The 1,026,011-nt window shown below is 33.5% G+C and overlaps 18 protein-coding genes and 1 long non-coding RNA gene across 30 annotated transcripts; 8 read left to right on the top strand and 11 right to left on the bottom strand.

The window, feature by feature from the left end:
* Positions 1–18,008: 18,008 nt before the first annotated feature.
* Positions 18,009–22,006, top strand: LOC128987117 (DNA-directed RNA polymerase II subunit RPB1-like). Its single transcript, XM_054407827.1, has 2 exons — positions 18,009–18,052; positions 20,534–22,006. Exons 1-2 carry the CDS (start codon positions 18,041–18,043, stop codon positions 21,650–21,652), a joined length of 1,131 nt encoding a protein of 376 aa, XP_054263802.1. The 5' UTR covers positions 18,009–18,040; the 3' UTR covers positions 21,653–22,006.
* A 29,111-nt stretch (positions 22,007–51,117) lies between these two features.
* Positions 51,118–64,314, top strand: LOC128986972 (uncharacterized). The gene is made up of 2 exons (XM_054407610.1): positions 51,118–51,197; positions 62,514–64,314. Exons 1-2 carry the CDS (start codon positions 51,174–51,176, stop codon positions 63,228–63,230), a joined length of 741 nt encoding a protein of 246 aa, XP_054263585.1. The 5' UTR covers positions 51,118–51,173; the 3' UTR covers positions 63,231–64,314.
* Positions 64,315–77,786: 13,472 nt separating this feature from the next.
* LOC128987062 (uncharacterized) lies at positions 77,787–81,265 on the bottom strand. The gene is made up of 2 exons (XM_054407738.1): positions 81,218–81,265; positions 77,787–79,014 (listed from the first exon to the last, which is right to left on the bottom strand). The coding sequence occupies exons 1-2, from the start codon at positions 81,218–81,220 to the stop codon at positions 78,217–78,219; spliced, it is 801 nt and encodes a 266-aa protein (XP_054263713.1). The 5' UTR covers positions 81,221–81,265; the 3' UTR covers positions 77,787–78,216.
* A 33,756-nt stretch (positions 81,266–115,021) lies between these two features.
* LOC128987581 (pseudouridylate synthase 7 homolog) lies at positions 115,022–143,458 on the bottom strand. 2 transcript variants are annotated; one of them, XM_054408506.1, is made up of 15 exons: positions 143,350–143,458; positions 139,414–139,652; positions 138,321–138,471; positions 137,299–137,384; positions 136,136–136,239; positions 135,220–135,358; positions 134,468–134,573; positions 132,549–132,667; positions 126,082–126,166; positions 125,632–125,788; positions 124,168–124,368; positions 122,782–122,986; positions 120,241–120,433; positions 118,043–118,191; positions 115,022–116,702 (listed from the first exon to the last, which is right to left on the bottom strand). In XM_054408506.1, the coding sequence occupies exons 2-15, from the start codon at positions 139,643–139,645 to the stop codon at positions 116,374–116,376; spliced, it is 2,256 nt and encodes a 751-aa protein (XP_054264481.1). In that variant the 5' UTR covers positions 139,646–139,652; positions 143,350–143,458; the 3' UTR covers positions 115,022–116,373. The 2 variants fall into 2 exon arrangements, with proteins under 2 accessions (XP_054264481.1, XP_054264480.1); XM_054408505.1 differs by having other exon boundaries at positions 139,414–139,646; positions 143,350–143,446.
* A 13,643-nt stretch (positions 143,459–157,101) lies between these two features.
* Positions 157,102–185,102, bottom strand: LOC128986964 (uncharacterized). Its single transcript, XM_054407597.1, has 8 exons — positions 185,096–185,102; positions 175,201–175,463; positions 173,980–174,205; positions 172,141–172,330; positions 171,234–171,447; positions 169,518–169,704; positions 165,139–165,417; positions 157,102–157,860 (listed from the first exon to the last, which is right to left on the bottom strand). Exons 2-8 carry the CDS (start codon positions 175,461–175,463, stop codon positions 157,318–157,320), a joined length of 1,902 nt encoding a protein of 633 aa, XP_054263572.1. The 5' UTR covers positions 185,096–185,102; the 3' UTR covers positions 157,102–157,317.
* On the top strand, positions 180,672–182,816 carry LOC128986965 (gem-associated protein 6-like). Its single transcript, XM_054407598.1, has 2 exons — positions 180,672–181,110; positions 182,341–182,816. Exons 1-2 carry the CDS (start codon positions 180,965–180,967, stop codon positions 182,687–182,689), a joined length of 495 nt encoding a protein of 164 aa, XP_054263573.1. The 5' UTR covers positions 180,672–180,964; the 3' UTR covers positions 182,690–182,816.
* A 4,680-nt stretch (positions 185,103–189,782) lies between the features above and the next one.
* LOC128988028 (uncharacterized) lies at positions 189,783–239,603 on the bottom strand. Of its 2 annotated transcripts, XM_054409202.1 has the most exons (16): positions 239,089–239,603; positions 216,710–216,866; positions 215,733–215,858; positions 214,865–215,005; positions 209,445–209,562; positions 208,397–208,559; positions 207,518–207,674; positions 205,995–206,211; positions 204,804–204,960; positions 204,203–204,400; positions 203,482–203,668; positions 196,193–196,330; positions 195,743–195,775; positions 193,717–193,821; positions 192,871–193,059; positions 189,783–192,288 (listed from the first exon to the last, which is right to left on the bottom strand). In XM_054409202.1, the coding sequence occupies exons 1-16, from the start codon at positions 239,196–239,198 to the stop codon at positions 192,022–192,024; spliced, it is 2,463 nt and encodes an 820-aa protein (XP_054265177.1). In that variant the 5' UTR covers positions 239,199–239,603; the 3' UTR covers positions 189,783–192,021. The 2 variants fall into 2 exon arrangements, with proteins under 2 accessions (XP_054265177.1, XP_054265178.1); XM_054409203.1 differs by lacking the exon at positions 195,743–195,775 and having other exon boundaries at positions 239,089–239,602.
* A 7,670-nt stretch (positions 239,604–247,273) lies between these two features.
* Positions 247,274–650,950, bottom strand: LOC128986173 (uncharacterized). Its single transcript, XM_054406359.1, has 22 exons — positions 650,902–650,950; positions 644,892–644,947; positions 566,002–566,053; positions 519,403–519,477; positions 513,510–514,656; positions 508,938–509,673; positions 424,657–424,932; positions 343,164–343,380; positions 338,775–338,963; positions 304,843–305,023; positions 293,541–293,685; positions 291,764–291,903; positions 283,523–283,684; positions 281,971–282,215; positions 269,386–269,622; positions 268,412–268,567; positions 260,446–260,597; positions 259,538–259,656; positions 258,887–259,069; positions 255,935–256,039; positions 255,150–255,386; positions 247,274–254,495 (listed from the first exon to the last, which is right to left on the bottom strand). The coding sequence occupies exons 4-22, from the start codon at positions 519,435–519,437 to the stop codon at positions 254,322–254,324; spliced, it is 4,836 nt and encodes a 1,611-aa protein (XP_054262334.1). The 5' UTR covers positions 519,438–519,477; positions 566,002–566,053; positions 644,892–644,947; positions 650,902–650,950; the 3' UTR covers positions 247,274–254,321.
* On the bottom strand, positions 285,928–288,896 carry LOC128986177 (uncharacterized). The gene is made up of 3 exons (XR_008490104.1): positions 288,677–288,896; positions 286,914–287,025; positions 285,928–286,507 (listed from the first exon to the last, which is right to left on the bottom strand). It is a non-coding gene; the product is annotated as an uncharacterized LOC128986177 (long non-coding RNA).
* On the top strand, positions 574,963–636,207 carry LOC128986176 (protein 5NUC-like). Of its 6 annotated transcripts, none has more exons than XM_054406362.1 (10): positions 574,963–575,091; positions 589,987–590,461; positions 622,387–622,587; positions 623,363–623,564; positions 625,108–625,305; positions 627,942–628,105; positions 629,539–629,638; positions 630,344–630,499; positions 631,168–631,368; positions 635,669–636,207. In XM_054406362.1, the coding sequence occupies exons 2-10, from the start codon at positions 590,126–590,128 to the stop codon at positions 635,857–635,859; spliced, it is 1,749 nt and encodes a 582-aa protein (XP_054262337.1). In that variant the 5' UTR covers positions 574,963–575,091; positions 589,987–590,125; the 3' UTR covers positions 635,860–636,207. The 6 variants fall into 6 exon arrangements, with proteins under 6 accessions (XP_054262337.1, XP_054262343.1, XP_054262340.1 ...); XM_054406368.1 differs by having other exon boundaries at positions 574,964–575,091; positions 590,113–590,461; XM_054406365.1 differs by having other exon boundaries at positions 574,964–575,098; positions 590,071–590,461.
* On the bottom strand, positions 587,720–588,169 carry LOC128985089 (uncharacterized). The gene has a single exon (XM_054404468.1). It carries the CDS (start codon positions 588,167–588,169, stop codon positions 587,720–587,722), a length of 450 nt encoding a protein of 149 aa, XP_054260443.1.
* A 16,151-nt stretch (positions 650,951–667,101) lies between the features above and the next one.
* On the top strand, positions 667,102–699,582 carry LOC128986174 (protein 5NUC-like). The gene is made up of 9 exons (XM_054406360.1): positions 667,102–667,473; positions 670,696–670,896; positions 672,766–672,967; positions 675,573–675,773; positions 677,503–677,666; positions 693,010–693,121; positions 695,494–695,655; positions 697,580–697,780; positions 698,684–699,582. Exons 1-9 carry the CDS (start codon positions 667,147–667,149, stop codon positions 698,869–698,871), a joined length of 1,758 nt encoding a protein of 585 aa, XP_054262335.1. The 5' UTR covers positions 667,102–667,146; the 3' UTR covers positions 698,872–699,582.
* A 4,582-nt stretch (positions 699,583–704,164) lies between these two features.
* On the top strand, positions 704,165–726,114 carry LOC128986922 (protein 5NUC-like). 2 transcript variants are annotated; one of them, XM_054407535.1, is made up of 9 exons: positions 704,165–704,517; positions 706,325–706,525; positions 708,096–708,297; positions 709,890–710,090; positions 711,654–711,817; positions 719,860–719,953; positions 722,470–722,631; positions 724,644–724,844; positions 725,718–726,114. In XM_054407535.1, the coding sequence occupies exons 1-9, from the start codon at positions 704,182–704,184 to the stop codon at positions 725,897–725,899; spliced, it is 1,743 nt and encodes a 580-aa protein (XP_054263510.1). In that variant the 5' UTR covers positions 704,165–704,181; the 3' UTR covers positions 725,900–726,114. The 2 variants fall into 2 exon arrangements, with proteins under 2 accessions (XP_054263510.1, XP_054263509.1); XM_054407534.1 differs by having other exon boundaries at positions 725,715–726,114.
* Positions 726,115–738,502: 12,388 nt separating this feature from the next.
* Positions 738,503–765,066, bottom strand: LOC128985088 (protein 5NUC-like). Its single transcript, XM_054404467.1, has 11 exons — positions 764,818–765,066; positions 759,254–759,454; positions 758,522–758,723; positions 752,384–752,584; positions 744,652–744,720; positions 744,095–744,190; positions 741,537–741,677; positions 740,817–740,889; positions 740,688–740,782; positions 739,497–739,629; positions 738,503–738,566 (listed from the first exon to the last, which is right to left on the bottom strand). Exons 1-11 carry the CDS (start codon positions 765,064–765,066, stop codon positions 738,503–738,505), a joined length of 1,524 nt encoding a protein of 507 aa, XP_054260442.1.
* Positions 765,067–854,235: 89,169 nt separating this feature from the next.
* On the top strand, positions 854,236–860,482 carry LOC128987549 (uncharacterized). Of its 2 annotated transcripts, none has more exons than XM_054408450.1 (4): positions 854,236–854,413; positions 858,135–858,488; positions 858,969–859,061; positions 860,118–860,482. In XM_054408450.1, the coding sequence occupies exons 1-4, from the start codon at positions 854,363–854,365 to the stop codon at positions 860,421–860,423; spliced, it is 804 nt and encodes a 267-aa protein (XP_054264425.1). In that variant the 5' UTR covers positions 854,236–854,362; the 3' UTR covers positions 860,424–860,482. The 2 variants fall into 2 exon arrangements, with proteins under 2 accessions (XP_054264425.1, XP_054264424.1); XM_054408449.1 differs by having other exon boundaries at positions 860,115–860,482.
* Positions 860,483–913,518: 53,036 nt separating this feature from the next.
* On the bottom strand, positions 913,519–914,013 carry LOC128985085 (putative uncharacterized protein FLJ46204). The gene has a single exon (XM_054404463.1). It carries the CDS (start codon positions 914,011–914,013, stop codon positions 913,519–913,521), a length of 495 nt encoding a protein of 164 aa, XP_054260438.1.
* A 13,394-nt stretch (positions 914,014–927,407) lies between these two features.
* On the top strand, positions 927,408–942,499 carry LOC128986876 (luciferin sulfotransferase-like). 3 transcript variants are annotated; one of them, XM_054407463.1, is made up of 7 exons: positions 927,408–927,642; positions 929,614–929,800; positions 930,877–930,976; positions 932,219–932,357; positions 933,843–933,963; positions 935,912–936,006; positions 936,410–942,499. In XM_054407463.1, exons 1-7 carry the CDS (start codon positions 927,559–927,561, stop codon positions 936,683–936,685), a joined length of 1,002 nt encoding a protein of 333 aa, XP_054263438.1. In that variant the 5' UTR covers positions 927,408–927,558; the 3' UTR covers positions 936,686–942,499. The 3 variants fall into 3 exon arrangements, with proteins under 3 accessions (XP_054263438.1, XP_054263437.1, XP_054263439.1); XM_054407462.1 differs by having other exon boundaries at positions 927,410–927,642; positions 929,578–929,800; XM_054407464.1 differs by lacking the exon at positions 927,408–927,642 and adding an exon at positions 928,529–928,652 and having other exon boundaries at positions 929,578–929,800.
* Positions 942,500–995,088: 52,589 nt separating this feature from the next.
* On the bottom strand, positions 995,089–996,101 carry LOC128986731 (neurogenic differentiation factor 1-like). The gene has a single exon (XM_054407236.1). The coding sequence runs from the start codon at positions 995,929–995,931 to the stop codon at positions 995,101–995,103; it is 831 nt and encodes a 276-aa protein (XP_054263211.1). The 5' UTR covers positions 995,932–996,101; the 3' UTR covers positions 995,089–995,100.
* Positions 996,102–1,008,992: 12,891 nt separating this feature from the next.
* Positions 1,008,993–1,012,443, bottom strand: LOC128985084 (uncharacterized). The gene is made up of 2 exons (XM_054404462.1): positions 1,010,875–1,012,443; positions 1,008,993–1,009,088 (listed from the first exon to the last, which is right to left on the bottom strand). Exons 1-2 carry the CDS (start codon positions 1,012,441–1,012,443, stop codon positions 1,008,993–1,008,995), a joined length of 1,665 nt encoding a protein of 554 aa, XP_054260437.1.
* Between the last annotated feature and the right edge of the window lie 13,568 nt (positions 1,012,444–1,026,011).

Below are 1,026,011 nucleotides of genomic sequence, written 5' to 3'. Positions count from 1 at the left end.
GGATAGGCCTATACTGGTCTGTAACGGACAGAGTGGAGGCCTTTATATTTATATCACTCCTAATAAGACGGGCTGCTGTTTCGATGATAGCCCTGGGATTCCTCGTCCTTTTCAAGTATGCTGAAATAGGATCTAAAAATATTTTATATAAATTGCTGTAGGATGAGACCTATGAGTTAACTCCAATATGATTTATGGTAATGAATGGAATCAATGACCTTTTACTTAATTAATTTACTCAATGGATGTTACTCTTATTAATTCATCCAACTGACCTATGACCTGACTCTGAGCAGGTTTCACTGGAGGAGGTCTCAATTCATTAATCTTGTGAGTGCTCTGCTCTATTACAAGATTTACTTGGTGGTCACTCACAAGGAATAATAAAATATAACTGATCATGTCTTGTGGAAAACATCATTCAAAATTACTTATAATGTAGATGGCGTTTAGTACCGGTAATTAATTTAAAAAAAACTAGCAATAACTTTATTAACATGGAGATAGAATGTCTAGCTCCATCATCAACAGTCAAAGCTATCTAATATCTTAATTTGTGGAAGAATGTGGATGATTCACCTCCCCCAAATTGATGGATCAACCCTAAGGATCAGCTGAAATTGTTAAAGGTAATTTGTCTTTGAGAATCGGTTTTGATGTTAAAATTGTTGATTTCATTAACTTTTAATCAACTCTAACCAAAGAAAACAATCTACTGTATTAGCTATTGTTTTCCCTTTTGTATTATTATAAGAGCAAAGCAATTCTGTAAAAATAAGAGAAATCCTTTAAAGTACTTGAACGTATCTGGACATAATACACGATTTAAAAGAGTCTCCAGATTTTACACTTAAATTTAAAAATTAATTGTAGTATCAATGTCAATGATGTAAATATAAATTGTAAATATACAATACCCTCGTCAAAATGAACCTGCAGGCTAAGCAAATTTCGACTTTCCCGATTTGATTTTCACCAAAATATTTGCTTTGACATCACAGATATCTTCCCTATTTAAATAGCATTAAGTTAAACTAGTACTTAGGATTGCTGCTACAAGGAAGGTAGGTACCTACCTAATTAAATGAGTTATTTTTTGAGAAATTTTAAAACTTAGTATGAAATAAATGAATTTGCTAAACTGAATCAAAATAAATCCACAAATAAACTACCTACAATAGTAAAATGATTCTCCATAAAAATAACATTGGAATTTTAAAGAAAGGTTTTTTGGGAATTTTCTCTGCAACCATAACCCATATTAAAACACAAAACTATTTGTTTTCCAATCCCTGCAAAATGGTTTGGAAAGAAATTTCTAACTGTTAGGTTTTTAGTTTAAAAAATGGGAAAACCCATTTTACCCCATACAACCACATTCCCATAGTCTGAATGTGACTGGCTTGTGAACTTGTTCGAGTTTGTAGGTTTACACATTTGAACCAAATTTCATTGAATTCGGGTAATTTTTATTTGTTGACTATTAAGCAGTGGACATAAATCTAAAAAAATTGTCCGCGGAATTATTTTACAAGATAAAAAAAGACTTAAAAATGAAACCCAAGGTTGGTTTTCAAGATAACATCAATGAGATGAATGGCAGTGAACAAGTGAACACTTGCAACTATGCCTGATATTTATTTGACAGATGTTACACGAGGTTCCATGACAGTGACAATGAAGTCACCGAGTGTGACTCACTTAAGTGATCATTAGGTAACGGTAACGCTTACTTTCTATCTTCGCACCAAGATATTTTTACAACACCAAAGAGCAAAGTGGATTTTAATAAAATAAATAACCTTAGGATGGAGATTATATATTTTATCATTAGAATAGGTTATATGTTCTGGTTTTCTACAGTGTTGATAGTTCTCATTTCATTACAATTTACAACTAGTAGTAATACACAGTATGGTTGACTATCTGACTAATTTATTTAAGCATTAAAATACACAATTCATTAGGAAATGGGATTGGATGTAGAAGGACTACTTGCTGCTATGTCGGCCATAATCCTTAATCAGGAACAATATAGTAGTAAGCTATTTCTTTATATTTCTATTGTATAACTTTTGATAGCAAATTCATTATTTCACCGAACCAAATGTAAACACCTGATGGATAAAACATGTTTGGTAAAATTAGTAACTTTTACGCTTTTACTTTACCATACAAACCCAGTAACCTTGTTATAAAAATCAGGGTCTGTCCGATGGACACTAGGAATGATATACTTTATCTGTAGAATATAAGTGATGAGGTTGAGGAGTAGGATGAGACCCTCACGAGTCACTCGAGTTGAAGCGAATACAGAGAAGCTGTGTGACTGGTTACTTCGTCACCATCCATTCCCTTCCCTAATACTGATGTTATAATGTTCTTAAGCAGTGGAATTGTTGGAAGGAAACTGTCAACTGTCATATGGCTAGAGATATTGGCAATGAAGCGATGTTGAGAGTTTTATGAGAAAAATATAAATAAGTCAGCTACAAAAGGAAGAATAATTAAGTAGTACCTCTTTCTTCTGTTGTTAATACAGTGACTTTTGGCAATATAAAGGTGACTATTGACCCTCTCACACTGTGTCACAGGCTATGCGTTCTGAAGCAGTCAGATGAAGAATTAAAGCACTTCTTCACACGTGGATTTTCACCATTACCCTTGTATCAATTGAATGAAAAACTAAATTATAGTTCACACATCCAAACGTCTCAAGTTAGTCATACAAGTCAATTTTCAACTGATACCCCTACAGGACGAGTCCATGTCAAAAGGTACAAGGATCATCTAATCACAGACACAGTCGCCCTCAGTGTTCTCCAACCAGCTCCCGCGGCGATACAATTAAATAAATACCGTTCGTCACAGGCCTGTTCTATTCCCGAGAAACATTTATTGTTACAATGTACGTGTGTGTTTATGTAGATAGATACAATAGATTTATTTCCATAAAAAAAATGTATAACACAATCTGTTCTTGAGTTGAAATAAATTAGTTTATTTCTTATTATGGTTCTTTTATAAAAATTGACAAAATTTAATAGCTTGAAACTTAAAATACAAGCATTTAGGGAAGATTTTATGAACCATGAAGAGGCATATCTCTAAATGTGTTAGGCCTATAATCACCATTTTGGTCTTAAATTGTGAGTAATTTAATGTAGTTTTAACATATTTGTAGTTGTTTTAATGAAAAATAATGATACAGTTATTCTTTAGGGTTAACGTTAGCCAAACTTAAAAAAATGCAAAATTTGGTAATTTTAGCCGTTGTTTGCGGAGTCATATCTTGAAAACTATTAGGCCTGTAATAACCATTTTGGTCTTAAATAATAGGTAATTTAATGTACTTTAAAAATGGTTATGGTTGTTCTTTATGAAAAAGTGATGCTTCAGGGTCAAAATAGGACAAACGTAAAAATAGTGCGAAATTCCGCCGATTTTTAAGCTTTTTGGAGGTGATCCGGAAGGTCGCCGAGGTCGAAAATTTGGATTTAGCAACTCGGTACTATTACAAACAACATAAAAAAAGAAACCTACTACCCCATTTCATGCAAGGTAAAATGCGTTAGGTTACTGGGTTAATTAAATTATTGATTTATTGTTTCTTTGCCAAAGATAAATATACTCTGCATCATATATAAATATAAAAAGATAAATATACCTGTAGACTAAACAGATTTCCATTTGCGTAATTGGATTTTCAATTTAATCTGTTTAAATTATGTTAATCAAGTGCCTAGGGTTGCTGCTACAGAGAGGGTAATAGAGTATGCCTATGTTTTTTAGTAAAATATTAATAGCTTAGTATAAAATAAATACATTTTCCAAGTCAAAATTTTTTTGGGGGTCAAAAATGCAAAAGACCAATTTTTACAGATTTTCATGTTACTAAATTCAACATATAAAAGGCCGAATTCCATTTGCTGCCCACCAATCTCATATTTTTTACTGTGGAAATATAATACTGTATTGCAAAAATGTTTTATAGCAATTTAAATAATAAAACTAATCGCGACAGAATTTAGAAAACAAAATTATGTCACTTGTTATTCACAAAATATAGTCTATACATTAACTAACATAACAAGTACAGTATTTTTTTTTTTTATGAATTTTAAACGATTTCCTCATTTTGGAACATTTCGATTATCTGTATGGAGCAGCCAGGTCATTAAAATAGAATAAGTATATGACAACCGCAAGCCGCTATCAACGCCTACCGCGATACAAACATTGTAAATCTCGCTCGCTAGCTGCCCGGTGCGGATGTAGATCGTTCCGGATTGTAAATTACATTACATCACCCGGACGAGCTGGGACGTCCCCGTATAAAGGACCGGTCTTCTGACCTTTCAACCGCGGATTATATATGCAACTGAGCTCTGTTTTCACTGTGGTAGCTCCAAATGCTGAAGGTTAGGAGAAATTGGTCGCAAAGGGCAAGACTGACCGCGACCGAGGTCCAGAGATGCTCGTTGATGGATGGACGAGAAAGTTACTAATGGATGATAAACGGCAAACGTTACACTGGCTTAGAATGAGGATAGATTTTATAGTGCAGGTTGTTCGAAAAGCATTTTAGGTCCTTATATGCATGGCACCTCCAAGATAAAATTAATAATGACGTAATGGAATTTTATGTTACACCTGATAGATTAATGATACCGATACTGCGCGATCAGGCGTAGGTTATTATAACATGGACTTAAAACGCATCTTGTGTTAGCTATCGCTAATGTAAAAATCGTAACCGAGGGTGTATAAAACACATTATCATAGTAAGCATATAGTTGTTTATAGCTTTTATTTTATTTTTTAATTGGTTTTTTACACTGCCACAATGCTATGATTAAACAAAAATGAATTAGCACATTTTGTTAAATGACAAAACTGTTGCCTACTATAATAAATTGTTGATTGATTAACCTTCAGTCTATTGAGGTGTATATTTCTCAAAAGTAATACATAATTGAGCCTGTCATTTTTTAACAATAAAAGGCCGTTCCTTAGTTCCAATTTCGTTTGATCGAGAAGGCGCAATTGGAAAGACTACATAGAAAGTACAATAGAAGGCTGGTAAGTGTGCGAAGGCAGTATTCTGCATTAGTCAAATGTAACAACAAGAACAATACTATTGGGGAAAGTGTTACCACTGCCACCTGTATCGGTAGTTCAAGGTCGTTATGTATTTCCCTGCCTTCTAGATCCCCTTCACTACCGGTACTCGACAGTCGGCACTGTGTGATTTTTCACTGACTGTGCGAAAGTGTGTGGTTACAAGTGATGTATAAACAACTAGATGGAAAATGGAAATTTAAGTGTTAAAGTATTTAAGTACTAAGTACTATCCTTCTCTTGAAACACATATGGCTTGTCCTTGTGTTGGTATTTTCGTAGATCAGAACTATAGATTAAGAATACAATAATGAGTACTGTGTATTTAATCTATGTTATAGCCTTAAAATAAAACTGATTTACTTTGTGGCGAGTACATAATTCCTATACCAGTTCCTTAGTTTTAGCGAAGGGAATGTAGAATGTAATAGTTGTAACAAGACACTTAATCGTGATAATTGTAATAATCGTGTAACTGCAATGGTCATAATTAGACCAGCCATGTTTTAACAAATTATTCCAAAAATAGCTATTTGCTGCAACTTGAGACTATACTCACGGATCTGCGCCACGAGCGCTCTTGCGCCTGACGCCGTCTCCCGTTTTCAGACTGATTCTGTCAACTGAGTGCAATTAACTTGTATCAATATAGACAATGATCAAACCCATACCATTTTAACTATTGATAAATAAAAAACGCTACAAAACCACCCGCGTTACTTGTGGTTCAGTAACTTTTATATTGAACACTATTTCTCTAACTTGTCTCACATATCAATACAAGTTCACAAAACACACTATTGTTGAAATTTAGAAGTGAAAAAGTCAAATTCAAACTTAAATCACAAGAAAACTACTAAATTTATCGAATCCACATAAATAACGGTTTTTGTATGTAATATTTTGCAGAATTAAATGATCGAATGAAAATTGCCCTATTCCTGTTTTTTCTTAGATATTGATCAAATAAAAAAAAAGCTTACACGTGTTAACTTAAAAGGGGAGTAGGGGGATGCAAGAGGGGAGGGCGGGTATTTTTCATAAAACGTTTCTTATATGATCAACTAACATCCATCAAACAATCAGTTTTTCACTACAGTAATTAGTTCCGAAACAACCCCTTTATTGACAGGGCTATATTCTTCTTAATAGGGGGGGGGGTTCTTGATAAGAATACGACCGCATTGTATCAAATTTCCAACAGACCTTTTCACTCGATCTACTCTAGTAGACCACGCATATATAGGGTGTCATCTACTTCTTTATTGATTTATGACTGCGCCAAACTTGTCAGAAGGCAAGGGAAAGCATCGCTGTCAGTTTTTCTGATGCAACTGTAAACTTCCAGAGTTACGAGTCCAGTTTTTGCAATGGCGACTTTGCGATGTTGCATTCCACCTTTCCCCGCGACGGTTTGGTCATTGGGTAACTTTAATGGTGTAATTATACTGTCAGCTCCATACTGGAAACTGTATCTATAAAACAGTTATTGTCTTGCAGAATAGAAACGTTGATTAAGTTTATGGTGGTTTTAAAACGAGAAAGTAAGCAAGGTATTTGTGGTTAACTCAAAATTACATACACATGAACAGCAAATATTTCCGTCAAAAGTTGGTCTTTCTATAAAACCTATATTGTCCAATGTGTTCAACGATAATTTGTACAAAATGTATTGACTAAATACCAACATAACATATCAGCCATTATATAACATAAACATTTTAAAATTAAATGACTCTCATTGACCATTCTTGTTCCTAAAAGAAAATATAGTTAACGAATGATTAGTCGAGTTTAAGATATTTTGACCCTTCTATACTAAACATCCGGTCGCATTTTGCCTAATAATAATATTACAACTAAGCCCTTAGCCCTAGTTATGCATCACTGCTAATTGATTTACTTGGTGGATGGATGAAGGAAAGAAACATCGAAGATCACCAACTTCACCGGTTGTTTGTTGCAACAAGAAATCTTAAGGAAGCAATGATAAATTTTGTGCAAAACTAAGTGCAAATTAAGTGCAATTAATGTATGTTGAATTGTATACGAATGCATTGGTGAATAGCAACGTTGATGGACTGTTCATATTTTGTTCTTACTTTTAACCCGTATTCTTTCATTGTATGGATATTTTTCATTTGGAGAAAGGCAGTCAACGATTTAAAAACTGATCAACTCAATCGTAAAAAAATATCAAGATTATATTTCTTGTCAAGAGATAATAGTGGCAAATTTTCTTAATGCATTTAACTGGATTATAGTCTTGTCACATTCCTCACGTATAATCCGCTGCTTACAGGCCTGAATTACCGAGGATGGCAATTTACATGGAGATATCCTATTAAATCCGCCATCAAATGGGACTTGCAAGGTTGCTATCGTTAAACGTTTCCATTCGAATTAAACGTCTCATCAGGAGAAAATAGTGGCTATCTGGAAATCGCGACAGGTGCAGAGTTAGAGGCGACAGAAGTGAGAAGGAGAAAAACTCTGGTGACGTTGGAACCAATTAAACAGGACTGTCGGTAAAAATCCGGCCCGAAGGACCATCGTTCCCGAAACTGGAACTGGTTACGCGCGTGTCATCAATACCAGTTGCTTCGTCGCAACGCCTCGGGCGGAACTGGTCCTCCGAGAGGAACCGGTTATTGGGTGCTTCGCAAATTTATAACCTGTCTACATAGTGGTCAGAAGAAAGGTTATGATTTATGGAGGAATAAAATCCAAGTCCATCGCGCTATCTAAATATTTTTGGAAGCGGGGAAAGCATCACGTGCTCACAGAATATGTCCAAGCGGAGTTGTTCTAAGAAGTAACTTTGGACGCTATGACAAGGACGCGATGAATGGAATTTGAAAAATGTAAAATTAGAGCCTGGTTGGACGAAAAACTGATAGTGATATCTTCTTCAGTCGTCGGATTTTGTAAAAATAATATTAAGAGAGAGCGCGCTGATGTGAGGTTGATAAGCTAAACCCTTCTTACACCAAACTCCAAGCCAATTAAAAAATCAAACAAAACCTTTGTGTAGTTCATTAAAAGACCAAAATTCCCAATCCAATCCTCAGTGTATTCAGAGACCAAAGTAAAAGTCTCCAATGGCTTGACGGTCGCTTTTCTGGTGTTTTGACCTTCTGATATCCGTTAGTGTCGCGAAGGCGCTTGCTGCTCCGGTAAACCAGTTCTGACTACTTTGTTTTCACCGACATTCACTCTCTCTTTCTGTTCAGTGTCCTACCCACATCCCACCCTTCCCTTTTCCGGTCACTCTTCGCTTTTGCCTGCCTTCCGGTCCGGTCCGGTAGAATGTATCTCATATAACGAACTTTGGTCCTCAAACTTTAAACACCTTTGAACAACCTTATGTTGTTAAGCTTCACTTGTCGGTTTAATAGCACTGAACCTACCGAAGTTTGTAGCAGTGGGCAAGTTTTAACTTTGAAGAGTAGAATAGGACAGAATATAAAGTGCAATTGTAAGTTCTTCTTGAGACTTAAGTTGTGAGTTGGTTATGATGCTCCCAAGCAAAAATGGTGTTAGATTGAATTGTTCTGATTCAATAGAGTTCTAAGCAAGCACGAGTAACCGATATGACATCATAGTATTATCATAGATGAAGTTTCATTTATTCTATGGTATTATCACAGTTTGTAGTAGATTACCAATACTTGAAAAACTCAATTGTCGGTCACCATAGATCTATTAATGACACAGTGTGCAGTGTCGTCACTACTAATGCAATGAAAGGATAAAATAATAATGCAGGCGAACGGCCAGTCTCGAACCAGTAATGTCGGACTTGTTAGTCCAAGACGCTAACATGTTCGGCACTACGGATAGCATAACAATTGAACAATCAAATAAGTAGGGACCTATTCTGGTGCCCTCCAAGAGTGCAGATTTGGTTTTGAGGTAATCAGTGCTTCAAAACTTATAAAAGGAGGATAAAGATCTTTCTTGGTGGGCACAAAAATTTTCACTCTGATAAATCTAACAAAAAATTTTCTTTTCTGCCATTTCATATCACTCTTTCCCAATGGTCACTTCTCAGAGTTCGACATTAGTGATTAATCTTGCCGGAAGAGCCGGTATGAAGACCATCGCAATCATACCAATGTCCAGGCCACTATTCACTGCACGGCGAAGATAATTCATCACCTGTGAAAGTGAAAACCGACCCTGCGATAACACGGCGACCGGCGCACATCGCTGTTGTAACCACCTCAGACTATTACTGCCTACTTGGTCGCGACCTTCAAAAATAACGTGCGATTAATCCGAGAAATTTCCTTTCACTGAACCCTTTTAAAGTAATAAGCGGAGGTAATGACTCAAGGTACCTTAACGGGAATGCGGTAATTTCTATTCGGAGGATGGATAGTCTTTTAGGGGTAATGCGAATAGTGAATGTTTGATCAATCAGAAAATTACTTATTGCCAAAAAAGTTCACTAAGAATTTGACATTTTTGTTGTTGTTTTTCTAAATTAGTTGATAAAGTATTTTTTAAAGGAGTTGAAGCAAATTTTTTTATGATAATTACACGATTTGTGAATAAAATGTAATGTGAAGTGTTTTATCATACTTTATGATCGACGGGTAGGGTCCACTATGTTTTAGACTCCCTATACAGTATAACAACTTTGATACTAAGGAGTATTTGGAATACCTTTACAATGTAATGTCGATGATGAAGTGACAAGTCACGTTGTGTATAGACAAATAAATTCATTAAAATATTCGTAATTTATGAATAATACAGTTTCAAAAATTAACTTGTAAATTGTTAAAATGAGTTGATAGAAATGCTTCTAAAACAGTAAAAAAAGTATTTACATTCTCTAAAGACACTAAAACTTAAGACCTGGATTTAAAAACCTAACGACTTTCAAAATCTTAAAAACACATCCCCTGGCATGCGGAAACAGACCATCTTTTGCAAAAATTCTCACAAGCTAAAATGGATATTCAGAGGGTATGATTCACAATTTGTGGTCAGCTGATGGAATTTCCCTCCACTTTTACGCCATAATTTCCACAGATGGACGTGGAAATGCGCGGGAACGTGCGATGCATCTGAACATAGTGCGAATGCATCACTTCATAACAGACATTGAGGAGAAATCGCACGTATAATCTCGATCTTGGATAATAGTGTACGGCACAATTTTTTTAACTTTCATTTCTTCTCAAAGTTGTTCACATTTTTTTATATATAAAGATGGTTTGACACTTTGAGAGTAATTACACACCTGTCTGCAGACTGTATAGGATGTATGTAGGTATATTTAGTTAATCAAAGGTGTTTACAAATGAATTTACCCATTCTAAGACTCTCCTCAAAATCTCAATCCATCATTAAAATAGTCATAAATAAGTGATTTAAAATCCAACCAAGGCATAGGAAAATGATGGGAATTTCTGCAAAATAAAATTATTAAGTTCTTAGCAGTAATACAAATGGGTGGAGTTACCCATTTAAAGTTGTCACTTTAAATATTAATTCTTCTAACTTCTAAGATACCAATGGTGGTGCAGTTATGCTGTTCACCTTGTATACTGGCTCACTATCCTACTGGTGATGGTTAAATTCTTACTGAAACTCAGAATGTCATGGAAATCTTCAGAAAAAAATTTAGCAACAGTTTAGCTAACTCAATGCATACCAGAAGTTAAATTCAGGATTCCAAGATATACTGTACATAAATAAATAAATGTAATTTAAAACACAAGTATTCACAGGTAATCCAAAGCTGCTTACATATAACAATCTTCATTTCCGGATACGGATGTTACTCATTAAAATATCACTCAATCTATTTCCCATATACCGATAACGTCACGCTCATGATCGATGACGTTGCGCATCTCTGCCTCGTGATTGGCTGGACGTTGCATTGTTGTCAACAATGGCACGATATCGTCAGCCAATCCTGAGCTTATTAAAGTTCTAATTATACCGTAGTGAAACTGGACAGCGGCTAGGAGACCGCTTCGCTTTCATCGAACAAAAACAAGACACGTCGAAAACTGCTTTCCCACATCTCGGAAAACAACAAGAAGAAATATTAAGTCAAACTTCTTTGGGTGATTGGTTTTCATGGTCGTGCAAGCATTAGAGGTGTAAAACCTGTGGGCGAATTAGCTTGTATATTGGCAGAGAAGAAGCTCAGCCTAGGTGCAGAAAAGGCATTCGTATTATTATTGATTTCGATAAAGTTTAACATTATTTTAGAGCTTTGTTCACAATATTCATTGCGTAATTAAATTAGCAACAAAGTAATATTAAATATTTTTTACAAACTCAGATGTTATTGATTTAGAAGTTTTTCATAAATAGAACAGTAAATCGTGCTTTTAATTTCCTAGTTTCAGGGTCCTATCTCAAACAATATGCTAAGTCTTAATAAAAATCTGTCGTGCTTAGAAATAACGTAATTCAATCACAATATCAATTAAAGATTTGAACAGGTTTTGTAGCTCTACCTTGAGATGTTCACTAACAAGTTATCCGAGGACAAACTGGGCCACTGCCACTGTCACTGTCAGCTGCTGGTATCTTACACAAGTCTTGACCACAGACCACGGAGTGACTGACCACAGACAACCGAATACCACCAACAAAACAGAAGCGACTACCGAAATACCGATAGAGTAAATAAGGTTATTTGGGTATTGACACACACGACTTAAGAAACAGCTAACTTTTCGTGGAGGAGTATTTATTTCATTTTTGTATTTATAACTAAAGAAACTCAAACTGCCACAATATAGTGGTCAGGTATAAAAGAGGCAATCGTCTAATCATTGTTATTCGTATTCATTGTCTAAAGTCCTATCAAATAATTTAAAACTTGGTTCAGCTGTTATTGATCGTGATTTGGTCTTTTTAACCGACTTCCCCACTACCAACAAAAGGAGGAGGTTCTCAATTTGTTTGTGGCGATGTTTTTTTTTTTCTATGTATGTTCACCAATTTCTCTGTGATTCTTTTACCGATCAGTGTGGTTCCACCACCAAAATAACCAGGAGAGTTTCTATTTGGTACCTTATATATTATGTTTAAGTATAATATTTGTTTCGGTGAAAAATTCTGAAAACCTTAAATATTCAACATTTATTTTGTTTACATTTGTGCAGATTGTTTACATTTGTGCAGAGAAGGCAGTAAATAATAATAACATTCCTACAGCTGTTAGTTGAAACCATTTAAATGAAGCTACAGACAACTCTTCATGAAACAGTTGCTTCATATTGATCAATAAACTATTTCTTGCCATGGAGCCTAAATGAATTTCATTGAGAAAAATGCATTTTGTTTTGGTTACTATAAAAAATGTATTTTAACGTTTGACCAGATTTGTGTATACAGTAATTCTGTTTTTAGTATTGAATATTCTGACTTAAGTACATAATCGTCAATTGTCTTAAAAGTGTTAAATATTTTAATTACTAAACATGCATTTGCAGATGTGGAATGTTTATTGATATTCTCTACCCAGTTACTATATCATATCAATACTATTATGCCTGCTTCGGAAAGTCCTAGAGGAAGATGATTTGCAATTTCGACTAGGCTATATCTTGAGCAAACAAAATCCCCTACATGACTTACACCACATTTAGCTGAACCAATCTTTCATATAATATTTTCCAAAGGTACTATGGTGTTAACAACCAATTTTTCACTTTTGAGAGATTTTTTAGTGCTGGTAGCTGAGGAATAACTTTCATATTGTTCCAAAAGGCTTGAGACGTTACTGTATTTCTTTTTATAATGTAGATTATAGTATTTAGAAGTACACCGATTGCAGGAAACGATGATGTCTGACATTTCAATGTATCTAGAAAAGACAATTAGTTTTTCACTAGGCCTAATGTAATGGACAACTCTTTCTTTCTTAAGGAATATCTAAAGTTGTTTATTTTCATACCCATTGATTATGTAACCTGAACAGGTGACTAATGATTGTTCTGTGGAACTTTTGATTGTTTCAAACAGTTTTGCTTATCAAAAATCCTCAAGTAATTAATATATAAAAAATTATACAGTCACTAAAAATCATGAAATAATTTATTTTTGTAAAAAAATACAACCGACTTCAAATGCTCTAAAAAGAATGAAATAATTTCAATAAAGTAAACTTTTGTATTAAGCAAGCTCACGTATTTCAAGTCGGCGCGGCTCAAACTGCAAATATGATTGAAATTAAATATTGTGTGTGTGTTTTGAAAATCAATAAATTGTAGCTGGATAACATAAATATATAAAAAAAACATACTGAACAGTTTTGTTTATATATTAAAGGAAATATTTTCTTGTATTTTATGTTTACTTCAGAATAAATGCATTATAAAAATAACACACACAAATGTTCTATATGAATAGGAAAATAATTTAGTTTGATATTATGATAGGGAAAAGAAGCCGTTAATACCACTATAATGCCGATCTCTGATTACGGTAATAAAATAACACTTAACGCATAACTATGAGAAAGACATGCAGATTAACGCCTTTAGTTATAGATAGTCACCTGCAATATGGACACCCTCTTTCAATTTTGTATCAAAAATCATCATAGAGCCGCGCCAACTTAAAATACGTGAGCTTGCCTAATACAAAAGTTTACTTTATTGAAATTATTTCATTCTTTTTAGAGCATTTGAAGTCGGTTGTATTTTTTTACAAAAATAAATTATAGACAAAAACAGCTTATAGAAAAAAGTCATAACTCTGTTATACCATTGACTTTTAGGATACCTACTCAAGTTCTATCCGTATTCAATTGATGCAAATAAAAATATCACCTACTGAATTAAAGTGATTAATCATCTGACGGTTGGAAGTTATAAACACATATGAGCAGATGGATAACTGAACCATGAAACAAGACGCAGCTAAGAAATAGTTTATACAGACTAAAAGCTTTACACATACTTAACACAGACTATTGAGTTCAAATATTCATTGACCGTGCAACTTAATGACCCGATACACAGACGGAACATTTAACAAAACAATTAGCCAACCTAATATTTGTGTGGTCCAGGGTGTAATTACATTTCCATAATTTTGGTACCCTGTCTGTACAGAATTTTATAGGTGTTCTAGTTACCTTTTACAGTTAGTGTAGAAGCATGTTTGGCAATCGTAAAATTATGTTCAATGTGTACAACAACAAATACTTTAAAATCCGTCTTATGGTTAGCAAGAATTTTATTTGATTTTCTATATCACATACCATAGAAACGGTATTGTATATTGTAAGAAAAATCGGATTAACTATTAGAGTGGCTAGGGAACCTTTCTTATTGATTAACTTTAGACCAAGTAATCATTTTCAATTGAGTACATGATGATAATTAATAACATGATTTGGCAAAACGCCAACATTACATATTTCCAAAGCTATGGTTTTGATAATTCTCTTTAAAATTGTGTTACTACAAATCTTCTTTCACATAACCACTCAATTACAAACATACTTAAAATGTTTTCTTTTCTTAACGTGAATGGATTTTGAGAATGTGCCGACATAGATCTTCAATTTTGTAAGTAGACTTCTTTTCTCGTTGTAAAATAAAAATTTTGTTATGAATTCCGGTGTTATAAATATAAATTCTGGTGCGTGTTTCATGTCTTTGTTGTCGTGTTTCTGTCTTATTTTGGAATAGAATTTAAATGTTATGCTTTACTCTTTGGTTATACAGTGTATAATACCAGAGGGCCAAAACACTTCACAAAAAGGATAGGGATATATTATTGTACAAACAGGATTCTGCCATATTCAATTACAGAAATACGTTGGTTATAAAAGACAAACAAAGATTGGACAAAGTACCCTCTCAAACCCACAGAAACATATCTTCAGTTTACTCATAGGCATGACGAATTCGAGTATATGAAGGAGAATGAATCTATGGTACTGAGATAAAACCTAAGTCATAAGATAGTTTCTTATCGTACATTTGTATTAAAAAGTAATGCACCAAGTTATGATCTTACAGACAAGATACACTCTAAAGAAAGTAGTTCCGATTTAGATTCAATCAGTAGTGATCTGCGCGATGGTTACGGTTGGGACGTTACTTTTCACTTCCTAGTGGACGAGATGGGCTGCTTTATGGTGACCCCTTCACCATTGTTGTCAGCCTCTATGATAATACGTGACAAGTGCTTCCCTACCCAGCCCTTCATAAACTGTCTGGAAATTGCTCTGGACCTTGCATACAAATGAGAGTGAAAGGTCAATGGGGAAGCTGCTAAAAATAGTTCAAACAAAATGGAACCCCGTTTTCATTTGTATTAGATTATATGTAAATGACGCCCACATAGAGTGCGTATTTAAAGAGAAGACGAGTGAAGAACTAGTGGTAAATGAATTAGATAAAAGCTTTGCTTCAACTGGTTCTATAGCAAGGACAATTTATTAAAAGCACAATCAACAAACGTTGGACCCAGTTTCGAACCATAACAAAATATAGAATTAGGGTCGAACTGGTAACATTTTGCTTTTGTTAATTATATCCAAGCGATAATTTTCACAGATAATTATTGCATATGGTCTTGCCAGTGCAAACAGATTCAGGTAAGCTTTGAGTATTAATTTGTGTACATAGTAAGTAGATAGGCATACGTGGTTTTAATTTTATGACGCTTAAAAACTAGAAAAAATACTACTTAATTCAGATACCTAATTTATTGTTTACTAACAAAAATATCATTCTAGTAACTAATGCAGAAAATATTGTAAAATTAGAAACAGCTAACCAATTATTTATGATCTGAGCATAGAGCTCATAATTTTGTTTTTATCACGTTTGAAGTTAGTTTATACAACGAATACCAATTTACGAATTTATTCCAACGAAAATACCATAGGTTAGAATTCATATAGTAGGATTACTAGAGTTTAGTTCATTAATTAGAGCTTTAAACCAGTTACAATAGGTGATGTATTTATATTGTGCTCATTAAATAAGTTGGTAGAATGATGATTCAGCACTATATTTTGCTATAGTTTACTAATTCTTAAATTCTTTTAAAGTGCATGATGGAAAAGAATTTCATATTTTACCCATTAAAAAACCCCCAAATAATTTAAAATAACATTTGGTTGAACACACTTCTTAAGAACCCATTTACTTCGAAATAACTAGTTGCATGATAGTGTTTTTCAACGAATCAACCTCCAAAATAGTGTCAATATATTACTTCACCTCATCAAGGCGATTGTCTAAACTAAGACAAGTTGAAAGAAACACTTTCGCTGTGTCAGTGACACAGCTGATCATCTACATGTGACTTTCTCTATGGAGAACAATCATCTGATCGCTGGGTTATGATCGCGCGTGCGCGGGAATTGTGCGGGTGCGACTAAAATTGGCGCCAAATCGTGCAACTAACGCGTGAAATAGAGGAAACGGGATACAGTACCGGCGAGTGCTATTGAGGAGCGAAAGATTGAAGTGGTTTAGGTAATGTTGATGGAATTTAATTTCTCTTTGCGTTGAATCTTCTCGTTTCTGATTTTATATTACGCATTGCTAATTAAATTATGGTATAGGTAAAATTCTACGTAAATAATACAAAGTGATGACATGAATCACACTTTGATATTAGAACATATAAAAAACCATAATTTTTACACAATAATAGAAATACGGAAAGTAAATAAAAGAAATGTTTTAAAACACTTAAAAGATATATTTACGTTTCTACCCTTTACTCACAAGACGGTAAATATACATAAAAGATGGTAATTGCTTGTGAGTAACAGTATAAGCGTAAACATATCTTTTAAGTGTTATAAGACGTTTTTTATTTACTTTCCGTAAATTTAATAACACGTACATGCTTATCAAGAAGTTATTTAATATTAGAGATTTGAAGCACATAAAAAACAATATTTTGTAGCACCCACCATACTTAGATGATATTAGCAGATGGATTAGAAGATGACATTAACAAAGAGAGACTGCTTAAGTAAATGTCTCGATTTGAGTGGCAACATTTGTGGGACGGAAAAAATAAGTTGGGTTATTTAGACTAAATCCGAACCATAATATGTGTTTTACTATACCAAATAAATGCTAGTACACACGAACCATATGAGTACAAATCACACAAGCGATGATAAAGACTATGTTTCAAACTTACAATGAAATTGAAAAGCGATTTACCTTTATAACCTGTTCATAAAAAAAAATATTTTGAGCCACCTTGAAAGGCAATTCCCTCCTTTCACCTTTGAGAAGTTACGTATTTTGAAACAATATTAATGTTACTATAATGGATTAAATTTCCTAGCTTCGTCCAGTGATCCTGTGTCAGTGGGACTCTAAAGTACATGATAAATGTCGGATAAAAAAATCATTAGCCATAAGAAATTAAAGCAGTACACTTACTAGCACAAATTCTATTGTCAGTACTGTAATTTTAAATATAAAAAAATCAACTCTATTTAAAGGGCTCCTCCTACAAGAAAATATTATCGTGCTTTAAAATTTAACCTAAGACAAACATCGCTAAAATATCATCTTTCGATTAAAGTTTCATAAAAAGGTGACATTTAAATACATTTGGACTTAATTAATTGCCATAATTTGTAAGCCATTTTATAAAAAAAAAGAATAATAAAACATAAATTTTTGAATCACACAAACAAATTGTATGGCTATTAAAAAATCTTAACAAAAAAGGTAAAATTTGCAAGAAACATGTTTATACAAAAAAAATTCTCACGTGACAGGGCCCCGACCTTGCTCAAGATCAAGTGTAAGGCGCTGCCTTCTAGATCGCCGCGCCGCTCCACTCTCGATTTCACCGGGGGCGTCGCCCTGCCGAGGAAGGGAGGAGGTATATAGGTGGCAGTGGTCGTCCTCAGCCACATTGACGACCTGATACTGTCATCATGAAGGCCTTGGTGAGTACCTACCTCTAGTGAAGGGGTGTAGAATGGTTCTAGCAGGGTTAACACCAGGGGGTAGTAGTCTGGAAAGGTTCAAGTGGTTAGAAAGATAAGTTAAATAATTTATGCTGAAATAAACGATTTTAAGGTTTTTGATCAAAGGGACTAAGTTGTTTTTCTAAAGGATGTTTTTCTAAGTTCAAAAGTTGTTGTTGGAATTTTTAAGTATAACACTTTGTTTAAAAATATAAATACATTGATTTAATTTGTTATTCTAATAAGATTCAGATAAGATTTATAATGAATCAATAAATTATACATACCATTAATATAATGCGTTTAACTCACTAAACAAGTAAAATACTTAATCAACCTTAGAAACTAAGTACTAAAAAAGCTATATAATAGAGCTAAGTTTTAACAATCATAAAGTTTTAAAGTAAAGATCAATTACAGTAAATTTGCTTTTTAATCTGTCCAATCTTATATGCCTGAGTTAAATATAAATTATGATAATTACTTCAGTAAATAATATGTTCATGATATCGCATTGAAACATAAATAATTAGACCATTTTAAAGTATGTTTCTGAAAACACGTTAAGAATAATTAACGATTATCATTATAAAAAACAATTTGTAATAAACTTCTCAATATATCTATAAATTAAATATCGAATTACTTTAAAGACGGATCGAAATATTATACAAACGGTTTAATTTGATCTTATAAGGAATAAAGGAACGCATGATGATATATGCCAACATGCTGTTTATCAAAACTTGCCAAATTACAAAGTACTGTGTAAAGCTAAATAAATTTGTAAAATAAAAAAGTCCATCTTTAAAGAATATACAACTCTGAATTTATGCATTATTTATTAACCATGCTAGTTCCAAACTACGTTTTAATGCACTAATTAATTAAATGATTTTTTTCATCCATCTACTTATCTTACTTTCTAACATGTAATACATTATTATTTTATCTCTTTCATTCTGCTAGATGTGAGGGCATATGGGCATTGTACAGTGTCTTTGTTTTGTTAACTGATAAGTGACTGGCTTTCAAATTTTGCATTGACACTAAATATAAGGTTAACATAAATAAGAATAAGTTTAGGAAAACATAAAGAGAACTAAAGTACGATAAATGTAATTTTATTTGGCGTTCTGCTCAAATCGTTAAACACTTAAATTTTGTTCTGTTAGCAGAACTGTCATGCCTTTTATAAACAAAGTTATAACTAATCAAAGCAAAAATTAATAATAATACTCCAGTTAAATAGTTACTTTGTTGTTAAACTATTTCCAAAAATTATATGGAGTGCACTACCACTCACTTTCCAACCCACATATCTAATTGATTATACAAAGTACCGGTGAAATAGAAAAAATACGTTTCCGATCTAGTTCTATTTGAACGTTAAGTTAAGGTTTGTAAATAAAATGATGATCAGAAACGTTATTCATAAAGGGGTCCTAACACAAGAGACTGTTAATTCATTGAACGATAACATTCAGTTTAAGATTGACGTCGATAAAAGTTCGTTACTGTATTGAAATGGCACCGCTATAAAAATAGTTTTATAATGCTATAATGTTAACTCTGAAATGGTCATGTTTATTATGAACGCTTTGCTTTACAAAAATTGCTATTTTGAAAGTAAATAAATATTTAAACAAGTCAGTTTTATTTCCAAACATAATGGTCAAATTTACAGTAAAACATTCTTTTGGCATAATCGTAATTGGTTTTAAGGAAACCAGTTAAATCAGAATTCAGTACAAGCTACATTTACTTGCATTTATTGAAGTAATTCTAAAGTAAATTTATAGAAACAAGTTAAGGAAAAAAATAAATTACAAAATATCAGAAACCATAGAGAACACGGAACTAAACAAAGTTACGATTTTGTTAATGAATTTAGTAAGTATCTCAATCAGTGTAATAGTATAAGAATTAACTATTTTAAACCATTTGAATCTCTTCGCTCCAAAGATATTTAGATTAGTCTCCTCGATTTCGAGCAACATGTACACTAGTTATCGATTAATCTACTAACAATGAAAACTTTCACCGTTATTAACTGAGTCAACTTCCTAATTTAAAAAGCCAGTGATGCGTGTAATTAAGTTAATCAACAATGCGTGAAAGATTACACAAGCTTATACTACTAATACAAGAATGTAAACAACGAGAGGTTCATTGACCTCTCAAGGTCGCGGTCTTGTCACGTGACCTAGAGCTTGTGCGGGATGAGTCACTACAAGCTGTAAGTGAAGAGTGGTTCCCAATAGTCACGACTTGTAGGCTACCCATAACCAGTTATACAATGGTGACCTATGGAAGCGCACGCACAGAGTCAACCTTGGGCATCGTGAGTGTGACCTACTGTTTGACACGGTTGGCCTAGTCACATCGGTTTTTTAAAACGTTGGTAGGATATTAAAATTGATTAATTTCGAGATGTTCTAACTTTTTCTCTTGTTGTAGATGTTATTGTGTTTGCTGGGCTGTGTCTGGGCAGAGACCCCAGCCAACTCGCAGTCTGAGGAGGCTCCAGCAACATCTTCGAAGCCTAAGAGGACGGCGGTATCCACAACCTATGGGACTCCGGCTACACAAGGTTACTCAGGAGCGTCATCGTACTCCGGAGGATCACCAGGATACACCGGAGGATCTGTAGGATACAGTGGAGCGAGTCTAGGAGGATACTCCAGCCTAGGAGGCTACCCTTCTCTCGGTGGGCTAGGAGGGTACTCTTTGGGAGGTTTGAGCCACTACCCAGTTCTCGGAGGGTACGGCGGTCTAGGAGGTCTGAGCTTCGGTCAAGGCTTGATCATCCCCGCCCACGGAGGATACGACCTAGGTAGTCTCTACAGCGGACTGGGAGGTCTAGGTCACGGGTACTCTCTAGGAAGCTACTCTCTGCCAGCCAACACAGGGGTCAAGGGAGGTAGTCTGTCGACGGCTTACGTCGCACCTCTGTTCCAGCCAACCCCATCGGCTCACTCTGCCTCCTACACTCCATCATACTCTGCAGGATCCTCCTACCCTGCCCAGACATCCTACAGCACTCCTACCTCGTACTCATCCCCTTCTTACTCATCAGGGTCAGCTTACTCTGGATCCTATTCCTCACCTTCTTACTCTGGATCTCCTGGCCTCGGAAGCTACTCTAGCCCAAGCTACGCATCTTCTGAGCACTCCGCCCCCTCGTCTTCTTACGGTGCGCCGTCTTTCTCCCCCTCCTCCTACACTGGTGGATCCGGATACTCCGGTAGCTCTGGATACTCCGGATCTTCTGGATACTCTGGATCTTCTGGATACTCAAGTGGTGCGTCTGGATACAACTCGTACAGCCCGTCATCTTCCTACAGCTCTCCTTCCTACAGTTCTCATTCACCTTCCTACAGTTCTCATTCACCTTCATACAGCGCTCCCTCATCATCCTACAGCTCGCCTTCCTCATCATACAGCGCTCCTTCTTCATCCTACAGCTCCCCATCTTCATCCTACGGCCCACCTACTCAGTCATACTCTGGATCGACGAATCATTACAACACCATAAGCTACAGCAGTGGAGCCGGAGCTGGCTATGTTAAGCACTAAACCAAACTGTTATTTAATTATTCTTTCCCAAAACTTCAACAAGGCTATTCATAAATAACTGTTAAACCAATCATCTTCATTGCATCCTCATCATAATCCTCATCATTCCCCATTCCTACCTCATTTGCATCACATTGTATTCATTATCTTTTTACTTTTAATTTCATTATTCATTCATTATCATCTAAGTCACGCCACCCATTTCATCTTTAGGTTAAGCCAGTTGTTTATAGTTGTATATTAGCGTACGTTGTTCTATTTATAATCTGTTGACTCATTTTGTAGGCTAGAATTTATATTGTGATCGTAACTAAGAGTCCTGTTAATAAATTATGTTTTGTAAAAAGTGTGAAATTGTGTGTGTTTATTTTTACCTATAACCAAACAGAATTGAATTATTCACAGTTTGGCGAGTAATCAGTAGAATTTCTTGAAATTAACCTATATCTCTCTGTTTTTACATTGTGTTACCAAAATAATATTCTAAGCACATTATTATACTAGCTGAAAACATATAACATATTAGCAAGCTCCCCCCACAATCGGACTATGGGAAAAATAAAGTGATACAATTAGTTTTTTCCAGCTGACGGAGCTGGGCAATGATCGATAGAATTAAAAGCAGTAATGGGCTACTGACCCTTAAAGCCATACACCATGGGCACCATGGGTAGTGAAAAGGTATTTTGAAATTACGGTAAGGTATTAGAATGAAGATAAGTAATCTTCGGATCAGCACATAATAAAAACACCTCCCTTAACTTGTTACTACTACTATTTTACTTACTATACTATTATACTATTTTACTTACTACTATTTACTACTTAAACTTCTATCGCAATTGTAAAATTATGATTATGTAACGTTAGTTAATAATGGTGTTTACAAATTAATAATATGGCATCATTTTTCTCTTTGATAATTTAATCCCCTCTCACCAATTGCCGTGCCAAGCAATTACTGTATTGTTACTTACAGTGATGAATATGGCTAGCCATGTAATCATGAGTCTGATGGTGTTCAATCATCCAACGTTTAATGATTTGAATTAATTTAACCTGAAAAAATTAAGTCTGAATTTCTTCACAAATATGATTATCTCGAAAATATTACAAATTGTATCAATTGAAAATATCGTTGTGTCCATCCCACAGTTTTAAGGGGGGTCACGTTGACATTTAAGGTCAAATTATTATGTACTGATTTTCCTGTTTAGTGAGGTGTGTTGAACAGATTTTTTAGTGTGGACACATAAAAAAAAAAACATTATTTAATCAATTCAAATAAACTATATCTTTTCTGAAAGACCTAGCCATCAGTAAATTCATTGAATACAAAAAATGATTAAAAATAGTTATAAGTAATAACATCCGGTTTGACTGTTTTCACACGAAACAACAAAATAACGGGTTTAGAAAATAAATTAAATAAAATTTTCTTTGTATAACATTTAGAGAATAAAGTCATACATTATTTTTAACCAGTGAGAATAACAAGGGATGCAAATTATTCCATCTTTTAGACAACTACTTAAACTTTTTCTGGGCTTTGTTAACTTTTGCTTGATCATTAGCTTAAATATATATTAGCTGGCAAGGAGCAGTTTGTACACTGTTCAACAAACTATTATTTAAAGAAATTAACTGTCAAACACTAAAAATGTCTAAAATATTTGTATACTTGTCCCAATATTAATGTTTTCTACGTTTTGTTAAATTCCCTGTTTTGCTTTACATTCTGTACTCATAGTAATGCCAAGGCTACAAGTTTAAACAATCACTAAGAAGTGCGCGGCAAAATTTAATTGTTTACGCAATTTCTCGTGTCACTTTCATTGTTTTATGTCATTAAAACTTGCTGGAGAGAAAGTTGGGGGACAGGACGGGACGTAAAAGGCAGATTAGAAGGTCTGATTCATGCTTGTTGGAGAAATTGTGGCGCAGTTCACTGAAAATGGACGAAAGCGTTAGAATAGGCTCAGGAGGAAATGCCACGAGAATGGAACTACAGTAGTTAGTTTAGCTTTTGTGACGTGCTCGTAACTCAGCTGGTAATTTATTTGTGTGAATACTTAGACTTAGCTGATTAAACTGGCGTTTGGTATAAAACAAAACTACAATATCTTTAATATTTACTACACACATGCATTTACTTAGGAAAAGAGTACAATAGCACAACACAATAGCTTGCTTTTGAAAATTCCTTAATTACTCCCACTTCTCAAGCTGCTTCTCTGATAAGCCTCGTTCACACGGTGCGAGTTTACAAGCTACTCGCCAGCGTGTAAGAAGCCGGCGAGTTGGCGAGTGTGCTTGTATTCGTTCACACGGAGCTTGTCCACTCGCCAACTCGCAGACGTGTGGAAAGACGCCGGCGAGTCGGCGAGTGCGCTTGTAGTCGTTCACACGATGCTTTTTCCACTCGCTCAGTAGCTGGCTTGAACCGAATCCCCCAACATCTTTGAGTAACAAGCGCACAAGCACAAGCAACTGTGTTCACACTGGGCTACTTTACACGCCTACTCGCTCAAAAGCTGGCGAGTTGGCGTGTAAAGTAGCGGCAGCGTCAACTTTTTCCAGAGCTTTTTTACAAGCAGCTTTTGAGCGAGTACGTCGTTCACACTGAGCTATTTTACTAGCTGCGTGTAAAAAAGCCGGCGTGTAGCTTGTAAACTCGCCCCGTGTGAACGGGGCTTTAAGGGAAGAAATAATTCTGTTAAGGGTATACCTAATCTACAATATTGATAGGGGTTTGTAAATATTATCTATATCTATACTATTATATAAAAATCTAATGGTGTCTGTCTGTATGTGTATTACTAATAGGCTCAAAAACTACTGAACCGACTGGGCTTAAATTTTACAACAATATAGCTACCATACCAAGGACCATTATATGACTAATCACACTTTGATACTGACGTGGGCTTTGCCCCTTTGGCTTTAACATTTCTGAGGTGAGGATTTTAAAAGTAAATATTGATTTGTCTCCATGGCTGCGATGAGAACACTAATAATGTTTGTTTACATTTGCTTTGACATTTCAATGTAAACAAGAAGAACTGCTAAATTGCATATTTTACAATTTCAGACAGCTGATACAAAGAAATTAAATATAATATTTTCCATAACCATGAGGTAGGTTTATGTCAATGATTATAAAAAAAGATTCTATAACCGTTGCTGTATCAACTCCGGCTCTGCTTTGGATTTTTTAAAGCGTCTAAGTTATGAAAATAATATTATTGATATGTTTTCATGGAAACAGTATGAAAATTACAATGTATAGATGGTTTGTATGAATTTGGAGGATTTTTTTTATAAATTCGAACTGCTTAACATGTGTTGGATAAACAACTTGCACTTCACATAGATTCTTTTATATTTATGTAAATTTAGCAATTGTGTTTTACTACACCACTGATTGAATCAAACTAAGGAAAATATCATAAAACTTAGCTGTACACGGTGTTCTTTTGTTTCTAAAATCAATGAAAGGACTATGGAACTAAATAAAAGAACGGTTTCTATACTATGTTGTTCGTTGAAGTTTTTTGTAGAGTAAAATCATAGATGCGATGAAACATATACCGAATTACTATTATTTTTTTTGTTCTTCTATGTTTTGATAATTATTAGTTTTGTCTATCATCTTAAATGCTCAATTTCATTTGTAAATTGAATAATATGAATCAAATCAAATCAAATCAATGTATTGACACAAATGATGTACTAAAGATATAAAACAAATGTGTTAAGGGTGTGGATAGGTTTGTTAACTTTGGGGCAGAGCTGTAAGCAAAAACACTGTTGCGCAAGAAATCACAAACTGAATCATGGCTGGTAACAGAGCATATTATGCTAACCTCAAATCCAATCTGATGACCCCAAAGACAAAGATGAAGCTATACAAAACTCTCATTAGGCCTGTTGTTACGTACAGTGCAGAAACCTGGTCCCTTTCCGCATTGAGCACAAAGTCCTAGGGTTGAATTTTGTTTGTAAATTGTAAAAGCGTTGGCGGATGTGTATATTTTATACGACAGATGTAAAGATCAAAATGTTTCTATTTCAGGTCCTCTTCCCGTTGCAAAGCACGGGTACAAAAGCTAGTTACTAATATAATCCGAAAAGAATACACTTAAAGGATATAGATAAAATTACGTATACGTGAATGCACACACTAACCGAATAACCAAAAGTAATTAAGGTTATACCTCTGAGTAAAATTTTTACCAAGTTGTTTAATGATATAGAAATTATACATTTTGATATCTAAAAATATTTCTCCAAATGTTGTTTTGTCATGTCTTAGCTACATTCAATAACTAGATTAGTGATAATTTGAATGATAAACTAAACCCGTACTATCTAGTTCGACTTAGGATAAGTAATATACGAGTAATATGAGAAAATACTAAATTGGGAGACCAAAATACATTGAGATGTCCAGTGTTAGTTCAAACACTCGCCACAAGATAGCATGACAGTCTCCAGGGAATGCTACCTACCCTTCTATATTAAGATAAAATTCAAGGAACTTAATTTGAAGGATCTTTGAGATAATTTTTAATAAGGGTTTCTTAGTTAAAACCCAATACATGATTGCACTATAGAACTGATGAGTAAATTTAAAAGTAACGTTGGACCTATTTGTATTTTAAAGTTTCATTACAAGTTGAGATAATTCAAAGTATACTACTTTGACATGAGTTGGAGTTGACCCCACGTCTTATTTTATATTGAATCGTAGTCAATAATAGTTTAAGCAACGAGTTGTAGTTGGCAATATAAATTAAATAATACCTTCGAATCTAAACGTTGTTGGTTTGATTCTAAACCACCATGGCATTTTCTGATCCACATAACAATGATCTTATCAACAAATGGTTTACGTGAGATAGTCACAAAACCAAGATGTGGATTCCTATGGAAAATGTAAACATTCCAATAGCTTTGAAAATCAACTATCACGAGGTGTTAGCCCGTCCTACGTACGGGAATTCAGTAGTCAGTTAAAACCGTGTACAATTCAGATCAGCTAGTTTACACATATAAAGACAAAGTTTCTTGCAGTTTTAATGTGAAAAATCATCTTGTAAACAAATTTGGGTACACTTCCATGTCTGTTGGCACAAACAACCGAATGAGTAATATTGATTATTCGATTGTTGAGTTCGATATATCGTTTGGTCAGTTAGGTTAGGTTAACCTTACCTAACTAACCAAACGATATATCGAATAATATATTCATCGATCGATATTTTCACTCGGTTGTTTAAGTGCCAACAGATATAGAAGTGTACCCCAATAAAACAGCAATAATTCTGCAATTTTTACGATGTGAAAAGCGTTGAAGTGAGATTTGCATCCGATTCGCACAGACGCACACTGATTATAAGTAGCCTACAGTAGAGAGAGTAATAGTCAATTGAGAAGTGTATAGACCTAGTCAACAATACCATCTTCCATAGCATACCTGCCTCTTCCATAATTACCACAATACAACTACTATACACAATTTCCAGTAGGTCTGAATAGAAACGACCTAAAATAAAACGACAATATCCAATAAAATTCACAGTACACATAGTTTAACTTTGGTGTCCTAACATCAGATCTAATCGTCACACCTATCCTTTATAGGTATCAATTTCACTGCATTAATTGCTAAATAAATAAGTGTAAACAAAGAAAGTAAAAACAATAACAGTTTGTTTTGAAACAGCTGGTTGGTTCAAATAACATTCATTTGAAAAAAAGAACTGGTCACATGTAGCAGGAATATAAAAAGTAAACACGCTAGTAAAGCTAATGACGTAATTGTCAATGTTTATTATCCGTTATCAGTTCTATCCTTGATAATTACCCACCCTCATTGAATAAATGTACATCGTAATTTCCCATATTAGTTCATTTAAACTACAATATATTAATAGTTGAAATAAAAGTGATATTTTCACGTTTGGGGGCGCTGATATAGGCACCCCAAAACGTAACCACAACTGAACATGATTTCATAAAAGGATGGTTTGTCTAATTGCAGTATCCTAGGTCAATGTTGACCTTGTGTTCAATCTATGTCATCTATCTGTTTATCTTAGTATAACACCCGGCTGAGGTTGTGGTGGTAATTTAAAATCATGATTCCTGATTATTCTTGATCTTCTTTTTATGACATAAATATTAAATTAATTAAATGAATTAAACCATGTAAACATTATTATTTTTCTAATCTTTCCTTGAAAAGTGGAGCAGTAAAATAATTTTGATTTATCCTCTTTTATTAAGACTCGTGTAAGCCTCGATTTGTACCGTGGTTAAATTAATTTTGGTCTAAACTATTTTAAACTGCGGTCCAATTATCTCTACTAATCTTTTACTTATTTCCTATAATCAATGACAAAATAAGAGTAAATAAAATAACCTCATAGTTCATAGTTTATATTTAACCAGCTGTTAGTTAAAACAAATTATATTGCTCTAAAACAAATCGAAGATTACAAAGATTGCTTTAAAAATAATTTGAACATCGTAGTATTTCACTATGTATATTTAATTAATCCGTCATCCTCTTACAGAAGAATTGAACGTATCAATGTTTAGCATTACACATAGTATAAGTAAGTCAACCCTAAGTATGTCTTTACATTTTTATCCAAATGCTGAATTTGAGACACAAAAGCTGAATGTTTACAGCTGTTATGTTAAACAAATTATTTTATGCCAAAAGCTAGTTTAGAATCTTAGCGTCGGCTGCTAGACTTTTTAAAAATTAAAACTCAATTTCTAAAAAACTGGGACCCTAAACTAAAATTATGGCTTCGACATTCCCTAGTTCTCAAAATCATCTTTCTTTCAACACAAAAATCATGAAAATACGTCGAGTGGTTGATTCAGAATCGTGAAATAAAAAAACACTGTTTCGTTTTAATATTATAGATTATCAATAATCACTACGTAAGTCGTGGATAGTTGTACGACAAACAGCCAGCTTATTTACCAAAAAACATATGGGATTATGGCAGTGAATCTATAAATGAATCTATCCACTAGTGTGACGTCATGGATCCTGCAGCATGGACTTAACCCATATAGGATTGTAGGATAGTTGTAGAATGGTGTGAGAGGTTTTAAGACTAAATACTCAGAATAGGTATAACGGTATTTAATTTAATAAAAGCCCGGTCATTCTCCCCATTTGTGTATCGACGATGAAAACACGTTCAAATTGTAGATAGCACTTAAAAGGAGGGACTCTTACTACACAGAGAAAAAAAGAACCGGTTACTTTTTCCCATCGATCTATCGATGAAGATCGATTGTTCACATGTTGACATTTCCGCGATGGACAGGTTGTGTAACATGTGAAAGTGCAAGTCCAGACGCTGGACCAGTTGTGCGAAAGTGGAGCTTTCTCTCAAGGTCAAACTGACCACTTTCGCTCGAGTTACGCGCACGCGTTCTGCGTACAGGTGAGTGTGTGCGCGTGCGTAAGTCAACTAGATAATCTCGCTAGATATTATGTCAGTTAGATATTATATTATCAGTTATGACTGGTACCGACCACAAACTAATGTTCTCCGCTTTGTCACAGAGTAGGGTATAATAAAGAAACAATCCGAAATATTCAAAATCAAATCCGATTGATCGGCTCTCTCTGTGTGATGAATGATCACCCTTTTCGTGCTCCACCAAGTAGTTTAGCTTGATTCATGACCCAGATGAAGCAGTGCTAATTTATATTTCAGAGCTATGTGGATTCTGATTTCGTTTATTACGTTTTATTATTAAGATCAATTTGAGTTAAATATTGTCTTGGCCTGTTACGTGTTACCCTAATAATAATAATAACTTTTCACGGCCCCAATAACGATAACGATTAAATTTATTTTTTATTTCCATTTGGAAACTGCCACCCCTCTTTTAATGTATAGGTGGCCAACCTACCTTTATATTTTTCCTTTCGTATTCATCTATAACAAATATAATATGGTAAAAAAAAAACATCAATTATGTAGTACATCAGTAAAAAAGGTATGCATACATAATACCAGAATTATTCATCCCGGCTTTTTAGGATTGGTAGTCCAACCCAAATTACGACTACCTACTTCATGTATTTTAACCATTCATCTGATGAGTGATCTGCATGCTATATTATATTCAGAGAAATTAGGTGAACCGACAAAGCTTATCAGTGCATTACTGTTTACACATTCACCTTGCCAAAATAAATGAACTCCTGACTCCTGCATTCAACAGTTAAAATATTGTAGTAGGTCTATTCCTAACGTTAGTTAGATGGGATAGCACGGCGCTGTAGGCAATCCATGTACTGCGATCATGTTGCATTTCTGTCCGCGCAGGCGTCAACATTTATCCCGCCTACTCCTGCATATACTTACAAATACTTCTGCAACACTTGAATAAATATTTATTTTAAGTTTACCGAGGATTCTGATTGAAGAGCTGACCTTTTTGGAATTCCATCAAGACAAAATGTTGAAATAACCTTTAAGTCGAGATTAATGCAATTAAAAATTCATAGTTTCAATTGCGATGTAATTTAGATATTCAGTAAACTTTATTATTTTATTGACTCTGAATAACCTATTTAGATAGTTTATTTATGTAAATATATCTAGTTTCATATGTTTCAGATTAATTGTATTAACTTTTGATGGGCTGTAAGAATACAGTCCATCACATGTATAAAACTACTGAAACGTATTTAAAGGAAGCAGCACTGAGCTTATAGATAATGAATGAATAAGTACGACAATATTCAGATTAGTACTTTTTTGCTGAATGTAAAATTCCTGTAAGGATTTCGTTTACCTATTTGGTTCTTTTGACAATGCCATACATTGGTAGCTAAAAAGTATTATTTTTAAAACTTAAAATAAACTACTGCTTGAAGACAGTATTTTACTCGCAAATCCGTATTGGCAGCAAAGTTAAATGATTAACTTAGTCAAATGTCTATTTGTTATGTATACTGTTTTTGAACGACATGCTTTTTAGGCGAGGTGTTATTATTGATGTAGATTTTTGTGGGCTTCACTCACCTTTTTTTTTGTTCGTGATGTCCGGGACTCGTCAAAACACATAAACACACATATATACAACACAAAATCGTCCACGGCATCAAGGTCCGACGTTTCGCGGAACTCAAAACAACGTTCCGCTTCTTCAGGGTATTAAAAAACTATTTTTAGCCCGCACGCGGGTCGAACGCCTAACGTTAGGCGTTCGACCCGCGTGCGGGCTAAAAATAGTTTTTTAATACCCTGAAGAAGCGGAACGTTGTTTTGAGTTCCGCGAAACGTCGGACCTTGATGCCGTGGACGATTTTGTGTTGTATATATGTGTGTTTATGTGTTTTGACGAGTCCCGGACATCACGAACAAAAATAAAGGTGAGTGAAGCCCACAAAAATCTACATCAATTGTTATGTATAGTCCAGGAGCTGAGGGGGGTTGAGCATGCATGAAAGTAGTACGCAATGTTATTGCTGATTATTGTAATATGGACTGTGGTGATCAAAATTACGTATGTCGCCTATTTCAAAAGTGGTCGATAAGGTGGGGGGGAGGGGGCAAACCTGGCGGTTTGCGCTATGCGTTAAAACGCTGATAGTTCGAAAACGGTAAAAGATAGAACATCGGTTAAAACGTCGTTGTAATCCTAAAAATGTGGACAACAATAATGGTCATTGGGTCCGAGGTCGTATATCTATAAATAAACAAGTTATTGTATAAAATATGTAAAAATGGACTTTTCGTGTAGATTTTTTACCGAAAGTAGAATTAATTTGTGAGTGTCGCAAAGAAGTAATATCAAATATCTTTGCTGAAAGTTATTTGAGTAGTATATGAGTACAAATTGGGTTTCCAGTGCAGAATATCTAAGGATCACATGGACTTAAAATGCAGTCTTCCAGACCCCTAAAACAGACTAGAGGAGGTTTAGGTAAACCAGGGATTTGGGAAAACCCAAAGCCCTTCTTAAAGAACGGCTTGTTATAGTTAATTTTAATCTTATAAATAAAACACGTTAAGATCAATTCTATCCAGATCAAAAAGGTCAGCTACGCCATAAGGATATTACTCGATGAATCATGTAGTTGTGATGCTGACATAAAGTCTATGAATATCAAAGTTGATTTCAGCTCTTGTCATGAAACTTTCTTGAGAATTTGCCAGTGCGTTTATACACCTTTGGTATTCAACCTGAATTTTTTCACCCTTTTTACATTAAATATCTTCGATTTCAAATAAAGTTTGTAAGTTTACAGTGTCCAATAGCAAAGAATAAAAATAGCATTAAACTAGTGGTCTAGTGAAACAGTGATATTATGAGTTACAGATATTATCAGATCAGTAATTTATAGTTTTTACGATTGTGTAACTTGTCCCCGACGTCCCGGGTTCAAATCCCACCAATCACCAATGGATTTTATCCATGTGATAATGCCGCAACACTCAAGGATTAGCCTGACGTAATGTGTAAGACAGTTCTGGGCTAGAATCTAGCGACCTAGGATGTGGAGGTGGGACATAAAAAACAACTTATAAAACAAAATTGTAAACCTTGTAGATAAGTTCTAATTTTCAGATTATTTCCACGCAGTACAGTAGGGTGAAAGATCGTTTCCTCCGTTGTATTGTGTGGATTTCCTAGTGAAGGGTCTGAGTTATCAGAGATCACTAAGACTGCGCGTCCAACCATGAAGTTCGTGACCACAGAGCACTGGACGAGTGGACGTGTCTATTGATTAGTTCTCACACACTGTTAATTAAAACTACTATAGAAAACTTATCAATTTATATCTACCTATTCTAGATACTTTTAAGAACTTTAAGTAATATAATTTTAAACATCTAAAAACACAAGATCTGTGATAATATTTTTGTATTTCTAGAATTGAGGTAAAATAGTAAACGTGGGTTGGTAATACGACAGCTAAAATTCGAAGATATAACATTTAAAAATATATTTAAAAATATACTTAAATTTGAAAATATACAAATATATTTTCAACTAGGGCAACCGTGCACAAATTACACATTTTAAAAGAATTATTAGGTGAATACAACTAACTTACAATAAATATATACATTTTTTTAATTTTACACATATGTGTTAAAGACTGCCTCAATCATGTAAAACTTTTCAAAAGTGACCTTTTTAAAATCCATTTTTATAAACTAGGTTTTCTCTGTATTTCAATCTGACTGAGGTTGAACATTCAACTGAAGGATCATCTGTCGGATTACAATTTATACTAGTGTACATGTTGCTCGGATTCGAGCTATTGCAAAGTATTACAGGAGTTATTTCAAAACGAATAACAGTCATATTTACAATGATTTTAAAAGAGCCAACTCAAAGATTACCGGTGTGTAACTCAGACCATGTTTATCTACGTTATTGATAAACCTAAAGCATTCCGGCCGGTTCTCTCCTTCTCAAAATGCCTCGCTGTACAGGCAACACAGGTCATTTATTTATAGAGGGCCAATTGGGAACGAAATGTCGTTTTGGTAACCTAATAAGTAATTTGTAATAAGTAATTTATAACCTAATAGTTGACATTGTCCAGGGTCAGGTCAAGGTGCTAACTGTGATGAGTTAAGCCTATTACGCGCCACTGTTCTGTAGCTGCGGTTGTTATCACGATTACGCCTCCTGTCTATGTTTCGTTGTCGTCGCGTCGGAGGAATTTAAAAGAAAAAAAACAACAAATAAACAAATTTGCTTATATACAAATTAAGCAAAAAATGTGCTACACAAAACAACTATAAATGCACAAATTTAAGTTACAATCATGCTAACATGATCCGTCATAGCGACACAAAACAACGATAAATACACAAATTTAAGATACAACCATACTAACACGATCCGTCTTGAGGGTTATGTTTACACAAACTCAAATAGTAAATAAACGTACTCAATGCGGTTCATTGAATTGAAAAATAAATAACAGCAATTAAATTATACAGCTGATCAAAATGTAAACAATTATGTTCTTTATAAGGATGACATGGGGACTTTAACAGCGGCTGGGGCAGAGCCCAAGGAGCTTTTTAAAAAATGTAAGGTCAGTTTGCAAATCTACGCGACACGCTCTTTCCAATGAGACGTCAATGGATAAAATCGGTTAAGAAATGGCGGAGGAGTTCAACCGACAAAATTTCATGTAGCGTATTAATTATATAGATATAAAACATTGTAACAAGATTTGAACATATAAACTAGAGTACCTGGGGACCGAGCTTTGCTCGGGGAAAATCATTAGTCCACTCTGAAAGGAGTCTTAGTACTGTATTGGAGACACATAGATCCATTCCCAAACTCCACACGGCTCGCCTTTACTACGTCCTACACCATTTTCTACGTCATGGACCTGTTTCCCTCCATTTCCATAGCACTTTAGGATTGTAGATACCTTAATCTAATCGTCATAAACAGTTCCCACACTACGGACAGCTCGCCTTGACTACTTCCTTCGCCACTTCCTTCGTCGCGGACCTGTTTTCCTCCCTTCCCATAGCATTTTAGGATTGTAGATACCTTAATCTAATCGTCATAAACAGTTCCCACACTCCGGACAGCTCGCCTTTGACTACATCCTTCACCACTTCCTACGTCGCGGACCTGTTTTCCTCCCTTCCCATAGCATTTTTAGATTGAAGAAACCTTAATCTAATCGTCATAAACAGTTCCCACAGTCCGGACTACTCGCCTTGACTACTTCCTTTACCACTTCCTACGTCGCGGACCTGTTTTCCTCCCTTTCCATAGCATTTTTGGATTGCAAATACTTTAATCTAATCATCATAAACAGTTCCAACACTCCGGCTACTCGCCTTGACTATTTCCTTCACCACTTCCTACGTCGCGGACCTGTTTTCCTCCCTTTCCATAGCATTTTTGGATTGCAAATACCTTAATCCAATCATCATAAACAGTTCCCACGCTCCAGACAGCTCACCTTGACTACTTCCTTCACCACTTCCTTCGTCACGGTCCTGTTTCCTTCCCTTCCCATAGCATTTTAGGATTGCTCATACCCTTATCTAATCGTCATAAACAGTTCCCACGCTCCGGACTACTCGCCTTGACTACTTCCTTTACCACTTCCTACGTCGCGGACCTGTTTTCCTTCCTTCCCATAGCACTTTAGGATTGTAGATACCTTAATCTAATCGTTATTAACAGTTCCCACACTCCGGACAGCTCGTCTTTACTACGTCCTACACCATTTCCTACGTCATTGACCTGTTTCCCTCCATTCCTATAGCATTTCAGAATTGCAGATACCTTAATCTAAATCGTCATAAACAGTTCCCTCACTACGGACAGCTCGCCTTGACTACTTCCTTCGCCACTTCCTACGTCGCGGACCTGTTTTCCTCCCTTCCCATAGCATTTTAGGATTGTAGATACCTTAATCTAATCGTCATAAACAGTTCCCACACTCCGGACAGCTCGCCTTTGACTACATCCTTCACCACTTCCTACGTCGCGGACCTGTTTTCCTCCCTTCCCATAGCATTTTAGGATTGTAGAAACCTTAATCTAATCGTCATAAACAGTTCCCACAGTCCGGACTACTCGCCTTGACTACTTCCTTTACCACTTCCTACGTCGCGGACCTGTTTTCCTCCCTTTCCATAGCATTTTTGGATTGCAAATACCTTAATCCAATCATCATAAACAGTTCCCACGCTCCAGACAGCTCACCTTGACTACTTCCTTCACCACTTCCTTCGTCACGGTCCTGTTTCCCTCCCTTCCCATAGCATTTTAGGATTGCTCATACCCTTATCTAATCGTCATAAACAGTTCCCACGCTCCGGACTACTCGCCTTGACTACTTCCTTTACCACTTCCTACGTCGCGGACCTGTTTTCCTTCCTTCCCATAGCATTTTAGGATTGCAGATACCTTAATCTAATCGTCATAAACAGTTCCCACACTCCGGACTACTCGCCTTGACTACTTCCTTGTCCTTCGCCACTTCCTACGTCGCGGACCTGTTTCCCTCCCTTCCCATAGCATTTTAGGATTGCAGATACCCTGATCTTATCGTAATAAACAGTCCCCAAACTCCGGACTGCTCGCCTTTACTACTTCCTTCATCACTTCCTACGTCACGGACCTGTTTCCCTCCCTTCCCATAGCATTTTAGGATTGCCCATACCCTTATCCAATCATCATAAACAGTTCCCACACTCCGGACAGCTCGCCTTGACTACTTCCTTAACACCTTCCTTCGTCACGGACCTGTTTCCCTCCCTTCCCATAGCATTTTAGGATTGCCCATACCCTTATCTAATCGTCATGAACAGTTCCCACGCTCCGGACTACTCGCCTTGACTACTTCCTTCACCACTTCCTACGTCACGGACCTGTTTCCCTCCCTTCCCATAGCATTTTAGGATTGCTCATACCCTTATCCAATCATCATAAACAGTTCCCACACTCCGGACAGCTCGCCTTGACTACTTCCTTAACACCTTCCTTCGTCACGGACCTGTTTCCCTCCCTTCCCATAGCATTTTAGGATTGCCCATACCCTTATCTAATCGTCATGAACAGTTCCCACGCTCCGGACTACTCGCCTTGACTACTTTCTTCACCACTTCCTACGTCACGGACCTGTTTCCCTCCCTTCCCATAGCATTTTAGGATTGCCCATACCCTTATCTAATCGTCATAAACAGATCCCAGACTTCTCACTGCTACCCTTGACTACAATGTATCGAGTAATCTTCAATACAGTATAATCTTTGCTAAATGATGTTTTTCCTTTAGTACTGTATTTGAATTTGCTAGTATACTGTGAGTAGTTGGCTTATTATGAACACATGCTACAACTTCAAGTCTTTTGTTTACTTTTTCCTTGTTATTTAATTCAGCCAACAAGGTTACCTAGCAACCCATAAGACTAATGTTAAAAAATGTGATTTTCAGTTTCATTTTTCTACGTAATTAGATTTTTGTTGGCAGTTCTAACTGCAGTAAACTCGTTTTTAGGCCAGAATTAAACTATTTACAACATTTGAAGAAAATCGTCGGAACCGTTTTCGAGATCTTTGTGCAAGCAAGCATACATACATACATACAAGCAAACATTGCTCGTATTAGAGTATAGGATTTTTGGAAATGAACTTGGAAATAATTGAACGCAATAGGGGAAAAGTACCATTCACAGGTGTGCTGTGAAATGACACATAAGCTTTAAAATGACACATTGATTGTATAAAATCGGCATGGTAGAACGGCTGTAAAGGGATGTTACAGAGGAAACCTTTATTGCATTTATTACATAGAAGATAGATGGATGGATGGACGATTTTTTAGTTTTTTTTTTCATGCCATCTGTTGATATCATTTTTGGCCTTTTAACTATTTATAACACTTGAGTATCCGAAAGTCAATGATTATACTTATTTAACAATAGCTTGGGGTCTTATATCCGTGAGCATTTAAAGATCTGCACATGTTGTCCCTATGCTATAGTTGTGTTCAATATTACAACAAAAATGAAAGTAGTAAATTATCAATTCTGTGAATTAAAACTACTGGCATTTATTGAATACGCCAACTTTTTAACCAAGCCAAACTTAAAAGTTGAATCATGTCATCTTTTAGTACCTGGGGACCGAGCTTTGCTCGGGGAAAATCATTAGTCCACTCTGAAAGGAGTCTTAGTACTGTATTGGAGACACATAGATCCATTCCCAAACTCCACACGGCTCGCCTTTACTACGTCCTACACCATTTTCTACGTCATGGACCTGTTTCCCTCCATTTCCATAGCACTTTAGGATTGTAGATACCTTAATCTAATCGTCATAAACAGTTCCCACACTACGGACAGCTCGCCTTGACTACTTCCTTCGCCACTTCCTTCGTCGCGGACCTGTTTTCCTCCCTTCCCATAGCATTTTAGGATTGTAGATACCTTAATCTAATCGTCATAAACAGTTCCCACACTCCGGACAGCTCGCCTTTGACTACATCCTTCACCACTTCCTACGTCGCGGACCTGTTTTCCTCCCTTCCCATAGCATTTTAGGATTGAAGAAACCTTAATCTAATCGTCATAAACAGTTCCCACAGTCCGGACTACTCGCCTTGACTACTTCCTTTACCACTTCCTACGTCGCGGACCTGTTTTCCTGCCTTTCCATAGCATTTTGGATTGCAAATACTTTAATCTAATCATCATAAACAGTTCCAACACTCCGGCTACTCGCCTTGACTATTTCCTTCACCACTTCCTACGTCGCGGACCTGTTTTCCTCCCTTTCCATAGCATTTTTGGATTGCAAATACCTTAATCCAATCATCATAAACAGTTCCCACGCTCCAGACAGCTCACCTTGACTACTTCCTTCACCACTTCCTTCGTCACGGTCCTGTTTCCTTCCCTTCCCATAGCATTTTAGGATTGCTCATACCCTTATCTAATCGTCATAAACAGTTCCCACGCTCCGGACTACTCGCCTTGACTACTTCCTTTACCACTTCCTACGTCGCGGACCTGTTTTCCTTCCTTCCCATAGCACTTTAGGATTGTAGATACCTTAATCTAATCGTTATTAACAGTTCCCACACTCCGGACAGCTCGTCTTTACTACGTCCTACACCATTTCCTACGTCATTGACCTGTTTCCCTCCCTTCCTATAGCATTTCAGAATTGCAGATACCTTAATCTAAATCGTCATAAACAGTTCCCTCACTACGGACAGCTCGCCTTGACTACTTCCTTCGCCACTTCCTACGTCGCGGACCTGTTTTCCTCCCTTCCCATAGCATTTTAGGATTGTAGATACCTTAATCTAATCGTCATAAACAGTTCCCACACTCCGGACAGCTCGCCTTTGACTATATCCTTCACCACTTCCTACGTCGCGGACCTGTTTTCCTCCCTTCCCATAGCATTTTAGGATTGTAGAAACCTTAATCTAATCGTCATAAACAGTTCCCACAGTCCGGACTACTCGCCTTGACTACTTCCTTTACCACTTCCTACGTCGCGGACCTGTTTTCCTCCCTTTCCATAGCATTTTTGGATTGCAAATACCTTAATCCAATCATCATAAACAGTTCCCACGCTCCAGACAGCTCACCTTGACTACTTCCTTCACCACTTCCTTCGTCACGGTCCTGTTTCCCTCCCTTCCCATAGCATTTTAGGATTGCTCATACCCTTATCTAATCGTCATAAACAGTTCCCACGCTCCGGACTACTCGCCTTGACTACTTCCTTTACCACTTCCTACGTCGCGGACCTGTTTTCCTTCCTTCCCATAGCATTTTAGGATTGCAGATACCTTAATCTAATCGTCATAAACAGTTCCCACACTCCGGACTACTCGCCTTGACTACTTCCTTGTCCTTCGCCACTTCCTACGTCGCGGACCTGTTTCCCTCCCTTCCCATAGCATTTTAGGATTGCAGATACCCTGATCTTATCGTAATAAACAGTCCCCAAACTCCGGACTGCTCGCCTTTACTACTTCCTTCATCACTTCCTACGTCACGGACCTGTTTCCCTCCCTTCCCATAGCATTTTAGGATTGCCCATACCCTTATCCAATCATCATAAACAGTTCCCACACTCCGGACAGCTCGCCTTAACTACTTCCTTAACACCTTCCTTCGTCACGGACCTTTTTCCCTCCCTTCCCATAGCATTTTAGGATTGCCCATACCCTTATCTAATCGTCATGAACAGTTCCCACGCTCCGGACTACTCGCCTTGACTACTTCCTTCACCACTTCCTACGTCACGGACCTGTTTCCCTCCCTTCCCATAGCATTTTAGGATTGCCCATACCCTTATCCAATCATCATAAACAGTTCCCACACTCCGGACAGCTCGCCTTGACTACTTCCTTAACACCTTCCTTCGTCACGGACCTGTTTCCCTCCCTTCCCATAGCATTTTAGGATTGCCCATACCCTTATCTAATCGTCATGAACAGTTCCCACGCTCCGGACTACTCGCCTTGACTACTTCCTTCACCACTTCCTACGTCACGGACCTGTTTCCCTCCCTTCCCATAGCATTTTAGGATTGCCCATACCCTTATCTAATCGTCATAAACAGATCCCAGACTTCTCACTGCTACCCTTGACTACAATGTATCGAGTAATCTTCAATACAGTATAATCTTTGCTAAATGATGTTTTTCCTTTAGTACTGTATTTGAATTTGCTAGTATACTGTGAGTAGTTGGCTTATTATGAACACATGCTACAACTTCAAGTCTTTTGTTTACTTTTTCCTTGTTATTTAATTCAGCCAACAAGGTTACCTAGCAACCCATAAGACTAATGTTAAAAAATGTGATTTTCAGTTTCATTTTTCTACGTAATTAGATTTTTGTTGGCAGTTCTAACTGCAGTAAACTCGTTTTTAGGCCAGAATTAAACTATTTACAACATTTGAAGAAAATCGTCGGAACCGTTTTCGAGATCTTTGTGCAAGCAAGCATACATACATACATACAAGCAAACATTGCTCGTATTAGAGTATAGGATATCACTTAAGCTATCAAAGTAACAAAAGCTAACAGAGAAATCTAATTTCGGGATGTAACACTAAAACATTTCCTTGTGAGATTAACAACTGGTAACAGCTGGTCCATATAGATAAACTTCAGTGTTGAGAATTCAATGTTTAATTATGCAGTTTCTAATCCAATTTGAGAAATCTACAACGCCGCTAAGTCACTGCTCCAAAAAACGTACAAGTACAGCTCTGAATGGTGCCGCTTGCGGTAATGTGTTTTGGAGCAGACTTTTTCGGAGTTATGCCATTCAAAAAATACGTGAGGATGTGAACGAAGTGTAGTTGAGGATATTGATGTGGATTCGTTTGATTTGTTTGTAACATTCATATGAATATTTATTCCAGTTCCGACCCCGACCCAGGAAATTCCTGTTCCTATAATCCCGATTCAGATTATTTTTTTACGATTCGTGTTTAGGTCTGGCAACTGGGATGGATATGAAATTTACTATGCAAGATGTGGTGGTTGGGTGTTTACAATTTGGCAAAATATTATATTTTTAATTTATAGGATTTGGGAATCGGGGTCCGGAAGAAGGTTTATCTAATTTGTGATATTTTATTTATGATTTTTAGTTTTCAGTATTTGATATTTTTTATTTCCGAGTCCTGACCTCTTAAGGTGAGGTAGGGTAGCCAGTGGGAAAATGCCACTTATAGAAAAACGAAACACTACACTACCAACAAGCTGTATAAAGATGCTCTAATGATAATGGATGACTTATAAATAAGATTTGTGAGTCTCCCCTCCTCAACCCACATGAAAGTCATGCGTTTCCGCTGGAACCGCAAATCTTTGCCAAGCACTTTCACGTATATGACCAGAAAACGGCGCAAATAAACTCGAGATTGCCAACTCCATGACCACAATGGAAGATGGCTTAAGATTGGAGACAGCTATCCGAATTTAATGTCTTACCGTATAGAGTATGGTAATTTTACCATTTATACCTCTCCTGGACATCTAGTATAATGTAACGGTAGCCGCTGTGAACTATACTATTGAATTTAAGAAATAACTGCTGATATGTATTTTGAAATTCATTAATATATAATCATGACAGATACTTTAAACTTCTTAGACTCGTATTCGAAGATTTTAAATCACAAATAAGTGAATAATTTGATTAGGCTTATAGTATTTAATTTGACTGATAAGCTTATAGTAAGAGTTAAATAATTTGGAATAAAAAGTGTCAAAAGGAAACTACAAAAAACTAATCTTCAAATTATAATAAGTTCAACAAAAACGTTAGAATTATTTATGCATTACACTTCTATTTGGTAATAAAGAATATATAGTTTCTGCCTGTTTGTTTGCTTTTTAGTAAACATAAATAAATTTAACTTCTGATATAAATTTGATTGTTTAAATCCAGGCCTGGTTTTAGTCAAACGAAATATTTCCCTGTGAACAACAACCGTGGACGATCAACTTTTAAAAGAAAGTTTTAAAAATAAGTATCTATTAATTGGTATCTAAGACAACTGGGTTGCGAGCTGGTCTAGTGGTAGAGATCGGGGCTTCGGGGCCTATAAGGTCCCGGATTCAAGTCTCGCCAATCGCCAATGGATTTTATGTACGTGATCCGCGACCCTTTAGGACTAGCCTGAAGTAATGTGTAAAAAATTCCGGACAGGAATATGTCCTAGGATGAAACAGTAAAAACAGTAAGGTGGGACAGTAAAAAAAGTATCCTAGACAACTATAAGTAAAAACCACTGTGTGTACATTTACACAATTTACATAAACATAATCTGTGTTTGGAGGAAATACTTGTATCTTACGATACAGCTTATTAGTTGGAATGAAGCAAATCGCGAGAGTAAGTAGTACGTTACAATTTTGTTTCTATAATCAATGGTGGGTGTGCGATTGTTTCCTTCAGTCGATATTTAAAGAAATATTTTATCCACTTTTGCGTCTTTACACCATTTCAAAGCTTGGGTAGTTACTAAGATTGCTTTACTAATAATCAACCACTACTATTAGTAATAATCTACACCCTGTAGCCCATTCATTACTGTGTTAGGTCACTGCTACGCTACATAATTCTATTGACTCACCTTCAACCTCTCCGCCGTGTTTGTAGTTTCCGCTAAGCCCCGCTACATTTCGAGAAAGCCTCTCTAACTCATATCAGCTGCCAGAGGCGATGGTGAAACTGGATCTTGTAACATGCGTCGATGTGATGTTGCCCTCCTCCGGATCCGCTGGATTTACGTGTTAATCAAGAGTTTGGACAAGATCGAAAAATATTTGTGAAAACCTTTTACAAATTCTGTATTAGTAGAATTGTTATGATATGTTTTTCTTTTTCGAACTAAAGCGCTAATTTGCATTGTCATAGTTATAAGCTGGGCAATTGAAAGGTTAGTACTCGCCTCGTGGTCAAAGGTCGCTGGTTCGATCCTGAGAAAGGATAGCATCTATTTGAAGGTTTATAAGTTAACCCAGCTGTCCGCGATCATTGGGATTTTATTAAATTATCTTGACTAAAGACAGAGCTGGTCTTGGTCAGCAACAAAGCTACACTGTCAGGTAATCTCACTCCATTGTACCACAGAAAACATACTACTATAACCCAGAATGACAACCGCATGGTAAAAAGCATTAAGTACTTTGAGAGAGCTTTGCCTGTCAATTCGTAGGCATCAGCGTTGCTATGCTGAGTGATAAAGTACTTAACGCTTTTTACCATGCGGTTGGCAATCTGGGTTATAGTAGTATGTTTTCTGTGATTATACACTCGCCTTGCTTTTATATCCAACTCTAAATATACAACTAAAGGTACGCGTCCTGGGTCTTAAAGGCTTGATAATGATAATACAAAAATGCGGTGGTAAATGGCCTGGTCCTGGTTTTTATTTAATTCATAATCATTGTTAATTTCCAGGCTAATAAATAATTTTTGTACAAGTAGTTTTCACATATTTTACAAAAAGGTTTACATGGAATTAGATCCATTTGCTACATATTTTACGTAAAATATTAGTGAGGAATGAGGATTGTGGAATTACTGTTATTAATCCCATTGATTAGAGGAAGTTATACATTCCTTTAATCAACAGAATTCAATATATGTTAGAAAGCACTAGGCCGATATCGAAACAGGAATATGTCTCTGGTAGTCCTGTCTACGTAGACTTTATCTTTCTGGAAACCGTCAGCTAATTTGGTTCATTAGCCCTTTGTAATCGGATGTCACTACGGTGTGTCCTGATTGCACTCGTGTTACCTCGTGCCAGTGCAGTCAGTACTCACAACTTGGGACATTATGTGATAACAGAGCACCTCCGCCGCCTTAGATCGGCGAATAGCTTACCTTTTTCCTGTTGAGAATAAATTGACTCACTTTGTCTTTAGAGTTTACGTGGACTAACTTTTTTTTATAGTTTTGTTATAAAACTTTTACTTGTAAAAAAGTTAGTTAACATTTTGTTTTCATTCAGTCCTTTATTTTTTTAAGCAATTTTATCAAAGGACATGATTTTAGAACTGTGAAGAAACTATCTAATTAATCAAAATGAACATTTTTGGAACAGTATTTAATCTAGTAATTTAAACAACTCATCTCAAAACAAAAGGTAAATAATAACAATAAATAATCAGTTCATCTGGTATTTTAAATATAAAACATATGGTTAATTAATAACACCACATCTCTCTTTGTCACACATCTTCTTTTAATCATATCGTTTTGGTCTTCTTAGGAGTCTCTGACTTCTTCGATAAGAGTCATGGTTTAGTTGATCAGGTACACTAGGGATCGTATTAGGCTGATCAATATGTATTCTTTCTTCTAATGGCAATAGTGTTAGATGCCATCGATTTCTTCTAAGCCATCTTCCATTATTTAGTGTTACCCAATATGATCGGGGATAAATATCTGATTTTGATAAGATTTCTCCTTTACATTTCAGGTCTCTAATCCAGACCTTATCCCCTTCTTCCAGAGGTTTTAGTTCACTACACAAAAATGTTCTTTAACTTTCCTACAACCAAATTGGAGGACAGAACACTGAGTTCAACTAATTCAATAAATCTTGAATAATAGTCTTGAACCACCAAAAACCACTTTCTATTACACATAAATAGATCTGCGGAAAGATCATACACCCAAGGACCCCAAAAGATAACCCACCAACGATAAACACCAAAGATAAACCCAAGGACCTTTTGGTAGTTCTGTGGGCATCAAAGGCTCTTTGTTCACTTGACGGTGTTCAAGACACACAAGACAGTTTTCTACTTCAGAATTGACATCTCTCGAACAGCCCGGCCACCAGACGGATTCTTTTGCTCTTGAACGACATTTCACTATACCTAAATGGCCTTCGTGAATTTTGCTTAAAATTTCTTTCCGTAAGCTTCTAGGTATGAACATTCGTCTTCCTTTTACTATCAAACCATCTTCCAAAACAAGTTCATCTTTATATTTCCAAAATATTGAGTTCTTACGCCAATTATTCTCCAAAATCGACGACAAGATTTCTCGACTCTCGGGATCATTACCTTGAGCTTGTTTAATTTCTTCTAGCCGTTTATCTGAACACGGGAAAGTTTCTACAATGCTCCTGATGAATAGCGCATCGTCTACAGTCAGTTCATAGATTCTGTCTTTGACGAAGTCTTCTTTGATGTTTCCAGGACTTCGAGATAAACAATCTGCCGTGAAGTTTTCTTTCCCAGGTAGATAAGTTGTCTTATAATCGAAGACTAAAAGCCTCATTCTAAATCTTTGAAGTCTAGACGAAAGTTCTGAAATAGGCTTGGACTCATCTTCACTAGATTCAAGATCAAATTCCTTTTGTAGGTAATCTCCCTTCTTCAAATTTCTTTTAGATGTTCTTTTATTTCGGCTTCCCATATTTCTTTCAACCTGACACCATGTGAGGAAACTATCTAATTAATCAAAATGAACATTTTTGGAACAGTATTTAATCTAGTAATTTCAGGCCTTGGAATCAGGGTTGTTCGAAGAGCGGTTACAGAGATAAAACCTCAACTGGAGCTTCGAGAGTTACTTCAGTGTCAGGTATGCAAACTCAAATTTCTCCACCTGAAGCTTTTGATTTTCAAAATCCCGCCTTGTGGCCTCGTTGGATGAAAAGGTTTGAGAGGTACAGGATTGCTTCAGAGCTCTGCTTTAAGCCTGACAGTCAACAGATAAGTATGCTCTTGTACACTCTAGGCGACAAGGGTGAGGATCTTTTCCGTACCTTTGTTATTTCAGAAGAAAATAATCTTCAGTATGAAGAAGTAGTTAAAAGCTTTAATGATTTCTTAAAAGTCAAATGTAACATTGTGTATGAACGTGCTAAGTTTCTTAAGAGAAGACAAGGGGCCGATGAAACAGTGGATTCTTTTATAAATGACCTTCATAAATTAGCTGAAACGTGTGAATTCGGAAATTTGAAGGAAGAGTTGATACGTGATTTGATTGTAATTGGAGTAAATGATTCCAAACTTTCAGAGACTCTACAAATGGACGATTCACTAACTTTAAGCAAGGCTATTACCAAAGTTCGGCAATCCGAGTCTGTTTTGAAACAGCAAAATGTAGTAAGAGATAGAGCTAGCGACATATCAAATACAATTAGCCAACAGGAAGTAGGAGTCGTTAGCAATAAAGTAAACACTTTCAGAAACAAGTTAAGATGTAGTAAATGTAGCCTATTTCATAAGTATAGGGAGTGCCCGGCATATAAAGTTGAGTGTCTTAGATGTGGTGTCAAGGGACATTTTGCTAGGTGTTGTTTAAATGGACAGAAAACAATACGGGAAGTTGAGTTCAAAAAGGAAAATGATACTTCAAATTCTTGTCTATGTGAAATTCAAGTTAAGAAATATGGCAAAGAATGTCCTGTAGTTGAAATAGAAATCAATGAACATTTTTGGAACAGTATTTAATCTAGTAATTTCAACAACTCATCTCAAAACAAAAGGTAAATAATAACAATAAATAATCAGTTCATCTGGTATTTTAAATATAAAACATATGGTTAATTAATAACACCACAAGAACCCTAAAATGTTGACTTTTATTAGTAGGTTCTGAGGTATAAAAATACAATATGTTTTAATTAGGATGTTAACTATCCTAATTAACCAGAACATTGCCATGTAACGTTATACGGTAGTCGATCTTCTTGGTGCTTTGCTTGAAGCTCTGATTGATATCCCGGAAGCATGATTTCCCCAACACTTATCGAGCAAGGTGTAAGTGATTACACAGACCATTAGACAAACAATATCTTCCTGTCTGGGGAAGCTATACATGTGGGAATCACCATGGGAAGATCGCATCAATGGCTAAACAAAGGGAAAGCTGAAATTGTAACGAGGCGGGACCATGGATATGTTAATGTTGAAGTGAACTTGTAAATCTACTGTAAGTCTACTGCCGCCACGGCGCCAGCATTGGCTTTCTATCTGCTACCAACTCTGATCTTGCTTCCTGTATGTCTTTATTGAGAACCGGTTTCTATCAGATTTCTTTGGGGTAAATAGTTAAGTTTACTTTTTTAAAATCCAAACCGATCATGTATTACAGTTCAGAACATGTATCCGATCTGAACAAGTTTTTTTACATGTATCGAAAAACATATTAGAATAAGCCTTTAGTACGTCTTATTACGTAGAGCCAGTCCTGAGGTTTGGGATGAGTAAAAATAGAGTAAGGATGTTGTTACGTAAATAGGTTTGTGTTTATATTATTCAATAGCTAACTCAGACCTGCTTCGCTGTACAAAAAAGTATGCAATGGTCAATGGTTTGGTTATGTCCTAATAAAATATATAAAGTGTAGAATATACTGTATAAAGGTTGAATCGTTGATTTGTGTCTTGAAGTGTCCAAATCAAATCCTGCGGAAGACCAATGACTTTTATCCATTTTATAATGAAGTGGACCAAATAAAGGTCATTTTATGCTAGATTTAGCTTTTAAAACCTCACTACTGTAAACCCCATACGATATTTGGCTTAATCAATTTATAAACTCGAGCTGTTCATCTTATTTTGTCCAAATTATAAGTATATTTTTCAGAAGTTGCATATGAAGTCATCTTGTAATCTCCAAAAATAACGTGCTTGATCATTTTCCAGTATTAAGTTTCTTTATTCGGTTTTTTAGTAACATGCAACTTCAGTTGTATGCCTTTTTAAGTGGGTTATACACTAAAGCTCTTTAAATCCCCTAATAATTGAACGCCAAGAAATATTTGTATTAGGTCAGCCATTTTGCATGAGTATACACGTCTTGGCTAGCAGATTGATTTGGATTGGATTAGTCTATATCCCTATTCGTATTGTCTACAATAGGAAACACTTCGTCAAGGGGTTTGGAAACAGCCTCGACACGGAGCTACCAAATGTCTTTTGTATGAACGTAATGAAGTTTGCGCCAATTTCTCTATTTCATATAACGTATACAAAAGAAATGAAAGTAGCTGCAGATTAATAATTTATTTGAATCGAGGAAGTTTAGACTATAAGGTGGTTCATAATATATTTCCCCCTACATTTAACACTATACACATAGCTAAGTGGTATGGTATGGACAAACTAGCGAACTTCTATATTTTATAGCTGTAGAATACGCCGTTAAGAAAAAGGTGTTTCCATTGGAAATGGAAATTATTTAGCATTTCTTGATCTTAATCGCGAGCAAGAATATTTATAATATAATTTAGTTGTTTAATCTTATATACTAAAAAAACTTTTGCAACACTTATGACAGCTAGCCTGACCATACCACTGGACTGAATTAAACGTGGTTGGTACTAAATGAAAGATATTTACCTGTAGATGTGCAGAATCCCTTTATAAATTGAATTAGGCTCACAAATAAGCACGAAAAATGAATTTGAAATCTTTAAAAAATAACATGGGTCTTATAGGTTGCCTTGGTGATGACGAAATAACAACAAAATATAAACAGAAAATCAAAACAAATGGAAGATATTCCATTCACATGTTTTATTTACAGTGTGTGGGGAAAATAGAGAAGTCTGTACATTACGTATTTTTGGTTGGGTTTTCAACCTCGTGGCGACCTCTAGGTACATATTATATAAAAATACTTATGGAGACTTTTCTTATGGAGATTTAACATAGGACAAAATTGTAAAGCTTACGACAGTTAGCCTGACCATACTACTGGACCGAATTACACACGGATGGTACCAAATGTAATTGTCTCTATATTTGTCCATTTTGCTTTGATTTCAGATATTACTTGACTAAGTGTTATAAAAACAGAAATTAAAAAATCTATTGACAATTTAACATGGGGATAACATTTTAAGTCTAATATGAGTGAGATCTGGAGATCTATTGGACAGATTTACATGCAGGTTGTGTTAATGTGCCTGAAAAGCTTACTATTCCTTTAGTGAATCTTATATATTAAAAAGCTTTTGGAAAACTTATGACAATTAGCCTGACCATATTACTGGGCCGATTTACCCACGCGTTGTACCAAAAGAAGGTTATGGAAGAAATTCTAATCGCATGTTTTATTTGCAGCGTGTGGTTAAAATAGAGAAGTTTGCACAATACATACGTTTGGTCAAGTTTTTGACCACGGGGCGAGCTCTAGTGTTCTTCTAAAACCATTACTTGGATCGCTTCAAAGTCAAATATACTGTTTGTTATTCGCAGTAAAACCACAGATTGGGGGGTAATCTGTAGTATAACTGCGGCTTGGCCATGACAAGTTTATAAAGGTTGTCAGCGAGGTCCAATAAACAAAAAATATGGATTCAATTATTTAGTTTGATTTATTTTTGATATTTTTTCGAACGAAATTGCTTCAAATTACTTTAGTATGTTAGAAAGGTTACCGCAAAACCTCGTATATTTTTTTATAACTAATGTTGTTTTTCATACATATATCATTCATATAACTTAAAACTTGAGTTGATTATAACATTTCAACTTTACAAACATAAGCAATCCCTTCTACTAGCTTATTGACTAATTTGTTGATTTTGTTGCGATTTACAATGCTAAAAAACAGCATAACATGTAAGATAAATCAAACCACTGACTAAATCTCGTACGTAAGTCATCAGTGATGTTGGCTTAGCTACAATATTAATTATTATATTCAAAACTCACAAAAATAACGTAGTTTAAACACATTTTCTCTACCTGCTATAACAACAGTAGTTATTTAGTTTGTTTTGAGAAAAACTGACAAACAAATTGCGTAATAAATAGGTGAAGAAGTCTTCAGTTTCTGGTAGTTCTAGGAACAATGTTTAAAGGAGGAAATCCCTCAGTAGCCCAGTTATGTCAGAGACCATGATCATCCCGTGTATTGCTAACAAGAAGCTACTGCGACGACCACGCTTTGACACGCGGAGAATTCATCTGTCATGACCAGAAGACAACAGCTGTTGTCTGATGAGCGTCGTCTGCTTCCGCCAAACTTATGCAATATTCTGGGCCATATTTCGTCCAGATCTTCGTGTTGATAAAGTTATTTATAGGAGTAAACAAGAAATGTGTTGATGTACTGATTATGGTCCGAGTGTAGTTCAATGGATTGGATTAAACAATGGGAAGTGGTCATATCTAGGTGTAGAGCGCGGAGCTTCTGTCCCCAGGTCCAAGGATCGAATTCCACCTATGACCATTGGCTTTAACTTGGTGATAATTCCTTGGCCTTCTAGCTTGAAGTAATGTATAAAACGGCTCAAGGGTTAAAGCGTAGCGTTCTAGGTTGTGAAATTATAAGATACAAGTGACTTCAATAATGGTTATTGATGTATAAATGATTAAAATGGGATTGAGCAACTATTTTTTTTAAATGCCACATAAATATAAACGTGACCAATCTGAAGGTGTAAACAGTTTCAAATTGAACATATTTCGTTTTCCAGTTTTATATAAAACAATTGAAAAAGTATTTGCAAATGTAAAATATAATCTGACATTTTGACACACGACCTTAAGCCTAGTAATGCTAGTTTAGGAATATTGCGAATAGTTTGAAAATTAAATGTACTTTTTGATCAGCAAAACACAACTCAACTTTGAAAAGGTTGGGTTTTACTATAAAATAGTATGAATATTTACAATATACAATGTTTACAATAATGAATGTTTGGGTTAGTAAAAAAAAAAAAAAAACACACACACAAACTCAGAAAAATAAACTATCTAGTAACACATAGACCATATTAACACTATTCGTGCTGTCGACAGGTTTGAACATAAAAGTTGCATTTATTTCAATGTTAAGCAATTGCGGGAATTCCCGTCATCAGCACCCAACGTGTTAATTCAAGAATACCTGTACATAAACATTACTATTTTTTGTTTATCAGAATTTTCCGTTTAACATTAATTTTTTACTTTAATTCAATTCAACTGGGATGATAAACCATTCCAACACCACAAAATACACATTAGTTGGATGTGCACATTTATTCTAAACATATTTTGATCCCTCAACAACATATTTTGGAATAGACAAGACAAAAAGAAACCACCCCAATAAATTAAGAATAATTATATAACGATTTCAACAGATATGGACTGTTGTTGTTTGAATTTTCGCATAAACATAAGGATCTCCAGGTTATTTTGAAAATCACACCTGAATGATGAAATTTCATCACCAACCGATCTTAATAAACTCACGCACAAGATGGGTGCCGAGAGGAAATCTAATTCAAGAAATTCCATCAGAGACGTAATATTACATCATGGTAGAGAGTGGTGCCATACAGACAGGTACTTGTAGCTGGAGGCAGGCACCAGTTGTACAGCACACCAGCAGTAGGCAGGCGCAGGCAACTGCTTCACCAGAGAAACTGAGGGGGGGACTGGAGGGGGGCGCGTAAGTGATCTAGTTATAAGATTCCGTAGTTCCACAGCCTGTGGAGTTACCATCCAACAACGCCATGATCAAGGTCGCAGCGCTTTTGGTAAGTGTTATCAATTTTTTTTATTTTGCTTATCAGTTGATTGGATTTTGCACAATTTGATTATATTTTACTGGATTACAATATTGGGGTTTTATTTCTTCGTTGTTTGATGATTTATTTAATTATTGGTTTATTTCAACTTGTGTTTTAATTTTACTTCTGCTGCTCTTTTCATTTCTCCGGCATACTTCATTTTAATTTTGCATGGTTTTGATATGGTTTTATGGTATTAAAATTTGTTATTCAGTTTTCAAAATGTATTACTTTTTTGTACCTGTATATATGAACAAATTGTTACCTACATTCAATCTTTGAATATTAATAGTATCCTACAGTCAAGGATGAAATAAATTATTAAGTTAAGTTGGGAACAAAGTTACTTATAAAATTTGTCAAAATGTATTTTAAAAATTCAAAAATATATGAATAATTTTTAAAATTTATTTAATTAAAATAATACCACTGACTCATTCTACGTAATTCAATAAATCTGAGGCTTTATTTAGCTTTGATAATTAATGTTTCGCATCTTATGATTTAGCTTTTAAATTACAAAAACAAATTGCAAATATTTTGCTTTCTATAGAAATTATTGTGATTATGGACATAATCAGCGTATTTATTGTATACGATTATTATTTAATGTGGAAAACTAGATAAAAAAGCTTAACTGTTTCCTAAAAAAATATTCATACAGTATGTGAAATAGATTAATAGGCATAATACACACTCACTAATAATGTAATAGTGAACAATAACTCTGTAACTGATTACAAATTCCATACGACTACCTGTAACAGTGCAAGACAGTGCACAGTAAATCGGTAAAGTTTAAAAAACTCAAATGGAAATAGTCGCCGTGATTGACTGAATATACAAGATGTTAAAACTTCGCCTGCAATCCGTAGAATGGGGTGAATAGAAACAACAGGGTGAATAGAAACAAAACTTCAATGAATGATTCACATTTTTATAACTTTGTTATACATTGACTTTATATAAGGGAATTATTTTCCCCCATTATAACCATATCCTATCTACCTAGGAAAAATTATTTCAGCATATTGGTATCACTGCTTCGGATGTTGGATGATGCGAAACATCATTTGAAAATTTTGGCGAAAAACATTCTTTTCAAAACTTTCTCTCTAAGTATGAACCTATTACATGTATTTGTGTTAATAGCCATTTTTTATATTGTCTTAGGGATCTTAAAACCAAGTGTGTTAATAGATTAGCCTTAGAATAAACTATATTTTTTTACTTTATTTTTAATTTAGGTTATGTCATGATTTTGCAAAACCAGGGTGAATAGAAACACTTTTTTTTGGAACCAGTGGTGCAAATAATTAATAAAGGTTGACCTAAAAACCCCCCAAAAAAGAAAAAAAATACCAGAGATGAAGATGATTCCACATCAGTCACACTTCTCACTGGAAGAAAGTGACAAAGACGAACAATTTGATGAAGAAGAACCAGCATATACCTAGCTCAAGACATCAGTGAGTCTTCAAAGTTGTCCCTTCATGATCAATTGTCAAAGTAATGGGGAAAAACAAAACTTGCTATCGTTTATATGTTGCAAAAGTTATTGAATTTAACGAGGAAGGATAAATAGGAAGATTCATCAAGAAAATTGCGCAAACCAACAAGTTCTGAGAGACAGATTAAGAGGCCCTCTTCAAAGTCGATGACGTAGTACGTCGGCTTCCAACTCCCAAGCCGTGTACAACTTGTAGATTTAAGGGAGTGTTGTATTTTGAGGAAGATTTGTCTGATTTTATTCTTCATTTAGTTGGTTTCTATGTAAGACTTTGTTACTCTGATTTCACCCATTGTCATTTATGTTCTCCGATTTGTTTGGATAAGGGTTTATGAAAACGATGTTTTTATACTTCGTACTTATAAATAAATGTGTTAATTAACTTTAAATATTTTTATTTACAACAATCTAAGCTAACAAGCATAAATTTCATGTTTCTATTGCCTCTGGTAAGTGGAGAAAAGCAACAATCATCAATTTAATACAGTGTTTCTATTCACCCCAATGTGCGGGGTGAATAGAAACAGCCATATTTTATTTTTTTTCTGCTTAATGATTAAAAAGAAAAAAATTTTGATAACTGGTTTGAGTAGAGGAGTCCAAGACCGAAAATATGAGCTAGTGTTGAAAATTTAAAAATTAAAATATCGTTTTTACAGAAGCTTAAAAGTCAAAAAGTGTTTCTATTCACCCCATTCTACGGTAATAATGTAATAGTGAACAATAACTCTGTAACTGATTACAAATTCCATACGACTACCTGTAACAGTGCAAGACAGTGCACAGTAAATCGGTAAAGTTTAAAAAACTCAAATGGAAATAGTCGCCGTGATTGACTGAATATACAAGATGTTAAAACTTCGCCTGCAATTCCAAAGGGTATCCTAATTAAAGGAGTAATCGGGTCTAGAAGGATACTCAGTCGCCATTTGTCATCGGACATTTATAACGCTTTCTAGCTACAGGTGTATGACAGATAGTTATTACTGTAAAGCCTTTTTAGGAGGAAGGTGTAACGTTACAGCAGTTTGTTAGTTCTTCTCACTGAAAGTACCTTTTTTTTAAGAGGTTAGCGATCTCTTTATACCTTACATTTTCCCTCCACATATGCCTCATGCCTGTACGTGAAACGTAGCCAGCTAAGCAAGGGGTGAACCGGTACAGTACAAGGGTGAACTGGTGTGATAAAAGTAGTGGCAGTGACCAGATCCGAACCATTGATGTCTATAGAGATCTACGATACGAACCCACGACATCGCTGCCTTTGACTACACCTTTTCCAATTGTATTTCAGAAAGTGTCAAGTTAATTTCATAAATCGTCAATTGTATTTCAGAATTGTCAATTGTATTTCAGAAAGTGTCACTTGTATTTTAGAATAGTCATTTGTAGTTCAGAAGTGGTCATTTGTATTTCAGAATATATCAATTGTATTTCAGAAAATGTCAATTGAATTTCAGAAATAATCAAATGTATTTCAGAAATAGTCAATTGTATTTCAGAATGGGAAACTCAAATGATCTTGTCTCAGCTGTTCTCATTTACCATTCAATCTTAAGATTTTACACTTTTTTATCTTCTACCTTACGGTACTTAACGTGACCATTTTTACTATTACAGTGAATAAGAAGACTTGTACAAAGTTAAGAATATTTATTTACAATATGTACTACAGCTACACTGGGAACATAATAAAAAAAAAAACATTTTGTAACATGTTTATAAATACTTTAAGAATGAGCTAAAAATTACATGGCTTAAAACTACTTTTAAAAAGTTTTATGTTAAAAGTACATACACTAACAATGTTTTATTGTCAACGCCCAACTTGCATGTTATCCATCCCGAGCGCTGCAGGGTGATGCACAGATGTGTGCTGGACAGCACGAGCACAGTCTCCACCAACTATAGTGTTCATGGCTTGGTCGACGATGCCCTCCAGATACACGAGTCTTTGTTCCACAACACCAGGGGGATTGACATTTGGGACTCTTAGGTTGGTTTTCACAAATGATTTTATCTTCGACCAGATTGTTTCTACTGGGTTCAGCATAGGCGATATGGCGCCAACCGCAGCAGCACTGCGTCTGTCCCAGTTATGACGTCCTCCAACCTGCTGTGGCAAGGAGCATTATCGACGACGACTACCAGGTCCTTAAGCTCGCTACCATTCTCTTGCCATCTTCGGAGCATAGTCTGGAGCCATTCATTTGCTGTCTGATTCCGAAAAGATCCTCTTCTTCGCTCCATGCACAAGACACCAGCACCCGATATTGCGCAAATCAAATGAACATTTGGCCCTTTACTTGCTGGTAAGGTTTGAATTGCTCGGTCACCCACTTTGGCCCTCCCTCGTTTACGTCTGCAAAATAAATTAAAATTAGTTTCGTCGAACCAGACGATCTGTTTACCTTCTTGAATATATCGATTGAGGTTTCTCACATATTCCGCACGCAAACGTTTGTTTTGTTCTGAGTTCATTGTAATGGGCTCAGTGTGAACTGTTTTCATTCTACAGAGTCTCCCCTCGAGATAATTGCCAATTGTGGAAATGGCTATATCAGTGTGAAATGTAGTCAAAACTTTCCTCTTGATTTGTTTCAAACTGATTTGACAGTCATCTTCAACCCATTCTATGATTTGATCAATTTGTTCCTCAGAAAGTATTTTTGGCTTCTTTCCTCCTTTCAACTTTGGCGTTTCTTCTCCAGACCTGACCCATTCATAAGCGGTTTTATAGTTTACATTCAGTTGATTACAAAGTGCCACCCAATCCTCTCCCCTGTTAGCACAGCTAACAATCCTCTTCCTATCCTCTTCACAGTTTTTTTTGTAAACCTTTCTTATCACATTTTCTGTCTCTTCGATTTCCTGTCGGCAAACGTGACATTGTTCCATCTCTGCGATTGCTAGTTGATTTCTATAGCACTTTTCATGTAATAAGTGCCTACATGGAATAAGTCTTATCACTTGCTTTCTTAACATTGAATGAATGCAAATGCCACAATTATCTTTAAGCTCCATTTTTTGTAGTAGAATTCTTTAACAATTTTTAAAAAACCCTACGAAGAAATTACAAAGTAAACAAAATTAAATTATTACAGTGTTAAAAAGATATTGCTCAAAGCATAGCCTAGCACTGGTACACAGATCAACAATGTATTATTTGTTTATGTTTATTTCATACAATCAGGTGTTCTGTAGTAACAAAACACAGTACATCAGATGTACATAGTTGGTTGAAAACAGTATTGCCAACCGTTGAAAATTATTTTATTTTATTTCTGAAATTCAATTGCTATATTCTGAAATTCAATTGACATTTTCTGAAATACAATTGATATATTCTGAAATACAAATGACCACTTCTGAAATACAAATGACCATTCTGAAATACAATTGACCACTTCTGAAATACAATTGACTATTCTGAAATACAATTGATCGATTCTGAAATACAAATGACTATTCTGAAATAAAAGTGATACTTTCTGAAATACAATTGGAAAAGGTGTAGAAGTAACGCGACTGCACCACCGACTCGCCAACACAAACTCCACGCTTCACAAACTCCACAAACTTTCACTTGATAAGTAGAACTATATGAAGATGGCATTCAACCCTCCTTTCATAGCAAATGATCATTGGTAACTGACGGGATTTGAACACCGGCTTTTACGACAGAAGCACACAGCTCTTACGGATAAACCAACCTCCGATATTACTATTCTACGATACAACGGTTAAGAAGCGTTGAACGATAAGACTACTACTCGAATACACGAACAAATACTGGTTGAAACACAGGGTTCTCTGAATATGATTGTGAATTTTAAGCGAATGTAAATCAATGATGATACATTACCAAATTATAGGAGGATTGCGTTGTTACAGAATACTACAACTGCCAAATAACTAAGCTGCATTCAAATTCCGTAGCATAGCATTCAAGTCTTCATCGATTTAAAATTAAAAGTTTTACCAACACATATGTGATTAAATACTTGGGGTATAAGCAGTTAACTTCTGCTTAGAAAGATTAACTCTTACGTTCTACTACTCGTCGACCATTACATCACCACACTGTGTATAGTGTTTTTTTAATTTGTATTTTTGGGGGTATTTCGTTCTGTTTGTCATTTGCTGTTTGAAAGCTGCGGTGGAAACAAGAAAGCATTAGATAATGGATCGCCATTTTAAACCTGTGGTCAACATTCTCTATCTGCTTATAAGGGATAATAGTGTAATTTGTGAGTTGATTGCAACGAAAGTACATTCTTGTTAGTTCCTTCTTGAACGTTACAATTTACGACATCCTTTCTAAACATTGTTTTCTCGGGATTAATATAAAAAATAATTTTGAACTTGAACATACCTATGGGTGTCCCGTAACTCTCTGGACACTTGTATATAGCGTTATTCCTTAGGTAAAGACAAACACATTTCACCATAGGAACATGGGTCTGTGGTGTCTAGTTTACCGACTGTCAGTATTTATGTGTTTTTTACAAAACAACTAATAACTCCTAAACGGTTTGAGATACAGCTTTGATATTTTGCAAAAATGTTAACCTTATTAAGACCTATTATCGTTAGAAATTATACTAAAATATCATTAACCGTTTCAAAATGGCGGCCATTTAAAATATTTGATGCCAAATTTCACGAAAGTTTGTAAATTTTATGTAGTTTTCAATGATACCTGATTTGTTAAGATTGGATAAATAATAACAGAGAAATGTCTTCTTTTCTAAACGCATGACCACTTTTCTCCATTTAAACAATGCTAAACAACGTAAAAGGAGTATTAGCATTGTTTAAATGGAGAAAAGTGGTCATACATTTAGAAAACAACACGTTTCTCTGTAATTATTTATCCAATCTTAACAAATCAGGTATCATTGAAAACTACATAAAATTTACAAACTTTTTTGTCTCTTGCAATTTTTTTGTAAAGTTAACGGTTTTCGTGAAATTTGGCATCAAATATTTTAAATGGCCGCCATTTTGAAACAGTTAATGATTTTTTAGTATAATTTCTAACGATAATAGGTCTTAATAAGATTAACATTTTTGCAAAATATCAAAGCTGTATCTCAAACCGTTTAGAAGTTATTAGTTTTTTTGTAAAAAACACATAAATACCGACAGTCGGTAAACTAGACACCACAGACCCATGTTCCTATGGTGAAATGTGTTTGTCTTGACCTAAGGAATAACGCTATATACAAGTGTCTAGAGAGTTACGGGACACCCTGTATAGTAAAGTATGGACAATTTATATATACAATATCCTAATGTTGTATTTTATTGCTCTTCTGGTAATATGCAGACTATTACCAGAAGAGCAATAAAATACAACATTAGGATATTTATTTTGAATCATTCACAGTTATAGGTTTTGAAAATAAATCCATCGTAAAGCTTAGTGAATATAAAAAAAAACACTGTTACAGATTAATATGTCATAAAATATTAAATATTTCTAAATAAAATCTTATGTTGTTTTGCAAATATCTCAGATACACTGTCGTATTGGAACTATTAAAAGTTGCAATGTTTATACTAACAATATTTTGAGCATGCAAGCCGTCTATTCTCCTTCTTAATACAATTAACTTATTAATAAATCTGAATATGATTAATTTATAAAACTTTTTGGAATCATTGCCCGCTCTAAGGCCCTGCACGAATAGTTACTGCTTTGTAAATATTTTTCAGCCCAAAGAGGAAAAACTGACCTTTCATTTGTGTATAATAATTATTTTAAAATGGCAATAAATAATTATCTATTGAATATTTCTTAAAGAATTTCAACGTAGATATAACAAAAATCGCCATTGTAATGAAAAAATTGAAATTTTAATGGTTACATCTAAGTACTTCGGGATTCATATATTATAATGGCAGAGTGACTTGTTTATCGTATAAAATTTAAAGTAAACCATACAGTAACCCAATGAAATGAATGAAATGAAATCCTTCTTTATTAAACTATTAATTTTTTAAATCGCTTTGATTTAAATTTGCGATAACATTTACCAAGCAAATAAATTGGTAGTGAGTTTACTAAAGCGTCAAGGACTTCAAATATCATTTATAGTTATTTAGTTGCGCAGTCTGATAAGAGGAAATTGGTGAATGATTTTGTAGTTGGTTTTTGCTAAAGTTTTAGTTTTTACGTGGCATCGTCGGTAGCATATTTACGACATCTTTGGTTCGCAGATTCATTGTTTTGGTAGTATCTCAATTTCAGTTTTTTTAAATTTGGATTCAAGTTAATTACATTTTCTGATTGTTCTCATTTTTAATACCCTATATTTTGAAAATATATACGAGGAATTTGGGAGCTTTGAAACAAAACAAAATAATGGTGTTTAACTACAAACTTTACAAATTATTAAGAGTGTGAATTATAAAGTGCCTGAACTAGCATTCGAAACAACAATATAGATTTTTTTGTTTTTACACCAGTGGCATTTTTTTACGTTTTGAAAGGGAACGTCCAAACCCTAGTCATGTTACTAACGTCGACCTATTTATTAGGTAGCATCATTAATTCATAGCCCAACGACAAATGGCATCTGGGTCTGGGAATTATCTCGCTGGATTCGAACCAGTGACCTTCAGATTTGAAGGCGAGCACTATAACCAATCGGCTACCCAGACAATAGATTGAACTAAGTTCTTTCACGTCGCCAACTTATCAGGAGTTTTAGCAAAGACGAGTCTTTGTAGCGTTTGATTGGCATTCCAAGAACTGATCCGACAGCTCTCGAAAACCGGAAAATCGTAAATGATCATTTAATTGTCCAGGATCGGTAATTGTAGGGAAAAGCTACAGAGGAAAGACTCCGACTCTTGTGTCATGATTATTAGCTGAGCGACTTTCTAGCTTCAGCTGCTACGTAGATCAGCTGATTTTATGAGTTCACTCTCACTCTCAACATCTGATTCACAGCTTCTAATTTATCTTTCGATCGCTCAGCCGGTTTTTGGAGTTATGCAGCCGTAGCTACCGATTCCGAACTGGTTTTTTGAATGAGTTCAGGAAGTGAAGATTACCATTTATACCTCTAGGAAAGGAATAGGAATCGAATCATTCCCATCCAACATCGAACTTTCTAGAGAGCCTCACAGCTTAATTAGAACAATAAATTCGTATGGGATGAGCTATGTACGTGGATAATTCACTTTATCTTCATTCTTCAGATGCTTTCGGTTGATGTGTATAAACTTGAACTATATTTCTTGTTTATTGTGTCCATTGATTTACGTTGGGAAGGGGTCTGAAGATGTAAACGAAATTCGACCGGATACAGGACAAATTGTGTATTTTATAGACACAATAATTGGTTACAATAAAGTTCATTTTAATGTTAAGTTTTTGCGGAATAGTTGTATTAAAAACTTTTAGTACGTTTATTATGTACTAGCTGTACCCGCGGGCTTTGCCCCGTTTAACTTCACAAGTGAGCTCGTTCGCATGGCTCAATCACGTCCTGGTTGAAGTTCGTTCGTTACGCTCACTCACCTTTAGGTTAAAGCTCGTTCGCTCCACTCACTTGTCTTCAGGTTAGCTCGTTCGCTACGCTAACTCGCCTCCAGGTTGAAGTTCGTTCGCTACGCTCACTCACCTTTTGGTTGCAAATTGGCTGTAGTCATAAATTTAAAAAAATAATAGTGCTGCACCCTGTTGGTAATCCTTGTAGCTTTAATGCTATTGATCATCATAGAACAGAACCAACTTGTTTAATTGAAACAGCTGTTGAGAAATTCCTTTTAAATATGAAAAATCATAAGGTTAACATGGGAAACTCCAGAGCCACTGGGGCGGAGCCCGAAAGCCCGATCAGAATAAAAACTACTTAGTTTTCCTATTTAATGCCTAAAGAAAGGCTTTGCCTTTTATATATTTAGATTTGAATCCATCTTGTTGAGGACACAATGTTTCAGTATACCACAGTAGAACCTCGATAAAAAGACGTTCTTGCAAACAAGTGTAATTTTCAGATATTCGTAATTCTGTATGATCCCTAATCACATTTTCTTTCAAACCCCAATAATGAGCCCCTTAAAGATGTTTTTGGATAATCCCCATGAGAAACTTGTTATCATGGCTTTACTGTATTACGAATTTCAAATGTAATTTAAGTATATAGTTACATAATCTTCTTCTATATAAATAAAATTAAAGTTTTGTCTGTACATTGCTTAGAATCATGCAGTTTTTGGTTATTTTTACGTTTCATAGCCTAAGAAAGCCGAAACGAGTCTTATCTCAATTTCTGTCTGTATGTCTGTTTGTCCATTGACTCTGTCTGTAACGACATAATGTCATTTTACGCGGCCTACTCCTTGAAAACTAGAGTACAGATCAATATTCCAATTATTTTTCTGTATTCACTGGATTGGCGAGAGTGTCTTTGGCTATTAAAATATGGCCTAACTACTTGTAAAAAAATATAATGAACCATCAAAACCCAATTTTGTTCGATTTTTGTCAAGTTTTCTCCTAATGTTTACTATTACATTTTATGAAATAACGAACAGCTGTTTGGATCAATTCTCACTTCTAGCTGTCACTGATCCTGATATGTTTAATTGTTTACATTACATTTTGTTTACAAATACTGCAACATTTCCAATCACATTTTGTACGCAAATCGAAAACCGTTCATTGAGGAACCAAGTACGCGTTAATTGACCTTTTGACTTGCATAACGGATTTAATCGATCGCAAGTACTATAATGTTAACTGTAAATTAAAATAATCATCATCCACATCCAGGTCAAGAACCTGCAGATTCTATGTCTATAAAATTCAACTTAAGTTTTGATAACCAGGGAAAATACAGCAAATCAGTGTTGTATAAGACTGGGAAACTTAAATTTTTAAATTATTACCACTAATAGCCTACAATCGAGATTTAACAACGTTTCGATCGCTGTTCTATCAAGTAAATAATTACTACAGTACTGCAGTGGATGATCGCGGGTGTTGCTGTGACCCCGGAAGACCTTTACGATTTCGTTGTCAACGTTACAAGTGAGATTAAAAACCTTTTTCTTACATAACGGATTTAATTAAGTGCAATATCATAGTGTAACCGTAAATTAAATTAAATAACTAGGCATCATCCAGATCAGGAACCAGAAATTCTTTGTGTATAAAATTGTCCTTGAGTTTTGATAACCAGAAAAAAGACCTTGAATCAGTGTTGTATATGGCTGGGACACTTAATGATCGTCGCCAATAGCTTACAAATAATGTTTCCACTCATTGACGGCGCTTCAATGGTGATTGTGTAAAGTGTAAAGTAAAAAAATCACAACTGCAGTGGGTGATTGTAACAGAGGTTTACGGATGATGCTAAACTCGCTTTTCCAATGTGTCACTTTCTGTACTCACCGTGTAATGCAATCGCTGGACTATACAGCAAATTACTAGGCCCTTAGCCCATCTCTTGGGTACGTACGCCTTCCTATTTATTCATATAACAACCTTTTCGACGACGATCCTTGATACCAGTACTTTTCCATAGAATACATAGCTTACCTACTTAAGATATAAAATTACAAATGTCCAAAAACCCAACATTGTGTGATTTTTGTCACATTCAACTGACTACTATAAGATCCCCGTCCGTAGAACGGGCACACAGCTAGTCTTAGTTAAGTTTTAAATATTTTTTTTCAATTTAACTAGCTGAGAAACCACAAACAAACTATATTTGTACATCAACCAGAACTTAAAAATGCTCTTTTTTCAGATCGTACTGGCCGTCGGCCTAGTCCGAGGAGAGGATGTGGAGGTCACGACCGTCACAGCAGAAGAGATGAAACTGGATGACGTCGACACTCCAGTCAAGTCAGACGACGAGAAGAACCCGGAGAAACGAGGATTGTTTAGAGTGACAGGTGTACACGGAGAAAACCCTCAGTACCAAGTAGTGTACGCTCTACCTCAGCAAATACCTCAGCAGCAATATCAGCACCCTGTGGAAACCCGTGCGGTTCCGTCAGCATCTTACAAGCCCTACATGGGGTACTCAGCCCAGCCTACTTACCAGCAACCCTTTGTTATTCCCTCTCCCTCCATGCCTGTGCCCTACAGCACCCCTACACCTATGATCCTCCTCATGATGCCTCCTCACCCTGGTAACCCCTACGGATCTTTGATTTTGGTTCCCGCCAGTAATTTCTTTACTCCTAACCATATCATGCCGTACAACGCTCCAGGAAGGGTTCCGATTCAATTCGTACCCCAGTATGTGCCCGTGCCTGTGAAAGGGTACCAGGGTTCAGCGTACCCCACAGCGCACTTCAAGGACCAGTACTCCCAGAAGCCCCTGGTGCAGTCGCTGGGACCTCAGTACCAGGAGCAGCAGAGTTCTGGGGAGGATGTCTCTCAGGAACACCCAAGCTCAGCGGCGAGTCAGGACTACGGAGCCAGAGTGAGACCGATCGATCAGTATGTTAAGGGGTGAAGAAGAGGCATAATAGAGGGAAGGAGGAGATTGTAAATACAATGAGCCATATATACGTTACACTACTACATGGTAGTTTCAAATGCATTTCAAAGTAAGAAATATTTTCTGTTTAGGAATTGTTTCACGTTGTTGTTGTTAACTTTTAAAATATTTGAACCAGTTTGTCATTTAAAGTAGGACTTTATCAATTTATTTGAATGTAAAGATTTAGGTTATGTTAATTGAAGGTTAGTTCTTTCGACCATTCACCCATTCATTTATTCATAATCACAATTCATCTATCCTCCATTTATTCAACTTATATAATCTTCAACTCATCCACTAACAACTACTATATTTCATAACATTTTCAAACCAAACACATACATCTATCAAACAAATTTAGCTCCAGTTACACCCTTAGTAGTCACGTTTCATAGTTTAACCCAAGGTACCTAGGAGAAAGAAAATGCGGAACTCACAATCAGAGAATTATTTCATAATGCCCAGTTTTATTTGGACAGAATCGATTCTCCCACAACAATACGTTAGATCAGTGACCGCGACTTTTCTCCTCTTCCTAAATTTGCAGAACGACTTCGGTTCCGGCCGAGGGGTCCTGGCAGCGACCGTGAAATATAACAGGTAATCTCCAAACACTCCGCGGGCCAACGTCAAGCGTCATTCCTTAGATGCAGAAAGCGTAAAGTCCTAGAAGGTTATGGTTAGATTATGCTTGTGATTGTTACATATGCTGATGCTAATAGCAGTAAAAGCATAGGCTTGAGACGTTTGGCCATTTACACGCTCTCTCCGACGTCAGTAATGCTTTTGGAGTCTCACCTTTCTCAGATAGCATTTGTCATCTCTTCTCATAGCTCTTTGTCTGCTCTTATTTACATTGAACATATTTTTTCAGTCCATTCTTACCTATCCATCACAACACATAAAAAGGCAACAGTAAAATGGCTATTAGTGCAATAGCATCACGTTTATCAATTATTTTTATTATACTGTTGTGTACATAATGTGATATTGTTGTTTTGTTGATATTGTTGTTGTAAATATTGTTTTTTTTGTTAGATACATGCATTTTTATTGATGTGTCTCCTTATTTTCCATGTCATGATTAAGCTACAATAATTTTATGTGTACTTTAGTGTTATAGAAGTATTTATAATTGGCCATCCACGGATAAATCACCATTCATTAGATCTGTACATGATACCCTAGTAAAATGTATTAGATTTGTATTGAATTTGGATCATATACAGGGTGAGTCTTCTAAGCTGTCCTAAACAGATTACAGACAAAAGGCTTGACATACAGAGATAAAACGAAACTTTTCCCCACTAATTCATACCCAAGGAACAACGTAAACAATTTTTAAAATACAGAGTGTTCGAGAAACTGGGTGTCATAGGTTCGAATCTCAAGAGTTTTCAAATGTAAACATATGTCGTGTTATGCATCATTTTAAAGCTCTAGACTAGACAATTAATTTAGTGAAAACAAAACTTCTTTTATCTTTATCTGTTTCAAAATGGCGGCCATTTGTATGAAAAATATTGATATTTACAGAATATCCTGTATCTTGGAAACCACTAAACTTATTTTATATCTGTTTGAAAATTCTAAATCCTCGTGAGTTCAGCTTTAATTTTATATGTGACATGTCAACATTTAAAAAACGAAATATTTTATTTTTCTTTAATGTTGGTAGCCTTGTAAATAAAAAAAAATAATTGGACACATATGTCAAATGGCTTATCATTTTGAAGGTCTTGCAAAACAAACAACTTTTACACTCAAACCCACCGTCTATCTTTCGTAGTCTTCAAGTAATTAACCAAAAACTGCAATTGCCCATATAAAACCCATGTTAAACGTGCAGTACTTTATTGAATAGTGTATTTGCATCCACTAATCCCAGTACTGCACGTTTTTTAAGCACCATTATTGAAGCTAAATAAGTTTCAAAACGAAAATACTTACCATGTAAAGTTTACCCCTCAAAACTACTTCCAACTGGTTTTTCATTTTGCTAAAACAAGCAAACAGCTGTTTGGTGATTCACAACAACTTAGGGAGTAAAAGGCCTAATTTAGACTACCTTTATACCCTCATGCATGTATGTAAATCCTGAAAGAAAATAATTAGTTTCGAGGGTTCAGTGTAGTAATCAACAGGCTTACCTCATATCCATTATTCAGTATGTAATTATTGATTTTAATGTTATCCATCCAACATGCAAATTCCGTTGAAGATAAGCTTAATCAGAGATCTATTTGTCAATATTCTTTAAGTCACTTTCTATATATTTATGTGAATGTACGTATTATATGCATGGGATAACAGTAGTATGGTTAAGAATGCTCACATAAAATTATTAAATTATTAAGTAACTGATTTTACTATCACAATTGGCTTATAAATTTGAAAGTTTGCCTATCGAGTACTTAACGATTCGGTTTGACAGCGACTGCTCGACCCCCGACTAACCACACAGAGTGACATTCTCAACCCGCTCAGTTTGATGTGTTTGTAGTGGGATGTGTTACAGTGAGATCCTTGTTATAGTGGAGCCGTAGCCCCTTCAGAATGATGACATGCTCGACAACCTCGTGCGTATCCCACCCTTCGACACACGTTAAGCTGCTTTCTCGTATTATCCGGCTATTAGTGTATTAGGGAAAACATATCATGCAGGAAATCTTGAGTGAATATAATTAAATCATTAAAAGAGCCAGATACATCTTTAAATTTAGAAGAAAGATTAATCTTCCGTTAGAACATATTTTGCTAACATTTAATTGTCAGTTTGGTAAGAGTAATTCGGAATTTCTTAAGCTAATTATTTGTAACTTGTACCCGTGGCTACACCCGCGGGAAATAATCATAAATATCATATATGATATGTGTATTACAGTGTACAATGTGTATTACAGTGTACAATTTGTATTACAGTGTATTACAATGTAGGGCGAGAGCACCAGTATGACCACCCCCAGTGAATGATCGTTTCGTATTAAAAACATCATATTAGGCTTTCTGTTTTTCCTAATCCACCACAAACTGTCTTAAAGTACCCTTGGGGCATAATTGAAATGCACCTACAGTTAAGAGTGAACTATTAACTGTATCTGTCAACATTACTGGTGCTGTTAACAGTATGGAAAATATGTGATATTTTGTTATGTACAATTCTTTTCTCATTTTAATAGCAAAATCCTGACCAAAGATTGTTTAAACGGCCGGTCAATTACTGGATCATGAAATTGATGCCCGTTTCGGTGGATTTGGATAAATTCTCTTAATGGGTATTGATGACGATGTTTTCCGATGGGTTGAGATCTAGGAAACACAAAATCTCATAAAAAAACCATGTGGATACACCATAACCAAAATTTTACCGCGAGTTAAATCTTACGGTATTCACTACAGTTATAAAAAGTAGTCATTCACTAGGACCTATATTTAAAGACCATGATATCGTTATTTTTCTATATGTCCAGCTTCGATGTGATAGCCTTAAACGGGTTATTTGGGGGAAAGGGGGTAGTTCTATGCAATAACTCTTTGGACATAATACATTACGTTGTATCATTAGTAAGCGCGTGATATTTTTATACGTCAAAACAGCTTCCATAACTGGATGCTTGGTATTTTCCTTTTATCACTTTAACTTTTTATCACAGTCTATGCCTTTGGTTCTGTTAATGTTTTGCTAACAGTTATCATTAGTATGGAAGTTTACCAAAAACTGCTTTTGTACTTACGTTCATCGATTGACTTCTAAATCATTTTTCACTGGTTAGGGTTCCATTCTTTTCCATGAGCATTGACATGCATATTTTTTAACATTAGAAACCCAAAGATACGGAAACTACCTCCCTATATATGGAAAATACTGTTATGTATTTATGTATATTTATCAATATAATTATGTATTGGTGCTCCTTTTACTATGTATACTAAATACTTACTATGCATGCTAGGTTATACTGTTTGAACATTTTCTACTCGGAACGACAGGCAATCTCCTCCCCCCTAAACAATATTATTTTTTCACCCTCGGAACCTGTCATAGTAATTACTTAGTGAAAAAATATATTGCCAGGAAACTTACAGACTCACTAGGAAAATTAAGTGCATTGCAATGCTGGCAGCGTTGGTCTAGGCTACCAACACTATAGATTACATTGTTCTCGTTTATAAGAGGTTGTCTAAAATTTTGGTAACGATCGTTATTACCATCTTCACCTCCGTTGAAATTTGTTTTTAACAATTCCCTTTGCTGTGCACCATTTCTAAATCCTCTCCTTCGTAGTCACGGTCTTCTTTTATTAACCGACTTCCCCACTACCAACAAAAGGAGGAGGTTCTCAATTTGTTTGTGGCGATGTTTTTTTTTTCTATGTATGTTCACCAATTTCTCTGTGATTCTTTTACCGATCAGTGTGGTTCCACCACCAAAATAACCAGGAGAGTTTCTATTTGGTACCTTATATATTATGTTTAAGTATAATATTTGTTTCGGTGAAAAATTCTGAAAACCTTAAATATTCAACATTTATTTTGTTTACATTTGTGCAGATTGTTTACATTTGTGAAGAGAAGGCAATAAATAATAATAACATTCCTACAGCTGTTAGTTGAAACCATTTGAATGAAGCTACAGACAATTCTTCATGAAACAGTTGCTTCATATTGATCAATAAACTATTTCTTGCCATGGAGCCTAAATGAATTTCATTGAGAAAAATGCATTTTGTTTTGGTTACTATAAAAAATGTATTTTAACGTTTGACCAGATTTGTGTATATAGTATTGAATATTCTGACTTAAGTACATAATCGTCAATTGTCTTAAAAGTGTTAAATATTTTAATTACTAAACATGCATTTGCAGATGTGGAATGTTTATTGATATTCTCTACCCAGTTACTATATCATATCAATACTATTATGCCTGCTTCGGAAAGTCCTAGAGAAAGATGATTTGCAATGTCGACTAGGCTATATCTTGAGCAAACAAAATCCCCTACATGACTTACACCACATTTAGCTGAACCAATCTTTCATATAATATTTTCCAAAGGTACTATGGTGTTAACAACCAATTTTCCACTTTTGAGAGATTTTTTAGTGCTGGTAGCTGAGGAATAACTTTCATATTGTTCCAAAAGGCTTGAGACGTTACTGTATTTCTTTTTATAATGTAGATTATAGTATTTAGAAGTACACCGATTGCAGGAAACGATGATGTCTGACATTTCAATGTATCTAGAAAAGACAATTAGTTTTTCACTAGGCCTAATGTAATGGACAACTCTTTCTTTCTTAAGGAATATCTAAAGTTGTTTATTTTCATACCCATTGATTATGTAACCTGAACAGGTGACTAATGATTGTTCTGTGGAACTTTTGATTGTTTCAAACAGTTTTGCTTATCAAAAATCCTCAAGTAATTAATATATAAAAAATTATACAGTCACTAAAAATCATGAAATAATTTATCTTTGTAAAAAAATACAACCGACTTCAAATGCTCTAAAAAGAATGAAATAATTTCAATAAAGTAAACTTTTGTATTAGGCAAGCTCACGTATTTCAAGTCGGCGCGGCTCAAACTGCAAATATGATTGAAATTAAATATTGTGTGTGTGTTTTGAAAATCAATAAATTGTAGCTGGATAACATAAATATATAAAAAAACATACTGAACAGTTTTGTTTATATATTAAAGGAAATATTTTCTTGTATTTTATGTTTACTTCAGAATAAATGCATTATAAAAATAACACACACAAATGTTCTATATGAATAGGAAAATAATTTAGTTTGATATTATGATAGGGAAAAGAAGCCGTTAATACCACTATAATGCCGATCTCTGATTACGGTAATAAAATAACACTTAACGCATAACTATGAGAAAGACATGCAGATTAACGCCTTTAGTTATAGATAGTCACCTGCAATATGGACACCCTCTTTCAATTTTGTATCAAAAATCATCATAGAGCCGCGCCAACTTAAAATACGTGAGCTTGCCTAATACAAAAGTTTACTTTATTGAAATTATTTCATTCTTTTTAGGGCATTTGAAGTCGGTTGTATTTTTTTACAAAGATAAATTATAATCAACACTGCATTTCCATTCCAACCTAAAAACAGAACACTAAAATCAATAAATAAACAAAATACACAATGTTAACATCAGCTGGTATATTGAAACCAGACTATAGAAACACTGTAGCAGTACTTACATTAGAAAATGACTAGATTTTTCTTTGAAGGCCGCCTGTGGGGCAGAACATGGGTCCCACCATCCTTGCACCTTAAGCTTTTAAATGAATCCTCAATAGCCATGCTACTTTTTTGCTAGCTCTATATACTTTGTGGGGACCGATTCGCTTACGGAATTAAATATATAAATAATGCTGCAATAATACTGATCTTAAACATTGTAACGTTTTAATGCTATTGAAATTGAACCCAAAGTATTTCTTTAGTTGAAAGTAAAACTGCTGTCAAGATTATTTAATTCTTTTAAAATATAAGTACCCACAAAGTAAACATGGGTAGCTCCAGAGCCACTGGGGCGTAGCCCAAAAGTATTTTTTCAAGAATAAGCCCATATTTTCATGGGAAATATTAGCTACCATCATGCAAAATTTCAGGCCAATCCGACCAGTAGTTAATGCGTGATTGAACCCCAAACAAATAAACAAACAAACACACAAACTTTCAGATGGGTTGTGTCACAGAAAACGTACTACTATAACCGTGCGTACAGTACGTACTATACCGTTGTGTACAGGCCATGCTGCAGCAAGGGCAGCGCAACACTACGTCACAGTGGTGGATAGTTAAAGTACTAAACTCTTACCATTAAAGTCTTACAAACAGCCAGCTTGTTTATTTACCTAAAACCAGTTTCCCTTGTCTGTGCTAAAACATATGGGAATGGCAATGGCAAGAATTTATCAATCAAATCTATCCACTTGTGTGACGTCATGGATCCTCTAGCATGGTTGTGTTGAATTTATTAGGCCATTTTTAGAAAGTGCACACATTTAAAAGATATATTTTTAATATTTGCAATTACACATTCACTAGAGGAAAACACATATAAACGAGATAATGTACAGTACAACTAAACAAGTCGTACTTATCATAATATGACCTTTAAAATCTAGCTTTGCCTCTTTTACAGGTTACAAAAAGTTAAGTATGTGTGGTGGTCCTCTGATGAATAACCGATGTTTTTGTATTGTCGATATTATATTATTTACGATAGTTGATTGAGCGGAGCGAGCGAAGCGAGCGAAGCTCTTATACGTCGACTCTTATGCATTTCGTAATACGCAAACTCCTCCTAGACGGCTGAATCAATCGTTTTCAAATTTTGCATAGTGATAAAGACCATATCGGTGAGTGCCAACATCTATATGGCGTTAAAAAAGTCTCTCAGGAATCCGCCCCACTGGGTCTCAAAGTTTCAATGTAATCCTTATGGAAGCAGTATTTGACACATAAACAAAAACATATGATCAGCTGTTGACTTTTGAATGCAGTAGATAAAGAAATAGCTGATACCATTAACCCACAGATATTAGAACAGAAACGGTATGGATCATAAATATAATCAAATGACGACACTAGCTTGAGGTCTATGGCGTAGGAAGTGGTAAAGGAAGTAGTAAAGGTGAGCAGCCTGGAGTGTGGAAACGGAAACTGTTTATGACGATTAGATTTAGGTATCTGCATTCCTAAAATTCTATGGGAAGGGAGGAAAACGGGTCCGCGACGTAGGAAGTGGTGAAGGAAGTAGTAAAGGCGAGCTGTCCGGAATGTGGGAACTGTTTATGACGATTAGATTAAAATATCTGCATTCCTAAAATTCAATAGGAAGGGAGGAAAACGGGTCCGCGACGTAGGAAGTGGTAAAGGAAGTAGTCAAGGCAAGCTGTCCGGAGTGTGGGAACTGTTTATGACGATTAGATTAAGGTATCTACAAACCTAAAATGCTATGGGAAGGGAGGAAAACAGGTCCGTGACGTTGGAAGTGGTGAAGGTAGTAGTAAAGGCGAGTTGTCCGAAGTGTGGGATCTGTTTATGACCAATAGATTAAAGTATTTTTAATCCAATAATGCCAAGGGAAGGGAGGTATACAGGTCTATGACGTAGGAAGTGGTAAGGGAAATAGTCAAGGCGAGCTGTCCGGAGTGTGGGAACTGTTTATGACGATTAGATTAAGGTATCTGCATTCCTAAAATTCTATGGGTAGGGAGGAAAACGGGTTCGCGACGAAGGAATTGGTGAAAGAAGTAGTCAAGGCGAGCAGTCCGGATTGTGGAAACTGTTTACGACGATTAGATTTAGGTATCTGCATTACTAAAATTCTATGGAAAGGGAGGAAAACGGGTCCCCGACGTAGGAAATGGTGAAGGAAATAGTCAAGGCGAGCTGTCCGGAGTGCGGGAACTGTTTATGACGATTATATTAAGGTATCTACAAACCTAAAATGCTATGGGAAGGGAGGAAAACAGGTCCGTGACGTAGGAAGTGGTGATGGAAGTAGTCAAGGCGAGCTTTCCGGAGTGTGGAAACCGTTTTTGACGATTAGATTAAGGTAAACCTAAAATGCTATGGGAAGGGAGGAAAACTGGTCCGTGACGTAGGAAGTGGTGAATGTAGTAGTAAAGGCGAGTTTTTTTCGGAGTGTGGGAACTGTTTATTACGATTAGATTAAGATATCTGTAATCCAAAAATGCTACGGAAAGGGAGGGAAACAGGTCCGTGACGTAGGAAGTGGTGAAGGAAGTAGTCAAGGCGGAGTGTGGGAACTGTTTATGACGATTAGATTAAGGTATCTACAATCTTAAAATTCTATGGGAAGAGAGGGAAACAGGCCCGCGACGTAAGAAGAGGTGAAGGAAGTAGTAAGGTGAGAAGTGTGGAGTGTGGGAACTGGAAACCGTTTGTAGCAGTTAGATTAATGTATCTGCAATGCTGAAATGCTATGAGAAGGGATGGAAGGATGCCCACGACATAGAAAATGGTGAAAGAAGTAGTAAAGGCTAGCAGTGCGGAGTGTGGGCAATGTTTGTGGCAATTAGATTAACGTATCTAAAATACTAAAATGCTATGGAAAGTGATGAAAACAGGTCCATGACGTAGGAAATGGTGAAGGAAGTAGTAAGGCTTGCAGTGCAGAGTGTGGGAACTGTCTTTGGCAATTACATTAATGTATCTGCAATCCTAAAATGCTATGGGAAGAGAGGGAAACAGGTCCACGACATAGGGGGGGGGGGTGAAGGAAGTAGTAAAGGTGAGCAGTGTTGAGTGTGGGAATGGATTAATGTATCTGCGATGCTAAAATGCTATGGGTAGAGACTGTAGACTGTAGGTTAAAATGATTACGAAGCACGAATCGATACATATTTCGATACATGCAATCGTTTACAATAGAAATTTACAACTGAGTTGACAACAGCTGATTTTTACTCCCTAAAAAGTAAAACAACAGAATAACAAAAACAACATAATGACAAAAACAACATAATATGAACCCTTGATGACTCCGCTCAATTTTGTGGATGCCCCTGCAAACGCCACCTAGTTTTATATACACTCAATTATATTCACTTGGTACCTACTCCACCTAGTTATTAAATGTTACTATCCAAGCCTAAGTGCACGTTTGTTCATGGTTTGCCTTGATTGGTGCGTGCGCTCTTCAACCTACCAAGAAATAAGGCTTCTTGAGCCACCTGGAAATCAGACGAAATTATTCCAGAACTCTTGCACAATAGATTTGTCAACTATCAATCTTGATTCTCTGTCTATTATAGTTTGAATAGATGACTCAAATCGTAGTCTAAAGTCTGATTGGTGGATAATGTTATAAATTATTCAACGTGCTCGTTGCAAGACAAGACTGCTTTCGGTTACCGTACCGAACAACGATAAATAAGCATGTCTAATGCCAGTAAGTAGCTGGTCTTCGTCAGTAGCAGAGTTGCCATTTCGACCATTCAGAAGTTATATTGGACCTGAATTACGTAACTTCATCTATCAATGTTGTACTTATTAAAAACAAAAAAAAAATACTCTAACCACCACATACAGAGTGATTGATATAAGTGTGCCAGCCGTTTTATTCGAAAACCATAAGAGATATAAAAAAAGTTAAATGGTAAGTGCTTTGGATTTTTTATTTAAAAAATTGTAGTCAAGTTGAAAAAATATTTTAGCCGCAATTTTTCCAATATGGCCACCAACATGGATTTTTCTTATGGAACACCCTGTATTTTATGATGTTTCCGGTAGAAAATGTAATTTTAAGACGATTTTATTCTTGTGATTTTTTTTTATAAACCTAACCGTTTCAAAGATAATTTTGGTTAAAGTTTTGAAATTTCGGCATGAGAAAGAGTTTCGATAAAGGCCTAAGCAAGCATGCTAGCTGTTTTATTCGAAAACTATTTGAAATTTACAACTTAAACCATTATTATCTTTAAAACGGTTAGGTTTATGAAAAAAATCACAGGAATAAAACCGTCTTAAAATTACATTTTCCACCGGAATACATCATAAAATACAGGATGTTTCATAAGAAAAATCTAAATTGGCGGCCATATTGGAAAAATGGCGGCTAAAATAATTTTTTCGACTTGACTAAAAATTTTAAAATAAAAAATCCGAGGCACTTACCATTTAACTTTTTTTTATATCTCTTATGGTTTTCGAATAAAACGGCTGGCACACTTATATCAATCACACTGTATAATAAGGTTATACACCTTATCACTATGTAAAAGAGAATGTATGGACAACTGCTTTGTTACCAGCCTTCCGCAAGTATCCGATATTAGATTGAAAGAGTCCACTAGTAAGAGAGTCAAGAGTCAATTAGTACATCTTTTTAACCGACTTCCCCACTACCAACAAAAGGAGGAGGTTCTCAATTTGTTTGTGGCGATGTTTTTTTTTCTATGTATGTTCACCAATTTCTCTGTGATTCTTTTACCGATCAGTGTGGTTCCACCACCAAAATAACCAGGAGAGTTTCTATTTGGTACCTTATATATTATGTTTAAGTATAATATTTGTTTCGGTGAAAAATTCTGAAAACCTTAAATATTCAACATTTATTTTGTTTACATTTGTGCAGATTGTTTACATTTGTGCAGAGAAGGCAGTAAATAATAATAACATTCCTACAGCTGTTAGTTGAAACCATTTAAATGAAGCTACAGACAACTCTTCATGAAACAGTTGCTTCATATTGATCAATAAACTATTTCTTGCCATGGAGCCTAAATGAATTTCATTGAGAAAAATGCATTTTGTTTTGGTTACTATAAAAAATGTATTTTAACGTTTGACCAGATTTGTGTATACAGTAATTCTGTTTTTAGTATTGAATATTCTGACTTAAGTACATAATCGTCAATTGTCTTAAAAGTGTTAAATATTTTAATTACTAAACATGCATTTGCAGATGTGGAATGTTTATTGATATTCTCTACCCAGTTACTATATCATATCAATACTATTATGCCTGCTTCGGAAAGTCCTAGAGGAAGATGATTTGCAATTTCGACTAGGCTATATCTTGAGCAAACAAAATCCCCTACATGACTTACACCACATTTAGCTGAACCAATCTTTCATATAATATTTTCCAAAGGTACTATGGTGTTAACAACCAATTTTCCACTTTTGAGAGATTTTTTAGTGCTGGTAGCTGAGGAATAACTTTCATATTGTTCCAAAAGGCTTGAGACGTTACTGTATTTCTTTTTATAATGTAGATTATAGTATTTAGAAGTACACCGATTGCAGGAAACGATGATGTCTGACATTTCAATGTATCTAGAAAAGACAATTAGTTTTTCACTAGGCCTAATGTAATGGACAACTCTTTCTTTCTTAAGGAATATCTAAAGTTGTTTATTTTCATACCCATTGATTATGTAACCTGAACAGGTGACTAATGATTGTTCTGTGGAACTTTTGATTGTTTCAAACAGTTTTGCTTATCAAAAATCCTCAAGTAATTAATATATAAAAAATTATACAGTCACTAAAAATCATGAAATAATTTATTTTTGTAAAAAAATACAACCGACTTCAAATGCTCTAAAAAGAATGAAATAATTTCAATAAAGTAAACTTTTGTATTAAGCAAGCTCACGTATTTCAAGTCGGCGCGGCTCAAACTGCAAATATGATTGAAATTAAATATTGTGTGTGTGTTTTGAAAATCAATAAATTGTAGCTGGATAACATAAATATATAAAAAAACATACTGAACAGTTTTGTTTATATATTAAAGGAAATATTTTCTTGTATTTTATGTTTACTTCAGAATAAATGCATTATAAAAATAACACACACAAATGTTCTATATGAATAGGAAAATAATTTAGTTTGATATTATGATAGGGAAAAGAAGCCGTTAATACCACTATAATGCCGATCTCTGATTACGGTAATAAAATAACACTTAACGCATAACTATGAGAAAGACATGCAGATTAACGCCTTTAGTTATAGATAGTCACCTGCAATATGGACACCCTCTTTCAATTTTGTATCAAAAATCATCATAGAGCCGCGCCAACTTAAAATACGTGAGCTTGCCTAATACAAAAGTTTACTTTATTGAAATTATTTCATTCTTTTTAGAGCATATGAAGTCGGTTGTATTTTTTTACAAAAATAAATTATACCTGTGTGATTTTATTTGTCGTCATATTTCACCACAATTTAAGCAAACTAAGCAACAAAAAGAAAACACTTTTAATATAATGATAGCCTCTCAAAACAACTACCAACTTGTTTTAAATTTTGCTATTGAAAACAAGCAGCTGTTAGTAAGTGATTCAATAATTTCGTCTTTGATTTAATTGTGTTGGTGTATATTATGATATCATCACACACTCAACTCCATTCATACTTGGCTTAAAATACCTACTTTGTATGGTCGCCATTTCATCGAAAAGTATAAAAGTAAAGTAAAGTAAAAGTATCGATATGTTAAACTATTGCCAAGAAACCGATGAAAATAATCGACAAATAATTACGATACATGCAATTGATGCTACAACATCTGATTGTTACTCTCTAGGGATTAAATACCCCTGCCGCAGCAAACCTACAGACTTAGCGAATTTCCATTTGCCTCATTGGATTTACACTGTCTCCTTAAATATATCACATTTATTCCCTATTTAAATAGAGTTAGTTTAACGAGTTCTTAGGTTTGCTGCAACAGGGAGGGTAAAAAGTGTTTTTTAATGTAAAATGTTCATAGGTACTGTAGTTTGGTAAGAAATTAATGTATTTTCCAAATTTGATAAAAATATGTTCATAAATAAGCAACCGCAGTTGACTTATTCTCCATAATAACATGGGAATTTTAAAATTACAATTTTTTTGAATTTTCTCCGTAACCCTTAGGCGCATAATAACGCTTCAATATACTAAATTATTTGTTTCTTTAAGCTCTACATAATGGTTTGGAAAGTAATTGTGAAATTTTGTGTTTTTAGGGTCAAAAATGGGAAAAACCTATTTTTACCCCATAAAACCCCCCATAAACCCCCGTTCCCATAGTCCGATCATGCTGGTTCGCGAACTCATTCAAGTTTATCCTTCTTTACACCTTCAAACCATATTTCATAAAAATCCGACAAAAATTACTCAAGTTATCGCGTTCACGGACATATATATATATAAATCTATATATATATATAAACATTTTAACGAATGGTGTTTTTGGCCTCTGGGGATATCAAAATGAAAAAGTAAATCGGTCTTGGGTCTAGGTCTTACCATGCCACCTACGGTAATAGCTTTCTTCCCTATAGGGAAATTCGCTAAAAGGGTTTATACTCCCTAGGGAGTAAAAGAGTTACATTAGACCTTTAACGCATGTATAAAAACGGCTGTTTTCTTCAGTACGACTGGCTGGGTAGCTGAGTGGTTATAGTGCTCGCATAGTAATCAAAAGGTTGCCGGTTCGATCCTGAGAAAATTCAGTAGCCTTTTGATGGTTCGAAACTGGACCCAGCTGTTCCTGATCATTGGGCTTTAAATAAATGATCCTGACTAACGAAACCGCTGATCTTAGTCAGTAACAAAGTTACACAGGTCATAACACACCATTCTACACTCATCCTTCACTCATATTTGGGTTAAAATACGCACCTAAGTGGCTTCCCCGTCTCAATGATTGATAATGATAATTGATAATTGAAATATAGGCTGGGCGCTACTATTTATTTAACAACCACTGCTAAAGCTGGATGTCTGGACAAACATTATGGATGAAACCCGTCACTCTTGGTGTTTTTAAATTCTTTTACTTACTGAGGATTTATTCTGTCAAAAAGGTACTAACTTATGAATTTTATAATTATAAATTTATTTTACATCTATTAAATAATCCAAATAAAAACACGCCTATGTCATGAACTAATTCATGAATGCATAATTAATTGTTAGATATTGAAACACAGTTGCATAAAAGGAAAGAGGTAATAGAGAAAAACGATTACAAAAGTCAGTCGTTTATTTACTAACTAAATAAAGAATAACAATAAAATATTTACAACAGACTAGCGTAGAGTATACTGTGTCTGAATGCCACTAATCTAAAATACGGCAATGACTTTCAGCTATTTATTTAGTTCTTCACCTATTCAAGAGAAAATAAAATATCAAACCGTTAAGATTAACATCTCTTCAGTTGAATGGTTGTTAATTAAGTGTTCCACATTTGAAACTATTTTGATGCAATCGTGTAACCAATTGGAATAATATATGATTTTTATACATTTCCTATATCCATGTCAAATTTAGTTAAACATAAATATTTCTCACAGTAGTTTAATCTTTTCTGTGCAAACGTCTTTGAAAATATTAGAGAATAGATTTACTTTGATTAATATGGCATCAAGACTTTAGGACTGCACGGATGAATCTTACTGATTGTAGTTGAATCCCTTGTAGTTGTTTGAGTACACCGGGCTGCTAGTCTGAGTAGGTTGAGCTGAGTAAACTTGGCCTTGCGTCTTCAGAGGAGGAGCGGGCGTGGACTTGACACCAGCGGCGAAGGAGTTCTTCTCCTGCCTCTGCTGGTAGAGAGCGTTGTATGCGTTGTACAACTGTTGTTGGCTGGGCTGCTGGTAGGTAGGCTGGTAGGCAGGGGCTGAGGGAGTACCAGCGTAGACAATACTAGCAGAAGGGAAGTTCTGGGGACGATAAGTCTGCACACTAGGCTGAACTTGCACGTTGTAGTTCAGATCCTGAGAGACTGACTGTAGCCTCGGAACAGTGAATTCTCTTTGAGGTTGGTACCTCTGTGAGGGAACCGGGTAAGGTTGGTATACCTGTGGTACGTATGAAGGATCCGCTGGAACGAAATACGCTTGTATAGGTACAGGAGGAGCTCCAACACCTAGGTGGTTGCTGGGGATGATCATTAGAGGAACTCCTCCGAAGTTACCGTAGGCAAGAGTTGTCGGAGCGAAGTACTGCTGCTGGAGTTGCTGAAGTAGTAGTTGCTGCTGATACGCGGCGAGCTGCTGCTGACTCAGGGACTGCTGAGGGGTTTGCTGAGGCCGCTGGGAGGAGGTAGGGGTGGATGACTGTTGAGAGGTTTTCTGAGCGGCGAGGTTGTCTCTCTCGATGTCCTCCAGACGGATTTGACGGTCGCCTGTGGACGGCCGCTGAGCCAGACATGCCGTCAGCAATAGTAACGAGCAACAACTCCTCAGCATCTGTGGAGACAGAGAATCAGCTGATTAGTAACGTTGGTATAGTCTTGATATAGCGGTGTAAAAATAGACTAGATATACGAAACACGATTGTTTAAGACCACGTATTATTTGCCCCTCTTTTCTTGTTAATCAGCACCACGCCCGTTATGCTCGTCAATCATGACGTCACGATAGAAGACGGCAATGACGTAATTAAGGTTATATTTTTGTTTTCCGTGAAAAGATTAAAACAAGCAGCTGATCACAAACGGCAAAAATACGTCATTGCCGTCTTCTATCGTGACGTCATGCTAGACGAGCATTACGGCCTTTAATGCACACATCACCTGCTACACATTCTGTTGGTAATATTCGTGGTAGTGTTGCATTCTTTAATAAAAAAATAATGTTTTAAGGTAATTCGGGGTTATTAGAATCGCGTGAGTTTCAAACTACTATTTTGCACCGAAGTATTGATATTTTCTTTTAGTTTTACAAGGCAATGGGCTAATTTATTCAGAGCGTCATATATGACATTTTCTGTAAATTTATTCTTATTAGAGTTTTCTTCGGCATTTTAGTTCATTATAAAAACCGTTGTATAATCTTATCCATCGTATAATCTAATCCAGTCTTTAAATATTGTTTGACGCTGATTACAAATGTTGTTCATTTTTTTTAACCTTTTCCTTGTTAGAAACAGTGTAGTTTTACAGAAAAATGCATATAAAACCGCTAGTACAATACAGTACAACTGATAAACTGATATCGAATAAGTTCAACGAAGTGATTCAAACATAAAAATAAAGTAATGCAATCAGAAGGTAGGCCTAAGCCTAAGTTAACACTAGATCAGAGAAAAAAAACTGTGAAACGTGTGTAATACTGAGTAGCTAGGGCAGATTTCAGTTAAAGTCAAAACTATTGAATCATTGTACAGTGTTTACCGAACTTAAAATAGGTGTTTGCATTATTTATTTATGGACCAAATCCTAAATCCCTACATAAAGCCGTTACCACTTAAACAATAGTTTAGTGAAAGAAAACTAAATGTCGGCTGTATCGGCCCGTTTTCAGTTTTGAAAATTATTGATTATATATTTCTTAAGTGTGGTTTCAAAATGGTGGCGGCGGCCATTGAAAGTCTTTAAACTAAAATAATACTGTTTTTAAAACTGTTTCTTAAACTGAAAAGATCTGTTTCAAAATAAGAGAGATAACTCATTCTTAAGATACTACGTACATGAATCAGTTTATTGGGAGACCAACAAATGGAACGGCTGATTGCTTTAGCTTACTAGCAGTGATCTTATTCAATGGCCTGAGATTCGCATGAGCGTCACCTATACATTCTATAAAATGTACTAATGTAAAATTTAAAAGGTACTGCAATTAGCCTAACCAGTTTTTAAGACTCACCTAAATAAAAAGGAAGATCCTTAAAAAACTTAGCCATTATGTTGTTTCTTAAATCAATGGTATATGTGTACAACAATGAGTCAAAGGATATTTTCTACTTTAATTTCAAGAACTAAACGTTTCACTCCCTTGCCCTCTCCAAGCTGCAAACAATGGTTGAATATACACTTATTGTATAGCGGGCAATAAGCACAAGTATTAAAGTTACAAATATACGCCAACGATTCCATACGAAGAAAATGTACTCTGCTAGTGTTGTACAGTATATAACTAGGATTTAAATAATACTTTTTTTTAATTTAACTTTAAAATAACTCAGTTTTGGAAATATTCTGAGGACCATACAAAGATAGCGACAACTAGATAGGATTCGATACAACAAATATTGAGAGGAAAATAAGAATTGAATAATCTTTTGAGGGTGATAATAATAAATAACTAAACCAGAGCACACGTACGTATAGCTTTTATATTTTATTTGAAAAAATGTTCATTGTTGTGATTTCTTTTATACTAATTGTTTTAAAACACCTAGTTAAATATTGTTGATAAAAATGTAACTTAAAGTATTCAAACAGGTTTCAGGATTTGATTGACTAAAATTAATTATGATTCAATGATAAGTGATAATTCAGAAAACCCCCTCATTTTACCACTCTGACCTTAAATTTTTAACTTGTAAACAAAACAATCACTATTTCAGTGCAATTTCAAATAACATCCAAGCCAATTAGTTTATTAAACACTACAAAACACGGGAGAATACAGAGAGAGTAAGTAAACAGAGTGGAAGAGAGCGACTCACCATGTTGGCCGGCAGATGGACTGAAAGTGTAACATATGACGAGAGAGGAAGATTATATAGAGGGGGGCTGTCTCGTCCCCCTGCCCCCTGTCACTGACATGCCCCCCTGTAACTGTGACATTTCTGCTGTCATCGCCCCGGTATTATCTCATGTTACACTATAAGGATACTTATGTATACACTTGTGTATTTTTAAGCTCTACATAAGATGTTATGAAATAATTGTGAGGTGAGCGTATTTATATTATATTTTGTACAATTCAAAAGACTCAAAAGATTAATAATCATATTGGAATTTATATTGATTAAATCAATAATCGTTTGTGTTTATTACTGATTTATTTAATACTAGGAGTGCTGTGGGGTGATTGATATACTTTTGAAACTAAAAAATGTTGATCTGAATATTATTGAAAACATCTGCGTAAATAAATCTGATTGAAGTATTGTTTAGCTTTGTTACTTACCAAGACCACTCATATCTTTCGTTATTACCCTTTCAAAGAATTAATGAAAAAGTCCTTTTTTGTCCAACATTTATATTAAATAAAATATTGCAATGTTTAACATGTCAAGAGTCTAAACCCGTGTAAAACGAACCTAATACAATCACAATTTTAATTATAATGCAGTAGGCCTACCGGTGTTTTAGTAAATGAAACAAACTAAGAAGTTTTACTAACTTTTTAGAATTGGTGCTGTCAACTTGTTATATAAATACAATATGTTAATTTCATGACGCCATACTTATGTGGCTATTGTAGGGTATTTATTATATAGGCAAGAAGCTACAGTTTTGGTGGGGATAAACTAATCGAGTAAACAATACCATTTACCTTTACAGGAAAGCTAAAAGAAACTACAAATTGAGTCAAAAATGACCAAAAGGGTGTTTAAATATTTGGAATGGAAAGTGTAAACTGACTTTCGCGAATCTTCAACATTCCGCGAATTAACGCCATGTTGTACAAACACGCACAGGATAACGTAATTACTCAAACCTCTAATCACCTTAATGTACTGCGTGAGTCGACGACTTGCAGATAAGTTGAAAGCCAACAAAGACAAGTTAAATACAATTTAATGCAAATTGATCATATCAAATGGTCGCATTTTACACTTTTTGTGCTTTATTTGGAATTATATTTTTATATTTTGCAGTTTTGCGAAATCGGAAAAAATACTTACTCCAGTCGATAGGATCAATGTATTATTATTTGTATTCAATTAAGACTATATTAGACTGACTAGATAATTCGAAAATCCTTCTCGCTCTTGTTGCTCCACCTTTCTCTATTATTAACAGTAAAGTAGCTAGCTCAGATCAACTTTAGATGTTAGTATGTTTTGATATTAGTCACTCTAATCCAAATTTAACATTACCTTCTCTCCTGTACTAGTTTCAATAGTTGAGGTAATTGCTTGGTCCAACTCATTATAATATTAAGTTGTTTACATTAGACAAGATAAACTATAAATGTAAATGCCCTCTCTCTAGAATTACTATTAGAGACTTGGGTAGTTTAGAGTAACTGAATATACTCGTTTGTTTTGATACTTTTTAAATAATTTTCAATGAAATGGTTACCATACAAAGTAGGTATTTTAAGCCAAGTATGAATGGAGATGAGTGTAGGATGATTGGCGCGATCTTAGTCTTGTTAGTGACTAAGGCCGACATATTCCTTAGACACAAATAACTTATATACTTTCTTTTGAATTTGTTATTGCTATATTCAGCACGAATGTTAAAAGACGGCCATCATATGTTATTGTGTCCTCTCTTAATTCATTTCATTGCAATCTGGCTATATTAAGCCTAATATAGAACTTAATTAAAATTAAAGTCCATAAAAACATTGTTGAATTGAATCCACAGAACATTTTTTTTATTGTCGTAATTATGTGCTTAATAAAGAGGTTCGGTTTTGTAGTGGCTTAGCGTGCAAGACTTCCCTTCGAGGCCTGATCAATTCTTAGATTTGGTGGTTTGGACCTTCTTAATATGTGGTACGCTAGAAGAAATTTAGAGCCCTTAAGCTATGCATGTAAAACTTATTTCCACAGAAAGCCATAACATAATTGATTTAACAGTAAAATTAAATTATTACAGTTTGTTTTAAAATAAGTTCTATTAAATGCCATCGCGCACTAGTGTAGCGTATTCAACTTTTGATTCCTGATGTCAATGTATATAAGTAATTTATTACTGTTCTTGTAAAACAATTTACTTTACCCATCATGTTACATAACAAACACACTGATCGGTCCATGTATTGGGTGCGCCTCGCGCTGCCCACAATAATGTAACATAGGTCACAGGCTGCTACAGGTTCTGTCTGGCTTCTCCACAGCAAAGGTCACCTGGGCTTCCGGTGGTAGTGGTCCAATAAACAAGTCTGGTCATCTTTACAATCTTTCTCCTCCTTTCTTTCTTTCTGCTGTTCCGCGCGAACAGTTGCTGGTGATCGTGTGTACAATCAGGCAAAACTGTGATTGTGTATTTTTTCGGGAATTTAACATCTTTTAAAATATTACCAGTGAATACATAACATAAAATATTGCAAAAACAGTATTTGGTAAAACCAAGGTATATTACTTTTTTCCATTTTATGATCTTGATGTAGTGTTTATTCGAGTCGCCAAAATACTAGAGCGTATTGAATATGTATAGAGGATGGTGAGATGCAATTTCCTATCCTTAAATACTGTATTGCATAAAATTAATTTAGCACAATTTAATTTAAATTAATTTAGTTCAATGTGAACACTTTTAATAGTACATTTTACTAATGTATTACCATTATTTATTTTACCATTTTTAGAATTTGCAGTTTTTTGTGTGCTCTTTCGAATAATTTAAAGGCTTCCTAAAAATTCTTCGTGTTTAAAAATGTTTTCGCCAATCGTGATAGAAGAATTATTAACCTACGTTTTCATTGTCTGTATGGAGAAAAGAGTTTTTCCAATGAATGAAAGAAAGCCACTAATCAATGATCACTGAGAGATGGAAAGCTCATCGTCCGATCTTCAGGTTCTCACAGTGTCTTCAGGACAAAGGACGAAGGACACGTTCTTGCGTCGCAGGATCACAAGAACCACGTCGCCTGTGTCATTCCTCTGGTGAAATCAGCTGACGGATGTAACGCCCGAAACGTTGTAACTAATCGTGGTTAATACAAATAAAATCAATACATTGTTATTGTCTTGAGACAGTGATAACTGGACAATAAAGTACTCAACAACAAAAAAACTCATGATTTTAGGTAGAGGCATATTTTACAGTGACAAGAGACCAAAGACCCCAAAATTATAGTATAAGAGTAATAGGTATGGGTTTCTTGTATGTTATATTTATATTGATTTTCCAAATACAAAATTCAATTCCTCGTTAATAAATGAAACCATTACTTGGAATCGGTATGTAAAAATACGTGTTTAGCAGTGGTAACTGTGGCAGTAAGTTCTCGGCTAATGTCAAAGAACCGTGAAGAAACTCATGCAATGTTCCATCTGCGTCGTGCTGGCTGGAGCGAGAGTGGCTGTTGAGTGAATTTCATAATGTAATTTCGTATTTTTTATGGATTAGTTAATTTAAATTAAATTAAAATAATTAACGATTAAAACTTAGATTAATACGATACTAATTATACATTTTAACATATTCTTGGGAATCGTTTTGGTGTTAAATAAGTGTTGCACAATATCCCTGATTCTATACAATGTAAAATATTCCACAACTGAAAAGTGCACAAAACACCTAGAGATTTAAACATGCCAATATTTAATTTCTTCTGAAGAAGACTGAAATAGTATAGGAGAGGAAAGTCTAGTGCTTGAAGTGCAAATAAACTCTTGTCGTAGAGGCTCAAAACACGCCATTGCTAGTGGCTTTCAGTTAGGATAATAATGTGACATCTTGGTTCGGAGCCTATCATAACGCATAGTTCTAATTATAGCTAACTAAAATAAAGGTCTGTTAGACCTGTCTCTGCTTCGACGATATTCCTTGACTGAAATCCTCACAAACACTTACAATGATTAATCAATTAATGCAACATATTTTACAACTCCATCGCCTGATATCCTTTTCATGGACGGGTTTCTTTGCAAACAGCTATCTTACTCATCCGTAGGTACTAAGAACAACTCAGTGGTGATCACGTTTAACAGACTTGCCCCCCTCCACACCCCATGTGGGAAGGTGAAACCCTGAGTGCTCTATATGGTGAGAGTATTAATATTGCAAACATCCAAGGAGACAAAACATTATGATGTATGTATATTTGGAGCATTGCTAGACCGACAGTATACATAAGATCATAGTACAATCTTTATTTTTTATCAACCAAGTCTTCAGATAAAAGTCACTGCCTACTCACTGCAGTAATAAAAGTTATAAAAGTCACTGCTTGCTGTGAAGTGCTTCCCCAATCTTCACTGATTAGGCTGGGACGAAAAAAAAATGTTTTCTGATACAGGTTATAAAATAGTGCCTATGAATATAAAGCATACGTATAATAGTACGTCCATTCAAAACGAATTAGTCATACACGTTAAGAAATATATGATAGTTGCACATAACCCACATTATGTAAATAACTCAAGTTTATACATTACAAATAATGTGAACAGTACATTATTAATACGAGTTACAGATAAGCTTCTCAAAGGCCTCTCATTTTAAATTAACAATTTAAAGGAACGTCATAATGTATAGGAATAGGATGAAAGTTCCGTGAGTCGTGATTAATGTATAACATGGTTTGCAGATGAGCGCTTGTTAAAAACTACGCCAGAAAAAGTTAATCTCCTCTTCCTCGTGGCTACATTGTCCGCCACAGGACTTAGTTGTGCTGCAATTATCTACATAGCCTGAATTATTTTGACATTTGGTTACGTGGTCGTTTGGTGAGAGTTTATCTACGTTTTCCTAGAACAGTGTAATTCAAAAATGTTTACAAGACTGACAACGAATATGTAACTCGATAAACAAATATTTTCGTAGAAAATGAAACACGAACATCAACTGCTAATCATCTGTATAATGGTTTACTAATTAAATAAATTGATTATTACTCTTTACTGATACATTCTTGGAAATTGGTTAAAATTAGTTTGACAAAAATGTTTTCACAATGGTTAAGGTATGTCCTTAAGCTGGATTGTCAGGTGTTTCTTCATGTTCTTCGTTGGCGTTGTTTTATGTTTTCCAAGAGTTTGATGAAGAACATTGTTCCCTTGTAAATGCTCTTTTCATACAAGGTCGTCCAAATCACTAGAGTGGTCAAAATAAAGGTATTCCTTGGAGAGGTTTTGGTGCAGTTACTTGTTTCTTAACACTCTCATATGATACAATACATAAACATTGGAAGAACTATTTGAAGACATTTTTATTCAGTCTTCATGTTAACACGGTTCCGTACTAACGTTCCTGTTACATTTGCGTTGGTATGTGACTAACGGAACTACGGAACGGACCATAACATGGACCATTAGTGAGACGTGGTCGACCTTATAAGACCAGACCGACCATAAACTGGACAAGGGAACAACGGAAGTGAAACTGAAGCTGTCACCTGATACATCTCCTGGAGAGAAGATAAGCGAGTGCCGTTTACGGCTTAACATAAGAGGTACATGAGGTCAAATTATGTGGCTCCTACAGCTTTACGTCATAGGGTTGTAAATTATAAATCTAAACTATTTGGGTTATGGGATAAAGGTTATACATGCGCCAAAAAATACGGGTGCATAACAAATAAGTAGTACACATTCCTTAGAAAATGTTAATTGATTTTTAAGTCTTTCTTATTCAAATGATACACGAAATAAAATTTTGGAAAATACTTATATTATTGTTGATGCAAATGCAAACTTGTTGCAATTAGGGCCGTGTTACGTCAACGATATTATTTTCACCATTGTCAAATCTCATCATAGCGAATTGCAGATTTTAACAAATCTATCTTTTATGATTCATTGTTTTTTCTAAATTAACATCTTTTACTAATACTTTACTTAACTTAATAACTTTACTTTAATAACTTTTACTTTGAGATGGGGTTCAGGTTTGTTTGTTTTTAGGAAGTTTTCATCGTCTCAGTAAGGCTAAGGATGAATGTCACTCACTAATAACTGAGCAAGGCAAGGCCTAGTTTTTCCCTAACACCATTACAAATAATACCAAGAATTACTTACAATAACCTTAAACCCGTTATTATTAATTGAATGTAAAACTGTAGAAAGTGAGGTGTCAACCGCGCTACATTTGCATTCATATTTAATTCAAGTATATGTGTTACTATACAGCATGTTATTGGCTGAAGAGAACATGGCCCTAGAACAGCCTCAGTACAGTTGGACACATCACGAAACAACGATATTTGTGCTGGTGGATTGTTGAATTTTGTGTTTTAATTCACTACCGGTACTGCTTTATTAACTACCGTTGATGAGTCGGTGGCTCAGTCGGTAGCGTCGCGGACTTCGGGCCCAAGGCAGTAGTGTCGTGGGTTCGGATCCTGGTCACTGCCACTAACTTTTATCAGTACAGTTCACCTTTGTACTGTACCGGCTCACCCCTTGCTTTGCTGGATACGTTCCACGCACAGATCTGTAGTCTTTGTGGACGGACAAATGCAAGGTTAAAAGAGGCCACCAACCTCTTAAAAAAAAAAAAATAAATAAATAAAATAAACTATGCCCAATAATATCTCGTTGATATATTTACACATAACACCACTAAAAAAGCATACTTACTAATTAAGGTGGGCTTATAAAATATACCGAACATTAAATAAATTCTCAGATTGTGCACAAACATAACTCGTCAGCTTGAATGTGCCCGTCTGACACTTCTAACAACAACTTTGCCACCGTATTGTAGGAAATGGAGAAATTTACGTCATAAAACAAAACAGAAAACAGCCGGAGGACCTCAGCGGCATAATGGGGGAAAGGATAAACACAGAACATTGTCTTTGAAGTGCAGTAATCAGTGGTTAGATCTGGTACACGCACTGTAAACGTCGATGATATAAGTGCAGCAAAATAGATGAGAAATGCGAGTGAAAGGATGGTTTAAGTGTTTAAAGCCTTATAAGACATCACGGCTCCACATTCCTGGTAATGATTTGCCTCTAGTACCTCAACCTCGGGGTGGGCTTGAGAGAGTGTCACAGACGTGGAGGATAACATGTCGCGTGTCTCGTGTCATAGGTTGTGCTTGTATCTCCTACTATGTTCGTTCTAATGGAAGGTAAAGAAACATAGGAAGCAAGCAGAGGTGATAAGAAAACTCAAAAGAACGCACGCATAGGGAATTATTGGAGACACCGTGAAAGAGTACCACTATTAAACTATCTAGTTCAGTAATTTTTAAACTCTACTCTTGATGTCTTAATATCTTATATTGAATACTTCTGTATGAATTTTAGATAGTTTAAATATGTCTAAATAGAATCAAGCAAATAAGTTGTGTTATTTTTCGTCTTGTCTGGAACTCATCCAAGGGGGAAAGAAGGAACGCATTGAAATTATTATTAATGAAGTACATGCATGGAAATAGCAAAGGGAAGTAATTTTGAATAATACTCAAAAATTGATGAGCCAAAGGAAAAATATGGGATATATATATAAACACTGTAAAATATATCACTATAGAACTACCCAGTTGTAAGGGTTTAACAGAGGTGGCTGTGGTTTGTATTAGAGGTGTCTGTGGTTTAACTCTTAGATTAGGCTAACTGTATACTGTAATAGTACATAATCAGTTACTACGACGTGGCCCTGTTAGGTAATGTACTTTTTTCTAATGTGGGACTATTAAAATTGGTTTGGCATAAAAAATGAAAATTAGGTTTGTTATATTCTTTGTATCGCCGTAGTTATGGTTATTCCAACATTCTCCACGAATTTGAGAAATGCCTGGTATTTAACTGACTACAGGGATAAGCATTCAAATTAAGAGTGTTACAAAAAAGAAGCTATCCGACAAATAGTCTTTTCCTACAGTTACCTAACAAAACGTGCTTTCTGGCACTGATTATAGCAAGCAAAGTAACTTATTCCTGCACTTACTTGCTTTGTCGCAATCATTTTAACTTTCCGCACCTCAATATTTCAACCAAACAACATAAAATAGTGTGCTGTTATTAGGCTAAAATACAGGTATGCTTGAAAACAAGTAGGCAACACTGCTAAATCGATCAGCTGGTGGAGTGTTTATTTGTCATTCCATGATTTGACCATTGATACAAAGACAAAACTCTATTGTTGCGTGTTAATATAAACATTACAAACAACAATTATATTCAGATTTTGATTTATTAAGTTTGTGAATTTTCATTCAGATTTTTATTTGCTAATTTGTGAAATAATTTCATTTAGGTTGGAATTTGATAATTTGTGAAACTGCATACCATCGACTATACAATGTGTATAGGAAATTCCTGTACCTATATGCAATTGCCCATTATTTATGCTTTATACTGTAGGAATAATATAATGTGTAAAACGAGCGCAAAGTGCCACTTTGCGTAATAGTTACACAAATAACTATTTCAGGGTAGTCTGATTTTCTTTGTTAATGAGTGACATTTTATTTTAATTTTACTCTCTATTTAAACATGTTTACAAAACATTCAGAGGTCTCGTACAATTGATCTAGTTTATATGCAGTTTTCACTAGCCCTGGACTCTTCATAACTGTTTTGTAGTCCAATCATAGATTATGAGCCAGTATTATTGTTTACCTCCTACTTTTTACTTTTTACATCCTACGTATCATTATATAAAGACGTCCCCGTGAAACTCGAGTCATGAAATTTTGCACCGTGGGATTCGCCAGTTTAAGCGACAGAGCGACACTCCCCAGTGTAGGAGGCCCGGGTTACACAACTTCCGATACTTTCTTTTGTGACATTTAATCCAGTTTGTTAAATAGAATAATAAAACAATCGCGTCCAGTGGGTCAATCCGATTCGGTGGCCGTGTGAGTACTTCTGGAAGTAATCTGGGTACTTTTTATGGACGACACAGCTCATACTGGGGATCACTAAAAGGGGATTACTAATCACTTTGTAAGAGAAGATCAGAAGAACGTACTTTGAGTACGTATTTTGAGATGAATATGAATTCAGGGTGAGAGTATGATAATAACTTAGTATAACTTTGTTGATCCATGCTTTACTCAGCTGAGATGTTTCCACAGTTTTAATCAATCCAACTATGAAACTACAATGTCCACTCTATAATTAAGAAAAATTTGTTTGATTTTATGACGGCTCTTAGTACAGGTACCCATTTTACGATAGATTCAACTACTACTAATTTCATTCTAAACGAGGTCCCTTACAAAGTCTTTGCGGCTGAATGAAAATATCCAATGAAATACGAATGGAATATGTTTTTTTCTTATAACGTACCTTACATACAACATGATGGCGACATGGACCTGGTGAACGATGTAAATAAATGGAAGTAAAATTACGAATGTACAAATTTTCTATGGAGCATACCGAGAAACGTTGATTTGCAGTTGTTTTAAACTATTTACCAGCCATCTAATAACAACTATTTTCTGGGACTGATAAAAAACAACAATCACACAAATTCATGTAATGGGCAATATTATGTAGCCTCCAGCTATAGAAAGGTGTGTGGTTATTAAAGGCTTCCCGCCGTTTTGGCACGTGCGCGTCATGGCGGGAGGCTGTTTAACAATCAGCTGATCGGTTGATCAGATGCTGGATAAGATGTATCAGCCATGTGACGATGTGAAACTGGTGCGACGTGCGGCTTGGCGGGAGAAAGTGCCTGACATCTGACCTGTCTCCCGTGGACTGATTGTCACCCATTGTGGCGGGAACTTCAGATTTCTTAAACCATTGATGATTGTATTATTGAGATTCATATTCATTCGGTTATTAACTTTATGTTACTTTGGTATCATACCAACCACACCAATGAATCGACTTCCAAATAATATTTAGTTTAAATAACAAAATCTTCCTAACATAACCTAACCCGACCACACTTATGTTAGGTTAGGTTAGGTTATTTCGTAATTATTAGGTGTAGGAGTGGTCGGTACAATACCTAAATACCCATTTTATATTCAGAGGGTTGTTTTGATACTTAAAACCTGCAATGTTTTTTACCATGTACTTTAACATAATTAGTTGTTAGAAAGTAGCCTACTATCTTGGATTTCGGAAATAAAATATATCAGGAGCGATTCATAATGGTCAGGTGTCATAATATCCCACACCGTTAACTAGTACCACAACGTCCAAAAAGCAAAATTTTAGATAATTTTGATTATGTTAAAAATTTAACTAGCCAAATGCGTCATATGAGAAGAGTCAAGAACATCAAACAAAGTCATTATACTGTTCAAAAGCTTTCGCACTTGGATGGTTAGACGACTGTAAACAATTTAAGAGTGAAATGGCGGCCGTCTGTCTGCCATGTAGCTATGGTGCGGACTGTCATTTCATCAATAACCTAGTCAATAATTACTAGGTATTATTGTGACACCTTAAAGAGTGACACCTTTTAATCACTCTTCCATACTGAAGTGTCCTGTCTTCAAGGCAAGCGATGCTGGACTTCTTTGTTTTAACACCCTGTATTTGGTTATGTAAAGAGGTAATTGTGTTTAATTTTAACTTCATTTTACGACAGAATTACACAAGTACATTACACCCATGTTTTACTTGAACTATCTCTAGTGTAAGCGTGAAGAATCCAAACAATATAAGAGTTCAATGAACGAATAAAACGAATCTCCAAAAAAAGTGAATCCTCTCGTACAAAGATCGTGATATTTTAAACATTTTGCTCACTTTGTGTCAAATTTCAAAAGGGAGCGTACTAGATTCAGGAATAAAAAAAGAAGTATTAGTCGTCGGCATGAATTTTATTGAAGTGCAGTATCCTTTATTTTTGTTTAACTGACCATTGGTTACCACTTCTATCATTTATGCGTATAGCTTTTTCAATACTCTTAGAATACATCTTAGCAATTCATCCAATAATATAAGCAGATTTATTTATTCTACAGTTGATAATATTTTCGTAACTTATAATCCTACTCACTCTCGTACCCTTGGAACATTACGCAATCTACCCAGTAAGGCGGGAAAGGCGCTCATATTGTATTATAATCCCGAGTAGGTGAGATAAAGAAAGCATTGTTTGTATTTGTAACTTGTGCAAGATGAGAAAGCGCGGGCCATCGTCAAACGCTTTGTTTATGTGGGCCGCATGAGCGGGCGGGGCTACGCCATGTGGGCTAAACGATGCTTTGTCGTTCTGCTTCCGTGTACTCTAGTTAGGAATAATTTGGAAACTGATGTACGTCTACGTCATAGGTTGCCAGCTTTCAGGTGTTGAAATACTTTCGTTCTGTGCAACTCGGTTGCAGCGTTTTTTGTGTTTTTGATGGTTAAACTAATGTCAAACTAACACCCTAACCCCCATCACTGCGAACCTACAGACTAAGAGAATTGTCATTTGCCTCATAGATTTTTACTTAAAATAAAGTCATTTCCCGAAACATGTCAAATGTATTCCCTGTTAAATAACTTTAGGTTTAACGAGTGCTTAGGTTTGCAGCTACAGGGACGGTAATTAAGTTTGTTTTAGTGATCAAAATATATTCATAAACAAGCAACCTACAACAGTCTACTTATTCTGCACAAGAATTTGATGAACGTATAAAATGTAGGCCTACAGTGTTTTTATCCCCCCCCTAACTTTTAAGCGTACAACTAGCCTTAATATAACAAATTATGTGCTTTACAAGTCCTACAAAAAGTTGTCTAAAGATATTGATGCATTTTATTATTTGAGGGTCAAAATGGGGAAATCTAACCTTCACCATGTTTCCATGGTTTGATCAGTTCGCGATCTCATTCATGTTTATCCAGTCCTACACGTCCAGGCCGAATTTCATCAAAATCTTAATAAGTAAATTGCTTGCGGATCTAAGTCTCACCATGCCACGGTAATAGCTTATTCTTCCATGTATAGGAAACTTACGGTATTTTGTTTCAAAAGTTAATTCAACTATCGGGGTTTTAGAATGTTAAGCAGGATTTTATACAATTGACTTTGTCCATTTTTACAATAAACATTTTTAAAGAAATTGATTTACATTACTTCAAAATAGAATTAATACAACTACATTCCATATTATGTCCACTTATATCCTTATTTCAATGAGATAAATATGTGATGGGCTAAATATATGGGGATAAGTGGATCAAACTCACGAAATATCATTTAAAATATCAGTGAATTTTAGTGGACACGTAAGGTGTTTTAAGGGGTGTAACAAGTTAAGTTCCTTCTTAAGGAGGGACAAGATTCTATATTGTTTCTTGGTATAACTTTGTTTACTGAAAACTAATTGCAATACATTTTAGAAAACTAAATGCTTCCTCGACAAACCCGGACATAGTTTTAAATTTAATCCTACCTAAACTAACACTTTCTATCCAGACCAATTTTTACAGCTCAAAATCGGTCAGGTAGTATAGTCACGATTCCTTTCGCCAGCTGATGGTCTACAATCACCTGTTTACAATCAGCTGTTCCTGTTCCCGCCAAGGTGGGGTGGGAACTGCCTTCATGGAGGACCGAAGATGATGGACCAATGGATTTACAGTAATTGGTAGCTTCTCCGCGACGAATCGCTTCTTTTCCGTGGCGTATTTGTAATCTCGACGACATTCTCTTCAAAGGTTTTGTGTTTCACTAACTGTGTAAGATTTTATTATTGCGTTAGAAATGTTGACATTTTTTATTTGATATTTGCATTACGTTAATCAATGCTTAAACAAACTTCTTCGACTAAGCGTATATTTGAAATATAACTAAAGGGAAATTCGGCAACAATAAAGAAAAAAAATATAAGTATATTGTAACCGTCACTTTTGAGGGTAGACCATACAAAAAACCCCAAAAAATAAAACCTTACAAAATTACTCCCAAACCCAACCCTGCCAGAAAACCAGCAAGCTAATTCTCAAATGTTTCGCTGACACTGAAGGACGCGTTGCAGAAAGTCAACAGTCCCGGAAGGTCAAATAATTTATACCTGTGCCGCTAGGTCAAAAACTACAATGTTTGCAGTGTCTGTAGATCAAAAATCCCAGTTCTGCAACGCGTCCCGCGTCCCGGCACAGGTATAAATTATTTGATCTTCCGGGACTGTTGACTTTCAGCAACATTCCCGACACTGAACTTTGAGAGGAGATTTGTAGTATAAATAAATGGTCCTACTATTGCATTTTTATTTGTAAAAGGAACATCACCCATTGTTACGGGATTTGGATCTATGATGTAAGATTATTAAAAATAGTCAATTAAAACTTTAGAAACAGCTAGTACTGCCGATTATGACATAATTTTGGATATTTTCTAAAGTTAAAGGCCATTACCATGAATAAATAGCTTAGCTTACCTACATAGTTTTGAATAAAATCATTTTATAAAATGCAAATATATTTTTTAAATAAGTTTCAATCACCTGTAAAGCAGTTTGAAGTAAACCTAAAACACCTCAGGAAGTGCAAACAGATGTAGGTGCCTTGCCCAGTGAATGACCGGTGCCTATGAATGACCGTTTCACTCAAAATCATCTATAATCTATATATTAATTTGAAACTGTTTTTCTTTGTGACAGCTAATTTGAGAGAACTGCTGGGCGTAGAAACTCGGTAGAGGTGTCTAAAGAAAGGGTTTGGTCTGTAGATGGGCCATCAAAAGAGAAACATGGTAAATTCCCCTGGGGCTCTGCCCCAGTGGCCTTTAAATTCCCATCCCATGTTATTCTTATGGAGGAAAAACGCTAACACACCCGGCACGCACGGCGGCGGTTGTGGGTTTTTGTCACAGCTAATTTCAGAGAACGGCTGGGCGTAGAAACTTCGTAGGGGTCTCTAAAGAAAGGTATTATGGTCTGTAGATGAGCCATCAAAAGAGAAACGAGGTAAATTCCCTTGGGACTCTGCCCCAGAGGCCTTTAAAGTCCCCTCAACAGATCTGTTTACACTATGACCATATGTACAATTTTACACTACTTTTAATGAACCAGCTGTTAATTTTAAAATTGTATTTCAAAGGTTAAGTGTTATGAGCATTTCCTGAAACTGTCAAAATTAAATGTTTTCATTACCTATAATATTAAAAAGAAACAGTGTTTTTTATTTCACGATTCTGAATCAACCACTCGACGGATTTTCATGATTTTTGTGTTGAAAGAAAGATAATTTTGAGAACTAGGGAATGTCGAAGCCATAAATTTAGTTTAGGGTCCCAGTTTTTTAGAAATTAAGTTTTAATTTCTAAAAAGTCTAGCAGCCGACGCTAAGATTCGAAACTAGCTTTTGGCATAAAATAATTTGCTTAACATAACAGCTGTAGACATTAAGCTTTTGTGTCACAAATTCAGCATTTGGATAAAAATGTAAAGACATACTTAGGGTTGACTTATTTATACTATGTGTAATGCTAATCATTGATACGTTCAATTCTTCTGTAAGAGGATGACAGATTAATTAAATATACATAGTAAAATACTAGGATGTTCAATTTATTTTTTAAAGCAATCTTTGTAATCTTCGATTTGTTTTAGAGCAATATAATTTGTTTTAACTAACAGCTGGTTAAATATAAACTATGGAACTATGAGGTTATTTTATTTACTCTTATTTTGTCATTGATCATAGGAAATAAGTAAGATTGGTAGTGATAATTGGACCACAGATATAAGTAAGACCATTGCTGTATACAATTCGAGGTTCTGTACACGATTAGATCAAGAATCATCAGGAATCACGACTGTAAATTGCCACCACAACAAAAAACGGGTTTTATCCAAAGATATACATATAGATGACATAGATTGAACACAACGTCATCATTGACCTAGGATACTGCAATTAGACTAACCATTTTATGACATCTAAAAAGTTGTTTAGCGTGTGTTCAGTTGTTGTTGCGTTTGGGGACGCTGATGTAGGCGAAATACCACTTTTATTTTAACTAAATATCTTATAGTTTAAACAAACGAATACGGGGGATTACTATGTACATTGATTCAATAAGGGTGGTTAATTATTATTAAGGATATTAGAACTGATAACGGTGGATAATAAACATGGACAATTACGTCACTAGCTTTACTAGCTGTGTTTACTTTTTAAATTCATTCAACATTTGACCAGTTTTTTTTCAAATGGATGCTATTTTAACCAAACAGCTGAGTCAAAAGAAACTAAATGTTATTGTTTTTACTTTTCTTTGTTTACACTTATTTATTTAAAAATTGATGCAGTGAAATTGATATAAAGAATAGGTGTTAACGTGGACGATACGTTAAAAAATTGGACACCAAAGTTAAATTAAGTATACTGTGCATTTTATTGGATATTTTCGTTTTATTTTAGGGAGTTTATGCGGTGGAAGGTATAATTAATTGACTAGGCCTATACACTTCTCTGGTTAATTATTATTAAGGATATTAGAACTGATAACGGTGGATAATAAACATGGACAATTACGTCACTAGCTTTACTAGCTGTGTTTACTTTTTAAATTCATTCAACATTTGACCAGTTTTTTTTCAAATGGATGCTATTTTAACCAAACAGCTGAGTCAAAAGAAACTAAATATTGTTGTTTTTACTTTTCTATGTTTACACTTATTTATTTAAAAATTGATGCAGTGAAATTGATATAAAGAATAGGTGTGGACGATACGTTAAAAAATTGGACACCAAAGTTAAATTAAGTATACTGTGCATTTTATTGGATATTTTCGTTTTATTTTAGAGAGTTTATGCGATGGAAGGTATAATTAATTGACTAGGCCTATACACTTCTCAATTGACAATTGTTTTACTCTCTCTACTGAAGGCTACTTATAATCAGTGTGCGAATCGGCTGTAAATCTCATTTCAACGGTTTCCACAACGCAACAATCGCTGTTTCATTGTAAAATTATCGGATTTAAAATGCATATCGTATAGCCTATGATGGGATAAAAACATATTTGGCAACATTTGTTTACAAGATGAACTTTTACATTAAAACTGAAAGAAAATTTGTCTTTATACGTGTAAACTAGCTGTTCTTAATTATACAGTACACAGTTTTAACTGACTACTCGATTCCCGTACGTAGGACGGGCTAACGCCTCTTTCACACGACGCGGCGCGCGCCGTGCGGCGCCCGCCGGATCCGGCGTAGGGCTATGGGAGTATATGAGTCCCTTCACACTATGTCCGGCGCGCGCCGCGCGGCGAATTCGCCGCACGGCGCGCGAGTTACCGCCGGATGCACCTTGAGCCGGACGACAGCGCCGCGCGGCGTCCACGCCGGACCACTTGGTGAAGGTGCATTGGTTCTTATGGGAGCTTTCACACGGTGCGGCGCGCGCCGCACGGCCCAACCCCTACGCTGTCTCAATTTAGGCAAACAACCTGACCAAGAAGGTGCAACAGTTAATTAAGAAATTATATATCGTTGTATCGGAAAATAATATATTTAAAGCTATTACAAAACATATATTTTTATGTTCATCCCATGCAAATCGGTCAACTTAAAGTATTAAAACAAATTTTTTTCTTTAATAACTAGAGGAGAATATTTAGTATTAAGTTAATAATTTAGTAATTTATACGTAATGTAACATTTTTTTAACTTCTAGAATACAATATTTTCAGATATGACGAATACTTATATATAATACGTGAAGGCGATTTCTATAAAATACTACTCCTCTGTTAATAATGGACGGATTTTTACAAACGATGTGTCAAAATTAAGTATTTGTTGTGTACCCTTTCACCAATTCCTGTAGTAAAAGTCCTCGGGCTTTGCCCTCCGGCCATGAAAATCCCAATGTATATCTTATGAAGACAAGATTTTGTTTAGTTAAACCATAGACTAACCAACACAAGTAGACTTCTCATCCCATTGTTAATTTTGAAGCTCGTTTTTCATGTCTAGTTCATGTACGCCATACTGGGCGCTAGTGTCGACGAAATTTTGTTTCTATTATTTTAGGGGGAGTATTTTTTTATCTATGGTTAAACAGACGAATAATTAGTATTAATTACAACTGTTCATAGTACACACATGATACACAGAGAGTTTTCGTTTTCAGTTTCGATAGATGGAGTGGAGTGAGCGTTCGTTTTCAGAGTGAGTTCGTTTCCAGTTTCGATAACTGGAGTGGAGTGATTGGTTACATTATCTATAAGTTGACTCTTTTAAGTCGACGGAAATTGTGACAATTATTCGTAAAAAAACTACTTTAATATTTGCAATTGCTCGAATTCGAGCAACAGGTGCACTAGTTTTTATATTTTAAATTAGCCTACAGTATTAATTTTATTTGAACTTTTAAGTGGAGTATTCATTTAAAAGCCACAACTGAACGGAAATTAAATTAGCCTACAGTATTCATTTTATTTGAACTTTTAAGTGGAGTATTAATTTAAAAGCCACAACTGAACAGAAAATAATAAATATTTAGGAGGGCCGTACGGCGCGCGCCGCACGAAACCATACTAGTGTGAAGACACACGCTTGTCCGGCGTAGCGCCGCACGGCGGACGCCGCACGGCGCGCGCCGCTTCGTGTGAAAGAGGCGTAACACCTCGTCTATATATTAATTTGAAACTGTTTTTCCTTGTGACAGCTAATTTGAGAGAACGGCTGGGCGTAGATACTTGGTAATGGTAGAGGTGTCTAAAGAAAGGGCTTGGTCTGTAGATGAGCCATCAAAAGAGAAAAAATGGTAAATTCCCTTGGGGCTCTGCCCCAGTAGCGTTTAAATTCCCATCCCATGTTATTCTTATGGGGGAAAAACAGGTTTTTGTCACAGCTAATTTCAGGGAACGGCTGGGCGTAGAAACTTGGTAGGGGTGTCTAAAGAAAGGTCTTGGTCTGTAGATGAGCCATCAAAAGAGAAACGAGGCAAATTCCCTTGGGGCTCTGCCCCAGGGCATTTAAAGTCCCCTCAGCAGATTTGTTTATTATGACCATATGTATAATTTTACACTACTTTTTAATGAAACAGCTGTTAATATTTTAAATTGTGATTTACTAAATTTGTCAATGAAGTATTTGCAATGTTTTTTTTTTATATTTAAAATCGATTTTCTTCTGCATCGTCTCATGTTTTGCAATATAATGTTCTATTGCCAAATCAGTGGAAAATACTAATATCACAGTAACTCTTAAAATTATTTCTTATGAAGTTAACTTATATCTATTGTATGGGTTGGTTTCTGCCTTTTTTTACCACTTCTTGGAGATTGTACGTAGGCGTGTTGCACGTAGGTGATATTCTTTGGCATATTGCATCTGTAGACGATACAATGTTGGTGTAATTATTACAATGGAAAAAAGCGAGAAAGCCTGGACAGTTTTATATAGGCCTACTAAAAATAAAACTGAAATAGCACTGTGCTAAGTTTCTTTAGCAATCATTGAAAGAGCCGATTGCTAACTATGGAAACATAAGAAAGACATACAACACAACCAAGTAGAACAAATCGAAATAATGTTTTTTTCTTCATTTATAATCGTTATTATAGTGAAATGCGGCTACGAGTGGGAAACTTTTGTAGAGAACTCTAAAAAACAAGATCAGCTTTTAACAAGATCAGAAAAAAGATAAGATACTATGTATTTACAAACAATTTTGATTATATCTAACTGTTGTGTACATCGTGAGTATTTCCATAATCTTTGAGTCGACTGTTATAAAGTCATCGGAAACTAGTGGAACCCCGTCGAAATCAACGGTTAATCTTGAGGTTTTATGTAAATTCAGCTAACTGCGATGGATAGAGTGAAGTCGTTAAAATCTTAGTTAAATGAAGGGAAGATAAGCAATAATAAGTATGACGATTGTGTTCCCTAAAAACGTGATTGGTGAATTCGTTTAACACAATATTTCCTACCTTTTTATCGGCTTTAGGTTGCCCAAAAGGTTTTTAGGAGTCTTATAATTGTTTGTTCATGAGTTTGTTTCATACCAAAGCCACTTTCACTATATGGGAGAATGAGTTCATATAATTAGTCTATCATGTTACGGAAAGAGACAATATTTATTACTAACCACCAATTCCATCTGCTTTAGCAAAATCATTCAGATTGTATCCGGATTTATAAGTAATATTCATCTTTGGTCATAAAAATACAAAATTCTATCAGCATATTAAATAAGTTTTTTTTTGTTCGATAAAAATATTTGATTCTCCAGAAAGCAGTAACATTCTTACTTCGATGTCAGCAATTTTAATTCCTTCTCTTGCCACATCGACCCATGTATTTAATCATCCTGTTCTTACTTGATAATTCATTAACTTATGGGGTAGTTTTGCCTTGGCCATATAGATCACATAAAGCTGTGCATGTATTTCGTGGATTGGAATGAACCATAATTGTAGGAAATTTTATCACAAATCTTGAACATTTGCGGAACCAAATCCATAACCTAGTCCAGCCTTGGTAACAAATTATGAAAATGCGATGAGATGTGATGACACTGTTGTGTTTCCACACACAATTTTCAACCCGATTATCAAAAACTTTTATACCAATAAATGAATCTCAGGTGTTCTTTCTTGAATTTAAAAATAAATGGTGATTGAAAGTAGGAAAAAAAGCAAGTGCCAACCTTACAATATATAAGCTAACCCGATAAGAAATAGTTATATGTTCCTTTGAAATTGATATGTCACACTTATTTCATAATTTAAAATTTTCTAAGAGCAATAAAGCATAGATTTTTGAACAAAACATTTAAAACGTATCATATATTCATCATTTTGAAACTATGAAAAACTTGCCATGCGGTGGAGAATCTATTTAAAATCATAAATAATAATGTACACATTTAATTTTGACAGTTTCAGTAGACCTTTGAATACAATTTTAATATTAACAGCTGGTTCATTAAAATTAGTGTAAAATTATCCATATGGTCGAAATGTAAACAAAATTGCAGAGTGAACTTTAAAGGCCTCTGGGGCAAAGCCCCAAGGAAATTCACCTCGTTTCTATTTTGAGGGCTCACCTACAGACCAATACCTTTCTTTAGACACCCCTACCAAGTTTCTACGCCCAGCCGTTCTCTTAAATTAGCTGTGACAAAAACCTCGTTTTCCTCCATAAGAATAACATGGGATGGGAATTTAAAGGCCACTGGGGCAGAGCCCCGAGGGAATTCTCCATGTTTCTCTTTTGATGGCTCATCTACAGACCAGGACCTTTCTTTAGACACCTCTATCGAGTTTCTACGCCCAGCCGTTCTCTCAAAATAGCTGTCACAAAGAAAAAACAGTTTCAAATTAATATATAGATTATGACCGTTATTCGTTTTAAAATAACGCCTGTAATGGTTCGCAATTGCTCGAATTCGAGCAACAGGTACACTAGTAAGAGTTAAATTAAGACGGAATAAAAAAAAAACTAGTTTAGACAATAGATATTACTCTATTCTTCATATTTAATCGTCATTTTTTATTATTGTTAATTATTTATGTTTATTTTGATGATTTAGCTTGGACATGTTTTGAATTTTCGTTTTTAGCTTCTGTCACTATAAGAACTCTGCAAGTAAGGCATATTTCATTACCTTTTTTTTGTGAAAAAAAGTTGTTGAAATGGCGATTTAATTGGCTAATACTTAATATTAAGAGTGTATATTAATCTTAAACTATCTGTTTTCATACGTAAGCCAAAAAATAAGTTTTTATTCAAGCTAAACCAATGAATGACCGCCCGGTCATTTTTACTTAGTTTGGTCTCAAATTTAAAATTTACTATCAAAATGCTCAGAAATTATTAAGGAATATAATTATCGATATCAGACTAAAATTATAATTCATTTTCTTTTACCTAACCAGTGAATGACCGGACTCTATATCGAAGTCATCTACTTTTTTTCCTAGTAAACATTTGTCATTGAAATGGTATGATTGGTGTTTTATTTAGGCCACTGTTACTATTTATCCCAATCGAATATCCTCTTTGGCACTTTAAGACGTTTTTCCATCAGCTAAGCAGGCCTGCCTATGTTTTCATTTTAAATTTCATGTAAAATGTTATATACTTCTGATAATGTTTTTATATAGCATTAGGCTTTTTCTTTTAAGCTTTTTTAACATTTTTAAACAATATAAATCCCCCTTTTTTAATATTACTGATTTTATAAGTGATTTACTAAACCTTCCGAAGTCGGTCATTCACTGGCACAGGACTGGTCATTCACTGGCATAACATCGGTCATTTACTGGACTCATGACTTTGGTGTATAAAAAAACAATTTTTACATGCATAATTGATATTTTATGGACAATTAATGATATAGGGCAAACACTTAAATAACAACGAAGAAGTAGGTGTAATAATATATACAATTAATACTCTCATTTAAGAGCATTGTTAAGTTAACAAAGAATTTTACCCTTAATCGGTCATTTACTGGGCAAGTCACCCTAAATGAAATTCTTAACATTGTTACTATAAAAACCAATGAATAAAACGGATTTGTGGTGTTGTAATGGTAATGCATAAAGAACAAACATGTGAATATTTCATTTTATTATTATTTCTTTAACACATGAGGTAACTGGAGACATAGTATGATTGAAGCATAGTGGAAATATGATATGAGATGACGTCTGTAGTTTTGATACTAACTAGTCGGCCGCTTAGAAAACGACCTCCTCCAGCATTGGTTTAGCATTAGCGCGCAGGTCGTTTTCTAAGCGGCCGAACTATAGCTGTTTTTTTTTCAAGAATAGTTTGGTACCCCTACAATCAAAGACATATGAGTTCAATTTTGAACTAATTAAAGCTACAGACTAATTACTAGGCGATCAGTGTAACCCCTCAGATGTCCAGCTATACAGAACAGTATTTTTATTCCAATACAACTAACGTGGAATCACAGTCAACTTTTTAGGTCAAATACTAATATTTAAATTCACCATACAGTTACGTTCTAACTGTTCGAAGTATTTCACTTCCTGAGCTACAGCAATATCCTCCAGTTGTTTCGTTGCATATGATTCTATAAAAAAACCTAATGGAGCTAGTTAACCTGTTCGCAGTAGGTGACCAATAAGCGGAGCTGCTTCCCGTGTAACCTCTGATCCTCACGTCTACGTCTATAACCGGGTGTGTCTGCTACCAGAACTCCTTCCTCATCTATAATTACTGTTCTCGTGTTCTGAACTCAACACGAACTGTATGAAGTGTTAATCAAAGCTGTTACTCGAAGAAATACTTTGATCGCTTCTAGAGAATATACTACTTCAGTTTGTGATCTGAAGGATTGCAAATAGTTACAACGATTTGTTAGTTTTAACTTAATTTTGGAGATCCAGGATGTCCAATTCCATGAACATATATATTTGTATTGTATTGTATATTATATATATAGTACTGTATATCTTTAAGATACTAATCCCAGGATTTGAAAGGGATTTGTGGGACTCAAATAATAAGACGTCCTGGGGACGTCGTGTGCTTTAGATGTTACTTAAGGGAAAAATGAATTTAAAGTCGTTTTAAGTCTTGATGTCACCGAGTAGTTTTTAATGACTTAAAGAGCCTATAATTTCGGGTCACTTGACCTCTTCACCTGCTGTCTCTATAATGACTCTATCTTCGAAACCATCGTATTACGACACTCGTTACGAACGCGTTCAGGCGTTAATCAGGAAGAGACCATTTAAACTGTCCCGTGCTGCCTCTCTAATGACGACTTTATGAATAAAGGGTATTTAGACAAATAGTACGAAACAAATGCCTATCGATTGACATTCTAATTGGTAGTAGGCCTATAGTGCTGAAGATGGGAAACAAAAAAAAACTGGACATTGTTGACATTTCTGCCAACGAGGGAAAGCCAAGGACAGGTCGGAAGATGACTCAATTGTTGCACAATCAGACGAAGATGAGCGGTCGCGGAAGTGGACTAGACCGGACCGGATGGGACACGACATGTCCGGTTGTTCGTTTCACCCGGCAAAAGTCACTGGTTCAGGGAATCCGCATTCCAGGGGACATGGAGGAGTAGGCCTACAGTTGATGATTCACAGTGAGGTGATGGATGCATAACATAATATTATAACTTTGAACATTTCGATTAGTTAGTTAGGTGCTAAACTATAGGTATACCTGATGGTCTGATTTGGATAAAACAACAAAAGATGCATAGTTCCAATTGCTGCCATCAGATGTTCGATTAGAAAATTTGAAATTCATTTATTTAGTTTCATGGCGTCAAGATGAAAACACAAAGAAACACGCCCTTTTGCGTTTTAAGATGTTTTCCAACGTCAGTAGCTCAGTCAACAACAAATTATGAATAGGAGATGAACAGACGACTAGGCACTCTGGTAATTAGAATCTTGGCTGACCTTTTGGTCAGGATTATCAGAGATTTGAGTAACCATTGGCTGTGCTGTGTGGATTAAAAGTTTGAGCTACTATTAGGTCGAGTAACCAAAAGGCTAGGTGGCTATGATCTCTTAGATTGACCTCTGTTGTTGTTGCCTGAGCTCTTGTAGGTAAGATGTATGTGCCACCCTATTCATTTCTCTACCTTGTGTTAAATATTCAGGGATCATCTTAATTCATTTCTTGAATCTTATTCCTAACACTATAGTTTATATTTACAAACAAATTTACACCCACTTGATCACTAGTATCGCGGTCGGGTCAATAGGACAAAGCGACGTTACAAAGTACGAACTCAGGCAACAACAAAGGTAATCTAATATAATTCAACATCTTGAATCTTGGATAGCAAAAATATATGATCTCTTACTTACAATCAGGGTATAATGTGGCCAAAATAAAAACACCTTCTCTTCAGCACGTAAAGATGTTACACAGGCATAATTGATTTTCAGGGTTATGAACAAAGACAACCCCTTGTCTTCAGGAGGTGTCCGAAGGCCAAGATGGGAGTGGTCGAGGGACTTTCACTGGCCTGTCATAGTCGGTGTGTGTACGTGTGTGTATGTGTGAGTATGCGTTCTGCTCGCATTCTGAGTGGTGTGCAGTGAAAGTGGTACAGAAGTACAATCTTCCCTTCACTGCAACTCGCGACCGGTCTCAACAATTACAATTGTGGCGCTCAATACAGCGGTAAATACTTGGGCAATAGAGATTGAAACGTGGAGGTTCAAAATATATATTTTAAAGGCTGTAAGGAAGGGTTTTTATTCATTTCTTTTGCAACAGTAGGTTTTAAATGCGAATGTTATTTTTTTTCTATTAGCATTGACTGTTTTACCAAATGTAAATGGTTGGTGTAAGTATAGGAGTAGTCGAAAGTCATCAGTTGATACATACTTGTAATATTAACACGGTTTATGTTGAGACGCACTCGTGAGAAACAGTCGTGGACTAGTGTGGGGTCTTTTTCAGAGGAGGGCCAACATACTATTTAACCTGTGGAAAACCACAGTCTAGTTAGGTGATTTTTGAGTTTTTTATTATTTCTGTTCAGTAAATAAAAGAAAAACATGTGAGTAAAGTTATAAGCTAATCCAACCTAACCTAACTTAAACTGTGGGTTTGCCACAGTTTAAAATAGTGTTGGCCCTCTTCTGAAAAGGACCCCTAGTTTGATACTGTGACACGACCTAGAATGACCCGATCTAGAGTAACTCAACGGTTACTATCACTTATAATCAAAAGCACTTCACCCTCATCATATACCGAAACAGCTAACGGAGACTGTGATTTTTAGATTTGCTTTGCAAACTTGGTGTTTGCCAGTTTAATGTATTGAATCTAGTATATCATTGCATCTAAAATTTCTTTCTCAAGTGCTTTGCATTTTGTTTTTAATTGTTAACAACCCAACAGGAATGTAGGCATATTGAATATTTTTAATAGACTAGTGAGTAATAATGGAAGACAATTGAAAGGAATAATTAAGTCATCGAAAGTGAAAGTAGAGATGAATGCAAGATACGCACACAGGAATAGCGGGAAGTGAATGATAACATTTACACACTATTCTTTGGACCATGGCATGCTATCCCTTGCGATTGTGAGTTATCTGAAGGAATAATTGAATTAGCAAAAGGTAATTGTTAGAGAAAGGGTATCTAGGAGCTGCTAGCACGGAACCCAAATTATATTTTACATATCCATGACGATAACATGAAGCTAGTATTTTCATAGTACATTATATTCAGATCACTACGAAACCAGGATTAAAATAACAGATGTACAAATAACACGGGTCATTGTGATAGGTTAAATTTTTAATAATGCTAATATTACCTCCAGCCATTGACTATTGGATACTAAAGTCAATTTACTATTGGATTACATTTATATTAATATTCAAAGCTCCAGCGCAACCATTAGCTGTTGGTCAGGAGAAAAGCTTCATTGCATGGTCGGTATACGACATACGATACATAAGTTTCGCCATGCACTAATCAACACAAGGGAGTATGTTCAATCCATGGGTTTGCTGACAAAATATTTGGAGTTTGTGACTAGTTTGTATCAATAGTCAAAGGTGTCCCATTGGGGACATAATGGTACTGTATTAACATTGAGTTTTGGGATAGTCGGAGTTTTAACTTAAGGGTTGGCTTGATCACTAGGCCTACTTAACAATCCCAATATTCTTATATGAGCAAATGACTGTATATCTATTTCCGTGTAACCTGAAACGGACTGTTATCTTATAAAATTAGATAACAATAATGACAATTTATAATAGGTACGTTTCAACAATCGTGAAATTATTCCGAATCCCCTTGATTTCGTTAATGTTGTTACTAAAAAAATGTAATAACTACTACTGAACAAAACAATAAATTTATCCGCAGCATTTAACTCGAAATACCAATCATGGAATCCAGCCCTTAAGGCAGCCTATTACTTTTTATACTGTATACCGATTTCCTGTGCTTGACTTACCACCGACTCTGTAAATAGTGTCTTCCGGCGGACACAAACCTGAACCAGTTTTTCGCTTTCACAATGAATGGCAGGATGTCGCCAACCTTGAAAATAAAACATTTAATTTTGTACCGTGGTGAATACACAAAGATTTCATTATAATGTGGTGTATAAGTAAATCTTCAATTTTGTCTGTACAATTTTGTACACTGTATCAGTCCATATACCATATTTACATAAAAATTAATTGTTCTACCGATTTCAGAAAATAGCATGATGGGTTTGCTGTAAAAATGTCGTTAACTACTACAGACTTATTCTGGAACTCAATAACATGTGCCAGTGCCGTAACAGTTGCTGTTTTATCTGCAAATGTCGGCAACTCTGAATGTCGGTAACTTAAAATCAGTAACCAATTAATGCACAGAATATTAACTTACACCAATGAAACGAATGTTAAATTTCCTACAAAGTCATTGCAACATCTTTAACATACAACCCAACAACCCTATTTCCACCGTTGTAAGTCTTTATTTAATTAAACACTCTTGCGATTAATTAAATCTGTTATGTAAGAAAAACGTTTTTAATCTCACTTGATGGGGATTTGATTTCAAAACGTGATCAGAAATGGATGCGGTATTTGTAAACATATCAGTGACAGCTAAAAAAAAATTATCTTGATCCGAACAGCTCATAGATGATTATGTGATACAAATTGGACGAAAACTTGACAAAAATCGCACAAAACTGCATTTTAAACGTCCGTAGTTTTATTTACAAAGTAGTGAGGCCATATTTTAATGGCTAAAGACACTCTCACCAATCCAGTAAAATTTACTGGATTGGTGTATTTCATTTTTATTTATTTCATTCAGTCATTTTAATGTATTTAATACATTAAAATGACTTGGATCTTGATTGGTGGCCTCGTTTTCCTGCAGAAAAGGGGGTAAAATGCCATCTTGAGTGTTACATGCAGACAGAAAGACAGACAGACAGTCAGACAGAAATAGAGATAAGACTTGTTCTGCTTCTTTGATGTTTAAAACGTAGTCTAAAAATAACCTAAAAATATATAATTCTGAGCAATGTACAGACAAAACTCTAATTATATTTATATAGATAGATTAAAAATTTTCTATCAAACGACACAAAGCTCAAAAATTTTAATTATTAATAACTTAAATAACACGATTTTTACTTTCTCCCTCTATATATAGATGAAGAAAGTATTGTTTTCGTCAAAATTTTCGAGTTTAGTTTTGTTAGAAGTTCTCTCTGATTACTATGTTCTGCCTGCCTTTTGTGCACAAATCATATGTATTATTATATTGTTAATACTCTATTTACATTTTTGTTTACTTTTTGTCAGTTCTTTGAAAATTATGTTCATTAAACCATCTCTTGAATTTTATCTTTTTTATTACATCAATATTACTATTTATCCTTAACATTATTGGTCCTCGGAACAACAGAAAAAAAATACAGAACTGCTTGAATAAAATTACTGAGTTAAAAAAATTCTTTTTATGTCTACCTAAATTTGAACATTCCTAATCATCATGGCATCACGAGAATCAAAACTCAAACTGCAAAAATCAAGACTACCACACCTGAAAAATGCTTCAGCCTTTTTCAAAATCAAAGATATATCTACAATAACCAAGGCAACTCCAAACAAGACTAGAAGTTTTGGAAGCAAATTGGACAAAATTTGACAAGGATCAAGAGAGGGTCTGCGAATCAAAGGCTGAAATTCTGGAAAATCTGGAATACATTCATGAAGACCACTTCAGCCTAGGACAAGAAGCTTACCTCGTCAACAAATCGGAAATGCTGGACCTCCTTGACATAATCTCAACGTCATCTCTCCAAAATGCAAGTTATTACAGAAAGTAGTAAATCCAACTCTTTTCTCAGACCCAAATTGCCTCAAATATCATTGCCCCAGTTTGCAGGAGATTATCAATCCTGGAAACCGTTTAACGATCTTTTTGATTCTTTGGTCATTTCTAATCCTGACCTAACTGATGTAGGTACCGTAACAAGATTACATTACCTAAAAAATAGTTTAGTAGGCGAGGCTGCTCAGTTGATATCTAGTTATCAAATCACTGGGGAAAACTTTATTCCAGCTTGGGAAAAACTAGTAGGCCTAGCTAGGTTTGAAAACAAACGGGTCTTGATTAACAAACATCTAGATGACATTTTTAATATCCAACCTTTAAAACAAAAATCTGCCAAAGGTCTCAATCATCTGATCTCAACTGTAAATGAGAGTTTGGGCTCACTTAAATCTCTTGGCTCGCCAATCGATCAATGGGATCACATCTTAGTATATCTGACTGTTCATCGTCTAGATCCTGATACACACGAGGCATGGGAGCTTCACTAAGGCGTCTCGACGGAACCATCATCACTGCAAGATGAACCTTCATCGAAGGACGTGTACAAGCTTTGGAAAACATTGAAGCCAGGGAAGTGTCTCACTCGAGTGAAATGGTGAATCAACCAAAACATCAAGGTAAACCTAAGCACAATCCTAAGATAAATGCAGCTTTGGTAGCAGAATCTAAAGAAAAAAGTATGTGTAAACTGTGTAGTCATGCTCATTACATAGGTAGTATATTGCAAAGAGTTTATCGCTAAAACCCCGTTCAACGTAAGGACTTCTTATCAAGTAAAAGGTTATGTTTCAACTGTCTTGGCCCTCACTTAATCAAAGAATGCCAATCCCAAAAATCATGTGTGAAATGTGCTTATCGCCACCATACATTGATTCATGACGCCGTCAGTAAATCTTTTGAGACATCTAGTCAAATCAAATCCACTTATCAAACCCCAAATCCACTAAATTCGGAAAGAAAATTATCAAACTAACCACAAGTGTTCTCAAATCACTCTCTTCCCACTGGAAATCGACACACAGTTCTTTTAGCTACTGCTCAAGTTAAAGTAATCGGCCCAAAAGGTAACAACATTGTGTGTAGAGCTCTAATCGACCAAGGCTCCGAAATTTCCTTCATCAGCGAGCATCTAGTGCAGACTCTTCATATTGAACGCTCCTCATCCTCACTCTCTCTTATCGGTATCGGATGAAATCAATCATCAACTACTCGTGGAGTAGTGCCCCTTAACATTGGGAGTCCATCTAATGACAAATTCATCTGTCCGTTAACAGCTCATATTCTATCAAAACTCACTAGGTAAATCTAATTGGCATCACATCAAGAAGCTCCAACAAGCTGATAAAGATTTCATGACCCCTGGGTCTGTAGATTTGATACTTGGAGCAGATTTTTATGGAAGTATCATTCTTCCTGGACTTATCAAGGGTCCCGCCTCTAACTCCTATTGCTCAATCAACCATCTTTGGTTGGGTGTTATCTGGGCCATGTGGATTTTTCATCAATGACAATAAATCATCAATGTATCATTGCCTACTGGAGAACAAAGTAGCCTAGATGATTTACTTCAGAAGTTTTGGGAACAGGAGGATTTTGCCAAAGATCCAGTTCAGGTTTTATCTCCTGAAAATCAAACGTGTGAAGAACACTTTCAATCAACCCACTCTAGGACTGAAAGAGGAAGATATGTTTTTAAAACTCCCAACAAAAGAGTCTGCAAAAATCCCGGACCTGACAACCTCATTCGTTTGATAAAACACTGAAGACAGCTACTGGAACACCCAAGCCCTCTTCCTATCACAGAATAAAATTGCCCAATTCCCTGTTGCAATTTGGGGGAGAGTATGTTAGAAGTTCTCTCTGATTACTATGTTCTGCCTGCCTTTTGTGCACAAATCATATGTTTTATTATATTGTTAATACTCTATTTACATTTTTGTTTACTTTTTGTCAGTTCTCTGAAAATCATGTTCATTAAACCATCTCTTGAATTTTATCTTTTTTATTGCATCAATATTAATATTTATCCTTAACAAGTTTTGAGTGGATACATCCGATTTGGGTCACTTTCCCATCCTATACATAGTATATATAGAGAAAGTATTGGTTTTGTCAAAATATTCGAGTTTGAGTTTTGAGTGGATATATCCGTTTTGGGTCCGTATTGGATTTTGAAAAAAGGCCGGTTTTGATTAAAGTTAGTATGTTATTGTCCTTAAAATGTTGAACAAAATGGTCCAGATCCCATTTCCGTAAAAAGTACAGTTGAAAAGTTATGTGTTATATGTAACTTGTGTGTTATTTCCCATAAAATAACAAAATATCGGATTTTAGGATAAAAGCCGGTTTTGATTAAAATCCGGAAGGCGATATAGTCGCCAAAACGATTGTCATTCACCCTCAGAAGAAGTATATGAGCCACAAGACGAAATTAAGGTAAATTAACGTCTTATCTACAAGTATCTTATTTGAAACTCAAGGATCTTTCCTGGTGGTGTACAAGATTTTCTGGATTTTGACTGTCTTGAGCTGCAAACTGCCGGACTGGAACCAAGCTTTGGTTTCTGGAATCATCAGCAGCTATCTAGCAATCAAATATTTTCTAAAATGTCACCAAACCATTTTTTTTTGTCAGGCACAAAATCAAAACTTTTATTATCACCATGAATGTTATTCATGAATTGTAAAGGGAGCTACAAAAATAATGTTAATTTCTTAGAGAGGCAATGGTGATCGACTAATGTATTTTTTTAGATCATAGCGCAACTCTATTGGTTTTAGATTATTGATATCACATGCAGCATTATCAATTAATTGCGCAACATTGAATTTTTACTAAAATCTATGTGAACAACGTGGAAAAGAGTCCCGGGAGGGATGGATATATAAAAATACAAAAAATGCAGGGATGGATAGAGCTACAAAACTTGGAACCAAGTTACAAGACATAAAATAATTTTAACACATTTATCGATACCGTACCTTTTCAGAGGATTTTGCTCGCTATGAGTCAGATGAACATTTCCTGGCATTATATTCTAGTAATAAAGACGTTTTTAATTCGATAAACATATCAACCTATGCAACAATTTAAGATTTTCATCTGACTCTCGGACTGTCAAGTACCGTATTACAGAATAATGTAAAAAAATTATTTAATGCCCAGTGACTTTGCTCCAACCTCACATTTATTCTCTTTTTCAATATTTATTTGTCTCAGGAAATTTTTTCCAACCCAGAATAGGTACAATAAGTTTTTTTCTATAACATTCCTTCTTTACCTCCAAGGAAACAATGAGGAAACTCACATCTTTTTTTATAACATTTCCATAAAAAAAGTCAAATGCACTTTATTTAACGATAATTTTATTCAGCTAATACAAGCAAATTAAATATAATATTTTGTAAACCCATGTGGCAGGTTTTTTTATTTCCCAGATTGTGGACATTTATTATGTACTTGTAGGGTCCTGTAACCTGCCTAAAACAGCCTAGGCTTTGCCCCCAAGTTTTTCACATAATGTGAATTAATTATTAACTAGTGTCCCTGTTGCTCGAATTCGAGCAACTGCTAAGTATTACAGGTGTTATTTTAAAACAAACTAGTGAACCTGTGCGGTTCAATGCCCCGCAAAATGACATATGAATCTAGAAAACAAATTCATCGTATTATATATTGACTCGACGTCGAAAATTAAATGCAGTAATAATGAAGCCTTGGAAGGGAAACAGTTCAGCCATTTTCTAGCTGTATGTGTATTATATTTAGTAAATTAATAAGTGTTCAGGTTAAAGTATGTTATAGGCAGTGAGCAAGGTTATAGGGTAGTTATTTTTTAAAGATTTTTAAAACACATTGGTTTAACAAAACATTTTATTATATCAAACCAATAGGCCTATGTAGCATATTTTGAGGGTCATAAAAATGCTGCTTGAAGAAAACACACTTTTAAAAATAAACACTAAAAAAACAATATTTTTATCACAAAATCAATTCTATGAATTCTACGATTTTAGCCTTCAGAAAGATTACCCTGGTCAGAGTTTTCCGTAACGAATATGCGTATCCTATTAAAAGATGTAGCCTTACTTAAAACAACATATAATATAGTTGCTCGTGACTCAATTGGTCTGGGTAAGAACAGCGCTGCAAATGCCAAAGGTTACAGAAATTAGTATCTTTCCATTTTGAAAGGTAAGTTTGTTTCAGACGGGTAAATTTTTATCCTCGAAATCAAAATATGTCTCCACTCACTTGTTCCAGTTAAGACTTTACATTCTATTAAGTTGTTAACCATTGATTCTGATCACATGAAGCCTTGTGCCATTAATAAGGCCCTTTTTGATATATCAATATTCCTCATCAATAAAACCACTGCCCCCTTTTATTAGTCTAATCTGTTTCTTGGCAATCCACTGACCTCTATATTTAAAAACTCAGTTGGATTTTCTAGATGGGTGTCTCCGCCTTGGTCTGTTTTTAAGGACCCACTCTTCTTCCCCTTGGTATACTGACAATTAATTACCTGACTTGTCAAGTTCATGTAGTAATTCAATAATACTGTTAGTTTATAAAGAAAATTAGATAAAAGTTACTTGGCTTGGTGCTTTCATAACTGCAAACTCAAAATACACCCACAAGTAAAAAAGAATGGTTAAAAAAAACTATGTGTAATAACATTATTCACATGAAGTAGATGATTTGTTTGATTTGTCGATCAGCTGTTTAGTTTCAAATGAATTAATAATGTCAAAGATTTGTGATTTAAATACATAAATTTGTTATAGTAAAGTTTTCTAAATCATGGCAACTTGTTCTCCACTAAATTTTACTATTCCCAGCATTAAAATAAAGTATTAAGATCCATTATGGGTAAACTTTAAGGTACACAATCCTTGGTTGAAATGTAGTAGGTATACATTAAGAGTCATAATACACAGCAATTATTATGTAGTAGACTTTGACTATGTTCAAGTAACAAACATATGTTTCTGTAAATAAAAATTATCTCCTATGTTATCCTTATGGAGAAATACGAAACTTTAAAGGGCGCCAGGGCCTCACTCTCTAATTATTCCCCTAAAAAGAAAGTTTCCTGCACAACTTCACGTTACGCTCTTTCCAATGACACCAAAAACATGTCAATCGGTTCAGTAGTTTCGGAGGAGTAATTGTCACAAAAAACCTGCTTGCGTATTAAATAAGTATAGATAACAGTAATAATTTCTGATGACCAAAATATTCGACTCAAAGATAATGGAGATACTCAAGATGTACATAACAGACCGATATAATCAACATTTCTTGTAAATATCTTATAATTTTTCAAAAGCTGGTCTTGTTTTTTCGTGTTTTCTACAAATAGCCTTAGTCATAGCCTCATTAGGTTGTCCAAAATAATGATTATAAATAAAAAAAATACCCCCGCCGCAGCAAACCTGCAGACTAAGCGAATTTCCATTGACCTGATTGGATTTACACTAAAATGCCTCCATAAAAATAGCACATTTATTTCCTATTTAAATAGAATTAGTTTAACAAGTACCTTAGGTTTGCTGCAACAGGGAGGGTAAAAAAGATTTTTTTATGAAATGATAATAGTTTAGTAAGAAATAAAAGTATTTTCCAAAATCGATCAAAATATGTTCATAAACAAGCAAACTGCAACAGTCGACTTATTCTCCATAAGAATAACATGGGAATTTTAAAATTACAATTTTTTTGAATTTTCTCCGTAACAATTAGGCGCATAATAACGCTTCAATATACTAAATTATTTGTTTTTTTAAGCTCTACAAAATGGTTTAAAAAGAAATTGTGAAATTTTGTGTTTTTAGGGGCAAAAATGGGAAAAACCTATTTTTACCCCATAAAACCCCCCATAAACCCCCGTTCCCATAGTCCGATCATGCTGGTTCGCGAACTCATTCAAGTTTATCCCGCCTTACACCTTCAAACCAAATTTTATCAAAATCGGACAAAAATTACTCAAGTTGAAAATGTTTTGCTCATCACTTAAAGTCTAGACATTTTTTATGTTTCAACAAACAAAAAGTTATTAACTAAATTATTATTGCTATAAGATTTTGAGTAGTCCTGCTCTTTTTAGTCAAAAATACTGCATCATAATTTACCTTTCAATTCCAACTTTAGATTAGTAACAGAGTTTCTTTATCATTGTCTTAAAAATAAACATTAAAAATAATTATGGGTAGCCTTTGGACCATACAGCAACAATAATAATGGTTTAATTTACCTTTGTCAATATGGTACTTGCGTAGTTTGTCACTACTGCAGTTTCGTGCTCGTGGAGCGCGGTTTAGATTTAAGGAGTGGAGCTAGATTTAAGGAACATTTACCAAGAAAGAATTCAAAATCAGCTTTTGCCAACCATATCATTGATTCAAACCACAGTTATACCAATATACAGAAAAATTTAGAAGTAATGCATATTTGTCAAAAAAGTAAATTTATGGACACCATTAAGGAATTTGGGATTTACCGAGCAGTTAAAGTACATCCAAGCCATATTTTAAACGAACAACTCTCATTCCAGTCTAACATTATTTAAAATACCGCCATTCACATCCTGGAACAAGACCAAAGAAAAGGTTCTGATAAGAGAAGTGACGATGTAGGGGCTACAGACTACAGCACACGTCAGTCATGACTTGTCTTCTACCGGCGCCGGACCCCGTGTGTAACGTTTTAATGTATTGACCAAGTTCGTAAATGGTTTTTTGTACCGTTCGTATGTTATTTGTTTTTGGTGTTTTTCAAAAATTTACGACCACGTGAGGAAAATGTTTTAACTTTTGTGATCTTCACCTAAAGATGTGCTCCACGAGCACAAAACTGAAGTAGTGACAAACTACGCAAGGACCATGTTGACAGAGGTAAATTAAACCATTATTATTAAAAATAATATTGCCACAGGAATACTAAAAGATTTTGGATCAATGTAAAACGAATTGCATCTTAAAATTCATTTAATATAATATCAAAGCGTTTTAAGTTTGCTCCAATACCCAAGTCTGCACCGCTGGATTTTATATACAAACAATCTCAATTTTGAGAATAGTCAAAGCATATTTAAAAACTAAATACATACAGCTAAAACAAATCTTTTTCTGTTAGAATATGTTTTAAAATGTTAAAAATGTTTGTTGAAAAATGTTTTTTGAAAATTTAAAAAAGCTGTTGGAAAATTAAAACTAAATCGACCATTTGGTACCTTCATTAAATACTATAACTTACTTTACACAATGTTATCGTTCAAGTTTGACATTTTTTTCAACAAAGTTATCACTATTTGACTGTTGTTCATTGTGATTGTTGGATTCATTAGTCCTTGGGTCTTCACTATCCTGTTCCATATCACAGATGTCTTTCTTTTCTTCCACTTCTGAATCAGTAGCCATCTTCTCAACTTCTTCCTCCTGTTTCCTGGAAGCTAAGTCTTCTTCTCTCGCCTGACGAGTCAACTTTGCTTGGCTGACAGTAGAAGTATCGCACTTTGCAAGTTCTCTTATTGCCATTGTTGCGTAGCAGGAGGATTTTAAATTGAATTCAACTACCATCGCTTTGTAGGGTCCATCTAAAAAATGCAGTAAATTGATATAAAAATTAACAAGGAATCCAAAATATTTTTTACAAACAACTTTTTACTAGTTTGTAAAATCTTTAATGGTTTGAACTTCATTAAACTAATCAGCTGTTGAACAAAATAATAATTGCTAAAGAGTGATGTAATTAGTGGTTGGCACAATGAGTAGTTGCATCACTGTCAGTAGCAATGAGAGGTTATAAACAAAAACATAACCTCTCTTAGAAGACAGGGGGTTCTTTAGTATTTTCAAATAATGTAATCTAAATGAATATGCTTTTATCAAACACACAATATTCTGAAACTTCCAAAATCACAAGGAAAACAGAGTAGTCACTATTCGTACTAGCATTTTAACCCTCCAAGTGTCCATAGTTTAGGCCTTAATGTCCACCTATTTTTGGCGCATTTGCAAGGTTTTATTAAAACGGATCTGAGAAGCTTAAAACAATGTTAATTCTAATGTTCTATATACCATTTTGTTTGGAAAATCATGGGCTTCAATATTATATATAAAACATAAGGAACATTTAAAAAAAAAAAAAATTTTAGGTAAAAAAAATATAATTTTGAAAATTTTCAAAAAAAAAATAAGTTCGCGCTCAATGAAATTGTATAAATTATAGGCCTATAAATATTTGAAAATAGCCACTTTGTTCTAAATTTTATGAGGATTACAAATATATAATAATATAAGGAAGTAGATTTGCAAATAAATAAGTTATGGGCAAAAAACTGATTTCAGTACATAGCGTTTAGCTAAGAATGCATAGCCTAACCATAGCTAGGAATCTGGCTGATAATTTACATCAATATCACTACCTACTTCTTCAGGATCATCAACCAGCACTTCAAAACCACTTAAATCTTCTTATAATGCACCACGTATATCACTACTTTTGATTTTTAACACTAAAACAATGATAAACGTAATAAAACACATCAGTCATCGGTCCGGGGGAACCTAGCTGTTTACAAATACACGCACGTCAGCTGTCTGCTACAATATTTTCGGAACTAAAATGAATAGCGCTTAGAGACAGACCTCTGGAGAAAGCTTAGAATATTACGGAAAGAACGATACCTAACTCGATCCAGTTCAATCCGATTCAGTCAGTCATAGAGCCTTCGCCGTAAACGATGTCTGCGTGTCGAAAAATCGACAAGTAACACTACACAAAGTGTGCTGCTTGTCGAATTTTCGTCAAGTAACACTGGGAGGGTTAATCTTAACATTATTTAGAATAATTAAAAAACTTTACTAAAAAGTTAAAAACGAAAAAAAGATCCACTTAGAGCTCACAACTAGTTACCTAAAACAAACTACCAACCTGGGTTAATTTTCAGCGGAGGTTTTTTATTGTAAACATCAAGGTCTGTCTGAAGCAGATCTTCATCAGGATCAGAATATCTCTTGGTGTACCACTTGAGGTCTTCTACAGTTTCCAGCATTTTGCGGTAAGTTCCATACATTCCATATCTGTGAACAATTTTGTAATCTTGGAAAAACGGATATCAAAGTATAACTAGTTGCTCTGCCCGTGCTTCGCTACGGGGTAAGAATGCAGAAAAGAATACTTTGGTTACCTTGGTTACTTTGGTTACTTTGGTTGTTGTTTATAAGATACTATTATATAGGTACTATAAGAAACAGTTACAACACACTTACCAGGAACCATATAGGCAAAGGCTCAATCATGCTTATTTGATTATTTAAATTAAGATCTCTTAATGTATTACAATCACTTTATATAGTGTATTGCATTAAAAATATATGCAAAATAATAATTCATTGAACACATGGCACCAAGAAACAATTCTACTTGTAAACAAATTAAATTAAACAGCAGAACAGCATTTCTGACAACAGCTGGAGTTTCATAACAATATTTGTTTCCCATGTTAATCTTATGGAGAAATGCAAAACTTTAAAGGGCCCCAGGGCCTCACTCTCTAATTATTTCCCTATAAAGAAAGTTTCCTGCACAACTTCACGTTACGCTCTTTCCAATGACACCAAAAACATGTCAATCGGTTCAGAAGTTTCGGAGGAGTAATTGTCACAAAATACCTGCTTGCGTATTAAATAAGTATAGATTTTAAAATTAACAGCTGTTTCATTAAAAAGTATTATCCAGGGGATCTTTAAAGGCTTCTGGGGCAGAGACCTAAGCGAATTTACTTCGTTTTTCTTTTGTTAACTCATCTACAGACCGAGACATTTCTTTGGACACCTCTACCAAGTTTCTACGCCCAGCCGTTCTCTCAAATTAGTGGAGATAAAGTTTCCAATTACATATTTAGATCCCCCAATGTTAATATTATGAGAGAAAACCCAACTTGATGGAAGATCCTGTCCAAACTAATAAAGATATCAAAAAACGAAAAACACTTTGCAAAACTACAGATCAGGGCAATTTTTTTGACACTTTAATCATCAAAATCGTTACAAAAATGAGGGAGGAGTTCTGTTTACAAAAATCGGCTTAGCGTATTATATATATAGATGGCAAACACTTGAACTGAAAAAGTAGGATTTTAATTTTTTACCTTTATAAATATTGACAAACAGAATTTGGAATAAACATAAATAATCAAAATACGAACAAGAAATTGTTTAGCTAAACCTTTCACTTATTGACTTGTGAAAAAATTATATTTTTCATTATTTATGTATAGGCCTATATTTAATGTGCTGTATTCTAATAAGGATTTTAATTACATGAGATTAGTTTAAGTTAGGGATGGTCAAGTCTCGAAATTTCGGGAAATTTTAAATCTCGTTACACGAGACGAGATTTCGTTTTGGCCAAGATTTTCATCGAGACGAGAATAAAAAAAAAAAATTAAAAACGCCTGCAGAAAGTCAATGCAATACCCGCAATACAGGAGCGTGTTGTAGTTGCGTTTCCTTTGCGAAGGCGTTCTTATTGAATTAATTCTTTAAATGTAAATATTAACTATAATATTTAACTATTTTAATATATAATAGTCAGTAGCCCATTTTATTATATAATATATAATATATATTACTTTAATAACCTTTGAGAAGTTTTGTTAAGTGTAAGCAGTGTGAGGAATGTTTTATTACTATAAAAAGTCAAAACAAGTACCTAACTATTTTATAAAAATTAATATTGCTTTTATTTTATGATTTATTTTATTTTAGGATAAGTTGAACTCTATCCTAACTGATATCACTATGTTTCCTAATCGTAGGCATTTTTAATAAGTTAGGCGTGATTAATAAAAAAATGTTATGCTGATGTTTTTTTAATAAAAGATTGTATATATTCTTGCCTATTATCATTATTTTTGTATTTCAACAGTCATCTAACAATGTTACGTCTCGAAATTTTATGAGAAATAAAAAAATCTCGTCTCATCTCGTCTCGAACTAAAAATCCAATCTCGTCCATCCCTAGTTTAAGTGTTCATGAATTATGAGAAAAGGTGTGACTTTCCCATATAAAAGTCGTAAAAAATACCAATTGCGTATGTAAACTAAAAAATAAAATAAAATACTTACTTTTGGTTGACTTGTCCAAAGGAATCCATTGAGTGACCGTTGGCTTCTAGGAACTCATGGTACCAGCTGCTGATCTCGTTGTCAGGCAGTCTGATGTCGTCACCAGGTAGAGGATAGACCACGTCATAGATACTGGCTGTTTCTGCCTCCTCTGCTGACAAAACTTTCACCTGGATCTTGCAACCAGTCTTGACTGAACAGTGAACAACAAACGGTTAACTCAGTCAAAAGGTGTCCAAACATACATGTAAAAGAAAAACTCTGTAGTGGTTCTAGTAATCAGTATTAGGGACTAAACAATCATGAAACAAATTAGCCATTCCACACCAATTCAATTGACACAAAATATTGAGATTTGAAGGTTTGAGAAAATGCAGATTTTATTGTTACTTGTTGCACACAAAAAATGTATACTTGTGGTTATTATTCCTGGGAAGACATAGTCATTTGCATCAAGGTCCCTCCTCAACACAAAATATAAAGCATGGCGTCCCGCAAGGGTCTATTCTTGGACCTTTGCTTTTTATTTGTTATGTTAAGAATATGCCAAACTGTCTATATAACAATGAAATATATAATTCTAAACTCGTACAGTATGCTGACGATTCTAATCTTATTGTATCTGCTAAATGTCAGATTGATCAGGAAGTAGCAGCTCATATAGAATTATCACAAATCCAAGAAAGTTTGGTAAACAATCGATTAATATTAAATTTGCAAAAAAACAAATTTTATTTCTTCCAGCACAAATCGGAACAAAAATAAGTGTAGCCCTTATATTTTTATTGGCAACAACACAATAAATCAAATTAATTGTACAAAATGTTTAGGTGGGATCATCATGTAGGAAGTATTGAACGTAAGGTAAATTCCAGAATCTATGCCTTGAAAATAATTTTTTATTTAATTGATCTATAAACATTAAAAATAGTTTTTCATTCCCATATCCAATCACATTTATCTTATGCAATAGCAGTGTATAGAAGCACTTCCCAGTAAAATTTTGATAAGATACGTGTTTTACAGAAAAAAATCAATAAGAATAATGTTAAACCTAGATTATAATGAGTCTGTAAAACAACATTTTATCAATTTGAAACTATTACCTGTGTTTAGTTTGTATGTACTAGAAACTGGAATGTATTGTACATGTAAAAAATAACCAGGAAAAATTTAAAACACATTGTGAAACCCATCAATACAACACTAGAAATAAAAATAATATAGTTCTACCGAAACACTACTTAGAAATGTTTAAAAATAAGCCCTCATATGCCGGTGTAAAGTTTTAAAAAATAATACCAAATTAAATTTTTAAAAAAATATTAAGGATAAAAAAAAGTTTAGACAAAAACTTAAAGAATTTTTGATAGAAAAACTTAAAAACCAATCTACTCAACAGATGAACTGTTAATGAATGTATACAACAGCTATAGATAGTTTTTTTTCTGTATTTTTTGTTTAGGTTGTATTTGTACATAGTATTTATAAGCTTGACACTATTTATTGTGCGTTTTGCACATACTATAAATAAAGATAATTTGAATTTGATGGTCTAAAATCTTCCTTAGATGCAACAGTTTATGGTAAAATTTTCCTCAGTTTGGCTAGTATAAAAGGCTCGATTTGACAGAATTCACAATTTAAGTTGTAATTTCTTTTTTACTGACTACAACTTACGGGAAAATAAATGTCTAGTTATATTCATAGTCAAAGATTGTTGCGTAAACTTAAACTACTATTTTAACACAATAGTAGTATATTACTTGTCCAGAAAATATGTATTTACTGGACAGTATGGTTGTTCCCACGCAAAATGAAAAATGCAGGATTACCATACGAGTCCGGTAAACACATTTTGGACGAGTGTCGTACAATATTTTTTGCCATACTACTCTAAACTAACCTAACAATAAAAACAACAGAACAAATTAAAATAGAAAGAATAAACAACGGGCATGTACTGCAATGGTGGTAAAGTGCAGCTACTATCTTTGCAGCACCTACCTAAACCTTTATGCAGTCTGGTCATGGGCAACCACCCTGAGCATACACACTTTATGGACCGGGTGAGACATTATAATAGCTGCTTTAATATGACATCGATTGGAGCAAAACAGGTTGTAACTGAATCATTGACTGAACTGTTGGAACTTAAGCACTAATTTATTAAAAATGTCAACCAATCTGAAAGTTTCCGTAGCGAAGCACGGGTATTCCCCTAGTAACTTATAACAAAGGTTATGTTTTTGTTTATAACTAATAACACCACTCATTACCAATTAATATCAACTGGTGTCCGGTAAAATTCATTACAGTACAGTAGTACGTAATGAAATCCCATTTGATTGAGCAGGCAACAAACAGCTATTTTCCAGACTAAATTCATCCATGGAAAGTCCAGTAAAACAATGTTGTAAAAAAATTGTTTAATACTGACCATTCTATGTGGACGGTCAGCTGCTAGAAGAATTGTACATTAACGTGTACATCAGACAACACCTAATACTGTGGAATGTTCTATGGGCTGATTGTACATACCTGGTGCGTCATCATCCTCATCACTATGATCATCGCCATGCTCTGCGCCGTCTTGTGCTACAAAAGTGTCTGGCGCCTCAGTGATGCTCACCAGATCACCAGGCAGCACCTTGACACCAAACTGCCTCAGTCTGCGAGACACCACTTGGTTCCACACCAGGCTCTGGTAGGCGTGCAGGTACAACGTCACTGTGTGGTGTGGCAGCTAATACAGGGAGAATACATTGTGACCTACACTTCAAAAGTTACATTTGACATGGTGAATAGAAAGTTGGATCCGTGAGGTACAGCAACAGACACGGTCTGTCAATACGATGAAAAATCTGTTTGAGTAAAAATAAAAATATTAACCCTCGAGGAGGCGCTTCACCAGTAAAACAGGAGAGGCCGCATGCGGAGTTTTATCCGGCAACACTAAATAGCAAAAATTTTACCCATTTTACTTGTTGTTATAACGAAATATTATATGTAAATCTTGAATAACCTAATCAGAAACCTAATTTCTTTGTTAATAACATTATTTGTTTAAATTTATATGAGTAATATTTCAAATAATAATATTGAGCAATTTTTTAGTATAAAGGTATGTTACGAGAGAGGGCGCATGCGGAGTTTTGTTCTGCAATAATGCAATTATACATACATACAAACAAAATATATTTGATAATAATTATAAATGAAATAATACATTTAAACATGTTTATAATTTTGTATGTATAAAATATACACGCAGTTTGACAACAGCGCATGAGGAAATAAACTCTGCGCTAAGGACTTACGCGATAGGGCGCACGCGGAGTAAACCTCCGCAAACTGACACCGCGTCACTGAATTGCAACTGACATCAAAATGAGGAGGAATTTGGGGGTAAAAATAGCTTAGGGGCATTCCCAGGATGAGGTGCGTGAAGTGTAGAGCCGGACACGACTGCCGATAACCATTATGCATATTTATATTAACAAAAACTACAAGTGCAGAGAAAAACTCTGCAAGCGCCCACTCGGGGGTTAAGGGTTTCTATCTGTCTGTCTTGACGTAAACAAAGCAGAATGTAAATTTGGTGATTTGATGGAATAAACTGTTCAAACTCAAAAATCTATTGGGTTTATTACATACAAAGAAAAACTTGAGTTCCCTTACTTTTTTTGCACTATTGGGTGTGAAGTAAAAAAAAATACTTAAGTTCACATTAAACTGTCCTTTTAGTTTGGCCCTTCTATAATGTTGGTTTATCCTGCTCAAATCAGTAATATACATCAGTGCACTCAGTCAGTAGGCCTAAACCAAATCAACTGGTTCACTTTTACTCGAAACTGACTTTTTACTTAACATGACTTAACATGGAATTATAGTTCTATTCATAATCAGTGATGATACACAACTTACTGCATCAAAAGCATTTTGATAGGCATTTGGTCCATGAGTTCTCAAGGCAAATATTATTTTCCCTTCGATACTTTTCTCTTTCCTGCCAAGACATCTGAGAGCCTTTTCAGCATCTCGGGTCTCCCACCACACCTCACGAGCTTCCTTCACATCGCTGAATGTGGCTTCTCCCGGCCTAGGCTTCAGAATCAGCTCTGTTGCCTGCAGTAAAAGTCAAAGGTTCACCAGACAGATAACATTATCTTAGAATGTTTATTGTCTTAACAAGCTAAGTTAAAACAATGAAAGGAAACCCCAGATGAAGATACACAGAACTGGAAGAAAAAGATTTAGGCTTATGTTTATTTGTTAAAATTTTTTGGGCTTCAATCATATTTATTTTGTATCCAGGACTTGTAATATAAACTTAGATATACACACACATCACACACAATCGTCTTGGAGATCAAGTCCACTTCTTCAGGGTAGAAAAAACTTGACCAAACCATGACTGCCAGATCAGTAGACCTTGAAGGCAGGGGTAGGGTAGGTGCACTGTTTATTGTAGATAAGCCATTCACGTCTCTGACCTTATCTCTTAGTCACTCTAGCTCTCCTTTAATGACTTTTAAATAAATACTGACATCCACCGCTCATCTTCAAAAAATGAAAGTGGCTCATCTTCAATTGCCATAAATAGCGACTCTTTCGTATTGTGTTTCCTCCAATCCAAATCCTTGTAAAGGATTTAAGATGAACCCCATTCAACAGTATGGTTTCTTACCAAAACATTAATATATATTTTTGAGCCCATACTTATCTTTGTTTTATTATTTATTTGCTCAGTAATTTGTACTTTAACCGTCGTAGAGGTTTGTCCCACATAATTCCTGCCACATGAACTAAAGTAAATTTTATTTTTTTGTTTTCGATATGTGTGTGCCTTACAAAGAGTCCTGGATATCACCTGACAATAATAAAGGTGAGTGAACGCCACAACATTTCTACAAATGAATAATACCTCGCCTAAAATCATGTAATTTAAAAATAGGCAAATGTTTGTATAACTGAGCATTTACTATGATGAGTGTTCGTTATGGTATTGTTTTTATAGGCTCAGCTATTTTTGGTGGAGTCTATTGGCTTCACTAATACTTTTTTTCATCCAACAAATAACCTAAAATGAGATTTAGCCAAATTTGTAACATAATTAATAAATGTTATGATATTTATGGGGTTCAATTTATTTATTTATTTCATTTTATGATGCTATAAATGTAATTGCTTCACTCGACTAATTTGATTGAATCCGTACTAGGTTTCACTCTAGGGTTATCAAATACGGGAGGTTTTGCTGTTTCAAAAAATTAGAAAAAGGTATAATATTAGCATGTATCGTAAATTTTTAAAATAAATGTACAATCGTTTGAACATGCAGTTAAATTGTTTTCAAGCAAATGATTTCAGAATAAAAATGTTCCTCACCAGTTTCCAATCGCCTTGCAGTATGGCCTGTCCCACCAGATGAGTCGGCACCAAAGCAGACTGTCCGAAGCGCTGCATGCCGAAGTAGTTGATGAAACCTTCCTTTTTCAAACACTCAACAGCCTCTCCTATCACTTCATCACTGGCTTTTACATTCCTATAGGAACAACAGAAAGTCATCAACTAGTGATGCAGTTTGAAAACACAGCATTGAGTTAAAATCTCTTGTCTAAACTAGTTTAACTAGGAGTTGATTAAAACTAGTTTTAACTGGCAAGTGGCAACCATAAAAAAAAGCTTCCATCAGTTTGTTTCAATTAATTAAAAAAGTAAGATTATTTATAATATAATCTTAAATGTAAATAGCAAACTATAATAATATGCCACCCAAATTATAAACACCTTTTATTGTTAAATTTGTCTTTGAGTAGTAGATATAGGGTAAAATACCTCAGAACCATCCTAAACCGGTTTCCTTTGAGATCTCCAAGCCTCAAGTTATGCCACTTGTAACAAAAATTTCCAATAGCAACAGCTGCAACAAAATCAAAGAGTAAACACTTCAATAGATAGTAAATACCTCCGCCACAGATAAGCAGACTAATTTTAATTTGTCTCATTGGATTTTAACTCAAATATTTCTATAAACGATTAATATTTATTTCTCATTTAAAAAACATTAGATTTAAAGAGTACTTAGGTTTGCTGCAACAGAGAAGGGAAAAGGGTTTTAGTTAAAATCTTGATGGTAAATGATAAAATAAATGAATTTGACAAAATTTGATAAAAATGTATCCTCAAACAAACAAACTACCATACAACAGTTTTCTTTTCTCCTTAAGATTAACAAAAGAGTTTTAAATAAATATACAGTTTTTTTGGAATTTTCTCCTTAACACGTTCGCTACTGCAATAGTACGAAATTTTTCATTCACATGGACCAGCGACGCACATATGCGACGGCTGGTTTCCACCCATAGACGGCTAGTCACATTAAATTAGACTGCCGTCGCATATTTGCGTCAGGGTTCTAATGTTATTAAAATGCTTATATCTTTGTAACAGTCTAACTGAAGGCACCGAATTCCCTGCAGTGGTCTACAAAGATGTCTGACGCACAACTGCATCGCTTGGTCTGTGGATATGATGATTGGTGACGTCATATGATAGTTGGATAAACTAGTCTTAACTTTTCTGCATCACTGTATGTATGCTGCATTATACTACGTAGCTTTTATTTGATCAGTTATAAACTGTTCTAGAATAATCTGTTGTTTTTAGCGAATTTCCCATATAGGGAATAATAAGCTATTACCGTAGTACTCATGGTAAGACCTGGACGCGGGACCGATTTTTTTTTTCGTTTTGAGGTCCCTAGAGGCCAAAAACACCATCCGTTCCAATTCATATATATATTTACCGGTATATATTTATATGTTTATACAGTGTGTAAATTAAGTATGGAAACAAATCTGTATTTTTAAAACCGAAATAGATAGAAATATTCTATTTGTGGCAATAATAGTTAACAAAGATTCCGCAATTTTTCACATGAAAAATATTTTTTTACCCCCCTAACAGGGTAGGTGGTAGGGGGTGACTTATTTTTTTCAAATGGCAACCCCTATTGAGTGACCCCTCATTTTGAAGGGTTTGTCAAAAGAAACACAATGACGCAAATCCGAGGTGAATATCTCACTCCTAGCTAACATGGCGGATATTCCAAAATGGGCTTTTTTTTACAAAAATTAAATTTTTCATTACCCACCATTTAGGCTAGGGGTGAAATATCTACCTCGGGTTTGCGTCATTCTTTTTCTTTTAACAAACCCTTCAAAATGAGGGGTCACTCAATAGGGGTTGTTGTTGAAAAAAATAAGTCACTCCCACCCCCTACCCTGTTAAAGGGGTTGAAAAAATATTGTTGATTAAAAAAATTGCGGAACCTATGTCAACAATCAATTCCACAAACAGAATATTTCTATCTATTTCGGTTTTAAAAATACAGATTTCTTTCCATTATTTGTGAAATTGGTGCTTTTCACGTACAATAAATCAAATTTTGGAATATCCGCCATTTGGGCTAGGAGTGAGATATTCACCTCGGATTTGCGTCATTGTGTTTCTTTTGACAAACTCTTCAAAATGAGGGGTCACTCAATAGGGGTTGCTATTTGAAAAAAATAAGTCACCCCCTACCACCTACCCTGTTAGGGGGGTAAAAAAATATTTTTCATGTGAAAAATTGCGGAATCTTTGTTAACTATTATTGCCACAAATAGAATATTTCTATCTATTTCGGTTTTAAAAATACAGATTTGTTTCCATACTTAATTTACACACTGTATATTTATATATTTATATATATATATGTGTCCGTTAGCACGATAACTCGAGCAAAAATGATCCGATTTTGATGAAATTTGGTACAAATGTGTTTATTTGAACGAGTTCGCGATCCAGCATGATCGGACCATGGGAACGGGGGGTTTTATGGGGTAAAAATAGGTTTTTCCCATTTTTGACCCCAAAAACATAAAATTTAGCAATTTCTTTCCAAACCATTTTGTAGAGCTTAAAAAAACAAATAATTTAGTATATTGAAGCGTTATTATGTGCCTAATGGTTACGGAGAAAATTTTCAAAAAATTGTAAATTTAAAATTCCCATGTTATTCTTATGGAGAATAAGTAAACTGTTATAGTTTGCTTGTTTATGAACATATTTTGATCAAATTTGGAAAATGTTTTTATTTCTTACTAACTACTAACATTTTACAAAAAAAAAAAAAAAAACAGTTTTACCCTCCCTCATGCAGCAAACCTAAGTACTTGTTAAACTAATTCTATTTAAATCGGGAATAAATGTTATATTTTTAAGTAGACATTTCAGTGTAAATCCAATCAGTCAAATGGAAATTCGCTTAGTCTGCAGGTTTGCTGCGGCGGGGGTATTTTTACTTTCTTTCACCTCAAAAATAGTTTGGTCTATTTCAAGAAAACTATGATAATTTTTACTATTGTCTTTGCTGTAGACCGGTCGTCGCAAATATGCAACATTACAAAAGGTTATAAAAAAAAAATAAAAACAAGAATAAATTATTTACCAACACGATTGTAGCGTATTAAAATGTAAATGATCACTGTTTTACAGGTTTTTGCCTGACTCAATATTTTAATATTTGCTCATGTTAAATTAATTATTTTCAAAGCAACCATCACTTAATTAATTTGAAGACAATAATTAAACAACAAATAATTCATTAGTTGATTTGGAATTAGGAATGACAACTCTATTTCACAGAAAATATTCTCTAATGAATGACCAACTGATTTTATTAAAGTAAGTAAGTATATTTAACTATTGTCAATTAAAAGAATATATTATGCCAGTTTGTTTGTTTTGATGTAACCTCAAAGTTTGACACGTATGAACACATGATCGCCCTAAAAAGGTTCATCTTCAAAGATATTCCACCACACCATGGTGGAAGACACCTTACCGCTTCTAGCTAAAAAAAAATCCAATTATGTATAGACTTCTCTATTTTCTCTATTTTTTTAGTAAATAAAACATGTGATTGGAATTTCCTACATTTGTTTTGATTTTCTGTTTATATTTCATTGTTATTTCGTCACCAGCATGGCAACCCATAAAAGCCAATGTTAATTTTTTTTTAAATTTCAAATTCATTTTTTGTGCTTATTTTTGAGCTTACGGTAGACTCCCTCTTATCCGGACTCCTCGGGACCGAGGCCAGTCCGGTTAAATGGTTTTCCCAAAAACTTGTTAAAACGGACTGTTTACCAATAATAATAATAATAATAAATCTTTATTGTCATTTGGTAATATAAAAATTACAATAGACAAGGTCAACATGTTTTGTTACATCTATTACTTATTTAATACGCAAGTAGGATTTTTGTGACAAGTACTCCTCCGAAACTACTGAACCGATTGACATGTTTTTGGTGTCATTGGAAAAAGCGTAACGTGAAGTTGTGCAGGAAACTTTCTTTTTACGGAAATAATTAGGGAGTGAGGCCCTGGGGCTCTTTAAAGTTTCGTATTTCTCCATAAGATTAACATGGGAAAGAAACATTGTTATGAAACTCCAGCTGTTGTCAGAAATTAAAAGTGAGAAGAAGAACATATGTTTATTGTAAAAAGTCAATAAGTTTGCTAATTTAACAGTTTGCTACAAACATTTACTGACTTGGTTAAAATGAAATATTTACTATTTGAATTTGGGCTGGGAAAAATATTACAATGGAAAAAAGCGAGAGAGCCTGGATAAAGTGATGTACTAAAAAGAAAACTGAATTAAGACTGTGCTGCATTTCTTATAGTAATCATTAAAGAGCCGATTTGCAAACTTTGGAAACATAGGAAAGTCATAGAACACCACCAAGGAGAAGAAATAGAAATAATGTTGTTTTTATATATTTATAATTGTTATTATGGACAACCTAATGCGGCTATGAGTAAGCTATTTGTAGAAAACACTAAAAACCAGATCAGCTTTTGAAAAATGATAAGATATTTACAAGAAATGTTGATTATATCGATCTGTTATGTGCACCTCCAGTATTTCCATAATCTTTGAGTCAAATGTTTTAAGGTAATCAGAAATTATGACTGTTATTCGTTTTAAAATAACGCCTGTAATACTTAGCAATTGCTCGAATTCGAGCAACAGGGACACTAGTATGTTACATAAAATATTAAATAGGCTACAGAAAATTTTAAAATAAAGTTAAATGAATCTTAAAAAGATAAAGCATCAGTAATAATAAAAAACTTTGAAATTAACATGAAAAAACCATAACAAGAACATAGAATCATCAAGACTGCTTGGCCTCACATTTAAGAGTTGAAAAATCTACATTCTGCAAAAACTCCTCGACTGAATAAAAAGCACGACTTGTAAGCCAATCTGATAATTTTTACTTTTTACCTGTACAAATGAATACTTTCCTGATTTCTAAAATATTTATTAAATAGTTTTATTTGCAAATATTTATAACTTTTGATAATTTTTTTTAGCCTGGCTTGAGGAATATATAAATCTTTTGATTGTCTGGTGATATACCCATGGATTGAGTTGCAAGGAACAAATTTATTTAGATTCTCTTTAACGGAAACTAAATTGTTAAAAATGAAAATATTAGAGAGTGTCATGATTCTATTTTCAGCAAAATATGCTTTGCAACTAACCCTATCTGGAATTTCAAACATAATTTAAAGAAAAAAACTCTCATAAGTACAATTCTAGGAGAACCTTTTATGTTATGCCTAGCGTGAACAATAAATATACTAAGAGAACTAGACATTATTTAGTGCCATATTTGTTTAATGAGTTACCAATGAGTTTAAGTAATTTTAAGTCATACTCTTCCTTGAAAGCTGAATTAAAAAGACTTTTAATTAATTGTTAAAGTTTTCAGAATTTATCTTTGTTAATAGTTATAATTCTATGTATTGTTATTGTTAAATATTGTTTAAATAGTTTAGGTAAAACATGGGATTGTTAATTACCTGTAGTAATTTGTTGTTTTTTTCAAATATTTATTTAATTGTATTAAAATTTTTGTTATATTAGTTTTTTCTATTATTGTTAAAACAATGAAAGAAATGGTAATGAAATGTGAAAACTTATCTATTTAATACAACAGATTGGGAAAATAGCTTGTACCAGATAAGAAACTGACTGGAATTTTTGTGAATGGACTTTTGAACTGAACTCTATCTATAGCTGCGGACAAGCCTGCTGAGGCTTTTGTAGCTTTGTATAAAATGTATTTTGTTTATTAAATGTTTTTGTTGCATGAAATAAATAAATAAATAATAATTCTGAGAGCCTTCTTTTGCCATGTAAAGACCCGGTGAGCTCCTGAGCTATTACCCCACAGTATATTGCCATACAGCAAGTGTGAATTAAATAAACTGATGTAAACAATTAGAAGTGTTGGTTTAGAAACACAATTTTTAAGTTTTCTTATCAAACAACATACTCTTGACAATTTTTAAATGATATTATTGGTATGTATTTCCCAAGTGAGTTTAGAGTCTATGGATATTCCAAGTAGTTTAACAGAATCCGCATTGTCTACTTCAAGATTACGCAAAGTAAAACAATTTTTTTCTGTTTTATCATGATTTATTTCAAGAAAATAATTACTTTCAAACCACAGCTTACCCAATTCAATGGCGTTTTCTATACTTTGGTTTGCAGAGTTGAATACTGTAATATTCAACTTAAATTTAGGAGAGCGTTGTATCAAGACACGTGATCACTGGTCTCAAATCTTTCCCACGAGAACAGACGTTTCAGTACTTGCCTACTTCCTGCCGATTTATTCCAGTTAAACCAATGTGCTGATGAAAATTGTCCGGTTAAAGAGATGTCATTTCTGCCCAGTGTAGTCCGGTTAAACCGATGTCCGGTTAAACCGATGTCTAGTTAAAAGGTGTCCGGATAAGAGGGAGGCTACTAAAATTTTTAAAGGGATTCTGCACATCTACGGGAAAATATCTTTCTAACGCGTAGATTTCCCCTGTGATGCACACGAGCTAAGAAAAAGGTTTTAAAGAAACATGCTTGCTTGCCTATTAATATATAGATATTTTTTGATTGTGGCAAAATATGTGATGATTTCCCATGATGTCGGAACATCTGTGATAATTTCACAGCAAAGACCAAGATCATTACTTGCGATTGCAGAAACGCCAGAATTGCGGAAACGATACGAGCCTCTCACTCAATTGTGGCAAAATCGGTTATAATTTCTTACGAACACGGCAACACACAAGATGGTTTCTAACAATCGTGGTAAAATCATGCTTAGAATCTCAATATAATTACCAATATATAGATTTTATCAATATTAAGGTAAAAAAATGCACGGTCACCATACCTCGCAATTCAGTGCAGCGTTGGAATCTAATTGCCTCTGTTCTTCTTACGCATATCTGTTGGGTGGTCACTGCTCTCTTATCTTTGGTACCAGCAAAACCAAACTTGTTGACCTTTAATCTAAAAAATGTGAATTTATCAATCATTTTGTCTGCCACAGCTGACAAAACTATACATTATCCTTATATATAATACGTGAAGGTGATTTCTACGAAACACTACTCCTCCGTTGATAATGGACGGAATTTTACAACCGATGTGTCAAACTCAAAATTAAGTATTTTTTGTGTAGACGCCCCCTTTCACCAATTCCTGTAATGGCTTTGCCCCACAGGCCATCAAAATCCCAATGTATTTCTTATGAAGAGAAGATTTTGTTTACTTAAACAAACGAATAATTTGTATTTATTACATCTGTTCATAGTAAACACATGACACACACGGGCGTTTGTTTTCAGAGTGAGCTAGTCTGCTTAAATATTCAAATATATTTCTTGTAGTCAAATTGTGAGTTAAATATTAATGTAAGGTAATTTTGTAATACCGTAAAAGCCCTTTTAACCCCACCCCATTACACATAAATACAGGTTAACTGAAACAATAAACAAATTACAAATAATTAGAAAAATAGATAGGCAACGCGAATGTCTGCCATGGGACATGCAGTTGACTTGGCTTGGAGCAGATGACAAGACAAATTTCAAACTGTGATAGAGATAAAGTACAGAAAACAACAGGTAATTAGTTTAAGAAATACATTTTGTGTTCAAAATTCTACAGTTTTGCAGATTTCATTATGACAGGAACAAATGTACTAAATAATGACCATTGTAGATCTCTGTAACTGACATACCTTTACGATTCCAACCATTGATAAACCGAAAAAATTGTTTTTCTTAAACAACCTTGCCCCCTTTACTTTGTCAAATTAGTGGTTTACTATCACCTATTTTATGTGTTGACTACCAGTTGTAAGCCTTCATCTAAAACTTAAGAATCTTTTATTTATCTTGTCGCAGTTTACAGATTCCTTGCAACATGATATAGTGGTTTATGCAACTATCTCGTAAAGATAGTGTTTAAGACATGAGTGTCGTTAACACTATTTACGCGAATTGCGTACACTACTTTACCTACGACAGGTTTTTAATTACTAATAAGATTGACTGTATACACAGAATAGACTTCCCATGTGATATCAAAATTTGAAACCAAGAAAATAGATGAAGTTCAGGACCATCTCACCAGAGTTTAGTAGTGTATTGGGTTAAATAGTAATCAAAACCAATGCAGTATCATAGCAAACAGCTGAATGATTTATCACTTAACACAGAATATTGTAATTAGTTGGTAGACCATCTCTTTTTGGCTTTAAATTTTTACATGTGAAGTCTATTCTGTGTATAGTTAATGCTAATAATCACTACTCAAAACTTCTAAGATATGTTATGTTTTTGTTTATAGCCTCACATTGCCACTGACATTGATGCAATGACTCATTGTACCAATCACTAATTGCACCAATCGTTAACAATTAAATTGGTAAACAGCTGATTAGCTGAAGTTCGAAGCATTACAATTTTACTTCTTCTCTCTCAATCCTTGAACCTCATTGGTCCGTTACCCGTGTTGTTAAATAAAATATGCTGTTATGTAAGTAAAAAATGCTGTTATGTGAAAATTTTCAATTCTAAGAACTGAAGTGAAACGGCTTCTTGTCGTAGGTAAAACAGTTTTTGGTTGTATAGATTGTTTAACAATACACTTGGGTATATTTCTCCTTTTTGATGGGTGTAAGCCTTGATAGTGAAATGCAACAAGTGATCTGTATTGCAATATCCTAATTTTGTTCAGTCTAACAAAACAACTCATCAATTTACAAACCTGTATTCATCTTGATTAATTACAAGTTTAATTCACCTTGATAAGCGACTTATGACGGTTAAGGCATCGGAAGTTTCACAGTTCTCCTTGTACAGGACAAAGTGTAGATATTCTGGTCTGTCGTCGGGCCATTGGACTCTAGCTGTAAAGGACAAACTATGGTTACTCTCAAACACATTATATATTCAAATTACACAACAATGTGTTAAAATGTTGTAAACATAGCAATCTTAAATGTTTATGAAATAATAATTTAATTGTTTTATTATCAGCATTATTATTGTAGTTATAATGTGTAAATATACATTATCTCCACCTCAGGACCAGCTCTTTGTCTGAACTATTCTGAACTAAGGAGTTGATAGGATATGTAAAGAAAATGTTTTAAAATTACATATTTTTAAATTTAGGAAACTAGGTAGGCCTACAGTTTTATTTCAAACGAGAAAGAAATGTACCAATAACCCGTTTAGGCACTGAAAAGGTGTTGGTTGAACAAGTTAGCAGTTATTTGTTTGTGGGTGTAAAGCTTATGTGGCCTTTGGCAAGGTCTCACCCATCTTCATGCTTTATCAATGGCAAAGTCTCTCATATTACGTAACAGTAATATTTGCTCCCAACGGTTTTTGTATACCCAATATCAAATGTAAAATAAGCAAGGGAATTATTTAAACAAACTATTGTTGCTGACGGTTTTTTAGTTTCTACAAGTCCTAATGCAATCAACAGTAAGGAAAATGTATGCTGAGATGAATAAAAAATAAAATTAACTGTAATTCACAACTTACTAATCTGACTCAGTCCATAGCCTATCGTCATAACTTTCTGATTGTCCTTGTCGAGAGTGTTGCTGTAAACATGGACACCAAACCTCATCTTGAGAGCCTTGTGTATTCTCTGGCGTTGTACCTTACTGAGCTCAGACACCTAATAACATCACGACATTCACCTGTTGATTAGACTATCAACCCATGGTTCTCATGATACAGTACACAAGATCAATTTTCATATTTTTCTTCAATGATTATTCAAACTTTTAAGAGCTAGCTAGGATTTTCAATCACATGGTCAAAATAATTTACATCGATAGTTTATTATTAAGTACCAAAAGCTGCATTCTCATGGGTATCCCCCATTGATCATGTTTTAGAAAATAAATAAGGCTACCCATGGAAGAACGTTAAAACAAAAACCTTAACCTTATTATGAAGAAACAACTTGTGTCACATTAGAGCATTACAATCCAACAAAAGTACCAAATATAGACAAAAAAATATTGACATAGAAAAAGATAACCACTTATCAGACCAAAGGAAAAATATAAGTAACCGGAAATTACATAGATTTATAATGACTGATGTTATAATATTAACACACATGTGCCCAAACATAGGAACGCCCAATAGTAAGTGTAAGGCCAAGTATAAGCAAAAGCATTCAAGCTTTTAGAGAGAAAGAAAGCTAGAGCCAAAAATTAACTTAAGTTTTGAGCAGTACTGTACTGCCTATCATGGTGCAAAAAACTCAGTTTATTTACATTTTAATTGCTAACCTAAACATAATATAAATTAAATATACTGAAATGAAATACTAGCACAAAGCACACAAGCATAGTAGGTAGTCCAGTAGCCTGCTGAAAGATGGACATCCATCACGAAGTTAGATTATTGAATCTATCAATTACCTACTGCCTACTGCACTCACATCTTTCTCAATGGTAGAAGAAAGTTTCTTTTCCACTATCTCTCCCAGTGTCTTCCACTGTTCTGGGCTCAGAATGTTCGGATCCTCTTCAGTAGATAGTTCCACTAGAGAATATAAAAGATCGTGAAACGTAAATTATTACTCAATTTACTAAAACGTTTCAATCACAGGGAGTGTTACCTGTTTTAAGAATAAGTTTTCTAATCTTTAATTTTAGTTTAAAATTTACAATATATAACTGAAATTTGATTTTGATTTTGAAAACATAATTATGGTTCAAGGTGTAACATTTATTGAATGTCTGTTTGTTCACAACAACTTTCTAATTGACTGGTCAATCATTACCAATTGAGATGGAGATATAATTCGGTGTATTTGAACCCAAATATGGATGAGTAGGCCCTACCACTTGTGCAGAATGGAGTGAGATCTACCTTGTGTAGCTTTGTTAATAACTAAGACCTGCTGCTTCATTAACCAGGACCATTTATCAAAAGCCAAGGAGATCTGGATCCAGTTTCAAACCATCAAAACATTTCTGACTTTTTTCAGGATCAGGATCTTTAGATTGTTAGGCGAACACTATAACATTTTTAAAGTATGTAGGCACCCAGCTATAAATTGTTCTAAATATTCTTGTCTAAATATTCTTAAGTCGAGAGTAACAAACACAGCATCTCATCACCCCTACCCAGGTATGTTCACAAGCAACATGCATCAAACACTTAATAAATTTCTCAGTAATCGCACACTACTAACTTATTATCTATATTATAGATACAAAGTGGACAAAAACAGAAATTTTTCTACTCTGACTATTACAAGTGGTGTATGGAGCATACTTAACTTTTTACTCCATAGTACTTGGGTTAAATCCAAAGTAGGCCTAGGCCTATATGTTATCTAACTAAGACATGTAGAATGAAATAGCTAGAAATAGATAGAAATGCCTTGTAAAGTGCAGGGATCTATTATTATTATAGCATATTAAAGCATATTAATATTAACATATTAAAAAAGTTAAAATTTCACACTTATTGATGGCTAAGCTGTCCAGTCCACCCAAAATGTGAGAAAATAAGAAATTTTTTCTTTAGACATTTTCTCAAATCATCTAAAAGTAACAATGTCCGGTAAATAAAAGATAGGTCTAATTGAATTACCTTTAGCTTCTTTTGGTATGTCAATCGATGTTAGTTTGACTACATTCCCTTCTAGATCAATCTCATTCACGTGGAAATCACTATACCTGAAAAATAAAAAATACATTTTATTAAGCATCTTTACAACTTAAGTTACAGAAAACGTTGTAAATAAACATTTCTTTAATAATACAGAATTAGTTATGTATTTTATAATACTCAAGCCTCGACACAATCTTATAAACATAAAAACCAAGTGTTTATCAAACAAGCTTTTGGTATGCATACATCGTACTTAGTTGTTCAGTACAGTAAAAAGTAGAAAAATGCTTTCCTATGGGTGCAACTAAACAAATATTTAACCACCTCAACTTTCAGCTAAACTGGCCATAATTAATATTAGGTGAGCCTCTTCCTCCGAGCTCTGTCACAGACCAGGGCCGCGTTAAGGGTCAGTGGAGCCCTGGGCAAACCCAAGAGCAGCGCCGCCCTTTTTTTGTAGTGTTGGCAGGCGGTGGTTTGGGGGTACCAAGCGGGCACCCCTAAACCACCGGCGCCCCAGGGCATATGCCCAGTCTGCCCGTTTATAAAAGCGGGCCTGTCACAGACAGTTAACTGGAAGAGATTCAAACATTTAATTTACGAAGCATTCTCCCAAGACATTGATCAGATGGGGTCTACCACACTACCGGTAACAACCATCAAATAAACATTCTAGATCACATAAGTTCTAAGCTTGCCTCTCAGGTTGCTGGGCATGTCAGGCACAATTTTCAATAGTGTTTTTTTTTAGTTTCGCTTGTATAAATGGCTGTAAGGTTTTGTCAAATTACTCTTTATGTCCAGTATACTGCCTTAGATGCTTGAAAGGTTAAAAAAACAGGTAACCAAAGATGTATTTCTAGATAAATTTACTCCTAAGCTGTTCATGATGTCACTGATTATACATTAAGAAAGGAAAATAAAATTAAACAGTGCTGGATACACTATATGTATATCTAGTGTGGACGGAAGCAACATGGATGTATTATTTTTTAACTTACCTGTGCTTCAATATCACGTTGAATCCATCACCACTTCTGAGAAACTCTGTGATTCCCACGTCCGATTCCTTCTGACCTCGCCAGTGATCTGCGGCTAACCTTTTTGAAGGTTTTTCATTGGTGTTTTCAAAACGCCGCTTACGCTGTCCTCCTATGACATTTCATGTTTACTCACTAATGGCTTCTCCTAAGAAAGAAATCCCCTGAAAAATGCTTCATAACGGGTTCAAATGTGAATTGTAATTTAACAGCTGATTGCATTTATACTCATAAATGAGAGAAGAAACAATTTTTAAAAGAGGATTTTTAATGGACTCCTGAAAGTTTACCTGATTGAGTAGGTAAATAACTCTTTATGGTATTGTTCTACAATCGACATATTTTTAACATTGTCAATTAGTGGTTTTAATAAGGGTCAGACTTAGAGGAGGTACGATTGAGGCATTAGTTCAAAATTCCTTCGTTAACAGCGCTGTAGTAGAGAGCATTTTGGCAATGAAGGTTTACTAATCGCAAAAATAGTTCTGTTTATAAAATAAAATTATAAATGCCTTAAATTCAATAGAAGTTTATTAATAGAAAAAATAATTCTGTTTATTAAATAAAACTAGAAATTGCTCAATTAAAATTTTATAATGACTTGATAATAAAATTAAACTGTCATAACCGAACCAAACCAACCAAACTTGCTGATAATGAAAAAATCTTAGTCAAAAAGTTAGTGCCACCAGCGGGATTCGAACCCGGGACTCGCGGCATATCAGCCTGGCACGCTAACCACTAGACCACCGAGGCCGATGGCTGCATCGTATTGTTACAGTAATGTTGTTCCCTCAGCTAATGAGAAGCCCACAGCTGTCATCGTAAGCTCATCTATACCTCCCCTGAGTAAATACCGTTTTATTAATCTAATCCGTCTTAAACAAACACATTGTTTTAATGTTTTTCTTCAATGCAATTTTTTCAACTATAAAGTAATCTTTGAAAGGTTAAGGGTAATGCATTTTTACGTTTTGCCTCAAAACAAGTTTTGAACAACGTTAAAATGCGTAAACTGCTCACAAGTGCCCTATTAAGTATTTTATTTACTTACCAAATTTATTGAAACCACGACCACGAAAACCTCCTCTGCCAATGTCTCCGTTAGAAGACGAGGGAGAAGAACTTGACGTTTGAAACACTGTAGATGGAATTCCCTCAGTTGTTTGTGTGATTTTAGACTCTAGAGCAACTGGTAGTTGTTCCTTTTCTTTTTTTAGCTGACGAAATTTTTCAAGTACAGAAAAAGGTTTCTCTTCTTGTGGCGCAGCTTTAGTCTCCTCCATTCTAAAACTGTAAAATAACTTGATTAACTCCCATCAAATCCATGGAGTAAACAAATTAATTTCTTGTAGACTAAAGTATTTCCACACATTTTGAACAAAAAAGCTGGAATTTATTTTTATTTTTAACGGATTCACAATTTTACATGGAAATTAAAGAATTTCTGTGTGACAAATAAATTGGCTGAGAGCTACATTAGTAGTAAAAAACAGCTATATAAAACAACAAGACAAAATATGAAATATAGCCTAACAACAAAATGACAAATTTCTCTCAAATAAATAGTATAGAATAAATATAAACACAATAAACTCTATGCAATAAGAACTAATAGAAAGACAATAAGTTCTGTACAACAAGAATGAAACAGACCAAAAAATGTTGAGAAAAATATAGGTGCAATTTTGGAGAACAAATTGAAGTTGCAAAGGTAAGTCCTGACTCTATTATTGCTATTGAGACAGCAAGCGAAGACAATAATATGGTACACAGCAGCATAGCCTAATACAAACCAAGTTTTGCACAGAGGCAATAAATTAGAATGTGCATGATGTAAATCAGCAGGGGAAAAAGGGGTTTGTCTTTTTTGGTAGGCCTACAGTATAAACCTGGTTGATTGTATGAGAAGATTGAAACTAGATGAGAGATTGTTGCACCTGCTGGCTAGGAAAAACCTCTTCTGAAGGTTCTGAAACTCTCCAAATCGAGATACAGATCATTGAGTTAATAATCTCAGTGAGTAATTTTTTTCTCGATGTTAAGATGTACAAATTCCTTTGAAAACTAAGATGGAAAACGGTGGGGGTCCTAAGCGCTTTAATGGTGTGTTCTGAAATACAACATGTTGGACTTTTAATTAAAGATTGAAGCAAGAGATTTATAGCCTATTGGTCACTTAGGCCTATTCGTTCATGGAGAGTTCAGTAGCAGAAAGAGTGACACTTAGTCAAGAATAAAAAATATTGCTCACACTGGGAAATCACAAAATAAAAAAAGGAAATACCACATTTTCCAAATTTGTTTTTTACTCTCCCTGCTATGGTAATAGGTCTCATGACCTAGACCCATGACCTAGGTGTAAGACCTAGACCCGGGACCGATGTACTTTTTCCTTTTGAGGTCCCCAGAGGCCAAAAAAACCATCCGTTCAAATTCATATAGGCCTATACAGGCTATTTATATTTGTTCCATGGGAAATTCGCTAAAAGTTCTTTTTTTTTGTAAAATGTTACTAGTTTAGTATGAAATAAATACATTTTCAAAATTTGTTCAAAATATGTCCATAGACAAGCAAACTACAACAGTTACTTATTTTATTATATGAATAACATGGGAATTTTGAATTTACAATATTTCGGAATTTTCTCCGTTTTAACCATTAGGCGCATAGTAACGCTTCAATAAACTAAATTATTTGTTTTTTGAGCCTCTACAATATGGTTTGGAAAGAAATTGCTAAATTTTATGTTTTTAGGGCCAAAAAGGGAAAACCCAATTTTTACCCCATAAAACGGCCTATAAACACCTGTTCCCATTGTCCGACATCCTGGTTCGCGAACTCACTCGGAAAAATGTAGGTTTACATATTTATATAAAATTTCATCAAAATCGGATAATTTTTGCTCAAGTTATCGTTCTAACGGACACATATATAAATATATATATATATAGGTATACATGAATTTGAACGGATGGTGTTTTTTGCCTCTAGGGACCTCAAAACAAAAGGGAAATCGGTTCCAGAGGTCCCAGGTTCAAATCCCATCAAATCGCCAATGGATTTTATCCATGTGATAATGCCGGAACCCCTAGGTCCCCTAAGTAATGTGAAAAACAATTCCATGCTCGTGCCTAGCGTCCTGGGACAAAAAAAAAAGCTGAACATAAGAGTAAGTCTGTGAACTAAGGCGGATTTTGTACCTTGGTGTGGAAGCCGGTCCTTTATCAGCTAGGTAGTAAATTAAGATTAAAAAGTATAAAAATATATAAGTAAGATTAAAAAAATAGGTAGGTACCACTCGACTGAGTTCACCCTAATGGGGACTATCAAGCTTAATAGACAAAAAATTTTCATTAATGGTACAAAATACTCTACTAAAACAATTCAATTCCCAAATATCATGCAAATTGGTCAATATTTGCATAGGTATTTTATTGTTTTGAATGAAATATGTAAACAACTTTAAAATTACATACACAAAATTTAATCTTACAGTATTTTAGCCTCAATAAGAAGACCCTCAATAACAAGTATTCTTTACTAACAAGTGTCATGTTCATATACCCTTGACTTTATACATCCCTTAATTACATGTTATTTGCAAACCTCGAAAAGAAGTCAATAATTGCCTATGTAATGTCGGTACAATGCAAATTGTCTAGCCAATAAAGTATTATTATTATTGATAACAAGTCTTTTGCAATGGTATGAGAGACCTGTTATCAAAAAAGGGATTTATCCATTAGCATATATTATTAAACATCAAGCCTAGTCCACTAGTCCACACTTGGAGACTGAGTTATCAGACAGTAGGAGGCCAGTCGGCCCATAGTCTGCCGACAGTCAGTCAACACAGGTTTGGATACAAGTTTCCGATTTGTCTCCGATCAGTGCAATCAAACTAGCCAGCCAGTGTTTGTTGGTGACTGAAGAGGGCGTGATTTCATCCTGTGCGGGCTTCATAACTCTTAACAATGGGGCTGATGTACCGAGGAAGATAACTGTATGTTGAGAAACATGCGGGTCCACTATTGTCTATAGTAGTGGACCCGCATGTTTCTCAAGGAAGGTTTGTAGTTCAGTTGTACTATAGTCTAAACCAACTAAGTTATCAGACCTTCAATTAGAAAGATAGCGTAGGATTTAGAAACTTTACAAAAATGACTGTTGAAGGCTTTATTATGCTGTGAATTCAGCCCTGAACTCAAAGCTGAGCACCTGCGAGTTCCGGTCTCATGCCTCCAGAGACATCCACACATGCAATCTTGAGACAAAAGACTTGTATCGTGCCTCCATGTCTCCCATTTGGATGGGATACAGAAAACACTGTTATTTGTCTCCAGAAACACGGAAATTCGTCGGCTGACTATCTAAAGACATCAATAGAACAAAGGCAAAAGGGTTAAGCCTTGTGGTTAATGTAGCGCCTCAGACTTTGGTGAGGAAGAGACGGGGTTCAATCCCCGGCACATCCACAAAACTGTAAAGGGTTTGGACCACTTTTCCTTCACATAATTTGAACTAACTTCTTGAAAAAACGTTACCGGTACGGAGACGGTCAGCCGAAAATATTTCCGGGGACAAATCACTAGGTGTGGACTAGGCTTAAGGGTAAGTTATCGATTCAATTGATGATTAAGCTTAGCCTAGCCAACAGCCAAACGATCTATGCCTCTAACTTGTAACAATCGATAATATGATGGAGTCGGATAGGCTAACAAAGTATTGTCAATTAAATTAAGTAGGCCTCGTTATCATAACTAAAAAAATGGCATTTAGGTACCTTTTTATAATCTTCTTAAAACGTAGTGCATTGGTAGCCTAAATAGGAAAATTAAAATATAACCCTCTATACTCTTCCAAGCCTACCACCCAATATTGGCATAGGCTAGACGAATTAAGAACGAGGTTATTTCAATTTAGCCTAACGGGCAGCATTTGTTTATTAGACAGTAAATTAACTTAATATGTGTTGAGAGAGCTTACATGATCTTTCCTAGTCTGTATAGTCTAAGTTTATATGACAACCTGTTTTTCACACACACTTGGTACTTGAAAAGTTGAAAACTTTAACCTCAAATCCACACCAACCAAGACACCACAGTAGCAGACAGCACTCAGCACAGCAGAGAGAGAGCCGGCCGAGCCAGCCGGAGAGCGGAATGGGCACACGGGAGGGACTAAGGCTAAAGGTTAGTGACGTCATATCTCTAGTGGCTAATGTCTTCTCTTGAGGCAACACGATTACCGTAACCATAGTATGTTTTATCTATGCCGTAACGAAACGATGTGATTATAGTTATAGATTATAGAGTGTGATTATAGTGCCGGCGTTCGTGGCATAGTTCGTAACGCTTCGGATTATTGTTCAGGAAGTCCCAGGTTCGAATCCCTCTGGCAGCACTAACTTTTTGTCAACAAATTTTTCATATCGGCAAGTTTGGTTGATTAATACTAAATTTTAAAATTAATTTTATAATCAAAATTATAAGTAATCATTAGTTAGATTTTTATCTTATATAGTTTTTATAGGCCTATTATCAGCAAGTCTGGTTGGTTAGGTTGTGTTTAACAGTTTATAATTTTATAATTTTAAAACAATATTTTATAATTAAAAAGTTAATTTTATAACTAAAAATAAAAAAAATAATTTAATTTTTTTCAACTTAGCAGTTGATTTTTGATTTTTTGGATTGGACTGGAGCGACTCACTGCAGCAATCATCAAGACTCTTAAGTCTCCTGAAATTTTAATATTATTTTATTTTACTTGTGCAGTGTTGTTTTTAAACTCATTGACATTCAACTTTTATTGATCACTACCATATCGACGCAATTTACAACCAATTTACAGTAAGTAATACTACTTATGGGACAATAACAAGTGAACTAACCTACAAACTATCGGCTGCACATTTATTTCAAACCTGCAGAAAGGAGGGATTCATGTTGACCCCAATACTGCCGGAACCAGTGTTACCACTACAGCATAAACTGTCTACCCTGCTGAACGAGAGTTTTCACCCTACTCGTTTTACTCATTGGCCGACAGTGCATTTCGCCTCCATACTCAAGGACACCATCACCAGTCCCCCCTCACTGAACCACCGTGCATCACGCCAGAAGTTCACCATCAACAAAATAATAGCCTTGGACTAACATTCTGAAATAACTGTGTTATGGGTTTCTGCTTATTGTGTTGCACCTAATGTTATTATTTTTCTTGCGGGTGTATGTATGTATATATATATATTTATATATATGTATGATTATTTGCAATCAATATGGTAACTCTAAATGAAGATGTTTTTTTTAACACCGTAAACCTAGATGATGATTCTGAAAAACAATCTTCTGTTCTGGTTTTAGAAATTAAAAAACTTGAGTCAAATTACCCCGATTGTGACTTTGGTAGTATAAGTAGGAGTATTGTATCCTTGATTCAGACACTTGATAACACTCTCGTTATTAATAAAGACTTGACAAATCGTAATATTAACCTCAAGTCTGAGTTGTCATATTTGGAAAATCGCCTTAGTAATGAAATTTCTGAAAAGAAATGTGTCTTAAATGACTCCTTAGGTTTCCAAGATTCAGCTTTACTAGAACAATCCCAGCTGAAAAATGATATCGCTACCCTGAAAAATCTCTTCTCTGTCTTACAAAGTAATTATAAAGTATTGTTAGCAGAAAAAACTCAACTAGAGCAAGAGTTGACATTAAAAGAAGGAGTCATTATTAAGCTAAGCAATGACCTAAAGCTGTCTGAGACATCACTCTCTCATCTTAGACAGCAGTTGGCTAAAACCAAATCAGACCACGATAAATGCCCAAATATCAGCAGGGACAAAGATAAATGGCTGGATGACAACACTATCCAGTCATTTTTTGACGGCCTTAATCTCAATTCTGATGATATGCTATCTAAATGTTTGTTTGTCGGGCCCTCAATAATCCAAATCTTACGCCATGGTAGCCTTGTAGACATTGAACAAATACAACTTGACCTATCTTTTAACAAATATGATTATATTTTCTGTTGTATTAGTAACTGTGTTAGTCCTGGAAAGGACGACAGTGCTTCTCACTGGAGGCTCTTGGTTTTTGATAGTAAAATAAAACAATCTTATCACTTTGATTCTCTAAGTAAAACTAATGGGGAGGCAGCAATGAAAGTAGCCAACACTTTTCATGTTCATAACAATTCTTTTGTAGAGGTACCTTGTCCACAACAGCGCAACACATTCGAGTGTGGGTTAAATGTTTTAACAAACGCAAAGATTGTGTACAATGGTTACTGCCTAAGCGAGTCAAGGGTTCACTTCTCGCTTGGACAATGGTACACCTCGTTGATGGAGGGGTCTCCTTTTGCTGTACCAACAACAATTGAACCACTCATATCTGCCTGTCATGTTAATTCTAGTAATCCCATCAGCGACAACATACCTGTTAAGTGTTCTCCTCTAAATCTAAAAAGAGGCAAACAAGGTGCATGGAAGCTTGTTAAGCAAAAGAGTAAGACTAAAGCAAAAGGTTCTTGTTTTCAAAATAGTGTAACAAATCAATCTCACTCTATTGTTAATACCAATAGGTTTGCGATATTGTCACCTGTTAAGGTACATGATCCTACACCTCCGAATGATAATTTAAAACATCTATCACCTGGAAAGGTTGCTCAGAGTAACAATGATGCCCTTTGCCCAAAGGTTGTCAACAACGTTTCAGTTACTCCTAAACGCAAGGCAGCTAACAATAAGTCAATATCCCGTATACCATCAACATGTGTCAACAAATCTGGTAATCCTCCTGTGTTACCTGTAAATCTGAGTGAACGGGAAGTCGAGATTTTCTCTGACAGTCATGGCAGGTTTCTTAGGAACTTTGTGCAAAGTACTAAAGCTTTGAACAGTAATTTTAAGGTCCGTTCTTGTGTCAAACCGGGTGCTATAGATTGAGTCAAGTACTTTCTTCAGTGATACCACAACTATCCAATATGTCAGATAAAGATGTCTTGATAGTAATTGGTGGTACTAACGATATTGTAAACGAGTACTGTAGTGACATTGTCCAGGAGCTTGAGAAGTTACTGAGAGCGGCGTCTCGCACTTCGGTAATTATAGTGGGGCTGCCTAAGCGTCATGACCAGCCAACGCTGAATCCGATAATTGACGAAACCAACACTCAAATACAGAAGCTGGTCAATGGTTTCAAAAATGCCAAATTCGTATCTCTTGAAAGTTTTGAGCGTGTTTGCTACACTAAGCACGGGCTGCACTTGAGTGAGAGGGGTAAACTTTGTCTTGCCAACTTGTTGTGTCAATCAATTCATAGCGATGGCACTCGTAAAACTAACCATCAAACTGTAAACCCCCCTCATTCAGTGTCACGTGTATTTTCCAACTCCAAGTTTTTGAAAAAAAAATACTTTACCTGTAGAAACTCATTCTAGTTTTAAAAAGATAGGGGATAGGAAAAGTCAGGTCTTTTACAACAAATCTTTTTTAGAGAAGGGACAGGAACAGCTCCTAATACCGTGGGCGGCTCTGGGGACTGCCGGGGTCGGACTCTCTCGTGTCGTCTAAAACTGATACACCAAAACATACGTGGGCTAGCTTCAAAAATCGAGGCATTTGAAATTTTCTTAGCACACGAAAGTCCTGATATTGTATTTGTGACCGAACATAATCTAAGGGATTATGAGTTCGAAAGCTGTAAACTGAAAGGTTATATGAATGTAAGTGCGTTTTGCCGCCAACATATGAATAATGGTGGTGTATGCATATTTGCAAAGGACGACATTGAAATAAAAAGCATCGATACAATGGAATTTTGCGAAGAAGGGAAGTGTGAGATTACAGCTGCAAAAGTAGCAGCAGATAATGAAAAGATTCTCTTAATAGCTGTATATCGACCCCCTGGTAATAGCTATGACCTCTGCCTTGACCTCATGTCCAGATGTCTTGAAAAACATCTTAAGACTCAAGATAAAGTAATTGTAGTGGGTGATTTTAATGTCGACTTATCAGTAGAATCAACAACCTCTAACGAACTCAAAGTTACAATGAGCTCATTTGGTCTAAGCAATTTAGTGAAATCATATACACGTGAATTTAAAAACTCCAAAACTCTAATTGATCATCTCTATACCAATTTTACTAACGAATCAATTGATTGCGCGGTTGTAGTGTCAGCCCTCTCCGACCACCATGCCCAGATTGCGTCAATCCATGGCCCCAGGGTTCAAAAATCCTCTGTTAAATATAAATTTGGTAGAAAATTCGATCAATCAAGTAGAGAGATATTTAGACACTTGCTTGCCTCTGCAGACTGGGAGCAACTGTACAATACCAAGGACTTTAACACCAAATTTACAATATTTAATGACCAACTTTGCCATTTTCTTGACGTTGCTTTCCCAAACAAATTACAAAAAATTAATAAAACGCACTGTAAGGGCAAAGCTAAACTGGACAAGAAGACTATAAATATAAAAAACCAAATGCTTGATCTTTATATAGAAACTAAAGACTTAAACTCAGATAACCACTCACGTCAAAAATACATGCAGCTCAAACGCACTTACAAAAATATAATCAGGCAAAAAAAATCAGATATGATACGTGAGAGAATAAACCAATCTGACAATAGAAATAAAGCCATCTGGGATACTATTAAAGAAAATCTTCCAACTAAAACTAACAATGCAAAAGAAATCAATATTCTTAATGAAAATGGGGAAATAGTCAAAGACCCACAACAAGTTGCTAACGTATTTAATAATTTTTTTTCATCTGTTAGTAATCCATCAGATAGGAAAGGCAAGCCCAATTATATAAAGCATATTCCAGATTCACTTTTTCTTAAGCCAACAAATAAGACCGAAGTTGAACAAATCATAAAAGAGATGAAAAATAAACGGTCGGCAGGAACAGACGAACTGTCTTCCAAACTGTTAAGAGAAATTGCAGACCTCGTATCCAACCCTATTGCTCATTTAATCAATGCTTCCTTTGAATGTGGCCAGTTCCCAGATGCCCTGAAAACGTCCATTATTAAGCCACTTCATAAAAAAGGAGATAACCACCTTTGCGACAATTACAGACCTATAGCCATAACATCATCTATATCGAAAGTGTTCGAAAAGGTAATACTTCTAAGACTATTGGATTTTTTTACAAAAAATAATATTATCTCACCGAAACAATATGGATTTACAAAAAACAAAACCACTACAGATGCAATGACCGATCTTATCTCAAATTTGGTAAATTCATTGGATGCAGGTGAACATACAATGGGCATCTTCTTTGATTTGAGCAAAGCATTCGATATGGTGGATCACATGTTACTTCTTGATAAGCTTTCTTGTCTTGGAGTGCGGGGGCTGGCACTGCAATGGTTCAGTTCATTCATTACAGGTCGGAAACAGTTTGTGACGATCGGCGCGATTCAGGCCGTGGATGACTCAGGATACCTGAAAACCTACTGCTCGCCTCATTGCGAGTCTGCCCGTGGCGTGCCTCAGGGGTCAGTCCTCGGTCCGGTGCTGTTCCTTGTCTTTGTAAATGATCTTCCATCAGTTGTTAGTTCCGGAAACATTTGCTTGTTCGCTGATGACACGTCGCTCTCAGTTTCTGATCAAAATTTCGACGAGCTCGAAATAAAAACCTTTTTGCAAGCGAGCTCCATGATGCAGTGGTTCGAGAACAACTCACTGAGTCTAAATGCAAAGAAAACTGAATTTGTAAATTTTTCAATAAGTTCAGCTGGAAAAAACAAGAACAATTTCCTTTTGAATGATGTTGAGCTCGAGGCAACTGATCATGTTAAGTTCTTGGGATTGGTGCTCGACCGAAACCTGCGCTTTCATGCCCACATTGACACTGTGTGTAGAAGGATTTCTTCAGGAATCTTTCTCCTCCGCCAACTTTCTAAGTTTGCAAAGTGTGATGTATTAATTACAGCATATTACGGAGTAATTTTTCCACACCTGATATACGCAGTGCCGGTGTGGGGGTGTGAGTGTGGGAAAACGTCTTTCCTCTTCCGGCTCCAGAAGAAGGCAGTTAGGATTATCTTTGGTTTGAATAGAAGAACATCTTGCAGACAGTACTTTGCTTCATCACAAATTTTAACATTTCCCTCAATATACATTTTAGAAACTTTGACTCTTATTAAAAAGAACCTACACCAATATCAATCTTCACCTACTCATTCATATACACTACGTAACAATTCACATCTTAAATTGCCATCTCATTCAACGTCATTCTTTAAGAGACACTTCCATTACAACGGCATTACACTTTTCAATCTACTTCCTCCCTCCCTTCAGCTGGAGCCGGACTTGGTCCGCTTCAAAAGGCAAGTAAAAAGGTTACTCTTGGCCAAAAGTTGCTACAGTGTCCGTGAATGTGTCGCTGATGGGTTTAATTTTAATTTTAATTAAGTTTGAAGAAGATTGTCACTCGTAAATCTAGTTAATTAAAGCACAATTGTTTTTATTTTAATTTTAGACGTAAAGATATATTTTGTTTGACATGACTAATGCAAATTTGTATTTGTTACTTTGGTTTAATAAACGAGTTATCGAGTTATTGAGTTCTAGCGGTGAACGCTGACACTACAAGAAATGTTAGCCTTAGTCCCTCCCGTGTGCCCCACCGGCCAGAGAGCCGGTCTATTAGTACAGCCTAAAGTTCTAGGATAGCGCTGGGTTCACAACGATATGGTAGGCATACGGTTAAGTATCGATCGTCGTAGTATGAAAACAGCTACTATCGAATATCGTAAATCGATTGGCTTCCATAGCGCCAACCAACCAACCAAAACGTAAACAAACCAGTTTAGCTGCTAACTCATGTTTTCCAATTTTTATTTTATTAATAAAAAATGTAAAACAGATTGTAAATAAACTTTGTTAAAAAAAAACCAAACCAACCAACAACGACACTCGACAGACAGAAGAGAGAAGACAAGAGATTACAAAAACTACTAGCACTAGCCTAAAAGGAGAGGAAAATATTTGATTAAATTTATTCCAACATTGTTCCTTTTGATCAGTTTCATGGTGCATAGTGCATTATTATGGAGGAAATATGCAAAGGTCATCTAAACGCTTTTAAAAGTAAGGGGGTGGTAATTTATCTGGCGTTAATTGCGCAAGTTACTGGAATATTAATTTTAAAATTCCTCCGTAATTTAAGTTCTTATATATTTATCATGCTGGTTATCAGCCTTACTGTAATTGGATAATAAACATTTTCATTGGCAAATTTTATGCCAGGTTCAGATATTATGTTGTACTTATTTATTTGCATTCACTCTCACTGTAATATTGTGAATAAAATTATGGCCTTCCGTCGTCAAGGCCACATTATGACGTTTGACGACAGACATAGGAGCTATAGGAGCAGCTGCAGCAGAAGGCACCAAGGCAATAGTTTACTATTACCACAGACAATATAATACTTTTTTTGTCTGTGCTATTACTATTCCACCATGAGTATGAGACAGCCGGTGCGGTGAGCCAGAGAGCCGATGCCGATACTAAAAGTCGATGTCTGTCATCCGGTAGAAAACAAGCTCGATATTTAACCGAATGCCTACCATATCGTTGTGAACCCAGCGCTATCCAAAGTTCTACAGTACAGTACAGAAGAAGAGCAGCTAAAAATTCATATTCCATTATTGGTTTAGGTTTTGGTTGTCATGTCAAATACTAAATTGTCAGTGACAGACTTGGTCAATTATCCACCGGTTTTGACGCAAAAAAGGAGCTTCAAAATTTACAATGGGATGAGAAGGAACATTTCAATCAATCAATTTCAACACTTTCACAAATATTTATTGCAATGTTAAAATTTTTTCACTCAGTTTACGTCACCGTTATTATATTATTGTCATGGTTTTTTTGTCTTGTCTGTCAAATATATTTATATTTTTGCTCGTTACTGTAATTATATTAAAATATTTATCAATTGTTATCTAGATTTGGTTACTGGTATCGTTATTTTTCTAAAAATGTTTATGCATGTTTACTATTGTCTAGTAAGAGGAATCTGTATCTGGCTTAGATATATAAAATATTTATCTTGTAACTTGAATCTCATTGACTGTAAAAATGGTGTTTACCGTATAAATAAATAAATAAAGGAGAAGTCTCTAATTTTTATGTTGGTTGTTGGTTAGTATATGCACGGCCAAATTTAACCCAACCAGATTTAAAGGCCACGGCCTTCGAAGTGGCAACATCGCAAATCTCTCATATTCAGTTTTTTGCCCTTAAAATTTTGCAGGCTGATAACAACCAGGCCTACGCACAGGCACCTGCCCATGTAGGCCTGTCCCATAAGTATGGCAGATTCATCTGACAATAGTTAGTTGTACTACTGTAGTTAATCTTGCTCTCTGTTCTTATTTATCTTTCTGTATTGGGATAAATAAACGTATTTCATTTAATTCATTGCTGTTTTGTTTGGAGTCAGCTAATGGTATTTGTGTACGGTATTTTTTTAAGAATACGAAAGCTTGGTTACTAAACTGGGCTATGAAAATATTGACCCCACTTTAAAATGTAAAAAAATAAGTTTCAATTTAAATATTGTTTTGGTTTTCATTTCCAAATATGTTTTATTTTCAATCTTTTAATAAATTTATAATTATATATTTAAATAAATAATACGCGCATGAATTAGCTGTGTGGTGTCAACTGTCTGCCATGTTATCTTATGGGACGTCTGGCGCTAGACAACAATACCACGGCCGCCTTTAACACCAGGCCGCGACCTTCGAAGTGGCAATGTCGCAAGTGGCAAGTGGTGTTGTAACACAGCTGTTTTGTTTGCAAACAGCTAAATGGTATTTGTGTATTTACGAAAGACTAGTGCACCTGTTGCTCGAATTCGGGCATTTGAAAAGTGTTAAAGAGTGAAAATTTAAAAACGTACGTTTTCAGGAAAAGCGCTTTGCAAATGTTTTTCCCCTTTTTTCAAAACTTTTATTATTTTTTTAAATTTCATTAACATTTTAACTTTCATAAAATGTCCATGGTAACGCAATATCTTTGGTAGTTTTTTTTTAAAGAGCATCTTTAGTGGAAAAACACAAAATCCTGTCACGACCATAACGGACGTTTAAATGAATATTAAAAATTGTTAATATTATTTTTATAACTATGTTTTGCTATAAACTAATTTACTTTTATGACCATTATACAATAAAAAGGTCACTAAGCTTTTGGTATATTTGGTCTTTCCAGAAAAAATAAATAACCTCAAAAAATTGAAAAAAAGCCAATAAAATCTTTTTAAATTTGTATAACTACGAAAAAACTTACCTGAGACCCGAAAAATCGTTATGTTTGTATAGAGGTGTGCTTCTTTTGTGTATAAAACATTGAAATATGACGATATTTTAATTTTTGAAATTGTTATGATAGAAATCATAAACGTGATGGTCAGGGACAAGCGGTACGATCGTGAATTGTCTGGAATAATCTAAATCTTTCTAAACAATCCTTCAATTATACTGTTAGTTATATAATAAAAATATGTGTTTCAATTGAACTAAACTGTTCAATTTACAATTATATTAAAGTTATTGTCACGACCAAACACACTATAATCCATAAGGCTGGATTGGTCGTGAAAAAACCTGCAATGGTCGTGAAATTACGTGTTATTTGGCTCTGTTCTGGCAGTAGCCCTGCACCTCATGTTCGAGGATACAATACAAAGTGGACTTCTAGGTTAATCTAGCAATTGAAATGTCTTATAAACAAAAATTAACACCATGTCTACTTCATTGAATGACTACGTACGGTCATGGACACACCAAAATTACAAAAAACACAATCTTTCCTTTATTAATCTTGTAATTCCTCCTTTTAACTCGAAACGACCGGAACTACAATCCTGACGTACACTCCGAACTAGTCTCTCAAACCAACTGACTCCAGGCTTGCCACTGTCGTGCTCCAAAGTTGAAAATTTTTCCCAAATGGTCGTGACGCCATATCAAGGGACAGACTTGTTTTATCATGGTAGTCAGTTTGCAATGACAATAAAATTATAATATGCTCCTTTTTTGTAAGTTTAATAACCATTAGGCCTAATGACATAAAAAATATGGCTTTATATATTTCGGCATGAATAATTAGTCTAAAAACAGCGTGAAAGTTGGAAAATGTACCCTAGGGACACGTCATGGTGGTGAATTTCGAGACTTTAAAAATACGAAAAAAATACCTAGAACCTATTTAAAACCAAATAAATGTGTGTAACATGTTGCCCCCGTCCCAAAAAATATTAAAACATATAATAATAAACTACAAATCCAGTATCTACGAAGTAAAAGGCCAGGGACATGAAAACGTACGTTTTTAAATTTTCACTCTTTAGTAAATCCTCATATCCCAGAAAACTCTTCAAGTATATGCTGGCAAAATATTGTCAGGAGAATGAATTAATTTTTGAATTCCAAGTAAATTTTGGAATGTACCAACCTCATTAATTGCGTTTAAGCTTTATCCTACCAATGTTAACAATAGAAAAGCTAAAAAATGAGTCAGGGTAGGTTTTGCCTCCCATCGAATTTAGTTCCATTGCCAAGCGGCGGATCTAGTAAGCTTTAGTTCACGAGTAATAGTACTCGAGTATCGCCGATTCGGTATCGAGTCGACTCGATACTTCATTGGACTCGATACTCAACGAGTCAAGTACTCGACTCGTCACATCACTAAATGGGACATTTCCAAAAAGCGAAAATACTGTAAATTGGCTGTCACGTATATATTGACGTTTACATATTGTTAATTAACGTATCTTATAAAGGATTATGTGATCTAGTTTAAAAGGAACATGACCTTTCTGTCATGACAGTAGCTGCTTAAATAGTATTTCCTCTTTAACCATCTTTTACAGCCAAAATGTCGTGTTATTTTCAAAAATGTTACCAAACCAGTGCACTAAAGTCCGTAATATAGGCGGGTACAAATAATTTGTCAAGATGAGTACCATTTTAGACTAAGTTTCTATGTTTGGATTTTATTAGACACAATAAGAGCAAATATAACCCGTACAATAGATATAAGATAGTTCAATAAGAAATAATTTAAGAATTGCTGTGATAAAAGGATTTTCCACTGATTTCGTAATTGAATGTTGTATTGCAAAACATGAAATGATAAAAAAGAAAATCAATTTTAAAATCAGAAAATAACATTGCAAATATTTATTTGGTAGAATTCAGTGAAATACAATTTAAAAATGAACAGCTGTTTCATTAAAAAGTATTATTCACATGGCCAAAATGTAAACAACTCTGTGGAGGGATCTTTAAAGGATCTGGGGCAGAGTCCTAAGGAATTTTGGTTAGGTTTTTTTTAATACCTCATCTACAGACCAAGACCTTTCTTTGGACACCTCTACCAAGTTTTTACGCCCAGCCCAGCCGTTCTCTCAAATTAGTGGGGACAAAGTTCCCAATTAATATTTAGATTCCCCTATGTTAATCTTATGGGAGAAACTCCATGTACAACGGCTTTGATGCTAGAATCCACAGTACCTCTGGTCGTAAAGATAAATGTTGTAGTAAAACTATCTCTATTTCTAAATTTGTCCCTCATTTATTTAAATCATACTCATTCAAAGAGAATTAATGGGACGCAATAAGCTGAACAATTCAAATATTTATGTCACTGTACGGTAAAATATTACTGTTTTAGAACATTTTGTTGATTACCTAAATTTCCGTTTACGTTACAAGATTTATAACTGACACAAAGTAACTTTGATGGCCTGTGGGGCAAAGCCCGAAGATTTTTATTACAGGAATTGGTGAAAGGGGGCGTCTACACAAAAAATACTTTATTTTGACACGTCGTTTGTAAAAATCCGTCCATTATTAACGGAGGAGTAGTGTTTCGTAGAAATCGCCTTCACGTATTATTATATAAGGATTCTTCCAAAATGTAAACATTAAAAATTTGGAAGCCGATGGGGCGTAGCCCAAGGGAAATATTAAAATAAAATGATATAATATTGCATTGTCCTCCATTTGTGAACTATGTTTTAAGTCCTCTAGCACATCGGGAAGTTGGTTTAAAATTGATTGCAAAATTTTTACCCGACAAGAAAGGGAGCTAATAAAAACGTTTTAAAATTATTGATGATTATGACAGGAATTATTTATGAAGCAATTTGTTGGGTAGGCGTAAATATATTTTTTTTATTCCAGTTTAAATTTTTTATTGTTTATTTTTGGTCTAGAACTGATATTCTAGGGCCAAAACTCTTTACTAACTCCTCTCAAGCTCTGGTCTTTTAATCAAATTGTTGACCTGAAAGAATGGATCAGTCACCCAACTATATCAAGATTATTAACTGTGTTCTACAGTTTGAATGCAATAATCCGATATTTGTCAGATATAGGTACTTGTAATATTACAAAATAATAATTTCATTGTTAGTTGTAAGTGGGTACTTAATTACAATTGCCTGGACGACGGGTAGTCAAAAATGGTGCTCTAGGTTGCCAGTTTGAACCTGATAAAAGTCAGTAGATTGTTTATGATTCGAATTAAACTGGACCCAGCTGTTCCTGATCATTTTGGGCTTGAAAAATAAATTATCAAAATGATCAAAATAAATGATAAAATGAAAGAGCTGAACTTATATAGTCACTAGTCAGTAACAAAGCTATACTAACCGCTCACACCATTCTACAGTCTACACTCTTTCACACATATTTGGGTTGGATATGCACCTAGTTAGCATTAAGACTAGGTGAAACCCATTAAATCGACGGTTACTTCATGGCTTAAGCTAATTCATCTAACTGCGATGAATCAAAATTGTCAAAATTTTAAACATTAAGCTTTGTTTAATGAGTAATAAATAAGTTTTGAAAATAATAATGACTATTGAGCAAGTTATAAAATATGTTTTGATTATTCAATGAATACCTCATTGGAGTAATTATTACTATATTAACAGGTTTCATCTCCTTTTTGAAGAACATTTAGATAGTATTAAAATCGTGTGGATGGATCTTTTGCTTTTGTGGTAAACACTTCCGCGATTTCGTCAGTGCAAGGCAGATTAAATCTCATATTTTTATTTAAGAAAAAATATCTGTTGAGAAGGCACGTTCTTACTTTAAAGCTCCGTCTACCTTAAGCTGTTCATTTTCTCTTTATTTTGTGCCAAGGAATCACACTGCGCAAATTATGTCTCCACTCCCTTTCTTGAACACCCTATATTCAAAACTTTTGTTACTACTATCACTATACACTACAAACTAAGTAGGCATATTTATTTATTAATTTAGTTATCTACCTGCAACTATCTAAATTTATACTACACATAGTTTTGTTAGGGACAGATTATGAAGGCAACAACAGTGAAATGCTACACAATTATATATTGTCCAAATATACGAATTACAAAGTATTTTATTGATTAATATATTCAAATTACAAATCTTTACTCTTAAGTGTTAACAATACATTTTACACTTTAACTAGCTATAATATAAGGTGGAAAAATGTTATATACCACCATTACCACCTAATCTTAAATTAGTATCATTATAAACAAATAGTCAAACAATTAAAAATACAAATTTAGATATTAGCAGAAGCAAAGGAATTTCTTTAATCCAAATGCAACATATCTACAAACCATTAATATATCTCAATCTTATGCTACATTTTTTAAATTAAATATCAATCCAGATATCAAATGAAAAAGTTAGTGTATTTTAGTAAGGTGGGAACAATTTATACTACCCATTTCATTGTTAATATAATTAATTTCTTATAGCAAAAACTGGTTTATATGGTGGACAGACCTTAAAATTAAATGTCCAGCCAAGTATCAAATCAAAAATTTTACTATAGTTATATAATCATTCTTTTGGTTCTAAAGCCATTTTCAAACAGCTTCCAAAAGCTTCAAAACTTGGGACATTCCGAGCGCCAGTTTTCTTGTTGCTGGGAAGCTCTGTTTGTACCAGACGTTTGTCTTCTTTCTCTACCAGTTACTGACGAATTACTAGTTGATTTATTCCTCCCACTTGTTTCTTCGTTATAGTTCACCCTGTTTTCCTGCCTTGAAGCTCTGAATTGTCTTCCGTTGTTACGATATCCAGAAGTGAAATCATCAGACTTTTGTTCTTTCCTGCTACTTGTTGATGCTGTGTGATATCTGGTTTTATCTTGTTTCACACGACCTTGATCTTGATTGTCTAGACTTTGCTTGATTTTATTTTGTTTGGTCCTTTCCCAGCTTAGGGTGGTGGATGCTTCTTTCAAGGCTTTACTCAAACTTACACAATCATGTTCGGTTTCTAAAAGGTGGGGATTGTTATTTATTTTATCTAAGAATTTAATCATTGTCTCGTCTCTTTGACTTTCTTTAGTGTTCAGGATTAGTTCTTGTAACACCTTGTACATGTTGAGGGGTCCTCTGACAACAAACGAATAGCTGTAGAACTTCTGAAAAACATAAAATTTTCATAATAAATTACGGTACTAAATAAATGAGTTCAAATTTGAAGGGTGCAAACAGAAACTTATTATTTAATGTATGGTGGTAATGCACTATCTTACAAGACCATAAAGAACAACCGTGTAATGAGTTAAAACATGGTCGATGCTCACTCCAAGACAAAATCCAGGAGGATGTAAACAATTTCTTCTCCCTAAAAACATTGATGCTTATAATAAAATGACTAAACAATATTATCGTATTTAGGGCCGCGTTAAGGGTCAGTGGAGCCCTGGGCAAACTCAAAATCAGTGCCCCCCTTTTTTCCTAGTGCAAGTGGGCAGTAGTTGTACGCCCACCAGGCGCCCCTCAACCACCGGCGCCCCTGTGCATACTGTCCGCGCGACTAAAGAAGTCCCCTGAGCTCCAGCCTATTCGTAGTTTGAAGGCGTTACGCTTGAACGTTTCGCGCGACAATTACTGTAGAGCCATCTTGACGCTGCGCTGCTAGTTTTAAGGCTTAGTTTTTGTATTTTATATCTGTATGATTTTTTTTTAAATCTATGTCATTATATTTTTTTGCATGGTCATACAATCGAAGGAAACCCATTTTCTAGTGTTACTAAGGCAAATTTATGATTTTTGTTTAGTTAAATGTAACAATACCAATAAAATACAATACAATAAAATCCTTTTTAAATCCGAGTTTGAAAGCATTAATCCCAAATAATTAGTTGATTCATGAATATACTTATGGTGAATGCATATTACCAGTACATAATATAAGTACACGAGTAGAGTCTACAGCAGTTCCAATAGCATTCATCGCAATATACAGTGTTGGGGAAGCTACTTTTAAAATGTAGCTAGCTACAACTACTACTACATTTCCAAAAAAGTAGCTTAGCTACAGCTACAGCTACAGTTCCGAAAAAGTAGCTAGCTACAACTACAGCTACAATGAAATGTAGCTATAGCTACAATTTTAGCTACTTTTCCAAAGACGTTACTTTTTATTCCATGCACATTAGGTAAATGTAAAATTAATTGCAACTATATAAACCTAACATTACAACAACAGAACCAAAATAAGTTAGTTGGGTGTTCCATCATATTTAGTACTTATTTTTAAATCTATATATTAATTTGAAACTGTTTTTCTTTGTCACAGCTATTTTGAGAGAACGGCTGGGCGTAGAAACTCGGTAGAGGTGTCTAAAGAAAGGTCTTGGTCTGTAGATGAGCCATCAAAAGAGAAACATGGTGAATTCCCTTGGGGCTCTGCCCCCGTGGCCTTTAAGTTCCCATCCCATGTTATTCTTATGGAGGAAAACGGGGTTTTTGTCACAGCTAATTTGAGAGAACGGTTGTGCGTAGAAACTTGGTAAGGGTGTCTAAAGAAAGGTCTTGGTCTGTAGATGAGCCATCAAAAGAGGAACGAGGTAAATTCCCTTGGGGCTCTGCCCCAGAAGCCTTTAAAGTTGCCTCTTCAGATTTGTTTACATTACGACCATATGCATAATTCTACACTACTTTTTAATGCAACAGCTGTTTATTTAAATTGTGATTTATTGAATTTGTCAAAATGAAGTACAGCATTTGCAATGGGTTTTTCTGATTTTAAAATTGATTTTCTTCTGAATCGTGTCATGTTTTGCAATATAATGTTCTATTACCAAATCAGTGGAAAATCCTAATATCACAGTAACTTTTAAAATTATTTCTTATGGAGTAAACTTATATCTATTGTATGGGTTGGTGTCTGCCTTTTTTACCACTTCATGGAGATTGTACGTAGGTGATATTCTTTGGCATATTGCATCTGTAGACGAAACTTGGGTTGGTGTAATTATTACAATGGAAAAGAGCGGGAAATCCTGGACAATTTGATATAAGCTAAAAACAAAACTGAATTAACACTGTGCTGTAGCACAGTCTACATATTAAAATGTATTTCTTGAGCAATCATTGAAATAACCGATTTGCAAACAATGGAAACATAGAAAAAGTCATACAACACAACCAAGTAGAAGAAATAGAAATAATGTTTTTTTTTTTACACTAAAAACACTAAAAAAAGATCAGCTTTTTGAAAAAAGATAGGATATGTACAAAAGATTTTGATTATATCTAACTGTTGTGTAGATCGTGAGTATTTCCATAATCTTTGAGTCGCCTGTAATGCTTCGCAATTGCTCGAATTCGAGCAACAGGTACACTAGTATTGCATTATTTGTAAGCATCTTATATATGTAAATTTCATTAAGTTCAAAGGACATACAACCAAACTATATTTTAAAAGCTCATTTTATTTCTTTAATATAGATTCATTTATAGATGTCTTATATCAACAATTAAGACCAATAAAACTGTAAAACGATTATTTAAAAATACTTTTTTGTGTAACAGAGCCTAGCCTACTGAAATTGGAGTTTATTGCCTTTTTTTACTTTTAATGTTAAACACGACATTGCTATAACTTTTAACCATAGTGATAAGTTACTTTTGTTCTATGAATAACACTTTTCAATGTCAAGAAATCGTCCTTTATTGTCATTATGCATAGGGCAAATTGCGCTTCAACCTAGTTGGTACAGAAAACAGTATTCAGCAACCTATTCTGAAATCGGCTTTTGATTTAAACATGTTGAAATTTGTAAATTAAAAATAACAAATAACCTACTTGGCCTACTTGGCTATGTAACAAGTTGGCTATAGTAGGCTTGTTCTTTCAAGGACTAAACAGATATATTTCTAATAATTGAACTTGGAACTTGGTATTCGTCTTAAATCATAGCATAGCCTAGGAATAGTCCTATACAAGAGCTGTTAGCAGGAGTAAACTATGCTATTTTTTCAATCTAAGTTTCATGTTATATGGAGATTTTTTCGTTACAATTATCATGTAGCCTAGGCATATCTTAAATCTCATCAGGTAATTTCCTCTTTGTTAATTTAGTAAGCCTTTGAAAAATCTTCGTAATCTAACCAAGGAAGGGCTTGTGATGATGAACCACAAATCAACAGCTGAAGCTAGACCAGCTTTCTCATTATTTTAAGGTTTAGTGTTGGTTTCCATTAAAACCCAAGTTGAAACACTATCAATATAACAAAGAAACTAAATTGATTACTAATTTCCCTGTTAAACACTTGCAAGCATTCAATAGCGCTTCTCTTGTCACCGGTAACGTTTGAACGTCGTCTGCAACTAGCGATTTTATTTTATCTGACAGTAATCATAGAGTAGTAAATTAACGAAATGAGAGCCAAAAATGTGGATAACACTCATTTAATAGCCTCCATGTCCACACAACGTTGTAATAGGGAATGAAATGACTGCAACCAGCTGTATGAAGCCAAGAAAGTAGGCCTATTTTTTTTTTAATCTCAGTTTGAAAGAGGTTGTTTCACGTAAGGTTGAGGTTATGATAAAAATCACTATCTCAAACAATGTTAATGTAGCGAGAAAAGTAGCTAAAATTCCGCTACAGCTACTTTAAAAATGTAGCTAGCTACAGCTAAAGCTACAAAATCTTAAAAGTAGCGTAGCTACAGCTAACGCTACAAAAAAAGTAGCGCGCTACTGTAGTCGCTACTTGTAGCGCTACTTCCCAACACTGGCAATATACAACTTATTATTAAAGTTATTAATCCTATTACCGTAAACAAAAGCAAAATCAAGAATCAAGAAAACACGAAAACAAGCAAAAACCCTTTGTTTGACCCAATGTCTACGACAATCACGCAGTTTGACGCGTTCATATCAGGTAACAAGACATTGACGTCTATACTTTTCCAACATTTCTGGAACGTTAAATTACTGTCCATCCAAGTTTTGTCTAGATAGAAAATTTTCCTTTTTTATTCCCTTAGCTTTCTTATCCGTCGCAAATACTTTAACCTCCAATTAACAATGTCAAGCCTTTCAATCTAACATTTTCTTTTAGGGCCAAATTTTTTCCACTTGAACCCCATATCTTTTAAGAGACGCCGAAGTGCCCATTCACTCCATTTTAAATTAATTCTTTCTCTCAAAACAGGTAATAGTTTTTTACATGTAGGGACAATTTTTTTGTTCTTGTAAAAATTGTGTATTACATCTACAATTACACGTTTATCAAGGCTATCTATTTGTACTTTATGGTGGCCTTCTTGCGTTTTTCCCGGGTGTACAGAGTTTTCATCCGGAGTTTGTTTGCCGGCTTTTCTAATTCGTTTAATAGTTTTTTTCTGGAACTTTACAATAGTTTGCGGCACGTTCTGTTGCCTTTTCTATTGGCACTAATAAATTTTTGTCTTTACATTCGTTGTCACAACACTCGATCACCCGTCTAATTAAATCCCTCTCCCCACTATGTATAGTAGCACCACGTTTTCTTAAATCCATAGCTACAAGGACCGTCCAAAACAAAACGAACTCACTACGCGAACACACGAGACTGCAATGAATCGAATGATGTGACCACATGATGATAATCACCTTACCAAAACAAAGATATGAGTAATTATGTTTACAACAGTTGTTTACAGGCAGACATCGAGGCGAGGCGCCCAGATGTTTAGCGCCTGCAAATAGTGCGCGATACCCTCCAAACATAGCTGCGTATCGCTCTGGCTCAAGGGACTTCTTTACTCTCGCGGACAGTATGCCCAGTCTGCCTGTTTATAAAAGCGGGCCTGATCGTATGTCATAATCTATAACATTCATAGTAAATCAAATTCACTGAAACTAAATGTAATTTCGACATCATACGATGATTCTATGATATGATTCTATGTATTAACAAGGGATAAGGTAACCAGTGTCTTCATGGATTTGTCAAAAGTATTTCACGGCGTATCTCAAGACATACAGTACTCCTTAAGAAGCTTAAAGTTTTGGGTCTAACAGATATTTCATTGAAATGGTTTAAGTTAAGAAGTCATACCTCTCCAATAAATCTCCCCATTGTATGTTAAAATAGTAAAAAAAATCGCAAACATTGAAAATGAAACATGGAGTTTCTTTATATTAGGCATAAGCGCCCACAGGGGGGTGCACTTGCACCCCCTGGCTATAAAAAAATAAATTTAATACCTGAAATGTTCTGTAATCTATCTTCTATATATTAATAGGCAAGCATGTTTCTTTAAAACCTTTTTTCTCAGCTTGTGTGCATCGTGGGGTAAATATGCGCATACCGTTGGAAAGCAATTTTCCTGTAGGTGTGCAGAATCCCTTTATAAATTTAAATAGGCTCAAAGATAAGCACAAAAAATGAGTTTAAAAATTTGAAAAAATTAACATGGATCTTATGCGTTGCCATGCTGGTGACGAAATAACAACGAAATATAAACAGAAAATCAAAACAAATGGAAGAAACTCCAATCACATGTTTTATTTACAGTGTGGGGTGAAAATAGAGAAGTGAGTACATTACATATTTTTGGTCGAGTTTCGACCACTGGACGACCTCTCGTATTTATTATTAATCAAAAGAGGGTTTTAAGAAATTATAAAAGTATGTTTCCCCCTCCTCCCTACCACTAGCCCACCTCTCTGCGACCACTTTCAAAATTTCAAAGTATGAATACTAATTCTGAATTCAAAAATTAAAAATGACCAAAGGCATTATACTACTATTTAGTTTATTTAAAAACAAAAGAAAGCTGATCATAAATTAATGATTAGGAACTTTTTAAACTGCAAATCTTGACTTTGAGATAATATTTTTAATTCAAGAGCTAAACAATATGACATAGTCATAGGCACTATTAATTCTGGTTGAGTATAGATACAGAAGCAAAGACATTGTTTAAACTAAATTCACAGTACGACCTTATAAAGCTTATTCGTTCGCACTAGGGCGGCACGGCACGGACGAGCAGCCGTCACACAATTTTTTAACATTCAACATATGGTAATATTCAACAGACAACCTGCAATTTTTTGCCTTAAGTTCAATGTTAAACAAATGCCATGATGGTCGCCCATCCGTGTCGTGCTGCACTAGTGCAAACGAGGCTTAAAACAGTAACAAATCGGCCGTTCAAGGAATGTAAAACTTTTTAATAAAAAAAAAATGTATTTATTTTACAGTTTATTAAACATATGATTGTATTAAATCAAAAGTAGACCTAACCTAAAATATCAAAATGTTCACCAAACAATAATATATGTACTTTCTAAATTAACTGTTAATCACCTAGGCCTAAAACAATTTTATTAGGGTCTTTAGATGGGGCCTTTACGCCCCCAGTCCCAACTTTAAGTCTTAGCTGTCTGGCGCCCCCCCCCCCCCTAAAACACTTGGCTGACTGGCGCCCTAGGCTCCAGCCTAATTAGCCTAACAGGTAATCAGGCCCTGTTTCATAATGGTCACTTCCCATGGTTCATAAAGATTTGACTTCCCTTGATGCACGATACACTATTTTGTTTTGGTTGGTTCTTTGTGTTACCTAAGAGCGTAAAAATATGTTTTAAAACACTATATTTTCAACAATTTTCCTGGGGGAGGCCCCCACGGACCCTCCAGATATGTTATCTATTGCACGATACACCTAATCCAAATCCTGCAGGCGCCCATGAAGTTATGTTATAAAAGATATATGCTAAAGTGTCATCAGTGCTACCCTTAAGATGGAACCGCTCTCTCCAAGCCTAATAATAAGTAGTTTTTTTTTGTTGAATGAAAATAATACATTAATACGGCAAATGTGTTGCTATGTAGCCTAAAATGTCTATGTGATTACCCGAGCAATATATTTAATTAGGCATATTGACTGAAAACCGACAAACAAAATTCTCATTGGTATGGGATAGTAGCGACTGTAGGAATGCAAATGTACATCATCATTTAATAGCAGAGTCAGCTGTCACCTGAGACTCGCACACTCTAGTATAATAAATATTTACAATGGAGTGTTTGTTTATTATTTGAACAGTAGTTTTGTAATAAACTTTTGTGGAATACATTATTTAAGATGTCTACTTTGGATTTGGATAGCAACAAAATATTATGTGAAAAAATATTATTATTTTGTAATACATGTGCTTATTAATAAATTCAATAATGTTCCGTCCAACTAAAATTATTATATTTTAATTTTACATTATATTATGTTTCAGGCCTCGCCATTGCTCGTACATCGCTAAGGACGGCTCTGAGTGCCATGTAGAAAAGGTGTTTGACATGGTCACCTCCAGCCCATGAAGTATATCTTTCCTGGAGTCAAACTGTTTGTAATCCTAGATTTAAAATAGACTTACCTATTGTGTTAATAAGAGAAAGCATAACTTTTGTTACCTTCATGCATGGTGAACTTTCATTTCTTTCAACTATCTTCCAAAAGTATTCAAGTCCTTTTTGTAAATTCTCTTTCAATATCAAGTAATACCAACCAATATCAGCCACAATTAATTCAAGCTTACTAGACAATTGTAATGCTTTCTCGGCCTTCTTGAGATCCTCTAAAGGGTCATAGGTCATGTCATTTACATATTTAATCCTGATAACTTCATTATAACCATAAACCATGTGGTTACAAATTGCTTTCTGAAAGTATTCTAATGCCTTATCTGGATTCTGTAACAGAAACGGTACATTTAGTAATTTTATAGTAATCGGTCTATCGGATACCTTTTACAGATATAAAGGTACCTTCATTAAACAATTAGAAATAAATTAGGAATTTACATTTTCACATCATTATTATGTATATTGTTTAACTTACTTTTAGTGAACTACATAATACCGGTATAGCAAGAATTATTTTGATATTTCACAGGGAAGAAGCTAGCAAGTGGTGTGGTTCCAGATAGATCCAAAATCGATTTGCTTTTTGTTTTGATGGCCCCAGAGAGGACAAAAATTGTATTAGTTCAAATGTTTTGAAACGTGACTGCGATAAATTAAGCGATTGCTATCTGATTTTGATTAAAATTTGCCATGAATGCATAAGCAGGGCAGCAGCTAAAGGTGTTGCAGGGAGGGTTATTTTCCCCGGGCGGCAAAATTGAAGTTTGCTATGTAATTTGTCACCTACCTTTATGTACAAAAAAGTTTGCTTTTGCATAAAAAAGTATAGTCTTGCCAATAAAATGAAAATATTACTATGGTGGTGAGGTTCAAGGATGGGAGCATTGGACATGACTGATCAAGGTCAAAGTCGTTTCTTGTACTTAGGTGTTGGGAGAGGAGTAGCAGAAAAACGACTTTTTTAAACAAGCTTTTTTCTAAAATTAATGATTTGTCACGCTCCCAATAACAGATAAGGATGTCCCTGTGATAAGATTTTTCGGCATTTGCAGATGACTTTTAGATGACCTCATGATGGCGGGAGACGTTGGCGATTTATCCGCGATCGAGGACAATAATGACAATAATTGTGTCATTAGTGACCCGTGACAATAATTTTCATAACAGTCGCAGTATAGAGCTAAAAATATACCAAATTAAAATATTACACATTGATTGTTCTACGGCATTTTGAGATGTTGAAGTGTTCATTTACAGTTTGATTGTATAACATGTTATATATGGAGGATAAATTATTGATGTGGTTTGCTTGAATATCAAAATGTATGGATAACTCGGTAAATTTATTTATTTCTTACTAAGCTACTCAAATTTTACAAAAACCATACAGATATCTAAATATGGGCCCTGTACACATGAGGGGGGTGGCGGGAACCACGGCTGTTGTGGATTTCCCTTTGACCGCGGTTGGAGTTACTTGAGTTGGCATGAGAGCGGACACACATGAGGGCAGTAGCTGCTGCGGTTGACTTGCGGTTGGTACTAGGATAACACAGTCACACACATCTGCGCGCGGGCTTAATCGACAAGTTTTTCTTCTGGCAAAATCCTATCCCTCACTGTGTTTTCATTTTCACTAGGTGATAAGTGATCTTTTACTAGAGTCAAGAGTTCATTGAAAGAGGTTACACTCATCCGAAAGTAGTTAAATAACTTAGGAGGGTAATCTCTTAGTTTTGGGTACAGAGTAACAAATGAATCCAAGGTTAATCTGTGCTATTTTGAGAAAACCTAAAGCCGCATATTTATCAACCGCATACTTGAATAACATGTATTTATGAATCTTCCCCAAAAAATATCAGTTTTTCGATAAACCCTCTCCTAAGGGCACAAATTAAAGGGCTGTTGTTAATCACATTTTAGATATTGAAGATACATCTCGGTTAGATTTGGTTTTATTTGTAGTTTGTTTTATCCAGAGCATGGATAAAACATAGTCCCTTAGTAGATTTCCTATTCTTATGGAACAGCTGAAGCCAATTTTATTGTTAGTTCTGTCCGGTTTTCTGTAGATGTTGTGTTTTGTTTACAATTAGTTTCATGTTATTTCAGTAATTTAAAACCTCGTTTAACCAAATAAAACTATCTAATCATAAACGATAACTCATTCACTAGCTACATAACCAAACAGTGAGACACAAATAAATAGAAACTAACCCTAAAATACTGTAATAGAAACAAATTGTAAACTAAACACGTCATCTACAGAAAACCGCACAGAACTAACAATAAAATTGGCTTCAGCTGTTCCATAAGGATGGGAAATCTACTATATTGGTTAGTGTATGATTCTGAGTTAGTCTTTTGATTCTCATTATAGATGCTTACATTACAATTAAGTTATTATGATGGTTCCAATTCTGCCACACAGTTTAATGCATTTGATTTTTATTTAAATAAGCTAAATGTACAATTGAAATTTGACTGTATAATTTGCATGGTAAGTGCGTGTTAATCACGGGTCACACTAGACTGCTCGCCAGCCGCTGGTGATCAGCGGCTGACACCAGCACCACCTAGCAACGGCTTTTGTACGGGTCATACTAGGCTGCTTGACAGATCTCGTTAAACGAATACTAAGTGATTATTGAGGATGTGTGAGAAAGAACAGCTGGGAGGATTTGCAACAACTCACTGTAAGCTGCTTCTTTGACGTCCCTACTTCTTTGAAGATGAGGTCCAACAAGCACGCATAGTTTTGGAATAAATTTAAGAAATCAATAACCTGCTTACCCAACCACTTAAGCTCAGTAATTTCTATGTCAACGCTACAAATTACTACTTTTAGTTTTAATTGCCTACTTTAAAGCTCGGTTCTTGTCGCCATTTCGTCCTTGGGTCCTCATAAACCAGTACTTAATCTAATATCCTGCCTCACTACCAAAAGTTGAACATGTCCGACATCGCCAGCCGCTGTGAAATGCTCGCTGGCTGGCGGTGCCAGCTGCCAATTTTGTGGTCACATTAAGCTGACAGTAGCAGCTTCTTGAATTTGCCGCTGATGCCAGCCTAGTGTGACCCTAGTAAGTAACTGTTTTTTTACAGTATATTTAGAGACCCACCATATTCTCTTAAATGAATTCTTGCCCTGTTGCAAAGCACGGACAGAACAACTAGGTTCCTTGAATACGGCCAATTTATTCCCTATTTAAATAATTAGGTCTAACGAGTACCGGTACCTAGGTTTGCTGGTATAGGAAAGGAAAAAAGTTTTTTTGTAAAATTTCGATAGTAAAGTATTAAATAAATACTTTTTTTTCAGAATTTGATCATATTACATCCATAAACGTGTAAACATGAACTACAACAGTTTACTTTTATCCCTATAAGAATAAAACAGAAATTTTAAATGTACAGTTTTTTTTTTTTCAACAATGATTCAATATACAAAATTATTTGTTTTTTAAGCTCCACATGACGGCTGTAATAAAAATTGGTCATTTTCATGTTTTCAGGGGAAAATTGTTTGAACAATTCCAAGACTCCATAACACCCTATTCCTATCACCCGATCAGATCTTGCTGGCTCGGCAACCCTTTAAGTCCATCCCGTCCTACACACTCAAACCAAATTTTATTAAAATCTTACCAAAATTGCTAGAATTATCTTATTATGAAAGAATTTTATATTAAATTGGTTAAAATTGTAATATCTTTTTCTAGTAATGTTAATAGTTTAAAAAATGTTTAATGATATCCGAGTTCTTGCAGCAACAACAATAAATTTTGATTTTTCAATAGATGACCCGTGTGCTAGGTTCACACGAGCGACACATCATGCTGCTAGGCTGTGACTAGCATTTTCCCGACCCAATGATACACTAGTTTACCCGAGCGACAAGTCCCCCGACTAGATCACAGGCGTAAACGAATGAACATTGATAAAGGCGATTTAGGTATGCGAGCTGTAGCAAGACGGCAGACTGCACGTGTGAACGCTCTCATATGGCTACGTATATGTATTGCTACGCCGCATGGCCGAGGCAATTAGCGACACTTCGCTAGGAAGCGGACCCTGGCGATAGTTTGAGACACCAAGCTATATCGCGGCTTGATCGTCACGACTGTACGCTTATGTGAACGGCTCCATTTGGTCCTGTGGTCTGCTATGCCACACCTGTGCCCTAGTAACAGCCTAGCAGCTAGATGTTTCGCTTGTGTGAACCAGGTCTTAGACTAAGAGATGAATATGTATATGTATATATGTATGTGAGAAGTCTCATTATTGAATGATGATTAAGGATATAAGAAAATGCAAAGTATAAACATTTGGAAAAAAACATATTAACAATACAATGCAAAGATCTGATTTAGCTATAAACATATCTTTCACCATATTTCTTGACTATGCATATATTTTGATCTTACCGGCTCATTTCGAGAATAGAAGGTTCCCAGCATTTGGAAGGTAATGGGATTCAGGGAATATTGTTCGGCTTTATGTAGTAATTGTTTGGCCAGACGGTAGTTTGCAAACTGCTTGGGTAAACTCATCAACCCATTCCCTGCTCTTCTCAAAATAGCGGCTGAAGTTGGATTTAACTCAATGCTTTCTCTGAAATCATTATATGTACTATGGGTATAATTTATAGATATAATACAAGTGACAACCAGATTTAATAAATTTATGTGCAGGTTTTCTTCTTAGAAAAATTAGACACCATGCTACTTCAGATTTATCCTAATATTGTGCATATTATTGTGATTGTGATTTATGCAATATTCCCATGTAAGATGTGATTATAACCTTATGGGACAACTCTTGCAGTTCATAAACTTATCTTCAATGGTATTAAAAGTAATCAAGAATACACAAAAAAGACAGTCCTGCAAACCAATATTTAAATTACAAATAATGACTTAGCTTAATCTATTTATTTAAACACACATCATATATCCTAATAACATTTTCAATATTAGGCCTAGATTTAATTTATGCAAGTTAAAGAAAAACAAAGCAGCTTAATTTTATGTACATTAGATAGAGCTATTCAATAAACTGCCAAAAAAGGCTTGGTGTGTTCTTTAAAAGATTTGATTTGTTTTTAAAACAAATAGTTGAAGGAAAGTGTATTCTATTCCATGATTATCTGGCCTCTGATGTTAGTTCTCATTGTGTTTAGATCATTAATATCAATATTCTTAGGGGCATGTTGGGACATAAGTCCCTAAAAAGCTCGTAATGTAAAACAACTTACGTATTTTAATATTTAAACAAACTAAGAATAAAATTATTTATTTGTCAAGATCGATATACCTTTACACCATATTTTTGTCTAAAAAAGTCACTCAGCTGTTTGCTTTTGTTGTTGTTATCTATATAATATGAAATCCAATGTTTGCCCTGTATGTGTTACCAAATGACCATCCGATCGTGATGAAACTTAAAGGGAAGTAAATAAATACTATACAAAATGATGAATGCTTGTTTATGGATATCTTTTGATCAAACTTGGCAGATATATTCATTTGATACTAAGCAATAATTATTTTACTTAAAACACACACTTTATTAGTTTCCTTGTAGCAGCAAACCTAGGTACTCGTTAAACCTAATGTTATTTAAATAGATCAATTGAAAATCAATTCAGCCAAATGGAAATTTGCTTAGATGGCAGGTTTGCTGCGGCGGGGGTATTTATTTTCACTCTCATCTTTTCCTCAAAATAGTCACCCCTGGAATATGCTGATGATGTGGTATTTGTATATTATGTCTTCGTCTTCCTTCCTAGTTAGCCCGTTCACAAAATTTAAGCGGTTTAAGGGGAAGGTTCCTAGGTTCCCTCACCACTTTTTTTTCTTAATATGTCAGCTGTTGTTTCTAAGCTAGGGTGAGATGGTAGGGTATGGAATCGCTTCCCCTCAAACCGCCTAAATCTTGGGGACGGAGTAGTACTACATCCAACAAGCATTATAAATACATCAAGCACTGAATATTACTGTGGTTGTGACTGTCTGACATTTTATTTTAGGATACCTTGATCCTGTAAGAAACTTGACTTTGGGGCTACTTCAGATGCCTTTGCTTTACAATACACCATACAATGATAAACACTGAAGCTTGTTGAGTTGAACTAAACTTACATGTACAGGTCACTTGCGTTTTGGTCGAGGGAATCAATCACATTTTGAGTGGCTGGGGGAGAATGTTTATTTTTTTGCAGATACCTAGCTTTTTCACGGTACGCTTGAGCCAAAAATACAAGGTGCTTGGCATCCCGGTCCAGGCTTACAGCTTCCTCAAAGTAAGGTATTTCTTCTGAAGGGTCCTGCAATCTTTTGTCCCTCCGAATTTTTCCTGGCAACACAAATTAAGTGTAAATGAGTGTCTAATTTATATACATTTACAAAGATTTTAAAAATCAGGTCTGCTTTAGTAAAAGCGCCCAGTGTAGCCCAACACAAGGGCACAAGTATAGAGGTTTTATTATTTATTGGGAGCACAAGGAAGAGAAAATTCACAATCGAGGTAGGGTGGGAGGGGGCAAAATAGTCTCTTGGACCCATATAGGGCTTCTTTGCATGGCAAACTGTTTAAATAAGAATAGTTTAAGCTATGTGGGATTGGGTGATTAATTAACAAATCACCCATTTATTTTGGTTTGTATACCCTGACAAGAAATTAAAAATTAATTATATTCCCAAATCATATATCCCATTTCCTATTTTAATCCATGTTGTATTCAGTGAGGCGTGGCTTTGGAATTTGATGACAGGGTTGGCCTAGCCATTTTCTTCCTTCTGGTCTGGTAGATATTGCTCAACTTAACAGTGTATATAGTTTGAATTTGACTTCAATGTCAAAGGACTTTGACCGCCACCATGGGGAACAGGGCCAGTTCTAGGAATCTTTCACAGTTAAACGAGAACCCGAATCAGCGCCACCTAGAATTGCCCCCCATGAACTAAATTAAATTATAATTACTTGAATTTAGTAAATGAAAAAATTGACCGCTATACTGGTGTTTTACTATGCTATTGAGATACTTACGCAATATCTTTCCAGTCCAATATTTCCAAGTTGCACATTGTGGATCAAGCTTATTAGCTTCTTTCATGTGAATCAAAGCAAGGTTTGTTTCTTCTGTACAGCTCAAATAGAACTTTGATTTTACGGCATGGATTGCCGATTGCTGAATTGGATCCATCTCTGAAAGTGGCTTAAGGTTGGAGCATTTCACCTGCAGGAACCAATAATTACAGTAACAAATCAGGGAGAATGTTTTGTAGAGTAGAATCCAAACGGGCTAAAGAGATAACAGGTACATTTCGGCCTTATCTCCTCTCCCCTGAGTGGCTGAACTTAACTCAAGAGTTATGTGAATTGTTAATTCATTTTAGAGTTAAAAGTTATGTTAACAGTTTTATTTTAAGGAGTGATTGCTACTCACTTGGTACATTCTTGCTGTTACTTTAACAGCAAATTAATTGTTTGTTAGACTTAAAAAAACATTGACGATGTCTATTGTAATACTTTTAGGCTATTACTTAGTGACAAAAAAGATCTTGAATCTTGAACCCACTCATTACACCAAACTCGTGGTTATCTGAGCCAACTAACCGAGTTAAAGTCATCAGAAGAAACAAAATTCAAAGGAAGTTGGCAGTTGTATTAGATTATTGTACACCCCTTATTGACACTTATAAAAACCACTTGCCCCTCAAATAATAAAGTTATTGGCAACCCCTGTTAGTAACACCCCTGCCCAAGCAATATTGCAGAATAAGTGAATTGCCATTTACCTGCTTGGATTTTCACTAAATCTTTCCTTAACATTTTCAGATTTATTTTCTCTTTTAATACAATTAATTTTAATGACTACTTTGGTTTGCTGCTACAGGGAAGGTAATAAAGTGCATTTTATATAGCTTAGTATTAAATAAACAAATTCGCTGAATTTGAACAAAGTATATCTCTAAACATGCAAACTATACAACAGTGTGTGTTAGGGTCCTCCATACCCTAAGAATAATATGGGTATTTAAATGTACAGTTTTTTTGGAATGTCCTCTGTAACTAGTGGACAAACACGCTTCAAGATACTAAATAACTTTTTTTAACCTTTTCAAAATTGTTTGAGAAGAAATTGTAAAGTTTTATGTTTTAGAGGTCAAAAATGGGAAGAGCCAATTTTTACCCTATAAAATCTTATTCCCATAGTGTGACATGCTGGTTTGCAACCCATTCAAATATGCTGGTTTGCAACCCATCCTTATTTAAAATACGTGAAAGCGATTTCTACAAAACACTACTCCTCCGTTAATAATTGACGGATTTTTACAAACAAGGTGTCAAAATTAAGTATTTTTTGTGTAGACGGCCCCTTTCACAAATTCCTGTAATAAAAGTCTTCGGGCTTTGCCCCACAGACCATCAAAATCACAATGTATTTCTTATGAAGAAAAGATTTTGTTTACTTAAACAGACGAATAATTTGTATTAATTGCAGCTGTTCATAGTAAACACATGATACAAACAAGAGTGTTCGTTTTCAGTTTCGATAGATGGAGTGGAGTGAGCCTTCGTTTTCAGAGCAAGTTCGTTTCCAGTTTCGATAACTGGAGTGGAGTGATTGATTACATTATCTTTGAGATGACTCTTATAAGTCAACGGAAATTGTGACTCTTATTCGTAAAAAAAACTCCTTTAATATTTAGCAATTGCTCGAATTCGAGCAACAGGTGCACTAGTTCAAATAAATGTAGGTTACACATATGTACCTACCAAATTTATTTAAAATCAGTAAATTGGTCCCGAGTCTAGATCTTATTACCACTTAGGTTATTTCCTAAATGGAAAATTGGCTTAAAGTTAATAAAAAACTATCACCTTTAAATCCTCAGCTTCAGTTGAATTGTCCTCAGATAATATGCACACATTTGCAGCTGTAGCTACAAATACATGTTCTAACGCATCTTTAATTCTCAAATAAAAATCCCCCTTGTCTTTTTCCATTTCAAGCAGCATATCCTTCATTTGCCTGACGAAGTATTTTGATTTCTTGAAATCCTTCATCAATGAGTACTCAAATGCTAGGGCTAAGTAGGGCAGATATCTAAAATAGGAGAAATTATTATCATGGAATGTTAGATTTTAGTTACCATTTTGTTATTAGTGGTTTGATTTTAATTTTCTTGATTGCAATCGCTTTTTTCCATCAAGACCTGTAAGTGATATAAAAGTTGAATAGGCCTATACTTCCCATTTGAAGATTTTGAACTACCCCATACCCCCACTAAGGGTAAATATTGAAACCATCATTATTCATTATTGTAGATCATCAAAGCAACATGGCCGACCAATCGGAAACACGGAGACAGCAGAAATGGCTTCCGGTCCCTGGAAAAGTAAAACCAACAAAATGGCGGAGCGATGTACGAAACACAACATGTCTATATTGTCAACTCGTAGTAAAACTCATGATAGGAATAAACAGAATTAACACCCATCTTGCCGCATCGTACATCGCTCCGCCATTTTGTTTATTTTACTTTTCCAGGGACCGGAAGCCATTAATTTCTGTTGTCTCCGTGTTTCCGATTGGTCAGCCATGTTGCTTCAGTCTCATTGGTGGAGTCATTGCGAACGGTGCTAGGCTATTAGTGTTCCATTGTGTGAGCTTTTTACGTTACACCTTTTATAGATTATAGTGTTTTGTGATTGGTTTCTATTTGCATGTTGTATCATGACTTGACTGCTATACAGTGCTTATTTTTTGACTGCTACCCTCTGTAGTGAATTCCAACTTAGGTTGAGCGTTTGTGTATTGTTAGTTGTAATGTGTTAGTTAAGTTTTTTCACCTGAGGACGGGATCAGATTCCAGATCCCGAAACGTTGTGTATTGTTTTTTACAATCGTGATGGAAAATGTCCACAATATACCTTTGAACAACATTAACTCACCATCACGAACAATGAACTTCAAGCACTTATACAGTGTATTAGATGAGAAACATTAGTTTAATAAATATCTAAATTAAATGAAAGTAGGCTACATGTAGGAAAAAATTAACTATGGTATTTTATAAGATTTATGATAGGCCTACTTACTTTTCAAAAGTGTAACTGTCTCCTTGGTTACTGTAATCCATCATCTTTACCAAGTAATCGCCTGATGATAAGTTTTCACTTTTGACAATTTGAGCCCAACCGTATGGAGATTCAGTGTGTTCTATCTCTTTAGGAGGAGCATAATCGATTAAATCAATATCTTTTACTTTTCTCAAGTAAGTGTTATATCGATCATTACTGTTGTTAGCGTCATCTATTTTTGCTAAATCTTTCGTCAAAGAAAATCCAGTGCTTGAATCCATCTAAAAAAAAAAATTTTATTCATACAATGTTGTTGTATGGTTATGTTTTTCTGTAGGAAAGGAAAATTTTCAAATAATGTTTTAATATGATTAAAAAACTGTAAGGTCTGTTTGTTTTTTATGAGCTAAAAGATTCCAAACCTATCTAAATCTACACCTTTACCCACTTTATCTCTATGTAATACCAAACCCAAGCCAACATAGGCCACGTAAAAAAATGAAAGATGAAACTGTACATCCCCGTTGAGTGTTGAAGGACAGACAAGAGGGTGTGTGTACTTTTTTATACTTTCCCTGCATAAACGTTTCAATATCAATATTTTTGTAAACAACTTGCAACGTAAACATTTTAGTGACAGTTTGAAACCCAGCTATTAGTTAAAACAAATGACATTGAAAGACACTTAAAACAATAGAGTCGGCTGCTAGACTAAAAAAAAATTAAATCAGCCCAATTCTAAAAAGCTGAAATCCCAAACTAAAATTATGGCTTTCACATTTCCTTCCCTCAAAAATTATCTTTATTTCAATACAAAAATCATGAAAATCCGTCAAGTGGTTGATTTAGAATATTGAGATAAAAAAACCTCTTTCACAATTTAATATACAAGATATAACATTTAGAACAGGTGAGCAATAAATTGTATACTAACAATAATCTATTAACCTTAACCTCACTGAAGAAGTATCACCAGCTATTTGTTCAACGAACACTACATACTGTCTGATTCTGTGCTTAGAGGACTCTTCTACACAGTTTAACACTGATAACACAAGTGACAATCTATTGTTAACGTTTGATAAGATTTGTTTATCTCATCCTTATGTTGGTGTGGTGACTAACACTCTCCAATAGATAGATTTGTTTGATCACTAAACATCATAGGCCTACACTCAAGCAATAAAACATGTCAATAACTTGATAACAGAAGAAGATCAACAACTCTAAGCAAAAATAAGTGATTTTTCTAATAAATATGTACATCATAACTTACTAACAGGCTAAGTACTCTCACTCTCATCAAACTAAAATAATTTTAACAATCTACCGGTCGGTACTAAATATTGTGTCCCTAAGGGCAATTCAAATTTCCATTAAAAGAATGAGGGGCTGAGGGGGCGCCGCGCTGCGGCTATTTGTATTGACATTATAGTATTTAAATATACGAATGCGACTTTTACAGGGGGGGAGCGGGCGCCACAACCACATTTGCTCCAGGCGCCACTAGGGACGGCCCTGTATCCAGACCTTTAAATAAAATGTTAGTTATAAATCAGGTTTTAAGAGTTGATGTAATAAGGTGAAGCATCTTAAATGTTCAACAAAATCACATCTGCACTGACATTTTTTAAACAGTCTATAGAGATTAATCCTATGACATGGTGGATATGAGCATGAGCTATTGATATCTTTTTTAAGTTATTGATTACTGACTCATTCCAAAATGTGACGTCTGGATTACCACATTCATTATGCATGAAAATAAAGTGCTTACGTACCTACCAAAATTGCACACAAACGTCAAATTTCACAACAGACTTCAAATTTCTTAAGATAACTTACTTATATTAATTAAAATTTTACTGAAAACTTAAAAGTACAACAAAGGTTAATCAAATCTATTAAAAAAACCACTTATGGCATATGCAAAAAAAAATACTTATCAGAATTCCATTCAGGGTACCGTACAGTTCCACAGAGGACACGTAGTATATTATCGGGTAAAAACGATAAATATTAATATCCGATTCGATATATTGATTACTAAATTTATTTTTTCCCGATGTAAACATCAAATTGAGTTATAATTCTTGTTTACTTTTTGATTGATATTTAATAAATATAACAAAAAATATGAAAAGTAACAAAAAAAAGTAATAGCAAAAACACGAATTAAGTTAAGTTAATGATGAAGAAACAAAGAAATGTAAACTAAAAAACCAGTAACCACATAAAATCGAAAATTCATTGTTTCTTACATTTTTATTCTTACCTATCTAAGAAAATACTAAGGATAAATAGTAGCCTAGGCCTATATTTCGTACCTAGGGCCGAAAATGAGGTTTTGCCTGCTCGAACTTGAAACGATCGAGAGCTGCAAAACCATTTTGGTCCATGGTACTTACTTACTTTCCGTGTCCGGAAATCAGACTTTGTATACATGGTTGTACATGAATCGTGTCAAATAAATTAAAACTAATTCTTAAAACTATGATAAAGCCATTTTCTATTCATCTAAAGAGTATAAGGACAGGCCCATTAAATATTTCTTGAGAAGTCTTTTAAAATTTTTCGCACCAGAGGCAGAGGGCCCAGGCCCATTTACTAAAGCAGACCTGCTAGCCTAAGGGTTAAACTTAAGATTGGTCCTAAATCTTACCAGGGTTGGCCTTAAACTACAAGTTAAGTCATTAACTTAGTTAACTTATCTGATAGAAACTTTTAAGTTGGTGTTAACGTTTAGATCTACTTACCATAACCGGGGTCTGTTTTTAAACTCTCTTTAAAATATATTTGCCTAATAATTTGTGGAAAAAATCCAACACTCCAATGACTGATTTGATTTCGTTATAAGTGAACCAGTAAATGAAGAAACTACTGATGAATAAAATTAGGCCTAGTTACTGGAATCAGCTACAACTGGCCCGGGGAAGTACAGAGATGACAAACCAACACTCATGGTGGTTAGGTGGTTTAGAGAATCAGAGGAACTCTTCCTTCAGCCACTCACTAACTTAGTAACTTACTATAATTCACTGAGGTTTTTGTATCTGAATCTTGTATCATATATTTTCAACTGGCTGACTAATCTAATCAAATAATTTATGAATTTAGAGAAAACAGTGTCAACTTGAATACTTATTTATGTTCATACAAAACTAACAAAGACGAAAGATCTAGTAATTAGGAAAAATCATAAAGGCTTTTTCCGCTTCCGGCCAATTGGGTTTTGGAATAAAATGTAATCACGCTCTAAAAGAACCTGCTTTACAGTGAGGAATGAAATAAAATCAAGCATTTGGCTCTACCACTACGCCAAGAGTTTAATCAGTCAATGGTTTAATCCACACAAATTTTCAAATTGCATTCTATATAAATTTTCAAAAGTAGTATTTACTAACAATACCTAATGTTATAGTATGACACAGCATTGATTATATTACTTCATAGTATTCTCAGAGGTACCCATCCCCCAAATTCAGGGGCACAAGTCGCCCCATTTTATACTGCCCCTTTCCCCAATCCGCTCAAAAAAAGGAAAAAACTTTACTAGTTAAGGAGTTTCCAAAGTAAATATATGTACTCACCATTGGCTCGCTGGATGCTCCGCCCCCAGGCCCCCATTGTGGGTTGGTGGCTTATTAGATTACTTACACATCCTCGGAAATCTTCAAGTCTAGCACGTTTCTAAACGGTTCAGTCAGAATACCAAAGTAAGCTAGGTACTTTGTAGAAGTGGGTAAACGTGATTTAGACCGATGCACCTGTAATAATAACATTAGGGGGATTCAATATGTCGGGGGGGGGGAGGGGGTTATTATTGTAAAATGCCACTTTTCAAAAAGGGCGCATGCAAGACCTACAATCGTGCCAAATTTCAGATCTCCAGCTAATCTAGAAGTGGATAAACATGATTTAGACCGATGCACCTGTATGCATAACATTGGGGGGTAGTCGATATTTCTGGGGGAATGATTTTGTTTGTATCGTATTTTACTCTGCTGACGTTATTTAACATTCTGTGCGAGTAGCACTTAAACTGATAAGCATGATCATAAAAGTGTATCTTATTTTTGTTTAATTGCATACTTTACATTTACAGAGTTCTTATTATTTCAGCGATCAAATGTCAATGGTTGGTAAAAAAATGTGTTTTCGTAAATTATCAAATGCGTCTAACATTCACGTCATTACTTGACGTTCACGAGAATGTCTTTTTAACCAATGGGTCTAAAACCAATTAACCACAACCGAGCAAGTCTATATTGGTTTCCCGGTACCGTATTGTAATCAACGAGCACAATCACGGCCGCCTTTAACTCCAGGCTGCGGCCTCCGAACTGGCAACGTCGCAAGTGGTGTTGTAACAGCTGTTTATTTTGACAGCAGCTAATGGTATTTGTGTATTTACGAAAGCTTGGTTAATGGTTACTGGACTCTTGCATTATATTTAAGGGTTATGACAATATTGACTCCACTTTAAAAGTACAAAAATTGATTTTCTATTTAAATATTGTTTTTGTTTTCAATCCTATATGTTTTATTTTCAATCTTTCAATAAATTTATGTTCATACATTTTAATTTTAATGAATAAAACGCGAAATAATAAGCTGGTGTCACCTGTCTGTCATGTTATCTTATGGGACGTCTGGCGCTAGACAACACCACTTGCGACGTTGCCAATTCTACCAGGCCACGGCCTGTAGTTAAAGGTACGGCCGTGGCACAATATTAAGTTGTTATATGTGTTTGCTGATTATAATAATTTAAATTGTTGAAAACGACTGTTTTCGCAGGAGTAGTCTATACGGGATAGTATGTAAAGCTTTTTTTTAATATGCTTAAAACTTAAAGTCATTTACATTTTACACGTGACCTCTAGTCGCCGCTGCCTCGCTACCAAAAGTTTAACATGTCCGACTTCGCCAGCCGCTGACAAATACTCGCCGGCTGGCGGCACCAGTTTTGTGGTCACAATAAGCTGACAGTAGCGTAGCGGCTTCTTTTAATTCGCCGCTGATGCCAGCCTAGTGTGACCACTGAGCTATAATTCTAACTGGAGGTAGCACTGAATGTCAAAGATGCGTGTCGCCAGCCGCCATGTTTGCGTGAGGCGGATGTCATAAGAAGCCATGTTATTGCTATGACAAAAAAACTCACTGCTATACCAACCTAGTTATAAGAAGCCATGTTATTGCTATGATAAGAAAATCCACTGCTATACCAACCTAACAAAATCAGCGACACGCTTTTGACAGACTTCTGACATGGCAGTGCTACCTCCAGTTATAATTTTAGCTCAGTGAGTAGAGGTGCTCTGACCCGTGCTTAACCTGAAGGAAAAAAACCCAAATGAAAAGGTTATATGTAAAATATTGAACCACGCGGCTGCATTGTTCATACCGAGCAAGGCCGGCCAATTTTGTTTTGTCAAACAAGAAAAGAAAAAAAACACTTGCTCACTATTAGTAACACTAACATAACAAAAAACATAACCTTACAAAACTGAACTGAGGCCGAAGCTATTTTTATCAGTGAGTGAGCCGGTGTTTTTAAATATTGTAAATAAATAAAACTTAAGTTATTCTAACTTTCTCTGATTTATCGAATAAGTTAGTTAGATTTTATCATACGCATTAATCTGTAACACAATTTGAATTGTTTAGCCCTCTCCTAGGCAAAAAAGCAAGCGATAACTTAGTGTGATCTTTGTGAAGTTGTGGCAAAGTATTTGCCAATAATTATTCAAACGTAACTTATTTTGTGATTTGTTTCAACATGACATCCTCAGAAGATATTCACAAAATGTTTACTAGCGATCCAATACATTTCAAATCACTAGTTAATAATCTAGTTGAAGTTGAGACAAAAGGCGGTCCATTATCTACGGGCATCTTGTTCACCATTGATCCTGTATCAGAAACGTAAGTAACTTTGGACCCTACTAGGAAGGAGTATGTTAGGCCAGGCGCACACAGGCGATTTTGAGTCTAGTAACAGTTGCCTGACTAAAATTTTCACCATTGTTTTAAACTGGAGTGTGCACACCAAGGAAACAGTCTAGGGACAGTCGCGCAACTGTTGCATTGCAATCGATGTTCCCGGACCCAATTTGCCAGAGACAGCTCTGCGACTCAATTGTCGCGGGACTGTCGCTGTCGCTCAAGGTTTGGTATCCATTGTAACAAGTGTAGACGCACACACATGCGACTAAATTGTCGCTGTGTCGCTCAGTCTCACCATAGATAAAACAATGTTTTATCTATGGTCTCACCGCAGGAATTCAGCTACCGGTACTCGTGGCCAGAACTGTCACTAGTGTTTGCTCTACTCTTTTTGTTGTGTCAAGTTTTTAGATAATTATACTTAAATATGAGTGTCTGTGATGAGGATGTCGAACAATTAATTGATGAAGTTGAGAAGAGGCCGCCATTATATTTAAAGTCATTGAAAGACTATTCGGATATTAATTTGAAGAAGAATTTGAGGGATGAAGTGCCCGGCAGTTACTAAAGATTGGAACAACCTAACACAATAGGATTTAAAATCAAACAGCAGATTGTGAAGTACACAGCAAACTTTTTACTTTTGAGTCACTGAATTCAACTCCTTCATCGATAGGTCGAAAGAAAATGCGCCATTTAGTAGGGCATAGCTAAAATTCAGAAAGCACATTCCACCATTCTTTGTGCTTGACAGTGCCTGTAGTTGAAAACTTGTTTCACGACTAAAAAGTTGCCTGTGTGCGCACTCCAGCTCAACTGTCGCTACACTCAAAAGTCGCCTGTGTGCGCCTGGCCTTAGGTTATAGGGGTAACATACAGTTTCTTAACTGGGCTACGCTAACTTAATATTGATTGCCAATATCAACTAATAATCAACTAGGCCTATATTAACCTAGCATAATTAATTAACCAAACTTGCTGATAATGAAAAGATCGAATGAAGGTTTATTTCAATCGAATCTTTATTTTCAATGGATACCGGTACCTAACTTATTAGCGTAAACCAGTTGTTTACCCTTAGAACCGTTTAGTTTTCAAGCAAACATAAGTTAAAATAAAGCAATTGTTTTTTAACTTTTATCTCAAATTTACTGCCAGGAAATTTATATATATATATAGGTAGCCTAACTATACCATTTAATTTTTCAGGGTTGTTCTTCTTACCCAGACAGGAGAAAGTTTGAAGGTAAATTTAATACCCTCACACAATGTTAAGAACATCAAGGTCGTCGAGGCTACAAATGTTGCAAAGATCCCAGACAATCTTTTCAAGGAGGACTGGGCCAAACACATGAGTGAAGAAGAGATTGAAAAGAAAAGACATGCTTTGAAAGATTGGCTGACAAAGAACACAATTCCAATTGTTGAGAGTGATAAACTTTTGAAGCTAGAAGATGTCTTGACTATTGAACCACCTTATGGACCTGACCAATGCTCGTCTAACAATGAAATCGTATTAAGCAAAATTCAAGAGTTGATAAAGTCAATGCCTGTGTAAAAAAGTATTATCACACGAAACCTGAGCAATAAGAAAAGACTCATATTTGAGAAGCTAATGTTTAAAAGGAAGGTTTAAAAAGTTTTCTGTGAAATTGTGTTGTGCAAATATATTACATCTTGGTTTATACGTAAACAATTGTTTTCCTTGATTTACGTTCGTTATAAAATTAAGTAGGTCTACAGTTATAGGTCTAGTATTTTAAAACAGCAAATTTTAAAGAAGTGAAGAATAGTACATTCTAATTCTGCTCCTTTTTAATGGGAACAATTTGTTTTTCCTTTGAAAATCTATATATCTAATTCCGTAAGCCGAAAATTTTACAATGAAATTGTGAGCGAATGGGAGGCCGTAGAAAGCTGGGAGGGGTCTCATTTTAAAGGTCTGAGCATGAAATTTTGGGGAAAATTATTCATTTTTCTTAATTATGCACCAAGAGGTTGCTACGGAATAAAATATTTCACATTTAAATAGCATGGGAATCTAATTTTATGTATTTTTATTTAGTGTAAACACAGCTGTGATTGAAAAAATTATAACCACACCTGAATGTGCATGATTTTGTTATTGTAAAATTGATAGTGAAGTAGTAAATATAATTGGAAAATGTTCCTTAGTTGTATTATGATTAGAAAGTTTATATTATAAAGACACCGTATGCTCTTTGAAATTTTTATTTTAAACAGAGCAGACATCAAATTGCATTATGCAGGTACCGTATGTAATAAGTATTATACATATTATAATATATATATAAAAATGTTAAACGATAATTTAAGGTAGGGTAACCAATGACGCTGTACAAAATAATTACTAGAAAATTAATAAACATATATATATAGGGGCTATTGACCCTACAAGCCACTAGTATATCTTAATGCAGCTAATTAGAAAAAAAAAAAATAATCAGCATAACTTAGAATAAAATAATTAGGCTACCAGAGAAGAGTAGGGATACAGAGGTTCCTGTGCAACTTTTGTACGCCTGATGCCCCTGTCCTTGAGCCCTTAACATACTCAGGTAGTATGGGCCGGTAGGCCTATACATGTAGACCAATATTTAACGCATAGGTACTTCATTAACTGGAACCCTACAACAACACAATCATTAGGCCTAAATAAGTTATTCAATTTCTGCAGCAAGGACTGATTGGGTTCCTACTGTAGGTAGTTTTAATCGGCGTATCTTAATCCTATATACTGTATTAATAGGCAAGGGTGTTTCTTGAAAAACCTTTTTTCTCAGCTCCTGTGCATTGCAGGGAAAATCTATACATACTGGTACTGTTATATGGGAAGGTATAAAGATATTTTCCTGTAGTTATGCAGAATCCCATATAAATTAAAATAGCCTAAAAGATAAGCATACAAATGAATTTAAATTTTTTTTTAAATCAACACGGGTCTTATGTATTGCCATGCTGGTGACGAAATAACAACAAAATAGGAAACAAAACAAAACAAATGGAAATAAATCCAATCATATGTTTTATTTACAGCGTGGGGTGATAATTAATAGAGAAAAGTCTGTACATTACATATTTTGGTATTTCCCTGTTAAAGGGAACGTTCATTATTATCGATGATTTTTTTTTATACAACCATAGATAAAACATACTCCCTTAGTAGATTTCTCATCCTTATGGAACAGCTGAAGACAATTTTATTGTTAGTTCTGTACCGTTTATTGTAGAGATCGTGTTTTGTTTACAATTTTTTTCCCGTTATTACAGCCATTTAAAACCTCGTTTAACCAAATTATACGATCTAATCATAAACAATAAATTGTCCCCTAGTTATTTAACCAAACAGTAAAGCACAAATCAAAAAATTAACCCTAAAATAATAGAAACAAAATTTCGTCGACACTAGCGCCCAGTGTGGCGCACATAAACTAGACATGAAAAACGAGCTTCAAAATTTACAATGGGATGAGAAGTCTACTTGTGTTGGTTAGTCTATGATACAACCTTTACGATACATTACAAATTGACAGCTGATCTTAAGGCTAAAATATAGTCTATTATATGGATTAAGAAATGAAATTCTTCTAAGCTAACCTAACATAACCAACCAAACTTGCTGTATCACTTAAAAATTCCGTTTGATAACAGAACAGGTGAGTGGAGAAAATTAAACAGAGTTTTTAAATGTTACAGCAAGTTTTGATAGGTTAGTTTAGAATAGTTTCATTTCAATATTTTTTTAAAATTATTGTTTGTTGAATCTGAACAATATTTATATAGGCTATCGTAGTTGTCAGCTGATATGTTTCAATTTGTTAATATCGATATATTGAGGAAAAAATCATCGATGATAATGAATGTTCCCTTTAACAGGAAAGTACCCATATTTTTTGTTGTGTTTTTTACTACTGGACGACCTCTTGTATTTTTAAATACCTACTTTTACAGTTTAAGTACTGCCTTTGACTAATATACAACTAGACATTCCATCCCCATGTTAAATTTATAGCCAGTTTTTTTTTAACCAAAATCGTCGTAGTTGATGTGATCCACCGACAGATTGTGCTGATCTAAATTACCGGTACTGATTTCTGTTGAATACACAATCTTTTTTACCAATTCAAACTAATGGAATGAAATATGGTGTGCTAGGAATGAAATATGGTGTGCTATAGCAACTGTTATGACCCATCAGCTTGGCCAGCAACAAAAAATAAGGTAGAAAAAACTGAAAAAAGAGTTTTAGTCGCTAGCGCATTCTGTGACTTGCTCACACAACGTTCTTTTTTTTTAGCAAAAATTGACTACAGCTGGTCCATATAGATGGGATGGGGGATGTCTATAATAAATACAAATTTAAGACTTAATAAAACAATTGTCTATAATTTGTATAGTTTGGCCGCGTAGAAAGCGACCTCCTCCAGCATTGGTTTAGCATTAGCGCGCAGGTCGCTTTCTAAGCGGCTGAACTATAGTGTCATTGGTGTCTCTTTGGGCATGTAACACATTATGTTCAACATTTAAAATCTAGGTTTTATATGGTACAAACATGTTTTTAGTTGATTACTCAAAAATTAAAAGAGATAGGCATAAGCAATGAATACATACCCTTTATATTCGTTGGCAATGAATACATACCCTTTATATTCGTTGGCAATGAATACATACCCTTTATATTCGTTGGCATAGGCCTAAGGTTTCTTATTTTCAAAATTAATTTTTTTTTGCTTAAATTTTGTTGTGATATTAAAGCAAATTTCCCAATAGGGAAGTAGTTACATACAGTAGGTGACAGGTAGACCTAATCCCAGGACCAATAATATTTTTTATTTTTTAATGTAGGCCCTACCTAAAGGAAAAAACACTATTCATTCACATTTTTATATAGTGTACATAGGCCTACCTAATTATATATCTATATAGGTATGCTAGTATATGGTAGGGACGTAGAAATGTAAAAAACAATCTGTATAGATGTACATACAGTGCTCGATTTGTAAAATAATGAGGTGACAGAACTGTAACCTGTTTAATATGATTAGTATCTATTTACGTACTTATTTATACCAATATTTTTAACTTTCCGAAAGAGAGGTGCCGGAACGCTGTTCCACCGCAAACCAAGAACTCAACCGGCTATACAGTGTTATGTGATATATATCTATACATTTATATTTAGCAATAAAAAAAAAGTAATTTGGTTTGGTTTTTTGCCTTTTCTTTCTTGTTCTCTGGTGAAGAAGTAACAATGAATCTATATCAGCACTCCTGAAATGGCGCGTTTTATCCAGTTTTGTACGTTACCAGTCATATTAAATTTATAAAGAGTAATTACAAGAATGAAATCTGGGGGAAAATACAAAAATAATGCAGATTTTCCCTGGTGAAGCAGTAACAATAAATCTAGATCAGCACCTGAATCTGACTCAGAACTCAAATCCTAATATTAACAACATGCTCACACAAGAAACTGTATCACTCAGATACGGGAACTGTTCAACACTGCTTCCCAATATGCGATGTTAACTGTGTAATGCAAACTTTTTACCCAATGCTGCTCTGTGCTGTGCTGCACTGCTCGGACCGTGCCGCACAGCTCAATATGAGCCTGGGCTAACAAGTGTGGGACTTTGGGTTCCAATAGTGGTGTGTGACCAAGGAAATAACAATGTTAAAGCAATGCATTCTCTCAATTCTTAACAAGGACTCACCATCTTTCATCAATGATGGAAACAAGATCTTTATTCGTGACACTCCTAACCATATGAAATGTGTAAGAAATAACTTGTTCTGCTATGACATACCCTTGAAAGAAGATAAGAGTATCATGGAAACACATTAAATCAGTAGCCTATACACAATTGAGGTGTGATCAAATAAAGCCCAAGCTCTGGTAAAATTATTAGGATAACATATCTTACCTAACCCCTTCGAACGAAATGAAGGTGAAATTTACCACTGACAATTTTCAGTCGCAGTGTGAAAGCTGCAATGAACACTGCCATCATAATAAAAGAGCTTCCAGCATAAATAACTTAAATAAGTATTAAAAATGTAGACAAAATTAAGTATTTTAATCCGTGATTAAATTTGGTTTTAAGTTATCTTATTAACCTTGCAGTCAAAGATCAAGTGGAGCTACCAAAAACATTGACTTTTTCCCATTAGCCAGCAAAAATGCCACAATTTGCAACTTTTTATAAATTGTAAATAAACATCTCTTCTTTACATCAACGAGTTTTCAGTTTCCAATTAATGCAAATGCCTAAAAAATAGGCACTCTGTAAGTCCCGAGAATTTTTTGTGTTCTATATCAGTTCTGTATTTCAATTCATATTCAGCATGTCCTGTATAGATGGGCGCACTTGGCATAGAAAAATGACCCGCTGCATGGAAGATCTGTAGAGTGATTGTAATTGGAAGATCTCATTTGCCTGATCTTTCAGCCTCAATAAACTGTGAACTATGTTAAACTGTTTTGAGTGTTTTATTTTGTTTTCATGTGAAAGTATTGTACCCGAAGCTTAGCTTAAATGTTTATGTATAAACTTTTGACAGCTTTGGGAAGATTAGTTTTGCTGTTGAAGGTCTGTTTTTTGGCATGTAAGCCTACATTTATTAAAACGAGTTCGCGAAGCATGATCAGGCCATGGGAACGGTTGCTTTATGGGGATTTTTGTTAAGAACAGTTTTTTTTGTATTTTTGTCCCTCAATTCAAAAGATACAATTTTACAATGTATCTTTAAAACATTTGGAGAGCTTAAAAACAAATAATTTAGTACAGTAGACTACATAAAAATGTTTTTTAGAGTTATTGGTTACGGAGAAAAAAAAATGCAAATTAAAAATTCCCATGTTATTCTAATAGCAAAGATTTTTAATTATTGTTTTTTCCTTATTTATAGATACATTTTTATAAAATTGGGTAAATTAATTTGTTTCTTATCATACTATTATTATTTTATTAAAAAATATACTATATTACCCTCCCTGTAGCAGCAAACCTAGGTACTAGTTAATTATTATTCTTAATATTATTTAATAGGTTTGTGAAAATCAAATCAAGCAAATGGAAATTTGCTTAGTATGCAGGTTTGCTGAGGTGGGGGTATTTTTATTCATACTTTCATTTATCTAATTAATACGCTACGAGTACATGAAACTTTGTCGGTTGAACTCCTCCGCCATTTCTTAACCGATTTTATCCATTGACTTCTCATTGGAAAGAGCAATGAGACAAGTAGATGTGACAAGTAGATTTGCAAACTGGCCTTACATTTTTGAAAAAATCCCTTGGGCTCTGCGCCAGTGGCTTTGAAAGTTCCCATGTTATCCTTATGAAGAACATAATTGTTTACATTTTGATTAGCTGTATAATTTATTTGCTGTTATTTATTTTTCAATTCAATGAAATGCATTGAGTACATTTATTTACTATTTGAGTTTGTGTAAACATAACCCCCAAGACTATGATCGTGTTAGCATGGTTGTATCATAAATTTGTGTTTTTATCGTTGTTTTGTGTCGCTATGACGGATCGTTTTAGCATGATTATAATTTAAATTTGTGCATTCATCGTTGTTTTGTGTAGCTATAATTTGTTTATTTGTGGTTTTATAATGCCTCCGAAGCGACGACAACGAAACATAGACAGGAGGCGTAATCGTGATAACGACCGCAGCTACAGAACAGTGTGCTGCGTAATAACATAGATAAAAGGAGTACTTCTTTTAATCTATGGTAATAGGTTTAACTCATCACAGTCAGCACCTGACCCTGGACAAACTCAACTATTAGTTTACAAATTCGCCCTTTAACACTGCCCCCAAAACGACTTTTGGTTCTCAATTAGTCCTCTATCATGACCTGTGTTGCCTGTACAGCGAGGCATTTTAAGAAGGAGAAAACCGGCCAGAATGCTTTAGGTTTATCAACGAAGATAAATATGGTCTGAGTTACACACCAGTAATCTTTGAGTTGACTCTTTTAAACACATTGTAAATATGACTGTTATTCGTTTTGAAATAATTCCTGTAATACTTGGCAATTGCTCGAAGTCGAGCAACATGTACACTAGTTTTCTATTAATAGCAAATAAACTGGCATACTCTCTAAATCAATACGATGTTTGCTTCAAACAACTATATTGTGGAAATATCGAAAAAAATCACAATTTTTATACATCTTTGGAAAATTTATTTAATTTGAAGGTCTGTATTTTGACCGTTATTTACGCTACATACTTGCTGTTGGGCTTAAACTGTCACAAATTTATCCTCGTTTAATTATATAAAGTAATACTTTCAGTAAAATCAACTGTTCGCGAGATAGAGTGAAAACCCACAGGAATGGTCAGATTTTTGCTATTTCGTTAACAAGTGGCGCGCCCCGCGGCGCACGGTGGTATCTCGAGGTGGATAGCTTTGATTTCATGTTATGAACCCACACTAACAACATATCCAAAAATTAGAACTACCGGACCTTTTGCACAGCAACCCCCATTTTTTTGACACATTTACTGGACTATCTCTGCTTGAAACAAAACAGATTTCTATGTTAAAATAACTATCGGTCTCTACAATCTTACAATGGACTGTTTACAACAAGGTAATGATAAACTACGAAGTAATTTTGGATTTATTTATTGACAAAAATGTTTTAATAACAAAAAAAATTTCCAAAACAATGCAATATCAGGCTTGTATAGATCCTGCTGACACCTATGTAAAGTATGGAAAAATAAGATTTCCTAACATAAAATGTATTGAATCCAATTTTAATAAAAGTTTGACGGACAAAATTCGGTGTACTAAATTCACCCAGAAGAATTCATTCTCTAGAAAATACAGACAACTACTTTTTAAATTAAATTCCTCTGGCGATTTTATTTTATGGAAGTTTGATCAAAAACCTATTTTTGTACTCAAATTCATCCAGATAATTTCTCTAGGCAAAAACTTTTAACAAGTCAAATTTAACGTTTTTAGTTACCCTTTTTATAGAGAAGCCAAATAGGTTTTGCAATAAATAATGCTGCTTTTACATATTACAAATTGTGTTTACTAAGAAAATAGGGGCAATGTATTTGTTATATAAAAATATATTATTCTTTTCACCATGGAAGGCATTAATAAATACTAAATAGGTGTAAGTAAGGTTGATTTGCAAGTCCTGAAATGATATTCTGAAAGTGAACTAGCATTTCAGAACCAACCGGAACACAGATGCTACAATCTAAATCATGCATCGTTCCACAACAAGGAGAAAAATTAGAGGCAATACTATAATGAGATTCCAAAATTTAACTGGAAGTTGATCTTAAAATATTTCCAAGGAAAATTTAATATATTATAGTTTTTTTTTTTAGGATATAACTAACATGTTTTAGTTCACAGTATACTACATACAAAACATTCAAAAACTGTGGTAAGTAGCCTACTAATTTATGAAAAAAAAAACAAAAAAAAAACATTTAAGTAGGGACATATGACAGCTTTTTTAACAAAGATTCTGTAAAGCGAAAAAAAGCTCAAAGAAATAAGGTTTAGCAAACCATAGATAAGGCAAACAAGTCAATGGTGTTCTTTTGATTAATTTCTAAAATTTAAAACAATTTAACATTATTTAAAAATTAGGAGAACATGTTTAAGGGGTTTCCTTAGAAAAATTGGAAACTATTTGATTTTGAAATATTGCACTAATAGTATATTTCATCACTAGGGCGTAAAGTGACTCTTTTCCACCCGAGCTCAAGTTTTATGATCAAGGCAAAGCCGAGGTTAGGAAATGAGCTATAGCCAAGTAATGTCCTAAATTTTTCATCATATTACATCATGATTATTTAACAAACTAAGTTAAAACAATTTGGAAAACAAAAATATTTTTCATGTAAAGATAACCTCTCAAAATTAACGTAAAACTGGTTTTCAATTTTGCTGATACAAATAAGCAGCTGTAGTTAGCTATTCAATCATTTCGTCTATTACAATTCTGTTGGTGTGTAGTGTGTTCTGTTCGCCTCGATCGTAAAACTTTACGTTTTTCCAAATAAGTAATTAGTCACTTGTATTGAATTTTGAAATGGAATTAATTGTATTTTAACTTCACTAGCTGACTTGTTAAATAACTTAAACTGAATTTATGCTTAGAAAACTAAATTTTTAAAAGAGGAAATAATTAAACAACTTATAAATGTCTATAAAAAATACATGAATGCTTTAAAACCAAAATACTCACTTCAATGCATACTATTACAGATAAATAATAAGAAAATAATCAACTATGCTAGGGAGCTAAGGGTCTATGCTAAATATAATTACAATAAAATTTATGATAATCTAAAACAACTAACAAAGACACGATTAAATCAAGTCAATTAAACGATCACAGAAAGAAATATGATTTTATAACTCAACGGTATACTATAAAAATGTAAAACGTTAACATGGCATCATATCTTTTGACACATTAAACCTATGTACAAATTAATGAGACATTTCATAATGTTTGAATCGCAAATCAAACTAAATTAGCTGTATTTGTGCTGGACTTTTATAGGACGATAATTCACTAAAAAGTTTAAGCAATCAATTTTAAAGTTAACCAAATGGCAGTAATTCAGGGTAGGAACTACAAATAAATGACATTCAAAGTAAAGGCAACAGCTAACATATTTGAGACTTGATGCCAATTTTTTGCCAGCACTTTACAATAACCTCCCCTCTATTGTGCTGTCTAACTCTCTCTATGCCTAGTGTTTGCACACTAAAATAAGTAATAAGTATATCGCTAGAAAAATATGAAGACAACCATTGCTTCTGCTAGACTAGTTGGCTGAATCCACCCTGTCTTGGTTCATTGTGGGATTATTTCAGGGGATTTTTGTCCGGGGACTCGGGAGTTCTCAGAGAAACTTCAGAAGGGAGTGAAAGGGGAATCTTCATTTCTTCAGAGATGGAATTCTTGTGAAAGTTTCCGTTGTGGATGTCACGTGGAGCTCGTTTGCCAAAATGTCGCTCGATCCACTTCAACATGGTCAGAACAGAGTCGGTGCTCGGCAAACGGCGATCAGCGGCTGTCTTGACCACTTGCGAGGATGTCACTCGGAACGTAGCGGCCATACCTTTGAGTGCCTGTAAAGAAATTAAAAGTATCAATCTATTAGAAAAATAACGGTAAAGTACTTGGCTTCTGTGAATTCGGGCAAAAGAAACTCTTTGAATAGAAAATAATCAGAAGTCTGTGGTAAAGTTGGTGTGGTATGGTATACCTCTTTGTGATTGGTTTAGTGTGGATTTCTTCTCTGTAAAAATGTGGATAATTAGCCAACAATATTGGAATAAAAAAACAATGCTTGAGATAATTGGTAACGTTACTTACAAAAGGCAGATATTTACCTTCATAACATTTTTGTTTACTTAGGTATGAATGATCGCCTTTAGTAAAAAAGGGCAAAAAAAAAACAAAAAAAAAATAGCAAAAATGTTTGTGCTTTTTTAGCAAGCAAGGAATACTTTGATGCTTATTTATACACAAGATTCAAACCATCCTCCTGTAATATCTATACTGACTAACATAATGCTAAAACAAGTAGTCCCAATTATCAAAAAACAGATTCCACCAAAAATGTTGATTCTTGGACATAGGCATTTTATCTATATCTTAATGAGTACCTCTCTCTACATCACAAATTAAGAGTTTCACATTGAATTTACCTCCATGGCATCCTCATCGGTGGTGTCATCGCCAGCGTAGATGATGCGTATGCGCTCGCACCAGTCAAGGCCGAACGCCGTGCGGAGGATGTAGATAGAGGCTCGGCCCTTGTTCCACTGTACAGGTGGTTTAGCTTCTATGGCACAATGTGCCTGTCCTGCAGTGAAACCTGCAGCCTCGATAAGAGCCTGAACAGTAAAATATTTCATCTAAACATTAAGGAGTTAATAAAACTAGATGTAAAAGTAACTGGAAACTCAGACTGCGTAATAAAACATTTATCTGCGACTGTGTAAATATTACAAGATTTAAAATACCGGATGCGACAATTGTCTCTAACAATTGTGAAGGCACTATTATTGTGCCTTGCAATATTTGCAGGTGCTTTCTACCATCACGATAACGAGTCAAAACATTTTATTCAGCCAAAGCTAACAACAGATTGTCTTAGCTATGTCAAAAATAAAAGAAATAAAAATACACTTGTTACAATAATATCACAAAAAATAAAAACGGTCATAGCCCAGGTAAAAGGTTGGCTTATCCCGATTTTCTGACTTGGCGCTTATTCACTCTAGCTTATAGGCTAGGCTCCACTTGGCTCTGATTTGTTTATATCAGGACTGGAAACTTCAGAAACAAGTTAATTTTTTTTTAGAAAAAGCAATTAGATACAGGTATATAGAATATTCTTTCAGGGCCATATAATGACTGAATGAACTGAGACCCTTTCTCCCATTGTACACACGTCCAATATGTATCACGTAAGTTTATTTAGGGAGACTGGAATCACACACATCATGTTTGAACTTCAACCCTTAACTAATTGTTAACATTTTACTAACCTTGGCTTGTTTAACCATCTCGGGCCGCAGGTCCAGCGGTGTCTCCCGGTAGTGGAAAGTCAGCAGCGCTCCCTTGTTTTCTACCCAGGCACCTTCCTTGCAAACCTGACGTAAAATACTTGTTAACTCAAGAAATCATATAAACATAGAATAAGTTTAGCAATTATCTCATGGGACAGGGGTTTAAAATTTTTGCGTGATTGTAAATACAAGTAGCCCATTTGTTTTACTTTTAAAATTCATTCAAACTAGCATTTAATTCACTAAAAAACATCATCTTACCACACTCATACATCAAGCTAAATAAATAATTGAAGCAATGATCATGAATAACAAAGTTATTGTTGGTCCAAAATAAATCCTGCAATAACAAAAAATATATTATGATCTAGTTTACCTTCAACTGAGACCAGAAACAATTACATAATAATTTAACATTGTAGTTATGGACTTATCACTAAGTATTTCAACAAGAAAGAAAAAAACGAACAGCAACGATGAATTTACAATACACAGTATTCAAGTTTTTCACAAAACCTTTTGCAGATAATTTCTTTCTACAAGAAAGTTTAAAAATACTTTATTAAATGCGAATACTTTAAGTTGTTCAATATGTAAATAAATATATGGTTACGTCTCATGCTGCAAGTATACAGGTGACGAGTTAGTGTCTTAATGCCCAAAGCGTGCACCAAATGAAGTAGGAAAATTGTACTTGAATATTACTAGCAGTGTCACATTGTTAAAAGTGGTTCTTTGCACATGGTCCAATAGTTCTGACAATTTTACAATGTCCAATAACATTTGGTTTGGTTAGGTGAGACTAGTAATTTCATTTCACATTGATACATAAACACCGCAATCGATCAACCAGCATTTACCGAGAGTTCCTAACTACTTATGAGTACCTATGGGCACTTTGAAAATACAGTGGCATTTTACCTTGGACAGTTGCTAATGTCCAGTTTTGGACACAATGCCACAGCTCATATTTTAAAAGTATAATATACCCCGTTTCACAAGGTTATAAGGTTGAAAGAAATAGATTTTGTGAATCATGCACTAATCGATCCTTCTTCTGTACATCATGAAACTGCTTAATATTTCATTTTGGACCTTGTGAAACTTTGGCTTTTTAGTTTTTATCCAAACAATTTGATACTTAGACCCTTTGAATGTACCCTGTATAAAATACAATCATAAAATACACGTTATGAATAGCCAGCAGAAACATAAGTCAAAACTCAAAACAAACCATGCAACATTTGAAAAGCCAAGTCAAAAGGCAGGCATACACTAAATAAATGTTTAATGGTTTAACTTAATATTCTAATAGAAGATAAGACAATGAATCCAAAAATAACATCTTTTGATACATGTTGGTAAAAAAGTTGAAATAATTTAACCAAAACTATACATTTTAAAAGTAAAAATTACAGCCAAAATATAAATAAAAAAACAGAAGCAGAAAAGTTGTGAATGTTTATCACGAATCTGTAAAAGGTTATATAATAAAATGGTTCTGTTATACTTAAGTAATAACCATAGCCACAATATTTTACATTCTTTTACGATTGTTGTTCACCAGAGTTTATGCAGCATTTGCTAGCTAGCTGATGTTGTTTGCTCAGTCCATATCCATGCTAAGACAGCGTAAGTCAACGAAACGGGGCATTGTAAGGGTTAACTAGGCGATTTTACTGTGCAACAAAGTAGGGTCCAACCAATAAACTTTCCTGTAGCACAGGGTGGATTGAAAATGCTCATTTAATTTCCTGATCGCACCAGAAAACCAGTCAAAACAAACTGACCAAGCCATCATCAGAACCTAATTTGCCTTGGCTACAACTTTTACTTTCATAACCAGTCAATATTTCAATTTTTTATTTTATCTGCACTGTAAAAATCGCCTAGTACGTCATAAGGAAGAATGTGGAAGGTGCAAGTAGCGGTTATAGCTGCAGATGCGACTTCACAGTCTGCAATCTGACAATCGCATTGCAAGGTTCAACACGCTATCTCTGACCTGGTGAGGATCTGCAAGCTGACGTCGCCACTGCTACTGCCACAGAAACATGGAATTAGAGTAGTAAACAACCGAGTGAGAAGGAAAACCCAGACTGTGGTCAATCACTTGCCTCAAGCAGTCGTATACGTTTTGTTAATATAGTTCAGGTTGTGAATTAGAGGAGAGGATTAAACAAATTGGTATTTGTTTAAATTGAAAAATAAAACTCTACAGATTAACACTTGTAGTCAAAATATTGGAATTAAAATTTGGACAATTGGAAAGCACATTAAGTGAGAGTTAGGACTGGTTTATGCTGTACAACTAAAAAACCGTGAGCATTACACAAAACCTAAAGGATAGAAATGTTCCCAAGACACCAATAAGCACCCAAAATAAAACCAAGCCACAACATAAAGTAAAACAATAAAATGTTGAACGAGTAAAAAATATAAGGGAGTAAGTTACCTGGTCTTGCAAGTTTTTGAGCAAATTGCTGCACTTGTCTTGGTATTCAGCGGGCATCGGATGTACGAACCTGCTGCCATCTGGGTGAAGAATCTCTAGTCCGTGGTTACCAGCGTAAGTCAGACCTTCAATACCAACCTGTGCAACAACGGAGATAGATTATATTTGAGGATCACAGTTGGTAAATATGTACTACCAAATATACACTGGGCAGCTATTTTATACATTCCATGGTTATAGTGGTTACAGTGACTTCTAATGACACCTCTAGAAGTAGGGTACGGAATGGAGTGTCACCTGCAAAATTTGTTGAAAGGATGAAACAGCTGATTGGATTGGACAACAAAGCAACCTCACAGCCCTCCTCCCCGCATCCAGAAAGCAGCACGATTGATCTCTGCTCTACAATGTTTGACCCGGAAACACAATCAGCAGCGGACACTCCTCATGAGCTCCCACTTCACCTGACACCAGACATAAACTTGTCTGTTATCTCTGACACATCACCATGGCGAGGATGGTCGACACCAGAGCAACGTCCTGTCACTTACACATTGCACGGACAACCACAGAAAGATGAGATATGCCTGACTTCTACTAGTCCAGTATCTTCGCAATCACATCAGCAGCCCGTCCTAGCCCCTGGCGATCTCCAATACAGCGAGGCGGTGAAGTGTGTGTCAAGTGAAGTGGAAAAGCAGAGTAACCGTGCCAGTGAAAAGTGTAGTCTAAATGTAAATAGTTCTCATGTAAATAGTAGCTTTGATGTAAATAGTATAATTTCCAATAGTATTCTAATGAACGATCAAATCTGTAATCCTGACGTTGCACAGCTTCTCTCAAATGGCTTAAATAGTTTAAACTGCAATCGTTACAAAAAACTTCCAAACATATAAAACAACAAAATCCTACTAACGCATCAATGTTCCGTCAAAACAATAAAAGTAAAACAAACTGCAATCAAAATAGTAATAACGAAATTAGTATCCTACACCAAAATATCCAGCACCTACCCTCCAGACTAGACATGTTGTCTATCTTACTAGATGAAATTTCAGTGGATTTATTAGTACTGACAGAACATAAAATGAAAGAAAATTAAATAAATCGTTTGAATATAAAAAATATGACAGTTAAATCTTTTTATACTCGAAAATTAACATGTGGAGGTGGTGTATTAATTTTGGCCAGATCAGCACTCAAAGTAGAAACTCTTGAATTAACAGAAATAACGAGTTTGATTCAAGACAAAGAATTTGAGTGTTGTGTGGTTAAAGTACGAGCAGGAAAATATTCTTTTATTTTAGCTGGTATTTACAGAACTCCTAAATTGTGTTATGACAAAATATTTTTAGAAAAATTTGATTTACTATTGGAAATTTTAAATAGAAATTATAAAAACATAGTGGTTGTCGGAGATGTGAATATTGATGTGTTGGAGGAATCAAAAAATAACTAGGATGGTCTGCCGTTACACTTTAGACGCATAAATGAGCGAAGCATTATTTAAAGATTGTCAATGGCTAAAGCAGCTAACACCCTTCAATATGTTCCCTTTCAACAGATTCACTGTTTGTTTGCCCGATATTATTTCAATTCTAAAGAATGACAAATTTATCTGATAGTTTATGCTGCACCTTTGTAGTGAAACTGGCCATCCTGACCATTTGCTTGTACTTTGTAAATGGGCATAGCAGGATGTACTCGTGCAATCAACATTTGTTCTACAATCGTCAGGTCAGTTAATTCGTTCGGGACACTTGACACATCCATATTATTTAACACCGTGAATTTAGTTGCATTTGAACGACAACGCGAACAAATCGGTGATTGGTTTGAAGCTGTTGAAGTTGTTGGCGATGACAGTTAGTGCAAGTGTAACATTTTTGTGCATCTAATTCATGTTGGAATTGATTAGCTAACTGCCTATCATTATCAGCTTCTTCCGCCACTGCTTCATCTGGTTCTTCTTGTTCACGACGCCACTCTCTTAACAATATTTGCATTATCGGTGCGACGACCAATATTATGACGTGGCCTTTGAGGCATGCTCAAAACAAATATAGCAAAACTGTTACTTCCATTGATAAACTGTTACATTCCAACTTTAACCTATGATGAAAGTAAACATTGAAATGTAAACAAAACAGTTACAAACAATTATCATATGTTTATCTTATTTAATTGAAACGAGATAAACCCATATGTCATAAACCCAATACAATTTTTCTTTCAACTTACATTAAAATAACAAGCGAAATTGCGTGACCCGTAAAATAAAATCCAGAAGGAAATTTGCAAATATTTTTTACCAAAACATTGTGCTCAGTATTCTTTAACTGTTGGCCAAATATCATATCAATTGGTCAAGCCATTACATTCTGATGCCCTTACAAAGAAGTTACAAAGTGAGGGAAAGTGAGCTTCGCTCAAAAAATTGTTGTTTAATGTTTTAAACTCTAACCATATAAAAGCATTGGTGAATTTCCCAACTAGAATTTGCAAAACAAAGAAGAGTGCAATTGATAATGTTTTTACTAATATAGCCAAGAGCAAAATAAAAGTTTCAGGAATAATTACTGAATTGTCTTACCATGATGCTCAGCTGTGTGTAATTACTGATAACAGTATGGACATTTCAAAAATCCAAAAAACAATAATTGTAACATACCGTAGGAAATTTACTGATGATAGCATTGCTCAGTTTTGTAAACTATTAGAAAGTGAAAACTGGATTAATGTGTTTAATGCACCTGTTAATAATAAGTTTGACGTTTTCTTTGATATAATTAAGTATGATTTTGATGTTTGTTTTCCTAAGGTTAAAAGTAGATTAACCAGAGTAAATAGTAATTGGATTACAGATGATATTATAAATAAAAGAATAGATATTTTAGATTTGAGTAATACTGCTAGGAATTTTAAAGATAAATCATTTCAAAATATTCTGATAAAAAAAAGAAAGAACTAAAAAAAGAAGTCATTGAAACTAAATGTAATTAATTATCATAGCTTATTGGAAAAATCACGAAATGTTAGTAAAACTACATGGGATATTGTAAATAGGGAAGTTGGAGCAAATCATAAATCAAGGCTTGGTGAAAGTTTAAGTTTACCATATATTAAAGCCAATAACTGCACGGACGTTGAAGAAGTCTGTCATCTCTTTAATGATTACTATACAATGATGGTTGAAAATGATATATTGCCCAAACTAATATCTTCTACGGGTTCAAAAAATATTATTACACCCTCCCAAAAATTGATATCAAAATTCAGTCTTTCACCAATTACTTATGAAGAGCTGGATAACATTATAACTTCTTTTGATAATAAATTTTCCACTGGCTGGGATGAAATACCAATGCCAATAATTAAACAGGCTCGTCTATATATATAATTACCATTACTACATGTTATAAACTCTTCTTTTATCTCTGGAATTTTCCCCGAAAAATTAAAAAAATCAAAAATTAAACCTTGTTATAAAAATGGTAACCCAGAAGAAGTGTGTAATTACAGACCTATCTCATTGTTATGCTCATTTTCAAAAATTTTTGAGCGAGTTGTGCATATACAACTTTCAAAATACTTAGAGGAAAATAATTTATTAGATAAGGAACAATATGGTTTTAGAGAAGGAAGGTCCGTGATTGACGCAGGTGTCGATTTCTGTGAATCTATAATTAATTCAATTGATTCAAAGGAAAAAGTAGTAGGAATATTCTTAGACTTAACAAAAGCCTTTGATAGTGTCTCACATGATTTACTTCTTGAAAAACTTAAATATAACGGTGTAAAAGGGAGAGCTTGGCGTTGGTTTGAATCTTATCTTACAGGCAGGCAGCAGTATGTCACAATTGATCACATAAATAGCCATAATCAATTAATTACTTACACTTCCTCAACAAAAATGGTTAAGTATGGTGTCCCTCAAGGATCAATATTGGGGCCTTTATTATTCTTAATTTACTTAACTGACTTCCCCTCATTGATAGAATCTCCCAATCGTGTTTGTTTATTTGCTGATGACATCAATATAAAAATATCTGGAAATTCAAATACTGATGTGGAAGTCTCTTCTTTTGTTGAGCTTACCAAATGTAACCAATATTTAAATGAAATCAATTTATTACCGAATACAATAAAAACTAATTATATAAATTTTTCTTCAACGAGCAAAAATTCACCTGAGTTTAATATTTTTATGGATACAATTTTACTAAATGAAGTTAAAACAATAAAATTTCTTGGATTGCATATAGATGATAAATTCAACTGGGACAGTCATGTTGAAAACGTTTGTAATAAAGTCAACTCAGGCATACATGCATTAAGACAGATGTCAAAATTTAGTAGTTTAAAAACCTAAAAAATAGTATATCATTCCTTAATTGAATCACATATTTCTTTTGAGTTGTGTCTTTATGGGGGCACATCAAATTTTAACCTAAATAGCATTCTGGAACTTAAAAAAAAAGCAATTCGCATTATGTTAAAACTAAAGTCAAAAACATCTGCAAAAGAGCAGTTTAAAGAAATATGAATTATGACTGTTTTAGCTTATACATTTATCAAATAGCCCTTTATATTAAATCAAACCATGAAAGATTTCCAAAATTGAACTCTTTTCATACATATTCAACCAGAAAAGGTAATGAATTGGGGTTCAACAGATATAATTTATCGGTTTATGAAAAAGTTCCATCTTATAGTGGTGTTAAATATTTCAATAGCTTACCTGACAATATAAAAAATATAAGTAATTTTAATTCATTTAAAAAACGTTTGAAATTATTTCTCACCAACAGACCCTTGTATAAATTAGAAGATTTTTTTCCAACTTCCTGAAATTTGATTTTTTTTATAATAACAATGTTCTTTGTAAGTAGTCTTAAGTTTAATATTGTGTTTTTATAACTGACTTCATTCTGTACAAAATGTGCAATATGAATAAAGTTATTTTGATTGATTGATTGATTGATTGATATGGCAACCACAGTGAAATTTCCAGTAACTGATTAGATTTACATCTCGGTATTATTTCAAGATTTGATTACATTTGGAAACTTTTCCACTTACCCCAGTTTTAAAATATTATCAATCAAGATGGGAACGCTGCCAGGGTGCGTATTTTAACCAAAATACAGTATGAGCGAAGGATGAGGGTAGAACTGTGTGAGATGATCTGTGTGGCTTTTTACTGACTGAGAACAGCTTTTTTATCAGTCAGGATCATTTATTTAAAGCCCAATGATCAGGGACAGCTTAATACTATTTAATACTTAATTTCCTCTTTAATACTATACCTAATTTTTAAAAACCCTGCAATGACTAGAGATTATTCAAAGAAAAAGGAGGATAGCAGCTAGCTTACCTTGAAAGTGTGGGTAGGCCATAGAACAAGTAGAAAAATATTTTTCACACAATATTTCGTCCCCTAAGGGACTAAGTCAAGTGTAGAGAAAGAGTTTATAATTAGGTAATTTATAAACTCTTTCTCTACACTTGACAAAGTCCCTTAGGGGACGAAATATTGTGTTGAAAAATGTTTTTCTACTTGTTCTATGGCCTACCCACACTTTCAAGGTAAGCTAGCTGCTATCCTCCTTTTTCTACAATTTAAAATCCTGGCCTAGAGCCTTTCCTTAAACAAAACTAGAGATTATTCAAATTATTTTAAGAGTGAGGAAAAGCTAGCTAAACAATTGTGTCAGTTAAAGTGGTCCTTAATTTTTTCATTCTGTTGGATAGGTGTATGAAAATTATTGAATTTCGAGAAAAAAACCTTAAATCTATAATCAAATCTTTTTTACAATTATGGACCTGTTTTGTTTTGGTGTCTAAATACAAGGTATTTTATCACACATGCCATAATGAAATTAAGTGTTTGAGATATTTGAAAATGAAAATAAATATTTGCTATTTCATTTATCAGTTTTCACTCGGGCTCTTGTGTTTTTCTACACTATGTTGGCGTTTCATAGTGTGTCAGCTGTCAGCTGTCTGTCACTTAATATATATGCAACAAAAATACAACTTTACTGATACTGATTCCTTCAGCTTACTGAGTGTAGTTAATTCAAGTTTTGGGGCATTGTTTCATTAACCTATATACACACACAAAAACTAAACATATAGAAGACTTAATATATACTAGTGTACCTGTTGCTCGAATTCGAGCAATTGCATTACAGGCGACTCAAAGATTATGGAAATACTCACAATCTACAAAACAGTTACACATAATCAAAATATTTTGTAAATAAATATCTTATCTTTTTTCGAAAAGCCGATCTTGTTTTTTAGTGTTTTCTACAAATTTTTCCCTCTCATAGTCGCATTAGGTTGTCTATGATAACGATTATAAATGAAAAAAAAAAAAAAAACATTATTTCTATTTCTTCTACTTGGTTGTGTTTCTATGACTTTTTCAATTTTTCTATTGTATGCAAATCGGTTATTTCAATGATTGCTCAAGAAATGTAGAACAGTGTTAATTCAGTTTTATTTTTAGCCTATATCAAATTGTCCAGGATTTCTCACTCTTTCCCATTCTAATAATTACACCAACCCAAGATTCGTCTACAGATGCAATATGCCAACGAATATCACCTACGTACAATCTCCAAGAAGTGATAAAAAAGGCAGAAACCAACCCATACAATAGATATAAGACTCCAAAAGAAATAATTTTAAGAGTTACTGTGATAATAGGATTTTCCACTGATTTGGTAATAAAACATTATATTGCAAAACATGACGCGATGCAGAAGAAAATCCATTTTAAAATCAGAAAACCCCATCGCAAATACTGTACTTCATTTTGACAAATTCAATAAATCACAATGTAAATATTAACAGCTGTTTCATTTAAAAGTAGTGTAGAATTATGCATATGGTCGTAATGTAAACAAATCTGAAGAGGCAACTTTAAAGGCTTCTGGGGCAGAGCCCCAAGGGAATTGACCTCGTTTCTCTTTTGATGGCTCATCTACAGACCAAGACCTTTCTTTAGAGACCCCTACCAAGTTTCTACGCCCAGCCGTTCTCTCAAATTAGCTGTGACAAAAACCCCGTTTTCCTCCATAAGAATAACATGGGATGGGAATTCAAAGGCCACTGGGGCAGAGCCCCAAGGGATTTCACCATGTTTCTCTTTTGATGGCTCATCTACAGACCAAGACCATTCTTTAGACACCTCTACCGAGTTTCTACGCCCAGCCGTTCTCTCAAAATAGCTGTGAGAAAGAAAAACTGTTTCAAATTAATATATAGATTTTACCAACCATTGATTTGACATTGTGTACGTTCCGTCCAGAGATGATGGATATGTATACATCAGGCATGTTTGAAAGTCGCTCCAGCACTGCCTTGGTTTCATTTGGCAACACTGCTAGATCAGGGTGAGGAGCCAGTGGTGCCAATGTTCCATCGTAGTCTAGCAGTAGCGCCAACTTGTGATCACCAACGTACCTAGGGGTGGCATTTACATCCCAATAACATTGTGTTCTGTGTATAAATATCTCAATACTTGGGTGTCATTTGGTAACAACACTAGATCAGGGCGAGGAGCCAGTGGTGCCAAAATTCCATCATAGTCTAGCAATAGTGCCAACTTGTGATCACCAATGTACTTGTAGTCTCTATAATGGAACCTGCTTCTGACCCTCCACCATACAGCCTATAGCGGCAATATTAATATCTAAATAACATGTGTCTAGTGGGTAAATATCCCATAAATCTATAAAGAAATATAAAGTGTGACCACAAGTGATACACAAACAAAAATACAGTAACAATGTAGTTATGTTTCTATAGATTGGACTGTTTTCATCAGCAAAATCAAGGGAAAAATGAACTCCGGCTGATTCTGTTTTGCCCAAGGAATACTTAGGTCTTGAAACACATGTCTTAAAAACAACCGCTTTGGCAGGGTAACAAAATCATATAACTTAAAAACTTTTTTGAGGTGAAAAGTTTGCAAATACCCAATGCTCTTCAACTCACTTGGCCAGATACTCTTCAAAGTCGTCTAAGGTCACAGGCTGCATGGTTGTAGGCATCATCTCCTCCCCATCCTCAACTATCAACGAGCCCATAGCCTTGAGGAAGGACTTCATCCAGTAGTCCACATCATAGATCTTCTCTCTCCGTCGCAAGTAGTTCATACGGAGAGTGCGTTCATCCTCTGGCATCGTCAGAGCCCTGCAAACACCAAACACATAAAACAGGAATGATACATGTTAATACAGAACGACTCCTAAAATTGACACATTGACATGATGAAATTGTAGTGTCTTGGATATCAGCCAGAGCAAGGTTGGATAAGCAAACAAGTCGGGTAAGACAGAAATTAAATTTTTTAAGCCAATCTAAATAAGTTTGAAAGTCGATTCTAGGCTTTTGAGTTTGTCAAATATTAAAACCACAAACTTTTTCTTTTTTAGTTATAACATTAAACTCAGTTTCAAATATAATTTTCAGAATAACGTCACACATAAAGATAATGAAAGCTAGTGCTAGTCTCAATGTTGATAATTGAGAAAGACCCTTGAAGTCTAACCAGTTAAAATTATTTTACTGAACAGAATTACAATCTCAATGTTACCTATGAATGATATCAGCTGCATGTTCTATCTCATAGGGGTTGCAGATGAGTGCCTCGTGCATCATCTCCCCAGCTCCAGCGAAGGGCGAGACAACCAACACTCCTGGAGGTTCTCGTATCTGACAAGCTACAAACTCCTTGGCCACCAAGTTCATACCTGCAAAACACACAAACACGGTATGATAATGATAGCCTTCCACCTGTTTGAAAGTGTTGTCCTAGATAAAAAAATTGACATATAATGGTTAAAACATACCTCGTCAGACAATCCTTAACATGTAGTGTCGATGTTGCTACATATGTTTCGGCGGTTATTTACTGATCTCCGCCATCGTCAGGCAAACAAAAGGATCCACTTGATGTGTCGTCAGAATAAATAAATAATACACACATTTTACAAAACACAAAAACGAAAATGATAGGCCTATCAATTACACGCACTGCAGTGCGTGTAATTGATAGGCCTATCATTTTCGTTTTTGTGTTTTGTAAAATGTGTGTATTATTTATTTATTCTGACGACACATCAAGTGGATCCTTTTGTTTGCCTGACGATGGCGGAGATCAGTAAATAACCGCCGAAACATATGTAGCAACATCGACACTACATGTTAAGGATTGTCTGACGAGGTATGTTTTAACCATTATATGTCATATTACGCAATCCTGGGGCTATAAAAATGAATTTAAAAAAAATTGATTTTTCCAAACAACGATTTGAATTGTTTGAGCAGCTAGTGGTTCTTGTACTCATAGTGGGATCGATTCCGGATCCAGGTGCCGTTTGTACTAGGCAAATGAAAAGTACGTTATCTAAAAAAAATGTTGATTTTGGATTGTAACAAGAGCAGGGCTGTACCCATGTTTAAATAACCCCGCTACAGCAAACGCACAGACTAAGCAAATTTATATTTTCTGACTGGATTTTTACTAAAATTTATCTTAACTGTAACCATATCAGATTTATCCCCCCCCAGATTTATTCCAATTGTGATCGTCTTCCTCAATCACAGCATCATCATGGTTCTTCCTTGCAATCACGATTTTCTTACTACATACCACAATGTTAAAAAGAGAGCTAACAGAACGCCCAAACCATAATCTCCTCCCATTCCTGTTCAGATTTCACAATTTTGGTTACCTGGTCGGCTTTACACCGAGTATTGAATATGAGGGAGTATGATTACTCACCGTCTCTGAGTGGAGTGACCAGTGCGACGCTAGCTTCTCTGTAGAACGCCGCCAGCTCTGCCTGGCTGACACAGCCGTAGATGTAGCGGATCGGACTCCAGTTGGGAGTTGTGAAGCGACCATTGATTCTTCCCACCAGCTGATCCATTTCCTCCTTCAGCTCCTGATACTCCTTTACATCTGTGCGTGAAGGCACGGCTATCTGGAGGAAGGAGACCTGCGCAACAGTGTGACAATCATCCATGGTGATTTATTGACTATTTGGAATTTTAGTGTGAAAGGTCAAAAAGATGATTAGTATTTAAAGGTACTTTTTCCTTGTTTTTAGTTAATGCTTAAAAATGGTGAGTGTACATTATTCAAGAGATTATTGCAAACTTTCACTTCTTCCATCATGATAGAAAATAACTTAGTTTTCATAATGTTTGGAGAACTGGAACCTGATCCCGTTTATCAGATTGAAAAATGCAAAAATGTCTGCAATTGCTAAATAACAATTTTGGCGTAGTTGGCCAAATACTTCAGTACATTCTGGTAGTAAAACTAGCTCTTTTGTCTTAAAGCCCACAGTTGGAAGGTACAAATTAATAAATCCTATTTTTCATACCTAGACCTGAAAATATCCAACTTTTTTATATTTTGCAGTCAAAGGAGCTGTAACAAACAATTTCTGACCGGGTTCTTCAAATCCAGATCAACCTTCCAACACAATGGCACAACAAAGTTTGGGAAAACATCAAGGTCACACAAGATGAAACAAAAAATTAATTACGCAAAAAGAAAACTGACAAATCTACATTTTTCTCAGATGAGCTATCTTAACTCTATTGCCTTTTAAAAATACCTTCAAAGAAATAAAATAGACCATTATTGTTCTCAATTTTTGGTGGATAATCGTTATTTTAGCAACTGGTGAAAAAATTGACACTTTTTTAAACAAGAGAAAAATATGTAAATTCTATCGAGTTTAAAAAAACAATTTTAACACAAGTTGCACATTATATTTTGTCTAAATTTGTTGGTATGGAAGAACATAAATATAATTATGTACTCAAATGTACTTACAACATTGATGTTAGAATTTTTGTGGCTGAGCTGTATTATTGTGGCAACGAGAAACACCTCAAAGTTTGATAAAGGAAAAGTACTCTCTATTTACATACTGTTGATCGTCTCCATAAATTAATAGTTGCTTTGTTTTTAAACAAAAATATTGTGTTCTATGTTGAAATACTACCTAACGTTTTAAAGGAAAGAATTAATTTAATACATCTATAGGTATTGTTCAGTTTATCAGTTGTCCTGGAGCAAGAAAAGTAGTGAGCAAAGTAAAATTTTAACTTTGCTCACGACTTCCCTCACCACTTTGGATGACAATAGAATAAAACAAATTTGCCAGAAAAGTGAGTAAAGTAAAATTTTGTGATATCAGCGGCTTTGCAAAACTAATTCTCGTGTAGCAAAATGCCACCTTCTATGCCAATGCCAACTGTAGACAAAATACATTGACAACAGCAGCATACCTTTTGGATATGTTCGGGGTGTTTCTCCAGCAGCCTCTCAAAAGCTCTCAACCTGTGTACAAGGCCCTTGGTGTAGTCCAGTCGGTCCACTCCCAGGATGATCTTCTGGGTGGTGTTGGTCACCATCTGAGGCGCTTGCTCTGCCAGCTCTACAAACCTGAGGGCAAGTGATATTAGTAAATTTCTCAGTCTATTCTTCAAAACTCATGTCTGTGGAAAAAACTGAAGTTTAAAAAAATGCAATAAAAACAAACTGTTTACAAAATATCTATGTCTATTTTGAATGACACCACACCATCAAGAAGATCAGTAGAGAGTAAAAAAAGTCATACAAAAAAAAAAACAAATGATAGCCTGATTCCAAAATTGCTCAATGCGATGGTGATTGTGTACCAAAATCTTGACTGATGAATATAAACAAAGCACTTTAAAATTAATACAGAAGGTTCATTACAAGGGCTGTTTGTAAATTAAGGTATCCATCAAGATCCCATCGCAGCAAAGCAAGTTAGATCAAATCTGACACCAATGCTATGTAAGTACTTGACTTTATCTACAACTATTCAAGCTGGTTCTTACCCCTATATGACAATTTATTCCGATTTATTTGAACCAAAAACAGTGTGAGGTAAAATTTATACTTCTGCCAAGTATGACTTTAATTTCGCTGTGATTGGGGGAAATTCTGGATCCATAATCGAAACTGAAGGTTGAAAACATTAAGAATCAATGAGTCCTCGTAAACACCGTTATTGAAGAATTTATGTAATTCAGGATAAAAATCAGCCCATTGGTTATAAAAACAACAAGAGTTCTATACAAACAAAGTTTTACAAGTGACATGATTACAGTGTTGGAAGCAGGTTCTGGACATCTCACCTCTGGTAAGGAATGCCGATGGGCAGTGGACGGACTCTCACAGTGCGACCTCCGTGTTCGACCAACAGAGACTTGCGGTCCACTCTGCAGCCTAGTCTACGCTGGCAACAGTCTACAAAGTTGAGGCAGTAATCTTCTATGTGGAACCCAACCATGTCACAGCCTAAAAGGGAATGCACAATTAATAAACTGTATTTGTAGAAAATATTTGGTGTTTATTATGTAACATTATTTATAATACAATATAGATGAAGTATTTCCTGGTTTACGGTGTAAGATTTTATCAGGGTCTTAGGGTTTTAACAAGTAATGACATATAACAAGTACCATCTCGACATGTCGTATTAAGTTCATTTTTAACTTATAGTATAGTAGGTAATTAAAAAGAATATAGTTTTTTACCAAATATTTTATTAAATTTTTATTATCTTGAAAGTAATGTGTAGGTCAACTAAGTTAAAATCAAAATGACTTTTGTTTGCAATACAATAACCAATTAATATTTTAAAATATTATTTTACTAAAATCAGCGAGCGTCCAATAAAGGAATCCGCTTGGAAAAAACAGAAAAACATTAACGAAGCTTAAGCAAAAAGATTTACAGTTGCAACAAGCCGGTAAGTAAGAACATTGATTTTAAATTCAATGAAGCGTCCTTGAAGTGACAGGTGGACGAGGGAATCAATGCCTTGATGTAACTCAAGTGTGTGAATCTTGAACAACATTTGTATTGGAAACTATATCCTCACAACCCTCTATGCTTTGTCCATACAAGTAAAATTAGTAAAAATACAATTATGATTTTACTACAAGTGTTAAAGTGTATAAGTCTATGTAAGACTAAAAAAAAAAAGTTGCTATCCAAAGCATTTTATTAAAAGTTATTTTGTTTGTTATATCAATTTAGGTTACTTTACTTTGTATCTTTATAAAGTTCAAATTTGAATATGGAAAATATTTAAACTTAATTCTGTCTTTTTAACTATATATAATTATTATGATAATGAGTCCTTAAGGTAAAATAACTGAGAAGAAAATACAGACTCACCCAACATTCCCTGGAGGATTTCATCGGCCCAGGGGAAGAGCCGGAAGATGTCCCAAGGAGGGAACGGAATGTGAAGGAAAAATCCAAGTTTCATCCTCAAGCCTAAGTCATCGCCTTCCTAGAACATTACATCATAAAACATCAGGGAAAGTGTTGTGAAGGTTTTTCATGACTTAGAACTACTTCATAGTGAAAAGAATGGATGTTCAAATAAAAAAATACTCTCTCATTTTCTTATAACCTAACAATATAAAATACCGTTTGTATTTTAAAATAAGAACAATATTATTGTGACTTGTACTAGATTTTAGAAATTGTGATCACTATTACTCCAAAACTATAGTAAAAAAATGCAAACTAAAACCTAAACAAAAAAGAACACCAATAATGCAAGTAAGATTGATTGAGTCAATCCTGGAATCAGTCTAAAATACTCTAAAGGGACAAAAGGTAAATTTGTTAAACTCTCCTAAACATACCCTTAGCATCAGTGGGTCTCTCTGGGGGTAATCTTGTCAAATTTTAGTTAAAAAGTCTATTAAATAAACTCAGGGATGGGAACACAATTATTTTAATGTAGGTATACCAGAACTCGCCTCGTTGTTAAAAACTCAACCAAAAGTATTTATTGTGCAAACTTCTATATTTTCATCCCACACTGTAAATAAAACATGTTAAATCTCCATAAGAAAAGTTGAATTTCCATTTATGACCCAATTAACAAAATATTCTCAAAATACAGATAAAACCTGCACTTATAGGACCGATAACGTTTCTTTTGGTATAACCAGTGTGTAAATCGGTCCAGTAGTATGGTCAGGGTGGATGTCGTAAGCTTAAAAATTTTGCCCATGTCCAAATACTATAAGAAAAGGTTCTCCATAAGAAAAGTTTAATTTCCATTTTTGACCCAACTAACATAAATATTTTTAAAATCTATTACTTATTTAATACGCAAGCAGGTTTTTTGTGACAATTACTCCTCCGAAACTACTGAACCGATTGAGATGTTTTTGGTGTCATTGGAAAGAGCGTAACGTGAAGTTATGCAGGAAACTTTCTTTTTAGGGAAATAATTAGAGAGTGAGGCCCTGGCGCCCTTTAAAGTTCTGTATTTCTCCATAAGGATAACATAGGAGATAATTTTTATTTACAGAAACATATGTTTGTTACTTGAACATAGTCAAAGTCTACTACATAATAATTGCTGTGTATTATGACTGTTAATGTATACTACATTTCAATCAAGGATTGTATACCTTATAGTTTACTCATAAGGGATCTTACTATTTTATTTTAATTCTGGGAATAGTAAAATTTAGTTGAGATTAAGTTACTACGATTTAGAAAGCTTTACTATAATAATTTATGTATTTAAAATCACAAATCTTTGACATTATTAATTCATTTGAAACAAAACAGCTGATCGACAAATCAAACAAATCATATACTTCATGTGAAATGTTGTTACACAATAGTTATTTGTGTAACTAGTGGTGAAAGTGGCACTTTGCTGCACACGAGAGCAATGTTTACGCACGAGCCGCAGGCGAGTGCGGAATGATCTCGAGTGCAGCAAAGGCCTTTTTCACTCGTGTTACACATTATATTTTTCCTACAGTCACTAATATAAAGCATATAAATAATTAGTCTTTCAAACACTATACAACACGTTTTTAGGTTCAGTTGGCAACACAAATGGTGCCCTAGAGAAAGTAGTACCCGCGGTCTGTATCACTCCGCTATTTTTCCTCGGCAAGAAATGTGCTACGCGTTTTGAGAATATAGTTCCGTATGTTTTTGTAATTTGAAGTGGTTTCCGTGCCAAAAAAAAATGCTTTAAAGGTATTTTCTTGTTTATTAAGATCGTAGGAATGTTTTAAAAACGTTTAAAAGAAAAGCCCAGAAAGTTCAGGAATACCGACACTATAAACACGAAATGACAGGTTAAATCGTAGTTATAATAGTCAATCAGCTGCTCATAGTATTATTATCGTTAAGTGTTGCCAACCTATTTCCAAGCGTACACGGATTACTTGCATAATAGAACCACGCTGTTTTGTGTTGTTTCGTTGGAATCCTGATGTGCGGCAAAGTATAAACCGTACGGCAAAGTATAAATATGCAGCAATTAGCAGCTTTCTGTACTATAAACAGTACAAGGAAGCCAACTTTGTCGGGTGACTGTAGGAAAAAATAGGTTACACAACCAATAACTTGATTCTTTTTTACTTGTGGGTGTATTTACTGTATTTTGAGTTTGCTGTTATGAAAGCACCAAGCCAAGTAACTTAAGCACTTTAATTAAAGAGCAGCACTGTTCTTACCCAGACCAATTTCAGTCATGAGTAACTATATTATATGTTGTTTTAAGTTGGGCTACATCTTTTAATAGGTTACACATATTCATCATGGGAAATTTTGACGAGGGTAATCTTCCTGAAGGTAACTTCAAGACTAAAATCGTAGTATTCATGGAAGTGCTTTTGTGGTTAAAATATTCTTTTTTAGTGTTTATTTTTCAAAGTGTTTTCTTCAAGCTGCATTTTATGACCCTCAAAATATGCTACATAGGCCTATTGGTTTGATATGACAAACAGTTTTGTTAAATGTGTTTAAAATTTTTTTTAAATAACTACCCTATAACATCCTTGAACACTTATTAATTCACTAAATAAAATACACATACAGCTAGAAAATGGCTGGACTGCTTCTCTTCTAAGGATTTATTATTACTGTATTTAGTTTTTTACTTCGAGCCAATATATAACACGATGAATTTGTTTTCTAAATTCATATGTAATTTTGCGGGGCATTGAGCCGCACAGGTTCACTAGTACAAATAAAACCTTTACATTATATAGGACAGATAACCTTTTTTTTGGTATAACCCGCGTGTAATTCAGTCCGGTAGATTGGTCAGGCTAGCTGTCATAAGTTTTGCTAAAGTTTTTTAATATATAAGATTAATTTGTTTATTAAAAATTATATTAGGCTAATTCATGTTGTGTGTATACTACTAAAAGTTCAAAACAAATTGTTTAAATATTTACTAAACTTCACAGTAACTTAATAATAAACAGTATACTATCTAAAACTTTTAGGTTTTCATCTACATCTATTTTACTTATCCAAAGAATGTTTGAATCAATGATTTATTCTTGATTACACATTGTAATAGGCTAGTTAGTTGTTCTCTGTAAACAAGTGATTTATTAATATTTGGTGCCTCCACTATATGGGTAAAACCAATACAAAAGAAGTCACTGAAGGTCAGTCGCTTTGTTAAAGGACAATTACAATGGGAAGACAGCATCTAACTGACAGGAAGTGTCCTTGATCAATGTCAATGTCATTCAGTCACTACCTCAGCTGATTGGAGCATAGTAGAATATCTAATCACTATCTTTCAATAGTCAATGTCGCTATCTAATATTATTTTTTAATTTTTTTTTACCAATTGGACCTCATACAGTTCCTTCCAAACCAAGCGGTTCTTGTTTCACAAAATTCTGAAACACTATTTTGTATTTGAAAACAAAAATTACTGTGTTTTTTAATCTATAAAAAAAAACTGAACTAATATTTTAACAATAGTTGTTGGAAGAACAAAATGTACAGAAATACTATCCCACAACATAAAAATAATGTACTGTCACTTTTCATTGAGCAATATACAAAATTTATTGTAAGAAACAAAAATTTACTCAGGAAAAAAGTATACGAACAATTATAGAAAACAAAAACAAATACAAACACACATTCTTAATAATTTAAAATATCTGTTTTACGATACTTTAATTAAAGACCATGTCCTTAAAAGAGGGTTTATGAAAAAAAAAATTATCAGAGAAGTTCTCATCAAGACATTCAAGTATGCCGTTGATAGGTGTGCGGTTTCCAGTTTTGTTTTGTTTAAAAAAATCCAAACATGGAATTTAATTTAACAAATAAAATTACTTGGCTCGTTTGTTTATATTTAAACAACTTAAATTTCACAAATGAAGTCGTCTCAGTTAGACGGAACAAGAGTTGACACAGAGTTTAAAATAAACTTAGTGTATGAGACACTGACTGACAGTTGTAAAAATAGACCGACCTGGAAGCTAGAATACAATCTGAGCCTTGGCTTTAATTTATGTCCAACTCTCTGACTGCTCAAACAGCCTTCTGAAACTGCTACTAGGAAATAGACAGAAACTACTTCCTCTGGCAAAACCACCTTCAACTTTGTTCTTGTGGTAAATGTAAAGGAAAGGTTACTTGGTTTTGTCGACTTGGAATAGTAAGAAGCTCCAAGTTAGCAATAAAGTAATGTGAATTATAAAAAAAAATTAGAATAGCCTTAATTAAATTGAAAAGTTAATTTTTTTATTTGAGAAGGAGGGGGGTTGTGTTTGTAGATTTAAAGATAAACTTTGCTATGTTTGTTAAGTTGTTCCTGTTCACTACTGTTGACCATCTAGTTTCTTAACTTTTTCAAATATCACAATTAGGGTTATTAAGAGGAATAAATTAGCTTGTAAAATTAGGTCTGTGTTAACTGAACATAACAGGAACCAGTAAATACTCTTAATCGTTTTGGAAACAACACTTTTTTAAGCTTAATGATCTTGAAACAGTTTAGTGGATTTTTAAATGGTGTACCTACTTATTTTCCATTCAATGGCTCAAAAAATACTAAGCTAACTTACCTATATTTTGCCTGTGGGTATACAACCAAAGGTTGGTTGATTATATTTATATTTTGACATATATTTATTTAGATAGGAGAATTCAAAACCCTGAATATATACATAATATATTAATATCAAACGCAGTTATAATTATTGTTTTTGTCTACACTATTAGAAATTTTTAGGTTTTTTATGAGAGAATGGTCCAAATCCTGGTCTGGCAGACCTTTTTTAGATAGCATATTTAATTAACCCCTATGACATCTGGTTCCAGAATCATGATAGATTAGAATCAAACCAGTGACAATCATGAGGCCAGTTAAAGCCAACCATGCTGTACCTGCTCGGCTACCCAGAAAATTAAAAATTATATGGTGTACTAAAAAATCATTAAGGGTCTTTTCAAAAAGAGGACCACCATATCAATAGTTGCTATATGCAAATGAAGATGATGTAAATGAGTTAGGAGTACTAACAGGGGTGTATACTGACAGAAACAACCTTATAACATTATACAGAGTATTATATTTTTGTATGCCATAAAATGTGGACTACCGATGCACAGACCAGTTCAGTTTTGGCATCTACATAATCATATCTGTATTATTACTAGCCCAGTAAATCTGTTAAAAAGGTTATGTAAAAATTAACATAAGGTTTAAGTAATAGGTTCTTCTTGAAAAGACCCGTCATTACTTCAGCTATCACATTCACTGGCATCTTTACAATAGTGTAAACACTTACATTTCTGATGGTGTTAGCTGCCAACATGAGATGGTAGTCATGAAGCCACACCAGTGGAGGCCCAGAGTCGGGACTGTCCGCTAGCTTCTTGAGAGCCACAATCGTCTGCGTAGCAAACTCCTGATTGACTTCACAGTACGCCTAAAACAAACACACCATCAAAGTGATCATTACTGAATCCAAACTCAAGGGTAAAAGTTATACTTGTTTATTACAGTGTAGTTTCAACAATTTTCTTGTTGATTTATTAGGAGATTACAGTTAGTAGCCTAGTTTTTAGACTATTGTCAAAGAAAGAACCTTGTTGTGTAGTACAATCACTGCCACCTATTTGTACCGTCGCCTGTCAGTCAGTAGGGCATAGAAGTAGTTAGAATTTTTTGTACATTGTCAACATTTAGATTCGTCATAAATAAAATTTATTTTATGTTGTTTGGTAGGGAGATTGTAAGTAATTTCTTCCTCTGATGAAAATCTGAATTTTTAAAGGTTTTTCTAGCTGGTGAACATTACAAAAGGTTGTAAGTATCAGTTTCACTAAAATAATTTATGATTAAAGTAATCTCAACAGGTGTATGTATGATTAAAATGTGAGTGATTTTCTAAGCCTTCTTTTAGAGGACCAGCGTTTCTCCAAGACCCATAGAAATTCTTCCGGACAATTCAGTCAGTTTTATCACAGACTCACAATTCAATCTTACCTAAATGACAAATCTATTTAAAACTTTAAATCTTCTTTAAACTTTTATGTGCATATGTTAAAACTACTAAAGCTTTTGTTTTAAAATAGATATTTTGCTACAATTAAGTTATCTCTCCGAAAAATATGTATTGGTGCAAATTTCAAAATAAAATATAACAAATATACCTTCCAGTGGTCAGCAGAGAATGCAGCTCGGTCAGGCATGGAGTGGAAGAGTGGCCAGAATGTGCCATTACAGCAGCCGTTGTAGTAGCTGTCAAACACCTGTGGGTCAACTCTTACTGCTATCACCTGGAAAACACAGTTAAGTGTTAAGGACATTGTCAATGAATCATTGGTATACACAAATGCATCACCCAATCAATGCAACTATTACTGTGTATTTCTTAATAAATATGCTATACAGCCACAAACAGATACAATGCAAAAAAGATGACTGATTTCTTGACATACCTAACACACAGATTAACGTTTTAGTTGTTAATAAAAAGTCAATTAAGTTATGTTTAGGTTATTTCATTTTCTTAGAAATAAGCAAAATAGACAGTGAAATAAGCTGATTTAGCGAGCAAGAATGAGTAAAGCAGAAATGAGATATTTTACACACTGTGTTTACAGGTGTGGCAATGTGATAATTTCCATGCAGTGGTAGGGAAAGACTATTCCATTATCTTTTAGATTCAAAATACTATGAAACTACACACTCTTTGAGACACTTTTGAAGACTTGATTCAAACAGGAATAAATGCCCTTGAAATGCAAAGTGTTATTGCTTAGCTATGAGATCTAAATTAACATACTCATGCAAATAGGTTTCTACATACAGATCAGTTAAAACGTGCTGTCTGGTTCTGAGCAAGTTAAAACTTTGCCAAAGTAATTCAAAGTATTAGGCACACATAGAAACAAATATAGATGGATTTTTTTATCATAAAAGGGTCTAATATAAATTTACATTTACTAACGTCTTCTTAGAAGAAGAATATCCCAGTGATTCGGAAAGATTTCCTGCAAGAAACAAGATCCCTAACTGAAATTTTTATATCTACAGTATTTTAGTATTTGCAATTAAAAATATTTCAAAACTGAATCACAGTCAAAACTAGGTGGTTGTGAAAACTCCTGCGACATGACAAACTGACCTTCTCAGACTTAAGTCCGGATGTAGGGGTCTGATCCTTGGGGTCTGACTCGGGTATTTTCTCATTGGGGTCTGTGAGGTGTATGCCAGGCCATCCCACCCAGATACCTTGGCATCTGACCACCACAGGGGCCACAGCTGTTACTAGACCTCCAGCACTGTGTAAACAAAACACTTGTTAACATTGTAGGCTGTTATAGATTACCACTTGTTATATCCACAGCTCATGTTGTGGAGCTTAGTCCCCACAACACTACAAATATTCAAATATCCCGTCTAAACTACCAATCTCAAACCCAGGGCTGCTCGCGCATGCGCGGGAGCAGGTCAGTAAGACAAGTGAAGGAACTCTTTGTCTGGTGTCCAAGTTCGTGAAGTCAGGATGCAGGGCTGAATTGCTTGGGAAATGGGGGGGACGCCCCCTTGAGGTTTTTGTGTCGTAGAGTAGTAGTAGTAGTAATATTAATTAATATGTAATTTCAGACCATGTAGTCAAATTCCCTGTCTCATTTATTCCGTCATTTATTATTCATCATTCATTCAAAATGTTAATTCACGTTGTTTCCAGTTGACTTATATATTAATATTCCATATGTTGAACAATCGAGTTATTTCTGTGTTATAAATGCCTTAATTAATCAAACAGTCATCAAAGCTGGCTCTTAGGGCCTGTGAATTGCGGTAAATTGTCTCCTCCGTTTAAATAATGTGTCCAGTTATCGTTTCCAACAAGAACGATTTGGTCAGGAACATAAATCACATGACCAGATCACCAAAGTGTGCATAAAAACATGCCACAATGTCGTTAGACGTGCCAGCCTAGTGGTTAGCTTCTTAGACTTTGTTGCAAGAGGGATTGCTAGGTTCAATTTCCGGCAAAAGCAAACAAATTTGAGGGATTTGGCCTGCATTCCCTTATAAACACTTAGGTTTCTCTAAAGGTTTATATTGTCAAAAATCCTAAATTAGGATTGATGATGTAAGGTATATGTAATCCTTTTTATATTTTACAAATAAAAATGTCACCTGTTTGATCCTGATAAAAGTCAGAAGCTTTTTTAAAGTTTTAAAATGAATCTAGCTTTCTCTGAACATTGGGCTCTTATGGTTCTGGCTAATGAACCAGCTGATCACCAACAAAGTTGTCATAAAATTTATTTCAACACATCCTTTACTCATTTTTGACTTAAAATCACACCTTGGCGTGTCAAGATCATATTTCACTTTAATCTACAGCCTATGCGTTAATTTAGTAATGTTATGACGTTTTTTTGTGGTTAAAGTTGACACATGTATTCTAAACAAAGGTGTCCACACATACAATAACTTGTAACTAGGATTTAAATTAAGTTACCAGCACAGCACTTTCGTTTGGGTAACTAAGTATTTGAAGTCATTGTAAAGAGTAAGAACTGGTGTAAGTAAAATTTTGTAATGTAAATACATTCTGATAAAATATTTACTATTAGTCTACATTTAGTAACTGCCTCAAAAAGGTAGTGGGTTCTTTAAAAAACCCTTACATAGTAAGGGTGTCTTTGTTTATTAACACCACTAGTATTGATAGTATTGAAGAGACTCACCTGGCCCCGTTTTTGGTTGGGAGATTGTGGGGAATTATTTTACTGAGTAAAATACCAAAAAATGATTTGTTAACACCTCTTGAGGCTATGTATTCTATTTAACTTGAAAACAACAATTTAGTACTTTGTATTAAGATGATAGTATGAAGAAGTCTTTGTTATGCGGCATACAAATGTATCCTAATTAATTTTACTTAATTAAAAATAGGACAATGATCTCTGTTCTGCTTTTTACACTGATAATGCACATCAAATGTCCACAGCAATAAATAATTGGATTTGATATAGTTATTCATAGTAAATTTTACACTCAAGTGACACATCTGCCAACAGCCTTGACAAAAAAACCATGAAAGCAATCAATTTGTATGCAGTGCTGAAGGTTGGAATTCAAAACAAGTTCTACAACCTGGGCCATTCAGCTTCTAAATGTGGTGTCAAGCAGTTTTCTTTCAAAAGAGAAAGGCCAGGAGAACATATATCTCTTGTGAGTGTGAATCAACTAAAAAACTATATGTAAAGGTGTTGAATACACATACACATTTGTAAAAAATGTTTGGTAAAAATATTTAATTCCTTTCTTTATACAAAATTACCTCCAACTTCAAGTAATTCTATGATAAGGCTAGGCTTATCTATTATGGCTCATGACATTATCCAAGGTACATAGGAAAACAATCTAGTTTATCTGCTGTTAATTGCTGGCTCCATATAACTGATTAGGAATGTTTAGTTTATAGAACCATAAGTTTTATGACTGACACATTATAAAATTAAGTACTGTAGAAAGATAAATCATTTTATACAGCCTATCACACATTGTATGCAAGATGTGAGCAAGCTAAGGGCCTTGCAACTTCCACAACATGAGCAACTTCCTTATCAAGAAATGGATTAAATATCTATATTTGCATCTTATGGGTTAAGCCACTATTTGGTAAACGCAACATTTTTTCAAGAGATTTTCAGTATTAACAACAGAACTTTACAAGTTCACATTGACGTTCTCAACCAGTTGAAGAGTTTTAAACTTTTGTCGACAACATTTCTTATATTTTATTGCCATTTTTGGTCTTTGTACTACCGATTAAAATTCAAATCAAACAGAAAACGCGCGAAAGCAAGGACCCAACAACGGCCAATCACGTGAGCGCGGAGTGATATGAACTTGTTAACGTCGTGGATGTCTTCCCAACGGTGACTTGGGGACCAGGCTTCGAGCCGTGATGTTCGGAAATCTTTAAATTCTCCTTTCAAAGTCAAAGTCAAAATAAACTTTATTCGTATGAATACATTGCAGCATCAGAATAGAGTCACATATAACTAAAAATCCCATACTTTCATGCTATATAGCTAAAATACAATATATTTAAAACTATATATAAAACCCAGGCAACCAGTAGTGGAGCCCTCACTTAAGGAAACTCCGAAAAAGAATAGAGAGCTTTATTAACAAGATATTCTTTCAGCAATTTTTTAAATTTATTGTAATTTTGCTCATTTCTAATTAAATTTGGCAACTGAGTAAAAAATTTGGTACCCATATATTTAGTTTTGTTTTTATAAAAATGCAGATTATGTTTATCAAAAATAATTTTATTTCGGGTATCATAATGATGCTTGGATTCAAAAAATATATCACTTTCATGTTCTTTGACATACTTTATTGTTTCTAAGACATAAAGACTGTAAACTGTCAAAATTTGAAGATCTTTAAATAAGTTTTCGACACTCTCTGTGCTTTTTAAACCTAACATGATTCGTATTGCTTTTTTTGTTTTATCAGAATTTTGTCCAAATTATATATTGAGGTAGCTCCATATATACAAATTCCGTATGCCAGATGAGAGTGTATTAAAGAATAATATATTGTTTTCAGCACTGTAAGGTCAGATATTTTTGACATTTGCCACAGTGCATATATTCCTGATGACATCTTTTTCACTACATTATCAACATGATCATTCCAAGATAGATGTCGATCAATGAAAAGTCCTAAAAATTTTGTCTGATTTGCTTTATTTATTATGTTATTGCCAACTTTGATTTTTGGATCCAGAGCTATTTTATTTTGTTTTGTGGAGAAACTTACTATCATTGTTTTGCTTGTATTTAATAGAAGGTTATTTTGATTTAAAAATTTTTGAATACTCATTAAGTCCAAATTGGCTGAGAGCTCAATATCAGAACTGGAATTTCCTTTAACAATTAAATTAGCATCATCTGCATATAGTGACATCGAACTGAAGCTGGTACTCTTAGGCAGACCATCCAGGTAACACAAAAAAAGTAATGGACCCAGGATGGATCCCTGAGGTACTCCATACTTAATCACCTGAGCTTCACAGACATAGCTTCTTAAATAATTACAATAATTACCATAATCTAGATATTTCATTTCAACAAACTGATGCCTATTAAATAAATAAGAGGAAAACCAAGCACACTCTTTTCCTTGAATACCCAGTGATTTTAATCTTTCAATTAAAACAGGGTGTGCCACACTGTCAAAAGCACGGAAGAGGTCAAGGAAAATACCCACCACCCTTTCACCCTTATCAACTGCATCAATTATGTTTTCAATAAATTCAACTGCAGCAGTTATTGTGGACTTCCCTTGCCGAAAACCATGCTGCTCTTTATCTAACAAATTATTCGATTCTAAAAAGTTTACTAACTGATTGTATACTATCTTTTCAAAAATTTTTGAAAAGGATGATAGCAATGAAACAGGTCTATAACAAGTTATATCTTTACGGTCACCTTTTTTAAAAATAGGGATAACTTTTGAAATTTTTAATTTATCTGGGAAATGACCTGAGATGAAAGATGAATTAATTAGATGAACTAGGGGTTTAAGTAAAAATTGTGAAGATTTTTTTATAAGGGTCATAGGAATACAATCGATACCAGTAGAATATTTATTGTCAAATAAAGAAATTACTTTCAGTAATTCCTCTTCTGTAATTGGTGTGAATCTGAATTTAGTATTAGTTTTTAGAGGAGGAACTTCCAGTTGCAGTGGGGGAATATTGGGAACCACAAATCTCTCCACTGCATTAACAAAGAAATCATTAAAGACTCTGCTAACTTCCATTGGTTTATTAATTAACCTATCATTGTAATTCAAACATATATTATTATTTCGGCTTTCTTTTTTTCCTAATTTAGTATTTATTATATTCCATGTAGTTTTAACCTTGTTAGAAGAATTTTTAATTTTGTTACTTATTTGACTTTTAGTTGTATTCAATAAAGTCTGATTTAGTAATACTTTTTTCTGCTTAATGTGTTCTTTTATTGCCTGATTTTTTGTTTGCCTAAACAAACTTTCCAAATCAATTATATCCTGTTTTATGGCTTTAAGTTCTGTGGTTATCCATTTTCTCTCCGGTTGAGTCCTCTCAGAAATGAACACCTTAGGAAAAGATAAATCAAAATAATATCTAAATAGTGAATCAAACACATGATACTTTCTTTCAACTGGTGCTTGGAATACCTCAATCCAAGTTTCTTTTGAAATGTACATCATGAAGTTTTCATAATTAGCTACATTGAAAACCCTACCTTCATTTTTGATATTATTTTTATGTTTTTTATCTACATTAAATATATCAAGGCATTGTGCATCATGATCAGACACAGTAGTTATCACACCTCTAACTTCTAATCTATAAGTATTTACATTTGTAATAAAGTTGTCTATTGCAGATTTTGAATTTTTTGTGATACTGGTTGGAAAATCTATTTTATAATCTAAATTACACATTTTTAGGATGTTTTTAAACTTTTTATAAGTATTATCTTTGTTAAGAACATTTATATTGATGTCTCCAGTTATAATTACATGCTTATATCTTTTACATAGTTCATAAGTAAGAATCTCTAATTTATCCAAAAATGTATGGATATAACAATACAGAGGACTACGATAAATACAAGCCAGAACAAAAATGAAATTCCCCACCCTGAATTCAGTCAGGCAACATTCAAATTCTTTTTCAGCTAGAATCTCTGACACAGCCTTAATTTTAACTGATTTACTTGTAAGATTATTAAGTCCTAGAATCATTACTCCTCCCCCTGAAGTTTCTTTCCGTAAAAAATGTGATCTAATAGTATATCCTTCAATATTAAAATAATTAAATTTACTTTCATCTAAATTAACTTCAGTTAATGCAATAATATCCGGTTTTATCTGATCCAAAGTTAGTTGTAATTTTCCTAAATTAGCTGAGACACTTCGAACGTTTTGATGAAATATGGTAAGTTTGCTGTCACAATAATTTGTTACATCTCCAGAGTCAGGAAACTCACCACATTTCACCCTACTTCCATCTTGAAATTGAGTCAGGCTGCCTAAAAAACTGAAACTAACATCAGGGCTTACAGTATCAGATTTACCATCAACTGCTGTCGCTGAAGATTGCGAATCATCTGCTGTGACCACATCTTGACTCTGCAGGGACTGACGGCAGCCATCAATAGCTTCTCGGAGAGTGTTGACAAACTTAGATGGAGTTAGTCCCTTCCACAAGGATCTTCTACTCGAGCTCTGATCACTATTCACGATGATCACAGACACACCGGTACTTCTTTGGAAGTCAACAATCCTGGCTGCAAAGTGCTGTGGATCAATATTGTCCCTCACACAGCCCATGGGGGAGCATATAAGTCTGGTGTAATTTCCTTTCTTGAAATGCGTTTTTAGTTGTTTAAACGCTTCATCATACTCCGAAAGTTGAGGTTTGCTGTAGTATGTTGGTTTTGTTATCAAGCTCCACACTGTTGCACCATTCCCATGTACCTGGCGTGCCAAGTAATGGCTTAGGCAGTCAGAGAGTTGAGGCCTGCCAAAGGACTTGCGAAAAGCCACAGCAATACCCGCCGTCATGTTCCTGTAGTGGTGAATATCCCTCGATATCGTATGGGCAAAGGCAGTTTTTGGATCATTTTCATACCTTTTGAAGTACTCTTTCATTTCTGCCTGATCAATGACAATATCTTGTGTATTATCATTTGTAACCATATTAGTAATATGAATTGTTCCAGTTTCCTGTATGCTGTTTTTTTCTTTTCTGTTTACTTTTTTAGCTAGTGACCAAGAAGTTAGAGATCGCACTATAAGATAAGCAAGCTTTGATTTGCCACTCTTGTTTAAGTGTAGTCCATGTCTTGTAAAATGAATTCTTCTCATCGAATTCAAGTTTATCAGAAAAACATTCTCCATGCGGTGTGTCAATTCTGCAATATAGTTATTCGCATTGACGAGATCTTGATTATGACGGTGATTCAATGGAAGGTCATGTCTCCTCAGTATGGTGGCCATGAAAACTGGTCTTGCTGCACTAAGTTGAGTCAATCTAGGCTCCAAATTCTCATAGACATCTTGAAGAGTACCATCCAAGCTATTGTTTGTTCCACCAAGCAAAACTAGTGGAGAGCTTTCTGAGCTGGAAACAGAATCCAAGACTTGTAACATAGAGGAATTAGCCTTTACATGACAGAAAGCATCAATCCTACCCTCACTATGTTCATGAATAAATCTAAACAGATCTTTCCCTTGACTGTCTGAGCAAAATGAGATCTTCATATTTGGACATCTGAGAATATTTTTCTTTGAAGTAAGTAAGTCCTCAGAGATATTAAAGCTTTTTCTAATTTCATATTTTCTTGAAAATTTAGACTTCTTTGAATTGTTCATTCGCAGTTCGGTAGAAGGAATCTTTGTTATTACTTCTTTCTTACTGGTCTCAGGATCATATCTCTCATCATTGCATGCTAAAACATTAAATCGATTAGAGGTTGAGACAAGTTGACTCTGATGAGTTTGTTTGGTAGGCTTATTGGCGTTATCCTTATTTTTTCCACATTTCTTCTTTCCATTTTCAGCAAGAATCCAAGGCAGATTATGAGATTTCCTTGATGAATCTTCAGAAATCTTTGTATTAGTTGCATTGCATAGATCTATTAACTCAGTAGTTTCACTTTCCAATTTAGAAAAACCCTTATCTTTATGTTGCTTAAGAAAATTATTCAATTCCTCCTCTAATTCTAAAATACGTTTATTTTGTAAATCAAAGGTATTATTTTCATGCTTGAACTCCTTCATCATCGTTAGTAGGATGTCACTATCGGTAAAAACATTATTATTTAACACATATATGCCACATATGATCGTTTCCTTACAAGATCAACTTCCTCAACTTTAAGTCTGCCAATGTCGTTGACCTGCGGTCCAGAGCCATTAATAATACCAAGAACCAACTGCTCAATTGCTAATATTGTGTAAATAGCACAGTCGTAGTTGTTTATTTGAGTTGGGAAAGGGGCTTGAGAAAACACTACATCTAAGCTGCTAAGACCCAGGTATTCAGTCAATTTCTCAGCCACAGTATGCGCATGCTGAAGTACAGGGTGCTTGGATGAATCAAAATAGACAAAAGTTCTCTTAATCTTGTCTAAAAACAACAAACTCCAGTGAGAGCCTCCAGCTTTGTCGAACGATGTGGCATCATTTATAGGAACCACAAGGTAATCAAATTTCTTAAGGCTTAGACCATCCAAGAAGTGTTGAAAATCAATAACATTTTTAATTATATGACTGAAAATTGGGTTTAAAATGTGACAAGATGCATTATCCAGATGAAATTTAGAGTCCAAAATTTCGCAGTAGTGTCGTATGGTGTCATCTGATATCCATTTTTTAGATAGTAGTTCCCCACATGTAGCCATCATGGGAGAAGAAGTGTCAGTTTGAACTGAGGATGTAGCAGTATTGTTTGAAGAAATTGAAGAGGTGATAGACTGAGTATCAGACTTATTCTCATCAAAAGATAAAACACTGTTATCTAATGTGACTAGATTGGTCATATTATTATTAGACAAGTCTATAGACGAGTTAGTGCCAGGAAAACTTATTGAACCCCCTATTTTCTTGCTGGTAAAATCAATTGCTGGTAATGGTATTCAATTCGCAAAAACTCACTTTTGGAAATCGTAACGTGAATATCGGCAACGAAATCAATTGTTTGATATACGGAGTGCATTGGTATTTGATTCGCGAAACAGCGTTTGCTAAATTACGAATTGAATAAACAACTCGAGTCTTTAAGTTCGACATCGACCGGCAAAATTCGTCAAATTTGACCATTTTCGCGGAGTCATCCCCATAATCCACTTGCTAGGGGGGTTCCCGTGTGCATTTTATGTATAGAAAAACACCCTATGGGATCATGTAGGTACTATGTGGGTTATCATTTTTCACGTGGGTGCCAGCTTGGCAGAGTGGGCATAACCTCAGAATCCACCATTTTAAAAATGGTGGCGGCATTTATTACATGAAACTCATCGGGAGCTTATATCTCGAAAACGGTAATATATAGCGAGTTACTTTTATTACAATAAATGTTGCTTACACAATAAGGAACAACTTTTGTATTTACAAAAATGCCCTAAATATAACTATTTATGAGTGGTTGAGCAATTTATGCTAATTTAACCTATAAATTTTTACTCTGTTTGACAAAAAATTCTAATATCTTTAAAAAAAAACTGTTCTTTTTAATTTGGCACATAGCACTTATTGCTCTTTACATCTAAGGTCTAAATACCCCCACCGAAGCAAACCTGCAGACTAAGCAAACATTTACGTGGCTGCATTTCTACTAAAATATTAAAATTGACAGATTGATTTCCTATTAAATGATATTGATTTGTAATGAGTACTTAAGTTTGCTGCTTCAGGGGTAAGGTATTGAGGTGTGTTTTTTTATTATTTTTATTGAAATGTTGATAGCTTAGTATGAATGAAACAACATTTTCAAATTTGATTATAATATATCCATAAACAAGCAAACTAAAACAGTTTATTTATTCTTCATAAGAATAACATGGGAATTTTAAATCTCCGTACTTTTTGGCATACAACAACGCTTCAATATACAAAATTATTTCTTTTTTGAGCTCTACAAAATAATTTGGTTCATTATGAAATTTCGTGTTTTTAGGGTCGAAAATCGGAAAAATATATTTTAACCCCATAAAACTCCCCATAAACCCCCGTTCCCATAGTCCGATCGTGCTTGTTTAATAGTCCGAACTCGTCTGAAAACGTAGGTTTACACGTTTGTGATAAATTTCATTAAAATTGGATAATTTTTGCTCGAGTTATCAAAATAAGTCGTAGTTCTATCTTCGGATACAGATGTCGTAGTGTTGGCTTTACACTTTGTGAGTGGATTCTCTTCGGAAGGTTTGCAGGAATTGGCGATGCAACTTGGTTCAGCCAGAACTTTATGATATGTACTAGTTCACATTGTAGCAAACAGGCTTGGAAGTAACCTTTGCTCAGTTCTCCCAGCACTCCATATTTTAACGGGCTGTGACTTTGCCAGCAAATTTGGAACAAAACGTGCTGCCCTAAAATGCAATCCAAGTACTTTGCTAATGGACTTTGGAAAATATGGGGAGGAAGAGATAGAATAAAGTTTGAAAAACACAGAGAAGTATCTAGCTCACATTTAAAAAAAAGGATACTCAGTGTGAAACTATGAATGATCTAAGACACTGGATGTAGGCTACACTGTCACTGTAAAACGAATACTTTTAAAGAACTGCATCCGTTGCTCGTGAAGACATTCTGTCTAGTAGAGCTACTAGACAGCATATCTTACGTGATTTTTATTGTACATACTTCCAAATTCATTTCTTAGAAAGAACACTTTTTCAACTCGATCCTTTGAGTTTTGGATACAGTGATGGTGGTTACTCTTTGTTGGTTTTTGGGTCAAAATTTGATTTCCAGCTTTGCCCAAGTGATCTATTAGAATGCTGCAACTGCAAAACCTGTCCCAATCAAAGCTGCACATGTGTACGAAACTAGCTGGCATACCGTGTTGCCCTTTTTTTAATGTAGAAGTGTTCCTGTAGTTGACTGCCGCAATGCACACAAGTATATTGTGAACAGTTTCATTTTTCTGATGACTAAAAAAGGGAACAGATCTAATTCCTCTTACCCCAAAAGGCTTATAATTTAGATCCAATAACTGCGCTCAAATTTTATGATCCACGAAACTAGTTCAATATCAATACTGTACAATCAGTCCGAAGCAGCCTTCCACCAAGGACAATGTCAAGGTACTGCTTGTGTTAACAAGACGTCAATGCTTGGCCAAAGCACCAACTTTGCCGCCGGTCCCGTTCCCGCTCCATCCGCCGTTTAATAAATGTTATGAATTATAATAATAATTACTGTTCCGTAGATTTATTATTATTTGTAATAATAAAAAACCATTATATAGAAAGGTCTATATTTTTTCATATTTATTTGTATGCGTCATGTAATAACAAAACATTAATAGAAAAATATTTTATATTATTTTAATAACTTATATATCTGTCAGAAGCTTCTCAAATGCTTTTTGCAGGTTTTTTACCTTAAATGCGAAGAAAAATTAGTGCTATGTACCAAATTACAAAATAACAGCTTTTTTATAATATTAGTTTTTTTGGCAACAGAGATAAAATTTATAGGTTAAATATGACAATTTTAATATTTTAGTAGAAATGCAGCCACGTAAATGTTTGCTTAGTCTGCAGGTTTGCTTTGGTGGGGGTATTTAGACCTTAGATGTAAAGAGCAATAAGTGCTAAGTGCCAAATTAAAATGAACAGTTTTTTTAAAGATATTAGAATTTTTTGTATGCCAAAAAGTACGGAGATTTAAAATTCCCATGTTATTCTTATGAAGAATAAATAAACTGTTTTAGTTTGCTTGTTTATGGATATATTATAATCAAATTTGAAAATGTTGTTTCATTCATACTAAGCTATCAACATTTCAATAAAAATAATAAAAAAACACACCTCAATACCTTACCTGAAGCAGCAAACTTAAGTACTCATTACAAATCAATATCATTTAATAGGAAATCAATCTGTCAATTTTAATATTTTAGTAGAAATGCAGCCACGTAAATGTTTGCTTAGTCTGCAGGTTTGCTTCGGTGGGGGTATTTAGACCTTAGATGTAAAGAGCAATAAGTGCTATGTGCCAAATTAAAAAGAACAGTTTTTTTTAAAGATATTAGAATTTTTTGTCAAACAGAGTAAAAATTTATAGGTTAAATTAGCATAAATTGCTCAACCACTTATAAATAGTTATATTTAGGGCTACAAAAGTTGTTCCTTATTGTGTAAGCAACATTTATTGTAATAAAAGTAACTCGCTATATATTACCGTTTTCGAGATATAAGCTCCGATGAGTTTCATGTAATAAATGCCGCCGCCATTTTTAAAATGGCGGATTCTGAGGTTATGCCCCACTCTGCCAAGCTGGCACCCACGTGAAAAAATGATAAACCCACATAGTACCTACATGATCCCTTAGGGTGTTTTCTATACATAAAATGCACACGGGAACCCCCCTAGCAAGTGGGATTACCAAGTACAGTGCCGTAATTATATGTTTAAGTGTCGTCAAAATTGTCTTCTGTGTATGTAAGTAAATGTCCTGTGTAAATTGTATTTATATTGTTTAGAACGAGCCAATCTGTCCATATTCATATTTGTTTGATCATGTTTCTTGCAGGTTTCATGTCCTAGTACGTAATTCAGTCACATTGTCTCAAGTTAGTGCCATTTAGTAATTTTAAATATACTGTGATGCATTTGTAGTTATTACTAGATTAATAATTTGGTAAACTTTCACATCAATCAAATTATATTGTAATTTTTATATTTAACTTCATTTTATAACATTATCATCTGTCTGTCACGTAAACCTTTTACAACTTTGTTCTTACTTAAGTATTTGGATTTAAATCACTTCTAAAAGTATATATAGAGATCTGAGAGTGTTTGATTGTATATCAATTCAGTTTTTGAACCAGAGCATTGTCCCGGTTGAAGGGTAGGATTCAATACAGGCTATAAGGATGGGCTTCCATTAACGCCATAAAAATCATTTTATTAACCTAAATTAAACAATCGACTCAGTAGTCGATTTGGTCCAGTTTGCCACTGAGGAATAAAGTGTGTTATACACAGAACTACGAATAGTCCCTTTGCATATTAAAGTCAGCTGGCCAGTTGTTAATAAATACTCTTGTTTGGGAAGCCTGATAGCCTAAAAATAGATTAAATAAATCAAACCTAGGTTCCCGAGGCTCTGCTATCAATACCTTAGAAAACAAAAGAAGGTCCCAAAAACACAATCAATACTCTCCCTGGTTCAATAGAAGTGTCAGTAGAGCAAAAACCTTGAATAAAAATTGATACTTGTAACAGATGTAAATAAATTTGAGTGACAATATACAAAGCTTATTCTTTCAACAATTTTATTAATTCTCCTGTGTTGGTCTTGTCAAGGTAATCGGCTTAACCGAACAATTGCAATAAAATACAATATCAGTCAATTGTCTATTATTATATAAATTCTTACATATTGGTTTAATCAGTGTTTGGTACTACAGACCATTTCAGTACTACAGAATCATTGCCATATTTTAATAGAATTTCAACAAAGAGTACATTTTGCATTCAGAGTATTGATTCACATTCTATTACATTTTAAGAGGTGTTACATTATAAGATCATTGAAGGTATTTTCAGGAGGACATATCAGACCTCTCACGGTCCATAAATCGGATTTCTGGGGTATATAATTACCAGGGCTCAATACAACATCTTACTTCCACTGCCAGCTCTGTGATTGGTCCTCAGTTGTCCGATTAAATTAATTAAATTTCATTTTCAAACCCCACCAGGGGGCAACTTTTTATAATATTCACACCTGTATGGAATACCTAAATTGTATTACATAAAGGTGTGAGGTGATTTTGTACTTGATGGAATGATCAATTAAGTAAGGAAATAAAGTAGTTATATTTCCTTACAAAAGAAATAAGTAAAGAACTTTTTATTTTTCTTTACATCTTAATTGGGTTTTGGTATTCAAAGTTGCCAGATGACATTTAACAAAAACAAAGTTCAAAACCTTTCTTAAAGTTCAAAATAGGCTTCTTTATAAGCAAAAGAATAAAGTGCTCACAGTCAGCAATAAGGCTTCTACTCATAAAAAGATTAATAAGTTGTGTTTAATTTTGTTATATTTTAATAAAAAGACTCAGTTACTGAGAATTGTTACGAAAATGCCAAATGATTGACACAAGATAATTATAATACCTAACAAAAAATAAACAAATATAAAGCAATATATGAATTTAATATTGTATTAAAAACACACATTTTTTAGGTAACAACTAAGAGGACACAATAGTGCTAATAACATAAAAAATGATATAAAGCAAGTCAAGCCTTGAGAATGATATACAGATGGTCCAGAGCCTTTTCTAGAGCAGACACAAACTCAGCACCATGTTGGCCTGAGTAGCTGGTTATTACACATCTGAGAAGTTCACCACTAACTGAGTAGGCAATACCGTAACCATCAGGCACTACAGGCCCCGAATCCTCCCAACTGGAGACAATCAGAAACTATGGGTGAAGTAGCCACAACGTTGTGACTCATAGTAGCAAACGCAGGATCTGCAAACAGATCAGGCTTCAGTCCGAGTGATTCTGCCTTCAGTCTCAACAGCAACAGGTGTCTGTCATACCCTCGTCCCATCATTGCGTTTTTGGTGAGATTAGAATGTACTGAGGAGTATTTGTACACTAATTTGTGCAGTTCCTTACTAGATGAGCTTTGTCTCAAAGCTTTACAGAATTGTTGAGATTCTATGGTACAAGGCCTCACTATCTCTGTACGGCCGTGTTTGAACATACCTGTGCTACAAGACTGACTTATACTCGCAGTAGTAGTCGAAATCTCATGCCAGGCCATCTGAAAACTAAGCTGCATCAGAGCATCTGGGTTGATTTTTGCTCGGTTGCACATGTTTTCTCCGTACTTCCAATAGTCCAGAATGTTTACTTTTAATGACTTACAAGTCTTCTTGTATGTTTTCTGAGCTTCCGTTATCATGTTTATAGCTTTACCGTCAAGGTTGAATTCTAGTTTGCGCACAGTCAGATAATTTCTACGAGGCGTATCAGCATAGACCTGAGGGTTTGAAAAGCTGTCTTTGTGAATATCGCCAAAGTACCTCATTACTGCAACCCCATCTCCCCATGAACGCTCAAAGTTGATCCCAGCAGTCCCGTCTTTCGCCACAATCAAAGAGAGAGACTTATCATGCCATCTGCTGGTTCCGTCTCCGTGAAGGAAAAACTTTGTCAACTGTACAGGATCTGAGCCAGGACTCCCATTTTCTAGAACGAGGATGAAGAGAGCAGTGTCGATGAGGTCCAACACCTCAGAGTTGCCGATAGCTTTTAGATGATTTCGAGCAGTTGCCCAAACGTCACGATCTTCTGTTGTCAACAATGCGACAACAGCATCACAGGAGTCCATCTTATCATACTCTATGATCTGTTCTAGAGTACACAGAATCACATCAGGAGCTACAATGTCACCATTCTCATCAAGCACATCAAAAATGTAGAAGTGACCTCCTCTCATAACCAGAAGGTGACGTTTCCCCACTCCTTGTTTGATTAGGTCTTTATCTCGGTAAACAGGAATTCTGGAGGTGTTGAACAGATATATAAACTCAGACATGTCCAAAGGAAAAGCGTTGAGTAGAGAAGCTCCGTACCAACAGATTGATTTTGGTAGCGTTTTCACAAATTGATGAAATATGTTTTTATTTATCGTAGGCTTAAAAAGGAATATTTCCGGCTCTAAAATTTCATTTTTAAGTGATTTATAAAATCTGAGAGAGGATATGACGAGGTTTGCTGCTTTGACTATTTGAGAATTAAGCTCAGATCTGTGTTCCACAAACACTAAGAATGGATTATAGTTTATAGGTAAAGGAGTCCTGTCAGCAAGGTACCTTTGCAATAAAAACTTAGAGAAACAACTTGTGTGTTGGTTGGCACTGTCCTCCTTGATCAATGCCTTCTGGCATTCAATACCATCATTCAACAGAAATCTATCAACATATGTCTTGGCTTTATCATAGTCTTCATCAAATAGCAACGGACGTAAACATCTTAAATAACTTTCACAAGTGTTACGTAACTCTGGTATTGGAAGATGTGGCAGTGAATCTTGAAAATAGTATGTCGGGATAAAGCTTCTCTTAAAATGCTGGTAGTCGTCACTTGATTTTGGAACATTAAAAGCAAAACTCTTATATCTTGAAATAAGTAACGGTAATATAAAATATTTCTTCCAGCATTCACAAATTAGCTTGTTTGCAAGAAAAGGTGGACCAATAGCAAAGAATCTTCTACATGCAATCCCTGATATCCAACTGCAAAAGAAACATTAAACTGATCCACGGGTAACGAATTGAGGGATTTGTTATAGGAAGAAAACTGTTAGGCTAATATAGTTTTAACAAACTATTTATTACCTACAACAAAGTAATGCCAGTGTAAAAATGCATGTTTCTTCGCTATAGGCCTATAGCCTACAATATTGCAAAAATGAGAACTTTGTATTGTTGCTTAACACATTGTCATGAATCACTGAAGATAACAAGGAATGCAAACAAGCAGATCCTAAGTGAGTTTACCAATGATGACTCATGAGTAATAACTTAGTCTTTATCTTTATGTCAACATATGGCATAAAATGTTACGAATCTGCAGAATAATTAGATTGACAAACAATCAGTGAATTGGCCTATTTGTCAAATTTAAAACATATGTCTAGCCAATAGATTATCTTGATCAGCCATAATTAGTTTGGATGACAGCTGTTAAAATAATAAATACCCCTGCCACAGAAAACCTGCAAACTTTTAACGATAATAGCTTATTCTCTATAATATGGGAAATTCAGACTCATCACTAAAACCAAAACTACAACATTGTTCAATCCTGGCACACCCATGAACCATTGAAGCAATGATTAATATAAGGTGGATAGTTAATTTTATTTTAAACCTATTTTAACAAAACAAAATAAAGCTACGGATACTCTAAAATTTTGCATATTTGTTGGAACAAGGACACTTTTATTCTGGGGTGTAAGAAAAGAATTCTAGTTAATAAACTAATATAGTTGAACAAACATGTTAATCCTATATTTGTAAAATTCCATTGTGATCTTATGATAATAGGTATTTTCTGTGATAGATATTTACTGAGAAAACCAAGTACACATAATAGTAGGTGAAGCCTAACCTTTTTGAAAGTTTTAACAACAAAAACAGCAGCTGCATTCAGTAAAGGACTTGTTTGTGCCTTTAACGAATTCTGGTATGGTTGGTTAATGTTATGTTTGTTCTGGCAGGTCAAGGGGGTTTGGGAGAAACTCCCTTCATGCAATTGAATACTGATGGATAAGCACACTTAAGGTAATTAATTTTTCTTTACTCAAGTTTTCAAAGAGCTGCTCTAATTCTTTCCTATCCTCAACAGGAACAGACAGGATTGGGTAAGGGTAAAGGACAGTTTAACTAAAACATCTTGTAACAGATATCTTCATACTGTAAGAATTAACTACTTCTACTATTAATACTACTATTAATACTGTTGAATGCTCATTAATTTAGGCTTTTGGTTTATTTTCTGCTACAGTAGAGTCCCTCAAACTCAGCACTCGATAACCCGGCAGTCTGGATAACTCGGCCATCACCTGGCTCAGAAAATTAGGGATTTTTTGAGTCCGAGTTAAACATGGACCCAAGCCAAATCATTTGCAGCTTGTACCAAGGATTTGTTGTTCTATGTCTGATAACTTAATACTAACATGTAATATAAATATAAATTAAAGAGACAGTTAATAAGCTTAAAAATTGTACTGTTCTTATTTTTAACCCTAGTTTCCAATAACCCGGAATTTCACAAACTCGGCACCCTTCCAGTCCACATTACATCGAGTTTGTGGGACTCTACTGTATTAGCGTTAAATTTATGAAACTCAGATTTAAGTCAGCTCCTTCCAACAGAAAAATACTACTGTCACACCAAACATGCAGACTAAGCAAATTTCAATTTGTTTGATTGGATTTTTACTATAATATTTCCATAAACAAGATATAGGTATAGGCTAATTTAAAAGCCCATTTAAATAACACATCAGTGTAGCTCTTGCTCGAATTCAATCAATTATGAAGTATGACAGGCGTTATTTTAAAACAATTACCGGTAACAGTCATTATTCCCAATGACTTTAAAACAAGAGTCAACTCAAAGATAATGAAAGTACTCACGATGCACATAGTTCGATAAAATCAACATTTATTGTAAATATTAACATTTTTGAAATGATTATCTTGTTTTTAGCGAATTTCCCATATTTATAGGGAATAAGCTATTACCGTAGTAGGGCCTACTCATGGTTGGACCTGGACCCGGGACTGATTTTCTTTTTCGTTTTGAGGTCCCTAGAGGCCAAAAACACCATCCATTTAAATTCATATATACAGGGTGGCTGAAAAGTAACTTACACCCCCCTTTAACTTTTCAACCATTTGAGATTTTTGAAATCGGTTTGTGGCAACCTTCTTAGATATGAGGGGCTACAATAATTATGGTCAATTTTGAAAATTTTGCCCTTAGGGGTAGCGAGGGTAGGGGGTAGCTCAAAATTTTCAAATAACAAGTATAGTCGAGTTTGGTATCATTTTACAGGGGGTCTTGACGAAACATAAACATTGATATAAAGAAAACCAAAATCGGCTCACTTATAACAAAATGCCACCCTAAAACGTTTCAAATCCAAATAACCATGAGGGTGGCAAAAAAATTAACTTGCACCCTCTTTAACTTTTTAACTATTTTAGATATTTGAAATCGGTTTGCGGCAACTTGTTTGGATATGAATGGTTACAATAATTATGGTCAATTTTGAACATTTTGCCCTTGGGGGTAGCGGGGGTAGGGGGGTAGCTCAAAATTTTCAAATAGCAAGTATAGTCGAGTTTGGTATTATTTTGTAGGTCTTGACGAAACATAACAATTAACATAAAGGAAATAGAAATCGGAGCATTAAACAAAATGGCAGCTAAAAATGATTTTCAAAATTACTCTAAATAACCATTGTCTCAATCATTTTTAGCTGCCATTTTGTTATTAATGCTCTGATTTCTATTTTCTTTATGTTAATTGTTATGTTTCGTCAAGACCTACAAAATGATACCATACTCGACTATACTTGCTATTTGAATATTTTGAGCTACCCCCCTACCCCCGCTACCCTGAAGGGCAAAATTTTCAAAACTTACCATAATTATTGTAGCCCTTTATATCCAAACAAGTTGCCGCAAACCAATTTCAAATATCTCAAATAGTCAAAAGGTTAAAGAGGGTGCAAGTTAATTTTTTTGCCACCGTCATGGTTATTTGGATTTGAAACGTTTTAGGGCGCCATTTTGTTATTAGTGAGCTGATTTTGGTTTTCTTTATGTCAATGTTTATGTTTCGTCAAGACCTGTAAAATGATACCAAACTCGACTATACTTGTCATTTGAAAATTTTGAGCTACCCCTAAGGGCAAAATTTTCAAAATTGACCATAATTATTGTAGCCCCTCATATCTAAGAAGGTTGCCGCAAACAGATTTCAAATATCTCAAATGGTTGAAAAGCTAAGGGGGGGGGGGGGTGCAAGTTACTTTTCAGCCACCCTGTATAATAAAGGATATTTATATACATATACATGTGTCCATTAGCACGATAATTCGCGCACCGATTTTGATGAAATTTGGTAGGCTACAAACGTGCAAACCTACATTTATTCTAACGAGTTCGCGAACCAGCATGATCGGACTATGGGAACGGGGGCTGAGAATAAGTCACAACATTTTTTGATCAAATTTGGAAAATACATTCCGTTCAATTCTTACTAAACTACAGTAGGCCTAAACATTTTACAACAAAAAACACTTTTTTACTCTCTGTTGCAGCAAACCTAAGCACTTGTTAAATCAAATGCTATTTAAATTGGGAATAAATGTGATATTTTTAAGGATTGGCATTTCAGCCCTGGACCGCAATATGTAGCTTTCCACCTCCAATTGATGTGATTGTAAAACGGCTAAAAACAACGTAGGTCTAGTGTGGTGAAAACACTTAAGTAAGAAAATAACATACCATGTCTGAAACTGGGTCGAAGATACAAAAGTTGTTTGTTTCTTAACACACTGACCCGTGTTGATAAGCTCCTTTAGGGGTCACAGATAAGTATTGTAACAAATAAAAATGTAAATCCAAACCGTTGACTCAGGACACTACAAAATATAACCAGAGGAAGCAACTTAAGGGTGAATATGAGTGTTGAATCAATAAAATGATCGATAATAACTTAATTCCTTGTATTTAGGCACAATTAGAGATGAAATCTGGTGGTTCTTTAGACAGGACCATAAAAACCCAATGATTAAAGATGGCTTGAGAACCAATAATTTAACAACTCTTCAAGATTGGATTTTTTGAAGCCAGCTTTACAATACAGATATACCGTACACCTATTTTCATTTAAAGATAACCTCCCAAAAACTACTCCTAACTTGTTTTGAATTTAGTTTGCTAATGGAAACAAGCAGTTGTTTAACAAGTGATTCAATCATTTTGCCAATTACAATTGTGTTAACTCGTGTACATTTTATTATGTCCAACTATTTACAATAAGGCGACTATTAACTACAATTGATTAAACAATCAAAAAATACTTCCAATATATGCAATTTTGTTTACAATCGAAATTTACAACTGAGTGACAGCAGCTGGTTTATTTACTCCCAAGGGACTAAGAACGATTTTTACTCCCTAGAGAGAGAAAAAATGCTACTTTAGACCCCCAACGCAAGCATTAAAATGGCTGTTTTTGCTGGAGTATGACAAAAAATATCATTCTGCTTGCTTTTTTTCAAAGAACACAATTATGTGAATGAAGTCTTTAACACGTTCGCTACTGCAATAATACAAATTTTTTCATTCGCGTGGACCAGCGACGCACATATGCGTCGGCCGGGTTCCATCCATAGATTGCCGTCGCATATATGCGTCGGCTAGTCACATTAAAATAGACTGCCCTCGCATATTTGCGTCGGGGTTCTAATGTTATTAAAATGCTTATATCTTTGTAACGGTCTATTTGAAGGCACTGAATTCCCTGCAGTGGTCTACAGAGATGTCTGACGCACAACTGCGTCGCTTGGTCTGTGGATATGATGATTGGTGACGTCATATGATAGTTGGAAAAACTGGTCTTTACTTTTCTGCATCACTGTATGTATGTATGCAGTATGTATGCTGCATTATCCTATGTACCGGTAGCTTTTATATTTGTTCAGTTATAAACTGTTCTTGATCAATCTGTTTTTTATTTTACTTAAACTTTCACCTCAAAACACAAAAAATGAACCGTCGCATATATGCGACGTTTGGTCTATTTCAAGAAAACTATGATAATATTCACTATTGTCTTCGCTGTAGACCGGGCGTCGCAAATATGCGACATTATATAAGTTTATTAATAATACAAAAAAACAAGAATACATTATTTACAAACACGATTGTAACGTATTACAATGTAAATGATCACTGTTTTACAGGTTTTCGCCCGTGGTCTGTGTATACTGTTATCCAAGTGACAACACCGCACAAAGTAAGTTAGTGCTTATTTTGTGTAAGATTCAAATGTAGGTACCTCGGTCTGTGGCAATGACCGCGGTGTCGCATATATGCGACGCTCAGTAGCGAACGTGTTAAACACTTTGTCGTCTTTCAACAGTAGGCTAACAGAAATTTACTTAAGTTAATTCACCACTGCAGAACACTGTCCTAACCTTGGGTCATCAAGCAAGCACTTATTTAACATTAAATGGATGCCTAATTAATTTAGACACTGCATTTTAATAATAGCACACAAGAGATCCACCTCATTAGATTTACTGCCAACCTATATCTTTCAAATCCGTTGATATTGATATTGGGTGTGTTGGTTACTAACATGATTGCGAGATGTGTAAACAATCAAAATGTTCCTCCTCAAGATGTTCCGCTTATCGATTGCTTTGATTATTTAGCAAGAGGTTTATATCGTCAAAATGATTCTCTCGATTGTTGTATTCGTTAAGCCAAAATGTTTGACTGCATTTCATGAGCTGTTATGAGGAATTAATTCTTTCAAGATTTCTTACAGAACAGTAGGCTATTATGTACAACACCGTTGACATTTGAATAAACACTTAAGTTAAGTTAGGGTAGGCTTAAATCACTAAAGTTAACTTAAGTTAGTGCTTCTAGAAGTAAGTTAAGTTAGGCCTGATTAAACCTTAATGTGATGTTTGTAATGGACTGCACCATACGCGGCTAACTTAGGCCTAACTTATCTACCCTACGTTTAGTAGTGAAATTTTTTTAAATTAAACATTTTTTAACAGAAAAATAAATTACATTCTAGTAATTACAGAACATGTAAATGATGTGGTGGACCTCGTCTAAAGTTTGATAGAGAAACAATGACCAGTAAATCTGTTCGGCACTCCCTATTAAAGCTAACTTAGGCCTAGCTCACACAGTCTTAGCGTAATATTTTGGCCAATGTTTGCCCTAGGTTTGGGAGGATATTAAGTATTTTCCAAAGATACAAGGGGGTACATCATAGGGCCTAGTGCAAAAACATTATACCTACATACAGCCAAAATACTTAGTTAAGTTTTGACATTCTGGACTCAAAGTGATATATCTATAGAATAACCTATCGATTAGAGACAAGTACCTAACTAATCTTACAGTCTATTTTGTAGAGTAAAAATGTATAATTAATTACCTTGCATGTCTTTCCAGTTGTCCTTTGTCATTCCGTTTGAGAACAAACGGCAACCGATTTGACACAACTATAATGCTACCACAGCCCTCCGAACTAATACTCATCTTCATTGATGGAGTAACAATTCAAAATTAAAGTACACTCTTTGAACTCATAAGTTAATATTGCTAATGTTTATTGCTAGGAACCGGTCTCCCATCAAAGGGGGAGTATTATCTAGCCTTAAACACCGGTCACAAATGAAATGAAACGCACGTCGCACGTCGGACGATAGAACTTCACTGATAAGACGTTACAGGTCAATGTCCATTTACCACGTTCTATCTAGCAGTAGATAACCCAAATAATAAATGAGTACAACTTCTCAGAATCTGTGCTAAAATTATTCTTTTAAGTCACCAATCTGATCACTGATGTTGTGTTGTCTGAACTACTGAGACTGAAGTCTGAACTCGAACTGACACTGATAGCGACCGCAGATCAGCTGGAACAATGAACACAAGCAGACAAGCACAGCACAAGCCGGTTCCACAAAAACACTTCCTCTCCCTGACCAATGCCAAGGTGATCGTACGTATGCGCAAGCGCAGACGACCTCAGTACAGTCGTACCAACATAATACAGACCTTTCTAGAAGTAGAAGGATAATAATAAGAATTCACGTTAGCTGCTGACGTAAAACGATAGTTTTCATTCTAGTTTTTGCTAGGCTACATTTTAATTTGATTGTTATAAATCTTGACAGTTGTAGGATTCATAATTTGTTTTTTCTCCTTGGCCACTTCATCATTTTGAATATTATAGTTTTATTAAGAATTGATTTCCCCTGGGTCTACTTTTGATTCCCCCAACGGTACTCGTACACCTTGCAATCACGTGCCGGGTGAGTGCCCAAAGCATGATTCTTTGAGTGGGTGGGAAATGAAATGGGATGGCGACCAAGTCAGGTTGAACAGCTGTTAGGTGTAATCATCTTTCAAGTGGTGTAATTATGTCATTACCCCACCAAACTGAACTTACTTGCACAGCCTTCCTTGCAGACGTTATTTTATTCTTCCTTCCTTAGTGGAAAAAAACTGTTGCCAGTCAGTGATGAAGTTTTACATAAAATGCCTAATCAATTCTCAGTCAAGTAACATATTTTATGGAGGTACCACGAATACTAAAACAGAGCCGGTAAGTTATATGGATCATAAACACAACAAAATTATGTTACTGGCCCAAAAAGGTTTTAACATATGGTTTAGACAGTTCCATTTAAGCAATGTTTATTTTCGGACCAGTAACATTATTTGTTTATGTTTATATGGTCCATACCGTGTCTGTTCACGTATTCGTGGTAGGTACAACAAATTAAAACACGATGATCATTTATCTTGACATTTCCCGCGGATGAATTTTTGAAACTGTTACAATCGCATTTTTCCTTCGTTTAGAATACTTTTTAAGTATGTCAAGGGAGTAAATTTACTTTTCGTCATAGCCTACTGCAGCAAAAACAGCCGTTTTTTTAAGCATTCGTTGCGGGGCTTAAGTCGTATTTTTACTCTCTAGGGAGCAAAATTCATTTTTAGTCTCTAGAAAATCAGCTGTTGTAAACAGTGTAGTAAATTTCGATTGTGGCAATCTTATCGATCGAAATTATTTATCGATTGATTTATTAGGCAAGGTTTTAGCCTATTGTTGTCGATTGCTCGACATATCGATTGTATAATAAATTACATTATACTGTAACACAATCGTAATAGACGAAACGATTGAATCACTTACCAAACAGCTGCTTGTTTCCATTACCAAGTATGGTAATTATGGTAGCAAATTAAAATGAAAACAAGTTAGAAGTATTTTTGAGAGGTTACTCTAAATGAATATTTGGACGAAAAATATAGTTCACCACACGGGCAAAAAGTGACTTTTGGTACTTATTTTATACAGTACCTACCATACAAGATAAGCAATAACTTACTACTTACAGTTCTCTCCTCTGCTGAATTGTTGAATTGAATGCTGAGTGACCGAGACTGAAGATTCATAGATATAGGCTTGCTATTTCATAGAAGCAAACGTTGTTGCTTGTCAACTTTCACTATTATTTATTCTGTTATTAAGAATACATTTCATTTATACAATATGTATATGTGACCTTCAATTGAAATAAAACTGCAAGTAAATAAAGGATCATTACATTAAAAATAATTCTAAGTAATCAGAGGAATGAAATTTCTTAGTGTTTTACAAATCATAAATTCAACTATCGTAACAAATTCTACATATTTTTATCAATATAGCTGAATATTCAATATATCATATCACTAATGAAGCAGGGCTTAACAATTGACCTCTCCGCAATGAGTGTTGCATAATAAAATCAAGTTGTGTAATATTGAAATAATGGATGCAAACTAACTTATTAACAATATAATAAGTTTTTTAACAGTAGATTAATTTCATCCGTTGTTTATGGTGTCGGTTGTAGTGTAGCCTACAACAGCGTGTCAGCGTGTTCTAGAATCGGTACCAAAAATAAAATAACATATTCTTGCAGACACTCACGAGGCAGAGCCTTCCACGTTTACGTGTACACAACGCCGTTTTAAGCTATATTCATGCTTAACAAATCACAGATGTAGGTATATGCCCTTGAAAATCTTTTTTGTATAAATACGCGTACATCTTCTAACAAATTAGTTTTGACATTCATGCGACAAGATTGGCATGGCTGACCTTTATTAATAAATAATGCCATCAACTTGTTCGTTCTGTTGCTATCGTAATCGATTTACTATGTACTGTCATTAACGATATATACGCCAGCAAAATAAAGGTTGCACTGTTTGATTTAATCATAATATTTTTTAAAGTATGTTTTGCAATGAATGTGAGTGGCATATTATTATTAGATACGAAGGGATGTGATTTATTTATTTGGCGGTTCTTGCCATTCACAAATCAATTTCAGAACACTGAAAGCTGACTATAATGTGGCTGCTTATTGTATCATAAGTCTTTAGTCAAACTTTCTGTGGTTATGGTAAAAATAGTTTTTTTAACAAAGGGCATCATTTTTCCATTCTAGGTAACAATTTTGACCACACCGTCGTCTATTGGAACGTAAATAACCTGACAAATGCAAAAAATAGTAGTACAAAAGTTAATAGTAGTGTTTTACCTGGTTGAAACTTAATTACTTCAATACACAGACATCCGTCACTATTCTAGAATGCATAACACATCAATCAAAATCAATTTTAATGGTATTCTCGCCGTACTACATATTTAAAGTACACGCCTCTGTGATTTAGATACAGAGCAACACAGCAATCTAAAAAGTTAAATTAATCCTTTCTACTGAGCATATTTTGACGCTGTCACACTGGTTGTTCCAAACATTGTTCTAATAACAAATGTAACGAATTGATTGGGGACCTACCCACAAAACTTTTAAGAAACAGTTGATTCAAGATTCAATTCCCTATGCGCAAGTTTAGTAGAACCGTAGAACAGTGATAGAAGATAAGACCGTGACAAGGTCGCGGATTGTTGGAAGTTTTTATGACGGTTGGATTGCGATAAGCTTGAAGGGTTTCATTAATTACTTCTTAGATACGACTCAATCAACTGTCTTTGATGACGTGCGGTAGTTCAATACGTAGCAAACAGTCAATAGCTGGGGACAGTCAGTAGCGCCATTGCTTGCGAAACGTTTAAAAACCCCCAGTAGTATGGGAATATTTATTTTCTCACAATTTGATACAAACTGTACACTAAATTAATTTGTAAAAACCTTCGTAAATATTAATACAAAGTATTTACAGGTTTTAAAAACATGTTTGAGCCAAAAGACATCATGTAATTGAATGGAATATTATGGTAGGATCATTAATTTACGTAACAATATGAGAAAATTAATATAGATATTACGCCTAAAGTTTAAAGAGCTAAATATCAAAAACCTTTTTTATTCAAAGTCAGTAAAACATAAATGATAATATCTCTTACAATAGATGGACTATGCTAGTATTCCTAGTCTTAAAAAGGCATTTGATTATGTTGATCGAGCAAAGCTTTTGGTTAAACTAGAAAACATTGGCATTCGTGGCACCGCTCATCAGTGGTTTCAAAGCTATTTATCCGACAGAAAGCAAAGTGTGGTGAATATTTTCTGAATATTTTTGAATATTATTGTTTTCCAACAAATACGTCAGTCACTGATAGCGGCTGAGCCTACGCACAGGCTTCCAGTCCATGTAGGCTTATTTCCTAAATGTCTAAATTTAACATAGCTTCTCTGAAACCTTCCATCCTTTCTTATTATTATTAAGTTTACATGTATTTTTATATTTAATTATTTTATCTATGCAATAGCAAGTAAGGTGTCTGTTTCACTGGAAGTTTATGTTTATATTTTATTCTGTTCAATATTTTTGGAAATAAAGTATATTTTGATTTGATTTGATTTGATACCCATTTTTATTGGGGGGGTCTACAAGACCCCCGCCCGCTATCCAGCGTAAAAAAAAACGAGTGTGCATTTGATTATACATATGAAATATAAAACAATTTGTATATAATGCCAGAAATAGAAAAAAATAGATTTAGTTAATATTAATTTAAACTAGAGATAGGAAAACAAGTTTTGGGAAATAAAAGATGTATTTTTGTGTGTCCTTTAACTTTTGGTTCAACAATATTTCTGTATTTCCAAGGGTTAGTGAAATGGTAAAAAATGTGTTAATCAGGTATCATTTTCCAGATGGCGACCGTAGCACAGCATGCATGCATGAATGTAGATTTTTCATATGTTATTACTGATGGGTGCTAGGCCTAGTACTAATATGCAAAGCTTTCTCATTTAGGGAATTATTTCCACCTAATACAATAATATGAATGGGTTATTAGTTTTAGTACTGTATAATATAGTAAAGATGCAAGTTTTTTAACCACTAGTTGCACCAAAGGTACAATTTGCAGTTGTCAGTTGAATACCCAAGGAATAACAACAATACATACAATATAATAGAAATAATAACAATACATATGTGTACAGTAAAAAAACACATAACAGTATGAGAACCTTGACATTAAACAGTGAAAATAAAGTTGCGTTCGCCCATAAAACATCCTTCTTAGTATTAGACTGGAGGGAAATAAAGTATTTAACATATTCAATTTAAGAATTAAGCGTAAATTTATGGATCTGTGGAGAAAACCCCTTTTAATATTGAATCACAGTTATTAAAAATATTGTGGTACAGTACTGTGAATGTGTATCAATCAAAACAACTCCAGGAATAGACACCAGATAGCTCTGCATCTGCTTGGAGTATTTTGCCTTTACAATTAATTTGTGTGTGAATTTATTAAAATAATTTTACTTTTGACAAAATTTAGATGTTTTTATTGGTCCTGTCAAATTAATTTGTCTACTATAAAAACTATAATCACTGAATAATTTAAACACAACCTTCAGACTATAAATAAGGTGATTTTTCAACTGACACTGCTCGAATTATTGGAACAGGCTAAGTTTAGGTCAATGAGAGGCTTAGTGACCACGGTTTTAATAGTTTAGATGATAGATTATTGATAGTTTATTGTTCATCTTGCTATTAAATTTAGTATGACACTATTATTTTTAATTTGCATTGACGTTTTATGCATAATATTAAATCATTTCAGATTTTTTGTTTGTTTTGGGTTCATCTCTGGTGAGAAAAAACAGAGCTGGAAAGACCAAAATTGAGGAAGGAAGAAAGACGCTTTAGAATGAGAAAGCCAACAAATTGAATAGAGGGATGAGATGAATAAGAATTATTGTGCGGATTGTGCCCTACCTACACTTGATGGACTTCAATAACCGATGGAAACATAAGTATGAAAAGTTATAGATAAACAATATAATTAAACTAACATTCTCAGGGCCGGATTTAGCATTTTTGCGCCCCTAGGCCCAAATAATTTTCCGCCCCCTAGTCTGGTCACAGTTACTTTCCTTCAAACCTTTATTAAAAACTATATCATGCCCATTGACCTAAGTTTATTGCTTAAATACCACTACTCGTTGGAATCATTGCAAGTTTTTTTTAAGAATTGACTTGTTTATAGCCTTAACAAAATGCCGTCTTAAACACTTTTAGCAATTTTATGCTTTTAATAAATGCTCACGTTTGTGGCCGTGGGACTGAAACAAAACAACTCAACCCACCGAGCATTCCTGAAAAAAAAACATGGCCATTGATTCCAATTCCAGGCCAAAAAAACATGATCTCCAAACAGTACGTGATACCATAGATTAAACATACTCCTTTAGTAGATTTGTCATCATTTTGGATTAGCTGAACAATTCTTGTTATTTAATAGTACCTAGTATGTTTGATCTGTATTTTTCTAGTAATCGTGGTTTAAACCTAGTTTATCTAAAATAAAACGATCTACATCAACAATATGTCGTCTCCTGGTTATATTACAAGAAATTGAAACACACATCATAGAACTAACCCTAAAATAATGGAAACAAAATTACGTCAAAACTAATGTCCAGTGTCACCAACATGAACTAGACATGAAAAAATTTTGAATTAACAATGTCATAAGAAGTCGACTTGAGTTATATTTAATCTATGGTCGTACTGCATCTAGGTTATATATTTCCAAAGCAAAACAGAGAAATATTCCGGCCAACCGTCGATCCTTACTTAGGTCTGAGGAGAAAATGACAGCATTATTGGTGCTTTGGAGGGTATTGAATTTTTCTAATGCAAACTGAGATTAATATTTTTTGGTTAATTTTAATGGTAAATTCATCGTTGTATTAATATTCAACACAACTTATTAACTTGATCCTGCAGATTGTTGTAAACTAATCAAAAGATTAGTTAATAAATTTTGTTTTGTGAGGTGAGGGTAGTAACAATGTCTAGCACGCATGCGCCCCTAATCACTCTGATCAGTAGTGCCGAGCCCAAACCAGCATAGTGGCAGTGCAGTGGCAATACGATGCGTACTCCTTGGGCGCTCGTAAACGTCAACATCCCTACAGCCTACTCCCGTATAACCAATGTTCGTTACCAATTTTGAAACGAAATTGATGCGTAATTCTGAAAAATAGTTTAGATTTCGTAACAATTATTTCTTCTTATGAACTTCAGAATCACAATGCTTTGGAGTTTTTTTATCAACTGTGACTATTTATTTTTTTTATTTTTAGATAGCCTAGGTATAAAAAAAATACTCTCGGCCGTGCGCCCTCTGGGACCTTGCGCCCATAGGCCCGGGCCTACCGGGCCTATTGGGAAATCCGGCCCTGAACATTCTCATGTGTTTATAATTATAACCGTCTAGAAAAGGTTGAAAAAAATTTTCAAAACTATAATCAAAATATAATTCTTCAGTACTTGTTTAAAAAATTAATGTATTCAACAGAAATAAGTAATGCAAATCAGCATAATCTGACAGTGGCTCACTTCAACTAGATCCATTTTGAAAAAAAAAAGCTGGCAAAAACTTTAGCATGGTTAGGAATGCCTAGTTTGTTTCCTACGATGATGACAAAAAATTCCCACTAAACCAAGTATATTGCAGCGTTGTGTACGCTTAATGGTTAGAGAGAAATAAATAACAGAAAACTGTAAATGTAAATGTTCCATGTAATTCTAATGTATAGTGAGTAAACTGTTGTCATAAGCTCGTCTATTGTAATATTTTGATAAAATTCATTTATTTCATACCAAGCTAAAAACATACATTATTACCCTGCTGCTTGCCAATTTAGGCAACCCTTGATACTCGTTTAACATAACGTTAGTTAAAAAGTGAATACATCCTACATAATTAAGGAAATATTTTAGTGAAAAGCCAATCAGGCCAAACAAAAATTTGCTCAGTCTGCAGGTGTATTCAGCTGTGGGAATATTTTGAGTTTTCAGAGTTGTCTCCTTCTTTCATATTTTTAGTTGTGAACCTAGAGAATAAATTAAACCTTTTTATGTCTAATCGAACCCAGGCATAATTAATGCAAATTTTTTGTTCAATGGCAATTTAACTTGAATCAATAATTAATATTTTCTTTATAAAACTTTGTCAACATACTTTATAACTCCCTGCTCCTGGAGTGTGGAAGCTGGGAAGATCCTTGATCGCCTCTAGAGCTTCAATAAAAAAGGGAAGTGAAAATATGGATCACAAATTATCTAAATAAACTTTGACTTTATTCCATGTTTGCACACTGTAGAACAGATACCACTGCACAGACATGAAGCACATATATCCACGTATGTACAAAATACAATCTCTAAACTAATTCATTCTTATGTCTAAGATTCGTAGAAAAGTCATTCGAAGAGTCTGGTGCCTTATACATACAAAACACCTTAACATCCACACTTACAGACACGTTTGGTTTGAATTAAATTTATCCATTATTTACACATAAGACACTTAGTATTTTTTCTCATTTTTTAAATCTGGAAAAATAGATTTAAGTAAAGTTTTACAACGATCACTATATTAAAGCTTTTATAAAACTTAAACGATTATTGCTGTAATTTGCCCAGTGATTCTATGATATGAATAATTACTGAATACTTATCATTTTCTGAAAAATTATAAGTTGTAGTGTTACGATTAGTTTATTTACACCTTTTTGGTGTAAGACAAAATAACTTTTTACAGTGTAATTTTGTTATAATCAAATATCAAAAATGAAATATTTTGACCCATAAGGTATTTTTGTAATTTAATCTCCAGGTATTACTTTATGGACTGTAATTACATTTTAAACACAGCCCCCTTGCCAATCTGAGATAGATAGAATTAGGTACATATTTCCTCAGCTAGCTAAACACATTTTAGTAAATCCTCATATCCCAGAAAACTCTTCAAGTATATGCTGGCAAAATATTGTCAGGAGAATGAATTAATTTTTGAATTCCAAGTAAATTTTGGAATGTACCAACCTCATTAATTGCGTTTAAGCTTTATCCTACCAATGTTAACAATAGAAAAGCTAAAAAATGAGTCAGGGTAGGTTTTGCCTCCCATCAAATTTTTGCAATATCAGAGCTAATCAGATTAATCAGTAAACTGTAGTTTTAATCAGTGTTTACAAACAATATTTTGATTTATAAACTTTGATAGCACTGGATGGTTAAAACTAGATTCTGCAATAAGATAAGGCCCACAGGACCTCTGAAAATTGTTGTGGAATTCATTGCAACAAAACATAAATATGGAGTCATTGTACACAGTAAAAGTTTTACTTACTGTTGTAGGAACCTGATGGACAAATTTGAAATTGGTTTTATAATATTTTTAAATTCTATCATGCACTATTTAAATATTGTTTTCCTACCATGATAATCATGTTTATAAAAATCAAATGTCTGCCCAAATGTTGACATTAAACTACATTGCTTTACCCTTCTTCACCCTGGGAGTGAAGGGGTAAAAGGGAATCTTGCATTCATTTAAGTATAATACAAAAATACAGAAAACAGCTCCCCCTGAGTGGAGGGTCAGCTCAGGTTTCAGCTCCCCCAATTGATTATAGAAACAAATTTTAAATATTAGTTTTCCAAACTCTCTAAAATTTGACCAAACAGAGTGAAATCAATGTCTAATGAAATTTATATAAAGTAGGGCCTAAATGAAATAATGGCAGATGTATACAATATGGTGTTGAATTCTTTTACTACTGAGACCAATTAATATTTTGCTTTCAAATGAACCCTCTAAAAATTTCAAACATTGGGAAAGCTTGAGCAAATTTTAAGGACATAATATATACTAGTGTACCTTTTGCTTGAATTCGAGCAGTTGCGAAGTATTACAGGCGTTATTTTAAAACGAATAACTGTCATAATTTTCGATGACTTTATAAAAGCCGACTCAAAGATTATGGAAATACTCACGATGTACACAACAGTTAGATATAATCAAAACTGTTTGTAAATATCTTATCTTTTTTCAAAAGCTGATCTTGTTTTTTAGAGTTTTCTACAAATGTTTCCTACTAATAGCCGCATTAGGTTCTCTATAATAACGATTGTATTTCTATTTCTTCTATTTGGTTGTGTTCTATGACTTTCTTATGTTTCCATTGTTTGCGAATAAGTTAACTCCATAACAAATAATTTTAAGAGTTACTGTGATATTAGGATTTTCCACTGATTTGGCAATAGAATATTATATTGCAAAACATGACACGATGCAGAAGAAAATCGATTTTAAACTCACAGAAAAAACCATTGCAAATACTTCATTTTGACAAATTCAGTAAATTACAATTTAAATATTAACAGCTGTTTCATTAAAATTAGTGTAAAATTATACATATTGTCATAATGTAAACAAATCTGCTGAGGGGACTTTAAAGGTCTCTGGGCAGAGCCCCAAGGGGATTTACCTCGTTTCTCTTTTGATGGCTCATCTACAGACCAAGACCTTTCTTTGGAGACCCCTACCAAGTTTCTACGCCCAGCCGTTCTCTCAAATTAGCTGTCACAAAGAAAAACAGTTTCAAATTAATATATAGATAAGTACAAGTTTTTTTTATTTATTTAAGAGGTTGGCGGCTTCTTTAAGGGGTGAGCTGGTACAGTACAAAGGTGAACTGTACTGATAAAAGTTTGTGGCAGTGACCAGGGTCCGAACCCACGACACTACTGCCTTGGGCCCGAAGTCCGCGACGCTACCAACTGAGCCACCGACTCGACTCACCAGTTGATTCAATAGTTTGCGTTGACCGGAAACAATTAGATACACATTAACCTATTCTGTCTTAAAATATTATAAATTGTACATATTTGTTCAAACTCAAGTTCGCCATCAATTTTCACCCGATAATTCGAATCACTGGACAAATAATTTGCAAATACAGTAAACAAATACGAATACATCTATTAAGTCCAACAAACACAAACGATATTATAAAATCTCATAGAAAAATATCAACGATATAAATTAAAAGGTACAATGTATCACTTACACAACAAATAATACACACTGCCACAATTTGTACTGGGAGGGTAGGGTAGTTGGATAGGGGTGCAGAGAACCGATTGTGGCACAGTTAACATAGACTTTGGCTTACATAGCTTACTCTAGGAGAACACGGTTACCCATTGATTTCAGTGTATAAGCGTATTAGTAAATATTGTTTAGACCATTCAACAGTACAGTGTGGAACGATTTCGCTGGAAACAGTTTACATTTTTTATGGTAAACAACTTGCAGCTTTTAATTTCAACACAATTTGTTGACAAAATATGAATTTCACAATTTAGATGAACAATTGTATGATTCTTTTGAAATAATTGACATATAATAAAATTGAAAATTATGGTAATGTTTACATTATAAGTTTAACATCATTTGATTATATTTATTAAACTTTAGTACCTCAATGGTTTTCTGTCAACTATTGTTTTTGAAACAGCAAAAAATAATAAATACATTATACTACCAATCTTAATTTTTATTTGCAGTAATAATGTATTTTATTGATAGTAAAGGTTTAAAATATAAGACTTTTCCCTGATAATAAAAGGTTCAATTTGATAACATTAGTTCTAATTTTACTAATTTATTTTATTAAATGGTAAAAATTAAAGTAATTTGAATAAAATTGGCCTATAATTTTTAAAACTATTAATTGAAAATATTGCCTTTTATCACATTGTGTCTGGGTGGTTCCATATTAACTTTTTACTCTTTATCTCTTTAACATCTATTGAACCAGGACCGTACCCAGCTTTGGCAGGTCCGGTAAAGATATTTTGGCCGGGCCCCCTTCCCCTTGAAGTATATGTTTGGTGGGTCCCAGTAAAATTGTAAAATTGTTTGGGAAAACCGGTTGGGAGTACGGCCCTATATTGAGCAAAGTTGATATTGTAAATATGCGGTTTATATTTTCAAAATAAAATTCAAATATACATTTTTACTAATAGTAGTGAATAAATACATTTTTGCAAAACGTTGAAATATTTTTAGGGGGAATGTAAACTGTTTCAGCTAAAAAAGGTTAACAACACATGAAATAAACTTTTTATATAAACATACAACAGTTAGGTTCATTAGAACATACACATTTCTCCAGTTGGCCTAATGGAGAATATTATGTCATGTATGTATAAACACTTCAAGATAATAATCTATACCAAACCTATTATTTTTTTACATTTAAGCATGTCAAATATGTGTAAAAGCAGTTCGCTAAAATTAAAAATATTTTTGTAATAAAACGCTATCTGGTAAAAGAGGATTAAAATTTTTAAAATTTTGAATTTTATCACTCAAATTGAAGTTAAATAATTATAATTTATATAAACAAATTTGTTTTTATTAAAAATATTTAAGAAAAGAACAAATACATTTTGATTCTGTTTAGTATGTAGGGATTGTTAGGAAATTAATAAATAGTTTTGGTTAAAACAATTTTTGGTTTTAAGGTAGGGCCGTAACAGGAAGGGAGGGGTTAGTGATATTTAAAAGTACTTCAAACTGTATTAAAATTCCTTTTTTAAACAATTACCACAAAACAAAGGCTTATGCAACCTGCCTAAAAAACTGCAGGATTACTAATTAATCAATTTAGAAATTTTCTAGACACAACCCCTAAACATTGTGAACATTTTGTGAACTTTAATCGTGAGGGAAAATGTGTGCAATAAGCTCTTCCCTTTAAATAACTCACCATCAAACTTCAAACATAGAATAAAAATATCTAAATTATGAATTCAAGGATTATTGAGGAAAAACTGTATTTAGTAACTATGCATATCTTTGCCCGAATTCAAACTAAAGTACTTGCTGCCAATTACAATAAAAATTTCAGTTTTCCAAACCTGAATTTTGAAGATTATTTTGGACCTGTCACAACTTTTAGCACCCTCTCTAGAATGAAAAGAAATAAACCATGCCACAAGCTATTAGGTATCATCATCAAACACGTCTCTGTAAAATGAAAATCATTGAACACCTGTTAATTTTTTTTACTCTTTTATGCAATTTTATAATATTTTTTTATAATAAAAAAATTCCACTATGACCATCCCACTCATTCAAATAAATAACATTTGTTGACTGACAAACATTAATCAAGAAGTTACCTTTCAGAATTTTGATTATTCTCCAAATTGAATGTTTGCAACCATACTTATATTATAATAATAAAAAGTTTGGTACAGACCATATCACAAACATTTTCAGCAATGCAAAGAAACTGTTTTTGACAGCTGAAGTGGTGTCCACATCAAACATGGCAAAAATAACTACCTCTCTTGGCTGGAAGTTATAAAAATATTTTTACAGAGATACTCTTGAAAAAAGGCGTACCAAAAACATCAATACTTTGAACAACTTTACAATAGCCTAAGAATATGTTTTTTATTTTGATCCCATAAAGCTTTAAAAATATCTAGATATTACATGTAACAAATTATTTAAACGTAGATAAATTATTCCTCAACAGTTCAACAGATAACAAGTGAGACAGTAGGTAAAGTATCTCATAGTGCTTAGTTAAATCAAAGTAAAATATGAGCCCAATAAGAGAGAAAAGTAAACCAGCTATTGGTTAGTATAAACATAGACAAAAAGAATGAAATATAGACTGTCAGCCGTGCTTCGGTTGCCATGGTTACCATAGGTTCCGGCGCACACCGCTGTAGTTTACGTAGTGCGTACGCCGTAACTACCGTGGTGCTCCAAGCGGTGTGCGCCAGAACCTATGGTAACCGCAGCACAGCTGACGGTCAATATTTAATTCTTTTTGTCTATGGTATAAATGACGATCTTTAATTTATAATACTAACTGCATTGAGTTATAAAATAATTAATTTTTTGTTCATCCTGTTATTTTCTGGAAAAAGCAATTTGAAATTAAAAGTAGATCAGTGTCCAAAAGACCTCTATAACTTGATCATTAATCTTAGCGTTTTAGCTTTAATATAATGTTTTAATTATATTTTTGAGGTCTAATCAGGGCTGCGTTAAGGGCCAGTGGAGCTCTGGTCAAACACAAAAGCAGCGCCCCCTTTTTTCCTAGTGCGGGCGGGCGGTGGTTAAGGGGCACCCGGTGGGCGCCCCCAAACCTCCGGCGCCCCTGGGCATATGCCCAGTCTGCCCGTTTATAAAAGTGGGCCTGGGTCTAATAACAGTAGGGCATTTTCAATTTCAAAACGTAAAAGTTTTTAGCAAATACTGTAGCTCAGTTTATTTGTTATATTTTAGAATCAATTGGAATAAAATAATTGTAACAGGGTTGACTTACAATAGATATAATGTATTAAAAAAATCTTATTTTACTTATTTCGATTTCAAGGAGTAACATTATAGAATAATGACATATTATAAGTCAATCCCATTAATATTAAGTGCTATTGTCCATAACTTACCACAAAATTTTACTAACAATACAAAAAGTCAAAAGTGTTTTTTAGAGACAATAGTACCGTACTGAATATAATATTCAAATATTCCAATTACAATTTAGTATTATAATTTTGGATGTTTAATGTTGTTTGTTTCTGGAGTTATACATTTCAAACTTATGCCAATCAAATTATATTAATTAAATAACATTTACAACTAACCAAGGATAGCTGATTTCACTTTTCTAGATATAAATTACTTTGACATGCTTGGGTGTCGTAAAAACGTCAAATTTTTGAGCAGTCAAATTGTAAGAACCACAAATGATTTTTTTTGCATTAATGTTTGTAAATGTTATGTTATACCTACTCATAAAAAAATAGTTGTATATTGACAGTGTGATAAATGTACTTGAGATTTCTTTAGTAAACTATAAAGAAGTTGTTAAGTAGTAGATTCTTGTGTTTAGAATAATAGTTCAAAATTATTTGTTGCATTTTAATTGAAATCCCAGTGAAATCAAGATAAAGCCATCTACACATGACTAAATCACAGATATTAAATCTGACTAAGACAGTAAAAAAACATACTGTTTTTTTGTTTTATACCGTAGTACATTTTCTTACAAAAATTTAAAAAAATTAATTTTCAAAACCCTTACGAGCACATAATATTACGATTTTAAACAGTTAATCATCGTAATCATGAACATCACACGTTTTAGCTCAACAGGGTCTTAACACTGACTGCTCAATGTTGACGGAAAATAATCATACATTACAGTAGAAAGTCTTTGACCAGAAGAACACTTAGTAAGCAGAGAAGAGACAGACAGTTTATGTCAACGTCTCTTTAGCTTGGTGTTAAATACCATAGTCGAACGATTCCCATTCACTAAACCTAGAATCCTGTTTTTGCAGTCTTTGCTGGCACGCCTCAAGGTAACCTTCCTGTATCCGGTACATCCCGGAGTTGGCTTGGAACATCAGCGTCTCCAGGATCCTCTCGTTTTTGATTGCTTTTGTTGGAAGAACAATCTGAAAAAATGTTTGATATACAAGTTGGACGGTCCAATTATTTCCTGATACAATAACAAAAGACTGGCTACATTAGTTGGAACTCATTTGAAATTTTTAGACTGTGTCCATACCATTGTAAATTTGAGTACTAAACGTTTTTTAAGTTAAAGAGTACCTATCCTTTCCTCTAGTATTCTGTCTTATTTAAAAAGGAGTTTTAGTAGTTTGAGAGCTTTAAATTTGGTTTGGTAATTTGGAGGACTATGATCAAATGGGCTGGAATAACTGAGTTGTCAATCCACTTACTACTACAAATGACTAGTTTTGTAGCATCATTACTCCAGTTCCAAATCTGGTTGTCAATGAAATGTCATCATAATAAATACAATTTTAAGAACACTGACCACTCCAAGAAAAAATAATTTTAGACTGTATCACACTCTGTGGCTCATAAGATGATGTTCTTTGTTTTAATAAAAAGGATACAGATGGTTAATATGGATTGTATGGAAGTAGTGTGGATGGGTTGTATCATAGACTAACCACTGTTCCATAATTATGAGAAATCTACTAGGGGAGTACGTTTTATCTAAGGTTGTATGGAAGTATTCTCCAGTATCAAAAAGTCAATGATGATACTCACATTTCCAATAATAATGGAAATGTTCATACCTTTATCAATTCCTGTGGTGATATCCTATACAGTTTGAGATCTCTTGATAGCCTATCCATGGTGACTTTAAACTCCAGTTTGGCATCCATCTTTGTTGAAGACTTTGTCCGGATCTTGTGTTTGGCCCACGCCAACATCGCCTCAAACTTCCTAACCTCAGGGATCTCCAAGTTACGACACATAATCATCTGAACCATGGACTCGGACAAGTTCACAAAGTCCGTCATCTGGAACAGCTGTGGAAATAACTTTTAAAATATTGTACAGGATTACTAAGTAAAAGGTTTTTAGCTTTTCTAAGTAGATTAAAAAACATACTGTGTCATGAATGAGACATAAACTATTGAACTATGATTATCAATTTTCCTTTTTATATTTTACAAAATTGTGGTTGTACTGTATGAGTTTAATAAATACATTTTTTTTTTGAGTTAATAATCAGTGTAAAGGAATTCAAATTAAATGCGGCAGTAACAGCTTCTAAATGAACAATGACACCAAGAGTGCTTACATGGTTTTTAGGTGGGGGGGGGAGGAGGGAGCATACACGACTTCTTACCTAGGTTTGGGGGGTGTGAAGTAATTTTATAGAAATAAGGTCCAGCCAGAAGAAGATAAGGTATTTTTGGGCTGTGCAAAAGACTGAATTTTCTTATCACTAACCTGCTTCTATGAGGGCTTGAGAACAATATATTTTGACCTTTGTTTATTTATGAATGCAAGTAATGAACCAATAATGTATTGTCTTTGAAGTTTAATTGGGGTCGTTGGGGTGGATATTTACCTGGTGGGCTCGGGTCTCTACAAAGGCTAGGATCATGTTGACCAGCTCCGAGGCCGACGTGTATCTCCAGTAATAGTTCTCCAGCGAACACAGCATTGAGCAAACCTGTTGCAGAAACAATAGTTATCAGAAAATAAGCACATATTGTACTCTTAAAAATAATGTACATACACACAGAGATGTCTGATGTCAATATACTTTGCTCACATTCAGAGTCACCTATCGTATGGAATTGTAGTGTGGGGATGTGACAGCAGCGTTGAAAAATTACTGATTTTGCAGAAGAAAACTTTAAGAATCATTTGTAAAGTAAAAAGAACTGTAACCCTTTGTCACTGTAAACCTTTGATTAGAAAACTTGGTGTGCTAACTGTACCTTCATTATATTTACTGGATTCTTTGTTGTACATTAAAGAAAATCTTAATAATATTCCTACAATTCAGTACATTCATATTTTACCAGACAGAGCCATTTTATCAGAATTCACCAATGTAATTATCAGACTACCATTAAATCTACTTTTGAATTAGGTAAGAAAATCTTTAATTTGCTGCCACATAATGTAAAATGCTTAGATGATAAAAAATTCAAAGTGCATTTGAAATCTCTTTTGATATAATTAAGTGTGTATGATGTTGACGAATTTATCACTTATTTAAGGTGTCCAGTTTTGTAGGCCTAAATAGAAATTTATTGTAAAATATGACGATGCCATACAATGTTTTGTATGTTTTACGGCAATAAATGATTTGATTTGAAGGTTCTGCGGGATCAAGGTTATGGCACAACTGTGCGCTTTCAAAAATACAGCACATTAGCTATTCTAGATTATTCCCAAGCATTTGACTCTATTGATCATGAATTGTTATTGGCCAAAATGATGTGCTATGGCTGCAGTGAAAAAGTTGTTTGTTGGTTTTGGTCCTATTTGGAGTCCCTACTGCAGGTTACCAAAATTGGGAGTGAGACATCAGATCCGCTTTGCAAAGTGCGTGGTGTTCCTCAAGGTAGTTGTTTAGGACCTGTGCTGTTCAATTTGTACACGTCTGACTTGTCCAGAAGTGTAGAATATTGTACAGCACACTTGTATGCTGATGACTGCCAACTACACTTGTCATACAAGCCAGACAAGACATCAGAAGCAATCCGGCTCATCAATGCTGATTTGCACAGCATTTTTCAATGGTCTGTCATGAATGGCCTTGGATTGAATGTTGACAAGTGTGTAGTCATGCATACTGGACCAAACATTATGATGCAGGAATTGAGTAAATCTGCTATAGAAGTCACCCTTGATGGTATGAGATTGTCTATTTGCGACACTGTCAATACGCTTGGTGTTGTACTTGACAAAGACCTCTCTTTTTCTGACCATGTCACATCTGCAATTCAACGCGCAGTGGGTAGACTGAGAGGTCTTAGCAGATTTAAAACTCTACTGCCGGAATATGCCAAAATGCAACTCATGCGGTCCTTGGTCCTCCCAGCCTTTACATATTGCTCTCCTGCATATGGAAACAGCATCTCTAAGGAGGATATGGCAAGAGTTCAAAGAATTCAAAATTCGGCTTTAAGGTTCATTTTTGGCCTTAACCGCTTTGACCACGTATCCTCCCTCCGAGATGCTGCAAAGCTCATCCCAATGGATGACATGTGCCGAAGGCTGACCTGCTGCCTGGTCCACTAAAGTGCTCACGCTGGGAGAGCCTCGGTACCTCAGCGAGAGGCTTAAGTACAGGGGGGAGATCTGCCTGCGGGGTACTCGTTCCGACCGCAGGCTTCACTTTCCTAAAGTGAGGCTTGAGGTTGGAAGAAAGTCATTTTCTTATTTTGGCCTGCAGTTGTATAATAGCCTCCCTCAGGACATAAAGAGCTCGAAATCATATGGTTCATTCAGGGCCGCAATGCAGAAAAACACTTGTAAATTGTAAATGTTTTTTTCTTTGTAGTTATTTTGTATATTATATTTCTGTATATATTAGGTTAGTTTAGTTTTAGTTTGACTTGCGTAAGTTTGAAAAACATGTACATGAAACTCGCTTGCAAATAAAGGCCTTTTTATTTATTTATTTATTTACGAGTATTTCAGCTCTGGTATTTTGTGGCGGAAATGTACATAATAATGAGCAATAAATAGTCTGAACAGTGAGCACTGTGCAGAAATTCTTTCGCACTGGGCTCAGGGCCTTCCTCCACCATGAACGTCGTATTACATGATGGTGAGGAGGATTCTGCCCTAGACACCAACAATAGTAATAGACACCATTTAAGTATGTATACCATTGAATGTTTCCTCTGTTTCTTACTTCTCTGTGGTACCTAATATATTTGAATATTTAATACAACTAGACATTCCATCCCCATGTTAAATTTGTAGCCAGGTTTTTTTTATCAAAATTGTCGTAGTTGATGTAAGCCACCTACAAATTGCGCTGATCTAAATTACTAAATTCTGTCGAGTACACAAAACTTTTTTACCAAGTCAATTTTTTGTTCTTTTTATTTAAAGTTTTTTTAAAAGGGCAATATAATTTGTTTATCTTGACCAAGATGAACATTTTCATCATAACGGCTTCAACGTAGTAAGCATGAGTATTGTTTCACATATTTATTTCATCCTTCACGCATCTTCACCTCAAAATTGAAATCCTGATGTGTTATTGACATTGTTTTTAAATTTAATCAAATCTAACATTATTATTTTCTGTAACTGTAGGCCTACCCCCAATGGGCAGTGTTTGATTTATCCAAATTGAGGTACTACAACCAGGCCTTTCAAGAACTTTGATGAAAAAACATTCAAACTCAAACTCTTGAATACTCTAAAACTTGATTTATAACAATTTCAAAATAGAGTCTAAATTTCTAGAAATATATTCTTTAGATGGAGAGGCTACAGAACTTCACCTAGACAAAGTTCATTACTTAGACCGACTTGCGGACCAACGTACCACTTCTATCCGCAAGAACTGCTTGGCGTGATGGAAGCAAGCCTGTAGCAGTTCTGGCAGATCGTAATGCTCTGCCGCACATATCAGCCCAGGAATGTTGGTACATGTCAGTGGACAAGAGCTGGTGTGTAGGTAGTCCAGCAATATCCGGAAGGTATCTGGGTCAAACTCTATGATAGTAAACTGAAAAACAACACAACTAGATGAAAACAATTCTCTTTTGTAGTACCTATGGATGTTCTAGTGATATTTTTGTGAAAACAATCATATTTTTGGCTCATCATTAAGAAATTTACTGACAGAGGAACTGACGGTGAAGATAAACTAGAAAGATTAAACTTGGAAAGGGAAAGATTTACTACTCAGTAGGTGGAATCGAGGTCTTATATGTGGAAGGTTAGGGTAAATGGGTTTAAGTAAAGTAAGGTGATTCTTTGGGCAAAACAAATTTTATATTTTAATATAAAAAGAAATTTCTTCTTAAAGTATAGCCGACTAAATGTGCTGATATTTTATTGATCCAGATTAACCATTATCATATCCCTAACCAATGAGATGGTTTTAAAAATTCTTTGTTTTACAATTTCAAAACTTGTTCTGTACTAGCTCGTAACATAACCAGCCCCTCCTCCTTCCAATCCCCACACTTACCTCTACTTGAGCTAGTTTGGCCCTGTCCACCTTCTGCACATCCGCACACACACTGAGCCTAGGCACTGCTAACTGAGACGCCCCTGGCTTGTCTTTGTCCTTGTCTTTGCCATCTTTATCTAAAAAAAAATCAGCTTGATTTAAAAGTTCTTTGATAAAGCATACTCCATGACAATAATATTTTTTACCCTTTATTTTTCCTTTGATTTTGAAGATATTGTACCTTACACCACAGCGACTTGTGTGGTCTGTAACTATACCTCTTCTTAAAACTAATTTTAATAAACAAATCTTTACAAGACGAGTAAATATAATTATGCTAATGCATAAAGGTATAACATAATTATTACTGTGATTGTACTAGAAAGATGACTGAATATCCTCAGAAACCACAGCAAACTAAAGGGGACTAATAAAATACTACTATAAGTTCTCAAAACTTGGAAAATCCTGACCTTCAACTGAGGACTGTATGTTCGAAAAGGAAATGTTGCAGATTAAACTTTGCACCTATCATATGGTACAGACATGGAGATTTTTAAAATTGAGAAAATACTCATCATATATTGGCCAGCTGTAAAGAGTTAATAGTTCGATTAACCTTAGCACCTACGTAAGGAGTCTTTTAATACCAACTATTAATACATTTTCTTTTGTGTCTATTTTAACTTTTAAAATATTAAAACCGGAATAAACTTGAATATTTTTGGAAAATTAGGTACCAACAAAGATTTCAGCCTTTAAATTTATATCTAGGCCTATACTAAGAAATAAATGAGAGAAAGTATTAAATATTTTCAACATCTCAAAGGAATATACAACTACGATATTCTAAATTATTTTTGGAGAGACCATCTACATTTTGTAAATTGGATTTACACAGCTATCTGAACAAATCTGCAACTAACTTGAACAGTCTTGAGAAGAGGCCCATTTCTTCTTGTCCTCGGCTGACAGTTGCGTGTGTTGCTTCCTTATGGATCTGCCCCATCCAGCTGTCAGCGTTCCTAACCTCGAGAAGGCTCTCTTCACCATAGGAGAACTTGGCACACTTTTAGGCCTGTAAGTAAAACAATCAAAATCTGTTTGTAAATCAAATGTGTAACATTAAAACTTTATTGTTACTGCAACGAGCGTCCAACAGTTTTTGGTAAATCTTTGATCTTGGTCCAAAATACTGTACTTGTATCCAAATTCACAAACATCTTCTGTCATGTCAATTATCAATCATCAGTTAATTAAATTATCAATCATTGACATGGGGACACCCCGTAGGTACATATTTTAATCCAAAGCTAAAAGAATGAACCAAAACATGAAATTAAACCAGTTGTTGCAGGAAAGAGTCCTTCAATATATTGTTCTTAGTATAGTTCTTAGTAGTTAGTTCTTACATAGTAATATTTTGTGTATGCAATACAGAGGAAGAGATAAATCCACGTTCACACCGAGGGTTTAAAAAATATTTTGTGAACACAGCTTATAACAAGTGTGGTCAGTGAAGTCATGATGTTATTTTTATCCTGAATGGTATTAGTTATGTTCTTTTAAGCTAAAAAAAACATATTTTTGAAAACAAAATTTATATTGCTATCACTGAAAATCTTTTAGAAACTTTAGATGTTTTGCTAAACACCATAAAGCTTTCTATAGACTTTCATAAACTTAGGCCTACAAAATTCCTTTGGCTATTAAGTTAGCCCACATTGAACTTTGAAGTCATTTCTTTCTTAATAAAGATAATTCCTAATTTGTGTTTTATTTTTGTCTAATGAGGTAAGTCTTTGTCTTAATCTTATAATTACAATGAATTATTTTAAGAATAAATAGATTTGATAAGTTACAATATAAATTTATTAATGAAATACAAATATTAGATAAGTTGTTGGTTGAATTAGCTACAGGGTAAGTTAACAATGGTAAATTTTCAAAATGGTGGGGTTTCCAAAGTGGATGATATTATTCTAGGCTTATTGGGTTGGTTTCTTCTAAAGTACAGTACTAATTACTATTTGAATATGAGCTCTTAATCTCAGGGAGGGGTGGTCGTGCCGGTTCGAATGATATATTAGGCTTCTTGAAAATGCAAATAATTTAATTTAGTTATTGTTCTGAAATAAGTTAAGCTAGGTTCATGATGCTATTAATATAATAATGTTAATGTCCAAAGAAAGATTCCAAATGGTTTCACTGAATTTAATGAAATAAAATAGAATTTGAAGATTAAATTTTGAATAAAAGTTCAATTTGAAATATGTATATATCTTGATGAGTTGAGTTAATTGGGCCTAGTAGGCTATGCTGATTAAATGTCCAATGAAGATTAAATTTGTCCTTAGTTAAGTAAGATGGATGATGGTTACCAAATTTGGAGTGTCTGTCTTCTTATAAATTGGTACTCTTCAATGCACTTGTCCAATACTTTTGGATGATAAGAAATTTAAAATTTAGGTTATACTTTGGGATTATGAATTTAAGTTTAAATTAAACACAATTTCCAATAGAATGATGTTCACACTGTGAATAGTTGGCAGGATCTGGGGAGAGGCAATGGTAGAAGCTCAGGAAGTCCATGTCCATTGTTGAAGTGATGTACAGCTGGTTAATTTACATGAATGACACTTGCCACAGTAATTTTGATTTTCTTTGGATAATTTTGAAAAATGATACTATATTTAAGATGTTATTATTATATTGCAATTTTCTTACAATTCTATATTATTCTAAATAAATGATTATTGTTGGTTTTTGATGAGTACAGGATAGGTATGGAGAGAATTTGCATAAATATTATATTGTAACATAAAATAGGATGATGTTTCTGTGGGGTGATGGGATATTATATAACATTGAACAAAATTGGATAAAATACTTAACACATTAACAAGAGGAACAAATTAAATAACTGATAACACATTATCAGGGGCATTAACAGACATGAGAGAAAATATACAAAATAAAAGAGAAATTAATGTTAATGATGAATGAATGACATGTTATATTACAAATTATCCCCACAGAAATCTGTATGCTATGAAATGAAATAAAGATTTCGACAAAATATGAAATGGAATCATGAATCATTAATATGAATGATACTTACAGATAGGTATGAATAACATTAAATGATTGATTTTCTGGATGATAGAACATTGGGTGATAATACAACAAAATTATAAACTAAGTTAACAAATGTGTAGGACAATAACATTAAAATGGGAAAATAGAATAGAGTGTTCATGGCCTGGCTTGGGGAGAAAGGGATATTATGGCTGTTGTTCCATGTTGTTCAATATCAAATAACTTTATTGTTTCTTTGTTATTAAGGAGATCACAGTTTATTTGTAAGTGAGTATTGTCTATAAACTTTATCACCTGGGTATTAGTTTATGGAAAACACAATTTATGGGGTCACGCACTCGCGATTAAGGTCCATGGCACAATTTGATGAGATGATGATGCACAAAAGTCTATTGATGGATGAAATACATTATGAAATTTATTGATATACAATATCTTCGAAGGTAGGGTCATCATTATCTATCTCGTCGATCACAGCTTCTATTGCTCGGGTTGGTTACAAATATTTCTTGAGGGCTTATATATGGTAGGGGCCGTATAAAACATCTTCATCTTCTTTAGCTGGTATTTATTTAATAAACTGCTTAATGTTTCACGTTCTTCTGCGGTTATGTGCCTATTTGTTGCTAGGGAATTATCTATTTCTTCTTGGGTTAATGTTTCATCTTCGATTGGATCTGTTTTTCTATTTTTGAAGTTATTTATTGTGCTATTTAATTTATTATATATTGGATCATCGTGATATACATCAAACGTTTCATCATTAAAATATTCATTATTTGGCCTATGGCTATCATTAATTATTAAGTGACATATTTGTCCCTCTTGGTTGCACATACAAAACTTCAAAGTAACATTGTGATTATTTATCTGCATATCTATTTCATTTGTGTTGAAATTCAGATCCATTTTAAGATTAGACAAAACATCTACTCCTAATATTATAGGTTTTATTAGATTTGGTACAATAAGATATTCCAATAGCAAGGTGTGTTCTGCAATTGTGGTGGGAACGTAAATAATTCGAGAGACTCGTTTAGATCGCTCATTTGTAGCAGTTTTGATTACTGTGTTATTAACTGGAAATTCTTCAAATGGTGAAATTTTGGATTTGTTTTCACTGAACCAGGATTCTGATATACAAGTTATTGATGAACCAGTGTCGACTAATGCGTTTACTCTAATATTATTAAGTTTGATGCTAATTTCTGGGCAACTTATTTGAGTGAAATTTGGAGATTGATTATTTTCTGAATAATTTTCTAATAAGAAGTTCTTATCGCACATTATACTTTGGGATTGAAGATGATTTATTTCATTACCGAGACTTTCATAAATAGGCGCTGTAATTTTAGAGTTAACTAATGATAATTGACCCTCTCGGTTGTCGCTTACAGCGCCGAACCGTTTTCCTGTATATTTGGTGCAGGATGAGTCTGGGGCTCGTAACTGTGTGATTATTGGTTGTTTGGAGGAGCACTTGGCACGTAGTTATTTTGTCTCATTACTGCGCAAAGCTGAGCTTGTTCTTGGGTTGGGTGGTTTCTGTAGGTCCGTTGGTTGTTGTCACCGTTACGAGGAGGATATTTGTCTCGTTGATATGGTTTGTTTTCATGGTTTCGGTCGTAAGTAGGATGATTGTGGTTAGGACGGTAATTTTGATGGTTTGGATAACTTCTGTGTTGGTGATTGTTGTTGTATGAATTGTTGTGATATGAAGGTATCTTGGGTTGGTACGCTCTCTGATTTTCGTAGCGGCCATTTTGATGATAAATGTGTGGTTGTTGATTTGGAGTTGTCGGTCGGTTGTTGGATGAGCTGTTGTGATTCTGGTTGTTGGTGAGTGTCTTCTTTGGTCCGTCTTTGAGGTCTTCACGCTGTAGAAGTCTTTCTAATGCACGTACGGTGGTGATGTTCTGTACATTGATGCAGTCTTGTACGATGGAGTCAAATCTCTCTGCCATCAGTGTCACGATTTCTTCTTCGGTTAGGCAAGGGCTCATAGATTGGAGTGAAATTACACGTTCTGTAAGGTATTCGCTGCGGCTGAGGGTACCATTTGACCGGTATTTTTCTGATTCGATTTTGGCTCTTAAGCTGCGTTGTACTTCTCTTGACCAGTATTTAGCTTCGAATTCGTTGGAAAATTGTTCCCAGGAACTTAAGTCAGTCTTTACAAGTTGTAGCCATCTTGAGGCGGGACCTTCGAATGAAGTTTCTAGCAGGTCTTTGAGATATTCAATCGGGTCATTATTACTGTTTCGCTCAAGTCCTCTGTCGTAATATCTTTTCAATTTATTAAGATATTCTTTTGGGTTGCCACTTCGGCCGTTGAATTTTGGTATTTGTCGGTCTTTCTCTTCATTTCCATTGCATATAATTTTGATTGGGCCTTGGAAGTTTTCAAATGTTTTGCTTTGTTTGAGGGTTTCCACTTCTTGTTCACATTTAGTCAGATTTTGATTTAAACTTTGGATTTTAGCTTGCTGAGATTCTAAAGTTTTGTTTTGGATGGTGAGTTTTGGAAGAATTTCGTTTTGTATGATGGCCAAATTAGCTTTAGAATTCTGTTCGGATTCTTGCCTGGTTCGTTGAGAAAGTTCTTCAACTTTTTGGTCAAAATTCTGTTCATGCATTACCAATTGTGTTTTGACAGCAGATAGGATGTCATTTTGTCTCTGTTGATTTTTATTATCAGATATTGATTGTTGTTGTGTAAGATTATCAATGACGAATTGTCTCATTTGATCTTGTGATTCATCAATTTTTTGTGTGAGTTTTTCATTAAGTTTAATGATTTCCTCAGCTTGTGTTGTCTGAGTGATCTTAATTGAGTTTATTTCGATCTGGAATTTATTTTGACTTTCACGATTTTCTGAAATTTGAGTTTCTAGCGCGTTTCTGCAAGCTTGAATTTCTAGGCTATTAGCATCAATTTTATCATTGAAGCTTTGAGTGAGTTCAACTTTTAATTCATTGAGTTTGCTGTTGATTTTACTGTTAATTTCGGCATGGGATTCGTTAATTTTGCTGTCAATTTTAGCATGGGATTCGTTAATTTTGCTGTCAATTTTAGCATGAGATTCGTCAATTTTGTTGCTCAATTTAGTGTCTAGTTTAGTCATGAGGGCAATTAAAGTATTAATATCTGATGGTGCAATTAGTGTTGATGTGACAGTTGCTGTTGCACCGACAGTTGCACTAGGGTTGTTCCGTTGCCGTGTTGTTAGGTCTAGGTTACGTTCGTCGTCGGCTATATTCGGTAACGATCGGCTGTGTTCGGGTGCGGGTGTCTGAGTTATTGATCCGCTAATGTGACCTTGGCTATCACCTGGCATTTTGGAAACATTCAGACTTTGTTTACTGGACAGTTCAGTGGCAACATTTGCAAACAGACTTGTAGGAATGGGAATACTATTGTCTGATTGGTCCATGGACTCGTTGCTTTCTTCCTCTGTGAGTTCTGATGTCTGCTGTGGATGTGTTTTTTGTTCTGTGTCCGTGCGTGTGATGTCATCAAGATGGCGACCTTCTTCTTCAATTTCGCTCTCGCTGTCAGTGTTGTTGTAGTCGTAATTTGGGTTTAGGTTAGAATTTTTACGGTTGGGTCTTAAATTATAACCTTTCTCGGCCATGATTAATTATTGTACTAATTATGCGAATTGTGCGTGATTAGTTAGTGTTTTGTATAACGGCTTTGTGTTGTTATTGGGGTTGGGAATATTAATTACGGGACGTACAATAGGCTATGGGTTCTTACAATCTAGTACAACTTAAGGTTAACTGAGCCTAAATCGAAAATTGCAATATTTTATGACTACCGTAATATATCATTCGAAAGCCGACACGTTGGGCGCCAAATTTGCTACACACCATAAAGCTTTCTATAGACTTTCATAAACTTAGGCCTACAAAATTCCTTTGGCTATTAAGTTAGCCCACATTGAACTTGAAGTCATTTCTTTCTTAATAAAGATAATTCCTAATTTGTGTTTTATTTTTGTCTAATGAGGTAAGTCTTTGTCTTAATCTTATAATTACAATGAATTATTTTAAGAATAAATAGATTTGATAAGTTACAATATAAATTTATTAATGAAATACAAATATTAGATAAGTTGTTGGTTGAATTAGCTACAGGGTAAGTTAAAAATGGTAAATTTTCAAAATGGTGGGGTTTCCAAAGTGGATGATATTATTCTAGGCTTATTGGGTTGGTTTCTTCTAAAGTACAGTACTAATTACTATTTGAATATGAGCTCTTAATCTCAGGGAGGGGTGGTCGTGCCGGTTCGAATGATATATTAGGCTTCTTGAAAATGCAAATAATTTAATTTAGTTATTGTTCTGAAATAAGTTAAGCTAGGTTCATGATGCTATTAATATAATAATGTTAATGTCCAAAGAAAGATTCCAAATGGTTTCACTGAATTTAATGAAATAAAATAGAATTTGAAGATTAAATTTTGAATAAAAGTTCAATTTGAAATATGTATATATCTTGATGAGTTGAGTTAATTGGGCCTAGTAGGCTATGCTGATTAAATGTCCAATGAAGATTAAATTTGTCCTTAGTTAAGTAAGATGGATGATGGTTACCAAATTTGGAGTGTCTGTCTTCTTATAAATTGGTACTCTTCAATGCACTTGTCCAATACTTTTGGATGATAAGAAATTTAAAATTTAGGTTATACTTTGGGATTATGAATTTAAGTTTAAATTAAACACAATTTCCAATAGAATGATGTTCACACTGTGAATAGTTGGCAGGATCTGGGGAGAGGCAATGGTAGAAGCTCAGGAAGTCCATGTCCATTGTTGAAGTGATGTACAGCTGGTTAATTTACATGAATGACACTTGCCACAGTAATTTTGATTTTCTTTGGATAATTTTGAAAAATGATACTATATTTAAGATGTTATTATTATATTGCAATTTTCTTACAATTCTATATTATTCTAAATAAATGATTATTGTTGGTTTTTGATGAGTACAGGATAGGTATGGAGAGAATTTGCATAAATATTATATTGTAACATAAAATAGGATGCTGTTTCTGTGGGGTGATGGGATATTATATAACATTGAACAAAATTGGATAAAATACTTAACACATTAACAAGAGGAACAAATTAAATAACTGATAACACATTATCAGGGGCATTAACAGACATGAGAGAAAATATACAAAATAAAAGAGAAATTAATGTTAATGATGAATGAATGACATGTTATATTACAGTTTTCAAATCCAGTATAAACGAGACTTAAAATAAGCAATTCCTCTTAAAAATTATATAATAGAGGATATAATTCTTATAATTATTCAAGCGTTCAAATAGTTTAAATTTTTGCTTAAAGGTCTGTTTAGGTTCTTATAGACTGTAGATTGTACCTATAAACACTTTTAATTTGTGACTTCTTCTAGAACAGTGCATTATTAAGGTGCAATCTGCATAGTCCTGATAGGTGATTGTAAGATCGACTGACAGCTGCAGAATGATTGATCACTACAGCTTGAATAAACATCCATCACCCAATCTCAATGTTAACACATTCCAGTTTGGAATTAAATTTATACTCACCTTAATATCACACATTTTCTACATAGCTTCTTTCAGATACAATTTCCATTTTAGTATAACTATAGCGGTTCAGTTTTAGAACATTTAATCTATTTTATAAACTTTAAATCATAGATTTTATTTGAAGTAATCAAGTTACTTACAATTAAGAGAACACTGTGATGATACACAAAGTTAAAGTATGTTTACACCTAGTTCCTTTTTTACCTTGGACTTTCGATATCAGGAACTTGCAGGAAATTGCTGCTCTTTGGCTTCTGAGGGCTCGGCAGACTAGGCACAGCTCTAGCTAGGAGCTCTGCGACAGGCACTTGTGGGGAGCCGAACCCCGTCGAAATACCATACAGCATCTCTTGAAAAACCCTGTATAACATTGTAACATAAGAAACTTAGACCCAAACCCCATAGAAATACTATACAGCATCTCTTGAAAAACCCTGTATAACATTGCAGAACATAAGAAACTTAGAGCCGACCGAACCCCGTAGTAATACCATAGGTCATCTTCTCTTGAAAAACCCTTTAGAATATTGCAATAAAGTACAACAAAAGAAACTTAGAGCCAAACCCCATTGAAATACCATACATCATCTCTTGAAAACCCCCTTTAGAATATTGAAATATATAACATAAGAAACTTAGAGCCAAACCCCAAAGAAATACCATACATCACCTCTTAAAACCCCCTTTAGAATATTGCAATAAAGTACAACATAAGAAACTTAGAGCCAAACCCCATAGAAATACCATACATCAACTCTTGAAAACCCCTGTAGAATATTGCAATATATAACATGAGAAACTTAGAGCCTGACCTCGTAAGAATACCATACAGCATCTCTTGAAATTCTAGAAAAACCCTATAGAATATTACAATTGTACACTTGTATATTACATAAGAAACTTGTGGGAAGTGGAACCCCATATAAATACTAGGTATACAGCATCTCTTTTTTAATCATATAATTCTTAATATTACACATTAAACAGGACCAATGGCAATCAAAAATATAATTCTCTTGAATGAATTCATAAAGTCTTAGTATCAGTCCCACCATAATGACTATAAAAGTCTTTGCTCTTTTCTATAGTAAGCTAATATTCAATATAAAATACCTAATTCTAACAATCAATAAAAATTTCTGCTTAAAGGTTTTTAAATTAGAAGTACTATACATTACCTGCTTCGAACTCCAAGAATTGCTCGTACTCCAATCAGTTTACTTTTCTGTTTGGATTGACCAACCAGGAAGATTACATCAAAGAGGTGAGCATTGATGGCAATGTTTGCATCATCTTGTGAGAACACTTTGGCAAAGTCTTTTGCTAGTTGGTCGTACTCCTCGAATCTATCTCTCACGGAATCCAAGAGAGGACTGGACGGTCTCATGTGTCCTATAGGTCTCCACGAGCCACGCCTGTAATGAGACATTTATCTTAAATTAAAAAAATTCCTAAGATTACAAATTTTCAAAAATTTAAGAATTTACAAAGTTCCAATATGTATAATGTTCAAGCCTTATCAGATTCATGAATAATGGTACAAATGGTTATAGTGCTCGCCATTGAATCTATGGTGGCTGCTTAAATTTAATGTGAAATCAATTCCAGAAATAGATGCAATTTTCATTACAGTATTGGGCTGTTCCACAATAATGATATCTAGCTTAAGGTCTATGCTAGATAGTAGAGTAACTAGTCCAGGTCCTGGACCATTTATCTACAAAAAAATATGAAAGATTTCAATGGCGTAAAAGTACACAAAATATATTTTCTAATTTCCAAAATTAAGGCTTTCCAAAATTTGAACATTTTGGAGATTTCAAGTTTAAATTGTGTTTGCTGGACACATATAGAGCAGTTAAAAAAGACAAATATTTTAAATGTTAATAATGTACGTAGGTTTTGTTTCGAGTGTCTAAAGAAATGCCCTGAATCATACCCAATTTTGACTAATTTCAAACAAATGAACAAAAAAATATTTTGTTTTATCGTCTTATGTACTCAAAAACCTGTTAAAACACAAATTACTCTTTTTATACAAAAATTAGGTGTTATTTTGATATTTCTCTAGCAGCATGAAAAATAAGCAAGTCATCTAAAATAAACAAAGATTCAGTAGTGGGAGGGGGGAGGTAGGTGAACAAGACAAACACCAGATCTATTGTGGAGCATTATGCAGAGGAGGGAGTGGAATTGACATGATCTTATTATTCAACACCGCTAAGAATAAGAATAAGAATAAGAATAAGAAATATTTATTTCCATTGATCTTTATAAAAGAAATAGGACACGTCATTGTTATACATAGTTACAAGGTGATTCAGTGTTTACAGTACAAAATATCTAAATTTAAATAGCCACTTACATGAAAATAAAATCTTTATTTCAACTTAATCTTCAAAATCTAATATTTATTTCACAACTTAAAAAATCATCAATTTTGTAAAAGGGATTTTTAACAATCCAGTCATACAGTTTATTTTTAAAAATACTGTAAGAAACTAATTTTGCTTCTTCAGGCAGCTTATTAAAAAACATTATACAATTTAATTTATGTGAATGTTTGGTTTTTGCCAATCTGTGCTGCAATATATCTATTTTATCCCTACCTCTTGTATAGTGATTGTGTACGTCTTTTCGGAAAGAGAATTGATCTAAGTTTGACTTTGTATATATTAGAATTTGGAATATATAAAGATTTACTATGGTTGGTATCCTGAAATTAATGAAAAGAGGTTTACAATGTGTATCTGAGCATTCTCCAGCAATGCTTCGAACCGCCTTTTTCTGGAGTAAAAGGATGTCGTTAATATGTGGAGAGTGGCCCCACAAAATAAGACCATATAGTATGTGCGATTGAAAGAGTCCAAAATACGCCAATCTTAAATATTCTTGACTAACAAAATCCTTAAGTTTCCACAGCAAGCACCTCACTCTTGAAATTTTGTTACAAACAGATTTTATGTGTGATGACCAATTTAATTTTGAATCCAAATTAAATCCTAAAAGTTTAACTGATTCAAATTTTACCTCTGTTTTAAGACTGATTGTTATATATTGTGATTTGTCAGAATTACAAGATAGTCTGTTTGCAGAAAACCAATCATATGCTCTATGTTCAGCCTCTTGACTAATTAAGCGCAGGGTTGTTAAATTAGAATGGTTAGCGAGTAAAGTTGTATCATCCGCATATATAACAGATTGTGTATTTATATTTATAGGAAGATCATTAATGTAGACGTTAAAGAAAAATGGCCCTAGTACAGAGCCCTGAGGAACACCGGTTTCAACTTTTTCAGTTTTAGAACATTTATTTTTAATTGATACCAATTGAAGTCTATTACATAAATACGAAGAAATAAGAAGCATGGCATCATTAGTGATGCCATAAAAACGTAGTTTGTTAATTAGGATATCAAAAGGAACCGTGTCAAAAGCTTTACTTAAATCACATAAAACTAATGACACAGATTCCTTCTTTTCTAAAGTTTCGAGAGAATGGTCAACTAAAGTGAGAATTGCTGAGGTTGTGGATTTACCTCGACGAAAGCCGAATTGGGAGTTTGACAATAGGTTATTTGTTTCAAAGTAATTATTTAATTGATTATACATTACTGCTTCAAATATTTTGGAAAAAATAGGAACAAGTGAAATAGGCCGATAATTTTGAACCATTTTTTTATCACCTTTTTTGAATATTGGGATTACTTTCGATATTTTGAGGGATGGAGAAAAATATCCCTCCCTCATACAGGTATTCAATATAAAAGCAAGAGGGTAGCTAATAAAATCTATAGTCTTTTTCAAAATATTATTAGAAATCCAATAATAATCCATTGATTTAGAATTTGTTAATTTAGCAACAACTTTAATTATATCCGATGATGAGACCTCTGACCAAGAAAATGTTGTATTTGTTGAGTTGTTTCCTAAAAAATCTTCTGCTTTGTAAGGGCTTTGTGGTATTACTTTACTTAATTCTTTTATTGAATCTAAAAAATATGAATTCATTTCATCTGGGTCAAGTATGGCATCTTGACTATGAGTTGGTGAATGCTCATCTTTAATTACCGCCCAGGCAGCACGACATGGGTTGGAGGCATTACTGATGAAGTGCTCAACCGCGTTCTTTTTGGCAAGAGTCATTTTATTTCTATAGAATCTTTTATGGTTCATATAAACATTATAAGCTGCCTGAGTTAGCTCAGAACCTGTAGATCTTAAGTTTTTATAGACAGTAAAGTACTTGAGCATATCATTCTTAATTATACTAAGCTCAGGAGTATACCATTTTATAAGCTTATTATTTTTATTATTTTTAGGTTGCCTGTCCGTTACTTTGACCAATGGGGAACAATTGTGCCATAAATTCACATATCTTTTAAAAAAACTATCAAACAAATGTTCAACACTAATTTTGTTATGTTCATAATCATCAATCATTTCCCACCTTTCCTCTCTTAAGTAAGAAATAAATAAGTTTAAATTTTGGTCATTTTGCTTCCTGATAAATACACTAGAGGCTTTGTAATCAAGGCTATTTTTACTTGTATTTGATGTAGTAACCATTTCAAATAAGAGTGGAGTGTGATCTGCAAAACAGTTTTCATCACACTTCACACTATATAGGTTTTCATTAAAGTTAACAATAACATTATCTATACAGGCATTACCTCTAGTAGGCTGAAAATTTGTGATAAAAAGATTAAGAGATCTGAGTATATTGCTGAATTTTACAAACTTTAAATCATTATCAGATGGCCTGGCCATTTCAATATTAAAATCCCCTGCCACTATTATTTTGGATCTATTTTTTAATATCTTTCTGATTGCCTCTTCAAACTGTTCAAAAAATATATTGATGTCCCCATTTGGAGATCTGTAAATACTTAAGATTAATATATTTTCATCTATTAACTTAATACAACAAAGCTCAAAGTCAACTTCAGAGTAAAACCGTGATACATCTATAATAGAGAATTTTATATCATCCCTGACATAAATTCCAACCCCCCCATTATTTTTTGAAGCTCTACAAATTACATTAGCTGGTATAAAATTTTTCGGTACATATAAATCAATTTGTTCTTGTTTAAGCCAGTGCTCAGAAACACAAATTAAATTAATATTATTTTTTTCACTAACAGATTCAAGGTACAACTCTTTGTTTCTTAAACATTGAACATTGACTTGCATTAATCTAAAAAACCCCTGCTCATATTAGGATCACCACTCAAATTAACACTTTTCATTTTTTCATGCACTTCACTAGGGGAAGAGGCTTGGTTGGGTATTTTGGATGAGTGGGGTGTTTGGATGATTGGAGAGGACTGTGGGAATAATGTACATTCAGGTTGCTGAGGTGCTTGGTGGAAATCAGTACTATTCGGAGTGGACGTTACGGTGGGATGGTGTGCCAGGCTTTTGGAGGATAATGACTGTTGAAAGAGTTCTGAGGGAGGGATCTGTGTAAGGTATGATGGATATATTGAAGTAGATGGATGTTGTGGTAGTTGTGTAACAGTAGGATATGATGAGGATTGCAGTTGTTGGAGTCTTGGAAGACAATTAGAGGAGTCCGACGAAGAAGACAGCCGCAGTTGGTGCTCAGTGGGAAGCTCTTGCTGCATCTGTTGCACGGTAGTGACAGGTATTTTTGGTGATGTCATCTGAGGAAGACTTGCTGTAGGTTGAGTCTCTTGAAGCTTCGTTGAGATTTGTAGTTTCAAGGTCTTGACAAATTCCTCGTGTGTAAGACCTCTCCAAAGGACTCTCTGTGCCTTTTGACCGTAGGAGATAATGTAAACTGATGCTCCTGTTGAACGATGAAAGTTTACGATGTTTTGTGCGAAGTGTTGTGGTTCAATCAGATCTCGCACACACCCCATTGCTGAACAAATTAGTGTTTTCAGACCTTTGGACTTAAAATCTTGCTCAAGCTGACTGAAAGCTTCATCATATTGATTTTTGGAAGGCTTACCATGATATTTACCTTTTGTAATGAGGCTATATACTGTAGGGCCGTTTTCTATTTTTTGGTATGCCAAATACTTGTTTATAAGGTTGCAAGCTTGAGGTCTACCAAAACTATTCCTGAACACCACTGCTACCCCTGCCGACATGTGCTTTTCATCTTCAAAGTCAGCGGATATGGTGTGAGCCAGTGCTACTGACGAGTCATTTCTAAACTTGTTTATAACCTCTCTCATATTTTCCTCCAGAACAGATACACCTTTATGACTCATAGGCGCTTTACTGGAGTTCACAGGTTTGTTTGGTTTATCTGAGATACTCTTCTTTTTGTAGATAAGGCTGAACACAATCTCCGCCACTTTAGCTTTACCCTTTTTATTCATGTGAAGCCCATGAGTTGTAAAAAAGTGTCGAGGAAGCATGTGCAGTGGCAAGAGTTTAAGTTCTGGATATCTCTTGGCAATCAACTCAATTTCTGAATTTACTTGGGCGATTTTCAAATCAAGTTCAGGCTGATCATGTCGCATAGGTATTGTAGCAAGTATCAGGTTAGTATGTTTTGTATCTTCTATTAACTTTAAAATCTCTTCAATCAGTTGATTTACACTTATATTTTCCATATTATTTGTGCCCGCTATGACTAATAGATTGTCACTTTTTTTTAATTCCTTTGTGTGATTTTTAACTTCTTCAACAACTTTATCAAATTTTGCGCCTGGTCTGACAAAAGAACACACATTGTCTGGGATTCTTTGTTGAACTAAGTTACCGAGGAGCTTGCCGTGACTGTCTGATAACATTATAAACTTGTTTCTACCATCATTGCTCTTCTGTTTTGTTAGTTTTCTGATGTTATAGGCACTATTACTCGGTTGGGTTGCTGGTTTTTTGTTTATAACAAGATCATAGTTTAAATGTTCAGATGATTTATCATCAATTGTACTAGAGGAGGGAGAAAGCACGTTAAATCTGTTTTCACTCTCAATACTAGGAGTACCGGTATGAGGCATGATACTTTTACTAGCTCTTGTTACTGTTTTCCATGTATTTCCTGAAGTTGTAGAACTGCTGAGGGTAGGGTAACAACGAATGCAGACTGTTTTAGATTTTAATTTAGTTATTTCCTCCTCCAAAATCTTAACGTCATTTTGAAGGCTATCAACAACAGCTTGAAGACTTAAATTTTCAGATTTATATTTATTAAGTTCTTGTAACAAAATTCTACTATGGAAGTTGCTGGTTGTACAGTGTTCTTCTTGATTTAATTCCTTTTCAACTGTACAGCTTTTTTCTGTCAGAGAAATTAGTTGAGATTTTTGATCGTTTAGGCCTGTATTTGTAGACTCATCAGAGTTTGCTGGTATTTTGTTTTGATTTTCCTTCTGAGTACTATGAAATGGTGTTTTATTCATATTTTTAGAGGATGAAAGAGTTGTTTTTGGTGATTGATTTCTAGATTCATAGAGTTTACGGATTTCTGTTAATGCCTGTTTATAATTTTCTCTGTGCTTCATTGCTACAGATTCAACTGGGTATTTAAACTTATTGTCTTGGTAAAGACACAAGTCATTCTTATTGAGAGTTGCACATTGATTAGAAGCAAAAAACTCTACTTTGTACTTAGTGGTGTTTTTATAGGAAGTCTTGTCAACATTCTTCACTATAGCCGGCCAATATGGATGTCCTTTAACTTTGGCAAACACCAAGTTGCCTTCAGTTAATTCACAACTCTTAGCAGGTGAAGTCATGTTTAATTCATCAAACCAACAAGACACTATGTATACATAAAATAATCATTCCTACAACATTATAATAGAAATAATAATATTTATTAATACCTTATTATTTCAATTAGTCTTATTGAAAAAAAAGTCCAAGTCCAAAAATGATAATAATAATAGTCAAGAAAATGTGGTTTTATTATTATTTGCCAGTATATTATCTAACACTATATTTACAAGTCTTCGGTATATAGATGTATTTTATTTTCCAATCACTTGTTATACTTATTAACCCAAAAGTCCTGGATCAGTTATCGGTAGATATATTATCCAGGCCTATACGTAATATTTTCCATCACTTAATTTTACTTAATCCTTTATTTTAAAAATCACAGCTCTTTATAAGTAGTCTACAAGCTTTTAGAGTACTAAAGAGCTAAATTATCATGATAAACTCCTCAAGGATTAGGATTCAAAGGAAACCTCTTATCACTGATAACAGTTCTATGCCTTTGACCTAGGCTGAGTTTGAGGCTAATCAGCAATCCGTTTGTGGGATACCACCTTTGCAGTAGTGTGTTATCTCTAGGATGCAATGTAGTTTATTTTGCTGTTTGGTGATTATATTACGTACATTGTTATTTATAAAACTCTTCTTTGATTAAATTATTATTTTGTAAAGTGCAATGGTAAGTCCTATCTATGATCTGCTTGTAGGTATATATTCTTGTGTTACTTGCCTGTATTAATGCTGTTTCTTAGGTTTACTAGTACTTTAACAGGTTTGTAGTTTTCCAGGTTTGTAGCTACGTTAGTAACTCAACACCAGATCCACATCCTTCGCATTTCCATGTCATTCGTTACTAAGAGTGACACGGTTAAAGGTTATTAGCCTTGTAAGAGGTTGTCGAGATTGTCTCCCAACCATCTTTGTTTATGGGTATAGTACTATGATTACAATGTTGAATTAAATACTTTATTGACTCAATTAAAATAGTAATATTTCGATGCAAACAAGTTTAACTGTAAAGTGAAAGTGGTTGATCAATACTTTTTCATTCAGCTTATAGCTTCATGATCAGATTTGTATGTTTTGTTAAATTCACAGAAAGAAATCATAATACATCTAATAGGATGCCAGTTAATTATTTAGTTACTTAACTTTTTAACATTAAACGTAAACTTAGTTTAGCTATATATAACTTATCTGGAACATAAATTTCAGGGGAGGCAGTTAAGATAATTCTTTCGAAAATACATACTGGTTTACATGTAAATATACAGTTTTATAGTTCAATTAAAACTGGAGACTAAGGTCATTTCTAAATTTAAAAAATATCACTATTCACATGTTCAAATTTTAAGTACCGAAGGGAAATTCCTTTTCTAGTTTTAATTATTTTTCAATATGTTTCTTGAGACTCATTTCAAAAAGATATCTCTAAAATACAGGTTTATTTGCACCACACACTAAAATTTTCTATAAACAACACTTCTCATTGCATCACTATTAAAAATCTTTGTTCTGTTTTGTCAATCTATTCTTATGAAATTCAAATGTAAAATGGTGTATGCCATGTATTCAAATAAATAAATAAATTACTGTATCAATTTATTAAAAGTGCTCTACAAATTGTAAAGCACTTTATATTGTAGAGCCCAAAGTATAACAATGTACTATGAACACCAAACACCATCGGTCTAGTGAGCATGTTTTATCTATGGTTCTGAGTACGGTACTACCAAAGACAAATTATTATTGTCTGTGGTACTACTGTACATTGCAATATGTAATACAGTGCATTTTGTATTACAGCACACAGTCACAGTATATTACACTACTAGGTGTGGGTACATATTTCTTACTGCTTTGAGTAATAAAGTTTGTATGTATTTATCATGAAGACTGGTATGCTATATCGATCAGTGGATTTAAAACCCTTACTCTACACCAAAAACAGTTCCAAACTCTATCTATTTGTATTTCAATCGATATCATTTGAATTCAAATATAAATGATTATGAATGTAAAATGGTGTAAGATGATAGTGTAGCTATATCAGTGTAGCTATATCAGTGGTTTTGGAACCCTTACTCTATAAGAAATAACAGTTCCAAACTCTTATCTATTTATATTTTAATTGATCATAATTGAACTCAAATATAAATTATGATGAGTGTAAAATTGTGTGAAATGATGTAGCTTAATGACAAAAACCAATGGTTTTTTTTTGCTGGGGCCAAAAAAGCCCAACAAAGGACAGCTCGGTTCAGTTTTAAGGGATGCACACACCGGAGCGGTACGGCGGTGCGATATTCGAGTGGTGATTTAGTACAATGGAAGTAAATGCAAGAGGACCCACGGGAGAGGTGCGAGCGGTAGCGGTATAACCCCTCGTACCACCGCACCGCCGAGATGCAGCATGTTCCATTTCACCGCCCAGCAGTGACAGCGGTGCCGGTGCGAGAGTCATTTTGTGTCTAGGACTCCAAGCAACCAACATGGCAACTGAGCTCCTGATAGAAAATGCCTATTTGTAACCAATGCATTACCAACTAGATCACTGCGAGTACAAGAAGAACAACAAAACAAATGATAGGATGTGGGAAATCTTTGTGAAAGAGCTTAATGAACAAAGTGTCATTAGATTAATTATTAAATAATTGTACTGAACTTAAGAAAGGTTTTTTATTTCTAATTTAACAAAAACTCAATCAAAATATAAAAACAATAACACAAAAACATATGTAGAACAATTACCATATGTTATAAACATATTAACTACTACTGTCATCCCTCCTTCACAAGTCAAATTTATTTGGTGTTCTTCTAATCCTTTCCCCTCGTCTTACAACAGGAGCTGAGTCATTGCTATGTTGTTCTGACCTGGACGATTGACCTTTATTCACATCATGGGAGATTCTGAATGACTTGTCTCTTCTAGGAACCATGAGTTTCTTCGGTATTCTCGTCCATCACCAGTCTGGATTTTGTACGATCGTGGTTCAGGACCAACTTGAACAATCTTTGCTCTCAGCCAACACTTTGGTTTGAATCTGAAAAGCACTGGTTCATCGAGTTTAAACTGATCAGGCTCTGTCTTCCTCATATCACCGTATAGCTTCTCTCGCCTTTTAATTTTTTCTAGCTGTTTTGAAACATTCTTTATGACCATCGGAATAAGGTGGTTGGTCGTAGATGGAAGAGGAGTCTTTGTCCTCCTACTCATTATCTCAGAGTAAAGGCTGCTCTCAGAGTATACCTATGATTTTCTCCCAGCAAAGCTCGGTACCCAGCTATTATACCTAGATAGCAGACTTGACTGGAAATATCAAATAAATCAGCTGTGTAGAAAACTATCTAGAGTTACTTGTTTACTTAGAAAATTAAAAAATTGTGTTAGTTCCTCAATGTTAGTTACAGCTTACTATGCTTTTTTTAATTCCCATTTAATGTATGGAATAACACTTTGGGGTAATAGCTCAGATTCTGAAAAAGCATTTATATGGCAAAAAAAAGCAATTAGGATAATGGCAAACATTCCTGACGGAGAGTCATGTGTTCCACATTTTAAAGAGTTTCCAATAATGACTCTTCCGTGTTTGTATGTATATTTTAGCTTAGTTAGTGTTAAGGAAAACTTAAATAGCTATAGTTTTAGAAGTGAATTTCACAAATATAATACTAGACGGAACTATTTACTTGATTGCATATCTATAAAACTAGAAAAATCTAAAAAAAGCCATTTGTTTATGAAAGTCAAGCTTTTTAACAAGCTGCCAAAAGAAGCCTGGACTGTGAACCTAAGCAGATTCAAAATAACTCTGTCAAAGTGGTTAAAAGAAAATGTTTTTTATTCTGTTAACGAATTTTTGGCCTGTGATATTAGTACATTAAGATTTTAACTTAATTAGATAGTGATTTTGTACTTGTAGCTGTTTTTTCAGTGTCTATATCTATATGTCTGTTTTGATTTATTATTTTATATTTGTCCATATTGCACATTTTTGATGTCTTATAATACTGTATTTGACTTTGTCTATTGCCATGTGCTTAACGACAATAAAATTCTTGATTCTTGATTCTTGATACTCATCAGCCGCTGAACTGGGGAAACTAGGTTACCTCTTGGTGTGTTACGGTGATGAAGAAGTTAAGATCAGTTGGGTCAATGCATAGACGTATTTTGTCTCTTTGTTGGACTATGACCATAGGAGACACACAAGGAGTAGGCTCACTTACCGGAGTAATAATCTTGTCTTTTACCATTTGGTCTAGTTCTGCTTTCACTGCGTCACGTATTGGATGGGGTATTCGCCTGGGTGGGTGTATTTTGAAACTAGGATTTTCCACAAGATCAATATCATACTCAAATGACTTTAAACACCCTATTCCATCATATAATCCACTTATAGACTGATCAATTATACCAGCAATCCGTTTTACTAACCCTAGGGTTTCACATGATACTCTTCCTAATATTGATTGATGCCCATTTGGAACTATTACAAACAAGTGTCTTTATGAGACTTTTTGGTTACAACTGGACAAATGGCTTCACCCAAAACTGGCGTTTTTTGGTTGTTAAAAGAAACAAGGCATTTAGTTGCAGAAGGTACAATGTTCAGATTACAAGCTAGTGCCAAATCATGGGAAATAACATTGCACTGAGCCCCAGTATCTAATTTAAACTGCACAGTTTTGTTATTTGGCAATTCTAATAATTCTGTCCAATCTTGATTCTTGACTGGGTTAGAGATGCAATCAACATGCAACGGATAATCAGAATCTTCATTCTCTACAACCTCTAAAACATCAGTATTTTTACTCTTACTAGGGAGATTCTTTTGAGTTTTACACATCTTAGCAAAATGACCTTTAGTCAAGCATTGATTGCAAGTTCGATTAAAAGCTGGACATTGGCCTCTAGAGTGTTGTAAACCACAACGTTTACAGTCAAAGACTGAATTTTGTAACAAAGGCCTAGAAAAGGAATCGTCCCTTTTAACGACATTAACTGGGGACTAGTAGGGCTGTCAGAGGATATTTCTGCTAGTTGTTTCTTAGCTTGTTCATGTGCCCTACACTTACTAATTGCATAATCTAGGGTAAGCTTATCAGTAGAAAGTAGCTTTTCCCTTAAGCTAGAATCTGATATGCCAATAACTATTCTATCTCTTATCAAACTGTTTTTTAGTTGCTCAAAATTACAAGAATTAGCTTGGTTAACCAATTTTGTAAAAAAATCTTCAAAACACTTATGGGTTTCTTGTGTAATTTTGTTGAACAAAAATCTCTCAAATACTTCATTAGATTCACCAACAAAAAATTTATCAAATCGTTGAACAACTTCATCTAATTCAATATCTTCATCATCCATGAAACCAAAACTGTTATATATATCTATAACATCTGGGCCTAAACTAGACATAAATGATGCTACCTGTACTGCATTTGATTTCCTATCAAGGCCAGAAGCTGTGTAGTACCAGTTCCACTGTTGCTTCCATTTCTTCCAAGAAGGAGCCATCTGAGTACTTGAAACCACAAGACATTTTGGTGGTTTTACATTATTATCTTTGTCTTCTGTATGGTTTGTATGGATATCATCATCTTCCTTAAAGTCATACCTCTTATTTCTATTCCGTGTGGGTTTCGGCACCATGTCATTAGATTAATTATTAAATAATTGTACTGAACTTAAGAAAGGTTGTTTATTTCTAATTTAACAAAAACTCAATCAAAATATAAAAACAATAACACAAAAACATATGTAGAACAATTACCATATGTTATAAACATATTAACTACTACTGTCACAAAGTAAGTAGTATATTTATGATTAAATATTTATAACTAACAACACACTGCACTTGTTGACTGCACACTCAAAATGACGACGAAAAATTACTGTAGACTGCTGTCACCGCTCCGGTGTCTGCAGGCCTTTAAACCACTAAAAGTATCTGACTTCTCAGGTTTGATCCGGCAACCTTTAGTTAGGCGAGGACTATAATCACTCAGCTACGATACATGATCTGTACTGATCTAATAGACAACAAAGTTACCTGTAAGGTTTTGGTATCTGCCCAGTCTCTGCGTGGTTGGCAAGGTTGGCTACAATGTCCTCCAGCATTTGTGACCTGGTTCGCTCCTGCATCCTGGCAAACTTGGGTGCTGAGTAGCTCGCTCGCTCTCCGTTCACTATCTTGGTGAGCAGCCATTCCCGGAACATTGGACCCTTGTCAAACACCGACTGTTCCCACAGGTAGGGCTTGTAGGCCCCGACCTCGTCCCGAGTCACCACCGACACCTGGGATCAGTTAGCGTGGCTTTAAAATAAAAATAAAAATCCTCCCAAAAATGTAAGTTATATAGACCTGTATCAGTTTGCTTGGATCTATACAACTCTATTTTAATTAAGGTGGTTTTACGCCACACTACACTGTTTTAACGAACCTCCCACGCAAGGATTTAGTCCAGAAAACAGCTGTTTGTTGCTAGCTTTATCAAATGGGATTTCATTATATACTAAAAGTACTGTAATGAGGTTTTACCGGACATCAACCAGCTGATTATATTTGGCAATGAGTGGTTATAAAAAAACATAACCTCTCTTATGAGTAGTGATTGTTAGTTCTTTAATCCATGGTCTGTACAGATTTTTAATTGTTAAGTTATCTTAAAGTAGAATGGCTTAATAGCTATTTTTACCTCACAAGTGTAGTAAGAGCGTTTTTACATCAGGCAGGTGAATGTTGCAGCTCGTTGCATAATTTACCTAAATTATGTAAACACGCTCTTGCGTAACGTGTAACGTACAAGATTTTACCTAACCCGACAATATACAGGAGGTTACGAACAATATTTTTCATTATTCATTTCACTTATCTTCTAACAGTAACGTTCATTTACAAACAAAAGCTGGGTTAGGAAAATTCTTCAAAACATAAAAATAAAATTCAAGCGCACAGCTGATTTCTAGCGTTGAACGTCGTTGGCTCCATAGAGGTATATTTTTAAGTTAAGCACTCAATGTTATTTAAATGGGTTTCATTACCTCACCGAGTGAGTTTTTTCAACTTTACATCACTCGAGAAGTAAAGAAGTTGTATACATCACGCTTGGAGTAGGGAGGTTTAACATGGCGGGTTGGGTAAAATATCGTATTTCACTCTTCCAAAATGTGTTTACCGGACTCGTAAGGTAATCCCTTAGTCACCTTCGTATCACACGGGAACAACCACACTCGTTTGGTAATCACCTATTTTTAGGACTAGTAACAAAATATACTACTACAGCGAATATGAGTGAAGGATGACTTAGATTGCAGTTTTATTACTGCCTAAGATCAGCTGGTTTTTTAGCCATGTTGATTCATTAATAGTCCAATAATCAAGAACAGCTGAGTCAAGTTTAAAATAATCAAAACTATTTAAGTTTTCTCAGGATTGAATTTATTATCTTTTGATCAGTCCTTTATTTTTATTCAGCTATCTAGCTGTTTACTATGCAATACATCGGGGTATTTTTTGTTTCTACAGATAAAGAGACTATTGGAGGATGCACTTTTACATTGGATGGTAAGGTTTCAAGAGTAGTAGATGGTATGTTGTTCACCTCATATCTGGTGGGTTTCCGTTTGATCCTTGGGCTGGTCCTTACGAGTATGAATGTGTGAAGGAAGTGAGACTTGATACAGGCGGGTGAGAACGACGTATTGTCCGCTTCTAGGAACACGACACATACAATGTCGTTGCCGATGTGTCGCTTCCTTTGAAGCTGCAAACAGAGCCATGTTACAAGAAACTATCCATAAAAATTGAAGGTGAATTACATAGTAAAAGTGTCTTTTGTAAACTTGGAGCTATTGAGACAGTAGTTTTAATAAAAATCACAAGTTTGATAATTTTATCTATGACAGTGTGGGGGCATTTTCTCAATAAAGGCTGTATGTATAGGCTTAGCGTAATATTTGGCACTTAATTTGATAGCTAACTTATTCTTCTTATTTTGACTTATATGATAGTGGTTTTGGAGGGCATCTTAGTTTGAAGTAAAATATCACACATAATGTGAACCTTTATAAAAAACCTAATCCCTACAAAGCTTTTGAAAATATTATTAAACAAATTAAACATAGGTTTGCAGTTCTAACCAATATATGTAAGGTAATAGAAACTTTGTTTAACGGATTCCCTTTATATTTGGTAAATGAAATAATGAATAAAACACACACTTTACGAGCCATGTCTCCTCAACTGGTATCAAAAATACTTTCAACACTTCTTACCAGATAACTCACAATTTTGAATATTCAATCTTTCGAGCTAGAAAAACATTGATGTTCGTAGTACTCTTTTTAATCATTACCTTAACTGTATATTTGAAAGAAAGATAGCATTTTCAGTTTTAATCCAAAAAAGGTGAACTCCTCCTTAATGAAAAGTATCAAATTGTTTATGAGGATAAAATTCAAGCAAACAAACAACACATTAGTGAATAAATAAATGTATAATAATAATAATAAAACACACACCCGAATAAACCCTTAAAATAAATTGCTCTAATCCACTTACTGAGAGAATATTGAATAATAACAAAATAAATTGGTACCTGGAAGTGGAAATGTCAAGTAAAAATACATTATCGAAATGACGAAGAGGCCATTAAAAGGCGCTCCAAGGAATAAGACCATTATTTCCTTTCTCAACAAATTGAAGCTGACAAAGGAGCAATTAAAGGTAAAACAAAGAGCATTCCGATATACAAAAGCCCCTAGTGAAAAAAATCCAGTTACTGGCCAGGTTCTGGCCCAGGTTCCAGAATTGGCAGGAACCTGGGCCAGAACCAGAACCTGGCCAGTACTGTTCCAGAACCTGGCCAGTACTGTTCCAGAACCTGGCCAGTACTGTTCCAGAACCTGGCCAGTACTGTTCCAGAACCTGGCCAGTACTGTTCCAGAACCTGGCCAGTACTGTTCCAGAACCTGGCCAGTACTGTTCCAGAACCTGGCCAGTACTGTTCCAGAACCTGGCCAGTACTGGTTCAGAACCTGGTCAGTACTGTTCCAGAACCTGGCCAGTACTGGCCAGTAACTGTTCCAGAACCTGGCCAGTACTGTTCCAGAACCTGGCCAGTACTGGCCCAGAACCTGGTCAGTAACTGTTCCAGAACCTGGCCAGTACTGGTCCAGAACCTGGCCAGTACTGGTTCAGAACCTGGCCAGTACTGTTCCAGAACCTGGCCAGTACTGGTTCAGAACCTGGCCAGTACTGGTTCAGAACCTGGCCAGTAGGCCTACTGTTCCAGAATGTATTGGTTGTTTGTGCTTGCGAAGACGACCCACTTTTACATGAGAACGATGTGAAAAAACATAATTGTGTTAGTATTTTATCACGTCTTTCACATTATCTCAAATTAAAATACAGTAACGTTTTTGTATCCATAGTTTTTTGTATTTTACGTGAATAACTCGCTAAAAATATTTACCTTTTTACATGAGGGAAAGGAATTTATCGACGGGTTTTCCAAAAAATTAAATTTGTATGCTGATATTTTTACATTATTGGTACATGACGATTGTTTGTTATTTCCATTTAGTGTGACACAGGCTTTATATAACTCTTTTGTAGAAAATGATTGTAAAGGGTCACACTCTTGACTTACACTTTCCAATCAGACAAATACTGCCATTATCTTATCACAATTTCCACTCTTTTCTACTTACTGAAATGAATGGCAAGACTCATTAATTTTATATAGGCCTAAACCATGGTTATTGATGAGCATGATTACTTCTTACTGAAATGGTTGAGGACCCTATAATTCTGCAGTTTATGTAAGATTAGGTACTCAATTACAATAGACACTGTTATACCTAATAAAAAAAAACTTTTTTGTTATTTCCGTGCTATTCAAACCGTCAAACAAAATGAAAATAACCAAATACATATCTAATATTACCATGAATGTATCTAATATTACATGTCTAATATTAACATGAATCTCAATCATACCTAATATCAGACAATTTTACGGATTGATACACAATTTTTAATTGAGGTTAATTAACTTTTTAAAATATAACAATATTGATTGTTAAATTAACTAATTTCTATTGAAACTGTTTGTAAAGATGGCTTTATGCCAGCATTTTATCGTTTTTTTTATGCAGGCCTATAAATCTTAGGCCTACCTTAGTGACAAAATCAAAAGACAATGCACAATTTAACACAGGATTATTAGGTCTACTAGCTCCTTTGTTGGTAAAAGAATTATTATTTGTGAATTTTCTTCTATTTTAGTCAGCAAGGTAATACTGCTGTTAAATTGATCATCCATTACAAAATATTTAATTTTGTTAATGTTTATCCATAGGTATTTGAAAAATTACCTCATTAGCAAATGTGTAGGCCTTAATCAATATTCAGCATTATACTCCAACATGTATGTATTTAAAAATATTACATTAGATCTTTGCACTTATAAATAATAATGAATTTTAAAGACATAAAGATTATCTAAAGATTGAGTCCATGAGCCATTTATGGGATGCAGTCTTCGTCCTCCTCAGTCGTTTCTCCCTCCTCAGTCGTTTCTCTCCTGAAAAAAAGTAACATTATATTATTAACATTGAATATATTTAACTGGTGTTGGATGTAAATTTTTAAGAGATGACTCATGAACAGATTTCTTATTCTAAAGCAGAATCAGAACACCTGGCTTCTTTCAATTTACTGAGCCCTTTTTTGCCATTAACTCCTTAAACATATCATTTTGCTTTGGTTGAGAAAATGTTGCAGTTTCCAATAAAAAAAGTTTTGGTTTTAATTTGTTTGTCTATAGGCCTACCTATTAGGCTAGTTTTGATATCTTAGAGAGATAGGCTATGTGCAAATAAATCAAGCATCAACTCTGTAAGGCAAATGAAACATTAGGCTAAGTTTTTACATTTTGCTTTGATGGTGACTGACATCATCTATTAATCAATCATTAGGTATCAAATTACCTTCCTTCCTACTTGCTAACAATTCAATTTCATGACGGTCTTAGCCAATCTTTTATCACCGTCTCGATGTTTCTTTTTCTTTGGCCTCTGGAAACTGGTTGAAAAACAGCTTCTGTAAGAAATAACAAGAAGTTTGCTATTATTAATAGTAAGTAGGCTATGTAGCACTAGTAACGTGTCAAAATCTAATCTCAAAACCACCAAAACTTTGAAAAAGGTTTCAGCTTGAAAAGGTTCCATCAGCGAGTTTCTAGATTCAAAACTTTAAATGGGGAAGACAGACAAAAAGAAATTAAACCTTTGACAAGAACTTCATGCACACTTTTTTAACTTTATTTTTTTGCAATCTCATGTAACGGTGATTTGCCGTTGGGAATAAATAAATTTGATTGAATCAAAATCAGCTTAATATATTTCTCAATGCTGTAAAAGGGCCTAAAAATCAACCATAATAAAGTTTTCCCAGATCTACTCATGCTTAAATAGGGTACAGTTCACAAAACTCGGCATGGTGCAATAAGGTGCTTCGACAAGCATAACCCACGCACATAAAATGTGCCGCAGCCGATTCCCATTCAATTATCACAAATTTCAAAAGTATGGATACAATAACCAAGCTATGTAGGCTACATACATTTATTAACAACATAAAATTTGTTCTAGCCTAACTTACTTTCAGTTAAGAAGTAAACAGGCCTAGAAAAATCCATACCGCTTAAGAAACATAACAGATTTTGACACAAATTGGTTAGCTAGAACTTAACTTATATTTACTTATAGCCTACTTAACTTAACCTAGGATATGTAAAATGTCGCAAAGTTCAGGTAAATTAGAACAAACTGGCTGTCACTATCAATACCGTATGAATAAATTATTGGTAAGTTATCAGTCGAGAAATGTTACCAATAACTTAATTATAACATAAAATAGGCCTCATCCATAGTGTGACAGTAAATAACAAATTAAGTTAGGCCTATTCTAGAAATTGGTCAAACAAATACGTTAGATAGGAGTACATTTTCGGTTTGTTGGAAGTTATTTTTGGTTAGCTAATGCTCCCTAGCCTAAGTTTAATTTACTGCGCTTGGCTCGATTTTATTTTCATCCTACCCTACCTAGCAGTTGTACCGGTAGCATATTTTTAACTTATGCCTAAGGAATTTATTTTATGAAATCAACTATCCTTTAAGGGTGTAAGAATTATTTAGGTGTAGGGCCTAACAATTGAATTTAAGATATTTAACTTGTAACCTAACTTTTAATCTAGGCTTTGACTAAGGCTGACTGCATAGGTTTAAGAAAATGATTGTAGTAGGCTAAGTTAGGTATATTCCTATATAGGTTATTAAAAGTTGCAGATTTGAAACTGTGGCCAATGATTCACCTAAGTAAGGTTAAAAAGTGATATCGCATTAGGATATGCAGTAAAACGTTAGGACTCCGTTCAAGTAAAAACCAAACTTTCAAAGAAAGCCCCATCAAGGCTATAGTCCTACTAACAAATGTACTAAGATTAAATCCAATGCAAATTTGTTAGGTAGTCTAAAAACTTATAACTGTAAGCCAAAGCCTGGCTAACTCATTTAGGTTAGTTTTCTATAAGTAACTTAACTTAACTAGCGGTTTATAACTTAACCTAACTTTAATCAGTTTAAAGAAAGACTAGATGTTGCAGAATTTTTATCGAACCTAATTTTTGATGTGTAACTCACATTAAAACTTATTAACTAAAGTAGGCCTAATGTTATTTTGAATTCCTTACCTTGGTTTGGGAGACAGCCTCTTCAATAACGATATTCTTTGGTGAAAGAAAACTAAAAAACTGAAGGTAAACTACCTAACAACAAAAATCTTAGGCTACTAATATAATATGGATACGATTATACACTATTACATTTTAATTTTAAATTGAAAGGACTAAGTTATACTTTTGCAAAGTCAAGAGGTTAGGCAAACAACTACAAAAGCCAAGCAAAGATGGCGACGCCGATCTTTTGACAGTTGGAGTTGGAACAGAAAAATCAGTCCCCTCCCCTCCTCTGCCACGGACTGCACTGGACCCTGTCATTAGCTCTCAGTCTGGCGCGAAAATTCTTTTAAATTTTAATCTTGCTCAATTTTTCAAAACAATACAGTAGTTATTTTAATCAATCTTTTATTTTGGTTGTAGAGATAATTATTCTAGGACACATACTTGTCCTATGTATGGGTATGTGGTAGTACTGTAGTAACTTTAATATTTTACAGGAAAAAATCACAAAAGTTGCAAAAAATATAAACCCTAATTTTCACAACACTGAGAGATTGCACCATTTAAATTTAAATTATAAAGACCAAAATATACTAATTTTGATCAATATAGGTTAAAAAAACACAGTTTCCTCTATTATATATAAAATAACATATAGGCTAAGTTACAGTAGCTTTTAAACCGTAATTTTACAGTAATAGGCGTTGTAAAATTTTTTTCAGAATTTAAAGGGCTCTAACATACTTGTTATTTATAAAAAATTTTTGGCAAATTTTTTTAAACAAGATTTTGCTATTATTTCATGGGTTTTTATGGAAAAATCACCATTAAAAAACAAAATTTCAAAAAAGTTAAAACTTTGAAAACCCATGGTTTGGTACTTATTACTTGCTGAATTTCATCACAATCGGACAACACTTGTGGTCTGTAGCTCTGTACAGATTTGCTCATTATTATGTATAAATTAATCGTTATCAGTAATCTCCAATTTACCAAAGTGAATAACTTGTAAAAAAACAACAAACACATATAATTGAGTATGAATTCTGGACCAGAGGCCATTATCAGCCAAGAACACTGCCAGTATCATCCAGTACCAGCAAAAACCTGGCCAGTATCAGAATCAGAATATAGTTTTATTGCCATATAATACAAAAATGTACTGGGCATAAGTCACTAAAACTATCAAGTAAAACCAGACCCATTAAAATAAAGATACAAACTTCAATATCAGCCCAGTACTCGCCAGAACCTGGCCAGTATCAGCCCAGTACTCGCCAGAACCTGGCCAGTATCAGCCCAGTACCCTCCAGAACCTGGCCAGTATCAGCCCAGTACCCTCCAGAACCTGGCCAGTATCAGCCCAGTACCCTCCAGAACCTGTCCAGTATCATTCCAGAACCTGGCCAGTATCGCCCAGAACCTGGCCAGTATCGTCCAGAACCTGGCCAGTATCGCCCAGAACCTGGCCAGTCTCGCCCAGAACCTGGCCAGTACTTGTCAGTACTGTGGCAGAACTGGTCAGTTCTGTGACAGTACTGGCCAGAACCTGGACCAGAAAATCTTTTTCACTAGGGGCTGCTCTCACTCAGCCAACAATAGTTCCGACTGCACAATGATGTATACAGTATTGATCATTCCCATGAAGCCAACGTTCTTTTGTTACTCGAAAGAAAGCTGCCCTCCTAATGTTTATTAAAACTTTCCTCCCTCTTTTCATCTTCAGGTTGTTTGTAAAATTGTAATTCAGATTTGAAGGACTCCCTATGGATGGTTGGAAATATGTTTGATTACTGATGAGTAGGTATAGTAAATAATGAAAGTGGATTTGAATTGGATGTACACATTAAGTGGGGTACCTTAGACAAAAAGATTTGGCTGTTGTGGTAGTTGTTTGTTTTTTATCTGTAATCCCTAAGAGACTCAAAACCTACTTTTTTAAGGGAAAATGCTCATAAAAGAAGAGTTTAATAAAAGAATTTCTTTTAATTTTATTTATGTCGAAAGGTTAATTAACTATCCATAAAAACAAATGGAAAAGCCTTCTACAAGAGACGGTATGGAAATCAAACAAACAATTAACTATTACCTAACTTCAAAAAATTTGGTGAAAAAATATTTTACTAGGTAAATAAACAATATAATAGCGAATAAACATACAATTACTGGAAGTTTCAAACATTTTGAGTACCAAATTTAAATTCAACAAATGTAGAATTAAAATCGAGAGGTGATATAAGTATTTTAGTTATTTAATAGTTTGTTTTAATTTTGCTATCAGGATGTACTACACTAATATTGGTAGATTAATATTATTGCATGCATACAGTCTGAATCAGGTTGAATCGAATGAGGAGCTTAGCAAATATCAGCTAATAAGGATCATGTGGCTTTGCTAGTGCCTGGAATCATCCGATAGACATTATACAAGATTAATGAGGGATTTAGATCTTATTGATAGGCGTTCTAGTTTCTTGTACCAGGATCAGTTATGAGGATAAGTCGACTGTTATTTGTCTTGGGTTAAGTTTCAAAGTCTACAGTGTATTTAGTCTTAAGTCTACATAAAGTAATTTAATTGAATGCTTCCCTACAAACCAAGTTTTGCTTGATACTATCTGATGTTTTGTTAGCACAGTTAGAAATACTCATAAAAATTGGGGGTTTGTCAGAGTTAAATAATCAGTTGAAAAACTATTTTAAGGTTTTAATCATAAAAAAACCCCATATTTTGTTTGATTAACACCCATTGAATCCCCTCTTATCTTACAGGGGGCCTAAGCCATAAAGCACTTCATACGAATAGTTGAATTATTGGGCAACCAAGAAGTTGTTTTATTGATAAACCCTACAAATTCAAGCATCTGATCAATGCCTGTAGTCTGCCAATCAATTCCTCCACGATAATGGATCCCCAGCAAACAATTGAATCTTATCAGTCTTGGGGTGTCCCATATCTCAAATCATAATGATAATAGTGATAACTAAATCCGAGATGTATCAGAGATTAAATGTAGCCAAGATCTAAGATACAAGATGTAAGATACTTTCAACCAAGGTCCATAAATTTGCTCATGGGTGGTGGCACATTTTTCTTACCTTTTGAGGATCGTGGCTCTCGTAAGGCAACTGTGTGGAGACGTGGAACATGATTTCTATTCCTCGCCAGTTGGTGTAGACTGAGTAGAGACCCGTCAGGTCATGCACGGTGTCCAAACCTCCCTTGTACTTGTCGAAACCTGGAATGAAGAAGACATTGAAGACATGTGAAGTTTTTCAGAGAAACTCTTGAAAGCATATGCCAAATTCTAAGAAGTTCAACCAAAATATCCAAAAAATGGTTTTAAAGCACTCTAAAAACCCAAAGTGTTGTGGAATTTAGCTAACCTTTACTCGATTAATTTTTGAACACAGAAACATCCAATGGCTTTGAAGAGCCCTTAAAAGTGTGCCTATAGAGTTGTAACATTTAGGTGTCCTCTATTTGTCTAATCCTTGATTTTAAAAAGTCTAGTGGTTTTTAGAAAATACCAAAACACGAAACTTAAGGAGTTTTACTGTTAGGTAGCCTCTAAGTATTTAAACCTTCAACACTAAAATGTCTTGGACAGCTTTAAAAACATAAGCCTAGGAAATTCTAGAATTCAATAAGAGGTATTTAATAATGCTTTAAAACTTGCATTTGCTGTACAAAATTGAACATAAAAAATCCCAGGCTATGAGATGCTCTAAAACAACCTCCGATTGATAAAGTAAATTAATAGACTGTCAAAGGAGGATGAAAATCGTAATAAACATAATTAGTTAAAATGTTAATTTTTTTTAATCTTTCACCATGCTTTCGTTCTGCGAAATATGGCTGTTAGAGGATTTTACAGTTTTTTGTGCAAGTAAAATACTTTTAAGTCATAGCATGGTCTGTACACAATCACATCATGTTTTATAATTTTCAACATCAACTAGCTTCATACTAGAAATCATATGACTATTTTCAGATCTGAGCAACATATAATCAATTTTATACTTTCCTTAAAATACAAAATTGATCTCACTAAATAAACCAGAATTACTTTAACTATAACACACTAGCAAAATAAATGTTAAACAAGGGTATGTAGTGTTGTTCAAAGGTTTATTGCAGACATTTTCCATCACGAATGTAAAAAACAATACACAACGTTTCGGGATCTGGAATCTGATCCCGTCTTCAGGTGAAAAAACTTAACTAACACATTACAACTAACAATACACAAACGCCCAACCTAAGTTGGAATACACTACAGAGGGTAGTAGTCAAAAAATATTCACTGTAAAGCAGTCAAGTCATGATACAACATGCAATTAATAACAAATAACAAATCACAAAACACTATAATCTATAAAAGGTTTAACGTAAAAAACTCACACAATGGAACACTAAAAGCACCGTACGCTATGACTCCACCAATGAGACTGACATTAAATATGTGTTAAATATATGTGAGTCTCATTGGTGGAGTCATAGCGTACGGTGCTTTAAGTGTTCCATTGTGTGAGTTTTTTTACGTTAAACCTTTTATAGATTATAGTGTTTTGTGATTTTTTATTAATTGCATGTTGTATCATGACTTGACTGCTATACAGTGCATATTTTTTGACTACTACCCTCTGTAGTGTATTCCAACTTAGGTTGGGCGTTTGTGTATTGTTAGTTGTAATGTGTTAGTTAAGTTTTTTCACCTGAAGACGGGATCAGATTCCAGATCCCGAAACGTTGTGTATTGTTTTTTACATTCGTGATGGAAAATGTCCGGAATAAACCTTTGAACAACATTAACTCACCATCACCAACAATGAACTTCAAACAAAGGAGGGTATGTAGGTTCTGTAGACTTACCTTTTAATCTCACTCTCTCGCCTAGGATTTGCAAAAACTCGTTGAAAAGTGAACTATTCTCATTGTTGTCCAGTATTTCTTCCTCGGTGTATTGCCCTTCCTTTACATACAACACGCCTACCTTGAGCTCGGACTTGATGAACACCTGCAAACATATATTTAATGATGCAAATGTAAACTGTACTTAACCTTACTATAGCTAAATGCATTTTATTACGAAAGTTACACTAATTACTCTGGGTTAACGATAATAAGTTCATTTAATAAGTAATTCTAGAAAATTTAACATTGGATGGACACACATATCATTGAACCTAGAAATTTTTTAAGTACCAACTCAACGTCTCTTAATGATCTAGGAATTCACTCAGTATTAACTTGTTGAACACAAATTAAAAAACAAACAAAATGACTACACCTAGCTGCTTTTGAACTCAGGATAATTACGGATACTATACATCTGGAAACTTGAGTAGCAGTATACATTCCAATTTTTCGTCTATTACGAACTAACCGTCTGAAACTCATATAGCCAAAGCAAATAATCCGTATTTTCAAATAAATAGCAGTTAGGGCATCATCGAAATTTCCTCCAAAAGCTGTTAAAGGTTGTATGTTCATATATTTGGATCAAACAAATTGGTATTAATAGTTAAAAGTAATTTCCTAGCATTTCATCTAGGACTACCAAAGATGTATTTGTGGTCATTGTATGCTTTATAGGGAATGTAGAGTGTAAGTTTGGGAATGTGAACGCGTGTTTTTATATAATCTAATATATAAAATTCTCGTGTCACAGTGTTTGTCTGCAAACTCCTCCGGAACGACTTCACCGATCGTTATGAAATTTGGTGTGTAAATTCTGTAGGTATGCGAATCGGACGTAAACTATTTCCCGTTTCGAAATTCTTAAAAGGGCTCCGCCCCAGTCAGTGGCTCTGGAGTTTCCCATGTTAACCTTATGAGAAATGGAATTAATGAATCTTAACAGCTGTTTCAATTAAACAAGTTGGTTCTGTTCTATGATGTTCAATAGCATTAAAGTTACAAGGATTACCAACAGGGTGCAGCACTATTATTTCTTTAACATTTATGACAACAGCTAATTTGCAACCAAAAGGTGAGTGAGCGCAGCGAACGAGCTCCAACCTAAAGGTGAGTGAGCGTAGCGAACGAGCTCCAACCTAAAGGTGAGTGAGCGTAGCGAACGAACTTCAACCAGGACGTGATTGAGCGATGCGAACGAGATCATCTTGAAAATTAAACGTAACGGTACTTTCTTTCCATCGGTCTGTCTTAGGGGAAACCTATAACTTAGGCGATACGAAGTTCGCCGGGTCAGCTAGTAGTGTAATAAAATTAAACATTCAATATTAAAAAAATTGAAAAAAATATATTCTAAATTTTTAACAACGTTTTCAGCAGTAAGGGCAAACAAATACAATAATAGATAAACTTTTATCCAGATGATGCTTTTGATTAAAGAGTTCTAGAGCATCTCAGTAGAAGAGCTGTAAAATACATTTTATGACGAATGCACATTGTACAGAGCTATACAGAGCTCCGGGCTCTATAAATGTAAATGGCGTCTGAGACATGTAATGGATATTTTGTGGCACTCCAGTAGCGAAATGACAAAATAATGAAACATAATTGGTTGTACAATATAGGATAAAACTAAAGCGTTTTTCGAGTTTTTTTTTGCTAAATCACGTAACATGTTTGCTGTTTCTCTAGTAGGCCTACAGTATATAAGTGTATCCGGTCAGGTTTTTATTCCAAATAGATCAAGGCAGTAGAAAATATTAATAAACACATGACTCAAGTTACAGAAGAAAGAAGGAGTAACTATACCCAAAGTTGTCTATAAATTGCATATTGAATATTTACAATATACCACCCTTAAAGCTCAATGTGGTTTTTTGAGATATCGTAGTAAAATTTGTGGCAAGACAATACTATGGGATACTGAATTTATGAAAAAAGCTTTACAGTGTGGTACCGATTATCTGGCGAACATGAAAGCTTAATGTGAACATTTATTGGAATTATCAGTGAACCCTAATATTGTTCTAATTACTACAAACAATTAATAGCTTATTTATATTTTCGTCTGCCTCACGATAACATTCAAACAATATAATAATTATTGTTATAATCATTTCAACCCATATTAAAAATATTTCCAAATTTTTTCATGAACGAATTTAATGTATCAAGAGATACTTAAACCCGTTTTATAAAACCAACTACAATACTTATTTTTACACACAGCGATATATAATTTTTTTAAATTATGTATTGTAGTATTTACTACTGCGAGTCTTATAGAGTATTTCTATAATTTGATGTAGCCGATTAACCTTCATAATTGATCGTTGTATTACCACGTAACGTAGGCCTACGTGTACGTGTGACGTACGTACGTTGTATTGTAACGTAGGCTTACGTGTAAGGGTGATGTACATACGCTGTATTGTAACGTATTAAACAGAGCATTGTAAGTAATTAATACTCACGCATTTGTTGGAAAATTTGAATATAATGCAGCTAATTAAACTACTAATTTCTATCCTTTATCCGGTTATAAGATTACAGTTTCCGACAATTTCAGCAATCTAGTAATTTAACATTAACCGCGGTATTTAAACCCGGCCGAGCATTGTGCTGGGCAATTTAAGCGAGACAAAGCTAAGAACAAAGACTCTAATCCCATTTAACAAAGACTCGTAGAATTGTTTACAAGGGCACGTTTTAGATTTATGCGCCCAACGAAATGCAATTCTCCTTTACGTACAATCAAAGTGATGAGTTTGAGTTTTAGATCTGGCCTGGTTGTTGTGTATAGTTTTATTGATCAGTAAGTGGTATTTTGAATGAGTAAAATAACATGTGCTCCAAGTTAACCCCTTTTAGTTCGTCTTGCAAGTGTTAATATGTTTTAAAAATAGGTAATAGTTTTATATTAAATACTATCGTACAAGAGGTAAACTAATAAAGTTGACTTAAACCCTCCTACAGTTGTATTGTCAATGAATAAACTCTGCATAAACTTGTTAAACAAAATCAAGAAAATTTTGGTTGGTGGGAAAAGGTTCTTGCTACTTATAAAGATTTGTATACTTAATTTTATTTTTATCATTGATCTAAAGTAAGGAAGTCACTGGCCTATGCCTTAATACTGTGCCTACGTACAGGCTTTCAGCCAGTGTAGGTTTGTAACCTGTGAGACATTTCTTACGCTACATACTAAACTACCACTGACTCTTTTGATTTGACTAATATTTTCCTTCGACGTATACTTTTTTTGTGCATTTATCATATTTTAAACGTTTTTGATGCACTGGATAGGTTTATTTTTGTAATAATTTTAAAATGTTTAAAATTAAAGCAAATTAAAATTTTATTTTGTGTTGGCAAGATTTACCTTATTCTAAATTTTCATAACATAGACAAATTTATAAAAGTTTAGAGAGAATAATGCATTTCTTTCAACAATTTAAAAAGAAACACACTCATCGTTGATTATTCTCTCTAAACTTTTATAAATTTTTCACACCCATGATTCACATTGGTATGGTTACAAAGTAACCATACCAATGTGTTTTACGCGGTATTTTTGGTTTGTCTCATTCAAAAGGTTTACAAAATAAACTCCATAACGTTTTCGAAATGTTAACGAAAAAACATTTAGGACTACACCATAGTGAATCAAACAAAAATATACAACATTTTAGAATTATTTAAAAATTGAATTGTATTTAAAACCCATTGAAAGGGAGCGTGATAGCGCGAGAGAAGAGAATAGAAAGGCGTCCATTAGCGTATTTGTATGTATTTAAGCGGTTTAATAGCCACAGTAACAGTAAGGTTTGTGTGACGCAACTTTCCCAGACAGAAGCGAGAGTTTGTAATCCAAATTTGAGAATAATATACTTAAATGAAAACTATTCATCGTTATGTAATTCTTGGGTAATATGGTCGTGTCATACAAATTCAAATCGTACAGTAAAGAAATATTTAGTCTTATTTCTTATGCATTCCTTTGATTATAATTATTATAAACTATTTCTCTTTAGCTGCGTTGATGGTTCAGAGTACCATGTTTTATAGGCAGGGCTAAAGTGACTCTATTGTAAACTTAAAAGACATTTTGACCCGTGCAATAATAGTTATTTGTGCAACTAGTGAGAAAAGTGAGCAATTGACTCACTCGAGAGAAATCCTTACTCACGAGCCGTAGGCGAGTGAGGAATGGTTTCTCGAGTGAGGCAATTGTACTTTGAACTCGAGTTGCACATTATACTTTTCCTACAGTTAGGGCCTACCATAAAACAAATAAATTGGTAAAGAAACATAACCTATTTTTACACAGAAGTGAACTTTTAATATAACATTAAATTTTAATGTAAAGTGACAAATACAACAGTACAACAGCTGACCAGCTGATTTACAGCCAGTGCTGCCAACGTATTTCGCGCGCATACGACGTTGCCTGCATGTTACGCGCTCACTATTTCGTGCCTTCACGTTGCAAATATGGAGTGAGACAAAGTAATTAGAGTGAGACAATGTTAACATTGTCTCACTGATGAGCGAATTGGCCACTTTGCTTTCTCAAATCAGTGAGAGAACAAGTACATTGTTAGGTGACTGTAGGAAAACTATATTTTTTATTATTTTGCATTATTATTTACGCTAACTAATTCATAGAAAGTAAATGTTGTAAGTTGTTTAATTGGGCAAGTGAGATCCCAAAATGGATCTTGCATTTTCTTGCATTTTCTTGCATTTTCTTTTTCTATAGTAAACTAACATCCGTTACCGATATACTCAACTAGTTGGTATGTCACGATTGTAGTAGTGGAAAGTAAATTACAATACCTCAAACAGCATCAGTGCAAAAATTACACTATCGATAGCTACCATCGACACAGTTTTAGCGAATTTCCCATATAGGGAATAAGCTATTACCGTAGTACTCATGGTAAGACCTGGACGCGGGACCGATTTTTTTTTTCGTTTTGAGGTCCCTAGAGGCCAAAAACACCATCCGTTCAAATTCATATATATATATATATATTTATATATTTATATATTTATATATTTATATATTTATATATATATGTGTCCGTCAGCACGATAACTCGAGCAAAAATGATCCGATTTTGATGAAATTTGGTACAAACGTGTAAACCTACGTTTATTCGAACAAGTTCGCGATCCAGCATGATCGGACCATGGGAACGGGTGTTTACGGGGGTTTTATGGGATAAAAATAGGGTTTTCCCATTTTTGACCCAAAAAACATAAAATTTAGCAATTTATTTCCAAACCATTTTGTAGAGCTTCAAAAAACAAATAATTTAGTATATTGAAGCGTTATTATGCGCCTAATGGTTACGGAGAAAATTCCAAAAAATTGTAAATTTAAAATTCCCGTGTTATTCTTATGGAGAATGAGTAAACTGTTGTAGTTTGCTTGTTTATGAACATATTTTGATCAAATTTGGAAAATGTTTTTATTTCTTACTAACTATTAACATTTTACAAAAAAAAAACCAGTTTTACCCTCCCTGATGCAGCAAACCTAAGTACTTGTTAAACTAATTCTATTTAAATCGGGAATAAATGTTATATTTTTAAGTAGACATTTCAGTGTAAATCCAATCAGTCAAATGGAAATTCGCTTAGTCTGCAGGTTTGCTGCGGCGGGGTATTATTATTTGCAATTGAAGTTTACACATAAAACAATACTTTCTCCATATACTATGGTATAGGGGGAGAAAGTAAAAAGTAGGATATTTTATGTCCTGGGCTCCACCTGATAAAAAACTAATTGATTGATTGATTCAACAAGTTATATTTTAGAACCCCAAACTATGTGAACACATCCGGTTTAACTATAGTCTGATGAAACAAATTTCAAAATAAAAACAAAATAAAAATGTAGGTTAACCTCAGAAAGCTTATCCACCAGTCAAACTATTAACTATTGCGATACTGAAGTGATTAATGTAATTTATTTTTACAATTTGTTAACGAAACGTGACGTTTGAACGTTAAGTTGCATGTAGATTACTTCGAGGCTCCGCTCTATAAATGCAAATGCAGAACGTGATTACGGGACTAACATGGGAAGGAGTCAATCCGTCGCTTACATGCTTACAAATGCGACCCCAGTTGCAACTGAAGTAGGGTTATAATGATACCTGGAGAACGAGTGGTATCGTCAACCATTATTAGACATATCGTCATACATTTTAATCATATCTTGACGACATTTCCGTCTTACAATGTAACCGTTACCAGTAAAACCTGTTGCAGTAGTAGAAATGAAGTTGTTAGCTTACATGTAAATATCTGTACGATTTAAGCATAATCGTTGGCTTAAAACGCTGTAAGTGGACTTCAAGTCCTATTCTAAAATCTCAAACCTGTTTTTATGTGAGGCATGTTGGTGACATTTGTGTGTGCTGAAGTCGACTAGATCAGCAGTCGTTATATTTGCGATATTTTTTTTATCATTTTAGAGTTTACTAGCTGTGTGCCCGTTCTACGCACGGGGATCTTATAGTAGTCAGTTGAAACCTTCTTATATTAAGATTAAGAACAGCAATTAGTTTGCATATTTGCAGATATGCTGGCAAAACTATTATATTATAAACCTTCGCAAATACAGTATCTGACAGTTCAAGCCAAAATAAATGCTTCGCAATTAAATGTCACCCGGATCGTGTTGGTCCATATGTCCAATGATTAAACTAAAAATCTTTTATAGATCCATGAAGCGTAGCCCTAAAGTAAGCCTATAATTGAAAGTTACTTTCCACATCGGTTAACTTAAACGCATTTAAAGTACTACCTCAACCTCACCATTTAACACTTTATTCCGGTTGACATTTTCAGTATCAAAGGTGCTCTTGTCCATTCCGTGAAACACTGAGAAATAAGGACATTAATGCGTTACCAACATACAACAAAACAACACAATACAACAATCCAACAAAGGCCACGAACTATTGATACATAAACAATATAAAAGCGTAAACAATTCATGATGGTTTGCCCAACAAATGTTTTACTCAAATAGGTTATCATTTTATTAACATACCGGGTAAGCTAAGATTTGGAATCCAGACAGAAAAAGCAAAACTTATACAGAGTTAAGACATCACTTAATTGAATACGGACGGCTCTAATAAATAAGGTGCAACACCAACGATATCAAATTTACTACCGGTTCTAAGGAAAAGAACCAGTACCTACGTAAGAACCTACCTAAGAACTATAGTAAATCGGACCAATTAAATACATTAATATCTAGTCCCGAGGTTATTGATCTCTTGCTTTTGGATTTTCTCGTAAAAAGTTATAGCGTAAACTTATCGGTGTCAGTTTGAAAAAAAAGCAACCTTACCCAACAACTTTTTACATGTAACAATACAACAAACAAATGTAACAAATAACTTTTTGTTATTTAATAGATTACGCATTCTCTAAACAATGATTAGTATATCTATTAACATTAGAAGGAAATGTGACGAAAATCACACAATGTTGGGGTTTTGGTCATTTGTAATTTTATTTTTTAAGTAGGTAGGCCATGTATTCTATGGAAAAGTACCGGTATCAAGGATCGTCGTCAAAAAGGTTGTTATGAATAAATATGTAGGCTTACGTACCCAAGACATGAGCTATGGGCCTATTGGCTGTATGGTCCAGCGATTGCATCACACGGTGAGTAGAAACAGAAAGTGACACATTGGAAAAGCGAGTTTAGCACTTCCTCTGTTAAACCTCTGTTACAATCACCCACTGCAGTTGTGATTTTTTACTTTACACTTTACACAACCGCCATTGAAGCGCCGTCAATGAGTGGAAACCTTTTTTGTAAGCTATTGGCGACGATCATTTCAGTGTCACAGCCCTATACAACACTGATTCAAGGTCTTCTTCTTTCTGGTTGTCAAAACTCAAGAAACATTTTATACTCAAAGAATTTCTGGTTCCGATTTGGACGATGTCTAGTTATTTAATTTCATTTACGGTTACACTATTAGACTATATTATTGCACTTGCGATTAATTAAATCCGTTATGTAAGAAAAACGTTTTTAATCTCATTTGGTTGGGATTTGCTTTCAAAACGTGATTCGAAATAGTTGCGGTATTTGTAAACAACATTTGTAAACATGTCATTGACAGCTAGAAAAAATAATCTTGATCCGAACAGCTGTTCGTTATTTCATAGACGATTATGTGATAAAAATTGAACGAAAATTTGACAAAAATCGCACAAAACTGCATTTTTGAACGTCCGTAATTTTATTTACAAAGTAGTGAGGCTATATTTAAATCACTAAAGACACTCTCGCCAATCCAGTGAATACATTAAAATGACTTGGATCTTGATATGTACTCTGGTTTTCACGGAGAAGATTGCGTAAAATGCCATCTTGAGTGTTACAGACAAAGGGACAGACAGACAGACAGACAGACAGACAGACAGACAGAAATTGAGATAAGACTCGTTTCTGCTTCTTTAATGTATAAAACGTAAAAATAACCTAAAAGTATATAATTCTGAGCAATGTACAGACAAAACTCTAATTTTATTTATATAGATTTTACACTTTCGACTTAACTAATATGTTATAAAACTAGCGGAGATTATACTAATTGATTTCTGTATTCTATCAAAATAGTTTTAGAAGTTTATTAAATGTTAGAATTATAGTTAACGCAAAAGCTCCCTCTTCATTAACTGTTTGAAATAACCTTGACATTCTTCTTAGCTAATCCGTAAGGCAATAAATATTAAGAGTGTATGTTTCATCTTTAGCATATTCTGGGTAATAATCTATTACATCTACTGATACGATATTAATTAAGTTAAGTTCACTCTAAACAAAAGATTATACAACATTACAAAACATTTGAAAATCCTCTGATAGACTAGGCTTCAAAGCTATGGTAGCAAGGTACATAGCTTAATAAGGTACATAGCAGGTCCAGTACTTCTCATAGTAAGCTTTATAAAATTATTTCGAGATGTTCTACAAACCATGTGTTCCTTGTCCTTTCAGATAAAGGGGTGTTTTGTTTCAAAAGTAACTGTGTTACCACTAAGCCAGAACAAGAACAAACAATGTTACTCTTTCTCTTGATCATACATTATATTATATCATGCAGCTCTTGCAGTTATTCTCATATGCAAGGGGTAGCAAAAAATAAAGAGGTCTTTTAGCGAATTACCCATATAGAGAATAAGCTATTAACGTAGTACTCATGGTAAGACCTGACCCGGGACCATTTACTTTTTCGTTTTGAGGTCCTTAAAGGGAAACAAAAACACCGTCCGTTCATATTCATATATACATATATATACAAATGCATTATTAAAAACTAAGTACCCTTATTTTAAAATTCATTTCATTAAAAAAACGACAACTCAAGCAAAAATGATCCGATTTGATGAAATTTGGTATAGACGTGTAAACCTACATTTATTCGAACGAGTTCACGAACCAGCATGATCGGACCATGGAGGTTTATGGAGGGTTTTATGGGGTAAAAATAGGGTTTCCCATTTTTGACCCTAAACACATAAATATTTGCAATTTCTTTCCAAAACCATTTTGTAGAGCTCAAAAAACAAATTATTTAGTATATTGAAGTATTATTATGCGCCTAATGGTTACGGAGAAAAAACAAAATGTTGTAAACTTAAAATCCCTATGTTATTCATATGGAGAATAAGTAAACTGTTGTAGATTGTATGTTTATTACCATATTTTTATCAAATTTGGAAAATTCATTTATTTCATACTAAACTACATACTGTATTAAAAAACCCTTTTAAACCCAACCTGTTGCAGCAAACCTAAGTACTTGTTCAACTTATGCTTTTTTAAATAGGGGATGATTTTGTGATATTTTTAAGGAGATATTTTAGTGCAAAACCAATCAAGCAAATGGAAATTCGCTTAGTCTGCAGGTTTGCTGCGGTGGGGATATTTTCAAATACTACATGTGAAAAAAATATTGGATAATATTTAGCAATATTTAAGACTTTTTCTTCTAGTTTTAGTCATCTATGGTCTGGTACTTTTTATTCCTAATGTTTTAAATAGATTTAATTGAAAATCTAATCATGTAAATTGAAATTTGCTTAGTCTGAAGGTTTGCTGCGGTGGGGGTATTTCTCATACTGATAATTTAAAATGGGACCTATGTGTTCACGTTATGAAAATGTATATCGTTAGCTAAATTAAATGAAAAGCAAACCTAGATATCTTCACCAAGGGTATACCTTTGCATCCTTAACCTGAGAAATAACATAAAGTTAAAAAAGTCTGTCGCTCAAATTCACCCGCGGAACAAATTCAATATGAGATAATTAATGTACACAGAGTCTAAGAAGGTCGGTGTTTTTGAAGGCAGAAGAAAGGAAGGATCAAAAGGACATAAATTTCTCCGATTGGTTGTCTCATGTTATATTCATTCTAACTTGCATCTTTATGGTAATCTGGGAATCTCTACATTCTGTTCTTGTTGGCTCCAAGATTATACAGATCATGACATTCGCTGGTACTTTGAATATTTACACCAAATATCAGGGTAGAATATTGCTTTGGTCGTTGATTGTTGTGAGTATATTGATAATATAAATATGTAACAATATTGTGTATGCAGTATTTTGAGTACAGAAATTAACTGACTGCCTTTTACGCTAGGAGGTTATTAATTATGATGAATTAAAAACCTGTACAGTAGTGGGTGAAAAAAATACTTTTACGCTTTATAAGTCTTTTAATGTCAGAAAGTTATATTAAACTATTATCAGAAAATGTAGGTAATGAAAGTCTGTTAAAAATCGTAACTGTATTATTTATATCAGGATGAATCACTAAATATGAAAAATATACCAATAGTGAATAACCTTGCAAATATAAATTATGTTTTGTGGTACATAACATCACCACATATATCTGAAAGTAATAAACTAAGAAAAAAGTTACTAAATGAACAAAATATAATTATAATTATATTATATAATTATGAGAACGTGAAATCATTGTTGGACATGACCCGATGATGGAGATGTGTTATAAATCGTGCAAAAAAAGTACGTATCCTAATTTTAAAATTCATCCCGGCCTTCTGCAATCTATGACAAGAGATAAGAAATAACTCCACCTTTGAAATAAAAAAACTTTTTTCTACCATGCTATGTCAGCTAAAGGAATGGAAGGAGATGGTCAATGATTTTAGCATTTCACAACATGATAAGAATTTACCTGATCCAGCTTGAGGAGCTCCTCCGGAGTGTCGGGCAGCTGTCCTAGCACTAGAGGAGGGTTGATGTTGACTTCCTTGCCGAGAGAGCGCACCACCTCCTCGCGGTTGTAGCGGTCAGCGAACACACAGGAGGCAGGAATCAGACCATGCACCGTGTAGCTGATGGCCCGCACCAGTATCCTGCAACGAACATTGTTGGTCATTAGTGTATTTCAGAGTAGCTAGGTCTACTAACAGTAATGTCCACAGAGATCAGATAGATAATCTTAGCAGCAAAAACTACAATCTTTTAAGAATAAAAAAAAAAAAAAAACATATTGGAAATACTATACAGGGTTGGGAAAATGTGTGGATACCCCTAGTTATCTTGTTAATGGGTTACACCAGGAAAACTGAAAATTCATCGTACAATTTAACCTCATTAAAAGTTTCTCTCAGGCTGATGAAAATTTAAATGACCTCCATGTCGCACTGGGTTGAGATAGAGACCTCTAGTTTTCGCTAATATTCTTCTTTAATAAAGGCCTTTAAAATGAGGTGTCACTTGATGGGGCATTACTTTTAAAATTGTTGAGCTGCCCCCAAAATACCCCATTTCGGGGTCCCGGTCAAAATTGTGATACCGACCAAAAGTGCATTTTTGTTTCTTATGAAGGTATGCGGAGTTTAGTTTTCCTGGTATAACCCGCTAAAAAGTTAATATGGGATATTGATGCCTACATTTAAGTGGGTTCTCTCAGGCTGATGAAAATTTAAAATGACCCCCATGTCGTACTGGGTTGAGATAGAGACCTCTAGTTTTCGCTGATATTCTTCTTAAATAAAGGCTTTTAAAACGAGGTGTCCCTCGATGGGGTTTTACATTTAAAATTGTTGAGCTGCCCCCGAAATACCCCATTTTGGGGTCCCGGGAAAAATTGGGATACCGTCCAAAAAGTGCAGTTTTATTTTTTATGAAGGCATGTAGAGTTTAGTTTTCCTGGTGTCACCCATTAAAAAGTTTACTAGGGGTAATGATCCACACATTTTCCCAACCCTGTATAACATACTAGCTGAACCCGGCAGACGTTGTCTTGCCTTTGACTATTTATAATTTAAGTACCGTAACGTTTAATTGTCTTATTGTATATGAAGTGCTTATAACTAAATTAAAATACGAACGACAACTAATGAAACACATATAGTACAAAGGATAACCGATTCTTTATTATTGCTCTTATAATAATGCTAGTGGGTAGACAATATTTTTGGTCTTTCTATTCGGCTCAATCACGTCCTGGTTGAAGTGTCGTTCGCTACGCTCACTCACCTTTAGGTTGGAGCTCGTTCGCTGCGCTCACTTGCCTTCAGGTTAGCTCGTTCGCTACGCTCACTTACCTTCAGGTTAGCTCGTTCACTATGCTAACTCGCCTCCAGGTTGAAGTTCGTTCGCTATGCTCACTCATCTTTTGGTTGCAAATTAGCTGTTGTCATAAATGTAAAAGAAATAATAGTGCTGCACCCTGTTGGTAATCCGTGTAACTCTAATGCTATTGAACATCATAGAACAGAACCAACTTGTTTAATTGAAACAGCTGTTAAGATTCGTTAATTCCAGTTCTCATAAGGTTAACATGGGAAACTCCAGAGCCACTGGGGCGGAGCCGATTGGACGGATCACGAAATTGATGGTGTATAAACCTATTCCATGAAATTCTACACGTATGTACCAAGTTTCGTGGCAATCGGTTCAGCGGTGTCTGAGTTTATCACTGCCAAACATATATATATTATATATATGTTATGTATATATTATATATATATATATGTTATTAACTTGAATGAGCTGAAATGTGTTCCGTAAAATAGAGCGAATGTCTACTCGGTGTTGTTAACAGATACGTCACTGTCTGCTGTAACTGTGAGACTTTGACATAATGCCAATTGAATGTCTACTTGGTGTTGTGCAACAAATAAGTCACTGTCTGTAGCAAATGTGATACAGTTGACATAATGTCACTTGAATGTCTACTTGGTGTTGTAGGATCAATACGTCACTGTCTGTAGCAAATGTGATACAGTTGACATAATGTCACTTGAATGTCTACTTGGTGTTGTGCAACAAATACGTCATTGTCTGTAGCAAATGTGATACAGTTGACATATTAGTCACTTGAATGTCTACTTGGTGTTGTGCAACAAATACGTCACTGTCTGTAGCAAATGTGATACAGTTGACATAATGTCACTTGAATGTCTACTTGGTGTTGTAGGATCAATACGTCACTGTCTGTAGCAATTGTGATACAGTTGACATAATGTCACTTGAATGTATACTTGGTGTTGTTAACAGATACGTCACTGTCTGCTGTAACTGTGATACTTTGACATAATGCCAATTGAATGTCTACTTGGTTTTGTACGGTAAATATGTCACTGTCTGTAGCAACTGTGATACAGTTGACATAATGTCACATGAATATCTACTTGGTTGTTCAAAGGTTTATTGCGGACATTTTCCATCACGAATAAAAAAACAACAATCAATCAATTAAATATTCTGTCTTCAAAAAGTTTAGGTATCATGTCTTGTGGCGTTATTAAACTAAATAAAATAAAATTGTTTTACAAAGGTTTTATATTGTAAAACTAAAAATAAGTTCTTAAATTTAAAAAATCAGAAAATCTTTAGGTTACGTCAGAGTAAAACTATGTACCTGGAAATCAAATTAACAATATTAGAGATTACATTCTAAAAATTCTTTAATAGAATAAAATGGGTTTCTTGCCAATAAGTATTTTAGTAAGCTTTTGAATCTATCTGTGTTATTTTCCTTTTTAGCCAAATAGGTAATTTTCTATGAAATTTTATTACTGCATATGAACATTTTTTGGTGTAGAATTCTAAATTATGTCTAGGAAGGTTAATTTGAAAGTTTGTGTATTTACTTGAAATTGAAATTTTCAAGTAAAGAAAGTAAGATTTTATTTTTTTTTAATGAAATTGTTTTCAAAAATAGTTGTCTTATAAATATACAAACAGTAAACCATTTAAAAACACACCCAATTCAGGAATGATATTTATAACTGAATCTGTCCTTTTTAATTTCATGAAAACTCTACTAGCTTTTCCTCTTTTTATAAGTATTTTATGCAAATGTTTCGAGCTTATACATAACCAATTATAAATTTGCTTTAATCTCATACTTCATTTTTAACACTTGAAACAGTAGATGCTAAAAGTACTATTTATATAAAGGAAAAGCCAGTCAATGTCCAGCCCCAAACAAACAGCTTTATTGACAAACGCTGAAAGCTGGGCTCAAGCCTCGGGCTTATCCCGTACTTCACCAAGTAAGAGGTATTTTTCTGCATAAAGTTTACTAAAATACGATAAAACACCTCGTTAAAAAGATTTATTTGCAAATATTTAAATTTAAATATGAAAAGCATACAAAAAACTTAATTCATGAATTTTCTAAATTGTAGAACCATACCAAAGTAATTTCTATGGAAAAAGTTCCGTGGAATGAGAAAAACATTTAAATTATAATCCACTGTTTAACAAGAAAGTGTAATATACAGTATACCAAAATTTGTTAGGTGGTGTGTAAATGGAAATTCGCTCAGTCTCTAGCTTTTCTGTGATAAGCGAATATTTTCTTTTAGTTACAATCGCTAAATTAATGAAGCAGTACAGTAAACAATAATTATATCAGTACTTATGCAAACATCATTTAATGTAACACAGCATTTTGCAATAAGATAAGATAAGCTCAGTTAGATTTGTAAGCGATAACTTTTGTTAATGTGAATATTTCTGACGTAACGGGAGAATTGAAAGGAATCTTCCATTTTATAGCACCATATCTTTGATGTGTTTTAGAGCACTATCAAATGTATATGCCTTAGCAATATTGGTTTCCTTATTCGCCAGACATAATATGTTTAATGTCTTAATCTATACCATTACTCAAATAAATTCAAATATTTCAACATCATAAAGTGGATTCTCCATAAAATAATCAAACAATTGTAGTGCAATCTATATGGATTCTTTACGAAATGATAAATTTTAACTCTCGTTATTTCATCTCATTCATATAAGGCATTAAAATAAATTTTAAGTACTTGTATGACCCTACTATAATGAAGTAAAAAAATCTGTATCAATACATTAAATGGCAATGAGCAATAACACAATGACAATGAAAATAAGAGAATAAATTGTCAACAAAATACCACATAATTTTTAAGTAGGCCTAAGCAAAACAAATTTCTCAAAATGGCAGATTTTGTATGATGACGCGAGGGAAAATATCTCGTTTTGTGTTGTAGTATCCTATAGGAGTAGCCTTATTGATAGTTTTGCATTCTGTTAATTCTTATAACTCAATTAATTTGTTTGCCTACTGTTTTGGTTTATTATTTATATTAATATCACTGTCAGACAGAGCTATTCGACTTGAAGTTACGTGACTTATACGTCATTGCCTGGGCCGTGGTTTTACGTAATAAACTGGATGACGCATTTATACAGGGTGGCCACAAAGTAACTTTTACCCCTTAAGTTTTCAACCATTTGTAATATTTGAATTTTGTTTGCGGCGACCTTCTTAGATATGAAGGGCTACAATAATTATGGTTAATTTTGAAAATTTTGCCCTTAGGGGTAGTGGGGGTTGGGAGTAGTTAAAGATGTTCAAAAATGAAGTATCGAGTTTGGTATCGTTTTACAGGTCTTGACAAAACTAAACAATTGACATAAAGAAAATAGAAATTGGATTACTAATAATGAAATGGTGGTTAAAAACTACTTCTAATAACCAGTGTCTGAATAATTTTTAGCTGTCATTTTGTAGGGAATGGATTTCGATTTTCCTTATGTCAATTATTTATTTTTGTCAAGACCTGTAAAATGATACCAAACTCGACCATACTTCCTATTTAAAAATTTTAAGCTATCCCCCACCCTCACTGGGTAGTGGGTTTGGTTTCAAAATTTTAAGGTCAAAATTTTCAAAATTAACTATTATTGTTGTAACACATCATATATAAAAAGGTTGCCGTAAACCGATTTCAAATATCTCAAATAGTTAAAAAGTTAAGGGGGGAGCAAGTTACTTTTCAGCCACCCTCATGGTTATTTGGATTTGGAACGTTTTAGAGTGCCATTGTGCTATTAGTGGACCGATTTGGGTTTTTTTTATGTAAATGGGTGTGTTTTGTTAAGACCTGTAAAATGATATTAAACCCGACTATACTTGTTATTTAGTTTTACCCTACCCCCACTACCCATAAGGGCTAAATATTCAAAATTAACCACGATTATTATATCCTCTAATATCTAAGAAGGTTGCCGCAATCAGATTTCAAATATCTGAAAAGGTTCAAAAGTGGGTGCATCTCGTACTTTTCAGCCACCCTGAACAATTATTATTTGCACTAATTTGATTTTAATTTGTTAATTGGGGGTTTTATATTGGATTATAATAATTACGAGGTGTTAGCCCGTCCTACGTACGGGAATTCAGTAGTCAGTTAAAACCGTGTACAATTCAGATCAGCTAGTTTACACGTATAAAGACAAAGTTTCTTGCAGTTTTAATGTGAAAAATCATCTTGTAAACAAATGTTGTGTGACCAAATATGTTTTTATTCCATCATAGGCCTATACGATATGCATTTTAAATCCGATAATTTTACAATAAAACAGCAATTCTGCAATTTTTACGATGTGAAAAGAGTTGAAGTGAGATTTGCAGCAGATTCGCACAGACGCACCCTGATTATAAGTAGCCTACAGTAGAGAGAGTAATAGTCAATTGAGAAGTGCATAGACCTAGTCAACGATACCACCTTCCATAGCATACCTGCCTCTTCCATAATTATTATCACCACAATACAACTACTATACACAATTTCCAGTAGGTCTGAATAGAAACGACCTAAAATAAAACGATAATATCGAATAAAATTCACAGTACACATAAAACATTGGTGTCCTAACATCAAAACTAATCGTCACACCTATCCTTTATATCAATTTCACTGCATTAATTGCTAAATAAATAAGCGTAAACAAAGAAAAGTAAAAACAATAACAGTTTGTTTTGAAACAGCTGTTTGGTTCAAATAACATTCATTACTGGTCACTTGTAGCAGGAATATAAAAAGTAAACACAATAGTAAAGCTAATGACGTAATTGTCAATGTTTATTATCCATACCGTTATCAGTTCTATCCTTGATAATTACCCACCCTCATTGAATAAATGTACATCGTAATTTCCCATATTAGTTAATTTAAACTACAATATATTCATAGTTTAAATAAAAGTGATATTTTCACGTTTGGGGGCGCTGATATAGGCACCCCCAAACGTAACCACAACTGATCACGATTTTATAAAAGGATGGTTTGTCTAATTGCAGTATCCTAGGTCAATGTTGACGTTGTGTTCAATCAGCAGCAAAATAATTTGCATTTATCCTTTTTTATTAAGACTCGTGTACAGATCCTCGATTTGTACTGTGGTTTAATTAATTTTGGTCTAAACTATTTTAAACTGTGGTCTAATTATCTCTACAAATCTTACTTACTTCCTATAATCAATGACAAAATAAGAGTAAATAAAATAACCTCATAGTTCCATAGTTTATATTTAACCAGCTGTTAGTTAAAACAAATTATATTGTTCTAAAACAAATCGAAGATTACAAAGATTGCTTTAAAAAGTAATTTGAACATCCTAGTTTTTACTATGTATATTTAATTAATCAGTCATCCTCTTACAGAAGAATTGAACGTATCAATGATTAGCATTACACATAGTATAAATAAGTCAACCCTAAGTATGTCTTTACATTTCTATCCAAATGCTGAATTTGTGACAAAAAAGCTGAATGTTTACAGCTGTTATGTTAAGCAAATTATTTAATGCCAAAAGCTAGTTTAGAATCTTAGCGTCGGCTGCTAAACTTTTTAAAAATTAAAACTTAATTTCTAAAAAACTGGGACCCTAAACTAAAATTATGGTTTCGACATTCCCTAGTTTTCAAAATTATCTTTCTTTCAACAGAAAAATCATGAAAATCCGTCGAGTGGTTGATTCAGAATCGTGAAATAAAAAAACACTCTTTTCGTTTTAATATTATAGATTATGGTATATTATACTAGTTTTTATACTAAGACTAATGATTCTAGATAATTTTATTGACATTTACTTCATAGGACGAGCCAATGAAAAAGAATAACGTTATAATATAAAGAATGTTAGACTGTTCCAACTTTTATTCCATACATAAAAAGTGCTAAATGAGATTTACTTAAAACACACTTCAATGTCCGTGATACATTTAAGAAAAATAATTATACTGGATTTACACAGAGGAATGGACTTTCACCGAGCGAACAAGTCGTACACAGGGAACAGAATGGGAACAAGGACGGAGACGAGTTTGGGCCAAAACCGCGATGTCGCTGACGTGAATATTTTCCCTCAGGGGATGGAACACGCGCGAGATTGAAATGTACTTTTGATACATGACCAAAGTTACGTCGATGCAATATTGTCACGTTTGTTGTGATTGTCTTCTATACTTTCTCTACTCACTACACTGTCTTGTATACTTTCTCTACTCTACACACTCTCATATACTTTCTGTTGTTTCACATTCATAGTGATTACAATGTTCAAATGCATATCATCACACACAACAAAGTGGATTTGTTCACCATAATCATATTGCATTGAGCTTACAGTTGATTATATTTTTCTTCAATGAATAAAGTACATGTCCAGTTCAATCGACAAAGACTGTATACAGAGTAGTCATACGCAGTAAAAAACCCCGTTTACCTATTTATCTTATTCATTGTAGGGGCCTACATCAAGTATGGAATATATAGGTAGAATATAATATATGTGCTATAGATCAAGCAAACATGAGTTTCTGAACACTACAGAAATCTTCCACTAGGTATTTTTTTAGCTCTTGTGTTAATGAAAGTAATAACACTGCGCAAAAATAATAACTAAAACTCGAAATATAATGTAGGTAAGTAAAAGATAAAAAAAAAACGGTGAATAAAGTGTTTGAGTAATTACATGTGATGGTATGAATTTGAATAGCTTATCGTATCTTATACTTGCAGTGGATATTTTATATTAATCGTTTTAAGTTATTTTTTATGATTTACTGTAACTTGAATAACTTGCAAGGATTAAAATCAACACCAAACCATTTTAAGCTCAAATTCTTTTGATAATTTTAAATAATCATAACCTCTAACAGACGTAAATAGTTTTCGATTATTGCTGATTGGAAACTAGAACATTTACGTGTTAAATATTAAAATAATATTTGCATATACTTTTCTACCAATCATTATACAACCACGCGAAATGCTTAATTGAAGAGAATGAACATCTGCAGCATGCAGACTGGTATAAAATGACACACTCTGATATGGCGGATTTGCTACTTATGTTCGCCACGTACATGGTTCAAGCATTAGATATCACAGTTCAACCAGATACAAATCGTATTGTGGGAAATAGCGATCACTACATCGCATGTCGCATGCAGCAGATCATTGATGGTTCTACTTTCTACTGAAGTCTTATGAATAGTTTGTATGAGTACATATTTACAAATATACACAGATGAGCCGAACTTTGAATGTTCGAGTGATTGCTCAACGAGTTGTTTTAGCTGGTAGCCAAAAAGTAAGGAACGTGTAAACGGTGGATGAGTATTTTTACAGATATTTTACGAGGTTAAATTCCTTTATTTTTCCTATTGAATCTACAGAAAAAGTTAGCTGATGTGTATTTGTTATTTTGTATTTGAGGGCAATGCCAATTCACATTTTATTTATTCTGATTATTTGTTATAGGTTTGAATAGCAATGAGATTTACACCAACCAATGTTAACGCAATAACGAATATAAATTGTTTATATAGTTTAACAAGCAAACTTTACCAGTGAAAATTTACTTACCAAGCATAATTATGGCAATAAAGGCCCTTGTTTAAAACTTATAATAACAACTTTATAACCAAGTGACGTGAAACAACAATTATATTTTGTCTTTGTTTTTGCACTTACCAAACCAGAAGAGTAAATAACTGAACAAGTATTTAGATTAAATTATACTATCCATGTTGATAAAATTATTCATATACAGACAGGAAGCTGTGTTTAAGTGTTAAAGCATAATTGATACAATCTTTTATTTGAAAGAAACCTTTGACCTGATATAATGTAAATATACATAAATTGTTAGATGGTACATTATCTAGGGACCAAAATACATTAACTAGTAATTAATTGCAACTGTTGCGTTTTAACGTAAAATCAAGCGTTCAATCGTGGTTTGGAAAACATTTAAAATATACTAACACCTTGCAACATGATAAAAAGACGATACTGAACTATAAATAGTATTCACATGAAACTGAACCGTTCTAGCTTCTTTATGAGAATGCCTTGGTTCAACATTTCAGTACATGACCATAAATCCTTATATAAAGGGCTGAGTTCTAATACTGTGTATTTTTAGAGTTTTAAAAGCTTATATTTTATATTTGTTCAGATAAAGTACTCTTATTTCCACAAATCATACACGACCTGAAAATAGTGGTTTGCATTTGCTTGAATATTTATGTGTAATTTTATTATACAAATATTAGATTAAATAATTCACGTTTTGTCCTTAAATTTAAGACCACTTGTGTTTACTACACTGATGATAGTCAATCCTTTTTTAATTGCAGATTCTTAAAACAGCTGAACGTTTAGGAAATTTCAAGTGAAAATTTGTTTCTTTTAGCTGTGAGAATTCAAATAACAAAAAGTTTGAACGATTGAGGTAGTAACATAATTTCCCATTATTATGTTAGAACTAAGTAGTTATTATAGTTCATAAATACACCTAACTAAACTAGGTGAATATATCTCTTCATACAAGTCTGGTAAACATTCAACAATAAGTATCATTGCATCTTCCATGTTGACACAACCCTACTTACTCACTGAACCCAACGATATTTCGCGTACCTCGAAGCAAATAATAATCTTATGACTGTAATTTAGTCAAAGTAGGTTTGAGGTGATGAATTGAATCATGACTGGGACGGTGGCATCGTCCTGTAATCCAGCTACTAGGAGGTCACGAGTTGTGGATATTTATAGGCATGCACTGAGGATGCGACACTCCCTGTTGTGGATTAACATCCGCACTAGTGAGTACTAAAACTATCCGCAGTACTGGGAATGTACTGAGGAAAAATGTGGTTTGGATTCCACTATAAACTGTAGGTCCCTTAGTTGTCATTAAATGTAACTTATGGGCTATTAATTAACTGCTGTGTCTAAGGAATACGTCGGCCTTAGTCACTAACAAGACTGCAAGATCGCGCTACTCATCCTACACTCATCTTTCACTCATATTTGGGTTACAATAAGCACATAGTGGCGTCCCCATCTTAAATAATTGATTTATGAATGTGTTTTGTATTTAAGATCGCATTATATTTGCATTGTATAAAATCACTAATACTAAATCACATACCCCGGGATTAAAATGTATTTTTCTCTCGTACTTTTCGAAAAGACTTACACGTGTAAAAACGCAAATAAATCCCGTGAAAAAATTTCAACCTGTGTTCGACTGAGAATGATGTGAATGTAAAATACCTAAGCGGATTAAAGAGCGCAGCAACGGTTACAACTGTTCCATAAATTCAAGCAAGAAATAAAGGCAGGAAATATGAATATTACCGAATCGATTGCAGAATTGAAAGGACCATTATGTTTTATAGAGGGGAAGATCTTTTGATGCGTTTACAACCCTATCAATTGTCCAGGAACGGTAGCCTACAAAGTAATATTGCCGTCTTTTTGCTATATATGGTAGTATAACTTTGTTGGGACTAACGTTTCAGGTATCTAGTCTAATTTTGTAAGTATAAAAAGCATCGTAAATGTTTCGCAAATGGTACCTCCCTTCAGCTAATTCTTTTTTTAAATCGTGTTTTTAAATCGGCACTAAAACAAATAAAATTGTAACTATTTTGGATGTATTAGTACGTATAATTTTGGCGACAGCTGCCCTTGTTAAAACTAAAAAAACCCTCGTTAATCAAGAAATGTAGAACAATAATAGTATTTAGTAATCGGTTTTACGCACTTGCCAGAGGAGGCAAAAGCTGTTATAAAAATGGGGAAATATTTTGCACACAGTAGAACAGATATAATTTGGAGATGTCGTATAATCAATGGGATTGCTTGTTTTTTTTGTATAAAATAAGCAACATTGAGAGTGACCTACATTCCAATACTAGGAAAATAAATTGGCTCTGTGAGAACCAGCATTGATTATATATAGTTTACGGAAAACATTATAGACAACCCTAAAGTAAAGTTCATCACACGTGCTTTTGGCCCTTCCAAAAATTAGCTGAAAAAAGTAGTAATACATACGAATAAAAACAAGAAAAATATGGCGTTAAACAACAAATTGTATTATGTATTGTATTATGTAATCTTGTATTATGTATCCCACTGCAACACATTCGCAATCTCTACTTCAGTAAATTTCGAGTATAACAGCCCAGTTATACTGCCATGTTCATAAAAACTATTAAATTAAAAACAAAAAAAAAATTAACACTTTAAGATTTAGTAGTGATAACATCAACTGATCCCTCTAGTACATTACTACGGGTTGTGACATGCAGACACAGGCTAATTTAGATCACACATTAGTATTAAGCAGACACTGGGGATAGGTGATGATGTTGAACTGCATGAAACATAGATTGTTCCCAGCACAGGTAATCCCTTTCAATCCTGTCAGCTTGAAAATTACTTGTCGAAACAAGCGGATTTCAATAAACCCTGCCCTACAGTAAACGTTGAATGAAAAATGAAGCGTTAGGTAAATAACCTAAATCGTAAAAAAACTTATGTATTTCTAAAGTTTAACTTTTATTGTGATTCTATGAACGATTGCCTCAATCCTAAAATTCGGTTAAGTCGAACGGGTGAAAACGAATGTTACAGAGATAACTTATATATATTATTCCATGTTCTAGAAATTCCGTTGTTTTCATAGGTTTGCAATCTATTTAAAAGTCAGTTACAATATTCTTTTCGTAATTAAATAAAAAATAGATGGTTTTTGGATAGCTCAGTACTACGGAAATGAGTGTTTTTCTTATACAGAGTGATTAATATTAACTAGTAATTATAAATTACTTTAGCAATTTTTTTGGTGTCATGAAAAAGTCAAAATGCAAAATTGGACCAAATATTCCCCCGAAGATACGATGTTCTATTTAATGCCACAATAATTTTGCTTTAATGTTATTTTTAAATAAAAAAATAGTGTACATTTGATGGGGGTTTCCACATAAAAGAACACCATTATTAAAGTTTGCATATCCTAGAATTTCTATGGAAATCTATGGAAATTTAGTCATATTTATTGTTATACGTTTAGCTGAAATTGACATAGGAAGGATTTTCTAGCATTCTTCAAAGTGGCCAATATCTTGTTTTATGTATGTAGTGAAAATCATACGTGCCTTAAAGTGACATATTAAAACAGTTTTTTTGGAGAAATAGTCTACCAACAATGACCATGTTTTTAGTTACGTCTTTTTTAGTACTTTACTACTCAGCTTGATATAACTTAATTAAAGTAATACTTAGTTTACTATTTTTCTGGAGATCTTAATTATCAATTGCATTTGATACTACAAACAACATCAAAAGAAAATAATAAATTGCTCGATTCATACCTAGCGTATATCATCTAGAAATATATTTTTGTTGTTTTCTTAGGTTTGATGGCAAGTACATGGGCAATACAATACCTACAACAATATAAAACAAAACAAAACATAAAAAATTAAGTTTAATTTTAAAATGCTTTTTTAAAGCTACTTATTTTCCAGTAATGCCTGCAAATAATATATTTTCAAATAACATTATTTTAAAGAAAACTAATTGTACTACGTATTTATCAATACGTAATTTAATGTAATGTAATGACTGATTACTCTACGGATAAAAGCCTGGTCTGGTAGCTATAATTTGTTTCCGCCGTTGTACCGTTTATCCTCTCCATCTCCCCTCACACAGTTAGTAGTTTGTAAGGGATAACTCAATCTAAACTCCTTCACTATACCACATGCGTAGTCAGTGTCCATGTATTGTAAACAAATGAAAGCAATTTTCGGTAAATATAAAAATATATTTATAATTTCAAGGATGGTCAGTTACATTCAGTATGTTCCCTTGAAAGGTAAAAAGGGAGCCTTTTTTTTCTTCGAGACGTTTGATTTTATAATCGTCTAGATTAACAATATCAGATAAAACAAATCGGTAAAGTCATTGTTTATGAAACGAAACGAACTATATTTTGACTTGTGAGTTTGTATGAAAAGATCAGTTTTTGAAATGAATATATATTTAACTACTGAAATACAATTTTATTTTAATCCGTACCGAGTACAAAATTAATGTTGTACATCAGAGTGCGGTGTTTATTTGTTGATTATTTATACTAGTTATTGCTCGCGTGTATATTTGTATCAAATTATTTATGTGCTTAAATGCGTGTCACTGTTTCCAGCTATCAGATTTAAAGAACCGTCTGCTTCCATCTAGGGAATTCAACCTAACTTTAAAAACGCTTAATTGTAATAAAAACAAAAACTACATAACTATTTATACTCCAAATATCTTTAATGCGTACTTTATAGAAGTTTTTTAGTAATTATTGGTAATTAATACGAGTCTGTGATATGGAAACATAGCTTACCTCTTACTCTTTTATTTGTTTATTTAAAAAGAATTTTGATTTCTTCGACATATTATTGGAGAAAGCTCTCTCTAAATTGTAACAATACTGGCTCCATATGGTACTAGTATGAAATATTTGAATTTGAAAAACATGTTAACATTTTCATTCGAAATTGAAATTTGCGTTTAAACTTTTATGCTGTGGGTTTAATGTTACGTGTTCCATTAATTTAATAACCTTTATAAAACTGATGGAAACCCAACCCGCTGTTGTAAAACCTGTATTGGCAGATGTTTAGCTCTACCCACGCCTGCCGCCTTCCCTCAGAATCAGTAGCAGTTAGTTACCTTCGATAACAGACTCTAATCTTTTGTTACTCAACTTAACATATTTATATTTACACTGCACACATAACTGGTATGTCTTTTAATAAAGCATGATAGGCAAACAATCAGCTTGTAGATTAACATTCACCTATTGGGTCTGATGATGATTGGAGTGTCCAATCGAAATCGATCACCACTTACCATCTTTTAGCGAATTTCCCATATAGGGAATAAGCTATTACCGTAGTACTCATGGTAAGACCTGGACCCGAGACCGATTTAATTTTTCATTTTGAGGTCCCTAGAGGCCAAAAACACCATCCGTTCAAATTCATATATATATATATATATATCCGTTAGCGCGATAACTCGAGCAAAAATGATCCGATTTGGATGAAATTTGGTACAAACGTGTAAACCTACGTTTATTCGAACGAGTTCGCGATCCAGCATAATCGGACCATGGGAACGGGGGTTTATGGGGGGTTTTATGGGGTAAAAATGGGTTTTTCCCATTTTTGAACCTAAAAACAAAAAAATGTTGCGATTTCTTTATAAACCGTTTTGTAGAGCTTAAAAAAAGAAATAATTTAGTATATTGAAGCGCTGTTGTATGCCTAACGGTCACGGAGAAAATTCAAAAATAGTGTAATTAAAAATTCCCATGTTATTCTTATGGAGAAAATGAAAATTGTTGTAGTTTACTTGTTTATGGGTATATAGGCCTATTGATAAAATTTGGCAAATTTATTTATTTCATCCTATACTATTGACGTATGGTCAAAGAACACTTTTTACCTTCCCCGTAGCAGCAAACCTAAGCACTCGTTAAATCTAATGTTATTTAAATAGGGAATAATATGTCTTATTTATGGAAATATTTTAGTAAAAATGTAATCAGACGAGTTGAAATTCGCTTAGTCTGCAGGTTTGCTGCGGCGGGGGTATTTTGTATATTTACTGTCTTGTGAGTAACAGTATAAGCGTAAATATATGTTTTAAGTGTTATAAGACGTTTCTTTTATTTAATTCCCGTAAATTTAATAACACGTACAATGCTGATCAAGAAGTTATTCATTAACATTAAGCATGGGTAATAAAAACCCATCGAAGGATCTATTATTAATTTTTATAACAAAAATGGACTAACACGTTAACAATATATTTCTTGTAATAAAGGTCATATTATATCATTTAAAAGCGTAACTTAGTGTACAGATATTTCCACGTTTTAAGGTAAATGCTGGTATATATTATGCATTAGATCCAGTTTCCAAAGTAATTTAGTTTTGTTGAAAGAAAATTACGATTTTAATATTTTGTAAGTATATGAGTGCAATACGTAAATTGAGCGGGAACAATTACATTATACTAATTACACCCCATCCAAACGTAAAATTAAATGTGTACCCAAATTAAATAATTCCACCAGTTTAATTACTTGTGCATCACGATATGCCTCGCAGTAAATTCCGACCAACACATGTTTATTGCTTACACGGGGAACTGTGGATTGTAACTAGGCAACCCTCACAACCCCCCCCCCCCACCGTTCCCTCCAAATCTACCCCCATACCATTAACAACATTACTACGAGTGTTTGTAACAACTGTAGTTCTACGCTGGTTGTTATTACTATGTAGTTAATTAAAACTAAGCAATTGTTAATAGACTTGGTGAATAGATATTGAAGTTCTTTGTGTTAATTTTTAAATAAGAAAGGCTACTTTGTAAAACGCTGAAAATAATCATAATTTGAGCTGGTTTGACGAGTAAACAAAAGTTTCTTAATCAGAAATATCAGTGCAAATGGTAAAAGCCATGATTAATTAAACATACTGAAATTACCAAGTCTTTTTAAGTACTGTCGTCTTAAGCATTTGCGAGATTGAGTAGCTCACATACAAAAACTACTGGATTTCAGGTTAAATAATCATTATTCGTGTAATTTAAAATGAAATCTTTGTCAAAATAATTTATATATGTATATGTTAACTAAAATGTGTCAATGGGAAAAAGTTAAGGCCCACCGCACAAAGACACCTTGAAAGCTTTGCTGTATCTACATAAGAGATGATGAATATAAACATGAATTCAGATGATCGTTTACGATTCGAGACGAAATAATTTTCAGACAAAAGGAATGAATGACTTCTCATAATTGGGGCTGAAGATTGTTGGAGTGTCCTAAAGATTCCAATTAGGATTAAAATATTCGCTACACATAACCCGTTTATATCAATCCCTAATGTAAGCTGGAACACAGTATACTCTTCTTTTGACATGCTGCTAGAAGTTTTTAGTTTAGTGAAACTATTAAAATATTGAGTTACATGACGAAAGGAATCCATGACTTCCGGTGTCATGGCGGTGGATAATGGTCTAGCTTCGTGCAAGGTGTGTGAAAAAACAGTGAAAAGTTCTGGTATGGGACCTTTGTAAATATGTATATATCAATTATTTTGGACGCAGCTTATCCAGTGTTTTACTGGTCTCATACTAAGAAGAAGGTAATCAAGGCAGGTAGGTAATCATAACAAATTAGGAGCTTAATACCAATCCAATTTGGTTTTGGAATCTCTTCTTTTAATCAGATATGTATTGGGTAGTTATATATTTTTAATCATTGACTTTGAAATGAATATACAATTATTTTAAACTTTAACGTAAAATGCATAACTATGAAGCAACCTTAATACTATATAATATCAAAATATTATTATGGAGGGGGATAAAAATAAGTAGGATAAGAAGAGTTGGGAAAAGATAAAAGAGTGTTAATGGTAGGAGGGAGGGGTGGAAGAATGTTAACGAGATCTGGGAATAATGTAATTAGCAGACATCGTCAGGCCATACCACAAACCTTGCAGACGACCCGACAACTATGTCAATGGCCACGGGCTACACGCGAACACGAAATCGCTGTTTTCACTTTCTGTTTCACTGCAGCTTGTTAAGCTACCGTAAAATTGAGTTATTGTATTGTTTTTGCTTTTCGACAGATGTGTATTTTTAAATATTATAATGAGGCAGCAACACTTTCGGAATAATCTTGTGGTTTTTAACGAATTGCCCTATAGGGAAGTAGTTATTACCGTAGGTCTAATGGTTCGAGCTAGGCCGGGGACCGATTTACTTTTAGCGAATTTCCCATATAGGGAATAAGCTATTACCGTAGTACTCATGGTATGACCTGGACCCGGGACCGATTTAATTTTTCGTTTTGAGGTCCCTAGAGGCCAAAAACACCATCCGTTCAAATTCATATATACATATATTATTTTCTTACATTTTTAGGGCTACTAATATAATAAAAATCTGCATATATATATATATATATATAAGTTATATATATATATATAAGTAATAAAAATCTGCATATATATATATATATATATATATATATATAAGTCCATATATATATATATATATATATATAAGTCCGTTAGCACGATAACTCGAGCCAAAAATGATCCGATTTTGATGAAATTTGGTACAAACGTGTAAACCTACATTTATTTGAACGAGTTCGCGAATCAGCATGATCGGACTATGGGAACGGGGGTTTATGGGGGTTTTATGGGGGTAAAAATAGGTTTTTCCCATTTTTGACCCTAAAAACACAAAATTTTAGAATTTCTTTTCACACCATTTTGTAGAGCATAAAAAAACAAATAATTTAGTATATTTAAGCGTTATTGTGCGCCTAATGGTTACGGAGAAAATTCCAAAAAACTGTAAATTTAAAATCCCCATGTTATTCTTATGGAGAATAAGTCAACTGTTGTAGTTTGCTTGTTTATGAACATATTTTGATCGAATTTGGAAAATACATTAATTTCTTACTAAACTATTAACATAAAACCCTCCCTGTTGCAACAAACCTAAGTACTCGTTAAACTAATTCCATTTAAATAGGGAATAAATATGATATTTTTAAGGAGGCATTTTAGTGTAAATCCTATCAGGCTAATGGAAATTCACTTAGTCTGCAGGTTTGCTGCGGCGGGGGTATTTAATTTTTATGTCCCCAGAGGCCAAAAACACCAATCGTTCAAATTTTTATATATGTTTGGCTTGAAGGTGTAAGGCGGGATAAACTTGAACGAGTTCGTGAACCAGCATGATTGGACCATGGGAACGGGGTTTAACGGGGGGTTTTATGGGGTAAAAATGGGGGTTTCTAATTTGTTACCCTTAAACACGAAATTTATCAATTTTTCCCCAGGTTTCTTTAAAGAGCTTAAAAATAAATAATGTAGTACAGTATATCAAAGTGTTTTTGTACGGTTATTGGTTACGGAGAAAAAAAATGATCATTTAAAATTAGCATGTTATTCTTATGGAGAATATTGTAAATGTTGTAGTTTACTTGTTTGTGGATATATTTTGATCAAACTTGGCAGATTTATTTATTTTATACCAAGCTATTAATATTTTAATAAGAAACACACTTTATTAGTTTCTCTATAGTAGCAGACCTAGGTACGCGTTAAACATAAATGTTAATGTAATAGATTAATTTAAAATCAATCCAGGCAAATGGAAATTTGGTTAGCCGGCAATGTTTGCTGCAGCAAGGGTATTAACTTATTGCTATATTTCTTACGATTTGATTGTTAAAAATCAGAATTTCATAGGAAATTTGTATGTGTAGTGTGAAGATGACCCATGGTTTGGTTTGTTCCAAACCAATTAATGATACACTTTTGTAATAGTTTATTTACAAATTTAGGAAACGCAGAGGATACGCGTCCGGTAACCGGACGTGGATTAGGCGTCCGGCAGTTACTGTCATAACCTAACCTAACCAACCAAACTTGCTGATAATTAAAAAATCAAATGAAGGTTCAATTATCTTCATAACATAAGATTATAAATGCCAAAAATTCTAACTAAAGATGTACAGTTAAGAAGAAATTACATTCAAAGCAAAATCTGTGACAAAAAGTTAAAGAAACCGATGGATTTCGAACCAGGGACCTCTAGGATATCAGCCGAGCACTCTATCCACTACAACACGAACAACGCTGACCGAGAATCGTATCGTTGTGGTAATGGCGTTCCGGGACCCCACAACCCGGTGACGTCAATACCGGACGCCTAATCCACGTCTGGTTACCGGACGCGTATCCTCTGTGTTTAGGAAAATCTTATTTGTTTATTTTCAGTTTCAACATTATTCAAAGGCTATTATGTAAAATAGGATCATTTAGCTCCGTCTAATAAATTTATTTATAGCTACAGTGAGGACACAGGTATAAAGTCGCTGTATTAAGTATCGGTCACATGTGCCAGCATTAAGATAACATTGGCACTTACTCTTAACTACAAAAAAAAAAAAAATAAAATAAAAAAAAATAAAACTCTTAACTACCAAACTTGTAATAATGCTCTGTAACGCATGCAGAGTGAAACATACGGAAAATGAGGACAACATGGTCTGTCACAGCAGTGATGACATATGAAATCAATCAGCTGATTTGCACTACGGCTACATTTAGTGTTCCTGCTCAATGCAAACGACAATGGTTAGCAAAGTTACGGCCTGCGCCGTTACATTCTTCTGACGCAATACCCGCAATACACGCGTGCCTCTGTATTGCTAGGCGGCGCCGTTGTATTTTCCGTTGCTACATTAACAGTATTGTGTAGGATTACAACCCACCTAGTGGTACACAAATTCATTTCATTCGGTGTAATATTATGGTGATGCAGATGTTCTTATAGTAAATATTAGTTTATGAAATCATCATTTGGTACAATCCACAGATAGTTTATAACAATATAATACTCATTTAAATTACTTCGTTATAATAGAGGTTACGGGTAGTCTTTTTAATAAGTGTCTAGAAAATCTATTATTCCGTGTTAATTGATTATACAAATCAGATTAATGTTTATCACGAATACAAGTGAAGTTAAGCGTGGTTACAAAACTAGTGGATTTTCATAATACTTGGCAAATTTATTACGAATGAGTCTGAGAATAAAGTTTAACAACGCTACTTCTGAAGATTAATTTTCTAGGATAAAAGCGAGACGTTAAGGTTTAATGTCTGCCAGTATAATTTTACGCCACCCACCGATTCATTTGGTTTAGAAAATATGGAGTTGCTTAAGTATTAATCTTATCTCGGTTTACTGAGTAAGGAATTGTGGTTTATTGTTTTAACATTTTGTACTACGTATAAACAACTAGACAAACTGCAAAATAGTCATGTTCTTGAAAAACACTTGTACAGAAAAATAACGTATCTAAAAGTAGAGTAATTCATTTACCTTATCGTTTATACCTTTTAGCTTTTAAAATAGATTTAATATACTCTTTAAATTTTCTTATTTAGGGTGTTGCTTCATATATTTGGGGAATCCACATTTGAACCAACTCATTACATTTCGTAATAAAACAAATAATGAGAACGAAAATCACTGTTATTATACTGTATAACAAAAATACATTAATCACAGTGTATAAAAAAAATCATGGAAGCAACACAATCCAGAACATTCCATGGGCTTAGCCTGTGAGTGGTATTGTTTCATTACACCTGGAGCATCCAAGATTCCAAAATTCACTTGTGTATATAGCTTATGTAGTACTTGACTTAACTATACTTTCAAAACTCGTTAAGTAGGGATCAATTCAATACATGTAAACTGTTAAGTTCTATTGTTACTTTTAGTAACCTTTTCATGTTTATTGTGAAGTGTTGATTTATGTTGCTATCCAGATATTATTATTTCCTAATGTATGTCAACTACCCAGTCAAACACCTTTAATCCTATTATTTGTTGCAACTATTACTTGATTCTATACCAATGAATTAATAACGCTAGAGAAAGTTATTTATTTAAAGAGAAAACGGCTGAGAGCATCAACACATGTTTTCAATTATATTCTGGGAACTGAGGTTGGAAGAATGTTGTTGACGCTCTGTAGCCTCCGTGGGAAGTGCGTGTCGCGTCTGTCAAAACTTGTCAACCGTGTTTGTATTGGGGAATATATGACAGGTAAAAAACACACACAAAACAGTTGATAACTTCTAAATGATCACTTTGATGAGAAATTATTAAAAATCACATCTCATACCAAACGAAACTTATATATGAAATCAAACAAATTAAATAGGTAAATTAATTATGCATTCTAAACGCCATATACAGGGTGTCCCGTAAGTAAACAGCCAAACTCCGGGAAATGGTTGTATGGGTAAATTAAAGAGAAAATCTAGAATACATTTTTTTCCGAAATCGCTTCGTTAACCAGATATCCGACATTTAGTACTTTTTACATAATGATTTGTATTTTTTGATTTTTTAAACCGATATTTATGAAACTTTGTATGCATGTTAAGATAGAAGAGACCAGTTAAAAAAAATCATTTTAATTCAACTTAAAATTTCTAAACGACAGCCATTTAAATTTTGTAAACTTAAATTACTGAAAAATGGCTAATTTTATGAAAAAATGCCAAGCATACTTTTATTTAGAATTTTTAATTCCCTATCAAAGAATACAAAGTTAAAAAAGATTGAATAAGAAATAGCTTAAATATTACGATTTTTAGTGGTAAAATGGGGCAAAAAGGACTATTTTAGCCTTATTCTAACACTTTACAACTAAACTTCGTAATGTTTTAGCTATTCTATTATTTTATTTACCTACGGGACACCTTGTATATATCAACGGTTAGCTCCATTGACACATTCCGGAAATAAGTTACTATGTATGCCTAATTTGTAATTGATTGCTGTTGCTGGTTGTGTTATACATATACGACTTTATTAGATGTAATGTGTGGAATTTAAACTTTTTTAAACAATCAAGAAATTACGCAGTTTTAATAAATTAAATAATATACAAGGCTGAGATAAAATATTTAAAAAATAAAATTCAAAACATTCTTATTTGATTGCACAGGTGAATTTATTAATGGTTTTTCTAGAATTATTATATTACAATGAAAATCGTTTAAGGATATAAGTTAGAATACGGAATACAACTAATAATATTAGCTTAAAAATTTATATAATAAAATGTATCTACATTAGACATTTTATTTACAATTTCAAACTCCAAGCTTAAACAGTTTTAAGTATGTTAATACCATCGAGAACCTTTTGTTATCTAGATAAGCCACTTCAATGTTTACTAAGTAATCATTTTTCGAACCAGTGGTCTTCTTTTAGAGTTTTATATGGTGCAAGTTTGTTCAATTGAACATACAAAGCACCAGTTTAAAACTTTAACCAAACATGACCCAGAAGTCAAGTTGTATGAGGAAACGCCAGAGGGTCCCGTGTACAACTTGTGTTGGTTAAACTTGTTTGTGTAGCAATTAGTTTAAACACAGAAAAGTAATTTAGAATTCTTATTGTGGTTTGTGCATCAGATTTTACTAACGTTTTGGATAGTAATTGATCTGTAGACATGTATAGCCGCACCGCAGAAAGATGATATTACTATACCGTGATAATGCCTAGAGTTACAAATGAAAAAAACCGATTTGCACGCGCTGTGAGTGTACTATATGAAATCAATTGTAGTCCGACACATCAGGGTAATTTGAAGGTGAAGATAAGTAAAAGGTGAATGTTGCACGGATGACATGATAGCACTGTCACCGGTGGGGCACACGGGAGGGACTAAGGCTAACATATCTTGTAGTGTCAGCGTTCGCCGCTAGGACTGCTAAGTTGAAAAAATTTAAATTAATTTTTAATTTTTTTATTTTTTGTTATAAAATTAACTTTTTAATTATAAAATATTGTTTTAAAGTTATAAAATAAATTTTTAATTTTTAAAATTAAACTGTCATAACATAACCTAACCAACCAGACTTGCTGATAATATAAAAACTATATAAGATAAAAATCTAATTAATGATTACTTATAATTTTTAATTAATTATAAAATTAATTTTAAAATTTAGTATTATAAAATTAAACTGTCATAACCTAACCTTACCAACCAAACTTGTTGACAAAAAGTTAATGCTGCCAGCGGGTTTCGAACCCCGGACCTCCTGAACAGCAATCCGAAACGCTACCAACTATGCCACGAACGCCGCTGAAATCACATCGTTTCGTTACGGTAATCGTGTCGCCTCAAGAGAAGACAATAACCACTAGAGATATGACGTCATTACACATTTAGCCTTAGTCCCTTCCGTGTGCCCATTCCGCACTGCCACTAAGATCAACTGTTTCTCCGGCCAGGGCTATTTATTACAAGCCCCAGTGATCAAACCATGCCCAATGTAGTAAAAAAAATAATATTGCGTCTATTTTGTTTTTACGCTTTAAAAACTTCCTTCTTTTACCATCAATTTAGAAAAGCGGTGGTTGGCGGGTATACAACCATTACTTTAAAATTATGTTTCCAATAAAAGAGTTGATACACAATTCTCTACAATGGTAAATACATTTTATAAACAAAAACTAATTCTAGATAACCAAAATAATCTGCAAATCGAGTACAAAACCAAGATTTCCCAACGTAGGTAATGTCAATGATACAAAAATGTTTGCTTAAACCTTCCCTATTTTTGTATATCCATAATAAAATCATTGTCTAAGTCAAAGTTAAAACCTAAATTGCAAAAAGGCAACATTTGCCGGCACAAATACACGAAACCAAACTCTGAAATAATGTTCATGGCTACAGTTACAGGTATTATGACGCAGTTATTTTATTAGGTATCGTCTTCGCGTTTATATGTGCTTATATTTTGAGTAAGGTTATAACCATGCATTTGCTTGCTTTTACTCAATGTGCGATCGCTTTACTCAATTCCACACATACAACATGACAAATTATAAAAACCCTCATACAACAAAACCAGCGTTTGTTAAAAATGGTAATTATTTATGAACAAAATATCCGCAGCGCAATGTATGATTTGTAATTTTATGGTCACTAGGTAACAACAATAATGCGGATACGATAATGAAGTTAGTGCTAATCTGTGGTTAAAACCTATTGAATACGACTATGTGCTATGTTGTGGCTATATGTGTTTGATCTAGCCTTTAAACATATTTCTGTCCATTAAATTTCGTTTCGAAAATACCACATATATCCAAGTGAGGTGTTACCAAGTAATGTTGTCAATGTTTTATAAAATAAAAAAAATATAAAAAAGATAAAACTTAATAGATAGTTTATGCTACATATCTAATAAAAACTACAACTGGAAGGTGCTTCCTTACCTTAATATAGCATTATAGCATCTTTATTCATGGAATCATAATTTATTACGGTTGTAAAAATAATCAATACCTCACATTTTACAAATTTCCCTATAGGAAAGAAGCTATTACTGAAGGCGACCTAGACCAGGGACAGATCTTTTCACTATCCATTTAAATATAACTAGTGTACATGTTGCTCGAATTCGAGTAATTGCAAAGTAATACAGAAGTTATTTCAAAACGAATAACAGTCATATTTACAATAAGCTTAAAAGAGTCAACTCAAATATTACCAGTGTGTAACTCAGATCATATTTATCTTCGTTATTGATAAACCTAAAGCATTCCGGCCGATTTTCTCCTTCAAAGTGCCTTGCTGTACAGGCAATGCAGGTCATTGATATAGGGCCTATTGAGAAGGAAAAGTCGTTTTGGGGTAGTGTTAGGGCGCATTTGTAACCTAATAGTTGAGATTGTCCAGGGTCAGGTGCTGACTGTGATGAGTAGGGCCTATTACCATTGATGTATAATAACTCCCTTTACGCGCCACTGTTCTGTAGCTGCGGTCGTTATCACGATTACGACTCTTGTCTATGTTTCGTTGTCGTCGCGTCGGAGGCATTTAAAAGGAAAAACAACAAAGAAACAAATTATAGCTACACAAAACAACGATAAATGCACAAATTTAAGTGACAATCATGCTAACTCGATCCGTCATAGCGACACAAAACAACGACAAATACACAAATTTAAGATACAACAACCATACTAATACGATCCGTCTTGGGGGTTATGTTTACACAAACTCAAATAGTAAATAAATGTACTTAATGCGTTTTATTGAATTGAAAAATAAATAACACCAATTTAATTTTACAGCTGATCAAAATGTAAACAATTATGTTCTTCATAAGGATAACATGGGATCTTTCAAAGCCACTGGGGCAGAGCCCAAGGGACTATTTCAAAAATGTAAGGCCAGTTTGCAAATCTACGCGACACGCTCTTTCCAATGAGACGTCAATGGATAAAATCGGTTAAGAAATGGCGGAGGAGTTCAACCGACAAAGTTTCATGTAGCGTATTAATTATATAGATTTGAGAATGGGTAGTAGTAATACTATGGGGGTTTGAAGTAAAAATATGTTTTCCCTCGAAACATGGGGATATGTAACGGATTGCGGATCTTCATCACATTCATATTGTAGATCATAACAAAACAGATAACAATATATTATTGAAGCTATGTTGTACAACTACAGGTTACGGAGACAAAAAAAATGTTTATTTAAAATTTTTATTTTATTTTTATAGAGAAAAGGACAACTATTGCAGTTTGCTTTTTTATCAATGATGACACTTGGCCAATCTATTTATTTCACACTGTACTATTAACATTTGACAAAAAACATGTTTTCCCTCCTCTGTAGCAGCAAACCTAAGCATTCGTTAAACTAAATGCTATTCAAATGGAGAATAATTTTAGCCTAATCAAATGAAGTTCGCTTAGTCTACAGGTATGCTGTAGGAGGGGTGCGGGGAATTCAGTTTTTAAATTGTAGACACCTTATTGTGGAGTTGATTATTGTAATGATTAAAATGATAATGTTATGTTTTATAATATTTTTTTATAACATACTAAAAATTAGTAAAAATAATATAAAAAATTTTAAAAATAATAAAGCGAAAGAATTGTATGTACCAAAATAGTTTGTAAGGAAATATTTTTTAGTATCCATATTAGTTTAATTTGGTTTTAAGGAAAAGCACTTAAGACCACTACACATATGGTTATATGCCGTCATCGAACCCGTCCTTATCGTATCGAAGCCAGAGACGCTAACGGAAGGCTAGCGACACAGCATAGTGGAAACTGAGTTATACTGTATTAATAATACTTATTCAAGAATTAATGTATTAGGAATGTGATAATAATCATGAAACGTTCCGATTCAGAACTAATCTCATTAAAATGTTTAAATTGAGTTACTTTAAACTAATGTACACTTGAGCGTAAAGTACTCTTGTGCTCGAGAGAGAACGTTGACGGTTGCTAAGCAACACGTTGCCCAATGGCCGAGACGTATCAACTACCTGGCTTTGTATCAGGTATGTAAAAGGTCATTGACTTTATACTGATATGGATCAGGTTAGAAACTGGATTCAGATACACGGACACGTAAACACTTCAGATATATTGATACAAACGTTAAAAGTTATGATAAACCATACACAAATTCAGCTAATTTACTACTATGATTCACATATTTGATACCCTGTCCCAATGTGCAATTGCTACTATTATACTTTAAATTTCTCATTCAATGATTTTTAATGGGAAGGTGTGCCAAAATACATGTTTCTTCGACCACTTGTAAATTTATGCCAAAATTAATTATTAATGGAACATATATAATTTGTATTTTCTGTGACAATAGAACAGTGGCTGTTGAACACTGTGTTCACGATTTCGAATCCTAAAAAAATTACACCGCAGTTACAGAAAACTTGCATACCATGCTAATTTATTTTTCATTTTTCCAAACATGCCACAAAATAAGAGACTTTAATTTTACACTCACGCCTAATTTTAATAAATCTATGATCTGACTCTACAAGGAAAAGAAAAATAACAACTTTTATAAAACAAAGACATTTTCTAAAATATATGAAGATACATATATACATAAATAAAAGTTCCTCTCTGAGCGTTTTCCGAGTAAACATATTTTCAATCATAACTCAAATCAACACCCAACGGCCAATACTCGAAATTCAAAGATTTAAGTAAGTGAAATCAGCGAAAGATTTGATTATACGTTTATAAAATGTCTATCAATTCCATTCATATATTTTACCTTCAAGACCCACTGTCTACGGTAATATTGGAAACCTTAGGAATACAAAGAAAAGCCATAATTCGCACCAGCAACCTTTGCGATAAACCTGGCATGCCCCGCTATATCGTGATCAACTCAGGGTAACATATGTTTCCACTTAACCAACCCTACAGTTTTATTGTTACTCGTACCTTTAGCTAGAATTTTCATACTTCACACTCAATATAAAACCTTTCTTGCCTTAACGTTTCCAGCTTTACGAAATTGATTGTTTCTGTAAGTAAAGTTATAAACTGTAATAAACTGTTGATAAACTGTATATTACATTTTACGATACCTTTAAGTGATCGATAATGATGGCAAACTATAGAAATTAAACTAACGTATTTATCCCTAAATTGACTGTCAGACAGGAATGATCCTAAAAAAAAACCTGTTGTACACAACGATAACACAACCGAACTTTCTGTAAAAATATGGCCTCAAGAAGTGCTCGTTAAACTTGTTTACCTCTTTGTTGGTAAAAATAACAATATTTCCTAACACCTTTGCGAGACGTGTGCAATTTTAGAATTTACTTACTCAATACATTAATTATTTAAATAGAGATAGTTATTAATTAACTTAATGATAAAAATTTTCGATTAGATTCCTCATTATTAATTCACACAAACACGTGACTGTCATTATTAAATAGTATCAATAAAGAACGATCGAAAAATTGATTAAGTTTATGATCGTGCAAGATAGGCTGTATCATACTCCTTTTCAGGATAGAACGATTTAAAAATGATTTTCTACTTTTGCCAACATTCAAAAAAGAGAAACTTTGTTTGTTGTAAATAAAAAAAAATGCTTCATTTACGCAAAATATATAAAATAAATTAAAGTTTTTATTTAGCACCACAAATTAGTCAATTGGGTTTACGGATTTCATAATAATGTGTTAAATACTTAACATGGAAACCAAAATCTGTATAACGACAGTTCATAATTACGATATAAATTGGGGTTTGATTTTTTTAGCATGAAACAATTCAGTCTAAATATAAAATGGGGTTGAACATAAAACCAACTACACAATTAGGCTATTTGGATGCAGAGGTACGAAGTATGAACCACGTGTGACAAAAAGTAAAAACTAACTAACAAAAATACCAACAAACCATGTTATTAAAGTTTCATTTCATATTATTTCCTAGATTCAAACGAGTGGGTGGTTTTGAGATAAATATAATTCATTCAGCGGACATGAAACTTTTACGTCCCTGCATAATCTTGCAAAATTAATATTAGGAAGAAATAGTGTCTTTAAACCTTTATTACAAGACGCATTTGTCATAAAATTTCCTTAGAATGAAAAACGTCCTTTGCAATATTCTACGTATATGGGAATATATACGTATATTTACAAACATCTGACTTAATTGATAATTTGCATAAAATATTTTATTCATGAATGTGATTTTATTCCCATGAATTGAATAGCTTATCTTCTTCAAATATGCACTAGAACTTAGTGTAAATGTTTTGGTAAACACATCAAAATACTTGCGAGAGATAGTTAATAAGTTGGTTGCGACGCTTCAATATCATGTTTAGTCTGCAGGCTTTTGTAAATCAAAATATCTAAGTATTTAAATGTATCTTTTACCATCCCTGAAAAATGCTACTCAGCAAAAAGAATAACGGAGCTGGTTAATAATAAAACTGTAATTTATCAAGTCTGTAAGACGGTGAAGTATACAAATATAAGTCTTGAGTAATTAAACGTTTTAAGTATAACACCACGACTCGTTTGAAAATGTTACAAACATATTTGTAAACAATTAATTTAGCTGTGTTTTGAATTTTACACAAAAGTAAGGCGATTAAAATCATACTAAAAGTATTTATTTTCTTTAGGAGGGTAAATTTTCATACAAGCGTTGCCCAAGCTTTATATAGCTTTAATACATTGCTGTTGTTGTTTTACGGCAAGTTTAAATATTCTCTGTGGTTGTTTCTAGGAATTTCCAATTTCATTGTATATAAAGTGCTTGCATGGAGATGCAATGGACTTTTAGTTGAACATTTAATGTTTGTACTGAAGAGGTAAGGCCGTGTAGTTACCAAACCAAACGGCTCATCTCAATATCAGTCTTAACCACAAGATAGCTCACTACTTATTATGCAAAGCTTTAAGCAATTGAGGTAAGCTTCGTGTTGAAGTTGTATTTATATCGTTTAAAACTTTAATGATATAACATAGTTCAAGGTATTTTTTTTTTACCATAGGCAAAAAACAGAAAATTAAAATCTAATGGTCTTAGTTTATTATGGACTTATATACCCGTGATAGTCACTTAAAAATAAGCAAAATTGGTAAGATAACAGGTTTAGCATGAACATTTTAAAGTTTTAATTGTTTAATGTCATACGCCTTTTAACTGATAAGGTCTTATAAAAATAGCCATTACAAAAAAGTACCAAGATAAAAAAACCATTTTTAACAAGATAGTTAAACACGTTTAAAATAAAGTAAAAATCCAACAGAACAAAGAAAAAAAATATTAAGAAAATAAATCAGTTTCTTTAAAAATCAAACAAACCTCATGTGTGTAACACAAAAAGTTATGACAAATGAGATTTAGCCTACTCATACAAATTTATAAAATCTGTATAAAAATATAAATCATGTTGTGCTGTATTGCAAATTTTTGTCAGAGAAATTGAGCAGGAAAAAATTCAATGTAAGACTGTATACACTCGACATGAGGTGCTGAGATGTACAATGCAATCCTAAACATCAACAGGACCTCCTGACGAGAAGTCCTGGGGTGATCCTTGTCAGGAAATCTTAATTATCCTCTACAACTGAGATTACAGTGGCACATCTTCCTCATTCATACAGACTGTCCAATTCTTATTTTGTGCATTATAAACTCAACAGTAAGACGATAAATCTCTTATCTACACTGCAGCAGTGTGGAGTTGGAACTCAAGTTTGAGGACCGAAGCCAATTTCCATTATCTTAATTATAACAATTCGGATTCTTCCTAAGGACTAATGCAGAATACATGATTTGAAAGGGATACATGCACTCGTTTTGAGTAGTGCCATTGACTTTCAGATAATAATAGTCAAAGGAAGTGCCTAGGAAAAAGTGAAATCATGTAAATGTACCACTTAATAGGACAACAAATGTATACTTTATGTTTATTGAAGCAGATATTAATATGTGCTTATCGACGTCTGTGAATAGTTAGAATCTTTTGGTTAAACTCACAACTCCAAATATCCCTCACTTATCTAGGAAAGTACGCCCCATTTCTGGCGACGCTGATTAGACACAATCTCTAATATTTCAATAACATGACATTCATTTTTATTTCTCCCCGCTTCTCGCTGATTTGAGAGGTTGATGTTAGTAATACCTAATACCTATAATAAGCAGGTAGAGTACTAAATATCAGTTCCTTGTATATAAGACGTTAAGGCGATTGTAACGAGAGAACCCCTCCGACATTGTTGAGCTGATTACAACATAACAACTCTCGCATGGTAAATACATTTACACTAATCCTCCAAATATTAACAATACTTATCATTCCAGGAATTGCTTTCGTATCTTTTTAGTTTTTATTGTAATTGGAATAACTATTAAATATAAAACCTTCAAAGTAAATTTCTTTATTATAGCAGTGTTTGTTGTTTCTGTGACAGTTTTTGTCAGAAATATATAAAATATCAATATATACTTATACTTGAGGGATGGAACTAAATATTCATGTTTAATTATTAGTATGTTGAACATCATTTGATAGTATTGGAACATGATCTTAGCAAAGCAACGGAGTTATGTGTATCATTACTACGCATAATGGTATGCTAATAAGTTATTGAATGGTTACATAACGATATTTATGTTAATAAGTGTAGTTTGGTGTTTGTTGCACAGGCATAAACATAGATTTTAATCATCTGTATAAATTACTGTATAAGTGTACTTTTAATGATTTTAATTATATGGAAAACATTTATTACGTAAACAATAAAGTGAATTATCAATGGGAAATTGTACATAACAAATTGAATATTCCGTCTTATAGTCATCAATAAATTTGTAACAAAATATCACATTCTTTGGTACATCCATGAAAGATATGAGCACAAATCTGGCAAATATTAATTTATTTTAGACAAGTTATTTAGTAAACCTATTATGCAGAACACCACGTAAGAGAAGTAGGGGTTGGTGGTGCCATGAAAATACAAAGTCTGTAGTATTTATTTATTATTATATATAGTATTGTCTAACATTTTTAATGTAAACTAGTTCAGGTAGTTTGGCTTAAAAACCCCTATTCATTGCAATAATGTAAATATAAGATAGTGATTAGCAAGACAAGGTCACTTGGCGTCGGTTGCTAAGCAACAGGCAGGCTGCCAGCGATGGGTGGTTGGCAACACTGAATTCACACCGAGGTTTTGTCCTGTTTTGTTGGCAGGACTGCTCCGGCAAAGCATCGGGTTACGTTTATCTAGCCCAGTTAATGCTTGCTATGTACATAGAGTAACGTTACTTTTTAGCGAATTTCCCTATAGGGAAGTAGCTATTACCGTAGGTCTCATGGTAAGACTTAGGCCCGGGACCGATTTACTTTTTCATTTTGATGTCCCCAGAGGCCAAAAACACAATTCGTTCAAATTTTTATATATGTATATATATATATATATATATATATATATATATGTGTGTGTGTGTCCGTGAACACGATAACTTGAGTAATTTTTATCCGATTTTGATGAAATTTGGTTTGAAGGTGTAAAGCGGGATAAACTTGAATGAGTTCGCGATCCAGCATGATCGGACCATGGGAACAGGGTTTTATGGGGTAAAATTGGGTTTTTTGACCCTCAAAACACAAAATTTCCCAATTTTTCTCTAAACCTTCTTAAAGAGCTTAAAAAAAACAAACAATTCAGTATATCAAAGTGATTTTGTACGGTTATTGGTTACGGAGAAAACAAAAAAAAAGGTAAATTTAAAATTCCCATGTTATTCTTATGGAGAATATTGTAAAATGTTGTAGTTTGCTTGTTTATGGATATATTTTGATCAAACTTGGCAAATATATTCATTTTATACTAAGTAATATAATTATTTTACTTAAAACACACACTTTATTAGTTTCCTTGTAGCAGCAAACCTAGGTACTCGTTAAACCTAATGTTATTTAAATAGATCAATTGAAAATCAATTCAGCCAAATGGAAATTCGCTTAGACGGCAGGTTTGCTGCGGCGGGGGTATTACTTTAGTTTAAAAACAAATAATTTTCTAGGTAACACAAAATATGGTTTATAGGTAGCTGTGTTTACTCGTTAATAATTAAATACACTAATTCAAATAACGATCAAACAATGATTTTATGTTTTTGTGTTGAGTCTGGCTTTTTATCAGAAATTATACGCATTTAGATTGAAAAATATCCAATGTCCATTAACTAAGTATAACAGGATTTATGTGTCACGAAAAAATCATACGTGGAGTTCTTCTTGTGAATTACCGTGGGTACGATAGATTTTACTGGGCTCGTGGAATAAATGCACGCTTTTCTAAATGACCATTTCCACCTAACGTTCATAAAAGTATCTAATATAGTTGAACTTTACCATAGAGTATAAGCTTGCCAAATGACCTACAAATGCGCTACACAAACAGAGAAGACCAGTTAAACTACAACAGAGTGTTTGATATTTTGTCAAATTATACTAAAAATATACCTACAAAAACTGACTATTCTTCGTGAGAGGAATATAAAGTCTACATCCATACATTCTGTAGGTATAAACAACAAAAAACAAAGCACTTTAAAATGCAACTCAACTTTAATAAAAAGTTACGGTTTCAACTGCAAATACTTGATACAAATTGACAGGTCGATGTATCAAGTTATTCAACGAAACGAGAACAGTTGGCCTCTAAGGAACACAACTTATAAGAAGTTGTGGGAGAAAAAAAGCAATATTCCAGGAATAAAGTTAGCAGAGTATAAGAAGTAAGTGTGCGCCCAGCTGTAGCCTGATGTGTTTTTCTATACATCTTAAACTAAAACCGATATCGGCACGTCGAGCCTTGGTAACCTTTTAGAATTATGAGACGAGTTCTTTGAGCTTTTTGTGTATTGAATATTATACTTTTATCATATTCTGTTTGGGAACGATATGTTTAGGTAATATCATATTTATTAGGTTTTTTTTTATTATTTAAACATTACACGATCATTGTAAATGATTCTATAACTTGCTGATACTTAGAAGTTAATAATACAGTACAACCAAAGTTCGTTGTTTTGCCGAAGATGTTTTATTATAAATTCTTACATCTTTAAAATTCTGTTTAGGACAGGCACAATCACACGTACATTAAATTATAGACTGATTATTTAACTAGTTTAATTGGTTATTTAACTTATTATTTAATTAGTTTAACTAATTATTTCCGTTTACAGAGTGATACTATAGTGACAATATTTTTAATTTTAAGCTATACAATAACTCGGGTGGAAACTTAGTGGCCTCCTTCTTGTTCTGTTTGCTAATTATTCTTTTATGACATTTTGTCCACGTTTAAGTCATTTTGTAGACCTCACAGATATATCAATCAATAACTTATCAATAAATTTAACATCATAATATTGTGTTTGGTGGTTGTGTATTTCATACTTCGTTCTGAATAATAATATCCATTCAAGTTTTGCCAACAACAAAAGTAGTGTACCTACCTGAACTGATCCCTGCCGTTGAGCATTTCCTGTTTGATGCTGAGGATGACCGGCCCCAAATCCTCATCGTTGGTGAAGTAGTTCCAATGTTCGGTCCCATAGAAGTACTTTTCATAAGTCTCCTGCTCCACCGACGTCAGCTCAAAACCTCCGTTCTTCTCCCACTGTTCCTCGATTGTCGTCTTTTTCCTGAAATTACGTCGATATATCATACCAATAAAAATCTCTAAGACGGTTCTAGACATTGAAAGTTTTACCAGAAAAGTTTTAGAAAAACGTGGATTAGATTTAATAAGTTCTTGATGAAACTTTGTGTAAATATATTTACAAATGTATTTTTATTCTTCAACTCTCTGTCACAAAAGACAAGTACTGATCTATACGGTAAGGTACAGCGAAGTACCGCTAGGTAAAAGTCACGGGAGCAGGCCAGTGGTCCCTCAGCGATAATATAATGTAGACGTAGACTCTCATTCTCGAACTAACAAAGTCAAGCTTATCAGCCCAAGACGCTACCGCTACCACTGAGCTACCATGTACGGATCGAGGGTCTTAGCTTAAAATGTAAAAAAATCAATCATTGAAATAGTTATTTGTGTAACTAGTGAGCAAAGTGGCACTTTGCTGCACACGAGAGCAACGTTTACGGAATGATCTCGAGTGCAGCAAAGGCCTTTTGCACTCGTGATTTTATACATTATATTTTTCCTACAGTCACTATAACGCATATAAATAATTAGTCTTTTAAACACAACACGTTTTTAGGTTCAGCTGGCAACACAAATAGGTGCCCTAGAGAAAGTAGTCCCCGGTCCGTATCACTCCGCTATTTATTCCTCGGCAAGTAATGTGCTCCGCGACTTCAAAAAATAGTTCCGTATATTTTTGTAATTTACAGAGGTTTCCGCGCCTAAACAAATGCTTTAAAGGTATTTTCTTGTTCATTAAGATCGTAGGAATGTTTTAAAAACGTTTAAAAGAAAAGTCCAGAAAGTTCAGAAACCCCGAAAAGAGAACATAAACTATAAACACGAAATGTCAGGTTTAATCGTAGTTATAATAGTCAATCAGCTGCTCATAGTATTATTATCTTTAAGTGTTGCCAACCTTTTTCCAAGCGTACACGGATTACGTGCATAATAGAATCACGCTGTTTTGTGTTGTTTCGTTGGAATCCTGATGTGTGCCAAAGTATAAACCGTACGACAAAGTATAAATATGCAGCAATTAGCAGCTGTCTGTACTATAAACAGTACAAGGAAGCCAACTTTGACGGGGGACTGTAGGAAAAATGTATTTATGTTCTTTAGTTGTTTTCGGTTTTTATTCTTTAAACTGATATTTTCATTAAACACTTCTAATAGCGCTTTCACAATGAGGATATAAACTTGAATAATTTTGAAAAATAAAAAAAATCTAAGCTTTAATTTTAATAACGTTGGATTGGTTTTTAGTATATCTGTTATAACCTTGTTACCTCCTATGTGCGGTTTGTGGAGATCTCAAATACGGGTCACTTTTAACTGAAAAAAATCTTAAACTTTTCTTGCTAGATGAAACTTGAGTCCCATCAACTGAGTAGGCGACTATTACCATGACCTTCTTTATTACGTTGTTGCTTTGATCACCATAACAATGGACTGAGGGCAGTGAGCTGGTCTAGTGGTAGAGCGTAAGATTTCGGTCCACGTAGTTCAGGGTTCAAATCCCACTTACCCCCAACGGATTTTGTCTAAGTGATAATGCCGCAACACGCCGTAGTCCTAGCCTGAAGTAATATGGGAAATGATTCCGGGCTAGAACCTTGAAGAAAAATGACAATATACCGGCCATTGCTACGTTGCCACTAACCAACTCCACGGCCTTTTATTGGAGGAGTCTATGTCTATCTATTTCACATATCTAACATATATTGGTGGTTGGTAGTGTTTCAACTAGTATAACAGCAATACCCCATTTAGCTCAGTATGTTTCCAAAATAAATATTTACAAAGGATAGAATCATGAATAAATGGAGTGTTTATTAATTAGTTTTTTATTCATATTATAAGATATCATCAAATTTAGCTATATTTAGGTAATCCACCTAACACAATAACATAATTTAGAACCCTTTCCTCTTTAAGCATATTGAGGACATAAAGAGCTTTCCATTTGCATGTAGCAGGGGCTGGTAAAGTTATTAAATATAAAATTAAAACAAAACCAATTAAATGAAGGTGGCGCAGACAGAGGGGTGGGGTAACAGTCCCATATCTCTTCAGCAAAGTAACCAAGAGTGTTTTTGAAACGGTTGTTTGTTTTACCGCAGCATCGCTTGAAGCATCTGCTCTCAACTAGTTAGTGGTATTCAAGAGATTGTTTTCTTTTTTAGCAACGGAATAGTTTAAAGTTTATTGTAGCGTTTTGTGTATATTCGTTGTTGTTGAGCTTTTAATAAAGTGGATGATTTAGATAAAACAACAAGATAGTATTTATAGGTTATTCAGCTATAGTCAATCTTGATTATCTATTATAAATTCCTTCAGGATATTTGATCTCAACTTAGGTTGATTATTTTAAGGTCACACACATTTCATTTTCTTTCATCGGTTTTAATGAATAACTACTTTAATAAAAACTTAAGCCGGACATCTAAACTCCAGCGTTTTAAATGAGGTTAAGCTAGAAACACTCGACTCATTTTTGTAATGTAATAAGAGGATTAATACAAGCAACAAATCACAACTTTGCAGCCAGGTGTTTAAGAGATCTGAAAATCTCCAGGGAATGTTTCCAAACTCGAGCCTGGATTTTACCTAATTTATTTATAATTTTATGGCTGTATTTCAAAACTAAACTCTCTTACCTAAAAATCTACTACTTAAGCATACAAAGCTGGAAGTGGACAAATTCACAACGTATAAACAACGAAGTAGGTTATAACAACTTTAAATTCAGGCATATGCACATTTTAACTGTATCTTCAGAAGCCGGGTTAGGTTAGGTTAGGTTAATTCATAGGATCAATCCCCTAGATGAAATATTATATGTTAACAGCACATCCGTTTCAACCAGTTCAAAGTATCGTAAACTAAAATAGTTGTTTTATTAGTCATGGGATTATTAGAACACAATACAATTGTCATTGTTATCAAAGGCAATTGAATTCTACCGTTTTGGGACATGGAAAAAACGTGCCTAAGACATAAACATATGACTGGTATATTCTGTGACATTTATTTTGCAAATTATTAGACCCCTACTACATGCCCCTAAGAGTTAAAAAATTATAAAGAAAATAACCAATCAGAGATTAAATTATTTATTACGTGTAGTAAAAGTAGTTTTAAATTGTAACAACGTAATGGAAACTCATGTTTTTGATTTTTACTAAAATATGTTGTAATAACAGTTTGTAAATTGAAACTTTAAATAAACGTTTTCTCTTGAGGTTAAAAAAGAGACTTGTTTGAATGTCCTATGAAATTACTAAGGTTTTTCGCGATTAAACCTGTTTTGATAATTGTCAATTATAACGCAGTAAATAAAAGAGAATAATATGAGAACTATCAATAGTTTTAAACTTAAACTAAAATACACTGTATTATTTTATGCTAACGTCCTGGCAAAGTTTATTTTCAATCATATTCCTACGTTTCAATCCCTCTTATTTTCGTTTTAATGATAAAGACCATTTAGAAAGCCAACAAATAATAATTAAAACAAAATAACCCAAGGTAAGGCTGGAGGCTGGCGGGGGTCCATGTAATAGCATCGTATATCAACTGCAGGCACTACTACCAAGCTGTCTGTGCTCTTAAAACAATAATTTACCACCATAATAGCTTTTTAAATAATAGAATTAGCTCTCGTTTGGATTTATGAACAATTTAAATTACAATACCGATAATATTTTGTGTAAAAGTAAAACTCCGCTTTATATTAGTAGGTTGTAGAGGTGAAAGTCTATTAGTGTGATAAAAGGTGAGAGTTTAAATTATACGATTTTTACGAATTTTGCCTGTCAAAGGTTAATGAACCATATCCTTTTAGGATATAAAGACCTCGGTCGTTCCTCTATAGCAGCTATAGACATCCTAGAAACACAAGAACCCTGGGCCATTTCGAGCCGCGCAGGTTTGAATGGTACGCCACACCTACCGGCGCAAACCACGTGATCTTTTCGTTCCCGCGCAGGTTGTTTTGTCCTTGGGATGTCTGTTTACTCTATGTTCACAGTAATATGAAGTTTTATTCTACAAGTAGGCCTATGAATCACATTCTATCAGGAACACTGATCTTGCTCGTTCCTGTACATCTATAGGAGCTATGTTTCCTCTATGTTCACAATGATGTGAAACTTTTTACTCTAAACGTAGTATAAACACATCCTATCTGGTCACTCACCTCGGTGGTTCCTCTTCCTCATCATCCTCGTCATCCTCCAGCAGCATGTCTCTGGAAGGCCTTGCATCCTCGGTGTCGTCGTCGTCTACCCTGTCGTCGTCCCTGTCGCTCTCGCTCTCGTCCCAGATGGTGTCGGAGGCGATCTTCTGCCGGGAACATTCTATCCAGTAGCCGGGCGTGGGGATCAGGTTGTGAGGGAACTCCTCGCAAAACTCATCTGTAAAAAAACTACGTAGTCAGAAGATTTGAAATGAAATTACAGTTTGGGAAGTTTGTTATTGTTGTCCGTTCCTAGGAGTTTTATGTGGCTACATAATATTTTATTATTAACATATGCTCTATGGGTTGGTTAACTATAAAAAAAATAATCGATGGCAATCTTTGGGAGGCATAATTTTTATTTCTGCTGTGGTTTTTCGATACGGACGAAATGAGAGCATTCTACTGGCTGCCATGGCGTGACGTCACTCTCTTCTCTTGAGGGAACATCAATAGCGCAACGATACTACATGCAGCCATCGGTGTTTGTGGTGTAGTGGATAGAGTATTCAGCTGATGTACAAGAGGTAACCAGATCAAATCCCACCAGTGACTGTAAATTGTTATCAAAGATTTTGCTTAGAAAGTGATTACTTCTTAACTGTACATATTTTTTCGAATTTAAGGCATTTATAATTTAATTTTATGAACAGAACAATTGTTTCGATTTAAATCTACATTAGATCTTTTCATTATCCGCAAGTTTGGTTAGTTAGGTTAGGTTATGACAGTTTATTTGCATTATTGATATAGTTAAAATATCGATTTTTTAAATCCAACTGAGTCAACAAACAACAGAGTGACGTCCTAATCCTCAAGAGAAGAGAGTTACGTCACGCCATGGTAGCCAATAGTATGCTCTCATTTCGTCCATATCGAAAAACAGCAGCTTAAATAAAAAAATGTGCTTTCGGGAGTGATGTTTTTACGTCTTCAGCAACAAAGAGCAATACTTCACAGTGAATTAGAACGCTTTTAGAGATAATTTGAAGACATAGGACCTCATTATAATTTTGTTCACCTTAAACTCTGAGGATTTAATATGAACTAATATGAATTTAAAATGTAATCTTGTCACCTGACGTCAGGACACTTTATGTTTTTCAGGCAATAAAAACCTGACGAACCTGACTTCAATATTCATGGCATGGAAGCTTAGATGCAAAGTATCAAGTAAATGTTTTAATGTATCGGTTCACGAACGTTGCCACAAGAGATGTATAACAGCCAACATTATACACTAAATAAAATACAGTCGTACTAATAAATGTATAGAAAAAGTCGTGTGGATAATGTTTAGAATGTTTGTTTACAAGGGTTGTGCATATGGATTCAAACAGAATACAGCCGAGTCTTATTCAATAATATCCTTCTTTATATTTTTTTCCTTCAGTGATTCGTTATTCCATATGAATTAATATTTGAGAAAACAGCCGTTAAGCGAGAAATATTAAAGGAGAAACGCTGTTTTTGTTACCCTTCAAATGTCCTTCTATTAAAAATAAACACTAAAATCATTTAGTGACACATGTTGTATTATTCAAATGACATATAATAAGTAAAATATAAATTAGTTTATGAACATTCTTACTCTTAAATAAGATTTATACACGAATCACAGCTTCATATTAATAAACTGGGCATTAAATTTAAAATTCCTCAAAACTACTTAGGAGATAAAAATTACATTTAATCCAAGCAGTAACATTTTAATAACGGAAAAACCCTCAGTCTATGCGAATTTCCATTTGCCTGATTGAATTTCCATTAAAACATCTCCTTAAAAGTAATATTTTTCTATATTAATTTGAACGGAAGGTGTTTTTGGTCTCTGATGACCTCAAAACAGAAAAAAAAATAATTAGGCCCCGGGTCCAGATCACCATTAGACCTAGGGTAATAACTTCCCATTTGGAAACTTTTCTAAGAACAAAATAAACTTAAGCACAGTAAACACTTTTAACCAACGTACAGCAAATTATTTCTCATTATTATACTAGAAATAAACACGGATTAGCATTACACATCAGATGCATTTAATTATAATTTGCTCTTAGATTTTGATTTAATTACTAACAAAGAACTTTAAAAAGTATAATCTGAGTTTCTTTTACTTTATGTCACCTAAGGCTACAACATAAACCCAGGAAGGGTGGTTCCAGATTTTTCATCAAGTCTGTGTTGAGTGACAGGTGTTGAATAAAGCTGTTCACCAGACCGAACTGAATTGCGGAGAGAGAATCGCCTCTTAGAATGTTATACACGAAAATTTGTTTACGTGGTTTTTAAATTTTTAAAGACCTAAAATGCTTTAGTGTAGCTCTTTAGTCATAAAGGAAAAGTGTTTAATCGTAATATACATAGTCAGTGGTACAGTTATTTCAAAAACGAATTAAATATACCCTTTTCTTTTATATCAGTTAATGCTAACAGTATTGCTATTTATAGAAATAGTTTAATAATATTTTTACCTACGGCCGTTTTTTAAAGTAGCCGTTTTAGTTCAGTTCTTAGAATTGAAAAGTTTCCCATAACAGCATTGTTTACTTTCTTAACAGCATAGTTTTAATAATAACAACACGGGTAACGGACCAATGATGGAATTGTAGTGTATACCACAGAAAACATACTACTATAACCCAGAATGCCAACCGCATGGTAAAAACCATTAGGGCAACGCTGGTGGCGCTGCCTACGGATTGACGGGGAAAGCTCTCTCAAAACACTTAATGCTTTTTACTATGCGGTTGGCATTCTGGGTTATAGTAGTATGTTTTCTGTGTGTATACTTAGGTTGGGCGTTTGTGTATTGTTAGTTGTAATGTGTTAGTTAAGTTTTTTTTCACCTGAGGTCGGGATCAGATTCTAGATCCCCAAAACGTTGTGTATTTTTTTACAATCGTGATGGAAAATATCTGCAATAAACCTTTGAACAACTTCAACTAATCAGTTCAGGCTAATTTAATTCTTGAGTTGTGCAATTAGTGTTTGGTACAATGTTTCGTTGCATCACTGCATCAGTGACAATGAGAGGTTATAAACGAAAACATAACTTCTCCTAGAAGTTATGAGCAGTGATTAATAGTAATAAAACACTGTCGTAGGTAAAGAAGTGTATGCAATTCTCGTAAATAGTGTTAATGACCCTCGTAGAAGTTTTTAAGGCACTCGCCAAGGCTCGTGTCGTTAACACCGTCTTTAGGCAATCGTTGCGTAAACTACTATAACTGCTGTACGAACGGATAAGAGTGAGAAATGATTGGTTTTACTCAAGATAACACGATAAATCTTACGGCAATCCCAAAAATTAAGTGAAGTAGCTTATACTATAACATGTAAAACAATACACTTTACAAACGATCAATAAGTTGTCGTATATTTCTCTTTTAAAAAATCGTATCACATCACATAAGGAAATGTTGTGTTATTGACGTATCCTATAAAATACATTTGAGCTTGTTTCTTAATATAAAAAATGTGGCCTTTTTTAAGTAGTTTTTGAGATTTATAATAAAATAAAAAAGCGTATTCATCGGATATTGAAAACCATAAGGGATCTGGTGAAATTGTAACCTTAAAAATTAATATGGAACACTAGGTGGGTAAATATGACATGAAGAACTACACTAACTGTATAATGTAGCTGTGGCACTAAAGTTCTGATCATGAATCCAGCAGTCAATGCTTGTACTTTTATGGCTCTCCCTGGTGGATTGAGCAGTTTTCAAAGTATGAAGTAAGTTCGATTACAATGGCTGAGGCCCTGGATTTTAAAGGGAAGTTTTAAATTTGTTTATTTTAGATTATATTTTAATACAAACTGGTGCAAGTACGTTATACAGAATGCTTTTGCAGATCGAATAACATTTCAGTGTTAGAAACCACGAGATGTATACACTTTGTAGGACACAGGGTGGAAATAAAAGCTAAACAAAGTTCTGGTGTTATGATAATGACAGATTGACAATCGAGTCCGTTAATAATGATTTGATTCAGATTTCCTAGTATTATTTCAGTTGAGTTAACAGCAATCTCAGAGGCTTAGTCCTTTGTTACTAAAGGCCTGTAGTCATGCTACAGGGTGCTTTGTCACTAAGCAAGCTGTCGACACATGTTACAAGGTTAATTACAAGTACTATTGACTGGATGAGACACGACTTGTATATTGTCCAGTTTGGCTACTAGATCTTGTTCCTATCCGTTGTAATATAAGTAAAATATTAATTTATTTCGATTTACAAGTTTATAAAATACTTGGTGTAGTAAAGACCTTAAAAACTCCTGCAAAAATAGCTAGCATATCATATGCTACAGACGCTTACATGTATTTTATAATCAATAGTGTCACCACAAAATTTGTTGTAAAATAAAATTTCATTCATGTTAATCAGCAGGGTGCAGTGTAAAATAATAGACGCATAAACATTGCAACTTTTTAAGTCGTTCCCACGATACCAATTTATGAAATATATTTATTAAAGCAATTCAATGTTAATATTAGAAAACAACTATGGTTTTGTAATACAAACGACCAATAACAGCAGTATATTTTAACAGAAGTTGTGAAAAACACATCAGTGTTTGGTACCAGTGATAAGTTAATGTGATACGATTCTATTTGGATTTAACTATTCGTTGTCTATTTACCTCTTTTAACAAATTTCGCATATGCATACTAAAACATTTTCTTAAAATTTAGGCACGGAGCTCAATGTTTGACATCCATTACACTAACAAAAACATCGTCTAACACAAGGTTAAAGTCGAAGACTTATTTGAACCTGCCACGGGTTCGGTCATCTCCCCCCCCCCCTCGTTCATCGGTTGGTCTTGTTGTCTCAAGTTTTATACACCGATGCTCAGAAACGTTCCCTATAATTTTCTTGCAGTTCTACGCCTTTCCGCAAGCAACACTTCGTAATTTCTTTACTATCTCTATTGCAATTAAAGGACGCGCACGACCGGCCTCTTTGGAGAAATGTGTGCAAAATTATTTTCTCCAATATTCAAGCATATTTTACATCAATGCATTTACCATGAATTTATCTTCTAAAGATTGGTTTTAGTCATTATTCCTTCAACAACAAAAATCTATTTACATAACGCAATTCATACTTATTTAGCGAATCTTTCATTCGAGCATGACTATCACGACAATACTGAGGTAAAATAGGTGGTGACCGGATAGAATAATATAGTAGTGGAGATAATTAAAAGAGCTTTACTCTACGGTAAGATTTGATCTAACTTACTTCGACGGTAGATCGTTGGAGTATGGTATGCAAAGCAACTGTATGATAGGCATATTTGTACAATCTATAAATAGGACGTTACAATACAATTTCGTTCCACAGAATGGAGTGTGATAATTAATTATCGTGTCCGAAATAATTTACAACAGTAAAATGTGCAGTATGAGATACACACATTCATTCCTACACACACAAAACGGCCGGTAGTTCCAGCGCAAAACCTTGTTCCACAGTGTGTTACGAAGAACGATAGTTATCGTGTCTAATTTCAGTCAAATACTGAGGCGTGTTTAATGCACATATTTGTACATCCGATAAGTTATTGTTCCAGTACAAAATTGTGTTACAAAGATCAACGGAATACGATAGTTACCGTGTGAAATGTTCAGCAAGCAGCAGAGTGGAGTATTGGTTATGTCCAGCTCCAGAGAGACATCAAAGGAAGGCCCGGAGCGGGTGACACAAGTATTGTAGGGGTTAACAACATACTCGAACAACCAACATTAATATCGACCCTGTTACAAAACTATTACACAAAGTCCATTTCAAGTTTTATACATTTATTGGTTAGAAATTCGCTTACAATAAAGCGTAAATCTATTTAGTAATTTTGTTTCAGTACATTTCTTATAATCTTTGTCGGTACTAATCCAATTTTCAATCAAATAACACGAGGAAACCGAATTTGGAAACTATTGTAGGTTTGAAATAAATATTTAACATGAATTTAGGGTGACAATAATAAATGTATTTTACACATGTTTTAAAATACAGGGTTGAACTTAATTAATACTAACACAGGTATGTGACTTTTTTGTACGATCGATTAATTATTTTATTATAGTAAATAAATTATACGAAAATCTTCCTCAAATGTAATCAATCACTAAAGATAATAAACGACAACAATTTTAATCAAAATATATTTTTCAAGCTTTCCCAACCCATTAGAGATAGAACTCGTACTTAAAAAGGTACTAAAGCAATGGTCTACTAAAGATATCATGAAACCTCGTATTTATTTTCACTTTCATCAAACAAAGATAAACACGTTTATATCATGCCCAAGGGTAACGTTTACGTTTTGTTGGTAAATTAAGTTAAATGCAAAGTATACAATTCTGAGAAGCAAGAAACGTTTATTCGATAAGTGAAATGCTTTGCGTAAAACCTCTCTTGAACCTTTTATGTTTTCGTTTATTCTCGTCGCCTTGAAGGCAAGACAGCGAAGACAACGTTTTAAGAAAAGCAATGATGACTATTCATTTGATTGCATAACAGGTAGACTATATTCTTTACTACAACCAAATAGGTTTGTTTGAATTCGTGAAGTATAGAATTAAACACAAAAAAGAATTTTCTTTCTTTTAAACTTTTACAGGCTGGGAATATTTTTTTAACAAACTATTCATACATGTTTGTTAGATGCACAATAAGCGCTTTAAACAGAATATCTGGCTAATTATTCAGTATTAATAATTTATATCTCGTTAGTATTAATTGCACTTGGTATTACTCGTTGGTATTTCGTTCTTCAGATGTAATGCGAAGAGGGTCAATAAAATATAGTTTACATGTATACGGATTTGTGAGTTTTATTTAGGCATTATCTAAAATATAACCTGTTATCATAACATTTCGATTCATAGATTTTTTATTGATTATAGTGAACAACACGAAGTGTGAGGAAGCACCCGACAGTCTATTATTAGTTTCCTTAAAGAAATATATTAAGCCTCAGGACTTATCAGATCAGTAATAATTATTCCAATTCAATCTGCTTAAGCACACTTACCAAACAAATCGGAATAAACCGAAATAGCTTACACATTTATGTGAAGTAAATTACTGAATTACTAGGAACTACACACTTTTGAAGTCTGACTAGTATCTTACGACTAGAATCTTTTGAAGTCGGGGGTTCTTTTATGTTCTTTTGTTTCATAAAATAAAAGGCGCTCACAAAATAGTCCGGGGCTAATGGCTTTATTGGATTGGCGAATGCCAGAGGAAGGTAGTTGGATTACATTATGACTTTAAAAGTATTTTCTATTCACAAGCCTCCGGGTTTAATAGGGGATTCATCAATAGTTCCTTGCTATAAACCTAAAAAATAATCATTGGTTAATGTAAAACTTTTAAACGGTTGCAAGATAAATATTTTATAGGGATTATATGTATGTTGATGTAAGAAATGTATGTCGATACAAGTTTACAAGTTGTCTATTAATACTACTTTAGAAATTTTCCTATCTATGTCATTCTCGTTTTACCAACGTGTTCGGTCATACCAACGTGGTATGTACTATTGATTTGATGCCATTTTAGTTTGTAAATACATTTTAATTTTTTTATCTTCTCTGATAGAGTTATATAAATTTATTGAAGCTTACACACAATTTACAACTTTAACCTAATTAGACCCAAGTTAGTTGAAATACACTAGTTCAAAATAGAATCTGAGTTCCACGGTTCTAACAAAAGTATGAATTAAAAACTAATAACAAAAGTAACTATTAATTTTGAAAGAGTTTCTATACATACGATTTAATCCGGACATTCAATACGTTTAAGAAGCATTAAAAATGTTTTTACCAAAGTACTAAAACGCCCGAAATACCTTTTGTGAACATTATTTCAATCTAAATTATACTGTATAAGTTGATAAATCAATTTACTTTAAGGCCAGCATATGCGATAGCAATGGACATAGGTAGATTATCATCAGTGATTCAAACACATTTCATAAATCTTCTGAAACTATCTTATTCACTTCCAAACTATCCTTCAAGCCAGGACTACTAGTAGTCCTGCCTTCAAGCAGCCGAGTTTAATTTTCTAATCAACATTTTCAATTTTTATACCTGCAATTGTAAGCTTTTAATCCGTAAAGAAACTTTGGATTTTAAAAAGTTGTGTGACAGGTGTAAACGCTTATTATTGTTTTAAGCAGTTTATAAACATACTTTGTATTTAAGTAAAATTACATTCTAATCCCAATGAGTCAAACTACCTAATAATAATCCTTAATTGTATTTTTTTTTTCAAACGAATGTTGATAATCCATAAAAAAATGCATATTATGATCTGAGCCTGTTAAATAATTACGAATATACTGTATGGGCTAGGAGTTAGATTGGAAACACAGTTGCGAATACAGGTTATCAATGCCTATTCATTAACATGTTGATTTGATTAATCAATGCGAATTACTGATAAATCGACACTAGCCTAATTATCTACCATTTCTTTTTATTTAACTTCAAACTGAACAAACATGAATTAACATTAAGTTTATGTGCAACATTTTCAACATTCAGTTACCAGTCGTTCCATTACCAAATCCACCCTTAAAAAGAAAAGAAACCGGGATGTATGGGGGGAGAGGATGAGGTAAGTGATTCAGAAGAAGCGTTAGGGTGAGTAAATTTTTCGATTGATTAAACTAATGACTTGGAAAGACATTCAATCAATCAAAATATTTTTGCATCAATCTGAACATGAATGATGAGCTAATGCATGTTTTGTTCAGTTTTTGTTGAGAGGTGGCCTCGTCTTGCACCCACCAATAGCATAAATATAAAAAAAAATACTTTATAGTTTGTGAAACCTATTTTCAACAAGACAGGGTTAACTTTTCGTACCGAAATAAGTTTTAAAAAAATCCTAGAACTCGTTGCATTGGTTGACACAATAGTTTGTTGGGTTTATTCATTCTCATTAGAAAACATATTTTATAAGTTTACAAAACAAAAAAAAATATCATCTCAATCATGATTTATTAACAGAAACATTTAGAATTTATGGTAGAAAGTCATGGATATTCGTATATCATAGAGCTGGTGAAATGTATGTGATATGTTTATGGCGTGATTCAAAAACACCTAAAACATGAGAAGATTTCCTGTGGGACATATATAAAACTGGATGTGGTGGATTCAACACACACTGCACTGTACTGAACTAGTTATAATTGGTCATATAATTTTATTTACAGACTAGTATTACTCAAATATCTAGTATTATTTTCCGTATGTATTCTAAACTGCTATTTGAAACCTATCGGCGGTTATTAGATGGTAGTGTAATACTACTCGTTTCTTTACTGTATGATCAGATCCATCAAAGATTTATTTTACACAATAGTTTTGTTATGTGTTTGATAAAGGATAACGTGACGGATTTGATAATTTGTGAGAAGTATTAGTGGAAATGTTAACCAGTGAAAATTATATATCAGCTGTGAAACAATTAGTTCATAAAGGGAGTTAATTTTCGAAAGTTACTTATGAACCTGTATTTGGAAAAATGATTGAGTCATAAATACAATTTGCAAATGATGAACTGCAATGGAAATTCCATCACATGGCTTGATTCTTACCAGAATTAAGAAACGACGCTCCAGATTACAGTATCTAAGTCTTGTTAATTTTTGCCACCTTTTGCTAGCTTTAAACTTTTTTAAACAAATATGTAATGGATACGTCTGTGAGCCCTGTTTGTAATTGATAACAATTTTTATTTTCTGTTGTATAAATAATTGACCCATATATTTTATTCATAGAAATATAGACATAATAAAACACAGCGTACAACAAGCAAATATTGCTTAAGCAATTAAAAACATTGATAAAAATAGCATTCAAACCCTTGGCAACAGTTTTATTTTATCAGTTATAAGCCACTGAACACAAATTGGGATTTCCTTAGGGATAAATGAAGCCGCTCTTGTGGCGTTTGAGCGTTTGCGTTTATTTTGTAACGTCCAACCACAAACCCAACGAACATACAGTCCCTGTAAACGAGGATTTAATCGTGATTATATTCAATTATAAAATAATTGTTGTCAAAGTAACGCCTCTTGCAAAAATTTGGGTACGATGTTACTAGTTAGGTATTTTAATCATACAACGAGATGTAAAAAAATGTAAAATCTAACTGGAAGTCTTTCAAGGTGGTTAAATCATAGGCTTTCAACATTGACGATTGATTTAAAAGGAGTCTGCCTTCAAACAAACGCTGCTAGTCCATTGCATTAGATCATAGCCACCTCTAATACAAGGCCGTGACGTTCGAACTGGCAACGCCGCACTCACCCGCCGCCTGGGTCCGGCACTCGTGCTAGGCTATAAACATCAATGAGAGTATTGCTGCTCTGTATCAATGAATCAAAGTATTTAAATTACATATTTTAATGAATTTTAGGGTATGGTAAAATAGACAAATTAGAATCTAGGGTTTTTTATTTAGTGAAAAATTGCAACATACCACAATAAGTCTAAAACCAAAAATACTAACATAATGTTTTTGGTTGCATTTATCGTATTGTAAGTACGATAAATGTGGAAATAGATGGACTTTACATATTTCCTTTTGTTGATTTGATAGTCTAAACTATTATGTATAACAATTATGTATAACAATGTATTAGAGGTGGCTATGATTAGATGCATAATGCTACCATGCTAGCAGCAAAGATATAATATTCCATAGAAGACTAGGCATTGAAAATGGAGTATTATAACGATAGGATTCTATACACTTTGCATATGAAATGAGTATAATGCCTAGATATTCTATAGAATGACCACAGGTGTGTCAGGCAGAGTATTAAATAAAGTATTTGTCAAATAAAGATATTTACTCATCAGTATTGATTTATTTAGTATGTAATTAAGTTAGATTGGACAAATTTTCTTTGATTTCAGATTGGATTGGCTAATGCAAAAAAACTAATCAAAAGACTTGAAAAATCCATTAGAATAATGAAATACTGTATTTTGTATGTGGTTAAGTTACTTTATTTTTAATTAGATAACTTAATGCCAAACAAGGACACCAAAGTCTAAAAGTAGTCCTAAACAGAGTATTTGATGCAAACAGAAAAAAATAGTTTCAAGCCAATATTAAAATGGCTTTTGAATATTAATTTCACTATATTTCTCAATATAAAAACAATTCAAGCTTACTTTGCAGAAATTATATTGTTTAGTCAAAACATCCTTTTAATTATTTATATAATGTGTTGATTTTTAGGCACAAATATTAAGCACATACACTTTCAACGTAAGTAGGCCTATACAGTTTATTTACAGATTCAACAAACATAAATGTTTATTTTTATGAGAGCGAGATAGATAGACAGAGATGTAGGTAAGTCATATTGGACAGTCTATATACTTAGGGCTATGTAGGCACAGAGCCTAATTATTGTACACTGTCAATGTGGACAGTCATGTGAGTATAGGGCTTGATCAACAAAGACGATGAGGATTTTAATTAGCATTGAAAGGTGTTGTTAGCCTAGTGGTTAGCGTCTCGGACTTCGTTGCGGGAGGGACGGGTTCAATCCCCGCTACTTAACATTTACTATGTGTTTGGACAGCTTTTTCCTTAGAAGAATTTGTACTTACGTCGAGTTCTAGTAAATGGCGTAGGAAAAAATAAATCAGATAAATTAACTACAAACAAGCAAGCCGATGATCAATGAAACCAAGAAACTTCTACTGGTAAATTCACTTTGTATTTTATTGTAGTACTTTTGCATTTAAAAACATTAAATAAGAATGGATGTTAATAAGCGAGAAAACATTTAAAAGGTTTTCCAAACCCACCTCTACATCTTTAGAAGTATTTTACAGCCACTTGTTAAACGAAAGGATTCCCCATAAAATAGCCAACGGTGAACGGTATAAAATTCAAGTATGTAGATCTAATAGTTGATTCAATAACGGTACAGTAATTTTAATTTTAATACCCTACTATACACAGATTGCATGTATTGGCCAGAAATTTAATTTTCGAACAACATGTATGACTTTTTACACAGACTCAAATGGTTTGATGTTGGATATATATACGTTTAAACATTTAGGTTACTGTCACTGATACTGTTGCTTCATTGTCATTCTAATAAAAAAAGTTTAATTCTTTGTTCGACTATCTAAGTAATTATACATAGAAAAATAAAACAATTAACTGTCTTATCAGTCTAAGTCTTATCTGTCTTACAGATGATTTATACTTATACTTAAATAATATAAAATACATAACAATAGACAATGAATAATGTATAGTAATCATGTTTAAATTAAATAATATGTATAAGAAACTTTTTGGATGCTGTTGGTGAATACACCAATACTTATTTTCCAATCTTCATCATTGTTAGTAAATAGTCTAGCGTCAATGTTATTTGTATCATATATGAAATAGAATTCAGCGTGTCTGGATTATAAATTTTGTTTAAGCAAATATTCAATAAATTGTACATAAAAATTAATTATAAATATAACAATAAAATTCAAACAAATATATCGATGGCTAAGTTAATTTTCTTTTTGACTGAGCTTAACACGTGCAAAAATTTTAAAAAATGGTCCCTTTTCGGAAGCCTTTTCCCACTGTACACAGTTAAGAAGTTTAATCGTAAATTTCAATCCAACGGTACACTGGTGTTATGAGTTTTCGTTACAAAATTATACACCGCAGGAATAATAGAGTGGTGAATATTTCATTTTAGTTGCACCTCGACATTTAATTAAAACGTTACTGTGGGCGAAATTAAAATACAACGATCCTCTAAAAGTAAACATGTTTTGAAGCTTTTTCAAACAGAACATGCCCACAACATGACCTTGTTTTTACTCTTTCAGGAGATTAACAAGTTTTTCGTTATGGACAGTCATTTTTTTAAAATTTACAATTGACATTAATCGTTAAATTCCCTTTAGGACCTTGCCGTCCAGTGACTTGTTTTAGTAAAAAAGTATGTATATTTATTAGAGCATGGAAAACATTTGAAGTTATGCTGCTGATTAAATTGAGGTTTCAATAATTATTTGTAATTTAATTATTATTCTTTATTTTGATTACATTGACAGTTGAGGTGAATTTAAAAACGTGACGTGAAACATCTATACCCTTAAAAGAGGAAGTATGTACGAATGTATATAGCCAATGGACTCTGAAACCATTCGACAGATTATAATGCAACTTTCAGGCATTATTAAGCATTATTCAAGAATAGGTTGTGTGGAGTTTGGTTTAGATCCGTCAAAAGGGCTCCGCTCCGCTCCAGAGGGGTCCAATGAGGGGTTGTTTAAGGGGTCCAATGTCAGACTTTTGGAACTACAATTTTAAACATAAATAAAATTTAAAAGCAAAAGTTTATTTTCCACCAACTGTTTTGTAGGTTTAAATCATCACAACATTCTCTGTTGAGGTGAATTTACAAACGTAACGTGAAACATAACATAGGTTTTTATTTTCAAATATTAGTTTTGAATACTTACTAAACACATAAGCACATTATACCAATCAGATAACTACACAATGAGCCCATTATAGCGGAAGAAAATATTTTTTGTAAGTTAGCTAGGTTCTATGATATCAAAAAGCTATATTTTTATGCTTTTTAATAAATCAATATTATGAAGATTGAGCTACTATCTTTTATTTATCTGTTTAAGAACCAACGATAACTTAAGGATTTTATGGTTTCTTGCAGTGATTAGTTTTACGTTAGCTTCGCCCTTTGTTTAATTCAGTAATGTGTATAAAAAGAATTTGAGCTGTTATAATAATGGATATTTACTTTATGCAGTGTATAGGAGTACAAATAAATTGTAGACACAAAAAAACATGTTTTCATGGGTGGTAAATACAAATATGTACAATTTCAAAGTTACTAAATTGGTTTACCTTATGGTTGCCAGATTCTTGAAAATTATGGATTTCTTGCTCTATGATAATTTCGCCACTGGTGTGGCATCTTCAGGAGCACAGTTTATACAACATAATACAAGCACTATTTACAAAACATTTACATTTTCGTTTGGATGACTGTTCACGGTGAGGTCGTAGATACCCGAGCGCCACAGGTACACCTCCTGAAGATGTACACCACCTGTGGCGAAATTATCATACAGCAAGAAATCCATAATTTTCAAGAATCTGGCAACCATAAGGTAAACCAATTTATTAATTATTCGTTCTTGAAGCTGGAATAATACACAAATTATACAAAGTTGCACTCAGCACACTTGACTTGTACTAAAACCAATACTAGCCTTGTAAAGGCTAATAAGCAAGCCTAGTATTTGTAATGATATTTGTTGTAAGGCTAGTATTTAAAATATCCTTGTAAAGGAATAAATTCCGTTGTTGTGGTTATTCTAAATCATACCAATTACAATTATTATAGTAAGCTTTCCTAACTGTTAAATACTGTTAATACAGTATCTTTTTAGTAAATAAGTTACAGGTGAAAGAAATAAATCTAATCATAAAATTATTATTGTTTAGTAACGTATTGTTAAAAGTGAACAACAACATTTGAGGTAAAACGTGTTTACTTTTTCTACAAAAAATACGACAAATATATTTTATTTTACGAAATTGTATTCCTTTTAAAGACGTAATCTGATTTTATTACAAAACTGATTTTCTCAGGTAAAAACGTTTAAGCCAACGAGCCTTTCATAGGAACACTTCTATTGATGTGATATTGCTTTTCACGGGAAATGAATTTCAAAGAGTCTTTGACAATGAAAAATATTACGTTCCCGCTATGAATCTTTAATGTTGACTGTCCTTCCCTTTTATGCAGCTACCATTTTTCTCAGTAAACCTTCAGTAAAATATGAATTACATGGTTGGATATTTTGAAGGCTTATCAATGTTATTATAATATTAGATTAAATTAAACTGGTTCTGAAAAAAAATTCTCCCAAGACGTAGTATTCAGAAAGTGAATTGTTCATGGTTAAAAAACATCGAAGTGAAAATAGTTTCGTAGTTTTATAGAAAATTAGCGTAATGCATTAAAACTTTTCAACGATAAGGCAAGAAACGGATACAGAATTTAAATGGTCATAAATCCATTACAATTCAATCCCACTAAATTAAATTAAATCTTCTATTTCAGTTCTGAAATAACCATTTAGAAACTTATCCAAACCGTAATACCACAAACTTAAGTTTATTTCACTTACAGTTTTTTATATTAATAATTAATAATGTCCGAGTATTCGAATCTATCAATTATGTAAAGGATTACAGTGTTTCTTTTTACAGTAAACAAGCATAATAAATCATTTAAAAGTATTAATTAAAAAAAGACAGCGAGACTTGATTTTCGGTGGAATTAGTATACAGTGAATAAAAAAAAAATTATTTCAATTTTTTATTTATTTTATTCTTTTAAAATCTTTATTTCATGTTATAATATAAGCCTATTACAAAATATATAAACTCCTGACCCGATCGAATTCGTTATGCATGTACAAGCTGAGCTCCATAATGTGTGGAAGGAGTGCAACAATATCAGCTGTATTGAATTGTTGTTGAGGTTGTTTGAAGAAATATCAAACTAGCATTGTTGAAAACTCTATTAACACGTTGCCTACCAGCCGTCACCCCCCTCTCTATGAGGGGTCTTGTGTGACCTGGTAGTGAATGTGTTAAGTAGGATTAGGTACTGGGTGACTGACATGATTATTGAAGCAAAATAAAACTTTCTTTACTAGTATAAAATGTAATTCTATGATAGGTTGAGCACAGACTACAGTAATAAATGTATTTAAGTCAAATACTTTTCATTACAGACTTTGATTACTATTCATTAAAGAGTGTTGTGTCAATGAAAGATTTTTAAAGTAACATAACTCACGTATTGAAAACAAAACAATCTAAAACCAGTAAACTTAAACAAAGTAAGTATATGATATTTAACGTTAAAATAAATCCTTATAAATTTTCTACGAGGATGAACACTACGGTACATCCTCAGGACAGTCGATGAGGCTGCTACCGCAGTGAAATAAAGAAATTTATGGATTGCATTGGTAGTAAAAAAAAATTCAAATTCCAGAATTTCAAAAGCCATGACAATAAAACATATATGAAACAGTCGTTCGTTGTATAGCAGAAGTGAATTAGCTCATTACAATTTCAACATGTAATGTGAAGTAATTAAATAACAATGAAAATATCCTAAGTGGCCTCATGACCAATCAAACACGCAACAGAAGCCGGTTCGTTGTTGTGACATTTTATTTGCTATACAAACAAAGCGAAATCGAATTGTGGGATGTGTGTTGTTTGCTACACCTGAATAAATGAATCAATTCGCGAGGGACCTCTGTCAAAACTGTTCAGTAAAACTAATATCCGCAGGAGAACAACCGCCCTTTCCGATATTGGGGCTGGTATAATCTCTCAAAACCTAACCTCAACTTCCCTCGTTCTAGTTTGGAACAACTCTATAGCAATTTCAAATTTAATACCTTCAAACACTTTTTTGTTTAATTTTAGATTTATAGTGTAATTTCTGTATTTTATTAAATAACTATTTTGTAATATAAATGCGTTTAACGTCCATACGCTCCTTATTCTTACTACTTATTCTTCTTTGTAATTAGCTTAAAACGTGTGAAGGTATTTGAGTAGAACATGGGGATCCACAAAAACAAAACTAGTAATGTTAAAGCTAGTAATTAAATATGTTTCCTTTAAGTATAAATCGTGCAATACCAATTCCTTTTTTACTGTGGAATGCCATTAAGAATACAACCATACTGTATTGCCAACTACTAACACGTAAAATTAGTCTACATATACTTAGATGAAATAACACATGAATGTTAAGTATATTTTGGACATTGCAGTTCTATTACCTCTCTAACTGCTTAATTTTACATTAGGTAGACTCATGACTCACTAACATAGCATATGAATAGTAATACATTTGTATAATAATGTCTTAGACTATTATATTTTAAACCTGTCAGCAAATCAAAGCTGGGAAATATTTTAACGGTTACTTGACTGGGTTAATTGTAATGTGCAAACCCTTTTGGTTCATGAAGTATTAGATTTACTAACATTTATGATTTATTGGTAGCATAAATGGGTTAATCTAAAGGGAAATATGCAGTTTTAAAAGTTATTGCTGTTTAATATAGATTGCTCATAATATATTTCCATTGACTATTGCTATTAGATACTGAGTTGTATCATAGTCAAAAATATATTACCATGGCGAATCTAACATTTAGGTACCGTTTATTGCAATCTTATCTTACTAATATTATAAATGTGAAAGTTTGTGTGTTTGTTTGTGTGTTTGTTTGTTTGAAGTTCAATCCCGCATCAACTACTGGAGGGATTGGGCTGAAATTTGGCATGATGATACCTCACATTCCCGATTAACGTATAGGCATATTCTTATCTCAAAAATTCTTTCGGGCTCCGCCCCAGTGGCTCTGTAGTTCCCCATGTTAACCTTATGAGTATTCATATTTAAAGGGAATTAAAGAATTTAGTCAGCTGTTTCAACTTAAAAAGTTGGTTATAAAAGAGGAACTATGTATGTATGTATGTGTGTGTGTATATACGTTATGGACTCCGAAACCGCTTGACAGATGTAATGAAACTTTCAGGCATTGTTAAGCATCTTTCAAGTATGGTTCGAGTGAAGTTTGGTGCAGATCCGTCAAAAGGGCTCTGCCCTAGAGGGTTTTAAGTGGGCCAATGTCAGACTTTTTGATCTAAAATATTTACAAATAAATATAATTTTAAAGCAGATGTTTACTTTCACCAACTGTTTTGTAGGTTTGAATAATCACAACATTCTGTATTAGCATTAGTCATGATTTGAAATAGTGCCACAGTGTTTCTACAGAGTGCAGCACAGAAAACTATTTTACTTTTTAATAAGTCAAAATGTATTAAACCCCAATCGCAGCACACCTGTGCACTCAACAACGTTTAAATTCTCCAATGTTAAATATTAAAACGTAAAAACCTTTATCAAAGTATTAAACGATAAAAGGGATGACTTTTTTTAAATTTATGACAACAGCTAATTTGCAACCAAAAGGTGAGTGAGCGTAGCGAACGAACATCAACCTGGAGGCGAGTAAGCGTAGCGAACGAGCTAGCCTGAAAACAAGTGAGCGCAGCAAACGATTTCCAACCTGAAGGTGAGTGAGCGTAGCGAACGAACTTCAACCAGGACGTGATTGAGCCATGCGAATACTTATGAAGTTAAGCGGGGCAAAGCCCGCGGGTACAGCTAGTGATATATAAAGCATTAAAAAGTTATGATTTACCAACAGGGCAGCACTATATTTTTTTTGAATTTATGACAACAGCTAATTTGAATTAAGAAGCAACAAAAAACTGTGATACGCAATGAGACTGTCAAAGTAGGATTGTTTACAGTTATGTTTATGTTTTTAATTTAATGAATAATTTGTTATATTTTGTGATTTTTTGATAATTTATAGAATACTGTAAATTTAAAGAAGCAAATTTTATCAAACTGTGTCCTCCCTTATTGCAAACGCAAAGATTGAGTGTAACTGCAATAAGCATTTGATACTTATATGCCAACCCCGTACGAAGGACGGGTACTCTGCTAGTATAAATATATACGTAGTAAAAGATACTGCAAGAGACACACTAATTTTTACCAATAAAAACATAATATTTTAAGTTTTTCAGGACAGTTAGAATTAATTTCAATTTATTTTACGACAAAATGAAGCTCATAATATTACGAGTATAATACAAATGTACACGGTTTGCAATACTCTAGTTAATTCCAAACCTAATTAGTTAATGTAAGCGTCAGTGGCTTTGCTTACACATAGTTGACGTGTTTGTTAGATAGCAGCACTCATTAATTTTGGTGTTGAGCATTAAATAACGATGACAGTATAATCGACAGTGACTAGCTTGTATAGAATTACTGAATGCGGCTGAATTCAACAATAGGTTTCCTAAACATAGTTTAAAGTCTACAATTACTTAGAACTTTGTACAATAAAAAAGTGTACCAAACTTTAGTAGGAAACTAACTTTTGTTGAGGTGATGAGAAATCAGTCCAACTATGCTATTAATTCATAATACAATACGAATAATTAATTGTTTATTACGAATTAATTATATTAATTTATATTTTCATTGTTTTTGTTAGTTGGCTACAAACTAACGAAGAAGTACTAAGAGGTTTGAGTACTAAAGCATAACCTATTGGTCCTATCATTAAGCAGCAATACAGAAGTAGAAAGGAGTATACAAAACTATCGGTTTATTGTGTAAACCCCTAGTCTCTCATTAACTTAAGATGTAAATACATAAGTTTCGATTAATGTTAAAAGCAATAATGAAATGTAACCAGGCAATTGAACCCATACACCTACATACGTAATTAACACGATCTTTCCTTTATGAAAATGATATGTGAACGAACCAGACTAAGAGGAATACTAAGTACTAAATATACTCAGAGATGTGTGTTGCAGTCGGCAAAGTCTAGACGGAAAACGCCCCAGGCTACCTTTGACTTGGTTGAACTGCGTTGATAATACATCATTAACATCAGTAGGTCTTGCTAAGATATAATATTAATTACTATTGTTATGAATTCAATAGCTATATTTTATCTCACAAATACAGACAATTCCAAGAATATTTCCCAAAATTGTATATCGAGTAAATATAAAAACATAATTTTATTTCATAATGAAATAGCCGCGATAATGTCAAATACCCCCGCCGCAGCAAACCTGCCATCCAAGCGAATTTCCATTTGGCTGAATTGATTTTCAATTGATCTATTTAAATAACATTAGGTTTAACGAGTACCTAGGTTTGCTGCTACAAGGAATCTAATAAAGTGTGTGTTTTAAGTAAAATAATTATTGCTTAGTATAAAATGAATATATTTGCCAAGTTTGATTAAAAGATATCCATAAACAAGCAAACTACAACATTTTACAATATTCTCCATAAGAATAACATGGGAATTTTTAATTTACCATTTTTTAGTTTTCTCCGTAAACAATAACCGTACAAAAACACTTTGATATACTGAATTGTTTGTTTTTTTAAGCTCTTTAAGAAGGTTTAGAGAAAAATTGGGAAATTTTGTGTTTTGAGGGTCAAAAGTGAGAAAATAGTTATTTGTGCAACTAGTGAGAAAAGTGAGCAATTGACTCACTCGAGAGAAATCCTTACTCACGAGCCGTAGGCGAGTGAGGAATGGTTTCTCGAGTGAGGCAATTGTACTTTGAACTCGAGTTGCACATTATAATTTTCCTACAGTTACCATAAAACAAATAAATTGGTGAAGAAACATAACCTATTTTTACACAGAAGTGAACTTTTAATATAACATTAAACGTGAAGTGACAAATACAACAGTACAACAGCTGACCAGCTGATTTACAGCCAGTGCTGCCAACGTATTTCGCGCTCATACGACGTTGCCTGCATGTTACGCGCTCACTATTTCGTGCATTCACGTTGCAAATCTGGAGTGAGACAAAGTAATTAGAGTGAGACAATGTTAACATTGTCTCACTGATGAGCGAATTGGCCACTTTGCTTTCTCAAATCAGTGAGAGAACATAAACATTGTTAGGTAACTGTAGGAAAACCAATTTTTACCCCATAAAACCCCCCATTAAACCCTGTTCCCATGGTCCGATCATGCTGGATCGGATGCTGGATCGAACTCATTCAAGTTTATCCCGCCTTACACCTTCAAACCAAATTTCATCATAATCGGATAAAAATAACTCAAGTTGTCGTGTTCACGGACATATATATATATATAAATATATATATATATATATAAATATATATATATATATATACATATATAAAAATTTGAACGAATGGTGTTTTTGGCCTCTGGGGACATCAAAATGAAAAAGTTAATCGGTCCCGGGTCTAGGTCTTACCGTGCCACCTACGGTAATAGCTACTTCCCAAAGGGAAATTCGCTAAAATTCTAGAAAATAATGGAATAATTTCCTCTACCAATATCTGAAGTTTCATAACATGTCTCTAAGCCGTAAAGAAACCCTTAGTACGTATTTTTATCATCGCGAGTTGAAATGACAATTTCGGCAAGTGTGATGTGCAATATGCATCAAAAACCAGGGAACTAATCGGAAAAATCTCCTCAACGATCGCGTAAGGACAGTGATAACGACACGAGTAGAAGTTTAAGGTACGAGCCTCGGCGAGTGCCTTAAACTTCTGCGACAATTTACGCGACAATTCACATTGGACCTTAACAATCACTTCTCATAACTTCTAAAATAGGTTATAAGGACTCATTGTACTAACCACCATTTTCACCGATCATTTACAATTAAATTTGTAAACAAGTGGAATTTCGAAGCTTTCAATTTTACTTCTTTTCTATCAATAAGTAAAACAACAATGCTGTTAGGTAGTACACAAGTCTGTTAAGTGAATCTTTTCAATTCTAAGAACTGAACTGAAACGGCTCGTTTAAAAAACAGTCGTAGGAAATAGTTATTTGTGTAACTAGTGGGCAAAGTGGCACTTTGCTGCACACGAGAGCAATGTTTACGCACGAGCCGCAGTCGAGTGTGGAATGATCTCGAGTGCAGCAAAGGCCTTTTGCACTCGTGTTACACATTATATTGTTCTTACAGTCACTATAAAGCATATAAATAATTAGTCTTTCAAACATTATACAACACGTTTTTAGGTTCAGCTAGCAACACAAATGGTGCCCTAGAGAAAGTAGTACCCACGGTCCGTATCACTCCGCTATTTTTCCTCGGCGAGAAATGTGCTCCGCGTTTTGAGAATATAGTTCCGTATGTTTTTGTAATTTGAAGTGGTTTCCGCGCAAAAAAAATGCTTTAAAGGTATGTTCTTGTTTATTAAGATCGTATGAATGTTTTAAAAACTTTTAAAAGAAAAGTCCAGAAAGTTCAGAAATACCAAAACTATAAACACGAAATGACAGGTTAAATCGTAGTTATAATAGTCAATCAGTTGCTCATAGTATTATTATCTTTAAGTGTTGCCAACCTATTTCCAAGCGTACGCGGATTACGTGCATAACAGAACCACGCTGTTTTGTGTTGTTTCGTTGGAATCCTGATGCGGCAAAGTATAAACCGTACGACAAAGTATAAACCGTACGGCAAAGTAAAAATATGCAGCAATTAGCAGCTTTCTGTACTATAAACAGTACAAGGAAGCCAACATTGTCGGGTGACTGTAGGAAAAAATAATTTCACCATCAAGAATTACAAATAGCATTAAAAAAAAAAAAACTAAACTAGAAAAAAATTGCTTTCATTTTGTTTCTTTTTTTTATTATAAAAGATCAGCTCTTACCGAGGTACGCAATTTATTTTAAAATTGAATAATATGTACAACATAACTGCTTAACCTTCCAGTTTATTAACAATTGTAAACAACATTTGTAGTATACAAGCAAAATATATAAAATACTGATCTATCACTGCCAACCTAAGGTTTTAAATAATACAAAAATATTAACTTTCTTAATTACTAAACAATATAATATTGACGTTTAAGGTTACCTTCTAACGAGTTCTAGGGATTCATACAGTATTCTAGATTTATGAAGACAAGAATATAACAGTTGAATTACAAAATAAAATCCACTTGAACCTTGTTTCGAGTGATCTGATTATTGTAGATTTTCATAGCGATATCTGTTATGCTTTACATTTTTGTTTGGAACTAATATATTACTTAATAAAATTGTGTATATCTATTGATCAAGGGGAAAACTTGTTTGAAAGTAATCTAGTTTCATGTACGACATTAAAAAGGAAAGTCTTTAGATTTTATGTACACAAATACTAAATTACATATTGATTTTGCTTCAGGCAAAACGATGAAAAAATGCACACAGTAAATTTCACAGATTGAACTAACTTAACACTGTAAACATATTCACTTAAGTTTATCAGTAAATTTAACACAAAAAACACAATATTTTAACAAACTATTACAGCAATATAAGCAATTTAGACTAATAACACCATTGGCACTACCTTTGAGCGTGGTTTATGCTTGCGACATTTGAATCAAACTTCGTTGACAAAACCTATATGTGACCACATAAACTTTATGTTTAATAAGCAAATACGATTATTAGGGTGTTCATTAAAAAGAATTAGGACAATAAAGTAAAACCAAGCAGTGAAACCCCATGGTTTGTTAATACAAGAGTGCTACGATTAAACTGGCAAATAAGCTAAGAAAATTCGTTAAACATTTATCAACAAATAATTAACTACGGACTACTGCTTTGTGAAAAGCTGGCTTGTTGTTGTGTGTTGTTTTGAGATGGTTGATTGTAATTACGGTAATTAGTATACTGCTATTTTGGCTTTACAAATCTCTAGATCGATCAATCAATCAGTCAAGAAATTTATTTACACAATAATTACCAATACATGGGTTACAAAACTGCAAAACCACAAACGTATTGTTTGCACTAAAAATTAACATTTTTTACATGTACTGATATCAGAATAAGATGTTAAACACCCCGTCCCTGCTAAGATAGTCTAAAGGAAAATGTAATATGCTCGAGATCTTGAATTTAACACAGTTAATTTTTAAAACTGGGGGTAAAGAATCACCTTGGTGACGACAGAATGTGAGACAGAAGAAACAAATTGACACCATTGCTTGAGATTAAGCCTCGTGGCCTTGAAAAAGTAAACTTAATTTGATTCTCGATTGAATTCAGGCGAGTTGTTCTGTTCCAAACTTGGAGACGTAATGTACCAACCATCTCATCTATCACTCCCTTCCCATCGTCTCTCTTTCTCTTTCTCTATTCCTCCATGAAACTATAGCTATAGAGATTACAGGATTCTGAGCAGTTTAGTACCAATCGCAGTCACTCATGTTAGTTTTTTTACATAAAATGTTCAACGTTATTTATCAATAACATTTAACATTAACATTAGTGTGACTGTAGTCCATATGATAGAACCTGCCTCTGGCCCGGGCCTTAAATCATTGACCAGTCCCCAGGTTGACGAAAGGTCAGGAGCCAGGCTCTATCATACAGACTATTGGCATCATCATGGCTAAAAATTATAAACACTTTAGTTTTCAGCTAAAAAAAAAAAAAAAAAAAAAAAAAAAAAAAAAATTGAGTATGCACACTTTAAAATTAAATCAATATGTTACACACTCAAAATTATATTTTGCCGCTTCCATGAAAAAATGTTTCATAGTAGTTTTGTTCAAGAAATAGCTTGAATAAAAAAGAAAATTAGGAAAGTATAAAAATAATAGCAAACTTCAGTGCCTAATGTGGTTCTAAATATAAATTAAATGTACGAGGTATTATTACACAAGAGGCATTAAGGTTAACTTATTGTTTTGTGCAGTTGGACTCCTAAATTATACATTTGCGCACAAAAACCTTAAAACACTGTTTGTGCAATTTAGCTAAATACTGTCTGTACTGCTTATCAATAATCGACACTATTACGGTTTAAATACTGTTTAAAATACATTCATTAAACTTAAATAATGGGAAAAATATGTTTTCAAACCACCTTGTTATTTGTTTTACTATCTTATGCATTTAAATAATTTTTCAATTAAATCCATGTAGAAACTGCAGTTGAAGCCACGAATGTAGATATAGTAAAAGCTGCAGTTTCAGATGCTGTTGATGTTGTGGTTCCAGCAGTGGTGTCCGATGAGGTTGTTGGACTGTGGTCCACTCACTGTAAGGTAGAACACCAAACGGATCTAAGCTTAGGGCTTGGTGTTCAAGCTTAGAGTGGGCTGACCATAGTGACTGAAGTCCTCGAGCTTGGATTGGTCTGAGCAGGGTGACTGAAGTCCTCATTAGACTCGATATCCTTCTTGAGGGAGAACTATTGATTTAGACATTCTAGACGCCCACGTGTCTTACAGCACTGTTGATATATCAAGATGAAAATGTCTTGGAAAGAAAAGGTTTCATATAAACAATGAAACTTAGTACATAACAGTATACATTAGTCCAACTTCTCAAACTGAGAATACAACCACCAATTAACATGATAATCATATAATAATGAAGATTCGCAAAATTATTTTTGTAGGAAATAGTTAATGGTAAGTATGAATTAATACTATTTTAACTTTTAAAAACATGTTTTACCAAATTCCTAAAGAGGAGGTTTTTATCGATTTCAAACAATCTGAAATAAGAGTTACTACTACGATTAAACTTATAAATGTTACGCTTTCATAGAATCTCTATCATAAAACAGACTAAAAACTACTACTACTTACTATTTTTGGAAGATTATTATCAAGAGTATTACTCCTATTTTCTTTTAAAATCCCAATAGGATTATGAAATAAATATCGATGCCAGTAAGTACAGGGAATTCTTAATTTTATTTCTGTTTAAGTCTGGGCCAAGGGGTTCTTGGGAGTTTTAGTTTTAGCCTTAACAAAATGTTAGTAACACACATGACTTATCCGAACCATGAAGAAATGTTTTGAGAACATTCTGGCCACTATTTGTCAAGACATTTTAATAGAGTTCAGGACATTAAAACATAAAATGTTTGACATGCTAATGTTTTATGGCTTTACTGTAGAGCATAAATTGTATGTTTTATTAGAGTCCCTCTCATGTGAGTAGAGGAAATTGTCAAAACGAAATAAAATGAATATAAAAAAATTAACTATGAACAAATTAAAATATCAACAAAACAAAATTCACAGTTATAATTTTAATATTACTACCGAATAGTTAAACGGTAAAATAATCATTGAAATCGAAAATTCTCGCATGTTAAAGGACATGATAAAACAGAAAACCATCATTGGTAAAATGGAAAGCTGTAATATGTTATCAACATATTGACAGTTTCATTTATTGGCAATAGGAGGGTAGGGTTGTGTCAGGGGGCAAAGAGGAGGACATAATCTGATGTGATATCACAAATACTCAGTTATTTGATTGTTTAGCTACCGTTATAGATTAAATAATATACATGTCTACTAATTGATCTATGTGGCCATTAAAAGATAAGCTTATATTTGTACAAAGATCACTTATCACATGCTGTGATGAAAGAAAATCTTCAAGTAAATTTAAGCAATTCAATTTTAATTTAGGGTAGGTTATGTTTGGTTGCGCACATCCTACAACAGATAACATTGACAACTGTCTTCTCCTAAAATATTGTAGTTATTTAAATAAAAACCAAAACATTTCCAGAAAGCCAAAAAGGTTACAATTAATTGTGAAATAATAAGGCGGTAATATTTCGAAACCCAACCCCTTGATTTTAAATTGAAAGGAAGTATGAAGTAATACTACAAGCAATAGATACTTTAGTTACACTAGTGGTTTACAACAGCCTTTAGCACAAAAAACATAAAATCTACTACCTCATCATTACGAAAAAACAACATTAACTTAACATCACACATGAATGGACAAAACTAACACTATAATATTTCAAGATAATAGTCTTAAGTTTCTTAAACAAAACAGTTTTTACATAACGACTGTCATACTAGTTATATTACTCACTTTTTGGTTTGTGTATTAAAATATAAAAGCACATAAAAAAAACATTGGCCCTCTCTAAAATGTTTAAATTAATAATAATCAGACTGAAAACATTATCTATTAACATAGTTATTACTGATAGAGGATCAGCACTAATCAATGTCCGTGTTTGCTAATGATAATAACTAGATTAACTAGTAGATTTGGACAAATCTATCTGTTACAACATGTTGTTTCTGGGCTGTAGCTGAATCACGCATTTCAATAAGCAAACGTAATTTACGAGACAAATTGTTAAAGACAAATAAAATAGCACTGCAAGTTTTATAAAAACACTTCCATGCAAGAAACATGTAGAAGTGTTGAACTCAATCGTTCTATTACTCAGTCACATAATCAAACGAAGGTTAACATTTAGTGTAGTATTTAATGATCAATTACACAATTGCATATATTTACATACGTATTATTTGTATGCGTAACTCCTCTTACGTACTACGATAATTTCTTAATCACTTGGATTGGAGCACAACAATCATAATGCATATTTTGATATATACGAGTACATTACACAAACAAGTATGCAGCTTTGAAAACTCGTAGAAAGTATTTCAGTATAAAATATTTGATGGTCCAAATATAAATAGTCACGGTAAAATTAGGTTAGTCCTTTAGGCTGATGTAATTACATAAGCACTGTCTTACTACAATGTCATTTTTGTCTTGCTATGAGATATTTTTACTGTTTAACAAAAATAAACAGAAAATAGCCATGATAGAAATGTGGCGGATTTTATGCATACTGCGTGATTAATGCACAATAAACATAACCACAATCTCCTAATTTGTACGTCGTTACGGAGATGTCAAATGAGTAATATTATAGTTTTAAATTACTGATGTCTGTTATTTTTTCTTGTGTGTATAGTTGCACCGTGATGAAAAGTATCGTTCATATATAGTGCCGAAAAAGATTTGTCGACTCCTTCTCTAATTATTCCCGCCCTCGACTTCGTATCGTGTGTGAAATTTACTGTCATGCTCGGCTTCACTTCAAACAGGAAACATGAGCGCGCAACGGAAAATTTAACTTTCGTTACTAGTAATGAAGTGTATGCTTAAATATTTTTTATGGCGTTTACCAACTACATAAAACGTGACAGCAGCTCTATATGAAAAGTGACGTTATGCCTATACCATTGCGGGATATAATCTAGGAACATGAGATCCATTTTTAACAGGGGAATTGAAATGTATTACGGCTACGGTAATAATTACTTTCATGGAAATGGGCTTTGGACGATTAAATGGCAGCTTAGTGTTATTTACACGAAAACTTAATCAATCAAAAAAAGAATACTTAAATAAAACATATGATAGCGTATTTCCAAAAGTTATGTGAAATGACTACTAAGAATGTTGCATATAATTGTTTTTTGAAGGTAGAGTTCAACACATTACGCTTTTGAAACAATACAGTGTATGTAAAGGTATAACAGTACTTCATTAAGTAAAACAACAATTAATTTTAATTTTGCAGTGTTTCCTTTCTAATTGTTAAAATATTTGCAACCTTTGGTAAACTTATAGAAGTGATTACTATTTTTCAAGGCACAAAAATTCGGTTGAATACTGATATTATACTGTCTTGAGCTTTTTGTTCCCGATATATTGATGAAATATACACTGACTATTCGTAGTACGTATATGAATGTAGACCAAAGAGACTTACAGCTGTGACCACGAATACCGATAGGCCGCACCTGAAAGAAGAAAAATAATTAAAGTGCTGTTAACATATCATAAATATGTTGGATGGGTATTATTCATATGAAGGGCTAATGTAATTAATATTATTAGTAAAATAAACCATAGTAGGCCTACCATTTTTCATTTTTTTATTGACTAATGATTTTGACTCTTAGATCATGGTCACAGTCACAATAATATTGCAAAAGTCATTAAAAGTAATTTTAAAAAGTGTAATATGGTTTACTTTATCTAATAATATTATAAATAGACTTAATAAACCATATCTAATTACATTATTATAAGCTAGTTGGTCTCACTTTTTCCTATTGTATGTAACGAGGCATCGATCATTAAACCAGAAATATTATTTAAGGGGATATGCACTGAAATAATGAATTTTTTTCAAAAAAGAGATTTTTTTAAATTGTCTATTATTTTTTATTTATAATGCTAAAAATAAGAAAAATTGGTCAAAAATAAAAATAAAATGTTTTTTGTGCTTAGGCTATATTAAGAAAAATACGGAAGAAATTCTTAAAAAATCCGGTCATTGACTTATTTTAGTAATAATAATAATAATTATCATTATTCTTAATATTATTTATATAATAATTAAGTAATAATTACATAATAATATAATAAATAATAATAAAATGCTTGCATAAACAAAAAATTGATACATAACTCAACAATAAGTATCACCATGGTTACACTGCCAAGTGTAACTTTAGCGGGCGATTCCCGCTAATCAGTTTTTTAGTGTCTTTAACTACTAAATGTGATATATCTTCAAAACGGTTTATGCCACATGATTCAAATTTTTACCAAGTGTTTAGAATGTCATTATCTAAATAATTAGGTAGAATTGTAAATGTATGTCTATTCTAAAGTTAAAAAAGATTTTTTTATTTTCACAGAAAACCAATTAATTTTTTTTTAAATTACAAAACGACCCATAAAAAACTAATAATTAAAGATACTGTTATAATTCTACCTAAATATTTAGAGGGCATTATTCCCTGCAAACTGATGGTTGAATGATTAAAATCCAATAATTAGAACTAAAGTTATATCAAATTTAGTTAATTACCTAAAAAAAAAACAAAAAAAATATTAAGGGTGTAACTTAAAGAAAAAAGTTACTTTTAACTATGTTTATACCTATTCTTACGCCTATAAAACACATGGTATAAGTTTGAAAGACCTAGTGATAATTTTAAGGAAATTAGGATTTTCAGTGCCATATCCCCTTAAGTACAAGATTTAAATAAGTTAAGTATTGCAAGATAAATTGAGTTTTGAAGATGATGAGAACCGAATTAAGTAAACGGTATTTCTATAACATTCCTCTATCTATAAACCTAACCTCTAACTACCAAAAGAAAGAAACATAATTTGAAGAGTATACATTTCTAAGGATTTGATCATATTATCATAATCCAACTTAAAGTATGTAAACTTATTTCAGCGGTACAAAACAACAGTGTACTTTACGGAAACAGTGAATTGTAACAGTTAACTTTTCAGTTCAGTTTTCCTGTGGAAAAGAGACTAAAAAACAAAATGATTAATAGTTTCAACAGCAACAGTTTGTTTTCGACGAATAATGGAGCGTATGAACAATGTCCCATAGCGTATCATAAAGCACATGAATTTATCCATTGGCTTTTGTCTAGGTAAATAAACTAGGACGCGAGTAGCCCATTTCAGCTTCAGTTATATTTATAAATATTATGATGCAGGTACTTATTTACATTATGTGACATAATTAGTTTTTAATGTTGAAATCCAAGCATGTAATAAATATACAACCGTAAGACGGATCAATACACCTTTTTATGGCCCACATTCACATCCCAGGAAACTAGTTTTTATCCTGGAAGTGTTTTACTCATTACTTCAGGCTAGTCCTACCGGGACATCGGTCTCAGAAGCTTTGATCTCCACCACTATAACAGCTCGCTCTCAAAGATCAGTACAGAAATAAATTAAAAGATACAACTATAGCGATTAAAACAATACATAACAAATTAAACAGTTAGCCAAAAACTTCATGAAGCACTAAGCATTTACCACCTCATGATGATTACCGTCTTGATTGTGTTTAATCATATCATAGATTTATGAAGGAAACAGACAAAACTGTGACATCGGACTGAATTATCACTTTGTTATTCCTCGACGAAGAAGATAAGTATCCAAGCTATATTCGTAAATAATGATCCAAAACTTAAAATTATTGTTTTCAATCCCATATTACCTCGTAATTCTGCTATTCTTTTACGAAATAAGCACAACTCCGAAAGTACGTTAACGACAGCGAATACTTTTACTTGACCTATAAATCAAAGGGAAAAAGCCATCGGCAATTCAAGTCACGAAGGAGATAAAATAACCGTTTCGCAGCAGTGATTCAGTGAGTCACGTGTTGCATGATTTATATCAGCGACAAAGTCACTGAGACAATAAAGGCCTGCAACAGTTACTCTTGAGCTCCTGGTTTATGAATGACAGTATTGCGATCTTGTGTTAGAGGAGACAGCGAATACGTTGTTTAAACCAAATGCAATGCTCAAAATTTATTATATATTCTACTATAACTAACTACCTTGCGGCTGATATTTACAACTTATTTGTGCCAACCCAATCAATTATCATGACACGATCAATAACTGTCTTGAGCTTTTTGTTCACGATATACTGATGAAATATACACTGACTATTCGTAGTACACTGCTGATAACGGAGGCAATACGTATATAAATATTATACGATGACTACTCGTCGGACGTTCAATACAAATTTAGTTTGAAAGCGAAAGCAATGTATTTTTAAAGAACTGTTCAAATATCAGTATCCCTTGAGGGATGTAAAGACGGACCAGAATTAATTTCCCCAGTTGCTTAAATTTACCAAAACAGAGAGTTTATTGGCTGTTAGAGTAGTCACGAACTAAATTAAATACTAAAAATACATCCTTAGATCAATGACAGATCTAATCAGGAATTAATTTGGCTGCCTTTTGCCAACACTTCGTTAAGGTAAAACAGCTCAAATGTCCATTAGAAATAATTTATCAGCATGAAACAAATTACTTTGGAGTATTCCGTACTCATAACTTAACCTACACAATGTAATGAATTTATTTAATGAACTCAGGACTTGTTCAGAACACTTACTTGTTCTTCAATATAAAATTAAAGTTATTTTTATAAATTCAACTAAGAGAGTTAATTGTGTAGCCATAAGCAAGACAATATATCTAACAGTTGAGTGCAGTCAAACGTAAAGAGGTATTGTCAAAATGAAAGATATTTAAGTGTTGCAACTGACTGGTGGTACTTAATCTCGTTAGGTTCAGTGCTTCCTTGGTTTTTCTTCCATAAATATAATACTTTTACTAAACTGTGTTATGAATAAATTTTTCAGTATTTTTAAAGAACAATTGAAGTATGTATATTATCCCGATTACAAAATATCACAGCAATAAAACACTCTTACACAAAATACATGATCGTGCATGTAAATCTAACTGGAAAGTATTTAAGAGTTCCTTCCACACTTAGTGAGTAATTCAATAATGTTAAATGATTAGCTGATCTTTAAAACGGGATCGATTCGCGTTTTTACATGAACCATTGACATATTTACTACAATAAAGTCTAGTTATAGTTGAATAACCACTGTTATTGCTTAAACCCAATAACCTAATTTCAGGGTTAGTTTAAATTAGCTTCTCGTACAATATTTCTATTTTGAATGCCATATTTAAACTTTACAGGCTGAACCATTTTGTACTAATGGCAATTTTGGGTTCCCTACACCGGACGGGACGAAGGATCCACGTTATCTCAAATAGAGTAATTTTACACCGATATCAGTTTAATGCTACATCATAACTGACTCTACCTAACGACGAAGCCCTCTATGTAATTCCTCCAGTGTCAACATATTCCAATGAAATATTTACCATTACTTACTTAAAATAAGATTCTACATTTATTAAACTTCCTGAGTCGGTATGGTGCTTGCATGGTAGTAAGAAGGTATCTGGATTGATATTGAAACAGTTAATAGTTTTTTTGATTTATTAGAGCTTGACCCAAGTGTCCTTGGTCATTGGAAATTTAATAACCAGTCCTGGCAATACAACAGCTGATATATTTCGTGAAGAAACCCAAGGCATCTCATTTAACTTGTCAGCTATTAACGACAAATAGTTATTTGTGTAACTAAAGTGGCACTTTGCTGCACATGAGAGCAATGTTTACGCACGAGCCGCAGGCGAGTGCGGAATGATCTCGAGTGCAGCAAAGGCCTTTTGCACTCGTGTTACACATTAAATTTTTCCTACAGTCACTATAAAGCATATAAATAATTTTCCTACAGTCACCCGACAAAGTTGGCTTCCTTGTACTGTTTATAGAACAGAAAGCTTCTAATTGCTGCATATTTATACTTTGCCGTACGGTTTATACTTTGCCGCACATCAGGATTCCAACGAAACAAATCAAAACAGCGTGGTTCTATTATGCACGTAACCCGTGTACGCTTGGAAATAGGTTGGCAACACTTAAAGATAATAATACTATGAGCAACTGATTGACTATTATAACTACGATTTAACCTGTCATTTCGTGTTTATAGTTTTGGTATTTCTGAACTTTCTGGACTTTTCTTTTAAAAGTTTTTAAAACATTCCTACGATCTTAATAAACAAGAAAATACCTTTAAAGAATTTTTTTAGGCGCGGAAACCACTTCAAATTACAAAAACATACCGAACTATATTCTCAAAACGCGGAGCACATTTCTTGCCGAGGAAAAATAGCGGAGTGATACGGACCGCTGGTACTACTTTCTCTAGGGCACCATTTGTGTTGCCAGCTGAACCTAAAAACGTGTATGCTTTATAGTGACTGTAGGAAAATATAATGTGTAACACGAATGAAAAAGGCCTTTGCTGCACACTATACAACACGTTTTTAGGTTCAGCTGGCAACACAAATAGGTGCCCTAGAGAAAGGAGTACCCGGTCCGTATCACTCCGCTATTTTTCCTCGGCAAGAAATGTGCTCCGCGATTTGAGAATACAGTTCCGTATGTTTTTGTAATTTGAAGTGGTTTCCGCGCCTAAAAAAAATGCTTTAAAGATATTTTCTTGTTTATTAAGATCGTAGGAATGTTTTAAAAACGTTTAAAAGAAAAGTCCTGAAAGTTCAGAAATACCGAAACGATAAACACGAAATGACAGGTTAAATCGTAGTTATAATAGTCAATCAGCTGCCATAGTATTATTATCTTTAAGTGTTGCCAACCTATTTCCAAGCGTACACGGATTACGTGCATAATAGAACCACGCTGTTTTGTGTTGTTCCGTTGGAATCCTGATGTGCGGCAAAGTATAAACCGTACGACAAAGTATAAACCGTACTGCAAAGTATAAATATGCAGCAATTAGCCGCTTTCTGTACTATAAACAGTACAAGGAAGCCAAATTTGTCGGGTGACTGTAGGAAAAAGATATTACCCATTTTGTAGGCATACTTTTACTATGCAAATACATAAAACTGCATATTGAATAAAAATACAATAAAATAAAACTATTTAAAGAGCTACCATGAACAGAAAAATAGTAAAAAATAACCATAATCGTGCTTGATGAGGTTTGACAAGATTTTTTTATAACCTGGATATAATGTATACTAAGGAACAGTAATTACAAACTACATACAATTTGCAATGGATTATTCATCTCTATAACAGACATAATTATACATTATAAACTATAGGTAACAATATACATCTAACATTTATAAGAGGTTTCACACCAATGTGTGTGAATGGACATTGATGTTTCTCTCTGAACTAACTTGATCTTCATCATGAATATTTAGCAAGCTCCCTGGAAATTTGAACGTCGACTGACTTCAATTTCTAAACCAACAACTTTGAACCAAAGTTTGACATTAATACTCACAGATATTAATAACATATTTAAATGTTAAAAACCTCTATGGAATTTTATTTAGAGAGAATGCTACTAAAAGATAGTTTTCCTTAAGACACTTTAACATTTTTCACGGAAATTATAATTCACACGGAACACTTTGTTAGTTCATTCCTTAACGATAACGTGCGTATAATTGAAAACAGATTTTAAAGATTGTAGTTGTAAACTAAAGTAGTAGACTTAGGGCAACTGGGCTCACAGGCCAAATCATGTGGTTCCAGATGGCACCCCTACATTGGTCATTACCACAATACCAATGGTTAATGGCCTCATGGCCACATTACGGTTTCTAATGTATCTCCTGATAATGCATCGTCTGTCATCCCAAGCAATGAAATGCACTTGTGATGAACATACATGCCATATAAATTAAAATAGATTCACATTTTTAATTACTGGTTTCATCACTGGTTTGTAGATGATTCGCAATTTAATGTATGCGGATTTTATTATATAATCTTGGTTTCAACACCACTAACTGTAACATTGGAGGACTTACTAGACTTTTTTAGTATACATAAAGCTATTTTTTGCAATTATCTTTTAGTAAATCTTGTTTCATGGTAATGACCTTTGTTACCTAATTTAAATCCATTTTAGACGTAATGCATTTTGACTATTTATTCCATGTTACCATCATTCATAACAGATACAAAATGCTGAACATGTAGATGCATTTACTCACATTTTATATTACAAGGTCTCTAAAGTCGAAATATCCCGTGGCTTCAAAGTGAGTTAGATAACCTTTATGGCCGATTCTTGGTTATGGCTCACATTTAAGTGTCAAACCCCTTAAAACTGCTTAATTTCCGGACCTCGAGGTATTTCACTGCCCCTTCCGGAACACAGATAGCCGCTGGTTGGAACCATTTTGCTTTATAATTTCATACATATGTGATTATAGTTAAATGAAAAGCACGTTATTTGGTTATCAGAGTTCAAATTTTTTTATCACAAAAATATGCCAAAAGAAGTTGTTTGTTACCTCCAAATATACTACGGTGGTAACTGGAGGAATACAAACTGTACATGTAAAGCGTGGTAGATCTATGTGCAAGTAAGTAAACAATCCTGCAACAATATTTAAAATATTTTAATACAGAAGATTGAAATGTGTTAGCCTATGTATGCTGATGTAATATATATAAAGAGACATCTCTTTATGCAAGTTGACTAAAACTTACGAGACCAATAGTGAGTTAGTGTAAAAGTTCAACTGTAACTTAGTAATGAAAATGCGCATAGGAATTGATTTATTATTCAGTTCCAAGTAGGCAGGAGAAAATGAGAAGACTTTGTAAAAATGACGTCCTTTGCCTGACCCAGATTACTTGGAGACGAAGAATTTACATTTACATTCTTTTCATTCTGAGCGTTATACGGCTTGGATAAGTTGTTACTATGTTTGCGAGATCAATATTTACATTATACTCTTTTTTATATTTTTAACGTTAAGAGCATGATTTTTTTATATTTGAATTTTATAAATGAATAGGCCTACATAAAGAATTTGAAACAACATCATTTTTTGTACTAAAAATTAGGTTCCTCATGCCTGTATATATAGAAACTTTAATGCTTTTATTAAGGTAATAAAATGCTTTTATTAAGGTAACTTTAATTAGGTAAATAGACCAGTTGATTCGCAAGTAAACAAAGAGTGTACCGAAAAGATTGGATAGATTTGTAAAAACTGTGAAAACGTACCTTAAATGCATGCACAATAGATGTACATGGATTATTCAACGTTATAGCATTGTCTAAGCTAGAAATAAACAACTAAAAAATATGTCAGTGGCATTTTTATAGACTTTTAATGATTATTGCTCTGGTGTTGGTATTCACTACAACTTTTTCAATTTAGTTTGGTACATTTTCTTGTCCTGTTGGTCTTGTTCTGTTTTCTCCAACAAAGAATTTTTCAAATATATGAATTGATCAAGTTTTACCTTTATATGCATTATTAAGTCCCAATAATATTTCAGCGGTGTTGTAATTCATAATGTATTCGAAAAAGTAAATAGTAAATAAGTAAAAAGTAAAAGTTGAGTAAATTGAGTAATAAACAACATTTAAAAAAATCTTTCTATTTCATCGGTCAGGTTTGAAGTTCCAGTTTAATGATACCATGCTTGATAGTTTGAAGTATGTTTAATGTGTTTAATGTTTATGTAAGTTCATATACATTGAATGATAATATTGTATTTTGTATGTATGAGAAACATAATGCCTTGTAGTGATTTATCCCAGTCGTATGGCAGAGTCCAAGCATTTGAGCAGGGAATGGTCCATTCCAACATGGCAACATTTTTCATTTCGGCAATAATCCATGATGCTTGGCTGGGTTTCACATTGTTGTTTATGTGCATTCTTTATATTTCACCGTAATAGAAATAAGCGTATCATTTACAAAACTGCTTGGTAACTGGTATAACCTAGTACATTTATACGTTTTCAAATAGGTGCTAAACTGTCTGTGAAAAAACAGTCCCTTTATAGTTTTTAAATGTAAATTTAATACGAAAATTACATGATATGCAGGAAATGTAATAAGTTTAATGAATTACAAAGTTACAATAAAAGATATTTATACTGGTAGTGTTCAGCGTAAGAAAGAATAAAATTAACATTAAGGTATTTTTAAAACGATAAAAATATATGTATATGTAACTCAACCGTAGATTATAGTTACTTGTTTGGTAGCAAAGTTCCTACATAAAATGTAGCAGTACACTTTCATACTGTTTTAACTCATAGACAATTATTTTCATAGATTGAAACTTCATTCATTAAAAATCTTTTGAAAAAACAGTATATCTGCTGCATGTATTGATATAATGGAAAAAATGCAATTAAAAACACTGATAATTGCAATGTTAACTGAAAATAATTTGAATAGATTATAATACCAAATTTATTTTAAGTATTTATATATTCAACCACCATAAATTATTACAATAGTTTTTTGTAATTTTTTACCAGAACTTTGCACTGATCAATGTAAAAAAGATAAAATAAAACAGTCCCACACAAATAAAACAACATAAAAAACAGACATACAATAGTAGTTTTCGTTACTAGTCCCTAATGTAGGCTTTTTTATTTGATTAAGTCACAAAGAAAGCATTTTAGGACGAGTTACGAACAATATTTTTCATTACATTGTCATATATTATAGCACAAAATACAAAATATAGCCCGAACAGTTTGTTTAAAGGATCAGAACAGCTCATTTGTTTTTTAGATAAGCTTTGACATAACCATATGATTTGAGTCCGTAAAATTTTAAGGACTAGTGCGGAAAAAGCTATCTTTGGGGACTCAAAATGATCCGTAAGACAGCTGATTTTGAGACAGTGTAGTAAAAAATCTTTATGTCTAATCACACAATGAATCTTTCGACCAGGTTTGTCATTGTTCTTAAACATACAGTAAAGACTCGGTTACTTCAAAAGAAATTAAATTTACGAAAAACACTAAAAATAATTGGAAATGAACTTAAAGAAGTCTATAAAGGCCAAAACAAATGTAACGGGGCTAACTCTGAGGTTTTACGTACGACCGTAAATTTGAGTTACTTGTAGGTTATTGTCTGAGCCAATCGCGAAACCATTGGATACTATCGCAGAATGTTTTGGAGAGGTAAAATCGTTACAACCATTCAAGATCGTACCTCAAATCTTTGATTACCTTAATCACATGGTTTTTAATTTGGAACAATGCAAAAGAATATCAATTTCAGTACGATTTCTTGCGAGATAAAGACTACGTTTTTATAACTATTACATAGAAAATATTACCATCAGGTCTCTTTTTTAAATTGTCACTATTAATCCGTTTTCATTGGATATTTTATTATAAATTGCTATAATTTTTAGCCATCACATCATTGAATTTAAACAACGTAAAACTACTTTAAGAAGGATTAACACATATAAGTCTGCAATATTGCAATATTGCAACAGCTAATCTCAATCCGTTTTATTACTCAAGCAAATATTACAGCTTGGATTATTAGATTTCAGCGTATTGAGATAACATTGAACAAAAATGATATTATATTTTTAAGCGTATCTGGTAAGGAAATGTAAACTAGGTACAAAACTTAAATTGAAAACTGGTTTTCTATCCTTTTTGACCAGAATTTTTAGTTTAGAAAACATTGCACTACAGTTGTAAAGTACAAATGAGAATTGAATGGATAGCTCAAAATCTAGATACTTTTTGCCGATGGCACTAGGGCCCAGTTATAGCAAACACCAAAGTGATACGATCCTCGAATTCTTTAATATCCGGTGGTCCAAGATAACTTTATCAATCGGTCCCTTACGGGCTTAGCTTGTCGTGTAGGGCTACAAATATTGGACAGTGAAAAAGGATTGCATAACATACCAAAATAAGTAGCTTGGGTGACGAAAAACAATCATTGAGAAAAAACCCAAACCAATTAGTAACTGTGAACAATTAACTTCGGATTAATTTCAGAACAGTGACCGCCAGTTGAACGTTAAATGATTTTTCATAAAATAAGAAACACGAAATTCAAATAAGTCAACAGATAAAATTATATCAATAAAACATCTAGTCGACATCAGTGCACTCAGACATTTCTTCAAAATAAAATATGAATCATTTTTCAAAACCAGTAACTATTTTCAGTCAAAGGTAAAACAACATGTTTCTAAAAGCCTATTCATAGTATTAAATAACATCGACTAGAAAGTTTTTTAGTAGCCTAAGTTAAGCAGCTAAACAGTTTATTTATTTAATTTGTTTTAATTCTAATTTACATAAAGATAATTAGTAAAATACTGATTCATTTGATCAGTGGTAAATTAGTATTAAAAATGCTATGTAATACTTTTTGTGTATTCTTTTACCAATTGTCTTCACCTGAATGTTTTAAGAGAATTCCACACATAGGGAATAATCTACATATTACCATGTATTACCATAGATCTCACCCAGGACCGATTTACATTTTTGTTTTGAGGTCCCCAGAGGCCAAAATCCCAATCAAATAAAATCCATATACATCCTTTATATGTTTGCGCTTACAAATAAGTCACGCAAAGATAATCCGATTTTGATATAATTCAATACAAAAGTATAATCATAAGTTTTTTCGAACCAGTTCAGTAACCAGCAAATCATGGTACCTGGGGTTTATGGGGTAAAAATGGGGTTTTCCCAATAACATTATATAATATATACTTTAAATATTTTATTGCGGTATAATGCAAAATAAAAATGAAATATTAAAATCCACAAGGCTTAAATCATGCAGTACCTAATGAATTTACTTGCAAACTCATTATCTATAATGAGAAGGAACTGTCTAATTTTCTTAATAGACATAAAAGAAAACTTAAACAAGTTGTTTTCCAAGGGACTCTCTTGCAGGATAAAGTCAACTGATACCCAATACCCCGGAGAGCTGTTTTAAATATTCATGTAGAAGATCAAGTTAGCGCCGTCGTGCGTTCCTCTTCACGTTGGTGTACATAAAACCGAACATGCCTCTCGCTAATGCACATTGGACACTAACACATTGTAACAGATGAATAATATTGATAAAATGTTACACAAAAAGAATACTTTACGGTGATTACTTAATTGTTAACTTACATAATATTAGAGGATGAAAGGCTTACAATTTGTGCTCATTTGGTAGTCATTATCACTTAATATGTTCATGCAGGATACACTTCAGGCTTTGGAAATCTTATATTCGTTTGACTCACAAATAAAATCATAAATTGAACACGAAAAAGGCTGTGCTACCTTTCATTCTTCTTAACTACAATCCTAAAAAACGAGAGAAACTAAGAGAAACAGAAAAAGATTATTCCTTATATGGAAAACTCTCTAAATTGAAGGCAGAGGTAAAACTTTATTCATAACTAACGTTGAGAATGTTAAACTTTGGTTAGTTCACATAACGTTTAGATGAACTTAATCAAAACAAAAGTTGGTTTTAAGTCAATCGTCTTCACCTTTTTATTTTTGACGTATTCCGTATAACGTATATTTTTTCCAAATTCATAGCAAATAGAAGGGTGTGGAATTAATAATGAAATCCAATGTAAATGTATCTGTTAACAAAAAATAAGGTGGGAACTTAGTAGTAAATAGCACAAAAACGTACTAGACAGTTAAGGGGTTTCTTAACAATTATTGTGACCCGTTAAATTAGTCAATAAGTTTCTCTCTGTAGGTTTAATGTAGAAAGTTTATTTTTGTAATTTAACCTGAAGTTAGAGCTCGACCCCTGTCCGTGCCAGGCATAACTGGAATTTATGGCCAAGAGTAAAACTCGGGCGCATATATCCGGACGTTAAATATAATACTTTGACTGATTTAACTCTGCCTATATTGATCTTCAATTTCATTAAAGTTTACTCTAATTTGGTAACGAATGTTTGTGAGCGTCTTGTGTCTCGTGCCATCTAGTTAATTGTTACCTAACTTAAAAATAATAAAATATACCAGAAAGCCGTAACAGTGAAAGTACTTAACGAATTTTTTAGTAATATAACAAGTAATAAAAGATAACTAGGTGTTCGTTTGCAAAACCTTCTTAAAGGGAAGTGAAAAATAGCGAAAAACTTATGACGCAAAAACCGTTAACGTAATTAACTATCTTAGCTCTTTATTTTTGGTCTGTTTCAAGAAAATAATTTTTGATAAAACTCTACGGATACAAAAATTAACGCATGTTGAAAGACTAATACTTCATGTTTAAATCTAGAGAAGTCTCAAGTACCAATAGTTTTTGCTTACAATAATTAAAACATATTATGAGTTTCAAAATAGAAATATCAATTGGCTTTTTATAATAGTTAAACGTAATGTAGATTCCTACGAAAGCCGCAATTTATACTATTTTTCATCAATTCAGTAATATTTCCAGGCAAATGAGTATGTATTGACAGCATCTAAGGATATCAACTACATAATATGCCTGTCTTTGAGTTAAGTATATACAAAATTTAACTATCACGTGCTAAGGGTCGAGTCGTCACATTTAGCCATTTAGGTCCATTATATCAACTATAATTTCTAGTCATTGGCTTTCTCAAAACGGGACCGGAAGTAATACATCAGTTTTGTGAGTTCGTTTTCATTTCCGATCGGATATTGTGAGTTTGCAAAGGTGATAAGAGGTGTTCAAGTTTTATCTAGTTATTAAACGTGTATAATATATAAAAGAAAAATTAAATTAATATTGGCTAATTGAAAATTATTTCTCATAAAAACATTCGAGCCAAGTACATAATATTTAAGGCTAGATTCATAATCTTGTAGATTAAACAAACCTATTGTTTTGTGTAAAATGTATTCCTCTATTGTAAGGTACAAACTGGAGACTTATTTAGGCCTAGAAAAAACCGCCAATACGCGCACACAATTCGACATATTAAATACAGCATTACGACATGTCTAGGCAGCATTACATCACATACAGAACACCAGTTGGGAGCCTCAATAATACATTAAATTGAAAGTTAAAAATTGAGATATTATTATCTTCCATTACTAAAAAATTGTAAAAAAAAGTATCACATTATCATGGATGGTTTTACACGTAGACATGCAACAGCATGTTGACAAACAATAACGTTATTTAGTGTGCAAGATATATAATCTATACTTATTTCATTTTAATAAAAGGGAATACGCAGTTTACTCAGATAAAACTTAAGTGTATTTTAAGCTCAACAAAATGTATCTTCCTGAAGTTAAATCGCATTAAATAAATTATGTTCCCCGCTTCCTAAGATTAAGATAAACCTTTATTTCTTGGACATTTTATATTAATGGATGTAATGTTCTTCGCTAACATTTAGATTATGTTTCAAACTAAATGTTATGTTGATATACATTTTTATAAACTATGAATCCTATGACAATGTTATAGACGAGAAAAAAAATATTCAATATATATGATAAATATAAGAAATACATGACTAATATACAGCTAAAATTAAGAGGGTAAGATTGTATGATTAATCATCACTCACACGAAAATCATCAAAATATCTTAATTTGCTTAATTTTGACATACATTTTACATTAGGAGCAAGGTATTTGACATAAAATTATATTATAGAGTTTAGTTTTGGCGAATTTTCCATATACGAAATAAGCTACTACACGAGTAGGTCTCGTGGTAAGACCTGGACCCGGGACCGATTTACTTTTTTGTTTTGAGGACCTCAGAGGCTTAGCACGACAACTCAAGCAGAAATAAACAGATCTTGATTAAATCCTGTATAAACGTGTAAATCTAAATTTTTTAAAGGGGTCGGGAACCAGCATGATCGGACTATGGGTTCATTGGGAGTATTACTGTGGTAAAAATTCAGTTTTCCGAGTTTTCACCGTAAAATTTTGCAATTTCTTTCTTAATAATTTTTTAGAGACCAAAAAACTAATATTCAAGCATAGCAAAGCGTCGTTGTATACCTAACGGTTAGGGAAGAAATTGTAAAAAAGTGTAAATTTAAAATCACTATGCTATTCTTATGGAGAATAAATAACCTATTTTAGCTTGCTTCTATTATTATATTGACATATTATAATGCTATTTGGAACATTGGATTAATTCATACCAAACGATCAATATTTCAATAAATATAAACCTTATTATCTTCTTTATATCAGCATACCTAAGAAATCATCAAATTTAATGCTATTTTAATAGAATAATGATCCTAACAATTATAAGGGAATAATTTAGTAGAACTCCAGTTAGGTAAGTGGAAATTCACATAGTCTGCAGGGTTGCTGTGGTGGAGGTATTTTGTATGAATTCCAGAGTATCTAAAACGCACACACATTATGCAAAGCACTACTAATAATGAAAGGCAAAGCCTTTGTTTTTTACGTTTCATTGTCATGTGTGTGTGTGACTTATGGTTATTATTTTTATAATACATTGAACTTCTATTAAAATGATAATTTTACAGATTGATCCACATTATGTATGTTTTATTTTCTCAACAACAATAGATGGGGATAAATAATGGTTTATTTTAAGTGGGTTACACTGAAAGTGATAATTATAATAATGACAAGTAAGGTTTGGGCAGAAATAATTCCATAAAAACACTGCCTTACAAGTCTAAAATATTACTAGCCTATTCTACTACTGTATTTTAAATTGAAATATTAAAAGAGTAACCATTTGGTTTAGTCATATTATCAATTATGTTTAACAATTTTAACATTGTATTATAACAGAACCATATTACCATTTTTTAAATTACGAATTCGTAGATTATGGATTTCTAGTTTAGGAATTTCTAGTAAATTAATTATCTTAGAAATTATTATCTTAGTATTATCTTAGTTATTATATCTTAGTATTATTATCTTAGTAATTAAATATCTTAGTTAATTCTATGGATTTCTAGTTAATTGTAATAAGAAGTAAAATCTATAGTTTAACTGTGATTAAACAAGTGTACAAAAGTAATAATTTCACTTAACTAGGCAATACAAATATTTCTCACTGAATTCTCATCCAACCTTCATGACAGACGTTGCTGGAATGGATTAATTAAATTCTTTTCCCAACTGAAATTAAGTTTCTCTAAAAATAATATCTCGACATCACCTTACAAGGGTAAAGCTGTCTTAATTGGTTTCCCTCAACCATCTGATGGAGTAATGGCATTAGTCTTAACAAAACACGTCAATTTCTCGTTTGCACTGGTACCTTAGTCTTACTAAACAAGTATGTAATAAAAATTTTATTTTATAATATTACGATTATAGTACATTTCATCTTAAGGTCTAAAGTAACTCTTTTTGACACGAGCTGTAACTTATTTTGTGCAAGGGTCGAAAAGACACTTGGCCATGTTGAACAATATTATCAGTCATATTGCACCATTATTAAACCTGATCAAATCACAAAACAATATTGTATAGCAAAAATTTAATCTTGTAAATTACCTCTCAAATTTATAAATTAATGTTTTGCTATGTATGTGCATTGTGCATTGCACGCAGCGGTTACCGATATTTAGAAGCAACACTTAACACTCCTCCAACACAGTAAATAATTTAGATTCATCACATTTGTCTAAAGTCGAAAACAGGTAAACTGATTTAGTTTCGAGTATTGTGTCAAGATTGTTGTGTCCGCAAATAAGTTGTGGCGTTTTCCAAACTAGCTTTGGGGCTTTTAACTGATAAGTGCAGTTGTTTATTGCTTTAGTTTATTAATTTTCTGTCAACATTTTTGAATAATGATGAATATTGTTTTGTGTTATCAAATGTAAAAATCGTTTAGGTTAGGTTAGGTGAGCTAATTAGCAAGATAAATGTAGGGCTATAATATAGGATTACTTTAAAACCGGAGGAGTTACTTACCTCCCGAAACGTAATAAAGTCAAAAATCACTTATCGATTAACTCCATATATTTAGTTTTAAATAATAATTTAAAAAAAAATTAGTTATAGAAATTTTTTTGTACTAGGACGCTAGGCACGAGCTCTGAATTGTTTTTCACATTACTTGAGGCTAGACCTAGGGGTTACGGCATTATCACTTAGATAAAATACATTGGTGATTTGGCAGGATTTGAACCCGGGAGCCCAGGAACCGAAGTCCCACGCTCTAACCACTAGACCAGCTCGCTCCCCCAGTTATAGACATTAAAAGCACAGTGAATTGAGTTGCGATAGTATTTAAAATAGGCGAGTAAACAATCATCTGCAAGAAACGCTCAACTTCCAAGTGAGATGTAATTGAAAACACAGCATCTCTGTCACGACATGAAGGTGCTGTCAATTACTACTTGATGTTTCACTGATATCTTGTGAATTATTCATACCCCATTACGTCTAATCGACTTACTTTTTATTTGCATGCATTATAGCAGAATTGAAAACTTTTTTTGTCACGGTAAGGTGAAATAGTACATAAATTTATAAGCCGTTTTTTAAAACAAAATGTAATTTGGCAAATGAAGAAATTAGTATTGAACGCAGTATGAATGAAAAATAATACAAATAGTTTTTTTTGGATATGTTTATTGCATTTACCTTTGATAATGTGAAATGAACAAGTCATATCACCAAACATCCTGTTTTTCTCTGTGAAAGCATGCATTAGCAGACTACAAAAACCAATGTTTCTGGTTTGTTTAGTGTGACAGCGGTTTGCGTGTTAATATATAGATATATTTTTTACTTACTGCCTTCACAATACAGATGTATTATTGCAGTACGTCTGTTTCCGTCGATGGAGTTATCTCCAAAACGGTCGTAATTCTGGATTGCTAGACAACTCACTAACATATCTACAAGTTTTTAGCTTAAAAGTAAAATTGTTTCTTGAGTGGCATCCTTTTCTGTTTGTGTCGGGTTTTAGTGTTTTGGCCGATTTTTAGTAAATAATAATTTATCGGTGTTGTTGTATCATGCGTGGTGTTGCACAATTATACCTATGTTTTTTTCTTTACCGATACTAAAAAAATGAAGATGTCCGTTGGAAATAAATAAATAAATAAATACTTATCACACTTACAGATACATTATAAAGACGTATCAATTGCTAATTAAGCCTCGCTATTTTTACGGTAAGTAAAATTGAGTTACGCAAGGTCTTTATTCGTACGGAATATGTCGTTCTGAAGGATTGAATTATTAGCAAGAGATATTTCGATTGTGGTATAGTAATAGGATTAGACTGGTTCTGATTGAATTTATTTTCTAGCGCTCTGGTATTTTAACCAAAGCTATATTCACCGCCGTTAGATGGTGCTCCGGAAGTCATAAAGTTGATTAACGCAGCTCGGTGGGAAACTTATCGATAAACACCGGAAGTTATGGCAAGGATTGCATGATCTCGTGTCCTTTAGCATTACACTGAAATAGAGTACTCTTTGACTTTAGCACTAGTTTAAAATACTCCTGTATGATTTACATTTCCACATTTGCGTTGCTTTTACTTCCATTTCCACGTTTGAACATGCTTTCAATGTTAAAAAAGCGAATACCTTGAGATAGTAGCTTAACAAGATACAAAATATGTAAAAACTAGCTGTACCCGCGGGCCTTGCCCCGTTTTACTTCATAAGTGAGCTCGTTCGCATGGCTCAATCACGTCCTGGTTGAAGTTCGTTCGCTACGCTCACTCACTTTTAGGTTGGAGCTCGTTCGCTGCGCTCGTTTGCCTTCAGGTTAGCTCGTTCGCTACGCTAACTCGCCTCCAGGTTGAAGTTTGTTCGCTACGCTCACTCACCTTTTGGTTGCAAATTAGCTGTTGTCATAAACTAGGTGGCGTTCGCAGAGGCATCCACAAAATTGAGCGGAGTCATCAAGGGTTCATATTATATTGTTTTTGTCTTACTGTAGTAAAAACAGTATTTTTTCATGCATGCGCTGCGGGTCTAAAGTAGAATTTTTAATATTTAGGGAGTAAAAATCGTTTTTAGCCTCTATGGAGTAAAAATCAGCTGTTGTCAACTCAGTTGTAAATTTCGATTGTAACCGATTGCATGTATCGAAAATATGTATCGATTTGTGCTTCGTAATCATTTTTAACATATTACAGTCTACAGTCTCTTCCCGTAGCATTTTAGCATTGCAGATACATTAATCCATTCCCAAACTCAACACTGCTCACATTTACTACTTCCTTCACCACACCCTACGTCGTGGACCTGTTTCCCTCTCTTCCCATAGCATTTTAGGATTGCAGATACATTAATGTAATTGCCAAAGACAGTTCCCACACTCTGCGCTGTTAGCCTTTACTACTTCCTTCACCACTTACGTTGTGGACCTGTATTCATCGCTTTCCATAGCATTTTAGTATTTTAGATACGTTAATCTAATTGCAACAAACATCCCCACTGTCCGTACTGCTAGACTTTACTACTTCTTTCACAATTTCCTATGTCTTGGGCATGCTTCCATCCCTTCTCATAGCATTTCAGCATTGCAGATACATTAAAACTGCTACAAACGGTTTCCAGTTCCCACACTCCACACTGCTCACCTTACTACTTCTTTCACCTGTTCCTACGTCGCCGATCTGTTTCCCTCTCTTCCCATAGCATTTTAAGATTGCAGATACCTGAATCTAATCGTCATAAACAGATCCCACACTCCGAACAGCTCGCCTTTACTACTTCCTTCGCCACTTCCCACATCGCGGACCTGTTTTCCTCCCTTCCCATAGCATTTTAGGATTGCAGATACCCTTATCTTATCGTCATAAACAGTTCCCACACTCCGGACAGCTCGCTTTGACTACTTCCTTCACCACTTCCTACGTCACGGGCCTGTTTCCCTCCCTTTCCCATAGCATTTTTGATTGCCCATACCCTTATCTAATCGTCATAATAGTTCCAACACTCCGGACAGCTCGCCTTGACTACTTCCTTCATTACTTCCTACGTCGCGGACCTGTTTCCCTCCCTTCCCATTGCACTTAAAGATTGCAGATACCTTAATCTAATCGTCATAAACAGTTCCCGCACTCCGGACTACTCGCCTTGACTACTTCCTTCACCACTTCCTACGTCGCGGACCTGTTTTCCTCCCTTCCCATAGCATTTTAGGATTGCAGATACCCTAATCTAATCGTCATAAACAGTTTCCACACTCCAGACTGTTCACCTTTACTACTTCCTTGACCTCTTCATACGTCACGAACCTCAAGCTAGTGTCGTCATTTGATTATAGTACCTGGGGACCGAGCTTTGCTCGGGGAAAATCATTAGTTCACTCTGAAAGCACCGTAGTATTGGAGATACATAAATCCACACATCTACATCCTACACAATTTCCTACGTCATGGACCTGTTTCCCTCCATTCCATTGCATTTAAAGATTGCAGATACCTTAATCTAATCGTCATAAACAGTTCCCACACTCCGGACTACTCGCCTTGACTACTTCCTTCACCACTTCCTACGTCGCGGACCTGTTTCCCTCCCTTCCCATAGCATTTTAGGATTGCAAATACCTTTATCTAATCGTCATAAACAGTTCCCACACTCCGGACAGCTCGCATTGACTACTTCCTTCACCACTTCTTACGTCGCGGACCTCTTTCCCTCCCTTCCCATAGCATTTTAGGATTGCCCATACCCTTATCTTATCGTCATAAACAGTTCCCACACTCCGGACAGCTCGCTTTGACTACTTCCTTCACCACTTCCTACGTCACGGGCCTGTTTCCCTCCCTTTCCCATAGCATTTTTGATTGCCCATACCCTTATCTAATCGTCATAATAGTTCCAACACTCCGGACAGCTCGCCTTGACTACTTCCTTCACCACTTCCTACGTCGCGGACCCGTTTCCCTCCCTTCCCATTGCACTTAAAGATTGCAGATACAATCTAATCGTCATAAACAGTTCCCGCACTCCGGACTACTCGCCTTGACTACTTCCTTCACCACTTCCTACGTCGCGGACCTGTTTTCCTCCCTTCCCATAGCATTTTAGGATTGCAGATACCCTAATCTTATCGTCATAAACAGTCCCCACACTCCGGACTGCTCGCATTTACTACTTCCTTCATATCACTTCCTACGTCACGGACCTGTTTCCCTCTATTCCCATAGCATTTTATGATTGCCTTTACTACTTCCTTCACTACTTCCTACGTCACGGACCTGTTTCCTTCCCTTCCCATAGCATTTTAGGATTGCAGATACCTTAATGTATTCGTCATAAACAGATCCTAGACTTCGCACTGCTACCCTTGACTACAATGTATCGAGTAATCTTAAGTATAATCTTTGCTCAATATTAACAAGTGATGTTTTTCCTTTTGTACTGTATTTGTAATTTCCTAGTATACTGTGGGTAGTTGGCTTATTATGAACACATGCTAAAACTTCAAATCTTTTGTTTACTTTTTACTTGTTATTTAATTCAGCCAACATGGTTACCTAGCAACCCATAAGACTAATGTTAAGAAAATGTGATTTTCAGTTTCATTTTTCTACGGATTCCTGAGAGACTTTTTTAACGCCATATAGATGTTGGCACTCACCGATATGGTCTTTATCACCATGCAAAATTTGAAAACGATTGATTCAGCCGTCTAGGAGGAGTTTGCGTATTACGAAATGCATAAAAGTCGACGTATAAGAGCTTCGCTCGCTTCGCTCGCTCCGCTCAATAATGAAAAAATATTAGTGCTGCACCCTATTGGTAATCCTTGTAACTTTAATGCTATTGAAAATCATAGAACAGAAACAACTTGCTTAATTGAAACAGCTGTTAAGATTCATTTATTCCATTTAAATATGAGTACTCATAAGGTTAACATGGGAAACTCCAGAGCCACTGGGGCGGAGCCTGAGAGTCCGATCAGAATAAAAACAGCTTAGTTTTCCTATTTAATGCCTAAAGAATCAGTGTACCAAATTTCACCCTCCTAGGTAATGGGAAGTAAGAGAATCAGTGATGAGTGAGTGAGTGAGTCAGTCAGTGAGGGCTTTGCCTTTTATATATATATATAGATATGGCGTGCAGTATGAATATCTTACAAATTGCTAAACATAAAGTTTTAAATTTCAAATGTAAATCTAAAATACCCACTTCCCCGTCGGATCGCATGTATGTAAATGCTCCAACGGGTAAAAACAGGAGACTGCTATTTTGCATTTTACTATTGACAGCCAGATTTAATTTACGTATTTTTACATTCATATGTGGCCAAAATACGTATCAAATCTTTTGTATTGTTTATTAGATATCTCTTCAACTCAAACGACCTGGAAAATGCATATGTGCCTTCATAATATTATTTTCATTTGAGATCAGTTAATTATTTTCTCAGTAATGCAGGATTAATAAATTTGTTTAAATAATTGTCTTATTTTATTACCATGGATCAGTAGTGGTAAAGGGTTATTTATTCTGCTTTGGAAATTATTTTCAAGTAATCTCCTATTCTTTTTAGGAGATATTAAATGTTTTAACGAACGTTAAAATGGGTTTTAAATTTCAAAAATTCAACCCACTAAGAATGGTGTTCTTATTTTTATGTGAGTAGTGCGTTTAACACAATCCATTGAAAACTGTTGCCACTGAATTTACCAAATTTTGGAAAGTAGTTTTCTTAACGCACTTTAAAACATGTTATTATCCAATAACATCTGAAAAATGGAGGAAGCAAATTGTGTACACTATCTTGCTAAATAAACAAACGTTACATTGCAAAAAATGGTAAGATATGATAGCAAAATTCTTGCAAAGTAAAAATATTAATTTTAAGATGTATATTGCAGATTGTATTTAAAATTTGTTGGGAACAGAAAAACGTAATGCAATTTTCTATTACTTAAAACATTAGGTTGCTTAACGGTAAGATAAGTTAAAAATTATAGTGTCGTTTTTGTAAGAAAACATTTAACAATACACTTCCTAACAATCATAATAATAATAATCACTAACCCCTTTTGATTAGTTGATTACAAAACTTAAAAAAATATCTTTTCTTTGCGAATTTTATAGATAAATACAGCAACACTAAGTTGATTCAATAATTAATTCCAGTTGTAAATAGGTATTCAATAGAACTAAATTAAATATTTTCAATATTTCTGTTACTGTTAAACTGAAGAGCCAGTATCCCCGCGGTACAGCATACATAATTGGATGGTTCGTTGAGCCCAATTATAGATTCAACGAATCACGCTCAAATTGGAAATCGATCTTTTCCAATCTGGCTATTTCGCAAAACATGGTTTAAAGCATATCGAAAAAGATCCACTGTACCGTTGACAACTAAAATATCTCAACAGAGAAACTTAACAAATGTTTTAAAGTGCTTGACTACAATTTAAATTCCGTTATATATAAAAAATCCCATTACATCATGAGTTACTAAAAAGTTCGTATTTGTCGAGGTCATCCGTTAAAAGGACCAATATTTTATTCAATCACACTACGTAACAATATGGGATTTCTGCAACATACAATATATTTTCAACATATATAAACTGTTTGTAATGAATGATGAGCCTTACCAAATTTTTACCCGAACAAAGTCACAACCGACATTTTAGTTTGCTATGAAACATAATAAGTGTGTTTGGCAACGTTGAAGTCGTTGTTATGCAGGGACACGGTTCTATAGCGGAGGTGGCGTTAAACGTAAAGTAATCAGCATTAAACCTCAGTTACTTTTCACTTTACCTGGTTGTTGTTTGAAATAAGGGTTGAAAAATAATAATCAATAAGTTAACTTGTAAAGTTTTACATCGACAATTTTGATGTTTTTGACGTGTTCACACATCAACAGCTAGTGTGATCTTTACATGGAAGTTAGGCGTATGTTAATATTAATATTCAATATTGATATAATTTTCTAATGCATTTATAATATAGTATATACATAACTTTCCCTACTAGTAGATTACAAAGTTTATGTAAAAAACTGAGCAAACTTAAACCTTAAACAAACAGTTCTCTTTCAAAACGTAAAAATTTGATGTAGAAAACACACACAAAAAACACAAAAAGTAAAATGTTAACAAGATGATAAATAAAAAGTTGTTATATATTATATCTAAATAAGTCATGAATAGATTTAGTTTGTAAACAGTATATGAACTGTGCAATACCAATTTTCATGAGCACAGTGTATTCGCAACACAGTACGACATTACCCTTCTAGAATTATACAATTCAATTACTTCGTTAAAACAACAACAAAGCATTACACAACACTAATATACAAACTAACAAACAAACATAACAAAAAATCTAACTGAAAAACGACAAGGCTTTAAGGTGTATATAAATGCATTTAAGTAAAACAAAACTGCTTAGTCTTCAATGCGATTATGCGTCATTACGAGCTTTACAGCCCAGTGTCTGGTATTAACAATGCAAACGTGCAAAGAGCATTCCTGTGTAGCTGATATGAGAAGGACCTGTAGACGGTTTGTGAAATGTTAAATATCAGCGAAGAACAACAATGTGCACTCAGAAAAATGTAACAGTCCCAATTTCAACATTTATCTATATTCATAGCTTTTAACTTAACGAAGCTTCAAAATTGTTTAGCTGAAATCTTTTAAATAATGGGGTGGAGTTGTCGATTTTTGATAAAAATAGGGTGTTAGGTGAAATCACATAGGCATGACATATACAGCTTTTTAATCGCTGTATCTACGTATTGCTTCTACCGTCCATCTAAACACTGTAAATACTGTATTGATGCTATGTCTCATATTTATATGGAAAACAAATAATGACGCTATTTAAAATCACTTCCCGATAACATATTCCAAATAAGAAAATAATTAAATTTATTCGGAGAAATATATTATTAACAACCTAATCTATTACATTATTAAAGTGATACAATACAATTTTATGTAAACGGTTAAGGCCATTTAACAAATAAAAATATAGGCATATGGCACATAAAAATGAAGCTTAGAGTGTGTAGATTTGCAGAACAGTATTGATATGGACGAATTTCCTAAGGGCTCTGCCCGACAGGCTGATTTCCAAAGGGCTACGCCTGCCCTGCTTCATAAGTTTACATGATTTAATTTAATTTAGTTAATGAAACAGCTGGTCAGTACAATGAACTGGTGTTTGTTTATTTACTCGAAAAATGTGTTTGTGACGCTTTATGTAGATTTAGGAGGGTTATGTTTGTTTGGTTTTGAAGAAAGTTTGTAGACGTTTTGTAAAGAATTGCTCAAAGTTTCATTTTGTAATTTATATAGTAAGCTAAATGTAAAGAGGCTTGACTAAAGTTGAAGAATTATGGTAAAAAATGTCATTCGTGAAGCATCAATATGAAGCAATTTATGTTATTGCTACACTAAGGTATGTTGTCATATTCTTTTGGATCTATTAACATAAAAAGTAGGGGTTTGAAAATAAGCAGGTTTACACTTTAAAATCAGTTTATATTTTCAAACTAAATCATAAAGTTGCCGTATGTATTTTAAAACACACATCAGGATTACTTTAATAGCACTCTAGGTCACATTTTCTTCCCGTTGCAAAGCACGGGTATAGCAGCTTGTAATATTTTAATGCTGAACTGGTGTGGAACGTTGTATATTTATCATTCACCGTATGCTTCACAAAACAAAATAGAAGCATTAAAGTTAACTAAGAAAACACAGTGCGCTTAAATTTAACAAATTATTAAACTCTTAAAATGTAAGTATCATTTGTGACATAATTACGTTAGACAGGTTTAATGATAATGAAAATTAAAAAAAAAAAACACTGATTGTTTAAAGGCTAGTTAGAATTCTTATAAGATATACATTTTCCACAATGTTTATATTTGAAAAATAACTGACTAACATCATCGACTCTATTATGATTTATAAAGTATTTAAGATATTACGTAATTTTGGAAAAAGGTGCTGCACTGAAAATTACATTTCGAAAGTAAAAAAAATGAAACGTATCTTTCTGGAACATTAAAGTAGAAGAGCCAAGAGCCCAAAGGCAAGGTTCCCGACTCTTGGAGGCTAACAGAGATATTGTGTTATAAACTCGTACACAAGTTTTGCTGAAGAAATTTTTATTCTTTTATAAATTTATAGGCTGGAACAGTTTTTTTAGTTACTCAAAAACTTATTTTTATAGAAGCAGCTTGAAATTTAAAGGCATCATAGATAAAGACACTTCCATTTGTATAAAAAAAAATAACAAGCTGTTAAAACAAAAACCTATAGGTAAAACAGTTAATTTTTTAAAATTAAAATACTCATTTAAATGCATTTATTAAGATTTTTTAATTTGATATGTTTCTGTTTTTATTATATGTTTAGTTACACATTTGGTTTATAAAAACTGTAAGTTCTATTGACACACCGTATATAGACTTTGCTTAAACTAATTTATGTAGGCCTATTTAAGTTTTAGGATAAAATTTATCTACGTATAAAAACGTACAATAATGTTCAATACGAGCTGGAAATTATTTAAACTTGTGTGGAAATTTAAATCTTTTTGATAATAGAATATATTTTTATAAAAGATTCTACCATATATGGGGTATAAGTAACAATTTATTTCTCTGAAAAGCTGAAAACCACTAGACCGATCCAGAGAATCAGTTTCAAGAAATCTTGGTAAGTTCTTACATTTCCATGTTTAAAGTTGCTTAACTGTTTTTACACTATATTTTAATACAAAAACTTGGTTGTACGTATTATTTTTAGGGGTTTTATGCCATTACCAAGCAAATAACCACTATTCATATCATATTATTATGGTCGTTATCGCTCAGGCAAACGATAATGAAAGTAGAACACTCGAATTGATGTGAAGATGCAACAAACAACGACACACAGTTAAAACAGGCTTCCGGGTGGTTCACTTAAATATTCATCAGCCGGTCTCACCGCACATGAATGTTGAAGCTCGCAAACAACTAGACTACTCGGGTTGGATTATTTGAGCTGTAACGAGATCATGTAAAAAGTATTATGATCAGTAATTTATTTGGATGTACAATTGAATTCTGCACAAGTGATGACAAAACAGTCATCGTAACGGATTACAACTGTATTATCATAACAATTTAGATCCATCATTAAATTGCATTGGGTCAAGAAAGACACATCTTTAATATGCTTAAATCTTATAAGTTAAAATCGAAAAATGTTTGTTATGGGGTTTCTGCAATAAACGAGTCTATTGTTTGGGTAGTTTAAGTTGGATCATTGACTATTGGATACAAATAGTCAAAGCACGAATAGTCAAAGCTATTAGATACAGAAGTTGTAATAATAGTTAAATGTTGTATTAAATCTATAAAAAGGCAAGCCCATTTTTGTCCGAAGAACTCCTCCGTGGTTTCTCAGCAGATTTTGTTGGTTTACGGCACATTTTAAAGTTATCTTTGAGTAGATATCATAAGGTCTGACATGTTTAAAGTCCCTTGGGCTCTGCCCTAGTGGTTTTAAAAAGCTCTCATGTTATCATTTTTGGTTTACAAACAAAGAAGCCGGATCAGCTTCAGCTGCATAATTTCATTGCTGTTACAGTAAGATTTAAGTTGCAATCCAAGGAAAACAGGCTACAACCATTTACGGATTTAAATTAAATTTACATTATTTTGAGCTTTAAGAACGAATTTTTCTGCTTAATTAGATTTGTAAGGGTTTAATGGAATTAAGTAGTCCAGAGGTTTATGTATTACAGATTTATTAAAGACTTATTTAAACCTGTATTGAATGATTCATCTATTCACAGTTAAAAGGAAAAAAAAGAAAACTTGAACAAAATCAGGCCTTTCAACTCCAGATTCTTTTTAGGTAAATATAATTGACTTACAGTGAACAATTAAATATTATTACAGTACGGTTACTGTACCGAAAGAATTTCAATTTAAGCAAATCAAATTGTGACAGACTAATAATACAGGATACCAAATAGTACTTGAGTAAAGTGATCAATTTTGTATCACTGTTTAACAAGAAAAAGGGCTGGAATTTGTAATTATACTGGCGACAATTGTGATACCATGTAGAGTACCTGGATTACTATATCCGGCTATGAGAAAGTCAGGATCATGAGTCATTTGTTGAAGGGCAGCTTATGAGAAATTATAAAATATTTACAAGAACTGTTATTAACAGCGTGAGTATTCCCATTGGTTACAGCTTTTAGTTTGGTCTTTTAAACTCATCGAAGATTATGACTGTTATTAGTTTGAAAGTAACTTCTGTAATACCGGTACTTCATGATTCCTCGATTTCGAGCAACTGGTTCACAAGTTATGTATTATATTGTGGATTACTATAGAATTATCTTGGGATTATGGATTGAATTGGTTGATTTTCTATTTATTTTATATAAATAAGGATCAGAAAAAAAGGTTATATATATCCGGATCATAAACAATTTACTGGTACCAAGATTTATTTTAGTTTCTTAATGTTAATTATTTACAAAACAAATAGTATAGGTTGAAATTATTTTAAAACACATAAAGACATTACAGTAGTAGGTATGCAAGCACGTATCCTTTGCAGTAAATTGTTTAATATAAAGCAATAAGCACGACAAATACAGTGCTAGAACTGTCATCTAGTGATTCAATTATCTGATCTTTCAAATTAACTGGGACACCTGCCTCAGTTTGATATTCAATCCGACATTTCATCTTTTATTTGTAGGTTTGAAATAACTACATTTTTATTACAAATTAAAATACTATTTGGTTGATTGGATTTTTACTAAAACACTCCCTTTAAAAATACAGATTTATTACCAAGTCTTACTAATTTGCAAACCAACGAAGGTTTCTCACATATTTTTTAAATACATTCATAACAAATTTTATCATCATTAGACCACGATTGCTCAAGAAATCATGTTAACGGACATGTTTTATTATAACAACTTTGACTTAAAGGTGTTTTTGGACTCTGAGGTCGTATTATCAGCAATCGAAAAACAGTTTTACCACACCCATTATTTAAAATCATAAATATCATATGGGAAATAATCTGTTAATATCATACTTATAATATACTCTGTGACGGACTAATCTGCAGGAAAAAGTCTTGAATTATTATGGATTCCCATAATTACTCTTCCATATTGAAAAAGAAAACTAATAAAATCACATTTTCACTAAACATTAAACAGATTTTTATGGATCGATAAATAATTAATAATGAAAATGCAACTTTTTAACCTTGGAGAAAACTCTATTAACGTGTGGTATTTAAAGTAGTTCATATGAATCTATTTTGTCAAATTGTGTTTCGTAATGTTAATATAATAAATAGATATTGCTTCAGAGATTTTATTTTTAACCAAACAGATCAATCTTTTACATAATATTGCACCGATTCCGTATAGTTTCTTATTTGATTAACTCTCAATAAGAAATTTTACAAAAATGTGGTTCTTATTTGATCAATACCCCTATAAGGTATTTTGGTTATCTAGAAAACACTATTTGCAGCCACTAGATGGCGCGCCGGAAGTCATAAAATTGATTAACGCAGCTTGGCGGGAAACTTACCGATAAACACAGGAAGTTATGGCAAGGATTGCATGATTGCAAGACCTTTTGCACTACACCGCCATAGAGTGTATCGTGTCACCACTTGCACTACACCGCCATAGAGTGTGCCGTGTCACCACTTAAAATTGCGAACTAGCAAGTCAAAGTAGGTACATATACAGTTACAGAATCTTTTTCGATGGAATATGAATTAACATAGTACCACTTCAATTACTTGCTTACTACTACACTCAATTACCTATGGTTTTGTTAATTTGCTACTACAGTTAATGGTACTGTATGTTTAAAGACGGTATTTGGAGAATCAAATTCTAACTACGAAACATATTTAATACTGGGTCCTTTTATCTTAGTATTGCCATTTTATTACTTAATGATGAAGTGCAATGTTTAGGAAGAAATATGCAGTTGCAAAGAAATTATTATTTTTTCTAAAAAACAAAGTGCGAAAGGCACGCTTTTGATTCCCGGCATATTCACAAAACGTATAATGGATTTGAATTGCTTGCCCTAAAGCGATTGTGTTTCTATTCAGTACCTTCTTTCAAAATTCCACAGACGCTGCCAAAAATAATGCTGAAATAATCTGCCTGAATTTTACTCTGAAAAGAGGTATGTGGTTTTCAATTTCTGATAGTGTAAATGATAAATTATCAATATAAATTTATGTATTGAAAATATGCCTACAGAAAATTAACCATAAACTATGTTCAATAGCAATAGCTTACATAATATCTATTTTAAATCCTAAATTAAAAGAAAAACAAAGTATAAAGGTTGTATAGAACATTTCGCTGCTAATGAAATTACTTGTTGCAGTTCAAAACAATAATAAAGAAACCCCTCAGGAGTCTGATAGGAAAACTTTGCTCCAGCTCTTAATCAGTTTCCTTCCCTAATCCAGGAGATTGGGCCACGATATCTGTAAGTTATTGAAAAAATATTTCTCGCTTTATTGGTTTATTGTATGTTATTACAACCAACTACCATTTCATTTTCGTGTAGTTAAGTTTATGTGTGATTCGGTATAACATAGAGTAATCCGCTTTCTTCAGTTGTTTGAGCCATATTATACGAATCATCCTAACAGTCTTTGAAGTCTGTTTATATGATAATGTTTGGTTATCTTAATGCCACTTGATAAGTTAACATCCATTTAGAGGTTTTAACTTTTCAGCTTACCGAGATTAGTTGTACTCGCTATGTACTTTTAGACTCAAAATGAATGATAATATTTTAGTATGAGTATTTTTGTGTACGGTATTGAACAAGCTGAGGTTGAAAGGGGCTTTGTCAGGATGTGTCGGTATGTATAACATGCCGTTGTTAATGTTGATTAATGTCTAAATAGTGAATTTTCAGGGTGAAATTGGACAATTATACATATTCGTCTTAAAGTAAGCACCATTATAGAATCCAAAGTTCATGCTGACCAATGCTGACATATACTTTAGCTAAAATACTCATATTATTTTTGTATTAAATCATTACTCTTATATACGTAAACAGGATTTAAATAATCAAGTTCCACTGCAATCAATGATAACTGTAATAATCTTCGATGTGGAGCAGTTATCAAGTCAAGGATTTGCAATAAAGTTGCCTAAAAATTAATATCCTGCAACTGACACATTACATAACGAAAAGTAAACAAACAAACATCCAGAGCTAAACGTTATAATTAGCTATTGGTAAACGAGGACCTCTTATTATGCAAGGACACGACCCTGTATCCGTAGTGGCGCTACCTGGCAGTTTTTCCATAATTACCAAGCTGTTACTTTTCACTCCTCATTTTATAATGAAAAGTATTTAGCGGGAAACAATTTTCTCTGGTTAATGTTGATTGAAGAAATTTCCTAGTTTAAGCTTTAAAATCTTTACCATGAGTAGGTAGATTATGGTTTTAAATGTGGTTAGTTAAAGTATTATAGTATTGTGTATATCGAGACTTTTTGCTGAATAGCATCATAACTAGGAGTACGCTTCGAAGTTACGTATGGGAATGAACGAAGACTGTTCCATGCATACAAATAATTTTTATAATTGTTAGCCCATTCACACATGACCTCTAGCTCGGAATTCATCTCGCTTGGACAACCAGCAATTTTCAGAATTGAAGGATATCATTGTAGGTCCTGCCTCTCGGCTAAGCATACAATTAAGTAGTTAATTAATTCATCGTTTAGCTTTAAAGTAAATTGAATTTTAATATATTCTTAACTCGTAGCCTACATGTTATTTTTTGTAAAAAGAATTATAAATAAAATAGGAAAAAATCCAATGTTGTCAAATTAATTTGGTTGGATTTTATCTTTGGACAAAAAAAAAACATTATTATGATCAACAATCTACTGTACGTTTACTTAATTTAACAGTGGGTTTTCTATATTAGCAACATTTAAACGTCCTAAAAAATTCTCCTTGTTCAAACTATTGCATAATCAGCAAGAAGGGTGATAGTTTGAAACATCAATTGTTAATTACTAACCTTAAAGAAAATGTCAAACATGATTTATACTTTTAATTCTTCTAACACTTTTATGATAGTCATATTTTGCAATGAGGAAATTTCTCTAATAATAAGTTATAATAAATAATAATAAAGTATAATAAATAATATAAAGTAATAATAAAACAGTCTTATTGTAGCAACCATCATTACAGCAACAGTAGCTGGTATTAACTATGCAAATCTGCAAAGAGCGTTCCTGTGTAGCGGATGTGAAATTGACCTGAGATACTGTGAAATAATTAACTCCAGCAACGAACAACAATGTGCACTCTGTTGAAAAATATAACAGTCCGAATTTTAAGCTAGTGTTTATACCACTTCATGTGATAAAAACAGTAAAATGTAAACTTGACGATGGACGTGAGAGTTCAAGCGTAAAAAAGCGGCTTTTAATCGTGCAATGCATTGTTTTTCCTTACCATTCAAAAACGCTGTGGGTTTTCTCTTTAAGGACCAAATAAGCTGTCCAGAGAGAAGAGTGCGATTGCAGTTTCTTTGTTAAAATTAATTTAAATACTTAATAATTCTATCAAACCTATTTCACCTTCAAAGTTATTATGGGAAACTGCTCTTATTACAACACGTTTAGGTTAAAAGTGCTAATAGTGGCAAACTGTAGACTTAATGAAGACTTAGCTCGTGAAATCGTCTCCCAAATGAATTAAATATTTCAAAATAAACCACTAAGTCTTTTAAACATACCTATACACTCATTTACCAAATACAAATATATTATTGTAGTAGTTTCAATGAAATTGCGTATATAATTTAAATAAATCGCAATACAAAAGGAACTAACTCATACAATTGATTATATAAAGTACAGTATGATGGAGGTTAATGCATAATCTCTGAATAAACAAACTGACTAGAAAAGTAAGATAACATTTTTAAAAATAAAATTAGTTGAAAACTAATATAGGTTGAAAAATTTGGTATAGAATCTTACAATAGGCCTCACCTTTCTTTTACACCTACTATGGGAAAGCAATCTCACAAACCAACCACATTTGTATTACACTAAGCGAAAAGTGAGCTGCCACACGAGATACAGTCTTTAGGGTCAACAGTGCATTTATCTCTTACGATAACGAAAAGACACCTACAATTTTCATTTTCTAACCATTAGAGGTGTTAAATTTAAAAATCTATTTTGTTTTTAGAATTACGAGATTGTCTAAATAATTAACTAAAAGGTTCAATATAGTAACAAATATCGATAAACGACTCGATTTTTCCAGCCATGGACACTGATTAGTAGTTCAAAAGTTAGGAAAGTAAAACAATACTTGTTTTAGCACCCCATATTCTTCTCTAAAACAAAAGTTTTGAATGTTTCGTGACATATTACAACGCTGGCGGCAGTTTTTATTTAGCTTAAAGTAGTTTTTAAGTTTATGGCAATGTATCCCTGCCCTCACAAGAACTTAAACCTAAAACATTACACATAAATCAAGTCTAAATTTTTGCAGTAAATCAATGATTTCGGTATTATTTATATATTTTTGTTTAGTGACAGTGCTATCCATTCTGTTGAAGTTTTAAAAACATGATAAATTAATTGAAATAAGTATATTTATTCCTGAGTTTGGGATTATAAGAAAATCTAAGTTTTAAGTTTGAGAGAACCGGGTTAAGAATTTTAGGCATTCAGCACTGACAAAACGAACACTGGTAGTCTGTTATAGTCTGTGGTAGTCTGTGTGGTAGTTAGCTGTTACAGAAACGAAGTTTAACAAATATTTTTCTGGCTTTAGTATTCATATAATTTTGGCATTGCCAATGTGTGTTTGCATGTAAACATAGTTTACATATGTATAACTATTTTGTATTTCCTTCTCAGTGACTTATTTAAATAAATCACATTTTATTGTGTATTGCTTTTTGTACAATATTTAGTAACTTGGTACTCAACGTTCATAAAATTATTAAAATTGTATTACAAGAATGTTTTATTATTTTCTAAATTCAGACTTTTACAATATGAAAAAGTTAACAATTTGTCATTTTTGACCTATTAGCTGCATGTTAAATTGATTTTTCTACAGATTAGCCATTTTCTTAAGGAACTAATAACGTTTTATGGTGTCCCTACGTATCTAAGTTATCTTACTTTAAAATACACACATCATAGAATACAATACCTATATCAGAATAATGTATAAAATGCTAAATAGTTTCCTTCCCGATATGGCTTTTTAAAGAAGATACGTACAAGGAAAAACGTATTTTCATACTGAAAGTAAGACTCAATGGCTGTAAAGTTATGTAAAACTTTCCTCCCAAGAAAAATCGCCAAGTCTCACACAGGAATGTAGAAGTGGAAAGACTAAAAGGCTGGAGGCAATGTTCATTCTTCCCTCTGAGGACAACAGAGATATTGCGTTATAAACTTACACACAACTTCTGCTTGGGGGAGTTTCCATTTTTGACACGAAAAATGTTCTCCACATTTTAGTTTTTATATGAAAAACAGGTCTTAGACATGAAACAGACAATTTAATGGAAGATATTCGTATTCATGTTTTTTAAACGTAGTCTGCATTGTCGATATTACTTGATAATGCTACTTTTGAATAAAATAGTGTAGGTTTATTTAGCAATTTTCAGGTTAGTTTGGAAACTGGCAATAGGCCATATAGTAAACAGTAACTTTATACGACAGGCTAATTTCTAGTTAGATTTGTTAGCTTTTAAATAACAAAAATAATCAATAGTAAAATCTAAATACTTAGTTGGGTTGTTATGTTGGTCGCTTACTGTTTAAAGGGTTGATGGTTTTGATCTTGAGAAAAGTCAGTACTGTTGTGATAGTTAGAAACTGTATTCAACTGATCTTGTTCATTGCTTTTCAATAGGTTCTCCTAGTATTACTTCATTTTAGTGACAAGACTATCGTATGATACATTTCACACACATCCAAGTCATCATCGCCTTAATATACTCTGAGAGAAAGGAGCTGGTCTAGTGATAAAGCACGGGGCTTCGGTGCCCGAGGTCCCGTGTTCAAACCCCACCGATCACAAATGAATTTTAAATATGTGATAATGCTCCCTCTAGGACTAACCTGAAGTATTGTGTATAACAGTTCCGGGTAGAACTAGCGTCCTAGAATGTGGAGGTGGACCAAAAAAATATATGCTTTTTGGTGTGTTGACGACATTGGCTACTATAAAATTAAATATAAAGTAAATCATCATCATCAACAAACATTTTGCATAACACAATATTAGATGTTTTTAAACCGTATTACTCCAGAGGCAAGCGTTAAAGCTTTCCCTTCGTTGACGCCAAACTGCTCAATATGGCGTAAACATAGCTGTCACACGCAGGCAAGGCCCAGGCTTGTGTCGCGTACGATTCATCCCCAACAGACAGCTGTACTTGGATTTATCATACGCTCTTGAAAACAATCTTTAAAAGATCTATGTGTTGTTACAAAAACGACATGAGCATTAACAAATTGCGTGTTTGTTGTTTCCGAATCAAATAAATGTAAGCCACACAATAATAATATCACTTAGGTCTACATATTGTACCAATGGAAAATTCAACATGTTATACTAAGGAAAAGATGTATCATTGTATAAAATCTATGATGTTTTGTGGTTATTTCTTTAAAAGATGTTGCATAAAGATGGTCAGTTCCTGAAAAATAAATAAATCACAAGGCCACTGTTGTGTTTTGAAATTAAAAAGTTATAAAAAGCTAATACAAATAATTACATCCTGGTGATATACAAGTAGGCCTATATAGAGTAGGCTATAAACACTATACTAAAGCTCTTCCAGAAACGTTTTACCATAACCTAATATCCGTAATTAAAATAAAAACCCCATCGATAACAAATGGCTAAAACTAATAAATATTATTCAAATGAACTCGTGCAAAGGAGATGTACAATAACTAATATATAACAATAACAACAACTAATATATAAAGACAAAGCAGTATATTCTTTGAAATTGTAAAACGGAAGGATAACCAATAAAACCTTTTGAAATATATATTTGTCTCTTAATAAATATGGGTTACAAATCAATTGTAACATAGTGCGATATAATATATGTAAGAAATTATCTGAAGTGGCCTAAAGATGAAAAATGACAGATATTTTCATTTTTGATAATTCATCGTAACAAATATTTAATAAAACAGTTGGTTACATTTTGAAGGTAAAACAGATATTATGAAAGAACAATTATGTATAAAACATGTTTTGACAGAGATAAACATTTCAATTGTGACACGAGGCAGTACTATCACTAAAAGCTTTGTGACAAGTTTCTTCTTTCATAAGAGTGACGAGAAATAGTCTCCTAGTGCACCTCATATATGAAAACGGCAGTAAAAATATTATTTTATATAACATTTCAATAATTGGTGGTTTTTACATGCAGACTTTTAAAACCACGTTAATTATTGAAGAGTGTTAAATAATCTCATTTAATCATTTGGCGATTGGTTTCTTTTAATCGTGAGCTATATTTCTATTCTACTAAAAAAATATGACCTATCAGTCTAAAAAAGCCAGGGTTTTTACCATTTACATTACTCAAACCCATAGAATGAAGAGTTAGGTTCATCTAAAACATAACCACGAAATGTCACGTTATACACATATGTATCAAAGTTATATTAGTATTGTTTATGATTCAATACACAGACTTAATCTAATGAAATCTGAAGGAATTTTATATATCATAGAGTTAATTTTCATCACAGACCATGTAAGCAAGTCCGATGTATACATTAGTAAATTCAACAGATAAACTAGTTTGGCTACAGTTTGCCCCAACTAGTTTCACGGTCTATATAGTTCCAAACTATCAAACAACTTACGTCCCAAGATATGGCAGACAGCGCTTTCAAAGTTGGCCATGAAAGTAAACTATCAGTATACCTGTTTTAAACTAGTTTTCAATACCATTTCGCATGTATAAATAAAGAAATCTTACATATTCTCATACCTGTATTGAAAATTAAGTCTTTGCAGTGTAAAACTGTATAATAACTGCATTTTCTGAGAATACTAGCTAAGAAGTTTGAACACGTTTAAAAGTTTTATAGTTTAAAAAAGTTACTGGGGCATTGTTAACACCTTATTGAGTTGGTTTGATTTTTCAAACCGGAAATGGATATAAAGGTTTCCAGATACATTTTATGGAGATACAAATAAATACGGTATGCGTCAGTTATGATTATTAGGCGAAACACCTTTTGACTAAGTATTATCAATTTATCAATAAATATGTTTTTTCAGGGATGTACGTGCGAAAATAAAAAAAAACTAAAAAACTGTAAACTGGGTCAAAACTACGTAAACCATGTATCCTTGTCATCAAGATTCAAGGTTCATAAGGTTCCTACTTATGGTTAAACACAGGCTCCTGATTATCATCCTATCCTTCCAATCAAACAACCTACATTGTTGTATACAGAGGAACTAGTTTACGCATTGCCTTATCATTGAAAATTGATTGAATATACATTTATAAACAATTTGAAGCTATAAACACGTTAGGAAAAAATAAACAAACTGAGGATTTTGTATTTACTTCATTTTAATAGTCTATAGAAACATAACTACTTGAAAGCCATTTAAGAAGGCCCAAGTGATAGTAAAGGAAGATTATAAATGAAATATGTTTTAATCAATGAGAAATAACTGATTAGTTTAAAGGTTATGTTACTGATTTGTATATCCTTAAGGAATATTTCATGTCTAAGTTGGCACACCAAACATGGTAATTTTGTTTAGTATATTATGTTATTGAGAGAATGATCTTTTGGAAATAAAACTATACATTTACAAAGTGGAAGGTAAGTCGTACACTTTTGTTTTAGATACACACAATATTGTTTGCCAATGAAATCAAGGGATCTAATGAGATTAGTAATAACAGAGTATATCATTATATAATTGGTTAAAACACACATTTGGTTTTAGGTCAATAATGGTACGAACAACTGTTCATTGAAATTGATCACCCGTCTAACAAAATAGGACTAAACACCTAGAACAAGCAGTTATACAAATGATATATTGATAATGTTTAGTTCTTTTTACTGTATACAGTTACGGTATTTAGGTTAATTCAAAATCACGTTGGACTGCAATATTGAGTTAGGATAGTTGAACGAAAATTGAGTTACTAAATATTTATATAATGGTTACGTTCAAATTCCATAACATCACTACGAGTATTTTAATTGAAGTAAATGAAACTAAAATAAGTAAATTTAATAGCTTTAACTCGTTTTGATAATACCCATTTTACCTAAACAAAACCATGGTTTAATAATAAATATTTTATGAATATACTGTATCTTAGGTGCTTTTAAAACATTTTAGCTGACAGTTCATATGGGTGATGTGTGTTCACTGCTCAAACAAACCGTCAATCATAGCCTCAACCTTATACAGTACTTCACTAATGCTTTTTACACAACCAAAGGGGCAAGAAAAGATCTCACCGAAACAAAATATTCTATCATGATTTTACATTCCTTCAATTTAAAATTAATTATTTTACAATAAATAACCTGAGAAAGCTTGAGCGTTTTCTAATTAAATTGGCGTTACAGTTATTATATGGAGTTTCAATGCAATTTTTATACAAATTTGATTCAAAACTCTAATCATCCAAGAAAAAGCCATTAGAACTAAGGTAAATCTTGATAAAAAATAAATTTCCCTTCAAATACCTTAACATTTTAACAGTTTTTGCAGCTTATATTTTTGAAATATCGTGTATAGCTACAGAGACTGCATAAAATATGAGTCAATTGTACCATATAGTTATAAACAAGACATAAGAATTATATTGTATGCTGGATCAATAATTCTAAGGGCATTGCCTGCCTCTATAAAGGAGGAATCAAATTATAAACAATTTACAGCTAAATTAAAAAAATGTAGTAGTAAGTATACAGCCAAAATCGTTGGCTATATACATTACGTTCTTTTTGCTGTTCAGTAGGAGTATTTTGCAGGACGGAGCTTATCATGTTGAAAACTTGCGCGAATGGATTAATATCAACCAAATGTTTAGTCAAAATGTGCATGAGTTCAGTGCTGCAAAAGCCATTAGCTTTGTTCAGCATTCTTTCTTGAACAGCGGTTTCGACGTCGTAGATATACATTTGGGCATATGTGGGATGCTCCCCTTCTGACAGTTGAAAGGTGCCAATAGAGTGATGAATTGTGTCGTGCACCTTATACATGAAAGGCCCTCCACCGTTATGTTCTTTAATTTTAGCTCGAGTGCTGACCATTGCGAGCGCAGAGTTGTACGATCTAATGTTCTCTTTGTAGTTTCTGCTCAAATGATTTGCTCCATTAAGTAGGCTCTGGATATAATAGCTTTCTCGGTATGGTGGTAGATTCACTTTTCCTTTATTGCAGCAGGATGAAAATCCTTCGCCTCGTCCTCTTTGTTCTTCTTTAAAATGTAGCACACCACATTTCTGACATTTTAATGCCATCTCGCCGAGTGAATGCTGCTGAGTTCTTGTATTTGTCAGTGTAATTTTGTAAGTACACGTTGCCACTAACTGTTCCAGCTCCTCGTCTGGGCGCATTACGTTTTGCATTGCTTGCCATATTTTGCCTCGCCGTTTCCGACCTGCAATATTTCTTTGTCGTCGGGTCCTTGGTTTGTTTAAACTAAAAAAAATTTGTAAAAATTTTCTCCCGTCGTGTCCTATAGGTAATATTACTATGCTGGGTTTCTAATTATTTTTTAAAAACATGCAAACTGTTTACATTTCAAAACCAACAAAACAGCTGGGATTTATTTTACTTATGTATTGACATCTGTTTCAGAATATTATAACATTCAAATCAATCACAATGTTATCCTTATGGAAGGAACTTTGAGGGCAGCCCACGCCCTTTAAAAGATATATTTCGAAAATCTAAAGCCAGTTTGCACATCTACACACCTAGACGAACATTTTGGTATATAATGTGTGGGGTTAAATCTTAAAACAAAAAAGCCTTATTGTTCACAAAGTTTCATGTCGCGTATTAAATATATAGATACCTAGGATAGTAGTAGTAGGATAGTAGTGTGCTTTATGCTGTACTCTAAGCCTCCTAACTTGTTAAAATGGTCTATTTATAATCATCGATGTATCTGAATAAGGATAAAATAAGGGTAAATAAATAGTTCATGCAGTTTTTTAAGTAAACCAAACCCTGTTTAAAATAGTTTCAAACGTGATGAAAGTGAAACTTATCATATCTCATGAAAGATTTTTACATTTACCATTGCAATCCTTATTAGAATAACTGATCACGTATTACACGATACTACAGTATTATATTTGGGCTGGTATGGGCTGCTAAATGCATTGGCCACAGGTAATGGAAACAGCCTACCACAATGCAGTGGTGGAACACTAACCAGGGACACCCATGGAACATATCGACAGCAGATTACTGTAGAAATGTGTACCACAGAATTTTGAACTGATTCATGAAAGCTTGACACGATACATCTACATAATCTTGAGGCATTGACGCGTATTTCTGTGAGTATTTTGAGCTCAATATGTAAGAAAAGTGTGAATGATACAAGATAATCTGTATAACATTGTATTTTGACTTGTGCTTGTATCAGCTGTTCTTTAGCTACGGCCACTTACTAAAAGTTATAATAGGGACAGCTAGTTTTAACGCTAATAAAATGCTATTGGCTTTACTCAGGATCGAACCGGTGAACCTTTGATTGGTAGACAGGTGAGCATTTGAACTATAATGCTACATAGAGAACAATAGACCAGCACTATAACATATATAAAGAATGGCATTATCAAGAAGTATAAATCCATCACTAGGGCCAGGTATCTATAGAACGCTATTGCTTTTCTTAGTACAGTAAATAAGTAACTCATATCACCAACCAATTACGGTTTTACGAACTAGTAAAAAAAACTGGGTGGAAATATTAGCGCGTTATTACGTAGCTATATTTTTTTTCTTTTTTTAACTTTATATCCAACATTGAAATATAAAAAACTGGTCATATCGATAGTAATAGTCCTTATTTTTTCTGTTTTTTTTTCAGTTTTCATAATTATTTATGTCGGACGAACTGTAAATTTCTTTTTCATCCGAAATCACTTGTACTGTTCCTTTGTTTGTTGTGTCCTTTGTTTATTACTTTGATTTAAGGTGTGTTGTGTTGGGATTTCAGGGCTATAACATTTCACTCGTTTTTTTAAACTCCGATTGAGATTTTTTTCTGTCATACATTTTTATGTAATCAACTTGTTATTAGTTTTCTAGTTCCACTTTTAATGCTGTTTCTGCTTATCATAAGTATTAGAGACCTATATAGGTTTTGTTTATGGTATGGTTAAAACATAATTAGCCTAATTCAAAATAACAACTAGTTATATGAAAAAAATTCAAGTTTCTTGTCAAACAAAATAAAATTAATTAAAAAAACATTTTACCAATAAAAGTATTTAGGAACAAGTCAAAAGTATTCCCTATAAATGTAGGAAAATACATAACAGGTACTGGTAATTACCTTGAACTGCACGTGGTCAGTTCTAGATTTGATTGGATTCAACACAAGCCTCTGATTACCAGCCTAGACTCCCAATCAAACATTCAACATTGTTGTATACTATACAGGGATCTTGGTTACGCAATACCATTGTGGTTTACACTATTGTATGTGTTAGATTAATCCTAAGTCATCATACATTTTGTTTGTAATTTGATTTGCAATTTACATACATGTTGTATTATTGTATAACCGATCATTACGCATGTAGTTTATTCCAACACTAAATTTGTTCTTTGGTCTTAGATTTTAAGTATCCCACGAATCAGGCAGAAGGATTACGGTGATCTTTGTTAGATTTCTAGTTACTAAAGAAAGGCCTCAGTTGGCCAGTATTCTCCCAACAGGTGGAAATGTTGGTATCCCCTGGGATACCCCGGGGTCACGGAGAGGGTTTGTAGCATAGCCGATTATAACATGACACTTGGTTAGATAGCAGTAAGACAGGTAATGGTAATAAAGAGTGAGTGAGAGAGTGAGTGAGTGAATGAGTGTGAGTAAACGAATGTGTGTGTGCGCCTACAAATGTAGTAGATAGTGTTATCGGTTGGCCTCATCCTTGTTGTACACTTCATTATTTAGATTGGGAATGCGAGGGTAGGAATAAAAACACAATTTTGGAAATAGTATGATGCATGATGTTGTCCATGAAAATACCTCATCTAAAAGTAATTTTAATTCGAATTTAAATTAAGTATTGTTTTCTTTGATTTTTTAGTTTAAGTATTTAGCTTTATTAAGAAATGGATTGTCAAACATCACAGAGAGCAGGTGTCATTTTTTATGTTGAGCTAGGCTGATTTAATGTTTATTTTTAGATTATTATAATTTATTCTACTGACCACACAACTTGTTAAAGTGGTCAGTTATATTTCCAATATTATAAATGTTCATACCTTGTTAATTTTTTATGGAAATAAAATCATTTATTCATTTTTTCATTTATTCATTTATTCATTCATTCATTCATTCATTCATTCATTCATTCATTCATTCATTCATTCATTCGTTCGTTCATTCATTCATTCATTCATTCATTCATTCATTCATTCATTCATTTATTCATTCATTCATTCAGTCATTCATTTATTTATTTATTTATTTATTTATTCATTTATTCATCCCTCACGAAAAATGAATAATCTCAATCTTTAAAGAACAGAAAAACAATCTTACTTTTGCGTTTCAAACGTAGGTAGTGTTATTCCGTAACTACATATACCGTACTGATATAACGTGTATAAACTGATATAATTCCTTACTGTTATCCGTTACTTCACTAATACTTAATATAAATTATAACTGAAATATTATAGTAATACACTGTTTTTAATAAATTATTTTCAATTTTATAAGTTTTTCAAAAATGATTTTGCATCCACGAGACATACCAAATCAGTTTAAGATATTTAAGTAGATAAAGTAGTAAAGAGAACATAATACTGAAACAAAGAAACCCTAAAGCCGATTTACATTAAATATCTTTTCAGACTGTTTAAACGTCCTCTGAACTTCCTAATCAAACAACTTGAGCGAATTTGAGGTCAATTTAGTTTCAAACAAACCATACAAAGAGCTTAATTTTTGTATATTCCATAGGCACATCAGAAGAAATTTTAAGAATAGGGTTTGTTACATAATCGTGGTTTTTATCTGTGTTTTAAACAATAAGCTACAAACATGTTATGTTTAAAATAGTAAATTACTGTTTTTCATTCAATATATTTTTTATTTTCCTGAAGAAAAAAAAACTAATTGGTAAATAAAATGTTTATTTCAACTGCGAAATTCACTAATATTAAATCAAAGACTTGCTTTACTAATTCTCTAGATATATATTATTTTAAAGATTTTACCATCTTTCACACCCAAATACAAAATTCACATAAACTTCAGAAGGCTTGATTCAACAGTAATTAATTGATTGTATAAATTAACTGGATAGAGTTAAAAATGCCTAAATCATGTATATACTGAAACAAATTAAGTTAATTAATTACACACGTGGGATTTAGTTGAATGATATATAGTTGTTCAAGGACAACTGATAAAATCTCTACCTAGAAGAAGTCAAATTACTTAAGTCAGGAACCTGTACATTTACTGTCTTGAGTTGCTCAGTACACCAGTTAAATATTTTAATTAGAACTGTTTATGTAACTGGTAGGTAAAGAAATAAACAGAGGTATGTATAATATCTAGTACTGTCATATATTGCTTCACAAAATGTCTATTTCAATGTTTGTAAGGGCACTGTTTTGGGAAAGAGATTATAAAGTACATTAATTAATTTAACACTATTGTACAAGTATATACTTTTGTAACTGATTTTACCAAACGACCAGCGTTTACCCTGCCGTTAGTTGCAGATTACAGCCAATGATCGCTACAATCAGAGAACATTACATAATATCGTCGCGTGAGTCACGGTTTTACCTTTCGGTCTTGTGGAGATGGCCATTTTATTACCGGAGTGGAAACATTTTCTTACAAAAAATGTAACAATAAATAAATATAACTGTAGACAAAACTCAGGCTTCCTACTGACAAAAATAAATTGAATAAATTTCAAAATTTTGTAATTATTATTTTATTCTGCTAGGTATTTCTCGTTCTGTTTTTCAATGCGATTTATGCTTATCCCTGTCATAAATGATTGACTAAAGGATTGTTCACTATCAACTAATGTAAATAGCTAATACTATATGATTCAGTTAAGGAGTTTACAATTCCATAACCAGAACGAAGTGATTGACAAACTGCAAAGGAATATTTATTGTAATGAAAGGATACTGATTCTTAAAATGCCCTAAAACAAACCACTGATTTTATCTTTTTGCTCTTTCAGAGTTAATAATATTTTTGAACATTTATGAATATGTGTAATGCGATTGGCACTGGGGAAATATAAAATTAAAAATTTACAGCAAATAGTTTTACTCGTACAATGCTGTTATCCCTCTTAGGTGAAAAATGAATAAGGAATTATTGTTATTAGGTTTTAGTCCAAAAATATGTAGTTGGCAAAAGTGTTAATATTATAAGTATTCATTGCCAGGGAAACAGGTATCTCGCTTCTTAACAGGAAATTTCTTTTTACTCACCACAGTTCTCAGTTTTAGGCCATACCTGAAATAATAAAATCATATTAATATTAATAAACCAAGGATATAGACTAACAATTATCACATTTTGATTTTTACTTTGTTAGGTTTAAAACATTAATCTGTGTTAGAACAAAATTAAAAAAAAAATATGACTACGTTGTTCGAAATACACACTCGTAGTAAAAATCGTACATCATACATCCGAATGTTTAGGTACTTAGCATATAAATGCGCAGCACAAGAGTAACAAATGGAAAGTTAACGATGGAGGCAGCCGAGACGGGCGTTGAACACAGAATATAAATTCAAAAGCTGCGATCTCGTGATATATTTCGTTTTTTTTAATAAACGGTCAACGAAAGATTTGCTGAAGCTGAAACGTAATAATATGATGTAAAATACACCCACCGCAGCAAACTTACAGACTAAGAGAATTTATATTTACCTGGCTGAATTTCTACTATAATATTCCCAAAAGTGTCAGATTTATTTGTTATTTAAATAGCATGAATTTTAATGAGTACTTAGGTTTGCTGCTACAGGGAGTGTGTTGAGGTGTGTTTTTTTATTGAAACGTTAATAGCTTTGTATTAAATGAATTAAATGGCACAATTTGATTAAAATTATTTATTATCCAAAAGAATAACATAGGAATTTTAAATTTAAATTTGTTTAAATCATCTCCGTAACCGTCAGGCTTACACCAACGCTCCAATATACAATATTTGTTTCTTTTTTAAGCTCTACAAAATGGTTTGAAAGAAAATTGTGATTTTTTTTGTTTTTTAGGGGAAAAATTGAAAAACACAATTTTTACCCCATAAACCCTGCATAAGGCTGGTTTTATGCACCGCGACAGTCGCGTGTCGCGTGTCGCGGCGCGACTCAAGTTCTATTGAGTTAAATGGGAGCATTTATGCACCGCGACAGCGACAAACTGCCGCGGAGCGACTCTAAATACCCGCGACAGGTTTTAGAATCGCAGCTTCAAAAAATGTGTCGCGCGCGGTTCAAGTTCTATTGGATCAAATGAGCACGTTTATGCACCGCGACAGTCGCGGCGCGACAGTAGTATTTTTCATACTCCACGTGGTATATTCTCCATATATTTATATTGATTAATGTTAATAATTAGTATATAAATGAGTTCTTTACTCTTTATTTGTAATATAAATTACATCATTATATTATGTAATGACATTTTTAAGAGGGTTGACCCAATTCCAACTGTAAATTGTATGTGTTGTTTAAATAACTGGGGTTTTGTCATTAACGTGTACAACACTACAGGGTCTATATTTTAAACAACTTAATAATCACTTCTACATCAAAACACAACACACAACATTGGATTGAGAACAGACTGATTTCTTTAATTCCCCCACCACCGGATGTGAGTTTACGCGACAAAAAAGTGTCGCTGTCGCGTGACATTTTTGTCAGCCGCAAGACGTGGCACGACTCGTGACTCGCGACTGTCGCGGTGCATAAAACCAGCCTAAGCCCCTGTTCCCATAGTCCGATCATGCTGGTTCGCGAACTCGTTCAAATAAACGTAGGTTTACACTTTGTACCAAACAGCTACTTCGTTTAAAAAGTATTTAAACATTTTGCAATGTTTATCCTACATCAGTAGGTCTACACATTTCTATTAAAAATTTTAAAAAAATGTACAAGGCGTTTATGACGTAATATATACATGTATCGTATATTTTATTTAAGTTCAAGGATTAATTTACAAGCGTCACAGCTATTGAACACAAAGTAAGTAAGTAAGTTAATTGAAATAATGTAATATAGGTATAAATAATATTAATAAGGTGATGTGAAATAATACCAATAAAGGTGGTAACGAATGTTTGATATCGACCAGTTGACGAAAGTAAAAGACAATAATTGGCAGTCGAGCCTTGTCCCTAGACGCATCAGACACTTTGTGGTCGTTTGTGCATGGCGGACAGTAATTATGTGAATAAACAACAATGCATTTATCAATACTCTCTTTATTTAAACTGGATAATACTTCATATGTACTAGTTTTACTACTACATCGATGAACAGGCGGCGTGCATCTGCCAACTGCCATGGGAACACATTTCCTAGCTATATTAAATAAAAAATTGCATAATATGGGCTAAATGGGTTTTCTTATGGGTAATATAACGTTATATTTCCATAGTTCTGTCAATACTACTATACCCATTTTGGATAACACATTTTTAAATAAAGTGTTAAGAAAAACGTGTATCTACACCCAACGAGAAATAGTTCAATTATTGTAGAAAAAAAGCAAACAATTTGAGTTAGTTTACACACCTATAATATGTAGCCTATGGAAATAATTTCCATTTATTTATTGATTCGACATATTGCAGCATGCCACACTGCTCGACCATGTACTTAGAATGGTGCAGCTAGTGTAATGATTAGTAGTTTCATTCCTGCCCGGATTTGGTTTTTATTTTTGGTTCCACCAATTCCAAATGCCTTTTGTTGTTTGGTAACACAACAAGCTTACGACGCAGTGGTTTAGAGCAAACTTTTACCAATATTTCTAATATCTAAATAAAAACAGCTCTCTGATTTGAGAAGAACGTTTTCTGTAATAAGTAATTTCTATTTTAAAAGACCTACGATAGTTACAACTAAGTTCGATATACAAGTTAGTAACGTACAGAGCACATATTTAGGATGAATACCTCATTAGACTGTCAGAGAGATTTTAACAAAACATAAACATATTTGTTTGATTTCCAGTTTAAAGGAGGCTCTTACACACGGCATGCGGGTGCGACAAAGCCTAATTGGCAAAGGGATAGCTCGCCTCTGACCAATTAACATTTTTTCATAAACCCTTTGTGTCGTAGTCACTTTGTGATGCAACTCAAAATCTGGGACATTTGAACGTTTTGTGCGGAATATTAACAGTGCACTTTCATTGTGGAGGTTACATCACAGACGATTCCGTCAGAAGTGGCCTTTTGTATTTAATGAGTTGTTATGAAATTGAAAGTATTTTAATTAACGTCAAACTCACCGAGAATATTTTGTAGGACTTCAATTGAAGTTTATAAAACAATATTTGGCAGAATTCGTTGATTATGGTGAAATAGTATTTGTCAATAGTTACAAACGTTTATATAAATGGATTTCAAACGCAATAAAACAATTCCAATCTGACAAATCTGTATATTAATTTTAACCTTAGTTCAAACTATTTTCGGGAGAGTTAATGTGTCACGATCACAATTGTTTATCTTATATGAACAGGGTTCAACAAGTCCGCGTACAGTCTTGAACCACATAATACGTACGAATTTTCAGTTGGTGGACTGTAAAAAAAAACAAAAACTACAAGTTCACTGCTTGTTGCTACTGATTATGATTTTAAGCTGCCACCATTTTGACTAGGATGAACATCTTAGGTCGAGTTTATGCTAAGAGTTCTCGTAATAGAGAATATATTACTTGACCTATGCTCTAACTACAGATGCGTTCTTGACTCCCTTGGATCGCCCCCCAGTATGATGCAAAAATCATATTCGTTGCAAAACGTAGATTCATAAATGAAGTGTCAAGCTTCTATGCATTATCTGCAACGGTTCAAAAAATAAAATGTCGTTTCGGACCTTGCTGCGGTCCCTGGATAGCTTACGACAATAAAATGCTATTAAGGACTAATGGACCCAGATTTCCTTATCAAACTAACCTCTTAAATGTATGGATTTCCTTGCATTTTCAATAATATACATATCCTTGACCAAATTCCACACAAACGTAATAATACCATTATAACACACTTTAACCACTTGTCTACCCTAGAAATTGTATACCTATTCAAAAACTAACTTTAAACATACATTCTATCTTCTTTCCATCCCATACGTTCTGTCCCCGGTCTGTGTGGTACAGAGAAGTAACGGTAAATATAACGTTGTTCTGGCGAAGTAACAGATATTTATGTGCTTAGTTGGGCAAGTCTAGTCTCATAAAGGTTGACAAGTTACAATATGAGAAAAGTTACGGTTTGTTTGTTACCAAGGGATCCTGTCTTGGAATGTACTTTTCACATTTCACTGTTACTGGAAACAAAACTGTCACGGATCATTGTCTAGAGGTTTGTTTTAGGCCAGAAGTTCAACTAAAGTGAAGGTGTATTATGTCTAATCTTTGTGCACGTTTTACGCTCTAACGTAGTCTGAATATTTATTGACAAACTAAACTATGCTGTAAGTTAAAACAACTATTGTGTTTTTGTGTTAAGTATCAATAAAGCATGATGTCAGCTTTAGTAATGTTAATATTTTTTAAAGAGGGTTTCCGTTTTGACAATACAATATTTAGCCATGGTGTAGTATTGTTTTCAATCAATGGAAATAAACCTAAACAATTAAGTTTATAAATAATTATGACACCCGCAATACTCTATTATATTTTTTACGATCGTTTACTTTTCTTTTGCACCTGTAATTCGAGTCTAAGTAAATAATGTTAAAGTGAAACAAAATATCAAAGCTAGCATTTCGAATTTTTATTATTGTTTAAAACACTCCCCTTACAAAGAGTCATCCAATTTTCATATACTACCTTGAATTGACGCAATTACCAGAAAACCACAATTGCGCAGCTGGTATTCTCCAATTTCTTCAATCTAACTTTGGCAAATCAAGTTACTTTGATGACACGGAGTAACGGGTAAAAGCACAATTAAACTGTAACTCTGAATGGGGAAAGTTTTATATATTGAGGTTTGAGGTCTGGGCTCATGCGTGCGGCACGACATGTTCTATGACTTACAGACAGATTATTAAACGTAAATATAGAAAATGTGATATCGAATTGTTGCCAAAGGCCTCTAAATATCGGTATTCCTATTACGTATTAGGAATTTCTACAAACTATACTCACATTTTTCATTATTTAATAAATGTAAAATATTGTCATTTGCAAGAAAAACTAACAAATTATATTGCTTATTTACAGTGTAATTTATAGCAGTTTACAGTACTCCATTTTGTACTCATCGAATTAACGTATAAAATCACTGAAAATTATTCTATATCATAAAATTAATTAATTAGGCCTAAAAAGATGTGAATATTAAACTAGCTTCTTTCTAAATGCTATATGATAGCACGGGTTATATCTTCAGTATCTAATAGTCAATGGTTATACTTAATTATTGAGACACTAATTCTTAGTCTAATTTAGTCAATTATAAATAATTGAAGTGAATCGGGTTTTATATTCATTATGGCTGAGATAGTTGATTTAATTGAAGACATAATTAAGAATCACTTAAGATTGATTAGTCTACCTGCGACTTAGTTTAATGTTCAGTTCTGTTTTCTCAGTTAAGTTGGATTAAAGGCAATCAACACTAACAGTGCGAAATATCGTTACCCAAATGTTTCATATACAGTATATGCAGTGCTAATAAAGATCGTGAACGTGTTAGAAATTTCGTAAACCACACTCATATCAATCGCATACTTGAATGAAAGGTTTTGATGTGAAACTTTACAAAAAATTTTGGTTTTTCGATTAACCCTCTCCTAAGGACACTAACCTCACTCCACTATTGAATCACTTATTGAACACTATTAAGGGGTTTTATTGAATCACAGTAGTTTTTTGTTTTATTTTTCCCTCAGTTAATCTCCTGATTCTAAATATTGATGTTTACATGAGGATAAAGTTATTAGTTTTGATTCTGCCGCCCAGTATAATGCAAATAAACAATAGACTTTCATTAAAATAAGCAATAATTACTTGCTTGTATAATGAAGCAAAAAAATTGCTTGTATAATCCATGGTTGGTTTGTGTAACCGTGTATGTTACAGAGTAGATTTAGAGACCCATATTATTGCACACCCTTTGCGAAGCAGGAGCAGAACAACTATTATGTATAAGGTTATAACAGCTAGGCAATATCGCTGCAAATAATAGGATATTGAGGCTTGCAAGTATCTGCTTATTGACGTTTGTATTCCTTAGGGGAATACATCTTTATATTACATACAATATATCTATTGAATGTTATTACATTATTTGAAATTAGTTTTATTCCTTCGTATTCTGTAAGAAAATTGCCTAGTAAAAACATTACTACCACCGTGTTTTGCATACGTGTTGATTTAAATTCATTTCAGTGTATAAATAAGAAATGATGACGATAAAAAACAAAAAGGCGACTGTATGGGTAATATTATAGTTTTGGAAATATTTATTGTGATCCTTGGATTTTTATTTAGTCTTAGAATAATAACTTGAGTGGTCGGTAGAGAGTTCAGGGACACTCTCTATATAAACATATTTTAAGTTTAAAAAGAGATTAAGCTCAAACAAACCAATGTAATGTAAATAGAATAAAAGTTAGACGTCGAGATTAAAGACAAAAAAAAACTTTTAATTGTAATTTTAATAGTTCTTAACCAAAATTACATGGCAGGCTTAGTAATTATATCAATACTTATCTATAGGGTATAATAATAGACAAGCATGTTTCTTTAAAACCTTTTATCTCAGCTCATGTGCATCGTAGCGAAAATCTACGCATACAGTTGGAAAGGTATTTTCCTGTAGGTGTGCAAAATCCCTTTATAAATAAAAAAGGCACAAAAATAAGCACAAAAAACTAATTTTAAATTTAAAAAAATTGACATGGGGCTTATGAGTTGCTATGCTGGTGAACGAAATATAAACAAAAAATCTAAGCAAATGGAAGAAATTACAATCTGTAAATGTTTTATGAAATGTTTTATTTACAGCGTGGGGTGAAAATAGTCTGTACATAAAATATTTATTTTTAGTCGATTTTAGCGAATTTCCCTATAGGGAAGTAGCTATTACCGTAGGTGGCACGGTAAGACCTAGACCCGGGACCGATTTACTTTTTCATTTTGATGTCCCCAGAGGCCAAAAACACCATTCGTTCAAATTTTTATATATGTATATATATATAGACATATATATATATATATATATATATATATATATATATATATATATATATATATAAATATATATATACGTCCGTTAACGCGATAACTTGAGTAATTTTTGTCTGAGTTTGATGAAATTTGGTTTAAAGGTGTAAAGCGGGATAAACTTGAATGAGTTCGCGAACCAGCACGATCGGACCATGGGAACGGGGCTTTATGGGGGGTTTTATGGGGTAAAAATTGGGTTTTCTCACTTTGGACCCTGAAAACACAAAATTTCCCGATTTCTCTTTAGGCCTTTTTAAAGAGCTTAAAAAAACAAATAATTTAGTATATAAAAGTATTTTTGTTCGGTTATTAGTAACGGAGAAAATTAAAAAAATTGTAAATTTAAAATTCCTATGTTATTTTTATGGAGAATATTGTCAATTGTTGTAGTTTGCTTGTTTATGTATATATTTTGATCAAACTTGGCAAATTTATTTATTTTGTACTAAGCTATCAATATTTTACTTAAAAACACACTTTATTAGTTTCCTTGTAGCAGCAAACCTAGGTACTCGTTAAACCTAATGTTATTAAAATATTATATTTAACTGAAAATCAATTCAGACAAATGGAAATTCGCTTAGTCGGCAGGTTTGCTGCGGCGGGGGTATTTGACAGTATTATTATAATGAATAAAAGGAAATTACTATCGATAGTACAATGTCCAATAAAAAATATCCAATGCCATAAAACCTTTTTCCTTTTCCTTATCCTGCTATCGTTGAAAAATATCACATTTAAACATATTAATGCAGAGTAACTAATAAATGAACAACAAATCAGTAAAATCTTAACTTTTTCGCATGAATTAACTTCTGTTAAAAACACGAAAGGTTGTTAGAACGTGAGTTTTTTTCGCTAACTTCAGTCAATTATACTGTAGTTGGTTATAATATGCGTTGTCAAGAGAACTGTTTTCGTGATACTAATATTTAAAACAAAATTAAGAAATAAAATTATATTTTGAATTTGCATCACCGTGTAGGAGGGGCGGGCTCGATTCCCGGCAAATCCACAACCCATGGGTATGGACCGCTTTCCTCAGCCACTTCTTTAAAACAAACAAATATATAGGGTGTCCCATGAAGGGGTTTAAACGTTTGATTTTATATTACGCGCCCATTCATGCACCGGACTTTTTGAAACTTTACACAGTTTACAAAGTAGGTTCTAAAAATATTCTGGAAAAATTTCAACTCCCTAACCTTAGTAGAAACAAAATGGCGGCATATTGAAAAAGTTACTTTAAAAACATTAAAAAAGGTATTTTTGGTTTTATAAAATATTTTTATTGTTACTTTCCAGGGCAATATGACTTTTAAACAAGAAAAAAATAGAAAATAGCCAAATGGAAAACTAAAACTTAATCAAATAACTAATAAATAATAATAATAAATAAATAACTAATAATAAATCATGAAAGTAGTTTTTATAGAAAGTACATTGGTAAATTTGTCAATAAGCCGCCATTTTGTTTCTACTAAGGTTAGGGAGTTGACATTTTTCCAGAATATTTTTAGAACCTACTTTGTAAACAACTGTGTAAAGTTTAAAAAGGTTTGGTGCATGAATGGACACGTAATATAAAATCAAACGTTTAAACCCCTTCGTGGGACACCTGGTATAACTTAGTGTTGAATTCATTAACACCCACGTTTACACCCTAGGACAGGACTCTAGACTTATAGAACCGTTTATTTGTTACCTTCGGCTAGGCCTATATAGCCACATGTTTTCATACCTCTACCTCTAAGCCATAATTGACTGTCGGGATTTGAACCAGGGACTAAATCCTCGCACTCAACCACTAAACCAGCTCGTTCTTGAGTGCTGTTTTACTTAGGAAATATCAAAATAAACTGTTACCTGAACATGCTTGTGGTGGTAACGGGAAGATTAGCGTCGTGGAACTCTTTCTCCTAGCAACAGCGCAGCCGAGCGACTGGGGCTTGAAGCTGCGCAACTGCTGCATGAAGTCCGAGCACTCCATGAGCGCAACGTCGGCGAAGTGCAGGTCGCACAGGATGTGGTTTTTGAAGCGACGAGCGCGTTTCTGGTTGGGCCCGGTCAGATTGAGGCCACAGGAGTTGCAGCGCAGGCATTCCTCATGGTAATGGTTATTGTCGTATAGCGCCGAGGGCTCTGGAACAAAATACAAAATGTTAGTAACAGGGAAAAACTGCAACATTTATAATTAGGCTTATTTATTTATAATTTCAAGACTTTGTTATCCAGAAAACACTAGTTATTAATGACGAAGAAACAATAGGGTACCAAATGATGGCAACTGTTTTATGGTATGTTGGTGGGCTGTAATCAAACGAAAAGGTGACGATTAGATGAGTAATAGCTTTAAAATATTCTGCAATGATGATCATTAAATGATCAGTGAAAAAAATGTGGCGTTAAAAAATATTAAGGGATATTTTTACTTAGGCTTAATTTGTTTTGCAGATTCAATCGATCTTTTATATACCCAGGTAGCACCTTTTCGAAACCCATTCTATATTTCTTTGTTTGAAGTTCATTGTTGGTGATGGTGAGTTAATGTTGTTAATTGCATGTTGTATCATGACTTGACTGCTATACAGTGCATATTTTTTTACTACTACACTCTGTAGTGCATTCCAACTTAGGTTGGGCGTTTGTGTATTGTTAGTTGTAATGTGTTGGTTAAGTTTTTTTCACCTGAAGACGGGATCAGATTCCAGATCCCGAAACGTTGTGTATTGTTTTTTACATTCGTGATGGAAAATGTCCGCAATAAACCTTTGAACAACATTCTATATTTATAAAAAAAAAATTCTGTGTACAATTTATCGTGATATTTAAACACTGATTGACCTTGCATGAACGGATGGGAGTGTAAAAAGCAAAGACTGACAAAATTTACCTACGCTTCATAAAAATGAATGATTGTTAGAAAACCAAGGATGTTTAATAACATAAAACTGGGTACTATAAAATGAAATAGCTCTTGGGGGAAGTGTGGTGCACCAAGAAAAATTACTTTAGTCAGCAGAGAACCGAGATCTAACAGGAAAAGTGGAAATGAACTGTCCTCACCCATGTGTTTTATTTTAATAAGAAATTTTAAAAAGGAAAATCTTAAACATTTTATTTAACATCAACGATATAAAAAAGTCAGTGTTTCAAATTATTTATAGTACATTTAAAAATATTGATCTCAAGTCTTGAGAAGTGTGTACACTTACGATTTGTTTCGGGGGGATTAAATTTGTAGTTTATTTTTATATTACTTCTAAATAGCAATGTCCCTTATTCTATTTTTATTATTATTATTATCGCTATGGAAAAGTTGTATAAATCGAATATCACATACTTTGTTTTATGATAATTAATTATTGCTCAATGGTGTACAATTTCATCGATTATAATAAAATAAATATATTTTAGAAACTATTTATTTTGCTAATCTTACTACGGCCATTTACGTAGCGATTTTTATTGATTCCCGTAAAATTTTCACCGACTCCTGAAATAAAATATTTACACTTAAAATACACTACCACTCCCTAATATGCTTATTGAGAGTGTAAAAAGGCGTATTGAAAAAGGCATAAAACTAAATCATGACATTGTAGCAACACAAAATTCATCCCTATATCGCAAAGCATGTTCTGCATTTATTGTTTCGGAATGGTATGAAGTTTCAACCTGCGGGCTTTATCAATCCATTTCGTGAAAAAATACAATACTAATAAATATCTTAAATTCATTTTATAATAATCAGAAACAATTAAATAATTCACAAAACAAATATTTTAACGATGCCCTCCGGGAGTTTTTTTAACAGACTTGCGTACAAATTTAGTTTTTTAATGACGAGTTATTATTTTACTTCAGACAAATGCTTTGCCTATGAGCTTAAGAGAGTTGAGTTACTATGTTGGAAAAGGAAAACATTATAATAGCTTCGACGTACAATAACCGACTTATAACAGCTCTAAAACTACTAAATAAAAAACAATAAGTAATTCCAGAATTTTAATACTAATTTTTAATACCTACAATTTTAATGCATGGTTATCTAAACTATTATTTTACGTCTTAATTTGGGGTGATGGCAACAGAAAACTATAATGTAATGTATACTGAAAATTAATTAAGCAACGTCTAAAACACTATACAATACTAGTTCTAACTTTTTAAACTTGATTACGGTAATTAATTACGACAAATGTGAGGACAGGGAAATACAAAGGAGAAAAGCGCAGGTCATTATGACTTGCTAAGTAAATCCCAGACTTTCATTAGCACAAACATTTATTAAAGTCTCTCTGTGTGCCATTTGTATTAATCATAACAGTGGTAAAACCGAAGAAGCACTTTTAACAAAGAACATTGGTTAGTCTAATTAATAGAGGCCATTATTCAAAGTATCGCATCAAAAAATGTTTAACGAGTTATTTTTGAATTTCTCTAAGTTTTATATGATAAAATATAAACAGTTTATGGTTCACTAAGTAATAGATAAACATTTTATGTACAAGTTTATAAGAGTCTAACATAGATTGACGCCCTCTTTGAATTTAAATTCTAAGCTGATATTCAAGTGACTATTAAAACTAATAATATTTTCTACGAATATTCTTTTTATTCGTCTAACTAAATTAGTAGTACATATGCTTTAGCAATCTTAAAATCGTAAAATGAATACATCCTAAAAATATATACAACGTGGAAATAATCATATAAAAATTCAAAAATTTTAATGATATGCTTCATTCCAGAGGGCAACATGGGTTTAGAAAAATAGCTTTTGTCAGAGAAGACTAGAGTCGCTAAATAAAAAAAGGGGAACAGACAAACCCTGACTACTTTCATACTTATATAAAATATAATAGAGTGTAAAGCATATCACAAATATAACTTTTTTTTTTAATTATTACCTTAAAATTGTTTGAAGAATGCAATACAGTACTTTGATATTTACACATACAAGGGTATTCGGCCCAAAATGGTATTTAACCTTTTTGATTTTCACTTTGAAAGATTGATTTTTAAAGTGTTGCGTATAATGTAGATTCAGTTATTCTGAAAAATTACTTTTTTTCCATATCATGGAGCCATTTGGTCTCTCAAACGAGAACAATATGTAAGAATAATATATTTTTCGGCTAACAATATGGTATCTCAATAAAAATTTTGAATTGTGATTTACATTTAAAATAAGATCACAACATCAACATGGATTTGTACAGGGAAAATCAACCACATCTGCCATAATAGCGCTAACTGAATATGTAATAGATAATCTAGAAGAAGGAAACATACCAACCGCAATTTTCCTTGATTTCAGCAAAGCATTTGACTGCTTAGATCATACACAACTGTGTAACAAGTTGAGAAAAATTGGAATTGGTGGGAAAACTGCAGAATGGTTCAAGAGCTATTTAACTGGAAGAAGTCAGATGGTTGAACTCAAATACACTGAAAAGGGATCTACACAAACAGTAAGATCAAAGTTATTACCTGTAGTAAGGGGTGTTCCACAGGGTTCTGTGCTGGGCCCCATCCTTTTCATCTTGTTTACAAATGATCTCCCTCACTATTTGGAAGACTACAGCAGGACTCTTATGTATGCAGATGATACCGTACTCCTCATTGGGGGGAAAAACCCTGAAGCCCTTGAAATCAGCTCGTTTGTTTCCATAAACATGGCAATACAATATTGCCAAAACAACAGCTTAGTAGTTAATGAAGAGAAAACACAACAACTGGTCTTTGGTAGGAGAAATAGTGGGGTATGCAGGATCCCAGACATCGAAGGCCCAGAAGAAGCAAAGTATTTAGGTTTAATAATAGACCAGAAACTGACATGGACCCCCCATATTGACAGCCTGTGTAGTAAGCTGAATAGCAGTGTCTACGTGATAAGAAGGATAAAAACCATAAGTGACACCAACATAGCCAAGATTGCCTACCACTCACTGTTTGAATCACATCTTCGATATGGCCTTGAAGTATGGGGAAACTCATCGGCAACCAACCTCCAACGTGTGCTTATCCACCAGAAAAAAGCAGTAAGAATATTAGCAGACATGGACAAGAGAGAAAGTCACAGACCGAAATTCCGTGAGCTAAAAATCCTAACGATTACAAGCCTGTACATCCTAGCTGTGGCTACTCACGCAAGCAGGCTACAGATCCAACGAGGTACGGATAGACACAGCCATAACACCCGACAGGCTATGAATTACACACTTCCAGTCCATCATCTAACTCTTTTTGAAGAAAAGCCTTCCTACATGGGAGCGAAGTTCCTGAACCTGCTCCCAGAGACAATAAAAGGCCCCAGCATAAGCAGCACCAGACAACGCTTATCGGCTTGGCTTGTGGAGAGACCGTTCTACACAGTTGAGGAGTTCATGAACTGGAGAACTTCACCGATGTTCCAGTGAGGATTAAACAATCCTCTCAATCTCTGTAATGACGCCTATTCTGTACTCTATGTTCAAGAATAAAGTATTCTGATTCTGATTCTGATTCTAAGTTAAATTGTATAAGTTTATAAATGTTAATGTTATTATTTCAAAGTCTTAAATGCATAGTATTTGTATTGATGACAAATTTAATAAAGCATGACCTTAAAACTTAGTCAGTTATTCTTTACCTAAAGATTTATTTTTCTAAATAAATACATGTAAAAGCGGTTTTAAAGCGTTAGTCTCGGCAAGATTTCAACCTCTTTACTTCAGAAAAGAACCCCCTAACTGTAATTACAATGAAAGAAACTTTTCACCACACTACGATGTTTTAAGCAGTTTTACAAATGTGAATTGGAGGCTGAAAGCTACGTATTGAGTTCATCCTAGCTGTCATCGTCATTTAGGGACTGAGCAGGTTTTTGTGGCCCTAGGGCTGAAAATCAGCTGTTCGCTTATTAACTTAAAACAAAAATGTATATTTAATAAACAAACTGTATCCATAATATGCATTGCAATACAGTAGAATGTTTTTATTCTCAAGGCTGCTTAGAAACTATTTATTTTTTTTTTTTACTGATTCCTCTGAATAATTCTTCACATAACCTTAAATTTGCAGTTATGTTGACTGTTCGTGTGAATATTGTTAAAAATATAATTATTTATTCATTTAATAATGTCCATAGTAATTATGTTAAAAAGAAAATATGATGTTTCCTTGGTATCAGAGTTTAGTTGTTTGTTATTTTTTGAATAAAAGGAAGATGTATACAAAAATCTAGTTTCTCATTCTATCTGTTTTACAATTAAATCAAATTGATTTTTGATCCACTAGACGAGTTGTTATTTTATACGATATTTCCAACATATATTTTCTCAATTTTGTATAGTGTAGTGGAAAATAGCGTTAGTACCACGGGCCGAAAAGGCTTTGCAACTCTCGATCGTTTTAAGTTATCGACTTCGTCTCGAAGATAAAATAATGATTTCGAGCCGGCAAAACCTCATTTCCGGCTTTAGGTAAGAAATGTACTACAATATCTACAGCAACTTCAGATACAATGTAAGTGAAATAATATAATACCCCCGCCGCAGCAAACCTGCCGACTAAGCGAATTTCCATTTGCCTGAATTGATTTTCAATTGAATGTATTTAATTAACATTAGGTTTTATGAGTACCTAGGCTTGGTGCTACAGGGAGGGTAAAAAAGTGTTTTTTTAGTAAAATATGAATAACTTTGTATAAAATGAATAAATTTACCAAGTTTGATCAAAATATATCCATAAACAAGCAAACTACAACATCTTACAATATTCTCCATAAGAATAACATGGGAATTTAAAAATAACATTTTTTATAATTTTCTCCGTAACCAATAATTGTACAAAAACACTTTGATATACTAAATTATTTCTTTTTTTAAGCTCTTTAAAAAGGTCCGGAAAGAAATTGGGAAATTTTGTGTTTAGAGGGTAAAAAATTAGAAAAACCAATTTTTACCCCATAAAACCCCCCTAAAACCCTGTTCCCATGGTCCGATCATGCTGGTTCGCGAACTCATTCAAGTTTATCCCGCCTTACACCTTCAAACCAAATTTCATCAAAATCTGACAAAGATTACGCAAGTTATCGTGTTCACGGACACATATATATATAAATCTATATATATATATATATATATATATATATACATATATAAAAATTTGAACGAATGGTGTTTTTGGCCTCTGGGGACATCAAAATGAAAAAGTAAATCGGTCCCGGGCCTAGGTCTTACCATGCCACCCACGGTAATAGCTACTTCCCTATAGGGAAATTCGCTAAAAATTTAACTACATTTTTTTATATGAAAAAGGATACTTCTGAGTATTGTCGGATGGTAGCAAAAAATTGTATCGCGGAGTAAATCGCGGTTTTAATCTCCAGTTTGTATGCAAACTGTTTGGCATTGACAAAAAATAGTTGGCAAAGTTCAAATCCACTTAGCGTTAGTTGGTCAGAGCAAGAACTCCCATCTTCAAACAAGTTTGATGTCTCCTAGCAAACTTTATAAGCTCATTTATCATAAAAAGTTATTTAAAAAACTTAACGTTGGCAATATCGCTTACATTAACTTGGGTATTGAGAATATGGTAACAAAGCTCAAAATAGAAAAATTACGTACAATCATTTTTTGTATCTACAGAGTTGTAAATAGTTATTATAAAATGTTTTTTGGTTAAGAGGTTTGTGCAGTCAAATATGTAAAAATTTTGGGCTATTGTGGTGAATGGTATTTGAAATGTGAATCAAAGAATTGCACTCTAAAGGCAATAATTTACAGCTATTGTTGAAAATGAATTGAAATAAGGTGTCTTTACCTACTTAAAATACTACCAGAAACTACTACGCTGTTGACAATTACATACAAGTGAACCGATAACAAAATCATAATTTACCCGTTATCTAGACATAATTTTACCTATTAGGAGCATTTACAGAAAAGGTTTAGGGCTATAATTTAGTTTTATATCCAAAACCAATCACCAGTTTTTTATATCTCCAGACAGCGTCTTTTTACGTTGGTAGATTTAAACCCATTCTCTCTAGTACCCATAATCCTAGTACTATTTCGATATTATACTTTTTTCCTAAATTTCATTGTGTTGTTTAGTTAACATCGTATAACACTAGATTTTGTGAATGAACGTAAAAAATGCGAATTATTATCACACTTGTCACACATTATTATTAAACTTAATATGAATAGACACTTTTTAATTTGGGATTGTAATGCTAATTATACTAGATTAACACAATCCTTTCTTCATGTTATCTTATTTATGAGGGTAACTGACAATAATAAATTTTCTGCCCCTCATAATGGAAGCACAAACACGTAAATGTTACTTGTAAATGAGAAACTAAGTAATACCGAGCCTTTGATTTATACAAACATTTAACTGTGGCCTCGCAATGTCATTAGAGCCCTTACGAGCAGTATTGCCCTAAACCAAGAACATCATTCGCATTACAAAACACGTTAATATTGCTGTGTTTGTAACCAAATTTATTTATTTACTTTGTTATTTAACAAAATCTACATTATTCCTACGACTATTGGAAGATGTTGACACAACTGGGCGTACCTAAATAATATGGAAGATGAGTATGGAATAATATGCCTTGTGTAGTTTTGTTACTGGCTAGGCCCGCTGTTCTCATGCTGGGACCATTCACTAAATGCCCAATGTTATTAGATATATTGATTTTAAGTAAAAATGGATGCCGTTTTTTATGGTTAAGCTGTATACTACAATACATGTTGATAGCAAATGACACTTCTACCGTTTTAAAATGATCCTATATCCTTACTCTTCATTCAACTACCTAATTGGCCTACATAACCTAATCTAGGTGGGAGGAAGCTTGACCTAGTTTGTATTCATTCAACTACTTTCGAGCCATCAAAACGCTTCTTCTCAGGGTTAAACCGGTGACAGATGTTTTTTTTTCAGGCAAACACACAAATAATCAGTTACAAAACATTTAATATTAAGGTAATAACATAAGCCTGCGAGTCATGGGTGCTCGGTCAAAACTTGAATTTTTATATCCTTGGATTAGGTATTAAATAAGAAATTAAAATATTTGGTTGGAAAATGATTTTGAGAAATAATGTAAGGCTTACGGGGCTTGAAAATGGTGACGTTGCCGAACTTTGGTACAAACGTGGTGCCACAAATAAATTTTCCTTATAAATTATGCTTAAGAAGATAATCATAATTTTATCCAGAAATTTACAAAAATTAATGACCTTGTCGCTTTGAAATAGAATTAAAATACTGAAACAGAATTTCAGCATTTCAGTAATGAGGAATGTGTCATTATCAGAGGATCACAACTATTTACCTGTTGTTATATTATCCAAGTTAATATATTAATTCACTTATATGCGTTTGTACCTTTATCTTTGTAAATCGTCTTCAATGTTATAGTATTGCATACTCTTGACTGGGCTCCGGTACGATTATACAGGGTGTCCACGAACTCACCACTGACCTTTTAAGGTATCATTTATGGACCAAAGACAAACTAAAATATCTATTAATGATTTCCAAACTAAAGTGTCCTTTTCAATAAGATTCTCAATTGAAGAACATAATCATTATTCCTTTTACTTTTTATGCAAACAGATTTACCCAACACAAATCTCAATCTGTGAATAATTTGTGTCTGAAATGTCTTAAACGAGCTTATAAAGTTTCATCAGACGCCAAACTTGCTTAACGATGAGAGTTCTTGCCCCTGACAAACCTCTTCGCCATTTTAAAGTTGGATTCCAAATTCGCCAAGTCAACGTTCTTAACTCTAAAGCCATTCTTTATACATTGTCTCAAACAGTTTATAGATACCAATAGTTGGGTTTCTAAGTAACGCGTAATTTAAAATACCTAATAGACTTGTAGCATTAATTAACAAATTAAACATAAAGGCAATCGTTAGCGATTATAACAGTTTATCACGAAGTGCGATTTTTTCATCCAATAATATTTATTTTAAAATAGTCCCCAAACGATTACAAAAGGTTGATTCACCACAAACGGAACAAAAGGGCTCTGTCATTTGTTTATTGTTGGGAATTTCTACTACTATAAATACATGAGAAATTCCATTCCAGGGATTGTGTATTTGCCTGTCAGCTCATATTCGTATTTTTAGATGGGGGTAGTATGTTTTTAACTTTGCGAATAATTTGATAAAAGCCGCTTTTTAATATATTCAAAAGAAACTTTTTTGCCGAACGAAACAAATCTAAACTACAATGTATTTTTTTTTCTTTTTGAACTAATAATAATTTTACTTAATGCTATTTAACTTAAAAAGATATGGTGGAAATGCTATGGTATTTCCATTTACTTTTTTAACAAACACTTTTAACCATTTGTTTGTACAGTACTGTTTGAGATATTATGTACGCACCTATGTTGTTATTGGTTTATTTAGAGAGTTCATAAGTTTATTTTGATTGTACAGTATTTACTTTTTTAGGCATTAAAATATATACCGAATCTTTTACTTTAATAAACTATTACTGCAAGAAAATGGAAAAGCAAGTTTAGTAAAGTTATCTTCGAGTAGATCGTTTTATGATTACTATCACCCCTATATTGCTACATAAATTATTGTCTGTAAAACATTTCTAGCCATGGAAATAATTCAATTTTACTAAACAAAGTACTCTGTCATTGAAAAAAAAAACTACGCGTTGTTCACATTAATTTTTGGAGTTGTGGGCACGTAACGGATTTTGACCCGATGTGTTCCTTTAATAATTTACCCGATGAACCTTTTAAACGTTTTTAAATCATTCCTATGATCTTAATAAACAAGAAAATACCGGTAAAACATTTTTAAGGCGCGGAATTTACTACACATTGCGAAAATAGACGGAACTACTTTTTCAATGCGCGGAGCATATCGCAGTGACTACTAACTCTTGGGCACCTATTTGTGTTGCCAGCTGATTAGAAACAGTCAATGTTAGAAATAAGGATTTAATAAGCGATATATCGAACCGCGTCGAAATCGATATTTAATCCGATAATACCTCACAGGTATGCTCACAGGTAACTTATGTTGAATTACATCGACGATACAGTAAGTTATTACACTTATTAATAAAACGCAGATTGAAAACTGATCTAATTTAGGCATGTGGGGAAGGTAGGTCGGGGTTTATGAGTATTCGTGACTACATTAAGTGTTTTGAAGTAAGGTTAGATTAGGAAGGTAAAGTGTAGGAACTATAAGTAGGTGATCGGTTTATTTATTTGTGTTGCACCATATTATTTTTTTATTTTTTGGAATAGTTGGTTAAATGGGGAAACGATTTCAAAAATGCTTGCATATTATGGTCTTAACAAACCATCTACAGTATTCTAGCATTGACTTTATATAAAGTCAATGATACTAGCAAATTACTACATACAGACCAAAAGAAAAGAACATTTGGATTTGGACCTTTGACCATAGCAAAACTAACATATAATTTATGAAATGTGAAAAGTTGTATATCATTAAATACTATTCTACTATTCTGTAATAGCCAATTAATAATTGTTTGGCAAATCCTCATTTTAATGGCTTGGCTAAAAATGGAATCTGCATTTTGTGAAACAGTAATTTGGTAACAATTCAGTAATTTCAAATGGTGATAACAGTAGCCTATCCTATATAAATACTGTTATTTGATTGCCAAGCCAAGGACTATACATACGTCCAGTTACAACCGTAATAAGTAAATAATTAATTACCTGGGCTTAATAGAAGTACACTTTTAACCATGGTATGGATAATTGTCTAGGGCTGTCCAATGGTTTTATTAAGGCCAGTATTAAAATGCCGTCTCTAAATCGTCCCAATAATGGTAGAAGACCTACATTCCAGTTACATTACAATCATATCCTCCATCAAGAATACTTGGTATTAACAATCATTAACTATTTCCAGCAAAGAAAGCTGAGTTTAACCGATTGCAATGGTTGAAATGAAGACCAATGTTTATAATGCACAGTTGAATTTAAATGTCAAATTTCCCCTCCTGATGTTATACTTTAACACTCGTTTTTTAAATAGTTACTGTTTTTTTTATACTTAAATACTTTAACCGATTGTAAAGGTGAAAAATGAAGTCTAATTTTTTTTTTAGTCTACAGTTGAATTTGAATGTTAAATTTCCTTTCTCTTTTTTATACTTGAATGCCCTTTTTGGATGTTAAAATCAGATTCCAACTACTGTAATATTTTTATGGTCAAAACTACCTAACTACCATAATGCACTTCTGGAAGAGGTATCTGAATAACAAGATGTAGTTAAAACAAATTTGAATTATTATAATTTTTATCAATAAAACAAGCATTAGTATTGACTTTTTTACATATAGTTACTTATACAAATATCAAATCACGTTTGTTCCGCTCAACTGGCTTTCACCTCTCTGAAAGCAACCCTAGTTAGAGGTGTTACTTCGATGTATTCATTCAGCTTAGTGAAAACAGAATAGAGCCTTTGAATGTTATTAAACTAATGAAAAGGGTTGTACATGTTTACTAGCGCTACTCAGCAACAAAATCCATTTAATTTATCTCTAAAAGAAATATCTCAAAATGCACCGGTAACTTACCCAGATAGTAACATAAACAAAATGTCCAAGCTCGATACTACAAAAAAGTTCATGCCAGAGCCATTTTAATGCGCTTGGATTGTGACACTTATTAATTCGATTTATATTTCTCTTAACCAAAAGATGATAAAGATCTGCAGAAGAAGTTCATTGAGCTCTTATCGTGTCTAATAATATCCAAACACAGAAACCTTGCCTAAAATTAAAATAGTACCTATATCTTGAAAGATGTTTTGCAGTGGCCTATTACGGACCGGGGCCTACTTGGTTGGCCTTAAGTGAGATTTGTGAAAATAACACTACACTTCGAATGTAAAACAAATTTCACAAAGAGTAATTACCATTTAAGCAGTTACTGTCATGACAGAAAGGTCGTGTTCCTTTTGAACTAGATATCCTCATCCTTTCTAAGATACGTTGATTAACAACAATGCATGTAAACGTCACTATTTACGTAACAATTTACAGTATTTGCTTTTTGAAAATGCAGCATTGCTTTGTCATTTGCAATATTTGTTGCCAATGAAGCCGCATGGCCATAAGAACGAGGTCCCTCATTTCGAGAATAAAAGACAGCATCACTACAAGTATATTCCACTACACCTAACATTCCGAGGATGTATTATATTGAGCACTTTATGTAATTGATAAGGCTGAGACAACTGACATCCACATGTCATGTTATCAATGTTATGCTAAAATTGCTAAATTTAGAGGGTTATTCATTGGCACAGAAGTACGGTATGATGACCGACGTGACGAAGGAAAAATAAAACTTTCACAGCTTTAGGGTGGACCTCCTTTGAAATAAGAACGTGCCTTCTCAACAAACATATATTTTCAAAAAAAAAAAAAAAAAACACACACACACACAGATTTAATCTGCATAACACTGATGAAATCGCAGAAGTGTGTACCACAAAAAATCCACCAATACGGTTTTAATGCTATTTAAAGGTTCTTCCAAAAGCATTCTTTATATTATATTCATCAAAAAGAAGATAAACCAGTTAACATAGGAACAATAACTCCTATGACGGACGATATAAGAAATATGTTATTCATTGAATGATCAACCATATTTTGTAACTAACGCATAATAGTCATTATTGTTTTTACACCTATTTATTACCGTATTCATTAAACAATGCTAAATGCGCACATTTTTTGTAATTTCACTCTTTTTTTCGCAGTTAGAAGAATTATTGTCGTAAGCCTTTAAAGCAACCGTCGATTTCGACGGGTTTTACCTAGTACTACTATAATGGTTATAGTAGTATGTTTTCTGTGACAAGGACGACTAGGAAGCACAGAAATTTTAGCAAAAACACGACGGCTTAATCTTCGTCTTCGATCACCTTCCGATTGATTATACAAATTATTAACGTGTAACACTTAGGTTATGGTTTAAAAGCTTGAATAAATGCAAATGTGAATGTTAATATAACTTCTGTAACGATAATATATTTCTTGGTTTCACTTATACTCTAACCATCACATAAAGCCCTCTTATGCAGTTATTAGTAGCCAAAATGGTAGGATTCGAAACTGTAAAGGGTTGATTTCTAAGTTAAATCTGTACCACCCTGTTTTAGAATAAGTTGATGACTAACCCTGAGGGTTTAAACTTAAAATGTAAATGCAGGTCTCCAAAAATGCCTAAAATTACATCTCCGTGATTTTTACTCCCCCTTTTTTACGAATCAACGACTAGCTAATCTGATTACACCAATATTTATCTTTACACAAATGTTCTCTTCACTTAAAATTGTAGGTAAAAATAATTATGAAGCTCGATGGTGAAGGTCAATAACAATATATTATATGGAACCCTGATGACTCCGCTCAATTTTGTGGATGCCTCTGCTAAAGCCACCTAGTTTACATTATTTTATATGGGTACCATTTGTTAAATATATCAAACATTTTCATTTGTATGTCAATGCACTGTATTATAATGTCAACGTTGGCTCTAGAATAGGTGCAAAGGTTAAACTCCAGGCGCTGCCGGAGCGGCATTGCTTTATTGTTTTAGAAATGCTTATATCTTAAAAACGGTAAGAGATGCGGCAAAACGGTTAAAATTCAGGCACACTACGTGGGTATCAACTTTTGATCAAAAACAATAATAAAGCATAAAAAATCTAAAAATCTAAAAAAAAATTAACATTATTTTATATGGGTACGCGGGTGAGTGATGCGAAAAGAGTTTGATTTTGAAAATATATATCGGATGGATGGAGATTGGAAAATGGAAATATTTATGGGGCTGGACAGTAGTATAGAACATTTTTATAGGCAGTGATAAATATTAATATTAGACCATATCTTAATGTGACATTTTTTCTACCCTTTTACGTAATTAAAGAAATTAGTCAAGAAAAGGAAACTAAATTTAATGTTAATACCATGCTTACTATACATGGAGCTGATGAGAGGACACTTTAAGCTTACACAAGGCTGTTAAGAGGACATAAGAATAAGAGGACAGTTAAGTGTCCTCTCAACAGCCATGCCATGTGGGAAGATGTTAAAGGGACCTATCGCTGTCCTCTTATTATCTATTTTCCCTCTCATTTGGTGGTTGTTCTATGAAGGTTGGCAATACTGACAAATTTTACTATACCAGACGCTGTTGAGAGAACAGTCAACTGTTCTCTTATTCTGTTGTCCCCTTAACAGCCTAGTGTAAGTTTATATAAATCTATATATATATATATATATATACATATATATAAAAATTTGAACGAATGGTGTTTTTGGCCTCTGGGGACATCAAAATGAAAAAGTAAATCGGTCCCGGGCCTAGGTCTTACCATGCCACCTACGGTAATAGCTACTTCCCTATAGGGAAATTCGCTAAAAATTTAACTACATTTTTTTATATGAAAAAGGATACTTCTGAGTATTGTCGGATGGTAGCAAAAAATTGTATCGCGGAGTAAATCGCGGTTTTAATCTCCAGTTTGTATGCAAACTGTTTGGCATTGACAAAAAATAGTTGGCAAAGTTCAAATCCACTTAGCGTTAGTTGGTCAGAGCAAGAACTCCCATCTTCAAACAAGTTTGATGTCTCCTAGCAAACTTTATAAGCTCATTTATCATAAAAAGTTATTTAAAAAACTTAACGTTGGCAATATCGCTTACATTAACTTGGGTATTGAGAATATGGTAACAAAGCTCAAAATAGAAAAATTACGTACAATCATTTTTTGTATCTACAGAGTTGTAAATAGTTATTATAAAATGTTTTGGTTAAGAGGTTTGTGCAGTCAAATATGTAAAAATTTTGGGCTATTGTGGTGAATGGTATTTGAAATGTGAATCAAAGAATTGCACTCTAAAGGCAATAATTTACAGCTATTGTTGAAAATGAATTGAAATAAGGTGTCTTTACCTACTTAAATACTACCAGAAACTAGTACGCTGTTAACAATTGCATACAAGTGAACCGATAACAAAATCATAATTTACCCGTTATCTAGACATAATTTTACCTATTAGGAGCATTTACAGAAAAGGTTTAGGGCTATAATTTAGTTTTATATCCAAAACCAATCACCTGTTTTTTATATCTCCAGACAGCGTCTTTTTACGTTGGTAGATTTAAACCCATTCTCTCTAGTACCCATAATCCTAGTACTATTTCGATATTATACTTTTTTCCTAAATTTCATTGTGTTGTTTAGTTAACATCGTATAACACTAGATTTTGTGAATGAACGTAAAAAATGCGAATTATTATCACACTTGTCACACATTATTATTTAACTTAATATGAATAGACACTTTAGAATTTGGGATTGTAATGCTAATTATACTAGATTAAAACAATCCTTTCTTCATGTTGTATTATTATTTTTTTTTGGGTAACTGACAATAATTAATTTTCTGCCCCTCATAATGGAAGCACAAACACGTAAATGTTACTTGTAAATGAGAAACTAAGTAATACCGAGCCTTTGATTTATACAAACATTTAACTGTGGCCTCGCAATGTCATTAGAGCCCTTACGAGCAGTATTGCCCTAAACCAAGAACATCATTCGCATTACAAAACACGTTAATATTGCTGTGTTTGTAACCAAATTTATTTATTTACTTTGTTATTTAACAAAATCTACATTATTCCTACGACTATTGGAAGATGTTGACACAACTGGGCGTACCTAAATAATATGGAAGATGAGTATGGAATAATATGCCTTGTGTAGTTTTGTTACTGGCTAGGCCCGCTGTTCTCATGCTGGGACCATTCACTAAATGCCCAATGTTATTAGATATATTGATTTTAAGTAAAAATGGATGCCGTTTTTTATGGTTAAGCTGTATACTACAATACATATTTATAGCAAATGACACTTCTACCGTTTTAAAATGATCCTATATCCTTACTCTTCATTCAACTACCTAATTGGCCTACATAACCTAATCTAGGTGGGAGGAAGCTTGACCTAGTTTGTATTCATTCGCCTAGTTTCGAGCCATCAAAACGATTCTTTGAACGCTTCTTCTCGGGTTAAACCGGTGACCGTTGTTTTTCAGGCAAACACAAAAATAATCAGTTACCAAACATTTAATATTATTTCAATAACATAAGCCTGAGAGTCATGGGTGCTCGGTCAAAACTTGAATTTTTATATCCTTGGATTAGGTATTAAATAAGAAATTAAAATATTTGGTTGGAAAATGATTTTGAGAAATAATGTAAGGCTTACGGGGCTTGAAAATGGTGACGTTGCCGAACTTTGGTACAAACGTGGTGCCACAAAAGAATTTTCCTTATAAATTATGCTTAAGAAGATAATCATAATTTTATCCAGAAATTTACAAAAATTAATGACCTTGTCGCTTTGAAATAGAATTAAAATACTGAAACAGAATTTCAGCATTTCAGTAATGAGGAATGTGTCATTATCAGAGGATCACAACTATTTACCTGTTGTTATATTATCCAAGTTAATATATTAATTCACTTATATGCGTTTGTACCTTTATCTTTGTAAATCGTCTTCAATGTTATAGTATTGCATACTCTTGACTGGGCTCCGGTACGATTATACAGGGTGTCCACGAACTCACCACTGACCTTTTAGGGTATCATTTATGGACCAAAGACAAACTAAAATATCTATTAATGATTTCCAAACTAAAGTGTCCTTTTCAATAAGATTCTCAATTGAAGAACATAATCATTATTCCTTTTACTTTTTATGCAAACAGATTTACCCAACACAAATCTCAATCTGTGAATAATTTGTGTCTGAAATGTCTTAAATGAGCTTATAAAGTTTCATCAGACGCCAAACTTGCTTGACGATGAGAGTTCTTGCCCCTGACAAACCTCTTTGCCATTTTAAAGTTGGATTCCAAATTCGCCAAGTCAACGTTCTTAACTCTAAAGTCATTCTTTATACATTGTCTCAAACAGTTTATAGATACCAATAGTTGGGTTTCTAAGTAACGCGTAATTTAAAATACCTAATAGACTTGTAGCATTAATTAACAAATTAAACATAAAGGCAATCGTTAGCGATTATAACAGTTTATCACGAAGTGCGATTTTTTCATCCAATAATATTTATTTTAAAATAGTCCCCAACGATTACAAAAGGTTGATTCACCACAAACGGAACAAAAGGGCTCTGTCATTTGTTTATTGTTGGGAATTTCTACTACTATAAATACATGAGAAATTCCATTCCAGGGATTGTGTATTTGCCTGTCAGCCTATATTCGTATTTTTAGATGGGGGTGGTATGTTTTTAACTTTGCGAATAATTTGATAAAAGCCGCTTTTTAATATATTCAAAAGAAACTTTTTTTGCCGAACGAAACAAATCTAAACTACAATGTGTTTTTTTTCTTTTTGAACTAATAATAATTTTACTTAATGCCATTTAACTTAAAAAGATATGGTGGAAATGCTATGGTATTTCCATTTACTTTTTTAACAAACACTTTTAACCATTTGTTTGTACAGTACTGTTTGAGATTAATTATGTACGCACCTATGTTGTTATTGGTTTATTTAGAGAGTTCATAAGTTTATTTTGATTGTACAGTATTTACTTTTTTAGGCATTAAAATATCTACCGAATCTTTTACTTTAATAAACTATTACTGCAAGAAAATGGAAAAGCAAGTTTAGTAAAGTTATCTTCGAGTAGATCGTTTTATGATTACTATCATCCTTATATTGCTACATAAATTATTGTCTGTAAAACATTTCTAGCCATGGAAATAATTCAATTTTACTAAACAAAGTACTCTGTCATTGAAAAAAAAACTACGCGTTGTTCACATTAATTTTTGGAGTTGAGGGCACGTAACGGATTTTGACCCGATGTGTTTTGATTTTAGTTTACGACTTTTAAGCATTGTTTTTGGATTTTTAATTTAACACATACCGTACTTTTTAACTCATTATATAAATCTTTAAAAAAATATCTCATTAGAAATAATTATAAAATTGTTTTCATGGTAATGTACCTGTATCTCTGTATGAGCGTGAGCGTATGCGTGCGAGCATGTGTGTGTGTGTGGACTACACTTGTGGTCAAATTTGTATAACTTTATGTAGGTAGGCTTAATAATAAATGGTATTTTGAGGAGTATTTTGGAAAATTTTATTTCTAACAAGGACCTTTTATTAAGTACATGTCAGTTTGCTGATACAGAACTGCGGGTTTTAAAAATCTCTTTAAAACGTCCTAATTAAATGATACCAGCTTTCATTCGCTCTTCGATTTTTGCCTATGAAATGCGTAGAACAAAATATTATGTACAATTTATTACATAATAAAAATTAAACATAGAGAGCCTCAAAGAAATATAATTACTTTTTTTTACTTGAAAAATCAGTTTTTTTCCAAAGTGTTGCCTAGCGACAACATGGGGTACACTGATAAATGTTTGTATTAATGAAGTCGGCGATTTACTTAGCTACTCATTTGCAAGTCACAGTGGTTTCCGCCTTTCTTCTCTGTATTTCCCCGGCGTGCGGCTTCACGTTTTTATGAATTATTACTGCAACAAGTCGAAACAAGAAGAGAATGAAGGTTGTTTTTGTTACTTTACGTTGTGGCATGAAGACTACTTTATTTAATCAATATATACGTCGAGTGTTAAGGAGTGGCATTCAGTTCAGTACAAGTTTTATTTAAAACCATTATTTAGTCCTGCTCAACCGTATTGCACTTACAGTGGGGTTCAATTGATTATAATTTAAATTCAAATATATTTGTTTATGACAATACCGTCAAGTTTACAAAACTGATAATGATAATTAAATATATTGTATATAATAATATACACAAAAATAATTCTTTTTGTCTATGATAATAACCTTTGTTTCGCATGAATTTTTTTTATTACTTATAACTATTGTTATTACTTTTTGAAAATGTATTAATAAACAATGTAACAATTGATCGGAGAGCTAGCGTGTCTATTTGTTACACAGGGAGTCGATCTCAAGGCCCGAGCTCAAATCCCGCTAACCGCAAAAGGCCTTTAGCCGTATGATTATGACACGATCCTCTATAACTGACCAAGATCTGTTGATTAAGTAAATTTTGAAATAGTTACGGGCTAGAGCCAAGTGCAGTACTAGAGCCAAGTATGCCGGATGTGAAGTCACGTTATAGAAAATGTAACAAAAATGACATTTGTTTGACTAAATTATCGTTAAAATGATATAGAAAACGTAAAGCACATCTAACAATCACTAGTTTGGACCTAGTTCTCAGTAGAGTTAAGAGTTAATGATGTAGAGCCAGCACGACCAAGTACAGATTCTCAATCAGTTCAAGCCGCAAGGGACAGGAAACGATGGTCCAATCTGACCTCTACCAATTAGTTAAGACTGTCCGCCTTTAAATATAACTCTCTAATAGATTCCCTCGTTGGTGTATTTCGATCACTGGCACCAATATTGAACTAATATGTTGCAGGTTTCATGTTGGGACGGATGACAATTGTAAATCATAAGAAAATATATGTGAATAAAAATGGTTAGGCAATTATTATTACCCTTAAAAACAATGGTTTTCGTATAAAAAAATGTTTCTCATTCAAGTATAGCAATAAAAATAGTATTTATTAAGTTTTTTTTTCCTAGTGAAAATACTGTAGTCAATACATAGCACTGTAGCTTACTGGGGTGATATCGTACATTGCTTGTTCGAGGTTGGCTACCTGCTCTGTTTTAACATTTAATTTAATTTAAACATTAATTCACTCATTTTTTAACTCGTTACAGCTAAGGAATTAAATTTCTAATAGGTAAGGCTCAGTAGATCTATTCTAAGTATTCAAAATTGTTTGTCAATCATACTGACAAAAATATATATACACAAGCGATGTGTTTGTCAAATAGATTAATTAATAGTATTACCTTGTGTTTATTTAGCTTCAATTTTTCTGTTTTATTAAAACTGGTAAATTATATTAATTGATTAGTAAAAAGCGTATATAATCATGGGAACTAATCAAGCCTGATTTTACATAATGGGTATTTACATAGTAATTCAAAAAATGATGTCACCTTTTGAGTTTTTCCCACAATATGATAATATACAGTATTGTTAATTTTATAGGATTGCATTATAAAAATACAAGAACTTAGTTATTCCAAAGTTGAGTCGAAGTTTCAATTAACATTCAAATATAACATTGCTTAATTTGGCAATGTTATATTTGATAAATTTCCATTAATTTATGATATTTTTACCAAACCTATGGTCAAGTATACGGTACGGTTTTAACTGTTTAACTTCCTGGAAATTATACACCAATTTCAAATAGTAATACGTATGCTTAGATTGGGTACATATTGCGAGAATATTGCTGCCGAAGCAAGAAGGGCTACCGTATTGATGTTGACTTAATGTTTATAGCCGTAAACTCTGCAAAACTTTGATAATGGGCATTTCGATAACGGGGCTTACAAACTGCTGCTGAAGCTTTTGGGTTGTTAGGTTGTTTAGTTTCATTTTCTTTTAGTTTGGTAAGTTAAATTTACATCTACTGAAGGAAGGAAATTGGAAATTGCTTGCAATCCCATGTGATTAAAGTCCGCATCGGTTAAATTTTACTATTTAGAATAGTTTAAGCTTTTTTTTTATTGTGTTAAGTAGATCTGTAACTATCTATAGTACAACTCGAAATCTTCAAAATGTTGTGCTTAATTTGCGGTTCTTTGACTAGTTCCATTTTGAAAGGGTGTGGCCTGGGTTCGTTTAGCTGTGGAATAACGCGAACGCTAAAAACGATATTGTATCCAATTTGTCAAATATATGAGATCTAAGATGTCTAGGAAAAATTAAAAACGATAGAGAGTTGATCTAAGAACTGCAGGAGAATTGACGTTTTAATTCAAACTCGGTAGACTGAGAGCTCTGTTTTTGACAGACAACATCGTTCATTCCAAGCACACAATGGTTTGGGTGTATTTCTATGGGAAATTATATGAGCACTACATACATTCAGAGTAGTTATGTGGAATTGCGGTTAAATCAATTCATTATTTTCATGAACAAACGGGTTGTGTACACTTACACTTATGAGCTAAAAGAAGCTATAAGTTTATTGAATCCGCATTACTACTTTAAGCACTATGATATATGTATATCATTAGGCTAAATAAACCCAAATTTAATTTAGAAAAGTCATGTTAGGCCTCAGAGTAACTTTAATTCTCTGTGCCTAAAGAAAAGGAAGAAAGTTACACAGTTGAAATTTTCTTTTTATACTAAGCTTTGATCCCGTCACAAAGCATAGGTAAAGCTAATAGATTGAATAAACCAAATTAAAAATCTTATTTTTATTTTAAAATCATTGTAACACAGTGGATATCGCTAAAAACCTTTAATACGATTATAGTTAACCTAACTGTTATAAACTTAACTTACAGTCACGGCGTTCTATAACAGGTACCTGCTAAAGCAAAAATTTTGTTATAGTTATTTTACACCAAAACCGCAGGTGGCAACGTCTGTCTGAAGAATCCAAAAGACATAAATTGGAACCTTAAGGGTATAATTTAAAGTTACTTTTCACGCTGCAACTTAAGAATACTCTAATAAAATTTCTCCCTTAAAGTCTGTTCATCTTCGATAATTACTTGGGCTGACTTTAAAGGTCTTAGAGGGTTTTAATTCCTGAAACAATAAACAAATAATAATGTAGCAATCTTACTAGATTTTATTAACTTTTATTACTACTTTTTGTTTAAATAGCTTAGTAGCCTCTTTTAATCTTGTATTTTCCCGTCCACATAGAGCTCGGGTCCACCCATGGAAAGAATCCACCAAAATAAGAGGTGAGCCCGTAGAGTATAAGAGTGAAATGTAGTTATATAACATTTAGTAGTAGATTTTATAGTCTGTACGATGGAATGTCTCCCGACTCTCCGTCTACCATTGGCCAGTACAGTGATAGACTTGTAGGGTCAGAAGACAGGTTAAATCATATAGAGTATATGATGCAAACCCATGGCTTAGCTTATATAGAATTTAATTTCATTGCACTGCCATTATTTTTTATCGTAACAATTTGTTTTAATTAAGAGCTACAAACTTAGCCTGTGAAAATAAATAATTTTTCATTTCATCTCAATGTATAGTAATATCAAACATAACATTTCAGGTAACTGCGTGAAGAAAATACTTAGACTCATCTCTCATATCTTGAGGAAGGCCTTACAAGTAATTTCAGTAAAAGGGGCTTTATACATCGAAAATGTATCATCATTCATCTGAAGATATTTTAGCTTCAGAACTTTAGGTGAATTTGCACATTTTAAGTATGCTTTTCACAGGGCTTCTACTACTAGATACTGTAAAAACATTGCTTTTTAGTTGTTCAAGCCAATAAATAACATTTACTTTTGTAAAACGAACATTGGAGAAAAGAGCTAAATGAACGCAGCATGAATACAAGCAGTCATTATGATCGAATCATAAATCGAGCAAGCAGAGCATGTAACTTAAAATATAAAAAAATATATTTAACTATTCACTACTTTTTTTTACTATACTTTGACTTTCTAATCTCATTGTATTAGAGCCCAATAATACCACTCTTTAAGAGAAGCTTTTGTTATATATTTGTTCAAAATTACGTTATCTACAAAAATGGAATACTACTAAAATAAAAATAATGGATTACATGCTACACAAGAGTAACCAATTCAAACGTTATTAGTAAAATTAAAATTTTTCTAATCAGGAAGTACAAGCTGTATATAAGGGTATTTTGGTTTTTACGAAAACTATTTAAGCGTTGTTGTTTAGTTAAGTTGATCTATAATACGTAATATGGAATTACGAAATAGTAGCACTTTTTGACCTGTAAAGCAAAATTATGGATTTTTGTTTTTTTTTCTTCTGAATAGTTTGCAGAAAGAAAACAAAATATTTACAGATAAAAAGTAATGAATTCATAACTTTATAAGTCCAGCTCATTTTTCAAGTCAATATTTGTTACAATTTACTGCTTTTCCTGCTGTAATGAGATTCAATTATAGGACATAGGATGAAATCTGTTAGAGAGTTATATTTAAAGGCGGACAGTCTTAACTAATTGGTAGAGGTCAGATTGGACCATCGTTTCCTGTCCCTTGCGGCTTGAACTGATTGAGAATCTGTACTTGGTCGTGCTGGCTCTGCATCATTAACTCGTAACTCTAATTTACTGATAACGCTCTCTAACTAACGGCAAGGAACAGTAAAATTTGTTTTTGGTTCCTTGACAAATTTTATCAGAGAAATTATATAATTAGGAAAATAATTTCCTCCTTCCTATTTTTGTCAGATGATTTTCACCCTCAACTCTTTTCTTAGCTCATTTGCTTAAGTGGCATGTTATATTATTTCTTAACAGGGTTTTAAACCAAGTTTTTGTAGGTATTTTTCATGGCTCTACCAAAAAGGATATGCAAAGTTAACCACCACTGATATTTGTGCGAGTCTGTCAAACGGTTGTCTTGCCTATTCGTGCAGTTTTAAACATATTTAATATTAGTGTGAAGTAATTTGGTATATCATGATTATAAACTTAATTAGTTTGAGGTTTGATGTAATTTTTTGTTAAAGCCCTAATTTTAGCTACGTTTGGAAAAGTAAGTACTCGCTGAAACAATGTGTTTTTAAATCTGGAATATATTTATGTATTCATAAAAAAACCTCATTGAATAATAACAATATGACAATTTAATATTTCTGTAGTCTAAAGGTTTGCTTCAACGAGCGTGATTTATTATTAAGAACATTTAACTACATTAAATTAACTTTAACAAGATTTGAAAATTTTTATGACGTATAAAATGTGAAAAAAGGTTCACTTTAGGTATCATAGAGTACTACAGTATAAGTATTTAATTTCCAAGCAAGTACATTTCTCCATATTAAAGACGCACCGCTGGTAAAATTGTGTGTACGTAAATATTTAACTAAATCGTTAGAGTACAACATGTTTATACATATTGCATTTATGAAACAAATTTTACACTAAAATAAGCACACGGACTCCACCCACGTTCAATATTTTCACCGTGCATAGAGAGGGTCAACTGGGTTGTTTCTGTCAGTTGTCGTCTTTTGTTGTGATATTCTGTCACCATAAATCCTCCAGACACTTTTGTTGAAAAACCTTCCATACAATAGGTTATGGATTTACCTGCCGTCCATTACTCTAGAACGCATTTCATTTGGGTTGTGATTTCCTTTTCTGTGCCAAACGCGAATGTTCAAATAGCTTGGATGTTTGTTGTTTATGATAGCCAATAAAAATATAAATTTTATTGATAAATTATATTCTCAGTCAATGAAAAAAACATGTATAGTAAATTAGAGTTATAAAAAATTGATTTAACAATGAAGATTTCCTGTTTAGAATTCGCTGCTATATCCATACAATACAATATCGTGCAGCCTAAATATTATTCTCTTTTTTAAATTGCATTTGTCATACTTCCTAATCTCACCTGGATTGACTTTTTTAAAGGTTAGACCGGAAAGTCTTCAGAGAATTTGCAAAGTTCAGAAAGTTTGAAAATTACCAGATATTTTTTTATATAAAGAGACAATTATCATTTTCCCGCTGTAGTATTTACTTTGACCATGAAATATTAATAATATTATTCGAAAACATTTATATGAAGCAAGATTATAAGAGTAATAAAACGGATTATATTTTCTGTCAAAAAAACAATTCGTGCTACCGATAATGTTTAGTGTTTTTTTTTTCAATTTAAACTCAGTGTTAAGGAGTATGTGCTGTATAAAAACGCTTACAAATTTGTATTACAGATTTAAAAAATAAACAAAAGTAAAAACGAAACATGAAAAAACTTAAAATCGCCATTTATGCAAGAAAAGAAATATAACCTCCCCAACGTCCCCGATATTCCTATGGGTCGGATTCAAATTGGAAATTATATTCAATTACATCATATAATGATATAATGTTTACGTAGAGGAAATAACGGAGTATTCAATTCCCTAAAGGTAATAAATTAAATCCCCACAGTGCACAACGGTATGCGAGCTCATCCCGTGTAGGCCTATCATCAATTTCCAACACCTGCGCGTGTGGGACTTACACGTAACATTGCCTTAATGATTTATGATTCACAAAGGGTGTATTAGATTACTTAATTTTTGTCTCTAATAGCCTGTTGCTGATACATTAAATAGCGTTAATTATTATCCGGAAGAAAAATACTTTGCGAATGCGTACAAATGATGCATGATTTCATATAACACTGGTTAATTAACGAGTAAAATTATACACGAAATATATAACTGCATAGAATTACGCACGTCAATGTAATTTTATACAGCTATTTCTAACTATTTTCACCTTTCAAAATACGTAAATTTTTAGCGAATTTCCCATATAGGGAATAAGCTATTACCGTAGTACTCATGGCAAGACCTGGACCCGAGCCCGATTTACTTTTCCGTTTTGAGGTCCCTAGAGGCCAAAACACCATCCGTTCAAATTCATATACATCGTTAGCACGATGACTGAAGCAAAAATTATCTGATTTTGATGAAATTTGGTATAAACGTGTAAACTTACATTTATTCGAACGAGTTCGCGATCCAGCATGATTTGACTATGGGAACGGGGGTTTATGGGGTGTTTTATGGGGTAAAAAGTGGTTCTTCCTATTTGTGACCCTAAAAACACAACATTTTTCAATTTATTTCCAAACCATTTTGTAGAACAAATAATTAAGTATATTAAAAAAACAAATAATTTAGTATATTGAAGCGTTATTGTGCTGATGGTTACTGAGAAAATTACAAAAAATTGAAAATTTAAAATTCCCATGTTATTCTTATTGAGAATAAGTCTCACTTTGTAGTTTGCTTGTTTATTGACATATTTTGATCAAATTTGGAAAATACATTTATTTTTTACTAAGCTATTAACATTTTACAAACAAAAACATTTTTTTACCCTCCCTGTTGCAGCAAACCTAAGTACTCGTTAAACTATAATTCTATTTAGGGAATAAATGTGATATTTTTAAGGAGCCATTTTAGTGTTAATGCAATCAGGCTAATGGAAATTAGCTTAGTCTGCAGGCTTGCTGTGGCGGGGGTTTTTAATAATAAAATACTTTACAGCCAACGCTTCTTCTTACTAATCTATATTTAATGTTAAAATGTTTTACTGTTATTATCTTCTGTAAAGCTTACTGGGATGCAGTTTTTCACATTAATCTTTACATGTTAACTAAGCATAAAAACAACGGGTCTATGGACGTATAAATTACAGAAAGTTTCAAATTAAAACAACTACAGTATTTCCGCAGGGTCATTAACGACCATTTGTAATTTAATTTACCATTCACTAAACATTGTAATACGGTTCGCTTAAAACTGTAAAACTACGAACGGTTTTAATTACTTTGGTAAATGAGATCCAAACGTTTAATACTGCATTTTCATGCATTACAAGAATGGATACGAACATGGGGTGCAGAATGAAATTGAATCTACCAATATATTTGGCTAGAGAAATTAATAAAAGGCTTTTTAGGTAGTACATTTAATTTTAGGGTCAAACATCCATATTTCGGGAAAGGTTTCCACCACAACTGCAGCCGTTCTAAAAGCATAATTGTTATCGTAACCACTCACGTTATTGATTTATCTTGTGTTCAGTTGAAACATATTTCCATGACACATATTTCCATGGGCGATGAAACAACGTATTATAATTTAATTTAAATACTACCACACTTCGACTGTTTTTTCATTCGCCAAAAAGTAATTTGTACATATAAAAACATATTTTAAATTATCCTACAGACGTCTAGTTTGTGGACGACAATAAAACATGTTTCTTCACCCAAAAGGCCTGATATTATTACACTGGACGGGTTGATCCACCATTCCATGGCAATATCGCTTGAGCAAATTAAATTTAATTTGAGTAATTAAATTTGTTCATTCAAGAAAAGCGGGATTTAAATCCGATCATTCAAGGCATAAACAACGAACTAAAAACCAAACAAGTCGGGTTTATAAAAATATATTATATATGTCGAATAGATTTTTGGTCAAGCAAATATGCACGTTAATTTACTTTTTGTTACCTTCTAACTTCGATGTTTTCAACACAATCCGTAGATCGGGCAATCGTCATAGCTCATCCACCTAGACGGGGTTTTCATGAAGTGAGCTGACGTTATCTTTTTCTCATAGACTTTATAAAATATATAAAGGCTACTTACAGTCTTCGCAATCCTAAATTAATTGAGCACTACGGCCGTTTCGGAGATAACTCCATCGTCGGGTGCGTAGTCACAATACACTAAACTGAACTAGGCCTATTTACATATTTACATTTTTTACGTGGTTTCTTCATTTTCATTGCGTCAAAGTTTAATAAATAGTACATGCAACACAAGACTCGGACACGACACGAAAACATTAAGGCACGTGCACGGCTAAAAACTGAGTCGGTCGTCAGTTTTTTAATAAAAATTAAACGTGTAAAATTAAACAAATTATAAGCTGTTGATTGAGATATATTTACTGTCATTTCATACCGCCATGTTCTACTAAGACAAGGTGGAATTCATTGATTACAAAACTTATTGACCAGTCAGTTGAGGACTTCACACTCCGATGACGCTCAATGACGTCATTATCTGGCAGTCCGGCTCAGTGATCACGTGACTTGGTCACGTGGGGCAGCACAACTTGCATTGTTGTCATACAGAAAGAAATACTTCAACATCGCTATCTATATTGTGCTTTATTACAATGAGGAAAATTACACAGAAAACATACTAATTTATATAGCGAATGTATATTAGATTTGAAAAAAAAAACAACATATCGTTGTTCTCGTTGTATAAGGAAAACTACATTACCTATTTAGTTCTATGTAAAGTTAAATGAAGGCTATTTCTCCGAAATTGGAATTAAAAAAAAAAATAACAAAAACTTTGATCAGTATTGTTTTGTGGATGGAATATAAACATCTGAAGAGCTAGACATTTTTAGTTTGACTATTACTTCCTTCAAGCTTTTTATGTCATTTGCAATTACAATGACAAAACATTTAATACGCTTGACATTAAATAATATTTGGTTACTACCACATTTTTTATTAAAAAACTTAAGGACTTTAGGAGACGATCCCGACTCTTTTTAAAACTTGTATAATAGTTGTAAAAGTTCTTGGTTTTAAATGTAATATAACAAAATAGCATAACTGGTCAATACAGTAGCAATTGCGATAGTATAATCAATAATAAATAAATAAAATATATTTGTGGGGTAAAAACCACTCAACACTAGACTATTACTAAGCTATCTTGCTCAGCTTATTTCTCTTCTTAATTAAATAGCGTAGTATAACATCGTTATACAGTATAACAATTTTCAGGTTGCTCAGCTTTTAGGCAACATTAGGGGAATTAGGGGAACATTAGGGGGAGGGACAGGGGCTTCAAACCTCCTACAAAAGCCTTAAAGGCGTTGTCAATAGCATTGAATATAATCAATTATTATTAATGTCAATGGTTACGAATCAACGAAAGTTTAATAAAAATATAAACAGCAATAAATCCAAACAATATCCTAAAGATAATACTTTGTTGGCTACAAAAGCTAGACTTTAACAACATTTCCTGCAGGGTCCGTGGGTCTTCTAAGCTGCGTTGTCATGTAGAATGATAAACGAGTACACAACGTCATTTACCGTGTTGTTGCTATGTTGTTGTTGCAATACAATACAAGGTCTATTCATCCCTCGTGTAGGTGTATATGAAATTCTAAAGGAATACACAACAATACGCTTTAATATCAAACACTTTTGTGTTATACTGAAATTTTAATAAAGAATATTTATCTATTTTTAGCAAATATTTTACAATATTTCTCCCACTTATGAGAATTTATCTTTGATAGGTGTTGCTCAAGTATAATACATGTCTTAAAAGACACAATATTAAATATAACAGCAGTTCTAATAGTTTATTTTCAGACATTGTGATTTTAAAGTAAAACATGATGTAATATCCCTCCCTCTACAAGACTGTAGGGTGGAATACAGCTGCTGTGGTTGGTTAGATGATGGACATTCAAGCCCAGTGATCTGTTAACATTGTACTCTATCCCTGCATTTCTCGTCACTGGAGTTGAGATGAGATATGTCACGTGATATAAAGCTAACATTATTGCATTGGATATTTGGTTTTATTCGTTTATGCGGTACGTGGTTAAATAAATGGCAGTGAATTAATTAAAAACATGCGTTTGAAGTATAACACATAAGGATGGTACATATTTTTGATAATCCTAAATATATTTTAAAATTATTCGGAAGAATAGAAATTTGTAACAATCAATTCCTTTGCTATTATTTATTGGACGTAGGGGGTTGATCAATTAAATTATAGCTAAACCCACTTGAAAAGCAGCAAGGTTTTTTTATGTCGAGTAACATTTAAAAAATATTACACGCAGTGTCATGTGATAAATTATGTTCACTAAGCTAGAGCAAATCATAAAACTATTGCGTTAACAGTATGAAATGTTTTTAAATTGCAGCAGATGTTTGATTTACCAGCTTTGCCATATACAATTTCATATATATTTAATATTGGATGGCATGAATGATCAATGCCATCTATTACCTACCTATAGTGCATAATACGTAGTATTTTGTTTTTTAAATGCCCCATGGTACCTATTTTTCCTAATATAACCATAAACTAATCTTTTATTTTAATAAAACCATTATTACAAGGTATTCTTACAAGTGGTATATACAATACCCCCGCCGCAGCAAACCTGCCGTCTAAGCGAATTTCCATTTGGCTGAATTAATTTTCAATCGATCTATTTAAATAACATTAGGTTTAACGAGTACCTATGTTTGCTGCTACAAGGAAACTAATAAAGTGTGTGTTTTAAGTAAAATAATTATTGCTTAGTAGAAAATGAATATATTTGCCAAGTTTGATCAAAAGATATCCATAACAAGCAAACTACAACATTTTACAATATTCTCCATAAGAATAACATGGGAATTTTAAATTACAATTTGTTTAGTTTTCTCCGTAACCAATAACCGAACAAAAACACTTTGATATACCGAATTGTTTGTTTTTTTAAGCTCTTTAAGAAGGTTTAGAGAAAAAATTGGGAAATTTTGTGTTTTGGGGGTCAAAAATGAGAAAAACCAATTTTTACCCCATAAAACCCCCCATAAAACCCTGTTCCCATGGTCCGATCATGCTGGATCGCGAACTCATTCAAGTTTATCCCGCCTTACACCTTCAAACCAAATTTCATCAAAATTAGATAAAAATTACTCAAGTTATCGTGTTCACGGACACATATATATATAAATCTATATATATATATATATATATATCTATATATATATACATATATAAAAATTTGAACGGATGGTGTTTTTGGCCTCTGGGGACATCAAAATGAAAAAGTAAATCGGTCCCGGGCCTAAGTCTTACCATGAGACCTACGGTAATAGCTACTTCCCTATAGGGAAATTCGCTAAAAATCATAACAATTTAAAAATAAAAAAAGTTTATACCGTATAAATACTAGGGTTTAACAGCCCAAGTAATGTAATACCATTCGAATCAATCGTTGTAGCAAAAGTATTTGTAAATACACTAGTTTCATCATCAAATTAGATCACGTTAACATGAATAGTAATCCTTAAACAAGCTAGCAAAGGATTTTATTTTTCGCGTTTCTAATCTCATAATAGGTCGTTACTTAAGTGAGACTATATATCATCCAACGTTCCATCTTATTACGCATGAGTTAACAAAAATATTAATATGTTGAAAATCACTCAGTTATAAAAATTATACACGTGCTATCAGATACGTTATATCGTTCCCAAAATATAATAAGTGATTTAATTTTATTAATACTTAATACTTTAATACTTTCTTATGAAATGGCGACCATACAATGTAGGTATTTTAAGCCAAGTATTAAAGCAGATGAGTGTAGGATGAGTGGCGCGATCTTGTAGTCTTGTTAGTGACTAAGGCCGACACACCTTAGACACAGCTGTTAATTAATAGCCCAAACAGCTAATGGCAACTAAGGGACCTACAGTTTATAGTGGAATCCGAACCACATTTTTCCTTGGTATATACGAATAGGTCTAATTATCAGGATAGTACTGCGGATAGTCGTAATACTCACTAGTGCGGACGTTAATCCACACAATTAATACTTAATGTTTCCAAATAAAAACAAGTTTTCAGCAGATCTTATCCTTGTTAACCCTTTTAACACAACTCATACAACAATTTACAAACACCAATCGCAAAGCTGCAAACTGAACCGAACCAACAAGTAAGTTAATTGAATCCGCGAGTAAACAAAGTTTCATATATTGGCTTTTGGCAGAAGTTAAATATTACCAGGCCCTTCCCAACAGTGTAATTCCCTATTATTTGAAAATTTAATTTAGTAAAACAAAAAAGGTGCAGTGAATCAATATGTGCCAATAGGTTTGATGATTTTATAAGTTACCAGGCGATAAGTTAGGAACTTTTGAACAACAAGGAAATGATTAATAACTTTTATTAGCAGTTAGTTATATTTTAAAACAACCTGCAAAAGCTAAGGGCTTTGGTACAAAACTATGCCCAAAACAATGCTTTTGTTGAATTTTTATTTTATAAAATAATGGAACGAATGATGTTATTGCTTATGATACTCTTTGAGTTATTCCATCTTACATTTTAATTCTACTTACAGAAAATGTACAAATCCTAATGAATGTTTAATTTATATACTTTCTCATCTTTCTAATTGTATTTTAATAGCAAACAATTTCTGGTATAACTAATTCTAGGTTATTAAATTGTATGTTTGATTTTTATTAAATCAGAGTAAACAGAAATAAATCCAAAGCTTAGAAAGCATTTCTGAAGAACTTGCCTCTCAAAAAGTTAGTCAGGGGTGACTGCTCCTTGTAAAAGAAATACTTCTCTTCGTTTCTCTCTAACCTATTTGTACGAAAATGTCCTTAAATGTTTATTGTTAATTCATAAGACACGATTTAGTTAAATTGGCATTGCAATCACTAAAAATATCCACTATACATATAGTTTTTAGTCAACGATTAGCAATTGAATTTGTACTCCTGCCTTACCAAATAATATTTATCAGAATCTTTTAATCTGTGTTTTTTTGAAATTTTATTTGTAAAGGAATTATTAAAAACTATGCGTAATTTTAACACATCGTGAAACATAATTTAACAGTTAATTAATATTCTAATTCATGTAAAAAAAGGTATTTAAATGTAAACAATTGAACAGTAACGAATGGACAAATGATAAAACTAACAAACCCTAAATATCCGGAGTCGCAAAAAGCTATGTAAATTATTTTAATACCCTTGTATTACAACAAACACAAGGTACGTGCAAATTAAAAGATTACAAAATAACTCATATAATAGGTTACATGATCTGAAATTAACCAACTAACCTACACACATAATGTTTTTGACACCTTTGGAAAATAGTTAACAGTAAAAATGTCTTTTATTTTCCAAATAAAACTTAACCAAAGCTCAAGGGATCAGCTAATTGCTTTTCCCTTCCTCTTAATTAGAACTCAACGATCGATGAATGTCTCGACATCAGCTGTGCTTGGAAACGGCTATTTTCTGTAACGAAATGTCGTAAGTATAGTTTGCAACTATTAATGTGTTTTTGACAATCGGTTCAGTTGAGGATGAAGAACAAAGTTACATCGCACACACAACTTTGGGCCACTCTAATTGCTTAATGACTTGGACAGCGTAAACAAGTTAGTTCACACTAGTAAGGGTATAAATGGCGCACATTCAGTGGCATTCACCTCTTCCGTTTGAATGAAAAACAAACGTAACTTTATTATTTTATCAACGGTTTACGTTGTACAATTCTATTTTAGAATATATATTTAATTCTACTGTGTACTCTCAATTAACTATTGCAAAATCCCAAATTAACATGGGTTGTACGGAATATATTTTTAATAATACTTTTTAAATGTCTCCAATTTAATACTATATCTAGCCTACATATATAAAGTACGTATACATGTAGATCATTAAAATGTAAAGGTGCAGTTTTGAAAAAAAAACTTAACATGAGGTTAAAGTGGCATTATTATTTCTTACGAGTATATTTGTTTAAAAACAATATCGCTTTGCTTTTCTTTGAATCTACACTAACACAGAAACTGGTTACAACACAGACAATGCATTCTTTGCCGTTTGGTGTAAACACAAAACAAGCTACAGAAAAACAGCCAATTAACCTTAAACAGAACTAGCGTTAGGCGAGCCCACACCAATCTATAAATAACATAAAAGATGCTTAGACAAATTACATGTTATGTGGATGTAAAAGTCTGTAAATAAATTTTTGTACACACTTTAGTATGCCTACAAAAATGAAAAATAATGCGATGTACGCTATTACACTTGGCTTAGCGTGGTGATTGATGACACCTCTGACTTTGTACCATAGCTTAAATTCGGATATATATTTTGTGGGGAGAGTCATTGCAAATATTTCCTTTCACGATAAGAGACTATCTTTTCTCCTAGTTGACAAGCTGGGATCCAAACTACTAGGTCGCAGTGTCATCACAAAACTAAAACCAATGGTGAACGCCGGGAATCGAACCCTGTGTTCTAGTACAGATGTTTATGCTCCAACAAATATAGCAACTGCGTCCCTTCTCACCACCATAGATAACGTTAGTAATAGATGAACTGAGACATCCGTAGGTTAAGTTTGCTATCCAGTTTAATATAGGAGGGACCAACCAACCCACGCAGGGCGACGTCCAATATACCTGGCAGGATTGATCACTTCCTTGTACACGCTGCTGCACGTTAACATAATATATGTGTGTCTAGCTAGAAGTTCAACAGTCAAAACAAGTTATTATGTTGTTTACGGTTGAATAATGAATATTTATGTTTTTATTTAGAATGTGCTGTTGATACATTCGTCGCTACCGACGTATTTACTTGGCTTTGGGAAGAATATGGGGTTTTCAGTCGCATAAGGAGGGTATAATAATATAATATAAAAATAATATTATTATGGTTTGGAAGTAAGAAAATCCGTGGTATACAATTTTAATAAACACAATCGCTATGTGGTTTTTAATGCATCATGAAACGTTTAGATATAATTTAAATTGAGGGCTCCTTAGTTTTTATCTGAAATTCACATGATATTTTTATTCATCTCAGCAAAAAAATTACCATAACTTTTTTTGGTTTTTAAGAAAACAATTGATAATTTTCCTAATTTAGTATATCAAGAATCATTGTTGTAGAAAATGGTCACTGATGTGGTCTTTATTTTATTTCAAGTTCACTGCCTGAAATGAATTTTTGTGTACTAAAAAGGAACAATTTTAAATCACTCATATGAAAAGTACATTTAATATGATTTAATATAAGTATTTAAGTATTTAGTATTTAATATCATCAAACCATTACGTGGTGTACAACCTGTTATTGTCATGTTTACTGTATGTTCATCACTCACTTATGATATTCAAATTTCAGTAATAAAAGTATTTTAAGAATTTTAATCGCTAAGAATGACCGAATCCATCATCGGAAATACTTGAAAGGAAAGAGTTCATCACTATTCCTGAGAATAACTCACGCCTGCCAAGTTGGAAACAATGGAAGAATGGAAGTTGTTCCCAAACATCACTGTTCTCTTCTAACTTGGCCCTTGCTCTCAGCCGATTGCCTTACGACTTGAATGGAATTTAAAAACTGTACAAAATTAAATAATGCGATTCAACAAATTCCATCAGGTTAAGAGGAATTGCAGCATGTATTGAGCTAATTGAGATAACTACTAGTATAATGTTATAAATAAATGTTTAAATAATATGTAGGCATATATTTTTATATGCGTACAGTAAGTAATTGCTGTATAGGCCTAATTCTAATGTATATACATAACTAGAAATGTATAAACTAGGGGTGTGTATGTTTATAAAAATAATATTACAGAAAAATAATAAGGGAAGATGAAAAAGCGATGTTACAGAGAAACCTCTTGTATTAAGTATATAAATTAAAGGGAATATTTTTAAATATAACCACACGTAGCTATAAGAGCCAAGTTTTTATAGTGCTCACAATGTATTTTGGAGGAGTTGATTTAAAATCTAGAAGCCATTTATTTTTTTCATGGTATTTCCAAAAAAGGTTTGAGATAACAAAAATAACACAATTTCACAGTTTATTTGCACAAATGTAAAAAAATCTTAGAAAACACTGAATACTATTTAATTATATATGTATTCTGATAGTTGAAATAACTTAACTCCTAATACTCCTAATATGACCAACGATATAAACAGACCAAGCCAATCTAACCTAAACCTGGTCTTAAAAACAGTAGCGGTGAAATAGAAGTTGGTATTTTTTAAACAGATTGTTTGGTACGTAAAGACCGAATCGTCGGCAAATGTGTTATGGGCTATAATTAACAAAAATAAAAAAAAACATGACATTTTTCTGATTTTTTTTACGTTATCTGCTCAATCAATCTTTAGATTATATTCCTATTATTCTATCATTTAATATAGAATAATTAAATAGAATAATTAATTAGTCTTTATGTATTCAATTTTAAACATTACAAATATAAAATATCAAAATGGCCGCTAATTTGAATTTGACCTAAAATTTTTGGATTATTATTCGTTTACTCGACTTTTACATTCAAAGTGCAGTTGTATTTACTTTATAAATTGATTTAAAAGTGGTATCATGTAGAGTTCTGATTGAGTCGATAGTTTTCCAAGAAATATACTTTAAAGTCTTTAAGCTACCACAGTTTCAAAACTCTATATTGGGCTAAATTTAATCGAAATTTAAAGATACATGCTAATTTTCATAAATATCAATTGAAAAAGCTCAAAGATATAAGTTTTTGTGTATAACATAGCAGCTAGGGGATTCTATGGCAAACAAGTCGATCGTACTTTAAATGTTATTAATTTTATTTACAAGAATATCCCTCGGAGGTCGGCCTTTTACCTACTGGACACCTTGCATTATATAATAAATCAATTTCTACACATAACCAACTGGTTGACACTGAGGTATTGAGTTTTCATGATATGTTACTGGATGCAGCTGCCACAACGAAGTCACGTATTTCAATACAGTGAGATCTGAATGGTGAATTGTTTGATGGAACTGCTCAAAACGTGATGTGACCCAAATGGGTTGATCTGTTGCAGAAGTATTAGTAGTTTCAACGGGATGCCACGTTTGGAATATTTTTGCGTTTTTAAACGTCGATACAAACTCACCAATATCGTCTTGAGTCTAGTATGATGTCTGGTTCAATGATGACAGATGTCAAATAGAAATAGAACACTCGTAATGTTGGCAACTAATTGAAATATTACTACCTCCAATAATGTAAATCCAAATGTAATACAGAATATACGTTCTTATTGTTTTTGTAATTTAAGTAGGTTTATAGTTAGTGGCTAATATTGTGCTTTACATTTTGTTGTGAAGCTTAATAGAGAAAGGTATACGTTTAGCTACATTGGTGAAACAATATTGTATGATAACTTTATTACAACTGTAACGTACTAGTTTCCACGATTAGTGGTATCCATAGAGGATGAATAAATCAACTTGGTTTGTTTTGGTATATTGTTAAAATGTTTTTAATCAACAGTGAACTCAACTTACTGTGAAATCGATAGTACCCAATGACAAATAAACAAAGCAAACGTAAATGCTGAGGTTTGTCTTTTTGTACGATATAAACCAATCAAGAATAATTTGTATTACTGTAAATCCTTACCAATACGCAACCAACATTTACTACCCAATGACCGTACTCAAAACGTTCCTACTCCAAGAGAATGAGCTTGAACCGATACAGTAATATTATTTCTTGCTACACCTATCTTAGGGTAAAATATCAGTTTGGTCAAGTGTTTTTCCCCCACGATGTAAGGAAGGCAGACATCTACCTAATTTTTGTTATGGCATAGATTTATTTCAGTACTATACAATTGTTGTCTAAAATGAAATAAATCATATTAGATCGGATCGTTGGCAAAAATATATATCTTAAATATAGTAAATATTATTTATTTAGCTCGATCAATTCATCCGAGCTTAGAAAATCCGGATAGATAATACAGTTGGAGCTAGAGTGCCCTGATGTTTGGTGCTTGTTCCGGTGCTTGAGCATGATACAACGGTTCAGTCGGATCTCCGACGCTCTACACGTGTATTTTACACTCGGATTATCGAAAATCTAAAGCCGAAATGCTACGTACAACGATAGCTTTATCAAAAAACAATAGTTTCGTTTGTATTGATATAACTAACTGTATAGAGACACATTTTACAATTGGTATCAACACTATTAACTTATTCATGTTTTTAAATAGTTTTATGTGAACGACCAGTTTTGATCATTTCAATTATATTCGTGAGGACAATATGAATGTGGCATAATTGTTCGAAGCATGCGCCTGGAGTAAAAGGTTGGTTATTGAAGAGTTTTCAGTGTATTATATTGTTATCAACAAATATTAATTGCGAATTCGTTTAAATTTTCAGTGATAAAACTTCTAAATCATAGATTGGTTTGGAGGAATCAGAAATTGGGTTTGGCTATAAATTATACAGTACATTAATAGTAATGTTGAGACGTGTTTCCAGTATAACTGAAGCATTTCGTTGTAATTTGTAGTAGAATTCAGCATTGTGGCCTCAAGAAATGAAATAAATACTTTAATATTGATCACAATTTAATATTTTATCATTAAAACCAGCATATGCCAATAAATCTGGAACATTTTAATTGTATCGATTTCGAATAAGCAAAACCAAGTTTCTGTTTATTAGATTTGTAATATTTAGGAAAGTTAAAGGGTCTGACAAAGGAGCTAATGACTGTATATTAATAAAAGCACAATATTCCTGTATCTAACAAAGATCATCAATTTACGAAGCAAAAATAATTGCATGTTTTGGGCAAATTGAAACAATTTATTATAGGAAGGTACATACATAAATCAAACATTGAAATTAATTTCAGAAATAAATATAATTATTTGAATCATATTACTGATTTAATTAAAAACAAAAGACCCTTTATACCAGAGTAAGCATATTAGTTAGCTGCTTATTAGCTTAATACAGCAAACAGCTGAAATCCATGAAATTTGTGGCAGATTATTCATTATTTAGATTCAAAGACTATAATTTTTAAATTAACGCATCCACATTAAAAACTATTTCCTAGAATAATGTTTAGTCATTTTTATAATTTACTAAGACATTTCAGGACTGAAAGCAGCTCCTTTCAAAGCATTTAGCTGACACGAAAACCACATAATTCTAATGCTATTTTTATCAGTACAAAATTTATTTTATATAAAACTCCACAGTTATCCAGATTTAAAAATATTAATTCAGTGTTGTTTAATGTGTTGATGTAATATTACGTTAAAATATTGCAGTAAAGACCAAAATATTAAACATAAACAAAAATAGTATGCTAATTGTTGGGTTTCACAACGCAAAGTAAAGAATTATACGTATAAGGATTTCATCCTCAATACGGATTTCGTTGCAAATATAATTAAATTGAATATTCACTTAAGAAGAAGAAATGGATGATTTCTAATTACTGTAAACTTCAATTAAACCTACATTACATGTATTATATTTCAATTTACTCTTAGTTTCCATGAGATACTTCGCGGAAATGAGAAGATCCTGAAAGTTGCGAGAGACGTGTCAAAGTTGGTATCATGGTACACACGGCTCACTGCGAACAAAGTTAGAGCAACATCTGAGAACCTTAGTGATTCACTCACCGAGATAAGAATTAAGTGGAAAATGATATCAAGCAGATGTGATCTTGGCTGAACATCTAAGGTACGTTTAGATGAAACTTTGAGTTGACTTGATTTGAAATAATATTACATTTTCAAGTTTTTGCTGGTATTTTACTTGCTTAATGTTGTTGTGGAGTGACACAATGACAAGTTAATGCGTTCATAAAACATTCATAGAAGACATACAAACGGAACACACAGGGTGTAACAAATGGAGTAAAATTTGATAATGTCTTATATTCGGTATCAGTCAGTTATTATTGTGCAAGTTAAATTTAAATTAAAAGATGCGTTTATTTTGATTGTAATTTAATTTAAAGCTTTTTTACTATTTAGTTTTACCATTTGACTTATTTTTACTTTTGGGTTTTTCTAAAATCAATATATACAGTTTTTCAATAATTTAATTGGCAATTAGTTTAGCTCTTCAATAAACTTTTACACATGAATTATTAATTAATTTTTACACAATTTATTTTTACTCATTAATTGTGAAACATAAAGTTTGAACGGATTTAACTAGAAGACAAAATAAAGAATTTTTACAAAATATATTGTAAGTATTGTAAGAAATAATAACAGTACAGTCAGTAAACAAATTGACAACTACCTACCACCAGGTTAGTTAAGTATTGACTACCTTTAGATTCAGTGTAAAATCAGCTCTAAAATTTTTACAAAATCGATTCTCTTAAATAGAAGTACTTTACTACCTAATAAAATGTCGATGTCGTAGTATCAAGATTATAGTATAGTCTTAAATAACAATAAAACGTCAGCTGTGAACAGCATCCAGCACAAACTATATCATTTGAGTTGTTTTGTAAGAGGCTAACTGTTAAATGTGTTATTAAAAAAAATAATCTACGTATTAATTGTATAAAAATAAATGTATTATTATTACATTTAAAGTATTTATTTACAAGGTTTCCACACCTTTTTTTATGTAAATACTTCAACATATTTATATTTTTACATATTGCTTGGTAGAGGTTTCATTAGTATGAATATAATGTAAACCATTTTCAAACCCATTTTTGAATTACCATAAACTCACCGTGATTTTATTCATTCAACATTTAGGCAAGAATATTAGTTCAAAGTCTTGTAAAAGTCTTTTTAAGTAGTCGTGTAGGAATGGAGACATATTCTCTTTATCAGAGACTCCCTCCCTTTATAAGAATACGTATTTGTAAATATCAACTGCATTTTATATTTGGTTGCAATCGTCTTTTTCGACATCCAAAGTCGTTTCCTGGTTAATATATAACACTAAAATTAAACCAAGGGTGGAAATAAAGCACCCATAGTAGTAAACACATAGTGTATGTTGAAGACCAAAGTCAAGCTTAATATCCTGTAACAACTTAATTTTGTATCGTTAAAAAGTGAAAACATTGATTTTAGGACATGCTCACTTACATACAGCATTTTCTAATAAAAAATACTTTATTTCCTGGAAGACTACCAAAAAAAATCTTCTTGGAATATTTAGTTGTTTTTATAATATAATTTCGTAAAATGTCAACCAAATAACATTTTTATGTGTAAAACAATTAGTAAGAATAATGTTTGTGCTAGCTATATGGCGATAGATTCAATAAATAACCATAATGAATCTTTCCAGGTAAGTAAAGGATTAACATTTTTAGAGAAATGTAGACTTGGCCTAATTTGGTTTTTAAATTTAAAAAAGTTAAATAAATTTAGAGTTAGTTATGACGAGTGACTTTCAACCTGCTTTCTCCTACGTCATACTCTGCTTGAATCGCTGCGTACTCGTGAGAAGGTTTTTTGCAGTTTTTCACTAAATCACGATGGTAAAATTGTTTACTGTTTCAATTAATTGAAACTATACAGTTAACCTCAACTTTAATAATGTATTTCGCAATAAGTTTTTTAATTATCACCTCAAATATTAATAATTGAACCTTGTAAATCACAGGTCAGTGACCTTTTCAAGGAATAATGTAATGGTATAAAATGTATTATTAATACCGAATAAGTAAGGTGTTAAAACAAGGGAATTGAAGTGAAACCAGTTGGAACATATTAAACATTCCCGACCAAACCACGAGCTCACTCATCTTCATGAATATTTCACTTGTTCGTCCGTAGCAAGCCCGAGTTTTCATTAATTATTTTCATTCCCTATTGAATTATTTAATTCATTTCTTCGTTTTTAACATATTTGGTAATTTATTTAATATGATGTTTTAAAAATTACCAATCATAAACAGGTATTTTTAATTATGAATATTTTATTATATTTTATACTGATTAAGAATATTGCAAATGCAACTGGAAACAGAGAGTTTTATAGGTATGTCACTTTTGAGACAGTAAATAAATGTTAAGTATAACAAATGATAACAGAACCAGCACACTAAATAAAATGGTTGAATGTCCTTTTAACAGTTGTCACAAAACACGTATTTTAATTCATCGGTTTAAACAAATTTTACAAACAAAAAATTAACCATAAGAAATAAGACATCCTTTTAGAACTAATATATAAAAAGTGCTTATGTACAAGTACATTAACAAAAGAAAATAACTTTTTGAAAAATATTTATTGAAACACCGATACAACTCAATACTACACATACTGACTACATATACTCATACTACATATACTAATATACTAATCGGTAAAGAAACCATATTTTTACAAATTGTATACATGTAAAACTATTGGGTTGAATACGTTAAGTGTTTGAACACCAAGGTAGTGCACGAAACTTTGCATTATTTATAGAACTATACTTCTTTAAAGAACGTTTTAAAGTGAATATCATCACAACCTTTTCGGAAGAAACAAAGTTGGGGGAAACACCTGATAACTTCGACATTAACTCCCTAGAGATAAGAACATTGGAAGCAAATGAATGTCTCCACTACGTAACTAATTTAGAGATCTTTGTTGAAAACAAGAGGTTAAAGTTAATGTTCGTATATTAAGAGATTCGCATTTGAATTTCAATGTAAATGTACATACATAATTTGGTTTGGAAAAATTGGACATCTAGGATAGGTAATAATAGTTTGTTAAGATTCTAACTGATTATTTGGTGCACAATGTAGTTCTAAATAAGAAAAATGAATATAATATAATAATCATAATAACATTAGCTAATTTCTAATCATTAGCCATTCATTTTTTTATCGCAGCCATGCACCAACAGTACATTGGCATATTCTAGCTAGGAATTCATTAATATACGTTCACTCTAAATTGTGGCATTTAGGCAAAACGTAGTTTTGATAAGGAAAAATAAATAAAAAACTGTGAGAACCACCGTTATTCTGCGATTTCTTAGGGAATATTGTGAAGTTAAGTTAATATTGTTCGCAGTTATCATAATATTATAATAAGCCATTATTATAATAATAACTGTATATATTATGGCTTATAATAAGCCATTATTATTATAATAAGCCAAAGCTCAGATTACGTGTTCTTGACCTTGTTTTTGGACAGTGATTTCCTCATAAAGACACGAATCTCCTTACATTAATTATCTAATAGATTATAAGAATGCTTATATGTGATATATCCAAGGCTAACTTTACAAATCATAAAACAAAATAAAACCTATCATAGTAGATTAGTTACAGGACACACGCTGGGGGTCTGTTAACTTTCTAAATATTATTGTTAACCGATAACTTAATAATATAACAGTTCCTAATACAGCCCGACGTTTTCATCATAAAAAACCAATGTGCGATCAGTAACAACGATAAATTCTATACACAAAATATTTCGTTGGGAAGAACATAAATATCGAAAAGATAACCGATGCAGGTTTTAAGCCCACTTCAATCCTCGGCAGCGCAGTTGTGCAAAGGCTTGTGAATTCGGTAGTTACATCACGTCCTTACGGCTCAAGGGAGAATTGAAACGAATATTCTTTATCAAAGTCTGTTTCCCATTATGTGACTACGTGCTTGTGAACATGTCTCAAGTTAAATGACAAACACTCTCTTACGTGCGATGTAGGTGGAGAGATTTTATTGAGTAAGAATAATATAGAATAAACAGACAAATATTGAAACAGTACCGATCTCAAGTAAAAATTTGAAATGTGGTAAATCAAAATAAATACAAAACATTTCAAACTAAATACCAAACAAAAACAATGCGCTTTTTTAGGCGTATCTTCATACTTAAGATAACGAAATGTAACATCGAATAAAAATGTGCTACTAAGCAATAATTATTCCATTAATTTATTGGAACAACAACCGAAAACTATATTTAGAAAATTTTGCAGAATAACGGTTAATAGTTTAATTAATAAGCAAGAACATAATTATACACATATTAATTTGTATTGAGAAGATATTAATCTATCAAACCAACGTGTACTGACGAATAAATGATGCCCGTGGACACGTTCTATGGTAAAGGCACGATATGTTTCGTGCTCGTTTGACTTTATTGAAAGTGAAGAGCACTAATGGTTTTCGCCGATGAAATTGTGACCTCAGATATTACTTTAGTGCCTCTGACATGTGCTCGTTAATCATTCAACTCAACACATGCATTCGAAACACACAGCACTAGTAAATCTAGCGGCAACAAAACATAGTTGGGTATTTTGACGAATGGTATGAACCGAATAAAAACGCTCGTGGTACATGGAGCAGAATATGAGTGGAATCCCTTTGCAAAAACCTTTGAACGATAAGGACTTCATTATTGAATACTGTACACGACTAAATTAAGTAAAAACTATATTTAAGATTAAGTGAAATGTTTTATCGAAAAATACCTAAGAAATGTTAATCATAGACAAAAGAATTTAAATACTGCTAGGCAAAAACATACAATATAAATAAAAAAGCCAAAAAGTACAGGCGAATTTTGTAAATATTCTATGTAAAATTTGACGATAAACAGTGTAAGATAAATAATGCATGTCAATATTAAAACCAATTTATATAAAATGTAAAAAAAAAAAAAACATTCAGTATAAACTTGTGTACGAGGTGCAAAACATTCAGTATACATACAATAAGAATGAAAAATCATGTAGTCAAAAACAGAGGATAGTATGCAGAGGAAAAGCCTGATTGAATTTCTATTTTCTGTCTACTTGATAAAAACAGAATTTTTGTTTTTGCAATACAAACAATATAACAATCACAAGTATTTAAAGGAACATGCCATGGTACATAATGAATGTGGGTAATTAGGCATGATTAGCATACATACACGAGTAATTAACTATTAGACTATTACTACTTGTAACTACCTAGTAAATGTTTTGTAATAATACGAATACAAGTGTTATCATATGCCACGGCGTGTTAAGCGTCACAATAATATACTTAAACATTTTTATACTTAAATTATCTGCTGAAAATATGTTAATTTGAAATCGATAAACACGTGACAAATTTCTTCCACGATGATTACATGGAAAGGGAAATAGAGGAATAATACAAAAGCAATATTAATAAAAGGTTTGCAGGTAGTAATTATTCCACTGGCAACCGGTAAAAGTGGCTAAACATAGTAGAATATATTAAACATTCCTCTCGCTATAAAACCGCAGCCCTTGTTATCGATGTGAATATTTCAACCACTCCCCGGCACGCACACTGTGCACTGTAAACGGACCAACGTAGAACAAGTGGTTTTGTAACAAACGTTGGACGTTGAAACGGGTCAAAATGGCGATCTGCTGGACTCAACAATACCCAATTTATTTTTTAGCATTAGGATCCACAGAAATTAAAAAAATAATCGAAGTAGCTTGGGACACTAGCTTTCAATGATTCTCTAGTCAGAGCTTAGAGTACATTAAAATACAATTGTGTGTATTAAATTAATAAATGTTGTTTCCAACAAAAAGGTATGGAGAACAATAAAACTTAATTATCTTGGGATTGAACTTAGGACCTAGGGAATGGAATAACTAGTTGATTTAATTGAACCAAGCAAGGAATTACTTAGGATAGAGTCGTGTAATGCGCCAAAATCAGTTGTGGTAAATTGTTAAAAACGATCCCGTTGGTTTCAAGGCAGTGGCTCCGGACATGTTAGTTCCCATATATTACAAATAACTATCTCATTAAAAAAATACATTAAAGCCAATTATTCACATACTTGAAAATGCGATATTGTTTATATTCTTAGTACTTTTCCCATTCCTACATTACCTAAAAAGGGTTATCATCATAACGCCATCAATGTGAATGAATCAAACTGTACGTTGAATTGTATGATGGAAGCTTATTATTCAATAATGATTTTTAAACAAGGAAATCGTGATTGTGCAGCTAATGTGCACTATTTTTTTTACCCCTTTGCTTGATAACAGATAGAAATAAAAGTTTTTCACGGTTCAAATATATGTAATCCGGTAGGTGCAGGGTTGTTATGATTTTGGTTCACTAGTGGGTAGGGCAGCATCAAGATGTCATTCCTGTTTGTTAGGTTGGGTTATGCAATGTCTACTAGTTACTACATGAGTACATGACTATGTTGTATAGTTTATAGGGGTTTACGATGAACAATTGAATGCATGTATAGAGAGGGATAGAAACAAAGAGAGAAGGAGAGAAAGAGAAAGAGAGAGGAAGAGATAGCGCACGTCGAGCGAGAACGTTATCAGATTATTGGCTGTTTAAAGTGATGTCTGTACTACATCCCTGGTGAAATGTATCATTGTATCTTTTATTTATTCATTTAACTGAGTCTACTGCACATTAGTTTAGGTTATAGTATTTGAATTTCAATATTCCAAATACGTGACAATGGTGTGTACGTTTCACACGTTTTGTATATTTTCATTGTATATGAAGTAAGTGATGAATATTGAGACATAAAATAACGCAAATCTTTGTTTATTGAAAACCTTGTGGAACGCAAAAATTTGGTAAATTTAACACATATTTATTTACACAGGTTTACAGTAGACGTTGGAAACATCAGCTAGTGTGTTTTAAAACATAAAAAAACAATTATCACCAAAAAGTATAAGAATTATCAGTATAAGAGTGTTGCATGGTGTACGCCTACCCATGTCAACAGTAGTATTAAAAAAAAATAATATTTTAATTCAATAAGTTACACACGTTAGTTGCAGGTTTTGATCATTAGAAGTGTTGTTCAGTTGAATGATATACAAGCCTTAACTATAGTCGTCTAAGATAGCAGTGCCGTCTACGTAGATTACCGGGGCATCAGCAGCTATAAACAAGGTAAGGAGGTGCTAGATATCAGCGTCTGAGGAGGCGACTGGGGAGATAGGCCACGGAGGCAAATTATCAGTTAATTGAACTCATCTAGGACCAACCCTTCCCTCCTATCACCGATCTCTAACTTCCTTTCATTAGTTTTGTAAATATGCCGTGCACAATCATTTGTAAATGAAATAATCATCACCGCCAACATTAGATGTGGTATGTGAAACGCATTTTGAATACAATTGTTTGTTAGTTTTGGATTGTTAAATGCTGATTAGTATTTTATGGTGCCTATTAAAATAAAATGTTCAGGAGAATAGATTTTAATACTTTGATGCCCCTGGCGTTAAGATTTGGTTCAGCAGCTGATTTTGTAATATGTATCGTTTTAGATTTTAAGTTTTTAATTTAAAACAAAATATGGGTCTGATTTGGACACCCTATTAATTATTTCAAATTATTCAAGCATGTATGAAATATAACTCTTTTACATAAGCGTAAAACCTCTCATTTTAAAATTTATAACAATCTATATCTATAAAAGAGGAACTATGTATGTATGTATGTGTGTGTGTATGTGTGTATATACGTTATGGACTCCGAAACCGCTAGACAGATTGTAATAAAACTTTCAGGCATTGTTAAACATCTTTCAAGGATAGTTCGAGTGAAGTTTGGTGCAGATCCGTCAAAAGGGCTCTGCCCTAGAGGGTTTTAAGTGGGCCAATGTCAGACTTTTTGATCCACAATGTTTACAAATGAATATAATTTAAAAGCAGATGTTTACTTTCACCAACTGTTTTGTAGGTTTGAATAATCACAACATTCTGTATTAGCATTAGTCATGATTTGAAATAGTGCCACAGTGTTTCTACAGAGTGCAGCACAGAAAACTATTTTACTTTTTAATAAGTCCAAATGTATTAAACCCCAATCGCAGCACACCTGTGCACTCAACAACGTTTAAATTCTCCAATGTTAAATATTAAAACATAAAAATCTTTATCCAAGTATTATGAACAATAAAAGAGATGACTTTTTTTAAATTTATGACAACAGTTAATATGCAACCAAATGGTGAGTGAGCGTAGCGAACGAACATCAACCTGGAGGCGAGTAAGCGTAGCGAACGAGCTAACCTGAAAACAAGTGAGCGCAGCGAACGATTTACAACCTGAAGGTGAGTGAGCGTAGCGAACGAACTTCAACCAGGACGTGATTGAGCCATGCGAATACTTATGAAGTTAAGCGGGGCAAAGCCCGCGGGTACAGCTAGTTATCAATAAATGTGCGTTAACAACTTTTTTGTTAAAAAATCTGGGGTCCAGTTGGTGTTCATATTTTCCAGTATACATTTTAAGGTAATCACTGCATTTTGTTTTGTATTCGTCAGTTCCTTCAGTTCATAGAGTTGTGTTATATTAGCATCCAGTTTTGTTCAAATATTCCTCTCTGAAATTTTAGTATACGAGTTATTACATACAAAATGAAACAAATATATACGGATACATTGGCTCAAAAACAAACAAAAAATTACATAAATACTGTGCGAATCATACGAAAACTATAATAAATAATATAACTTGAAGGTTATAATTTGAAATGGCGGAATGGCTTCACGAGTTACAAAATTGTTGTTACAATATTGAGTTCAACTGAAATACAACAAGTAGTGATCGTTAATATCGGTTTCACAACTGGCATGGCAATATAGTAATTAATTGGCAACATCAACTCTGATGAGCTACACAGTCAAACCAATCTTATAACATTGTACTTATATCTCTTTTCTGGTTTTACCTGTTCTTAGTTTTACGTCAATTTTATTATGTTTTTACTGTTTTGGGTTACAATGCATGATTTTATTTATTGTCTTTCATGGTTTTTGACAAAAATTCAATTAATTCTTCAAGTCAATTTATTAGCGTTAAATGTGACTCCTAAGGCTGATTTAAATTATTCTGTAAAATATTATAAAACCGGTTTAAACCTAGATTCTTTAGACTCGAGATTTGAGTTTAAGTGATCGAATGGTAAATGTTAAAGTGCTTAAACAACTACCATTCCTTAATATAACAAAGGCGAGTTTGTAATGTTATAAATTAATGTAACCGGCTATGAATGTATTGTTGAATTTGAGTGTTCAGTGGTGAAATTGAGATAATGCCAGCAGCAGTCGCACTAGAGGCGCGCTGGAATCCGTTTAGTTCAGTCGGGGTATTCCGGTGTCATTCCTGCCATTGGCTGAACCTTGCATTCCTCTTTACAGTGTGTTGTATGTTCGTAACAAAACACCCGCGTTGGTAAACTGAACTCACAACATCGGCGTACAATTAAAATTAAGTATAACCGTGTCTAACTAGTTTACCATTACAAAGAGGTACCATACAAAACGTATACTGTAAATTGAAATACCCTATACAAGGGTTTTTAACTATAGTTTTTAAATTAGATTGTTTTTAAAGCGTTTTTTGGCCTTGCTTAGGTCTCATTATGGCCAATATGACAGGTTGAAATACCAGTTTACCATTCATCGTACAGTAACATATTTTGCAAGTATTTTTCACGTTTTGATTGTTTACAGTATAAGTGAATAAGTTGGATTAAGTTGTATAAGTGATATGCAGAGACATACTTGAAGACTGTCTTTAAATACAAGTATACATTTTAGAGAAATGTTTTAAAACACTAAAAGGGTTCCAAAAAAAATGTGAAATTGATTGCTTAGAACATTTCCTATACTCAGTGGCTAACATTTCCACCTAGAGTACAGCATCTAAACCTTCCATGTCATTTCAACCTCGTATATTAGGTAATGGTTATATTTTGAAAAATGATAATCAAATAAAATGGTTTGAACAATAAGTAACGTTAGCTGTTAACGAATTAACGTCGACAATAAATGTGCATCGTATGCAAATCAAAATCCCAGAAGACTCGTTCAGTTGCGTCCCTTCCTTTTAGTAACTCGGTGACTTTGTAATTCAGTGACTCTATTAGTAGGAACATTTTAACGACGTTATTTTATCAATTACGTATTAATTATTATTAAGAGTTTAGGTAAAGATCTGAGAATCAAGTAGAATAATCTCCATCCATTTTGAATATACAATGATCGGGTGGGTTGTAAATGGATTGTTGTTGAATTATTTCAACGACAATGGAAACCAATCAATGAACCTATAATATAGTACAGTTACCGACTTCCTTGGTTTTGAAGTTTTATTAGGCACGCTATATCAAAGATCTACATTAACGAATTATAAACAGCTACCTATTATTTATGACTGTTAACGGCAACGTGTGATCAATACATGAATACCTGTCATCTACAACGCTTGTCGGTGCCTTATCGCAAACTAATGAATACCTGTTCTGTCCTTTGTGACTATTGAACATACAACTGTTGATGCCAATGCAGAATTGATAAAAAATTTATATTAGGCTATATTGTAATTTAAACTTACCACAAATAATCATAAATTAATTAGTTATCTGGTTCAATTGTATATGCTATCCATTAAGCTACTGTAGCTAAGGACAATTTGGAAACGTATTCGAAGTGTATTAGAGCTACAAATTTAGTAAAGTTACGGCGGGAAAACTTTGAGTTTTTATGGCAGAGTCGACATGTGCGTTTATAGTACCAGGGCCATATTTGATTTTACAATTAAAATTACAATTATTGTCTTGCATGTCGAGTTGTATGATCATGGTTTACTATCCATCTGGTTGAGGTTGTTTAGTACAATTGAAGACTAACACCAGAATAGCTTATGCAGTACAAATAAATGTCATGCTAAGGTGCTTTAGACGAATACTCTACAGCATAAAAAACATGAATTATAAATATGGTGATAATAAATGCCGTTACGGACTCTTTATTATAATGTAAAGACAACAAAGAAAAATCTGTTGAAGGAACTGTTTCAAAGATAATACAAAAACTAGGAATTTGCAATATATCTAGAATGCATAAAAGAATAAATAAGTGGTAAGGTTGAAACTAGATAAATACACACCCTAGTGCATGGTTAACTTTGTAGTCAATGTCTAGTTATTTTGGCGGTTCACTCGACCCTACTTTGCCATGGAAGATTTTTCAAACTGAAGCCGACGCAGCATCTTATGACATAGAGGTGAGGCATGTTTGCGAAGTTGAGACCAATCAATACACTAAGAGACACGTCGGTCAGAACTCTCCGCCAAGATACAGTTCGTATTGGTCGTTTCTATCTTACTCAGTAATACCTTTATTTTAGGCATCGATACAAATAGTATCAGTGGAGGTGGTTGTGGCAGATCATATTAACGTTGATGATACATTTTGATGGAAAAAATACTTTGTTTGGCTAACATTTGGTCTTCAAAATGTGACAGTTTAGTTGTTACGCCCGAAAATAGTTAGTATTTTTGCGGGCGTCTTCTTTTGAAAGCTATTTACAGTTTATTAAACAATTTTACCGATTGATATAATAGTAATATTAGGCCTAACCAATACGATCATATTTTAGAAACGCTGCAAAAAAAATATATTTTATACGTAATCGTTGTTTTGGGGGTTTTAATGTATAGAAGAATGTTAAAATTCGTACCTAAAAGTAAAAAAAAAAACGTCAAGACTTATACACAAGTACTGCTTACTCACAAGACGGTTAATACATATAAAACATGGTAAGTGGTTATCGAATATGTTATTACAAGCTTTATTTGACATATTTTTGTACTTTCAGGTAATAACACGCATGATGCTGATCAAGAAGTTATTTAGTTAATCGTATAAGCTCAAAGAGAAAATTCGAAACATTTTATTGTAAGGTCGTTTAAAAATTGTAGCTTTGAAATCAAACATACAATGGATAACCTAGGGAAAAATTAAAGATAGTTCAATAAGTCATACCATGTTAAACCATGTGAAGGAGAATTGATCAACATTCTGGTTTTGAGGCCTGGTGCTACTTTCTTTGCAAGTGTACATTTTGTTCTAATAACACGCAACTTATGTAATGAATAGCCAAAATGTTTCGTTCCCAACAGAAACTGACAGCCAAAGAAGAAGTATGTATTCGGTAAATCTATGGGGATCTTATCCAACCATATTCATTGAACAACATCTATAAGGGTTAGAGCGGTATTGAACTTATATAGATAGATATGAGGTGGACATTAATTGCCATGTTTGGGAAAATTAGCATATCTAGTTCGGTTGCTGGTTTTAGAAACGATACTTTCGTGTTTTGATTGAGTTGCTGATAGGTTGTGCTGACAAAATGCAGTTTTCATTCTTTTACATTAACTTTACACTTCACTTTTCTTTTGAGATCACTTAAACCGAGAGGTCAACCCATTGTAATATGCAGCCTCTCTTAATCCCCTACAGATTACAGGTAATTATTATTTCGACAATAGATGGTTAATTAGTCTATAAACTGGTGACAGCTGATCGATTTATATTGAATTTCACGGAAGTCTCCAAAGTAAATCTGAAACACAAGAACACAACACATAACACTGGAAGTCGGTTAGAAGTGATCCAGGATGGATACATTTAACAATTAACTGATGTGTTGAACAAATTATAACACTGTTTGTTGATTTGGAAATAGAATATTGAAACTTAAAGGACAATAGGCAAGATACAATTATTCATAATGCTTATACAGCAATGTGTTCAATCCAACACAAGTCCAAGTAGTAATAAAACCATTGATAAAACTAACTTAATATGCGTATCCATAGAAACATATGTTTTTTTACAATTTGTGTAATAACAATACACTTAACACAAATTAAAGGAAGAACAAAAATCCATACATGAAAAATAAAATTGTCAAATGTAAGCGTAAGCAATCATCCAAAAGAAGGTATACAAAAGGGGCTGAGCAAACTTCACATACACTGGACAAAGTTAGCTGAAATCAGAAACCTTGACTCAGAAACAGCCTCCTGCACAATCTGGTAACCTGCTATTGATGCGAAACACCAAGTCCGGCCTTGCCATGGGTAAGTTTGTATTTATTCAGCAGTATTGTGTGTAAGTTTACCATTTAAATATGTTATTGTAGTTTTATTTAATTTGGTGTAGAAACTTTTAAATAATCGGTACATTAATTTATCATGAAATTTAAAAGATTGAAAAATTGATTCTTTGCTAAATATGTTTGCACGAAATCTTTTTGCTCGTAATTTGTGTTCATCAATCAATACCATGCATACTTCTAAATGTTGAAGGTGCTAAATTTAATATCGTGTGAACCATTGCAACAATATTTTTATTTTTAGATTACTATTGGACTGCTAAAGGACAATATAGGAGACCTCGGCTGATAGCCCTACAACCACACTATACATCGAGCTGGTCCCATTTCTCTTGCAAGATCCCACTATTGCTGCTCAGGAGGATTGTTAATATCTAACGAAAAGACCTGGGAAACAAAAGATAAGTACCTCCTTGCTGTATTTTAAATCATAGTTTTTAGAATAACATTTTAGTTGTAAGCCCCTGATCATAGAGCAGAACATCATAATAACCAACGTATGACAACTGCCCCAATGTGGGTGTTGTCCCGTGTGTAGCAGAGTCGTCTTCAAGTTGCTGGGACCAGTCTCGGGCGATGACAGGCAGCCAGGCAACATTGCGCGGCAGCAGTCGTTCTTCAGTACCTAATAATCGTCGTATGACAACTGCCCCAATGTGGGTGTTGTCCCGTGTGTAGCAGAGTCGTCTTCAAGTTGCTGGGACCAGTCTCGGGCGATGACAGGCAGCCAGGCAACATTGCGCGGCAGCAGTCGTTCTTCAGTACCTAATAATCGTCGTATGACAACTGCCCCAATGTGGGTGTTGTCCCGTGTGTAGCAGAGTCGTCTTCAAGTTGCTGGGACCAGTCTCGGGCGATGACAGGCAGCCAGGCAACATTGCGCGGTAGCAGTCGTTCTTCAGTACCTAATAATCGTCGTATGACAACTGCCCCAATGTGGGTGTTATCCCGTGTGTAGCAGAGTCGTCTTCAAGTTGCTGGGACCAGTCTCGGGCGATGACAGGCAGCCAGGCAACATTGCGCGGCAGCAGTCGTTCTTCAGTACCTAATAATCGTCGTATGACAACTGCCCCAATGTGGGTGTTGTCCCGTGTGTAGCAGAGTCGTCTTCAAGTTGCTGGGACCAGTCTCGGGCGATGACAGGCAGCCAGGCAACATTGCGCGGCAGCAGTCGTTCTTCAGTACCTAATAATCGACGTATGACAACTGCCCCAATGTGGGTGTTGTCCCGTGTGTAGCAGAGTCGTCTTCAAGTTGCTGGGACCAGTCTCGGGCGATGACAGGCAGCCAGGCAACATTACGCGGTAGCAGTCGTTCTTCAGTACCTAATAATCGTCGTATGACAACTGCCCCAATGTGGGTGTTGTCCCGTGTGTAGCAGAGTCGTCTTCAAGTTGCTGGGACCAGTCTCGGGCGATGACAGGCAGCCAGGCAACATTGCGCGGTAGCAGTCGTTCTATAGTTTTAGTCGTAGTTTAAAATCTGCATTATGTGGCTGTCATCCAGCCTTTAGATACCTAAGTATAAAGAGCTAACGGTTTTTATATTGTTTCAGCTCATGTCTAAAAAATGTTTACCAATAGTCCGCTGCGAAGGAGATGACTGAGTGTTTAAATAGAGGAGGAGCTGTCGATACGGCTTGGACTCAACATAGAAGGCGACATCGGTTTTTCAAATTTGTCCTAAGAGGTGGAGAAGAGATGAAGTCTGCAGCCAAGATTTGTTGGTATGCAAGAGAGCAAAACATCATTGTGTCCTGGTTGATTTGTAGAACATGAGGGTCTTCATATTCCAAGCAAAGGATAAGTTGCGGTGAAAAATCCTTTTACCCAAGGTGTTTGCAGTGAACAGAAAGCTAGCACCCAATCCCAAGAGGCTGTAAAAATACAACTGCAGCTACATAACAAGGTGACAATATTCATTGTGGATTGAACAAGATCGCTCCCCAACTGCAGCCAATCATAACAACAACTATGGATGAGGTCACCAAGTTTTTAAGTTTGTAAATTTAAAGAAAACCAAATAAAATTAAACGACCAGATAAAATTATTAATCACCACTCATTTGTCATATCAATAGAATTTACTTGACACTGGATTAAAATGTACTTTTTATAAGTATACTAGTACATTTTAATACATTAATACATTAATATTATTCTTGTTATTTTTTATATGGGGAAGGAAGAAATCTGATGGTAAATACCTAATGTTTATTGTTTTAGGAAAACAAAATCCTCTTTGTTTATTTTAAACTTTTATGACATATTTTTATTTAGATCCAATAATAATATTGAATTTTTAGAATAAGGATCTTGTTGTTACTTTAACTTTATAGAGCAATGCATAGTATTAGTTTAAAATTCAGTACTTGGGACAGACGTATTTTTCTGGTTCGAGTGTATTTTCTAGTGTATATGTAGATGGGTCTTGCAGCCAGTCGGTTAATGATGTCCTCAGTTGTTTCCAATGAAAACATTTATTTGAACAAGCAGCATCTCCCCCTGAGTATCTTCCCATTTAAAATATAGGATCGCACAATTTTAAAAGCTTTTAAAAACTATGGGTAAATTTTCGTAAATGAAAGACACAGAGAACATAATTAATTTATCGTTAATAACCTAGCCAAATGGATGCTGCTTTAACTTTGATAACATATCCAAAACTGCACCTTTTCACTTCCGTTGGAATCCAAATGTATTGATTAAATTATCTGACCTTTGAGTCATATATGGGAACTTAAACTCAAACGCAAACTCAAATATCTTTATTTTTGACACGTGCTACAAACTGCATTAAAGCGTCAACAAAAATTTATCTTAAACAAATCAAAACAATATTTTCATAGATAAAATCACATGGAAGAAGATCACTTTGATTTTGAGTCAACAAATAACCAAATATAAGATGTGAGGTGTGTCAGTGTCAAATTATCAACAGCTTACTTTCAATCAAAACCCCCAGTCACATAATGTCATCTTTAATGTGGGAGTCCATGTAAAACAATTAACCTTGTCTTTACTAACAGTGTTTTTAAAATCGGAAATTTTCAGACCGTTTCAAAAAATTCTACATATTGTTTTTGCTTAAAAAATATCAAGTAATAAAAGTTGATTTCCCCTAATAGCAGGCAGTGTTCATCACGAACAAGTTTCTTCAGTTTTCGTCTTGTTAACGAAAATATTACATTCTCTATGTACTAACATAGACAGACATTAAGTTCCACAAAATGTACATTTTTATCTCTGTTTGACCAAATAAACATTAAGATACTATACTTACTATACTATACTTTTTGTTAGTCGTATGTTATAGTTGACTTATCAGTAGTTAGTGTGGTGCGGAAGATTCTCAGGAAATAAATAATTTTAACTGACGACATTTGGTGTTGTTTATACGGTTCGGTAGTTTACTGTAGAATTAAATCGAAATACAGATCATTATTTGATATTACCTGTAATGAACACAGCAATAGAAGTATTTTGTTATGGAAAATGTGACGAAATTACATTCATCTCGGTTGAGGATTAAGTTATATGCTTTATGAGCTACGCAGGGCAAGTAAAATTACAGGAACGAAGTATACAAATGTTGTTAAATTACTGAGTATTTTGTCGTAGAATAATGATTTTTTTATTAGTGTGTTTTTGCTTTGTGCAATTTCCTAGTACAATAAACCCAAGAAAAAAGTTAAGTCGTTTAAAGTTAAATAAACCAGCTAATATATAAACATTAAACAGCTCATTACTTCTAAAGTGCGAAAGATTTAGTTCCACTACAGAAACATTGGCTTTCAAAACTCCACAACGCTGAAATCTTTGCTTCACCACAGCAACAAGAAATCCGCAACAACCATACAATCGAATGAGAGTAAACCATTAAAAAGATGGGCTACGTTATAGTGTAATGGCCCAGGAAGCAGATGTCTCATTTCGCTTCTTTCTCGGGGGGATCGTAAAATGTCGGGCAGAACGCCGCACCGCCCGGCCCCGGCACATATGTGCTGAGCTCACCAAGTCTTCATTATCTCATGGTTCAGGCAGTTCATTATCTTAAATGGCTTGGAACAATGTTCAATTTAGTATAATGTTATCTAGTTAATGTACTAGTAATAGAAAAAAAAACTTAAATAGTTTTACAGTATAGAATACAGTTTTCATTCTACCAAATGCGTACTTGAAAGAATATCAAAATATTGAAAAAACTGTAATATTTGAAACATATGAAATGGATCGTAAAATCGAAAAAAAACTAATTATGAGTTTTCGTGTAATGTTTAAAATTAGTTACGTTTGTAACTTTCAATATATTAAATATTTAAATTATAAAAGCTTTGATAACATGTAAAGATTCTAAAATAAATTATACTCATAGAATGTGTTATATTATATATTTTCAATTCAAAATAAAACAACTGCGTAATCCATTTGAATTATATACCAAAGTATTAAAAGTATAATCACAGACAGTATAATACTTTAATGGTTTCCATTATCTGTGGTATAATGGTATTACTAACGGGTAGCGAGCTGCTCTAGTGGTTACAGCGCGAGATTTCGATTCCTGAGGTCCCGGGTTCAAATCCCGCCAAATTACCGATGGATTTTATCTAAGTAATAATGCCGCAACCCCTGAGTCAAGTCTGAAGCAATCCCTGAAGTAGTGTGAAAAACAATCCCGGGTTCGTGCGTAGCGTCCATGGACAAATAAAAAACTAGTAGGTGTACAATGTGGTTGTCTGCTTGCAATATTGAGCGGAGCTAGTTTATTAATCCAATACGTTTCAAAAGTCGATGCTACATCTAGTTCACATAGATAGGATGTATACTTGTAGTATAATAAGTCAATGCAAAATCTAGTTCACGTAAATTACATGCCTCCTTCTTACTGTTATTTTGCAAATACTGTAATAGCAACCAATAAACCCATAAAGCGCATGTTAAGTTTCCAAAGATTTAAATTCACGTTTAGAAAAGTCCATCAGTTAAATTTGTACCATTTCAGATAGACACCTTGGTTACTATGACTGTACTCAATGTCTTACGGTTCGCTTTAGTCGTTCAGGAGGAGTGTGTGGAAAATAAAAGCAGTATTACCTGCTGCGAATAAGAGTTTCGCTCGCTTTACTCGCTCCGCTAAAGTAACGTTTAAAACAATGCATTTGACTAAATTCTAAAAAAATTATTTGCGAAATAAACTGTAAATGCACGGAATAAAGTACATACTAAACCTCTTACAATGATTTAATCAGAAAAATAGCTTATTTAGCAAAAAACTAAAAGATTTTTTTTTTCCAACGAATGAATCCAATCAAACTATTACGCAGAAACACTGAGAGAACTCCCAAATGGTGCAAAATAATGTTTTATAAGAAAATATAGAGTCACAGTATATGAAACATGACATTCTATATTTGAAGACAGCATGCTGACACGTACAGTTTCAGGTTTGGAAAGGTAGACGGAATCAATCAATCAGCAGTCGGCTAGATCGCTCTACAGGGAAATATCACGAGTCCTACTCGGCAACTCCTGTCAGGTGTGGTGAGAATGGGACATTGGAGTCTGGAGTATTTCCATACTTCACACCATCTGTGAGTTGAAGAAACAGCTGTAATTTAACTATAAAGGTGTCATTTGAATGGCCGTATTAAGCCCATCATACAAAGTCAAAGCTAACCTTTTTAATGCTTTCATTTCATAGCTTAGGTTCGTCGATATTTTTAGGACGCTAGTTTCTATCCTAAGAAAGTTGAACATACCTTAATACTTAGCACCTTAATAATTTCAATGTTTTTTTAAATACTTTCAACTGAAATGGTGACCATACGAAGGTTGGGATTTTAAGCCAAGTATGAATGGAGATGAATACTTGAGGCGAGGCCGGTGTGCTGGGTGGTCACTTCGTTGTCACACAACGATAAGCCGTTGGTAGGATTTTAACCCTGGACCTCTGTGGCCGAAGCCCCGCGTTCTTTCTCAGCTCGCTCTCCTCAAACTTAACCTTGAGGCTGATAAAAACTATTAATCGTGCGTTGATTTGGTAAAGAATACAAGTAAATTGAAAGTGTAACGGCAGTTTAAAAAAAGGAAAAAAACTGTATTAATAGCAAAAAAATTAATGTTATTTATATTTTGTAGAGATAATGTAATAGTTTATGTATTTATTTGTACTGTACGGGTTAGTTTTAGTTTATTTTTCAAAATTAAAAATAATATAAAACCTTTAGGATTTTAATTTATGCAAATCTTTAAAAAAAAACCTCCCAGAGAGAAAATTAAACCTGAAATAATAAGAATTAAAACTACTTGTTTTGTATCATTTAAAATTGAAAAAATAAATACGAAATATAAAATATGTATGTACAACAATTGCAGCTATTTTGTTTGGATACTTTTACAAAAATGTATTTAAAACGTGCGAACCTACAAAGTAGTAGCTCATAATACATGTTAGCCATCACACCATGACTTTACCTTAAGTAAGAAGCTTAATACATTTTTTATTCTAAACAAAATGTGATAAAACTGTAGTGAAAAAAGTAGCATCCCCTTACTAATACAAAATAATATAGCAAAAAAATATATTTTCCAATGAGTATTTTTTCAATCAGTAAAGTGCGCAGAACCTCCTCACCACCCAAATGCGCGCGCAGCTCTCACATTCATACACATCATTGACTACGTGAGGGAAAATATTTAGGGATTACTTTACGATTTTAAAATAAATATTGTATATGTGCATGTTAAGCACCTTTAATGACCCTTAAGATAAGTATGATTGTAAATTGGTTAAATACTACTCCGTCGTAATAATAATTCGTTAAATAATCTAGTGTATGAAAAAGAAAACTTTTAAAATTTAATTAATTTTACAGTATTACAGAGAACGTATTTCTCCTAAAACATACAAAATTGATCCGCAGTTGCACATCAAAACTTGAATGGCAATTAAAGTTAGGCTAGTTAAATCCGTATTACGAAGGGACACTCGTTAGTCGCCTTAATTGGGTGACTCTAATTCACCAGATGATCGACATTGATTGGAAAGCCACCGAAATATTGGAAAGTTTCAACTACATGTTCTGATGTAAGACAATTATTTGATTTAGATTTATATTAATGATATGCGATGCATATTCAATGTTAACGAGTACAAGTGCTAATAGTTATTAAAATGGTTTAATAAAAAATCACGGGACATATTCAAAATTATATTGTGTATTACGCCGATTGTTTCGAAAAGTCAAGGGTTTCGTGTATAAAATGGCGTTTTATTTATTTTATCTGCTAAACTATTGACAAGGCCACTAAATTGACATAGCTTATCATACAGTATTTTCGTATACAGTTACCGTTGCTATAACGATAATATATTCGTATCTTTTACTATTCGATATATCATCAACGATGTTTTTACATTTCTTCTGCCACATTCAAAGATAATTTGACTGTTAAGAATCTGTTAGGGTTTGTGCAGGATAGCTGTGTTTCAGTGTTTAACAATTAATACAATTCAACTATATATCTTATGCACCTAGAGAAATTCACTACATAACGTACAATATTCATAACTCACCATTTTAAACGCAAAGTCTTTTAATATGCTGCATTTTAGTTCGTCACGTTACTGCTAGTCATTGTCGAATTGGAAACGTAGAGTCACAAAGAATGCGAGATGTGTTATAAGCCACATGTTTGTCTGTTACATGGTGCACAACACAGCGAGACAACGGGAATGTAATGTATTGTATGATCACATGTAGTGCCTGCAGACGACACAACGCTTCCCGCCGCACCGTCGCGTACTACTGTGCTCAGAGCAACAGCTGCCGGCCCCGCCTCGCAGGCGCTGCCAACCGCACCGCGTCAACGCTAAATTTACCTTTTCCAAATAAAATACCTGGTGTTGGATTTTTTTAAGAAACTTGAAAAGTTAGTTTTTTGAAGCACGTTTTGTATAGGCCTTATTAAAATAGGAGCGAGAGCCAATAGAGGCTCTGGGCGTACTATTTAGCTCACAGGTACGGATAATACAGTACCACTATATTGTTAACTTCACAGTTTTTAAGTAAATGTTAAATAGTAATTATTATAGTAGTTATTTAAATAGTAACAGATAAGTTACTATGGGTGTATTCGCTTGTGGTATTGCAATACTAATCGGGTATAATTGCATTCATAAATGACTATTACATTGTTAACGGGAGAGAAGTTAACCTAAACATATCAATGTTATGTTATGTTATAGGTAGCTTTATAAGGTTCCTACAAAAACTCAAAGAGGGAAAACGACGGTGATAGCTTTGTTAAATGGGACTAAAGAATAGTTATTTTGCTTTTGATTATATAATACTTTCCAAACGACCAGTTGTGTGAACATTTGATTTTCTATTGTAAGCAGTGTATATTCAATATCTTATGCTATTGCTAGGTCTATTGCTGAGCCATTAGCATCACCGTTCACATAAAAACCATTTTCCACGAATTTAAATTTTTTGGAAAATACTACTTGATGTTTGTTACATAATTTGTTGGATGGATGAGCCCATATTACCTCTAAACTGTAGGCCTACTTAGTTTGAAATGATGCTATGTTTCTTATTTTCCCATCTTATTTTCCTATGTCTTATCTTCATCTTTACGCTTGTTGAGAGCTTTGAAACTTTTGTTTACGTTAGTCTTACACTGCATTTCATGATTTTGACAACTTTTTTAAAACTTTTTATTTCATTATGACATGTTTAACAATACGATCACAGGAATAGAATCATAAATCAATGATAGGTTGCCAAAAGGTTATACTTATTGTTTATTTAAACACTTTTAGTCTCTGGACACCGTGTATATAAATCAGGTTTAAAATACGTAAAAGGTAAACCGATTCAATTTCTTTTGTTTTGCAGCCTTCCTACGGTTTTGTGTCTTCCAGCTCAAATTTATAGTTTGTAATATTTAGATTTTTTTAATATTTTTTTCGTGACGGTGTATTTTTTTAGTGTTTCTGGCAACTCTTCGCATCAAAGCAATGAAGAAAAGTTAACTTAACCGCTTGGTTCCCGCTTCATAATGAGCTGGTGGACAAGAAACCGTGGTCGTAGGACCTGATAACAGCATCACTCAAAAGTTACAAAAGGTATTTTAACCTTGTACGCGTTCTTAAGCATTTTTCTGGCCCATCTCAAATAATATTTTTAAAAGTTCTGTAAAGCACCAATAAATCTACATAAGCTTCATTAAAACTTAAAAAAAAAATTTAAATTTAAAATTGGCATTTTATCTCCGTTACAAACTGTAAAGTTAGCAAAAAGACCGAATAATGAGTTAAAAATGACCTCGTATGTCTCCGCTTAAATGGTCAGAGGTTGAGGGGGGGGGGGGGGGGCAGGTGAAACGGACCCGTCACACTAAACTAAAGGGTTGAAAAAGCACAGTCATTGAAATGCTTAACTGAGCCTCGTTTAATGAGAGTCAACACAAAAGCCCATTCTTGTCTCCCCCGCGTCGCTTCTCGTACAGCAAGGGGTTACTGTATCATCATTTAAACTCCATACACAATAGAGCTTAGGTTTGGATAAATTTATTTCAAATTATGAAAATTTCAACTTTTCATATTTTTTACTCCTTGTACAGCTTTCCCATGGCAAAACCAAGTCCTTAGATATGAGACAATGTTTTATGTAAGTAGGTCCTTATTAATGTTTCATATGGTTAATAATTGTATACTATAACAAGTCTATTATGTGTAGTCAAATAAGTGATTCTTGAACCATGGAATTCAATTTCCCTGATGTATATGGTAATGAAATAGTAAAAATAACAATAAAAATAGTTAATATGATTTTTTTAGATTGGGACCTGAATAAGATAAAGTGAATTAAATGGTGTCACCGTTGAGAGGAAATAAATAAAGAAATAAATAAATAAGACGCATTCAGGATTTTTCTCATAGAGAAGTAGCTGTTAATTACCTTAGCTATCGTAGCCAAAATTCTCACTATTCGTTCAAAATTGTATATCATATGTATATATATTTATATATATTTTAAAACTAATAGTGGTAAGGGCCACCATTAAAAGTAAAATGATCAAGGACAGCCAAACCGATAAAATTATCCTAAGAATATTTCTAAAACATGTAAGAATTTATTACATTATTGTGGTACGCAAAACATCAGAATATAAAATAAACTGTATCAGCAATCTGACCCATACTTTCTCCTATTAGCTTGTCAACAATCTTTATCTTGGCTAAGCGGTTTTACTTTGTTCTTAATGTAAGGATATTTTTGGATTTATTTAATTAACACGTTAAATAAGGTTGAAATGACATCTGTAAATATGAATGCATTACTTCAATGATATTTGGAGGTGTGGGGAAAGTACAAAATCAATGGACCGTTTGCCTTTTTACATTCCATTGAGGTGCAAGCAAGCGAAAGTTCCGACGCTGTTACGCCATTTCCATTAGATAAATTAAACGAATTTATCTACCACCATTATGAAATCGAATGCATTATTCATTTGAATATTTAATATTACTTTCTTTAAAATTCCCATAATGAGTGTTTAAATAAATTTTGTAAAGAATGTTTTAAAATAAATATTCGGGATTGAATTTGTTGGTTGCTAAAATGGCTGGTGTAGAATTGTTAACCAATTTTTATTGAATTCATTATTCATTTGACGATTTGTAGAATGGCAAAAAAGCGAATGTTTTAAATATTTGGTTATAACATAGTTGTTAAAACGATGGGACACGTGTGCAGATTTCGAATGCGTATTTTACTAATACAATCAATATAAATACAATACAGTATTTTACAGTAGTATTTTAGTATTTAGTATTTTAGTATTTTAGTATTTTAGTATTTTAGTATTTTAGTATATTAGTATTTTAGTATTTTAGTATTTTAGTAATACAGGTCAAAATTTGAGGCAAATCGAATAATGCAAATACCCTTTGAACTTTCAAATATTATGTTTGTCTTAGTGTTGTTAGGTCAATAAACTCAATCTTTGTAATCAAACTCTAGAAATCATTAAAAAAGCAAAAGGGTGAAGACCTAAACAAATTTACCTTTTTAGTTACCATTTATTTATTTATTTATTTATTTATTTACAGACGGAAAACTCCATTTTCATACATACAATCATGGCAAGAAGTTTCATTCAACTTACATAGAACAATTCATACATCACATCAAGATGACCTGACTAAAGAACCCTAATAAATAAGAATGTATCAAAATATATCAATATATATAACAATAAGATAACAAAAAATAACAATGAATAGCAATGAATAACAATAAATAACAATAAAAAACAATAAATAACAATAAATACAATAAATAATAACAATAATTAACAATCAACATGGGGAACAACAAATTTGGTAATTAGCTAACAAAATAAAAAATCAAAAAAACAAGTAACAGTAAACAACAACTACAGAAACAAAAAAGAAGGTAACAGTATAATGATCAACAGCAGCTAAGCGAAGAAACTCTTCAGCCCATTTCTAAAGACTTCATCGGACATGGAGAAGAAGTCCAGGTGTTCTGGAAGACAGTTTCCAAGGCGATGGAGACGTGGCATAGTGCTGTGGTACGCATATTGTGTAGAGCAATATCTCCTCTCAAACAGTTGTTTTGATCTTGTCGATTTCAACGCTCGAAGGTCGATTCTTCCCAACAATTCAGGTGAGTCCACTGAAGCTGAGATTATCCCCACCATTCGGCCCTTCACTAGTCGCTAGGTCATAAGCTTTAAATTTACAGTCGTAAAAATCTGTTAAGTAAGACGGCTGAAAAATGAATGCTATAGATAAAACTCTCATTGTATTAACTAACCATATAGAAGTCTATAATTACTTTGTATTTGTGAGTCTACTACGGTACCACCAAAATATTTGTTATCATAATACAACTGCACTCGATTTGAAGCCTAAAGCAACCTCAAAATTAAAGTAATGGCGAACAATGGTATCAAAAACTGGAAAACTAAATTGGCAATATCCCCAATAATTGCGTTTAAACCAATGACTAGATACACAGGCGAGCCAACTACATTGTTTACATCGCCAAGAAACAGTGTTGCCAATTCTCCGCGACAGCAGCGCTACGCTCGACCGCTTTGATCAATAGACTTCGTCTACTTGTTGAATACGGACTAATCAACAGTTCATGCATGAATATTCAACCGAAAACCGACCAAAGTCGATGGACCGTTGAATCAAATAGGTCTAAAGTCATTAGGAAGTTGTGCGTTGGTAAAATGCTAAATTACTGGCGAGAAATCGCATCGGTGGTCGCATTGATGTTGGAGTGGAAACGACGTTAGAACCATATAAACTATACGTAACTGTACTATCGAACAATGAACAGTTGTAATTTCTTGACCTTTAAGTAGCGCGGTTGAAAATTTGTAATGTAAAATTAATCACAAAATGAATTGCATTGGTAGCATTCTATTGACAGGCAATCGCCGACTATGCATAACGTGATGCAGTTGCTTCATTGCCATAGATTGCTAACCACGCATAATGTGATATACATGAGGCTGCATCGACCAGCGAGCAAGGAATACCAGCGACGACTACACATAATGTGATAGGCTACATTAGCTTTCATTGACAGTCAATTGCTGACTATGCATAATGTGATATCCCAATGCTTCATCTCCGTACATTGTTAACCACACATAATGTGATATACATTAGGCTGTATCGACAGGCAATGGCTGACTATGCATAATGTGATATCCCGATGCTTCATCGTCGTACGTTGTTAACCACGCATAATGTGATATACATGAGGCTGCATCGACCAGCGAGCAAGGAATACCAGCGACGACTTCACATAATGTGATAGGCTACATTAGCTTTCATTGACAGGTAATGGCTGACTATGCATAATATGATATCCCAATGCTTCATCTCCGCACATTGTTAACCACACATAATGTGATATACATTAGACTGCATCGACAGGCAATGGCTGACTATGCATAATGTGATATACATTAGGCTGCATCGACAGGCTGACTATGCATAATGTGATATCCCGATGATTCATCGTCGTACGTTGTTAACCACGCATAATGTGATATATTTTAGGAAGGAATACAAGCGACAGGCTATTGCTGACTACGCATAAAGTGATATACAGTCACTTCATTGCCATATATTGCTAACCACGCATAATGTGATATACATGAGGCTGCATCGACCAGCGAGCAAGGCATACCAGCGACAGGCTATTGCTGACTACGCATAATGTGATAGGATACATTAGGTTTCATTGACAGGCTATTGCTGACTATGCATAATGTGATATCCCAATGCTTCATCTCCATTCATTGTTAACCACCCATAATGTGATATACATTAGGCTGCATCGACAGGCAATGACTGACTATGCATAATGTGATATACAGTTGGCTACGTCGACATGATACTGCCTAGCATGCAAAATGTTATTCTGACGAATCGAAACCATTGTTATTCATTAAGATATAGATTATATTTACATATTTTTATTAACAAACGTTTGATAAAAACAACAGACCATTGCTGTCCATGCATCATGTTATAATTGTCAGCAATGGTTTTTCAGCAGAGCTAAATGTTCCAAAGAAAAACCATACTGACAAACCATTTCTGACTTTGTATTTTGTGTAATCTGTGTGTATTGTGTGTTCTAACTGCTAAACCAATGCCGACTATGTACCTTGCTATCTATGTTCTACTGACAAGCCATTGCTGACTATGTATTTTGTGTTCAGTGCTCTAACTGTCAAACCAATGCCGACTATGTTGCGAACTATGTTCTACTGACAAGCCATTGCTGACTATGTATTTTGTGTTCAGTGCTCTAACTGTCAAACCAATGCCGACTATGTTGCGATCTATGTTCTACTGACAAGCCATTGCTGACTATGTATTTTGTGTTCAGTGCTCTAACTGTCAAACCAATGCCGACTATGTATCATGCGATCTATGTTCTACTGACAAGCCATTGCTGACTATGTATTTTGTGTTCAGTGCTCTAACTGTCAAACCAATGCCGACTATGTATCATGCGATCTATGTTCTACTGACAAGCCATTGCTGACTATGTATTTTGTGTTCAGTGCTCTAACTGTCAAACCAATGCCGACTATGTTGCGAACTATGTTCTACTGACAAGCCATTGCTGACTTTGTATTTTGTGTTCAGTGCTCTAACTGTCAAACCAATGCCGACTATGTATCATGCGATCTATGTTCTACTGACAAGCCATTGCTGACTATGTATTTTGTGTTCAGTGCTCTAACTGTCAAACCAATGCCGACTATGTTGCGAACTATGTTCTACTGACAAGCCATTGCTGACTCTGTATTTTGTGTGATCTGTGTTCTTACTGTTAACCAAAATCCAACTATGTATCATGCAATCTATGTTCTACTGACAAGCCATTGCTGACTATGTATTTTGTGTGATCTGTGTTCTTACTGTTAACCAAAATCCAACTATGTATCATGCAATCTATGTTCTACTGACAAGCTGTTGGTTTGACGACTCTGTATCATGAGATATATTCCACTGAAAAGCCATTGCTGGCTATACATTATGCGATATAGGTGTATCGACTCGACATAGTCTGCGTGCCGATCGACCTAATGGGTTCATTAAACATTTGCGAGATCGCTTCACACACTGACGTCGATAACTTCAATTGTCGACTTGCTGAGGTTACAACTAAACAAAACCCATGATCTCAGTGATTACTCTATGTTGGGAGAGTTAACTTTAGGTGGAAGAAGATTCCGGCAATCGGGGACAGTAAATGTTGTAGATTTTAATGACAATGCTACATGATTACGTATACTAATTCCTCAGTTTTTGTAATGTTGAAAGGTTCAAAGGTTAACTGCCATAACTGTTAATTGAATTTTAATGTCCCATACCGCAAACATCAGTGAGAACATTGTGAAAAAATTCAAAAATAATGGCATTAAAAACAAATGAAAGACACTATAGGGTTTCGTGGAGTTTGTTGATTTCTATTTGAATTACTTTTTTGTTTGAATCTTTGACAAATATTCACTAACTAACTAACTAACATTATTTTTTTTATATATTCAGGATTTGAATAATCTTTTTTATTATTGAGATTTTATATTTTCTTCTTTTGTTAAAAAATATTCGATTGGTATAAAATAGTTATTTCTAAATAATCAGGCTTATAAATAAAATAATAACTAATACGTTTTTATAAATAAGCTATTAGAGCTGTTTATAACAGACCAACACTATATTTTAAGGGATATGTAGTTTGTTCATTCATATAATAATATAAAAAATTTAAATTCTAAAATTTATCTGGACAAAACAGTTACATGTTTACAAAGAATAATTGTAAGTTTCAACCGTAATGCACAAAACACGAGATGGCATTTAAAATAAAAGTTATTTAAAAATCCGCCTTTCGTGTCTTAAAGCCAAATTACATCACTCAACTGAATACCAAAATAAAACCTAACTATGGATTGTAAAAATAGGGAAAGGGGGTAAAAATACCTTGGTTAAATGAAGAAGTCAATCTATATTTAACTGTCAATAAGACCCTTTAGTGGGTCTAATGGTTTATTCAGGGAAGCTAGTTGAGGAAACCAGATATCGGCCCTGAGTCCCAATACAATATTAACTGGAAATAACATCCCCTCGTTAGGTCACCCTCTGCCTCACGTACGGCTTTGATATAACCCCAAAACTGCCTAGGGATATTTTTCCAAGTTTCGTATTTCAAACACGGATCATCTTAAATTTAATCTCCAAATAATTTTAACCATCCGTGTTTTAAAATCAATCTGGTCTATGACAGCATTAGGCCGATTAGAGATTTATCGTGGAGTTCTAACACTGTGTTAGTGCATAGAGTAATGAAATGACGCACAATAGTCACGTTATTTGACTTTTATAATGTGTGTTGACATGGATATTAGTGTTGTCTTGAACTTACCAACAGGTTTAAGAAGGTAGATTCTTGTTTAAGGACGCTGTAATGTTTTCCCCAAGATAGGCCTATCAAAAGTATTAAGCTTTTCCTAGTAATAGAACGAGATATTCCATCGCTATGTTAAAGTTGACAAATTGAGCCACCGATGAGTCGCTGATGTAAATAATCCAAAGATTTGTGTCAATAAACCTATTTGAACTGATAGGACAATTTGTAGTAAGCTAAAGGATCTTTCATTTAAAAAAAAAAAAAAATAACGCAGAAAAATTATTATAGTCTAAAATAGTAGGATAGTTTACCTGTACAACGAACCTAGTAAGGTGAAGAGTTCTTTTACCTACTTCCTTGTAGACAACAGCTAGACAGCGGAGTCTTAGCAAAACGATGACTAATGAAAATATATTTATATTTATTAGTCATCGTCTAACGGTATGATACATTTGATCATAAATCAAATGTACAATTCGGCAAACCGATTTTTGAAATATTATTTAGTTATTGTGCTCGAAGACGCGAAAAGTACAAATTCGTGTACGTCTGTAAACGTCGGTATGAAACAAAAAATTATTTTGCTCTTAAAATATTAACGTTTAAAAATTCTTGTCACATTAATTTCTACTTGGACGTATGGTAATTTTTTCATAACTCTCGTCTTGACATATTTTTTGAGCAATACCTCTAAAGTTTAAAAGGTTATATTTAAATGCATCAAGTATAATCAAGCAACATTGCCCGACAACCTGGTTCAATGTTTGGTGACGATAACACATAATAAATGAGGCTTTTGCACGCATGGCCTAGTGAGTGATTGGACCATGAAAACATTGTTTATTTCCTTATCAACAAGTACAAGATTGTGAAACACATAAACTTAACAAGTGCAAATTACAGTTTAGCTTGACCGAGTGATTAATCAGTTTTCAAAAATAGTTCGTGTTATCTAAAAATCTTTGAAACATGTCAAAATCATCGTTTTAAAGTGTAGCTCATATTCTTTGCATAACACTTTTTTTGTTCAAACCTAATCTATCTTTTCGAAGAGGGTTGGAATCTAATCTAAATAAAAAGGGTCTAATTTATAGTGTTGGAATCTATTTATTTGCCCTCAATCAGCATAATACTAATTTCGTTCACAACCAGTATACCATGGATGTTACTAAGTGATAATAATATGACTAGTTATTTACTTAAGTAAAAAATCTATATGTTTTTGTCAGATTTTAACCAGAGAAAATGATATTTACTTTTTGTAAGTTCGATTTTATTATCTAGATATGTTTCAACGCCCTCAAAAGCAAGTAGCAAATGTAAATATTTAATCAACGCATGTGCGTGTACTGAGAATTTTTAACATCCTAAATTACCTCTGGTGGCTAGAGTTGCAGACGTACAACTTATAATTATATATGTTGAACCCGCGTTTGGGTAGGACCTTGTAGCCCTAACACTTCCCAATCAAATCATTTAAATTTACGGCTAAAACAAATTGATTTGTGCTTACTTTGAGCAAATTTATTTTATGTTAACATGTTTTTTTCATTTTTAGAATTAGTAGTTTTAAGATTTTTTCATGGTATTAAGCTCAACATTATACAGCTTGTTTCCAAATTGTCTGGAAACATTTTGTGGACTTGATCCTTGGGCTAATTACAAACATAAAATGCCATATAACAAGTATTTATGCAATTTTAATTTTTTTTATGGTTGCTTTATATATTATTACTGTATGCATATCAAATCTGTATGGTATTTTTTTACTCTATTACAAAGAAGAACATTGTCTTTCAGCATTGATCAACATAAAACGTCTTAAAATGTTCAGTTTAAACAGTTTTAGGTTCAAACTGATCCACCACTAGACATGTACCAAAGTCCTGTGATCATCAGATGAGCAAGAGGCGCAGTTTAAACTGTTCTAATAGCATCATTAACCACGTTAACGATCGATTTATGCAGTGCAAACTTGTCGCCTCAGCAATGTTAATGTACTTGGGGCTAACTGTATCAATGATGTATTCGTCTTGTTAACTATTAGCAAGACAGTAGCTTCGCTCAGCCGGATTACAGTATCGGATGCGGAAAATTTCTGAATCGCTCAGATATCGGTTAATCGAGAAAATTTAATTTAGATTTTGTTTGAAATATTTTTATAATATACCATATTTCGAATCCCTACCTTGGATGGAGTAGGATGAATGTGGGCCAGTTTGTCATAAACATCCAGATTTACTGGGATAAAATAACACCCTGTCGCAGCAAACCTTCAGAATAAGAATATTTTTATTCGCCTGAATAGATTTTCACTCAAATATTTCCTTAACACGTCAATGAGCACCTAGGTTTGCTGATACAGAGTAAGCAATAAGAGTGTTATCATTTAAATGTTCAATAGCAATCTAAAACATTTTATGTTTTCTCCATATAGGTAACATAGACATTTTTATTTTACAAATTTTTATTTCCATTTTAGGTTCAACGCTTTAATACACCAAATCAATAGTATTTTTATATAGATCTACTAAATAGTTTAGAAATAAATTATAAAAATTGTTTTGGGGCCCAAAAAATGAACATCCAATTCCTACCTCACAAACCCCGTTCCCTTAGTTCGATTCTGCTGGTTCTCACTCCTTCGAATAAATGGAGGCTTACACGTAAGTTCATTTTGTATTTAAACATAGGAAACAACATATTTCGAACTATTCTGGCTTCATAGACCACAAACTGTAGAACGATAAATTGTTTCCGAGTTCTGAAAATGTCGCATAATAGGCTACATGATTTTCACTTTTGTCATTTTAAATATAAAAATACTTTGTTGTAAACTCCAAATTGCAATTAAATTTGTATTGTTGGCCTATATTTCATTTAAGAAAATATACCTTCCAGGGATGTTACCTAATATCTAACAACCCTTTCGTAATGCTAATTAAGTTTGAAGTAAAAGGAAAGGAAGGAAATCTGTGTGCAACAGTGAGAGGAAATTAAATTCGCGGATTCGAAATAGTTCTAGCGTTCAACACGGGGAGATCCAGTGTCGTGCAAGTCGATAATCTGGGTTCACCTGGTTGCCGACAGAAAGCGCTAGTCTACAGTAAACTTAGTATAATACTAAAATAATATTGCACATAATTTTTAAATATATTCTTTTCACTGTAGACATTTTGTATATTTACTAAACTCCACGTAGTGTAATTTTAAAAGTTTCCGTTGATAGATGATAAATATTTAGGATAGTATAAAAGTAATTATACTGTAATACAAATCAATTAATTGCATAAATGTGCTGGACATCGTAAAACTAATATTTTAAACCTAAATAGTCTCAACAGTAATTTTTTACATTTTAAATTATCATAGCCTATACTTATACATTCCAAATGAAGTTAATAAGAATAATTATTAAATTACCATTTTAACATAACTAGCATTGTTTGCAAACACTACACCTAATCCCCTACCATACTACAATAACTAAAATAAAAATGGAATATTTGATAAAAAAATATAAATGATTTATTATGCTGATTGGGGACACAAATCTTTATCAATAAGTCCCGTGATAAATTCATCCAGAAGTCTGAAACTGTTGGAAACGTTCCAAGGTGATATTTATGGTCCAAGAATCACTAAGTGTGATTTCTGAGTATCCAATACTTCATTTTGCCAATAAGTCAATGAGTAGTCAATAGGTCATGAAGCCAATAAGTTATTTTGCCAATCAAATATCTAATAGTTGATTGATATGTTTTAACTAATTATGATTTAATGTTTATAACGACACAAAAGTCAACTGTTTAAATTAGGAATGCTCTTATTTTGGTATTGTATATTCATTTACTACCAACGAAACAATATACAGTACATTTTTACGTGAAATATAGACCAACATAATTGCAACAAACTGAATAAGGTTTTAGTTATTTTAAGTAAAAGAATGCAACGTCATAAATTTATATTATTAAATTAACTTTTTGGATTTATGCATGTAGCAAATCGAACCCTAAATATTAATTTTTATTGCCATTAAATATCAATTTAAATCTCTAGATGTGCCTTTTGCGAGTATGGATCATATCCCGTGAAAGCACTTCGTCCTAAAATTTCATAGTTTCTGCTGAATTCTGTTGTCAATCACCTGACATTTTTTAAGAGTACATTTTCTTACATCAAAACCATAATGATGGCCAAGTACAATAATTGGATTTAAACAAAATAAGTTATTATTTTTTTTTACATGGGGTTATCTGTAGTTAGTGATGTTTCAGTGAATTCAAGTAAAATATCGTAATGTTAATTGTATAAAATGTAAAGAAGAAAATGACTTACGTTAGATATTGTGTTGTGAGAGGATTCTGTGTTTTCATCGTATGTTTTATTGATTTTTTAGGAATTCAAGTAAAATATTGTAATGTTAATTGTATTAAATGTCAAGAAGAAAATGTTCGATTTTGTGTTTTTTATTAGTATTTGTAATTTGTCTAAGATACCTCGAAGAGGTCGCGCACGCTATGAAAATAATAGGGCTCGCAATGCAAACTATATAGGGATAAGATAATCGTTCATAATCGTTTTCACCCTTATCAATATCACGGATTTATAAGTCACAAAGTGTCGCACGTTGCTGGTCTTACATTATGTACACTGCGCCAAATGGTTTCTAGTAAGAAAGTAAATGAACAAACTCAATAACATTATATTTCCGTTTATTCTCTTACAGGATTTTAAGATCAGTTATAAGAGAGAAGATTTCTCAGGAATATACAGAACAATCCTGCAAACACTCACGGTAATCGGATGTACAGTTTATTGAAGCACACGATTTATAATGCTATACACTTCATACCTGATAGGATAAGGAAATCACAAAGTCCTGATCTAGTTTGTAATCAATTAGGCATCGGTAGTTAGAGATGTCACCACTAGCTCGGCAGCATTATTATCCAATTGAATAGGTTAACAGTCAGTCCTTCTTCAACATTCGTGTAGCAAACTACGAATGTAGTCTCTAGTCCTCTATCGTAGTGATTTGTGTGCAGTGAAGTGTGTTTATGATACAGAGCTAACATGAGTGCTTCACAAATAACAGAAGAAACCAGGGAGATTCCGAACATTACACGACAAGGCTTCAACTGCAACTTCTACAGAAATACAGGGAGACCTTTGAATTTTAATGACGTTCTAAAAAGAGTGTTTTTGGACTTTATTGGCCGTTATAAAATATCAGTGACTATAGCAGTAAACTTAATTATAGTGGGTCTCGCCACGTTATCGGTTACACAAATTATTCATTCCAACTGTGAACAGAGTTCAGGTGTGTATTTGTCCAACGCGAGTGTATTTTGCTTCCCGTTTGTCCCTGTGGATAGAATCGTCGTCGACATCGACCTCGATAAGGAGACACATTGTTACAGTTCCAAATCCTGCGCGTCCCTCGGTAGTAAAGTACCCGGCTACAACTTCATCATCGGCGCCTACGGGTTCGTCTTCGTTGAGCTGGGGTACGACTGCAAGCTGGACTACGGAGGAGTTCCTACGCTAAGGATCCGTCTTCCGGTCGAGTCAATATACAACGGACACGACTTCATGGCTGCTCGCAAAGCTGTGGAGAAGTTTACAGAACTCCTGCGTGAAGGATTGGAGTGTGGTTTGATCCTTCACAACTACACTTTGACCGCTGAAGGATGCAACAATTGGAACACCTGGTGTACGAATGTCCTGCAGGAAATAGTGACAGAGGACTCGCCAGGAGGGATACCCGGACCGAAGAGGGAATTTACTGTGGAAACCCCTCAGAACTCTGAGTTCAACCCGTTTGATCTCTCCAGAGTGTACAACTACCAACACCAGCTGAAGGTGTGTGGACACAGGTGACGTGGTTGATGATTGAATCGTACGTAAATATGTAATTTATACTATACGTGCGTTTTAAGGCTTGGAATGGTTAACTTAAGGTTTGAACTGAACGATAGAAGATAACTTGACTCTCCTATTGACCAGGGTTGCTGTTAAAGTTTCATCACATCTATGATGTTTAAAAATCAAACTTACAGTTAGATATAATGATATAATAATTATAAACTTAATCATTATAAAAAAAAAATCTTTATCGGTTTTCTATCGTATTTAAAACTTATGTGACCTGTGTCATTCTCATTTTTAGAATAACTAAAAAAATCGAATATCAGACAGTTGTGAAACTTATTTTTTAACTGCATTCGTAACTGTAAGACATTAAAATGTTCCCTACATGTTTGTACTATAATGTATATCTTACTTTTAAATCATCTGATGTCAACCAATAACATATTGTTTTTCGTCATCCGTGATAGTATTTTCACGGAACAAACCTGCATGGGCTGCATGAGTGAAGTTATGTACAGTAATTTTTTTTCTAGTTAAAAGGGAAACTCAATGAGCCTAACAATATACACTTATTTTGATGAACATACTTTTTTATTTCAAACAAATAAGTAATAAATAAAAAGTGTCTATACTTAGAATTAAAATAGTGTTGTTATAATTACATTCACAAGGAAACTTAAAATAGTTGGATTTTACTTACTTCAGTTTTAAATATTATTTCTTACATAATATTTCACGTAGTTTATTTACTTAAATAATTTTTTATGGAAAACACCCAAATAAGTATGTAATCTAGCAAAAATGTTGCGAACCAGATTTAGTTTAGTGAAATAATTTTAAGTTTTCTATTAAACAAAAATCTATATAAGATATTATTTTGTATTAAAATCCTTATAGTGCCGCGGTACTAAGTTTCTCTCTTTTCCTTTATCCTCTTCTTGAAGTAGGTATTAAACTATTCATTTATTTCCTTATATAAATATTTTTTTCTTATATTTATTTATATTCTTGCATTTACTACTACAATGGCATTTTTTACGTTTTATAAGAGAACATCCAAACCCTAGTCTTGTTACTTTCAACGTCAACCTATTTGTTAGATGGCATTATTATCATAGCCCAATGACAGATGGTATCTGAGTCTGAACACCTCTTATGAATCGAATTAAATTAACCTATAGACACGAATTTTAACATGAGATATTATGACTAAAATTCTCCAGTCGTCTCCAAGTCATTTGTAAATGTGTCGTGATGGATCTGTTAATGGATTAACACGCGTCTAGCCTCTCAGACCTTTACATCTGTGAATAGTGTGTTTCATTCATATTATTCAAAAGTATCGCAAGTACAATTTTATGTTCAAAAGTCAATTTATTTACTTTTTGGTCAGCTTTTTATATTACGTTAAACAAAGTACCTACGTTACTGAATTTATAAAACAGATTATGAGTACAACTAAACAAAAACCTTCAAAATTGGGATGAATTACAGAATGTAAATACAAAATTATTATAATTTAATGGAGTTTAGTAAATATATTGTACACGTCTTACAGATTCAAACAAAAAAAACACAGTCTATGGTGTTATCAACATTATTCATTTATATTTCCTAGTATATTATTTCTGAACGCACAATCCATGTCTAAAAATGATAAATAAAAAAAAAAATTATGCAAGGTAGCAGCATTTTATCAATAGGTAGTTAGTAAAAATGTTTTAACAAAACACATAAAAACTCACTAATTAGACGTTTACCTACGGCCGTTTTTACAGTAGCCGTTTCAGTTCAGTTCTTATAATTGATAAGTTTCCATTAACAGTAATTTTTACTGTCATAACAGCATAGTTTTACTTATAACAACAAGAGTAACGGATAGAAGAAGTTAAATTTTAATGATTCTAACTTCAACTAATCAGCTGTTCAGGCAAATTTAATTATTGAGTGGTGCAATTAGTGTTTAGTACAATGTATTGTACCATCACTGTCAGTGGCAATGGGAGGTTATAAAGGAAAACATAACCTCTCTTAGAAGTTATGAGGTGTGATTTTTAGTAATGAAAACACTTTAATAGGTAAAATAGTGTACGCAACTCGCGTAAATAGTGTTATTGACACTCATAGAATATTTTAAGGCAATCGCCAGGGCTCGTACCTTAAATATTCTACTCGTGTCGTTAACACTATCTTTACGCAATCGTTGCGTAAAAGATTATTACAAAACTTGCATTGATTATAAAGGATTAAAATCATTGTACGCTGGGCAAGACATTGCCGGACTAAACAAAAGCGTACGCGATAAACAACATGCAATTACAGACACTGTCTAAATTTAAAAAATAATAAATTAAATCCCAAATACATAGGTATAATTGAAAAGAGAGTGTTTGAGCAAGAAAACATCAATAAGTATAGCCATGGTAAAAGTATAGAATCGTATTTTTTACAGAGTAAAATATTTGAATCCCAGATAGTAAATTCCAGACACTTTAATTAAGAAATGACGATTTCCAAATTAGAAAAAATCAATTCATAAAAGTCCCAAAAATGTTAAGAACACGGAGGCAAGTGAACAACAGCTCCATAAATCTTTTAACCCACATTCAGTTTCACTTAGGCACCCATTTCCTCCTTCACAGTGAAAAACGAGGTTTTCACTTAAGTGAGCCTTTTTGTGGCACTGAAAGTTTGACGAATTTGGTTCTTTGGATTCGTTGGTGTTTCTCTCGACTGTTACACTTAGAGTTGTGTTATAATTTTATATTTGTGACACAAAATATTAAATAACAATACAAATTTGTAATTCTTGTCAAAACTATGAATATAAATATGCCACCTATGATGTACGACATTTAAAATTTACGTCATGGTTTCCAAAAGAGTGTAAATTAAATGAAATATTATATATTAAAGCGCTAAGAAATCCTTTTTTATAAAAAGGAAAAATAAAAAGGAAACATTTAAAAACAACCAATAACGAATAGTCAATAATCATACAATCAACCAAAAGCTAGTGTCTCAACAGCTACTGTAATTCCTAGCTGTAATTATTGATGTCATTGCAGGTGAAAAAGCGAAGTATGAAGGGAGGAGATATTTATTCTCACATAAATCTAGTTTTATTTAATCATTCCGCAAAATGAAAATGCAAATCGCATTGGAAAACAAGACAAATATTAAGTTACTAACTAAAGTTTTAATAGAGGTACAAATTCTTTGTTTTTAGAAATGTAAGTTATACTGTAGACTAACTCCGTAAATAAATTAAACAATTCCAATCAATTAAATTGTATAGAAACTGAGTTTCTAGTTTTACATTCATAACGTATGATATCCAATCATTTCGTGTTAATTGGTTAGATTTAACTTATCCCCAGAATATTTTTTTGTGTTTTTAGTAAGAATTGATACATTTTACATGACTGATATAAATTATAATTTGCTGTTTGGTTATTGCAACAAAAAATTAGTACACTATATTTCTATTGAGAACTGTCTTTTTATAGTAAACTACATCGCAAAATGAGAAGAGTTTTTAGAAACTTGCCGGCTCTATGTTGGTAATGTTATATTTGACTGGGATATTTGAATATCAGTCAAATGTACTATATTGTAATACAAATATAAGCAAAGTGCATTTATATAAGGTCTTTTGCTGAAAATAATATTGTTTAATAAAATGTTACCTTTAGCAAATATTTTTATTGCATTACTCATAACATTTAGTTTATCTATTTTTCGTTCTACCTGAACATTGCATAACCTTTTTACTAACTGAACTTTTGCAAAATCTATTACATTTAAATAAGTCTTATCGATTTTAGTTCTGACCTAAAGAGTAAACAGCCTACTCACACATAATCAAAATAAGAATAGGGGTGAGTAGGGGTGACAAACCCCGCTAGTTAAACTTAGTATTTCAATCATAAAACAATAATAAAAGTGATTTTTTGTTTTTGGTTATTTTAAATACAAGCCTGTGCTGCTGTCTGCCATTTTCATTGACAACTAGGTAAGCTACAAGACGGTACAGAACGTTGTATCGCGTCTCTCGGTGTTTATGCAGGCTCACAGGTAGCACCACAGTGTATTTTACAGATGGGAAATTAGTAAATCATTTACATAACTATCATAGATAAAACATACTCCGTACTATCAACATAAATAGTGAATTATGCACTATCAAAGTAATATTTAATTACATTATAGAGGTATTGATAATTGTTTTGTAATAGAAAATTGTATACAACATAAGTACTATTTAAGACATTTCAATTTTGAAAAAAACAAATAAATTGACAAAAAGATATTAAATAAAAAATATGACACCTGAAAAAATCATTTTATCTAGTATTGTAAGCGTATCTTCACACACTTCGATAGCACGTTTGTTTATTATAGCAGCCTACATTGTCCTTTATAATCCTCTTGGAAGGTTTAGCAAACACTTCTTAATGGATGCAGGATAAAAAAGCTCTTTCGACCGCTTGAGTAAAAAAACAAACAATAGCCAGAGAGCTTTTTTCGTTTTAAAAATCTGTTTCAGCCCAAAACTACAAAGATTTTAATGGATAATGTGATTGAATAAAAAAAATAATTTAAGCAATTCAAGTTGGATAAACAACATTGCAATATAGTGGAAGATGTATGTTAAGAGTTTTAATAAACTAAATAACTAATTGATTCTGTCCAGTAAGACTTGAACATCATTAGAAAAACAAAGCTATTGTCTTTAATTTAATATTAACCAGAAAGTGTTATAATAACTAGTTTAAAAAATCAGAAATACACGTTCAATGATTGACAACTATGGTTGTAAGTTCAATTTGAAATATTGTATACGTATGTGTATTTACAATTTGTAGCATTCTATTTAACTTGAAGTGGAAGACTAAGGAAAACGTTGATTATTAACTGGATTCACACGTTTTATGGTTATGAAGTAGACATACTGTTGTAATTACTGTTAATTCGTATACCTTATTTCTGTATATCTTTGTTCAGCTAGTATTTTAATAAAGACCGATTGAAACAGGCGTATACAATATTTAATAACAAGTAACTACTTGTTAATATATTATAGCCACCTACGTTCTAATATAAATGTTCTCATCAATTGATTGCTTAGTAATTATATAATGTATTTCTTAAATGTTACAAAAAAATATGAGACGCAAGTGTGACAAATTTAAAGTAAAATGTAAGCAACCAAAATAAGAAACCTTTTTTCGAATTTGAGAAAAAACTTTTTTAATCATGTAAAATAATTATTTTTAGTTACGAGAAAACTATATTCACTTACTGTATTCATATCACGGTAAATACATAGTCTGGCAAATTTATAATGGCAATAGATTTTGGTTAGGCTCTCCAATCATCTTTAGATCGAAGAAATTAACAAAAATAGTGAAATTCTCTAATTATTAAAATTAACAAAATTGAAGCTAAGTACCTTAATACTTTCGGTCATCGGAAGTTTTTAATAGGACGTTTTTAATACTACTTCGAAGATCAACATTCAGATTTTATGTCACTTGTTCTTTAGAGTGATTCTTGATTTTGAAACTTTCTTAATAAAACCAGATCTATTTCCACGCATTCATAACATTTCCTTTTTGCAGTTTCTGGCCATAAAAAACCGTCCTTCATTTTTCCAAATACGTGTCCATTTCCAACAGATGCTTTGCAACCTTCAATCTTCTCCGTTTATTGCTGTTTATACAGCCACTTGGTTGTAAAACCACTTTATAAATTAATACATTTATAAAACGAAAAAAGTTTATCTAAATACAAGTGTCTACGTATACATACTTTAGCGACTGGATTCAGAACTGTTTTACTGTATAAGGAACGTAACCTAGATAATACTTTGAATAACAGTTCAGGAGGCAAAATAATGAATAAAATACATACTTTTACTTGTTCGTTCAAATTTTTTATCCTTGGACGACAGCTGTTAGCAAAAAATCAGAGTTATCACGTTGTTAAGGTCATTCGCAACATTTGCCAGTGATCCATATCTATTTACAAGTCATATAAAAGTATAGCCTTTTAAAATATTTTATTTGCACTAAGATTAATTTTCATTTTCTGCTGTTATATGTTTTCAAAGGTGATTTAGATGTTTTAATTAGCAATCTTCCATACAAATAACACGATTTGGCTTAAAGGAATATTAATTTCAAAACCTTCTCAATTAATACATGCTCTAAAGACTACAAGTATCCTTCTCATAACTATCAGAACTAATGAGTCTTATAACAAGTACATTATCACTACGACACAGATTTTGACAAATTACTTCGATTGCCAACGATAATTATTTATCTTTTTAATTAAGTAGGATGCTTTATATTCTTATCTAAAATAACACTATACTATTTATAATTTATTTTACTTAATGTTTAACATACTAAAACAATTGTAATTCAGTAGTACTGTAGATGATATTTGATTATTTTATAAAAAGTACGGCTTTGTATACGTATTTTAAATAATATCAATTTGGACAATTTGATAGGTATATAAAAAACATTTTTTTTAATGTAACACGTTTAAACTAAAAACTAATGTTAATAAATGTGTAGCATAATGTACGTGTTGTGGTATGTTTGCCATACGCCACAACTAAAATGCAGTCTTTTACAATCATCGATTTTTAACTGTTGAATTGTTTATTTCTGTTTTAGTTTTAACTTGTTAATGGATGCTGAGTGCACAGTTACAGGTTTAAATCACTTAACTATAGATTGATTGGATCAAAACCGTGTTGACGACACGGATTTCAAAAGAGTGTTCAGTTATAAACGTCTACTCCGTTTTCCTTGAACATTTATCTTAAAATAACGATCAGAGCCAAATTTATGTAAACCCTATACTGGGTGTTTTTTTACGCAACTCAAATTACAAGTATCGAAAAATACTGTTTAAAGACACTAGTTCATAAGTTGGTAGCTCTAAAATATTATAATAACAGTTAGATGCAGATGAATTAAAATAAAATTGATGTCAATTTTTCTTTAGGTAATATACTTTTATTTCATTAGCTCGTTCATTTCAGCTATATAGACAAACGGTAAGATAAACTCGACACAAAAAGCAATAGAAAGCGATATTCCGTGAACGAAGCAAAAGTTGGTCCAGGTATTTATGCAGATGACATCTCGTTTCAGTGGTCGATTTATCACGTAGCACGACGATCCATTTTACCTGACGCCACGTGATTTATTCTACTTCTTACATCCGGTTGGAAATTTGATTCTAACCATTCTTGACTGTGAAAAAGATGCGGTTACATGTGGAACTTTGTCACTAATGGTTTACATCATTTGTATGTTTACAACGCACCACCTTAACTCTTTCATTTATAATGTTTGAAAATTCAATAAATATTTAACTCATACAATTAAAAACTATAAAACAGTTACCTTATCAGGCAAATAAACGGTAACACGTAAAATGACCTTGTAATACATAGGATCGTTTAAGCCAACCTCGGTAAAACATGGTCTAAATTCAATTAATTATATGATCAGTGAAGTTAAACGATATACAGAAACTATATTACTTCCCCTTACACTAACGATAATACTTAAAAAACTAGCACTGTAAGAACACAAAAAGGAACTTTCGTGTCTCATTCAGAAGGGACGGCAAAGGCATTTTCCGCGTTTCTCTTAAAATATTTCTCTCCGCAAACTGACGTTTTGAGTGGTGCCCGCTCTCCCTTCAACCTATTTCATAAAGTAATGGAAAACCGATGTTATTAATCATCGAAATGGTTCTAAATTCTCGCCCTCACGCTCCGCTGAACCACGTCGGAACTGTCATACGACGCCGAACCTCTCTGCCCTACCTGGCACTGTGTTACATTATAGACCACGTCCTAACTCACCAACGGAAATTGAATTGGACGAGTTTAACATATTGACAAGTTTTGACTAATCTTTAATCAGATGGTGAAGCGAATGTATTGAAGGCGTCGAAGTTGTGGATAGTTTTGGAGCAATAGAGCTTTACTGGGACTTATTTTATTTACATAAATGTGGCACTGTTATGTCTTAGTACTCATTAATTTGTAAAGGGCTCGTTCAATATATATTAAAGATTGTCAAAAAATATTACAATTTTATATCTTTTTAGGATATTCTGAATGGATTACGATGTATCAAAAATAGAAACAATAATTATGAAAGTTAAAAAATGATAGAATATGTTCCAAGAACCAACATGCATAGTATCTCGTAGAAAGAAATTGCAAAATCTATCTTAGCGGAGCATTAAAGGAGTTTTATTTTAACATATCTATACGAACTAAAGCACAACGCCATCGTATATAATATTTAGCTCGTTAGTACGAACCTCGGTAAAACAAATTCCTTAATAAGAATTTTTTTAATCCCCCTGAAACTTTCATAAAAGTCAATGCTAAAAACCCCTCTATACAACGTAGTAATTAGGTTAAAACCTCCAAAAGACGAATTTGATTGTGACATGGGCTAGGACTGATTTACCTCTATACAACACTTATTCTTAGAACATAACCTCTACAAGACGAATGCGACCTCTATAAGACGAATTTCTCATTATCCTAACCTCCATAGTACGTAGTTTTCAAAACAAACAGAAGCTTGTCTCAACTTAAAAGCCCCGCCCACCCCTCTTCCATCCTCAGTCAATGTTTGGCACATGCCTGGGCAGACATTTAGTAACACTTCCGGCTGCGTTTTCCCCTTGTTTTAGAGTTTTGCGTATCTTAAGAGTTCAGTAATGGCGGGAAATAACTTATAAACGGTGCTAACAGTAGAATTTAAGCTTAAAATACAATAAAGGTAATACAAGGTAAAACACTTAATGTGTCTACTATTGATTTCAGACGAACATTGGTCCCACAATAATTAAATAAGAATTTTTTCTACTAAACCAACACCAAGGAATAACTTGAAATACTTTTAAATGTTTTTCGAATACAGGATGTACAATGACCAGAGGTTTACTAGTTCAAATCGCATTGTAGTTCCGTTGGTGTCTCTTAGGACATTGAGACACATTATGTATGGCAATAATAAACAAGCATTTTATATGGGGTAAAATGTTTTCAGTTGATAACTTGAGAAGTTAAATCGTTTCAAGGTTTACATTTAAAGTAGCTTGCAATTGCCATACTTTTAAATTGATATGCAGTTTGACATATGGTCTTATTTAACATTTTTGAGTTTAACTATATATATTTAACAAAAAGATTTGTTTAGATTTTGTCGTTTTTGTGTATAGTTTTAATTCTACATTTCAATTAAAGCCATAGAAAACATACTACTATTACATTTTGAACATAAATATTCGCCATTTTAAAACTCGATATCTGATTCGAAATGTCTGTATTAACGAGAGGTTTGTAATGTTATCATTATGATATATTATGTTTATATTTGATAACTGTGATATTTTAACTAGTTGGTTTGGATTTTAAATTTATCATTGCATGTCCAACTGTTTGTCTGAAATCAATAAAAGACATATTACAGGGTTCACACGTTATTTAGGCTGTAATTTACAAAAATAAGGTACATTCAGATTATGCGTCAGCTCATCCGACTTTAGCAGTCCATAAACTGAAATTATTGTGATCATAAGAACAGAAGAAAACAGGAATTGTGTTTTAAAAGCACGAATAGCAAATAAAGAAGATAATGGCTCTCTGGCGAAGTAAATCTGTGTAATGCATTTCATTTTGTCCTCAAACAAATTCCTTCATTTTATGGTCCACTGTATCACTTAAGAGAAAAGGATTAGCTTTTATTACGTTTCACTGCTCATAAAGGTATACTGTATTTCGAACTCTGAATAGCTTTATGAGTTTTTAAAACCCATTAACAGATGAAAAGAGTTTCAGAATTATTGCGTTGAAGTTTATTATTAATTGCATTTTTTCCGATATAGCTTTTGAAAACGTACATGGATATTGACTCACCTGTTTGAGTGCTGGAGTCGAAGAAGGTGCTGGTGGTCTCCACTGTCATGGTAGCGAGTGTTCCGTCAGTGATCTGCGCACTCGAGTCTCTCCTTCCTCTGTATCTGCAGCAGTCGTCACTCTGTGAACTCTGCCTTCTGAAGTTTCGACACCGAATCATCTCCTCGGTAGTAGACTGTCTGCGGAACCCTCTAGCGATGAGGATCTCCTCGGTCGTGGATTGTCTTCGAATCGCAGGCCTCTCGTAAGACACGGGGGGAGGAGCGGCCGGCTTGTTGGAAGGGGAGGGATCTCTAGAGGAACACGTCGAGGAGGAGTCAGGGGATCTCGGAGAATGGGAACCTCTACGATTCCCAGCTATTGAGGTAGATTGCCTTCTAAGTCTACCTCTCCTGTTCCTTCCCACCGGGGAGACGTCACGATCCCCTGTCCTGTCCGGGGACAGGTGGGATCGGGAATCTCGTCTGCCAGACCTGGAGTAGCTGGCGGAGTCCGGGGAGAGAGAGTCTCTTCTGGCTTTCCTAGAGGTACTGTCCTCAGGGTCGGGAGAGAGGGCGGTGGGCTGTGACCCTCGGCGTCCCCACACGCCTGGGGGCAGGCAACTCTCATCTATAGCGGTGGACTGTCTAGGGAGTCTGAACTTGTTAGGGGAGGGTTCCTTGTTGACCGGTCGTCGCTCGGGGGAGCGGTCGTGGCCAGCCCTGGAGTCTCTTCTCCGTGACTCCTTCAGGTAAACCTGTAGAACAAACAGAATATTAACTTAAGGGAATGAATTAGCAATAATTAACTAAATGTAATTAGCCAACGATAAGCAAGTAACCTATACGAGATCTCAACCACGTATATAATTCAATTCTTAGTATTATACATTTGATTTTTATTATTTTTTTTTTACTTATAGTTTTTCTAATTGGTTGGTTAGAGTTTACACTGACAAAATAGAAACACCTACAAATGTGAACCAATACAACATAATTCTACCCCTTATTCACAAGCATTTAAATATGGAGAAAGAATCCACAATAATTTTGTTTATGTTATAATCAAAAATGTTAGTGTTTCGTCTTAAATTTAGTTTAAAGTGGGAGATTTTGTGGTATTATTACATCCGTAAGTACTGCTATTGCTTTTTCTTACTCGAATAAGTTTATTTATTTCATATTTTATTGTGTTTTAACAATTATTGATTACCCAGTTTATTTGATTTATTTTTAGAGATTTATTACTAAGGGGGATTATCACAATGTAAGATCCCATTGTTCAACCATCAAACGAAATAAAGTAAGCATAGGACGATGCAATCGCATAATTACTTTAATGAGATTTGAACGCCAACGTTGAATGAAGAAAGTAAACTTGCGAGATAATTTTTCCTACGCATAACCTTATATTACACCGCTTTCTAATATTCAGAGCCATGAGCGAGATTCAGCTCTTTAATATTACTACAGGAAGCTTACAAGCGTGTCAAATAAGGTTAAGTTATCTATTTTTAAATTAGCTGGAATAAATTCTTTAGTAATATAATACTGACATACTGTAAGGTAGCCCAGAGGCTTATATTTTTTCGTTAGAATCTTTAAAAAAATTATGTCGTATGTATTACAAAATACCAAAACTTATTCGAGTATATGGGCCTAATAACGCTTCAATGTCATTCTACATATTATTGATACATGTCACAGTAGAAACCCAACCCTTTATATTCCCGTGGTCTATCAACCGTTATGTTCAATTATTATTATTATTAACATTATTGTATCTAAATTTAAAAAAAGTTTTTAAATAAAATAATTATATGAATGAAAACATCTTAACACCTCGCCTTTTAAAGTTAACAACAACAATAACGACAATAAGGAAAAGAAAAACCAAAATATTTAGCCATTGTTATTTGAGTCTATTCTAAAGCAGCGTACAACGACAACTAATAACGTTAATCTAACTAACTCGACTCCAAAGTTGGTAAGCCTGATTGAAAACTAATCCAGTAATCCATTTAGTAAATTCACCAAACAGTCTGTCCATTTGTATAATCACGATTGAAATTTGTTCTGGAAACCAGTCTACAGTGAAAACGTCCAGTGTTAACCATGAAATGTTGATTAAAACTTTGGTTTTGAATGAAATAGAAAACTATTAAACCAAACCATTACATTATTAAACTTTTTAAATCATCTAAAATATTTACCAACCTATAAAGTAATACATTTTATTATTACATGCATAATACATATACCAAAAAATCCATTTAAAAGAGGTCTACGTCTCCTCTCTTAAGTCATGTAATTCTAGGAAACAGTTGTTTATAGACGACTATATAACATTTTAAATAAAAACACGAATACTAATAAAAATAAACCACATTTATATATAAATTACGACTTTGAATGTTTACACAGTTTATCAAAGACACAATTACATTGAAACCAAGTAATAGCATATATCGAACTGAGTCCTTGACATTTGTTCAAAATTGATATTTGATGCAGATTCAATGTTATTGGTAAAACGAATTCGCCTCGAGGCTGGAGCTTCTTTTAGGGAATGATTTTAACGAGAGTAAAAATAGAAATATCAAAGTTTACCGACCTTCTTGTTTTGTATTGATCTTAATTAACACACCACTCGACTTGCTTTTAAATCAAAATTAACTTCCTTCTAAAGAATCTTTATTATAAAGCTATTATAAGAAGTGTGTTTAGTGACCTATTTTTGGATTGAGTCATGCGGGGCCTTAGGCTGGGTGGCTCCACATTCTAGGTCGGTCTAGCAGATTGAAAACTAATCCACTAATCCCTTTAAGTAATCCAGAGGGTAACGGCGTCTAAATTCATCGACCTAACTAAACCTTATTATCGTAACGTGTATTAAAACTGGATATTAACACAGTTTAAAAAATAAATAAAAAAACTGCTCATGGTAAATTAAGTTTGGCGTATGTACTTGTTTCAACTAGACAAGTATCAGGTTTATAGTTATAGGCCTATTTTTATGGAATATAATACAATTTTGCAAACCGATTTAAAATTGCTCATTCCAATTGAGGATTAAACTATAAATTAGGATGGTCAACATGTTGAATCATAACTATTTTAATTGTATAAGAGAATGATTTTCATTAAGTTATATTAAATTAACATCAGTAGCTGGATAACTTAAATATCCATCATCCTATAGCTATGTAAAGGTGTTTACATGAAAGAATGGGTATTAAAATTGTTCTGACTAAAGGCAATATTAATGGTTATTTTATTAAAACGTTTTTATTAGGTCGCTTTCTTGTCTGCTACAAATTTTGCAACCGATGTTATACTAACTTCCCGATGAGCTAGGGACTTGAAACTTGGAACATATCTCACAAATGGAAGACAATGCAATATTATACAATTTAATTTTCATATTTCCCTTGGGCTACGCCCCATGGGCTTGTTTTTATTAAATCGATTTCTTGCAAATTTTGATACTTCCCGATGAGCTAGAGACTTGAAATTTGAAACATAGCTCACAAATGGATGACATTGCAATATCATATCATTTAATTTTCATATTTCCTTTCGGGCTACGCCCCATGGGCTTGTTTTTATTAGCTCGCTTTCCTACAAATTTTGATATCAATTTTAAACTATGTTCCCGATAAGCTAGACACTTGAAATTTGAAACATAGCTCACAAATGCATGACAATGCAATATTATATCATTTAATTTTCATATTTCCCTTGGGCTACGCCCCATGGGCTTCCAAATTTTTCATGTTTACATTTTGAAAGGATGTAAATATATCAACTAATTTAAGTCAGCTGTAAATACTTAAATTTGACAGTTCGAAGAGCAGAGGTTAAAAGGTACAGGTTATGCTCCCAAGAGATTCTTTATACAAACAAACATTTCAAAATAAAGATAAACAATCTGATTGCAGGTATCAAGGTGTTTGTAAATAATATCAATTTTTGTTTATTTAGTATTCTATAAAGTAAACAATAAATATTTCGAGTGAATGCATTGCAGAGAAATTCCATAACAAACTATAGTTAAATTATTATATATTGTGAGTTTTCGGATTAACGAACTGTAAACATGTAATAATATCAATTATTTGTGAATATTGCATGATAACTCATATTATGGTACTATAGAAATAGATTTAGGCTAACATGCACACACATTAAAACTAAAAAGTATAAAATAATTTATAAATAAAAAACTTTTTAAACAAAACGTTTTTAAACGCCCTAAAAAGTAGAAAATAATTTACAAATAATTTATAAATATGTTGAGAGAGTATAAATACTTGTACGATTTAAAACGAAAAACGTTGGGTGCATACAATTAATTGATAATAATACATTAGTTCAGTAGGTGAAGGTAATTGTAAACTATCTATTGCATGCACCCAACGTTTTTTGTTTTAAATCGTACAAGTATTTATACTCTCTCAACATATTTATAAATTATTTGTAAATTATTTTCTACTTTTTAGGGCGTTTAAAAACGTTTTGTTTAAAAAGTTTTTTATTTATAAATTATTAAAGAGATCAACAGCATTTAATTATGGAATTGAGAATATCTGACCTGTGTGGTAGAGTCTCGTCTAGTGTTCAGCAGTGGGTGGGGGGCTGGGGCGGGTGAGGTAGCAGTAGTGGTGGTAGTGGTAGCCGAGCTGGTGGCGGTGGCTGTCGTGGTGGATGGGATGACCGGAGGAGTGCCAGACCCGGGGGTGACGGCCGTGGTGGTGGTGGGTGGAGGCGCTGTAGGAGAGGCCGGCGCCGCAGAGGACACGGGCGTGGTCGGCCATCCTGGAGACGTAGGTGGGGGAGTGATGGAGGCAGTTAGAGATATTGTAGGAGGAGGTAACACTCCAGTGCCCATGTCGGTGGTGGAGGAGAGAGTGAGGACCACGGGGGCGCTGTCCGAGGCCGTAGAGGAGGTCGACGGTCTCTGGTCGTCTCTATAGTACTTTGCCGGTGGAGGCTCTATACTCGGCTTGGACTTTCTCCTCCCGTGGTGATGTCTATGCGTGTGTTGATGTTGTATCTTGGGTGTCTGCTGAGGCACGGCCCCCGCGTTGGAGTCCCTTCTCCCACTCTTTGCCGACTCCCCAGAGCCTCTCCTGGAACTTCCCGGTAACGCGTTCGAGTCTCTCCTACCGCCGCTGCGGTGCGACGCGTCAGAACTTCGTCGTCGCTCCGTGGACGCCACTATCACCGTGTCTCTCGTGTCCTTGCTCTTCCAGATACGTGCGATATCGGCGGCGATCGTACTACCCGACTCGCGACGCGACTTGGTGGACGCCGACTTCACTCCAGAGTCCGCGGACGATTCGCGGCGTTTCCGGTACGAGCCTGAGTCTGCGGGCCTGGACCACGGCAGGGACCGTGCGAGGTCGGCCAGCGTCTCGCGGCGCACTAGGGGTTTGCTACCGCGCGTTTTCGCCGGATGTCCGCTCCACTCGCGGAGTATATCGGTGAGCTGTGCCAGAGAGGAGCGTCGACGCCTCCCTGACACGGGGGGTGACGTCTCTTGGGTCTCTGTAGGAGGAGAGATGCTGGTGATCTGCGCCGAGGAGTCGCGACGTCCGGCGCCTAGACGACTCCTCAGAGTGGACTCCTCTACCTGCTCTCTCACCATGTCGTCCCAGCCATTGCCGCCCTGCCACACCAGCCCCACCTGGTGACTGAGGATCGGCAAGTTGCAGACGAAACAGATGGCTGTCATTGTCCTGCAACAACAGTGTTCTGTTACAAACAAGTTCATAGTCTGCGATTCCCAATCTCATCTATGGTTCAGGAAATACCACCGTCGCCGGCTTGAATGTCCAGACTAAACAACCAACACAGACTAACTGATAATGCTGTTCGATATGGAGTGTCAGAGTGACTGTTTGGATTTTAACTGATAATTATTTTTTTGGGATTCACATGGCAGACTTTAGTCCACGGTAGAAACCCGTTAAAGAAAAGTTTGTGAATATGTGATTTCACAATCTAATGACGGTAAAATTAACATAAACACAACTGTACGCAGACCTAATAGACCTACGCAGTGGTAGTGCAATATAAATAATGCAATATTTGTTGGTTGTCATGGTGTCAAAGAATATTTTAAGAATAATACCATTGATAGATCAACTTACATTAAACAAACATTAGTAGTCATCCGTTTACTAACAATAATGTCTCGCCTCTCGCAGCATAGAGAGGCAAAGGATTTAGTTTTCTCTGCAAATAGGTTTACACAATTAGATAAAATCGTCTTCACCCTCTTATAAGAAGAATAACGCAATGCATGTTTAACATGCATGTTATACATATTATAAATCATTCAAAAACGGTGTTTGGTGAGTAAGATTTATTTAGTTTTCTAAATGTATAATGTCTGCAATTGATAACTGATTGATACTGATCTGAGAACTGTTGTAAACTCCCGTAAAAAAATCAATTATCGTTTTTATTTCTGAACTTTCCATTTATTTTAAACATTGTTAATTCAAGTGTGTTCAATCATGTAATATCATATATGATCAAATTATTAGTTAATGTACTCGGTAGGCCTAATGTAATTAATAAAGGTACGGTAATTAATAAAAGGTGATTAACATAGTTGAAAAACAGATTGGTGCTCCCTTTTTCGTAATGGTTGTCACTTTAAAATTACCTTTTAAATTGCAATCAACTATACCAATAGACATAGAAATTCTAATTAGTAAATTTTTGGCACGTACTTAATACCTTACGAACACCATTATTTCATTATTGCTTTAATTTAAATAAAAAAAATTATCTGTTTATAAGACTGCAGGGCAAATAAATCAAAGCCATGATAATCTAAAGGTAATTATAAAGACGGAATGGTGGTGCTGACACAATACGGTTTCCCGCCAAAAGCGGCCTCGTTCCCGGGTGAAGAGTAATTTTACAATCACGAACTCACCCCTTCAATCTTGCCAACAAAGGAGGCTTTCACCAAACCATAACGTCTTTCATCTTTAGAATCGTACGTTCATTTGTCAGGGTCTTAGAACATTCCTGAGTTACGTTATTGAAACATAAGTTAAGGAAACATGTTTTCAGCAAACGTTCATGGCCAAGCAATTCACGACTTTCACGAAAAAATACAAATATTGACAAGTAATTATATGTTATCAAGCCACACTTGTGTTATGAGTACTTTGATTTCATCTCCACAGTCAACGATGAATTTAATTGACAAAAAGTGTTACTAGGAAGAAAGCTTTTGCGTCTAATTCGTACAGTCCAAACAGCAAAATAGTCATATTGGCAAGTGAAAAGACGAATAGTGAATAGCACATAAGGTAAATCCTACTAATATTATAAGTGAGCAAGTTTGGATGTATGGAAGGATGAATGGATGGATGTATGTTTGTGACAAGTAAAAATACTTGTCGGATTGGGCTGAAATTTGGTGTAATGATAGCTCGCATTCCCAATTAACTTATAGACGAATTCTTATCTCAAAATTCTTTCGGGCTCCACCCCAGTGGATCTGGAGTTCCCCTTATGAGTATTCATATTTAAAAGGAGTAAAAGAATTTTTCAGCTGTTTCAACTACAAAAGTTGATATTAATTAGCATTAAAAAGGTTTGAAAACAGGGTGCAGCACTATAATTTTTTTTGCATTTATTTTTTAGCTGTGAAAACTAATAATTTCACTTTTTTATTGTTTAGGTGCAAAGGTAGAACATTATGGCTATGGTAGATGTGCTATACTATGGCATAAAATTAAAAGAACAACATTTTCTTAAACCGTGTCCTCTCCCATTGCAAACACAAAGCACGAGTATAACTGCAATAAGCATTTTATACGCCAACCCCGTACGAAGAACGGGTACTCTGCTAGTTATGTATAATTTAATATATTTGTACTATAAATTCCATGTTGGTAACTACACAAACTTGTTATACGAAATATTTGAAAGAAGAATAAACAAATGTCAAAAAATAATTGGTATGTTGTTTACTACAAAACGAACCTTCAGAAACACATGCTTACGATTAATTCAACATAGAACGTATTAATCTAACATTTAGATAGTTTGCTTAGGCGATACAACTTTAGGAAAATGCAAACTTCTATTTGTATGTGTATGAAATAAAAGCTACAATTGGTGTTCGCTGTATTTGTCGGTATTTTAAGGGCCCACAAAATATTTTACTAATAATAAAAAAATAGCCATTACTAAAAATACCCATATAATTCTATTTAAGTATCACGTAGGTATCAAATACTACATTAAGATTGCACAAAGAAGCTTTCATAGGGAATGAACCCATCGACGTCAAGAGAGTATTTAAGGGTCCAAATATGGTCATGTGACTCTTAACAACAATTAATTTAACTTGCCAAGCTTGTAAGTGTCGGTGGATAACCATTACTACTGATATTTCAAACTGATGAAAACATTTAACTATTCGGGTTTCAGATAAAACATTGTTATTAGCTACTAACAATAATAAAACATTCCCAAAATAAACGTTTAATATGTTTAATGGAAACTGAAAAATTACTTTAATTATCATTTTAAGTAAATTGTACCTATTTCAATCTTGACGTTTTTGAAGCACATAATACTGCAATCAGTATAAAACATTAATAGTGTCATTGAATATATATTTGTACTCATTCTGATCCTCTTAAACACTGTTTACAGCATGCATACTTGTGACTAAGAATAGTGAAGAGATATTGCCTACGCTGTGCGAATATGTGCGATGACATTAGTGTGTGACTAAGTGATTTTACAGAAAATGCACTGAAACCTTATAATGCAAATCTTTATTAAGAGCTGCGTGGATTTATAAGTCTAAATACTATATAAACACTATAAATGAAGATTGTATCAGTTTTAACCCGAAGGGGTGTTAGCCATTTAAGTGATCACTGATCACTCCTCAAATTTAAATAAAATCCAATAAATAATTTTTGTGGATTGAATAATGCACAGTTTTTTTAATTGTATGATTTATTTTCATGATTCGTCATGATTCATTAACTTTAAATTACCATACGCAGCCTTTTAGAATATATGAATTACAAGTAGTTAAATACAAAAAAAAAACAAAAACAAATCACTAACAACATGACTCATAGCTTTATCAACCAAAACAATTAACAACGTAAGACGTATTGTAAGAAGGTCGTTTACAAGTATATAACGCTGAAGCAGATTAATTCATTTTAAGACATCTACGATGAAATAAAATTATTCTTGCTGCATTAAGGAAAATTATTTATTTTAGTGATTGAGTTGAAAAAGAAAAACAATAATAGGGAGAAAGATATTATGTACAATGCATCCGGTACTCAATTTGGGGAAATGGTGAATTTCTACCAGTTTTATTAGCATAATATACTTATTTTATTTCATTTAATAAAATACAAAATTTTTCGACCCGATATGTTGCTGAAGACTATGGTAACACGTACTCGAACACATTACATTTTAACCAATTGGTTAATACAATTAAGTAAATATTATTCTCTCCAAATAATTTATATAAAATCAAAGAAAATACCGTCATTTAAATGTTCTGCCCATTGTTGTAATTTAATTTAGATATTGAATCATCGAACATATAGTTGTTATTTATAACCGAATAACGTAGGCAAATGAGAATAGTTAGTACGCTTGGACATAGCTTATAAAAACAAATTTGTTAATTTTTCCATGGAGCTAATTAGAAACCGATTAAGTATCATCAGTTGTTCGTCATGTAATGCAATGTGTCGCTGTGAAAGTTACACTAATTTTCAATAAAAATGTGTTTGTAAGTAGCAAGCGCTAACTTTACTACTGTACACTTTTCGTATAACCTTTTGAATGCAGAAAGCGAATACGACACGACGCCATGCAGTTAGTTGTAAATGGACTTGACGAAACATGCATCTCAAAATACTCGAACGTCTACACTCTTAGCAGAGCTTTCAAATACCATGTACGACAAATCACTGAGTCAGATTCTAATTCTGTGCCAGATACTTCAACTTGAACATTGACACATGTACGAGAGAGTTGTGTAAGAGCTTAAGAGAGGCATGCAAAAGAAGTAGAATGGTCAATATGTGTTTAAATAGGATGCAAAATGATGGAAAGTTAAAAGTGAATAACTTTAATTGTAATACACAGCTTTAAAAGATTATCAATAATTTCAATCAGCCAATAAACTTTTTGAGTTAGGCTTATAAAAATTACAATGTAAAAAATGATAGTCACTTACTTTAGTTTTGATAAAATATTGGGTGAATTTAAATTTGCTCTAAATGGAATAGAGTAAAGGTTACTTTATGCATTGCAAAGAGTTTGTATTTTTATTGAATTAAGGAAATTTGAATTTTTTGTATGTATTTAAATGAATAGCTGAGCATGCAGAATTGAAAGCTCCCCAGAGAGTGCAGGTGCTTTGATAAAATAAGCGTGAAGATATCAGCCCGGTAAGTTTGGTACACCTGTAATGCCGGAGACGGGTCGTTGGATGCGACATTTCTCATTCTCAAGTCTTCAGCTTCAGATCTCCAATACAGCTGAAACAGGCATTTCAAAATGAATATCTCAAGTTTTAGTGATATTGCTCATTCCTGGTGATATGTTAAGTCTTGTGTATGGTTTTCGTGGGAAAGCGACACAGCAAATAGGAAGTGACTATTTTTCTTAGTAATTTGTGCAGAAAAAAAAACATAGAGATTATAAATTAATATTATGTATAGTCCTTGTGAATCCAAACAGACTTTAGATAAGGATCCTGAAAAAAAAACAGCGTATAAAAAAGTCTAAATATCTTTGGACAAAAATCAACGGAAGATGAATCAAGGTGGAATAAAGGTTCTAGCATATAAAATAATAGATTAAATTAAATACCAAGGCATAGATAAATTGCACATGTTTAATTGTACTACTGGAAATTTGATAATTAGAGATTATTAATTACGCTAGTATGATACAAATATGAGAGAAAATCCAATGGGTCAAGACCCTATGGTAAGACGAAAAACATGAGATTGTTGAAGACAAATAAGAATGAGACAGATCGTTTTTGAAATAACTTCTTGAGTTAAATTATACATAAAATAATAAAAATTTTGTCTTTAAATGGGTACCTAAGTTCGGCGTATCTTCAACAGTTGTTACACTTTGTCCCAAACACTTAAGGCCCCCGAGTAAGTATGTAAAGAGATTTTTTTTTATATTAGAAATAAAGAAAACCATTAAGCTCTACCGGCAATTGTAAAAGAGATAAATTTGTTAGAATTCAACATAGGCTACTTAATTTTCTTTTCTTCAATTAGTTCAATTAGTTAGTATGTCATACAAACTTAACGATATGCATATCTTTGGGGGCCATTTTGGAAAAAATGCAAATTATCATAAATTATTTGAATAAATGTATTTGCCATTGAAGTTTTGTTAAAAATCAGTGTAAAAAATAATTTTCAATCATGTTAAAAAGGTGCTTACCAGAAAACGTGTTTTGAAAGCAGTAAATTTTGTTTATTTATTTGTAAGAAGTAAAAAAAAAAAACGCTTTCTTTATTTGATACACTGGAATTGAGACAGAAATTAAATAACTAGGAAACATAATTGCATCCTACACGTTATACACTAATTATACACTATTTATGCAAGATAGATTGACATACGGTAATATTAAGTAAAAATGATTAAGTTGACACTAGTGTATACTTTCAATCACCTAAACTGTATATAAAATGCATAATGCATATGAAAATGAAGAAGATTGCTACATATATAATCGGCTAATTTATAATTTAAAAACTCTTTAACAATTAGGATGGTTTTTAAACAGCGTAAACTAATTTTTGACGCATTTACATTCGTGGGTTGACACAGTTTATAGGACGTGAAATCCAAGCCAAAGTCTGAACAACATTTCCGGCCATCAAAAACATCTGTCACAGTCGGTAAGTCGACATCTCTGGAATGTGGTTTAGCTTATTGCCTGTCTTCATTCTTCACGTTTATGAAATTTATCTTTGTTTTGTGATTTTTCACAAGAATTTTACTTTGAAGCCGATTTAAAATATCCACACGAGATTTTATTAAGGATTTGGCCCTAATTATAGGATATTTATTTCATAATGTAAATTTTTTGAGTTTCAAAGAACGTAATTTTACGTTTTAATTATAAATGTTGCGATGAAATATAAAATTTTTATTTTAGAATTATTATCGTTTTTATCCAGCCTACCCTTATAACAATACCAGTTTTCCTTACTTAAAGCTATGTTTCAGATTCTGAAAAATAAAAGTCAATTAAATATCTGGGATTCACAAAACCCTTACAAAAATGGTTTCAAATTTGAATTTCATAAGAGGGTTTTGAATTGGCTGATATGCAAGCGGTAATACATGCAACATACTTCCTTACTGTATAATTGATACATTTCAATCTGGTCTTGGCAATAAATTAATTCTCTGCTGTTATTAGCAGCCTTGAAATTAATATTTTTACCGATAATAAAAATAAATAGGCTCTAACCATTTTGTCAATTAATAGCCAGAATATTACTAATTTGAACGTATTCAGTGGTTTATTGCTAAATTTATTGCTAAAGTTTTGCTAAAGTTATTGCTAAATTATTTTTTTGCTAAAGCTTGTCAATACCCACATAATTCTATTTACTTTGTTTGCCATAATGTGAGAATAAACATGAAGGTAATGTCCACAAGAGCTTTATTTGAGGAAAATGTCAAGCCAATTACAACTATCAATTAAAGTTGGACAAAACAAATAACGAGATAATTACCGGACGGGATGCAGAAGCTAATTGAAAATGCAGAGAAGCATTTTCAATTAGCTAACAAATTGAGTTATTAGTAAAACTGACTGGTACATTGTATTACAAATCCATTGACCGTTAATCGATATACCGTCAACCTAAACCTAGGTTAGTGCTACAAACAAATTTTGCTTATTTAAGACAAGTTTGTAAATAAATAAGAAACATACGATTATGGCTAAATTATGAGTTAATTTAAATACATTTATTGGCCAGTATTTTCAGTTCATAAGTGTTTTGAAACAAATAACAAGCGTTTTAAATAACAAACGTAATATGATATCAACCAATACTAATAATAAATCTAATTATAATAATACGCCAAATTCAATAAACATTTCCGTAGAAGGCGAGTTAAGTTAAAATATGTTAGAATTTCATGTAAAGGTTTGAACAAATGTTGTTATATTTTTCATGTCCAGCTTGTTTATGTTGTTTTTACAACAACTATAATCCAAATTTAAAAATAAAATTAACCAATTATTACTGAGAAACACGATAACTAACATTTTCGTGAAGTAACAATAATGTAGCAAATTGAAACGCCAGGTGTGATGCACATACAAAAAATAGCCATTTATAAATATATAACACAAAAATTTTTATCTAAAATTAACACCCGTTTTTTTAAAGAGGCCATAAGGCTGATAGAGACTTAAGGCACAAATAAATATAAGATAGCATAATTTTGCATAGTAAAATATCCTCTATAGGAAAAGATATTTCCTTTTAAATACTGTCCTAAACAACACAATTAAAAATGTAATATTATTATACTACAAACGCAGTTATATAAACATGTGTGAGCTACGTTCTATATTGAAATCAAAGGGATAATAATAAAATTACATTACATGTTCAAAATATAGACACATATGATTAATGTAATGATTAAACACAAACAAAAACGAGTAAATAAATTAATATTTACTAGCCCACTTAAGTAACAAAAGCAGTTAAACAAGCATAGATACGCTAATAGAGACACGACCCGGTGTAAGCGAGATTATATCGTGTTATCTTACAATAAGGGTTTTATTAAAATATCCCAGAGGCAAGAATACAGCTTGTAATGCTATCAGTAGGATTCCCTTTTCCGGGCTATTCCGGTGCTTTCACGCCTCGGCGGAACATTTCCGCCATCCCCCCTTCCAGCTAACAACCCCCCCTCCACCACAAAACACAACAGCTGACAAGAGACAATTTTAAATGTTGTTTACTAGGACTCTTATTGTTACTAAGTTTTGCTGTTTTACTTATTACCCAAATATCTGGTTTGAAGTACAAACAATAAATATGTTTCGTCATACTGCAGCAAAAACGACCGTTTTTAATACATGCGTTGTGGGCCTAAAATAGCATTTTTAGTCTCTAGGGAATAAAAATCAGCTGTTGTAAACAGTTGTAAATTTTGATTGTTGCAATCGTATTGATTGGTTTATTAGGTAAGGTTTTAGCCTATTGTTGTCAATTGCTCGACATATCGATGGTATAATGTAATACGACATGTATTACTGTAATACAATAGTAATAGACGAAATGATTACATATGCCATTATATTTGCCAGTTTTCCACTTACTAAACAGCTGCCTTATTTTCACTAGCAGAATTGAAAACAAGTAGTTTTAGGAGGTTATATTTAAATAAAAATTAATTTTCTGGCTTATTTTGTTAGTTAATGATGCAATATGACAAAAAATATAGTTTACCACACGGGCAAAGAAGTGTTTTATAACTCTCGCTCATTTTCCGACCTCGGCTTTGCCTTGATCGTAATACTCCACCTCGGTTCAAAAAGAGTCACTTTATGTCCTAGTGATGAAAAATACTATTTTGTTTTATTAGTATTTTTTATTTTCGTTTTATGACATTATTTTTTGAAGTTATTTTTATGGGAACGTCCAAATGCTGGTATTGTTACGATAGAATGTCAACCTTTTAATACGAGTGTTTATTGATAGCTCAACGACATAAGCCATCTAGGTCCAGAAACTGTGGCTTAGGATTAAACCAGCGGCCTTAAAACTTTAAGAAAATCAATATAACCACTCTTCAACCTACACAATGTAAACCACAATTTACTCTTAAATCCATCGTATGTTATGTGGTGTGTGACGAGGGGATCGTATATCCAATGTCTACAAAATTATGCACTACTAAACCTAAGCTTACTGTAAGAATTATATGACACCCTCATCGGGAACTTCCCCAAAATATCTGTCTAATGATTATTGTATCAAAATAGTTAACATGGCCACATCACATTACTTAAGGCGTACCAATTATATCTGCAATGGTTTGTAAAGGAGAATTAAAACTTTTAAAAACACTGTATTTATAATTGATTCTGAATAATATGCATACTCTTTTCTTGGCCAAATGCATGGTAGCCTAGTATAATTAATTAATGAGTGGAATTTGCTACTAAAATTCAACCATCCCCTTGTAGAGATTAGTAGTAAAATTACAATTACTATTAACCTTATTCAATGTATATATCTCGCACATCTTTTATTGATATTTAAACCAAACTGTTACAGGATTTATCATCGACAAAATATAGTCCAGAGTCATTTACTCATCTACAAATATATAGTTTAGTTCTCTCTATGAATAAACAAATCTTTTTTTTTAGACAAAAATAATAACAAATTTAACTTTTTCAATAACTTGGTAGTTGGAATGCAGCCGACAGTGCTTAGGAATTTCATTATTACACCTTGTCAGGTGCCCGTGTGTGAGATTGTGTCTATGGCGTGTCGCTTATTGCACGTTTGCAGTGATTTTTGACACAAGCATTCTGCAATCGAAAATTGTATAATTGCGATTTTAATTTTACCAGTGGATAAGAGATATACCGATAAGATTATTTTCTGATTTCAGAGAATTATTTTAATGAATAATAAGTACCAATTGCAAATATATTTTAACAAAACAAAAATGTGTATATAAACCATGCCATTAAAAAAATAAATTTATATTTAATTTTCATACCAAATTTTTATTACAATTTTGAATTTTCATTTGTAAATCTTCGTCACTTACATGAGTTGTAATTATACATCGGTAACATACATATTTAAGTTAAAACTATCTCGTTTTTAGACGAACAAAGTGGTATTCCCCCTCATGCCAAATTTTAAACATGAACAGTACCTTTTTAACTACATCCACATACTAAATTTTCAGTTCGAAGCTTATTGCTAAAGTATCAATTTTTAGTTTTTCAGGAACGCTCGATTAGTAAAACATATTTATGTAACAATAATTTATTAAAAAGATTTAAATTCGTACTACAATATACTACCGATCTTTATTGTGATCCAAGGAAAGTAAAGTGTTGTATTTGTATAACTCACTCGGAAAAGTAATGGTGACTGTAGTGATAAAATAGTGCATAAGGCTGGTTTTGGATCAATGATCTTAGCACATCTTAGCAAGACCACGTCTATTTCCATAGCTAGATTCATTTAGTTGCTCGGGAAGAACAGAGCTGCAGTTTTTTAAATGTTAGCATGTTAAAGTATCATGTAGAGCAATTATTCAGCTTAAATGTTAACTGTAAAAGGTTATTTAAAACGTAATTTTTGTTCGACTATTTGTATAATATTCTTAGTAAATAAACGGAATACCAGTGTCACTATAGCTATAGAACACTATTAATTATATTATCCAACTTCAGTTGTGATTTGTTTGGTTAGTAATATAGTTTCTATCCCATGAAAACATTTGCAGTCGGTTTTTTAATTCCCATGAGGTGAAAGTAATCCCTATGTCCTTAGACGATTGGATTGTTTCGGGAAACTAAGTTAGATGTAATGTACTTCGTTAAGTTGATCAATGATAAGAAACAAAATAGTAATAGTGAAACACCGTATCGTTTATTCGTAACTTATACAAAGAGAAAGAAGCACGCTAAGAGACATATTATTTTTAATCTATATTAAGGTGGACATAACTTAAGGTGAGCTCCTACCAACCGGTTTACGTAGTTATATAAAAGTTGAGGGGATTCGAGCCCTGACAATTACGACAGGCGTCCCTTGCATACACCACGACTACACTACCAACACTAGCCATGGCATCAGAATAGCATTATGTGCATTTCATGTTATTTAACAGTTTATTACTGTAACGAATGTGTTTACAGTTAAATGTTACGATGTTTTCTACCAGTTTTGTATGAGATTAATCACACACATATTGGTTTTAAATAATTTTTAATTAACAAATCTCAAAAATCCAATAAAATCCAAACTAACGAATTTAATAATAACCTTTGTTTGTTGTTTAACGAACAACAGTTTTTCACGGTGATTTCGCTCAATCTGGGGTTAGAAGGGCTTGTGTAGGAATGCCGTTATTACTTCCCCGATCCTGACTCTATCTCAATTTGCTCGGTTTGTATTTTCAGAACTGATTTTGATTTTAGGTATTTGGAAATTTAAAATCATTTAAATTGTGCTCAGTTATATTTTTCAAAATTATTTGCTTTAATTCAACTTATTTTTTTATGTAGAGGATTCTTTACAAGTTTACCAAGTTATGATATTTATCTCGCACAAAGAAACGCGTATATGTTATAGTAAAAGCAAATATTAATAAATTATTTATATTTTCAAGAATTTACTCATAAAATCAATACGTTTTACCTATTCCGTCTTTTTCCTCATTAAGTAACGTAAAGATATAATTTTTTTTGTAATACTAACTGAATATACAGAACATCAAGGGTTTTAGCGAATTTCCCATATAGGGAATAAGTACTCATGGTAAGACCTGGACCCGGGACCGATTTTTTTTTCGTTTTGAGGTCCCTAGAGGCCAAAAACAACATCCGTTCAAATTTATATATATATATATTATATATATATATATATATCTAATATATATATGTGTGTGTGTGTGTGTGTGTGTGTGTCCGTAAGCGCGATAACTCGAGCAAAAATGATCTGATTTTGATGAAATTTGGTACAATCGTGTAAACCTACGTTTATTCGAACGAGTTCGCGAACCAGCATGATCGGACCATGGGAACGGGGGTTTATGGGGGCTTTTATGGGGTAAAATGGGGTTTTCCTATTTTTGACCCAAAAAACATAAAATTTTGAAATTTCTTGCCAAACTATTTTGTAGAGCTTAAAAAAACAAATAATTTAGTATATTGAAGCGTTATAGTGCGCCTAATGGTTACGGAGAAAATTCCAAAAAATTGTTAATTTAAAATTCTCATGTTATTCTTATGGAGAATAAGTAAACCGTTGTAGTGTGCTTGTTTATTAACATATTTTGCCCAAATTTGGAAAATGTTTTTATTTCTTACTACCTATTAAAATTTTACATAAAAAAACACTTTTACCCTCCCTGTTGCAGCAAACCTAAGTATGTGTTAAACTGATTCTATTTAAATAGGGAATACATGTGATATTTTTAAAGGAGACATTTTATTCTAAATCCAATCAGGCAAATGGAAATTCGCTTAGTCTGCAGGTTTGCTGCGGCGGGGGTATTTATTCCTTTCATGTAAATAATTTTGTCACTTAAGAACATATTTAGCATAATTATAAAAAAAGTATATAAAGAAATTGTATTTAAAATCTAGTCAAACATTATTTTATGATATAACATTTATAAGGAAAATTTGTTTACCATTTCAACAAAACCATGTCTATATGTATTTATGTCTTAACTGAGATTAAATTCAATAACTAAGTATTTTAAATTTATACAATTAACTTTCGCGGTACAAAGTAAAAATAATTTTGGCTTTAATTAGTTTAGATATAAAATTGAACTTATTTTTTTTTCGTTACACAAGTATAAATATCTTTCAACGATTGAAGATTCATGAGTCCTTGAAATAGAACAAAATCAAATAAAACATCTTAGAATTTCCGTTTTTCCCATTAGTATAATTTATTAATTTAATTTCAAAGTCTAGTTAAGTTACGGCAATTAAACGTTATAAAGTTATTTACATATCCTAACACAACAAATCTAACAGTGCAAGCTAGGCCCGTGCAATTAAGTAACAGCAGCCTGTAGTTGATTGACCAGATGACAAAGGGTATTTTGGTGTTACACTGAACTATTATTGAATCTTCATTTGGGTTACGTTGCTTAGATCAGTGAATGTCAATCTAAACTTTATTACTAGAATTACCACAATATTAAGTCCATGCAGATTTATCTTAAAGCTTATAATATAAATATATGCAAATAGCTGTATGTGTACCTTACCACTTGAATGTTTTTAGTTGAAATTGTTTAATATTAATTACATTTGTAAAGTAACCAAATTTGAGGAATGTGATGATTCTATGCGATTTGCTTATGATCGTCAAATATGCTAACTAAATACTTTTATTGTTGAAAATAATAATAAATCAAAGTATAAGTTTGTCATTAGAGAATAGTAGGATTCCGAAACACCAGACCACGAACGTTCAGGTAAATCTAACTGAAGCATGAAGATAAATGGACATAATGATATTTTTGATACTAAGCAATATCATTGACCATATGGTATGTAGTCAATGCAAATATCAACTCATGCTCATTCCTGAAAAGCCCCGACGATTAATTAAGTTTATACATAATTTGCCTCCAGGATTGATTAATTTACATAAAATGAGGTTACTAACCTGTCGTCAATCAGTCCTATATTGTCGTGGATGACTATAGTTTCAGGGTTAAAACCCCATTTTCAATTCTTATCTTCAGTCTTCATAGTGCAAGAGGATATGTTTGACATATGACGACTGCAGAGAAGATGACTGTTAGAGAAGATGGAGAAAATGGTGTTTTAACCCTGAAACTATAGTCATCCACGACAATATAGGACTGATTTATGACAGGTTAGTTACCTCGTTTTATGTCAATTAATTAAGGATCAAAATGCTCAGGATGAAAAATGGGATACATTTCGCATTAATTAATTTTTAACAAACCTTAAAACATTTTGAATTCAAAAGCTAATTGTAGTGATTGAAGTAATTGTTCAATCTTGGTATTAAATCGAGTTTTTTTACGGTATTAGATTTGTGCCTTTCGTTTATCAAATACGAAACGTAGGCTAGAACCTAAATAATAAAAAAATAATAATAAATAAAAATAATAAATAAATAATAGAAAGTAAATAATCAAGTTATTTTTATAATAAGAACAACTACTGTTTTTAAATGGCCAAAGCAAATTTGCAAACAACATAGCTCTTAAAATGTTACCATCTAAGCTATAAAATGTAAGTAATATGTGGAACCATAATGAATATTACTAAGCCTACCTTTTATGAACATAAAAAATTAAAATATTTTTGTCCAAATACTTGATTAATTTTTATTTATAGGAGTTAACCTAAATTGTGAAAGAATAGAGTATAAGTAATGCTTATATATGTATTCAAAAATATGCCCTCTCTAAAGTTGGGCTATGTGTGTAATCGTGTAAGATAAGGAAAACATGTCTATGCAAACATGGTGTGATATTTAATAGTAATGTCGTTGTAACAAATATCTTCATAGTTCTTTAAACAAAAGGACAATAGGTTTTTTAAAACCATTATAAAATGTCAAACAGTATCTGGTCCGGATGTCCTCCGCGTGCAGCATTGTCCATTTGTAAAAACTGAATATTCACAGCTGGGACCTTTAATATTCATTTTCTCGTAAATATACAATGATGTATAATCCTCAAAAAGAATAAATAGTTCCGTTATTTGGCATGTGAGATAATTTGTACCTAACGTTGTTGCTTACGAAATATGTGTTATGCATTTCAGTCTTATAAAACACCTTTAATGTCTATTTTATCTAATTTTAACATGGATTACTAATGCGATGGTAAGCTTTGAAATGTCTATATGACATAAGCTCTATTTCCGTAGTTGGCATGACAACAGCATGCAACTATTAGTTTTAAGCTATCAGGTTTTACTAAACTTAAAAAATATTACCGCTAAACTCTTGGAGAAAATGGTAATGTTTGCGGGTAAATAATAACAAAGAGTTTTATCATACGAAAAACTGCAAAACTAACAAGGTTCGTGGTGCGTATGTATTTCCTTGTTACAAACATTGGAACGAAAATTTACATATTATTTTTATTTCCATAACAACAACAATTAGAATGCTTCAACTACATCTTGAAAACTAGCATATTTCTAATCAGGCTAAATTGTAATCTAATTTTTTTTTATTTCTATAACGTCGAAATATGCTATATATTTAGCAATATCCTTGTTATTTTTTTTAAACACCTATATACTTTATTTTACTACCATTTAAGTTATACATTAGGGAATCTCTTCAAAAAACGAATACACAATTCATACTGTAGTATTCAAAAATTACATAGATACATACAGTTATACGTATAAAAAATAGCAATGTTCCACTTTTTGCATACAACTAAACAAAAAGAAATTCCCTAAAACGTAAACAATTATAAAACAATTGAGTCATAAGCATTAAAATTACATACAATAATTACAATCAGTACTTAGAGGGGAGTAAGATTCCGTGCGAGTCGAACTTGAACTTTATTAAGATCATTAAAGTGTATCTTATTTTTGTTTAATTTCAAACTTTTACATTATAGAGCTGTTATTATTTCTGTGATCAAATGTCTATGGTTTGTAATAAAAATGGTTTTCGTAAACTTTAAATATCATTTTACGATATTGTTTTAATGATTAAACCCAATTGACCACAACTGAGCAAGGCTTGGTCGGTACTATTGATAATGTGGTATAATACATAACAATTTCAATTTCAATTTTAATTTCATTTGAATTTATTTAAATTGATTGACGAATAATTAAGATAAGTAGTTGAATCAATACGCTATTTCATTAGGCCTACATATGAAAGAACAACTTTCTAAATATTTAATGTAAAATATTTCATATTTTAAATATTAAAGGTTCATGGCGCGTATAAAAAAATTGGTTACGCCCAAAATAGGAATTTGTATTGTTTTACATTTTGTTTGTATTAAGTATATAGGTTATGATATTTTAAATTTAAGACATAATCTAAATACTAATGAAATTCCTTAATCCTACCTAATTTTTGAGTCCCAATATTAGCACACCATAATGGAAACGTGTCTAAATATTTGCTAAAATTATGTCAAGTGTAAGTAACCAAAATAGAATCAACTTTGCAAATATTAATGTTTATTTATTCAAAACAAACATTTCTTTTTAACATGCACTGTTCTGTTTTAACATTCATGTTAATTTTGCGTGACAGGAATAATAGTTACAAGATCTAATATAAATATGTGACTTAATATAAACATGCTGTCAAAAGGATCTTAGTTTCCTAATTATACATATACATATAATGAAAATTTCATTAAGATAATTAGTTTTCATTATTTTGTTATTTCAATTGCCATTGGGCAGTAACAAAGCACCATTTTCAGCTAATTGTTTATTTATATCCTAATATTTCTCCAATTTCCTGTAATTAATTGTCTCTTTTCACTTAGCATAAATTAAAAACAAATTATTTAGTTTATTTTCTACATACAAATCTAATTTATCTTCTAATTATGACGTATATTAAAATACAGAAAATAAATAAACACTCAACCTTGCAGGTTTAAAAAGTAATGAGGCTCTAAAATAGGGTAGTAAAACTAACTAATTGCTCAACAAATTATTCTAAGATAGAGTATAAGCAAAACAAATTAAGATTGGAAATAATTTACGTTAGTTCATACTACAATCCTTGTCTTACAATGCATATCTCAAAAATGCTTTATGACTCAATAGGTATAACCAGGTATACTTTCTAGTACAATTCAATACAATTTATAATCGCTTATCTCCAAAGAAGCTCAATGATTTCCATATGGTAATCCTTTCATTTGAGACTAAAGTTAATCGATAAAATAATTAAACCCGAGGGACCAGTGTACGTAAAACATAAAGCTCTGTTCTGGCTATTGTAATGGCCGGTACAGTCTGGTCCTATACAACTGGACACCGGATGCTGGCTAACTCATGATAAGGTCATCCGGTGTTTGAATTGCTTCCATGTCCCATCACATCTATTCCTTATCAAAATTTGCTCTCTCGTAGTATATGTATTCATGTTATATATAAATGTAAACAATCTTTCATGATCTTAAATGGTAATCGTTTTGAATATAGTTTTGTTGTAAAATTTGGGTTGAGGTTTTGAGTATTGTCTCTTTATAACTCTTTTTGAATAATTTATTCATATACGTATGTACATTAAAGTATTATGTATTATACCACATTATCAAAAGTACCCACCGAGCCTTGCTCAGTTGTAGTTAATTTGGTTTAATCATTAAAACAATATCGTAAACTGATATTTAAAATTTACGAAAAACATTTTTATAACAAACCGTAGACATTTAGATCACTGAAATAATAACAGCTCGGCAATTTAGAAGTTTGAAATTAAACAAACATAAGATACACTTTTTTGATCTTGCTTAAGTTCAAGTGCGACTCGCACGGAATCTTTCTCCCCTCTAAGTAGGCCTACTGTTTGTAATTATCGTATGTAATTGTATTGCTTATGACTTAATTGTCTTAAAAACCAGTTTTACTGATGACCACTTTCAATATAGGCATTATTTATTTATTAATAATTAGTTTTTTATTATAAAATATCTGCTTAGAACATGATATACAAATTTTATAAACATTTGGTGCGGTAATAAAATAAATAATACATAGAGTAGTAACGCTTGTTGAATTACAACAAATGAATAAGTAAAACATTGTGTTGGGCATAGGCTGGAAACGTTTATTGCTTAAGTATTCACTTAAATCTTCAATATACAGTAAACGTAAACGGGTATCCCTGGCTATGGGGTTTCCACGTTACCACGAACAAGCAGGCCATGTACAAGTCCAATAGAGTGTTTGGCCGCTTTGAACCAAATCTCTTTGATCTTTTACAACATGTCGGGTGTATTATCCTTTGACAGTGAACAGACCAATGAATAGATAAAATTAATCAAAAGTAGTTTCGTGAACTAAAAACTCGATTTTTGAAAATAATTTTGTATTTATTGATTGTGTATTAGAAGATATAGTACTGAACCTCCTTTCTAGCTTCTGATGTAAAATAACTTTCGTACTGAAACAAATAAACACAGTGCATTCATTTTTATTACTATACTGATTCCTGATTTTAAAATTCTATTTTAAGAAATGTTAACAAACTGCAAAAGGGAAAGGTTATTTTTTTTAGAGGTTATTGCGGAGATTTCCAATCACAATTTGTGAAAAAAGAATTACGAAGTTTCGGGATCTGGAATTCGATCTTATCCTCAGGTCCACGTGATCATCATGTGGTTAAGATATGTAGTGAGCTAGTGCAACAATTCATTAATGAAACTCTAAAGGAATTTGAGAAAAATGCATGTTTAATATAATCAAGTAAAACAAACTATATTGTCAATATTCTCATACTTAATACAGTTATGTAGGGACTACACGTGAAGTTCATTTATAATGTTTATATACGTAGGAATTTATCATTGCCTTTAATCTGTTTTGGGACCTTTGTAAAGCTTGCATTCAGTCTACACAAAATTGGAAAGCTATTAACAAGATTAAATGTCACAAACGATGCCTAATTAGTCAGGATCATTGCTGTTCAACAGGACTCTACATTCTGCCAATTTCCGTTAGCCGTTTACTATGCGACTTTCCTAATAGGAGATATTAACAATTTTATTAGCTTCTACCTACATTTTCCACTTTTTGGTATGATTATTTAACAATGGGTTGGTACAGGTTAGTAAATTTCTTTAAACATAAAAACTCTTAAACTTAAATATACATTTACATTTAATTGTTTGTTTGTTAGTCAATATTTTAAAGCTTTTGGAAACGTTATTTAAATTGCACACAGGAAATCCATGCTATTAGAGTTCCAACTTAATAAATTGTAATACATTTGGACTCAAGATCGAACGTTAACAATTTCAGTATTTCAGTATAATCAGTTATTTCCTAAATAAATGGCTTTGTAATGGACGAAACGGGGCAAAATATCAGTTAAATTGTGTTACTGATTAAGTTTGTGTGTACAAGGGGTATGTGGCACACAAAACATTTGATGCTGTTACAATTCTCCTATTAGAATGTACTACCGGACATCGTTCATCAAAACAACTAGATTTAAACAGGTTATCTTAGAATTTCCCATTCGTAGGACTTTAACATACACAAATTCCTTTGTTGTGACGTCAATAGCACTTTTGAATAGACTAGATAATAGTATTAACAGTTTAGAATCAGAAAATAGTTTTACAAAAAATTTAAAATGTTATTGTTGAATCGATAGTTATATATGGATAATAAAACAATCTGTGGAGTATAACATAAACTTAAACAATTGTTTTTAAAGTGTTGTATTATTTTAAAAGTAATTGGCAGATACCAGGTAATCTTTTAAAAAAATTAAAAATGTAGTAAAATACGTTATTTTTGTGGGTTTTGTATATAGTGGCTAAACCAAAATCGTTTGTAATTTGTAAACACATTTTACAAATTGTGGAGCCTGTCCTGGCGGAAGTGGACCTTCGGTCTAAGCCAGGATCAACGTTTATATCGTTGGGCAGGATAAATAAATAAATAATCAAATTATCAAATAATCTTCTAGCTTTTGTGTTGCTGTACTATACCTCCTAAAACAATATAAACACGCTTACTCTGTTTTGTTTTATTGTCTAAAAATTTTGTCTTATTAGGTTGTGAATTTTTTACATTTATTTATTTTTGCAGCAATTTATTTTTAAGAGGTTGGCAGCCTCTTTCAACCTTGCATTTTACCGTCAACATATTCTATGGACCCGTTCCTGCATCGTATCCAGCAAAGCAGCGGGCGAGATGATAGCTAGGTACCAGAACCGAAAATCGCTGCCTTGGGCTCATGACGCTATTACTATCGATGTATATAGTCTAACTAGACCTGTTAGACGATATCATCGACGGACACAACCAGCATAACCACTGACTCACAACAATCAATGTGAACCTCTACAATTTACTGTCAACTAATATACTCCATTTAAAGTATTTTAATTCCATAAAACAAACTACAGTAATGTCAACGGGTGGAATACTGTAAAGGGTGCTAATTCTATTATTTAATGGTTAATGGCTTTGTCGTAATATGTATTACGTAACATAAGCTTATTGTATTGATAGTATCATTCATAACTATTGTTTTCACAAATAGTATTCATATTTGAGATGTAACACCGCGTATGTGTGTATTTTAACCCAAATTTGAGTGAAGTATGAGTAAAGAATTGAGCGTGTAATGTCTTGTTAAGTTTTGTTACTGACTAAGACCAGCTGTTTCATTAGTCAGGACCATTTATTGAAAAATTCCAATGATCAAGGACAGCTACGTCCAGTTTTGAGCAAAAAAAATTCACACTTTTCTTAGGATTGAACCGGCGACCTTTTGATTACAAGGCAAACACTTTAAACACTGAGCTACCCAGCAAGTGGCCTGTTAGTACTTACACACACTGACAGCTTGGTATGGGCACGTTACCTGCAAACAAAACCCTATATAAATATAAAACAAGGACAGTATAAATATACCATGACACATAAAATCATTCCCATTTATTATTTTTGTTTCAGTACACATACACTAGTCGACACGAGTCAATAATTTTGCATTGTTGTTGACCGTCAGATGTCAGGCTAAACGGTGGTTGGTCTAGCGCCGATCAGCAAACACATGCATTCACGTTGAAGCATATTAATCATGCACCGTAATCTTGATTACCCAGCAGAAAATTGTATGTGATTCTTAAATATATTTTACGTGTTAATTGCTTTTCAGATTTTAAAAACTTTTGTTTTAAAGGAAAGATATCACAGTTTAAGTCAATACACGTATTTATGTAGTTTTACAAAATAATAACAATTAAAATTAAAATGTACGCAGCAAATCACATCGGTGGTTTCAACAGCTTTGAAATGAAATATTTTGTAAATTTTTATGTTAATAAACGATGCCGTAATATGCTTCAACAATTACCATTGCCGTTATGGTTGGAAAATCCAAAATGGCCGGCGGTCATGCCGACTTTGTAGTTTTATTATTCAGCTAGCATTGGATTTAGTTTACATTTCAGGTCTTCTTTCTCTTTTATTTTCTTCAAGGCAAATACTTTCTAATCATTGCCGACCCTAATATATGTTAGTGTTCTATTTCTAATACAAGAATATTAAACACACATCTTGTTTCAACAAACTCTATTTCCAACTAAACTAATGTTTACCAAAACATGTTTACAAAAATCATCTGTCAACAAAAGATATTTAAACAGAAATAAATCATATGACTAAAAGAACATACTTAATACAACATCCCGCCTCAAGATGTCTACATCTTCATTAAGCTCGGTACCGCCTCGGTATCTTGATGGACCTTCCGTAATGGATAACTGTGCCAGTGTCTGGACGATCACGTGAGTTAGATGGACAATTAAGGACCGTAGATGAACAGTTTGAAAGAATGCAATCTTCTCCGTAGTATGGTGCAGGAACTAAGAACTTCTGGTTTCGTCGAATGGTTTTCTTGTCAATGTCCACAAGGTAGGAACGTGGTTCGTTCAATTTCCTGACTACTTTACCATGTCTACGTAGATCTGTGATCCATACCATGCTTCCCTCTTCTAATTCACTTAAACCCCTCGTTCCATGTCGTTTATCAAATTGCATCTTATACTTCGACTGGTACTTATTCTCCCTCTCAAAAAAGTCTTTATTTTCCACAGGATTTCCAACCAAAGTAGATGGAAGATTGTCTCTTATTTTCCCTCCAAACATAAGTTCTGGAATCAATGGTTCACTGTGATTAGTTGAGTTCTGAATACACACTGGACACGATTTGCTTTTTCTTTCTATTTCTTGAGAAATTCCAGGCCACCCCATGGTTTCCAAAGCACGTTTCCTTGTTTTTGTGATTCCCAAGTGTCCACTGTGAAGCCTCTCAAGCATTTCCGCTCGTAGTTCATGAGGTATTATCATCCGAGTTCCTCGAAGCAATAACCCATCAATACAAATTAACTCGTCTTTCACGTTAAAGTATTCTTGAATCTCATTAGGTAAACTTGATTTTCCAGGCCATTCGTCTAAAATTTTTAGCTTGAGTTGTGCACATATTGGATCCCTCATTTGTGAGTGAAGTACTTTTGTCACATTTTCATCTGTAGCGTTTATTCTAATCATACTGATTTCATGGACGAAGGCTTCCACTTCTTCTGTCAATTCGCCATCTTCATTAGCCGGAATAGGACATCTCGATAGCAGATCTGCTATGGCAAGGTCTTTTCTTGGGGTCCAGGTCATGCGATAATCGTATCTCATCATACGCATTCGGAATCGCTGTAGCCTCGGTGAGAGCTCGTCCAAATTTTGTCTTTTGAAAATTGAGACAAGCGGTTTGTGGTCGCTCTCAATTGTGTACATTTTACCCATCAGGAAACATTTTAAACGGTCACTTGCCCAAGTGCACGCAAGCGCTTCTCTCTCAATGTTACTGTAGTTTTCTTCAACAGGCATTAGAGTCCGAGATATATATGCCACAGGTTTCTTGTTTTCTCCTTCAACTTGTAGTAAAACCGCTCCAAGACCTTTTTTTGAAGCATCACAAGAAAGAATCGAGGGCTTTTCCGGATCGTAAACAGTTAAACATGGCTCTGATGATAAAATCTGTTTCACTGTAACAAAAGCTTTTTCCTGAGTTGGTCCCCAAAAGAAATCGTTTTTAGTCTTTAACAAGCTCGTAATTGGCTCTAAAATCTCACTGCAGTTCGGAATAAATTTAGCCAGAAAAGTGATCATGCCCATGAATCTCTGGACTTCATTAGCATTACTTGGGGCTGGTAAGTCCACAACTGCTTGTACCTTGCTTGGATCAGGCTTGATTCCTTCCTTAGACAGCACAAACCCCAAAAATGTCACAGTCTTCTTGCAGAACTCAGACTTCTGCTTATTCAAAGTGATTCCATTAGCTTGCACTCTCTCTAGAACGGCTCTATGACACTCGTCGTGTTCCTCTTTCGTTCTTCCCCATATCAAACAGTCATCAATGTGCACTAAACAGTTCTTTGCCCCTTCTAAATCTTTTGACATACGGCGCTGAAACTCTTCATGAGCAGATGTAATTCCAAAAGGTACCTTACAGAATTTATACCTCCCGAAAGGGGTGATAAATGTTGTGTAATCTTGAGACTCCTCTGCAAGGTTCAGTAGCCAGAAACCGGAATTTGCATCGATCTTGCTGAAGTACTTGGCTCCCGTGATCTGGGACAATGAAAGTTCAATCTTTGGAATAGGATAAAACCGACGTTTCACACTGTTTTTGAGTTTGGATAGGTCCACGCAGATCGTAACCCCACCTCTCTTTTTTGCACAAACTACCATTGGTGCGCACCAATCAGTCGCGTGTTCAACTGGGACAATCACTCCTTTTTCAAGCATATTCTCTAACTGCTCTTTCACCTTGCTTTTTAAAGGTATTGGTACAACCCTGGGGGTAGATATAGCATAAGGAACTGCATTCTCCTTCATTTCTATCTTGTACTCTCCTTTCATATTTCCCAATCCTTGAAATAAATTAGGGTACTCAGTAACCCAGTCAATATCTGATGAATCTACAGAAAAGATCCTCTTCACCAGGTTCAGCTCTTCACAGGAACGTCTGCTAAGAAGTGGAACAGTGATCTCCTCAGAAATATACGCATGATCATAAATTGATACACCCTTATGTTCAAGCTTCAGCCTTAAAGTTCCCAAAATATTGATTCGTTCTTTCTTCTTTGCACTGTACACAGGGGATTTGCACTTTCCTAGAGGCAGGGTCTTAATAAAATCACCAAGAACTCCTACTGGAATCATGGTTACATCAGCGGCTGTGTCAAGTTTAAATTTTATAAGCCCTAACACTTGGTTTCCACAGCTTGCTTTTACCTCCTGGGCCCAGGCTCTGTCATTGTTTTCTATATTCCCGATGAAAATCTCAGGAACCTGTAGATCTCCACAGTCTGAAACTTGCTGTTCGATTTCTTTAACAACGGCCTCGGTGGTGAAGTGGCTAGAGTGCTGGGCTGATGATCCGAAGGACCCGGGTTCGAATCCCACCGCTGCCACCATGTTCTATTTCTAATACAAGAATATTAAACACACATCTTGTTTCAACAAACTCTATTTCCAACTAAACTAATGTTTACCAAAACATGTTTACAAAAATCATCTGTCAACAAAAGATATTTAAACACAAATTAATCATATGACTAAAAGAACATACTTAATACAACAGTTAGTCATCTCAAATCGACTACTATGCTATATTACTCAGTTAAGTGATTATCTGTAACTGAATGCAATGTTAAATGTACGAACCCTTTTGGCCCAGAAACATTAGAATATAAACTAAAATTATTAAAAACCCCCTTAAATCAGGCTTTTACTATTATATTTCCATACTATTACTTTAAAAAATTTCTAAATTAAAGGAGAAGAAATATTGTTAAGAAAAATAAACGGCTATATCTTTCGATACTACAGTTTGTATGTACAAAGCTGCATGATCTTGCAAAGCCTGAAGAGGAACATACGTCTTTTACTATGCAACGTAAGTAGAATTTGTATTCAAAGCAACAAGACATATCTTGCAGAGCTTTATTGGATTTTACCAATATAACAAAACGGATCCACAATATGGTGAAACTGAGGGACGCGACAAACCGGGAGTTTGGAAAAAAAATTTGATTTGCAAAGTAACAAAAATATGTTGTTTTCAAATCTTAAAACTAATGTTTCCGTTTGAAACATATAATCAAAAGTTATATATGTGTACCCTTCTTTGTTCACCTGCAGCTTAAATGATTCTTTCGTTAAATTGACTACTTTATTAAGTAGTGTTGACTGACCATAGTAAAATAAATAATTTTACACTTAGATCTGCAATCTGTAAAGTAATCTAATTATAAAGATGATTATTCGTTTCATGATAATTTTTTATTTAACATCGTATTGTATGCAAAAAAATAAATTTTACTAATATAAATGTATTAATGTATTCTGGTGCATGAAGAGCGGTTAAAAGAATAGAGTGGATAGAAGTTTAAACATGTGCTGAAAAAATGTAATAGAGTGCAGGACATAGTCTTTTTCGTGTAATTTTATTATTTGTATATAATAAACCCTGTATGTTGCTCTTTTTATTTTCTGACAATTCCTGTTACATTTGTACTGGTAACAATTATACATAAAAATGTAAAAATATTTATGTTCACTAAAAAGGGTTAGTTATATACTAGGTAATTTTTAGTACGTGTGTTTTAAATTCCACCTTTCTTACCCACAATCCATAACTATAAAGTATTATAGATATTTATTTATTAATATAGATTTACACGCTTTATTTAAGATTATTCACATAAAATTGTTATTCATGCATTGGTTATTTTAGTTCGTATAAAATTAATACTACCTTTCTATTTAATTGGTATAATGTTCATAATTTTAATATTTACTCATGTTATTATATGATGATTTAACCTTAAAAATTTAAAATACTCTTATCATAGTTTAAAACGAAAGTAGTATTAAAACTACACATAGTTTAATACGTGGTCCTTTTTTATATAAATTATCTTAATACCGTTCTTTTATAAACTCGTATAAATGACAGTTTTGAAGCAAAGAAGCCTCTAAAGTCGATGCCAAAATTCTCCTTTGTTTTTCTTACAAGAAATACTTGTACAGCATCTCGACAAAGGCCTTCATATTATTTGTCTTCTCTGACTGATTCAACAGAAAGACTTTTGTCCCTGCAACAAAGTCTTCATCTTTAATTAGTACTCGGTACTTCGGTAGTAGAAGTTCTTACCATAATATAAATACAGCGGGTTTCTATAAGTGACAAAAGTCGATATACAGTTCAAATATATGGAGATACAGCATTGTCTTATACAGGCTACAATATATTATAAAGTTCTGAAAATAAAATATTGCTGGGGGTTTAAAGTTTTTGATAAGAGACGAAATACGTTACAAATTCTTTCAACGGGAAACTACTGCAATGTTTGGTTTGGAAAATAAATTCAGCCGCAACAAATTTGCTTTGAGATTTACGATAATTATTTCAGTAATCCCCTTTGTTTAAATGTAATCCTTCACACGTTGTTGGGTCGACACAGCGGCTTCAGTCATCATCCTAGATTAGTGTCCAACTCGTCATCAGATGTACGTTCTACATTCTCAAGCTCAACTCTTCGCAACCAATACGGTGATATCACTGAGTGAAGGAATTGAGGAAAGGTATAATGAAGTAATATGTTGCATGGTTATTAGTAAAATGGATGTTAATATATTAACTACAAACGAACTGTATATATAGCGTACATTAAAATAGTTTTGGACTATAGATATTAGAACTATTGACAAGAACGTAACAATAAGCTACAACTGATTTAAGTGAATCGATACATACTTTTAGTACATGCAATTGCTTACAATCGAAGTTTACAACTGTGTTAACTAAAGCAGATCTTTACTCTCAAGAGACTAAAATGCGTTTACTTCCTAGAAAGAAAATAAGTTTCTTTCAGCTAAACAAAATCTTTCACCACACTACCAATTGGACCACAATACCTTCTTTTAATTGGTTTTCCACGCATGGATTTAGTCAGGAGAACATCTGTTTGTCGACTGCTCAATCAAATGGGATTTCACTATATACAGTAATAAATTTTGACTGACAAATAATTTTGACTGATAAATCTAAAAAGTAAGTATGATAAATTAACGAATCGTTGCAACAAACGAATTCTGTTGTAGCACAAACCATCATACGATGCTTATTAAAAATGAGAAAAACTCAACCACAGTTGCCAGAGGTTAATTAGTCTTTAATCCCAGGGAATTACAAAGCTGCAAGAGGTTTCTTATCACGATTATTACTCTTCACTTTTGTAAAAACTAAACAACTCTTCTGATTTGTATATTTACTTCAACAACTATAAATATCCTTGTCCCTGCGAAAAACGTACACAGTCAAATTTATTCTAGTTTACTGTTTTATTACAAACATAAACAACTTCCATTTCACACGTTCAGTATGTGCATAGTAATTTTGATACAGTGGACTTCAGTGAATTACGTCACATTCTCATAAAACATACAAACCGCAGGTGATTTACCTGTTTCTGTAACATGTGTGTTCTAGTTTCTAATACATGTGTGGTTCACACAGAACACCTGTGGTTTGGACTGATTGCGTGGTGCATATACTATACAGTGTGGCAGTGGTGGGGATGCAAGCTTAGATGATATCATCTCTAAACGAATCTTATTCTGACGAATAGTAAATATTGGAAACCTATGGAAACGTACTTTCTGTACAGTTTTACAAATCTCCGAAAAAAAAAACTGATATACAAAAATAAACCAAATGTTTTTAAGACTTCTTAAACTTAACTGCGTAGCAATATTACCACGATTGTGAAAACCCAAGTCGTATTAACTCTATTATAAAGGGCTATGAATTTAAATGCGATTTTTTAACTTTCGAGTCTTTTATGATAAAATACCATTTTAAAACGATTTAACTTACTTTTAATATCACACACACATTAAATGATGTCTTACACACAAGATTATATAATCTTGAGATATAAATTCTTTTGGTGTGAAGAAATAAAGGGTAATAGCTTAAAAATTTATAAATTAGAGTGTTAAAATTACTATTGGGTTATAGAAGCTATAGGTTTTTTAAAAGAATAATATAGTGCTAATAATTTTAGGTAAATTGATGAATCCAGTTATGACTGTTGTGTCAATCTATTTGCATACAATTAAACCAGGATTATAACTAAAGCAACACTGGCTAATGGACAATGCATTATGGTACTATGATTGCAACCCCAAATATGTTTGAGATACTTCCAATATGAAATCAATTAATATATTTAAATCGAAAATATGACGAATAATGATTATCTGGTGAGGAAAAACCGAACTTCTTAATGTTACGTAATTGAATATTACCTCGCCCGTACCATCATTGAAATAATATTTTGAATGAAAGTCATATTTTTCTAACTTAATATTTGTGGTATTTTTACGTTTTTATTCGCTATATTATTGTTGTATTTTTTATTATGAAAATTATCAAACCTATATTATTTTAAAGCTAATTGATCTAAAGAGTAGAAGAAAGGAAATCGCCTATATAAGTTTACATGCTATTTACTTGAGCCTACAAGGAAAATCTACTTGAACTATTGAAACAGCCCTGCTCTATAAACCTGTTATAATGCTAGAAGAGGTAGAGAGCAAGGTCCAATAAACACAGTTGAGTTGTTCCACCATCACCAGTGGTCCACATCAGCAAGTTGATTGAACATGTTAACATCGGCAGAGTACAATAGCTGCCACAACTATAAGATGCTTAAACTGACGTTAACATGCTACACTTATACAGCAGTTTACAGTCTGTTTAAAAATGTTAGTTTGGTATTTAAATTGAACGAGGAGTTAGCCCGTCCTACGTACGGGAGTAGTCAGTTAAAACGGTGTAGGCCTATAATTCAGAACAGCTAGTTTACACGTATAAAGACAAATTTTATTGCAGCCTACAGTAGAAAGAGTAATTATCAATTGAGAAGTGTATAGGCCTAGTCAATGATATCACCTTCCATCGCATACCTACCTCTTCCATAATCAATATCACCACAATACAATTACTCATACTATACACAATTTCCAGTAGGTCTGAATTGAAACTCCCTAATATAAAACGAAAACATCCAATAAAATTCACAGTACACATAACTATAACGTTGGTGTCCTGACATCATTAAACGAATCGTCCACACACATCCTTTATGTCAATTTCACAGCATCAATTGCTAAATAAATAAGTGTAAACAAAGAAAAGTAAACACAACAACATATTAGTTTGTTTTGTAAACAGCTGAGTCAAAAATAATATTCATTTGAACAAAAGAACTGGTCACATGTTGAAGGAATTTAAAAAGTAAAAACGCTGGTAATTAATTGTAATTACCAACGTAACGTAAACGTAACGTAACGTAATTAATTGTCTATGTTTATTATCCATTCCGTTATCAGTTCCAATATCCTTGATAATTAAACCACCCTCATTGAATCAATGTACATCGTAATTTCCCATATTCATTTATTTAAACTATAAAATATTCAGCGCCTCCAATAACCACAACTAAACACACGCCAAACAACTTTTTTAGATTTCATAAAAGGATGGTTAGTCTAATTGCAGTATCCTAGGTCAATGATGACGTTGTGTTCAATCTATGTCATTCATTTGTGTATATCTTTGGATAACACCCGTCTGAGGTTGTGGTGGTAATTTAAAATCGTATTCCTGAGGATTCTTGATCTCCATCTTTATGACATCAATATTTCCGGGCCTAATCCAAACAAAGTTCAAGCATTCAAAAACATTGATTTTAAACAAAAAGCTGCCAAGATGAATTAAAACATGTAAAAATTGTGATTTTCCTACCCTTTCCAAAAAAGTTGTGGGGTAAAATAATTTGCATATCTTTTTTTAAACTAGTGTACAGAGCCTCGACTTGTACACATCGATGGTGTTACTTATCTCGGTGGTCTACTAATCTTACTTATTTCCTATAATCAATGACAAAATAAGAGTAAATAAAATAACCTCATAGTTCCATAGTTTATATTTAACCAACTGTTAGTTAAAACATATTATATTGCTCTACAACAAATCGAAGATTACAAACATTGCTTTAAAAATAATTTGAACATCCTAGTATTTTACTATGTATATTAAATTAATCTGTCATCCTCTTACAGAAGAATTGAACGTATCAATGATTAGCATTACACATAGTATAAATAAGTCAACCCTAAGTATGTCTTTACATTTTTATCCAAATGCTGAATTTGTGACACAAAAGTTGAATGTTTACAGCTGTTTTGAAGCAAATTATTTTATACCAAAAGCTAGTTTAGAATCCTAGCGTCGGCTGCTAGACTTTTTAAAAATTAAAACTTAATTTATAAAAAACTGGGACCCTAAACTAAAATTATGGCTTCGACATTCTCTAGTTCTCAAAATTATCTTTCTTTCAACACAAAACTCATGAAAATCCGTCGAGTGGTTGATTCAGAATCGTGAAATAAAAAAACACTGTTTCGTTTTAATATTATAGATAATGAAGACCGAAAACAAAATATTATGGTATTAAGGTCTTATCCAAATAAAGAAGATGTCCTTCGTTGTGAAGAAAACGGATTTCACGCAATTTTATGTATATTGACTAGAATCTGTTGTCTTATTCCCTTTTTATATGATGGCTTCTTATGATGTTTAACAAAAGTTATTTTGTATAATTCCTCGTATTATTATTTTTAATGCCAAATTGATATTTAAGATAGTTATCAGTAAATGTTTCAAACACATATTATACTGTAGAGACTTCTTAGACCAAACCGACTAAGTTTATCATTAATTCATGTAAAAATAAATGTTTACCTAACCCGCCATGTTAAACATCCCTATCCCAAGCGTGATGTATACAACTTCCTTACTTCTCGAGTGATGTAAAGTTGAAAAAAAACTCACTCGGTGATGTAATGAAACCCATTTAAATAACATTGAGTGGATAACTTAAAAAATATACCTCTATGGAGCCAACGACTTTAAACGCTAGAAATCAGCTGTGTGTTTGAATTGTATTGTTATGCTTTGAAGAATTTTCCTAACCTAGCTTTTGTTTGTAAATGAACGTTACTGTTAGAAGATGAGTGAAATTGATAATGAAGCATATTGTTCGTAACCTCCTGAATATTGTCGGGTCAGGTAAAATCTTGTACGTTACACGTTACGCAAGAGCGTGTTTACATCACTTCGGTGAATTATGCAACTCGCCTTCGCTCGTTGCACAACATTCACCTGCGTGATGTAAAAACACTCTTACTACACTTGTAATGTAAATAGCTATTACGATATTAAAATAAAATGTCCATCACGAAATACAATATGTAATTAGTAGTTCTGTGTTCCCTCGGTTCTCAGCTTGTCATAACATCATTTTGAAATGTTTTAGTTCCATCACACCTGAACTACAGTTTATTGATTTGGTGTGGTTTTGAAAATACAAACATTGATTGTGGTACAATCTTTAACTGTGATACTGCTAAAGAACAACATTTATCCTTTTAGTTTTGAGCTCAGTCTTGAGTCTTTAAAGATGACCTTTACACCGCAATTATGGAAGTAGTTGATATCATTGATAGTCAGAGACACCTAGCTACTAAGGCCTTTACCATAGTTATTTAACGAACGCCAAAGATTGTACTAAAAATTCATCTTTGACGAAAAATATTAGAATGATTGAAGATATATAAAAAAATATTCTACAGTAATATTTCAAGTTATATTTTTTACCTTTTTAACTAGTATATTGTTGCAGAAGAATCACAATCATGACTTGGGTATGGCTACTAAATGGACCGTAGAGTGGCCACTTGTAAACAACAATAGTGTCTCAATGTGTCTTTTATGATCGCACTCACCCAATATAAAATGTTTCATTTTAGACAAAACCCGTTTGAACAATATTACACATTATGTTCACCTACCACACTAATCTGAGAGACCAATCTGGCTCACACATTATACTAATCTGTGAGACCAATCTGACTCACACATTATACTAATCTGTGAGACCAATCTGACTCACACATTATACTAATCTGTGAGACCAATCTGACTCACACATTATACTAATCTGTGAGACCAATCTGACTCACACATTATACTAATCTGTGAGACCAATCTGACTCACACATTATACTAATCTGTGAGACCAATCTGACTCACACATTATACTAATCAGAGCCTTAGTCCCCACTTATCAACTACAACATAACAGTTGAAACATGCAATTGGGTTTCTATATTTGATATTTGACGCAATATTAGACCATTCGCAGACATAAGTCGTCACCACCGTCGCTCCTACATAGCAAACCCTTTTTGCACTAATGCAACTAAAATTGTATTGTAAATACTATAAATACAATCGTGAATGGCGCTTAGGTACTTAATGTACCCGTAAATGACTCAATAACAGCATATATTGTGTTTTAAGTTTTCCCACTGACATACTATAAAACATTAAATTTTACATTAAATTTTTGATATGTACATTTATTCATAACATAACAAATGATTTACTTCCATTTTGTTTTCTCTTTATACTGTATTACTTATCGGAGCCATAGCTCCTTGTAAATAACATACAACGTGCTACATAAAACATCCAATTGGGTTTCTATATTTGAATATTTGACGCAATATTAGATCCTCGCAAACAGAAATCGTCGCCAGCGTCGCTCCTGCATAGCAAACCCGCATCAGCATATTCAAATGTGTTCACAGCTTAGCTGCTGACGAGGTAAACATCTATACATATCTACATTTAAATTTGTTCATAATTTACAAACGGTCTAACAATCGTTACATTAAACACCATTAAAATTCATTGTAGTAGCCCCGGAAGTGTTATAATGACTAATATTGGTATTATTTTACCTGTCGCCAGTTCCAAATTGTCACTTTCGTAAATGCCACATGTTTTAGCAAGCTGCCATTGTCAAGCATGCAGTACAGGAATGGCTTGACAATGGCAGCTCGCCGAAACATGTGGCATCTACGAAAGTTACAATTTGGAACTGACGACAGGTAATATTTAACCAACATTAGTCATTAAATAGCAGCTTGGAGAAAATGTTTGCATCAAAGACTCAAACAACACACTGTACAAGCAGTATCGTTGATATGATGCCGGTGCACGTATTTAGTAATAAATTTATTAAAATCAAATAATTTTCCAAATTTGTTGAAACTAAGCTTGTGTCAAAAAGATTTTTTTTAGTTTCAAGTTATTAAAGAGGTGTCTTCTTACCACGTGACAAAAATCTATATTTTAACGGGAGGGAGGGGGGGGGCAAAAAACTAAACAGCAATTCTACAATCTCGAACACCAGATCTTAATAAGTATGAACACTCGCTTCACACAAGTGTTGAAGTTGTGAATATTCATGAGCTAATCGCTCCACACACTTATGTCTTGACGTACTTAACCCAATCAGGCAACTTTAGATTGATGCTCCCAAGACTGCATCCATCACAAACTATTAGGGACATCTTGTTAAATTGTTGAGTTTAAAAGCTTACTTTATAAGGAAATGGCACGTAAACTCTCAATTTACAATAAAAATTGCATATAAAATGTTTTGTGTAGCACTTGTTCCACTAAACTATTGTAAAGAAGAAGTATTGTCTGTCAATGTGTGTCTGTTTTTACAAAGTAAACGAAAAAAACAGAAGAACCTAATTGGACTTAAATTTCATACAAATAAAGCTACAGCTCCCCGAGAATTCATACGGACATTCCTGCTTCGATATTGACCTAACGTTCTGCTCCTTAAGCTTTCAAAGTTAGGAGTTGAGATTTTTAATAATAGTCTCTGAGAAACATTTAGAAAACTTACAACGCTTACATTTTTAGTGATATTAAAAATATTAATAATTAAGAAATAAGTACCCAAGAATCTGTAATCGTAACTGTATAAACCTAGGCTCTGGCTCTTACCTCGAGTTCCTATTAAGTCAAGCCTTAAAAAATCATTTTACAAAAGAGTTTTGTGGAAACGCTAGAAAATTATATTGATTACATGTATTAAATTTTACTTTAGGTTTTTAATTATTTTTTTTACTTTTAAACATGAGTAGATCTGGCATTACTTAAAAAGACTATAACAAAAACAAGATCTTAAAAACATTATGTTTTTTTACAAAGAGATACCCTAAATGGACATATTTAAAACAGGTAATATTTACACTAATTCCATATCATATAACTCCTTAAATTATAGTTTTAATGTACTACTAAAATCAAAGGTTTTGCCCAGAGGTGGCTACTCCTTATCTTTTATTTTTTCATTGACTTTGGATAGTGCAAATAACTTCACTACACTTGTATCATACCTATTGTAAAATCCGAAAACTTTATGCTTAGTTACACTTGAGCGTTATTATGGTGTCAAAATATTTACTTACAATTAACTTCTTAATTCGCCGATGACTTACAACGCTAACAACGCTTAACGTTTTTAGTTTGAATAAATTTTGAAGCTGCGTATTGCTGCACACTGCACAGTCGCTTAAATTAAGCCAAAGAGAATACCTAAGTATTTATATTCAATATAAAATTAAATATTACATTTCAGCTCTATTTAAATCCCTCGTACTTTTAAATACCTTTCTAATAACCTATTTTAATGTTAACCATCAAAAAGGTTTTCCTTTAGAAACCTTTATAAAATGAAAATTCTTTCTGCCAAAGAAGTCTCTAAGACAATATTCTCCTCTGTTTTTCTTACAAGAAATACTTGTACAGCATCCCGATAAAGGCCTTCATATTATTTATCTTCTCTGACTGATTCAACAGAAAGACTTTTGTTCCTGCAGCAAAGTCTTCATCTTTAATTAGTACTCTGTACTTCGGTAGACGTCTTAGAGAAAATACAAGGAACACGAGTTTCTATAAACGAATAAATTTGTTATATATACAGTTTAAAAATTCAACATATTTTCTTATTAATGCTATTATATATTTTTTAATAAAAAACTTTGTCATTAAGTTCTAGATTAGAGACCAAGTAAGTTACTTATGATCTTACATCATAAAACGACCTCCATTCGTTAACGTCCCACCCATAACCCACGTCGTTGACGTGGGTCTGTTTTATTTCAACTTACCTACAAAGTCTTATAATGATCTGTTGGAAAAAATTTTAAGATAAAAATTATCATGTTAAAAGAATAAAATGGTAATACTATGCGATTTTGGAAAAGAATATTATTCTTGATTTTGTCTTAATTTTTACCCACAGAACCTTCCCGGTGACAGTGACACCCTGTATACTAGTATAATGTTTCACAAAAAGGTAAGCACAATAAAAGACTCATATAAATGTAAGTCATTGTATTTTATTTTTTATTTAATAGCTTAAATCTTTTACGTAAACTTGATCAAGCAGAGTATGTACATTTCAATAGAGTTTAACTGCTTTGACTGAGTCTCTTTGATGTTTCACAACAAGTAGAGTCTATTATCCTTTGGCATTCAATTTGACTAGAACAACTAGTATATCATTTTGCCATTGGGTACATCATCAAGTGTACAAGTTTCAAATACAAATATTGTTCTTTTGCTAACATTATTTATGTAGAAAAATTTAATTAATATCAAACAGTTATAGAGAAAGCTTAAAATAGTTATATAGTTTGAGTTTATGTATTTTCCTATGATACTGCTTAAAATTTTTACCGTATTAAAAAGTAATAGGAATTAATTAGTTGGATCCCAGTACTGTATTTATTATATTTTATACCAATAAACCGAATCAGTCTTTCATAAATAGTATATATATAATAACAGAAAAAATACATTTTAAAGTACATCAAACTCTTACCATCTAGTTTCTCTCTATAATCCACTCATAGATTCAATTTGGTAGACACAATAAATCGATTTGACAACCGTTAGCAAATTTTTAAATGTACATACTGTAAAGGGATTCAGCTTTAAAAAAATCTCCTGGTAGGAAAGTGTAAGAAAGTTCCCAAAATCATTATTTTTAAATATTTGTTTGAATAAACTAAATAATAAAGACTGATAAAGGCTGAAAACTACGATTTTAACACATTTGACAAAACTAACAACAAAATACTATGCTTAATAAGTTTTAGCAATTAATAAGAAAATGTAAACGTAGTAGCCTACAACAACAATGTGTTCCCTAATTATCTCCAAAAACTTGTTAAGCATTTATTTTCAAATTATAATTGAATACATTAAAAACCTAACATGAGGCAACAGTGTTTATTTAAATTCATAAAATAATTGAAAATTTCATTTAGAAGTTATAAACGAATATCACATGATACTGTTATCTTATGAATAGTCAAAGCTAATATAGGCACTTACTGATAGAACGTCATAAGCATGATAACCATCAAAACTAATACTTTAACGTTTAGTCTGTAATATTGGTATTAGCAATAAAACATTTACTTTGAGGATTACGATAATTATTTCAGTAATCCCCTTTGTTTAAATGTAATCCTTCACACGTTGTTGGGTCGACACAGCGGCTTCAGTCATCATCCTGGATTAGTGTCCAACTCGTCAACAGATGTACGTTCTACATTCTCAAGCTATTTCACTCTTCCCAACCAATACGGTAATATCCTGTATCCCTGAGTGAAGGAATTGAGGAAAGGTATAACAAAGTAATAGGTTGTATGGTTATTAGTAAAATGAATGTTAATATATTATGATAAACGATGTGTATAGCTTAAAGTATCGTTTTACATTGTAAAGCTACATAGGCCTAAATCTCCTTAACCTATATAGTAATTAGGTTATTGCATATCCTATAGCTAAAGTGATTTTCGTAATGGGATTGCTTCATAATCAAGACAACTGTGTATAAAAGGTTAACTGTAAACAAACTGTATGTATAAATTACTTTATAGGAAATAAAAATTTCCTATGATTTGCTTTACGCATTGGAGAGTAGAAGAGAAGTATATGGCTATCCTGGATATTTGTAAAAACTACTAGCCTATATTGTGTTGTTCATAGTTTTGAGTTCTGGTAAATAAACCTTAAAACAGAATAGAAATATTTATTAAAACTCGAAGAAATACCTAAAAAAGTAAAAGCTAACCATAAAATCCAAAAAAGTATTGTCCTATTAACCTAATTAGATTAATACCATTTGAAAAAATACAATGGTTTTACGCCAGGAGTAAAAGCTTTAAGGAAATATATTCAATGCATGACAACATTGATGGCTTTATCAAAGGTTTCCACTCTCTCATCTTACTTACATTACACATGGATCCGAAGGCTGCAGTCTTGTAGATTGTTGGATGAATAAATATTATATATTATTATAGATATCTGTAGATTTCAGAGTCTATCTCGCCATCTTTCCTCTTTAGTGTCCGTAGTTTATGTTTTACGTACGATGCCGATCAAGAAGTTATTTAATTCAAATATATCAAAATAAATTACATAGCTAAAAGGGCCTCTTTATCAGGTTGGTTACTCTTCGCTACAACTCTGATTTGAATTTAATTTTTATTTTAACGGCAAATTTAATTAACTTTTGCACTACGTATACCTTACACAGTAAAATTAGTATAACATTTTGTTCTAAATGTAATTTCCGTTGCACCCAAATGAATGCTTAAAAATTTAATTGTTCTACTTCATGTTTGTGGTGGAGGAAGCTTCGGTGAGTTATGCCATGTGTTGATGAAACATACAAACCACATGTGATCTACCTGTTTCTGGAACATTGTGTGTTCTAGTTTGTAATACATGTGTGGTTTATCCTCTCCACCCGTGGTTAAGGCTTGCACTGATTGTGTAGTGCATAACAGTGTGGCAGTGGTGGAGATGTAAGCCTACAAAATGTCATCCATTAATTAATTCTAATGTAAAATGTTAACTGAATTCAAAACTGGTTTCCAAGGCTAAACAAATAATGCAATACCTTTTTACCTTTTAACGATTATGTCGGATGATAAAGCATATGCAATAGATTAAATTTGTCGATGTAGGCTATAACATAAAGAATGATTTACCTATCTCAATCATAAGGTGACAGTTATTTAATAAAAGTAGCCTATTTAAAATCCATTTTTAATTTTTATAAACTGTTTAATATTTTGTTTTCAATCTAACAATCTGACCCTAAAGGAAACTGCATTTTTAGTTACCATTATTCATACCGCTAGATCATGAGTTTTTAGGTCACACCAAATCCTAAAAATTGGTTAATTAGGAAGGGTGAAAAAGGGCGTTACTGAGAAAACCCTCGTTGCATTAAGTATAAAGAATATATATAGATATTCACACATGAGTAGTGAACTCAGTAACCTATAACTTAAATCTGAGTTTTAGTAAAAATTAGCCCTTAGGTATACCAAGTTTTTTTTATGACATGGACACAATTTCGTTTTTAATGATAAGATTATAATTAAATCGGAACTATCGTCGAAATAATATGTTGAGTAAAAGATCTATTTTGTAACATCAGCTGGATTTTGTGAAATTTTTACAGTTGACTAGGTACATTCCTTTTTTTATAAAATCTAAAACCAATAGTTTTATATCCGTTTATTTAATGAAAGAAGAAAAACGCCTGCATAGGTGTAAATGACCTGTATATGAGCCTACAAGGAAAATCTACTTGAACTATTCAAACAGCCCTGCCCTATAAACCTGTTATAATGCTGGAGGTGGAGAGCAAGGTCCAATAAACACAGTTGAGTTGTTCCACCATCACCAGTGGTCCACATCAACAAGTTGATTGAACATGTTAGCATCAGCAGAGTACAATAGCTGCCACAACTACAAGATGCTTAAACTGACGTTAACATGCTACACTTATACAACAGTTTACAGTCTGTTTAAAAATGTTTGCTGGTTACTGAAATTGAACAATGAATACCGGAAACGAGATATTAAGGTAACTTCGGTAAAGAGTGAATGAATTTTAATGTCCATATTTATAACAATTAAGTCTATTGAAACGTTATTGCCGTTTAATGCTATTGAAGTTGTATAATTAAAATGAAGTGCAGGTTGAATAATTTTACAATTCAAGAAAATAAAAACAGTTGCTCACAACTCATCACAACAACTGATTACAACAACCATTGGTAACTAACACAGACTTTGGAAATATTTTTCTGAATAATAATTTTAAACGATTCTATAATCTTGAAGTTAATATTATATGTGTTGGAAAATGAAAGTTGATATCAACCAAAACGCTTGTTGACAAATACAGTTTGTTTGGAAGATAAAAAAAATTATTATAAATTCATAGAGTCTGTTAATAGAACTATACGAATTTGTGTAATTTATTTTAAATAGATTTTTCTAACGAAAAGATACATTTAATTCGAAAACTCTACACACATTGTATTAGGTACGCATTATTGCAGTGTACACAATTTTATAAAACACATTCTCCTTTGTACCTCCGCAACTTTGCTACCAGAAACCAACTCCTGCAAGTCCGATGGAGTCCACATCGTGGAATCAAATCTTAAAATATATTTTTAGCCTTTGTATTTTCTATTTAGGGAGTCATCCGTGCCATCATTGTTTCCAAGATTATATTTTATGTAACGATTGTTAGACCGTTTGTAAATTATGAACAAATTTAAATGTAGATATGTATAGATGTTTACCTCGTCAGCAGCTAAGCTGTGAACACATTTGAATATGCTGATGCGGGTTTGCTATGCAGGAGCGACGCTGGCGACGATTTCTGTTTGCGAGGGATCTAATATTGCGTCAAATATTCAAATATAGAAACCCAATTGGATGTTTTATGTAGCATAGCACGTTGTATGTTATTTACAAGGAGCTATGGCTCCGATAGGTAATAAATATAATAGTAATATGAAGAAAAAAATTGAAAGTACATAATTTGTATTATTATAAATAAATGTATTTGTGTAAAAGTAAATGTATGTCAGTGCGAACATTTAAAAAAACAATAGTTACTAATTGAGTCACTTATGGATACATTAAATACTTATGCACCAAGTACAATTGTATTTCTGGTATTTACAATAGAGTTTCTGTTAAATTGTCGCAAAAAAGGAGTTAATAATAAATAAGGGCATATAACAGTTACTTGCTTGTGCTTATAATGTTAAGGATTTACTTTAATTGCCTCAAATAAAGAAATACCATTTATCTCAAACTCAAATGATGAAATAATATTAAAAATTCTCTTATATAATCTTTGTGAACATAGATGGTTCTTCCTTGCAGTAAACATAAGAAACTTTTGACATATCACAAATAAAAAATAAACAAATCATACATTACATTTTAACAAATGATAAAAATCAACGTACATAATCAATAATTAGGATTAAAACAGTATTTTTGTAGAACATAATCTAAATGGTTTTTAACATTTTGAGAAGAATTTAAGACTAAAGATTATGATGAGAGAAATTTCCCTGCTCAGAGAAGTGAGTCAGTGTCGTCACGGGGTGAAGATGGGCCTTCTGCATCATTTATGAGAATACAAAAGAACCTCGCACTGGGGAGTCTGTCAGCTTTAGACTACTTTGGGAATGAGCCTTTATAACATGTAAACAAACCCCTTGACCACCTTTCTATGTTTTAATGATATACCTAATTTTAGTAAGAAGATTTTTTTAAATGTTTATAGCCATTCCTATGAGTATAAAAACCGTTCTCTTTTGTCTAGGTTAGTGAACTAAAGATTATCAATAATCAATAATCAATTAATGAGATGGGTATTTCCATATGGATATGAGTGTAGAATGTAGAATGGAGTGAGATGATTTGTGTAGCTTTGTTACTGACTCAGAACAATTGGGTTACGATTTAACCTCATAGCAAAACCAATGAATTGGTGACGAGTAGGGCTTGCACGATGGCTCTCTGGATATCTTCATCTACAATACCAGTCATGTGAGTACTTTATGATGTTATAGACTTTAAAGTTATTAGAAGTAGTTATTATTGTACTATTAACCAAATACACGATGAAATGAATACATTTATTATGCCAGAAAGGATATTAAAAAATAAGTTGTTTAATCCAGGGAATGGTGATATTAGGGTTTATTTTACCATCGGGTAGGTGAGATTGTGTTGATTGGTTCAATGTATAGTATTTGTTTATATACTAATTTTAATTTAATTCTTTACAAATCTTTGTAAGAACAAATTATCTTTCTACATTTTAAGGGGTGAACTCATTTTTTAAGTATACCATGTCACAATCAATTGAATAAAAAAATGTATCGTACTACTAACATGACTAGTATTGATAATGATGATTAGTAATAATGATTAGTATTGAGGGATATAACAATTTACTCTAAATGTACAGTTATTCAACAAAAGGTAGCCATTATGTGTCTTAGGACATATGGTTTTATATTTTAAAATACATGTTTAAAAACATTGGGCATGACATAAAAAAAACATGAGACAGGAATTTTGTATTACCATCCATTAAAAATGGTTCAAATTATCATCATATGTTTTGGTTATTATTAGCCATTGAATTAGCACTAGTCTTAAAAATTTCTTTAAAGAGTTGTCCAAATAGCTGTACAGAATCAAAAAGATTTAGCTGTTCGTAAAAATATGGAATAAAATAGATAAATGGTATGTATCATGTTTAACTCTAAAATTCCCTGTTGAAACTTTATAAATACAGTTAAGCATATATTTGTTTATAAAATATAGGCCTAGTACGTAGAAAAAAAATATATTACCTAATATGAACCCAACAGTATTAAACACCTTTTCTAATGCCTCTGACAACTAGACTCATCTTTAAAAGTTTGAAGTGTATCATTAAAAACTTACACTTTAGTTTGAGTAACCAAAAGATTATCATGATTCCATTAAAATTTGCGGGTCTTGTGTTCCATCCCAAGCGAGACCCGTATGGTTCTGGACCTAAATAAAATTCACTTGTCATTGGGCTAACAGTTGATGATATGACCTAACAAAAAGTATTTTTTTTTATGACTAAGACCAGGGTTTCGATTGTAAAAAAAAGTTGATTTGTGTAGAAAACATAAAAAATACTATCTCAATTACTATAGTCTCTTTTACCTTATCGCTACGCTTAAACTCGTAACCCTATTTATTATAGTATGTATTCATAGTTTTTGTTTAGGTACAAAACTTTACCTAAATTAGTGACTGGTATTGATTGAATGTCAATTTAGCCAGAGTAGTGTTAAAACAAAATTAAATATTAACGACAGTGCGATTAAAAAGTAAGTAACTAAGCTGTTAAAGTACCCAGATGCTGTACAGGTTTTTATTATTGAGCCTTGAAACTAAGTCTGGTTAATATTTCGAACAGAAACCTAAAATACCAAAAATGAAATATCGCACCAACGTATATACTTTAGACAAATATAGTACCAGTATAACAGTTTATTGTATAATCCTTATAAGCTTTAGGATTCTAGGGTTTCGAAATATATTATGGCTGTGTAAATTTGAAAACAATTCCAACAAGAACCGTCAGCAACAAAATGACAGTTGCTAATGCGACATCTGCCTCTACACTGGAAGTGGAACTGTCAGCGAAACTTAGCTCAGTAATTGCCTATCATTATGAAGTTGGAAAACTGCTTATAAAATTGCCAAATATAAATAACTATTTTGTGCAATATAGATTTAATCAACAATAAAGTTGTGAATATGAGAAAAAATAAGCTTAATAAAAACTAATTTGTAAGGGTTTATGAAATCGGTCATAAAAACCGTTCCATAAAAAAATAGTAAAGCATATGCTAATATTACTAGCCAATTAGAGATGGGTTTTTAGAAATGTTTAGAGTTTGAAGGTGAACTGAACTCTTGAAATTGTCTAAAGGCATTTTAAAGTTAATTCTAAAGATCATTTAGGCTGCTGCACATTTAAAAGTGAAGACAATCCAAACGCAACTTTTCAATCTCACTAATTATTATGTGCATTTTGTGTGATTATGCTGGTTTACTACTCCAATGCTGGTAATCTAATTGTAATAAATAAGGTACGGATTTTTTATCCTTATGTGTGGTCGTAAATAACAATGAAATATTTAATAAATTCACAATCCTTTGATGAATGAAATTTAAATAACAATCCCACTGACATACATAAGTACATAATTCGTATTGGTTGCAAAGCATAACCAAGCAGTTTTACTTTGGCACATGCATTTTTTGTAGGTTATGCATTTGTTGAAACTGAATTGGCTGAGTGCTTTGAGACAGACCAATGGCTGGAGAAATGATCGTTGAATATTTATTTCCTTAGCGTCAGACTACTCTGAACTGTCAAGGGCTGACTGTCCTAATCGAATCCTGAACTGCATAATTCATAAATAACTTATTTATATTTTAGTTTTAACCAAGAAACTGAAAAGTCACCGTCTTCTCGTCATTGACAAACGTATTGTCTTCCTAGAAAACATTAGAGTATAGCTGAATTTACATCGGACATACTTATGATATATTATGTTACAATGTTGAGCTAAATACAGTAGTTTATTTGCAAGAAAACTATTTTTATATACAACGACGAAGTAAGTAGTCTTGGTATTTTGTTTTTATATGCTTATTTATTTCTCTAGATATATAGTTTTTAACCCGAACTTTTGCTAGTGAAGTATTAGTGTTTACCTATAAAAGTTTTGACTAACTAAAAATGTATTAAACAAAATATATTTCACATCCTTTATATAAAAGACAATTTAGCACAAAACAATTCCACCTGAAGACCATTTTAATATTTGGAAACTATAATTATCAAAATGAGTAGTAATCAATAATAGTTTAATCATAACAAATAAGTAAACAAATGAGTATTCGATCAATCTTCGGGGATAGGTTTAACATTTACTTATTTACTTCCACTGTTATATGCTGAATATTAGGTAGTAATAATATAATTGGTTCTTACCGTCAACGGTGGTTTGGTTCTTACGTTAAGCATATAAATATTAGGCTTGAGCGACGACCGTGTCCAAAACGGTAATATACTTTTGTAAGTGAAAATTTAACTTAAATAAACATCTATCTATAATATTAAAACGAAATAGTGTTTTTTTAATTTCACGATTCTGAATCAACCACTCGACGGATTTTCATGATTTTTGTGTTGAAAGAAAGATAATTTTGAGAACTAGGGAATGTCGAAGCCATAATTTTAGTCTAGGGTCCCAGTTTTTTAGAAATTAAGTTTCAATTTTTAAAAAGTCTAGCAGCCGACGCTAATGATTCTAAACTAGATTTGGCATAAAATAATTTGCTTAACATAACAGCTGTAGACATTCAGCTTTTGTGTCACAAATTCAGCATTTGGATAAAAATGTAAAGACATACTTAGGGTTGACTTATTTATACTATGTGTAATGCTAATCATTGATACGTTCAATTCTTCTGTAAGAGGATGACAGATTAATTGAATATACATAGTAAGATACTAGGATGTTCAAATTATTTTTTAAAGCAATCTTTGTAATATTCGATTTGTTTCAGAGCAATATAATTTGTTTTAACTAACAGCTGGTTAATTATAAACTATGGAACTATGAGGTTATTTTATTTACTCTTATTTTGTCATTGATTATAGGAAATAAGTAAGATTAGTAGAGATAATTAGACCAAAGTTTTAACCTAAATTAATTAAACCACAGTACAAATCGACTCTCTGTATATGAGTCTTAATAAAGAAGGATAAATGCAAATTATTTTACTGCTCCACTTTTCAAGGAAAGATTAGAAAAATAACAATGTTTACATATTTTAATTCTTAATGGTAGCCTTTTGTTTACAATTAATGTTTGTTTGCTTTAACTTTGTTTGGATTAGGCCCGGAAATATTGATGTCATAAAAAGAAGATCAAGAATAATCAGGAATCACGATTTTAAATTACCACCACAACCTCAGCCGGGTTTTATACAAAGATAAACAGATGGATGACATAGATTGAACACAACATCAACATTGACCTAGGATACTGCAATTAGACAAACCATCCTTTTATTGTTCAGTTGTGGTTACGATTAGGGGCGCCTATATCAGCGCCCCCAAACGTGAAAATATCACTTTTATTTCAACTATGAATATAATATTGTAGTTTAAATTAACTAATACGGGAAATTACGATGTAACTTTATTCAATGAGGGTGGGTAATTATCAAGGATAGAACTGATAACGGTATGGATAATAAACATTGACGATTACGTCATTAGCTTTACTAGCGTGTTTACTTTTTATATTCCTGCTACATGTGACACTCTTTTTTTCAAATGAATGTTATTTGAACCAAATAGCTGTTTCAAAACAAACTGTTATTGTTTATTTTTCATTGTGTACACTTATTTATTTAGCAATTAATGCAGTGAAATTGATATAAAGGATAGGTGTGACGATTAGTTTTGATGTTAGGACACCAAAGTTAAATTATGTGTACTGTGAATTGTATTGGATATCATTGTTTTATTTTAGGTCGTTTCTATTCAGACCTACTGGAAATTGTGTATAGTAGTTGTATTTTGGTGATAATAATTATGGAAGAGGCAGGTATGCTGTGGAAGGTGGTATCGTTGACTAGGTACTCTCTCTACCGTAGGCTACTTATAATCAGTGTGCGTCTGTGAAAATCGGCTGCAAATCTCACTTCAACGTTTTTCACATCGTAAAAATTGCAGAATTGCTGTTTTATTGTAAAATTATCGGATAGCCATCGTACCGTACGGAATGCATATCGTATACGCCTATGATGGAATAAAAGCAGATTTGGTCACACAACATTTGTTTACAAGAGGATTTTTCACATTAAAACTGCAAGAAACTTTGCCTTTATTTGTGTAAACTAGCTGATCTAAATTATACACGGTTGGTTTTAACTGACTACTGAATTCCCGTACGTAGGACGGGCTAACACCTCGTTTAGATTATTTTCAAACGCATCTTAACAAAGGTTGGTATATGAGTTCTCCTAGTATTCTTTAAGTAAATTTAAATTGTAAGTAAACAAGATTCGTCAATTAGTCTAAAGTTTGAGTCGCCATGAAAATTACTCATAAATATCGAGGTCGAAACGTGGCTGGACATAAGATTGTCACCGAAATCTTTTTATCTATATTAATTTTGTCGTTTCTTATAGACCATGAACATACAAATTAAGAAAGTTTTTACACTAACAAATATCACCCTGGTATTAAATTATATTTTAGAATCTCAATGCATGTAATTTTAAAATAAAATTATAGTAAATTTAAATAAAATGAATACAAACTATCCAACAGTAAGTGAATATTTCCAATTTGAAAAAAGGTAATTTGGTTTTAAAGGGCTCAGGCGTTTGTCTTAAGGGGGACAAAAGGTATTGTTTTCTGAAGGATGTTCTAGTAATTACTACTTTGAAGCATTGAGAGCAAATCTCCGAGAGTGAAGTTAAGTACCACTAGGGAAGCTGTTCAATTCATTATTAATAATCAACTATTTAGAACAATGGTTCATGTCTGCTATTCCTTTAAATAGGTGGATATTCTGCCTCTAAAATCAAGATATAAAAAAGTTAATACAAACATTGACTATGCAGATAAAACATTTAATTATAAATAGTTAATTTTATGAATAAGCATACTAAACACAAAAAGATTCAAAACTGTGAGTGAAGAAAATCATACTTTTATTTTTTAAATAAGATTAAATTTGTCGTGCACTATAAAAGTATAATGTTTAATTACTCATAAGGTAAAATGACTACACATTAACTGGTATAGTGATGTCAAACTCTGTTGTTCATAATTCTAGAAAAAGTACAAAACCAAACAACGTATGACAAGAGTTAAAAATATTTTTTAATTTTGTTCAAACTATGCTCTTTTGTACTGATATTAGAGAAACATTATGACATTATTGCTTATTTAAATAATCCTAAAGATAGTTTGTAATACAGTCATATAGTTTAACATAATATTCAAACTGACCTCCTAAATCATAACATTACTTTTGTATGGACCTTATTAATTTTTATTTGTTGCTAGACAACAAATGTACACAATAGTATATTTCGTACCTAGGGCTGAAAATGAGGTTTTGCCGGCTCGAGATAGTTTTTAAATCGATCGAGAGCTGCAAAACTATTTTGGTCCGTGGTAAGAACGCTATTTTAACCACACTACACCCTATTACCACTATTCACCATTATAATAATGCACACTGATTGTCAACACAACTACAACTTTAAGGTTATGTGAAGAAACAATTATATGAGGAATCAGCAAAATCAAAATAAATAGTTGCTAGGCAACGGTGAAAATTATTCAAAAAATGATTTAAAATGCATTAATGTTTTAAGTAAGTAAGCGGACAGCTGACTTTGCGGCCCCGGGCTGTAAAACCTGCTCGGTCCCCAAATTACGATGGCAGCTGGCATAGCCAGCAAAACGTAACTTTCAGCCACCAAAAATAACTATCTCACTAGCAAAGCCATAAGGAAACATTTCAAAGTTTTTCTTGTAAGAAATACTTGTACAGCTTCCCGCCAAAGTCCTTCTCATTATTTATCTTTTCTGTCTGATTCAACAGAAGTCTTTTGTTTCTGAAACAAAGTCTTCCTCTTTAATTAGAATAGCATGCTTTCGCATAAATGGTAATGTAAAATCTCGTATCTCGTATGTATTTAATTGGTATAATTTAACGAGAACGTACAACGTTTATAGAATCTACGTTTACTGATTATCTAAAAAAATATCGTAATTTAAAAATAATTCTACCGTTTAGCCTGCTGCAGATACTTTTAATTACATTACCATAAAATGTTTTTGCTGTGGACTATATATTTTAACTACTTTCAAAAATAAACTTTGTCTCCGGTTAACACGTAAAATTAGAAAACACTCTTAATTTATTTGCCGAAATAAAATTCTCAAGTTGACTGACGGATTAGAAAGAAAATAGTTCCTTAAAAATGTAAAATGTATACTTAATTATTAATTACATCATAAGAGTGTGCCGGAAATCCCCAAAATTTATTTTTTCCGTCACATGTATTTTTCCTTGTCACGAAATGTCACGATGTACTGAATCAAAGGTGAGGAGTTGCCACCACATCATTTATATAGGGTGTCCATGATTTTGAGATTTTAGTTTTGCGTGTGTGGTAGAACTGGGCGCATTAACACTTTATCTATCACACTTGGTTGCACCGTCACGCACCCAAGTAGTGCGTATAACATCTCAACAATTTGAGGCATTGTCACAAGCAGATTATTAGCCCAAGTTTGAGCTGCGGCGCAACATCAACTGCAAGTTTCAAACTAATTATTGGCCTCTTAGTCTGTTTCCTCCCTTGTACTAAAATGTCGTTGAAGTAACAACGTCAACTTGCAAAACTGTCGTTCTCTGGTCATTCATATTGAGACACTATATCGATTTTAAGAGGTGATATTTTATTGGATTATTCATTATTGCACCAAAACCTTTGACTAGTCTCAAATGACAAATTCGAGATTTTATGTTTACACTTAACTGTGTTTAAATTGGTTTCTCATGTTCTCTATGAAAAATTAGTAGCTTTTAAGTGTTGGAAGTAGACCCTGGTGTCTTTAATTATTGGGATTTTATTAATGATCCCGGCCAAAGAAACAACCGATCTTAGTAAAACAGTCACACAGATGATGCCACGCCATTCTACTGTCACCCTGTAGTTCACTGTAAGTTTCAAGTAATATATCTATGCTTATAACCTTCCTACTCTTATTGTTAATAGGCAGGCTATTGATTTTTACTCATGAAGAATGGTTATCCCGTTGAATATAATAAGGCTTGAATATTACTTTATTTTAGTTTTTTTTTGTTTTGTACGTAGCTTCAGTTTTATTGTTGATTTTTGAATTCTGAAGAGAAATGTCCTTGGTGTCTCTTGGTAGACTTCATGTGAAATACTGACAGCCTTGGCTTTTGTATATTGAAGTAACCATCCTATTTTATAGACATGCTGTAGCAATCTATTCAAAATAAACTTTGTTGAATATAAGAGCTCGCAGGGTGTGATACAGTAAAAAAATCTATTTTACTTTTTAGTTTCTGTTACTGGGATCGGTGCTGTTGCATAAGTGCAAAAGTGAATCTATACTTGACCTTCAAGTTTTGATTGGTTGATAAAGATTGTTTCATTATAGAATCAGTAATTTACATCAAACAACTAAGTCAGTATGTAAATTGAACAAAAGTACGTTCGAAATTATTTAACTAACCTCAATACGAATCAAATCTTTTTTCTAAATACCAGCACAAGCGAAAAGCAAAAATTTTTTTTCAAATACCTATTATTTTCAATGTTTACGTCACTCTATTACTTTCAATCAGCATGCACTGACGACACTAAAGTACGGAGTTCATATTGTGCGTGTAGGCCTAATATTTCATCATAATTGTGTTTCCTAAGCCGATTTATTGAGGTTTGTGGAACAAAAGCTCATAAATGACATTACGGCTTCAAAAGAAATATTTCAAAGGAAGCAATATTGGGCTTTGATTGGATATTGCAAAAGAATGAAGCGCTTTCTTATATTAGTTTGTTTTTTCGTAGATTGAAGAACCAACGGATGTCTAGCATAGTCGTAGACTACCTTAAATTAGAATAAAAAATTGATTGGATGTTTTTTAGCGAAATAGTATTTTACTTAGTCAATTTTTATAAATGACAAATGGACACAACTAAACCATCAAGCAAATAAGTATCCAAATGACGATGTACAGTATTTCATAATATTTAGCATTAATGTAATATGGCGAAACGGACAAATGTACATGCATAACAAATAGTTGCCAAATATGCCTTTAAAATCACATTTTTCTAGAATGTTCATTATGTAACAGATTTCCTCATTTAAAATATTCGTTGCTTAAAACAAGCAATGCGAAATTTGAAAGCGGTGAAAAATAGGTTCATTTCGACAGCCCTTTCATGACAGACTCTGGTATTCAAATCTGAGAGCCGAGACAAATTAAGGGGTTCATATTTCAAGCTACCTTGTTTCTGCTTACATGCCCTACATAAACCAATGCTGTAGTAAACACATTTAGTAAAACATTTCGCAATGTGTATTTTGAGTTTATTTGACATGTTCTTTAGTAGATTGGAGTATGTATTAGATTATGATTTTAAAAAAATTACAAAGCATTACGAAGAACTTTTGTACAGCTTTTAACTTCTATTGCATTTTGTAGTTTTATTAGCATTGCAAGTACAAATGTAAGTAATGAATTGGCATGTTTACGAAGTGGATTTTAAACTATTTTAAAATCTAGTGCTGCTCATATATAACCTAAAAATGCAAATGTAAATTTCAAATACACACATTCAATCCATATTTTGAGTAACAAATTGATTTATACATCATTCGAGTTTGAAAATATGTTGATATTTTAATTTAAAACAATTCAATAATGGATTAATTAACTAACATTCACTGAAAACAAATTGCGATCATTAAAATATTGTGCGTGCTTTCATCAATTGAATGCAAATTTGGTCTTACATGCTGATTAATTAACAATCAAGCTAATATAAATGAAAATAATCATTTTTGCAACATTTATTTTGATATCGACGCCATGCTATTTACTGATTTGCATTTAACTAATGCGAAAATAACATTAAGCAAATGAGGCTAACTATATTTGTTACAACTGTTATAAATAATCTTATTGGTGTTATATTAATTATTGAATCTATTATTGTATTGAAAAAAAGGAACACACTCGGATCGCTAAGTATTATGTTTTTTTGGTGTTATTTATAATGCTTTACTTGTTGACTACTCAATATCAGTATGAGACATCTGGCAGAAAATACGCCGGTCAATACGTGGCATTGTCATTTTAATTCTGTTTTCTCTGTCAGAACTCATACATCGAGTTGGTTTGTAATATATTATGTTCAAGTAAATTTCTATTTCAATTATCAATCAATTATTAATTATTTTAAGATGGGGACGCCACTATATGCGTATTTTCCCAAATATGAGTTAAGGATGAGTGTAGGTTGAGTGGCACGATCTTGTAGTCTTGTTAGTGACTAAGGCCGACATGTTCCTTAGACACAGCTGTTAATTAATAGAAAATACAGCCAATGGACCTACAGTTTATGGTGGAATCCGAACCACATTTTAGCCTTTGTATTAACGAATTGGTCTAATTATCAGGATAGTACTGCGGATAGTCGTAGTACCCACTAGTGCGGACGTTAATCCACACCAGGGAGTATTGCATCCACAGTGCATATAAATATCCACAATTCGTGACCTCCTAGTAGCCGGATTACAGGACGACGCCACCGTACCATTCTTGGTTATTTGCTCACATAAAATTATGGATATTACAGTCTTACACGATTTACTTATTTATTGAACACAATAGAACAGTTGCAGGGCATATGTGTAGTGCAATAAGTAAACGTTGAGTGTAACTTGGTGAATGTGCAAGTGAACAATGTAAATACCGTAATTGGAAAGTTTCTCACCTAAAAGATGATGACCGTCTTCTCCTCAGCTTGTTCTTTTCGTTCGTATCACCTAAAACAGAAGTATACGTTATGATATATTATATCAACGTTTACCAAACAATGGCTCATAAGTATTTAAATGGAATATTTACAGAAAATTACGAATATATACAAAAACCAAAAGAGTAAGTTAGTTAGATAATTTTGTTAACTCTCTCAAGAATATTACTACACCTTTACCAGTGGAGAGATAGACTTAGGATACTAGAAGATACCACCATTATACCACCACCTTTATAATACCACTATTCCCACCATACCACTATTAGTTCCACTATTATACCATTATGAACAATAAAAAACCATTTATAAAACCAATCAAAAATCAACACTAACAATACTTTTCTTAATAGATAATGGCTATGGTAAACATTCAACTACAAATCCATGTTTAAAATGAATTAGCTTTGCAATAGGAAATACATTGTATGAACATTATTTTTGTTAGAAAAAAGTGTTTGAGTTTATAATTGTCAATCGTTCCATATCAATTCTTAAATTTACATGCTAATTTCATTTAATTTAATTTAATTTACATGCTAAATTATATATTGAAATAATTTTAAACATGTAAAATATTTTTATCGGCACAACGAGCTCGTTGGTATGATACACCCTCCCCTTCTTGAATAATCCAGTAAAAATTCCAGGGGTCCTTTTTACTAAACGATCAAAGAGAAGATGCCAACATTCTGTAAAGTTCCTCGGATATTATTTTCCTCAGAAAACCTTCAAAACGGACGAAGAGTGGTTGTGTTTTTGACAATATGATCATCCATGCGTTAAAGTATAAACGTCACTAATCCTCCCCAACAGTTTATATGGTTTATAATTTATTACACTTAAGGAACGATTAAGAGGAAGGTTTTACGTATTTTCAATCATGATATAATCTGACCTTTATGAGGAGACTCATGGCAACGTTATATGCTTTAAGTTGTTTTAAATAAGATAATTTTTTAGTTCAATCTTAATAATTAATATAAACAAATAAACTGTTAAGTAAAACACGTATTAAAAAATAAATAAAGTTTTTTCGGTGTCTGATTTCAGTTCTGACTTTGTTTTCTTCATACAGGAGACGTTTCATAAAATTTCCGAACTTGTAATTTTTATTTTGACTGCTTTATCTCTTACAACACGCTAATAGACAACATGATGCAAATTGCATAAACTAGATTTCCCTACCAGTAGGTATTATCTATTGAACTTATTTAAATTATAATCATAAGTTTCATCTAGTCCAAGTACATGACGTTTGTAGCCCAGTAACGGACTTTACAGTGACGAGAAACACGCGTAAAGCCTGCGAGGTTTTGGATGCTGATTATTTGACTGACATAAAGGGAATATCGTGCTATATCACTACTTTATGTAGCGTTTTTCAAGAAATTAAGAAGAATAAATGATTTATCCAACCCTAAAATTAGGTGCATACAGGACTGAAATGTCTATTTGAATACCGTTCTAGCTTAGCATACAATTATAGTATAACCTGTTTTTTCAGTAAGTCCGCCATGAGAAATATCAAATTAAAAACAGTCGTTATGGAATATGACGATGAAAAAGATTCTATAGTTTAGGATGTTATAAGCTGAAAAAAGAAGAATAGAAACACTATTGACAAATTGAAAATTGTATTATGGAAATAAGTTTGAAGTGAAATTATAGATATTATAAATATCCACGATGAATTTATGTCAAGTAATAGAATATTCTTAAGAAATGGTTCTTATATTTTTATCAAAGTATAATAGGTAAAAAATGTCGACTTTAATCATAAATATGAAACAGCCACACAGTAAACGCTTCTGTACTTGGCGTAGTGTTGGATAAAATCTTAGCAGCGTTGTGTTCTCAGGCTCATATATTGCAAAGATTCTTTGTATTATCCCACACAATACTGGGAATATTAAATACGGCGAAGAATAAAGTATCATCGCAATACACAATACCTTTTGTTGTAGTTAAGTGGGTTAGTAGTTTGAATTGCAAATTTTTACCACATAAGAGAGTGTGGCTTGTAAGAACAATGTCCAGCGAGTGCAGTGTATATGTTTTTAAATCACACATTTTAATCTGACAATATTTAATATTAAGTAGTTTGATAAATTATGGTTCTTGTTTTCTTATAAATATGGTATATCGTCAATTATATGAAACAATAATAATATATTTGTAAATATAAAAGAAAAATAATTTGTTTTATAGGTTAAGTAATTCATAACAGAGTAGCATTTACTACTCTCTCTTATAATTTCTGCAAGTGAGTTCCAAATTACTCGGGACAAGTTTTTATCGCATTATAAAGGTAGTCAACAAGTTGTTCCGTTTTATGACATAAACTACCCATTCATCTATGAAGTGCTATTTATCACCTTATCTTAGATCGGTATATTTGTTTATTATAATTTTAGTCGGTATACTCTTAACCAGTATCGGCACTTGGTACCGTAGTTGGAGACAACACTTCTAACTAGCGTATGTTATCTTTAGAAGTGGCTGGCTTGAGATGTTGTCTAGTTTTAAAGAAGTGCCTGTACAACAACTTGTTTCAATTTAACTTATATTCGCAAATATCAGTGTAATCTTACTAATTTTATAAATGCGAAAGTTTGTTTGTTTGAAGTTCAATCACGCATTACCTACTTGTCGGATTGGGTTGAAATTTGGTATGATGATAGCTCACATTCCCGATTAACATATAGACATATTCTTATCTCAAAAATCCTTTCGGGCTCCTCCCCCAGCGGCTCTAGAGTTTATCATGATAAACTTATGAGTATTCACATTTAAAAGGAATTAAAGAATGATGACAGCTGTTTCAACTACACAGGTTGGTTCGATGAATTCAATAGCAATAAAAGTTTATAAGGATTACCAGCAGGGTGCAGCACTATTAATTATTTTATTCATTTATGACAACAGCTAATTTAAACCAAGCAGGAAGTAAAAGCTGTGATAACTTTATTCTATTGTTTAGTTGCAGTGTTAGAACATTATGGCTATGGCAGTTGTGCTATACTATAGTATACAGTAAATTATAATAAACCAACTTTTCTTAAAACTTACGTATCCTCTCCCATTGCAAACGCAAAGCACGAGTTAACTGCAATAAGCATTTTATACTTACGCCAACCCCGTACGAAGGACGGGTACTCTGCTAGTCTGTCTATACTTATATCTTCTCCTATGAGTATCATAGACTTTATATGATGTAGTAGACTTATATGGACCAGCTGTAGCTAGTCACTTACTTAAGCTTTTAACTCAGTCAGAAAATTATTTCACATAGTAAGCGCTGCATATTTTTATTACTGGAATTTTTAATATTAATCAAATGACACTCTAGTAGACATTACGTTTTCCTTTCATTTTAAGATGTTTTTAAAATTAATTAGTGTGAATGACTTAAATCAGTATTTTACAAAAAACACAGTATTTAATCATCCTAAATCCTTCCTCTCATCCACGACACACATAAATTTTAGTAAAAATTTCTTATGTAATATTAAAAAATCAAACAAAATTACTGGGAGTTTTCATAGGAAAGACGAAGAGCACAATTACAGGCAAAGGAACGGATTACTTGCTTTCTGAAATTCACTTCGTCTTGGAGAGAAGTAACAACAATGCCTCAGGCAAAGTAATTAAGATAAGCGCTTTTCGCATTGATGTAAACTAAAACCTGTGTAACAACAAATTGAACACTAATCCATGAAGATTGCCACATCGCCAAAGGCATCGCAGGATCTAGAGTCAAGGCTGTGTTCATATTAAACTCTACAAATAATTATACCAGGGAAGTTGTGGGGTAGTTTAGATTGTTTCCGTTTGGTATATTTTTTGGGGTGCTGAATCCGAATCTGAGATTTGCTAAAAACAATTCTTGACGCAAAATTAACAAAATTGTGAAAAAGTAAAACAAATTGTATTTTTTGCTTATAACTAAGAAATAAGCAACTTTTCGTAAATGAACTATATTATTAAAATCAAAAGTACACAAAATTTAATGCAAAAATGTACCCCTTAAGCGTTAATTTCTGATTAACCGTTTAGTTTCCAGATCAATTAAAAAATGAGAGCATGTTAAAATTGTTTTTAATCGTACCAACTAATACAATCAGTACATTTCTAAAGTTTTTCAAAATAAAAAATGACAAACTTTTAAGTTTTAATCATCTATATACACTATTATATAAAATCTAATGGTGTCTGCCTGTATTTCCAATAATATTTAACTATTTAATTTACTACTAAACTGACTGGGTTTAAATTTTACAAAAATATAGCTACCATACCAAGGATGGTATAGGACTATTCACATTTCGATACTGACCGTGGGCTTTAAGTTCTGAGGTGAGGATTTTAAAAGTGAATATTGATTGTGAACCACTATATTATTATGCCCGTTGTAAATTTATTTGTAACCCTACCACGCGGAAAAATATTTGTTAACATTATTTTGCTTGATAAAATGTATACTGAATTATAAACTATGCTTATGAATCTTATAATCCTTAATATACAAGTTGCATGTATATTTTTCGCTCACTAAAACTGAGTCAAAACTTTAAATAGAAAAAATATTGTTTTTTTCGTCGGCTATATAAGATTAAATATCTCGGGTTTGTTTTAATATTTATCTTACGCTTATATAAAAGTATTGATCCAGTTTGGTTTTAAGTCCTCCACCTTGTGAAACAATCTTAATTTTTAAATAATATTTATCTTAAGTTGATTTTAAAATAAGAAAGAAGCTAATATATTTAAAACATGTTGCGTGTTGTGTTGAATTTTTAAGCTACACCGCTCTTACATTCGTGACATGTATTCAAATACTCGACTGAATGCACTGCATCGCACTTACAGTGATTAGAAACGTGCGAAATCCACCACACAGCTGGAATACTGATATATAGTCCGATGAGCTAGTCTCGAACCTTTAACAGGGGTTTGAATTTCGTTTGGTCAATGAATTATTATTATTTTAAATTATCATTATTATTTTAAAATATTCACCCGGTAATAAATTGACAATCTTTTGTCCTATCTTCACTTCTAAGGACGCTAGGCTAAAGCGCGAAACATATATAAATATTAGGTACTTTAGAGGCATTATCTAAATGGTGAATATTTTTCAAAAAATAACAATGCATTTGTAAGAATATTAAGTAGAATAATCAAAACAAACTAGGGACCAGATGAAGTAACTTGAAGGGAGTGAGGAAATTCTGTTAGACCTATTTATCCATGGTACACCCCAACACTCTACTGGGTTGAATGTTTACTAGATTACTGCTCCAAGTTTAGCCTAGAGACACTACCTGAGTGTTGCAAAAATAGATTTACATCTCTTAATACGTTCTTAACAGGTTTACTACGATCTCTACTTGTGTCTCTTGGTAGTAAAACGTACTACACACACCGATGAGTGATGTGATGGCTTTTCCTAAGTTGTATAAACAAAAGAAGGGATTTTTACATGATAAAATATCATCAACCTGAAAATTTATAGAAAAATACAATTTAACATATTTTTAGTATATGATAATATGTAAATGCCTTAATACTGTTCAAAATACATTTAAACCGATTTGAATGGTTTTTTTCCTTGGAAGAACATAATTTTACTATTAAACTGTGGTTGTTTGGTAAACTTGACCAGCAAGTCATACAAAATATTCAATTCATGTAATGCTAATGTGGCGTGCCTTAGTAGTTAAGACTATACAATTTGGACATTAACATAAGTAAATAAATAAAAATGCCTTTATTTCCGAGCGTTTCTCAGTACAACTTAAATTGTTTACAGAGTAACTCAGGTCAATACCTACGGATCAAAATATGTTAGAAATAATATTATTTCAAAACGAATTGGTAGGGACGCAGTTCTGGTTTGAATCCAGCCCCAGCATGGATTATAATGCGCACAGAACTACTTTACGTTCATGTTATTTTAAAATTCTCAGAAGAGATGAGATTTAAAATTACATACTATCTGAATTCTCAACAAAATTTAGTTGCTTGATTGAAAAGCATGAACAACTGCGAAGCAAACAGCCTGGACTTGGCAGTGCAGCATGATGAATCTTACAAAGCATTGTGTTCTTGACACATCTTGCTTCCTTCTTGCCTCCCTGTTCTGGAATATGTGCTAACATTTAATTTCACGCTCGGTTTACGATTTATAATGTTCTTATTCTAGAAATTTTCTTGTATTACATAAATAATAAATAACTTAGTATAAAAATACCCCCGCCACAGCAAACCTGCCGACTAAGCGAATTTCCATTTGTCTGACTGAATTGATTTTCAGTTAAATATATATTTTAATAACATTAGGTTTAACGAGTACCTAGGTTTGCTGCTACAAGGAAACTAATAAAGTGTGTTTTTGAGTAAAATATTGATAGCTTATTACAAAATAAATAAATTTGCCAAGTTTGATCAAAATATATCCATAAACAAGCAAACTACAACATTTGACAATATTCTCCATAAGAATAACATGGGAATTTTAAATTTACAATTTTTTTAATTTTCTCCGTTACTAATAATCGAACAAAAATACTTTTATATACTAAATTATTTGTTTTTTTTTAAGCTCTTTAAAAAGGTCTAAAGAGAAATCAGGAAATTTTGTGTTTTGAGGGTCAAAAGTGAGAAAACCCAATTTTTACACCATAAAACCCCCCGTAAAGCCCCGATCCCATGGTCCGATCGTGCTGGTTCGCGAACTCATTCAAGTTTATCCCGCTTTACACCTTTAAACCAAATTTCATCGAAATCGGACAAAAATTACTCAAGTTATCGCGTTCACGGACGTATATATATACAAGTCTATATATATATATATACAAATATAAAAATTTGAACGAATAGTGTTTTTGGCCTCATCGGTCCCGGGTCTAGGTCTTACCGTGCCACCTATGGTAATAGCTACTTCCCTATAGGGATATTCGCTAAAACTGCAAAACGGGTTGTGTAACTTGAATTGTTACTGAAATTACTGATATTAACTCTCAGTAATATTTTTTAATAGGGTGATATCAGCATCAATAAGATAAACGAGCTCCTACTGCAGAGTTATTATTTTTTCTCGAGTTTTCAATTTTATGTCTTTGAATTCCAATTAATTTAACTAAATCCAAAATCGGCCAATTATTTTGGTAAATCAGTTAGTTGTATACATTTGTGACGTTTATAATTTGTTGGGCAAAGACCATAATTTTCGCACTGGTTTCTTGACTGTAAATTTAATTAGGCTTTTAAAAATTATTCAACCATTTTAAAGTATTTTGCATCCCTTAAATCTAAGTGTTATTGATTGCTTGAACAATGTGTGTTAAAGTTTATTTTTCTCATCTTATTGGCACACATATTCCCGTACTCGAAAAATAGAAGAAAATTAACCAAATTGACCGACCAAAGGTGTAACTCACAAAAATTACTCGTTGCATTCCGTGCTTAACTTTTTTCTATGTACATGTTATGGGGATTCATACCACCAGGTTTTATGATAAACAGATCATAACAGTCAGTGAGTGGGGTCTCTTGACTGGAGGTGTATAATAGTCTGTTTTGCAACTCCAACAGCATTTTTAGAGGTTTTGCCAGGGAGCGGTCCACCCCTTGGGTTAGATACAATCTAAAGGAGGTAAAAGTATTTGCATATACTTCATACATTTTTTGAAAAAAACTTTCATAATGCGTTTTCTTTGTTTATTGAGATAGGTGGTGAGTTAGATAGATACTCTTATTCTTACGACGATGCAAGTCATGTTTTGTATTCCTAAGCACACGCTACTGTTATTGCTACAGGAAATCTACTAACGATGTAGGTTGTAAAAACGTACAATTCTCGGTACATACTTGTGTGTCCCACGTGTATGTGTATACATATCCGTTGAAGGTCTAAGAGTAGTAGTATTTCTCATATTGTGTAGGCCTAGTTTAACCAGTATAATATTTCAGGCAGGTGCAGAGCGAGTGAAGGAGACAAGACAATATAGTCAATTGGATCATGCTTTTAAACACTCTAACTCACTCGTTTAGTGTGCCCAGTAATTTTCAAATTTCCATAGAAATTCTTAAGTCGAATTCGTAAAGAATCACTTAGTCAAATGAAAATAAGTTAACTCTTTCAGATTAAATTAGGTCACGCCAATTACTTTTCTAATTGAATCAACATAATATTTGGCATTTTTAATTATTTCATTTACGTTTCTTGAATTTAAATCCATAACTTTCATTTACGAATAATGCATTTTTTTACATAAATATATATGCTTTATGAATACATTGTTTTGACGGTTGCCTAAAGCATGTTTTAATAACACTTTGAACACATGGATATCAAGGAGAAACTAAAATTATTGAGGATTTTACGAAAGACTAACTTTGTTTTACATGAATTTGTTAGCTAACATGATTAGTTATTATTGTTTTAAACAGTTTGTCCCCCTAAAAAGAATATGTCTCTTTAAAAGTTGTTTCATCCAACATTTGTCAACTAAATCAATACTACACTGATATATTTGAGTTAAATTACATCCAGTTATGACCCCATCGCATGGGTGATTGGTAATTAAATTACTAACCATAACTAATGTAGCTATACAGTTTGTTTGAAAAATCGTTGAGCTAAACTATTACAGCTCATTCTTATCGGGGAAGTTCGAGCCAGTAAGTTTTGTAACAAGGTGCAGCAACTACAAGAATGTAGAGCAATTTTCTAAATTACTGTTAACCGGTCAGTCCCTATTAGTCGATTGATTTCACTTTCGAACATGATTTATTTCTTGTCCCTGTAGTACTACTTTCGCGCGATTCCCCAAGGTCGTTTCCCGTCGCCCCCCCACTAGAGAAAACCGCTTGGCAATAATTGTATCTTTGTGCTCGAATGAAGGCTCGGTAGCCCGCCGCAGTTAAATGTCGACGTCGGCACGGTGCGGCTTATTGTTGGATTACGCCTAACAGTAGTGTAGTGTCGTGCTGCAGCTGTGACGAGTGTTTAGAGTGTCTGGTATTTATGGGAGTGATTTAGTATGTGGTAAATTTAATATTGTCACATAATTAAAATATAAAAAGCCTGCTAGAGAAAAATATTATTCAATAAGATACCGGTACATGCTTCTGCATTTGGATGATATTTTATGTGGTGAACAACGAATGTTTGAATTAATAATATACTTTAAACTGGAGTACCGCTTAATTTGCTATAGGGTTTTGTTACTTTATGCCTAAACTTACAATATTTATCAATAATAACATGAACGGCAACTAACACTACACATTGGTATTAGTTTACATTAATAAGCGATTTAACAAAAACTATCTTTATTCAAACTTATAATACAGTTATTTATAATCTGTTATGTTGTAAATAAATCCTAATACTGCTTACTTAGAATTAAAGCTTAATTTACTTTACTCTAGTTGTAGCTACTACTAAGATCTGGCGGAAAATCATAAAAAAAATATGAGTTAGGGCTAACATAGCGGAAACAACAAATAAACTAATATCTCTTACCCAACGATGTTCCTTTAAAATTTGTAAAAAGAATTCAAGTCATGCATATTAGAAATGACAATCAATTTTGTCGGAAATTTTTTAACGTACATTGACATTTGAGATAATCATAGACGTGATGTAAGCGTCACATGGCTGTGGCTAGATGGCAGATATCTAAGGTCAAGGCGTAAGATATGACGATGACCCAACTCCAAACCGGTTGTCAGTATTGCTAAACAACTCACTTGTAGCAACTGAAACAAATTTGTTTAGCTCTTGTCGAGTAAAAGTCAAGTAATTTGTTTCATTGTTTTCTAGTGACTAATTTATAAATTTCTTTCGATTAGTAATATTAAAAAATATACATACAGTATATTTTCTAGTGTTTAAACGATTATGATACTTTATATTTACAATATAAATATTTCTATTGTTTTGTTTCATACAAAAAATAATATACATAAATAAAATTACAGTTTTGTCCGCTCATTGCATAGAATAATGAAGTTTTTTTACATTTTGCACCATAAGAAAGCCAAAACTAGTCTTATCTCAATATCTGTTTGTATGTTTGTCTGTCTGACATTGGGTCTGTGACGCCAAAATTCCAATATAAACCAGAAACGAGAAAACCATATCATCAATCATGATTCAAATAGTTTTATTGTATTCACTTGATTGGCGAGGATGTCTTTATAAATTTATTGAAATATGGCCCACTACTTTGAAAAAAATTAATGGACGTCCAAAAACCCAATTTTGTGAGATTGATGTAAAGTTTTTTTCCTAATGTTTGTTCATACGTAATTTATAAAATATACTCTTCTGTTTGGAGAATGCGTCATCGACGTATGCGTTTAGATAATGTAATCTATGAAACAACGTTCTAGCTGACACTGATATGTTTACATTTAATTTTGTTTACAAATACTGCAACCATTTCCGATCACGTTCCGTAAGCAAATACAAAACTAAGTGAGATTAATAACCTTTTAACTTACATAACAGATTTAATTGATCAGTATTTAAGATTTAATTGATACAGTACGATAATTTGTAACTGTAAATTAAATAAATAACCAGGCATCATCAAAGTCAGAAACCGGATATTATGTGTGTGTCAAATTGAACTTGAGATTTACTAACCGAAAAAAGAACGTGAATCAGTGTTGCATAGGAATGGGAAACTGACATTTTATAAATCATCGTCGCCATAATAGCCTACAATCGAGGTTTCCACTCATTAAAGTTGTTTCGATGGCCATGCTATGATTTTGCTGCGATTTTGGAAGATCTTTACGATTTTGTTGTGATCAACAGAGGTTTGAGGATGCTGCAAAACTCTAAACTCACTTTTCCAATGTGCCACTTTCGGTTTCGACTCACCGCTATTGTGCTGCCATCGCTTCATCTCCTATTGTTACTTATGCCTACCCAATTATCCATAACCACATTTCGATTACTAGTCTCGGTACCGTACCTGTACTTTTCCCAAGAACCAGTGTTGACGAGAATCACTTAAACAACACCAACACAACCATACATACAGCTTAGTTATCTTTGGTGTTGCATATTTCTTACAGCCATGTTTAGTTTAATTGTTTTCCTACAGTAAATAATTTACTTTTTCAAGAAATATGTATTGTAATATCCCAATTAGAGTGCATGTCGATCTATTTTGTCATAAAATTCTTTTTCTGGGTTTTAGATGTTAGTTTATGCTATAAAAATATTTAAATATTTGATTGAAACTTTTTTTGAGCTGTCTGCTCGAGCATATACGTATGAATTGTTTTCGCTTTACGTTGTTTACACATCGTATAGTTCGTAGCCTGTGTATATTGATCTTTACCTCAACATTTTATAAAAATCCCCTTTTGTACTACTACAGTAATTTCAAAACCATTTTGCGTCATCTTTAGGTCTAGTAATTTAGAGTATTGAATTTCCTAACTCAAATCCGTTATGTATTCTGTATGTTTGTGTGTAGGCCCATGTCTTTTGGTAATGCATTAATACCATTATCTCTCAGCGTTTCAGGGACAGGAGCGCCATTTTTGTTAGTCAAAATGTCAAGTGGTGTGCAATGTCGAGGCAATATTTAACTACTTTTAACCAGTGTGAAAATTAGCTTTCAACTTTACCTCAGGGTTCCGTCTTAAGGATCTATAAAGCTGCTTTATTATTTTTATCAACGGATATCAGATATAGAATAAAAATAATAGATGTTCGCGTAACATTTATTTGTGAGGCACGGAAAATAATGTTGAATAAACCATAGTTATTGATACCAGAATGTACCTGGATGAGATGGCTAGCAGGTATATTCTATATAGTGAGACACTGTGAATACGAGCCTAGGGCGAATAAACATACGGCAAACATCAACAACATACACGACTGTGTCTAGCAACAACACAAGGCATGTCCTTGTGTTTAAAACCCATCATAGATAATGTGAACATATTTATGCTATCAATCGAATTGTAATATAACTAACTAGTGTACATGTTGCTCGAATTCGAGCAATTGCAAAGTATTACAGTAGTTATTTCAAAACGAAAACAGTCATATTTACAATGAGTTTAAAAGAGTCAACTCAAAGATTACCAGTGTGTAACTCAGATCATATTTATCTTCGTTGTTGATAAACCTAAAGCATTCCGGCCGATTTTCTCCTTCTCAAAGTGCCTCGTTGTACGGGCAATACAGGTCATTGATAGAGGGCCAATTGAGAACGAAAAGTCGTTTTGGGGTAGTGTTAGGGCGCATTTGTAACTTAATAGTTGAGATTGTCCAGGGTCAGGTGCTGACTGTGATGAGTTAAGCCTACCATCGATGTATAATAACGCCCTTTACGCGCCACTGTTCTGTAGCTGCGGTCGTTATCACGATTACGCCTCTTGTCTATGTTTCGTTGTCGTCGCGTCGGAGGCATTTAAAAGGAAATACAACAAATAAACAAATTATAGCTATACAAAACAACGATAAATGCACAAATTTAAGTTACAATCATGCTAACTCGATCCGTCATAGCGACACAAAACAACGATAAATACACAAATTTAAGATACAACAACCATACTAATACGATCCGTCTTGGGGGTTATGTTTACACAAACTCAAATAGCAAATAAATGTACTCAATGCGTTTCATTGAATTAAAAAATAAATAACAGCAATTAAATTATACAGCTGATCAAAATGTAAACAATTATGTTCTTCATAACAATGTATAACATGGGATCTTTCAAAGCCACTGGCGCAGAGCCCAAGGGACTCTTTCAAAAAGGTAAGGCCAGTTTGCAAATCTACGCGACACGCTCTTTCCAATGAGACGTCAATGGATAAAATCGGTTAAGAAATGGCGGAGGAGTTCAACCGACAAAGTTTCATGTAGCGTATTAATTATATAGATTACCAATAACATGTTCTGAAACCTAACATTATGATCCACGCCTACACAAAAATTTCAAGCAGTATGAATTAAATTAAAAATATTATTTTTATAGATACAGTAATATCTATATCTTATATAATATCTTTTCACTGTCATGGAAACACTATTTGGTTGTTTGGTCTTCACTATGGGTAATGGTTTTTGTTGTAAATATACCGTACACACTGTATACGTAAAGTTAGTCATGCTAGGACAAATTATTTTAAACTTATTTTCGAAGGGTTCTAATAATTTAATGCTTTTAATACTTTTCATAAAAATAGCGACCATAGGGCGTTTTAAGCCAACGTAGGCGTTTTAAGCCAAGTATGAATGGAGATGAGTGTGATCAATTCAATAAGCAAATAGATGCAGGTTATTGGAATAAATATATATTCCCAGTTGAAAGGAATATTTGTTTATATGTTTGATTCTGGCAACCATACACAAGTGTATGGGTCTTTTCAATGTATAGAGTTTATAAATATCAGGGCAATCAATTTTTAATTTGGTTACAGCAACATGTTAAAAGTGGTTTAACATCTTCACTAAATTGCCTTTAAGGATAAATTAATTTAAACGAGAAAAGAATAATATTCAGCCAATTTTAGTCAGTTTACTCTCAACAACCAGGACTGTTGACACACGGGGTTATTCATTGTTAGGCAAACGAGACGCCTTACAACAACACCTCAGCTTCTCCTCGAGGTTCAACTGCTATTTTAAGGAGTAAACACTCGCATCACTCCACAATTGCTAATTTTGAACTTTGCTATTTTTAGATTGCTGTTTTTAAGGCCGCTTACAACGCTCTTTAAATGTCCGTATAATGATAATCAATAACTAAATACATACATACACTGTGAAGTATCTTAACTTAGCTCACACTTTAGTAAGCTCCCAATGTTCTAGATGAACTTAAACAGCTGGTAAAATTTATTTACCTTTATTTACTATAAACATAACCTATAGTGTAAATATTTGAATTTATTTAGTTCAATAATTTGTCATGTGTTGCATAGGTTTGCTCATATTACTGCTGAGTACCGGGGGACCGAGCCATGGCTCGGAATAGTTGAATTTGATTTTAAAAGCAATATAAAGAAAAACTCAACTCTTATTTACAACTAATTTCGGACTTAATTATTTAACTTCAAGTGGAATTTCAATTTTTTGTGATGGAAAATTTAACTTGGCAATCCACAACACATTACCGTATTTATTTTACAGTCAATTAATGGTAAAAACCACTCATATAGAGGAACATCAGTTATTACTATTGAGCAAAAATTACACTGAAAATTAATCAATATAGGGGAATATAATCCTCTATATAGATAAATTATCAGTGTAATATATGCTCAATAGTAGCAACTGATGTTTTCCCCTTTGTACTGTAATATAATTTGCTAGTATACTGTGCGGTGGGGCACACGGGAGGGACTAAAGGCCATGTCACACCGACATCCGCCGCTCCCGCCGCGGGAGTACCGCGCGCGGATGTTTTTCCTCGAGCCATGTCACACCAAAAGTTCGCGTCCGCGGCGGGAGTTTTGAGAGTTCATTAATTCGTTTTACATAAGAAACTCATCTTACCTGTTTAGTATGCCATGTAAATTTGCAGGTTTTAAGTAAAGTGTTTAAGAAGCAATTGAATGTTTATTAATTTGTTAGTGTAGGGCTACTTTAAAAAGTGAATAACTATTTTTTTAAATTTAATTTAGACCTTTTGTTCGAAGCATTTTAAATATGGTTGTGGATAAATTATCCACTTTCAGCTTTTGAACGTTATTTTTCGCTACACTACAATGACTATTTACTTTTTAAATAAAAAAATATGACTATTTTAAAACTAATGTAATTTTTTGCTAAGCCTTCTAATGAAAGTTCAAGTTTACATTGATTGTCAAGTTTTGGTTGTTGCAAATCGAAAAAAGTTGATGAAACAATAAAAAAAATGTTTACGTCGGCAATATAAAAATTTTTATGAAAACATTAAATTTTCACCGTAAACATTATTTTTGCATGGTAAACAAAAATGATTTTTTTCTGGTGATAAACATAATTACGAAGATAATACAAAACAACATAGACTACATCATCAAACAAAAGAAACATGTTAAATTTAATTTAAACCCGTATTACGTATTACTTTTAAACTTTAAATAGCTTGGGCATTCGAAATGCCCCTTTGCGCATGCGCTAGACAAAACTCCCGCCGCGGTAGTCTCAAAAAATCGCTCAGCAGGCGGACGTGGCGGACACTACCGCACGCCCGCGGGCGCGCGGTAGTGCGGTGTGACTTGGCACATTTGATAACATGGTGAGCGATTTTTATAAATTCGCTCCCGCCGCGGGAGCAAGCTCGGTGTGACTTGGCCTTTGCTGACGCTATCATATCTTGTAGTGTCAGCGTTCGCCGCTAGAACTGCTAAGTTGAAAAAATATAAATTAATTTTACTTTTATTTTTAGTTATACAATAAACTTTTTAATTATAAAATATTGTTTTAAAATTATAAAATAAATTTTTAATTTTTAAAATTAAACTGTCATAACATAACCTAACCAACCAAACTTGCTGATAATATAAAAACTATGTAAGATAAAATTCTATTTAATGATTACCGGTACTTATAATTTTTAATTAATTATAAAATTAATTTTAAAATTTAGTATTATACAATTAAATTGTCAACCTAACCAACCAAACCTGCTGTTATGAAAAATTTGTTGACAAAAAGTTAGTGCTGCCAGCGGGATTCGAACCCGGGACCTTCTGAACACCTATCCGAATCGCTACCAACTATGCCACGAACGCCGCTGATATCGCATAGTTTCGTTACGGTAATCGTGTCGAATCAAGAGAAGACATTAATCACTAGAGATATGACGTCACTACACCTTTAGCCTTAGCCCAGGCGCATATTGAGCTGTGCGGCACGGTCCGGGCAGTGCAGCACAGCACAGGGCAGAATTGGGCAAAAAGTCTGTGTTGCACAGTTTACATCGCATATTGGGTAGCAGTGTCGTACAGTTTTCGTGTAGGGGTGATACAGTTTCTTGTGTGAACATGTTGTTAAATATTAGGATTTGAGTTCTGAGTCAGATTCAGGTGCTGATTTAGATTTATTGTTACTTCTTCACCAGAGAACAAGAAGGAAAGGGCGAAAAATGTGCAATGTTTAGTGATTTTCGTATTTTCTACCAGATTTCATTCCTGTAATTACTCTTTATATACTTACTATGAATGGTAACATAAAAAATTGTTAAAAACGCACAATTTCTATTAATTATCCTCTAGATCCGTCACAAAACACTAGTCAACCCGGCGCAGGTGAGCAATGCGGCACAGACACTTGTGACTCGACCACAAGTGCGCGCAGTCCACGTGCGGGACTGCACTGCCCTGCCCTGCGCTGCGCCATAATATGCGCGTGTCCTAGCAAATACATGGTTTACAAAACACTGCCCTGCGCTGCACTACGCTGCGCTGCTCCGACTGCGTCTCAATATGCGCCGGGCCTTAGTCCCTCCCGTGTGCCCATTCCGTATACCGTGGTTGGCTTGTAAACACAATATGCTACAAGTATTTTGTAATTTTTACTTATTATTTTGTTCAACCAACATAACTTAGCAGCCCATGTGGCAAATGTTAAATTTATATATTTTAAATGAGTTGTATAGTGAAATGCGAATTTTCCTTCGATGTTGGAGGTCGTCAATTACGTTTTTAGGCTAGAAATAAGTTATTTACAACATTTAAAGGATATTGTCAAAGCCGATTTTGAGTTCTTTGTGCAAGCATACATACAAGTATACATACAAGCAAACATTGCTCACATAAGAATATAGAATTATTCTATGAAAATGAAATATTCTAAAATATTTCAATACATTTAAAGTATCCCTAAAGAGCAGTAAAAAACTTGCTTACATCTGATACAGTACAATGCATACCTTCAATAAAACTAACTATCAAAGAAAATGTTTACAACAAACCAAATAAAAAAATAGTGCAAGAAAAATAGAATATTATAATATAACAAAAATCTTTTCTCAAATACACGAACCACATCAATTAAAAACTTCGGTCCACACTATGTTGCGAGTGCGACTATCTGTTCCTGGCGGTAACACCAATTTTAATGCACTTCTCCGCTTCACCCTATAAAATGCAACGTATAGCATACCATGCATAAATGCAGGTGTTTCTAGCACGACGCCAACATATTTCAATGTTTGCCCTTGCGATTTATGGATTGTCATCGCAAAGGCTGGCCGAATAGGGAATTGGTGTCTTTATAGTGAACACCCTAGCTGAGACTTGCTTGAATCAAGGGTGATTCTTGGTATGTGCACGTCTTGGCCAGAGTGTTCACCAGTGATAATCTTGGCTTTTAGCGAATTTCCCATATAGGGAATAAGCTATTACCGTAGGTCTCATGGTAAGACCTAGACCCGGGACCGATTTACTTGTTCGTTTTGAGGTCCCCAGAGGCCAAAAACACCATCCGTTCAAATTCATATATATATATATATTTATATATATATATATTTATATATATATATATATATATATTTATATATGTGTCCGTTAGCGCGATAACTCGAGCAAAATTGATCCGATTTTGATGAAATTTGGTACAAACATGTAAACCTACATTTATTCGAACGAGTTCGCGAACCAGCATAATCGGACCATGGGATCAGGGGTTTATGGGGGGTTTTATGGGGTAAAAATGGGTTTTTCTCATTTTTGACCCTAAAAACTTTAAATTTCTAAATTTCTCTCTAGACCATTTTGAAGAGCTTAAAAAAACAAATAATTTAGTATATTGAAGTTTTTTTGAATGTTCATTGACTACGGAGAAAATTTAAAAAAATTGTTAATTTAAAATTCCCATGTTATTCTTATGGAGAATAAATAAACTGTTGGAGTTTGCTTGTTTATGGATATATTTTAATCAAATTTGGCTTATTTCATACTAAGCTATCAATATTTCAATTCAAAAAAACACACCTCAACATCTTCCCCGTAGCAGCAAACCTAACTACTCACTAAAATTAATGTTATTTAAATAGGAAATAAATCTGAAAATGTATAGGGAATATTTTAGTAGAAATCAAGCCAGGTAAATGGAAATTCGCTTAGTATGCAGGTTTGCTGCGACGGGGGTATTATTATATTAGGACACAGTGCTGTAACTATCAGTCTAGTGCCATTGCACAGACCCTCTGAGACGTCGAGGTTACGAAGGAGCTTGATAATGGTGTTACTTTTTAGTCTGAGCTGGTGCGGTGGTAGGTCTGAAATCTCAATAGAGTTTAGGAATTCTGGGGGGAACTTTAAGGCACCTTCCGGTTCATCTTTAATTGAATCGTAACTTTTATAAATGGTCTCGGTTCCAGGAATTAAATTGATAACGGTATTTTAATTGCGTCGACGTCCTTGTTTAGGGGTGCAAGAATTGCTCGATCCTTCATGTCCTAAAAGTTTCCGTCGGAGAGACATTCTCCATAGATCTCGTTAACAATGTCATTAGTATTAGAGATTATGTCATTAGGGAGTTCAATTTCACTATTAGCATTGGTATCAAGCTCTCCATTTCCAAGTTTCAGTAGGCACCTAGCAAAGCACTCCTCTTCTGCATCAACTCTCATATTTTGTTCCAGAGAGAAAACCCTGAAGTACCTCCAGAGAACACTTTTCTTGATGGAAAGGTCGAGTAGTTCAATACGATTTGCCCTTGGCTGGACTGGCAGAAACTGTTGAAAATCTCCTCCTAAAATCATAATTTTTTCCGCCAAATGGGGATTTTCTATCACCTAAATCTCGAAGGAGCTGGTCCATACAATCAAGGCCGTACTTAGGCAGCATTGGTGCTTCATCCATCATGAACATGTTGACTGCTTCCAATTCCTTGAATTTTGAAGATCCACGATTGATTGATGATTTTGAATCATTAGTCAAAGGAACTTTGAGGCCAAATGTCTTGTGGGTCGTGCGTCCTTCTGGCAGAAGTATGGATGCAATGTCTGTAAATGCCATGCATTTAACAATGGTGTTTCGACTTCGGCAGAGGTGGTACAAGGTTTTGTAGACAAATGTTTTCCCTGTACCCCCAGGTCCATCAAGGAAGAAACATTTTGGTCCTGAAAACAAATCAATTCATATATACTATCACAACATTACGTTTTGTTACTGTCAGGGTTTTAAAACTGGTGACATTGTTTGAATAGTATAAAGATAGTATATAAAATTGAAGCTAAAAATGAATTAAATCAGATGACATTGATTAAAAACCAAAATGTACAATTTACAGTTAACTTCATATTATCCTAGCTTATATTATCCAAGTCTGCGGGTTTCTAAAATCTGATGCTCTAGGATTCTGTTATTTATTTTTTTGCAACAAATAATATGTGTTAACCATATGTTTTATTTCAAAATTGAAACTGGATTATGGTGCAGGTAGTTTATATAGTTAATAAACTATTATTTTTATAACTAACTATGTCAATTACTTGTAAATAAAAAAGGCTTGACCATTATTTAAATGGTTTCAAAACATACTATTATAAATATTAAAGTAACATCCCTACTATTCAAGGTTATTGGTATCCTAGGTAGGCTCGAACCTGAATTTCTCAGTTTATTAACAGTGTACTGTACCTGAACTCTCATCATCAAGTGTTTGGATGACAGCATCAACAAATTCCTTCTGCTTATCATTGAGGTTGTTGTAGAGGCGATGGCCAATTGCATGAGATTGCCCAACGTTGAAAACCTCCTCTTTCAACTCGAAGTCATTAATATCATCCATTCCATAGTTCTCTACCCAAAAATGGAAGTTGCGTCCTAAAATAAGCACGTTTAAGTGTTAAAAATTTCTAAAAAGTGACATTAAAGTTTTTGTAACACGTCACAAATAACGATAAGTTAATAAAGCTGAAAGAATTTGGATAAATAATTGGGAGTGATTAGGTGATCAATCACCACCCAAAGGCTCAAAATGTTTGTTATTAAGAGGGTTTATTTTGCTGGAAAATCCGCAATGATGTATGTTTCAAGGTCCATATCTCCCAAATTAAAGTACTGTTTACAACAATGGTTAGAATAATATGTGTCATATGATTAAATGGGGTTTGTGCTCTCTTATTTAAAACACACACAAATTTCCAACCCATTTTTTTATATTAAATTAACATATTTTAGGTTAATTTTTAAAGACTGTTATACAAATTTCTGCAAAGGTTTGATTCTGAAATCTGTTTTTTATAAATTTGTGATTAAGAAATAATATAGGGTGATTACTGGGAAACGCATGTTTTTGACTTTCGTAGTATACAAGGAATATCGTTCGGCGATGGCCGGAAGTTGTTGCGATGTGTAGGGGGAAGTGTGCAGTTTCAGTTTTTGCCGAGATGTGTAACCTTGAGCATCGTACGTTTGTCATGCGACGATATTACGCAAATGGCGAATCAGTCTTTCAGACTCAGCGAGACTTTCGTGCACATTTTAACATTGCACTGCATGGTGTTATCTCTGATCATAACACGATATTGCGCTGGATACATAATGTTAACACAACTGGATCTTTGTTTAAGAAGAAACCTCCTGAAATAGTTCAGAGTCTTAGCCCCTCAATTCGGAAGCGGGCATCTGCTCTTGGACTTCGCCCATCCACTGTGAGAAAGATTTTGGTAAAATATCATAAGTTTCATCCTTTCAAGCTGGCAGTATGTCATCGATTGAGTCAAGCAGATAAGAGGCAACGTGTAAATTTTTGTTACAAGCTAAAAACAATACAGGAACTTAAAGAAGCTATTTGCCAGGAAATCAACGCCATTCCTAGATATGTCATCAAAATCCGTAGCAAGTTTTAAGGATCGCCTTCACACTGTATCCAAGCAGAAGGGGACCACCTTAGAGATGTATTTTTTAAATGCTAAATTGTAAGTAATTTTATTCTGAAATTGCATATTGTGTACACGGGTTTTCCACTCATAAATATATTTTTTCCTCTGAATTACCTGAGTACTCGTTATTTGAAAAACATGCGTTTCTCGGTAATCACCCTATATTAAGGACTGTATAAGATCATCTTTGATAATTATACTGAAATGACTTTTAAAGACATTAAAATAATTGAATATTGATATGGTATTACGTATGATATGTTGAATTAATTCACTAAAGATTGATATTCCAATCAATCCTATTGGTAGACCAATAGGCAACATTCATTGACCATCGGCATGGCTTAACCTACTCGCTGTCAGTTTAAGAGAAAGATATTATCATTTAAAATAAAATGTAAATAAATATATTACAAATTTTGAAGGGGTATCCACTTAAAAGAAACTTAATTTAAGTTTTGTAATATTTATAAGTAGATTATTACCTTCTGTAGCTTCAGTATTTAGCCTGTAAGCTATGATTCTATATGCTCTGTTGTAAGCATCTTCTAGAGGGGTTCCAGAAATCTCTGCTTCTTTAAGAAAATCTTCTGCCAACTCGTCCTTAAACATATCCCAGGGATCTGGTGATCCGAGAATCAAGATTTGGCGAAAGAGTGTCCTCATGACACTCGGCATCTTTGATAAAGCGGATTCCCGCAGACCATCAATCCATTGCCGGTCATCATATGTAAGGCCTTTTGCTAGGCATGCTTGTTTATAAGTGGAATAGGCAGTCCCATTTACAAATTTAAGGTCTTCAAAACTTTTGGAATCTTTGGTGTGAAAGAGGAGCATTCTTAAGTGATAAAAATTCTGGTTGGGCCACCACGTTCACAGTGTGGATCCTTCCAATAGTTTTTGAGCTTCGCTGTCGTACCACCCATTCACTTGTTTTGCCTAACCATTTGTACTTTTCTGGCATCTGCCAGTAGAAGTAGTAGTTTACTTCATTCCCATTCTCTTCTTCAATGTGAAGTTTAGAGTTGTGTTTAAAGTACGCCTCTAAGGTGGAACCTTTCAGGCCGGTGTCTGCTACATCTTCTTGTGTCTGTTCCATGTTTCCCACACGGTACTGACCTTCTAGATGGATGTCCAAACGTTGCACCGAATGGCTTTTCCTTTGGATTTCATTTCCAGCTAGCCTCCAACATGCTTCAGGGGGCGAAATATAACGTGCCTCAACAAACGTTTCTGCTTCATTATACATTATTCGGGCCACATTTTCAACAATTTTTACATTTGCGCAGTCATGCCCTTTATAAATTTGTATTTATAGAGGTCTTATTGTCATGCCCTTTATGTATTTATAGAGGTACTTAATGGCTCTAACACTACCAACATATATTCAATATTTATGTGACACATGTATTTCTTCAGTAAATAGCCATTGTATGGAGCAACGTGTCTATTGTCCCGTGTAACTTTTTGTCCACCACTGTTTTTACGGTACACCGCATGGACGTGCGAAGATTCTGGGTTATTCGGATCTAGTTGTGGGTCATACCGTCTCTTGTAATTTGGTTTTTTGTTGTCAACAATTGACGTAAACGAAATATGCAACTATTTCAATGTTAATAATGATGTTTACAAAATTGTAAAAAGCTCACATTTTCTTCTAGTTGGGACTCTATAACATTTAGGCTAAACGTGTGTCCATTAGCTTTGCAATTAAATAAAAAAGAATGTTATGTTCTTTGAATCATATATAATCAACTACTTGATCAGTTTTAATTAGTTAATAATTTTTAACTACCAATCATAAAAATTGTCATCTGACTTTTTAACATACCTCACACAATGAGCTTTATAGAGAAATATAAAATAAGCATCTCTATTCCAATTTCTGTATTCGTGGTGTAAGCTAGTAATATGACATACCACACGAATTTAATGTATGTAATTAAATTAATTAAGGTATATATTTTATAACTTACCTGGTCTTCATCAGCTTTGTGACTTTCAAAGAAATTTCCCAACTTCTTCAAACTTCTATTTGGTGGTCGTCCTCTTTTCATGATTTCAGATTTTTTGTTGAGTACATTTCCGTTCGGCCGCTTAGAAAACGACCTGCGCGCTAATGCTAAACCAATGCTGGACGAGGTCGCTTACGATTTTTTTGAGGCAAGATGTTTACAAACAAAACTCTATTGTTGATACGTTAATCACAAACATGTGACTTTTAACCACATGTGCATAATGCAACATTTTTATTTTAGTATTAGTTTTGTCATTTTTATTTTAGTATTAGTTTTGCCATAATACATAATGACATAATACAATCCAACCGGATTGAGTCGACTATAGATTTTAAACCAAGTTGGCCACAATAAGAATAAAATATATTCGACTTTTTTCGAGCTAGTGATATAGTGTTACACTTTTTACCGTTCTAGAGTTGAGATATAGTTCAAAGTATGCGCTTGCATAAAGCTCATATGATTGACATACCACTTTTCCATAATTTCATACTACATAAATATCTTACCCTTCTCTTAGCATTTAAGCATGGATAGAACATGATAAAACATAGTCCCCTAGTAGATTTCCCATCCTTATGGAACAGCTGAAGCCAATTTTATTGTTAGTTCTGCCCGGTTTTCTGTAGATGTCGTGTTTTGTTTACAATTTGTTTCTTGTTATTTCATAGTAATTTAAACCCTCGTTTAACCAAATAAAACCAGCATAAACAATAACTCGTCCACTAGCTATATAACCAAACAGTGAGACACAAATAATGAGAAACTAACCCTAAAACAATAGAAACAAATTGTAGACAAAAACGACATCTACAGAAAACCGGACAGAACTAACAATAAAATTGGCTTCAGCTGTTCCATAAGGATGGGAAATCTACCCGTAGCATTTAAGTATTTTAGATACATTAATCCAACTGCCACAGACGCTTCCTACACTCCGCACTGCTAACCTTTACTACAAACATTGTATCCAGTAATCATCAGCATAATCTTTGCTAATAGTAACAACTGATGTTTTTGCTTTTGTACTGTATTTTGTAATTTCTAGTATACTGTGGGTAGATGCCTTTATTAACACATGTTTCAACTTACAAGTCTTTTGTTTACTTTTTTTTGTTTACCGATACCCAAGATCGGAATACAATCCAGTTTGATCACATTTTTGCGACAATAGACGCAACGCTAAAATGACACAACTACTTCAAACTATTCTACTCTCGGCAACTCTGGCAATGGTCAATTGCGAGTTTAAACTTCTTCTCCTCCACACGAACGACATGCACGCCCGATTTGAGGAAACCAACGCACATTCTGGACTATGTTATAAAGGCAGAGGTCGATGCTACGGGGGCTTCGCCCGCCTCAAGACTGCCGTGAACCAATACAAACAGCAAGCGAAGAAGGAGAGCTACAATACCATCTTTCTGAACGCTGGTGACACCTACCAGGGAACTGTGTTCTTCACTCTGTTTAAGGCGGGGATAGTCTCGGAGCTCACGAATATGCTGGGCATTGATGTCATGGTGAGTATTTGCTGATGTACTATAATACAACAAGATGTAATTATAGTAGTAAAACATTCATAGAGATGATTTAAAATTAATCTATTGTATTTGTTGTAAAATATTTGGTTATTTGTTTGTTGATAACTCCAATTATAAAGTAACACAACTCTGTATCCTATCCTATAATCTAATACGAGCAATGTTTGCTTGTATGTATGTATGCTTGCTTGCTTGCAAAAAAGATCTCGAAAACGGCTCCGACGATTTTCTTCAAATGTTGTAAATAGTTTATTTCTGGCCTAAAAACGAGTTTACTGCAGTTAGAACTGCCAACAAAAATCTAATTACACACACGTTTTTTAACATTAGTCTTATGGGTTGCTAGGTAACCATGTTGGCTGAATTAAATAACAAGGAAAAAGTATACAAAAGACTTGAAGTTGTAGCATGCGTTCGTAATAAGCTAACTACCCACAGTATAGTAGCAAATTACAAATACAGTACAAAAGGAAAATAATTCCTTGTTAATATTTAGCAAAGATTATACTGAAGACTACTCGATATTATTGTAGTCAAGGGTAGCAGTGCGAAGTCTGGGATCTGTTTATGACTATTAGATTATGGTATCTGCAATCCTAAATTGCTATGAGAAGGGAAGGAAACAGGTCCGCGACGTAGGAAGTGATAAAGGAAGTAGTCAAGACGAGTAGTCCGGAGTGTGGGGACCGTTTATGACGATAAGATTAGGGTATGGTTAATCCTAAAATGCTATGGGAAGGGAGGGAAACAGGTCCGCGACGTAGGAAGTGGTGAAGGAAGTAGTCAAGGCGAGTAGTCCGGAGTGTGGGAACTGTTTATGACGAATAGATTAAGGTATCTGCAATCCTAAAATGCTATGGGAAGGAAGGAAAAAAGGTCCGCGACGTAGGAAGTGGTGAAGGAAGTAGTCAAGGCGAGCTGTTCGGAGTGTGGGAACTGTTTATGACGATTAGATAAGGGTATGGGCAGACCTAAAATGCTATGGGAAGGGAGGGAAACAGGTCCGTGACGTAGGAAGTGGTGAAGGAAGTAGTCAAGGCGAGTAGTCCGGAGTGTTGGAACTGTTTATGACGAATAGATTAAGGTACCTGCAATCTTAAATGCTATGGGAAGGAAGGAAAACAGGTCCGCGAAATAGGAAGTGGTGAAGGAAGTAGTCAAAACGAGCTGTCCGGAGTGCGGGAACTGTTTATGACGATTAGATAAGGGTATGGGCAAACCTAAAATGCTATGGGAAGGGAGGGAAACAGGTCCGTGACGTAGGAAGTGGTGAAGGAAGTAGTCAAGGCGAGTAGTCCGGAGCGTGGGAACTGTTTATGATGATTAGATTAAGGTATCTGCAATCCTAAAATGATATGGGAAGTGAGGAAAACAGGTCCGCGACGTAGGAAGTGGTGAAGGAAGTAGTCAAGGCGAGCTGTCCGGAGTGCGGGAACTGTTTATGACGATTAGATAAGGGTATGGGCAAACCTAAAATGCTATGGGAAGGGAGGGAAACAGGTCCGTGACGTAGGAAGTGGTGAAGGAAGTAGTCAAGGCAAGCTGTCCGGAGTGTGGGAACTGTTTATGACGATTAGATTAGGGTATGGGCAATCCTAAAATGCTATGGGAAGGGAGGGAAAAAGGTCCGTGACTTTGGAAGTGGTGAAAGAAGTAGTCAAGGCGAGCTGTCTGGAGCGTGGGAACTGTTTATGATGATTAGATTAAGGTATCTGCAATCCTAAAATGCTATGGGAAGGGAGGAAAACATGTCCGCGACGTAGGAAGTGGTGAAGGAAGTAGTCAAGGCGAGCTGTCCGGAGTGTGGGAACTGTTTATGACGATTAGATTAAGGTATCTGCAATTCTAAAATGATATGGGAAGTGAGGAAAACAGGTCCGCGACGTAGGAAGTGGTGAAGGAAGTAGTCAAGGCGAGCTGTCCGGAGCGTGGAAACTGTTTATGACGATTAGATAAGGGTATGGGCAAACCTAAAATGCTATGGGAAGGGAGGGAAACAGGTCCGTGACGTAGGAAGTGGTGAAGGAAGTAGTCAAGGCGAGTAGTCCGGAGTGTGGGAACTGTTTATGACGATTAGATTAAGGTATCTGCAATCCTAAAATGCTATGGGAAGGAAGGAAAACTGGTCCGTGACGTAGGAAGTGGTGAAGGGAGTAGTCGAGGCGAGCTGTCCGGAGTGCGGGAACTGTTTATGACGATTAGATAAGGGTATGGGGAAACATAAAATGCTATGGGAAGGGAGGGAAACAGGTCCGTGACGTAGGAAGTGGTGAAGGAAGTAGTCAAGGCAAGCTGTCCGGAGTGTGGGAACTGTTTATGACGATTAGATAAGGGTATGGGCAATCCAAAAATGCAATGGGAAGGGAGGGAAACAGGTCCGTGACGTAGGAAGTGGTGAAGGAAGTAGTCAAGGCGAGCTGTCCGGAGCGTGGGAACTGTGTATGATGATTAGATTAAGGTATCTGCAATCCTAAAATGCTATGGGAAGGGAGGAAAACAGGTCCGCGACGTAGGAAGTGGTGAAGGAAGTAGTCAAGGCGAGCTGTCTGGAGTGTGGGAACTGTTTATGACGATTAGATTAAGGTATTTGCAATCCTAAAATGCTATGAGAAGGGAGGGAAACAGGTCCGTGACGTAGGATGTGGTGAAGGAAGTAGTCAAGGCGAGTAATATGGAGCGTGGGAACTGTTTATGACGATTAGATTAAGGTGTCTGCATTTCTGAAATGCTATGGGAAGGGAGGAAAACAGGTTCGCTACGTTGGAAGTGGTGAAGGAAGTAGTCAATGCGAGCTGTCCGGAGTGTGGAAACTGTTTATGACGAATAGATTAAGGTACCTGCAATCATAAAATGCTATGGGAAGGAAGGAAAACAGGTCCGCGACGTAGGAAGTGGTGAAGGAAGTAGTCAAAACGAGCTGTCCGGAGTGCGGGAACTGTTTATGACGATTAGATAAGGGTATGGGCAAACCTAAATAGCTATGGGAAGGGAGGGAAACAGGTCCGTGACGTAGGAAGTGGTGAAGGAAGTAGTCAAGGCGAGTAGTCCGGAGCGTGGGAACTGTTTATGATGATTAGATTAAGGTATCTGCAATCCTAAAATGATATGGGAAGTGAGGAAATCAGGTCCGCGACGTAGGAAGTGGTGAAGGAAGTAGTCAAGGCGAGCTGTCCGGAGTGCGGGAACTGTTTATGACGATTAGATTAGGGTATGGGCAATCCTAAAATGCTATGGGAAGGGAGGGAAAAAGGTCCGTGACTTTGGAAGTGGTGAAAGAAGTAGTCAAGGCGAGCTGTCTGGAGCGTGGGAACTGTTTATGATGATTAGATTAAGGTATCTGCAATCCTAAAATGCTATGGGAAGGGAGGAAAACATGTCCGCGACGTAGGAAGTGGTGAAGGAAGTAGTCAAGGCGAGCTGTCCGGAGTGTGGGAACTGTTTATGACGATTAGATTAAGGTATCTGCAATCCTAAAATGATATGGGAAGTGAGGAAAACAGGTCCGCGACGTAGGAAGTGGTGAAGGAAGTAGTCAAGGCGAGCTGTCCGGAGTGTGGAAACTGTTTATGACGATTAGATAAGGGTATGGGCAAACCTAAAATGCTATGGGAAGGGAGGGAAACAGGTCCGTGACGTAGGAAGTGGTGAAGGAAGTAGTCAAGGCGAGTAGTCCGGAGTGTGGGAACTGTTTATGACGATTAGATTAAGGTATCTGCAATCCTAAAATGCTATGGGAAGGAAGTAAAACTGGTCCGTGACGTAGGAAGTGGTGAAGGGAGTAGTCGAGGCGAGCTGTCCGGAGTGCGGGAACTGTTTATGACGATTAGATAAGGGTATGGGGAAACATAAAATGCTATGGGAAGGGAGGGAAACAGGTCCGTGACGTAGGAAGTGGTGAAGGAAGTAGTCAAGGCAAGCTGTCCGGAGTGTGGGAACTGTTTATGACGATTAGATAAGGGTATGGGCAATCCAAAAATGCAATGGGAAGGGAGGGAAACAGGTCCGTGACGTAGGAAGTGGTGAAGGAAGTAGTCAAGGCGAGCTGTCCAGAGCGTGGGAACTGTTTATGATGATTAGATTAAGGTATCTGCAATCCTAAAATGCTATGGGAAGGGAGGAAAACAGGTCCGCGACGTAGGAAGTGGTGAAGGAAGTAGTCAAGGCGAGCTGTCCGGAGTGTGGGAGCTGTTTATGACGATTAGATTAAGGTATCTGCAATCCTAAAAGGATATGGGAAGGAAGGAAAACAGGTCCGCGACGTAGGAAGTGGTGAAGGGAGTAGTCAAGGCGAGCTGTCTGGAGTGTGGGAACTGTTTATGACGATTAGATTAAGGTATTTGCAATCCTAAAATGCTATGAGAAGGGAGGGAAACAGGTCCGTAACGTAGGATGTGGTAAAGGAAGTAGTCAAGGCGAGTAATATGGAGCGTGGGAACTGTTTATGACGATTAGATTAAGGTGTCTGCATTTCTGAAATGCTATGGGAAGGGAGGAAAACAGGTTCGCTACGTTGGAAGTGGTGAAGGAAGTAGTCAATGCGAGCTGTCCGGAGTGTGGAAACTGTTTATGACGAATAGATTAAGGTACCTGCAATCATAAAATGCTATGGGAAGGAAGGAAAACAGGTCCGCGACGTAGGAAGTGGTGAAGGAAGTAGTCAAAACGAGCTGTCCGGAGTGCGGGAACTGTTTATGACGATTAGATAAGGGTATGGGCAAACCTAAATAGCTATGGGAAGGGAGGAAAACAGGTCCGTGACGTAGGAAGTGGTGAAGGAAGTAGTCAAGGCGAGTAGTCCGGAGCGTGGGAACTGTTTATGATGATTAGATTAAGGTATCTGCAATCCTAAAATGATATGGGAAGTGAGGAAATCAGGTCCGCGACGTAGGAAGTGGTGAAGGAAGTAGTCAAGGCGAGCTGTCCGGAGTGCGGGAACTGTTTATGACGATTAGATTAGGGTATGGGCAATCCTAAAATGCTATGGGAAGGGAGGGAAAAAGGTCCGTGACTTTGGAAGTGGTGAAAGAAGTAGTCAAGGCGAGCTGTCTGGAGCGTGGGAACTGTTTATGATGATTAGATTAAGGTATCTGCAATCCTAAAATGCTATGGGAAGGGAGGAAAACATGTCCGCGACGTAGGAAGTGGTGAAGGAAGTAGTCAAGGCGAGCTGTCCGGAGTGTGGGAACTGTTTATGACGATTAGATTAAGGTATCTGCAATCCTAAAATGATATGGGAAGTGAGGAAAACAGGTCCGCGACGTAGGAAGTGGTGAAGGAAGTAGTCAAGGCGAGCTGTCCGGAGTGTGGAAACTGTTTATGACGATTAGATAAGGGTATGGGCAAACCTAAAATGCTATGGGAAGGGAGGGAAACAGGTCCGTGACGTAGGAAGTGGTGAAGGAAGTAGTCAAGGCGAGTAGTCCGGAGTGTGGGAACTGTTTATGACGATTAGATTAAGGTATCTGCAATCCTAAAATGCTATGGGAAGGAAGGAAAACTGGTCCGTGACGTAGGAAGTGGTGAAGGGAGTAGTCGAGGCGAGCTGTCCGGAGTGCGGGAACTGTTTATGACGATTAGATAAGGGTATGGGGAAACATAAAATGCTATGGGAAGGGAGGGAAACAGGTCCGTGACGTAGGAAGTGGTGAAGGAAGTAGTCAAGGCAAGCTGTCCGGAGTGTGGGAACTGTTTATGACGATTAGATAAGGGTATGGGCAATCCAAAAATGCAATGGGAAGGGAGGGAAACAGGTCCGTGACGTAGGAAGTGGTGAAGGAAGTAGTCAAGGCGAGCTGTCCGGAGCGTGGGAACTGTTTATGATGATTAGATTAAGGTATCTGCAATCCTAAAATGCTATGGGAAGGGAGGAAAACAGGTCCGCGACGTAGGAAGTGGTGAAGGAAGTAGTCAAGGCGAGCTGTCCGGAGTGTGGGAGCTGTTTATGACGATTAGATTAAGGTATCTGCAATCCTAAAAGGATATGGGAAGGAAGGAAAACAGGTCCGCGACGTAGGAAGTGGTGAAGGGAGTAGTCAAGGCGAGCTGTCTGGAGTGTGGGAACTGTTTATGACGATTAGATTAAGGTATTTGCAATCCTAAAATGCTATGAGAAGGGAGGGAAACAGGTCCGTGACGTAGGATGTGGTGAAGGAAGTAGTCAAGGCGAGTAATATGGAGCGTGGGAACTGTTTATGACGATTAGATTAAGGTGTCTGCATTTCTGAAATGCTATGGGAAGGGAGGAAAACAGGTTCGCTACGTTGGAAGTGGTGAAGGAAGTAGTCAATGCGAGCTGTCCGGAGTGTGGGAACTGTTAATAACGATTAGATTAAGGTATCTACAATCCTAAAGTGCTATGGGAATGGAGGGAAACAGGTCCATGACGTAGGAAATGGTGTAGGACGTAATAAAGGCGAGCCGTGTGGAGTTTGGTAATGGATTTATTTATCTCCAATACTAAGACTGCTTTCCGAGTGAATTAATTATTTTCCCCGAGCAAAGCTCGGTCCCCAGGTACTATCAAACTAATGCAATTGTGACATCATGAAACTAACTTCATTAATATATAAACAAATATCAATCAAAATAAAATAAAAAACTAACAGGGCTACCGGTAGATTCCCTCATCCTAGGGCCTTTGCCTCAACCTGACAAACCTTGCGTATATTTTGTTGACAAACATTTGCCAGATGATTCTTGCGTTTACACTTATTACAAACTTTTCCTTATGCAGCGTGGTTCTTGGCTCCCCAAGTGTGATTCTTGCCAAAAAATTTTCAAAACTGCGTGTTAGTGTCTCTTTCAACTCTAAAACTACTGTCTTAATTTTCTTCTAAATTCTTTTCTGTACACCTAGAATTATTTTTAAAGCTAAGCTTTATGAGTTCTCATCAGCAATACACATAACACAACTGCGTGGTTTTGTTTAAACTCGAATCAGATTTAGCCAATAACAGTTTCCGTAACCGTACATTAGCGGTCCCAGCAACCAAACAATCACTTATCAGCTGCTCCTCAACTTATTCTTTCGAAAGACTGGCCAAGGCTTCAAATTTACATTTTCCAACAAGTTCATGAAGTCGGTTAATGTAATCCTTGCATGATTCTCGCTCATGTTTGGCACGGTTGAAATTTGAAAAAAAATTGCCTCCTGAAAATATTCGTCGAGTTTGGAAATAATGACATTACGTCAGATGGCTCATTGTATACCTTGTTTATTAATCTTCCAGCCTCACCTCCTATTACCGAAGGGAATAGCGCAAGCCGAATATTCCTATTTAACAATTTGGCCGACTTTGAGGCGAATGCTTCGGCCAAAGTAACATAATTATTTCTTTAAAAATCATTACCACCAAGACTGATTTTCTAATATATAATAGGTTACGTACGGTACCTTGGTCCGTCTTCAGTCTTAAGTTAGTATATGGATGACTAGTTTCGGGTCAAAGACCCATTATCAAATCCATGTAAACATCAATTGGAGATGGTCATAAATCCGACAGAAGTCTTCATCAACACGTAAATACAGTTCAACACATAAAGTTCACAATTTAATAACATTTAAAAGACAATTGACCGGCCTATCGTATTTTAAATCTTTTTAAATTGTGTTTTTATTTTAATTGTAAACTTTATGTGTCGAACTGTATTTACATGTTGATGAAGACTTGTGTCGGATTTAAGACGGACTCCAATTGATGTTTACAAGGATTTGAAAATGGGTCTTTGTCCCGAAACTAGTCATCCATAGACTAACTTAAGACTGAAGACGGACTAAGATACGTAACTTATTATATAATTCTTTCGTTAGTATTTAAATGGCTTCCAGTTTTCTGTTGCATCAAGTTTTTCCGTAAAATCAAATGTTTCAGGCGGTTATACAGGGTGGTCATAAATTATTGAACACATTTCAAGATTACATAAACAAATAAACAAGCAACTTAAAAACATGGAAATTGTTTCATTGAATAGCAAATTTAAAACAGTTTTAACGGTAACTACAAAGCAATAATTATATACATGTCGTTAATATTAAAAAGTGGTTATAAAAAGTGTGCAAAAATCACTCAAACAGTGAGTGTAAGTTATGTTTTTTTCTCAATGACTTGTTTTGTGGCATAGTCAGTATGTATATATGTATATAGCATGGCATTGTTAGCATGACTAAACCGACAATGGACCTTTCTACACCAGCTGTGTATGACATTTGGTGAATCAAACCTTAAACTGACTTAAGTAACAAAATTACTATTGTGCAATATAAAACAAAGTCTTTGGTGTCATGAAAGAAAATCTGTAATAACTGTACGAAGAAGCTTCGTTTAGAGTATGGCCGTAATTCTCCGTGTAACAATTCTATAAGATGGTGGTGCAGACGAACGACTGGGAAGTGTCCAACATAATAGTCTAAAGGGTCCTCACCTCAGAATAACGTAGCTTACAATAACAGTTTAGGTGACAGTCTTTTTATAACTACTTTACATAATAGCTGACATTTTTATAATTAATTTTTGGCAGTTACTAAATAAAACTGTTTTAAATTTGCTATTTAATTAAACAATTCCCATGTTTCCATGCTGCTTGGTTATTTATTTATTTTATCTTAAAATGTGTACAATAATTTATGACCACGCTGTATATTATTCATATTATTACCTTTTTAACTTTTGACACTACGCTGATAACTCTACTTATATAAAGTAACACAAATATTTATACAAAACTTATTTAATCGTAACATCATGAAACTATCTTCATCACATCTAAAAACAAACTAAATGAAAACATAAACAAACAAAAATCTGAATTAAATAAAGAACAATGTTAATTAACATGTAAACATGATATTACTACTTACTGTACATTGAATGGTCAGCTATCACTGAGTTTTTCATTTACACCAAGATTATTGGGGATTTGATATAAAAACACAAACAAACCTTATCGGTACTGTACAGTGTGTTTCAAATTCAGTTTACAATCCTCATAAAATTTACTTAACAATTTTGAAAACAATTTATTTATCATTTTAAGGTTTTTAACTCTTAAAGTAAAATATTATAGTATACCTAAAGCTTAAAATCTTGAAAATCACATGCATTTTAAGAACATAATAGTTCTTCTAACTAAGATAATGGAATTGTTAAACTCAGTATAAGATAAAGAAAAGTTATTAAAGTAGACGCTTTACAAGTCTTTCGGGATTAAAACCGGCGTAGCAACAAATTAAACATTAATCCTTTTAAGATCGCCTTAAGCACAAGAACTTCACTCGCAGCATTTAAGATACCTGCGTTGAAACGACCATGGCTGATCTTTAATTAATTAAAGAAATAAAATCACTGTTTCTTAAGGAAGTGAAGTTGTTAAAGGTTTCTTTTGGTATTTTCTAATTATAACAGATAATTTGTCGTTTGATTTTATGAAGTTGTGTATACAGTAGTTAACCCGTTGTACGGAAAATATTCCAAATACATTTTGCTTAATATTCTGCTGAAAATGGCCTGCTAAAGTAAACTTTTCATCGTTAAATTCAATTCTTTGTTAGTATACTAAATACATTATCTAAATAAATATTATTTTACATCATGATTAGTAAAAACAGTGTTTTCACGATGCTTCGGGATCCGAAATCTGACTTAATCTTCAGGGGAAAAAATATTTGAAACATCACAAAAAATATTTAATTGCGAAGTTTTTTTACCGATCGTGATATTAAATGTCTGCAATAATATTATTGATAGTTCCAATTTTCTACCATTATACATAAACGTCAAACAAAGGACCATTAAATAGTAATACATTTAGAAATACTTAAGGGATTTATTTTGTCCTTAGATATACAAACAGTTATTCTAAGGTAATTGCGGCCAATCTAATCTTTACCGCTCTCTGAGTGTGTTACTGAAACTAAGGCTCTAAACTGGTTATCCATTCATCTCTCTTGAGTGTCCCTTAGATAAATTGGTTTAACTAAGTTCTCGCACTTCAAACTTAATGTAATTAGAGTGAATTCTCGGAGGTTAATCTAACCTTTTGGTAAAACGGTTTACCTTTCATTTCATTCGGTTCGAATTTTTGGTTTTCTAATTGTTAGTGCACATAAAACGGCTTGTAGACCTACTTTTTCCCAATATGAAATATAGTAGTTATGTAAAATAATCGACATCATTGTATCTGTAAAGTATTATTAATCTATCCGAGTAGAATATAATACCAAATTTTTGAATGCATCGATTGTTTATGAATTTACCCTTAACATGAGTAGATCACTGTAAACACACAATGATCGAGTTTGTCAACATGAAGTACAGGCACGGAGGTGTTTGTGAACATTCCCTGTTGTTTGACATAGACAGAATAGTATAAGGTTTTGTGATCAGTATAATCAATTGGGACATCCCACCTTGTAACAATGACTTCACCTTAGCACGTGACTTGAAAATCTATTGACTTGTCGGCAACTAGTTCATCCTACCTTTTACATAACCATCAAGAAAAATAAAGTAAAAAAAAAAAAAAAAACTGGGGTATATATAATAGTATAATAATAGTATAAGGATTTAATTTCTTCCCTCCAGCAAGAAAGTGTTTTTTTTAAATAATTAATACGTTAATGTTGCATTCGGACGTTTTTAAAGTTCATTTATTTATATAAAAATCTTATTTCAAAATTAAACAAGGCAAGATTTAGATTTAAAACCATAAATAAGTTAGGGGAAAATAGCTCAAACGCAAATTGGGTTCGAACAAGATGACATGTTTATTCGTTACTATCAAGTGCATAATCATAATTTCAATTGATAACCTAAACCATACAGTAATACTGTATAATGACAAATTCGAAGATAGGTCCAATACTTTAGATTTTGAATAATAAGTTGACTTTGGTACAGTTAGGTTAGGAATCGGTATTTTCTTTGGAACTAATATGGTTTAATGGATTCCATGTATAAAACGTGTGTATGCTAACTATTGTGTGTGAAAAAGATCAAACATTTTAGTTTCCTCACTGAATTATCTTACTTTAAAAGTGAGTTTGGTCATTAAAAGATCCCTTAGGATTGGAAAAGGTTTTATCAAGGATAACAATTGCTCGTAAATAATTTTGAAAACACCAAAGGGTTGGAGCTTGTAAAGTGGTTTGTCCAAAGCAATGCAACTCTTTCATCCCCCACTGTCATTATTGTGTTTTGACCTGAAGGCAACAAGTATCATCGAGTTTTGATGTAGTTAATTGCCATTCAGTTACATCCTTTGTTGTAGTTGTTGTACTCATGTTTAAATTAATTTTTGGTCTATTTCGATTGTACAGTAATTTCGTTTCAGTATTGGACATTACGTTTTGTCCACTAATATTAATATCAACCTACTAGGGTTTTGATACCATCCACGAATTATAAACGATTTAAAACATAAACTTGTTTTAGAAGCTGACTCCTTGTCATAAATACTTTCATACAAATATGTACTGGGAATCAAAACGTTTTTGCAATATATCTTAGAAAGGTTTTAATCATTTAGGTATTTCGAGTTGAACCTCTATTGTAATAAATACCCCCGCCGCAGCAAACCTGCCGTCTAAGCGAATTTCCATTTGGCCGAATTGATTCTCAATTGATCTATTTAAATAACATTAGGTTTAACGAGTACCTAGGTTTGCTGCTACAAGGAAACTAATAAAGTAGTGTGTTTTTAGTAAAATATTGATAGCTTACTATAAAATAAATAAATTTGCCAAGTTTGATCAAAATATATCCATAAACAAGCAAACTACAACATTTTACAATATTCTCCATAAGAATAACATGGGAATTTTAAATTTAAAATTTTTTTAGTTTTCTCCGTAACCAATAACCGTACAAAAACACTTTGATATACTGAATTGTTTGTTTTTTAAGCTCTTTAAGAAGGTTTGGAGAAAAATTGGGAAATTTTGTGTTTTGAGGGTAAAAAGTGAGAAAAACCAATTTTTACCCCATAAAACTCCCCATAAAACCCTGTTCCCATGGTCCGATCATGCTGGATCGCGAACTCATTCAAGTTTATCCCGCCTTACACCTTCAAACCAAATTTCATCTAAATCGGATGAAAATTACTCAAGTTATCGTGTTCACGGACACATATATATATATATAAATCTATATATATATATATCTATATATATATATATACATATATACAAATTTTAACGAATGGTGTTTTTGGCCTCTGGGGACATTAAAATGAAAAAGTAAATCGGTCCCGGGCCTAAGTCTTACCATGAGACCTACGGTAATAGCTACTTCCCTATAGGGAAATTCGCTAAAAAATATAAAATCCTTAATACATAAAAATTAACATTTAAATGTAATGTATGCTGGCACGCAGATTAATTGTTCCACATGTTTAACGTTAATATGTTTTATAATGTTATAATATAGCGAATACTTCATAAAGTATTGTTTCTTTTCATGACGATGATAACCGGCTACAACAGTCATGCAGAATATGAAAGTACATGATTGGTTGTATATAAATGCCGTTTGGTTCCCTTCACTATTCTGTTAAAATACCACATTTGAATTAATTAGCATATTTTAATCCAACTTTTCACTCGAAGAAATGTCTATTTTAAAAAGAACAGCTCAATACTGTTTCGCTGCAAATAAGAATCAGCTAAGAAACTCATGAGGAAATGTTTGAATTGTTTAAGAGATGCTGTAGCAATCCTACCTCAAGGCAAAGTAATTAGGATAAGTGCTTTTCTCGAAGCTCCAGAAGAAAACGAGTCTTTCAACAAATTGAACAAAGCGTTTTCAAAGTTTTACTCCTTGATTTATTAAAACAAGCATGCAGTCGTGAATATATGCGGCTGATTTCAGGATTCGATGACTAAAAGTTCAATGTGTAGCTTGATTTGGTCCAACTTAAGACTTTTTTTTATTAATACAGATTTTATTTATACAGTACTAAATTATGGTAACTAAGTTGTAATGCTTCTTTAGTAATTGTTTTAAACGAAAACCCTAGTAATTTGATGTTTTCCACAAGTTTAAAAGTCTTGAACACGCATAATCAATTGAAATAGCGCAGTTTTATCTTCCAAAATGAAAAATCTCCACGGGAATTAATTTTATTCAAACGGAATATCACGGTAACCTCAATCAAACATTCAGTCAATAGTCAAATTAACGGTCTAAATCATACTGTTAAAAGATTTCATTGCAGTACAAAGTTAGAACTGAAATAAAACACAACACTAAAAGTACGATTGTATCTCAAACAATGCTCTAAACAGACACGAGGAAACATGTTGATAAGAGTAATGCTTTATCAAGCATTCCTGTTGATGACAGTACAAAGAGAAGTACATTGTCAAAGCTAATAATGATGTGGATAATGCCGTGAACCAGATTCGTCAATGTAATGTTTTGTGATTAGTACAAGAGAAAGATTAAAAGTGGTGAAAAATTACGTACTGTTGCGAAAAAGAATTCAAACGTATTATTACCCCATGTGATGGAACACACTGAAAAAGAAGAGTTTTTAACATTGTAGTTTATTTTGCCTTTTGGTGCAGGCTACGTCACGAATTACTATCAAACAACAGTTTCATGTCTAAAAATGTAATTTTATGCCATTTTTCTGGATCTACCTAGAATAAATTGCACAATATGGGAAGGAATACTAAAACAAATGTGTACATTAAATTCATTAAATTAGCGTGAGGCTTATGACTAAATTGTATTTTAATTTTGAAATATTATTTGTGCGTAGGCCTGAGTTAAAATCACTAAAAGACATTGCAGAAAATAACACACACAAATAAATCACAAAGTTATAAAATTGTCCCATAAAAGTTAGACCTGGTGTAACTCAGTAAAACATTAAAGTAAAACATAAACATTATTCAGAAAATAGGCTAATTTAATTCTTCTAGAACAGTCAAAGTTGTCGTAGCCTCGCTCGGAACTGTGAAATCATGACGTCACGGTCCAGTTACACCTCTACCTTGACCGGTTTTGGTTGTCGGTTTTCTTTGCCAAGTGAAGAGGTTACGTTTAAGTTATTCAATGATTGTGGATGGATGAATAATTGCCTTATATACTAGAAAAGTGCGAACAACACTGACAATTTTCTTATTGGATGTAAAACATTTTAACAATTACTGTACAAAAAATCACTTTTCAGAGCCAACAATCGAATTAGTAAAATATGGATGGAATGAAGTAAACAAGCTTTGTAAAAATAAAATTCATTCCTGTGGGAATAGGTGAGACATTTCAGAAATCCAAAAAGACTAGATAGTTTTATATCTTGAACCTGATAACCGTCCTAAATATTCAAGCTCAAAATTTAGAACAGGTGGAAAAAGGAGAGTGATAAACGTGAGTCTTCAAATGATAAGCTTGAAAAGAGTCCAAAGTAAACTTGCCTGGACTTGGCATTGTTGTGTGATGAATCTTACAAAGCTTTGTGTTCCTGACACAAGTTTTACTTACATTCTTTTCAAACTTTTAGCGACTCAACGCTCTTGTTTAAGGACGAACATTCATATTCCTTTCAGAAAAAAAAACTACGCATATTGCCCGGTTAGTTCCTTGCAAATACAAGTTCGCTTAGTAAACGATTGTGCTCAAGAATAATAGTATGGTATAAGCTCAAAAAAAGCACAAAAAGAATTTTAAAAGTAAAAAAATAACATAGGCCTCATGGGTCGCCATGATGGTGACTAAATAACAAAGAAATATAAACAAAATCAAAACAAATTCCAATTACAAGTCTGTACATTCGACATTTTTGGTCGAGTTTTCGCCTACCATCCGACCACTAGTAAAAAATAATTTTGTTAGCAAATTATGAGTTTTATTTTAGAGAAAGAAATTTGGCTATACATCTTTATTTTATTTTGATGATAACACAATAGTTGGAAAAATAAATTTAAAAAATCATATATGGGAAACAAAACAATAAGATTTTAAAATGTTAAAATAAAAAGTAATCCTAAACAAAGACAAAAAAAAATCAAATATCATTCTAGTCTTTGAATTTGTAGGTTTTAACGCAGACTTGATGGGCGTTGAATACTAATTGTTTAGTGAAAATTAAAGTAAAAGTCACAGGAGCATAGATGAGCCTACTCCTATAGAGTTCTTTTTACTACTGTACTAACATATAGTACAAATTAGATAACTTAATGACCCGTACTTATTTTAGGCTCTTGATCACAAAATACGTATTTGAAACTTATTTTTATTATATAAAAAATAGATTATTCGGGTCTTGATTTCTAATATTGGGGCAATATTTGTTGAAGCGACATTTGAGTTGGTCCTAATACGATTTATTGTGACTGAAGTGCAAAGTGTACTTTAGCTAACCAAATAACCAGCTTTCTGACTTCTACTATCCACTTTACCAAGCTGTTTTACCCGTTATATAAGTTTTTATGTCATAGTTTGCTTTACGTATATAGTTCTTTTGATCAAATAAATATTCCGGGAAAAAACAAAGAAATCATTGACATTTCAAATTAAAACTGTAATTAGTACACCAGGAAATGTATGAGTTAAAAATATTGTTTTACTCACAGATTTTACTTAACTATAAAACATGAAAATATATAAGCATTTTTTATGAAAACAATCCAAGACTACTACTTCAGTTCTTTTGAATAGATTTACATTATAAGCCAACTAAAAGTTGTTTTACAGTTATTTTGCAAGCTCAGCTCTAAGAGTTTTAAACAACACTACACAAGTTCGGCTTACATAAAGCTTTGTATTGGCCATAAACGAGTCCTGAGTGGATTTCGTCGATGCCGAGTCGAAGCGTAAACATTTTACGATGCAATTTTACGCTTTGATCTGAAGGTATTATTGGTTCGTTTTTTAGGATTCGGATTAGTATTTGTTTTAAAAAGAGACATAATAAAAGGGATTTTACTCTTTGTTTAGCTAGTAAATGGCATAAATGTAGTTGAACGCTAAATAACATATCAAACGGGTACAGTATAGACTTTACGACAGTTTTTATATTTATATTTGTATGCAAGTATAGAGCAAATGTTATTTATTTAAATGTAAATAATTAAAAAGAAATAGTATTGCCAATGTAAGTAAATAAGAAATCCTTTTGGAAAAAATAATGCTGAATGTTTATAATATAAAATGTTTTACCAAATAAGAAAATTAAATAACAAACGAAATAGGTTGGTTTTTAATCTACATATTACCATACAAAGGGTAAAAAACGTAAGTAAAAACTATGCATTTGAGCATAAAGAACCCTCGAAGTAAAAAAATGTTCTTCAAAGCGAGAGAACGTGTGCGAGCTCAGGCTAAACAATCACAAACAACGCAAATAAATCGGATTCACATGCCGTTTGATGCTTATATTCACACCCTAGGGCTAGGAAATATACCTCCTCTGTACTTTGCATTTACTTTGACTATTACAAAGTTTATTTATTTAAATTATTTATATCAATATTTTTGCTCGTCGTCCTACCACAAAAGTGTAATTTTAATAGTAATGCACAAAGACATTGATTACACTACAGTTTGTTATATTTAGTTTTGTTATATTTTAATCTATTTCGATAAATTTTGTTACTTTTCCACTACATTATCTATATTTGTACCCAATACTTTATTTAAAATACCCTAATATAAATACAATCTGTATAAAGAAACACATTTGAGGAAATATTTAGTATTATTATACAAACATGATCCTGTCACCATGCGGTAAAACTGAAAGAACGTCAAATTATCTATTTTTATTTTTATAATAGCTCTCTCCAAGTGTTCTGTGAAAGTTGAATGTATGTTCGATAAAAAAGCGTTCGTAAATTATAAAACTAACTAACACTTCAATGGTGCAATTTTAAGGTTTCTATACAGTATTTAAAGTAACCTCATCATCGTTACTTTTTAAATGTTTGGTTTAAAGTATGAAACTTGAACTTTGGAAGCACATGGAAGATGTAAACCAAAATAAAACGTCTAATTTATATTCAACGCTAGGGTGGTTCGGACTTCCTTCGGATGATTAAATTGAACTCGAGGTAAAGAGTTGATAATCACTTTTGTCCTGAAGAATCATGTTTTTTACAAAAAAATAAAATTTACCACAACGAGTGTTTTTACCGAGAAGCTGACACTTTAATTATTGATTTCTTAGCAGAGTTTTCTACCTCTTTTTCTTGAGTTATCCATTTGTTTCCTTGTTTCTTTTTGTTTGTTTTTGTTTGAATGTTTTCTTTTTAGTATCTGTCCATAGTTTTTTTAAGTTTAATTTTACCCGTAGCCCCTTCTGGATTTGCATGGAAAAATAAAAACAACGAAACAAACCAACATTGAATGCTGTGTTTGTTGAAAGCGCCCTCGTCGCACCTGAAGGCATTCACAATAAACATCCTCATGGCTTACGGTTTGTTAACAAAAGAAACAAAAGCGTTAACGTTTCAATTTTGTGGAAAAATTTTAATGCGTTGAAATAACTAAATTTACCACATAAACATTTTCATTTCTTAAAATAAGGTTATTTTAACCTTAAAACGAAACCTATTATACATCTTAAAAGTGCATGAAAAGTATAAATGAAGTATGAGCTAATCATAAAACAAAACACTATTTGCCTTAAACTTATGTATGATGAAGTCGAAGGGCATTATAAATGTATTTCACCGAGGGTTGTATATTTATAAGTAACGGACATCTACAAAATTATTTTTTGGTAGCAATGATGATTAATAATAACAAATATTTCAATTGTAAGTTTCGACCATTACTAGTTCTAAAATACATTCATTAGTAATAAACGCGACAAAAGTCATAAATAGTTATTCATCCTTAACTTATCATTATTATTCATTCCAAAAGATGAAAGTGAGATAATAAATACAATTTCATAAGCACTAGAACTCAACTTACTACTTAGACGTGAAATTAATGGTTTGTTGAGCTATCACCATTTAAAAATAACATTTTGAACACATAATTATATTGATTTTTTTAGGTTATATCCAAGAAAAACGTTTACACCCTATCAAATCATAGTCATAGTCCAAGTTAGCTTTATCAAAAGGTTAGATACAAATCTACCTACCACTTTAATTAAAACTAGTTTCTATCTAAATACGATTAATAAAAAAAAAAATTGAATATAGTTTTGCTGAAAACGGAAACAAACAAGACTGTAACGTCAAAGCATTGTCAACGCTTCACCGGAGGTGGAATACTGAACAACCCACGTCGTGCGTTGTTTGCACTGAAACAAACAAAAACAGACAACGAGCAGCAAATATTGCTTGTTAACCGTGTAAAAGACTCACAAACAGATTTCAACAGTTAGTTATCACATGAGTTATTTTTATAACACGGAATGTAAATTAATTATTCTCTTTACATATATTGACTAATGGATGGTTATAAGTTAATTTTAGAGGACTTACGAATGTAAGATTTATGTAACAACATACATGTAGACAGGTTTGTTGTCAAATTATCAATCATGGTAATATTTGATTTACAATCTATATAAATAAAATTAGAGTTTTGTCTGTACTTTGCTCAGAATTATATACTTTTAGGTAATTTTTACGTTTTATACATTAAAGAAGCAGAAACGAGTCTTATCTCTATTTCTGTCTGTCTGTCTGTCTGTCTGTCTTTCCCTTTGTCTGTAACACTCAAGATGGCATTTTACGCAATCTTCTCCGTGAAAACCAGAGTACCTATCAAGATCCAAGTCATTTTAATGTATTCACTGGATTGGCGAGAGTGTCTTTAGTGATTTAAATATAGCCTCACTACTTTGTAAATAAAATTACGGACGTTCAAAAATGCAGTTTTGTGCGATTTTTGTCAAATTTTCGTTCAATTTTTATCACATAATCGTCTATGAAATAACGAACAGCTGTTCGGATCAAGATTATTTTTTCTAGCTGTCAATGATATGTTTACAAATGTTCTTTACAAATACCGCAACTATTTCGAATCACGTTTTGAAAGCAAATCCCAACCAAGTGAGATTAAAAACGATTTTCTTACATCACGGATTTAATTAATCGCAAGTGCAATAATATAGTCTAATAGTGTAACCGTAAATGAAATTAAATAACTAGACATCGTCCAAATCGGAACCAGAAATTCTTTGAGTATAAAATGTTTCTTGAGTTTTGGCAACCAGAAAGAAGACCTTGAATCAGTGTTGTATAGGGCTGGACACTGAAAAATGATCGTCGCCAATAGCTTACAAAAAAGGTTTCCACTTCAATGGCGGTTGTGTAAAGTGTAAAGTAAAAAATCACAACTGCAGTGGGTGATTGTAACAGAGGTTTAACAGAGGAAGTGCTAAACTCGCTTTTCCAATGTGTCACTTTCTGTTTCTTCTCACCGTGTGATGCAATCGCTGGACCATACAGCGAATATAATCCTTATATAATGTATAAATTTATGTAATCTTGTAAATAATGTAATATATGTTAATTAACATTGTTCTTTATTTAATTCAGATTTTTGTTTGTTTATGTTTTCATTTAGTTTGTTTTTAGATGTGATGAAGATAGTATAAAATAATGTAAAATAATAAATATAAATATGTAATCTTGAAATGTGTTCAATAATTTATGACCACCCTGTATAACCGCCTGAAACATTTGATTTCTGTATTTTAATTGTATTTTAATTTTGAAATATTATTTGTGCGTAGGCCTGAGTTAAAATCACTAAAAGACATTGCAGAAAATAACACACACAAATAAATCACAAAGTTATAAAATTGTCCCATAAAAGTTAGACCTGGTGTAACTCAGTAAAACATTAAAGTAAAACATAAACATTATTCAGAAAATAGGCTAATTTAATTCTTCTAGAACAGTCAAAGTTGTCGTAGCCTCGCTCGGAACTGTGAAATCATGACGTCACGGTCCAGTTACACCTCTACCTTGACCGGTTTTGGTTGTCGGTTTTCTTTGCCAAGTGAAGAGGTTACGTTTAAGTTATTCAATGATTGTGGATGGATGAATAATTGCCTTATATACTAGAAAAGTGCGAACAACACTGACAATTTTCTTATTGGATGTAAAACATTTTAACAATTACTGTACAAAAAATCACTTTTCAGAGCCAACAATCGAATTAGTAAAATATGGATGGAATGAAGTAAACAAGCTTTGTAAAAATAAAATTCATTCCTGTGGGAATAGGTGAGACATTTCAGAAATCCAAAAAGACTAGATAGTTTTATATCTTGAACCTGATAACCGTCCTAAATATTCAAGCTCAAAATTTAGAACAGGTGGAAAAAGGAGAGTGATAAACGTGAGTCTTCAAATGATAAGCTTGAAAAGAGTCCAAAGTAAACTTGCCTGGACTTGGCATTGTTGTGTGATGAATCTTACAAAGCTTTGTGTTCCTGACACAAGTTTTACTTACATTCTTTTCAAACTTTTAGCGACTCAACGCTCTTGTTTAAGGACGAACATTCATATTCCTTTCAGAAAAAAAAACTACGCATATTGCCCGGTTAGTTCCTTGCAAATACAAGTTCGCTTAGTAAACGATTGTGCTCAAGAATAATAGTATGGTATAAGCTCAAAAAAAGCACAAAAAGAATTTTAAAAGTAAAAAAATAACATAGGCCTCATGGGTCGCCATGATGGTGACTAAATAACAAAGAAATATAAACAAAATCAAAACAAATTCCAATTACAAGTCTGTACATTCGACATTTTTGGTCGAGTTTTCGCCTACCATCCGACCACTAGTAAAAAATAATTTTGTTAGCAAATTATGAGTTTTATTTTAGAGAAAGAAATTTGGCTATACATCTTTATTTTATTTTGATGATAACACAATAGTTGGAAAAATAAATTTAAAAAATCATATATGGGAAACAAAACAATAAGATTTTAAAATGTTAAAATAAAAAGTAATCCTAAACAAAGAAAAAAAAAAATCAAATATCATTCTAGTCTTTGAATTTGTAGGTTTTAACGCAGACTTGATGGGCGTTGAATACTAATTGTTTAGTGAAAATTAAAGTAAAAGTCACAGGAGCATAGATGAGCCTACTCCTATAGAGTTCTTTTTACTACTGTACTAACATATAGTACAAATTAGATAACTTAATGACCCGTACTTATTTTAGGCTCTTGATCACAAAATACGTATTTGAAACTTATTTTTATTATATAAAAAATAGATTATTCGGGTCTTGATTTCTAATATTGGGGCAATATTTGTTGAAGCGACATTTGAGTTGGTCCTAATACGATTTATTGTGACTGAAGTGCAAAGTGTACTTTAGCTAACCAAATAACCAGCTTTCTGACTTCTACTATCCACTTTACCAAGCTGTTTTACCCGTTATATAAGTTTTTATGTCATAGTTTGCTTTACGTATATAGTTCTTTTGATCAAATAAATATTCCGGGAAAAAACAAAGAAATCATTGACATTTCAAATTAAAACTGTAATTAGTACACCAGGAAATGTATGAGTTAAAAATATTGTTTTACTCACAGATTTTACTTAACTATAAAACATGAAAATATATAAGCATTTTTTATGAAAACAATCCAAGACTACTACTTCAGTTCTTTTGAATAGATTTACATTATAAGCCAACTAAAAGTTGTTTTACAGTTATTTTGCAAGCTCAGCTCTAAGAGTTTTAAACAACACTACACAAGTTCGGCTTACATAAAGCTTTGTATTGGCCATAAACGAGTCCTGAGTGGATTTCGTCGATGCCGAGTCGAAGCGTAAACATTTTACGATGCAATTTTACGCTTTGATCTGAAGGTATTATTGGTTCGTTTTTTAGGATTCGGATTAGTATTTGTTTTAAAAAGAGACATAATAAAAGGGATTTTACTCTTTGTTTAGCTAGTAAATGGCATAAATGTAGTTGAACGCTAAATAACATATCAAACGGGTACAGTATAGACTTTACGACAGTTTTTATATTTATATTTGTATGCAAGTATAGAGCAAATGTTATTTATTTAAATGTAAATAATTAAAAAGAAATAGTATTGCCAATGTAAGTAAATAAGAAATCCTTTTGGAAAAAATAATGCTGAATGTTTATAATATAAAATGTTTTACCAAATAAGAAAATTAAATAACAAACGAAATAGGTTGGTTTTTAATCTACATATTACCATACAAAGGGTAAAAAACGTAAGTAAAAACTATGCATTTGAGCATAAAGAACCCTCGAAGTAAAAAAATGTTCTTCAAAGCGAGAGAACGTGTGCGAGCTCAGGCTAAACAATCACAAACAACGCAAATAAATCGGATTCACATGCCGTTTGATGCTTATATTCACACCCTAGAGCTAGGAAATATACCTCCTCTGTACTTTGCATTTACTTTGACTATTACAAAGTTTATTTATTTAAATTATTTATATCAATATTTTTGCTCGTCGTCCTACCACAAAAGTGTAATTTTAATAGTAATGCACAAAGACATTGATTACACTACAGTTTGTTATATTTAGTTTTGTTATATTTTAATCTATTTCGATAAATTTTGTTACTTTTCCACTACATTATCTATATTTGTACCCAATACTTTATTTAAAATACCCTAATATAAATACAATCTGTATAAAGAAACACATTTGAGGAAATATTTAGTATTATTATACAAACATGATCCTGTCACCATGCGGTAAAACTGAAAGAACGTCAAATTATCTATTTTTATTTTTATAATAGCTCTCTCCAAGTGTTCTGTGAAAGTTGAATGTATGTTCGATAAAAAAGCGTTCGTAAATTATAAAACTAACTAACACTTCAATGGTGCAATTTTAAGGTTTCTATACAGTATTTAAAGTAACCTCATCATCGTTACTTTTTAAATGTTTGGTTTAAAGTATGAAACTTGAACTTTGGAAGCACATGGAAGATGTAAACCAAAATAAAACGTCTAATTTATATTCAACGCTAGGGTGGTTCGGACTTCCTTCGGATGATTAAATTGAACTCGAGGTAAAGAGTTGATAATCACTTTTGTCCTGAAGAATCATGTTTTTTACAAAAAAATAAAATTTACCACAACGAGTGTTTTTACCGAGAAGCTGACACTTTAATTATTGATTTCTTAGCAGAGTTTTCTACCTCTTTTTCTTGAGTTATCCATTTGTTTCCTTGTTTCTTTTTGTTTGTTTTTGTTTGAATGTTTTCTTTTTAGTATCTGTCCATAGTTTTTTTAAGTTTAATTTTACCCGTAGCCCCTTCTGGATTTGCATGGAAAAATAAAAACAACGAAACAAACCAACATTGAATGCTGTGTTTGTTGAAAGCGCCCTCGTCGTACCTGAAGGCATTCACAGTATACATCCTCATGGCTTACGGTTTGTTAACAAAAGAAACAAAAGCGTTAACGTTTCAATTTTGTGGAAAAATTTTAATGCGTTGAAATAACTAAATTTACCACATAAACATTTTCATTTCTTAAAATAAGGTTATTTTAACCTTAAAACGAAACCTATTATACATCTTAAAAGTGCATGAAAAGTATAAATGAAGTATGAGCTAATCATAAAACAAAACACTATTTGCCTTAAACTTATGTATGATGAAGTCGAAGGGCATTATAAATGTATTTCACCGAGGGTTGTATATTTATAAGTAACGGACATCTACAAAATTATTTTTTGGTAGCAATGATGATTAATAATAACAAATATTTCAATTGTAAGTTTCGACCATTACTAGTTCTAAAATACATTCATTAGTAATAAACGCGACAAAAGTCATAAATAGTTATTCATCCTTAACTTATCATTATTATTCATTCCAAAAGATGAAAGTGAGATAATAAATACAATTTCATAAGCACTAGAACTCAACTTACTACTTAGACGTGAAATTAATGGTTTGTTGAGCTATCACCATTTAAAAATAACATTTTGAACACATAATTATATTGATTTTTTTAGGTTATATCCAAGAAAAACGTTTACACCCTATCAAATCATAGTCATAGTCCAAGTTAGCTTTATCAAAAGGTTAGATACAAATCTACCTACCACTTTAATTAAAACTAGTTTCTATCTAAATACGATTAATAAAAAAAAAAATTGAATATAGTTTTGCTGAAAACGGAAACAAACAAGACTGTAACGTCAAAGCATTGTCAACGCTTCACCGGAGGTGGAATACTGAACAACCCACGTCGTGCGTTGTTTGCACTGAAACAAACAAAAACAGACAACGAGCAGCAAATATTGCTTGTTAACCGTGTAAAAGACTCACAAACAGATTTCAACAGTTAGTTATCACATGAGTTATTTTTATAACACGGAATGTAAATTAATTATTCTCTTTACATATATTGACTAATGGATGGTTATAAGTTAATTTTAGAGGACTTACGAATGTAAGATTTATGTAACAACATACATGTAGACAGGTTTGTTGTCAAATTATCAATCATGGTAATATTTGATTTACAATCTATATAAATAAAATTAGAGTTTTGTCTGTACTTTGCTCAGAATTATATACTTTTAGGTAATTTTTACGTTTTATACATTAAAGAAGCAGAAACGAGTCTTATCTCTATTTCTGTCTGTCTGTCTGTCTGTCTGTCTTTCCCTTTGTCTGTAACACTCAAGATGGCATTTTACGCAATCTTCTCCGTGAAAACCAGAGTACCTATCAAGATCCAAGTCATTTTAATGTATTCACTGGATTGGCGAGAGTGTCTTTAGTGATTTAAATATAGCCTCACTACTTTGTAAATAAAATTACGGACGTTCAAAAATGCAGTTTTGTGCGATTTTTGTCAAATTTTCGTTCAATTTTTATCACATAATCGTCTATGAAATAACGAACAGCTGTTCGGATCAAGATTATTTTTTCTAGCTGTCAATGATATGTTTACAAATGTTCTTTACAAATACCGCAACTATTTCGAATCACGTTTTGAAAGCAAATCCCAACCAAGTGAGATTAAAAACGATTTTCTTACATCACGGATTTAATTAATCGCAAGTGCAATAATATAGTCTAATAGTGTAACCGTAAATGAAATTAAATAACTAGACATCGTCCAAATCGGAACCAGAAATTCTTTGAGTATAAAATGTTTCTTGAGTTTTGGCAACCAGAAAGAAGACCTTGAATCAGTGTTGTATAGGGCTGGACACTGAAAAATGATCGTCGCCAATAGCTTACAAAAAAGGTTTCCACTTCAATGGCGGTTGTGTAAAGTGTAAAGTAAAAAATCACAACTGCAGTGGGTGATTGTAACAGAGGTTTAACAGAGGAAGTGCTAAACTCGCTTTTCCAATGTGTCACTTTCTGTTTCTTCTCACCGTGTGATGCAATCGCTGGACCATACAGCCAATAGGCCCATAGCTCATATCTTGGGTACGTAAGCCTACATATTTATTCATAACAACCTTTTTGACGACGATCCTTGATACCGGTACTTTTCCATAGAATACATGACCTACCTACTTAAGAAATATAATTACAAATGACCAAAACCCCAACATTGTGTGATTTTCGTCACATTTCCTTCTAATGTTAATAGATATACTAATCTTTGTTTAGAGAATGCGTAATCTATTAAATAACAAAAAGTTGTTTGGGTAAGGTAGTTTTTTTTTTCAAACTGACACCGATAAGTTTACGCTATAACTTTTTACGAGAAAATCCAAAAGCAAGAGATCAATAACCTCGGGACTAGATATTAATGTATTTAATTGGTCGGATGTACTATAGTTCTTAGGTAGGTTCTTACGTAGGTACTGGTTCTTTTCCTTAGAACCGTTGGTAGCTGCTAGAATCATTTTTACGTAGGTACCAACACATCACTGTAGTTTACAAATCAGTTATCGTTGGTGTTGCACCTTATTTATTAGAGCCGTCCGTATTCAATTTAAGTGATGTCTTAACTCTGTATAAGTTTTGCTTTTTCTGTCTGGATTCCAAATCTTAGCTTACCCGGTATGCTAAGAAAATGATAACCTATTTGAGTAAAACATTTGTTGGGCAAACCATCATGAATTGTTTACGCCTTTATATTGTTTATGCATCAATAGTTTGTGGCCTTTTTTGGATTGTTGTGTGTTTGTCTGTTGGTAACACATTAATGTCCTTATTTCTCAGTGTTTCACGGAATGGACAAGAGCACCTTTGATACTGAAAATGTCAACCGGAATAAAGTGTTAAATGGTGAAGTTGAGGTAGTACTTTAAATACGTTTAAGTTAACCGATGTGGAAAGTAACTTTCAATTATAGGCCTACTTTAGGGCTACGCTTCATGGATCTATAAAACACTAGTGTACATGTTGCTCGAATTCGAGCAATTGCAAAGTATTACAGGAGTTATTTCAAAACTAATAACAGTCATATTTACAATGAGTTTAATAGAGTCAACTCAAAGATTACCGGTGTGTAACTCAGACCATGTTTATCTTCGTTTAATAAACCTAAAGCTAGTTTTCTCCTTCTCAAAATGCCTCGCTGTACATGCAACACCGTTCATTGACAGAGGGCCAATTGAGAACGAAAAGTCGTTCTGGGGTAGTGTTAGGGCGCATTTGTAACCTAATAGTTGAGATTGTCCAGGGTCAGGTGCTAACTGTGATGAGTTAAGCCTATTACGCGCCACTGTTCTGTAGCTGCGGTCGTTCTCACGATTTCGTTTCCTGTCTATGTTTCGTTGTCGTCGCGTCGGAGGCATTTAAAAGAAAAACACAACAAATAAACAAATTATAGCTACACAAAACAACGATAAACACACAAATTTGAGTTATAATCATGCTAACACAATCCATCATAGCGACACAAAACAACGATAAATACACAAATTTAAGATACAACCATTTTAACACGATCCGTCCTGGGGGATATGTTTACAAAAACTCAAATAGTAAATAAATGTACTCAATGCGTTTCATTGAATTGAAAAATAAATAACAGCAATTAAATTATACAGCTGATCAAAATGTAAACAATTATGTTCTCCATAAGGATAACATGGGAACTTTCAAAACCACTGGGGCAGAGCCCAAGGGACGCTTTCAAAAATGTAAGGCCGGTTTGCAAATCTACGCGACACGCTCTTTCCAATGAGACGTCAATGGACAAAATCGGCTAAGAAATGGCGGAGGAGTTCAACCGACAAAGTTTCATGTAGCGTATTAATTATATAGATAGATTTTTTAGTTTATTGATTGGACATATGGACCATAACGATCCGGGTGACATTTAATTGCGAAGCATTTATTTTGGCTTGAACTGTCAGATACTGTATTTGCGAAGGTTTATATATAATAGTTTTGCCAGCATATCTGCAAATATGCAAACTAACTGCTGTTCTTAATCTTAATATAAGAAGGTTTCAACTGACTACCATAAGATCCCCGTTCGTAGATCGGGCACACAGCTAGTACAAAATATATATCGATTATAGTATCATGCCAGTAAGGAATGTTTTCTTTATATAATAGTTAGTATATAATTTCATTATGGGCCTTCAGGTTTTGTACCTGCTGGTTCCAAGTAGCCGGTATCCCTGGTTAGGATTGAGGGGCAACTCTCTTTCCGAAGGGTTGCTTCGGCAGCCGGTGAGCCTGTTGACCTTAAGTCATCCGCCCATGGTGTGCCAAGGTTTGGTGCGTGAGCTCCGGCTTACACCATGGGGCCCGGGCATGTTTAATTATAGGCACCGGGTTGTAGTTGAGGGGGCTTCGGCTCTTTCGACAAAACAAAATGGAAATGGATTCCGGCAACTGTACTACATGTTGTTGAGCCTCCAAGTGGGCAGTAGATGCAATCGGGCGACACGACTTTGCCTATCCTGAACAGGTGCACCCGGAAAATTCTGTGACCCGTCCGAAACTGGGTAAGGTAATAATCAACCTCACCATACTGTCGGTCAACCCATGGTTGGACTTGCTGATTTAGTCTTCTGGTCCAGCGTCTCCGCGACTCCTACTCCCAGCTCTCATGCCAGAGCCGGTAGGTGCGTGTGCGCTCTATGTTTTTGTATGGTCCTCACCACGCCACTGTTAAATCGCTTTCCTCTCCGCCGTAAAATGTCTGACGGGATTACTCCAGCAACCCCCAAGACGGCGGGTTTGGGCACTGTTTAGTGCACTGTGGAGGATGCTGCCCTGAGTGCTGCCTGCTGCACTCGGGAGAGCCGTATCCTACTTCTAGTTATTTAATATTATGGTGGTTGATAACTGAGTATTTGCATTCCACACGAATACAATAAAAAAATATACCTCTTTCCAAACATTGAGAAGAATAGAATTATTTTTCGTTGTGCAGACCAAACAATTAGATAGTTAGTACATTGTTTTGTTTCTTCTATTGTATCTTTTTTTTTTTGCAACCTACAGTAAAGTTACATACAGGAAACCCATGGAAAATGAACAGTAACTTACACATTGTTAGATATGGTAAAAACAAACCATTTCACCTACTTAAAAATTACAGAATCATTTAACTAATTACGGTTTCGTTTATAAACGATTATAACGGGTTTTACAGGTGTACAGATGAGTGTAGGTTTATGGCAGATTCAATCCTAAAATTTAGTTCTAAAAATCATTAAAAATTATGTTGCAATGGTTATTTTTGTTACATGAATACAGCACTTAACCACTAAAAGATCCGAGGAACTCATTTCTTGTGGCGTAATTTGATTCTCTGCGGGAAGGTGAAAACGTTTTACTCTCAAACCATTAGTATAGTGGTGTTCACATTTTGTTATCTCAGACAAATAAACCCCCTTCTGTGTTGTGAGATTTTTCTTACAATTAAGAGTTGTACGAATAAAAAAATAGGTAAAAAATTACTCTGGAATTGTTATGTGGAAATATTTATTTTCATTTCTTTGTCTACAAGAAAAGCATGAAAAAATTAACCTGCCACTCTCAAATTTAATTTGCCTCTTAATGTTATTCCTAGTTGCATAATAGATGAATACGACTTATACAAAATTGAACTTTATTGGAGGAAAGGTTTTTTTAAAGGAATTTAATAGACCTAGTATTTTTATTTATGTTATGTACTGTTAGTATTGCGTACTTCTAGAAGTTCGTATTTGTATTTATAAAGGGGCAGCTCACTAGGGTTAGTTTTAGTGATTTTTTAATTTTTTATTGTATTTTGACGTAGAATGATTCTGATACATGCCTTGCATTAAGAGTAAGCTTAAGAGCTTAAGAGTAATAAGCTTAAGAGTTAATGACTATCGGTTTTTATTTAGTAGTTACAGAATGAGGTTGCCACATATTTATATACTCAAAACATACTTAGAACTGATACTCATCAATCATCATTATAAGCTTTATGTAGGGTTTAACCCTAGAAACCATTTTTAATTGTGACTAGGCCTATAATAATTTTAACAAAAATCCTTTAAGTATACTTTATTGCTTTGAGTTATACCTTTTGTAGGTATTCATACAAAAACTTGGGGTGTGGGATACTTAAAACACTGATTAACTTGTTTTAAAAGCCGCATGATCGTATTGTTTTATCTCCTGCAGTGAATGAAATTAGATTTGAACATCGTGGTTTGTCATCACTTCTGTAAAAGCTTTTCAGACGAAACCAGATTACGGGCAAGTCCCAGGCAGAATACATGCAAAGGCTTAGAGTTCTTTGTTGATCCGTCCTGTAAGACGAAGCTCAATGTTATTATAGAATAGGATTGAACTGTCGACTGCGAAATCAGACATTCAGGCAGATATATTTATCTCGTTCATGTCCGTGTGCTGTGTTATATAATAAATGTAGTAATGATGCATGTTCATGCTTATTTAATATACATCAAATAATTCTGTACTAATAGTGTAATTACAAATATGGTTCTCGGCCTCCAGGAAATTCAATTTGCGCTGGAAGGCCTAATGTAGGGGCCTCACCCACACTTATCTACGGCGGATTGCTCATAAAGCAGCACTCGCTGTACCATTAGTCAACTATATGTACACTGCTGCTCCCTTCTCATTACTTTAGCCATGTCTGTTAAAATTCACACATTTTGAAGTATTCCTATTGGGAATTGGTACGAAAACAGATGGTGTAGCACTTAAAAAAGTTTTGTAAAATTAAAAATCTCTTATACTTTGGAATATGTGATATATATAATACGAAGTAATTCACCATCATTTAATTTTATTCGTTAAACGTTCAAAGTCAAATTAACAGCACAGTAATTTTGGTAGTTAAATTAGGTGAAATAAGAAATCAAATTGGTGTCAGGAATGGTTGAAAATGGAATGTAATTATTGTTCCGATGCCTTCTTATTTACAAACGCAAATCAGAAGTCACAAGTGCCTTCAAATGGGATATGAAAAGAAAGATTAAATGTTTTGATGTTACTTCGGAAACATAGTTGTGGCTTTAATGGACATAAAACATCAAGTAGCCTGTACATTAACCGGTCCATAATATAAATAAAAGTTATTCCTGTAGTTTTTGTGGTGGTTGAGGGTATGCACTTTACATAAACTGTTGATAACATTATTTTATAAAAGTAAACTAATCAAATGAAAACATTGTAGTGATTTCCGTAGCATTTTATATCCACCGAACAATACTTCTAAAGGTATTCTCCTCAAAACTTAATATTTTCAGAGACAGTTCCCTACCCTGATATGAAAGCATCTTAGTTTGTACTACAGTAGACGGGTATTTGTTAACTGTTCGTTTATTGTCCTTAAAATTATTAATTATTGTTGTTTTCAGGTATTTATTATTCTGCAGAGTTAGACATTAAACTGTGATCAAAACTATGATTTCATAATCGGTTTTGACTTGTATGTTTCATGAAAAAAATAATAATTTGCAAAAGACTACAAATTAGTGGTTTCCCTGATAAATAAACAGAATATAGAAACAGTAGGAATAACTTATCACATTCACTTAAGGTTTCTATCGATTCGCAGAATTGCCAGTAGCCTTTTGATCGTTACAAATGTCTAACTGGGCTTTTCACAAACGACCCTAGCTACAAATCACATATTCATATCCTTATTTTGACTTTGAGACCCGGTGAATTTTCTTAATTCAAGTACAGGAGATTTTTCCTTTTAAATATAATGTTTTCTCGGTCTGTGATGTATAGGGATTTAGGGTAAGTAAATGTAGGTTAAGTCAAACCTTCTACTGAAGGATCGACCCATAAAACTAGAAAAGCCAACGCTTTGAAATGGGAAAAAGTGAGTTACTATCACTTGACTCGCAGACCAGTTAGGCGAGACTGACGATTCTCATCTTCTGCCCTTAACGCAAGAGGCGATTTTGCTCCACACTGCGAATAAGTGGTGCCATTTATGAACCTTGTTCCCACTTTAACTGACCAGTACGTTTTCTCCGATGGTAAATCATATTTTAGTGGATAGGACACGCATATCTATTGAAAACAGCATATTTTCCTATGCAGCTTTAAACATTATTAGGACATAGGTCGTTATATAAGTCGTATGTCAAGTAAATGAGATTGATCCCGAATAGTTAAAAATGAAAAATCATTATTTATTTTAAGAGTGAACACACAGCGAATAGTTTACCTCTCACGTTTATAATTCAATAACTATTATGTTTTCACGCATAAGAACATGATGATGGTTCACTCTAAGCCTGCACTTCTCTCAAATGTGCTCTGCCTTTAGATCCATGTGGAAGTGAGATTGTTAAAAACGTCAGTTCAACAGAAATGTTATATATAACAAGCATTATTGTTTGTAGTAAATATTTGTTGTGCGCATTTGTCTAGTGTGTAAATTAGTCAAATTTCAACTAAGAGTTAGAGAGAAATGATGACATTTTTAAGACGATGTAGACGATGTATTTTTAGACCTATAAAATACAAGTTATTTTATTTTATATTGAGGGACAAACTGTAACACTAGAATATTTTTCAGTCCCTGGGCAACCACGAGTTTGACGACGGGCCTGAAGGTTTGACTCCGTTCCTCAAAAAGACATTAGTGCCCGTTGTGTGCTCCAACATCGACGACTCCTCAGAGCCCCAACTAGAAGTCTCAACGCTGTCCCCATCTCGTGTTTTGGATATAAACGGCGTCAAAGTGGGAGTTATCGGATATCTCACTCCGGATACAAAGGTAAACAACATTCTGCTGCTAATATACTTTTTTATCGCTATTTTTTCTAATAGTGATTACCAGTCTTATCCTGATATTCTTATCATTTAAAAATATTATCTGTAAAAGGCTATTATCTAAAGATATTTTATCTTTACGAAATCGGAGATCATTCTTTTTTTTGTTTTTGTTTTACACTGGGTAGATAAAAATCAGGCGAAGTAGTAACGACGTAAATAGTAAATTTCTAATATTACTAACCAATAACCATCGAAAGCACCCTTAACTTCTTAGTTTCTTTATGTCACTTCAGGACATAACGTCCTTTTGAACTTTGTCCCACAATTAGGTTGAAGGGGAAACAAGTTCAGACGACCCTTTTGAAAGGTCCTGGTTAATTATTTATACAAGTACGGTTACTACAATGGAATTTTTTTTGGGATACATTTGAGAAAAGATTAGTTTACGGGTATTTTTGGGATAAATTTTAGGAGATGATTGATTTATGGGCATTTTTGGGGAGAAATTTGGGAGAAAATTTATTTGAGCTTACGAACAAAATTTCATTTAATCTTTTCATTTTCCGTCATTTACTACCAACTGCATGAAGGAAGTGTATACTGACAGTTACGTTGACACATGATTTCCTATTAACCATATATTTTAGTTATAAACATTTGTAATTTAAAATATAATTATTTCACTGTTTAATCCATATTAACTATTACGAACAACATGTATATGGTAACTCAAAAAATACAGAACACAATTTCAAAACACAAAATATGTTTTTCAGTTCTTAGCAAAAACACGCAACGTTAAGTTTGAGGATGAAATAGTAGCAATAAAGAGAGAGAGTGAAAAACTGAAGAGTAAAGGGGTGAAGATACTAATAGCATTGGGCCACTCTGGATATAATACAGACAAGAAGATTGCTGAACAAGTACCAGACTTAGACGTGGTCGTCGGAGGTCACACGAACACCTTCCTGTACAATGGTGAGATTGGTCATAACCTGTAGGATACTGTAGAAGATGTGTAGAAAATGTCAGTTTACACAAACATTTGCCCAAATGACCTGAAAAATTATATGTCGTAAGATCAAAAACACACCATACAATTAGGTCTATTCATGTTCCTAAAGTATCTTAGAGAAAAGTCTTATAGGTAGAACTTTGCAAGAAAAATATTAACTTATCCCAATCCCAATGGCAAAAATAACATGAGCCATGATGGTTATTATGTATTTATTTACATTTGCTTCAGAGTTATTAGCCTTTTTTGTCGATGTACACCTAATTAGAAACTAAAAAATAACACTTTTTGAAACTATATGTTAGTTAATTTAATTACAGTAATGAGGTTTGTTAAAAAGTGTATATTTTCATTGTTTTTCATAACCAATAGAGGGTGTGTAAATGTTTTTACAGTTGATTTTGAAACGCAGTATTCTCTTGTGCGTCTTCATCCCATTGCGAAGCAGCATGGACAACGTCTTTAGTGACTTATATAGTCAAACTGAGTACCAATCCCCCTGTATTTATGTAATTGCTTCCCAAGTAATCGTTGAATTAGAATAATATTTAATATTAGCAAGTAAAGCTAGACTAAGTTAAAGTATTTTAAAAACGTAATAAAGGACGCGATAGTAATCAACAGATTTTTAAATTCCAAAAGTAGCACCGTACTATAAAAACTAATCTCAATCTGAAAAATAATTAACTAGGACTATTTTGGCAATATTTAAATAATAGCACTTTTATTGGCCACCCTTATAAAGATTTTATATTTTTCTACATCACCGTTACTTACTTAGTACCAAAGCGAACTACAACTCAAAACGTTGGAACTAAAACATTACAGTCAGCACATACTAAACGTAGAAAATGTTTGATTCGTGTTTGAAAACATATAAAACAAGCAATGTAGAAATTGTTTATAACTTAGTTAATTTAATAAAATAACAAAACCTTCTCAACCTACTATTTAAAAATTCACATATTTTTCCATAGCACGAAATAAAACTTTTAGTCAAAGTCATTCCACTAATTTGTAACTGATGATACTCTATTTGATAATGCCATCACGCAATAATAATTCAGTTAAAAACCTGTTATCAGAGTTAGGGGGAGTAACAGGATGAGGAGAGTAGCTTATTACTGCTGCCTAAAGGTATAACAAGGTGGATAGAGCACCTGCCCTACTCATATCCACATGTGACTACCCACGTAATGGTGAAATCGTGAATACTTTACACAATACTCGTGGTATTATGTAAAAGAAAAACACAATTTGGGGTTTGTGTCTCATTGTGGAACCACTTTCAAAAACATATTTAATAAATACTTAACTTAATATTTACTCAGTGCTTGATGATGGCTGTGGACATATAGAAATTTTGCCTATTGATTTGGAATGTTCAAGATCTTTTCATATAAAGTATATTTTAGGGTTAGTTGGACAGTGAACTACAATCAAGAACTCAGTCAACCAAAGGGGTTTTAACAACCGTGGTTTAAACTCGAATGTTTTCTGTTTCAGGGAAGGTCCCAGATAGTGATCAATCTGAAGGACCCTACCCTACTTTGGTGAAGCAGGATTCGGGGAGGAATGTGCTGGTTGTACAGGCATATGCGTACACCAAATATCTGGGACATCTGAAGCTTACTTTCGATGACGAAGGGGAAGTTTTACATAGTGAGGGAAATCCAATCCTACTTGACGACACTTTTAAAAAGGGTAATTCTTTATATCATTATTTACATCTTGGTAAAATATGTTTGTTTGTTGGAAACCATTAATATATAAGAAGAATTACTGGTTGGTGACTTAATTTCACTAATATTACATAAGTTTTTATACTTTTAAACTATTATTTATATTGCGATACTTCACCATCGCAGTGTCAGTAGGAAATTTTTGTTTAAATTCTCACATAAAACTTCTATCAATGCCATTAAGTATCCTGCCTTACGTTTCGTAATGTATTTTACTTGCAATCCAAACGAGTTGCTAAATGTCCTTATAGTTTTTAATGTTGTGTTTCATACATACAAATACATAATTTAACTTTTACATTTTTCCCATGCAGTAATTTAAATTGGAATTTTATTTAAAAAAAATTTTTAATACATGTTTGCATTCATTTTGTATTTTTGTATTTTCCATTACTCAATGACTATAATTTTAAGAAAACTCTGCTTTTCATCGATACTTACAACAAAAATGGATATTCGTTTTGGACAAAATGAAATTAATAGGTTTTGAATTAAGACTATTCATTAGTATGAAATTCATTTAGAGATGATATTATCTAAGCTCACATCTCCACCACTGCCACACTATATACGCACCACACAATCAGTGCAAGCCTAAAACAGTGTTGAGAGAGAACCACACATACATTAGAAACACACACATTGCTCCAGCAACAGGTAGATCACCTGTGGTTTGTATGTTTCATCAAAACAGACAAAATCCACCTCAGCCCACTGAATCATAACCGTTATTTAAAATGTAAATCTATATAATTAATACGCTACATGAAACTTTGTTGGTTGAACTCCTCCGCCATTTCTTAACCGATTTTATCCAATTACGTCTCATTGGAAAGAGCGTGTCACGTAGATTTGCAAACTGGCCTTACATTTTTTTTAATAGTCCCTTGGGTTCTGCCCCAGTGGCTTTGAAAGTTCCCATGTTATCCTTATGAAGAACATAATTGTTTATATTTTGATCAGCTGTGTAATTTAATTGATGATATTTATTTTTCAATTCAATGAAACGCATTGAGTACATTTATTTACTAGGCTATTTGAGTTTGTGTAAACATAATCCCCAAGACGGATCGTGTTAGTATGGTTGTATCTTAAATTTTTCGTTGTTTAGTGTTGCTATGACGGATCGTGTTAGCATGATTGTAACTTAAATTTGTGCATTTATCGTTGTTTTGTGTAGCTATAATTTGTTTATTTGTTGTTTTTTTTTTCTTTTAAATGCATCCGATGTGACAACAACGAAACATAGACAGGAGGCGTTAATCGGAATAACGACCGCAGCTACAGAACAGTGGCGCGTAATAGGCTTACTTTTTTTTGTAACTCATCACAGTCAGCACCTGACCCTGGACAATCTCAACTATTAGGTTACAAATGCGCCCTAACACTACCCCAAAACGAGAATTCGTTCTCAATTGGTTGGCCCTCTATCAATGATCTGTGTTGCCTGTACAGCGAGGCATATTGAGAAGGAGAAAACCGGCAGAATGCTTTAGGTTTATCAATAACAAAAATTAACATAGATAACTTTATATGGCTTTAAGTCAGGAAATGGTTGTGGAAAACATTAAAAAGCAATACCAGGCTATGAAATATGATACAATATTTACAGGAAATGTTGATTACTGTTATATACATCGTGATATTCATGAGTAGCACACCGGTAATCTTTGTGTTGACTCTTTTAAGATCATTGTAAATATGACTGTTATTCGTTTTGAAATATCTCCTGTAATACTTTGCAATCGCTCGAATTCGAGCAACATGTACACTAGTGTCAATAATTCTAAATAGAATATATTATCTCGCTTACAACATTAACATAAAATAGTACGATTTAAATTAAACATTCTTAGTCAACGTAAAGATAAAGTTTTTCTAAACTCTGTCTGTTGAGGTAAAAATATAAATCAGAGAAGTTGTTGTTACTTAAGTAAAGAGTAATCATCAAGATAAGAAAGCTCTTGCAGCTTTGTAATTCCCTGGGATTAAAAACTAATTAACCTGTGACGAACCTTGTGGATTTACTTTTTTTGAAACTGGTTCTATAGGAAGATAACTTTTACACCACAATTCAACAAGAGCATTGATAATTACACTATCTTAAGATGTTGTGTAATGATATTGAATTTTATTTATATCCTCTCCAAAGCTGAAGACTCCTCGCTCAATGTCGTTGCAATAAAATTGTCAATTTGTTTTGAATGTTTAAAAAAATAGAATATCCCAGTTTTGTGTAGGTTTATTACTTAAATATCACTTATAACTTTTTTCAAAATATGTGAATAGATTCAGCACCCAAATAATAATCGTACACCAATCATCTGATAACGTTGGTTGTTGATTTGGTTTCCTCAAACTGGCTTGAAACGCAATACGCGTTTCCTAATTGAGCCTGTATAGATGATAAAAGATTTTTTTAAATATCACTAAGATTTTTCATAGATAGATTATTAACTTTCAGATCGTTTAAGTGCATTCCCACAGTAAATCCGTAGACTGTTTAATAATAACACAGGTTTGAAAGCGGTCTTAACGTGGTACTGTATCAAACATATGGAAGATATAAAACATGTATTGATCAATTGTTTACCTTAGATGGAGAAATAGAACGAGCGGTCCTTAAGTATGCAAATGAAGTGAAGGAATTGGCCGGAAGGAAGATTGGATCGTCTAAAACATTTCTTGAAGCAGACCACGCAAGTTGCAGATTAAGAGAATGTAACTTTGCAAACCTCCTGACTGATGCTATGGTTCAAATGGTGTGTATAATTTGTGCAATTATAGTTTCAATTTAATGTAGACTATTATACATCCATGCCATAGTGTGGATATGTTTTGAAAATAACACAAAAACTGTTTTTGCATTTACTAATTTAAGACACTAAAATATATATTTTAGAAATATTTTTCAAAGAATTTCTCTAGAGAGGAGCTCTGTAGAGTAGGTAAAGATCAGATAGGTTAAGGTTCTGTAACCATATATAAAACCATAGATTTTTTACGTCAAAATTAAAACAAAAATAGTTGTATATTATATCGTAGATGCTCAAAAAAATCCCGACCCACAATAAGTTCTAGGACACCCAAAACGAATTTATCGTCTGAAAGAGCCACCTGAAAAAAGAGCCCTGTTGTTAAATACTATGGTCAATAGCACTCACGTTTATAGATCTGTGCCTAACTGAATAGGACGACGAAAGAAAGTAAAACGTCGATTCCAATCCACCATCCTAGTCTTTAAATAACTTTGTATATTTAATCCTTTACTATTAATATTTGATCAAAACAACCTTTTCTCTCTCCCGTAACAGCAAGTCTTAGTACTTACTCTTGTAATGTTTTTTTTTATAGGGAATACAGATTACAAGTTTACGGAAATGTTTTGTACAAATCCAACCAGACAAACTGAGCTCCGCTTAGTCTGCAGGTTTTCTGCAGCAGGCGTATTTGAGATTTAGTAATTTATGAGAGAAAATACGTTAAAGAGTAATACAATTTTCCGTGCGATATGGTTTCTTAGTCGCACGTTTGTAGGTGGAAAGTAATTTATTATTTATCCCAAGAAAAATTAGAGTTGATGAACTGAAATTGTGATTGAGCATCAGGTTCATACGCATGCAACAGGTAGTATAGAATTATTTATAAAATCACTGAGCGAAGAGTGGACCCAAACCTACTACTTAGGTTCTATGTTCTTTGAAAATGGCTATACTAAAAGTTAAAAGTATCAAGTTATTTAAACATATACTGTAAGAAAGATGTGTAGGAAATGTCAAGAAAAATACGAGAGATCGAATACCTCGTTAAAAGTTTAGATTGACTTTCCTGTCAAAGTAAAATTAGTTTACCCTTATTGATCAAGAGTATTTACAGTATCAGGAAATAAACTAGTTTTACTACTTCCGTCGTGGTTTTTGCGTAACAGAACTTTCACTCTTTTAATCCTATTATAACATGTAAGTTTACACAATTTTCATCCCAAAAGAGGTAATAGCGATAATTTTATTTGAATTTCTTGGCTTTCGTATTGTAAGCCACTGGAAAGGTGTCTGCCCAACTTTTCAAGAAAAAATTAAAATGTTCAACTTAATAATTAATCAACATTTCTTAGTGCCGTAAAAATGTTGTTAAAATGAAATAATATTAACTCAAATGTTTATATCTCCAAAATGTATTTTATTTTCCCCATTAGAACGCACAAGATTTCACCGGTGAGGGGTGGACTGATGCACCTATCGCATTTATTCAAGGAGGCAGCTTTCGTAGTTCCATCGACACCGTGCTGTCTAGAGGTATGTTATCTGTTGAAATCCCATATGTGACAACATTCTGTAATCAAGTACTTCTGCAATAAAAATGTTAACTTCATAACATTAGGATGAAAAATTGGTTATTTCTTCTTGATTCCCAACCATATATTACTTTCATTTTTCTCAATTCCTTATATCCCTTCCAAATGTGTATTTATTAATACAATTATTTTGTTGCCTTACAATATCCATAAGTGTCTGGTTAAAACTACATGTTTTGTGGTGACTGTCACATCAACAGGGTCTTCCTCTTCAACGATTCGGCATACACGGCCGGTGGCCCGACCTAAGCCTGCACGCTCCGCGACGTTGATCTAATTAATGTAAAGTATTTTTGTGAAATGTATCCTGTTAGTGTGTTTTGTGTTTCAATTTTAAGTGTGGGACTACTTATTGAATTTTATTAATATAAATCAATTTTCTGAGTTGATCAAATGAATTCTGACCAACTTTCAACTTTCCAAATCGGGTATATGATGATATTAATTTTTTTAAAGCAATCAATTCTAGGTTTTCAACATCAAAGTTGTAATTCACCATTCCTTATTTTTAACTCTTTATCATTTTGTTAAGGTCCACTTTAACTTATCATGCACATCCTAGGTAAAATTGGTAAATGTCAAAATAGTTAAATATTTATGATCTCTTAAAAAAATATTAATCACGCCTCAATTATTGTCCATTTAGGTGAAATCACGTACTCAGATCTCCTGACGACATTGCCCTTCCAGAACTCCGTAGAGAAGCTCCTGATCTCAGGCGAGATACTTAGACAGGTCCTGGAACACAGTGTGGAGTGGTATGATCCTGTCGAACGTGTCGGAGCTTTCATGCAGTTCTCAGGTACATCAGACAATTCATTGGGTAGCCATAAAGGACTCTGAAATTGTTAACTAATTGTTTACTTAATACTGAACCTGGAACTGATCTCAAAACAGACTTTTTTTGATAATATACTATCAATTTAGTTAATCGATAGTGTATTTTAAAATGTAAATTAATGAAGATTAACATAATATGACTGCCACCTTAGCAAACTACTATCTATACTGTGAATTGAATATCCCCCTTAACCTAAGGGTCTCTGTTGCATGCTAATTTTTCAGTCATATTAAAAACTGCTTTTCTACGTGCAAACCTTGAAACTAATTTTTCTTTGTTTCAAAACCCCAACTCGCACATAACTCATTGCAAACAGGTAAATAATTTTTTCATGCAATCAAAATTACATACAATCATTTTTTACATTGAATCATGAAAACCAGTTGCTGGTTTTCATGGCTAAGTTCGTTTATTTTTCCCTTTTCAAAATTTAAAAAGTGAGATTATTTTTAACAATACATCAGCTTTTGGTGAAAAACTTTATCAACCAACTAACTTAGCATTTAAAATAATAATTGTTAGATCAGGAATAGACATTTTCCAAACACAATTTTAGTGAGAAGTCTCACGGGATCCTCTAGGCTCGTGAATATGAATTAATGTAAGATTTATTTTGTTAACCGACGCAGGAGTGTACGTCAAGTACGACCTGTCCAAACCCGTTGGGCAGAGAGTGGTGAGCGCCTTGATCAGGTGTGGTGACTGTGGAGTGCCTCACTACCTCCCATTGGACACCTCTAAGCAGTATATGGTATTGACCAACACCTTCCTAGCGGATGGTGGAGACGGATACTCGATGCTCAAGGAGGCAACGGAGAGAACCGCATTGGGTGAGTATTTTTGGGACTTGCAATCATAATGATAGCATCCAGAGTTAATTTGTATGTACGAACACTTCCGCACAGTAAAATTTCGGCTAAACTCAAATTTTTTAGAAAAACAGTAACACTTTGTCCTACTCGCTTTTACAGTTGATTAAATAAGCTAATATAAAGAAATTTCGGCCCGAAGAAAAATCTACAAGGGTTGGAGGTAGTAAGAGGCCCATGACCTGTATACTTTGCAACCTACTGGTAACCTAACCTTACCTAACCCTAACCCAACTTAACCTTACGAATTTTGTGGTGAGTTAATTTTAATATAATACCTCATGTTAGTTTTTTAGAGTTGTTAGTTTTTTAATATCCTCCCAAATGGTTAGTGAAGACCTGTGACATATTTTTTGGGATGAAGTGTTACTAGTGAGTTGGTAGAAAGTTGGACCATAGGCCACATCTGAAGATTTCGGGCTGAAGTGTACGAATTTTACGTAGAGAGATATACATTACAAAATATGGTTTTATTTTAACCCCCTGCAAAACTAAAACTTGTATTTACTGACAAGCTCATGAAAGTGTATTTGTATATACTACATTCCTGGTAAATAATTCAATGCTGGTACAGTTTAAAAGAAAAGTGTTTTGTTAAAAGCAACCAATTTACCAAGGTACACAAAGTGGTGTTACACTAAATCACAAGGATTTAGAGTTTTCAATGGTCACTAGAACCTCTGTGTTGAAATCGTACATGTGAACTTCAATGGGATATTGCTCTACATTAACATAATCGATATAAATAGTGCTCTAGTATGGCGAATAAATTCCATATTACAGTTTTATGGAAGGACTATCTCCTCCGGATTACATGTATTATATTGTTTGGCTTTCCGACATAAGGGTTTTTTTTTTATTATCAACCAAAACTTTGGATTGAAAGTAAATGGGACTATAAATTCTTAAAACTCATCTTCTATGAAATATAAAATGATGAAATAACTCTATTGATGAAAACGTGGGTGTTTTCGTTAAACTCCTATTACAGATATTTCTATTTTAACATTTCTATTCTGGTAAGTAAAAAAATAAATACTAATAAAAATTATCTCAATAGAGCAACAAGTAAAATTTAAATTGGTTGGTACTACGCAAAACAAATATATACATAGCTCATGTATTAACATTTTTTCAAACTTATTCTCAAAAAACACCTTACATTTTGTTGCTGCTAATTAATCACTTACTTTCTTCTAAATGACTATAAGCTTTCCTGACGTGTAAGGAATGTATCGCAATATATATTGAAAGATTTAAAATGGGTCCATTGGAACATGTTACAAATATGGCTCATGCAAGTACAGGTAGTTACAGAAACAGGTGTCAGCATCCCCGGCTGTCAATGAACGGGGCGCCGGCGCAGCTCGGCTATCGACCGCCATTTAAATAGGGGTTTCGACTCCCCATTCACAAAGAGTCCGTGTTTTGTTTTTGTGTCGTTAGCTCGACGACTGGAGGGCCAGAATGCATTAGCCCTCTGTAACTGCAGCTGACGGCATGTGAACAGTATTTGTATTCAGATTAGCGCCGCAAAGCTATTTGTACTGTTTGTATTTGACAATGCATACATGAATCTAATGAATTTTGACAGCGTTTTTACATTGTAGCAGCCACGGTCGTTTATTAGTACGCAATGTTTTAATTTATTAAGTGTTTCTCACTAAAGTTTATATTTATGTGATAGTAAATAGAGAAAGGAGGATTATGGTTTGTTGCTTTACAGCTAGTAAACTAACATTGGGTTGAAGTATGATGCAATTTCGTGAGGTAAAGGAAAGGTGTAAGAGTGTTTAATCACCAGAGTTTGCGAAAGCTTGGAATTAATGAAATATTAGTGTACGGTTAAGGACTATTCATTTTAGACAACGACTGCTTAGCCCGAATTGCCCGCTTATCATGTTATACCACTTTACAAATGTATTTTTATATTACTTAATTAAATTTACTAACTAATGTTATCCAGAATTCATGAAATTTTAACAAATTAAAACTTAAACTCATAACCCTTTGATGACTCGACGTTCTGTACCCACGAGAACCTCAGCTTCCACAAGCACAGAAGGCCTTCGAACAGTTCTTGGGATAACAGGTATTTGTGTAATAGCTTCACCGTATATCTTTATTGGACCTGTTTCTGTTTAGATAGTTGTTTTTTTTCAACATTTACAGTTGCGAACTGTGCATTGTGATTTTTAAAAGGTGTTAATTCTTTAATCTTTACTGTTTGTTTACTTTTGACTTGAGCTGCTTGAAAAGGTGTTTTATGATTATGAAAATTAACGTTTTGTGAGTGTGCTGAAGCTGATTTGTTATTAGGTATTGACAATTAGCCTAAATGAATGCGTGCATGAATTAATTATGAAGATTTAAATGTTTACCTAACCTATATTTTTTCGGATTCCTCAAGAGAGAGTGATTGTTAGGTTAGGTTAGGTGTTTGTTTGTGTGTGATTTTGTTAGATTGCAGTTTTGGTAGTGGTAGGTCTAAGTTAGCCTCTTAGGTAAACTTAACTTAGGCATACTCTTATTAATAGATAAGTTATTAATTTAACTTTTTCAAAGGCAATAACTTAGACCTAAACTCCACTGAAAGGCCCAACTAACTTCAAAACAAACCTAGACCACAAACGCAACTCAACCTAACATTAACAATCACTCTTTCTTGAGGAATCCGAAAAAGATAGGTTAAGTGAACATTTAAAACTTCCTAAATAATTCATGCACGCAAAATATTTAATTGTTAATACCTAATAACAAATAATCAGCTTCAGCTCACTCGCAACACATTAATTTTCATAATCATAAACCACCTTTTCAAGCAGCTCAAGTTAAAAATAAACATAAACAAACAGTAAAGAATAAACACCTTAAAATCGCAATGCACAGTTCGCAACTGTAAACTGAAACTGTTGAAACGAAACAGCTATCTAAACAGGTCCAATTAAAAATATACAGTGAAGCTATTACACAAATAGCTGTTATCCTGTGCATGTGGAAGCTGAGGTGCTCGTGGGTACAGAACGTCGAGTCCCTTTGATGTATGAATATGTTAGGATAATAAATACTTTTCGATATAGGATAACGCAAATAGATCTATTCATAATTTAACTTTGAGACAAATTTAACAAATAAAATGTATATTTTTATTGGTTATTGATAAAACTATAATTATTTTAGAACTAAACTCATTTGAATTTATGCTATTAAAGCCAGTTGTGTAGTGGTAATGTTAGCGTTACTGTGCAAACCTTTCTGTCATATAAATAATAAACTAGTAGAATCTCATAAAATGAATTAATTACTTTATAATAAACCCACCCTAAACTAAAAAAATTCTTAGCTATTATAAATGTAAAATTTAACTTGATGAAATATAATGCATGGAAAGCTTATCCATCTCATAAAAAGGTTCCATTAATCGTTTTTGTAGAACAAACCCTAGTATCAAGTTATGTTCACTCGCCACTAGATGAAATGTAAATCGAGGCATCAGAGAGAAGTATCGCCGGTTTTCTACGGGGTTTGTTTTGTCTAACTTTCGTCATAATTTAAACTATGGAAGTCACAAGAAAGAGTAATTTATTTTACGGTTCGTCGAATTGTGATTGCCAGAACAAGAAACGTGTTTCATTAACTAATACTAACTTTTGACATTAACTTTTACTCTTAATTCTATGTAATTATTGTGCCCCTACTTTTAAAATAAATATTTTGAACTGAATACAACTAGATTGTACATCTTATTAGTCAAGACCTAGATACTGTATGCTTTTGCTAATTCATCAACTATTCCCTGCACAATTTGAACGAACGTTATCCTTGATGGATTCATGAACTTACTTCTAAAAATATACGTAAAAAAATATTAAAAGAAGGGTAGTTCTTTATAACCTGTATTCGATATTAACTTCATTTACTTTGTATCGTACTTGAGTGTTTTAGAAAAACTTATAAAAGTTTCTTACAACCTGTGTAGAGCTTAGATGAGTTATCCTTACTAATGCCTCTAACCTCTCGTATATCTAAAATACACTCAAGGTTTAATGTATATCCTAGTGTCTACGCCATTGAAACTTTTAAGTTAAAGAATCACAAATGCTTTAAAGGGAAGCGGTCCAAACCCATAAAATGCTACAAGTCTGAAACGCTAATTGTAAGCGATATAATTTTCACCCTATTAGGTTACTTAAGTGACGAAAGAAACATTCCCCTTCTGTAGTTTCTATGGTGAAATATTTTTAAATTCTTTGTGTTTCAGCATATACCGACGTTGGAGCTTTGGAAAGCTTTATAAAAGATAGATCGCCGGTTCATCCAGAAATCGAAGGCAGAATAACATTCGAGCCCAACGGAACTCCCAACACTGCGAGTTCAACATCTCTTAATTTGCTTACCGCAATACTGTGTTTATCAACATTAAGCATGTTTTCGTCTCTTTTGAGCAAATAAATTGCATTATAAATTTAAGATACATAACTATTAAAAGACTATACAAAATGGGACAATAGCTTTCATAAAGTACTGTATAAAATGTTTTATGTTAACCGAATGTGGTATGTTGATTGTGATAGTTTTATTTTATATAAACATATGTTTCAATTTGTGCAATGATAATTTATTCGTTTTGACTATTAAAAATAATGTACACTAACAGTTGTTGCGTTATTATTGAAGTGAGCACATTTGAATATAGAGCTTGCATATTTATTTAAAAAGAGAAGTATTAGGATTATATAGAAAGCAATAATACTTGACGTAAGCTGATGTTATGGTTCTAAATATATTTACATTTTTATATTGCTCCTACAATCATTATCCTGAAACAAATATAGTTATTCGTCTAATAAATTTGGTAAATAAGTAAGGTTTTAGCTAAGTTTTACGTTATATTTCCAATTTAAATTAATGATTGCAACTAACTACTGTACATGCCTTTTTTCAATAGTTTCCCCCACCTATATTGTATGTAATATTTTAAGGCTTTGTGTATTGTATGTAAGTTATTAAGTCATTTATTCTCTGAATAGGTAATTCTTTTTACAATTTTACATCTCATTCAAATATAAGAACTAATAACATTTAATAAATATGATAGATAGTACATACAAATGAAGATGCAATCAGCCAGACATAAATTCTATTAAACCGACGGGTACTTTTGTACAAGGTAGGTTTTCAAACATTTTTTAAAACTTTTTTGTCATAAAATGTCTTTACACTTATTTGAAGACAGTTAAACAACCAGACATACCAGCTGTAAAAGTTTCTCTTTCAGACAGGGACAGGCGTATTTGTGGAAAAGAAGATCTGAGCCATGTCTGGGGGGATACCTATGTCTATCTCCATCAGCAAGAAGAGACCCAATTTTAAACCTGATGAAAAGCCAATTTAAAAAATATGAAGAAGAAAGTGTGCGAAAATTAAGTTTTCGGATAACTCCCCTACAAGAGTGCAAGGGTGGAAGACCAAATAAAATACGAACAGCTTGTTTCTGTTCCATAAATGCTTCGTTTGCATGTGTGGAACCTCCCTGAACCTCTATATCATATGACATAACTTACTGAAAACATCCGTGGTAAACATTGATCAGGTCCCTCTGATCAAGAAAGGAATCTAGTTTTCTCAAGGCAAAACTCACCTTGCTTAAACGACCACAAACATCTGAAAAAAATTGATTGCCACGCCAGCTGAGAATCCATAACAACACGTAAAAACTTGACTTCAGAAAGTTCTTTTATTAAAGATTGTGGAAGCTTTAAACGCAGTGGATTTTAGTTTCTTGTTAGAAATTTGACATAATTCGTTTTATGTAATTGAAAAGAAAATTATTATTAAAAGCCTATTTTAGCAGATTTTATATAAGACGATAAATAGCCTTAGTAACTTCAACAGGCTTAAACTCCAGTCGGACGTAGTCCACGCGCAAGCGCTCACCATTTATTGATTAGCAATAAACAAACAGTCAGATTTAATTTACAATTAGTAAGTCAAATACCAAATATATATTGGATTGCTTGGTAAAATCAACAATAATTCTGTATAAAACTAAGCGGGGGTCTTTTGTTGACACAATCTCAATACATTCAGTCCAATAAACTGAAGTTGAAACATGCCACACAAATAGCAAAGGTTAAACAATAAACTTTTATATAGGTAAACAAATTTGTTTTAAATTAAGTGATTTACAATATGTGGTTTAGCATATTCTCTTTAAATATTTAACCAACACTTTTGCCAATGTGATGTTTAATTTAGTTTACAGAACAGAAACTACATTTAATTAAATGTTTTAGTTGACATAACGTACTAGCAATTTACCAATTTAACCAAATTGTTACCAACAGCATCACAAACAAACACCGAGTCCGGTGTTTTGTATCCACTAATATACATAGTAATACGTAGATTGTATACCTACTAAAGCACCATATTGGAATAAATACATAAATGAATAAATTTATTTATTTCACATATCACAACACATTTTACAATCATACAAATTAAGCACTATAAGTACATAAGCACTATATCTATCTAACTGGACTATTCAACATGTCAATGTGTCAAAATGAGTTATGACTAACTATTGATGAAGACCAAGCAAACTGCTTGTATAACCTGCTGAACACATAAACAACATGCCACATACCTACAACAGAAATGCAAACGCCATTCATTGCTTGCATACACCACGGCTTTTGTCTGATTACATTGCACGTTGAAGTAGGTGATTTGAGATCTTAAAACATTCAATTATACGTTCAACCAACTGATAAAAACTGAATGTGAGATACAAATTAATCAAAAATAACTATTAGAATAGAAAATTCGTTGATTAAAGTATCGTCTCCGTTGATTTTAATGTACGACCAACTACTTTACCTAAATTCGAGAAAAAATAGTTTTTGAAATGTTAACCACAGAGTAAACGAGGAGTTAAATATAACATTGAGAAATGTTTCTTGTGATTACATTTTTCCTATATGCATCCTTCATTGAGTTTCAATTCATTCGTTAAACATATAACATTATGTGTATCTAGGTTTCCAATGCAAAATCGAAAAAAACTATTGTCGATGAAAACTGTTCTAAGTTACGTGCATACACGTAAGTCATTTTGGTAAAATATGTATTTTTTGAGGTATTTTATATTCAGAACTCTTTCCAAACAATGCCAAACTAATAGCAATATATTCTCAGCATACGTCATCACGAACAAGGAGGATACCCGAACAAAGAAAACATTTAGTCAAACCCAGAATTGTAAATCGCAAGTCGCAACATTTCAATATAATTAGGAGAAACGGAGAGAGATTGTAATTTGAAAAGTTGAGGAGGGAATTTTGGCAAGGGCTAAGGTCAAATAATCGTAGTAATGTGCACATTTCATTCCAAAACCTTTACAGCATTTATATAATTGAAAATTACTAGGCCTATACATGTTTTAGACGAATAGATTACAGAAATGTTTAGTCAATTTACGATGGGTCATACATTAAGTGTATTATATTCTACAAAATATATGGGAAATTCCCATCTATGTTGCAGGAAATTGCAAAATTAATTTTTTATATCATTGATAGTAAGTGAATGTCAGAAATCCACGAAGTGAACATCAGCTGTCAAAGTTGCTGTCAATTCTGACTGACGTTGAAAAAATACCACATCTCGATGTTTGTTACAGGATGTGGATGAATTCAAAAACTCGCAAATTCTTTTTTTAAATAAACAAGGAATTTTTGAAAAGGAATTTTCGTGCCCATATTTTACGCTTTATAGTACAATAAAACTTCTCTCATGTTCTCAAATCATCTCAAATTAATGAATGTTCCTTTTTACAGTAAGAGTATTCAAGTTAAATGCTCTTTGGATGTCTGTGCAATTAGAGAAGCAAAACGATATAGGGTTCAATGGACGAAACAATAGCAGAGAATTATGAAGAAAATACTTCAACAAGACCTGTGCATTTAGCTAAGCGCTTGCATTTGGACATTCACCTGAATTCCTAAATATCTTATTGTAAAAGTATAAATTTAAACCACTTCAACTCACAACTGTACGTGTAGGCATACAATATACACATTGTAGTGGTGATTATATTTTCGTGTTCACAATTAGTCAAAGTAATTTTAATTTTACGACAAGTGGGTTATAAAATACCTTTTCCGCATTCCAATTTCGACAAACCGTTAAACTTTTTTGACGTTTTAAGCTGTAATCAAACAATTTAGTCTTGTGATTTCATAATCACCCAAATAGATTACATTTTCATTTTGCAATAAATTGTATATTTATTATATGAAAGAGCTAGTATTGAAAAACAGCATTGCCACATCCACGACCCGCTGCACATTTTTAAACGATAACAAGCTTATAGAAAGAATAAACAAACTATGGATATATAATGAATGGTAAATTTGATTAAGCTGAAATGGCATTAATGACAGTCAAAATAAATTGCATAACAATTACTTGTTTTTAATCATCAAACAATAAATACTCATTCTACATTATTCTATGTCAACAAGAGAAGGGTTCAATAAAAACTAGTATAACTTTAAAGGTGAACAGGTAAGTGTAGCCTTTCAAGTTGAAGCAGTTTGAAAATAAAATTTTCTAATTTTTTTTTAAACATATTTTACAGTTTACAAAAATATGTTTTTATTTTTTAATGTGAGATCAAAACTGAAGAATGCCCTCTTGGGTTACCTAAGAAATGGCGTAATTAAATATACATATTAATTTGAAAGTCTTAACATGTTTATAAACTCTTGCTACGAGCCAAGATTATTTTATTTTATCAACTCTACCGTTCATTGGTGCAATCTAGTTCCCAAACATCAGTACTAAAGGCAAAGACATGTTTTAACAGCAGGCTCCTCCACTCCCATGATCGATTCATTAAAAGCTGAATCTCTTATAAAACCCGCCACTCATTAGTCTGGAGAAAACAAATTTTTGCCAATATTCTCTTCTCAACTTTTCAAATTACAATCTCTCTCCGTTTCTCCTGATATTATTGAAATGTTGCGACTTGCTATTTTGAATTCTTGGCTTGCCTACATTTTTGCATCGTTCGGGAAAGTATTGATTACCTGCGAGTCATGAGAGCCTAAAATATGCTGCTATTTTGTAGGCTACAAATTGCTAACACATTTTGGATAATCATTTGTTTGTTTTGTATAAGTAGTGTTAAACAGTGATTTTCTGCTCGTATTTATTTTAGCTTCTTTACGGAACATTAATTTTATTTGATTTGATTTGACAAATAATAAATAAATTTAGATTGCCTACATCAACAAAATTCATATTTTTTGTTATTTAAATAGGGTTAAATACGCATATTTTAGTAGAAGTATTTTACTTTTCATCTATAAGTAACAAAGATCGCTTTATTTTTTTATAAAAATTGTGATTTTTTTATATAAAAAGGAAAAATTATCTTTTAAATTATAAGTTTCAAAATGTTTACTTTAGGTTTCAAGTTTGGAGTAGGTATTTACGGCACAAAGACAGAAGTTGAACAAAGACCCTCTTTGATTGAATTACGCCTCTCTCGTAAGGTATCGATTCATTAACTACGACTGACAGAACTTGTGGCGATGTTCATTTACTTTGGTCACTCCGTTGAACATAATTACTCTGAAATAACTTCAGAAATTTGTATATTTACTTCATATTAAAATATGAAAATATTTGTTATTGAAATCGCTTCTCCGTAAATAAGAAACTTCGTGTAAGTAGATATTGAACTTTAAATATTGTTTTATACATTTTGTATGGCAATGTTTTTGTCATTTAAAACTTCACCTTCTTACTTCCTGACAGGAAATGTGTAGCGTCAGTTGATCCCACGCCTACCCAAGGTCGGGTCAAATCGTATCCCACGCAATCAACTTTAAGTGTCAAATCGTACCCAATAACCCACAAGCCTGATAGAACTTCGGTCTATAATATTTCGTCCACGGCTCATTAAAATTTCTTACAGGTTTCTTTGTGACAAATGGCCTTTTAATTAATTGGTTAACCGTGCTGATTATATTCTTAAGCGGAGCGAGCGAAGCTCATTAAGATCGATACGTATGTGAATTTTGTAATTCAATCACGCAATATAAGCTGAACATATTGGAGCGGAACATTTCAAGGTAATTTCGAAAATAGTGAGAATTTAAATTCATACTTAATCCTTAATTTATAGTGCTCATACAATAATTTAAATGTAATAACAGATTTATGGGTTTCATAAAAAAGAAAAATAAGAATCTTTGCTATTGTTTTGACCAGCGAATATATTACCTAAATACAGCACAAAGGAACGACATGCGGGGGAAGGCTAATCATGAAAGCATACAGAAAATGTATTATAGGCCATTTGGGAACTACCATTGGCAAATAGAAACAGTATCTTATTTTACAGATTTACTTTGTACAATTTAAATCATCGTAACTAAGTTAAGTTATAAAACAAAATTAAATGCATGAAATCCAATACATTTCAGGCATAACTTTAATGGTTTTGAAAGATGTGTTGCTTTCGTATTTTTTAAAAGTGGTTTCAGTTTATATGACATTTGTAACACATTATTTGGATTATTGTCCAATCCTTACAAATATATATGAGCCAGTTTAATATTCATGAATAATGTGTAGGCCTAAACTAGTTGTAAAAAATTTGTAAATATACAATTAAATACATTTTTTTAATGTTTAGTTTTTATATAATTTTTTTAATTAGTTAATATCAACAAAAAAATATTTATCGGAAGAATTATTTATATTAATAAAATATAATTGCATATTTTATACAACTAAACGACTTGATTTACTGATGCAATGTTTTCGTTAGCTTTAATTAAAAGCTATACCATAAAGTCAGTTTAAAAAGAATGAAAAATTATATTTATATTAAGAACACGAGCTAAATTGTTGTCAATTGCCTGGACGCTGTAGAATGATCCAGTTACTCAAACGAGAGGTAACTTAAACCCTTTTGTTCTGAGGATCTTTGTTGCATAAGGACACGAAAAAGCCATTTTAAATGAACAGAAAGGTTGACTCTTTATTAATAGTCTCTATATAAAAATTGTAGGACTTAATGTAAGAAACACGACACTTTATAAAACTGATCTCAAAATAATAATGTAATATAATACAAACGTACAGCAATATGCCATACTTTAAGTCGTAGAATTATGATTGAAAGGTTTTATTGCTTAGGTAAAGATGCTTAGGTTCTTTTCAGTTGCATGCTTTTCTCTATATAAACCAGTAAAACTTTGTGCGCATTAGAACAAATCTCAAGACACGAGTCCCAACGAAAACAGACACTCATTCTGCCTTGACTTTATCATTGTTTTAATAGTACTTGCCTTGTTACCTCTTTTCAGAGATATATTATTTATTGATCAAGCTAAACACAATATCATATAGGGCACAGCTAAAATGAATTGGTTCTGACGGATTATTATTTACTCAAGTTCAAAAAGTGTTATTTTATTATACAATATTTTTACAATATGAAAATATAAAATTGTTTAAAATATGTTCTTTTTCAGTTTCACGATATGAAATGTTGATAAAAGTCAGAGACCCTCTCTTTGACTTTTTTACGGTGAGTATAAGGTGTGACATAATTGGTACCCCTTTCCCCATTGTAGAAATTAATTTTATCGGGCGAAAGGGTCTGGTAAAATTAAAGTGTAGTACTCACTTAGTAATTGGTGTGGCTAAAAATCATGTATCCCCTCTTAATTTCTAGTTGCAATGCAGTGAACCAACATGAAATGTCACTAACCGTTTATTTTCATCATTGGAATGATGAATCAGTTTAGCCGATACTGACCGCTCTAAATTAAAAATCCTAGCGTACCAGACTTTCTATAAACTCTTAAGTCAACTACAAGGATTTCTGTAGGTAAAATATTTGCTCAGGTATATATCGAAAAGAGAAAAAGAACATGAGAACATTTATTTGAGACTTCCTAAGCCCGAGTCTATTTAAATAGAATATTGACGATGTTGAAGGATATGGGGATTAATTTTGTCGAACAGATCTTCAGAGCTATAAACTCTCCAAGTGCTGTTATCAGATCATTAAGGTAAAGGTTATGTTGTACAAGCGGGACCCATAATATCGATGTTAAATTCACGGCGTATTTACGGCTACGATACTTGACTTAATGCGATTTCGCTATCAAAGCTCTCCTTCAGTAAAAGATTAGAGAGTAATATTTCTGGACAGTATAAAAAACTATTTAATATTTGCTAACTAAATTAATATAAGTAAATTTATTATTAAAAAGTGTTGCAGAAATTCCCCTACTTATACGGAGACATAGGTACAGCATGGATAATTGTGATTGTAATTTACATGGATGTTAATTTAGAATGCATTATCTAAGTTGGCTAATTCCTCAACATATACTGAACCACATAACACTTCTCACAGTCGTATCATTCAATATAAATGAAGTCAAAATATAGCTAGTGATTTCCAAATATTATTGTCTAATTATTGTCTTCACCCTTTTTTCCACCCATTAAGAAAATGATACGGTAGTTTTATTTGAAAACAATACATTTATCAAAAATAGCGAAATGTTAATATAATACTCACTTCTCCATTGTAACGTGAATATCAAAAGATTAAGGATTTCCGAGAAACGATTGTGTCAGTCACGTCTGCATTGTTATTTTAACATCAGCACCGTAAACAATGGAAAGCTACTAACTTTATGACAATACAATTTCCCTGCTAGGCAAAGTTTGTTAAGTGTAACCGTGTCATTACTTTATATTTAGTTTAGGTGTCAATGTTTTGTTTGGTTACCTATATAACTTTTTCAACATAATAGTTTGAAGATCTGACGATTTTAAACACTTTTCTGTTAGCAAAGCCTTCAATTAAGTGTTGGCAAAAATAAGATTGGATTTTATATTCAAACATAACCAATGTAACTTCAGTTTTTGTTTATCACATATGCCTCTCTAAGGTATTTTCATAAATCAAAACTAATCTTTTAATATAGAATAACAGTTTTAATTATTTTAAAATCGAAACCTCTAATACTTATTACGTAGACTATTTGTTAGAAAATTCAATACAAAAACACGCTTCATAGAAAATAGAGAAAAGTGAAACCATACTACTACGTTATTGTAAAAAAATCTCCACATTATTCTATCTCTATGCGAAAGTTGTGCTCGAGTTTGGGCAGTTACTTGTTCGCAATGACAGCTGTCTCTAAGCCAAACTTTTCTAACTTGTTCAGTTAAAAGCCGAAACGAAACATTTTCTGACTCAACTGTCACTCATTCCTGTCAAATACGTATGAAATGTCTAAACTCACCACTGATTGATGTATAACTCTCGCAGCGTCAAAATAAACACATATAATAATAATTCAAATGTTTGCAAACGTGTTTAATTTTTTTTCTTTTAAATTATTTTGCGAGGATATTTTATGGAATATAAAACTTACTTTGAAACTGTGTCAGCAAAACATCTGGGAAGCTACGATCCCATTTCGAGTTTTTCCTGAAAAAAATAAAATGACAATGTATAATCAAACACTGTACTTATGCTATTCATTAGGTAAACCATGTAATACAAATATTAACTCATCCAACATTTTAAATATGGTGATACTTTCAACTAACTTATAACGTATGACATACAAATAAATGCTGGTAACACTAAATTTGAAGATTTGCAAAAAGTATTAGCAGAAATTTATTTAAAAGACAACTATATATATATTTTAAGGGTGGACCTATTTTTGGGGGACTTAATTCACTTATCAACATTTAAAATACCAGAAATTTTATTAATCTGCTTTGAACCAATGATTGTACAAAACATATAAGGAACTCCCATTTAAAATTAGAAACGAAATAAATGCAAGTTTAAATAAATGCAGGATGGTTTTATAGTGCGAAAATTTAACGTTCGGCTCTGATTTCATTCTAAAAGGATTACTCTTATACTTCTTTTTTATATTTATATTTTACCTAAACTAATTGGGCAACAAACTAATATGATTAACATTAACACTGAATGAAAACGTAATAAGGCTTTTGTTTACAATGCAATACTTAAAATACTGACAAAAAGGAGAAAAAAAGAATTTAAAAAAATAAAACCAGTCCACTAATTACTCCCAATGCTACATGTTGTACTACATACTATAAATGAAGGTAGGTACGGGAAATAGGGGGTCCGAAATACAATTTTTACAAAAGATGGCATTAACATTGAGTCGAAAAGGAATAAGGCACCGTATCACAATAGAATATTTAAAACACCAAATAAATATGGGTAAAATAAACTTTCAACAAACATTCAACAATCAATTCAATAATTATTTCCACTGTCACGGAGACTTGGAATTTTAAATGAAGGTTTACACATAAATAGTGAGTCCGAAGTACAAGTCTCGCGAACAATGGCACGGTATTATGTCGAGAATTCATCACTGTGGGAGGGATTTGTATTGTCGTCAAGTTGGCAATGCTGTATTGTTGATGTAGTGGTGTTTTGCAGAGCCTGAAATCCTGTACCTTCCTCACCCACACCCTAATAATATGTGATTGTCAGTACCAGTGTGGAAACGGTGTAACTACTGGCATTTTGTTGGTGCAGGAAAATATGTTGTTTCCTTTAGATTAGAAGGTTTTTAGCAATTTAGATTGGAAGTAAGTGTAACAATTATTCAAATATACATCGATCTAAAACTTCATAATGTTCTAGAATGTATAAACAAACAATGACTACACTCTTTTAAAAAAACAAAGCAAAACAGCACACGTCGTCGAATCTGGCACATTTATTTTTGTACTACTTTACCACATTCAGCTATTCAATACCTGGTAAATATATGAAATTCTAAGAAATATATTATAACTGTATGCATTTGAATATATTTTAAAGTAATGTACCATAAATACAAAGCTGTAAGGCTCCGTAGTCCTTATTCATAGAAGATGGAAATATATTTAAAATATACAAACTACAGTGTAGTTAGTTACAGCTCGAGCTGAATAAGTAAAATATTATAATTTTCTGACAAATCCAGAATTTAAGGATTTCTTTTTCGACCTACAGCATACATAACGAAAGTAAGTCTGACAGCCTTTGATATATTTCCCCCATATATCAGCGTGTGAGCGATTATGTTTGTAGACCGATCACTTTGAGCCCAACCAAACTAGAAAGCTGGATCAAAAGAGGGATTTTCGTTATTCTGTTTAAAAGTGAGCCTCTACGTTGTTTGCTGATACAGTGTCAACGGTAACAACACATGGCACCCTGTATGAATAAAAATACACTTTCTGTACGGTCCTATGTAATGGTAAGTTTAAATAGGTTCGTTGGTATTTTAAATTAACAATATGGCTCACAGAATATAGCGTATTGTAATTTGATTATTGCATCATATCTTCCAAGAGTAGTCGTTTTTATTGTGTGTGTGTTTTTTTGATAAAACTTTGGAAAATAGTTACATAAGCTGTTAACATATGTGAAGGTTTGAGGAAGCATAAGTTATTATAATATTTAGAATTAAATTTCTATTGTTGTGTTTTGCTAGTGTTTAGCGTCTCGGACTTTGGTGTGGGAGGGCCGGGTTCAATTCCCGGCACATTTACTAAACAATTGCTTTCCCAAAAAGCGTTTTAATAACTTTCTGTTCCATCCCTTCTGAAAAATCCACTGGCGTAGAAAAAAAAAATAAATAACAATATAAATTAGGTTTTGAGAAATTTTGTCTTAGTACCTATGACAGTGCTCATTGAAATATAGTTAATTCGTAGTTTATGGCTATAAAGTTTAACTTAATATTGTAATATAGAAAGACACATTCGTAAGAGCTTAAAGTATATTTTGTTAGGATATAATAAATGAGAGTAGTTATTTTTAAATCAGAACCAAATGAACTTTACGTATTTGGAAGTAAGATTGACAAGTTAGTTATAACTAGTGATAACAAATTTGTGTTGTAAAAATCAGTTTTGAAAAACATAAAACATTATTTTAGAAATGTATGACGTTTAATACCTATTTTGACAAAGTATGCTTAAAATTAAAAACTGATCCAATGTGAATTTTTATTTAAATAAAAATAAAAATCCCATCTCTTTATTATAATGTTAGTCAATTTACTTACACTAAATTAAAATGGTACGTTGTTTTAATTAAACTGGGACGGAACAACATTTGGTTTTTATGTCAAAAAGTATCCTGCATTTTCAATTCAATTTTATTGTAAATTTTGAGTTTACTGTTCGAGGAAACAGCCAGTAGAGTAAGGTGTCTGGTAGTTGCTCAGTCAACTTGAATGTGGCATGTTTTAAAATTCACAGCACAAACTTCGTGTCACCGGCTCCACCTCAGTCCGACGGCAAAATAGATTCAGGTAACTGTTGACAAGTAAAAGGAAAACATACAGGTGTATAAATGAATTTTCTTACTAGCATAACACTTAGGAGTCAGGTGAATCTTTTAAGGAATTAAATAATTCAATTTACGCATTTTTTATATTTTATCACCTATAGCATTTATTAATTTGTCGAGTCCGGCAGCAATCCTAATCTAGTTACTATCAAATGTCATTCTGTTATTATGGTTGTGGGCAAAAGTATAGATATCCTCCGTTAACGTTCAACGGGTCAACCCAGGAAACTAAACTCTGCATCTATTTACATATTTCGATTGAAATTACGATTTTGACCGGACCTGAAAGCAGAGATTGTCGTTCATAAATCGAGTGAAAATACATTTACGTAGGTTCTTTCTGGCTGAATAACATTTCAAATGTCTTAATTCTTCGTTTGTACATTTCAATGGGCTATAACAGGAAAACTAAACTCATTACACATTTATATGGTATACAAGTGCACCTTTCCGTACGAAAATTTTGCTAGTAGTCCCTTCCATGCTGCTAAGGTCTTTGTCGTCCAAAAAGTGCGTATCATAAATTAATGATAGACCTACCACCCCTCCATTGTAGATGGGTCTTTCGGGCGCAAACCATTCTAACATTGCCTACAACCGTTCATCTACAGAGCAATTATGTCAACGGTTCATCATCTAAAGGATATTCCACAGGTTGTTCAATGGCATAGATACCCCACAAGGCATAGAGGAGATTTCCTTACTCCATGTCATGGTCTGAGGGTCCCTGATAGGAATGAACATTTTTTGGGGCCCTTATCATATAATAACCTTCCTGAAAAGGTAAGCAGTGCAGTTCAAGGATGGTTTCAAGGTTTTGGGAAACTTAAAAATAAATTCTAGTGGACGGTGATTTTTACAGTAACCAGGTATTCATGTGTGTCTGATTTTAAAGCTTTGCATTAGTATGCATTTGTGTATTTCTTTGATATAGAATAAATCTGCTAACTAATAAATAGTTGGTTTTGAAAGTTTACTAGAATACTCTATGTCTCGTCTTTGACGTTTAAGATTTTTTAATTATTTATGATTTATTCACAAATAAAAAATGTCTGTGTCTATCTCGAAATGAGAAATTTTGGGGACCACTCAAAAAGTGTAAGCTTGAACCCCGATTGAGCGACACGTCATTTTAAAGGTTATTGTTCATAGAAAAGACATCAGTGTAGACAAATGGTATTTATCTCAATCCAGTACAGATGAGTGTTAATTTCGAAATTTTCATCAACCAAAAAAACCCTCGTAAATTTATTTTCGAAGCATTTTCAATTAACCGCAGTTTTGTAGTGAATTGATACACATATTGTGTAAAGTCCTTAATTAATTGTGGTCACTCCATGGGTTTAGAATTAAAATATTTATGCTTACCCAAAATTATCTGATTTTGAGGTTCTATGCAGGATTGTCATGCCTTTAGTGTTTAATAAATTGAAAATTTTTTTAAACCGCAATATTTGAGCCGATATTACAATAACATCAAGAAGTAGGACGAGGAGTATTTTGAGTTGCATTGATTAAGTAAAATACAATAGTTACGTAATTTGATTATAAATAATCCAAATAAATTAGTCTGAAAATATTCGATTGAAGTGACTATTTCATCCCACACAATTAAGTTGAGCAACACCTGCAAAATGAAAAATATTTTTATAACATTCAATGTAGTTATTAACATTAATTCCGAGCATTCTGGGCTATATAAGTTGAGTATTACCTAGAAATGCATATCACTATACTAAAACAAGTAAAGAAGTAAAGTATTGCACTCCCTACAAACTGTGCACAGACCACAGGTGTGGCATACAACCTGTTGGGTCCAATGTCTGACTTATTTATAAATTGCACTTATAACTCATGCAGACTTTATTACTAGAACATATCTCTAAAAATCGTAAAACTATCCGGATATTCTAGAATGGACTATGATATCATATGGATATTCCATTCTTTTACATTTTAAACCAATTTAACTCTCGGGAATATTTTACGAAACAAGAAATGTAATGTTAATATATTTTTTTATGTTTATGTGTGAAAAGATTATATTTAACAACACGTCAACAAAAATTGATTACTATTATTTTTCATATTTTGCAAATTATGTGTTGTAACATATTGTGTGATATAGTACATAACGGTTTTAGATACTGAACGTAAAATATTCGTAATATATAGTTACCTGTAATTCCAACGTGTTTGAATCAAATTTTACAGAAAGAAAAGTTGTCATAATTATATGTCTTGAATATTATACCGTAAATAATAAATCAATATATTTATCTTTAAGTTTTTTTCCATTTGTACGTATTTTACTAAGTGGAATTTGAATGAGAATGATAAAGAAGCTTATAATTTAAATGGTTAATAACCTTTGAACATATTTCCATTTCAAATGTCTTATAAAATAAAGCGTTTTCTCCAACTAAGCATTCACTTAATCACTAGGACAGTAAACTGTTTTTCAAAATGGTATTCTTGGCGTAACAAATCTTATTAATTTAAAGTAGAGAATACGCTGCTTTTCAAAATTCAATTATTTTGAGAATGTTTTTGCACTTTTTCTAATAAATATGATGGCTCAACACAAAGCCAGAAATATTAATCTTTCAAAGTTTAGCTGATACGATAGTAGTTTTAAAACATAATTTTCTTTGTATGTTTTACTATTAGGGTACTTATATTTTAAATTGCAAATTTTACTTTGTTTCATTCGTATTGTAGCAAATTAACAAATTATTCATACACATACTGATTCAGGACCGATCAAAACTCATTCTATTCTAACCCCGATAGTAGCAAAAGTCAATTGTTAGTATGTGTGGAGCAAACTTACAATAATTACAATTATTTGTCAAAGCTAACGCTAACTATCATCACTATCCACAAAACAAACACGATAAGTAATTAGTTTTACGACCTATCGATTAGTTCACCTATCTACTCTGGATGCACCACGAATGCGATAGTAACCCGGATTAAAACGTGTTAAAAAAAAACTGTTAAAAATAACGATTATTCCTTAATTAATTGAAATTACTCACCTTAATCAGCTAATCATAGAGATGTACCCGGAGCGGTGGCACTACACACGACACTGGGGTAGCCGCTACCCTAGTGAGGAGCAAAGGGTGGTTGAGGGGGTGGTGGTGGGGGAATTGTAGGGGAGGTAATGGGCATGACAGTGCAACAGATCCGGGCACACCCTCCCCTCACCCCCTCCACACAGCTACCTGTTACACTAGCTGCTATCAACTGATGAATTCTATCGAGAGCTCCATCTCGCACATAAAGCTTCAGGGATCATACCAATTAGAGGTATTAGATCGACAACCCCAGGGCTTAGCAAGAGTCAATGATCCAATTGTTCAAGCAGTTTGGAAACGCTGACAGGGTAATCCTTGTGATCCGTGGTTGCGAATATTATTTTAACGTGTAATTTTACATGACATTTAATAGTTTGGAACATTTCGATGGATATATTTTTGTAACTGAGGATCTATATCATGGATTGATGTGTATTTTTAATAAGTGAAGGGACGTGAGGAGGTAGTTTTAAGCTTTATATAAATAAACTCAACATTGAGGTCATTCTCAACAAAGTGAAGTGTCCTGTCCTGGGAGGTAATGAAATACACAGACCAGGGTGGCACTAGTGAGACCCTTTGATCGTGTGGCGTTCAATATTGCTCTTTCCCTTCACAACTTTAATCTGCCCAGCACAGCTGATTAGGTCGCTGTCGTAGTAGCACTATAAAGGACCAAAATAAAATTTGCATAAACTATGTTTACTTTGTTGAAAATACCTACATTGTGTAATCATTTGATAAACATAACCTACCTAAAGAGAGGTTATTCACCTTACAAGCATTGTAACTACCCAAGAAATAAAGTCACTGTGATTTATCCACATTGATATGAGTTTTTTTTAGTGAGCATATTCTGTGTAATTTCAGTAAAAAACTTGTGTAACCGAGGTTTGATTCCCCCACTTAAAAAAGCAGTTAATATTAGATAATATCAGATTACCAACTTAAATGGGACGCAAAATTGGTACGTTTTTTGGCTACCACTAGATCACTAGAACACTAGATCACTGTACCACTAGATCACTGTACCACTACATCACTGAACCACTAGATCACTGTACCACTAGACCACTGTACTACTAGACCACTGTCTATTATATCACTGACCCACTACATCACTGCAGGCTACCACTACATCACTGTACCACTAGATCGCTACAGGCTACCACTAGATCACTGTACCTCTAGATCACTGTCCATTATATCACTGACCCACTAGACCACTGCAGGCTACCACTACATCACTGTACCACTAGATCGCTGCAGGCTACCACTAGATCACTGTACCGCTAGATCACTGTAGGCTACCACTAGATCAATTTACCACTAGATCACTGTACCACTAGATCACTGCAGGCTACCACTAGATCAATAAACCACTAGATCACTGTACCACTAGATCACTGTACCACTAGATCACTGTCCACTAGATCACCGTACCACTAGATCACTGTCCACTAGATCAGTGTACCACTAAATCACTGCAGGCTACCACTAGATCAATAGAACACTAGATCACTGTACCGCTAGATCACTGCAGGCTACCACTAGATCACTGTACCGCTAAATCACTGCAGGCTACCACTAGATCAATAGAACACTAGATCACTGTACCACTAGATCACTGTACTGCTAGATCACTGCAGGCTACCACTACATCACTTTGACACTAGATCTCTGTACCACTAGATCACTGCAGGCTACCACTAGATCACTAAACCACTAGATCACTGTACCACTAGATCACTGTACCACTAGATCACTGCAGGCTACCACTAGATCACTAAACCACTAGATCACTGTACCACTAGATCACTGTACTACTAGATCACTGTACCACTAGATCACTGTACCACTAGATCACTGTACCACTGGATTACCGGTACTATCCACTAGATCACTGTACCACTTGATCACTGTCCACTAGATCAGTGTATCACTAAATCACTACAGGCTACCACTAGATCAATAGAGCACTAGATCACTCTACCACTAGATCACTTTACCACTAGATCACTGCAGGCTACCACTAGATTACTAAACCACTAGATCATTGTACCACTAGATCACTGTACCACTAGATCACTGTACCACTAGATCACTGTACCACTAGATTACTGTCCACTAGATCACTGTACCACTTGATCACTGTCCACTAGTTCAGTGTACCACTAAATCACTGCAGTCTACCACTAGATCAATAGAACACTAGATCACTCTACCACTGGATCACTGTATCACTACATCACTGTACCACTACATCACTGTACCACTAGATCACTTTACCATTAGATCACTGCAGGCTACCACTAGATTACTAAACCACTAGATCACTGTACCACGTGATCACTGTCCATTAGATCAGTGTCCCACAAAATCACTGCAGGCTACCACTAGATCAATAGAACACTAGATCACTCTACCACTGGATCACTGTACCACTACATCACTGTATCACTGGATCACTGTACCACTACATCACTGTACCACTAGATCACTGTATTTTACCACTAGATCAATGGAACACTGAATCAATTAATGAATCACAGAATCCACACTGACGTGGGTTAATGTCAGCACGGTCTTCCATCACTGAAACTCAGCGTTCAAACAACCACACAGATGGGAAAGTATTGGTCAATGTTGGTAAATTTAGCTTATTGCTACCAAATTGTTTGCTGATTTATTTCATGGTTTTCATTTTGGTATATTTAACAATAATAATTTTATATTGAAATTTTGGATTAAGAAATGTAAAAAAATTAAGAAATGAGACACGCCATGTTAACATGATCAAGAAAAAATTATGTATTGAAAAGTAAACATAAAAATAACATATGTTAAATAAGTACAGATACAGGGTGGCGCAAAAGTATGGTCGGTTTTGAAATGAATACAACACAAGTGATTTTACACATAAATCTTACTGACTTACGTTTCTAGACACTTTCAAATACCCAATTACAAAAAAAAAACACCTTTTAAGTTACAACGTTGCTAGTAGGCTATGTCAACCAAACTATAAAAATTTTAACTAAAAAAAAATAATTAAAAACCATAAAAATAAAGTAGCGGACTTTGAAGCACTGACGCTCTTGCGGTCTCTATTTTTTTTTTAGAGTAACTGCCGTTCATGGACGTCTAGTATATTTACTACTAATGACGGGCCCTGTTGTCCGAAATACAGTCACTCAACGTGGTATTGATCTTTGATCATGAACCAGTCCATTACAGGCTACACCAAAATGTTGTCAAAAAATGTACCGTTGCAACGTAATAAAAGATTTACTGTTTATGAAAAAAAAACTGTTCCACAGCAACAACGTAGTGCTCGACCGTCCACTGCGCTATCTCGTGGCAAATTGGATACTATTTTCCATACTTCCAACATGTTATGGTCGACTTCAGACGGCCAACAGTGGACCCGACCCTCCAACCCTAATAGTACTATGCAGTTCAAATCCGAACATCCATTTAAGCCACCCTGTGATAAATAATCAATTTAATTGGCAGGTCAAAGGCAAAGAAAAAAGTCTTTATACGTACTATAGATTCAGGGTAAAATATAATATGACTTTGTTGGTTTCTTATTCACAGTTTAATCTCACCACCTTTAAAAATTTAAAGGTACCACTACATCTAATATTTTACTAGTATACCAACAACAACTTTACGTAAAAATCGTTATATTTGAAATTTGTTTATCTAATGTAAATCTAAATTTATTGTGGAAACCGAACCAGTTTTTCGATATTTATATAGTAAGCTACTTTTCATGTAACTCGTGACTTACATCCTTTTTTTTAGTACGAACACGGTTAACAATAGCCATCACGTAACTATTGTGCTTTCACTCAAATTATCCAGCCAATTAAATTTTTTCGAAAATGTATAACAATTTTATCACAATGACTTGTAGGTAAAAGGAGTACCAACGTTTTTGAAAGATTATGAATACAAAGATTGTATAAATTGGTGAGAAATATATAAAGCAATATCATACGTAGAAGTGGTCTGATCAAAGTCCCACTTCAATCCCAATCCCCTCAGTAAAGCCTCATTAACCATATGAACACTTCACTGATAAGCCTGTCTTTGTACAGGAAGATATATTGGTTCATGGCAATATCATGTTTATTGCTTTCTAAAACAATTATTATACTATAGGTTTGTAAAAGATCAACTATATTAATGTAATAGTCCACGAATTTCATGTTTTTGTAATAAAAGTTGTCAAAAATATTCATTTCTATTTGAGAATATTAGTGTAAATCAATAATTATATTATTAATACATAATTTTATTATAAACTTTTCAGTCTCATTAACAAGGTTGTCAAATTTATTAGGTAGTGTCTAATACTGTATATAATTTTTTTTATTTATTGCATATTTGTAACTGTAAAAGTTTTAGTATTTTTATTTATTTATTTATTTTTTGCTATCTTTTACTGTAAAATGAGTATTTATTGCATTGTAATAATAGCTGTTACATATAAGTAAGTTACTTTAAAACTGCATTTGCATTCGTAAATTAACTATTTAAAAGTGGTGATCACCATTGCAATGAATAATAAAATAAATAATAGATATATAAAATACAGCCTCGTGGAAAATACTCTAGATTTAATATTGAGTATAACAAAATTTAATAAAAATCATTTTAAGATCAAATCAATGATCTATGGAATCTTTAAAACCCATCTATGAGGATGGGTCTTGTATTATTTAACAACCCAATAATTAAATATGATTGAATCCCAGACTTAATATTTGTTATGTATTAGGAAAATGATGATAACATTTTAAAGAAATAATAAAATTAACTAAAATCTAGATTGTTATTTTGGATTCTAATCTGACTTTCAAAAACACTTTGTGATGTTATAACAGGGAGGTATTTTATTTCCCATTCAACATGTATCTAATGCGCACATTAAAGCTTACGTATGAGTAAAGAGAAACTCGTCTTAAAAGTTTGTACCTCTACAAAACATAACCCCTAAACCAACAACTACCCTAACTTATAACTTTTGTAATTGGTAACTTAGGTATAAACAATGGTAGGCACGTGTTCATTAATATCGATATCCAGTTCGTATGGAATTCATCAAGTATAGAACCCCTTTGAAAAGTACACGACTAAGCCGGAAAACATTGATAAACAATACAATAAACAACTTTAACCAGCTACACTAGGAAAACTCAATGAAAATAAGTTATTTGATGTCTTGAAACGAATCGGTAAGCCAACAAGGTGGTACTTGGTACTACAGTAGATAGCAAAGCTTATTTCAATTTTAATACAATATTCTCAGTTTCCATGGTTACTGTATATTTCACTACTTCCCGGCACATCGTCCTGTGAAATATGGAAGTTCCAATTACCCAATTAGGGAGCATTACACCCAAAATGTTTGACTTGTTACCTTAGAAGAACATATAGTCCAAAGTGTGAAGTGTGATACGTATGTTACGCGACGGTCTGTATATTTCACTACTTCCTGGAACATCGTCCTGTGAAGTATGGAAGTTTCAATTACCCAATTAGGGAACATTACACCCAAAATGTTTGACTTGTTACCTTAGAAGAACATATAGTCCAAAGTGTGAAGTGTGATACGTATGTTACGCGACAGTCTGTATATTTTACTACTTCCTGGCACATCGTCCTGTGAAGTATGGAAGTTCCAATTACCCAATTAGGGAACATTACACCCAAAATGTTTGACTTGTTACCTTAGAAGAACATATAGTCCAAAGTGTGAAGTGTGATACGTATGTTACGCGACAGTCTGTATATTTCACTACTTCCTGGAACATCGTCCTGTGAAGTATGGAAGTTTCAATTACCCAATTAGGGAGCATTACACCCAAAATGTTTGACTTGTTACCTTAGAAGAACATATAGTCCAAAGTGTGAAGTGTGATACGTATGTTACGCGACAGTCTGTATATTTCACTACTTCCTGGAACATCGTCCTGTGAAGTATGGAAGTTTCAATTACCCAATTAGGGAGCATTACACCCAAAATGTTCGTCTTGTAACCTGAGAAGAACATATAGTCCAAAGTGTGAAGTGTGATACGTATATTAAGCGACAGTCTGTATATTTCACTACTTCCTGGAACATCGTCCTGTGAAGTATGGAAGTTTCAATTACCCAATTAGGGAGCATTACACCCAAAATGTTTGACTTGTTACCTTAGAAGAACATATAGTCCAAAGTGTGAAGTGTGATACGTATGTTACGCGACAGTCTGTATATTTCACTACTTCCTGGAACATCGTCCTGTGAAGTATGGAAGTTTCAATTACCCAATTAGGGAGCAAAACACCCAAAATGTTCGACTTGTAACCTGAGAAGAACATATAGTCCAAAGTGTGAAGTGTGATACGTATGTTACGCGACAGTCTGTATATTTCACTACTTCCTGGAACATCGTCCTGTGAAGTATGGAAGTTTCAATTACCCAATTAGGGAGCATTACACCCAAAATGTTTGACTTGTTACCTTAGAAGAACATATAGTCCAAAGTGTGAAGTGTGATACGTATGTTACGCGACAGTCTGTATATTTCACTACTTCCTGGAACATCGTCCTGTGAAGTATGGAAGTTTCAATTACCCAATTAGGGAACATTACACCCAAAATGTTCGACTTGTAACCTGAGAAGAACATATAGTCCAAAGTGTGAAATGTGATACGTATGTTACGCGACAGTCTGTATATTTCACTACTTCCTGGAACATCGTCCTGTGAAGTATGGAAGTTTCAATTACCCAATTAGGGAGCATTACACCCAACATGTTTGACTTGTTACCTTAGAAGAACATATAGTCCAAAGTGTGAAGTGTGATACGTATGTTACGCGACAGTCTGTATATTTTACTACTTCCTGGCACATCGTCCTGTGAAGTATGGAAGTTCCAATTACCCAATTAGGGAACATTACACCCAAAATGTTTGACTTGTTACCTTAGAAGAACATATAGTCCAAAGTGTGAAGTGTGATACGTATGTTACGCGACAGTCTGTATATTTTACTACTTCCTGGCACATCGTCCTGTGAAGTATGGAAGTTCCAATTACCCAATTAGGGAACATTACACCCAAAATGTTTGACTTGTTACCTTAGAAGAACATATAGTCCAAAGTGTGAAGTGTGATACGTATGTTACGCGACAGTCTGTATATTTCACTACTTCCTGGAACATCGTCCTGTGAAGTATGGAAGTTTCAATTACCCAATTAGGGAGCATTACACCCAAAATGTTTGACTTGTTACCTTAGAAGAACATATAGTCCAAAGTGTGAAGTGTGATACGTATGTTACGCGACAGTCTGTATATTTCACTACTTCCTGGAACATCGTCCTGTGAAGTATGGAAGTTTCAATTACCCAATTAGGGAGCATTACACCCAAAATGTTCGTCTTGTAACCTGAGAAGAACATATAGTCCAAAGTGTGAAGTGTGATACGTATATTAAGCGACAGTCTGTATATTTCACTACTTCCTGGAACATCGTCCTGTGAAGTATGGAAGTTTCAATTACCCAATTAGGGAGCATTACACCCAAAATGTTTGACTTGTTACCTTAGAAGAACATATAGTCCAAAGTGTGAAGTGTGATACGTATGTTACGCGACAGTCTGTATATTTCACTACTTCCTGGAACATCGTCCTGTGAAGTATGGAAGTTTCAATTACCCAATTAGGGAGCAAAACACCCAAAATGTTCGACTTGTAACCTGAGAAGAACATATAGTCCAAAGTGTGAAGTGTGATACGTATGTTACGCGACAGTCTGTATATTTCACTACTTCCTGGAACATCGTCCTGTGAAGTATGGAAGTTTCAATTACCCAATTAGGGAGCATTACACCCAAAATGTTTGACTTGTTACCTTAGAAGAACATATAGTCCAAAGTGTGAAGTGTGATACGTATGTTACGCGACAGTCTGTATATTTCACTACTTCCTGGAACATCGTCCTGTGAAGTATGGAAGTTTCAATTACCCAATTAGGGAACATTACACCCAAAATGTTCGAATTGTAACCTGAGAAGAACATATAGTCCAAAGTGTTAAATGTGATACGTATGTTACGCGACAGTCTGTATATTTCACTACTTCCTGGAACATCGTCCTGTGAAGTATGGAAGTTTTAATTACCCAATTAGGGAGCATTACACCCAGCATGTTTGACTTGTTACCTTAGAAGAACATATAGTCCAAAGTGTGAAGTGTGATACGTATGTTACGCGACAGTCTGTATATTTTACTACTTCCTGGCACATCGTCCTGTGAAGTATGGAAGTTCCAATTACCCAATTAGGGAACATTACACCCAAAATGTTTGACTTGTTACCTTAGAAGAACATATAGTCCAAAGTGTGAAGTGTGATACGTATGTTACGCGACAGTCTGTATATTTTACTACTTCCTGGCACATCGTCCTGTGAAGTATGGAAGTTCCAATTACCCAATTAGGGAACATTACACCCAAAATGTTTGACTTGTTACCTTAGAAGAACATATAGTCCAAAGTGTGAAGTGTGATACGTATGTTACGCGACAGTCTGTATATTTCACTACTTCCTGGAACATCGTCCTGTGAAGTATGGAAGTTTCAATTACCCAATTAGGGAGCATTACACCCAAAATGTTTGACTTGTTACCTTAGAAGAACATATAGTCCAAAGTGTGAAGTGTGATACGTATGTTACGCGACAGTCTGTATATTTCACTACTTCCTGGAACATCGTCCTGTGAAGTATGGAAGTTTCAATTACCCAATTAGGGAGCATTACACCCAAAATGTTTGACTTGTTACCTTAGAAGAACATATAGTCCAAAGTGTGAAGTGTGATACGTATGTTACGCGACAGTCTGTATATTTCACTACTTCCTGGAACATCGTCCTGTGAAGTATGGAAGTTTTAATTACCCAATTAGGGAGCAAAACACCCAAAATGTTCGACTTGTAACCTGAGAAGAACATATAGTCCAAAGTGTGAAGTGTGATACGTATGTTACGCGACAGTTCTGTTTGACAACAATAACGGTTTCTTTCAAATTTAACTATATATTTCATTTAATAAACCAATTAACCAAGATTCTGAATCAATGAGGTTGGTTATTTTATTCAAATTCACAATAATTCTTGAGTTATTGTTCTGTGGAATACTATACTGAAAATAATGAAAGTATTGTTGTTTGTTTTAAAAGTATGAAATCTCTTCAAATTTTGCCGCAATGTTTTAATTAGTTAGATAAGTAACCATGAATTTGAGTAAAAGTTATTTTATTTTTATATTGATTCAATTTTATAATCAATCTGAATTTTGGTTGTCCAGAAAATCTAAAGTACTAATGTTTTTTACAAGATCTGTTTACATACATTTGTAAGATTTTTTTATTACGTTTTACAGAAATTTATATAACCCTTGACTACGGTCAAACATTTAACGCAAGGTAAATTACATTTGGTTGACGGACATGTTTAGCTGTTTAACAGTGAGTTAGTGTATCAATTTCCGTCTTCAGACTGTAAGCACGCAGCCAATGATACGGCTCAGCCGTTTTAATTGGGTTTTCCCACGTCGATGCTTAACTTTACTCGGCTAAATCGTCTTGGATGTCTCTTCCACTAAATTGAATATCGGAAAAATTTGAAACTGATACTGCCAACTAAGTAATTACTTCAAAGTATTTTCATTATATTTTAAGCATTTTAGAAATGTGTAATAAAATTCGATGGCACTAGAAAACTTTCTTTACCAGTAATATCATTTCAACTAATAAATATCCTGGAAATAACTTTACAATGACGAATTGTACGCTTAAAAAAATTTAAAAGCTTCAAACTCATAATATCAATCTTGAAAAATAGCCTAGGAGTGGCAAGTGTCCAATTCTTTACATATCCCACGAACACTGTAAAGTGTGATTCTTTGCACGGTAAAATCTCTGTCAAGTTTTAGTGTTTAAAGCTATTACGTGAACTAACTTAGCCAGGCAAGGGAGGCACTTTAAAAAGCTAATTCGACTTGGGTGCTGTTTCATTTGACCAATATGCCAATATAAGCCATACAGTTCAAATAACAAAAAAAAAAAAATTATAGAAAATGTATAGAGCTATAAGCAAAGCACAACCATACAGTTGAGGGTAATCATGTCACTCATAGTAATCATAGCCATAATTAAGAAAAGTCTTATTACGTCCATGTTTCTAAATCCAAGTCAAGATGGCAATAACAGCATAAATAAATCAAAACAAGGTGTATAAAATACTATAATATCATTGAATATATAAATGTATAATTTCATCGGTCGGGTGTCAGGTGTTAATACAAATGTTTCAGGTAGTGATGTTCCAACCTCTGATGAAAAATTTAGGTTTTTGATTCAATTCTAGAATCTATATGGTAATGATCGGAGGAGGAAAAAATGTTCATCTTACTAACATTTGCGTGATGCGGAGATTGTTAAAGTTAACTATGCAACGCGTAGAATACACTATCTTTCACTACGAAACATTTATGTATACTAAAGATAATATTTTAACTAAGACCGAATTCGCAGTTCAATGTCTGCTTATGATTCTATGGGACCATTGAAAAAATTGTGTTGTTAAATTTTGAAATAAGGAAAAAGTGTATGAAATCGATGCTGAAAGTCTTCTTGGAACGGATATCATTAGTAAGCTTCTCACTTTAGCAAGATAACAATGTGTGATTGACCTGTAGCTGTAAACATAAGATTAGTAGATACATTGGTCTAAAAATATATATATATATATATATATATATATATAATATATATATATATATGTATATATTTTTTACTTGGCTTTATATTATTTTTTTTCTGCTTTGGTCAATTATTGATCTATGTTACAAATTTTAAAAGTTGATTTTGTCACATATTTCAAAAACCAACCTCGTAGTCATGACTAATCAACCATAAATCCAACCGTTTTATTTAGAACAAATTTTAAAGTTACATTTTAAGGGTATGGTATTTTACAAAAATTATAGCAAAATATTTTAAACCATAACCGGTATCTGAGAGTGGGACGTCCAGAAATGAATTAAAATAACAATTGTGAACATTATGATTTCAAACTACCACAAAGAGATGGATAACAGAGCAAATATTTAAATAATTTTTGAAAAAGTTTGAGGAGTTTAGGATTTTTAATGTTCAGGTTGAAGTTGAAAGGGTGAAGGAACTAACAAGAGCCTGCAAGCATCACTATAAAATCATCCAAGGAACAGTAAAAGACATACTAGCAGAATAGAATAATGGAAACCCCCCCTACTTTTGTTATTAAAAATCTAAAGGAAAATTACAGAAATGATTCATCGTTGTTGTTCGTATTACACATCATTGGAGTATCTGTCATTGGTACTATAGTTAGTACCAATGACAGTTTGTTGTCAGTAGTTGGTTAGTAGTTAGTAGTTGGTTAGTAGTTAGTAGTTGGTTAGTAGTTACTAGTTAGTGCTGTATTGGTATCTATGATGGGTTGAGTTATGCACTGAAAGTGTAAAAAGTTTTAACTTTGGATTGTTCCTTTGCTTCCATGAGAATATAAAAACCGATGTTTACGCCTTTCCAGCAGGCAAAGGAGCCTAAAACAGCTATAATATCTTGCAAATTAAATGCGATAAATCCATGCTCTAAACAATATTTTATTACACACATTAAACTCCCAGAGAATCCAAAAGGAGAATGGTTTGAATTTTTTAGAGGATTGAAATGTAACAATGTCGTAGACCATAGAAGGTTTTCCCAATAAATTGTGGTCAAGTACTACTACTTTCTCACACAATCTTTGGCCTCCTGCTTGTTCTGAATATGTTTAGATCTGCATATTTTAGGAGGAGGGGGGGGGGTCAAATTTCAAAATGCAACTTCTTAGCACTTTTGTGTAAGTTTATGCAATAAACCAATTACCATGCAAAATTTTGGGTCTCTTAAAAATCAAGAAGTGATCTTAAATTTCTATACCTAATGTTCATAAAATAAGCTTTTGGGAAATCGTGAAATAGGAAACATTTGTGTACTGGGTTACTCATAATGAATTTGTTTATTCTCAGATTGTTTTGGATATTTTAGAAAAATGCTGTATTATTTATTCTTGAAGTTTGGTATCCACTATATAACAGTACCGCACTTTTGCCCTGTATTCAGGACAATGAACTTAAGATTAATGAGAAGTCTATGTCTATGAGAAGCCAACCTTGGCCGTAGTCATGGCAACTGTGCACTTTGCAGCCTAAAGCCACATATAACTAAGGCGTACTATACTAACCCTATATACCCTCTACTACATCATCCCTATTATGTGCTTTAAGGCTTTAAAGCTATCATGAAACGCTGGATCACTATTATATTTCGCATATTACTTCATATGGATTAAGCAATTAATAAAAAGAACACACTTTAATGCTAATAGACTTCAATACAAATGCTAAGGTAGTCTAGTGGCTATAGGGTAGGAGTAGTAGTAGGTTTAGAGACAAGTAGTAGTAGGTAAGTATAGGTAAGTAGTAGCTCAAAGTTGTGATAGAATGTTAAAATCATAATCTAGAGCTAGAGGGAAGGGAAGCACCATTGTGTAATAGGTCTGTTTCAGGGTTCTAGATTTTTTTACTGTTTTAGAGATAATTAAGATTACGTATTGTTTTACGTATGATAAACAGTTCCGTAGCAATACAGCTTTTATCTCGATTTTGTAAGGGCGAAACAGAGAGTGAACTGGTGGGAAAGTGAAATTCAACCGCATCTGACACATTCAGTCACATTTGACATCTTTGCTTTGTATTCATTGACACAGTCGGAAACAACTCAAAGACTTGGTTTGGCTTTGTCTAACTAGTAACTGAACCATACATCTCACTGACTGCTGGTGTATCACCAGCCTAACTAAGTTACAGTTTATAACGGGGTTTGTGTGAAGTTTATACTTGTATGTAATATTATGTTTTGTTGATTTACAAATTAGATTCAAACTGTGTTTATCTTTAATAAATTTGGTAAGAGAACATTGGCCTATAACATAAATATAAAATTAAGGAGGTAATTCTTTTGCTTTACTACTCCAATATATATAAACAAAACACTCCTAGATTAATGTTTTTTTATATACAGCCGACTGAAAAAATATAAATGTACAGTATTATACAACAGTGCTTTCAGTTATATATTTATTTAAATGTTTCCAACAATAAAAGTAGGGCACAAATTAAAAAACCCCGTGATTGCGAAACCCCTTTAACATAAAAAATAAATCCTGTTGAACCTCTTTCACTCAAATTTGCCGTTAAATATTCTTCATAAATTGCACAGTTAATGCATTTATAGTTATGGTTTTCTAGTTTTCGAATTTCTTTTGTAAACTTCAATGCAAAGAAAAAGTGTAATTTTTATTGAATCATCCACATGATTACTCATCTGTAAATGACACGACAAACCATTAACCAATAAAATGTTATAATATTAATGTAAAAAAATTATGCCCGAGATTATTATAGCTTAGCTGTTATTTTATTTATTGATTAAACTAAATTCATACGAAAAATATTTTATGTCCGTAACTTTGTGTATTTGTCTTTACAATAACTCTTGGCAATTCCTGTGTAAGAACAAGATTAATCATATACCCTCTAGTTAAAAATTTACCTTCATTTTTTAAACATTCGTCAATACCTAGTTTATCTGAAAATTGTTTATGTTCCGTATAAAATGGTTAATTGCGTTCATTTTGGTTTACAAAATAATTTGAAATGCCACAATGAACACGAAGACGTATAGCATATTAGCCGTACACATCGCCAGTCATGAACTACACGTACGTTGCCATGGGGACGAAGCCGCTTCTACTAATGCAGGGTTAAGCCCTGTCAAAATAACATGAGCTTACTTTGTACGGCTCAATACGGCCAGCCAGTTTATATTATTGAATTTTAACGAATCCCAGCTTTGTGAACGTTAACCAAACAAACTGGAAGCTCCGTCAATTCGTATTGAAATTGTAACTGCATTACTATTCGGTGTGTTATGAGATTTAGTATAAATCGTTAAACCCGTAAAGTGTGATTATAGTGATCAAAAATAGCTTTATTACTGTGTTTTAGTTTAAAAACAATTAAAAATGTTGGCTTTCCAAACCTTATAGTACATTTTAAACGATGCTGTCACAAAAACAACCTGTGAAGCAATCTCTAAATTTTGTGTGTTTTTAGAGAGTTTGGTGGCCTCTTTTAACTTTGCATTTGCCAGTCCACATACACTTCAGATCTGTGCGTGGAAGGTATCCAGCAAAGCAAGGGGTGAGTGGGTAAGGTGAACTGTACTGATAAAATGTTTTGTCGCAGTGACCAGGATCCGAACCCACGACATCGCTGCCTTGGGCCCGAAGTCTGCGATGCTACCAACTGAGCCACCCACCGACTTACAACAGGTTGCAGTTGTTTTAATCAGTTTAAAATATAATGGTCAATAGAAATAAGACTAATATTTATAGACAGTTTGACTGGCATTGGTTTAGTAAGAGCTTAGCTTAAGTTTGCTAATGATATAACAAATAAATACTCAAGTAATTGGTGCCCGACGAACTTAAATCAAATTTACAGTAGTCCCGGAACTAGGTGTTTCATGAAGACTAGTTTGTTTGAAAAAAAACTTGCAACAATTGTAGTTAAGTTTATAATTTTTACCAAGCGCACCCTCCTATTTCAGTATATAACACTAAGCAAAATAATAAAATGGTAAATCTCTGTACAGTTTTTAATTGTTTTTAAAGCTTTCACAATGTAGGAGGAATTCCAGACAAAAACTAATAACCGGTGACACGAGTTTTATTGTACGTGGAGAGCAATTGTTCGAATTAATTAAACCACTTTACGCCAGTTAAATCATCATTTTTCTCTTCTTACTGCTTAGCATATAAAATACCTCAGATGTGCGTCAATGATGCAAATCCCTAGTTGCTTCATTGGCCTTCTATTCAACGAAAGAAGGTTTAATACAATTGATTTGAATTGCCCTTTTTGTATTTATACTTCGTTTAAAACCCAAATAGTGGTTCATTTTATAGGCTCAAATATTTGAATTACAAGATGTCACTAATGACAACACTGGGTGCTATGTCACCTCAAGTTGCGGCTTTTAGGGGATAGGGGATTGATTTTAATTCAATGAACAAACCAACGCTGTTCTTCTTTACAAGAGTGCCTTAATTTGAAGCTGTTTAGAGACGAATTATGCCAACACTTATTTTTTCAGTACACTTGACAATAGTAAAATACATGAATATTAACAATTGTCTAAGCCTTGAAAAAAATAAGTTGTTTTATTTTTGTAACGTAGTTAGAAATGTTGAATGATAGTATTAACGTAACGACACGAGTAGAAAATTTTAGTTACGAGCTTTGGCGAGTGCCTTTAAAACTTATAATTACACGGGTTGCGTACACTACTTTACCTACGACCGTTTTTTAATAAAACAAATTCTACTCATAGCTTTCAAGAGAGATTGTGTTTTCGTTTAAACCTCTCATAGCCACTGATTGTGATGCAACGACTTATTTTTCCAACCACTCACCCATTGTTTTATCAGTTAAATTGTCCTTAACAGCTGATATGTTGACGTTCGGGTTATTACAATTTACCTATTTTCTCTCAAACTTCATTGGTCTGTTACTCGACGTGTTGTAAAGTAAAACAACAATGCTGTTAAGTAAACAATTCTGTTAAGTAAACAGTGAATCTTTTCAATTCTAAGAACTTTACTGAAACGGCTAAAAAATCGGTCGTAGGTAAAAAGATTTACGATTTTGAAGCTACATAGTGTTACCTCCTATAGGTAATATTGTCTACTAGCTACTAGACAATAAATAGACATTTTCCAAGGTCGTAGGTAAGTTAATTGAATTAACAATCATTCTGAAATAAAACTGTTAACGCATGACACATTCTCAACATGTCAATCTTCCCCTCATTGTCAACTAATGTTAGATTTGTTGACATCCAAGGTTTCAAGGCGGAGATGACATTCGACAGTGATTGTTAGAGGTGGTGGGGAAACAGCTGTTTACATAACACCTGGCACACCGGTGTCGTGTGATAACTTATCAGTAGTCGTCGGGGCGTCCGCGCTGCGACTACAGACTTATCAGCACTCATCATGTATTTGCTCTCTCTGCTCTCCTTGGCCACCCTGTGCCTGGCGGACTTCAACATCCTTCTACTCCACAACAATGACATGCACGCAAGGTTCCAGCAGGCGGACCGCTACTTGGGTCTGTGTCCAAACGACTCTTCACCAGACTGTTACGGAGGTTTTGCCCGGGTAAAGGCCACGGCGGAGGCTAAGAAGAAGGATGCTGCTCAAGCCGGGAGACCCACGATATTCCTGAATGCCGGAGATACATTCCAGGGAACTCCTTACTACACTTTCTTTAAGTGGCCGATTGTGTCTCAGTTTATCGACATGCTAGGGATTGATGTGATGGTAAGTTTGAACAATTTTATATTTTAGTTTGAGCATTAAGCACAAACAGGTTCTGGCAAAATGGGAGTTACTTTCATTTTATATAAGCGTTTTGGTTGATCGATCCTTTTGTCTTCAAAATCTACCTTGTGATCAACACTTTAAGCACAATATTCAACTTTATTCATCAGTGTAATTAATCACAAGGACTACATCATTACATGTTTTGGGTATTTAAAGTAAGTTAAGTTAAGTTTTAAGTTAAGTTAGTTAAGTTTTAGTGTGAATGTGGTAGGGCTCACAATCATTTATCTACGTTCGAATTACAACTAAGACAAGAAAATACAAACACCCCATAACCTACCATACTGATAAAGCAATTGTAAAACTGATTAATTGATAAGAGATGTAGCAGGTCAAATAGTGGCTATGCTTGACTGCCAAATCGCAAAATATTCTAATAGTCTAATAGTCTAATAATAATCTATTTAAAATTTACCATTGCATTGAGGTTAGAAAACTCACAATAAGATAACATAATGGCCTAAATAGTCTGAAGATATATGATAACTTATGTAATAATCAGGTTAAATTTCGATAGTTTTTTTATTACAAGATTTCTGTATCCAATCGTAAGTTCTAATAAAATAAATGGCACTAGATTTCAAACAGACCAAATCTAAAACAGGGAGTTAAGTTTAAAATAAACAGTTTACCATAAAGACGGTTGTTATGAAGTTTTCCCTTGCACAGTTGCCACGAGGAGTATTATCATTATAACTTTAAGCATAACTTTGCGTAACAAAGTTGGTCCAGCGATCCAAATTGAACTTTCTCTTCTCAAAATGTGTCTTGGGTATTTGCTAGAGTCAATTACCTGAACAAGTAAGTCGATTCTGAAAGTAATAAATATTAAGATATTGGGATTTACAAACACATCGTTTAAATTTGTTCCAAAAAACCATAAAATATATCCAGAGAGTGTTGTAAAAAACATTCTCCGATATTAGAGGAGAGAGCTTACTCCGTCAGATAGTTTAACAGGTGGTTACAATAATGATTGATGGGCAAATTGTTGATTTTTCTATGTCACGTAAACGACATCTGGCCTGTAGTATGACCTACATGTAGCTAACATAGTTACCTAAAACAAAACAAAATACCTTACAACGTAAAAACTTTTGTAATTTGTCTATCGTAAACATCTTCTGACCATCTTTAATAGTATGGCTTGAAAGATACATCGATAGTTACTGATTGAGACAAGCTCATCTCTAAACTAAACAGCCACAAAACTAAAGTGCTTCCAAAGAAGGATTGTTTCGCCCATTTTTAAGCCAAGAATGGATTTCAGGGAGTATTTTTGACCTTAAAACAAACTCGATGATGAAACTAGCTTGATTTTAGACTAATATTGGTTTTATATTACCTGTTGTCAGTTTCAAATTGTAACTTCCGTACATGCTACATGTTTCGGCGAGATGCCATTGTCAAGCATACAGTCCAGGAATGTCCATTAAGAGTTAAAGTTTGTTTACGCCAACTAGGGAATTGTTTGCAGTGTTGTTTTCTATGACCTCGATCGACTCACCCCTCCTAGGACAGATTGCTATGTGAAAAGAAGAAAACAGTATGGCCAAACTCTTAGAGTAGAGATTTTTTTTAGTGCCTTAAGGTTGCGAAACGAGTATTAAATGACTGTAAGGATATTGCTACTAATTGTTTCAATGCTCCTATTGAGTAAGGGTCAGATGGTCGTTTGTCAGTACCTCTTCCTATAGATCCAGTGGCTATATAGGAAGGCTTATTTTACCTTAAAAAACATTACAGTATATTTTTTAAAGATTTATTATGGGTTTTCGTTACATGTGTTATGTATGTTAAAAGATCCAAATTACAAATTCATACTTCAAATAACTTTAACTATTTGTGTAACATAAAAGTATCAATCTCTCATTTAATTACAGTGGACGGGAAAGGTTTGTCTATAAGTATAATATTAATACAAAATCATAACTGGTTTTTAGGGTTTAATTCAATGAAGAGTGTGATATTGACATGATGATTGATCGGTTCAATTTCTTTATCAGCACTACTTTGTTACCGATAGTATTTAAGGAACTAAGGCAGTTAATGAATGTTCATTGAATGAAAGTCATTATCAAATCTTATTTCAAGTACCTACTCAAGTAACCTTGTCACTCAACAGCAACATACAGCTTGTTGCTATATCACTCAACAGCGAAGCATCATTCACGTGTTATGGTTAAAATGTTAACCCAAATTAGACGCATATATTTAAAAGGTATAGGCTAAATAATATGATTGGGTGCTTTTGGAGCGCAGTTTGAAAGCTTTTAAATGTGTTCAGAATGCTAAATGGTTGATGCTTTTAATTGCTTTGTATTAGACCAAACATGCATTGTGTATATGATGGATAAATAAATAGATTGAAAAATTAATCTCCTAAAACTTTAATCTGTTTCATATATTTCAGGGTATTTTTATTCAACTGACTGCAGTTTTTTGTTTTAAGTTGACACATTATTATATCACTTCAAGGTCAGTATTATAGAACAGTATACTGATCCTAAATTTATTTTCCAAGTTTCGTTAAAACACTGACCTCCACTAAACACTGACCTAACTATTAGGATATTATTTCAGCAAAACAGTATGAACATTAAACAAGCTTTTTTTTAAAGATGGTGTGGAAATCTTTATCACTGACCAGTAAAATATTAAGCATGGATGGTATATAAAATGTCTTGGTATTAGTGTTTAATTCTATGAAACTGAAGATCACGTAAATAATAATTAGAAAAATATTAAGAGCGGTATCATTAAACGGACAATCTGTCAGGAAAATTTTTGACAGAAAATTTAAATCACACTGTCCATTCACCACGCGATCATATCTACAGTCCTCATACAGTGATCATGTCTGTCGCTCATATATCACAGCCTGTCATATTTTTTAGCAATGTGAAAATGTAAAATCTATACAATCCACGTGATCGTAGGATTGACACATTTAAAAGTGTGTCTAATATCTGTTTAGCATGTTACTTGTTAATGTGGAAGCTACTTTTCTAGGATTAATGAATTTCAAAATTTAAATCCACTGATTTTCTGTAATTTCGTGAATATTATAATAAGTTACACTCTACCTTAATACTCTTATAAATTTCGATATTGCTGCATGAAAAAAAATTGTTTAACAGGCAATTTTTTGTGTTTCAGTCCCTGGGAAACCACGAGTTTGACGATGGAGTCGCTAGCCTATCTCAATACATCGCGAATGTTTCAGTTCCAAATATCTGCAGCAACCTAAACCTTACCCTAGAGCCGAGCCTACAGGAGCCTAACTTGACACCTTCGTTCATCCTCAATGTCAGCAACGTCAGGATAGGAGTTATCGGATATTTGACACCGGACACCAAGGTATCCTAGCTAGTCCATGTAGCTATTAATGTAACGCCAATTAGAAGATAAACACCAATAACGGTAAGCTCTGGGTCGAGTAACGTCTGTGATATCAGGAATCATCAGATAAATGCCAAGGTACAGCAAGAGTAGGATATCAAGACTCTCTTGCCTATTCATTGTAGTTCTTAGGTATCCCATTTACCGAGGTATACTAACTATCTACGGGAGTCTTTTTCGTTAGATGCTTGATTCAAAAGTGAGACCAGAAGTGAGTTGATTCAAAAGTGTAATTGTGAATATTTTACAAATTTCAATGTAACCGCATATTCTGTGCCTTGAACTCCTTGCATGTTTTCAGGATTCGCATGAAATCAATCCTTAAAACTTGGTTCCCTTAGTTTTAATACCCGATGATAGGGTTATTGGTTATACGCTATAATTCAACTGTCACATATGTTCTTTTTATTGCAAAATTGTTAACAATAACCTTACGCATAATGTAGACCTACCATAACAAAGAAAAAATTGTATCAAATTTTTATGAACGGGCTTACTAGTTTACAGTTAAGACATTCATTCCACAGAGTTAAATTGGCTTGTAGATAGTGCATTTCGTTTTTAATAAGCGTAACGAAAATTTGATGTGCATAAGTGGAATGATAACTTTTAATGAGTTTTGCATCCATACGCTTTAAATACAACACTCCTAACATCTATGCAAATTAACTGTGCTTAGACATTATTCCGGAAAACAGTAAAGTTCAATTATGATTTACGCATTAAAATAGCCACAATTAATTGTTTACTATATTCAAACCTCTCTCAAATGGTGCTGTGGTGCTAAATTAAACAGGTGCATTCAATAAATAAAACGTCTAAGTTTAGGACGTTAACATTAAAATTATAGATTTCTCGAGAAATGAGGTTTTGTTTTTGTGGGTATATGAAAAACATAGTATACCTAGGTAATTTTAGTATGATTGTCAACGATGTAGGAGAGTTGCTGTATGCCATAGCAAAATAGATTTTACGGTTTACCATGGGTAAATGGAGGCGTTTGTCTCTCTGAGTGTTCAATTAATCCTGGACATCCTGATTTAAGGATGTTAAGTTTTCTGAGGTTGCTGAAATACTGAGGCTTTCCAATGACGACAATTTCTTAGACCAAATACTAGGTCAGCACTCTACACACGTCTTACATGTGAAGTAAACTTAAGACATGGATCTAAGAATGGTCACTGCAGCTAGATCAGACCAAAACATTACACCACTGTTTATAAACAAGCTTTTGAATTTTCTTTCTACAACTTACAATTTTCAAGATAATTTCTTACCCAGCGGCTGTTCAACACAGTTTTATGCTACGTTTAATGTATTGCATATTTTATATTCAATTGAAGTCAATTTTCTACAAAAAAACTGCATGAAAGTCATCTCTGATGCAACCGATGGATCACACAAATGCATTTGTCCTGTAGAATCCCTGCGGTTGACAACTATCAGCACTTATTTTTAAAACAAGTTATGATGTGCGTAACTAGTTAGTAGTACAGTTTCCTGGTTGAATAAAATCGGTCCGAAACAGGTCCCTAAAAGTACACCCTCATTGATTTGCAGAAAATAGGTGTGGGTTAGGTAAGAGGTCCTTCTTAGTTGTTTGATTGTCGATTATTTTTTTAAAGTCGTTACTTAAGACATGGCCAACTGGTTATTACTTTTACTCAGTTGTGGAAACTTATTGGGACTGAATTGAAACCACGAACGGCTTTAGACTTTCCCCGGCATTGGAACCGTAACCGATTCACTGTTGAAGAAAATGAACATTACAAACACTCACTTTGCAAACGTTGCAAATTATAAATTTTTTGCTGTTATTGTTGCCAGTTTCTGTCCAATGTCGGGAAGGTTGATATTCTTGACGAGATTCCTAGTATCCGTAAAGAGGCACAGAGACTTCTCGCTGAGAACGTGAACATCCTAATCGCTCTCGGACACTCTGGGTACGTCAAGGACCAACAAATCGCCAAGGAGGTCGAGGAGATAGACCTTGTGGTCGGAGGTCACTCACACACCTTCTTGTACACAGGTAACTTAAACGTGTAGGTAAAAATATTTTACAGTATTTCTTACTTTGTTTATGTACCGATAGTGAACCAATATCGTCTAATTGTTTACTTTTAAATTTACAAGGGGGTTTTGGTTTATTTTAAATGTATTTTACTCATAACAATTATACATTTTATGGATTTACATAAAATCGTTCATTATCTATTCTTTAGAAGGGAAAATTCTGCATTAAATTTTGAACTTTCAGATTATTAATTTATTTGGATTATCATTTTGCGTAAACAATAATGGCTTCTAAAAACACTATTTACTCAGTTTTGCCTGAATAAGACGCTCAAAAACAAAAAACTAAATTATACGAATCGTGATTTTTATGTAACACCAAACAAGGTTCAACATTAGGTACTACATGAATAATAAGTGGTAATATGGAAATATCTCTGAACGATGCCTGATCTTATATCTGGGAATCTAAAGTTGATGGATTTTACCAAAAATCTATGAAACAGTAAAAGCCTGGTAAACGTTTAACCAGTGAATAATTCATAAACTACATTTCATTTTAGTAAAATATTCTAAAACTTGAAACCTCTCGCTATATTCTTGGTTGCTTCTACATGAGTGTAAAGTTACAAGGTCCTTTCAAAAGCTCGTAATGAATGTCTGTACACAGAACTGAAGCAGTAAAGTTAAAAGCATGTATAGAGGTGGTACTCTAAAAGTGAAAGTAGTAAACAAGAGGTGGGCAACTTTTAAACAAGATGGTCTGACAAGGCCCGGGTCATTACCTTACACACTTCTTTTGTACAAAACTTGGTGATATCAGTTATGAAGTAGTTTAGGCAACAACGAATTTTCTCTCTCTTGAGATAAGTGCGTAAAAGATTTTTAAGTATGCTTTCTAAACAAATGCCTTTTAGGACACACGATGCTTTCGTTTATTTCACTAAACATAATCGTTTTTAGTACCAGGATAAAAATGGTAATGTCATTTAGTTTGATTGAAATTTATTTAGTTTGAAAAAAATTGATATTTAAAGTATACTATGTATGTTAAAACTGATTGAGTCTACAAAAAACATTGAATCTTAAACTGAGTTTGTTACAAATTGAATTCAACAAAGCCTACTTTTATAATACGGAAAATGGTAAAGGTTGTTGTTTTTATCGTTTATCAAGTACCAGCATCCTTTAACTTCAACATGAAATTATACAACCAATTAACAAATAGTTTTAGTAAATAGTCTTTTTACACAATGTAACTGACATAAATACATTTAAATTAGGTAGATTTGGAATTAGTTTAACCGGTTAATGCTATGTTGTCTATTATCTAACACAGGTATTTTGGAAAATGTATTCTCTTTGTAATACAAAAATCATTACCAAGTAACACAGCACGTGGAAACTATTTTTAGCTTTTTATTAACTTTTACATTATGGGTATATGGTTTAAAACAGCTGATTTAAATTGTTTACTAAAATGTACATAAGAAAAATTTATTTGTTTAAAAAGTAATATATTTCGATTATTTTTAGCGATACTCATTTATATTTCTTCTGTCTAGTTTCTCCTCAATAATATTCATTTTAATGGTTTTTTTTTACCTAATTGTTATACCATTATTGTGCTTTTCTTGCTAATAAGCTCGCATCGTTCCCAAGCTTTGCTTGAGATGGATTAGAAGATCAACGTCTGTTCATATTTATTCAAACGTTCTTTAACAATCAAACGAACAAATAAATAGCTGATATTCAATTTTGTCCGAAACAAAGATACACGAGTCTTACCATTCGTCCCAAACCCACATCTCATTCACATTTCACTACAACACGTCTTAGTTCAGTCCATATTTTAGTTATATACTTATAGTTTACCTGTAATATGGTAATGCAGTTGGCTTTTTAACATGTCAACGGAAGTACCTACTACGGTTATTTTATTTACAAAGTATCCTGACAACGTATACCAAGGTGAAAACTGAAATAGAAATATTAATTTATCTTTTTAACAAATACAATTGTATTTGCAATGAAGAGGTTTCGGCATTTATAATTAAAGCAGAGCTAAAGGCAATCATTAGTGTCCCTTCTGATGTTGAATCTACTACATAAATAAGTTTCTTATTATTTCAATAACATGAAAATAATAATATATTAGAAATCCTCGGAATGGTTTAGTGTAGAGTTGTGTATTATCAATTATTATTTTGTAGTTTATTGTCAAAGATTATTTTACTCAGCAGCTCTTATTGCTTGTCCTTTCAGCTTTTAAACCCTACCTATTCATATTTTTTTATTTTAAAAATATTTTGAGCTGTCAATATATGTTCTCAAAATAATATAAAGTATACTTCTGATATATGCATGTTACCTTATACGAGGTTTTGTCAAATTTATTTGACAAATCAACTGTATTATAATAAATATTTCACTAGATAAACCCACTTGTTTGTATTGCCTACCAATAGCGAACTCAACTTTGTTTGAATTAAAGCAAAAGTTGAAAACAATTTTGATACTTAGGAGTTGAGATTTTCTTGAGAGAAAATCTATACCGAACCCTTTATATTTATCGAATATTCTATTCATTACACAAATATCATCTATCCTTTTGCATGTAGGAACTCCACCAGATCCCGTGGACGTACCTAAAGGTCCATACCCCACAGTTATAAGCCAAGCCAGTGGCAAGAAAGTGCCCGTGGTCCAAGCATACTACGGCACCAAATATCTCGGATACCTGGAGTTGGACTTTGACGACGAAGGAAACCTGAAGAGTTGGAATGGAGCGCCAATACTTCTGAGCGGCGACTTGCCTCAAGGTAAAGAATAGAGACCCCTAAATCAGAAATGTTATGTTTGAAAGATCCTCGTTGCTGGACATTCTACGTGGAGGAACCTTTTCAAACTTGAAAACCCAGTATTAACTAAGCATCTTTTTTAGGTTATGTATGTACTTTAGTCTCGATTTATAAATGTTTTAATATATGCTGCAAGGTCAAGGCTATAGGACAGGTAATCATGGCCATAAATAATCCGGGAAAACATAAGTAAGGACACGATGGGGATCAAGCAAATACTTTGAATGAACTAGCTATTAGAGTATTAAAACCAGGTGCAAGGTTACCCATCATACTATATGAATTAACCCGATCCCTAGGCTAAAAGCAAGTGAATCTGATAGGGTTATATACCACAACTGAATGTTTAAGGTATTGGTATTTTAAAACTAAAAATAGTGCTAAAAAACTACATACATTATACATGATAGAGGATGTGAACAAATAGATGGTTAGACTTCCATAGAAGGATAAAAACCAATACAGGATAAATACACTGGTAGGTTAAAACCTGGTAGAATTTAAAACCGTTAAAAGAGTCAATATATTTTGAGGTGAAATAAATTTTATAAGATATGTTATATGCGGAAAATAAACATTTTAGAGCTTAAATACTCAGTAACAAGTAACGAGTGAGACATCATCACGACGAGACAGATGAAGGCGAGTACGGAGTAAACAATTTCTATTGTTGCGTTATAGAACAATGGATTGGCAGATGGTTGACATGTTTCAACCACTGTTGTATATTTGACACCACACAGAATTTATCTCTTAATGAATTCATCAACAATACTGTTACCTCTGTCAGAAACATTCGTGAACCTGATGTTTGTCTTGAGATAAAATTCTAGCTCTGAAATTTTTTTAACATTAGAAGTGACTTGTTTTGCCCTATAACACCTAAGCAGTTGAGATGAAAATGCCCTTTAATTTTATCGTTTAATTACTTTTTTTTTTCAAATTAAAAACCAAACCAAAACATTGAATGAAGAATGTTGTTTAGGAGTTAACTTAAATCGCGTGTCACTTCACTAATAAGAGCACTGTAAGAAAATAGCTTTGAGAGTGATTTTCACTGAAGCTCTCAGTAAAAGTTTTTTAATTATAAAATCAACGGGCTTTTATCCAAGCAATCCCCTTGAGCCAAGTACTGACCTAAAACAACATGAAACTTTCATAAATCAACTTGAGAAAGTAACTGCTTTAATAATCTGATTCCGAACTGAAGAGTTAAATTGACTTTGAAGACAAATCGAATTCTCAATTTAAAGTGTTATAACCTAAAAACGTTCGTTATATCGAAATGACTGTTAATGATAAGTTATGATTTGAAATTCAAATGTAGTGAGAAAGTTATTTTTGATAAACATTTTTAATATGGATTTTTGGTATGAGTAAATTTTAAAAGAATGTTATCATTTATATACATTATTGATTTTTACAGATATTTTATTTTCAACCTTTTTGTTTTTTTTTTTTACATTCATAAAAGAGTGCAAATGTATAAAAACTTATGATTCATATTTATGTGAATAATAATGTCGCCAAGTGTTATAAGCTTTATAGTGACTGTTAATTTGAACCATATGTAAACTAAACTATAATTGGTATAGTAGTTAGTCTTATAGTAATTTCAGCAGTAGCTCATGCGTAAATTTATTGTAGAACTTTTCTTCAAATAATTTACTTAAGATATTATTTATTACAGACCCAGGCGTGCTAGCGGCACTTCAACCCTACGAGAAGGAACTTCACGATAAAATAAACAAAATTGTGGGTTACACAGGTGTTCTACTCAACAATGAGAACTCTGCTTGTAGGTTAGGGGAATGCAACATCGGTGATATGCTAGCAGACGCATACGTCGACTACGTAAGTCTTTACATGCAATAACTATTAGTTATCACGTTAAACATTACATAGATTTTTTTATTGTGGTTTTCTGGTGCAAACATATTTCTTAATACTAGTCCAATGTTAGGTGTACAGCAGATATAAGATTTTAGATATATAAATTAGATATCTGAATAAACCTATGTCTTCCTTAAAACTCAAAAACGACAATTTAATTTTATATTATGTAAAATATACTGGCGTTTACTGTAACAGGTCTCACCAAAGTGGACTTTAAAATAGTATAACTTCAAAGATTGTATTTACTAGTTTGGACCTGAAACAAAATCGAATAGTTGAAACACAGTTTTGTCTGTCTGTCCATTGCCTTAGTGCATGTAGAGGGTGACTAAAATACTTAATTACAAATAATATATTTCGTTTTTTCTTTACTCTTTGACAGCCTAAAGATATCTCTAAAAATCATCCATGATAAAAAAAATCATTTACACTTTAGTGAGATGTTTAAAAGCAGCTATTGTTTTTGTAAGCAGTAAAACTAATTTTTACTCAGGAAAACGTATGCAGGTACAAAGCCTAATGGGGTTTTATGGCTTCCTATTAGCATTTATATATGGTTTAAGTCTTTAAACTTGATTTTTGAACTATCTTATCTTAACGACAAAATAACAATTGTTCGTCCTTCAGAGTGTGACTGTTTTCAACAGTGTTGTTACAAAACAAATTGATTTGAAAAAAGTCTTTGAAAATTTTACATAAAATATGTATAGTTATATTTTAAAACAATACTCAATAAAATAATTGTAAACAAATGAATTACCCTGATATATATTCCACCGATGACTGACTGAATAATGACCTTGACCTGCGCCAAGATAAAAGTAGTTTACTTTATTACAAATAATTTACTTGACAAATACATTTGAAACAGTTTAATAAGGCACATTCAAAAAGATTTATGTTTACATTTGTGCTTAATATTCTACTGAATAATGTATTATAATAGGAACTGTCCTAATATAATTTACTTAAACTGATTAAATTACTAGCCTTTCGGAAAGATAAAAGTCGTTTAATTTATGTCACATAATTTAGTTTCAATTCTGACAGTAACCCCGGAGAAGATGTTTAATGCTAATGTATTCAAGAGGGCTACAATACCCGTGGTAAGATTTGAGATTAACCAAACTCAAGTCTTGCTCGCCGCTATAAGGTGTTGAATCGTTCTAGCATAGGAACAAATCTGAAAAGTTTTTGTAACAATTTTGGATCTATTTTTTGTTTGTTTTGAGACCATGTACGTACATTGTTTATTATTAGAAAAGTTTCTGATTAGTTTTAGTTTTTAAACTGATGTTTTATGCATTTAATAACAAAATACAACCCCAGAGGTTGATTGCAAACTTACTAGGAGCACAATACATAGTACGAGTAGAATCTATTTTAATACATGTTCGGGTTCATCTATAGTATGAATTTATATGACAATAAAACTATACTAATTCTGATTTTGTAATATGAAAATATATTAGTTTTAACCACTTCAGTTTTATCATAATTTGGAAGTATTACAATAAAATTTACACAAACCTGTAATTGAGACCGGTAATGTTTAGATCAAATTAATCAGTATTTCGCTTTTCTTGTAGTGCAAATAATTGTGCTTAAATTGAGACTTTCAGCTAGGTAATATCTAGTTCAAGAAATTTACCTATTCAGCTATATATTTAAGGAATTTATAAATCGATAATCACTGTAACAGTTACAAAAATCAAAACGCTTGTACCTAGAAATGACTCTGAATTAAACTGAATATAAAATCAAATAAGGGCCTGGACTAATTATAGAAGAATTAGACAAATCAAGCTTGTCTTAGGTAGCCTGGTTCAAACCCTACGCACGACCAATTATTTCACTTATATAAACACCGAGACTTGTTGATTTGAATTCTAAATAAAAATATAGGATGCCATAAGCAAAGAAAGCCTAGTAGAGAAGATCTTTCTCTGTACTTGAAAACCTCTTGAACTAAATCCTTTTTTCCTGTTTTCCACGTTGGTGGCATTTTTCTTCGTAGATAGAAGTTGTATTAAATATTTCATTCCACAATTAATTCATATTATTGATACAAAAATCTCCTTGCAGTACGTGTAGTACGCAGAACAGAACAGTAAAGAGTTGTTACAGTATCAGCCAATATTCAGGCTATGCATAATTCTACGATAAACACAGCCATTTAATAGTGTATTCGAGCTATGAAGGGTGAATAATGTTGAAAATATGAGAGTTATAATTTCATGAATATTAAAGATAAAACGCTATCACATATGCACGCCACAATATTTAATTAATGGATAAAGTAATAAACAACCTTTAATGACAAATCAATATAACTTACATAAAAAAAGAATCTATCGACTTAAACTGTAATTTAATGAGAACCGTAAGCAAATGAAAAATGTCCAAAAATCAGTATTATACTTTAAATAATAATAATAAAAATACACTTCCCTAAGAAGGAAATCAGTTTAATTTAATTTAAGCTGATGCGTTACCTTGGCAAGTATGTATTCGTTTAGTAAATTTGCCATACAAGTCTCATGAAATCGTGGACCCGTCAATGGACTCAGGACATTTAAATAAATAAATATGGATGTTTGTAAGAGGGATGCGTTTGGATGATTTCGGAACTAAATTCGTGATTTGAATTGGTATTTAATTTAAATTTAATTAAATTATTATAACAACTCACTTAATTGACAAAAAAATAAAATTATATAACAACAACTTTTCTAAATTATACTTCCGAATCATCATTCAAAACTCTATTGAATCTCAAGTAAGGCCTTTGGGCAATATTAAAACCAACGTTTGTCGAATTCAATGACGTCTTTTGTAAATTTTCGAAGCATGAAATTAGGGTAACAATAACAAGCAGGGTATTCAGGGAGATACAATGAATATAATTTGAGACAAACCTGAATTGTTACAAATATTTACAAATCATTATAGACATAGGCATTCAATTGTGTCATTTTTCGTCTTTTCTAATATTATTGCGTCAAATATTTATTTTGTAAATATGTATTTTATGGCGACCAATGTATCGTCGAAACCAATTAGAAATAAATTTAAAAAATTGCTAATATTTTTTCCCATTTACATTGTTAGGCACGTTTCAAGCTCAAAAGTATCGGGTTTAATCTCCATCAAGTCCTTCGAATAAAACTAGTATGTTTGTTCCTTAATGTACCTCCAACCGAGATTTTCCTAGAGTACATATTAACGAAACATATACAAAAAACCTGCAGAAACGTTCGAAAACCACTAAAATCATATAAATCTTTTTTTATGTACGCTAATGAAAAAATAAATTATAAGCTCCATTTTAGAAACATTGTTTGCTGGAAAAAACTTCCAAAAGGATTACAATTTTTCTTAACTGGTCAAAGAGATTTTTATAACTAGACAAACGCATTATCGTGTTTGACAAACCCTTGTTTAATGGACATTCAGGGTTGCTTCGAAGACGATTAAACATAAGTGTATAGCTATAATTTAAAAAAATCCATTAAAATATATTCTGTATTTGATTTCTTGTATCCGCTTGCATTTGATGTTCTTTCTTGGTGATGGTGAGTTAATGTTATTAAAGACTTATTGTGGACATGTTCTATCACAATGATGTCACGTTTCGGTATCTGGAATCTGATCTTGTCCTCAGGTGTAAAAACTTAACTAACACATTACAACTAATAATGTGCCTACACAAAACCCAACCTAAGGTAGAAATAATGCAGAGAGTAGCAGTCAAGTCATGGTACAAAATGAAAAATATGTAATTTGTTATAAAACACAAAAATCTATATGTTGGAAAAGAAAAATAAGATATAGAGTAAATAGCTCACACCAATGGAACCCTACGTAGACTCATAGATATTAATGACGAGGGCTCTGCATCCATGCATTGATTATTATACAAAACAAATATATTTCTATAAAAAGTGATTTTCCTAATTCAATTCCACCTCGTTACTTTTCCACGTGATTTGAAAACTATCCGGAGGCAATCTTTTATCGGAATCCACGCCGATAAAAGCGTTGTAAGCACGTATGGTGTTGAATGGTCTGAATCGATGCTTTTTTCCTAACCAACGCACCAGCTTACTGCATTGTTGAAAGTGAGCAAAAACCCCCGTGGCTGTGTCAGGGAAACACTTTAATACTGTGTCATGGAAACACTTTAATATTATCATAAATTTTAAAACCAATCAAAATATAAAAAATATTGTTTACATGTGCACAGCGTAACAGAATACATTTAATCTTGTCCACCAATAATGTATATTAAAGTACAGAGTGGGGCAATGAAAGCACCCCAATTTATAAGCTGTACAAACTCAATAATATTCACCCTATAGATATAAATAGCACATCAAAACACAGCTTATCTTTTGCCATTTTAACTAAACAAAGTCATTTTTCCATTTCTTGATAAAAAAATCCTGCAAGTGACGTCCTTGTCCTACTCGACATTCCTTTTAAGGCACAATTCCATCAAATACTTCTCCAGCATTTCTTCAGGTACACTTTAGTTTTTGGACGATTCTTAGCTTCTTGAAAAACCTTCTTCTTGAAAAACCTCGAACTTTCAGTAGCTTACTAAAACAACCCCCCCCCCCCCCCCAAAAAAAAGGAGCCAACGTAAAGCTTTCAACAACAAAAGCTTCCTGGAAAATTCCGTTGGACTTTGAGTTACTGCGACTCGCACTCTTTCAACATTTGCTGGTATACAATAGTAGTTTACGCAACGATTGCGTTAAGTGAGTATTTACGACACGAGTAGAAAATTTAAGGCACTCGCCAAGGCTCGTGCCTTAAAAACTTCTACGAGTGTCGTAAAGACTATTAACGCGAGTTGCGTACACTACTTTACCTACGACCGTTTTTTAATAATTATCAATCTGGATTTAATTACTAACAATCACTAATGATAACTTTTTAGAGAGGTTATGTTTTCGTGTATTGTCATTGCCACTGAAAGTGATGCAACGACTTGTTGTATAATCAGCTGATTTCCTGTAATTACGTGTTTGTTAAACTTCGTTAAATATTACATTGCTAGCAGCATTCTTACCATAAATAATATTGTATAAGGTACAATTCGGCAAATATTCCATTTATTTTTGAACTTCCACCAACTTAATTAAGAATACGCGAGTATCAACATGAACAAGTCGGATCAACAATTAAATTGGTCAACTGATCAGCTGATCAGCTGATTAGTTGACGTTCGAAGCATTACAATTTTAATTCTTTTCTCTCAATACTTGAACCTCATTGGTCCGTTACCTGTGTGGATATGAGAAAACTATGCGGATATGAAATGAAACTATGCGGATATGAAAGTAAACAGCTGTAAAGTGAAACTTTTCAATTCTAAGAACTGTACTGAAATGGCTACTTTAAAAAACGGTCGTAGGTAAAGAGTTTTGCGGCACCCACCGCTTATTTTTTAGCGAATTTCCCTATAGGGAAGTAGCTATTACCGTAGGTCTCATGGTAACACTTAGGCCCGGGACCGATTTACTTTTTCATTTTGATGTCCCCAAAGGCCAAAAACACCATTCGTTCAAATTTGTATATATGTATATATATATACATATATATATATATATATATATGTGTGTGTGTGTGTGTGTGTGTGTGTGTGTGTGTCCGTGAACACGATAACTTGGGTAATTTTTATCCGATTTTTATGAAATTTGGTTTAAAGGTGTAAGGCGGGATAAACTTGAATGAGTTCGCGATCCAGCATGATCGGACCATGGGAACAGGGTTTTATGGGGGGTTTTATGGGGTAAAAATTGGTTTTTCTCACTTTTGACCCTCAAAACACAAAATTTCCCAATTTTCCTCTAAACCTTCTTAAAGAGCTTAAAAAAACAAACAGTTCAGTATATCAAAGTGTTTTTGTACGGTTATTGATTACGGAGAAAACTAAAAAAATGGTCAATTTAAAATTCCCATGTTATTCTTATGGAGGATATTGTAAAATGTTGTAGTTTGCTTGTTTATGGATATCTTTTGATCAAACTTGGCAAATATATTCATTTTATACTAAGCAATAATTATTTTACTTAAAACACACACTTTATTAGTTTCCTTGTAGCAGCAAACCTAGGTACTCGTTAAAACTAATGTTATTTAAATAGATCAATTGAAAATCAATTCAACCAAATGGAAATTCGCTAAGACGGCAGGTTTGCTGCGGCGGGGGTATTTTAGGTTTAAGCGTTTATCCTAAATAATTTGACCCTGTTCACCATTGTTTTCCAATCGGGAACAGTGCCATGTTGACTAAGGATGGAATGTGGTCCAAACAATCCCTGGGTTTTTGCACAAGAATCACTATTTTTTAAATAGGTTTCCACATAAAAATCTCAGTGTTAATAGCCTCAGGCATAATACTGTATTTACTAAAATGGCATAGTTTAATAGATGTTATAAGCACAGCTGATCATTCGTTTTTGCAACATTTATCATGTGACAGCTAAAACAAATTGTGGCGTTCTCATTGCCTCACCCTGTATAACTACCCCCCCCCCCTGTATAACTGAGATAACTGAAACCTTATTCATTTTTATGGCTACTGGCTTTAAAGTTCAAAATCCAAAATTAACTTGACTTGATTCAAAAAATTACATGTTAAAATGTTGTTATAATCATGGAAATGTTTTTCTTCATCATGTCGGTTTCAGCAACGTCAAGGATTGAGCCCAAAGAACCACTTAGAGAAAACTTCCAGCGTCTTTATCTTATAATTTAAATTATATTTCCGATAAGTACTCAAAATGCCATATTTTCGTTATCCCTTATATTTGAAATAAAAGATTCTCTAAAATAATATATCTTCTTGTAATACTTATTACTATAACTGGAAACAAAACGTCTTAAAAGTATTTCAAATCAATCAATAGCACTTTTACTGTGAACACCTCATTACTCTGGAATCATATTAAACCCATTTTTTGTATTTACTAAACTCAACATTAATTTTATGTACCCCAATGGTTTATTATAAACATTTACACATTTTATTTTCTAATTAGATGTAATATAATATATTTTACTTGTTGCGAATGCCTTTCAGTTGCCCAGAGAAGTTGTAGTTGTTGTTTCATGTATTATTCATTTAACCTCGAACCAGAAACGCAACACGAATGTCAACGACGAGCTAATCAAGGGTTTTGCAGATTTGTTCAGAATTCGTGCTACAATGTATACAGTTTAAGCTTTTTCACTTTACAGTTTAATTTCTTAATGAACTTTTTGTTTCTGAACCTACTTTAAATATATAATAACTGATTCAGTTAGAAACTGGATTAGTTGTTAAGTTTGCCCTTACATTTCCAAATAACTGAAGGTAAACATTTGGATTATACACATTTAAAAGTGGTAATATATCTTTGAATAAAAAAATTGTTTTGAAAAGTAAATTTCAGAAACTTATCTGTTAATCAATTTATTTTAGATGTATAAGTAACTTTACAACCTGAGTGCTTATTCAATAGGTCGTAGTTGTAGGAACTAACACAACGCCAATCTGTAATAAATTATGAGGAGGTTTCTATTATTTATGCAATAAAAAGTACATATTCCTACGTAATTTAATTTAATTGCATTGAATAGTATATTCTATTGAAATTACAGATTTCCGTCTTATTCAATACCCCATTGACAATAAAGCCTAATGGAAACTCTTGACGCTTTCAGCGGCATCTTTTGTTAACAATTTCAGGGAAAGTCGGGAGGGAATTTATATTATATGATTATATTTTCCAATTGATTTTTATTGAATATTATTATTTGTAGTCTACTTGGTTCCTGCGGCTTCTTGAACTTAAAAATGCCTGGTGGTAGATTATGGGTTCCCTTGTTATAATATTTAATTCAAAATTTGTTTTTTTGCATGTAAATTTTACCATTAACCTGACTGTTTGTATCTTGTCCGATCAATATAAGATGTTTTGTGTCAGAAAACAAACCCATTTGCATTCACAAAGAGTATGAATTATTTAAAAATATATTACAAAGTTAAATGTGATTGCAGGTGTAAGAGTTCTTGGTAAGATGGCTTCTACTTGAACTTTGATAGGATATTAAAAAATAGATAGCCTATGGATCGAAAACAAAAATTAAAAACATAGTGGGTGTAACTAGTATTTCTTTTATGTTTACCAAAAAATATGAAAAAACTAATGTTATTAGGCTTGTAATTTGGGTTTGTACATTTTTGTAACGTTCAAGCTCAATGCATCCTACATACCTTGAATTTACAAGTTTTTATTATCTTGAGAAGCAGAATGGGCTATGTAGGTTCAACTGTTCCAGAGAAACTGTCAACTGATCAACGTTCGAGAATGTATCATTTTCTCACCACTTCATGGGTGTTTTAAACTTATATCGCGAGGAAAAGGTTAAAATAAAGTTAATTGTTTATCATAACACAATCTCTACCAATATAAAATGAGCTAAAAAAAAATGTTAAACAAAAAGAATTTTTCTGAAATAAACCGGCCACGTGTAGGGAAGCATCTAATGGCATATAAAATGTCACCAAAAATACTTGGTGTCAAAAAAAAAACTCCCTAGTTATAAAAGTACCTCACGACAGTATCAGTTAAAATGGATTAGTAAAAATCCTTTGGTGCTGTAGAGTGTACTTAAGGTTTTAGTTTCATTAGTTAGCAATAGGTTTGGTACACCTGTTTGACCTTGAGTGTAGTTTTAGTAATAAATAATAATAAAAATAATTAACAAAATGATAAAACCTAGTAAATCGCTTGGATATCTGCAGGGCTACAAACAGATCGCATATCAAGGTGTATTAGTGTTAAAGAAACTTTTATTTATTTAATTAATCAGTCATTGTAATTTATAATTGTACAGTAAATATATAAATTGTTAAACTAGGGAGTTCTTTTTCGGACATCCGGGTACCGTATTTTGCTACTTAAGGTCAATAAATCTAATTAGTATTTCTATTTCATTTTGATAAAACGTAAATGAAAAACTGTCAAAGTTTTTTTTTTATACTCTGTAAGCTAAAGGTATCGGGTACTCGCTTCGAAATGATCACCATTCAAGCGACGATGGCAGGCACCATTCAAGCGACGATGGCAGGCGCACTTAAACGTCGCCCGCTTGGATGCAATTCACGACCGGAAAAAACACTAATTACATGTTGAATACGATGAAAAGGATTTATGTCCTATAAATCTTATATTATAATTTTAAAACATATACCAGGTCATGATTATATGGCTATGTGTTTCTCTTCGATTTATATGGTTAAATTAAAACAGCCCCAACATTTGCTTTGTAACTCTCTATTTTTTTCCATCAACGAAGCAACACTTATAGCTTTGATTTAGACAGAGTCGTAAGTTTTTGTTTTTTGTTTGGACATGAAACACACGAAAATCGTTCAGGGATTGCACGGTCGTTTTGTCAATACAAAAAAGTTATACGAACGTAAATGACATTTTATGGATAAGTTGACTTCAATTTTCAAAGTAATGGGGGAAGCAGTATATCTAAATATTGCGCATATTTTATGGCGATTCAAAATTGTAAGCTATTTGGTTTTCCTAACATATATGGAAATATATCTTTGTTGAGTAAATTGAGTGTTGACATTACATTACAGAGTTACATTACATAAAATTGCAGAGTTACAATGAACTACTGCAGAATAATAAAATATAGTTGGTAAATAGCACAGTTGTCATGTTCAAGACCCTATACAAAGTTACCAGGTCATTTACATTTACATCTGATGTTTTAATACAACAATGTATATCACTGTAGGAAAATTTACCCTACGTTTCAAAAAGCTTCATGTAGTATAAAACAAGGGATATTTAATGCAAAATATTCAAGAGTGTTGCAAAATCTAAGGTAATTTCCAAGACAATTTCAAATCGAGACCTGACAACGACTTCAAAGTATAATTTTAAATAATCAAGTAAAAAAAGCATCTCATTGTGTGTTTTATCTTTCTTCAGACATTACAAAAGAAAGGTGGAAACATTTGGATCAAAGTATAATACCCCCGAATCTAGCTGGTATTTGTTTGGTGTTTTGTCTATTTCGAAATTGAATCAATAACACATATACCAGCTAGTTACTATTTTTCAATTCACATACAGTAGTAAATGACCAAAATAGACGTTTGTAAAATATCATTGAAATTAAATCGTTAAAGAATTATATAATTTACAAAACTTAAGCTACGCATTTATTTAGTCGGCACATTTTTAGTGGGTTTTAGTGTCGACAACAACAAAAACAAATGAAAAATAGTTTTTTACAAATCTCGATGGAAAATGGCCTTAATGTTTCCTCTAACTCTATAAAATTACGCTTAATATAGCTTTATACATTTCATGATACAAAGCACCCTTGTAATAAGCATGGACCTGACAGCCTTTGTTTAACAAAAAAGGTTTTCGAAGTAAACAGATACATAAATGACTGAATTCAAGCTCTCATGTTTCACCGATCTATAATTGAAATCTAGCATGCAATGGCCATTGAAATACAAGCTGTATTAGAATAGAAGCATCCTTCAAATACTTCCAGGGAGAATATATCAGAGATATGCGTTTTAATTCGAATAAATTGACATTTTAGCAGTACAGGGAGGGAATAAATTATTCTTATATTGAGGCTGAAATTGTAAAATCTATATACGCGAGGTATCAGTTAATACATTTTTTAACAGGTTTATAAGATATTTATATCAAATATTTGTATTAAACAAGGACTCAGCAGGAAATATTTGTGAGAACTTACCTTTTGGCTCTAAACCACAAAAACCTTCCAAATTACTTAAAAATAAATTAATAATTTTAAATATTTACATAAATTATCATATGATTAAGATCATCAAAGTTAGTGATAGTCGACATCATTGAGACTCTACTAGAATATTGTAAAAATAAATAAAAAAGAATCCGTCGGAGCATAAAATTTTAAGTTTTGAAAAAATTAACTTGTCTAGTATGATTTTATATATTAAAGAGTTTTTTCTAAGGTAACCTCTTCAATGAACGCAATCTTTTAACCATCACATAGCAAATACGAGTACACGATAAACATAAAAATACGTTTTAGAACTATTACAGTCAGCCAAAACTTCAAAACCAAAAAAATCCCCTTTGAAATTTAGCTTCAATCAAAAATATAACAAATAAAATATGTCAAAAACACACTTTTTGAGAGATTTGTGTGTAAGTTTTTTATGTTAGACTTCTACCAGTTGACCAGGAGATGGCAATAAGATATGGTGGTAACTTTGTCTATATTATTAAAACACTATAAAATTAGTTTTCAGTATCCTACAAAATAACTGCTCATTATATTGAATTACAAAACGAATGATTGTTTGGCAACTTATATTTCACTGCAGAATACTACACAGCCACATGTGGAGAGGCTGATGGAACTGTAATATTATACTGAACACTGAGAGATTTCGATTACTGATTACATCGAGCCCTATCATATGTGATATCAGTCCATTTATAGTGTGAGAGACTAGGGAATCGGTCGCAAAAGCCTGAATAATTAAAATATATAGCAGTAGTATAACGTATCCTTTTTATTTAAACATTGTAAACTTAAAAAAATCTACATATTCTATGTCTTATATATTGAAGAGTGTATTAGCATGATTTCGACTTCATGTAAGATTTTTTCATTTTATTTATACTCAATCCTTATTAATTCATATATTTAATTTAGAGTAGCTAGAATATAAAGAATATAACTTTATAAAATCCATTATAGATATTCTATTACATTTTTGGCATGTACAGTACTTTTTCCAATAACGTTAACTAGATCTTACAAGTTACCATGAAATGATTTGTTGGTAGTTTCAATATTATGTTCACTATAAGTGTCATTTTATTTTTAAGTTGCCTAATCAACATTCAATTAAGTTGTAAATACATTAATCCCTATGAATAATACCCTGAGCTGTGCATTATAAAGTTTAAATAAATTCATGTCGTTGACAGATTTAATTGAATATGATGTTCATTGAATATTTGTCGTGTACAAATTTAGGCTAAGAGAATCGATTTTAAGGTTATAAAATTATTCATATTCAATGCAGATTATGGAGCGGGTAAAGATGTTAAATGCTAATGTATTCAAGAGGGCTGAAGTATCAGAGGTAAGATTTGGGATTAACCAGGCTCAGAACCGAGAAACGACAATAAAGGAATGTTAAGATCTTCAATTTAAAAATGACGACGACTAACGCATTTTACTGTTCCTTACTCCGTTATTTCGAATATTCATTTCTTTCTTAATAGCAACCGGGCAAAGAAATGCTGGATTCCTGAAGATTTGATTAACGTTTCCATTGATAATGTTAACATTAACGTAAACATTATAGTAAACAAAAATGCACTTGATAATGTGTTTCGTTGTTTAGCCAATACATTTACAGACACACAGCAATAAGAGAAACATATCGCATTAATATATTTTTTTATTAAACTAAAAAACAATTTCAAAGAAAAAAAATTGTTACTAAACTACCCGCGTTAATTGTTACTTAACATCGCGTGTTATTAATGTTGGTTAGCATTAAAATGTATGGAACAATCAATAGCCTTAGTAAATTATTATTGAATGCCTGTAAACCAAACTGAAACTATTGAACCAGTGGTTATAAAATTAATTATATTGCAAAGATATCGTCAAAGGCCTTAAACATATTTTGGCTTAATATTTCTTTCTATGCCTAACTTCTGTATCTATAAATGTGTTTTTTTTATTTATTTTTTTTTTCCAAAATACATTAGGCCTAATTCTATATACATAGAAATGTTTGCATGAAATGAAAGAGGTCTTTTATGGTGTTGCCTTTGTGATCTGTTATTGAAATCTACAATGGTATTATTAGTTTAGACATATGTTTGTTTTTTTTAGAGGCAAATGAAAACCTGAAATGCATAGTAAAATTATATTTCATACAAGTTGCTAAAATAAATCTATTGTTCAGGTCTATCAAGCAAAAAGAACACAGAACATGAAAAACAAATAATTATAACAAGTTACCACACCTATATTAAATAATAATATTCTATTGCATTCCAATATAACTATCGGTCAGGTATTTTTTTTTTCATTTAAATACGGTATAACAGTTTAAATCATCAAGATAGAAAATTAATTTTATTATAGCGCATAATATATTGGTTTGTTTAAGTCACAAAGGCAAATGCTTACAAAACACAATACTTGTATTGTTCTCACGTTCTCGTTCGTTAAGAGAAACTCGATTTAAATACCTAAACCAATCCTGATTGATATTGAGTTTTTGCCTTTCTTTGTGTTTTCAAACAAAGTGGATCTAGCCTATTGTGCTTTTACTCTGGAAATTAAACGAATACAAATTACAAATTAATTTAGTAATCGGACTGTAAAACTGTTGGTACGAACGTACTTATTGTGAACTTACTGTAACATCTAACACCTTATTCAGTTTTTACTTAAGGGAAAATATTTTTGCTTTAGGCAAGCAAATAGAATTACCATCGTTGGTTGGTTTAAAAGTGAAATTTTACAACCCAGATATTGAAATTAATTGCGCTGTTTTGCAAACCTGAGAGCAGATAAAGCCGAAATAAAATTCAAATTACCTGTTGATTATGCAAAGGGAATTACGTTTGCACAAATATGACTGAGCAAGGATAATATGAGTCGTTGTAAATTGAATAAATTACTTTAAAACCTTCATGGATCCGATGTTAGATAGCATTTAGATGTATTTCTTACAAGTAAGTACTCTTGTATTCTTACTAAGAATATCAAAAACTATTTTGATGGATTGATATTGTAAGGAAGTATTGTGATTATATTTTTAATTGACGACATTTTAAAAGCTTTGAGCCTTTGCAATTGAAAATCCTTTTTATCGGATGATAAAATTAAAATAATTCCAAATTAGTTCTTCGGACCAAGATGTTATATACGTTTATATTCTTCTTCTGTTGGTTACTAAATTAATAATAGCCTATGATAATTATTTCTATTGACCATTATTATTTCAATGAAAAAACTATAACTTTGTTTATTGTACAGAGTTTTGTCAACAGGTTAGGAATTTTAATTTAACAGTTTTGATTTTTACAGAACGTTTATTAAAATGTATGTAGTACATAAAAAAACCATACGTTAAGATTACTTACACCGATGCTAAACATCCAGCTTAGGTAAATCAACAATCAACTTTGGGTAGGACATACGAAATTGCAATGTTCCACCCGACACACCGAGATTTCAATTACTGATTACCGAGAGCTTTAATGCCATCATATCGACGTGTTTAATGTTTAAATCCGCGTGAAAATCTCGCATAAACCCGCATTTAGAGACAAAACATTTTCAAAATAACTATAAACGATCATTGGTGAGATTATTCATAAAAAACAATCTAATATACAAAAAAATACCTGGTTCAAAAGGACGAATAACCGTAATTTTGTCCACTTCCATTTGTTTTTTTGTTTTTTTTTACCAAAATTAAACATTGTAATACATTTTTTTTTTTACCAAAGTAGTTCAACCACGTACCCCACACATATCCTATAAAATAATTACTTAAAATATAAATAATTTTAATAGCAAAAGCTTATTATCTATAAACTATTGAACTGTTATCAGTTAATTGTTCTATGAACACTATTAGCGTTTTTTTTTTATAGCCATAAAAATATATTAAGCAACATTGGAAGAAAGACTTCAAAATTCTTTTATATAAATGTCTGTTTAGATAAGCAGTTTAAAAACGTCTTTAGCTAACTGTCGTTTCTAAACATCAGCCAATTATGTTGATTACTAAAGTTCTCCTTCTAAAGTAGCAGAGCCCGAGCTTTCGCATCAAGAGGCAATTGGAAATTTTAATTAATCATTAAATAATGTAATTGACACCAACAGCCCATGAGGATACATTTTATGAATGTATTTCAATAAATGTACTATACGTTTTTTTTCGTGCCATCTTTTTTTAAACAATATACTATTGTTTACGAGGTAATTAATTTTAACGTAAAATATATGATAAACAAAATGGCGGTGTCTACTTTCACATGTACTTAACGCGACTTTGACTTCTCTAATGTCCGTCTATATTGGATCAAAAATACAGTATTGCCAGCTATTAGACGTAACATTAGACATTGATGATTTATTTCCATATTAAAAATAGCATTAGCGAGTGGTCTTAGTTTTAGATTTAAGAGCTTGGTACAGCTAAATACTTCTGGCATTTTTTCAGGCTACTCGTGCGTACACGAACAGTCAGGGCTGGACTGTGGCTTCTGTAGCCATTCAACAAGCTGGTGGAATACGTGCCTCTATCAACACTAGGACTAACACTAATGGCAATGGTGTGTATGCTTGAGATTGATTATCATTACACTGTTATTACTAGGTCAAGAAACTTATGGGTTTGAGATTAATTAGTAAAAATAATATATTCAATTCAAACCACCAAGAATATCAACTATGGTGTGGATTTAGATTAAAAACTAAATTAATGTAGGCCTACTAAAAATGTCCTTCGATATTTAATTCATTGTATGTTTAATAAATTAGAATTTTATTTTTAGATCACTCTAATTTTTCTAACATGATGATTATAATAATCATTAAATTTGTCTTACAATTATATTGTTACAATTTTTTTTTTTACTGATGTAACAATTTTTTTCTTAAAAATTCTTAGTCGGCACTCTCCCTCCGGTTATGACATAAGGAATAAGAAAAGACAAACGAGGAACAAAATAATGATACTAATATGAGGTATGTTTCGCCTATTCAGGCAACCGTACCGCGACCGGTAATAGTAGGCCTACTCTATTTGTTAAATGTTTTCGTGCGTAATGTGTGTGTATTTATTTAAATGTTTCTTGACGACTCCATCATGGATGAAGACAAAGCATTCTTGCTAGGATACCACCTGACGATGCCTGAATAGGCGAAACATGTTGTGAGTTCTACTTACTACAAAATTGAACTGTTGACGTAAGGGTATGTACCTCATATTAGTCTAACAAACAGTTCAGGGGCTAAATAATGAATTTTAAAATAATGATAGTATAATATTTTGCCCTTATAAATTTTATCCTTTTCAACTACCAATTCTTAAATGTAATAAATGTACCAAGCCATATTGATAAATTATTACAAAGTAAGGCTACACACAATTATAACGAAAATTTTCATTCTAAAACTGCAAAACACATTCCATCGCCAGCGTTAGTCCAGAATATGTTCTGTAGTCAATTCTATGCTTTAAATGTTGCCCTTATTGTTAATTTATCAAAGGCACAAAAGATGTTAACGCAATCGAAAAATCCTTGTGATATAAAGAAGAGTTTGAATCTTTTCCTGGTTGAGGGGAATTTACGGTCATAGAACTGAGCAACAAGTGGAAGCCGCCCCTGTCAGTGGGGACTTGTACAACTGTCAACAAGAGTATAAAATGTGGTTTAGGACTAGGAGATGGTCTGATTTATAACCTATACACTTTTTAACTCAAATTAAGTACGGCCACCATTTCAAATAAATAAATTTGCCTACGACCGTTTTTTTTTGACGTAGCCGTTTCAGTTCAGTTCTTAGAATTGAAAAGTTTCACATAACAGCATTGTTTACTTTCATAACAGCATAGTTTTACTCATAACAACATGGGGAACGGACCACTGAGGTTCAAGGATTGAGAGAGAAGAAGTAAAATTGTAATGATTCGAACTTTAACTAATCAGCTGTTCAGGCCAATTTAATTGTTGAGTGGTGCAATTAGTGTTTGGTACAATGTTTCGTTGCATCAATGAGAGTCATTATCAATGAGAGATTATAAACGAAAACATAACCTCTCTTAGAAGTTATGACACGTTATGAGTAGGCTAGTGATTTTTAGTAGTTAAAACACTGTCGTAGGTGTACGAAACTCGCGTAAATAGTGTTAAGTACACTATATTTACGCAATCGTTGCGTAAACTACTATTAAGTAATAGTATCTCTTTATAACTGGAATTTGATTTTTAAAAAATATATAAGTTTATATTTAAAAAGTTCTATTTTATAGTTGCGTTTGAAGATATTTTGTTCTTTTAATAAAAACACTTACTTTATCAGTTGTTATGTAAGATAGAAGATTATTTCTTCATCACGGTGGAATAATATTAAATTACGCCAAAAAAAGTAAAGGCAAATATTAATTTACAACTTTTTGTAAGATCCGTTAAAATAAATTGGAAAGAATAAAGAATTTAAAGAATGCGAAGGTATGAATTTAACTAATTTAGATTATGGAAGCCTAGGTCTAATAGTGAGGTTTAAAAATAAATTTCTACATGTGAACAAAAAATGTGTTTAGTAAATAAACATTTTTAAATGTTTTGGAAAATTAAATACTGCAAACTAAGTTTGTATGTAAAGTAAGCAAATTTTCGTTGTTTTACATAGCTAGAACACAACATCAAATAGTGTACGTGAATATTTTTATAATGTTAAAGTATAATCAATTCCTTTACCCATTATTAATTTTGAAATTGTGTCAAACTAAGTTTTATAATAATTTTTCACTCTTTCGTTTTGTTTCCCTGAATTTTGTAAATAGGATATGTTGCTCGTTTCTAGTTGTGTTTTGCACAATCAACTGCTTGTATACAGAGCCCAATCCCCTCACTGACTGTATTCAGAACTAATGTTATATAACTTATACGAACATAAATTAGTATATTGTTTTTCACAGGTTCTATCACTGTAGGGGACGTTATGACAGTGCTACCCTGGGGAGGCAAGATTGTTGTGAAGGAATTGAATGGAAGCACGTTACTAGATGTTCTAGAGTACGCGGTCCATAGATACGAGGAGACCAACACAGGACATGTCAACGAATTCCTGCAAGTCGCTGGTTAGTCTTTTGTTACTCATGATAGTTTTTATTTGTTATTATATTATAAGGCTTTAGTTAGTTAAAGCGGTTAATACGTATCTGGTGTGTGGAACAAATCTCTAGTTTATAATGCAACAGTCTAGTCAGTCTGATTAGTCTTACAAGTCTATGGTTAGTCTTATAATTCTATGGTTAGTCTTACAAGTCTATGGTTATTCTATAAGTATGTGGTAAGTCTTATAAGTATATGGCTAGTATTACAAGTACATAGTTAGTCTAAGAAGTCTATGGTTCGCCTTATAAGTGTATAGCTAGTTTTATCTTATATGTATTTGGTTTGTCTTCCAAGTATATGGGTTGTCTTACAAGTCTTTAGTTCGTCATACAATCCTCTACTTTTTTACCAAGTCCGATTAGTCACATATGTCTCTGGTTAGTCCCAAAGGTAGCTGGTTAGTCTCAAAGGTAGCTGGTTAGTCTCAAAGGTAGCTGGTTAGTCTCAAAAGTAGCTGGTTAGTCTCAAAGGTAGCTGGTTAGTCTCAAAGGTGGCTGGTTAGTCTCAAAGGTAGCTGGTTAGTCTCAAAGGTAGCTGGTTAGTCTCAAAGGTAGCTGGTTAGTCACAAAGGTAGCTGGTTAGTCTCAAAGGTAGCTGGTTAGTCTCAAAGGTAGCTGGTTAGTCTCAAAGGTAGCTGGTTAGTCTCAAAGGTAGCTGGTTAGTCACAAAGGTAGCTGGTTAGTCACAATGGTAGCTGGTTATCCATTTAAGTAGCCTACGTCGTTGGTTACATACGTTTTTAATCCAGTTTGATACTAATTTGCACAAATAGTTTGACAAGTTTTCATAAATTTTCATATATTCGTATATTGTATTTTTTATGTTTTTATACATTTCCTATTCAAGATGTTGTAAACCTAGTTTGTACATTGTTTTCAACTTGTTAACTATAATTATTATTGTTTTTATAAACTTGCATGTACAAATTCTCTTCCAGTAAAAATTAATTGAATCCAGTATCTAGTAAAAAAAATACAGTACTTAATTGTGAAATAAGTCTTTGGTAAATAAATAGACTATGATTTGTCCTTCAGGAGATATATTCAGGTGTACTAATCTAGATATCATTTTACAAAATATATCTATATTTATAGATGTTATGTTTCCACCCATAAAAATCAGCTCATTTTGTAATAAAAATAAGGTTTACACGTAAGTAAGGTGAACACTGACGTACGGTACTTATAATTTGAGCAGCATTAATTTATCTAATTGGAAAACTACTTAAATATGTTTCAAAATCAAACCGAATAATAAAGCATCAAATAACTAAATAAATCAAATAATTACCTTTCTCAAAGCATATTAAAGCTGAGATGTAACCAGAGCGGTGGCACTACACACGACACTGGGGTAGCCGCTACCCTAGTGAGGAGCAAAGGGTGGTTGAGGGGGTGTTGGTGGGGGAAATGTAGGGGAGGTAATGGGCATGACAGTGCAACAGATCCGGGCACACCCTCCCCTCCCTTCTCCACCGTATGGTCCAACAGGTAGCACTAACAGGTATCTGTTACAGGGTCGCCTCGCCACGGCCAAAGAATCCTTTAGGTATCTCTACGACGTAGTCAATAGAACCACTCTTTTGATTCAAATTAATAGCTTTTTCATAATAGTATTCACTGTGTAGTATGTCTTTACTTACATTATTCAGGCAAAAGAACATAATGTATACAATAAAATGTATCAAAGATAATGTAATTGTAACGGTTCCTCTCCATTCTCAAGATGGATGGTTTACAGATTGAATTACTACAGTTTCGTTCATATACCATTTAACCACATAGGTCACGGATTGCTTCAGCATTAATGTAAATCTCATAGATAAACTACTATAGCGATTGTATGTTGTTGTAATCAATTACTCCTGATTTCCTCTTTTACTTGTAGGACTAAAGATAGTGTACAACATCCAGGCAGCCATTGGAAGTAGAGTCGTCAGTGTGCAGGTACTTTGTGCAGACTGTACAGAACCTGAGTACACGCCTCTCAACAAGTCTTCCCTCTACCAGGTTGCAATGCCAGATTATATTGGGAACGGAGGGGATGGCTTCAGTATGCTGACCGGCATACCTAACTCTTACATATTCGGTATGTTACTATACTTCGTTTGGATGATGTAATTTGTAATAAAATGGTTTGTTTGACTCTAAGCAAAATCAATATACGATGATTCGATTCTGATCTTTGACTTTTCGACTGATTATTAGGAATGAAATGAAAAGTTAAGTAGCTTTTAACTTCGTGTAAATGCTGCAATGGGACATTTCAGTCAATAGCATAAAGCTTCAGCCATAAAAAATTGAGATCTAGCTTTGCTAGTTACAAAGTGAAATTTCTTTTGATAACTTCGTTACTTAGTAGGTTGGAATCTACTTAAGCTTTATCTACAATTTTCTAGATAGCACAAGAAGCAAATTAATCAAATACAATAAAAACATTGTCAGTTTTTGAGAACCCTCCATAATTAGCATTTGTTAACTCTTTACTTACTTCTTGTGAGGGAAAAGTTAATATGATTTTCGCACACCAAAATGCTCAGTGTCCCCTAACCTAGTAGTACCGGACTCCAGTGGTCTCGATGTCTCTTGGACTATCACATTAAAATTATATTCAACTTTTAGGACACTAGCATGGCTCTCTTTGGCATTATACCTGGTGCTAGTTTTTTTTCACTACACTACTAAGACTTCTTTAAAATTCTGTATAGATTTATTAGGCCGATTATGGAAGATTTATCTTCTTAGCCTGTAGTACGGACTTTGCGAACTGCTTGGTAAGATTCTAGGTGCTCTTAGCTTAAATAATAGTTCCAAAATATAACAGGGGGGATCTTGATACTAGTCTAAGATATTGAAAGGCGGGCTTGGAAGAGGTGTCCTGAACAAAGAATGTGTGTTTGGCCCTCTAAATTGGCTGAACAAGAGAGAAAGTTTGAGTTGTCAGCTATCCGGTTAAAAGTACCCAATGTAATATAATATTTCATGTTCCCAGATGACGTCGACTACGTGGTCCTCTCCCAGTACATAGAGAAACACTCCCCGGTCTACCCAGCTGTGGAGGGTCGCATTGTCGTTCAGAACAATACTAACGGAACTTCCTCAGCAACGACGATATACACGTCTAGTATCTTAAATCTTTCTATATTAGCTGTACTAATATGGATGTTAAGGGTTTCCTAAATAAGTCAAATTGTTTTATAGATTTTACGCATCTACACGAGAAACGAGTACATAAGTTCTTCACAGAAACGATATTTATATTTGTGTATACATATACACGTCAGCAACACTAATTACACGTCGGTAACACTTCTGTACATCGTTTGACCGTTGCTGAATACTTAAAAAGTTCGGTATAAAACCCTAGCTAGATATGATATTTCGACTGTGTCCCTTGATAGCGCTAATAAATAACCTTGTAATATTCTGGAGGTATACTTAAAAAAAATTCAATAACATAGCCAGTGAGCTATATACTGTGGACTCAAACCAAAATAATACAAAAGTGATAAAAACATTTATTTGTGATCAAATTTCATTGATTAAATTTATCGATGATATGCAAAAATGTTATTAAAATGACTGTGATATAGCATTCGTTTTTATTTTATGGTCGTAATTTTTCAGCCTATATTTTTTATTTGTTACTAGTTTTAAGGTAAAAACGTTTGTAAATCTGTCATTAAATTAAATATGTTATTGTTATTAGAAGAACATTTTAGCTTAACAACACTTTTTTATAAGTAAAAGAAATCGAATTAGTAAACATAAGGTAAGTGGTAATTACTAACTCATATGTTTCAACCCAAAACCTAATATTCTGTAAGAAACATTATTTTTATAAATTTGTATTTTAAATATATGATTCGAAATACACATATTTGTTTAAAACTCTGACTAATATTTATTTCCGGTGGCTGAATTCTTACCTTCCATGTTAAGAGTTTCACAAATTATAGTACGAAAGATTACATAGAATTGTGAAAGTTTTTTTTTCTTCACAGTAACGAATTTTGTATTAAAAAATTACATGTGTAGTTTCAGTGTTTTTAGGGTAACGAAAGTTTATACAATTTTCAAATTTAATGGGTACGCTTATATACATCTAATATAATTTAATTCATCGAACAACTGTTAGAAAAAAAGCTTACGCTATTTTCAAAAGGTATGTAATAATTAAAATATAAACCTTGCCTGTCTAACTAAAATCTGACGTATATGAGGTATATTACCCAAAATAAACTTGATATATGCAAGAGAATGCAGAGATTTGCACGAGTGTGTCTAGAGATAGAGACTTGTAGTTCACTGTAATGGCTGATGTTTGTCATACTTATGGCTTCATACTGAGAACATACGATAATAAACCTCACTTTAATGTAAAACGCTGTTTTTCGTAATAATATGGTGAAACCAGGCTTTGTATAGTTCTAAATTAATGATAATTTAAAACAGTTTTCGTCATTTTTGAAATTTAAAAACCTTATTTATAATTTTAAATTTTATTTTACAGTCGTAATTCTATGTCTAAATTTGTAAAAAGTTATCGTATAAAAGTAAAAAATGTTCTCCAATTCGCTCACTGAAAGAGTTCACATATTGTTTGGTAAAAGAGGACACTACTTAAACAGTTGGGCTTGTGTATAAAATGAGCATAAAATGTAAACGCTTATTATTCAGTAGGTCTTACTCATAGTTTCATAGTTATTTCCGTAATTTGTAATAAATTGTTGCCAATAAAAATAATGTTTACCGAAGGAATTCAATAAATGTTCGATCAATGTTTCAGGAGTCTACTAAAAATCTTCTATATAAATAAAATTAGAGTTTTGTCTGTACATTGCTCAGAATTATATATTTTTAGGTTATTTTTACGTTTTATAAATTAAAGAAGCAGAAACAAGTCTTATCTCTATTTCTGTCTGTCTGTCTGTCACACTCAAGATGGCATTTTACGCTATCTTCTCCATGAAAACGAGAGTACCTATCAAGATCCAAGTCATTTTAATGTATCCACTGGATTGGCGAGAGTGTCTTTAGCCATTAAAATATGGCCTCACTACATTGTAAATAAAATTACGGACGTTCAGAAATGCAGTTTTGTGCGATTTTTTTCAAATTTTCGTTCAATTTTTATCACATAACCATCTATGAAATAACGAACAGCTGTTCGGATCAAGGTATTTTTTATAGCTGTCACTGATATGTTTACAAATGATGTTAACAAATACCGCAACCATTTCCGATCATGTTTTGAAAGCAAATCCCAACCAAGTGAGATCAAAAACGTTTTTCTTAAATAACGTATTTAATTAATCGCAAGTACAATATTATAGTGTAACCGTAAATGAAATTAAATAACTAGGCATCATCCAGGTCAGGAACCAGAAATTCTTTGTGTATAAAATTGTTCTTGAGTTTTGATAACGAGAAAGAAGGCATTAAATCAGAGTTGTATGGGGCTAGGACACTTAATGATCATCGCCAATAGCTTACGAACAAGGTTCCAGTCATTGACGGCGCCTCAATGGCGGTTGTGTAAAGTGTAAAGTAAAAGATCACAACTGCAGTGGGTGAATTAACAGAGATTTACGGATGATGCTAAACTCGCTTTTCCAATGTGTCACTTTCTGTTTCTACTCACCGTGTGATGCAATCGCTGGACCATACAGCCAATAGGACCAGAGCCCTTCTCTTGGGTACGTACGACTACCCAATTATTAGACCTTTTCCTAACCTTTTCGACAATGATCCTTGATACCGGTTCTTTTCCCTAGAATACATGGCTTACCTACTTAAGAAATAAAATTACAAATGTCCAAAAAAACCCAACATTGTGTGATTTTTGTCAAATTCACTTCTAATGTTAATGTATACTAGTGTACATGTTGCTCGAATTCGAGCAATTGCAAAGTATTACAGAAGTTATTTCAAAACGAATAATAGTGTTATTTACAATGTGTTTAAAAGAGTCAACTCAAAGATAACCGGTGAACGCTCATGAAGATACTCACGATGTATATAAAACAGTAGTCAACATTTCCTGTAAATATTGTATCATTTCATAACCTCTGGTACGGTATTGTTTTTTTCTACAAACATTTCCTGACTTATAGCCATATAAGGTTGTATGGACAAAAACCTTAAGAGATTCTACCTCCTTAAAACCTTAAGTTTGTATTACATTGGTTTATCTTCGTTATTGATAAACCTAAAGCATTCCGGCCGGTTTCTCCTCCTCAAAATGCTTCGCTGTACAGGCAACATAGGTCATTGATAGAGGGCCAATTGAGAACGAAAATTCGTTTTGGGGTAGTGTTAGGGCGCATTTGTAACCTAATAGTTGAGATTGAGCTGCGGTCGTTATCACGATTACGCCTCCTGTCTTTGTTTCCTTGTCGTCGCATCGGAGGCATTTAAAAGAAAAAAAAAACAACAAATAACAAATTTAAGTTACAATCATGCTAACACGATCCGTCATAGCTACACAAAACAATGATAAATACACATATCTGAGATACAACCATACTAACACGATCTGTCTTGGGGTTATGTTTACTCAAACTTAAAATAGTAAATAAATGTACTCAATGCGTTTCATTGAATTGAAAAATAAATAACAGCAATTAAATTATACAGCTGATCAAAATGTAAAAAATTATGTTTTCCATATGGATAACATGGGAACTTTCAAAGCCACTGGGGCATGGCCCAAGGGACCTTTTCAAAAATGTAAGGCCAGTTTGCAAATCTACGCGACACGCTCTTTCCAATGAGACGTCAATGGATGAAATCGGTGTAGAAATGGCGGAGGAGTTCAACCGACAAAGTTTCATGTAGCGTATTAATTATATAGATACCAATCATTGTTTAGAGAATACGTAATCTATTGAATGGCAAAAAGTTGTTTGTATAAAGGTTTTTTTTTCAAACTGACACCAATAAGTTTACATTAAAAATCGTTTAAAAATAAAACAATTAATAGGAAATAACTTTGATTTCCGATAACCTTTTACGAGAAAATCCAAAACCAAGAGATCAATAACCTCGGGACATGAGTAATGCATTTAATTGGTCGGATGTACTACAGTTCTTAACTGTAAACGTTGGTTTTTGGTACTGGTTCTTTTCCTTAGAACCGTTGGTAGCTGCAAGAATCATTTTTACGTACCAACACATATCTGGTAATTTACAAATTAGTTATCATTGGTGTTGCACCTTATTAGAGCCGTATTCAATTTAATTGATGTCTTAACTGTATAAGTTTTGCTTTTTCTGTTTGGATTCCAAAATCTTAGATTACCCGGTATGCAAAGAAAATGATAACCCATTTGAGTAAAACATTTGTTGAGCAAACCGTCATGAATTAATTGTTTACGCCTTTACGTTGTTTATGTATCAATAGTTCGTGGCCTATTTTGGTAATTTTTATTCTAAATTACCAATCTAAATCGTCTATGTACTTCATTTCATATAGTAAGCCGTCATTTTGACAGCATTTCGGGTCATCTTCGGTCGAAGAAAATATAAATTATTATGATAAAATTTGATGACATTAACAAAGATTTCAAATACTAATTTTATATGTACTTTGTTATGCTTAAAGCGTAGCCAATTTCTTAGTTAAATTCTGTATTTTTGTGTGTACGTGTGTTGGTAACGCATTAATGTCCTTATTTCTCAGTGTTTCACGGAGTGGACAAAAGCACCTTTGATAATGAAAATTTCAACCAGAATAAAGTGTTAAATGGTGAGTTTGAGGTAGTACTTTAAATACGTTTAACCATTGTGGAAAGTAACTGTCAATTATAGGCCTACCTTAGAGCTACGCCTCATGGATCTATAAAGCATTTTTTTGTTTGTTTAATAATTTGATTTAACATATGGACAAACACGATCCGGGTGGCATTTAATTGCGAAGCACTTCTTTTGGCTTGAACTGTCAGATACTGTATTTGCGAAGGTTTATATATAATAGATTTGCCAGCATATCTGCAAATATGCAAACTAACTGCTGTTCTTAATATAAGAAGGTTTCAACTGACTACTATAAGATCCCCGTGCGTAGAACGGGCACACAGCTAGTCTAGTATAACGACACAGTTTTACTTTGGTGAAATAGGTTTAAAAAAGGAATCGGTTTACTCTAAGCCCCTTAATGATAATAATATACCCCACAAGGAAATTTTTACAATTTTCCTAAGCACTAATTAAACCTTTAATTAAATTACCATAATAAACCTGTCTCATTAACTGTAAATGACACACTGAAAGAGGGCGAGGGCATGTCAATTTGTCCATATTGTAACCAATTAATTTCTAATACATTTGTGCACACACAAGGTTTGAAGGCCAAACCAAAATTCGGCAGTGACTTTTAAACGTAGAGTGGTAACATCTGTTTTTAACACCTTGCACACCGAGGTAGGTATTTATCTGTAGTTATTGTGAGTTCTAGCCGGCTTTACAAACGTATCGGACGCTGATACCATGTACCTGTATGCAATACTCTCTGTGGTCTCCTTGGGCACACTGTGCCTGGCGGATTTGAAAGTCCTTCTGCTGCACACCAACGACATGCATGCAAGGTTCCAGCAGGCTGACCGTTATCTCGGCCTGTGTCTGGACGACTCTTCGCCAGACTGTTACGGAGGATTCGCCCGACTCAAGACCACGGTGGAGGCTCAGAAGAAGATTGCCGCTGCTGCTGGAAGATACACGATATTCCTGAATGCCGGTGATAACTATCAGGGAACTCCTTACTACACGTTCTTTAAGTGGGAGATTGTGGCCAAGCTTGTAGACATGCTCGGGATTGATGTGATGGTAAGTTTGATTTTCGTTTTTAATTATTTAAGATATTTCACAGCTGTGTACCTGCCAATATCACACTCAGTTGTTAGACTGACTGTCTCCTGTCCTCTCATTGTTAAGATAGGTATAACCTTTGACTATTAATACAACTCAGTCATATGGTATAATTTAGTATAACAAGGTATAACTCAGTCAACCACCATCACTGCCAGGCTGAATGAAATGCGGAAGACAGATGCGACACACAAAACACTCTACTCTACGCTGGACTCAGAAGAGCCGACCTCGATAGACACAGTTCTTCTGGACTTGAGCTCAATACATGGCTCTGTATACCAAAACTAACGTACGGGCGTTATCTGATCGATTTTAAACCAGACAAAATTTAAAATTGCTTTAATTATTTATTTAAGCTGTCGTTTTGCACTTTCTGCACTCATTTCAACAAGTTAAACAATTTTAAAATATTTTACTAAATAACATCGAGTATATTAGAGTGTTCGATGGTATTTGTCCGATATTGCCTTTATTTTAGTGAAGGTTATTTTCTGCAACAGAAGACGAAACTTCAATTAGTAATAAAAAAGTGTTGATTTTGGTGCGTTACGTAAAAAATGTGGTAGATGTAGGCCTACCATGTAGCAAACACCTGTCATAGGCACCAAGGTCAAACAATACACATTACATGTGGCCAGCTTGCTATTCGAGTATTGAATGAAACTACTAGGCTTAATATCGGTTAGTGTAAAATAAGTGATCTTTAGGTTATCTTAATATTTGTTGATAATGCTTTTTCAGAAAAGATACACCCGGCACAGCAAACTTACAGACTAGCCAAATTTATATTTGTCCGATTGTATTTTTATAAACATATAAAAAAAAAAAATGTTTTCCTTTTCCAAAGCTTACACAATATTATGATTAACGAGAACTTAGTTGTGAAAAGTATGTTTACTTTTGTAAAATATTTATAATATGGTAACCTCAACTGATCAAACTACCGGTCAAGAGAATTGTTTAAATAGGATGAAGCAGAGTGCATGGATGTTTGTGTAGATATCTTATTGTCTTTAGCCAGAAGGTGAAATACTCCAAAGAACCAGAAAATTATTTTTCCAGGGCCTATTATTTTGTGGTTGATACCACGAACCCACTAATACACTAGAAGGGAACGCAGTTTTAAGTGAAGGTTGTGATGGTGGATAAAACTGTTTTAGCAATAGTTTTAAGTTTGCTCCCCTGTGGACCCATCCAGATGATGTGTAATGTTTATACTTTATGCCTAGATCATACTGCTATCTTTTCGAGAGGCTTTTAAGCATGGAAGGATTATCGAAATATACAATTGTAGTTATATATTTAACATCAATAGCTATTTTTGTACTAAGAGTGCAAAGTACGTCATTGCCGCTCGAATAGCTATTTTTGTACTAAGAGTGCAAAGTACGTCATTGCCGCTCGAGAACTGTAGATGGCAGTGACTATTTGTGCTCATAATCCACACAAGATTTTTCCAATCACTAACTAACTTATAATAACACACAGATTCACTTTTTACATGTATATAAAATGTAACGTATGTTGTGTTTGCTTTTTTATGGTTATGTTATTTGCTTACCGGTGATTAACTAATGTATGTACCGGATCCGCGGCTGTGATTAGTGTGGAAACGACAACTGTGAAATCAGCTGATTTAGCGAGCGAAAACTTTCCATTCCCACTCTAGAGCGACAATGAGCTATTTTGCGTACTGTTCATACGAAGTGTATGATAATGTGATCATTTCAATGCAGTGGTACGAACATGTATTATGTTTCAGTCCCTGGGAAACCACGAGTTTGACGACGGCGTTGAGAGCCTATCTCAATACATTGCGAATGTGTCGGTTCCGAATGTCTGCAGCAACCTAAACACCACCCTAGAGCAGAGACTACAGGAGGCTAACTTGACACCTTCATACATCCTAAACGTTGGCAATGTCAAGATAGGAGTCATCGGTTATTTGACACCAGACACCAAGGTATCAAAGCTAAAATTCAGGTAATTTTACGTTAGTAGTGTCAGAAGTCTTCAACAATTCCTATGGATACCAAGATATCGTACCGGAGGTAAGGGCAATTTAACGTCACTAGCGCCAGGTGCAATAGATTAATACCATTGGATATCAAGTATCCTGGCGAACATCTTGGCAACTAGACAAAAGTTTCAGGATTTCGAATACCTGACACTGCTATACATCATAAGTAATCGAGGCTTATTTGACGCCAGGATTTCAAGGTAAGAGCTCTCAGATATTTGATTTTCAACACCTATGTACCTTATCAAAGTTTTTGGACAGTCGAATTCCGTAGCATGTGAGTCATTAGTTAATTTGAGGTAGAGTAACGATAGTACTTTTAGGACCTATCCTGGCGTTAATGACATATATAGAAATAAGATACTAAGTGCTATCACGACTAAAGCATTGCATTATCTTTGAGCAACGGGGGTGTTTTACTGTCAATAGAAACACTCCTACGATATCGTAACAGACCTTTTAGAATATCTATAGGAAATTGTTATTTAATCTGTGTTTAACTAATATAGTTTTTGCAGTGTACACGATTTAAGATATGATATGAAGAGGAATGTGACTAGTCAATGATCTTTAACATTTCACTTGCTTTGACCTTAACTGCCAAAAGCTACGCTTATTAATTGTGTTTAGAAATGATTTCGAAAGACAATACAATCCAATTATCAATAATTCATGAGTAACAAGCTGTATGAATATATGAGGAACCATTGTTTTTACCAAATTCATAACTCACATAATTATTTTGTAATGTTTAATTGAAGAGTGTTAAATATGGTTGTTGATAGCCTTAGTGTTAGCACATTGGATTTCGAGAAAAATTGGAATTGAATAAAGATGACGTCGTAGGGTGTAACACTACTATTGTAAAATTGAATTCTATTGTAAATGGAAGAACTAGAGAAATAAGCTTCATTTTTTTAATTTTTAGGTTTTATTGAACTTTCAACTTGACACATGAGTTTCAATACCAATAAACCAGGATTTAGTTTATGAACTATCATTTTGAATCTTGAACGAAAAATCATGCATTACAAAAAGTGTTCAATATAAATTTAAGTGATTTTCTATGAAAATTGTATTTGTTTATAATTTAAATAATTTTGAACTGGAGTGTAGTGTGCTTACTTTTAAATTAATTGTGTCCTTTATTTTGAGCCTGTTACATTGTGACGAATGTAGATAAAAATCAACATCCCATCATTAATTTTAAGAAAGTGATTTTCATTTGTTAAACTGTATTACTATCTAATATAGATTTTAAATTAACTCATATCAATCCATAACTTGTCATGTATATGCACATACGTTTTCGTTGTCAGACGCAATGTGAAAAGTGCAGCCAATGATTGAAATATAAAAATGTGATTTATGAGATGACTAGTGTAGCTTTATTGCTAACTATTTTTATTATATTCTTTTAATTATCTAATAATCACTACAGTATAAGCACTTGGCAAAAAAAAATTTAATAGAAATATTAGACAATATTTAGGTATGTTGTTATTGTTTCCAGTTTCTGGCCCATGTGAGGAAGGTTAAGTTTCTTGACGAGATTCCTAGTATCCGCAAAGAGGCACAGAGACTACGCGCTGAGAACGTTAAGATCTTGATCGCTCTCGGACACTCTGGGTACGTCATAGATCAACAAATCGCCAAGGAGGTCGAGGAGATAGACCTCGTGGTCGGAGGTCACTCACACACCTTCTTGTACACTGGTAACTAATATGAAGCAACATGGAGGTCATATTGGTTTCATGATATTTCTTACTATTTTTATGGATCTTGTCCAACAACGTAGACTATTTAGCAGCAGAAATCCCTATTGGGAATCTGGAATTGGTTTACTCTTGGCTTTGATTGGACTCAAGTAACGATTCAAGTCTACGGATGGAAGTTGAGCCGTGGTCTAGATCTGTTGTTCGCTAAGACCAAAATCTCCCCGCACACTCGATGAAGAATTCTCACTCATATTTCTTTAACTGTTAGAAACATCCTAACAAAGACAATTGTGAATAATCAGGTAGTCATTCTTGGCTGCCATATAGCTTGGTAGATGCATTTATCGAAATTATGTTGTTAAAAACATTTGCTGGGCTACTCCGCAAGCTAGTATGTAATGTTAGAGGTCTACCATCTAGTAACGGGAGACTCGTATTGTGAGTCTAGTGACACACTGTTATACCCCCCATTGACCCATTGCCCGTGTGGTGTTCAGTGGATGTGTGTCCATTAGTATCTCATCTTTGCTCTTGTATAATGCATTCGCCCTACAATCAAACAAAAGATTGATTTGCTACAGATAATTGATTTCTGATACTTGATTTATAATATCTGTTACATACCGTAGCTATTCGAATTACATTGCTAACTGTAGACCTCCTGTTCTCCATTATTCATTGTTTAAAATTGCAAAAAAAAACCATTTATACTTCGAACGGTTACGTTTGTAGTTTTGCAGGATATACACTCGCCTTTGGCTCGCTGGGAGCTCAGCCCACAAACCCCCTTTTAACTTTTGCTACGATGAGAAATGGTCACGGGTGACAGGATGTTGCCCGGGATTTTTTTCCTTGTTAAAACCTAATGATAAATTTGCCGTTTAAGAGAATTTCGTCGGTGAGTTTAATAGACTGTAAAAATCTATGAAACTAAACAGCTCTTTCTTCATTTATTTATGAAAAATAAAGATGTAACTAAAAATTATTCAGTAAGTAGAATATTTCAATTTTGATATTGACTTTCCACCAGCATTTCACCACCAGCTAATAACTTGTTGTGCTTCTTCATGAGTATAAAGTTAGAAGGCCCTTTTACAAGCCCTTAATGAGTGTCTGAACAGAGAACTGAAGCAGTAAAGTTAAAAGCATATATAGAGTGGTACCCTAAATAAGAAAGTAGTTAACAAGAGGTGGGCAGCTTTTAAAGATGATGGGCCAACAAGAGCTGGGTCATTACCTAGATTCTACAGCATTTTTCTTATAAAAGTTCTTAGTTTAAGCCATAAAATAGTTAAGGCCACAAAGTCTTTTTACTATCTAGAGATAAAAACTTATAAAGCAATGAAGTGAAGTGATGCCAGAGTTTCTTCGATTATACAACTTTGTTTACATTTGCTTAGAGAAGCAGAAGAACTATTCATCAATTTGTAACTATTAGATCTTTCTTGCAAAACACTGATGTTATTCTTTTGAGCTTTTTTAATTTGTTCTTGCACTCTTAGGTAATTTTAACCCTGAAATACTTAAGACAACATAACTGTCTATAATATATGGTCATATTCATAATTATTTAATTTATTCGTTCGTAGGAACTCCACCAGACCCTGAAGATATCCCTATAGGAGACTACCCTACAGTCATAACCCAAGCCAGTGGCAAGAAGGTGCCCGTGGTCCAAGCATACTACGGCACTAAATACCTCGGATACCTGGAGTTGGACTTTGACGACGGAGGAAACCTGAAGAGTTGGAATGGAGAGCCAATACTTTTGAGTGGCAACTTGCCTCAAGGTAAGTCAGCTCAGTTTCTTTGCTGGCTGTGGCCAGAATGTATAAAATAAATTAATTGAAAAAGTAATTTTAACATTTTTATCATTTTTAATTATAAACTTTTTAATACTGAAGAGCATTGTAGCATTGTGCAGATTGCAATTTGCATGAAAAGCAGGTTGTGCAAGATTGTACCCATCAGGATGTATAATCTTCCATTTTCCGTTTCCAGTATAACACATTCTCTATAACATTCATTGTTGGTGTTTGCTTGTCGTTATGATAAATCAACAGATAGAGAACATTAAGCCCAGAGTCATCTAAAAGAGGATTGATGATTAAAATTCGTAGGGGGTTATATATCATTAGAAACAATCTTCTAGGGTAGAAACCGATAGTCATTTTTCACTGGTAAGAGGTGAGAGTGTTATAATAATATACCTCTAACATAATATCATTGACTATGAATCAGTCAATGATAATATATTGTGGAGAAAGATGCTAATATGGCAAGTAAATGTTAAACTCAAAAGACGTAGTAACAAGGCACTATAACACCACGACGAGACAGATGAAGTCGGTTGTGGAGTAAACAATTTCTATTGTTGCGTTATAGAACAATGGATTGGCAGATGGTTGACATGTTTCAACCGCTGTTGTATATTTGACACCACACAGAATTTATCTCTTAATGAATTCATCAACAACCTCTGTCAGAAACATTCGTTGAATCTGATGTATTCCTTGAGATAAAAAACGCGTATTTCAATGTCGTGTAAATGTTTGAAGTTATGTGATTTGCTCTCTCTAGCACCTCTCTGGTTTAAATAAGAACACTATTTTATGCGTTCATTGTTTTGAATATGTTTAAGATATGTTGTTTGAAATAAACTTCAAAATTCATACCAAAATAGTAAATAAAGAATTATTTTTATAATAAAAAGGCAATCACTCGTTACGGCGTTATACTGTTAGATAACAGAACCGGTAGTATTTTTACTGAATCTCTCAGTAAATGATTTTGAACTATAAATCCCGCAGGCCTTTATTCCTGCTATCTCTTTTAGTGGAATACTGACCTAAAATCACATGAAACAATTGTAAAATTACTTGAGAAATAACTGCTTTAATTTTTTTTCTGATCTAAATGGATTAATTAATTAATCTCACTAAAAGAAACATGATATCAAAAATATTAGAAGTGATAAATGAAAAAAGTGGAATTTAAGTGTAGCCTATATTATTTTCATTAATCATAGGAATGATATAATAATGGTATTTTTTTAATATTTTTATCACAAACTACGTAAGACATTAATTTCCATTTACATTTGTTTAAATGTATCATATACAGTATATTATTGTATCCACAGCGTAATATCCGCTATTAAAGTGCTGTCCACTCTTTATTCGTGTATACCATAGTGGTACCTTTATTACAATTTTAGTTCAGTAAGTTTTTCTCAAATAAATAATTGTGCAAGCAAACTTTGGTATTGTTAAGTATATGATATGTAAACGCATACGGATTTTTGGTAGTTGGGCCTACTATGATAATTCACTTATGGGTTCTATTGATTACAGATCCGGACGTGCTAGCGGCACTTAGGCCCTACGAGAAGGAACTTCATGACAAAATAAGCAGAGTAGTTGGTTACTCAACCGTGTTCCTAAGCAAGGAAAACTCGGCCTGTAGGCTGGAAGAATGCAACCTTGGCAATATGTTGGCGGACTCATACGTCGACTACGTGAGCCTTTACATTGTGTATTTTAAAGTTATTAAGTTAATTTGTACTTAGATACATCTGTTTTATACCAAAATTGCATTTGCTGTTTACAAAATTGAAAACCCAATAATAGATCAATTGTTGTCATTTGTCATGAGAAAGCCCTACTTGTGGTGTTGGTAAACAGGAGATTCATTGTAGCTATTTTTACATGTTACAATAATTATAGTTCATTGCACAATAACAATCCACTAAGTTTTGAACTCAATGAGTACAAGATTAGATTCCGGGTTTAAAAGTATTTAAAAGTAATTTAAGAATGAATATTGCTTCAAAGCATTAAAACTAAATGCAAGACAAATTTGTGTCTCAAAACATCCTCAACATTCTAATTATGTATACCTATACTATTTATCCTAATGGAACTTAAAACCAACATATTTTAAAACTTAAGTTTCAGTCTTCAAAAGATGTTTGTTGGTCTTTTGGTAACATGTTCATTGCTAAGAGTTAAAGAAAATATTTTTTTTATTCAGAAAAATTGGTATGCGAAGTAAAATTATTACTATGTCTAAAGAGTTTTAATCACCTGAGTTTTAGTGGTTATTTATTTTCCAGTTTGAGATTTGTTACTCTGTTGCAATAAAAATGTATTTTGAACTTCATATTAACCCTACAAATGATTCAATGTAAAATCAATACATTTTTGTGTACTGCATCACTAATGCAGTTAGTTTGGTAATAACATTGATAATAGTTGTAAAAAGATGGTCCCTCGCAAATTATTTCAGTGAATATTTTAATAAATTGAACCTATGCAAAGATAAAGATAAAAGTCGTTTAATTTATGCAAGATAATTTAGTTGCGATTCTCACAGTAACCCTTTTTGACAGGAGGAGATGTTTAATGCTAATTTATTCAAGAGGGGCCGCTATAGGCCTATCTAAGGTAGATTTGAGATTAACCAGACTCAAGTCTTAGTAACCTCTATAAAGTTTAGAACCGTTTCGCCATACTAAGTTATCAGACATTTCACAAACTCTTATCTTTTTCATAATGAAAATGTATTAAGCTTGAAATTGTTTAATAACAAAATGAGACTAAAATAATGACTGCAAAAGGACAATTGATCATGCAATAACCAATGACATTGTATAAATAAGAGTAAGGTGGAAACCATAGAACAAAGGGGCTTTTAAATTATTCTTCCGTATCATTTAATACACTATTGAATCTAAATTCATACCTTCGAGCATAATTCAGACCAACGTTCGTCGTATTCATTGACGTCTTTTGTGAGTTTTTCAAGCATGAAGTTAAGTAACAATTAACAAGCGCCATATTTATTAGAATGGAATAAACATGATTACCGTCCATTTTCTATCCACCAAAATTTGAGGGATCTGTATCTTTAACCATAAATGTATTTTGGTATCTCTTAATGAAATTTTCTTGAAATACAGGGTGAGGGAAACCCCCCGATCTATTTCCTGTAGCGCACTGTCCAATGACAGGTCTTAGGGTGGTGGCGATAGGCTTGTTGGAAAGCCTACACTCTGACATTATCATGGAATAGCGGTTGCCTGAGTTAATCGCATTCATTATTGTCTCTTATTTAAAAAGCAATTATCAGTCATTACAACTCAGTGACAGTTCAGTGCAGGTCGACACGGAGTGGAGAGGTTCCGTCGTGTAGCATATAATCATGTGGTGGGTTACTAAGAACTTTAGAACAACAGCGTTTACGTTCAAAAAGAAGCTGGCAAGCCGTAACTTTTTAAAGCTGACAGGTGGTAATTAAGTGTCTTTACATTACATATGATTGTCTATTGAAATTATAAACTATTAATTATTAACCATTTCAGAGATTGGGTGAGGATTCATTTAAAGATTATTTTTATTTTCTAATAATACGATATTGCCCTTTGTTAATTTGGTTTATGCATGTATAAGCAAAAGGTATTCACTACTAAGAGATGGATATTTTTTTACCGGTACCGGATTTTACAGAATTATTTAGACGTTCAATGACAACAATCATTTAGGCAAATTATTGTATATTAAGTGTATTAATGAACATTCTACAATTTTATGTAATTGTCACGATATCAGAAAAGAAGAATCTTCAGATTTGTTTAGTGGAAATCTAATTATTTACCGTGACAAAAAAACACTTAGTATTGACATAAAGTACATAATTATGAAGATCTCTTTATAAAATGACATTTTGTTTTATTAATATTTGTGGAGAAAATTTACCTGAACTTCAAAGTAATACCTAAAATACCTGTGTATTTACTCTGAGCCTGAACACAAGGGGGTACCATACTCCTTTAAATTGGTGTGGGAACAGTATGTATGATAATTTACGTCAAGTGTTAGCTGTGTCCCATTTAGTAATTTTAATACTTTATGGACGAATATGGAGAAGATTTTTATATCATAGTAAGACTGCCACATTAACATCAGTGGGAGTTTTTACAGTTTGTAAAACATATATTTATAAAAGAGGCTGGTTACGAATAACAATTTAACTGTTTATACTTAATTTGGGTTGTAAATTGTATAAGAACATTTTATTTGTCATATTCACCTTAATTCGCCTGTGTATCACTTGAAACATTGTACTTGTAAGTTTGATTTAAGTCTTTACAGGCCTTTAAGTCTTGTCAAATCGTATCGTGTCACGATTTGTCACTTATTGTGTCACATCAATATTTTTGTGAATATCTTGTCTTAAAATATTTTATACGGTGGCAATAAAATCCCGAGAGAAAACCTAGACGTTGCTTCTCGTACTAAACTCTTCCTAAGGAACATTTAAGACACAATCATTTCCTCAGAATTCTAGAACTCACATAACCCACCAAAATTTTTATGATTCCTCTTACTAAATTCAACAGTTATTTAAGCTCATCATTTTAATTTCACGTAGGTAATTAGTATTAATTAGCAAACACCGCAGCAAACCTGCCGACTGAGCGAGTTCTCATATGTTTGAATTGATTTTCAATTAAATTTAAATAACATTAGCATTAACGAGTACTTAATTTGCTGCTTGAAGGAAATGAATAAATAATGTGTTTTAAGAAAATATTAATAGCTTTGTATAAGATAAATAAATTTGCGAAGTTTGGTCAAAATATACCCATTAACAAGCAAACTACAACATTTTACAATATTCTCTATAAGAATAACATGGAAATTGAAAATTTACAATTTTCTCTGTTACGTACCAATAACCGTACAAAAACACTTTGATATACTAAATTATTTGGTTTTTAACCTCTTTAAGAAGGTTTATAAAGGAATTTTATGTTTTGAGGTTCAAAAATGACAAAACCCAATTTTTAGACCGCAAAACCCCGTTTCCATGGTCCGATCATGGTGGTTCACAAACTCATTCAAGTTTATCCTGCCTTACACCTTTAACCCAAATTTAATCAAAATCGGACAAAAATTGCTGCCCTATAAGGAAATTTGATAATAATAATACGTAAAATATATTACATGAAAAATAATGGAATCAAAAATATTGTAGTTAAACGAATTTAAGATAAAGATTGAGTGAATATATTTATACGTCAGCATAATAAACCAAAATAAAGGGGTTTTCATTGCAGCAAATCAAACGAAAATAAAAACGAGTAATACAAAAATAAAACTCTATAAGCTACAGGTACTGGATGCTCACTTGACATCAAAACTAACTCCATTTCACGCCATTCAACCGATGGCAGACGCACTTGTGATAACGCCCGCTTAAAAGCAATTCACGACCGGAAATAATTTGAATTACATGAATGCGGGAAAAAGGGTTTGCTTTACAGGAGCGATATTTGGAGTATTTTGACAAATATTAAACCATGTTTGAAAAGAACCCTTAAAAGTTGTTAAAACTATGGAAATGTTATAAAGACCAACAGTTAAAAATGTTATAGTTAATTTATATAGATAAATAGATGATTACTATAGAGAATAACGTATTAACTCTTCAGTATTCAATAGTAAATGGTGTTATCAACCTTACAATTAATGTTTTTCGATTTTAAATACAGGACGGCTGAAAAGTAACTTGCACCCCCCCCCCCTTTAACTTTTCAGCCATTTGAGATATTTGAAATCTGTTTGCGGCAACCTACATAGATATGAGGGGCTACAATAATTATGGTCAATTTTGAAAATTTTTCCCTTAAGGGTATTTGCGGTAGGGGGTAGCTCAAAATTTTCAAACGAGAAGTATAGTCGAGTTTGGTATCATTTTACAGGTCTTGACGAAACATAACAATTGACATAAAGAAAACCAAAATCGGCCTACTAATAACAAAATGGCGCCCTAAAACGTTTCAAATCTAAATAACCATGAGGGTGGCAAAAAATTTACTTTCACCCTCTTTAACTTTTGAACTGTTTGAGATGTTTGAAATCAGTTAGCAGCAACTTGTTTGGATATAAAATGCTACAATAATTGTGGGAAAATTTTGCCCTTATGGGTAAATATTCTATATATTATTATATATATTAGGGGTTTTAATATTCTTAGGGTAGTGAGAGGGTGGGGGGTAGCTCAAAATTTTCAAATAGCAAGTATAGTCGAGTTTGGTATATCTTTTTGCAGGTCTTGACGAAACATAACGACTAACATAAAGAAAATAGAAATCGTACCATTAATAATAAAATTGTGGCAAAAAATGATTAAGACAATGGCCATTAAAAGTAATTTTGAACTGCCATTTTGTTATTAGTGGGCCGATTTTGGTTTTCTTTATGTCAATTGTTATGTTTCGTCAAGACCTGCAACATGATACCAAACTCGACTAAACTTGTTGTTTGAAAATTTTGAGCTACCCCCTACCCCCGCTACCCCTAAGGGAAAAAATTTCAAAACTGACCATAAATATTGTAGCCCTTTATATTGAAACTAGTTGCCGCAAACCGATTTCAAATATCACAAAATGTTCAAAAGTTAAGAGGGGGTGCAAGTTACTTTTCAGCCACCCTGTATAGAAAAAGAACTGTGAACAATTGTCGTAAATAATCTTCAAGATAAAAGCTTGATAAAAATTATATTTATTCGATGATTACCTAATCATGAAAATTAAAAATATATTCATGAAATAAAACATGTAACACACAGAAATAAATACAAATAAAAAACATACAGTGAATTAAACATATAACGAATATAAACAAATATAGGGTGTGGCAGGGAAGTATCCCTAACTTAAAGATGGCACTGTGAGTAGTAGGGATGTGCTGGAGGAATTAGGGTTGGCTTAAATAATGCAATTGCTTTGGATTGTTCTACTAATATCACACCATCAGTAGTAGACATGGCCTGGCAAGGTGAGCAATGTGCATTCGAGAGATAGATTTGCCAAAATCTGTATTGTTGCTATGAAGCTTGCGCTGCAAACTCGTTAACGGGTCAACTTCCACAAAGCTGTTCCAGAATGCAAATCCATTTTGTGGTGGGTGCAGGAATTCTGTGAAAGTGGTAGTGTATTGCGAAGGAGATTTGGGGCTCCCAGAACAGCCCTAACTCCTGAAAATATCATCCAAAATATCAACCTGAAAATATCAGCCTCTTCTAAAGATTTATTTTGCAGTCTCCTCCTTGTTCTGCTTGTAAGCATGCATCCACACAGGCGTTGTCTAATCGTACTGTGCACCGTATTCTTCATTAATATACCTCTATTCATACAAGATGGTAGTTGCTCATGAACTCACACAACGGGACCGGCAACAACAAATGCAGGCAGTGAAACCCTATTTGTGGACCCTATTGGTTGTGAACGAAACTGCGTCAAAAGGTATCTTTAATACATTGCAGTTAAAAAGTTAAAATATCATAAGTGAAAAGCTATACAGTTATACATTGTAAAAAGCTCTTCAAGGCGACATAAAATGACTGAATTTCAGCTCTCATGCTTCAACAATCTGTAATTGAAATCTAGCATGCAATGGCAATAGAAATACAAGCTGTATATATATGAAGCATCCTTAAACAGCTTTCCTGTGACGATATTTCACAGTAGTTATACATTTATATCAATTGATCCTACTGAAATTGTATTTAAACGTTAGTCTATAGATCAGTTGGTACACATTTATGTAATGCAGAATACTTTATAAATTATGTGTCTCAAACTTAGGTTTCCTGTGGTGAGAGCATTTACTATTAACATACAGTATCGTGTCCGCATGTCTAAACAAAAAGTATATTTACTTTTGTATTTGAATTTAACTAGAGCTGTTATTAACCACGATGTTCTGCCAACTCGTGAGGGAATAACGTCGAAATAAAATTCAAATTACTCGTTGATTATGCAAAGGGTATTACGTTTGCACAAATATGGCCAAATAAAGGTAATATGATCCGTTTTATGTAGAATTCATTGCTGTAAAACATGTATGGATTTCATTCGGGTTAACATGTTTGTATGTTTAACTTTTTGTTTAAATGCTTGTCCGAGATTGTTTTTTATCACATTACTTTAGGCTGGACCTAGATTTGTTTATATTATCACTTCAATAAAATCCATTGGTAGTTGGGATTTGAACCCCAGACGTCGAGGACCTAGGTCCCGCGCTCTATAACTTGTCCAGCTCCCTCCCTTAGTATGCCATACTAGTTTTCAACTATATATAATCAAGTATTCAAAACTGTTTTGCCAGAAGGTTGCAAATAATAAGTAATATTTTATTTTTAATTTTAAAAACTGTTCTTCAATAGGGAGTTTTCAATAGGAATGTCAAGAGTTTTTAGCCGTTTCAAGAGCAATCATGGTACGACTGCGTTGACGACCGTTACATCTGTTTTGTGGCAACTTACAGTCCAATAAAAATCGGAATTGGCTCAAGTCAATTTGTAAATATGTCTTTATTTACCAAAAACTCGCCCGGCTTTACCATGAGGGTGGAGTATTGAAAATATTTTTCAAAATTGATCAAGAAATGTTTGTTATATTTGCATATTTTGTTCAACCCTGTTACACTAAAGCATCAAAGCTGCGACATTGACAAGTTTATTTTAAATTTTCAATCACGTGAGAACATTTTTTCATAAAACCATATTACAGTAGTGCAAAATGTCAATGTCTACTTTAGAAGAAAAAAACTAAATTTCACTCCACAGCAACAAATGCAAACAACAGTGATTTTCTTCTTACTATGATTTGTTGTGTTCAACCCACCTCTTGTAATTTGTTGTGTAAATGTTAGCTGAAATCCACTCGATCACAAACTCATAAGAGAAGAAAATGTCCATAAAAATAGGACCTTTTTTGCTAATAGGCCTACAACTAGCACTACATTTTTTTAATGTTATATTTACTGGCAATCCTGTTCAAAGTTAGATTAGTATGAGTTTCTCGGTGGTATTACCTGTACCATACATCATAATCGAAATTCTGAATTGAAACAAAATAATGATAAAACGGCTGGTACGTTGGTATAAAATAATGGTACAAACGTGTAAACCTACGTTTATTCGAACGAGTTCGCGAACCAGCATGATCGGACCATGGGGACGGGGGTTTATGGGGGGTTTTATGGGGAAAAATTGTTTTTCCAATTTTTGGCCCTAAACACTTAAAATTTAGCATTTTCTTTCCAAACCATTTTGTAGAGCTTAAAAAAACAACTAATTTAGTATATTGAAGCGTTATTATGCGCCTAATGGTTAGGGTGAAAATTCCATAAAAACTGTAAATTTAAAATTCCCATGTTATTCTTATGGAGAATAAGTAAACTGTTGTAGTTTGCTTGTTTATGATCCATATTTTATGATCCATATTTGTTTCCCATATTTTGATCAAATTTGGAAAATGCATTCATTTCATACTAAACTATTAACATAAAAAAACACTTTTTTACCCTCCCTGCTGCAGCAAACCTAAGTACTCGTTAAACTAATGTTATTTAAATAGGGAATAAATGTGATATTTTTAAGGAGATATATTAGTGTAAATCCAATCAGGCAAATGGAAATTCGCATAGTCTGCAGGTTTGCTGCGGCGGGGGTATTTAAAATTATCAAGCTTGTTCGCCCTTGTTTCAGGCTACCCGTAAATACACGAATAGTCAGGGTTGGACCGTGGCTTCTGTAGCCTTACAACAAGCTGGTGGAATACGTGCCTCTATCAATCATCAAGGTGAGTGGACTTTTTCTAACTTTTTCTTGCCCTTCAAACCTGCCAGGCCTTGATTGGCAGTGGTTAGTTGGGTTAAGTACTTAAAACTATATTATAAACAAACACAATTTAAAATTAACAAAAAATGTCATTATTAGAAACCACAAACAAGTAATTGCTGAAATAATTATAACTGGCAATGTGGCTATACATCTCTAATAATTTCATTCTTTAACTTAAATTAAATCTCATTTTCTTTATCTCTATTTATTCGTCATCTTATGACGAAACTATACAATTAGTAAACATTTTCATAATAATATTTTTAAGATTTACTAGTATTTTTCTCACAATGATGTACGTAAATATTATAAAACAAAAGACTTGTAGAATTATGAAACCTTACTTATATTTTCTCATTTACAAATTGTTATTCGCAAAGTATTGTGTCCTTGTTACGAAATAAAATTTCAGTTTAAAAGATTAATGTACAAGACTAATATAATTTTTTGTGTGCATTTCGTTATCGTTGTAAAACAAGGCCCCAAAGCTATTTTCCCCGATGGCCATGTGTAATCTTTGCTCAATAGTTACATTTGAATGTTTTCCCTTTGTACTGTGTTTATAATTTGCAAGTATTCTGTATATGGCTTGTTATAAACATATGTTACAACCCTTTTGTTAACTTTTTCCTTGGGGTTTTTTGTTTGTAAAACCAACATGGCTATTTGGCAACCTATAAGGGCAATGTTAAAAAGAATAATTAGGTAGAGGATTTCGCCAATCAGGTGTTTAGACCTACAGTCCCTCATTTAAGTCTTTAGTCTAAAAGCTTCCACAGGATTTAAGGAACAATTTTATAAATATACACATAAAAACTCACAAAAAGGCATACATAGCTCATATAGAGTATAGCATCTTTCTTATTTTCTTTTTATCTTAAGCGACATTGTATACGAGTAAAATTTGGTCTAAAGTAATGTAATAATTTATTTTTTTAACTCATTAAAACATAATAAAACAAAAATCATAAAAATGAAATTTCAAAATAGAATCACATTTAATTTTTTAACTTCATAATACTACTGTAATTTGGAAAGCATTATGTCAGATTTATTTATTCATATAGTAGTCATTAGATTAAAATTGCAACTATAACTCTTTAGTGATAACATTAACTACTCTTAGGTGACTAGCTTAAACATATAATTAGAAGTTTTAAATCTTACAATTGAATTAATTGAAATTTATAGCCGCACAAACTTAAATCATAAAATGTAGAATCTTAACATTATACGCTTTTATTTCCTACGTGTTCCTAGGATGTTTATAGTAGTCATTTGTTATTTATATTACAACGATTCTTCGTTTACGGATAAAAGCCCAGTATGGAAGCTCACGGTATGGAAAAGCCTGGACATATAAAGAAGGGTTAGAGGAAATCTTTTCCCGGTTGAAGGAAATTTAGGGTTATAGAACTGAGCAACAGGTGGAAGCCGCCCCTGTCAATTGGGACTTGTACAACTGTCGACAAGTGCATAAAATGTGGTCTTGGGCTAGGATACGGGCTGATTGATAACTAACGTATTGCTAACCCGGTGGTATTTAGGAACAAGCTTGTTATCATATTTTATTTTGTCAGACAGTTGTCCTAAGGATGTCCAGCTTCGGTAAAAAGACAACATTTCTTTGTTTTATAAGGTATATTTTAGTGAGAACTGAATCGAATATAACCAACAGTTTCTTTTGTTGTTTTTAGGCGTCGTTATACAATAACTTGTTTGTATTGTAAAAATATCAATATTGTGTAGTTTTATGATGAATTGTGAGGTTTTAAGATGTTTTTAGGCGTCGTTATACAATAACTTGTTTGTATTGTAAAAATATCAATATTGTGTAGTTTTAAGATGAAAAATGTCTTCGTAGGATTTTTATTAATAAAATTAGTAACTTTAAATTCATTATAATACGGATAACGATCGTTCCATTATAATACTACATTGACTAAATAAAAGGGTTGACAAATATTTATTTGTAACGAACTTCGAACCTGTTGGTCATATAGTAGTCATTATCAAGTTGTTTTAAATAATGAATAAAGAAAATCTTACTCATTATTAGGATAGTGGGATTTTATTTGACGTAGATCTAAAGTTTTTTATGTTTTAAAAAAATAATGTATAGCTTTATTACACACATTTTGACATAGAATGAAATCAAAACAAAAAAAATTAATATAAAACAAAACGAAAGCATAAAGCACAAGAATTACCCCTCCCCCCAAACACAACTTGATCAAACTTTGTAGTATGTACCGCAAAACTGTCGGTATATGAAGTTAGTTGGGGGCGTCTTGTGGTTGACTAAATTAATCAGACGACACATTTTTTATTTGTTTCACAGCCTGATTATTTAGACAGTCGTTATTAGAGTTATGGTATTGCCAAACAATACCTTATGGAACGTTGAATATGTTCATTTGGTAAACAAATATTCTTAAAAAATCAATAATACATAATTATTAGTATCTTTTGCAGGTCCCATCACTGTAGGAGACTTGATTACGGTGGCGCCCTTCAGTGCCACAATTGTTGTGAAGGAAATAAGTGGAAGCCTCTTACTACTAATGCTTGAGTTTGCCGTCCACAGATACGAGGAAACTTTCGACGGACATGTGAACGAGTTTCTACAAGTTGCTGGTTAGTCCTAATAATATAATAAGGTCATGAAGGTAATTAGTATTTGGTGAGTCAAACTTTTATTTTTACTTGCATTAGTCTAACTAGTCTCTGTGTTTCCTTAAGAGTCTCTAGACTGATAAAAATGTCAGGGGGTTTGTCATAAAGTATCTAGAATATCATATGTGTTTTTAAAGAATCAATGTTCACACAAGGGCCTGTGGCAAATTTCACAATTTCAGATTTCTAATATAAGTAAATAAATTATTATGAAAATAGTTAGTTCGTAATTCAATTTCAGACCGGTCAAAGGAGTCCCTAAATAGTAACTGTGCCTGTAACACTAAATTGTGTTAGTGATCTGATTCGTCAAACATATTTATTTTCTTTTTTTTCTTTTTTTTTAACAAATAACTTTTTATGCACATGTAGGACTAAGAACTTTAGATACTGCAATTTTAAATTTGTAGGCTACTCATTTATACTTCACATTTGCAGAAATAAATTGAAAATATTTTTCCCACCAAAAAGATTTACATTAAATTTAAAGCAATTCAATTAAAAAAAACCCATATTTTTAATTATATTAGTCAAACATTTATCATTCAAAATAATTTTAATTAAATGGTCAAATGTTTTGAATGTTAAAAAGGTGTAGTCGTGGATATTTTTTATTACTACGTTAGAAAATGTCCCCAAGTAAATTATTTGGCTTTTAAAAAAGTGAATAAGTTTTAATAAACAATAACATATACACTTAAATTCAAACATGCTGTTATTCTAGCAATAAAGTTATATTTAAACTTCTGATTTTCACAATATAACACATTATATTGAACACATTTCACACTCTAATTAAGTTATCAAATTATTTATGATTTAATATTAATCTTTAAAACTAATCTCTTTCGTTATTTTGGTGTATTTTGTTAAGAATAATTTAAACACCGACGTAAATCAATAAACATTTATAATTTTCTTTATACTTTTAACCCTGATCAACATTATTTACTATGATGCAAGTAGAAAATTACTTTTGTGTATTTCAAAATCAAACCAAATAAGGCCTTAAATAACTAAATAAATAAAATGGTTACCTTTCTCAAAGCATATTACAGCTGTGGTGTACCCGGAGCGGTGGCACTACACACGACACTGGGGTAGCCGCTACCCTAGTGAGGAGCAAAGGGTGGTTGAGGGGGTGTTGGTGGGGGAATTGTAGGGGAAGTAATGGGCATGACAGTGCAACAGATCTGGGCACACCCTCCACCTTATGCACCAACAGGTAGCACTAACAGGTATCTGTTACAGGGTCATCACGGTCAAGCCACTCTTGGATACTAGGTCTCTCCACACTTACCTTTATAACTGCCCTTGGGCTCTCATTAATTAATTACTATCTTTGAGCTAATTTTTTTATTATGTGTTATGCTTGAATTAGATGTGCTTTTAGCTAATAAACCTTTATTATTTCTTAATTACGTAGTCAGCTACGACTCGTAAAAAAGGATAGACGATGTCATTTTTGTCAAAATTACGAGGAGGAAATATTGATATTTGGTGCTGTTTGGTACAAGTTTCTACTTTATATAGTTCGCTAAATATAAGCGCCGTTTTAAAACTCGCCCCCCGATATTTCCTCTATCAACTCGACCAAGTTTGCACCTGCTGGAGGGATGATAACATTGACTTTGTATAATTTCCAATGTGCCGCCAAACAGCGATTAGCAGTGAAAATGCGTTACACTTTCCGTGCCACCTATTAACTTGAACTATCAAATTTTACGCACAAATGTTATTCTTGTATAGGACCTTCTGATGGCAAGGTGAAATTATAGTAATAGCTGGAATCGAGTTAGGTGTAATAATGTATGTCCAAATGTAGGAAAAATGTATTATCAAAATTATTGTTGCTGTACGTCTTTCTTCTTGACATGGTTAGTTTATTCTGATAACGATTCCGATGAATAATTACTGAAGTGCGTTTATTAGTTTTGTAATCAATGACTCCTGATTCCCTCTTGAATGTGCAGGACTGAAGGTGGTGTACAACATGCAGGCAGCCCCTGGCAGTAGAGTAGTCAGTGTACAGGTTCGTTGTGCAGACTGTGGCAAACCTGAATATTTACCACTCGACCAGTCTGCCATCTACAAGGTTGCAATGCCGGAGTACATCGGTAACGGAGGAGATGGCTTCAGAATGCTGGCCAATGTACCTGACACTTACGTATTTGGTATGTTATCTTACCCTCTAATCAAAATACCTATTTGATTCTGCGTAAAGTCAGTACCTTGGACGGTGTCGGTTTTGTCTTCTCGACAGATTGTCTGGAATACATCAGGTTACCTAGCTGTAAACATTATGTGAATTCCACAAATTCAAAACGTGATGCTAGAGTTTAGGTTTACAAGGTTTCAGTAATAGGGCAGAATTTTAACCATGAAAATATAGGTTTCAAACCTCGTGAATTAACAAGTGCCTTGTGATGATGACGTGATCAGGATAAAAGTTCACTTCTCTAGATATCAATAAAAGGTCAGGTTTACAAAAAAAAAAAAAACATTCTTCATTTTGGAGACCCTCTTCATCTTAAAACTAATAAAAAACTATTGTTTTTTTATGGACGGAAGTTAAAATCCTTTACGCACTCTTAGACACTCAATATCCTTCCAGTAGTGTCACGCTAATTTTCCTCAGATTACCAGCTAAAACATCGTTTTCTTTCGGGCCACTAGCTTGGAAATACAATACTCGGGATTTTCTTATAAAATTATTCACAAATTGAAGGTCAAACAAGTTATATAATGGCCTCGGTGAACTGATGGACAAAGCGACGGGTTCTCTTCCAGGAGAAAAGCTCCAAATATACTGTCAGGAGCAATTTCTATGTCAAATATCACGGAAGCTCGGGTGTTTTATGCGTCACACCAAAATAATATGTGCTCCCCTGTGACTGCCATGCCTGAGCAATACAGACAACTCGAGTTAGCAGTTTTCCTGTAGATAGTAATTCATTAAGTAGTATATTTACAAGAGAGAAAGTTTGAGTTGTCAGCTATCCGGTTAAAAGTACTTTATGTAATATAACATTTCATGTTCCCAGAAGACGTCGACTACATGGTCCTCTCCCAGTACATAGAGAAACACTCCCCGGTCTACCCAGCTGTGGAGGGTCGGATAATCATTCAAAACTACACGGACGGATCTTCCTCAGCAACAACGATTACTGTGTCACGTTTCTTACTTCTTTCTATAATAATAATAACTATTATACTACGAAGTAATTAATAATTGTTATATGGACTTACTTGTATACAAGAGAACCGCATTGTGAGTCATTCAAACAACTATTATGTATATTTGTATATAGGCCCTATTTGTATTGGCCCCTACTTGTGTACGCCAGCAACGCTAGTTCCCATAATAGCACCAACAACTTTTGTAATAATGTTGCAAAACTATCAAATTAAACATGTTATTTTTTAATAAAGCCGCCGCAGAAAACCTGCAGACTAAGTGAATTTTCATTTTGCCTAATTACATTTTCACTAATGTCTTCTGAAAAATGTCACATTTATTGCCTATTTAAATTTACAGTTTAACGAGTACATAGGATTGATGTTACAGGGAAGGTAAAAGAGTTTGTTTTTTGTTAAATTTCACTAACTTTCAATAGTAATAACACAGTTGTTTAAAATTTTCAGTTTTTGAATATCCTCATTAGCTATTCATTGAAAAGTAATAAAGCAAAGTAATATCGACGCTGCAATATTCCCTATAACTCAATCAAAATTCAGTATAACTTATTCCCTATATGGGAAAATTGCTAAACGGCTTTTTAGAATAATGGCATTGTTATTTAAGTTAATAAATGTATTTATTAAACTTAAGATAAATGTTAATGACATATTTCAACCCAAGACTAAATTTTCTGTAAGAAAATAGATTTTAAAAAAATGTTTGACGTTGGCTGTCAAAAACCAAATTTAAATGCATGAACACCAATGTGTATGCTTTCTTTTTTATATATTTTAACAAGTGGAAAATGTACTAAACGAGATTATTTCGACGAAAGCTCGCCTTGTTAAATAATAAATGTAAAATCAATACACTTGTTCTTGACCAATTATTTTCGTTCAAAGATTAAGAACGTAATCTGATACTTTACATTACTCTTCATCGCTTTTGCAAAATCTTTATTTTAATGATGCATCTTACAATATAATAAAGATATTTAACCATATAGATAAAGTATTGATATTTGCTTAAAACCCTTACTAATTTCTATTTCCGGTTACTTATTATTTTATCTTCGGTATTTAGATTTTTCCTTTTAACGGTACAAAGGATAGGACAAATTTTGATATACATTTATTTATCAAAGCAACAATCAATTTAATGTTTAAAGTATAGTAGTGTTTTATGGTTTATGGTAAATGATTTACATATATAATAAAATGCTCAGAAGACGTTGCCATATTATTTACATTAGAAAAAATAACTTTGGGTAGGTAGTTCAAAGAGTATTCACCTCCAAACACGATAGATTTATATGTACATAATCTTTTGTATGCACAAAAAATTAAATAATTTCGACCATACTCAAGCATAAACATCTAAGTAATAATTCATTTCAAGGTCCTTTGAAAAAATCAAAAGTTGTTTACCATGAATCCTAGAATGAAAAACGAGGTTCATTATTCAAAAATATACGTGATATTTGGAAGAATATGCAGAGACTTGCATGAGTGTGTCTAGAGATAGAGACTTGTAGTTCATTGTAATGGCTGATGTTTGTCATACCTATGGCTTCATACCGAGAGTACACGGCGATAAACCTTGTTTTAAAGTAAAATGTTTAAAAAATATTTTTAGTCTTTATCTGATAGTTGACCATTACAGTAAAAAAAAACTACATATATATTTAATATACTGGATGTCCACAAAGTAATGCTCCCATTTAAAGCCAAATATGTTATTTATGGTTATACATACCTACATTAAAAACAAATGCATCTCAAGAAAGATAATTTTCTAAAGTTTCCTGTTTATTATAAAAGTTTCACATGTCGTTCCCTGCTCGGTATGGATCAGTTTGAAATTCGATGTCTTCCCACACTTTTTTCAACATTCCTGGAGTCATAGAGCCAACAGCCTGGATCTCTTTCTGCCTTAGGTGGACAATATCGTTTATTTTCTCGGAGTGAACAATGTTTTTAACGTATTCCGAAAATAAAATAAGTCTAATGGCATCATTTCGGGGCTTCTGGTGGCCAAAAATTGGTCTTTCTCTTTAGATTCATCGGTCTTAAAACCTGTTGGTCAAAGCTTGACACACTCGGTCTTTGTAATAAGAAGGAACTCCATCTTGCTGAAAAAATAAGAGGCCCTCATATTTTTCAACACCATCCAACTGAGAAAAGACATACAGTTCTAACGTATCGCCATAGATATCAAATTTACTGCATTCTCAAAAAAAATTATGGTGCAATAACACAGGTATGCATCAAGCTTCACAAAAAATTTATATTCGGAGAGTATCTCAGATGTTCGACAAATTCATGTGGCGACTGGGGACCCAAAATTCTACAATATTGTGACGGATGACTGTGCCAGTAACGTGGAAGGTTGACTCTTCTGTAAAACTATTTCTAAAAATGTTTATCTTCCAAAATCATAGTAACTGCAAAGTTGAGTCTCTTGATTTTATTATTTGGCTTAATTTCATGCAAAAGTAGAATCTTATCCGGAGTTAGACGAACTCTTTTACAAATCACTTTGTGTAAGGTTGATTTGGGTACTCCCAAATCACTCAGGTGCCTTACATGTCTTTGGACTATGTAACCACGTAATGGGAATGAGAATGAGAATTTTATTTGGTCTTTTAAACATGCAGTTACATGCAATCAGACAAGTCATTTATAATAATCATCTGGCAACAATCAGTTAGGCTAACAGTCCCAGTTAGTAAAATTAAATAGATTTAAATAGATTAAATAGATTTATTGCTAAGATATCACAGTTAAGTTGAGTTTTTCTAAGTCTAACATAAGGTATATCTATTAGATGTTTATTTCTTGTGTCATGCTCATGCACCTCGGCTCCAGTTACTACATTCCCAATACTATTTTCCTTAAACTTAACTAAAATATCAAAAATAAACAAGCTGTAAACAGTCATCAGTTTTTCAGATACAAATAAGGGTTTGCAAAGTGCGTCATAAGAAGCATCAGATATTAACCTAATTGCCTTTTTTTGAGTAGTTAAGATACTTTTAACAGCAGTTGCACTGCCCCATAGGCTTAGGCTTAGGAATGGGGATTTCTTCGGTAGTGTCTTCGGAAACTCGTGGCCTTCCAGTTCGCTTTCCATCTTAAACAGTTCCTGTTTAATTAAATCCCATTTGCCACCGATAAATGGTAGTTTAATGCGGTGTACTGCCACCAAACACACGGCGAAAATTACAAAAATAATTAATCTTTACAAAAAAAAAATATATCAGTGTTCTTCGTCCAAAGTTGTGGTTTCAAGGACGTCACTAAATGGGCGCATTACTTTGTGGACACCCGGTATTTTGGATATATTTTTGCCTTATTTCAATATCATTGACAATTTGAAACACATTGTTTCCTATATCTGTTAGTTGACCATTTAATTACAGTCAAAATTACTACGTATATTTATATTAAATATATTTAGTTTACATTTTAGTCGTCAGGGAGTAGTTTTTCCATTTCATATTTCTATTCGTAGGATCACTTATATTACTGTGAATAGTTAATTTTTAAAACATCAATCGCACGTTTTTTTAAACAATAGGAGTGTAAAAATTTTAAGAATTTACTAAAATCTGCCATCATTTTTTCATTTTTCAATTATTTTTAAAGCATATGAACCCATTATTATCTAAACTACGATTATTTATACATTTTGTACATAAGCATGGGAAGTATTTAAATAATTAAAAATACTACATTAGAGCTATCTCGTCTTATTTATAGGCTGATTAAATGTGTATAGAACATGCAGTTCACCTGAAATTAAAATGTTAAAAGGTAAAACAAATCAATTTAAAGATATAATTTTGAGTTGGAATACAAATGCATTTATACGAAAATGTACTCAAATGTTTCTGAATGCACACTGTACATATTGTGGGATATTGAAACTTTGAATCAATGAGACCACTCTAAAATGATTTGCATAATAAACAAAAATGTATGTATGTAATATTTCAGAGCTATTGTCCACATCGCCATTGACGCAGGCAGGATCTCATTAAGTACCTACAGCACATGTCTCTGGGTCTAATTAGTTTGTGTCGCCTCACATATAAAGCCCGGCTTGTTTTGTAAAGCAAACAAACTTAAAAACAAACATGAAAGTGGTATTCACAATATTTTTCATTTATATTCATTTTAGAGTAAACAGCAACGAATAATGATGAAAACTTTACAAACACAAATATGTTTTAATGCATGTTTTACTGTTGTTGTCGTAAGGACTTTGATGTATTTCAGGTGAATTTAAGAAGCTTAGTATGATCTAGGACTAATTAATTGCAATTGATATTATATAGAAACGTTATAGCGGTTACATTTTATATTTCAATGTATTTCACAGTATTCACTTTCAAAGATTGGCAGTCCTACTAATCTAGACTAGAGGACTACAAATTATCATATTTACATCCATGATAGGTCTTTTATGACTTTGTTTTTAACTACTGATGTAAATTCTACACCAAGTATTGAATCAATTCATTGTTAGTATGACCTCTTATGAAAAGTATTCAATTAAGTTATGAACGATGTAAAATGTTGTGTTTCAAATTCGTCATTCTGATGAATAAAGGGATAAAGGGATTTTCTCCCTGCACGTCGCCAAACTGACCTCCCGTACCTGAGGAATCTGCTGTGGTAGTTTCAGTATTTCTGCCACACTTGAAAACACCCTTATAATCCTTCCAAATTGCTGTGGCGGTTTCGGTATGGATTATGATCCTTAAACGTCGTGGCAGTTTCGGTACAGCCCTTAGATAAACGAAGACAGCCTACGCACTAAGAAATACAGGCAGTGAATGGTAGAGTATTGTTGTCACACAGCTGATCAGCTTTACACTACTCCGCGCTACGTCATCTACCAGCTGTTTAGAGAACAAAAATTTTCACCAAACAGGATGATAATGAAGGAACGCTGTTACCCACTAAACAGTAAATACTTAACGATGACCAAATAAGAAGGTAAATTAAACATAGCTAGTGCTGTTGGCTATGGTTAAGTTAAGATACTGTTATATTACATAATTAGGGTTTTAATAAATTATAAAAGATAAACAAACTTATGTATATCACTCAGTTAAATTTGACAATCATCATACTAATATTATAAATGTGAAAGTTAGTTGTATGTTTGTTTGAAGTTCAATCACGCATTTACTACTGGTCGGATTGGGTTGAAATTTGGTATTTTCGGGCTCTGCCCCTGTGGCTCTCGAAGTTTCCCATATTAACCTTATGAGTATCATATTTAAAAGGAATTAAAGAATTTTGTCAGTGTTTCAATTACATAAGTTGGTTCTATGATATTCAATAACATTGAAAAGTTATAAGGTTTAACAACTGGGTGCAGCGGTGCAGCACTATTTCTTTTTTGCATTTATGTCAACAGCTAATTTGAACCAAGCAGCAACAAAAAGCTGTGAAAACTTAACTTTTTTCAATTGGTTAGGTGCAGTGGTAGAACATTGTGGCTATGCTAGATGTGCTACACTATAGTATACCGTAAATTTAAAGAACCAAACTTTCTTCAACCATGTCCTCTCCCTTTGTAAAAGCAAAGCACGAGTTTAACTGCAATAAGCATTTTATACTTATCCGCTAACCCCAAACGAAGGACGGATACTCTGATAGTATTAAATATAATATGTAATATAATAGTCCTTTTTTCGTTGTTCATTAATTAATTTTATTTGTAATTTATTATAGGGGATTAGAATTCATTTGTAAATTTATAAATGTGTATTAAAGATGCAATCATGAAAATTTCTTTTATCTTTTAGTTTTAAATTAATAATTCTCATCATTATGTGCGGGACACATAATTTCCACCTTTACATAAATATTTTTTATTCAATATTTGGTTACACAAAGTGTTTGCAAATATTGAAATTATTGTTGAAGTTTATAACAGTAGCAGTTGTACCGATTTTAGTAAGGTTGTTGGTGGGATCTTACACTTTTATTTATTTTGTCTATAAAATTTAATAATTAGATGTTTCGAAAAGCTCAGGATATATTTTGAAATTATCAACCAAAGGAAGAAATTTTAATCAACATAGGCCTATAACATGATAATTCTAATTAGTTACATCTGAGGCCAATTGCAAAGATCCCTACTTTAACCGCAATTTCAATTAATTGTACTTAAATTTATAATTCAATAAGATTATAAGATTGTTATAATAATAATATCAGTTTGGAAATAAGAACGTGCAATGCTATTGCCATATGGCCAACGAATCTTAGCCTATACGAGATTGTGACAAAAGAGGGACGTGCGAATAAGGAATAACAAATAGGGAAAATACGTTTAGTACAAAAATAGTAGAAGGTAGAAGCAAAAATAATTTTGTATAAAGTATCACGTAGTGAAAATAATTAATGTTAGGTATTATAAATACAGTATTTTCAAGAGGCATGAAGTTTTAATCGCCATAAAAACACAAAGATGATCAGGTTTCATCATCCTCGTATTGTTACGAGTATGCAATATTATGGTTTTAGGATCAGATGTAATTAATATTTAAAAAATTTCTTTGTAAAAAACTGTTTATTAAAAAAGACATGTATTCCCACCTGGAAGGCAATAAACTGAAAACATTAACCGTTACACGATACTTGTAATCTTCAGCAAACACATTTCTAGCTGCATCGAGAGCAGTCAACAATTGTATCAAGCTTGATTCCTCTTCTGGACGAACGTTTTTGTTTTAAATCCACTTCACCTTGTTATGAAAAATAAAGATTTTCTTTGCATTGTAAACGTGATATCTAAATTTCTGCTCTTGTATGGATTTAGTGTTTTCGTAAATATATATATATATATATAAACGTAAATTAAGTACTTCCCAAACAAGGGATTTTTCTCCCTCTCTCTGATTACTTTTGTAATACTCCAACATGGATTAAAATATATTGAACGGCAGGGAATTTCCCACTTTAAAACGATTGTCCAAAATATTATCCCAAAGATTTTTATGATGTTAATCCACTTAGATCAATAAAGTTACATAATATTCTCATAGACATTTTAGGGTAATTCAAGTAAACCATATTTTACTAATTCATGCTCTGTACACAATAGCATACTAAAGCACGAGAAAGAAACAATTTATAGTGATGCCACTCACCAAAATCCAACTTTTAAAGGTAGACATATCATCAAGGCCCTCCATGAAGTAAATTTAAAAAGCAACCACCATTTATTTTTTTTCAATTTTCACCCTCAAAACATAAGACTACCCAGTTGTATTATTCAAGCCATTGTGTAGCCCTCAGAAAAACAGATAATGTTGTTCATTACAGCGTTGTTGTACATTTAAAGGTTACGAAGAAAATTCCGAAATACCCTGCATTTAAAATTCTTTTTATTCTTATGGATAAAAAATTAGTTTACTTCTTATGGGTATGTTTTGACCAAATTTGGTATTTATCAAATTCATACCTACTGTAATATTAACCTTTTACAAAAAACCCCAAAAACTGTATTTTCCCTTCAGCAGCCAACCTCGTTAATCCTAAAGTATATTTAAATTGGAAATAACTCTAACATGATTAAGGAAATATTTTAGTTAAGAACTAATCAGACAAAGTAGAATTCGTTTAGTTGTGTTGGCATTTCGTTTCTATGTTTTGATGCGAAATTCAGCTACACTTTTAACATTCATAATAATTGTCCATTTTATTTATTATTAAACATGTTCTTTCTTGGTGCTTGACACTTCTTGCTAAACATTTATTATTACTATTTGGGGAGCGAGCTGGCGTAGTGGTTAGAGCGCGGGACTTCAGTCCCTGAGGTCCCGGGTTCGATCCCCGCCAAGTCACCAATGGATTTTATCTAAGTGATAATGCCGCAACCCCTAGGTCTAGCCTGAAGTAATGTGAAAAACAATCCCAGGCTCGTGCCTAGCGTCCTTAGGACAAAAAAAAAAAAAAAAAATTATTACTATTCAGGTCTCATTTAATTGTTGCTGTCTCCACCTTCAAGAAAGAAATACGAGTTATTTGACATGTTTAAAGAGCCTTTCATTGAGGTATACTGTATATTAGACTTAGTGTTCCAGGCGTGTTTCAAAAATGAAATAGACCAGATAGCAAGTAGTTTTATAAGTACCTGGGGACCGAGCTTTGCTCGGGAAAATCATTAGTTCACTCTGAAAGCACCTTAGTATTGGAGATACATAAATCCACACATCTACGCCCTACACCATTTCCTACGTCATGACCTGTTTCCCTCCATTCCCATTGCATTTAAAGATTGCAGATACCTTAATCTAATCGTCATAAACAGTTCCCACACTCCGGACTACTCGCCTTGACTACTTCCTTCACCACTTCCTACGTCGCGGACCTGTTTTCCTCCCTTCCCATAGCATTTTAGGTTTGCTGATACCTTAATCTATTGTCATAAACAGTTCCCACACTCCGGACAGCTCACCTTGACTACTTCCTTCATCACTTCCTACGTCGCGGACCTGTTTTCCTCCCTTCCAATAGCATTTTAGGTTTGCTGATACCTTAATCTATTGTCATAAACAGTTCCAACACTCCGGAAAACTCGCCTAGACTACTTCCTTCACCACTTCTTACGTCGCGGACCTGTTTTCCTCCCTTCCCATAGCATTTTAGGTTTGCTGATACCTTAATCTATTGTCATAAACAGTTCCAACACTCCGGAAAACTCGCCTAGACTACTTCCTTCACCACTTCTTACGTCGCGGACCTATTTTGCTCCCTTTCCATAGCATTTTAGGATTGCAAATACCTTAATCTAATCATCATAAACAGTTCCCACGCTCCAGACAGCTCGCCTTGACTACTTCCTTCACCACTTCTTACGTCACGGACCTGTTTCCCTCCCTTCCCATAGCATTTTAGGATTGCCCATACCCTTATCTAATCGCCATAAACAGTTCCCTCACTTCGGACAGCTCGCCTTGACTACTTCCTTCACCACTTCCTACGTCGCGGACCTGTTTCCCTTCCTTCCCATAGCATTTTAGGATTGCCCATACCCTTATCTTATCGTCATAAACAGTTCCCACACCCGGGACAGCTCGCCTTGACTACTTTCTTCACCACTTCCTACGTCGCGGACCTGTTTCCCTCCCTTCCCATTGCATTTAAAGATTGCAGATACCTTAATCTAATCGTTATAAACAGTTCCCACACTCCGGACTACTCGCCTTGACTACTTCCTTCACCACTTCCTACGTCGCGGACCTGTTTCCCTCCCTTCCCATAGCATTTTAGGATTGCAGATACCCTAATCTTATCGTCATAAACAGTCCCCACACTCCGGACTGCTCGCATTTACTACTTCCTTCATCACTTCCTACGTCACGGACCTGTTTCCCTCTATTCCCATAGCATTTTATTATTGCCTTTACTACTTCCTTCACTACTTCCTACGTCACGGACCTGTTTTCTTCCCTGCGTTTTAGGACTGCAGATACCTTAATGTATTCGTCATAAACAGATCCTAGACTTCGCACTGCTACCCTTGACTACAATGTATCGAGTAATCTTAAGTATAATCTTTGCTCAATATTAACAAGTGATGTTTTTCCTTTTGTACTCTATTTGTAATTTGCTAGTATACTGTGGGTAGTTGGGTTAATATGAACACATGCTACAACTTCAAGTCTTTTGTTTACTTTTTCCTTGTTATTTAATTCAGCCAACATGGTTACCTAGCAACCCATAAGACTAATGTTAAAAAAATGTGATTTTCAGTTTCATTTTTCTACGTAATTAGATTATTGTTGGCAGTTCTAACTGCATGAAACTCGTTTTTAGGCCAGAAATGAACTATTTACAACATTTTAAGAAATCGTCGGAGCCGTTTTCGAGATCTTTGTGCAAGCAAGCAAGCAAACATTGCTCGTATTAGAGTATAGGATACTTTACGACCTATATGAGTGCTGAGGTTTATTAGGGGGTTTCAATATACCATATATATTATGTTTCAGTGCTCTTTTGTATCTTGCAATCTGTTTTCTTTGCTTCAAAAAGTGTTTTATACATGATGGGGGCCATCGCTGTGTGTTGGTGGCTGCTTTGTAGTGGTAACACTGTTTACTAGGGGAGACCTGTGGTGGTGGTACTAGTATCCACTGTCTCTGAACGTTTTCGGACAAGTCAAACTTGTGACCGACAAGATACAAATGAAATTTCTTATCATATTTAACAAATAAATAAGCTAAAAAAATATACAAGTAAACTGTTGTGTAGGCAATCACGGTTTTTATGTATTTATTTGTCTCAGTTATTTTTAAATCTGTCTAAATATAAATCTTAATATTTTAATAGGTATGAAATTTAGTTTTAGTAAGTGTAGTATGTATATCCTCAATAATATTCATATTACAGATCCTCTTTTTTAATCTATCAGTATGACGTTCCATATTACTTGAGACGATTGTTGCAGGTCGGAAAGCCTATGTATCTAATTGTTTTAAAAATGTATAATGGCAAATAAAATAAAATAAATAGGTAATTGAATGTAACTCCTTCCGACATATAACTTATTAGTTGGAGCTGTAAAAACTTCTATTTTGAGATATTCTTCACCAAACATATTTTAAATGAATGTGTAGAACAACCATAGGTAAGTCTTATAAGGCAATATAAACGCCAAGGGAAATCACTGATATAGAAATACCGCAATACCTTATAGCGAGAAACCCCAAGGTGGATCGTGCTTTGATTTGGTGCGCCTGCCTGGAGGGCTGGTCCATGCAAACAAACAAAAATATAAATATAAAGAGTTTGATACGTTATTTAACAACGTGTGTATTAAAGGTATTTTATTTGAGTACAATAATAATATTTCGACTGTGTTTATATTGCTTTAGAGCCAACATATTCCCACGATGAAGAAGAAGTTTATTGTGTTCCAATCGTGAATAATAACTCTATACTTCAAACTCAGAGAACGTTGAAACGTCCCAACAAAAGAAAAACGAGAGCGATCCAGTAAGCTTCACTCTTAATAGAATGCACAGTATGCTGCATGAATGCTACAGTAAGCTGGATTGGCGTTATTTAAACATAAAAGTAACCGTCGTTTTCGACGGGTTTCACATACTTATATTTTGAATAAGCTACCTACCTAGATTACAATGTGAGAAAACAAAAATATCAATACAGTTATACAGAAATAAAGTAACGTTCAATTAAACGGTTTACTAATCTTGTGTATTCATCTAGTTAGGTTAAGGCTAAAAAAGGCAGTTCCCATCGGCGAAATATTTGCAATTTTCTATGTATGATTTATTAATCTTGACACCAATGGATAAAACTCAAGGTATCAGTGTTGAATATTTGAGTTAGATATCCGTTATTGCTCTCTGGCGTTTTTAAAATGCTGACATCGTTTTGGAGATAACACATTCAATGACTTTTTATGCGAGTATCGCTTTTTAGTAAACCTTAAAGAATTTTAGTGGACTCAACGTATTAAAACATTAATACTAACACAAAATTATATACCAAGTAGAGCTAAAATCCTCTAATTATCATCACGATTATTTCTTAGACCAATCTTAGACAAAGTACTAAGGATATTACTGTGGAAAATTTCTTAAACCGAGCACAATTTAAAATTTTTGACAATCGTTAATCATACTGACTTGAACTTCTCTGTCATCTTTAGCTCAAATTACATATTACAAATTTCAATGATAGAAAAAGCATTCATAGCACACAGCACACACAAGAGGTAAACCCAAAATTTTCCTTACTACAGCTACGCTTGGCAAAAACCAGAAACTGTTTCAAAATTAACTACGCGAGATTTTTCAATAAATTGTGTGACACTGTCAGAGTTGTTTATATGAGATATTTTAAAATTAAATTATCTGAGGGGCTTATTGCCATTCCTTTTTTAATGGACGAATTTTTGCATGTCCTTATGTCCTTTATTTTACTTTAATATTTAATTTCATGTCATTGACTGTTACTGTTTTTATTGTTAACCTCTATGTATCGTTACTGTTAAATTAACATTTTTAAGTGTTTGTAATAATTATTAGCATCTTATGTACTGTATTTATTTAATTTATTGACTACGCCAATGTCTGAATTCCATGGATCAAAGGCAATCAAGATTCTTGATTCTCATCCCTATTCGACATCTAGCAGGTGGAGCAGTACTCCCTGCTTGCGCTTAAGATTTGTTCCGTAGTTAACCAAATTCTTAGAATTAAAATGGTTCTTAAATATTACTTTATCCCCTTAGTTAGTTTGTGTCTAAACTAAGGACGGAAAAGGAAAGGTAAATATTATCCCGACAGAGCAAATATCTGTAGGCAAACCACCACTTGCCCATCTGCAAGTACTCCTTTTACCCTTGCGCAAGTTCAACGCACCATGCTCGTCACCTCTCCCCAATATTTTACAAAACTATTAAGTACTTCAAAGTTATCGAAATGTACAAATAACTAATTATGAACAATGCCAAAATTACCACATTCCACCACAAGATAAAAAAAAACGTAAATTAAGTTTAAGCATTTCTAACAGCAAATAAATAAATTTATGCTTAGAAAGTCTAAGAGTGGAGATCCAGTAAATGGACCTGAATTTACTTCGTGGGCTAAAAGTATCATTCGCCAAATGCGTTTTCTCCGTTAAACGTGTGCATGTGTCGGAAAAAGTCCCTTAATATCCTAGTGACAAATTACACTATTACGTTACGGCGTAATTAGGTGTTAACTGATAAATTTTTAATACTCTTCAATAGCCCAATTATAAGTATGCTTGTCACCACTCATAATCTTTACCTTTAGTTGTGAACTATTAATTTTCCTTTTGTGTTTTATATTTAATATCATATGTTCAGCTGTTTAGTGTTTATTTAATATTTTGTAAACAAATATTCAATTACATTCTATGTTCATCCAGACTAGACCTATCTCCTCTCTTTCTTTTTATACTTACTTTTTGATATACTCAAATTACCAACAATCTGCATTCTGCCAATACTAATATATTTAACTATGATGTCCTCCTCCGGTTTGGGAGTGGTGGAGGACAAAACCAATAATATTAGTGATGGCGGGGGCAGCGGTGTTAACAATGCTATATTTCTTTTGAAAATAGATTATACATCATGATGTGCTGAATTAACAATCTCAATGACGTTGTGGTAGTACGTAAGAAAGTTAAACTATTGTTGGAAACCCCGGGCTATGGTAGGATGAAAATTATACTATTACAAAGTGCATTCACTTCAACAGTCAAACAAAGTAATGGTTAAACAAACTCACTCATAATATTTTAAGAAAATGTTGAATGGGTCTTTTCCCTGAGAGAGTAGACGGAATGCTTTAGCCTCTCAATTGAATAAGACAAATTTTCTACCGAAAGTCATCAGGTATTTTTATCCGGATTAATCCAACGTGTAGTTTTCAAAACCAGCATATGACATTATATAAGCATACACAGCATTTTAGTTATTTTAATGGTTTCATATCATTTTATTGTATGCCATTCACGTACAGACAAATGTTGTCATTTACGTTTTTAACAATGTTACATGTTAAATTCAGAAGCAATTCATAAGCTTGGATATTATGAAAAAGTTGAAGAAACGTGACCGTAATGTCTTCTTCACTGGGGAGGGTTTTTCTTCCTGCTTGGCGTTCAGAATGACTATGCGACCCTCCACCGCTGGGTAGACCGGGGAGTGCTTCTCTACGTACTTGGTGAGCACTACGTAGTCAACGTCATCTGGTGGCAAGAAATTTCTTTAGTACCGTAATCTGATTTATAAAAACTAGTCGCTCTGTCCCTGATTCGCTACGGGTGAGAATAAAGAGAATAATCTGGGTCTTTAATTTCACTGCGAATAAGTTACACACTTACCATAGTTTATAGAGACAAAGCTAAATCGTTCTTATAGCCTACTTTTATGGACATTTCTTATGAATTTACAATAAACTGTGTGGCAGGATCAAAACTTAGGCTATGTAAAAATTTAAGTCCGAAAAAGTTAACAAACAGTTATAAAAAAGATTACAATGCAGCTTTGATATTTTAATCGTGATAAAATATAACGATATATAAAATATATGATAAAATATCAAATATATGCCTCTGACTGGGGTTCGTAACCTTTCGATACGATTTGTCGAAAAACAAATATTATTTGGGGATGTTTCACATCAAGGCCATTCACTCAAGTATACGCTTGATAGATGTGAGGTGTACGGTTTTCTCAAAAGTCCATGATCTTTATTAGCTTTTTATATAGTGTGGCTGAAGAGTAACCTGCATCCCCCTTAAAAATTTTCACTATCTGCGAAACTTGAAATCGGTTGCGGCAACTTTCTTAGATATAAGAGGCTACAATAATTAGGAAATTTTATTTTCAATTGTATCCTTAGGGGTATTGGGGTTATGCTACGATCAATCAAATTGTTTGAAACCTTTCTCAACGGGCAGTCCTCTGACTGCTGCATGAGTCTATGACCACTAAGCTATTGATCTATCCTATTCTTATAGTCGTGAATAGAGCTACCATAGGATTAATTAAATGTGCGTTTATCACATGCCAGTATATATTGCATTTCTAAGTTAAGCAGCAAAATAAACTAAACAAATTACCAATTCAATATGCCTTCTGACTCTTCCTTAAAGTATGAATTTATCTTCAGAATAAGTACAAACAAGATAATGTAACATATCTTCACACAGTATCAAATACGTAGCCAGCGAGAGCTCTTATCATGCACAAGAAGATTCAAAGTAGCCTACAACAGGTTTTTGAACATTCTATAGGAACATACCAAAGATGTAGGTGTTAGGTATGTTGGTCAGCATACTGAAGCCATCCCCCTCCATTAGCGATATTCTCCAGCATTGCAACCTTGTAGATGGCAGTCTTGTCAAGAGGTGTGTACTCAGCCCTGTCACAGTCGGCGCAACGAACCTGTACACTGACTACCCTACTGCCAGGGGCTGCCTGCATGTTGTACACTACCTTCAGTCCTGCACATACAAGAGGGAATCAGGAGTCGCTGATTACAAACACAAATGTACTAGTTTGAACTCTTATTTAGCGTTAACATCTTTTTACTGAAACTTACTAGGGAATAAGTTAGCAGTGCACATACCGGTGAGAGAATTTCAGAGGTGATGGAAATAAGAAGGTATTAAATTTGAGCTAGTGTCAGAGTCTAGAAGTATGTGGCCTCAGTCTCAGTGAGTGTGACGTCTAACAAAGGACTTGCCATGACTAACCAAAGACCTCTGCGACCATTCAGACATTTGTATGATTATCTAGTGCCTATGTGTCTAATAAAAACTTGTATGACTAATCAGACACTTGTATGACCATCTAGCACCTATGGGTCTAACAAGAGACTTGTATGACTAACCAGACACTTGTATGACTAATCAGACACTTGAATGACTATCTAGCGCCTATGGGTCTAACAAGATACTTGTATGACTAACCAGACACTTGTAGACTAATCAGACACTTGAATGACTATCTAGCGCCTATGGGTCTAACAAGATACTTGTATGACCTAACCAGACACTTGTAGACTAATCAGACTCTTGAATGACTATCTAGCGCATATGTGTCTAACAAGAGACTTGTATGACTCAACCAGAGACTTGTAGAAACTCGCCGACAGGACCCCTTGAACACTTGCTCGTATCTGTGTACTGCGTCTCCAGCACATCTAGTAACACACTCCCTCTCAGTTCCTTCACTACAATTTTTCCTCCCCAAGGTAGTATTGATACAACGTTTCCTGCAGTGATAGGACCTATAATAGAAACCATATTCAGTTCTGTAAATATTGGACATCTAATGGAAAATCTGAGTTTATTGAGGGATTTGGTGAATATTCCATATACAGAATAAGCTATTATACCGAGCATGGTGAGAACCTGGGCCCAGTACCGTTTAAGGAAAATAAATAATAACTAGTGCTTGTAGGGACATAAGTCCCTAAAAAGCTCAAACGTAAAAAAATTATTGGAATATTTAAACAAACTCAGAATAAAATTATCTATGAGTCATGATAGATATCAGTCTAAAAAACAGTTTGTTGTTTGTCTTCGTTTGCTTTTGTTGATGTAATTTTCAATTAATAGTTTGAATGAACCAAGAGGTTTAACTCTGCTAAAGGCAGCAAACATGTTTGTGAATTAATATTGGTTTTTCTAACGTAGCTTTGGTCTTTTGGTTAAGGATAATAAAAAGGCTTCCCTGATTGAAATATTGGAAATTGTCTTCTCTTCATCAAATATACATAAAAAAAAGCTTTGTGACATAAGCTTAGTTTCTGGTCAAAAACGCTAAATTAGCACCCCGACCCCAGTTATTATTTCTAAGTTTATGCTCCTTTTATAATGGTTTGGCAAAATTAGTGTAAAGTAAAGGCACCCCGACCAAACCTAACCCTAGATTTTTTTTCTGATCAACATTTTTAAAACTACTAGTGTAAGTGTATGTGGTGGTATTCCTCCTAAAGGTGCGATTGACTTTACATATTCTATCAAAAAAGCCCTAATCAACGCCTGATTACTAACTATTTTGAGACTGGTTAGGTTTCCATCACCTAGTTAGTGAAGCCAATCACGAATGACTTTTTTCAGCTATTCTAAGTAAATTCCTTTCATTGGAGCCATCTCCTATACACAAGTTTGCAAATTGCCCGGTAAAACAATTTATTTCAACTATCTAAGACGTGAATAAAAAGTCTAAATTATTATAGGTAACGTTATTCCCAGGTTTTATATAGTATACAGTGCATTGCAAAATTGACTGGCAGATGAGTAATCCAAATGTAATATTGCTTACTGATAAATCACGATCAGCTGTATTGAAGTAAACAAAAATCAGGCTTCTTAATGCTATTCTTATGGAGAACATTTTACGTTATAGCTAATTTTGTGTTAATATTTTGGAGATTTCACTATTTTTCCCGCCGTCACGGGATCGAGACCTTTAATTTTGAGCCCTCTCCCGTCGTTCTATGACTTCCCAGTCGCCACAATTTTGACGCAAAGAATTGGCTTACGTAATTGATATAGAATAGAAATAGAATATAGAATACATTTATCGCCTGTAAAAATAATGTTGTACAACCAAGGAATTAGATATTTTTTTCTACTAAAATTAAACGTTCTTTTTCAAATTTTTCATTCAAACCAAAATGTATTATTAATATCGAGTTCGTCCTTAATTATAATTTTGATTACAATATTTAAGCTATAAATTATACCATCTCGGTAGACCTAAACTACAATTATACACTTTTGTCGACAGTTTTACGGGGACTTGACATGGGTGGCTCCCACTTCTTGCTCAACCTTGAAGAGATTCTCTCTAACCCTTCTCTATGTCACCAGAATTTTTCACTGAGTTAACACACCGATTGTGTATTTGTTCCGTAGTAAACTTGATGTACTGTGATTATTATTATGAAAATTATTATGTAATGCAATTGTGTTTATTATGTACATCATACATCTTAGTGTACCAAACACGATGTTTCAACTGTGTGAAGTTTCTATCTCTTAGTTCAACAGTATACTATCACATTGCAAATGTCTAAAGTTGATAACAGATTAACTTCAAACGGTATAAGTTAATTAATTGATAACTAATTAAAATTCATTGTTGAAGCCCCGGAACTGTAATATATAAAATATCTGGCTTTTACAATACCTTTATCAGTTCCAAAAACTTTTGGAACTTTTGGAACTGATAACAGGTATTGTAAAACAGATATTTTATAATTGATAACTGTGACCTACGAATAGATAAGAACTATCCATTTTATAAGAAGCCATTGAATATTGTAAAAATGTGTTAAAAATAGTAAAAAGATAATGTAAACAGTTGCAAAATATTGTACAGTAAAATAGTTAGTTAGTATAATATTTATCTATAAAATATAATGTAGTGGTTTATTGAAGTAGTAACAAATAAAATAACCCAATAACAGTGCAACAATAAGCTTGCATCAACGTTTATTTTTACAACCCTGAAGTTTAAAATACATGTTTTATTTAAAACTGTAAGTCAAGAACTAAGCTAGGAGCACCACTAAAATTGAACTCATACATTGGTTTTCTGCTAAAGAAATAGAACGAACGTGAGAATATTTGATATGTTTTTATTGTAAAATAAATTTAAAATCCTACAAAAGACTCTTAATTTAAGATTAATTACCCCTTTGATTGATAGAGGCACGTATTCCACCAGCTTGCTGTATGGCTACAGAAGCTACGGTCCAACCCTGACTATTCGTGTATTTTACTGTGTTGCCTGAAACACAGTATCTAACAATTATTTGGTTATATATCTTTAAATCTCTAATTTAGAACTAACATTGTTAGATGAAAAAATCAAACTAAACATTGCGCTGCCAGTATATTGTGGATGTATTAACAACTACTTAATGGTAAACCCCCGTTTTTATTGCAGCATGACGAAAAGCAGAATAACAATTCCCAGCCAAATTCCTGTCCCCGTGACAATTTCTCATAGCAACTACTATTGGAAGGGGCCTGGGGGGGTGGAGCCCCGAGCGAGCAAAAGTCGAGTATCCTTACAAACGAAATGTTTACAATCCTTACAAAAACCCTTACAAACTTATACAAACGAAAATTGCACAGTGTAAGAAACTTACGTAGTCCACATATGAGTCCGCTAACATGTTGCCAATGTTGCATTCTGATATCATACAAGCAAGTTTTCTTATGGTTCAGAGAACACCTGTGTGGCACCCACGACCTTGCCAAGCTTATCGTCAAGTTGCTTTTCGTACGGTTGAAGTGCAGCGAGCACATCCGGGTCTGTAATATAGTGTAATTGAAAGCATGGCATTTGTATAAAACTGTATCCTTACCATGATTAGTAATTATTGGTTATAAGCCTCCTACATGTCTAAAGTTATGAGCTAACAAGGTAGTATCAATAGTAAGATGATATACTTTACTTATATTACTAATGGAATTGTTTAGAATATTAGCAAATGTAAACAACAATTGGTTCATAGACTTAATAAAAATAATACAAAACCATTAATAAAACCAACGAATAAAATAATTCTCTTATGTGTAAAATGGTTATTTTAGCAACCAACATAAATCTATACTTATTTAATACGTATACTAGTTTAATCTTAAGTTATTCAAATAGGACATAGATCTTACAGCTTTAAGAAAGACAAATTTAAGTGAAAATACAATCAGGCAAATTAATATTTTCTTAGTCTGCAGTTTTGCTGTGGCAGGGATATTGTATATATTTAACCTTTTTATGAATTAAGCCTGTGACGATATCGAGCCTCTTTATATCAGAGTCCGACAAACAAAACAGTGATGAGGCTGTGGACTATATAACACAATGAGACTCAAAAAACCGTTGGGCCTTGAATTTAATATGATAATGTATTGTAGCCCGGGAAGAGAATTTAAGCCATGGCTTGATCGGAGCTGAAATGTTTCTCGTTTAACCCTCTATGGTTTTTAAGCTTTTGTAGACTTCTAGCCTTGAATCGGATCAAACCTTAGAGAGTATCGGTGTTAAGCCCTATCGAGATGTAACCTTTAAAATTAGGGTTTAAACTTTCTAACAGTTTAGTCTTATATCGATTTCAAACTCCAAACATTGTATTTTTATACCTAGACTTATCCTTCACAGTTGGAAACAACCCGAAGTATGTTTGAAATGCCACACAAGCTTTGATACAGGAGACCAAGTACATCAAAGTATATACTATTTTTTTACGATTGTAAAAAAAATAGTAGGCTAATGGAGGGGATGGTGTGCTGAGACAGCTGGTTTTTATTTTTGGTTTCCATGGAAATAATTGATTGTAAATAAACTAATACTAAAGAAAGAAAGTTGATACAATTTTAACTCTTTATTTATTCTACATTTATTAACTTAAAACTTAATTTAAAGCAGGAAAACCAAACATAACTTTACTTATCCACGGATATCACTATATGGTAGCAGAGCGTGGTTTCCTGCTTTAACTTTTTACAACTTTCTAAACTTAACTTCTTTACTCAAAATTTTTACTACTTCCAACTTTGAACTTCACTTTCCCAAATAACTAAGAATGACTTCAAGATGGGACCTTCGATTGAAATCTGCCTTACTACGACTGAAGACTTATACTACTGATACAAATGCATTCTTGGAGACTACAGACTTAACAGAACTACAACTTCAAACACGACTACGGACTTTGACAAGCTTTGTAAAGAGAGTGGAAGAAATTCAAAAACGTTTGGACACCGAGCCTATTACTGAAGATGGACAAACTGAAGGACCCACCACAGAGGACGACTTCATAAACACTATGATGGACTGTGAGGAGGTGCTTGCACAGCTTACGGTAAGACTAGATATTTCTCAAACTAATAAGTCACAGGCAACAGTGCCTGATACGTCTACCGTTCAGCCAATACCAACTATACAGCACCAGTATGTTCAACTACCAAAGTTGGTATTACCAACCTTCCAAGGGGACATGCTACGGTGGCAGGAGTTTTGGGATAGTTTTGAGTCTGCCATTCATAGCCACCCCACACTCAGTAACGTTGACAAATTTAACTATTTAATTGCACAATTAAAAGGTGACGCTAAACGTTGCATCGCTGGACTCCCCATTACAGATCTAAACTATGATATTGCTATTACCTTGTTGAAAGACAGATTTGCTAAGAAACAGGAAATAGTGAATTCTCATTACTGTGCCTTGAGGGATATGCCACCTATCAAGTCCAGTGACACGGTAACACTAAGGCGAGGATTTGACAACATTGAGAAACATATGCGTTGTCTTCAAGCCTTAGGTGAAGACGTTACTTCTAACTACTTTGTTTCTCAAATTTTCAGTAAGCTGCCCTATGAAATTGTTTTGAAAGTTGAAGAAATGAATATTTCTGGTGAATTGGATGTTAAAACTTTGTGCAAATTTGTAAATAACTTAATTTCGATTCGGGAGAAAGCAGAGCAACTGACGACCTCAACACCTAGCACTTCATCTTACTCTAATAGTTTTGTTACTGTTCCCAATCCACAGGCGGACACTAAGAGGTTGACAACTACCCACTCACTCGTGGGAAACGATAAATTAAATTGTATTTTTTGTGAAGGAACACATTGGAATGACCAATGTACAAAATATCAATCTGCTGAGGCACGTAAGAAAGCAATTCAAGGTAGGTGCAACGTATGTTTAAGTAAGGGACACACTGTGAAATTTTGTAAATCACATAAAAGGTGTGTTTACTGTAAACAGCAGAATAATCACAATAGAAGCTTATGTACCAAACAGTTTCCTACAGACCAAATTTCTAGAAACACCATCAAAGTAGACACCCGATCAACTAATCATGCCAAAGCTCTGCCTGCAAGTAACTCCAACCCGAGCAAGGTACCTATAAATACCGAAGAGTCTGCTTTAATTTCTATGTCGGAGAGTGTTATTCTTCAAACTGCAACTATTACTTTGCGTAATGCTGATACTAAACAAGAAACGCGTTGTGGTGTTCTTTTTGATAGTGGTAGTCAGAGGTCTTATGTGTCCAAAGGTTTGGCTTCTAAACTGAGTTTGAATAGTAAATATTGTCAATCATTGTCTTTATTTACGTTCGGCAACCGTGAATCTAAAACTGTTGAGACTCAAGTAACAGATGTTCGATTACTGCTGAACGATGACACATGTATGGATATTATAGTAAACATTGTTCCACATATCACTGGGAAGGTAGTTTCTAGTACCAATATCAACTTAAATACAATTGCTTCCTCCTATCCCAAATTAAAGTTAGCAGACGGCCAGTTTACTTCACAAAATATTGATCTATTAATAGGGAACGATTATTATTTTGATATCATTCAGGGTCAGAAGATAGAAATTTCACCAGGCTTATTCTTAGTGAATAGCAAATTTGGTTGGATCGTAACTGGTAGGCATAACGATAACAATGATCATTTCCCTCTGATGTACGAGTCATCTTTTCTTACTCTAGTGAAACCCAACAACTTATTTCCTAGGTCACCACAAACTTTAAAGCCAGATATCAATATTTGTGAAGGTGACGACATCAAAAACTTGTGGCAATTAGAGACTATTGGTATTAAGGATGACCCACACGTGAAAGATGATGACATCGCATTGATTAAATTTAATGAGACTGTTAAATTTGAGAATGGTCGTTATTCAGTTTCCTGGCCTTGGAAAGATTATCCTCCAAATTTACCCACAAACTACAATCTTTCTCTCGGTCGTTTGAAATCTTTAACAGATAGACTTTCAGACAAACATAATCTTCTATGTGAATACGACTCGGTAATTCAAACCCAATTGAAAGACGGTATAATCGAACGAGTGAGTTTTTCAGACAGAAACGATGGAGTCCTTCACTATATACCTCATCACCCTATTATCACTGAGTCGAAAACCTCAACTAAACTTAGGATAGTGTATGACGCGTCAGCCAAAACCAGAAAAGGCAACAATAGTCTTAATGATTGTCTTTACCGTGGACCTGTAATTTTGGAAAACCTATGTAGTTTACTTTTACGTTTTAGAATGAATGCTATTGGAATTATTGCTGATATTGAGAAAGCATTCCTTCAAATAAATCTTCAAACTCCAGATAGAGATGTAACTAGATTTCTGTGGCTCAAAGATCCTTTGTCAGCACCTACTAAGGATAATATTGAGGAGTATCGATTTTGTAGGGTTCCGTTTGGAATCATATCCAGTCCATTTTTACTCAGTGCTACTGTTTTTCATCATTTGTCAAATTGTGAACTTGATAATCTTAATGAAAGGTTGAAGTCTTCATTTTATGTTGATAATGTGGTTACCGGATGTGACACAGATCAAGAGGCCACAACACTATTTACAACTGCTTCTAGTTTGTTCTCTGATATTAACATGAACCTTAGATGTTGGTCTTCAAACTCAAAGACACTAATGACACAAATACCAATGGAAAAAACTACAACTGAGAATCCTACTGATGTTAATGTTCTTGGATTAAGATGGAACACCAATCTTGACAATCTTCACATAAAACCTGTTAACAATGACAGAAACAAACCTATTTCAAAAAGACAAGTTTTAAGTACTATATCATCCGTTTTTGATCCCTTAGGGTTATTATCCCCTGTAACACTGAAGGCTAAAATCTTTCTCAAACAGTTGTGGGAAGACAATTTGGATTGGGACGAATTACTAGATGAGCCTAAATGTAGGGAATGGAATATTATATGTGATGATATTATTAAAGTAACTGAAGTTTCTATTCCTCGATTCGCAGGATTACGAGCAGATCATGTAGAGCTCCATTGTTTTACGGATGCATCAAAGGATGTATATTCGTGTGCTGTGTATATCAAATTAATTAGTAAGGAGACTGTCAAAGTGACTCTCATGTTTTGTAAAAGCCATTTAACTCCAAAGTCAAAGCCGAAAATTACCCTTCCAAGACTCGAACTTTTAGGAGTGTTGATTGGAACAAGAGCATTACGTTTTGTGGAAGAATCCTTAAAATTTCCTGTTGTAAATAAGATACTGTGGACTGATTCACAATGCGTGTTACGTTGGATTAGCACAACAAAGCTGCTTCCTAAGTTTGTGGAGAGAAGAGTAATGGAGATCAAAACCAACACCGAGACGCAATTTAGATACGTTCCTACTGACGAAAATCCAGCTGATATGGCGACTCGAGGTAAAACGGTGGATAATCTGAAACACTGCAATGAATGGTGGTCAGGTCCACAATGGCTGTCTTGTAGTCAAGACTTGTGGCCGGATTGGTCTTCTGATTTTAACAAGCCATTAACTGAAGACGATATGGTTGAAACTATTGAAGAAAACGTCGTCACCTTGACTACAAAGACCGAAGACGTGAGTGAAACTAGTCCTTTTGGCATAGATATACAAAGGTTTTCATTACTTTCGAAACTGATTTTGACAACAGTTTATTGTAAAAGGTTTATAAGTGGATGCAGGCGGAATAAACGACCAAATCATGTTATTCCTACATCTGAAGAACTCAAAGATGCTCGTTTATCGTGGATCAAACATGTTCAAAACACTTGTTTTAGTGAAACACTAAGTAATATAAGAGATGGTAGGTATGATAGATTGCAGAATCAACTTGGCCTATTCGTTGATATGAATGGACTTATCAGATGTAAGGGTAGGATCTCAAATGCAGACCTTGAAGAATATTGCAAGTTCCCTATACTTCTACCAAAGAACGATTTATTTACTCAACTGCTCATAGAAGAGTGTCACTGTAAGATATTTCACATGGGAGTGCAACAAACTCTCTCGGAACTTCGGAAATCCTTCTGGATAATCCATGCATAGATAAAACATACTCCCTTAGTAGATTTCTCATCCTAATGGAACAGCTGAAGACAATTTTATTGTTAGTTCTGTACGGTTTATGTTAGAGGTCGTGTTTTGTTTACAATTTGTTTCCCGTTAATACAGTCATTTAAAACCTCGTTTAACCAAATAATACGATCTAATCATAAACAATAAATTGTCCCCTAGTTATTTAACCAATCAGTAAAGCACAAATCAAGAAATTAACCCTAAAATAATATAAACAAAATTTCGTCGACACTAGCGCCCAGTGTGGCGTACATGAACTAGACATGAAAAACGAGCTTCAAAATTTACAATGGGATGAGAAGTCTACTTGTGTTGGTTAGTCTATGATCCATGGCAGAGCTGAAGTCAACAGAGTTTTGCGAAAATGTTTGAAATGTTTAAAATACGAAGGTGGACCATACAAGCTGCCCCAAATACCCTCGCTTCCAACAGAACGGGTGACTGAAAGTATACCTTTCCAATTTACAGGACTTGACTACTTTGGCCCTCTCTACATTAAATCCTTTCAAGATTCTAGAGTTGAAGTTTCAAAAGTTTACGGTTGCATATTCACCTGTTTAGTCACGAGAGCTGTTCATTTAGAGATCACCAATAACTTGTCGTCAGAAGAATTCTTACTATCTCTCAGGAGGTTTGTGGGAAGAAGAGGTACTCCGAAGAAGATTTACTTGGACAACGCTACTCAGTTTAAGAAGGCTTCCTCGTTCTTGAATGATATGTTTGTTGAACATCTCGATACACCAGAATTACTGTCTTATGTAAGTGAAAACCACATCGAATTTACTTACATCCCAGAGTTTGCCCCTTGGATGGGAGGAATGTACGAGAGGTTGATATCTTTGATAAAGAGATGTTTAAGAAAGAGTATTGGTTCAGTTACTCTGACTAAATCACAACTCGACACTGTGATGATTGAAATAGAAGCTGTTGTCAACTCAAGACCACTAGTTTATGTATCTTCCTCAGATCAAAGTTTGACTGACTTTATTATAACTCCTGGCCACTTCCTTAACTTCCATGGAAAAAATGGTTTTGTAAATAGTTTGAATGAATGTCAAGAAAACGACATGGAGTTTATTTCTAAAGTGACTGAATCGGACTTATTAAAGATGTGGAAAAAGGGAACCAACAACTTAAATAGCTTTTGGAAGATTTGGAAGAAAGACTATCTGTTGAGTTTAAGGGAGAGAACTCAACATAATATCAAACAAGGAAGAATTCTGTCAACCCAACATCCACAAGTTGGTGATGTAGTTCATGTTCACGACACATTACCCAGAGGGACATGGCGACTTGGGAAAATAGAAGTCCTTAACGTCAGTGCTGATGGAAACGTAAGAAGTGTCAAATTAAAGTTAGGATCTGGGAAATACATCACCAGACCTATTAACTTGTTGTATCCCATTGAAGTCTCTGACGTGAATTCCGGAAAGAAAAAAGGGGCCCAGAACAACTAACTAATGATGTGGGAGTGTGCTGAGACAGCTGGTTTTTATTTTTGGTTTCCATGGAAATAATTGATTGTAAATAAACTAATACTAAAGAAAGAAAGTTGATACAATTTTAACTCTTTATTTATTCTACATTTATTAACTTAAAACTTAATTTAAAGCAGGAAAACCAAACATAACTTTACTTATCCACGGATATCACGATAGATGGCTTCAGTATGCTGACCAACATACCTAACACCTACATCTTTGGTATGTTACTATAGAATGATTGTAATAATTTTGTACCCTAAGTCTATAGTTTAATCAATTTTAACCTGGACATTTATGTATCATCATTCCAGGACTGATTGTAGCTGTGACCTCCAGCCTTTATTAAAATTACATACAGAACGTTTAAGATGTCTGAAAAAGCTAAAAAACTACATATGTCAAACTAATAAAGGCTTGAAAAATACTACGTATTTACGCTTAAAACAATTTTCCACTGCCTGGACAGAGTCCTAAAGCGAAACTTGTAGACCCTACGTGTCCGATTTGCTCATCACTTACTTGCTCCTTTTCACTCCTGATAGCGATAGCTCAAATTATTTATACCCTCTGACCACAGACATCTACAGTATTCATTACCTTGAGGCAAGTCGCCGCTCAGAAGTATTGGCGCTCCGTTCCAACTCTTCAGGTTTCCTTCGTCGTCAAAGTCCAACTCCAGGTATCCCAGGTATCTGGTGCCGTAGGATGCTTGGACCACGGGCACTTTCTTGCCACTGGCTTGGGTTATGACTGTAGGGTAGTCACCTCTGACAGTGTGATTAGGATCTGGTGGAGTCCCTACGAAAATAAGTAAATAGTCGTAAATACTGCCTTATACTGCTCTAGCACCATTTGTACAAAACAGGAAATGGGTGTCTCAGTAGAAAGTCTGTACACCCATCGGCTCTGACGAGACGTCATCTTGTACGTCAAAGAGCTTCATCGGAAATACACTCCAGGGGAAGACGTCAAATAAAAACATTAGTCTAATAATATTATTTAATCCATCTTATTTGGAATCAGTTTGAATAACCGTTAATCACATGTCATTACTTGTCGATCATAAATAAATAGGTATTTAAATAAAAACTAGTAGTAAGAAGACATGTAAACAAATCAAAATGTATACAATAAAGCTTTGGCATATGTTTGAAAATAGAAAAGCAAATATTTTGAAAGCAAAATCTTGAAGTGCTGATTATTTTCCATGAAAAACATCAATAATTATACTTATTTCTTGACGGTTACTAAGTAAATTTATTAAAACATTAATCTATAGCTTTATATTATTGTTAAGAAATGTAAACTTAGTAAAAATAAAATAAAAACGAAGCTGGAGTTTTTTTATTTTTTTTATTTTAACATTAGTCTTATGGGTAGCCATGATGGTTACAAAATAACAACGTAAATGTAAACTCAACAGAATCATAGCATGTGCTTAAAATCAAGCCAATATACGATCTAAACACAGTAAAATGGATAAGAATTTGTATGATGATGACCACTGATCAAATAATTCAGAGAAAGTATTACACGCCATTTGGAAACTACCGATGATAGAATAGGTAAAGTATTTAAACAGTGCAAGTAAACTTATTATCCAATGTTGACTATAACCACATGTGTTTGATAGCAACAAATCGATCTTGTGCAAATGAGAGCCAAACAAACAATTTTAATAAACTGTGTTTAACTAATAAAGCATATTGCTAAATTAATGTTTAGGTAAGTTGGCTTGAATCAACAAAATAGCAGTGTACCAACTGAGTTAAACAACGCATTCTATACTTCCCAACCTATTTTAAAATTTGAATTTTTTATAGTATCGTGTTGGCAACACACTTTATCGTCATGTTGTACGGGTCAGCATTAAAATAATCTACTTTAATTCTACAGGGTGTTAAAAAAGGCGGGGACATATCTTACCTAGTGATTCCTTGTGTCAAAATAAAGAGAAAATCAAGAATAACATTTTTTCCAAAATCGCTTCGAAAACCAGATATCCGCCATTTTGTATTTTTTTCATAAACATTTTTATTTTTGACGTTTTCAACCGATCTTTATAAAACTTGGTATGTAGGTTAAGGTAGAAAAGACCAATGTTAGAAAAAAATCATCTTGATTCAATTTAAAATTTCAAAATGGCGGCCATTTGAATTTTTTTAACTTAAATTACTCAAAAACGGCTAATGTTATAAACATTTTCAAGAACACTTTTATTTAGCAGTTTTGATTCCCTATGAAACTATACCAAGTTCAAAAATATCGAATAAGAAATAGCTGAAATATTAAGATTTTTAGTTGTAAAATGGGGTAGAATACGGCAGAAACTAGTCAGGTTTACCCCATTTTACAACTAAAAATCGTAATATTTCAGCTATTTCTTATTCGACCTTTTTGAGCTTGGCACCGTTTGATATTTAATTGAAAATGCTAAATAAAATCGTTTGTGGCATTTAAAAGTAGCATTTTAAAAGTTTTAAATGGCCGCCATTTTGAAATTTTATAATGAATCAAGATTAACTTTTTTTATGACACGGGTCTCGTCTACCTTAACATACATACAAAGTTACATAAAGATCGGTTGAAAATATTAAAAGGGGAAAATGTTTATGTAAAAAATACAAAATGGCGGATATCTGGTTAACGAAGCGATTTTGGAAAAAATGTTATTCTTGATTTTCTATTTATTTTGACCCAAGGAATTACTAGGTAAAATATGTCCCCACCTTTTTTGAACACCCTGTATATACAATACTTCTTGGTTGGCAACGACTCGGTGTATACAATTTCCCAATTAACTAAGCCTAAAGTAAAGTTTTTGCGTTTTCGTTTTACAAGAAAATGCCTAATTCACGTAAGAGTGTCATATTTTGGAAAATTTCAGAATGTATTCTCATAAACTGCCTGATATTTGTAGAAAATGAAGACGAACAGAGCTATAAATGCCCGAAACGCACGAAAAAATACTTGAGACAATTGAATGAAGAGCACGTGCTTGATAACAATGCTTTGGAATTATAACTGCAAATTAGAAAACAGACCTTATACACTTATAAGGTATAGTGAAAACTATTCTTGAAATTTTCTCAAAGTAGGCAAGTCTTTAAACAATTGCATCTGTTTATCATATGGATTAATGTTGGATTAGTTTTGCCTGAATTGCCAAATCTGGTCAAGATTGAGAAAATGTCAATTGGTCCGTTTCAACCAGAACTGTGGGATTGCCAGATGAAATTAATAACATAGAAAACATAGCAAACATAGAAAAAAATCTAAAGAAATGTATGTAAATCCCACATTTTTACTTATAAACTTCTTATAGATGTTGACTAGGTCTCGCCCTGTGGTCGAAACCTCGACCAAAAGTACATGCATTGTGCCAACTTCTCTATGTTCACCCCACGCTGTAAATAAAACATATGATTGGAATTTCTTCAATATTTTTTAATTTTCTGTTTATATTTTGTTGTTATTTTGTCACCAACAAGGCATGTTATATTTTAATTTTTTATTTATTGTTGTGCTTTTTTTTAGCCTATTTTAATTTATAAAGGGATTATGCACATCTACGGGCAAATATCTTTCTAACAGTACCGGTATGCGAATATTTTCCCTGCGTTGCACAGAAGGAGAGAAACATGGTTTTCAATAAACGTGCTTGTTTATTAATTTATAGAATTAGCCCCATGTTGAAACTCTATACAGTCCAATGTCAAATGTACACACGTGTACACTTGGTGAGGCAAGTGTGGGAGTAGTCTTAATCTCTTCGTTTGACCTTGGAGAAATACATTTTCGATGGTGGCACTCTTGAAAATGGTGCGTTTGAATGCTGTGGGTAAAAAACAATACCCCCGCCGCAGCAAACCTGCAGACTAAGCGAATTTCAACTTGTCTGATTACATATTTACTAAAAAACTTCCATAAAAAATAAGACATATTTATTCCCAATTCAAATAATATTAGATAGGCTATAACGAGTGCTTAGGTTTGCTGCTACGGGGAAGGTAAACAGTGTTTTATGACCAAAGGTCAATAGTATAGGATGAAATAAATAAGTTTGCCAAATTTGATCAACATATATCCATAAACAAGTTAACTACAACAGTTTTCATTTTCTCCATAAGAATAAAATGGGGATTTTAAATTTGCATTTTTTTTTAATTTTCTCCATGACCGTTAGACATACAACAATGCTTCAATATACTAAATTATTTCTTTTTTTAAGCTCTACAAAATTGTTGGGAAAGAAATTCTAAAATTTTATGTTTTTAGGGTCAAAAATGGGAAAAACCCATTTTACCCCATAAAACCCCCCATAAACCCCTGTTCCCATGGTCCGATTATGCTGGATCGCGAACTCGTTCGAATAAAATGTAGGTTTACACATTTGTACAAAATTTCATCAAAATCGGATCATTTTTGCTCGAGTTATCGCGCTAACGGACACACACACACACACACACACACACACACATACAGGGTGTTGAAAATGTCTGGAACCAACAATATATCTGGTGAGTGGTTAAAGAAAAACAACTGATATTTTGTGTACGGATATACTATGGTTTTACCTATCTTTTGGTGCCTTATGAAATTTTTTACCACTTATAGGGAACGTCCTGTGGAGGATGCAGTAAAAAGTTTTAATGGAAGCATATGGTAAATGATACATCATTTGAAAGGCCATTTTTTTCTGAGTAAGGAGCCGCAAGTTTCATCTCAAAAGGACCACCCTAGCAAAAGTGGCGACTGTTTGAAATTCAAAAACATTGCTATTTAAATGGTCCGTATTTGTTTCCTTTAAATGCTATTACAATCCAGTTACGAAGTACAGTAGCTTATAACGTGGTGAACTGAAAAGTGACTAAAAAAAACATTTAACTAAATTGTTTGTGTTGTTTTACTAAACTTATTTTTAACATAAATACCAATTAAGCTTTCAATTATTTTCAAAAACTTCAAACAGTCGCCATTTTCGCTAGGGTGGTCCTTTTGAGATGAAACTTGTGGCTCCTTACTCGGAAAAAAATTACCTTTAAAATGATGTATCATTTACCATAGGCTTCCTTTAAAACCTTTTACTGCATCCTCCACAGGACGTTCCCTATGAGTGGGTTTTTTAATTTCAAACAGTCGCCATTTTTGCTAGGGTGGTCCTTTTGAGATGAAACTTGCGGCTCCTTACTCAGAAAAAAATGGCCTTTAAAATGATGTATCATTTACCATAGGCTTCCATTAAAACATTTTACTGCATCCTCCACAGGACGTTCCCTATAAGTGGTAAAAAATTTCATACGGCACCAAAAGATAGGTAAAACCATAGTATATCCGTACACAAAATATCAGTTGTTTTTCTTTAACCACTCACCAGATATAATGTTGGTTCCAGACATTTTCAACACCCTGTATATATATATATATGAATTTGAACGGATGGTGTTTTTGGCCTCTAGGGACCTCAAAACGAAAAAAAAAATCGGTCCCGCGTCCAGGTCTTACCATGAGTACTACGGTAATAGCTTATTCCCTATATGGGAAATTCGCTAAAATGGCCGCCATTTATATGTTAAAAGTCATTTAGTTTTTTACCCACAGCGTTCAAACGCACCATTTTCAAGAGTGCCACCATCAAAATTGTATTTCTCCAAGGTCAAACGCAGAGATTAAGACTACTCCCACACCTGCCTCATTAAGGAGCACACGGGAGCCTATATATGTACATTTGACAGGGGAATAATAGGCTAATAAAACATAAGTTTCAATTTTTGACAATATTAACATAAATATTCTCAAAATACGAATAAAGCCTGCACATATAGGACTGATAACCAATTCTTTTAAATACATACCGCGGGTAAATCGGTCTAGTAGTGTGGTAACGGTGGCTGTCGTAAGCGTAAAATTTTGTCCCCATGTTAAATATCCATAAGAAAAGTTTAATTTCCATATTTAACCCAATTAACATAAATATATTGAAAATACAAATAAAACCTGCACATATAGGACAGATATCCTTTATTTTGGTACAACCTGCGTGTAGTTCGGTCCAGTAGTATAATCAGGCCAGCTGCCATAATTTTTGCAAAAGTTTTTTATAAGATTTAATTTCAACCAAATCAGTAAAATGTTATACTGTGATGCGTTTCCTTGAATAGCATCAGCATAGGTCGAGTTTGGTATCAAATTAAAGGTTAAAATGCATTGCCATGAACCCAAACTCAAACATAGAACCGAGTCAAAATGGCAACCGTTCAAATATTTCTTGAATCTGTCATTTTATACACAAATGTTACTCTGAGCACAAATTTACGGTATTGTATTCTATTAAATACCTGGGGACCAAGCTTTGCTTGAGAAAAATCATTATTTTACTATGACAGCAGTCCAGGTATTGCAGATATATTAAACCAACTGCCACAAACGGTTCCCACAATCAGCAACGCTCACCTATGAAAGTATTCCTAGTAAATAAGGATTAAATTATAGCGCGATTACATGTATTGAAGTAAACAAAATCCGTTTTTTATGGATTCGTATGCTATTTTTATATGCTATATACAACGTATATACAATACGATTTTACGTAAATACAAATTTTACAATAAAGCTATAGAAATTACGGATTAGAGACCATTGAGCACTATTTCTACAACTCGCCAGATGTCCACAGTTTTGACACAAAGAATCCTATTAGAATATAATATATAGATAATATGACCAACAAGTTACCCTTGTACAATAAGGTGTGTGAGTGACCTCCGACCACAAGGTCTATCTCCTCGACCTCCTTGGCGATCTGTTGGTCCTTGGCATACCCAGAGTGTCCGAGAGCGATCAAGATTTTAACGTTCTCAGCGCGTAGTCTCTGTGCCTCTTTGCGGATACTAGGAATCTCGTCAAGAATATTAACCTTCCCGACATCTGATGTTAACTGGAAGAACATAACATCTCTTCAGGATCTGGTGTCGTTTGGAAATCAAAAGGCTCTTGGTTCGATACTCAAATTTTTATTGAGCCATTACCCAGCTAAATTTAAAGACCTCCTGGGAATTCATAATGTTTACGAGTAATTATCATCAAATTTGAAGAAATTTAATTATTATAAATATAAATTAAGAACTTATTTATTATTTATTCTTTAGCAAACGGAACAAACTGAGATTAGTAGCTCTACTAAACCAAGGAGCTGGGATACGATAGAGGATATGCGGTACGAGTTACTATATTTACCAATCACGGACAAGCCTCTCTGTAGATCAAGTAGTACACCTCTACCGCCAACTTCCTTTCGCCAGCTTCCGAGAACCCATAGGGTGAAGTGAGTTACCTCTACCCTTGCCAACACTGACGATAAAACCATAGAATTTACTTAGGACAACGTACTGTTTGGCGATACTTACCCGGTTCATCCTATCGTGAAATTGCTGACATTAAATGACCTATTATGATATCCTATGATACCTTGGTGTCTGGCGTCAAGTATCCGATGACGCCAATTTTCACATTATTGACTGTCAGGATGAACGAAGGTGTCAATTTATCCACCTGCATACTCGGTTCCTGGGAAAGATCTAGATTACTGCAGACGTTTGGAACTGACACTTTCTCAATGTATTCAGACAGACTCTTGACTCCGTCGTCAAACTCATGGTTTCCAAGTGCCTAAAACATTTTACCATAAAAGGAGCAGAGGGTGTGTTGTTATAAAAGTGCATGTCACTAAAATTATCACAACGAAATGTGTTTCTTGCGATCAAAGTTTTTGCGAATGAGTTTCGCATGAATTTAATTTTTGTAAATAATAGTAATTATTTTTTACCTTTTATCATTCATTTTTACCTGTAGTCAATATCATTTAAATAATTATTATTCGTGATTTTTTGTTATCTCTCTTGACATTAAGCTACAAATGAACGATGCTACTCGTGGTTGATATTTAAGTTTCCAATGAAAACATCTGTTGTAATTATTTAAATTGCTTGTCAAATGGCTTGACACTCTGATCGTCAAACATTAAACTCATACAGTTACAATTACTTTACCCAGAAAATAGTTAAAATGTATAGTCTACTTTAAGACCAAATAGCCTTTAAATAGATTACAATTTATAATAAATAATAAAACAAATTGAACAAAAATATTTCATTTTTATAAGTCATCAAGAAGTATGAAGGCTCGTCATATGTTTGTTAAAAATAGGTAATACTTTTAACATATAACTTAGAAAATAATGGTATTAAATGTTCGATTATAAGCATTCCTCAACATCAATTTAGCAATATAAATCTACAAGGATGCGTAAAGTTAACCTAAAAAATAATGCACTCAAAGAGTTAAGCATTTTTAGTAGTTTTTTTAATACAGCCCAAAACAAAGAAACAAAAATTGTTTGTGTGTTTGTGTTGTTGTTGTAAATACACCTATTGATTATTTTACCTATAAACAAAACAAAAATTATTAAATTGCAGTTTATCAGTATCTATTACCAGTATAGATACTATTACCAGTATCTATTGTATTTTGAATATAAATACAAGGGAAGCGTCCCATCCTTGTATCCGTACAAGAAAAGTAATATACATTCCCCTACTTGTTTCACCTCAATGTGATTGGCGTCAGGTTTATGGAAGGTGGGTACGTGGTTAACGAAACCACTACGTTTCCTGCAAGTTTCATGAACGGACCAATTTTTTTTTGTTTTCTAGTCTTTTAGTCGAATTTTATCTGTACTTACAATATATATTAGGATTAAAGTACAGATACAATTCGACTAAAAGACTAGAAAACAAAAAAATTGGTCCGTTCATGAAACTTGCAGGAAATGTAGTACTTACCATTAGGTTTTGGAATCTGAAGAGTCCCTAGTGATTTTGGGGGTGGAAGTACCATTTTATAGGGGTTAAAGTTTATAGGGGTAGTGATTTTGAGATTTTTTTTATTTATGTGCCCCAAGCAAGTGGGGTGTCATTTTCTATGTTTATTTCTTCAACTACTACTACTGAAAAAAACTACTAGAACTATGTACTATTTTTTACAACTTTTAACATCAGCATCGAGATGTAAAAAAAAACATGCTCTTAGCATTCTCATTCAGTGGTTGTGATACCACCAGCGCAATTTATGGCAAGGAAAGAAAACAACTACTCAAACTGCTAGAGACTGAAAGTGGTTTCGTTAACCACGTACCCACCTTCCATAAACCTGACGCCAATCACATTGAGGTGAAACAAGTAGGGGAATGTATATTACTTATCTTGTACGGATACAAGGACGGGACGCTAACAATAAATCTAATTAGTCTTTTACAGAATCATTAAAGAAAATTGTAGCCAGATTGGGCTCCCTACCAACAACATCGGACAGTGCTGCTCAAAACTCCTACCACACCTACTATCAGATACAATTCTGGCTAGGGAACAAGCTGCTTCCATAAGAGTGGGGTTGGGCTAGACACAATAACTATTTGCAACCAATCAGAACAACTACTGAGCCGGCTCCTGTTCGTTTTTAAGTTGGCTGCTCAACAGCACAATGCTCCTGTGTTAAGAGCGGGATTAATAATCTTCATCTTGATGCTGATTTTGTGAAGAAGGGACAAACTCTAAAAACCCAACTCATAAGCTGTCAGTGTCACGTTAAGACTACGATGGAGAAGAACGAGTTAGAGACTATGACGATTCTATGGATGGTGATGATGCATCAGTAGCTGATCAACAATATGACACGTGATGGTTAAAAAGGCGTAACTACCAGTTTCTTAGTTAATTTTCCTCACAACTTAACCATATCAAATAGACTCATGATCAATTCTGTAATAATTGATATTAACTGGATTATTTTACCTTAATTAATTTGTCATATTTAGTTTTTCGTGAAGAAATTTGTATTTTTCTCATAAACTGTCGGTTGTATTGATTTTGTTTCGCTTTTTTTCGATTATGTATCGAACACATAGAAAGAAACATAGATTAAATTAGGCTAAGAAACATAGAAAACGACACCCCACTTGCTTGGGGCCCATAAATAAAAATATTTTCAAAATATCCCACCATCTCCGTAAACCTTAACCCCCATAAAATGGTACTTCCACCCCTACACTCACTAGGAACTCTTTAGATATCAAAACGTAATGGTAAGTACTACGTTTCCTGCACGTTTCATGAACGGACCAATTTTTATGTTTTCTTAGGTAAGTTTTACCATGTTTTACATGTACTATTATAATACGTTGACATTGGCCTGGGAAGAAACCATATCAATAAAAACTGTTCTGCTTTGTTTTTATTTAATTTAAATTTTTGTCATGACAAGATTGTAACTAAATGATTGTACTTTGTCTGAATGTCTTCAAATTTGAAGGTTATTGTTGTATTGAGGGAATATGACTAAGACGGATGGCGTCGTCCTGTAATCCAGCTACTAGGAGGTCACGAATTGTGGATATTTATAGGCATGCACTAAGGATGCGATACTCTCTGGTGTGGATTAACGTCCGCACGAATGAGTACTACGACTATCCGCAGTACTATCCTGATAATTAGACCAATTCGTATATACCAAGGCAGAAATGTGGTTCGGATTCCACTATAAACTGTAGGTTTAGTTGCCATTAGCTGTATGGGCTATTAATTAACAGCTGTGTCTAAGGAATGTCGGCCTTAGTCACTAACTAAAGATCGCACCACACATCACACATCCATCTCCATTCATACTTGGCTTAAAATGCCTACTTTGTATGGTTGCCATTTAATAAGAAAGAAAGATACCCCCGCCGCAGCAAACCTGCAGACTAAGCGAATTTCCATTTGACTGATTGGATTTACACTGAAATGTCTACTTAAAAATATAACATTTATTCCCGATTTAAATAGAATTAGTTTAACAAGTACTTAGGTTTGCTGCATCAGGGAGGGTAAAACTGTTTTTTTTTTTTTTTTTTTTTTTTGTAAAATGTTAATAGTTAGTAAGAAATAAAAACATTTTCCAAATTTGATCAAAATATTTTCTTAAACAAGCAAACTACAACAGTTTACTCATTCTCCATAAGAATAACATGGGAATTTTAAATTTACAATTTTTTGGAATTTTCTCCGTAACCATTAGGCACATAACGCTTCAACATACTAAATTATTTGTTTCTTGAAGCTCTACAAAATGGTTTGGAAATTAATTGCTAAATTTTATGTTTTTTGGGTCAAAATTGGGAAAACCCTATTTTTACCCCATAAAACCCCCCGTAAACACCCGTTCCCATGGTCCGATCATGCTGGATCGCGAACTCGTTCGAATAGACGTAGGTTTACACGTTTGTACCAAATTTCATCAAAATCGGATCATTTTTGCTCGAGTTTTCGTGCTAACGGACACACACACACACACACATATATATATATATATATATATATATATATATATATATATATATATATATATAAATTTGAACGGATGGTGTTTTTGGCCTCTAGGGACCTCAAAACGAAAAAAAAATCGGTCCCGCGTCCAGGTCTTACCTTGAGTACTACGGTAATAGCTTATTCCCTATATGGGAAATTCGCTAAAAGAAAGAAAGAATAAATACAACATGGAATAGCCACTTTAGAGGTTAAGTGGTAGAAAGGACTTGTAAGTCCTAACATAGTCACTTAAATATAGACATTTTTCATTTAATTCCACATTTACTAAATAATCAACAATTTAAGACTAATTGGAAACTTTCATTTTGTTTTCAAATGAAAATACGTGCTAAAGTTTTAAAAGTCATAAATTGTATGTATGTTTGTTTTTCATTTGATGGTTATTGTCGTGTTAGTCCAATAATTTATATGACGTGGGATGAAAATAATAATCAGGGAATGCAGATGAATCATGTAGGTATGTACTAGCGACATATTTGTTTTCATTGAGTAGTTACTGTGATAAGTTCCGACGGGCGTAAAAATATTAGGAACTGCAAGTTGTTCAAAGCAAAAGTGTTACAAGAGTATAACTTAGCATGCCTACTTTAATACTTATATGCATACTTTAATACTTATAGTACTTTTAACTTTAATGGCGACCATAAAAGCAGCTTTCATACATAACAATAAAAACCTGGAGGTAGTTACAGTTTTTTTTTCTTTCTCCGCCTATAAATAGTTCTATACGACGAAAATATTGTTTGCGTCAGAATTTTAAAGTTAGAATTTTGGATGGATATATCCGTTTTGGGCCCCACTGAACCCAAAACGTGTTTTTCGAAGTCTATGTATGTGTGTGTGTATTATTGTCTGTCTGTATGTGTGAACAATGAACATATACAGACCTACAGACGGCACCTGTGGCTCGATTTTGATGGAATTTAGTTTGTGAGCACTCAACCTCAACCATAGTATCTTCAGGCATTATTATTTTTTTATTATTGGGATTTTTAATGGTGATTTTCCTATTAAGACCCTAATAACGGAAAATCTAAGTTTTCTAAAAAGCGGCCGAAAATATTTTGATTAAAACTTAGTATGTTATTTTACTTTGAACTCAAAACAAAATGGTACCACTTCCATCGCAGTAGAAACAACGGCTCAGAAGTTATTTTAATTGATTTCATTTCCCATTAAAATAAAAAAATAAGGAACAGTCAGATTTTTAAAGCTAGGATGCATCGATTATGATTAAAACTTTATATGTAATGGTATATATGAGTTTAGACAAAAGGTATAACCCCCATTGCTGACAAAATTATTGTTCAAAAGTTATTGCAGCTTTGGGGTCTACCAATGATTATAGTAACTCCCACCGCCTAACCAGGATGAAGGCGGATAAGCTAATGAGAGCAAGTATGTGTCAGATGGCTGATACTGTTGATTTAACTTTCTTCAACTAACCAAAAATACGCGTGTCAATGCTGATGAAAAATAATTTCGCGATTGGCTTCAAAACTGGGAAATAGAACACTAAGAGTTATACAAAATAATAAATAAATCATCAAGGAATTCTGTTTAGTCAAATTCTTGAACCAAATTTTGAAATATACAACTACTCAAACTTACCATCACATCAATCCCGAGCATGTCGACAAACTGAGACACAATCGGCCACTTGAAGAACGTGTAGTAAGGAGTTCCCTGGAATGTATCTCCGGCATTCAGGAATATCGTGGGTCTCCCGGCTTGAGCAGCAGCCTTCTTCTTAGCGTCCACCGTGGCCTTTACCCGGGCAAAACCTCCGTAACACTCTTGTGGGGAATCTTTCGGGCACAGGCTCTGGCGGGGATGCGCTGCTTGGAACTGGGCGTGCATATCGTTGGTGTGGAGCAGAAGAATGTTCAAGTCCGCCAGGCAAAATGTGGCTAAAAAGACCACTGAGAGTATTATATACATGACGAGTTTGACAATGTCTCCGTGGTGATGTTGCGACTGCTCGTCAGTTACTGTTAAATTATGACAAGACACCAGTGGCAGGTGTTATGAAAACAGATGTTTTCCCACGTTCTCTACCTATCACTGCCAAATGTTAACCTTGATTGTTATTATTTTCAGGTACCTGTATCACAAAATATTTATTTTAAAACTAATAACAGTCATAATTTTCTATATTTTTAAAAGACTCAATTAAAAGCTAAGTATTAATTAAGCTAGTATTATAAAACTAATAGAAATAATCGCCTTTTTCATACCGGTACGATATAATCGACATTTACTCTAAATGTTTATACATTTTCAGAATCTGACTTTATTTAGTGTTTTCTACATTTTTGTTGCCACCCACCCATAGCCGCATAAAGTTCTCCATGATTATCTTCATCATTGATTATAGTAATACAACTATTTTTGAACAGCCTTAGTAATCAATATTTACACTTTAAAACCTTGTTTGTGACAGGTTTTGAAGTTTTTCATAGTTGTTGTCTCATTACCGCACATTACTCATGGCCGATTAATATATTTTTTTTAATTAATCTATGTTGTAATTTTAAAGATAAATGGGTTTCCCAGATTGCTGTATTCTTAAGATTTACATCCCGGTTGACTCAGCAACAATCAGCAATTTTGCATTATTATTGTTTGATCTCTGGGAAATCAACACGGAGAATATACTTTAATACTTTTTTATGAAATGGCGACCATACATAGTAGATATTTTAAGCCAAGTATGAATGGGGATGAGTGTAGGATGAGTGGCGAGATCTTGTAGTCTTGTTAGTGACTAAGGCCGACAATCCTTAGACACAGCTGTTAAATAATAGCCCATACAGCCAATGGAAAGTAAGGGACCTGCAGTTTATAGTAGGAATCCGAACCACATTTTTCACCCTGGTATATACGAATTGGTCTAATTATCAGGGTAGTACTGCGGATAGTCGTAGTACTCACTCGTGCGGATGTTAATCCACACCAGGGAGTATTGAATCCACAGTGCGTGCCTATAAATATCCACAATTCGTGACCTCCTAGTAGCTGGATTGCAGGACGACGCCACCCGTCCCAGTCATATTATATGTCATTTAAGAAAACGTCATACTATAAAAACTGCATCATTGAGAGGCTTTCCGTTAATTTTATTTGTAAGCCTAGCAGTTTTTTTTTTTTAAACAAAAAAACATCCACTGTCCTTTGTTTGGACTTTATTACTTGAAATTCCCTTATTGAGATTTTCCCAAAGCCGATGAAACACCAATAAGACTTTTTACCATGGAAAATGTTAGCGTATTTGAGCAGTAGAACAATTTAACGATAGTTTTCCGTATCACAAGGGTTGTAGTTAAAACATAACAGTCTGGGTCGTAAATGGAAATGAAGTTTGTACGGATAGATTTGTATTACAATTTAATATGTTAAATTGGATTAAGAGTGTATGAAACGGGTATGATAAAATTTAATTTTTCCTAGCCCCTAGTTTGATTATCACCTGCAATAGGACTTAAATATGTTGAAAGGACAGTTTATTATTTTACCTCTGAAAGTTTAAAAATTTTAATTATACACTGAAAATCCCTATAAAAAACTGTCAAACCATGTGGAAGCATTTTAAGGGATGTATTTAAGAATAAAGATAAAAGGATGTTGAATAAATTAAAGCCAGATCCTTTTTTATGCGATTGATGAGCCAATAAGCTATTTATAGCCCATATGGAAGAGATCGATACAAGCGGGAGCGGGTGCAACAGGTAGCGCGTGCGTGAGGTTTGGCCGTGAAAACGTGGATTTCATCCCTAAATTCGTAACATATTTAGTTTTAACGAATTTCCCCTTAAGGGTGGGGGGCTATTACTATAGGTGACACAGTAAGAAATAGATCTGGGACCGCGTAACTTTTTCATTTCGATGTCCCCAGAGGACAAAAAGGCTGATCTTCCGAACTGAACACAGTAATTCCCGTAACGACCAAACTTTGGGAAATTGTTCTAAGGGTAAAAGTAAGGATAACACAAGTATAAAATATTTTCCGCAACCACTTCGTTAACCAAATAGCCACCATTTTGAATTTTTACATTAACTTTTTTTTATTTCAATTTTTCAAACCGATCATTATGATTTGTATGTTAAAGTAGGAAAGACATATCTTAGAAAAAACTTGGTCCATTCAAAATTGCAGTAATTTTAACTTTTATGATTTAAATTATTTAAAATTGGCTTATTTTATAAAATAATTCCAAGAACACTTTTGTGTAGCATTTAAAGTCCCTACCAAACCATACCAAGTTCAAAAGTATATAAATACATACAAATGAAATATAATTAATTTTAGTTGTAAACTGAAGCCAAATGAGGTCAATTTTGTCCCTAGTATCCTTATTCCACCTCATTTGCATATGTTAAACATGTTTAAACATTTAAATAAGTTAAGACAGTTTTTCTTTGTTTATCAGTAAAGATTTTACTTATATTTCAGTAGAAAACAGCCGTTTTCAATGTTTTTTTTTAGGAATGGATTTGTTATAATTTATCACAGACTCTTTGTTTTTCTGCATTAATAATTGTAAGCATAATCACAATTCGTACATGGGATTATAATCAACCCCAATAGACATCGAATCTCTTTTAGATTTAAATGGGAACACAATAATGACTCGGATACCGAAAACATTTTAAATTGAATAAATAGCCTTGACAAAAAGCTAGATATTATTATTTGCTTGAATATTAACATATCCCCAAAGTTATTGTCCACCCTTTTTGTGTCCTGTATGTTGTTTCGAATGAGTATTTGGTAACTTAATAATTCGAACTATCATAATTATGATAGTATTAATTATGATAGTAATTATGATAGTATGAAAGTATTTGGTACAAGGCATAGTTTTAGAAATATATCTATCTATTATCCATGAGTAGAATATAATCACAAAGCACAAGATAAACGCAAACGTGTTGCAGGAAAATCCTCAAGTTATTAAAAGTATATTCCAGGATTATGTAGAATGCTTAGCGCTGTTTCTTAACTTAGGGAGAAAATATGAAGAAGAAATAATAAAAGTGGGATAAAATACAAAAAAATAAGTTTAATTGTTGAACTTGGTGGAGTGATTAACGATGTTTTCTTATCTTATTTTTCACTAAGATAAGATAACATCGTTAATTACTTAGTATACTAATGTATTATATATCGAACTAGTAATTCATCCGATAATACTCATCAGGTTCTCAGCGGAACTGTACTCTACCAAAAATACATATTTATCGGAGATTCGTCGCTTAGTTAGGTTTGCTTGAACACTATTGTTTATGTTTAATTACGTCACTAAATATATTATATTCATATTTTACTCCTATAACTCTATTACAAAGAAACATCTACTTAAATGCAATTTATGAACAAATAATACAAAAAATCGTAGATGAAGAGAGAAACAATTAAGAAAGAGCAAACTCTTCAACGCGTGTTTGCGACAGTAACTTATATCGAAGGAGTAAAGGAAATTGGACAATAAAGGGTAAGATTTACCGTTAGTGTTCACGCGTTCCCTGGTGTGAATTATTGTGTTCGATGCCGACTGCTGTGACCAAGTACATTGGGTAAATATAGTAGATAACCTTTCAAACTGAAACTCAGAGTCGTGATTGACAATTTTGGAAAGATTCTTTTCTTTCAGGAATCATTCATTCTTCCTTCTAGATATATTTTTTTTATGTTGTACATCAATGAATTAGATTAGATAGGCGCCGACAATCCAGCGTGTATTTTAATTCAAAGGTAGCTGAAGGATTAGACTTGAATAAATTTAAATCCTAAATAGTGTTAGAAGATGATTTCACTTATAGTAAAAATTAAATCATCGTCGCTGACTAAGATTAGCTGTATATTTATTCAAGTTCAGGTTATTTAATGGGACGTTCTGAGGTGAGCTCCACAACTGCTCGGCTTCCCAACTATAAAACGATGACTATAACAACTACAAACAACAATATCAGGTCTTGTTGGAGTTGGAATTTTTCAATGCATGGATGTGTATGGCATTTTTACAGATAATATCGATAGTTTATGAAATTCCCAATTCTTAAGTGTATACTCTAACACAAAATTCAAAATAAATGTACTTCAATAAAGTCAATTTAGTAAATAAATGTAAACGCAAGGTTTATTATAAAAGTGCCAAACTCCGTAAAGTGGTATATAATATATGATTATTCATTTGGTATGTTAAGGCTTACAGAACTATAGTACATTATTAACAGTAAAAATGTTGGGAGAAAAATCCATTTAGATGACAAGATGAACTCATCTTGACAAAAACACAACACCCCACTTCTTTTTCAAAAATAGATGCTTTGGTGCACCAATTTACTGTCGTGTGTTTTGGCATTATTTATAGTTGCAATACTAATTTAACATTGATAAATCACAGATAGTCTATGCACAATTTGTATTAGATATGAAGAAATCCGTAAGATCGTCACCTTGTCACCAAAGTCTTAGCTAAGATGATTACAAAGTAGTGTTTAGGGAATTAAAGCCTGTTCAGCCGTGAGGTTGTGCACCATTAGAAGATTGCACTACATCAGTCAAACCTGCAAATCCAATTGTTTGGATCAATGTTTGCCAAAATCTTTCCAGAAAGTCAATAAATAGCTTTGTAATTACCAATAAATAGTAGGATAGTGTAGCAGTATTGGCAGTATAAATAAACTATAACAATAATTTTATATGTGGAAAGTAGATGCATAATTATTCACTTGTGTGAGAGTTTAACTGATAAAAGAATTATTAGAATAGATTACATTTTCGGATACATCTTAATTTAAAAATTTAATTTACAATTTTAAAACATTTATGTAATAAATCAAATGTTCATAATAACAAAACTGCCACGATATCAGTAAACGATTATAAAGTGAAACCAATATTCAGTCAAATTACATGTAAATTATGGACTCATATTTACAAATAGTCACCATGGAACTGCAATGAACACATGAGGGAAACAAAAATGATTTAGATTTTAGGGGATGGGTGATTTTAATAACTTTCACAACTCTCTCACATTGATGAGAAAAATAAGAATGATAACTCTGCGAATCTAATTCATTCGCATCTAATGCGACTCCGAAAGAGGACTTACCCGAAATTGTACTGGTCTTTGGCTTTCTAAAACAGAAAATGTCACATTTAATTACTTTTTTATTGATATTTGCAAGTGAAGGGTGGCTCTAAAGGAACCCCAATTATACAAATATTCCTTATTTTGGATAAGTTTTTAACCAATTATACGGTCAATTGAATGTTTTTTTAAACAACTTTCACTAAAACAACTATGCCAAATCAGAAAACATCGTATGTTTATATTGGTCCATAAGTGATTCACTCATTATTTAAGAAACACCTGTAATAATGCTAGAGTAGATTTGTAATAACTACCAATGGAAATAGTACGTAGGGATGCTACCCCCCTCCCCCCTGAATATTTCCCTTATACACCTACGCACGCGCCACCTGTTGAGTCTTCCCCACCTTGTATCGATCTGGCACACGCACGAATTATATGTATCTTAAGTTTCAGTATGATCTCACAAATGAATTAATTAATAAAATTCCAATATAAATTACAGAATAAAAATAAAATAATTAGTATGAGGTTTTTGTTACTACCACAGAAATATAAAGAATAACCTAAAGCTTTTTACCGGGTTGCTTTGAACAAAGTTTCTTAAAGCAGATATCGTATTTGTCTTCATGATTCTATCATTTCATATAAAAAATGCTAACCAAATACAATATGTTCAATGTGTAATATGTTCTTTTCCTAAAAAAAATATTCTAAATAAAATCAATTGCAAAAATTGTTATTGAAATTTCCGTCCTAAATATAAAGTTGATAATTTTAGATAACTGGTTTCGGTAATCCATCTAAATATTTGCTTTTTTTTACAAACAAACGTAAATTTCAACTTTTTTACATGTTTACTGTAAATTTAATGATCATTTAAAAAAACTAACAACGAATCTCCGAGACTAATGAAGGATTATGTAAAAGGCTGATTTTGGGTTTGGAAGCTAAGTAGGTGATTTGCTAGAATATATTTTGTCCAAGAAACAAAAGCCAAAATATTTAACTAACTGTTACTAAATTAAAATGATATAAGTTTTTGCGCTTTGAATACCTTTAACAATAATGTATACGATAAATTTGTAAAATATGATGTTGGTAAAAACAATATGAAATAATGATGTACATCCCAAAAAGAAATGTCTAAAACTATCAGCTATTCTTTATATACAACAATCCCTTAATAGCACTTCCCAACCTTATAATGCGAATTAAGTATAAAATTAAGTATAATTAACGTTTGATATGTATTTCAAAAAATATCATTTGATCTCCTTAAAAATGGTGTGGGGTGTTTTTCATTGTGTGATAATGTGTTAAATAAATTTTTACTCTAGTAACAAATGTAAAATTTATGCGCTTAAATGATCACGTACGCCATTGGTAATCGCCATTGGTAATAGCATAGAATAAATAATAGTATGTCTATCAATCTTTGTGTGTTTGGTTATTGTGTGTTCCTGAATATAATCCATATTTAAAAAAAAATTATTTTTATCAACTTTTTTTCCAAACAAAATGCCTATAGTGCAATACGTAGGGTGATAAATGAAGGTGATATGAATGGATAGTCAGAGTTTAGATTATGCGATTAGATTACGTGTATTTGACAATTTGGGTTTTGGATCCACGAAATTTGTTAGATTAATTTATTAATATATATTGCTTATTAAAAGATTGAAAATGCATTTCTGGTATATTAAGAGGTAACCTAACCCAACCATTAACTCTTTCTCATTTACGTGACCTTTATTTGTCTTGGGAAAATTTTAATAGAGGCAAAACTTTTCTTGAAAATACCTAGGTATTTTGAACAGTATGTACACGGAACTTTAATTTAAGCTAGGAGATATCAAACCGATTAAATACAATTGAATGGTATTAAGATTTTCTAATTGTGAACTTCATATATTGCAGTTATTCGTGTAACTCTGTGTGGAATCATAAAATGCAGTCTCCTGGACGAGGGTTCTTTTAAATTAACTTGACTCGCTCAACTCCATAGCTAAATAAACTTGTTATATTTGCTCTTGTGCGTTAATTAAATCACACGTTTCCCCTAAGCCCATCTGAGTGTTTGTAAAGGTAATTTACTTTATTCTTTATTTCCTAATGCTTTTGTAATCCAGTGAGGTAGAAATCTAGTTGTAATTTTAAAATTTAACGGTGTAGAAAGATAGAAATTGGATTGCACTGGTTTGATAGCACATTTTACCGGCGTTATTCATTTGTCAGTTACGAAATGTTTACTTAAAATGGTTGTAGAAAAAACGAAACACTATTCTGGAAAATGAATGGGGGACGAGCTTGCCTAGTGGTAAGAGTGCTGTACTTCAGTCCTCGAGGTCATGGGTTCGAATCCCACCAAACTTTTAATGGGTATTCTCTAAGTGATAATGCCGTAACCTAGATCTATCCTGAAGTAATCTACAAGCCAATCTTGGGCTCGTGCCTAGTTCTTGGGTTTTAAAAAATTCTGGAAAATGAATAGTTTAGGATAAGATTACGTGACATTTTAATATACGTTTTTGGATGTAATAGATACTATAAAGAGAGAGTGTACAGTAAGCAAGTTTTTAAGAGTTACAAGATAATTCGTTTTCAGTAGAAACCTATTGCAACACTCCCAACAAACGCTGGAGTGGGTTTATTGAAATTGTTGAGATATATATGCTTAAAAGTGAATATTTCATATTAATTTAGTACATTGATAGACACGCCGATTTTGACCGTGATCTTTAGAGTGAAAATGCAGTACATTGATTTCATAAGCCTCCTGTAGAAAAATATAAGACTGTTTAAATAGAAAAGGCAAATTGTGCGCTCTTCGTAGATCATAATATAACTTAAGTGTGGGTATAGATAGACATTTTTAGCTAGTTTAAAAATAAAAAAGCAACAGAAAATTCATTTACTGTGGAAGGCTGATAAACTGGGTAAATAAGTATTTTTAGGTTTAAATATTAATTTTCATGATAGAAACAAATCTATTAAATTGTAGGTTTTGTTAACTTTTAAGAGTGAGAAGGATTGTTGAAGAAGGTTGTTTAAAGGGAAAATCATCCCAAAAACCACGTTCCATCATATAACTACCAATGACAGAGTTAGGGTTTCAATAATGTATAATGTGTACAAGCCATCCTTCTTGTTCATATAGCAATATGATCTTCCAGATAAATGCGGGGTGTATTCTATCGGGTCGTGGTATTTTCACACAACCAAAAGTCCGTTTGTAATCGTCAGGATTTGAACCCAGGACAGAGTTTTCGCACTCTCATCTCTCGACTAGCCTCGTCACGTTACAAGCTACAATGTTGGTCAACGCGTCAATCCTCATAAAACGCACAACTCTTTGCATAGCATTGTGTTCGTGAGTGTTGGTTGTATCATTACGTTTACATCAGGCAATTGAGTTTACGTACAGCATGACTTGTCCCAGTAAATCCATCTATGTTGTACTCTCTTGATGCTTTTCCCCATTCCTGGTGTAGGAAAAGTTTATTTAAATTGATAAGTTTTGGTTACTACTATTAATTCGTCTTGATAATTATTAGTATCATAGTAAGTTCCAATAAACACTAGTCAATGCGCAGACAACAATGTTAGTTACTAAGTTGTAAATAACACAATTTAGATATCAGACAGAAATCGAGAACTTTTATATTACAAATTTTAAAAGCAGTCTTGACATATCAATTTACGTTATGTACGTTGTTGTGTTTGTAACTCCTTTCTTATCTGGATTAACGTCAGGGAGAATTTGTAGGACAGAACACAAAACAGCCAGCGAAAAGGTTTGTAAAAACTGAACAAGCACAAACAGGTTTTTATGTACTAAAGATAGAACCTTTCGCATCCAGGTTCTACAGGCGAACCACTAGCGCTATAGGTAGCCAACTTTAGACACTATAATCTGAGAACTATAATCAATAACCCTTACAAATCACATCCTTGGGTCGTTTACACAATATGTTTTATTTTTTATCATTTAAAAGAATCACAGTATGCTGCATTATTTTCATGTGGAATTTGAAACGATATAACTAAATTACCTAAGAGAGGAGAGAATTTAGCTTCAGGCTTGAGTAATGGAATAGAGATTTACCTTTGAATTATTTCTTTATAACCTTGATTATTTGTCTTGAGGTTAAAATAAATGTATTAGTATTGAAGAGAGGGAAAATCCTTACAACTTGTTTGTATACTTAAATACTGTAGAGATAATCACCAACAAATGAAAGTAAAAATGTGAGTACAAAACTGTTGATGTATTTCTTGAACATTTAGAAAATTATTTTAAAGAACAACAATAATTACATGTAAATATTGAATAACTCAAAAACATGTATTGGAGGCAGACTAGAAGAAAAATAAAACATAGAATACTTAACAGAATTAGTTTATTGTAGTAAGATGCTTGACTTTGTTTGTTAAATTGTATCGAAACATTTTTTGATTATTTGTTACTGTTCCTTTTCCCCAACTATCACATGATTTAGAAATACTCACACGTGTCTCCTGTTTAACTTAGTTTATTCGCAATAATTCTATACAGTATTGCAGTACCCAATTAATAGCATTGAATATAGCATTGAATTAATACACTTTAGACAAAATACACTTTAGGTTATAAATTTATGACAGTCCATTCGGAGCACTTGACATTACAAAAGAACAGCATAGACTAAACATGATTTTTTTTATAAATAGCCTAAATAGCATAAACCCAAAGTTTATTTCGTACTAAAGTATATGATATATACAATTATGCCTAATGGTTTTAATTGTTTCAATTTACAAGTTAAAAACATTTACTTTAAGTGAATTTATCAAGTGTTAATACTTTTGTGAAATATTTTTGTTCAAAATTATATAGGTATACAAAATTATAAACAAAAATTATAAACAAAAATTATATACAAAATTATATATTTCAAATCATTAATAGATAAAAGATATTTTTTAATCATAAGGAGAGTCGTAAAAACCTATTACATTAAGTGGTGCATTAAAACCTAAATTAGTTCAATAGCGCAAGGGGGAGAACAGCAGGTGGCAGCGGTAATTGCGCCAAATCACATTGAACTTTGAAGTTTAGATAAGAAAATTATTTTGTCCGTCACTCCATGCACCAACTGACCAAAGTACACTAACATAAATACCCAACACCTCACGTGGAAGGAGTCAAGTTCAAATAACGGCCACTCAGTTTGACAAGAATATGGAACAGCTGTATAAAAACTGTACCCTAAGAAATTCACATTTTTCAATTGAATTTGAAGAGTAAATATAACACTGATTCGCAAATTGAACAAAATTCCAAAAGAGAGCGCACCAATGAGCGATAAAATTAATTGTTTTATGACATTTGTATTTTCGAGTAATCTGTTGATTACTGCTGATAAAAATACAATTGTGGTATGTAAATACATAATTACAATAAAAAAATGCCTTTTCAACTAGTGCAATACATAAAAAAGGTTAATGCACATTTAAAATGTGTATACTACGTATATTCAGTTTTCAAATTCTAAAATGACGTTATGGAGGACCTCTGATACTGTAGACTATATAAATTGGTATAATGATAAGTCTTAATAGATGAAAAATTCAAATTGAAATAAAATACAGGCACAGGTGAAGTCTTATTACAGAATATTTATCATAGGCTACTGTTAATAGTGTAAAACTACAAACGCTTACATTACATAAGAATAAACATACATTGTATTGGGCAAACTTTGACGTAAAATTTGGTCTTTTAAAGAAATAAAGAGTTCTATTAGAAACATTAAACATTTAACTGTCACTCGTTAGACTACAAAAACGTATCAGTCAAAATATTCTAAATATAAGTCCTATATATTGTAGGCTACGGCGACAGAGATTGAAAAGAAAAAGCTGATTTAAAATTAGAATAGCTAAATTTTTATACCACTAGTTTCTAGCTACCTCACTAACTAATTGAATTTCAAGTTTCATGTCAATAAACAACACGAATGAAGAAAATGATTGGGTTACTGAAGAAAGAAACAATCAATCCAATAGAAGGACAGGCGAATTCACTGGAGACGTAGAGGTCTGACAGAGGGCCAAACAAGTGGGCTACTTTTACTTTCTTTTCCAAACTTTGATTTCTTTCGATTTAGTGGCAGTTGATAATATTATATTTTCCTTCAAGTAGCCAGTTAAACATTAATTCAATTGATATACATTACCGTTCATATATGAACGTGTTATACCTTAGACGAAATTCTGTATATTTCGATATATTAGTACACAATTCGTACGTTAAAAGGAAAAAACCCAAAACTATCCGATTGATGATATTAATTACAATTATATATTAAAGGTTCATATTATGTTTATCAATGTTATTTTTACGATATGTATATTTATTTTCTAAATACGACTAGTGTTATTCTGTTATTGAACTAAATAACTTATTGGTCAGCACCGTATGTGTTATTAAATCTACTGAAAATGCAAAAAATACGTCTAATAACACTTGTAATAATACATTTACACTTAAACTGTTGACTCATTAGACGGTTGCCTATTGGGTCTGATGATGATTGGAGTGTCTAATCGAAATCGTATTACGTATTTGCCATCTTGTGAGTCAACAGTTATTGAAAATATATTATTACAAGTGTTATTAGAAGTATAACAGTCATTTAAACGTTCCAAAAAACTCCCTAAAGGGTAGGCCTACGATCTGAAATTGTTAATACAAAAACGAGTATCACTATTATAGCATACTCCGTATATATACTATCTCGAAGATTTTATCATCATCAATAATTACTAAGTTTGTCCTATCTAGAATATACTTAAATTCTATTTACACATAATACAATCCATTCACATTCATAGTGCTATTTATAACAAAAACCATGAGCGGGGTCTTTTCATTTAACACGCGAGTTATTAGGACGGCTCGTAACTTAGAAGTGACAAATCACCGAAACAACAACATTTCACCAAGAGGAGAGTTGAAACAATGTTTCCATTACAGAACCCATTTTTCATTTCCATCAACTTTCGCTCCCAAACTAAAGTACATACTTTGTCAAATATCTTGCTTGGATTGATTCATCCAGTCACCCAGCTTATAATATCTTTTCTAAGGTTTATGCATTAAGTTTCATTTAAACAATTTAACAAACTATGTTTTTTTCAACCTTTCATAACCAAACATATACTCGGAATCAACTAGTATGATTTTGACTTTGGTGTATAAAGTTGAAGTAAAATTTAAAAGTGTACTTTAAACTACCTAACTTGTATTCGTAGAGAAATTAAGTAAAAAATTAATTGATGCAGGAAACAAATGAAAATAAAAATTCAGTTGATTTAGGACTTTAAGAATTGAATCACTTAGTAAACAGGAGTACCAAACCTAAACATAATGCTTTACATAATTAATATTAGAGACGATGCAGGTTGTGTGTTAGGCGCAGATGCACATGTGAAGGGCTGTGGTGGCTTTGTCGTGGTAACCCTGTTTACTACGAGGACACGGTGCCAGGTGATCCAACACCACCACTGGTTCAACATCAGTTGATTTGTTTTGAGTTTATAATTAACAAACATGCAAAGTTAGTTACAACTCGTGAGAACTACTTTGTCGCAAACCACGGAGTAGGATATTTAATTTTTAAAGAAATGTGAAGTTCTTACTAACACGAATTGTTTACCAAGCCTAAACGTTATTTTTAGGTTATATTTTTCCTAATCACGGCCAAATGTGTAGTCATTTGAATAGAAGAACTTTGATTGTGTTTTGAAAATAGAAAAATAAACTTTTCACTGGTAGCACATGTTGAAAATTTGCTATGGTATTGGTTCAATAATAAAAGTAAATGTTGCCAAAAGTTTATTCCTGAAGTAGAAGATCCTATAAGGCCAATGGAGGATCATTAATCTAATTAATGAAAACCACGATAACAGTGTTGCAGAATTTAAAATCATAGCAAACTTAACTACAGTGCTGGCCAAATTATTAGACTAAACTCATTTTTATAGTTATTTGGTTTTTTTTCAGCCAAAAAACTATTTTATTACTGGTTAAAGTACATATTCTTATTTGTGTGTTATTTTTAAATATTATAAGCTAAAAATTCTGTTTTTTTATTTTCACAGGTGGTAGCCCTGAATTATTTCTTTATTTTTGCTGTTTTTACACCAAAGGCAGGGGTGCCAACTGCAAAATTAAATAATGAAGTTTTCAGCTTATACTATACTTAAGTAACATACAAAAGACATTTTATACTTAAATAGGCAATACAATAATTTTTTATGCAATTTTTATGTACGAAAAATATAAAAAAAAACACGAAAAAAATGCATTAGTCTAATAATTTGGCCAGCACTGTACATCTAAAAAAATTTAAACAAAAATAAAAGTTTTTGACCATCCTTTTGGTTTAACTTTCAACCAACATTAGTCCTGTTATATAGAATTCTAAAATACCATAGTATTCTGAAAACCCTGTCTTACATTTCGCTCAGGCCAAACCCATTTTAGATGTAGGCTGTACGGATATGTTTATTTTACTTAGTAGGATAAGGTAAGATACTTAAGAATTTACTCTCAATTTTAGGATTTAAACACTCTGTAATACGTGTACAGCAACAGTAGTAAGAATGTTTTTCCCTATTGAAACACGTAAAAAATTCTTTAACTTTATTGAGAAGTGTGGATGTTTTTGACCTAATATGTTGTTGGGGACTAAAGGTCCAACCTTAACCTAAAATTTCTAAACACAATATCACCAACAATTCCAAACCAACTTCCAAACCACCAACCTCACGGTTACTTCAGTTCCATTATTGGGTTGGTAAATTGTATCTATAAGAGGAGCACAGCTTTTATTCGCCAAGCAATTAAATTTAATTGTATATATTATTATTCAAAATGTATACTACAAACCTAGAATCAATCATTATGTGAGCTGTTTTCCTGTTTACCATATTTGCAAGTAAAATTAAAGCTTTTTGAAGGTTACTTACCATTGTTGGATATACACTTACCCTCAGTGAATAGTTTTGGTGAAGAAGATCAGTCCGAGATGATACTTTAATATCTATAATATTAAAACGAAACAGTGTTTTTTTATTTCACGATTCTGAATCAAACACTCGACGGATTTTCATGATTTTTGTGTTGAAAGAAAGATAATTTTGAGAGCTAGGGAATGTCGAAGCCATAATTTTAGTTTAGGGTCCCAGTTTTTTAGAAATTAAGTTTTAAGTTTTAAAAAGTCTAGCAGCCGACGCTAAGATTCTAAACTATCTTTTGGCATAAAATAATTTGCTTAACATAACAGCTGTAAACATTCAGCTTTTGTGTCAGAAATTCAGCATTTGGATAAAAATGTAAAGACATACTTAGGGTTCACTTATTTATACTATGTGTAATGCTAATCATTGATACGTTCAATTCTTTTGTAAGAGGATGACAGATTAATTAAATATACATAGTAAAATACTAGGATGTTCAAATTATTTTTTAAAGCAATCTTTGTATTCTTCGATTTGTTTTAGAGCAATATAATTTGTTTTAACTAACAGCTGGTTAAATATCAACTATGGAACTATGACGTTATTTTATTTACTCTTATTTTGTCATTGATTATAGGAAATAAGTAAGATTAGTGGAGATAATTTGACCACAGTTTAAAATAGTTTAGGCCAAAATTAATTAAACCACAGTACAAATTGAGGCTCTGTTACACGAATCCTAATAAAAAAGGATAAATGCAAATTTTTTTACTGTTCCAATTTTCAAGGAAAGATTAGAAAAATAACAAAGTTTACATGTTTTAATTCTTCATGGCAGCTTTTTGTTTACAGTTAATGTTTGTCTGCTTGAACTTTGTTTGGATTAGGCCCAGAAATATTTATGTCATAAAAAGAAGATCAAGAATAATCAGGAATCACGATTTTAAATTACCACCACAACCTCAGCCGGGTTTTATACAACATCAACATTGACCTAGGATACTGCAGTTAGACAAACCATCCTTTTATGAAATCGTCTTCAGTTGTGGTATCGTTCGGGGGTGCCTATATCAGCGCCCCCAAACGTGAAAATATCACTTTTATTTCAAATATGAATATATTGTAGTTTAAATTAACTAATATGGGAAATTACGATTTACATTTATTCAATGAGGGTGGGTATTATCAAGGATAGAACTGATAACGGTATGGATAATAAAAATTGACAATTACGTCATTAGAGCTTTACTAGCGTATCGTGTTTACTTTTTATATTCCTGCTACATGTGACCAGTTCTTTTTTTCAAATGAATTTTATTTCAACCAAACAGCTGTTTCAAAACAAACTGTTATTGTTTTTACTTTTCTTTGTTTACGCTTATTTATTTAGCAATTAATGCAGTGAAATTGATATAAAGGATAGGTTTGACGATTAGTTTTGATGTTAGGACACGAAAGTTAAATTATGTGTACTGTGAATTTTATTGGATACTATCGTTTTATTTTAGGTAGTTTCTATTCAGACCTACTGGAAATTGTGTATAGTAGTTGTATTGTGGTGATAATAATTATGGAAGAGGGAGGTATGCTGTGGAAGGTGGTATCGTTGACTAGGTCTATACACTTCTCAATTGACTATTACCATAGATTAAACATACTCCCTATTACTCTCTCTCTATTGTAGGCTACTTATAATCAGTGTGCGTCTGTGCGAATCGGCTGCAAATCTCACTTCAACGCTTTTCACATCGTAAAAATTGCAGAATTGCTGTTTTATTGTAAAATTATCGGATATAAAATGCATATCGTATAGGCCTATGATGGAATAAAAACATATTTGGTCACACAACATTTGTTTACAAGATGATTTTTCACATTAAAACTGCAAGAAACTTTGTCTTTATATGTGTAAACTAGCTGATTTGTATTGTACACTGTTTTAACTGACTACTGAATTCCCGTACGTAGGACGGGCTTACACCTCGTTATTAATAAAGTAAAATTCTATAAATTTGGGAAGAGGCATCTAAATTTTATATTAGTCTAAAATCAATCTAAGGGGCGTAGTGGTTAGAACCCGGGACTTCAGTCCCTGAGGTCCCGGGTTTGATCCCCGCCAAGTCACCAATGGATTTTATCCAAGTGATAACGCCGCAACCCCTAGGTCTAGCCTGAAGTAATGTGAAAAACAATCCCAGGCTCGTGCCTAGCGTCCTAAAAAAAACCCTAACCAATACTACAAATGCCTTTAAGTTAATGATGGTTGTAAAAAAAAAAAAAATAAAAAAAAAATAACCATGTAAAGAACTTTTCATATAAAGAAGAAACTCATTATTCAAAATTTATTAAATCCAATACCCAAAAACATTTTTTGTGAAGGACATTTTGAAGCATTACCATAGGCCTACAGTACTATCAAACCGGAAGAAGATTGTTTTTCATCAACATTTTTATAGACTGTAATACTACTTTTATATTTCTTGTTTTCCCTTTAACAAAAAAAAAATATTTAAATTCAAATTTTAACCACTCCATGAACGGTAATTATAATTTTCAAAAACAAAACCATAATTAGGCCAGGTACAAATACAATTTTATCAGATTATCTCGTTTTATTTGTCTTTAATGTTAACCTAGAATATCTAATATTTATGTCTAAGTTACGATATGTAAGTGTGTATTACATGTTTTCGCCGTTGAAATATTTAGTTAACCAAAAAAAAAAAAAAATCATATACCATAGGATATTAAGAGACTATGGAATTCTTATTTAAATAGAGCTCTCAGATATTCAAACACAAATGTCTCGTCAGTAATGTTCTACATTACAGTGTTTTCCCTTTAGGTGAGGGGGGCAGTAAAAATATCCCGATGACTAGTTTTCTCTCCATACACTAAATAATGCACAACAAACAGTTCCGTCATAAAAAAATTAAACTCGATCAACACAAGGCCATATAAAATATTATCTTAACTATGTCCAATACACATGAAAATGTTTTAATAGTATTACATGGGGAAGGAAAGTTGTTCTCTAAGTAAGTTAATGGCTCATCAGGTGTCAGCAAGGTTACCAACTTGACAGTTGATGTTGACAGAGTGACGTGTCAAACATAGAGGTAGGATTATAACGCTCTACAGATCGTCAATGAAAATAACTATTACAAAAATTAAACTTAAGTGTATTTTTTTAAATAAAATTCGTCGATACTTTCATGCACTAAATCCAACATTAAAATAAAACGTTAAACAACAAAAAAATGTATTTAACATAAATACATCCTCTAAATCGTTTCAAACAATATAGTCTTCAATAAAATTACATTAATAAATTCAGGAAAACAGAAAGTAAAACGGTGTTGTAAAAGTAACATATAAATATTACACTGGTTTAAGCTACTGGAAACAATCATTAAAATAGCCTATAGCTAACCAATTTTAAAATTTTATCATCTTTAGAATCTGTAGTACATGAAGTATCAATTGTTTTGTGCAACTGTATTACCTGGTAGCTTTATTTAAAAGTTGTCTCTAAAGTTGTACCCTAGTACAGAACAAATCATATTATAAACTAAAAATAAAACTCCTGTTCAGATTTATTATTCTTAAGCATCAGCTAAATATGATTCAAAGTATTTTTCCTACAGTCACCCGTCAAAGTGGGCTTCCTTTCACAGATTAACACAGAAATCCTTACTTTGGCGCACAGTTTTTACTTTGGTCCACATTAGTATTCCAACCAAACAACTCAAAACACCGTGCTTTTATTATGCACGAAATCCGTGTACGCTTGAAAATAAGTTGGCAACACAAAGATATTACGACTACGATTAGCTGGTGACGCGTTTCCGGTTTTGTTCAATGTTTGTATTTAACCTACAGTACAGTGTTTGAAAGACCAATTATTTATCCTATATGATTTATAGTAACTGTAGGAAAAATATAATGTGTAACACGAGTGCCCCCTAGTTACACAAATAAATATTCCTCTCTTGTATTTTGTATAGAGGGGTTTTGTTGTACTACTAACCACTTGTTGTTAAACTATCCTTAAACTATTTTCGAACTAAGAAACTTTATATTAATGAGCGTTTTCTTACCCCGCTAGCATTGCAAATTAATCGATTCCGGGTCTAGTTTCAATCCATCAAAAATTATTTGTTTTTCTAGATCGAAAAGCTACATACATATTAGAAGGGGAAAACTACAATTACTAGAGTAGTTTCAAGTACAGATAAATAATTTCAAAATCAACTTTACATGCACATAAATAAACACAATGCGTTTTATTTTGTTAAATCCAAATAAAACCGTTTTATTTGTTTACAACTTTTAATGGTGTTTTTGCATATGTATAGGTTTAAATTGTAAGTTTTTGTTTATCGGTTAATAGATCAAACGTACACATGGACATTTGCCAAGTTTGTTTAGAACAGCTGTCGGTGAGTAGGTGATGACGCAAGAGACCTACCTGTTGCTTGCCACCCTCTTCTATCGATCACTTGGGCCTAACAACCCCCCATTGGTAGGCCTGGTAATACTTACGTGGGTAAAACACCACCGAGTACTATCTACATGTTGCACCAGTTACCAACAGAAATCGTAAATGATATTAAACGGTTTTAAATTGATAACATAAAAAACACAAAATTATGATTGAGGATCAAACGGCCCGCCACTCCCTTAAATATTACGAAAAATGTAATACAGTATATTAGAGAATAACATCTCTAATGTAAATTATAGTGTTTGACACCTGACTTGAGAGTCAATTTAGCTCACTATGTTTAGATTTTAAGCCACAAAAATTATGAAATAAATATTTGTTACCGCAAGATGAATAAGTCGTGGTTTTTAGGGTTTTAAAGTTTTTTAACCGTTGAATATCACTTAAATATTTTCCACTGCCTTTTTGAGGTTCAGTTTTGCCAGCTTATTTAGAAGTTGAATAATTTGTACATTCACAAAAAAATATGATAAATAAAAACTCGATTTATGGTAATTTAAAATGTATAAGATATTTTGCAGCTAATGAAATAGGTGTTTGTGAATTATGCGTCGTATTCCATTCTTTATTATTTTGTTGATTTAAGAATTGATATTGAATAAGTGAACATAACTCTCAAGTGGAATAAACAAAATAATAATTTTAAATGTTTAAAATCTCGTATTTAATATACCAATCCAATAAAGTAGGTTTAACATATTTGAAGCGTGTCAAAACGTAACAAAACAAATTGTAAAATTCAGTGAATGAAAGATTTAAAAGTGGTGGAATTGGGGTCCTAACTTTCGAAAAAAGCATGCAAAAGACTGTACCCTATAATTTTATTTTATCATTCACTTAATTTAATTGTTGTATATTCTTTTAATTAGTTATACTGACCGGTTAGTTAAGATTTAGTCTGTAAAACATTTTTTGTACTGATTTACGCCCGGAAATAAAGGATTTTTTTTATTTATTTATTTACATGTAATAATGAGGTAAGCCTTGGCAATATCTGGCCAGTAGATACGTTTAAGCGATAAGATTTTAGAGTTGCCATCAAAATCATTACAATGCTTAAAACACTCGTTATAGTCTTTTATCACAGGACAGCCAGGCCTTAACCGTAATCTCCATTAACATATTTATAACAAACTAAACTCAATTTCATAAACATAGTTATTTAAACCAACAATGTGGTAAATTGGTAGAGATAAATTTTTTTGTGAAATCGTTTCTTTTTGCATAATTTACTGATGGGATATAAATAAAATCTAAAATAACATTCAACCAAGGTTAATATCCTTGATCTGTTCGAGTTGCTTAATTTAGCAACATATATATAATTTTAAATTATTAAATGTATAAAAACTCAATTTTCTTTTGAAAATATTCAGTTTGCTTGTCGTGAGAGGAGCTGTTTCCATGGAAACAGTTATTGGATCATTTAATAAAATATGGTAAACGTGGGTCATATCCTTCCATATTTACTTTGGAATAAAGCGTTTACGACTTAATTCCATTATCTGTCCCACCTCTGGAAACACCAACCAAATGATCTATTTAGTATTCGAAATATATTAGTGCTAAAAACTTAAGATATTTAAGTTTAATATTTTTAACAAACTAATCAATTTCACATGATGTTTGATAAATACTACTATTAAGTTATTAATATGTCAGCATTAGTATTTCTTTTGAGTACACACAAAGATATTTCTCATTAACATTTTCCTATAGGTATCAGTTTTCAATTCATGGGTTGCCCGGCTAAAGTATTTCTAAACTCATTCTACACATTCCCTTCACTCGTATTTTGGTTAAAATACGTACATATGTGGCTTCCCCATCTCAATTATTGATAATTGATGATAAATGATACAATCTTTGCGTCCATACTTATTTAAACAGATTTTCATTTATGATTTTACAAATCCAACTTTAATAATAAGTATTTTTTATATTGTGTAGTCCTTTTGAAAAACTAAACTTTGAACCATATTTGATACAAATTAGTTATAGGATTGTAAGTTAAAGATGAAAAACCCACACTTGAAATGTGGATTTAATAGCTCTCCAAAAATTATCATTATTTCATAGAACCCCTGACACAACACATATTTCATTAAACACTAATCTTTAGTCAGGAAACCCCCTAAAAATATAACATAATGTGTTATAAAAAACTCATAAAGCATCAGAGAATCCAATAACGGTTAAGTCCAATAAAAACTACAGTGATAATTTACAAAAGTTCAAAGGCTGGTGACACAGACAAGCCAATTGATGGCGAAATTAAATTACGAGTTGTCTGTGCAACACTAACTAGTTCACTAGGTATGAGTAACTTCTGTTGAAACTAATAAAGGCAGTTGTTTCAATTGTGCATTAGTTAACCTATTATTATCTCTGAAGAGCACAAAATGGGGTGAGATAGGAAATTTTTTTCAAACACTGCTGCAGTAGGTACTACATGAATGAATAAAATCATAGATAAAACATCTCCCTTAGTGTTGGTTAGTCTATGATAAAATGTTATATGCAAGGTTTGAAAAAAATGTTGTGGAAAATAAAACATCTCTTAGTTAGGATAAAGGAATGAATAAGCATGCAGTATACCACATAATTATGTTTTTAATTTCTAATAACAATAACTTAAGTCTGAATAGTTTTCATTTGTTTAAGTAGTGCAGTTGTATTTTAACCCTCAGAATGTTGCTGATATTAGTTCTGATTGTTTTAGGAGAAATATCGATTACATCTTATCTCTTAAGATATAGCATCCTGCTTTCACAAAATCAATGCTTAGACACATAAATAAAATATATATTTGAAATGAAAGCTTATATTGAATGGAAGAGATTGGGTCAGAGGGTATAAGGTTATCAATTTTAGAGCCAAGCCGAACACCCCGGGGATTTAATGTTTGTCGGTGAAGTCAACAGCCAACTTTCTTTTCTTGTTAAAAGTTCATTTGAGTAATTATATCAAAATATGATTAATTGAGTGGAGCGAAGCGAAGCTCTTTGGGATCGGCTTCAATGCAAACTTTCAAACACTATCACTAAAAAACGGCTGAACATATTTTAGCCAAACTAAGCCCCCCATACACTATCGAACCTGCCACCCGACCTGACAACCTGACCTGACGACGGACCCATCATCCAACCTGACTTATGTCGGGTGTTTCCCACACACTATCGAGCATGTTACCCAACAAGTCAGGTGAAATATTAGTTCTGAGATGGATTTTGAGACGACTGTTAGCTGTTTCAGGGGGATTTTCAGCGATGATTTTAGGGATTTTTAGAGCCTATGGAACTAGGCTCTTAAATTTTCAATTTTATTTTTAACGAACTTTAAATCACACTCTGGATACAGTTCCTTTCACTTTTCCATCAGGATAACCTGCCCCTATGTGCACGTTTGTTGTAATAGAGTTTACTTTTGACAGCCCACAACGCCTTCTGGTCTCTGTAGAGTTAAAAAATTCTGACCAGAACTGTTTATTATTATTAAATGACATTATAGAAAAATGGGACGGTTATCACGCACAACTCGCTAAGTACAAGTTAACTGGAAACTGTGGCCAACATGTCAGGCGGACGGCTCGAGTCGGGTGGTGCTACCGGACCGAGCATCCGACCTGACATATCCGTCGAGCATGTCGGGTCGGAACCCACACACTGTCTAATATGTTCGACAAGACGTCGGATTCCGACATGTCCGTCCAACATGTTGGATAGTGTATGGGGGGGCTTTACCAAGGTTGTTTCTACAAATGTTTTTCTACAACGCATTCTATACTTCCCAACCATTTGTAAAATTTGAAATATTTTTCTTGATAGTATCGTGTTGGCAATACACTTGATCGTTATGTTGTATTGATCAGCATGTTGGCATATATAGAGTGAGAGAAAAATCTACTTTTCTCTATACAGGGTGAATAAAAAGTCAAGACCCCCCCCCCATCTAATATTTTTCCAAGTAAATATACAGAGATATCCTTTTGGGGGTCATGCAATCTTAGCAGGAAGTTTCATTTTATGATTTTGAAATATTTGAGTTACCCCCCCAAATCCCCAGTTTTGGGGGGACACTTAAAAATTTCAAAATCATAAAATTAAACTTCCTGCTAAGATTGCATGACCCCCAAAAGGATATCTCTGTATATTTACTTGGAAAAATATTAGATGGTGGGGTCTTGACTTTTTATTCACCCTGTATACATCTTGGTTGGCAACGGATCGTGGTATAAAATTACCAATTAAGTACCAGTAAGCCTAAAGTAGTTTTCTGCGTTTTAGTTTTCCAAGAAAATACCTAATTCACATAAGAGTGCAATATTAAGGTAAATTTGAGAATATATTATCAAAAACTGATATTTATAGAAAATGGAGAAGAGCAATTAACGCACAAAATGCTGAAAAAACTACTTATGACAATCTTTTGAGGTATTTCAATTTTGAACACTTGCTTTAAAACAATGCTTTTCATATGTTAAATGTACACAATTTAAGAAAACAGACCTTATAATGAGTATGGTAAAAACTATTCGTGAAATTTTATTAAAGCAGGAAAGTCTAAAAAATAATAACATCTGCTAATCATTTGGATCCATGCAGGATTCTTTCTACATGTATGCCAAATCTGGAAAAGATTGGGAAAATGTCGATTGGTCGGTTTCAACAGAAATATTGGTTCACCAGATAACATTACCAAGCAAACATAGAAAATAAACGATACAAAGGATAGGTCGGTAATGTCCACATCTTTAATTATGAAACTTTTAATTGTTGGTAGTTCTGAAATAAACTAATAAGTTACATTGATGAAATAGCTGTTGTATTCTATCTATAAGTATTGTTTTAATTTATTGTTTTATTGAAAACCATGAAACGTGATCGCTCCGCTCAACTGGCCTTCACTGCTATAAAAGCAATCCTAGTGATACGAGTTTCTACAATGCGAATTATAATGCCACGTTTTCTTTACATCTATTTTACCACTATGATTTTTAACAAGATATTTTTTACTGTTTACAACGATTCAATTATTTGATGTATCGTTAGTATTTAGTTTTGTTCTTAGAAGGGGACTGATTTGTATGTAATGTGTATAATGCACCGATAAAAATATGATTTCTTACTAACACGTTCGTATGATTTCGTAGTTAGATTATGTAAGACTTTTTAAACCCGTTTGATTGACAATTGACGTCTTTCTCCACATTTTGAGATACTAACCTTATAAAAACATGTTTATTATAAGCAAAATTCCAATTGTGATGAGAAGAAATAATCAGAAAAAACTAAAAGATTGAACTGGAACAGCAAATTAAAATAACAACATGATACAAGATCCATTCTCGAGGATAAATTAAGGTAAAATTTTAACGTGTTTGGAATGTACGCTGAATATTTATTAATATTCATCTTTCCTCATTAAAAATATTTCGAATATCTGATAGCGGCCTTCTTTGCTCACTATTATGAATTTTATTGTAATAAGATTGTAATAACAGTTATATTGTACATTCAAATATAATTTAAAGTTATTAAAACTTTGCATTGGTCGAGCGATATTGTTGCTGCCCTGGCTGTTCACTACGATGGTTGACAATGGGTGGCTATCTCTCCCTTACAGGTGACTGAAGCTTTAGTCACACAGGCAAACCTTTGTACTGATGCATCAATCAACAGAGTTAAATTTGTTAGATATACTTCATATCTTTAATCTTCATCCAACTGAACTACTCGATATAAACTTTTTAGCCGGGGGAAAAATATGCTTTACCTAACTTTCAGTTTCTGAAAGAAAATTCATCTTCCTGGATGATTGGTCTGTCGTGGGTCGAGACCTTATAAAAGGTTCTTGGGAAGGTGCTCTACACGAATGCAGTTAGCAGTTCTCAATCTTTCTTCCGATGATCTGGGTGGATACAACTACTGAAGGATGAGTTGGAAAATAATTTACAGTTTTAGACAGGCCATAGTCAATTTGATATACAATCAATCAATTGTCAACTATCAATTATCAATTATCTAAGATGGGGACGCCACTATGTGCGTATTTTAACCCAAATATGAGTGAAGGATGAGTGTAGGATGAGTGGCGCGATCTTGTAGTCTTGTATAAAGAAAATTGGACAACCTTCTTACATCCCTTGTTCTTACATCACAATTCGAATATGGCAAAAATCTACTATTAACGTCATTTTTCATACTCTCTCTAGTTTCATAAACATTGTTCTCTTATAACAGCCTTTTAATAAGCATTTGAAGAATAATTGTGTTAACAGTTTTAAATTTTTAATTCCAATCAACATCCATCAAATATTAAACATTTAGAGCAACTCAGTAAGCACATGCCCTGTTCATGTAGACTCTTCCTTTTATGTTTGTATTATTAGTATTTTATTTTATTCTTTTTTGCAATTTTTTTTCATTTCATCACAGTCTAATATTTAGGATAGTTCTTGTTTTGTTGTTGAGGGGAGAGGAAAACACCGTGCAATTTTATAAGCTATTTTATGGGAAGTAAACATTAATTTCATTCAATACGTATATTGGCTAATCCACTCTTAGTCCTCAGAGTATGTACGAGGCATGTTTTTTTTAAGTAAGTACCGTTTTTAAATTTCTCCGTTGTAGTGCTGCGATTGGCATTTTGGACACTTTCGCTGTATATGTGAATCTATTGGCAAGCCCTAGCCGTAAATTCGACAACAATTGGCCGTGTTTACATCCGGTATCGAGCATTCAAAATGGTGCCGCCAATTGAGACTGCCGCCGACTGTGAAGTGCGCGCTGTAATTACATTAATTTTAAGTGCTAAAGGTGTGAAAGCCATTGAAATTTATCGACAGATTAGTGAGGTGTATGGCGAGAACATGTATGAGTGACGGAATGGTACGCAGGTGGGTAAGGGCCAACGAACACAGAGTCCATCATGAGCAACGCACTGGGCAGCGTCACTGTCCCCAGTACCCAGTGCGTTGCTCATCATGAACGTTGGTGGGGCCGTCGTTAGATGTCCTTACCCACTTGTGTACCATTCCGTCAATCATAAATTTTCTCGCCATACACCTCACTAATCTGTTGACAAATTTCAATGGCTTTCACACCTTTAGAACATAAAAATCTAATTACAGCGCGCACTTCACAGTCGGCGGCAGTCTCAATTGGCGGCACCATTTTGAGTGCTCGATACCGGATGTAAACAAGGCCGATTGTTGACGAATTTCCGGCTAGGGCTTGCCAATAGATGCACATATACAGCGCAAATGTCCAAAATGCCAATCGCAGCGCTGAAACGAAGAAGTTTAAAAACGGTACTTACTTAAAAAACATGTCTCGTATTATGATCAAAATTTGATCGAAATGGCTTTGGTACTTAGGATTGAAAAGGGTAACGGTTAGATATTTGTCCTTCAGTATATTGTTCCTACGGCTTCTTTATATAAGGACTTTGGTTGAATGGGTTACACAAAATGTATATCATAGGTTGGTAGGCTGTAATTTCACTATGGTCATTGTACAGTATATTGAACCAGTAAAAAACCATAATAATACCAAAACATTAGTATTGGAAATTGTATACAAAAAACAATTAGAGATAAACATTGCTGAATCGTCAACCTGAATTTAGAAAAAAGCAAAGGGCGTGCCATTACTTGTTGATTGAAAGGTACATAAACCTAAGGTCAAACTTCATAAAAGTTCAAAAGTGTAAGACTTGGACTTTTCTAGATTTATTCGTAAATTAATAAAGTTTTGATCTGCAGAAATCCGCTATCACAGATCAAAACCCAAATACACATGGTCTAATTCTTGGACAAAATTATGATTATATTACATTGAAATGTTATATCATGTATGGGTCGGGTTACATTACCCTATCCTATAAAACATTTTCCAAAGAATTATTTGCACTCGCCAAAAGCTTGTTACGGATTAATGGAAAACGATTTACATGCGGATAAGACCATCCAAGGTGTCATTCTCAAATAAATGATGTCTGCATGACAAAAAAGAAGCTAAAGAGCAATATTGCAATATCTTAATATAAATAATCTTAATATATAAATACAAACATTTACTCACGGCTAAACCGTAACTAACTTATAGTGACGGCTTGATACTTTCACTTCCATACATTCTTTTCATTTTTAAAATAAGACTTTAATAATAAATCCTTTGAATTGTATGAGAAAAAATTTATTTTATTTCAAATATTTCTTATGTATTACTTTACGCATTAAACAACTATTTTCAAGAAATGTATTGCTCGAAAGAATTTATTTTTACTAGTTATGCTTTATTTATTTCATTTTATATGCAGAGTCATTCCAATAATTTTGTATTTATAATAATTAAAAGTACAAGAAAGGGGAGCTTTAAGAGCTTTGTAATATAGCATTGTTTATTTTTACGTAAAGAGATATTTATTATAAAGTAGAATGAAATAGAAACAAAAACAATGGACAGAATATGATTTAAGATTTACAACATCGTTAGTCTTACTTAAAACCATTCATTCTTCGCCCCCCCCCCCCAAGATTGATATAGGCACTAATCACAGTGGTTGTGACAAAATGTGAACGAATGAAAACTAAACATAAAATATTATTCTCGTGTGAAATTTTTTTATTTGAAACCAGAATATTGTTTTGAAGTTTACGGGAAACTGTTTAAACACTTCATATTTACCCAAAGTTTTGTTTGCATGGACCAGCCCTCCAGACACGCACGCCAAATCAAAGCAAGACCACCTTGGGGTTTCTCGCTATAAGGCATTTCAGTATTTCGATATCAGTGATTTCCCTTGGCGTCTATATTGCCTTATAAGACTTGCAGTTATATTTGCCTTATAAGAATTACGGTTCACAACTTATTGCAATTGTTATAGTTTTGCACAAAAAAGCATAGTTACTCTCACCGCTTACCCATTATAGGGTTATTGATAAGTTAGTAGGAGTAACTATGTGTCAGATTGCTGATAGAGTTTAGTTTTTTGTTAACTGCAGACATGTTTTCAGTTGTTTTTGTTTCAATGTTTGGTAGAGTTTATTTTTTTGTTAACTGCAGACCTGTTTTAGTTGTTTTTGTTTCAATGTTTGGTTGAGTTTAGAAGTTATGTGGAAACGGTGAATATCCTTCTCTGGGTTATTGTGGTGCCAACTGTCATCACTGTATTCGCTGCAACGGAAGACCCCGATCTTAAACGTTTTCTTAATTGCTATCTAATTTTCTTACAAAGTGTGTGTATTACAAATCAGTGACCCGTCTTAGTTGTTGGTCAGGGTGAAATTGTTTAGTTACGGGTTTCAGTTAGTGGTGGAGCAGGAAGTACTGTTGCTTTGGACAAGTTTCATTTTTCAAAAATATACGTGATATATGCCAGAGTATGCAGGGGTTTTGCATGAGTGTTTCCAGAGAGATAGAGACATGTAGTTCACTGTAATGGCTGATGTTTGTCAGGCTTATGGCTTCATACTGAGAGTACACGGCGATAAACCTTGTTTTAAAGTAAAACGTAGCGTGTTTCTTGATAATCCGGTAAGTTAAGGCTTACACTAATGTAACGAAATGGTAATTATCAATGTAAAATACCTTTACTTCTTTATCTGGAAATTAAAACGTCATTTTTATAACGTGTTTAAATATATTTCGATTATAGTTTGAGTTTGAGGGAAAAATAGCGAGCCTTAAATTTGATTTTCAGGTGTATTTTTATGAGTAATTTTATATTTTTTTTCCTGTACCCAAAATCTTTCCTTCCTGTATGAACAACTATATACTTAAATTAGCGGTGTTAAATATTGGTAAATGCATTCAAACATCTTATCAATTTTATTTCAATTTTTTGAATTTTATTTCGTCTACCTTTTTAATTCAATGAAACAAGTGTGTAAAACGTATTTAATATTGGGTTTTTGAGAATCCTCTAATACTGTAAATTGTCCAAGGAAAATTTTTAGCCTTAGACCAAGACCACAGGCTGCACACTGAATAGCTATGTTTACACAAATGTATGCCATAGGTATGTGGGGTCCAATTAGATAGTCAGATTAATTTACATTAATGTACATTTTATATCAAGAAAGTGACGAAGCATCTTTTGTTATCAATACGCCAAACTGTACAGAATGCACGATTATATGTACTGCGTACAGGGGTGGGAGTATAATTTAATTAGTTCCAGAAGAACATTTTAAATAGCGAAAAGAAATGTTTTGCTTTTTCAGAGAGATAATCCACATCAGCTGTGACGCAAACAGAAACTCATTAAGTTCCTACAGCACATGTTTCTGGGTCTAATTGGTTTGTGTTGCCTGACATACAAAGTACGGCGTCCGGCTCGTTTGGTTGAACAAACAAACATCATAGAAGAGTCACTTAGTTTCATAAATGTATCTAGGAATAAACATTTAAAAGTAATCCATAACGTAATTAAGCACTTCAAACATTTGCTTAAACAATCCATGCATGGTAAAATTGCGAAGTATACGATTATTTACTTTTCTTAGAATTGTTAAAGATGAAAAGCACGATTTTGAATAATAAGGATTTAATATTTACAAAAATCAAATAAACTGATTTGTTACATACACCTGTTAATTTTGATAATCCTCCGTACGTGCATTTACATTGTAACTATTAATAAATTAATGAACATTGACGAACCAGTGATTATTTACCAACCTTATAACTAAATTTCATACTTTAATAAGTGCATAACAAGAGCCGAACACAGTCAGCTGAGTATGATAAGACTGGTTCCCTCGAGTGACAACACCTGCTTCTACTCTCAGAGAACACGACAACTTAACCCATAACTCTATGTTACATAACACATTAGCCTAGTTTCGCTTTGAACTCTGTACTACCTTTAATTACATTCTCATGTTTAATAAGCTAGTCCTTTTAATGTTATAACAAATATATAAAACTCAAAAAGTTTTCTGATAATGAGGATGTATTCAGGACCTGACGTATCACATTACGAACATTGTTAGTCTCTTTATTCGTGCATTCATTCTTACACCAAATAACTTTACTTTACCAAGTTTGTAGTAGAGTGCCAGAAGTAGAAGAATAAATTGGAAACCTTGGGTTTTGATTTAGCGAATATTACGGAAACGACGAGTCTATTGTAATTGTAATGTGTATGATAGTAATCTTTCACTTTATATTGCTTTTACAAATTAGTAACAAAGGCAGAAGTAATTATAAAATATAATAGTTAAATAATGTTGCGGGCTTACAGGTTCTTTACAATAAAACTTGGTGATTTTATAATAGCTTTTTATCAACACTAACATTCTTTATTTACAGTAATTACAGTCACCTAACTAAGCCTAACCTAAACCTAGATAATGCCGAGATTATTCTAATTTACAATGCTTCTACTTACAGCTAACCTATACAGGAGTTATCACTATTTCTGCCACAACACTGTCACTACACTGTTACTGTCACTGTCACTGTCACTGTCACTCACAGTGCGGTCGCTGCGCTTATCTCTGACTCGACTCAGACTCGACTTACTAGACTCAGGCTGGCCTCCATTGCCGGAAGACGGTCCATTGCATAAGTTTGCCGACGATCCTTCTAGAAGTTCAAGAACCTTTAGATAAAGCTGTTTACAGAATGGCGTAGAACTGTTGAAGGTTCTGGGCACCTATAGACGAAGTCCATTGACATGGATCTATTTTCTGTCACTGATGCGCGTTCGGAGAACCCCGAGTTAACAAACAACCCTTTGAAACGGCGCTTGCCTATTGTTGCACGGGGCCCCTTTGTTTCGTTTGAGCTGCGCCCCTGACTTGTACAAAATTGAATATATACCTTGTAACACTACCCCCTCCTTAAGACTGTTCTGCCCTATAACAGATTTCTCTCGAAGCTTGAGATCTTCTGGACCCTTTGGGTTGTATACGCTGATCACAATATCGATGCCAGCGTCCTTAAAAAGTTCCTGTATCATATTTCTTACGATCCTTTATTCCAATCCGTCATAACCACATCCCAGCCTCGGAATTGCAAGCTTTTTGATTCCAATCCGAAAGAGCTTGTCACGCAGGTCTTGCAGGCTTTTCTTCAACGATTCATAGCAGGGCTTCTTGTTCGATGTTTCCTTCGTTACGAGGTAGATTGCGCCTCAGGTGAAGGGTTGTGCCAATGGTGGGGCTCTGGCGCAGAAGATCTTCAGTCCCTCCAAATTTTTTTAAACTTTAATCAAAGTATCAATTTTCCTTCAAAGAAATAAAGCAAATGAATGATTATTCCTTAATAAAATCATAACACTTAATAGTTTGTTTGGAAAAAATGCAAAAGAAGTTTTGAGTGTGTTGAAATTTTGTTTTATGATTTAGTTAGCTTTGCATTATTATATAAACAGAAGAAAAATCTTGTGTAATCTAGATTCCATACTTGCATTCCAAGCAATTCCTTTTCTATTCGATACACTTACTATGCATACATTTAAACATTTATAAACCAATCTGCATAAAGTCTGCATAAACATCAAACTTTATCCCTAAAGATTCGTAGTGTTTTTTTTTTATTTTTTTATTATCAAAACACATTTAAACATAAAGTTCCACTTTAAATACTTTTAAATATATAGCTTATAGAGCTAGTCAGCAATATACTTTAACGGAGCTAGTATGTGGTTATGTTTGTGTGGTTTATTGAAAAATGTAAATTCCTTGATGAGAATGATTCATGTTTAATAGAATTGATAATGGGTCTTTAAAACCCTAAACGTTTGCAAAGTAAATACACCTACTATAAAAGCATATTGCTTGAACTGAAAGTACGTAACCAAAATTATTAACCTGTAATCCAGCAAAAGGTTACAATAGTGCATAATAATATATACAAGGTTCAAACGTGGTCATCAAACTTAGCTCGTGTCAAAATTAGTCGGTTTAAATATCGAATATTTAAACAATACAAATCATTAATCTTTTGACAATATTTATCAAAGCTTGGAATTATACTGTTATAACACTTCACGCTGTGAAAATCTATATATAAAGCCAAAAGTACCCATGAACTATTGAGAAAACTACAAGTCACACCCCAATATACCATATACTTAAAATGTTCGTAATGACGAGAAACCTTGCGCAAAAATATTCATTTGTTCATAAATTGCCCTTTAAGGTCGTAATTCCTTTCTAAAGGGAACTTTCCATATACATAATGTTAAAATACCTCAGCTGTACTTATTTGTTTGTATTACTGTATTCTGTTTTGTTCATTTCGGCCCAACCTAACCAATCAATAATGTTATTAATACTTATGAAGTCAAACGGGGTGAAGCCCGTGGGTAACAGCTAGTTATAACTCAATAAACCTTATATATATTACAATTTTAATAGCGTGCACAATGTGTGTTTTCCTCAAGGAAAACACACATTGTAACATGGACAACATCCACTATCGTAAAACTCATAAAACATCACAGAATCCAATAACGGTTAGGTCCAATAAAAACTACAGTGATAATTTACAAAGTTCAAAGGCTGGTGACACAAACAAGTCAATTGATGACGAAATTAAATTACGATTTTTCATTGCACCGCTCCCTGGCTCGATCCGTATGAGGTACAAATTGAAACTACTAACCACTGTTCCGATTATAAGTTCACGTATTTTTAGCTTGAAACAACATGTAGTAAAACTGTTTCAGCAAGACACGACGTCTTTATTAAGAAGACCGTGGCACCGACTGTGGAACAAATACATAGGTGCATGATTATTTTAATGCATAATTAATGATAAGATGCTATTTCAAAATACTAAATTTAAGTGATGAAACATTATATTTACTTAGCAAAATAAAGTTTTGTCGTAAAATTTACCTTATTTCATGTGTTAAAAATTCTTGACATAACTTTAGTGTCAACTCCAATTTGACTAGGCTCTTGCACATCAAGTCATTGGTGGACAAATATTTTATGAAATATTGAGATGCGTTTATTAGGTTACTACACTATTTGGAAAGCAGATTTGGCGTTAAAATTTGCTAAAGGGAAACATAATTTTTCATTGCAAGTTTAAATGGGCTTTTAAAGTAATCTAAAGTCTACCAGAGCAATGTTTTAAACTGCTGACTGCTTTTGGCTCAGCTTGAGATGTTATTATATCTTGACTTTGCAACAGCCGACCTTTCAAGGTCAAAATAAAATTAATTAAAAAACATGTACAGGCTAGTAGCAAACTTTTCGTTCCTGTACTTATGTATTATATTGCAGACAAAGTGTTTGCGAATAATGTATTTCTGAATATTCAGAGTTCTATAGTTGAAAATAATTACTGTTGTCGGCTTTAAAAAAGTACAGGCTATCAGCTTATAAAACAATGTAAATTTATTATTTATATCTAGTGCCATTAAAACCATACTTTGTCGATTAAAAGCTTTCTAGAAAAATATCATGTAAATTCAGCCCTTTCATCTTATCATCTCTGATTATCACACATTTCATGACATTTTTTTTTGCAATTTGTGTATTAAATCCCACAGGTCCCCCATAATATTTATAATAGTCTAATAAATAAATATCACATTAAATAAATTAAGGACACCTAACAAGTATAACTCTGTTGTTTGAAGCATCAGTACAAAGGTTAGCCTGAGTGACTAAAGCTGCAGTCACCTGTAAGGGAGAGATAGCCACCCATTGTCAACCATCGTAGTGAACAGCCAGGGCAGTGACATTATCACTCGACCAATACAACGTAATAATAATAATAATAATAGCGTTAAAATAGGTTAGATTGGATTTATTATTAATAGTTAACGCAAACTCTCTGGGCCCTGTTTCATAAAGATACTAGTCTAGTAATTACTAGTCTAGTAAATACTAGTCCCGTATTTACCTGTCCTACTAATTTGTGTTTCATATACGTTTTTATACCGCTAGTAAATACTAGTGTATTTTACTAGTCACGTGACCAAAAATACTAGTCACGTGACCAACTTTACAAGTGAACTGTCAACACTAATTTCTAACCTCAAACACGAGTTTTCTGGCGCTTTATAAAGGGTTTAAATTTTGCTTTCATTTGATACAAGAAGTAAATAGTTGTAGAAACGCAGTGTTTTCTTTTAATTAATAACCATATAGACACATAAGTAAAACAATCACATATTATTTATCAAAACGCTATTATTTATGTTCATCAATGAGCCCGCCGGCGCGGCGCGGCGTCGCGTCGCTGCAATCAACACGGACATTGTAGTAGCCGGTTGTAGGCCTATTTGCGGCGCTCAACAGTTGGGTGGAAGTTGATCTATTGCTGCCGCATTCGCTGTGATTTGTATAGTTTTTGTTTTATTCTGACATTTAAAATTAAGCTTGCTATGAGTAAAGAAAAGAAGGCTTAAATTTTGAATGTAATTAAATCGTCTAAGGACATTTTGTTAGGAACGTTTTCAAGTACCCAAACCTATGTTTTCAAATATTCGAATGCATAAGAATATTTGGGTTAAAATCCATTCTGTGATATTCTAATTTTGAGTCTACACACCATGAATAAAAAGCCTAAACGTTTATTGATGTAACAAATAATTGCAACGCCGTTACAAGCAATGGAGAAGTAGGTTTTCAAGTATAGTAAAACATGGCATATGCGCTATTGCAGGGCAGAGCTCAGAGGTAGAGGTTTCGCTTCTCATGTGGTGGGTCCCTGGTTCAAATTCGCACCACTCACTATACTTTAGTTCCATTAATTAAACTTTTACATGTTTTACATTAAAATAACAGCTCTAATCAACATCTAATTTTTTTATTACTTTGAATAACAAATTCAGAATACCAAAATGGATTAAAAGTAATGTTTTTATGATAAGCAGTTCAGTCCAACGCCCAAAAATCAAATATAGGCCTACAAAATTGTTAGTACATCACAGGGTTTTTGCTATTTAGGAAAACAAATAATAAGCACCTAAAAAAATACAATGCAACTCCTCTTTAAAATTGTCTAACTATTATTTCCTATTAAAATGTCTTTAAATAAAACCGAGAGCCTTGGGTGTAAAATAATCTGATTAATGTTGCGATGTTGGATACATTTTTGTACATCTTTGCATGCAATACGGTATGCGGTTTTAATTTGGTTCCTCTCAAAGCTTAAAAATCTTTTCTCTGTGTTAGCTAAATAGTTGATATAACCATGAAATTTAACTCAAGTAAAATTAGACTAAAATTTCACAGAAATTGATAACTTATAATTATAATTAATTCTAATAGGGCGATTGTACATACATTATAAAATTCAATTTCACTCATTTTGTGCTACGCCACATTTATTGATTGTAATTTATATCTAATAATAATTATAATTTTAGCACTTACAGATCTATTTTTATCTTAAATTGCAAACGTGAGCCAATTCGCACTTGCAAAAAGAACTTAATAATTCATTTTTTTTTTAAATGATGTGAGTAATGAAATAACTCTCTTTCCAAAAATACTAGTCTACTTCAAATAATACGGGTGTAGAGAGGTTGTTAGAAAATGGAAAGTATTTACCAGTGTAATTTACAAGAATAAAACTTTGTGAAACACATTGCTGTCTACACTAGCAAAAACCACTAGTAATACTAGTCCCTACACTAGTAACTAGTATTTTACACTAGTAGGTTTTTGAAACGTAGACTTGTAAAATACACTAGTATTACTAGTCCATGGACTAGTAAATACTAGACTAGTAGTTTTATGAAACGGGGCCCGGCAAGCAAAAAGGAAGCTCCTTTTTATGAGGGATTTTAAACTCTTTTTGTACAAGGAAACCTAATATTACTTTACCCCTTTTAATGGCCATGCCATTCAAGGTATACTTCCAGTCTTTATATTTGAACTGCCTTTTCTATTTCATTCTCGTTTGTCTAGCCGTTTAATCCAAATAGGAAATCTGAATTGACGTAATACTTTATTTCTTTAACAATCATTGAAAGAGCCGATTTGCAAATTATGGAAACATAGAAAAGTCATAGAACACCACCATATAGAAGGAATAGGGATAATGTTTTATTATTTATTTTTTATCATTGGTAGTCTACATAATAAAGAATACATAGTTGGTTCCAACAAACGTTGAACGAAAATGTTAGCCAAAATCCTATAATTTTTTAAGAACACGTGGACTTTCCTCTCTAAGGCAAAGGAAAACTGGTACTTCAAGGAAATTTAATCTCTGTTTCCATTGTAGGGGGTTTTATTTTTAGAAGGACGTTATTTTAATTCGAAGGACGATTTCATTTTATTTAGAAGACGATTTTATTTTATTTAGAAGAAAATGTTATTCTACTTAAGGAGATAGTTTTTATTTTTGTAAATATAAATATAATTTGAACCCGAAGGTATATTTATTATTTCGTCGAGTATAAATACTTAATTTAAATCAAAAGAATATTTTATGTTAAAAACCGAAACAAACTTTGTTGTCGTCGGGTCGTATCAGTTGTTAGGAGCGATAAGGCGCGGACGAGCACGCACCGTCGAGTTGCCCGTCCAAGCGCGTTGCAACCTGCACTCGCGACCTTTGCACTGATATCTGGAAAATTCCTACCGTCACAGGAGCGTATGGAGGCTCCAGGCCATAGAGCGTATGGAGGGCCAGGAGGCTCTGGGTATGGAGAGTCAACAGTCAAGACCCAGCACTCGTACGGTGCGGGTTAGGCGAGTGCAGCAGTACATGCTGCATCGCTAACACGGATTAAGGTAAGTTTAGGGAAACGTGTGCAATAGTATATATTGCACCGTACGATATTAAAGCGAACGGTAGGGAAGCGCGTGCAATAGTTATATATTGCACCGCACGGGACTTAGAATAGGCGTTAGGGATTTCGGCCCACGTTTATTTTACCCAACGACGATATTCGGCCATCGAGGCACTAACTTAAGCGAACGGTAGGGAAACGTGTGCAATAGTTATATATTGCACCGTACGGCTAGGTTGCGTGTGCAATAGTTATATATTGCACCGCTCGGGGTTAGAATAGGCGTTAGGGATTTCGGCCCGCGTTTATTTTACCCTACGACGACTTTCGGCCATCGAGGCATTATCCGGCTCGAAGGACCAAATTTATAACGAATCGATTACTAGGTCTGTGATAGCTGTGATGAAAAGAGTTGTATTGGAGTAAGCTTTTGCTTGACTCGCACTCATTTCTGAGCTTAGACTTAGTATTTACGTTAAATCGAACCTTGGACGAAATTACCCACGCTTCGACTGTTTTATCCGGGAAACTTTATTTGTGAGGTACGTTTTTCGACACCCCGGTAATTTTAACCTCACACCATAAAGTCAAGTGATTCTAAAGTTAAATCCGTTAGTATTAAGTGTGTAAAGACTGGTTAGTTAAAATGTCAATTGTATTAAATTGTGCAATTCTAAGTCCAATAAGTAGTTTCTACAGTGTAAATGAGTTTTTACTACCACAATTCATACAAGACCTTGTAATCATCTGCTAAGCCAAATCAATAAATTACATTAATTTCCGTATAACGCATGCTTTGACTTAATAAATTAACTGAAAAACAAATTATAAAATTTCAAATTAGTCAATCAGACAATCATACCCTTTTTATAATCATTGATATAGTGACTCAGTAATAATGTGCATAGCTTTTAAACCATTAAACACACAAATGAATTGGGGTAATGGATCGTCCAAATATTTAAACATTGGAAATTCGTTCAATTGTTACTGATCAACAGTAATAATTTCAGTTATGTTTGTCCTTTTAAAATGATAATATATTAAAACAAATTAATTAATTTCAAAAGTGGTTAGTGGTGGTTTAAAAAGGTTTATAATTTGTAATTACTGTCATAACGTTTAATAATATTGCGAGGCTATTAAAGTTATAATAAATTTTTATTTCGAATTTCGTAGATAGGTTTTGTCAACTTAAGGAAAAATCTCATAGATTGATCCTGTTTTAGATGGGTGATCAAACAAGGCTAACGGGTCACATACTTATCAGATAGTTAAAAGCTAATGGTGATTTGTGTAACTTGAGGTCCCAGCCTTAGAAATGTCATTCTTAGGTTTCCGAAGTAGGTTTACATTTTGCAGGGTTGAAAAAATGTATATACAATATTTATTAACATGTACTGACAAAGTGGTTAGTTATTAAGTATCCACAGTATCTTGAAAATATTTGTAGCCTTGTCCTCAAATACATCAACTGGCTTAAACAATAATTTGACACTATAACCAAAACAAAGACATACTTATGATAACAAGAAAATAAAGATTGAAGTAAATTCTTATACTTTTGACTCACTAGACACTACTGTAAATATATATAAAACATGGTAAGTGGTTATCGATTTCGATTTAACACATATAACTGTCTATAGTCAACTGAAATAGTTATTCTGTCCATGAAAGTATATTGGTGTTTCAATATCCATACACATAAATTAATTTTTAAAGTAATTTTTTACATATCCATGACATTTTTATTTTCAGAAAAAGTATATACCTTATCTTAAATTACCTATATTAATCATATATTTAAGTATATATCATAGCTGCTTGTTTTCATTAGCAAATTAAATTGAAAACAAGCTGTAAGTAGTTTTGAGAGGTTAACTTCTATTTCGGTTGAGTCACTTTAGGCACTAGTGATGAAATACACTAGTAATACTCACAGTAACAAAAATGTATGTTAGAGATGTAAACGCATTTTAACATGTAGCTACACAATCAATGGCATCCAGCTTTAGCCAAAGAAAATCTACCGTTTAATATAGAAACAAGTCTAATTGAGTCTAGAAATGAATTTCATTTTAGTTTTAAATTTAAATTCTCAAACATCGATATATAGTTTGAGAATAACTGTGGAATAACTGTAATATTTTACTGACAGAAGCTCTAAGATATTTCTTTACAGCCAAAAATGTTTTTATAATTATAATTAAAACACACAGATCGTATTTTAATAACATAACGACATGTAATCACACTCAATCATAGTTAGACCGAGTATTACACGACTCTCGTAATGTAAAACCTCGTTACCAATGATGCTAATGGTAATTAGTGGTTAGTGCAACAACTGATACTCGGCCAAGCTGTGTTTACACGTAAACTGGAAACATTACAGCTACCAAATGTAGAGAGGGTACAAACACACCTAGGCATTTTAAAACTTTCACAAAGTGTAAACTATATTTTTTACTTGGTATAAAACAAACTATTTAATTTTTAAAAACGTGATCTCATAAATTATTATTTTCTCATAACGTGTTACCAGCTAACTAACGAACCAAGCCATGAACTTTTAAAATTTACAGCGTGTTTGTAATAATCTAATATAACTAAACGTCTATGAATATAATGAGGTGATTAAATTATAGTCATGACGATGTTTATGTATGTGTTTTTTCTGCCAAGGTAATATTGTGTCAGCTTTCAAGAAGAATACCTCTTTTCTATTTCTTCGTCTCAGTCATTTAGCGTTCTCGTTTTATGATATACATAATATATAAAAACAAAATAACTAAATTAGTTTTTTTTTTTTTAGCAAAAACTTTTTATGTTAAGACTGGCTCCCAAAACGACTACCAACTTTCTTTCAATTTAGCTAATTGAAATAAGCAGCAATTGAATTTGGTCCAATTATTCCGTCTATTAATAATAAAAAGTGTACATTATAACATCGATACGTCGAATAGGTTATACATCGATAAGAAATAAATAATAAGCCAATACCGTTTAAAATAATCCTTATTTAAATAGTTTATTTTTATATATATTATTAAAATATCTATATAGTGGTTCGGGTTCTACTACAAACTGTAGGTCCCTTCGTTGCCATTAGCTGTATGAGCTATTAATTAACAGTTGTGTCGAAGGAATAAGTCGGCCTTAGTTACTAACAATACTACAAGATCGCGCCACTCATCCTACACTCATCTCCATTCATACTTGGCTTAAAATACCTACTTTGTATGGTAGCCATTTCATTGAAGGAGTATAAAAAAGTATAAATTTATATACATGCGACTGCTAACAATAGAACTTTACCATTAAGTTTAAAAAGCCATTTTTTTTCTCTGAAGGGAGAACTACTTTAGACCCACGACGCATGTATTGGGAATGGGTTTTTTGCTGCAGTGTCACTTAGTTTAACAATAAGCATCGTTAGCGAGCGTAAATTTAAATTCATACAATATTTTAAGGTTTAAATGAATCAACTCTGTTACCAATATGGTTACAGCACCCATCAGGTTTAGAGAAACAGTAAAGCAAAAATACTTTGCTTTGCAAACTTAAATATTGGCTCTATGGGCATCAGTAATATAATCTGGGCTCCTACACTTAGAAAACAAAGTTGGGAAATTCCTTTTAAAGTGAGCTCAAAACTCCCTAAGTCTGTGGTATTTGTGTCCTTTGTGATCAAACTGATGTAACGACAAGTTGATCATCGTGCAATCTTTACCTTTGTGCAGTTTACAAGTATAGCACGACGAAGCAATATTTTTATATGATCTATGAAATGTTCAACTGTATTATAATGAAATTGTTTTTATTTCATCATACTGGCGCTAAAAGTAGATTCTGCAATCTTAAGAATCCATATCATACATGTCAAATGATTTACGGTTATTAAAGATACCTTGAAGGCCTTTTGTACACCAAAATACTACTCTCGAAATCGTTAATCGATCCACTATTAGGTTTCGATTATAAAATAGGAGCAGAATAATTACTGAAACTGGAGACGGAATGTTAACAAAATTATATCACTTATCATTTAACACGAAGGTAAATAACCTTCAGATTATTTTGTTTTGTCCTTTAAAAGTATAAGCTCAGTTAATAGTACAGGTAAAATAATACAAAAACACTCCATATAAACAACAAAATTTGTACATTCATGAAATTTCACCCGTGAGTTACTAATAATATGAGAAATGAAGATCCGATGAGTCCCCAAAATTTTGGGCGTCCTAAGGCCCTTTTTGGGGCCCTTTTTGATCCGAAGGGCCCTTGTTCCCGAATAATTTTGTTTGTACGTTTAAGGTCGAGTGAGGTGTGGTTTTCGATGGTTTTAGTTATTTTAAATCGATTGGGACTAGTTTTAGATGTATTAAACCACTCCATACAGGGTGTTTCGAAATATTATTACTTTTTACGATATTTAAACATTAATTCATAAAGTAATAAAATTAGTTACCTCCATGTTCTATATAAAAGGGGAATATTTAAAATAACTGTAATTCTTTACTATATAAGAGGGAAGGATCACAAGGAGTAAGAGAAAATATTAAATACCCCCGTCACAGCAAACCTGCAGACTAAGCAAATTTTCATTTGCCCGATTTTCAATTAACTAAATTAACGTTGAGTTTAATGAATACTTAGGTTTGCAAGGGTTGCAAGGTTTGGGTTACAAGGAGGCTAATAAAGTGCGTTTATAGTAAAATATTAATAGCCTAGTACAAAACAAATAAATTTGACAAGTTTTATTAAGACATATCTATAAACAAACAAACAAATCATTTTACACTATTCTCCTTAAAAATAACATGGAATTTTAAATTTACAATTTTTGAATTCTATTCGTAACTAATACACTTACAAAACACGTTAATATACTAAATTATTTGTTTTCTTTAAGCCATTTAAATGCTCTAGAGAAAAATTGGGAAACTTTGTATTTTAAGGGTCAAAGATTACAAATTTATACCACATAAAACCCTGTTCCAAGGACCGATTATGCCGGTTTCGTTAAAATTGAACCAAAATTACTCGAGTTATTATGTTTACGGACACGTATATAACATGGATATATTATATATATATGTGTATAAACACATATATAATATTTTGAGTTATCTAGCAACCCTCTAAACAGCAGCCCTCTAAGGGTGCTTTAGGTTTCTGGGGACATCGAAATGAAAACGTAAATCGGTTTCGGGTCTATGTTTTACCATAAGACCTTCGGTAATAGCTTATTTCCTATATGGGAAGTTCGCTAAAAGGGGATGGATTAAGTTTTACAGTATAACATGATAGTAGGTTACTACGCAAAAATTTCAACTTTTAAGGGGGTGCAAATAATCTTGCAATGTGTTTTTCATGCAAATCTATTAAGACCAATTTCAAATTGGTATGTATTTTTCTTAGGTAGCTATTTAAGTTTTTTATATATATATATATTTATTAAAAATTAAAACAATTGTATTTGTATAAAACCTTACATTAGGCCTACATATGAAATTGAAGTACTTAAACTAAAGCTATTTTTCTACAATTTCCGTAGTATCTCTCTTTACAATTTCATCATCACAATAATTATTCTCAGACGACTCATTAACAATTTTATTATTCTTAGCAACTTGTCCATCTTTACTGATTTTGTCCAAGTTGGTGTTCAAGCAGGATTCCCCTTTACAAACCTTGCATATTGCAGAACAGGCAACACCAATCTTAAAGCACGAACAATGTGGTGCAAAAACACCTTTCATACATACTGACGTTTGCAACATGTATCTTAATTCTCAAAATTATTTTCAATCAATACAAGTACGGTTGTCTTTCGTGGTTATGACGACCAGGACAACACTAAGACATCAGAGCAGCGTTGTCGGTACAAGTATTTTTGTCCTGAACAATGGGAACGAGGTTTATGGGGTAAAAATTGGGTTTTCTCATTTCCTTCACCCTCAAAACACAAAGTTTCCCAATTTTTCTCTAGAACATTTTAAATAGCTTAAAACAAATAATTTAGTATATTAACGTGTTTTTGTATGGTTATTAGTTACGGATAAAAATACTAAATTTGTAAATTTAAAATTCCCATGTTATTCTTATGTAGAATAGTGTAAAATGATTTTGTTTGTTTTTTAATAGATATATCTTGATCAAACTTGTCAAATTTATTTGTTTTATATTAGGCTATTAATATTTTACTATAAACACATTTTATTAGCCTCCTTGTAGCAGCAAACCTAGGTAATCTTTATAACGCAATACTACTTTAGATTTAATTGGAAATCAAGTAAGTAAAACGGAAATTCGCTAGGTCTGCAGGTTTGCTGTGACGGCAGTATTTAATATTTTCTCTTACTCCTTGTGATCCTTTCTTCTTACGTAGTAAAGAGTTACAATTATTTTCAAAAATCCCCTTTTATATAGAGCATGGAGGTAACTAATTTTATTGCTTTATGAATAAATGTTTAAATATCGTAAAAGTAATAATATTTTGAAACACCCTGTATGGAGTGGCTTAATACACTTAAAACTAGTCCCGATCGATTTAAAATAACTAAAACCATCGAAAACCACACCTCACTCGACCTTAAACGTAAAAACAAAATTATTCAGGAACAAGGGCCCTTCGGATCAAAAAGGGTCCCAAAAAGGGCCTTAGGACGCCCAAAATTTTGGGGACTCATCGGATCTTCATTTCTCATATTATTAGTAACTCACAGGTGAAATTTCATGAATGTACAAATTTTGTTGTTTATAAAACCCTATTTTACCTGTACTATAAGTGTAAATTCCAGATGAACATGAACATGAGTGGGAAATATTTGTTTATATTTCACTACAAACACAGATCCACAAGATTAAATAAAACGATTGCAACATATTTTATTCAGTGTTTAGTAATAATGTGCATCGCTTTTAAGCAAAACAAGAAGATAAATTTATTAACGGATCGTGAAAAAATTAACAGCATTGGAAAATCATTTATTTGTTGGCGGATCGATGATGTCCTACGTGATTAATCTTGCCCTTTCGAATAAAATGGGAAGAATAACTCAAAATACAAATTTGCTAATAGTTAGTTAAGATATAGAAAATGTTTATGTTTATAATATTTGTGTTATTGTAGATTTGTGTAATTGTAATATTGCTAGTTTTAAAGTAAGTTATCAAAATAAATGGACATAATGTCGAAGAAAAGTGGTTTCTGACGATTCTGCAAGTACCAACAACGAGATGATTGAATGCCTCTGGTGACAAGGAGCCCATTAAAAATGAGGTGTAAAAAGCATGAGTTGTGCTGCTGCACACCATTGGACAAACTATAACACTGTCGAAGAAATGTGGTTTCTGACGATTCTGCAAGTACCAACAACGAGATGATTGAATGCCTCTGGTGACAAGGAGCCCATTAAAAATGAGGTGTAAAAAGCATGAGTTGTGCTGCTGCAAACCATTGGACAAACTGGAACTCTGTCGAAGAAATGTGGTTTCTGACGATTCTGCAAGTACCAACAACGAGATGATTGAATGCCTCTGGTGACAAGGAGCCCATTAAAAATGAGGTGTAAAAAGCATGAGTTGTGCTGCTGCACACCATTGGACAAACTATAACACTGTCGAAGAAATGTGGTTTCTGACGATTCTGAAAATTCCACCAACGAGATGATTGAATGTTTCTGGTGACAAAGAGTTCATTGCCGAACCTTAAGTGCACAATCAGAAAAAAAAAACTATTGTCGTGGCGGTTGAAAATGTGATGATAAGAAAAATTGGATCCCTTAAAAATATGGAGCTCTTGAGAATATGGAGCAATGCTTAGAAGGAAAAGTACTTCATGTAGATGAATGTGACTGCTGTGCCCGATCATGATTCTGCTATCCCACACTGAGCGTCCCTGACTATTGAATAAGTTGATGGACTTAAGTGGGACTGTTGATGAAGTGGATTCTTTAGTAGGTGAGTTCTAATATACACGACCTAGCTTTCTAATAATGAGACGGATTCGCTCCAGTGATCAATCAATGGTTATCAATAAAATTAATATTTTCTTATGTAGCTATGATTCATATCAAATTTGCTGAAAAACAACTTCAGGCCTGTCAAGTCGTTAAAGTGTAAAACTACTGACCTTGAGGACTTGATTCAAATCATGTCAGTTACCAATGTCAATGGTAACTATGAGATGATCCCAGTGGTTCGAACCCCAATCTTAATTATTGGTCCACCTATAAGAATAAAATTAGATATTCTTATGTAAGAACAACTAACAGACCTAAAGACGGATGATCCATCAATTATCTAATCCATTAAAATAAGCCCCCAACTCACGGCAGATGATGCTATAAGAGTTTTTTATTGTAAACCATATTGAACTATAATCTTATTTGTATTGCTATACAGATATTTGGCAAATGTTACCGTTAGAATAGAATTGTGAGGTTAAACTATTGTTTACTTGACATTATGTACTAAGGTTTATCTTTCAATATGATTTATTAATTAGTATAAGAAATATTTTTTTACAAAACCTTTGGTTCAGTTTCAGGCAACTCTTTTTTAACCTAAACAATAAAAAATTTAAAACTTTTTTCCCAAAATATATATATACGTAAAAAATCTTTGAACACTTATTCAAAACTAAAAGTACATATTTTTTGCAGCAAACCTTGATGAACCTCTGTAGCTCAAGTGGACAGCTGCATAAACCCTAAAAAAGACATAAGTGAGTAATATATTAATTTTATTAATATTAGGAAATACTTCGTGCTCAGCTAACTCTAACTATTAATGATTATTATTGAATGTCAATAATGGAACTGCTTTCTCTTTATATAGTCTGTCTGAAAGCCAGAGTAAAGATACATTTAATATTATTTATTTATGTTTGATTAATGGTCCTATTGCATTGTTTTATTTCAGACCTATTTGTGATTTTTTGTTCATCGTACTTAAAATAACCATTTAAAAAGTACTATTGAAAAGTATCTTATTGCCTATACAAAAAGATGTATATTAATTAGCAATAGAATGTTTAAAGTATTTTTTTCCACTCGATGCTAGTCTTTTATGTTTTTTTTTTAAGAATAAGTCAGTTTAATATTTCCATTTACTCGTTTGTTTTTATTATTTTATTTTTATAGACCTATTTTCTCGAAACCGATTGTAAAATGACGAGTTAACTTTTATTTTTTTCTGTTTTCTAGTATCATGGAGATGCAAAATCTCCATGCAACATCCCGAATTTGAAACAATACCAAATTGGACATCGCCTATAGACCTAACTGAATTGGTTCACGAATTAGACACAGTGAGTTATCAATGTTTTAAGCTAAACTGAAACGTTAGTGTTAAGTACAAAACTAATTACAAAACTCTTGTCTCCTATGTTATTCTTTTATAAAATGTAATAAGTTAGTCAACCAATAGTACAGGTAAAATTATACTAAAAAACCATTAGAAAACATAAAAATTAGTCCATTCATGAAACTTGCAGGAAACGTAGTAAATACCATTAGGTTTTGAAATCTGAAGAGTCCCTAGTGATTGTGGGGGTGGAAGTACCATTTTATGGGGGTTAAAGTTTATGGGGGTAGTGATTTTGAGAAAATTTTTATTTAAGGGATCCAAGCAAGTGAGGTGTCGTTTTCTATATTTCTTAGGATGCAGAATCAAAAAAGAACAAAATAAAAGCAATACAACCAACGGTTTATTAGAAAAAGACTAATTTATTAATGAAAAACTAAATATGACCAATTAATTAAGGTAAAATAATCCAGTTAATATCAATTATTACAAAACTGACCATGAGTCTGTGTCACATGTTAAAGTTGTGAGGAAAATTAACCAAGAAACTGGTAGTTTCGCCTCTTTAACCACCACGTGTCATATTGTTCATCAGCTACTGATGCATCATCAGCATCCATGGAATGGTGAGGGTCTCTAACTCGTTCTTCTCCATCGTCGTCTTGGCTTGACACTGACAGCTAAGTGAGTTTGGGTAGCAGAAAAATATTTCCGTTGTGGCGGTGATCCTGCGACTTAGGATGAAGATATTATATGAGACCAAGAATGTAAAACCGCTCGGACCCCAATTTTTAAGGACCTTGGTCACCCGTAATGACGTCATCAAAATGGCGCTTGTAAGAGGGTGCTGGGTCGCTATGAATTGGTTATATTGTAATACGAAAACGCCTAAACCGATTTGAATGAAATTTGGCTTACAAGTGCTTGAATACGATATATAATCCCAGTTTGTCAATGATCGAGTTTGATTAGGTCATTTCAAAATGGCGGCCGTTAATCACTAAAATAATTAAAAATTGTTTAGTGTTTTGTTTTATCAACTCTCCCCAGAAATATGCAGCAATCTTTCATTTTCCTTGCAATCATAGGTCGTGATGCCGTGTCTGTATTTCCTGCAATAGGCAAATTACCCCCACTGCAGCAAACCTGCAGATTAAGTGAGTTTCCATTTGCCTGATTTCATTTTCAATTAAATCTATTTCTATAACCTAAAGTTTAATTAGTTTTAACTAGGTTTGCTGCTACGGGGAGGGTAATAAAGTGTGTTTTTTAATCAAAATATGAATAGGTTAAAATAAATAAATTGTCCAAGTTTTATCAAAATATAACCTTAAACTATCAAAATATCCAATCATGGTATTCAAAATGGCTTAGAGAGAAATTCAAAAATTTTACGTTTAGAGGGGCAAACATGAGATAACCCAATTTTTACCCCATAAATCCCCCAGAAAACCCTGTTCTCATGGTTCGATCATGCTGGTTCGCAAACTCGTTCGAGAAAACGAACGTTTTTACAAAATTTCGTCAACATTGGGTCATTTTTGCTTGAGTTATCGTGCTAACGTTCTTTAAAAAGTACATGTCTACAGTCATTAACGCTGTTAAAGTTTAATGTTATGTCATATAGAAAAGTACAAAAAATCTTTAGATTGATTTTAACGAGTTCCCAATCCAGCACGATCAGACCACGTAAATGTAAACGTAGGTTTACACGCTTTTACCAAATTTCGTCAACATTGGGTCATTTTTGCTTGAGTTATCGTGCTAACGTTTTTTAAAAAGTACACGTCTACAGTCATTAACGCTGTTAAAGTTTAATGTTATGTCATATAGAAAAGTACAAAAAATCTTTAGATTGATTTTAACGAGTTCGCAATCCAGCATGATCAGACCATGGGAACGGGGTTTTTGGGGGGATTTATGGGCTCAAAATTGGGTTTTGTCATGATTAACCCTCTACACATAAAATTTTCCATCTTCTCTCTAAACAATTTTGGATACCATAATAATTTTGAATACCTTAAAAACCAATAATTTGGTTTATTGAAGTGTTTTTGTACGAATATTGGTTACCTAACGAGAAAATTCAAAAATTGTAAATTTATCATTCTCGTTTTATTCCTATAAAGAATAAGTAAACTGTTGTAGTTTGCTCGTTTAAGGATATATTTTGATAAAACTTGGCAAATTTATTTATTTTGACCTTAGCTATTGATATTTTAATAAAAAAACACACTTTATTATCCAAAATGAAAGATTGCTGCAGATTTCTGGAGAGAGTTGATAAAACAAAACACTACACAATTTTTAATTATTTTAGTTATTAACGGCTGCCATTTTGAAATGACCTAATCACACTCGACCATTGACAAACTGGGATTATATATCGTATTCAAGCACTTGTAAGCCAAATTTCATTAAAATCGTTTTAGGCGTTTTCGTATTACAGTATAACCAATTCATAGCGACCCAGCACCCTCTTACGAGCGTCATATTGATGACGCCATTACGGGCGACCAAGGTCCTTAAAAATTGGGGTCCGAGCGGTTTTACATTCTTGGTCTCATATATTATCTTCATCCTAAGTCGCAGGATCACCGCCAGAACGGAAATATTTTTCTGCTACACAAACTCACTTAGCTGTCAGTGTCAAGCCAAGACGACGATGGAGAAGAACGAGTTAGAGACCCTCACCATTCCATGGATGGTGATGATGCATCAGTAGCTAATGAACAATATGACACGTGGTGGTTAAAGAGGCGAAACTACCAGTTTCTTGGTTAATTTTCCTCACAACTTTAACATGTGACACAGACTCATGGTCAGTTTTGTAATAATTGATATTAACTGGATTATTTTACCTTAATTGATTTGTTATATTTATTTTTTCATTAAAAAATTAGTCTTTTTCTAATAAACTGTTGGTTGTATTGCTTTTATTATGTTCTTTTTCGATTCTGCATCCTAAGAAACATAGAAAAAGACACCTCACTTGCTTGGATCCCTTAAATAAAAATTTTCTCAAAATCACTACCCCCATAAACTTTAACCCCCATAAAATGGTACTTCCACCCCCACAATCACTAGGGACTCTTCAGATTTCAAAACCTAATGGTAATTACTACGTTTCCTGCAAGTTTCATGAATGGACTAATTTTTATGTTTTCTTAAGTGAGTTTTACCTGTACTACAATGCTATGTGCTTGTTTGGATTTAATATTTAAAAATTCATAATATGTTACTGTGAGTAATCAATTGTCCGCCATATATTATCTATATTGACACTTTCATGTTTGGTTTAGCTTAAGTATAACATAAAAATATGCCCGAATAAAAAATAATCAGATATATTTATTTTTTTTTAAATCCATTACAAATGTTGGATACTGCTTCTGTTTTTGAATAAGTAACAGTACCTTTTATTGTACTCAATTGTCCAGGATATTCAATTTCCTCAATTAATTTATTATGTTTTCTAATTTCAATTTTTGAAAATAAGAATGGTATAAAATTATTAATCAACTTTACATTATCTGTAGCACTATAGTCTTTATCATCAGATTTTTTTAATGATCCTGAAATATAAAATTGAAACTTAGATGAACAAAATCCATCACCAAAATCAATATTAAATTCAGTTTTTTTGTTAGGTTCATTCAAATGTAGTTTAGATAATGGATAAAAAATTTTATATTCAGCTCTTTCAATTTCATAAGAATTAGCCATTTATTAAGGAAAAAAATTAATAAACCCAAAGTTTTTTAAAACCAGTAAAATTTTTGTAATAATGACTAGTTTTATAAATCTTTTTGGAATAATTTAATCAATCTCGTCATAATCCATTTTTTCTTTAAACTGTTCAATATTCAGTGCATGATCTATGATGAATTTTGCTGATATATTTTGATATTGTAACACTATTTCCCAATCCAAATCATTTTTATATTTATCAATAAAATCTTCATCTAAATTTTGATACTTACAAACAAAATTAATATAAGCATTAAGTTGATAATTAATAAACTCATCAATAAATTTTATACTTAATGTTTGACATTGTGCAATTTTTTCCCAATTTAGTTTATTTTGAAACCATCTGATCATATCTTCATTCAATTCATATTTTTCTGAAATAATATTCCAATCTTCATTGGTCAACATAAATTGGTTTCTGATTATAAAAAGATCGAATGAGTTATAGTTTGCCATTTATTAGGAAGAAATTTTTGCAAAACAACTTTTCTTTGAATTACATATACAACATTTTGCTTTAATCATATTTTTATTTTTTAATTTTATTTCTTGAATGTCTTTAGAATTGGTTTTTTGTTTACATTTAAGACAGTAAATAAACTCCATTTATATAGTAAAAATTATTCATCTTCTTGGTTTTCTGTATTAAGTTTATCTTCTAATGTAAAACTTGCTATTTGTGCTAATCCAGTAGTTACTAATCTTATCACTTCAGCAAGTTTACCTTCAAGTTCTTTTTCTAAATCTTCAACATACGTTTTTAGATTAAATAATGAATTAACCAATTCATTTAAATCCTGTTTAGTTTTTGAATGATCATTACCAACCTTAATAATAGAATTTAAAACTTCATTTAACTCAGATTTAATGACAACATCATAGTCGTTAATGCTTGGTTTTACATTAACAATCCTTCTAGAATTAATACTTAAATAATTTTTGGATAGACTAATAGCATTAACCAAATTATTAGTTTTCTTAATATGATTTTTTAAATCCTTATTAATATCATTAAAAATGGAATTTAATTTTGAATTAATATAATCATTTTTTACTTCAATTAAATCTTTTTTCTGTCTACCAAATAGATCAAATATATCTAATAAATCCATATTTATTAAGAATTAATTTATTGATTATGTTATCAAATCTTATATTTTTATTCAACTCATTTAATACAAAAACACACAAATGACCACATATAGGTGGATCATCATAATTTTGAATTTGTGAATCATTAAAAAATATATTGTCTTTTCCTAAATATTTAACAATTTCCTTAAAAGGTTTATTAACAATTTTTCCATAAGAATCAAAGTAATACTTAATTTTATCTTTTTTATAATAACATATCCAATGAGTTCCATTGCCAGAAAAAGAATCTAAATTAACTATACCACATTCAAATTTATTAACAGTTTCAGGAAGCATATCTCTCATAAAAACACCTCTAAAATACTTGATATTATTGCATAATTTTTCTAAGTTAGCTAATGTTAATGGGTTGAAATTTGTTTCTTTATTTATTTATATATATTATTATACCATCTGGTTTTTCAATCAATTCATCTAATTTGGTTGAAATAAAATCCTTAATAGCCCTTTTTTCATTGATAAAGTTATTATTTCCAGCTTTTTTCAATGATTCAATGATTCAATGATTCAATGATTCAATGATTTATTCGGCCATTAAGCAAAGCAATAGGCTAAGTCAATACAATACAATACAAAGTAATTAAATAATAAATAGTCTCTTGATTCACAAATGAATGCATGTTAGATAAATATAATAATAAGGAAACAAATAAAACCATGCAAAACAAAACTGTAGCAAAACCATGCAAAAAAAACAGGCAAGAAAATAGCCATGCAAGGCAGTCAGTGCATGAGCATTACCTATAACAAAACTGGTAGTCCTACTTTATAAAATTCAGACAGGTCATAAAAAGGGTTTTCTGTCAACCAGTCCTTCATTACTGCCTTGAACCTTGAAATAGGCAAGTCCCTTATGGCTACTGGTAGGTGGTTGAAAAATCTGTAACCTGAAACAGGGAAGCATTTAATTGTTCTGCTCAGCCTGTGTCTATGTGCAAAAACATTTAAAGAATTTCTTGTGGCATAGTTGTGTACTTGGTTGTTTCTCAAAAGGTGCACTTCATTTGCCTTAATTTCTAAAAGACATTGAAAGATATATACATTATATACAGTCATGATGTGGTTTTGTTGGAACAGAGGACGGCAGTGTTCCAGGTACTGGGCTCCACTCAGCACCCTGACAGCCTCCTTTTGCAACACTAGAATTTTACTTACACCAGAAGAATGGCCCCAGAGCCTGGTTCCGTAAATAATGATGGAGTGGAAAAAAGCAAAATAAGAGGCTCGAATGAATTCCCCAGACAAGTCAGTACTCAGTCTTCTGAGCAGGAATATGACCCTGCTCAGCCTACCGCACACCGACTCTATGTGGTCTCCCCAGGTGAGGTGTGGGTCCAGAGTGAAGCCCAATAACTTCACAGGTCCAGTCTTTTCACATGCCATGTCCAGACTGAAGGTCATTGATTGGGTTTTGGACTCATTCAAAACAAGTTTGTTATCATTGAACCATGAGGTGGCCATGACAAGAAGGCTTTCAACCTTAGATCTAGAAATACTGAGGATGGGATCCTTGGCAAACAGGGTTGTGTCATCAGCATAAAATATGGCTCTACCAGACACATGGTAGTACAAGTCATTAATAGACACAAGGAACAGAAATGGGCCCAAAATGGAGCCTTGAGGAACACCATGATTCACAGACAAAAGAGAGGAGTTTCTACCTCTCCAAGATACTACCTGTTGTCTATTGCTAAGATAGGATCTGAGCACCTTGAGTGCATCGCCGCGTACGCCATATCTTTCCAGCTTCAGGATTAGGATATTGTGTGAAACACAATCAAATGCTCGTGAAAGGTCACAAAGCAAAACTGAGACATTTAATCTATTTTCGAGTGAGTTGAGCACAGTCTGGAGAAGGGAGTCCACTGCCGAGACAGTAGACCTGCCCCTCCTAAAACCAAACTGAGCTGGCACAAGCAGGCGATGGTCCTCAAAGTGCTCGTACAACTGTTCTAGCATAACAGCTTCAAACACTTTGGCAAATATGGGGATAATAGCAATAGGCCTATAACTACTGACATTGTCATGGGCTCCTTTCTTAAACACTGGGACTACCCTGGATATTTTCATTGCATCAGGAAAAATTCCCTCTTTCAGACAAGCATTGATCACATTTGCAAGGTGATTTGCAACATAGTGGACAAAACCTTTTAGTAGATCAGTTGACATATCAAAGTAATCTTTACTTTTAGATTGCTTGAAACTGTGAACAATTTTAATTATGTTAAGGGCAGTAACAGGCTTCCAAGAAAAGTCGAAGGGAACCAAAGGAACCTTTTTCAGGTTACATCCAGTACTGTCTACATTGGGGTTAGCCCCTTGTGAAATATTATTTACAGTGCTACAGCTGTTTACAAGTTCCTCCACAGAGTTAAGGAAATATTCATTAAAATCCTCTGCTTTAGCAAATTCACAACTAACAGGAGCTGACTTAGTCCTAGTTCCCTTAATAAAATCCCAAGCTGCTTTACAGGGATTAGGTGCCTGTGAGATAGATGAGGCAAGGTAAGCTTGTTTTGCCTCTTTTACTTTTATTTTATAATCAGTCCTCAAACTCCTTAAATAAGGTATGAGAGCAGGGCTACTTTTTGAAATATCGCTAACTAGGATTACTTGATCTCTCAACTTAGACAACTCTGGATTGTACCAGTTACCAGACTTCTTAATTTTATTGTTTTGAGTAGGCCTACTATAAGTTATCTTTGTTTTGAGGGGGACACAAGAGTCAAAAGCATACTTAATGTTGTCAAAAAAATATGTAAATGACATACAAGCTGGAAGATAGGCCAGAGATTCATTCCATAAATTCTGATATGATTTCAACACATCGTGAAATGCCTTAACATTTGATGGGCTGAGTAACCTAAAGCTAACCTTAAAACTAAGTTTACCAGCTAACAGTTCCTCCCCCTTCAAGTCAAATTTAGGTCCAGTAGACAAACTTAGGATGACATGTTGATGGTCAGCAATCTGGTCTCTGCTAACCCAAGCACGATAGTTCCAGCAGTCAAAGTTGGTTAAGAATGTGTCCAGAGATGCTTTACCTCTTGTTGGCTCAATAATACTACTATAGATATTGAAACTACGTAGTAGGTTTAAAAAATCACGAGCCTCACTTGTAGGCTTTAGTAAATCTATGTTATGGTCAGTTCCAATAACCACAGAGAGACCAAGAGTGGTGAGATAATAAAGACATTGGTTCAGAAGTCTTAAGAAAGTGACAATACTACCACTTGGTGACCTGTACATGGTAACAACAACAAGAGATAGTTCATGTATTGCTACAGCTGCAAATTCACCTTGTACTTCAATAGAAAAGTTACTCAGGTCCAAAGGTATACAGGTTAGTTCATTGCGCACAAACAATGCCACACCACCCCAGGGGCGTGAACGACAAAAGTGGGATACAAGGTTGAGATTTGAAAATTTTACTATAACAGTCTATTTCATCGTTTACCATCCAATGCTCTTGAATACATAGAATGTCAATTTTTTGTTCCATGCACAGAATTTCCAAAAGAGGAATTTTGTTTCTCAAGCTTTGGGTATTTACAGTACAAAAGTTTAAGATATTTTCACAAGCAGCACTGGAATGACAGATCACATCCTTTTCCCTAAAAAAGTACGAGAGGGCACGTAGTCTCGGTTTTGTCTAGGCCTAACCTCAAACTCCTTAACTAAGGTACCTACTGGCCAAAAGGACGAATCGAGAACCCTGGTAATCTCCGCTGGAGATATTCCTACTTTAAAAGAACTGTACGAGTCGTACTTAGTATTTAATTTTACACACTCACCAGCTATTTTACTGTCTTGGAGGTATGAGGTAATTTCATCAGGTTTAGTGTCACTGGCCAATCTAGAAACGAACACCCAACTTTTCCTCTCAACCGCCCTAACCTTAGATTGGGAATTACTGGAATCGTTTAACTTACTCCCAATAATGATAGACTGCTTTCTATTGCTAGGTCGGGATTGTTTAGCCACTTTGTATTTCCACTCCTGATTACCAGATTTCGCGGTAGCCCTATCTCCAGTACCTTGTGTAGCCTGGGCATAGGACTTGGCCTTCACTGTAGGCCTATCAGATAACTTGGTGTTGTTTAGGTCTAAGTTTATACACTCCTGAGAGGTTAATGGAAAGTCAGTTACTTGTACAGCAAGATCTTCCTCTTTGGTGAAAGACTCAGGTAAAACTAATTGACTAGATATATTAGCTTCTAGGCCAATATTGACACTAGGATCAACCGGCTTTGTATGTGAATCCAATATTAAATCTAGTTTGTTGTTGATACAAGCGTTATCAGAAACAACTTTGTTAACAATTTTAAGTAAATTCAAAATACTTGACTTAATTTCTTCGACATCTTCAGCCTTCTCAATGACTTTTTCAAACCTAACCTCACAAGCACTACAAGCCCACTTGGACTTCTTACCTAATAAACTCATATAATTGTACTCTTCGCAACTTATTAGCACACATTCAGAATGATACCATTTACGGCAGAAAAATTCACAGAAAACTCCTTTACCATCATCTAAAACAGCATTTTTACAGACTGGACAGATATCTTCGTTCTGCCCACCAGCCATGACAGTTCCACTCTTGAGCATATATATAATTGATTATACTTTCCAATTTGTTTAAATCATCAATATATCTGTATTCAATTTTATTTTCTGTATATTTTCTAATACCAGATCCTTCAATATTTCCTTTAGAATCCCAAATAAATTTAATCAAATTCATAAATTTATTACCTTTACTTGATTTTGGTTTTCTATTACTTGGATCATTATTTTTATAAATTGAATCTGTTTCCCATAAAATTTTTGAGTAATTATTTAAATCATCTTGACTATGTAAATTATCATCTGGTTTGTCTTTATATGTCAATAATCTCCATAAACCTTGAGTGCCAGTATATGTTTTACCATTAACAAGTAAATCATCATTATCAATTACTCTTATTTGATCACCAATCATAAATGATTTTTTATGTTTATCCCAATACAAACCAAATTTATCATCTTTTGCTCTAGGTAAATATTTTTGTGCTATTGGACCAATGATTTTATTTAATGTTTGAGGTAAAACAATATTTGGATCTATAAATGTTGATTCTTCTTCAATAATTTGTTCTCTTATTGGTCTAAATGGAGTACTTGAAGGTAACATAAATTCTTCTTCAGATTGTGGTATTGATATGTTTGCAAATTGATTAACAATAGGTACTAAATCCATTAAATTTTTATTTTCATTTAAAACTTCACCAATTTTATTTTCTACTTTACCAATTGCAGATGTTATTGGTTCATATGCTTTTTGTTTAATTTGTTCATAACTTTCATCAATTTTAATTTGATTTTTAAATTCTTTTATTAATTTTTTTTTCAATTTCATCTAACTTCTTAGCCTTGTCGACAGTTATGTTATCCATTTATTAAAAGAAAAAATATGTTAACATAAACATAAATGATGTTAACACAAACATAAACCATGTTAACATAAACATAAATGATGTTAATACAAACATAAACCATGTTAATATAAACATGAACTATGTCTATTAAGCACAATCAACACTACACTAATGATTAATATAAATAAAACAAAAATAATAAGTAAATCTAAAATTAAACACAAACACATCATTTTTTATTTTCTGTAAATTTTATAAGAAAAATAAACACTAAAGATAAGACAAATATTATTATAACAAATACTTTATCAACAATTGAATCAATCATACACCACATTTATTTAGAAGAAAATTTTATATTAGAAAACTTATTCATATATTTTCCTTCATTTGTTTTTAATAACAAATTCATAGTTAAAAATCCATAATTTTCTTTCCAACAATCATTACAAATATCCTTAAATTCATTAAATGACATATCAGAACCTACAAAATGATCAAAAATTTGTTTTATATAATGATTATTTTGCTTAAAAATACATAACATATTTAAATTATTCCTTATCCATTTAATGTCAACTTTTGAATAACATTGTGAAAGATAAATACATGATATGTTTTTATGTCTACCCATTACAAAATACTCTTTTATTTTATTTTGATTTTCTAAAATACAATCATCAAAAACAATTAATGAATTTGGTTTACAATCATTTAATGAAATTATATCTTCACATGAACCAAAGAAATTTGCAACTTTTTTGTTAATGTTCATTTCAATATTTTTAAATCTATGTTGTAATTTTATATATGCAGGCTGCTCTAGTGATTTACTAAAAACATATAAATTTGTGTATGGTATCAATCTTTTATAGATAAAATTTTATAGTAATGTTGTTTTACCAGAACCACTTGATCCTATTATTAACAATCTAATTGGTTGATTATTCTTGATTTTTTCATCATATGTATCAAATTTTATCTTATTTTTTCCTTTAAAAAATTTTCCATTTAAATAAGATGAAATTATTTAAAATTACAGGCAATTCTTCAAAGATTGAACTAAGATTAGAACATCCAATTCATTTGGATGGAAATTATAGTATTGGTCTTTGTGGATTTTATTCAGATAATTTTGTATTAAATGTACCAAATGAATATAAAAATGTATATGGTTTTACTATTAAGGATGATAAAAAATAAATAAATCAATATTTTAATTTAAACAAAGGATATCACACATTAGAAACTATAAAAGAAAACTTTAAAAATAGCTTAAAAGAATTCAAAAAGAAAGCAGATAATTTTGATGAAAATGAGTTTTTATTAGAAAATGATGGTCCTCTTATTGTGATAAAATCCCCTGTTAAAATTATAGTAACAGCTATTATAACTGATTTATTAGGTTTAAAGGATGAAATGATTGAACCAGACACTTTAATTAAAGGAATTAAGTTACCTAAATTAAGATCATTTGATGTTTTAGAAATCCATTGTAATTTGGTTGAACCTAGCTTTGAAAATCATAATGATCACTCGCATTTACATAAAGAATCAGAAATTCTATATACTTTTTATCCAAATGTTAAATATGGTTCAAAAATAAGTGAAAAACCAAATCAAATAGACTATGTTCCTTTAAAAAATATTAATAAAATTCAAAATATTGTACTATCTATTCAAGATAATGAAGGAAATTTGATAAATAATAAAAATTGTAAGAATATTGTGTATTTAAGATTAAAACGAAATTTCTAACTTACAATTTTTATTAATGACAGGTTTATATTCACTAATTTTAAAATCTTAAATTAATTACATTTTGATCATTTTCCTTAAAACTTTCTTTAACATATTGTATTACTTTATATAAGAATGGTTTTATATTAAAATTAAAGACATTGTGATAAACATAATATCCTTTATATTTAAAAAGATAAATTAAATATTTATTTGATAATTTAGTTTTAAACAAAAACAATTTTTGATCATATTCACTGTCTATTAATTCTTTTGGTATGATTATTATTTTTATTTATTTATGTTTAAATTATATTTTTATGTCCCCAAGGTAATGTATCAATTCTATTTTCACATACAAATCTTTTATCATCCTTATTACTCAAAGCTAATTTGTTTATTCTAATAGTATACAATTCATGTTTATAACTTCTAATACATGTCATTGTTCTATATTGTTCTATATCATCAAACAAGCATTTCTTAAAATCACTCATATTAATTGTCTTATTTACAACACTTTTCTTGATACCTTTACATTTAACAGGATTTTTATTGTTAAATTCATAACTATATAATTTTGATCTTAATCCACAATATTCTTCTAGTATTTCACCATTTAGCTCATCTTTAAATTTACCAATTACTTTTTTATTTTTTTCAGTGTAACACTCATGATCTTTTTTATAATCACTTGTATCAAACTCATTTATATTTTCTTTAATAATTTTATAAGGATCTTTCTTTAATTCCACAAAATAACTATCAGTGTCCATATATAATAATTTTGCATTTGGATCATATTTCTTTAGCTTATCATAGTAAAATTCATACATTAATAATTCTGATAATTCTAAAACTGAAAATCCCACATATATTGGTTTATCAAATTTAACTTTTTCTTTAATCAAATGTGAAGCAATACAATTTTTATCAAATATACTAAACGTTTTAAAGTTTGGTTTTTTAGCTTGTTTTAATGAATATTCTTCATCACCTAATTTTATATTACATCTATTCCTTACATTTTCCATTGTTTTACCAAATACAGAATTATTCATTAACTTAAAGAAGTCTTTTTTCAAAATCTGATTTTGATTGAGCTCTTAATTTTGTGTTCAGTTTTATATATTTTTCCATATAGTTATCTTGATCAAATGCTATTACTCGATTTACTCTTTTAAATTCTAGACCTTGTTTTAAGTAATATTTTAAGTTTCTTGAATGAACCACATAGTCTTTTTTATCAAATAAAGTAGTACACAACTTGTTATTATAATGTTCAGGAGCCAAAGGTAAGTCTTTATGTTTATCATGCAATTCTTTTGGATATTCTAAATCAACATCTTAAACCATAATCAGCATTTTCATCTAATTCTAATATAGTTTCTTTCCATTCATCAGTTGTATATACATTTGGATTCATCCATTTAATATCTTTATATGGTAGTTTTTGACTTAAGGCCCATCCATATAAATTGTTTGCATCTACAAATAACATATAATTTTCAGGTTTATTAGGATCATAATTTTTGGTATATTTGTTATTTGCTTTACAATACCTTGTAACACATTGAGAAATTCCACCTCTTATACCTTTTTCAATCATCAAATACATATCATAATCGCTTATCAATTCTAATTCTATTTTTGTTAATTTTAACATAGAGTCCCATGCTAATGATGGTGATGTTAAATAATGTGCAGGATCTAATTGATAGTTCTTTAAACAAACTGATCTAAAATTTTCAAATATATCAGCTAATAACATCACATCTTGAATATTGTACAAATCAGAATAATTTCCTAATGTTTTAACTTTTAATTTATTCCAAACTTTTAGATAGTATTTATAATCATTATCACTAATATTTTCATCAGTTAAAGAACTATAAAACTGTGCTTTATCTAATATTTTATCATAATTTAATTTTTCAATATCATCTATAAACTCATAAGGAAATATACCTTTAGAAGATAATATTTCAAATGTTTCATCATCTTTTTCAATTATATCAATGTTCTTTATAAATTTAGTCAAGTGTTTAAATTCTTTCAGATTTTTAGCTAACTTGTCAATTGATGAGGCCATAAATCTAAACGTATCTACAAATGAGAATTTTACAAATTTTCTAGGTTTATCATCTTTAAATTCATAACCATATCCTGAATTAACTGAATAATTTATATATTTTTCATCAGTATTTGCTATTAAATCAATTTTACCATATTTTTTAGCTAATTCTTTAATAAACAAATGTGTATCATAGTTTGAACTATTATGACAAAACACAGGTATATTTTGTGGAAATTTTAGATTTAAATTACAACTTAAATGTGCTGCACCTCTAAATTTTCCTGTTAAATGACAGTGATCTCTTACCTTTCGTCTTGTGTCATTATCAAAACCACTAGTTTCACAAATATGACAAACACTTGCTTTATGATATTCAATTTCTTCATTTTTAGTTAAACTCATAGGCTTTTTGTTTTTTGAATTATATTTTTTAGCTATATACTTTGAAATCTCATCTAAGTATTCAAATAATTTATTTGGTACATTTTTCAACTCCTCATCTGTTTTTGCTCTATAACAAATTTGTTTATACATTTTATTAGCCACTCTAGAAACTAAATAAATTGTGAATCCATAAGGTATATGTTTCTGAATTTTATTTGTATATGAGTTGTTTGGATTATTTTCACAAGTATTAATCTTTTTCAGAATGCTTTCAAAATCCATATAAATTACATAAGGATGTTCGAGTTTTTTATAAAAAATTTTAAATTTAACAGTTTCGCCAGGAAATGGCATGATTGGTCGACAAGGTTCAAGAGATTTACAAATTATTAAATGATAATTCAAATCACTATTTTTATAAAAATGTGTCAAACATCGTCTACAAATATATAGTTTATGACCATCTTTTTAAACTTGGTTAGAAACTAATTTACTTAAATCAGTTATTAGTATATAATGTGAGTTGTCACCATCTTTATAATACAACAAATCAATGTCTAATTTTGCATCATAATTTTCAGATATTTGTAATGGAACAACCTTTTATCTTCATCAATTCTATAAACATTAATTGACATGGATTGATAGTTATATTTAGGATCAAATGATCTTTTTTCAAACAATTTTATGTCTTTTAATGTTATTGGATAATCAAAACCTTTAAAAATTTCATCATTTATATAACTCTGATACTGTTTAACCCTATCTGGATGATCTAATTTTCTATTTTTATATTTATCAATCGCACATCTAATTGAAGCAATATTCATCTTTATTTTTAAAATTTATACAACTCTTTTTGTTTTTGATTTTATTTGGTAGTTCAATATATGAACCAGCATTTAATGAATTAACTTTATACAATTTTAGATTTAATTCTAAACATCTACTTAATGACCAACCACTACCATTTGATGGTTGATTCAAATTTTCTCTTAATATTAATTTTGTAAACTGATCATTTATAAATTCATTAATATTTAAGATATCTGAACTCCTAAGAGCAAAATACATTGTATTGGTTTGATTTTCACCACTAACCAATTTTCTTTGATATTCACATGTTAAAGCTAATTGTCCTTTTATATTTTAAAATTTTTGTTTTTCAATTAATTTTTGAATTTCACTTCTTTGTGATTCTAAATAATCAGATATATCCAAACCATCATTTGAATTTGTTAGAATATATTCTTGAAAATAACCTTTTAATGAAGAAGCTTCTTGAATATTTATTATATTTCCTTTTGGAATTGGTTTATTTTTAAGATGATCAGTCAATAATTCAGTCAATTCCTTTCTAGTTTTATTTACAATTTTAATATTATTTTTAACAGCTAAATCTTGAATAAATTTCAATGATCTATATTTTAAATTATTAGGATTTTGTTTAATTTTATTTAGTCTTTTAATCAGTTCATTTCTTACTAAATTTATATAGTTTCTAACAGATAGTTTGTTAGCAATTTCCTTTAATTTTTCTTCTTTAAATAAAGAATAGTTTGTTGGATCATATGACTTTTTTATTTCTTTTAATTGATCTAGATTTTTGTTTTTATAATCATTAATATAATTTTGTTTACACCATATTTTTAAATTATTAACTTCATTTTCATATTTTATTTTATTTTCTAAATGTTTCTTTGAGTTGTAATGTCTTGCATAGTTTTTAGAATATATATTTTTAATACAATAAGGACATAATATATTTTCATTTCGTCTTTCCATTTAGATGAGAAAAAATTCCTTTATTTAATAAAAATAATTTTTACTTAGAAAATATGTTTTTATAAAATTATAAACCATCTTTTGCTGATTTCATTTTTGAAAATTCAGATACATCTTTATATAAATTACACCTTATAAATTTTTTCTCCATTTATATAGTATAAAATTTTACAAATTAGTTTTCTTCAATTCATAATCATAAAAACTACCAATTATATCTTCATCATTCAAGTCTTTAATACTATATGTAACAGGATTTGCATTATTAATTCTAGAAACAGCAAATATTTCTCTTGACCAATTGTTTTTATATTTATTTGAAAAAGTTGATTTTTTGTTTCCTATTCTAACTCTATCATTTATTTTAAATTTAGATTTTGTAATTATTTTTGGTGGGATATATTTAAAAACTGTATCTAATAAATCATTTTCATTTTCTTTATTTACATCAATTGGTTTCATTTTAATTGTTGAATGATATGAATTATTATATTCTTTAACTATTTTTTGAAGAATATCAATCCATCTAAAATTTTTATTAATTTCAGATAGAACTTTCATTTTTCATTTTGAGTCCTGTTATATCTTTCAATAATACTTGATTTTTCTTCATTTTCTGTATGATACAATTTAATATTATACTTTTTTTAAACTCCATTAAATTCTTTATTTATAAATTCTAGTCCTTTATCTGTATGTAATAAGTTTGGTGATTTATGACCAATTTTTATTGCATCTTTTATAATTTGTTCAAATGCTATAGATACACATTTTGCATCTTTTTTCTTTAAAGGTTTTCACCAAACATATTTAGAAAATGTATCAATAACATTCAACATATATTTATAACCGTCATTTTCTTTTTCATAATTTTTCATAATGATTAAATCAGCTGCCCATAAATCATCAATACCTAATGTAACTATCTTTCTTTTTGGAAATTTTTTTCTTATTGGAGCATGAATTTCTTTAGCTTCAATTATTTGATCTTTTTTATTTAATTCCTTTTTTATTATTGGTTTAATATCCTTTTTAATTATTTTACTTTTATTTGTTTTACATATTGAACACTTCGTAGCAATTCTAAACAAACCATTCTTCATTTCAACAATTTCTGGATTAATATTTTTAGTTTTCTTCTTACATTTATGACACTGAATAAGTTCTTCCATTTAGATATAAAAATTGTATATATAAATGTATGTATGTTATAGATGTCATAATTTTAATAACTTTACAATTATTGAAAATTGTATAGGATGTAATATATGTAAAAGAATTATTTCTGAAAAAAAGATTAATAGACAAAAGAATAAGAACAAACATCTTATAAATATTTTAAGAGAATTTAATCATTTTCAACCATATCGTACACAACAATTAATCAATGAAATCTATACATTAGGTATTATAGACAATAGTTTTGAAATAACACCTAAAAATATAAAATTATTCTTAAAACAAAGAAATTATACAAACTGGATATTTTACTATCAATTCTTAAACAAAATATTCAATATTGATTTTGAATTAAATTTTGAAGATAAAAGAAATATTACAGTAATTCTTAATGCATATTTCAGTTTTACAAAAAGAAATATATCATTAATTTAAGAAACTATTACCAATGATTTTTAAACTTTTAGAATTGAATTTTTATATAAAACCAGAATTTGATGATATTTTTTTTATAAATTCTTAAAACATCTATCAACTTTAAATGATCCATGCATAATATATCAACATAATGGTTTTTCTGATAACATAAGTGATACATCAGATATTATTAAAAAAATAGAATATTCATCTATCACACAACAATTCTAACAAACTGTTGTGTGATATTTAAAATTCTTTTCATATATTTCAATTATTAACTGTTTAAAATTTTTATAATTATTTTTGTAATAAATGGATCTACTAGAAGAGATTAATAATATTGGAGAATGTAAATTCAAAGAATATAAACCAATAAAAAGTTTAGAATTGAATACAAAATATAAAATAGAAAAATTTGAAAAAGTTAAAGATAAATATGGACCAACAATTATTGTTGAATTAGAAAAATGTAAAGTTCATTTACCTCATAGATTTATTAATATATTTGATGAAAAAACAATTAAAGAATTAAATAAAAAGATTTAAACTTAATTATTACTGAAATTAAAACATTCAAAGATAAAGAAACTGTTTTAGTTAAATTTGTATAAAAACTACTCATTAAATTTTAAAATTTTACTTGTTTTTAAAAACATTTCAGTTTGTAGTAAATTTTATGTAAAATATAGACATATTCATAAAAATTTCATTAAAATTGTATACTTTTTCTAGAAAAATATGAAAATGTTAGAAATTGGCCTAAAAGAGGCAAAAATTTAACATATTAGTATTGAAAAACAACAAATTTCATTAAATTATTAAAGTCTTCCTTTTTTGGTCTAGGATTGGTACATTACTATCAACTCACGAATAAATACATAAAACAATTAAACGTTTAAAAACAGGCCTGTTCTAACAAAGATGACCGACCGCACAGGTAACAAGGGACAGACTAGACCAACCTTTAAGAAAAATAACATAAAGTTGACCTTCAACACTAGCAACAGATTAAAAAATATATTAGCCTCAAAAACGACCGCAAAGGACATACATTGTAAAACTGGCGTTTATAAACTGAAATGCGCTGAATGTCCTAGTATGTATGTTGGCCAAACAGGACGAAGTTTCAAAACAAGGTTTAAAGAGCACAGACCAGTTTCCAGCGTAACCAAACAAAAATCCACCTTCGCACAACATTTAATTGACTTCAATCATACAATGGGAAATATTGATGACAGCTTGAAAATTCTACACACTTGCAGAAAAGGGAAAAAGATGGACACTCTAGAGGAGTATGAAATATACAAAAGTTTTAACAACGTTAACACCCGTGAGACTATATTAAACGAAAAACTACAGTTCAGTTCCCACACCATTAATAATTAATTAATTAATAATTCACTCATCAATAACTCCGTCCATCCTACAACAGCTGATCCTTGCCCAATATCTCTTTCTCTCTCACACAACTGATAAGCATAAGCTGGTCTAGTCTGTCCCTTGTTACCTGTGCGGTCGGTCATCTTTGTTAGAACAGGCCTGTTTTTAAATGTTTAATTGTTTTATTATGTATTTATTCGTGTCCGTACTGTGTTTATCTTCTGACGATGTTAACAACTGATCAACTCTACACTATGTACCTGAAGCTGACGATGGTGTTTTAACACCGAAACATGTCCTGAATAGACATATTTTATTGAGCTGTGACGGGAATTACGTAAGTAATTTAGTCTTACATTACGTTGTTTTAATTATAACCTCCTAAAAATTAATAGAGAACAGATTGCTTCGCTCATCTCTGTCTGTGCTCTGAAAGCTATCCGAGTAATTACTCACAAATAACAAAATGACTTCCTATAAGAGGTAAGGAGACATGGACATGACAAAACACAAGCCAAATATTTATTTTGAACTTAGTTTATCATACTAAACAATATATAATACTTTAATATTGATCTTACTCATTTGTTCAAAAAATTCCAAAGTTTTTATCATCACTTTCAATTTGTATCTCTGATGACTTTGTTTTTAGAATTTCTTAGTATTGCATAAACACACTATATTGAACAGTGATTTAATTAACAATGCTCTTTAAACTAAACGTACGTGTTGTTTGTTTACACCAATTTATTGTAGATTATAAAACATTAAAAATGTTACAATAATAATAATACAATTTGGATAGGCCTATTTCTTAATATTTTACAGTAAAATTTATACTTTTTAACGCGAAAATATTCTGTGTTTCAGTATCATGGAGTTGAAGGAATCTCAATGAATTTCACCGAATTCGACTTTTTTAACCCAGAACAGACAAAAACCGGAATATGTTACAGTGAGTAATCAATTGTCCGCCATATATTATCTATATTGACACTTTCATGTTCAGTTTTCTTAAGTATATCATAAATATATGCTTGAATAAAAAATAATCAGCTTTACGTAACACTCCTCGTGGATGTTAATGGTTCTAAGAAACGCCTTTAGTTTAATTAATAAACCTTATATGATTTTATTTCAACGACTTTGTTTTAATTATAACCTTCTAAAAATTTGTAAAACACATTTTGCTCCGCTCTGCTCTTTCTGTGCTCTGAAAGCAATCCGAGTAATTACTTACAAATGACAAAATGCCTTCCTATAAAAGGTATGATGAAAATAATATTACAAAACACAAGCCAAATGTTTATTTTGAGCTTAATCTATCATACTTAATAATATAATACATTAAATATTGATCTAAATGACTTATTTGTTTTGAAAATTCCAAAGTATAGTATTTATCATCACTTTCAATTCCTATCTCTAATATTTTTGTTTTTCATTTTCTTAGTATTGCATAAACACACTAAATTAAACAGCGATTTAATTATTCTAAAAAAAAGTTATTGTGAACTAAAAGTATGTGTTGTATGATTACACCAATTTATAGATTATAAAACGTTAAAAATGTTACATTTTAACACCATCCAACCATATCCATATTTATAGTTCTATGTTAGGACGTTAACAAGATGAACAATAATGATCCAATTACGGTATAAACGTGAAAACCTAAACTCATTCAAGTGAGTTCACGAACCAGCATGATAATATGATAATATCCAGCATGACTTTGGAAAAGGGGGTTCATAGGGGATTTTGTACGTTAAAAATTGGGATTTTCTATTTGTTCAACTTATTAAAAACAAAATTCTTTCGTTTAAGTATAATTCTTGATTTATGAACCTTGATTATAGTCAACGAAAAGTTCTGCTTGTTTTTTTAGGAGTCTACCGTCCTTCAAAACATGATGACAAGGAATCGTTCTCATTGGCTCTCCAGATCCTTTCCAGTGCTGCCAACACCACAGTAATCATTGGAGATTTCAATGTAGATTCTCTCAAACCATCAAATGAGAGAGCACAACTAAGTGAGCTCCTTGCAACCTACAACATCTAAAGGCTGTATCATCCTCCAACACGTATTACCAAGAATATTTCTTCATCTATCGATATGTTTTTCATGTCCACTGAGTTATTGGAACGAGTGACCTTTCAAATAGCTCATACTGGAATTTCGGACCACACTGGGCAACTGTTTAACCTGATGCTTGAAGTCAAGGAAAATCTGACCACAACACCAACCCAGAGACTCCAAAACATGACTGGAAATCTTTCTCATTGGCTCTCCAGATCATTCCCAGGGTCTTAAGATAATTGGACTTCAACTGCCAACACCACAGTTATCATTGGAGATTTCAATGTAGATTCTTTCAATCCATCAAATAAGAGGGCACAACTAAGTGAGCTCCTTGCAACCTACAACATCTAAACGCTGGATCATCCTCCAACACGTATTACCAAGATCACTTTTTCATTTATCGATATGTTCTGCATGTCCACTGAGTTATTGGAAGGAGTAGCCTTTCAAATAGCCCATACTGGAATTTTTGACCACATTGGGCAACTGCTTAACGTGATGCATGAAGTCAAAGAAAATCTGACCACAACAGCAACCCAGAGACTCCAAAACATGATAAGAAATATTTCTCAGTGGCTCTCCAGATCATTTCCAGTGTCTTAGATAAGTGGACTACAAATGCCAATACCACAGTAATCATTGGAGATTTCAATGTAGATTCTCTCAATCCATCAAATGAGAGGGCACAACTAAGTGAACTCCTTGCAACCTACAACATCTAAAGGCTGGATCTTCCCCCAACACGTATTACCAATAGTGAAAGACAACAAAAAAGCAGTTAATGCAGTTGGTTTCCAATTGGTTTTGCAGTTGCTTGAGTGGAAGAAGTCGATTGGTCAATACCAAAAGAAGCATGTTAGAACATCCAGTTATGTTTAAAGTACCTTTTTTGTCTTACAATATTATGATATTTGTTTAAATTAAAGCTGTAACTACTATAATTGTGTTATATATTCTTGTTAGCGAATTTCTCTAAAGGGAAGTAGCTATTACCGTAGGTCTCATGGTAAGACTTGGGCCCGGGACCGATTTACTTTTTCATTTTGATGTCCCCAGAGGCCAAAAACACCATTCGTTCAAATTTGTATATATATATATTGCGAGTCCCATGCCTCACTTTAAATTTAAGTTTCCTAGAATGTTTCACTCGCTTAGCTTAGTGAAGGGGTGTTAGGTTAATCAGACATAAGACTGCTTAAGGGTGTTACTCAACGTGTAATGAACAAAATTTAAATTTAGAAAAACAACAAAATTTACAAAGTGTTACAACAGCAAAAGAAAATTTTGAAAAGGCAAAAAACAACAATAATAAGATAAATTAATTTACAACGTTAAATTTACAAGAAAAGAAAATCAATTGAAAATATAAAAGAATTAGTTACTGACAAATTATATGACTTATATGTTTGACAAAACTTTAGTTATATATTTTATTCTTTTTACATACTGTTAATTGTCCCAGAAGCACACGCACCGATACACGCATTCCGAAACTCCTGATCTTTTTGGTCCGGTGGCCCATGGTGATCTCCTCGATTGTCCTCTCCAGGTCCTCCAGCTCCGAGACTCCTGACCCCTCCATCTCCTGACGATGTTTCTTGGAAGTCAGCCCTACCGGTCATCGCCTAGCTCACATCAGCTGGGAAAGGAGTTTGTAAATCGATGCTCATGCTACTGTTCAACTCTGTTTACACCAACTGGTCGACTAAGTGTAATGTGAACAGAGTGTTTGCATGGATGAGCACCGTGGGTACGGGGTTAATCCCCTTTCTTACAATATACATATAGATTTATATATGTGTGTGTGTGTGTGTGTGTGTGTGTGTGTGTGTGTGTGTGTGTGTGTCCGTGAACACGATTAGTTGAGTAATTGAAATTTGTTTTGAAGGTGTAAGGCGGGATAAACTTGAATGAGTTCACGATCCAGCATGATCGGACCATGGGAACAGGGTTTTATGGGGTAAAAATTGGTTTTTCTCACTTATGACACTAAAAACACAAAATTTACCAATTTTCCTCTAAACCTTCTTAAAGAGCTTAAAAAAACAAACAATTCAGTATATCAAAGTGTTTTTGTACAGTTATTGGTTACGGAGAAAACTAAAAAAATGGTAAATTTAAAGTTCCCATGTTATTCTAAAGGAGAATATTGTAAAATGTTGTAGTTTGCTTGTTTATGGATATCTTTTGATCAAACTTGGCAAATACATTCATTTCATACTAAGCAATAATTATCTTATTTAAAACACAGACTTTATTAGTTTCCTTGTAGCAGCAATCTTAGGTACTCGTTAAACCTAATGTTATTTAAATAGATCAATTGAAAATCAATTCAGCCAAATGGAAAATCGCTTAGACGGCAGGTTTGCTGCGGGGGGGGGGGTATTTGAATAGTTTTAGTCTTGCTACTATCTTAAGTTTACATTTTTTAGAAAGCATTAATAGCCTGATAACAAATAGCATCTGGTTTGGAAACAGTCTCGCTTGGAATCAAACTAGCGTAGATACCTTCAGATTTGATGGTGAGCACTATAACCACGTGGCTACATACCCAGCTTGAATGGGCACACAGAGTGTATAGCCATATTTTGACCAAGAGAAAGAAAGTAGTGCTGCTGTAGTTTAAACCTTTAGTATTAAAGCCTATCCAAAAACATTGATCACTGTCAAGATAAAATACGCTTCACGATCTACTTACATCTATTACTTATTTAATACGCAAGCACGATTTTTGTGACAATTACTCCTCCGAAACTACTTAACCGATTGACATGTTTTTGGTGTCATTGGAAAGAGCGTAAGGTGAAGTTGTGCAGGGAACCTTATTTTTAAGGAAATAATTAGAGAGTGAGGCCCTGGGGCCCTTTAAAATTTCGTATTTCTCCATAAGGATAACAAGGGAGATAATTTTTATTTACAGAAACATATGTTTGTTACTTGAAATAGTCAAAGTCTACTACATAATAACTCCTGTGTATTATGACTGTTAATGTATACTACATTTCAATCAAGGATTGTGTGCCTTAAACTTTACTCATAATGGATCTCACTACTTTATTTTCATGCTGGGAATAGTAAAATTTAGTTGAGAATAAGTTACCATATTTAGAAAACTTTACTATAATAATTGATGTATTTAAAATCACAAATCTTTGACATTATTAATTCATTAGAAACGAAACAGCTGATCGAGAAATCAAACAAATCATCTACTTCATGTGAATAATGTTTTTACACGAACATAGTTTTTTTTAACCAATAACTTGATTTTTTTTTACTTGTGGGTGTATTTTGAGTTTGCAGTTATGAAAGCACCAAGCCAAGTACCTTTTATCTAATTTTCTTTATAAACTAACAGTATTAATGAATTACTACTTGAACTTTACAAGTTAAGTAATTAATTAATTGTCCGTATGCCAAGGGGAAGAGTGGGTCCTCGAAAACAGTCGAAGGCAGAGGCACCCATCTAAAAAATCCAACTGAGTTTTTAAATATAGAGGTCAGTGGATTGTCAAGACACAGATTATACTAATAAAAGGAGGCAGTGGTTTTATTGATATTAATACATCAAAAGGGCCTCATTAATGGCACAAGGCTTCATGTGATCAGAACGGTTAACAACAATGTAAAGTAGAATGTAAAGTCCTAACATGGAACAAGTGAGTAAGGACATATTTTGATTTCGAGGATAAAAAATTTGCCCGTCTGAAACAAAGTTACCTTTTAAATTGGAAAGATGCTAATTTCTGTTATCTTTGGCATTTGCAGCACAAGCACTATAATTAAAGAGCAGCAATGTTCTTAGCCAGACCAATTTCAGTCATGAGCAAATATATACTGTATACAGTATGTTTTTTTTTTTTTTTTTAAGTAAGGCTACATCTTTTAATAGTAGGATAAGCATATTCATTACGGAAAATTCTGACCAGGGTTATATTCCTAAAGGTAACTTTAAGACTAAAATCGTAGTATTTATGGAAGTTCTTTTATGAAAAAAATTCTGTTTTTCAGTGTTTATTTTTAAAAGTGTTTTCTTCAAGCAGCATTTTATGACCCTCAAAATATGCTACATAGGTACTGTATAGATGCTACATTCACTGCCTATTGGTTTGATATGATAAAATGTTTTGTTAAATGTATTTTTAAAAATCTTAAAAAATAACTACCCTGTAACATACTTGAACTTGAACACTTATTAATTTACTAAATACAGCTACAGCTAGAAAATGGCTGGATTGCTTCCCTCCTAATGCTTTATTATTACTGTATTTAATTTTCGACGAGTCAATATATAACACGATGAATTTGTTTTCTAAATTCATGTTTTTGCGGGGCATTGAGCCGCACAGGTTCACTAGTATTTTTTAATGTTCCCAACACAAATAGAGGGTTTTGTAAGTAGTAGGGAATTTAACACCAGCAGATCTGATTTTTTCACATCCCCTACTATGTAAAACATTAATAACCCAATATAAGTAGGCCAATCTAAGCTTGTCCTTCAAATCAGGTCGAGAGTTCCAAAGGAAGGATGTAGTTTTTTTTAAGTAGAATAAAAAGGAAAAGTAAATCCGTTCCGGGTCTAGGTCTCACCATGAAACCTACGGCAATACTTATTCCCTCTATGAGAAATTTTCTAAAAGAGAAGCAGTGTTTGGTTTGCAAAATAACGATACTGTATTATAATGAGCAAGTGTGTGCAACGCTCGTGGGAGGCTCTGTTCTGAATGTAGTTAATTTAACGCAACTATTCATCAGAACAGTTTCGATGTTTATTTTCAAACACCATGACCAGAAGAAAAATGTCAATATTTGAGCTTGTTATAAAACTCGGTTACCAAGAATAACTTAATAGATTGCGTTTACAAAGTGTTAAATATGAATGTTTGCCTCAAGGCCAAGTCACACCGAGCTCGCTCCCGCGGCGGGAGCGAATTTTTAAAAATCGCTCACCATGTTATCAAATGGGCCAAGTCACACCGCACTACCGCGCGCCCGCGGGCGTGCGGTAGTGTCCGCCACGTCCGCCTGCTGAGCGATTTTTTGAGAGTACCGCGGCGGGAGTTTTGTCTAGCGCATGCGCAAAGGGGGAATTCGAATGCCCAAGCTATTTAAAGTTTAAAAGTAATACAGTTTCAAATTAAATTTAACATGTTTATTTTGTTTGATGATGTAGTATATGTTGTTTTGTATTTTGTATTATATTCATAATTATGTTTATCACCAGAAAAAATCATTTTTGTTTACCATGCAAAAATAACTGTTACAGTGAAAATTTAATGTTTCCCATGAACATTTTTATATTGCCGACGTAAACAACTTTTTTTATTGTTTCATCAACTTTTTCGATTTGCAACAACCAAAACTTTACAATCAAGGTAAACTTGAACTTTCAATAGAAGGCTTAGCAAAAAATTACATTAGTTTTAAAATGGTCGTATGTTTTTATTTAAAAAGTAGATAGTCTTTGTAGTGTAGCGAAAAATAACGTTCAAAATGCTGAAAGTGGATAATTTATCCTCAACCATATTTAAAATGCTTCAAACACAAGGTCTAAATTAATTTAAAAAAATAATTATTCACTTTTTAAAGTAGCCCTACACTAACAAATTAATAAACATTCAATTGCTACTTAAGTACTTTACTTAAAACCTGCAAATTTACATGGCATACTAAACAGGTAAGATGAGTTTCTTATGTAAAACAAATTGTAATGAACTCATCTCAAAACTCCCGCCGCGGACGCGAACTTTTGGTGTGACATGGCTCGAGGAAAAACATCCGCGCGCGGTACTCCCGCGGCGGGAGCGGCGGATGTCGGTGTGACATGGCCTTCACGATTAACATATTCCAAAAATTACCAACTTTATTGTGTTCTGTTGGTCGTTTCAAATAAGCATTAAGTAATTCAAAAATTTAAAGTAAAATAATCCATGTATTTGGTAAAAAATGTAATTTTAAAAATATATTAGATGGTGTTGTCTATGAAGAAAAATCATCACAAAGAACAAGCTAAACCCTAACGTGTTCCAGGAAAATCCTCAAGATATTAAGTTTGAATCCAGGATTAGGTAGAATGTTTAGCAGTTATTGTTTACCTTAGTAAGAAATTGCTCGCCTTTGACATATAATTTCTGAACATATAAGTGGATAGCAAACGATTAATCATCATAAAAATGTGGCTTCTTGATTAAGAATAAGTAATAAAGGACTTATAAAAGATAAGTTTTATTGCTGAAATTAGTGGATTGGTTAACGAGTTTTGCTTACCGTTGCTTATCGTCATATATAATACCAGGGGACTGAGCGTTGCTCATTGGTGTATAATTGGTTTGATATTCAAAGTAATATATAAGCATAATACATAATTTTCAAAAGATTTGGTTTCCTTTACGATCAATAATATTATAAAATACAGTCTATAATCTAAAAAAGGGAACCATATAAAACTTACCATCATACTTATTGGTTTATATAACCATCTCAAGAATTGGCTTGTACAATATTTTACATACAATTTTGTACTTGTAAATCATTATAAATAAACACGCATTACTGACACAGCCAAAAATACCAAAAATAAAATCAAATCTGCGTCGGAGAACAGCATACCAATACGAATAGTTTGTAATATAGCTGTTATCTATATTTTTATATTTCGGCGTATTTTTACGATGATAGCAATAAAACAATTTGTATAGTAAAAATAGTGCTTAAATTGTGGAACCCAAAACCCCACGTAAAAATTTACATTTAAAATTCCCATATTATCTTTATGGAAAGTAAGTAAATTCTCAAAAATACGCATTATACCTTCCCTGTTGTAGCCAACCAAAGATTTTAATAGGAAATTAATATAGACATGTTTAAGCAAATAACCAAATGAAAATCCAATCAGGCGATTGGAAGGTCGCTTAGTCAGCAGGTTTGCCACCACCGGGGTAGTTTATACTGTATTGGAATATTCAAGGGCATTTCTTCAAAACCAAAAATGAGTAGAGGTTATATATTGTTCGATAAAGTTTCTTTTTCTATCATTACCGGTTCCTTGCGAACATACAGATGTGTAATTTTTGTTATACTGATCACAACTTTTGTAATCAATGTATTCTACTTGAATATACTTTTATATTTTTAACTGGTAATGAAATATTTCCCATATCGACGACAAATTCAGAGTTCGCAATAATTTAAAGGGATATGGAAGCTTTGTTGAAACGGCTTGGCGATAACGCGACCCTTTCATAGTGATCAATCAAAGATAATTTAATTATGACTCTTGTACATCCTGGTTGAGTTGTGGAATTACCTGCTTAACATCGTCCATAAATCAGGTGATATATGATTCACACAGGTGAACGTTTCATAGATTTTTTTATCTGATTCACCTTGTAACGAACCTGCTATAACGACAATTATACAATATAATATTATTGTATTATATTTTATTGTGGTAATTTACAATAAACTAATATGAGAATTAGTTTACTTGTATTCAATAACGTGATATTGATAAACCTATAAAACTCAAAGACTATGAATTTGTTGATCAATTGACTTACAGTATACATTAACACCTTATGTAGTTAGACATATTGATATTTCACTTTAGGTCCACTTCTCTATTAATTTTGTCAATTAGTTAGTTTGAGAAAAGAAAGTTTCTATTTTTTTCTAGAGTCAAAATAAATAATATAGTTGTAATTTTACTTCAGGTAATGCATTATTATACTATTACTAAAGTTATGGGTCATTTTTTTACAGCTAACGTAGAGCACGCATAAACTGTATAGGCTAAAGTGCGTTAAAATCTATAGAAAACACATTTTCGTTCAAAGTATCAAAATTCTTCATTTTTATATCAAAATGTGAGTGTATATAATTTTATGCTCAATCATTCACTTACTGGGGACCATTAGTACCTTTCAGTACACGAATCAACAATTTTATTGTATACCCACTTTAATTATTTGTGTTACAACACACTAAACTAAAAAAAGGTATACATTACCTATTATTTATAATAATTATCATTTTCATCATTACTGTCGTAGGACAAAACTAGTGACCTTTCACAGAAAATTAACCCTCTACATTAATCCGCTCTCCAACAAGTTCGTTTATAGAAATGCCTGTAAACTGCACAACGGTAATGATCAAAGGGATGAATAACTTCCTAGTCGGAGAGTTTTAGGCTTATTTTAATAGGGATTTTCTAACTTTGTTTTCAAAGCTGAAGAACGCAGACTAAATGGTTGAGCTATGATACCTATAGCGCGGATATTACAGTTTACAAAGCGATTACCCCACGGGTTATTTGGAAAGTTTATATCCTCTCAATATTTTATTTTTTAGGTCTTCACGTAGGATTCTAAAATAAAACTTAACAATTCATAGTCATTATTAGCCTGTTATGGAATGCATGTTGTAATTACACTGGTATTTCTGTAGTCGTCTTCATAATTGAAACTGATAACTGTTTATGAATCTAGTGATGGTTTATTCGCTAAAGATCTTATACGTGAGTGGTATTGTAAACACATGCAAATAAAAATATTCACAAGTTTTATTCTTAGTTAAAATACAGTCACATTTTTTTAATAAACGAATGCTCAATTTATATTTGCCTAAACAAGTAAGCAATCTTTCCCAATGTGTAACTAGATTGAAGATAAATACTGGAATGTTACCAATATCAGTCATTACTCAACTGAAAGTACACAACGTTCAGTCTCGCTATCCCAATGTTGATATTAACTGCATGGCATTGTTTGGCTTATACATTGAAACTGTATGAATACATATCACGTACATACACATATAAAGAAACATAAATTTCAGTAAAAGGATGGTTGCAACGCGATATATTGTAAGCCCCAATGAAACTGCAAAACCTGGCCAAGTCTTTTACTTCTATTGCTTACTTTCCTTTATTCTGTTGTGCAGAATTCAGCCATCAATCATTAAATCTCTTTACCTGCATTGTAATCTAGTAGCATTCATATCAGATGGATAATCAAAGAGGATTTTTATAACATGGTACAAAGTATTTATAACAATCATTCCGATATCTCCTGCAGTCTATCAACTATGCTGTAAAAACAATAATTTATTTTTAAGATACCCGCTTTTTTAAGCATCCAATAATCGTATCCATCTGGGATGATAATTTTTAATGTGTTTGTGAACTACGATATTTTAAAATTATAATATTTAATATTACTTACAACTGATTTTGAATTGTTTTACTAATGATACCTTCTCTGAAAACATCTGTTTAATAAACAACGGATTGTTTTATGACGAGGCGAAGAAACTACTTCTCTCAAAATCTAAAACAATGTTGCCTTGGCTACTCTTGGAAGCCAAACAGATACTGGAATCGTTACGACCCTAAATTGAGCATCTTAAATGTTGTCTAAAATGGTTCCTTATTCAATAAACTTAACCACTATCTAAGGCTTCTGATTCATTAATTTAAATGATTATTTTTCTCAAATTTACTTAAAACCCCGATTTAATATAATGATCTATGAGCACAAAAGTTTTTTGTGGCCACTATATATTTTCTTCATTCAAGTATAGGGATATTTTTATAAGATAGGAAAACAGTAGTTAACAATTTTTTACTTATGAAATTCTATATAAAAAATGAGCGAATGGTGTTTTTGGCCTCAGTGGACATCAAAATGAAAAAGTAAATCGGTCCCGGGCCTAGGTCTTAACGCGCCACCTCCGGTAATAGCTACTTCAGTATAGGGAAATTCCCTAAAAGTTTCTGTTTCCAAAATAAATACCCCCGCCGCAGCAAACCTGCAGACTAAGCGAATTTCCATTTGTCTGAATTGATTGTCAATTAAATCTATTTAAATAACACTAGAAACATACCTCACAAATCGATGACAATGCAATATTGTATCATTTAATTTTCATATTTCGCTTGTGCTACGCCCCATGGGCTTGTTTTTATTAGCTCGCTAGTCGCTTTCCTACAAATTTTGATATCAATTAAAAAAAAGTTCCGAATGAGCTAGAGACTTAAAATTTGAAACATAGCTCCCAAATGGATGACAATGCAATATTATATCATTTAATTTTCATATTTCCCTTGGGCTACGCTTCATTGCCTTCCAAAATTTTCCATGTTTACATTTTGAAAGAATGTAAATATATCAATTAATTTTTAAGTCATCTGTAAATACTTAAATTTGACAGTTCTAAGAGCATAGGTTGAGAGGTACAGGTTAAGAGGCTCCCAAGAGATTATTTATACAAACATTTGAAAATAAAGATAAACAATCTGATTGCAGATATAAAGGTGATTGTTTGTTAATAATGTCATTTGTTTTTTATTTAGTATTCTATAAAGTAAACAATAAATTAAATCTTACTAATATTATAAATGTGAAGTTTGTGTGTTTGTTTGTTTGAAGATCAATCACGCATTAACTACTGAACAGATTGGGCTGAAATTTGGCATGATGATAGCCCACATTCCCGATTAACATATAGGCATATTCTTATCTCAAAAATCCTTTCGGGCTCCGCCGCAGTGGCTCTCTAGTTCCCCATGTTAACCTTATGAGTATTCATATTTAAAGGGAATTAAAGCATTTAGTCACCTGTTTCAACTAAAAAAGTTGGTTATATGATATGCAAAAGCATTAAAAAGTTATAAGATTTACCAACAGGGTGCAGGTTCCATAAAAAAAAACCCCATAAAATAAGAGAAAATTCTATTTTGGAAAGAAACCAGTTTAGATTGAAATTAGTATGTGATAATACTTATAATTCCAAACAACATAGTGCAACCCCCCATTGTTGTAAAAATTATGGTTAAAAAGTTATTGTAACTCATGTTATTATCCCATAAAAACCTCATTTAAAAAATAGAAAAATGGATTTTTTGAAAAAAAAAACCGATCCTGATTGAAATCCTTCTGTTGTGGTCCTTATAATTCTGAACAAAATAGTGGATCCCTTCATTCCTGTTAATAGTCCAGGAGCTGAGGGGGTTTGAGCATGCATGAAAGTAGTAGGTACGCAATGTTATTGCTGATTATTGTAATATGGACTGTAGTGTGCAGTCATACTTATATTCAAACATCTAGAAAAAGATGTATCAACACGTAAACCACTTATATCTTAAAGGATTAAGCACTTATAATTAGACGGATTGCATTTATGACAAAACTTGATTATACGTTTAAAATGTTTAATTCAAAATTACACAATATCCTGATAACATAGATCTTTTACTGTAGAAAATAAACTGCATTTTAATGTAAAATAGTGTGTAGGCAAACTCTGACGATCAATATTTTTGTATACAAACAGCTTGTAACATAAACATTTCAATGACAGTTAGAAACCAGCTGTTAGTTAAACCACCAATAAAACGACGAAATTTAAACTTGATTTCTAAAAAACTTAAACATAAACTAAAATTATGGCTTCGACATTCCCTAGTTCTCAAAATTATCTTTCTTTCAACACAAAAATCTTAAAAATCCGTCAAGTGGTTGATTCAGAATCGTGAAATAAAAAAACCCTGTTTCGTTTTAATATATAGGATTAGGTTTAACAGTTACCTATGTTTGCTGTTACAAGGAAACTGATAAAGTGTATTTTTTAGTAAAATATTAATAGCTTGGTATAAAATAAATACATTTGCCAAGTTTGATAAAAATATATACATAACCAAGCAAACTACAACATTTTACAATATTCTCCAAAGAAATAACATAGAAATTGTAAATTTTTTTTCCGTTAACAATAATCGTACAAAAACATTTTGATATACTACAATATTTGTTTTTATTTAAGCTCTTAAAAAATGTATAGAGAAATTGGTAGATTTTGCGTTTTGGGGGTCAAAAATGAGAAAAACAATTTTTTACCCCATATGAGCCCCCGTAAAACCCGTTCCCATGGTCCGATCATGCTGGTTCGCGAACTCATTCAAGTTTATCCCGCCTTACACCTTTAAACCAAATTTCATCAAAATCGGATAAAAATTACTCAAGTTATCACGTTCACGGACGTGTATATATATATATATATATATATATATACAAGGCTCACTCACTTCAACCAGGACGTGATTGAGCCATGCGAACGAGCTCACTTATGAAGTTAAACGGGGCAAAGCCCGCGGGTACAGCTAGTATATATATATATACATATATAAAAATTTGAACGAATGGTGTTTTAGGCTAAATTCGCTAAAAAACAGAACAAGGATATGCTTAAATGTCAATAGTAATCTCTTAGTTTTATTTTTTCTATCAAAACTTTTTGTCTTTTTGAAAAACAATTTAATATTTAATTTAAGTTAAGAAATTATCTTGATTATTTAAAATACGTCAACCACCTGGGTTTTTAAAGTCTAAACTAATATAGACATGGATAAAATTAAAACACATGCATACACATACAACTTTACTCCAATAGTAAAGGTGTGATGTTAATATTTTACATGCTATTAAAAAACCACACTATTTTTAGGTTATTAAGAAATCGAAAAAAGTTGTTAAATTCGCAGGGTTGAGTTCAATGAATCAACGCAGTTTAAACGTATTTTCAATCAAAACTGCTCTGATTGGAAATACATCTTTTTGATTGAACATTTCGATCTACCTCGATCGCATTTCATTGGGAGATTCGGTTGACCATTGAGATTCTGTTAAAGTTAATTTAATCTTACTAATATTATAAATGTGAAAGTTTGTGTGTTTGTTTGTTTGTTTGTTTGTTTGTTTGAAGTTCAATCACGCATAAACCACTGGACGGATTGGGCTGAAATTTGGCATGATGATAGCTTACATTCCCGATTAACATATAGGCATATTATTATCTCAAAAATCCTTTCGGGCTCCGCCCCAGTGGCTCTGTAATTCCCCATGTTAACCTTATGAGTATCCTATATATTAAAACGAAACAGTGTTTTTTTTATTTCACGATTCTGAATCAACCACTTGACGGATTTTTATGATTTTTGTGTTGAAAGAAAGATAATTTTGAGAACTAGGGAATGTCGAAGCCATAATTTTAGTTTAGGGTTTCAGTTTTTTAGAAATTCAGTTTTAATTTTCAAAAAGTCTAGCAGCCGATGGACGAGTTAAAGTCGTTTTAGTGGTGGTTTAACTAACAGCTGGTTTCTAACTTTCATTGAAATGTTTATGTTACAAGTTGTTTGTATACAAAAATATTGATCGTCAGAGTTTGCCTACACACTATTTTACTTTAAAATGCAGTTTATTTTCTACCGTAAAAGATCTATGTTATCAGGAGATTGTGTAATTTTGAACTAAACATTTTGAACGTAAAATCAAGTTTTGTCATAAATGCAATCCGTCTAAGTATAAGTGCTTAATCCTTTAAGATATGAGTGGTTTACGTGTTGATACATCATTTTCTAGATGTTTGAATATAAGTATGACTGCATACAGTACACATTTTATTCGTAATGAAAATGTCAACCGGTGTAGTAAGGTCTCCAGAAAACTGACCAGTAAGCTGCAGGGTGTCAGTAGAAACCAAAATCGATTCATACCATATCATAACTATCCCAGTAGTGCTGTATGATTCAGAAACTTGATAAAGGGGCACATTCCAAGTAGACCAAAAGGCTCGGATCTCGGATGGGCTGGGCAGGCTTTGCATGGCGGAGAGAAGATACTTCAACTTTTAAAAGTGTATTCCAAGGAGTACTACAAGGTAGACGACCACTTGGAAGACCAAGTAATGAAAGACATCTTCAGACTGGTATCTTCATGTCTTCCTGTCATCCAGAAATGGCAGGGGATAGAAGAGAACGGGAGGTCAGGATCATTTTAGAGGTTTCAGTGGCCAAGGTGGTAAAATAAGGTATGGTAAGTGACAGTATGCCTATGCAGTGGAAGGTGGTATGTAACTACTGTACTCAAGGCCAGTGTGTGTGAATCGGCCACCAAGTTGTAAACTAGCTGTTCTGCATCATATTTAGTTTCAATTGACTACTCGATTCCCGTACGTAGGACGGGCCAACACCTCGTTCATATTTAAAGGGAATTAAAGAACTTAGTCAGCTGTTTCAACTAAAAAGGTTGGTTCTATGATATGGAAAAGCATTAAAAAGTTATAAGATTTACCAACAGGGTGCAGCACTATATTTTTTTTTGCATTTATGAAAACAGCTAATATGAACTAAGCAGCAACAAAAAACTGTGATTTGCAATGAGAACTGCCAAAGTAGGATTGTTTACAGTTAAGTTTATTTTTTTTAATTTCATGAATAATTTGTGATATTTTGTGAATTGTTGATAATTTATTTTTCTCTATTGTTTAGGTGAAGTGGTAGAACATTATGGCTATGGTAGATGTGTAATACTATAGAATACTGTAAATTTAAAAAAAGCAAATTTTATCAAACTGTTTCCTCCCTTATTGCAAACGCAAAGCTTGAGTATAACTGCAATAAGCATTTTATACTTATATCCCAACCCCGTACGAAGGACGGGTACTCTGCTAGTATAGACATATATTACAAATTAAGAATACATTTTCTTAGATAAATTTAATTACCAAAATAAACTACAAATTCGTAAAGAATAAGAACCTTACGTCCTATGTTTATAAACTGTATTGACTTTAGATCCACTAAACTTTAACCTTACTAAACTTTTATGATAATAAATATATTCTTAATCTTGTCTTTTTAATACCGGTTGGATATGAACAAAATACGTTTGGGGCTTGGTTTGAATAAATTATAGTTAGCTGTATTAGTGGAGAAAATTTTAAAACATTTTTAATATTAAATACCATGCGACTCTTTATTTCCAGAACAAGTTTATGGGCGTAAATATCCTATATCATAAGCGTAAACTCTTATATGAATTAGCATAAACAATTCATTTGAGGAAATAGGGACATACATTTTACTCTTAGGCCTACATCACATTTCTTATTACATGTGTGTTTATGGGTACATGATAATTCATGACATGTAGTATTTGAAACAGTATTGGACATAAATTTCCAAAAATCATTTTCTTTACAAGGTAAAAAAATTTAAAATGAACGTAAAGTTTATTTAACTTTTTATCTTACCATCAGCTATGTTAAGAACTCATTTAACTTAACAATTTAACTTTAATAATACTTTCAAAATATTTGAATCGTAAATGTAAAAATATTTATAATGTGCTTAAATCACAGATAATTTTGTTTGCTTAAGAATAGTTTAAATTCTCTTAAGATTAAAAGAAATACATTTAACACAAAGATGTAGCTTAATAATACTGTACAGTACTTTCTTACCATGAGGGTTAAAGTAGAGTATAGTTTCAGAAAGTAACTTGAGAGATATTTGTACATTATTTCGGTCAAGGAAATTTTCAATTCCTTTGAGGGGTCCATTGTGTTTATCTAAGGGAACCTATGGTAAAACCCCATGTGGTTTCACGTTTGTAGTCTTTGTTAGGTTAATACATGAAAAGATTCATATGCTTGTAAGATTCTCAAGGTCTTGGAAACTTATTTGAACTTAGAGAAACTGTAATCGTATCTAGGTCGGTAAACAAACTACGCCCAATTTTATTTTCTCTCAATATATGTTTTTACTGCAAAACAAATGGTAATCATATACATTTGAATTCAGTTGGATTCAACATTGATTTTATAACATAATATTTTTATGTAAGTCTTGATAGTGGCTATTATCCAGTCTTATATTAGAAAATTGTGTAATAAAACCAATTTTGAATCTAATTGAACATCCTCATTCTCCTCCTCACCTCCTCCAATGCACCTGTATTAAAACATAAGATGCATGAAATAAAATTTAATTAATTTCAATAACTGATTTGGGAGACTGTTTTATTCCTCACATACCGATAACTGTTTAATGCTAAAAGTGAATTTCAGTCAAAACATCAACAACCAACTTCAATCCGTAAATTTGTACTTTAAAACTTGTTTGATGAATCGTAATTTATTAATAACTCATTGGTTTGTAAACGTTAATACCAAATTTAAAGGCAAATTATGGCTTAATAATGTAGTCTCGGTTATTACGCTTTGAGAACAAAGTCGGAAAATCCCTTTTTAAGTCAGCTCAAAACTCTCCGATTAAGTCTGTGGTATTTGTGTCCTTTTGTAATCAAACCACTACCAATACAAGTTAGCTCGTTATCTCCTTAGATATTTATTGGCCGTAGTTTACAAAACTGTTTAAATTTTTTTATTACAACAATCTTTTTGTATTACAACCACGTTTTCGCGTCAAACGCTGTTGGTGGTGATAACTACGAACAAAGTATTTTTACTGATATATATTTAAAAAGATTTATGTAAAAATACTTGAGGATAGTTAAACTCTAAATCACACAAAGTTTTATGAACATACATTTTTTGTCAAACTTTGAACAAAGATTTTTTTTAACATTTAAAGTTGACGTTGTGTCAAAAATATTATCTAAGTAAACCGAAGTAAAAAGTATCACCACAATTTCAGTTTGTGTTTGAGCTAATCAAAAGCAGCCATAGCAATAAATAATGAAAATATTAAATGGCTTTGTGAAATAAATAATCCAGTCTTATACTGCACTATTTCTGAATCAGTCCTTAGAATATTTGACATTAACATTGATTCAGATGTTATTATAACGCTATGTAACGTAACTTATAGTTTTTAGTAGTTTTGTTTGTAGTCTTTCAGACTAATAGCATTTACTTGCAAGTTATTACTTACTTATTATTGCATTACTTGCAAGTTTTTTCAGGTGTGTAAAGTTTGTATACAAATCAGTATAAGCGTTATACCTATTAAACCAAAATTGTTGTTCAAAGGTTTATTGCGGACATTTTCCATCACGAAAGTAAAAACAATACACAACGTTTCGGGATCTGGGATCTGATCCCGCCTTCAGGTGAAAAAAACTTAACTAACACATTACAACTAACAATACACAAACGCCCAACCTAAGTTGGAATACACTACAGAGGGTAGTAGTCAAAAATTATGCACTGTATAGCAGTCAACTCATGATACAACATGCAATTAAAAACAAATCACAGAACACTATAATCTATAAAAGGTTTCACGTAAAAAACTCACACAATGGAACACTAAAGTTACCGTTAGCACCGTACGCAATGACTCCACCAATGAGACTGAAAGACGGGATGACCTGAAGAAGGGATCAGATCCCAGATCCCGAAACGTTGTGTATTGTTTTTTACTTTCATGATGGAAATGTCCGCAATAAACCTTTGAACAACATTAACTCACCATCACCAACAATGAACTTCAAACAAAGAAACCAAAATTGTTTTTGATCAAATTAGTTTTCAACAAATTAGGCTGAATGGTTTAATTTACCTGGCTTCGTCAAGTGATCCTTCTTCAGTATTATACTACTATAGTTTCGGACTTGAAAATAAGTCCATCTTCAGGTTCACAAAAACGTCAGTGGTCATCTAACCAATTTGGTTAGATTCGTCGATACACATAAAACACATAACGAACACGAAAAACACAAAAAACGAATAATATTGTAAAAACTGGCCAGTGTAATTAATCACGGGGGACACGTGTGGCGACGCCGGAAGATGAGTCATGACTGTCATTACCTTTATTAAATCGATGTGCATGTAAACTAAATATCGATACACACTGATTGAAACTTATGAAGTTTGTACTAACAACTACCTGATTAAAGTTTATATAATAGGTTTACTGAGTGCCTTTCTTGTTAATTTGAAGGGACTTTTACCATAAAAGTTTTAGTGTAAGATTCTGCAGAATTCCAATGTATTTATTATTTAATAAATTATGGACGTTAACGAACGTGGTATCACACACTCTTAACAGTTAGTGTTTTTAAGCCAGTAAAGATTTCCAAATTATAAAAATGTATTTCCTGCAAGTCATTGAAACAAAGATTCTCTGCCTAAAATGTCATATTTTTGTACAGAATTGTTTTACAATTTAATAGGCTACATTGAAATAATATTTGGCAAAGTTATGTACACATAAAGTAGAACGAAGTACTATATGATTGTTATAAAAAGGACAAAGAAGTCATATTTTCACAGAGAATAGATTTTCACTTGTTGAAGGTCGATGAAAGGTATACGTCAAGGAAAAAAGTATCAGCTCCATTAATCTTGGTTTTGAATAATGAAGGAAAACCTGAGACTCCATTCTTCACATTTTCCTCTTTCCTCCTGCAAAATAAAATTCCAAAATCTGTCCCACAACCTAAACGTAAGAACTATGTGTTTACTCTAGAGTACTTTTGTTTAAACTATTTACGATTTTAAATCAACAACTTAATAGAAACACCGTATAGCAGACTGGTAAAAATCTATGATAATGGTGATTCGCAGTATTGTTGTATCTTATTTATTTGAAACTTCTTGAGTAACTGGACGAGCGACTGATATAGCAAGATTTCAAACATTTAAAACAACATTGTTTTAAACCAGTGTTGTTTTAATGAACTTGTACAGTTTTAAAAAAGTGTATGACATGTCTGACGCCATACCCGTGACCACAGCTTTGTCAATTAATTATTTTATGTAACAGTATATTAAGATTACGTCCTTCGTGTTCATGAGTGCGTGTTTGACTTTTCGATGATCATAACATGAGCGAAGCATGATAACCCTAACCAATGAAGGCGACATGTTACCAATATGATCGTTGTCTACCTGTAGCGCTAGACACCTGACACAATTATGTTAAACTAACCTTTCATTTTTATGAATTAGTATTTTTCTTTGTTTACTATCTAATATTAAACTTGAAATATATACTTTCTTTTACTATTAGTACTGAAACAATATTAATGTTTTGTTACATGCCATAGATTGCAAGTTTCTTATTGAATAAAATATTATTTCACATTAAAAAACAAAAAAACAGAAAATAGTATATGCTAAATAAGACGAGCATAAACTAAAGGAGCATAGAACACGAAGTAAGTCTTAGAGTCTACTTCATAGAGCATGAAGTAAGTTTTGATCCTTTACAAACTTTTGTTCCCATAACTCATATGACATTTTTGTTAACATAGCTCAATGTAATGCTGAAATACCTCCACCACAGCAGACCTGCAGACTAAGAGAGTTTCCATTTGCCTAAATGGAATTTATAAAACTTTAACGTGTCAGATTGCATCCCTTTTTAAAATAACATTAGGTTTTACTAGTACCCAGCTTATACTACAGGAAAGTTTAAAAAAGTATGTTTTTAGTGAAATGTTGATAGCTTAGTATGAAATAATTGGCTGTGCTTTTTCATCATAACATGTCCATAAACAAGCAGTGTACAATATTTTGCTTATTTTCCGTAGGAATAATATTAGAATTGTTTTATCTATTGTTTTTGGGGATTGTGTTTTTATTTATTACGCTACAATAACGCTTCAATGTGCTAAATCATTTAATTAAACTTTAAAAGATGATTTAAAATAAATTGTAAAATTTTAATTTGTAAGAATCAAACATGAGGAAACCCTATTTCTATCCTTTATCCCCCCCCCCCATTCCCCTATAAACCCCGTTCCCAGAGGCCATACATGCTGGTTCAAATAAACCTAGGTTACATTTTTGAACAAAATATTGTTTAGATTGGATGTTTTTACTAGAACTATCATGGATCTAATTCTAATCTAATTCTAATATCATTGTCCTAATCTAACCTAACTAATCTAATCGTATATGAATCCAAACTAATTGTGTACCGTAAATCGGTTCTAGGTCTATGTCTTAAGCTTTAAGTGCTTATGAAGCTTAGCTAAGCTAAGCTTGAGCATATACAGCAATACCTTTATGTTGGAAATTTACAGTAAGAACATTTTCGTCATGGAATAGTATGATTAAAATTATGCGTATCATTAATTACTCTCCCATTTCAAATACTGTTTGAAATATTTTTTCCCTTCAAATAGGGATATAAACTCCATCCACAAATAAATTATATATATTATGACAGTGGAATTGTGTATTAACTAATCAAATACTTGTTTAAGATGAGTGAACGTTAGGTTCATATAAGTATAGAAAGGTTGTTTTACCAGTGTACATAGACGTAATCAAAACTAGTGTGATAGTATTTTCAAGTGAATTTCATCTACTGAATGATCCAAGGTGTGTATGTGTACGTACGTATGATGAATGTATGTGTGGGTAGCAATGCCTGTATGCCATCCATACATAGATTCCGTTACTTGGTTAAGTTATATGAGTTCTACGTATACCACTAATGTTCATAGCATGTGAATAGTATATTACCCGTACACATGTTTGATGGAAATTTATAGGCATGCACTGTGGATATGATACTCCCTGGTGTGGATTAACGTCCGCAAGAGTGAGTACTACGACTATCCGCAGTACTATCCTGATAATTAGACCAATTCGTATATACCAAGGAAAAATGTGGTTCGGATTCCACTATAAACTGTAGATCCCTTAGTATCCAGTAGTTGTATGGGAATATAGCTGTGGGCTGTGTTTAAGGAATATCGGCCTTAGTCACTAACAAGACTACAAGATCGTGCCACTCATCCTAAACTCATCTCCATTCATACTTGGCTTAAAATACCTACTATGTATGGTCGCCATTTCATTGAACAGTATTAACAGAAAAACAACATTATTCAAATATTTATTTGTTGTACATTAGATTGGATGATTCCGAACATAAACCTATTTTGACTTTGTTGGTTAATCGAAAAAAAAATAAATAAATTAGGTGAGTTAACTTTTAAAATTTATGATAAGGGTGGACGTAAATATTATGAAAAGAAAAGAAATTTCTCAATTGATTTAGCATTCAGGGCGTTAGCAAGTAAACATCAAAGTCTTTTGAATATTTAGTGGAGTTCAGATTAACCTTGGCAACGCCAAAGTGAATAACAGAGGCTTTGAAGTGAGCTTAAACTCGCAAAGTTTTGAGCATCTGCTTGATGACTAAGACCAGGATTTATTTGAAAAATATTACGTGAACGGATTGTTTAGTATTCATTAAGATTAAGTTTGAAACTTTAGTATGCAAGTAAATTGCGATAAAATCAGTAATTGGAACTACAAAAGTAACATATTAATGGAGTAATCGATACAAATACTGGAGTTTGCAGAAAGGAAACTTCAGAGAATATTTTTGTAAGCCTATTTATAATTTTCTTCACTTAGCCTAAACTAAAACACTGACATATTATTGAAAACCTTCTATTTATTTCCGACCTCCTCTTGCCCAAAATGTATACACTGTACTTACACTACTGTTGCTATTACTTGATACGTCTGCCGTCCTAATAAACATTAAAAATTGTGTAAATTGTGTAACTAACAAGTTTTAGAACCACATTTAGCCAATCTATAGGCTACAAGGCACATGGACAAGTGTTTATTGTGGTAAGGTGTAAAACATGTATATACGTTTGCGTAAGATAACTGTATTGGACACATATTCTCGCGAAGATAACATGAAGATGTCAGCTAAATTAATTACTAACCTAGTTAAAATAAAAGGATTACCGTAAGGCTTGTTTACAGTTTCCAAGCAAATTGCACGTTAGCTAACTTCAAGGTCGCACAAATATTCCTAATATCGTAAAATTGGATAACATTTACAATGATGTTTTAACGCCATTGATATTTGTATATATGTTTTAATGGAACTGTCCAAACCATTATCTAACGTTAAACGGTTGCTGGTATGCATTGTTAAAATTAGATAGCCCAATAACAAACTGCATCTGAGTCTTGGAAAATATTAATACCCACAAAAAAGAACTAACGAAGTTTCAACTAGACACTAGACTTAGAAGGAACAATACAAATTAATCCTAAACAAAATTAAACTTTTTTTCGAACGCAAGGAAAAGTCACCCAGTTCACATCAATGAATGAGCCCAAGAACCACGGGAATTGAGAACAGAAACGTTATCGAGCACAATTTATTGTTTGGAAGAGAGCAGAATGTCAACAAGGCATTGATAACGACAGTTATCAGCAAGTAGCAAACACCGATCGGTGGCCACCTTGCTGCGAGTGCCATATTGAGGATTTTTTCCAGTTTTGGGGGAACCAATTTATTGGTATTTTCTAAAAATCCCCCCAAATTCATAGGATTATGGTGACAGTGACGTGTTTGTTAGTGTTTCCTTTCTTAGTTCATGGAGCCGTAAGTAGTGTTACATTTGTGTGATTTACCTATGGTAGAAAAATTGATTTTTTTCATTTGGACAGTAGTGTATTCTTAATTAAGGGTTTGCTGATGGAATATTTAAATCGCCTCTCCACTTTTTTTACCTTCACCAGGGGACGACCCATGAGGAGTAGGTACATAATCTTTAATGTAAGCATAGGTTGATATGCACATCATTTTAAAGGGCTGGTCAAGTGGAGTTCATTGCCGGAACCACGTCTCAAAAGGTTCATTCGTTAGTATATTTCAAGGTTCAGCCTGTATATTTCAAAATAGTGGCAGTTCAAAGTTCTTGTGGAATATACCTGCAAAGGCCTTGGTATTGGTAAATACTCTTAGTCAACATTAGCCGGGAAAGCTGAAACCCGGTTAAATTTGTTTTGAAGATAGAATAATATTATTCTATGAGCTAGTTGACTTTAAAACAAAATTTCAGCTCTCAAGCTAATGTTGACTACGAGTATTTACCAATACTAAGGACTGTGCCGGTATATTCCACGAGAACTTTGGACAGCCGCCATTTTGTAACGGATGAACCTTTTGAGACGCGGTTTCTGGCAATGAATTCCACTTGACCAGCCCTTTAAAATGATGTGTATATCAACCTATGCTTACATTAAAGATTATGTACTTACTCCTCATGAGTCGACCCTGGTGAAGGTAAAAAAATGGTAATGCTTGCAAAAAATAGTTCTCATACATATAAATTGATGTGAAAGGTTTGAATTTTATAAGGGACTAGCTGTACCCGCGGGCTTTGCCCCGTTTAACTTCTTAATTTTCAAGATGAGCTCGTTCGCATGGCTCAATCACGTCCTGGTTGAAGTTCGTTCGCTACGCTCACTCACCTTTATGTTGGAGCTCGTTCGCTGCGCTCACTTGCCTTCAGGTTAGCTCGTTCGCTACGCTAACTTGCCTCCAGGTTAAAGTTCGTTCGCTACGCTCACTCACCTTTTGGTTGCAAATTAGCTGTTGTAATAAATTTTAAAAAATAATAGTGCTGCACCCTTTTGGTAATCCTTGTAAATTTAATGCTATTGAACATCATAGAACAGAACCAACTTGTTTAATTGAAAAAGCTGTTAAGATTCATTAATTCCTTTTAAATATGACAAATCATAAGGTTAACATGGCAAACTCCAGAGCCACTGGGGCGGAGCCCGAATGCCCGATCGCCCCAATCAGAATAAAAACTACTTAGTTTTCTTATTTAATGCCCAAAAAATCGGTGTTCCGAATTTCAGCCTCCTATAGGTAAATGGGAAGTGGGGGAATTAGTGATGAGTGAGTGAGTCAGTGAGGGCTTTGCCTTTTATAAGTATAGATTTAGAAAAAAATATATTAAGCCGTTTCCAGACTTTTTGTCGCCCTGTATATTTCAACTAGAATTATATTTAAGGCACTTTACACGATTTTTATGATTAAAAATTTGAATACGGTTATTCACGACCTTAATAAGTATGTCAGTTTCCTCGAAACAAAAGGTTTCGTTTTTTATATATGGTAATATTTAGGCCTATACAAATTCTTCGAATTGTTTGATTGAAATGGATAGAATAAATTTTGTATCGTTTTATGAAGGAATTAATACTTCAAAAATATGTAATTTAGTTATTACCTGCAAATGACTCTCTTTGATAACTTTTATCATTCATACCATCGACAATTTTCTAATTATTATTAGGTAGCCGTTTACTTTTATCTATGAGATAAAGATTCGGGATGAGTCATATTATTATTTAATGGATCTGTTGACTCTTTCCTGATTATTTAGTGGCGTATCCGTTATTTATAAAGCAACAACCTTCGTATGACAGTTGTAAATGTACAAAAGTACAAGGAAAAGCGTAAACATACGGGAAACACAAAGTGTTGGTATTACATAATCGTCCTTTGACCAACTGTAATTATTATGATTGTATTATGGTTGTAATATTATCTTTCATGCATATAATAGTATAATTAGGCCTAACTGTTCTATAAATGAAGGTTTTGAGCAAACATAATCTTGTAGCTTAACGTGTATCACCACCTCACCCACACGCACACAAATGTCCAATGACACTTGTGCACACAAGCACACAAATACACAGCATCCGATGCATTCCAGGCATCCTCCCAGTGATTACTTCCTAATCCCTGTTGCAATAATTACTTGTGACTCGCTCTATCCCTGCAACTCGTAGCTCTGTGTTATTGCATACTGCGGTGAATGTATGTAATATGAAGCTTTGTTGGCTACATTTGATTAGTGATGAATGCGCTTCTAACAATGGAGCATCGAAAATAACAGTTTTCAAATATCACAGCATGTTTTGGGAACATATTCCATAGAGGATAAAGATGTAAATTCGTTGTATCGTTGTATCTTCTTAGGGGTATTGGTAATGCATTTTTTTGGTGCTCAAAATACAGACGGGCATTTAAAATAAAACAAGTATTATTAGTTTACATGGTTAGGTGTTTTTATACACTTTATTTTCATCATAGTTACGTTATATTAATATATTTAAGTGATGATATTTAAAAGAAACATTCCACTGAACATGTGTAGTAGTAAACTTACATTGTATGACCTACATTTTTTTTACTTTATCTTTAGAAAAGATTTTGGTAGATATTAAAAGTCTTAAGGTAATAAAAGATAAGGTATGCCTATTAAAAGTAATAAAGTCTCTAGGTAATAAAGTCTTACGCAATCAACGATTCACAATCTATGGCTTATTCCAATTCTCTTTCGGTTTACGTTAAATTATGTCGTAGCTGTAGCCACATAAAGATTTTATATTATTATACGGTTTTTATATTATTTAGGCAGCCTGTTTCTTCCAAAGAGCATATTTTTTTCCAAACCATTGTTTTTAAAGTTAGTATCAGTCTGCGAATCATGATAAACGAAATTTAAAATTATACTTAGTAATAGCTATTTAATGAAACCTTTAGCGCTTTTAACTATCATTTAGATATGTATTATTGATTTAAAGCTATGTTTAAGTACGGTTTTGGAGCTCCTAAGCATTTAGTTTGATATTGTAGATTTATATTTAAAGCACATCAGCACTATAACGTGATGAAATGTGATAATAATAGACACGTTTAATAAGTTTTTTAGGCGTTTTTCTATTTATTTAGGATCTTTCTATTGACACAGGTATTTTTGTATTTAAGTATCTAAAAAATGTTGGATGTAAAACGTTTATTTTAACACAAGTTACATATATTCTATATGCTAACTCACATTTACAAACAATTTTTGCACAATTGAACACAGGGAGTTGTAGTAAATTGAAAGAGGTTTGCAATAATAGTTCTTTAGAATAAATTTACAGATTGCATGTAAACTAAAAATAAGCCACAACTTATAGTCATAAAGCTTTTCATCTTGACAACGATGCTAAATCGATCAATCTTCACAGAGTTCACAGATTTAACCCTTGTATTTTACGTATTCAATTTAGGATGTTTGTTTTTTTGTATGTTTTAGCAATTTAATGTCATTTACGTAGATATGGACATATAAAATATTTACTGGTGATACACCTCTATAATTGCGTTATCGCATCCGTAGTATAATGTGAAGAAAAGGTTTGCTCTGTAGTTTATAATATAAACTTAAGTATGCCAAAACGGAAGGAATCAGTGGTCAACTACTGCCTCTCACATCATTCGTAATCACAAACTTTATTGTTTATTCTAGTTCGCCAGGGCACAAGACCCAATCGTCCCAGAAGTAGTGACGGACTACTACAATGCCTACGACTACGGGCCGGCTACAAATGCGGTCTACCCCGACTACTACTACCCCACCACGGACTACGTGAAGCCCAGCGTGGCCTACGGGGACTACGCCAAGTCTTACTACACGGACTACTACAGCCAGTACACAGACTTCGCCTACAACGACTACGACTATTACCAATACTACGATGAATACGGTGCCTACGATGACGAATATCTGCATGAGTACGGAGACTACTTCGGCTTTGGGGACAGAAACAACCCTTTAGAAACAGCCCTTGGAGTCTATGATCAGGCGGCTGCTCCTAGTGAGGTAATAGGGGGGTGGGGGTAAGGTTTCATTGGTTTACACACTGAAGCGAGTATAATTTACCTCATAATCGCCATCAACAACTAGTCTAGAGTCCAATGGACCTAGATAGCATGTTAACATTCAATAATGACTATTATATGTACACACATGTTTGATTGATCAGTTTCAATCTTCATCACCAAAGATTTCCTAAATGAGTCATCGGGTAGGCAAACGGATGTGATGTACCATCACAGCTGGAATAGCATCCTTCGTAACACTTGCATTTCTAATTTAATTTAAATCTGATTAATGAATAGCTAAATAAATAAACTATACATTTCTGAAAGAGATATTGCTAAAATTCATTTAATAAATCTCCTCCGTATTACCACGCCATATCATTACATGTTTTCAGAATTTGAACAAAAGATTTTTATTTTATTTATCCTCATAACATCATTTTAAATTTCAACAACTTTATACAGAATTATTTTACAGCTACCATGGGTCTACATAATCGTCCCAGTTCTCCAAGTAGACCTCTATTACGTGGACGATGAGCAAAAAGGCATTGAAAACATTGACTTCGAGGTAAATATTTAAACATGAATTCCTATTTTTTAATTCGTTGAAATGATGATCTATTGTTGTGTAACGAATAATTACGTATCTAATTATATACTATGTCACAATTTGAACATTGTGGCGCCTTTTCAATAGGGATGATACAATTTTATAGTTTACAATCAAGAACATTCAAAACACAGTAACTTTTAGCTTATGCATTTATCAAATAGCCCTTTATATTAAATCGAACCATGAAAGATTGCCAAAATTGAACTCTTTTTTTATGTATTCAACCAGAAAATGTAATGAATTGGCGTTCAACAAACATAATTTATCGGTTTATGAAAAAATCCCATCTTATAGTGGTGTTAAATATTTCAATACCTTACCTGACAATATAAATAATATAAGTAATTTTAATTCATTTAAAAAACGTTTGAAATTATTTCTCACCGACAGACCCTTGTATAAATTAGAATATTTTTTCTAACTTCATGAAATTTGATTTTTGATAATAACAATATTCTTTGTAAGTAGTCTTAAGTTTAATATGGTGTTTTTATAACTGACTCCATTATGTACAAAATGTGCAATATGAATAAAGTTATTTTGATTGATTGAACTTCTTAATTTGGTAGTGGCTTTGCTGATAATCCAGGGTTTATTGGTTCGAGGGTCTGCTGGTTCGGTACCACCAGTACAATCTTACCCCTGCAGTTTCAACTGTCTTACCCATGAGAAGTATCGTAACGGACCTTCATTGTATTAAGATTGATGCACAGACCAGTGGGTCTATGTTGGAAGGATATTGTTTTAGAAAGTTTTTAATTGAGGTTCAACCATTATTTTGATAGTATATTTTCGTACTTCAAAGGATGTAAGAGATGATATCATTATTTTATATAAATTCAACTTTAAGCCAAAAAAACATTTGCTTAGACGTTTTTTTTTTTAACTTTAAAAGAGCTTACGAATTTCATAAAGTTTAATTTTCATCAAACCCTGATAGCATAACATATAAATAGCTGTAATCGCACTTTAGCCCAACATTTTGTTTTTCCGAGTGCTTTGTTCCAGCTGCCGATAGAAACGTTCCTGTTTGAGTTGGGAGATTTCGGTCTGGGTCACTTCGAACTGGGAGACTTCGGCCTGGGTGAGCTAGACTTCGGTAACTTGGACTACCCCGCACCTTCCTACGACTACGCCTACGAAGACTACCCCATCTACGGGCACTACCCCTACGGCTCTAAACCCCAGATGTTTGACACAGCGGATGAGCTGGACGATGTTGCTACCCTGGACTACCCAGCAGTTGACTACCAACCCCTCTGGGTAGATTGGATCTTCATGGTGCCCCCAGAGAATGCGGAGCCTGTAGTTCGTTAGTGTTAATTACCTCTTATTTATCTATTTTTACTTAGGAAATAAATAATTTGTACTTCCCAGTTTTGGTTTTTAAATACCTAACTGTATTTAGGGTGCTAAGTGTAAAGCGGATAAGCATAGGAAGTTGGCAAATGATTGGCGTGCGACAAAGTACAAATTTAACGTACATTGTGAGGCTACAACGAATCTTTGCGTCTCTCTCATAAAGGTATTATAAAACGTGAATATGTATATACGTGTGTTTTTATAATCAACAATGCTCTCATATATTCGTGTGTTTTTATTATTTCACTATCAACTGAAAGAGGGCAGGACTGGGCGTATTTAACCCAAACGCGAGAGAGTGTTGAGTGTATAATGGGGTTGGATGCTTTTTGTCGCTTTGCCAGAAACTAAGAACACGTGTTTCTCTAACGTGACAAATTTATTCATGCGCAAAAATGAAGAAAAACTAGGTCTTTTTTTAAACCCTCAAAACATTTCAGATTCTTTAAAGACCGAACCGACAACAGTTTTGCTTTCATGTGAGCACTCAGCTTCTCTTAACAAACTTAAAAAAATTTAGATATAAAATTGATCTTGATAACCTTTTGAAGTCTTTTTTATAAAAGAAGTTAATTTCTACTGTATTTTTCATTTTAAAGGTTTTTTTGTAACGTGCTCTATGATATCAGAGTGTTGTCATTAAGTTGAATCACGCTAGAGCAACAGATTAAATTGAACACAAAACAGAGCAGCATGCAGGTAATGATTGCAACCACTAACCCGACTCCTGTTACTAAAAATATCTGGTAACATGGGATAGGCACTATTATTGACCTAATGTTAGGCTTACGAGCTTACCATGGTGTTTCTTAACAATCTAAAGGGCAATAGATTTTCTTACATTTACCGTTTTCTCCGTCATAAAGAATTGTCGACGAATTCAGTATGTTTAATTATTAGCATAACATTATCCATTTAGTTTATATACAGCGTGCTAAATCGAAATGGAGCAAAGATTTTCTAATGGTGACATCTGTGATACTAACCTTATTTCAGCAAAATACAAAAATATAGTTATTAACCCTCCTAGTAGTTATTGGGTTAATTGGTTGTATAGTAAATTAGGAAACAACGTTTAAAAACGTGCACTAAGCTCTTGTTTTGCAAAAAATTGTAAATTATATGTAAAAGTTAATGTAAACAAAAAGGATAAAACCTTTAGCTCCCCGAGGTAATATTAAAAGCAATGCATTTTCAATGACCCATAAGTTCAACAAGTAGCTTGTGTCGAGCCTTTACGAGCTTTTCATATGGCAAATTTATGACGTTTTCTTGGCCTATTGTAGGTTATCGAGTATGAATAAAGTTAGTATCTATGATAATCTGACATTTCAAATTTATATTACTACAAGGATTAGGGAAAATTCAAAATGCGCATTGATAACTTTCTTAAAGTAAAAAAAATAATGGTGGGAGATTGTTTTAGTTTGCACAAAGATTTTTAATTGATCTTCTTGGTAATACTATCCCTACCAAACTTTAAATTATTAATTTAACCCGCACACTATTACATTATGAGCAACCGATAAGTTCATGATGATTTTGTAAAAGAATTCTACACTAATAGGAGGTGTTTAATTAATTATATGAAACACTATTCTTTACATAGTAATGTCTACACCATAAGTAGACTTGCTTTACTAAGTTTCCTTGAAGTTCTGAGGGGGGTTTCGTATAAGACCAGACATTGCAGTCAAGTGGCTGCTTCATTTTGAAAAATGACAATAACGTTTGGCATGTTTCACAAGACTATTTCTACCATTGTGGTTTCATACCATAATATATAATGCACGTATCATTGTTATAGTTAAAATGTAAAGATATGATTGTATGTAACCCGTAACGTAACCTTTTCATGTCTCAGAATAATATGACTCTAGACTAACCAACAAAAGTAGACCTTGTACTCGTAAGGTCCAATAAACAAGTATAAATGTAATAATAATTTATACTACAGAACTATATAACTTCAATAGGATTTAGCCTAAGTTAAAAAGAAGCCATTTCATTTCCATGTACATCACTGACATTTTATTAATAAAATAAATGAAATCATAACAAATATATACTTTTCATTTTGTTAAATTATACCTCTGTATCTCAGTCCTAAATAATTATTTAATTGAAACAATCTTACTTTATGATGACCTTCCGTAGAGCTCTATTTTAATACAGGAACTCGTCTGTAAAAAAATATACAAATGCATAAATATTACTAATATAACTATTCTAAATATAAATTTCAAGTACCATTTTCTTTCGTACAATGTGCTTTTTGCAAGTTAACATACTTATAACCTAATTTAACATATTTTAGAATTTGAGGTTAACCAACAGTGAATATTATTTTCCCATATCCATGTTCAATAGTTTTTAAATACAAATTTTCATTTCAGATTTAACTTTCCTAGATTATAATGGATAATAATATTTTGTACTTACAATGTCTACGAGATTTGCCTGCCATGAGATACAGAACTATGAATGAAATCAAACTTAGTGAGAGAAATGAAAAAAGAAACAATGTTACCACTACAAACAATTAAAATAAATCAACTTTGCTTCTTACATACTATAACTAAATTTGCTGGATTTTTTTTTAACAAACAATATAAGAATCAGTATAACCTTTTACCTAACCCGCCATGTTAAACTTCCCTATCCCAAGCGTGATGTATACAACTTCCTTACTTCTCGAGTGATGTAAAGTTGAAAAAAACTCACTCGGTGATGTAATGAAACCCATTTAAATAACATTGAGTGGATAACTTAAAAAATATACCTCTATGGAGCCAACGACGTTCAACGCTAGAAATCAGCTGTGTGTTTGAATTTTATTGTTATGCTTTGAAGAATTTTCCTAACCTAGCTTTTGTTTGTAAATGAACGTTACTGTTAGAAGATGAGTGAAATTGATAATGAAGCATATTGCTCGTAACCTCCTGAATATTGTCGGGTCAGGTAAAATCTTGTACGTTACACGTTACGCAAGAGCGTGTTTACATCACTTCGGTGAATTATGCAACTCGCCTTCGCTCGTTGCACAACATTCACCTGCGTGATGTAAAAACGCTCTTACTACACTTGTAATCAAAAAATAGCTATTACACAATTGTACATTTTGAAGCTCCGTTTTCGTCTAGTTCATGTCCGGTGATACTGATCACTAGTGTCGACGATTTTTTTTATCATTTTAGGGTTTAATTTCATGATTTTATTTGGTTAAACAACTAGAGGGTAAGTTAATGTTTGTGATTACATCGTTTTAATTGATTAAATGGGTTTTTTAAATGGCTGAAATAACAAGAAACAAATTGTAAGCAAAACACGACCTCTACAGTGCACCGGACAGAACTAACAACAAAATTGGCTTCAGCTGTTCCAAGAGGATGGGGAATCTACTAATGGAGTGTGTTTTATCTATGATATAACCAACAGTTACGTCTGCTCTGTCTTGTTTGAAATTAAACGTATTGCGTACACTCAAAACGTATTTTAAAAGACGCTTAGACGCTATTTCAAAAGTCGATTAATTAAAACACCTTGCTCAATAAAATAACAAGGGATGTATTTGTTTATAGAAAACCTGGAGACATTCATAATTTAATAGAGTCAGTACAGTTATTGCAAAAACATATGGTTCTCTAATCCACTTTCTAAATAATTCAACTTAATATAACATTTTATGATTGATTGCTCCATAAAGCTGAAGGTATAAATTCCATAATTCATCTAAACTGTCCAAGGTTTCTTACACCATAAGTTTATAAATAAAAAAAAAACATAATATACATTAACGTATAAAATGTTAGATTAATCTGTACCCTAAATCAAATTATGATTGCAGAATATATACATCTAATCCATTTGAGCTTCGAAAAAATAGAGGATCTTTGCTTAAAACTATTATGACTAAGTAGGATATTCGATAGTATCAATTTCTTCTTGTTAAGTAAATTTTAAAAATTGTAAATTGAACCATAAATAAATTAGTATAAAAATAACTATTTTTGAATCTGTGTATTGGCAATGATAAACAGAGAGTTTTACTGTTACATAAAATCACATTGCAATGGTACATTAAGCTAAACGATAATTAATAGGCCTACGTCTAAATAATAATGATAAATGAGTATAATTAACTTAATTATGCTAATAAAGAAACGTTTAGGTCCCGATGGCTACCATTTATTTCATCTCACAAACTTAAATGATTTAACTTTATTATGTTTTAAGTACAACATTACCATTGATCTTAAATAAACGGGATTTAATTAAGAAATAATTTTACAACCTAGCCCGTCACTTTAATTTTCTGTATACAGGTTCAAATCATAGGTGATTGTGTTATTCCATGAACCTTTTTTCCTGCAACGTATAGAAATGTTATAACATTAAGATAATGGTTAAGTTTGAACTATTCTTGAAATCTAAGAAGTTACAAAAACAAATGTTCATAGTTTTAAAGGTAAATAGTTGTTTACGTGTTTAGATACAAGCTTTGGCGAGTGCCTTAAAACTTCTGCGAGTGTCGTTAAGACTATTACGCGTATACTACTTTACCTACGACAGTGTTTTAATTACTAACAATCACTACTCATAACTTCTAAGAGTGGTTTTTTTCGTTTATAACCACTCATTGCCACTGACAGTGATTGGAACGAATCATTGTACCAAACACTAATTAATTGCACCACAAAAAATTAAATTGGCCTGAATAATAATTATGATTATAATTACTTCTTTTCTCTCAATCCTTGAACCTCATTGGTCCTTTACGGGTGTTGTTAAGTAAAAATAAAACAATGCTGTTAAGTAAGTAAACAATATGGTTAAGTGAAACTTTTCAATTTTAATAAATAAATAATTTTAACGGCTAGTTAAAAAGACGGTTGTACGGAAACGACATTACATCATTTGAAATATCATGCTGTGTTAGTTTCTGTAACTACATTGTGGTAATATTCTTTGGAATAAACTCTTAAACGTTGTGTAGGTAGAAGACCATATTTTTTAGTGCAGCGTACATTTAAAAGCATGCTTTGTAAAGTTACAACTACTGACAATGACATTCATCGATGAGATGAGTTAGTGAATCAGGTTTAGTGATGCATAAAAGAAAAAATAGTTGACATTAGCTTGTCCTTAGGCTAGAAGAACAGAAAAAATAATATTCCTTGTGGTACTTTTTTCTGTGATGTAACTAAATACGATTAATGTCTAAAACTCTTTACTATAGAAACTAAATTTTATAAAATTATATTTTTAAAATAGGAAAGTTAATGAGCAACTATAATGATGATGCAAAACAGTATTCACAAAAAAGTTAATATTGGTTTATAATTTATAACTATTTCAACTTTATAAACGTAACTAGTAAACATAATGTTGTTTGTTTCTATTGATCCGCCGAACTATAAAGCATTTATGTCGAATCCCTACAACATTATGGTACATGGAGTCATTACTGTTAACATGAGCCTAGCCAGGCATTTATTCAGCCTTTAGAAGCGTAAAACATCATTACCATCGATACTGATGATAATTAGTGGTTAACTCCCTACGATACATGGTTGTAGGGTTATGTTTGGTGAAACGAGTCAGCAATATTATATCGTTTAGCTAAGCTTTTACACTTTTATACAAATTTACGTTTACTGAATATGGCTGAAATAAAATAAAACTTGGCTGTCCAATAAAATGTTTAAATGCATACCTCAAATACATTAGATTTAGGTAAAGGTATTTCAAAAAGGACTTTACAACTTTGAAAATTCATATAAAATTATTCCAAAAAGTTACAGAGCTCGATTTGGTGTGGTTTTAAAGGGAAACACATCGATTGACTGCCGTAGTCCACTAGTGCCTTATTACTAGCGGTAGCTGCTATTGAATTATGGCTGCGTTCACTGGACTTGGGCGTGCTAGCTGTGCGTTATGGTTGGAAGAAACGAAGTCGGCGACAACAGTTCAGCGTAATTTTTGTACCAAGTACGCTAAAGATTCCCCTATTAGGCCTACGATTTATGAGTGGCATGGATGTTTTGTAGAAACAGGGTGCTAAATAAAACATAAGAAATCCTCAGCTCGTTTAAGCACATGTGACGAAATTATTGATCAAGTGACACAACAAGAAGTTCATGTTACAACAAGTTATTGATCAAGTTTTGTCAACAGCCCTACACAATCGATCAGGCGTCCATCTTGTGAGCTGCAAATCACACATATGACGGGTTGGCGTTTGTTAAGGAAACATTTGCATTTGAACCGATATTCGCTTTCACAAGGAACTAAGACACTGTGACAAGTTTCCCTGTAAGAACTTCTGTGTGTATATGTTAAATCAAGACGATGTTCAAGACAATTATGGACATTTCTTGGACAACATAATCTAATAAATCTAATGATCTAATAAAAGTAAAATAGTGATTTAACTAAGTCAGAGCTTCACAACAATAACTTTGTATCAGTAGTTTTCTGAAAGGAATTTGCTTTTAAAGGTAAGGGTCACAACTAGTGTTAATAAATTGTTATCAAACATCACAAAAGTATTAGCTAGTAAAATTACTCATGAATAAATAGATTTCCCAAAATTGTATGTTAGATTAGGATTTAGTAATTGCAATAAAAATGGCACTATTATATATTTAAGTAATTATGTTTTTAGCTTCCTACAATTATTTAAGATTTATTTCAACACGCAATGTTACTTGACCGAGGTTGAGAATGGTAAATTAAATTAAACATCTAGAATAAATCAAGAAAAAAGTGCATGATATATTTCTAAAGTAAAGTAAATTATTGAGATATTTTTCAAAATTCTAAAAACTTAGAGATGTTTTTTGCAGCATGACGTATCTAAAAGCATTTCCTTAAAAATCGAATAATAATAATGATTTTCTGATAGTTATGATTGCTATCGTATTGGTACATTTCAACCCTCATAGTTGTACTAAGATAGTATTACTTGAGTTACAATACGCTTCATAGCAACCTATCTAACACCACATCTTATAAATAATATGGGATTTCGCAATGTAAGTATTACCTATTCTATTCGTTTTAAGGTGATATACTCAAGATCACTACATGCGATGGGATTGTGTCAAGTGTAAGTTAACTCAACTCCCCAGAGACAAAACAATCCATTCTCTTACCCCTTGAGTCTCTTGGTACTGTAAGTCTATTTGTTTGAATTCATTCTTCCTTCGGTCTGTTTTAGTGAGATGTTTACGAAATACATTAATATAGTCAACTTCATATAAGTTACATTGACATAAAATGTATAAATAAAACTATTCCTCTAGCCTCTATTAGTTTTCTTAAATAAAACTGAAGAGAATGCTGAAGGATTTGTGTCTAACAGGCTTTTTATCAATTTACATTATATGTAATCAGCATTTATCGTTACATTAACAGCAAACCTTATCAGGTACCCATTAAATAAATATTATTTATACTGTGGACAATATAGTTCATTAGATTAATGCATTTGATCTAATAGAATCCCATAAAGCAACTAAAACTGTGCTTAGTTTAAGGGTTTGGTGTAACGGGAATATTTTTAACAATCTTCTTGAGTAGCCAAGTTCGATTTATTATCAATATTACATTTTCTTAAATAACATGGTGTTTGTTTCCAGACATGTTTTATAGCATTTACCTAGTTTGTGTTTGATAAACGACAATAAATTAAGGAACATCGTATTTCACATGAATAATGTTTGTTTGTAAAAAGTATATACATTGAATTTAACAAAGCTTAAAGACTTGCACCAGGTAATAGAGATAGTTTATCAACGATTCAAAATATTGCGATCCTCGAAAATATTTCCGTTCAACACAATATACCGTTATTCATAATGGTGTTATTTGATATTCAAGAGAAAATTGGTTGACCACTGAAAGCTGGTTACTACAACTCACTTCTAATTAATCAAGTAATGCGATACTTGTTGCAAAACTCCCTTTCAGTGGAAGTTAACTGGTAATGCTAGTATAATGGTAGTAGTAGTCAGAATCTTCCATATAATGTTTTCATTTCATAAATAAATGTGTCATTTTTCTATTTACACATAAATAAGAATAGGAAAAGAAGTTTTTTATTACCTTATTGACGTATTGGCATTATTTTGAAACTAATTCAATCCTTACGAGTGAAACAGGTACAAGAAAGCATTTTTTTTTTCGAATAAGGAAAATCCCCAGTAAAAAAATCTTCAGTAAGCTTGATAACATAAATTGTCTGGGACAGTGGCGTTGTCCTGTAATCCGTCAACTAGGAGGTCACGAATTGTGGGTATTTATAGGCATGCACTGTGGATGCGATGCTCCCTGGTGTGGATTAACTTTCGCACTAGTGAGTAATACGACTATCCGCAGGTTGTCCTGGTAATTAGACTAATTCGTTAATTACTCGTTAATTACAAGGAAACATGTGAATCGGATTCCACTATAAAATGTAGGTCCCTAAGTTGTCGTTGGCTGCATTATTAATTAACAGCTGTGTCTAAGGAACATGTCGGCCTTAGTCCCCAAAAAGATCGTGCCACTTATCCTGCACTCATACTTGGGTTAAAACACGGCGTCCCCATCTCAAATAATTGATAATTGGAATTGAATATCGTATAAAACACGGTAAAGTATTGACTAACTACTACCAGTGACTAATCGATTCTCCTACAGTTGATAATGGTGTAAATCCGGACGGATATTGATAGTTAATAAATCGGTATTACCAAAGCAGTTATAAGCAGATTTATCCATAATTATTTTTGACAAACACTAGAAAATATCGAAACTTGCTGTATAAGCCAATGTCTGTATTAAAACGGCATTTTGTCCTATCCGATATAATCGTTTGCATAAGTCTGTAAAGGGAAACATAAAAATGGTTTAATTTCCTTATTACTTGATAAATTCACTAAATAACACATAAAATCAATTTTAACCTCATAACAGAAACCAAATACATTAAAATAAGGCGTTGCTTTCCTAAAGGTTTGGATACTTTAAATATTTGTAAGAATTCCCAACTATGTCTCACACAGTTTACAAACGGTAAAAAAAAAACAAATTACGACATAAGCTATGCTTTAAGTATTTTTAAATGGCCCTAATGACCTAAATGATGTCCAAACAACGGCAACAGGTCCATGTCCTGTGTCGGGAAACATTGCATGCATCTGTTACACGTACAACAACCATCAACGCACAACAACCAGGTGACATTGAAACCTTCCATTTAACAATAATACTATTTAGTGCCCTCTTTAATAAACACTCGATACAAAAATTAAAACCTGAACCTTTAACCCCAGTCCCAAAAAGCAAAATACCTTTTAAAAGTTACAGAAATAAGAGATATTTTGAGCTGCATAATGCACATTTTGCTAATATTCGACATTAGCATCAGCTAATAAACAGTAAACAACCAAAAAAAGTAAAACTGACGACTAAGCTGGTAATTTTTTATGGTAAGTTAGAATCAAGTACTTTATTACTAAACTAGTGTCCTGAAAAGCAAGCAGGGCTGTTGTTGTTCGATGTCAATACGCTGAAGATACTATATTTTTAAATTTTATCTGTTTAGCTAGTTAAATTATAGCAACATTGTCATAGCCTATCAATTACAAGATTGAAATTCCATTGTCAAACTATGAGGCCAATTAATCCCTATAATATCAACCCCATCAAAACGAATTAAAACGATTAGCTTTAAGACTCCCAAAAACAACCTAGACCGTTACGAATGTTCAACACATCACCATATAGAGTCAGTCAATGTGGTCCACTTAAAACACTCCGGTCACTGTTTGTTCTATCAACAGAGCAGCATTGACTTGGGGAGATAAATAAACTTAATATAATTGTAAGGGAAGTTTTAGATGGTTTGTGTTTGAAATAGGGGTTTTTCTTAGTGCAAAATCAAACTTATTGAGATAGTAACGGATTTGAGATTTTATTTTACTCTAGATTCACTTATTTAAACATTCATCCAGACTACATCACGGTTGTTATTTCTAAAACAACCTAGATTTACTTGAAATCATTTAGATTATTACACATCTGACTAAAGTAATTGTGTAAATTGGCCTTCAATATGTTTCATTAGCTCAAGCATGGATTTGACACTCCTTAACTCTTTAATCAGTTACTTTGTTTTAGTCAACTGAATTTTATTGCAATGCATATGTTGTTGCAAAAGCTTGAAATCTCTTCTGTTGGGGTTCTGTGCAAAGTTCGAGTATGCATAACTTCAAGTCATAGATTGGACGTTTTATATTATTATTTAATCCATCAGCATGTTTAGTAATAAACACGACTAATACGCGTACGTCCAAATTAATGTCAAGGACTCTGTTAAAGTAGTAAAGGAAGTGAGTTCCTCAGGGAAGATGTCTGCCATCTTGCACCTGAGACCACTTAGTCTCCCTAACTTCCTCTTACCTTATCGTCATACACCTCAAACGTCCTCTTTTTGTGTTAACGGTTATGTATACTAATCAAGTATAAGTATGGAGGTATATTTTTAACGTTATATTGACTCCTACATAACATTTCAATTTCTAGAAAGAAAAGGATTCATAAGTGTTTTTACAACCAAGTTGACTGAGAACAATAACTTCGGTACAACTTTATCGATAAGAAATCAGCTTTAACCACCTAACTACATCCCTAAAAAAACATAACATATAAAATGTTATTTTACGTAGGCAAAGGTGAAGTGAACAAGAACCCAACAAATATTTGAGAATTCCAATTAATTAATAATTGGACATAAATGTTGAATAGAATATTTATTTCTAATGAACACCTCAAAATGTGTATGCTTCGAAATTAATCCCACAACCACAACGTCAATGCAAGTCTCTTAATGACCAAGTTAATGGATTGTGTCGTACTCCTCTACGAGTTTAATTAATTATCGCCAGTCCCACTAACTAGCCCAGTGAGGTCGGACTTCATTATAAAGAGATGGTAATGTAGCTGACCAATTTTTAAAAATTTATCAGAGTCGTTTCAAATGCAAACATTCCCCAACGACCCTACATTCGTCCTTGGCCATGTTTCTGGTAAATATAGTTTTTTTTTGTTTTTTTTTTATATATAAATTTTATTTATTTTAATTTTCTCATTTTTATAATCCCGATATTTTATGTACTGTTAAATAATCTTTAACGTGAATATGGATACATTTCATTAACAAATTATTTGTGTACAGCTATTTTTATGGTAGGGATTTCTAAAAACATTATTGTGGTAATTTGATATATCTCTCTTGAACTCTATCAAAATAAATAGGGCACCATATACGTTAATCTATGCTTCCCCAGTCAAAGTACAATCGTCGTAATACTGACCCTGTTGACTTTTAATCAAAAGTTAGTATGTAACTTTTATGTGTTAGCTGTTATTAAACTGTAAAAAGGGTATTTCTTCACATTGAGTTCGTAAACATTGTATCATCTTTTATGTTTCCTCATCTACAATTTCATACTCATGCTTCAGTGTTAGTTTATAAGAAACGTATTTTGCTAGTTCTTACCCACAAAAATGTTATATTAAGCTTTTATTAGTTTTCGACTTCATTTATTATTTGTTAAGGGTGGCACGAGATATGTTTTTAGTAACTTCTCTTTAATAAAATATATAAGGCTAGATAGTTCAACGGTAGAGTGTTAATTTTGTATTTCCCCGTAAAAAAACAATATGTTAACTTTTTGTAAAACAATCTGATTAAATGAAGTTCTGATTTAAAAACTTTGAAATGGAAAAAAATTCGACGTCGATTTATTGTAAACAATCGTATTTCATACAGTAAGCTTACGTCGCCAATCTTTAAGATATATTATAACGTATAAAGGCCATGACGAACTTAATCGCGATGTTTCAAATCCAGTCTGTAATTGTAAGATTTTACAATTATTATATGTAATTGTAAAACTTACAACATAGTAATAAATGTATTAGCCCTTCCTGCTGTTTGGCTGATTTATATTGGGGACACCGAGGAGGAAAATCAGGGGAGACTAATTGACCTCAGGTGTGACGTAACACAGTTCTTCTCTGCATTCCGTCTTCACTTTAACACTGGCCTCAACAGGACACTTGGCCGGGAGGAAATGTTCCTACTTAAAGTAATAAGCTCATAAGAACTTTGCGTCGAAACAATTGTATACATGTAATATTCCATTAATTTTATATTATTTAAATATTTCATTTTTTAACTAAATAGTTAAAAAACATGAATTCAACTTTGTGGTAACACATATTTTAGTCTACCTTAGGTGATCGTTTGGTAAAAGTATTTTGGCAATTCCTGTAACATTAACATCTTTAATGTTTAGATTCAACTCTGTTCCTAATAAAATATGAAAACTTATCAAAAGAGAAGAGAAGCTCTATGTTGTTGTTGGTTGGCTTGAATGTAACGATAATAATCTAAATACATTACAAAAAATGTCACACTTTTCTGACTTGATGTATTTTATGAGTGAACAAATTGCTCTTACCCTTGGGCAAGGGGGGCCAAAGTCCCCTCACGATAAGGCCCTACGTAACAAAATGTTTAATAAGTTTAAAAATTACGCAAAAAAGTACAAATTTCCAATACGTAAAGCAAAGGTTATTAACAAAACTTGAAAAATCTACTATTATTTACATAAATTTCAACCATCTTCCGGAGGACCACCACTAAATCCTTTTCTTTTACTGGGGGTTGTACCTTGTTCTCCAGTTCCCCCAGCCCTTATGAAACAGTGGACGCTCATACAACTCCTAATTTTATGAGACCGCAATCAGTGATTCAAGATGTCATTTTAGGCCCCTATTAGCCGTGAGCAACATGTGGCACAGCTAGTGGAGCCGCCGGTGGTGACGCCGGTGACCCACAGCGTTTGGAACCTGGACACTAGTCGCGCGACACATTCGTAGCTCGCTCAAACAGCGGAATTCACCACAACACTCTAGTGTCAAACATGACGTTAAGTGACTACATCCACAATTTGCACGTCACTATTAGCACTAGACATTGTTTATCTAAACTAAAGACAACTAAAAACGCTAATGACACAAAAAGGAAAGAATACACTGTTAAAAAGGTCACTGGTAAACAAAGTGAACCGAAGTCACTAATGAATATAACAGCAATATGGTGAGGCACGTCTCAATCGACTCAAACCACGATGTAGACTGTGTGTCAGGCTTCGTTTTATAGTAAATTGAGATTGAAAAGTTGATTTGACGGTAGCATTAGTTGTAAATATACATGATAAAAGCTATAAACTCATATGTTATAGGTTTGGCTGCATTGCTACAAAAATAAATTTGAAAGTTAGTACCAGGCACCGTATGTAGCAGTGTAGCATGCGATACAAATAGTACAGCTTGTTCAGAAAAACAAACTATTGGAATTTAAATATAATAATTTTTGCTAGTCTAGGTTTAAATTTCCACGTTAAATTAACAATTTTAATTCTACAACATACTGTATTACTTTACTACCTTTAGAGCAACTGTAAACTAAGCACTTTTCATAAAATCGTGTTGTTTAAAATTGAAGTAAACCCAATTCATTATTGTAAAACAATTCACTTTAAGGTATAGTACGAACAAAGATTTTTTAACAATGAATATTAGTCAAATAAAAAGTCTACATTTGTAAATAAAAGCTATGTTTTTTTCTTAGTTTTTTTTTTATTTAGGTGGATGAATAATCAACATATTTTTATGATACTTTGCTATGTACTAACACACCCTAATAGTAAGAAGTGGATATAATTTCAGAGTGGATTGACGTGTCAAACAGCAAGAGGTTTTCAAACACAGCTGTCACTGTGTCAAAACACATATAATGCCAATAGACAAGAAGCTAATGATGATTAGGTATTGGTTTTACTGTACAAAGGAATATAACAAATATATTTTACACAACTCTAGTGTCACAAGAGGTCTTAATCTAAAGCACCTCAACAACTTAAATGATCTTGTTTATTTAATATTTCTTTTCACAATTTAACGAAAATATCAGTAGGCTCATTTAAATGTATACATAACATCAGTGTCCACCATCTTTTATTACGATTTTTTACGTGTAGGAAACCTATGTTGATTCTCTGTTGGGGTTGAAATGCAGAAAGGGTCACAGTTAATGTCATGGCCTTAAGAAAAATCAATGCATGGATAAATGCTCAGTAAGGTAAAGCATATGAAAGTACGATTAATTTTACATGGATTTCATGCTGTTCCGTGCTATTGCATAAAGTTTAAGATACAAATATTTGAACCTCGTTAAACCACAGAGTGAAAATAATTAACTTGAGTAACCCTGTAATATTCGCTGAGGCCTAGTGGTTTTCTCAGGAGCCACTAAGTCAATATTATGTGAACTTAATAAGAGTGCTTCTGTATAACTAAATCTAATAAGCTAATATTACTATATTTATTATTATTATGGTAATGGGAAAGGGAATTTGTTGGATATTTGTACAAGTGAAAAATCATAAGGGCTGTAAGTATTTACAAAAATGATAAGATAAATAACTGATGTATTCGAATTTAAACTGGATTTATATTTTCATTATTTGTTCATCTTGTTCTTCAATAGGATATCTATTTTTTTACATATCAGAATATTTTTTTATCCAACGAAACATTAGATATTGACAATTTATTGAGTTCTCTACTAGAGTAAATTCTAAGTTTATTCTACATTCTATGTAATTGGATTTAAATGTATTGGATTCAGTTTTTAACATTTGGAAATCCTGGAAATAAAGATAGACTTGTGAACACTTGACAACTCTAAATAAAATAAAGTATTTGAGTAGTTATTTTTTTATTATGAAGATATTTTCATAAAATTATATAATATTAATTCCCAACAATTTAGTAACAGTTTAGTGTTCGTGTGTTAAATGCAGTTCATGTGTTTATTATACCAACAAGTACTCATTGAACCACAGCTTATTATACTTTGGTACTTTTCTTATACTTACCGTACTTATAACAATATATAATAAGTAAAATAAGTATTATTAATTAGTAATTGTCATACGTTTTCTCTAAGAGTATTATACGGTTGGACTATATTACTCAATTTTAAAGACTCTACATTCACAATATTAGTCTTTTATCCGAATACTGTATCTCGTTACGCAATAACTGACATTGAGACTACATTGCACATGTCAATGAGTGGCTTCCACTGACGTTGTAATTACACTGTGCCAATTCCAAATGCAATCCCTTTCCAATCATCCCTTCAAAGGGTTTATCCATTACAGAACTATAGGGACTCTTGTACATATTCCGATATTCTCATTTACAAATTTTGGAAACTAGAAATAACATGTGTTTAAATTATTTGTGATTACTAAAAAATAACCCTTTAAAACCTTTTTTTCAGCTCGTGTTCCTGAAAATTAACATGGGCCTTATAGGTTATCATGCTGGTGACGAAATAACAACGAAATATAAACATAAAATCAAAACAAACTGAATAAATTCTAATCACGTGTTTTATTGACAGCGTGGGGTGAAAATAGAGTAGTCTGTACATTACATATTTTTGGTCGAGTTTTCGACCACTGGACGACCTCTAGTTCAAATAAATGCATTGAAGGGACGTCAAAATCCCATCAAATCAAGGGGTAGAATTCAAAATCAAAATGGTGTTGGTGATTTGAAACACAATGGTCAAAGTGTGTTCATCTATAAGAATTTTAATTCTGAGAAACTACTTAACCATGCTTTTCAAATACTTTTATGTAAAAAACGATTGTAGTGCACGCAAAAATAAAAACTAGAATTTATTTATTCCTTAGTCAGTTTATGATACAAAAATTAACATTACTCCACTTATATCAAAAATACATAATTAAAAAGTGTAATAAAATACTGTTTAGATAATATCGTGTCTAGTAAGTAAGATATGTGCTATTTTAACGCGCAACCCCGCATTATTCCCCCCATTACTCACATAACCTGCTGGGGGGGGGGGGGGTGACAGTATAGGCTTTGGTCATCTCCAAGATATATCACAATCATAAATACTCCAATACTAACGTAATAGTCATTAATACTGAATTTGTTTTAACTTTACACCATCAATATCTTTACACTGAGAGTAGAATGACACTATGTGGTGTAGGATGTACAATCCAATGAAACAGATAAGCTTTACATTTACTCAAATATACACTAACTATATTGAACAAATACGATACTAAGTACCAGAGTAAATGAAAGTAATAATCACTGTGTTGTGTGTAATAGGGATTAAATTTTTACAGGGGTAAGTCAAATTTATAACGGTCTAAATGAGTTTTAATTAAAGGTTTAAGCTATAGCTAGTTTACAATAATACACGTAATATATTAAAAGTAAAATGAAAGTTTTATCAGCTTACTTTACCTACTTACTTTACTTTACTTTTCCTAGTTCAATAAAACACCCGCTTACTGTTTTATTTAGTTAATAAAACATCAATGAAATGCAATTTTTAAAAGATTTTGATTAGTTTTGTAATAACTAAACTAACTGGAATTATTTGCCTCGAAACATCAAATCAGACTAAGAGACAAAATAGTATGTTACTCATAAAACAAAAATAAATCGTCAATCCGTATGATTTACAGCTCACTTAAACGAAGTACAAACATTACTGTCAGCGATGTATTACTGTCATATATTTCCCAGAAGCTATTGTTGACGGACTGAAGGATAGTTCCCACATAATCTGGTCTTTATGAAACGCCAGACTACGGCAGCGTCCTTTAAACGATTTTGGTCAATAACAGTTTGTCAAAAGTTCATAAACATGCTTGCAAAATTTGTTAACTATTTGTTTTAAAACTCATTTGGAAATTGCGTGCGTTAGGTATAAGACAAACTGAAGAACACAAAACTGAAGTCTCTTAAATTATCCATATTATTTAAAGTAAATATGTGTGCTTTGTATTTTGGCTAACTTTTATTCTGTAAAAAATATTGGCTGGAATATTTAATTTATTTGGGAAGTTTTGAACGATTTTGTCAATAACTAAATTAAAAAAAAAACTACATACATATAAGTTTCTGATTTTGTTAAACTATTAGCTAACTATTGTTAGAACTAGAACATGACAAAATGTTGTTTGTTTTTTTATGCTAATCTGTCTCAATATAATCAAAGAACATTAAAATGCACAGCTTAAAATATCGACATTAGGTAACTGCAGAAACCATGTAGATTGAATGAACTTTTGATTAAAAGTCAACACAGTTTGGTCAATATTAAGGTTGATTGGATATAGAGAGAAGGGAGGAAAATGCCGACTTGTCTAATACTGAGCTGTAGCTGACATAGTTTACAGCCCTGTGTTTATAAACTGCCCATCATGTGCTTCACCTAACCTCAATATGCTGAGTTATCTGTGTCTAAATTGACTCCCATAACGAGAAGTTTTCAAATAATAATTCAAACGAATTTTCCAAATGGGGAATAAGTTTATAACTGTAGGTCTCGTGGTAAGACCTAGACCGGGGATGAATTTACATTTTAATTTTGATGTTCTAAGGGGCCAAGAATAATATCCGTTATTAACACTTTTACTAAAAAAATAACAGTTTTCTTTTTCAAACTGTTTAGGAATAATTTATAATAATAATACATTTCAAATGTCACTAATAAAAAATTTAAATGCGTTTCTTGGATTAAAAATTAAAATATTCCTTAACACGCATTTAATTAAGTTTCGAAAATCAACTATGAGTAATGGTGTAAGTTTTGGTGGGGAAGAAAGTGTGCCAAGTCTTAATAAACGAGAAGAAAAACTTAAGACTGAATGGCGGTTATACTGGTTTTGTACCAAGAATCATTGTTAGCAAAATTTATAAAACACCACTTTAAGACTTTTACAAATAGTTTATTGGTATCATACTACCCAAACTTGAACGGTCGATAAAATACTATAAACGTCTGTACTAAAATAATGTGTTTATTGAAACTGAGATATGTTTACAGTAATGTCACTGTTGCCCATTATAAACTTTAAATGATTGTATAGTATAAAACCATTATTATTGAAACAAAATGCTTCTTGTTATTATTCATTTCACTTCGTCACACTGAATCAAATAAAAACTTGATCGTTACAAAACTTAACACCCTATATAAACTAAAATTGACGTTGACGTATTTCAGAATACATTACACGCATTGACACAAGTGCATTAACGAAAGTTGCGTTAAACAATAATTTGGAAACAACAGAAATGCCATCTCGGGGTGTATCCAAGAAGATGCAGTTTAAAGATAAGCAGAAACAGTTTAAAATGTGCTGCCTAGTTGAACATTTAATTCTCAATACTTTTAAAAATAAGTAAAACTATCAGAGTTTATCATGACATTATGGCATGATATGGTTTTATGACATGGTGTTTAGTTACACTATTAGTAATGAGTCCATGTAGGTAAGTTTGTTAAAATAGTAATATTATATAGACTGGAATAGACGTTACGAATTTCACTGTTTGCTAAACTAAAAGAAATCTCAAACGCAACTTGATTCGTTTTATTTATTTGCAGACATAATAAAGGTACTCCGAAATAAATATAAGTCAAAAGGATGAGCAGTATACACAGTTCGCAATCAAACTTTTATGGTCTGGGATTTTCCCTGATCTGGGATTAAGAAGACATTTGGTTTCATCATGTTTTTCATTAGTTTGCAAACCCCTCCTTTTCAACAACTACTGTATACGTAACATAGTTTTACTTAATAACCTATTTAAAAAATGTTATTATAATTTGATTGTTGATGCGAATCAATTTTGTTAATTACTATGGCATACAACTCTATGAGGTATTTAATCTGTTTTAAATGCTATTTATTTAAAATTTATTTCTAGATTCTAATCACACTGAACTTGATTGTTTGAAATCGTTTTATTTTATAATGTCAATAAAATAAAAATATGTAATCATAAAAGTAAATTAAGTGGGGTTAGTTTTAAACTAAGTTAATAAGTTAGATATATTTTTATAAATAATAATAATACACATGGTTACATTTGAATATAAATACGTACCAAACACTCTAGACGTGATATATTGGATTGTTTGGCCTCAAGGGAACAAAGTTGACTTATATGACGTTTTGCTGCAAAGTGTATTACACTAAACTGTACTCGAGCACCCAGTTACTCGAATTTCAATAAAGGTTATGTCCAACGAGCAGTATAAATATTACCTTATAAATATAATGATAAACAAATGTATGACGATAGTAGTTATATCATGTATAGAGTCATGCCTCCTAAATTGTTGATTCAATTAAAGTTTAAAAACAACTTCCTGTTATTAAAATAACATGTTGGTTCATGAGATTGTGTTTCATAGCTGTACAAAGACATGCCTCAACAGCAAGAGGTAGTTATAATGTCAGTGTGGATTGACAACGTGTCAAACAGCAAGGGGTCTTCAAACAGAGCTGCCACTCACGTGACACATACTGCCAATACAAAAGGTGCTTGGGGTTTTTATGTCCCATCTTCATATCCTGAGTTGCTACTCTCTAACCCGAAACCATTTTGCACATCACTTCAAGCTGGGCCTCGAGGATCGCGGCATTATCACTTGCATAAAGTCCGTTTACAATGTCAATGTTTGTAGCCAGGAACTCGGGAACCAAAGTCCCCTAGCAAAACTACTAAGCCAGCTCGCTTCCTTGATAATTAAGTTCATGGGGCATTGTTAATTCCAATGGAACAAAACGCCGTAAAATACTTTTGATTTTTCCAAGGGTATAAAATCTCTTACTCCTTGACGATTCAGCATTATAATGCGTATTTCATGTATACTGTAAAACCCGTAATATTTAAGGTAGCGTATATAAAGATTTTGTGTAAAGATTCTGTCCGTAAACTACCCTTTAATATTGGCCGAGGCTTGGTGGCGAGAGCTTTCTCGCAATGATGCCAATTTATCCGTTTTCTTAGGAGCCACCGAGTCAATATTGTGAGGATATTGTTGAGGACTTTGTGTTTCTAAATCCAACAAGTCAATATTATGTTGTACGACTTTTGATTATTGTTTAAGTATCTGACGTGACTTGTTTACTTATTTTATGTGGTGTGGAGTCAAGTTCAAAACGATTGCTTATGATTTTTTCTATTAAAAATTTCAAATCATTTGAATCTGTATATCAGTGTGGCTTAAAATGATATACTCCTTAAATTGATACAAATTTCAGAAACTGTTTTCATTGCTATGGCTAAATTTAAAGCTGTCAAATTGAAACAAAAATCCGTATTAATTACATCACTTCACCAAACCTGCAGGATAAGTGAATTTCAATTTATCTGATTGGATGTTTAATCAAATATTTTCTAAAAATATATATTGTTGCTGCTAGGGGAAGTTATGAAGTGTTTTATGAAGTGTGTTATAAAATTATTTTCTTACCAAATGGTAATACTAGGCCTATAGGATGAAATAAATAGATTTCCCAAATTTCATTATCAAATATCTATAAACAAGCAAACTATAACAGTCTTCTTTTTCTTTACAAGATTAACATAAGAATTTTTAATATACCTTTTTCCGTAACCTTTAATTGTACAACGCAGTCATTGCCACTCTCGAAATGTTTTGACCACACTCACGTCGTGCGCTTAGTTCATGAGCGGCAATAACATAATAATAAATAAATAGTTTCTGGTCACCAAATCGTTGTTCTAATGAAATGTGACAAAATAAAAAAAACTATGTAATTCATCATTGTTGTACTTCTTAAAAGTCTAAAACTATATGCAAAAATCAAAATGCAAGGCTAAGCAAGACAATTTAAGGACAGTTTACTCAGCATATTGAGGTTAGGTGAAGCACATGATGGGCAGTTTATAAACACAGGGTTGTAAACTATGTCAGCTACAGCTCAGTGTTAGACACGTCGGCATTTTCCTCCCTTCTCTCTAAATCCAATCAACCTTAATATTTACCAAACTGTGTTGACTTTTAATCAAAAGTTTGTACAGCACTCGGCGTTTTTTAAGCTATTAACAAGTCGATAAGAAAGCTTGTTGATTTTAATGGATATTTGTTGAACCATGCCCTCGTGCCTGCACCCAGACTAACGAAATGGAAGCGTGATCCATGCGCAGGCCCGAGGAGCGGCTCACAAAACTTTACTTAACAAAATGAGAACCATGGATGGAGGTTCAAGAACAACACGCCATTTGAGAGAAACAAGCTGTAATAAACCATTTAAATGCACAACAACAATAATACATGAATTACTCTCAAGAAAACTTTAAAGGATTTAGTCACCCATCTAAGCTGCTGACTTACAGTCATTTCTTTTATTATTTAATATAGGCTAAAGGACCTTACTAGCTTTTACCTTTCAAAAAAACTTTTAAATTAACAAATTACAACAATGATATATATAATGACTCTTTTAATAAATGCATTTGATCTGGTAACTATAACATTTTTAGGGGCCCCAAAAGTGAATACTGTAGAAAGGTTGTAAAAATTTAATGAATAAGTTAGGCTAAAAACTGTTAAATAAAATTAGAAACAGATAACAAAATGGAATGCTGTGCTTAAAACTTAATAACAGATGATAAAGATTTCAAGTCCATTCGGCAACAGCAATTAATAAACTATAAATGTATAACAAAGAAAACAGGGAACTTGCGGTACGGCGGTAACAGTTCTATATTAGGCGGCACAGATCCAGGTCGCTAGAGGGCTGCTGAAGCTGGGCGGAAAGGAGGCCATACAGAGTCCAAATGGAGGCCATAGGGTGGTAAATGGTCTCCGCCTCAGGTTGATGCTCCACGTCCTGGGCCCCATCAAGGTGCCGGTGGCACGAATGACTACTCCATCACTAGAGTCTAAACCTTCGCTAAATCATCACGATGTTGTCCCCTGGCACTGCGGAGTGGGGGAAGCAAAGCATTCTATTGGCTGAGAAAACACCATTACCGCAACGATACGGTTTGTAGTCACCGGCCTCGGTGGCCTAATGGATAACGTGCCGGGCTGATGATCTGAAGGTAACAGGTTCGAATCTTCTCGGTAGCACTAACTTTTTGTCTAAGATTTTTGCATTATCAGCAAGTTTGGTTAGGTTATGACAGTTTAATTTGTTAATTAAAACATTATAAAATTCAATTTGAGCTATTATAATTTTAGAACTATTTTTTTTCTATCAGTAAACCTTGTTCGATTTCTCATTATCAGCAAGTTTGGTTGGTTTGGTTAGGTTATGACAGTTTAATTTTATAATTAATAAATTCTAAAATTGAATTCAAGGCATTAACAATTGTATTTTATGAACAGAACTATTTTTTCGATTAGTAAACCTTCATTCGATTATTATTTTATATATTTTTTATATAATCAGCATGTTTGGTTGGTTAGGTTAGTTTATGACAGTTTAATTTTATAAATATTCATTTTTTAACTTATTGAAAAACTGCAGCATAGGTTTATGCATGTAAAACAACGCGGGCTTGTTTGGACGCCGTCTAGAGGGGAGGTGGAGGGAGAATCATTTCCCCCACTCCGCAGTGCCAGGGGACAACATCGTGATGATTTAGCGAAGGTTTAGACTCCAGTCTACTCCATCATATAAAAGGTATCCATAGCAACTTAAATATCATCAAAAAGCAACAAATTGAAAAATGCAAAACTTGGATGATAATGGATAATTGTGACGGACGATGTAGTCAGAAACACGGTCACACAACCTATGAATGACACTTGGCGGTGGGAGTAATAAGAACAAGGCACAGCCTTGTTGAGGGTCGTGGGCAGTAACAAATCGACACACTGAACTAGCCTACTATAAAAAAAACACCTTGACCATTGATCATGAGTCGTGACATTCGCCCGGTGGAATTAGTCACGGCTCATTGTTTGTATTGGGACAGATAGTTAAGTAGAAAAGAAAACATTATTTTCGTCAAACAAGCAATGTTTGTTAGGTTCAAGCGGGTTCAAGTTTCTTCAGTTAGGATCATTTATTAAAATCCAATGGTCAAAAAACAAATAGTCAAGAAACAAGCCCGTGCACAGTTCCCACATAGTTTAGTTAATTCACTCGATTAAATATCATAAACCATGTTAACTGTTCATCCACCTATAAACCATGTTACAGTGTCTCTACATTTTTTGCTCATTTTTGACCCTCAAAACACAAAATTTCCCAATTTGTCTCTAGACCATTTTAAAGAGCTTAATAAACAAATAATTTTGTATATAAAAATGTTATCGTACGGTTATTGAGTACGGAAAAAATCTAAATATTTTTAAATAAAACTCTAATTTTTTTTATGGGAAATATTGTATAATCTTTATTATTTGCTAGTTTATAGATAATATTTTGATCAAACTTGGCAAATTTGTTTATTTTATATTAGGCTACTATTATTTTACAAAAAAAAATACTTAGTTGCCCTCATTGTATCAGCAAACCTATATACTTGTTAAAACTTATGTTGTTAAAATAGATTTAATTGAAAGTCTTATCAGGCAAATGGAAATTCGCTTAGTCTGCAGGTCTGCTGCGGCGGGGGTATTTTTGATTATTAAAATATTAAAACCTGTTAAGAAAGAATGATTAACGTAATTATTCAAACTTACGAGAGCGTGGGAAAAACTATATGCAGTTGATCAACTCTATGATCGGGTGATTGGACATAAATTTAGTTCTAAATGAGCACAGTATGATTAATTATAATCACAACAGTAGAAGGCAATTAATTACGTGTGACATGATGCCTTAGATATTGTCGTGGTGCACTAAGCAATGCATTGGCTAAAACATTCAATTTGACTCCCTTACATTTGTCGAAAAATAGTATGTACTCGAATAATATCAAAGGGTTGAAACTATTTTTCTGACAGAGTTAAGATTCTGATTCGTTGGACTCGTTAAAACCAATAAGCCATATTACTTATATTATTTAGAAGTAATAAACATATTTGCATGTGTTACATATTGCTTTGTGGCTTTTCATACAAAGGCACAGAGATCAATAAAACGTAATTTCTAGATAATAAATTACGCATTATCATTTGTTAGGGGCGCAGTCGGTAGCACCATGGACTTCGGACTCAAGGCATAGATGTCCAGGGTTCGGATCCTGGTCACTGCCAATACTTTTTATCAGTAGGTACAATTCCCCTTTGTATTGTATCGACACGCCCTTTGCTTTGCTGGATACGTTTCACTCACAGATGTGCAGTCCATGTAGACAGGCAAATGAACGGTGAAAAGAGGCCGCCTTTATCTATGAACAAAATCATAAAGCTATTATATTTTTCACGATTAATATGTAACTGTAGGATTCAATAATTACAAAACTGTAATATTCGTATCCATACCAACTGGTGTACGTTATTTGTATGATAGTTTGAGTTACTCGGTAGTCATATATAGAATGTAATACACTTTGCAGCAAGATGTCACTTAAGTCAACTACACTCTCCTGAGGCCAAACAATCCAATACATTACATTTAGAGCCGTCTATGTGTATTTTTGTCCTGAATTAAATTACATAATTTATTTGTCATTCGCATATTGGATCAATGATAATTGCACAACTTACCATCTTTTATAAGTATTTACCATCTAATAACTTAACAGTGTGATTGCAGAAATGGGTCTGTAGAGTGTAATTAGGTGTAGGCTATATTTATTGACTTTCTGTATACAGTATCTTATTTTTAAATATACTTTTTCCACTAGTTGATTAACTCGATTACTTTTTATTTTATATGTGCAAGTTTTACTATAAAATAACTTCAAGAATTGTTTTGGCAAGTAATCATCGCATGCAATACATTTTATGAAGATGCTGATACATTATAGATGACAATAATATTTTTTTCATAGACCTTCTGAATGGCCCTCAAAATAGAACGTGCACAGCGAATAAAATGTATTTTATTAAAATAAGCATAAGTAATCGTTCGCATGGCTAAAAATATGAAAAAAATGACTAAAACATTAATGAGAATATGAGAATGATTGGTGAGTATAAGATTTTTATCTTATCAAAAACATGTAGAGTTTTGTATGACTGTATATTATTATCATTCCTTGTTTGTTTGCTATAATTGTTTTTAATAAGAGTACTTAATAATCAATATTTACCGTTGATTATTTCACGGCAGTATAAAGTTTTTGCAAGAAAATTAGTTTATTATTAATGGTAAGCAATTATCACAAGAAATACTCATTACCTGTACCAATATTTGCTCATGGAAGTTTTATTAATTTAGCCTAACTAATTGTATTGTCATTTACACTAGTTAATTTAGGAACATAACAACAATAATGAATTTCCACGTGTTACGTTTAGTTTCTCATGTTGACAGAGTTGTAGTTAATTACATCGCAATTTCTGCTATGATCATTGTTGTAAGTGACTAATGGATTTTCCCAAAACCAATAACAGTACAGGAGATAGTTGATACAAGCTGAGGTATTGATACAAACATTAGTGAACAAGACATCTATTGACATTTATTCTTTGTTATTCTTGAGCAAACTCGTTAAAATGTTTTAGGTTTTATAAAATACGCAGACTACTCTCTTTCAAATTACAAAAATAATTTCATACCAGACCAATATCACAATATTTTTATAAAACGTGTTTGCCTAAGAAGAAAACTCGCATTTTACAATACGCTATAAATGTGGGGTTTTAATATGTAATAAACTACTGAATCTTTGCTTAAATATTATTTTGAGTTTTTAATATTTGCAGACCCTTACCTCGCCCCCACACTTAATATCGAGGACAGTGTTAAAGTGAGGACGGAAGACAAGTCCTCAGGGAAGGACCATGTTATGTCACACCTGAGTCTACTTGGTCTACTTCCTAAATTTACTCCTCCACAGATTAGTTTTAAATTACCTTCCTGAAACTTCCATTACTTTGTAAGTTTGCTTGATGACCATGTTACGTATTTGTTTTAAATTTCACAACTGCATATTATGATATCTTTCAAAGTTATACTCGTAATTAAAAGAGTGGTAAAAACGTTAGACAATAAGCTCAAACGAATAGTGTCCTTAGAGTTGTCATTTACAAACCTCCTTTTAAATTATATATACAGACCGCTTGAGATAGCCGATACAGTTATATCAAGTTTTTTTAACTCCCCGATTCAATGATTTTGTGTTGACAGAGCAGACATTGACCAGATTGGCTTAAGTAAACTAAATTGCTTGACTCCGAATTGCATGGTAAACTGAATAACGAAAATCCTTTAATTTTTTTTGGTGATAATCTAGTTTTGGTTTTGAAGTAACATTTTTTGATTAAATCTTTTGAGTGGTGAGATTACTCCTAATCGTAACCCGAGTCCAAAGTACGGATCCTGTGATATTTTACGAATAATTACCTGGAAAACTCTCCAACTAAACTCCTGAATTTTCTGATATCGTTTAAATTGGTAAAGCCAAGTGGTAATGCTATAATGGGATTCTCAACGCCTAAAACTGTTTATTGGGTGTATGGTGTTGAAATTCCCTGATGAAATCGGACTTAATTAAAATATAGTACCTGGGGACCGAGCTTTTCTAGGGAAACTTTATCACTACACTATACTCTGAGAGTATTCTTTGGTCAATGTAATTCTATCCCAAAAATAATAATTTGCGGTATATTTTTTCTTGACATCTATTTAACTTCTATTAAAATAATAATATCATAGTTTACTGGAATGATGAGATGGAAGGGTGTTTAAAAATGTGTTTGGTTCCCCTAAACGGCCAAACTATAGAAATTACCCAGTATTTTTCACGCTGAATTCGAAAAAGGCTATCCAATTAGCAGTTTAAATAAATACCTTCATAATTACCAATACAGTATTATTAGTTAACTTTTTTGCTTAAATAACATCATCAAAGACTCAACACATTTTTTTTCTGTCGTAGATGTACTTTTATACTATGAAGTAAGCTTTGATTGATAAAAACTGTCTTTGCAGAAACACTAACGAGTACAATAATATCACTTAATTTACATTCAAAATGCGAAATGCCAAACACTGAGTAGCTAAAATTAAAATTTAATAATTATGCTACTGGTACTGATTTTAGGCACACGATTTCTTAAAATTTATAAATTATTAATTACAATAGACAGTTAAGCAGAACCAACGCTCCTAGAGTATTAACCTTAATAGTAACTGTTTAAACTGTGTCTTGTGATCAAAGTTGGCAGATGAGAACCCTTTGACGGGTATTTACCTTGGACAGTTCAATCACTCCTGGTATAGCTCTGGGACATTCTCCAGTCTCCGGGATTACTCCTGGGAATATATCGAAGAATTTTTGAAACTTCAAATAATGATTTTTGTTAAATGCATTGGCAGAGCAGTGCACAATTTATAATAATCTTAAGTCATCTAAGTTTTGGAGGTTTACCAGCAGTTTTCCTTACCTAAGAAAACTACCCTATTCCGTATCTGATATACAGCAAGACCTTAACCAACTTTTTAAGATGGGTGCTGAACCACCAGGTTTAGTTTGTGGTTAACAATAGCAGGTTAACAACCATAGCTATTGATTGCTATTGTGCTATTAGTAATTGGTAGGCCTAAACCCAGGGTAAGATGCATTATAGTGTGCATTATGTGTATTTGCATTACAGCTCTATGTCTTTCATCGTGGGTAAGATCAAATGTTTGTAGACCGATCAAGGTTAATTCCTAGGTGGGGGAATTGTCCATTTGGATAGATAACAATATCTTTTGGTGTGAGAAAAGTATAACTGACATGGATTTTTTTTTACTCATAATATTTCAGATGTACAGTTTTGCCTTTGGAGAAAGGTTCATGTGACTAACTTACATGTAGAAATATTTTTATGGTATTTCTCATTATGAAAAGATTTTTTACATTATCATTAACTTTTGGAAACTAAAATAAATAATTTCATCTAGACCTGTGACAGTGGCTCAACTTAACTATTTTTATTACTTTAATTTGAAAACAGGTCTCTATTTAAACATATGAATAGAATGGAGTTTTACCTGCAAATACTAACTTTAAAATCTGCAAATGTACCCTGTAAAATTTAGATAGTCTTTATGAAATTTATACTTGAGTTTTTCAGCCTGTGGTCCACTTTTTCTGTAATATCCATTTAATTACGCCTCAAAAATGTGTCAACTATGAGTAATGGTGTAAGTTTTGGTGGGGAAGAAAGTGAGTCAAGTTTTATTGAACAGAAAACAAAAGTTGAGAATGAATTGTGGTTATAATTTCTTACACCAAAAGAAATTGTTAGCTATCCAAATAGAGAATTCTATGTTATAAATAATTGATCCTATATTCATTAAAGTTTTCCACTCCAATGGCTGATATACATTTTAAACTATTTTAAGTTTCCAGGTTTTAAAATCTTTAAAATAGTACAATTCAAGTTTTCTCATGCTTGTCTTAATACGACCCCAATTTTTAATTGATTATCATAACCCTACGCTCTGTAAACAAATTATATGTAGCACTTGACCTAATAAACACAGTTTGCAATAGATAAATTAAATTGCCTTTGCTAGAATTTTTCAGTAGATAATATAATTCATCAATGTATCACATTTTTTAAAACTAAAAAGTCGTTGAGCTAAACTTTGTTAATTCTTTCAATTCTTCACATATCTGTAAATGTGGCTTTCAGTGGTATTTTGCTTATTCCTATATAGGTTTCTGCAACTTTATGGAAATGCAAAACTAAGCAAGTCAATTTAAGGACAGATTACTCAGCATATTGAGGTTAGGTGAAGCACATGATGGGCAGTTTATAAACACAGGGTTCTAAACTATGTCAGTGTTAGACACGTCGGCATTTTCCTCCCTTCTCTCCATATCCAATCAACCTAAATATTAACCAAACTGTGTTGACTTTTAATCAAAAGTTTATTCGACCTACATGGTTTCTGCAGCTATTAAAATATCGATAAGTAAAGATGGTTTTGACATTTTAAAATTATATTTGGACAGATAGTTTTTACGTATCAATTAATATCCGGGAAGTAAATAAAACCACAGTTATTATGAAACAGAGTTTTTGGTATCAGTTGCAAACGTTAAGTTTTAGTGACGAGAAAGAATAAGTACTTCTAATTAGTAATATTATTAATGTAATATATCCATTAACAAATGTTTAACTATATTAAAAAGGGGAGTCGCTACTCAAATTAGTGAAAAATCTTCAAAAATTCAAAAAAAAATTGTTCCTAAATTATTTTATATATCTTTTAAAATCATAAAACCACCCAAAATCATTTTTACATACATGTACCTAGGAGAAAAAAAATAAAACAAACTCTTTTACGGTGCGACAAAGACAAGTAGGCTAATGTAACCAAAGGCTTATAAAAAGGTATGTGCATATGTTATTCAAAACTTAGCCCTAAATAAAATGTAGTTTATAGCTTTTTGCATTCCTATTTGTTTGTTACCATGGCATTTAAAAAAAAACATTACCAAAAATGGTTTTTTTTTACATATGCTAATTATTTTGTATAGTAAAACACATCTGCCGGAAAACATCTGTTTCCCGAAAGTTGTGTTTTTCTACGTTTCAGCCTAAGAACTTTTATATTCCAAAAAAACTACTTGAGCTACAGTTCTGAAATTTTGTACACACCTTTTGCATATATAAACCTAATAGAACACGTATTTTGAATCCATTTGGTCAATTTGTTTTTTATATATAAATTAACAAAAATTTTTAAAAAAATTAAAAATATTCTTAAAATTTGCTGTTATTTAATAAATAGTAAATGTTTCTGTAATACAATAAAAATACGTGATATTAAAGAAAATTTAATGCTGAACAAAAGTATACCATTTCCATTTGTGTAAGGTTTATGGTTTTCTTTAAATATAAATTTTAAAAATATTCCGAAAAAACAATAAAACCCACTTTTAGGGCACATAAAAAAATATTTTTTATTAAAAATTTTTATTTTTTGTTGTTTTTGTTGTTGAACAGCAGTTTTTAGGTTTAGTATAATAGGAATTATAATTTTATTATAACAAAATAAGGGTACCATTCCCATTACTTACAAACTAATTTGCTTTAAGGTTCTGCTACATTTTTAACCGTGTTTGTGTACTTTCAATTAAATGTTTGTGCAAAAAACACGAACAAATTAGAAACCCTTAAAATTATATTGCAGTGTTTCATGATGGCCAGATTGAATAGAAACTGTTATTCACCCTGTCAACAATAACCTGAGCAATGTAGGCTATGACAGTAATACGTCATTTACGCGACAGTAATGTTCGTTTGTTCCTCTTAAAGGGGGTTGTAAATCATACAGATTGATGTGTTTCACCTCCCTTAACATTTATATTTTGGAAAAACTGAATTCACTTTTGTTTATTTAATAAGTTATCTAATAAATATGTCATTTTGGCCTCATAAAAACCCTTAGATAAGTCTAAATAGCATATAGACAATAATAATACAAGCCCTTTTAAAACTTATCCCCACACAACATGTTTTTCATATTGTATTTCCAAATTAATAAAATGTTACTACAAGTTATTACTTACTCTACCTATTCTAGGGCAATGAGTGAAATTATAACACAAAGTTTTAAAATATTAACGTCTGCTTCTCGACATATCCTAAACTTTTGGATTTTTAACGGATAGTTGTCATACTTTTAAAAGTATAAAACCATATTTGTCACCTGCTCCAACAAAAGAATATATTTCTTAACGGTAAGAGAACTATAGTCTGTTGGAGAATTACCAAAAATAAAAACTGTGTAATTTACACGCATTAAAATACAAATAAAGGAATGTGTACATGAAACCCTATAGTTCTGTAGTGGATAAACCCTTTGAAGGGATGATTGGAAATGGATTGCATTTGGAATTGGCACAGTGTAATTACAACGTCAGTGGAAGCCACTCATTGACATGTGCAATGTAGCCTCAATGTCAGAAATTATATATCAAGCTTATATAAGCGCTTTCCATGTTTTTAGCATGTATGTGTTTTATATAATCTTTTCTATTAATTTTTCTACAAAGATCCTTTTTATCACCCCATTAATGTTTACGTCATCCAAATAACCCCTGATATCCTACTACCAATTTTAAAGGTACAAAAAAAGAGAAAAACTAATATCGGCTTGTTGAAGTCAGAGATACAAAATCCCTCTACAAAGTCCAAACAATGTATTTACTCAGTGGTTCTTGAGAAAACGGATAAATTGGTGCCGTTACAACACAGGTGAACCGCCACCTCCCAACATTAATATAAGGGGTTATGTTACGGACAGCATTTTACACTAAATGTTTATTGTATTTGAATGTCATCTAACCACATTGGTACGGTTGTTTGCTTTCGTAAGAAGGGTGGAAATATTTAGTTTTATGAAGTAACTTAGCTACGAGATACAAGTTAATCGCCTCTGTCATTTATTCGTTAAGTACTCAGATTAAAAGGACAAAGAGTTTTTAGTATTTTACACTTTAGTACAAATCGGAAATTCTTGAAAGCATTCATATAAAATAAAATCTAATTTCTTTAACAATGAATAAGTCAATAGAAAATATTTTATAAAATCAAACAATGTATTATCGTTATGGATATAAACTACCCCCGCCTGCAAACCTGCAGACTAAGAGAATTGTCATATCGTAAGTCTGATTTGATATCCAATTAAATCAATTTCAATAACATTTGGTTTAAAGAGGGCCTAGGTTTGCTGATACATGGAGGATAAAAACACTAGTGCAAAATATTAATTGCTTAGTATAAAATAAATAATTTTGCAAAGTTTGGTCAAAATATATCCATAGACAAGCAAACTACAACAGTTTACTTATTCTCCATAAAAATAACATTGGAATTACAATTGTTTTTATAAACCAATAACCGTACAAAAACACTTTAATATATTAAATTATTTCAAAAAAATTTAAAAACCATTTCAAGTTCTTTAAAATGGTTTAGCAATAAGTTGTCAATTTTCATGTTTTGAGGGTCAAAAATGAGAAAACCCATTTTTTACACCATAAAACAAAATCCCGGCGCAATGGTCTGATCACGCTAATTTGCGATCTCGTTCGAATAAACATAGGCTTACACTTTTATACCAATGTTTTTCTAAATTTGATTATTTCTGCCCGAGTTATCGTGATAACGGACATGTAGATATATGAATTTGAAAGGATGGTGTTTTTGGCCCTATGGGGACATCAAAACGAAAAAGTAAATCGGTCTCGGATCCAAGGTTTCCATGAGACCTACAGCAATAGCTTATTCACTATTGCACACACATACATATATGCACTTTTACATTATGTACTATAAGGGAAATTCGCTAAAAGATTTTATGAATGGCTATCTTGAAGACTTCTGAGTAACTTACAAATATGTTTATTCTAAAGAAAAGACATTTTCCTCAACAGGGACGTCCCTTCGTAAAAGTCAAACAACATTGGGCTTGTTAGTTGAGACTGACGATAATTAATTAAACTCGTAGTAAACTATGACGCGATCCATTAACTTATTAATCAAGACCAACATTAAGATTTCGGAACTAAAGTTAAAGCGTAGCACTTAAATGTACACATTAGTATGTGCTATTATGGGCATTAATGTATTTTTAAACTAATCATGGTAAAATACTTTTATTTTATTTAAGTTAATCAACGTAAGATAAGCCTACTTATTTATTTAGGCTAACAATATAAGGTTAGCCTTAAATATTTCCAAAACGATATTGCGGTAAGCACAATATAACGTCACAACCTCTTTTTGGTTGTAATCTTTGGCAAGAATAGTTTTTGTTCAATTGATTTTTGCATTGTATTTAAATAGTATATGTATATTCAATGTCAACTACACGTCATCTATCGAGTGGATGACAGTAAATGCATGTACAAGTATGAGCAACAGATTCCAAACACAACACTTGTATGTATTGCCAATTAGTTTAAAATGCCTTTGAACAGTGGAAAATCGATCACTTAGTAACTCCCATGACCATGGCTGAGTAGATATTTGACCACACAAACAAAGCATCTCCACCTCTCTCAATCTACCGTGCCATACTCAGTCGGTTGCTCGTTGTATCTTCATTTCAGCATTGGCTTCTGTATTTTGGATTAGATATTTCATCTATATGACCAACTGTCACCAATCTTTTTACTCAAAGAGAACTTAGTAAAATGAGTCATTTAGAGTATGGGGCAGTTAATACAATTAAGTTCATACATTTTTTTTATTGAGATAGTTTACGTAACATAGAATATTATTTAAGTTCTTCTTATGAAAGTTGTCCTATCAGTTTTACTTGGCTAAAATTTCCACATATTTGACCTAAAATAGTCACATACACCAGAGCAATCTTTCGGTGGCTAATTAATTAAACTAGGTCTTTCGTGATTCGAAGCTTTTACAACATGGGCATGGGGATGAACTGTCCAGTACTACCAATAGTCAACGATATCAGCCATTATTTGGCTCCTCTATTTTCACAGTGGGTTTCTACTTGGTCGTCCTCGTTCTTGGGTTTTTTTTTAATACAGGTAATGATTAAAAATTACCTGGTAGTATTGATGATGGATTACTTCATTCCTAGGCACTTCGTACATTATCATTATTTTTAATCAACCATTCAGTATGTGAATGTTTGAAGGGATTGTAACCAAATGATAAACAATCATTCTTAATGCAAATTCAGTTATATGACGCAAGTTTTATTAAAACAGCTTAGTTGTGTTTTGAATTCTTAAAACGTTTTGCAAGAGTTCAATTATTGAACAAAGAACTATGATAAGGTATAACCACCCACCCCAACTTGGAATGTATCGACTTTCTTGATAAATGTTTTTAACAGTAATTATTTTTAAAACAAGGTTACGTTTTAGTTAGTTTACAGGAAACATAACCAGTATGCATATCATTAAAAAAAATTAAATAGTTGATTGTGGAAGCGTAAGGAGATAAGGCAAGAGGAAGTTAGGGAGACTAAGTGGTCTCAGGTGCAAGATGGCAGACATCTTCCCTGAGGAACTCACTTCCTTTCCCACTTTAACAGAGTCCTTGACATTAATTTGGACGTGAGGTTATTAGTTGTGCTTATACATGTGCATTATACTGTGGTCAAGCATACAATTGTTTCAAAAACTGACCCTAAGTTCTGATTAATTATACATTTGGTAACTACAAAGTCATCCCACCTGTAACACCCCATTATTAAAACCACAATTTTCTTACTGACTCACTTGATAAACACCAGGGGAACTATAGACGCGTATTTTTTTCCTATAAAATTAAAATACTTAGAGAATTTAAAAAGTTGAACTTTTCCACATTCAGTAGTATTGGTTTAGTTGAATTTAAATATTATATTCAAATTTATGTGATAAGAGTCGAGATTTTGCTGTAAACCTGAAATTTGCCGTTCTCTCAATATTTTGGTCTGCCGTAGTTTTACAGTACCCGAAAACTTTTAAAAATCAAACTCTCTCCTAGAATGAAAAAAAATCTAAGCTGCGTCTTGTACTGCATTACTTCGGTGTTTACGTCATGATCTCACTAATGTATGTTTCAATAGTTATATTATAAATTTTAAATATTACTTTGTGATTGTATAAATCGTGACTATAGCTTTTTATCTTTTACTTTTATCACTTACATTCCAACAAAATGTTTAAATATGATAAACCATTCAGTTGTGCTGTACATATAGTGGTCTTTTTTGTGTACAGTATTTTCCAGTGTGACTCTTATTTTTGTGATACAATGCAGGAGGGCGTTGTATTTGTTCGTGTAACAGATGCATGTAATGTATTCCAGCAGAGAACATTGCTCTGTTGCTGTTGTTTGGACAATTATAATGACATTAGGACTAGTAAAAATACTTATACATAAATTTATGGCCAATCTGTATAAACAAAATATTTTTAGGAGGATATTTCTTATTGGTAGATATCTAAAACCTCTTGAATTATAGGATAATTTACAAAATCAACAATTAATTTCCTTCTGAAGCATACTTCATTAAAATTGGTTTGTTTTGTTGAATGATCAATTACGTTGTGACACTATTATACCCCCGTCGCAGCATACTTACAGACTAAGGGAATTTACATTTGCCTAATTTGATTTTAAATTAATCAATATAAATTACATTAGGTTTAAGAACGTTTGAGAAAATTCAAAAAAGTGTTCATTTAAAATTCCCTGGTTATCCGTATGGAGCATATTGTCAACTCTTGCAGTTTGATTGTTTATGGATATATTTTAACAAAATATGGTTAACTTATTTATTTTGTACTAAGCTATTAATATTCTGCTAATGCACACACTTATTAGTCTCCCTGTAGCAGCAAACCTAGGTACTTGTTAAACATTATGTTATTTAAATAGATTTAATTGAAAATCCTATCAGGCAAATGGAAACTCACTTAGTCTGCAGGTACAATAAGCGTCCAAAAAACGTTGGCATATCTTACTTTATTATTTGTTTTTTAAGCTCTTCAAAATGGTTTAAAGAGAAATTGGGAAGTTTTGTGTTTTGAGGGTCAAAACTGAGGAAAACTAATTTTTTACACCATAACACCCCCCTTAAACCCCCGTCTTCATGGTCAGATCATGCTGGTTCTCGAACTCGTCAAAGTTTATCCCGCACTGCATCTTCAAGTCAAATTTCATCAAAATCGGAAACAATTACTCAAATTGTCGGGTTCATGGACACCACCAGTAAAATGTTTACTGTGATATTCAACAGTTTGTTTTCCTAAGTGTAAACTTAAACACTCACGTCTAATTTGCAAACTAAAAAATTAATATATTAATATATATTATTAGGAGTGGGATGGTATATCAGTTGATATAGTTTACTTTCTTCCTATACAAAAGTCAATTATCAACATACGGTTGCTCACATATATTAGTATATATGTGAATAGGTTCTACTACATTATAGGGTAGTAGGGTTATATTAGGTCAATATAAGGTGATATATTCTGTTTGACTATTGTCAAGCATATACATATTTAACGCGTGTTTAATTTTTATATATATACAAATAAAAATTTGAACGAATTTTTGGCCTCCAGGGACATCAAAATTAAAAGAGTCATTCTGGACCGATCTAGGTCCCGGGCCCAGGTCTTACCACGCCACCTATGGCAATAGCTACTTCCCTATAAGGAAATTCGCTAAAATGTTGACAAATGTAGCCTATCGATTATTTGAGCGGAGCGAGCGAAGCGAGCGAAGCTCTTATACATCGACTTTTATGCATTTCGTAATACGCAAACTCCTCCTAGACGGCTGAATCAATCGTTTTCAAATTTTGGATGGTGATAAAGACCATATCGGTGAGTGCCAACATCTATATGGCGTTAAAAATAACACTCAGGAATCCGCCCCACTGGGTCTCAAAGATTCAATGTAATCCTTATGGAAGCAGTATTTGACACATAAACAAAGACATATGATCAGCTGTTGACTTTTGAATGCAGTAGATAAGGAAATAGCTGATAGCATTATTCCACAGATATTAGAAAAAAAACTGTATGAATCATAAATATAATCAAATGACGACACTAGCTTGAGGTCCGTGACGTAGGTAATGATAAGGGAAGTACTAAAGGTGAGCTGTCCGCCGTCCGGAGTGTGGAAACTGTTTATGACGATTAGATTAAGGTATCTGCATTCCAAAAATCACAAGGGAAGGGAGGAAAACAGGTCCGCGACGTAGGAAGTGATGAAGGAAGTAGTCAAGGCGAGCTGTCCGGAGTGTGGGAACTGCTTATGACCATTATATTAAGGTATTTGCAATCCTATGATGCTATGGGAAGGGAGGGAAACAGGTCTGCGACGTAGGAAGTGGTAAAGAAAGTAGTAAAGGCGAGCAGTCCGGAGTGTGGGAACTGTTTATGACGTTTAGATTAAAGTATCTGCAATCATAAAATGCTATGGGAAGGGAGGAAAACGGGTCCGCGACGTAGGAAGTGATGAAGGAAGTAGTCAAGGCGAGAGCTGTCCGGAGTGTGGGAACTTTTTATGAGTATTAGATTAAGAAATTTGCAATCATAAAATGCTATGGAAACTTGGAAAGGGAAGGAAACAGGTCCGTGGCGTTGGAAGTGGCGAAGGAAGTAGTAAAGGCTAGCGGTCCGGAGTATGGGAACTGTTTATGACGATTAGATTAAGGTATCTGCAATCATAAAATGCTATGGGAAGGGAGGAAAACGAGTCCGAAAAGGAGGAAGTGATGAAGGAAGTAGTCAAGGCAAGCTTTCCGGAGTGTGGGAACTGTTTATGACGATTAGATTAAGGTATCTGCAATCATAAAATGCTGTGGGAAAGGAGGAAATCAGGTCCACGATGTAGGAAGTGGTGAAGGAAGTAGTCAAGGGAAGCTGTCCGGAGTGTGGGAACTGTTTATTACGATTGGATCAAGGTATCTGCAATCCTAAAATGCTATGGAAAGGGAAGGAAACAGGTCCGTGGCGTTGGAAGTGTTGAAGGAAGTAGTAAAGGCGAGCAGTCCGGAGTGTGGGAACTGTTTATGACGATTAGATTAAGGTATCTGCAATCATAAAATGCTGTGGGAAGGGAGGAAAACAGGTCCACGATGTAGGAAGTGGTGAAGGAAGTAGTCAAGGCAAGCTGCCCGGAGTGTGGGAACTGTTTATGACGATTAGATTAAGGTATCTGCAATCATAAAATGCTGTGGGAAAGGAGGAAAACAGGTCCACGATGTAGGAAGTGGTGAAGGAAGTAGTCAAGGGAAGCTGTCCGGAGTGTGGGAACTGTTTATTACGATTGGATCAAGGTATCTGCAATCCTAAAATGCTATGGAAAGGGAAGGAAACAGGTCCGTGGCGTTGGAAGTGTTGAAGGAAGTAGTAAAGGCGAGCAGTCCGGAGTGTGGGAACTGTTTATGACGATTAGATTAAGGTATCTGCAATCATAAAATGCTGTGGGAAGGGAGGAAAACAGGTCCACGATGTAGGAAGTGGTGAAGGAAGTAGTCAAGGCAAGCTGCCCGGAGTGTGGGAACTGTTTATGACGATTAGATCAAGGTATCTGCAATCATAAAATGCTATGGGAAGGGAGGTAAACTGGTCCATGACGTAGGAAGTGGTGAATTAAGTAGTAAATGCGAGCAGTCTGGAGTGTGGGGACTGTTTATGACGATTAGATTAAAGGATCTGCAATCCTAAAATGCTATGGGAAGGGAGAGAAAAGGTCCGAGACGGATGAAGTGGTGAAGGCAGTAGTCAAGGTGAACTGTCCGGAGTGTGGGATCTGTTTATGACGATTATATTAAGTTATCTACAATCTTAAATTCTATGGGAAGAGAGGGAAACAGGTCCGCGACGTAAGAAGAGGTGAAGGAAGTAGTAAGGTGAGCAGTGTGGAGCGTGGGAACTGGAAACCGTTTGTAGCAGTTAGATTAATGTATCTGCAATGCTGAAATGCTAGGAGAAAGGATGGAAGCATCCCCACGACATAGAAAATGGTGAAAGAAGTAGTAAAGGCTAGCAGTGTGGAGTGTGGGGAATGTTTGTGGCAATTAGATTAACGTATCTAAAATACTAAATTGCTATGGAAAGTGATGAAAACAGGTCCACTATGTAGGAAATTGCTTAGAAAGTAGTAAAGTATGAGCATAGTGTGAAAACCGTCTGTGGCAGTTAGATTAATGTATCTTTAATCCAAAAATGCTATGAGAAGGGAAGGAAACAAGAGTCTATGACGTAGGAAATGGTGAAGGAAGTAGTTAGGCTTCTTGCAGTGTAGATTGTGGGAACCGTCTTTGGCAATTACATTAATGTATCTGCAATCCTAAAATGCTATGGGAAGAGAGGGAAATAGGTCCACGACGTAGGGGGTGGTGAAGGATGTAGTAAAGGTGAGCGTGTTGAGTGTGGGAATGGATAAATGTATCTGCTATGCTAAAACGCTATGGGAAGAGACTGTAGCCTGTAGGTTAAAATAATTACGAAGCACGAATCGATACACATTTCGATACATGTAATCGTTTACAGTAGAAATTTACAACTGAGTTGACAACAGCTGATTTTTTCTCCTTAGAGGATAAAAACTATTTTTACTTCCTAAAGAGTAAAAATGCTACTTTAGACCCGCAACGCATGTATTAAAAACGACTGGTATTACTGCAGTATGACCAAAACAATATAATATAAACCCTTGATGGCTCCGCTCAATTTTGTGGATGCCTCTGCGAACGCCACCTAGTTTAACTTGATTGAGGAACCAAACAGATGAAATAGAAGCCAAAATAATTGCGTTTTACATTTCGAATTATGGATTCCGTAATATTTAAAGGTATTAACAAATCCAATATTACAACAATACACGCTTTTGGTTGGACTTTAGAGGATTTAATTATCACTTAAGTGAGTGGGGTTTAGGGTAGTTTAGGGTCGTTGAATAATATATTAGCTGACAAAATTCAACCATTATAACAACATCGAAATTCTTTTAAAACCCATGCAATGTTCCTATGGGGATATTTAATAATGTTTTTTTTCAGTTAGAACTATATTAGGATAACCTCGAAGGTCTTTAACTTAGACTCCCACATTACCACTATTTAACAAAATACCCATCCAGGTTTTGTCAATATGAAAGTGATTTAACTAACTATATTGTCAGCTTAACTGTAAAGAATATCATAAAGTAAAACCAGGAATGGTAAAATGAAAGGGAAAGGAACTTATTGTTCCGCTTTGGTTGGGTTTTATGTTGAAATACTTAGAATACTTATCAGAGAATCAATTGGAATAAGTTGAAAAGAGAAAATCAATTTGCAATCAAGTCTTTGTGGCCTATATAACCTGGGATTTTCCTCATTCAGGTAGGAATGTTGATGGTTTTACGTTTGAATTGTTTTATTTTCATTTGTAAAGAATGCACAGCTCAAGTTCGTAATCGTATATTCATTGTGAAATTAAAAAAAAAACTAAAAAAATTTGAAAAATTCCAACTCAATATAATGCATAACCAAATTATGTATACTTTATTCTCTAAATTAACTTTGGTTAGGATAAGTTGTATGCAATTTTGTAATATGTTCCATTGATAATTAAAATGCATATAACAAGTCAAATAATAATTGTTTGGTGGGGTAGAATCTTAAATAATTGGTTCATTAACGTGATAATAATAATACGGAAATGAAAATGGGTGTATCATTTTATGGAACCTGATCACTAATGGTGAGTGGCAAGCAAGGTGTGCAACAAGTAGGGCCAATCATATTACTCGATTAATTAGAAGTGAGTTATAGTAACTTTTTTACAGTGGTCAACTACTTCTTTCCTAAACATCCAACTAAGAGTAATATAAGCCCATCAGTATACGAGTACACCGTGTAATGTGACATTCATTTATCAGTATCTGTGATATTCATTCATACATTGTATAAATAGTTGATCAACTATAAAATATCTTATTCCCTATATGGCAAATTCGCTAAAACCTTAAAACTTGTTTTCACCACACTATGATGTTTTTGGCTGTATTACATACGTTAATTGGTGGCTGAAAGTTACGTTTCCTGGCCATGCCAGCTGTCATGGTAATTTGGGGACCGAGCAGGTTTTTACAGGCCGGGGCCGCAAAATCAGCTGTCCGCCTACTTAATTAAAACATGAACTTACATAAAACATTCCTCAAATTATTTCTTCACATAACCTTAAAGTTGTAGTTGTGTTGACGATCAGTGTGCATTATTATAGTGGTGAATAGTGGTAATAGGGTATAGTGTGGTGAAAAATAGCGTTCGTACCACGGACCGAAATGGTTTTGCAGCTCTCGATCGATTTAAGTTCTCGACTTCGTCTCGAACTTAAAAACTATCTCGAGCCGGCAAAACCTCATTTTCGGCCCTAGGTACGAAATATACTATTACAGTCACGAGTTCTAAAGCAAGCATCACTACTATGATTATACAAACACAACTACGCAACCATTTATCGTAGGGAGTTAACCACTAATTATCATCAGTATCGATGGTAATGATCTTTTACGCTTCTGGAGGCTGTAATAATGCTTGCTTTGCCAACCTCATACTAGCAGTAATGAATTGTTGAACCGTAATGTATTGATATATTGGTTGAGATCTAAAGGGCGTTATGCCTACTTGCAAGGGATCAATATAAACCTGAGCAATGTGCAGTTGCATTGATAAAACTAAGTCTCGAGGAAATAATCAGTTACGTATACTTTTCGGTCAATAACGTTTTTCATATCGAAGTTATGTTTAAAAAAACCTATGATGATAAAACCTAAACATACAACAACTTGGTTCCCTATGGTATATTTACAAGGAAGCCTTTACAAAGAAGTTGGGAACATCGCGATGATAAGGTGATAATTACATCAATATTGTCATAAGTTGTTTGACATTGTATAGTACCCCGATGAATACTCGAAATTTGTATGAAATGTTTTTTGCAGCCGTAGTGAGTAGAACTGATTAATTATTTTTAACATTTCGCAGGTCAATTATTTACGACTACTCCTAGAAAAACACACATTAATTTAAGGGTGCAATTTTAATTCACTTTGAATAGTGTTTAAAAAATATCAAGTCTATCCTATAACAGTTCAATATAATCTCATTATAGACATATACACGCCAGATAAATTAACGATAACTATAAGATATGCAACGTATAATTAACTTGCTGGATTTAGGAATTCAAAATTCCTCCCAATATTGACTCAGTGGCTCCTGAGAAAACAGATAAATTGGCGTCGTTACGAGAAAACTCTCGCCTTCAAGCCTCAGCCAATATTGTACGGTCAGTATTTTGATTCTCTAAACTCCTACATCCAAATTTCGGTGAAATAAACTTTATCTAAATAAACGTGGAAGCTTTAACCAAAACTCAAAATGCACAATTAATTGCTTACACCATTGATTGTTTCTCTTGTATTAATTTAAACAAATTGATTAATAAAAATCAGGTCATATTTGTTATTTGGTCAAAATATTGGTTAACTAAGGTGTCATCTAGTATTTTGTTTAGTGATTCCGAAGGTGTAGAAATTGCTCTAATCATCACTAGCCGTCTTGTTTGTTGTCAGTATGTATCACGTGTGTTTTGACACAGTGGCAACTCTGTTTGAAGACCCCTTGCTGTTTGACACGTTTTCGATCCACACTGACATTATAACTACCTCTGGCTATTAGAATGTGTTATAGTACGCGATTAAATATCATAAACCACATCAACTGTTCATCTATTTATAAAACATATTACCGTGACTCTACATAAGATAAAAAAAACTATGCATAACTAAAAATAACAAAAATACAGAAATTTACAAAAACTAATGTACTATGCAAAATTGATGTGCATTATTTTGATTGTATCAATTTTTTACTTGTATTATGAAGTTGACCAAATTTTACAGTCGTTGGATATACACGAATGCCTGAACTCATGTACTTTTTTCCTATAACACTTACTTCTACCACACGATGGAACAAATACGTCAGTGTCGCAGTGTGAAGTGTGTATAAGCAGTGCACTGTGAGCGCTCTGCCGTCTCAACAATCAGCTGTAGTACCGTAGTATCGTCTGACACCTGTGACGTAATGCATTGTTGACATGACATACGAATCCTATAGGAAAGCAATGATTCCTTAGAAGTCAACGCGTAGTATCGTAGTACAAAATATCAGATAAAATTGATCTTATTTTGGTTAGTAAGAAAATATTATAAGTATGAACGTCTTTTCATTCTGATGAAACTTACTAGGTGGTTTCTGCGATGAAGATTAAGTGTTTCTAAATATAATCCAATTAAGGGGTCTTAGCGCTGAAATTAACTAGGTGGCGTTTGCAGAGGCATCCACAAAATTGAGCGGAGTCATCAGGGGTTCATACTATATTGTTTTGGTCATACTGCAGTAAAAACAGTCGTTTTTAATGCATGCTTTGTGGGTCTAAAGTAGCATTTTAGCGAATTTCCCTATAGGGAAGTAGCTATTACCGTAGGTCTCATGGTAAGACCTAAGCCCGGGAACGATTTACTTTTTCATTTTGATGTCCCCAGAGGCCAAAAACACCATTCGTTCAAATTTGTATATATCTATATATAGATATATACATCCGCACGATAACTTGAGTAATGTTTGTCCGATTTTGATAAAATTTGGTTTGAAGGTGTAAGGCGGGATAAACTTGAATGAGTTCGCGAACCAGCATGATCGGACTATGGGAACGGGGGTTTATAGGGGGTTCTATGGGGTGAAAATAGGTTTTTTTCCATTTTTGACACTAAAAACACAAAATTTCACAATTTCTTTTTAAACCATTTTGTAGAGCTTAAAAAAACGAATAATTTAGTATATTGAAGCTTTATTATGCACCTAATTGTAACGGAGAAAATTCAAAAAAATTGTAATTTTAAAATTCCCATGTTATTCTTATGTAGAATAAGTCAACTGTTGTTGTTTGCTTGTTTATGAACATATTTTAATCGATTTTGGAAAATACTTTTATTTCTTACTAAACTAATATCATTTTATAAAAAAAATCTGTTTTACCCTCCCTGTTGCAGCAAACCAAAAGTACTCGTTAAACTAATTCTATTTAAATAGGAAATAAATGTGCTATTTTTATGGAGGCATTTTAGTGTAAATCCAATCAGGTTAATGGAAATTCGCTTAGTCTGCAGGTTTGCTGCGGCGGGGGTATTTACTCTTTAGGGAGTAAAGATCGTTTTTAGCCTCTATGGAGTAAAATTCAGTTGTTGACAACTCAGTTGTAAATTTCTATTGTAAACGATTGCATGTATCGAAATATATATCGATTTGTGCTTTGTAATCATTTTAACCTACAGTCTACAGTCTCTTCCCATAGCACTTTAGCATTGCAGATACATTAATCCATTCCCACACTCAACACTGCTCACCTTTACTACTTTCTTCATCGCCCCCTACGTCGTGGACCTGTTTCCCTCTCTTCCCATAGCATTTTAGGATTGCAGATACATTAATGTAATTGCCAAAGGCAGTTCCCACACTCTGCACTGCAAGCCTTACTACTTCCTTCACCATTTCCTACGCCGTAGACCTGTTTCCTTCCCTTCTCGTAGCATTTAAGTATTAGAATTGACTATATATTGGTATATTGACTATATAATGGTATTAGATACATTTATCTAACTGCCCAAACGGTTCCCCCACTCTCCACTGCCAGCTTTTAAAACTTCCTTCACCACTTCCTACGTCGTGGGGCCTGTTTCCTTCTCTTCTCTTAGCATTTTAGGATTGAAGATACATTAATATAACTGCCACAGACGGTTCTCACATTATGCTCATACTTTACTACTTCCTAAGCTACTTCCTACATCGTGGACCTGTTTTCATCACTTTCCATAGCATTTTAGTATTTTAGATACGTTAATATAATTGCCACAAACATTGCCCACACTTCACACCGCTAGCCTTTACTACTTCTTTCACCATTTTCTACGTCGTGGGCATGCTTCCATCCCTTCTCATAGCATTTCAGCATTGCAGATACATAAATCTAACTGCTACAAAGGGTTCCCAGTTCCCACAATCCACACTGCTCACCTTACTACTTCCTTCACCTCTTCTTACGTCGCGGGCCTGTTTCTCTCTATTCCCATAGAATTTTAAGATTGTAGATACCTTAATCTAATCGTCATAAACAGTTCCCACAATCCGAAAAGGCTCGCCTTGACTACTTCCTTCACCACTTCCTACGTCTCGGACCTGTTTCCCTCCCTACCCTTAGCATTATTGGACTGCAAATACCTTAATCTATTGGTTATAAACATATCCCACACTCTGAACAACATTTCCTTTACTACTTCCTTCGCAACTTCCTACGTCACCGACCTGATTCCCTCCCTTTCCATATCATTTTAGGATTGCATATACCTTAATCCAATCGTCATAAACAGTTCCCACACTCCGGACAGCTCGCATTTACTGCTTCCTTCACCACCTCCTACGTCACGGACCTATTTCCCTCCCTTTCCATAGCATTTTAGGATTGCAGATACCTTAATCTAATCGTCATAAACAGTTCCCAAACTCCGGACAACTCGCCTTCACTACTTCCTTCACCACTTCCTACGTCACGGACCCGTTTCCCTCCCTTTCCATAACATTTTAGGATTACAGATACCTTAAACTAATCGTCATAAACAGTTGCCACACTCCGAAAAACTCGCCTTTACTACTTCCTTCGTCACTTCCTACGTCACAGACCTGTTTACCTCCCTTCCCATAGCATTTTAGGTTTGTAGATACCTTAATCTAATTGTCATAAACAGTTTCCACACTCCGGACAGCTCGCCTTGACTACTTCCTTCACCACTTCATACGTCGCGGACCTGTTTTCCTCCCTTCCCATAGCATTTTAGGATTGCAAATACCTTTATCTAAGGGTCATAAACAGATTCCATATCCCGAACAGCTCGCCTTTACTACTTCCATCACCACTTCTTACGTCGCGGACCTGTTTCCTTCCCTTCCAATAGCATTTTAGGATTGCAGATACCTTAATATAATCGTCATAAACAGTTCCACACTCCCTACAGCTCGCCTTGACTATTTCCTTCACCAATTCCTACGTCGCGGACCAGTTTTCCTCCCTTCCTATAAAATTTTAGGAATGCAGATACCTAAATCTAATCGTCATAAACAGTTTCCACACTCCACACTGCTCTCCTTACTACTTCCTTCACCACTTCCTACGTCATGGACCTCAAGCTAGTGTCGTCATTTGATTATATTTATGATCCATACCGTTTCTGTTCTAATATCTGTGGATTAATGCTATCAGCTATTTCTTTATCTACTGCATTCAAAAGTCAACAGCTGATCATATGTTTTTGTTTATGTGTCAAATACTGCTTCCATAAGGATTACATTGAAACTTTGAGACCCAGTGGGGCGGATTCCTGAGAGACTTTTTTAACGCCATATAGGCACTCACCGATATAGTCTCTATCACCATGCAAAATTTGAAAACGATTGATTCATCCGTCTAGGAGGAGTTTGCGTATTACGAAATGCATAAGAGTCGACGTATAAGAGCTTCGCTCGCTTCGCTCGCTCCGCTCAATTAATATTAGATTACCAGTATATACTAATATGTTTGTATATTTTATCACTTGTATCTTTTTTCATCACTGAAGCAATTTAACGCAGCATCATAAAAGGGTTAAGGCTGCATTTTTAAATATTTATATTGTTTTTAATTGTGAAAATGGTTACTTAGTAAAACTTGATGTACTTAAATGATTTGGCAAGCTATTTTATATAACTACCCTAGAAATTCGAACATTACAAAAAATAAAACCGTTAACATACACGGTCCAGATGAGTCTAAAATAATTGATTATTTATGAACGAAAGCTTGTATTAATGGTCGTAAAAGTCTTTTACGAACGTTTCATAAGTCATAAAAACTACAGTTTACATAATTTTACGCTTATAAACTAATTATGTATTATTTCTACTGCGTGATATACTTTATCTATGAAATAAACTGACAGGATTGGTACTTGGAAAACAAATTATAATACATTTTGTAGCCATATGTCTCAACTTTGTTCACCTAAAGGTCAGACAATCCAGTTCATGACATTTTGAGTTGTTTGTGGATATTCTTCAACCTAACTAATTATTACTGTGGTTTCTTCATACTTATTTTTTAAACGTGGATCCTTTTAAAATAGCAAGTGTTATGTGTCATACTTCGTTTTATGTGTATGTTTACTAGTTACTACCACTTGATGTTAATTTGTTCAAAGATATTGAGTTTTATAAATTTTAAAATGAATCAAAATTTATTATAGAATGTATATACTTTTCTCAGGGTCCTTATGGAGGACTCATGAAAAGGTAAAATATCTTTCTTTCAGTGAAATTTCCACCCAGGGAACAAACTATTATTGAAGGTCTCATGGTAATCCATGGGGATTATATAAGGATAGCCCAGGGGCCGATTTTTTCGTGTTTCGTAAGTCTTCAGAAGCCAAAAATTGTATCCATTCAAATAAAATTTATCTGATTTTGATGAAACTTGCTATAAACGTGCAAACCTAACTTAACTTAAACTAGATCGCGGGCCGCCATGATCAGACTATGGGAACGGGGTCTTATGGGGTCAATAGTTGGTTATCTCATTTTTGGCATTGAAAACATAAACAATTGCAATTTCTTCCTAAACCATTTTGCTTTGGAAAATCCAAATAATCTTGTTTATCAAAGCGCTTTTGTAACTAAAATGGTTACGTAGAAAATATCAACAATTTTAAATTTTAAATCACTATGTTATTCGTATGGAGAATAAGGAAACTGGTAGTAGTTTGTCGGTTGTATTTTCATCAAATGGGGCTATTTGATCATTTTATAATAATTAATATTTATACATTTTACTAAAACAAAGACTTAAGGTAATAAAGTGTACGGGCATGGAGATAATTTAAAAAAAAATATTTAGAATTCCCATGTTATTATTACGGAGAATAAATAAACTGTTGCAGTTTGCTTGTTTATGTTTAGATGTTAATCAAATTAAGCACTTTTTTTATTCCATACTAAGCTATCAACATTTCAATTAAAAAAACATCTCAATACCTTCCTTGCATCAGCAAACCTAATTATTCGTTATACCTAATGTTTTTAAAGAAAAAGGTAGGCTATTAATCTGACATTTTAAGGGAATACTTTTGTGGAAATCTAGCGAGAAAATTGTAGTTCGCTTAGTCTGCAGGTATGCTGCGGCGGGGATGGAGTTTTTTTTAAATATTTGATCTGTATAGGTAATATAATTATGATATGAATAATTAGGAAAGCACACGGGTTTCATTTTAACAAACTTATGACAAACAAGATGAAACCAAATGTCTTCTTTACGTCCAAATCCCGAATTACGAAAATCCAACATCATAAAAGTTTGATTAATGGTTCGTGTTTCACTCGACTTCCTTTTGACTTCAGTTTTTCTAAAATATGTTGTCGTAACGGTAAAATAAGTCAAACTCGTCAGATTAGTTCATAAACATTTTCTCTCGTGTATATGACACGAATGTTTTATAAGAATGGCTTTATTACTAATGTAAATGGACTAATGTTTTTCCTTTTATAATCGAGATATAATATGTTACCTATACTCACTTTATTAGTTATCTTAGACCAATAGAATAATTATCCCATAAGCGTTGTCAAATTCATAAAAATATAACTGAACAATAATAAGTTGTAATACTTTAATGAGATTACCGTGTAGATGCCTATATAAATACCCTTGAGAATACCAGCTCTTGTATTGTTTAGCCTATGTCCCACGGCGCGTGTCGCGCCGCGACTCACGCCGTCTAGAGGCCGTAGTGGATAGTGTTAAAAGCTCATAGAGACCTCCGTGCTACACTGTATTTGTAAAGATCTGTGTGATTTAATGATAAGTGATTCGGAAAGTGACGGTGAATTAGCGTGCGCCGCAGCTTGTTATCTATTGTTGAGTGGCGAATATTTGAAGTTAAAATTTAATTCAAAGGGAAAAGAGAGGCGTTAGTTTCGCACCAACAATTGCTGAATAACTGCAAGTTCAATGTGACACCTGTTCACCCGGTGGAAAAACGTCTCGTACTGGCCCAGGGCGTCCACGCTCCAACCCGCGCCTTTGATGTTTACCGACAACTCACGGGAACGGACGCGCAACCCCGCTCCGCGCCACTCTTGCGCGTAGCACCACGCGCTTACCCTGTCCCACGCCGCGCAACGCTCCGTGGGACATAGGCTTTCACAATTGTAGTTCCGTTAATATTATGTAAAGTGTTAAATTCTTAAAAGTTAATGCCAAAATTTCTTTTTATTTTTCATTTTCTTATTTACAATATGAACAGTAAAGGTTCACCTAAATTTTATGTAACAAAGTTGTAGCATCAACTTCGAAAACATAGTCTAAATTGTTTAACGTTGAATAAATAGTAGCATCAAGGAATAGTTATAGTTATATTTAATTGACTTTAGGACAGAGTTTGTAGTTAATTTCAGCGTAAGTCCATTTATAATTAATCACCGCAAGTGACTAATGGATTCCACCACAGCCAATAATGGTGCAAGTCCGGACGGATATAGATCGTTTATAGGCATCGTTAAAACCAGTATTTATAGAGTCGCTCATTAAAACGCGTTTGCTGCAATTATTTGTAAGTTAACAAATAGCATGATTTTATAATTTTAACTACAACAAATAAATTTACAATTGTGCTCCTAAGACTTTTTAAACTAGAAAGTAAAATACCAACATATCACACCGAGGGAAAAAGTAAATTAAAAAATTTGTTACTAGAGAACACTATCGTGCCACGTAATTGTCTTAGTACCAAAAAATTAACTTTAAAGTAAAGATTAAGGTGTTTATAACACTATTTATACTGTCCAGACTCTTGATTATATTAAGTTGAGTATTCACAACCATTTCCACGAATCCAAATTTAATATTGGGGACAGTGCAACTAATATTAGTAATATTGGTATATAATATTGGTGAGGACAGAATACAACTCCTCCGAGAAGGACTGTGTTATTACGCATCTGAGCGCGCTTAGTCAAATTCTGAATCTCCCCTTCGGCTTGTCCACGGAAATTAGCCATTCAACATGTAAATAATGTTAAGTTGTTAAGTGATGTAAATAGGTTTTTTGTAGGCCTATAGACTGTAACATGTTTAAGTTTAAATCGTGGAGGTGTGTATGTAAAAGGTAAAAACGTACGCACGCTAACTATCACTAACAAAATTAATCGTAATGCAGTAGCTCGTATCCCTTTGAACAATAGTTGCCATATTAAAAATTAAAAATATTGTACATCATAAGCAGATAACTGTGAGACACATATATCTAATGTGGGCATACTTCTTTCTATTGGCGTGCCTTACAATTTGCGATTCAGTTAAATAATTCCATTGTGTAATTTCATTTTAGGCAACCTTCGTCCTATACTAATATTAAACATTTTTCTCACCTATATTGAGTGTCGCATCACAACCAATAAGGTAAGAGGCACAACAGTGACATTTGAGTAACAATGCGTTACTTTGTCGTCTGTGGGTTACTTTTGTCACCAATAGATCTAATATCCATTATGACGTAGTGATCATGACCACAACCACAACCAGATCCCTTATGAGCAGCTGTGTACATATAGGATAGGTTTAAGTGATGCAAACCGTTAAAACAGTAAGTAAAGATCAGGAACATGAAATAGGTAACAAAGACTAGTACCGGATTTCATAAAAATAGGATAATGTTTACTCAAATTATCGTACCAAACAATTCACATGTATATTAATCTGAATAGGCTAGATGGTATTTTTGGAGTCTGGAATCACCAAAAGTAAAAAGTAAAAAATAGGTGAAATATTCGTTGCCTGAACCTTGACTGACTTCAGTTTGCATATGATGTGCGATATAAAGTGAAAAACCTCAAAACCTGTATGCTCAGATTAGTAAATGATTTTACTTTAGTCCAAAACCCAATCTGTTCAACACTTACTTGTATACTCTATAAGTAATGCGTGGATTTATTTCTTCCGATACTTCACGCCCTTGTAACGAAAATTTCGATCACAATACGACCGTTTAACAAATTTTATGTATAATTTAAAATATGTAAATACAATAACAATACCTAGCAATAGCTTGGCTAGCCAAAAACTGGAATCATAGATTTAATGGGAACTGACCAATTTCATAAATATTTATTTATGCCTTAAGATACACGATTTATGTACATTGTAGTTGGATTTTTAGGATTAGCTGCAACCCATAAAGTAAAAAAAACTTAAACAGTCATCTATCATGTCTTATTTGATATGCCAATGGCTTTTTTCACTTATTTCATTCATGCTGTGCTCCAATTATGAGATTGCCTATTAAAGATTAAATCTTTTTTTCAAGTAATACTGGAATGAATCTTGTATAAAAAAATATGTTTAATGTTACTGTGATTCGTTATTCACAGCGATGTTAAGTTAAGCTAAGGTTCCATCATTTTCAAACGGTATTGAAACCCTTACCATATATATAGTTATTCTTTGTAGTAATGATATTGATAAACGGCTAGCGATAAATACACAAAATAAAACAGCATTAAAATGTATTTAGTTATTATAAATCACTATTGGACTAATTATTCATATAAACGATCAATATCTGTTCGGACTTACACCATTATCGGCTGTACGAGAATCCATTAGTCACTTGTGATAATTAATTACATTTAGATTTTCTATGAAATTCATTACTGTTATTTGAACTTGCATATTCAAAAACACTAATTAATAATAATTATTATTTTAAGTGTGACTGCATATTAGTATGCAGGAAAATAAAATGACCCTTCAAACAAAAAGATATCCTCAATTTTGTAGGGATTGTAGCGAAATTGATTAAACTGTTAAATAAAATGGTAGTATAATGTTGTCTTTGGTTATAGTTGTTAATATTTATAGTATTTAGTCTTGTGTTACATGATTATTGATTAGCACCATTTCTGTCCCTTTTTGCTGTCGAAAACGAATTGGAGTTAGCAATATACATGCCAAAAACTAATCTATGAAATAGATTATAAAAAGTCACAGTAATAAGGAATTTGAAGGTAATAAAACTGATTACCTCACATTTGGTCAAGTTTTATGTTTAAATGACGACATCAGTAGAAACTATAGAAAAACTGAAGAAGCCGAAATAAATTTGCTATCAAATCTTTATGACCCAAGGTTCCTGAGACTTGATTCAGGATTGAGTATGATTCAAGAACCTGATACATTCCTCATTCTGGCAAAACGATGTTTCATTGTTTAAAATTAATTTGTAAAAGACATCTTCGATTATTTCAGTACTATAGCGTGATATTAGCAAACATGGAATGTTTTTTTACAAAATTGCGTATTAGAAAACTTAGTATACTCTTTGACTCAAAGTAGGCTAAACAAATTAATAATAAAAATACGTACAAAGCATAATCAATAAGTAAATAATGCCGTTAATAATAAGTTGAAGCCAATAAGTTGAAAAGAAGATCAAATATTCTTTAACAAATGGGTTTGTTTTACAATAGTGACTATGTATATGCCGTGGTGTGCATACAACAATTATGTGTTTTATTCGAACTTTTGTCGTCTCAAGTTCGTTTTAAGTTTTAAGCAATGGTAAGATAGTTAGAGATTGTTAGATGACGGTTTTTTTTATTTTTTACTTTAATTTAGCCAGACTCCAAAACGTTGTGAGTTTTTTTTTTTTTTTTGTTACCTAATGGAACTTTACGCCATATTCTGTTAGATAATTTTCAACATTGTTTGGTATTAGTTCGCATTATGTATTACAGAGACATTACACACAAATATGTGGGTTATACAGTAATATAAGGAGCCTGATTACCAGCAGTAAGTATCTAGTTAACTTCCACTGTAGCGAGTTTTGCAACAAGTATCGCATTACTTGATTAATTAGGGGCGAGTTATAGTAACCATCATACAGCGGTTAACCACATTTCCCTACTTCTACCAACTACCAATAATAATACAAAAAAAAACAGAATAATATATTCCACATAAGTAGTTGTGTCATACAATGTATCAATGTTCAATCAATTACAAACAATACACAAGTTACAGTACTTATTTTTCCTGTTGATTCGTCCAAACATTGAATGCTAATATGTTTAAATAACCATTTTTATGTTTTAAAATCAAAATTATTTCGACATTCAACTTTTATGTTTTTATAAATGAACCGTGAGATTCTATGACGTATTGTTGTTCTGATGTTTCATCGTAGACCAAGGGATATCAGTTGATAACGTTATGATCACTTGATAATGATAATGGTTCTCACACCCGTAGTCCGAGTGTTAGACTAAGTGCTGAGTGTGTGCGCTTAGCTGCCAGTGTGTACTTAACTACCAGTGTGAGCATAGATGCCAGGTTGCCCCAAGCTGCCAGTGTGCATCTAGCTGCCAGTGTGAGATTGGCTGCAAGTGTGCACTTGGCTGCCAGTGTGAGCGTGGCTGCCAGTGTGGGCTTGGCTGCCAGTGTGCACTTGACTGCCAGTGTGCACTTGGCTGCCAGTGTGTAGTTGGCTGCCAGTGTGCACTTGGCTGCCAATGTGGGATAAGCTGCCAGTGTAGGCTAAGCTGCAAGTGTGAGTTAAGCTGCCAGGGTGTCCCAAGCTGCTAGTGTGCAGTTGGCTGCCAGTGTGCACTTTGCTGCCAGTGTGCCCCAAGCTGCCAGTGTGTACTTGGCTGTCAGTGTGAGCGTGGCTGCCAGTGTGGGATAAGCTGCCAGTGTGAGCTTGGCTGCCAGTGTGCCCCAAGCTGCCAGTGTGAGATTCGCTGCCAATGTGCACTTGGCTGCCAGTGTGAGCGTGGCTGCCAGTGTGAGAATGGCTGCCAGTGGGCAAAGCTGCCAGTGTGCTTCTAGCTGTCAGTGTGAGATTGACTGCCATTGTGCCCCAAGCTGCCAGGTCGAGATTGACTGCCAGTGTGCACTTGGATACCAGTGTGAGCGTGGCTGCCAGCGTGAGATTGGCTGCCAGTGTGCATGTGGTGGCCAGTGTGCAGTTGGTGGCCAGTGTTCAGTTGGCTGCCAGTGTGCAGTTGGCTGCCCATGTGCAGTTGGCTGCCCGTGTGCAGTTGGCTGCCCGTGTGCAGTTGGCTGCCAGTGTGAGCTTGGCTGCCAGTGTGCAGTTGGCTGCCAGTGTTCACTTGGCTGCCAGTGTGGGCTAAGCTGCCAGTGTGAGCTAAGCTGCCAGTTTGTCCCAAGCTGCCAGTGTGCCCCAAGCTGCCAGTGTGAATCTAGCTGCCAGTATGAGCTTGGCTGCCAGTGTGAGCTTGGCTGACAGTTGGCTGTCAGTGTGAGCTTGGCTGACAGTGTGCAGATGGCTGCCAATGTGAGCTTGGCTGCTAGTGTGAGCGTGGCTGCCAGTGTGCACTAGGATGTCAGTTTGCAATTGGCTGCCAGTGTGAGCTTGGCTGCCAGTGTGAGCTTAGCTGCCAGTGTGCATCTAGCTGCAAGTGTGCGCTCGACTGCCAGTGTGAACCACGCTGCCAGTGTGGGCTAAGCTGCCACTGTGCACTTGATTGCCAGTGTGCACTTTTCTGCCAGTGTGCATCTAGCTGCCAATGTGCAATTGGTAGTCAGTGTGCACTTGGCTGCCAGTGTGTCCCAAGCTGCCAGTGTGGGCTATGCTGCCAGTGTGCACTTGGCTGCCAGTGTTCCCTTACCTGCCAGTGTGCATCTAGCTGCCAGTGTTAGATTGGCTGCTAGTGTGCACTTGGCTTACAGTGTGAGTGTGGCTGCAAGTGTGGGCTTGGCTGTCAGTGTGCCCCAAGCTGCCAGTGTGAGCTTGGCTGCCAGTTTGAGCATGGCTGTCAGTGTGACCTTAGCTGCCAGTGTGCACTTGGCTGCCAGTGTGCATCTATCTGCCAGTGTGCATTTGGCTGCCAGTGTGAGCTTGGCTGCCAGTGTGAGCTTGGCTGCCAGTGTGAGTTTGGCTGCCAGTGTGCACTTGGCTGCCAGTGTGCACTTGGCTGCCAGTGTGGGCTAAGCTGCTAGTGTGGGTTAAGCTTCCAGTGTGAGCTAAGCTGCCAGTGTGCCCCAAACTGCCAGTGTGCAGTTGGCTGCCAGTGTGAGCTTGGCTGCCAGTGTAAAGTTGGCTGCCAGTGTGACCTTGGCTGCCAGTGTGTTTTGCTTTGTGCTTAGTTGTACAAGTATTCTAAGCCATATGATGATGTTGTTTTATTGAATGTAAATAATTTTATCACAATATTTCCCGGTCTACTGTGCTGGTTAATTCAATAAAGAACACATAACATGACTAAGGGATACTGTACTAAGTTTATTCTTTTTCGTCCATTTCCCAAAGAACGGAAGATAAACCATAAAATCAACGTTATATCTTCAAATCATTGATTATTTTATTATTTAATACATCGTGTACATTTTATATTCAACTGCGTCTGTTAGTCTGTGCATCTACTGGACTGTATCTAAGTAATTATTTTTGTTTAGTAATAGATGGTCATTAAACAATACCATGAATTGAAGTAATTCGGAAAAGTAACAAAACATTAAATAGATTAATTAATAACAAACACTTCAGGTAAAGTGATAGGTTGGATTTTTTAGACAAACAGGTTAAAACTGAGCTGTAGCTAATATAATTTACAGCGCTTTTATAGTCAACAAAATTTAAACGAAGGAAATCTAGTAAATAATGGTTAGAAAGCTCCAACATAGCAAATCAAAACGTTGAATTGATTTATAAATTTGCCGCTTTATCTACTAATAACGGAACCCACAAATGCTTGATTGAGAAAAGGAAGATAACTTGAGTAAAGTTGCTTATTTCCTTGATAGATCAATTATATCAAGAATATGATCTAATCTCCTTCCATTGATCGTCTTAACTTTTTTTGAATTCATTTCAAAGTCATCTTTGAAAATCTTTTTAAGGAGGGAATTTAATTTTTCCACATCTAGTAGCACGAAACCGTTTTACTTCTTGACATATTGACAGTTTTTTATATAAACTGAAACTGTTTCTCCATTAACAACATTTTATCACAAATACATTTAAAGTTTACTCTTGAAAACACCGGGACCAATTAACGGTTCAATTTTACAAACAGTTTTATCTGACAGCCAAAGGCTCTTAGAAGATTGCTAGTTAACGGTTCCTCCAAGTTTCTTTTGAGATTTTTCCAAAGGAAGATAGTGACTGCTTCTTTTGAAGTATTATTTTATAAGTAAACTTTGAAATTATTTATTTCCCAATGTATCATGAAAGCTTTCCGTTTTTATTTGGTCTGCATAATAATATGAAATTAACATAGCGAAATATACAGACACATCTTACAGGGGATATGGAGATTTATCCTTAAAATAATTATTTTTCTTTTAATTCGATTGATAATTAGTTGTTAATTAGTATATTTTATGAAGTTCTTTTATACATTTTCCGATTCAAGACAGGATAAGTCTATTACCCTCTATACGATTTAAGATTTTAAGCTCTTAATTTTCAATATTACTCAAAGAGCATTTTAACGTATTGGTGCACAAATTTTTAGTTACACTTTAGTTTTAAAGGGGGAAATTCATAAAATATTATTTTAAAACATGCATTTAGCTTCAAAGTGCATATAATAACTACTAATTAACCGAAGACTGCTATTTTAACTGAATAAACAATCAAAACAAGCGTAGTTTCCTCTACATCCAGCATTGCAAAATTATGTAATTAGTTTACCTGTTATGGAAAACCTTTTAAAAGGCATTAGGTTTTTCAAATTAGTTTATTTAATAAAAACTAGCCTCGTTTGATATTTATCCATTTTGTACTGCTGTTTTCCTTCATTCACATTACTAACAAAACCATTAAAAAGTATGGATAATACTGTGAGTCTAAGGTTTAGTTTTGCTTTCCATCTACACCTCCAACATTCTCGGTGTTTGCGAGAAAGCCGTTTTATGTAACCTGAATATTTAACACCCTAATGTGAACAGATATGCGTTTAGTGGAGCTGGGACGTAAAATAGCTCTAAAGGGCGTAATTATGTGTATAACAGCTTCATCCATAGTAACTAGTATTACAGTGGCGTTTCTTGACGTAACAGCTGATTTGATTATTCTCTTTAATAAAAAATAACTCAATACGAGGTGTTAGCCCGTCCTACGTACGGGAATTCAGTAGTCAGTTAAAACCGTGTACAATTCAGATCAGCTAGTTTACACATATAAAGACAAAGTTTCTTGCAGTTTTAATGTGAAAAATCGTCTTGTAAACAAATGTTGTGTGACCAAATATGTTTTTATTCCATCATAGGCCTATACGATATGCATTTTAAATCCGATAATTTTACAATAAAACAGCAATTCTGCAATTTTTACTATGTGAAAAGCGTTGAAGTGAGATTTGCAGCCGATTCGCACAGACGCACACTGATTATAAGTTGCCTACAGTAGAGAGAGTAATAGTCAATTGAGAAGTGTATAGACCTAGTCAACGATACCACCTTCCATAGCATACCTGCCTCTTCCACAATTATTATCACCACAATACAACTACTATACTGTACACAATTTCCAGTAGGTCTGAATAGAAACGACCTAAAATAAAACGATAATATCCAATAAAACTCACAGTACACATAATTTAACTTTGGTATCCTAACATCAAAACTAATCGTCACACCTATCCTTTATATCAATTTCACTGCATTGATTGCTAAATAAATAAGTGTAAACAAAGAAAAGTAAAAACAATAACAGTTTGTTTTGAAATAGCTGTTTGGTTCAAATAACATTCATTTGAAAAAAAGAACTGGTCACATGTAGCAGGAATATAAAAAGTAAACACGCTAGTAAAGCTAATGACGTAATTGTCAATGTTTATTATCCATACCGTTATCAGTTCTATCCTTGATCGTAATTTCCCATATTAGTTAATTTAAACTACAATATATTCATAGTTGAAATAAAGGTGATATTTTCACGTTTGGGGCGCTGATATAGGCACCCCCAAACGTAACCACAACTGAACACGATTTCATAAAAGGATGGTTTGTCTAATTGCAGTATCCTAGGTCAATGTTGACGTTGTGTTCAATCTATGCCATCCATCTGTTTATCTTTGTATAAAACCCGGCTGAGGTTGTGGTGGTAATTTAAAATCGTGATTCCTGATTATTCTTGATCTTCTTTTTATGACATCAATATTTCCGGGCCTAATCCAAACAATGTTAAAGCAGACAAACATTAATTGTAGACAAAAAGCTACCATGAAGAATTAAAACATGTAAACATTGTTATTTTTCTAATCTTTCCTTGAAAAGTGGAGCAGTAAAATAATTTGCATTTATCCTTTTTTGTTAAGACTCGTGTATAGAGCCTCGATTTGTACTGTGGTTTAATTAATTTTGGTCAAAACTATTTTAAACTGTGGTCTAATTATCTCTACTAATCTTACTTATTTCCTATAATCAATGACAAAATAAGAGCAAATAAAATAACCTCATAGTTCCATAGTTTATATTTAATTAGCTGTTAGTTGAAACAAATTATATTGCTCTAAAATAAATCGAAGATTACAAAGATTGCTTTAAAAAATAATTTGAACATCCTAGTATTTTACTATGTATATTTAATTAATCTGTCATCCTCTTACAAAAGAATTGAACTTATCAATGATTAGCATTACACATAGTATAAATAATTCAACCCTAAGTATGTCTTTACATTTTTATCCAAATGCTGAATTTGTGACATAAAAGCTGAATGTTTACAGCTGTTATGTTAAGCAAATTATTTTATGCCAAAAGCTAGTTTAGAATCTTAGCGTCGGCTGCTAGACTTTAAAAAAATTAAAACCTAATTTCAAAAAAACTGGGACCCTAAACTAAAATTATGGCTTCGACATTCCCTAGTTCTCAAAATTATCTTTCTTTCAACACAAAAATCATGAAAATCCGTCGAGTGGTTGATTCAGAATCGTGAAATAAAAAACACTGTTTCGTTTTAATATTATAGATTCTCTACGATATTTAGTTACTGAGCTCCTGTCAAATAAGTATAATCCCTCTCCAAGTTTAAATGGAGTTAATAATACGCTTCTACAAACATTTTCAATAGTTTCTGCGAAGGTATGTAGCGATTTGAATACATAGACAAAATTCAATACAACTTTGAATATATTTGTCGAGATTTTTTTTATAATTTATTGACGTAAGTATGGGTTTGATTCATGTATATGTGTCTTTTGGTTCAAAACGGCAAATCAAGTTGTTTCAGTGTATTTTTACTGATAACTTTTCAATTCCTTTATTGTTTGTGTCCGAAAAAAAATAAATACCCGTTGAAAATCAATTGTAAATTATACCTTTTCGCAAAACTAATATTGTGTATCATTACGAACATCTGTTTGACGAAAGCGCTATTGCTTCAAAGTGGGGTTTACATGCACACATCACAATGGCATATCTTGCCAAACACATCTTACAATGCTTTGTGACTAAAGGAAATTACAGGTAAGGAATTCAAAAGATGAAACGTAGTGTAAAGAAGATAGAGGAACAAATGGACATGTTCCCGGATTCCATTATATTCTGGAAAGCCCAATTTTTCATTGTGTCGTAGGGAATTCATCTTTCACACAGTAACGTTCAGGATTCGCCGGTTTCCTCTTTAATTTTGTATACAACAGCATGGAAAAAGAATATTAAAGTTTCGTAATTCTCTACTCATGTTTGTATTTATGTAAAAGGATATAGATGAGATCATCTACACTATTCCAGTTGATGGAGTAAACTTGAAGTTTGTTTGTATATTTTTAAGGTGAAACCCTTAAGATACTTATTTTCATGATCGTGTTTGATTACATTAAGGAAACAGAAACTATGTTTATGTCAAGCAGATTTTTCGCAGCATGGCATTTTCTTTAAACAACTCTAAACTTAATTTCGAAAATACACGTTTGCAGCTGACTGTAAAACAGAGTATCCTAAAACTAATTTGTTTATATAAAACACAGTAACTTGGCATGAGATATTATTCACAGATAAAACACGCACTTATAGAAATAATACCTAGATCACTTTTGGGTTTAGTGGAGTTGTCAAACTTGCATTGAACTCACAACAAAAACAAACTTGTAAATGATAAATGCCTTTGGTTCACAGGCAATGTAGACTGATTTACGATCCAATATGCCGAAATGACACTTTTGTAAAGGAAATTGAAATCCGTCATGATTTATTCTTCAGCTATTGTAAGCCCATAAGTTGACTGTGACACCAGTTACTCCATTTCCTTCAGGAAATTCCAACTTTAATCAAACAAATCGTCTCAAGTTACGTATTAACTAAATTATCAAACGAAGTAAAGGGTGCAAATATTTACTTACTTTTACTAGTGAAGAATAACTGGCACTACAGACTCGAGGAATTCTCCTAATGAGTATTTATACAAATCAAATTTAAAGAAAACTATCAATTTTGGCACATTGTATTGCTGCTAAAGTTATTTGTAAAAAAATAGTGCGCCAAAAATTTTTAACAAAACAAGTTGCATTAGCTAAGTCATATTATTTTTAAAATATGCCTTAGATAGGTCTACAAATATATACAGGGGTTTACAAAACGGCTTACATTTTGCAACTGCTACGTGCTGTAGGCCTAATCAGTGCACGGAAATCCACTTGGTCAGGTAACTGTAAGAAAAAAATGTGTATAGCTATTTGTACAAATATGTGCCTATATAAACTCACTAATACAACCTATAACCAAAAACTATCAGTCAACATCCTACATCAATCTTGGTCATAAAATAGTGTAAAGCTAATTTTGAAGAATCGAAACTGGAAACTGTATCTATTTACGTCTTAAGTATTTTGTTGACTTTGACTACATAAAAATGGCCTACTTTGTATTTTTCCAAAGTATTTTCCGCTATGGTCTTCTGGGGAAACAGCTGCAAAATTACAGATATTTTAGTCATACAAAAAAAGTGGTTAGAGTAATTGCAGGTTCCACCCAAGACGCTCACAGCAAACCTTTATACCTTGAGTAACAAATTCAAACTGTTGTTAATTTGTACATTTTTGATCTCATGTCTTATGCTTTAAAGAATCTACCAACTTCAATTTTTAACAATCAAGTCCATACATATAATACAAGAAGTTATTGTCAGATAAACAAAACCATTAATAGGCTGAGTAAAAAAAATTGAAAAGTCATGTTGTTATGTCCGATAAGGTATTTAATAAATTGAGTAAGACTGTTCAATCTCATCCAGGTAGACATTCTTTATTCTTTAATCAATTTTATGACTGGCTCTTAAGAAATCCTTTTTTCGATTGACGACTTCATGCCCGTAAAGGAAGATCAGTTTTAGACTCATTATCAGTGCCTAGTTTATGTTGTTGTTAATACTTTAATTGTCTATCTACGTTTGTTATAACTGTTTCTATCTCTTGTTATCAGGGCCAAGTCTACTTTTGTTTATATTTTAATTGTCTATCAACGTTTGTTGCAATTGTTAATTTTTATCTTTATTTCTGTTACCAGTGTATTTTTGTTGGTTTCAAATTTATTCTTTGTGGAATTATTATATTTATTTATAAAATGTATCGATTGTTAAATCACATTCCATACTGTTAGGTAATCCACAGAGCTGACACCTCATAAATTAACACATTAGACGTGTTATTTGTAAAGTCTAGCCTGACTGTAGCCATGCTATATACATGACAGTTGCCAATGCATTTTTGTAATGTCCAGTGACAAATAAATTATTCTGATTCTGATTCTGTGTATTAAAAAAACACTAGTTTTTTTTGTTTCCACAAAGCTCAATAATCTGCAAAATATCTGTCTTTCACACCTTATGATTGGAAATAACAACGTCGTGATTCAAATTCATCGGACTGAAGACAAACTCCTACGGGAAGAATAAAAATAAAAGTGAAAAATAACAGTTTTACATAAAAGAGAAAATAAATTGAAGGAAGAGTTCAAAGCTGTCATCCACAGATTATTAACTTTTTTACTTCAAAGAATGTTCTAGCGTAAAAAATTGCTTAGGGGGATTTAAACATAATTTCCCAAGAATATTTCGTTTGTATATATTCCAAGGTAATTGCAGATTTATCTGAAAGAATTAGGTATCTGTGAATAGTCTGGCAACTTTTTTGTTAACAGTACTGGGCAATGTACATAGCTTGTTAGTGCCGTCATATTATTAAATTAAATTTAACTGCCTCAAAGGAAATGTTATTTAACCAAAGATAAAAATGTCAATATTGATTCAAAAAATTATTTTTTGCTACACTACTGTGAAATGACCTGTTTTCGTTACATCTTTGTCACCTGTGAAAATTCATTATTACATAGTTTACTACTGAAATAAATGTTACCTATACGAAGGTAAGTTTTACTATATTTTTTGGATTTTGCCAACGTAAATACACAAAGATCTGTTATTGTTTTTTCAACAGTTCCAATTTTCAAAAACCAAAACTGTACTACCAAAGTAAATATTAACATTTCAAAACTCATAACATATTTTAGGTTATGTCTTCAATTTAATGTTGAAATGAAATGAAATGAAATGAAATGAAATGAAAATGAAATGAAAAATTATTTATTTTACCAGGCAAAGTTAGGGCCACATGGCCCTCTCTTACACTTAACCTGACAAACTTAAATATAAATAAATATAAATACAAATATTAGATTAAGAAATTTCATTTTTTTATTTAAATTAGATTAAGAAATTTCATTGTATTTTTATTTATTTATACTAGCTATTACCCACGCGCTTCAGCCCGTTTGACTTCATAAGTATTCATAAAACAATTGATTGGTTAAGTTAAGCTGAAATAAACAAAACAGAATACAGTGATAAAAACAAATAGGGCTAAGTACAGCTGAAGTTTTTTTAACATTAGGTATATGGAAAGTTCCCTTTAGAAAGGACTTATGACCTTAAAGGGCAATTTATGAAATAATGGATAGTTTTGCGGAAGGTTTCTCGTCATAACGAACATTTTAAGTATATGGTTTATGGGGGTGTGACTTGTAGTTTTCTCAAAAGGTCATGGGTACTTTTGGCTTTATACATAGACTAGCTGTGTGCCCGTTCTACGCACGGGGATCTTAGTCAGTTGAAACCTTCTTACTAAGCTCGTTCGCATGGCTCAATCACGTCCTGGTTGAATTTCGTTCGCTACGCTAACTCGCCTCCAGGTTGAAGTTCGTTTGCTACGCTCACTCACCTTTTGGTTGCAAATTAGCTGTTTTCATAAATAAATCAAAAATAGTGCTGCACCCTATTGGTTATCCTTGTAATTTTAATGCTATTGAACATCATAGAACAGAACCAACTTGTTTAATTGAAACAGCTGTTAAGATTCATTAATTCCTTTTAAATATGAAAAATCATAAGGTTAACATCGGAAACTCCAGAGCCACTGCGGCGGAGCCCGAAAGCCCAATCAGAATAACAACTACATAGTTTTCCTATTTAATGCCCAAAGAATCGGTGTACCGAATTTCAGCCTCCTAGGTAAATGGGAATGGGAGAATTAGTGATGAGTGAGTGAGTGAGTGAGTCAGTCAGTCAGTGAGGGCTTTGCATTTTATAAGTATAGATTTAAGTTTGTCAGGTTCTTAGTAAGAGAGGGCCATGTGGCCCTAACTTTGCCTGGTAAAATAAAGAATTTTTCATTTCATTTTCATTTCATTTCATTTCAACATTAAATTGAAGACATAACCTAAAATATGTTATGAGTTTTGAAATGTTCCTAACAGTAATAAAGAAGTATCCAATGTCTGTTTTAAATAAGAAAATAATAAGTCTTTGTAGTGTAGAAAAAAGTAATGTTCAAAACCTGAGTATAAGTGGGTCTACAAATAGTATGACCATTTAAACTGCTCCATAAATCTCTCACTAAACTATTTCGTCATACTCTAGAACTAGAAAGATCAGGATTAGAACCCAGGATCTTGTGGATCACAGCCCCTTACTCCCTGGCTAAAGGAGGCTGATGAACTCTACTGAAAATTAAGTGGCTGCCTTGGTACCACTAGAACTTGAGGGGTTTCACATTCCGTCGGGCCAACGCATGCTTATCATAATCCCATGAAATGAAAATATGTACAATGGTTGGAAGATAAAGTTCAATTAAGAAACTGGGTTTAAACATAGATTTTATCTCAACGTCAAACACAAACAACCTTTACCATTTGTGATTTCCTGACGGGTGTAAGATTACTTAACAGTTTACAGACATAACAGCCCAGTCATATTTTAAACTTTTTTGACCTTTGTCTGGGAAATTAACTAACTCCAGTGGAAATTATATTTATTTAACTGTACAAAACTATGTTCACTCTTCGTGATAAATGAGTGTTTAATGTAATAAACTTGAAATTAAAAGGCAAGAATGTTAATTAAATATACTCGGGAGGCTTAACAAATTCCAATTAGTCTAAAGTTAATCGTGTATTTGAATAACCGTTTAATATTTTTATTCTTCAATCCTTTTGAACTGAAATAGTAACAGATAATGGCGATGTGCTTTTACAGTCAGATATAATGGAAGCAGAGTTAAAGCCTCAAATTGCCCGCTAAAACTTGAGAATTTAATAACATTCTTCAGCTTTGGATAGAAGTTTATAAAGCAGTGTACAGCCTTTGGCGTTTGCTTACGTTTTCAAAGGTAAAATATTTCATTAACTTCATTTTACACCATCTAAGTCATCTAGTTATGCGTATGTAATACAACGTATCATATTGTTATATTTGAAACATATTATGTTTCATTACTTCGTATGATAGGGCCTATTAATAATTGTCACCATAATTATACCATCTCAATGATTGATAATTATTAATAACACCTATGCCTGAAATACAATTAATTTTTTCTGTAGTTTGTCCTAGGTAGGCATACTAAAAAAATAGCTTTTACTAACCTAGGTAAGTTAAAACTGTCCATGCTTACTTTGAAACCACAAAATAATCTTATTTTGTCTACTATTAATTTCCAAGTATTCATTTATTTTGTACTTTTATATGCAAAACATTTTATTTTTTAATGCAGTAGGATATTTATTGTCTTTTGTGAAACAGCCTTAAAGATGACAATACTAACAAACCATATTTACTGCAGATTCGTTTGGTTCTAATCCAATAATTCATTTTTCGAATATTGTATGTGAATGTGTTTAACTAAAACGCCGTCTCTGTAATCCTCATATTCATACAACACATGTTGTTTTTCATCAGCCCTAGTATGTATTGCGGTGCTGATGCTACTTGCGCTCCCGTGGCGCGTCGCCAAATCTGCAACACACGTAACTGCCGTTTCCTCAGCAACCTGTTGCTGACGCCGGCGCTCTGTTCGACCACCTGTAGCAGAATCAATACTTCCTCAGCGCTGAATTAATTAGTTGAGAAAGATCCTCGTCCACGCATATTGTATTAATTAAACCGTAACAATGGAAGATATCTTGTTACCCTATAGTAAAATCGGACGTACGAATATTAATTACCTAAAAGTTTCTTAAGGTGAACTTACTTTAGCAAATGATACGGTTTGACTTGAGTGGGTTGAAGTTTATAACTTCCAACTAGTTGTAAGGCGATTTTATTTTTTTACAATTGGGGTCAAGTTGTTTCAAGAAATTTTGAAATTAAAACCATGTTGTCAATGGATTTGGGAAATATTAGTGGAAAATATTAGAAATAATAGCCCACTATGGATAGAATCAGAAACTTCATGTTGTTAACCTCCTAATGGCTTGTAGTAAACATAATAATAGGGTTTAGTTGTGTAGGTACCTTTACTGTCGAATAATATTTGTGTAACTATTTAGCTAGGCTATTTAGGAAATTACACTTGGTGGCCTGAAAATGAATATCACTAAGATCTAAAACCGGTGGCCCTCATAAGACTCTAAGATTCATTTTGGAAATAAAAGTTGTATAAAGTAATTTTATGAAATAAACCAGCGTTCTTAAAATTTGGACAACTTCTCTTCATTTTACATTTCATTTACCACTTTCCTTTATTCTGCCTAAAGACCAAAACCAATAGTTTGTATAAACAACCTTCTAGTGCCACCCAAACTAAAATTATATTGGAGACCCTCGTAAAAGTAGTAACTATCAGTAAGTGGGGCTAATGGACAGTAACTTTCGGAAACTGTCGTTGTCTCTACAAACTTGTTCAACTTCCGCACATTAACACTAGTTACTCTGATAACTGTTATTTCTGTAAATCGCCACACCTTGGACTTGTCCTGTAAACCTTTTCCTATTACGAAGTAAAAATGTCAGTAGCAAATACTCCACCGATGTAATAAGACACATCACACAATTATATAGTTGATTGAAGCTTGTAAACCTTTTCTTGTCAATTATGATATTTTATTTTAATTATGTTATTTGTTTCAAATGAAAATAATAAAAATAACATTTTGCTGTAAAAGAAATACCTTTATTTAGAAGGAATATTTTGAACGAATGTGTCCTATATGTGCGGATTATTGGAGTCTATATGATGAAATGGGAGTCTACCTTAACTACTGATAGATTTTGGACCTATTAATTAGATGAATTACTGCTCAAAACTAAGACAAATAAAAAGTAGCACAGTAAAAATGTGAAGTTAGCCATGCGTTATTTTAAACCTAACTCATATCGAATACATTAGAGTTTGTGTAGCCCCTTAACCGAATCGTATATGAGTATTAGCGAGCTGGTCCATTTGGTAGAGTGTAGGCTTCGGTCATCCAGATTCTTGGTTCAAATCCTGGCCATCTCCAATAGCTTTTAGCAATGGAATAATTTCGTGGCCTTATAAGCATGGTAGTGTGTGAGTAATGCGTAAAACGTTCCAGGCTAAACCGTAGCGTTATAAGATGAATATTTTTTTTTAATTACTAGTAATAATAATTAACGTGTGGCTAAATACATCGACTTGAAGATTCATTTTCTTATTAATCAAACTATTATAGCATTATAGCAACTATTATATTATAGCATTGATATTGGCAACTATTATAGCATTATGTCACATAACGGAAATTTGAGTTTTTATTTATTGTGTTTTGTATTTTTTTTTTTTTTTTTTTTTACTAATGAAATCTTTTTTAGCCACACAATATTTACTGTTGAGTAGTAACGCCCGATGATGATGCAATAGTAGAAAAACATCCCATAAATGGTCATGAAAAGGGAGTGAAAGGTGATGAACCTTCGTTAGGTCTACATACATCCAAGACTTGGCTAGTTAACCGCGATTAATAACAGACGTCTAAATAATTCAATGATCAGTTGCAAGCCGCACGATGACTGCAAGTTTGCACAGCTGTTTGTAGACACAAGTAGTCAGCTGATCTTATTCACTTGTAACTGTCAGGCGGAGTCTAGTGTGTGTTAGCGTCTGCTAGTCTGTGGTGTTAATTTAGTTAGACACTACTCGCAATGGAGGAAAATAAAGTGCTGGAAGTCGTAGAAGAGGAGACTGAACTTGGAGCGATGGAGATGACACAGGCTAAGTCTAAGGCTGTAAGTTTATTCAAAACTAATTTTATGCTTATTAAGGTTATTTTACTGTATTTTTATCACAAAAATGTCTTTAATAATTAATTCGAAATTTATTTCCAATATCTATCCCACAAATGTTAAATGGATTATCAAAAAACAGGCGTAATCTGTAAAAATCCACACACATCTTTAAGAAACCACCTTTTCAGGTATAGATGGACCCAAAACGGATATTTCCACTCAAAATTCAAATCCGAAAATGTTGACGAATACAATACATTCTCAATAGTCAAAATTATTTGATAATGCCTATTGTCCATGCAATAATCCCCTGCACAGATAGATTAAGGTTCGTGGAACAGCGTTCTAAGGTACATATTCATCGAACATTTTTTTTATCAAAATGGCTTAAAAAAATATGGCTACCTTTTCTAGTGTTGTAATGACTTGCTAATATATTCATATGAAGAGTTTCTCTAAAAACAGTTTAGCTAAGGTTACAAACCTTTTGCGACTTTAAATTGGTTAAACGATGGGTAATAACACATAGTAACACATTATTGGAAAAACGTATTGCAGGTATTCAATCACATAAAACTAATATGTACTCACTTTAAACCTTCCTAGTCGATTAATCAAATATTTACTGTACAAGTATTACGTTAGACATTTTTTAATATGACCTAGACCACAAATGTTTTGACAAATAAACCCGAAGAAATTCAAAACCTCATCGTTTGTATCCGTCGTTGGGACGATGGGAAATTCAATACATTACACAGAGGCATATCAAAACATCATTATCAAAAAGCTCACCAGCGTTACGGACAGATTGTTAGAATGCAGAGCTCTTATCAAAATAATGTTTTGTGATAGCAGGTCTGTTTACACCATTGCTGTGACAGTTGCTTTATATAGTTTAATCTTATCTCGTAGGTCGAGTGTACACTTCTGTTTCTGTGCTACTTTACATACTTGTGTTAAGTGTTAACTGTGTTACTAAGCAGAAAATCTGTTAGTCAACAAGTATGGTAAGTTACTCGTGTGCAAATTATAATGAAACATTTTTAATGGACAAACAAAGGGATTTAGGTAACTTCATTTACGGAGGTCGAATAAAGTGTTTCTAAATCTCACAAATAAATAGAAAAGAAAGAGGAATTAAAGGTAATCGATAAAAGGAAATCCACATTAAAAGTAAATTTAAAAAACATATTTGACCTTGGTTTGTAATAGTTTACATGCAATCAATCGTGACAAAAAATTTATTTTTCTGTCCTTTAAATTGCATTAAAAATATAGTATTCCAAATTGAATAACAGGAGAAAATATATTTTTAATTTCGTGAGCTAGTGGGATATAATTAAAATAAAAGATCTTAAATTGAGAATTTGTATAGCCTAAATGAAGACACGTATTTTACAAATAACTAAGGGAGTAGGGTTTCTGCGACATACAAATCCTTTGGAGTACGTACTTTCTCTAGTATGTTAAACATTTTCCAACATGGACACGACTAGGGACATCTATAATTCATGCTCATTTAATAAATAATAATATTCTACTCATTTTCACAAATTAAAATTTGTATGGTTATTATTTGCAAGTGAGGAAAAACATCTTTCACTACTCTTCTCAAGAAATCCACTTAGGGCATCAATGGCGTTTTCCACCGTTTCACCCTGAAATGGGTTTCATTCGAGTAGCATCCCATCTTACGTCACTAAGCTTATCCAGACGTTCTGAGGATCCACGAGCCGCCCTTTTATAATGGTTTGATAGATAATGGTTTACACATCATATTACCAAATTTAGAGATTTTTTTACCCAAAGCTCCTAATATTACCTTTCCAAAAAGGTAATAGGCATTTTCGTTAAAGAGGTGTTTCAAATTGTAATAATTTATTTGGAAAATCTACCCAGCTTGAACAACTCTTAGACGTTTATCTATTGTAGAATGCTGAAGAGGTCCAGAAGGATTGTCCCTTTCAGTTCAACCCGTTGACGGACGACCTGTCTGTGGCGGTGCGAGGGGCGTGTACCCTAATGCCCCCGGCCGAGGTGACGGTGTCCCCGCCAGGGTGTGTCCTCCCTGAGAACTACTGCAACTACGCCCGCAGGATCAGGAACCTGGAGGTTCGGGAAGACGACGTCTGGGTAGTGTCTTTCCCGAAGTGTGGTGAGTCAAACTCAAGAAGTCGTGCAAAAGAGTACCTAGACTAAGGCGTTTTATTACCGTGTTTTGCAACTGTGAATGATCACAGAATATAGAAGATATTCCTCTGACACTAACTATAAAATGCCATCAATAATCGATGATTACTAACCAACACAAGTAGACTTCTTACCCCATTGTAAATTTTGAAGCTCGTTTTTCGTGTCTAGTTCATGTCCGGTTTCACTAATGACTAGTGTCGACAAATTTTCATTCTATTATTTTAGGGTTAATTGAGTGATTTGTGCTTTACTGTTTGGTTATATAACTAGGGGGCGAATTATTGTTCATGCTAGATCGTTTTATTTGGTTAAATTACTGAAATAACAAAAAACAAATTGTAAACAAAAACGGCCTCTACAGTGCACCGGACAGTCTTTTAAACGTTCAAAAATTAAAAGATTGGTTGTAGCACCCATTTTATTGCCTATCAGAAACTGGGCTATGGTAATCTAGAGTTTCTTCATTATGATTTAGCAAATATTCCTCTAATATTGTCCAGTATAATTATTTCGAGCGATGAAAAAACAGACTGACAGATACACCTTCTTTATGAATACGTAAAACGGTTGTTTTGACGGCCTCATTTCTATATTTGAGTTTTGGTGAAAAATTCCTCTTACGAACCTACTAACTGTTGATAGAATTTTTTTAACGAATTTTAAACAATGCATAAATAACCTTTTGTCAATGTTTTTAGAAACAAGTACTGTACTTTGGTTTTAACATTCGTGTATGTAGGTAGGTATCCACGAGGAAAGTACGTCAATGAGATATCCTATGTATTTAATCAGTTTGTTCTTTCAAATTATTTATTTTTGTATATAATTGTAAATATTTTTTTGTTTAATATAGTTCTCATTTTATATAAATAATGATATTTTACTGCAAGATATGAAATGAACTTTTTTATAAAAATTAAGTTTGTTAAACATGTTTCAATTTTAAAACATTGAATTTTGAATAAATTAGTGAAACGCTGTTATCGTTCCAGATTATTTGACTTATGCCTAAATTTACTGATTATTATGCTTTTCTAGGTTCACGGTTGACTCAGGAGATGGTTTGGTTGCTCAGTAACAACCTTGATTATGGAGAAGCCAAGAACACCGTCCTCTACAAACGTTTTGTATTTCTCGAGTAAGTATTTAACTGTTTGAAAAAATCTTAAACAAAAGCATTTAGTTTTTAGATGTTTTCTTTCACTCAACTAGTAAAAATTATTTAAAGGTTATCTAGCTGTTGATATTTCTTAATAGTCTAAAATTTACGTGGTTTTAAGGTATTTTACAACAGGAAAAAATGTTGAATGTGCCAAAGTTAATTCTCGCTATTTCCCTTTAAGTAAAAGAAATATTTAATTAGTCACTCCACCACGGCCAACTTGAGATGATTTGAGATAATGAACCCTTTCCTCCATCTTCCGTAATTGAATGTTTCTCCTTAGTTGTAAGGATCTAATTGTCATTGAGAGCCTGTTTCTCTTTTGAAATCATCCCTTGAGGCGATGTTCTTTCGATTTGCGCTCTTTCATCTGCTTTAAATAATTAGTTAAATAAATTGGTGCTACCTCGTTAAAAAACGTGCTACGTATATTTACGCAGTTTTCCTTAATAAATAAAAGGGTTAAACAATGAATAGGCTACTACAATTCCTTTATTAATCTTCTAATATTTAAAAAGCATTTTAAATTAGCCCACTTTCCAAAACTCATTGGGTTAAAGACTGTATGAGCCATTATTTGAAAACATCATGAAACTCGTCCAAAATCATATTCAATAGATACCTGAGCTAACAAAATAGTAACTTGTAAATTGGCTGATGTGCTGGTAGATTACTGCATTTGATTCCGTTCGTTCACTGTCCTATTATTTTTTAATTGACCAGCTTATTCCTATCTCTAGTGACACTTATATCTCGTTACTCCCATAGTGAACATAGGCAGTTTTTCACTTCACCCCGGGGTTTCCTCTATCACTCTACAGTTACGTCACTCTGTGTTTATGTTAATATCCATTTACCGTTGCCTTTAGGGAGTCTGAACTAGAGTTTTTCCTAGGGGTCTCCTTCAGTATTTTAAGCGTTTTACCAATTATTTGAATTTGTCTTCGTCGTTGAATTTTTAATAAAATTTTGTGTTGGTTTTTATTACTCTTTTTTTCAATTAAACGTATGCCTAATATTAGTCATTACACATTTTATAAGATGACCTTAGAAACTAGGTACATTGAATTTAATACCTTAAGATTTCCAAGTATTGTTTTCATTCAGATAGTTTTCCTCTTTGATAATAATGATTTGCAATTAAGATTGCAATTGTCTACTAGTATTCCACTTGACTAGAGCCCTGCACAGTAAAGCATGTGCATTATATTTTCATAGGTACATCACTCTCTGGCCGGAAGGTGCTGACCAGCCAGACACAGTTTCCTGGGTAGAAGATATGCCTTCGCCGAGGTTCATCAAGACACATCTACCTCTAGAGCTACTGCCTGAGGAACTTTGGACCAAAAAACCTAAGGTATGGTTTTATGTTTTTCTTCTTCGTGATGTTTCAGTCCAGAGAGCTGAAACTCTACTGGACTGAATCTGTTTTAGGACTGTGTCATATATGTTGAAAGACCTTTGTTGGTCTAGTGGTGGTCTTCTGTACTAGAATAAATTGTAAACTCGGCAATCGATAGTAGGAATTGTGGTGACCTTGACCTGGAGGATCGGAATCCACCTTTTAAACTGTATGTCTGCTTGTGAAGATCAAAAAAGATAGATCATTTATGGCTAATTGATAGATACTTTTATAAAAACCATATTCTATAAATTGAAAAGTCTATGAATAATTTGTTATTCGTAATTATATTCGTAATTATTATACCGGAGAACGCAATTGAGAGGTTACTTGTTTGTGTTTATTTTGATCTGAGCTCAACTAACAAAGGATTTATTTGGTATATGTGAAATAATAAACGTAGCGAAAACCCCGTATAGGAACATAGGTTGTTTAAAATTCTTAGAATTCGCACAATTTTTTGGTTATATATATATATATATATGAAATTCTAAATTGGATCCAAAGCACTAAAGAAAATGTGTCAGAAGAAGAAAAGTTTTCACATAATTACAATACAAGGAATAAATATAGTTTCAGATTACCACATCACAAGTTAACAATATTAAGAAACAGGGACTAAGATTGTACAATTAATTACTCCTGTATCCAAAAAAATCAATTGGAGAATACTGTAGTGTAGTTACATTTTCAATTATATCCTATTCGAGTTTGTTTTAATTATTTTAACTACATTCTTTTATTTGTAAATACAAAACTATGACGTAAAACCTGTTCTCATGTATGAAATGTACTTTGTAAAGAACGTTTGGTAAATTAAAGTACTGAACTAAGTACTGAATTAAGTAGTTCTGGTAAGTAAAGTTGCTGTTAATAAATGAAAATTAGTATCTAATGGCTTTTAATGATTTTTTTCTAAAATGTTGTAAATCTTTATATTAACCATTGCACCATATTTTTTTAATGCACTTTTAAATGTGCTATTGGTAAGCGGGCCCTTTAAATGAATATTAAAATATTGATCGTCCATACTGTATGCCGCTAAATGTCAATTGTAAATTCCATAAGATTATTTTTATTTTTTTTTTTTACTAGGTTACAGTGAATATATGTATGAACCTAAAATACATATGTTGATATGTTCAAGCATTGCATATGCCAGTTAAGTACCATGCGTAATTTGGAGTATCTTAGGCTAATGGTCTTTACAGCTATTTAGGCTACAAAAAAAGAATGATTATTTCCCCTTAATAAAAAATTCTTCAAATATGGCCAAAAGCGCGTAAAATATTGCAAATCAATAACTATATTAAAATTTTAACTTTACATTCTTAAGCAAATAAGCTAATAAACACATGCTGTAATCTTAGCAAACAATAGCATCGTGGTTTAGCTTTTAAAAAGTTTTTTGCTTGGTTACAATATTTTCCTGGTTTCCAGATAATATATATAGGTCGGAATCCCAAGGACACCGCCATAGCTTACTTCGGGCACTACAAGAGATTCTACAAATACACTGGGACTCAAGAACTATTCTTCGAGGCATTTTACCGTGATAAGGGTAAGTGTATGTTTATTATGTTCTCCATAACTTAAGCTATACCTTCTGACTGTCTGAAACCACCATAATACGATATACAGGTTAGTTTACATGTATAATATAAAATTATATTTTAAACAATATAGTTAAATTCATATATAAATACTATACAAACAGCTTACTTTTCCTTTTTTCTATTATTATTATATGGTTTAATGTTTCATGTAATTCATTTAATTTCAAATATAACTTATGAGCTGGATTTATAGTCCAATATAAGGAAATATTAAATTGATTAATAGCGCTCTCCTGTGTTCAAAGTACGGCGTTCCACTCGATTTAATGTATCCACTTTACTCAACACAATATTTCTGCCCCTGTTAGAACGAGATTGTTAAATATACCATTATAACTGCTTCATTTACTGCTTCATTTTATTACTCTACCATATTAAATACAAAATCTGAACTCTTATTTTCAATTACATAAAACCATTGGCATTTGAATACTGACATCCCATCTGTATGGATCAGTTGTGGCCAATGTTAAACTAAATATAAAAACCCCCCCCATAGACCCTCGTTCCCATGGTCCGATTATGCTGGATCGCGAACTCGATCGAATAAACGTAGGTTTACTCGTTTGTACTAAATTTCATAAAAATCGGATCATTTTTGCTCGAATATATATATCAATTTGAACGTATGGTGTTTTTGGTCTTTAGGGACCTCAAAATTTAAAATTAAATCGGTCCCGGATCCAGGTCTTACCATGAGTACTACGGTAATAGCTTATTCCCTATATGAGAAATTCGGTAAAAGAATATAGTTATGCGTGCCAGTCATAGATTACGCTAGTGTCTTAAATCATATTCACACCCTATTTTATTTTGTTAATGGCATAGTTTACGTGACACATCAGATTATGTGACTTATGATAAGACCTCCTGTCAGTTTGACTCGGTTAAAAAGTCAGAATACTCTACATAAATCAAAATTTTACATCAGTGGGATCTCTCGGTGGCTTACTTTAGCTGAGTTTATTGTTTAAACTGGTGACGACATTATTACGGGAATGGAATGTCTAACTCAATTGTCATGGATAAAACTTAACCGAAACTTAATAACTAACTAAAATACTACTAACTAAGAACTAAAAATCTAATGAAATAACTAACGTTTTCCTTAGCTGGCCGAAAGTGCTCCCAATCATATAGATACATATACCATATAATTGCCAACTTATTTAACTTCTACATAATCGTCAAAATGTATGTATTTATGAATTTTAAATACATTATTTTAACAATAATTTCCTTGATATTCAATCAATTAAACAATGATTTCTGATAAACTGTTATGAAAGTTAAACAAATTAAAGAAATGCGTTAAGCCATACTTAAGAGTGTGATTCTTAAAACATACTGATAATAATCATGTGTAAGTTATTTTTAGTATCTATACTTTTTCAATTGTTTTTGAATGGTTTTTTATATTCAAAACAAGAAACAACAATGGTAAATCTTTTTCAAACACTATAAATAACGTACAGTTATTTTGTCAAAACAAAATTAGTATTTTCTTTTTGCCATGAATTTGATTTTTTTTTATATGAAGGGAAAAACTTTTTCCCTTGTTACAGTTCAACTACACATATATTCATATATGTCTTAGGCAAGCGAATTATGAGAGGAAAGCATGTTTATAAAGCAATAAACTCATTCAAAATTTCAACATCCTCTACTGCACAAAATAAATCCTTTGAAAAACAACAGTGTAAAAAATAGGTCCGTTGAACAAATCCATTCACGATGTATTGTTTTTCAGTTGCACCTACTGTTAAACCCCAGAGCAAACCGAGAGTGCATGATTTTATTCTGTGGTTGAAACTTAACGTATCACTCTTGATGAGATTTATTTTAACTTTTTTTTCTTTATACCTTATCCATTTGAGATGTAATGGGTTTCAGTTGTGTACAGCCCATTCTGGGAGCATGTATTGTCTTTCTGGGACAAGAGAAAAGAGCCAAATGTACTAATTTGTACATTCGAAGAAATAACACAGGTAAGTCCTTTTCTAAAGGAGAAAACACTACCTTTCGTGTTTTATACATTTAACATTAGTCATGCTAAAAAGAAATCAATATTAGGTAACTCAACTAGCAGTTATGTTTTACTAATAACACAAGTTAATCATTACCGGTACCATAATTATTTCTTAAATCAGATACACTTACTGTATACTTATAACTCAAACTGTTTACAGCTAATATGTCGTATAGTTTATAACTAATGGGCCAACAGCTCTTTGCTAATAGGTTGTATAGTTCACACCTAATACAGTTCATAACTAGTTATATAATCCTACGTAATTTACGCTTAATGGTTATTTGAGCAATTTCACATTTCATAAGCTAATGAGTCATACAGTTCACAGTTAATTATAAATATTATTTCATTTCCCCTAGAGTCTTTTATCGGTCATCAAACGCACTTCTTCTTTCCTCGGAGTCAGCTTGGAATCTGCAGATGAGATAAAAGTCGTCGAGTTTCTACAAAACAAGAAACTACCTCCGAAGCCCGGGGACGAGGACTCGGGGAACGACGAATCAACCCTGGCCAACCTCGGGGACGCTGGCTGCTGGAGAACCACAATGACTCCTTCCCTGGCAGAGAAGTTCGACAGATGGACCAAGGAGAAACTAGCGGGAACTGACTTTAGCAATGTGTTCATGATCATATAGTAACTGAGGAGACTGAAGGATACTTAAACGTTGAAAAAAGTAAGGTTAGAATCTCCTAGAGGTTCTTGTGTGGAAGGATCTGGGTTTGGCGTCAATTTTGGTTTGGTTTATGTGATCGAGTTTGATTGCTAAAAAATATATAAACGAACTTTTTAGCATGCTGTAAGTTGTGCTTTCTAATTTCAAAGTTAAATCAGAGCATTACGTGTTACATGTCGTTACACGATCATTACATAGCTCAGAGTACTTTGAGATATGATAAGTGTTTATAATGAAAAATCAGTAGCTGTGAATTGGTTTGAATGCATAATGTTTATTGTTATGTTACACTAAATGATTAACATCATATACATCTGTTAAGTCAGTAGGAACGGTAAGTTTGTTGAGGAATCCAAAGAGATTGCTAACTGTGGGCCTACTTAGTGATATACTTTCCTTTACAACCCCGCCATTATCATTCTCACTGTTGGGTTCTAAGCCATCAAATGGGACTACTTCCACTGTTACATTTCTCGAGTTGCCTTTACACTAATTGGATAAGTTTAAAGCCCGATTTTGACGTAAATTTCCTTTCCAAGTCTGGTTATACCATTAAACATAAACTTTCCTAATGCTAATTGTTCAGTTTAATCCAAACTTATCTCAACTGATAGTGACGATTTCTGCCAGTTTAAGTTGAAACTTGGGATTGAGTTGAAGTGTGTTCACTTATTTGTAACCCGTTGTACACATTTCATGTTCATTAAACTTCATAGTAGGTAGGCCTACTACATGTTTTTGTTCATAAATGATAATATTATATATTTAAAACAAATTTGGGGGTTTTCCGAGTTCGTTTATCTCTTCTACCCGACCGACTTTCATGATTGAGGTCTCAAATCGAAGGTATGCAAGTAGAAATTTCACATCAAGCAATGACATATACAGTATTTATTTACTATATTACTCGACCAAAAACCATAAATTTGATTGATTTTCGAATTCTTACTTCAATTTAAGATGTATTTCACCAGTTATATTTAACCATATAATCCTATACATTTTGGTCTAAGAACCTTAAGTGAAGTACCGGCATTCGTTTAAGCTATTAGTGATTCAAATCGGAAGTTTCAAGCAAACGCAAGGTGAACAACCAGCATAAATAAATAATAAAAATTATTTTTTATAAGGTTTTTCTATTAAAAATCAATATTTCCAGCATTGTTTATGTTCTCTATATGTTTTGGACTCAAAATACTCAGTAAATTATGCTGTGGTGGTAACTGGACGTAACCTTCTTGGTGATATTTAGTTTCAGTTGTTTTCTGTATAACATATCCGTTCACGATATTATGCGTTTCATTTGTGTACAGCCCATTCTGGGACAAACATGTTACAGAATAGCTTACAAACAAGCTCTCGTTAAGTCCGCATTGTTTCGGAGTGTGCTTTAATTTGAGCTATTGGTCGTTTGAATCAGTTAAGTTCAAGATACTGTATTACTCAATCAAAAATCGTAAATTTGATTATCTCTCGGATATGATATTCATTTCAACGCTGCGGATCACCATGGGTCCTCTAGTTATTTATTAATTCAATATAGAGTTTATATATAATTCAAACAAGTTATATTATAAGTAGGTGTTACTGAAGTGATAAAAGCATACAAATTCTTAGTTTGTGAAAAGAATTTATTGTTGACACATAATATTTTTTTTATTGTTTGAAATATGTTTAGATTACCTACTTCTGGAGGCATGTAAAATATTTGTACAATAATGGTTATTTTTGGTAAATACATATAAATTTCATCAATACATTTAAATCTTTTTAGTACAACTACAAACTTTTTTAAAGAGGGCCTTTTAAGTAGACCATGGTATTGCATCGCAAACGGCTTAATTGTGAACAGACTAGCTCTAAACTTGACAAAGGGTTTAAATGATAATCTAAAAAAAAAATTAGGGTGTACTTTATAGTGTTTCCTTACTTCAAAGCATGCGTTGAATAATCTTATGTTTATTTACGTTTACCTGAATGTCAATGTCATAATGTTAACACACAATTAATCTAGATAGCAAACTCGTGTACTCTAATATAAAAAAATGCATCTTGAGATACTTTAAGGTTAAACAAATTAAGTAACATTCAAACAAAAATTGCTGCATTGAGTTTATAAACTATTGCATACAATAGAATAGTGAAATTTCCTCATAACCATCCACCCATTCTAACCAGAATCGAATTAACACAAAATCCCGCTGTTGCTAAATGCAATCACACAATGGGTTAGCTCGAATCCCACTGCAATGATAGCCTATCTCGGATCTGCCATCAGATACTGTAGTCCACCAGCGCTGGTGCTGACGCTGTTGTATCATGTTTGCTCTCAGCTCCGATAACATTCAACGCTAATTATTTCCAAATTGAATAGATCCAGTCAACAGTTGCTGAGCTTAACCAAACGATTGTGATGTGGGGGAGTTTGTTCATTTAAATAGCAGTTTGGCCATTGTTCGTATTTGAAAGATATATCTTACTAATATTATAAATCTGAAAGTTTGTGAGTATGTTTGTGTGTTGCTCAATCACGCATAAACTACTGGACGGATTGAGCTGAAATTTGGCATGATGATAGCTCACATTCCCTATTAACATTTAGGCATATTCTTACCTCAAAAATCCAAAGGACCGTCTATGAGTTTGATCCAAGGAGGCTCACCGGCCATTACTCCAGGAACATTAGAAAACATAGTCCGAAACGTATATACACATTTGGTAACTGATTTTATTGTTTTAGACCCGCCAGATTTCAAAAACTAAGGGAACTTATAGCTGGTCTACAAAGCAAAGGAGATTTTAAATTTCTTAACACGAAAATTCTTTAAATAGAGTACTTGTCAGAAACAGTTTTCAGCTCACCACAAAATGTACTGACACAATTTAAATCCTCTTTACAAGTCCAATTAACCCTTTGTAGTGCTACAAGGCATTTTCCTGCGTTTATTTTAAAGTCATCATTGTATTGACCATGGCTGAAAGAGGACTTTTCAATTGAGGCACAGATCCAGAATGAATATTCTGGATTCCAGAATGAAGATAAGATATAATAACTTGTATAGTTATTTATCTTCAGTATACGCTTACTACAGCGACTTTAACATATGAAATTGCCTGAATTTCATTTTTAGAAACGTTACAAAAATGTCCTAATATTTACAAAAACTAATTGTTTTCTTGCCTCTCCTTATCGTCTCACTTTTACCAAAACTCGTTTTGCCTAATTTTCTCTACTCATTCCTCTCCTAGCTCCATACCTCCTTTCTTCTTGTTACCTCTCTTTACCTAATATACTCTTTCTATTCTTCCTTTCTATTGTCATGACATAATGCAAAATATATTATGTACCTATTTATTATAAACGTAAATAATTATTGCAAGACTACAACCACAGCAAGATAGGAATAGGTAATCCCTCTGATTGGAATATCCTACGATAATTATCTTGCTAAGTCCGACCTGTTTAGCTGTTTTACGTTTCTCGCTTATCGGCCATCGATTAGTATATGTTTATGACAAACACGAAGAAACAAATTAATGCGTGGAAAAATAACAAACGTTTCGTTGCTTTCTTGTAATCCCACAGTGCGCAATGTTTTTCTTGATTTCTTAATTCTTGAACGAAAGTTAATTGATTTTTAGAGAACGCTTTCATGATTTAATGTATGCCTATGCAAAATAATTATTTCATATTTTTATGCAGAACAAACACTTTGCTGTACAAATCCTGTAACATTCTTACATTACATTCCAACAGCATTGTCGACAGTTTGATATCGAAAAACACCACGGCTGTACACTGCTACTACCTGGTGGCTAGTGAACAAACTTTATACAGAGCTATCCTGTCTGTACCCTGCTACGATCTGGCGGCCAAGCGAGCAAACTGTATAACCGGCTGTCTCATTCATAACAAACCATTTTTTTGTATAATTCTTTATTTTGCAAATTTTCAAACTACAACTAGCCAGAATAACTTTACAATGCTATGATTAAGAACAAATATCCCACCACAGCAAACCTGCATACATGGCGCATTCCTATTTACTTGGTTGGATATTTAAAGTGAATTTCGTCAAAATGGGAAGATTTTTACTCGAGTTATGGTGCTAACGGGCTTATCCTACACTTATCTCCGTTCATACTTGGCTTAAAATACCTACTTTGTATGGTCGCAATTTCAAATAAAAAGTATTTAAAAAAAAGTAACTATAGATTTTAACGGCTGTTGTTTTTTGCTTCTAGGAGTCTAGGGACGGAAAATTGTAAATCGTTCCCGTGCCTAGGTCTTACCATGAGATCTGACAGTGGCAATTGATCATTCCCTATTTTGGCAAATCTGCAAAAAAACTGTTGCACATAAAACCACCCAGTTATAAGGAAATTTCGAAACTTTAAGCCTTACCCGTATTATTTAATTTATGAACGTATGTGTGTCTCTGAATATACATTTGATATTTTACTGTAAACCCCTAAGAATGATAATAATGATCCAGTGTTTACCCATGGTCAACTTTATGTTGCTTTTAGATGGGTAAAGAGGCCAGATAAGGTTAAAAGTACTAGAACCAAATAATGACCTAGGAATCGACCAAAATGGATACTGTAAAACAAATGTTGTTTCAGAGAGATTTTTTTATAGAATTAGCATTTTACAATTTGGATGATGACATTATCTCTATGGGTTTTCTAAGTGAATTTGTCTATATTTAAAGAAATCTAGATAGATTTAATTAATAGTCATGAAGATTGTTATAGGAAAATGTTCATTAGTTGTATTATGATCAGAAAGTTTATATTATAAACACATCACATGTCCTTTGGAATTTTTATTTTAAACAGAGCAGACATCAAAATGCATTAAGCATGTATGTAATAACTATTATACATATTATAATATACAAAAATGTTAAATAATAATACTAGGTAGGGTAACCCATGAGACTAATAATTTGTTCAAAACAATAACTATAGGGGCTATTGCCCCTACAAGCCACTAGTATCTTTAGAATACGTCACCAGCGTAGAGAAACCAATTAGGCATATTATTTTTGACGTTTTCAATTTTACCTCACTGTTTCATGTCTTTCGCCCATACTTTTATTACTGTTGACTATAATTTTTAGAATATTATAGTCAACAAGATATAGAATATTATAGTCTAAGTAATATAGTTGTTTTAAATCAATGTTATATTCAATATTCAACATCCAATTAACTATAACTCTACAGTGGTGATTATATGATATTTGTCACTTTTGTTTTTTACACCAGTAGTGTATGTCAATTTTACTCTTCTTTAATAGATATAACAACAGTTTTGTTGCTTTTCAGTCATTATTATTTAAATAAGAAACAAGTCGATCCGTTTGAATAGCTTAGTAACCAAGGCTAAAAATTTCGAATCAATTTTAATGTAAAACTGTAGTGCAGTTTGTATTGCATTTTTAGTCCAAGTAAGCAGCACTGGAATGTGTTGAAGCTTATGCACATGGATATGCAATGTAATCAAGTTTCTATTAGTCTATATAATTTAACTTATACCCCTACATATTTGTTAGTTATCTTTAAATATAACAAGTACATAGTATAAAATCATTATACTGTATGTACATTATCTTGTACCATTGAATAATAAAATGGAAATAATTCTTTAAAGGACAGAGAAGAAAAAATTTACATGTGCGAATATTTAAACCATTGTAACTACTAAATCAATTTCAGTTCTTAATTGTATTATTTAATTTTCTTACTTTATCAGTTCCTGTACCCTATACCAAGCAAATTTTAATTATTAAAGCTCCTTGAACTCTGCAGCTCATAGTCCTACTCATCATGTCCTGTTTTCGATGAAAGACGGTTTAGACTTGTTCCAAAACTTAAGTGCAAATTATGCATCCGTTTTCTGGAGGAAGGGTTACCGTTCCCGTGCCTCTAATTAATTTGTTTGATTACTCGAAAGTTTCTAATACTTAACAACAATCGCGTAATGAAAGTCTTTAAGACACGAGTAAACATTTACTCCTTCTACGAGTTTCTTAAAGGCTAATTACGCGAGTTGCGTACACTACTTTACCTAAGACCGTTTTTTACTACCAATCATAACGTCTAAGAGAGGTTATGTTTTTGTGTATAACCTCTCATTGCCACTGATTATAATGCAAAGACTTATTGTCCCAACCACTCACTCATTCTCATTGTATAATCAATTATAAATTCGCCTTAACAGATTATAATTTTACGTTGGAACCATTAAAGTTTTACTTCTTTTCTCTCAATCGTCAAACCTCATTGGTCCAAACTTGTACTGTAAAGTAACAAAACAATGCTGTAGTTTTCATCACTAGAAGCGAAATGGTTCTTTTAGGTACGCAATCGTGATTTTACTATTAAGTTTTTTACTAAGTTTAACTAAGTTATTATTAAAAGATTTTTTAGTTATTTGTTTTTACGATGGAAATACGATTAAGTACAGTACCAAAAAGACACTCTTGCTACATGTGATCAAAAAAATGTCTGCATTTCTGTTGTTAACAAACATAACTTTAAATATCGTTATAATCCATTCATCTCTATGATGATTACCTACCGTTGAGTGAATATATTTAATTTCATTAACTTAATTGAAAATGCTATTAAAACAACTGTCATAGGTGAAATTCATTTTGAACTGCCCTAGCTTACAAATGTTAAAATCACAAACACATTTGTACCGTAATGTTATTGGAACATATTTTTTTTCATTTATTCAAACTAATGAGATCTTGTTTTCGAAATGACATTTATGGGTATAGAACATAAATAAAATATACATACATCTAAAACACTATAAACATATATTAACACTTGCTCTGTTAACTTATAAGACGGGTATATGTTATATGTAAACACGACATAAACGCTACCAGGGTTTTCACTTATTTATAAACGTAAAAAGTAGAGTTATCGGAGGGCCGCTTCTTGTACCGTTGTATGAGATAGAAATAATGCTATCCAAGCTCGCAGACGCGCAAAAACCGCCAATAATATCGAACAGCGACACACAATTACTCACCTCTGGTCGTGTATCGTTAGGCTCGATTAGAACGGTTGTGTTACAAAAACCGCTCAAAAGTACTTCGGCGCGGGGTTTTTACATGAAAATTGCCCTTGAATTGGTGCACGCGCCGGCGCTGAATGCGGAATTTTAATTTAGCCAACAAAAGAGACGCCAATCGTTTGATTTTGATTTAATTTGATGGATTCCAGAAGTGTCCAGGGTTCTTCGGCTTCGACGTTTCGTTGGGTATTCTGTCCGGCACAGCATCATCACTGTCTCGACCACTTAGTTATTAGCAAAGCTAGTACGATTGTAAAGCTCAAATTGTTGAGCAATGGATTTAAAATTTGATAATCGTACTAATTTTATTCCATTTTAAATTGTAAACTAAGATTTTTTTAGTTTTAAAAGTGCAATGTGGCTGCAATATAAAACTAGACCATCAGAGGCAATGAGACTAGAGACTATGTACTCTTTCAACGAAATTATTTTTAATTGATTACTATATTGACTGGTACACTATGATGATGATGAGTAGAATTGTTAGTAGGTTTAAATTATTGATACATAAGCCTACTAACTAAGATGACTACTCTTCCAGGATTTGAAAGCTTTTGGATAGGAATAAAAAAAATATTTCTTTCCTCAGTGATAAGGCCATGGCAAATCTTTACTTCTTTAATAGTAAATCTGTGTCTAATCACAACGTTATTCCGATATTCCAATTTCAAGTTACTGTATTATCTTCCAGCAAAATACACTTCCCAGATCAAACCACTTCTGCAGCAGACGACAGTGTAAGCAACTCCCCTAGAAACATTGCATTGCTAGAAACTAAATACTCATCTGTTCGTGCAACCTTGTGGTTGGACTATAGGTGTCAAGAGCGACGAAACGTATCGACAAATCCATTGAGAAGGCTCATAAAACTAGTTGAGCCAACAGCAAATATCTATTACCATATTAGGCCTCACAGTAACTGCTACGTTACTACAGACACAAAATAGTTAATCTAGTAATCTAAGGCCATCTTTGAAGCAGATAGCACGTGTCAATATTCAGCAAGTAGGTAAAGACAAATCTGTGATATTAGGTACTGTATTAGGTAAAGGCAAAGTTGCTTCGGTCATTGTAGAGGTACGCCAAGTGCAAAGCTACCATAGACACTACATACAAAACAAGGTGAGCACTATTGTGTTTTCTTATATACAGTAGTAGGTTAGAAATGTTAACAAAAATATAATTTTATAAGAAGAATTGGTATTTTTTATTGTTTTATAAGAAGGACTCGCCTTTGGCTCGCTGGGGGCTCCGCCCCCAGGCCCCCTAGCTGTTAGTCGTCATTAGTAGATTAGAGTTAAGTTGTAACAAAGCAAGAAGTGAAACCGTCAATATTAAGTTATATAAGTTAACTTTGAGTAAGATAACTTCTAGCTTAAGGAACACCTCATAAAAAAATCATTTTTTAAGTTGCAGTAAGTGAGTATGTTAGTCAAGTATTTTTACAATTGAGTTTTTGGTCAAAGGAAGTAATAATATGAGGAGAGAAGGGTTCGTTATAGTAAAAATCGACATTAAAGTAATAACGATTTCATGAATTTATTAGAGGAGATTGATAAGTTAATAAGTTGATAATAGTAAAGTATTATATGAAGTAAATAGATTATAGTAGATATTCAAGTATATAATTACGAAAATAGATTAAGTAAGGTTTGTTTCCCTGTCGGTTAGCCATAAACTTTATGGCATATCCAGTTCCGCCACGAGGAGGCCAGGAAACGTCGGAACCATATTTGCAATTATTTGAATATGTACAAGTTAGTAAACTTTTGTACAAGATAAGTAAATTTATATTGATGTTCATTGATAGGTTAATAAGTTGATAATAGTAAAGTATTATATGATGTGAATAGATTATATTAGATATTCATGTATATATGATGTAAATAGAAAATAGATTATAGTAGATATTCATGACGTATATATTTATGAAAATAGATTAAGTAATGTTTGTTTCCCTGTCAGTTAGCCACAAACTGTATGGCATATCCAGTTCCGCCACGAGGAGGCCAGGAAACGTTGGAACCATATTTACAATTACTTACAAATGTACAAATTAGAGAACTGTTGTATAAGATGAGTAGATTGATTAGTATGTCGATTGATAAGTGAATAAGTTGATAATAGTAAAGTATCATATGAATTAAATAGATTATAGTAGATATTCATGTATATATTTATGAAAATAGATCAAGTAATGTTTGTTTCCCTGTCGGTTAGCCATACAATTTATGGCATATCCAGTTCCGCCACGGGGAGGCCAGGAAACGTCGGAACCATATTTACAATTATTTACAAATGTACAAGTTAGTAAACTTTACTAACTACTTTATACAACAACGGGGACTTTTGATAAGGCAGGCCCCCTATCGTACTGCCGATGTTGTCAAGTCACAACGGGGAGTTTTGATTAAGCAGATCCCCTAGCCTACTGCTAATGTCAAATCAGGTTTAGAGAAGGAGATCGCCATACACGATGTTCTTTGCGTATGCGATTCCATCTCGGACACGTTCGGGGTGTACGAGAACAACAATATGGTCTGGATGTCTGACCCTACTGAGCAAGACGTATAGTTGCCCGTGCGTGAAGCAATCGGTCCGTAAATCAACACCGACTGAATCTATTGTCTGACCTTGGCTCTTGTGTCCGGTCATGCAATAGGCCAACATCAGTGGGAACTGACGTCGACGAACACGTAACGGCGAACCCTCGACAAACGCAAAAGTAAAGGTAATCCGGGGAATTCCGATAGGTTGCGTCTGTCCGGGAAGTCTCACTGTAATCAGGCGGTTGGTGATGCCGATTACGATGACTTTAGTGCCGTTGACGAGTCCTTCAGCGATGTTGAGGTTCCTCATAATGAGGCAAACAGAACCGATCTTCAGCCGCAGAACATGGTCTGGTACGCCCTTGCCAGTAGCCGTGTTCAGGAGTTGAACGTCGACATCCAGGCCATCGTCGTTCTCTCTGTCGACTGTGTCGGCGCTCCTCAGCTCGTACAGATGACCGTCGAGGGAGTTCAAGATGTGGTCGTTGATCTCCTTGACGTTCACTATCAGAGTCGAGAGGATTGCGCGTCGCGAACACATATCAGAGTCGAGTAGGACGTTTGCGGGAAAGACGGAATCGACCAAATCAGTCAAAGACGTCACTTGTCTAATCCCGAGCAGCGGAATTAGACTTTGTTCGTTCCGTCCCTCCAAGAAAGTGGTCGAACTGACAGTTCCGTTGCCTACCCTAAGAAGGAATTCGGAATAGGCTGTGGAACTACTAGTCCGATGAGCTGTTGTCAGGGCAAAAATTTTGAAATGCTGCCACAGATGGGAAGCCCGAAGTGAGACACAAACAATGTCAGTTGGAGTACGAGCGTTTACAACGACAGGCGCGATCTGGCGAAAGTCGCCACAACAGAGGAATATTTTACCACCGAATAGCTCACTGGAACGCATGAGGTCTCGCAGGGATCTGTCAAGAACCTCGAAAACGAACCGATGTGCCATCGGGGCCTCATCAAAGACAATGAGCCTTGCGGCCCTGATGAGCTCTGCTCGCTGGGAGCCGTTGGTGATGTTCCAAAAGCCGGTGCCGTCACCGAAGTCGAGTGGCAACCGGAACATGCTGTGAGCTGTAGTTCCACCAGGCATGTTACCCGCGGCGATCCCAGAGCTAGCGACTGCCAGTGCAACCTGACGACAACCTCTCACGTATGCGAGAATGACACGAATCAGAGTGGTCTTCCCATAGCCTCCCGGGCCGTCAAGAAAAATGATTTTCGACGACGTTCCGCTGGCAGGGGCATTGAGAACGGAGGTAACGTACTCAAATACGCGGTTTTGATCTTCAGAGAGCTTTGGCACCCACTCCTCCACAAACACTCTCTGTTGATTTTCACCATGTAAGAGCAGTTCTCTGCCCAACTCCGTCGTGTCATCGTGTACATCGGGGAGGCCATGATCTGCGACGCAAGAACCCTGCCGACGAAGACTCCGATCAATATCGATGAGACCTAGCTTGTAGGCCAGTTCAACATCGAGAGGATTACGCTCTATGTGGTCCTCGCAGATGGAATCACGGAAAGCATCCCACAGGAGAGCTGCAGGAGCCCCCATGTTGCAGAGGATCACAAAGAAAGAACGAAGTCTCGGGCCAGTCATGAAAGTGGCGGCCTCGCGCAGTGCGTAGTGGTACTCCTGTTCGTCTTGCACCAAGCCAAGATGCCGCGCGACCCCTTGAAAAGTGCGGCAGTTTGGTCCACCGCGGGACAGGAGGTCGGCATAACCACGGCAAGATACAGTCATAAGCAGGATACGCAGGTAATACTGTTCTGTCCTGCTCGGTGAGACCCAAAACAGTCTGCACACCTTCTCGCCACGCTGTCGGGCAGTGATAAAATGGACGCCATCGGGGTGCTCGTATATCTCCGCAGTTTTTGGGCGCTTGACATGAACCACAAACGTTTCATAGAACCCCTGATAAGTCAGGTCGTCAAACAGTGAAATACGAGGCCGGTCAAAGTAGATGGTGAGTTTGGAGCTGTTCCTAGCGGCTGCCTCTGCCAGTTGGCCAGGTCTAAACAGGACGGACTGCTTGCCCTCCAGATGGACGGGAAGACATTCAACAGCCGGCTCAGATTCTGATACTGGAAAGTTTAATAAACGCCAGCACGCGTCAAAAACCGTTAAAAATTTGAAGAAAATTTACCAAAATTTGAAAGTAGGGCGTTTTTTTTAGGTGAAGGAGTGCGATTTTCTAAAAACGCGTAATAGTGTCTTGTAGGAAATTTAATTCCTGTTCATGAAGATTCTTTCAAATTTTTGCTAGCTATTACCGTTTTTTAGTTATAGTCGGTATTAAAAACCGTGTTTTTTCGTTTTTATACGTCTACCATTTTGGATTTTTTTGGGGGTTAAAATTTTTAAAAGGCATTTTTGCAAATTCCACCATTAACGGATGATCCCATACTGCAATACTACAAAAATTTAAAGTCTTTAGAACGTTTCTAAACTAATCAGATGAGCATACCAAAGTATTAAAATTACATAGCTATTCTCCATAAGGATAACATGGGGCTGGTAAAACCGGTAAAAACCAATCAAATTTTCACATTAAAATTAAGTTTTTGGGGGTCAAGGAGTAAAGTTACGAAAATACATGTAAAGGGTGAAATGTAAAGTAAACTAAGGAGAATACGAAACATTAATAATATTTGCAAAAAATAATTATTTAGGTACGAAAACATAGCAAAAACCGATAAAAATTTGAAAAAAATTTACAAAATTTTGAAAGTAGGGCGTTTTTTGAAGCTTAAGGAGTGCGATTTTCTGAAAACGCCTAAGAGGGTTTTGTAGAAAATTTAATTCCTGTTCCTGGATATACTGTCAAATCTTTTCTAGCTCTTACCGTTTTCGAGCTACATCCGGTTGAAAAAAAAGTGTTTTTTCGTTTTCAGAGGTCCGCCGTTTTGGATTTTTGGGTGGGTTAAAATTTGAAAATGGGACTTTTGCATATTCCACCGGTAATGTAAGATCTTTTACTACAATACTACGCAAATTTGAAGTCTCTAGCACGTTTCTAAGTGGTTCAGATGGGAACACGAAAGTCGGCCATTTTTAATGTTATTCCCCATAAGAATAACATGGGGGGGGAATTCGAATTTTCGGGGGGGTTAAAATTTGAAAATGCGACTTTTTGGAATTTTATGGGTGGTTTGGGCACTAGACCTACAACCACCGAAAATTTCAAGTCTCTAGCTCATCTAGAAGTGGTCTAGAATTTGTATCCCCAGTCAGTTACACATCGGATTGTATAGTATTTAGATTGGTATTTATATATTTGAGTCGAGCTATTTTCGTAATTTGTTGAATATAAATGCGCAACTTTGTGTATTCAAATTATGCTACTTGTTCTGGAGCTTCCTTCATTGAAAAACTCGAGAGTAGAGTCAATAGTAGTTTGAAGACGTCCACTAGACAAATACATTAAGAACATTCTCATTTGACGGTTTACCCATGACAAAAATGTGTAGAAATCATACTAACAAAAAAATTACCTTACAGGTTTGCTGAACATAAATGGTACAAAAATCACTAATAAGTAATATGATGACGTCCACTGGACACATAAAGAATATTGTTGTTCGATAATGTAACCATGACAAAAATGCGTGGAAAACGGAGTAACCGAAATATTATCTTAGAGAAGACAACAAATTTGCAACCAAAATTACTGTCTTATTTAGGGAATATCAATATCACGTTTATTTGATCAATTTTGGCGAGATCAATTTTTTACCATCCCCAATTTTTTAAGTAAGAGACTATCTATATAATTAATACGCTACATGAAACTTTGTCGGTTGAACTCCCTCGCCATTTCTTAACCGATTTTATCCATTGACGTCTCATTGGAAAGAGCGCGTCGCATAGATTTGCAAACTGGCCTTACATTTTTCTAAAAGTCCCTTGGGCTCTGCCCCAGTGGCTTTGAAAGTTCCCATGTTATCCTTATGAAAAACATGATTGTTTACATTTTGATCAGCTGTATAGTTTAATTGCTGTTATTTATTATTCAATTCAATGAAACGCATTGAGTACATTTATTTACTACGAGTTTGTGTAAACATAACCCCCAAGACGCATCGTGTTAGTATGGTTGTATCTTAAATTTGTGTATTTATCGTTGTTTTGTGTCGCTATGAGGGATCGTGTTAGCATGATTGTAAGTTAAATTTGTGCGTTTATCGTTGTTTTGTGTAGCTATAATTTGTTTATTTGTTGCTTTTTCTTTTAAATGCCTCCGACGCGACAACGAAACATAGACAGAAGGCGTAATCGTGATAACGACCGCAGCTACAGAACAGTGGCGCGTAATAGGCTTAACTCATCACAGTCAGCACCTGACCCTGGACAATCTTAACTTTAGGTTACAAATGCGCCCTAACACTACCCCAAAACGACTTTTCGTTCTCAATTGGCCCTCTATCAATGACCTGTGTTGCATGTATAGCGAGGCATTTTGAGAAGGAGAAAACCGGCTGGAATGCTTTAGGTTTATCAATAACGAAGATAAACATGGTCTGAGTTACACACCGGTAATCTTTGAGTTGACTCTTTTAATCATTATAAATATGACTGTTATTCGTTTTTAAATGACTCCTGTAATACTTTGCAATTGCTCGAATTCGAGCAACATGTACACTAGTGTTAAATTAAACCCTTGACAGCAGAATTATACTGCGGTCAAAGTGACGAGCTTAAAAGTCTGCAATGGTGTCACAAATCATTTACTTTCTCCATAAACTTCAATATTCACAATGGTGACATACTGTCATAGTCGTTGATATGGCCAGGGAAGATTCAATTTCATCACATAGAAAACTTGTTATATTCCTTAACTGGCAGTTTTCAGTTCCAGTGTGTAGTATGAGAGTTGTTATCTTATACACACAAATTTGGTAATTTTACTGTTTGTAGTTTTTTACAAAAAACATGAAACTAACCCTGGTAGAGATTGTATCTATAAGGTAATATCAACAACCTTAAGGTTGCTACTAAGTGGCCTGTTAGTTGGTGTGATTTCTATACATTTTTGTCATGACCACACCGTCAATAAAAAAAGTATTCTTGTTGTGACCATGGCTTAAACTTATTGAACCAATGTGTAACCAAAATTATTCCAGGATTTTAGAATTTTGGCCTACCTAAACCAATCATTAATGTGATTCACAATCAAACTGTAAAAAAAAAAGTGTAAGCATTTCGTTAGCGAGGTGCAAAGTTAGTTCGGCCACAGTATAGTCTAGAGTACCAGAGGCCAGACATTCTCTGCAGTGTAGAGCAGTCCACACTGTGCAGGTGTCGACAGCCGAGTCTCTTCCAACGCCAATTAACGTTCCTTGTAATTGGACATCAGCCAATTAAACAGGACAAGTGTAAATTCAACAATTAATAAATGTCCGATCTCTAGATTTATTGCATTCCTCTAATTTAGTTTTTCAACCATCTCTATGTTTAATCTGTGTCTGGAATGTTTACACAAGTGCACAGGATAGCAATGAGTGCTAGAGTTGGTGGATTGAATGAATCAACAGCAAAAACTAAAAATTCTGAGAACTTCATCATATTTGCAGACTACGTTAAATGAACACTATGATGCATTTTTATCGCAATATGCATTGCATAACTTCTTGTGTTGTGTGTGTGATATGTTTTAAGAGTTGCCATGCTAAACATACAAATGTTGTGACATCATAGACTTATTTGTTTAGCATGATAGATGAATCTACAAGAAATAGCCAAGTTTCATGACAAGTTCAAAGTCCAGCTTTCATGACTTAGAAACGTGGTATCCTATGTTAATTTTTTATGGTTAAAAACCTTACAACCTCGAGAAAAATTTCCAATAGTGGTTAGATAGAATTCTATTGGTAGTTCAGACATTGTATTCTCGGAAAATTATCACCACTATATAGTTTAAAAGCTTAATCAGGTAAGCGAAGAAATTTAAATCTGACTGAATATTTTGATATTCGTTGAGAATTGAGTGAACTTATCATTGGTACTATCTAAATAACTTGTAAGTGATATTTAATTGAACATTTAAAAGTGCTCTAAATGTTTTAAGTCTCCCGAATCCACTGCTTATCCTGTATTGGGGTACTTTTCAAACGATGTCCCCATTTTAAGCATCCCTGCAACAAACCTTGATATTGAAAGTAAAAATAGTAGAATAATAGCAGTGTAGTACATTACAATATTATGTTTTGAATTAACTAACCAATGTTTTTTTTTTATAATCAAAACAAGATATCAATCCAAGATGATAGTCAAAAAGTTAATCCACAGTTCAAATTGTTATTATTTCTTGGATGAATAACATAGAAATACATTAATTACACTACCTTTACCAGTGCGTTCGCTTTTTATGTAGGTTAGCTGAAGCTTGAAAATGGCAACACATTGTCCTTGTCTAAAATATACAGGGTGACAAAAAAGTCTGGAAACGGTTTAGTATCTTTTTAACTAAATCCGTTAGAAACTTCAAACCTTTCACATCAACTTACATGTATAAAAACTACTTTTTCCAAGAATTATCATTTTTACCTCTACCAGGGGACAACCCATGAGGAGTAGGTACATAATCTTTAATGTAAGCATAGGTTGATATGCACATCATTTTAAAGGTCTGGTCAAGTGGAGTTCATTGCCGGAAACCGCGTCAAAAAAGGTTCATCCGTTACAAAATGGCGGCAGTCCAAAGTTCTTGCGGAATACCAGCAGAGGCCTTACTATTGGTAAATACTCGTATTAAACATTAGCTTGAGAGCTGAAACTGTATTTTAAAGTCAACTAGCTCATAGACTAATATTATTCAATCTTCAAAACAAATTTAAACGGGTTTCAGATTTCCCGGCTAATTTTGAATATGAGTATTTACCAATTCTAAGGCCTCTGCTGGTATTCCGCAAGAACTTTGGACTGCCGCCATTTTGTAACGGATGAACCTTTTTTGACGCGGTTTCCGGCAATGAACTCCACTTGATCAGACCTTTAAAATGACGTGCATATCAACCTATGCTTACATTAAAGATTATGTAGGTACCTACTCCTCATGGGCCGTCCCCTGGTGAAGGTCAAAAAATAGTAATGCTTGCAAAAAGTAGTTTTCATATATATAAGTTGATGTGAAAAGTTTGAATTTTCTAACGAATTTCGTTAAAAAGATATCAAGCCGTTTCCAGACTTTTTTGTCACCCTGTATATATATTCACCACAAGTTTAGGGAAGTTGTGTAGTTTTGTCTGCAAACGACTCTTTTATTTGTCTTACAAACCATGTCTAGGACAATACAATTAGTTTATGGTTTTAGGGTCAAAGAGCTTTGTGATTATCGCGTTCGGGAGGAACCTCTGTTGGATGAACAAAGGGCCAAAGGGCGTACAAGGCACAATTAACATACAAGGACTGTCTGCGTGTAAGTGGGCAGCACCACAATGACCGTAGGCCGCAAGCCGATTATGAGGCTTAGACAATGACAGATATCCCTTGTACATGGAGAAAGCCCATTTGAAATTGTAAACAAAGCGGGCCAAAGTCTACGAAGAGATTTAGGTTACTCAGATTCATGGCTTTGGTGGTTCTGAAAAAAAATGTCTACACAAATAAAGTTTTGGTTTTTTTGAAACCACACAACGAGTAATAAAGACCATTGCTTGCCTTGCTTTGGGTCGAGGCTATATTAATGCACGATGCTTTATGGATATTTGTGATACGACATGAATCTACAAGAGTAAAACATCGAGAGTTTTAATATAAAATAAATTTGTTATTTTTTTACTAGAAGAAAATAGGTACGTGTTCTTAAGAGAGGTGATTCGCGATGAATGAATGCAACTTTGGAGATTTACATAAGGTCATATGATGATAGTTACAGATTGGCTGTTTGGAACAAATGCATGTATATAAAAACACAAAAAAGACAGCTTGGCTGAACAATATTTGTAATTTTTCTGGTGTCTTCGATTTTATCTAATATTACCTTAACACGAGTTCAGTAACGGTATAAACCTCAAACTTATACAAAAATTCTATCAAGTCTCTACAAAACAGATTTTACTGCCAACGGAATTATATAATGTAACTTTTTCTACTATCAATGATTTTGTAATAGAATAAACTGTTCAACTTATTGCGTAAATATTTTAGTGACAGGATAAAAGAATCAGGTACGTGGTAAAACCTTAACAGAAATGTGACCAATCAAACTCATTCCACATTTTATTCCAATTTAGTTAGACCAGTTTCAAATAGCCAAAATTATTCTCTAATATTCAGTGGATACAGGAAACTAGTATGAGCTTGATTGGTGCTCTAGACCGTGGTTGACAGAGTCTTGAATTGTGCGTAAATTTTGAGATACCAACACAAACATGCGTGCAAACAGTCCGATAGAGATTGAGGTTAGTCTCGTTTTGGCTTCTTTGGCTATGAAAAGTAATAATAATCAAACACTTCACTTTATGCAATATTGATACAAAACAGTGTATTTATGTTATAGATAGTAAATTAAAATTTAGCTCTAGCGTTATTTGCGTTTTTTGCTCGCGCGTAATTTTGCGTGAGGTTTGACACTTAACAGTTCCTTATTGTATCTTTAACAGTCGCAATAAAATGTATAAGTTTTATATGTATTACCATTAGTATTAGTGTTTTGTACATATTTTAACTCATTCAATTATTCTACTTCATTGAGCGGTCACAGCGAACTTTTCGTTCTATTACTAATGGAAAATTTACCTACGAAGAACTTGATATCTCAAGTCACCACCACTTTCCTTTTTGTAGCACCACTTTGTATACTCCGGCCTAGGCTACAATGTCTAGACATGACCCCATGTAATATACAAGTACGAGGCCGTAGACACTGCCGCCCATGTCGGTGTAAAATATCACCATAGACAGTGTTGAGCTACACTGGTCATATCTGGGATACATGGCAGAACCAATATATGATTCCCAGGTTAAAGGTTATGTTCCATTATTTCCATTGAAGTTAGTTATGAAGAAAAATAAATTGATGAAACTTAGCAGAACCATTTTAAGAATGTATATTTAGGATTTTGTAGACGGCGATATAGCAAGTACAGTATTCCTATGCCTAAATCAGACTGATATATTCATGGATAAATTCACTAAAAATTATTAATTACGTGTAGGCTTATAAGAGATGTGTAGTTTTTAGTCTATTGCACATTGGGGTTACTTACAAATAAGTGATTTAGTGGCAATAAAGACCAAATATTTCTCCCTTGGACTTTGGTGGAGACTAAGCAGGAATCAGTAATGTGACAATTCCTTATAATGGTGTTGTTCTTTTCATCGTTCACCTTATTCTCTTTCAGCTTGATATCATAATTTTTCCACATTTTTTTTATTCCTTTTATCTTGTATTTCATATTTTTATGTCATTTTCTGTTTTGATTCTCCTGGATCTTCTTGTCTTCTGCATTTCAAAATCATTCTCGTTCTCATGTTACTTTATTTTTCCTTCATTTCTACCTTTTCCTATTTTCAATAAAGACTAAGATTTCTTCCGTGCTGGTAAGGTTCACTCAACGCCAAACATATTAGGCCGGATGCACACAGATCAAGCATTTCACCTGAAGCATTTGCATATAGTGTTGCGAGGCAAAATGTTTCGCTGGGTACGAGCACCCCATGTATTTCAATGGTACGTCGCACACTGATCAAGCAAACGTTGCGAGGCGCCTCGCAACGCCTTGAAACATTTGAGCAATTGCTCGACGAATGGATCCCATACAGCACGATGTTTGATGTTTCAAAGAGCAAAACGTTCTGCGCATGCGCCAAATCCTTTCTAGCTAGTAAAGCTTAGTGGCTTTCAAAATTCAATTGACCGTTTGTTGATTAAAAAATAACTCTTCTTTGAAAAATGAATTTAGAAGCTGTGTTAAAACTTTATAATGAACAATACTGTTGTTTAATTGATCTTGCTGCCATTTTGGTAGTGATGCAAAGTAGTAAAATAATTAAGAAATTACCAAGGTTACTCAGTTCATTATTCATTACCTATTTATATAACCATCACGACACTATCTAATAATAATTTCTTACGGTATTTAAACCCCCTTTCTATAAAATAGCATAGCATTTATTCGACAATAATTGTAAAATTTCCCTGGATCTGATTTAATTTCTGAGAGGAAAGCTGTCTATCAACAGATTGATTGGGTGAACCCAATGTTGTCTTTCTATTTAGTCCAGCATTTTGCAAAAACTGACATACAGCAGTTAATTAATTATTAATAGTCGACTTCCTCGTCACATGTGTTAAAACAATACTGCAGTATAAGACCAGTAGACATAATATGTAATTGTAATATTTATTTTTCTTAATTTTGCTTGAAACCAAATGCTGAATCATGCTTGAACCTCCCACACACTGGAGAAGCAAATAAACAAAACACTTCAAGCAAATCGTTGTGCAACATTTTGCTTCAGATGAAACGCTGGATCAGTGTGCGCCCAGCCTTACTTGCCGCTTAGCTATACACAATCTCTATGGCTTACAATGTCGCTGAGTCTCCCTGCCTCCTGGATGACCCTCTGAATCCCGTGTTTCGCTCATGTCCACCGCTGTAATTCTCAAGTTTGCGGAAGCTCAAGTCAGTGTTCCAACCATGTCTCTGTGTTCCTGATACGATACCCCCTATACCCCGCGTGTCTCTATGGTGTCCTGTGTGACGCTCATGTCCACCGCTGTAGTTTGGTGAAGCTCAAGTCAGTGTTCCAACAATGTCTCTGTGTTCCTGATACGATACCCCCTATAGCCCGCGTGTCTCTGTGGTGTCCTGTGTGTCGCTCATGTCCACCGCTGTAATTCTCAAGTTTGGTGAAGCTCAAGTCAGTGTTCCAACCATGTCTCTATGTTCCTGATACGATACCCCCTATAGCCCGCGTGTCTCTATGGTGTCCTGTGTGTCGCTCATGTCCATCGCTGTAGTTCTCAAGTTTGGTGAAGCTCAAGTCAGTGTTCCAACCATGTCTCTGTGTTCCTGATACGATACCCCCTATACCCCGCGTGTCTCTATGGTGTCCTGTGTGACGCTCATGTCCACCGCTGTAGTTTGGTGAAGCTCAAGTCAGTGTTCCAACAATGTCTCTGTGTTCCTGATACGATACCCCCTATAGCCCGCGTGTCTCTATGGTGTCCTGTGTGTCGCTCATGTCCATCGCTGTAGTTCTCAAGTTTGGTGAAGCTCAAGTCAGTGTTCCAACCATGTCTCTGTGTTCCTGATACGATACCCCCTATACCCCGCGTGTCTCTATGGTGTCCTGTGTGTCGCTCATGTCCACCGCTGTAGTTTGGTGAAGCTCAAGTCAGTGTTCCAACCATGTCTCTGTGTTCCTGATACGATACCCCCTATACCCCACGTGTCTCTATGGTGTCCTGTGTGACGCTCATGTCCACCGCTGTAGTTTGGTGAAGCTCAAGTCAGTGTTCCAACCATGTCTCTGTGTTCCTGATACGATACCCCCTATAGCCCGCGTGTCTCTATGGTGTCCTGTGTGACGCTCATGTCCACCGCTGTAGTTTGGTGAAGCTCAAGTCAGTGTTCCAACCATGTCTCTGTGTTCCTGATACAATACCCCCTATAGCCCGCGTGTCTCTATGGTGTCCTGTGTGTCGCTCATGTCCACCGCTGTAGTTCTCAAGTTTGGTGAAGCTCAAGTCAGTGTTCCAACCATGTCTCTGTGTTCCTGATACGATACCCCCTATAGCCCGCGTGTCTCTATGGTGTCCTGTGTGACGCTCATGTCCACCGCTGTAGTTCGTAAGTTTGGTGAAGCTCAAGTCAGTGTTCCAACCATGTCTCTGTGTTCCTGATACGATACCCCCTATAGCCCGCGTGTCTCTATGGTGTCCTGTGTCACGCTCATGTCCACCGCTGTAGTTCTCAAGTTTGGTGAAGCTCAAGTCAGTGTTCCAACCATGTCTCTGTGTTCCTGATACGATACCCCCTATAGCCCGCGTGTCTCTGTGGTGTCCTGTGTGTCGCTCATGTCCACCGCTGTAGTTCTCAAGTTTGGTGAAGCTCAAGTCAGTGTTCCAACCATGTCTCTGTGTTCCTGATACGATACCCCCTATAGCCCGCGTGTGTCTATGGTGTCCTGTGTGTCGCTCATGTCCATCGCTGTAGTTCTCAAGTTTGGTGAAGCTCAAGTCAGTGTTCCAACCATGTCTCTGTGTTCCTGATACGATACCCCCTATAGCCCGCGTGTCTCTGTGGTGTCCTGTGTGTCGCTCATGTCCACCGCTGTAGTTCTCAAGTTTGGTGAAGCTCAAGTCAGTGTTCCAACCATGTCTCTGTGTTCCTGATACGATACCCCCTATAGCCCGCGTGTGTCTATGGTGTCCTGTGTGTCGCTCATGTCCATCGCTGTAGTTCTCAAGTTTGGTGAAGCTCAAGTCAGTGTTCCAACCATGTCTCTGTGTTCCTGATACGATACCCCCTATAGCCCGCGTGTCTCTATGGTGTCCTGTGTGTCGCTCATGTCCACCGCTGTAGTTCTCAAGTTTGGTGAAGCTCAAGTCAGTGTTCCAACCATGTCTCTATGTTCCTGATACGATACCCCCTATAGCCCGCGTGTCTCTATGGTGTCCTGTGTGTCGCTCATGTCCATCGCTGTAGTTCTCAAGTTTGGTGAAGCTCAAGTCAGTGTTCCAACCATGTCTCTGTGTTCCTGATACGATACCCCCTATAGCCCGCGTGTCTCTGTGGTGTCCTGTGTGTCGCTCATGTCCACCGCTGTAGTTCTCAAGTTTGGTGAAGCTCAAGTCAGTGTTCCAACCATGTCTCTGTGTTCCTGATACGATACCCCCTATAGCCCGCGTGTCTCTATGGTGTCCTGTGTGTCGCTCATGTCCATCGCTGTAGTTCTCAAGTTTGGTGAAGCTCAAGTCAGTGTTCCAACCATGTCTCTGTGTTCCTGATACGATACCCCCTATAGCCCGCGTGTCTCTATGGTGTCCTGTGTGTCGCTCATGTCCATCGCTGTAGTTCTCAAGTTTGGTGAAGCTCAAGTCAGTGTTCCAACCATGTCTCTGTGTTCCTGATACGATACCCCCTATAGCCCGCGTGTCTCTGTGGTGTCCTGTGTGTCGCTCATGTCCATCGCTGTAGTTCTCAAGTTTGGTGAAGCTCAAGTCAGTGTTCCAATCATGTCTCTGTGTTCCTGATTCCCCCTATACCCCGCGTGTCTCTATGGTGTCCTGTGTGTCGCTCATGTCCATCGCTGTAGTTCTCAAGTTTGGTGAAGCTCAAGTCAGTGTTCCAACCATGTCTCTGTGTTCCTGATACGATACCCCCTATAGCCCGCGTGTCTCTATGGTGTCCTGTGTGTCGCTCATGTCCATCGCTGTAGTTCTCAAGTTTCCTGAAGCTCAAGTCAGTGTTCCAATCATGTCTCTGTGTTCCTGATTCCCCCTATAGCCCGCGTTTCTCTATGGTGTCATGTGTGTCTCTCATGTGTCCATCGCTGTAGTTCTCAAGTTTCCTGAAGCTCAAGTCAGTGTCCCAATCATGTCTCTGTGTTCCTGATCCCCCCTATAGCCCGCGTGTCTCTATGGTGTCCTGTGTGTCTCTCATGTGTCCATCGCGGGTTCCCACGGAGGCCGGCCACCCGCAACTCACTGCAGGGGACCCCTGACGGATATCGACTCCGGTAAGTAACGAGGTCACGCGTAATTGCCTGTCCTCCGTTTCCTCAACTTTATAGTCCTTCGGGACGGATTTATGTCGCTAGAAAATAGTGATTAATCGGAGAATCGGCGGGTGAGGTTTAATCTAATTACTGAGCCGGCGCCCCGCCGCGTTACATGGGCGACTCGTGAAATCGAGTGTTATTGATGAGTTTGAAACAATACGACGCGTGCCGTGGGGCAGGGTGGCCTTCGTGTCACGGGACTGACGGATAGATCCTGCGCTTGTAGCTGGTAGATTGGTTTTTAATTGACAGAATGTATTTTGAATTTGATTTTGAACGGTTCTTCTTGTGGGTTTATCTAAGGATTGTTTCACTTCTTCACGCAAATCGCATTGTTTACAATGCTACATCATAGATTTAGAACCTTAACATACTGTAAAGATCAATCTCACAAAATTCCTTTATGGTCAGTTTAGCCTTCTTACGCATTTCGTTGACACTTCCTGGAGCATAGGGCCTTGACTATTCCTTTTCACCCAACACCTGACCCGGTTGGTTGCTTCTTTCTTGATCCCTTCCAGGGTTTTGTTTTGCCTTTGATTCATGGATACGCACCCTATTTCACGAGTGTTTTTATTCTCAGCAGGATTTCACTCTGATCCCTCCTTTGGATCGTCTCTTTGATCCTCCTACGAGGTGAACCCTACTCACCTAAAGTGCATTAACCTGCTTTGTAAAAGTTGGCCAACCACTCTATTTAAGAAATGACACGACAGTTTTATTTCTATACTATGTTTTAAAATAAAATTCTGTATTTACTATCGTTTTGGATCACTTATCATCTCTTCTCGCATATAGTATTTGTATAAACCGCATTTCCAAACTGAATTTATTCATACAAATCATCACCTCTCAACGCAGGGTATATTTCCCTCAACACCTTGCGCCTCGTAGACATGAGCGACGACGGTGTAGTTTACGCAGAGGATGTCTGAATGGTGAGCAGTCAGCACGCGCTGCTAGAGGTAGAGGTTACATGCGGGCCGTGACTGCTATATGAGCGACTGACAACATAAACCCACCACAGCCATCGGATACCCTCACTTACTTGCCGGGAAATGCTCGTAATCTGTCGTAGCTTAGGTCGGCTCTCGCACGGAGACACCGTAGCGTCGCTTCCGGAGCAAGACGTTGGGTGTTGTCTGCTATCGAACACCTTCGTGTAACTGTAGTGATTTGGTCAAGGACGACGAGAGTCAATTGGTGGATCACAAACTGTTCAATTTACACTTACTTCATATTCAGAACTTAACCACATTTGTGAAAGGTAAATTATAGTCTCCGGTAGGTAAAACAGCACTCGACACTGTAAATTAATAATATACACCATACTTCGTGAAAATGTTGTTGGATTTTTTGTCGTGGGATCAACTATTTTCACTGTAGTTCTTTTTATGAAGGAAGAACCAGATAATTTACCTGTGATAAGTGCCTATAAAAAATCTGTCACCTTATATCTTAATTACTATTCCGTTGAATAGAATTGTCCAACCTTGCTATGTTAACATTGAAGATCTCTCTTAACTTAGGTTTATTGTTAAATATGAATTAAAATTTTGAATTCAAAGAGGAGCCTTAAGAAACGTTTTGTGTTACAATTAGCCACTAGCACTTTGCGGTTTTTACTTTGATTTTTTATCGTCTTTTTGGGACGGAGGTGAAGATATTTTCTAAACATAAAAATTATCTCCAAATCATCACTATAATATCTTTCCTCATTTCATCTGTGGCGATCACAAATCTCCCGAAAATACTGTTTTTAAGATATCGACCATAATAATCAGAAAACCAGCTCAGTTTAATCACCGACACCTCTAGTTCGACCATTAAACGCGTCAGATGCAATCAAAAAGCTAATATTTGTCGATGGAATTTACATGGGGAATTAAACAGTGTCATAATGGTCTTGGAAGCGATAATGTTATGGAAACTAATGAATAAATTAACACTAGATTGGGTGTAATGGACGACACTTAGGCTGAGATCATAATCTGGCAACGATCAGCTGATCTATAGTGTTTGAGCTCCCGTGTCCGCGGTAAGTGATTGAAGTCAGCTGTTTAGTTTAACACCTGTTATCTTGGACGCTTTGACTTGGTAATACGCCATTTAACTGTTGCCACACCGTTGCCGCCGCCGCTGCCACTTGGCGGGAATGTTGGTGGCGAGTCTTGGATGCAAACTTTAACAAAATACAGCTTTTGGGGCATATGCGAAATGTCGAACTTGTAAATGCTCTTGGAAGTTTCGAAAAATGAACTGGTTGGGCTAACAGTTACGACAGTTAAGTTATGATTAATTTTCTGACACAAATTTGTTGAGAGTGGAATTTTTATGTTTTCATTTGTACAACGATATAACGTGTATGAATATAACGTTAAAACTATGAAAATCACTTATTGTAGATTCATTTAGATTGTTTACTGCTTCAATATTTATTAAATGCAGTATTTTTTAAACCGTGTGGAAGTTTATGGACGGTGTCACTTGTAATGGTAAAACTTGCCTTAAATCAACTGATAAAGTGATACACTTATACAATAGTGTATTGAGGTAATCTTGTAGGGTGGTACGGATTCAAAAATTGGTAATACGAATTCACTATCTATAAACGAAAACAAATTTGTAAAAACTTAAATGGTGTTGGCTTGTATGGCTTGTATAAAACTCGTGTCGGTCCCTGATTATCTATGAAAGGTCCAAATAATAGAACACAATAAGCCCAACAAATCCTCTAACACTATAAGTTTGCAGGATCAAATTTCTTCTGTGAGGGCGAAAACAAACATTGAAACAGCTTAAAGCAATGTCACAAGGCTTTGAAAAACTTATCTACGTACATTTTGTAGAAGGATTTTTATTATTCATACCAATTTATTTTTCCTTATCTAGTACATAGACTAATTGGAATCATTAAGCCTCTTTCATGTATCGCTTTCGTAATATCATTTGTCACAAGCCCTAACGATTCTTCAGCCAAGTTAAAGGTCGGGAGAGTGATGAAATGTTTGCAAAGACCCACAAGGCTCTCTACTAATTAGCAACAATTCTGCACATCTTCGGCGCGAGTGAAGGTGATTCAATCCTAAGCTCGTTTGTCAAACCATAATAAGTCGCTAATGTGATAACAAACAGCTGATTATCGTTTTTTACAAGAGATTCAGTTGGATCCCACGCTATTATTGGATGTTGTTTAGAGATTCGATAGGAATGGCATTATAATGTGATTTCCTTGCCTTATAAAAAACTCAAACTGTTCATGTAGGCTGTATTGCAAAGGAAATATCACCCAGAGCTTGTTTGGGTAAAATACCACCCAAACATGTTTAGAAATATCGCCCAGCTATGCTTGACTGCTTTTAGCCCGTTCTTGTGCTGTGTTGGATTTGGAGGGATACAACCAGGATTGGAAAGTTACGAATGTTTACAATGGTATTACATTACTAAGAAAGGGGTATTCTTTTGGAGGTCTTTCTGATTTATAGACAACACTTTTCACCCACTATTATGCTAACGCATAAAAAGAACATTCAAATGAAACACTAGCATATTTTGCACTGCTATAAAAACATTAGCAGGTGTGTTGAACTGATAACTGTACTCACCTTCAAGAACCTTCAATGGTAATGTTATTATAAATCATCAAATAACTTCTTGATCAGCATTGTACGTGTTATTAAATTTACGGAAAGTAAATAAAGATACGTCTTATAACACTTAAAACATATATTTACGCTTATACTGTTACTCACAAGACAGTAAATATACAAAAGATGGTAAGTGGTGATCGATATCGATTGGACACTCCAATCATCATCAGACCCAATAGGCGAATGACAAGAATCTTAAATGGCGTCCCTACTTATAAGATGATATAAATCATCATCATAAGGCATCACCAAACCAACTCACCAATGAACTTGGATATATGAAGCTGTGCCGTTGGTGCTATATTATATAGCTAACATTAAAACAATCAAATCATATTTTATTTTTAAATATCACTTGCAGACGCTGACTAACGTGAAGAATGAAGATTCTAAAGAAACAGAAAATCGTTGTGTTTTGAAGCAGTTTGCAGAAGGTAGATAAATATTAGGAGATCACTGGTAGGACCGTGGGAAGCAGGTGTTTAGGCAGAACGTCCTGGATATCCTGGCGAAGGATCACTCATTAGTAGGATAAACACTCACTGGAGGCGTCAAACATTGACATACGAGCCGAGCTGACGAGAGGATGTGTCCAAGTGTGATGACAAATCAGCTTCGACAACATCATGGCATTTATTCCGAAGTTACAATATGTTCTTAGAAATTATTCAATTTAGAGCTCTATGAATAGGTGAACTTAACAGTTATTGCCAAAATTTGCCATTGAGTCAAAATATTATCTCTAATTGATTATAAATTGATTGATATTGATTCGTTATCAATATCAAACAAATTATTATTTAGTTTATCTTACCTTGAGTTAAGTAAGTTAACATTTCTTTTGATCATGCACTGGTAAAAAAAATTATTCACTTGACTGGGTATTTGTCTAGTTTGCAGATTCGTTGCTCATTGGTATCTTCGCTTTGTTTTAAAAATAACAGCGAATATTTTTGAAATGGAACTATCATATTGGGGTAGAAGAAAGGAGGAGCATAAATATGAATAGAATATAAAATATAGCATATGACTTAGCAAAAAACATACACATTAACAACTATTGTACCGTACTTCGTGAGTTTCGCGTAACTTATCACTGCAGTATCATCCCAGAATCTTACCCTCATTTACCTTTACATAGATACGCAATGTTGCCACCTTTTCAGCGTGATATCCATCACAGGAGAAAGTACAGTGACGTCAACAATGACACAGGGTTGCCACCTTCTGAATAATGTATTTCCCTGGGGCTTGAAACATCGTGCCATCGACATTTCTCTAATTGACGATTTTGCGCGTCCTTCACGCAACGTTGAATTATTGGGTGCTTCGCTGCGACACCTGAGAAAATAATGGAGAAAATAACATTAATAATTGATTGAACTAAAATTTTCAAGTAATTATGACCCCCAGATCAATTTTAAATATTTTTCTGTGACCATAGTGTCGTTTGGTGTACTTTATGAGACTGCTATTAATTTTTGCAATGTTTTGCTGGTAAGTGATTATAATGTGGGAGTTAAAGCCTATTGCTATACTTGCAGTTTAATTTTGACCTTTCATAAGCTGATATGCTTGAAAAGCTAATGATAGCACTACCATTGATACATATTCAATACTATTTTCTTATGCAGCATCCTGTTCACCTCTTTTTATGTTTGGTACATTTTCCCTATCCCGTTCTCTATGTGGGTAGCAAACGAACTAAAGGAAGGAAAACAAACTAAAGACCCATGCCCGAATGATTATCAACGGTTTTTTAGCGATGACCAAGATTAGGACACTCGTGATTAATTCCATGTAAATGACTAACCAATAACTCCCCAGTTATACATTGTCTTCACTAAATGACAACACCTTCAACTCTTACGGAATTGGTAAAACTCTTCAGGACTAAAAGTGTTTCTCCCCAAGAAAATTCCTCAGACGAATTTCACACGTGATTCCTTCAGCAACTGTGTTCAACCTGTAACGGGTTTCGTGCCCTGCGCATTGAGCTCATCACAGATTGATGATTGATAAACCCAGAAATCTTACAACAACATTTGCATGAAGCGGTTGATGAAGACTCACGAAAAATCAAAACCTTGCTCGCATTTCACTTTCTAATTGCAGGCTTGAGAATTGAAAATCCAGGAATCGATGGAGCCGAGTCATTTGAACGGATTGGTGCTTTACGTAGGCAATCACTGATGCGGAGGTCATTTGAAACGTTTGGAGGAACGGTATGTGAAACTGGCTCACTACACTCGCTGAGAAAACTAATTAACTTAAACGAAATCCAGACTGATTCTATACCATCATTAATGTTTTCTTACGTAAACATTTTTGTCTTTTGTAAGAAAACACGTAAAGGATTTGGTTGTTTTTAAAGTCAAGTGTCAGTTAGTGTTCAAGGATGTGTTCGTTATCAACTTGGTTTGTTTTCACACTTCAATCAATCGGTATTTGTATAAGATCATCAGCACAGAAGATGCCTACAACAAAAACGAATTTCCAAGACATTATTTTATCTGTACCAATCACTAATTGGATATAATTTATTTTTTTCCGCAATGTTGTAAAATTGTTGAAACCCCTAAGCAAAATACTGAATGAAATGTAGATTTCCCTCAGTAATATATAACGAAATTCTTTTTTTGGACCTTAATATCTATCAGCCGAAACCAATTGATTGATTAATCTAGAGTACAATGCATCAATTTGCTCATTTCGTGATATTTTTAAAATATATTAACCCAAAATATTTTAAGCAAAAAGAAAATGGTATTTCAACATAATTTATGAAAGTCAGTGGGTATAACATATAAAAGGGTAAAATACCTGCTGTCCTGTCGGTGATTCGTATTACGTATCCGCACAGCAGGTATTTAACTTTTTATTTGTAAAACACGTGATCCAGAGGCTAAACCAGGATATAACACAGTTTAAACTAAGTAAATTATTACACTAAGTGGGTACATATATTACGCCGCATTCTTATGAATATTATCGCTATTTAGATATTCATAAAAATGAGTCAATTCTATGAAATGATAACGTGAGTTTGATTTTAAACGTAAACAGTTTTTCCTAACTTAATCGCTTTTACGTTGGAATAAAGTAATTTATGTAATTAGGTCTCATTGGTGGAAACAAGTAATCTTGAGGAAAGTGTTAAACGTATTTTGTTATTTATAGTCCCATGAAAAATTAAAATTGACTTTGCCTATTTCATCATCATTCAAAGGATTTTGGATATAGAGGGATAAAATTGCTAAATTTCGATTTTCGGAAAAGTTTCATAGGGGCTTCAACGCGAAAAACCATTAAAAACCACATTTTTCGCATATACGATTTTGCGTCAGAGGTAAGCAACGCGGCGGCGGAACTTTTGGCGGCAAACACGTGGCTTTTGGCGGTAAAGCTTTCCCGTGTAATTGATGGCCACATTAACTGCTGCTAATTGTTGTTGCTCCTGAAGATGCCGCACGCGCTCTAACACCCTGAACATTCTACAGCTCCAACATCTAGCGAGTAATGCTAAGAGCAAATATGTGTTAGGTTATTTTATGTATCTCTAAAATTAACCGTAAAATACGTAAGTGCCTCTCATAATTGATTGTGCATGTAGAAAATAACTAGTTTTATGGGATTAGAGCTGTTAAGTTCGGTGTAAATAAATAAAATCACAAAAGTTTTTACAGTTTGTAGCTTGAAGTAATTTTGATAGGAAATTTTCTATTGTCAAGATGTTTAAGACATTCAACGATATTTAGTAGGTATTTATGTAAGAAAATATGGGACTAGTTACGGTAAGTTAATGTTTACAATTTTCGGAAGTGAGGCATTTCAAACCGTTTGAAAAACGTTCAATTGTGAAGAGCTCAAAGAGAAAAGTTCCTCAATGTTCAGTTTTTGTGTAAAATTATGTGCGCAAAAATGATATTTCTTTAATATTCATGGAAAAGAGACAAGACAAAACCTATGAACAAAAAATGATTTGTTTACTCAATTTTACATCATCCAACATACCCATAACATATTGGATTGTTGCGTATATTACTTAAAGATTTACGTTCCTCTGCCGAATGATTAGGCTACTAACACTTATAATATAAATTTAACAACCCGTATTAAGTTACGCTCATAAAAAATTAAAAACTAATCCAACTTCTCAATCATTAATAGAGCACAAATCAAGTTGAACAAATAATTCATCGATAAAATCTGCTTGTTCTATGGGGTTTCGGGTTAATTTTGAATCTCTAGATTTGAAATCCTGTCCTACATTGTGACATTGTTGAAAACAGTGAAAACAAACGTTCCACAAAAATACTATGCTAGTCCTAATAATTTGAACTTAAACACGTTATACGTGTTTCCACTCAAGTAATCCAGCCACGTCATGATCGTTGTTTCTTAAAAATTGACCGGTTGATAATTACAAGTAGAGACCAGGCACCGGCAAGAAGCGGCGGCGTCTTCAAGAAGCCTCATTTGCATTTTAACTGACCATCAATGGAAGCACCGACATTCCTTACGAAACTTGGTCATTAGCAGCCTACAATTACGTACAGAATCCATCATCGACCATCAAAGTCCTATTTGTAACGAGATGGATAAGCGTTAAGTGTGTGTTTCTTTTTTTACTGATTAAGGGCTTTCGGACTTTCAGGCTTACCAGTGAGTTGTTCTAGCTTAACTAATGTTTCCTTAAACGTCCCAGAAATACGTTTTGTTATTGGCATTTCTATTTAGTTCAATTTAATTATATAAATGATTTAAGATGGGGACGCCACTATGTGCGTATTTTAACCCAAATATGAATGAAGGATGAGTGGCGCGATCTTGTGTAGTCTTGTTAGTGACTAAGTAAATCAAATGAGTATGGCGAATTTAGTTCAATTAACTAATAAATTAAGGTTCCAGTATTGAATTTGCATTTTTTTTATGGTAGCTTTACCTGTGCTCTAAAGAGGCTTAAGGATGCAAAATATATGGCCAATCTACTCTAGCAAAAATTCTATAATCAAATCAAATCAAATCATCTTTATTTTTGCACAGAGAAAAACTGTATAATAGCGTCACAAGAATCTATATATATAATTCTGTAAGACAACATTTTTACCAGAAAATTGTGGACGTCTGGTAAGTCGCAGAAAAGTGGGAGAGGTCTTAAATTGAAGGTCTTGACGCCAGGGACTCGGGAAAAATAGCAGAATTCCCATAAAGTTGCCAGAAAACGAGATATAACGTAAAATATTCACCATAAGAAATGCATGGGGACTGAAAAACTTCTGCATTCTATCAGCTGTTACTTATTTATTTCCAATGTTTACATTTATTCCGAAAGTCAATGTTGTTAAATAATGTTTCAAAATAAATTGTGTTTAATTTTTTTGTTTTCCGTTTTTATAATGAGTGAAGTAACTAGACAGGGTAGGGGAAGACCTGCAAGACGTGGAAGAGTGTCCAGGAATTCAACAGACTTAAGAAATGCAAAAGAGAACGTCATATAGGGACTAACTGTGAAATCCAGAAACTGTTTTACAACCTGTCTTTAGAAGAACGCTGGAAATGAGTTGAGTGTTGTTTCTCACAATCTAGGTCCTCTTAAAGCACTTGCATGCATTGTGGCGCATTTCACTTCGCAGAGGAGGCCACAAATGGACATTTCAACGCATGTTGCCACAATGGACATGCCACAACCACAAGTAAATGATGAACTAAAAAAACAGTTTTTACATGATTCGAACTTCATAAAAAAACATAAGGCAATACAACAGTGCAATGGCTTTTGCGTCACTTTCCGCTACACAAAAAGAGATTCTGGGAAATGGGCCTTACTGTCTTAAAAATCAGGGACAAATTCATAGATATATTTCTGACTTACTACCGCGAAATGGGGAGTTGCCTTAATAATAATTAATAATAATTTTGACCTTTACATGTGGTTCTCAAAATGGAAACTATAACAGAATTCGTAAGATTACAAAACAAATCTTCAATTTTAAACTAGAAAAGATGTGCAATGTTTGGCTGTATGATTTCAGCTCTGATTCGTCGTTCTCCGGGCTTAGGCCAAACCGTGTGCACGTTTCCATTTCTTAATATGTTGTGTTATTGATTTAATCATTATTTTACAATTCATTGACACGTCAGAAGCATTTAATATACGACTCCAACGGAAGGAAAACCAAGATATAAAACAAAAAACACTGTTAATTTTAAGAAACATAAAATTGATAATTTTAAAAACATAGGCCTATTTTGAATATTTGTCATTTTATATATGGTTTTTTATTGTAGTCTAAATTAGGGGCTATGGCCCCTATAGGCCATAATAAAACTAAATTATAAATGCTGTTAGAACTAATAATAAAACTAAATTATAAATGCTGTTAGAACTAAAACGTAACTGAACAGTATCTTAATTCGATCGGCAACTTAAAAAATCTTTCACAGTGTAGGGAGCTTGTTCCAAGAGTATGCGTTTGACCGCTCTCCCAAATTTGTCTATGTCTTGCTCTACTTTCAGGGGTTCAGGCAACACATTGAAAACCTGATACTATTATAAAATAGGTGTCTCTCAAAGAAACTTGTCCTGTGCTTAGGTAGCTTAATATTGTTTTTTGTCTGAGAGTGTACTGCATTGAATGGAACTGCGGTTGATACAGATGATAATTTCTTTTTAAAAACGATAGACAACTGAGTATGTATATGGATGGAAATGTGAGAATATTGTATTCCTTGAAGAGATGCTTGCAAGAAGTACGACGGGATATTCTGAAGGCTGCTCTTAGGGCTTTTTTCTGAAGACGGAAGACAAACTTTTTTCGAACGCTCTCACAGCCCCAAGCTGCCACCAAATACGACAATAATGGGTAAATCAGCCCATAATAGGCACTCAAGGTTACACGAGAATCGGTAAACCTCGAAAGACCTCTGATCACAAAAATTCGTATGCTAATTCTTCTGGATATGAGCTCTATATGGTCATGAAAGTTGAGCTGTCTGTCTAAAACCAAACCAAGAAACTTAGCATTGCTGCAAGAAGAGATCTCTTCGTCACCTATCAAAACAGTCAGTGGGACTTGCTTTTTTGAGCTGTTAATATGGTATTGGAGCATTTTTGTTTTCTTGCAGTTTAGAAGAAGTTTGTTGATTTGGAACCATTATCGAACCATAATCGAAACATGACTAAGTTAATCAACTCAAACAAACTATAAATGAATTCCTAATGTAAAAGTATCATACTTACTTTATTCCTTCGCATGTTTTACAGTTTTATTTATATTTATTTTGCATTGTGTGGGTTTTTTACTTTTGCTTCTGAGTCAAGAGGAAATGCAGCTCTGTTTTTGTTGGTTTTAGTGACATTGCCAATTGTAAATTAATTAACAGCTCAATAAATCTTGATTCTTGAATACTTGCATAGCTATCGTTCATAAAACTGATTAATCAACTTGAGTTAACTCATATAGCTTTAGAAAGTTCTTCTCGTAAAGTTCGGGAGTCTATAGCACTTAACAGCTATCCCTTGCAAAATATCCCAAAATATGCTCCATAAAAGGTAAAACAAATTTCAATTTTCCCACGTTCGCTGAATTACGACCGAATGTCCCGGCTGCGTAAACAAGTAAAAGTGGGCCAAAGGGAATATCGGGTCTAAGGTGAGCTAGGATTTAATTCAGAACGTGCCCGAAGCCTGCGCGGAACAGATGATTAAGGCAGATTTCCATATTGCCCGGTGTCCCAAAACGACCGAATACCAGAATACCCGCGAGCCAATCGTAATTGATGAAGGGTAGGTAGTAATTATTGCCGACCCTCATGAGGAGAATGCGGCTGGACGATGGAATGGCGGATCCTCCAGGTAGGCAATGAAACACCGCAAAAGAGGCCGTAAACCTAAGTGGGTTTGAATAGCGTATTGTCGGGTTTTGGGAATCAAAGGATTTGGAGAAATGTGGTTGAATTGCGATGACTTGCTGGAGACTCTTCTGGAATTTTTATTCTTCGAAGTGTTGAAAGATGTAAATGGCCTACGTAGGCTACTTTTTTAGTACCGGTAATCAAATTGAATACATTTGCTTTTCGTACACGTCAACTGATCCCTAGAAATGGAAATGCATATATTTGCATTTACCGTGTCCAAAGACCAATAAAGTCGCAATTCATCTGTCCATAACCAATAAATTTTGATTTGTTAAGAATTGTGTTTAAAATAGAAAATTAAAAACTTATTCCTAGCTAAGGGTTTCCCTTATGTAAGATCATTTATAGTTGAAAGCTAAAACTCACTAAAATGGTCACATAGAATGTGGTATACCTTGAAGAAGTTAAAGATTACGATACGAATTGAGTACCGACTAAACTTTAGCAGATACAACTGACTCATGTGCAGATTGTACATGTGTGTGTGTGAGTGAGGGAGTGGGTCAGGGGTTACCCGGGTTGGCGCCAAAACCTCGCAACTTTCCCTGACATGTCACGTGACAAGGCAATGAGTCTTACAAGGTTTAGCTCTGCCCCAACTAGACTTGATAAGGTGAGTCATTACGTATCCCAACACCATAACCAGCACAGATGCTCAGCACACTGAAGCGGATAAATTTTACAAAAAAGACAAAATCGGGATTTATGAGATGGTCTAGCCAACCTGTGTAAAATTGATATCCGATCTCGCAAAGTGTTTTTAAAACTATTCCTAAATGAATTAATTGAGTAAATGAAAGTTTTTTGTCATTTTACACATGACCAGCCAGCAAAAATACAGTTGAAAGAATTTAACGAAATGCCAATAAAACACAACTTACTCTCAAAAATAAACTTAAAGACTTAATCAATCCAAGATTATCAATATGTGTTCTATAATTTTTTTATGTCAACCCTTCTCAAAGTTGTGACGATCTATTCAATACTAATCGAAACATCAATTTTTCGTTCCTAATACTAAAAAAAATAATATTTTATAGTACACAGTTTCAACATATGTAAAAGTAAATTTTAAAAATCCATATGCTCCCTCTAAACTGCATTGCATTGGAATGTAACCCTATCTTACACCCAATCGTACAATTTTACTTTAAAAGCCCGTACAGTGAGGATATTAACATCAACACCTCAGTTAGACCGGTGCATCCATTTCCATTCTCACTTGCAGTTTATGTAATGTACGTCTCACGTTTACATTGCACCACAGTTTGCTGCAAGTTTAGTTAGCAACTTTCGCAACTGTACATTGTTGCCCGACTTGCTAATTAACATATTCTATCTGGCTGGATATTAATGATGTGGCGTGCACGTTAAGACTGCGTACCTTAACGGATATACACACTCTCGTGCATAAATATACTTGGATATACAAATACGTGATAGTGTTTGCACAATCCAATGCGATAGTGAATGGGAGCTTTCAGATGCACTTAACAGGTACATAAACTGTTTTTTGTTTTACTTTGTGTATGTTTTTCTACGTCATAAATAATTTTTCGACTTTTTAAGGGGAGTGTCTAAATCCTGGCTTTTTATAAAATGTAGTATCAACCTTTTATTGGATGGCATCATTATTGATAGCCCGAGCCCGTATCTGGGTCCAGAATTGAACAAGCAACATTAAAAAGCAAATTGTATATCTTGAAATACAATTCAAACACTGTTTAGCACATTTTTAGTATAACAACAATACTTAATCTACAGGCTAAAGTTCGTTCGGTCTTCTAAGAAAACTACTACTTTATGGGTTGCGAAAACCATTCTACTTTATCAAGATATGATTGCACTGTTCAGTAGATCATTAATATCAAATGGCGGAACTTGAGCGCATTGACAGGTGATAGAAATTTGCTGCCGGGCACACTGATTGGCTGACAACAGCTCACAAACAACTGATCAGCTCAACAGCTGACTGCTCAACATGGCATTGTTGAACAGCTGATTGCTGGACACGAGCTACTCTTTCCGATACTCTCGGTGGCTAAGGCACCGGGATAAATCGTTAGGTTTAAGTATTTACTAGGTCGAAAAAGGACTTTGTGAAAGAAACAATAAGTTTATATACATGGTTTTTACTTTATTTTACTATTTTCTAAAAAACTAAATGTTAGGTAACTTCAAAGAGCTTTGATATTATTTCTTAAGCCAAATTTGACGTGTCATTGTTTTCTCTGGTTAGTCTCCATAATAAAGAATGATATATGAGTTTCAGGTTTGTCAATTTGTTTTTTGAGCCAAACCATTAAAAATGTGAATGCAATTGTTATCACTTACCATTACTCTATTAACTTTTACCATCTGGGTAAAGACTAGGGCTCAAAACAAAAGGCTAAGAATTCAACATTATTCTATATTTATATAATATATTATTCTATATATATTATGTTAGGAATTTTCTTGACAGGAACATGTTCCATTAAAATGATCACACAATTTGCACAAGGGGTACACGATTTTAATAGTATCACACGTACAATGTAAAACCATTAAGTTAGAGCCAAAATTCTTTATAAATAAGATGAAATCACGGAGCTTCGTCCACCAACCATCCCGGTTAAAACCAAGCTGAAGCTGGTTCCTATATTTAAAGTACCCGTCATGAACGTTAATCTCTTTATTAATCGTTATGGGTCGGTAACTGAGGCCAAAACACAGGCACAATGACAAGTAGACATAAACACAAAACATTTATGACACATTTATGTTTTAGAACGTCTAGTGAAAGTGATCTCCCATCCACGATTATTGCAAATCACGACCTTTAACTAGACAACCGTTTATGGTCAATAGTTTAAGATGCACTAAAGACAGGTCGTTTCAAGAAGATCCATTGCACTGCTATTGGTAAATAGTTCATCTTCAGTACCAAATAAATACTTTACATAGATTCAAATCGATTGCCTCATCAGTAATTCTAATATAATTTCTTAACTTTAAATCTGTACTTACTGTACGTATTGATTAAGATGCAAGAGTTGGAAAACGATCTTCTAATCCAACGCGTAAAATAACTTTTTTACAGCACCAGATATGGTAGACAGTCAACTAACTGGTGGGCTGGTACGACCTGAATGAAAATACTATTAATTATATATATTATACACTCAGTATGTGTATAAACCTACTGGAAATTGTTCCTCGAGTAAGTGGCTTTAATTTTGAAGTGGCTTTTTTGAAGCTAGGATCATAAACGAATCCATGCCACGAGCACAATAGCCGGATTGTCCAGCCAGGTGGGGAAGTTGACATGTAGAAGGGGAAGTTTGGCTGATTTCAGTTAATATTTTAACATAGCCAATCTAATAGAACGCTAAATTAGACAAATATTTTTTGAAGGAACTGAAAAGTACCCATAAATCTGGTTATCAATCAATAATTTAGTGACTTTCTTTGAAAACGTTCTGAAAAATCTTTAAAACTGCCCCCACAGGACCTTTTTTTCATTGACTAAAAAACATCACGGTGTTCAGAAAGATTAACACCTTACAAGACTTAGACTATAATACAAATGCGTCGATGTTCAGTTTATGTTTACAAATATTTAATGAACCTAAATCGAACCTCCGCCCACTTAGCTACCGTTTCCAAACAAACCACATTGATATGGAAATTGCCACATAACATTTAATGTGACTTCAAATTCAATGGGGCTCCATTCCAACACTCGAACATTTAGTGCTTGTAAATGTCTGACTTATCATTATATTTCTTCATAACTAATTTTACACTCCTTCGTACTTGTCAGTTAAATAAATTCGGGAAGTGAAATTTAAGACCTTATTTTCAATTTTATATAGAACTTCAAGTCCAGTTAAAGCACACATGGAAATTGAAATGGCATTGTTTGAAAATGTACAAGGCTATAAAACACGTGAAAATATTATAAATGGGAAGTTAAAGGTATTTATACTCTGCATTTTAAATGTATTTATATTTAAAGTTCACCACAACGTCTGTAAAACGTTGACGAAAACTGTCATAAAACTTAAATCGATGCACTTTGAACATATTTGTATTTAAAACAACCTTAAGCTTGGTAGTATAATACTTTGTAATGCAGCGTAGCAATTAAGGTTTTTGAATTTACGGCTTTATCTGCCAACCGATGGAAGGAGTGAGAATTTTGGGCCATCCAAAATTATCTATAAGCTCAATTAGCATATGAAAAACGTGATTTGGTAAATGTGTCTCCAATAATTAATTATATTCATAAAACAAGGAATTGTAAGTTATTCATAAACAAACTGAGCTCACGCATCAATAATATTAACTTAGTTTGAAATCTAATTGACCAGAAATAACGAAAATAAAACACCCGCATCTCATTACTTTACATTGTGGATATCCAAATAAATAATACACGTAAAATTAAAAGCGGTGTGTTAATCTAATAGCCTAAGCCTGCTGTCAGTTTTGTTTATTTCATACATAAAACGCATCTTAAGCATTGGGCGGTAGATCAAAAGATTTACATAAGAGTTATTGATGTTTGTTATTACACGGATCGGAATTTTAAGGAGTTGATTAGAATAATTCGTTTTATAAAGACTCTCTTTCGCGTTGGCGTCTGCGGTCTAAAACCAACAGCCAGTCAGTGGTTACAGTTTCAGGTTTAGAAACTTCGGTAGCAGTGGTGCCAACGGGTAGGAGTACAATTATGGGACAACCCAGAAAAAAGGGCACTTTATCATCATACTTCCTCTGGAGACTCAAAAATATTACCATAGATGTAACATACTCCCTTGTGTTGGTTAGTCTATGCTATTATATTGAATGAGACATTTTAAATAATTTAGTGGAAGTAAAAATATTATTAGTAGTTTAAATGTATTAATATTGAGCTAAAAATATGATTTCACATTGGTGTTATAAACTGAAAAGTAATTTTACATTTACATAAAATTACTTTAGATAAACTTGTGTTTGTTGTCAAAATAGCACCTGGCATTACTATGGGCTAAGCTGTCATGATTATCATAATCGAGTGGATTGTTTATCCTTATCAAAGAATATTATGTAAAAAGAGTATACACATTACTAATAATATTCTCCATTTTCTTCGATCCAAGGAACATTGTGAACAGGTTTGTTAATCCGACATTACTAGAGTATTTGGTTTTAAAGTTTAAAGGCATTATGCTTTTGTTATCAATTCAAATATTTCTGAAAGTATCATTGTCACATTATAAATTATTATGAATATTGGTATAATCTTTATGTTTCTTAATTTGAATGGAATACTTTATACATATTACTGAACTATTTGGATAAAAAAACTACTACTATATTTGTATTAATGTCTCTTATCAATTCAGAAATACTAAAATAATAACTGCAACTTTATCGTTGCCACAAGTATAAACAAGATTTGATATTGGTTCCAATTGAAACTTAAGAAAAATATAAGTCTGTCACCATTGTAGGATGGAGTTTCATAATTACTCACGATGCATATTCAGTCATAGTTTCTCACTTGTTCGGATTCAGAAATACTACACATATTATATAACTTACCAATAACCACGAGCTTTACCAGCTTTAAACGTCAAATTTGTTCTAAATGAAATTCAGCCCTGGCCACTAGAAGAGTTTGACAACCACAGTCATGCATATCCAGCGATACTGTAATTTGTTACAACTTCTTATTCAGAAACACTTAAGCAATCCGTGTGGAACTCAAACTGCCACGAGCATTACCAGAATCATCATATTTCCTCTGGAGTCTCAAAAATATTGTAAGCCTGGCACCACTCTAGGAGAGTTTCACAATTACCCTTGTTGCATATTCAGCGATAATTTGTTACCCGATCGGCGCCTCGTTGATATATAGCCTATATATAATCAGCTGTGGCGGTCTGTATAAACAACCCTCGGTCATGTCATTAGTTTCTGTCTGACTGACAAGCCATTACCATTTTGAGAGTCTATTAACACCTGAGACCCGATGATCGACAAGTGCCCGGAACTGTTCTCTGGAACGAATCAATTAGGAGAATCTTGTTACAAGTAAGTTAGTATTCCAACTATTATTTTGTTTGCCCAGTTGATTCTTGGTTTGGAACTGGTCTTAGGAACGAATCGATTAGAAGAAACATATCACACTTGAATTACGAGGTTAAATTATTGGATTGTTTTTACTGTTATTTTTTGTAATGAGCTATTGAAAGTACTAAAGATATTTTAATTCAATGTCAAGGCCCAAAAGGGTTTCTTGATCTTTTCACTTGCGCAAGACTTACAGGTGAGCCAAGAAATAGGTATAGTAGTGTATGACTTTCTTAGACTAACTTAGTCATTTTAATTTGATTTTGGCTCGATTATATATGTTTATATTTGTAAATTATGCCATTATTATGTATTTCTACCTGTTACATATAAAAAAGCTTTATGTATCATTGCTTATATTGTTTAATTGACGCTCATGTTGTATGTGTTGGTTGGCTAACATTTAAAATCAGTTTCAAATTATAAACGTAATCAAAGTAACATGATACAATACATACAGGCTGGGTATAAAACCTTTTCTGATTTATGTGCATATCTATTTCACAACAATACGACTACGTAACTGAACAGTTTGAAATACAAGTCTCTTGAAAAGGGTTTACTAAATATTTATTGCACTTGCAAAAAGAGTTTGAAAACTTTAATCTAAATACAAAGAGATGTTTAAATGTTTAATTAAAAGTAGTAGATGAGAGTCGGTTTCCTGTTCCTCAACTAAACAGTGACTGGCGGAATGTCTAGTGTTGTCGTTGTTTGCTGGAGACTTAAATGCTGAGTATGACCGGTTGCGCTCAACAAGCCGATTCCCACGGCTCTACACGAAAAAAACATCGAGTATTTATTTTTGTAGCTTATACTTGTATAAACTGTTACTCTGCGTTCAAAGTGAATATTGTTATGAATTTCCCCACTGTTACACGTATTAACTAGAAAATATAGAAATAAATACTTTACTTTTTAAATCAACCAAATGATATAAACATTTCACTGTTCAACAAACATATTGTGATCCAAACGAAATCAGACATCGTTTATAAATAGTAGACTATTACTTAAACCTCGAGGCAATTTGATGTTTGACAGCCTGTTCTCACTACTCCTCTAGCACGTACTAGACAATTCAAATTTGGAAAAATGTGCTCCTACTAGACTCTCGGCTTACAAGCCTATTTTCTGGAACTTTCCTTATCCTCTAGTTTCTTTGCCCACATCTTTTCGGCCACCACTTTTCGGCTCCTTTAACACCCCCAGCACCTAATTTAGTGTTAAATAAGTTTTGAAACTAACTCTGTTGTTACTAGAATGTGTAACCCTTTCCACTCCCCCCCCCCCCCCCACCACAAACCTGCTTGCCACCTTATCTATTTAGTGAAATAGTGTTGAGTTCGCGTGGAGTCTTTGTCGACATTTTCTGACTTCAAACAGATCAAAAGGGTATAAGCTTCTTGACGGATAAGTAAAAGTGTTTTCTCAAAGTCATAAGAGACTCAAGTACGATTGTCCCGTAATGTCTACAGCTTCTCTTCGTTGCCCTTTACTAGAGTCCGAAGTTGGTGTTTGACAGGACCTTGATCAATGACGATCGGCTGACCGCTGAGCTGATGCTGCAGTGACTAGGCACAAGGCAGGAGTCAGCGATCAAATCAACCTCCATTCACCGACCACAACCGATCATGACAAATCGTACTCGAGTGTTGTCAGTAATACTAATGAGCGGCAAGCATCATTCATCTGGACAGGATATGAAAACTTACCGGGGAGGATGAGTATGTTACAGATTGCCCAGTTGCTATTTCTGTGTATTAAACTAAGTCGTTTTGAAAAAGTTTACTAAGTTTTTTTTAGTTTTAGTTTCTCTCAAATCGTAAAATGTATGTCACAGTCAGATCAATTTAGAAATCCACAGAACATTATCGCAACGTATTTTCTTGTATGTGTTAGTTTAAATCATAGGCTTTCATCCGATGGATCGGATATTGAAGATGGAAAACAATCGATATATTTTTAATGGAAACTATCTATGCTTTCCAGAAAAGCGTGGTAGGGATCTGATTGGTTCTGGGGTTAATTTCTGTTTACGAAGACAAAAGAATACGTTCGTCTTCTTTGTCAATTCTCAATTTAACATTTTTATGGACTGCTCAAACTTTGGAAGTATTTGACGTCACATACTGCTGTCACAAAAATCTCATAAACCTACATCGACTTTATGATTTTTTTAAAGTCGATCAATTTTATGCGACCAATGTTTTTAACATTGGTCGCATGAAATTGATAGTTACAAGCTAAGAATTCAGTAAGCTATACAACATTTGGAATCTGAGTTAATGATTAATAAGCTACTGATGTCACAACTTGTATCACTGATCGTTACCCACACTCTCATTATTAGGTAAAGTAGTATTATTAATCACTATATACAAAGCTTCATTCCCCTTTTGTATTATTGTAAACACTAATATACTACACCTTTCATACTTCACTCATGCTTACCTAGTTCAGTTACTTAACATAGTTTACCAATATCTTCGAACCGTTTATGTTATATTTCGACAAATCATTAACACAACACACAAGATTGATCTTGTAATTTAAGACACTAATTTATTTTTTTAATGAAAGAAGGTGGCGACATCAGTCCAACGTACGCCCACGGTCAAGTTAAGTGCAGATATTATCTTAAACTGTGTTGAAAATTAGAGCAAAGTGTCGGTGATTTATCATTGACCGGTGGGCGAACCTGAAGCACAAAGGAGGCAGATTGTAGATAACAGCTCTCGAGGCAAGGACACTGGAGTATATTGGCTCAAATGTGGCCTCATTCTTCATTGAGGCGTAATTTATTGGTGGGTAAAATCGAAAATTAACTCTTTATTGTAGCTTGGCTGGATGGCGCCACTGTCAAATTTGTTGTTTGTACTACCATATTTTTAATAGTTACTGTATACGTAGTTATGATTTATATAATAGTGTTTGGATTTTATTTACTATTTAATTAGTCTGATTATGCAGAATTTTATTTCACTTAAGTCATTTTTTATCTTGGAAATCTTTATTGCTATACGACTAAATAGTGTATCGCTATACAGGGTGGTAAAAATGTCCCAGGACAGGGGATATTTAGAAAAATAATGCAGATAAAAAAAGAATACTTGGTACAAAGTTACAGGGCATAAAACTCTATTTTAACACATATTCAGTGATCCAATAACTTTTCAGGGGGACGGCCCACAAGGAGTCGGAAGAAAATCTTAAAGAAAGCATAAGTCAATATGCACATCAAATTAAAGGTCTTTTTTAGTAGAATACGATGCCGCAAACCGCAATTCGAAAGGTTGATCCTGCGCAAAATGGCAGTTGTTCAAAGAATCATTTAATTTACATTGCTATTATACGCTTACTCCTCAGGGGGTGGGGGGGGGGCACAGCCCTAGGAATCGGAAGAAAATTGTTAACGTAAGCATAGGTTGATATGCACATCAAATTAAAGGTAGACTAGTAGATTTTTTTTTATCTTATTTGCTTGAAAGCAGGCTTATATTATATGCAGCCTCGTTGTGCACTAATTTATTTGACGATTCTGTGGTTTTCATTAGAGTTTGGTGAGTTTTTGTTAGTATTGACTTGGAATTGTTGAGGGTATTTTTTTAGTTTGGTGGTCAATTTTATTTTATTTTATTTATTTTTTTTTTTTTTGTCAAATAATAGATTGGATTTAGTAGGATTCTATGTAACTAGTATGTACACTTGTAGATTATGATGCCGTAAATTCAAGCTCAAAAGAATGCCAGAGTAAAAAATGGCAGTCGTTCAAAGATTCAAAATGGCGGATTCATGAAATCTTTAAACATCTGCCATTTTGCGCAGGATCAACTTTTTGAAGTGCGGTTTGCGGCATTGTATTGTACTAAAAAAGATCTTTAATTTGATGTGCATATTGACCTATGCTTCCTTTTAAGATTTTCTTCCGACTCCTTGTGGGCCGTCCCCCTGAAGAGTTATTGGATCACTGAATATGTGATAAAATAGAGTTTTATGCCCTGTAACCTTGTACCAAGTATTGTAGCTCTATGTACATTATTCTTCAAAATATTTAACTGTCCCGGGACTTTTTTACCACCCTGTATAGTTTTCCGCCAGCGTTTAAAGGAATATAGTTTGACGGCCTGTTGTTAGAGAATACTGAAAACCTATATAATAACCTAACTCTTGTAGGTCATAAAGTTTTAACGTTAAATACATAGGTAGTCGTATAAGCAAAACAATTCGAATCGTTCTCACCATTGCAGATTTATCTATAACTTGTAAAACCATAGTTGCTAGTCAAACTTACGAAATACCTTTCAACACGAACACGTATAATGTTTATTTAAATTGTAGCTTATTCCTCCAAAACATTTGTATTTTTTGCTAGTGTGTTCCCCAGCACAGATCGGGATGTAAACTATTAGATTGTTTCTATCCTTACCTCAGTGGTAGGCTTACTGGTTTCCCTCTCACCAGCAAAGGGGTAAGACTCCAAATTCCAAAACGTCGTAAGACTTCTGTTGTACTCATTAATGATAGAAAAGTGCATAATAATCCTTTGGAGACAACGAAACTTTCCCTTCAAAGTATTACTTACTTACTTACTTACAATGTATTACTACGTAGTACGTACTATGTCTTCAAAAATAGTTTACCTACCTTGTTAATGAAATTACACCCTAATAAAAGAAAGAATACCCTTTCATAAACTACATTTCATTACTTGTGGACCATATAGAAATATCATAGAGTGCCTTAGAACATACTTAATACCGGTACGCTTTCTGTTGTATTAAGAACGCTTACAAACTGCATGATTCCCATGGAGAATTCCTAACTAAATACTCATAAAACACCCGTTCAAGAAGGGACGTGGTTTCATGTTCACTATAAAAGGAGAATCTCCTTTCTTTGCGTGCCAGGCTGCACCTAACAGGCTCAACCAACAACCACGCATCTTACCTTTGACTTCGGAGTTACTGCACTAAGTTTTACGATTCTGTCATGCCATGTAATGCATAAAATATCAAGAACTTTCTCCGGTTGGGTATAAAATTCAAACACAAAGAATCAAAATATTCTTTTTTTGAATTGCAAGTAGACTGGTTAACAGTTGGATTTGCAATTAGTTGTCATAAATGGTGGATGATATTCGAGTTAAACCGCTGGGATGAAACTAACTTGTGTCTTATATGCTAAAAAAAAAAAACTTTTGCAAAACTTATGACAGCTATACTGGCCATACTACTGGACCGAACTACACGCGGTTGGTACCAAATGAAAGATATTTTCTGTAGATGGGGAGAATCCTTTTATAAATTAAAATGTACAAAAAATAAGCACAAAAAGTTAATTATTTTTTATGTAACATGGGTCTCATGGTTTTATTTGCCATCCTGGACGAAATAACAACAAAATATAAACAGAAAATGAAAACAAATGTAAGAAATTCCAATCACATGTTTTATTTACAGCGTGGGGTGAAAGTAGGGAAGTCTGTACATTACATATTTTTTGTCAAGTTTTTGACCACTGGATGACCTCTAGTCCAAATTAAACCGGGAATAGATCACTATAATTATAATTTAATATTATAAGTACGTCTTTTTTTAAGAAAAAGTAAAATGCAGTACTTTGAATTTGAATCGTTTCCCTCAGCAATCTAATCACGTATGTGATTGTATTTGCAATGCAATTACCACACTAATCTTAGACTTTTAACAGAGTAAAATTTTAACTCGACCAACACGACTACGGCTCTATTATCATAGATCATAAAATGTGATAAGGATTTGTTCGCTAACAACACAATCAATTCACTAGCAGCCCCAGGGGCTCGCTACCGAAGGAGTCTAAATCTTGCAGACGCTATAAATAAAGCCATTCCAGTAGCTTGAGGCGCCGAGCGACCGAGCAAGCGAGCAAGCAGATCTGGTCTGGGGGGGCGATTGCTCCGATTGCGCCAAATTGGCGACAGCGGCATCGACAAACATGCATTTGCATATGAATCACTTCTACTTGTTCTTTTATCCCGAAAATTATGTTACCAAATTGTTTCACGGCTTTGTCACTTGGTGCTTGGAAAAAACTGCATTTCCTCGATTGTTTAACCACATACTGTGTATATGAGGTGTGAAATAATAGGGATTTCAATTTTCCTAAAAGTATATTTGATTTGTTAATATTATATCACCTTAAAAATAGTCCTCATTATTATCATTATTTTCTAGCAGGTATTTTTTATAACAGCGCTTCTTACATTTCTAAAAACACTTCACAGATTCGAAATATCGCCATATCGGATAGCTCTTTGATAAAAGTGATAATCTTTTATGGATTTTTAAACACTTGTCATTATTTCTACAAAGTAAAAAATGTCAAGCGGAGCAATGCATAGCAAATATTTTAGGCTGAGGGAAAGTTCAAATACTCTTTTAGCTAAACGAGTGAAAAGTATGAACTGGTGCAGTATCGCGGTCCAACAAGCCTTGAGTTTTCAACGGATCTGGAACTATTTTATTACTTCGTAAACAGTGTTAAACTTCTCGCTAGAGTTTCTTATAGGCGTTTCACCTCATAATTGGATATTACACTAAGGTAATCTTGTTAATTTTATACACATAACAGCCATCAACGGTGTTACTGAAATGTGTATCCTTATACACACTTGAGTAACCTTTCTTTACATACACCTTCCAAGTATTCGTCATTTAATTATATCATGAAATAGAAAATATTTCGCTATGTAACACAACCCCCTGACCTTAAACTGCCTTTTTACCTGAATGAACAATAAGCTGTTCTCAATGTAACTTAACCCGCTAAAACAATTCTTACGTCCCCGCAACTAGAGTTTCAGACGGCTCCGACATCGGAATCCCATCAGAATCGCATTCTTGCCGAGACAAGTGTACTGTTATTGTATGCCGGGCCGCGTGATGCCAGTTCCTTGTTCAATGATAAGTCTGTAGTCACTGATAACTGTAATGCACTCAGCAACGTTCCACAGATAATATTGAACCTTTGACGCGTTCTGACGACCGCTTCCTATCTTCTGATAGACCCTGGTTAATTAACTGATTGTAACAGACTTTTCTTACGTAGGCTATTTACAAAAAGGTTATATTGTGAAGTACGATTTCAGTCTTTGTTGGGTTTGTTGGGTTTCAGTGATTTTAAACATAAAATCCATGATTTGTATCTTAGGTATTACAAACAAACTCTAAAAGCCTCATTTATTTTAACAATTTATTAATTTTCTATTATCACTTCATATAATGTGATCTCAAACAAACATTTTAGTCAATTATGATATTTTACCTCACGATTAAATTCCTCATGCATCGACCTTCGCTGAGTCAAAACTCATAGGTCATTTTGCATTGGCAGTGTCGTTGTATAGAATACCACCATTTTAACTCGGCTTCCCTCGACGATCCCATTTCGCAAAACTTCTGTGAGTAAATTTTGCTAAATGTCTGGAGAAGCGGATGAAACAGAAGATAATGTGAATTCCTTTATGTATTAACAAGATACGTGATTATTTTCTTAGATTTTACTCGACTAACATCTGTTTAACTTGTAAATATTGGTGAATTTGTGTATCTGGTGGCTGTTCTAAGTCTTTTAACCACTGTTTAGTTCCACGCCTATAAAAATAATATGTTAATGGTTATACCATACGTTATCAAACAACTGTGCCTTATAAGTATACATTCATTTTTTAACCGTGCTGAAACAATTTTTAGTCTATCTACTCTATTAATTAGTGTTGATCAAATCTACAGTGGAAAGATCGGAATCTATTCAATGGAAAGATGTATTACAATGGAACTTCAAGAATTGTTCCTACCACATCTTGCAATTTTTATTGATATTTTGAATCGTCCAGAGAATTAATGAAGAGTTAACATTATAACGCGTACCAACCATGTGAACCAAGCTAAGATTTTCCGCTACGTAAAACCTCCTACTATTGCATCCACAGTTTTAAATCATGTAACAGCTACTTTCAGCTTCATCTCTACGTCTCTATCGGATACACTGAGATCCACTCACTGCGACCCGGTATCTTCATGATTTATGCTATATGTAAGACAATGCTATGAGTCATTTGCTGTTTGGCTGACTTCCAGGCCCCAGCGACATACACGTCGGTCTACGTCAACAGCTCTTCTGGAAAATAGGATAAGATCAGTTTTAATTTTTTTCATACCTACATTTCTTTTAGGCATTAATGTACACCGATATACAACACTGTTCACTCAATACACTATCACAACTGTACAGTGACTCAAACCATGTTGTTTATTGAGGTTTATTTTAGTTTATGGGGGTATATGTATGGTTACAAAGACAGAATTACCTCATTGATGCTAAAGGTAAATTTATTATTTTATAAAAGCATAGCCACAGTTGTGATCCTAGAATAGCCATAACGGAGTCCCAGACACTTTTATGTGGAGAGATTTTTATGCACGTCACAAATATCCCAGTTCTATCAGTGTAATACTATAATAATAGCGGTGAAATACAATTCAATAAAAACTCCTCCGGATCAGAAGTGCAAATTACTGTTACTGGAATTATAATGCTAAAACCATCTTTATGGAAGCATTAAAGTCACTTAGAGCGCATGCTTGACGTTCGGTGCAATTAAATCGTAGTTTATGGATTATCGGCTGTGGTAGGTTCAGTATAATACTAAACAGCGGTGTGTAAGAATAAATATAAACATTTAACTCCTTTTCATCTGACCGTTGCTATTAAGAGTCCAATCTACTGCGGTTTTTGTTATATAAACATTTTAGGTTTGTTGAATTGTTTTATTATATGAAGGGGACACTAATGCAAAACATTATGGCTACAATTAAGTTTTCCTCTATAAAACCCGCCATTTCCTATCAGTCTCCCTCCTTTTCTACTCCCTGTGGCTCACAATACCCCGACGGTCCACCTTAGGTGATCAGTTTATGTAAATGTGGACCTCTCACGGACTACAAGCTTTGTCAGCAAGAAATACTGTCAATGGGGAATTAATACAGCAACCGGGTACAAATTTCGGACCATCGGCCGCTTGTTAGATTTGAAATACAATACCGACTTCGTCATTTTTATTTGAATTTCATTGTCTCGGAAATGTTAAATATTATGAAGTAGGCTGGCGAACCCGCCGCTTCATTTACGAGCGGTTTTTACGATCTCCAGTGGTCCAGTGGTTTTGTAACTTCTAGATTTGAATGTTGTAAATTATTTTTGTGTATTTGTCCAAACGATGTATTAGACCTTATGGTGATATGGGTGATGGTGAGGTCTTAAATAAAGTAGTACGTTTTATTGTAGTAATGGATTAGTCCAAATTAGACTAGGATGCCAATGCATACTTTTAGGTGGGCCCTCTAGCCCAGGTAAGGGATCTTATTAATTGTTCCTATACCCTACTGGTTTTGTTTTTCGAATGTCTCGTTTTGTCAACTTGTTCAGATAGTTTGTTATTTATAGTTGTTACTTATAGTTTGTTATTCATAGTTTGTTATTTATAGTTGTTATTTATCTTTTTATGTCTTGTTATTGAAGTCTTGTTTTCCAGTTTTTTTTTTTTTCACTACTTTTGTACTGACCTGTGATTTTTTTCTGCTTCTTCTGCATGTAAGACATTGGAATTATACTATTATTCATGTAAAAATGGTGCAACCGTTAACAAATAAATAAATAAATAGGAAAAATTAAATTGATTTTCTTTACAATGGTTTTTTAAAGTAATATTTACATATAAAATGTATTGTAGCTGACTTCAATTCTTAACTACAAAACTAAATTAATAAATCAAGAAGGGTAATCTTTCAGACACTTTTCTATGGTACTTAATAAAATAAATAACTTTATTTCATATCTTTATAACTAAGTTTAAATAACGTCTTGCTTAAAACAAAACGTATATTTACTATTCTATGTATGAAATACAAACTATGACTATTTACTAACATTTTAACTATGTGTTTATGTATAAATAATAAATATACTGAGGCATTCATTAAGTATAAATTACTATAGTATAGCTACCAAGTATAGCATCGCGTATATACCTATCCGTATTTTTCAAACTCCGTCTTAAGGGGTGAGGAGCAAATAGTGGGTGGGCTACTTTGCTGCTGTACCAAAATCATCTATTAGTGTTTTATACATACTCAATTCAATTTTTATTTAGAAAAAGGAACATTACATGTATTTTTTTACATCGAATAATCTGAAATTAAGTCCCTGCGAAGCAATGCTTGTGTGCAGGGACCGAGTCGCAAACATCAAGAGAAAATACTATACAATAACAAATACATAGATATATCAATTACATTAAACTGTGACGTAATATTATTGCTATTACTTATATTACTTTTGTGTTATTAATATTATAATTCTAATAGATAAATTACTACATATATGTTATAATACCAAAGCCGCAGCAAACCTGCCGACTAAGCGAATTTATATTTGTCTTTGATATTAATAAAATTAGGTTTAACGAGTACCTAGGTTTGCTGCTACAAGGAAAGTAATAAAGTGTGTTTTTTAGTAAAATAATAATAGCTTAGTAAAAAATAAATAAATGTGCCAAGTTTGATAAAAAATCATCCATAAACAAGCAAACTACAACATTTTACAATATACTCTATAAGAATAACGTAAGAATTTTATAATTAAATTTTTTTTTTTATTTTCTCCGTTACCAATAACCGAACAAAAACACTTTGATATACTATATTATTTGTTTTTAAGCTCTTTAAAACGTTCTAGAGAGAAATTGAGAAATTTTGTGTTTTGAGGGTCAAAAATGAGAAAACCCTATTTTGACCCCACAAAACCCCCTGTAAAATGGTCCGATCATGCTGGTTCACGAACTCATTCAAGTTTATCCCACCTTACACCTTTGAACCAAATTTCATCAAATTGGACAAAAATTGCTCAAGTTATCGCGTTCACGGACACATGAACTCTAACAAATTTGAACGAATTGTGTTTTTGGCCTCTGGGGACATCAAAATGAAAAAGTAAATCAGTCCAGGGCCTAGGTCTTACCGTGCCACCTACTGTAATAGCTACTACCCCATAGGTAGTACTAAAATTGCGATGTAGGTAGTGTAAATCCGAGATTCAATTATCATGAACAACTTTTTATCTGAATATGCCTAATAATAGGACAAGATATTCAACCCATACAAAAGGACAATACTGCAAAGTGTTTAAAATTTATTTAAAAATGTATATTTTATGTGATTGGTCTAGACTAGATATTCGGGACACAGTATTTTTTATAGAGCCCGACTGTTTCCCTTCATGAAACTGTTGACGCATCATACACGTTATGCATCAAATTATTATGAATGTTTCTTCAGAACACAATTCACATGAACTATCTTGCTATAACATACCTAGATAGCTAATATCACATTTTTCCTATTTAGCTGAAAGTAGTAAGCCGCCAAGGAGTCTTTTTGGTACCTCATTTATTTAGTTACGATTATCTTGCAAAATAATAAATACGTTTTCCAGTACCAAAAAGGTAAGATAATGATCGATTAATCCGTATGGATTGAGCTGAACGGAGTTTGGGCGTTCTTCGCAAGCGCCGACAAAGAAGATTGAATCTCTTACGCACGCGCAACCACACACTTGCTCGCTCTCAGCTGAGAAAACAACCATTCATCCGAGTGATTATGAATAGTTAACTTTTCGATGACGAAATAATTTTTATAAAATTTAATCATAAAAATTTGGCTATTATAAACATAGTATAACTTTTAATTTTCTGTAGCTCGAGATATTCTAAAGTTACCAAACCAATAGACTAATTAAACTAGTATGTTTGTTTAACTTTAGGAGTGAACAATTAATGTCTGAAAATACCTTCGCAGCAAAGAATTCTGACATTTATTGTAAAATAAATTAATTTGTTTATCTATTTACACGTAAGTACATAACGACCGTCCATAGAAATGAATAATTGGGTTCGTCTTCAAATCTGAAGTATGCTAGTTCGATCCCGTAAGGGTTTGATTTTCAACCCAGTAGCCACTTGTCACAGTGATACCAATTAATGATGCTCTATGACTAAAGCTCCGTGTAATTATGTAACAAGACCAAGGTTGGGCCGTCCTCTCACCTTATGTAAACATGCCTTTGGCGTATAAAGTGCCAAAACATTTATATAGACCCATCATGTCTGAGTTTCTAAAACTTTACTATTTACAAATTGTGTAACTTTGATAATTCTCATTAATGTTCCCTCATAAGCCGAGCAACATAGCCAAAATTGTTTTGATTGAATATTCAACTCTAAACATATTGCCACCAATTTAATTGAAAGCAAAATCAAAGATAAATGCATTTTTTGTTGTTTTCTTTTTGTAAATAAACCACTCTTTTGACAAGGGTTATGTTACGTGTTACCCTTTGCTGATACATGTCGAACTAAATATTTGGAGTAATCATCAACGATATTAGAATTAGCATAGTACATACTTTCTCAAATACATTGTAATCAAACCCTCGCATCCATCAGACCAAGCTAATGTCGAATTTTAGAAAGCTGAATACACGCAATTACTCAGTATTTGTTAACAGTGTTTCGAAAAGTTCGCTTTGAAGGGTATTGGCCCGTAAGATTTAATGTGAAAGTCCCGCGTGTTCTCCAGACAGGAAACAAGGATGCTCCAAAGACAAGCGCCTCCCGCCGGGCTTGTGTAAACGTCGACATTATTTTTATGGAGTCCAGTTCGGGGCCGGGGGTCAATAGTGACCATTTTGGGAAATTTCTCCTCACATACTTCATTTTAACTCATAAAACGATGTGATGCAATTGATAAGTTACGTTAGTTGTACATCTAAATTGGGTGTTTTCGGAAATTTAATTAAGTTTAATACCTAATAGTTGAGTGCGATTATATTGTTGAAATTAGCAAGCTGGTGTAAATTAATTTCCGATTGAGGTTTTGGGAATAGTATATTTCATAACTAGGACCGAAAGTGGCATTTTCCGTCGCGCGCTCAAGTTTTTGTGTGAGGCGAAGCCGAACACAGGGAACCCCAACTTCACGTGCGAGGCGAAGCCGAGTATGTGAGAGCTATTTTCACGTACGAGGCGAAGCCGAGGACGGGAATAATGGAGCAAGTGCCGGATAATAACTTTTCGGTACGAGTAATGAACGATACTTTTCATCACGACACAAAAATACACAAACACAGATTAGCAAACCTCAGTAATATTACAACTATTTTATTTCTCAATTAATTTGATTGAACATCAAAATAAAATAAAATCTTCTAAAAGGAAACCTACGTATATTTCTCAATAAATTTTGTTTAAACATGAAAATAAAAGAATAAAACAACTTTTAACAATACATGCACAGCTGATTCAAATCATTAAATTAAACCGTAACAAAACACTACTGTAGCGCGCGTAGAGAATAAATGGAGAACTAATTGAGAGCGAGGGAAAGTAAATTTAGAGCGAGGGAAAATCAGCTGATCGATTTTCCCTCGCCCTAAATTAGAGCTTGGGAAACGACTACTTTCATTGATGTCAGCTGTTATCGAAAATAGTTACTTTCGTTACGGAGTGATGAAAAAATTGTTGTTACCTTTGCCATTCACTATTGCACATATTTCACTTTCTTTAGCTGATCAATATTTGTGTTTAGCCACATACTGTATTAATCTTGCATCATTAGATTATTCTTAGTTACTGAATCCTCAATTACTAAACATCGTAATAATGGTTGAATAGAAAGCATCTTACTATCTACAGGAGACATGAACTTCAGTTCATGAAATCTTCAATAATAAAGTGGCAATCTAACCGCTTTATACTGTATATAAAACGTGTACAGAGTAGGTCTGTGTTGAGTTTTGAATTATATTTAACAAAAGTAAGTGTTGGAACAGTAAAATACTGTATTTATCGATCCGTTTCATTCAAGCACAGGCCATCCAATTTGACCTTTTAAAATACCTATAAAATTATCTTTCTAGTGAAGGTTTATTTTTCGCAAGTGAAAGACTTGGTTAAGAGCCAATTGCTTATACAAAGTAGGCCTATGAGCCATACCAATAACCATATTGAAGCAATTTTCCTTTCGTTCAGCTTGTTAAATGGAGTTCACTTATTTTGCTAAGGGCTAATTTCTCTTAAATGTTATTTCAATCACGTCTTGATTGGTTTTGAGGTTGGGTTAAATAGGTACGACTGGTGTGAGTGGGTTGTTGCTTAAAAATCTGCAAGTGCGTTTAATGGTAGTGTTTATCGCTTTTACATCAAAACATTTAGTAAGTGTTGTATCACAAAAAATATTTACTCTTCTTAGTATGAACACAAAAATTTATACATTTTTGAGTTTTTCTTTTTCACTGTATTCAGAATTGTCAAGGCTAATACAGGTATAAAGATATATTGTTCGTGGAATTATTGCTTGGTTCATAAAAAAATCCAAATCTATGCTTCATTTTCTAATCTAGTTTGTAAAGCAAGTTTAAACTTCCTTCTTATAGAAAATCATTTTCTAAAGTAAATTAATACGCGTTATTCCGGAAATTATTCAACATATTTGATTCAACATTTACTCCATTCATGATATCAATTTAATAGGGTTCAGCTCATAGCTTTTAAAAGTAGGTTGATTCAATTTTCACCCTTAAAATTTACATTTAAAAGTCATAACAGTTAAAGTCATGAAACCCCCTGAGTGGCAGAGAATATAACCTTCATTATTAGACTAAACTATTACGTAACTCGTCTTGCAGTTCAAAATAGTGTTTGAAGTCCACTACATATGTTTCGCCAAATATAGCATTCTCAAGTGGTTACAAAAACATTTTATCCAAATTGGATAAAATGTTTTGGAAAAGTTCCTATCAAAGAAATTACTCAATGTCACAGCCACAAGATACCTTGGTCATTTACACTCGTGTCTTAAACGTGCACCTTGGTTTTACCTCATAAATCCCCTTTCTTATGAACATCGCTGAAATTCTTTAGGGAAGCTGTGGTGTTTATTATTGTGATCGTACTGTATGTACTTTACTAAGCAACATCGTTGTCCTGCAGGGTTCACTCTGCGTTGCTGTGGCGGACCGACTCAGAAGCAGGGCGGAAGGTGCATCTTGACTAATATGGCGTTTTAAAAGACGTCTTAAATACAACTATTTGAATATACCAAAGCCTTAAATAATTAAGGTCCAACTTCTAACATGTACTAATATTTAAAAAAATCCTTTGGATTACTCTGGCAGATCCAGGTAACATTATACCTTTTATAATCTAAAAACAGTAATCCTGAGACAAGAAACAACATGAAAATAAATCCAGTTACTCAAAGTTAAAAGTATTATGATTTATCATCTATATTTAGATGAATTGTTAAAACAATAATTTTAATTTACCACGTGTATATTTTTGGTAAAGGTACGAAATGTTTAATAATGATTTTCTGCAAGGAGTTTGAAGTATCCAGTAATTTCCAATTTTCGTTTGATTCCAGTCTAGTAAACGTATAGTGAATTTTATTTTGATAAACTTTTGTACGGCATATCCATCAATTCTGCAGTTTGAATATGCTGTGTTTTTTGTTTTTTTTTTTATCTTGTGACCCTTATCAGACTTATAAAATAGCTTCAGCAAGTAGGCCTAATTACAGTAATTTCGTATCACTAATTTACCAGGATTGACATGTACGTATTGTTCTATTTGAAGCATTTATGAACATCTTAATATAATTTATAAATAATAGTTTTTATTTTATAAAGGGTGTTTTTTTTTAAAAAAACTTGCATCTTTATTTATGTAAAAACCGCAATAGATATAAATATGCAGTTTGCGGGAATCATCTATTGACGTAGGGGGCCCAATTGTTTTGAATTCAACGTTACATTCACACTCCCCCCCTTTTCCAACTTATTTTTTTTTAAATAGCAAGGTGCCCCTTGTGACATATCAAATAAAAGAACATGAAAAAAGAAAATGTTTGATGGAAAAAATTTAAAAATCTGTTCATAAAATTGTGAGATATTCCTCCCCCCTCCCCGGAATTTAATTTTTTTTAATAGCAAGGTACCCCTTGTGACATATAAAATGAAAGAGCATGAAAAAAAATGTTTGGTGAAATTTATTTTTCATTTGATATATCACAAGGGGTACCTTGCTATTAAAAAAAAGTTATGGGTAGGGGAAAAGGGGGGGATTATCTCACAAATTCATGAGCCGATTTTCAATTTTTTTCACCAAACATTTTCTTTTTTCATGCTCTTTCATTTTATATGTCACAAGGGGTAGCTTGCTATTAAAAAAATTAAGTTCCGGGGAAGGTGGGAGAATATCTCACAAATTTATGAACAGATTTTAATTTTTTCATCAAAACATTTTCTTTTTCATGCTCTTTCATTTGATATGTCACAAGGGGTACCTTGCTATTTTAAAAAATAAGTTGGGGGTAGGGGGGAAAGGGGAGGGAATGTAAATGTAACGTTGAATTCAAAAAATTTGGGCCCCCTACGTCAATAGATGATTCCCGCAAACTGCATATTTCTATCTATTGCGGTTTTTGCATAAATAAAGATGCAAGTTAAAAAAACCCCTGTATATATGCAAAACTCGACTTTGGCTCGTATATGCAAAATGTTATTTTAGATTTATTTTCATGCTTTAAGAGTGGTAAGCTAATTGACGCAATGAATAAAAGGTTGTAAACTCACTTCATTGTGTAATTTACTCAGAATCAATGTAATGTACTTTGTTAATGGCAAATAATACTAGCAATTATATTTTTTACAATCTTTAATATTGCAATTCAAAATATTCAACGATATTTATTTTTTTATGAAATGCATCCAGATCGAGTCCTCTTTGAGATTTGTTATCTAAAAACGGTAATTAAAGCTTTGTGTTCTTTTTTCTCGATGCAACACAAGCTCTATCTCTTTTATCTAATGTTGATAGAATATTCATAAATATAAATATTATACTGTCACCTTACTCCATTCACTTGTATTGATCTGTTACATTCACTTAAATAGTATGAAATTTAATTCTTTTGTATAAATATATGCAACAAATATCTCGTTACTGCTCCCTAGCTGAATGAATGTTGTAAATGAATATTGACCAACAAATTAGTTTTTCATGATTTAAACATTTATCTTGACTTAGTAGCAGTTAAAAACTTTGCACTACAGGAAATTCATTAGGTATGCTAACACTAAGCAAAATACTTACGTAAACCAAATTCTTTATTTACAAACAAAATATTCACACATACCCCAAAAAACACAAACACAGGTCACGTTATAAGATAATCTTCAATGTTTACAGAAGGGGATGGAAGACCATCCAACTCGTCCAGGAGGGAGGTCTGGAGGTCCGCGGCGGTGAGGAAGTGGTGACTGAGATCCTCCTCTAGACTGCTTACCGCAGAATTTGTCAAGGAACTCTTGATAGGAAACGTCGGTACTAGAGTTGAGGATGTCAACTGAGGAGCTTCTACTCTAACACTCGCTTCTTGTTTGTAAGCACACTCGAAAACTCGGTTGAGACAAGACGTACTGGCACGTGGAGAGTAGTCACAGGTAGGCGAAGAAAGAAGAGTAGAAAGGTAAGGAGAGTTGGATGAAGAAGACTCCACGGAAGACGGCGAGAAGAAGTGGTCATAGAGGTCGGCGTGGTCGTTGGTTGATGATGGAGTTGAAGACCCTGTATCTTGAGGAGTTGACCATTCGCTGAGGAAGGAGTCTCCATCAGAGTCCAGATCAGAATCCTGAAGAGCGTTGCTAAGAGCTGTGATATATTTCATAGCCAACCTGAGTGTTGAGATTTTTGTTAACTTTTCACATGGGTTCTCTGTGTTTGAATGAAGGTGGGGAACCGCTCTCCGTAATGCTTCAAAGGCTTCGTTTATTTCTCTCATTCTGAACCGTTCTCTCGCATTTGCTGTTTTTCTCCTGTATTTGCTTAGGGGTAGAGACTTCTGCTTCGGCTTCTTTCTTGTTCGTCCTCGTGGTTTCCAGTTCTCCTCTTCGATGTCGTTTTCTTCTCTTTTGGTGGATGCACGAGGTCTTAAGGAGTACGACTTCTCTAAAGTGGTGTTGTTGTTTGTGTCATGAAGTAAATCCATAACAATCGGTTTTATTCTAAACCCTCGAACTACAGGTAAAAATAAAAGTATAAACTACCTAAAGAACGTTAAAAATATGACACTACCATATTCCACGGTCTGGCTGAATGACCAAATATTACGTCGCGGTTTGAGTTCGTAAAAATGCACGGATGAATAACAGATTCCCTAACAACCTCTCCGGTGCGCGGCCAGCACGCGACTGAAGCTGTTGATCTTGTGGGCATCAGCTGATAACCTGTATAGGCAGCGCCGTCAGATCTGGCGGGGGTTGCCGCAACTTGGCGCGGCTTCTGTCCTACCCAGCGTTCAAGTCTCTCAAACCGTCAATCTTATCTGATTGTGATAGGACCTTTTAACTTCACAACACTTGGTCCACATACATAAGGAAGCTTTTAATCATTAATCGGTGAAAAATAGAAGTGTAAAATTGAGTTGTTCTTTCTCTGAGTTTTAGGGGAAATACGACCTTAGTGAGTGCTTATAAGCATCTCTGTTACCGAAATATCTTATTACAATATTTGCATGCTTTATGTAGTTAGCCTCCGGATCACAGGTATAGTAATAAATAATGGTTTAAATACTTTAAAGCCTACAGTCAAAGTGATCCCTACAATTTGCATAACCTATATTAGGAAATAAAGAAACTACTACTGGCTATTGCTAGATGCAAGACATTCTCTTATATATTTCATTATTCTGTGAAATGTTTCATGACAAAGTGGAAAGGAAAGGTGTAATTTTCAATCCTTTTATTTTGTGATGTCATGGTTTTACAGCATTTGGCTAGTATTGTTTAGTATTTTTACTGTTAATACAAGTATTTATGCGCAAATAATACCTTACCTTACCTAGCTGGCCACACAAACCTAAGCAGGTTTTTGGCCTCTCCAACAGCTCTGCGCCATCTTTCTCGGTCCTTCATCATCTCCTCTGTAACGGACATCCTTCTCATATCCCTCCGGACTTGGTTCCACCATCGCAGCCTTGGGCGTCCTTTGGGGTCTTCTTCCTATAGGTACAGCATCCGTCACTGTTCTCAAGACTGACTCTTCAGGTCTCCTGTAGACATGTCCTGCCCATCGAAATCTTTGGCTTTTAATTAATGTAGTAATATCCGGATCTTTGTAGACCTCACGTAATTCTTTATTTGTTCTAATCCTCCAAATTCCTTCTTCTTCAATTGGGCCATATATAGGCTATGTCTGAGAATTTTGTTTTCGAAAATTATTAGCTTCTTTTCATCTTGTTTGGTTAGTACCCATGTTTCAGATCCGTAGGTAACTATAGGCAGTATAATAGTCTTATAGACTTTTAATTTGGTTTTTCTGGATAAAAGTTTACTTTTCAATAGGTTTTGCAAGGACCAGTAACATCTGTCACCACTGAGCAGTCGTGATCTAATTTCAGTTTCTTCTGTGTTATATTGGTCAATAATTATTCCTAGATACTTAAATTCTGTACATCTTTGGAAGGTGTAGGATTCTACTGTCAGAGGAAGATGTGTTTGTGGTGGATTTCGTCCTACTATTAGATACTTGGTTTATTTTCATTTATTGTTAAGCCTATTTCTTTTGCTTGTTCCTGCTAAAACTTTTAAATCACTTTCATTTTCCACCATGAGAGCAATGTCATCAGCATACGCTAGAATATTTATCTTTCTCCCTATTTCTAGCCCCGGGTTGCATTGGTTAACTTGTCTCAAACTTTCTTCTAAAGCTAGGTTGAACATTAGAGGTGATAGTCCATCCCCTTGACGAACTCCAGTATTTATACTAAATTCTTGACTATATTCATTGTTAATTCTCACTTTGCACTTGGTTTCTTCATTGCATAGCCTTGCCATATTTATTAGTTTTTCAGGTACACCATTTTTTTGCATGTATTTCCACATTTGTTTCTTATTGATACTGTCGTATGCTTTGTTAAAGTCAACAAAAAGTAAATGTGCTGTCTTGTTAAACTCCCAATATTTGGATAAAGCTTGTCTTAAGGTGAAAATTTGATCCGTGGTTGATCTTTGGCTTCTAAAGATGCTTGATGTTCCCCTAAGATTTCTTCAGCATATACTAATTTGTCATTAATTATTCTTGATAGTATTTTTTATGCAGTATTAATTAAGGATATCCCTCTGTAGGACGATTGTTGCTATTTTCCATTCCATTGGAATCTCTTCTTTCTCCCACACATCTAAGATTAACTTATGGAGTTCTTCTATTATAGACTGACCCCCTGCTTTGAGTAGTTCTGCAGGTATGTTGTCTCCTCCCGGAGCTTTATTTTTTTTAAGTTCTTGACTGTATTCCATACTTCTTCAAGAGTAGGAGGGTTTATCATTGGTTGTACATTTTGAAAATGTCCTTCTTCTTCTTCTCTGTTGGCTGTCATATCATATGTGCAAATAATGTATAAATAAATTTCATTTTATTTTGGTAGATGGATTATGCAAGCTCTAAACATCAGCAATTGGATCGTTATTCAATAAGGGACAAGGTTATAAGGATTATGAAAACTTTAGGTTGCTAACCTTAAAATAGTTCCTAAAAAATAAGAGGTACATGCATGTAATTTTTGCTGGAATAATGCTGTCGTGTGAATTTAGCTGTAATAGTTATTGTGTACAGCTCACATACACATGCCAACATCTAATCACCTACACACATGTATTGGCTGGATAACATTTTCTCGAAACGTTTTCTCAAATGAAATCTAAACTAGTCAATGTAATCAACATTATTCTGTAATGGATTTCCTCTATGACTCTTCAACTCGACTCATCGGTGCAGCAGTTAGGCTGCGCCGGTATTGCTCCAACTATTGCTATTAGACTCGTATTAAGTGGCTAATAACTAAAGACAAACGGTCTATAGAGCGGCGGGGTGAGGGGGGTTTGGGGGACCGAACCTATGTTTAAGGTCTATTTAGGGTGATTCGCTCCGGTGATTTCGGACACTTTTAGGGCCACGTTTATTGAATAACAAGTACAATTTGAGGTGGTTAAGGACCGAGGATAATTAATGACAAATGGGAAGTAAATTGATCGTAAAGGTTGACCCGCAGCCTGTGTGGCCGCTACCTGTAACCCAGTGTGAGCTTCTAGGCGACGCTACACGTGATGTGAGATCACTTTGGGGGTGAGGTAAAGGATGGCTGTAATTTAATTTGGATGACTTTGGGGATGATGTCAAAAGTCCGTTGTAGGAAATTTGTAATCACTTTGGGGTGTGAGATTGAAGGACGCTATGTGTTATTTGTGAACTTTTAGGTGGTGGGACACTTAGGTGATGCTACACTAAGCTTCTTAGGGGTTTGTGTTCTATGGTTACTTATAGTAATGATCGTGTGCACCTACTAAACATTACAGCAATCAAACAACTAGTAAGAAAAACCTTCGGAATGAAAATATGAATCTGGTATCCTTAGCAGCGGTTACTATTTATTTTAAAGGTTGTACAGTCCTTTCATTTAACATATGGAAACATTCTATGATATCCAAGGATGTATAAAATGGGCTAGTTTTACTGTATGAGATCCAAACAAAACTTCACGACATACGATTTAACTTATGTTCCATAACCATAATTGTTTTACCCAAATAACAAGTGACATAAATCAAAGTCCAATTCCAGCCCCAAGAATTCCACCTTTTGTAAAAACACCAATCTCCACCACTTACCCTGTTATTCTGCCGTATCCGATATCTAAAGTTCGCGGCGATATTTCATTGTAAGGTTCTGATAATGAACGTCTCTCGGCAATGACGTCTCGAAGCTATTTTGCTGCCAATCTTTGTCATTCACTCAGATACGATATTGAGGTCGAGCTGCACATGTATTTTCACACTTAGCGAGGAATTCGCAATGCAAAACTGCGCTAGACTGCGATAGGAAAACTGGAATCAGTTGGAAATGATCAAAGTAATTTAAATGTTATTTTTTACTAGAGTTTTTGCACAAAGTTATAAAAATTTGTTCGTGTATTGATGACTTGTAATTTAGATTCGTCCTGGAAGTCTTGAAGTGGCTTGTAAACTAAGTAACATGGCTGTGAAACTAATTCCCAATTTTCTCTAGTAAAATAACATAACCGTTTTCTTATATCATATTTTTAAATTATTCTGGGTTCATTGAAGAAAAAAAAATATTTTTGTTGGCAAGTCTTGCAAGCACCGGTTAGGATGTAGAAAGTTATTTAGATTGTATTACGATTCTTGTATTACAAATCATCAGAACTACAATGAAATCGTCAAGTTTTCATTTAACCGTTGAATAAACTGTATTTTTGTCCATCACACGTATGTTATAGTAATTTGTTGGAGAACATTCCAAACCATGGTTTTGTGGCGTCCAATACAAGCCTTATAAAGCAAAAGCAACAATAGTTTATATCCCTGTGATAAACGACTAGGGTGTCCTAATAATACTTGATTCGAAGATCGAGAGTGTTAACAATGTAGGCGAAGTGAAGAAAGGAATTGTGATTTGTGAATGAAAACAAAGTTAAACGGAACGGAAGATTGTAAGGATATTCACTATAATAATTCCGAAATACGTTTTACTCTTCACAATTACAAGTCAGAATACCTACACATCACACCACGGAGTTGTTCATTCAACCTCTCAGCCCAGATTGCGAAGCCCGCGGTGCCTCTGGAGGTTGGTTCTGGTGGCGACGTTTTTCACACCTCTTTTGACAGCGGCGCCACTCAGACATAAAGATAATCGTCGTATTGTCCGACGTAATGGTCGACAATCTTGCGTCCATCCGTTCGCAATACAATCCGATTTTCGTGCTTACTTTCCCATTGTTTCTTTGCATTTATGGGGAGTAAAGTGTATCCATGTCGGTGTGTCGGGTTTAATGTATCACGACCGTGCCACACGCCCGACATTCACAACTCCGACAAAGCGTATCTCCCAAAATTTTAACACCCCATGCTTTTAACAGTTACCACTTCGTCAAGGAATTCCATTCTAGGATTTTACTTTAGATATACAAGTTAAATGTTCAGCAAAGAAGATCTTAAATGTTTGAGATCCGACAAAACATATCTCTGACACAAATCTCTACGAAATTGCCTTATCAGACTTATTTTTTCAAAGCCGTGTGATGTATTTCAAAATGACCGGGTTATAGAAGAGGAAATAGTTATTTGTGCATCTAGTGAGCAAAGTGATCAATTTACTCACTCGAGAGAAATCCTTACTCACGAGCCGTAGGCGAGTGAGGAATGGTTTCTCGAGTGAGGCAATTGTACTTTGCACTCGAGTTGCACATTACATTTTTCCTACAGTTACCATAAAACAAATAAATTGGCGAAAAAACGTAACATATTTTTACACAGAAGTGAACTTTTAATATAACATTTAATGTGAAGTGACAAATACAACAGTACAACAGCTGACCAGCTGATTTACAGCCAGTGCTGCCAACGTATTTCGCGCGCATACGACCTTGTCTGCATGTTACGCGCTCACTATTTCGTGCCTTCAAGTTGCAAATCTAGAGTGAGACATAGTAATTAGAGTTGGACAATGTTAACATTGTCTCACTGATGAGCGAATTGGCCACTTTACTTTCCGAAATCAGCGAGAGAACATGTACATTGTTAGGTAACCGTATGAAAAAATAGATTATTCGGTTCTTTTTGAATAATCTTTTGTTGGAGCATCAGGGTTAAGACTAAATAAAGTTTTTCCTAACACTAACAAATCCACCCTAGTCAGTGTTTTAAATTACTTGGGTTTTCTTAACACAAGCATTCATATAAATTGTTTATCTCGTTTTTAATTGACTACCTGTTACTGTAATTATCTAATAGAATCTCGTTTCTACATACTTTACACCTAAAGATTTCTGTTTCCAGGAACTACATTTCCACTACATACACGTATTCATCCTCCAGTGACTCTTTAATCACTAATAGTCGCATCTGCCAAATATAATCTTCATAATTTTTTAATTTCCGCATAATCGAAGGCTGTTAAGCTAAACGCAGTAATTTGAATGAAAATGTCTCTCTTAGTTACGAAATTATCCGCAGTAGCTGTAACGGCTGCTGCAGTGAGATATGGCGGGATGTATGCAAATGGCGGCTAAACACCGTGTAATAGGGGTCGATCGTGATCACATGGTCCCCTCTGGGGGGGGGGCTATGGATGGGATAGGGAATAATTTGGGAATAATAAGTTCTAACTCGGATTTCTTTTTGAAAACAATGTCATACTATTCTAACCAATACCCTTTAAACGTTCAAAAGACTTCATTAGTTAAGGCTCACAAAGTTTCATGCAAAGTGTACGCGCTCTCAACAGTAGTGTCTAATACTTTTAACGAGGTATTTGGAGATTATGAAGAAACATTGCTCCCACCCCACAGTATCTTACTAGTTTCATAATACTTTTATAAATGCAGCCTCCATGACTTAACATCAAATGGTATTTATAAATACAGATAAACCTACATGCGCACCTTCAAATACTTCTACTAGTGCTTCGTGTCTGCATTATGACCGTTGTACGTAAACTCTTCAACAGACACGTTATTCAAACATCCAAAGCTCATTTTACCCAATTCACGTCGTTCTTCAGTATATAAATAACCTCTTGAAAGACAAAATATCTCTTATGTAAGTGCATCTACTGCGCAAAGGAAAATCAGCCAAAACTATCAACAGGTGATTTATATCACCTTAGTGAAAATCGAAAGGTCCGCAGTCTGTACATATTTGGCTACCATAATCAGCCAATATACTATATTCGCCAGTATATAAATTACGAACTTTTTGCTGAGGACATTCCCCGAACAAATAACAACTACAAAAGAAACAGCGGTAATGCAATGCTTCAATTGATCGTCGCTTAAGGATAGTGCCATATGGGGGCCTAATTAGGCACATAAGGTACAACGGGTTGGCTTGTCGGATATGAGTTTCAGTTCAAAGTCCACTCTGTATGGCGTGAGAAAGTGACAGAATGACAACAAGAAACAGGTCATGGGAATTATGTTGCCACATGCGAAACAAGTTTGGTGGATGTGTTGTTTTATTTTTCATTTTTTCCTATGATTGTCAGAATTTATATCAAAATGACTTCGACGTTACGATTTTGATGAGGAAGTGGCTATCTTTACTTGTAACGACTTAAGGAAGGTCTTGCTTAGTGCTATGGTTTAAGACTAGGATTTTAAAGTGAAACAGGGGAAGAGGATGCTTTTGGATTGTTAAGTTGACATGAGTCTTAAGCTTCCCATCAATGATGAATTAAAACCATTTGTAGAACAATGTAGGCTAATAGCATTGGACCACTCTTCAATTTTTAATATTCAAATTAATTGTAACATTGTCAACCGCTCACGTTATTTAACACTTAAATGCTTCTTAAACTCGTAAACAGGCTTTTAATCAGTGAAATAGTCAATAGCAGCCATCATCCATCACGTATTATTTTAGGTGAGAGGTTGACACTATTTTATTTTTTAAGTCGGAAAATAGAGACAAGTCTACAATTCCTCTTTGCTATAACACTTTTTATACTAAATTATACTAGATATTATTTAATAATTATCGTAAGAGATAGTTTAACAAATGACATTATTAAACTTTAGAGAACGTCCTTTGCATTAATGTAATTTTCAAACAAAACCAAGAGGATCACAAAATTCCAATTGAAAGTACCGCCATGACTCCGAATCCTACAAGTGAAATAACGAATCACCATGAACATTTGTGGGGCGAGCCGTTAGACAAATATCGCCGATGGACTGGTTCCATCTTGACAAGCCATCAGTCAGCTGACCGGTCTGTCACAACAATCAGCTGTTTTTATCATATAATGGCCACTATTGTTCATCTCTGGGCGAGTAGCATTGTTACAGACAATGCCCAATAATTGACATCGCCGGTAGATTGCGCGGTAGACAACACTTTGCTTTGTTTACTATCTAATGTCATTCCGATATCTGACTGTAGGACAAGTTTCGTATTAGGGTTTAATTGTCAGTTACCGACAATCATGTTGATGTGAATGAAAATCGTTTTGAAAGAACGAAGATATTTATACTCCCGTGAGGTAAGACCTGCACATGCTGAAAGAATGTCCAGTAGATGTACGAACTATTGAGTTTTAATTAGTACAAATCAGATAGGATACCAAGTGTTTGAATTCTCAGACAAATCAATAGGCTACTTCATTTTCATTTAGCTACATTTTACAGCTGTTATATTTTCTATAACAATTACTGCCGTTCAGAACTTGTCTCTGTGCAGAACAGAATCAAGTTTGTTGAGGTAGAAAGAAACCAACAGAGTAATATTTTTTCTTACCACTCGACAAGTCAAGCAAGGAAACCTTACAATATTCCACAAAGCTATATATAGGATTCTGGTATTTCCTAACCAAGAACACAAATTAAATTCTTATACAGTAATCACACGCTGGCAAGCTGACAGTCTATTTGGCTAATTGATTTTTCTTGGTTCTGTCCCTTCCAGTGCCAACCGTTCCACTCGCCGGCCGCCGCGCCGCCGGACATCAACATACAACTTCATCTGGGGCAATAATTTCATTAATATCAATATCACCGTTCCACCACGAGCAGTCCAAATAAAATTACGTCCGTTCTAATGTCTATGAATATTTTATTAGCTCCAGTTTAATTACAGTTCCATTAACTGGAGCAGCGCTGACGCCGTAACTCCCCGCTACAAACCACTTAAGGTTTCTACTCACTCATAATGGGATTTTCAATTTTATCGGTCACATTTTAGCAGAGACAACGTCGTTCTGTTATTACTGTTTAAGGCGTTTACATATTAACGACCTCGGGGGACGGCTTTTGAGTTGAGACGCCGTCGCTTCCGGTCGAGTTCTCGTAGGTTTTACTAATTTATTTTTTATATGTTAATTCACCCATAAATTACAGCCGATGTGAGTTTTCTGCAACGGTTGGAAATTTACCTTGCACAGGTTGTGTAACGTTGTTTAGTGTCAAGGAGTAAATTAAGAACAGTCTATGCAAATTTAATATTTGATTTTTCAAGGGTGTAGGAGCTGATTTGTTCAGCTGCCTTATAGTTTTCTTTTTGCTTCCTTTATCAAAGGAAAGTTATTATACTGAACATGTAGCCTACTTGTGGATATTTTCATTATTGGAAAAGGTGGTTGGTTATTGTTGTGTTTGTTACCCTTCGGCTATAAAGTGCTGTTTTGTGTTTGTTATTAAAGGAAATAAGACAAAAGAGAGCCTTTGTAAGGCAAATAACAAAAACACTTTCAGATTACATTTTTTTTTACGCTGTTGTATTTCTAAAGGAAAAGTAGATGTAATGTGTCTTATAACCGATTCCAAAGTGTCTCGTACAAACATGACATCACAACTCACGTTAGATCATTTACAGAAAGGTCGATGTTTGTAGTAAACGTAAATAGTAAATGATTTTGTACTGTAGGAAGTCCTCTAAAATGAGATAATGAGGTAATTAAGAAAAGATAAGTACTGCATTTTAAGTTTAAATAGTTATTTGTGTAACTAGTGTGCGAAGTGGCACTTTGCTGTACATGAGAGAAATGTTTACTCACTTGCCGCAGGCGAGTGTGGAAAGTTTCTCGAGTGCAGCAAAGATACTTTGCACTCGTGTTACACATTATATTTTTCCTACAGTACTATAAAGCATATAAATAATTAGTCTTTCAAACACTATACAACACGTTTTTAGGTTAGGTTAAATCCAATAATTGAACAAAATGGGAAACGCTGCACCAGCTCAGCTGATCGTAGTCGTAGTATCTTGAAGTGTTGCCAACTTATTTTTAAGCGTACACGTATTACGTGTCTAATAAAAGTACACAGTTGTGTGTTTGGTTCGAATACTGGAGTGCGGCAAAAGTAAGTAATGCAGCGGTTAGCTACTTGGCGTGCTATAATCAGTGCATTGAAGCCCACTTTGTCAGGTAACTGTAGGAATTAGGAAAATTCATTTTTAATTTTGAAACGTATGTAGGCTTTGCAAAAACATTTCCTAAACTTGAAATATTATTCAAATAGTTTTCCACAGTACTTGTACACATTGGATAGTTTATTAATCTACAGGTATACCTGGTTTGCGTTATGTACCTAGTGTTCGTTTGGCGTGTAATGAAACAGAAGTACATTTTTTTCGCAAAATCACTCTTCATCTCAAATATAGAATTGAGCTGTTAATATTACTTATGAAAAGGTTATGTAAATCACCAGTGTCCATGAGTTATTGCTGAAACTTATAATTTTACATTGTCAACCACGCAAAATATATTCGGAATTCATTTTTTATTTTCCCCAGAGTGTAAATAAAACTCACTTTACACTACGAAATTGACATACATTATTTGACCCATTGCTTTACAGCCAATTCATGTAATCTTCCCAGATATAAATTTCTCGAGATATATTAAACTAAAACAACTATTTACGTCCTTTAACTAAACGCCTGGGATCCATTTCTCTGAACCTAGATCGTGTTAAACTATCAATTTCCATTTTAATATTTTTCATATCCCCCGAAAAAGCGACACGACACTGGCTGATACGATCGGCCGTGTGTGGTCTGATCTGCCCCTTGGCCCCATTATTCCCACATATTTATGTGCGGTTTATATGGGCTGGAAAATTGACTGGGGTATGCGATATTTCACTTGTTATGTAAATCGTCAGATCGCCCGGATTTGCCTGCACTTTCACTGTTCACGCGTTGTATGTGTCCACAATTGTGTTACAACCCTCATAACTCCGACTATCTGTGATAAACTGCGGCAATCTTCGACACTTTAATCAAAACATCTCGGGATTTCTGTTTTAGCTAATTGATTCTTGGCTAGCATTTGTAGCTAAGGTTTTACTGGCACCTCTGAAAAATCAGGTTCACGACGAATATAAAAGTTCTACAGTCACGTGTCTCTCCTCTTATATTTTTAATTGGATTTCGTACATTTCTGTGTTTTGAATAAAAGAGACCTTCCATTTATATTTACACATTGTATGGCATAATCATTGTGTGTAAACTCTAGATTAGAATGCGATCACTTTGACCACTCGATAACAACAATTCATCAATTTATTTCAGATGAAATACTGTAGTTTCTCAAGTGATAATAACATAACTTAGCATTATTTTGTTTATACATTTTCTTTATATGATTTTAACGTCTTATATTCTCTGAAATGTAACTGTCCTTAAGGTCGCTTAAATAAGTGTAATAAATCACTCCAAAACAACAGAAACGGCAACGATATTTGGGATGGTTTGGCAAGACCCTATATTATCTTTATTATGATGTTTCTAAATTCCACCGTATGAAAAAAGAGAATTGCCGCACGTTTTCTACATTGCACCTTCAAGAAATTTATGTAAATGTGTATACGTTATTGACCATATTTTACTCCAGACATAATAGGATAAACTTTTCTAAACTAATCCTGTGTAAAATTTCCAACATTTTACGACCAATCAGTCGCCTGTACAACCGCAATATCTTTGGAAGCGTCTCCATCAAACCGGAGTTTTGACGTGCAGTCGTAAAAAAGCTGTAAACTTGACACGGGCCGATTTGAAATAATAAAGCTCACCCGAAATTCCAGCGGATAAACGTGACTATGACAACGTGGAGGGGCGTCGATACATCATCTAGATAAGATCCGGGGCTACCGGTACCTCCCCGCCGAGCTGAAGTCGGAGGCATTTCAATCAAGGCATGTTCATAAACAATAACCCTTTCCCTTTGAAGATTTTAAAGGACTAGTTCAGTTCTGAAAAACAAAATTTTACACGGGGATATAGAGAGGCATATATATTGTCTGCAAGATCGAAAACTTTTAGTGGGAATTACAGGAAAATTTACTGTCCATGAATGTTGTGCAAAAATGATTGCAAAGATGAAGGATTGCTATTGCTTGACTTCTTGGTTGCGCATTAACTGCGCGCAGCTCTTAAGGAATGAAGGGTGGCCTAAAAATGTACCTGAACTGTAGCACAGAAAACATACTCTTATAACCATAGTTATAGTAGTATGTTTTCTGTGACTGTAGGCAGGCCAGGCCAGATATTGGTTTGAGTTTAGGAACACTAAAACGAGGTTGTTTGCATTATAAGGCATTATATTTTACGTACTATGATTTATAAAAAACCTCAATAGTCATTCATAAGTCATCATTCTAAATAAGAACTCACATTAGGCGGACCCGAATCCCCTCTTTTTGTAGGTTCTGCTGCAAATGTACCACAAGCTTCGCTATTTGAGCATATTTCACATGATTGTCACCCTATTTCAGTGAAATCTTGCCATCATACTGTTGTGCCCTTAAATATATTAAATTAAACCCCATTTTGTTAGAGCCACTTCTTTCATTGTATTTAATAACAAAAACCAAAACTTAAAGTAAACATGAAACAATAATATATCAAACCAGATGACAAGCAAATAAACAAACTATTAATGTAGACCTCAGGACATCTCCCTCTTAAAGTTCTTCTATGAACCTCTTGGCAGGTTTAACAATTCTGGTAGGTCTGTGTATGGTTGAAGAATGATTATGTAGGTTGGATCTTGGTGTATGTGTCTGTCTTGGAGGAAGTGTCTGTGTATGGGGGTTTTCTTTATCAGGATTTTCTCTTCCTCCAGAGGAGAACATAGGGAATAAGAATTTTGAATTCCTGATATATCTTCCTCCCTTTTTTGTTTCAACGTTATATTTCCTGTTCTCTAACTTCTCCTTGATTACCCCTTCTTCTCTTCGGTCCGATACCCAAACTTTAGCGTTTTCTGGGTAATCCTTGACCTGGGTCACTCTATGTCTTTTATTGAACTGTTGTTCCTGTTTCCTCTTTTCTTCCATTTGTCTAAGTCTATATATATTGTGATTTGGAGTGGCTGGAAGTAGAGTTGCTTTATTCACTGGTAGATTTGTTCTTAAAATCCGTCCCATTAACAGTTGTGATGGGCTATAACCACATTCCTTTGGCGTCGTATTGTATGCCAATAAGCCCAGATGTCTATCCTTACACTTCTTTAATATGTTTTTGAAGATTTTCACACCACTTTCAGCTTGACCATTGCACTGATGATGGTATGGTGAACTAGTTTCCACTGTGAAGTCGTATTCTGATTTGAATAGTTCCCATTCTTCTGATAGAAATTGCACACCTGAGTCTGATCTAATTGACTCGGGGATGCCATGCTTTTCAAACGATGTCTTCATTGATTTAATCAATATTGCCGTTGAACAGTTAGATACCTTATATACATCGATGTATTTGGAATAATAATCCATGAGAATTATGTATTTATCATTGTTGAATTCACAAAAATCTACTCCGATTTTCTGCCAGGGTCTTTCAGGAACCTCTGTAGGAATCATAGGATGGCGAGGAGGCACTCTGTCAGCAATGCATTGCGGGCAATAGGTTACTTTTTGTTCGATGTGATGATTAATTTTGGGCCACCATACTGACATTTTAGCCCTTTCTTTACATCTTTTAATACCTTGATGACCTTGATGAATATTATCTAACATTTCTTTTCTCAAGGATGGAGGAATCACTATTTGATTATTTCTCATAAGTATATCTTCATTGATCGACAATTCTGCTTGATGATCCCAGTATTCTTTTAATCTTTCATTTAATAGGTTCTTATTTTTAGGCCATCCTTGAATTGTAATATCTAACAATTCCTGTAATTCTTCTCTTTGATTTTTTTTTATTACATCTAATTTATTAGATGATACTGGGATTGATTGAACTACTGTTCTTACACATGCTTCTGCTTCTTCTGCAAGTTTCTCAATATCTTCCTCTTCAGTTTTGTTGATTGGCGCTCTTGATAACGTGTCGGCAGTTGTTAATTGTTTTCCTGGTACCCACAATATGTCGTACGAATATCTCATTAATCTCATTTTAAATCTCTGAACTCTTAGCGGCAGTTCATCCAAACCCTTACTACTTAAAAGAGGAATCAGAGGTTTATGATCAGTTTGAATTTGAAACTTCAATCCTGTTATAAAATTTTTGAAACGTTCACATGCCCATACTATTGCTTAAGCCTCCTTTTCAATTTGTGCATATTTCTGTTGAGTCGGTGTTAAGCTCTTTGATGCGTAGGCCACAGGTTTTAAATGTCCTTGATGTTCTTGCAAAAGTGTTGCACCCAAACCATAAGCTGATGAATCGGCCGAAATTATAGTTCTCCTTTTCAAATTGAATGGTATTAAGGCAGGAGTTGTTTGTAAACTCTTTAAGGCTGTTTTAAATGATTGTTCTTGACTAGGACCCCAAACAAAAGCCCTATCTTTTTTTAGTAGTTCCCTCAGTGGTTGAACGATATCAGCAAGGTTTTCTATGAATTTTCCGACATGATTCAACATCCCTAGAAATCTCCTAACACTTCCCACATCACTGGGTGTGGGGAAATCGATTATTGCTTGTAAGTGTTTGGGATCTGCTTGAATCATACCAGAAGAAATAATGTGACCTAAGAATGAAATCTTTGTTTTTCCTATTTCACACTTGTCATTTAAGGTAACTCCTTCTTTTTCCAATTCTTGTAACACTCGGTCTAGTCTGCTGTCATGCTCGGGTTTACTTTCTCCGGTAATTAAAATATCATCCATATAACACAAAATTCCTGGGATGTCTCCAATAATACTTTTCATCCTGTTACAAAATATTTCCGGGGCTGTTGAAATTCCGAAGGGAAGTCTTTTAAAACAAAATCTACCAAATGGTGTTATAAATGTTGTCAATTTTGAGGAACCCTCATCTAGCGGTATTTGCCAAAACCCCGAATTAGCATCTAATTTTGAATACCATTTGGAATTCCCTAGACATCCAAGTAAGTCCTCAACAGTATTAAAAACGTTATTTTCTCTCTGTAAATGGTTGTTTAAAGCTGAAGGATCAATGCATATTCTTACACTGCCATTAGGTTTAGGTCTTACCACCATTGGATGACACCACTCCGTAGGTCCGCAAACTTCTTCAATGATTCCCGCTTCAACCATTCTTTTAAGTTCATTTTTCACTTTTTCTCTTAATGGAATAGGTATGTTTCTAGGAGTTTTTAACTCCATCGGTACCGCATTTTGTTTCAGTTTAAGTTGAGCTCCTTTCTTCATCTTACCAATCCCATTAAATAAACTTGGATATTTATTCTTGATCTTCTGTAGGTCTGTGTTGATATTCTGGTTGCTACAATATTCACTTGACTGAATGTCATTTTTAACTCCTCTGATGACCCTTAAGAACCCTAGGGCTGAGATACATGGTTTCCCAATCAATGCTTCCTCTTGACCATTGATCACATATATTGTTTGACGAGTTGATTTATTCTTATACTGAATTACACCTTCAAATTTACCTAAAACTGTTAAATACTTCCCCCCAGGTGTTTTTAAAACAATGTTTGATTTAGTCAATAATTTGTTTCTAGCCATTCTTGGAGGCACAATCGTCACGTCGGCTCCACTGTCAATATTGAAATGTTCCAATTTCCCATCAAGTTTTACATCAATTTCAAATTCATTCTGTTTATTGTAGTTCCTTGTTGTCGCTCTTATTTTCTTAACTTCAGCTCTGTTAATGTAATACCCGTCCTCGCTTCTATTATCCTGTTCCAATCTGTTCTCGGTATTTTCCTGAATTTGATTCAGGGTTGGGTTTCTGTATTTATTGTTCTGATTTCTGTATTTATTATTCTGTCTCTTTTTACAACATCGGCTGAAGTGTCCTTGCAATCCACAGTAGTAGCATTCAATATTCTGAGCAGGACATTCCTCCTTAGGATGCCTCTGTCCTCCACAGTAAAAACAATTAGAAGTATATTGTCTTATGTTTTGTTTCAAGTTCGGATGTTTTTTCACTTGGTCTATTTCTGCAAAATCTTGTTCTCTTGATCTGTTAACAGTAATTTGTTGGTTCTTTATAATTTCACTTTGTTTCAATCTATTTATTGTTTCATGCAAGGTTAGGTCAGCCATCAGTTGAAGTTCCTTAGATAACTTTGAATCTGTTATTCCAACAATGAGTTTATCCCTAATAAGGCTGTCTTTCATGTCTTTGTAATCACATGAAGAAGCTAATTGATGTACATCTGTTATAAAATCGGATATCGGTTCATTTTGCTTTTGTACTCGTTGATTGAATTTCGCTCTCTCATAGGTCAAATTCACCCTTGGTGTAAAATACTTATTAAGTTTTTCCACCACTTTATCATAAGTCTTTTCATCTTCTTCTGTTACTCCTGCTGCTATTAATACATTTTCTGCATTATCACCCATGGATATTATAAGGAAATTTACTTGCTTTTCTCCATCTATTTGATCTAAATTGGTAGCATTTCTGTACCTATTGAACTTTTTTAACCATGGGCCCCAATCTTCTGGTTTAAAGGAGTATTTATCAATGAAGCCCAATGTTGCTGAATGTTGTGTCATTTTAGATGTTTGTCTTCTTACTGTTATATCTGAGTTTTCTGAGTCTGACATTGTAATGCAGCATATATATTAGACACCCTGTTACTCAATTTATTGGGTCTTTACCGCTGCCACCATGTTGTGCCCTTAAATATATTAAATTAAACCCCATTTTGTTAGATCCACTTCTTTCATTGTATTTAATAACAAAAACCAAAACTTAAAGTAAACATGAAACAATAATATATCAAACCAGATGACAAGCAAATAAACAAACTATTAATGTAGACCTCAGGACACATACAGTAACAGATTATCAGTTTATTTCATAAGAAATTCGCTCACTATTGCATGAAGGGGTAATAGAACCAAGTATATCTCCAAAGCGAGCTCAGGATGTTGTTACCAGCTCCGAAAACTATAAGAAGCATATGGCAATAGACTACTCTAACACTATTAACAGATTTACAGGTCTCGATGCTTACCAATCCCAAATCTTGAAGAAATTTTTCATAAAGTTGCTAACTATTAAGTGTGTAGTGCCATTGATTTAAAAAGCGCTTACCATCAAATACCGATCAAGGCTGAAGATAAGCCTTTTACAGCTTTTGAAGCATGTGGTCAGCTGTACCAATTTACCAGAATTCCATTTGGGGTGACAAATGAAGTTGCTGCATTCAGTATTCCAGAGAGTTATTGATGGCATAATCAGGGCAGAAAATCTTAATGACACCTTTGCTTATTTAGATGACATGTGGAGCACAAGAGTGAACACAGGAGGAGCATGATAGGAACCTAAACAGGATGATGAACGCTCCCACCTTGCTACCCGATTTCTTGAGAGTGATCCATCCAGGACTCGTGTCCGTGATAAAAAGCTCTTTCTGGACAGAAGCCGTCGCTCTGCAGGTTGGTGGCTGTGTAATGGGTGACCAGGGTCTGTCTCTTGCTTAGTACTTTCTGCGTCGGCAGCAACATCACGTCGGATTGATGGAGGGGTGATCCCAAGCCGACACACTGAGCGCTAAAGCTGAGGTTCTGAGGACATTAGGGTTAGCACCCCAGCATCTGCTGGTGAGCTTCCTGATGATACAATAGAATGCGCCTTAAATGTCAGTGTGCGGTCCAGTATGACACCAAGATATTTGGGTGTAGGACAATGCTGAAGACGGTCTCCCCGCCACCTCACATTCAACTCACAGCCTGCTTCTCTATTGTTTAGGTGAAAGGCACAAACTAGGATCTTAGCAGGGTTCGGCTTGAGGTGATTTGCGTCATAGTACTGGGAAAGTTAGAGTCATAGTCAGCTTCTGTTCCACCTCTTCAAAACTCCTACCTTGTGCCGCCACCGCCGTATCATCGGCATATATATACTGACGTGTAGCGTTTTGTGCAACGGTTGGTCATTAGTGTATATGTTATAAAGAGCTGGGTCTACATGCCTTTGGTATATGCATTTGGCTTACGCACATGTTTATGAGGCTCAACAACTATTGCATGGCATTTTTACCTAGGTTTTTAGTTGTTCGACTCTAATCTCGTCAATACCTGGAACTCTATTAGTCTTTAAGCTGGTAATGACTGCAGTCAGCACAGACATGGTGAATATGGTTCTTCCAGGAAGTGATTCTCACTTGCCACATCACGCACAACAGGCTCCGGTATTTCCTTCCATAGGTTTTGCCATTTAAAAGAGGGTTTGGTAGCAACTTGATCGGCAGTAACTGTTGTGAAGTTGTCTTTTGGTTTTGTCGCATCTCCATTTATGTTCTTGAGGAACTTCCAGGCCCGTCTGTTGTTCACCTGCATATCTAAACTCTCCACAAGATCACACCACTTAGTTTTGCGATTTTTGGCAATGACTGACATAAGCTCTTCACCTGCTAGAAGTGGGTCCTCAGCAAAGGGATCATTGTCAAAGAGACCTTGTTATCGTTCTAGCAGTGGCTTTGCCTCTTCAGAGAGTCCTGCGATGTAATGGGTTCGACAGCCTCTAGGAATTATTTCTCTCGAAACCTGCTGGACAAGCTTGACGAAGGAGTCATACATATCAGGTTGTGGAGGGATATTGGCGATTTCTCTGTCAATGATCTCCCTAAAACCCGTCCAGTTGGCCTTTTTGAAGTTAAACCTGCGCCTGGTTTAACAACAGCAATAATGGTGCATACTATAGGTCTGTGTTGAGTTCGGGGAATCGGATCACCTACAGACTTTTCACACAGTGAGGCAATCCTGCTGCTCACAAAGATGTTGTCAGGGTTATAGCCTATCTTCCATCTACCGCTGTTAAAGGAGCAAGCTTTTTCAATGAAATTGACTAGTCTCCGTGGATATACAATAAGCAACAAAACCATTAAACCAGATTTTGCCTCTTTTACCTCTAAAGAACTTCCCCTTGTCCACAAACGCATCATCCCTAAGAAGGGCAGTAGGAATGTTTCCCCACTTCTCAAGAATGTCTAACAATTGTCTGAAAAGATCAAAGTTCTGACAACCAGCTCTTTCCCTTTATCCACAACGGCAATCTATATATTAAATGTATTTAAAGAACTGAAACAAGAGATTGAAAATGACTCAATGAGTCCCATAAATCCTGATCTACCCTTCACCGTTGAGACCGATGCATCTAACACTGTAATAACAGCAACACTGACCCAGGAGGGAAAACCTGTAGCCTTCTTCTCAAGAGCTCTGTCTCATAGTGAACTAAAGCACAGTTCGGTTGAAAAGGAAGCATATGCAATCGTGTAGTCAGTACGAAAATGGAGACACTATTTGCTAGGCAGACATTTCTAACTAATAACTAATAACTAGAAGTCTGTCTCTTTCATGTTCAACTCTAAGATATCGGGGAAAATTAAGAATGACAAAATCATGAGGTGGAGACTAGAACTATCTAGCTATAGTTATGATATTGTTTACAGACCTGGTAAGCTGAATGTAGCTGCTGACTCTCTATCAAGAGTGTGCTTGATGAGCGACAAAACAGACTTCATCAATATCATGAAAGAATGTGTCATCCTGGTAAAACTCGTATGTATCATTGGATCAGAAGCAAAAATTTACCATACTCCCTTGATGAGGTAAGAAGAATGACTGCTTCCTGTAAGGTATGTTCTGAAGTAAAACCAAGATTCTTCATACATAATGGAAAATTAATCAAATCAACATCACCGTTCGAGCGTCTTAGCCTGGACTCTTCCCTCTTCTACAAGAAATTGTTATATGCTAACAATCATTGTGAGTACTCACGATTTTTGTTTGCGTACCCCTGTCCTGATATGTCCTCTTTGACTGTTATTTGCAATCTGAAACAGTTACTTCCATTGCTCGGTACTCCTAGCTACATTCACTCCGACCAGGGATCTTCTTTTCTTTCAAAAGAACTAAAAGAGTTTCTAGCTCTAAATGACATTGCTTCTAGCCGGACTACTGTTTACAACCCTCAGTGTAAAGGCCAGGTTGAGAGGTATAATGGTATAATCTGGAGAACAGTAGAACTTGCCCTTAAGAACTATCAACTTGACGTGACAAAGTGGAATTAGTTCTCGATGAAGCTCTTCACTCTATCCGATCTTTGCTTTGTACTGCCACGAATTGTACACCACATGAACGAGTGTTTGGACATCCCAGAAGATCACAAAATGGTGTTTCCATTCCAACCTGGTTGATGACTCCTGGAAAAGTATTGATGAGACGTCCTATCAGAAACTCTAAGTATGAACCAATAGTGCAGGAGGTGACGTTGCTGGAAGGAAATTCTGATTACACTCATGTACGATTGCCAGAGGGCGTGAGACAACAGTGTCTACACGAAACTTAGCTCCTTGTGGAAAACAAGCTGAGAGAACAGATTTTGATGATAATTCACCACCAGAGAACCACACAATAGAACTGAGTAACGATGGAAACTTAGTAGATGAAAACCAAGATGTATCTAATTCCGATGCAGAAGTGTTAGAAGAATCTACAACTCAAGAGCCTCTACAAACCTTAGGGACTGATGAAACCCAATTGAAGAGACTGAAGCGAAGAGACTACCTTCTCATCTTTAAATTATATTAGCGATGAAGAATGTGATAGAAAATATTCCTGGCTGTTGTTGGACATTGATTTTATTTGTTTATGTTGAATGTTTGTAATCATTGGAGTCAGATGTTGTCCTTACTATTATAGTGGGGGAGCTATGTATATCAAAACTGCAAATTGTGATAAGAAACCCCCTTTTGGTATGAATGTAGGTTATGGTCCGACAACTAAAATAAGATGGGGAGGTATTGCCTAAAGTTGTTATAATCCAAAATGGCGGTTATTTTTTTTAAATGGCTGCCCGTATTTTGTGTTTACTTATTTATTCACTGATAAAAGCTTGAAAATGGCATTAACACTATTAAATATTGGTATCATCTTAATCTGGAGATTCCGGCTTTTAATTTAATACCAAGTTTGTAATATATTACAATTATATCATCCCTATAATCTAAGGCTGAAAATGTACTAGTTTTCAGCCAATTCTGAAGGTCACCAAAAAGCTGTTTATTTGAAGAGTTACGTTTTTCACCTACAACGTTTTTTACTACCATTTTTTTACCTTTGCCTACATCCATTGAGACATAAGGAAAATAAAAATGCCCCCACTGCAGAAAACCTGCAGACTTTCCATGTGAATTTCCATTTGCCTGATTGGATTTACAATAAAATGTCTCCTTAAAAATATCACATTTATTCCTTATTTAAATAGAATTAGTTTAAAGAGAACTCAGGTTTGCTGCAACAGGGAGGGTAAAAAAGTGTTTTTGTTGTAAAATGTTAATACTGTAGTTTAGAAATAAATGAATGTATTTTCCAAATTTGATCAAAATATGTTCATAAACATGCAAACTACAACAGTTGACTTATTCCCCATAAGAATAACAGGGGAATTTAAAAAATTTAAGTTTTTGGAATTTTCTCCAGACGCATAATAACGCTTCAATACCTATACTAAATTATTTGTTTTTTAAGCTCTACAAAATGGTTTGGAAAGAAATTGTAAAATTTTGTGTTTCAGGGTAAAAAATGGGAAAACCTTTTTTTACCCCATAAAACCCCGTTCCCATGGTTCGATCATGTTGGTTTGTGAACTCATGCAAGTTTATCCCACCTTACACCTTTAAACCAAATTCCATAAAAATCGGACAAAAATTACTTAAGTTATCGCGCTCACGGACACACACACACACACAAATATATATACAGGGTGTTTTTTTTTTAAACTTGCATCTTTATTTATGTAAAAACCGCAATAGATAGAAATATTCAGTTTGCGGGAATCATCTATTGACGTAGGGGGCCCAATTTTTTTTAATTCAACGTTACATTTACATTCCCTTCCCTTTCCCCCCCTCCCCTGAACTTAATTTTTTTTTTAATCGCAAGGTACCCCTTGTGACATATCAAATGAAAGAGCATGAAAAAAGAAAATGTTTGGTGAAATTTACTTTTCATTTGATATGTCACAAGGGGGGGTACCTTGCTATTAAAAAAAGTTATGGGTAGGGGAAAAGGGGGGGGGGGGATTATCTCACAAATTCATGAGCCGATTTTCAATTTTTTTTCACCAAACATTTTCTTTTTTCCTGCTCTTTCATTTGATAAGTCACTAGGGGTACCTTGCTATTTAACCCTAGCAGTGGCCAATGGTCCCGGCGGGACCATTTCACCGTGCACCCTTAGAATGGCCATGGTCCCTCCGGGACCATTTATGTCCAAACATTTTCTAACGCAAAAAACTAATTGATAATTATATTTAAAGTGGATAATTTTTATACCATTCGAAAGATGACATTCTAAACTTTCATTTTATTATATAAACGAACCTTCTAGCATCAATATGTCAACACAATTGCAATTTAAATTTGAATGAAAATTTCCGCGCGAATCTACTTCCACTTGTAGTGTTGCGCAAGCGCTAAACACATGAAGTTTAGAAAATCATAGCGAGGTTAGTTTTGTTCCTATCTGGATGCGAGTTATACCACTAGATAGCAGAAGAGTTGCTGAATATTTTGGCATAGATTATTTGATCAATACATCGATAGCAAAGAACGTATGATTTTTTGAAAACACGTAATTTTACAAAAATTAACAAATGGCCAATGGTCCCGCCGGGACCATTTCTAAAATCGAAATATATATATAATGGATTATTTATAACTATTCAAATATAATATCCTTTTGTAGTGTAGGAAACGTAGAATAATTTAGTGTTGAGAAATGGCAGCCCTGATCACTGTATAATTTCTGTGTTCTGTCAGCAACAAAAGAAAATTGCCATCTGACCAAGTTACTCTGTTTGTTTTGTGCGGATCAGCTGACTTACGTTTTGAAAGTAAATATTGATCGGCGAATATCTTGGGATTCATTCTAATTTCGGATTTTGTAGTTATGTAGTGTTTTTTTTTAGTAATGTTTTTGTGTTTTAGGACTAACAGTAATCTTTATGAATGAATATAAGCCTACTGGAAAGTCTAATATCTGAATTTCTTTTTACATAAACGGCAAATCTTTAGTTTTTTTGTATCATAAACGGGTAATCAAAAATTTTTTACTGCCTACAATGTGACATATTTGTATTCCTTAGTTTATAACTTACAAGAATATGTGTACTATATTATTATCACTAATTACCTTACATGAGTTATCTCCGAGTTACTAATTATTCGTCTTACGTGACAAACCTTGCGATTTTTCGTATTTTCTTACATAACACATGTAAATAAAAATATTTTCCCCATGTGTTATACATTTCTATAAAGAGAATTGAATGTACTATAACATTTTTATAATATGTTTGGCCTACAAAAATCTGTACAAAAATTTTTTACAAAAATGTCTTTGAATTTTTTTCTATGTAAACTGTAAATTTTTAGTTTTTTGTATCATAAACGGGTAATCAAAATTTTTTTACTGCCTACAATGTGATATATTTGTATTCCTTAGTTTATAACCTACAAGAATATGTGTACTATATTATTATCACTAATTACCTTACATGAGTTATCTCCGAGTTACTAATTATTCGTCTTATGCGACAAAATTTGAATTTTCTTCATTTTCTTACATAACATTTGTAAAAAAAAATATTTCCCCCATGTGTTATACATTTCTATGTAGGGAATTAAATTTACTACAAAATGTATATAATGGTTTTGGTCTGAAAATTATACTGTAGTACCTAATAACAAGACTTTACTTTTGAAATTTCAATCAGAATTTTTGAATTTTTTATGATTTTTTTTATTTTTCAAAAAAGTTACCAACTCAGATTCAATTTTTATTTATATATTCAGATTCTCCTGCTTTTTCTGAATAAAATGAATACAAACATTGATAGGTTGAGTCCATATTTGTAATTTTGACAGGTTTTTAAAAAAAGGTCTGCAAAATCGCCAAAATGGGTTGGCCATTCCCCACTTCTAACATTGGCCACTGCTAGGGTTAAAAAATTAAGCTCCGGGGGGGGGGGGGGAGGGGGGGAATATCTCACAAGTTTATGGACCGATTTTCAATTTTTTTTCATCAAACATTTTCTTTTTTCATGCTCTTTCATTTGATATGTCACAAGGGGTACCTTGCTATTTAAAAAAATAAGTTGGGGACAGGGGGGGAATGTGAATGTAACGTTGAATTCAAAACAATTGGGCCCCCTACGTCAATAGATGATTCCCGTAAACTGCATATTTCTATCTATTGCGGTTTTTCCATAAATAAAGATGCAAGTTTTTAAAAAAACACCCTGTACATATACATATACAGGGTGATTGATATAAGTGTGCCAGCTGTTTTATTCGAAAACTATAAGAGATATCAAAAAAAAGTTAAAGAGTAAGTGCCTTGGATTTTTTATTAAAAAAATTTTAGTCAAGTCAAAAAAATTATTTTCGCCGCCATTTTTCCAATATGGCCGCCAATTTTGATTTTTCTTATGGAACACCCTGTATTATATGATGTATTCCGGGTAGAAAATGTAATTTTAAGACAATTTTATTCCTGCAATTTTTTTTATAAACCTAACCGTTTCAAATATAATAATGGTGTAAGTTGAGAAATTTTGAACAGTTTTTTGAATAAACAGCTGGCATGCTTGCTTAGGCCTTTATCGAAACTCTTTCTCATGCCGAAATTTAAAAACTTTAACCATTATTATCTTTGAAACGGTTAGGTTTATGAAAAAAATCACAAGAATAAAATCGTCTTAAAATTACATTTTCTACCGGAATACAGTACATCATAAAATACAGGTTGTTCCATAAGAAAAATCAAAGTTGGCGGCCATATTGGAAAAATGGCGGCTAAAATAATTTTTTCGACTTGACTACAATTTTTTTAATAAAAAATCCAAGGCACTTACCATTGAACTTTTTTTTATATCTCTTATAGTTTTCAAATAAAACGGCTGGCACACTTAAATCAATCACCCTGTATATATAAATTTTATCGAATGGTGTTTTTGGCCTCTGGGGACATCAAAATGAAAAAGTAAATCGGTCCCGGGCGTAGGTCTTACTATGCCACCTACGGTAATAGCTACTTCCCTATAGGGAAATTCGCAAAAAATTGTGTTAATAAAAATATTCTGCAACTTCTAAAATATAAAGTGCATTTTTGATTTGGGGCTGTACATTTCTTGTATATAAATTTATGTTTATTACATTATTACTCAAACTTATTTACTTACCTTATACCTAAAAATTTAAAAACTGATAAGAAACACCATTTTGCACGATGTATATCAAAAGAAAATGTATAAAACCCAAAAAACGGGCAGCAATTTTGAAAAATTACCGCCATTTTGGATTATAGCAACTTTGGTCGGTGCTTCCCCATCTTATTTGCATTGCCTAACCTTAAACTACATTCCCACCAAAGGGCATGCTCTCAATTTGCAGTTTTCTTATGGGTTTTTTACTTTAGCTCCCCCACTATTAATAAAATTACAAAATTAGAAACAAACTTTGATGGTAAATAAATTAAATGAATTGGAAACTAAAATTGATTACATGGAAACTAAATTTAACAATAAATTCAAGCTATTGGAACAAAGATATCCTCACAGGAAAAGACAATTACTTTGAATAATCCAGAATCACAACTACCATACATGCCTACTGTAGATCCCAAAATTATAAAAGACAGCCTACCGGAATTTCACGGGAGGAGGATGGAGGAATTTTCCACAGCATTTCTAGCTATGTGCAAGTATTTGTTAAAACGTGCGTGAATACCGTGGGAAATATATCTGCAGATTGTTGATTGGTTGAGGGGTTCGGCAGGTACTTGGTGGCAAAACATTAAGGGTCTAGAATGGGATGGATTCAAACAATAGTTTATGCAGAGATTTAATTCAGAGGCTGTCAAAGCATTAATCACTAAGAAATTCTTGACAGATATTCAGCCAAGTGGCATGAGAGCTGGGGCATTTGTTACTCAAAAGTTTAGTTTGTTGTTTTGTTTTGCATTGAACACAAGCTCATTTTTCTTCTGTTAAACATTAATCTAGCATTTTGCCGTTTCTGAATTTAATTCACCACCGAAATCGTCCGAGATATCACAATTAGTCGTGGATTGTGTACAGTGACAGCTACAAATTGATTATGACAGAAAGTGATTGATTATAAAGTATTGAAGAATATCTTGTTAGCCTATATCTATAATAAAAATCTATATTAAAACTATTTAAAATGTAAATTATCTAAAGTATATATTTGTTTCCTTTCACACTGGAACAATGACAATAGTGGTGGATAAGCAACTATAGCTTGTCTCCTCTCAGTATCTCAGATTTCCTAACCCTTACAAAAAGGAAGCTGCTGACAATCTTCCCAATTTGAGTTTGAGATCTGAGGGCGTGGATACACACAAAATATTTCTAAAAAAACAAATTTAAAAAAAATGGTGGATATGCTACTATAGCTTGTCACCAATTCTCGGCACCTCAGAGTTCCTAACCTAAGAGGAAGATGCTGACAAACTTCCTGATTCGAGTTTGAGATCTCTAGATGGACATGAAACCTGCAGCTAAGCACCAGACTGTAACTACTAATAAAATGTTGAATATAGCCAGTAATTTAATATTAGATAGCTTTTGGGCAATAGAGTATAAGTGGTATCTGAGGGGAAAGCAGTCTGTATCAACTGCAATCTGGCAGGTAGAGACGAGAGGGTTGATGAACCACGGACTTAATCCCAGATATCTGTTCATAATGTGCAAGAGAGCATTTTGGCAGGTGGTATTTTAGGTGATCCAACTTTTTAAGGTCATTAGTACTTCTGCCAGCAGCTCTCAGGAAAGTTTTGCTTGGACTCTTCACTGCTTGATTGATATCAAATGATGTATTGCACACTACCCAGCTGGGGGCAAACTATTGGAGCTTCACTGGTGTCTGAGAACGGGTCTTTTGACTAAAATAATGTTAGGATGAGCAATTAAAATTCTCATAAAACAGAATAAAAACATTTTTATTTAGAATGTTACAACAAAAATCAATTTAGGAAATAGCGTCTTTATTGCTTTTGGTCCCAAAATATCTTTCCATACAGTTTAGGTTTAAATCTGTTCCGTAACACCTTCAAACATTTCATCTTGATCAGAAGCCAACGCTGAAATATTGAAAAATGCTGCATGGATGGTTGTGAAAAACAGTGATGCTCCTGAAACAAACAATTTATGAAGAAACCTTATAATATTTCATAAATCTCAAAAACTTGACATACTTAAGTAACTGTTGGAGAGGTAATTTTAGTATACAATAGAATCCTTGATGCCGGTTTTTCAATATAGCATTCTAGATTTGGCCCGGACACAACTGCTGCACTCAGTAACTTTCTTAGAAAATTAACTTCCTTAGAACTTTCTTGGTTTTTAACTGAGGAGAAAAAAAATGAAATCTCTGCCTCATATACAGATCTGAAAGCAGCTTACCCCAAAGTCTAAAAGCAGGGGTCTCCAAACTTTTTTCCTCGAAGGCCACATTGTAATTTTTTTTTGGGAAGGCAGACACAAAGTAAACCCACAAACTCGCTAACCAGAATTCCAGATTGGCTAAGCCTGATAAAAACATAGTATTACATATATATTTTCCAAATACTTTAAAATTTACCCTAAGAACTTTTAAGTCAATTGTAATGGTGATAAGAAAGCTTCCCAATACATGAGTTTACAACAAGTGTGAATCGTAAAAACAATAATATTTCGTGAGGGCATTAGCCTCTTAAAATGTCAGCTTATTTAAGGTTGCAGTGCAGTTTATATTCATGATGTATGGGATTGATTTAAATGTCAACCTAACTCGGCATATCTGTATAGGCCAATACATGTTTCCAGCTGATTTTCCCCTTTTGAACAAAAATTGCAAGTGAGAGACATGAACTAGATATAATCGTACTGCATTTTTTTAACAAGGTAGCCAGCCAACATCCAGGAACTGTACGTGAATTTTGTTGAACTGGAAAATACAGTGTGAAAATACACTTGAATTTAGCATGGGCCGAGAGTTCCGTCAAAATCTTATCGCCGAGCCTCCATTAATTGACGGTGTTCCATTTGTGACGAGTGTTGCAGTGATCCCTCAATTGCTGAAACCCCAAGATAAGGCGACGAGTTTTACCGCCAACGCGGGAGACGATCATGGAATCGCTTAACCAAGTGATGTAGTTTGGTCATAAGTATTGCCACAATCGCGGTAGACAATCAGAGTATTGCTGGAACCGCAAGATATGGCAAGGAGTGTTGCCACGATCGTGGGAAACTATCATGGTATAACCGACACTACCAGAACACAGGTGTATACACAATCGCTGGAGAAGATCATTGGTGTTTGCTGACAAAACAACTTTGTTTCATTAGCCTATGCTGGCTTTCTGCGGCCCGGACAAAAATCTGCTCGCGGACCACCAAAGGTTGGAGACCCCTGGTCTAAAGAAAAGGTCTCTTGGGAGAGCTTTGTAACATCATATTGCTTGCCACAGAGCTCATCTCATTTCTGTTAAATATGTTAACTATCTTTTGTCTACCACCTCCCACTATGAAGATTCTTTATCCAAATAACATTGCCTGGCATACCAGCGCAAAGAAACACATCAGGCAGATATGACACTAAATATTGACCTAGAAACCCTATAAGAATATTGTAGTAATTGATAGATTTCATACTAACGAGGTAAAACAATGGGTTATATAAATGAACACATAACAGACTAATATTAACATGAATTTATCACTTACATGAGTATTTTCACATTGAATTAACTGTTAGAAATCAGAAATAACACTAATTGAATTGTATTTCATATTTTATTTATCAAAGCTTACAAACTCGAACCGAATTAACTTGACTCTCCATTGTCAATTTCTTGCTTGTTGTTTTTTTTACATCCAGGCTTTTCAACAATTGCTTTTTATTAGTTTCAGTCCAGGCTTTGGTTTACTATCACAGCCAACTAAATTAAGCGTATACATTTATATGCATTAAAATTATTGTTGTCCATTTATTTTAAATTCATAACATTAACAATCTTCAAAGGAACGTCAAACATTCCACATGTGTTCTTAAAAATTGCATTGATTGCGCACGCCCTGTCAGCTATCGAGTGTTGACTGTCGAGTTAGTGAGGTTTTACTGTATAAAAAAATATTTAATCATGTTTTACATATGATTTTACTCAACTCATTTTCCCTCTACAATAAGCACATGGAGCCAAGGCTATCTATGTACGACTTCAGGCTGCAGGTCATCATAGCGCTTGCCACCTGAAATTGTCGATTGACCAGCGCAAAAGAGAGCAAAACAAGACGACCACCAGATAATTAATAAAGAGCGACCAATGTGAACAGAACAACCAAATATAAGGGAAGGATAAATGAAAATGATCTGAAAACACTTATGACACTTGCCTAGATGAACCAGGATTGTGTATCAGAAGTTCCATGATTTACTGTGAGGGAAATAAACAATGGTTGGGAGGGAGTAGGAGCTGTATATAGTTGTAAATATTAGTTATAGTGCTATTTAACATTTTAGTGTGAAAAACAGGGTTTGTGAGACCAGAAATAGTATTTTTGGTAGTAGTATGAGTATTTTCCTCGCAGTGCCTACAGACCTCAATACGCAGGCTGGCCTGATCACCAGTGAAAATTTTGAACTCCATTTTTGTTGGGAAAAAACTGCTAGAAACATAGTTTGTAACCTGGATTCTTACTTCTGGAAACAAAAGGTAAGATGTTATGTAAAAAGATTTCAGGCCCTAGAGTGCACCTACTGTCATTTTTACCGTACTCAATGTGTAGACATGTTCAAAACAAAGATGTAAGTAAATTTTTTAACCTCCAATCATTTTAGCAAATTTAAAATTATATTTAACCATAGTCTAAAGAAAAAAAAGGGAAATATACTGTAAACAAATAAGTTTTTTTATTTCCAAAAAATAGGTTTAACCTTCTAAGGGCTTAATAAACCAAACAGAAATTATCTCCCTGACGGGGTATGGCCCTAGAGGGAACCATTCCGGCATTCACCTGAAGTGAGGTAAGAAACAATACAAACTTACCTCGGAATGGCCAGTCTCAGACCTCCCAAATGTAAAGTGACATGTTAACATGA

This window comes from Macrosteles quadrilineatus, unplaced genomic scaffold (genome assembly GCF_028750875.1).
Source record: "Macrosteles quadrilineatus isolate MER2022 unplaced genomic scaffold, UCM_ALF_1.0 Scaffold_2__2_contigs__length_208266976, whole genome shotgun sequence".
Classification (NCBI taxonomy): Eukaryota; Metazoa; Arthropoda; class Insecta; order Hemiptera; family Cicadellidae; genus Macrosteles; species Macrosteles quadrilineatus.
Note: the sequence above shows the minus strand (reverse complement) of the source record. Positions and strands in the feature narration are given on the sequence as shown.

Coding starts and splice junctions, on each gene's coding strand:
- LOC128986972 (XM_054407610.1), top strand. CDS start 51,174: ATGATCAAGGTCGCAGCGCTTTTG. Junction 51,198..62,513: donor TCAAGGTCGCAGCGCTTTTG/GTAAGTGTTATC, acceptor CTCTTTTTTCAG/ATCGTACTGGCCGTCGGCCT.
- LOC128987581 (XM_054408506.1), bottom strand. CDS start 139,645: ATGGAGGAGACTAAAGCTGCGCCACAAGAAGAGAAACCTTTTTCTGTA. Junction 137,385..138,320: donor AACGTGATATTGAAGCACAG/GTAAGTTAAAAA, acceptor TTTATTTTTCAG/GTATAGTGATTTCCACGTGA. Junction 122,987..124,167: donor ATCAAAATGCTTTTGATGCA/GTAAGTTGTGTA, acceptor TCCCTGTATTAG/CTGCCACACCACACAGTGAC.
- LOC128986964 (XM_054407597.1), bottom strand. CDS start 175,463: ATGGATTCAAGCACTGGATTTTCTTTGACGAAAGATTTAGCAAAAATA. Junction 172,331..173,979: donor CTGAAGCTGAGGATTTAAAG/GTGATAGTTTTT, acceptor TGGTTCCTGCAG/GTGAAATGCTCCAACCTTAA. Junction 171,448..172,140: donor TTGGACTGGAAAGATATTGC/GTAAGTATCTCA, acceptor TTGTGTTGCCAG/GAAAAATTCGGAGGGACAAA.
- LOC128986965 (XM_054407598.1), top strand. CDS start 180,965: ATGACATCCTCAGAAGATATTCACAAAATGTTTACTAGCGATCCAATA. Junction 181,111..182,340: donor ATTGATCCTGTATCAGAAAC/GTAAGTAACTTT, acceptor TTAATTTTTCAG/GGTTGTTCTTCTTACCCAGA.
- LOC128988028 (XM_054409202.1), bottom strand. CDS start 239,198: ATGAAGATGAGTATTAGTTCGGAGGGCTGTGGTAGCATTATAGTTGTG. Junction 207,675..208,396: donor ATCGGCATTCCTTACCAGAG/GTGAGATGTCCA, acceptor ACTTGCCCTCAG/GTTTGTAGAGCTGGCAGAGC. Junction 203,669..204,202: donor TTTGAAGAGTATCTGGCCAA/GTGAGTTGAAGA, acceptor TGCCACCCCTAG/GTACGTTGGTGATCACAAGT.
- LOC128986173 (XM_054406359.1), bottom strand. CDS start 519,437: ATGTCGCATCCAACGACCCGTCTCCGGCATTACAG. Junction 255,387..255,934: donor TAGAGACCCGAGCCCACCAG/GTAAATATCCAC, acceptor TTATTTCCACAG/CTGTTCCAGATGACGGACTT. Junction 254,496..255,149: donor CACCACAGGAATTGATAAAG/GTATGAACATTT, acceptor ACATTTTTTCAG/ATTGTTCTTCCAACAAAAGC.
- LOC128985089 (XM_054404468.1), bottom strand. CDS start 588,169: ATGTATAATGAAGCAGAAACGTTTGTTGAGGCACGTTATATTTCGCCC.
- LOC128986176 (XM_054406362.1), top strand. CDS start 590,126: ATGACACAACTACTTCAAACTATTCTACTCTCGGCAACTCTGGCAATG. Junction 623,565..625,107: donor GAACACCTTCCTGTACAATG/GTGAGATTGGTC, acceptor TTTCTGTTTCAG/GGAAGGTCCCAGATAGTGAT. Junction 630,500..631,167: donor AGCTTTCATGCAGTTCTCAG/GTACATCAGACA, acceptor TAACCGACGCAG/GAGTGTACGTCAAGTACGAC.
- LOC128986174 (XM_054406360.1), top strand. CDS start 667,147: ATGTATTTGCTCTCTCTGCTCTCCTTGGCCACCCTGTGCCTGGCGGAC. Junction 667,474..670,695: donor TGCTAGGGATTGATGTGATG/GTAAGTTTGAAC, acceptor TTTGTGTTTCAG/TCCCTGGGAAACCACGAGTT. Junction 697,781..698,683: donor ACCTAACTCTTACATATTCG/GTATGTTACTAT, acceptor TCATGTTCCCAG/ATGACGTCGACTACGTGGTC.
- LOC128986922 (XM_054407534.1), top strand. CDS start 704,182: ATGTACCTGTATGCAATACTCTCTGTGGTCTCCTTGGGCACACTGTGC. Junction 706,526..708,095: donor ATTTGACACCAGACACCAAG/GTATCAAAGCTA, acceptor TATTGTTTCCAG/TTTCTGGCCCATGTGAGGAA. Junction 711,818..719,859: donor CGGACTCATACGTCGACTAC/GTGAGCCTTTAC, acceptor CCCTTGTTTCAG/GCTACCCGTAAATACACGAA.
- LOC128985088 (XM_054404467.1), bottom strand. CDS start 765,066: ATGCACGCCCAGTTCCAAGCAGCGCATCCCCGCCAGAGCCTGTGCCCG. Junction 740,890..741,536: donor GTGTTCAAGGGGTCCTGTCG/GCGAGTTTCTAC, acceptor TTGTATGTGCAG/GACTGAAGGTAGTGTACAAC. Junction 739,630..740,687: donor ACCTAACACCTACATCTTTG/GTATGTTCCTAT, acceptor TCTTGCCACCAG/ATGACGTTGACTACGTAGTG.
- LOC128987549 (XM_054408449.1), top strand. CDS start 854,363: ATGGTGACAGTGACGTGTTTGTTAGTGTTTCCTTTCTTAGTTCATGGA. Junction 854,414..858,134: donor CTTTCTTAGTTCATGGAGCC/GTAAGTAGTGTT, acceptor TGTTTATTCTAG/TTCGCCAGGGCACAAGACCC. Junction 859,062..860,114: donor TTGAAAACATTGACTTCGAG/GTAAATATTTAA, acceptor GCTTTGTTCCAG/CTGCCGATAGAAACGTTCCT.
- LOC128985085 (XM_054404463.1), bottom strand. CDS start 914,013: ATGGCAGTCAATCTCACACTGACAGCTAGAAGCACACTGGCAGCTTTG.
- LOC128986876 (XM_054407462.1), top strand. CDS start 927,559: ATGGAGGAAAATAAAGTGCTGGAAGTCGTAGAAGAGGAGACTGAACTT. Junction 929,801..930,876: donor AGTGTCTTTCCCGAAGTGTG/GTGAGTCAAACT, acceptor ATGCTTTTCTAG/GTTCACGGTTGACTCAGGAG. Junction 933,964..935,911: donor GGCATTTTACCGTGATAAGG/GTAAGTGTATGT, acceptor AATGGGTTTCAG/TTGTGTACAGCCCATTCTGG.
- LOC128986731 (XM_054407236.1), bottom strand. CDS start 995,931: ATGGATTTACTTCATGACACAAACAACAACACCACTTTAGAGAAGTCG.
- LOC128985084 (XM_054404462.1), bottom strand. CDS start 1,012,443: ATGTCAGACTCAGAAAACTCAGATATAACAGTAAGAAGACAAACATCT. Junction 1,009,089..1,010,874: donor GACCTAAACCTAATGGCAGT/GTAAGAATATGC, acceptor AATTTCTATCAG/AAGAATGGGAACTATTCAAA.